This window comes from Lynx canadensis, chromosome B4 (genome assembly GCF_007474595.2).
Source record: "Lynx canadensis isolate LIC74 chromosome B4, mLynCan4.pri.v2, whole genome shotgun sequence".
Taxonomy (NCBI): Eukaryota; Metazoa; Chordata; class Mammalia; order Carnivora; family Felidae; genus Lynx; species Lynx canadensis.
Window position 1 is genome coordinate 101,430,446 of NC_044309.1, and position 1,047,429 is coordinate 102,477,874.

The window sequence follows — 1,047,429 nt, forward strand, 5'->3', positions numbered from 1 at the left end:
ACACTTTTCAAGCCAGATGGTCTCTGTCCCAACTTTTCAACTCTGCCATTTTCAGTATGAATGTCTCAAAAGACAATGCATAAGTGAAGGAGAGTAGCTATGTTCCAAGAAACATTTATTTAAAAAAATAGGCAATGGGCTGAATTTTTTCTGTGGGCCATGATTTGCCAATGTTTGCCCTAAGTGGTGGAAGCAACCATATTCTTGTTATATGTGAGTTGTCTCATTATGATATCCTGTAAATAGTGAGTAGTCTGATTGCTGAGTAACCAAAAGTCATAGCTACTTAGTTTAGCAGTAACTAAAACCTTTACTTGTCCAAACTGTGCTTTTTTCCCCCTCATTTCAAGTTCAAGAATTCAAACTTTTTATTACCACTCGATTAATTTTACCTTTTCTCCATAATATTTGGTGACACGTACTACTTTCTGTGATTTCATTTACTTGACTTTTCCACTAACTAAACCTGATGTTGTTCTCTTATCCAATAAGATAAATTGCCATTTGAATCAATAATATACCTGTAGATCAGTGTACCTTTAGATTTCTTATATAAACAATCCTAGTGGATCAGTTGATAGTCAAACATCCATGAAGCTTTATAATCTGGTTAGTAGGTTAAGGGACAGAAAGGATCATTGTATCCAATAAAATCTTGTCATGCCTTAAGATTTCAAGTTTCATTTCAAGGACTTTGTTATTAGATTTTCTAAAAACAAAGACATAAACAACAGTTGCACTTGAGGTAAAAAATTAAGCATAAGAAATAAATTTAATACCTATCATTTGTAACATTGCCTGTCCTAACTTTATTAGTTTATTAGGCATTAGGTATGAGAATCTTATGAGGCATTTGTTTTTTTTTTAATGATTTTTTGAAACTTTATTTATTTTGAGGGAGAGAGAGGGAGAGCACAGATGGGGGAGGAAGAAATAGAAGGGGAGAGAGAGAGAATCCCAAGCAGGCTCCTCACTGTCAGCCCAGAGCCCAATAAGGGGCTTAAACTCACGAAACATGAAATCATGCATGACCTGAGCCAAAATCAAGAGCCGGACGCTTAACCCACTAATGGGTTAAGGCACCCCACTAAGGAGGTATTTCATTAATTGATTTTCAGGATGTGACTCAAAGTATAACTGTGTATTACACATCTTGATGGATGTAAGAGTAAAATGACTTTGGAAGTACACCAAGCAGATAACAGCAATTATGGAATCAATCATTGACAGAATATTTAAGTAAATTATTGGAATAGAAGATTATTTGATCAGAAAGTAAATTTATAATATGATGTTATTCTTGATTGCAGAGAGATAAAAATAGATAATAAAGCAAATATAATGAAGGTTAAGTTAATTATTTAAGGGGGGGAATCTATAAGTTTGGAAGTTTTGTACTTTTTGTTGTTATTGTTTTGATATTACTAATATTTGAGTTAGAGTGAAAATGCCTTCATTTCATTCTCATAAATAGGTGTTAGGTATAAAGCCCACATTCTGGAACTTCAAAAGAGAGGGTTTTTTCCTCCAGTACTATGGAAGATTAAAAAAGAATAGTCTTCTCTCCATAAAATTTTCAGAAATATTCTGTAAAATACAACATTTCAGATGCACACCTAAATTCACATGAAATTAATGGAAAATACTCAGACTCCAAAATCAAAGAAGTTAGAAAACCAGAGTTTTCAATTGAAACTGAGGCTGCCCCAAGAGTCTCTACAGATCTCAGAAATCTAGAATTTAGGACTGTAAAAGCCACTCAGAGTAGAACAAAAGAAGAAGAAAGAAAAGAAGAAAAAAAAGAAAGAGAAAAGGAGAGCCATTAACATGGTGGAGAAGTAGGGTGACCTAAGTTTGCCTCCTCCCTCAACATAGCTAGATAAATATCAAATCATTGTGAACACCAAGGAAATTGATATGAGGACTGAAAGAACAAAGCTGCACATCTACACATAGAAACCCGACCACCTAATGGAAGGTAGGAGCTGCAGAGAGTTGATTTGGGGGAGAAAACAGCCATGGGTACTGAAGAGGGGAGGGAGTCCTTACCAGAGAGAGGAACAAGAGTGAAAGGGTGAAAAATTGTAAAAATACCCGCAGAGGATTGCACAAGAAAACTCTTCCCCAAAACCATTGATGGAGAAAGGAGAAGGGTTTAATGCCACGAGTTTTTTATAAGCAGCAGAGTGCAAAGTCTGAAGTTTTAGAGGTAGAGTAGAAAGAAACAGAGAACATCACCAGAAACACCAACCCAACAGGTAACACCATGGCACTAAATTTATATCTATCAATAATCACTCCGATGTAAATGGACTAATGCTCCAATCAAATGACATAGGGCATCAGAATGGATAAAAAAAAAACAAGACCCATCTATATGCTGCCTACAAGAGATTCATTTTAGACCTAAAGACACCTGCAAATTGAAAGTAAGTGGATGGAGAACCATCTATCATGCTCATGGATGTCAAAAGAAAGTTGGAGTAGCCATACTTAAACAGAAAAACTAGACTTTAAATCAAAGACTGTAAAAAGAGATGAAGAAGGGCATTACATTATAATTAAAGGGCCTATAAATCAAGGAGTTCTAACAATTGTACATATTTATGCCCCCAACTTGGAGACCCCAAATATATAAATCAATTGATAGCAAACATAAAGAAACTCATTGACAATTACACAATAATAGTAGGTGAATTTAACACCCCACTTACAACAATGGATGGATCATCTAAGCAGAAAATCAACAAGGAAACAATGATTTTGAATGACACAGTGGACTATATGAAATTAACAGACATATTCAGGGGGCACCCTGGGTGGCTAAGGTGGTTATGCGTCCAACTTCAGCTCAGGCCATGATTTCACAGTTCATGAGCTCAAGACCCATATTGGGCTCTGTGCTGACAATTCAGAGCCAGGAGCCTGCTTTAGATTCTGTGTCTCTCTCTCTCTCTGCCCCTTTCCTGCTCTCTGTTTCTCTCTCTCTCAAAAATAAAGAAAGGTTAAAAAAATTTAAAAAACATATATTCACAACATTTCATCCTAAAGCAGCAGAATACACATTCTTTTTAAGTGCACATGGAACATTTTCTAGAATCACACACTGGGTCACAAATCAGACCTCAACAAATACAAAAAGACTGAGATTATACCATGAATATTTTCAGACCACAACACTATGAAACTCAAACCACAAGAAAAAGTTTGGAAAGACTACAAATACATGAAAGTTAAAGAACATCTTGCTAAAGAATAAATGGGTTAACCAAGAAATTAAAGAAGAAATAAAAAATTATATGGAAGCAAATGAAAATGAAAACACAACAATTCAAAACCTTTGGGATACAGCAAAGGCAGTCCTAAGAGAGAAGTGTAATGCAAAACAGGTCTACCTCAAGAAGCAAGAAAAGTCTCAAATACACAACCTAACCTTACCCATAAAGGATCTAAAAAAATAATAACAAATAAAGTTTGAAGCTAGCAGAATAAGGAAAATAATGAGTAGAGAAGAAATAAACAATTTAGAAACAAACACCACCACCACCACCAACAACAACAAAAACAGTAGAACAGATCAATAAAATTAAGAGCTGGTTCTTTTAAAGAATTAATAAAATTTTTAACCCCCTAGACAAAAAGAAAAGAGAAGGACCCAAATAAATAAAAGCATGAAAGAAAGAGGAGAGATCACAACCAACACCACAGAAATACAAACAATTATAAGAGAATCTTATGAAAAAAATATATACCATCAAACTGGGCAATCTGGAAGAAATGGACAAATTACTAAAAACATATAAACCACTCAAAGTGAAACAGGAAGAAATAGGTAATTTGAACAGACCCACAACCAGCAAAGAATTTGAAACAGCAATCAAAAATCTCCCAACAAACTGAAGCCCAGGACAAGATGCATTTCCAGGGAAATTCTACCAGACGTTTAAAGAAGAGTTGATACCTATTCTTCTCAAATTATTCCAAAAAATAGAAATGAAAGTAAAACTTCCAAACTCATTCTATGAGGCCAGTATTACCTTGATTCCAAAACCAGACAAACATCCTACCAAAAAGCAGAATTACAGGCCAATATCCCTGATGAACACAGATGTCAAAATTCTCAATAAGATACTGGCAAATCAAATCCAACAGTACATTAGGATAATTATTCATCATGATCAAATGGGATTTATTTCTGGGATGCAGGGGTGGTTCAATATTTGCAAATCAACCAATGTGATATGTCACGTTAATAATAGGAAAGATAAGAGCCATATGATCCTCTCCAATAGATGCAGAAAAAGTATTTGACAAAATACAGCTTCCATTCTTGATAAAAATTCTCAACAAAGTAGGTATAGATGGAACATACCTCAACATCATAAAGGCCATATATGAAAGACCCACAGCTAATATCCTCAAAGAGGAAAAAATGAGAGCTTTTACTTTATGCTCAGGAACAGGACAGGGATGTCCACTCTCATTTTTACTATTTAACATAGTACTGGTGTCTTAGCCTCAGCAATCAGACAACAAAAATAAATAAAAGGCATCCAAATCTGCAAGGAAGAATCCAATTTTTACTATTTGCAGATGACATGATACTCTGTGTAGAAAACCTGAAAGCCTCCACCAAAAAATTGCTAGAACTAAGACATGAATTCAGCAAAGTGGCAGTATATAAAATCAACATACAGAAATCTGTTGCATTTCTATACGCCAATAATGAAGCAGCAGAAAGAAAAATGAACAAATTGATCCCGTAAACAATTATCCCACAAACCATGATACCTAGGAATAAACTTAGCCAACTAGGTAAAAGATAGGTACCCTGGAGCCTACAGAAAATGGATGAAAGACCTAAATGTAAAACAGGAAGCCATCAAAATCCTAGAGGAGAACACAGGCAGCAACCTCTTTGACCTGAGCTGGAACAACTTCTTACTATATACATCTCCAGAGACAAGAAAAACAAAGGCAAAAATGAACTTTTGGGACTTTATTATGACAACAAACCTCTGTACAGCAAAGGAAACAATCAACAAACTAAAAGGCAGCCTATGGAATGGGAGAAGATATTTGCAAGTGACGTATTTGACAAAGGGTTAGTATCTAAAATCTATAAAGAACTTATCATACTCAACACCCAAAAAACAAATAATCCAGTTAAGAAATGGGCAGAAAAAATGAATAGACACTTTTCCAAAGAAGACATCCAGATGACTAACAGACACATGAAAAGATGCTCAATATCACTCATCATCAGTGAAATACAAACCAAAATCATGGTGAGATACCATCTCACACCAGTCAGAATGGCTAAAATTAACAACACAAGAAGCAACAGATGTTGGTGAGGATGCAGAGAAAGGGGAACTCTCTCGAACTGTTGATGGGAATGCAAACTGGTACATCTACTCTGGAGAACAGTATGGAGGTTCCTCAAAAAATTAAAAATAGAACTATCCTGTAATCCAGCAATTGCACTACTAGGTATTTACCAAAAGTATGCAAAAATATAGATTCAAAGGGGTACATGCACCCTCCTGTTTATAGCAACATTATCAACAATAGCCAAACCATGGAGAGAGCCCAAATGTCCACTGATTGATGAATGGATAAAGATGTGGATTACTCAGCCATCAAAAAGAATGAAGCCTTGTCATTTGCAGTGACACGGATGGAGCATATATTATGCTAAGCCAAATACATTAGAGAAAGACAAATACTATATGATTTCACTCATATGTGGAATTAAAAAAAAAAACCCAAACAGATACACCTATGGGAAGAGGGGAAAAGAGAGAGGGAAACAAACCATAAGAGACTCTTAACAATAGAGAATAAACTGAGGGTTGATGGAGGGAAGTGGGTGGGGGATGGGATAAATGGGTGATGGACATTAAGGAGGGCACTTGTTATGATGAGTACTGGGTGTTGTATGTAAGTGATGAATCACTGAATTCTACTCCTGAACCCAATATTGTACTGTATGTTAACTAACTACAATTTTTAAAAAAAATTTAGAGAGAATGAAAAGACTTAGGCCCAGGATAAATAATTGCGGATCCACACAAACCTGGGACCCTTAAAAGACTACATACAGCCAGTGAAGAGGAAGTCTGAAAATAAATCTACTTATTGCGCAAAGGAGATAACGAGGAAATAAGTCTGTGGTGATCTTCAACATGGAATAAAGTAAGTTCCTGAGAATTAAAATTCATAATACTGCTCTTCTACAAGTTTGAGGCCTGCATTGATATTATATGTAAGGTTCAGAAAATAAGATAAATAAATAAATTGCAGTGGTCTTAAGTTCATAGCTCCCAGAGTTATGTGACAGAAGTAAAAGCCATTTTTTTTTTTTGAGAGACATACCTTCCTGCTGGGTCTCAAGGAATTTATACAGTTAAAAGCCACATGAAACATGGATTCACAAACCAAATTACAGAGCACATAAGGAAATAAACCACCTTGAGTGAAAGTCATCAGAAGCAACAGTCAGTATAATTAAACTTGTAAGAATATATTTTCATTGGAAATCTCAGAAAAAGAGTATAAAACATGTATTAGATATAAGCAGAAAAAGAAACTACAAATTAAGCAAGTTGTATCTGAAAAGAACAAAAGAGAATTTGTAGCAGTGAAAGCTATAATTTTTTAAATTAAAACTCAATGCATAATGAAAGTATAGGCAAACTAGCTGAAAATAGAATTAGTGAACTGGAAAATTAATTTGAAAAACTTACATAGAATATAACAAAATAAAACATACACCAATTAAAAAAATAAATTATTTTCAAGTATATATAAAACAGTATGCTCTCTAAAACAATTGCTCTCTCAATAAACTCCTTTAGATACAAATAACAACAACAAAAGTTTAAAAAAGAGCAACTGGAAATTTTAAAATACACTACAAAGAAGCAGTATTAAAAAATTTAAAAATAATTTGAATTATACTAACATTATATGTCAAACCTATGAAAAAATAGCTGAAGTGAGGTTGGAAGAAACACACCTCAACCATTTGCATTGGATAAAATTATCAGGCTAAACATCTAGCTAAAGACCTTAGAGAGAAAACAATAAAATACATCTAAATAAAGCATAATAACTGAAAAAATAAAGATAAAAGCAAATATTAGGAAATATCAATAAACCATAACTTTGTTTAAAAATAAAAAGACTGACAGACAATATTTAACAAGAGTAATCAAGGAAAAAATGAAAAGACGTGAATAAATATTACTAATTTTTTAAAAAATATAATTACAGAGGCCTGGGTGGCTCAGTTGGTTAAGCGTCCGATTTCGGCTCATGATCTCACGGTTTCTGGGTTCAAGCCCAGCATCTGGCTCTGTGCTGACAGCTCAGAGCCTGGAGCTGTTTCGATTCTGTGTCTCCCTCTCTCTCTGTTCCTCCCCCACTCGCACTCTGTCTCCCACTGTCTCAAAAATAAATAAGCATTAAAAAAATTGAAAAAAATATAATTACAGATAAGCTAGAAAATAAAATCAAACAGAGAAAACTCTACATCCTTAAATTTGAAAATACATAAAACAATAAATTTCCTAAAACAAACAAAGTAGCTTATTTAATAATGACTCCAAAAGAAATAGAAAATCTGGATAAATTGTAGATCAAGAAAATTTAATCAGATTAATGTGTAGCTATAAATATGCCAGTCAAATACTTTAACTATAAAACTACTGGTCTTATATTATTTTACAGACAAATTCTAAAAACTACCCCAAATACAGAAAGTCCTAATGGTGTAAATTGGATAAAAAGGAGTAATATTCCCAAATTCTCCTTTGAGACTAGTGTGATCTTGATGATGTTTAAATAGTCAAGGACATAAGAGAAGAAAATTATAAGTATATCTAATTTGAAAAGACATACAAAAATCCAAAATGAGAATGATTAAATCCTTTCTAACTATATATGAGACTAATGTATCAAAGTATTTATGCCAGCAATGAAAAAATTATTTTAAATTAGATAATTTGTCAATGTAATTATCCACTCTGATTGAAGGAAATAACAATATAGCCATCTCAACAGACTCAAGAAAAACATTTGATGAATTTTAACATTCATTAATAGTAATCATTAATGATAAGTAATCATAAACTTCTATTAAACTGGGAAGAGATTATAAGTCCCTTACTCTGATAAAGACAGACTACTTATAATTACAAAGCCTCATTGGCAAAATTTATAAACATTTCCTTTAGAGTCAGGAGTAGGCTGATGAGTTCCATTGTCACCATTTTAATTCTACCTGGGACTAAAATTTCTGGTGATCATGAAAATAAAAGAGGAGTAGTAAAGGAGAACAAAGATTATAAATGATAAAAATATATATAATCATTCGTGGATTATTTGTTATCCACATAAAAGGCTCAAAAGAACCTAAAAAAATATTAGAAATATAGGAATATAGCAAGATGGCCTGACACAAGTTTGGTAAAGAATCAATGGCTTTTCTATGCAATTTTCAAAAATACATAATTTTAAAATTTCACTTGTATTAGGAACAAGAATGTAAAATCCTAGCTATAAATGCAAATTATGCTTGAGATCTCTATGGAAAAAGTAACACTTTATTTAAATTAATTAAAATTGTCTAAAAGAATAGTAGAGAGATATGTCACATTAATGGCAGTCCTCATTATCTTAGAAATGACAGTTTCTTCACTACAATCCAAATCAAAATTCTGATTGGGTTTTTCATGAGCTTGACAAGCTAAATTAAATGTGTGTGCATGTCTGTGTGTGTGTGTGTGTGTGTGTGTGTGTGTGTATGTGGAAGAGCGGATGGGCCAAAAATAGACAACTCAATCTTGAAAAAGAATAAAAGGAGATGAGAGTTTCCAGATTCCAAGATTTATTATCGTATACTTATAAGATACCAAGACTTATGAGTAAATCATAAGCATGCATCTATGAAAATTTGATTTATGACAGCAGAAGCGTTACAGATTGAGAAGAAAGGGTGAACTATTTAGTAAAAAGTGGTGGTTAGTCAATTAGTTAATCAGATGGAAAATGAAGCACAGTTATCTTCCCCACCTTGCAACACACACACACACACACACACACACACATTGCAACACACACACACACACACACACTCCAATTACAGATTGATTAAAAATATAAATATGAAAAAATGTGTAGAAAAATCCTACAATGGCTTTTGTTGGAAAAGGATATGTCAGGACAAAAAAAAAAAAACAAACAAAAATCAGTAACCATGAAAAAAAAAAGACAATGAAACTTATTGCATTAAGATTAAAAACTTCTTGATATGTGATGGTTACAAGGCAGGCACAGGGAAAATATGTTGCAACGCCTGTAAGTGACAGAGGATTGGTGCACAGACTATATGAGAACCATTTCCAGGTTAATAATAAGAAAACACAATCTAGTGGAAACATGGCAAAAATGGGTCTTGATGGAAGAGATAAATGCCCAAACACAAAATATTATAGGAAGATTGTCAATTGCACTAAAGAGAATTCAAGCTGAAACCGTAATCGTATATAATGTTATACCACATTGGCCAAAACATAATTTAATGATTCAAAAAGATAAATACATGAAAACTGTACTACTAACACAAATGTATTTGGTACAGCCTCCTCTGAGAGAAAGTGGACTGTACATTAGATGGTAAATAAAAACTGAAAATAGCCTATGATATTCCACTTCCAGGTATATAGAGAAACTCGTCACACAAGGAGACAGGCATAGTAGCAATGTTATAACAGCCATAAAGAAGCATAGTCTGTTCATTTAATACTATATAGAAGGGCAAGTAAATGACCTAGAGCAACATATGTTCACATTGATGTATTTCACAAACTATATTGAATAAAAATACTATTTCATAAAGATAGTAAAAATAAAGGGGTAGTAAGAATAAAGTGTGCCTGAGAAAACAGGTAAAATATTTTGGTTAATGTTTCCTTCCAAAGGAAGAGAGAGTGAAATAAGAGAGGGTTACGTTGTATACTTAGGCTGGTGCATTCACTATCTTGTTCATGTATTTTCTCTTGTCTGAAATTGTCCAGAGTAAAAAGTAAAAAAAAAAAAAAAAGAAGATACAATGCTTAAATATTTTAATCCTTTTTTTCCTTTACACTCATATGACCCATCAGTCTATGCCACCATTTTTTGATTTTCATCCCCAGAAAAATCTTGACTGAATTCCTTCTGGAGTACTTACTCCACTACATAGATGTTCAGTCTGTATATCTCTATCCTTCCTTTCTAATTCTTCTCTTGTTCCTGATTCACAACGCTTCTTGAGCAATTAGTGTGAAAGAGAAAGTGTCGTCTTTGCTATTCAATAAATACTAAAGAGCACTGTAAAATTTTTCCCATTTATTTCCATAAGTTTCAGAGGCTGTTTGGTATCAAGAATGGATCCAGCCTTACAGCTCTGGAAGCTGTTTGGCTCTTCAGAGAAATACGCTGAAGCCCAAAAGCTATTCCGTGAAAACATAATTAGGGAAGTCCTGTTCAATCATTCACTGTCATTAAGTGAATTAAAGCTTGTATGAACAGTACATCCTGCCCTATTTAATTGAGGAGAGTAAGTATATTCACTGACGTAAGCAACAAATGAAATTTGCATGACGCAGGGATTCAGATGTGATATGGTTTCCTTTCAAACTATGTATGTAGGGACACCTGGATGGCTCAGTCAATTGAGCATTTTGATTTTGGCTCAAGTCATGATCACTTGGTTGTGAGACTGGGCCCTGCGTTGGGCTCTGTGCTGAGTGTGGAGCCTGCTTGGAATTCGCTCTCCCCCCTCCCTCTCTCTCTGCATCTCTCTATCTCTCTCACACACAAAATAAATAATAAAAAATAAACAATGTAAAAAAGATAACAAAATAAAAGTGTGTAAAGAGAGAAGCAATTACAAATCATGGAAGTGAGGGGCGCCTGGGTGGCGCAGTCGGTTAAGCGTCCGACTTCAGCCAGGTCACAATCTCGCGGTCCATGAGTTCGAGCCCCGCGTCGGGCTCTGGGCTGATGGCTCAGAGCCTGGAGCCTGTTTCCGATTCTGTGTCTCCCTCTCTCTCTGCCCCTCCCCCGTTCATGCTCTGTCTCTCTCTGTCCCAAAAATAAAAATAAACGTTGAAAAAAAAAAAAAAAAACAAATCATGGAAGTGAAAATAGGACATAAATAGGCTAAACAGGGCGATTTGGCATTTGTATTTTTACTAGTAATCTAAAAAGGCATTAATGTGGCTACATAGGAACATTACCTAAACTACAAAGAAGAAACCTTAAACAAGCATCTGTGAGAGAGTAGGGACACTAAACTAAGGATATAATGAAGGGGAGATTATCCATCATGCGTGACTCTTAAAAGATGCCAAAAAAACCTCTCCTTTGAAATGAAGCTTTTAAAAGAATTATAAAACTTGTGTATAATACAATGACAGCATAGGGCCCAATATGGGCTTAGAGAATACTGTCATTGTATAATCATAGTAGTACTTGGTACAACTCAGCTATGTAGTGTGTATGTAGTGGTTAGGTTGTCATAAAATTATTAAACAGCTGTTACATATGAGAAAGTAATACACTTTCATGCTTGAGAAGCAGAAGCAAAAAAGGATAAAGCATGCTGTGGCACAAGGTAGAATGACGTGGCCCAGTAGGGTAGCTAAAGGAAGCAAACCTACCAGTTTGCTGCTAACAATACAAAAATAAGTAGATCACACTATGGGCAAAGAGGCAAAGTTACGCAGGGTGGTAGGTCCTGTAAACCAGATGTGTCTGTGACCAAAAGTGCACTCTTAATGGCAGAACATTGGAAAAGAATATTCCCTATACATTTTAATGATTTTTTTTTTGCTTTTGTTTTTGTTTTTGTTTTTGTTTTTTTGGGTTTTTTTTTTTTTTTTTTTTGAGAGAGAGAGAGACAGAGAACAAGTTGGGGAGGAGCAAAGAGAGAGGGAGACACAGAATCAGAAGCAGGCTCCAAGCTCTGAGCTGTCAGCACAGAGTCTGACGCAGGTCTCGAACTTGTGAACTGCGAGATCATGACCTGAGCCAAAGTCAGATGCTTAACCTACTGCACCACTCAGGCGCCTCTCCTTAGGCATTTTAACTTGAGGACCAGAAATTATTTTTCACATCTAATATGTGCATATAAAGTGTATATATATATATACATATATATATACACACACACACACATATGTATATATATACACACATATATATGTATGTATATATATGTACACATATATATACATACACACACACATATATATGTATATGTGTATACACACAAACACATATATATATAAACTCAGATTAATAACCATGACAGAAGAAAGAGAATGTGTAATTAAATTATACTTGAATTGAAGTAGTTACAAATAAGCACCTCTCATTATAGATTTTTTGTAGAGTATAAGAGAAATAGTTACCTTTAACTCCCAAATATGGATGCCCTTGAGATCTGTGTAAATTCCCTGTGAAAGAAAAACATTTATAGAGTCATCCTAAAACACTGTAACAGAAAACATTTAAAAATATATTTATTGAGAAGTTAAGAATATATTAATATATGTGCATTAATCGTGGTGGTCTGTGAACACATTGCAAGATTTTGGAATGTGGATTTGAATGGAAAGTGTCTTCTGTATAAGAACAGTCCCCATGTAAAAGCATAAAGACAAGAATGAGCGTAGGGTTTACAGGCAACTCTCAAGAAAGCAGCCTGACTGAGAACAAAAAAGTATTTTGTAGTCTTAGGAAATGGCATTGGATAACTGAGTTAGATTGAGATTCCTGAGAGCTTTGAATTCCTGGATGAGGAATTTCAGTGTTATCAGACAGAAGAGAGGAAGACATCCAATTATATGAATTGACCTGATTAGAATGGTGTTTTAGGAAGCTTAACCTCTCTCTAAGTGTGTAAGGGCTATTTGAAATGGAAAATTGGAAACTCGAGAGAAATAGGAGGTATTTGCATTAACCTATATAAGAAGTGATTAGGGCCTGAGCTGCAGGTGGTAATGGGAAATGGCTAATTCTACTCACATACACAGTTATTTTTAAATTTATTCACTCATTTATTCATTAAGTTACTATATATTGAATGTTTACAATGGGCCAAGTTCTGTGCTAGGCACAAGAGATACAGCAATGACAAAGGAAGTCAACATCCCTATTCTGGAAAAATTTACAGCCAAAGACTTGGGAAGAACAAAAAATAAGTAACTTTGTATAGTGTTAAGAACTGTGAAATAATGAAGTAGGATAATAGGATCGGAAGTAATGGAGATACTGGTTAGTTGCGATTGGATGTGTGGTTAGAAAAGGCCTCAGAAGAGGTTACATTTGAGTTGGGTCCTGAATAAAGTAAGGAAATGATCCTGAGCAAAGACCATCCTAGATAAAGGAATATGAAGATGCTGAGCCAGAAGCATTCCTGGTAGGGAGATTCACTACATACAAATAGCATATTAGCTTCAAAGAATCTTTTTTAAAATTTGTTACCAACCAGTTTGCCAGTTTGTTTGATTCCAAACTGTACTTATTATTGGGGCTGTTTTTCCTTAAACACCTATTGGTGTGTTAGACACTTTATATCAAAGTCCCAATCATTTTGCAAGTTCTGTCTCTTTTTTGTGTGCGTAAGATAAAACATGTGAATGCAAGTAAAAATGTCATTGTCTGGCATATACACTGACTCATAATAGTAAATTTGCATTAAGTAAATGAAATGCCAGGTGTTATTCTGAGAGTTCCTTGAGACTGGCTCAGTGATACGTCTGCTCAGTTCCACTGGCATTGCCACTACACTGTGTCAATCATTCTCAACTCATCATGCAAAACCTCCCCAATCAGTCTCACAGTTTTCTGCCGCCTTCTGGGTTCATCTCATTTCACAACCCCTACTGGAGTAATCACCTTGAAAAGCAGTTTTGTCTGGTTGCTTCTCTGATCAATAACTGATTCTACATTGGTTACGGAATAAAGTTAACACTTTCTTGTATGCGATTCAAGGCTCTTTTTCCAGTTGCACCCCAATCTACTTTTTGAAATTCTTATCTCCCCATTAGCCCAGCTTGAAATTTCCTACCCATTATCTGTGCACTGTGTCCTATACCATCTAAAATAATACTTCCCTCCCCCTAGTGTAAATCTAACTGATGTTACTCATATTTCAAAGCCTATGTTGTTTTAATGGTTTTTCACTGACACCACACAGCTCACAATTCTCTCTTCCTTCCCGATTTCTATAACATCTGTTGTGTGTGCTACTAATGTGAGATACCTTGAACTATCTATTGCCTATCTATCTACCCCATAATGTGATATATATCACATTATACGTAGGTATTTATTTATATTATAATTTTTCTAGTTAGAATATATGCATGTATGTCAATTATATTGTGAGCTTCTAAAGGCAAGTACAATTTACTTCTTTTATTTCTATTGACACCAGAAGAACTGTCAGCTCATAAGAAATATTCAACATGTATGTTGACTGATTAAACAGCTACATGTACATTACAAACAAGCACAATTCGTGAATTTGCTAATAGATTTATTTTTACTCCAAATAGTCAGGCTTGACTTGTTCCATAATACGTTTTCATTTTCCCCTCTTATCCCACACATATTTCATAAAATGTGCTTTGCATGCATTCTCTCTCTCTCTCTGTATATACATATATATGTGCACATACACATAAGCATTTGTAAGTACATATATACATACCACATATGCAGATTCTCTTTATATATAACATATATAGGATGTGAAATACATATGACACAATGTTGGCTTGACAACATAAAATCACATTTACTACTGTTGCATAGGTGATCATTAGGGTTTTTTTTTTTCATTTTTAAAATGTATTTTTATACTCTATTGCTGTATGCTAAATACATATATGTTTAGAATATAACATCTTTCTTATAATTAAACTTTCATTATATAGGAAATCTTTTTATCTCTAGTCATGGTTTAGGTTAATAGTCTATTTTTTTCTTTTTTTTAATTGAAGTATAGTTGACACCATTGTTAACCTTCATTCCTGAGAATTAAATAAACCAAGAGCTGCCAAATAGGACCCATTACCTATTTTTGTAAATGAAGTTTTATTGCAACACAGCCACACGCATTTATTTATATATTGTCTATAGTTGCTTTCCTCCTAAGAAGAGAAGTTGGCTAGATGCGTTACGGAGTATGTGGCACACAGAGCAAAAAATATTTACCATGGCCCTTTACAGGAAGAGTTTGCAGACACTTGTTACAAAATAAAAGAAGATGCATGCTTTTGGTTTGCATCGTTCTTGAGACGCAGGTGTCAAAGATCAGTCGATATTCTTCTGTTTGGCTTTATTTGCATTTTGTACTAAGACACATTCACTCAAAGGGACATTATTTGCCAATCATTCTTTTGTTGTTCAAGGCACTCAATTTAAGATACAGTGATCTTGAAAATGTGAAAGCTATTACAAGGACGTGTCAGAAGGTGTAGAAGTTGAGCTTAATTCAGTATTATTTTCTTTCAAAGTTCCTTTGATTATGCAAGGCCTAATTAGCAAGCTAAATCATAACACGAAGAATGTGTTTGCTTTGCAAAATCAAATCAATTGCACAATTTATGTTCTCTGCAGCTGCTACTTCCCATTTTTATAGAAGCAGATCCATTCCAGCTGTGGATGTGAGCAGAACTGCCTCCAACTCATTGATAGTGGAAATATTTCATACTCATCAGTGTGACGTGATTCCAACGACCAAAGCTTGTAAGCAAATGTCTTTAAAAAAATTTACAAGCCCAGTATTTTGGAACTGAAAAATAACTAAATTGTAATATATCGTAAGTGTTTAGTAAGCCTGAGGAAATAGAGTAATATTAGAGTAATATTATATTATGTATTAATTTCATATTACATATTACAATGTACACATTACACATCAATATCAACGTTCAGTCTATTAATTTGAGGGTTTGAATTCTATGAATCTTTTTATGCATCTCAAACTGACACATTAAATTATTGATTTATGACAAATTCTAAAAATATAACATTGAAAATATTTTTATTCCTTTACTTAAACAACTAAGGAGATATATACCTCATTGTAAAGAGACAACCAGAGTCTTGTTAATGAGTTAACAAGTGAACTCATTTGACATTCTCAATAAATTTCATTGACCTTATCACATTCGAGCATATATCTGTGCAATGTCTAAGGTATGGTTTTGGCTCAATGTTTACTTACCAATATCTGGTTTGCTTAATAAATCTCCGACAATTAGTCATATTCTTATTTTTCTACTTCTATCGACAATTTTATTGTTATTCCCATTATTTTGGGAATAGAGCACAGTGATTATTAAACAATCCCAGAATTGTAAGAAAGTAAATTCTTGCCACAGAAAAGTAATACATAAGAACTACATGTGGTGAAATGTAAATGGAATCGCACAGTAGCTTGGATAATAAATGTAATGTATCCCTGTGCACAGACCAAGATTCTGAAGTCACTTCCATTAACTTTTCCTATGTGTTGAGAAGCTAGATGAAAGCTGAGATTTTAACCAAAGTTATTTTTCATACAATAGCACGAACACATTCTGCATTTTTATGGTTAAACCCTTGGTAATTTGCATTTCATGTTTCTAAATTTTTACTTTTACTGTAGTAAGGGTAGAATTGATTTTGAAAAGGACAAAGAGATAAAAGAAGAACATACTGTCACTGTAATAACATATAATACTATTTAAAAGTCTAATAGATTTGGAATTTGTACATTAGCATGACATTTTTATTTGTTCATGTGGCAGTTACTTTTGAGCCGACATATTCGTTTAAAACTTAATTTAGGAAAGAATATTCATGTGGCATGTCTTGTAATGCCATTAGCACCAGTTGAGGAAATGCTCCTGAACTTCTCTCAGGATCTGAGTCATGCAGGAAGAGTTGTGTATATGAATAAGGGAAACATTTGATGAGGGTGTCTAGGAGTAGGAAAAATCCAATGGTTTTGATTTATATTTCATAAAGTGTATTTTTATAGTTACATCATAAAAGATAAAAACAGTAAGTTTCCGGGGTGCCTGCCTGGCTCAGTTGGTTGTGTGTCCAACTTCGGCTCAGGTCATGATCTCATAGTTTGTGGGTTCAAGCCCTGCGTTGGGCTCTGTGCTGACAGCTCAGAGCCTGGAGCCTGCTTTGGATCTGTCTCCTTCTCTCTCTGCCCCTCCCTACTTGTGTTCTGTCTCTCTGTCTCTCAAAAATAAATAAATGTAAAAATTTTTTTTAAATAATAACTTTCCATGGTTGAATAATTTTTGAAAACCATTACATATTATTTTCCTTGAAATTTAGCATTCATTTCTGTATTAGAGGCTCTGAAAAATCCTAATTCAGGGTTCCTACATTTTTTTTGTTTTGTTTTGTTTTACTTTACCCCTCATTCTCTGTCTTTTTTTTTTTTTTTTAATGACAAAATGCTTTCTTAAACTAACAGCTGTTGCCATTCTATGGAAAAAAAGTGCTCCAGAAAACATTTTGGGAAAGATGGAAATAGGTCTTAAAAAAAAAAAAAAACAGATGAAAACACACATGGAGATATGAAAACCTCATAGGGTACCAGCCAGTCTCTCGCCAGATTCATTGGCACAGCAGGTGCCAATTCTAGGTTCCCTCAGGTGTTCTCTGGTTAAAAAGTGACCCTGCAAAAGAAGACTTTCAGAAGAAGCTGAGTGCATAACAGTGGTCCTCAAGCTTCTTAAGATGGGTACTTTACGACTGGCAGGCACCTTTCAAGGAGTACCTAGCTGTCCTCTACAATTCTCTTTGGGAATTTCTATCTGCCAAGAGTTACATGTTTCCCAAATGCCATATCCCTTGTTAAGCCATAACCCATAATCACAGCATTTAACAAGAAAAATACTATAAAACACAATTCTTTCCAAACCAGGGGGTATTCGGCTCTTTGGCAATTACATTGAAAAAATATGGAGACCGATACATGTGTCTAATCCTGTGTTAAGGATGGAGATTAAAAAAATGATAAAGTAAAAGTCTCAAAGGAGTAACAGGTTAGTGTAAGGTATAGTCATATATGCAAATAACCACAACAAAGTATGATAAATGCTGTGGTAGTGGAAAGAGTAAAGAGTCATAGGATGCCAGGGGTGAGAGGGAGAATACATTCCACTTGCGGAAGATATGTAGAAGGTGGCCACAATTTCAAAGAATGGGTGACATTTAATCAGAAATAATTTAATAATTAAAAATAATATAATGGAAATAATTCACCCCATGGGGGAAAATGCACAATAAAGCTGTTGCCTGGTCTAGAACCAAATCTTAAGCTGGGTCACAAACCACCAGAAACAACCATATCAGGTCACTTTGCTACATATCTCTAGCTACGACCCTGAGTAGTAATAGCTACTGGTATGACCATTTAACAAACATTTTTGAGAGTTTCCTATGTGCAATGCATACTTAGTAAGTAGCAGGGATACACCCGTGAGCAAGACACAAACTTCAGGTTTAAGATTCCAACAGTAATCAGGAACACGACAGGGATGTCCAGTCTCACCACTGTTGTTTAACATAGTGTTTCTGGTTCTAGCATCAACAATCAGACAACAAAAGGAAATCAAAGGCATCAAAATTGGCAAAGATGAAGTTAAGCTTTCACTTTTTGCAGATGACATGATATTATACATGGAAAATCTGATAGACTCCACCAAAAGTCTGCTAGAACTGATACATGAATTCAGCAAAGTCGCAGGATACAAAATCAATGTACAGAAATCAGCTGCATTCTTATACACTAATAATGAAGCAACAGAAAGACAAATAAAGAAACTGATCCCATTCACAATTGCACCAAGAAGCATAAAATACCTAGGAATAAACCTAACCAAAGATGTAAAAGATCTGTATGCTGAAAACTATAGAAAGCTTATAAAGGAAATTGAAGAAGATATAAAGAAATGGAAAAACATTCCGTGCTCATGGATTGGAAGAATAAACATTGTCAAAATGTCAATACTACCCAAAGCTATCTACACATTCAATGCAATCCCAATCAAAATTGCACCAGCATTCTTCTCAAAACTAGAACAAGCAACCCTAAAATTCATATGGAACCACAAAAGGCCTTGAATAGCCAAAGGAATTTTGAAGAAGAAGACCAAAGCAGGAGGCATCACAATCCCAGACTTTAGCCTCTACTACAAAGCGTTAATCATCAAGACAGCATGGTATTGGCACAAAAACAAACACATAGACCAATGGAATAGAATAGAAACCCCAGAACTAGACCCACAAAAGTATGGCCAACTAATCTTTGACAAAGCAGGAAAGAACATCCAATGGAAAATAGACAGTCTCTTTAACAAATGGTGCTGGGAAAACAGGACAGCAACATGCAGAAGGATGAAACTAGACCACTTTCTTACACCATTCACAAAAATGAACTCAAAATGGATTAAGGACCTGAATGTGAGACAGGAAACCATCAAAACCCTAGAGGAGAAAGCAGGAAAAAACCTCTCTGACCTCAGCCGCAGCAATTTCTTACTTGACACATCCCCAAAGGCAAGGGAATTAAAAGCAAAAATGAACTATTGGGACCTTATGAAGATAAAAAGCTTATGAACAGCAAAGAAACAACCAACAAAACTAAAAGGCAACCAACGGAATGGGAAAAGATATTTGCAAAGGACACATCAGACAAAGGGCTAGTATCCAAAATCTATAAAGAGCTCACCAAACTCCACACCCGAAAAACAAATAACCCAGTGAAGAAATGGGCAGAAGACATGAATAGACACTTCTCTAAAGAAGACATCCAGATGGCCAAGAGTCACATGAAAAGATGCTCAACGTCGCTCCTCATCAGGAAGTACAAATCAAAACCACACTCAGATATCACCTCACGCCAGTCAGAGTGGCCAAAATGAACAAATCAGGAGACTATAGATACTGGAGAGGATGTGGAGAAACGAGAACCTTCTTGCGCTGTTGGTGGGAATGCAAACTGGTGCAGCTACTCTGGAAAACAGTGTGGAGGTTCCTCAAAAAATTAAAAATAGACCTACCCTATGACCCAGCAATAGCACTGCTAGGAATTTACCCAAGAGATACAGGAGTGCTGATGCATAGGGGCACTTGTACCCCCATGTTTATAGCAGCACTTTCAACAATAGCCAAATTATGGAAAGAGCCTAAATGTCAACTAACTGATGAATGGATAAAGAAATTGTGGTTTATATACACAATGGAATACTATGTGGCAATGTGAAAGAATGAAATATGGCCTTTTGTAGCAACGTGGATGGAACTGGAGAGTGTTATGCTAAGTGAAATAAGTCATTCAGAGAAAGACAGTTACCATATGTTTTCACTCTTATGTGGATCCTGAGAAGCTTAACAGAAGTCCATGGGGGAGGGGAAGAAAAAAATGGGTTAGAGAGGGAGAGAGCCAAAGCATAAGAGACTTAAAAACTGAGAACAAACTGAGGGTTGATGGGGGGTGGGAGGAAGAGGAGGGTGGGTGATGTGCACTGAGGAGGGCACCTGTTGGGATGAGCACTGGGTGTTGTATGGAAACCAATTTGACAATAAATTTCATATTAAAAATAAATAAATAAATAAATAAATAAAAATTAAAGAGCTGGGGAATAAAAAAAACAAATATTCCAACAGTATAATGGAAAAACATGCAAAATAGGCAATTAAAGCAAGTATTTAAAAATAAATGTTTGCAAAACACTGCCTAGGTTGGTAAATCAATTGTAAATAAATTGTATTTATGAAGAATTTATGCTGAAATAGAGTGGCAAACAAAACTTTCTGATCATTGCCCTCAGGAATTTATAGTGTAAACTTTGATAAGGCTCTGATTCTAGTCATGTATGTATATGTGTGTATGTATGTTTATATATATACATATATATACATATATATGTATATATATATGATGTACAAATGCAAAGTTACCTCCTTTGTAAAGTAATCCCATAGCAAGCCTCAAATGCTACATAAGCAATGGTACAGGTTTAAGACTTCAAAAATGGCATTGTAAGTATTCAATGCATATTGTGCACATGAATCCATATACTTCTGCATTACATGTAAAACTCTAGTTCAATCACCATTGGAGAATTTTTCTCAATGTGCCATTTATGTTTTGTATATTTTCTGGTATTACTAGATTCCTTTATTAAGAATTAGGGATTAGACAGGTAGGTAGAGAGAATTTCTTTATGTTATTGTCTCTTCCCTTTAAACTTTTGTACATGTTTAAATGTTAATAATACATTCTCTTTTCTGTTTCTTTCATGAGTAAAATCTGGACTCATGTCATGGCTTAAATGCAGCCTATGCTGGCAAGCTATACATATTAAGGTAACGTAACATTTAAAATTGAGCATTTATCTTTAAACTCAGTAATATATACATATGGATAATTCTGGAAAAAAATGAAAAACACGCACACTCAAATACACCATCTTTCTTCAGAGGAGCACTTGTTTCCCCTAGAAGCACAAACTGTTCAAAATGAATCTGTTACGGTTGAGTTCATCTTTGTAAAAATTCAATTTATAAACAATGACTCATTTATTCCTTTGATTCTTAACATGATAAAACTTCCCTGAGAGTTTTATTGTCACTGCGTAATTGAGACATGATATCTGTGTTGTTGGAAATCTTACTCTTAAAGTTATAGAAACAACATGTGATATGTCACGATGCATACTCTCAGGTAGCAGGAGCATTCCATGTAGATGTTGACAAGTGTGGAAGATGATACATCATCCATGCCAAGTTCTTAGCAGTAAATGTAGCTGCCTTCCAGGCTGGCTAGACTGCCCTCCCCCGAACACATACGCACACTTCTATTCAACAGAAATCAGAGATGATTTCTGAAAAAAAAATTTTATATCATTTCTTTAAAAAAATAATGTCAATTTCTTCATAATCATCTACCTGTTAGTAAAGGAGTAAGATGTGTCACTCAAAAACTACTACAGTACTAAGAAGAGAGTATGTGGTACATCTTAATTTATTTTGCTTGTACTTTGAATTTTCAAAAGACCGTGAAAACAATAAAGACAACTTTTTCCTGGATTCCAGTGAGAAAACGGAGATGAAATGATAGTTTATTTCCAGATGGAATCATTGAAAATATAGGAAGAGAATTGGTTAAAAATTTTCATGACACTACATACTAACAAAAATTTCTAGGTCCCAGTACTCTATACACTGCATACATATTACACACATTTGTTCAGATGCCTCTGTTAATTACTGAAATGTAAATGTAGTCATATCTGAAGAGTCGAAGACAGCTTTTTTCAGTACCGAAAACTTCATCCTTTCAAAAAGTCTGCTTCCTTATCTTTGTGATTTTTTTTTCACATTAGTTTGTTATTTTTTTTCACACTACTTTGTTATTTGATTTACCAAGCAGTGACCATCCTCTCTAGCGCCTTTCATCACATTCTTTCAGACAGTGATTTTATAAGATACAAGGATTCATGCTGAACATCAGAGACATAGCTCTAGAGCAGCTATTGCCTCTTAAATCTCCTCTTGTTTTCTGATTGTGAAAATTCAAAGTTAAAAGTAGCCCATTGCATCTCTAAGCAATATTCTAGTAACGCATTCACAAACACATAGAATTATAGACTTCTATTTCCGTCAGGCTTCTAACTGATCTACTTTAGTACTCACTGTGATCCTGCAAGCACCTAGACTAGTACCTGGCCCATAGTTCATGCTACTATTTGTTGAACAAGGGAATTTGTGAAATGTGTAAGTGACTTTTAGATCAAGAACAAAGATGATATAAGTGCATTAATTAGGGAAGGTGATATAAAGTTAACTGATAACAGAAAGCATAACTGTTTATCTTTACATTTATCTTCTATAACTAGAATGTTCTCAAAATGGAAAGGAAAGAACAAATATTAAAAAGGAAATTAATCTTTGCACATGTCAGGATAGATCAGTCTATTCTGGAGCGAAATTAGAGCCTATAATTCCACAGTCCAGTGTAGGTCTGGGACTCTCTTTGGCAGGAAACAGCTTTACAGGCTCTTTTCGTCTTGTGTTGCTGATATTTTAATTACATGGTGCCCAAGTTCACTATAGTAAGGAAGGGTGGGAAATTATATAGGGATTTTATAGCCAGAGTTATAAGATAAAAACAAATACATGGATGAATAGATGGTAGATAGATAGATAGATGGATAGATAAATGGTTCAAGAGATAGGTGGATAGATAGATGATAGATGGATGGATAGATAGATAGATAATGTCTCTCCACATCAGTCACATGGTTTAAACAGAGCCTCGAGGGAGGCTGGGGAATTTGTCAAACAGTATGCCTAGGAAGAGGAAATGGTGTGGTAAGCACTTTGGACTGTTTTCGATACAGTACTCAAGGTAGATAGCCACTTTAACTGAAATCAAATCCCTAGTCCAAATTAATGGAACATTGTATTATATAAGGAATTTACATGTTTAATTGTGGAATCATTATGAGTAATCACATTTACATTTTGGGAAAAAAAGAAGTGATGCCGAAAGAATTGAGGTGGGAAAAGTTTCCTCATATTTTGTTTTTAACAATTAAAAAAAATTCAAAGTGGCAAACATAGATTTTCTGTAAAGCTCTAGATGAGATGATTAAACATAGTTTATGAACCTCCCAACAGTAAGAGGTGGTTGCTGGCAGGCCCACCTGAGCTCACTAAGAAATCAGCATAGGTGGTGGCATAATTATGTTTGCAAATGTGACCTGAGAAGGCTGACATGGACAGGGATGGAGTGGATAAAATATTTAAGGTTAGAGAACTGAACAGGGAGACTAAACCACTGTCCAACGTTCATATGAAAAGAAAACAGGGGTGTTGGTAGACTCAAGGTAAGTCAACAATGTGAAAACAGAATAAAGTGGTTAATTTGTTTTAGACTATACAGATAGATAAAATTTGCTAATACGTAAAAAGGTAATAGATAAAATTAAAGAGTAATTAGTTGTTTATTAGCTACTATCAGGTCAAAATGTGATTCTACTTAATTTTTGACACTTGACAAAGAGGAAAAGGGCATAATCACTATGCCCTTTGATTATATTTCCTGACTCCTGCTTTCCACATTTTGTTTTCTTCTGTGGTATTGCGACAGTCTCTTAGGTAGGCTTGTTACTTCCAGCGCCAACTCTTTCCAACCTAAGCTCCACACTGGGAGTGTTATTTCTAAAGTATATCATCTGATTAGGTTATTCCCTTATTTAGAGTCCTTCACTTGTTCTACTTTTCTTTTTGTAGGATAAATTTTAAATTCCTTAGAAAGATGTGCAAATTATGGAACAGTGCACTATTATTTAAACAGTAGACTATGATTACTTAGTGGTTCCAAAATAAATTTCCTCTTTTGTGATGAACATTTCTAAAGAAACAATTTAAAAAGACTGTACTAGAATCAAAATAACCAAATAAATCACACATAGTATAAATACCTATAATTTTGTGGAACGTGATACACACACACACACACACACACACACACACAAATTTATCACGTAAATATATTTCTCACTACTCACTGCGGTAAAAAAAAAAACAAAAAAACACAAAAAACAATTACTTTGAATGCCACTGGCATAGTGGTTCAAAGCATGAACTCTGGGGCAAGATAACCCGAGCTCCAAATTCAGTTCTGCAATGTACTAATTGTGTAACTTTGGGCAAATTAATACCACTGTGCTTCAGTTTTCACATTGTAACTAGGCAAAGAATAATATTTACCTTTGTGATTATTTTGAACATTAATAAGTATATATATTGTATGAAAAAGTACCTGATTCAAAGTATGTATTCAGTCAATGTTAACCCTATTGTTTGGACATTACGAGGCTACATTGTTTTAGTTAGTTTTGTTTTGCTTTTAAATCTGGCTCCTACTCTAGTCTATGACTTTACCTTACTTGCCCTTCCCTACTCACATACTTTACTACAGCCTATTTGAATTACTTAACGTTACTTAACGTAGAATCTCACAAGATTTTCTCTGAAGAAACTGGGGAAGAGAGAAGTAACATGCTTTGCCCAGATTCATGGAGGCAATTACTCTGGTGTCCTCGAGGCCAACATTCATGCATCTAAACACAATGTCGCATAGCCCATATTGCCTTCACTTTAATCATAATTCCAGCTATCTAAACAGCCATCATTCTTCCTTGTCTTTGTTGTGCATCTCTGACTAAAATTCCCAACTATTTCATTGTATATCTGTCTTTCACATTGGATTGTCCTTCCTATACTTGAAATGTTTTTCTCTAAAAAATTGTTTTGGAAAAGTTCTACGCAGCATTCTAGACTCTGCTCACAAGCATCCCTCTCTAAATGCAACTTCTAAATGCAGACACAATTAGTTACTATTTCCTATTAGTTACTTGTACTCCAAAAGTACTTTGTGATTTCCTTTAACAGTGTTTCAATTCCTGTTATGAGATGTCAAGGAACAGGTCACTACAGTTAAGTTTGGGGAATGCTACACACTATGACTTCTAATCCTTCGGAAAATCACAAAATATATTAACAATTTAAAGTTCACAGAAGACTTGAAGGAAAGACGTCAATTTTTCTTTTGTTTCCCAGATTTGAAAAGTAAACTTTGAACCATTATTTTGGTGTAATGCTTATTAAGGAACCTCTTTTGAAGATGCTGCACAGTTAGTATTTATTCCCCTAAATTGGGATTCTGTTCAATGCCTACATTGAGTGTTGTAGTGGATCTTTGCTATTTTGGGTATCCAATGTTGGAATACATTTCCTGTTTTGGAATAACCCTTAAATATTTGGGAAACAGGATTTTGCTCACCACCATGAAAACAAAAGGAGTTCTGTCATCTATTGAGGTCTGATGTCTTATTACCTATTTTTATCTGGGAATTTGATACCTGAGGGAAAATTAGAAAGGTACAGGATATTTATTGCTGCTTTTGGCAAATTCTGTGACTGCCAGTGTCCAGTAGCATTGGAGCCATTGTTTTCCTGTTTTACGTAGCTTTTCCTGCACCAGAAAACAGCCACAAACATCTCAGTGGCATAAAACCAAAGCATTTGCCTCTTACTTGTGAGTTACGTGTTAATTGGGGCTCTGCTGATCTAGACTGTACATGGCTGGACTTGGCTCCAAGCCATGCCTAGTGTTTAGAATTTCTCCCTATCACTTACATTCTTCTGAGACAGTGGGATACCTGGCACATGCATGTTGGAGGCACATTCCAAGTGTTTGCTATTATCATGCCCACTGACATCCCATTGGCCACAGGAAGCCACATGGCTAAGCCCAAAATCAAGAGACTAGGGAAATACATTTTTTCTACCAAGAGACCACAGCAAGGATGTGAGTGTATAATGTTATCATAATGGAATGGAGAATTGAGAGCATAATGTAATCTGCCACATGTTCTATGCATATGTTTACATGGCTGACACTTAGTTGAGCCTTAAGTTCTTTGGTTCCTGCTGTAGAGTGTTTCTCCAGTCTTCCTATTAATTTGGTGAGCATCTTGATACCCTTTACTAAACGGTGACATTTCAAATTATGTGGCATCATATGGGCATGTGTGAGAGAGTCTTTGGCCAAAAAGATGAAATCCTCAGGTGATGTCAGGAGGCAATGTCCCACCCTGTACCTTAGTAAATCCAAATCCTGATTTATGAATCTTCTCCATGATACTTACATTCTCCCATCAAACATTTATTATAGGAAACCTTGATCATTACATAGAATATAATTTTTTAGGAATATAATTTAAAAATAATGAATGTCTTTATTAGGATGTAACTATTTCAGGTTTTTATTCCAAATTCCTCCTGTGTACTAACTTTTCAACCAATATTATCACCAAAATACTCACTTTCATAATTATGGTTGAACGTAATGATATGTATGATTTTTTTTCCCTAGTAGGGACATAATTTGGCAGAGGTGGGGGTCTCCAAATAATTACATTGGTAAGTATGAAATAGTTGAGTTTTAGCTAGCAGTAACGATTTTTTCCACAAATGTAATATTCTTCCGGATCACTAAATGTAACTGGTACCTAGTTTATTAATTAATATTAATTTTTAATATATAAGAGCAACTTCCACTTGAGGGCAGACAATACATATTAGATATCAAAAGAATGCTAGTCAACAACAGAATAACACACCCAAGACCTGGAATGAAGAAAATTTCCAGTATCTGTGGGAAAAACAAGCAAGCCTGATGATTAGTCAGTATGAATTTTTCTCAGTGTTCTCCCTTTTCGTTAGAAATTTGAGCATGCAGGATAATGCACCTGCACATCTGTGACTGCTAGAGAGAATTAAGTGAAAGCACTACTGTCTATCCAAAAAGAAAATAGCATTTTAAACTACCTTGTAATGCAAGATAATGAGCTGATATGATTACAGGCTAATAGACTCCATTACAGCACACAATGCCACTCTGGGGTCAGTCTGATATTCCTCTTTTCTCACTCCAGAGGCCACTCTGCTACTATCTTGTCTCCCTGTTTTTACTTTTAGTGTGTAGATTTACTGCTATGTTGTGTGTTTAATTTTGTTAGAAGAAAAAAAAAAAAAACGCTTGGTAAATTCTGGTCTAAGCTGGTATTGGATGTCTGAAAAGTAAGTATAAAATCAATGCTTTGTAAGCTCCAGGAAAGAATATCGACTAGTAAGGAGATGCATCACTGAGACACACAGTCAGTGACCTACACTCATCACCAGCTGCCACAAAACAGTACTGCTTCTTCAAATTCCAGTTCTTTTTCCTGAAAGGAGTAATTTCTGTGGCAGATTCGATGTGCCATGGAAGCTGAATCAGTTAAGGTTTGGGCTTATTGAATGTAACTAAAAACCTAAATATAGCAGATGAAACAAAGTAAAGTTTATTTTTCTGTCAGGAAAGATGATTTGGAGAGTAGACCTTAATTTTCGCTTATATCTCATCATCCAGAGATTAGCCACCTGACCAATGCTCCCTGCAAGGTATTAATTTTTTAATTGGAAATATTGCCACGTTCAACTAAATAGTAAAGACAAAAGGACAAATGGGTATAATAGCACACTTAGTCACATATCAAGTCCAATAACAACAGTCCTGGAAGCGAATGGTAAGAGAATACCTCATGTTAAGACAGACAAACATAACCAGCAATTGGAATACAATCTCATTTAATAAGAAGAGTAGAGTACTCCAGGTGACTGTAGAGCAGAGTACTTTGAACTGTCAAAGAATAATTATACCATACAGAGTTAAACAGGCAAAGAGGATGTTATTTAAGAGGATTGCAAGAGGTCAAAGAGATGGAACTAAACTCCATTGGAACAGAAGGTGGGAAACTTGCAAGCACTCTGGTGAGCTAAGGGGAAAGTACTGAAAGGCCTTGGTTTGAGGGGAGCTCAATCAGTTTGATCAGGCCATCTGTGTTTGCCAACTGGTGCTTATGGAAGTCAGGCTTCTACCCTCCACAGAGACCGGGAGACAGCAAGCTATCTTGAGTACATTTTAAAGGGATGATTCCCCCTTCCTTCCTTCCTTCCTTCCTTCCTTCCTTCCTTCCTTCCTTCCTTCCTTCCTTCCTTTTCTTTCTCTTTCTTCCTTCCCTCTTCCCTTCCTTCCTTCCTTTCTCTTTTCTTTCCATTTCTTCTTTCCCTCTCTCCTTCCTTCCTTCCTTCCTTCCTCCCTCTTCCTTCCTCCTACCCTTACTCTTTCTTTCTTTCTTTCTTTCTTTCTTTCTTTCTTTCTTTCTTTCCTTCCTTCCTTCCTTCCTTCCTTCCTTCCTTCCTTCCTTCCTTCCTTTTAGAGAGAGAGTATACAAGCAAGCAAAGCAGAGGGGCAGGGAGCAGAGAGAGAACCTTAAGCAGGTCCCACACCCAACATGGAGACCAACACGGGGCTCCTGCATGACCCTGGGATTATGACCCAAGCAGAAATCAAGAGTCCTGTGCTCAACTGACTGAGCCACCCAGGCATCCCTGATCCCCAGTTTCTTGAAAAAGAATTCCTAGCTTATAAAAATGGCAACAGGCTGGGAGAAGATTTATATCTCAAAGGGTAGATACTATAAGAAAAAGAAGTATGGTGGCTTATTATAGTCGGGAAGAAACTGGTCTAAAGTTTAGTCAAGCTAAGAGGAATGGGAATGTTAAGGACCTCTTGGTTAATCTCATTAATGTTGTTCAGGAACTCTAGACTATGCGGATGACAAAAAGTAGAGTAAACTTAAGTCAGTTTTTAAAATTTTTTCTTAAATTCTCTAGTCAATATACCCCCTTGTTGCCTGCACCTCAGGGCAGACTACTCCCACATCCCTCTTTCTCCCCAGGCTTTGCTATGTCACTACAGGTGAAATTAATTTTGTGGACCAGGCAATAAGAACTTAAAATACATGTGTTTAATATTCTGAAAGACACATTTGAAGTCATGGTATATATTAAAATGAACAAGAAATTAGGAAACAAAAGTTGGCAGAAATGAAATAAGAAAAATGTATATGAAGAAAAAGCACTTAGGCATATTGGAAATTAAAATTATATTCACTGAATTAAATATTTGATCATGCTCAATTGTAGAGAATTAGTGAACTGAAGAGAATAGTACCAGATATTCAGCACATATGGACAGAAAAGTTAAGTGATTTGAAAGATAGCTTGAAAAGCTCAAACAATTTGAGCTTTTTGAATACAAGAATGGGGGGAGATAGTAAAGAAGCAATATTTAAGTGGCAAATACTGCATACGTTCCAAAATTAAAGACAAAGTTTCTCAGATTAAACGTTTATTGTAAGTAAGGACCAATAAACATCATAAAGTCACATCTAAATATATTACATTGGAGCCTGAGAACATTGGAGATACAGAGACAAATTTTGGAAAGTTAACAAAGTAAATTTAGGTTAACGGCAAATAAAACACATTAGATGATCAACAAATATAAAGAAATTAGTTTAAAAGGATGAGGGACAATAAATGTAAAACTAAAATATTGTAGCTTGCTAAACTATAAATTATGAGCATGAGCAAACTAAAGGTATTTTGTAGTCATACCAGATTTAAGAAAGTTTACTTTAAAAAAAGTACTTAAGGATTTTTTTTGAAAAGCAAGTAAAACCAGCAAGCAAGAATGTTGAACATATACATTAATACAATATTTTGTATATGAATTATAAAATAATGATAATTTTGTACTTAAGTATAGCTGAAGTTTTCTACTACAATTGCAAAGCTAATTTTGTTCTTTTACACTATAAAATGTAAAATAACTTTAAATGCATTACCACTTATAATTTACAATTAAACAGGAATGTTTCAAAAGGATAACAAAAAATCAGAAACACAATATGTAGCTCCAAAAGCAGCAGATGAAAAGCGGGATGGAGGAGGGTGACAAAATTTTATGAAGTCACCAAAAGGCAGAACGGGTAAATACAAAATTAATCATAATATAAGTGAGTCTTAAACTCATGTATTAGAAAACTGGTAGAAATGATTAGATTAAAAATTCAATGCCATTTTACTTGTGTTCATAGAAAAATTAAGAGAATTTATGTAAACAATTAAAACTACAGGAAAATTAAGCAAAATATTTTTAGATAAAAAACTTAAAATATAAAATTTAATAATTATTCTCTATACTTATCCTTAAAATATTAAAAATACTATTCATACAATCTTAAGATACATTGAAATAAATATAGCAATGTATGCAAGATTGTATACGTTTTAAAACATTGAGAAACATAAAACAATACTGCACTCAATGGAAATTATAAAATGCTTATGGACAGAAAGACTTGAACATATCAAATTGTCCTCAATAATGTATAAATTCAATGCAACTCCAATCAAAATTCCAGTAAAGATTTTCAAAGAACAGAACAAGCTGACCCAAAAAAGCATAGATATGTACAAAAGACAAAGAACAGCTAAGGTAATTTTGAAAAATAACAAAGTGTCATGATTTTCTTCCTGTAAAATATCAAAATATACTATTATAATGTCATAGTAATTAAGACAAGTTAGTATAGACAAATATAGTGAAGGAACAGAATAGTTAGCTCAGAAACAGACTCTCATTATATGGAAAGGTGAAAGAATGAATCACTGAAAAATAATGCCAAGGTAAATTGGTCATCCAAATGAAAAAGAAAAAAAAAACATTAAAGTAGATTCTGATCATGTTATATACATATGCATATGCACACACACACACACATACACACCACAATTTCTAACTGAACTTAAATCTTTGAGAAAATCTTGAAAGTTTTAGGAAAAAAGAGAATATATTCATGATTTCAAGATAAGGTTTCATTTCTTTTAGAAAATGCCCCAATAATACACATCATTTTAAAAGCTGAATATTTTAATTAAAATGAAAGACTTTTATATCACAAAGAACACCCTGAATGAAAAGAGAGGCCATAAGTAGGAGAAGATATTTGAAATGCACAAAACCAGTAAAATAATAGTATCCAGAATGAATATAAATATTGTCAAATTATAAACATGTATGCTCCCAAAATAATAACATTGGGAAAGAGACAACTAAAAAAATCCTGACAATCTGTAGAGCAAAACCAATTGACCAAGAAACTGTAAAAGCATAAAAAGAAGCTAAACCAAAAAGTAAACCATTGCAGTCATCCAATTGACTATGTTCAAAATGCTATGAAAAACAAGTACTAATTAGGAAATATTCATGAGAAATACCCTCATTGTGGATGGGTGTGTCCACTGGTAAGCAATTTCAAAGAGTAAATTGATAAATTAGGAAATTGAAGAAACACATATCTTCCTACTCAGCAATTCCATTTATAGGTATATTCCTGTGAGAAATTCTTGAATGTATGCGTATATAATTACAGCATGTTTATAGTAATAAAAACTGGAAACATCCAAAATATCCATTACTGGAAGACTGAATAAGTCAATTTTTTTTAGTATGTTTCTATATAGGGATATCAAACAGCATTTGATATGAATGAATTAGAGTTAAATATGTCAATATGAATACATTTCAAAAACATAAGATTGAACAAAAGAAACAAATTACAAAGTGGTAATTATAATGTAATATTTATATAAAGATTGAGAATATGCCAAACAAATGTATGTCTCACTTATGGGTTAATTCATATGTAAAATAGTATAAAATACTGGAGAAGTTTCTAAAATTCCATTTGAGAGGAAAAACACCATTTAAGAAGGATTATACAAAAAGCTTTAAGCATATTTATCATTATTGTGGGTTGTGCTTTGTTCCCCCAAAATCCATACTTTAAAATCTTAACTTCTAGTACCTCAGAATGTGACCTTATAAGGAAATAGTAGAAATAGGGTTGCTGCAAATGTAATTACTTAAGAGGAGTTCATACTGAATAGGGTGGTCCTCTAATGCAATATATCTAGCATCCTTATACTGGCAAAATTCGGACACACACACACACACACAATACCATGTGAAGACTGGCTGCCATTACCTAAGGAACTACCAGAGCTAGAAGAGGGACCTGGAACAGATCCTTCCCTAGTGACTTCACAGGGAGCATGGCCCTTCCAGCACCTTGATTGCAGATTTCTGGCCTCTGGAACTGTGAGGTAAGAAATTTCTGTTGTTGAAGTGACTCAGTTTGTGGTACCTTGTTAGGCAGCCCTAACAAACTAATACAGTCACTTTTTTTTATTTTTTGAAATTTATCTACAGCACGTACTACAAACATTTAAAAATTGATAAAAGTAAGTGATAATTATAAAGGCATGCCATATTATTCTCTATCCTCTTCTATGAACTTGAAAATGACATGAGTTTAATAAATAAAAGTAGATTGTACTCCTCAAAAACATAATTACTAAAATAGAAAAGGTGGGGCGTCTGGGTGGCTCAGTCGGTTAAGCATCAGACTCTTCATTTCAGCTCAGTTCATGATCTCATGGTTGCGAGACTGAGCCCCGAGTTGGGCTCTGTGCAGAGCCTACTGGGATTCTCTCTCTCTCTCTGTCCCTCTCTTTCTGCCCCTCCCTGCTTGTGCTTTCTCTGTCTCAAAACAAATAAATAAATAAACTTATTAAAAAGGCATTTAACTAAGGAAGCTATAACATGAATATTAAGAAGTCAGTTTTATGGACAGCAAGAAATAAGTCCTAAACAGTAGTAAATACTGTAATTAGTACACCAAAAATCATTACAATTAAGAAAATTATTCTTTAACTTTAAAAAGCAAAACTCTGAAGGGGCGCCTGGGTGGCTCAGTCGGTTGGGCGTCCGACTTCAGCTCAGGCCATGATCTCATGGTTCATGAGTTTGGGCCCCGCGTCGGGCTCTGTGCTGACAGCTCGGAGCCTGGAACCTGCTTCAGATTCTGTGTCTCCCTCTCTTTCTGCCCCTCCTCTGCTCATGCTCTGTCTCTTTGTCTCAAAAAGAAATAAAAAACATTAAAAAAAAAGCAAGACTCTGAAAAATCCAATTAATAAAAAGCTTTATAAGCAGAAAACATGTTAAGAAGACATTGATATTGTCAAAATATACAGAGATGATTTTTTAAAGATTGATGATACAGTTATCAAAGTCATATACTAATATATTTAAATATATTTGGAAGGAGAATCTTTTAAAAATTAAAAGTCACCTGATATATATCTAAGAGAAAAATCCTAAAATCCTAATGTACACATGTGGAAAATATATAACTCATAAAGGAGGAAGTATACAATTTGAAAAATGATCGAAGTTCCACATCACATAAATACAAATTAAAATCATGAAATGTATTGTCACGTACCACTCTACTTCAAAGAAATCCAAACATCCAGGCATAGCAAGTGCAGGTGCTGTAATTGCATGGGCCACTGCAAGAAAATGAAAGATGATAGAGGCTTTTGACATTTCCAAAGTAGAAACATCACTCTGAGCAAGTCCTTAGCACATTGTTCTGTATATGCTCCTTTACCTTTCTCTCCTACTAGAGAACATCTTGAAAGCAACAATTTTGTTTTCAATTTGATATTCTTCAGCACTTAAAAAAAGAAAAAAGGAAAAATACATATGGAAATGCATAACGGTGGCAATATTATAGGTAAAAATTAAGTCTATTACATGGTTAGGAAGGAAATAATTTTGCAATATTTATCAAAATTCTTCCAAACATTCTCTTCTGCAATAAATCCATTTCTTGAAAACCAGTCTAAAGAAATAATCAGACACTTTTCCAAAGAAGACATCCAGATAGCAAACATCACATGAAAAGATGCTCAACACTGCTTGTCATCAGGGAAATACAAATCAATACCACAATGAGATACCACCTCACACTGGTCAGAGTGGTTAAAATTAACAACTCAGGAAACAGCAGATGTTGGCAAGGATGTGGAGAAAAGGAAAACCTCTTGCATTGTTGGTGGGAATGCAAACTGGTGCATTCCCAGCCACCCTGGAAAACAGTGTGGAGTTTCCTCAGAAACTTCAAAATAGAATTACCCTATGACCCAGCAAGTGCCCTCCTAGGAATTTATCCAAAGGATACAGGAGTGCTGATGTTTATGGCAGCACTATCAACAATAGCCAAATTATGGAAAGAGTCCAAATGTCATCAGCTGATGAGTGGATTAAGAAGGTGTGGTGTGTGTGTGTGTGTGTGTGTGTATAAATACATATATATATATACAAATATATATATATATACACATATATATATACACAAATATATATATATATTTATATATATATATATATAAATATATATATATATATATATGCAAGCAATGGAATACTACTTGGCGATCAAAAAGAATGAAATCTTACCGGGGCGCCTGGGTGGCGCAGTCGGTTAAGTGTCCGACTTCAGCCAGGTCACGATCTCGCGGTCCGTGAGTTCGAGCCCCGCGTCGGGCTCTGGGCTGATGGCTCAGAGCCTGGAGCCTGTTTCCGATTCTGTGTCTCCCTCTCTCTCTGCCCCTCCCCCATTCATGCTCTGTCTCTCGCTGTCCCAAAAATAAATAAACGTTGAAAAAAAAAATTTTAAAAAGAATGAAATCTTACCATTTGCAACAAAGTGGATGGAACTGGAAGGTACTATGTTAAGCGAAATTAGTCAGAGAAAGACAGATACCACATGATTTCACTTATATGTGGAACTTGAGATACTTAACAGATGCTCATAGGGGAAGGGTAGGAAAAATAAAAACAGGGAAGCAAACCATAAGAGACTCATAAATACAGAGAACAAACTGAGAGTTGATGGGGGTGGTGAAAATGGGTTATGGGCATTAATAAGGAGGGCATTTGTTTGGATGAGCACTGGGTGTTATATGTAAGTGATGAATCACTGGATTCCATTCCCAAAGCCAAGACTACACTGTATGTTAACTAACTTGTGGATAAATAAAATAATAATAATAATAATAATAATAATAATAAATAATCAGAAAACATAGGATTTTATCAAATATGCTCACTTGTAATGGTAAAAAACTAGAAATCACCTAAATGTTCAGCAACTAGAGGATTATGTAAATTATATCACACATGTTATTCAATCCTTTAAATAAACCTGATCAAGAGATTTAATAAGGTAGAAAACTCACAGTACATCATGACTCAGTTTCCCCAATTTTATAAAGAGAATAATAACTATGTAAACAAAAATCAGAGAAGGGGAACACATACCAAAATATGAAGAATGCATATCTTAAAGTGGTGGACTAATGCTCCATTTTTATTCCCTTACTGATATCGTTATGCATTTTCCAATTTTTTTTAAATCGTGTATTGTATTACAATCATGAAGCACACTTTTAAGATTTTTTTCCTTTTCATTACTGTTAACCTTTGTCTTGTTGCAAACTGGTTTGATTCAACAAGTATTATTAGAAAACCTACATTGCACTTGGCAAAAAAAAAAAATGTTAAGGAAAATCAATATGACAAGAACCCATGAGACAACGTGCTTGCAATCTAGTTAACATAAAGGCAAAAAGGTATCAAAAGTAATTTTAAGGGCTTATCATCTCTTGCCTGATCTATTATAGCAGATTCATACATCTCTTGCCTCCTGCTATACTGCTCTTCAGTTTATCTTCTGCACTGTTGCCAGAATGCTCTGTCAGAAACACAGATTTCATCCTGCCCTTGTCTTCCTAAACTTATTTGGTTCCCCTTTGCCTGAAGCACTCATTCTCAACCATGACTGCGCATTAGAATCACCCTGGTAAGCTTTAAAAAATGTCCGGTGCCAGCCTTTCCTCCCCACTGTGATGCTGAGTTTCTGATTTAATTATTCTTGAGTGGGGTCCAGGCAGCAACATTTTTTAAAGCTCCCTAAGATTAAGTACCTTATGATGTCATATAATGATTGTGGCTATCTTTCTAGTCCCATTTCTTACCCGTTCTCTAAGCAGACTCGGGATTGTAGGCTGTCTCTTGAATATGACATACTATTTCACAACTGTGTGTTTATCTATGATTCTCCTTCTCCCTAGAATGAACTTTCTTTCCTTATAAAGTGGAATTCCCCTAGTCACCCTTGTCACTCTTTAAAATTCTATTGAAACAGTCCCTTGCTAAGTAAACCTTCTCTGATACCCTAAGGCAGTTAGATGCCCCTACCCACTTTGTTTTAAAGAAGCCCAAACACAGCCAGACCTGGAGAGATTAGGTGCTGCTGCAGAGTGACTCATTAAAGAAATAGAATGTGACAGGATTTTGACATTTTAAATGTAGAACCATCACGTGATAGAGACCTTGGTAGACTATTTGGTGAATGTCCCTTTAGGCTGTCTCCTCACACTAGAGGGAAAGCTTCTTAAAGGTAAGGATTTTATCATGTTCCTCTTTTTCATTCTTAGCACTTAGTTCAATGTCAGGCAGTTTCTAGATATTCAAACAATGTTGTTGCATGTAAACATAAGAAATAACTAATCTGGTGTATGATAAATGCCAAATATATGGCACAGAACAAATATGGTAGGGATTCAAAACAGAGCAAGTTTCCTGAACCAACTTTTCACTGCATCACAGTACATGGGAAGCTTTGGGTTCATGCAGACCAGAGTGCCTCTTGCTAGCTGTGTGTGTGAACAACTCACCTAACCTTTCTAAGCCTCCACTTCTCCAAGTGTAAGGAAAATCATCTCTGTTTCATTGGGTTGTCTATAGCCCATAATATGCCTGAGAGATACAAGCGGTGAAGGAATATTGATTGGTTCCTACCCCTCTCCCTCATTGTTTACACTATTATAATCGATACTTTCTCAAGAAGATATTTGCTCCTAGGAAGCAGAGAGGACTTTGGTGCTATTTCATAGATAGAACAGTGCTGAGTGCAAACCATGTTCTCAATAGACCGTTTTTTAATTAAAGGAGAAATTATATAAAGCTAAAGGCTGGGTTGCATTGCATATATGAAAATGTAGCAAGATGGTGAGAAGCCTACTGAAAATAAAAGAGGTGAAGCATTAACAAAGTAGAAAGTAAAGTTATTAAGGCAGGGGTGCTAGAAGTCAACTCGGTGAAGTAGATGTCTCAGGTAAGGAATTCAACAGAAGAGGGACTAGAAAGTGAGCTTCAGTTTTGAAATTTTATATAATGGGGAGGCATAGAAGCATTGGAGAAGAGCATGACACGTTCTTCAGCTCAAGATTCAGAATTGTTCCCCAGATTTGAACAGAGTGAAACAGAAAAGTTGTTTGAGAATAGAAGTTGATTTTAAGCATTTTGTGATTTTATTTTTTTATTTCTATTCTCTAAATGTCTTTAAATTCAAGTTAGCTACTATACTAGTATTGCTTCAGGAATAGAACCCAGTGATTCATCACTTACATATAACACCCAGTGCTCATCCCAACAAGTGCCCTCCTTAATGCCCATCACCCATTTAGCCCATCCTTCCACCCAACACCCTTCCAGCAACCCTCCACTTGTTCTTTAAGAGTCTCTTATGATTTGCCTCTTATCTTATCAGATAAGATCTGTTCTTATCTAATTTTTCCTACTATTACCCTTTGTTTATCTGTTTTGTTTCTCAAATTCCATATGTGAGTGAAATCATATATTGGTCTTTCTCTGACTGACTTATTTCGCTTAGCATAACATACTCCAATTCTATCCATGTTGTTGCAAATGGCAAGATTTTATTCTTTTTGATCACTGAGTAATATTCTATTGTAGATATATGTCACATCTTCTTTATTCATCAGCCGATAGACATTTGGGCTCTTTTCATAATTTGGCTATTGTTGATAGCACTGCTATAAACATTGGGATGTATAATACACCTTTGAATCAGCATTTTTGTATCCTTTGGGTAAATACCTACCCTTTCGTGCTTAGTAAATAATAAATATTATTATTGCTAATCACAGATGTGAAATAGTCCTGAAGTAGAGTAACATCAAAAGAAATAAACATGAAGCGTGGTATGCAATTATTATTACATGACAAATCAATAGCTAATTATAGAGAAAGACATAAAGAGCATGCATATTAAGAAATACAATACAATCGAAAATGAAATGAAAAATTGAGAACCTGAGAATTCAGAAATTTTATATTCAGCATTAGACAGGTGGTCATGGTATGTCCAAATATAAAAGCCCAGTAGGCATTTGGGGAGGTGGGACTGGATGGACTCACAATTATACAATTGTTGCAGACATGATAGGTTACAAGATTAGAGCAGATGAAGACATTCTGGCTCAAAATATGAAAAGGCACTGAAAAGGCAAGGCAAGGAGAAAAAGAACAAAGAAAAAGAAGACCAAAGTTGCCTCCTTCAGAACAAGCTTGTGTTAGGAGCCCAAGAAAAAACATACAATCTTGTATGTGAACCAATCTTGTATGTTACGTATAACTTTAATGTTTTGCTTTGTTTTGTTAACAAGGAACAAGATTCAAGGAAAAGTTAAGTCCTCTTTGGATCTATTTAAGGCAATCATTTTATTTTTTTTCTTCTGTTAAAATAATTTTATTGAGACCTAATTCATATAGTTCACTCTTTTAAAGTATACAATTCAGTGGTTTTATTATATTCACAAAATTGCATATTAATCACTGCTATCTAATTCTGGAACATTTTTATCACCCCCTAAATAAACTCTATACCCAATAGAATCATACCCTATGTCCCTTTTCCTCAGCTCCTACTTTCTGTCTCTATAGATTTGCCTATTCTAGACATTTCATATCAATAGGATCATATAGTATTTAGTCATTTGTGGCTTCTTTGACTTAGCATGATGTTATCAAGTTTTATCCATGTTGTAGCGTGTGTCAGAACATTATTACTTTTTCATGGTTGAATAATATTCTATTGTATGGATATACATATATATATGTATATACACATATATACACACACATACATTTTCTTTATCCATTCATCAGTTTGTGGACATTTCAATTTTTTGGTTATTATGAAGAATGCTGTTATGAACATTCCTGTACAAATTTTTCTGTGGATGTGTGTATTCATTCACCTTGGTTATATACCAAGGAGTGTAATAATTGGAGTATTTGGTAATTTTATGCTTAACATTTTGAGTAAATGCCAAACTTTTTTTAAAATGTTCATTCATTTTGAGAGAGAAAGAGAGACAGAGCATGAGTGGGGGGAGGGGCAGAAAGAGAGACGCAGAATCCAAAGCAGGCTCCAGGCTCTGAACTGTCAGCACAGAGCCTGACGTGGGGCTCAAACTCATGAACACGAGATCATGACCTAAGCCAAAGTTGGACGCTTAACCAATTGAGCCACTCAGGCGCCCGCAAACTGGTTTCCAAAGTAGCTACACTGTCTTACATTTCCACCAGCAATATTGGAGCATTCCAATTTCTTCACAATCTCACCAAAACTTGTGTCTTTTTGATTGTGGCCATCTCCTAGTGAACATCTCCTTGTGGATTTTATTAGCATTTCCCTAATTACTAATGATGTTGAGCACCTTTGTATGTGCTCATCGGCCACTTGTATATCTTCTTTGATGAAGTATCTATTCAAATCCTTTGCCCATTTTAAAATCAAGCTCTTTATTGTCGAATTCTAAGAGTTCTTCATATATTCTTCATACTAGACCCTTATCAGACATATGGTTTGCCAATATTTTCTCCCACTCTGTAGGTTGTGTTTTCATTTTCTTGATGGTGTCCTTTGAAGCCCAAAGCTTTAAATTTTGATTAAGTCCACTTTATTTTTTCATTGATTGCTTATGCATTTGGTACCATATCTAAGAAATATTTGTCTAATCCAAATTTATGAAGAATTACACCCAAGCTTTCACCAAAGAGCTTTATAGCTTCCATTCCTACACGTAGCCAGGGGTGTGTTTGCCTCTGAAGTGGATGCAGCATTTAGAATGTAAATATTCACTTACTTCATTTGTTAGTATGGTACTCCTACATTTAACTGTGCCTGATTTTCCCCCATCTGAAGAGTATCTGTTCTACAATCTTTGGAGAACAAATCTTCCCCCTTCAGCCAGGATTGGAGAGGGAAAGACATCCAGCTGCAGGGAGTAGGGGCGGAATTGAGGCACTACCAACTTGAGCAAACTGTTAATGAATGCTTCTCTTCGTAGCCCCTCTTCCACCATTGCCTCACAGGCACCAGGTGTGAGGTGTTTCTCATTAAGATTTTCAGGTGTTAACTTCTATAGTATAAATTGGGCTGTTTTCGAGTTTTCTCTGTAATTGCTTTGGGATCCAGCGCTCTGAGGACGGTTGAGTAAGTTGGTTCTTTTCTATTTACTTTTCAACTTTAAAAAAATCATGCTGTTTTATTGTTTGGAAGCAAGGAATACCATTCTTTCACTGGGAGAAGTGTCTTTATCAATTTGTCTCTTTCTTGTGTCAAAACCTCAGAAAAAGCCAAATTTAAATCATCAAATCAATAGTATTTAGTAAGTTTATTGTGCGTATAAGAACAGTTCATGAACTGGAAGCTTCCAAAAATAAAAACTGATGTAAAGCTTAGGGGCATGAAGTTACAGGATGGATTATAATGTGAAAATGAGGAAGTTGTTTTAATCTTTACATGATTATCAGTGGGGGTTTCTAGATGGCAAGGGATTGGTTAAAAGTGATTATCTCCTACCATTATTTAGGAAGATGACTTAAATGTTTTTTTTTTTATGATGGTTAGAAGTATTTACAAGAAATAACTTGAGTTTTGCTTATGTTCATGAAGTAAGCTCAATTTAGTTTTTACTTATATGTGTGGCTTAAATATTTTGGTCTGCTCAGGGAATTCTCAACTCTGGTCTCCATTTTGTACTTAACACTTGAAGCAAAGTCAAGCTGTGCTACGTGATTCCCCCCCCCCACTTTAGTTCTGTCTACTTAATAATTGGTGTCAGTTTCTCTACCATTTTGTTACTATATTTTCTGACATTGTGGTTTCCAAAGTGGTGGTGAATCATTTAAAAAAAAATTGTCTTTATGGAAATCTTAGTGATAGAGGTTGTCTTAGAAATTCCTAGTCAGAGACCGTTTTGAACCAGAAACTATTGATTTTGTTTAGAAAACTGTGTGAGCTGATGGGATGAAAAAAAAAAAAAACGAAAAAAAAACTGAAGTCGGGGACGCTGGTTTTGGATATTCTTTTCCTGAAGAGAAAAAGCCTTTCACCACATTAAAAAAAAATTTTATTCATTTATTTATGAGAGACAGAGACAGAGCATGAGCTGGGAAGGGGCAGAGAGAGAGGGAGACACAGAATCTGAAACAGGCTCCAGGCTCTGAGCTGTCAGCACAGAGCCCGACGTGGGGCTCAAACTCATGAACCGTGAGATCATGACCTGAGCCGAAGTGGGATGCTTAACCGACCGAGCCACCTGGGTGCCCCTCACCACATTTTTTAAAAGTGACTTTTCCCGGGGCGCCTGGGTGGCGCAGTCGGTTAAGCGTCCGACTTCAGCCAGGTCACGATCTCGCGGTCCGTGAGTTCGAGCCCCGCGTCGGGCTCTGGGCTGATGGCTCAGAGCCTGGAGCCTGTTTCCGATTCTGTGTCTCCCTCTCTCTCTGCCCCTCCCCCGTTCATGCTCTGTCTCTCTCTGTCCCAAAAATAAATAAACGTTGAAAAAAAAAAAAGTGACTTTTCCCATCACCTGAGGCTTATTTCAGTATATCCAGGTAAGCACACCAAACAGGTGTTTAATGAATGTGCTTAGGCAGCTACTTTTCTGAGTGCTTCTCTTACAGCAAAACTCCTTAAAAGAAATGTCTACAGGGTTTACCGTGCTCACTCCCCGGGGAATAGCACTCAACTCTATGTGTCTAAAATAGGATCAATAAGATGACGGATCCAAAACTTATAATTCTTCTTTAAGTTTGCACGTATTTAACCAACTACCACTTGGAAGCCTAGTGGGTCTGAAAAAAACAAAAATCTTAATTAAATCCACCTACTTCATCTTTTCCAGACAGAAAATGTTGTTTCTGTCTCCACAAATGACTCCCATTTGCCTTGCTTCTCAGATCCAAGTCCTAAGAGCGTTTCGTTTTTTATTGAAGTATTTTAGACATAACACCATAATAGTTTCAGGTGTACAACATAATTTCATATTTGCATATATTGGGAAATAATTAACATAATAAGTCTAGTTAACATACAACACCATATATAGCAAATGAACCCCTTTCATGTAAAACCTGGGCACTTTCTAATGGCTGCTTCTGCCCTGGGCCCTGGGGTGAGTGTGTGCCACTGAGTCTGCGCTACCTTTAAGAGGTGTGCCTCCATTTCCCACAGCCCCAAGGGTCTCATGAGCCTAACCCCCACTGGATTTCAAACTATACGTTGTGGGCCCTCAGCTCTCAGGTGCAGGTTTTAAAAGTTGGGGTGCTTGATGTGGGATATGAAAACTTAGCTCTTCAAAGAGAAGATCCGGCTTTTAAGTTCCTTCCTAATTACGGGTCAATGTGCTGGGTGGAGGCAATGGGGGGGGGTGAGTTTATAGCAAAACTGTGTCTCAGCCTTTTCTATCCACCTTGACGTGGTTTTATTTTCAGTTGCCCAATAGGAAGGAGTTGCTGCACTAGTTTTCAGGGGTTTTTGTTGGTCTGTGTGCAGAGGAAATCGTTGGTATGTGTCTGTGGGAGATGAATTCAGGACCTTCATACACTGCCATCTTGAACCAGAACCTAAGGCAATGATTTTAGAAGATAATTTGTTAAAATGGTTTCCCATCATGTGTGCTTGCTGCTTGAGCATGAGACTTTGTAAGATTATTTCTGTTCCACTTCCCAAAACCACATATCAATTGTGTGTATTCGTATGGGTAAAAGAATGACATTTCTTGTTTATCTCTGATAAAAAGGTTATAATTACATAGACGTTTTACTGAATAATTTATAGATACTATGTGGTAAATTTCATGTTGTATACATGAAATTAAATGGCAGCAGTGTTGCTGCAATCTCAAGTAAGCCTATTTTAAAAGCATCGTTTTTCAGCATTCTTCCATCTGTGCCTTTGATCTGGATGAACTGATGAGCATTCTATCCCTTACAAATTAACGTCCAATTAAAAGCTGCTCCTGGAAATATGGATGTTGATCATTTTCATCAGGAACCATGAAATAGCAAATTTCTTTTAGTACTTGAATGTGATAGAAATTCATAGATTTCCAAACTTAGAGAATTTTTTAAATAAAAGTCAAAGCCAACAAAACAACTAGATAAATTACTTTTATGGTAACTTAAACAGAAATCTTTTCTGTGCACATTTTCGTGCCAACCCTGAAAATGAAATGCCTAGACCTTTCCTAGAGGAAGAGATACTCTAGTCTATTGTTTCCTTTCTTTTTTTTTTCCAGAAGGCTGTATCCTTTTAAAAATGAAATACATTGTAAACACCCCAATATTACACATTGTTTTTTAAACTAACAGAAAAGGGCAATGGAAAATTCCAAGCGTGCAGATTACACAACTCAGACTATGTCCAAAAATTTCTTAAATAATAGAAAATGAAAAGATAGAGGTAGCAAGATAATTTTTTTTTTTCGAATTGTGCAGTGTGTGCAGCCCCCGTTGCGTGAAAAATGGGCTGGAAGCTACTTTTGACAAACACAAGGACTCGTGCTTAAATGCCAGAAGAATCTGCTGGTCTCCCTACAGTAATGCAGTTAGCTGACAGATGTTAAACAAAGCTCTCTTACTCGGGGACTTCGTACTGATAGGCTTCATAAATACCTTTTCCCCCCAAAACAAAAGACAGAGAAAAACATGGAAGATTGTTTTGCAATTGATAGGTGATAATGCTGCCAGTCCTAATCCCAGATCCTTGAGAGTGTTGGTCCTTCAACTATCAAAGTTGAATCCTAGGACTTTGTTTAACATACGTGCAAGTCACTGGTGAATCAGTTAACTAGATAACTGCCTAAATTTTGAGACTGAAGACTCCTGTAGCAAGATCCTATTGTAAAATGTTGGAGAATTCAGGCAAAATAAATCCTAATGATTTTAATTAAACCTCTATTTTCATTATTAAGTGAACAGATAGATGCCTGCAGGCAGTAACCTTTTTTTTTAATTGAGGTATAATTGACATTAGTTTAAGGTATACAACATAATGATTCAATATAGTATATGTTGTGAAAGGACAATTAGTCTAAACACCCATCACCGTACATAGTTGGAGTTTTTTCTTGTGATACGAACTTTTAAGATTTAATCTCTTAACTTTCAAATGAGCAATATGTTATCATTAACTGTAGTTGCCATGATATATATTACATACCCATGACTTATGGTTTAACTGGAAGTCTGTACCTCTTGAACCCCTTCACCCATTTTGCTCACCGCTCTATCTCCTGCCTCTTGCATCATCCCCAATCTGCTTTTTAAAGATTGTACAGGGGCGCCTGGGTGGCGCAGTCGGTTAAGCGTCCGACTTCAGCCAGGTCACGATCTCGCGGTCCGTGAGTTCGAGCCCGGCGTCAGGCTCTGGGCTGATGGCTCAGAGCCTGGAGCCTGTTTCCGATTCTGTGTCTCCCTCTCTCTCTGCCCCTCCCCCGTCCATGCTCTGTCTCTCTCTGTCCCAAAAATAAATAAAAAAAAAAAATGTTGAAAAAAAAAATGTTAAAGATTGTACATTTAAAAAAAAAAAAGATTGTACATTTAAGTGAGATGATATATGTCTTTCTAGGACTAATTTCACTCAGCATAATCCTTTCAAGATCCATCCATGTTGTTACGTATGGCAGGATTTTATTCTATTTTATGGATGAGTAATATTCCATTATATGTATATACTACAACTTGTGTATCCATTCATCCATTGATGGACACTTAGGTGGTTTCCATGTCTTGGCTCTTGTAAAATAATGCTGCAGTGAATATGAGGGTGCATATATCTTTATGAATTATTTTTGTTTTATTTGGATAAATACCCAGAACTACAAGATCATGTGATAATTCTATTTTCAGTTTTTTGAGGAATCTCAATACTGTTTATCAGAATTGTTGCATCCATTTACATACCTAGAAATGGTGCACAAGGGTTCTCTTTTCCACATCCCCACTAACACTTGTTATGTATTGCTTTCTATAATAACCATTCTAACAGGCATGAGGTGATACTTTATTTTGGTTTTGATTTGCATTTCCCTGTGTGCGATATTGAACATCTTTTTGTGGACCTGTTGGCCATCCGTGTGTCTTTGGGAAAAGGTTTACTCCGATCTCATTTTTTGACTACGATTGTTTGGGATGTTTGTTCTTGAGTTGTATGAGTGCTTTACATATCACAAAGTATTCTTATAAGTTCCGTAGCTATGATATTTCTGAGAGATTCCCATCAACCCGCTCTGTGTTGGTAACTTCCAGTTCTTATGACACATGGTCCTCTTATATATGTCCAAATTAATGTCAGTGTTTAATGGGATCCTACTTTCAAAGTGCTGTCACAGGGATCCAAAACCTGTCTCCCTCACACCTTTCCCAGAGAAGGTAATGTCATAGAGTAAGTTCTACTTTTAGCCAAGTGAAAAGGAACAATGATTTCCTCTTTCTTAAGAAAGAAGCCATCTGGATGGAGGATGGAAGGAGTGAGGAGGAAAGCTGTCCTCGCTTCCTCATGGCTTTTGGAGCCCACTGCACTGAGGCCTGTAAGAGGAGCCCTGATGTGTCACTTGCCTCCCACACATCCCCAAATGGTTTTCTTAAATTTGCAAAGCAGACATCTTTCATTTAATTTTCCAAGAAATGAAGTTTGAAGTCAGCTATAAGCAGTCTTGGGTGGCTGCTTTTTGTTTGAAGAAAAATAATCTAGAATTTTTGTCTTTGAAAATATAGTCTATTATTTTTAAGTCTTTTACTTCTGTCTCAAGAAACTGGACCCCTGAGCAAACCTAAAGTGAATTGAGGCTGAGCTAGTTAAATATTAGAATGTGTGGAAACACTTCTTCTTTATTTTACGTTGCTGATTTTATTAGCAAATGCTGTAAATTTCCAATAGAGAAAAAATAGCAATAGGAGAAAGAGTCTATAGTAAAACTTGTACAATTCTGTAAATTTAGTGTTTGGCAAAAGGCTTGCTGGTACAATTCCTATTTGAAAAATCTGAGAGAAGACAATCAGGCTTGGAAAAATAAACAAAATATCTCAGTAGAGTCAGAGTCTGCTAGCCTTGATTCCATAATGTGGAAGCAAGAGTAAGAGCACATACTGGAGTTGAGGTTGAAATAATTGATCTATATCCTCAAGTTACCACTGTTGAATATTTACTAAAGGTCTTAACATCCCCAAAAGCCATATTGATTTTTTTCCAGAAAATTTCCAATTGTCTTATTTCCAAGAAGACTGAAGTGACAAGGTAGCAATAATGCAAAGACAAGACTGTTTTCCCTTCATTAACGACCCCTAAATCTTAAGTGAGATTTAAGAGTAGTAACTCCCTGCTTAGCCTCACACTCTCCTTGTAACTTTGTAACCTGAACTCATTCCCACTAAGGACTATAAAGACACTGCTTTTACTGCTTCCCTACATTGCCCATCCAGAGTCTCACACTAGAAAAAGAAAAACTTCAAAGAATCATAGCAGTTTTGAGTACCCACCCCCCCCCAAAAAAAAAAAAAAACACAACGTAAAGGGGAAGTAGAGAATCTAATTTGGGTAAAGCAAGCTGAGAGGGACAGTCCTTCCTATCCTATCCCTGAAGAAAGATAGTAGCTACTATGGGGCACCTGGGTGGCTCAGTCAGTTAAGGACCTGACTTCAGCTAAGGTCATGATCTCATGGCTCATGAGTTTCAGCCCTGCATAGGGCTCTGTGGTGACAGCTCAGAGCCTGGAGCCTGTTTTAGATTCTGTGTCTCCCTCTCTTTCTGCCCCTCCTCCCTCCCTCCCCACCCCTCGGAAAAATAAACAAACATAAAAAAAAAAGATAGTAGCTACTATGAACCAAGATCTTCAAATTCTATTGTAGACTATGCTTATTAGTTGAGCTTTGTGAGCAAAGGGTTTAAAAAGTCCAGTATACATGAGGATGATCTCTGGTCTCTTCTCTGGTGGCAATTTCTGAAAAGATGATGGAGAAATCCAATAGGGATAGAGAAGGTTTTTTGCTTTGAGAAGCCAAGCTCTTTTGTCTGTCTTTCCTCTTCTACCTTTTCCTCCTATCCCCCCAACTTCTCTTCCTTGATTCCCATACTGCCTCCAAAATAGAATGGCTCTTGAAGTTTGTCTCTAGGCCTTGGGGAGGAATGCTCTGGTTAGTTTTCACTCCCCTCTGTTTATTTTTTAAGGGGAAGGCAAACAAGTTCATTCGGGCAAGTCTGTTTCACTAAGGAATTGCTTTAAGCTTTGAAGATAGAGCCTCAGCTTGGAATAAAAACCCTTCTGTGCATACTTTACCCATGATTGTTTTTTTACTTGGGAACCTCATGTAGAAGTGGGGTTGATCTGGAACAAGCGTAAATAGCGTAACTCAACTTTAGCTTCCACCTGATGACATTTGTACCTGACTCTTGTTTTGAGCTATCTCTAATTTGCCTTTGTTTATTAACATTATTCCAATTTACTAACCTTATTTGGCTCATCCATATGACCAAAATAATGAATTGAATTGAGAGAATATAAAATAATCCTACTTATGATGAAATTGTAACCTAGTTGAGAAGATTGAACATAAGACAGATATATATATATTTATATATATATATATATAAAGCAATAGTATTAATAAGTAGCATGAAAGTAGAAAACAAAACATAAAAACTTAGTCACTCTGAGTAAGAAATTTTTTCCACTTAGGGTTATTAAAGAAGTTTATATAGAAAGGGTGGGTTTTGAGCAGTCTTGATAAATGAGTAGAAGGCCAGTAATGGCTTACTCTAACAGTTATTCCTTGTATGAGAATGATAAAGAAAAGCAGGAAATGCTGAAATCCTGGCCATTCTCAAGAATGGGAGAATAGTTAAGTTTGAGAATACTTAAATGGTGAGAATTAGAACTCAAAACTTGGAATAGGATCAGATTGTGAAGAGCTTAAATTCTAATCGGAGCTCTTTACAGTTTAATCTGAAGGAAGTGAGGGTCTACTTAAGGTTTTGGAATAGGGATTCAAATTAATAATACAGAATGGCTTATTTGGTAATGATAGGCTTGCAACTTTTCCAAAGCCAGACCTACATCACCTCTGTCCATTAAAAGAGCCCCTTTATTTGCCTCAAATCTGTCAATTCTACCAGAATGATCTCAGCGTAACACAAAGTGGACCTTGCCCTGTCCAAACCTTTCAATGGCTCCTTAATGGTTATGGGATAAAGGAAACATGATTTCATATGACTTTGCAGACCTTTCATGCCTGGAAGCCTGCTTCTGCTTCAGGGTAATATCCAGTCATTGTGCATATGAAGAGTTAATGACTATTTGGATGAGAAACTGAAGAGAATTTTAAAACGTGAAACTGGCTTAAATAAATTGTAATATAAGGAAGGGAATTTGAAGTTGACTTTATCTTGAGTGACTTAGAAAATGTTGATAATCATTATAAAACTAAACCAGAAGAAAGACAGCTGGGTTAGTTAGGAAAGAGATAATCATTTTGCATTTCAACTTACTGAGTGAGAAACCTACAAAACTATCAGGTTAAAAACTTGGCACATGCAATTGATAGATGGGACTCAGAACTCAGCTGGGGGTAAAAGTAGAGCTAGAAATTCAATTTTGAGAATTTTAGGCATAATGGTGAAAGTAGAAGCCACACAAATTATTAAAATTGACAAGAAAATTATGTAGAAATAAAGAGAAACTAAAAATGCATTGAACATTTTATAATGTGCACAATTAGTAAGTGGGTGTAAGAGACTCCCAGAAAAAGAGACTCCTTATCAGGAAAGGTTCCTTTGAGTCTTTCGAATACTACACAGGTGCGCGCGCGCGCACACACACACACATCACACACACACACGCCTCCATGCATGCACTCACTAGCACATACATACTATTCCACTTTTCATCTCCATATTCTGCTTTTTCTTCCTAGGACTTTTCACCATCACTGATTTATCCTTAATGTATGTAATAGATATCTCCCCTCATGATAGCAAGACTTTGTTTCATTCCCACTGTATATTTCCTCCTTGAACAGTGTTCATCACATGGCAAAATTTTAATAGCTCTTTGTTAAAATAGCTGAATAAAAAATGAAGGCATAAATTCACATAATTCTGGGCCATTTTCTAGCACTTCTTACCATTTCTTAGCATTTGGGAATGGAGAAAATAAGTGATTCACTCAGGATTTGAAACGAAGGAATTCTGGGAGCTATCAGACACATTGTTGAAGAGATGGATCAAGGAACCCAACTAAGAAAGAAGCAAGTAAGGCAAGAATGGGATTATAGGCTTAGAAAGTATACACTAGCATTTGCAGGCATATAGAAGCCAGAGGAGACATTGTGGACATTGTGGTAAGGATAAGAAATGTTAAATTCTAGATCCTGACTTAGCTCATGCTTCCTTCCTTCAGGGATTTATTTTTTATCCACTTCTATGACTTCAATTGTCATCTAAATGAAATATATTGAGTGGCTCTAAAATAAGAATTCAATGAAAGTAAGCTACTTTCTTTTATGTATTTGTTTATATGCAGAGGTCTCCCACTCAGGTTTTCTGACATTCCTAGATAGCTCCAGATTTATCATTGTAATTCTGACCTCCAGTATCTCAGGTATAACTTGTTCAAAATAGAATTTATCAATCCTTTTCAAAGAAAAGCTTTTGTCTCCCTATGCCACAGTAAATTCCATCATATACCCAGTCTTGCAAGTTAAAGCCTTTAGAATCCTCAATCACCCTCCCTTTCAGACAGAGCACCATCTACTCACCATATCCTGCCAAATCCTGTTCAAAGATCTAACACTGCAACCCTTCTAGTTTAGAGACCTACCATTACACTCCTAACCTGTTTTGTTCCACTTAACAGCTGTTGATAAAACTACACCATCTTCCACATTGTTGGTATTGCTATTTTTCTAAAACCACAACTAAGTCAACAACATTCAATATATCTGATGGCTCCTAACTGACCACAAAATGAAACCATTGATTGACTATGGGTGCATTGTGCCAGATGCCTGGGGTACAGTGATGAACAAAGCATTTCTGATCTGCCTTTCCTATCCTGGCTCCCCTTAATTCTTCAAGCTCATCTACAAGCATGATGTTATTACCATCCAAGAGTATTTCAAGACTTTTCATAGTTTACTGTCTTTGCACGTGCTGATTCCACTGTCTAGGAAATACTACCTATTGAAGTTCAGATGAAAAACTTTTCGAATGCTATTCCTTTTGTAAAATATGCATGCCCAAGGCCAAGGAATTTTCTCTTACCTGTCCTAGGACTTTGCTGTTTTTCTATTTTAGTAGTGAATAGTTGATCTTTCTTTTCCCTTTATTGCAACTTCTTATAGAAATGTATATACCAAAGTATAATACAATGCTTGACATATCATACACACCGAATGAATGGAAGCAGTACTGGGAAACATTTGAACACTCTGGAGATTCCCTACAAACTCTGTGTAGGGAAACGTACATAATTTGAATTCTTTTTTTTAAAAAAAAATTTTTTTTTCAACGTTTATTTATTTTTGGGACAGAGAGAGACAGAGCATGAACGGGGGAGGGGCAGAGAGAGAGGGAGACAGAATCAGAAACAGGCTCCAGGCTCTGAGCCATCAGCCCAGAGCCCGACGCGGGGCTCGAACTCACGGACCGCGAGATCGTGACCTGGCTGAAGTCGGATGCTTAACCGACTGCGCCACCCAGGCGCCCCTGTAATTTGAATTCTTAAGTCATTACTTTTTTTTAGAACTTGAGCAAGTAATTTAATCTTTTTCTTTTTAAAATTATTATAGTAGAACACTTCAAGCATATACAGAACCAAAGAGAATAATAGTATTATGAATTTTCCTCCTGTATTCCTTACCTACTGTCAGTTATTATTAACACACGTCAAATCTTATTTTATCCATACTCCATACTTCCTCCTTCTTTCTGAACTACTTTGAAGCAAATTTCAAACTTGATCAACTTTAATCCATACTTTATCCTGTATCAATAAAAGACAAAAATTTCCTAAGATCAGCAAATATCTAGTCAGTTCAAAAATTTCCCCATTATCTCGAAATAGCACATGTGTGTTCTAAACAGCTGGTGTGTGTAAACTGGTATCCTAATTTCCACATTGCACATGTTGATATATCTTTTAAATGTGTTTTAATATGTTTGCTCTTTTTATCTCCTTTCTGATATTTAGCCATTGAAGAAACCAATTTCTTGTTTGCCTGTAGAGCAGTGCTTCCCGAATATTAATGTACCTATGAATCACCTGAGAATCTTACTAAAATGCAGATTCTGAGTCAGTAGATGTGGGTTGAAGCCTAAGAGTCTGCATTTCTTTTTTTTTTTTTTAATTTTTTTTAATGTTTATTTTTAAGAGATAGAGAATGAGCAGAGGAAGAACAGAGAGCGAGGGAGACACAGAATCTGAAGCAGGCTCCAGTCTCTGAGCTGTCAGCACAGAGCCCAACATGGGGCACGAACCGAACCGATGAAAGGCAAGATAGATCATGACCTGAGCTGCTGTCAGTTGCTTAACCAAGTCACCCGGGCGCCCCCTAAGAGTCTGCATTTTTAACAAGCGCAATGTAAGGCCAGCTGCTGGCCCGTGGGACACACTTGAGAAACAAGACCATAGAGTATCGCCCACTGGGGACTTCGCTAATTTCATCTTCATGATGAAGATGACCTTCGGTTCAGGTCATGATCTCGGGGTTCATGGGTTCGTGCCCCGTGTGCCCCACGTCAGGCTCTGTGCTGACAGCTCAGAGACTGGAACCTGTTTCAGACTCTGTGTCTCCCTTTCTCTCTGTTCCTCCCCTGCTCATCCTGTCTCTGTCTCTCAAAAATAAATAAACATCAAAAAAAATTAAAAAACAAGAAATGCAGACTCTTAGGCTTCAACCCACATCTACTGACTCAGAATCTGCATTTTAGTAAGATTCTCAGGTGATTCATAGGTACATTAATATTCGGGAAGCACTGCTCTACAGGCAAACAAGAAATTGGTTTCTTCAATGGCTAAATATCAGGGAGGAAATAAAAAGCAAACTTATTAAGACATATTTAAAAGATGTATCAACATGTGCAATGTGGAAATTAGGATACCAGTTTGCACACACCAGCTATTTAGAAAACACATGTGCTATTTACAGATAATGGGGAAATTTGCCATGTTAATTAGCCATGTTCTTTACTTTGTGATATCTTGTAAATTGGTAGTTACATCTAGAATCATGGTCATCAATCTTGGCCACACAAGGCATTACCATGGACCTTTGCAAAGTTTTCGTGTCTAAGCCATACATACTCCAGACAAGATATTTAGGATGAAAATCCTCAATTCTTCTTACCAATTTTTAGAACAAGGAGTTATTTCCCTACATCTTCCAAAAGATTTTATTTAGATGTACTTATTTGAATACATTAGACAAATAGATAAAATATATTAATATACGTGTATATATATATAAAATAGCCAGAATTTTTTTTTTAATGTTTATTTTTTTGAGCAAGAACAGGGGAGGGGCAGAAGAGAGGGAGAGAGAAAATCGAAAGCAGTCTCTACAGTATCAGTGAACTGTGAGATCATGACTGGAGCAGAAATCAAGAGTTGGTTATTTAAGCAACTGAGCCACCCAGTTGCCCCTAACTGGAATTCTTAATAGAGAAAGAATATTGTATTTTGCATCGTAAGTATTGATGAGCCATTTAAATGTAAAATAGTTGCTCTTTGTGGTGGTTTTGAGGGTAGTTCTTTCCCTTTTTATCTTGGTGTTCTGTATCTGTTTGGAATGTGTAAAAACACAAGAGCATGGGGCACGTGGATGGCTCAGTTAATTGAGTGTCAGACTCTTGATTTCTGCTCCAGTCATGATCTCAAGGTTCTTGTGATCAAGCCTGGCATTGGGCTCTGAGCTGATAGTGCAGAGCCTGCTTGGGATTCTTTCTCTACCTCTCTCTGGCCCTCCCCCACTCTCACGAGTGTGTGCGCTCTCTCTCTCTCTCAGAATAAATGTTAAAAACAAAAAACTCGCAAGAGTATCCATGAAGATGTGCTGTTGTCAAAAAATGTGCCTTTGGCAGTAATAAGTACACCTTGACACTTAGCACTGAGTTCTCTGCCCATGGTCTTCCTCATGCCTGGGTTCTGCCTCTCAGGCTGCAAAGACCTTGTCCCCTTTGCAAATGGAGGGGCCCCTGAGCAGTGCCAGAGTGGGTGTCATTCTCTGCAGCAGCTCACAAGATGAGGAAGTTATTTTCTGTGTCCCCTAAAGCTCCCTTCACTTCTCTCAGTGAATGTTAGGAGACACCAGAAGATTCTTTGTCTTCTGAAACAATGCTATCTTCAGCTCAGCAAAATTCCTGAGGCCAGAAAATAGTGGGCCTTGCTCACTACTGGCTAGCAATAGAAGAGGGGAAAATATGGAGAACAAATTAAACCAACCAAAATATTTTTCTGTTAGAGTTACCACTGACAGGAATCTCTGATCTAATTTCTCACTTTTCTCATGTAGCGTTAAAGAACACATGTACATTAAAATCTAGCACTAAACTTTACCTAGTAGAGACACAATTAGAGATTTTATGGATATGGATGGATAAAGCTATATGTGGGCCGCTGGAAATTTTCAGTTAATCTGAAAACTTTTAGAAACTATTTTCTTGTATGCATTTGTCCATAGTACCTTTAAAGATTCTAATCTGAAATCTGTCTAGTAATCAGAAAGTTATTATTTTAGCAGTGTGCTTCAAATGAGAAGAATCCCTTTAAATAATCAATTTCAAGTGGTTTTTTTGTTGTTACAGTTTACAGTGGGATTCAAAACAAAACAAAACAAAACCCTATACCAGGCCAGGAAACTTGGAAACATTTGTGTAAACTAGTCCAATTTTTTTCAAACCCAGAGGCTTAAAATAGGGTGAAAGCTAAAAGTGCTGCCAGAAAACAAACTGTACTTTAGGGTTGGCTGGTGGCTAATTGGTTTCAACTGCTGTTACTGATTTATATCCATTTTTCCTTCACCATGGTATCATGGAATATATTGAGGTGTGGCTTACTTAAAAGTATTGTGGTATTATAGTTACTATGATTAACAGAATACTTCATAAATTACAAAATACAGTGAATGTATATAAGTTGCATACCAGCTCAAAAACTTACTCGATCCTTACAATACTCCTGTGAGACAGGTACTACTATAATACTCCTGAGACTGAAATGGAGGTTCAAAAAATAAAGACTCCTAGAAGAAAATCAATCAATTGGAAAGTAGAACTTAAGGCGTGTGTGTGTGTCTGTGTGTGTGTGTGTGTCTGTGTGTGTGTGTGTCTGTGTGTGTGTGTGTGTCTGTGTGTGTGTGTGTGTCTGTGTGTGTGTGTGTGTCTGTGTGTGTGTGTGTGTGTGTCTGTGTGTGTGTGTGTGTCTGTCTGTGTGTGTGTGTATTTTAATCCATAGACTAAATCCAGATGGAATTTGGTCTGGGAGGCATAATTATGATTAGGACTAATCATATCTATGATTAAATACTCAAGAAAAATGATTTGCTAATGATGTATAATAGACTAAATAACTGCATTTAGATATCACACTGAAATTTTAAAGCACCTTTACTCCTTTAATCTCCTTTCAGCCTCCCAAGAAATCTGTAAGTTAATACTTCAGTGCCCAAATGACAGATGAATAAACGGAGGTCCAGTGAAATTGCAGAACTCCTCTAAAATTGCTAGTTAACGTTGTGATAAAGTCGGAAAAATATTCCATATTTCTGATTCCCCAGAATGATCCTTGCCACTAGAACCACTTCATACATAAATATTTACGTAGTATAAATTTGACCAACAAAACCCTATTTCGTGACCTATATCCATCTCAGGACTACAAAGCTCCTTAAACCTCCATGGGGGGAAATAAGCATAGGAGAAAATAAATTTTCTTTTAAAAACAACAACAAAAAACCCAGTTATGTTTGCAATTTGGAATCAAATCTGCTCCCGTGTTTTATATAGACCACTACGACCTTTGTCTCGCTCATTGGTTTCATCCTTTGGCCCACTATTTAGCCATAAAGCAAATTATAAAATAAACATTTGGTGCAGATGAAAATGGATGTATTGTTTGCAAAGGTAAAGATCTTGAGCTGCTTACAAACTACCTTGAGAAACATCCTACATCATTAAGATTTTGGCTGTTACCAATGTTATGCTTTCAGAGTTGTCTGTCTCTCAGATACATTTTGCACAGATACAATGAACATATTGTGCATTTGAGTCCCTGGGGCCTCCAGAGCCACACAGCCATGAAAAGCTCCTCTCTTGAATTGAGTTGGGCTCAAGTAGGAAGGTTTATTGAGGCCCTTATTGGAGATGATTCAGGAGGGAAGTAGTTTTCAGCCCAATTACCACCAACTGAGTTGGGAAATCCGTCTCGATACCTTTTATCCAAGGGAAGAAGATTTGGATATCTGATGCTCCTTGGAAGTTGGCAAGAAGGGCTCAGCTATTGAAAAAGCAAACTATTTAACTAGGTCTCACCGTAAAATTTGAGGCATTTTTGATGGAAGAAGAAAGTAACCGCATTGCTTACAGTGACACCAAAGACTCAATGTGAATCAAATATGTTTTGATGATTCTGAAAGTCTGCTGGATGCTTCAGACAGCCTACCAGCAAGCTAGCCATGTGACTAACCAGGGGTGACTTCAGAACTGCCGGTTTCCCAACCAGGGAAGATTTCCAAAGAGCCATAAGCCACTGGAAATGTGTCTGTCACAATTTAGCAGCTGAATGTAATGCTGGCTTTCCAGCTTAGGAAAAAAAAATGAGTAAAATGCTTCAACATTGCACTGGAGTTCTCCCTATATTCAATTAAATTGTTACATTATTTAGTGGCTAGAAGTTATAATCACTAGGTATGAATATAAAAAAGTACAAGTCACGAGGAAACAAGGATCCTAAACTTCAGATGCAAATGATGTCATTGAAATACAGCAGTGTTAGGGTACTTAAGACTGCCCTAAACCTTCTTAGTCCCTTCAAGGTCTTAGTTCCTGAATAACGAAACTCAGGCAGAAGAAAGGTACTGAAAATATCATGCATACAGGCACGACATAAATATGTCTCTGCTCCCAGGGCTGTTTGCATGTTAACAGAGACTAAAATACCTTAAGTCAAAATAATGACACTCAAGGGAATTACCTTCAGGCACCAGTGAGCAGGAGAAGGAAATATATTTCACTGGTCCCTATTCAGCACCTCAGAAATCATATAAGGTGAACAGATGATTTACTCAGCTTCATGTAAGTTTGGTCCCAAAATTAGGGCTATATTGATCTGCTCACCTATAATGCAGTAACTTCTTTCATGCCAATAATAATAAAGTGATAACAATAAAATTATTTTTTTTTATTATTTTTTTTTAAATTTTTTTTTTCAACGTTTATTTATTTTTGGGACAGAGAGAGACAGAGCATGAACGGGGGAGGGGCAGAGAGAGAGGGAGACACAGAATCGGAAACAGGCTCCAGGCTCCGAGCCATCAGCCCAGAGCCTGATGCGGGGCTCGAACTCACGGACCGCGAGATCGTGACCTGGCTGAAGTCGGACGCTTAACCGACTGCGCCACCCAGGCGCCCCAACAATAAAATTATTAACACTGTATTTGCTGCTACATTATTTTATTCTCAATAACCTTGAGTTATGCAAAACACTTATGTTGACAGCCCCCCGCCTCCCACCGGCCTTTTTAGAAAAGGCAGACTCTGGGAATCTGTATTCCTAATAAGTCTTAGGAATTAGAGGGGACTTTGGGGCTCTAGATGCAAAGTACTCCTTGGTTATGGTAGGGGATTCCAGAGACATGCATGACCTAGCCAAAAAAAACCACACATTTGTATTGAATGGAAAGGGAGAATAGTAGCTATTGCTGCACTGGCAAGTGCTATGAGTGTGGCATGTGGAGGAAAGCAAGTACAGACAATAGCAAACGGGTTAAAATGAAAGGAATTAATATAACTAAAAGATGTAATAAAATGAAGGAAAGTTAAAAAGGGTGAAACTGTCCCCAATTATTGCAGTAGCACGTTTCTATTGTTAGAAAAGGGGAGAAAAATGGCTTATGATTGTTGTCACTTAAGCTGGTTTCCTGACCCAAGCTCACGGAGACACAGACTTTACCTTGTGAAAATGAGAGTTTTCCAAAAAGAAACACATTCTTGACCAAAGTACCTTGTAAGCTGCTGCCAAATGACAAGAGAGGCGGAGTCCACAAAGTGATTTCTCCAGACTCACATCAAGTGTTTGCCTAGGAAACTATCAATTTGATTGTTGACTTGATTGTTAACTCCATTTTATAATAAACTCTGCTACTGTCCAAAAAGGTAGATCTGCGTATCTAAGTAAAATTGAGGAAAAGGAGGAATTTTCAGAATAGCTAGAGGAAGCACTAGAAGTAAGGATTTGAAATAAAATGCTGAGCAGAATGAATAGTTGGGAGTACTCAGAGGTCTTTCTATATTTTTTTGATATCACGCTTTGTAATTTTCTACCATATTCTTAACAAATAGAAAATATTGGAATGAGTCACATTTTTAAATCTTGATAAGATCATGGAAGAGATTAAAATAATGGAGGCTCCGATTCCATTTTTCCAATGTGCTTTTAGGAGGGCTAGAGTATTTGGATAGCATCATTAGGAACTGTAGCAATATGTTGCATACAGATTGAACAAAATTTAGGTATGAGGAAGAAGATCCATTAGGAAATAGTATCACATGAGCTAAGATGCGATCTTCTAGTTTTACCTCCACACATATCTCAAATTTAGGGTAAACTTTAGACCTCCATTAAATGACGGCCTAATTGGTTAACACAATTATTGATATTGCTCATGTTCTGTTACTCATGCCAGACTCTTAAGGGAATGATATTAGTTTAAGACAGAATAATAAAAGGAGTTCTGAAGGTTAATGGAACCAAGGGTAGCAAAGAAGGAAGATGTTAGTTCTGGCACACCAGCTGCGTATTTCAAGCACATGAGCATCTGTCTCCTGTCTGTAGGCCTATTACTATTAAATTTGTCAAGACAACAGCGCCTAATAGAGCTTTTTTTTTTTTTTTTCCTCCAGGAGAAGGGCATTTCTGACAAATTTGAAAGAAAGTTCTTGAGTTCATGGGAAACTCCTACTTTGAAACCTAGTTTCCTTTATAGACCTTAGACATTTCCTTTGTTTTCAAGTCTAACTGCAAAACCTCAACAAATCTGAATATAGCTACCCAGACAAAGCCAGTAAGAATATCCTCTAAAAGGGATTGCTCAATTAGAGAAGGGGCAGAAGACCAGTATGAACAGGCTTTAAGTTGCTGAGGGCTGATGAAAGACAGCATAGCGAGAGAGCAAATCTCAAATACAGTCAGTGAGGAAATCAAATACTATAGCCATTGGTAAAACTGGGAATCAGGACCCAGGTCCCTGAACTGTCTGTAAGATAGAGAAAGCAGCCCCCACCAACCCTGAAATCCATCACATTCCCTTCAGCCCTGGTAATGGAATACTAGGATAGATCAGTTGCCTTTGTAATTATTCCCCTCCATTACTGACTTGGTGATTAAAAATCCCCATATAATCTGTATACTGTTAGAAGAAAGTACTCCCCTACTAACTGATAAATCGTGAAATATTAGAGGCCTGATCTAATAGTTGTGCTGGAATTAGCTATTGTCAAGAAAAAATGTTGACTATACTTCCTTAGAGTTGAGCTATTGCTGGGAAGAAACTGTCCAGGCAAGAGTTTTATTTTACAGCCCTGTGGAATCGAGGGATATGTTACTGAGCTCCAATCAATGGAATGTAGGTAGTAGTGACATATTCTACTTGTCCTGTCCCTTAAAAAGAAGATGAAGAACCTATCTCACATATGTGATCTTTACTCTAATTTCCTTCCTCAACAAAATTGTCATTGTCCAGGGAAAATGGAAACTATGTATAGAAGACAGCAAACTGCTTTCAGCTGGATTTCTGATTGAATAGAAAATCCCCCACTTCAGCCCCCTACAATTTTAGGAAATTTGCAAATGGGCCAATTCTTGATCTGTCTTTCATCTAATGCTTGCTAAATGCAGCCTATAGCAACTCGTAACACTATTTCTGTCCTCATTCCTAAGAGACAAAGGCATGGGGTCTTCTGCCCTGCCTTCCAAATTATTGTGTGACAATGTAACCCAATGTTTTGTCATTATGTAACATGAATCAGCTTTTCAGACACCAATATCCATTTCCTTGTTACCCATTATCCAATTACTGAGTCAATGCTACATAGTTTTGTTTAGTCTTATGACACCAAACCACTTACAGCAATTTCTCTAAGCACAAGAAAACACTTAAAAGTGTATAACAGAGAAATCCTGGAGTCTTAGGTTGAACACAATTACATGGTTTCTCAACCAGGTGGAAATCAAGTGATAGCAGGAAAGGAGGGAATACTACTTTATATAGTCTTTCTGAGAACCAGGATGACAGAGGTTTTGCTATCCTCCTGTGGTCACCCTGGGAATCAATATGGAAACCCAGAGATCAGGAGTCATAAGAGTAAGTGGTAGGTATCCAGAATGTTTCAATGGCACAGGTCTGAAAGCATCACATGAGCAGCCCCACGTAGATGCGAGGGACTTGCGTGGAAGAGATGACTGGGAAACCTACTTCCAAGCTGTGCAGCTACTGTTCAAAAACCAGCTATGCCATAGTTAGTACCTAGTCATCCCTGCCATATTTTGTGGCCATCCCCATAAAAAAATGTCAATGATAGCAAGAAACACAACAATCAAAATAATAAAAGTAATCACTTATTGAACATGTATTACATGCCAGGCTCTTAAAAAGATCTGTGCTGATCATCAAACTAATCTGGATATAACAAATATCCCTATTTTGTCACAAAGGACCCAAAACTCAGAGTGTTTTGTATTTTGGCCAAGCTCCTTTGATACTATCACACTCCTATTTTGCACTCAGATTTTCGTAAGTCAAAGTGGTGCTCTTTCAGCTCAATATCTCTCTATACCTTATCTAACAATAATTTGCAAGTTCCGTGGCAAATAGATGGTTAAAACTGGAAATAGAAATTAATGTAACTCTTAGAAATTAAGAAGGAAAAATCTTTTTATGCAATGTTTTCTTATGCTATTTTTCTATTTTACATCAACAAAATTCAACAGCTTTCATATATAGTTAGAAAAAATTGCAGTCTATTTTACTGATCTGAATTTAAGTGAAAATATTTTGGAAAGCAATTCTTTTGACCCAATAACTTATTCTTATGCAGTTATTCTAAGCCAAAAAACATGAAGTATAGAAAAGGCATTAAGCAAATGGTTTTTTCTAGCTTTATTTATACAAATTAAAGATAGGAGGCAATGTAAACATTTAACAATACCAAATGGATAAACCTCCTCTGGATGCAGTCTTACACACTGTAAAAATTGCTGTTAATATCCATTGAGAATCCTATAATATAGAAAGTACTTGTCGCTATGACAAATTAAAAAATGGTATACTAAATTGTTTAGATAATAGGCACATAACTCTTTGTTTTGTCTTTTATTGACTTTATGTAATGTATAGAAAACCAGAAACGCCAAGAATTAACTGTAGATATTTTTATATGATGGGAAAATAATTGTGTTTGTCTTTATTTCTTTACTTGGGTATTCTTTTTTTTTTTTTCCTCACAGTCTCTTGCATGGATGATTTTTATAATGGAAAATATCTGACCTTTTATTTCAATGAGTGCAGCAGGGATTACATTTATAAAAGTAAGAGTGATTAATGCAATTATCATCTGTAATCAGCACTCTGGATATCACACCTTCCATGACCTACTCAATAAATGCACAATCATAAATGTCTATAACATGCTAAGTAGCTTCTTAAACCCCATCAAATTATGTAGACCTATATATTTCATTTTAAACTAGTGATGTTACTTTTTCTACAGAGAAAATTAAAGTTCTGAGCTTTTAAATTATGATAGTAGGGCATTATTATTTGTCTCATCCTTATTATCCTCTCACTTGAGATTTTTAACACGGGTACTCAGAAAATGTATATACTTTGTTCCACCCTAGCCCTCTAACAAAGCCAAAGACTTCTTTCTGATAGGATTTCATATTTGATGATCTATAGTAGATAGTTTTTGTTTAGCAGTCTCTGATGCAGATAATTTCTGGCCAATTTATTCTAAAGGGAGGGCAGAATTCCATGTTTTATAGGAAAAGATGTGCCTAATTGAAGTACTCCAACACCATTACTCATTCTAAGAATCTTTATCCCGTGAACCACTATGCATTTACATTTGATTTTGTTACTTTATAACTATCAACTCCACCTCCATCATGGAGAAAGCATTGATAAGAGAAGCTAATTTCAAAGTATGTTAGGAGATCCTGACCATTTGGACCTAATATTTTCCATTTCCACTATCTCTTTAAATTATTGTAGATCAAGTTCCTAATTCACATTTGACTTTAGTCAAACGTGTTTTCAATCCTGCTACCATAAAAAGAACAAGCCAAATTCTCTTTAATAATGGAATATTATTTAATATACCAAAAGTAGAACTATGATCCTTCCTGCAATTAATATACAATGGTTCAATTCAATCCACTAAAAATTGACATTTATTTATGTTGTTTTTTTTTTTTTTTCCCAAACCCAAACAGCTCAGGGGCTACCTCCTTCTAGAAGTCTTCCCTGACTCCACAGCTTAGGTCAGCTGCCTCTCTTTTGGGGGTTCTCCCAGTCAGGGAGAAGACCCACCTAAATGGTAAATTAGCATAGGACTAAAATGCAGGCCACTCAACATGGCTTCCACTGTAACCATTATTGACACAGACATAAGTCACATACCAAGGAAAATGGCCATTATATTAGATTCATGAAAATCCCAGCATCTATGATCATGTCTATCTATATGATCCTCTGAAAAGTGTTACTGGGACTAAAATCACATAAGCAATTTGTCATGCCTGTTCTCATTGAGAAAACAATCAATCCTGAGGCCTTTAAGCTTTAAATGTGTGGTACCCAATAATGTATTCCTATTATTTCCTCATCAGGCTTGTCACACATGACTAATCACCTGTACACATGGAAACGATATAGTCCTAACCTCAGGCCATATAAATTATACATATAAAATATACAAACTGCAGAATCCTAGAAGAGGAGACAACTGTGATATCTGGTGGACTAAAAGAGTTTAAGACTCAAAGATAAGCCTGATCAGTCCTTTTGTTTGTTGAGTTTAATCATCTGCATGTCTTTATTCCTTTTCCTGTTGAAAAGAGATCTTAGAGAGGCACACAAGGTCAAGGGCCCTGAAATTAGGCTAAACTCTGGCTTCAGATCCATGAAAACATTAAGTACTCTAGGGGATGCGATGGCGGATGAGAAGAGGTTGGATAAATATCATCTAATGAGACTCTTGCATTCTCTAAAAACATTAACAATGTAATGATCACGATTGAGAGGTGCATTGTCTGGGCTTGTTTACCAAAATTATTAACGAGCTAACTCTGAAAATCTCCCCTTTTGGCACAGAAGGGGTAAAGTTTTTTTAAATATGAAATATGTCTGAGGAGAGAAAGCCCACCAAGTCATCCAGGAGCTCTGAGGAGTTTTTCAGTGTGCTCTAATACTTCTCTCTCAGGGAGCTAGCCAGAGTACTGTATTTTCTTCAGAATCTCTAACCCACTTAAGACTCTGTTTTCTGGGCCTGGCCTTTTGTTTGTTTGCCTTAAGCCTGGGCCTGATTTAGTTAGACAAGCAACCCCAGCCAGATTCTTGTCATTCATAATCACTTCCTGAGTCTTTTGTTTTTATTAATATTATTAGACTCTTCCTGACACCCTGGGAAGATACTGTCAATTACTGTCTTCCTCCTAGATAAACATTTAGATCCCAAGATACTTCAAGTTGGAATATTCATAGTATTTAAATGCATTTAAAGCTCACACCACAAGTTTGCAATGTAAAAGAAATATATGGAGAGTCCTCTTAGAAAGCACAAAGGCTAAAAGAAAAGAATAAGTATTAGACAGTGGACTGAGAGAGCCAGATCTAGGTCCTAACTCTCACAAAGCTTATTGTGTAATCACAGGTGAGTAAAATCATTTAACTTTTCAACTTTAATTTCTTGTACTATCCAGATGGGGTGTTGGATCAGATGATCTCATTAGCTTTAAAATTGTACTAAACTGTCTTAAAGTACCACCTGAATTATGAGCACCTAGCCTCAATACAAATGACCCACTACATAAAGCAGTCTCTAATTCCACTGTGAACTAACTATGCCACCCACACAAAAAGATGTAGGCTCTTGCTCCGAATGCAGACCATTGTAGTTCAGTGTTAATGAGACATTGGTTAATTTTCTAATCTTTTTATGCACATTAATTTTGCACCTTTAAAAGGTGTGATAATTGTTCCTTTTTTCACAGAGTTCTTTAAAGATTGAAAAGATAATACCTAGTCTGGTGCTAGTATATCTGAAGAAGAAGAGGACAAATAAGACTTTTGACATTTAGATAGAATTCAAATTGCCTCTAGGCCATTGACTATTCTGGTCCCAAACCATGAGAGACATTGAACAAGTCAAATTGGTCATTAGGCAAATAATCTATTTTCCCTCTACTTGCCACGGTCTTTAGCAAGGCTATAAATTAATCTCTAGCAGAGCCCATGCTCACAATTGAATTCACTGGAGTATCTGGTGTTTGGTCCAGTATTTAGCACATAACATGGTTTGATGTTTCATGGAAGCCATGTGGATTTGGCAATACTTAAGAAAGAATACATTAAGAAAATCCTATAGGCCAGTTAGAAGGCTATGATAGAAATAGAATAGAAATGTTTATAACTTGAAACATATTATTAGCAGTGAAGATAGAATGATGTGGATGTACCTGAGAGACATTTATAAGGTAGAAATACTAGATGATTAAGTGGATGTGAGTGGAAGGGGGAGAGAGTCTACCAGGTTTTTAGTTTGAATTCGGTAGAAGACGGTGTCATTTACAGAGTGAGTAGTGGTTTTGTACATATTAAATCGGAGATGGCTGTGAGCTATCCAAATGTCAAACAGATGGTTGAATATGAGAATCTTGAAATCAGAAGCAATGTGAAAGCTGTAGAAATACAGCATTCAGATGACAACTGAAGTCATAGAAGTGCCTAGTATTCCATAGATGAAAGGATACCGAATGAGAAGAGTCTAGAAGAAGACCCTGGTAGTTGCTAACACTTAACGGTAAAGTTCAGAAGGAAAGGCCAATAATGAAACCAATAAATAACAGAGATACAGGAATGAAATTTGGAAAGGTGGTATCATGAAGGTCAAGGGTAGAAAGTATTTCTGATAGAAGGGAGTAATCAGCTGTACCAAATGCCACTGAGTCATGAAGATAATGAGATTTGGAGACCTCCATTAGATTTAGTGACATGGAGCTCACTGGCAAATTCAGTAAGAGCAGTTCCCATGGAATGGAAAGAGGGGGAGCTGAATTGGAACCTACTGAAAAGTAAGAAGGGAAGATGTTGAGACACTGAGCACAAACAACTTTGTTTTTCTTTTTCTTTTCTTTTTCTTTTTTTTTTTTTTGTTAAGTTTGATAATGAGAAAATAGAGTAGTGAGTGGAAAAGACCACAGTGATAAATGAGGGAATTTTTTGGTCTATTTGCTTTTAAATGGAGGTGAAACGTGATCACGTTAAAATGCAAATTGGAAGGAGTTGGTAGAAAAGTCAGGTTTGAAAATACCAAAAGAAAGAGATAAGGGCAACTGTGACATTTTTGAGAAGAGCAAGCAGATGGGATTCTAAACACAAAAGAGTTGTCTCATTTCTCCCATTGTAATTAGAAAGAAAGAGGGAAAACGGGAGCCATAGGTAAAAAGTTCAATAAGCATTAGTTGAGGTAGTTCTCATTCAATGGAAGTAGCTAAGTGAGGATGAAAAGAAGAATTCAGAGATTTGAGGTGAGTATATATATATATATATATATATATATATATACACACACACACACACACACACACACACACGAGAGAGAGAGAGAGAGAGAGAGAGAGAGAGAGAGAGAGAGAGAGAAACCATTAAAGAGAATAAGAACTCTACAGAAGAAAAGGAAAACCAAAGACCTTCCATGAAGAAAACAAAAAACAGAAACAAAACAAAAATGGCGATCATTAAGAGTGGGGGGAAAAAAAACAAACCATCATTAAAATAAATAAGGCTGGTCAGTAGAAGCAGATGCATATCCCATTTCGTCACAAGTTGCACCATAAACAGATTGTTTCATCCCAGTGTTGTTTTCTACAACTCCCACTACCTTATCTTTTCTAACTTCTCCATTTAACTCCAGAAAATACTGGACTCTGTCTCCTTTGCCTAGAGGGTTTCTCCTTTCTTTGTTCCATTTGTGAACCTAAGTTTTACTCTAGTCATGGTTCATGAGCTATAGTGTCCTGCTAGTAAAAATACCTGCTTCAAAATATATTTTGCAATGAAATAGGCATTATCAATCAGGACTGTTCCAAGCAGATTATAAATCCAATTCTTTATCTCTTTTACTGGAGTTTGCTTTAGCTTCGGCTCCAATGAGCCAGAATTTTAAAACCTTTTCAATGCTCATACCATCTTCTTATGTATCTGAAGATGAATCTTTTAGCAGATTTACATTTTGCAAATATTTTCTCTCATTCTATACATACCAGCACTCACATGTTCATTGCAGCACTATTCATAATAGCCAAGATAAGGAAACAACCTAAATGTCCATTGACAGATAAGTGGAATCCTATCAGCCTTTAAAAAGAATGAAATTTTCAAAATGCAACCATATAAGTGAACCTCAAGGACGTTATGCTAAGTGAAAAAGCCAGTCACAGAAAGACAAATAGTGGATGATTCCACTTATATGAGGTACCTAAAATAGTCAAATTCATAGAACCAAAGAGCAGAATGGTGATTGCCAGGAGCCTAGAGGTTGGGGTTATTGGGGAATTACCAAACAGAATAAAGATTCAGTTCAGAAAGTTGAATATTGGATATCTGCTGTACAATATCGTGCCTACAGGCAACAATATTGTGTTGTGCACTTAAGAATTTAAGAACGTGGGGGCACCTGGGTGGCTCAGTTGGTTGAGCATCTGACTTCAGGTCAAGATCTCCTGGCTCATGAGTTCGAGCCCCACATTGGGCTCACCACTGTCAGCACAGAGCCTGCTTCAGATCTCCTGTTCCCCACTCTCTGCCCCTCCCCTGTTTGCACTCTCTCAAAAATAAGAAAACATTAAAAAAATTAACATTGAGGAGGGCACCTGTTGGGATGAGCACTGGGTGTACGGAAACCAATTTGACAATAAATTTCATATTAAAAATAATTTTTTAAAAATTTAAGAGGGTGTATCTTAAGTATTCTTAGCACGAATAGATTCTAACAAAAAAATTTAAAACTATTTATACCATTTCCATATTAACAGTATTGTAGATGATTTGCAAACTACAGACAACAAAGAAACCCCACTTATCTCCTCACTTTAAAATAATCTCAAATAACTTGATACTTAGCCTAATGGTGCTTTTTGGCATGCACATGCCTAATATTTCAAATGAACCATAGCAATATGGTCCATTTTATGTTTTTTTTAAACATGTTACTACAGCTATATTTGATATTACAATTAAGTCAGTCATTGTAAGTCTTATTTTAGAGGCACTTTAGGTTATCAAGACATAACTATAATGTACAAATTGATAAGGTATGAATAAAATGAGAGGAATGAACAATAATGGAAAAATAAATTATTCAGAAAAAAAAACAGGAAGTACCCTTCGAAGAGGGTCATAAGAATTTTCAGTCCTATGAAAGAAGCTTCATTATTTCCCTAGTTTTATCAGTAAGAAAAGTGAGCTACAGATGATTACTAATTTTCCTGGAGTCACACAGCTAATGTGTGATTTGGCCAAGATTTAAATCCTGGCAATCTGGAGGCAGGCCCATGTTCTTAAAATCGCCATGGTGATACTTTTCCCTTTCGCCAACCTGACTTTATCGAGCAGAAGGTGTGCACAAAGGCAAGGCAATAAAAATTCCTGATCTACTTAAGGAAGAGCCAGATGTATTCTCTAGTAGAAATAGAGGGTCAGTGCGGGGGTGGGGGGGGTTGGGTAATGGAAGAGGAGAGACTGCAAGTGCGGGTTGCAGATAGATTATAAAAAGCCTTAATACCATATTAAGGCAGACAATAGGGAGCTACTGAAGAATTTTAAGCAGAAAGAAGACATGGTTTTCTGTGTGCTCCCCCAGTTTGTAGTATTGGCATCCCCAATTTTAAAGTTAGAAACTGCTTTTTAATTTTTTCTTCGTGTCCTTATATTTTTAGTTTGTTTTTAGAGAGGACAGAATATCTACAGGAACATGAACAGTAATTACAGCTTAGTTGGAACAGGAAAGTCTGAATCTAACTTCATGGGAAAGTTGGAAAACTGTCAGACAGGTGGTGTGCACCTTTGTCTGAATGGAAATGGCTTCACAGCATTTGCCCCCACCTGGCAGAGCCTTCTCCTTCCTGTTACTTGTGTTGCCCAGGTAGCCATGGTCACCCTGTAGAAACCCAAGAAGGTGGAGGCCAATAAGACATGAGATTTGAAGTCTAAGTGAATACAGCCGATAACGTGAAATGTAAATTTACTATGGGAGACAATAGCTCTGATTAGTGAATACCTTTTCTGGTTACTTGGCCATGGTCATTTTTTACTGCTTTATGACTACATCACACATATTCTTTGCTTTCGTCTTCACTCCTTGAGAAATAAACAATGATTTTACCAAAACAGTAACAGAATTTGAAATCAAGCATATAATTTAAGGGGTCTCTTCACAGCCCTTCCCCTCCCTCCAAATACTGCTTATCCTCCTGGGAGTCGTCTTTTGGCTTTCCATGATACTAGATATCATATAGAGCAAGTGTTTTGGAACTAGGTCTTTATTTTCAATCAATATTTGTGATTTTTTTCCTACCTCTCTCCAAAAAATCCCCAAAACTAAACAATAGCAACAAAAAACAACCCACATTTTCCTAGAGCTACTAAATGTTAAATAGACCTGGTTGGACCTTAATTTTTTTTTTTTTTTTGCTTTTTCTAAGTAGGAGTGCCAGGGAAAAGCAGAATGATAAAAATCTGTGAAAAAAAGGACTAAAAGGATAGTGGTGAATCATTTTCAGAACACTGGTAATAGGACTGGTTTATGTGCTATTTTAGCAAATACACACTGAAGGGACAGATCATGTTTTCTCACTGGCAAATTAGACCATTTCCTTTCTTAGTTAACTATAAACAACCAGCCAATCTTGGAGCTGCCTTTATGTTGCAGCTGAAATTTGCAAAGCTATGGACTCTGCTATTCTGCTTCTTAGGGACCAAAGGTAATTAGTCACGGTTTACCAAAATGTCTCACAAACAGAATATTAAGGTGAATAAATATGCCCCCACACTTAGGAACCTTAAACAGAACAAACAAAAAGATGAAGCTTTGCTCTGTTGGGTAGATTAACAGCTAGAATTGAGGCTTGATTTCTAGGGCTGAGGTCCGCCACTCCCATTTAATCTGTTTCTAAGAAACTCTGTTTAAACCAGAAAGGCCCTAAGCAAACATGTCTATCTGTTCACTTAGTCCCTCTCTTGAATCTCTTTGTTCTACACATCACCCACTTCATCACCAGCTGCCTCTATTTTGCTTTTTTTTTTTTTAAATCTAATTCACATAAAGGTAAGAGTAAGTTGATTCTGGAGGATGGTAGCTTATTCCCAAAAAACAGTTTTCTAATGATGAACTTTAGTTACTGTTTCAAGGTCCACGAATCTCAGCAGTTCTTTCATGTCTCCCTGAATGATCATTCTGCAGCAAGACTTGAATCTTGAGAGCTGAGTCATTGGACCTAAAGTGCCTAGATTTGAATCCCAGGTCCGCTGCATGCATTTGCTCAGACGCAGTTATGAAAACCGGCTTGGGCACCATACTTCCTATGGGTGGTTTTAGTTTCCTCATCTCTGCAGGTGAGATGATAGTAACAATGCTTACCTTAAAGGATGGATGGAGAATTAAAGGAGTTAATAAATGTAAAGTGATTAAAACCATTTGGTCATAGCAAGCACTCAGTTGTTAACTATTGTTCATGCACCTCTACACATTTTTCTCAGTTTTTCTAAAGGAAGAAAAGATGGTTGGTGTCAATTTTGGTATTTGTTCCTAAGGATCATTATTACAAAGTAAGAATATATGTTAAAGTTTGGATTTATGATTTGTGGCTCCAAGTAGTTGCAATTCCCTCTACCAAACTTAATGTTTTTACCGAGCCACCCTTCTTACGAAGGTGGGGGGAGCGGCAGGAGAGTTGTTGTCCTGAAATAGTAGAAATAGGCTTCAGTTTGTGAAATGTATTTCAAATACTGGCTCTGCCACTTAAAATCTAGGCTGTTTGCTAAATTCTTATTAGTCCTCTGTGAGGTGAAGGTACCAGTTGTCCATTTTGTTGGGTCATGGTAGTATATGGAGGAAAACACTCCTTCTTAATCGAATGCCATATTAAAGGGGAAAAAGGAGGCTTGTGTGGGGTACAGGTTTAGCCTTGGTAGGAATTACATTCATCTTCATTTCTACTTCCTGTTAAATATCTGATGCTACCAAGTGATCCATTAAGTGTTGATCTTAGTTGAATGGTGGGCACAGGATTAATATCCCTTTGGAAGGGGTACTTTGGTGGCCCAGTTGGCTGAAAATCCAACTTAATTTTGGCTCGGGTCATGATCTCACAGTTTGTGAGTTTGATTCCCGTGTTGGGCTCTGTACTGACCATATGGAGCTTGCTTGGGATATTCTCTCTCTCTCTCTCTCTCTCTCTCTCTCTCTCTCTCTCTCTAAAAAAAAAATAAATAAACATTTAAAAAATTTAATATCCCTTGAAGGCTAATCAGGCAATGTGCGGCACTAACTTTCTCTGCAGATATCTCCCTTGGCTTCTGTAAGATTTCTGATTTTCCTCCTACTTTATTGTCCACTCTTTCTAGAATGCTTATTATAGGCTTCTATCTTTTTAACAATCCCATTTGAAATCCAAATTATTCAGTGTTCTTTGCTTGCTCCAATGCTATTTGTACTCTACATTTCTTTTGGATGAGATTAATAGCTTCAACCAGCACTTATAAGGGGGTTACTCCCAACACACAACTGTCAAGTTCAGCCTTGTCTCCTGTACTTTCAACTAACTAGCTACTTGTTGTAAACCTTCATGTGATGTCTCACAATCATCTGAAACTTGATCATCCCGTACTGAACCTAAAACATATCCAAAGAAAAGAATGTTTTCTTCTATTCTGTTTTCAAAAATGGCACTACTATCTACCTGGTTGTTCAAGCCAAAAGCCTAAGAAACATCTTGGAAAAGTGTGTTGTACGTAGCTTCCGTTATCACCTCTTATGTATTCTTCTTCTTTAATAGTATGTCTCAAACCCATTCCCATGTTATGTTGTTTTATTTTTTTAAGTTTATTTATTAATTTTGAGAGAGATAGAGAATATCCCAAGCAGGCTTCACACTGTCAACACAGAGCCTGACATGAGGTTCCAACCACGAACCTTCAGATCATGACCTGAGTCAAACCCAAGAGTTGGAGGCTTAACCAACTGAACCACTCAGGCACACATCCTCCCCTATTTTAATTTAGTCCCTTAGTTTCTTGATTGAGTGTAACAGCCTTAAAGTATTCTATGGTGAATATCTCACCCCCTAGTCTTTACTCACATTGTGATCATAGTCCTCTCTTTAAAAAGTCTTTAAGAGGGGCGCCTGGGTGGCTTAGTCGGTTGGGTGTCTGACTTTGGCTCAGGTCACGATCTCATGGTCCGTGAGTTCGAGCCCCGCGTTGGGCTCTGGGCTGATGGCTCAGAGCCTGGAGCCTGCTTCCGATTCTGTGTCTCCCTCTCTCTCTGCCCCTCCCCCATTCATGCTCTGTCTCTCTCTGTCTCAAAAATAAGTAAAATTTAAAAAAAAAAAAAAGTCTTTAAGATTGAACTTGGCTTTCTCCTGCTTAAGAACTGTAATGCCTTGACCCTCCCCTCACTGCACACAGAGTTGTAATGGCTTCCCACAACTTTTAGAAATACATTTGAAAATATATAGACTAGTCCATGGGCACTTCACACTCTGCCTCTGCCTCTTAGTTTTTTCACTGGAGTGTGCATGCAGTATCCACATTTATCACTCTGAGGTCAGAGGGCAGTTTGTGACAGATCTTTTACCCATCAAGAATTCTTTCTGTTCAAAGAATTACACTTGAAATGCTCCTTCTATTGCACCAAATTATTTCCAGACACAAAGGAATGAGGTAGAGATAGCTATCCACTGTTTCGGAGCTATTTGCTATGAATCCAGAAGGTTTGGTGACTTGCTGTTTAAATAACAAGTTAAATAATTAGTTGGAATCTATAAGCTGGTTCAAGCTGTGTGGAGTAGAGGGCACCTGAGTTAATTAATCTTTTCAGACCTTAAACACTCAGAGTATAGGAATCCTATCTTACGGATTATGTATCCCTAGTGCTTAATACAATGCCCAGTCCATATTAGGCACTAATTATCATTTAGAGAATAAGAAAATGCAATGGGGCAAGACATGGTGCGTAGGTGCTTGACCCTGGACTGACTTCCTACATTCCTGCTTTATGATTGAATTAAGTGTGGTAGATGAGAAGAGGAAAGGAGTTTTAAACATTTTGTATTGAGATGGAATTTATACATAGTAAATAGTTATTAAATGGACAATGTGATGTGTTTTGGCAAATGTATACACCAGTATAAATACCACTCCAATCGAGATAGAGAAAATTACCATCTCTGTTTTTGTTTTTGTTTTTGTTTTTTCCCACGCTCCCTTTCAGGCAACCCCCCACCCAAAAGCCAACTTTGTTTATTTCGAACACCATAAATGAATTTGCTTGTTCTTGGGTTTCATAGTAGTATAACCATGCAATGTATACATTTTTATGTTTGGTTTCTTTTAGTCATTTTAAAGAGTAAAATCACATTAAAGATGCATCCGTGACGTTGAAAGAATCAACAGTAAGTTATTTGTTGATTAATAACTTCTCATTGCATGCATATAAATAGACCAAAATTTACTTATAATTGACCTATTGATGGACATTTCTAACTCTTGTAGAGGTCTTAAATATTTTTCACTAAATATATTCCCTTTTTGGATGATATTATGAATGGTTTTGGTTTCTAAATTTGATAATCCCACTGTTCCTCATTTATAAAACTACAATTGAAATTTATACGTTGTCCTTGTGAAATACAACCTGGATAATTTGCTTGATGTAGCATTTCTCTTTTGGTAGATTTGTGTGAATTTATAACGAACAAAATTATGTTGTCTATGAAAAAAGACATTTTTCCTTTCAATCTTATTTTTCTTTTACCCATCTTACTACACTGGATGGAAATTCCATTGGGATATTGTTAAAAGTGGTGAGGGAGAGACCAGCTTGTTGGTTCCTTTAGAAAGTAAAGTATTTAATTAATAGGATGCTTACTGTAGTCTTCTCTCATAAGTAATCTTTATCAGACTGAAGAATTTCCCTTTTGTTCCTATTTTGCTGAGAATTTTTACCACGAGTGGGCTTGGAATTTGATCAAACACCGTTTTTGCACCTATTGAAGTGACAATATAATTTTTTAATGTTTCCTAGAATTTACCATTGAAGTCATTTGCGCCTAATGTTTTATTTGTGGGAAAGTTTTACATTTTGAATTCAAGTTATTAAGAGTAGTACTGTTCAAGATCTTTGCTATTTGCTTCATTTTGGTAACCTGTGTCTTTTAAGGAACTTCTCCATTCCATCTGAGTAGTCACACTGGCATATAATCGTTCGTAATATTCCTTTATTCTTTGAATGCTTGTAGAATTTATAGTAATTATTCCTCTCTATTCCTAAGATTGACAATTGATAATTTATTTTTTGTTCATTGTGGTTGCAATGTCATCAATTTTGTTTCTCTTTTCCAAACACTGGGTTTTGGTTCCATGGATTGTCTTCTCTACTTTCTATTTCATAATTTTCTATTGTTAATCTTACTTTCTTTCTTACTTTGGGCTTAATTTCATTATTTTCTAAAGATTGTCAAAGTGGAAACTTGGATCAAAGATTTTAGAACTTGTAAGTGTGTACATTTTCTCTAAGAACCATATAGAAGCTGCACTAGGCTGTGTTCAACTATGAAGGCTGATTTCTGCCTTGAATTGGGTATATCAAGGTCTCTTTGCAAATGCTGCTGTTTCTAATCCCACAGAGAAATATGATTTACATTTTGTCTTTATTATTGTCATTTTTACCATGGGGAAAAAAGGTCTGTCAAACCCTGTACATCATACCTGGTAGAAGTCTATTTACTGCCATTTTTGTTTTTGTTTCAGAGTAGATGCTCAGAATAGACTGAGGTTCTGCTGATATCCAGTTTAAAAACATTCATATTCTTAGTATCATTCCCCATTTCCCTAAATTACCCCTTTGTAAAATGTTGATAAACTAATCCTGAAAGATCTCAGAAAAAATTACCTTAAAAGTGGTAAATACAAGAGATTTAGCTCTTCCAGAAAAGAAAAAAAAAAAGAGCTAACCATTTTAATTATTTTATCTATAAAAGTTGCTAATGTGTTAAATTCCAAGGTATGGTGATACAGGGTATTTCTTTGACATCTTCTTATTTGAGCTTTAAAAAATATGTCTGAAATAATAATAATAAAATGTGCTAGACAGTGATTGTGTAAAAGTATAAGTGTAAAATACCTTAAAAGAAGAAGGCTGGAGAATGAGGGAACATTTTATTCCATCATAAGATTCATTTATCAGAGAGTACATCCTTTTAGGTAATTTTTAAAAATCTTTTCATGAATGACAGCTATTACTTCAATTCTAGAACATGTATACTTCAATATCAAATTGCCATGGACCCCCAAAGGGCCACCTTTTATCATTAGAGATTAATCGTGTCAGATCACCCTACTGTGAGAAGCTAAAGCCATGCCCACTTGATGATTTTATTTCAATAGATCTCATTTTCTTTTTCTGACTGCTACTTGACTCTCTGGCTGCATTAGAAAAAGACATGGTTAAAGGAGTCCCATTACGGAGAGAAACCAGGAAAAAGCTTTGCTACAAGGCAAGAACTAATTCACTATTCTGTAGGGGCTGATATTCATCTATCCTTCAATAAAAGCTAATGGCTCAATAGGCCCAATGCACTCAGCTAATCTCAGTAGAAGTTGATGCTTGGGAACTGGGATTCAATCAAGGATCATGCATAAGTGCTATTACTGCAAATAAAAATACACTAATATCTACTTGATATCAAATAGGACTAAATTTTTAAAAATCTAACCAATTGACTTTACCCTCATCAATATTTAATAGACATTTGAAATGTTATAGTTTTCGGATGAGGTACCACTGAATATCAACTTAGGTATTATAGCAAGGTATGATATCTACTAATTAGAAAATAAATAAGTAAATCTCTGGCCTGGAAATCAGCCTTGTTTTCCCAAGGTCCTTTAAAGGATTAGAAATGTTTAAGTAATGCCAGTGAAAAACAGCTCAATGACTGCTGTTTATTGTATAGTATTCAGACATACTGATAAGGTTTCCCATGTAAAGTATTTTTGTGAAACATCCCCAAGAGTAAGTGAAATTTCCCCTGAGTAGTGTATTGGCTGACAGCACTGCCATGCTATACATATCAAGTCCTACAAACAAAGAGAAAATCATAGAAAAGAAAGAAAGCAAGTGGAAGAAATAAGCAGCACAAAATTTGGAGACAATTAAAGTTGTTGAAGAGCAACTGTTACTGGTTGGGAATAGTATGCCCCTAGGGGTGAGTATGTGTGATGAGTGGGAAAAAAAAAAAAAAAGAAAGAAAGAAAGAAAGAAAGAAAAAAAAAAGGCCCTTTATGAAATACCTTGTCTCCACTCAATTACTATTTCTTTAATGGTTCATTTTGGTAAGTGAAAAACACAAGAAATCATGTTAAATTGCCTGCAATTGCATGAGGATATAGCAGTTGAAAATTTTTGATTTACCAAATGCTCTTAATATAAAAATCTTATGCTACTGTTTATATCATTTCAAACACAGTATCTGCCTTTAGTTTTAATTGGGATGATGATCTGCATCTAAAGGTTGACTTGTAAAAGTGATGCCTGTGTTTAAGATAGGTTACATGTAACCCTGTTTATGCATAGGCATGTGTGGTTTTATATAAAACATATGCATTCAACTTATACTTGCTTGCCATCCTCACAGATGTTTGAGTATTCTCTGCCATTGGAATATTATGTATGTCAAATTTTTGACAGTCTTATGATGAAACAATTGGAGTTTTGGTCTAAGCAAATAGAAAGTGTACCCACCACTACAAGTTATTTCTCCTTAATATAATAGGATATAGATCAAACCCTAAGAGTTGTATTACATATCGGATACCCATTATGAAAACACTCAATTAGGACTTCAGTTCGCTTATCACAAAAATGAGTGTGACCTATACGAACTTTTATACCTCTAATAGTTTTAATATTCTATGAATGTGTGACTGTAGACATTGTTCATTATAAAGGCTAGAAGTAGGTATGCTTTCTTTACCCAAGGAAGTGCTATCCAAAAGTTCTCAGATTACTGATTTCGTCACTAGGCAGTCGTGACCTTTGAGAGATTTAGAATCATCAGGAATAATTGATCTTTTATTTTTTAAGGTTAAAATTCATGCTCATTCCCTGTAAAGAATGGATTTTGACATTCTGTACAGCTTTATTTATTTGAAAAGGGGATATAAAACTGGGGTGGTTCATTTGCAACTACGTGGATGGAACTGGAGGGTATTATGCTAAGTGAAATTAGTCAGAGAAAGACAAAAATCATATGACTTCACTCATATGAGGACTTTAAGAGACAAAACAGATGAACATAAGGCAAGGGAAACAAAAATAAAAACAGGGAGGGGGGGAAAAAACAGAAGAGATGCATAAATATGGAGAACTAAGGGTTACTGGAGGGGATGTGAGAGGGGGGATGGGCTAAATGGGTAAGGGGCACTAAGGAATCTACTCCTGATATCATTGTTGCACTATATGCTAACTAATTTGTATGTAAATTTAAAAAAAAAATAAATTAAAATTAAAAAAATATTATGCAGAAAAGTAAAAAAAAAAAAACAACAAACTGGTGTGGTTTGAAAATGGTAGCTATTTGGTTTAGAGGCACATCTTTACTTATTTGTGAATCCTAAAATAAAGCTAAGCAATTTCACAGTAGTTGATTAACAGTATCTAATATTTATAGAACATTAAATATGTGGCAATAAATGCTCTAACATATGAACTTCTGTAATCCCAACAACAATTTTTTGAGATCACTATTGTATTATGTTTGTTTGACAAATGATTCACAGAGATTAAGTAATTTGCACAAGGTATATCAAGTCGAGGATTCAATCCAGGTGTTCTGGCTCTGCAGGCTGCACTTGAAATCAATACGCTATAGTCTGTGTGTGGAAAAAAAAAAAATTGAACACTGTCAACAATAGTCCCAGGTCTTTGGTTTTATTTTTTTATCACAAAATTGGATAACATGGATCATGTTAGCGGTCTGTGGCAGCTGAGTTTTCCTGCTTAGAGGGAAGATCCCCACGCCAAAGCTATCAGGGTCTTTCCTTTCCAGGCCTTGATTTATTTATGTACTTGTTCAACTATTGACCAGTGATGTAGTTGGCTTGCGCTACTAAAACAAAATGCCACAGGGGTGGCTTAAACTACATTTTCTCACCGTTCCAGAGGCTAGAAGTCTGAGATCAGGATACCTGCGTGCTTGTGTCTGGTAAGAGCCCTCTTTCTGATCTGGGGACAGCTGCCTTCTCAGTGTATCCTCATGTGGCAGACGGAGGAAGCTCTGGTTATACCTTCCTTTCTGAAAAGGGTATTAATACCATCAGTTGGTTTCACCCTTAGGACCTCATCTAAACCTAATTACTTCCCAAAGTTTCTACCTTCTAATAAATCATTTGGGCGGGGGGAGGGGTGGGCTTCCACCTGTGAATCTGCGGGGACACACATTCTGTCCATTACAAGTAAACCTTGCTCTAGGCACTGAGGATACAGAAGTAAACAAAGCAGACAAAAAGCCTTGGCCACATTGGGGCGCCTGGTTGACTCAGTCGGTTAAGCATCTGACTTCGGCTCAGGTCATGATCTCACGGTCTCTGAGTTCGAGCCCCACATCAGGCTCTGTGCTGACAGCTCAGAGCCCGGAGCCTGCTTCAGATTCTGGGTCTCCCTCTCTCTCTGTCCTTCCCGGTTCATGCTCTGTCTCTCTCTGTCTCAAAAATAAATAAACATTAAAAAAAAGTCCACATGAAACTTAAAGTCCCATGGGGAAGCTGGATAATAATCAAGATAAAAAGGGGTGCCTTGTTGGCTCAATTAGTTAAGCGTCCAACTTCGGCCTTAGGTCATGATCCTGCAGTTTGTGAGTTGCAGCCCTATGCCGGGCCCTGTGCTGACAGCGCAGAGCCTGAAGCCTGCTTCAGATTCTGTGTCTCCCTCTCTCTCTGCCCCTCCCCTGCTCATGCTCAGTCTCTGTCAAAAATAAACATTAAAAATATTTTTTTTAATGAAAAGATTAACAAAAGTGCTAAGTGAGATAAAAGGCAGGCAGGAAGGCTAAGATGTCAAGGGTGTTGCAGTTTTGGATACGGTGGTTAAAGTCTTCTGAGAAGGTGACTCAGTCTGAATGAGCCAAGCTGGGGGAAGAGCCAATGCAAAAACTTGCAATGAGGGAAAGCAGAGCTGGGTTATAAAAAAAAAAAAAAAAAAAAAAAGTGATAAAGCAGCGATTGGGATTGGTATGATTCAGGGAGAAAGTGTAAGAGATTAGGTTAGAGATGGAAAGGGGCCCTGACCATTTAGGTCCTTGTAATTCATAGCAAAAACTTCAGATTTTATTCTGAATGAGATGGAAAGTGTTGTAGGAATTTGAGTGGAAGAGGGGCATGATCTAACTTCCATCTTAACAGGATCATTCTGGCTGCACTGCTGAAAATAAACTGGAGAGGGGAACCAGAGCTGAGGCAGTGAGACCAGTTAGAAGCTTATTACCTGTCAAATTATTAAAAGAGATTAGGCAAATGGGTGCTAATCATGTCTCATCTGAATTGAGCAAATGTTTTGTTGTGGCACAGAGAAAATTTGAATGTTATTTTAATGTTAATTTGGGAAGACTTCCAAGAAAGCTGGCAAAGTGTGCAAAGCATTGATCTCTTTCAAAGAAGAAAAACAACCTTAAGCTGGATGTAAACTATATAGATACTAAAACAGTGGCAACAAAGCCATGCTTAAAATTCTAAAGGCTCTGCTAGCTGATACACAATCTATAGATGAAGTCCTCAACAATTCAACAAAGAGTACCCATACTCTTGAATATGACGAAGAATTTAGAAGGTGTAGAGTCCTACTAAATTCTCTAGTTTGGGGGTTAATAGTTGTGTATTCATTCTTATTCTGTAGAATGGGGAGGGTCGTAAGGCTGAGCAAGAGATCTACTGATTACACAAAAATAATCTTGGTAACTTATTTAAAAAGAAAGGGAAGAGATTGCAGCTATTAATGGGTCAAAGGAAAAACTAGGAAACAGTAGTGTGGGGACATTTGGGGTCTACAAATCTATTCTGTGAATAGATTCAATAGCAAAACCCTCTGAGACATTGAGATTCACATTAAAAGAAACTTTTTCCAAGGTGGTATTCACTCCTGAAAGCCCAGACATGGAGATCTCATTCTGACCTCACATTTCATTTGACTATATATGCAAATAGGAGATGGAATTCAATAAATTTGTAGGAAAAGTTGACAAGAAGTTGGCTGCCTAATGTCTTTTCCCCTCAGTACCCATTTCTCCCAATAGCTGAATAAGCTGAACTATTGGACGAAGAAAAAAAATAACGTCAAGCCCTCCCATTTAAGATACCGAAGTGATGCCATGATTAGTGGTTACAAAGTCAAAGAAAATCTCTGCACACTATGTAGGGGCAAATATTGGCCTCAGTCAGATTATTTATATTAAAAACAAAAATAAAGAAGCATTAAATCAACTCAAAAGTTCTCACAACCAAATGAAAAAATAAACATGTACAAAGCATAGGTAAACTCAGATTTTGGAATTTTAGGAAAGAATTGCTTTGTCCTTTTAGGTAAATTAGAGAGTTCAATGGTAAGCTATAAAATCTCAAATTATCAATTGGACAGGGCTCCTGGCCGGCCCAGTTGGGAGAGCATGTGACTCTTGATCTTAGGGTCATGAGTCTGAGCCCCACATTGGGGGTAGAATTTAGTTAAAATATTTTTTTATCAATTGGAAAAGAAGCTACCAGAACTAATGAATTAGATAATCCAAAAAAATTGAAAAAGAACAAAACTGTATTATTAGTTTTCATTCTATAGCATGCCTGACAGACTTGAGTATAGATAGATACTGCAAGCCAGGGAAAAGAAATTGAAAATACGATCAGTGGAAAAATTGTACTAGACAAAATAGGTAAGGAGGGTTTTACTCAAAGTCATTGCAATAGGGGAGAAAGATCAGAATGTAGTCTGAACTCAACTCTGCTGATAAAAGAGGCAGGAGAATTTTTAAGTGCAGAGTGTGGGGATCATAGCCATCTTTTTGTATCTTTATGACAAGAGATGGTTTTCCAATTTAGAGCAAGTCAAGGTAGGCTCCTACCCTTTCACAGAAGCTGGGAGATATGGGGGTCTTCTCTCCCCTGACAATTAGGGATGACTGCCAGGTCTTTAAGAAAAACAGTAGGAGGTTATAAAACCAGCAAGACGCTTCTAAAAAGAGGTAAATCTGAAAGAAAATGAGGAAAATTTATAATGAAAAGATTTCTAATATTAATGCTCTAAGAAGAGAGGGGAGAAACCTTTGTGGTTAGGCCATTCAGATTCTGTGAGGCAGATGCGAGATCAGAGACAGGAAGAAGCCGGTCTGAAGATGAGTCAAGGTGAGGGAAACATGAAGGTTGTCTTGGTCAATATAGATGAGAAAATAGTTGATATGGAAGGCCAGACAAAGAAGATTGAATGCATAAAAAAGTACAGAAAATACTTTCAAAGTCTAGTAAAAGAATAATTCTTGAAATCGAAGAACATGTGAACCACTATATGTGGTTCATGTTCTAGGGAAATTTAACGCCACAGCTTATCTTGATAAAAATAACTAAGTGTTGAGGACAAGAAAAGAAAATCTCACAAGTTCCAGGGGGGGAAAAGCATACTAAAGTTTCACAGTGGGAGAAATACTTAGCCAGGCCACCTTTAGATGTCAGATATCAGCAAGTATGGTTCAATGTCATTCAAGTATTTTCAGAGACTGGTCAGAGACTGTTGCAGAGGGCAACAAATTCCAAGCTAAGGAATACTATCATTTTTTCCCCATATGTAGTTTTTTTTATAGCTTCGTTGAAGTATAAATGATTTTTAATAAACTGTACACACTAAATGTGATAAATTTTAACATACGTGTACACCTATGAAACCATTACCACAGTTAAAATAACCATTCCACAAACTCCTAAAGTTTCCCTGTGCTCTTCTGTAGTCCAGATTTTCCACTACCCCCATCTCCAAATAACCACTGATCTGCCTTCTGTCATTAAGTTATTTTGCATTTTTTAGGATCTTACATAAACGGAACCATACATTATACCATCCTGTGCATGAGTGTATAACGTATGTTCATCTGAGAGAAGGGAATGTGGCTTCTTTCACTTGGCAGATTAGTTTGGAGAAACTCATTAGGAGTCTCAGTTCTTTTTAATTACTGAAAAGTATTCCATTGTGTGATTATACCACAATTTGATTCACCTATTGGTTGTCACTTGGATCGTTTCTAGCTTTTAGTTAAAAGCTTCTAGATTTTCATAAAGAATTCCCAACAAATCTCCTGTGAACATTGGTGCACAAGTCTGTGTGAAAATAGGCTTCAATTTCTTTAGAGTGGAAATGCTTTAACGTAAGGTACTTGTCTGTTTAATGTTGTGAGAATCTGTTCCCACCAGCAGCCTAAGAGAGTTCGAGTTGCTCTTGATACTTGCAAACACTTGTTATGGACAGTCTTTTTAATTTTAGCAATACAAGTGGGTGTTTTATGATATCACGTTGTGGTTTCAATTTGTACTTCACTGATGACTAACGATCTTGAAAATCTTTTCTTATGTTTACTTTCCGTTAGTAAATCTTTTTTGGTGGAATGTTTGTCAAAATCTTTTGTCTGAATCTTTCGTTTACAATAGGATGTGAGTTTTTATTATTCAGTTGTAGAAATTATATATTCTGGACTTAAGTTTTTCATCAGTTATGTATTTGCCACTGTTGTCTCCTCCTCCGGGGCTTGACTTTTCACTGCCTTAACTGGGTATTGGAGAGTAGAAGTGTGTAATTTTGATTAAAGCTATCAGTTTTTTTGTAGCTCATATTTTAGTTGTTTTTTTCTCCTAAGGAAACTTTCCTACCATCATCACAAAATTTCTTGCCACTGTTTTCTAATAGAATGTTTGTAGTATTAGTTTTAGACCTTATATTTAGATCGATGGTCTTTTTCAAGTACATTATTGTATATGTCTTTTTTTTTTTAACGTTTATTTATTTTGAGACAGAGAGAGCCAGAGCATGAACGGGGGAGGGTCAGAGAGAGAGGGAGACACAGAATCTGAAACAGGCTCCAGGCTCTGAGCTGTCAGCACAGAGCCCGACGCAGGGCTCAAACTCACAGACCATGAGATCATGACCTGAGCGGAAGTCGGACGCTTAACCGTCTGAGCCACCCAGGCGCCCCCATTATTGTACATGTCTTAAAGTAAGGGCCCAGATTTATTACATTGTATATGGATACCTAATTGGTCCAGCACAATTTTTTGAAAAGATTATTCTTCCTGACTGAAAATAGCTTTTGCACCTTCGTTAAAAATCAATTTGGCAATATATACATGGATCTTTGTCTAGACTCTCCATTCTCATTTCGTTATTCTATACATCTGTTTTTCAACCATATTACACTGTTCAGGTTATTGTGGTTTAATAAGTCCTGAAATCTAGTACTGTAACTCCCCCCAACTTTCTTCTTTTCCAAATAGTTTGTATGCTATAGGACATGAACATTTTCACGTAAATTTTAGAATCATCTGGGCAAGTTCTACCCAAAAAAGAAGCCTTCTGGGACATTGATTGTGATTGTGTTGAATTATGTATCAAATTGTGGAAAATCAACTCTTAACACCAATCAGTCTTTGCATCTATGATCATGGCATATCTCCTTTTTGTAATATGTATATCCTTTTAAATTTCTCTTGGCAATGCTTTGTGTTTTCCCTGTGAAAGATTTGGAAATGGCTTTAAAATAGGAATTTTGATAAAATATCAGTTACATTTTAATTCCATTAATTTTGAAATTTTAATCATCAGTTGTTAATAGTATACAGAAATAGATTTTTTTATATTGACCTTATATCCTCCAACTTTGCTTTCTTTGTGGATTCCTTATGCATTTTTTCCTCTGCTTAATTATAGTTGACAATTGAAGGTTGTATATATTTAAGGTGTACAACCTGAAGATTTGATATATGTATACATGTGAAATAGTCACCACACTCTATTTTATGTCAACTATCCCTAGCTGGATGTTCTAGAATTAAGCATACTACATTCTCTCTCACTCCCACTTTGAAGATTCATCTCATACATTAGCACATTAAGATCTTAAGTTCCACACAAACGTGGAGAGATTTTTAGAACTACATTTTCTAAATATATTTGACTACAAAAACTTTTTGAAGAACGACTTTTAATATTGTCCAAACTATAGTAACATTCCCAAAAATGGCTGCCTTAGGTCATTTCATCAAAAAATTGGCATTAACAAAAGAGTGTTTAGGGGAGATTAACACAGTGGCTGTGAACAGAATGGATTGGAAGCCAGGAGAGTTTACGACAAGAAGGCCATTGAGATGGCCATTTCAATAAGCCAGGCAGGAAGAGATGAGAGCCTAGAGAGTGATAAAGAAAGAATTGATAAAATGTCTTTCCTACTTCCCTTTGCCTGAAATGCCCTGTTCTCTCCTTTTCCAACATGGATCTTAAGAACTGTTTTTAACTATAACAAGGAAGAGAGGGTGGTAGTATTGACTATTTCACAAATTATAATCACTGTTTTTCCCTTATTTCTGCAATATTTTCACCTTCTTTATTTGAATTGACATGCAGCTTGTTACCGACAGATTGGCTAGTTAAAATGGATATAATAATTTTTTAACTTTATTCTTGAAAGAGAGAGAAAGCACTAATGGGGGAGGGGCAGGGAGTGGGAGGGAGAGAGAGAGAGAAACCCAAGCAGGCTCCACATTGTCAGTGCAGAGCTCGATGTGGGGCTTGAACCCACAAACTGTGAGACTATGACCTGAGTGGAAGTTGGACGCTTAACTGAGCCACCCAGGTGCCTCTGGATATAATAATTTTTTAAGATTTAAAAAAAAATGTTTATATAGAGAGGGAGAGCATGCACACGCATACAGGTGGGAGTTGGGGAGAGGCAGAGAGAGGGGGAGAGAGAGAATCCCAAGCAGGCTCCATCCTATCAGTGCAGAAGCCAACACAGGATTTGGTCTCACTAACCATGAGATCATGACCTCAGCAGAAATCAAGAGCCAGACATTTAACCACTGAGTCACCCAGGTGCCCAGGATATAATAATTTTTTTAATGCTTATTTATTTTTGACAGAGAGACAGAATGAGTGAGGAGAGGCAGAGAGAGAGGCGCAAGAGTGTGAGCGGGGGAGGAGCAGAGACAGAGGGACACAGAACCCAAAGCAGGATCCAGGCTCTGAGCGGTTAGCACAGAGCCCAGCATGGGGCTCGAACTCGGGAACCATGAGATCGTGACCTGAGCCAATGTTGGACGCTTAACCGACTGAGCCACCCAGGTGCCCCATCAGACTCCCTAATATTAAGAATCATTGTTGGTAGGCTCAGCCTCCATATGCCACCCCTAAAAATTAATGTTTTATAACCTGGGAGAAACCCCACTTCTTCACAAAGAATTCCTAGACCTTGCTCTCCTATATTAACTCTCTCATCTCTGAATTACCTTGGCATTTATTTGCTATATTATTGTAATATATTCTGCCTTGCTATTTTTTCTTTTATATATTCTTCCTACATATTGCAATTATAGTCCAAGGAAGAAATCATTCCTTAGATAATTGGTAGCCCTCCTCACAGCATCATCTATGGACCTATTACTTCGTTGGTTACAAGATAAGCAATAACTGATTATATTTAAATATTCTACTTTCCTTAATTTTCTGTTTGATAAATAAGCTGTGAATATTTTTTTTTTAATTTTAAATGGTTATTTTTGAGAGAGAGCTTGAGAGGGGAAGGGCAGAAAGAAAGGGGGACACAGAATCTGAAGCAGGCTCCAAGCTCAGAGGTGTCAGCACGGAGCTCAACAGGGGCTCGAACCCACAAACCATGTGATCGTGTCCTGAGCCGAAGTCAGATACTTAACCGACTGAGCCACGCAGGTGCCCCAGAAACTGTGAATTTTAATGATCTGTGTACATTGGAGAGAAATGGGATGGAATACGGTACTTTCTCATGGGATGGTAAGTTTTTAGCTTTTAAATATAAACTTTAAAGGGAACATATACACAGTTATATTAGTAGGAAATTATTCTTGTGAACTTGCCATTAAATTTGTTATGTCTCAATATTAAGCAGGATAACGAAGAATCCGTAGCCAAATCAATTCCGCATTGGAGCTTGTATGGAAAGGAAACATACATATACTTCATTTTCTTTTGGGTAGGCAAAAATGAATTCATACCAAGCATTTAAGTTGCCTACCTATTCTTTTTTTTCCAAGTAAACTTTTAAATAAAAATTACAGGTAACGATAGCATTTTATTAGACTCTTGCTTAGAAAGAATGGTAGGTTAAAATAAAAATATACGTGAGAATAATCCCTGGAGTCCATGGAGTTAATGAAATTTGGTTTGAATCACAGCTTCTGTTGTGTTAGCTAAGTGATCTTGGGCAAATCACTCTATAACTGTCCATCAATATCTTCATATGTTGAAAATAATAGCACTTTCTATAGAAAATTACTATGAGGCCCATAATATAAAAGTTGTAAATAGATGATAGTAATAGTTGTAAGTAGATAATACTTGTAAACCATAAAGCAAATATGTTCTATTTTTTTATAATTCATTATAAGGTAACAGGATATGTAAGCAAAATAACTTTTGATGAACAGAAATGAAACATCTGAATTTTACAACAATTAGTTTTAAAGATATTTAGGACAATAAGAATTCAATTTCACTAAATTTACTCCACATTGAAAGGAAATACAATAGACCTCATTATGTTTTAAATTTTCAGGAAAAAAAAAATTGAATAACCTATTATCACAAAGTTTTGTTCCAGTGGGTTTTCTAGAAATTTTACAGTTGTGGGTTTTACATGGTAGTTTATGTTCCATTTTGAGTTAGCCTTTTATGTGAGGCAAGGTGCCTGTTGAAGTTCATTTTTTTACGTATGGATATTCAGAGTTGAAACAACTATCTTCTCTCCACTGAATTGCTTTTGCACCTTTGTTGACAACTAGTAGTTCATATATGTGTGGGACTATTTGACTTTCCATTTTGTTCCATTGATCTCTGCTTATCTTTATACCAGTGTTGCACTGTTTTGTTTATTGTAGCTTCATAAACAATTTAGGGAATGTGAGTCCTTGAATTCTTTCAAACTTACTGGCTATCCTAGATTCTTAGCATTTTTGTATAATCTTTAGAATTAATTTGCCAATCTCTACAAAATCCATCTCTTCCATTTTTATTAGAATTGAGGTAAATTTATAGGTCAGTCAGGGGAGACCTGGCATCTTAAAAATTCTGCATCTTCTAACCCGCTTAGAAGGCATATCTATCTATCTAGATCTTTAATTTCTCTCAGCAGTCCTTTAAAGTTTTCAGATCTCTTACAGTTTTTGTCAGGTTTATTCTTAGGCATTCATGTTCTGATGCTATTGTAAACAGTATTGATCTTTAAATTTCAACCATTTTGGAAACTGGTTGTATATAGTTTCTTAAAAAATTAAACATACTTCTGACATAAGATCTATTTAGCTCTTTCCTTTCTAGGTGTTTACTCAAGAGAAATGAAAGCCTATATCCTAAAATGATGAGACAAAAATATTCACAGCAGCTGTATATGTAAGAGTCAAAAGCTAGAAACGACTCAAATAATCATCATAAGGTTAATGAATAAACAAGCTGTGGTACATATGTACAATAAAATAGTACTTAACAACTAAAAGGAATGAACTATTGAGGCATAGCTAGAACATGAATGAATCTAGAGTTAAATGGAAGAACTCAAAAGTGAAGTCTACATTATTCCATTTATATAAGATGATGTAAAATACTAACTAACCTGTAGTGAAATGGAACAAATCAGTGACTTTCAGATGGCTGCCTTCTTATTGTACTTGTAAGCCCTTTACTCTGTGCCTACAAACATTCCAGGGATCTCAGTCATTTTGAATTAGAGCCTCACTTTATGACCTAATCTAACTTTAACTCCCTCCTTAAAGGCTCTAACTCCAAACAGTCACCTTGGGTGTTAGGTTGTCAACATATGAATTTTGGGGGGACACGATTCAGTCCATAACATTCCACCCTCTGCATCCCCCAACTTATTTCCCTCTCTCATGCAAAATATATTCACCCCTTCCCAACAGTCACCAAATTACTAACCCATTCCATTCCAGCATCAACTGTAAGTCTAAAGTCTAAATATCTAAATCAGGTATGAGTGAGACTGTTTGATACTGAGGCAAAATTTCTCTCTGTGTATGTGCTTCCAAAATACAATGGTGGGACTGGGATGGAATAGGCCTTCCATTCCAAAAGAGAGAAACTGAAAAGTTTCTGGGCCCAGTGGGGAGGCTGCATCAACCACATGGTCCTAGGCTGAAGTTCCACCCCCACAATTCTGGGCAGCAGCTCTATATCTGGAGCACTGGGAGGTGGCAGCCTGGCCTGCTGAAAGCAAGTGGGAGACAGCTTCAGCCTTAGAGCAGGAAACAGCCTTGTCCCTCTCCCACCCCAGACCTGTGCATTCTAGATCTCAGGTAGGAGTGGCAGACCTGCTGATTTCTGAGTCCCCTTCGAGGTCATTCTTCCCTTTTCTTGAAGGAGAATGCACTTTCACAGCCAAATATTTACTGTCGCACCCTGTAGAATCCAAAATGTCCAATAGTTTTCCATTTTGCTCATCTTTGTTCACTTTAGTCCCGTTGTCAGTGTTTCCACTGGTATAGTGACATCTCTATACCTGGTTTCTGCTGAGGTGGTCCATAAGCCATACCCATGATCTCTTCATCAAATGATTTTCCATTGTATCCTTGCCTTTCTCTCCAGAACCTACTTTGACCTGGGAATTTTTCCAGTCTTCAAGTTCTGGTTTATTTTTACTTAAGGGTTCCTTAAATTTCGGTTTCACGTTTTACCATATGTGTTAAGGAGAAACCAGACAACACCTTCAACACTTTGCTTGGAAATATCCTTAACTTGGGGCACCTGGTGGCGCGGTCAGTTCAGCCTCAGACTTGATTTCGGCTTCAGGTCACGATTTCATGGTTAGGTTCATGGGATCAAGCCCCACATCAGGCTCCATGCTGATAGCACAGAGCCTGCTTGGGATTCTCTTTCTCCCTCTCTCTCCACTCACCCCTACTCATTCATTCTCTCTCTCTCTCTCTCTCTCTCTAAAAATAAACTTAAAAAAAAAAAGAAATAGCCTCAAATAAATATCCAAGAAATTAAAAGTATATAAGGTATATCACTTCTAACTTCTACTTTCCACAGAACACTAGAGCACAATCCAGCCAAGTAATTTGCCACTTTATAACAGGATTGGCTTTCCTCCAGTTGCCAATAACTTGTTCCTCATTTCCACCCGAGACCTCACCAGCATCACCCTTAATATCCATATTCCTACCAAAAATATCTTCAAGTCAATCTTGGCTTTTTTCAACACAAACCTCAAAATCCTGAGAAACTTAACAGAGGACATGGGGAAGGGGGAGGGGAAAAAAAGAGTTGGAGGGAGGCAAACCATAAGAGACTCTTAAATACTGAGAACAATCTGAGGGTTGATGGGGGATGGTAGAGAGGGAAAAGTGGGTGATGGGCATTGAAGAGGGCACCTGTTGGAATGAGCACTGGGTGTTGTATGGAAGCCAATTTGACAATAAATTATATTTAAAAAAATTCTTCAACTTCTACCCATTACCCACCTCCAAAATCACTTTGACATTTTTAGGTATTGTTACAGCAGTACCCCACTTCTTGTTACCAAAATCTATGTTAGGGTTTCTCCAGAGAGGACCAATAGGATGTGTATATATACAAACAGATTTATTATTTTTTTAAAAAGATGGTCGCATGGGATTCTAGAGTCTGGAAAGTACAAAATGTGTATTTTAGGCCCTAAGACTCAAGACCCAGAAGGGACGATGGTACAGATGGAGACTGAAGGCAGTCCATTAAATTTCTTCTTGCTTGGGAGGCTGATTTATTTGTTCTATTAGGTCCTTCACCTGATTGGATGAGTCCCATCCACATTATAGAGACAAATCTGCTTTACCTGAAATTCACCAATTTAAATGTTAATTTCATTCAAAAACACTACCCTCCAAGTTGATGCGCAAAATTACCATCTCAAGGTTATATTATGTTCATTTTCTTGATTGTGGTGGTAGTTTTAAGGGTGCATATGAATGTTATAACTTAGCCAACTGTATACTTGAAATATTTGTAGTTTTTATATGTCAAATATACTTCAAGCTATTAAAATATTAGAAACAAATGATAAGACTATTATACATGCATGTATGAAATCATAGTTTATTGATCAAGACCTATTAGGTGATTTTTTTTAAGAAGGAATCAATGAAGTACCTTGTTGGCAAGCAAAGTTAATTAGAAACAAGTGTTTAATAAAAACCTCTACAAGAAAAGTTAGTAAGTTTGCATCTAACTTTGTATTTACTTTTTATCAAATGATAGATCTTATTAAAATAAACATCCAAAATGCAATGAAATAAAAGGTAAAATATTACTGGCTCATCGCTATGGGTCTATTTTAATTAAATATGTGTGTTCCTGTACTATGTTAACCTAAAGCTTTGAAAAATTGTGTTTTAGGTCTGTGGCTAACTGAGCTACTTCTATTCAGTTTGCACAACTGGTAGTTTTCCATGATAATTTTTTAACAAAAGGTAGCAAGGTTGATAGAGAATCTAACATCCGGCACCGCAGATCAACATGAATGCAAGGTAGACTTGGTGAACATCTTTGAGAATTAAGTTGTTAAATTTTGATATTTTAAAAACTCGCAACTGGTTGTTTCTCCCAAGTTGTTTTACATAGGAGTTTAACCTGCTGTTTATCACTTAATATAGCAATACACCACCCAACTGTTAGTCTTTAATTGGTATGAAGTAATTACTTACCCAAATGGCAGGTCTGAATTGTATAGTGTAATAACTAATGAATATGCCTTGATGTAGTCTGAAGAATTCAATTAGTAAATAAAATTAATTTGGGAAAAAAATCCATGGTTTGGGGAGCCATCTGCATCTGACTTCAAACAATAAACATGATTTCTTATACATACTCTAATTTTCCCTTTGAATGGTCTTTTTATAGTTCTAACATATTACTTGTATACTTCTTATTATTTAAGTCACCCACCTACCTAGAAATGGAATAACCACTCATTATAAACAGAAGGTATTCATATAGAAGAACAAATTATGTGAATGAGGTATATGTATGTTATTAATAAATGGAGCACAAGACACCCTCTTCTTCTGTAGGTACTACCTACTTTGCTTTTTAAATGTCATCCATATTTATCAGACCGCATGGTTCTTGACATTTAGATTTTTTTTTTTATCAAATTGTAACTGAAGCTTTGACAACAAGAGCTAATTATCAAGAGTCTGAAAGTAACTTCATTTTTTTTTTCAAGCAGCAGGCTACAGTAAATGTGTGAATTATCAATCATTTGTGATACTCTGTAGTTTGAGAAATGTTACTATCATAATGTATTTAAAGAACTTATCAGTTCTTAGAAGTTTCTGTGGCAAGTTTCAGTAGTTAAGTTGAATTTATTAGATGAGTTATTCTGTCTGTCTTTCCAAGTCATCTATGTACATTATACTGAGGAATTGTTTTGAAAATCTTCCACAAAACAAAAAGTCTACTTTGAAAGATGAATTTAATAGAGATATTTATTTCCCCATGGAAAAGTGCATTAAAACAAATGTTATAATGTCTATTGATTATTCAAATTAATCTTTAAAAGTCACATTTCTAAATGGATTAATGATTAGTCAACATTATATAAACTTTAATATCTCTACTAGATATGTTAACACATTATTTATCAGCAGTAGTAAAATTGTTGTCCTGCTGTTACACCACTTAGGATAATATGTATCAACCAACCTATGTTAATAAATCTCAGGGACCATTGTGTGTGTAGAGAAAATATTTACTAGGAAATTTTGAATAAAAATGGTGAATTTATCATGAATTGTGAACGATCTTAGGTTTTTACCCTCCAATAAGGTAACAAGTTAGCCTGCCACAGTTTTAAAAGTGCTACTATAAGACCTAAGACTTCTGGACCAATGACTAATAACAGTTTATTTCTCAATAGCAGTAGACAGAGTATCAGTTTGCTTTGGTTTTCTGAGCCTCAATTCTCACACGGAAATATACAGGGGGCCAGTTGACACTTGAATACACAGTAGGTTGCATTATAGGATAAGAACCCTAAGTTTGGGGAACCCAAATACTGTATAATGGGCAGTAAATGTACTGACCTTTGTTCTGGAAAGAGACAGTATCTTTTAATATTCTTTGCTGCTATGGAAAATATATTCAGGAAAAAAAGACAGTGCCTCTGATCTCAAGACATGCAAAAACATCAAAAACCTGTGAAGAATTATCTCCCAATGGTATTCTCTTGTGTTTGTACCTTTAAGTAGTAAACTTCTCTAATGGATATTGATCATGTGACTGATGCAAAAAAAAAATAAGGCTTAGTATATTGAAACCTCGGGGATTAAACTAATTCATCAATTCACTTAATATAATTTAGGCATTATATGTAAAAATCATCGTATTTCTATATCAAGGGAAAGTTTATTGTTCTGAACAGTACATAGACTAGTAGTTGTTCCTTAATTTAATAATTCTGGTTTCTGTCACAGATTTCCTTGTTGGGGAGCCTGGATGGCTCAGTCAGTTAAAAATCTGACTTCAGCTCAGATCATGTTCTCAGGGTTTGTGGGTTCAAGCCCCACATTGGGCTCTGTGCTCACAGCTCAGAGCTTGGAGCCAGCTTCAGATTCTGTGTCTCCCTCTTTCTCTACCCCTCCCTGCTTGTACTCTGTCTCTCTCTGTTTCAAAAATAAACATTAAAAATATTTTTAAGCCAGTTAATTTTTCTTATTGAAGTTGTTATTAACACAAATTTTTGTGTTAATACTGAAACTTGAGGGTTGAAAGTGGTTAGCTATATTTAAAACAATGGATAAAACACAATTGAAACATCCACAACCATCTGTCTCTCTGTTAATGAACAACTCTTCTTAAAGGGTCTGCTAAAAACCTTTAAGCTGATTAAAGTATCTTAAATGCGAATCTTCGGAGGAACATTTTATTAACTTTAAAATAATTCTGAGCAGCAACTATGCACTAAGAAAAATGTAGCTGCAAAGGAATTATGCTAAAACCAAGCATATGTTAACATAAATAAGATGTGAAGAAAAGCTCAGGTAGACAATGGAATGAAAATCAGAGCCTGAAAATGACCAATATTTGGTATTTTGGGGACACTCCTTGAGTATGATTTAATATTGTGCTATGGATGGGACAGTTAGCTCTTTTAGACAGTCCAGAATCTTCTCTTTCTAAACTAAAGACATGGTGGTTGTCCTAAATTTTTGCCCTAACATTCAGTATTCTCCTGCTTTATTCTTGTGTGTAAAATAGGGGACCCACCAGTAGGAACCATCAGGAATATCAGCACTGAGATAGAAAGCCATCTTTAGGGAGTTGTGTTCAAGCCAAGCACACTGCTGAATGTGCTGGATATCAAGGAGAACAACTCACCATGAGATGCTTGGTCAAAGCCATTGCCCAATAAGTGCAGTCTTTTTCTAATGGACTTAACTCAGTTGGATACGCTCTTGTAATGTTCAGTGAGCTATGCACAAAGATTTAAATAGAAAACTCTTGATTCTTTTCCCCAGTGTATATTCTTGCCTCCCTTGTCATGGATTAAAAATAGAAGTGCAGATTTACTTCCATGCCTCTGTTCTAATCATCTACATGTCTGTTTTTCTGCCAGTACCATACTGTTTTGATTACTACAGTTTTATAGAGTATATCATGAAATCTGGGATTGTGATGCTTGTAGATTTGTTCTTAAGAGATGATTGATTCTGAGGGTAATGAACATGATATGGTCATTTGAGTTATTTCTTAACCTGAATCAAATTGTGACTTTTTATTTCTATTTTCCTTGAGGCTAATGCACATTGAAGTCATGGAAACTATGAATAGGCTCCAGTGACCACTGCTGAGATGGCTTCCCACACATGCTCACTTCTCCCTATCCTAATAGAATACACTCTCATTACCTAACATACTGAGCGTAGATCATCTCCTCAAGGAAAAAGAGTTTCCCTGATACACAAGCATAGGATTATTATGACTTATGTATATAGTTTACTTTATGGTTAATGTAATGATAAGTACATACAATATTGCATGTGCTATATAACATAACATCTGTTGTAATTTCCAAAACCTCCTTTGTAGGAATTATTGGAAATGTTACTTGTGGCTGAAGTAAATTATGTCCATGTCAAACTTCTAGCATTCAAGGGCTCTTCTACATCAATATCTTTTCTCCAGAAACACACCTAATGTTAGTTGGAGAGGATTCTGTCTCTAGATCTGAAATTATTCAAAATCTTATTTTAAGTAGGGAAGCCTTGGAGACTGAATTTATATAACTCTGGGTAACTATTTTCAATTGTGTGTTTAATTGCCCCAAAAGTAACTAGTTTTCCCTTTTCAATATAATTTTCAAAATGTCCGCTCCAATCTCCCTTCCCCCATCCACCACATAAAAAGTTTTGTTGGACATTCCATACAACACTATAACTTTTTTTTTTCCTATTGGAATACTTTCCCTATATTTAAAAAAAAAAATCACTGCAGGAGACCTCCTTTTCTCTAAATCTGTACCTATTTATGCAGCTGCAATCCACAGGGGCAGAGGTAGGGTGGAGGGTAGGTTTTTTTGTTTTTGTTTTTGTTTTTGTTTTGTTTTGTTTTTTTTAATCTCTTCTCTGAACATTTTTAAGGAGGGATTATCTCATGGAGGTCCAACTTAAATTCTTACTATGTGCACAAAAGTGTGATTTCCTGTGAATCACTCCATTTTACATTTCTTCTGGTTTTAGCACTATCTCCTCACCCTCATAGCACTGTTTTTATTTAATTATTTGAGGATCTTTGGTACTTAGGTCCTAATTTTTTTAGGTTAGTACATTAAAGTAACATTTTGCTGTACAACTTTTTTGTAGATGTCAAGGAAAATAGGGAAAATAACAAATCTACCAATGATAAAAATTACTTGGCTATTTAAGATGAGATTGAAGGTGTAATTTTAACATTAGCACTCTATGCACTTGATAAGTTCTCAACCTAAGACCAGCTAATGCAAATTCCTTACATGTTTTTACCTTTGACCTAATTTGGTAATTTTTAATATTTTTGTCTAATCATATGTTAAAATTAAAAAGGGAGTAATACATCTTAATGGAAACATTAGACAAATTGAACTTAAAGCTTGATTCTCACATCATTATGTGTGCAAACTTGGGAAAATTGTCATGTCTTCCAAGCCTCAGTTTCAATATCTGTAAATTAGGACAATAATACCTAGTTTGGATAGATTTTGAGATTTGTGTCATTATGGGAAACAATACAAAGTACATTCTTTGCTCTCAGTAAATACTTAAGAAACGAAATTTGATATGAAAATGGATTTTTCCCATTCCCTTGCATATTGCATATTCTTTCTTTTGACATTTGGTAATCAGTCCCTTAAGAATCCAAGTTATCTTTAATATAAAGGGATATGTCATTATTTCACCCAGGCTTTTTTTTCTGTCATATTAATATTATCCATGGTTTAAGTTTTCTTTCTTTTCCGTTGAATCTCGGTGTGTGTGTGTGTGTGTGTGTGTGTGCGCGCGCGCGCGCGTGCACGTGCACATGTAAGCATTCACGCACACACAAATAAAATAAAACATCTGGATAAAAGACATAGCAAATGAAAAGTCATTTTCTCTGGGAAATAGGGCAGCTGGGGGGCAGTTACTGTAACCATATGTAATTCTGCACAGTATATAGTTTTATAATATGACATTAATGCATAATAGTATGTCATACTTTACTATTAAAGTGATATTTAAGCTAAGAGGAAATGCTGGCTTTGTTTTCCTGTAACTCTTTGGCTTTGAAAATGTTGAATTTCTTAACAATATTAACTACCTTTAAATTGATGCAGTGACTATCTTTGCTCTCCCTATAGCCTTTGCACCATCTATCAATCTTTTAAATCAGGAGACAAAATCGTGTTACTTTATTATATTCTGCCTCTTGATGTCCCAGTTGAAACACTAATTTTAAACTTCTCACCAGGAAGACTGTTACTTAAAAAGAAAAAAAAAACATGATATTCTATAGCGGAAACTGAAGTTTATCATAGTAATAACAAGTATTCTACAGCAATAATTTCCTTTATTTAGATTGCATGTGGTCATAAACAAGGAATTGATTCTACACAAGCCTACTTATCGTTCCTATGGGTCCAGGGAAGTGTTGTAAAGTAGGTACTATAGCAAAAAAAAATTCCTATGCCGTGTGTGTCTCATAAGATATTGCAGTTTTGTAATCTCCAAGGAGCCTTTAAAAAATAGATTTTCTTTATGGCAGGCTTACTATGCAATTCTTTTTTGATTAGAGTTTCCTTTTCTTCCCCCAATCTTTCAAAGGTAGCAACACCTGAGTTCACAAAAAAGTGTCATGGTTATTCTTCATTATGTAATGTTTATAGACAATAAGCTTTTTATTCTCATTTTATGACTAAATGATAGATGTTCAAAGCAAGACTGCTATGTAGCCCATATGCACAGTTTTAAATCATGCCAGATGTTCCAAATATTAGAATTTATGACAATTTTTGAACTAGAAGAAAAAGAACCACAGCCATTAGCTCCTGCTCCAGCATTCTGTCCATCTGATGAAGTAACATTTGAGCAGTATAGACCTTCTGGACTCTTCATGTGCTTCTGTTGATAGGTATCACAGTCCTTTTTAAACATTTTAAATATCAAGGTATTTTGATAGGAAGTTAAATATACATTACACCTTGATTTTTTTAGAATTTTTTAATTAGAAAGTATACAGAAAAATTTAAGAAAACCTTTGCATGCAAGTGAAAAAACTGCATGTAATGTAGATTCACACGTCCGTTTTGATAGGTATAAAGTAGGAGAAGAAATACCCACAAATTGCCAAAACTACCTTAGATTAATATCATGTAAAGGTTTCATATTTGATATTGAACAATTCTGTTTTTAAAGTTGTGTTTATTCACCTGATTCTTTTTTTACATGTCATTTTTTATTGGAATATACTTAACCATACATTATATTAGTCTCAGGTATACAACACAATGATTCAACAATTCTATACAGTATTCACCACGGTAAGTGTAGTCCTCATCTGTCACCAATGGTATTACAAACTTATTGACTATATTTGCTATGCTGTACTTTTCATCTCTCTGACTCATTTATTTTATAACTAGAAGTCTGTACCTCTTGATTCCGTTTACCTATTTCACCTCTTCTCCCACCCACCTCTTCTCTGGCAACCACCAGTTTGTTTTCTGTATTCAAGGGTCTGGTTTTTGTCTCTTTGTTCATTTGTTTTATTTTTTAGATTCCACATACGACTGAAAACATATGATATTTTTCCTTCTCTGTCTGACTTATTTCACTTAACATTGTATTCTCTAGATCCATCCATGTTGTTGCAGATGGCATGATCTCATTCTTTTTTATGGATGAGTAATAACGAAACCACAATGAGATATCAGATTATATCTGTCAGAATGACTAAACTCAATGAAAAAGTGTTGGTAAGGATGTAGGAAAAAGGGCCCCCCCCTCTGCACATTGGTGGGAATGGAAATTGGTACAGCCACTGGGAAAGCAGTATTGAGGTTCCTCAAAAAATTAAAATTAGAAATACCATACGATTCAGTAATTCCACTACTGTGTATTTACCCAAAGGGGGGGAGGGGGGAAACACTAATTCAAGAAGATGTACACATCCCTATGTTTACTGCAGCATTACTTAAAATAGTAAAGATATGGAACGAATCCCATTGTTCATTGGTAGATAAATGGATAAAAAATATATAGTGTATATATACAATGGAATGATATACCTGATTCTTACTTGGCATGTTAAGGTCTCTAAATCTACAGTTATTCATATACTTTACTTCCCATACTCTTTCTTGTCTTAATTCCATAATTCTCCTTTACCTCCACATTTCTGAGCACCTAATAGTGCCCTATTCTAGTTGATGCTCTATTCCATCTCTGGACTAATCTTGACAACCCGGGGATTTCTGTTGATGCTGAAAATAATTCATCTCTCTGTGATAAATATGTAATTTAATGAGAAGCAAGAGAATAAGTCCAAAGCGAAAAGATTTGAGTGTCATGGTCAAAATGATTTTTTTTCTTTTCTGATTCTGAGGCTCTCTTAGTTTGTTTGGTTGAAAAAGAAATCTGGAGACAATACAAGAAGAGATCCAGTTTGTTATATAAATGACTCCATCGTTTAATTTGATTTTTATTTTACTTCCAAACATTAAATCAAATAATTAAACCAGAATGCAAAGTTTAAGCTGATCCACTAATGCTCTATATTCCCTACAATGATCATCATTATATATATTTACTGTGGGTATAAAATTAGATGATTTCTTCTCTAGCTTAATGTGAATATTTAGTATATAGTTTACGAGTGATCATTACTCATGGAAAAACTCTACTTGGTGAAACTGAGCAGCTTCCAAAGTGGTACTATTAATGGTTGCTTCAGACCAACTCATCTCAAAAAAAAAAAAAAAAAGTTGATCTGTAACTGTAATTTTCCCAACAAAATTAACTGGTGGTAGCCACTTAAATTTCTGGAGAGTTTTGCTTTTTGAAGGTAAAACATTCTCTCAGCCGCCAAAGTTCAGCTTTATGCCAAGACAGTAAAGTACTAAATTAAATGCCATTCTCATTTTAAACAATTGAGAAGAAAAGCCAGCTCTTACTGAGTAAATTAAACAAAAGGCTTTGACATCAGAGGATCACTGAGGAAAATGCCCAAACAAAAGCATGTTCAATGTCACTCAGTAAATCCATGAAAAGCCCCGACCAAAGACAAAAACATATTGTAGTATTTTAATATACTGTGGGATTTTTTCAATTTACATAAACTGGATTAAAAAGGGTTGGAAGTGTAGGAGTTTTTATGCAATAGCTTATCTACAAAAGCAACCAATAGAAGACTTACACATCTTTGTAAAACTTACCTTTCCACAAACCTTCGTGATTGTACAGATCCAGGCTACTCAAGGAGATTGTAGTTCACAGAAACCCTTGATTTGACTTGACTCTGCAGAACGAAGGAGATGCTGCCATAGCCTAGCTGGTGATCAAACAGTCCTCTTTGCCCTGACTCACAACCAGGTGTCCATGGCAATGCAATTAGCACAGCATCCTTTGAGATAAAGGAATGAAGAAGTAGGCTATGTAGCTTCAACGTTTTTGCCCTATGCAGTCTGTCTGTCTCTCTCTCTCTCTCTCTCTCTCTCTCTCTCTCTCTCTCTCTCTCATCTCCTATCTGAGAATCAATGAGTAGAACTAAATTAGCAGATGGATAACCTCAAAAAATGTACAATTATCCTGGAACCATTAATCAGTTTTGACACGAGCCTTAACCTTGCACTGAATTTCAGAAGCAAAGAATGGGATTTGAGGGAAATTGACTAAAGACATGCTATCATCTATTCCCTGAATTCTCAAAAAATTTAACCTCCTATTAAATAAAGTCATCAAGTAGTAATTTATTTTGTTCCAGGGAGAATATAATAATTACCTATCATAAAAGTTTTCCATCTCTTACATCATTTGCAGATCACCTTTTGTCTCTTTCTAGAACATGGTCTATAAATTTTTTTAACAGTACTTAGAGACAACACTGAATAGCAGAAATTTCAGTGAAATGCAGAATGAGAAATCTAGATACCTGTTCTGGCTCTGATACTCAAAAGCGCTATAACCCTTTTTACAAGGCACTTCATCCCTTTTGGCCTCTGTTTTCTCAATTGAAACAGAAGCAGGTCAAACCAGGTAGCTTCTACTACTTTTCCTAGTTTCAAATCTTCATATTTTTTTTTTACTCATATTATCTCTGATATAGGGGGATAGCATTTGTCTGTCATTTACCTATTGTTTCTTGGCTCCAACCCCACCACTCAAAACTCTTGCTCTCTGATGCTCAGAGCCAGGGCTCTGCAAGACCTATTTTTTCTTTTCCCATCTGGTTTCCTGATAGATTGTCTCAAGAGAAGGAACTGGAGGAAGACTGTGAGGCTGAAGGAAGGATATGGGACTTGCTTTTTTGTTTGTTTTTTGTTCATGAGCGAGGTCTGGCAATCCTACTTTGCCTTAGCATTGATTCCAATTTCCAACCTCTTTTAAAACTCCTTTTGCAGCCCTCTATGTTTAGCCGTATATTTCCCTGTATTGAATCCCTCATTGTGCTTTCTGATGTTCTGTCTGGAGCTAGACTGGTACTTACAGCATGGTACAATGGATAGAGCCATAGGTATCAAGAGGACAGGAGACATGTCTATCTTCATCTCATTCAGTACTGCATTCATGGTCTGAAACATAGTAAGCTCTCAATACATTCGGAGTAAAGATAGACTTTTAAAGACAGGTGACCTTGATTCAAACCCTAGCCTTACCACTTAAAACTTCTGTCATCCTGGGAAAATTTCCTAACATTTTTGACCCTCAATTACATAATCTAAAGAACAGAAAAATACAAATTGTGTTAGTAAATCCTGATTACTTCAAAAACTGACTTAAAGGATTGGGTTTTTCTTGCAAACCTTAGTATCCCCAACATCCAACAGGTTATCTGACTCATGGTTGATATTCGATAAATTTGTGCTGAATGAAAGGGTGAATTTTGCATGTAATTAAAAAAAAGTTACAATTAGCCAGAATAGCGTAGATACTTTAAAAGTTTTGTCTGTACCATCTTAATATTTTTTTTTAAGAGTAGGTATTTCCCAAAGAATAAAAGGTATGTGGGCAAGGACCATATTTTCCCCAGTACTGTGTTTTTCATGCATATCATCGCACCTGGGCGCATCAGTGTTTACGAATAGTTGAATGAAGACTGTTGCTAATAGAGCTCAACCACAGTAAGTGCCACATCTTCATCCTGGGTGCAATCATCTCCTTTTTTTTTATTACTCTAGCTGCTCCCTGTATGACATGGCAAACTTGTATGTAAGAGATTTGCTGCCTGTGTTCAAAACCAATTTCCACAAATTACTAGCTGTTAACCGCTCAGTTCCGCAGCTTTCTCATATGTGAAAGGTACTATTACAACTTCCAATCTCATAGAGTTGTTTTGAGGATTAAATAAATTACTACATCAAAAGCTTTTAGAGCATTGCCTAATATTTAGTAATCACTAAACAATACCAGCTATTGTTCTAGAGCTAATTCAGAGCTGCTAAAGTCTGACACTTGTAATAGGTAAAGTATAGATTATAAACAAGCCAATTACTGAGTTAAGTATACTCTAGAAAAATAGTTGTTGAGAGCATTCTTTTGATCTTAATAAGATTCTCAGTTTTTATGGATAAAAACTCATTTATCAAAGTGTGGTGAAAGGATAAAACATAACCTTAACATTATCAGGTTCAAATGAAACCCCGGAGAATAGGACATAGTGTGCAAATCCAAGAAGAAAAAATAGGAAATTAAAATTCTCATTTTGCTATATTTTAGACAAATGATATCATTCTTGGGGACTACTATCAATGCTGTCCCTGAACCCTGTAACTATTTCACAGATACACTCTTAAAATTATTTTTGAGCGCTCACTAGAGTCCTTAATTTTGCTAGTGAACACACCAAGTTGTGTCATAATCCAACAGAAATCCATACTGGAAACCTGGCAGCCTTTTTCCCTCTCACCTTGTATACCTAACTGGTCCCTAAGGGTTAAACAAATGAACCAAAGATGCTGTCTGTGCACTGGCCCCTAGATTCTTTATTTCTTCACTGCAGGCTGAGACCTGTTAGTTCAAAAGCCTGCTAGCACCAAACTCAAATTTTCACACATCTGATTATTTTTAAAATAGCCCGACCAAGCAGTTTTTAGTCATTTAGAGCCTAGTGCTTTACATACCCCACAGACCTCACCCTACATCGGCTGGCCACTGATGCAGTTCAAAGACCCAAGCTGCTAAAGTCCTTCAGAATTCTCTAAATCAGACTCTACGACTGAGCTGGTGAGAGACCTCACCCATACACATAAGACCCCTCTCAGATTTCCGTCTTACTTGAGAGGTTGCTTGCTCTGAGTCTCATCTCCTCTCATCTGAGTCTTACAGCTTCTGGGTGGCCTTGTGCTGGGAAGAATTTCCCCTCTCATGTGACTCCGCCCACATGTCTTGTTGCGTGTTACTACATCTCACCATCATCTTTTTCCTTAATCGGCTCTCAGATCTCAATCTCTCCCTCTCTCTCCCCCCTCTCTCTTTTTAACATTTCTAGGACACCCCCTTTAGTTTTTACCCTGGTCACAAGTGCTATTATTTAAGACTTAACACCTTTAGCCTCATCTTTTAAAATACGCTCAGAACTGGTTTCTCCACTTCGGTTTCATCCTCGTATTATTGTCAGAATGACCTTCGCAAACATAAACCTGATCATTTTAGGTACTATTTAAAGTCTTTCATTAGCTGACTACATACTGTGACTTTGTTGAACTGAAATGGGCAAACAAATGTCTATTTCTAAACTTCTAAAGTAAATAACATCTGCATATAAATATACATGATAACTAAAACTATAAATTAAAATACAAAAGTTATAAATGATGTGAAAACATGCAGAATGACCATTTTAAAGGAGACAAATTATTGTTAGTCCGTGATATGTAAAAAGACCTTCAAAGAAATCTTCAAAGATGCTACTAAAATAACATATTAGATTTAAATTTTTTTTTCAACGTTTATTTATTTTTGGGACAGAGAGAGACAGAGCATGAACGGGGGAGGGGCAGAGAGAGAGGGAGACACAGAATCGGAAACAGGCTCCGCCATCAGTCCAGAGCCCGACGCGGGGCTCGAACTCACGGACCGCGAGATCGTGACCTGGCTGAAGTCGGACGCCAACCGACTGCGCCACCCAGGCGCCCCACATATTAGATTTAAAATTATGTGGGGGCGCCTGGGTGGCGCAGTCGGTTGGGCGTCCGACTTCAGCCAGGTCGCGATCTCGCGGTCCGTGAGTTCGAGCCCCGCGTCAGGCTCTGGGCTGATGGCTCAGAGCCTGGAGCCTGTTTCCGATTCTGTGTCTCCCTCTTTCTCTGCCCCTCCCCCGTTCATGCTGTGTCTCTCTCTGTCCCAAAAATAAATAAACGTTGAAAAAAAAAAATTTAAAATTATGTGAAGTATATTACAGTGATTTTCAAATAGGTGTCTGTTATATCAGTGTTCATGAAGAGAATTGTCACTCATTTATAAAAGGGCTCAAAAGGCACAGGATTTTAAAAGGTAGCAGAAAAAAAAATGGAAGTCTGTCTTCCAAATGTGCAAATTTACATGCTCATTGTAGCGAAAGTTATGAGTTAGGTTGAATTCATTTGTCAGGTTGGATTCATTTGTCATTTAAGAATTCATAAATCAATCGTGAAAATGTAGACAAATTATCTTGTGAAATTATTAATTCTCTTTTACCAGATAATTCTCTAATATCTGGAATGTTACGTATGTTACAAAGGTCAAATTCCAAAGCTGTCCTTCAATGTTCACCCATCTCTTTTAACATCCAATTTCTGATTTTGTATTCTTTACCAAGCTCTGTTGTTGTTGATAGAAAAACAAATAGAGGGGCGCCTGGTGGCTTAGTTGGTTAAGCGTCCAACTTCAGCTCAGGTCATGATCTCACAGTTGTGAGTTCAAGCCCCGCGTCGGGCTCTGTGCTGACGGCTCAGAGCCTGGAGCCTCCTTTGGGTTCTGTGTCTCCCTCTGTCTCTGCTCCCCACCCCCACTCATGCTCTGTCTCTATCAAAAAATGAATAAATGTTAATTTTTTTTTAAAAACAAATAGAAAAGATCCCTGATCTACAGCAGTTTATATTCTTTTGCAGGGGGGAAAAACATATCAACAAATAATTCTGTGGCTAAGTGAAAATGACTATAGAGAGTTTTGTTTATACAAGACACAGGTATGGTTTAAAGGAGTCAACCCCATTTGGATAATCAACCCCCTTCTAGTGACTGCAGAGAAAGGTTGTAAAGAAGAAAATTTTGGCCCAAATCTTACAGGGAAATTCATTAAGACAATTTGATTGCAAAGCTGCTGCCAACTAGAGATTAGCCTGTCCCTTGGCCTTAATTAGTAAATAACTTGACATATAGTGAAAAGTATTATCTCTAATAGGTGTATGCCATTTTACTTCTCCATAAAACAGTATGTAAAATTCTCACAATTTATAATTTAAAGGAGAAAAATATATGCACTGAAGGGATTAAATATGATAGAAATCAACTGTGCCTCCATTTCCTCATTTGTAAAAGAGGAATGCAAAGCCATATATAACATAAGGTTATGGAAAGGATTATTACCAATGCAAAGGGCTTAAGAGAGTGCCTGCCACACAGTAAACTCTAGTTAAAATCATTTGTTATAATTATCATTAACATCCTCCTCATGGTTCCAGTTTTTGGAATGCTCACACATATTTTGGAATGACTCTTTAAAGGAGACAAAAGAGACTGACAGTATTTTTTGTGTTCTGTTACTTCTATTATATTTCTTGTTATCTTAGTATAGAAGTAATAGTAATTCACTATAGGATATATGATAAAATGATTTTATTTGCAACACATTACTTAAAGGTTAAGTTAAGGTGGTCTGAGATGGTTTGTATCCAACTTATAACAACCTGAATGAAGGGGCTAAGATGGCATCCGGAAATAAGTCGCTCCTATGACTTCTAGCCCTAGTATGTAGAGTGAGAAGAAAAAAATGGTTTGAAAGGTATTAAGCTAGGGTCACCTGGCTGTGTCGATTGGTAGAGCATTTGGCTCTTGATCTTGGCGAGGTCATGAGTTCCAGCCCCACACTGGGCATAGAGTTTACTTTAAAAAAAAAAAAAAAAAAAGTACTGAGCCAGAAGCTAGTCTGTGAAAAGCCCTTCCAAACTTAGAGCTCATACATGAGAGAAACCTGACAAATGCTTTTCCAAGTTAGATGAAGATTCTAAAAATCTATGTAATATTCACAACAATGGGTTGCAAATCTAAAACATTTCTAAACTATCAATAAAAAAATTCAATCTACTCTGATAGAATTTTTTTTAGTTTTCTTTTAATCTCTCCATAGAAAATGATTTACAGAATTGTTTTCATAAGAAGATGCAATCAAGAAGTTTGCAGCCAAAATTTGTAGAGAATCAGTTTTATAAAGGTAGTGTTATTTAATGAATGTAAATACTGCTTTATGTCCTCATTTTGGGGATATTTGCAGTCCTAATCAGCTTTTAACAAGTTGTACTTTATTTCAATTCCTTTTCTCTCTCTCAATAAGTAACCGTGGTGTGCCAATTTTTACTCACAATTTTGTATTATTTTTTAAATATAAAAGGGCCCTCAAATTGTCTTAGTCCGGGGCACCTGGGTGGCTCAATCGGTTGAGCGACCGACTTCGGCTCAGGTCATGATCTCACAGCTTGTGAGTTCAAGCCCTGCGTCAGGCTCTGTGCTGACAGCTCAGAGCCTGGAGCCTGCTTCGGATTCTGTGTCTCCCTCTCTCTCTGCCCCTCCCCCACTTGCACTCTGTCTCTCTCTCTCACTCTCAAAAATAAATAAACCTTAAAAATAAATAAATAAATTGTCTTAGTCCTGGGCCTCTCTGCTGAATGCTGTTTTTACAGCTGATTTACAGAAGAGGAAACTGAGGCACAGAGCCAAGAGTCACATGGTTAGCAAGTGACAAGGCAGGATTACTGCTATGAAGGGATAAATGTGATGAGAAATATAAGAATAACAACTGGGAATAAGGAACCCAGGGAACACAGATCCAATGTCCAATAATGGGGGGGGAAAAAAAGAAAAGAACAAATAATTCAATTATATGAATTCAAGGCCAGAGAGTCATGTCTTTGCGTCCTGAGCAGGTTGATAGAGGGAGCAGAGAGCCGCAGAAGTTGGCAGACTGAGCGAGGAGGTGCTCTGAGGACACTTTGGGAGGAGGTGGAGGTGCAAAGCAAAGCCAGGAAAGGGAGGCAAAGAGAGGGAATAAGAGCAAGATGAGGATGAAAGGAAAAAGAGAGAAAATAAAGCTTTTGGTTTGACTGAACAATCTGCTAGGGTTCTGCCTCCAAAGAATAGACGCCTACTTGCAAGTTTGTTTTTGAGTAATATTGTGTGAGGAACATATGTGAAGCATCTAGTGAAAATTTAATATTTGGCTCTCTTAATGTTATTTCACAGTTAAAAATATATATAAAATAAACTTGAATACAAGAGAGATGAAATGAAAAGAGTAGTTGTTCCAGGTCTAAGTAAAAATCACATAAGGTTATTCAAAATTTTATATGTTACAGAATAAGATCCATCATAGCCTAATTGGAGTTTTAAGTTAAAGCTCAGAACTTTTGAGGGACGTTTACATTAAGATAGTAAGAAATAGATTTAAATAATGAAGGGTCCTCTAATCAAGTAATTATATGGCCACAGAGCACCACCAAGACAAAGAAAATCTGATGACATGAAATCTTTTATCTAGATCAGTTAAGTATGTGTTCAACTATTTCCATTTTTTTTTCTATCCTAAATCGGCTGATACAGGGTATCTTAATTGAAGGCTGAGCCATTAACCAGAAAGCTGTTTGTAATATTGGCAATTTTTCCCTCATTTATTCACTCATTCATTCAAAAAACATTCAATACCACTTGCGCTACACAAACAATGGATAGCAAAACCAGGCACAATTTTTGCCCTCAAGGAATTTACATAGTAATAGACGTTAAATAGTTACATAAATGAAATGAATGTATGACTGCATTGTGAGATCAATGTTCTAAGAGAAAGTAACTGAACGAGTAAGGTGTGTCTATCTAAAGCAAACGATGGAGAGAGAATATTCTAGTAGAGTGAGCCAATCACTTTAAGGTCATTGTGCCTTAGCCTAATAACAAAGTAATTTAAAGGTGAAGAATGGATTGAAAAGGAAAAAAAAAAGTAGATGTGTTGAAGAAAAAGTAGCTGCAGGGCGCCTGGGTGGCTCAGTCGGTTAACCGGCCGACTTCAGCTCAGGTCATGATCTCACAGTCCGTGAGTTCGAGCCCCGCGTCGGGCTCTGTGCTGACAGCTCAGAGCCTGGAGCCTGTTTCAGATTCTGTGTCTGCCTCTCTCTCTGACCCTCCCCTGTTCATGCTCTGTCTCTCTCTGTCTCAAAAATAAAAAAATAAAATAAAGAAAAAGAAAAAGTAGCTGCAGGTGGTAAGTGAGGTAGGACAGAAGAGAAAGGGCGGCAGCTTGGGTTAGGTGGTAATGTTGGAGATTGAGAGAAATGGAAATATTCAAGAAATATTTAAAAGATGAAATATTTTAAAAAATTATGGATACTGGGGCGCCTGGGTGGCGCAGTCGGTTAAGCGTCCGACTTCAGCCAGGTCACGATCTCGCGGTCCGGGAGTTCGAGCCCCGTGTCAGGCTCTGGGCTGATGGCTCAGAGCCTGGAGCCTGTTTCCGATTCTGTGTCTCCCTCTCTCTCTGCCCCTCCCCCGTTCATGCTCTGTCTCTCTCTGTCCCAAAAATAAATAAACATTGAAAAAAAAAATATGGATAAATTGGAGGCGACAGAGGTGTTGAAAAGAAGAGCAGTGTCAGAAATGACTTTCAGATTTTCAGTTCATGCTTCTGGCTAGATGTTTCACGTACTAAGATGGAAACACACCAGAAAGGTAGGGTGAAAGGATGGTGGAGATAGGGAAAGATTATTTTAGCAGATTACTCTGGACGATGCCAAAGATCTACTGCTAATACAACATTACTCTAGGACTCAAGGCTCTACACTAAGCCAGTTACCTCTAATGATAAATGACCATATAGGCATAAATCACTTAGTAGTAAGGTGTATTTCATCATCTTCACAGATAATTCTATAACAGGACCAAGGGAAGTGTGACAGCACAGATTACATTCTGTTCTTTAATTGGATGGTTTCTTCTGGATCATATAATTGTTAATTTGGTAGCAGAATGGAAACAGAATATGGAAACATATATGCAAGAACAAAGTTGGCCTTTTAAAAATCTATGCTAAATGTGTTTTTCTTTACATTATTCCTAGGTAGCCTTCCTGGAGGATGTAGTCAGTTTACTGTAATCAGTTTATTGATCTCCTTTCCCAACATAATTTAAATAGAGTAAGACATTTCCACTTAACAAAAAAACCAAAATCTAGTTATTTTTCATACTTGGCTACAAAGTTGTTTATTTGTAAAGAGAGCCACGAGAAGACAAATATCCTTACATATTACAAAACTACATTTTTATACAAGCCTCGCTTTTTTGATGCTTAATGGCATATAAAACATGAGAATTATTTATTTCTGTTTAATGTTCAATAGAATTCAGCTTCTGTCAAAAGACAATGTATTTGTTAACATGTTCTGAATATAATTCCAGCTATTATAGCACCATGACTTTGCAAATTTATTTTAGTTCTATAAGTGTGGGTTCTAAGAACAGATTCTGAATACACGTCAGATTCTGATTGAATCACTTTATTTCCTACAGTGTTAAAAACTCAATGGCTCATGGTGTTTTAACAATGAGAGCTAATTTCAGATGAGATCATCAAGGCCCAGACAAATGAAGCAAGCCTTGTACAGCCACATAGGAAGTTCCTGACCCGATCAGGTCACTGATTGTTCTATGTACTATGCCCTGCTTCTCCACTAACATTGGCTCCTGAAGCCATTTTATTTAACACTCACTAGATGCTACATAAATTCCTTGATAGAATCCCTAATGTTCAATCTCCTCTAATCATCCCACTTTTATAAAGGATGGGGCTAAGCCATAAAGAGATTAATACTTTACCCCAATAAACTATATTCCAACCTAGGAGGTCTGACATGTGCATCAGCACAGTTGACCAATACACTCACCTGCCTTTTTAGAGATGCTCCTGAAAAAACTAAACCTGAAAATGCTGCCTCTTTTCTAATAATTTATTTTACATAAAACGTGAAAATATGAGTACTCAATTCCATTAACGTGAATAATTAAAATATGTTCGAGAATATTTTTCATTATTGAAATATCAGAAACTCCCACAAAACCTCAGCCAATAATCTCCTAAACTTAACATACTTACCTCTTCATAAATTAACATTTTTGATCTTCTTTAGAGGAATTCTTACTACTATGACTATTGAGCCAAGTGTAAAGTCAGCATCGAACTTCCTAATAGCCTTTAGAGTAGAAGAATTTAATTCATCAAAGGTTCCAGTCTGGTTAGTTTCCTTCTTTTCCATAGTCAGAAAGTGGTAAAGTAGAAAAGAAAATCCAAAAAGGCTTACAAGCTTATCATAATGTACTTATTTGATTTGCATTCTACTTCACTTTTTCTTGTAAAGACTTTGGTTTAGACATCATTTTTATTGTTGCAGGTATGTATAGAAGAAAACATTTTGAATGAACCAAATTAAAAACGCTTGATGTTTCTTGATTTTTCCACCATAATATTCTCTACAGACCTTGAACCTCTGTTAGAACCATAGAAAGGATGTGGTAAAAGAGAAAAATAACTGTTGAACTAGGTGCTAGGTATTTTCACATAAGTTATCTCATTTTTTCCCACAGCTCTAAGACATGCATGCGTTTTCTTCATTTTACCAATAAGGAAACTAAGGCACAAAGAGGGGAAAATATAACACACAGCCAATTATAAGCAAATGGAGGATCCAGAACCTGGAATGTGCATATAACTGAAGCTTTCCCTACTACTTGGAGCCACATAGTCTGCAGATGTATAGATAGTTTCTAAAATTTTCCAGGAAAAGAAAAGTCAGGAAATTTTAGATTAAGGGATCAAGAGCGTTTTGCAAGAAAGTGTGTGGAAGGGAGAGATGTGGAGGCATCATGGGTATAAGAGAACAGCTGGGGAAAGAGACAGACAGAGACACATCACACTGTGGGTAATGGGGAGTGTGAAAAGGATAGCCAAGAGGGAACCGAAAAGAGAGGGGAGAGAAAAACATTTTCTAGGAGTTACTCTGTGGCATAGGTGAGAGATAGGGAATATCTAATGATAAGATGTTAAAAATTACCTTCACAGTTCATTGACTATATTTAAAGCCTGAGCCAAGATTTAATTTTTTTCTGATAGAATGGTGTTACTAATTTTAATGTAATTTTGCCTACACTATGGACCATGTGGGCCATTAGTTTTATTAGCGTCACATATTAATGATCTATACTGATAATAAACTTATTCATAGGCATTCCCCCATTTACCTCCTGTCTTTTCTTTCCCCTTTCTGTGTCCCATAGAGAAAGAGAGAGAAGATAAAGGCTACCCTAGACTTAGAAACATATGTATAGTATTTTCTTACACTATAGAAATTGGTGGAAATACAACAGATGAGCATTTTGGCTAAACTGAAAAAAGTTGACTTTTCATATAGTTTGAATTGTTTAAGTATTACTAAAAGTAAGGTTATTAGCTACTACCATATGGATCTGACTGGATATGGAAAATATGCTTCTCTCCTTCCCCAAAATTCTTTTCAGACATTCACCTTTCTACTACTATTTCCTTTTCCTCAACTTTCCATGCCCATTACCTATTCATCTGTGTATCTTTTGTTGGTCAGTTTCTTGATGTTATTCATCTATCCACTTAATAAAAAGGAATAAGTAGCTACTACGTGCCAAATTGCACGTGAAGAATTCCCTCCTACTCCTAGACCATTTCTATGCTGCTCTATGAACTGGCTATCTCGTATTTACCAACAGAGTAACTATAGAGTGAATTTTAGAGTCCCTTCCTTCCCCTAATGCTGAACTATCTACTATCTCATCATAGAGAGATGGTTAAACAGCTTTGGCCCAAGAAGATAGGTTGTATTTTTAAGCAGAAAATATAAAGTGGCGGAAGTTACTCCTTTTCAAATCAAACAGCTTCCCTAGACTAAGACTTAAAATTGGCCTAGAAATTTGAAGAGAGCTTTTCAGTTTAAAAGAAAAATGTAGAAGATTGAGGAACCCTTCTCAAATTGTGGATTGCATGGGGGAATAAAAATATTTGTGTTAAATGAGTTCTCCAAATGCCCTTATTCTCAGCCACATCTGATTTAGTGTGCTGGAGATCAGAATACATAGCCTGCCCCACCATCCTTGTAAGATACGTCACAGTACTAACAACAATCCATTCTTAAAGAGAAAGTGTGTTTGCTTACATATAGCAGCAGATGACTGTAGATACCTTAGGAAAAAATCTGAAAGAATAATAGAGCCTTTAAATGAGATAAGCAGGACTTTGATTTACAATTTTGAAAATATATCTGCAAATATTTAACATTGTACTTATGGAGACTTTATGTAATCTTTTCAAGTGTTCATAGAGCATTTTTAAAATATTGACCCAATAGTTAAAAAATAAGAGCTTATACTAAGGTAGAGAAAACCATTAAGAAATTTACCAAGGTAGAAATTTGACTAGCTGCATTCTCTGACCATAGTAACATAACACTAAAGTATAATTTCTAAATTTTGCTGGCAAATAATTACAAAAACTTAAAAATTGTCTTAATTCTCAGTAGCAGAAAAAGGAATTCAAATTACACCAACACATTATTCATAGTTTAGTTTTAAAACATTGCGTGTGAAAATTTGGACACTAGTGAATGTCAAGTTAATAGTGAAATTTGTTAAAAACACTGTTCAATTGAATTTTATGCAGTCATGGAAATGTTTTCTTCACTGTTCTGTATGGTGGCCACTAACCAGATGTCACCATTTATCGCTTGAAATATGACTGATGTATCTAAAGAACTGAATTTTATGAGGAAAATTCACAGTAAAAAATGCCTATGGAAATTAAACATGAATAGAAACAAGCTAAGACTGAACTCCAAAAGTTTTTTTAAGAAAATTAAATTTAAAATTGATTACTTGAATTAGATGTGCATTGGAATTTATAAGGAAATCCAAACTCAGGTGGGGTATTTATATATTTTTTAATGTTTATTTTTTTCGAGAAAGAGACCATATGAGTGGGAGAGGGGCAGGGGGGTGTGTAGAATCCGGAGCTGGCTCCAGGCTCTGAGCTGTCAGCACAGAGCCCGACACGGGGCTCAAACTCAGGGAGTGTGAGATCATGACCTGAGATAAAGTCGGCTGCTAAACCAACTGAGCAACCCAGGTGCCCCTCAGGTGGCATATTTAAAACAAGAGAAGCCATTAGTGTCACACATCAGGAATGTAAAACACATTGTAACCAAAATGAAAAAAAAATTCTTTTAAAAGGAAACAAAGGAGAATCTCTTCTAACATACTGGGAAAATCTCAACAAATGTAGCAATTGTCTCAAAGTACAAAAATTGATTTGAAAATGTGTTTACATCATTTAACCATTAAAACAAGTACCTAAAACGTGTACCAGACCACGTTTTTTAAATAGGTAGTTATTGGATATGTTCCAGAGAATTGACAAAGATTAACTCCTCCCAGGATTATTTTTGAAAGCTACAATTGTTTTGACATATATATATATATATATATATATATATATATATATATATACACACACACTTAAAATGTTATACAAAGGAGAAACTATATTTTGATATAACGAATAAAAGAAAAATTCCTTTTAAAAAGTCTTAGAGAATTTCAAAACAGCAGAAATGCCACAAACAAGTTGTATTTGTCCAGGAAAGCAAGGATGACAAGGCTTTAAAAAATATCTTTGTTAAACCCATCATACGAAGCAGTTTAAGACACTTTAAAAAAAAAAACTATAATTATCTCACTTCATTTGATGAAATTTAACATCTATTTCCTACTCTCAAAAGCACTTAGAAGCGAGTGTTTCCTAAAACATACTTCTCAGAACATGAGTGAAAATTATACATTTGGGCCAACAATAGGCATCAGTTTTGACCATGGAATTCTATAGAAGTGCTGTCCAGTACAACTTAGAGCAATGGTAGCAATGTCCTCTGTACTGTCCAATATTGTAGGCACTAGTCAAATGTGGCTATTGACAAATTGAAATATGACTTAATGATATTACAGAGTTGAATTTTTAATTGTATTTAATTTTAACCAATTTAAATATAAATTTAAAAACCACATGTAGCTACTGGTTACTATATTTAAAAGTGCAATCCCAGACACAAACCACTTAAACCAGAAATGTATTTATGGAGTGCCAACTAAGTACCCTGAACTATGCTCAAACGATAGAAGAGTGGTTGAATAGACCTCAGTCTTTCCATCATGACCTTAACATTCAATTTACTTAATGTAAGCAACATTATCATTAAGAACACTCACAGATCTCATTTTGCCATGTTGACATTCTGAAAAAACTATGCAGAATTTAAGGAAAAAATGTAATAGAAATGCACTTCTACTTTTGTATAAATATAATTCCACCAGCGTGAAAGCTCCTCGAAGTCTGGGACTTTCTTTTCTTCACTACTGTATATCCTTGCTTAGAATGGACTATGGGAATTAAATCTTTGAGAGAAAGAGATAAAGAAGGGAAAAAAAGGACAGAGAGGAAGGACAAGTATATACTTTTTCTATCAAATCTTACAATGTTGGATTATGGCATTGATAGTAAATTATGTGATTGCATTAATAAAATAAATAATGTAAGAACAGATAAAAGGGGATTTCCTTACCTCTGAGCTATGTATAAGACTCTAACAGGTTCACACAAGATAGCTCCAAACATTTGATAAGATGTGCTGGAGATGTTGAAGAATCTTTTAACATTTTTATAAAGGCAAATATAGTTCAAGATTTCCTATGGCTGGGAGACTTGGGTGTCTCAGTTGGTTAAGCGTTTGGCTCTTGATTTTAGCTCAGGTCATGATCCAAGGGTCATAGGATCCAGCCCCACAGCAGGCTCTGTGCTGACAGTGCAGAGCCTGCTTGGGATTTGTTCATTCTCTCTCTCTCTCTCTCTCTCTCTCTCTCAAAATAAATGTATAAACTTAAAAAAAAGACTTTCTATTGCTATTAATGCAATTTTATGTTATTCTAGCCAATTCATTTACAAATCAAAGGCAAAGATAATATATTAAATATTATTGTTGATAGAATTTAAAGAGTTTTATATTTAAGAAAGTTACTAAATAATGAATTGGGGAAAAGAATGGAAGTCAAAATAAATAAGTCACTTGAGAGGGTTGGCAATCCAGGTAGACAAAATGGTCTAGAAACCATGAAGATCAAAGTGAATGCAAATCCATGATCCTGAAACCATAGTATAAGAAAAAAGGATGTGCTTTAGAGTTAGACTGGTCTGAATTCCAGTCCTTTCATTGCCAAGTACTGACTTTATGACCTTTAGATTCACTATATATAAATTTTCATGATGATACTTCACTAAAATGGTATGGCTCTTAAAATATTAACATAAAGCACCAGCATTGAGTCTGATCCATAGTTAGTATTTAATAAATGAAAATTCCAACACCGATACTCTTTCCCTGCTTAGTATCTCCCTACCCTTTGTGTGTGTGTGTGTAAAATGATTTACCTCATATAGAGATGGCATTTTTGCATTACTGCACCAGAACAGTTTTTTTCACATGTTCCCCAAATTTTACTAATAGCACACTGAAAACAGATTTTGCTAACGTATTAACTGTATTTGCTGACATAGTAGGCATTTCAGTTCCCTAGAATCTCTTCTTGATGAAAGTTGCTTTCTTGAAATTGTAGGCAATAAAGTGGGAATATTTCTTGCTCTTTAAAGACCAGTTGTGAATAAATTACAAACAAGATCATATTTTGTTTGATAGAATTTTCAGCTAATTCAGAGGAAGTTTTTCCATGCAACCTACCTCCTCCAACCTTCTGTGAAATGATTATATTAATTCATATGTGTTGTTTCTCAGCAAGTTTCTATCTATACTGAATCCTTTTGAAGAATTTCCATTTTGACCTTCACTGACTCTAGCGTTATTCCCACACAGTCCTTGATTGATCACAGGGAAAAGTAGGTTGGGATGGAAAAATGAAAGATGAGGTAGGACAAAGAGAACATTTCGGCCCAATTTTTACTTATACTCATGTGCCAAAAATGGAATGAAAAATGTAAAGTACCGAAGATTCATTTTTAAAGTAGATTTTAATGGGATAAGAGGAATTGTATGGTAATTTCTCATTAAGATGTAAAGAAAATAAAGCTGAATGTTAAAAGTGACACTGGATAGTCCCTTATAAGCTCCTTTCTGAGGATGACAGGAGGAAAAAAAAACAATATCTCTCATTTTCAGTTTTGAGATGCTCTGTTTTATTTCACTCTAGATCGAGTTTTGTTTTAAGAATGACAATATGGCCTAGCTTCATAGTGCATTTCTTCCAAAAATGATGCACTAAAACAACATTGCAGTATTGATTCATTCTACATGGTTGATGCTGTGATTGTATAATTAGAAGAACTGTGAAGAAAGCTTTCACACCTCTGCCCTGATGGAAGAAATAAACAGCTCCATGGGATGAGTCTTTAAAACATTAGATGATTTAAAAAATAAGTGTTGTGTTGATGAATCATACAGCCCATAATAATTCAGGTTACATTTGTCTTTTGGTTACACAGAATGATACTTGAGTGAACACTTTCTTAGAGAAAGGAAGGCCTAGATATTTCTTAACTTACCATAGTTAAGAGCAGAAGTTAATAATGAATGTTAAAAATAGTTCTCAAGGTTTAGTGTGTATATAAATCAACTGGGGTCTTAGAAAATTTATGCTCCCAGGGTCCACACCATGATGTTGGTTTTAATAGGCAAGATTTGGGCTTAGGAATCTGCATTCTGAATAAACCCCCAGGTTGTCGTCTCAAGACCACATTTTGTGAAACACTGGAGTAGAACACAGCCTTCTTATGAATCAATTCAAGAAAGGGGTATGCATCTGTAATTCACCTATAACAGGCATAAATCTTTGTCTTTACATATCCAGACACAACTTTTAAATCCCCCCTCCCAGATCTAAAGATACTACAATAAGACACAGTAAACAACCCAAAATAATGGTGTTTTTGCTTATTTGTTGTTTTTTTTTAAGTACTGGGGAACAATCTGATGACACATAGACCATTGAGGACATAGAATTATTCAATCAAAACAATCCTGAGAATTGAGTCCTTATTCAGAAATCCAGGAAACCTGAAATAATGAACTAATAAGAGATGCTATCAGCTTCTGCTGTACCAGAATGGAAATCATACAAATACAAAGAAAAAAAACAATATCATAGTCTGGAGGGGATTGTTTCAGTTCCAACATGTAAAGAGCTTGGAAGTTCTCACTCTTGTCCATACAACAAAAAAATGTTGACACACAGAAAATCAGGGACTTTCCTTGAATTCATTGGGGACATAGGTTGTAGATCAAGCTAACACTCTCAAATCTGGGAAGACATCTGCATATTGAGGGTCCTCTTCTATACTTATTTGGAGCAGAAGCAAGGAATCCTAAACTAACTGGTAGAACACTTAAAGTGTAATTTTGGCAAATTGCTAGAGGCTGAGTGTGGACTAGCATAAGAATGAGAAACTCCTAGAGCTGCAATCCTTGGGATCTTCACTCTCTTGTGGGATTTACCACCAAGAATGCCAGTAGGTTTGGCATATTGAAAATCTGAGAAAGATCCCTTCCTGGATCTGGTGGGGGAGGGGAAGAGTCATCATGATGAAATATACTTAATATCTACTCCATAGCAAAGGTCTGCTCTCCAGGAAACAATAATTTGTAAGCTTTATCTCCTCTGGAAGAAGGGTAAATGGAAAGAGTACTTACTCCACATGCAAGAACAGATAGGTAATGTAAACAGAGATTAAAACTTCTAAAAAACAATAAAAAGGAAATGCTACCTTCAACACTACAGAAACTGAAAGGCAGGATACCCTTGATAGACACATGAGTATGTTAGAATGGCCAAGGAGGGGCATCTGGGTAACTCAGTTGGTTAAACATCTCACTTTGGCTCAGATCATGATCTCACAATTTGTGAGTTCCAGCCCCATATTGGGCTCTGTGCTAACAGGTAAGAAACTGGGTCTGCTTCGTATTCTGTCTCCTGCTCTCTCTGCCCCTCCCTTTCTCTCTCTCTCTCTCTCTCTCTCTCTCTCTCAAAAACAAAAAAAAAAAATGGCCAAGGAAAACACTCAGTGAGCTTGAAAAAGAAGTCAGTGGAAACTTAACTGATCTATAAAGACAAACAACAAAAATACAGACCAGAACAATCAAAGACTATGGAACAATTTGAAAAAATCTAATATACATATTATTGGAATATAAGGAGAAGAAAGAGAAGGGTTATAAGAAATAATTGACTCAATATTGCCAAGAACTTTTCAAAATTAATGAGCAATTCCAAGCCACAGATCTAGGAAACTCAAAGAAAAACAAGCAGGACAAAAATAAAAGCACAAATAAAAACCCATCAATGCATGTAATTTTGAAATTGCAGAAACCCAAAGAAAAAGTCTTCAGTAAAGCCACAGAAGAAAAAAAATACTTTACCTATAGATAAAAATGAGAATCACAGTGGACTTCTTGTCAAGCAAGAAAAGAATAGAGTGAAATATGTAAATGATGAAAAAAAAATAACCCACAAACCTAGAATCTTATACACAGCAAAATTATCCTTCAAAAGTGAAAGAGAAATAGACTTTCTCATGCAAACTAAAACAGGGAAATCAGCACTAACAGAAATTTCCCTGCAAGAAGTGTTGAAAACTGTTGTTCAGGCAAAAGGAAAATGATATAGGTCAGAATATTGGATGCATATGTAAAAAATAGCACAAAAAGAATAAAGGTTTAAAAATATTTCTTTTTCTTATCTAAAATAAAACAGGTGAATTAAATTAACAAGAGTGACCATGTTTTGGGTGATTTTAACATATGGGTAAGTAGCAGTACTCCAAGAGATGGGAAAGAAGTATTGGGAATATGTTATTCCAAGTTGCCTGTACTATATGTGAAGAGTATAGAGTTTTTTGAAAAGAGTTTAGCTAAAAAAGTATATTTTTCTAGGGCAGCTACTAAAAAAATTTTTAAGTATGATATGTTAAGAAATGAAATGGATTAAAAAAGTGCTAAATTAAAATCAGGAGGCAGAAAAAGAGGGAGCAAAAGAAAACTGTTACAAACATAATAGATACTAATCCAACTAAAGCAATAATCACTTAAATTATGAAAGATGTAAATGTACTAATGAAAAGACAGGGAATTTCCAAATGGATAAAAATGCGTGACCTAATTATATGTTGTCTATCGGAAACCTTTAAATATAGAGACCCAGGTTAAAAGTAAAGAAGAAAGATATGCCATATCAACACTAAGCAAAAGAAAGCTGAAGTAGCTATATAACAATTTCACTAAGAAGACTTCAAATCAAAGAGAATTATGAGAGATAAAGATTGGCATTACATAATGATAAAGAGGTCAGTTGTCCAAGAAGGCATAGTAATTCTTAAATGTATATTCACTTAACAGAGCATCAAAATTTGTTAGACAAAAACTGATTGAACTTGAGATCAGTGGAAATAGTGAAGTAGGGACCTCTGAAAAATCTCACCTTAATAAAAGTACAACCACCTCCTAAAAATTGTAAAGTTTGTCAGTACCAACTTTTCCAGGACTTTGGAAACTAACTAAAAGCCTGACGAAACCCAGGAAGCATTTATTCCAGAAAAATAGTTAAATCTTGTAAAAACTGAGCTTTGTGTCACTTTAACTTGCCCCAATCCCATCTTTCTCTCCAACTAGACAGAAGTCTTTAAAACATAACAACCCAAATTCCCAGTACAGTCTGGAAGCCACCTGTGGGAACAGGATGTGCTAGAGCTCAGGACATCTGGGTTGCTCCTTTGGTTAAGCATCTGATTTTGGCTCAGGTCATGATCCTATCATTCATGAGTCTGAGCCCCGCGTCCAACTCTGTACTGACAGCTCAGAGCCTGGAGCCCGTTTCAAATTCATTCATTCATTCATTCTCTCTTCCTCCCTCCCCCTCTCTCTCTCTCTCTCTCAAATAAAAAAACATTAAAAAAAAAAAAGAATGTAGCTAGAGTTCTTTGAAAGTCTTATTTCAAAAGAGTTGTCATTATTTAACCTCGCTGATGTTTCCTGGGAAGACCCCATTTGCAAGGCTATTTATATTTGACTGACAAGATACATACCCAGAACCAGAAACTTCTTCCCCCAGAGCAGTGTGTTGAAAATAATTAGATCAAGCATTATAACTTCCTAGCTGTCTGAGGGGGGGGTAGATAACAGTGAGAGCAAACAATAGAATAACTGCAATGTGAAAAAGGAAATTGTGGGGAAAAATGATATACACATAAGTGCCTTTAAAAGCTCCAGCATAGTCCTAGGAATCTAGAAAGTCACATGCTTGCTGTGGACATGCTCAGGAAAGACCTGTGTAGGTGATAAGCTCTCCACTCCAGGTGACGTTAAATCTCTGGGAAAGCATAAAGAGAAGGCCAAGAAAGAGATGTCTACTGCTTTACTGAGTATGGAAGGCATGCCTCAATATGCACCAAGAACCTTGGCAAAGGCTGGAAGGTTTACTGGTTTTAGACATTTAAGAAAGTCTGTTTAATATTAACTGACCAAGGACTAGTGAGATAGAGACAGAGTGGCTACAGTCCATAAAGAATACAGACATTATAGAATTAGTTTAGAAATATCACAAAACAAATACATTGAGAAGCAACAACAGCAAACCCTGGAGAAAGGAGAGAAAATGATTTCCAGACTTGCCATATGATTTTTGGATGTCAGGGTTTCAATATGAAACGATGAGATAATGCATAGCAGCAGGAAAGTATGGCTCATTAAATACTAAAAATAAAAAAAAAAAAAATCAACAGGAACTGCTCCTGAGGAAGCCCAGACAGTGAAATTGCCAAAGATTTGAATTCAGCTATTTTAAATATGTTCAAAGAGCTAAAGGAAATCATGTCTAAATTGCTAAGTATGATAATGGGAGTACCTATGTATATATAATTTGCCATATCAACAAAAATACAGGATCTGTATGTATAATGGCAAAAGGTGAATATTTGTAACTAATGATTTTAGAACAATTGGGTATCCATATGCAATAAGTAAGGTGAACCTAGACAAAAACCTCACATCTTTTACAAATATAGCCCCAAATTATTCTTAGGCTCTAAAATGCCAAACTATACACATTCTAGAGGAATGTGATCATTTGTTATAGCAGCCACAGTAAACTAATGAACGCTATTAAGAGAATGCAAAGATTTGTAAAGTATATCTCCAGAATATATATGAAAACTATTTAGCCATTCTAACTGGTGTGAGGTGATATCTCATTGTGGTTTTGATTTGCATTTCCATGATGGCTATGATGTTTGTCTTCTTTGGAAAAATGTCTATTCACATCTTCTGCCCATTTTTTTAAACTGGATTATTTGCTCTTTGGTCGTTGAGTTTTATAAGTTCTTTATATATTTTTGGGTACTAACCCTTTATTAGATATATCATTTGCAAACACAAACAAAAAAACCAAAACAAAACAAAAAAACACTCCAAAACTTAGGGAACTCAAGAGTAGGAAAACAGACTGCCCACTTTAAAAATAAGCAAAAGATTTGAACCAGATACCTTACCAAAGACAACATAAATGTGGCAAATAGCAGATGAAAAGATGTTCAATGTTATACAACTTTGGTGAAATGCAAATTAAAATAATAAAATATTATATATCTATTAGAATGGCTAAAATTCTTTTTTAAAAAAATTCTAATTGCTGGTAAGGATGTAGAGCAACAATTCTCAGTCATTACCGGGGGGAGGGGTGGTGGGGGCAAAATGGCACACTCACTTTGAAAGAGAGTTTGACAGTTTGGAGTTTTACCCTGTGTGTCTCAGTAGGTTAAGCGTCTGACAGCCCAGGTCATGATCTCGCGCTTTGTGGGTTTGAGCCCTGTGTCGGGCTCTGTGCTGACAGCTTGGAGCCTGCTTCGGATTCTGTCTCTGTCTCTGTCTCTCTGCCCCTCTCCTGCTTGCACTGTGTCTCTCTGTCTCCCCAAAATAAATAAATATTTTTTTTTTTTAAGATGTGAAACAGCTTCACTGATTGGAGCAGGGAAATAAGGTATGGCTTGTGTAACAGCAAACAGCTTTTTGCCTAAACATACTACTCTGATTGATAAAGTTGGCTCCCACAGGCTTATGGGTTAACCGTTGTGAACCCACAATATATTATAATTGAACAATTAAGTAAATGGAAGGAGATGGTGGGAGTCTGTTTTCTCATTGTTGCAGTGGAGGTTACTTGGAAACAAGGAGAAAAGGTAGAATGACTCATGTGGTTATGGATTTGAGCAGAGACATCAGTATCAACTCATATGCTTAATGTCAATACAGATATTTGCATGTAGAGATACTTATAGATAGGTGATAATACACAGATGAGTATACACACATATTTTCTTGCTCTTTCAGCTAAAAGAGGCTTTCTACGAATAGTAGAAATTAAGATTTCTAAACTTGCTTTCAAAATTCAAGACCTCTTTGTTTGCCATCTTGATCTGTACCTGATTATTTTCTGATATCCACACTCAATGAAAAATCTTACAGTGGAGTCTATTCATTCATTTGTTCATTTACTCATCCAGCAAGTTTTTACTACCTATCCAATGAGCCAAGAATATTCTTGACATAAAATAATCTCATTGACGTCATAAACTAATGAGGGAAAAATTCAATAAATATGTTTACTATACAGCTTTGTCTTCAATATGATATGTACATCTAAAATAAGTAGAATTATTATTATTATTATTATTATTATTATTATTATATTACCGTGCAACAGAATTGCAGAACAAAAAAAAAGTAGTTCTGACCTGGTGTTTGACAACTGCCTATAGTAGGGAACATCTAGTCTGATCATTGCAGTGATTCATTAATCCAATTATATACTCAATTCAACAAATACTTTTTGGCACCTAATATGCAATAAATATATATATCCTGTCAAGGATTAGAAATATCCATTCATTCCCTTATTCAACATTTATTGAGGGGCAACTACAAAACTATCTTTAGAAATTTCCAAGATGAATTACACCTATTTCCTGTCTTGAAATAGGTGATATAATGGGAAAGAAGTACAATTAAAAAACAATTTAAATACGCTGTGGCAGAATGTGCACAAAGCATTATGGAGCTATAGGGCATATCACTTAACTTAGCCTGAAGGCCAAGGAGGATTCTTGTTACATGCCTTTTCTGAGCTGCAAAACTAAAAGTTTGAGAAGGTAGTTAGGCTCCAGAAGCAGACAGTAAGAATATAAGAATATACTGCAGAGAGAGTACGAACAAGGGGAAAAGAAACAAAATAGAATATGCAGGGAGCTATAAGCACTTTAGTGTGGCCCTTACTTCAGGGACAGGGCAGGAATGGTTGGTGATGAGGCTGGAGAAAGAAGAAGCAAGATCATAGAGATGCTTAAGTCACGTTGTAGATACTTTAATTTCATACTATGGGGATAGTACATGGGTTTTAAACTGAAATGATTTGGTCAGATGTACAAGTAAATTATGTATTCCTCTCCTTGAAAATCTTATGGCCCCAGAAATCAAATTTCTCTTTAAAGGATTGCCCTCGGTCCTTGAAGAAATCCAGGGTATAGGGATAAAGAAACAAATGCTTGACATCATACCAATGCTAAGGAGATACCACAGTCTCAAGGAAGAAAAATTCCATGAGAATTATCTTAGTATTCTTTCTCTCTCTCTTTCTCTCTTTCTCTTTCTTTCTTTCGCTCTCTTGCTCTCTCTTAAACAGGAAACTTGGGACTGAGAATTCTTGAGTTCTGAGGCTGATCTTTAGAAATATCTATTTTAAGGACTGAAACATTTAAAGAGCAGGACATCTCTATAACAGGTTGGCATGTGTAGGAGGAGTATATTTTGTATACTCTGAACAATCTGAGCAGGATCACTCAAGTGGTCACAAGCAAAGGATGATCATAATTGAAATTAACCTTTTGGGTTTTTCTTAAGGATGTGCCTTTTGGTTGGCATTATAAAATGTTTAACACATGAAAGCACCTTCTTTTGATGTTGCTACAGTGATCACAGAAAAATATAACTCTCCTTGCGGTGAACTAAATGAAGCAAATTACAGTGAGGGCTACAAAGAAGAAAATTACATGTTGTCATCCATCGAGGCAATAGAGTAATAATTTTAATAAAAACTTTCCCTATTTTGTCAGTCACTTTCCTTCTGTGCTGGATGACTAACCATCCCAATGGTCTAGATGGGCTCACATTAAAAGTTTTGTTCTCGGGCAAAAGTTTACTGAGAGCTATCATTGAATTTAACATTCCCACTCATTTGTCAAAAAGTATAATGAAAGTGACACATAATAAACTGGAAGCTGTTGAGAAGATAGAGAAGATAATTTGGAAAAATCTGACCATTCGCTAGATCTCAGATTTCATGTGCCACAGAATAAACTATGAAGATGATTTAACAAAAGCTCCAGTCTCCATCTTGGTCAGTCTCAAGAGGGAAAGTACCATCTACATTTTTAATGGCCTCAACAGACATTTCTGGTGCACCCAAAAGTTTGAGAGTCAGAATGAAAAAAATTACCTGTATCAGTTGGGAAAACTGATTTTAAAATTTTAGAGTGTAAACAAGAATGTTTCTTTGGTGCATGGTTGAACATATACATTTCTAGCATGCTAAATTCTCTTTACAGTATGTGTTTCACCTAGAATTTACAAAGATGAACAGAGAGTAACTAATGTGTTTAAACACTCAATACAATAAGAAAGAAGCTAATAAAAAGTGAAAATTACTGTAGTCTCGCCTGAGAATGCCAAACGCAAATCAGGCAGGCGTTTTGGGACAGAAATGAGATGTGGCTTAGCAAATACTTTGAAAATAGTAAGTTAAATGGAAAAAAAATGAAGTACTTATATATTGAAGTAATCTATTTTCCAAGTATGTAGAAAGAAAACGTACAAAAAGTTATTTTTTATTTTTTTAACGTTTATTTACTTTTGAGAGACAGTGTGAACAGGGGAGGAGTACAGAGACAGGGATATATAAAATATGAAGCAGGCTCCAGGCTCTGAGCTGTCAGCACAGAGTCTGATGCAGAGCTCAAACTTAGGAACCGCAAGATCATGACCTGTGCTGAAGTTGGATGCTTAACCAACTGAGCCACCCAGGTGTCCTCAAAAGGTGCAAAAATTTATGTTCATTGGGAAAAAATTCAGAAGAGTAATTGCCTCTAAAACCAGATTTTGATAATCTGCAACCATTGGTAGTCTTTTTGTTTTTGTTTTTCTTTAAACCTATATAATATGGAAAAAATTTAAAAAGCTATACTCTAAACAAAAACATGGTTCAAGGTTTTAGTTGTTGGCTCAAAGAAAGCTGACTATGTGCAGTACAGACATTTAACATTGATTATATTGTCATTCAGTGTTTTCGGAAACCATTCTTTCCCAGTATTTAAACTTTTCTAAGTAACACTGTGAAATTTCCACCTGTCTCCTCAGAAACAGTCCATAACATTAAATAACGCAGAGAACTTAAGGAAAGTATGCATTAACCTGTGACATCTGGTTTGTTTAATGACCCCATAAATGCCATGAGCCTATCACCTTAAACTGATGAGGTTTACATAACCCTACATGAGCTATCAGGGCATTGCAAAAGCGACCAGGGGGACTAGAAGGCACACATTTTCACAGTTAACTCCCGCTCAGCTCAAAAAGTCAGTGTCCTGACAGATTTTTTTAGATATATGCTTCCCCGGGGCTATTGCAAACTTCTTGCCTCTGCTCTTCTGATTCAGTGGCTCATCTCTCAAATACAGTGGATAACTTTTTGAGTGCACAGAAACAAAATACGGGGTTCAAAACTTTGCTAAAATTGGACTGTCAGAATGATTTCCCTCACCAGGCCAGCAAAGTCGATCATTTTGTGTTGAAGTGAAATGCAGCCAGCCCTGTGTTTCTACTAGAGTAACCAGTAGGAAGATACACTGGACACTACATTTACTACTGCTAAGGTAAAAAGCAGAGTGGATCAAAGCATCAGTTTAATGTTAGAACTGGGTTCAAATTCTGACCCTAATATGCATTCTCCATGTAACCTTAGCTATGGTGTCTAAGACTTTTTCCTCATCCAAAAATGTTGATTTATGTATCTTGATGAATTTTTGTGATGATTAAGTGTTATAATTCATTTAATACCTGTGAGTAAAAAATCTGTAGCCAGAATCATTTATTCCAGATATATTTACTAATTACCTCCTTGGTATATTAGGGATGGCACGTCTTATCAGAGTTCCTTCTGAGCACCTGTGAAATTTTGAGGATCCCTTTACAAGGCCCTGAGGATCATATAGTTTATATTTAAGTACAACTAATCTTTAAAGAATGGGGAAGGGAAAAGGAGTCAAACTGTCACATGCAAAGATTTCCAGGAAGTTATGGGAGACAATAAATTTATAGTAACAAAAGATGACAAAAGTAGGTCACCTTTTCAACTATACTGAAACCCACAGAAAAAAAGCAGAGAAGAGGGAATGTTAGAATTTTTCAGAATTAGAGGTACTGTTTCTTGTTTTGCTTTTCCAGGCAGTTATAAGATCCAAAAAGAAGTGAGGCCGTTGATGGTGTTGTAAGAAGGCAATTCAAGTCACACAAAAGAAATATTGAAAGTGGAATATTAGAGTTTAAAATGTTGAATTAGAACAGTTGAGAAAAATGAGCAGTTTCTAGTATTTGACCATGGGTATGGATGATTTGAGTAAACAAGAGTTGCTGGTTCTTGAGTTAAGGAGATTAAGACATTTTAAGGGAAATCAAGAAGACTAGGTGTTTATTCACATAGATGTCAAAGTCACTTAAGTTTGAGGTTAGAGATGTGTAGACACTCTGAGTCAGTCCACTGCATCCTTCAATGGCTATAGATTTTACCAGGTTGGTAAATAAGAGTATTGAGGAGCGACAGCAAGATTATATATATTCTAATGAGTATCACAAAGCTCAAAAGAAAAGGTATAACTTGATATTGAGGAACAGAAGCTAAGTGAATGCTGACACCACCACTGTCAACATGACCATCAACACCATGTTGATCAGTGATGGGATGAACTGAGCTGAATGGACCCAATAATACAGGAGAAAATTAACAGCCAAGGAAAACTGGAATAAGCAAATGGTGAAATAGTTGAGCATGTAGGAAAGTTTGTTTACCATAAAAGGGCCATTTCATAGGCCAGAGAGAAGAGTTAGAAGGGAAAGGAAAATTTTTTTTAATGGATTAAAAAAGAAGATCTATAGAATGTACAGGAAAAGGTTACAAGAGAATATAGGCATCAGGAAAGGAGGCATTTGAGATGGTATCTCAGGATGTGGTATGTAGAAGAATGGCTTAATTTCTAGGATCCCAAAAGAATACTGGTTTTTTCAGTTTCTGAAGTCCGGGTGGTTCCGGTGGCTTGCTTATTTGCAGACAGTGTATTATATTAGATCTCCCAGTGCTTACTAGCCATGCAACTTCATTGAAGTTACTTGATCTTCTTAGGTCTTGGTTTAATAATCTGTAAGACAATCAAGTCCACAGGTCCATCCTAAAGCTGTAGGATTGAATGACACAATGTGTAAAGTATTGCGATTTAGACATAGCACAAAATAAACTAAATGTGTATGGCTCTATTTTTGTCTGTAAAAGAATGTGATGGTGTAGACTGGCCACCTTTGCAAAGGAAAGCAAGGTAGTGATAGAGAGGGAAAGGGTACAAACGAGATTATTTTCCAAGACTGCTCCCTTTATACCTACAAACAAACCACCCTGAATTTAGTGACATTAATAAAAACAATAAATTTTTTTTTCTCTCCTAGTTCTAAGGTTTATTGCCCTCAGGGAGGCTTCTCTCTCTTAGGCTCCCTCATGTAACTAAAGTCAGGTAGTGACTATAAAATTCATTTTTTGTTTCCTAAGTTTTATATATACAAAATTATCACAAAGATCTTAGAAAGTTCCCATATACCCCACACCCAATTTCCACTACTATTAACCTCTTACATTAGTATGGTACATTTCTCAAAACTAATGAATTGATAATTGTACATTATTATTAACTAAAGTGCATAATTAATTTAAATATTCTCAGTTTTTCTCTAAGGTCCTTTTGTTCCAGGATCTCATCCCAGATACCACATTACATTAGGCATAATGGTTACATCCCCTTAAACTCTTCTTGGCAGCAAAAGTTTCTCAGACATTCTTTGCTTTTGATGACTGTGTCAGTTTTAAGGATTGTTGATCAGGTATTTTTTATAATGGTCCTTAGTTGGGGTTTATCCAAGGTCTTTCTTACTCTTGACGTTACCTGTATTCATTTCTATTACTGCCACAATAAATTACCACAAACTTAGAAGCTTAAACAACCAAAAGTTATTTTTACATTTCTATAAGTTACAAATCCAACCTGGGTCTCACTAAGCTAAAATCAAAATATTAGAGGAGCTGCATTCTTTTCCAGAGTCCCTAGCATAGTGCAGCTTGTCTTGCCTTTCCAAGTTCTGGAAAGGTTCTACAGGCTGCCGGCATTCCTGGTCTCTGGGTTCCCTCCATCCACCCAACAGGCAGCATACTGTATCTCACCATACCTTAGTTTCATACTCGCATGTCCCTCAGACATTCCTTTTCTCCTTCTTTCATATTTAAGTACCCTTGTGATTACATTAGGCTCATCTGAATGATAAAGGATAGTCTTCCTATCTTAATGTCAACTGATTAGCAACTCTAATTTCATCTGCAAACCTTAATTTGTCCCCTTGTTATAAACTATAACATATTCACATGTTCTGGGGTATAGAAGAGACATTTTTGAGGTCATTCTGTCTAGCATATTAATCTTGATTAATGAGATGGTATTTTTTTTCTCCTTTTCCATAATCTACTCTCTGAAAGAAAGTCACAAGGCACAATCCACTCGGTATAAGGAGTGGGGAAATGATTCTATACCTCCACAAGGGCAGAGAATCTACATAAAATATTTGGAAACTTTTATCTATTTTCTCCCTTTAAACATTATTCATCATTATGACATCATGGATATTTATTTTATACTTTGGATTATAATCTAATTCTATTTAGTTTGCTTTGTTTCTCAAGTTTTTCCAGCTAGGGTTTTGGAAGCTCTTTAAGGGTGACACTTGCTTCCCCTTGGCATACCCTCATAATTATGGAGGGGTTTTTGTGGTTTTTTATTTGTTGGGTTTTGTTTTGTTATTGCCTGTTTTGAGCACATTCTCACTTACAAGTTGCTCTAGGTTTGTTTTGTATGCTTCCTGCTCCATTGCAAGAATTAGTCATTTTTCTAAGGAGCTCCCGCTCCTCTTATTGAAGGCCAGACTCTGGGTGCTAGGAGTGTTTGTTGCTATTAGGGTGCCATTGCTTCTAGGACCTCTGAGCTGGAGCATGGTGCATGAAGAGCAATATGTGTGCACTAGCCTATGCATATGAAGATATTTATAAGTATTTTTATAATTACCTGTATGTACATTAAGCTATGAGTTGATACTGACCTCTTCAAGTCTAGTTACGTGGATCTTCTAACATCCTCCCTTTGCTTATCTGTAGCTTCCCACTTCAATATTGAGAAGCTTTACTCCACCACCCCCTTTTATTTCCTTAATTGTTCAATTTCATCATACATATAAAGTGCAGTTGGAATTGTCAGCCCATGGGAATAAACTTGAACAACTAGAGTACATTTCTTAAAGCACAGCTCTTTTTGCCTCTAGTCTAATATACTCCACTAATTTCCAAAGTTACTGAAGTTATCAACTTGTTCTCTCACCCCATTCAGTGAGGTTGTGTCATATTTGTAATACAGGTAGATTTTTTTTGTCACATTAAGCATTTCATCCTGTGATTCCCCTAAACCCTGGAATTACAAACATTTGCCTACGTTGAGGTTCACTGTTTGTGCTATAAAGTTCTGTGAGTTTCAGCAAATGCTCAGTGTCCTGTATTTACCGTTAGAATATCAATCACATCAATTTGACCACCCTAAAAATGGACCTGTTTTTCACTCAACTCTTAACCCTTGAACTCCTCACAACGAATGATATGTCTACCCTTTCTGGTTTTTCCTTCCCAGAATGTTATCTAATTGGTAATATATAGTATGTAACTTTCTAAGACTGGTTTATATTACTAGCAACATGAATTTAAGATTTATATTACTGAATGGCTCAATAGCTCATTTCTTTTCTTGCTAAGTGTTATTTCATCATATGGATATACCACAATTTATCCATTCACCTATTGTAGGACATTTTGGCTGCTTCCAGTTTTGGTGATTATGAATAAATTTACTATAAAGATTCATCTGCAGGTTTTTGTGTAGGCATAGGTTTTCATATCAATTGGGTAAATAGATAGGAACACAACTGCAGCCTTGTATGGTAAGGCTATGTTCACCTTTGTAAGAAACTCTCAAACTATCTTCTAAATTCATGATACCATTTTGAAAGTTCCTGCTGTTCTGTGTCTTTACAAATATAAGTATTCTCAATGTTTTTAGATCTGGGCCAGTCTATTAGATATGTAGTATTCTTTCACGGTTGTTTTAATTTGTAGTTCCTTAATGGCAAACGATGTTGAGACTTTCTTTACATGCTTACATTGAGATTTTTCTATCTTCTTTGATGAGGTGTCTTTTCAGACCTCTTGCTCATTTTTTATTGAGTCATCTGTTTTCTTATTGCTGAGTATTAATAATTCTTTGTTATTTTGGAAATGAGTTGTTTCATTTTGTTTTTTGTGAGTTTTTTTTCAGACCTATGTTCTGCAAATATTTTCTCCCAGTCTTTGGCTTGTCTTTTCATTCTCTTAATAGTGTTCATATGCAGAGAATAAATTTATTTTTATTTTAATGAAGGACTACTTTGCAATTTTTATCCCATGAATTATGCTATTGGTATTATACTTTAAAACTCCTTGCCAACCCAAGGCCATGTAGATTTGTTCTAGGTTTCCATCAGAAATGTCATTGTTTTCAATTTCACATCTAGGTCTATGATTCACTTTGAGTTAAATTTGTATGAGGTATAAGGTAACATCTGGGGTGCCTGGGTGGCTCAGTCGGTTAAACATCCAACTTCAGCTCAGGTCATGATCTCGCACTCTGTGAGTTTGAGCCCCATGTCGGGCTAGCTGACAGCTCAGAGCCTGGAGCCTGCTTCGGATTCTGTGTCTCCCCCTCTCTCTGTCCCTCCCCTGTCTGTGCTCTCTGTCTCTCAAAAAATGAATAAATGTTAAAAAAAAAAACTTTTTTAAGGTAACGTTTTTTGCATATGGACTTCCAATTGCTTCAGCACCATTTGTTTAAAAGACCATTATTAGTCCTTTGAATGACACTAATACCTGTTGTCAAAGATCAGTTCACTATATCTGTATCTATTTTTAGGTTCTCTATCTGTTCCATTGATGTATATGTCTTTTTCTTCAATTATCAAACCATATTGATTCTGCTAACCTTATAATAATAGTTCTTGAAATCAAGTAGTATGAGTCCTCCGACTGTATCCATCATCAGTATTATTTCAGGTATTCTATGTCCTTTTCCTTTCTGTATAAACTTTAGAAGAATTTTGCTTCTAAGAAATAACTTTCTGGGAACTTAACAGAGATTACATTGAATCTACATATCAAGTTGTGAATACATGAAGTTTTAACAATCTATATTACCCAGTAATTCTAGTAATTCAGGGGTGGGAGAGGACATCTTTCTGATCTTAAGGAAAAAATGTTGAGTTTCTTAAAAATAATCATGTTAGTTGTAGGGTTTTTATATCAATTCTTTATGTGAGGAATATAAAGAAGTTCAATTCATAGCTTGTCAAAGTCATTTTGTTTTCATTGTCTACTGGTTGATACTTGTGGATTGGGATCTCAGCCAGGGGTTGTCACAGGAACACATATGTGTAACCTCTCCAAGTGGCCTGGGCTTCCTCACATCTCAGTAGCTGATTGCTAAGGAGAGCCGGATGGAGGCTATCTCAACTTGAATGGCCTACCCTTAGAGGGCATGTAATGTCATGCCTTCTATTTATTATAAGCAAGTCACTAAAGTTAGTCAATAGCCAAGGAAAAAGGGACTAAACTCCATCTGTTGGTGGAAGATTATCAAAGAAATTGTGGAAACATTTAAAAACTCTCCACAATGACTCACATCTCAAAGTTGGAAACATTAGCATGAGTCCTTTCTGTGAAATAAAAATACTGGCTAATGGACTGACGAGTCATGTCTGATTTTAGTTGTGTTTCTGGGGCCTCTCAGCACAGGTGTCTATGTTAGTCTCTGTCCATACTTTTAAAGTCAGATGAGCACTAGGAAAGCAAACAAGAACAGGATATGGCCCTTAGAAGTGATGGCACTGTACACAAATACAAGAGAAAGAGAGGTAATGGAAGAAAAATTCAAGGACCAAGGAAGACTCCTTGGGAGTTTCGAATTCTGGTATCATCTATGTGTTTCCTTCTCCTAAAGAAATACTAATGTATGATGCATACTAATTTTTTTAAATTGGAAGTGAATTAGTCTCTCAACTGTGTGACTGTTGGACAAAGTTGTTATTTAATTGATGTTTCTGATTGCATCAAGTTGATACAATCAAGGTACAGTCTGATAGGCTGAAAATGAATATCTAAAATAACTAATCTTTCATATTTCAAATGTATTCTTGTACCTATTTTGTCCTAAATTTTTTATGATTTATCCTCTGTTATGACAACTTAGCACTGGTTGATACAGCTAGATTTAATGTTGCTTTGTTTTAACTGGTGATTTATTTTCTGCTTAAAACAGCATTCTTTAAAATAGAAGTATCACAAAATTTGGAACGTAGAAAATGAAAGTCCCACATAGATCTTCTGCTGGAGAAAACTAATATTAACTCATTGGTGTACAATCTATGTGTTTTAATGCACATAGAAATAGTTATAAAGACCCCACTTTTACAATCCAAAAAAACCCTCTACATACTTACTTCATTGTAGGAAAATTTGTATATGTGCAAAATAGGAGTCTTAAAAACATAATCCTATTTGATTAATGTACATAGAACCATACAATAAACAGAATATATAGAATATTTCCATCATACCAGTATCCAAGTAAATTTTTGTCCCCATATTCTGATTTTTACTAATATACAAAAGATTGCCTATTCTTGAATTCATATAAAAGATAGCAAACAATATGCATATTTTATTTTCTTTCTCTCAAATAATGTTTTTGAAATTCATGTCTGTTGTGTGTATCAGTAGCTCAGATTTTCTTACTGTTGAGAAGCATTCTATTTCATGAATATAAAATAATTTCTATCCATCATTCTAATAATGGATATATGAGTTGTTTCCAAGTTTTGGCTATTATAAGTAATAGCAAAAATTGCTGCCAAGCATTTTCCAAAGTGATGATACCATTTTACCCTTTCACCTGCAATATATGAGTGTTCTCTTGTCCCATATCCATGGCAACTTTTTATATTGGCAGTCTTTATTTCAACTGTGGTAAAGTACATATAACATAAAATTTACCGTAAGTGACCTTGAGTACATTCAGCGTTGTGCAACCACCACCGCTCTATTTCCAGAATGTTTTCACCACTTGAAATCCCAGTCCCATTAAGCAGTTACTTCCAATCTTTGTCTACCCCCCAAACCCTTTATAATTTCTGTCCCAATCTCCCTCCATTCTCTTTCCTGAACTCCAAGTATGTAAAGATAGACTCCTAATAGCGCCTGATAAGCTACTGAGGCTGTATTCCTGTTTTTTAATCTTTTTTTGCAGGGAGGTATTCTGATGGAATTTTTTTAAATATATTTGTCTTTAAGACCCTTGATTATTTGGCCTCGATTCTGCTAAGTCCACTACTTAAATTTTTCAGATATAATATTCAGTGCTAGGATTTTTATTTGATTCTTATTTATATTTCTCATTCCTCTGCTGAGAGGTTTATTTACTCATGATATCCATTTTTTATTTAAGTCCTTCAATGTTTATAATAATTACATTAACATCTTTGCCTGCTAATTGGAACATGTGGGTCATTTTGAGCATCTGTTTCTATTACCTTCTTTTGTTTTATCTTGTGCCATCTATTCTTCCCTACACTTCTAAAACATTTTTTAATGTTTCTATTTTATTTTTAAGAGAAATAGAATGGGAGCAGGGGGTGGGGGTCAGAGAGAGGGAGACACAGAATCTGAAGCAGGCTCCAGGCTCAGCTGTCAGCACAGAGCCCGATGCGGGGTTTGAACTCAAGAACCTCGAGATCAGGACATGAGATGAAGTCGGACACTTAACCGACTTAGCCACACAGGTGCCCCCTAAAAATATTTTTAAATGATGTTCTGAACATTGTGGTTGATGTTATAGAAAATCTGAATGCTGTCTTCCTTAAACAGTATCAGATTTAGTTTAGTCAGGCAGATTAATAACTACCAAATAATTCATTTTAACTTGTCAGAATGTTGTGTGAGTGTGTTGTTTTATTTTTTTCTCATTTGTTTGTAAGTTTTACAGCTCACAGCCAAGGACACATGGACAACCACTAAGCAGAGTTCTTCGCCCCCTTCTTTGTGCACTTTTTTTCTCTTTTGTGCCTTGCCGAGACAATTCCAGTGACATCAGCAGCTTCTCAGATATCTGCCCCTCAGCTTAGCCAGGCTTCTGTACTCTGTTTTGTCTCCTTCTCCTTGTGGCGTAGTTGAGAAAGGTACCACAGGCAGAAAGCAAGGAGACCTGGTATGTCTCCTTTCTCTGGACAGTCAGACTTACATATAGCCTGTGTCTGATGTGTGTAAGCAGTTGTCTTAAAATTCTGTCCAGTTTTGTAGTTTTTGCCGGAGAAAAAGCAAATCTAGTGTTCATTACTACATAATGGGTAAGAGAAGTCTTGACTTAAGGACCTTTTATTATTTAACAACCACACTGTATTATAAAATGATAATAATTGATATTTATAAAAACATTTTCCCTACCCTTACAATATTTTTGTTCCAGGGTGATAGGTATTTTTAAAGCTTTGTTGTATATTTTTTCATAATATTTCTATGAAGGATATTGTTGGTTAAGTATAAATTTAGGAAAGTAATTGGAACCTCCTTGAAGGGCAGTAATTATATTCTGCAGCAGTAAAATGGTAAAAAGAGTTATTAAATATTGGAGTGGTATGTTAAAATGATTAGGATGATAACAGGGGAAGTAGTGTTATAGAAGACAATATAAAAAATATATTGAAGGAGACCTACAGTGAGGAAGTTTACTGCAAGCTCTAAGTAACATAATGGTGTGGGAATTGAAAAAATTTGAAGGTAATAGATGAGATGGCCCTAGTGGCTCAGTGTGTGTGTGTGTGTGTGTGTGTGTGTGTGTGTGTGTGTGTGTGCACGCGTGCACGTATAATATGTGAATTTATTTACCACACTTCATTTTGAAAACTTGTTTTACCTAAAGGTTATAGAGATGCGGACAATATCATGGAATAAAAACAGATTACTAAATCAAGAGTGAGGAAGAATTTAGGTCAAAACATTAAAATTCATAAATTTGGCTATGAGATTCCTAGTAAGCAAAGGAAAGAAGAAAAGTGAGGGGCATCTGGGTGGCTGAGTTGATTAAGCATCCAACTTCAGCCTAGGTCATAATCTTGCTATTCTGAGTTTGAGCCCCGCATTGGGCTCTGTGCTGACAGCTCAGGGCCTGGAGCCTGTTTCAGATCCTGTGTCTCCCCCTCTCCGACCTTTCCCCACTCACTGTCCGTCTCTTTCTCTCTCAAAAATAAATAAACTCTAAAAAAGCTAAAAAAAGAAACAAAAAGGGAACACAATATCCATAATGCTGAAAGAAAATGTACATGTTCAGGAGGACACTGCTAGTGTTTTGGTTCTAAAGCAAAAGGCAAGTTTTATAATGGGCTCTTACAGAGGTACCACATTTAAGCATTGATATTAATGAGAAGGGTACAATTTGTTCAAATAATATACCAATTTGTCAATAAATTTCATATATATATAAAAAAAATAATATAAGAACATCTTCTGACACTCAGGGATACTGTTCTTTCCTTTACATTGTTCATCTATTGCATCGAAAATACATTGGTAAATATATGATTTATTATAAAAATATTGGGTAGTATGGTGTCCTTGATCTTGATCTGTAATAATTGTCCTTAATATTACTTGCAAATATACTTCAGCTTTTTTTTTTCATATTCAGCTGTATTCATTCTCTTCTATTTGTAAATCTGTATATCATGTCAATGAAGGGATGGATGGATGTATAGATTAGGAGGATGGAAAGCATTCAAATCCTAAATAATGACTTCTGTGTTCGAAACAAAAAATGTATTTCTTGCAATGACAAATGTCATTTACCAGTATGCCATTTGACCAAATGGGAGATTTAGGAACAGTAATCTTCCATGAAGATACTGGACGAAAGCTTATAATTGACCTTTTTGATATTTATTATAGTTCAGTCTTTCTGCTTCCTAGCTTTCTTTAAACTCTGAAACGTTGGGACTATGCTAATCTCAACAGGAACTTTATAGCTTTGCCTTCCCAATATAAGAACATATTTGCATAGCATGAACTTTATATTGACTCTTATGATTCCTCAATAAATGTCTTTGATATATTTAAAAATGAATAAAATCCATCTCACACGAAACTGAGATGGAAAATTAAAGACAAATTTTGATTTTTGTTAATTCTAACCTTAAAAGGCACCATCTTAGTAGAACTAAAAAAAACTTTTAAAACTTCCAGCTTCCACATTTCTTGCTCATGATCTCTAAATGAGTAATCTTACACTGGGAAGTAGTGATGAACATTGATTTTAATTATTTTGTTCACATATGTCTTTTATTACCCATCACACATGAAGATGAGTTAGTTCAGTTTATGGAGAAAATTAAATGACAGCTGAAGTTCAAAACACCACAAAGAGATTAAGTAAAAAAGGAAATGGCAGATATTATTAATCGCAGACAAGTTTTCACCAACCTTTTTATGTGCAAGTTTCTATTTTAAAAATGTGCTTCAAATGACCTCATTCTCATAATTGTAGAAACTAATTGAAAAAGCAAACTATAAAGCAGTTTATGTCATGAAAAACTGACTAGACAAGACACATGGGAGAGACACAGGAGTTATGATGTAAGACTGCAGTTGACGCTGTTCCTGGTTAGACTAAACAAATGTGATTTTTGAACTATTTTTTTCTCAAACTCTGATAGAATGATTCTATGAATACGTTTCATACAACATAAGCAATAATTGAATGTATGGCAAATTACTCTGTTGAGGATTTTTTTTAACTCTATTGGTGGATATTTTATTTGACTTGGATATCTCTAGAGTGATAAGTATATTTTGGCCCCTTGATTAACTAGGTTATAAGCAAGATTGATAACATTATGAAACAACTCATATTTTCCATTTTCTGGAATATTATATGGACTTTTCATTTAAAATAATTGAAAAATTTATTTGTTAAATGATCTACGGACATTGCTTGCCTGATTATTAATTCTTTAGTAAATTCTTTGTTTAGACATGAACTTGGGGGGGGACGTTAATTCATAAGTTGGGTTTTATATTCAGTTTTGGTCATTTATGTTTTCCTAGAAAATTACTAATTTAATAAACCTTTAAAATGTGTATCGGCATAGAATAGTATTTTTTTATGTTTATTTATTTTTGAGATAGGGAGGCAGAGAGAGAGGAAGAGGGAGAATCCTAGGCAGGCTCTGCACTGTCTGCACAGACCCTGACAGAAGGCTCAAACTCACAGACCTGTGAGAGTATGACCTGAGCCAAAACCAAGAGTCAGATACTTGAGCAACTGAGCCATACAGGTGCCCCTAGAATAGTATTGCTTAAAAAAAAAAAAAAAAAAAAAAAAAAAAAAAAAAAAAAGAAAAAGAAAAGAAAAAAATCAAAGATACTGGATTCAGGAATTATTAACAGATGTACCAGGAAGGGCACCTGGGTGGCTCAGTTGGTTGAGCATCCGACTTAGGCTCAGGTCATGATCTCACGACTTGTGAGTTCAAGCCCCACATCTGACAGCACAGAGCCTGGAGCCTGCTTCAGATTTTCTGTCTCCCTCTCTCTCTCTCTCTGCCCTCCCTCGCTTGTGCTGTCTCTCTCTCTCTCTAAAATAAATAAACATGAAAAAATTTTAAAAAACCCGGATGTACCAAGAAATAGATATTTTTAATAAATTTGCATATTAGGCTAATTAGAAATCAGCAATATGTCTTAACCTATATTTTATTCTGAAAAATCCCATAGTCAGAGTGTCTCCTTACTTTTGTTTAATCTTGTATTTCCCAAACATTCTTGAACATTGACACTTCTTCCACCATACAAAAGCATTCTTATACATATACTACAAAGCAAAGCTTTGTGGCACAGTGACTTAGAAACACTAGCATACAGATATGAAGTTATCTCCCATAGTTATCTCTTATGCATTGCTTTTATAATTGTAAAACATTAAATATTTCAAACTATATACAAACATAAATGTGCATAAATTTAGTGAAAATCTTGATTTCTCACCCTCCATTTATGCTTCGTTTTTACAGAATTCTAAATAAATGATTATTTGCTTTTCTTTCTTAAAAAGTAATATATTAAACATATAAATTCCTAGCTGTGGATTTTAATATATAATTTACATTGTCTTATTTACAGTTTTTCCAAATTCTCTGTTGTAGTTCCTGATTTGAAATAATAATTGAGGGGCGCCTGGGTGGCGCAGTCGGTTAAGCATCCGACTTCAGCCAGGTCACGATCTCGCAGTCCGTGAGTTCGAGCCCCGCGTCAGGCTCTGGGCTGATGGCTCGGAGCCTGTTTCTGATTCTGTGTCTCCCTCTCTCTCTGCCCCTCCCCCGTTCATGCTCTGTCTCTCTCTGTCCCAAAAATAAATAAACGTTGAAAAAAAATTAAAAAAAAAAAAGAAATAATAATTGAGACTGTTTCTTTTCTTAGCCGTGCATGAATATGTCTTACATAAACTTTTTAAAATTAATATCCAGTTTGTTACACTATAATTAGAGATTACACCTGTATACATGTGACTTAAAAAAAATTGAGTACAGTAACACACAAAGTTACATTGGTTTCAGGTGTACAGCTTAGTGATTTGACAAGTTTACATTGTGCTATGTTCACCAAAAGTATAGCTGACATGTGTCCCATTACATCACTATTACAGTATCATTGACTGTATTCCTTATGTTCTATTTTTATTCCTGTGACTTCTGCCATAACTGGAGGCCTATATCTCCCTCTCCCCTTCACCTCTTTTAATCAGCCTCCCACCCTTCTCCCCTCTGGCAATCATTAAATCTCTGTATTTATAGTACTGATTCTTCTTTTTTTATTATTCACTTTTTTTTTATTTATTTTTTTTTTTAATTTTTTTTTTCAACGTTTATTTATTTTTGGGACAGAGAGAGACAGAGCATGAACGGGGGAGGGGCAGAGAGAGAGGGAGACACAGAATCGGAAACAGGCTCCAGGCTCTGAGCCATCAGCCCAGAGCCCGACGCGGGGCTCGAACTCACGGACCGCGAGATCGTGACCTGGCTGAAGTCGGACGCCCAACCGACTGCGCCACCCAGGCGCCCCTATTATTCACTTTTTAAGATTCCATTTGTAAGTAGAATCTCATACTATTTGTCTTCTCAGACTGATTTATTTCACTTAGCATAATATCTTCAATTCCCTCAGAGCTTGATCTCATTCTTTTTAATGGCAGTGTAATATTCCACTGTGTATACTTTAGTTTCCTTATCCATCCGTCTACTGATGGACATCTTATGTTGATTCCATGTCTTGGCTATAGTAAGTATACTGGAATATACATAGAGACACATATATATTTTCAAGTTAGTGTTTTTGGCTTCCCTGGGTAAATACCCAAAAGTGGAATTGGCAAATCATATGGTATTTCTACTTTTAACTTTTTGAGGAAACTCCATAGTATTTTCCACAGCGGCTATGCCAGTTTATGTTTCCATCAACAGTTCACAAAGTTCCTTTTTCTCCACATCCTTACCAGCACTTGTTGTTTCTTGTCTTCTTGGATTTTAGCTGTTCTAATGGGTGTGAAGTGATAGCTCATTGTGGTTTTTGTTTGTATTTCCCTGATGATGAGTGGATGCTGAACATCTTTTCTTGGTCTCTTGGCCATCTTTCTTGGTCTTCTTTGGAAAAATGTCTACTCAAGTCCTCTACCCATTTTTTTAATAGGACTGTTTGGTTTTGATGTTGAGTTACAGAAGTTCTTTATCTATTTTGGGTACTGTCTCTTTATAGGATATGCCATTTGCCAATATTTTCTTCCATTCAGTAGGTTGCCTTGTTTTCTTCATGATTTCCTTTGCTGTGTAAAGCTTTTTATTTTGATGTGTTCCCAATAGTTTATTTTTGCTTTTACTTCCCTTGCTTTAAAAGACATATCTAAAAAAAGTTTGTATGGCTGATGTCATAAGATAAATTACTGCCTGTGTTTTCTTCTGGGATTTTTATGGTTTCATGTCTCAGATTTAGGTCTTTAATCCATATCACATTTATTTTTGTGTATGGCGTTAGAAAGTAGTTGAGTTCCATTCTTTTGTATTTAGCTGTCCAGTTTTGTCAGCACCATTTGTTGAAAAGACTGTCTTTTCCCCCATTGCATATTCTTGCCTTCTTTGCTATAGATTAATTGATGATACAAATGGGACTTTATTTCTGGGCTTTCTATTCTGTTCTGCTGATCTATGTGTCTCTTTATGCCAGTATCATACTGTTTTAATTACTACAGCTTGTAGTAAACCTTGAAATCTGGAATTACGGTACCTCCAGCTTTGATACTCATTCTCAGGATTACTTTGGCTATTCAGGATCTTCTGTGTTTCCTTATAAATGTTAGTATTATTTGCTCTAGTTCTGTGAAAAATGTTATTGGTATTTTGGTAGGGATTGCATTGAATCTGTAGATTGCTTTGGGTAGTAAGGACATGTTGACAATATTAATTCTTCCCAGCCATGAGCATGGAAGATCTTTCCATTTGTTTTATCTTGAGTCTCTTTTATTAGCGTTTTATAGTTTTCAGAGGACCAGTCTTCCACCTCTTGGATTAAGTTTATTCCTAGGATATTCTTTTCAGTACACTTATAAATGGTGTTTTTTTTTTTCTTTCTATGACTTTGTGGTTAGTTATGGAAAACTACCAACTTGGGGATATTAATTTGGTATCATACCATTTTATAAATTCATTTTTTTACTGCTAGTAGTTTTGGTAGTGTCTTTAGGATTTCTATGTATAGTATGTTGTGTTGTCTGTTAGTGACAATTTAACTTTTTTTTTTAACCCATATGAATGTCTCTTACTTCTTTTCTTGAAGTTGCTAGGACTTGTAGTACTAGCTTAATAGAAGTGGCTAGAATGGGTCTTGTTCCTGACCTTACAGGGAATGCTGTCAGTTTTTCACCATTGAGGAGGATGTCATCTGCAGATGTTTTATATATGGCCTTTATTATGTTGGGGTATGTTCTCTCTAGCCCCATTTTGTTGAGATTTTTCACCATGAATGGATGCTGAATCTACTCAGATGCTTTTCGTACATCTATTGAGATGATCATATGATTTTTATCTTTTTATTGATGTAGTCATTGATTGATTTGCAAATATTGAACTCTCTTTGCATTCCAGGAAGAAATCACACCTATTCATGGTGAATGACCTTTTAAATGTATTCTTGTATGCAATTTGATACTATTTTGTTGATGATTTTTGCATCTATTTTTATTGGGGATATTGGCCTATAGTTTTCTTTTTTGGTCTGATCGTGGTATCAGGGTAATGCTGGACTTGAGGAATGTATTTAGAAGCTTTCCTTCATCTTCAATTTTTTGGAATAGTTTGAGGAGAATAGGTATAAACTCTTCTTTAAATGTATGGTAGAATTGACTTGTGGATCCATCTGGTCCTTGACTTTTATTAGTTGGTGTTTTTGGATTGCCAATTGAATTTTATAACTTGTAGTCTGTCTGTTCAGATTTTCTGTTTTTCCTGGCTCAGTTTTGGAAAATTATGTATTTTTAGGAAATTACCATTTCTTCCAGGTTATCCAATTTGGTCGCATGTAATTTTTTAGAGTGTTCTCATATAATACTTTGTATTTGTATGATGTCAATTGTTATTTCTCCTCTCTCATTTGTGATTTTATTGTGTCCTTTCTCTTTTCTTCTTGATGAATCCAATTCATCACAATTTTAATTTTGTGTATCTTTTCAAAGAATCAGCTCTTGGTTTCATTTTTTTTTTAGTCTAAATCACTTATTTTTGTTCTGATCTTTATTATATCCTTCCTTCTTGTCTTGGGCTTTGTTCTTTTTCTAGTTTCTTTAGGTATAAGGTTAGATTGTTTGCGCTGTTTTTTTTTTTTCCTCTTTCTTGATGTAGGCCTGTGTTGCTATATACTTTCCTCTTAGAACTGTTTTCATGGTATCCCAGAGATTTTTGGATGTTGTGTTTTCATTTTCATATGTCTTCATTAATTTGTTTCTTCTTTGGTTGTTTCATGACCCATTTGTTGTTTAGTATCATATTGTTTGGTGTTCGTGTGTTTATATTTCTTTCAGTTTTTTTCTTGTGCTTTATTTCTACGTTCATACCATTGTGGTCAGAAATGATGCATGGTATGTTTTCAATCTCCTTAAATTTACTGAGGCTTGTTTTATGGCCTAATATGTGATTATTCTAGAGACTGTTCCATATGCACTTGAAAAGAATATGTATTCTGTTTGGGGATGGAATGTTTTGTATATATCTGTTTTGTCCATCTGGCCCAATGTGTCATTCAAAGACATTGTTTCCTTATTAATTTTTGTCTGGATAATCTATCCAGCAATGTAAGTGGAGTGCTAACGTCTCCTACTATTATTGTATTACCATCAGTTTATCACTTTATGTCAGTTACTATTTGCTTTATGTATTTAGGTTTTTCAGTGTTAGGTATGTAGATATTTGTCATTGTTATATCTTTGTGTTGGACTGATCCTTTTAGCATTATGTAATCCCCTTCTTTGCCTCTTGCTATGGCCTTTGTTTTAGTCTATTTTGTTTGATATAACTGTTGTTATCCTGGCTTTTTTGCCCTTCCCTTTGCATGGTGAGTGTTTTTCCAACCCTTTAATTTCAGTCTGTATGTGTCTTTAAGTCTGAGGTGCATACCTTGTAGGCAGCATATAGATGGTTCTTGTTTTTGTAATCCATTCAGCCACTCTGTGCCTTTTGGAGCATTTCAGTCATCTACCTTTAAAGTAATTATCAATAGATATGTACTTGTTGCCATTTTAAAAATTTGTTTTCCAGTTGTTTTTGTAGTCCTTCTTCCTTTCTTCTTCTGTTGCTCTCTTTGTGATTGATTATTGTGGTGCTTTACTTTTATTTGCCTTCCTCATTATTTCTTACATATCAATCATAGGTTTTGGGTTTGTGATAACCAGGAGATTCATATATCACATTTTAAGTAAATAGCAATCTATATTAATATGATGGTCTTTTAAGTTGAAATACATTCTTAGAAAAGAAAATACGGTCTTTTTCTTTTCCCCCTTCTCTTCCCTTTTTACCCTTCTTCACATTTTATATATATGTTCTCATACTTTACATCTTTTTATTCATATTTTTCTTATGTCTAATTATTCCATTACTTTCCACTTAAAGGAGTCCCTTTAACATTCCTTATAAGACTGATTTAATTGTGATGAACTCCTTTATCTTTTGTTTGTCTGGGAAACTCTTTATCTCTCTTTCAATGCTGAAGGATAGTGGTGCCTGATGTAGTACTCTCAATTGCAGGTTTTTTCCTTGCAGCACTTTGAATACAGCATGCCACGTCCTTCTAGCTTGCAAAGTTTCTGATGAAAAACCAGCTGATATCCTTAAAGTTTTTCCATTGTAGGTAACTTTTTATTTCTCTTGTTCCTTTTAGGATTCTCTTTTTATCTTTAAACTTTGACATTTTGATGATTATGTGCCATGATGTGGGCCTCTTTGGGTTCATCTTCTTTGTAACTCTCTGTGCTTTTGGACTTGGATATCTATTTTTTCCCCTAGGTCAAAGAAGTTTTCAGTTACTATTTTTTCTAATAAGTTATCTACACCTTTGTCTCTCTTCTTATTCTTCTCCTTCTTCTCCTCCTTCTTCTTCCCCTATACTGGGAATGTTCACTTGATATAGTCCAAGAGATCTCTTAATCTATCTTAATTTTTAAAAATTATTTTCTCTTTTTGTTGTTCAGCTTGTGTGCTTTCCACTACCCTGTCTTCCAGATCAGTGATAGTTCTTTGCATCCTCTAATCTGTTGATTCCCTCTAGTATGTTTTTTTTTCTATTTTAATTATTGTGTTCTTCAACTCTTTTTTTTTTAATATTTCCTCTTTATTGAAAGTCCCACTGAGTTTTTCCACTCTTTTTCTCCAGCCTGGTGACTATCTTTACAATCATCACTTGAAATTCTTTATGGGACATATTGCTTATCTCTGTTTCATTTAGCTCTTTTTCCAGGTTTTTTTCTTGTTCTCTCTTTTGGAAGTATTCCTCTGTCTCCCCTTTTTTGCTTGACTTTCAGTGTTTGTTTCTATGGATTTATTGAAATGGCCACTTGCCCTAAAGTTGAAGGAGTGATTGGGTATGGTGTTTCCTATGCAGACTGTGTGTAGTTGGTGACTTTTCCTGGGTGGCTGGAGCTGTGGCTATGTATGCTAGTTACTCTTCTAAACCATGGCACGTGCCTCTCTTGCTCTTCTCTTGACATTGTCTCTATCTTTGGCTGTTAAGTAGCCAGCCCTCCATTCCTCAGGAGGGATTGTTCTATAGATAGGTGTAATTTAGGAGGTGAATTCAGATTCTTCCTACATTGCGGTCTTGAACTAGAACCATAAATCTGACTTAGAGATACTTATTGGAGTATTCTGTTTAGCCTGGTATATAATAAAGTTTCTAAATGTTTGCAAAAGTATATAGTCTTTTTTTGTAAATTAGAATACTTAATATGAATCAGTTTATTATATTAATAATGTATTCATTAAATAGTATTCATGCAGCATTCATTCACAAAAGCACATGAAAATGCCAATTTTGTGGCTGTTCCAGGTAAAAACACTAAAAAAAAGGCATAAAAGAATTAAAAGTAATTGGAAAGAAATATTATCATTAATAATAATCACATTAAACTTCCACCTGATGGATTTATCTATTTTGCCCAATGGGTCTGCCTAAATTTTGAATTTTATTTTGACCAATTCAACTAGTCAAATTCTCTCTAATTTTTGTTCAATTTATGAGTTTTTTTATTTAGATTGAGTGAGTCACTTAGGCATTCAGCATATATTCCAGACATTTTTCTGGGTACTATGGATACATTAATTGATAAAAAAAAAAATCCAGAAGTCCCAGCTCTCACTGCGCTCATGATCCTATCTTTGATGCTCTAATATTTCCAACTAAAATATATTGAAATGTATGTATTAGTAATATACCTATTCAGTATAAGATGTTAACTTTTAATATTTGCCCCTTTGCTTCCTTAAATTTGTACTTGCCTGGTAAAATCTTACCTATACTTCAAACATTTTTTTACTTATTTCTCCCATTTCTTTGTCGATTATCTGTTATGTAAAGAATTTACCATTCTTTTATAACTTAGATAGTATTTTCTGTTCTGGGTTTTGTTTTCTGTTTAGTTCTGTGCTCAATTTATTGGTATACAGCCTAGAGCAGGCAGCTTTCTGGTCTCTGGGGATAAGGCAATGTGAATTATATTCAAGTTTCCCATTTTTCTGGAATTTACCTTCATGTAGGGAGAGACAGATCATATTTTAGAAATTAGTAAGTGCTATAAAGATAATAAAACAGTTGAATGAAATGGGATCAGTGGAGGTCTCTGTCAGGAAGTGGCATTTGCTACTATCTGAATGAAGATCCAGTTAAGCAGAGATTTAAGAAAACAGTGTTCTAGAAAAAGGGAAGAGCAGGTGCAAAAGACGTAGGAATTTAAAGAAAGCCATTGTAGCTGAATTTCATGGAGCAGGTAAGAGCGAGGTTAGAGGGTGTGTAGAAGCTAAATAACTAAAGCCTTTGGAGTTGTGCAGAGAGTTAAGTATGTCACATAATATTAAAATAAGACTGTTCCCACCATGAAGCCTGTCCTCAAAATTGAGAATAATTAGCAGAAAGTAACCTGTCATTCTAGATACAGAACTTGTATGCAGAACATGCAAAAGAAGCATCCCAAATTGGTTCTGTTCATGTTAATCCATCTACCAACACAATATTATATAATAAAAAGCTAAGAATTCTTTAGAGAAAGCAATTGCTGTGAAGAGAGTAAGGAATTCTGTGAAAAGAGCTCTGGTTTCCTCCTCCCTCCCCAAAGGCAAAGACGTTTCCGTTTCCTCCCGGCTAAGAAAGAAAGTTTACAAGAGCAAGTTCAGAAAGACTGCCTGACAAGAGTCCTGGGATTGGAAAGGCACTGCCACTGGTGACCATAACATACCTGAAAAGTACCTGATGGCCAGAGTTTGGCTGGGGAGATCTGGCCTGACAGAGATGAGGGAGATATGCTGGAGACAGACTGAGGTTCAGAGTTGAGCAAGTAAGGATGCTATGGGTCTTCCCGTGGAGCATTTCTGAGGAAGATAGCTGGGTCAGTCAGCCTGACGGGAACTGACAACCTCAGTTAACTGCATTGGGGTGCGCTTTCTTACTGAAAGCACAACAGAGAGAAGGCCAAAACTGGTCACCAGAGGAAGCACTTCTCACATCAGGATGTGAGATTCCATGACAGGGAGTCCAAAAAGCCCACACAAGTGCTGCACAAGCAGAAAGAACAAAGGAAATGATATTTCCATACCTGATACAAATATGGTTCCGCGTTGCTGGACTACAATAGCATCTGCCACATGAGGTTGTGCGTTCCTGTAATTTCTCACTCTTGTTGAGGCCTGAGAGAAAGGGGCAGGAGGGAAAGAGAACACTTGCAACTTAGCCCCTTTCTATTTGGTAGTTTGTGTCAGGCATCAGTGAGGGAAGAAGGAAAGAATCTTTGAAAGGACAAAATAAATCAACAGATCAAAGGAGAATTTATGGATTAGAAAAATGAAGCTTTTAGCTAGCATCTGAGTGACTGTACAAAATCTAGATGGTATTCAGGAGCCAGGAGTATGAAAAAAATATATTTTAATAATTATATTCCTACAAGTTTACTTTGTTCAGTAAATTGCGAGCACTTCAATATTCATACAAGTATTTTAAAATCTAGATCCATTTACTTTCGTAAGTGACAAGTTTAGTCTTATTTGCTGCATATATTTAGTCTCTTGTTGACGTTATCTCAGAAATATATTAATATTTTAAATTATTTATTTTCCTATTAAGAATAATGTTTAATCTTTACATTATTTTTGACCACAGGAATTTTTAGACTAAATCCTTCTGTGTCTCAACATAAATCCTTTTAAAATCATAATATCTTTGTTCTTCCATTCTTAATGTCATTTATCTCTCAGTTGATTGAAATACCTCTTTAATTTTTTTTTTTAAGTAGATTAGCCTCTTAATGTCTGAAAATGACTTCGTATTTCCCCTGTAGAGAATTGACAATTTGGTTGGATAAGTATTTTCCAAATGTGCAATCTTTTTTTTTTTTTTTTCACTTTAAATCTCTTTTTTTTTCTTTCCCTGTTCATTATTGCACAGATGTCTGCTGAAAATCTGATTGGGGTTCTAAGGGTATTTGTAGAGTTTTGTTTTTCCTTCATCTTGTTATAAGCAGACTTTGTCTAAAATTAGGTCTCGTTTTCTTACTTAAAATTGCTATGGAAAGAAGTTTAAATACTTTAGTTGGGTCAAAAATATTTTCTTCTTGAATTTATTTGATCTCTACTTCAAATCCATCTACCCTGTTTATCATTCTGAGTGGTGTATTCTATATAAGTTTAAAGTATGTCTTGAATGAGCTGCTCTCAAGAACACACATCCCCTGCTTGGAATGTGCAGTGGAAAGGATGTCATGAGTATCTTCCACCTTGCTCCTCCAGCATTTAGATCCTCGTAGAAGAAGCTCATTCTGTGTGCATACAAACATAAAATCACTGAAGCTTCTAAAGACTGACTCTTTCCAGCATTGATACAGATTTTCTTCTTTTGTTTCTTCGTTTTGGCTGTTTCTGTGAAAATCTGGGAGAGTTGTATCTATCATATTCTACTAACAAGCAACAAGATTATCCAGACCTCGAAAAGCACTTATTTGAAACAAAAACAAACAAACAAAACAACAGAAAACCCTAAAGCACTTATTTGAAACAATGTTATATGTTACTCTTAGAGAAATGTCTCTATCCATCTTATGGAATGTAATGCCTAAGATAAATTTATGTAAGTAAAATTATTGGCTCAAACTTAATAACATTGAAATCTTTTGTTTTTTCTAATTCCAGTGTTAGTTAACATAAGGTGTTATATTAGTTCCAGGTGTACAATAATGATGAACAATTCTATACTGAGTGCTCATCTTGATAAATGTGCTCCTAATCTCCTTCGCCCATCTCCCTGCCCTCCTCCCTCCCCCCGTGCCCTTAACATTGAAATATTTTGGTGCATATTATCAAAATATATTTCAGAAATGTAATGTCAAATTAAAAGTCCTCTATTAGTAGATAGTATGTTTTTGTGTGTTTGTTTTGATAGTCTAAAAAATTGTATCTCAATAGTCCAGCCAATTCAAATTTTGTTCCTTCAGGTCTTTGATCTTTTTTAAAGAAGGTTTCAATAAGTCACTTATAAAGTGCAATCAGTTCTTTGTATATTAAGTATACTAATGTCACATTATATTATTTACAGTAGGTTCACCACTACAGCAAATAGACCCTTAAAATAATATCATTTATTGATATGCAAAATTTACTTTACATAGTTGCAATTATTCTACATATGATTTTAACAGTGGTCAACACACAAAAATCTTTAAATGTTCCATCTTTGTCAAGAATTCCCTTTTTGGAGAGGGCAAATATTTTGTTCAGTTTTTCTTTGAACCAAAGAATTTTAAGTCATTAAAAAAAAATTTCATGTGAATTGTAGGATTAAGGATGTGCTAAAAAAAATCACATTTTCCATTAGACTAAAATTCAAAACCAAAATTTACCCGATCCATATAAGAAAAACTGAACAAATAAAATGAATTTCCAAAATCAAGAACCAAACTCAAATAAAACTTAAAAAGTTCTTTTATACTACATTATTTAAGTTGATTTTTTTTCTCTGTAAATCTCCATGAAAACAGGGTCCACTTCTGTTTTATCACCAAATTATCCTAAATTTTGGCATAGTATCTGCCATGTTAAAATATTTGTTGGGACGCCTGGGTGACTCAGTCAGTTAAGCGTCCAGCTTTGGCTCAAGTCATGATCCCATGGTTTGTAATTTGAGCACCAATTTGGGCTTTGTGCTGACAACTCAGAGCCTGGAGCCTGCTTCGGATTCTGTTTCCCTCTCCATGGTTTCTTTCTCTCTCTCAAAAATAAAATAAACATTAAAAAATAATAAAATATTTGTTAAATGTAACAAGAAATCTTAAAGTTGTATCTGTGTGGTGTGCGTATGTATGCGTGCATTAATAATGCATTCAAAAAGTGCATAGGTGACATGTTCCCTGAGAACTGTATTAACATGGAAAAAAACTTGATTTTCTATGAAATTCTTTTTTTTTTAACTTTTTCCTTATTTATTTAGAATAATGTTTTTAATAGGAAATTTATTGTCAAATCGGTTTCCATACAACACCCAGTGCTCATCCCAACAGGTGCCCCCCCAATGCCCATCATCCACTTTCCCCTCCCTCCCATCCCCCATCAACCCTCAGTTTATTCTCAGTTTTTAAGAGTCTCTTATGGTTTGCCTCCCTCCCTTTTTTTTCCCCTTCCCCTCCCCCATGGTCTTCTGTTAAGTTTCTCAGGCTCCACCTAAGAGTGAAAACATATGGTATCTGTCTTTCTCTGTAGGACTTATTTCACCAGCATAACACTCTCCAGTTCCAACCACATTGCTACAAAAGGCCACATTTCATTCTTTGTCGTTACCAAGTAGTATTCCATTGTGTATATAAACCACAACTTCTTTATCCATTCATCAATTGATGGACATTTAGGCTCTTTCCATAACTTGACTATTGTTGAGAGTGCTGCTATAAACATTGGGGTACAAGTGCCCCTATGCATCAGCACTCCTGTATCCCTTGGGTAAATTCCTAGCAGTGCTATTGCTGGGTCATAGGGTAGATCTATTTTTAATTTTTTGAGGAACCTCCACACTGTTTTCCAGAGTAGCTGCACCTGTTTGCATTCCCACCAACAGTGCAAGAGGGTTCCCATTTCTCCACATCCTCTCCAGCATCTATAGTCTCCTGATTTGTTCATTTTAGCCACTCTGATTGGCATAAAGTGGTATCTGAGTGTGGTTTTGATTTGTATTTCCCTGATGAGGAGCGACGTTGAGCATCTTTTCATGTTCCTGTTGGCCATCTGGATGTCTTCTTTAGAGAAGTGTGTATTAATGTCTTCTGTCCGTTTCTTCACTGGATTATTTGTTTTTTGGGTGTGGAGTTTGGTGAGTTCTTTATAGATTTTGGATACTAGCTCTTTGTCTGATATGTCATTTGCAAATATCTTTTCCCATTCCCTTGGTTGCCTTTTAGTTTCGTTGATCGTTTCCTTTGCAGTGCAGAAGCTTTTTATCTTGATGAGGTCCCAATAGTTCATTTTTTCTTTTAATTCCCTTGCCTTTGGAGATGTGTAAGGTAAGAAATTGCTGCGACTGAGGTCAGAGAGGATTTTTCCTGCTTTCTCCTCTAGGGTTTCGATGGTTTCCTGTCTCACATTCAGGTCCTTTATCCGTTTTGAGTTTATTTTTTGTGAATGGTGTAAGAAAGACATCTAGTTTCATTCTTCTGCATGTTGCTGTCCAGTTATCCCAGCACCATTTGTTAAAGAGACTGTCTTTTTTCCATTGGATGTTCTTTCCTGCTTTGTCAAAGATTAGTTGGCCATAATTGTGTGGGTCTAATTCTGGAGTCTCTACTCTATTCCATTGGTCTATGTGTCTGTTTTTGTGCCAATACCATGCTGTCTTGATGATTACAGCTTTGTAGCAGAGGCTAAAGTCTGGGATTATGATGCCTCCTGCTTTGGTCTTCTTCTTCAATATTACTTTGGCTATTCGGGGTCTTTTGTGGTTCCGTAAAAATTTTGGATTGCTTGTTCTAGCTTCAAGAAGAATGCTGGTGCAATTTTGATTGGGATTGCATTGAATGTGTAGATTGCTTTGGGTAATACTGAGATTTTTAACAATATTTATTCTTCTAATCCATGAGCATGGAATGTTTTTCCATTTCTTTATATCTTCTTCAATTTCCTTCATAAGCTTTCTAAGTTTTCAGCATACATATCTTTTTACATCATTGGTTAGGTTTATTCCTAGGCATTTAATGATTCTTGGTGCAGTTGTGAATGGGATCAGTTTCTTTATTTGTCTTTCTGTTGCTTCATTATTAGTGGATAAGAATGCAACTGATTTCTGTACGTTAATTATGTATCCTGCGACTTTGCTGAATATATGTATTAGTTCTAGCAGACTTTGGTGCAGTCTATCAGGTTTTCCATGTATAATATCATGTCATCTGCAAAAGGTGAAAGCTTGACTTGATCTTTGCCAATTTGGATGCCTTTGATTTCCTTTTGTTGTCTGATTGCTGATGCTTGCACTTCCAACACTATGTTAAACAACAGCGGTGAGAGTGGACATCCCTGTCGTGTTCCTGATCTTGGGGGAGAAGCTCTCAGTTTTTCCCCATTGAGGATGAGATTAGCTGTGGGCTTCTCATAAATGGCTTTTATGATGTTTAAGTATGTTTCTTCTATCCTGACTTTCTCAAGGGTTTTTATTAAGAAAGAATGCTGAATTTTGTCAAATGCTTTTTCTGCATCGATTGACAGTTTCATATAGTTCTAATCTTTTCTTTTATTAATGTGATGTGTCACATTGATTGATTTGCGAATGTTGAACCAGCCCTGTGGCCCAGGAATGAATCCTACTTGATCATAGTGAATAATTCTTTTTATATGCTGTTGAATTCGATTTGCTAGTATCTTGTTTAGAATTTTGCATCCATATTCATCAGGGATATTGGCCTGTAGTTCTTTTTTTTTTTTTTTTTTTTTTTTTTTTTTCTGCATCTCTGGTTTGGGAATCAAAGTAATACTGGCTTCATAGAATGAGTCTGGAAGTTTTTCTTCCCTTTGTATTTTTTGGAACAGCTTGAGAAGGATAGGTATTATCTCTGCTTTAAATGTCTGGTAGAATATTCCCAGGGAAGCCATCTGGTCCTGGACTCTTATTTGTAGGGAGATTTTTGATAACTGATTCAATTTCTTTGCTGGTTATGGGTCTGTTCAAGTTTTCTATTTCTTCCTGTTTGAGTTTGGAAGTGTGTGGGTGCTTAGGAATTTGTCCCTTTCTTCTAGATTGTCCACTTTGTTGGCATATAATTTTTTATAGTATTCCCTGATAATTGCTTGTATCTCTGAGAGATTGGTTGTAATAATTCCATTTTCATTCATGATTTTATCTATTTGGGTCATCTCCCTTTTTTTTGAGAAGCCTGGCTAGAGGTTTATCAATTTTGTTTATTTTTTCAAAAAAAAAATAACTCTTGGTTTCGTTGATCTGCTCTACAGTTTTTTTTAGATTCTATATTGTTTATTTCTGCTCTTATCTTTATTATTTCTCTTCTTCTGCTGGGTTTGGGTTGTCTTTGCTGTTCTGCTTCTATTTCCTTTAGGTGTGTTATTAGATTTTGTATTTGGGATTTTTCTTGTTTCTTGAGATAGACCTGGATTGCAATGTATTTTCCTCTCAGGACTTCCTTCGCCGCATCCCAAAGCATTTGGATTGTTGTATTTTCATTTTCATTTGTTTCCATATATTTTTTAATTTCTTCTCTAATTGCCTGGTTGACCCACTCATTCTTTAGTAGGATGTTCTTTAACCTCCATGCTTTGGGAGGTTTTCTAGACTTTTTCCTGTGGTTGATTTCAAGCTTCATAGCATTGTGGTCTGAAAGTGTGCATGGTATGATCTCAATTATTTTATACTTACAAAGTGCTGTTTTGTGACCCAGAATGTGATCTATCTTGGAGAATGTTCCATGTGCACTCGAGAAGAAAGTATATTCTGTTGCTTTGGCATACAGAGTTCTAAATATATCTGTCAAGTCCATCTGATCCAATGTATCATTCAGGGCCCTTGTTTCTTTATTGATCCTTTGTCTGGATGATCTATCCATTGTTGTAAGTGGGGTATTAAAGTTCCCTGCAATTACCACATACTTATTAATAAGGTTGCTTTTGTTTGTGATTAATTGTTTTATATATTTGGGGGCTTCCGTATTCAGTGCACAGACATTTATAATTGTTAGCTCTTCCTGATGGATAGGCCCTGTAATTATTATATAATGTCATTCTTCATCTCTTGTTACCACCTTTAATTTAAAGTCTAATTTGTCTGATATAAGTATGGCTACTCCAGCTTTCTTTTGACCTCCAGTAGCATGATAGATAGTTCTCCATCCCCTCACTTTCGATCTGAAGGTGTCCTCAGGTCTAAAATGAGTCTCTTGTAGACAGCAAATAGATGGGTCTTGTTTTTTTATCCATTCTGATACCCTATGTCTTTTGGTTGGAGCATTTAGTCCATTTACATTCAGTATTATTATGGAAAGATATGGGTTTAGAGTCATTGTGATGTCTGTAGGTTTCATGCTTGTAGTGATGTCTCTGGCACTTTGTGGTCCTTGCAACATTTCACTCACAGAATCCTCTTTCAGATCTCTAGTAGGGCTGGTTTAGTGGTGATGAATTCCTTCGGTATTTGTTTGGCGAAACCCTTATCTCTCCTATTCTGAATGATAGACTTGCTGATAAAGGATTCTTGACTGCATATTTTTTTCCGTTCATCACATTGAAGATTTTCTGCCATTCCTTTCTGGCCTGCCAAGTTTCAGTAGTTAGGTCTGTCACTACTCTTATGTGTCTACCTTTGTAAGTAAGAGCCTGTTTATCCCTAGCTGCTTTCAGAATTGCATCTTTATCCTTGTATTTTGCCAGTTTCACTAAGATATGTCGTGCGGAAGATCGATTCAAGTTACATCTGAAGGGAGTTCTCTGTGAATCTTGGATTTCTATGCCTTTTTCCTTCCCCAGATCAGGGAAGTTCTCAGCTATGATTTGTTCAAGTACACCTTCAGCACCTTTCTCTCTCTTCTTCTTCATCTGGAATTCCTATGATTCAGATATTTTTTTCGTTTGATTGCATCACTTAGTTCTCTAATATTCCTCTCATACTCCTGGATTTTTTTTTATCTCTTGTTCTCAGCTTCCTCTTTTTCCATAATTTTACCTTCTAATTCACCTATTCTCTCCTCTGCCTCTTCAATCCATGCTATGGCCGCCTCCATTTTATTTTGCACCTCATTTATAGCATTTTTTAGTTCCTTGTGACTATTTCTTAGTCCCTTGATTTCTGTAGCAATAGATTCTCTGCTGTCCTCTATGCTTTTTTCAAGCCCAGCGATTAATTTTATGACTATTATTCTAAATTCTTGTTCCATTATATTGCTTAAATCGGTTTTGATCAATTCGTTAGCTGTCGCTACTTCCTGGAGTTTCTTTCGAGGAGAATTCTTCCATTTCGTCATTTTGGGTAGTCCCTGCAGTAGCTCCAAACTGCAGGGCACTTCCCCTGTGCTGTCTGGAGTAACATGTGTTGGTGGGCAGGACTGCAGTCAGACCCAATGTCTGCCCCCAGCCCACCGCTGGGGCCACAGTCAGACTGGTGTGTACCTTATCTTCCCTCTCCCAGGGGCAGGACTCACTGTGGAGTGGTGTGGCCCCTGTCTGGGCTGCTTGCACACCACCATGCTTGTGGTGCTGCTTTGATGGGATCTGGCCAAGGGCGTATTTTAGATGGGGTGGATCCACAAGGTGCACAGGGATGGGAGGGGCAGACTTAGCTAGCTTTACAGTTGGTGGTGCCCTACGGGAGGGGCCCTGCAGCACCTGGAGGGAGACAGGCTCGTTGGAGGGATGGATCCACAGAAGCACAGCGTTGGGCATTTGTGCAGTGCAAGCAAGTTCGGTGACGGGAACTGGTTCCCTTTGGAATTTTGGCTAGGGGTCGGGAGAGGGAAATGGCACTTGCCAGCGCCTTTGTTCCCCTGCCAAGCTGAGCTCTGTCCTTCCGGGGCTCAATAACTCTCCCTCCCGGTGTCCTGTTGCCCTCCCCACTCTCCGAGAGCAGAGCTGTTGACTTCTAACATTCTGGATGTTAAGTCCTGCTGGCTGTCAGAACTCATGGGGTCCAGCCCCTCCACTTTTGCAAGCCAGACTTTGGGGGCTCTGTCTTGCCTGGGGGCTGCCCCTCCACCACCCCAGCTCCCTCCCACCAGTCCGTGTAGCATGCACTGCCTCTCTGCCCTTTCTACCGTTTTCCGTGGGCCTTTTGTCTATGCCTGGCCCCGGAGAGTCTGTTCTGCTGGTCTCCTGGAAGTTTTCTGGGTTATTTAGGCAGATGTGGGTGGAATCTAAGCAATCAACAGGATGAGGTGAGCCCAGCGTCCTCCTATGCTGCCATCTTCGACTTAATCTAATAATTGTTTTTAAAGTACACTAGATGTTAAATGTTCTTAACATATTTTTTTTTCGGTCTATATGAAAACAAGAGTGGACTGCAATCACTCCAAATTCCCAGCTAATTGTCATTCCATATCCTCACAATGTTCCTTGAAGGTAATGTCCTTGCTTGAACTGAGGCTAAGGGAAGGTGAGAATCTCAGGCGCCCCCAGTCCCTGAGCTCCGCCCAGATCCACACACCCTGCCCAAGGCAGATAGTCCAGCAGGGGCAAACTGGGGCAGAGTTTTCACCTTGAGCTGAGGTCCTAAGAGCCCGGGGGGTTGGCTCCCTTTCTATCTGCGAGGGTGGGTGAAGATAGGCAGGTGAGGAAGGGCTGTGGGACTCCCCAGTCCCTCCCTTGGGCCAGAGGCCTCAGGGTCTCAGACCTGCTCACCCCGGATGCCTTGCGGTGGCGGGGAATGGGCCGGTTTCTCCTTCAGTGGTGGCCTCAGCCTCTCGGAGTGGCGGTTGGCAGCCGAAGGGGTGGAGACAGTGGCACCGGGATGATTTTCTATAAAATTCTTGAGTTGTGAACTAGTTTGTTCAAAACTTTTACCTGTTATTCCACTGCCTTTTTGAAATTTTTATATACAGTATAAATTGAAAGCTATTATCCGTTTGACCAAAGTTTATAGGCTTTGATCCTCCTCTATTTTTGAAATCCAAAACTTTTACAAAGACCTGTCTGATATGGATCTTATTTGACTCATTCTGGGGGGAGCATAGTGGTTCGCTTTTATCCATAGACCTAGTTCCTATTTTAATTAAAACAAATTTTCTTATTTCTATTTTTAATATTGTTTCTGTTCTTATTTATTCCTCACTCAAGTTTAGAATTTTTAGTTTACTTTCCATTTTCATTACTTCTTTTTCATTTACTTTCCACTTTCATATTCATTACTTCTGTCTCTATCATTTCCATTTCTTAGATTTTAAATTAATAATTATGATTATAAAAGGAAAGAAAATGTAGGAGAAGCAGCACTAAGTCTTTGCCACTGGAAAATAAAAAGTCTTTAAAAATCACTTCTTATGCCAAGGAGAAATAAAAATTAAATTGCAAAACTTCTCAATAACAATTATTTATCAGTGTCTATGTGATGCTCCTGAAGTAGTACTGAGAATAAAATTCATAGCATTGAATGCCTATATCAATAAAGATGAAAAAAATGAATTAAAATTTTATTCAAAAAATAAGAAAATAGGAGTGCTTGGGTGGCTCAGTTGGTTAAGCATCCAACTCTTGATTTCATAGGTTTGTGAGTTCAAGCCCTATGCCGGGCTCTGTACTGACCGTGTGGATCCTGCTTGGGATTCTCTCTCTTTCTCTCTCTCTCTCTCTCTCTCTCTCTCTCTCTCTCTCTGCCCCTCCCCTGCTTTCTCTCTCTCTCTTTTTCTCGAAATAAACTTTAAAAAAAGTCAGAAGGTAGACTAATACGATAAATGAAAAAAGTAAAATAAAGGAATTAATACAGGTAAGAGCATAAAAGAATAAAAACAGAAACAAAAAGTGGTGGAATATTGAAACAAATATGTATTTTTCAATGGGCAAAAAAACACATCTAACAGTATTTAAAAAAAAAAAAAAGATGGAAGAGTTAGTGTGACTTCAGACCACAATCCTGACAAGAACCAACTTGTGCTTTACAAATTCTGAAGGGAGAATTCTCCCCTTGACCTAGTGCAGAGATAGACACATTGACTTGACTCCTTCTGCATGGTGGGGTTTATTAAAAAAAAGAAAGAAAGAACAGAAATACTGCAACATGAAATTTAGTGATACGCATAGCAGCTAACTATTAATAAGTAATTCTGAAAGCATAGAGATGAAACATAACTTTCTTAAAAACCATAATTATCAAAATGACACCAGTAGAGAGCAACAAATTGAAGCACCACACTGTCACAGGAAAAACTGACCTGATATTGACTGCACAAATTAAAAAAGCTTGTTTATGAATACTCATGGGAAAAAATCTTAAAGTGCTAAGAAATAGCACATTAATAAAATAATAAAATGTGGTTTGTTTAAAGGAGGCACAATTTGTTCCTTGGTAGGGACCCATTAATATAATTAATTATATTAGTATATTGTGTTACTAGTTGTAACAAAATTGCATGTGTTTGGTTTTTTCTTTGTATATGTCCCAAAAAGTAACTGGACAAAATTCAACCTCCATTCTTGATTAAAATTTTAGTTCAATAAAATAGGAAATGATGGATATATTTTTAGCATAGCATACACTTTTGTCTTTTGGTTTTTGTTTGAAATAATCATTTTCTTCCCTGAGCAAGATTTGCCTGTGGGTTGAGTGTGCTTCTCTGTTCTGCTGATTTTAGACTTGACTATACAGCTGGCTTTGACCAATAAAACAAGGTAAAAGTACTGGTCTTCCATTATCAGCAGATACTTGAAAAAAAGACATGTTTATACTCATTTCTTAAACTCCTGAGCTTCTTACAAAAACAGTATGTTTCAAAGTAGTGCACATTCATTTCCTTAATTCCCATTTCTTTCACATGGTTCTTAGTATGAGAAAACACGTAAAGTAAACTTGAACCTACAGCCTGGAGCTAAGCCAACCTGTGATCAGAAGAGGCAGTCAAAGCCATAGTCAGCCCATCAATCCGAGAAGGAGAAATTAGTGCTTACCAGGAGGATCATTTAATTTTAGGTTCTTTTTTCAAAATGTTGACTAATATATTGATCACATGTTAAAGGCATTTCTTCAAAGTCTGAAACAAGTATGCCACTATTATCATTTAATGGGGTACTAAGCTGTTAGCCAATGACTTTAGATAAAAGAATGCATTTAGAGGAATAGGAATAAAAATTTAAGAATCTTATGGATAATGTGAATATATTCCCAGAAAACTAAAGAGGGTTAGTGGCAAACTACAAATAGTAAGAGAATATAATAAAATGAAAAGATGAATATACAGAAATGAATTAATAAATAACCAATTAAAATATGTGACAGAGAAAATCCTATTTTCCATTGTAACAATAAGAACAACAACAAAAAGCAAGAAAATACCTGGGTACAAACTTTTTAATATTGTGCAAAAATTGTATGAAGAAAAATTTTAAACTCCAAAAAGACAGAATAGATTAAAACAACAAAAAAATCTATTTTTATTGTTCTTGGATATGAAAACTCATCGTCATAAAAATGCCATTTCTTCCCAAGTTATAAATTTGCATGACTTCTATAAAAATATCTATAGGCATATTTTTATGCTGTAAAATCCATATATAAAGTACACAAGAATTACAAGGAAACCCCACAAAAAAAGAGGAATATTAGGGTATATAGCCCTACCAGAAATTAAAACATTTCCAAATACATGGGGAAATAGGGACTTTTTACTAAGTATTGTTGTGAACAGTCTTTAATAAGAGATAAAAGGAGATCTGTATCTCACACCATACCACAAAATAAATTGCAGAGATAAAAATGTGGAAACTTAAACTTCCATGTGCTCAAAGAAGTCATTGGTAAGTTGTTTTATAACCAGAGAAAAGGAAAAATTTTGATTATGACTCAAAACATTACTAGGTTTGAGTACATTAAAACTTTCATTCTAGGAAATACTAAAAATATACAAATTATAATTACATACTGGGAAATACTTGAGACTTATACACAAAAAGCTAATTTTTCTAATTTATGAACAAACTGTTCAGAAAGGAAGAAATAAAAATGGTCCTAAACATGTGAATAGATGGTCAAGTTTATATATAATAATAAAAATAAATATTAAAATTATATTTCTTAGCTCTTTGGCCAAAATCCATAAATTTGACAATAAACTGTTATATGAAAACAATAATACTTACACATTTGCCAAAGAGTATGCAAAATGACAACATTTCTAGTGAAGAATGTGTCAAGTTCTAGAAAAATTGTAGGCATTTACCAATTCACTCAATAGTCCCCTTCTAGGAGTCTATTCCTAATATAGATCAGCAAAATCATGAAATCACTTATGCACAAAGTTATTCTTTGTGGTGTTATTTGTAGTGGCAAATTATTGGAAATGACTCAAATGTCTATCAGTCTAGCATTGATTGGATAAATTATGGTTTGTCTACACAATCAATACAATGCAGCTACAAAATGGAATGAGGAATATTTCTATAAATTGAAATGTAACAATCTCCAAAATAAAATGTGAAATGAAAAAAGCAAAATGTGAAACAATATAGTAGACTCTCTTTTGTGTAAGAAATATATAAATGTATGTGTGCATATTTTCTTATATTTACCAAGAAAACAATTACTAGATCAGTAAACTAAAGACACAATAAAAACAGATACCTGTAGAAGAACTGAGGAGATTGAATAAACTCTTCTGTGGAAAAAAAATCACACAATATAGTTGCTATATTATTTTTGTTACATTATGTTATGATACTGTTTTTGTTACAATCTTCCACTTCTGAACTAAGCATGAGATGACTGGATAAAATAAAAGGCATGTCTCTTTCGTTTAGGTGAAATTTTGGCATCCTTTCTAAGTCATAGTGCCATTCTTTTTAAGTTTATTTTGAGAGAGAGAACACAGGAACTGGGGAGGGACAGAGAGAGTGGAGGAGAGAGAGAATCGCAAGCAGGCTCTTACCGTCAATGCAGAGCCGGATGCAAAGACTGAAACTCAGGAATTTGACTTGAGTCCAAACCAAAAGTCAGACGCTTTACCAACTAAGCCACTGGGCACCCCTGCCAGTTTGTTTTTAATTGAAATTTCGTTGGCTTTGTGATTATTGGAAACTTTCAACAGGATCTAACAGTGAATTAACTATTAGTCCTATTTTTTCCACATAGTATTTTTTTTAATCTTTTCATAGGCATCTTTAAAAAATGGAAAGTTTGCATTATACTACACACAAATGAAATTCTAATTATTTTATTTTTATGGTACATTTTAATATCTGACATGATACTCTCAGTGCCTTTTTAAAATGGCTTAGCTAATCTTATTTATCTAATTTAGTTAATATTCCAGGTCATACATGCAAAAATAAAATTTCCTCATTTGAGATTTTGCTTCAAATTGCTTAAGCCCCTAATCATTGGAAAAGACTTTGGAGATTTATATTATTTGTTTATTACTATAGAGGCTCATGACAGGCCTATTCATTTTGGATTTCTCTTATAATGTTTATATTTTTCATCATTTTTACAATATAGTTTCATATATCTCTTGTTAAAACTTTTCTGAATATTTAATGTTTTCTGCACCTTTTTGTACAAACTGGCTGTATAGTTGTAGTATAGGACAGCTATTTATTTTGGTACGATTATTTTGTACCTAAGCACTTTGCTTACTCATTAGTTGTCACAGATAGAAAAAACATGTTTGTTGTAATTATTTGACTATGATGTCAGGTTTCCAAATGTTATAGCCAACATAGCTGATTTGTGGCTTATGATTTAAAAATCATGCTATAGTGAGAATTCTTTCAGAGTTGCATTTAAATATGCTGATATGCTGATTATTCTTCATAGTAAGAGAAAACATATCCTTTACTGCCAGGGATTTTCTAGGATATCCTGTTTTTAGTTCCCACATGAAAAAGTAGAAGTTGCAACAGATCTCTTAGTAACACATTCCAGTAATAAATAACTCTCATTATTAGGAAATGTCTTTTACCTCGCTTAAGTTTCTAGTGTTTCCATTCAAAGCAACGACTTACACTATACTGTCTCTAGTGAATTGAAATAGTTCATCATCAACATTTTGCTATATCTCTGTGTTCATTTTTCTTCATGTGAACATTATTTCTCCTTTTTAAGTCATTCTCATATGCTTCAAAACTATTCAATAAATTACACTCATCTTTATAAATACATCATGGACTAAATTTCAATTATTGTTATTACTTCCCATCCCCTTATAAAACCACACATATCATGCCTGCTAAGGTTTCAAGTGTCTTTTGGCCTGAGGCTTTAAAATATTTAGAAATAATTTTTACCTTTATCATATTAAAAATGCTAACCAAAAAAGATTACTCTAATTTTACTTTAAGTAATCATTAGGTGAAAGAAAATTCTTGGGAAATGAGATTTCTGATGAAAAACAAATCTACTTAGAAAACTACTTTAGCCACATTAAAATTATTTTTTTAAAGCATTCTGCACGGGGAGGTTTTATTTTCCAGCTCTGCATATTTAAATGAGTTTAGATAACTAATGACAGATGATTAGTCAAAGGTAAATATGAATACTGTAAAATATGAAATACAATGGACTTTGTTAAATGCATAATATCAGTAGTTAAATATGTAGTAAGGCAATAAAAATACTAAATATGTGAAATATTTTTCAATTTACATCCAAAACTTAACATGGCTTGACATTTTTACTTTAGATAAGAGGAAAGGATATTTTTATTTGAAAAATTATTTCTAGACAAAGATTGGGTAGCCCAAAAGATATTAAAAATGAGTACTACAATGATATTACCTGTACACATACTTGGAACATTGTTTTTCAGAAACAGAACTCAAGACTTGATACAGAAAAGTAATATTGTTTTTTTAATTAAAGTTTGCTGAATCAAAGAATGTATACATTTGTTAAAATCAGCTATATATTTTTTCATGTTTATTTATTTGAGAGAGACCGCACGAGTAGGAGAGGGGCAGAGAGATAGGGAGACAGAATCTGAAGCAAAGCCTGGTATAAGGCTCTAACTCACAAACCATGAGATCATGACCCCAGCTGAAGTGCATGCTCAACTGACTGAGCCACCCAGGCACCCCTCAGCTTAGTATATTTTTAATGAGAGAAGATTCTGAAACTGTCAATGAAAGTCCTAGTTTCATATTAATTTTTTTATTTCAAAATTAATTTGTAAAAAGCTAGAAATTATGAATGCCTAGGTCATATAATCTAATTTTCAATTTAAATCAATGGAAATAAAAATGGCTTTTTCTCTTGATAGTTGTCTAGATACATCGATTTTGCTTCAAGGGCTGTCTTTATCGGTAGAAACATAAAATGATTATAAATTCTTACACTGATCCTGTATAATACAGATTACTCAAGTCTGTGTCTGTGATGGACAACTATTCCTTCTTCACTGATTGTCAATGACCTAAGCCAAAAACACATAAATCAAGAATTATGTTTTGAATTTCTAAATACTGTTTACTGTGATTGCCCATCATAATCAAAATCAGAAATCTTTCAAGTGTCACTAAATAGGGTTTTTGTTTTATAAAATCTAATGGACCACTCAGAATGGCTGAACCAATTTTTCTCCCTTATGAGGGGACCACTGGTCTGATTCAGTCATTACAAAACAGTTCTTCCTCTATTTCTATGGCCTAAGCAAAAGTGAGTTGAAATATTAGATGGAAAAAAAATGGATATCACTGGTAGAAACCAGAAAGAGATATTTAACTCATTAGCTTTGATTTTTATTTTCCTGATTAACTTGGACTTTTCAATGAATGCATAGTGTGTTTGTTATTCGATGATACGGAGAAGAACAAATGATGGTTGACTCTACTGTGAGGCTTAAAAGCTCTTTCACAAAGAGCGTGCCATTCCATTTTTGAAACAAGCAAGAAAGTAAAAAATTGGTAAATGAAATAAAATCTGATAGAGGAAATAAATTCAACATTGTTTTGCTCATTCCCACATAAGAGAGCTTTATTCTCTGAGCCTTACCTACTGTGACAATAGAAGAAAAGAAAGAAGGAAATGGTGTTTATCTGTGACATGGTATTTTATGTGGTCACTGTATATTCATTTGTTCAATATAAATTTATTGAGTTCCTAATAGGTGACAATTACTGATTATAGACATTTGGGATACAGTGATAACAACACAGATAAGCTCTTTGCTTCCATGAGGTTTACAATCTAGAAAGAGAAGACAAAATGTAAATTTATAAACTAGAAAATGTGCCATGTAAATGAACTAATAATTTTGCTAAGATATGGTAGCTTGTAACAGATGAATATCCATCAGAACCAAAAGAGAAGCCTGATTTAAAAAAAAAGTTTAAAGTATTATAAGCTTTAGAGCACTACTGAGTAGTTAGAGGACACAATCTCTGAGAAACAGTGTTGATAGATTAAGCAAACCAATATTTTACAGTTACTTATTTCCATCAGATTCTACACAAAGGACAGGAGACTCGTGATCACAAAATGGATCCAGGGAAAATGCCTCTACTAATACTTAGAGAAGGACCATAGCTTTTGGAAGCTATATGAGGATAGAAAATAATAATAATAATAATAATAATAATAATAATAATAGTAATAATAATAATAACAACAACAGACCATGATTTCAATAAGATGGATTACACAGAGAACTAATATCAATACTATGTCAGTTTTATGACAAATTTTAAAGCTACATAAGGCAAAAGATTAAGAAAGCAAGGAAAAACTCTGCACAAAGAAAAATTTTGAGTAGTCTGAACATGTAAAAAAATACCAGGATTAGGATTTACAACTCACCAGTAAACACACCACGTGTATTTGGAGGGCCACATATCAAGGAGCTTACCACCTATATGTTTTATTTTAGTAGATTTATGGTTTCAGGTCTTACATTCAGTCATTAATCTACTTTGAGTTAACTTTTGTGTATGTTCAAGTTTCATTCTGTTGCATATGGCTGTCCATTTTTCTTAGCACCATTTATAGAATACCCTGTAATTTCCCTATTGTACATTCTTGGCTTCTTTATTGTAAATTAATTGACCATATAGGCATAGGTTTATGTCTGGATTCTTTCAATTCCACTGATTTTTGTCTCTGTTTTTATGCCAATACCATCCTGTTTTGATTATGATAGCTTTGTAATAGAGTTTGAAATCCAGGACCATGAGATCTCCAGCTTTGTTGTTGCTGTTGTTCTTTGTTCTCCTTTCTTTTTCTTTCTTTCCCTCCCCACCTCCTCCTCCATCTTTCTTCTTCTTCTTCTTCTTCTTCTTCTTCTTCTTCTTCTTCTTCTTCTTCTCTCCTTCTTCTTCTTCTTCTTCTCTCCTTCTTCTTCTTCTTCTTCTCTCCTTCTTCTTCTCCAGCCTTCTTCTTCTTAAGATTGACTTGGTTAGTTGAAGTCTTTTCAGGTTCTATACAAATTTTGATCGACTTTGTCTTTGAAAAATTCCATTGCATATTTTTTTGAGTATAGTTGATACACAATGTTGTATTAGTTTCACATATACAACTTAGTGATTTGACCACTTTATATATTATACTATGTCCACCACAAATATAGCTACCACCTGTCCCATTATATCACTATTACAATATCACTGACTACATTTCTTATGGTCTGATTTTTATTCCTATGACTTACTCCATAAGTGGAGGCCTGTATCTCCCTCTGTCTTCACACATTTTGCCCAACCTCCCTTCTGGCAACCATCAGTTTGTTCTCTGTATTTATATTTCTGATTCTGCTTTTTTGTTCATTCTTTTTATATTCCATTTATGAGTGGAATAATGTGGTAATTGTCCTTCTCAGTCTGACTTATTTCCCTTACCATGGTACCTTCAATTCCCTCAAAGTCACAGTCTCATCCTTTTATATGGCTATGTAATATTCCATTGTGTATATATACCCCAGTTTCCTTATCCATTCATCTACTGATGGACACTTAGGTTGCTTGCTTCCATGTCTTGGCTATAGTAAATAATACTGTAATAAACATAGGGGGACATATATATTTTCAAATTAGTATTTGTGGTTTCCCTGGGTAAATACTCAAAAGTGGAATTAGTGGATCATATAGTATTTCTTTTTTTAATTTTTTGAGGAAACTCCATACTGTTTTCCACAGTGGCTATACCAGTTTATGTTTCCACCAGCAGTGCACAAGGGTTCCTTTTCGCTACATCCTCACCAGCACTTTTTGTTTCTTGTTTTCTTAGATTTTAGCCATTCTAATAGATGTGAGTCGATATTTCTTGTGGTTTTGATCTGAATTTCCCTCATGATGAGTTCTGTTGATCATCTTTTCATGGTCTCTTGGCCATCTCTCTTGGTCTTCTTTGGAAAGTTGTCTACTCAGGTCCTCTATCCATTTAAAACAAAAATTCTTTAATGTTTATTTTTGATAGAGACAGAGCATGTGCAAGGGAGGGGCAGAGAGAAAGAGGGAGACACAGAATCTGAAGCAGGCTCCAGGCTCTGAGCTCCAAGCTGTCAGCCCAGAGCCCGATGCAGGTCTTAAACTTCGGAACCATGAAATCATGACCTGAGCCAAATTTGGACGCTTAACCAACTGAGCCACCCAGGAGCCCTGCTGCCCATTTTTTGATGGGATTGCTTGGTTTCTTGGTGTTGAGTTGTATAAGTTCTTTAAATAGTTTGGATACTAACCCTTTATAGGAAATGTCATTTGTCAATATTTTCTCCCATTCAGTAGCTTGTCTTTTATTTTCTTGATGATTTCCTTCACTGTGCAAAAAGCTTTTTGAGATAATAGTTTATTTTTACTTTTATTTTCCTTGCCTTAGGAGACCTACCTAGAAAATGTCGCTATGGCTGATGTCATAAAATAAATTACTGTCTATGTTCTCTTCTATGATTTTTATGGTTTCAGTTTTCACATTTAGTTCTTTAATCCATTTTGGTGTATTTTTGTATAGGGTTATGGTAGTCCAGTCTCATTCTTTTGCGTGTGGCTATCCAGTTTTCCCAGCATCATTTGTTGAAAACACTGTCTTTTCCCCATTACATATTCTTTTTTAAAAATTTTTTAACGTTTATTTATTTTATTTTTGAGAGACAGACACAGAGTGCAAGATGGGAAGGGGCAGAGAGAGAGGGAGACACAGAATCTGAAGTAGATTCCAGCCTCCAATCTGTCAGCACAGAGCCTGACGTGGGGCTCTAACTCACAAACCGTGAGATGATTAAGTGAGCTGAAGTCGGCCACTTAACCAACTGAGCCATACAGGCACCCCTCCCCCCATTATATATGCTTGCCTCCTTTGCCATAGATTAATTGGTCATATACATGTGGGTTTAGCTCTGGGTTCTCTATTCTGTTCCATTGATCTTTGTGTCTATTTTTGTGCCAGTACCATACTATTTTAATTACTACAGCTTTGTAGTATACCTTGAAATCTGGAATTGTGGTACTTCCAACTTTGATCTTCATTCTCAGGATTAATTTGGCTATTCAAGATTTTCTATGTTTCCATACAAATGTTAGTATTATTTGTTCTAGTTCTGTGAAAAATGCTGTTGGCGTTTTGATAGGGATTGCACTGAATCTGTAGATTGCTTTTGGTAATCAGGACATTTTGACAATATTAACTCTTCTAAGCCATGAGCATAGCATATCTTTCCATTTGTGTTATCTTCAATTTCTTTTATTAATGTTTTATAGTTCTCAGAGTACCAGTCTATCACCTTTTTGGTTAAGTTTATTCCTGGGGACTCTCTTGTTTTTGGTGCAGTTCTAAATGGTGGGTTTTTCTTTTTAATTTCTCTTTTTACACCTTTGTGGTTAATATGTAGAAACACTGCCAATTTCTGGGTATTCATTTGGTATTATAATACTTTCTGAATTCATTTTTTTTTTTACTTCTAGTAGCTTTTTTGGTGGAGTCTTTAAGATTTCTATGTATGGTATCATGTCTGCAAATAGTAACAATTTAACTTATTTTTTACCTATATGGATGCCTCTTAATTATTTTCTTGTCTGATCACTGTTGCTAGGACATCTAGTACGAGGTTTAATAAAAAATGGCAAGATTGGACCTTGTTCCTGACCTTTGAGACAAAGCCCTCAGTTTTCACTGTTGAGGATGATGTTACTTTTGGGTGTTTCATGTATTATTACCGGGGCTGATGTGTGCTTGAGGACCATGGGTTTTCTGAGGTTGTATGTTTCCTGTGATGACTCACCATTTATATCTGGATTTACCAGTTACACTGTAAGGATCCTCCTGTTATGGCATCTAAACCCATCCCTTATGGCATCCAGAACCTGCTCCAGTTTGGGCTTTTAAGGTGGAAAGGAAGAGGGTTCTCAGCCCTCTTAAACTGTGGCTTTTTTTTTTTTTTAACCCTAGCATGAGTAGCTCTGGTGTAGGCATGTGGACACTGGGATCACTAATGTTGCAAGTTCAGAGACAACTGGACTCACTAGTTTTGGTGTCCAGACCCTGTTCATTCTAGGCTTTTAAGGTAAGGTGGAAACATGAGCCATGTTGTTCTCTAGTCTCTCCAGGAGAGCTTTCCTGCAGTTCCCCTGCCACTTGGCAGACTTGTAGTGCTGTCTCTTTTTTACGCTTATATCTCTTTAAACCATGGCTTGTTTTCCTTGCCCAAGACAGAGACGGATCTGTCCTGGTCACTTAGTGCTATTCCTCCCCACTGCTGTTGGCATATTGGGGATGAGAATTCCTTTTTTTTTACTGTGTCCCTTTCTTTCTTGCTCTTCTCTTGCCATTCTATCTTCCGTTAGTCATTTAGCTGTTTATTTAGCCCTCGGTTCTTCTTCAAGAGTATTTGTTCTGTTAATAGGTGTAATTTTCTGTGTTTTGTGGGGTGGATGAGTTCAGTGTATTTCTGCACCATAGTCTTTAATGGGAACTCCATGCCACTGGAATTTTGTTAGAAATTTCATTGAATCCTTAGACTGCTATGGGTAGTAGGGACATTTTAACAATATTAATTCTTGTAATTCATAAACATGAAATATCATCCCATTTGTGTTTTCAATTTCTTTCATTAATGGCTGTTTTCAGTGCACAGATCTTTGACTTAGTTAAATTTATTTCTAGGTATTTTATTTTTTGATGGAATTGTACATGAGATTGTTTTCTTCATTTCTTTCTGACACTTCATTATTAGCATATAGAAATGTAACAGGTTTTTATATATTGATTTGGTACCTTGCAACTTTACTGAATTTGTTGATTAGTTATAACAGTGTTTTGAAGGAGTGTTTAGGGTGTTCTTTTTATGTCATCTGAAGATAATGACAGTTTTCTTTCTTTCCAATTTGGATACCATTTCTTCTCCTCTTTGTTTTTCTTTCAACTGCTGTAGCTAAGACTTCGAATAGTTGGTTGAATAAAAGTGGCAAGAGTAGGCCTTGTCTTGTTCTTAATTTTAGAGGAAAAGCTTTCAGGTTTTCGACTTTGAAGATGATGTTGGCTGTGGGCTTACCGCCTTTGTTATGTTGAGGTATGTTCCCTCTACACTCATCGTATTATTTTGGGGTATGTTTCCTCTATACTCACTTTGTTGAGAGTTTTTAAATCATAAATCATGATGAATTTTGTCAAATTCTTTTTCTGCATCTATTGAGAGGATCATATAATTTTTTATCCTTCATTTTGTTAATGTGGTATCTCATGATGACTGATTTGCCAATGTAGAACCACACTTGGATCTTTGGAATAAACTCCACTTGAGCATGGTGTATGATATTATTGATGTAATATTGAATTCACTTTGCTAATATTTTTGACAGTTTTTGCATCTATGTTCATCAGGAATATTCACCCGTAATTTTCTTGTGGATTCCTTGCCTTGTTTTGTTATCAGGGTGATATTGGCCTCATAATAGAAGTTTGGAATGATTTGCTCTCAGTTTGGAAGTTTGCAAAGGACTGGTATTAATTCTTCTTTGAATGTTGAGTAGAATTCACCAGCGAACCCATCTGGTCTTGGGCTTTTGTTTGTTGAAAGGGTTTTGATTTCTGATTGAATCTCCTTACTAGTAATCCATCTATTTGTATTTTCTATTTTGTCTTGATTCAATCTTGGTAGGTTGTATGTTTCTAGGAACTTATCCATTTTTTTTCTTGGTTGTCCAATTTGTTGGCGTATAATTTTCTTAATAGTCTCATGATTCTTTGTTTTTCTGTAGTATCAATTATAACATTTCCTCTTTAATTTATAATTTTATTTGAGCTCTCTTGCTTTTTTTTTCTTGGTGAGTCTAAAGGTTTGTTAATTGTTTTTATCTTTCAAAAACCAGTTCTTGGATCTATATATTATATTGTCTTTTAAGTCTCTATTTCATTTATTTCTGCTGTGGTCTTGTTATTTTCTTTATTGTGCTATCTTTTGGGCTTTGCTTGTACTTCTCTTTTCCTAGTCCCTAGAGGTGTTTTTGTTTTTGTTTTCAAGATTATTGTCCTTTCTCAAGGTTAGCGTTTATCACAATGAACTTCTGTCTTAGAACTGCTTTTGCTGTCTCCAAGGAGTTTTTAACATGTTATATTTCCATTTTCATTGTTTCAAGGTATTTTTTCTCTTTTGATTTATCCTTTGACCCATTGTTGCTCAGTAGCAAGTTGTTTAATTTCCACATATATAATAATTTTCCAGTTTTCTTCTTGTAATAGATTTCTAGTTTCATACCATGGTGATCAGAAAAGAATCTTGATATGAGTTCAATTTTAAATGTATTAATACTCAATCCATGGCCTAATACATGATCTACCTGGAGAATATTCCATGCACACTTGAGAATAATGTGTATTCTATTGCTTTCAGATAGAATATTTTGTAGATACAGTAAACCATTGGATTGTGAGTAACTTGTTGTGCGAGTGTTACCCACTCTATATCTTTTGATTGAAAACTTAGTCTATTTACATTTAAAGTAATTATTGATAGGTATGCACTTATTGCCAATTTAAAAATCGTTTTCTGACTGTTTTATACTTCCTCCTTGTTCCTTCTCTTGCTTTCTTTAGTAGTTTGATGATTTTCTTTAGTTGTATGCTTAGATTCCTTTCTCTTCATCTTTTGTGTACCTACTGTAGGTTTTTGATTTGTGGTTGCCATGAGGCTATGTATAACAACATATATTTGTAGCAGTCTATTTTAAGTTGACAGTAACAAGTTTGAAGGTATTCTAAAACTCTACATTTTTAGTATCCCCAACTCCTGCATTTTACTATCATTTGTTCTTTTAACAGTTTCTTTCTTTCTGTTGTTTTGTGCACTGAATGCATAAAATATCTATGTTCATATAAACTGAAAATTAGGGTAGTTATGTACATATGTATCTTTGAAGGTAAAATGGAGCTCTCAGTTGACCTGAAATGTGAATGCAGCAGGAGTGAAAAATAAACCTTTGTTGTCTTATGTCTCTCAGTCATGTTCCTGTGAGTTACTGACATGAGACCTGACCTTATCTGTTATATTTCCCAAAGTGACCTAACCATATTTCTACTCTCCACCCTGTATACTGCTTCAGACATGCCAGCCTTCTTGATGTTCTGAAACAAACCAGGTCCATTTCCAACTTCAGACCTTTAAATTGGAAATATCAAAGTTGAAATTCACTCCCATCTGACATCTGTGTGGATCAATTCCTCACATCTTCCACATCTATGTCAAAAGCGGTCTCCTCAATAAGACCTCTTCTTACTGACTGACCCATTTAACACTTCAACTTCTACATAACCTGTCTCCTTCTACCTGGCTTAGTTAATTACATATAATTTATCACCATCTAATATATATTTGCTCATTTTTTAAAATTTTGTTTCACTAGAACATGAGAGCAAGCCTTTTTCTTTAGTTTTTTGTTTTTTTTAGAGAGTAGTTTTAGGTTTACAATAAAATTAGTAGAAGGGTAAGAGATTTCCCAAATACATTCCATCCCCACACATGCCCAGACTTTTTCATTATCAACATCCCTCACCAGAATGGCACATTTGTTAAAATTGATGAAATTACATTGACACATCAAAATCACCGAAGTCCTTAATTTATATTACAGTTCACACATCAAAATCACCCAAGTCCATAGTTTACATTACAGTTCACTCTTGGGGTGTACATTCTGTGGATTTCAACAAAGGTGTAATAACACGTATCCATTATGGTATCATATAGAGTATTTTAACTGCCCTAAAAGTCTTCTGTGTTCTGCCTATTGATCTCTCCCAACCCCAACCTCTGGAACCACTGTTCTTTTTATTAGGTCCATAGTTTTACATTTGTCAGAATGTCGTATATTTGGAATTAGACACTTCAGAATCTTTCAGATTGGTTTCTTTGACTTAGTTCTATGTACTTAAATTTCCTGTGTGTTTTTTCATGGCTTGAAAAAACAAGCCATGAAAGTTTTTTTGTTTTTCTTAGCACTGAACGATATTCCATTGTCTAGATGTACCATGGTTTATTTAGCCATCCACCTGCTAAAGGATATCTTCATTGTTTCCAAGTTTTGGCAATGATAAATCTGCCATAAACATTTTAGTGCAGGTTTTTGTGTGAACATAAATATTAAACTCCTTTGGGTAAATATTAAGTGTGATTGCTAAATCATATGGTAATAATATGGTCAGTTTTTAAAGAACTACCAAAATTCCTTCCAAAGTGGCTGTACGATTTTACATTCTTACCAGCAATGAGTGAGAGTTCCTGTTGCTCTGTATCCTCGCCAGTATTTTGTATTGTCCGTGTTATGAATTTTGGCCATTCTAATAAGTTTCTAGTGGCATCTCATCATTTTAACTTGATATATGATGTGGAGCATATGCTTGTTGGCGATGTTGCTATATCTTTTTCGGTGAGGTATTTGTTAAGATCTTTGGCCCCATTATTTAACTGTGTTGTGTACTGAGTTGTAAGTGTTCTTTATATATTTAGGATAACAGTCCTTCATCAGATGTTTCTTCTACAAATAGTTTCTTCTAGTTTGTGGCTTGTCTTTTCATTATCTTGATGGTATCTTTCAAAAAGTAGAATGTTAAAATTTTAATGAAGTCCATTTTATTCATCAGGTTTTTTTTTTCATGGATCATACTTTCTGGTGTTGTGTTTAATTTTTTTTTTCAATGTTTATTTATTTTGGGGACAGAGAGAGACAGAGCATGAACGGGGGAGGGGCAGAGAGAGAGGGAGACACAGAATCGGAAACAGGCTCCAGGCTCTGAGCCATCAGCCCAGAGCCCGACGCGGGGCTCGAACTCACAGACTGAGAGATCGTGACCTGGCTGAAGTCGGACGCTTAACCGACTGCGCCACCCAGGCGCCCCTCTGGTGTTGTGTTTAAAAAGTCATTGCCAAACCCGAGGTCATCTGGACTTTTTAGGTGTTATTTTCTACGGATTTTATAGTTTTGTATTTTACATCTATGTCTGTGATCTATTTTGAGTTAATTTTTGTGAAGGATTTAAGGTCTATATTTACATTTGTATTTTTTGAATATAGATGTCCAGATATTCCTGCTGGGCTTTTTGTCTGTTTTTAAGCTGATAAATCCCCATTGCCTAGAAAAGTTCTTAGTGCATAGTAGGCTCTCAAAAAAATTTTTAAACAAAAGAATGTACCTTATGTGTGTATATCACAACAGTTAAAATAAAACTTCATTTGGATTAAGAAATATTTTCTTTTCAAATATGATTATGTATGAGAAGATTATTTAGTGCCAGGAATTTATTTACTCATGGGTTAATTTCTTGAGTTTGTTTTTATCTAACTGAAACCAGAAACTTTGAAGGGGTAAGAGATTCAATTAATGAATGAGAATGAAAATAATTGGAAGAGGGAAAGAAAGGAGAATGAAAGCCAGTGTGTCCGGATTAATAAGAAATCAAATACTTGAGTCCTGAAGGTCTTTGCGGCCAATATATGCCGAAGACTAACTGCTATCCCTGCCTTCTAGAAAATAAATGTGACTTTGAGAATCTCGTCAAACTCTGATCAATGAGTTAGATCTTAGAACCAGATTCTATTTGTTTTAGACAGACAACATAATATAGCATTCATTTGCCTTAACTGTTTTAGAGCAAATTCTTTTTCATTAGGGAAACACTGAATTCTTACTATTTCCAGAAAAACTGCTGAACATTTTCGCTTTAATTATGGCATTTAATCTCCGTCGAAATCTTATAAGAGACAGCGCCAAGTTAGACATCAGCTCGGTTTTGACTATGAAGCACAGATAGTTTTGTCACATAGATTATATCCACAATAGGACATTAGGTGGATCCCCAATAGGACATTGAGGACTACTTTGGTTACTAGGGAAAGGAGTGGAAGAAACGTTGTTAAGTGCCAAAATGTATGCCTAAAAACGTATAAACCTATTGTTATTCTGATTTTTTGCATAGGGAATAGGCCAATCTGTAGTTGGCCAATGTCATAAAGGGAGAACCAAAATTCATATCTAGATTTTTCTGTCTTCTCGTGTAGTATATTGTAAACATTAAGATGCATAAGATTCACTTGGTCATATTGTTAAAACTCAAGCTTTTATTCCAGAGGTCTAAAATGTGTCTGGGATTCTTTGTTTCTAACAAACTTCCAAGTGATGCAGCTGCTGCTGCTTATGTTCCACGTTTCGAGCAGCAATATCCTAAAGAGAGTTGAATGTGAGATAATGAAAGGGTGATAAATGCAAGATTAGACTGTTGAAATATTTGGAATAATTACAGAAAGAGTAACTGAGGTCTCATTTTTTTCTACTACAAGGTGTCAAATCCCAGGGCGAAGCAAGTACTTCTATTATACCTTTACTAACAGAAACCATCACCAGGTGAACAAAAATAAGGGGATAATGAAAATAATCATAGCATGTCATACTCCAGTCGGGCAGTAGGGGGCGTGGTGGGAAAGCCCTTGAGTTTTAGGTAGGTTTTTGCATATGGTCTCTGTATCAGTTAAAATTGGATTTGGCCATGACTTTCCCCACTAGACGAAGGTGGTTACTGAGGAGAAAGGTAAAATACAAAGAAATATAAATTTCCTTATTTTTTGCAGAAATTAATCATGATTGGGTGAGATTGCTTAAATCATGTTGAAAGTTTGAACGATTTTATGTATTTGGCTAGATATGCCCTCCACCACACACATACACTCCTGCCTGGTAACTCCCTAGGAAATATCAAGTAGGTGCTCGGGAGATCAAATACAGATCAAATACAAATCAGATCAAATACAGGTCAAGCAAATAATTTCCCCCTCCATACCGGGGCTATACTGTGAGTTCAATTTTGCAACTTGAGTATATAAACGTTTGGAATATAACCCATTCATGACCTACTGTAAATGCTTTTAAAATTTTTGTTATTTTCTTTCTTAATTAGAACGATATCTGTTTGATAATAGTGACAGTGTTTTAGAGTATTATTTAGAGTAATTTACTAATTTCATGAGCAATTTTACATTCATTGGTACTTCAGCGAACCTGGCTTTAAAAATTTTGTGTTTAGTTGCCTTTAATGGTTACTTAATAATCATAATTTTTAAGAAGCATATATAATAATACTTATATATGTAATAATAATATAATTATATAAGTATATATAAGTATAAATATATATAATAATATAATACTTAATAATAAGCATAAGCTTTTTAGGAAGCATATATAAATTTGGGGCACCTGGGTGGCTCATTCACTTAAGTGTTTGACTCTTGGTTTCGGCTCAGGTCATGATCTCGTGGGTTTGTGGGTTCAAGCCCCGCATCCAGCTCCATGCTGACAGTTCAGAGTTTACTTGGGATTATTTCTTTCCCTCCCTCCCTCTCTCTCTCAATCTCTCAAAAATTAATAAATAAATAAATAAATAAATAAATAAATAAACAAACAAACTTTTTAAAAAAAGAAGCATATATAAAATTTTGGAAAAAATGGAAAAAATAAAAGAAACCGTACAAATAGCGAAATCGTGTTTAGATTGTTTTTAAACAATCCAAGTCCAAATAAGGACTTTATTTATAGCTGCTATAATTGAGTTATAAAACTGAAAAAAATTATTTTCCTCTACTGGTTTTTATAGTCAAATCCACAAAGCCATTATTTTTATTTTTAATTATGGTCTTTTCAGGTTTTTGCATTCCATCCTTTTGAAGTATATATAGTTCACTGTGTCAGTTTTCTTTTTTTTTATAAAAAAATTTTTTTAACGTTTTTATTTATTTTTGAGACACAGAGAGACAGAGCATGAACAGGGAAGGGTCAGAGAGAGGGAGACACAGAATCCGAAACAGGCTCCAGGCTCTGAGCTGTCAGCACAGAGCCCAACGCGGGGCTCGAACTCGCGGACCGCGAGATCATGACCTGAGGTGAAGTCGGCCGCTTAACCCACTGAGCCACCCAGGCACCCCGTAGTTCACTGTGTCAGTTTTCACCCCAGGGTGAGTCTCATTTTCCAGAACTTCTGAAAACTCATGAACTTCTTCACGAGTTCTTAAAATACTATTTTCTTTTGACTTGCCATATGAAAATTGTGAAACTTAGTAATACTAATAAGCCTATTTCTATGGAAATGGTCTAGATATTATCAAATCAGTCTTGCTAGATGCTGAACAATTCATGAACTGCTTGTTGAAATTCAATAAGCAGTTTATGAATACTTGAATTGAGAGATTCTATTTTTAAAAAATCAGAAACCGGTAAGTTCCACTGGTGACCAATGGTAACAATCCAAATTCAAACTGGTTATGAAACATCTCAGTTTTTAAACTCCTCTTGAGTGGGCTCGTGGCAGTGAAAATAGACAACGTGTGACTACCAGGTAATGAAACTCATTTTCTGGGCTGGTTTGTAAAACAGGCTCTCTGAACAATTTCAGGCGAGGAGTTCCAAAAGTGTTTCAAGCTGTGGTAGCATCCCTATAATTAATGTACAGTCTCCCAGGGCGATTTCTTAGAAGGTCAGAACTCATTCTGGTGTTTGTTAGCAATCGTCCTTGTTATTTTCCTATCACACCTTTTAGGCTGGCGGAAGGCACTTTGCACCTGGAAGAATGCCTTTCAAAGGCCCTTGGAAAGGATGGCGCAGGGAGCCTCGTCCACATCAGAAGTGTAGGAAAAGAAAATACAGTCACATCCTTTGTACCATCAGTGTGCATCCTTACTCTGCCACGGATACATTTTTAATTGCTGTCCTTAAAACCTTGATCCAAAAGTCTTAGAAGTAAACAGCTCTCTACCATTATCCTATTACAAGTGAACAGTCTCTCAATCCTGACCTAATTTTTAGAAAGGAAAAAAAAAAAAAAAGCATTTAAAAACCATTCTGAAATGTAGTTTCTACCAACGTTTTCCTGTGGGTGATCTTACTAGCCCGTGAAACATTTGTAATCACAGAACTTAAAATATGGAACTGCAAGTATGTCAGCACAGTGTGTAATGTGCGCGCTTGCACGATATCTAGCACTCTCGGTGAGCTGATTTCTAGAACTGTAGCTGCACCAGCTGTCCGGGGAGCTGAAGCTGCCAGTCCACCCTCCTACCTCCCTTGGAGGAGACTAGGTGGTAGCAACAATCCATGTGGGCGGAAACTGAGGAAATGGAAGAATAAAGTAGAGGAGGAGGGAAGGTGGCTCACGCACGGCTGTGATGGAATAAATGACACAGCTTGAATTCAACAGTGCTTCTGTTCCTGTTTTTAGACCGATGATGTGCAAAGCCCCCTTTTTTTTCCCCTCCTCCTTTTTAAATTAGCAAAGATAATCCTTACTAAGCACCTGGCTGCCTTGCTCCTAGACCGCATCGGTGTCTGTCTCCTTTCATCTGTCATTTTAATGCAAAATATGAATGCAGTTTCACTGCTTTAAGAGATTCACTGGGAGCCTACTGATATTTTTCCAAGGACAAGAACACTTAAAAATACATCTTTTATCAGAACCTCAAGTGTTAGAATAATAGAGGAGTGACGGCAGGAATAAGCAAATGGCTTAGGGGAAAATCATAATCTACTTTCTAAAAGTAGCAGTTTTTAAGAATCCTATTGCTAACACGAGCCATAATTAAATTGTTACATAATTAAAATGAAATAATAGAGTATGATAACTAAGCGTTAGGCTTTCAGTTTTTCTCTCTGTTTCCAAAGGGGTGAAGGATACAGGAAGTCACATAACTGGGCTGAAATGAATAGTCCAATCACACAAACATATTTTTTGGATACATATTGAAAAGTTTGTGACATCAACATATCAGCATGACCTTTTCTTCAACAACACAAATGTTTAACTCCCCTTTGGCTGATCATGTGAATTCAGCCCAACCACCCAGCTTGTACCTGGCTGCATGCAATTAGCTGTAAACACACAATTCCCAAGATAGACTGCTTCAGGTTGGGTGGAAAATCTGCCGTTAGTGTTTCTTAAAGGCAGTCAGATTGGTTATTGCTGTATCAAGGCCTGAGAGTCCTCCCAAACAGGAATGTGTCTAGCAGTGTTAATTTCTGAATCTAGCTACTTCATAGGATAACCTTTTATCAGACACTATTTTGGTGGAGTATGTACACAAAGTAAGATGAGACGATGTGAAAGCTTTAAAAGCTCCAGTTCTTTTGGGTCCTGAAGACAGTCATCAAAGTGGAAATTGGGCCAAGTCTACACCCACGGCCTGTACCAGGGATCAAAAGCACCAGTGATTTCACGTGCCCACTTTTCTTTAGTGTATGTGAACACTTACATACAAAAAGAGAGACAATAGGGCACCTGGGTGGCACGGTCGGTTAAGCAGCTGACTGCAGCTCAGGTCATGATCTCCCCGTTGGTCGGTTCCAGCCCCGCAACATGACGGGCTCTGTGCTGACAGCTGAGAGCCTGGAGCCTGCCTTGGATTCTGTGTCTCCCTCTCTCTCTGCCCCTCCCCCACTCATGCTATGTCCCCCTCTCTCTCTCTGAAAACTATTAAAAAAAATTTTTTTAAAGAGGTGCAATAGATATACAGAAAAGAGGACAGGTAAATATAAACGTAGAAAAGATGGCAGGTTGCACACACACCTAATTCTTCTAGGACCCTTTGTTACGGAAAAGACAATCAGAGTGTAAAGTTGATGGAATTAAAAAATAATTATGCATGGGAGAAAATGTCCAACTATGTGGACATTTCAGAATGCTTTGGGAATTCTCCATTCAAGTGTAGGTGTAGACACCACCTTATTTCATTTTTGATACGTGTTTTTTCAAGTACTACATTTAAAGCATGCTCTAAAGTCTGTGCTACAGAGCTAATGTGAAAATAGCCTAAATCTAAAATTATATTCCTGTTACTGTTTCTGCATGCATCTACTTCTGAAAATACTTAGACTGCTTAATATTCTAAAAATTTATATTGAGAAATCTCATGAATAAAATATTCACTGGGATTTCTTTTTGACAATGTGTGAAATAATGGATCCCAGTATCATATTTGTTACAAAATTGTAGCTTCACCTTTGACAAAGAATTTTACAAATACAGAATAAAGTTCTTTGGTATACATTATCACTTTAGCTATAGTGGACACTGTCAGATTATCATAAATTCTGACAAAAGTTAACTCCATTGAAGATCTGATTCTTCACATAAAGGATTATAGTTAAAGTGTTAAACTCTGGATGGATTATCTCAGATTCATAGAAAATACATTTCCATTTTCAGAGAAGTCAACTATTTCAAAGACTACCTAAATACTTTCACCACTTTTAGTAAGATTGTGTGTGTGTGTGTGTGTGTGTGTGTGTGTGTGAAGTAGTATATATACTATGGATTAAGATCTTTGGACTTTTAATTCTGGCTGACCTGGTTTTCATTATATGGTCTATCACTTTCTAGGCCTAGACAAATTATAAAGTCAAAGTCTTGTCTTTTAGATTTATTAAAAAGAGATGGCAATTTATCTCATAGAATTTTTTGTGGGGATTTAAATGATACGAATAAGTTGTTTAGGACAGAACCTGGTCTATATGAGATGCTGCTTTTATTATAAATCAAAAATAAAGTTCAAATTACAATGGATTAAATTGCAATCTCAGTAGATAACATCAGATTGATTGTGACTGTCGTACAGAATGTCATTGTACTATGTTGGGAAATTAACATATGCCTCTTAATAACCTGTGCCAAAATTTTCAGGGTGGCCAGGTACCAGTATTATTAAACATTGAAGGAATATATTTACCTGACAAATACACGACTTGAACTAGCTGACCTCCAGTATCAACACAGGTATTGACCTAAAATCAGGAGGTTTAACCAGTTCACATTCAAAAAGAAACTAAGGTAATGTCAGATGTAAGGAAAACAGCGCCAAAAAGAAAAACCATCTCATTTCAATGGAATAAACGTGCCCGAGGTATTTAAGATGAGGTCTTATCCTCCACCAATAAGGAATGTAAAGAGATGGAGTGAAAAGGAGAGGTTAGGCATTACATAATTCAGCAATTCATATTGAAAGTTTTCATCTTCAGGTCAGTAGATCAAATATGATCTCAGGCAGTACAGAAGATTCTAAATATACCGGTTGTTCCTGCTGTGGAAAAGGCTATATAATTAAGCTCTCATCCCACCCAGGTCCACACCAGACTCAGCTCACCCAGGAATGAGTCACTGCTCTGATGGGCTGATTGCTCTGGGCAGAGCCAAAGTAGTGATTAAATAGCTCAGAGCTTTGGAGCTTCAGGGAACCTCTGCTTTAATTCTCCTTCAAGCTTAAATTAAGACTGATTCTGGAGGATATCCAGTGATTGCTAGGGATTTAAGAGGATGGTCTTCTGCAAACCATCCACAGGAACTGATGCCAACAGGCTCTTCACTGAACAGATGAAGTGCGGGTTGGGGAGCTCTTGGGCTAATTTGTTTCTCATATATGATGAATGTTTTCAAATATAAATTATTAACTGTGCTTTCAAACTGACTGCATAAAATGAGTTTTCAGTTAACCTACACTCCAAATGGCCTGCAACAAATAAACCACAGGCGTGAAAACATTTCTTTACTCAACATATGACTAAGTGTGAAACATTACTTCCCCTCCCCGCCCCCACCCCTCACCCCGGCTCTACATTACCCTACTTTTATTTTGTCACATGAGAAGACGTTATTATAAGGATCCAAAAAGACCCTTTGTAAACTGCTCAAAATAATCTATTTTAATTGGCCCAGAAGGTTATAGCGGATACTGATTAGTTTCACTGGTTGAACATGCTGCTGCTGCTAAGATCCGTGGCTTAAGTTTTGCACATCTAGGTTATCCATAGATTATTCATGCATCGTGTATCCAAGTTATCCATGGATATTTGTGCTTTGCCTAGCCAACTGTGCATGGAGAATAATTTAGTTCCACACCCACATATGTGCACATTCGCTGTGATAGGAATTTTAAAACATCTACCTATTTAATACGTGAGAAGGATTGTATTCAACCCATCGCCACTCTTCATTGCTCCAAATGAATATATTTAGGGAAGCTATGAGGATAAATGCATTTATGTATGAAGAGACTCCTGTATAGATTTGATTCTGGACTTCTAGAGGCTTCTCATCAAAGATAAAAGGGCTGAACTTACAGAGTATATATTATTATCATGGTAAATAAGTTCCTTAAAAAATGTATTTGAACAAGCTGGATCTCATTTTCAGTTATAAGTAACTGGAAATACTTTTCCTCCGCTGGAAAGAAGAATATGATAAAAGAAATAGTTCATCATGCTTAAAATTTCCCATTCTGAGGCTGTACTCTCTCACACATTCATAGTTGCTATTTTTCAACTATGATTCAAGAGGCCTTAAACAGTGAAGTCAATAATGAAAGTCTTAGAGTTGAATTCAGATCATGATTCATACTCTGAACTTCACATCCCAGCTCTTTCATTTGGGACAAATATTCAACTCCTCTCAGCCTTGTTTTTTGTCTGTTTTTGTTTTTGTTTGTAATTGGGTCAAACAGTTTGTAAACTGATAAGTTTACATGGTAATTTTAAAAAGAAATGAGAAGTATTCCCCGAATTCCCTCATTATGCCTAGCAAGGTCTTAGACACTCAGTAGGTGAGTACTGTTTGTAAAACCACATGGTCTCTCTCCTTTTTTTTTTTTTTTGAACAATTGAGATTAACTGACATGAAAACATGTTTCAGGTGTACACCATAGTGATTTAATATTTGTATATGTTGCAAAATGATCACTGCAAGTCCAGTTAATATCTGTTACCATACATAGTTAGAATTTTCTTGTGATGAGGACTTCTAAGAACTACTCTCTGAGCAACTTTCAAATATAAAATACACTGTTATTAACTATAGTCACCATGCTGTACTTATTTTTTTATAATTCATTTTTAACCTTTGACCCCTTTCATCCATTTTGCTCCCCACTCTTTGAGCCTCTGGCAACCACCAGTCTGCTCTCTGTATCCATAAGCTTTTGTTTTGTTTTGATTCCACATGTAAGTGAGATCATATGGTATATATCTTTCTCTGACTTACTTCACTGAGCATAATGTCCTCAAGGTCCATCCATGTTGCAAATAGCAAGATTTCATTCTTTTTTAAGGCTTAATAATGTTCCAACTCGGCAATCAAACAGAATGAAGTCTTTCCATTTGCATTGTGATCAGAACTAGAGTGTATTATGCTAAGCAAAATCAGTGAAAGAAAGTCAAATACATGATTTCACTGATAAGTGGAATTTAAGAAACAAAACAGATGAACAGAGGGAAAAGGAAGGAAAATAAGATAAAAAAGATGGAGGCAAACCATAAAAGACTCTTAAATACACGAAGAACAAACTGAGGGTTGATGGGGGGGTGCACAGGGCAGGCAGGGGAAAGGGGAAAAATGGGTAATGGGCATTAAGGAGGGCACTTGTTGGGATGAGCACTGGGTGTTATATGTAAGTGATGAATCACTAAATTCTACCCCTGAAACCAATACTACACTATACGTTAACTTGGATTTAAATTAAAAAAAAAAAAAAAGAAACCTTAAAAAAATAAAAATTAAATAAAATTTTAAAAGGCTGCATAATATTCCATTGCATTATATGTATACATACATAATACACATACCACCACCACTATATATATATATATATATATGTATATACATACACTATATGCATATATGTATGTATGTATATACATAAACTATATATATGACATCATCTTTATCCATTCATCCACTAATGGATACTTAAGTTGTTTCTGTATCTTAGCTGTTACAAGTAATGCTACACTGGATATACGGATGCATATATCTTTTCTAGTTAGTGTTTTCATTTTTCTTTGAATAAATACTCAGATCGGGAACTGCTAGATCAATGATGGTTTTATATATTTTTTAAGTACCTCACTACTGTTTTCCATAGTGACTGCACCAATTTACATTCCCATCAACAGTGTACAAGGGCTCCTACATCCTCACTGGATAGTTTTGTAAATTGTCTATTTAATAATAGCCTTTCTAACAGGTTTGAGGTTTTACCTTGTGGTTTGATTTGCATTTCCCTGATGATTAGTGATGTTGAGCATCTTTTCATGTACCTCTTGTCCATTTATATGTCTTCTTTGGGTAAATGTCTATTCAGAACTTATGCCCATTAATACAATTGTTTGTTTGTTTTTTTGCTATTGTATTGTACGAGTTCTTTATAAATTTTGAATACTAACCCCATATCAAATATTTTCTCCCATTCAGTATGATGTTTTTTTTCATTTTGTTGATGGTTTCTTTTGTGGGCAGAAGGTTTTCAATTTTATATAGTTTCTTGTTTCTTTTTGCTTTTGTTTCTGTTGCTTTTGGTGCCAGATTCAAACAATGATCACAAGACCAATGTCAAGAAGTTTACCATCTATGTTTTCTCCTAGGAGTTTTCTGGCTTCCGGTCTTCCATTTAGGTCTTTAATCAATTTTGAGTTAAGTTTTGTGTATGGTGTGAGATAGAGGTCCAGTTTCATTGTTTCGCAGGTGGCTGTCAAGTTTTCCAAGTACCATTTATTGAAGAAACTATTCTTCCCCATTATATACTTTTGGCTTTTTTTTTCTAAAAAAATTAGTTGCCCACATATGTGTAGATTTATTTCTGAGTTCTCTGTTGTGTTTCTTTGATCTATGTGTCTGTTTTTATGCTTCTGCCATACTGTTTGATTACTTTAGATTTGTAATACAGTTGAAGATGAGAGGACTTGAAGTTTCCTGCTTTATTATTTTTAAGAGATAGAGTGCTTTTTAAAAAAAATATTTCTGTGAAAAATGCCATTGGGATTTTCATAAGGATTGCATTGAATCTGCAGATTGCTTTGGGTGGTATGGACATTTTAACAGCATTAATTCTTTCAGTCGGTGACCACGTATCTTTTTATTTGCGTCATCTTCAATTTCTTTCATCTAAATTTTATAGTTTTCGGTGTACAAGTCTTTCACCTCTGTATTTAAATTTATCCCTAATTTTTAAATTGAAATTATAAATGAGATTGGGTTCTTAATTTTTCGGACAGTTCATTATTAGAAATGTATAGAGGGCGCCTGGGTGGCTCAGTCAGTTGAGCATCCGACTCTGGATTTTGGCTCATGTCATGATCTCACGATTGTTGAGATCGAGCCCAGCATCAGGCTCCATGTGGAGCCTGCTTAAGATTCTCTTTTGGGGCACGTGGGTGGCTCAGGGGATTAAGTTTCTGACTTTGGCTCAGGTCATGATCTTGTGGTTTGTGAGTTTGAGCCCCGTGTCAGGCTCTGTGCTGACAGCTCAGAGCCTGGAACCAGTTTCGGATTCTGTCTCTCCTTCTCTCTCTGCCCCTCCCTCACTCAAGCTCGCTCTTGCTCTCTCTCTCCCTCTCTTTCTCTCTCTCAAAAATGAATAATTGTTAAAAAAATTAAAAATATTATCTCCCTCTCTGCTCCTTTCCCACTCGTGCGCGCGCTCTCTCTCTCTCTCTCTCTCAAAATAAACATTAAAGAAATAAATGTATAGGAAAATAACAAATTTTTGTATATTGATTTTGTGTCCTGAAACTTTCCTGAATTTGTAGATTAGTTATAACAGTTTAAGTGAAGTCTTTAGTGTTCTCTATATATCAAATCATACTATCTGAAAATAGTAACAGTCTTTTTCCTTTCCAGTGTCGATGTCTTTTATTGTGTTTTATTTCTTTTCCTTGCCTAATCGTTGTGGCTAAGACTTAGAATACTTTGTTTAATAAAAATGACAGAAGTTGGCATTTTTGTTGTTTCTCAGAGGAAAGATTTTAGCTTTTCACCATTGAATGTGATGCTAGTTGTAGGATTGTGTCATATATGACCTTTGTTATGTTGAGGTTTATTCCTTCTCTATCCACTTTGCTGAGTTTTTACCATAAATACATACAGAATTTCATCAAATGCTTTTTCTGCATCTACTGAGATGACCATATGATTTTTGTGTTTCATTTTGTTAATGTTATGTATCACATTGATTGATTTGAGGATGTTGAATCATCCTTACATCCCTGGCATAAATCTGCTTGATTGTGGTGTATGAACTTTTTAATGTATTGTTAAATTTGATTTGAAGATGTTGAATCATCCTTGCATCTTTGACATAAATCTGCTTGGTCATGGTGAATGAGCTTTGTAATGTATTGTTGAATTTAGATTGCTGATGTTTCGTGGAGAATTTTTGTATCTATGTTCACCAGGGATATTGACCTGTGATTGTTTTTATTTTGTTTTGGTTTGGTTTTCTTTTTCTCTCCTGGTGTCCTCATCTGGTTTTAGGATTAGGGTATACTGGCCTCCTAAAGTTAGTTTGTAAGCATTCCCTTTATTTTTTTGGAAAGGTTTGAGAAGGACTGGTATTAATTCTTGGAATGTTTAATAGAATTCACCAGTGAAGTTGTCTGCTCCTGGACCTTAGTTTATTGGAAAGTATTTAATTACTGATACAATCTCCTTACTAGTAATTTACCTGTTCATATTGTGCATTTCTTAATGATTCAGTCTTGGTGGGTTACATGTTTCTAGGAATTTACCTATTTCTTCTAGATTGTTCAATTTGTGGCATGTATTTGTTTATATTAGTCCCATAATCCCTTGTATTTGTGGTACCATTTCCTCTTTCATCTGATTTTTCTCTTTGGGTGCCCCCTCGCTCTCTCTCTCTCTCTCTTTCTTGAACCTAGATGAAGGTTTGTCAACTTTATCATTTCAAAGAACCAGTTCTTAGTTTCACCGATCTTGGGGTTTTCTTTCTTTGTTTAGTCTCTATTTCATTCATTTCTACTTTGATCTTTGTTATTTATTTCCTTCTCCTAACTTTGAGTTTGGCTTGTTTTAGTTCTTTGAGGTTTAAATATATATTGTTGACATTCTTTTTGTTTCTTGAGATAGGCATTTATCACTATGAATTTCCCTCTTAGAACTGTTTTTGCTGTGTCTCATAAATTTTGATATGCTGAATTTGTATTTTCATTTGTCTCAAAGTATTTTGTTGTTTTGTTTTATTTCTTCATTTACCCATTGACGTTCAGGAACCCATGTGGTTGATTTCCACGTATTTGTGACTTTTCTAGTTTTCTTCTTATATACCATTGTGGTGAGCAAGATGCTTCCCATAATTTCAATCTTAAATTTATTAAGACTTTATTGTGGCTTAACCTGTGATCTATCCTGGAGAGTGTTCCATGTGCATTTGAAAAGAAGGTATATTCTTTTACTTTTGGATGGAATGTTCTATATACAGAATCTGTTAAATCCACCTGGTGTACTGTGTGATTTAAAGCCAGTGTTTTCTTATTAATACTCTGTTTGGATTATCTATTCATTGATATAAGTAGGTTTATTTATCTTTCTAAGCTACATGTTTAAATTTACTAATCACCTCTTAAACTCATCCTTACTTTAAATAACAATCAAAGTAGATGCATATAACCAGCTACCATAAAGAATACAAGATAAAATAATTTTGGTAAGAAAGCTAAAGGAAAAATTGTGTCACTGGTTAATGGCAGTTATGCATTGATCTCCTTTATCTCCTGTATTTATATAAAGCCTTTAAAATTTTATAACTAATAGCTCACTTTTTGAGGTCCAATGCATGACAGCCCCCCAAAAAGCTAAAAAATAAAAACCAACATCCAATGAACTTTCCATTAAAACTCCAGAACAAATTTTCTACTCTCCTCATCTCAGTCAATACCAGATTAATTTCTTTTTTATCACATACAACAGTATTACAAATCAATTTTATGAGTGAACTTGCATGATCAATTATTGTTTCTGTCCCCTTATGTTATTTAAATAAAAGAATAATCTTAATTGGTACAAATTTATTTATTAAAAGGATTTATTAATTTTTTTCCTAAAATTTTTACCCCTCTTAGAGCTACAAAATGAAAAAGAACATAGTGATTATTTTTCTGTTCATGTCTAATCAGATCATATAATGTGGAAATAATGTTAATGTGTGTATCACATCTGCAGTGCAATACAAAATGCATAACCATATAGAGGATTTATCATTTATTAAAATACACAAATAAATTGAAATGTAGCTGTGTATATATGGCTTAAATTTAGTAAGTTATTCAGTTCATAACAAAAAATACAAAATATCAACTTTACCCAATTAAGTAAAATAATGCAATATGGGTACATTAATTTCTTTAATTTGGGACTTTAAGCTTTATTTCTTTGTAATCTTTATTGATTTACGGTTTTTTCATATCATTTTTCTTCTTTATTTATTCTCTTCTGTAACTTGTTCAGATATCTGACTCTCCAGCAAAAACCCTATCTTCCTCAACTGGTATTTCCATTTAGCCACTATATTATATTTTAACTAGTACAGAAGAATAATGTTTATTATAACAAACAGTTATATAAATAATGGTACAAATGTAAAGTATTATGTAAATATTAAGGTTCTTTGAAAGAATAGTAACATAGGAAATATTTTTAAAACAAACTAAAAGGACCAAAGCATGATTTAAAATTTATCGAACCATAAATAGAATTCCCATTTTATATAGGAATACATACATATGGAAATACTGAAGATTAATACACCAAAATTGTATTCTATATGCTGAGGCTTGAGAGCTAGAAAGTGAGATTAGAGATACTATTGCTTTCTTCTTTATAGTTTTCCCCAAATTTTCTATACTGAATATGTGTTATTTTTACAATTAATATGTGTTAGATCATGTTTTAAAATATATTTTGAATATTTTTTTCAACTAACAGAATTTAATGTAAACTTTTTAAAAGCCATTGCCCTTACTTCATTCATATCCTATCTGATCTTCCCAGAGACAATCATGTACCTTTCATTACTCTACCAGGAATGGAAAAGTATAGCTATGATACTTGTTTACTATTACAAGTTAAGGAAAATTAATTACTCCATCTTCTTCTAATTGTCTCCAATTTAAGATTACATATATTAAGCAGGAGAAACTAAAATAAAAAGAAATCTAGTCTGACAACTTCAGAGCATTTCAATATGAAGATAACATTAATAAAATTTTGTTCGTGGAAGAGTTACTAGTCTCCAGCTTTACACCAAAACAAAACAAAGCAAAACAAAAAACACCAAACTTTTTCTTTTTTTTTTAACAGAGTTGATAGAGCACAATATACAATTATATTTTCATGTTACCTTTTAAACTTTAGTATGAGCTTTAACTCAGTGTGCAGAACTTTTTCAATTTTTATATATTCTTTCCTTTCTGAAAGTAATAAATGTTGAAAGTTTCTGTAAAATATAAGTACTGCTTGATACGTTGATAAAACAAAGCTACAAAGAGCATATCCCACAGACCAGACCCAATTGAGCATGAGCTTTAGCTGTAATCTTAGCTGACATTTATCTAAGATGGTCTTCTACTTTGTCATTACGCTATTAGAGGTACAAGTTTGGCCCATAAATCAGAGGTTCTCTAATTCTGTCTGAAAAATCAAGGTTGATTTATTTAAATTTATCTGGAATCCAAGGCCATTCATTAGAGGATGGATTATTAAATAGAGATGTATCGCTCTCTGCAAGGTAGCCGACATTGCACTTTGGTCTTTAAAAGCTCTATACTTGATCCAATCTTTTAACTTACCCAGGTTCTCTATTTCAGAAGAGAAGGTATTAAAAAAAAAAAGTCTCAACTATTGAAAAGCCTCAACCGATCCTGTTTTACTCCTAGAACAGTTCTCTTAAACTGACCTGGGATAACTTTCTCAGAGATTATTATTTTTAAAATGAAATCTTCCGGGGCGCCTGGGTGGCGCAGTCGGTTAAGCGTCCGACTTCAGCCAGGTCACGATCTCGCGGTCCGTGAGTTCGAGCCCCGCGTCGGGCTCTGGGCTGATGGCTCAGAGCCTGGAGCCTGTTTCCGATTCTGTGTCTCCTTCTCTCTCTGCCCCTCCCCCGTTCATGCTCTGTCTCTCTCTGTCCCAAAAATAAATAAACGTTGAAAAAAAAAATTTAAAATGAAATCTTCCATACAAGGATTCTACCCAGGATGTTTAGAGATGGTTTTATGTCTGTTTTGTACATAAAGATTCTGAATTAGGTAAATTTGCTAGTCCATTGTATGGCTCGCTGCCAGATTGCTGTCTCCCAATTTACCATTCTAATAGTACTTTCTCATTCAGCATGTCTGGATATGAGGACAATGACATATATGCATATATATTAAATTACTGCCATCCTTTATTAAATTTACATCTCTAAGTATTTGATTCTCAGAACAAAAATTGGGGTCCTTTCAATAGCATCAGAAACAGACCAAGGATGACAAAACTCTAACTTTATCTTAAAAAACCATAAACGAATCTGAGATTGAGTAACTGTTTGGTTATATATTTTTATGCTTGATATATTCTCATTTGAAATTTTAATCCAAATTTAAAATCTCTCATTACACAAAATTTTATGTAAAGAGTAATCATAGTTTCTCTGCACATCATTTAGTGCTTTAGTAAAACAAACTTTATTAACTTCCAAGTCTCCAGAAAGTATTTTTTTTTAACCTCTAATTGTATGTTTAAAAATTCAGTGCATAATTTTCTCTTTTGAAGTAAAATCCATTTAAAACTTACTTGCGGGGCGCCTGGGTGGCGCAGTCGGTTAAGCGTCCGACTTCAGCCAGGTCACGATCTCGCGGTCCGTGAGCTCGAGCCCCGCGACGGGCTCTGGGCTGATGGCTCAGAGCCTGGAGCCTGTTTCCGATTCTCTGTCTCCCTCTCTCTCTGCCCCTCCCCCGTTCATGCTCTGTCTCTCTCTGTCCCAAAAATAAATAAATGTTAAAAAAAAAAATTAAAAAAAAAAAAAAACTTGCCAAGGTTACCGACTAAAGCAAATATTTTGGCAAAATAAATATCTTTTTTAATCTAACATTATCTAAAGGATAAAAATTCCAGAACTTACAAGGATAACCTCTATCATGAATTTCTTTTATTAAAATCTTAATAAATGATAAAGGTTAATAAAAATTTCAGAATTATGGCAGTTGCACAAGTCTTTCATAAATGTTACAGAAACTTGATGTCTATACTTTGTAAAGCGCCATTTTAGGACCTACACTTTGATCCCCTCCAATGTGAGGTGATAAAATGAACACACCCATGGATGAAGAAAAACACACAAAGCTTCTAGGCTTCTGTTTTGAACTAGTGTTTGCTTGTGTCCAGGACGGGTGGGGAGGAAGGACAAGAAATAAAATTTGGGGCTTTGGTCATGGCAATGCTGCAGAAAGATCAAGTAGAAAAAGAACATGTTCTTGTTTCTCCCTGTCTCTGTCCTGGGGCAATAGTGCCTGCTGACACTGGTCTGAGATTTGCTACGAGTACAGTTTGAAGTCCTATGTATTTAAGAATTTGATTAAAACAGATAAAAATAATGAATTTAAGCAATGCTTCCCTACCTCTCCTTTTCTAATTTGACTGGACTGATTAATTAAAATCTAAAGAGGGCCATCTTCTAATGTTTTATTTGGGGAGAGGATAAAACTAAAGCTTTTTCTGACTCTAGGTAGTAAAGAGTGAATTGACCCTGGTTTCCTCGACTCCAGATATTGATCCTAGAACTCATTTGCTCTTTATTCCTTCAGCTTTTTCGAGCTGTCATGGCCTTTCTACTTTGTCTGACAAATAGTTGATACATTAAGGGCAAATGAGCTCACTGGGTAATATAAAGTAAAAAATCAACCTCTCACAGCACACCATTTATTAAATGAACTGTCCTTCACTCTGAAGGTAATCTTGAACTAATAGATGAAATCACCCAAACTCATTTATGCCCCATCCACAAAATAATCTGTTATGACTGGTCCAGAAAAATATTAAAGGGCTTATCAACAACAGCAAAAAGAAGCCATCGTTCACAAAAAATTAGTGTGAGAAAAAAAAGATAAAGTAAAAATCAGAATTTTTTGGCTGAAGAAATACTCCAAACCTTGAAGCAGAGGACAACTGGTACATAACATCAATACAAATTAAACCTAATTGAATAATCATTGCAGATAAGGTTCACCACAATGAACTGGACATTCAAAAACTGAAAATAGAAGTGGAACACTATTCATTAAATTAATTAAAGAAAAACAGAAAGTCAACTCAAATAAATGTTAAGATAAAAAGTGCCTAAGCAAGGTAAATATGACTGAAAGTACGGTGATAGATATAGAGAATGTAAAGTCAAAAAGGAAACAAATAAATTCGAAAAGAAATAAAATATTTTTAAAAACATAGAGAACATAGGCATAGGAGATCCAACATACATACAATTAGAATTGAAAGACCTAAAAACAAAACAATGATAGAACTAAATATTTTAATTTTTCTGAAATAAAAGTAGACTTGATCTCTCCACTAAAACAATCCCTCTTTGTACCTAGAAAAATTAACCAGGTGGCGTCAAGGCCAAAGTATATCAAAGTAAAATTATTAGGAAAAAAACTGTGTTTCCAGACCAAAAAAAGTCACTTCTGAAAGAAATTGGTATAAATCAAACTTGTTTTGAGAAATGTCTGTTCAAAACCTTTCCTATTGTTGAAACTAGGTTAGTTCTCTTATTATTGAGTTATGAGTTTTTTAGAAAGTCTATTATTAAAAAAAATGTTATCATACACGTTTTCAAATATTTTCTCCTAGTTTATAGCTTGCATTTTCACATATAGTTGTTAAACATTGGAAATGTGGCCAGTACGACTAGGGAGATGAAATTAAATTTTTTTTTAATTTAGTTAATTTAAATACAAAGAGATAAAACAAGATAGAGGAATGCCTAATGAGCACTTAAAAACATGTTTAGTACCATTAATCATTTGAGAAATGCAAAATAAACTATGAGATACCACTGTGGTATCTCACTAGAATAGCTAGAATAGCTTACATGGAAGAAGCAGGCAATATCAGGTGTCTCTGCAAATGTAGAACAACTGGAAATCTCACATATTGCTGGTATAAATTCCACATTAGAACATACCTTGGCAGTTTCATGTAAAGGTAAACACACCCTTACCAGATGATCCAGCAATCCTACTCCTAGCTACATAACCAAGAGAGATGAAAATTGATGTCCCCTCAAAGACTTGTGAGTGTGGGAAATATTTGTTCATAATGTCCACAAACTAAAATAACCCAAATGTCCATCAACTGGTGAATGGATAAACACATTGTGGCAAATCTATATAAAAGAAGCGAAATGATTATTCACAACAATAAGGATGAATGTTAACAGCATATACTAAGTAAAAGAAGCCTGAAACAAACAAAAAATCATATATAACTTCAACTGTATAAAATTTCATAAAAGACAAATTTAATAACAATTATTAGGGTTGGGATGGATATGTGGAGGGGATTTACTGTAAAAGAGCATGATGTAACTTGGGGTGATGGAAATATTCTATATCTTGATTGTGATAGCAGTTATTTGAGGACATACATTTGTCTCAAGACTTACCATGCAATTCACTTAAAGTTGATAAATTTTATTCCATGTAAAGTGTATCTCAAGCTGATTATAATACTAGAAACAAATGACTGTAAAAATAGTACTTATAAAAACCTATAGAATTCAGAAAAACTGCTGCTTTGCAGAAATCTTATAGCTTAAATATTTATATTGGGAAGGTAGGAAGCACCAAAATGAGTGTGCTCAACGTCTAAATTTTTTTTAATTGCTATAAAATACACCTGAAAGAAATGAAACAAAAGATAACAAAAGAGAAATTTAAATCATGCTGTGTATAAAAACAAATGTAATGAGGAGGACATTACAACAGCTAAGAACAAAAGCATAGGCAAACTTGGCAAGATCAATTAGGTTTTCAGTGGTGAGTTTACTGGGGCTTATTGCATTATTAAATTTGTTAAAATTAATGACCAAACAAAAGTGTGCTAAGTACTGACAATGATGAGTATGTTCAATGAACCAGAGGTTATTTTTCATCTAATTCTGTGCATCTGAAGTATAATGGAGAAAAACACTGTTTTGGAAAAGCTTGATGCTTTTCTTTACAAACTCAAATACAAATAACCTAATAAATTGATTCTGGAACAATGTTGAGGCTCGAGGCATGAACCCCTTGAACAATTGAAAATCCAGGCGTAACTTTTGAATCCCCCTAAACTTGACTACTAAGAGTCTACTGTTAACCAGAAGCCTTACTGATAACATAAAGTCAGTGAGCACATATTTTGTACATTATATGTATTAATACTGAATTCTTATAAAGCTAGAGAAAAATGTGAAGAAAATAATAAGAAAGAGAAAATATATTTACAGTACTATACTGTATTTATTTTTTTTAATCTTTTAAATGTTTATTTTTGAGACAGAAAGAACGCGAGCAGGGGACGGACAGAGAGAGAGGGAGGCACAGAATCCAAAGCAGGCTCCGGGCTCTGAACTGAGAGCACAGAGCCCAACTCAGGGCTTGACCCCACAAACCGTGAGATCATGACCTGAGCCAGAGTCAGACCCTTGACCGACAGAGCCACCAAAGTGACCCTATACTGTATTTTTTAAAAATATCTGTAAGTGACCCAGATAGTTCAAACCTGTGCTGTTCAAGACTCAACTGCATTACTTTTTAGATACGTATGTGTATTAAGATATTACATTTGAGTTTTCTATTTTTAAACTTTCCAAATTTCAAGAGAATATATTTTTAAAGGAATATCAAGATTACTAACCATATTAATTTTTAACCGTTTCATTAAATTTTTGAAATAGGACAAACAGGATGCCTGCCTGTTTGTATGTGATTACAAATAAGTACTGTAAAATATTTCTGCCTGGGAAAGTGCGCTGTAGCATGCATATATATATCTATATGTGTATATATAGGTATATGTACGTGTGTGTGTATATATATATATATACATGTATATATACATATACATATATACATATATACATACATATATACATATATGTATATATACATATATACGTGTGTATATATGTATATATACATATATACGTGTGTGTGTATATATATATACATGTATATATACATATACATATATACATATATACATACATATATACATATATGTATATATACATATATATACACACACACGTACATATACCTATATATTCACACACCTATATATGCATATACATATATACACACAATGTATTATATATGCTATTTTATAATATATTATATATATAAAGTACATAAATATTTTTGCACCTTAGCTGTTCATTATAATAGTAGGAAATATTTTTTTAACAATTGCTGATATAAGTACTCCTCTATACCACTGCAGAAAAATGTGGCATATAGAGAAGAAAGGTGTATGAAAAAAGATAAACTATTTATGAAGAAAAACCATTGGAGAATATCAGTATTAGCCGATTTGCTTTTTCAGTTCATGGGATAACAGAAACATAATCTGATTGCATCCCTTATATTCTTGAGAAATGTAATTTAACCTTTCATGTATTGGCCACCTTCGACAGTTTCATAAGAGTTTGCAGGAGTCAAATTTAAAAAAGTTTTATAGACCTGCACTGGCACTTATATATAAATATGGCTTTAAAACTTCCTAGTTATCATTTAATCATTAAATAATAGATATATCTGAATAGAACTATCCCCGTGTCTCCCTACTTAAAATTATATTTCTATCCTCCTTTTTATATGAAAATAAGTTTCCTCTATTCTATAGCCTATCCGTGCAAAAAGCACCAGCATGAATTTCCATTGGAAATAGTCACTTTGTGTGCTTAAATATTGCTATTCTAAGAAGCCAATAAGAATCCCAAATGAGCTGTAATGCAACGCTGTAGATACAACCCTATATACAAAACCTTAGGGACTAAAGCTCAAGAGAAGTTTAATTCTTGTTCACTTACCAGTTCAAGGGGTGAGTCCTGACCTTCAGAGAGTTTTTCTGTTAAGCAGTAATTAGGGGACCATGGATTCATTCATCTATGATCTTACTGTAATGTGGATTCTCGTTATTATTTGTATCCAGGTATTGGAGGGGGAAACAGTGTGGGGAGTTGGCCCACACGTTTTTAAAGCCTTGTCCCAGATAAGGCACATAGCCCTTAAACTTCATCCCATTGGCTACATCTCCACGGTATGTTCACAACTAACTGCAAGGCTGGGCGGGGGGTCGGGGCGGGGGGGGTGGTGGCGGGGCGGTGCGTGTAGCCAATTTGTGTGCCCATGAAGAAAAGCAAATAGATTTCTATAAGAAATTAATTTGATGCTGTATTTTAACACCTGAATGATGAAAAGTGGAAAAGCTAAGTTCCAGGGACGGAAAATATACATACAATGGTGTCATAACAAGAAGATGAATGAAGAATGATTATACCTGGGCGCTATGCTATCTCTACCTTTAACTGAGTAAATAGGCAAATCATTTTGTGAAATTCCACTTTGAGCTTTGTGACTGGATTATCTCTAAGATTAGCTACAGTTCTAAAATACTGTAATTATACTTTTGACAGTTTCAGAGCAGTTGAGTGAGACTTAAATGTACAAAGTTCCAGCAAATTGAAAAAAGGTGAAAAATAATTTCTGATATGAATATTAAGGTTCATATGGCTGATTTTTATTACATATCAGAGTTAAGCTATTCTTTTTATAAGAATTAAAGTAAAAGTCAGTGAGTAATTATATACCAATTGATTTTAATCACAGTTTTTCAAAAATTACATATATTTTTTTTTTTACCATTGTGTGCTGACACCATCATTTCTGGCACATTGCGAGTACTGAATAAACATATGCTAAATGAATGCATGACTAAATGGATAAAATAAATTAAAATGAAATTTAACTCTGACAGCCTAAATTTGTGTCAAAAATATCCCTTATAAACTATCTCCATGGTTAATAAAAAGAATGTACAAACAGAATATACATAAGGAAAATGGCTCCTGTAGAACTCCTGTAGCTCCTGTAAACACAGTGCTCTTTTTTGGAGCATGTTGTAAACAAAATTTATATTGGTCTAATAACTAAATGAACTCTAGCAAAAATCTAAAAAGTGTAATTTCACAACTGGGAGTGGTTAAGTGTATAGACACAATGTAGTTCATGTGAAAAAGACAGCATTTTCAATAACCTATTACTTACAAGAATTTATATTTATGGAAGAATTTCCTAGGGGAAGGAACTAGAGAAGAAATGTAATATGTAAATGTAGAGCGGATTTAGATTAGTGAAGCTGGCTTCAAAGGCTATAGGATAGACACATTTGGTCCTTTCATACTTTTTTTAATGTTTGTTCATTTTTTTGAGAGAGGGAGTAAGAGAGACAGAGTTCGAGTAGGGGAGGGGCAGAGAGAGAGGGAGACACAGAATCTGAAGCAGGCTCCAGGCTCTGAGCTGTCAGCACAGAGTCTGATGCGGCTCGAACCCACGAACCATGAGACCATGACCTGAGCCGAAGTTGGATGCCCAACCGACTGAGCCACCCAGGCGCCCCAAGTCCTTTCATATTCGTGAATATAACTGTCATCCATTCCCCTACCAACTTAGAGGAGAGTTTCCCTTTCTCCAGGGAGAGAACATTTTACCTGCTTTCAGGTAAATGTAAGGCAAATTCCCTCCACATTTGTATAATCCTTGCATTTGTCCATTTCTTCAACAAATATTTTTGATTATATATATTTTCTTATAGTTTTCTTTTTTTTAAAGATATAATTGGCATATAACATACTAGTTTCATGTATACTGGATGGTTGTATATATGAAATGACCACCATGATTAATCAAGTTCACATCCACCACTATACACGGTTACAGATTTTTTTCTTGTGATGAAAGCTTTTAAGATCTACTCTCAGTGACTTTCAATTACACAACAGGATTATGAACTATAGTCGCCATGCTATATATTATATCCTCATGACTTATTTTATAACTGGAGGTTTGTAGTTTTCGATCCCCTTTACCCATTCTTCCCAACTCCCCATGACCCCCACCTCTGGCAACTACCAGTCTATTCTCTGTGTTCATAAACTCAGATATTTTGTGTGTGTTTGTTTTTCTGTAATCCACATAAATGATAATATGGTATTTGTCTTTTTGTCTTTCTGAGTTATTTCAGTTAGCATAAAGCCCTCAAGTTCCACCTATGTTGTCACAGATGGTAAGATTTCATTCCTTTTCATGGCTGAATAACATCCATTGTGTGTGTGTGTGCATGTGTGTGTGTGTGTGTGTGTGTGTGTGTGTGTGTGCACGGGCACATGTCACATTTTATTTATCCATTCATTCATGGACACTTAGGTTGTTACTATGTTTTGGCTATTGAAAATAATGTTGCAGTGAACAGGGGTACAGATATTTTTTTTGGTAGTGCTTTTGTTTTATTTGGATAAATACCCAGAAGTGGAAGTGTTGAATCATAGGACAATTCTTTTTTAAATTTTCTGAGGAACCTCCATATTGTTTTCCATAGTGGCTGAACCATTTTAAACTCCTACCAAAAGTGTACATCCTCACTGTTACTTGTTATTTCTTGTTATTTTGACAAGTCATTCTAACAGGCGTGAAGTGATATCTCATGTGGTTATAATTTGCATTTCCCTAATGATTACTGATACTGAGCACTGTTTCATGTACCTGTTGGCTATCTGTATGTCATTTTTGGAAAAATGTCTCTTTAGATCTTTTAATTTTTTATTTATTTTTTAAGTATTTATTTTACTTTTTAAAAATTTATATCCAAGGTAGTTAGCATATAGTGCAACAATGATTTCAGGAGTAGAATCTTTAATGCCTCTTACCCATTTAGCCCATCCCTCCTTCCACAACCCCTCCAGTAACCTCCATAGGCAAGGGAGTCTGTTCGTTCTCCATATTCAAGAGTCTCTTATGTTTTGTCCCCCTCCCTGTTTTTATATTATTTTTATTTCCCTTCCCTTATGTTCATCTGTTCTGTGTCTTAAAGTCCTCATATGAGTGAAGTCATATAATATTTGTCTTTCTCTGACTAATTTCACTTAGCATAATATCCTCTAGTTCCATCCATGTAGTTGCAAATGGCAAGATTTAAATCTTTTTGATTGCTGAGTAATACTCCATTGTGTGTGTGTGTGCTGAGTAATACTCCATTGTGTGTGTGTGTGTATATATACCACATCCTCTTTATCCATTCATCCATTGATGGGCATTTGGGCTCTTTCCATACTTTAGCGGTTGTTGATAGTGCTGCTATAAACATGGGGGTGCATGTGCCCCTTCAAAACAGCATACCTGTATCCCTTGCATAAATACCTAGTAGTGCAATTGCTGGGTCGTAGGGTAGTTCTATTTTTAATTTTTTGAGGGACCTCAATACTGTTTTCCAGAGTGGCTGCACCAGCTTGCATTCCCACCAGCAGTACAAAAGAGATCCTTTTCTCTGCATCCTCGCCAATGTCTGTTGTTACCTGAGTTGTTAAAGTTAGCCATTCTGACAGGTGTGAGGTGGTATCTCATTGTGGTTTTGATTTGTAATCCTTGATGATGAGTGATGTGGAGCATTTTTTCATGTGTCAGTTGGCCATCTGGATGTCTTCTTTGGAGGAGTGTCTCTTCATGTCTTTTGTCCATTTCTTCACTGGATTATTTTCTTGGAGGTGTTGAGTTTGATAAGTTCTTTATAGATTTTTGGATACTAACCCTTTATCTGGTGTGTCATTTGCAAATATCTTCTCCCATTCTGCCGGTTGCTTTTTAGTTTTGCTGATTGTTTCCTTCACTGTGCAGAAGCTTTTTATTTTGATGAGGTCTCAATAGTTCATTTTTGTTTTTGTTTCCCTTGCCTCTGGGGACATGTTGAGTAAGAAGTTGCTGCTGCCAAGGTCAAAGAGGTTTTTGCCTGCTTTCTCCTTGAGGATTTTGATGGCTTCCTGTCTTATGTTTAAGTCTTTCATCCATTTTGAGTTTATTTTTGTATATGGTGTAAGAAAGTGGTCCAGGTTCATTCTTCTGCGTGTCACTCTCCAGTTTTCCCAGCACCACTTGTTGAAGAGACTGTCTTTATTCCATTGGATATTCTTTCCTGCTTTGCCAAAGATTAGTTGGCCATACATTTGTGGGTCCATTTCTGGGTTCTCTATTTTGTTCCATTGATCTGAGTGTCTGTTTTTGTGCCAGATCTTCACATTTCTTAATTGTGTTGTTTGATGGGTTTTTTTTTGTTGTTGTTTGTTTGCTATTGAGTTACATGAGTTCCTTATAATTTTTGGATACTAACCTCTTATCAGATACGTGGTATGCAAATATTTTCTCCCCTTTGGTAGGTTGCCTTTTTATTTTATTTTATTTATTTTTTTTTTAATTTTTTTTTCAACGTTTATTTATTTTTGGGACAGAGAGAGACAGAGCATGAACGGGGGAGGGGCAGAGAGAGAGGGAGACACAGAATCAGAAACAGACTCCAGATTCTGAGCCATCAGCCCAGAGCCTGATGCGGGGCTCGAACTCACGCACCGCGAGATCGTGACCTGGCTGAAGTCGGACGCTTAACCGACTGCGCCACCCAGGCGCCCCATAGGTTGCCTTTTTATTTTGGTGATGTCTTCTTTGCTGTGCAGAAGTTTTTTAGGTTATGCCACCCCACTTGTATATTCTTAGCTTTTTTTCTCATGGATTAATTGACTGTATATGCATGGGATTATTTATGGGCTCCTTATTTTCTTCCATTTGTGTGTCTAATTTTATGCCAATACCATGCTGTTTTGATTACTGGAGCTCTGTAATATGATGCCTCCAGCTTTGTTATACTTTTTGAACACTGCTTTGGTTATTTAGGGTTTTTTATGGGGCCATCTTCACCGACTATTTATCAAACATTTTCTGTGAGCAAAGCACAGCTCTAGTTCTGAGTACATACTAGTGAGATAAAGAATCATACCTCCACACTCTAAGTGTGCTAAAGAAAAAAAAAAAAAAGAATCATACCTGCTCTTGTGCAATGTATAATCCCCAACGATAAATCCCACATTATAGTATTAGATTGAGTAAAAGGAGTAAATAACTTGGCATTCGTCAATTATAATAAAGCAAAACATTAGAAAACTAAAATAAAAAGATTAGTTTCATGTAAAGGGTTTAAAGAAGTGAGGTAATGGAGGATTAAACCCTTTTCCTCTGCTTTTCAGTATCCATAAAGGTGTAGAATTTCTAGGAAAAATATTACAGATCTAAAATAGAGACTTACTTGGAAGATAGGTATTGTGAATTCTATTCATTCATTTATTCAGTCTGAAAATATTGAGTTTTTACTATGTGCCACACACACAAAGATTAATATGGTAGTCTCTAGGTCAGAAACATAATTTGAATACAATGTAACAATTATAATAAGAGAAACACAGTGTTATGAACTGGAAGGGCCACTTAATACAAGCAAGCATATGTTTTAATTTAAAAAACCTTGGACACAGAAGAAAAAATTCCAAGGAGGATCGCTGTATAAAATATATATGGTACAGAAAAGAGGCTATATTTGAACTAGAGATTCAAATCTCACAGCTCGCTATAAACTTGGATACATGACATTAACTTTCTGAGCCTCAATTTCCTCATACGTATCAAGGAATTATACCTACTGCAAAGAGTTGTTGCAAGGATTTAAAATATAGGCCAAGGATCTGATGCATAGTAGATCTTCTATAAATGGTCACCAGTCTTAGGATTAAATGCGGAGTCTTATAAACTCAAGTAAGAGGAGTCAAGGATATTCCAGATTAAAAAAAAAAAAAAAAAACACAAACAGCAAAGCTCTAATAATAGAATGACTTTGTATTAGGCTTCTAGGGAACAATTGAGAAAGTGGTAGGAGGTGGGATGAATAGAGAAAAGATTAGTAGAGAATGACTCTAGAGAGGTAAAGTGTATGAAGGACTAGCATGATATGATACAGAATCAGATTTTTTGTTACAGGAAATAACTCTGGTGGCAACTTGAGTGTGAACTGGAGATGGAGCAAAATGGCAGTTAGATCACATGCAAAACACAGGAGCCACCTGGGTGGCTCAGTCAGCTAAGCGTCCAACTCTTGGTTTCAGCTCAGGTCATGATCTCATTGTTTGTGGGATCGAGCCCCACGTTAGGCTCTGTGCTGACAGAGCAGAGCCTGCTTGGGATTCTCTCTTCCTCTCTCTCAGCCTCTCCCCCACTTGCACGCACACGTGCACTCTCCCTCTCTCTTCAAAATAAATGAACATTTTTTTTAAAACAAAAAGGTCATGCAGAAAACATTTGGAGACATGTATCCATCCATTCCACCTACGTACCAGACACAACAATAGGTGATATTAATACACAAATGAAGAAATATCTACCTTCAAGTCCAGAAGAGAAATTATGAGGATTGACATAGTGGAAGCAAAGGGAATGAAGTGTGAACAATAGATTTGGGAGAACTTTGGAGTTAATTCAAAGAAATCCATAACCCCATGGATGTGAGATATGAGGGACAGAGAATGATCAGTATGATTCTCAACTTTCTGACTGAATCACCTGGGGAGGCTAGAGGCAGGCTAGCACTAAGTGAAGAACAGAGTCTCTAGAAGGAAAGACTGCTTGGGTTCAAATCCCGCCTTCATCATTTTGTAACTGACATAACGTGGGCAAGTGACTTCTCCGCTTACTAGCAATATGCCTGCAATAGAACAGGGGAGACTTGAAGCTCAGTAAGGTGGAAAATTTTTCTAGTTATAACTTGTTATAATAAATATAAAACTTGAGGCAAAAATATAAACAACGTATGTGGGGAGGTTTGGCTGCTGTCCTGCCCAATGCAGGAGCCACTAGCTACATGTGGCTAATAGAGCTTAACTTAAATTTTAAAAATTTAGCTCTTTAGTCACACAAGTTGTACTTTGAGTGCTCATAGTTACATGTGCCTAGAGGCTACCATATTAGACAACAATTACACAAAATATTTACATCATGACAGAAAGATCAATTGGACAGTGCGAGTTTCCTCAGGAAATGAAAACAAGATTAGAATATTTTAAAGAGAGGCTGGAGGAAGAGGGATGTTCCTGGACCTTTTAGAGTGACTTTAGTGTGCAGACATATTTTTGTTCTCTGGGAATGCTTACTAAATCCCCACTCCACTGAAGAGAAACTTAAAGTTGCCATAGCATTCAGTTTTATTCTAGCCTCTTGACAGTTTGTCCAATGGATCACTAAACAAAGTGGTTATTTGATAGCAAGGAACAATATTCATCAGCTCAAAAATCACAGTCTTTGATTAAGTCATTGCTGATACTGCTATACCACACACAAGAACCCAATTTTCCAGTAAGACCACCACCTGCAACTCAGTAACATACCACAAAGGGTGCAGCCAATTAGATACCTGAAATGAAGCCTATGGCATTGTACACCTTTTATAACGGCACATGGAAGACACATATATTCTAGATCTAGATGTGTTTTCTCTGCTCATCATCTTATACCAGCACAAATATTCACAGACTTGTGACAAGCCTTATTCACTCTTCTGGTATGAGGATACCATTGCTTTAAGGAAACTGTGTTATGGAAAATGAAATTCAAAATTGTGATTCATGGACCTTATCAGTTAACTAATCATCACAAAGCAGCTGGTATTATACAATGATGAAATTTCTGTTAAAAAAAAAATCTCCAGCATAGGGATTCAAATCTTTTTTAGGTTTGGATTCTATCTTATGCCTACAGGATGTGTTAAATGGTCTGTACGCATGTTGTCTTTCATAGCCAGAACTCATGTGTTAGGCCTCCTCTCATGGAGTTTGCCAATGGTGTCTGCCCCTAGGAAGATAAATGATCCGTTTGTTTGTTTGTTTGTTTTATGTAACTGAAACATTATCTCTACGTATTAAAAGCTGATACTGCTATTTGGGCACTTGAGGTTCTGCGTGTCACTTGGTGAGCTGTCTGAAACTGAAGGTTACAGAGTTGCCATGGGCAATGGATCTGCTTTAAGGAAAACTGGGTTACAATTCCCCCACTACAGGAATTTCAGGCTCTATATGCTTCTCTATATATCCTCTTTCATACTTATTACACTTTAATATTATATAAAATTTACTTATTAATATTTAGTGTTTATTATACATCACTTCATTCTTGAATGTAAGTGCTTAGGGACAGAGATATTTGTATATCCAAAGTATTGCACTGTGTAGAACAGTGCATAAAATATATCAGTTGTTAAACAAATGTATATTGAGTAAATTGAATCATGAGTGGAACCAGAGGCTCCCCTAATGTCACCTGTTCAGTGATACTAAGCAATGGAAGACTATTGTAATCCATTACAAATAGGATCACTGTGAGGCTCAGATCTCACAAAAACATTCTGCATCATCCTACAAATTGAAACAAAACAAACATAGGCCAGGTTCTGGCTAAAGGCAAAAGTAATAATGAATTGCTAATGGGGCTAAAAAGCCATAAATATCAACCATGGCCCCAAGGAAGAAGATGACTGTGCCTACAAAAAAAAGAGGGTATTGTCTGTGCTTGCATTTTCCCTTTTATCCCTTTCTTCCACTACTGTTTGTAAATCATTTTTATTGAGATAGGACAGTAATAGACTTAAGGAAATAAAAGGTGTCACCTAGAAGTCTTGGACTTAGATACCTAGACTCTGGGAGCTGTCTGCAGTAACTGATGAGATTTTGGATTATTTGCATTTCTGGAGGGAATTGGATGTGCTTGCAATTTTAGGTTAAGCTACCATCAGCACTGAACCCTCCTTCCACTGGTAAAAGAGGAAACAACATATATTTGTTCCACTTCTCATTATGGAAACAGAGAAATTACACCTAGCAGAAGGAAAGGTACATGAATGTACCTAAGTTCAGCCTTCACTGTTGTATCTGCAATGAATGTTATAAAGATAATAAGATGGTTGGTATTTGTTAAAGTTAGCTATGACTATGCCCATACATAGGAATATCCTATTTTTTTATTTAGTAAGCACACACATATAGGTCTAATTATGGGCCAAGTCCACCTCTCAGTGTTTTATAAATCTTAACTCATTTAGGAACTTTTAGTAATCATTGGTGCTCTTTGTTGAATATTCTGGACTCAGTAAGATTGTACTTCCTGACATCTTCGGTAACCAAGTAACCAGTTTTGGCTAGTGAGTCCTAAGTAGAAATGATATGTGTCACTTTCAGGCCTTACCCACTAGTTGCCAATATCATACCCTCCAGCCTTCTTTTAATGGCCATTTACAATGCTCCAGAGATTATCTCCTCCCTCAGTCTGGATATAGAAGTCAGGATGACAAAAACATGGAGCTGTAACCTAGCCAACCCATAATAAACATGTTCCATGAGCATAAAATGAATTCTTTGTTTTTAAGTTAGATTTGGAGGAGTTATTACTGGATGGTAGCTTTCCCTAACCTAGTACCAACCCCTGTGAGGTATAAGTATGGTTTATTCCCATTTACAGAGAAAACCGACCCACTTAAACAAGCTCACACAGTAGGAAGCAGCAGACCAAGAATTCAGGCTCAGTTAAGCTAGCTTCAGAATCTATACTCTTAACTGAAAGGCTATGCTGCCTCTATAGACTGTCCTTTATAAAGGATAATTTTTGTTCTTTCTGACTTGTATTTTTAGATTTGCTTTGTTCCCATATGTCTTCCAGGATTCTCCATTAGCTACCCATTATTAGTGTAGGCCCTCCAACAAGTTTAACTTTTCTCTCTTAAAATAGCCAGAGTTGTTTTGGTGCTTATAAGCAAGAACCCTGAAAGAAATGTATGTGTGTTTGTTTGTATGATGTTGTTGTTGTTGTTGTTGTTTTAATCTTAAAAGCAACAGGGATTTACTGAAGGAATTTAAGCAGAGGAATACTAGATAGATAGATAGATCATTAAAAATATATTACAACAAATTGATTAAAAATGTTGATAGAATATCTCAAAGTTTCCAAAAAATTGAGTCATAAATCTCAGAGAATTTTAAATATTAGAAAAATACAATATAGTAATACTCTGTTCTCATTGTAATGTTAACTTCAAATAAATCCCAGCTCAGACACAGTATACTCTTTCCAATCCTTAGAAATGGTTTCTCTAGTGGTATGACTAAGGGAATATATTCTGAAAATCCCACAGAGTTCTTTCCCTATTCACTATTGATTTTAAAGTGTTTTCAAAACTTCTGGTTAAACATTTGGAACTCTATTTTAAAGGTAACAAAAGAAGGTCTGAAAAACTAAGACTGGATTTAACATTTAATAAAACTGCCAATTGCTTTTCAATTTGGTAGCTGAGAAAATATTTAGACAGTAAATTGAAAGTTTTTATACCTATCATTGAAAAGTGGTGTTTATCTCCAGAATGTCTAAGGTAGAAATATGTCATCATGCAGAGGCCTAAGAAAATGTTTATTTACTGGCTCACATTCAATACCTGTCTCCTAGAAGTTAGAAAATACATGTTGCCAACTTTTGTCTTTCATTGTTTCCATAATTTCCAGACTCCTTAAGTCAGATTTTAAAAATCTGAAAATAATCAAAGCTCAGTAACAATTTCACCCATTATGCTTGAAAACTACAGAGAAAGTTTTTTATTATTTGTATCTATTGAGCTCTTCCTAGAGAATGTAGGTCTAACGTTACCACACAAAACAAACAATAATTTTTAGTTTTTAGGGTTCCTAAGACGTTAAGACAAGTAGAGTACAAAGAACACAATTTTCATTTAGGCCAGATAAAAGACAGAAGCTATCTTTTTTCCCTTTTTTATAAAAGAGTTGGATATAGCTATGTGTGTATGTTTATTTCGATTTGCTATTGTTTTTTTATACAATTATTCCAGTTGCAATGACTTCTCCTTTCTATGTGAATAGAGAATATTAATAAATTTAAGGTCATTGTTCCTAAGTAAGGTTTGCCAGAGGTCAATGCATTTGTTTCATAAAACTACATTTTCACTTAGGAAGAATGCTTGCACTTAGGGAGAATGGAGTAATGAATTAACATATGCAAATCCTATGGCTATTTTTTTTTTGGTACATCTTGCCGCATGACCCTATTGTCTTAATCTACTTAAAATGAGCTTTGTCCATTTGTTTAAGGTCTAATAAGATTGCTAAGCAAGGACCTTTGCCTAGCAAGTGCTGTTGGGGATAAAAACCAGGGATGTAGTGAATAAATTTTTGTCATTAACATTGCCTAGTCATGGTATAAATTTTTATCATAAGCTTTTTCCAGTGATTGAGCAGAATGTTCTGGAATTTGCCTGCTGAGATAAAACTGCAGGCTAGAGATGACCTTGGTTTCCCAGGCACGAACGGATCTGGCAGCTTGGCTACCCAGGACCACTAAGAACTTGAAAGTATCAGCTATTAGAAAGGGGACTGGAAGTAGTCATGAAACAATATGGTCTAGATCATACTCTTGGAATATAGGTGGGCGTGGCCTGACTCAGAGAGCAGAGTCCCGTCAAGTCTGGAGACCCCAAAAGAATGAATTGACAGTGTCCGTTTAGAATCCAGTACAAAACACCTAACATAGGATCTAAGATGAATTTAGTATTTGTGTACTATATTTTCTCCAACAGTGAATGTGAAAAAACTGGGTTTTATGTTTGTGCTGGGACTTTTACCATTATTAATCTCAGCATCTGTCTAAATACTTACTAGGTGATTATTACATGGACAAGAATGTCACAATGAAAAGAATAAACATTAGTGTCAAATTAATGTTACCTCTGAAGTCTGTCACTTATACGTTTTCTTAGTCCTTTAAATGAGGAAAGAATAGTCCTTATAATTATATTATTTATTTACCTGAAAGGAACAGGAAGAGCTAAACATATGGTTTAGAATCACAATTAGATGGTTCCTTGCAGTGAGCTCAGTAATCCATGATAATTTGATACAAACTGACATTTGGCTAAAACTGTGACAAGGAAAAAAGCCAATTTTCTTTGGAAAATAAGTGAATAATCTCCTAGAATCCCGAAACTGGGGAAAAAAGGAAATACAGGCTAAAATTTCGATTTGTGGCTGAATAAAAACTTGTAGCTATTATGGCACTTTCCTTCCTCCAGATTTTCAGCAAGCCTATAATTTACAGTAGCCCCTTAGAACCCTTTCTTTTTGCCTTATACACTTGTTTATTTTTCTTGAAAATTTCCCCAGTGACTGCAGACATTTTTCTTAACAGGTGATTTTTCAATGAAATGTCATTTTGGCTTTGTGAGTATCCTTAGTGGCATGTACCAAATGACTCATTTCATTTGTGACCAGAGCCAAATTCAAATTTAATTTTCCAGAGGGGACAAGTTAATGTATAACCTATTGTGCCACCTGGCATCCTAAATTAAATTTCCTGAGCTTTTTTTACTGAAAACAGAATCAGGTGTATGTTTTGTAAAGGCATTTTCAACTGTCAGCTGGGACTTCAGTCACTTTTATAGTTTTATAATTAATCCATTTGTTATAATTAATAAATAATAAATACCCAGGATTATTAATTTTGAAAATGACAAATGGGTTCTTTAGTTCTATGGAACTGAAATGGCATATGCTCTGAACATTACAGAAATATGAAAACTTCTCACCTGAACTGTCATTCTAAGTCATATACTAGCTATTGTGCCTGCCTCATGAATGTTATCATAGTCTGAAGTGTTCATTTGAGATTCAAACTCAAACCAGTTTAATTTCAAAACTCATGTTCTTTCTACCGCATAATGGTAGAGTTATACGTGTTCTGTTGAATCTTAGGAAAAGGGAGAACATTACAGAGTCTAATATAGAAAAGAGAGTTTTTCAGACTACTTCAAAATGGCATCTAGACACAAAGCCCTAATAACATTATGTATTAAAAAAAACAACAACAACAACTGAGGCTGTGTATATACAGAATGCTGAGTTATTAAGGCCACTTGCTGTCCGGAGTAGCCTGTCATGTCACTAAAACACTATAATTATACCACAATATGTGCCCTATAACATTCTACATTCTAGCAGAGATTTTCTCATTCATATCCAAGTATTCAAGATTGTTTTATATGTTTGACTAAACCCAAATGAGTCCTTTTCAATAGTAAACAAAACATTTTACACGGATTTGTTTTTTTGAAGATAAATAAGATATAAATTCACGAATGAAATATTTTCTTCTTATTTCAGAAGCAATTACTACCATTCTTATTCTTAATCAGAGGTTAAGACTACAGACCCTGAATCACATTCAAATCACCACTTCTTATTTGGACAACTTTGGGGAGTAGTATGATCTCTCTGGGCATCTACAGTGGGAATAACAATGATAATAACAACTATAACACTGACCTCATTTAGTAATTATGAGAACAGAACAATTTTATTTATGTAAAGAACTTCAGGCTCTCTGCTCCTCCCTGTTTGACAGACAGTTGCATCTTCTGGTACAGTGCCAGCCATGTCCCCAAGACATGATGGTGAAGGTCAGAGTAAATGGATTCAGCTGTATCGGGCACCTGGTCACCAGGGCTGCTTTTCGCTCTGGCAAAATGGATATTGTCACCATCAGTGACGTCTTCCTTGACCTCAACTACATGATCAACATGTTCCAATATGATGCCACCCACAACAAATGGAACAGCACAATCAAGGCTGAGAATGGGAAATTTGTCATCAATGGAAAACCCATCTCCATCTTGGAGGAGGGTGATCCCACCAACATCAAAAGGCATGATGCTGGTGTTCAGTATGTTGTGGAGTCCACTGGAGTCTTCACCACATGGAAAAGTCTGGGTCTCACTTGAAGGGTGGGGCCAAGAGAGTCATCATCTCTGCCCCTTCTGCTGGTGCCATATTTGTGATGGGAGTGAATCATGAGAAGTATGGCCACTACCTCAAGATTGTTGACAATACCTCTTGTACCACAACTGCTTGGCCCCTCTGATTAAGGTCATCAGTGACAAATTTGGCATTGTGGAGGGATACATGACTACAGTCCAGGCCATCCCTGCCACCAGAAAACTGGACAGCCCCTCTGGAAAGCTGTGGCATGATGGCCAAGGTGCTGCTCAGAACATAATCCCTGATTCTACTTGCACTGCCAAGGCTGAAGGCAAGGTCATTCCTGAGTTGAATGGGAAGCTCATTGGCATGACCTTCCAAGCCCCCAACCCCAGTGTATCAGTTGTAGATCTGACGTGCATCCTGGAGAAAGCTGCCAAATATGATGACATCTAGAAGGTGGTGAAGCAGGCATCAGAGGCCCCCTCAAGGGCATCCTGGGCTACATGGAGAATCAGTTTGTCTCCTATAACTTTAACAGTGACACTCATTCTTCTACCTTCGACACTGGGGCTAGCCTAGCTCTCAGTGACCTCTTTGTCAAGCTCATTTCCTGGTATGACAGTGAATTTGGCTATAGCAACCAAGTGGTGGACATTATGGTCCATGTAGCCTCTAAGGAGTAATAGCCCCCTGGACCACCAGTCCCAGTAAGAGAAAGGAAGAGAAAGATTCTCAGCTGCTGGGGAATCTTTACCCCAACTCATCCCCTAACATACTGAGAATCTCATGACCTCTACACAGTTTCCATCCCAGATCCCCTAAAGAAGGGAGGGACTTGGGGAACCCTACTGTGTCATGTACCATCAGTAAAGTATACTGTACCAAAAACAAACAAACTTCTAACAATACTTACAGTTAGTGAGTACTCCAAAAACATCGTGTACTACTCTTTGTTGTTAAAGTCTTCATACTTACAGTACCTTAGCATGATAGCTTATTTATCTCTAATACTCAAATCTCAATCACTACTATATTTTTCTCCTTTTCTTCCTTTTTGCCTCATTTCTTCTTACCATAGTCTCTAAATAATAATTGCAAAATATTTAAAAATAAAACCCATGATGTCTGCATCTAAGCACACATACTATAAATATTTTGGAACTTTTTTTCTCAGTTCCTCCTGTAAATAGGTTATACCTATTTACACTGTAATTATGTTACATACACAATTCTAGGACTTTCTTTATTTACATAATGTTACAAAAAATCTCTTCACAACAAAAATGTTTTGTTATATCGTTAACACCTAGTATATTTTTATAAGTTAAGAATTTATACTAAGTTAATCAACAGTCTTGCCATTGTGAATCATTTAATTTCCTTTTATCTCTTTTTCTTTCTTTCTTTCTTCTTTTTTTTTAATCATGATAGTGAATGCTATGATTCATTCATTCACCAAGTTAGAATCTTTCCTGGCTCAACAAGACAGTAGAGAACAAAAGGAGGTAAAAGCCCTATCTTTGTAGAGCTAATGTTCTAGCTGAGGAAGGACAACTACACAGATAACCTCTGTATGTGTATAAAGGAATGGCATGTGCTATAACCAACATTAAGGTAAGATATGGGTATAAATAGTAATGGGTAGGATCTCTTTTAGAAAAGCTGAATTTGGAAAGCCTCTCTGAGGAAAAGATATTTGAATAAACACCTGAATAAAATAATTAAGTCATAAAAATTTTAGTGCATAAAACTTATTACAAATATTTTTGAATGTTTGTATTTTTATATGTGGATGCAAATCAATAAATGCAAGAAATCTACGTAATTTCTTGTCCTATCCAAAAGTTACTCCCTAGCAGAATTTAGCATAAAAAAATCAATAATATTCTACTTGTTAATGATAGTAATAGAGACACACTCAACTCACTGGTTGACATAAGAGAGGTTGAAAATAAAGCTCACAGAGTTCCATGAGTACTCAGGCCAATTTCCTTATCTCATAGGTTAGAGGTCATAGATCTGAAAACTGACTTTGGTTTCCTCTTTGCCAGCAAAATTCTCATCTGTTTCTAAAATAAAATGTGAACAATATCCACAAATATGATCTGAACAGGTTCATCTCTTTGGATTCAAGTTATTGGCAACAACATACCTATTATCTTTATACTTACAAAACAACCCAAAATTTCCTGTGGAATCCCAGTACATAGAAACCTGTTATATTCAGCAATATGTAACCTGCAAAGGATTTCTGACTGTCAGGGTGCATAACGGAAATTGCCTTTGCTTAGAAGTTTACATAATCACTTACAGTCAGCCTTCCTAGAGAAGTTCCCACATTCAGCACTACAGCCCTTTGATCATAATGCAATAGGACAAATGTCAGGAAATACATTCCCATAAAGTGAATAAATCTTGTTCTTTAACCCAGAAATGACTATAAACATTACCTTCATGGAAATGTCTCTCATATGCATATTTTCAGCTTCTGAGAGGGGAACACCGAATGACAATTAGGTAATGGTGTTTTTAATTGAGGACAAGATTAAACCTTTCTGATCAGATTCTCACATAGTGCAAACTGATCATTTTGGTCTGTATGCTATAGTAAAGACATGACACATTGACCTCAGAGCATTCAAGAATTGTTTAATTTTCTTTGACTGAAAGAAAAAATGAAATGGATTTTGGTAAAGTTGTCTTGAGACAAAATTATACAATATTTATGTATACTTTTGTAGTATGCTTCTATATTTAGCAATTGCATTTTTCCTTTAGTTTCTTTTTGTAATATAACACTGTAGATACATAGATGGGACGTTACAGAGATTAAAAGAACCTAAACGAAGACTTACGTTCATGTCTAAGCCTCAAATTAGATTCAAGAAGAGGAAAAAGTGATTAAGAAAGAGAAACCATGAAATGAGAATGGACCCAGAAACTATAGAGGAGAATTACGTTAACATCGGGCAGCTAAGGGTCAAAAGTACCATGACAGGAGAAGGCAGAGAGAGAAGTAGAAAGAGAGACCTCAATCGTGGATAGAAATTAAGAGGCAAGAGGGAGAGGAAGAGAAGATAAATGTCAGTAGAGAGGATTATGTCAGACCTCAAATCATTTTTTAAAAATGATGTCAGAGAGGGCAGAGAGGCGAAAGTAAAAGAAGATCTAGGGAAGAGGCAGAAGACCCAAAGTCTGGATTCTTTTGACTGAAAATGACACAATCACACTACAAACGTGTTGCACTTAAGAAGAAAATATCTCAAGGATACATAAGTATCTTAGAGAACATAAGACCTAAAAGTTCAACCAGGTCTTTCCAAGGACTACTCCAGGAATGAGAAAGCTGATTGTGGAAGCTCACAGAGCCTGGCTTGACAAGATTTAAACGAGGCTGTTTGCAGCCTGGGAAATGGCTGGTTGAGAAGCCCCAAAGCAGACCAGGAACACCGGGTCTCCTATGCAATGTCAAGGCTCAATACAGTCTGTCCTTGCCTGTGGATCAACATGTTTTGCACTCTGTAAACAATTTAAAGTAGTAAAACAACCCCCTTCCTATGACGTATACACTACCCCTGTAATGTATGCCTGCACGTCACTAACCTGATTGTACTGTTCCCCCAATAATCTGAGTATGCTTTGTTCCTGCTTTTGAAACTACACATTCCTTTCCCCTGCACTCCTTGAAAGGTGCTGGTAAGATTCTCAATAAAAACTGGAGAAGAGTTCTCTTCAGGGCCATCGCCACCAGAGCGCTTGGCCTCCTCACCCTCTCCTTTCTGACTGAGGAATCTGGATTAATCTGCCATCTGCAGCCCCAAGGTGTGCTGGTCAAATCTGGCAGCTGGTAGTGTCCAGGATTCTTTTTCTTCCACTCGTCACTTTTTCCTCCATTCTTCCCTTTTTTGCAGACTGGCTTCTGGTTAGAAGTCTGGGTTTTCTAATGTCTTTCTTTCATTGCTAGTTTCTTTCTTTCTTTCTTTCTTTCTTTCTTTCTTTCTTTCTTTCTTTCTTTCTTTCTTTTTCTTTCTTTCTCTCTCTTTCTTTCTTTCTTTCTTTCTCTCTCTTCTCTCTCTCTTTCTTCTTTCTTTCTTTCTTTTCTTTCTTTCTTTCTTTTCTCTTTCTCTCTTTCCTCCCTTTCTTCCTTTCATTTAGTATAGTCCACATCAGAGACTGCTTAGATTTCTGAATTTTTAATCTCAAATTATCAAAGAAAAATCATTCAATACAGTTGGGTCAAGGATCCACCCCTGGTATATTGCTTTAATCGTCTTTCATGAGGGAGTAATAATCAAATTGAGACGAGTTAGTCTTCCAGCTGTGGGACAGTTGTCAGGGAAGGAAGTCATGGAATACGTAGGAAAACTTGAAGATATCAACTTCTTAGAACTAAAGCATATTAAAGAAAGGAGTAATGGGAGAAGAATGTCTGGAGTCAGTAAAGTAAAAGGAGTTTTGAAGAAAAACAAACAGTAAGAGAGAATGGGAGGGACAGACCGTTAAAGAGGAATCAGCCCAACTGTAACCACAGTGCTTCCCACTGACATCTATGTTTGTGAAAACTCCCTAATGCCACAAAACGTGTTACCTAGCTCTACATTTTTAGGGAGAATGGAATGCCTACTTACAAATCACATAATTTAATCTTCCACAACTGACATCTTTTAAGCACAAGGATTGACTCTTTTTCTGATTGTGGTAAGAAAACGAATAAGAGATCTCCCCTCTTAATAGATGTTTACATGTACAAAACTGTACAATTAACTATAAGCAAAATGTTGTTTAGCAGTTCTCTAGGACTTAATATTTTTTGAATTTACACGTCTTAAATAAAGAACTGTATACCCCTTGATTAGCAAACCGCCCCTCCCCCAATTATTCCACCCCTCAGCCACTAGCAACCATTCTTGTCTCTGCTTCTATGAGTTTGACTATTTGAGATATCTGATATGAGTGGAATCATATAGTGTTTGTCTTTTTTGTGACTGGCTTATTTCACTTAGCCTAATGTCCTCAACATTCATCCATGTTGTTGTATATTTCGGGATTTCTTTCTTTTTAAGGTTGGATGATAATTCATTAAATGTATATATCACATTATCTTTATCCATTTATCTGTTGAAGGACATTTAGGTTGTTTCCACATGTTGACTACTATAAATAGTGCTGCAGTGAACTTGAGAGTACTAACTAATATATCTTTAAGATCTTGATTTCAATTATTTTAGTTAAATACTCAGAAGTGGGATTGGTGGATCATATGGTGGTTCCATTTTTAATTATTTTAGGAATTTTCATACTGTTTTCCATAGAAGCTGTACCATTTTGAATTCTCAACAACAGTGTAGAAGGACTCCAATTTCTTCACATCCTCACCAATACTTTTTGGTCTCTCTCTCTCTCTCTCTGATAATAGGCATCCTAATGGGTGTGAGGTAAGACTTCATTGTGGTTTTGATTTGCATTTCGTGGATAGCGATGTTGAACATCTTTTCATATATAAGTTGGTTGTTTGTATATCTTCTTTGGAGAAATGTCTAGTCAAGTCCTTAGTCTTTTTACATAAGTGGATTATGGGGGGAGGGTGTTTCACTTGATTTGTAGGAATTCATTATATATTTTATAAATTAATCCCTTACTAGATACCTGATCTGCAAATATTTGTCCCATTCCATAGATTGCCTTTTGGTTTAGTTGATTATTTTCTGCTTTGCAGAAGGCTTCTAGTTTGGTTTAGCCTCATTTATTTTTGTATTTGTTGTTTATACTTTTGGTGTCATATCAAAAAATTATTGCCAAGATCATTGTAATTTTTTTCTACGATTTCTCCTAAGAGTTCTACAGTTTCAGGTCTTACATTTAAGTCTTTAATTTTGAGTTGATTTTTGTATGTGGTCCAATTTTATTCTTGTGCATGTGGCTGTCCAGTTTTCCCAACACCATTTATTGAAGAGACAATCTTTTCTTCATTTTGTATTTTTGTCACTCTTGTTTGAAGATCAGTTAACCGTATATGTGTGCTTTTATTTCTATGATGTCTATTTTGTTCCATGGATCTATATATCTGTTCTTTTGTCAGTGCCATAGTGTTTGACTACTGTAGCTCTGTAATATAATTTAAAATCAGAAAGTGAGATACCTTCACCTTCGTTCTTTTTTCTCAAGTTTGTTTTGGACCCTTGGATTCCTTTGTGGTTTCACATGAATTTAAGAATTGCAAAAATGAACTATTGGGACCTCATCAAGATAAAAAGCTTCTGCACTGCAAAGGAAACAATCAACAAAACTAAAAGGCAACCGATGGAATGGGAAAAGATATTTGCAAATGACATGTTGGACAAAGGGCTAGTATCCAAAATCTATAAAGAACTCACCAAACTCCACACCTGAAAAACAAATAATCCAGTGAAGAAACGGACAGAAGACATTAATACACACTTCTCTAAAGAAGAAATGCAGATGGCCAACAGGCACATGAAAAGATGCTCAACGTTGCTCCTCATCAGGGAAATACAAATCAAAACCATACTGAGATATCACCTCATGCCAGTCAGAGTGGCTAGAATGAATAAATCAGGAGACTATAGATGCTGGAGAGGATGTGGAGAAACGGGAACTTTCTTGCACTGTTGGTGGGAATGCAAACTGGTGCAGCCACTCTGGAAACAGTGTGGAGGTTCCTCAAAAAGTTAAAAATAGTTCTACCCCTATGACCCAGGAATAGTACTGCTAGCAATTTACAAGGGATACAGGAGTGCTGATGCATAGGGGCACTTGTACCCCAATGTTTATAGCAGCACTCTCAACAATAGCCAAATTATGGAAAGAGCCTAAATGTCCATCAACTGATGAATGGATGTGGTTTACATACACAATGGAATACTACTTGGCAATGAGAAAGAATGAAACATGGCCTTTTGTGGCAATGTGGATGGAACTAGAGAGTGTTATGCTAGGTGAAATAAGTCCTACAGAGAAAGACAGCTACCATATGTTTTCACTTTTATGTGGGTCCTGAGAAACTTAACACAAGACCCTGGGGGAGGGGAAGGGGAAAAACAAACAAAAAATTACAGAGAGGGAAAGAGGAAAACCATAAGAGACTCTTAAAAACTGACAATAAACTGAGGGTTGATGGGGGTGGGAGGGAGGGGAAAGTGGGAAATGAGCATTGAGGAGGGATGAGCATTGTTGGGATGAACACTGAGTGTTGTATGCAAACCAATTTGACAATAAATTTCATATTTTAAAAAAAAGAATTGCCTTTTCTATTTCTGTAAAAAAATCTCATTGGGGTTTTTATAGTTATTGCATTGAATCTGTAGATCACTTTGATTAGTATGGACATTTTAATAGAAATAAGTCTTCCAATCCATGAACATGTCTTTCTTTTTGCTTATATTTTCTTTAATTTCTTTCATCAGTGTTTTGTAGTTTTCAGTGTACAAGTCTTTCACCTCCTTAGTCTAAGTATTTTTAAAATTTCTGATGCTATTGTAAATCACCATTGAGTATGCTATTGACTGTTGCCTTTTCATATCTGGGCTTTATTATATCAATGTAATTTCCTTCTGTTCCCAGCCTGTCAAGAGTGTTCATGGTGAAAGAGTGTTGAATTTTATAATTCATTTTATAATTCCATCTATGGAAAATATCATATGACATTGATTCTGCCATTAAAATTGATATTTATATGTTGAACTATTCTTGTATCCCAGGGATAAATCCCACTTGGGCATGGTGTACGAAACTTTTAATGTGCTGTTGAGTTGGGTTTGCCGCAATTTTATTGAAGATTTTTTGCCTCTATATTTATCAGAGATATTGGCTTATAGCTTCCATTTCTTGCAGTGTCTTTATCTGGCTTTGATATCAAGATAATGCTGGCCTCATAGTAAGAGTTTGGAAGCGTTCACCCCTCTTCAATTTTTTTGGAAGCATTTGAGAAAGATTAGCATTAATTCTTCTTTAAATGGAATTCATCTGATCCTGGGCTTTTCTTGTTGGGAAATTTCTGATAACTGATTCACTCTCTTTACTGTTTATAGATCTGCTTCTATTTCTACATGATTAAGTCTTGGTAAGTTGTATTTTTCTAGGTATTTATCCATTTCTTCCGATGTATCCAGTTTGCTGTTGTGTAATTATTTATAGTAGTCTCTTATCCTTTTTCTTTCGGTGACATCAGTTGTAATGTCTCCTCTCTCATTTATAGTTTTTATTTTGAGTCCTCTTTTTTTCTTAGGTAATCTAACTAAAGTTTGTCAATTTTATCTTTTCAAAAAATCAACTCTTCTATTGATTTTTTTTCTACTTTGTTTCTATTCTCTATTTTGTTTATTTATACTCTAATCTTTATTAATTCCTTCCTTCTGCTAATTTTGGCCTTAGTTGGGTCTTTTTTTTCCTAATTCCCTAAGGTGTAAATTTAGATTGTTTATTGAAGATCTTTGTTATTGTTTCATTTTTTCCTTCTTTTCTTAATGTTTATCACTAAACTTTCCTTTTAGCACTACTTTTGCTGTGTCCCATAAGTTTTGGCATGCTAGGTTTTAATTTCTGTTTTCTCGAGATATTTTCTAATTTATTTATGATTTTTTTCCTTTGATCCATTGGTTCAAAATGTTTTATTTTCACATTTTTGAATTTTCCATTTTTCCTTCTGCTTTTGATTTCTGGTTTCATTCCATTGCGTTTGGAAAAGGTACCTGGTATGATTTCAATTTTTTAAAAAAAATTGATAGGACTTGTTTTTTGGTAGACATGCAATCTACCCTGGAGAATATTCCATGTATGCTTGAGATTACTTTTCTGCTGTTTGTTCTGTATGTCTGTGAAGCCATTTGGTCCACAGTGTTCAAATATGCAGTTTCTTTATTGATGTTTTATCTGGTTCTTTGATCCATTACTGAAACTGTGGAATTGATTTCTCCTACTATTACTCTATTGCTGTCTATTTCTCCCTTCGATTCAGTCAATATGTTTTCAAGTCTATATGTTTCTTTATATATTTAGATGTTCTGATAGTGGGTGCATACATATGTATAATTGTTATATCTTCCTGTTGAATTGACTCTTAACATTATTTAATATACTTCTTTGTCTCTTATGACAATTAAAATTTTTTTAATGTTTATTTATTTTGAAGACAGAGAAACGGAGTGCAAGTCAGGGAAGGGCAGAGAGAGAGGGGACACAGAATCCAGAGCAGGCTCCAGGCTCTGAGCTGTCAGCACAGAGCCCAACGTGGGGCTCGAACCCACAATCCATGAGATCGTGACCCGAGCCAAAGTCGAATGCTGAACCGACTGAGCCATCCAGGCACCCCTCTTAAGACACTTTTTTACTGAAAGTCTATTGTATGTGATATAAATGTAGCTAGCTAACTCTGCTTCCTTTTATATTCATAAAAAGTTGTTTTCCACCCTTTCATTTTCAGCTTATGTGTGTCCATACACCTCAAGTGAGACTCTTGTAGCCAGCACATAGTTGCATGTTGTAATCCATTCAGCCACTCTGTGTCCTGTGATTGGACAGTTTAATCCACGTACATTCAGAGTGATTATTGATAGGAAAACAAATTGATTTAAAATCACAGTTTTGTTAGTTGTTCTATTTGTCCTGTAGTTCATTTGTCATTCTATTCCTCTCTTGCTGTCTTCCTTTGTGTTTCATTCTTTTTTATTTTTTTCTGTATTGATATGCTTTGTTTCTTTTCTCTTTTTCTCTTGCGTAACTTCTATAGATATTTTGTGGTACCCATGGAACTCACATAACATTTAACAGTCTAGTGTAAGCTGAGAACAATTGAAATCTCATAGAAAAATCCTACACCTTTATTTCTCCCCACATATACTTTGTTATTGATGTTGCAGTTTACATGTTTTTAGTTTGTATCCACTAACATATTTTTTAGATATCATTATTTTAATGATACTAGAATTAAGTGATTTTATACTAGAATTTTACTAATTTTATACTAGAATTAAGTGATTTACCTACTTCTGTTATAGTAATATAGTATGAGTTTTATAGTTAGTTATCATGTTACTGTTTAGCTTTTTTGTTTATTTCAACTTGAAGAACTCTTTATAGCAACTCTTGTAAGACAGATCAAGTAGACACTAACTCCCTCAGCTTTTGTTTATCTGATGAAGTCTTTATCTCTCCTTCATTTTTAATGGACCAATTTGCCTGCATAGTATTTTTGGTTGGCATCTTTTTTTCCCTTTAATTCTTTGAATAAATCATCCCACTCCGTTCAGGCCCAAAACGTTTCTATTTTAAAATCTGTGTGCAATCTTACAGGGAGTCCATATTCATAACAAGTCTTGTTTCCTTGTTGCTTTCAAATTCTCTCATTGTTTTTGACTTTTGACAAGTTGATTATAATTTGTCTCCATATAGATTTCTCTGGATTCAACTTATCTGAGATCCTTTGGGTTTCCTGGATCTAGTTGTCCATTTTCTTTTCCACATTTGGAAAGTTTTTGGTCATTATTTCTTGGAATAAGCTTGGTTGTCACTCTTCTTCTGTGACTCACATAGGACATATGTTAGTCTTCTTATTGACATCCCATAAATGCTTAAAATTTCCTCATTTTTTTTCTTTTTTGCTCTTCTGAATAGTGCCAAATATCTTTAAATTTGCTAATTCTTTCTTCCGCTCAGTCTTGTCTGACATTGAATTCTTCTATTAAGTTTTTCAATTCACATATATTTTTTAACTCAAAAATTAATATTTAGTTCTTTTGAAACATTTTTCTCTTTGTTGAAATTCTTACTTTCATGCATTATTTGTAGCATATTGAGCCTCATGAGCATTTTGATAATGGTTAATTTTAATCTTCTTTCAGGTAATTGATATATCTCCATTTCATTAGGGATATTTTCTGGAGTTTTATCTTGTGCCTTTTTTTTTGGATCATGTTTCTATATATTTTTTTTATTTTTCTTGACTCTTTGTGTTATTGTCTGTATATTAGGCAGAAGTGCTACCTCTCTCAGTCTTTACAGATTGGCCTCATACAAGAGATGATGTTTATCAATCAAGCCAGCCAAAGCTTCTGTACGCCTCTCAAATATTTGTGTTAGTCCAAACCACCATTTTTGTTCTTAGCCCTTAGAAGAAACAAACAAATCCCTGGGGTAGTAACTGGAGAAATCAGCACATCACATGTACTCTCCACCTCTTTCTTTCCCCAGGGAAAACCTGGGAGCTGGAGTCTTTAACCTACTCACTCTGTGTTGTACTAGTGTTTATGGGGGGGGGGGGGCAGGGATGGGGTGAGTGTTTGTGTCATAGTTCAAATAATGTGCTGAAATCTAGAAAAGTCCATGTTCTATCAATTTTCTGATTTATGTAACAGAGAAGTCAATCCCTTGGGCAACTTCTGGAAATGTTGAAATTTGAAACTTTTGACATGCAGTCCAATTCTATCCCTACCCAAAGAAAAGCTGGGAGCTGGCTTGCTTGTTTGGTTGGTTGGTTGGTTGTTTTTTTACCTGATTGTTCCATGTTGAGCTGGAAGAAGAGCTGTAGTAAATGCCGATAAGCTAGTTTAATTGATTGAGTTGTTCTCTGATGACCCCAGAGGTCTAACATATGCTGTGTCCCATTAGTGCTGTGATCCAGGCAAGACAAAAGTTAATCCCTAGGTAGCACGCAGAAAAGTTGGAATGTTGAATTTGTGATCCAACGTTTTCCCTCCAGGGAAAAACTAGGGGCTAGTTTTATTTCTATTTTTGCTTTGGCTTCCACCTCCTTATTCAGTGCTAAGCCAGAAGGAGCTGTGGTGAGTGCTCACACACTAGTTCAAATCACCACCTTTGTTCTCTGTATCCATAAGGGTCTAGTGTATGCCAGGTCCTGTCAGTGCTTCAAGACAGGTAATTAAAACTAATTCCTTAGATGGCACCCAAAAAAACTTGTAACTTTGGATGCATAGTTCAAACCTTATCCTCCCCAGAAAGAAGCTGGGAGTTGCGGGGTGGGTTGGTTGGTTGGTTTCCCCCCACGCACTTGTTTTGTGTTGAGCTTGAGAAGGATCTGTGGTGGGTGGATGTGTTCAGGTCAAATTACTGTCTTTTTTCTCTATAGTTCCAGGGTTCTAGCAGTTGTTGATTTTGTCAACACTCTGAGACACATAAGATAGAAGCCATATCTTGGGCAGCCCTCCAAAAAGTTGGAATGTTGTCTGTGCGGTCTAATTCTCTCTTCAGGGATAAACTGGGATCTGGAGGATTCCTCCTAATTATATGGCAATGTGTTAGGGATGGGGATTAAGGCAAGAGGATGCATCCAATTTTCCTATCTGTTTTGTGGCTGGCTTCATACTTGACCAGGCTGCAAGAGCCTCTCATCTCAACTAATTTCTGTATTTCACACAATAGTTGATTTGTGTATTGCTGTTGAATCAACGTGTCCATTGGAGAAAAAAAAGTCCAGGGCTTCCTATTCTGCCACCCTACTGACATGAGTCTCACTTGTTTTACGCCAACATTTTGCAAAATACCAGGCACTTAATGCTTATAAATTAAGGACAGAAAGTAACATACTTTTGAGACTTTTGTGCTATTGATTTATTGAATCATACATTCATTTTAAAAATGAGCTTCTTGTTTACTAAGTACCTTTTTCCTAAATATGAAAGATTCTCCATAGGAAAGACACAGATAAAATGGCCAACTCGATACACCTAGTGCACAAATTCCTCTAGGCTAGGTTCCTTGAGGAAGTCAAATAAAGAGTGTCCTTGTTTTTTGCTTGGATCCTGTACAAAATGAGAGGCAAGATAAAAGGCCAGCAGATGGAGAATCAACATATGTCCTTTACTGTTGATAAAGGTTACGAAGAAGGACATAATGGAAGAATCAAAATTGCTTTGCTTACTGGATCCACAGAAATAGACTTATTTACCAACTAGGCAGCTTTTCACTGGGTCAGTCACCCTAACAAGAGAGCCTGCCACCCGAGAGAGATAAGGAAATGTCTATCTGTGAGCAATCCTAGAAGGCAGGAACACAGGAATGGTTTACCCCCATGGCACTCCAAATGGGTGTACACAACTCTCAATTACAGTGAGTGAGACACATTAATACTGAAACCAAAATATCAGTGAGTTATTTTTAAAAATGAGAAGTTTTACTAAATTTTGTCTTAAAGATTTAATTTCACTCATTAATGATATAATTGATTTCTGCTAGTAATTAATACACCATTACAGTTTTTATTTATTTCTTAATGACAAGGCTTTGGTTATAATTCCCCTACATTAATTTAGTGGAAGCTATCCACTGGCAATCTATTAGATTTTCCTAGTTAAATTAGCATGATGGACTTTTAATGGATCTTTTAATAAACATGATGATGATCAAGAATATTGTGAAATCAGAATCACTCTCAATGACATTTTTGACTTTCTGTAGTAACAGTCCTCAGTCATTGATTCTGGTCCTCAGAGTAATAACTCAAAATGTATTACTAATAGATTTCTCTACCGTTAGCAGTGACAAAGTGAACGTGGAGTAGGGCAAATATAACAAGATTTTTTTTTAATATTCAATTAGCTAATCTAAGGTTTCCATTTCATGTTATTGTGGTCCTCCAATTCTGTGATCTTTCCCAATAAAATACAAACAGAAGAGATGATATTTGATTTGGAATTGAAACAGTAATAGACCATCTATTGCATCTGTACACTTTATGTCAAAGGGTCTTGTGTTGAGATCACTGGCAAAGGCAAATCTTGAGTTTAACTTAACCTAAGTATAAAACCATATTTTCTCTGGAATATGAATTCTTTTTTTTAATAATATACATTTCTCTTTATTAAAGTATATGGGACAAATAACACTGTGCAAATTCAAGGTATACGGTAGGTTAATTTGATACATTTATGCATAATATATGATTGTCTGGAATATGAATTATTAAGATTTTTATGTTCAGTAGGTGGCTGTTTCTCTTTGCTCTGTGAAAACACACATCTAGACTCCTTGACTTAGTGAAAGCAGGAGAACCTCAGTAACTGAACCTGGTTTGTGTCTTAAGAGAAGGCTACTAAGCTGCAAGCTGAAATTCTCCTAGGACATATTTGAAAGAAATTTCTGCAGGTGGTTGAGAGTTGTCCTTTATGCAGCTGTGGTAATGGAATGAAAATTGCTTACTCTGGGAACATTGACTGTATCATCCTTAAATTATCTGTGTACTACTTAAATAATTTACATTGCTGTAGGGATAGGAAGGCTCAGTTATGTTTCCATTCTGCTATCACTGCCTATAAACACTGAGTATTCAATGCAAACAAAGCAAATTGTACCACATTTTTTTTATTTTAAACTTTTATTACACTTTTATTGCTGTGTGACATATTGTGACTAAGAAAAGATAGACCTTACATATAAAGACAAAAAGGAATTTAGGAAAAATTTTCCTGTAATGTATCATTTAAATATAAGCACTGTTAATATTTTAGTTGATAACCATTCAATATGTTTATATAAGTATATGCATTTTTCTTTTTTTTTAAATTTTTTTTTTCAACGTTTATTTATTTTTGGGACAGAGAGAGACAGAGCATGAACGGGGGAGGGGCAGAGAGAGAGGGAGACACAGAATCGGAAACAGGCTCCAGGCTCCGAGCCATCAGCCCAGAGCCCGACGCGGGGCTCGAACTCACGGACCGCGAGATCGTGACCTGGCTGATGTCGGACGCTTCACCGACTGCGCCACCCAGGCGCCCCTGCATTTTTCTTTATTTTCCCTCAAACTGTCATGTATTAAGGAATCATGTAACACTAATGTATTAAGAATCTCCTGGGGTGCCTGGCTAGCTCATCAGTAGAGCATGCAACTCTTGATCTGAGGGTTGTGAGTTCAAGCTCCACCTGGGGCCTAGCGTTTACTTAATAAAAAGAATATTCATTATGCATGAATCTTATATTTTCTAATTGAATAAAAACACTATAGAAAATTAGAAAAATGGATGGAAAATATAATGGGGATTGCTATAAATCCTTGTCAGATATAATGACTGGAAACATATTAAGATACAGCTATATATTTCATTTTTCCAGTTTGTAAATGGAAATAATAAGAACATATGTAAATAATAAGAACATATGCCATGTCAATAAATGTAGAGAGACATCAGTAGCATAGTGATCAAAAGAGTAGTTTCTAGAGTCAGATTAGCTGCTTTTCTGATCTAAGACTGCCACTTGTGCAACACCGGACAAATTGCATAACTCTATGGAACTCCATCTTTATATTGGGATGTAAAAGTGCTACCTCCCTGATCTAGCTACTCTAAAGCAAAGAGTATATAGTATTTTATAACACATAACATAAAATCTTAAAATCTTATTTATGCTCTTCCTAAATAGTTTATCAAGTGAGTAGCTATACCAGAGACCACTTAGCCAAATTCTCTTTTGATAGATTTTCATAGCATTTTCAATGATTCACTATTAAAAAGAATGTAATGAAAGTCCTTATACATTCATCCTCAGGCATTTGCCAAATTGTTTTCTTAGAATGCTTTGCACTAAATGGGAGGCCAAAAATTATTCATTTGAAAGAACTTTTGGAAATATAGAAACGTTTAAAAATTATTATTGGAGTGTAGTTGCCAATGTTATTAGTTTCCAGTGTACAACACAGTGATTGGACAGTTCTGCACGTGACACAGCGTGCACCACAATAAGAATAGTTACCATCTGTCACCATACAATGTTATTACATTATTGATTATATCCTCTATGCTGTATTTTTCATCCCTGCGATGTATTTGCTTTATAATCAAAGTTTGTGACTCTTACTCCACTTCACCTATTTTGCCCATCTCTCCATGCCCTTACCCTCTTGCAAACCACCAGTTTGTTCTCTTTGTTTATATCACGTAAACCCTGAAACATAAAGGGATTTATGTGAAATGTTCAGTGAAGAAATGAAATAAAGTCTTATCAATTTTTTTAAGTTTATTTATTTTTAGGAGACTGGGGAAGCATGGGGGGGGTGGGGCAGAGAGAGAGGGAGAATCCCAAACAGGCTCTACACTGTCAGCACAGAGCCCAACCTGGGGCTTGAACCCACGAAACTATGAGATCATGACCTGAGCCCAAATCAAGAGTCGATGATTAACAGACTAAGCCACGCAGGCGCCCCTTATTAATGCTTTTAACAAGAGGTTTTCTGATGTACCAAAAAGGACTCTTTAAAGAGCATGCAAGATCTTACAGTAGAAAATGCTTTCATAATTATTTTTAATCAGAAAACTTCCCCCAATCCATTGGAATGAAAACAAAAGAAGTGAACTCCTGCAGTGTTCTATGTCTGAGAGCAATGAAATCTCTTCAGTACAAGCATTAATAGGCATTTTGCAAAACTATAGAAAAGTGCACTGTTGGGATGCATTAAAAATGAAAGGGGAATTTGGCATATGTGTGTTGGTGGCTCCATCTTCTCCTGAATCTCAATAAATGCAAAATACCCCATCTCTACAGTCCTGTAAGGCTGAAACTTGTAAAGCCAAAGGATTTGCAATTGTTTAAGTTAAAAATCACATTGATTTCATTTTAAGTAGGCTTCACACCCAGTGCAGAGCCCAGTGCAGTGCTTGAACTCATGACCCAGAGATCAAGACTTGAGCTGAGATCAAGAGGCAGATGTTTAACTGACTGAGCCACCCAGGAACCCCCAAAATAACTTTTAAATAGCCCAGAAGCAAATGGTCTAAATTCTGACTTGGATATTAGAGTTAGCTGTAGTCAGAGCTTGCACATGTGATGGATGCTGCAATTTTGAAAGCAACATAGAAAGTTTAAGGTACTCAGGGTGATTAAGTGATTATAAGAGGAGGGTAAAGGAACAGGGTTATAATGTTAAAAAAAGAAGAACTTGTAGTTCTTCCTGAGACTTAATTTGTCTAATATTGTGGAGACTGAGGGAATACACCCCTCTTTCATCAGGTAGGGTCATTTGTAGTCTGATGTCCTGAAAATGAGTCAGATTTAACTAGGGCATCAGAGTAATTAGATTCAGTATACAAATATTTCAGTATATTTCTTACATAGATGTAAAACTGCATGCAGCTCCCTTAAAGAAAAACTTCATCATCTGATCAACATCCAATTAAAATACATATTCCAAGGGTCTTAGAACTATTCCCTTGATCTCTCTTAACCATAGTACACAGGGCCATCAAAAGTGATATTCTTAACACTTAACACATGTAATGTTCTCTTGTCCCACTCGCTTCTTCTGGGCACATGGGATCATCTTTTATTTCTTCTTGATTTTTTTTATTGTGGTAAAATATATATAATATATAACATAAAATTCACCATCTTAACCATTTTCAAGTGTACAATTCAGTGCCATTTAGTGCCTTCACTCTACTGTTCAATTGTCTCCACCCTCTAGTTTCAGAATAATTTCATCATAACAAAAAAGAAACCCTATACCTTTAAGCAGTAACTCGCTGTTCATATGTCTCCTCAGCCCCTGGTAACAACTAATGTGCTTTGTGTCTCTATGGGTTTAACTATTCTGCTTATTTCATATAAATGGAATCATATAACACATGGCCTTTGTGTCTGTCTTGTTTCACTTAATGTAATGTTTTCAAGGTTTATCCATGCTGTAGCATCCATGTGTCAGTACTTTAGTACTTGTTATGGATAACAGTATTCCATTGTTTGTATGACCTATCTTGTGGATGTACGTATCAGTTGATAGATACTTGGGTTGTATCCACACTTTGGCTATTGGGAATAGTGCTATGAATGTGTACAGTTTTTTTTTGTTTGAATATCTGTATTCAACTATTCTGAGTGTGTACCTAGAAGGTGAATTGCTGCATCAATGATAACTCTATTTTATTTATTGAGAAACTGCCAGACTGTTTTCCATAGCAGCTGCACCATTTGACATTCCCACCAGCAGTGTATGAAGGTTAAAATTTCTCTATATCCTTACCAACACTTATTTTCCGTGTTTTAATTCTAGCCATCCTAGTGGGTGTGAAGTGGTATGTCGTTGTGGTTTGTATTTTAATTTCCCAAATGACTAACGATATTGAGCACTTTTCACGTGTTTTTGGCAATTTTTATAACTTCTTTGGAAAAATGTTCATTGAATTCTCTTGCCTATATTTCAACAGGGTTGTCTTTTTGTTGGTGAGTTGGAAATGTTTATATATTTTGAATACTAAGTACCCTAATCAGATGTAATATGCAAATACTTGCTACAAATTTGTGGGTGGTCTTTAGCTCTCTTGATAGTGTCCTTTGCACAAAAGCCTTAATTCTGATAAAGTTTCATTTGTCTATTATCTTCCGTTGCTCATACTCTTTGGGTCGTATCTATGAAATCATTGTCAAATCCAAGGTCATGGTTTACCTGTTTTATTATAATATTTTTAGCTCTTTAGACCTTTGATCCATTTTGAGTTAATTTTTAAATACAGTGTGAGGCAAGGGTAAAAACCTATCCTTTTGTACACTGCTATACAGTTGTCTCAATACCATTTATTGAAAATACTGTTCTTTGCTCCAGTAAATGGTCCTGGCACCCTTGTCAAAAATAAATTGGCTACATATTTGCTGTGATGTGGATGGAGCTAGAGTGTATTATGCTAAGCAAAATAAGTCAGAGAAAGACTAACACAATATGATTTCACTCATACGTGGAAATTAGGAAACGAAACAGATGAACATATGGGAAGGAGGAAAAAGAGAGGTAAACAAACCATAAGAAACTCTTTACAATAGAGAACAAACTGAAGCATGTTGGAGGGAAGTGGGTGAGAGATGGGCTAAATGGGTGATGGGGATTAAGGAGGGCTCTTGTCATGTTGAGCACTGGGTGTTATACGTAAGTGATGAATCACTAAATTCTACTCCTGAAAAAAATACTGCACTGCATGTTATTAACTAGAATTTAAATAAAAATTTGAAGAAAAACATCAATTGGTCATAGATGCTTGATTTATTTCTGTACCCTCAAGACTATTTCATTGGTTTTTTGCTCACCCTTCTGCTAGTGCCACACTATTTTGATTACTGTAGCTTTGTGTTAGTTTTGTAAGCCAGAAATGTGAGTCCTCTAGTTTTGTTTTCCTTTTTCAATATTGTTTGGGCCATTCAGAGGGTCTTGAAATCCCATATTAATTTTAGGATCAGATTTTCATTTCTGCGAAACGGTCATTGGACTTTGCTAGAGATTTCATTAACTCTGTAAGATTGTTTTGGGGGAGTACTTCCATTTTAACAAAATTAAGCCTTCCAGTCCCTGCACATGAGATGTCTTTCCATTTATTTAAGTCTTTTAAAATTTCTTTCATCAATATTTTGTGGGTTTTGGTGTACAAGTTTTATACTTTCTTTGTTAAACTTAATCCTAAGTATTTTATTATTTTTGATGCTATTATAAATGGAATTGTTTTCTAAATCTTCTTTTTTGGATTACTTATCAATAATGTATAGAAATCCAAATAGTATTTGTGCATTGATGTTTTATCCTGAAACTTTCCTCCAATTTGTTTATTCTTCTAATAGTTGCATTATGGATTCTTTAAGATTTTACATATATAAGATACTGTCATCTGAAAATAAAGGTAGTTTTACTTCTTCTAATTTAGATGCCTTTTATTTATTTTTCTTGCCTAAATGATTAGGCTATAAATTCTAATGTTGAATAGAAGTGCAAAAGTGGAATACTTGCCTTTTTCCTGATTGTAAGGAAAAAATTTCAGTATTTCACCTTTGATAATTATGTTAGATGTGAGTTATTTATAAATAAACTTTATCTTGTTGAGCAAATTCCCTTTAATTCCTAATTTGTTGAATGTTAGTATCATGAAATGGTGTTGGATTTTGTGAAGTGTTTTTTCTGTGTCAATTGAAATGATCATTGTTTTGTTGTTGTTGTTGTTTTTGTTTTTGCTGTTTTTGCCCTTTTTTAAATTAATGGGGTATGTTATATTAATTTTTGTATGTTCAACTACTCTTGCATTTCTGGAATGAATCCCACTTGGTCATAGTGTACGATCCTTTTAAGTAGGCTACCAGATTGTTTGCTAGTATATTTTCCAGGATTATTGAATTTTTGCTCAAAAAAGATACTGGTTGGTAGTTTTCTTGTGATGTCTTTGGCTTTTTATGAGACTAGCCTCAAAGAATATATGAAGAAAGTATATTCTTCTAACTTTGAAAGAGGTAAAGAAAGAGTTGAGTTGATTCTTCTGAAAAGTTTGGTGTAATTAACCAGTAATCGGCTCTTGCACTTTTCTTTGGTAGGAGGTCTCATAAGGGTATTTCATGTGGTTTTAATTTGCAATTTTCTTATCACTAATGATTTGAGTACTTTTTCATGTACTTAACAGCCATTTTTCTTATGTGAAGTATCTGTTGAACTCTGTCCCCATTTTCAAATTGTTAGCTGTCTTTTTATTGTTCATTTGTAGGAATTGTTAATATATACTAGACACAAATCAGACATATATTTATGAATATGTTTTCGTAGTATGTGGCTTGTCTATTAAATTTATTGTTTCCTTGAAAGGGATTTTTAATATTGATGAATTTTATTTTGTCAGTATTTTCCTTTAACAGTTATTAGTTTGTTCTAAGAAGCTAGAAACTCTTTATTGTTCTGTCTTTAAGTCCTTTGACAGATGTATGAATTATAAATGACTTCTCTTAATTTGTGATCTGACTTTTCCCTCTTTTAATAATGTTTTTTGATGATCAGAAGTTCTTAATTTAATGAAGTCCACTTTGTCAGTCTTCCCATTACTGATTAGCATTTTCTATATTCCATTTGAGAATTCTTTGCCTACCTCAAGGTGATGAAGATATTCTCCTATGCTTCGTTCCAGAAGTTTTGCTGTTTTTCCTTTCACATTTAGGTCTATCATCTATTTCCAGTTATCCAATTAGATAAGTATCTAATTGATTTCACATCATTTGTTGAAAATAAATCCTTCCCTCCCTGAATTAATGACGTGTCTTTGTTAGAAATTAGGTGATTCTCTCTATATACACATGAGTGTTTCTGGACTCTACTTTCAGTTCTGTTAGACTATTCTAACTAAAAAAATGTACTAAAAAATGAAATTATGAATATTATAAATATGAAGCTTTATAAGTTTCATACTGAGTAGTATAAGCCTTCCAACTCTGTTGAACTTGCAGAATTTCACAGAAACTAGAGTTGCATATAAATTTTTAATTAGCTTGCCAATTTACATTAGAATTAGCATTGAATTGGATCTATAAATCAATATGGGACAAATCGAAATCTTAATATTTACTCCTCCAATACAACAGTATGGTACACTTTTTTCCATTTATTTAGATTTCATTAAATTTTTCTCAGCAATGTAGAATCAATGTAGAGATTATACACATATTTTATTAGATTTATTTTTAGGTGTTTAATATCCCTGGATGATATCACAAATGATATCATATTAAATACAACTTCTAATTATTTTTTTAAAAATTTTTAAATGTTTATTTCAAGAGTGAGAACAAGTAGGGGACAGCAGAGAGGGAGGGAGAGAGAGAATCCTGAGCAGGGTCCTCAAGGCCAACTCAGAGCCCAATGTGGGGTTTGATCCCCAAATCATGAGGTCATGACCTGAGCCAATATCAAGAGTCAGATGCTTTAACCAACTGCACCCAGGTGCCCCTAATTGTGTTTTTTGAATTGTTTCTTATATGTAGAAATTTTTTATATTGACCATTTATCTAGAAAACTAGATAATAGTTTTTATTCTAAGACTGTTGGCATATAGAAACATACAAATTGCAAATAATGACATTAATTTCTGTATTTTATATATAACTTGGACACAGTCCTGTGTCACTGTGTCAAGGTGCAAACTCTGTTTTCCCGAAACTTGCATGTATGATACCAAAATAGAGTTGGTACAGAGGTATTGTGTGACATAGGAAAGACAGACATGAAGCTGTATTATTCACTGAAGGTTCATATGCTCAGATATGGTATCAGACAAAATCTGACAGATGCATAACAGAAATATCCTGTTTTTAGTTTGTCCTTGCATGTCTAGTTTTTTCCCCCCATAACACTCATAGACCCATAACCAGACCACTGGTACTGAACCTACAGAAATAAGTAAACAGGCAACAACATTCCATAAGCTTCAATGGTTAAATCCCTGTTAAACCTTAAGCTCGTAATTATAAAGGATAAACAACTTAAACCTCTAACAACGTTGCAAAGAGCAAACAAACAACAACAAAATATTGTAAGGCATTCAGAAGAAAGATACTTTTAGTGAAAGGATATGAAATAAATTTGTACATTATGATGGATTCCCTGGAAAATATCAGAATTGAGGCTTGAGGTAGTATGTAAGGAAATATTTGTTTTAGGTAATTATTGAAGGAAAAAACAGTATAATTAAACTATAAACATATTTAAAAATTAAATGTCAGCTTCTGGGGATATTAACAATATGGATTGATTTGTCATTTTTTTTTATTTTAGCACTATTCACTATGTGGGTTGCAAACAGATACAATTCTACAAAACTTTAAAGTACAATATAAAAAACAAAAGTTTGCATGTTAAGTTTGAGATTAAATACATCTATTTTAATTGAGATTGAGCAAAAAATCCAGTTCATTTTTTCAATGTTTTGAAAACTCATCAGTTTAACTGAAGGTATAAACACATGAATTGTTGAGAAACCCAAACTTAAGCAGGAAAATCAAGACATTTTGAAAAGAATAAAACAATTATAAGCAATAATCATTGAATAGATGGTATGACGTTCTTAATTCCTTCAGCATGAATGTTTATATTAGACCTGTCAAAATGTTCAGCCTTATTTTGATAAAAGGCCTAAGAATGTTACATCTTGTAGACACATCATTTAAGAAATCAAATCATGGAAATGTCACTTGTATATACTTGAGTTTTTACTACACTCTCTTACAAACAAATAACTAATCTATAGCCTTAGGAAAAGGCAGCACAGCAAAGTTAATTTCCCAAACTGTAGGTCAATTGAAGTTTGCTTGAATTACCATTATTTACTGGCGTATTGGTACCTGGTTTCTGAATTTCTCATTGACTTCCAAATCAATTCCAAAGTCCTCTGATCTGTTAGACACACACAGAATCTGCTCTCCATCTCCTCAATACCACAGATGTCAAATTCTTTTTCCAATCTATTCCACCATAGGTCTTTCATCTCATGGAAAAAAACTTTTCTGATCATTGAATTAAAATAGTTACCTTTGCCTGGTTGCTTCAAATTCAGTTCATTCTTACTGGCATACCCTGAACCTAGTTCTAGGGTATAATCCATTCTAGATTTGCCTGACATCAGTGCATGCTCTCACATTACCAACGCAGACATTTCAGAGGGAGAACAGGTGAAGAAATAGACACAGCATCTACAGAAACAGGTTACATTCTCTATTACCCTTAATTGCCCTGTAATGGTTAGCAGGCCTTTTAACAATCTGGCCCTCAATTTTATTGTCTGTTAAGAGGAAACAATGGAATGATCTCTGAGGGCTATGAGATTAGGTAAGATGATATGGGTAAAAATACTACAGAAACATAAAAGTATTGGCATTATAAAATAGGCTGATTTTGAAAGTATCTTTCTAATATTCTGAGATAGGGCTGATTTCCTTTAGAAACAGTATTAAAAGTGGTGATGAGGAACACTCAATATGGCATGATTCTTACTAAACTTTGAGTGTAAAATAGATTATATAGAATCTTGTGAATTCCCCAGAGGAATATTTGGACAGTGTTTACATTTAAAAAATATATTTTATCTATATCTATATCTCTATAGATATATAGGTATCTATAGAGATATAGATATATCTATATATCTATATCTCTATAGATATAGATATCTGTATCTATAGATATATACTGAATTCTAAACAACTGCATTGCAAACAAACTTTTCACTGATTGCTTATAAGTAAAGATATCTCTTCATGGTATTCTTGATATGAAATTAAGATCTAAGGAATTTTTTAAGCAGGGTTAATTGTTGAGATATCAGTGTTCTTGCTTATTCCCTTGTTAAACATTTTATGCTAGAGTAATGGTACAAATGGCAAGAGACTTTTTCTTTCTTATTCCTCTATACGAATCCGATCACAAATAACTATCTCTATAGTTGTGGGCAGGTGATTTAATCTCTTTGGACAAACTTTTTTTCACGTAAGTTGAGTGAACCAGTTGAGCTATGATTTGCTATATGTTCAGTTAAATAGAAATCCTCCCTCTGATTTCAAAGGGAATTAATATAAAATTAATGTTGCTCTTTTAGCAACTTGTTTTCACCACACTATATTCCTTATATAATAGACTATTTGAAAAATATATCATTTGTTTTCTTTCTAAGACCTTTAGCTAACATCAGCTCAAACTGCTTTTATTTTGCCCTTGAGATAGATTCACGTAAATAATATTTTCCTTGCTAACCTCAATAGCCTGACACAGTATATTACTTTTTGAGTCACTGTCCTCCTTTTCATTTCCAATATTTTCTTAGACATAACTTTAAGAAAAGGCTTTTGTAAAGCCACATTGAATACTGCTAGCTCTTTATTTTCTTTTCTTTGGAAAGTGTGAAGTATTATAGTTCAATTATGGGGCTCTTACCCTCTGCCCCAGAGACTTGGTTCCCATCTATATTCATCATTTTCCCTTGCTCGATTGTAGATCCTCTTTATGTAACATTGCGGGTGTCCAGTTTAAAAATGCATGTGGTTAATTTCTCTTTATCTAATTCGGGTACAGAGAGCCCTGAGGTTTTTTCCTTACCAGTCGGCTATCAAACTATTTGCAGTGCTGCCAGGCCAAATAATCCTGAGAAAAAGGAGCGGAAGGGAAACCAGGATGGAGAGCCTCTCGATCTTTAAGTGCCACTAAAACAAGCGTATGGGGGCGCCAGGGTGGCTCAGTCGGTTAAGTGTCCAACTTTGGCTCAGGTCATGATCTCACTGTTCGAGGGTTTGAGACCCGCATCTGGCTCTGTATTGACAGCACAAAGCCTGTTTCTCTCTCTCTCTCTCTCTCTCTCTCTCTCTCTCTGCCCCTCCCCTGCTTGCATGGTCTCTCTCTGTCTCCCCAAAATAAATATTAAAAAATAAAAAGAAGTGGATGGCTTCACTTGGTTGCTCGAAAACAATAACACAACGAGTTTTTTAGCACTAGAATTAATTCTTCTTAATTTTAAAAAGATAAATTAATTTTTAATGAAAAAAACAGTACTTAGGTACACATTCTCTAAAAATTATTCACTTCCTAAAAGATTGTACATAAAATATCAATAATTATCTGGCATATGTTAGACTATAAACAGGTTCTTATAACATGGATTAATTTTCCTCTAACTTAATTGTTCACAGATGAAGAGTGTACTCCTCACTATTGGCTTAAATGAACTGTATGATGGGAGGAAACCCAATCTAGAAATTAGTAATCTAAAAAAAAAAAAAGGAACAGTAGCAGCAGTGATAATAATAACAATAATAATGGCTAATATCGTTAAGTCCTTGATATGTGCTTGGAACTAGCATTTTATGTGCACTTTAATTTATTCCCACAAAAAAACTCAAGGATATATGTTGTATCGTTCCTTATCAATTATAGATGAGAAAAGGGAGGCTGGGAGGGGTTTTGTACATTTTCAAGATCATACAATTAGTGGTAAAGCTGGAACTCCATCCAAATTCTTGCCCCAGAAAACATATTTAATCAATTCTCTATTTTAGGAAGAAGGGAAAACAAAAGATCTGTATCTTGAAAGGCAATGGCAGAAAATGTATAGGTATAACATAATAAAAAAATTAGATAGAAATCTGTAAAACAATAGGCAAAATTTAGAAATTTATTTTTCCATTTTCTCACAATCAAAATGATACTTGTGAATAGATTTTACCAGACAACTAATGTGGTTATTAAAGGTAATGTTTGATGATATGTGAAAATTTGATGGAACCGGTAGTACCACGGACCAACTAGTATATGTAAGCCTTTCCACCAACCTGGAGAATTTTCTTGGTACCTCTCTTATGTATCATTTCTGTGGTCTGCAGAAAGCCTTGGCTAGGTTTCCACTTAATGAATTTCTAGTTTCCAAAGTCTCTAATTCCCACTCTTGCCATAAGACACACTTTTCTCCTCAGTGCCCTGATCCAATTTAGTTTCTATTCTGATCCAGTAGCCTCAAATAGATGGCAAAGGGAACATTAAAGTAGTAAATAAATGAATCCATTGAAAAAGGATAAAGAAAATGATGACAATGAGATCTTAATCAGAACAAAAAATGTGAGGGAAAAAATGAGCAACGTATTTTTTTAAAACAAAGAATGGAGAAGCAAAACATTAAGCAAAATGGATTGAAACACTTCTGAGAATAGCAAATATTTTTTAATACCATACATAGAGGCGGGGCGCCTGGGTGGCTCAGTGGGTTAAGGGTCCGAGTTCAGCTCAGGTCATGATCTTGCAGTCTGTGAGTTCGAGCCCCGTGTCAGGCTCTGTGCTGACAGCTCAGAGCCTAAAGCCTGAGCTTTACATTCTGTGTCTCCCTCTCTCTCTGCCCCTCCCCTGCTCATGCTCTGTCTCTCTCTGTCTCAAAAATAAATAAAAACATTAAAAAAATACTATACATAGAGGGGATAAATTAAATTTCAGTAGCGTAGATACTCTAGATTAAAAAGTACCTGAGAAATGAAATAAAGAGAGAAGAAAGACAAATGACTTGATCTTACTTTTAATGGAGGTAGGTTTGCTATAAAGGGTAAAGAGGTGATATCCACTGATAGGTAAACCCAGTAGCACCTGGTGGAGGTCTCCAGCCTATTCCCAGACTTTTAGGAGAACATACGGAGACAGAATACAAATCTTAGTCTTGCAAAAACTAGATTTACTTACAGTAATTCTATCTACAGTATGTAAATAGAATCTTCTTTATATTCACAAATAGAAATGCTATTAATTGTAAATTTGAAATATGAGTAAAACCCATTTCTTGTTAGCCAACAGTCCCCTTCAAGGAACTTGGGTTACAAACATCTAACGCCATTTACCACTGAGAGAGAAAGTTTGTTGGGTAGCACATGAGGTAAAGAGGAAGACAGGACGAGAAATTGGCTAAAATGTTGATAGGGCCAAAGCCTGGAACAGGAATATGTAATCTGGACTCATAGTCTGCTTACTAATTTCTTCTCACATTAGTTTACTTGTTTCTCCATGCAGCTCTTAAAATCATATAGTTTTAAATAATTGAGATCTAGAAATTGTGCTGAGAGTATTTTTAGAATAAAGATTTCTTTTAACTGGATATTAGGATCCTCTCATACAAAGACATTCATTGGGAAACAATATTAAAGAGATAATTGATTTTTTTTCTTTCTCCTCCTCCCCTCTTCTCTCCATTTTCACTTTCATCAAACTCTTAAAATTGATTTTAAATTAACATATATCCTCCAACTATGAAACTATTCTAAAATATGACTTGAGAAATAGTTTAGCAAAATGGAAGACAAATATTTCCATAATGTTGCAACTTTGCCAAATACACAAGTATCTGTCATTAAAAGGAATCGTAACAGGGTTGTCTTCTCTTCCCCTACACTTAGAATAAGGATCTTAATCTTAAACATCACATAAATAGGAGAGATTTAATTAAAACCTCAAGAAATGTGTTACTGTTAATTGAATTCTTGCTACAGTTACCTTTGCAAACCCATGTTAATGAAACTCCAGTTCAAAGTGGATGGGTTTGGGGAATTCAGATAGCTCTTTATTTCCTTACCTGAGATGCCATGATAATCTCGTCAGCCAAATACCCAGTTAGGAGAGTTCTCATTTGTAGCTATTGATCAAGTTTACACAAACTGTTAGGATTTCTAGACAAAACGAATCAGAGGTTCAAAGGCCATAAAGCAAGGTCAACTAGTGAGAAAGGGAAACACTTCTTTGCATTTTGCAAGCCTTTCACCTGTAGAGCAGAGAATGGACTGGCTCCTACCTGAAGCTAGGGTCCGCTCCGCCCCTCACCTAGCTCCCCCTCCCTTGTCCCTTCCCCCACCGGCGGAACGTCCCCGTCCCCCGTTAGGTATCTCTCGGTATTACCAAGCTATAAATTGCCTTAGAGCTTAGAGACAATCAGGTCAGCACTGCTCTCACAAGGGAAAAGCTTCTTACTTCCGAGCAGAACCGTTCAGGGGAACAAGAGGAAGGAGGGAGGGAACCGGTGCCTTCGTCGTCACTGGGCTGGCGAAGGGTGGAGAGAGAGATGGGGGAGGGGACGGACGGAAACTGCATCCGCAGCGGGGTCGCACTTGAGCCCAGTCTACAAACTTCGAGGTGGCTGCAGTGGAAACTCCCGGTGCGCTCTCCACTGCCTGGCAGCTGCCGGGTGGAGTCGCGCTCCCCGGCCCCACCTATGGGACGGAGCTTCCCCAGCAGCGCGGGGCGCCGCACCCCTCAGGAAAAGTCTCCAGGCATCTAGCAAGACTCGGGTCATTCTACCCACCACTTCCACCCCAGAAAACCCCCGCAGGATACTCTCATTAGCCTCCGAGAGCCCAGAGGACCGCCTCCCTGTGGCTCAGTTTGAGGACACTCGTGCAGATCCTTTCCTATCCCCGCCCTGCTCTGCTTTCACAACTCTGCTGGGTCAAATGGCCAAAGACAAACTTCTGCCTCTCCTTCCCCGCTCCCACCTTAAAAAACAAAAAAACAAAAAACAAAAGAAAAAAAAAAAAAAAACCCCACAGTCTGCGAACCCACACGCGTCGGAACTCCTAGCGTGCTGTTGCAATCTGGGCATGCTCAGTATCAGGGCAGGTTTTGATTGAAAGTTAAAAAAAAGAAAGAAAGGGAAAAAGCTTTGTATTATGCCGTCTCCTTCTCTTGTGCATAGGGCTGGCTGAACAGGTTGCAGGGCATCCCTGCGCCTCCCCAAGGGGCTTATCGGGTGCCCTTGATTGCGTCTCCTTGGGATCTATCCCTCTCTTAGTTCACCCCCTCCCCCAGCGCTCCTGAACCTCCCTCTCCCGGTCCCTGTCCGCTGTGGGGATGGAGAGACACTAACAGAACTGGGATGGGCAATGTTGGCTGAGCGGATCCACCTATTATTAGTGGGCCCGGATTGGCTCCTTGCAGCAGCGTACCGAGGTGGAACCAATCAGGCGGTCGGGGCTGGGAGGTGATGGGCGGCCGCCTCCTCACTGGAGGGATTCCTGGAGAAGCTGCAGTGTGGGGATGCTCTAGACCAAGTACTGCCCTCCGTGTCTTTCTACCTCCTCCTCCTGCAGCGGCGGCAGCCCAGCACTTAGCGGAGGCAACTTGAGGCTGCACCCGGGGCGAGCCCCCCAGGGTGGTGCTCCACTGAGAGGGGGGCTCAGCGCCCCGAAGGGGTGTGTGTAGGGTGGGGTGGCCAGCTGGGACCAGCTGGTGGCCCTGAAAAACCTCCCACACACCCACACCCACACACCCCTTTTGTGTTGCAGGCTGCCCCTCCAAGAGCAGAGGCAGCGAGAGGACGCGTGTGTCTTGCACAGGTCCACGCGGGGAGAGCGGTGGGGACGGAGACCGGCACCACCTTCTGGTCCTCCCTCCAGGTAAGACAGCGAGACTGGCAGCGTGGCCACCTCGGAGGTGCCCGTTGGCTTGAATTCGCCCGCAAGATTTTGCTCTCGGTACACTTGGGTTTTGGTCGTGGGAGGCTGCGACCTGGGGAGGGAGCCCCGGGTGGCCTATTGTGAGAAATATAATGAGCCACATGTACATCTCCTGGAAAAGCACTTTGCCCAGCGCCCGTGATTCAGAGCCCGGAGTTGATGTTGGGCATCCCCCATCTTCTTGCTGCCTCTTTCCTTCCCATTCTTTCTTCTCCGTCCCCCACCCCCAATCTCCATCTCTCACCTCCCCCGCCCCTTGCTCAACCCCTCTCTCTCTCTCCTCTCTCTCTCTCTCTCTCTCATCTTCAACCTCCTCCCATCCTAAGAACGCACAGGGTTTCTTTCTCTTCCTGGAAACGATTGTCTTTTCTCAGAAGAAAGAGGGGGTTGAAGAAAGGAGAAAGATTTCTTTTGCCCCGGGGGGGGGGGGAGGGGGGAGAGGAAAACAAGATAGAATACAATCTCTGCAAAAATTAGAGTACAGAAAGCAATTAAACTGAATAAAGGGAGGAGACAAGCCATCCAGCCCGGGCTGTCAGAGAAGGGAAGCTTCAAGTTTGACTTGATCTCTTTACAAGAGGCTGTGTCTCTTATTTGATTCCTTCAAATGAAACAAAAATAAACCACTGCTTTAACCCACTTTCAACTGCTTAATTGCTGTTGCTTTTAACCATGTGCTAACCAAGTGCTAACCATCTGACTTTTCCTGTTCCCATCCGTCCTGTGGGGCTATTTCGTATTGCCCATCAGCAGTAATATCTGAACTTTGAGGGGTTTCTCATATGAAGAAACAAATTTTTTTTTAAACAGAGTCTTACCTTCCTGAGGTTCTCTGGTATGGCCTTTATGTTGGGGAGGGCAAAAAAAAAGTAAAGTTTCAAGACATTTTTGTAAGTAACACCAGTGTTATCAGGAGGTTTGGATTTCTCTTTTGAGAAAGCTAATCTTCTAGTTAGTTTTGTGTACATGTTAGTTTTCACTTTATTAAATATTAACCCTTTGGTGAAATCAACCATTTCAGTTTGGTGTTAAAGCTAATTTTGTGTATGAATTGCCAGTTCATCCTACCATTCACTATGCTGTGCATTTGATTGCCTAGATATCGTACTCATGCCTTGCCTTATTTTTTTTTAATGAGAATATTTAGTGAATGTAAACATGGCTGGTGTTCATGCAATTTCAGTACCCCATTTGGAAGGCACACGGACGCTCAGCTGGCCAAGAATCCTCTCGTACTGGAACAAAGTTTAGAAAGTAATGGTAGGGAGATAGGCTGGAATTTTAAAAACCTTAAGGGGAAAATTGTTTTTGTTGTCATGTCCTATTATGAGAAAGAGAAGGACAGCAAAACAACTATGTTCCCTGCTGCCTGCACAATAGGTCAAGTAAAAGGTACTTGTTGGACAGAGCCTTGACAGCAGCTTCAGCAATTTCTAATTCCCTCATCAATGATATAAGCTTTCCTTTCCTTTTATTCATCAGAGACAGCTAAGTGATTATTGTCAGATGGGAGGAGGTAGAGAGAAGTGCCTAGCTGAATGTAATGGGGAAAGCATTCCAAGTGGGTCCTACATGAACGCAGAGAAGCCAGCAGATGTTAGTGTCCAGATGACTCCTTTCCTTTGATTTATCAGGGGAAATGCCAACTCTCATGTTTTGTTCTATTTGCACACTTGGGGTAAAAAAAGGCAATCTTCTTTCTAACTCTGTCTGGTCTTCCACACTAATTTCTGGACCCCAGAAAGTATTTTTTTTAAACCACATATCTTTAGTGTATAAGTTTATACACTGACTTACAAAGGAGCTGGTTTCATTTACTATCAATGTAATGTATATTTTCTAAACCATTTTCCATTTGAGGCACTTATCTTTCCTATCTAAGTAGAATTAGCTAGAGTCACAAAAACAAGATCTTCTGTCTAGAGCTTTCGGCATTTAAATGCCTTGTTGTTGTTGTTGTTGTTTTGTTTTTTTTTTTAATGTAGTATCTCTGTTGAAAGCTAACTGATTTTTAGAGGAGCCACCTTTTAGGTACAAGGACAAAAGGACAGTCGCTTAATTGCCTTATATGTGTACAACTGAATTAACAAGTTTATACATGAAAAGATGTACAAAACAGAAGCCCAATTACTGCCCATGCAAGCAAATTAAGATTTTGTTTGTTTATTTCTCCACTGTCTTAGGGAAGGTAAAAGTTTGTGCTTGATTTGTGAAATTTATTTTCATGTATCTTTACAAATGTTAATTATAGCAATTACCTGTAGGAGAGATGCATATGAGTAGTTTTTCGCATACTTCTGAAAAATTAAGCCTTTATATTCTAGAAGTCAGAACTAATTCCAATATATAGTGAGTGGATTGAGAGGAGACTTTAAATGATACATTTTAGGAAAGTATTCCCACAAAATGTTCTAATGTGACAATTTCATATAATCTTCACATTTCCTCCTTTAAAAAGAATATCTTAGTAAATCCTCATCATGTTTTAGAGCAAACATGGCAATTAGATTTTAAGGTATTCTTATCAGAACTGAAGACTGCTACTATACACAGGAATCCTAAAATACTAATTCCATAAAATACCATTCAATCTTAGTAGTTGCAGAGTACTTTTATGCTTCATTTCATAATGGAGAATATTATTCTATTTGGTCCAATTATCAGATAGCTCTAATGAAGAAATACGAAAATGGATAACATGGTATTTACATGGTAAGATTTTCAGGTTAGGCTTGATGCTAACTGAAAATAAAACTAGAATATAGTAGCTTGTTTTAAATGATAGTTGCAAGATGAAATGGAAGTTTAATAAATAAAATGCAGAATGTGTTAGATAGCTGAAAGTTAATTTGAACTTCCCGTTAACCTAACAACACCATGGACATGATACCAATTCATATCTTTTGAGGCTAGTTTATTAAATCAATTTAAAGAAATTCCCCAAACAGGTTTTTAGAACCATCTAATCTAAAGAATTCGACTCAAGACGGACAATTTTATGAGCCTGAAATACTTATAGCTCTTATGATTTCCAGTTTGTGCAACAGCCGGGAAGAGATATCATTAATGCCAAATTGGAACATAACATTCCTTTTTCTAATGGTAGTGATTAGACGATTTAGGGGAGGGAAAGCACAAATAAAACATTTTCATTACATAATGGAGTAAATTTCGTCTGATATTACAAAAAGCCAAGACCAAAGTTTGACTTTCTGCCATAAAATAATGTAGGTATGGGTCCTGCAAGTGTTTTGCTAAACAATAATGCTTTCTAAAATTTCTGCTGTACTTGTGGATTTTTAAATTTTTTCAATGATTTGCTTGTCACAAATACATCCGTATCAAAAGTTTAGTGGATCACAGATGCTTTTTAGCTGAATTTGTTTTCCATTGAAATTGGCTAAAGCTATTTAAACTGGAACAAAGTATATGGCAGTCTAAATTCATAAGTAATTAGCATTTAGGGATATGTGTGTGTGTGTGTGTGTGTGTGCATGTGTATGTGTGTGTATACACACAGATGTATACACACACATGTATACTTTTTAAATTATGTAACTTTTTTAAAAGGATTAGAGATTAATGGACAGTATCAAATAATCTGCTGAAGCTAGGGACTACTGTAAAAAGGACCCTTCAAAGAAAAATAACAGTGACTTGGGGATGCTTTTAATGGTTCTTTGGTTGAAAGCCTATTATACCCAGAGGCAAAATTAATGGGGGTCTAGATCTTTCCCTTTAGACAGCTTTTCTATGGCGTTGGGAAGAAGTTATTGTTCATATGAGTCATGGATTAAAAAAAAAAATCAGTACAGGAAGATGCACTTCTATATACAGGTGACAAACCAAAATCATATTTTCATATAATGTAGGGATAAACTTTCTGTTTTTCTAAAGCTTGTATCAGGTGGTTTTTTTCAACATTTGCATAAAGCTAAACTTGTTCTGAATCTTTTACATAACTGTATGACATGGTTATTGCTTTTTTCAGGTAAGGGGGAGTGGTTTGGTGTCTTTAATAATCACTCAAGGAATGATCAATATTTTTTCATAATATTTTTGAACTTGATTTAAACATCTCCATTAAGTGTGGCCATTTTTTTTTTTAGAGTAGGCATTTAATTTCTCTAAGGAGAAGAAAACAGCATGTTTCCTTTAACTACCTTGTCACTTTAAGAGTTCTTGAAGAGCTGCTTTTATATTGACTGTAAGATAAACTATGCTAGCAGGGCATATGGATGTCTCTCTACTCACATGGGTTAGTAATAGGAAAATAAACTTGTTTTAAATTATACTGCAAATATGTTAACGCTATCTATTGCAAGTAAGAAAGTATGCTGTCCTTTCTCGCACCTATGAATAAAACGTGAGCCTTTAACTGTTTTATTTAAAAAAAACCTATTATTTTTAAAGTGTACAATGAGAAATCTATGTTGTCAAGAGTAAGCACTGGTGATGCTCTTTGTACAGTTTTAAATATAAATGTAGAGGTCCTGTTGCAAAGAAGCCCTCCTTTAAAATATGTTCCTTAATTTAAAAGCAATATTTAAGAAAGTTCTAAAACAAATTAAAGCCCAGTTTAGAAAAAAAGTAGCACATTTGTGATAGTATTAGAGATGAATTTTCTGCCACATCTTTGAAAAATGAGAAGCAGATTAAAAATTATTTCTCTAATTTTATAATTTTTATATTTGGTTTTATCGTAAATTTTAATTGTGTGGAACTAGTTTTTGTTCTCTCTGTGTTTGTTTTGTCTCTACAATGCTCAGTGCTTAGAAGGCTATGTGGCATGCTGGTTCCCATAATTTACCAGTAATATAAACGAGGGGAGGTTAGAGTTCATCTTTTTTCGGTTATTGCTATTGTGGAAATAGAAAGAAAAAAATACTGGTCATTCCTATACTGGTCTCACATGTAGTATGTTGAGCATACTAATTATACACATAGGGAATAATTTTGTTAAAGAGGAGCTCTGGAACATTGTAAGGCAGATGAAGATAACAAATGCCTTTTATTTCTTAGCTGTTTGTACAAAATGGGAGCTAGAAAATTTCCATGCAAAGAATGGCCCTTTTCAGCTAGTATAAGAATCTGGTAAAACTCTTTTCCTAACAGCCTGTAAGACGACATTTGATCACACATACCAGACAAGAACTCAGCCGGAACATCCCCAAATACTGTGCGTAAGACATTTAGCCAAGTGCCTCAGTCAGGAATTTATTTTTGGTTGAAATATCCAATTAATCAAATCCAGGGTTGGTACTGAAATGTGGGTCTTATCTCATCCCCATGCACCTATTGTGAAATGCAGCTTTTCTTCTCATCCTAAACAGCATAGAGTTCATATAATTATGATGTTTTGCCAAAGGATATCCTGAGTAAAAGGAGTTGTGTGTTTTTTTCTTCAATTAGTAAATGTTGTCTTTTTTTTTCCTAAACAATTCAACTAGTTAAGGATAACATGCACATAGGCACTTAAACACAAATAGAATCACAGAGTTATTTAAATGTAGAACATTCTTATGCTACAATTGCTTAAATAAGACACACTATCTCTTGTCCTCCTCTCACATCCCCTCTGACTACAAGCATCTTTTCACATTAGGAATTAGACAACCCACACCTCTGATGAGAATTCCCTGGGTGTGGCCTCCAGAGGGCAGCCTCTTGTTTTTACGGAGGTCCATTTCCTCTCTGGGCCAGCCTTGCCGCCCAGATCTCACTCTTGCTGGGAAGCAGGTAATTGGATTTACTAATTGCTACTTAGAGATTTGTGGGCATATTTTCATCAACCTGAAGGCAAAAACACATGGAATACTCAGACGAAACATACACAGCCATACCAAAGTTAGCACTAACACTTTTAAAATGTGATGTTGGTCCATGTTTTTATAATTGTTTTTTTTTAAAGGCTTTATTTCATGGAATTTGTTCTGATTACTCACAGATGATGAGATTGTTAGACATTGAGTGAATCAATGTAACTTTTTGTACTTATTAATACCCGTGGATAAAGCTGAAATAATTGGTAAAAAGAATTTCAGATCCTTGGGTTGGCTTGGGTACTTCCAAAATACACCTGTGTCTTGTTATGGAACCCTTAAAAATTTACATAACTCATCTTTGTTGTCACTGAAAATTGAGGACTGGTTTGATTTTCTATGGACTCTTTGGATATTACTGTGAAACACCACAAAGGGTTGCTTTTAAGGCAGATTATTAATAATCTGTTTTCTGACCTAATTTTATGTGAGAGGTACTGTAAGTATGAACAACAGTATAGCATCACGGCAACAGACTAGACTCCCAAAAATGTCAATTTCTAACTGTGTGCTCGTGCTCTCTCCTTCAGAAGGAGAAAGCCAATTGAGTGTGTTTTTTTTCCTCGTGATGTACTGCACCCCAGTATTCTAGCAATATAAACAGTGGGTAGGACCTTGTTCACCACCTGTAAAACAGGGACACTGTGTAATTTTGAGGACAAAAATCATCAAAAAAATTATCTTAGACAAACAATTAATGGCCTTTGAAACAAGGAGAAGTGATATAACACAGGTTACCAAGGCCTAATTTAGCTTCTCTCCCAATCAGGGTTTAGGTAGCAGGGTTATTAAGAACAGTTGACACAATTTCTCAGGATAAAGACAAGGTAGCAAAGCATTGAATCTCTTTCTGACTTGGACTGTCTGCCAGATCCTGGTTTACAAGGCTGGCTTTCTGCCTAATCCCCAGCATTTTCATCAGATTTGAGGACTGAATAAAGTGAACCATTGGGCATTAGAGCATATTTCTAGAGCACCAGAATCTCTTCTATAAAGAGAATAACATCACCATCCTATTTTAACCAATGTCCAAAATCCAAGAACACACACACGAAAATTTATATATATTTCATACTTGAATATATGTAAATCAGACCACTATATGCCTAAAAATACTTTTATTTATCTGGCTACAGAAATTCTCATGCTGCAAGGGTAGGTAACAACTTGATAGTACATGTATCTATTTTTGGTATTTTTATTAAATTTAAAAAGCCAAGCAATCACCTTGAGATATATCTAATAATTCAAGAAAGTGACATTTCAACAGAAAGCCACCATACTCATAAATTGACCAAAACTGCTCTGCTTTTAAATTGTGAAAACAACACAAGAAGACAAAAAGTACCCTATATGCATGTTTCCTTTTTTTTTTTTTTTTAATCAGGAATCATAGATACTTTCTGACACCACAAATGAATATTGATGATAGCGGAGAGCCGACTCCTTCAGGAAAAAGTAGAGTAGACAAGTTCTGTTATGGCTTTGAGAATCTGTTTCATGGTTTATATATTGAACACATAGCGACAGTTTTATATCTCTTGACTTCTGGACCTTTAGACCTGTATGCATTGAAGCATATTACCACTCACTGCCAGAGTAGAAGAGATTTGCTCTGCTGTCCAGCTAAGAGTAATATAGTAACTCCCTTGCCTTACCTTGGTTTTCTTCCTTTGCCACCTCTCACCTTCCTACCCTCTCCTTATTCTTCCTTTTCTTCTTTCTATCTTAATGAATTATCTTCCTATAAAATCACTAAGTGGGAGCTTTGTTCTCTAAAGTGCATGATAATCTCTACCACCTGGACTTCCTTTTGTGTCAACAAGCACGAAATTTAATTCTTAATTTATAGACATTTTAAGTTAGCTTTACAAAACAGCTGCATAGATAAATAAGGGAGCAGACTCTTCATTTGTTTATGAAATATGCCATGATTTGTGTGTTTGTTTTTAAGACCTTACATGTGAAGTCTAGCCTATTGGTAATTTCTAGAAAAAATTTGATTACAAAAAGATAGAACAATAGTGTTTGAAAGTCCAAACAAATGGCATATCCTCTTAGACATTTTTTTTTCTTTTTCCTATTTTGTTCTTCTAATGATAACAATTAATAAATGTTTTTATGACAGGGATGTAGCCCTGAATTCTTAAAAAATTACATTGCCTTATTTGGTTTTGATGATGGAGAGATTCTCCATTTTACAGATGCAATAAAGCAGACTCAGAAGTTAAGTTACCTGCTTGCAATTACACACTCGGAAAGCCTTTATAACTCTCTCCTACCGAATCTTGCTGCCTCAGCATTTAATAAAGGAAAAAAAAAAGTACGTTTTAAAATTCTCTCAATATATAAGAAGTAGTTTGTCATTCCTTATCAAAATTAAAAACAAATCTAACATCACTAAATTTGGATATACTCTTTTCATATTGAAAAGGTAGGGAAAGTGTAATATGCAGTCATTAGTTGTGTGACTAAAACTCTGAAATAAGTTGTATTTGTAATTGAAAATGATTCAAGGGACTGTTTTCTAAAATGTAAGAGAAGTCACTAAGCCTGAGTCACTAGGCTCGGTTGGCCCTTAGTCATTGCTATATCACTGTGATAGGAGATGTCATTTCACTTGTTTCCTTATTTGTAAACTATGTAGTCCGAAGCCACCTCCTGGAGGGGCACAGAGATGTGACTGAGATAATGAGTGTTGTAGCTTTACTGCCTATGAGTTCTCCTTACTCTTCTCTCATTACTTCCCTCATTCGCACTCACCCACACAACCTGTGACTGCTTCCTGAGCATAATATTGATGGAAGTCATTGAATCTGTAGATTCTTTTCTATTCCAAGATGGAGAGAGCTAAGCAGGGGACTTATGCAAGGCCCAATTATTACTCAGTCCTAGTGTGAAGTCTGTCAAATAACAATTCTTGGTATGAAGAAATAAATACATTTGGACGTGATTAATACACATTGCAATGTGGGCTAACTTAATTGACTGTCTAGCGGATCTGATACAAAGAAAGGAGTTTTAATTGGGAAAGACCTATAGAAACAATGCAAAGTTAATTAGAGCATAGGAGAGGTATTTATGGGGAGTTTTGGACAAATGCAGGGTAATCAGATTCTTATGTTTTTACTACGTGTCAGGCACTTTTCTGTGTACTTTCCATGCTTCATTCCATTTAACATTGCCAACAATCTTAAGAGGTTGATTCTAATGTATAAATTTTAAATGAGAAAATTGGGGGAAACGTAACTTGTTAGGGTCATATAACTGTTACATAGTAGGATATGGATTCAAACCCAAGCAGTCTATTCATGGAACCTGTACTCAACCATAAGCAATCATATAGTCATTGAGATCCTCAGTGGAAGAAGGGGAACAAATGGTGACCAGGAAGTAGGGGTGTCTCAAAGAGATCGACGAATCATAGGCAAACTTTGTCCACTTCATAGTTTGAGCCAATATGACCACCACAGTGATGTGATAAAAGCATGAAACATCGAAGTCTTATAGACCTGAGTACAAATACCTACTCTGTCATGGTGAGCTTCAATGCGATTATTTCACTGATAGAGGTTTCATTTCACCAGGAAAGGAACTGTAATAACGTTTGCAAATTGTCTCATACTCAGTGGATGGCAGATCTGACCACCCTGGCCACCCATTTTTATGATTCAGGGACTCTTTTATTTAGAAAAATTCCACCTAACTCAAAATGGTTTAGGAAAGAAAAGGGATTTTAAAGTTCTCATTACCATACATCATCATGTTCAGGATATTCCGGATTTGGTCACAGCTGGAGATGGAAAATCAAACCATATGATTAGGACCAGATCTGTTATCCCTTACTCCCTCCCAGCCTTCCATCTTAGTCCTGCTCTCCTCTACCATTGCTTTATTTAGAGTCAGGCTCTTAGTTTACAGTGGTAGGAATATACCCAATGACTATAGGGTCATTTAAGAAATCTCCATGTAAAGAGAACATCTTTTTTTGCCAAAAAAATTCAGGATAAGCATGACTGGAACAACTTGGGTCACTTGCCCTGAACCCATGAAATATGTTATTTATCTAGGCTGAGCATTGTGTCATCCCTGGATTTAAAAGTTGGGCACAGCATTACTTAACTAAATAGAAAGAGAGTTTTGCTGTTACAAGAAGGAAAATGACTAGATTTAGGGCAGGCAAAAGCAGACAACATCCAGTTCCCAAGGTCCAGGCCTTGACCTCAGAAAAGATGCCACCTGGCCTTAATGCTGATGCAGGCTCTTGGAGGACCCCTGCTGTTCCAGGCACTAGTTGGTGGGTCAGGGGAAGATCCAGGGAATTCTAGGGAAAGATCCATTGTAGTTGAGGATGTGGAGAGGAATGACACTGAGAGGCTTAAAGCAATGGCCATTTACCGTTATGGAAACATCCAGTAATTTGACAACAGGTATGACTTTTTCAGGGTGGAAATTCTGAATATCAGAGGTTAAGGGCTGAGTTGAGTTTCATTTAATTCTATTTGGGTCCTTACTTCCTCTTTTTTAATACAGTAGTGAGGTACTTCTAGAACTTGAGGATTCTTAGACTCTAAATTCAGTAGAGCTGAAAGCAGCTGCCCGAAGGTATGTGCAGGGCCAGTTGTGCATAGGTCAATACTTCAAATTGTTGTTTTATGTGTGCGGGGGGGGGGGGTTATTTCAAATTTACAACCACCCTGTTACCCCCAACTCCCTATATATTGCTACAGATACAACAGAATGAACAAAAATACGATACGTTTTCCTCCCTGCTGTAGCCCAAAATGAACAGGAATTTTTTAGGAATAATGTATTTCTTCAGTAAGTACCAACATGTTGCTATTATAAGCCAAGCACTGTTTTAGATGCTGGGAATGCAGAAGCAATCAGCAGACAAGTTCCCTGCGTTTAAGGCAGTTTGCATTCTAGGGAAGGATACAGACAATGAAAAGCAACAGCAACAGCAAAACACAACTAAGATAGTTTCAAAAAGTGAGAAATGCTGTTAAATAATAAAACAGGCAAGTAAATGAAACAAAGCAACACTGGGGACTCTGGTGAAGCAAAAAAAAAAATATTTAAGTCGAGGCATAAAAGAAGAGGGAGCCAGCTATGTGAAAGTTAGAGGAAGAGCATCACAGCTTCCCTCCACGGAGGGAATAAGTTTCTGCTCCTGGAAGAAACTGAAGGCAAATGCAGCCGAAGTGGAAAGGTACTGGTTTCATGAGTTGAACCCTGCTTTCATATTCTAATTAAAACAATCTTTAAATACTATTAAGGAAAAATTTCAAAACAATGTGATATGATCACAATAACCTCAACATAGTTTAAACATACATGAAGTGTCCTATCTGGGTAATACATTTTCAGTCTGTGTTCATATGCTTATATTGTTTTATGGTTATGGTATCATGGAATACACACTCTTTCCACCCTGACTTTCAAAATGCGTTCTTGGGTGTCTTGCAGGTGTGTATTTTCATTCTCCATTTTCATCTTTAGAGGTGTAATTCCTTTTCTTTTGTGGCATGTATTCCTTAGACACTTTCTATATATCTTTTGTTGAATCTTAATAACCTTTCTCGTTTTGCCCTCCTTTCTAAGGGAATCGCACATGTGGCCTACCCCCTGATTTTATTATTTCTCTGAATTTGAGTGAACACCTTGGCTTTTTATCACAGTAATGATTTTTTCAATGTAATTTCCTTTTGAGTATATATTCCATGATATCCTCCAAAACTCTAATTTAGATTTTTGAAACAAAAGTAAATAAACACTGGAAACATAATGAAACAAATCAGTTTGTGTCGATTGTCATTTAGACAACACAAATCTCAGAGCATTAACCGGAAATTATTTCTCCTTTATCTAGTTTCATATCCTGGTTTCAAGAACTCAATAACCCAAGTCTACCTAGGTCATCTTGTGATAGTAAACTGGGTGCTTACAGAGGCATATTAACTTCTGTGAGATTACAGTACTACTCAATATGCTGCAGTGGTAATGAAGTAATAATTAAAGCGTCAATCTCAAATGGCCTTCTATTTTCCCTTAAGATTCCTCTGGACATTATACTCTGATAATAGTATATTTTGAAAATGGAATTTTCTTTGCTGAAATGGCACAAACCCACCTACGTGTGAATACAGCAAGGGTGTTATAATAAACTATTCTGGTCAATAAGCGATAGGCTCTGTTTTCCTTATCTGTAGCAACGAGGCTCTTTAGTATCCTAAATATCTTCTGTTTTAGTACATATATACAGGTATACTTGCAAATGTTTGGATTTTACAAATATTGCTGATTACCCCACTAACTGCAAGTGTTTTAGGATTTTGCGGTGGTATTTTTTTTTTATCATCTCTGACTTGCCAATGCTTGAGCGACAAGAGAAAAGGAGTGTTCTAGAGAATTGTGTGTGAGTGAATGAATCCACTAAATCTATATTTTCTAATGTTTGCAAATGACAGCCAAACTCAATACACAAGTTCAATAAAAATACTCAAACAGAAGTTCAATAAAATATTTTTATGGTGTTGTGTTCTAACACTTCCTTTTCAGGTCTCTTTTTTCCTAATTCATTAAATAACACTTTTCAGTTCTCTTTTTTCCTAATTCATTAAATAACACTACTGGTCATGGCCAAGTAAGTTAATTTAACAACCTACTAATAGGTAACAATCTGTAGTTTTAAAAATACTTCTTTAGAAGTATTACCACTTTTCAAAGAATTAGAGTACATTTAAGATCCCATTAAGTGTATGTAAGTACAATTGATACTCAGAAATTTGCAGTGGCTTATTTTGAATATAAGGGATCATCATTCTGTAAATGTGTGAAATTTAATAGAATTCCCATACCAGAATTATAGTGTTCTTGCTATACTCACATAGGGGTAATTTTGTGTAAATTTGCACTGGGTTATTTTTTTAATTAATTTATTTTTTGGTTTTTACTTAAATTCCAGTTAGCTAACATTAGTGTCATATTAGTTTCAGGTGTACAATTTAGTGATTCAACAATTCTATATAACACCTGGTTCTCTTCACGGCAAAAGCACTCCTCAATCCCCACCACCTGCTTCATACGTTGCCCCCATCCAACTCCACTCTGGTAACCATCAGTTTGTTCTTTATAGTCTGTTTGTGGTTTTCCTCTCTCTCTTCCCCCCCCCCCCATGATGGTTTTGGTGGTTAAACTCCACATATGAGTGAAATCATACGGTATTTGTCTTTCTCTGACTGACTGACTTCCCTTAGCATAATACCTTCTAGCTCCATTCACATTGTTGCAAATGGCAAGATTTCACTCTCTTTTATGGCCAAGTAATAATCCTATGGAATTTTATATATGTATATAATGGAATTACATGTATATAATGGAATTACATATATATATATGAAATACATATGTATACATACACATAAACATGAGAGTGCAAGTATCCCTTAAAACTAGTATTTTTGTATTCTTTGGGTAAATACCTACACTGTTTTCCAGAGTGCACTGTAGTAACCTTTTTTAAGCCCACAACGAATCTGGCACTAATATTGTTATTGGTCATTCTCACTCGAGCAGATCCATGTTAGTCTGCTACGTTCTGAGAAATTCAGTTAATAGCTACTGGTTATAATAGCTATCAGTTAAAAACTATTACTCTTTCTTTTTGCTGAAACTGGGTCAGTGTGTTGCACTCCTTTTTGGTATGGATAAATTTTCTCATAGAGACACACAGATACACAGTGGTTAGAAATTGTTTCTCTTCCTTTAAAGTAGTGAGCAGAGAACTAGCCTATGGAACCGACACACAATAAATACTGCGCATAGGGTATTTACAATTTTGTGTTCAAATTTAAAAACAAGAAAATACTATAAACCCCCTCAGTCTGTCACTAAGTTAGTGATGTTGTGATTTTATTAGATGATCTCTCTGATACCTTTCATTATTAACATATTTTAGAGTTATATGTTCAAATTTAAAAAACAGTGTGAAAACCCTCAATCTGCCATTAACTTCATGATGTGGGGATTTTACTAGATGGTATCTCTGAAACCTGGCTGGCTCAGTTGGTAGAGCATGTGATTCTTAGTTTTGTGGGTTTTTTTTTTTTTTTTTAATTTTTTTTTTTTCAACATTTATTTATTTTTGGGACAGAGAGAGACAGAGCATGAACGGGGGAGGGGCAGAGAGAGAGGGAGACACAGAATCGGAAACAGGCTCCAGGCTCTGAGCCATCAGCCCAGAGCCTGATGCGGGGCTCGAACTCACGGACCGCGAGATCGTGACCTGGCTGAAGTCGGACGCTCAACCGACTGCGCCACCCAGGCGCCCCAGTTTTGTGGTTTTGAGTTCGAGCCCCATGTTGGGTGTAGAGATTACTTAAAATCTTAAAAAAAAAAAAAAAAAAAAAGAAAACTGCCAGCACTCCTGGCAAATTTGGAGGGTAAGCTAAATCATGTGTGTTTTATAGGAGTCCTGACATGAGAACAACTGCTATTTTAACAGATGTTTGGATCTCTTAAAGAGCCCTCCAAGTTACCACATCCAAACCTGAACTCAATCTTTTTACTAATAAATCTGGTCCTTCCCCGATGTCTTTGATCCTAATGAATGATCCCACCATCTAACGAGTTGTGTTATTTGGAAACTTATTGTCATAGGTCTCTCATCCTTACCTCCAAATCCAAAATAAATGAAGTCTTAATCATTTTTGGCTCACAAATATCTTTAATCTCTACCTCTATTGCCACAGCATAGTCAAGTCAACCTGGTCTTCTTAATCCTACTGTTCTTGACTTTCAAGTCCATGTATTATCTGGACTCTACTATTCACCAACCTAATTTCTCATATTACTCCTCTCATCTTCATGCTCTGGGCACATTGTCCTTCTTTCAAATTTTTAGTATTCCAGTGTCTTCCTGCCTCAGGACCTTAGCACATGCTGCTCCCTCTGCTTCAAGTACTGTGGAATGTATCTGCTATGGGCAGACAATAACATTGTAAAATCAGAAATATAATATGGCTGGTTGTTTAGAAATAAATGTTTATTATGTCTGAGAACAAATGTTTAGTTTTTACATATTACAAGAGTTTGGATGTCTCACTTTTAAAAATTAATCACAGAACTGTCAAACTGTGATAGAGAGGGATTTGAACAATAATTGAAAAAAAAATTTGTTTTTTTTACATTTTAGGAAACTCTAGAGTTTAAGTTTGAATATGTTAAATACTTAACCACTTTTTAAGAGGAAATGTATTTATAAATTAATATGTTACAGGTGAGGATACCCATGAGACTAAGTAAAAGAAATCTTGAGTGGGTTGTAAAGAAGTGCTTTAAATACACATCACTGAAATTTTAACCTTAGGATATTTTTTCCAATTATTTTTGTAATGTGTTTTCTTAAAATCATGGCATCACAGATTTTTTTTCTTATTTGTTTCTTTTCTTTTTAATGGGAACACTCTGTGATCTAACATCCTCTGGGTGTGAAAACACATCTCCAGAAAATATCTGACAAAAAATGCAGTGAAAAATAAATCTTCCTAAATATAAAATAGTGAGACTGTAACAAATACAGGCTGATATGATCTTTAAAATTCTTTGATTCATGATTACTCTTTAAAAAAAAATCTGAGATACGTTTTCATTTCTGTACTTTTCTTCAAACAATGCATTATAATATTATAACAATGAAGAATTAATGTTTATCATCACAGTGCAAAAACTCAGGTTGAACTTGAGTGCTCTCTGACTGCAGGACCCATTTTTATGTTGTTTCCAGTTATATCCTCATTGTTGACCTACCTAGCAGTGCTTAGCACTTACTAAGTAAGCACTTAAAAATCTTTGGTGAATATTACTGGTTAAATTATCCTTGTTGATTTTGTTTTCATTTATTTCTCTCTCATTCCTAGTTTTCTTCAAACTAATATAGTAGCTTAATGTCTGATCTCGGTAATAGGAATCTACATGAGCTGGAATTATAGTTGACTTTCATTTTTAGTCCAGGCAAAATATGACTTCTTTGTTTTTATTAGTCTTTACTTCCCCAAATAAATTGGCCAGAGAGCTCACTATTAAGTTCAAAATGAATGTGTTTTAAGTGTTTACTTTATGATAATTAAGAGTGTAAACATAATGAAGAATATATTTCAATTCTACTTTAGTGGGACCACTATTTTAGATTTTGGGGGTCAATGCGAACTATTTTAAAATACATAATCATTCTTTTGCTTTACCTAATCCCTTTACTCTCCTCTTCATCTTTTCTTAGTACTGTTCTTAACCTTTTCCTCAATTAAATCCTACGTCTGTATTACATTCAAAGCACGAAGAGTTCTATTACTAAAAAACAAAGACACTCATTCTGTATAGATTTTCTAAATATGTTTAATTCTCTACTTTGGAAACTTTTTAAGTTTAGTTTGTTGCCAGTAAAGAACAGTGCTTTTAAGGAAATATTTTAGCTTTTAAGCGAAGAAGTATTCTATAAAATACTTAAAATATTCAAATAATCACAAAATGTATAAATTGAAAAAATAATCTTTCAGATTCCTTGTTACTTTCCAGATGTAATCACTGTAAAAAGTCTCTTGTATCTACTAACAGAAATATGTGCATATGCAAGCATACATTACATTTAAAATCATTCTATTAAATATAATGTACTACACATTTTAAATTATTAGATGATTCTATGTTGGGTAATATTTTACACAAAGTATCATTTTGTAATGTACATACATTTTTAATTTTTTAATGTTTATTTTTGAGCGAGCGAGCGAGAGAGAGAGAGAGAGAGAGAGAGAGAGACAGCACGAGCGGGAAGGGTCAGAGAGAAAGAGAGACACAGAATCTGAATAGGCTTCGGGCTCCGAGCTGTCAGCACATAGCCTGAGGCGGGGCTCGAACTCAAGACTGGGGAGGTCATGACCTGAGCCAAAGTCAGTTGCTTAACTGACTGAGCCACCCAGGTGCCCCATGTAATGTATATTTTTTATATTAGAAAGTTATATAAGTCATTTTGGTTAATGTAACATGAAATAATTCTATAAAATATGTTAAATATGGGGCACCTGGGTAGCTCAGTCGGTTAAGTGTTCAACTTCGGCTCAGGTCATGATCTCATGGTTTGCTGAGTTCAAGCCCTGCATCGGGCTCTGTGCTGACTGCTCAGAGCCTGGAACCTGCTTCTGATTCTGTGTCTGCCTCTCTCTGTCCTTTCCCTGCTCACTCTCTGTCTCTCTCTGTCTCTCTCTCTCTCTCTCTCTGAAAAAATAAAATAAGCATTAAAAAAAATGAAAAAAAATGTTAAATTCAAATGATCCAAGTTACTTTAAGCCAATTCAGTTTTATATTTTTAACTATTTTTGGCATAATTTGTGATGATTGTGTCAATACACGTAAGATATTAAATGATTTTATAGATTTGATTATGTTTAAGGATTAAAAAAAAATGTTTGTTTAATTTGAAAGAGAGAGTGCAGGCACAGGAATGGGGGAGGGGGAGACAGGCCCTGTTAGTGCAGGGCCTGATGCAGGGTTTGGTCCCACAAACCACAAGACCCTGACCTGTGCTGAAATCAAGAGTCAGAAGCTTAACTGACTGAGCCATCCAGGTGTCCCATATTTAAGGATTTTTTTAAAGTTCCTCTTTTATTGGGGCGCCTGGGTGGCTCAGTTGGTTGAGCTTCCGACCTCGGCTCAGGTCATGATCTCACGGTCTGTGAGTTCAAGCCCCACATCGGGCTCTGCTGACAGCCCGGAACCCAGAGCCTGCTTCAGATTCTGTGTCTCCCTCTCTCTGACCGTCTCCCGTTCATGCTCTGTCTTTCCCTGTGTCAAAAATAAACAAACATTAAAGTTCCTCTTTTATCATGTTACAAAGTATTCTTGGGTAACAGATATTGGAATGTCTTGTTTAAAATTAATATTTTTATCAATAATGTTGTTATAGATCATAATCTATGTGGTTTTAATGTTTGAGTTCCTTTATATGTTCAGACACTATTACAAATAAAAATTTTATAATCACAGCTAATATATATTTGGTTGGGGTTGCAGTAGGCTAACCTTAAGGATTTTAAAGTATCTCAAAATGTAAAATGTTTTAAGAATTATCTTGCACATTTTAGCTATGCGACAAATATTTTAAAACAAAAACAAAGAATATGGAAGTTGTTTCAAGAAATAGGAAGTTTTTAGGAGTCCTTAGAAAGTTCATTAACTTTAATAATAATAGTTTGCATGTAGAGAGCTTTAATTACATGCCGTGTGCCTTTCTAAGAATTTTTGTGCATTACTCATTTAATCGTACTTCAAACCATTTGTGAGGTTTGTACTATTATGCCCATTTTGGAAATGAGAAAATGAAAGGTCACAGAAATGATGCTGTTTGCTTCCAGCCGCTCCGCTGGTAAGTGTTACAGCTGGGATTCAGTGAGGAAGGTTTGCCTTTATTGTTGATAGGATCTAGGTCACTGAGCATTAGCTTAAAAGTACTCAGTGTCAACAACCTGTAGTCCACAAAGAAGAGCTTACCTTTTGGGGGGACAGATAAGAAGTGGAAAAAAATGAAAGAAAAAAGGGGAGAGGGAGGGAAGGAGGAAGAAGCAGGAAGGAAGGAAATGATTCTGGGTGTAGTATGTTTTATTTTGGTAAGTGCTATCAAAGAAGTAAAAACAAACAACAACAACCAAAAACAAAACAAAACAAACAACAACAACAAAAAATAACAAGGAAAGAAAGTAGAGAGTGCCAGGTTTCCAGGAAGAAGGTGGAATGCATTTTATTATTTCTTTTTGTGCTGAAACTACCTTTTAAGTATCTTTTTTTTTTTTTTTTTGCAATTTAAAGTTGAAATTTATTTCAATTACAATTCTTTTGTTATGCGTTAAAGCTGTTTTAACCTTTAGAGGCATACGATTATTTCAGAATAGGTCTTCTTAATGATTCATTGTGTATGAAGACATTGGACGATGCAATTAGCTTTTTAAAAATTGAATTATAATTAATATACAATGTCCTATTAGTTTCAGATGTACAATAAGATTCCACAAGCCTATACATTTCTCAGTGCTCATCATGATAAGCATGCTGTTAATCCCCTTTATTTCACCCTTTCCCCCCACCCACATCCCTCTAGCAACCACCAGTTTTTCTCCGTATTTAAGAGTCATTTGTCTCTGTGTGTGTGTGTGTGTGTGTGTGTGTGTGTGTGTGGTTTGTTCACTTGTTTTGTTTGTTAAATTTCACATATGAGTGAAATCATAGGATATTCTCTGACTTATTTTACTTAGCATTATACCATTAGCATTAGATGCATCCATATTGTCCATCCTCCTTTTTTATGAATGATACCCCATTGTATATATATGCCACATCTTCATTCTCCATTCAGCTATTGATGGACCCTGGGTTGCTTCCATATCTCACCTTTTGTAAACAATGCAGCAACAAACATAGGGGCACATATATCTCTTTGAATTAATGTTTTTTGTTTTCTTTGGGTGAATACCCAGCAGTAGAATTACTAGATGATACGGGAATTCTATCTTGAATGTTTTGAGGAAACTCCATACTGTTTCCCACCATGACTACCTCAATTTGCATTCCCACCAACAGTGCACAGGGGTTCCTTTTTCTCCACATCCTTGCCAATACTTCTTATTTCCTGTCTATTTTGAATTTAATCATTCTGACAGGTGTAAGATGATATCTTATTGTGGTTTTGATTTGCATTTCCCTGATGATGAGTGATGCGGAACATCTTTTCATGTGTCTGTTGGCCATTTGTATATCCTTTCCGGACAAATGTCTATTCAGGCCCTCTGTCCATTTTTAATCAGATTATTTGTGTTTGGTTTTGTTTTGTTGGTGTTGAGTTGTATAAATTTTTATAAATTTTAGATATCAACCCTTATTGGATATATCATTTGCAAATATCTTCTCTCATTGAATAGGTTGCTTTGTCATTTTGTTGACAGTTTCCTTCACTTTGCAAAGGCTTTTTAATTTGGTGTAGTCCCACTAGTTTTGCTTTTTTTTCCCTTACCTGAGGTGATGTATCTAGAAAAATGCTTCTACAGCTGATGTTAGAGATTACTGCCTCTGTTTTCATCTAGGAGTATTATGGATTCCTATCTCACACTTAAGTCTTTAATCCATTTCAAGTTTATTTTTGTATATTGTATAAGAAAGTGCTCCAGTTTTATTCTTTTGCTCGTAGCTATCCAATTTGTCTAACACCATTTGTTGAAGAGACTTTTATCCCCCACTGTATGTTCTCGCTGCCTATGTCATAGATTTACCATCTAAGTATGGGTTTATTTGTGAGGTCTCTATTCAGTTCCATTCATCTACGTCTGTTTTGTTGCCACTATCATCATATGGTTTTGATTATTACAGCTTTGTAGTATGTCTTGAAATCTGGGATTCTGATACCTCCAGCTTTGTTCTTTCTCAAATTGCTTTAGCTAATTGGGGTTCTTCTGTGGTTCCATACAAAGTTTAATATTATTTCTTCTAGTTCTGGTATTTTGATAGGGATTTCATTAAATCTATGGATTACTTTGGTTAGTATGGACATTTTAACAGTATTCATTCTTTGAATCCATGAGCATGAAATATCTTTCCATTTGTTGGTGTCATCTCCAATTTCTTTCATCATCAATGTTTTATAGTTTTCAGAGTACAAGTCTTTCACCTCCTTGGTTAAGTTTATTCCTATTTTATTTTGGGGGGTATAATTGTAAATTGGAATGTTTTCATAATTTCTTTCTGCTACTTCATTATTAGTATATAGAAATACAACACATTTCTGTTAATTAATTTTGCATCCTGGAATTTTACTGAATTCATTTATCAATTTTAGTAGTTTTTGGTGGAGTCTTTAGAGTCTTTATATATAGTATTATGTCATCTGCAAATAGTGAAAGTTTTACTTCTTTCTCACCAATTTGGATGCCTTTTATTTCTTATCTGATTACTGTGGCTAGGACTTCCAGTACTAGGTTGAATAAAAGGGGTGAGAATGGACATTCTTACCTTGTTCTTGGTCTTAGAGGAAAAGCTCTCAGTTTTTCATTGAGTATGACGTTAGCTATGGGTTTTTCATATATGGAGTTTACTATGTTGAAGTACGTTCTCTCTAAACCTATTTTGTTCAGAGTTTCTATCACCAATGCATTTATCAGAATAAGGTGGTAGCTGAAGGTCACATTTGAGCACATAGATCTGACGTGAGAAACTGAGCTTTGGTAAGATGTGGGACCATGCGTGGTGACTTGACAACAGAGGCCCTTGTGCTTTAGGTAAAGTAGTGAAGAAAGTACCCCAAGTTTCAGTTGAGGTAGCATGGGGGCAGATGGCGTGGGGTACTGGGTTGACTTGGCTTCTATTCTGAATGAGATGGGAAACTGTGGTAGAGATCCTCCCCCAAGGAATGTCGTGAAAAACCCAAGACTGGAAAGCAACCTGGCCATGTGTGCGAGTCGCCCATTCAGACCATATGTTACCATGTATGGGAGACAAAGAAGCAAAAATTGTACAAAAGGCAACCCCCTTCTGCACTCAGGACTCAGCCTTTTGGGATCCTAGCCCGCGGAGCCCATGCAAGCACGAAGAAAGTTGCTTGCTGGAAAGAAAAGCCTCAGTGTCCCAGCTGTGTGTGTGTGTGTGTGTGTGTCTCCCCATTACAAAATCATTGAAATGTTTTGAACAGAAGGGTAACATGTTGCTACTGAGATTTTTTTAAGAGTCATTTTGAATAAAATGTTTTTGCTAGATTGATTGAGTAGGGCAAGGGCACAGAGGAAATTTGCTCTTTTGTAGGCTATTATAGTTGAGACAAAATTGCCCTATATCTTCTCTCTGTGTGTTTTCCTAGATTTTGTGGCTTTTAAATACATTAAAAGACCAAGAGAAAGTGCGGAAATATGTTACTATAGGATGTTTATTTAAAAATGGGTTCAACTTCCACCATGTGAGTCAGAGCCCATAATAACACTGATTTTATTTTATTCTTTTTTAGCATTTTATACATGCATTTCCCAGGCACCTTGCCATCTAATTCATTGTCTTGGGGCAAGTAGATACAAGTTGGGTTATCGTTAAAGCATCTGGGAAAGTGGCAGAGAAAATTTTTTCCCCTATGCTTGAAAGACTTACTAATGCACTTTCAAAGTCAGAGGAAGAGAAACATTAAGGGTTCATGAATATAAAGTGAGTGCAATTGGTTCTAAAAGCCATCCTCCGTAAAATACCTGGATTGGCATTGATATTCAAGAAAATTGTTTTTAGACAAAATGCTTTTGCTTTTCAATATTTTACATTTAATTTCATTTTACACAAGAATATATCAATGTCAACATTTAAATGATACCCGCTGTGCTGAAGACTGATTTTGAAAATTGTCAGACATTTGATGTTATTCTCTAAAAGTAACCATCACCTAAATGTTGCTTATAGTTAAATATATATCAACAAATTAACAATTAATAGGTATTTATAATCCTTATAACTGTGATGAACTATATTTCAGTCAGTATGTACTCCTGGTGCGTTAGGTACATGGCAAATAATTTCTCATTGTTTACTATGAGATGAGCATTCAGCCACATTTTCCAGATTTTTTTTTTCTAAAGGCTTTGTTTTTTCAAGGAGCATATAAGATAGTTAGAGTGAAGAAAGATCCAAAAATGCTTTCACTGAAAGTATAAGAAGTCTATTATCTATTGGTAAAGTTAAAAATAAAAAAAGGATAAATAAACAAATACAAGTTACTTTAGGTTAAGGCGTTTACTAAGGTTTCATGGCCTCCTAAGTCTATTTAGTCATGAGAACTGGGAGCCTCACAAGTCAGGAAGATAGAATTCCAGTTGGTAAAATTGAGAAAATAACCTCCTAGGATATTTCAACTTCCTACCTTAGAATATAGTATACGTTATTTACTTTTTCTATTATAACATGAGCTCCTGGAGAATAGGGAGAATGTCTACATTGTCTCTGTATCCCAAACAATATCTTATACATAGTTGATACTGAGTAAATACTTACTGATTGAATGAGGTATGTGTATTCTTCTAAGATGGTAATACATAACCTTTTATTAGGAGAAATGGGATATTATTGCTTGTTTGACAACACGGATTATGTTTCTCAAATGTGATATTTTTGGCTTACTGAAAACAACTTTACCGTTCCTAGGTGGAAATATTTAAAACTAACAAAATTTTATCTCTAAAGAGGATTTCTCAAGTTTTGTACTTCAAAACTATTATTAGTTTCAGTCAATTTTATGATATGAGAAAAGCGACATGTTAATTACTAACAGTAGTAGCAGGAATAAAAAGCAAAATTGTATTTTTTATGCTTTTTAGACATAAAAGTAGTTTTTTAATCACGTAAAAAAATAAACTTTTGTGTGTGTGTGTGATTTGGGAAGATTTGTATTGCCCTTGTATGTAGAGGACTACACAACTGTGTAATGTACACATAAGCAAATTGCTCATATTTCAACTCATTTCCCATTTTACTTCCACTTTCTTATTATCATTGTGTACAATGCCCTAGTTAGATGGATAAACCCATTTTCATTTGTAAGCTTTAATGAAATATATTCAAGCTGCTGCCATAATAAAATATATTCAACCTACTGAGAAATAATGCATGCAAAGTGATTAGTATGATGCTTGACACAGACAAATGCTCAATAAATGATCATTTTATCTACAATGCCTGTTATTATTCTTCCTAATCTTCTTGGAGTTGTTCACTTTCTGAAATGCTTCAGAGATCACTTCTACCAACTACCTTCTGAACTCCACATGGTTCCACATACCTCCGCCTGGTGATTGGTTAATATCTTTGGTAGCTTCTGAGTCATGCTTCATCAGGAAACCAAGGGTGTGATTTGCATCCTAGCATATCCTCCTTCCTCCTGCTCACTGTCACTTCTATTTTTGCTTTAGAGCACAGGGTTCTTAAAGGCATCTTATTCCAAGGCTTCCTATATACATAGATTTTCTACCTGCTTCTCTATAAGAAATGTGTATTTGGTAACAAATGTTTACTAGAAAAAAGGCAGCTATAGCTAGGTTAATACTTAAGGCCAAAGCTTTTCATTTCTTCTAAATCCTCTAGTAGTTCCCCTCTGTAGACTACTACCAATTTTCTGCCCCAGTTCTCCCAGGGTTCCTGGTCCAGTTAATTTACTTAAACCGATCAAAAATGATTTGAGTACCTATAGTTAATCCATTGAGAAGCACATATTGAATTCTTACTTTATCCAGGGATGTTTGTTCAACACTAATTCTGGATACCTTATCCTGGCATCCATGTTGCCTCACGAGTTTCAAAATATTCAGAATTGTATGCAAAATGTGGTGTGCATGTTTGCATATGCAATTTCCTAGTCCCCGGGAATGAACTCACAGTTTCTATCGGATTGTCAAAGGGTGAAGACTCTAAAGAGATTTAAGATTTACTCTAGAGAGGCAAAAATGGATAAAACATATTTTTCTGGTTGAGGAGTTTGCAATAGAAGTGAAATTGACATAGTAAATGGAAGTATCAAAATAGGGGTGAATGGTATAGTATATAATATTTGCGAACAGAAAAATCACTTAGTGATAAATTGGAGGGAAGAACTTTATCTGGCCTAAAAATAAGTTACTTGTTAAAGTTTCATGGGATTTCCATCCTGTGAGGAAAAGAGTATGAGCAAGGCCTTGGGATTAGTATTGATTAGAGTGTTTGGGAAGATAATAAAGAGGCTAGGTCTTGAATAATACTGGATTATAAGAAAAAGTTATTGAGTACATGAGATCTTAATAATCCCCATGATATAAAATGCTAAATAGTAAAAAGATACATGGCAGATTATCTTTTAGCTAATCTTCCTTAGATTTAAAAACATTTAGGTTCTGAAACCCGTAAATAATCTTGAAAAATTGTTTTGTAAAATAATTCTTAATAACAGCATAATACATCATTAAGAAATGTGCTGTGGCACTAAGTACAGTTCTTTAACAGCATATTATAATAGCTTACACTGACCTAGACTGTTTATATTTTACTTTCCTTAAATATATCCAATGCACTTTGTTTCTGGGCTTGTATTTTATATAGTTGGAAGGGAGAAAATGTTCAAATGTCATGGATTTAGAGAGGTGCTGGAGTCTACAGGATACTGGACATCAGGCTATTCATAAGATTGCCCTTTTCTTGTAATTCAGTAAGATATTTGTAAAGATATCCCTCCTAGCAACTTGTACTTTGCCCTCAGCCTGCGTTAATGCTCCCTCATCAATCTCACAGGTTCATGAGTTCGAGCCCCACAACAGGCTCAGTGCTGTCAGCACAGAGCCTGCTTCAGATCCTCTCTTCCCCCCCACCTCTCTGCCCCTCCGCTGCTAGTGCTGTCTCAAAAATAAACAAACATTAAAAAAAAAAGAGCGTAGATATCTTCACTGAAAATCACAGCAGTATCTCAAAATTAATATTTAAAAAAATTTTAATGTTTATTTTTGAGAAAGAGAGTGAGAGAGAGAGGTCGTGAGCAGGGGAGGGGCAGAGAGAGAGGGAGACACAGAATCCCAAGCAGGCTCCAGGCTCTGAGCTGTGAGCACAGAGCCCAAAGCGGGGCTCGAACCCACAAACAGCAAGATCATGACCTGAGCCGAAGTCAGACACTTAACCGACTGAGCCACCCAGGCGGCCCTCAAAATTAATATGACTTAAACTGGACTGTTGACACCTCTCTTGTGCCTTCTCACATCATCTTGCATCTTTTCTTCAGAGCTTTACAGTTTCTGTCAGTTGCAACCAATCTTTCATTCTCCAATTCATTCTTTCTAAAATTGACCCCTTCTTCCCGGATATCTCTTCCATAGAGCATATTGTTTATCTACACCCCTCACTCTACTTGCATTTCCATTACCTCTGATCTCCTATCCCGAGTCCAACCCTTCTTTCCATTGATTTAAATATTGCTCTACCTTCAAGGTTTAGTTGAAAAACCTCAGCTAGAGTGTTTCTAAATGATAACTATGCAGAAGTAACCATGTTCCTAACATGAATACTTATGGTCTTTGGAAATGTAGGTAGTACCCTATTTTACACTCTGTCTTTTTGTTACGGATTTATTTAAGAGTTAATCCTATTGACTTTTCATGAATACTTAAGTTACTTTTCTTCTGTCTGAACTGTTATCTCCTTCGCAGGATCACGTCTCTCTTTGTTGTTTTTGTTTCCTTTGGTTTGTTTTTATCTATCAGATCATTAAGCACAAAATGGGCTCGTGATAGGTAGTTTTTGGCTAAAACACTGGTAAGATTTTAGGAGGCAGATGACACATAATCAATACTAATATACATTGCAACTTACGGTGTACAAAGCATTTGCACATGCTTTTTCTCATTTATTAATCATAATAATATTCTATATTATTATCTTTATTTTGCAGATAAGGAAACAGACTTGGTCAAGAATAGGAAACTAGTAAATGGCTGGGCTGGGCATAAAACTCAACTCTGTCTTCATACCCAGCTTTCCATGTTATCATAGCTGCCTTCTAAGATTGCATTTTATAAAAGAAAGTTAAAGACTGCCTAGTTTCTAATACCCATGGATCAAAGGGAAATATATCTGAAACAAATTTATCAAGATAGATGGCAGAAATCCTAGACGTTACTGAATTTTCAAGTATCCACCATCAAATGACAGTTAGGTGATATTTATTTATATGTGGAAGAATAAATTAATAGCACCTTTTTAAGGTGTAAAACTAAAAGGTACTCAGACCATGTAGGATGAAAGGAAGCTTGGTCAGAAATGTCCCTAGAAATCTTTCGCAATTTGAATTGTGCTCAGGAGGAAGGTCATAAATCACTCACTGCTTTAGTGATATCTGTTAAGCAGTCTTTCTGGTCTTTGAAAGCTAAATAGCAGGTACCAAAATAAACAAAGCTCACAATGAGATATGTCTCATCTCATGCATATCTTCTTAGATCCACAAAGTCAGCACTGTTAAACTTAAGTGCTGAGAATTATTCAAATAAATTCTCTCAAATCTGACAAATATTCAAAAGATAATAAGTCTAGGAAAACTGAATAAGTCAATAGCTCTATCATAATTGTATATTAGCAATTTTCCATTCTGTCCATCTTGATGTAATGTTATTTTTGTCTTTGTGCTTATGAATCAACAGTCGAGGTCTGTCTGGTTTCCTACCACACCTTCCATCATCTCCCTGAGCTCTAGGGCTGGTGAATCCTCACTGAGCCTTGAACTATGCTACATAGTTTAAATGGAATAGTACTTTCAATGATTTGAAGAAAAACAGATGGATTCCTTAACTTCTTACATGCTAAAATGGAAAACTCTTTTTCTGTTTTTAACATGAAAACAACCTACCTAATGCCTATCATTAATTTTAGTAAATAATAATTTTATCATTTCTCAAATTATAATATATTTTGAGTTCTGAACATAAAAGTCCTCAGAAATTGGCTTAATTACATGCAACCAGGGATCAATAACTACTATTTAAAAGTGTAAAAAAAAAACCAAAAAACAAAAAACAAAGCAAAAATTTTCAACTGTGCTTCAATATAAAAATAGACAAAATAGTTTAGCAATACAAAAAAATCATCAGCATTGAATCCCAAATAACTGGTCTACATCCCCTGTTCCAATCTCCCTGCACACATATTTTAATTACATTAGGGGGAAAAGTTATTTTTCAGAATTCTGCAGTCCTTTTGAGACAACTAAATATGAATTCTATAATGAGTTTATTTTATAAATTTATTTATTTATTTTGAGAGAAAGAATGAGTGATTAGGGGAGGGGCAGAGAGAGAGGGAGAAAGAGAATCCCAAGCAGGTTCTGCGCAGTCAGCACAGAGCCGGATGTGAAGCTCGAACTCAGGAACTGTGAGATCATGACATGAGCTAAAGTGGGATGCTTAACCAACTGAGCCACCCAGGAACACCCTAAATAGGAATTCTAATTTGAAAAGAGTCCCTTTGACAGAGAAAATAAAGACAAACATAAGTCAAATTCTAAAATTAAAAAGTAGCATGTGTAAGTATTATTATATTCTCATTATGATTTGTGTTCACTAGAAACTAAATTGCCCAACTACATTGATCTGTTATTTGCCAGCCAGTGTTAACTAAGATCTACTAGGATTGTGCAGACAAATGGATGACTGCCATTATTGTAACCAATATGAATGTCCTTAGCATGAGCGTACAAGTAAAAACAATTCCAGATTATTAGGCAATTGCAATATCAAAAGGAAGAGTAATTAATAGTAAATGACAGCTTGCCTTTTCAAATCTAATAATAATTCTTGCCTTAATTTTTTTGGGGGGGGCGTCTTTCCATTGGCTGATTTATCAGAATATATAAACACTGACAGTAAAATTATTGAGCGTCTAGACCAGCAATATCATTTCTGAATATAATAATGTACATATTTATCGGTTAAACTTTTTTTAGTGTGCAAGATTTGCAAGATTCCAAAGCCAGCTTATTTAGGTATATATATTTCTTTCCATCTGTGTTAAAGTGGAGGAAAGTTTAAGTACCAACATTAACTGAATATGCAAAAAACAAAAAGCCTGAAACTTAGACACTCATGAAATACAGGCTGGAAGGGGATTTTATAGAAAAGCTGAGTCAAAGATATTAAGCTTCCTATCTGAATAAAATTTAATATACTATGATTTCTGCTAAAATGAGGCCAGTAGGGGATAACATGTTACTAAAAACAAACTTCTCTTACATGAAACTAAAACCCAAGTCTAAAGGTAGGTTATAGACTGGATTTATGTCATGTTATATAGACAACCGAAATAAACAAACAAACAAAAACCGTGGTACATTAAGTTAATACATTAGAAACGAGTTCAGCACATAGTGTTTAGACCTATGTTCCTGTCATAACGAATAATATAAAAAACCTAGTCAAGTGTCTTCTTTCTCCTTGAGATCTCAATTTTCAGGGTTCCTCATGCACGTAGAACCTTCCCAGGTCACGGGGGAATAGGCAGGTTAGCAGTGGATACGATTTTTGGTAAAGTTTGCAAAAATAAGATATTTTAACCATAATTAGTGGGACGACTGTGTTCTTTCCACCTAATTTTGCAGTCATATTGCTGTTACTGCCTTTTCTTGTGATGGTCCCTCATCATGTGTCAGGAAACTCTACATGTCAGGAAATTCTACATGTGTCAGGAAACTCAGCATCTGGAACCACTCCTATATGCTTTCCCTTCACCCTGATCTTTCTTTTCTCTTACAAATACTTCTTCTGTGCAAGTGTTCTGATTTGTTAATAGCACTTTGATCGTATCTGTTTTTAGTGTTAATCTGACTCAGTCTTAATCGATGGCATATGGTATTTTTTGTTTTGTCACTATCATTATCTAGAACACCTGGCTCCAAACCACCAGTTAGATTTACAAAGACTCACTCCCAAGCCTCATGAATTCATGGTTGTGTGACCCGGCAAGTCACTTACTCTCTTATTCACTTCATGACCATCAAGTGAGGATCAGAATAATAGTTTTCCTTCATAGACTTGTGATCAGGAGTAAATGAGATGATACATATCAAGTGCTTATTGCAAAGCTTGGATAATAGTAAAAACTTATTAATTAGTTCTTAACATTATGACTGTTGAAGTCATAATGTTAACTCATACTCTCCTTTTAAGTTTCTATAGGATCCTGTAAAATACCTTGAAAACAAATAAATATACACTGAAATAAATTTTTCATAAGAGAATTGATTATTTCTAGACATAAAATCAATTTGAAATACAAAATGAGAAGAAACAAAGTGTTAGTCTCATAAAGCTAATTAATGATATTTAGGATTATAGGCTTAAGTAATCACATAGTAAATAAGGCAATCAAAAATTCTTTGGTACAATATTCTGTTAAATGCTTAATGTAAAACAATATTTATTTTAGCAATTACTAAAGATTCAGCATTTGCGTGTTTCCCACATACTAAACAAACTCTAAAAACACAGTTGGCTTGAACTATGGCATTGTCATTTGAAAAATAAAATGTTTTATTGAAGAAACATTTTCATTTCTCTGTGATTGACATTTTAAGAATATTTTTAAAGTTATTCTATAAAAACAATTGTTTCTGAAGTTATTCTATAAAAAACATGCTCTTTGTTAGATCTAGCATATTTTACTGGGACCATATATTTGAAGCCATAAGGCACAATAGTGAATGATTGCAATATGTGCACAGTGTTTTAATAACACAAGCTGATTCTAGACACCCTAGGACCATAAAAAATGCAAGAGTAACAGTAACCGTGTCAAATACTTTAAGTTTATTCTATATTGAATTTATGGACTAAATTGTAGTTTAGAGTTTTTTTTAACCAGTCGGGATCCCAACCTAGAGAAATCAGGCCTCCCACTATACTGAGGATCTTACCAAAAAAAGCAGTCAATGGTGTAGGAGAAACAAAATGGACAAAGGAAACCTAAGGACAGGAGGCAAGTTCAGCCATGCAGGTACCGTGCAATGGGCAGTGACTTCATCCAGAATGATTATACCAGCTTTAAAGGTAGATTGTACGTACATAAAGCAGCACGATCAGTTTCTAGCATATAGTCCGTGATGATGCAAATGAGTTTGTGTCTTGAGATCCAACTCTATATCACAAAAGCTCTTTAATGCCCTCCATTTCTTAATCATTTAGTATAAAGTTAGAGCTTCATTTATTCTTTTCTACTAAAATTGCCACTTGCTCTGTTTGAATAAAGAACTGGCTATTTCTTCAGTTGTGCGAAAAAGTGAATGGGTAGTGTCTTTACAAGAATTACAGGAAAAAAACGTTGGCAAATGTACTTGAAAAGAGATAGGAAAATATGTGAAAAGAATTAACTAGGAAAATGCCTTAGGGTAAATTATGAAGGAGAAAATTTTAGCTATCCTTTTCTGTTGAACAAACAAGAAAATGTAGTGAATGAAATGAATATAAATCTCTTGGAAAAAAGAAATTTATCTGAGACCCCTGAAAATTTTATTTGAAACTTGTTCTGAATATAGAAAAGAACATATTCTGAATCATACACAAGGTGAGCTTAATTTAAAATGAATACCAACAACCCTCCCCAAGGCAGAAATATCCCCAAATTATATCTCCTCATGTAAATGGAGGCTTTGCAGTATTTAGGATGCAGTGTTATTTCTAATAATTGCTTATAATGAAGATACCGAATCACTTAATTGGTTTTGTTTAAAACAGTATAAAATATTAAAATACTTAACATGAGAAAAGAAGATATCTTTTTTGTAAGTTTATTCATTTTAAGAGAGACAGAGTGAGCGGGGGGGGGGCGAGGGGTGTGGAGGTGCGGGGGGCAGAGAGAGAGGGAGAACAAGAATCTCAGGCGGGCTCTGCACTGTCAGCACAGAGTCTGATGCAGGGCTCGAACTCACGAAACGTGAGATCATGACCTGAGCCGAAATCAAGAGTTGGATGCTTAAATGACTGAGTCACCCAGATGCCCCAAAAGAAGATATCTTTGAATTAGCTTCATTTCTCCTTGATAAATAAAAAAAGAAAGTAGTACTTTTATGTACTTTACAACAGATAATGGAAATTTTTAATTTCAATGTTAAAAAATTTTCTACCAAAAAATGAGATGAGTTTCAATTAATGGAAACCTATAATTAGAAAATTTACCTTCCTTAAATCTCATAGCCTCACAGTAATGTGTCTAAGTGCTTTGACCTATATGCAATATCTAAGTGGATTTGTGACTGTCAGTAGTGAAAGACAGCATGCTTAAAACTTTATTTTAAACTTATTTTTTAACATGCCGACTACAGAAGTAGCAGATCATGCATTTAAATATGTAACACATTCGATTAAACTATAATGTGCCGTAGAGTAGCTTTTGTACTTTCTTTGAAATATCATTTGAAAAAAATATTAAGTCTAACTTATTTTTATCAAATGCTAAACATCAGGATGTTATTAATGATTTCTGAGCTTAAGGGAAAAGCTATTTTCCTTTCTCACTCATGATCTCAATGATCTCACTCACTATCTCAATGATATCAACATAGAAGTATTCCTTAATAAACTCTCCTTAGAGCGCTCTGGGTAGGATTAAATGTTTGGTGACCAGGAGTTAAAGTGTTGTTGTTGTTGTTGTTGTTTTAACCAGACCAGGTTTGGGATGCTGTCCAAACCTTGGAGGTGGATCTTCATCATTGCATAAAACTCTGTGAGCTTGAAAAATGACAGTCCAAGACTGCTGTGTAGAGGCAAATGCATCAGGTTGTCCTGATGCTTTAAAAGGAGCGGACTGATGATGCTTTGACACTGGTTCACATTAGATCCCATCAACTGATTTGCTCCATACAATGAATAAGGATCTGTATAATTTATTAAGTGCTACAGGGAGACTCTTTGCTAGGGCTTTACGTGTATCTTCTCACAAAGATCGTAACTAACCTATTACTAAGTGTGTACTGTAAATTAAAATTTGGGTAGAGGGGAGGTATCCCTTCCCAATGGTTTTGGAATATTGTGTTGATCAGGGAATGCAATGCTGGTGTCTGGTGTTCTCACTGGTTTTTATTTTGTGGAGATAGTCCACACATCACTCTGGGCTAAAATTCCCAAGTTAGGAAATGAACTAAATATAAAGGTCAATTAAGACATTGTGCATAGACAGCCTTCCTTTTCTTCAGCTTCCTAAGGGGTGAAATACCTCAGACTGAACTATCCTATTAACCCAAACTCCTAAACTTACTAACCAAAAATTTCTTAAAGCATTGACGAGTGCTTGAATATTAGCGATTCTGGTGTAGAGCAGCATAGATCATATCTTTTGTTCTGCTTGTATGGTTGAAAACGCGTTGTCTGCCATAAGATTCTTAAGCTAACACTGCACTCGATAACTCTACAAACTTGAGCAAATTACTTAACTTTGTTGTCTCATATTTCTTACCCATAAAATTGGAATAAGAATAGTACTACCTCATAAACTTGTTTGGAGGATTGAAGTCTTAATAAATGCCAATGTTCTTGGAACAATGCCTGGAAAGAGGTAACAATACATGTTAATTATCATTATTGTTACTGTTCTCCTTGTTATTTGCTCAGATATAGGTTGTCCGTATACCTTATTGAGGCAGTTCAGTCGACCTGAGGGAGGGGAGAAGCATCAGTCCACACAACCAGTTGGCACAGGAATGTTTACTTCCAGTTTGGTTATTTTCTCATTGTGTCAAAGAATAACAAACAGCATAATCTCTATTCTCTTAACTTCCTCAGGCCTCTGATCTTCCCATAGTCACAGCAAAGTAGGATCTGAATGGCTTTCATCTAGTTTGTCTTGGTAATAGACCCACAGTCCATCAAGAAACAAATGCCATTCTATGGCCCTAGTTAAACAGAATTCATGATTGTTTTTTCCCCTAGGACTGCCTTGCAACCACAGATGAGAATGGCAGACTGCCAGCGGGCCCTGCCAGCTGGCTTTCTACTGCACTCTGGGTTTTGGAGAACAGGAGCACAGATATTTTTGATTCTGCAGGCCAATTCAAGCACAATTTACAATGGGGAAGAAAACCTTTAACAGCAATTTCACACGCACTGAAGTTATGTCTTTAACACTAAAAAAATGCCTTTTCTTTACATACATCATTTCAAAATGGATACCAGTAAATTAGCAGCTAAAACTGGACATGTATAAAAGAGCATGTTTTCCAGCAGTTAATTGCAGACCCTGTAATGATACAAAATGATGTGACCATTGATGGGGAATTGTTCCATTCATTCCTTCTTTTACTCATCGTTTCAGTACATATTTTGTGAGTGCCTACTCCATGCCCGGTACTTAGCATAAGACTGCATTTACTTCATTATTGATGGCTTTGAGTTGACAGAATCTGTGATACTATTGCTTATACTACATTAACACTAGAAAATGTTGCTCACTAAATATCACCATTTTCAAATAAAATTTGAGATTACAATTTGGCATTTCACAATTAATACTTGAGGTTATTGATGGTTTTCTCATGATTATCTCTAGTGTAGGACTTTGCCTTGTCTTCCAGTATATTCTTAGAGCTACAGCACTGCCCAGCACAAGTTAAAAGCGCAATACAAAAAACAACTGAATGAATAATTATGACAATCAAATCTAATGATGAAAAGTTATAAACCCTTTAAAATGTGTTTTTATTTCATAATCTAGGTGGTGGTCTACAGATACAATTTTTCTTCAGATTTAAAAATGTATTTTATATATTAAACATATTAATGTATTATATGGTAAAAGATGTGTGTCTATAAGTGTGGGTAAAGATGTGTACTACCTGTACCATTTAAAAGTTTTAAAAATATACTTATGAAATAATATTTTTCCTATAAAAATATTTTTTTCATTTTTGCTTCCTTCCTATCCAACATTTTTCTCTTTGAAACTTAATGTAGCTCTTAAAAATGTTCTGTCCTCTGTTTAATCTGCAGACTTAATATAATTGGATTTTTTTGAACCTGGCTCTTAAAACACTGTGTGAAAAATATTTCTCTAGTATTCTTAGTTCAATATGCTTTATATTTTATCAATGCTTTTTAATGAAACTCCCAAAATAATTTTATATCTAGATTACTTTATAGGTAAAACAGAATATTTTCCCAATATAAAGACCTTTTGAAGGAAGTCATTAATTTTGTATAATTGAGTTTAGCTCTTAGTTTGTTTTTTTTATCAAAGTTACCTTTAGAAACACAAATTAAGAAAATCATGTGAATAGACTCCTATCTAAATTAAAAATATCATTATCTTATTAATTGTAATTGTAGTTCAGTAAGACCAAACACAAATGTGACAAAACAAATTGAATAAATGGTCTTTGGAAGTTGCTAATAGATCCGCTGGTTATGATTGAGAAGCAATGGATAAGGATAGCTATATTTCCTGGCAAAAGAAATGTTCTGATGGGGAAAAGATACTGAAAATATGTTTATTTACTCTTCCTTTAGTCAACAAATCTCAATTTGGACACTTCTGTAACTAGGGCTAGATTGGTGTCCCAGCTAGACAACATACTACTCTCGTGGAATTTACATTCAAGAAGAGATGGCAGACATTAATAAGTACATAAGTAAGCATGGTGAAATCAAGTGGATTTGAGTGTGAGAAGAAAGTAACAAGGGCTACAGAATGACTCTAGAGAGATACGGCCAATTTTGGTTGAATAGTCAAGAAACTTTCATTTGACCCGGGACCAAAATGACAAGATACCAGCCATTGGGAGATCTGTGTCAGACGCTCTAGGCAGAAGAAAGAGCTAATGTCCAGGGGAGAGGCTTGAGTGTGGTGTGTGAGGGATGGAAAGAAGGCATGTTTGCAGAATGTGGAACTAGGGAAAGGATGGGAGAGGAGATTAGCAATAATAAGTAACACCTTGTGAGACCTAGAAAGCCATGGGCAGAGTTGAGATACATTCATGATTCTTAATGTAAATACTCAACACTGTCAAAACACACATAATTTTTAATGTGGTTTATCAGAACATGGGAAGGCAGTTAAAATCACTTGACCTATTTTCTTTCTCATCCATTTGCACAGATTACATTTTTAAGTTCTTTTATAGTAAAATCACTTAATTAGACATGCAATTTACTTATTTGTTTATGTGTTTATTTACTGACTTACTATGCTGTGCCTTTTATTCCCATGATTTATTTATCCCATACCTGGAATAAGGTAGCTTGTATCTGGAAGCTTGTATCTCCTGTTCCTCTTCACCCATGTTTGCCCATCCTCCTGTTCCACTCCCTTTTGGTAACCATCTGTCTGTTCTCTGTAGTTCTGATTCTGGTTAGTTGGTTGATTTTTTTAGATTGCATATATGACTGAAATCCTATGGTATTTGTCTTTCTCAGTCTGATTTATTTCACTTAGCATAATACCTTCTAGGTCCATCTATGTTCACAAAGGGCATGATCTCATCCCTTTTTATGGCTGGGTGATACCATATACATATATATATACACACACACATATATACATGTATATATACATATATATGTATACATATATACATATATGTATACATATAAACATTTATAATTGTATATACAATTATACATATATACATATATACATTGTATATACAATTATACAATTGTATACATATACATTGTATATACAATTATACATATATACATATATACATTGTATATACAATTATACATATATACATATATACATATATATATGTATACACACACACACATATATATAGCATCACACACATATCATATCTTCTTTATGCATTTGTCTATTGATGGACAGATGGACAGATGGATGCTTAGGTTGTTTTCCCATCTTGGGTATTATAAACAATGCTGCAATAAACATAGAGGTGAATATATCTTTGCTAAAATCAGTGCTTTTGTATTTTTTTAGGTAAATAGTCAGAAGTAGAATTATTGAATCATATAGTATTTCTATTTTTAATTTTTTGAGGAACCTCCATACCATTTTCTATATCAACTATACCAATCTACATTCTCACCGACAGTGTATGCTGGTTCCTTTTCTTCCATATCCTAACACTAGTTGTTTCTTGTCTTTTTAATTTTAGCCATTCTGACAGGTGTAAGATGATATTTCATTGTGATTTTGATTTGCATATCCCTGATATTTTGTGATGTTGAATGTCTCTTCATGTGACTGTTGGCTATCTGTATGTCTTTTTTGACAAATGTCTATTCAGTTCCTCTGCCCATTTTTAATTGAATAATTTGTTGGTCTTTTTTTTTTTTTTTTTTGGTGATGAGTTGTGTAAATTATTCATGTATTTGGATGTTAACCCCTTATAAATGGGTATATCATTTACAAATATTTTCTCCACTTAGTAGGTTGCCTTTCTGTTTTGTTGATGGTTTCCTTCATTGTGCTGAAGTTTGTTTTTTTTGTTTTTTTGTTTTTTGTTTTTTGTTTTTTATGTAGTTCCAATAGTTTATTTTTGCTTTTGTTTCCCTTGAATTGGGAGACATATCTAGAAAGATGTTGCTCTGGCCAATTTCAGAGAAATCACTAACTATGTTCTCTTCTAGGAATATATGGTTTCAGATTTCTTAGGTCTTTAATCCATTTTAAGTGTATTTTTATGTACAGTGTAAGAAAGTGGTCCAGTTTCATTCTTTTATACTGTAGCCGCCCAGTTTGTCCACATCTCCAATGCATTTATTTAACTATATCCTTCCTATATAAGAACTTTACACACTATTTTTAAAGGTGTATGTATGTCTATCTGACTGACTTGATACTAATCCTTTGCTTCTAACTAGAAAGAATGGTCATGAACAATGTTTTCCAATTCAATTTTAACTATCAACACTTTTCATGGTGATAAAATTTTGTATCTTCCAATACCAGGAACTTTGAATTGATTTGGATCTCTTCAAATAATTTTTCCTAAAAACAGATAGACTTCTTACTCAACTGATGAAAATTAAAGTTGGCTACCAAGTTTTTGAGATATTATTTTGGCCTAGTCTTTTCCTTTTATTTTCCAGACATGAATATCTGCCAAGGAAACACTATATTTAAACCCCTGAGAAGTTCAAAAGGGATTGGAGACAGCAAAGGGAGTTCTTTTATATTTCAATATCCTCTGTAATTAACATTTATGTCTCAGCATTAATGGAACTAAGCTTTTGCCCACTTTTTATTTTTAGTGTAGTGGTGAGGCGATTATTATTTGTGAGAAAGGACAGTCTAGCTGTTAAAAGTAACACAAGTGTAAATTGGAGGGTAATTGGAAGAGATAATTTGCTGTTAGGAAAACATGTCCAAATATTTGTTTGTGTAGTTGTTGACAAAATGGTGATCATCAGGCCAAACAAATTCTCCTTCACAACCACCAATCGGTTGTTGTTGAATGTTGCCTTCATAATACTCGTGTGATCACATTCCATCATACATGCTTGGAACTGAATTTTAAAATGGAGAATATTCTTTTTTTGTTTGTTTGTTTGTTTTTGAGACAGAGCATGAAGAGGGGAGGGGCAGAGAGAGAGGGAGACACAGAATCTGAAACAGGCTCCAGGCTCTGAGCTGTCAGCACAGAGCCCGACGCAGGGCTCGAACTCACGGACCGTGAGATCATGACCTGAGCCAAAGTCGGACGCTTAACCGACCAAGCCACCCAGATGCCCCAAAATGGAGAATATTCTTAATGAAAGAAATGTGGGTGCTGCTTCTTTACCTCTATATCCTAAAAATTAGTCTAGCTGTGTGTTTTAATCAATCCTTATTAACTCTGATCATATAATGATATTTAATCTTAACATTACGTGTGTAACTATGCCCATTGATTGTTGGAAAAGAAAAATCTGTGTAAGAACATATATTTTCCAGGACCCAAGTGAAGGCAAGATCAACATGCAACAGTAGTGAAAACATAAAGGGTAACTTAGGAATCTCTCTGAAGCCACTACATCAGGCCAATAGTTTGCAACACTTTGTATACATCCACTTCCTAAAGTGTTATTGATTTTTTTTTTTAATTTTTTTTTCCAACGTTTATTTATTTTTAAGACAGAGAGAGACAGAGCATGAACGGGGGAGGGGCAGAGAGAGAGGGAGACACAGAATCAGAAGCAGGCTCCAGGCTCTGAGCCATCAGCCCAGAGCCCGACGCGGGGCTCGAACTCACGGACCGCGAGATCGTGACCTGGCTGAAGTCAGACACTTAACCGACTGCGCCACCCAGGCGCCCCAAGTGTTATTGATTTATAAACTATGAAGCGAAATGGCACAGGTAATATAAACTAACAGACTAACTAAAATTACTGAACAGTAAAAGCAATACTTTATCATTTGTAATACCTGTCACTGAAATTTAGAAAAATTATTAACAAATATTGACATTATTGACTTTTCCCTCAGAAATAATCCATTTTTCTAGAAAGTTGAAGAGCAAGAGTTGGTTAAAAACAAAAGAAACATCACTAACTATTTATCAAGTAAAGATACATAAGAAATTTAAATATATTTTCCATCTATGTAGGCACACTAATCCTAAAATGATACGTAAGGTAATAGTTGAATATTTCGCTGGTAACGATACATAAGGTAATAGTTGAATATTTCACTGGTAACTATCTGTTTTGCGTGAATTGTATTGCATGTTTTGCATAATTATATATTTTCCCCTTCAGGGGAATCAAATTTTATCTTCTGATGGTCATGGAATTTGTAGCCTGCACCAAAAGAGCATGTCTTATCTTAAGAAATTATCAATAATTTGAAGTCTCAAGTAAGTGCTGATGTATCCAGTATACAATATTTGGTGTATTCACGTTTTTAAAAGTAATTTGTGGGATTGTATCATTTCATCACTTTGAAACTCAGATTTTACTATCTAAACCCTAGAAACATAAATAGTAGGAGCTGAATTGGGGTTAAAATATTCAAGCAACTGGATTTGGCCACAATTGTACAGAATCAATTCTCAACTCAGAGAATTGAAAATAGCATTCAGTATTAAAGTAGTATGGTAGTTCAAAGCTGAAAGTAAGTGATAAAATTGCTGAATCTCAAGTCAGTCTTTCAAAGTAAATTTGGATACATCTTTTGCATTTTATATCAAAAAAGTAGGAAAAAGAATCAAAAATTTAATTATTTTGCAATAAATTATGTATAGAAAGTAATAGGTGTCTGTTTTTGCACTAGTTAAATCTTTTTGTTTATTGGTTAAAGTGATACATAAATATAACAATTTGAAAAATTGCTGAAAGTGATATTTAGGATATTCTTAAGTTACAGGTATCAGTTTATATATACATATATTTTAAAACTTCTCATAATCTTGAATGGCAAATAGCGCTTCACATGTTATAATTTAACTGAAAAATGTTTAACATAAATAGTAATACATAAATGTATATATAAATATGACAAGATTTTTATAATCTCAGCATATTTTTTAAAAAAAATCTTTGTGTCCCTTAAGCTAGGAGGCAATAATGATACTCCACTCATTTTCTTTTTCTAGTTAAAGAATCACCAAATGTGTTACAAGTATACTTATTTTATTGCACTTCACTTTATTGTGCTTCACACATACTGTGTTTTTTTTTGTTTTGTTTTGTTTTGTTTTTACAAATTGAAGGTTTATGGCAACCCTGTGATAAGCAGGTCTCTCAGTGCCATTTTTTCCCACAGTATGTCTTTGTGTCACATTCTGGTAATTTTTGCAATATTTTCATTATTATATTTGTTATGGCAATCTGTGATCAATGACCTTTGATGTTACTACCATGATTATTTTGGGGCCTCACAGACGGCACACATGTAAGATGGCACATCTTCCTGATAAACGTTGTGTGTGTTCTGACTGCTCCACCAACCAGCTGTTCTCCCCATCTCTTTCTCCCATTTTCCTCCATATTAGCTGAGACCCAGCAATGTTTAAATTTAGCCAATTAATAATGCTACAAAGGCCTCTAGGTGTTTCAAGTGAAAGGAAGAGTTGCAAGTCTCTTACTTCAAATCGAAAGTTAGAGATGATGGAGCTTAGTGAGGAAGCAAGTTGAAAGCCAAGATCATGGGAAACCTGGGCCTCTTGCTCCAAAGAGTTAGCCATGTTGTGAACACAAAGGAACAGGTCTTAAAGGAAATTAAAAGTGCTATTCCATTGAACACATAAGAAAGTAAAAAACAACAACAACAAAACAAATAGTTGTATTGTGGATATGGAGAAAATTAGAATGTTCTGGATAGAAGATCAACATTTCTACAACATTTCCTTAGGCCAAAGCCTAATCCAAAGCAAGGTCCTAACTCTCTTCAGTTGTATGATTGCTGAGAGAGGTGAGGAAGCTGCAGATGGAAAGTTTGAAGCTAGCAGAGCTTGGTTCATAAGGTTTAAAGAAGCCATCTCTAGAACATAAAAGAGCAAGGGGAAGCAGCAAATGCTGATGTAGAAGATGCAGCAAGTTATACAGAAGATGTCACTAAGATAATGAAGGTGGCTACGCTAAACAACAGGTTTTCAATGCAGATAAAACAGCCCTATATTGGAAGAAGATGCTATCTAGGACTTTAACAGCCAGAGAGGAGAAGTCACTGGCTTCAAAGGACAGGCTGACTCTCATGTTAGGGGTCAATGCAGCTGGTGACTTTAAGTGGAAGTCAGTACTCTTGTACCATTCCAAAAACCCTAGGGCCCTTAAAAATTATGCTAATTCTACTCTGCCTATGTTCTGTAAATGGAACAACACAGCCTGGATGACAGCACATCTGTTTACAACATTTACTGAATATTTGAAGCCCGCTGTTGAGACATAATGCTCAGAAAAGAAGCTGTCATCGAGAGTGATTCCTCTGATGAATCTGGGGAAGGTAAATTGAAAACCTCCTGAAAAGGATTCACCATTCTAAATACCATTAAGAACATTTATGATTCATGAGGAGAGGTCAAAGTATCAACATTAATAGGAATTTGGAATAAGTTGGTTACCACCAATGTCATGGATAACTTGAGAGAGGTTCAAGGCTTCAGTGGAGGAAGTAACTGCACATGTGGTGGAAATAGCAAAGAACCAGAAGCAGAGCCTGAAGATGGGACTAAATTGCTGCAATCTCATGATAAAACTTTAAAAGATGAGGAGTTGCTTCTTATGGATGAACAAAAAAAGTGGTTTCTTGAGACCGAATTTACTCTTGGTGAAGATGCCGTGAAGACCATTGAAATGACAACAAAGGATTTAGAATATTACATAAACTGTAAAAGTTGATAAAGCAACAGTGTGGTTTGAGAAAATTGACTTCAATTTTTAAGTTGACTTTCAATTTCAATTGACTTTCAGTTTTTCTACTGTGAGTAAAATGCTATCAAACCACATGGCTTGATACACAGAAATAATTCATGAAGAGTCAACTGATGTGGCAAACTTCACTGCTGTCTTATTTTAAGAAGTTGCCACAGTCATTCCAACCTTCAGCAACCGCTATGCTGATCATACAGCGGCCATCAACATCAAGGCAAGACGCTTCACCAGCAAAAAAGACTATGATTTGCTGAAAGCTCAGATGATGGTTAGCAGTTTATAGCAATGAAGTATTTTTTCAATTATGGTATATACATTGTTTTTTAAATGCAATGCTATTTCATGTTTAATATACTACATTGTAGTATAAACATAACTTTTATATGCACTCAATAATCAGAAACTATATTTGATTCATCGTAATATTTGCTTTTCTGCAGAATCAAACCCACAGTATCTCTGAGATATGCCTATATATCACCTGATATATGAACGTGATCTGTCTGATCAGTGGAGCTAAATAATAAGTAAAAAATAATAATTTAAATAGTTATGCATAAAAGTTTCACAATCTCAATTAATTAAAATTTAGTTAAAAATCAAATTTATCAATCTTTTTTTTTTTTAATTAAGTGTTACAATTTGAAAAGCAAACTGCCAATACTGGTGTGTATTAAATTTTAATTAATCTTTTCCTAGAGGAGTTGGCCTATAAAGTAAAAATTCAATTCAGTTGTTATCATCTTGTGACTGGGACCTTAAAACAATTGTATGTTAGCATATGTGATTCATCCATTAGGAAGCTAATACAAAGTTGAGATTGTGTTGTAGATGGCCACCATTACCCCATAAAAAATATAAAAATTTAATTGTTCATACATAAATAATGCACACCTATTCTGAGCAAATTAATATATTGGATCTATGGTAAAGGAAATCAGTGGATGTAAATGTTGGCATGCTCCATTTCGTTAATTATTCTCAAAAATTGTGACAAAAAGAAGGTAGTAGATGTGCGCAATACTATGATAAGCAAATAAAAATCCTCAATTTTAATTCTTCATATTATTAAAAGCATACAGAATTCCACAAATTACCGGGGGATGTTAACAGAAGAAAAAGAGAGTTCTAGCTTAAATGAGACTATTTATTTTTAAAATTTGTTTTCACTTAAAATAATAAAGATAATGATATTAGTATGTATTATTGATCACTGAGCACTTTGTATGAGCCAGGTGTTCCAGGTGTTGCTCTAAACTCATTATTGCTCAGAACACTTAAAAGACAGGTGTGTGTGTGAATTTACATTAGGCAAATAAAGCATGCAGAGGTTAAGTACAGTTGAAGCAGTTTTCAAAATTGCTCATATGTTCATATGTTACAATTAGATCAATTTATGTTAATCTAAAGAAAAATATTTTATTTCCCCAAATTGGCTAATTTTTTATAATTTGTTAATAACATTTGAAAATCATTTACATTTTTTGACTCGAAAGAATAAGTCACTTTTCATCTTTCTGTGAAGCCCCTTAAATACTAATGAAATCTTGCAAAAATAGAGTATATCAAGAGATTACAGATTATTCAGATTTTGTTTACATTATTAAATGAGAGAATCAATGGATCGCCATTTTTCTGTTCTAAAAACGCTTTGTACCTAATGGCATATTGCATAATGTAATATACAGTAAGTAATATAGCAAAATAAGGTCAGAAATCATAGAAAAAGAATGGCAATTGTATTATTTCCCTGAAAAGTGAATACTGCACTTTAAGAACTGTAATAGAGAAAGCAGTTGCTCTCTATTTTCAATGTAAAAGCAGACTACATAAACACTGTTAACTATAAGAATACTAAAATAATTAAAAGTACGTTTAATTCTTAAAGGTAACATAATAAAATGAGGGTTTTCAAAGAAATTTTATATCACTCACAATGGTTTAGATTCAGTGTGACATTGGACCTATTAGGTAGGCATTAAATGTCTTTATGTCTTATAAATTCCATGACAGCTTTAAGCCTTAGTGCATGTAAAACATGTACAGCCGTTTTTTCGAAAACTGTTATTCTTTAGGTACCCCAAATAGTTGTTCAGCTTCTCTTAGGGAAATAGAATCATCCTTCAAGGTCTCCTACTTCAGACAAAAACAAAAAAAAAAAAAAAAGCTAAATTTAGCTGGTAAAAATAAGAGTGCCGGATACTTTGACGGTTTCTTAATATGAAGTAAATACACAGGCAACTTTTTCATAGAAGCGTATAAACTCTGTTACCATTCATATGGCCTCTGAGAACAGGCTTGTTCAACAGAGCATCAAGTTCTTTGAAAGCTTACTTACTTGAAGTTCTAATTATCATGAAAGTAAATTCTATCTGTGGTTAATTTTTATTAATAAAGAAAAGTCAAGGGACGCCTGGGTGGCTCAGTCTAAGGTTAAGCATCCAATTTCGGCTCAGGTCATGATCTTACGGTTCTTGAGTTCAAACTCCACATTGGCTCTCTGCTGTCCGCACAGAGCTCATTTTGGATCCTGTGTCCTCCTCTCTTTCTACTGCTCCCCCGACTTTCATGTGCTCTCTCTCTCTCTCTCAAATAAAAAAAAAATATTAAAAAAAGAAAGAAAATTCAAGATCTATTATATTTGCTTAAAAATATGCCTTTTTAGATTTTAAAGGATAAATCTTGTATGTAGTTTTTATTTATGTATGCTTACTTCCACAAGTAGCATTCTTATCTGGCAGAGCCTGAATGAACTCTAAAGTTAACATGCCTGTTAGCTTTATAAAACCTACAATACGGTTTCACACAAAAGTTGCTTAATTCAAAAGCAAAATCTGAGTTGCCATCATGTTGGAGTAGATGCTTCACTATAGAAGAAATGGCTTAAAATGATAATAGGATTAGGAAGGGGAAATTTTCTAGATGGAAAATTATTTATAGTGGGGTCCCTACGTGAAATGATTGTGCTCACAGATAGATGTGTTACTAAGTTAACTTCTAAAAAATAGTTCAGTTTTCTTCTTCCTTTTTTCCTTTCTTTTCTTTTTTTTTTTTTTTTTAGAAAGCCGATTTCTCCAATGCTGAGAGTTTAGATAAAATGGTGACTGATATAAAATATTATCAGTTGGGAAGCTTCAACAATGAGGGATCCATCCTGGAGACATAAAGGCTGAAAAGATATATAATGAATATTTAGAAAATGATTAAGCCCATGAAAGTGGATAGAGACATCATTTACTTCCATATCCAATATTGAGAGGTGGCTGAAAGAGTATCTATTGGTACAAATCAAGATAGTAAATGAAATTCTATATTACATAAGTTAAATGCATAAGTTATGAGACTGTGCTAAGAGACAAAAAGGTGAAAAGTGTGCTTTGGATTCCACAGTTTTGTATTTAAAATGGGCAAATAAACTATAGGTATCATGTTGTATATTACATCCCCGTAGGTTACTTATCTCATACCTGGTTGTTTGTACCTTTTGACCTAAACCCAATTCCTCCTTTCCCACCCCACCTGTGGCAACCACCAATCTGTTATGTTTATAAGAGTTCAAGTTGTTTCTTTTTTGTTTTTTGTTTTTTGTTTTGGATTCTAGACATAGGCAAGGTCATACTGTTTGCCTTTCTTTGTCTGACTTCACTTAACATAATACCCTCAGATTCCATCCATGTTGTAGATGGCAAGATTTCATTCTTTTTATGAGTGAAATCATACATACACACATATATATGTATATATACCACCTTTTCTTTATCTGTTCAACTAAGGTTTTTCCATGTCTTGGCTATAGTAAATAATGCTGCAATGAACATGAGGGTGAAGATATGTTTTCAAGTTAATGTTTTAATCTCTTTTGGGTAAATACCTAGAAGTGGGGTTTCTGGATCATATGGTAGTCTATTTTTAATTTTTTGAAGAACTTCCATATTGCTTTCCATAGTGGCTAAACCAATTCACACTCTCACCAACGGTGTACATGGGTTTCTTTTTCCGTATCCACAACAACACTTGTTATCGCTGGTCTTTTTGATGACTGCTGTTTTAACAGGTATGAGATGATATTTCTTTGTGATTTTTGATTTGTATTTCCTTGAGGATTAGTAACATTGCACATCTTTTCACGGACCTATTGGTGAAATAGGTCTTTGGGAAAATGTCAGTTTGCGCATTTTTTGAATTATTATTTTCTTGCTATTGAGTTGTGTGTTTTTTATATATTTTGGCTGCTAATCCCTAATCAGATATGTGATCAGCAAGTATTTTCTCCCATTCTGTAGGTTGCCTGTTCATTTTGTTGATAGTTTCCTTTGCTGTGCAGAAGCTTTGTTGTTTGATGTAGCTACACTATGTCTGTCTGTTTTTGTTTTTATTGCCTTTGCTTGTGGTTTCAAATATGCAAAATCATTGCTAGGACCAGTGTCAAGGAGGTTACTCTCTGTGTTTTCCTCTAGGAATTGCAATATAGTGACTGTAGTTCATAGTACTGTATTCCACATTTGAAAGTTGCTAAGAGAGAGTAGATTTTTAAGGTTTTTTGTCACAAGAAAAACAATTTGTAACTATGCAAGAAGATGGATGCTAAGAAAACATATTATTATAATCATTTTGCCAGGTATACATATATCATTATGTTTTGCACCTTAAATAATATAGTATTATGTGTTATAGGTCAGTAAACTTGGTAAATATTTGAATAAGTTAAAAAATAAATAAAATGGTCTATTAGAGAAAAGTAAGGATATCCTTATCCATATCTATTTCTGTGTTAGATGATTATGATGCTCTTCTACTTAATATATTGCCAAATATAGAATTTGGGACAAATACATCAAAAGTAAGCCACTGCATAATATTTTCTAGAAGTTTTTTTTTCCTGTACTTTTTTCTACTTGAACTCTCTCCTATCACTTTCATTGGTATATTTCCTTTAAAACATATGCAAGTCAAAATATTTTTTTCTTTTATTTATTTTCTTCCTGGACTCAGTCAAAACCCATAATGAGTTTAGCAATGAAACTGCTTTCTGAGGACACAGTAGGGAACAAATGGACTCAGAGGCCTCGGGGAGCTTCCATTCTAGGCAGTAGGACAGATCACCAACCACCTTCCACTTAAGAGCCTATAGCTATGGCTTGTTGAGTGCCAACTTTAATAAGTATTGCTGGTTCACAAACATTCTATCTAATCCAAAGAATTGTTTTAGCAACATTTTACTATCTCCATTTTTTTTAATGTAAGGGAACCTGGATATTTTTATATTGTTTTGTTGTAAACATTTTTTTTTGATGGGAAGGCAAATGTTTTGGGTACAAGTCCTGTGAAACAGACAAGATGTTTATTTCATGGCTACTGAGTAGCTTTTGTCCAATCTCTTGGCACAACTTAGACCCTGTCCAATAAAAGCAGAAGCACAATTTCTACAGTAAAATCTTGAAAAGTAAAGAATAAAAAAGATAAAACATAAGAAGAAAAAATTGTCTGGGGCGCCTGGGGGGCTCAGTCGGTTAAGCATCTGACTTTGGCTCAGGTCATGATCTCGCAGTTCGTGGTTTCAAGCCCAGCGTCAGGCTCTGTGCTGACAGCTGGGAGCCTGGAGCCTGTTTCAGATTCTGTGTCTCCCTCTCTCTCTGCCCCTCCCCCGCTCATGCACAAGCACACACTCAAGCGCGTGCTCTCTCTCAAAAATAAAACATTAAAAAATTTAAAAAACATTGTAAATAAGTTTGCAGTTGTCCTTTCCAAGCATAAGTCTTAATATGCTTGGCACTAAATATTTTTGGTATTAGTTTTATTTGGTAAGTACATTCATAGAAGTTTTATTTGGTAAATACATTCATAGAAGTTTTATTTGGTAAGTACATTCATAGAAGTTTAAAGCTCTCAGGTATTTTTATAGAGCTTTAAGTTGACTTGTTAAATAGAAATGTTTGAAAATTTATGATAAAATTTCCTAGGCTTCATATGATAAACTTGAGCATAAAATGCCTCAAACCCTTTACTTATATTTTCTCAACAAACTGTAAATGGTATTGTTACCAATTATTGAAACCTCTTTTTAGAATGATTTGTGCATTAAAAATTCCAAACAATTTGGAAAAGGGCAAACCATTCATTTTTATACCTCTATCCTTTTATTATATATCATCTATAATACATTAGAGTTTGCTTTGCTTACTCTTAGTTATTTTAATTTCAGTTTAGTAAAATATAAATACCTAAACATAGGAATACTATCTATTTGAGATATATTTGACCTATAACACTAATTTCAGATGTACAATATAACGATTCATTATTTGTGTAGATTGCAAAATGGCCACAAATCTAGTTAACATTCATCACCACACATAGTTAAAAAAAACTTGTTTTTCATGTGATGAGGACTTTTAAGACCTTTTAGCAAATTTCAAATATGCAACACAATATTAAGAGCTATAGTCACCATGCTATACATTACATCCTATGACTTATTTATTTATAATTGAAAGTTTATACCATTTAACCCTCTTGATGTATTTCACCCACTCTCCACTGCCTCTGGCAACCATCACTTTGCTCTCTTGATAAGCGTCTTTCCTTTCTTCTTTTAAACATGCTTATTTATTTTGGGAGACAGTGTGGGTGAGCAGGGAAGGGGCACAGAGAAAGGGAGAGAGAGAATCCCAAGCAGGTTTGGCACTATCAGCACAGAGCCTGAGGAAGGGCTTGATCTCACAAACCCTGAGACCATGACCTGAGCCTAAATCAAGAGTCAGATGCTGAACTGACTGAGCCACGCAGGCTCCCCTCTTTTCTTGTTTTTATTTAAGATGCCACATATAAGTGAGATGGTATGGTATTTGTCTTTCTCGATTTCCTTTATATCCCTTAGCACAACGCCCTCAAGGTCCATCCATGTGGTTGCAAATGGCAAAAACTTTCATTCCTTTTTATGGATGAATAATATCCCAATGTATATATGCTACATTCTAAAATTCATTCCTTCATGATGGACACTTAGGTTGCTTTTATATCTTGACTACTGTGAATAATGCTGCAGTGAACATAGGGGTGCATATATCATCTTGAGTTAGTATTTTCACTTTCTTTGGTTAAATACCCAGAAGTAGAATTGCCAGATCATAAGGTACCTCTATTTTTAAATTTTTTGAGGAAAGTCCATGCTGTTTTCCATAGTGGCTATACCAATTGACATTTCCCGTCAACAGTGCACAAGTGTTCCCTTTTCTCCACATTTTTGCCAACATTTGATTTTCTTCTCTTCTTGATAATAACCCTTCTAACAGGTACGAAGTTTTTTAAGAGAAATGAACTTGGAAAAGGAAAGGTCGATTACTTGGCCTATTTAAACAATTAAAAAATGACAGCACGTTACAGTCCTTTTAAAAATGTTGTAAATAATGTAAAACCTGAAATCTCTAACACGAAGAGAAAATAATTCTAATCATATGTGCTAGAGCATCAGGGAAGATTTTTTTGTTCCAGAGCAGTTTCTCATATTTCATAAACAGTGATGAGTTTTCCCTTCCCCGAGGTAAGATAAAAATATTTGTAATTTAGGAGTACTCCTCCTTGTCATGTATTTCAAGGAATCCAAAGAAACCCAAGCACTATTTTTAGCATAGTATGCAGTACTGGAGAGTATGCTAAAAATAGTGCCAGTGAATAAAGATACGAATTAAATAAATTTGTGTATTTAGAAAGTACAAGTATAGATGTTTCTTTTTTTTTCTTTTTTCCTTGAAGTATAATTAATGCACAAAGTTACATGAGTTTCAGGTGTACCACATAGTGATTCAACAACTTTATACATTAGGCGGTGTTCAGAAATGTAGCTGCCATCTTTCACCATACAGTGGTATAAAAATACCATTCCCTATGCTGTACCTTACATCCCCAAAGATGTTTCTTTCAGTAAAAGAAGGGGAAGATTCAATTGTTTTCAATAATAGTACGAAAAATCTTTAAAAACCTAGGAAATTACAGTAAAATATTATTCCTAATACCTGCTGATGACTAATTTTATTCTAGGCATTTAACCTAGGCACACAACCAAAAGACTAGGAAGACGTTGGAATGTAAAACTGCACTTCCTGAGGATAAGTAGAAGTACTTTGAAACATTCCACAAATAGTTAGGAGTACTTGCCGAGTGCCAGACCCTGAGCGCTGAAGAGACAGCAGTCAACAGAACAGAAATGGCTGCCCTCATTGGGGGGAGCCAGACAGATACACCAAAAGGTAAAGTATTGAGCATGTCACGTGACACAAGTGCTGCGGAGAAAGAAAAATGGGAAAAGGCCCCCCTGCTGCTTTAAGAGTGTGGGTGGTCCCTGGACCCCCTGCTCATGTGATTAGCAGTTGACTGACCCAGGTGATTAGAAAAATGACTTGGAAGTGGAATTAGAACCGAGACGTCTGCCTATCTGGATGCAGTCGTGATCAAACTGCCATCAGAACTGAGGAGACAAAACAGGGTCTGGGGCTTCATCTTTTCTCTGCCTGAGCATGTAGTACCTGTAGGTCGTATTGATCATTCTGTCATTTTATTTCGTCTCAAAATATCAATTTTAGTGCCTATTATGGCCAGGCATTCTGCTATTGTGAATACAAAGATGATTAATACTTCACAACTGTACATGAAAAGCTTAAATTCTGGTACCTTAATAATACCTACTGGTATAACTCTTTGATATAAATTATTTAAAGATCACATTTTCATGTTTTGATTCATCCAAGCATACACTTAAGTTAAATTGTTGTTGGAAGGGGAATTTAACATTTATTGAGGACGTTCTCTTGTTCGAGTTCTGAGGAGAATATTTCACGTACAGGTAAGGAAAGGTAAGGAAATATAAAGGTGTCCAAGTTTGTGGAGTAAGCAAGTGGCAGAGCAGACCACTGAGTTCACAGTCTTCATTTCTTTAAATTAAAGTTTATTTATTGAGAGAGGCAGAGCACAAGCAGGGGAGGGGCAGAGAGAGAGGGAGACAAAGAGAATTCCCAGCAGATTCTCTGAGAGCAAGGAGCCTGATGTGGGGCTCAAATTCACAAACTGCAAGGTCATGAGTTTAGCCAAAACCAAGAGTCAGATGCTTAACCAACTGAGCCACCCAAGTGCCCCGAAAGTCTTCATTTATTTCTGGAAAAATATGTGTACAGGAACTACCACTCCATGAAAGAGATTCATTTTGTCACTTGATGATATCATCATGATTGCATACAATATGGACAAATTAAACTTTTGTGAAAATGAGTTAAAAGAGAATTCGGTACAAATATATACATATTACACATACATATACACAACATACATAGATACACATACATATATACATAACATATATACAGAAATATACATACATACACATATATATATTACACACACACACACACACACACACACACACACACACACACTTCCCTAATGGAGGACTAAGAGATCGAACTCCCCCAAGCAAAATAATCAACTTTAAGTGATGATGCTTAGAGATTTATTTCCTCAAAGTGTCCTTTCCAGAAGTTGCGTACTTATTAGAGCATTAACTGCTAAATTCTCCTTTTATGTACTGATGGAAGTCTCAACAGACAAGCTGTCTGTAGCCAAAATAAAAAAAAAAAAAATGCCCTATGCAGTTAGGTCAAACCCTCTGATCTGCCTCCCAGTTATTACTGTCACGAAGCCACTTTTTATTTTGTCAAATGAAATAAAAATGTGGGTTTGCTTATGCTTTACAACCAGAAAAACACCATCAAAACCACACGTTCTTGGGATTTAACAGAAGCAAAATGATCAAGATGGCTGCTTATAGAGAACATTGGTCCAATTCTCTGCCTTATATTTTGAAGGGAACAAGTAATTTTAATTACCTCTCAGATATAGAAGGGAGAAAGACTTTTCTCCAGCCATTTCCCTAGAGTCTGCAATATTTGGAATTGCTCATCCAGCAGTCATGTTGCTGCATAGAAAATCATGCAAATTTCGTTTTATGCCCAAAAGGTGAAAATAATTGGTTTTATTCGAAATAGAGATATTCAGACTATACCACAGTCTTATTTTTTTTTTGTTTTTTCTTATCTCCTTGTTTACCCATAGACACACATACTTTTGTATAAATCTCTCTCTCATATATATGATATACATAGGAAGTCATTGTGCCCCTGGCAAATAATAGAAAGCCAGAGTTTTAAAGAGACTCAAGGAAAAGAACCTGTCAGAATCTCTGGACTTATCAGCTAACTTTCACTAGCTGACAGCCTGAGGCAAATCACTTCACCTTCCTTAGCCTCAGTTTCCTCATATCCACAATCTCCAAATTCTGTAAAAATTCTATTTACTCACCAATTAATGCAGAGTTTATAATTTCCAGACTCAGGGGATCTTTATTATTGCATTATTTTAGTTAAAATACTGGATTTATACTTCTAGAAACTAAAGATTGATGAGGGTTTTGTGTACTGGTTACACTATTTCTAAATGTAACATTATCTTAAAGGTAATTGGTGCTCCTTCAGAGATACCAGAAGCTTGGGCCACAGTCTTTTCCAGTTTTGATCATTACATATCTGAACAATATAAAACTGAAATTCAGAGAGCAGCAGTTAATTGTTAGATCAGAATCTGTGTCAATCATTCTGCTCTACTGATCAGAATTTAAAGTCATCATTTTCTTCCTTAATCACTAAAATAGTCATTTCATGTTCTACTAGTTCTTTGATATTGTTTCTAGTTTACCCTGTGTTATAACACTCCTTCTTTCTGTAAATAAGCATTTTTGAGAAAATGGGTAAAGAAAAACTCATGGATAGGTTGAGGGCAGAGCCCTTGGATTTTTGTTTTTGTTTTTGGCCCTTGCAAGAATCTCTAGGTGTCCATGTTGAATCTCCTACCTGGCATTCCAGGAAATCAATATTATTATATTACTTAGGATTGATCAGGTTCTGTGACACTGTTTTATATTATACATTTTCTCAAAGAATTGATCTAAATATCAGAACATGATTCATTAATGTATAATGAAGGACATTTCTAATGATTCTATTTTGCTGTTTTATTTTATTATGTTATTTTTTAATGTTTATTTTGGAGGAAGAGCATGAATGTGGGAAGGGCAGAGAGGAGGGAGTCAGGGACAGAGGATCTGAAGTCAGTTCTGTGCTGACAGCAGAGAGCTCAATGTGGGGCTCAAATTCACCAACTGTGAGATCATGACCTGAGCTGAAGTCAGATTCCTAACAGACCTGAGATACCCAGGTGCCCCAATTTTTATTTATTTATTTATTTATTTATTTATTTATTTATTTATTTGAGAGAGAGAGAGAGAGAGAGAGAAACACCTTAAGCAGGATCTATGTTGAGCACAGAGCCTGACATGGGGCTACATCTCATGACTGTAAGTTCATGACCTGAGCCGAAATCAAGAGTCAGAGGCTCAACCAACTGAGCCACCCAGGTGTGCACCCCGAAGGACATTTTGATCAACCAAAAAATTCATAATCTCTGCAAGGCAAAGAGGACTTGGGAGCTGAATTTTATGGCACACTCCCTGCTGCTCCTCCCTAATGATATGGAATGATTATCCAAAATGTTTACTTTATGGGTATAGCACTCAATAAATACATTATATTTCTCCCTTTTTTTCTAACCCCCATATAAATCCCATGCTCCCATTCACATTTTTATTAACCCATGTAAAATATTCCCAAAGTGAGTGCTTATTTTATATAAATGTGTGATTGGTTAAGTGACTTTCTGGGATTAGAGTGTGCCATTTCTTATCACAAGCAATCTAAATTGTTTTGCTTCATAAATTCGTCTCCTTATTTTTCAAGTGGAAAAGATGGATTTCTTTCTGATCTTGCCTTAAGTTTTTTCAGGACACATAATTGCTTTCTACATGTTTCCAACAAATCTACATGTAGATTCCAACAAAAATCATGAATACAAGCTTAGGCTTCACACATAAGTAAAAAAAATTCCAAGGACATATATACTTCATCTTTGTATTCCCAGAGAATTGTTACAAAAATAACATTTATTTGCTCCCATATTTTTCTTATAGTTAAACCTTGTTGTTGTTGTTGTTGTTGTTACTGTTTGTTTGGTTTTTGTAATTTAAGCCAGTAGAGATATAGGTTTGTTCTTCATTGTCTTCCATGGGGAAAAGAATACACGACTATAAATCAATATAACATCTGTTTTCTTTTTTAAAAATTTTTAAGTTCATTAATTTATTTTTGAGAAAGAGAAGAGAAAGTGACCAGGAGATGGGCAGAGAGAGAGGGCAAGAGAGAATCCCAAGCAGGCTCCCCACTTAGCACAGAGCCTGATGCAGGGCTCGAACCTACAAACCATGAGATCATGACCTGAGCTGAAACCAAGAGTCAGACACTTAACTGAATGAGCCACCCAGATGCCCTCATCTATTTGTTTTATGTAATACTGTCAGCACCATACTGGCAATACAATCCATTATACTTTTGATTCTTCTGCAATCTGATAGGGCATCATTCTCGTTTAGTCTTCAAAGTGTTGAATACCACATAAAACAGGTTATTTTAATGTTTAATAAATGTGTTCTCTCTTCAAACAGTAGCCATTTATAACACTGTTAAGTATTACTGATGCTCTAGGATCATCTCCAATGTTGTCTGGTTGAGCCTCTCCTTCCTCTTCTGTTCTCATATCCATCTAGGCATTATGAGCCTTCCCTATTACCATTTTTTGTTTTGCCATGTGCCTCCCAGAATCATTGCAGTTCAGACCTAGAAATAGATTAAAAGCTCTTTACCACTGGGTAGGCCTCAGAGCCATTTAACTACTACATTGAAAGCTTCCTAATGGCAAGCTTCTTACCTTTGTAGCCATAATGCTTAGCATAGCTTACAATGCCTAGTAGACATTTAATCATTTTTTTAAGTAAATGAATAACCAAATAAAGGATTAATCCTAAACCTTGACCTTCCTTCCTAGTACTTGCTAGTTTCTTTACCACATATTCAGGATCCCAATTCTCAATCATTTAAAATCTAAAGTCTTATATTAAGCCTAAATAAACTTTCTTAAGCTATAGATGTCAAATGGTAAAACTTCTTAGGGATTTTTTTCTGCCCTTCTTATTCATTAATCAACCCAGCTTAAACCTCTGGAGTAAACTCCTATCCAGTTCAGACTACAACATTAATTTATTCATTCACTTAATTAGTGATTATTGATTTCCTACTATGTGCTGGGCATTTTGGATACAAAGAGGAGCAAAAACTAATACAGCCTTTGCCTTCTTGAAAATAACAGTCTAGCAAAGGAAACAAGAGTAATTAGATACTTGTAAAAATATACAGTTACAACTGTGAAAAATGCTACAAAAAATAAGATATACAATATTCTGAGAGCTCATAATAAGAAATTTCACCTTATTGGGTAAGCTACACTTGAATAAGGAAAATTTGAGCTTCTATCTAAAGGACAAACTAGAAATTAACTAGTTGATAAGTATGGCAGAGAAAATCAAAGAAAATTTTTGAGAGAGAAAACAGACAAAGGAGAGACAAGGCCACTATGCTAAAGTACAAGGAATGAAGAAAAGTCTGCTAAGGGGAAAAAAAATTAAGACAGTAGATATAATCAGATTACATAGGGTTTTAGGTCATGTCAAGATTTGTCTAAGAGGGATGGGAGACCACTGAAAAGAGTTGAACAAGGTAGGGAAGTGATCAGATTTTCATTTTTAAATGATCACCCAAGTTTCAGTGTTGTGAGTGAACTAAAGGGGCTCTAAGGTGGAGACGGATAGATTAATTTGTCATCAAGATGAATTTTCTGACTTGTACAACTAGATGGATGTGGGTGTTATTTATCAAGATAGAAAACTCAGTGTGTGGGAAGATCATGAATTGGATTTTGGACATGAATGTGTGTTTGGAAATAAGTCCTATGAGAGATGTCTTATAGGAAATAGAATGTATTGACTTAGAGGTCAGAAGAAATCATTTGTGTTTAGGTAGTAATTGAAGCTGTGGATGTGGAAGAAATATAGAATAAAAGGAGAGAAAGCTTAAATCTAAACTTTGAGGTACTCCACCACTTAATATCTTTGTAAATAAGGAGGAGCCTGCAGGCAACAAAGAAAGAACTGACCCAGAAGGAGTGAAATATGACAAATGTGTGACAGAACACCAGGGAAAAATATATTTTGAAAGGGTGGGATGACATCATTTGTATCAAAAGTGATCATGATATCAAAAATCTGAAAAATGTTTGTGAGATTCAGTAACATGGATATCACTGGGACTCTCTCAGCAAGAGCTGTTTCAATGACTCATGAGATTAGAAGCCAGAATGACGGGTGAGGAGTTGAGTGAAAGTCAAAATGGAGAGAAGTATAGACAATGCTAGCCTTACTAAACTTTGTGATTATGACGTTGGTGACACCCAGTGGAAGTGAGGTGACTTAATACCTTGGAAACTCTTTTGCCATTGCCTTACTTCTTGCTCTCTCTTTACTCTAAATGAGCTACAATAGAGTCCTAGGGTGCTTCCCAATTGAGACTAGCCACTTTATTAAATTTCAAAACATGATGAATATGTGCTTCCTATACTGCATAATTATATTAATAGATTAACAAAGTATTCTTTATTAAGGCTCAAAGTAACACAATTGATAATATCTGTGTCTGAATTCCTACTTCCATGACTTCCTGGGTGAGTTTCTGTGATATATCTTTAAGTTTCCTTTGTAGCATTCAAGAAATACAATTTAGACTTAGGGTACGTAACAAAGGTAATATCAGGTTGACATATGAGGTATGAGTCAACTGTGATTTCTCAGAAAGTGAAAATGGATTATTACTTTATTTTTTATTTTACTTTACTTATTATTACTTTACTCCATTTCCTTCTTCTTCTTCTTCCCTTTAAGAAATAAATACTCAGGTAGCTCTTCCTGCCCATGGGTCCTATCCCCATGCTTTACTAAAGTTACCTTTTTGCACCAAAAAATAAAATAAAATAAGGAAATAAATACCTCATGATTATACTATATAAGGTATTAGCTTATAAGTAGGAAAGGTAAATGGAGATAAGTATAAATATGCTGAGATTGCAAAAGAAAGGCGATGTCAGAATAAACAAATATAAGAAGGAAGAGAATGGGATTCAGAGAATTAGTGTGATAGATGACTTCGAAAGCAAGATGGAGATGCAGAGATGAATAGAGAGCTATTAAGAAAACAAATTTGGGAGCACCTGGGTGGCTCAGTTGGTTAAACATCTGACTCCTGATTTTGGCTCAGGTCATGATCCCAAGGTTCATAGGATTTTGCTCCACCTTGGGCTCTGCACTGACAGTGCAGAACCTGCTTGAGATTCTCTCTCTTTTCCTCTCTCCCTACCCCTTCCCTGCTAGTGTTGTCTGTCTCGCTCTCAAAATAAATAAACTTAACAACTAATTCAACAGAGATTATCCTAGAAGCTCTGCACAGCTCTAAAACTAAAGAGATAGTGGTTATTGCAATACTCTAGATAACAATTTTGGAGAGTAAATAGAAACAAGAGGCATTATGTAATGAAAGTATTCTCAAGACTTAGTAATTATTGGGAACATGTCAAAGGGAAAGGCAGTCAGTTTGGAGTCAAAAGGAGCTTCACATACAAGATACTTTATTTTTTTTAACATATTCATTTATTTTGAGAAAGGGGGCAGGGGAGAGAAAGAGAGAGAGAGAGAGAGAGAGAATGAGAATGAGAATGAGAATGAGAATGAGAATGAGAATGAGAATGAGAATGAGAGAGAGAATCCCAAGCAGGCTCAGTACTGTCAGCACTAAGCCTGACTTGGGGCTCAGGCAATCATGACCTGAGCCGAGACCAAGAGTCAGTCACTTAACCAACTGCCACCCAGGCATCACTACATGCAAGATACTTTAAAAGGGAGATATGTTTAACAGATTAAAATGCAATTTTTGGCTTCTTAGCCATCATGTGTTGGTAGGACATGCAAGTGTGCAAAAGAAAATATAAACCCACTTAGAGGTACTGTACAGCGATCTAAACATTTCCTGAGATGCTCCCTGGGAAGGCCCACTCAGTTACCATCATTTTCTATCATATCCTCTAGATTGAGGAAGAATAGTGAGTAAGTCAATTAATAGAAAATATGATAAAATTTATTGAGTTATATGTACTTACATCAGACTGGGAAGTTAAATTTTACTTTTAATTGTAAGTAAAATCACATTAATTGTATTAATTTCTAGTACGTGAGTCTGCTCTTAGATGGCATTAACTTTGTCTTGAGAAAATGTACCCAGTACTCTTGATTTCTCATATAAAGTTCTTCTACAGAAGGTTTATTTTTTAAGGAACCAAATTCTAAATTTTATTTATCCTTTAAACATATGTTGGGGTGCCTGGGTGGCTCAGTTGGTTAGACATCCAACTTCAGCTCGGGTCATGATCTCTCCATTCATGAGTTCCAGCCCCGTGTCGGGCTCTGTGCTGACAGCTCAGAGCCTGGAGCCTGCTTTGGATTCTGTGTCTCCCCTTCTCTCTACCCTTCCCCCACTCATGCTCTGTCTCTCTCTGTCTCAATAATAAATAAGCATTAAAAAAATTAAACATATGTCTCCTTTGGGGTGCCTGGGTGGATCAGTCGGTTAAGTGTTCAAATCCTGATTTTGGCTCAGGTCATGATCTCGTGGTTCTTGAGATTGAGCCCTGTGATGGGCTCTGTGCTGACAGCTCAGAGCCTGGAGCCTGCTTCAGATTCTTTGTCTCCCTCTCTCTCTGCCCCTCCCCTGCTCACACTCTCTCTCAAAAATAAGTAAACATTAAAAAAACATTTAAAAAAAGAAAAACTTATGTTTGCTTTATTTACTGTAATATATATAAGTGGCAGCGCTTCAGTCTCGTATTTCTACAGTATACACATATTTTAATATTTATGTGTTTATTTTGAGAGAGAGAGCATGAGCAGGGAAAGGGCAAAGAGAGAGGGAGAGTCTCCCAAGCAGGCCCTGTGCTGTCAGCACAGAGCCGGACATGGGGCTTGATCCCATGAACCATGGGATCATGACCTGAGCCAAAATCAAGAGCCAGATGCTTAACTGACTGAGCCTACTGATATTTAAGGAACTTTACATATTTTTCCCTAGATCTTCTAATGATGTAAAATGCATACATCCTTAGAAATTTACACATTTTGTTCTCATTTTCCAGGTTGTTTATGTGACAAATTTTCTCAGATGATGGCAGTTATGATTTTTATAAAATGCAGAATTCTTTCATTCCTTTCCCTGAACAAGTCTTTAAGTAGATTTTCCCAATATGCGAGTTGCTAGGCTTATTATTATTTTTTTTGGTTTTTTTGTGTTTGTTATTTTGCTTTGCTTGATCAATAATCAAATATTTTGCAATATTTTCTTGATTTAGTAAAATATATGATTTACTTGGCTCAATGATGTATACAGATAATGATTAAACTCACAGTAATTGGAGTCTAATTATTAACCAGTGATCTAGATAATGAACAAATGAGCCGTAGGCATCACTGTTCACATACTTGGGGAGATTGAAAAGACGCAGTGATATGTTTCTATCTGAAATCTCGATTATGTATCTAGGAGTCTCCTAAAAACTTGAATATCTTTAAGAAAATTATGTATGTTGAAAAGGGAACTGAATTTGGATATACCTTGGGAAAATCAGTTAGTCTTATTTAGTTTTAGTGTTTTTTTTTTTTTATTTGCGAAGTGCGGATCATAATTTTTGCCACACAGATTGTTCTGACTCTTAAGTAAGATAACATATGTGACTTTTTCAAACTAGAAAGGTGGCATTAATCTTCACTTATTCTTTTGATCCCTATTAAAATGCATCCCTTAGCAAAATTCCAAGGAAATATATGTAAGTAAGCTCTCAAAAGGGTTTTGGGAAATGATTGTGGGGCTCTGACCCTGGAGAAATGGAGACTGTAGCAATGATACCCTGGAGACTCTATCTGTGGGTGGTAGGAAGAGGGAGTTTGTGCTAATATTGAAGAGTAAGATGCGTAACTGGGGACCAGAACTACAGTGAAAAGAAATTTTTATTTCCTGGTTTTGTTTCTGGAATATATTCTGTTAATAGCCTCTGCCCTTCTACACCAGTTTTTATATGATTTAGCCACCCAGCAGTTTAATGAGTTAGGCCTATTTTAACAGCAACAAATTATAGAGTAATTTGTTTTCCTTTATTGATGTACATGTTATATATATATATATATATATATATATATATATATCCACTGTACTGCCTCATTTGCATAAGTTTAACTAGGCATATGAATTACAGTTCTGAGGCTGCACGTCAGTTTATGGGTCCCTACACCTTCTGATGTCTGCTTAATGACACATACAGCTCAAATGCTGTGTTAGAAACATTTCTTATTTTTCTCACAAAACCTCTGAATTTAACTGAGTCAAGAATGCTGTTTTGTTTTCTTTTTTCATGCATTAATTAACACAAATCATTATCTATTTTGTGAAATATGTATGCAGTATACAGCTTGATAATCCATTGTCCCTACCCCCCAATTACATGCAATATAATGCAAAAAACAAAGGTGCACAGATATTTACAATGCAAAACTCAAAGTTATAACCACCACATGGATATTACAGAATGTTATGGGGGTTCTAAATAGGAAGTGGTGACTTTTATCATAGGTAAAAAGAGTAGGCATCTTGGAGAAGGTGCCTTTTGATCTGTACCTTGAAAGATGACTGGTCATCTTCCTAAAAAAAGATGGACTGGAGATCATTATGAGTTATACTGAAAGTTTTAGAATAGGAAGATGGTATTAGAGACTTTAGGAAGACGCAGTAGTGACTTGACCCAGATGGATTAGAGATAGGGGATGATTCTGCAAGTACAAATGCAATTAGGGAAATATTTTAATAATAGATCGGTAGTTCACAAGCACTGACCCCCTGCCACAGAAGCATCTGCAAAGATTGTTTTCCCCATTTTACTGAGATGAATTGACATATAACATTGCATTAGTTTAAGGTATACGACATTGTGATATGTATCTATTATGAAACGATTACCATTATAAATTTAGTTTATATCCATCACCTCACATAGTCACATTTTTTTTTGTGATGAGAACGTTTAAAATCTACCCTCTTAGCAAGTTTCAAATACATAGTACAGCATTTGTTAACTACAGTCGTTGTGAAGTGCATTGCGTTCTTAGAACATATAACTAGAAGCTTGAACCTTTTAACCACTTTTAACCAATCCTCCCCACCCCCCATCTCTGGCACCCACCAATCTGGTCTCTGTACCCATGAATTTGGGTTTTTTAGATTCTATATATAAGTGAGGTCGTACAGTATTTGTCTTTCTCTCTCTGACTTATTTTACTTAGCATAAAACCCTCAAAGTCCATCCATCTTGTCAAAAATGTCAAGATTCTTTTTTTTTTGGATGAATAATTTTCCATTATATACATTTTTCCTTTATCAGTTCATCCATCAATGGACCCCTTAGGTTGTTTTCATGTCTTGGCTGTTGTAAATGACGCTGCAATTAATGTTTGAGCGCAGATATCTCTTAGAGATAATGATTTTCTTTTCCTTTGGAAGTATACCCAGAAGTAGAGTTGCTCAATCATGTGACATTTCTACTTTTAATTTTTTTTATTTTTATTTTTTATTTTTGAGACAGAGAGAGACAGACCATGAGCAGGGGAGGGGCAGAGAGAGGGAGACACAGAATCCAAAGCAGACTCCAGGCTCTGAGCTGTCAGCACAGAGCCTGATGCAGGGCTCGAACTCATGGACTGTGAGATCGTGACCTGAGCTGAAGTCAGATGCTTAACTGACTGAGCCACCCAGGCGCCCCTCTACTTTTAATTTTTTGAGGAACCTCCATACTGTGCTCCATAGTGGCTGGACTGATTTACATTCCCACAAACAGTGAACAAAGCTTCCCTTTTCTCCACATCTTTGTCAACATTTGTCATTTGTTACCTTTTTGGTGACAGCCATTCTAACAGGTGTGAGGTGACACCTCATTGTGGTTTTGATTTGCATTTCCCTGATGATTAGTGATATTGAGCATCTTTTTATGTACCTGTTTGCTGTTTGTATGTCTTTAGGAATATGTCTTTTCCGTTTTTTTGCCCATTTTTTAATCAGATTTTTTTTTTCTGTAGATCTAGATGAGGTCTTTATATATTTTGAATATTAACGCCTTAGTGGATACATTTTTTAAACAGAAAATTTCCAGGTCCCTCATGAGACTTTGATTCAATGAGTCTTAGGTAGGGCTACAGAAACAATACTGCAAACCTGTCTAGTGACTTGGATAAACAGGCAAGTTTAGGAACCACAGCTTGCAATGATAAAGTTTCTGGCCTTGTTGTTAGGGAAAGGAATTAGGATAAGATAATGAGAGCAAAAAAGAAAGAAACATAGGAATGACATAGAAGTTACTTTACTGCTATTAATTGCCAACATTCAAAATGATGATTTTCTACTATTTGTGTTTTGCAAAATGCACTTGCAAAACGTTTTCTTCTTGTTTTATTACTATATTTATAAGTGCACTTAATGTCTATTTCTACCATTTTTTCTCTTGACATCACAACAAATTTTGTCAAAATATATTTCAAAAGTGTTTCTTCCTTCTATTTATGCTGACTATAATTCTGAAGTTATTTAAAGATTTTAAATCTTTTTATAATTACATTGAATTTTTAAAATTACTTGCTATCATGTGCATTTTTAGAAAGAAAAGTATCAGCTGATTAAGAAAATGTATTATATTTCCAACAGTTTTCCAGGCTTTGTTACCTAATTTGCATCCTCAATTGTCTCTTTTTATTAAGATTTTCAAATGCATAAGAATAGAAACAGATTTATTTTTAAATGTATATTTATCATATTGATATTTAATTATGGTATGTTTATAGGGATATTTTATTCTAGATTTTAATCAGATGTTTCTAGGTCTAAATGAAATACAGTCTTACTTTAATTAAATGCTAGACTATGCTAAAAATAATTAGGAAAAACTAAAAGAAAAAAACCCTAATGCAAGATTCAGGTTTTAGTTGTTGATTTTGTATATGTAAAGTATATCAGCTTTCCAGCTGAGCCAGCAAGTTTTGAAATTATGTATGGGACCCATCTGTTAAGCAGGATTTTCTTTAATTTCATTGAAATGTCTGAATATATAACCTAGCCAAAATGTATTGTATTCTGTTAAATCAGAATTCTGGCAAAACCAACATTGTTATGGGAAGTAAATGATAATAAAGGTTATTGCACGCAAGGTCATTAAAACATTTTTAGTAAGGAATACCCAGATTGTTTATTGAAACTAACATTCACTTGATGACATTTCTCCTTTTAATTTTTTTTTTAACATTTATTTATTATTGAGAGACCGAGAAAGACGGAGTACAAGCTGGGGAGGGGCAGAGAGAGAGGGAGACACAGAATCTGAAGCAGGCTCCAGAGTCTGAGCTGTCAGCACAGAGTCTGACACGGGACTTGAACCCACAAACTGTGAGATCATGACCTGAGCCAAAGTCAGATGCTTAACTGACTGAGCCACCCAGGCACCCTGACATTTCTCCTTTTAATTCCAAAATTCAATCTAGCTAAATCCATTTATTTCCCTTTTTGTCTATTCAATACTAAATATATTTAGTATTGCTTATTTGTTGATCTGTTCTCTTGAATTACAGTTTTCCTTCTCTACTGATATATATAGAAAATGAGCAAAGTATTTTTTATTTATTAGTGGCACCTTGTTTTGTTGTAACCACTGGAACCATGAAGACCCGTTTTTAATTCCATCTAGAACTTTATTATCTGTCCAAGTCTCTGGGTTTAATATTTATGAAAGCGTAGTGTTTAGTGCTGTTTTGCTAGCTCGTTTCTTTTCAAGAAATATGCACTTGAATACTTTTCTGTTCAGGCTCAGTATAAATTCTCACAGCAGTTACAACTGACCCTGTGCTTTATTAGAAAGATCTTTCCTATATTGAGCTGACATTTTTTTTAATATCTCCACCTATAGCTCAATCCCTGTGGCTATGCAGAACAAATCTTATTCCACACAACAGCCTTGCAAGTATTTGAGGATGGTTATATTCATACTCTTACATGATTGCTCTAGGCAGTTTTTCATGACTCATGTCTTTGGTTTCTTTACCATCTTGCCTTCAAATGTGTCCCAATTGGTGTATGTACCTAGAATTGAGTGTAGGACACTGGCATTAGTCTGAACATAACAAAATAAAGTAGGACCCACACTAACCTTGTTTTTGAGAATACATTTCCATTAATAGCCCTCACCACCCACCCATGCATGAGCATACTCACCTGATCAGACTGGCTTTTAAGATGTTTCATAGTGTTGTCTCATATTCAATTTAAAGTCAAATAGAATTTTGGGCATGAGATAAAACTTGAGTATTAGTTGTTGGATAGAATAAGAACAATAATATTTAGTTAGATCTTAAAAACTCCTATATTATACTGAACAAACTTTTTAGAAAGTTTTAAAACCATACATTGACAAGAGACTTTTAGTCTTTCATTAAGGTTTTAAGTACTCATATCAAATCCTATATAAAACAATTTAGCTCAAATGTTCAGGTAATAGTAACGTAGATTTTTTTTTCCTAAATAAGACTGCATCATACATGCTCTAAGTGGGCTTAATTCATCAAGGGAAGAGGACCAGGAAAGCATTGATGTGAGAAGAGTCAATGTCTTGCTAGTTTCCATGTCAGGCAGGTTGCCTGACATGTCCTCATCCTACCCGTACAAATGCCAGCATCAGGCCATGCAGCATGCATGTGTAATTTGCTTTTCTGGAAAGCTATAGCAGGGCAGGGTTGACTGATTGAGAGAATTGAGAGCTACAGACTCAGATGAAAGGGCTGCCCTGAGGACACGGGAACTGCTTACATGTTGGTCCTTTTTCAAGCTAGGGAGATATGACTCTTGGCAAGTAGAGAAAAGGCTGTATTGGCTAGACTGACTGTGCTCTCCTGAACAGTGCAAATGATCCTCATTGCAGATGCGTTCTTCACTTAGTATTATTTATCAGAGTACCAACTAGACACAAACAAAGCAATAGAGAGAGCAGCTAGTCCCAAATTTATACCAAAGATAGTCTTCATAGAATTATTTATAATTGGGAGAAAAAAAAAGTGTCCAACAATTACAATATTAATAAATAATACCTCCATAAAAGGAAATGTTATGCATCCATCTATGGTGAATTCTAAAGAAAAATCTTCAATATTTCCATAAAATAAAAATAACTAAAACAAAAATTTCAGAGTAGTAGGATTAGTGGCATCTTACTGCTTAAATACATAAATGATGTATTTGGAAAGAGAGTTAATAATCGAGACTGAGATGCAGAGACAGAAGGAAAAATAAAAGATTATCAACCATAATTTTAAAGGATTTATTGCTTGATGGTGGAGTTACTGGTGACATACTACTTTAATTTCTGTATTTGTGTTTATATATGTTATGTTAACATAGGAATAAAGTTACAGCCTTTATAATAAAAGTATATCATCAAAGAGTTAAATGATTATGACAGGTATAAAGTAAAATTGGGAAAGATGCCAATGGAGGCAGGTTACTAAGGGAGGCAGGTTACCAAGGGAAGCCAGGAGACCCAAATACAGAGCTGAATCAGGCAAAATAAGGGACTAGTCTGCTTAGAACTCTTTCACCGGTACCTTTGCCAATGTACAGTCACTTGACACTTCTCCCCTCCCTGGAATAATCGTTAAGTCCCCTTACATCTTTACCCCACTTTAAGATACAAAAGTCCAAGGTGGGATGTTGTATATTATTGGCCCATAACACAAAGCATATATCTATGGCCAAGTTTCCAGGGCCCTGCGTTGACTATTCTCTGCTGCTTTTGGCTTCAGGTGGAGACATATCTTCTATTTTGAAATTTTTATTAGCTCCATTCACAGAAAGAGTATTGAAGGCTAAGTAATGACAAATGTTTTATACATCAAAATTTGTAATAGGATAGTGAAATATTATGTTAATACTTCTCCAGAGATTCTTCAAATCCTTCAATAAGATCTTTAAAATAGATTTTTAACTGCACGAGAAATTCTAATTGTGTTTGCCACAATTCTTATGACTCTGGAACATTTCAATAATGTGTATTTTGTATTTATGTGTTTCAGTTATAATAGAAATGCATTCTCCTGAAGACCAATACATAAACTGATTTATGCATACACTGCCAACGTTGGACACCAGATATTAGTATCAATATATTGTAGAGTATCTTCTGGATGGTTACTGCTCAAGAGAGCTATGACATTTAGGTTTCTTTTATTTACTACTAAGGGAAAATGAATTACTAAACTGACAAAATTCAAATTAAAAAATATATAAATATTTTTATTTTTGAATGATATGTAGGAGTCTGCCTTTTTTTTAATTAATAGACTTGAAAATGTAAGCTACATTACAGTCATGGAAATCCACGTTTAGGCTAGTAATGTAGTGACAACTTCTTACTAGTGAGACCATAGTATCTCTATACTTGTATAAGATGTTTCAACAAGGTCGCAGAGAAAGTTATAGAAGCAGTACCTGGCACTGAGTAGTTTTATGAGCTAAAAGATGACATTCAACAAATGGAAATGAAAAGACAGGGTACATATCATAGATAACTTCATGACTGTGTCATAGATAAATGTATGCTAAGAGATATTGGATGGCTTTAAAACACTGAGATTACTCCAATGCAAATTCAAGAAGCAATTGAGTGTTCAGTTCACCTAAAAACCTCCCATAACCACATTGAGAATATTTTTTAAATTGAAATATAATTAACTTACAGTGTTCTATGAGTTTCAAGTATACAGTATAATGATTCAACAATTCTGTACATTACTCAGTGCTTATCAAAATAAGTGTACTCTTAATCCCTTTTTATCTTTTTCAGCCATCTTCCATGGACCTCCTGTCTGGCAACCATGAGTTTGTTTTCTGTATTCAAGAGTCTGTTTTTTGTCTCGTGTGTGTGTGGGGGGGGTGGGTGTGTTGTTCATTTGTTTTATTTATTTTCTTTATTTTAAAATGTTTATTTATTTTGAGAGATAAAATGTGAGTGGGGGAGGGGCAGAGAGAGAGGAAGAGAGAGAATCCCAAGCAGGCTCCACATTTTCAGTGCAGAGCCCGATACAGGGCTTGATCTTACGAACCATGAGATCATGACATGAGCTGACATCAAGAGTCAGACTCTTAACAGACTGAACCACCCAGGTGCCCCTTTTGTTTTATTTCTTAAATTCCACATGTTAATGAAATCATATGGTAATTTATTTTCTCATTCTGACTTATTTTACTTAGCATTATACCCTCTAGCTCCATTCATGCTGTTGCAAATGGCAAGACCTCATTTTTTTATGGCTGAGTAATATTCCATGGTATATGTATGCTACATTTTCTTATTCATTCATCCATCGATGGATACTTTGGTTACTTTCATATCTTATTGGCTTGTGGCTATTGTAAACAACCATACTGAGAATAACATTTTTAATTGAGGAAGAGGGGAAAGAGCCTTTTGCTAGTTGTTATTATTATGTATATAAATTAAGTCTCAATTGGCTTTTCAAATCCTTCTGTGATCTGTTCGGTGGAAATTAATTCCTTTCCTTTCCTTTCCCTCCCTGTTTTCCCTGAACTTTGTTTTACCTGTATTGTCTCATTAAAGTTTGTATATGATGATGATGATACTAATAATGAAGCTTTAGTGACTCAAATATTGAAACTTAGATTAGCTAATTTGTTCGATGTCATGCAGTTTATAAAGTATTAAGATCCAATCTTGAGCAATCTGATCCTAGAATCTCTCTATATATATCTGTATATCTATTTTATTGAAGTATAGTTAACACACAATGTTACATTAGTTTCAGGTGCACAACAGTGACTCAACAACTCTATATGTTATGCTGTGCTCATAAGTGTAGCTATTGGCTGTCACCATACAATGCTATTAGAATTCCATCGACTATATTCCCTATGGTGTACCTTTCATCCCCATGACTTATTTGTTCTATTACTGGAAGCCTGTATCTCCTACTTCCCTTCATGCCCTTTTGTCCATTTCCCCACCCTCGTCCCTCTGGCAACCATCAGCTTATTCTCTGTTTTTATGGGTCTGTTTATACTTTTGTGTGTGTGTTGATTTTTTGTTTTGTTTTTTAGAGTCCACATTTAAGTGAAATCATATGGCATTTGTCGTTTTCTGTCTGACTTAAGATTGTATACTTTCAATTCCTGCACCATGAATACATAATACAAGTTTGTTTTATTTTTTCCCCTGTGATTCATCCATTTGGGGAGGTTAAGACATTCATTTTATTTAGTAATATAACTTCCATAATATGTAAGTCCATGATGACCACCAAATAAATAAGATTAAAAGGAAATAAACCAAAATATCCAATAGAGTTATTATACAGTGTGATTATAATTTTATCCTTTATAACACTAATATATTTTCGTAATATTCTGTAATGAATAGAAGTCAGCATGGGGGATAGTTAAAAAGTGGAAAATCTGGTCAAACATACCTGTTTTCAAATTACCTATCCCTAACTTTGTAACAGGTTATCTGTGGCTTCAGTTGTCTCATCCATAAAATGGAAATAGTTTAATAGCCTATTTGTTTACATGGAACCACTGAAATTATTAACAATGTCATTTACAAATCTTATTTGGTATTTGTACTGTGTGTCTTGAATAACAAGATGTTGCAGAGACATAGGTCAAGAAAGATAAAAGATGGTGAGAATGAGGTATAAAATTTAATAAATAACGCATGAATTTTGTAAATAAGCAAAAGAAACCCTTTTGGGTTTTTTTACATGTCTTTGTACTGAATGAAACAGCTATTTCGGTCTAAGAGAAAATAATAGATAACGTTTTCAAATCAAAATATCCTTTACCACCACTATAGAAATTTCAGTATATCTTATCTTGATCGAAAAGTTACACCTAAGTATTTCTCTTTTTTTTAATTAATGTTTGTTTATTTTTAAGAAAGTGAGAACAAGTGCGGGGGGTGGAGCAGAGAGAAAGGGGGACAGAGGATCTAAAGCAGGCTCTACACTGACAACAGAGAGCCCACTGCGGAGCTTGACCTCACGAACTATAAGATATTGACCTGAGCTGAACTGAGCCACCCAGGCGCCCCACACCTAAATATTTACACAAACCCAGGTACAGGTTTACTTGACTTTTTTCTTCCTCTATGCAATTCCAAATCAAATAAGATTCTCTGCACTATGTATGAACTTCTGTGATCAGTTTCAAGATCTTGAACTCAGCCTGTCCCTCATACTGAACACAGGAGACCGTTCTCCGTATTCAGCACCATTGTTCCAGGATCCACCAGCATGTCCATACATTATCCAAATTTACAGTTCATGCATAACTAATGGGATGATACAGCGTAAAGGACCTGGAATTGCAAGACCTGTCTTCAGCCCAAGGCTTTACCACTTGCAGATTCCTTAGCTTTGGGCAAGTAATTCACATTTTGGAATGTAAGCATATTTATTTGTGAAATTGAAAAAAATAATTTTCTTGGACCATACTGAGAGATATATGTGAACAACCTTTAAAAATGATAAATAATCACTTTGAAGCTCTAAGTCAGAATGACAATGGTCTTAATTTCATGGAATCAGTCTCTGTATTGAGAGAGACATTAAAAGTCATTAAGTTCAACCATATCTCTCGTGCTTGATTATCTTTCTAAATAAGATGCTAATTTTATTTTATACAGAAGAAATCATTAACTCTGCCCCCAATATGTCTTAAAACATTTCCTTTGAGTTATAGAGGAGTGTTATTTTCTGTTCTTCACTGAACTCTTTTAATCTTCACACAACTCCATTAGGTAGGTGCTATTACTATCTCTATTTTCTAGACGAGGAAATCTGAAAAAAAAAAATAATTGTAAAGTCATTTGCCAAGGATTCACAGCTAGTAAGTTGTGGAGCCTGGACTTGATCCCAGACAGGCAGGGTGCAGACAGTCTCCAGAATTTTAAATAGCCATAACCAGCACAGCATACTGTCCCCCGGTAAAATGGAATGTGGGAATCTCCTCTGCTCCCTGCATGTAATTGTGGATGGATATAAGAAGCATCCTTTTAAATATCATAATAGTCTAGAGTCTAGACCATCACAGTCCAATAGACCTTTATGAGATAAAGGACTCGTTCTATATCTGTACTATCCAATATAGTGCCAGTAGGCACATTTCACTTTGAGCGCTTGATAAGTGCTCGTGTGATTGAAGAACCAGATTTTTAATTTTAGCACTTTGAGTTTAAATAAAATAGCTACATGTGGCTGGCAGTCACATAGTGAGAACTTATTGAACAATGCAGTTTTAGGTCTTAGATCATTCCTTCTCATGTTTTTTTCTTCTTTGGCATATATGAAAACAGCACTTATGTGTGACACTCTCCCTATAGAACAAAGTGCCTAAGAATTTAGAACAGTACAAATAATTCCTGTGTACACTTCACTTGTAACCTCCAAAGGTTAATTTCCTCTGTTTGTGTGTGTGTGTGTGTCTGTGTGTGTGTGTTTGCATTTGTGTGTGTTTATATGTGTTTATGTGTATGATTATTTCCCTGATCCATTTAAGACTACACTGCAGGCATGATTCCCCCTTCCTTTACAAAATACGTAAGTGTATATTTCCTAAAAATAAAGATATTATCTTCCATAAATCAGAAAATTAACATTTACTAGTCATAATACCATTATCTCATCTACAGACCTTATTCAGATTTCAGCACTTGTCCCAATAATGTCTTTTATATCCAAGCAAATACCATTTTATGTTTTACATTTAATTTTCGTGTCTCTTTAGTCTCCTTTATTCTGAAACAGTTCTTTAGTCTTGATTTGCATTTCATGACATACACATTTTTAAATGACATCGGCCAGTTTGCAGGCTTCCTCTCAATTTAGGTTTGTTCAATGTTTCCTTATGATTAGATTTACTTTGTGCACTTTCATTAGGAAAGTGCAGGAACAACAAAAGTGATGGTAGTAACAACAGAGTGATGATGTGTCCTTTGTGGTACATGATATCAAGAGGTACATGATGTCCATTTGTCCCATTAGGGTGATATTAACTTTGTCACTTTGTTAAGATACTGTCTACTAGAAAGATATTTGCTAGTTAAGCTTATAATCCTTTATTTATTTTGATGCTCAAATTGTCCAGATTTAAACAGAGAGTTCCTTGCAAGCTGGCCCCTCTATCTTTCTGAAATGACTCCATGGTTATTTGAGTACATTCCTAATTTCTGGCACGAGAGGAGTTTCAGACTCATTTTTTACTTTCCCTGACTAGCCTTGGAATCAGGAATTTCCTCAAAGTGCCTAGATTTCTTTTTGTTCCTTTAGATTTCTTTTTGAAAGGAATGTATTTTGAAATCAGGATCTTGGGTCCAGGTATGATTCTTCTTGCTACTGGATGTCATTGTGTTTAGGCCTTCTAAGCAGATAGAACTAGGAAATACACATACCCTCATAATGTATATGCGGTGCATATACCCATATCTCCGTATATTTTATATATTGTAATTATGTTTCTATATATTTCTGTATCTTAAAGCCATAAGTTCAAACCAATATCTCCAATTCCAACCAATACCATGGAGTTGATGCTCTCTTCCCCCTTTCCCGTGTTTGTAACACTCTTCTCTGATAGTGTAAAACCTAGCTCCTATTATCCACAACATATTTCTTTGTTCATGCCTAGAATACAAAGAAAATAGTTTCAAAATTATTAACCTATGGATCTGAGGAAAGATGCCTACTACGTCGAGTTCAGTATCTATTTAGAATTCTTTGTGTCTTCAGACTGAGGATACATAGTCCACATAGTATAAAAGTTACCTGAAATGTCCCATCTGCCCCCACACCCAGTGTGGCTATTATTCACTGAAAATGTATTTCTTTTTGTTTTTTAAAAAAATTTCTACATTTGCTTTTCTTTAATCCCCAGTCTTGTCTATTTTTTTTTTGTTTTAAGTAAATGAAACATGACAAATTTCCCAAAGTCAAAACCGTACCAGACATTTGACTCAGAAGTGTTACTCCTTCCACCCTTTCTGCATAGAACTGATCAGAGGAGTAAATAAGATTATAAATGTTTAGACTTTGCATACTACTTTTAGGTCTCAAAGTCTGATCTAGTTACTCATTTAATAATAGTGATTTACCTATATTAATGCTTCATACCATTTCCTCTCATCTATGAAACCAAATTGGAATGCAAATATGTGAATAAAATGCTTCTCAATCTTGGGTATTTGAAACCTTATTAGTAATAAGTTATTTGTACCCTTTTCACAATTGATCACAAAAGACTATTCGGAAACTTTAGTTTCCTAATTAAGAAGTACTGGCCTGTTTTTATTGCTTAGAAAGTAGAACATGGTTATTGCATATGGGATAAGCCTAATGTTATTGCAGGAGTAATGTACAAAACATTGCAGAGTCAGACCTCATTTCAGTGGTGCCTTAAATGTGAAGAAACTAGCTGTAATGCTGTATGAAGGTTATAATTGTTAGAGTGAAACAAAGAGTCCTGAGGCATGTCTGAAGAAATGAGCGGATTACATGCTTAACTAATTATGAGTGATAAGGTTCCTAGATGAGGTCATGCTCTACATAAGAATGGGAGGAAGAAGCATTACGTCATTAGAATCACTTTAATGCATTTCTTTTAAGAAAAAGCTTTGTTTCTGGAAGCATCTAATATTGCTGCATTTTCCTCATGAATTCTGTGCATATTTTAAAATAGTCATGCTGTTATGTATACTTTGCTAATAATATTTGATAAATATTATGCAGAACAGATTTCTTCTCATTTGAAGAAAACATTTGCAATAACAATTCTGGATCAAATTTGAGGTATTTCTTCCATTGGGAGCAATATATATATTTTTATGATCACATAAAAGTTAAATTTCGTAAAAAAATTTAAAACAAAGTTAATTTTACTGTGACTTTATAACTAAGCAATGGAAGAAACAAGGAATTCACAAATGACAAAAATAACTCTGAATCTTAAACATTTATGGGAAGTAAATAGAGATGCTAGCTCAAGACCAAAGATGTAATAACCATGTAGGCATCAGCAACATGACAGTCTCCCTAAGATGGTCATTTTCAAACATACTTTCTATATTCTTGATAGTGTACAAAAACATATTTTCTTGTCCATATCTTAATAGCAGTGGGAACTTAGGGTTGTTAAATTAAATTACAAGTTGCACGCACCAAAAATGTTAGTTCTAATACATTTTTGGTAAATGTCATATCTCAGTTTGAAGGGAAAATTTAACATACTCTCCTCTAGCACAGATAGATGAATAAGCATTTTCCAACATATCTCCATTTTCACTAGGAATTTTTAAAGCAATACACAGTTGTGTCCTTTTTGCATACCCAGTTTCCATATTGCAGGTCTTATCTTCCAAATGAGGTACAAACACCGGCCCTTCAGGACCCAAGTCTTCTCCATGCCATGGCTGCGGTTTCCAAGGCCCAGCACCAACACCCCTCCTGAAGATTTCTTTCTTTTCCAACCGCTCTTGCATCATTTTATGTCCACCTCTGTCCTTGCTGCTAGAGAGGAACTTCCAACTATTATCACCAGGATGTCTTTGGGGTCCAGCTGCCTACGGCACCCAAGGATTTCATTGAGATGCTTTTGGAAACCCAATTTTTATGTAAGGTTATTTCCATGAGAAATTGGGTTCAATGTTCTAAGAAATGTAGTTGTAAATTTTAGTTTAAGACTAGTGCAGATCATAATTTTTAAATTTTTTTAATCTCTCATCTATTGGGATATGTCCCATTCTTCAAGTATGACCATGGGATCATGCCTAAATTTTCTTAGTTCTTTTGAAATACCTTTCCAAATATCTAGAGGAGGTTTCTAACCAGCTAATGTTTATCCCTTCCTTCTTGGTCTGAATTAAGTATTGAAGAGAAGTTATCCTAATAACTTTCTTTTCCTTCTACAAATGAAATTGTTAGCATGGCAAAGAAAAACATTTATTAGCTCTTCCACTTTCATTGCAATAAGATTTCCAATAGATATCGGGAAACTCATCAGGCCCCTATTTGCTACAAACCCTTGCTCTTCTCTCACCTGATTTTGTAATTATCATTAGGAAAAAAAGACCCATAGCCTCCAGCCAAGCATCTGTAGCACAGCATACCCCTTTAACAGGATGCTTCTGTCTGCATTTTTATTGATTTCTCCCAATGCTCATTTGTATGCTTCTATTAAAAATATATAGAATTCCTTGATACCTTATTTTTCAGTATTTCTCTCCACTTTTCCGTAGTGAGACTTAAAAGTGTGCGCTTGAAGTAAATAATACTAATTGACACTTTTTTTTTTTAAATCTGCTATTATGAGATGGGCTAACGTATAGCTTCGAAAGAGCAAATTCATAAACAGCAATAAAAGAGTTTTGGACATTTTCTCTCTGCTGATCTCATTAGTAACTACTGTAAGAGTCATTTGACACTTCATTTTAAATTATAAATATTTGGCTCATGCTCAGCTAGGAATAAATTACATAGGCTATATCATACAATGGTTTATCTTTGGGCATAATTCATTACAGCTGCATTTAATCATTTCTAAAAGGTGGTACCATTGAAAAATATAGATGTTTTTATATTTATTTCTACGCTTGTTTGCCCTTGGATGAATTAAATAGTAATCCACTATTCAATGCAGCTTAAAAAAATAAAGGTCAAAGAAACATGATGACCTTGGAAAGGTTGTGACTTCATTTTTTTTTTAAAAAGCAAAAAACAAGAAACATTAAAAAATCAGAATTTGGGAGATAGAACTGTTACAACAACCAGGGTATCTCAGGAAATCTGAGAGTGTCCTATGTCAGGTCATGTTGTCATTGATGATTCTACAATACATAGTAATTCTCATAGATTCTGAATCTTGAATCTATTCTTATTTGGGTTATCTAACAAGGGTTATCTTAATCTAGCATATGCGTCCATTTTGAGAACAAAGAATATAAAAGCTTCTAATTTTTCTTGTGATTATCTGGAAATATGATGAATAGTTTTAATCTAAAATTTCCTGTATAAGAAGAGGGGCGCCTGCGTGGCTCAGTCAGTTAAGCCTCCAACTTCAGCTCAGGTCATGATCTCACAATTTGTGAGTTCGAGCTCCACGTCAGCTCTGTGCTGACGGTGCAGAGCCTGCTTGGGATTCTCTCTCTCTCTCTCTCTCTCTCTCTCTCTCTCTCTGCTCCTTCCAAGTTCTCTCTCTCTCTCTCAAAAATAAAAATCCTGTATAAGAATGTTGATAAAGCTAAATAAAGGTCAGATACTACTAGCAATAATGAGGAACTCAATATAAAACCAAGACTTAAAGATATTAGAAACCCTTAGAGCTGAAAGTTGATATTATGTCCTGTATTTCAGGAAATATAATCAAACCAAATGTTATCAGTTGGATTCTGTCAAAAAATCTGGTGTTATTTTACCATAATAGTTCTAGTTGATCATTCCATGATCTGAACATTGTAGCTTGAATGTGACACTACCTTCTATGCCCACAAAGGGGGCCAATGAGAGAGTGACCATTTGGTACCATATCCCAACCTGTCTCTAATCCAGTTCTATTCTAAATATAATTCAAGTAAGTATCTGCTCATCACAGGGTAGTTTTAAGGTGGAACTTAAGGCTGTTAACTAAAAACAAAACAAAATGAAAACATAGCATTGCACAAAATTACACATATTTTGTTCCATATCTAAAGTAATAATAACGGAAAACTGAATACACAAAAAGTTACTAATAGCAATTATTTGGGGGAAGGTAGAATTTTTATTCAGTAATTTACTTTCTTCTTTAATAATTCTGTAGTGTTGGAATTATTAACAATTAGCAGTTATCACTTATCTGATTAAGAAAGATAATTTGTCAAAAGATAAATTTTATAGAAATATAAGGTAATGGAATAAAACCATAGAATTTATAGTCAAAACATGGGACTGTGTGGCCACCTGACTTTATATATGTCATGTATTTCTTCTGAGCCTCAGTATTCTTGTCTGTAAATTTATGATTGATAACAAAATTACCAAGCTAAACTGTTGCAATGTATGAATAAATGCTTTACAAGCTGCAAATAGCAAGATACATTTGGTATTTATATATGTACACTTTTTTATTGGAATTAACATACAATGTTATATTAGTTTCAGGTGTATAACATATTGACTCAACTATTCTGTATATTACTCAGTGCTCACCACTTTGTTTTAATCCCCTTTGTTCTCTGTAATTAAGAGGTTTCTTTTTTGTTTCTTCATATGTTTTCTTTCTTAGATTCCACATCTACATAAAATTATATAATATTTGTATTTCTCTGACTTATTTCATTTAGTATAATGCACTCAGTCCATTCATGTGATCACGAATGGCAAGATCTCATGCTTTATGGCTGAATAATACTCCATGTTATGTATATATACCATGTCTTTATCCATTTATTTATCCATGGACACTTGGGTTGCTTCCATATATTGGCTCTTGTAAATAATGATGCAACAAATATACTGGTGCATAGATATTTTTTTATTTAGTGGGTTTGTTTTCTTTGGGTAAATACCCAATAGTGGAATTACTGATTGTATATTATTTCTATTTTTAGTTTTTTCAGGAACCTCCATACTGTTTCCTACAGTGGTTGTATCAATTTATATTCCCACCAATAGTGTCCAAGGGTGTTTTTTTTTTCCCCCGTACATCCTCACCAACCCTTGTTATTTCTTGTTTTTTTGATTCTAGCCATTCTGAAAGGTGTAGGGTCATATTGGAGTTTGAATTTGCATCTTCTTGACATTAGTGATGAGCATCTTTTCATGGTCTGTTGGCCATGAGTATGTCTTCTTTGGAAAAATGTCTGTTCGGCCCATTTTAATCAGATTCTTTGGTTTTTTGAGTCGAGTTTTATAAGTTCCTTATATATTTCAGATAATAGCCCCTTATTGGATATATCACTTGCAAATAAACTCTCCCATTCAGTAGGTTGCCTTTTCATTTTGCTGATGGCTTCCTTCACTGTGCAGAACTTTTTTATTTTTGCTTTTATTTACCATGTCTGAGGAGACATATGTAGACAAATGTTGCTAAGGCCAATGTCAAAGAAATTACTGCCTATTTTTTTTTCTAGTTTGATGCTTTCATGTCTTAATCCATTTTGAGTTTATTTTCATTTATGGTATAAGAAAGTGGTCTAGTTTTGTTCTTTGCATGTAGCCATCCAGTTTTTCCAGAAGTTTTTTAATTAAAATTTGTCTTTTCCCCATTGTATACTCTTGCCTACTTTATCATAAATTAATTGACCATATAAGCTTGGGTTTATTTCTGGGCTTTCTCTTCTGTTCTATTGATCTGTGTGTTTATTTTTGCTCCAGGACCATAGTGTTTTTATTACTATAGCTTTGTAGTATATGTTGAAATCTGAGATTGTGATACCTCCATCTTTGTTCTTCTTTCTCAACATTGCTTTGTCTTTTAGGTCTTTTGTGGTTTCATACAGATTTTAGGGTTATTTGTTCTAGTTCTATGAAAATGTTGCTGGTATTTTGATAGAGATTGCATTGAATCTGTAGATTACTTTGGGTCACATGAGACATTTTAATGATGTTAATTCTTCCGATCTACAAGCATGGAATATCTTTCCATTTGCTTGTGTCATCTTTAATTTTTCATCAGTGTTTTATAGTTTTCAGAATATATGCCTTTCACCTCTTTGGTTGTGTTTATTCCTAGTGTGTGTGTGTGTGTGTGTGTGTGTGTGTGTGCGCGTGTACACACAATTATAAATGGAATTGTTTTATTTCTCTTTCTGCTACTTCATTATTAGTGTATAAAAATGCAACAGATTTCTGTATATGAATTTTGTATCCTGAAACATTACTGAATTCATTTATCAGTTCTAGTATTTTTTTGGTGGAGTCTTTAGAATTTTCTATATATAGTATCATGGCATCTGCAAATCGTCAAAGGTTTACTTCCTTCTTGCTAATTTGGTTGTGTTTTTTTTTTTTCTTGTCTGACTGTTATGGGTGGGACTTTAAGTAATACTACGTTGAATAAAAGTGGTGACAGTGGACATCCTTATCTTATTCCTGATTTTAGACGAAAAGCTCTCAGTTTTTCACTGCTGAGTATGATGTTAGCTGTGAGTTTTTCATATATGTCCTTTATTATGTTGAGGAATGTTCCCTCTAACCCTACTTTGTTGAGAGTTTTTATCATGAATGAATGTTGTATTTTGTCAGATGCCTTTTCTGCATCTATGAGATTATATTGTTTTTATCCATTCCCTTGTTAATGTGATGTATCACATTGATTGATGTGCAATTATTGAACTACTCTCATACCTCTGAAGTAAATCCTCCTTGATCATAATGAATTTTTCTTTTAATGTATTCTTGGATTGGATTTGCAAATATTCTGTTGTGGATTTTTGTATCTATGTTCATAAGAGATGTTTCCATGCAGTTTTGTACTATCTTTGTCTTTTTGTTTTCTTTGTAGTGTCTTTATATGGTTTTGGTATTAGGGTAATGCTGGCCTAATAGAATAAATTTGGAAGTTCTCCTTTTCTACTTTTTGTGATTATTTGGGAAAAATAGGTATTAACTCTTCTTTATTTTTTTAAAATGTTTATTTATTTATTTTGAGGGTGGAGGGGCAGAGAGAGGGAGAGAGAGAATCCCAAACAGCCTCCATGCTGTCAGCATAGAGCCCGATGCAGGGCCCAATCTCATCGCACAAACCATAAGATCATGACCTGAACCAAAATGAAGAGTAGGATGCCTACCGGACTGAGCCATCCAGGCATCCCTAACTCTTCTTTGCTAGAATTCACCTGTGAAGCCATCTGTCATGATCTGTTGTTTGTTGGGAGTTCGTTGGTTACTGATTCAATTTCATTACTGGCAATTCATCTGTTCAAATTTTCTGTTTTTTCCTGATTTGGTTTTGGAAGGTTATATGTTTTTACAAATTTATTCATTTCTTCTAGGTTGTACAATTTGTTAGCATATAATTTTTCATAATAATCTTACAATCCTTTCTAAGTCTGTAGTGTCAGTTATTATTTCTCTTCATTGGTTTCTGATTTTATTTGAGTGTTTTCTCCTTTTTCTTGGCAGTCTCACTAAAGGTTTATCAATTTTCTTTGTCTTTTCAAAAAACCAGCCCCTGGTTTCCTTAATTTTTTTTTCTTTTTTTTTTTTTTTTTTTTTTTTTTTTTTTTTTTTTTTTTTAGTTTCTATTATTTCCTTCCTTATATTAACTGTAGGTTTTGTTTTATTTTTCTAGTTCTTTCAGATGTAAGGTCAGGTTGAGATTCTTTTGTTTGTTTCTTGAGGCAGGCCTGTAGTGCTATCAACTTCCCTCTCACAACAATTTTTGCTGCATCCCAAAGATTTTGGACTTGTTTCCATGTATTTTTAAATTTCCTCTTTGATTTCTCAGTTGACTCATTCATTGTGTAGCAGTAGGTTTTTAGCCTCCACATATTTGTGTTGTTTTCAGATTTTTTTCTTGTAACTGATCTTTAGTTTCATACTATTGTTGTTAGAAAGGATGCTTGATAGGATTTTAATCTTAAATTTACTGAGACTTGTTTTGTGGCCTAACACTGATCTATCCTGAAGAATGTTCCATATACACTTGAAAATAATGTGTTATCTGTTTCTGAATGTAATGTTCCCTATATATCTGTTAGATCCATCTGCTCTAATGTGTTGTTCAAAGCCACTGTTTCTTTTTTGATATTTTTTATCTGGATGACCTAACCATTGAAGTAAGTGCAGTGTTAAAATCCCCTACTATTATTGCATTACTGTTAATTTCTCCCTTATGTCTGTTAATAATTGTTATGTTTAACTATGTAGGTACTCCTTTGGGTGTATATAGATACCTAAATTTTTACATATTTATAATTTTAAATATTTATAATATTTACACAGATATCCTCATGTTGGGTCATTCCCCTTATTATGTAATGCCCCTTTGGCTCTTGCTATGGTCTTTATTTTAAAGTCTATTTTGTCTGATAAAGTACAGCTAGTTTTATGTAGCTAGAGGTTTGACAGTGGTCAAAGCTTAAACATAATTGAATGATATCACTAAAATTTGATTTATTGAAAACACTTTGTCTCTTCAAAGACTGAAGGTAAAATTAGCAACAGATGAAGCCAGGGCATAGGTTTTAGAGTGAGACAGATTGAAGCTCATATCCCATTTCTACCACTCTCATAGCTATGTAGTCTTGTGTATATTACTTGTTTTCTTTGAGAAAGTAAAAATAATAACTATCTCATGATGTTGTCTGCAGTAAAAATAATATGTTGTAATGCTTGAGACTGAATAGGTGCTCACTAAATGGTCAAGAAATTAGGTATGCAGAGAGCTTGCTTCTGCCCTTGGCACTGTGAATCTCATTCCACACTCATCTTTAGAATTAAGATTGATTACTGAGAAATGGGTATGTGGGGATGATGGAGATGTATGTATTTTTCTCTTAGGAGTTATTTGAACAAGAGAATTTTAATAGACTTTCTGTAGGTAGCTTTCCTACCAGCTGCATTTATTCTGTCCCTCTTGCTGGCAACTACTTTTTGTAAATAGAGATGGGCCAATTTATTTGATGCCGCTTCTGTGGGAAAGAGAGGTCCTTTGGGGGCAAAGTGTGGCTATCATGCAGAAGATTTTCCTAATCAAATGACTTAGAGAACCAAGCAGTCAGGAGGAGAAGCAGTGTTGGTAGAAACAGAGTCTATTTTCTGTACCCACCTCTCCTATCTTAGTACAAGAACCACTTGGAGAGGACTCTCACAGACACTATCACGTCTGAGTATGTACCTGGGTGAGTCTTTCCGTGTGTTTGGGCAGGCACTTTCCCTCACTGCAAGGTTTGTTTCCTTCCTATCCTTAGTGGTAGCTCAGTTTATGAAATCTACTCTTCTCTATGAAATCGTGAGGCTAAATTTGTTTCCTCTAAACCTATGACATCCTCAAAATATGAAGATCCAAATTTAGGTTTTGGTTTCATTTTATCTTATATTTATTTATTTTTAAATTTAGTACCATAATGGCTTCCCTAATGGGAAAGTAAGTGTAACTTGTACACTAGCATGATCGTGGCAACTGTGAGAATGTATGCTTGCTGCCTTTATGCTTTCTGTACCTCAGTTTCCTTGTATGGATTAGGATTTTTTTTTTACTTATCTCATAGGGTTCATTGTCAATTGTTTGTCTGAAATCACCTACAAAGTATTGGTGCCTCCAAAATTATCCAATCTTGCAAAAAATACTGATTACAAAGAGATCCCTGTGGTAAGGAGATTCATAGTTAAACTGTCAGTTTAAAATATTTTGCTTTTCATTTTATTTAAAAAGCAAAGTCCACTTCAAGTTAAGTTTGCCATGTGAAATTTTAAAAATTTGTATGAATAGTAACATCACAAAAACATCATAGAAATCTCATTTTGTTCAATTTTATAGCCATCATTTATTTAATGATCCTTATAACTTTCTTTGCAGCTATCTTTTAGGGAACATATGAGAAGTCTTCTAGAGCTAACTACTATCAATTCTTACAAACACAAATAAAAAATTATACGAAAGTGTACAAACATTTTATTTCACTTGGATAAGAGACAGTTCATTCAATTCAGCTAAACTCGTTCTTATATTAAAACAAGTATTTATTTCATCACTTCAGTTATAGGCTAATAAATTGTTACAGCCTTCTGAAACACAAAATCTCAAAGACTTACGTAACCCCCCCCCCCCACACACACACACACACTTTAAAATTCTATAGGTTATTAAACATCATTCTTAGTATCCTCGGAACTTGTTTATTTTTAAGGAAAGCCTCTAAGGTATGCCTCTGGGAGAAATATCTAGGTCATAGCTAATATACTCATCTCTCTTACACCATCTTGTATACTCTGTGTTGGGATGCATATGTTTAGATGAGTCTGTGTAACTAATATTAGAGCTTGACCCTGCCAATGTACCAACTTCTATGAGCCTACCTGTTTAAAAAAAAAATTGTTGTTGTTGGCTGAGGTATAGGTCTGCTAAGATACACTAACTTGAAGAAAAAAGGCTACAGTACATATTTTATCAAGTATTATCAAAAGTAGCCCAAGAACACCATTCTTGAGGCTTCTGAGTCCTTCAATTTAACAATACAAAAATATTGCATTTAAATGTCTTGCTTCTTGATGTACCATTTCTTTCTAACTTAAATTACTTGTCAAGTTCAGTCCATGGGATAGAGTATTAGTATGTTTTCTAATACAGCCTCTTAAATCCATCCCATTTGAAAGAGTAGAGAAGTGGGAATAGTCAAATATCCTCAACTTTGTATGTTGGAACCCCTTGGAGATTATCCATTTTAGGAATAGTTTAATGCTTTCTGAATATTTATCATAAGCTTCTATACAGATCTTAGCAAGAAATCTACAGGGTAAATTTTTATAGTATATCATTTTACCTTTTTAAGAGAAAGAAGAAAAATGACATGGAATCCCACCAGATTTAGATATTTAAAAAAATGCCTGGTATATGTATTTAGTTCTTTTTAGAAATGGGAAATTCATTAGAAGAATTTGAGGATAATCTATATTTAAGAAATGCAGTTTATATATCTTATTGGTCATGGTCTCCCTAATGAAAGAACGTTTGTTCAAATCTCTTTACTCAATAAAGACATATTAAAATTTACAATATATAAAACACTTTGTTTGATCCTCACCACAATCCTCTAGGGTGAGTAAAAGCAACATTAATATGCTTCTTTTTTGGTGGTGTTGCTAATTTGCCTTCCTGACCCAGAGTCAGTGCCAATCCATTCCAATTGTGAAAGACCTAAGAGTCATCTAAAGAAGCATGAACTGAGATATTAAAACCATTAGTTATATCTCACATCTAGAATTGAGAAGGCCTGTCAGCCAGTCAAACAGATTAATTGCCCATGTGCTATCAAACTAAATGTTGAAGTGAACAATCTTAAGACCTAAATATATAGATAAAAATAAATATGAGCTTTTCTTTGGAAACATATACTGAAATTTACTACAGAAAGAACCCAACACTCTTTCTGATAAAGATAGCACACAACCCTCTCTCTAGAGACTCGAAGCACAGGGAGCAGGTGCATGACCCTCAGATTCCCTGAAGGTAAACAGTATCTTGAATTGATGGATTAGTACAGATCATATGAAAATATTACATGTTGTTAACTAAAGTTTGAAAGGACAAAGCACCATACTCTAGCTAGTACTCCATAGAAATCATGTCTTGCCTCATAAGTTTAGATTTGGTTGTGTCCATTTCCAGTGAAAGATGGATAGGAGCTTAATAAAAGTTAAAATTAGGTTCTAAGAATAGTACATTCTAAGCCTACATAATTTGCATTCTGTCTTTGAACAGAGGGACAACATGGTGAGCAATTAGGCTTCTAGTGATGACATCAAGGACAGCTTATCCCTAGTGGCACAGGTTGCATCTCCCAAGAAGGTTAGTCTAAAGTCTGAGGCAGATTCTCTGCTGAAAAGATTCTGAGAGGCAAAATTTGGGTCTCAACTGATTTATGACTCATTTATTCAATTAATAAATTTTTAAGCTCCTACCATTAGGCAGTTGGCAGCTACAACATAGTTATGGCTCAAGTTCTGTGCAACTTCATTACATTAGTAAAAATAACATCACTCATGGGAAGGGAGGCTAAATATTATATAAAGGAACAGAAGTAGGACCCATTCATAAGAGGAGGCAAATGACACAAGAATGGAAGTTGAAGTATGGGTTCAGGGTGGCAAATAATAATTTGAGATTAATTGCTGTTTACTTATGTTGAGCATTAAAGTGGTTGGGAGGAAGAAATCTCCCATGACGTTATTCCTAGGATTAACATACTTTTATGTATTGGTTTCAATTAGTCATTTGCCATTAAGAGCTTTTTAGATACCAGTTAAGAGAAATCTGTGTAAGTTAAGACAAAAGAGGCAATCCTTCCTAGCATAACAAATTGTTAGAGCTAAGAGCATACATAAGAAATTTGCTGTAAGGTCATTTGAAAGAACATACTGTAGTCAGCTTGCTAGTTATCTATCTATATGGAGTAAGGTCTATACTGATCATGGCATCTAAAAACCTGTATTTTGGTAGCCTCAAAAAATATTCAACGTATAAAGACTCAGATTATCTTTGACATAAATAGTAACTAAGCAAGGCTTTGAATATAAGATAGGAAAAAGTTGTAAGAAAAATCAATTATTGAATTCCACTGCATTTAAGTCACTTATTTTTAAGTCACTTCTTTTAGAATGGCAAAATTAGTAGTAGAGTCGTAAAGTTAGTGGTAAAGAAAATTTAAGCTTTGTCTTCAAAACATGTATAGTTTGAAAGGAAAATTTCAATGTAGAAAGGTGAGCTGATGAATAGAACATGTTCTATTTGGAAATATTTACTTAGAGAACATCCTGTTCATACTTCTTTAAGTTTGCTAGTTACCTGAACACTATGATTTTGAACTTAAACCCTAAGGAGTCAAGTTCAAATGATGACTTGTATGCTCATTATTATAGGATTGGAAAATTAGACCTTGCCTTTTTAAGGTGTCTTAAATTATTACATGTATGTTACATATTTAAAACAGCTTTCAGTATAATTCTTATGAATTGGCTTTGCAGATATGCCTAGTTTTTTTTTTTTTTCTTTCTCTCTCTTTAAATAGAGTATTTAGGGTTGCCTGGTTGGCTTAGTTGGTTAAGCATCCGACTTCAACTCAGGTCATGATCTCGCGGTCCATGGCTCTGTACTGACAGCTCAGAGCCTGGAGCCTGCTTCTGATTCTGTGTCTCCCACTCTCTCTGCCCATCCCCCACTCATACTCCATCTCTCTCACTCTCAAAAATGAATAAATGTTCAAAAAAATTTTTAAATAGAGTATTTACGGGTAGCATTTGGAAATATATTTAATGACAATTTTCCCTATAAAGAAGCCAAACTTTGATGTTCACTAAATAATAAAAAATTTAAATTCTTTATTTATTAGTGTATGTGAACAATAATTTTCTCTGAATATAACCCAGTGCTGCAACTTTGCATAAACAAGTAAGGAAGCCTTGATTCCAGGCTATTATAATAGGAGAGGCCAGAACTCAATCTGAGCTCTATTCCACTGAAACAAAGGGCAAGAGAATTTTAAGTGATTAGGTGGAGGGTTGTGTTTGCTAATTGGCTTTACCTATGGGAAAATGAAACTTTCTCAAGACAATGTAAAAATAGTTTTACAGCTTGGACCAATGCATCCAAAGATAGGGGCATTATCTTCCTTGATGACTACATTTCAAAGGGATGGCTTCCAGGTTTTTGAGGAAGAAAATTGTGGGTTGTAGAACTGGTAAGAAGCTTTAAAAAAGATTAAATCTCAAAGGAGTAGAGAATGATTTTACAATTACAAGTTTCCCAAAATGCTCTAAAAGAGACCTCAAAAGCCTAAAGTTAGGAAGAAGACTGTCTAGTCAAGCTTAAGGAGGGCATCTGCATCAATATATCATGTTGTAATTCTGTTACAATTTGGACTTCTTTCTAAGGTTCATTGACTACAGACCTCTGGGTGTGACTTTTTTGGATATGGAAAAGGGGAGGAAAAAATAGTGATGATGCTTTTGGTACTTTACTCTCTATTACCCACTTTTTATTTCTTGAGAGGCTGCCTTTGTAACCTTTAAATGTTATAATTTGAGAAGAAATTAGATTTTATATTAGTAACAAAAAAAACTGAAAATCATATCTTAAATTATTAGAATTTCCCAGAAAAGAATTATTCTAGAAATATAATTAGTAGTATTTTTTAATGCTTTCACAATTTTCAGTATTTCAACATAACCATCATGATGCATAGGAAAAGAGATACGGTTATAATATAAGAAAAACAAATTAAGGTTAAGTCATGCTGAACAATTATTTAAAGAGAATAGCCATATTCCTATACCACCAGCAGCTTATTTTAAAACTGGAACTAAAGAACATTTATATGCTATCTTGTTAAGAAGACAGCAATAATTATAAATTCTCTTATTCCTTCAGAATCTTTTAAACAAAAAGCCTTAGTTTGGAAGACTTTATAAGGCTCGAAAGCTGAAACAGTGTTTGGAAAAAAAATAGTTCATAAAAAGGTTGATAAGAAAAGCTACCTAGCTAATTCTTAATTCTCTGAAAGCTAGAATGCTCCAATATTGGTTTTTTTTTAATGCTGTTTAAGATAATTAGGTATGGTTTTCCAGTTACTTGGGGAAGAGTTAAGTGTGACTGATATTCCTGAGATCATAATTTTTATGCTGTTAAATGTGATGCTGACCATACGAGGGAATGTGAAGGTATGAGGCAGTTAACAGTAGAAGTAAAAATTTAGAACTGTGAGTCTTTGAATTATATTTTAAAGAATTGTAGCAAAAGCTAAACCTCATCTTATTCTTGCTTTCCTTTCTCTTCCTTGTTTCCTTCTGCCATCCCCATAGAGCTGAATTCTTAGGGTCTTTCTCATCTCTCTTCCTTTCCAATCTTTTCCGTTTCCTTTTTCCTTTGACACTGATCTTTGCTAGGAAAATAGGACACTGAAAGAATATATAACTTCCCACAGCTATCAGGGAGTAAGTCCTAATCATGTCAGTACTCAGTAAGCCATGTCTGAAGATGCAACCTTTCCTCTGGGTTTAATAGGATAAAGCTAGTAGTGGAATAGAAATTGAGAAATGTGGCCCAACTGATAAGGAAACCTCACCATAAAGTATGAATTAGCAGCAGTTTGCCAGATTTACTTCTGGAATGTTTCATCGTTATTGTAGTACCTATTTTATCCTTTGACTTCTGTGGACATATCACCCAAGATAATGATCCTCCAGCTATTTGCACAGGTGCAAAAAGGCAGAGGCAGGGGGCGGGGACTCAAATGTGCACACGGACTCGCACACACATAAGCATGCCAGGCCCAAGCCTCCCTGATTATAGAAAAGAATAATTCATTAATAAGGTAAATATTATAAAGTCCTGTGGCTCCTCATTCATGATTTACTCATTTCCAAATTACTTTTTAATTTGTTTTAGAAGTTGACAGATTTGACCAGAGGCATAAATCTAAGCTGTCCAGGAAGTGTAACTGTCTGCAGTAGCATCCTGAGAACAGCTGCCGTCTTTGTGTGGCTTATGCATCGGTTGCTTTTGTAGACCCTAATGAAGCCAAAACCAATTAGCAGATTAGAAATTGCCAGAAATCAGAGATACCTCGCTTAAGAATCACTAAAAATGAAAAGTACTCTGCTACTCCTCTTCTTTGTTCCTCTACAGATTTTTAGAATAAGAGGGTTTTGTGTGTAACCATCTGCTGCTTCAGGAGAGCATCCCTCGTGCAGTTGCCAGGTGACATATAGGGCACTTTGTGAATCTGGAAAGACCTTAAATCTATGGCACTGCTGAATTTCCTGCCACAGTTTAAAACTTTAATCAGTATTTTAAAATCTGGTTCATAAAATGACCTGTTGAATAGTTTAACGTAAAATAAAGCATTTCAAAGGGTATTTCATATAAATGTAAATGTGGACTATGAGATAGTCAAGAGAATGTGGCTTTCATAGTCTTGTTTTTCTAGACACTTGGGGTCAAAGTCACGTTTTGAACGTGCAAAGTAAGCTTATAAACTTAAATCTTACTGCTTAGATTTAAGTTCTTTATTTTCATTATTAAAAGATGAATGCTACCTAAGCTTTATCTGTAGCATTAATTTTCCCATAAAGACAGGGGAACTGAATTAACAGGGGAAAGGGTAGGACCCTGGAACATTTAGGTCATGGCTTTGGAGTCAGAGCTCTCAGCAGTTTCATGCTTTGTGGATAATTAAAATCGATACAAAATAATTACACAGCTAGAAGGATCTCCAGATACTTAATCCAGTCCCTTGCCTCTAGGAGAAACTAGCTGTCCTCTAAACTAACCTCCACATAGGCATTCAGATTGTATGAGAGAAATGGGAATCCTCGAGTCACTTTCTGCACTAAGAACAATGCAAATATGGCTAAGTAGCAAAAGATTGTTTTTAGAAGTGTGATGTCAGTATCATACCACAGTCTTCTGTGGTCCCTAAATTAGCCATGGAAGATTGTGATGGCCAAAATGATACCTCTTTTTTATAATGACAATGACAGAGATTTTAGGATTTCTGACTATGTCCCATCTGCTAAATGGTTTTGCCATTTTCAGTGTCTCTTATGTGATATCTTAAAAGTACAGAGTAAGTGCACATTCCTCCAAGCAACCTTACTAATCTCTACCATTTGTTATTTTATTCGTGGCTCTTAAAGTAGCATTTGCCATCTCTCCACCTTAATCATAAGTCCTCTAGTTCCCAGAGCCAATTACAATGATCTCTTCCCCAGCAAATGCTGGTTGATAATATTTTTTTGAAATCTGGGTGAAGCCAGCTCTCCTTAGGGTCTGTCCTCAGGGCAGATGAGGTCAATCATGAAAAGTGTTGAGTTTCTTGGCTGATTTCAATTTTCTATTCCAACATTGTGTTTCTCTTTATGCCATTCTTAAGGATCCTATCTTATGGAGGCAAGCTATCATAAGATCAAGGCAAAACAAATATTTCCAAGTTCCATTAATGTTCCACTTTCTTCAAGTAAAATTTAATGTGACAAAGTTAGAGTACAACAAAAGATTTTGGATAGTCTTTTGGAATTTAGTTTTATTTTTAGGTACACTTTCTCTGAAAGAAAAGGGCAATGGTTCTTCAAGTTTTTTGTAAATCACTAGAATTCAAAATCCCTAAAGTAATGTGTCAAGTTCGATTAGTGGGTTAGTCCAAGACAGCTGATAGTTTTAGAGAAACTTAATATCTTAACTACATGTTCTGCAAAAAAAATGGAGAATTTTTAATTAATATTGAACTTGAGCCACATATGGACCTGCATCCTATTTAGACCCATAATATCTCCTTTAATCCTGCCATCTTTGACTACTGATCAAAACTCAAGATTTTATTAAATATTTTCCATTGATTGTTGTGTCTGCAACTAACTGCCTTCACAATCTCTTTATTTTATTACCTATATCCTACATTTCTTTACAGAATGTTCCCTTTTTTTCCCCCTTGAGATAATAAACACACAGTTACTTCACTCAGGAAGAAACAGAGGCAACCCAGGTGGAAGCTGTTCATTCCCTTACACCTGGAGTTGGGGGAGGGGAGGACTGCAAGTGGGATGATCACCGCTATGCTCTCATTCAAAACCCTTCCTCTACACTGAGGATGCTGGAATCCAGCTCACTACCTTTCTTTGGCCACAAATCCAACCACCCTTTTGTACGACCTCAGTGACTTAATTGAGGCCTCATCCCTTCATTCTAACACCTCAACTAACACTCCATCGACACACATCTTCAAAGCTTAGGCCCAAAGAAAATAATTTTCATTTGAGTCCTTGTTAGACTCTGTTAAGCTCCATGCCCTTCAACCCTGTCACTACCAATTTAACCTTCGCCCAAACACATGAATCCACGCAGTTACCCGTTTCCATTGCCACCTGTTCGGTTGTCTTATTCTGCTACTTAAAGACCATCAGATTTGGCCCTTGGTCTTCGTCTCTACACATGTTTTTACTTGTACAAGATTATAATTAGTCCAACAGTTTTCCAAGTGTGCCTAACTTTCTAAACTCCAAGATATTCTCATGGCCTCTCTCCATCCTACCATATTAAAAAAAAAAGAAAAAAGAAAAAAACTTTAGCATCCAAATTACCAGGTTTTCTATGTCTTTGCTATAGGAAAGTGTCTATATCCATCTCAGAAGTTCTACAGAATTGTGCCTCACTATTTGAAAGCATTTATTTCTTCATTTTGTGGTTAACTTTGTGTTTATCTAAGACTATTTAACTACTTAAAAGGTAGAACCAGCTTACTGTTTGGTAAAATAGGCTTCAGTGTCTGCCTCTAATTAGCTCTTTCTGACATCACTTCGTTCCTCCGTACAGTTTTATAATATGTAATACAAGGATGTCAGTTAAAACAGTGTCTTAAATTTTGCATGTATTCTATGAATTCAGAAAAATTGACCAGGGTTTTCTGTGTGTGTGTGTGTGTTTCTCTGTATCATTCTATGTGTCGTAGCCTGTTAATAGTTGATAATTAAAAGATATTCATTGAATAAGAAGGTGGTATTTCCTCAATTATTTTTTACAGAGTACAATAATTGTTAAGGAGTTAATAATCCACTTCAGGATATAGTTCTCAGTCAACTATTAAAACTAGTATAAATGCATGGCATGCCAGGTTTGGAAAAAGACTTTTAAGTTTTAGTGACATGCTGTACAATGCTACCATGACACCAGTTTTTGGGAAGAGACTTTGCAAAACCTCTCAATTATACCTCATTGTTATGGTTCTTATGCTTTCCTGGATAGTTCTCTAATAAAACTGTGTAAAATTGACTTTGTTGTTCACCATTGACAAAGGCCCATCACATGGTTTATTTTGTTTGAACCACCTAATAAATCCTAAGCTATAACTTCTTCCTCGTGTATAGGTTGCCTATAATTGTAAATTTTGCATAATAGATTTTTTCAAAAGAGAATATCTTATAAACATGGCAAGATACATCTTCCAGAAGCTCATGTCCTTTTGGATTTATGCATTGCTAAACAACATTGAAAAAATTAGATTGTTTTTATACAAAGATTTCAGAATTTTAATAATCTTGGAAAAGGGATATATGCCAACAGATGCTTAATTTTCATTGTAGCCCAAATATATCCTATGCCCAGAGGACACTTTTTCTTTTCACAATATTTAAATAACAGTATCACAACAAATGCCATCCTTCCCCTCACCCCCACCTTCTAGGTGTAGTACAGGGATGATTTTGTTAGCTATTCCAGAGATTAATTTCATTTGCCTTTGCCCTACAGATAAAGAGTAAGCACAAGATAGAAATATTTTTAACAAAATAGTTACCCACAAACAGCAGTTTTGATTTAAAAAATGAAAATAAGCTACTAGCTCAGCCTCAGGACTTTAATTTGATTTGTGTGCCATTTGTAGGAGACTTGACTTTAGAATGCAAGTATAAAAACAAAATTCCAGAAAAAATTTCAGTTCATCTAAACCCCTTTAAAGAATTGTTCAAAAGATAGGTTATTTTCTTTACTGCAATAAATAAAAGATTACTGTGAACAAAATGTGAGTGAAATGAGGTTAATTTGTGATTAATTTAACAGAAAAGAAATAAAATTAGTAAGTTTAAAACAGAACTTTACCTTACTTAAAATTAGCTTACCTTGTTTATCTCTGTATTTGATTATTCCTTTAAATGTAATTTTGGAAAACTTGTGCTTCTTTGGCTAAAATTTTAGTTTAATAAATACATACACGTGGACAGTGTAATCCTCCCTAATAATACTTTGTGATGATTAATATCAATATGCAAAAGTGTTTTATTCCTTTAGATTTGAAACATGATTCAGCATTCAAAACTTTATATTCAAGTTCAAAATACAATTTTCAGAGCAGGGGCACCTGGGTGGCTCTGTTGGTTGAGCGTCCGACTTCAGCTCAGGTCATGATCTCACAGTTTGTGAGTCCGAGCCCTGGGTTGGCCCCTGTGCTGACAGCTCAGAGCCTGTAGCCTACTTTGGATTCTGAGTCTCCCCTCCCCAGCTCATGCTCTGTGTCTCTCTCTTTCTCTTAAAAAAGAACATTAAAAAAAATTAAAAAGGAAAAATTTAAGAGCACTTTCTGTTTTTATATACCAAAGTTGGAAACACATGCATGAAAAATGACAATTTAAGTCATATGACCACCACATTAGTTCTCATTTTTTGACAACTTCTTAGTAAAGCAATTTAAAGAAATGAGTAGCCACCGATATGTATGGACCAGAAAGGAATTTAGAAATTATACAGCAATTGAGCTGTTGGATTTATTTGAGAATAAAGAAAGGACTATCTTATAAAATATGCATATATCATTCATATGTGTATATGCATACATATCTCACGTGTGTGTGTGTGTGTGTGTGTGTGTATATATATATATATATGTATATATATATATTTGTTCTCTGTAAGATCGCACAATTTCTGGTCATTCAGTGATGTTCTTGGGAAAATGTTACCAAGTCAGACCTCTGTTCTCCGTTCAGGAAATGAGATCAGCAGTGCTTTTATGAAGCACTCATGGAATCATCAGTCTTTGGTGTTAATTTGGTTATATTAGTGTTGTGCAACACTAATAATGTGGGTTTTGACTGTATTAGTCACAGACACAATTCTAACGATATTAATGAGAAACCACTTCTGTTTTGTATCAAGAGAGTAAAGGATAGATAATTGTGCTAAGTCCGCCCTCATTCAGTCTCCTGCCCACTCCCCCAGAGCCATTATCCTTCCCATGTCCTACCTAAAACTGAAGGCAGCCCTTCTTGGCTGTATTACTTTTCTAACATTTCTTATCCTTTTAGGAGAAAAGTCTTAGGAAAGAATAAAAAAAGGTACAGTTAAAAATATGTGGTTTCCTCTCTAATGTTACCACTGTGCTTAATATTGTTGAAGGAAGGACTCAACCTTTCTTAATGTTACAGCAGACTTCCTATACGAGAACACTTCATGTATGAGGCATCTTAACATAGAGCCCTTTTGTCTTTATTTCAGTAAAATGTTCTTTTAAAAGTACTTAAAATCTGAATAAAACCTGAAAAATTTTTCCCAGAAGATCATCTCTCTTACAAGAAGGGAACTGATCCATTTCATAAGAATTTGGTAGGCATCTGGTATAGGCTAGCCATCTCTTAACTGGACATACAGCAGAACACAAGAAGAGCAAAGTTTGTGCCCCCAAGGAAGTTACCTTCTAGTAACACTTAATGGATAAAAGCTTGTATTTATAAAACCAGAGCTACTCTTCTTTTTTTAAGCTTATTTATTTATTTTGAGAGAGGAATACTGAGAATCCCAAACAGCGATTGGCAGCTCCGAGCCTGACGTGGGGCTCAAATCCATGAATCGTGAAATCATGACCCGGGCAAAAATCAAAAGTCAGATGCTTAATTGACTGAGCCGCCCAGGCTCTGCCACCAGAGCTACTCTTAAAACCACTTCAGTCAGTAACTTTATAGTGCTCATAACATCTTACACTGAATGCGTATTAGTGCTTGTTTGGTTATATATTAACTCATCAAATTGGAAGGCTAGTGAGAAATACATTTTTGGCTAAAATATCTGAGCTTCAAAGTGACCAAACAAAAGCACTGGTTTTGATCAAATACAGCACAGAATTAGTATTGACTATTGTTATGAGTCTGCCTCTTAGTATAAAGGATATAATAATTATAACTCTTCTCAAAAATAGCTTTACAAGCTTTGTTTTCCAAAATGTTTAATGACATTAATTACCAATGGTTTCTTGATAGAGTACCACGTTTTCTGGTAGTTGCTGTTGTTGTTTTGTTTCATTTTTTAAAACTATTCCTAAAAGATTTGCATCTACTCCCTCCCCCCTCCCAGCTTGCTTCTTTCTATTTTCCCCTGACAAGTAGTGGGGATGTTATGGATTTAGGAGTTAACCCCCAAGAAAATGCTTTAGGTGTTGACATCCTTGTGTGCTGCCCAATTCTGTAGTCTCTCTTTTGGGCACAACTTGGCAATGTGCAAAGATAGAGAGGAAAGAGGAGGGTGTTTCTGCACTGGCAATTTATCATTGGTAAGCCCTTTTCTTGCAAGAAACATCATGCATATTTAGGGCAAATTATACATCATGACCAGGAATTGGAAACCCAGTGCCTGGTGAGTTGGGACTCTTCTGTGAGACAAGCCAAACAACGCTAGTTAGAGTCATGGACTCTTCATACAGGTTGTCACATTCAATGAAATGAAACAGTGCCTGACAAAAGTAGTCAAGTAGTGTTTTTGAAATGCGAGCTATAAATTGCCAAGTTCATTTTTTTTCATAGCTTTTAAGGGAGCATAGAAATACCGTATATAAAAAATAATTAACAGTAGTCCAAGAGAATGGCATATAATACATGAAGCGCCCTGTAGATTATTTTAACCATTTAATTAGGAGGAAAGACACCACTATTTCTCAGATGATTTTTTTTAAGTCACTATTACTATAACTTATTATATTAAAGGCTCTCAAAATGAGGGAATTAGTCACGGAATAACATTTTCTACAATTAATGACATATTTAATTTTCTTATTTAGTCATATTGCTATCTTTACTCCTAATCAAAATATAATTTAGAAAATGTATTATTTCATCTAGAAATTAACAGCTGGCTTGTAAGAAACACTTATGTCAGGTTAATTACTGCCTTTTAATTTTTTATAATATACTGTGACAGAAAATTAATGATGTTCGCAGTATTTAGCATAGTTCATAACCCGTATTTTAATGAAAATATACTGTCATTAATGATACACATTCTACAGATTTAGTATATACCAATTGCTGGTCATTTCATGTTTCTTCTGTGCAATTCTATAAAATGAAGCCATATTTATTCTGTTTACTAATTTAGGCTTCATGGGGTAAAATTTGCATGCATTATATTCATGTGTATATAGGATTATATGAATTTAATCAACCCAAGGCACGGCAAGTGGTATTTGACTGACAGTTTCCTCAAGATTCCAATCTGGTCAAGAATTCATTTTCCTTTCATCTTATCACAGATATATGAGCATCTTAAATTAGACTGAACATTTTAGCATTTTAAGTAGTATCCATTTCCTTCATGCTCACTCTGTCAAAATGGAGATAAATACTTGCTAGTGTCCACAGAGAGAGGCTTCCATAGCATGCACTGATATTAAATGCATGATATCTCCGGTTCTAGTTTCTTAAATGTAAATTCCTTACACAGCTTATGTTAAAATCCCTTTTCCTGTAGTAAAAAGCAGAGTCCCTTACATTATAGTACATCCACTGTAAAATTCCAGGTTCTTAAGTAGAGCCGCCTGTTTCTTTCTCCAAATCAAGGACTTACAGTAATAGGAAAGACATACTACAAGTGAATACAGAAAACAGTCGTTTTTAGAACCAGAGACCTACAAAAATTAGAATGTCTTAATCATTTTACTTTAGAAGTTACTTTGGAAATAAGGAATTGCTACAGAATACTTGCAGAAATATTGAAAACTCTATGTTATGGATAGTCAGGATATTTACATTAATAATAAATGTGAAATGTTTATTTTCATAAACTAGCCAATATCTACAGAGCTATGATAATGAGTAAAATGTGTCCAGTGGTTTCAAGATAGTTCCAAGTGAGTTTAGAAGGCATGAATTGTTACAAAATAGTATAGTTTTTTGTTTGTTTTAGTTTTAAAAACCTTAAATGATACCCGGTTTGAGAGACTTCAGTCACAATACCATTTCATTTATAATTCACTTCTAAGTGTCTGTATTCTATAGATTGACTGACAATGGCAGGTGTTTCCGAGAACATACTGAAGATGGAAAATAGCAGAAATAAGTTTCCCTAAAAGGAGCCAAGTAGAAAAATTCATTTCTGAGTGAGAAAATGCAACACACTTCGAAATCTCTTTTTGGCACATGCCTCACATTGAAAAAGAAGCATAGGAAAAAAACAGAGGAGCTAGAAAGAGCAGTAGTGTGGTTCCCTCTCATTAGCCAGAAAGCAGAAACGGAACAAAGGTCATCGTAAATTACATTGAACTATCTGAACTATGAAAACCTTTGGGAGGTGAATTTCCCTCTAATTTAATAGGAACAGAGTAGATGTAAATGAATATCATAAGCAACGTTTGTACAGAGCAGCAGAATACGATTTTTTTTCAAAAGTTACAAATGTTTTAGCATTTTTCAGTTAAATCGTAATTCTTGAAAATACTTTCAAAACCAAAACGAGTAAAGCTTCCTTAGAATTATACCCCCTAAAAGTAGTTGTCAATTTGGTGTGAATCCTTTCAGATTTTTTAATTTATACACACATACCCACACACGTGTGTAATATGTCTTAATACACATGAACCTACTTTATTTCATTAAATGGATGTACCATAACTCATTAAAGCAATTCCTTTCTAAGTATATTCTTATTATGATGATATAAGCAATAATGCAATACACATATCGCTAGTGAAATTAACATTTTGACACAGTTTCTACTAAGCCCCAGTGATCAGTAGGGACTAGGTTCAATGGACTTTATACAAGGTGCCAGGCACTTTTTCACATCCTGGTTCATGTAATCACGACAACCCTTGGATGTCCAAGTCATGAGCATCATTTTACAGGACATGGCAATATGTTTCAGAGAGTATAAAAGGTTTATTGAAAGACACATACCTGGTAAATGGCAAAGTTAATATTCAAAACCAGTTAGGTTTGAAATAGTTCTTGTTCCTGCCATGCCTATAAACTGAAAGAGTTACTTCAAGTGCCTACATTATTTAATCATGTCTTTTTAGCCAAATGACTTGACTCTCAAATTATTTTCCTTAACTACCACCCCTGATTTTATTTTTAAGGAATTACTGAACAAAAAGTGTGCCATTCTGTTTTTCTCATAACATCCATAATGGGAAAGCTGGCTTCTCAAACCAAAATGGAGGATCCATCACACTGTCACCAAAGTACCAACTTACAAATGGTTTCATGATGAAGGAGGAGTTTCTACATTAAAAATGTTTCAACTCTAAAGCGATATCATCTATGGACATCAAAAGATAAAGTTCTACCTCCGATACATTTTTATCTTATTTTGGAGATGGTTAGTTTGAATGGGAAATGAGGTCATCCTTTATGTAAATATGCAATGTATCCCTTCAGAATAATATTTAAGTCTAGACTCTCAGTATATGGATTAACTCTTTGCCCTAGGGCAGTATAACCTTCCTCCTTTTTCCTTCATAATAATGCCTCACACAACTTTTTACAAAACAAAGATTTTTTTTTCTTTTGGATAGAAGTTCTCATCTGTTCATTATCTATCTTTCATTCTCTTGAAGAACGAGGAGCTTCATTCATTTGCTTGTTAATCAAGAACTTCTTAAACAATTATTATTTACTGGATTTTTACTGAAGTCTAGCGATACAAAAATAAATTAGAAATAAAAAGAGCTGCCAATGTTATAGAATTATGTAAGAAAGCCATTGATACAAATATAAGGTAAAATGAAAGCCCAGTGATAATTCTGGGCCCTAATACACAACACATTGAAGTTTTCAGGACAACAATAATGCGAGATTTAAATTTTTTTTTTTTTCAACGTTTATTTATTTTTGGGACAGAGAGAGACAGAGCATGAACGGGGGAGGGGCAGAGAGAGAGGGAGACACAGAATCGGAAACAGGCTCCAGGCTCTGAGCCATCAGCCCAGAGCCTGACGCGGGGCTCGAACTCAGGGACCGCGAGATCGTGACCTGGCTGAAGTCGGACGCTTAACCGACTGCGCCACCCAGGCGCCCCAATGCGAGATTTAATAATATATAAATTATAAAGTAATTAGGATTCTCCAAGGCCGCAGGGGGAGGGGTGGATTCCTAGCTTAAGCTGTATCATTTACCATGTGATGTCAGTTTATACTATATGAACAAATAAAATTTCTGGTCAACATTAAAATAAGGCTCTCTTTATGTTAGCACAGTGAACAAGTTAGTCAACCTGCTCTTCAGCATCATGTTAAAGCCAGATAAATGGCCAGATTTTTTGTTCACATGAGTGGACGTTTTGCCCTCGTCTAGGCAATACCAGCTCCTAGTGATTTGGCTACAAGAACACTTGCTGGAGTTTCTGTGTCACTCGGAATGTCTCTAGCCTGTGCACTTGTGCCTGTTCTCATGACCACACTCAGCAAGCACCAGCTTTCGAAGGAGACTCCACTAATTAGCTTAGTTGATAGAGCATCTGGTAACTGGTTGGTGGGATAAACAAAAAAGACTCCTGAAGTGAAGGATGGAAAAATAAATTCTCCAGGCCATGAAGACCAAAATGAAATTACGAACCTACAACCCAAAGCCATGAGCAGCTTGATCATTTACATTAGCCGTGTCTTTAACATTGCTTGGCAGTAAATCCTGGGCCAAAATGTAGATAATTGGAATTACACAATGCTCAGCACTTTAATTTGGCATCAGTTTCATAATATAATAAAACTTATCATTTGTAAGCCTGTCTGCTTTTTGGGGGGAAAAAAACCCGAGAACAATTTGATCTGTCCTGCTACAGCAGACACTGATGCAGGTGGTTTAAAAACAAAGCATTTAATCAGGCAGGGTTTTACTTAAACTACTTGATGATTCATCATCCAGCCTCTGCTCATTGTCAATTGTGCCTCTCTGAGCTATTATTTATAGAATATTTAAAGAGCCTGGACTACATGTGCCTCTGTCTTGGGTTCTATTGTACTATAAATTACAGCTCCAATTTGTTTCAAATTCGGCATGGACTGTCAGGATGCCATGACTCATACTTTGTTCAGATGAATACTGTATAGTAGTTATACTGAAAAGCACTGTTGTCACTATTAATTTATTGGTAACTCTGAAATATTTCTAGACTACAGTTTTGTCAAGTTTTGGCCCCATAAAATCATTCTACATTTCCTTGGGTCCTTTTTTTTTTTTTTTTTTTTAAGAAGGCAAAATTCAATCAATGGCTTAAGGAACACTGTGTAGATTCTGGTTTCCCATCATGGCCATTGCTGTACGAGATTGCTCAGGGTGACACAACCCTTCTCCATGAGAAAAGACCAACATTTGTGGTATTCCCTAAGTAGAGACTACATAGATTTGTTACATCACATTATAGATCCTGAGCTATTTTTTTTCATAATATAACAAAAACAAAGGAAATTAGAACGAAAGGAAAGGAAAGGAAAGGTTAATCTTAAATGACAGACCATGAGGACAGGATTTTTTACTTGACATGCTTAGCACTAACTGCAATTAAATTGTTAATTAATTGAATTCCCCCTATAAGATCCCTGAAAGAACAGTCTTGTCCTCACCCCCTGTACCCTCAGCCTTTAACTACAGTGAAGGGGCACAAATAATACATGTCAGGAATCACACGAATGAATGGTTCTAAAAGATAGGTTATGGGCCTATATCATTGGGAGGCTGAATAAAGTTAAAAAGAAAAAAGTCAATTATGAAAATGGGGCTGAACACTATAGAGAAGAGCTGAAAAAGATACATATGTATTTTATATAGACAGATATAGGTAGATATAAAATCAGCCTCAGATTCTACCTCCGTCTTAGTCCATTGGGCTACTACAACGAATTACTGGATGGACAGCCTTCTTGCTGTGTCCTACGTGGTGGATAGGGCCAGAGTGCTCTCTGGGGTCTCTTTTATAAGGGCACTAAGTCATTTCATGAAGGATCCACCCCCATGACCTACTTACCTATTCAAAGGCTCTACATCCTACTATCACATTAATGGCTAAGAATTCAAAATAGGAATTTTGGGGAAACATTGATTCTATAGAGCAACCTCAGAATGAACATCTTCTCAAAGCACAGATTGCTCCTGTGCTGTTATTACACCCAGTAGATTTATTTGTTTTGACTCTAGAGGTACTTAGATGGCATTCGTTTGTCTTTTCATTTCCAGCACAGAATATGGCACATTAATAAATACTCGTAGCATTTATGGAGGGACTGAACCAGTACGTACACAATATCATCATCATTGAATTCTAAAGTCTTGCCCTGTTTAAAGAGAGTTGAGGTGTTGTGTTGAGAGATTATACAAACTGCATAATCCACCAGAACCAATGCCTGAAAGAATTTAGGCATCCAGCAAACACAAATTTCAATGAAATTTGAAAATTCATACCACAGTATGAAGTTAAGAAAACACAAATATGCTTTGCCAGAGTGAAAAGGTTTTTGAAAGTTTTCATTGAAAACATCAAGAAGAAAAGAAGTTAGGGTATGGAGAGGGAGAGTAGGAAGTAGAAATACACAGGAGGGACCAGAAGACAGGGTATCAGATTTTTCATTAGGTCTAGCCTACTTTGCTTTCGGCTCCTAGCCAGGGCTGATTATCAAAGCTATTCAAATTCAAAAACAATCCTTGGTGATGTTGTAAAGTCCACTAATATTTTAGTTACATTTTAGGGTCTGCGATCTGCAGGACAATTATTCAGATTTACATGACAAAGACATTTAATAGAATTCTTGGACTGCGTACAGAATCAGAGAAATGTTTTCTCTAGCTACTTCATTTGTAGCCTTAGAGAAATAAATGCATTAATCTGCAATTAGATCATGCCATCTTTCAGGATGTTTAGCTAAGGTGAAACGTGTAATTAGACATTTTAAATTGCATGTCACCTCCACCCACAGGGTTGACATATGTTGTTTTCTCTTTGGTTCAGTTCTGTGTAAGGATTCACTCAGTATATCCAGAAGTCACCTTGACCATGAAAATAGGCTGTAGCAAATTACAGTTTCAGAATTCGATCAAACATTATCTTCCATTATTTGTGTACTCCAACATAAATGAGCATTCATTTGATAAGTTTTTCACTTATTAACAAATTTTACATTTGAAGCCATAATTAAATTATCAAAGTAATTAAAAGATAATGACAGCATTAATGAGAGCATTAAAAATGCTCTTCTAGGTGCCCTGTATACCTTTCATTATGGCAGGAACATACCTGGAAAGATATATAGACATATCCATAGAGATAAATAGAGAGAGAGAGAATATATGTAAATATCTTCTTAATATTGAACCCAATTCAGTTTCATCGGTTTGCTATGCACATGACAATCAAACTAGAACATTTTAAAATAATGGCATGTTTGTTACTATGAGTAGCAAATAGGTTTCACGTAGGATTTTTTAAATATTAGCATGTAGGGGCGCCTGGGTGGCGCAGTCGGTTAAGCGTCCGACTTCAGCCAGGTCACGATCTCGCGGTCCGGGAGTTCGAGCCCCGCGTCGGGCTCTGGGCTGATGGCTCAGAGCCTGGAGCCTGTTTCCGATTCTGTGTCTCCCTCTCTCTCTGCCCCTCCCCCGTTCATGCTCTGTCTCTCTCTGTCCCAAAAATAAATAAACGTTGAAAAAAAAATTAAATATTAGCATGTAAAGGACAAAAGAAAGATGTAACTCATCTATGTGGGTATAAAAATGAATGCTAAATGTTAAAAACCTATTTATGAACATGTGCTTAAACTAATGCAGCACTGCCTGCATTGTACTTCTGTACTCTTTTTTTGCAGTGTTAATCAGGAATTTAAATTCTATTTTGGGGCATGGTATCCTGAGTACTATGTGAAAAGGCAGTGATGATGGAATTTTTATTTTAGTGTTAACATCAGTTTTCAAGGGAGCTAATTAAAATCTTTATCTGAGCCTTGAATATGGGAAAACTGTGTGTAGGCATGTGCTGAGTTCATATGCCTTTGAGATTTTCTTTTCAATTTTATAATTTTCCATTTCTAGTTTTTTCATCCTTTCTCCTATAAAAGCAGTATTTTTTGATATCATCAAATGCTGTTTCAATTTAAAGTGACATTTAAACAGAGTTTCTGAGATACTTTGAAATACCTTAAAGGGGAAAATATAATTATTCAAGGGTCTAACAATTTACAAGTCCCATTTAGTCTCGCCCAGATGCTATACAGTATGTTATATTGAGATGGTGTTTAGCTCATCAGTAGGATCAAAATCCAGAAGACGAGAAAAAATGTTACTTGGTTAATTTTCAAACACACCATTCGGGGTTTGTCAGTATTTTGAGTGGGACCATAATGGTTGGACCTCAAGGAGCATTACATGCTTATTTGTCATGAAGAAGTTTAGTTGGTATCATGGTAGCCTTAGTGTCACTGAATTGCACCTTTATAATGACCAGGAAGAATACAATCTTTCTTGTCCTTTACCTAACAGTTTTAGGGGACTATGAATTCTATTTTCTGCCAAGGTATTGCATATACACACATATGTATTACATCTACACACACACACACACACACACACACACATATAATATGTAAGTAGATAGATAGGGAGTGCATGTGTACATATGAGAGAAACACTCAAATATAGTGTCTCTTTGCTCTATGGTTATCAACTGCTTTTTTTGTGTATTTTGAAATTTTAAGGTCTAATTCATAGTTTCAGATTAATACTTTCCTTTGGCTGAAATGTGGGGTAAATGTAGAATGGGGTAGTATAAGAGGCCAGGACATGTGGGTAAACATAGAAACTTCTACACTAGGAACAATTATGACCAAATGAAGTTGCTTTGCTCTATGTTCAATTTAGGTCTTATTTTTCTGAATGAAAACACAGAGTATATTTGGGAGGGAGTACCTTAGTAACAATGGAGTACTAACATTGATGAAGTGGCCAGTAGTGTGTATTTAATAAAAATTTCCACACAAGTGAAATAACATTCTGAGAAATATTTGGAGCAGTTCAACATACTGTATTAATATAAAATATACAGTCAAAGAGACTGGAGGCACACTGACCGAATTTGAATCCTGGCTCCTCTACTTGTAATTTCTATGATGGGCAATTAATCCAACCTCTCTGAGCCTCCATTTTCTTATCTGTAAAACTGGGATAATAATAGAATCTACCTCATCAAATTGCCTTGAGGATTAACTGAGCTAATGTCCCTCTCCCTCCCTTTGCTAGAAGGGAAACTCCAGGAGACCTGGATGTTTTTAAAGGACATATCTCAAATATCTGACACAATGGTGGCAGTCATTTTCAATTTAAAATACGCATCAAAAGTAAAGTTTATTATTAAAATGAATGACTGGTGATGACATTTGCCCATAGATTCTATATTTTAAGAGCAGTTTGTTGTAAGATTATGATGTTTATTGAGACGTGACCTTGTAGAGTCAGTAGATTAATTAGTAAAGAATAATTACGGTACTCTGAGAATATACAGATTATCATCTTAATCAAATTTTCCTATTATGATGGGTTCCCTTTAGATTTTCATGGAGAAAATAATGATTCTATAAGATGGAGGTGGAACGTTATCTCAGCATCACAGTTTACTAAGAAAGTTAGAGGCTTTTTTGGTTCTCTTTTTTAATGACAGATACCTTCAAAGATTTTGTTGTTCAGGATCATAAAGGCCATGAGAGTCAAAAGCTAATCAATTTCTTGAATTTTTTTTTTTTGCTAAATACTAATAACGGTTAAATAAGCTAGATAAACAACATTAGAAGCCATTGCACTAGTGCTAAGAGTAAGTCTGTTTTGTACTTTGTAATCAATTATGTTTCCTTAATCAAACTCCGCCTTTGCTCTGCTGAGTGTCATCTGCCTACTGTATGTAGCCCAGCAGCACATCTCTCTGCAGAGCTGCACCCACATAACAAGCACAGTGCCTGGCTCCTGTCAAGTGGTGGTTGAATGGTATTGAATGAAATGTGTCATTCCATTTTATTTCTGTTTTATGGTGATTAATTTTAAGGACTAATAATATTGATATTAAGGCTCTTGCAGGGAAGGTACAGTTGTGAGAAACCCAGGAGTTGAGATGAGGTTGAAGAGTGACATGGTCCGAGAGGACAGTCATCACCTGGACGTATGATCTATGGAAACTGGCAGCTGTTATAGAGCTGCATGCATTATCCACATGGGCTGACACATGTTAAATACGATTTCAGTATCACTGATCAGGGCTTTGCCTTACTAAAACACTGCTGACCTACTACTTCGTTAATAATTAAAATAGAAAACCAAACGTATAAGTAGAACAAGTGGTGAAAAACCCCTCACCTTTTGTAGCAGGCTCTGTATAAGATAATTTTCTATTGAAATACTACTATATTTCACTGATAAGCAAAAATCTTCTGCTGATGACTTGGTGGTATTCAGATATAAGAATCCTGGAATTATGGAATTATTTTGGAATTCATTCTGCGTATCAATTCTTAACGCTTCATAATTGTGTTCCTTCTCTTATCTGTAGGGACTGCTTCTATTCTCAGCATTTTTGATGGTTTTCTGCTTAAATGTGTTAACAGGCCTCCTTTCTTTGGAACACTTGCTTAACTGGTTTTTAAAAACTCATGAAAACCCATCTGGACCCCAGAGCCTTTCCTGACTAAAAAGAGAAAAATCAAGTAGGAATCCCAGATCACTGATTTTCAATGAAAATGTCCAACGGAGTGGCCATGAACTCTACCCTCAGGTCATTGTATCAGAGGACCAGGGACATAATGTCACTGAAAGATTTACTGCCGAAGGTTAGATATGCTCAGTCCTACCAGGTGTCCAGTGATTGAGGGAAACCAATGGACAAACATTCTGCATAGTTTACCTATCACTTGTCAACTTAATGGAGAATATGACAGTAAACCTTGATTATGGGGAAGAATAACAGGTATTTGTGGGGTTTTCTTTTCTATTTAAATGAAAAATTTCCTACTTTCTTATACTACTACTTGCTGAAGCACTGACTATATTTCAAGCATTGAGGTTAATATAAACGTGTGAGGTTGATTTTATTATTGTATTTTGTTACTATGTAATGATTAAGTCACACAGCCAGTAAGTGGGTAGAGCCAGAATTGGATCCTCATCTTTCTAAATAAAAAGCCTATGTTCTTTGCTTTTCTTGGGAGTCAAAATACACTGAACTGACTCGAATGTACTGCACGTTTTCCTTGACTCAGATGAATTTGCAAGATTGTGTGTATGCTCAAAACAAAACAAAACAAAGATCTTTGTCTTATAAGTTATTTTAAAAAATGTTCCCCAAATATATAAATACAGAGATCCTGCAAAATATGAAAAAGCAGTAACATTATACTGTATTTAGTTACAAAATCATATAAGACTTTAATTTATTCGACCTGTGTTTTATTTATATTCTAGCATTCAGATAATTTTCAAACATCATAAGAAACAACTTCGACATTTCTTTTCCCTCAATTTCCTCTCTTATCCCCTAAATCCTTACATAGCTTCATTGGAGATCACAGCCTCTTCGAATTCTGTTCAAATTGTAATTTCCAAGGAAAAGAAAAGCCACTTTTGAGTGTACCTTTCATCTTTCCTTGGGAAGAAAGTTACAGTTAGAGATAAAGGTTTATCTCCCTTCTCCAAGTACCCTTCAATAAATGGATTATGCTTCTGAGGCCCAGGTAACTCCAAACCACAACAAAGTCACTGCACACAAGAGCTGTCACTTGGAAACCAAGGAATCAATAGGTACTTCAAATTCTTCTTTAATTTATTTCACAAATCTAAACACAGCAGAAGTTTGTCAGTCATTTCCTTGACATTTGTTCTGTTTCTATATTCTCATGGTACAATTCTTACCTAGTCCCTACCGGGCAAGTTCAGGCACACAGCAAAGATCATTCAGGATAGCATGAATTATTGTTTCTAGTGATTGAGTCTTATTACTCGCAGCTATCATTTAAACAAAAGAAAGAACACTATGCTATAATCTCATTTTCTGTCATTTGTGCAAGTGTGAAAACATTCAAGATCCATTTATTATCAATTGAGGAAAATATTTTTAGGACCAAAGGGTCCATTGTACATAATATATGTGAAATTATTTTATATTTAAATATTTATCCTTATAATATGCTAATTTTAAACTTTATTCTCTCAGGTTTTTTTTCAGCAAATTATTCAGTTAATTTATTTTTTTACAAGCTGATAGAAAGCTGTGTGTGTTATCTAATAGAAGCTCCATTTTTTTGGAATTTTTAGGGAATGTTCTAGAAGTATTGAATCAGCCAGAAGAAAGATTTTCTTATTAAACATATATATTATAAATGTATTTATAGTACAATTATATGTAACTGCAAATAAATATTTTTAAATGTTTAGAGTTATTGAAATAGTAATCTTACTTAAGAGTAACTATAACTTGGGACGCCTGGGTGGCTCAGTCGGTTGAGTGTCCAACTTTGGCTCAGGTCTGGATCTTGAGGTTTGTGAATTCAAGCCCCACATTGGGCTCTGTGCTGAAGGCTGGGAGCCTGCTTCAGATTCTGTGTCTCCCTCTCTCTCTGCCCCTCCCCCTCTCACGCTCTGTCTCCCAAAAATGAATAAACGTTAAAAAAATTTAAAAAAGAGTGACTATAATTAAAAAGCTTCCTTACACAAAAATATCGATTTTGTTGTGTCTCAAATGTCCCTTAATCCTCTGCACCCATCTGTTATTACAAACATGCGGCTTATAAATTGATGCTGCTACCTTAATATGTAAATGAGGCTATACTCCACTAAAGAGATTATTTTACATGAACACAAACGAGAGAGGTTAAGAGATGCAATAATTCTGTGGATAGTTGTTACAAGAGGCTCCTAAAAAGAAGTAATCAAACATATAGGCTCTATTCTTATTACAGAACAACAGATGTCAAGGCTTTATTTTTTTATTTTTTTAATTTGAGAGCAAGCAGGGGAGGGGCAGAGAGAGAGGGAGAGAGAATCCCAAGCAGGGGCTCGAACTCACGAACCGTGAGATCATGACCTGAATCAAAATCAAGAGTTGGACATTTAACCGACGGGCCACCCATGTGCCCATGTGTCAGGGCTTCCTTAGAAAGCATGTGCCCCTCACAGAATGCCACTGGGTTCTACCCTGTTTCAGACTAATAGATGGCTGTGTTGCAACCGCATTAAGCTTGGGAGGGACTCGGTGGAGAGGTGAGGTAGCAGCTGAAAATGCTTCCATGTCCTTTGGAAATGTAAGTGCATTTGAATGTTCTATCATGATCAGGGAGCCACATGAAGTGGTTCCGTTTCTGAGGAATATAGTTCTAAAAAGTGTGAGCTACAAGACTCAACAAACACTACTGGTGATTTCGAGAAACCATAGGAAGCCATAGAAACCATAAAGTCTTATGTTTATTTTATAGTCTAATAGTCAAAACGTTAGTAAAGGAACATTAAAAAAAATGGCACCTTAACTGCTTGTATGCTGTGTTGGGAGTTTTGCTGGTCAAAAAAGAAAATAAAAGAAGGCGGCAAAAGAAATCTTAACTATTTTGGGTTTTAACCTTGTTCTAATCCAATCTTTTAGATTTATTTCTAACCTTTAGCCTTTCCAGATTTCCTCTTAATAAGTACTTTAAGTACTGGCATAAATTTTAGGGAATTTAAAAAATATTTTCTGCTATAAATCACATATATACAACGATCTGGCACTACAGTGATCTGCAAAGCTAATGCTTGTTCCCTTAATGGATAAATGTGTTCAATAGTTTGGAGAATAAAAACACCTTTCTGAATCATTTTTTTGTCACCTAGTTCTTTATCTTAAAAAAGCAGTGAGATCATTTAACAGTTAATGAAACCATTTGGTGAGCTAGGTGTAACGAACAGATGTATTAACATGCTCCCTGCCTCTGGGACATCGCACTCTACTGGAAAAGACCAGCAAGTAAAGATGCCAGTGCAGAACAGTGGCATGAGTATCACATTAGGAGAGGGTCATGGGATGCTCTGAAGTATATAGAAGTGACCCTCACTTAGATCAGTAAGGTTAGGGATGGTTTCGGTGAGATGTGGAATGAGGCACACTTCTGAAGAATTTCAAATGAGGAAAAGTAGGCTAGATAAAATTTTTAAAGAATAACCTGCTATGTCTTTCCCTGTAGAACTAAATTTATTAGTTTATACTTGATTTGCAAAAATTTCTGTTAGCCCAGTGGTCTGTGTCTGTGTCCACATACTGGCTAAGGAACAGGTAGTGGAGGCAGAAAGCGGTACAAACCAATGGAATTCTAATTTTTGTAGCCCCATATAAATTTGTCATCTACTAATTATCTGAAGTTCTCTTCCAAGATTCTTCTGTTTTCATTCTACCTCTCTGGAGTTCTGCGTGTCTATACTCGAAATGCCCATTGTGTGGAATTTCAGCATTTGCTGTTGTCTCAAGGTGGCTATTTCAAGCTCTAAACAATTGTCAGTCCCTTAAATTCTAGTGATTCAAGATTGCTGCGATCAAGTTCATGTTGACCCAGTCGACTGCCTTTGTGTCTTTAAAGATGTTGATTGTATCCCCTTTGTTTTCCTAAGTGGAGATGTTAATTTTACAACCATGTGTCCCAAAGTAGTCTGCTCTCTGGATCACAGGCAGTATGTCATGTAAGAAAAATGAGAAGGTAGGCGAAGGCTGCATTACTTTAATGAGCACTTCTTAATGTATCACTAATGGTAACTTGAAAACTATTTTGGCAGAAGAACACCTAGCACCAGATAAAACAATCATTTTTCCAGAAGATGTAAGTTCTATAATTGAACGAGAATAATAGTGAGGCAGTGAATGCATCTTTTCTGCTTGGCATGCCATATTTAGTAAATTATCACATCCCCTCAACCAAGTCCCTGATGCCATACTTGAGTAACTTCATAGTAAAACCTTTTGACTCTTACATTCCTCAGAACCAGAGACGAAACGTAATATTGTTACATTCCTAGAGTTTTGTTAGAGGAAATTATTGACATTTTTAAAAAGTTTATTGAGATCAAAGTATCAGATTGTGGTTTTTTTGTTGTTTTATAGGATTTCTCTCCCTTTGCGGGAGGGAATTTTGAGATTTATTAATTTGGTTTTGCTTACTTCATACTTTTGGACTGTGCTGATATGGATTGTCCATGCAAAAATTTGAGTCACATAATTTAGGCAGTCTCAAGGAGGTTAGTTATATACTAGATCATGCATACATAGGAATCAGAGAATTTTTACAAAGATTAAATAACAATACAAGGTAAAGTGTTGAGAACACTGCTTGGCACACAGTAATGACTCAAGAGCATTCTTTTTTGTTATTATAATTAGTATCATAATCACTCCAGAAGTGAATTACGTTTACTTTCCTCCATGCAAGCCTATCCTGTGTAGCCTATAAATGATTGATAAAAATTGAGCGTCACTACCAGAAAACTAGCTTAAAGTTTAAGACCTAACTACTACATCGAGCCAATAGGTCAGCTTTGCAAAGAGATTAGAAAAATGTAATGAATGGATATATGTGAGTGGCCGTGGGGGGGGGGGAAGGGGAGAAGCTGGCCTATGTATATTCTCAGTCCTAATCTATATAGGATATTCTAAAGGCAAGCTGTCCTTAAAACTTTAAAAAATAATAACTGGCTTATAAGAACAGTGGATATGGTTCGTTTGGAAGTAAGCAATGTATAACTTCTCTATTGTGTTTTTTTTTTTTTTTTTTCTGAAATCTATTCACCATGCCATAGCAGTGTTTTGAAAATTCTACTCTGATCAAGTTACTCCCCCCCTTCAAAGTTTTTTGATCCTTTTATAAAGTACAAGAAAAAAGTCTAAAATCATTGCTATGACATACGTATTCTCATTACCTTTCCAACTTTATGGCTCCCCTCTCTCCCTTTGCTCTCTGTGGTTCAACTACCTTGGTTATAAGCGCAGTCACTTCAGGACCTTTGCACATGCTGAACCATCACCCTGGAAGACTTTCCCTTCCAAACCTTGCCTAATTTTTAATTATAATTTAGATCCCAACGTATAGTAAGTGCCCATAAATATATGTAGTATGAATGAAAAAAATGAATCACTAATTAAATGTATATTTTCTCAGAAGCTCTGTGCTAAAGGATAATTTGAACTGTTTTCATTAGTTTCCTCTCTATATGAATTAGTTTTGCATTAAAATAAAGTACAAACTCAATTTCTTTTTAATTCAAATTCATGTATATGAATTTTTAAAAATTCTTACCAGGTTAATACAGAGGAAAAACAAGTCCTTTGTCTGCTACTATGTTCTTTTTCAGGTTTAGAGTTAATTTACAATAAAAGGATAGGAAGTTCATATATCCTCTCTAAAATTTCTGGGAGATTTTGAGATAAGGTTCAAAACTTAGCTATCCAAAAACGAACGGCGTGTACTTATCAAATCTATATGAATGTTCACAACAGTAAGCATGCTGTACTGTGCCATGAAGATGATGTTGTGAAACTATGGTCATACCTATATGTATGCTTTACAATATTAATCTTCTGCAATTGCCTGAGTCTCCTCTCACAACAGCTTAAGTTGCTTACAATGAGGAGCTGTGAGAAAAAAAGAATTCCTTTGGAAAAAAAATGTTTGGGCCCCAAAGCTGATGAGTTTTCTTCTGTTCTTAAGGTGGAAGAAAGAAAGATGTAGCCACTGGACTTTATATGTAACAGGGTCGTTGTTACCAAATGAACATGAAGAATTTAGAATTCTATACACTTCTGACATAACGATGAGATTTTATTATTAATTACTAGTAATGCCCATAAATTCTGATATTCTATGGAGGGGAATTCTTTCACCTGCACTAGATAAAAGGGAAATGAGACCCAATCTTAAATGACAAATTTTTCCTAATCTTGTATCTAAATTTTAAAATATTGTTCGTAATTTCTAATCCTTCAAGAATTTACTATTCACTTTTACCTCCTTGTATATTTTAGCTACCCACCATCTTGAAAAAAGCATATTGCCTGACTTACTTCTTAGAAACTAGGAATTAAACACTGGGATTTTTTTAAGTCGGCAAGAGATGTCTTATTTTTAGTTCCTGAAAATGCTAGTTGATCTATATGCTACATGTCCCACACTACTAATGTCCTCTGAGTAACAATTAGCAGCACACACAGAAAAGTATTGCTCTGCCTATTCTCTGTGTCATGATATACCAGTACATTCTCTTCCATTCCCCATTCGGTGTCCTGTCTCATTCTGCCTCTGAAATAACTCTCCAAGAGATATACTTTGAATCTCTAACTTATTGACACACACTCTACTTCCAGAAGTTTCTCCTCCTTTGTCCTCCAACACAGTCATCTTCCTTTGATTAAACGTTAGTGTTCCTTAAGGATACTCGGCCATTTTCTCTTCTTTCTCTTTATAGATCCTTTGGAGATTTCAGCTATCCCCTCTGATTCTGTTGTTTTCACTTATATATGAACAATCTCAAATCTCTACCCTTAGCTCCCCAATCTGTTCTTTGTTCCTTAGTTTTGCAGATTAGGGAGAATAGTTGAGAGCATGGGCTTTGTAGTCAAAATGCTTGGGTGCAAATGCCAGCTTTATTTATTGGTTGTGTGACCTTGAAGTAGTTATTTAATATGTTTGTGCCTCATTTTCTTGTCAGAAAAGATGGCACCTACCCCATAGTATGATTATACGAGCTAAATGAACTACATATGTAAAATCCTTGGAACAGATTCTGGCACATGGTAAGTGTTGTGTTACTTTTGCGGTCATTGTTCTTATTACTGATTGATCAGTACTCTGAGCACAGGGGAATATAATAGTGAGCAAACCGGACACGACCACTACTTTCCTAGAGCATATAGTCTATAATCCTCTATTCCTGCCTCCTACTAGATATTTGTGCTTGGCTAACCTGCTGGTATTTCAAATAGAGGCTACTTAAGTTGAAATCGAGTACATTTCCCCCTCAAATCTATATCTAGTACTAATGCTACTTAACATCTAAAATGATTATCACAGGTGGGAACTGGGATCAGCCACTAACCAGTGATCACATATAGTAAGGGCTCTAGTGTCAGCTCTAGGTCTTAACCACATTATACTCTATTATTTAAGACACCATGTTGCCTGGAATCTAGTAGAACATCAAAAAATATTCTTGGAAAAAATGAATATAATGAATGCTTTATTAAGTCAGAGGTCATATTTTTTTACTTTGTCTGTTTACTGTTCTGTTGAAAGACAAGATACTGAAAAGGAACCAGCATGTGCTGAGCACTAAACATTTATATATCTTAATTATTTGGCATATTTATCTATTCTATTCCTATAACTCTAAGACTGGTGCCATTATCACTATTTTAAAAATGAGAAAACTCAAGAGTTTAAATTTGTTCTCAAGACTTCTGAGCTAGTACATGTTAAAGTCACAATTCAACTCTAAGTCTGTCTAATTCTAAGGATCCACAGTCTTTATATTACATCATCTTGCTGATTTATTTTCTGAGAAATCTATAGAGAATAGTTTGCTTTTACAACACATTTTTAGCTTTTACAACATATATGGCAAATCCGTCCATCATATTACTTGTTTCAGATAAGTCAGAATAAAAACGTTGACAAGGTAAGTCACCTACCTATTTATAGAGCCTTAGCTAGAAACCAGAGGTATGATCACAATTCAAGCATATGAGTTAATTCCTTTTTATAGTTTTTGGATATGATACTGGAAAAGGACAATTCCTTCTGTTTTCTTTTTGCACAAATAAAAAACTCAAGAAGGTTAATGTTCTTAAAAGCATTGTCTTATACAGAGGTATTAAGATAAATTTAAGTGAAATAATCATTGATTTTTGTATTTCATGAATACTAAGTCAATATATGCTTCTACTCTCTTTAATTCTTCCAGTATGCTACTGAACAATCATTCTAAAACTTAAATACCAAAGATAATAAATAAAATATTAGCCAATATTGAGCATAGACTATTAGGAACAATGATATGGTGTTATTTTCTTATGTCCCAGTAGAGAATAGCATTTCAGCAAGCCTTGTATAGTGATGACATATTCACTGAATTGTTTTTTCTCACATATCTTATCTCAATATAACAAACATTTATTAAGTGCATACTGTGGGCAAGGTGACGCTATGGAGGATATAAAAGGGGCTAAGATACCACTTCTGCCCTTGAGGAATTAATAATCTGATGGCAAAAACAGACGTGAATGCAATCAACTGCAGTATTTGGAAAAATAAAGTCTTTTAATAGCAGTACAAAGTGCTCCGATAAGTGTAGCGAGAGCAAGGCTAGAGGGCAGAGAGATGTGGAGCTTGTACTGAAGTGGCAGGATATTAAAGGGAAGACATCAGTTATGAAGCTAAAGCACATATAAGCAATAACATGATAAGGGCCTGTATTAGCTAGTGGGCTGATAGAATAGAAGGGAAAGAATACCAGGGACGTTTCAGGGGAACAATTCATAACATGTGACACTTAATCAGATGTAGGAGTAGAAATTAGGTGGAATCAAATATAAATTTAAATTTTCTTATCAAATACTGGGTTAGGGAACACAAAATAAGAAAAAGCTGTGGGGAAGTACTCAACATTTCACTTACAGCTAGGGGGTTCATAATGCCAGGAGGACATTTATAAGTAGATAGCCATCAGGAGGAAATTTGGGTCTAGGGTATAGTAAAGAAGCCAATGCTAAATATTTAATGCCAGGGATAGTCTGCAAAGCAGCCATATTTGAAAATACTGGAGTATGTGCTAGAATATAGAAGCACTGGAGAGCTGAAGAGAAAACCTTGGAATTAAACATGGATATGCTAAAGGAAGAGTAAGCAGAAACAGACGTAAATAAAACACTGAACTACACACACACACACACACACACAGTGTGTGCACTAATTCAGAATCAAAGCTTTAATACCCTGAAAATGGTCCTCACCAATCTCAATGATGTGGAGAAGTCAAAAATGGAGAACTGATGCTGGATTTGACAGTCATGAGGTTCATGACAAGTAGAATGAATGGGGAAGCCAGATTGCTAAAGATTTAAAAGCTATATGGAAGTAAATGCAGAAAAGTTTACTATTAAAGCATTACAGTGGAGAGGAGAAAGCTGAGCATATGATTAAAAGGATAGTTAAGGTGGAATTAAAATTTTGGTGTAGTATTAAGAACATTAAACTGGTTTGTAAACTGGTAGAAAATAGATAAAGAGTAGGATTTTTAACTCAAGGTCCACAGAAGAGTAGTCTATTTGGGGCTCTTAGACTAAACTGAGGGAATAAGCCATGCAAATATCCAGGGAAAGATTTAGAGAATGGCCCATGTGTCTAGAGAAGACCGAAGACGACAGAATGGTAGATAAGGCCAGGAAGTCCATCGAGACCATAGTAAAGAATTGGAAAAGGAAGCTGTCCCATGAAAATTAAAGGAAACAGGTTGACTTGTTCTAGAAGTTAAATTTGACCAGGACATAACAACTGAGGGAAGCATGGGGAAACGAGGTTGGAGAAGTTGGCAGGGTCTAAGAGATAGTCTTTTAAGCATAAGGAACTAAGAGCCTCAGAGAAAAAGTGAGCCTTGAAGATTTTGAATGGGGAAGTAACATAATTCATCAGTTTTGCATTTTAAGCTTTGCATTTTCACTGGATACTTTATGAAGAATGTGTGGGCAGGGGATCAAGATTGTCTTCAGGGAGAAAACTTCTAAGTTTCCCTCGACTCCATGTCTTTTGCTCTTTAAACTGGTACCTTCTCTGCTGATAATGGTTGTTGTATATTCAAGAATTTGGGAAAATTAATCTGATATTGCTGTATAGGAATAGATTGTAGGTAGCAGATTATTCCAGAGGTGGTGGTGTAATCCAGTGATAAAGACCTGAGTTGGTTTCAATCTATTAATGGTCAAAAGGGAGAGAAAAAGGCAAGTTGCTACTAGAAACATGAAGAAGAAAGAATTGATAGACTTGTGGCTGGTTACAGAAAGAGGGAAGGGTATTTGTGTTTAACCCATTGTATGTCAACAAATTCTACCTAAGTGAATAAATGAATGAACACGTGACCAAATGAGAAATGGAGGAAACAAGACTGAGGGAGCTGGTTTTAGTTTGGGGCATATTGTGTTGGAAAATAAAGTATAAAACTCTGCCTAAATTAAAATAAATCACCCACATACTATGCCCATCCTGTACTATTTCAGCTGTATCATAAAAAATGAGCCAATTTAGGTAGGTACTCCTATCTTTTGGCCATACATTGAGAAATATAGCACAGTGTCATATCATTGAGCATTAGCCTAAAAGCCTGATAGATGGAGTTTAAATCTCAACTCCACCTCTCACTAGTATGACTTTGATCAAGTTATATAATCATTCTATTTCTGAGTTTTCTCATCTGTAAAATGGGAACAATAGTGTTATCTTCCTCGTAGGATAGTAAGGACTTCATAAACAATCCACTAGCCTTCAACCACATGTTAGAAACCTGAGGCTTGAAGATCAAAGACATCACTAGATAAACTTAATTATCCAAGATTCTCAGCCAAGAGATATTATCTCTTTGTACATGACACTGTATTGATTACAAAGCTTTAGACTGAAATAGATATGTTCTACTATAGTAAGTTTAGGTAATTATTCACATCTTCTTACATTGTATTTCCTAAAGTTCTAAGATGTTTCATAATAAACCTATTTCACTGATTTATATGTATATATTTTAAAAATCATGAAAGTAAAGTAGCTCTTTAGTGTTAGTCTTTCTAAAATTTTATCTGTATTATGAACAAATGGTTCAGTCATTAATTGAGCTTTTAAAAAATCTTTTTACAAAGAATAAATAGAAGATAGATCATTTAAAAATAGGCAATTTACGAACTTTAGAATCAAAGTTTGTGGTTATTATTACATGAACAAGCTATTTCAATAAAGACTTCTTTATTCTATTGCATTATACTTGCTGTGTCTGGGTTTTCTCATATATGGATCCTTCTGACACTGATAATAGGACATAAAAATGGAGGATGTGCTCAATATTTTGTTCAGAATAAACTATTATACTATAGAATGCACTTTAAAAATTCTTAAAATTTAATTTATTGTTAAGATCTTTTTTCATCAAAGTATACAGCCCTTTCCATAAATTTAAAAAAACTTTTATTGTGGCTCCACTATAAACTTTTCTAATCTAATTTATTTAGTGCTTACTTACATGAAAAAAAGCTAAAATTTACCAGAAGATAATATATAGCCATTCTACCAACAGTATACCCACCTTCATTACTGTAGTTAATTGTTCATGATTTTGTTGCTTTGTTATGAAAGTTTACATCTTTTGCAATCACTTGCATTGAAATACATTTTCTAAAATATTATGTCTTTAGTTTTGTATTTGGTGCTCCTAACATTGGCATCGATACTGAATTTAGCAAAGAGCAACAGAGTTTTAATTGAATTTTACAAGAACTTAAGCAACATGAAGGCAGAGGTTTTATCTGTCTTGCTTCCCCTTTCCACTTCAGACCTACGAAAGTGCCTGCCACAAGCTAGGTGCTCAATAAATATGTCTTGCTATAAAAGAAAAAAGAGAGGTGCTTGGATGACTCTGGATTTCAGCTCATGATCTCACAGTTCATGGGTTTGAGCCCCATGTCAGGCTCTGTACTGGCAGTGTGGATTGGGATTCTCTCTCTCTCCTTCTATCTGCCCCTCCCCTGCCCCTCGCTCGCTCACTCACTCACTCTCCCAAATAAATAAAATCTTAAAAAAAAAAAAAAAACAACAGGAGAGACAGAAGACAAGAGATAGGGAAAAGTTAATGATATTTTTGTCCTCAGGAGACTTAGATGCAACATAAGAATATATGGCAGGTACATAAAAAATATGAAATAAAAATTAGTACAATGATGTACACTTCAATATACCGTAATTATATTTCAGCATTTAAGAATGGGAACCTGTAGGGTGTTGTGTTTTCAAATCTGAATTTGTGTTAACTTCATATTCAAAAGAATAATTTTAGGGGCACCTGGCTCATTTGGTGGCTCATTTGGTTAAGCATCCAACTCTTGGTTTCAGCTCAGGTCATGATCTCGAGGTTCAGGAGTTTGAGCTCTGTACTATATCAGACTCTGTACTGACAGAGTGGAGCCTGTTTTAGATTCTCTGTCTCTCTCTCCCAAAATAATAATTATTATTATTATTTTATCAATAATGATAGTAACACTAACAATAGCTAACCCAATAGGACTTAGTATGTGCTAATATGTTAATTGAATTATTTATCCAATCCTCTCAGCAATAATATTGGAGAATTATTATATCCTTTTTAAAATGTTTTAAATGTTTATTTATTTATTTTGAGAGAGAAAGAGATAATAGAGTGTGAGCAGGGGAGGGTTAGAGAGAGAGGGAGACAGAGAATCCCAATCAGGCTCTGTGCTGTCAGCACTGAGCCCCACATGGGCCTCCAAATCAATTCAAGGCCAACAGTGAATCATAACCTGAGCTGAAATCAAGAGTTGATGCTCAACCGAGGAAGCCACCCACGTGTCCCTACATCCTTTTTTTTTTTTTTTTTTTTTTTTTTTTTAGATGAGGAAATTGAGAAATATGGCTAGGAAGTATTAGAGCTTGGATTTGAATTCAAGCTGTCTGAAGACAGACCTGATGACAACCAAAAATAAGTCTTTGAAAGATCAATTCACTCCTTTATGGTAAATATTACTCAAAAATTTTTATACAAGATTCCATTCAAAAAAAATTTTTTTTAAAGAACAAGAAAGGGGGTGCCTGAATGGCTCCAGTCAGTTGAGCATCTGACTTTGGCTCAGGTCATGATCTCACAGCTCTTGAGTTCAAGCCCCGTGTCGGGCTCTGTGCTGACAGCTCAGAGCCTGGAGCCTCCTTCGGATTCTGTCTCCTTCTCTCTCTGTCCCTAACCCACTCCCATTCTGTCTCTGTCTTTCTAAACATTAAAAAAAATTTAAAAAAAAGATTCCATTTATTTTTTCTTAAACTGAATTCATAGTAAAGTAGTAATAGTTATTTATAACAATGCAAATGTTATTTCAAACTATTTAAAAGTTTAAATTTATTAAACAGCATAAATGTTAATGATTATGCCTTATTGAAAAATTTATTAAAAGAGTAGCTTTTGAAACAACTAAAGAAAACTTAAGAATATGTCAGTGTTCTTCTGGTTCTACATTTTGTATCTCTAGATTTCCAACCTTGCATACAAATTCTGGCTTGTTCTCTTTCCCCGCTCCACTCATACATATCAGAGAGTCTGCTGGAACTGGAGCAATTGATTGTTGTGCAGAGTACATTTTTAATCTCTCTGTTTATTCAATCCAAGAATTATTGCTAAATTGAGACTGTGACTAAATGCTGTAGAATTAATTACTTTGGCTTTAATCTCCTAAAATGCATTTTGTGTATACACATACAGCCTTATATGTATATGTACCTCTCTCCCTCTCTCTCTCTCTCTGTCACACACACCTATATTTGTATTTAATAATGCATTTTTAACATATACCTTCCAGGCCATGTGCTTTTTCCTAAATCTATTCTCCCAACTTTTACCTTCACTTCAGAGCAGAGTTCACCTATATGGCCACAGTGGTCAACTGTTACTATTTTTGCTCTTATTAGGTATCTGGAAATTAATATACCACTAACAATTGTCAGTGGATCATATGCATGTTGGCTAGTTTTAGCAGATCTTTAGATTCCTTTCTTAACTAAATTTATCTTATAAAGCAGTCCAAACCTCTTGAATAATTTAAAATAAAACTTGAATATATATATATATATATATTTTTGCAAATATATCTTCATTTGTCGCATAGAGAAACTGAAGGCAATCAGTTGAACAAAAACAGGTTGTTAAAATTCATAGCGTATTCTATGTTGAGACTTCAAGAAAAAAAAAAAAAGATGAAAGTAGAGGGCATTGTTTTGCGGATTAAATCGAACAAGACAGCCAGGGGTTGAAACTCACTTTTTCTGATTGATTCAAAAGAAAAAAATTACATAAAAATTTTTGTGGCTTTCATCTCGGATTGACGAATATGGTACAAGGACTTCTCCCTGCCATTTTTACCAAAAAGCAAACAAACAAATTCTAACAATAGAGCAAATACTTGCTTAAGTCTTGTAAGCTGTTTTAACTCTATATTCCTAGAGAAAAGTCAAGTGCCATGTTGGCTTGACTTGGATCATGTGTTATAACAAGGAAATATGAAGTCTATGATGAAAAAGGCACTTTTCCCTCCTTGGATTGAGAATCAAGACATGAGTGGCAGCTTCCGCTATGCTACTAATAAGCTTGCCTCAGCAAGTGAATTTCCAGTGCCGAATATTTTTAGGGGGGGAATTACTGACTTCTTGTGAGAATCTGGCATAAATGAACAAGTACATAAATATAGTTTTACCTAGTATTTTAGGGAGTTTGCAGACTTCTTGGGCCTGTAGTCTCCACCAATAGGTAATGAAACCAAGAACCACATAATCCCTAAAGTATGCTTGAATTCTATATTTCAAACACAATTTGCAAACATTTTCACCTAAATTATTGTTTTCACTGGGAAAAAAATTTTTTTCACTTGAACGGTGCCAAGTAAAAGCCTATCTGTGATACTTCATCCCCTACTTTTTGCCTTTGTCCATTGCAGACAGGATTCTTCTAGCAAATATTCTCTCGGGCATCTTGGCACAAGGGATATTTGAATGTCATTATCTTTTAAATTTTTAGGTTTTGGGTAACTTACTGGTATATTGTCTGTGATTTGTGTATACGTAAGGTCAAAAACCCAAGGTAATGAATGCATCATAAACAAATCTTTTATATTTTCTTTACAAAGGTTTACTGAACCTTTGAACCTACATTGACTATTATAAAGTTAATATTCCATATTAAAGCAAGACTCAAATTAGCCTTTCAAAAATTATACTACAAAAAAAATGAAAATACATAAGTAAAAATTAAAGTTATCATAAGCAAATAACTTTGGCAGGTTTTCTTAGACAACCATGTCTTAAGCATGTTCCTCTAGATTATTTAAGATGTTTGGTATATTAAGGCAATTTATATCTAACCCAGTAAAATTTATAGTACATATGTTCAATAGAAGAAAATAATTGCTACATTAAGAAACCTCTCACTCTGCAGAAACAGTCCATTAAAATTCATAACTTGCCTGTCTACAAACTTTTATTAATTTATACCTGTGCCATAAGAATATAATCTTTGGGGCATCTAGGTGTCTCAGTCGGTTGAACATCCAACTCTTGATTTCAACTCAGGTCATGATATCACGGCTCGTGAGGTCAAGCCCCAGGTTGGACTCTGCACTGACAGCACAGACCTCCTTGGGATTCTGTCTCTCCATCCCTCCCCTTCACATGCTCCCTGTCTCTCTCTCTCAAAAATAAACATTTAAAAATATATATATATATATGTATATAATCTCTTAATATTACAAAATTTAAAGTACATATATTTGGTTTATGGTATAGTGCACTAAGTTCCTCTGCCAAATATAGAGTGTAAGAGAATCTGTATCCATCTCTAAACCAATAATAACCAAAGAATCTATAGTTCTATGAAAATAGTTTGCTGAAAAATAATTGGATCTTAGTCTATAATGACCAAACTACAGTCTAAGAGATGTACATTAGTTAGAACAATGTGTTATGCTTTCATGTTAACCTCCTCACCTTTTATTTTTCATACATTTGCTTTACCCAAACGGGTTTTATTTAGACCTTTCCCATAAGTTACAACAACTCTAAAGACTGTTTTCAATGACATATGACCAAGAGCACATGGTGTTACCATGCGAAGGTGACCTCACGTGAAAGTAACTAAATGATTGCTGATTGCCAGCATCTGGGAGGCAATGTTCAGAATTATCCATTCATCTACACATTCTATACCAGATGATGTTCCAGGCCTTAGATACTTATCAGTGAACCAAAGTGAAAAAACAAATAAAGCTGTAGCTCTCCGAGATTTTTGACGAGGTGTGGTGGCAAGAGAAGGAAACAAGCAAGCATATATGTATAGTAATAAGTACTAGGAAGGAAAATACAGGATTATTTAAAAGAAAACAAATCACCCTACTTAACATCAGTGAGCCAGAAAAGTAATTCCTAAGTCAAAATGATAAATTTTACTTCTGAGGCTAGGTAGATTGTTTTAAATCATGATAAATATCCCCATCTACCCTATTCTATTATTGAACAGGAACTAAAAGGATTAGATCTTTCAGTGGCTTCTCATGGTTCCCATACCTGCCTCCAGCTTTAACACTCTCCATGCTTCTCTATGCCCACTCTATTACAGCCACATTGACCTCCTTCTGTTCTCAAACATGAGAAGTTCCTTTCTGCCTCAGGACTTAACACACATATTGTTCCACCTTGAGTCTACCCCTTTACCCCACTCCACCTCCAAATCCAGCTAATCCTTAAATTTGATTTCTGCATGGAAGCCAATTCTGGACGAGACTCCCGGCTGTCACTTGCCTAGCAACTTTACCTGTCCTTTTAGGAATTTACTACAATTCCAATTATGCAATGACATAGGCACCTTGTGTATTTATCATCTGTCTCCTTGATTAGCCTATGGGCTCCACGGGGTGAGGAGGGGGGGCCCTAGGCACAGCTGCTTCTCTCCTTTGCCAACTTACTTTCGGTGTCTTTGCACCCTGCTTGCCACAAAATGAGCACTTAGAAAAGTGTGAGAGGAAGAATGAGTTGCCGTAAGAAATAGCTCTGGTTTACAACACGTGGCAAAGTGGGTTCTGGTGAGGGTTGGTAATACCTTTGAAACCCTGTGACTGAAAAAATGGTTCTGGTCAAATCTTGTGTTTTTAAATCGGTGTCACACACTGTTCTGGCCCCAGACTCTGCTGGAAGTCTACTGCTTGCTTGCTTGCTTGCAGGCTCAGAGTCTCAATGACAGATGGTTTTTAATCTTTGCTATTTGGCTTCCAGAGTGGGTGTATATTGCTAACTCATGTGTGCTCTCCAACATGTAGCAAATGACTCTGGTGGCCATGTTCTCTAAGGAATCAGATACTTTCTGGGATCTGTAGCTATGGGAGAAAGGTTTTCAATGCTTTCTAGTGGGCAATTTTGTTTTTCTTGGAATCATTGTTGAAAAAAAGATCCAGTTATGAAAAGCCACAGTTGTGTAAATCATTAAACAATTCCAGGACTTGACTGTTTGATCACCTCATGCCTAGCACTCTAAAGGGCACACACACATATTAGCATAAACACACAGTGTTAGGAATATTTCCTACATGAAAAATTAGAATTCTCCTTGAGAATGGAAAGAATCCTTCTTTAGCACCTAGCATATTCTAAATCTCCATTGTGGCTCTTATCAATTTAGATAATGATAAATTGTTTTATTTCCGAATTTGTCTAACTCTTTCAAAGGCAAGAAACTATCTTTTTTTTTTATCCTAAGACCTGACCAAAAAATAAGGTTCATATTAAATGCTCAATTAATATTCATTAAGTAAATCACAGATAATAAATAAGTACTTATATTGGAAACCTCCTGAGCTGGAATACACACTCTGTTGTCTGTCCTGGCCAGGCAAAATGGAGCTCAGAAGCCACTCAGGAAATAATGCTCTCTGATGCAGCATCTATTCCTTCAAACCAAGGACTAAAGGTTTTCCCAAGCCCAATAAACCTTCAGAAGATTTTCTTGCGTGGATTTATGCCAGAACCATTCAGGTCCATTAGTTGGCAAATAGGACTCCTTAATAACTGCTGAGGAACTATAAAATTCTATTCAGAATATAATGAAAGCTGCAGGGGATTGTGTATTCATTTCTCTTGTAGTAGGAAAACTTGAATCCTCAAAAAACAGGGTGTTGCCATGTTAGCTTCCTCTGGAGAATTAAAACCCAAACTGTAAAGGGAGCAGAATGGTCTGACTGGTTATCACAGCCACTGGAATCTGCAAAGGCTCCCTTCTTAATTGGTACCAGAAGATCCAGCTGATAGCAAAGTCTCCCTACTTGTGTCTCTATGGATGTGAAAGGATTAGGCTCCTTCGCTAAGTATTTTGAGATCTCATATTCTAAAGTCATTATTTAATGACCTGAAATATAATAGGTTGCTCTATGTCAAAGAATAGACAAATGCATTAGAAGTGTATGAAAGAGAACAGGAAAAGGAAGAAAAGAATGGAGGGAAAGAGGGTTGAAAGGGAGGGAGGAAAGAACAAAGCAAGGAAGGAAGGGAACTATTAAAATATCGCATAGAGCTCTGCCACATCCCGGTTGCTTTTGTATGTGCAGTATTTCAGTGTCCTTCCTAGGTAAATAGCAATGCTTTCCCTTTTTATTAGCACTGCTGCAGCTGCTGGTGCTTACAAAGAGATTCACAAATCAAAATAGATTCAGTTAGCTTTTCAATAATTCTGAAAGGTGGGGGAACATTGCCAGAGAAGGATAGCACTCCAGTATCCTAACAAGGCGTCTTGTTAGCAAAACAAAGTGTGAATTGCTTAGAGATAATTCCCTGCGGTTGGTAATTCCACTGGGCTCCTCAGTGGCAGCCCAAGCTATTTCTCCTCAATAGACCAATGCCACTGAAGAGAATGTGTCAGAAAAAATGCAAAAGAAAAAACAACAACAACAACAACAACAACAACAACAAAAAAAACACCTTGCTTTCTTGAAACATTTATTCTTCTAGATTTTTCTTTATGTCAGCATGATTCATACTTATTGGTTCTTAGCCTGGAGCACCTAGCACAAGCAGGAACTGAGGAAGCCAGAGCAGAGCGTGAATAATGAATGAGCTACATAAGCACAAGTCTACGTCCCCGATCAGGAGTAAAGGCAAGTGCAGAGTTGCAGGCCAGCATTTTCATGGATTATTTCTATTATTTTCTCTCTCAAAGGAAAACAGAAAAACGAGGCCCAGCAAGAGCTGGAGTGACAAACGCCGGGATTGAGATTGGAAGGCTGTCCATTTACCTCTTGCTTCACTCCTCGACATTGTGTTACAACTGCCTGATTAAGGTATATGGAAAAAACAGAAACTTTGATAGGTTTTGTTGATGTATCCCTCTATCCCTGTGCATATCTCGTGACAGGTGAGGGGGGAAAACACATTTGTGTAGGGGATTGAGGGGTTTTTCCCTTAAAAAGTGTCCCGGGATATTAAAGGAAATATTAGTGTTTTTCACATCTGTGGGAATTATTACTAGTACTCATGCCCTTCAAGTGCTAGTTTACTTGAGGGGGCACTGGCCCCTTATATAACATGTGTGCTTTCTCTCCCTTTCATTTTGTACCTCATCCAATCTGCAGTTGTCATGGTTCATTATCTGTAGATGATCTTGAGCAGCCTTGCATTCTGAAAGAATATGCCGTGGCATCTGCCTCTGTGCTTTTGTGCCTTGCTGTACAGATGATATTTCAGCAAGAGTATTGGGGAAGGGGATGAGAGTGGAGGCAAGATTTGTGTCAGGCTGACATTTCTTTGTGCCACATTATGTCTTCCTCTTTCATATGTGCCTAGTTCAACAACGAAGTACATGTATCACATTGTGACTATTACATATGTTAGAGTACATAATCGGGGTTGTAAAATATATGCTTGAATGTCTTAACTAATGAATTCCATCAAATTCAATTATCATTCTTAGACTCTTCATTAACCAATCACATTGCTTCTTTGGTCTAAGTCATTTCTAACACACTGTCACTAGGCATAAACACAAATCTGTGAAGTAAATTGGAGTGATTAAATTATCTCACTAGTCATTGTTTGGAGGCCCGTGTTACTGAAGTTCTGGATTCCTCAAGAATTGCCTTTCCTATTATTATCATCAAATACAAGAGAACGGATGTCAGAGTAGAAGACTGTGTCTTCAGGACTTTATTTCACTCAAGATATTGCCTCTCTACTCATTTTTCCTCAGGAAGTTGGTTACAATAGGTCACCAATACTAAAATTACATAGGAGCAAACCACCTCTTATAAACTCATGGACTTATTAAATAAATCATAAGACCTTCACCTTTTCAGAATGAACTGAGTCAATACTAAAAGTTTGTCCTGTCTCTCATACAGTATGAAACTTCAGGGTAGGATTATAGCTGTTACTGTTCAAACATACTTTTTTTCTAATTCTCATAATTTCTTTACATGGACTCTTAAAGTGGCTCTGAAAAGGTATATATCCAAAATCACAAGTACTTCAGTTTCCTGGGAAATAATTGTCACAGTGCGAACATATAATGGTTATTTCAATAACTTTATAATGAAGGACATTTGCTGATTTTCTGGCAGCATGATTCTTACCATACAGTTCATAAAACAGTTGTTTTATTTTCCTTAATGCCTTCTATGAACAATTAGTTTGAGAAACATCTCAAAATATAACCTGAAGCCAACCTACAGAAACATTAATTTCTGGGTTCTATGGAAGACTTCAATAAAAATCTTTGGGAGCAGGCTCTAGAACCAGCATTTTAAATATCTATATATCAGATGATTCCAATCAACTCCAAAGTTTAAGAACCTCTACTCTACAATTTGAAAGCAAGGAAACAGCTAAAAGGAAACCATTATAAAATTGATGTCAAAAATAGAATTGATATCAAAAATAAAACATTGAAATTGTTTCCTACATATTTATATTTACTGAGACTGTACAAGGAATTTTAGACTGTTTATTTCCTCTTTCATATGTATATTAAATATATTGAAATTTAAAAATCAGTGTTAGGGATGTCAAGGATATGAATGTCTATTAATTTAAAAGCTTTCCAAAGTTGCTAATAAGTGTATAATAGTAAAAAGTATTAAATTCATAATTTGTACAATCATTATTTTCTCATTTGAATCTTCAGTCTCACAAAGCTTTCTGAGTAGCAAGTTATTCTTTCACCATTGGATATGTTTAATAAGCACCACTTTGTTAAGAATTCCAACATGTACTTTTGTTATGGTTTCCATTGAGCCAACTCCTATGGGTGTTGAAGTTTGAAAATACGATTTATTGATGCAAATAAGTTAAACCTTTTGGGTTGAGGGTTCCCATTCATAAGTGAACATTTCTATGATGTCTCATTTTAGTAAGAGAATTTTCTCATACTTTTTTTTTTTTAGTGGAAACAAAGCATACCTTGTTTGCCAACTTTATACACTTAAGTGGGAGTTGAGGACAAAGAATTGTCTTCTGAGCCATGAAAAGAGAGAGCTTATGGTTAGGTTTGCCATTGGATGAGAGCAGAAAGCAACAATAGAACCAGTAGGAGAAGGACAGAGAGTGTTTGAGCAATGAAATTAATTCTTTGTTCCTACATGATAGATTCCACTGAGACAAGGGTCTAAAGAAAAAAAAAAGTCATAAACATTAGGTGAGCTTTCAGTTCTCTCAAAATCTTTCAGGTATACTTAGTTTACAAATGTGTCCAAAATGATTGGATAATTTAAGTTGTTTCCCAAATTCATAAGAGTCCTTTTATAAATAAAATAATTCTTGGTTTTCAGCTAGATTTTAAGTTTATTTATTTATTTATTTTGAGAGAGAGCTGGGAGAGAATCCCAAGCAGGTGCCACACTATCTGTGCCAAGCCCAATGCAGAGCCCGATGCAGGGCTCAAACCCACCAACCATGAGATCATGACCTGAGCTGAAGTCAAGAGTTGGATGCTTAACCCACTGAGCCACCTAGCACCCTGGTTTTCAGGTAGTTTTAAAGATCACATTTACAACTTAAGCAGACACTGACATCAATAAGATTGTGCTTCAAAACCTTAATTTGTGAGTTAAATATTTGGGACTCTAACAGCATTTTCACACAAAAACAATGCAATAAATGTTGTTAGATGTTCAGATTTAATTTTTTTTGAACACCACAAAATTATAGTCAAATCATGATTTGTAAAAATAGAGCTTTGAAGTGAAAAATAGTAGGAAACAAAACAATACGCTATGATTCCAAAACATTAAACCAATTCAATAACATAGTTTTGAAAATCTTGTTTACTTTGAGTAACAGCTCCAAAGGAAAGCAAATTTGACTGTTGAAAGAGAAGGTAGGGTTTTTTCTAAAACACGGAAAAAATGGTGACAACATGAGCCTCATTCTCCTGAAACAGGGAAAAAGGTGATGGAGGGAAGAAATGCTGGGTAGAGCTAGAGCATGAGAGGCAAAATGGTCTCACGTATAGGTCCCTAAGCAGCTATTGAATAGAAAGGATAGTCACTCATGGTTATGTTTGTAACTCACGGGAACAGGTGTATTCAATTATTTTAAATGAATACAGACATATACATTCATTTAGAAAACAGATGAACAGAGGCAGTGTTTAAGCAAAGACAAAGCATGAATCCTCAATTCAGAGGGCTGGAAGAAATGGTGGGAAACGAGAACTGGTGAGGCTCACAGCCTTCTACCAATGACTTTTCCTCTGAATTAATCTACTACTCAAGGCTTTACTGAACTCCGCTTTCTAAGGAGCTCTACCCTCTGTGTCTTTCAAAAAGTTCAGCACCAAGTGGACCCAATTTATTGTTCTGCATTTATTTCTTTAATTCACCAAATATTTATTGTATGCTCACTGTGTATTAGCTACCTTTAGCCTAGATATTAGACTATAAAGAATATTTTGTTCTAGTTGAATTTTAGTACATTATATTTTACTATTTGTCTTTATTTTTTTATTCACTAAATTTGAATGGTTTGAGAGAATAGGCAGCTACTGTACCTGGGGATGGAGGACCAGGAGTATGAATAATCCAGGGAACAAGGCCCAAGTGAGGGTGGATTTGTCTGTATTCTTTGTATGTCAAGGACGTCTCAGCGGCCCCCAATGTAGAATCCCCTTTACTTCCATTTAACCAAAAGAACAACTGTTGGAGGTGGAAAGCAGAATATTTTCTCACGGCTAAAATTCTCCATTTAAAGAAAAAATAATAATTTCAAAATTATTTGATCTAAACCTCACTACTAGGCTAATTTGCAGTATAAGAAGAAAAAAATTAGAAAGCCATCCTGGAAAAAAGGCCTATAATTCTTCATCCATTCAAATTTTCAGAAACTGTCTAAAAGAAAAGTTTCCAGAATCTCTACTATTATTACTATTTACATTGAAGCATAAGAGAATTCATCATGTAGGTTCCTCAAATCTCTCTTCACTCTGAATATTCCACTGGGGGAGGTGGGGCAGGGGGAGGAAATAGTTTCTTTTCCGTTGAAGAAAGTTTATTAAAGGGGTTTTAAAATGTAAAGTAACCTCCCCTTTCCATTCCATTCTCAAGAAACAAGAACAAAGGATAAGAGGGAGCATTGACAACATTCAAAGGCCAGTCTTAGGACTGCCTATGCCTGTGCTGAGTTATCTCAATCTCTATTTTACATCTTTCAAAAACTGTTATGAAAACCTGAGCTGAATAAGATGCCAATGATATCACTACCCAACCCTGTATTTCCCAAGTGCTTTTCTCCCCCTTTCCCTCTTGAAGTGATACTTCAAAACTGCTTGACCAGTGTTATAACATAATCTATTATCTTCATATATAAACTTATTTGATGGCCTCTACACTTTTCAATTAATATGTCTTTGTCTTCTACTCTCCCTTGGCCCAAAAAACCTTGTCTACCATGGAGCCTGAGTTCATCCACTTATTTATCCAACAGTGATTTTTTTTAAGCATTTCTTATGCCAGTCACTTTTCTAAGCCCTAGGTCCAGGTTTCTGTTCTCATGGTGATTCCACGTTAGTGAAGAGGCAGACCCTTATCAAAGAATAAATACACAAATATTCAGACCCACTAAAATATTGGTTATCCTGTAACTCAGATAATATTTTTCTGTACATTTTTTCCGCCAAGTTTTTTTCCAATGATCCTACTCTTTATTTTAATCTTACTGATTCTTACTGTTTTCAACTGTGCAGTAAAAAAAAAAAAAAAAATCTGATCCATTTATTTTAACTCTTTTAAGGCTTTACATTTCCTTAAATGGAAAGGACAAGGGAATGCCTAAATTTACATATTAGATCAAGCTGTATTGCCTGAGAAATCTAATCCAGATAGCTGGGCCCAAATAGTGACAGGATGGCTACAGTGTGGCCACTATGGAATCAAATACCCTACAACTCAATTCACAAAAAACATCTTTTCTGATTCTGAGATTTTTCTTAATTATATTTTCTAGTGACTGAGTGTCCTATTCTGGGACACATCAGAATAAATCTTTTTGCTCCATTGTTCTTCCTGGCAAAGTGACTTTGGTATGGATTAAGTTAGACTAGCCACTTTTGAATTCAATGAGGATTATATGCATATAAAAACAACAATAGACTCCAGAGAATTCACTTTGGTAATAGAAAAGAAAATGATTTAATCAAAGATACTGGATCTAAAGCAGAAAATAGATAAGAAAATACATGGTAACTTTAAGAATGTATATATTTTTAATATAAGAAATTAAACCAATATCCGGAAAACATTTTAGAAATTGGATATTAGTTAATAATTTCCCTTAATTATCACTTAAAAATAAACTAATAACATTGGGGCACCTGGGTGGCACAGTTGGTTCAGTGTCTGTCTGACTCTCGATTTCTGATCAGGTCATGATCTGTGATCCATGGGATCAATCCTCATGTCGGGCTCTGCACTGACAGTGTGGAGCCTGCTTGGGATTTTCTCTCTGTCCCTCCTCCATTTGTACATACACCCTGTCTCTCAAAAAAAATTAACATTAAAAAAATAACATTTGTTTTTAAATGTTAGAGATATTAGATAGAATTATAAGTTTATAATTATAAGAATTAATTATTAATTAAATATTATTAAATATTAATTGATTATTATAAGAATTATTAACATAATTCTTATAATTGTAAGAATTATAAATGTTAGAGATGTTAGATAGAATTAGAGAGCCACTTTAATAATACAAATTATTTTTACATTTGCTTATGCTGATACTTATTTCCACCTAATAAAATATTTCATGGAGAAGTTAAATACTTTGTATTGTAATTTAATAAAAGTAAAATTTTTGTGGCATTCATTGCTTTATTTAGTGTTGATTCATTTTTATTTGAATATATTTTTCCCAATTGTTAGGCATTTAAAGAATCATTTTGCCCTACATTTAACCACTTATGTGCAGCTAAGCATATTTTGAACATATACCCAGAAGAATACTATCTAGTTCACATGAACATGGGACAGAACTTGATATAATCCTATAGAGAAACAGAACCAAAGTAAGAAATGTCTAAAATAGATGGAAGAATATTTTCAAAAACCCAGTAAGAATGTGAAACAACACAGAGATATGTTGAGGGCTAGAAAATTATTTCGGATGCTATAGTAATGAACTCTGGAAAGCTGTCCATTTCCCAACACTGTAAAATTCACACATAACTACCTGAAGCATTGTCTAATTTTACTACATGCATCTAGATTAATCACTGATCACAATTTGTATCAACAATTCTGGTGAACTGAGATGAAACACTCACCACTCCTATTCATATATACATAACTTACTGTAAATATTTCTAAACATATAGATCAGCACAAATAAAAATTTAAAAATCCTCAAGGGTCAAAAAAGGGAAACTCAAAAGCAGAATACAAAGCAGAAATACTAAGAGCCGATGTCATGACTGAACAGGGAGAGGTGGGTGCCTTATCAAGACTCTAATGATTGATTAAAGATCTGGAACTGAAAATCTCACATACATTCAAGACGCAAGAAGAGCTTCCTACTCTTTGATGAAGCAGCAATAAAACTGCACCCACTGATCCAGGGAAGTGAGTAGAGTTTGTCTGTCTAGGAATCTAGATGACGGGGGGGGGGAAGTAGCTCAGCTGTGACAAATCAAAACACCCGGCTGTGGCATATACCAGTATGGGATTTAAATTTATATTATTCACAGTGCAGGAGTCCCTCAAAATTGTACATAAACTAATGGAAACCAACAATTTTGTATAGAAACATATCTGAGCAAGAGCACACAGGACCCCTTAATTAAAAAAAAAAACAAAAAACAAAACCGTAGGGCACCTCGGTGGCTCAGTTAAGCGGTCAACTTTGGCTCAGGTCTCGGTCTCACAGTTCGTAAGTTCGAGCCCCACATCCAGCTCTGTGATGACAGCTCGGAGCCTGGAGCCTGCTTTGGATTCTGTGTCTCCCTCTCTCTCTGCCCCTCCCCCTTTTACACTCTGTGTCTCCCTCTTTCTCTCTCAAAAATAAACAGACATTAAAAACAAATTTAAAAAAAACTCTGAAAATGATTTACAATTAAACAAATAATGATAAACTCCCCCACCCCCGCCATGAGAACTGTTCAACCTAACAAAGAATAAGCAGGCACCACAAGCTAGAATCCTAAAATTTTGGAAAATAATTGTGAAGAAAAAAAGGAAGAAATAGAAACCAACAGGAGGACTTTATAAAAATAAATTAGCAAATTTGAAAAAGAACTAAAAAAGAAAAATATGGCTTTCAAATTTAAAAACTTAACAAAAACTTTTAGGAAGAAAAGAGAAATGGCCTTAGAGAATATTAATGGCTATAAATTATATGTGAAAAAATTTTCATGAATGAGCACAGAGTGTTAAGGTATGGAAAGGTTAAGAGACATGAAGGAATAAAATGAAGAAGTACACCACTGTTCTACTAGGAATTATAGATGGTTAACTGTAAGATAATAGCCGAGAATTTTCTGTATTTGAGGAAAGATATGAATACCGTATAAAGAATCATCCCCAGCCACAAACCAGATAAATTCATACACAGACACTGTAATAAAGCTACAGAATACCAAAAATAATGCAAAACCTTAAAAATCAATAAGAACAGACAGCATATAAAAAAGCAATGAAAATCAAAAGCAATGAAAAAATAATTTCAAGTGTTGAAGGAAAATAACTATCAAACTCAAATTCCACACTTACATAAACTATTATTTCAAGAGTAAAATAAATGAATTCCCAGGAAATGGCTAAAGGTCAGCACTCATAAAATATTTTGAGTAACAAAGTACATATTCCCTGCATTTTGGTGAAACCCTGGCTGTACATGTTTTAGCTATGAAAACTCGGTTATTCTAGAAGTCACTAAACCAGAAGACATCATCAATGGAATACTGTTAAAGACCAAATTCATTGCTAGCATATCCTTATATATCAAAGGCTTGAAAATTTAATGGCACCAGAGAGGGGCCCTTTTGACAGCGAGTTAAATGGCCTGAAATGTAGAAACTGGGCACCAGCCTGATCATTTACCCTTTTTTGTTTTGTGAGCAACAGCATTGCCATTTCTCCTAACACCAATTTCACATGTGAAATCTGTATGTTCTCCTAGGTTTATCCTTCTAGTTCTTGAACTGTCATTAGATGCAGCCCAGTACATTCCAAAATATACATCCAGGGGCACCTGGGTGGCTCAGTCGGTTGGGACTCCGACTCTTGTCATAATCTCACAGTTCATGAGATCGAGATGCGCCTCGGGCTCTGTGCTGACAGCAAGGAGACTGCTTGGGATTCTCTCTTTCCCTCACTCTCTGCCCCTCCCCCACTCACACTCTCAAAATAAATAAACATTTTTTTAAATGCACAGCCATTTAGATATATACATATGTAAATGCAAAATTTGTTCAAATATTCCAGAATAATGTGAAAATTTTATAAATTAGTGGCTAGACTTTATGCCATCTCTGTGCCCAGCACACTTAATAAATACAGGAAACCTGAGATAGAAGTAGTAGAAAAGATTGTTGGGATAATTGAAGTAAGTTCTTACCAAACTACTTATGATCATTTACAACATCTCCATATTGAAACAAGTGATTCCGTGAAGAAGACAGAAGGACATGGAATAATAAGTAGTTTAGCAAGACTGTGCCTTTACCCAGCACAAAAACTTACGAGCTCCTAGAAAAAGAGCAACTATCAAGACAAATGTGCATACATAATTTTTCTACCTCTTAAATTGGATAGAAATTTACAAATCAATTGTAGTCCTTTATATACCTGTGATGTTTTCTTATGTCCTGGACAGATGTGTCAAGATAATTACAAATTCAGAGCTTCCGAGCAAGACAGTGATATATGACTATTATATTATTTCTGTTCTATTTAATTCTTGAAGCTAATATTAAGATGAGCATAAATTAGGAAACAATAAAGGAATGAAGTTAGTAGAAAAAAACACTAAACATATTCATGAAAGAAAGACACTGTATAATGGTGAATTAAAATTCTTTATCAAATATGTAGAAAATTAGATGAAGTTTTTAGTTCACAATACCTTATTGGTAGGCAATAATAAAATGCTGTTAAAAATGAGCATTATTCTAAGATATCCAAGTGGAAACATAACAAGAATAATCCTGGGCATGATCACTGTACTGGAGACCTGAGTTCAAATTTAAGTCCATAATTGAAGAAGAATATCAAAAGTAAAAATATAGAAGGAGCAACAAAATTAGTCATTTAAAGTTTGTGAAATAACCTTGTAAATAAAGAATAAACAAATTTCAAGATGTTAAGTAAGAAAAAAAAGCATCGATTAAGAATTTAAAGTAAATATATGCCATTCCCAGAAACATTGTACACTGAGGTTCAAAAGAAGAGAAACATGTTTAAATTATAGAAAAGAGTAGTGGATGAGATGATGTAATGTTCTGTGGAAGAGAATGTTAAAATCTGCTCTTGAATTTTTTTTAAAAAGACAGACATTTATCTTTTATGAAACTTTTAATACAATTCTGGCCGACATTGGAAAGACGCATTTTTTAGTATTTCCCTAACTCTCACATATTTACAGATAAATATTGAAGCTGCACTTGGAAAGCTTATTGTAATAAATCTGAAGGTTTTCTGAAATATGGGCACAACATGACACTTTTTGCAGTGATAAGTTATTTTACGATTTTGTTATTATGCTCCAAATGGGCAATGGAAAACATGAAAAAAAAATTCTTTAGGAAAATAATATCTTCCCCAAATGGCTCCCTGTCAAAGTGGTGGCTGAGTATAGAGACTGACTAGATTAATCCTTCTGGTTTACTAGTTGTTTTGATGTTACATAGAAGGAGAAATGATGACTCTATCTTGGTATCCAAGAAAGCACTCATCCAGGGATGGAGTGATCTGTTCACATTCCTCACATCTCCTTCATATTAATAGGCACATTCTAGGTAGAGGACTTGATAATGTATTCTTCATATTGCTTTAGAACTTTTAATTCTAAATATATTGGAGATTTTTAATCTACTGCTATTTAACTTTTGAGTATAAATGTAAGGATACTAGGTTTTATAGGTTAGTTTTATAATTTGGTTGCTTGAATACATTTTTAAACTGATTTATGGTCAGCACGCTTCAAGTTTATTTGGATGCCAAATTTCTCCTTACAGATTCTATCAAAATCAACAAAGGAAAGCATTTCAAAAAGTATTCATCCAAAAACAATTGTATGTAGTCAGGAAATTTTACACTAACCTAGTTTTCTTTCCCAACATCCTTGTGTTTTTCTTTACAAAAGCACTTTGGAGAGTAAGAGAAATTAAAAGAAAACAAAAAGGAGGGATATTTCTATACAGCTTGAAAAATTATATGTAACTTTGCCTGATTTTCATGTAGCCCAGTGTCCAATACTTTTCTGGTTCTCTCTGCTTCCATTATGGTATGGACAGAAGTCGCAGTGTTTTCCCACCTGTTTCTTCTATACAGATAAAAGCATTCATACAAATATCTAACAGGTTGTGTTTTACTACTGAAAGAAATGTCTCTGAGGAGTAGGGAAGATGATTTATGTGCATGTACCTGACCTTATAAAAAATAATCTTTGTGTTCATCATAAAGATGAATTTATATTGCTATCAAATATTTGCTCCAGTTTCCTTTTGTATATCTCCAATATACCATTTACTTTATAGATCTTTGATACATTAGAACACTTGGGAGTTTAGGGAAATCTATTGTGTTCCCCTCCCAATTTTTTTTAGTTGATAGTTTTTCTTCTTTTTTTAATGAAACATAAAAAAACTGTTTGCAGAGTTTTAGCTAAAACACTGTAGTGACTGAAAATTCCCTTTCCTTTTATTTATTATATAGAAAGTAAATGTTAAATATATTTATTATGTATCTATAAGGTAGAGTAAAAGTTATTGGGTTTCTTATACTGAAACTTTTTCTTAATTTTTATTTAAATTCTAGTAAGTTAACACACAGTGCAATATTGGTTTCAGGAGTAGAATTCAGTGATTCATCACTTACATACAGCACCCAGTGCTCATCACAAGTGCTCTCCTCAGTACCCCTCACCCATCTATCCCATCCCCTACCCACTTCCCTCCATCAATCCTCAGTTTGTTCTCTAAGACTCTCTTTAGTTTGTTTCCCTTCCCACTTCCCTGTCCCCAGCATATGTTAATCTGTTTTGTTTCTTAAATTCCACATGAGTGAAATCATATGGTATTTGTCTTTCTCTGACTTATTTCACTTAGCACAACACACTCCAGCTCCATCCACATGGTTGCAAATGGCAAGATTTCATTCTTTTTGATGGCTGGGTAATATATATATACACACACACATACCTACACACACACACACACACACACAAACCCACACCATATCGTCTTTATCCATTCATCAGTTAATGAACATTTGGGCTCCCTCCATAGTTTGGCTATTATTGATAATGCTGCTGTAAACACCTGGGTGCATGTGCCTCTCCAAATCTGTATTTTTGTATCCTTTGGTGAAACTTCTTGTTTATATATAATGAAATTCAGATTTCTCCTAACAGGGGAAAAATAACTCTTCTACATTAACCTTTTCCACTCATGTCCTAAAACCACATTTGTTACCTTGTAGAAATTAATTATACATTTATTTGATACGGATGCTGAAATTTAGTTTATAAATTTTGTTTGATTTTCTGTTTGTCTTTGTCTAATAAGATCCTGGACTGTGGTGAGTGGCTTTCCATATACACATGAAGGATTAAATACACATCCTTCTTTTTTCCCAGAACGCCATCCATATTGTCAGTCTCTGAATATAGGTGGAAAATTGCCTTAATAGGGCTGGTATTTCTTATTAGAAAGTAGCCACAATGCAGAATAGAGAAACACTGAAGTTTTATGAAGCATGACCATGAAATAACAAAACTGCTGTCTTAAAGAAAGCTCATGTATTGGAATTTATATCCAAATGAGTGTTTTCCTTCACTGCAGTCATCTTTGATTTTAGAAATGCTTCCACTGTTGAAAATATTCTGGAACTATTTTTTAGAGCCAGTTATGCTCAAGGAAGCATTTCTCAACAAACACTGGGAAGGCATTGTGTTAATTATCATCAGTGCACATGTGGAGGCAGCCTTTCTGAGCTGTTTTCTTTCAATGAGTTTCTGACCTCAAGTATATTTTTATTCTAAATAGTCCTGTTTTTTTCCCTAGACAAAAAGACATATATGTCATATAGGAGAAGGGTTCTGAGGCTGATGGGCCCATGAGGTCATATGTTGGGTAAAGAAAGTATTAAACTCTTTCCAGATATTAAAAACAAAAACACAGGAAACAGAAAGTTTCAGCCTGGATCCTTGAGTATGGGCTCATTGTTTTACTCCTTGTTATATCGTTTAGTTAGATACTTATTCCAGACAGGTGTGTAAGGTCCCTACTAGAACCCTAAGGGTATATAAAACCTGCCCCTGCTGCCTCTTTTTATTGGGCTATAAAACTTTACTGGAGCCTTTAGTACTCTGCATACCTAGCTGATATTCAGTTTCCGTAGGGATGTATAAAATGGACCCTAAGAAGCCAGCCTATACCAGGCCCAGATGGGTTCACTAATGAACTTTGCCAGATACTTGAGGAAGAAATTGTACCAATCTTCTACAATTTCTTCTAGAAGATAGAAGTAGAGGGAATACTTCCTCATTCTATGAGACCACCAGTATTCAAATAACAAAACTAGACACACACAAGAAAGCTTTGGCAGAGATGCAAAAATCCTCAACAAGAGCCAGCCTATAAACGATCCTGCCAGATGAAAACAGTAATGGAGCTTGGAGGGATGTTCTGCCTCCTATTAGAAACTGTTCATTTATTCAACCAACATTAACTGTTCAGAGCACTATTCGACATGGCCATGAGATCAAACTTGTTACCATCCTCATTCAGTCACTTATTAATTCAGTCATCCCACAAATACTTTTCAATGTATCAAGCAGTATACTTGGGATTGGGAAATATAGCAGGGAGCAAAATAGGCCCAATTACTGCCTTCATAGAACTTACATTCTTTTGGGGACACAGACAATAAACAAGATCTACATGTAAAACGTAGACTCGTATACAGTAAAGATATATATATAAAATGTGAAACATGTTAATGATATGCACAGAGGAGATGAGAATTTAACATGTATAGGAGGGTGGTATTTACACAGGTTGTTCAGAACCTCTTTGAGAAGGTGACTTCATGTAAATTCCTAACGGATGTGAAGGAAGGAATCTTGACGTTGTCTCCTGCAAAAGAGAAGCTGGATAGACACGACACAGTAACTAGTGAAGGATGAGAGAAGGGATGTGCTTAGAGATGAAGGTGAGGATCTGGGTGGTCACCAAATCATGCAGGGCCTCGTGGGAAGTGGTAAGGAACTTGGATCTTCTACCCTAGCTGATGGGAAGCCTCTAGAGGGTCTTCAACAGGGGAATGCCATAAAATGACAATTTAAAAAGCCCTTTCTAGGGGCACCTGGGTGGCTCAGTCAGTTGAGCGTCCTACTTAAGCTCAGGTCTTGATCTCATGGTTCATGAATTCGAACCCCCCATCGGGGTCCGGGCTGACAGATTGGAGACTGGAGCCTGCTTCAGATTCTGTGTCTCCCTCTCTCCCTGCCCCTCCCCACTCAACGTGCTCTCTCCCTCACAAAAATAAATAAACATAAAAAAACTTTTTAAAAGTTAAATAAATAAATAATAAATAAATAAATAAATAAATAGGTCATTCTAGGGGCTCCTGGGTGGCTCAATCAGTTAAGCATCTGACTTCGGCTCAGGTCATAATCTCATGGCTCAGGAGTTCAGTCTCTGCATTGTGGTAAGCTTGAGCCCCACTTCAGATGAAGTTGAAGCTCCACTTGGAACCCACACTCTCTCCACCTCTCTCTCTGCCCCTCGCTCACTCATGCTCTCTCTTTCAAAAATCAATCAATAAGTAAGTAGTTCATCTTAGTTTCAGTGCAGAAGGTCTATTTAGGTGTCAAGAGTACAGGCAAAGAGCAGCAGGAAGTTACTGCAGTATTCCAGGCAAAGAAACTACCAGAGGTTAGTAGCTTTAATTAGGCTTGTGGGAGGATAATGGTGAGAAGTAAAAAGATTTGAGACCTAGTTTGTAAGTTGAAGCTGTAAGACATGTTGATGGATTAGTTATGGGGAACAAGAGAGAAAAAAATAAACCAAGAATTAGCCTACATTTTTCTTTGAACAACTTGGTGAAGCCATTTATTGTGAGGGGAAAGACAAACAGGAACAGGTAAGGGAGGAGAAAACACATCTTATTCTTTACACAGAAGTTTTGACATTCGCACGGGACTTCCAAGAGACGTCAAATAGGCAGTGAGATACAGGAGGCAGGGGCAAAGGGGAAAAGGCTGGGGAAAAGCCTTTCCCAGGGGAAAAGGCTGGGACGAAGACACCAAGATGAGATTTATATTAAGTAAACTCAATCGCAAATTAAAACCAACTTACTAAAAGTTGCTTAACTATGAGTGGCATTTATTATGTCACTTTATGTCAACTTATTAATTCTAGCTTTAGAGAGTACCAGGGTTGATTCTGCAGATAATTGCTAAAACACCTGGGTCAGCCTCTATGAGAGTCTTTTAGCATATGCCCCAGGTTGGCAGTTCTGGTGCAGCGATCCAAGTATCGTGTCCCCACACAGCAACACAGAGAGCAGAGTAGCTGAAAGAAGAAGTGTGGCAGAAAAGGACTTTTTGAAAAACATAGCTCTCTATTGTAATTGGAGAGCAAATCTTTCCTAGAAAATTACCAACAGACTTCCCTCAATGTCCTCCTGTCCAGAGCAATATCAAATGCCCATCCCTAAACCATTCCTTGCAAAAGGAAACTTGATAGGACAAGTATGAGTCATTTCCTCTGGCTGAGGTTCCATCATTAATGACAAAGCTAGACCGTATTGGGAAGCTAATCATCCATGTCTGCTGCACGAGGCACTGGCTTGTAGATGGTACTCAAAATCAGGACAGGATGGTGACACCAAAAAATATATCCACTGTTCAAAGTATCTTTACCTTCTCTCTGTAATATAACAAAATCATACATTCACCTAGAGTGTCACCTACCAATTAATTGCTTTTAGAAGTGAAGGAAAATCAAAACCCAGAACTTAAGCTGGCAGTTATGAGGATTATTTCTTATCATAGATGAGAATAACACACAGACAGACAGACAGACACACACTCACAGCATGATTCCCAGTTACTTCCAGTTTTTATAGTAGGGGGGAAAAGGTCTAGGTATTATGATCTTAGGTATATTTATTGCAGACTTAAATTCAGCAGATCTGCCTAATAGCCATTTTATCTTCGTTAACCATGATTTTCTCATCTTTGAAATACCTCACAGCTTTTGCCCTCACTGTTCATGCAGGAATTTTTTTTTTCTTTTTGATTCACATTTTTGACTTCAAAATATAGAATGAGTTAATGTACATGACTATGCCTTCCTGGCCATGGTAATTGGTCTAAGGATGGGCACTAAATACAAGCAAGTTAATTATGAAACTCCTTCATATGAGTATAATGATTTCATGTGCACATACATTTTTATACTTGTAGGCTATTAACCTAGGCTTTCCTCTGTCTCTTAATTTAAAAATGGAATGCCAACAATGGCCTGCAATTTGTCCTATGTTTTTACAATGTTAAAATTAATCATTTGCCTATCAGCCAAGATAGAAATAAAAACCTTTCTTGTGAAAAATGTACATATATTTCTGGGCTTATGGGTTCTAAACGTTATAAATTGGAACATGGACAGGAAAATTAGATAATATCACAAGGATTATGTCTACTGGCTCCTTAGTTTGCCTGTCTACAAGACACAGTTTTCTTGTTTACTAACTCCAATACTCTGTTTTAAAAGCTCACAACCATCATTTGACCTATCGAGTGACCCAGCTGGGGAAGGCGCTGGATGAAGTTATTTGAAATGCATTTGCTAAGTGACAGGAGCTAAATTAGACATTAGAATTTTTCATGAATAAAATGTGATCAATGTGTTTGAGTGTTTCACAGCCTAGCTGGAGACTGCATACAGTGTGTTAAGTACAATAAACAGAGGAACAGGACGTGTCTAGGATAAATGAGACCCAGAGAAAGAAAGATCTCTGAGAAAGAAGAGTTCAGATGTAAACATATTTGATGCAAGGACTGTGCTGGAAAGTTAATGAAATAAGTAAAAAAAAAAAAGGGTGGGGGGAGGATTAAATCATCCAAAAATGGGGAATAGACAGACCTATTGAAGTATCAGAAATGGGACAATCAGAACTATTAGAAGGAAAGTTTGGGAAATTCATAGGAGAATAACCTGAATTCCAGAAAATCAGTTTTCGGGTTTGTGCACATTCAGTAGAGGAGTCACTGGATACTATTTGAACATGAGCTTATGTATGTGAATGTGTTGTGGCCTATGAATTTTGCCATTCACCTGCTGCCTCTGAGGAGGGTTAATAGGTATTACCTGTTCATTCGTTTACTGAGACCCTCCCGTATGCCAAGCACTATGGCAGGAACAAATCAAAGATGGAGGCCTTTGCCCTCAAATGATCATAATCTCTGACACAGAGATAATAGGCAATGTGATAAAATATATTTGCCACAATGTTCCTATTATCGCAGTTTTTTTTTCTGATTTTAAAAACGAATCCAACTAACCCGTTGGCATTTAAATCACGACTCTCTAGTTGATACTGTCCTTCCATTTGTTCTGTTTGTTCTATTATAGAAAAAACATTATTAGTTGATACCCACATGTGTTTTTAAGTACAAACTCTTATCTGGGTCTTCCATATCACACTGTATTGTGAGAAGTCCAAAATTCAGGTTCCTTCTTAAATTTAATTATCTGGTCCTTTCCTACAACAGTCTGTCTCCTATTGACATGTCACATTTCATTTTGTTCACATATCTTTGGTGGGTGTCTCCTTGATATTGATAACAGTGGCTGGTGTAAGAGCTTATCTACTTTTGATTCTGAAAATGTAATAAAGGGGGGAAACACAAAGTAACAGCCAGATGTACTAGTTATTCAAGCATGCCTCCGACTTCTGTGTCCACGTTGGGAGAATATGGTGTATATGCTGCAACACAGTCTCACTGCTGTCAAAGACAGACACTAGTGGCAAGGGACAGCACTTCTCTGACAAGTAATTCCTTTGAAGGAAAAAAATTACTGAAACAAAACAAGCTAAAATGGTCTTATGTAAATCCTTTCTGTACTTTCAAGGTATCTTAATTTCATGAACGTGATCTCTCATACTATCTTCTTTTTTTACTTCAGAACAATGATGCTTTTATTTTTACTCAATAATCTATGAGTAGATATGTGAGAATTATGAGAGATTTTACTTTTTGCTCTGTTTTAATTTTAACTGTATTTGGCCCATTTGAGTAGATCTCAAATAATTACCAAAATTAAATAATTGGAGGGAAAACATAATTTTGAAAGGTGTCCTAGGAAGTTACATAATCCTTGCCTGACTCTGGGCAGACTTGTAATTTGTAAAGGCTTTCTAGAAGACGAATCTCACAACATCTTATAGAAACTTCCTTATATCTAACTCAAATCCTTTATACTCTATATTAACAATATGTGTTCTTTTTTCTTAGAAAGTTTGTAGTAAACGGGTGCCTGGGCGGCACAGTCAGTTAAGCATTTGACTCTTGACTTTGACTCAGGTCATGATCTTATGGTTCGTGAGTTCAAGCCCCACATCGGAATCTGTGCTGACAGCACAGAGCCTGCTTAGGTTCTCTCTCTCCCTCTCTCTCTACCCCTCACCTGCATGTGTGCTCTCTCTCTCAAAATGCATAAATAAACACTTAAAAAAAAAGATAATTTGTAGTAGAATATCATGTCTCTTTGGCCTATAGCCAATGCCAAAAGCATTACAATTAATGTAGACATTTAAAAATTGTGGATTCCTAGCTAATTAATTCTGTTTCCTTTGGATTTCACAGATGAAAATAAACTTAGATTTATAATTAAAATAAGAGAGGAACAAATCCTTTGGAATCATTTTAAGTAAAAGAAGATTTTTCATCCTTTATCTAAAATCATATATCAGATATTTTCATCCAAGAAAATTCTAGAGAAATAATTTTGATTCCCAAATGTTATTAGAAAAACTCAGACATTCAGTTTTGCCTTTTCTGTGAACTCTTTCCTAGGTTAACAAGTTTTCTTGATCTCATCATTTTGGGGGCTGTTTATAAAATTAACAATTCCATGTAAGCACTGAATTTATTTATAGATTTTATAAAATCATGCTGAATTGTTTAATGGGTAAATATGTTTGCACCAAGTTGATGTAGTTGTGTGTGGATTACTCTTTGAGGAAAAAAAGCTGATTTTTTTGTAGTGAGGGTTATTACATGAAGAGCCATTATTTCTTGAAACATTTATTTTGGGGCCTTGCATGTAGACTGCAGGCCATGGGCAAGTTAAGAGCCAGGCTTCTCACCAAGGTCACTGTCCAGCTCATACTATTTCCTTTTCTTAACTCAGTATCATCCTGGGAGGAAGATTAATTTACAGAAGAAAGAAAGGGGTAGCTCTTTCTTTACCTATGCCCGAAGAGCCGCAAACAGCACCTGTCACATGGAAATCATTGTGAAGGGTTGGAATATTTAAGGGTTTTAGAGGTGGTTATGCATGGACTTGAATCTTTTTTTTTTTAATTTTTTTTAATGTTTATTTATTTTTGAGACAATGCGAGAGACAGAGTGCAAGCAGCGGAGGGGCAGATAGAGGGAGACACAGAATCTGAAGAGGGCTCCAGGCTCTGAGCTGTCAGCACAGAGCCTGATGCAGGCTGAAACTCATGAACTGTAAGATCATGACCTGAGCCAAAGTCGGATGCCCAACCAACTGAGCCACTCAGGCACCCCTGCATGGACTTGAATCTTAACTCTACCACCTAACTGTGTGGTTAGGCAAGGTGACTGACCTCTCCATCATACTGTCTTTTATATGCAATAATTTATTTTTTAAAGTTTATTTATTTATTTTGAAAGAGAGCATGAGTGGTGGCAGGGAGGTGGGCAGAGAGAGAAAGGGAGAGGGAGACTCGTAAGCAGGCTTCTCACCGTCAGCAGAGAGCCCAATGCAGGGCTCAATCTTATGAACCATGAGATCATGACCTGAGCTGAAACCATTATTTAAAATAATGCTTGTTAAACAGTAGGTGGTGACGTATTCATGGGTCCTGGAATCATGGGTCCTGGTTACAAACCCAGTGCTTTAAATGGAATATAAATAGAAAATATGTTACATCAAATCAGTGAAAGTTAATACTGTTTTAAGGAACATTTTACTTATATATCTGCAGTGAGTGGTGGTATAAATCTGTTTCTTACTGGTGAAGGAACTGGGCCATCCGTTACAGTGCAAAAAGAAAACCTAAAAACTTGTCATTCAAAACACAGAGCATAGACCAGCTATTCAGGAATACTGGAAAGAAGCAGTGCAGTGATATCTCTAATGTCTGTGAGGGACATTGTCTCCATTGTGTCTCCTAGGGAGTCTTGTCATCGCATTAAGTAAAGTAGCTGAGCTGTAGATGTCTACGTGCAAGGGATATATGGCAACTCACTATGTTCATCTATCTAGTTGGACACTTGGGGAAGAAAGCAAATAGATTAGTGCATCCTTATTTAATTCAGGAACTTTTTTTAGGTGCCTTTCCTCAAAATTCACCATGCTAATATTACTGCAGAGAAAATTATCTGTTTCCTCTATATACTGTGATGTTTGTTCTTTGACATTTTTTTTGCGAGCAACAAGATGGCTACTCTATGCTAATAAAATCCTCATGCATCAACCCCAACTCATCCGTTTCGATAGCTATATATCTAATGACTTAGAGCCTGCCTTAGATTTCTCTATTTCCCATAACAGAATATGAAACTGTCGGACCTAAATTATCCTAGACCCCAATCTGTGAAAGGACACATAATCATAGGAAAAAATATATTCCTTATCAGAACAAGCAGCTGTGCTCAAATATTGACTGAGCTGCATAATCACTTGGGCAGAGTAGATCTTGCAAGGAAGCACAGTAATATTCAAATGCTTGTGTTTTTATTTTCTGTGGGTTTGGTATTTTCCCTTCAGAGTAATCATTTTCCACGTTCTTGGTGAAATCGGGTTGATGCATCCAGTCTGCCATCCTTGAATATTTTAAGCCTTTGACATTAGGCCCTGTAATGCTAATTTGCATATTGCTTGCTGATGTGAGTGCCCAGTCAGAAATTCAGCTATTCCACTGGGACCCCATTTTTGTTTTTCAGAAGCAGTTGCACACCCCTAACATTGAGCTTCTGGAAAGAAAAACTTTCAAACTAAATGGACTGTGCTCATTTATGATGATAAACTAATTCTTTAAAAAGCAAACACAAGAAAAAAGCACATTTATTGAACCATATAAAATTGCTATTTGACTCATTTTGACCTGTAAAAATGGCAATTTCAAATAGTTCAATCTGGTACTCCTTTTTTTCAATCTGATACTGCTTTTGGGGAAGACAATATCCTGTGTCCTTTTAAATATACAATTCTTTTTAAATATCCAGACTTTCTGAGTTCTGCCAGGTTAGATAGTCTGATGCTTTTCTTTATTCTTGTATGTAGCAAAGATTTTCCTAAATTCCTACTATATTCAGAGCACCAGGCATGTGGCAAAGACAAAAGATAAAGCCAACAGACTCTTAAGAATCATATAGTATGTTTTTCTGATAGTAGGCTGGTGGCAAAACAAAGGAAGTTAAGTGGGTTTTTTCACCCGTAAAGTGACACAAAACTTGATAATCCATCAAAATGTGTGGATTTTCTTAAATATTGCCTCAGTTTAGTATTACTGTCATCAAATTGCTTCCTATATTGCCCCTATATTTATTTCCTTCTGAGTAGATTTACTCTACGATCTACCTGCCAGTGTAATGTAGTCTTTCGCAGGTATTGTTCCCCAATCTTTAATATTAATGATCTTTTCTAAGAATCCAACCACCTAAAGAAGTCTCCTTCTGTCCTGAAGCATTAACAAAGCACCAAAGCAAGTCTTTAATGTTTAATTGCACCAGCTATGATCAATAAAATATTACAGTTGTTCATATGCTATTGTTCCTTTGTTTTTTGAGGAGAGACTAATGAGTGGATGGCTGTGTAGTTTGCCCCTTTATAAGATATTCATTGAATGTTCAATCTGTCGTTATTTCTAGTCTTCCACATTTACTTTCAAAGTCGCATCCTTTTGTGTGTTTGGTTTTGAGTGGAGGGAATCCTTTGTTCTGTGTTACCATTTTTGAAACTGTCACTTCCACCCATCAATATACAATGCTGTAGGGCTTTTGTGTTCTACGGAGAACCCTCATCTTGTCTTCGGATTGGCCATCCCCTCTGTGACTGCTACACCGAGGAACCCCGGACGGTAGACTGAGTTCATCAGGCAGCACAGCTAACTAAGCCAGGGATTCTCAACCCTTGACTGCACACTGGAATCACCTATGGGGTTTAAAAAATACTGACCCCCAGGTTCTGCTCCTGAGATTCTAATTAAATTGGTCCAAACTGAGACGAGGAGGGCATCAATATTTTTTAAATCTCCCAGAGGAAGTCTAATGCACAGTGAAGTCTGAGAACCACTGACTGAAGCTGTAAAAAGAATTCCCAGGCATAGCTGTGTCTTTGGTCTCATTGAAGCTTGGCCCAAACTCTGGAATAGGTGAAAAAGCTAAGGTCTGTATCCACTTTTAGTAACGCATTTTGGTGATGAGCTGGCTACTGTTTATAAAGATTTTGCCATCAAATTCATCAAAGTGGAGTTTAGATCTCAAGAAAGGTGAGAAACAATACTCATAATAGCACTTAAGTCACTCTTTGGTATCCACTGCAAGATTATTCTACTCACATGACGATTTGGGCAGCTTTCTCCCGAGAGTAATTAACATCTGTGTAAAGATGTAATCACCTGGAGCAGCTATGTAAGCCAGAGCAATCTCAAGAGCTTTCGTTTCTGGAGGCAAAGAAATTGTATTACAGCAGCATTTTGCCAGCATATCTTAGAACATCAGTGTAATCAGTATTAGAATGAAGCATTGTAAGACTGAATAACAGAGAGAGATTAATTTCTATTAAATATCTATTAAATATCTACATCTTTTGGTTCTCCAAAGTAGATTAGGCTGGGAAAGAATAATGGAGGATTTTACCCGATCCCCTTTGCCTCTGTGCACAATTCCTGCAGTGGCTGCTGAGGCTCACCAGAAGAGAAAAAAGAGAGTAGGAAATAGCTCCAAACATGTAACTAATCCCTACATTAATTGCTGTTTGAATGAACTGTTTCGTTGTTTTGATTCAGTTTTAATTTACATTGACAATGACATCCTTTCCTTCTGAAAGAGAGATTTACTGTGTAACATTATACACTTTTAAGGTCAAAAAATTGTCTGAAGTTTCTAAATGGAATTTACTATTGCCCATATGTCACTTTCATAATAATCCAGGTCTGTCCCCATCCACTATTGTTACGGGAAGGTCTACATAATTTTACCTCTTTCTTTCCACATTCATATCATTTTAATAGAAATGAAAGATCTTTGCCAGATTTTGCTGTAACTTTTATGTTTTAGTGCTTCAGTGAATTAATTAAACTATAAAAATAAGCATTCATAGTAATTTTTAATGAATATAACATTTCTGTTCCATATCAAAGCCCAGCTGCTCTCAAGAAAACCCCTTGATCATTTCTGCAATTATGATTCTGGATTAGGAAAATGTTACTAAACGCTAATTTTTGCGTCAGGCAAGGGTTGGCTCCCAGATTTTATAAGAGAATCTCGCAGAGATAATTTTTCTCTTTGTCTACAAGATATACTATATCGATACCAATTTAAGACGAATTGAGCATGAAATGGGAACTCTGCTAGGTTTCTGAAAGTCTGGGGTTTTATTGAACTTTGCTAATGCTGTGGGGAAGAGTTTAAACTTCCCTTGATGGTTACTTTTGATGCTATTAGTAAAGGGTGTTCTTAAAGGTCCTGAAAATTTAGAAAGACTGCAAAGACACAGTTATCTGGTCAAGAGATACGTTTCTAAATACTACATCAAACAGCATATGTAAAAATGACCCCAAAGCACAGTATGATCTGAGGATTCTATAGAGTCCTACATCATACGCAACAATCCCATCTACCTGCTTTACTCCATCCACCCATGTCCAGTGAGGCAAAATACAGAAAAGGGGTCAACCAAATCAGAAACATAAAAAACAAAGATAAACTCATACAAGTGGCCTTGGAATAACAATGCTTAAAAGAAACTGAGAGAAACAAGGATTGGATTACTCACAAAATAGATATAGGCCTGGTCACAGTATTAAGTACAAATGGCAAGTCCTATAAACCATTTGAGCTTGCATAAATCTCAGTGATTTTATCAGAAGGACACTGGGGTATACACACAATCCAAGGAAGCATTAAACGTTCACACCCCAAAGAGAGTAGGACACAATGCACCTACCTGCAAAAATTTCTGTAGCAGGAATATGCTCTACAGGCTTCTAGAAGTCTCCTACAGGCCCAAGAGCTTAATTCCTTATATATCTCAGTACAAATTCCAAATTGGCAGGAAAGTAATTTGATTTTCCTACTTGAGGTGAAGGGCCATTCCCATATTAATTACCACAGCAAGGAAAGCTGTTCGTGGAACAAAAACATGGCCCTTGGGAGTCATTCCTACGGATGGTGTGGGAAGTTCTCAACCAGAAACATCCAGACAGATAACTCAATAGGATTCTGTTATGACTGTTTTCAGAGAGCCAGAAAATAAAAAGGAGAGATAATCAAAATACAGGGACATTTATGTATTATGTTATTCCCAAAGTCTCAAGCCTCTCTATTTTGCCTAAATTACATCATAGTCTTGACTGCTAAATATTATGTAATTGAACACTGAGAGAAGGTGGTAGCCTTGAAAAAAACAAAAACAAAAACCGGACCATGAACAATATTGAGAATGGACATCTGTTCCTTTTCTCTTGAGTGTCTGAGAGACCAAGAGAGGAGTGGGGCACTGAGATAAACCTCTTCTTTCACAGAGGCTGACTTGAACCCTACTGTCTCTTTCCACTTTTTTCTCCCTCTTTCTCTTTCCCTGTTTTGGAAAGAGAGATGGAGAAGAGAGTGGAATTAGGGTGAGTGGATGGGTGGGAAGAAAGAAAAAGAGAAAGGCAGTGAGGACAGACGAGAGAATGAGGAAGAAGAAACACATAGTGAAGAGAGTCTTCCAGAGAACACTGTTCAAAACATGTATTTCCTCATTCAGTAACCTAATGGAAAGTTAGGGGGAGCAAGTGCCTCAAGGGGCAGTTTTAGACAATTGAGGCTGGCCCTTACTGTCACACCTCTGTCCCATTCCCAGTACCCCTACTTCCCAAAGTGACTTTACAAGAGCTCAGAACCTTCAGTCTACATTTAGTAAGAAAGGATCTAGTTGATTTAAATTTAAAACAACTTACAAATGGACTTATATCAAAGCTTTGATCAAAAATGTTGAGGGGCGCCTGGGTGGGTCAGTGGGTTAAGCATCCAACTCTTGGTTTTGGCTCAGGTCATGATCTCATGGCTCTCACTGCCATTTTCTTGCTTTGTGATCTATGCTGATTTGTTTAATCTCTCTGAACTCCATGTCCTTCTCTGCAAAACTGGAGCAATAACATGAATTTTCTCATGTTATATAAATATAAATCAGCTCTTAGACAGAAAGCATTTAGCACATTGCCTGCCACATTGCTTGCTCAGAAACATGAAGTATAGCAACTTGTCATGCAGAGGTATATGCAAAATCCAATCAAATTTTGTACATACCTTGAATTTTAGCATTGCTAGAAATTTTTACTCTGTTACACTCATTACTTATCAAGGGATGGATAGAGTGAAGAGAGGAGATTTTTAAAAAGGTCCTATTTTTGGCTATTAACATTGAAGTTCCACAGCTGGCAATACTCGGTGACTACACGGCAGAACATGGGGTATTATTGTTCTCCATTCTATCAACTAATCAATACATAAGCTATAAAATATTCAAAGAGGAAGGTCTGAGCCACCAAGTATTTTTGGAAATTCATACCTGCTGTTTTTCTTCCAACATCAGCATGATTCAAAAGCATTAGCATGCTCTTGGCTGTGATTACCTGTGTTTTGGAACCTTCATTTGTAACACCTCCCTAGAAGGGCAGCAAGTAATTTGGAGGCAACACAATGGTGTGATTGCTAAAGGCAGAGTCTTTTGTGTATGTATAGCTTCACTTCCTGGGAATTATTTTTTTAAGTTTATTTATTTATTTTGAAAGAGTTAGTATGAGCAGGGGAGGGGAGACAGAGAGGGAGAGAGAGAGAGAATTCCAAGCAGCCTCCGCACTGTCAGCACAGAGCCTGACACGGGGTTTGATCCCACAAACCATGAGATCATGACCTGAGCCTCAATCTAGAGTGGGCACTTAACCAACTGAGCCACCCAGGAGCCCCTCTAGGAATTATTTTTAAAGAGTCTAGATCTTTGACATGTTTTGGGGTTTGGGCTAAAAATGGGAGATTAATGGGGATGATCAAAAGCAGAATGACCATGGTATACCCCATTGGTGACAACCGTTCCAGTGACAAGTATAGCTCTTTTATGTATTGCCATTCTTCTTCTCATCACTCCAGCCTGGCAAAAATAGTTTAGACCAAATTAGTGTTTGTTGGACACATGTGTTTGACAGCAACTGGATTTAAGAAAATCCAATACTGAAACTTTGAAATTGTGCATTACAGAGATGAAAGGTGTATGTTGTGCAGGGTCCAGTGCAACACTTTGTCCACTATATTAGAGATATTTCAGCAATCGTTCACTGTCAGTAGTTAATGTTTTCAATATGTTAGTGAGAAGGGGGGATGGGATCATCAGAGAAATGTAGAATCTGGTTAACATTCCTACAAAGGATTCATTAACTTCAACAAGATGTGATTTGAGAGAAAAGGTTCTAATCACGACACATTTTAAATAAGCACTTACACTACACAGGTGCCAGGGTTTTGATTATACAACTGGGTATTTCATACTGAGAAATGCTGATCTATTTTAAAAGTTGTCCTTGAGGTTAGTAGAAGCATACAAAATGATGACTGGAATGTAAAATAAATACAAGCATTACTGATATTAGATCAGATTATATTAAATTGGATTGGGGTATGCTAAAATATAGGGCAGGGTATATTTCAAAAGCAATTCAAAACTAATTCACCATTACTAAACTGGGATTCAGATGCAAGCAAAGTAGAAAGTTGAGTGCTATTTTTTCTTTTTCAGGTAAGCAGTGGGAAGATTAAAAATTGTAAACTTACTCCATGGAAACAAAATCTCTCTCTTGCTTTTGAACATAAATGATATTTTAAAAAATCACTTTTTTGAACTGCCTTAACCACTTCTTCATTTTGAGTATATAAAACTCTCTTTCCTTAAAGGAAAAGCATACTTTGTCCATACATTTGAAGCTATCAAGGCTAAATCTGAATTGCCTAATAATTCCTTAGTTACAAAACTCATCTGGGGTCAAAAGAGTCTAATCAGCATTTTATTTTTAAAATATTTTATCACCATCTTTTCATGAAACCAATATTGTTGTTGGCCTAAGTGATTTACCCTTTATATCAATGTCAGTTGGTCAAAGGCCCATATACGTTCCAAGAAATGCTAGTTTAAATTCCCAAATATATCTTTACTTGAAAATAGTCAATAAATAGAAAATCACCTTAAATTGTCAACAGAAATTATTTCAAATAAATTAACTGAACGGTATCTTTCAAAGAATTCCAAAAAGTCAGACCTCTGGTGTAGTTACTCATGGGATCCTTTCTCTATAGGCAAAGTACCACCATCGTCTACACCTTAATTCATGTACTGTCCTGGTGAAAAATCACAGCAAGTTTAAGAGGCTCTAGGGTAAACACTTTCCATTTAACCTTTGTAATAGCTAAAAGCTGTCAGTATGATACTCAGTTCTTCTATTTCACATGTTATATAACAGACTAAAATGGTGACATTTTAGTGATCCTTTACACATTCTAACGTTCATTTCAGTAAAAAAAAAAAAAAAAAAAATCCTCACTAATAAAGCCATTGGTAGGGTGACAGTAGAACATTCTGGAAATTCATCATTCACTCATGATTTAGAAGACATCTACTGCAGATCCTGATTAATTACATCAAAATAAATGAGTGGGATGTTTTAAGTGCAAATTTTAACTCTAAGCCATTTTATAAATAAGAAGACAGAAAAATACGTTACTTCAAGAGGGAATGTGACCAGGATGGAGAAGAGTCAAAATGTTAGTCTGCTTCCCTACGAGGCATTCGCTTGGTTGGAAAGAGTCTGTGCTATTAGTGACTATAGAGAGGCTGCAAGGAGTGAGCACAGCACCATTATCTGACTAATTGCCTTGTGAAGTGCTTTTAGAAAAGCTGGAACTGAGAGGCACTCCATAGTACCAATTTATGGTCTATTCTTAGTGCCAGTGATGCCCAAGAGAGCAGCACATTGTTAAGTCTGTTTTGCAGATGATAATATTTTTGACAAAATGATTCAGATTTTAAAATACTCTTACTGAAAGGTGCCAAGTGATCATCTGCTTTTCATGAACACTCACGTGATGGACTTTCACCTTCACCTCAACTTTCTTCATCCAAATCAACTTTTGTTTTTTTGTTTTTGGCACTTCAGACTTAAAAGATGAACAGAGGGGCACCTGGGTGGCTCAGTTAAGCCTCCTATTCGGCTCGGGTCATGATCTCATGGTTTGTGGGTTCAAGCCCCACGTCGTAAGAGCCTGGATCCTGTTTCAGATTCTGTGTCTCCCTCTCTCTCTGCCTCTTTCCCACTCCCACTCCCTCTCTGTCTCTCAAAATGAATAAACGTTAAAAAAAATAAAGTATTAAAATGAAATAAAATGTTAACAGAGTACACAGATTGATTTTAGGAGTTGGATTAACTGAGAGATTTTGCTTAGGTTAATTTCAAGTTTTATAATCTTATTTTAAGAGTGATCTCCAATCATCTTCATGGTAAAATAACTAAAGTATTTAAGGAAAAACTTGTACAGTGCATAGATGTGTTTGCATTTTTTAAAATTTTTAACGTTTATTTATTTATGAGAGAGAGGGAGAGAGGGAGAGAGAGAGGGAGAGAGAGAGCGCGCGCACAAGCACGCGTGGGAGGGGCAGATAGAGAGGGGGACAGAGGATCCCAAGCAGGCTCCCCACTGATAGCAGAGAGACCTATGAGGGGCTGGAACTCAGGAACCCTGAGATCATAACCTGAGCCGAAGTTGGACACTTAATCGACTAAGTTACACAGGTGTCCCTTGCAGAGTTTTTTAATGGACAGAAATATACCTTTTGTTTCTCCATATAATCTTCAAAAAGATTAAAACAATTGTACAGTAAGTTTTACTATAATCTTTTGCTGATTAAGAAGAATGGCAGAATGGCACAGATAAAGTACACTTCCGGGAGGACGAAGCGCCTCAGTGTGGTGTACCCCCCTCCCTGTCAGAAAAAGTCACCATGGCATGTGCTTACTGCTCATTTTTACAGTTTTCCTTTCTGAACTACTTATGTGCTTTTAGCTAAAACTTCTCTGGCAGGAGGAATAGCAATGCTATTTGTGACTGCAAGATGAAACATTCCTCCTTTGGCTTTTACTATCATTATCGTGGTTTTTATTATGAGGGAAATCTTGCTTAGGATGATGTTGTCACACCATTTCAGAGTTTTGCATTTCTTTTTTCAAATGAATGGTATTTGGCTTTTGAAGCTCAGGTTTGGTCTCCAGGTAGCAAGGGAGATGTCCTGAACTCCTGCCCCGAGCACATTTCATTTATATTCCATGTCTATTCAAACTGTGAATTTAGTTTAGCATGACTAAACACATTACATTTGCTTAATGACTGTCTATTCTTTAAATCTCAAATTCATTGAGTCACTCTTTGGGGATCCTTCTATTGTTGTTAAAGTAGGCAAGAAGGGTAAAGTGAGGCAAAATGAGAAAAAAAAATAGCCACCCCAAAATGATTGAACTCTTTCTTTGTTTGGAAAATGATTTCATGAAACCTAAAGTATGGGGCTTTAGAAAGATATATATCAGTAATATGAAGATCAGTATGTAACTTTCTTTTAAAATGAGTATCAGGATATTAAATTTCTGCTGCACCTTCTACCTCCCGAGGAGTGTCTTACAAACTATAGACAGAGCACAGAAATCACTTTACCCACCACTGAAGTGGAACCCAGCGGTTGTTTAACTGAACACAATACTGCAAAATCATTTAAGAAAGGAACTGAATGAGAGGACAGCCTCCAAAAGAAACTGCAGGGGGAATTTAAGAAAAGCAGACTACAATCTCTCAGCTTGGAATTTGGCCAGGAAATTCAAGCCAAACACTCCACTCCATGGCAATTTTTCCCTTAAAAATTCTAGTGCCTTTGACTCCATGATTGGTGTCCTGACATTTTAGTGTTTCTATCACATGACGTCTCCTGAGATCTAGTTCCTTAATAATTACTGGTCCAGAACTGACCCTGAAAGAACAATTCCAATCGATGACTTTTAAATTTTCACTCTTGTAATGCACCTGGGTTCCGGCCTTCATGTGACCTTGCCAAATGCCACCAGTCCCAGGCAGTGTTAAAAATACTACAATGGCTATGTTATTTAAAACCCAAGATGGCAAAGTTGCAGGTTATAAGATTTTTCTAACTTCATGTAAATAATAAAAGTCATGCTCAAGACATCATTGCAAAATTTGAAAGATTTTGAGAGATTCAGGGAAGTATAAAACATGCTGGTAAAATAGATCTAATATGTGTCATTGAAGGGTTGTTGCATCCTTGTTCTGATTACAAGAAAGTTCTATTTTAATTTACATTATATTATAGATCTTCCCAAACTCCTAAATGATAGTGATAGTTCTACAGGTCAATTTATTTTAAAAATATGTATGTGTATTTCATTTTCCCCTGTGGAGAAACATTAGTTTTCATAATTTCTATGACCTACTCATATTTTAAGTTTTGGTGATGTAGCTTAACTTCTCCATTTGTAAGTGTGTTGGGCAATCCCTTTTCATTTTTTGTAATGCTATAGAAACTCTTCTATAAAGAAGAATGTAGGCTTTGAAGTCAGATTAGGAAGTCAGAGTAGAGGTAATTTTTTTTATCTGCAGGATGTGAATCATCACTCCCTCTAAAAGAATTACTTTCTTTTGTTCCAATTTTAAATTAACAATTGCCAGCATCTTGAAAAGCATCAACTGTGTGTAAAAACTGCCATGAACAGAAACCATAATAAAAGAATTAACCTTCATCTTTAGGGTAATGATGATGCCACCAAGAATTCAATTTTCTATGCTTTCATTTATCTCTTTTTTTTTACCTAATATTCTAATCAAGAAAGGGTAATCACATGTATTTTATACATATGCCAAATGATAATGAAGAAAACATACTTACATCCACTGAATTTTTGTTTGATTTACAGTTGTTAATGGCGAAAGTTACTAGTTATCTAAATTTCTTAAAGTAATATATTTGAACATTTAAAAGTAAGCTTTTATTGAAAATAGATTATAAATGTGGTGACAACTGTAATTTGTCTTAAAAAATTATAGCATGTAATTAACTCAGTTAATTCTTACTGACTTTTCCTTTGTGTTTAATCAATTCCATGATTTGGATAGAAAGCACTTAGAACATTATTGGAAAATATTGAGCTCTATACAAATTTTGTCATTTTACTGTAGGATTGTTTTCGTTGGTTAGCATAACCAATTGTATTTCAGAAAACTTCCAGTTATATCTTATGTTTAAGCTGTTTTGTTTTGTTGATATGGGGCTAAAGATTTAGAAAGTTATGTTGCTCTTGGTTTGGGGTATTTCAATAGTATAGTAGCAATTGTTAATACCTACAGGGTGAAAATGAACATAATTTAGATAGAGACATGGGAATTTTTTGAGTATCTAATATGTCCCTATCTCCTGTAAGTACCTTGTCTTATTTAATTTTACAACATTATGAGGAAAACATTATTTCCATATTTAAATTAAAACAATTGAGCAGAAAAGCATTGAGTAACTTACTCTAAGCCACACAGGTATAAAGTGATAGACTCTAGAACTCTTTCCCCTCAACAACGACACTGGTTTGGCAGGTTACATGCTCATATAATGTCAGACTTTCAAAGGAGAACTTACACAAAAACATGAAGCTTAACTCTGCATGTATAATACTTCCATGAAAAGAAAGGTGCCCTGGAACATAACTTGAAAACCCTGAGAGGTGGCATCTCACAAAGAGTCTGGTATCCTTGCAGTGAGGGCACAAAAAAGTTTTCTGATAGCTCTCTGCATCCTCCAGATAATAAGCCTCCTATATAACTATGCTAATTTTGTTCACTCCCATAATACAAGATGAGGTTAGCAGAACACCCTGTGTCAAAGGTCACAGCCAACATCATGTGTTAGAAGCCAACTGTAGAATTTAGGAAGGGAGCATGAGTCAACTCACAGTATATCTGAACCCATTTAATAATCTTCTACTATGACAATATTCAGATTATGAAATTAATTAAACAAGTATTTATTAATAAGAAAAAATACCCCAAAGAAATAAAACACATTGACTGTAAAATCACACAAACTGAGATTACCATCTTAGTTTCCCTTTTACTAGCTCTGGATGTAAGACAAATCATTTCAACCCAATGATCTGCAGTTTCTTTATAGAAAAAATAAGGCTCATAATAGTGTCTCTCTCATTGGGCTGTTGTACAATACATATTGAATCCAATAATATATGTAAAGTACAGGGTATTTGACACATGGGAAGCACTTCAGAAATGATTATTTTGTTCCTATACTAGCATCATTAATATATACCAGATAGCATATAAGATCCTTAAGAGCAAATAGACATGTGCCCTACACTGACAGAGAAGTAATGGACTAAAAAGATGCATAGTTAAATAAGCACTGACCATGCAGTTTATAATTACTACGCTGAAAGAGGATTAAAATCTTCAAGAGTTCCAAATGTTTTTACTTAGTTTAAAAAAATATTCCAAATTGAGGGGGTGCCTGGATGGCTCAGTCAGTTAAGTGTCCGACTCTTGGTTTCAGCGGTGGTCATGATCTCACGGTTCGTGGGTTAAAGGGCTCAGACCCCACATCTGCAAGGTCAGTGCAGAGCCTCCTTAGGATTCTCCCTCTCTCTGCCCCGCCTCCGAAAGAAAGAAAGAAAGAAAGAAAGAAAGAAAGAAAGAAAGAAAGAAAGAAAGAAAGAATTTTTTTTTTAATCCCAAATTGAGAACTAGTCTCACTAACAGTGTATATTTCATGAGGCTCTCAATCCATCCTCACATCCTAAAATTGTCCTTATCACCATGGAAATACCTTAGCACTCATGGTACCTACAGGAGTACTGCCATTTGGAGGGTGTTCAGTTTGCCTACTTTTTCTTCTAATTGGTTTGCTTTGATGGGTGATGGTGTATGCCTTTGGGGATGCCAAAAGATACATCTTAGTTTCTAACAAAAAGATGTGACTGAGTGAAAACAGAACAAAAAAAACTGAAACCAAACAAATAAAAAACCAGAAGGGTTTTTTACTCAAGGTCCTCTTCTAGGGAAAACCAAAATTTTGAAATTGTCTGGAAACACTGATTTCCATGTCAGCTTGGAGAAGAAGTGATGGTATCTATTACTTTCAGATTTTCTATCTCAGGCAGGTCTACTTGTGACCATGTATGAAGATCACTTCTAGAAGGCATGAGAGTTAAAGTATTAGGTTCCGTATCATCAAGAGAATACTTGGTTAGGTCTGGCCAGTGCAGTAATTTGCCAACAGCTGGCCAAAGTTGCCAAGGCCAAAGGGTGGCTATTATGCACGGAGTGATTTCCATAATAAATTGTAATTGGAGTGTATTATGAGGCAAACAGGAAAGGCAGAAGTGGCAATGACCATGAACGAGCTCCAGGCAACAGATGCTCTTTTTGGAAAACTAGTCATGTTACTAAGAATGATGACATTGCAGGCTAGGATGTTTGGCTTTTCTGGTCTTTTGGCAGTCAGCAGGGATGAATATTTAGTGCCATCTTCTGAGAGTCCCTGAAATGACATCTGCCCAACCTGTCTTAGTTGTATTTTTTCCTTTGTTTTGTTATTTCTCTAAAATGTGCTTCGTAGGGATCATCGGATATTCACAAAGAGATACTCTCAGAAAGCTTAAGAGATTGACTTCGTAAGTTTGATCCTAGTGCAGGATAAGAGGAGGATCCTTCAACAAAGTTCCCATTTTCTCCATGATGAGCCACGTGAAAGCATATGGCAAAACACGTTACCATCGTGATTAATGCCTCTGAATCACAGTTTAGTTTCAAATGCTTAAGATATTTTGCAGTACTTATTGACTTCAGTCACTATGCAGCTCCTGCTATTTTGTTGCTTTTTACATTTTTAAAGCCTCTGGGAGAAATTCAAAAAACCAAAAAGATTTGCATCCATACAGTATACTCTTAAGGTGCTCCTACCCATTAACATTTCAGTTTGTGGAGTTTCAAATGTGTTCAGTCTGAAATTATTCACAGTTACCTTGTTGGCCATTTTTCAGCAAAAGGGCTGCTGCTGTTGACAGTCGTGGCAGCCAGCCAGGAGAAACTGGGCAGAGAGGAGATGCAAATTTCCCCTCAAAATTAGGTGAGGGGAAATTATGTGACTAAGTATAGCCGCTATTTAAATCCAACAGTAATTCAAGGCCCATCTCAAGTCCCTCCTCCTCCAAATGCTTCTTTAATTACTTCAGGCCATGATGACCTCCCTGTCCTCTGGATTTCTACAGCTCACAATTTACTCAGGCAGTTATGAAATTAAAATTAAGATGTGCTTTATAAGTTTACGTGTAAGTTAGTCATTTGACACATGAAACTATTGGGGGGCATGTTTTATGCGATTGTTGTATTTTTTTTTAAACCATCTTTATTGGGGCACATGGATTCCTCAGTCAGTTAAGCTTTCGACTTCAGCTCAGGTCATGATCTCCTTGTCCGTGAGTTTGAGCCCCGCATCGGACTCTGCACGGTGGGTGCTTGGGATTCATTCCCTATCTCTCTCTGACCTTCCCCCACCTGCATGCTCATGTGTGTTCTCTCTCTCTCGCTCTCTCGCTCTCTCTCTCTCTCTCAAAAATAAATAAATAAATAAATAAATAAATAAATAAATAAATAAATCTTAAAAAAAAAAAAAGCTTTATTAACCCTAACAGGAAATTAATGGCATGAATCAGTCCCCAGAGCCACTAACCACCTTTTAGCTGTGACAGTACTGAGAGAATTTGAGGTCATAAGAAACTCTGTCCCAACATCTAGAGTTATCTTTCTCTAAAGTTAACAGATAATCTGAACTCAGAAGGTAGTGCAAGTTCAAGTTGATAATAGAGGGAAGAAACTAGATAATATTTATGCTTCTTTCTGTTACTGTAGGTCAACTTTCTTCTCCTAGGAGGTGTCACAAAAAGGCCTGAGGAGCAGAAGGTGAATAGAAGATTTAAGGGTTCCGTTCTTGTTAGAAAAGTAATGAAAGATTTTCCATGCAAAAGCTCAACAAAGACAGAAAATAATTCTGGGAGTAGATGGCTTCAGAGATAGGGACTATATCTGGATGACAGGTCTAAGTAGTGACCACCTTCATTCATTCAGCATTCAACTAACAAATGCTTACTAGACATCAGGCACTGGTTTTAGGAGGTACTTGGGGATACTGCGATAAATTTGTCAACCAGGATCCCTGCCTTCAGGGAATTTTACACAATACCATAAACAAACAAACAAGCAAACAAACAAACCCTCAGAGAATTTATAGTTCCAAAAAATAAATAAACCCACACATATGTAAAGAGTTATTACTGTAGTGAGGAAAAAAAAACCCACAAAGATATATGAGGAATAATGAGTAGTGAGTTGAGAATAGAAGGGCTGTTTATATAGGATGGTCAGAGGAAGTCTCTGAGTTGAGACTTAAAGAGTAACAACCATCCTGAAATAACTGGAGAGAGAGGGTTCCAAGCAGATGGCTCAGGCTATGCAAGGGTGCTGAGATTGAACTGACCTTGATTTGTTCTAGCAGACAGTATGAGGAGTTTAGTGCACAGAGAAGGAGACTGCAAAATAATAGGGGCAAAACATGTGCGATCCTAGAAACCATGAGAAGTGGTTAAATTTAATTCCAACCATGATGGGGAAGCATTGAAATGTTTTAAGCAGAGAGACAATCTGGCCAAATTTATATTTGACAAGAAAATGCAGGCTATGGGTAGAATACTGAACGTAGGTAAAAAAGAGTAAAGATAGTAAAGCATGTTATCGAAGAAAAAGATGAAGGTGTTTTGGACAACGATAGTGGCTATGGGAATGGTAAGAGGTGGTCGAATCTGGACCATTTTGTGGAGGTGTGACAGGTGAGTTTTCATAATATAGACATTAAGGGAAGGAAAAAAGTCACAGATGATTCCCAGGATCCCGGGCTCAGAACTAGGTTGGATGGATGCATTAGGTACTCCAAACGATTCCTGTGTCATCCTCTACTATTCACTCTGTTTCTCGTTCATTTTCTTCCCTAACAAATGCCCTCATGGACAAGTGCCCTAACGTCTTCTGTGCCCATTGTGTCTATCCCAAAAGGGTTTAATAAAAACTCCATTAATGTCTCTGCTACTTGAACAAGAAAGCATTCAAGAACAATCCTCTTAAATAGGAAAAACATTGTAAAATTTGTAGTAACTTTTAGCTTTGCTCTCTCTACATTCATGCTTCCAAGGTTGCTTTGAACATTATTACTCCATTTAAATTATTATTTTTTAAGTTTCTTTACTAATTTTAGGAGGGTGGGGAAGAGCAGAGAGAGAGAGAGAGAGAGAGAGGGAATCCCAAGCAGGGTCTGCATTCCCAGCATGGAGCTTGACTTGGGGCTCGAACTCACAAACCAGGAGATCATGACCTGAGCCGAAATCAGGAATCAGACGCTTAACTGACTGAACCACCCAGGTGCGCCGAGAACATTATGACTCCATTCAGAAGACTTGCATGAAATTTTAAATCTGAGTTGTTCACTTTCATTAAATGTTTAACTTTCAAGACGATACCTCTTTTTGTTGCTTGTAACAATTTCTGTGGTAGCTGTTGTGAAATATAAGATGGTATTTTAAAGGCTTTATGGATTTTTAGGACTTTCTATGAGAAAACAAAACTCTATTCAACATTTGTGTATCATGTATTCCTGTATCAATATTTTAAACGCTAGTGGCTTTATCTTTATCATTTAGATAAAGATCCCTCTGATTTTCTTGTTTGTTTTGGGCTTCCAATTACTTATGAAAGGCCAGTCACTCTCTGGATTGTCGAAAACAGGAGGCAACCCTACTTTCAGTTTTCTCCTGAACCCAGAATATGTCTGCACATTTCATTATTGATGAGCATTAGCAAAGGCAACAAAGCAAATCATAGCTATTAATACGAAATTCATGCTTTACATTCTTACTTGTTTCCTGGCATCATGACAAACACCTACGTGTTTTATTTCACTTATTGAATGTACATATGTTATGAGTAAGTAGCATAATTATCCCTGTTTTACTGATAAAGACTGAGACTTAGAAAGATTAATGGCTATGTCTAAGATCACCTAGCTGTCAATCAAAACTAAAATAAATACAAATGTAGAACTCAAACTCTTAACTGTATGGTACACTGCTTACTGACATAAGAAAGGGGGGAGCCTGGGTGCCTCAGTCAGTTAAACATCTGACTCTTGATTCCAGCTCAGGTCATGACCTCACATTTCTTGAGTTTGAGCCCCACATCGGACTCTGTGCTGGCAATGTGGAGCATTCTTGGGATTCATTCACTCATTCATTCATTCATTCTCAATCCCTCTCTCTCTCTCTCTCTCAAAAATTAAATAAATAAATAAATAAATAAATAAATAAATAAATAAAATTTAGGAAAGTGAATCCAGTTGTTATTTTGGTTATTTTATAATTTGTGAACTATAAATATATGTTCTTAAATTTTGAAATTCCACATACTTTTTTTAATGTTTATTTTTTTTAATGATTATTTTTGAGAGACAGCAAGCAAAGGAGGGGCAGAGAGAGAGGGAGACACAGAACCTGAAGCAGGCTCCAGACTCTGAGCTGTTAGCACAGAGTCCGATGCAGGGCTTGAACTTGTGAATCATGAAATCTTCACCTGAAATTAAGTCGGACACTTAATGGACTGGGCCACCCAAGGGCCCTGAAATTCTGTGTGCTTTAACCTGTATCTCTTCTTTGTTTTTCTATTCACGTCAATTCTATTTCATTAACTCCTTTTTCTACCTTTCTTTCATTTTCATATTTTCTTCCTAAACCAGATTTGGTGCCTTACTCCATAGCTACTTAAGCCTCAGCTCAGAAAAGGCATTCTCTATATATTTCATGACACTTCCTTCATTGTCACAATTATGCTCTCTTGGATTCACAATACTAAGCTCTGATAATATTCATGTTTTCTTAACTTGCTTTCCAGTGTCACGGAATGGAATACTGTGAGCTCCGTGGACTTTAAGGTCTGGTACCAGAGGTGTTACGGGTTTCTTTTTATTGCTAGATGAATACTACGGCATTCCTATTACTGTAGGTTAACGTTTTTTTATCCTGTTCTTTCAATATTTTTCTAGTACAATAGAAAAAGAGGTTGGAAAAATCAATAGAATTAGAATTGAAAAGAGACCGTGACAAGATGAAAATTGGACAGAAACAAATTGAATGTTTTTTTTTTCTTTTCAGTCTAAGTTCAAGATTAGACTAGATGTCTCTTGCTTCTCTCAGAAAATAAAAGGTGAGGAGTATCTCACGTGTATCCATATCACGTCCTGTCTTCACTGTGGCTGCCCTTCCACAGACTCCTCCATTTCATTCTGAACACGTTCTCCTCCCAAAATCATGTCTCGTCATGTGTTCTTAATAGGGACCAAGTGGTCCATAATAACTTTTCCCAATGCTTTCTCTCATCAAGCTCATACTTTTTGCTGTTCCTCTTGATTTGAAACCATATTTGAACCCCCCACTTATCAAAGCCCACTGAACTATAGTCTTTATTCAATCTGGATTCTTACCAACTTCAGTGTCTCTTATAATGCCTCCAAGACACCCAGATCCTGACTTTTTTAGTCTTACCTATACTTTCTGTATTCCTATACTTCAGGCTAATAGAGTCCTGTTCTGCTGCCAGCTTTTATATTAATCTTGTGGATACTCCCCCTGTCCCGCCAGGATCCCATTCTAACCACTTTATCTTTTTATCTATATTTTAATTATTTATTTCAGTCTCTGAAGACCAGTTTCTTCTAAAGTTAGATCTTCTAAATCTACTTTTTATTAAATACCCATCTAATTCCTGAGCCATCTTGCTCCTATGAGGATGTGTTCATTTTTCAAGCCTATTCAACTTTCCTTAAAGGGAAAGATGAAGGCATTTGGACAAGGATTATGGCTGCAAATATAGTGAGAGGTGGACAGATTTGGGCCATTATGTCAATCACTGTTGAGAAGTTCTACCAGAATTTGATGGGGCTATTTCTTAGTAGTAGCCTAAAAAGTTACTTTAGGGTCTAATATAAACCTTAAATGAAATAATATCTTTTCACTAGAGGTTAAAAGAGATCACAGTCTTCAAGTAATCAAAACATTTAATATTTCCTGCATATTTTTTCATTCAGTAAGTATTTATTAAGTGCCTCTTAAGTACCAGGTACTCCATGAGATATTACCAATTCTACTGAGCACAAAATAGACAGTTTCCCAGAGTTTACAGATACCTTAGAAAAAAAATAATCTGTTTTATTATAAAGAAGTGTGATGAGTGATTTGGGAAATTACACAGAGGTATTGAATCTGCAGAGAAGCATTCCATTTAGTCAAGAGGCAATGACATTTTATCTGGGATTCAAAGAATGGTAAGATTTAACCCTATCCTAATGCTGAGGAGAGAAAGTTGAGAAGGACAGTACCCCTGACCTTGAAGAACTTATCATACAGCAGTATATATGATTTCTGAGAGATCTTACTAGAAGCAGTTCGAATAAACTAAGAAAAACTTTTAGACCAATGGCTCTTAACTTTGCACTTAAAGTTCACCTAAGCTTCATTTAAACAACAACAAAAATCTATGCCTAGTCACCCCAAATCTCTTGAATTAAAATCATTGCCTAAGACTGAAACACAGGTTTTCCTGAAAATCCTCCATGTACCTAAGAGCCTGGAGGGTCAAGAGCTAAGAGGCCCAGACTCTTCTTTTTTTAAAAATCAGTCCAGTTGATTCTGGTTCAAGAGTAGGCAGACTACACATGGACAAACAGCTCTAAAGTTTTACAACAACAGCTTATGTTAACAAAATGACTATAGACTAGATATCGATTTAAGTTTTAGAAGTTTGGATCTAATCTACTGGATGGTGTCTTACTTTCTGGCCATATCTAGTTCAAGCCATCTCCCACTCAAGCCTAACTGACCACTTAATACTTGATATACAAATGGCAAGCCACATCTCTTTTTTCATAAAAATACAAGTGTATGCAGAATTGTCAATATGTAAAGAAGGCAATTGGGCTTTCCCAATTCTCTTATTTGTTTTTGTAACACTTCTGAGATCTATGGGGTCGTCACCATTCTATAGCTCTTGCTTTCAAAAAGAGCTGAGAAAAAAAAATTATACTAACTCCTGACAGCTTTCTATAGACACACATTCAATCCTTCTGAGAAAAGCACAGCGGACTTTGTAGCTGCTTCCCATACCTCTTCCCAGAGTATCCTTGCCCTGCAGCCAGGATTTTCCTCCTGTGGTTTCTCATCTCTATGATGAAGTCATTTTTTAAATGAGGCTTGCCATGCTCTATAGGATGTGTGCCAACCCTCCTTCAACTGCGTATCTCATCTTTCTTTGCTTTATTAAATATGCCACACACCTCCATGTAATAGAGCCCTTTCTTCCCACAGTCTCCTCTACCTGGAGATAGCCACGTCTGCTTACTTTCATGTCAGCCCAACTCAATACTCGTCCTTCACTTGTCAGCTCAGGAGTCACTTACTTAGAGAAGACAGTCAAGCTTAGTTTTTGTTTAACATTATTTTTATTCATTATTTATTTTCTTTATTTTATACCTACTTATTTTTAACACTATTTCTATCTCATGGAGTGTTTCCCAAAGTGTTATTATATACTCTTTCATGAGGTTATTTGCTTAATGTCTCCATAACTAGACTGATAGTAGAAACTGGGTGTTTATCTTTTTATTCACCATATGGACTACACCTAGTAGGTGTTTAATAAATATTTGTTGAAGAAGTAAATGAAGAGTTTACAATATTCTAAGACAGTCAGATTTGTGATTTCAGTTCAATATACTGGGCCACCATATATTTCATATTTGGCATGTGCTGGACCCAGAAATAAGCACCAGGAATGCCGAGATGAATTCACTGTTTGTGAGCTATACCACAATATGCACTTTCGGTTTTAGCCAACTTTTTTTTTTTTGCCACTAAATGCTGCTGTATCACCGGTTTGTAAACGTGATAGCCCTCTCTCATTAAGTCATCTCGCCTGCTTATCTGCAATCAATTTAGACACATTCCATTATATTCCTTCTGTGTTTCCCATATAACATCTAGTTCATTCCCAAGGGGCCTGAATAAGGCATCCAATCAAACCCACTTCTAGAAAACAAACCAAAACTTCAGATTAATTCTTGATTTAGTATGTGAAAAAGCACTTTCTTCTAGGTAGTAAGGGCTAGGTAGCCTATAGCAGGCTAAGTAGCCTGTATCTTTTTTTCTTTATGTAAAAATAAGATTTGGGGCACCTGGGTAGCTCAGTTGGTTAAGCGTCCAACTTCGGCTCAGCTCATGATCTCACAGTTTGTGAGTTCAAGCCTTGCATTGAGCTCTGCGCTGACAGCTCTGTGCTGAAGCAGAGAGCCTGCTTCAGGTTCTGTGTCTCCCTCTCTCTCCCCTTCCTCTGCTCATGTTCTGTCTCTCTCTAGAAGAAATAAACATTAATTTTTAAAAAAATAATTAAAAATAAGATTTTATCATTATATCAATTTTGTTTAAAAATAAATCCAAAGAAATAGAAAGGGAAGGAAAACTTCCAGACTCCTTCTATGAAGCCAGTATTACTTTGATTCCTAAACCAGACAGAGACCCAGTAAAAAAAGAGAACTACAGGCCAATATCCCTGATGAATATGGATGCAAAAATTCTCAATAAGATACTAGCAAATCGAATTCAACAGCATATAAAAAGAATTATTCACCATGATCAAGTGGGATTCATTCCTGGGATGCAGGGCTGGTTCAACATTCGCAAATCAATCAACGTGATCCATCACATTAACAAAAAAAAAGAGAAGAACCATATGATCCTGTCAATCGATGCAGAAAAGGCCTTTGACAAAATCCAGCACCCTTTCTTAATAAAAACCCTTGAGAAAGTCGGGATAGAAGGAACATACTTAAAGATCATAAAAGCCATTTATGAAAAGCCCACAGCTAACATCATCCTCAACGGGGAAAAACTGAGAGCTTTTTCCCTGAGATCAGGAACACGACAGGGATGCCCACTCTCACCGTTGTTGTTTAACATAGTGCTGGAAGTTCTAGCATCAGCAATCAGACAACAAAAGGAAATCAAAGGCATCAAAATTGGCAAAGATGAAGTCAAGCTTTCGCTTTTTGCAGATGACATGATATTATACATGGAAAATCCGATAGACTCCACCAAAAGTCTGCTAGAACTGATACATGAATTCAGCAAAGTTGCAGGATACAAAATCAATGTACAGAAATCAGTTGCATTCTTATACACTAACAATGAAGCAACAGAAAGACAAATAAAGAAACTGATCCCATTCACAATTGCACCAAGAAGCATAAAATACCTAGGAATAAATCTAACCAAAGATGTAAAGGATCTGTATGCTGAAAACTATAGAAAGCTTATGAAGGTAATTGAAGAAGATTTAAAGAAATGGAAAGACATTCCCTGCTCATGGATTGGAAAAATAAATATTGTCAAAATGTCAATACTACCCAAAGCTATCTACACATTCAATGCAATCCCAATCAAAATTGCACCAGCATTCTTCTCGAAACTAGAACAAGCAATCCTAAAATTCATATGGAACCACAAAAGGCCCCGAATAGCCAAAGGAATTTTGAAGAAGAAGACCAAAGCAGGAGGCATCACAATCCCAGACTTCAGCCTCTACTACAAAGCTGTAATCATCAAGACAGCATGGTATTGGCACAAAAACAGACACACAGACCAATGGAATAGAATAGAAACCCCAGAACTAGACCCACAAACGTATGGCCAACTCATCTTTGACAAAGCAGGAAAGAACATCCAATGGAAAAAAGACAGCCTCTTTAACAAATGGTGCTGGGAGAACTGGACAGCAACATGCAGAAGGTTGAAACTAGACCACTTTCTCACACCATTTACAAAAATAAACTCAAAATGGATAAAGGACCTAAATGTGAGACAGGAAACCATCAGAACCTTAGAGGAGAAAGCAGGAAAAGACCTCTCTGACCTCAGCCGTAGCAATCTCTTACTCGACACATCCCCAAAGGCAAGGGAATTAAAAGCAAAAGTGAATTACTGGGACCTTATGAAGATAAAAAGCTTCTGCACAGCAAAGGAAACAACCAACAAAACTAAAAGGCAACCAACGGAATGGGAAAAGATATTTGCAAATGACATATCGGACAAAGGGCTAGTATCTAAAATCTATAAAGAGCTCACCAAACTCCACACCCGAAAAACAAATAACCCAGTGAAGAAATGGGCAGAAAACATGAATAGACACTTCTCTAAAGAAGACATCCAGATGGCCAACAGGCACATGAAAAGATGTTCAGCGTCGCTCCTTATCAGGGAAATACAAATCAAAACCACACTCAGGTATCACCTCACGCCAGTCAGAGTGGCCAAAATGAACAAATCAGGAGACTATAGATGCTGGAGAGGATGTGGAGAAACGGGAACCCTCTTGCACTGTTGGTGGGAATGCAAATTGGTGCAGCCGCTCTGGAAAGCAGTGTGGAGGTTCCTCAGAAAATTAAAAATAGACCTACCCTATGACCCAGCAATAGCACTGCTAGGAATCTACCCAAGGGATACAGGAGTACTGATGCATAGGGGCACTTGTACCCCAATGTTCATAGCAGCACTCTCAACAATAGCCAAATTATGGAAAGAGCCTAAATGTCCATCAACTGATGAATGGATAAAGAAATTGTGGTTTATATACACAATGGAATACTACGTGGCAATGAGAAAAAATGAAATATGGCCTTTTGTAGCAACGTGGATGGAACTGGAGAGTGTGATGCTAAGTGAAATAAGCCATACAGAGAAAGACAGATACCATATGGTTTCACTCTTATGTGGATCCTGAGAAACTTAACAGGAACCCATGGGGGAGGGGAAGGTAAAAAAAAAAAAAAAAAAAGGACGTTAGAGTGGGAGAGAGCCAAAGCATAAGAGACTGTTAAAAACTGAGAACAAACTGAGGGTTGATGGGGGGTGGGAGGGAGGGGCGGGTGGGTGATGGGTATTGAGGAGGGCACCTTTTGGGATGAGCACTGGGTGTTGTATGGAAACCAATTTGTCAATAAACTTCATATAAAAAAAAAAAAAAAAGAAAAAAATAAAAAAATAAAAAATAAAAAAAAATAAAAAATAAAAATAAAAATAAATCCAGTATATTTTTGACAATTTCTAGGGAAAAAGCAATTCAAATAGTTTCATCAAAAACAACTCTCATAATAAATACATTTTTTCTTAAGTCTAACCTAAAATCTATATTCAAATGTGATTACAATTCTTTTCAAATACTTGATACCATTTAGAATAGTGTTTAGAGTTCTTCTTCCCTTTAGCCATTCTATATCATGCCTATATTTGGTGCAAATATTTCTTCTCTCCGAAAACTTTTTCCAAAATCTTCATATGAAATTTAAGCTAAAAAAAATTAAACATAAAGCTGTACTCTAAGCTTATTCTTCATAGAGCTAACTCCATTTTAAATGTTTATAATATTGTCCCTTCATTTTGAATAAGTAACCAACATTTTATTTGCTTTTCCTCTTTTTCATTTAACTATGTACATCAATTCACAACACATATTGTCTCTTTGGGAGTTTCTCTATCTGATTAATATTGTTTCTACCTCTATCACTTACTACCTTGCTAATGATTCAGAATATTTAAATTAAAATGATAAAACTGTATGTATTACAGAGACTTAGTCAACATAGATTATATTATTCTAGTTTTATGCAGTCAGCAGACCTGTATCTAATGGACCAAAATAAATCTATTTAAATAAATTCAAAGTACGTAGTTTTCAGAAATACTCAGTTCTATATGAAGGCAGTTTTTTCAGAGGCTTAGATCAGTGATATAGTTATATTCTTATCCACCATGTTTATTCTTTATATCAATAATCAAATAGCCAAAATAACAAAACTGTGTGTATTACAGAGACTTAGGCAATATAGATTATATTAATATCATTCTAGTTTCATACTGCCAGCAGATCTATATCTAATGGACCAAAATAAATACCATAGCATCTATTTAAATAAATTCAAACTACATAGTTAATATCATGTTCATACTTACTGAATATATAATATTAGTGTTTATTTCTGCCAAAGTGAGGCTGGCCAGGATTAGCTATACTTTACAAATGAAAAGAGGTAAGGAGAAGTTAAATGACTTTGCCAAGGTCACATAGTGAGTTCACACCAGATCTAAGATGAAAACAAAGTGCAGTGAGCCATGATGCTCCCTTCCCAGGAAATCATTCATCAAGCAGCTATCCCAAATCAAGATTAATTGGGTCAGATGATACCTCTTCTTTCACCAAAGCACATTCAACTAATATAGCTGAGATTTGTTATTTGTGTGTTACCATTCTAAACAGAGTGTGTAATGAAAACAAAAACCCCACAAAGTTAAAGACAGAAGTTGTTTTCCTCTAATTAGATCAAAGATTTTATATCCCCTCACTATGACATCTCTGTGAGGTAAGGCATTATAATGAATTTTCTCATACATTTTGTCCAGATAAAAGCTTAAAAGAATGGGCTCATGGCTCTTCAATGCTCTAATCTCATACTTGTTGTTTCTAGAATTAAAGCTGCCTCGAGTGTTTCCATAAGCATTATGTTTTCCGTTGGAGTCAAATTGTTCCTATTTAAACAGCTGTCCTCAGTTCTATTGCTGTCATATTGGTTGTAATTATATTTCAACTGCAAACCATTGTTGCATTTTTTATTTATAACTTGGCAAAGGAGAGCAACTTAAACTACGTAGAGGTCAGTTTTTCAGAACTGAGAACAATTAAATTATTTGCTAAGTGCACTGGTGTCAGAAATATTATCCCATGGTATATTTATAATTTTAAAGGGGAAAAACTCAATTATAAAATCTATGATCACTAAGTGGGGAGCAGTGCTTTCTGCAACTTAATTTGAAATGGATTTGTAAACTGAGTAAAGTTGATTTTAATGATGTCATGGAGGAGGCAGTGATTATTTAAGTTCCTCTATATGTTTAGGATTTAAGTATCTGCATTTGGTGTATTCACTTGGTAACAACTTAATAAATAACTCCCAATTAGTCATAATTTGATAGAATTATTAACTTTTATTAAAAGGAGGGTAGTATGTTGGATAGAAGCCACCATAGATCCAAATTTTACCACCCACTAGCTAAAATCACTTTGGACATTTGAAGAGACAAAAAACTGATCTCTCCAATTATCTACTCCCAGATATGGACAAAGAGCTTATTGTGTTCCTGTTAATTCTCTTACTTCCATAACCCACTTTTGAAGATACTTGCTGTGAGGATTTGTTGACTTGTTTAAAATCCCTGATGGGAATAGGGGAAGAGGATGATTCTGTAATATTTCACAAGACCTCCAAAAGTGATGTTAAAGAAGACGACCTCAGGACAGCTAACTGAAACCTGGGAACTACTCTATTTTATCAAATGCAGATATTCACATTTAAGGAAAGTACGATTTCAGATCAGGAGAAAAGAATATTAGAAATAATAGTATGCACACTTCATGCTTCTTTGTATTAGTCACTTGTTTTGTGCCAGGCACTATGCTACATGTTAAGAATACAGAAATAACTAAGCATAGCTCTATCCTCAAAGATCTCACAATCTAATAAAATAATCAGGCATGCAAGCAAATAATCACAATGGAGTAGTCTCTAACTGAGGCATGTAGATAAACCAGCAAATATCCAATAGGGTAGTTTGAAAAACTAGTAAAAGTCTCACTGGAAAGATAATGGTTTAATGGTTTTGCAAAGAGTGTGTGTGTGTGTGTGTGTGTGTGTGTGTGTGTGTATTAACCACAGAACTGATAGATGGGGAGGTGTGACACAACATTGGGAAATAGAAAAGAGCATGACACTGTGAGTAGGAGACTTCAACATGGTCAGAACACATTCAGTTTATAGCCAATGTCAGAAGAAGAGGTCAAAAATGTAAAGAGAGATTAGGTTGATAAAGACCCTACACACTCCGCTAAGGAATTTCAGGAAGCAGCTGTTGAAAATTTTTAACCAGAAAATTGACATGACTAGACTGTACTTTGATAAAATAACTCTGTCAACATGGTAATAAATGAATAGAAGGAGACACATTTGAAATTGGCAACTCGTGGCAGGGAGTCTATAGGAAGCCATGGCGATGGTCCAGGAAGAAGGGGAAGAGGTCAGTGGGGATGGTTAAAAAGGAATCTATTTGAAAGAAAATTGCTAGTGCTTATTAGAAGGGTAATGTAGCATGGATGGCTATGGATAATGGAGGAGGAGGAGACCAGGTTTATTCTATTAGTAGGAGGACCTCTTGGTTTTAGACAAAAGATACAGTTTTCAAAGTTTTTATAGCCATTAAATCCTTTATTTCAAGTGATACAGATTTTGAGTGAAAGCCAAGTGCTGGAGAGGAAAAAAGTGCTGGAAACGGGTGTCATTTGGTTGGATAAGGCCGATGTAAATCATATGAAGACCTAGAGAAAAACACCTGCCATTTGAAGGTCGGGGAGTCTAGAACTTTCCTGGAAGAAGATGCTCCTTATAGCTTTCATTATTTAGCTTCAATAAGCAAGACACAAGCCTGAGTTCTTTAATAGTTAAAACATTACTTAAGAATAATTTAGAAACGATGCATGTTAATCCCAGTTCCACGAATTAGTAGGATTATGATCTTGTGAGAATCCCTTCCACTCTCTGAGGCTCAGTTTTATTATCCTTAAGACGGGAGAGTACCTCCTCATAGAATTGTTTTGGAGATGAAATGAAACCACAAAGGTAAGGTGCTTTGCGTCCCTCTCAGCATATAATAAGCACTTTGTAAATGGTTACTATTTGCAAATTTTTATTGAAATGAGGATATGTATCAGTTAAATTGAGTTGCCATACCCCAAATTTATATTCCTTTGTATCTTGTCCACTTCTTTATTCATTCAGCAAGTAGTTTTTGAGCCCCTGTCCTTTATCAAACTGTATCTGGAGATACGGGTTGCTGCCTATGGTCTAACAGTTGAATGGGGAGAGAAATGCAGTCAAAATAAAGGCAGCACAGCATGATCTCATGGTTCATAAATATACAGGCATAATATTTCGTTAATGTGAATTCTGTTAATATCCTTCGTAAAATAATTTAATTTGAGGGTGATTATTGAATACTATTGCAGAAATTTGAGACCCAATTGAGTTGGCCAAAAGATAACCAGTTTGAATTACCATCAGCAATCCCAGATTTATACTGCAAAAGTCACAGAGGATATAAGTTACATAAATCAATGTATACAGTGATGATTAATATCATAATTATGCTATATGCAAACATAATTCAGGTGTCTACCTAACACACAGTTTGTACCTGTATAGATGTAATGGTCAACAGTAGCCATCATGAGAGCTTTTTATCAATGATTCATCTGTCCTGTTGGTACTCTGTTAGCTGCTTTTAACTTTGTTAGGCAAAATGCCATTTGGGATTTTGTTTTGTTTTTAATTTTTGTTTTCGAGAAGTGAGGAAAGAACCTACAGCATTTTTTCCTATTAAAATCCGTCATGCCAGAGAAAGAGAAAATTGTTGGCTAGAGAAACCAGAAGCAAAATTTGCAAGTGAAATCAAACAAAACACTAACCAATTGTTATATGTATTAAAATGCTTTCATTTTCATAACCCATTCAAGAAGTAGGGGTTTCCTGTGATGCAAAGATACATTTATTTTTCTTTCAACATCGCTACAAATTGCTTTTGCGTAATATACTGCACCATAGGCTACTCACCCAGAGAGTTGATGCAAAACCTCATTCTGAGAAACAAAAGCAGTGTCAATTTATATGGCAAGAGAATGAATACTACATTCCAAGTTGATACAGGATCTGACACTTCAAATCTAAAATAAATTATTTGGAAGGCCCACTATCTTTTTTCCCCCTGACCTTGGTATTAACAGCATTTGTGACCTTGTATGCAAATGAAGTAAAACACCAAGGATGTTTTTCATCAGTATGAATTAGCAGTTTTTTAATGTATGTTTCTGTGATCATCCGTTTATTTCCCAAAGTGTAATTTCTATCTCCCTAAATCAATTTAACCAGCAGCATGTTGTGAATGTGACTCATTTCATCTGAGCCTGTGGTTAGCATTATGTTGCTGCGAAGAGACCACCTGACAGATCTTTCAGCCTAGAAGTTGTCCATTTCAATTAACAGGACACTCAGGACATTTCCCTGTCAGGATAATAAAAGTGCTCATTTGCCTCCTCTCTTGAAAGAGAAGAAAATATCGTGCACTGTTAATAGGAAGTCAACCTCCCTTTTTCTGTTTTCAGAACACAAAGTCTTAGCAGGAAGTGAATATAAATAAAGGAAAACAATTCAGTATGCTGGAACGTAGAGAAGCGTGATTTCTTTTTTCTCCACATTACAGCGTGCGCGCTAGGCATTCTTTTCCTAACTCTGTCACTCCTGTAGAAAAATAGATGGACAAAAACCATGAATTTATATTGCTGATCTTGCCATAGCAATGGATCTGGGTTTTCTGTGCTTTGAAAAGGAAACACTTCGAAGAAAATGCATCATTCTAATGTTTAAATATCGTTTGCTACATGAATCCTTTGTGTTTTTTTAAGTTTATTTATTTTGAAAGAAGAGTGTGTGTGTGTGAGGGGCAGAGATGGAGAGAGACAGAGAGAGACAGACAGACAGAAAGACAGGGAGAGGGAGAGGGAGAGGGAGAGGGAGAGGGAGAGGGAGAGGGAGAGGGAGAGGGAGAGAATCCTAAGCAGGCTCCACACTCAAAACAGACCCTGATGCAGAGGTTCAATTTCACAGACCTTGAGATCATGACCTGAGCCAAAATCAAGAGTCAGATGTTTAACTGACTGAGCCACCCGGGCACCGTTATATGAATCCTTTGAAGAAACTTGTGGTGTTTAATTCTTAGGCCAGTGCTGAGCAAGGCTACTTAATGGGTGGTGAAAGTAAAAATGTACTGTGATGACAACTCTAAATAGCTTCATGAAGAATTGGTGCAGCTTTTCAATAATATTTTAATGAGATTAGAAATTCTGACATCATCTCAGACTTAGTCAACATCGGTGCGTGCTGGACTTTTAATATAATTGCACATGTAAACCACAGCTTTTTTAGTCTGGCTCAATTTCTCTATGCTCTAATCTTGATATATCTCTTTTTGTTAATAATTTTTGTAAGCTTACCTCAAACAGAAAACAAACTGAAGCCAAGCTTCTTTCAACTCGAAAAACATCCCTGCAAATGTATGCAGGCACTCTTTAGATAGACCGTTTTCTCTGGTTAAGCTTCAAAACCCATCTCTGCAGCAGGCTGCACATTTAGCTGGGAGACAACTGAGTTATAAAATTGGTTTCGGGCTACTGAGAAACAAAAATGCAGCTCCAGAGTGGAGATTCTATGATGAGGTGTAAAATAGGAACTTTGTCTTCCTATGGCGAGCTTCTCTAAGTAACTGGCTGATTTTCCCTTATATGGAGAACGGTCACTATCCAGATACCTCTCACTTGTCCTCCATGCAGTGGCCCTCAATGAAAACTGTGTATGTGTATGTAGTGATGAGACGAGCCTAACATATTGCAAACACTTCCCTTCTGTAAAAATTCCGAGGATTATTTTAGAGATTTGGGAACTAAAAGAACGAGTACCTAGCCTTCCAAAAAATCATTTTAAAGATGAAAACTGCTGTTCCAAGAGGTGCATTTTCTCCAAATCAGAAAGTCAGCTAGTGATGGAAGCACAGCAGGCCATCCCCTGACCCCTGGAAAGCACCTAACCTTTCGGTGTGCCGTGTAACTTGACAACAAGAATCAGGGACCGAGAACATGTATAGTGCCCAAACCTAGGATTCTTAAGGAAATAATTTAACATAACTCATGTTTTTATTCTATGTTTCAAAGAGCTGAATTTTGTCTAAGTAGCACAGTTATTCATTTAACATTTTTATTCTGCTGTCAAAATAAGTGCATTTCTTACATTTCAATGTCCCTTTTACTTTTTCAAAACATCTTCAGCTCATTTTCCTTTGTCACTGTTGCAGTCCTGTAAGGTAGCTATTCTTATTTCTGTTTTGTTCTTTGTTTTGTTTATTCTCCCCCACTGAGGACATGGAAAACAAGGGACACAATCTTACCAAGTTCAAAAACCAATGAACATTAACAGTATAATCATGAGAGCCAATGGATTTGCGGAAGGAAGAAAAGAGGAAACTTACTTTTACCAAATATGAGTGACTTGTGCTAAACTATTGACAGGAACTTTATATGTTATTTCATTTAGTTCTCAGTAAAGTAGCATTATCTTGATTTCTTGAGTCTCTTACAGGGTTCAATTCAACGGAGGCCTTAAAACCATCTGGAAGCAAACTGGGATTCAAACTCAGGATTGTCAGTCCTAAACAAATGCTTGATTTTGTAAATTAGTTGTTCTCAAAGTGTGGTCTGAGGACCTTGCAGGCCCAATGACCATTTCAAGAGGTCTGTGAGATCAAAACTAGTTTCCTAGTAACTTCTTAATTAAATCTCATCTGTCAGTTTCACAAGGGAATTTTCCACAGGTTACAGGATATAACACAACAAATTGACTAAAGATGCAGACATGAGAGTCCAGCCATCTTGTATTAATTAGATATTTAAAAAGATATACACATGTGTAAAACAGTGACCCTCTTCTTACTATTTTGTTTTGGAATATAGGGGTTTTTTTTAATAACATGTTATAGATTTATTGTTCATTGCTGTTGTTTTAATCAATTAATAATATTCCACATTTATTATTTTCAGTTTCTAATAGGTGATGTATCTGTAGTGGCACTTAACATAGGAACAAGTTGGAATCCTCAATAATTTTTACGAGTGTAATCCTTAATAATTTTAAAGAGTGTAACACCAAAACATTTGAGAACCACTATGCCAGATGAAGCTTCTTCACAGAGTAGAGTTGGAAGCTACAAGATACAGCAAAACAGCCCAGGACCTATCTTTCTAAAGATAGAAAATCTATGTGGGCATCAATCTTAGTACTAGAAATGACTTTTAGATAAACCTTGCTGCCATGTCGTTTTTAAATTTGACTTATCCTAGAAAGAAGTCCATAATTAGTTCTTTTCTTGGAGGTCATGAGTGATGAATTATCACTATAACCAGGAAATTAAATCTAATTTTTGACTTAGGTTCAGCAAAGGTCTCAAAGGCCAAGAAGGAAATGATAGGTGATAGAACCTGTACATTCCAGAGTGAGAGACTGCAATCTACATAGAACTTTTAAAGGCAGTTTTTAAAGTTGGTTTGACAACCTCTCTCCTACCTGGATGATGTAAAAGGGTAAAAGAGAAGCAAGGTTCTTGGAAACAGAAGAATTTCTTTAAACATACTTAAAATATTTATTTATTTATTTATTTATTTATTTATTTATTTGAGAGGGAGAGAGAGAGAGAGAGAGAGAGCGCACGAGCTGGGGAGGGGTGGAAAGAGAGGGAGGGAGAGAATCCCAAGCAGGCTCTGCACAGTAGCACAGAGCCCAATGTGGGGCTCAATCCATGAACCAAGAGATCATGACCTGAGCAGAAATCAAGAGGTGGATGCTCAATGGACTGGTCCACCAAGATGCCCCTGAACATACTTCTCAGTATGCTCGGAGTCTTTATAGGGGAGAGATAAAGAAAGCTTCCCTCTCACACGAAAACCAGAGAATGGCACCTTAGGGAGGCCATCTGGAGATCCACATCTGTGACATATGGAGCCTCTGGGGCCCCACAGCTGATGCCTGACCTATAGCAGGAAAAGCCAAAAAAGCAGGATATTGTGATGGGTTCAGCCCTCAAATGGAGGAGCTTGAAAAGGAGACTTCATCAAAGCAGTCTGGACTAACAGAAGTTGACAGGACCAAGTATGGTGAGCACGTCCTCTGGGACCAGATATTAATGCAGCAGCTTTCAGTAGTTGTTGTTAGTAACTTGTAAAAATTTTTATGACTGTATATTTTATAATTCATAACAATTAATTATCACTTAATTATATTATTTCATTCCTACAGAAAAGTAACAATAGTGTGAAAAACTTCTATATGCTCTGCCAAAATTCTGCAACAGTTTAATTTAATTTACTTTTTTTTTTTTCAACGTTTATTTATTTTTGGGACAGAGAGAGACAGAGCATGAACGGGGGAGGGGCAGAGAGAGAGGGAGACACAGAGGGAAACAGGCTCCAGGCTCTGAGCCATCAGCCCAGAGCCTGACGCGGGGCTCGAACTCCCGGACCGCGAGATCGTGACCTGGCTGAAGTCGGACGCTTAACCGACTGCGCCACCCAGGCGCCCCAATTTAATTTACTTTTAATGTTTATTTATTTTTGAGAGAGAGCTAGCAAGCAAGTATGAATGGGGGAGGGGCAGAGAGAGAGGAAGACAGAATCCAAAGCAGGCTCCAGGCTCTGAGATGTCAGCACAGAGCCTGATGTGGAGCTCGAACTCACAGACTGCAAGATCATGACCTGAGCCAAGGTCAGATGCTTAACCAACTGAGCTACCCAGGTGCCCCAATGCTGCAATAGTTTATATTAAGTTGTGCCATTTGATTTATTATTCCCTTTCTCTTTCTCTGTTCCTATCAGTCTCTCTCCATGTTCATGCATACACAGAGGTTTGGGTTTATTTTGTTGTTGTTGTTGTTGTTTTAAAGTTTATTTATTTTGAGAGAGAGAGCACGAGCAGGGGAGGGGCAGAGAGAAGGAGAGAGCGAATCCCAAGCAGGCTCTGTGCTGTCAGAGGCTCCAGCTCACGAATGGTAAGATCATGACCTGAACCAAAACCAAGAGTCAGATGCTTAACAAACTTAGCCACCCAGGTGCCCGAGGTTTTTTTGTTTTTTGTTTTTTAACCATTTGCCTATAGGTTGGAGACATCAGGCCTTTAAATATTTCAGTGTGTATTTCCTAAGAATAGATATATTTTCTTATCTTATATGACAACAGTATTAGTTATCAGGAAATTTCTTATTGATGCTAGAGTATTACCTAATCTATAGCTACAGTTGTTTCAAATTCCCCCAAGAAGATTACCTGGGAGGGCATCCTGACTGCACATAGGGTAAGGACTGATGATTTCCTAGAGATTGAGACAGGAAGGATGAAGGACAAACGCATGAAAATTCATAGGTCTCCAACCCAGTCTTGAGTGATTAGCAAGGACACTAGGAAGTTGGGGATGGGAACAGAAAGGACTTACTCACCGAAGAACAATTCAAAGGCTCATTTTCTGGGTCAGGGGCTTCAAAGAGGTAACTGACTAGTAAATAGCAAGGCAAAATCAAGGATGGATGGGAGAGCACCTGCCCCAGGCTCCTGCTTGTGCCTTCTGTCTGATGTCAGAATCCACTGCAGAACGAGGGTTATTCCTTTCAGCAAGGGGAGACAATTCATACTCAGTAGCCAAGATTAGGTGTTGTATTATCATACAAAACCAGAATTTTGCTTGACGGTTTGTTAATGTAACCTGTACTATCTCTAACATTCTAGAGCTCTGGAGGCATTTATTCATTTAATGATCATATATTTTTAAAGTTTGTTTGTTCAGAGAGAGAGAGAGAGAGAGGGAGGGAGGGAGGGAGGGAGGGAGGGAGGATGGGAGGATGCACAGGGAAGGGGCAGAGTGAGAGGAAGAGAGAAAATCCCAAGCAGGCTCCACGCCAAAACCGAGTCAGACACTTAACCAACTGAGCCACCCAGGCGCCACTAATAATTAATGTTAGCTACATGTCTACATTGTAAAGTCTGCACGAGGAATAAATTCCTCAGCGTTGTCTTCAATATTCATTCCTTTAGTTATTTATTCATTCATGTATTCATTCAACAAATATTTATTGAGAAATGTAATGCACCATACTTTCTAGGTGCTAAGAAAACAATTATTTGACCAAAACAGGAAAGATCCCTGCTTTCCTGCAAGTTATTTTCTGGGGTGCATTCTGTTGTTCTTGTTGATCTTGACTATCATCTCTGCAAAGAGATGTTACAGTGATGTGTTGTTATGTCGCATGCTATATAGTTTTTATGCTGTAGTGATTAAGGAAGGATTTGGATCAGAGAATGAAGCTAACAGAATTTAGTCCAGCTTTGTTCCTTTGTAATGATGTATTGTCTTCTTGAAGTCCTGCTTGTTAGCTACATATTTTCTTTAGTAATAGCTCCAAGATAATAGGTACTTAATCCTGCATTTATTGTGACCTCTTTACAATCAGTTGCAAGGCAGAATAAACTTATTTCTAATGCACTTATAAACTATTTCCTTAGCCATATAGAACTCATATTCAAAAGCTAAAGCCCACATGTGTATACACTAATTTTTGTGAACACCAAGTATGAGTGTTGATTTTTCTATCCAAGTTTCTATGCATGGTTTTACCATTTAGACGGTACTGATTTGTCTGGAAGTATTTTGACATGATACATGTATTAAACACTCAGGTCTCAATTCAGGATAATTTTCCTTTGGAGGCCAAAAAAAAAAAGTGATCTGAGACATCATTACTTTTACTTCAATGAGAATCATGAGTCTAATCATCATGATTCCATTTTCTCTGAGTTGACTTTAAAAACTCGTAAACTCAAAGCCAAAATATAATGATATTTGCTTGTTAAATGTTATAGAAGCACTAGGAAGCCTGGAAATGAAGTTGAAATTCTACCGAAACTTAGAGTTTCTAATAGCCATTTTAAAAATCATTACAAACTAAGTTTAATAGCTTCCTTTTGGAATGTCATTTGGTTCACAAATCTAGAGAGGAGAATCAGAGAGGTACACTTGGTGGCAGACTTCTGGCTATTATTTTACATTATAGAATAAAAATGTAATTTTATTTCTCAGTCATAAATATATATATACACACATTATGCACATATACAAAACACACTTATAACATGGATAAGTTCATGTGTTTGTGTGCATATATGTGCTAAATACATATATTCTGTGTTTTACTCTGCAGCGTATGCACATGCACGTCTGCATGATAGCTTTTAAGTGGTAAAAAGTGATTTAAAAAAACTGAACCTAGAGGTGTTTGTTTTTTTTTAATACTATATACTACCCGTATAAGTGACTTTTTGAGAAGGTTGGTGATGTTAATGCACACATACACTGTTGGAAATCTTATTCTGATTTTGCTATGGAGAAGTCGCTTATGTCTATATACGAGGGTGCGGCTGCTTCAAAATGAATCCTCCTTCTCAGTGTAGATATAAAATATCTGAAATATTTAAAAAGCCCCTTGAGGGGCACCTGGGTAAAAGTCGGTAAAGCATCCTCCTTGATTTTGGCTCAGGTTATGATCTCACAGTTGTGAGACTGAGCCCCACACCAGACTCTGCTGAGCACGGAGCCTGCTTGGGATTCTCTCTTTTCCACTCTCTCTACCCCTCCCCTGCTCAGTCAATCTCTCTCTCTTTCTCTCTCTCTCAAATAAAAATTTAATAAATAGAGAAGACTTGAAATATAAATGCATTTGGCATAATATTAAAGAATTATATTTTAAAGCTTGATTTGTTCACTTTATTCATCGTTTATTTTAGTTTCTTATGATTGTTGAGAAAATATATTTTTTTAATTTTTTAATGTTTGTTCATTTTTGAGAGAGAAGGAGACACAGAATCCAAAGCGGGTTCCAGGCTCTGAGCTGTCAGCACAGAGCCTGATGCAGGTGTGAACCCACAAACCATGAGATCATGGCCTGAGCTGAAAGTTGGATGCCTAACCGACTGAGCCACCCAGGTGCCCCAAGAAAATACTACTTATAAAGTGTTTAGAATCATTTCCTTTTCTAACAGATTAACTGTAAGCAATTTATGCTTCTGTTTTAAGAAAGAAGGAAGTTATTAACCCATTGAGAATACGTAGTCTATCTGTTGTGTAAACATACTCTAAGTACACAGAGTTATTATCTTTTCCTGATCAAGGGAATTAGTGTACTGATTATAGAAATGAGGAAGTGAAGACTCAAAGAAGTAATTGCATTTTGTGGATGTGTAATGCATTTGTCTATTGATCACCAGACAAAATTGCCCATTCTCACCCATGTTTTAACCTGATAAGAAAAAAAAAAAAGACATATTAAATAACACACTTGGAATAACTTGATTTGCCTGTTTGTTTTTAGCTATTAGGCTGCATTTAAAACTCTTTGAAAATCCACACAGCATTAGATATTGATGTATTCTTTTAATAGATTTTAACATACACCTTGAAATTATTCACACAGCAATCTAACCTTAATATTTGGAAGATGCTTTGCTTATGTCTTTGCTACTCTGCTCTACCCTAAACATAAACAATCTTTCCCTGCTTCAGGCCATTGTGCTCTGAAGTTCTTACCTGCATCCTTACACAGCTGTTTTTCTCATTTTACTCTGGTCTCTGCTCAAATCTCCTTTCAGAGCTGACTTTCTTGACCACTCTACCGAAAATAGCATCTTCTGTCTGCTTCTTGCCTAATTCTTTTAAGACCTACCTGTCTATATTTTTCCTTATAGCCACTGTTACAACCAGGAGTTATACTGAATCACTTTCTCATTGATTACATGAGAATAAGGAAATTGTGTGCTATATTCACCTCTTTGAACAGTGCCTATCATATCACAGGTTCTCAAAGAATAAAAAAATGTGTGTGTGTGTGTGTGTGTGTATCAAACCCCTGTTGAATGAATGTAGAAGGAAAGTTGAAAACCAAGAGATTTAGGTAAAAACCACACACATTTGAAGCCAATTTATGATTAAATAACATCACACCCAAAATGTCTGAAAGAATGGATTCTTTTTGGTCAGAAGTAGTAAACACAATATGCTATAGATAATTTTAACTCGGGATGATAGAAATGAGTTATTTAAAAACATTAATAAGCTTTATTAAGATAACTTCTATTGCAACAGTTAAAGGTTTACCATCACACTAATTATTTTGAATTTGCTTTAAATAAATAGAAACCAGTTTAACCATGAATTTGCATCAACCACTGGCCAAGTGTTAATGGTTATTCGCCTGCCTATGGGTAGATATATCTCCTAATACATTCCTGAGCATTTGAGCTTGCCCATTTCTTAGTGTAGGCATAGTATAAATTGATAAAAGATTTCATTAGGATAAAGGAGCAAAAGAGCTATATTGAATATCACCAAATCTCTAAGATGAGATCATTGTTTACTTATTCAAGTAATATTGTAGAAATACATGGTCACTTTTATCATCTCAAAGATATCTCCATAAAAACACGTGTTAGAAAACGTCAGAAAAATCGTGCACTGTTTGTTGACAAGCCATTTAAAATTTCCTTTTTGTAGAGCTGTCTTCTGCTAGCCTTGTCAGAACTTATCAGATGTTTCTTTACTCCAATAGAAAAACATACTGTTTTTTTAAAAAAAATTAATATTTATTTATTTTTTGAGAGAGAGAGGGACATACTGTGAGCAGGGAAGGGGCAGAAGGAGAGGGAGACACAGAATCCCAAGCAAGTTCCAGGCTCTGCACTGTCAGCACAGAGCCAGACACAGGGCTTGAGCCCACAAACCATGAAATCATGATCTGAGCCAAAGTCGGATGCTTAACCCACTGAGCCACCCAGGCGCCCTGAGAAAAACATACTTTTAAACATTATCTTCTCATATTCTTCTTCTGAAATTTTAAGTGTAAATGTGCTAATATAATGCGTGTTCCTGGCCAGCTTAATGCTTTAGAGGTTCCAAATCCAAAAACATGAAGATAGATGACCCTGGATAGAGCTAAAATGCTAGTCAGGTTTTTTTTTTCCCCCATAAAGAAAATTAGAGCATACATGTTCATTGCAGAGACTATAAGCATTATGGGAGTAAACCCCATGTGTATCCTGTGATCCTCTGTGCCCACAGCATGTTAGCACTACATCTGTCACACGGTACCCATTCAATATATCTTTGTTAGATCAAAAACAAAAAAAAAAAAGTTGAGTTTGTATCAGTGACCTCCCTGCTCCCCCAAAAAGACGTATAATAACACACTGTTCACCATTTAGGTATGAATGATAAATGGCTAATTATACAGCCTTATTTTTGGTCTAAAATTTGCCGGGTTTTTTGAACATGGTATTGCAAAACAATGAAGTATTTCAGCATGATAATTATGTAACTGGATGAAGATTTTATGCTTTTTCTCATGTAAAAACTACATTCTAACACTGACCTTCTGTCAAGAGCAACAGGGTAGATGAAATGGAATGAGAAACAGAAAATATATGTAGGGGTTCCTTCCATTCAGCAGGGAATAATAGCAGTTACAGATTTTCTAAAAGCGTTATTGCAAAGTCTTTTAAGTTAACAATAGTCACAAATATTTCTTCTTCCTCTATTCAGTGGTTGGGTCATTACTCTCTTATTCAGGAAGCTGTCCAAGGGATACTTGGCTTTTCAAGTTCTGCATGGTAGTAGGAGTGCTTTCTCATTCCTAGGTAATTTCTACTAATGGAGGTATCAATTACACTTTCAAACTTTTCAATATTTCACCCATGTGTGTTATGGGTAGTGTAGATTGCTTTTGTTTTCCAGCCTTTGTTAATGCATTTGCAGATTGCACTGAAAGAGCCTGAGAAAATTACTCCATACATCAGCATCAACAGTGCAAATTGTTTTTTAATCTATATACGGTACTATTGCACTACATTGTACAAACCAGTAAAGAAAAAAAGCTAAGTGACTAACATTGGTTCTGGAAAGTTGTAGGGCAGGAGTAAATACACTTTTGAACACTTCTCAAAACTAAATACCAGAAAAGATAAATACAATAGAATATGAAACCAAACATACACTCCTCCTTCTTCCAACCATCCAGATTCAGAAACATTTGTGACTTCTGACTTGGTGATTAATTTAGCATCACTTGTGAAATTAGTGAAATTAAAATATTTTCCATGCATGTAATGTTATTCTCTAGCTAACGATCCTCAAATGAAGTTTTATTTATACAGATGTGTTAAGTGTGAACATAGGAGGTTACATGGTAATTGCAAGTTAATTGATTATAGCAGTAATGTTCCTTTAAGACATTGTATGGTAACATTTTGCAAGTAAAGATAATTTTATAGCCAACTATGTTACCAAGATAATGTTCTTCTTTTTACACAACCATGTATATAGAACAGTTACCTTAACTGAATGTTACAATATTTTCTAACCACAGCACAGTATCAATTCCAATACATTTAAGTGCCATGGTGTTTAGTTTATATATCTGACTTGCTTCACTGTCTCTTCTTCATTTTCTTTTTCTCTCTTGGGTGCAGATTATCAATGCCATATAGAATAAACTACAGGAAATTCTGCGACTTCAAATCAGACAACGTCTTTCTCTTCAGTGTGTTTCTTTCTTAACAGTGCAATTCACTGTTAACACTTTCATGAAAGAAACAAAAATGTTATACTTTATATACTTCTTAACACACCCTTTAAAATTTGCCATACAATATTGTGTACTATTTTAATTAAAAAAGTTTATCGCACAAATTTAAATAAAATATGACTTAAAAGAATACTACCAAATTCCTTTGATATATCGATCATCTCAGAAAATCAATTGATCTCTTCAGAAACCTGCATTTGCTCCTTGTCGCCTTCGTAATCTCATCCTCAGGTTATCTACAGTATGTCCCGGTCTACTTTTCCAGCCTCATTTCTCTCTCCTTCCATACTTAACCTTATTCTCCTGTCATACTAACTTAGTGTCAAGAATCCAAACATGCCCAGTGCTTTTTTCCCTTGCACAAATTTGTTGCTCCGTGACTGGTACCTCCAACTGAGATACTTCTTTATAGCAAAACTCAGGCAAAGAATGGTCATCCTACAAATACCACACACTATTAGGGCTTTGGCGATTGCACTAGGTTTTAGTTTGTATACATAGAGAACTCATCAGCTTTTCTCATTCAAGAGTTACGAGTGGATTCAACTATCCCTTCTCCACCATATCTTCTGGACTAAAAATTACTGAAAACAGAAATCCCTTGCAGTTTCTCATTTTTGTGTGTGGAACAGTGTTTAGCAAGTACTTTTCTCAAAGTATTCCACCAGAAAAATAGGTTGATTATATATTATGAAGGAACTGCATCAATTGCTTTGGTGAGGCTTTCACAAATAAAAGAAACAAGAATTTAGTTGTTTAAACAGCTTTATGTTTAAGTTATGTGAAGTAAGGTGATACTATCAACTCTATATTGTCTTAGAAGTACCTACATTTTATTTAAATAATGACTAGATTTAGACGAGGCAGGTTGAATTTTCCTCTGGTGCATGTTGTCTCCAGTGGTGTTGCCTCAATTATTACCTGCAATGCACACTTACTTCCACGACTGACTGACTTTCTTTCTTTCTCTCGCTCTCTCTTCCTTTCTCTTTCTCTCTCTTTCTCCATCTCTTCTTCCCTCCCTTTATTCTTCCCTCCCTCCCTTCATTTCTCTTTCTTTATTCTATTTATCTACCCATCCATCCATCCATCCATCAATCAAATATATGGAATATATATATTCATTCCGAAAGTCTACATGGTGTGTGCATGTACATGTATATATTCTGTGTGTATATTTATGGGTGTGTATGTATACATATTCTGTATGTATATTTATGTACCCATAAACGCACCCACCAGAAAGAATAAAACATGCATAGTTAGGCACAGAATAAACACCTAAAATTTAAGATTTACCTAAAATCCACCAAAACCAGCTTCCTCAATAAAATTGAGATTGAAATAATCATCAAATAGTATCATTTGTGATGAAATTAACTATTAATGACACAATTCTTTTATTCTTCCCATATTAAAGTGTATTTTAACAAGTCTATAAGAACAATCTCCTTAGTTAAAATGGTATGTAAATGTTATTATGTACCTCTTGCAAATACTATTGATCAATTTTAAATCATGTAAAATTTGAGATTATAGATTATGCCTGATGCATTGATTGGGTCTTCCATGTTAACTTATTTTCATGGCATTTGCTTCTTTTTAATAAAGGAACATGAAGACCACGACATAGAAACAAACTCTGAGGGCAGTTTTCATGTGAATGTCAAGGTCCAGGATACCTATGAACCAATGTGTACTGTTGTATATATTTGTACACTCTATATTTACCAGCTAGAAATACAGAGATAAAGATGTCTTGAGAACAAGTTTAACATAAGAAAATTAAGAAAATTCAGGAGAATTTTTAATTTTGGGTTTGAATATCCCCAATTCACCAAGTCAAATGGGTTTTAACTTCCTGTTAAGGTGATAGTCCTTATTAGTAACCTATCATGTAACTTCCATACTAAACACATCACACAATTAACTCTGCCTTTTCTCATAGAACCTATAAGAAAAGTAAATGGGTGCCTAATGGGAAAGAGGCTTAGGTTTGAGGGGTAGAAATTATCTACCTGGGAGAGAGAAAAAGTGGTGGAATAGAATAAGATATAATATTATGTAGTCAGACATTTCTGACATGGGAAATGTCTAGAATGTTTGCCCATACATGGCAGAATGTCTTCTGTACCTCTTTTCCTTTCCATGAGGATCACAAATCTAATTATGTAAGCTTCATGTAAGCCTTTATGAAAATAGATCTAAATAAAAGATGTCATAGGAGATTATTTACAATGTTTGTGCCTTATATAATAGCTAGACCCTGCCAAAATCAAGTACACAGAAAAACCAAAAAGCATACCTGGCATTAAGTGTGGCCGCCAAGTAAGTGCACCTCTGTGATTCAACTGTACCACCAAATTGGCAAAGAGAATTTTTAGTGAAAGAATGCTGTGTAGACAAAGGAGACTGACTTGAGTTCTTCAAGAGTTCAGTTCAACAAACATTTGCTTAGAACCCCATATATGCCAGGAGACGTACTAAGTACTATGAACTGAAGGTTGGAAAGCTTCCAGTGATGTGGAGTTAACAACAACAAAACAGACTTTAAATCCATGTACAGTGCTGAGGTAGAGTTATGAATTGGGGTTTGACAGACAGGCACCCTTCTTCTACTTCTTTTTATCCCACATGCCTCCTAAAACAATACTATAGAAACTCAACAGCAATTGTTGAGATTTGCCGGATTGTAGAGATGAAACTGTGGCTTCACTTGGGGCTGCCTCCAGGGTATTGACAATAAGACTGTGATTTGTAGTCAACTAGAAAAAGGTCTGCTTCCCACCAACCTCTGACAACCAAATTTACCATTCTCAATATAATTAGCATTCAAATGATTTCATTATATTGATATTTTAGTTCATGTCAGGATTATTAGCAAAATGAGAAATCCACATGTGGTCGATGGCACTACGTAGACTACATTAAAGTCTGTTAAAGTGAATTATGACATGATTATTTTCTGATTCTCTCTGTATCAAGGATATGAAAGTGATTATAATAAAATCAGTTTCTTTTCAAAAATGACACTTCTTTAAACTATAACTAAAGAGGTGATTACAGCGCTAGGGGACTCTATGGCAGAAACACAATGATAGCACTGAGGAACACAGTAAAAGTTCACTTGCTGCTGTACGTAATTCCAAATGAATTTTAGTTTCAAACTGAAGGTGGGGCTCTTCAATTAAGTTTCCTATCAGGGAGCCCAAAACTGACCGTTACAATCCCTGCCTGGAGTCCTCCAAAGAAATTTGCCTATTCTAAGGAATTACTTCTAAGAAATTAATCTTGATCATATTCTTTTTGACAGTGAAAATTAGTTGCTATTCATGTTAGACAAGTGAAGGATCAAAGAGTAGAAGCTGAGAAAACAACTCACCCATGTTTTTGCCTCACTTTTTTGGCTGTTATCCTATCCATTATTATCATTTCATGGATGACATGAGAGTCTTTTTCAAACCCAGGTAAAACAGTATCAGTTTTTTTTTTTAATAAAATTTTATTGAACTGTCACCCAAATATCTAATGCTAGTTGTTTTCTCTAATGAAAACTTTAGTATGATTTAACTACACATTCCTCCTATAATTTGATGGCTATTCTTTTTTTTCTCAAATATATGTTTTCTTAAATCATCTTTTGAATTCTCTGAATAAATCATTAATTTAGGATTTTATAAGATTGTATCATGGTCATCTTAAGAAACGATAATTTTATCAGGGTTAAGTGGTTGGTTCTTACTTATGGCAAGGATCTTTTTTATATCCACCCCCTTTGGTCTTTTCTACTTATAAATTTGTTTTTAATCTAGAATCTAATGGAATCTAGAGTCTATTGTTCTGGACTATCACTTCATATATTCTCTTTCAGAATAGAAATGCCATTCCATTCTTTGAACTTCTTACCATTTACAGCTCCTTCACATCTAATAACTAACTTAAAATGTTTTATTCAAAGTTTATTGTTGCCATTGTTTTTTAACTTCTAGAGTTTTGGGGATTCAGGGGTTGTTCATTTAATGAGTTGAGAGTTTAGCTATTTGAGCTATCATTGACTTTGGGGTTTCAAATCAGCACAACACATCTTTTAGCCGTCTCCCTGGTATTTAGCTCTTAACTTGAACATTCAAGTTTTGTAGGCTCTAATTAAGAAAAGACATATCTCTAGACTTCCATGGCCACACAGTTTTATTTCCTGCCTAATGCAATTTTAGGTCAATTATGCAGATGTTTAGAATTAAAAATTGTAAGACAAAGGTTTTATGCTTCTTATAAACATATCCTGAAGGTAATCTTACGATAGTAATTCTTCATATGTAGATGAAATTATTGTGTTGATTTGAGAATCTTTTGTTTAATGTAGGAATTATGATATTCAGGTAAAAGTTCTAGAAGTAGTAATTTTAAAAAGGTTACATGTGGAAAATTTTTTGAAAAAGCTTCTATTTTTAAGGCTTCTTATTTCTCTGAGACTAGGTATATTCGATTACTTTTAGAAACAGAATATACCTCAATAAATTGGCTAATCTAATCTTTTCCTTGGGGTAAGTACGGTGTTATCCCATTTTACAGATGAAGCAATTAAGATCATTTATTTGAATTGCTTCAGAGGCTATACATCTAATAAGTAGTAAAGAAATAGCTGGAAAATAGATTTTCTACGTTCTCAAAGTCCATTCTAACACTACAGAGGCTTTGTTGCTAGGGAAAAACAGGATTCAGGTACAAACAGGGCTGAATCTAGTTAGACTTTGGGTCCACCACTTACTAACTGCAAAAAAGTTGTGAACCAAGTTCGTTCATATGTAAATAGGTTTAACAACTACTTCACCATGTCCTTAGAAATCTGAAAGTAATAAAGTATACAATCTGCTAAATGCAGCTTACTAAACAGCATTTGTTTGTTTGTTTGTTTGTTTGCTTGTTATTTAAAATCACACTGCTTCTCCAGAAATAGGCATGTAGCCTCCTACAATGAATCTCTAAAGAGGGCAGTTTTTCTGTGAATGTCAAGGACCAGGATATGTATGAACCGGTGTATACTGTTGTTTCTATTTGTACACTTTATATTTACCAGCTCGAAAGACAGAGATAAAGATGATGTCTTGAGAACAAGTTTAACCTAAGAAATTGCTTGTTTTCTTTTTTGTCTCTATGATTGTTCCCCATGTGGATGTTAGGTAAAGAGAGGAGACCAGAGACCCCTTCTTAGCTGTGGTTTTTCATGGCTGGCCCTGGACTTCCAGCTTGGTCCTGTCCCATGGTGCTGAACTAAATCCAGAACACAGTACAGCACTAAAGTTGAAACAATTAGCATAGAACTGTAATAATTTCATGCCATATCCCAACATATTTGCTGGGTTTGAATTTGCAGCAAGCCAAGGCTTAAATAAATCAAATGTTCTCCTTCAACCTTAAATGTGTATATAGAATTGCTACTACACTCTCCCCACCCAACCTCAAAAACTGGGTAAGGTGAGTCAACTTATTTTCATTTCCTGTCACTTTACCAACACCCTCCGTTCCATGAGCAAATGTGAAGTTTTTATAGCTACCTTGGAGTCTTTTGTAAAGATAGTTGACTTCTGCTTTTTGTGAAACCAGCAATAATGTATCTTTTAATCTAAGTATCCAGTCTCCAATTGTTGCAGTATTAGACTTTGTACAGAAATCTCTGAAAATAATCTAGTTCTGGGGCACCTGGGTGGCTCAGTCCGTTAAGCCTCTGACTTTGGCCTAGGTCATGGTCTCATCGTTCCAGAGTTTGAGCCCTCTGTCGGGCTTTGTGCTGACAGCTCAGAGCCTATTTCAGACTCGGTGTCTCCCTCTCTCTCTCTGCCCCTCCCCCACTTGCGCTCGCTCTCTCTCTCTCTCTCTCTCTCTCTCTCTCTCTCTCTATCTCAACAACAAATAAACATTAAAAATAGTTAGTTCTCTTATATTCTCTTTCTCTTGGGCCTTCCTCCTCTTTTCTACCCCATCCTTCCCACAGAGACACTACCTCTGCCATCACTGACACCCCAGCTTTTTCGTAGCAGTATACAATCAGTGGTCTTGATTTCAGTATAGATTATAAGAAATATTCTGCTCTGGTCTGACAAAGCTCAGAAAGTGGCCCCAGCTCACCTCTGCTTTGGATCAGACTCACATGCAAAGCTTATTTCAGGTCATAGTTTCCCATCCCATGAAGACTATTTGACTAGACCCTTCTTTTTAAAGAATAGTATGCCTTTTATCTCCATGATAGGTCTTTAGATCCTCTTACGGAAAATGCCTAGAGGAATAGGCTGATGAGAAGAAAGGAAGGTAGGGGACTCACAGAAGTCCCAAGACCACCAACCATGCTTGATGGCCAAGAAGTCATTTTTGGCAGCCACCAATCAGCATCCCAGTTCCTTTTTTAACTTCAAAGTGTATTGTGCCCATCTCCGTCCACTGGCAAATGTTTATTGAGCATCTAACTCATCTTAAGGACCACTGTAGTCCAGGGAAACACAAAAGCAAAGTATGCGGCATCAATTCAAAATCAGCATAGATGAAACCGGGGAAAATAATGAGATCACATATAAGTAAAAGCTAACGTATGTCTTCTAGAATGTAAATGCTCAACAAGCTTACAGAAAAGAAAACACATGAGGAAGCCAGTGTTAATTACCAAAGGCTTCATGGAGGTATAAGCAATTGTGCCTTTTGGGTCTTGTATTAAATAGCTCTTCATGGAATTACACATAGATCCTAAGAGTTACTTCAGCTTTCCTTTCTCTAAAATGGGCAGTCCCAATTCCATGACCTGTAGTAAGAGAACATTTATATAAACTCCTGCCATTTATAGCTTCTTCTGAATGTTCTCCATTTCTGTTTATTTGAGAACTCTAAAGGTGCAAGCAGGGGGTGTGTACAGTCACTCTGGTAATAATAAAAAGAACAGATAAAGATCTCTACATCTGCATGCCTGTATCAACAGTACACATAAATGTCACTTCTTACATCAAAACCATAAATCACTTTCTGAATTCTCTTATTAACATCTCTTTCAGTGGGACTTATTTTCCATTACTTGAGCCGATGCTTTGCTCTTTGATTCATCTTTTCTATTTTTCCCCATTTCTCTTCATTTAAAACTCATATAAGGCTAGTCTCTTCTACGAAAATGTTCACAGTTGCCCATTTTGATAAACAGAACCACGTCCAGAAATATTTAGATCTGGAAGGCACCTTGGTGAATCACCTTTTTCCACAGTCTCATTTCACAGCTGATAAAATTAGATTAAGTGAGTTGTCTAAGGTCACACATTAGATAGAGACAGAAGAAGACTTGGATTATGTGACACTAAATTTTACTTTTGTCAATATACAATTATCCATTCAGCAAACATTTATTCATGTGGCAGGCACTACTGTAGGGATTGGAAGCCAATAGGGACACCCACAGGCATAATTCTGCTCCTGTATACTCGTAATTCTGCAGGTTTCACCTCCCTTAGGTGTGCTCTGACTTTCTGCTCGATCTTTTATTCTAATAGTTTTATTTCTTCATGCTTTGATAGTGTCCTTATCTTCACTCGTTCCCAATTAACTTCCCCAAGCTTCTCATTTAATTAATTCCCATCCTCCTTTTCAAGATATAAACTGGCTCTCCTGACTTAGTGCCATTCTGCCTCATTATCAGCCCCCCATTCTAAAATAATTATTTTGAATATAATGGAAATGTTAAACATGGCTGAACCCAATATGTCATGATTGTAACTGACTGCCAGCAAGTGCTTTAGTGGGTTCTGACTTGTCTAATAAAGTGTCACAACAGAAAAATGAGTAGAGCCTTTATCCCTTTTCCAATCTTTGTTGGTAAACATTTGCTTCTATCATAATGAGGACAGGTTTGTAAAATTAAGCCTCCTAAATGGCTGTCAATGGTTAGACACAAAAAAAGGAAAAATAGACACATTCCTTTGTCCTCAATACGAAGCAAAATATTTCATTCTCCCTTTCCTTTCAAGAAAAATCCATATTCTGTGTTACTGCCTTCCCACTATTCCAGCAGCACCATAGGTATTGATAGTGGCCGCATTTATTTAAAGAAAACAGTTTTTTTTGTTTATTGATGGATTACTTTTCTTTTATTGCCTAATACTCTCCATTTTCCAGATAAATGTCCTTTTCTTTTATTGTTATATACAGAATGAAACAATCTTGTGCTTAATGGACAAAATAACATAGCCACAGTTCAGTGAAATATTTTGTAAGGATACTGAAAAAACGGCACTTTATTTTTATTTTTTTAATAGTTTTATAATCTCTTTTTTTTGGTAATGATTATTTTGTTCTTTCATAAAAACTCTCATAAAAAGTTGCAAGGATAGTTTAAGTTCCCATATGACTTTTACCTAGATTAACCAATTGTTTAATTTTGTTCTGTATCATTTTCTCTCTCTCTCTCTCTCTCTCTCTCTCTCTCTCTCTGTGTGTGTGTGTGTATATATTTATATGATATTATATATTATATTATATATTATATTATATTGTATTATATTTATGTGTTTATATACACTGTCCATATCTTTTTCCTAACCATTCAGAATAAGTTGAAGACATGATATGTCTTATTCCAAGTATTTTAGAGTATATTTCAGTATAATTCTGAAGAGAACATTTTCTTACACAGAACAGTTATCAAACACAGGCAATATACCAATGATGTAAGAACACTGTCTAATTCATAGTACATATTCAAATTTCATCTAGTGTCACAGTAATGTTCTTAATAGCTAATTGTTTTTGTCCTATATAGGTCCAGGATCTAACCTAAAATTATGTGATACATCTATGTGTCATGCAATGCTTTATTTTTGTGTGTAAAATTTTACACTCAATCACTAATGACCTGGATAGTGTTTCTTTTTAAAGTAATCTCTGTTTGGTGACTGCTGTCCCAAGAATAAGAGTTTAAGCCAGAAGATGTGTAACAAAATCCCTTAGGGTTAGTGATATCTGTGTTTAGGAAATGATACATCAACTTTGTAACTGTCTTCTAACCACAAGTTTTGGCATTTCAATAGGAAGGAGTCCAAGGAAAAGAACTCTGAGTTTATCTATAATTTGTAGTTTTGAGATTTAAAACAGGGGGTAGAGATTTTGATGCCATCTCAGTCTACCTGGGGTGAAGGGGATGTTTACAAATGACCATGTTGCAAAGATTCATGATGTACACTTTAAAAAAATTTTAATGTTTATTTATTTTTGAGAGAGATAGAACGCGAGCCGGGGTGGGGCAAAGAGAGAGGGAGACACAGAATTCGAAGCAGGCTCTGGGCTCTGATCTGTCAGCATAAAGCCCGAGGCGGGACTCAAACCCATGAACAGTGAGATCATGACCTGAGCGGAAGTCAGACTGAGCCACCCAGGCACCCCTTTAGTGCTCACTTTAAATCCAACCCTAAATAAATATTTAGTTCAGTGATATGTTTCCATTAAACGTATTAAAAGCTCCATTAAAATCAATATTTTCATCAAAATGAAATATTTGAGATATTTTAAACAAAGTTTGGATATTAACGTTAGTCATTTGTCATTCTTGAAACTGAGTCCTTCTTTAAAAAAAATTCAGCTATGCATTTTTAAATATTCAGCATTAAAATAAATACAAATAGTTCCCTCCTCCCACAAAACAACAAGTCAAGGATTTGTAATATTCATGCCTAAAGCATAGAGTGTTTTGCTTAATTCTATAAATAGAATCATGGTTAGCGCTGCAAGGTTCAGCAGTTTAATTTCTAGCTATTATCAAGTAAAAGTAATCCCTAAGTTTCAGATAATTTCTTTTTTCTCCATGTCAGGTCTGCTTCTAAAACTGGATTAAAAATCATGAAAGAGTCATCAGATTTATTGACTGTGAATCCTCATACTGTTTTGTGAAAAATAGGTAAATCTCCCTAAAAAGATTCACATTTTTTTAAGTATCATCTAAACACATAAAAGTACCAAGTCTCAATACCAGGAGGCTTTCTGAGTCAGACCTACTGATACCAATGACATTACTGAAAAGCCAGACAGTTGGCAGAAAGTGCAAAATCATCCTGTGCTATTTTCACATTTTTCCTCTAAAATAAAGAGAGAGGTTTATACACGCAAGAGAAATTAGCTACGAGAAAAATACTGTGCACATCCATATTCAGTGCATAGATTAAAAGTAAAATAGTTGTTTGTCCCCTACAGTAGAAAAGGCTTGCCCATTCATCCTTGAGATAGATCTGCATGTAAAACCAAAATGAAATCAAATCCCTGCAGATGGCTCGTAAGTCACAAAAACTGTTTAATCCTTTAACTGCGTCCCTTTGGGAAGCCGGCCCCTGGGTAAGTCTCAATGTGTAATAAATATAACGTCAAATATTCTCTTAGATTTTTAGTAGAAAGACTTCATTGACTCCAGCAGGGCCACCCACCCCCGCAGCGCCCCGCTGCCACCTGTATTTCTTGTAAAGAGGTCTATGTTACTCCGGTGCCTTAATATGTACACCCACAGAGTTTGGTTGTAGTTTTTGCTTTAATAAGAAAAGTGTCAGTAACCAAAACTATACGTAGAAATCTTATCTAAAATTGATTGTGGCTCAAAGTCGTATTTTAAGAGTCAGCCAGGCAAATCTAAGCACATTTTTACAATGTTCTTTCTAATGGCTCTTACTAGAAAACAGTTGCATTTCAAGCAGGAATAAAATGAAAACGGACCTTGGGGCTTAACCATTGAACAGATGCAGTAAATGCAGCTTTGGAAATATAGCTGTCACTTCAGATCTTTTATGCTGAGTACCTATATGAGCCAATTGCCAGAGCTGCTGGCATTATTGTATTTCTGCAGTTCTGTTCAAAACAGACTCTGTAAGAACTTATAAAAACAGAGTAACATGCCTATTATGAACCTATTTTTAAATATTTCATTCTTTCTTGGTTTTCATTCTACTTAAATTTTTGAAGACTAAAACTGATCAGAACTTCTATAAAAAGGTACTTGTCTCTAGCACTGTGAAATCTTTCATTTGTGAGTTGCTAACGTCAAATCAAATCAGAAATTCTTGACATCTTTATTACATTAAAGCAATTCCTGATATTGACTCTAGGGAAGGATTTCGTTTTCTTACTCTCTAAACTAGAAGTTGTACTTTTTTTTTTTTTTTTTAACACAGCGATGTGAGATTATTTTTCTCTTTACCCCTGCTGGGGGATATATATACATTTTTGTCAAATCTTTTTGAACAACACGGTTTGAACTGCATGGGTCCACTCAAATCTGTGATGTATTTTTTCCTCTTTATGATTTCCTTAACATTTTCTTTTCTCTAGCTTACTTTATTATATAACAAATAAACATAATAAACAAAATATACATTAACTGGCTTTATGTTATCAGGAAGGGTTCTGGACAACAGTAGGCTGTTAGTAGTCAAATTTGGGGAGAGTCAAAAGTGACATAAGGATTTTTGATTACAAGGAGGGTCAGTGCCCCTAACCTCCACACTGTTTAAGAGTCAACTATGATCATGTCAATACTAAATATAGCACCATGTATTTAACTGACTAATAACTGTATGATTCTTTCTAAATAAATAATGTAATATTCTCTAACAATGTCTACCTAGATGAGTATTGTTTCATTTTTTTTTATTTTTTTTAATTTTTTTTTTAAATTTTTTTTTCAACGTTTTTTATTTATTTTTGGGACAGAGAGAGACAGAGCATGAACGGGGGAGGGGCAGAGAGAGAGGGAGACACAGAATCGGAAACAGGCTCCAGGCTCCGAGCCATCAGCCCAGAGCCTGATGCGGGGCTCGAACTCACGGACCGCGAGATCGTGACCTGGCTGAAGTCGGACGCTTAACCGACTGCGCCACCCAGGCTCCCGTATTGTTTCATTTTTAAAGTAGAAAAGCTATACTGCAAGAAGCATCGTCACAAAAATCAGTGTATCAATTACTCATAGAATCTTGATCTCTAGTTCTTCAAACCAACTTTAAAATCCCTAACAATCTCTGTCTTCTACTCTATATACTAAATGTACATATACGTGACGTTATATTGTATTTGGATATATATCTCTCAAGATTTTTTAGTAGAAATATTACATAATAAAATTAATCAGTCACATTAATGACAATCTGAAATGATTCTGAACTATGCAGTCAGCTAACCAGTGGGCATGTTGTTTTCCTTTATAGAAAAAAAGAATCTGAAAGAAAGAAGAAAATACCCCAGAATTCCTCACAGAACAGTAAGTGCTTTCATGATACCATAATATGACTAGAGCCTCTATAAAATTCTACAAATTTCTTTTATAGAAATATTCGCCTTTCTATTTGGTAAGATAAGAGATTAATACAGCTGGCAAGTTTTAGAAGGAACCTTCTAAAAGTCAATCCCAATTTACTGGAGGAAGCTGAAAATCAGTTATCCTATAATCCTCTTAAATAAGAGGCCAAGGTAATCCTTGTGATACATCTATATGGCAGAACGTGTTTATGTTGGTTCCATCCTATCTTTTGACTAGCACTGTATCATTTTAATTCTAAAGAAGAAAAAAATTAAGTAAAATTTAATCATCGTGCCTCACATTCTCTGTATGTGCTAGGAAAATATATTCATTTTGAACAAAATTTTAAGAAGAATCAAGATGTTTGTTGTCTTTAAATTAGAATTATCAAAAAATAAAAAAAAGGGGGCAACCATCCGTAGGCTTTAAATCTAAAGGTTTCTCATTAGTACGTTTCTAATATTCTCACAACTATGACTTATATTTCCTTATACAGCTATTAACTGAGAGTAATAATTGTTTTCCTAAATATGTTCCTAAGTATGCTTTTTGTGAAGCAAAATTAAATTTTTATACCATTCTTTATGGTAGAATTTGTAACATTTTAATGATTTCCTAGATGCAAGCAATTACAAATTTTAAATATGTGAATATCAAAAATAATAAAGATGGAAAAGCAAAGTCCACATTGGTGAACCATGTTATCTCCCTTTTAATGCCATGGTTGTTTTCAAATGAGTTTGCAAACTCACTTCTAGGTTGAATTTTTATTTATTTTTTTTATTTATTTATTTTTTATTTATTTTTGGGACAGAGAGAGACAGAGCATGAACGGGGGAGGGGCAGAGAGAGAGGGAGACACAGAATCGGAAACAGGCTCCAGGCTCTGAGCCATCAGCCCAGAGCCTGACGCGGGGCTCGAACTCACGGACCGCGAGATCGTGACCTGGCTGAAGTCGGACGCTTAACCGACTGCGCCACCCAGGCGCCCCTAGGTTGAATTTTTAAATGACAGAATCATACATATTAGTTTTATACTCTTTATACAAGAAGCAGTTAATATTTATACCCCTCACAATTTCTTGGTCATCTTATAATTTCACTGTCAAGAGCCATCAACGGCTATTTTTCTGACCTATCTTTAAGTGATTGGGTCTATTATTCAGGTGTTAATTATAGAAGTTGTTTCGTTTGGATTGTACTTTTCATAACTATATTAAAATCGGATTTAGTATGGCATCCTTTGGAAAGAATTGATGCAAGTATTTAGGTCTTCTGCTCATTTGGGGCAATCCTAGAGAAAATGATATGCATGTTTCTGAGAAAGAAAACATGCAATTTCTTGGTGTGTTTGTGCTTTGTGGGAGTTTTCCTTTTAGCTTTTATGGTCTTTTATTTAACAACTACATGCTAAATGACTCCTAAAAAACTGTAAGGAAAAATTACTAACTCAAGCCCAAATTTAAAAATAGAGTTTATGCCTTAATGATTTTATAAAATATTTTTGAAGAGAAATACTCTGAATTAAAACAATATTGTCAAAACACTAGAGGTGTCTTAATATAGGTCTTTTTCCAAAGAGTTCATGAATTAGGGATGTCAGTACATAAAATAAAGCATGATAGAAAGTGAAGACATTGGATAATGCAGTATTTTTCTTGTCTTTAATCTATAGAATATGTGTCTGTGTTGCAAGTCCATGAATAATAAATGAGTTTTTACAATTTGTATTTAAATCAAGCCTTATAAATTAGCATAGGAAAGCCTTACAAACCTATAGTTTTGCCTCAAAGCTCATAGCTTAAGAACAATTTGGTCATTGATTAGAATATTACTAAAGATCTTTAGAGCACATTACACTTATATTTCACAGAAAAAATATGCTTAAAGATAAGAAAAATAAGAAAAGGACCTTTGGAAATTGTATCTTAAAATAATAACTTTTCACTATTACTGAACAAATGTCCGGTGGTACTTTCAAAAACTCTAAGGGTTGGTTCTCTGCAGACAGAATATACTGGATAGTGATGATAATGATGATGATAATAATAATAACAACAACAACAACAATAAAGAGGATACATTTAAAAAAAGCACTCAGATGCTCAGACATTCTTCTTGGAAACTATTCACATTATCATAGATCTACTAAACCTCTTTAAATACTACTGGGAGTTGATGTTCTCACTCAAAGCATGATTATTATTAACAATCTCTCTTTGCTGGTACACCAAATAGAACAAGAGGTTTTCAGAAGACAAGTCTTAAGAGAAAATAGATTTTAACTAGAAAAGTGTTTTGTGATTCACTAGTAAATAAATATTATTTGCAAATGCCCCTACAACTTTCAATTAGTCAAACCATTCTCTATTTGAAAGAACAAGTCCTTATAATCAAAGAGTATTGGGCTATGTGTGTGTATGTGTTTGCATGTAACAGCATGGAGTTAAGAGAAATTTCTCTCTAGTCCAGTATATTCATTTTACAGGCATTACCTTCTCTACTATCCTCGTTTATAGAGGGCCAGAGAAGTCAATTCATTTATCTAAGCTCTCATATCTAGTGACAGAATCAAGAAAAATTCTGGCTTAATTAACCACCATTTTTTTTTCCTGACAAATTAGCTGAAAGTACTTGTATAAAAACTGAGGGTCTTAGATTGGCTCAAGAAACCTGTTCTCAAAACTTAATTTTTTTTCCACCAAAATGCTAATCAAATTCTATATTGTCTCTTTCTGACTAAAACTGTATTTTGATAAGCTCGTTAGAATGTTAATAGAAGAGAGAATTATACACAGAGTTAGAGTCTGAGTTTGAGTCTTGGCTTCACCCATCTCCCTGTCTCTTAGTAAGGAGTACTGGAGCACAGAGGGAGAACGCTCAGCTAAAAAAAAAAAAAAAAAAGAAAAACAAAAAACAAACAAACAAAAAAAAAACAAAAACAAAAAAACTACCATATGACAATAATATATAACAATAATACACACATACAATCTATCATCAGCAATAGTTAAGCAATTACCTCAGTGATTCGTTGTTATCCTATCTAAATAATGGGGGGAAAATTGCCCAATCTACTTCCCAAGATTCCCTGAGATCACATTAGATATACGAGTATAGTGATGTTTAATTATAAATTTTAGTTATGTTATTATGGAAAACCTTAGATTACTATAAAAAGACTTCCTTTTGTATGAAGTTTTCCTTTACTGCGTTGGGAGTCCAATATATCATTTTACAAACAGTGTGTTGATGATGAAACCTAAGTCGTCGATTACTGTCTGCCCTAGACAATAATGGTCCTCCAGAAAAAATTTCCCTTTTCCTTGAATTTATAATCTAATCAGATGATGATGACATTTTATTTAGTTATGAAAAGAACACTTCCTATGTTATCACAGTTTTGTAGATTCATGAAAATGAAAAATGAAGGCTTTATAATGTTAGTCTAGTTAGTAAGCAGCAGAGTTAGCATTTGAACTCAGGTCTGTCTAACTCCCCCTTTCCCTAAACACATCACAAAGTGAAGTGACGGCAAAGCATATTGCATTGTCCTGTATGAATGATGGCATAGTGAGAAGAGATAGAAGCCGAGAATAGATCTTTTTCAAATGTCATTGGTCTGTGTAAAATACTGGGTGCACCTATGGTATCACTTTTCCTTATCACTTATCAATAAACATTAAATTGAATCATGTGCATTGATTCTTCAGATGCCAAAATTAAACCATGGTAGGAGAATTTAATTATTAAAGACAACTATCTTTAGATAGGAAGAGTAGAAGTAAAGTTGAAATGGATAATAGCCATAAGTATAAAAGGTCACCTACAGGCACAGAACTATGTTTATTTTGTTTGTAAAGAGTATTCCCACAAAATAGATGCTCCCAATTTGTGCTTCCTAGATATCTTATGCTTACTACATTATCTGGACTTATCTCCTTTAAAATCTTTGGTACTACTTTGGAAATTCATTCCTTTATTTCTTCTTTCTTCTTTATTTAATAGTTGCCATTGAGTACCTACTGCATACATTTTCCCGAGTGTTGGTGTTATAGGAGTAAACAAAGCATAGCCTCTGTCATCAAGTAGCTTACATTTAGTATAATCACAAATACTGGAACGTTCACTACATGGAGAGAATAATAGTACTTTGACTTACAGTAATAGACTATCTTTTTAAGATATTCATCTGACTAACCATAATCAGAATCAGTATGTTTTTATTTAATAAATGATTGACAGTTTTTCACTCTCTCTGGGACATTGGGTAAGATAGGTTTCCTGCAGTCATTATTACTCATGATAAAAAGCTAAAACATATTTAATGACTTAGTTATATCCTAGGATACTAAAGAATGAGAACTCACCCTCTGTATTTGAATTCCAGCTTCACTGCTTATTAGCTTTGGGACATAGGGCTATTTAGTAGATAGACCTCTAGATGTTTTAATTCCTTCAATGACTGATTGAGATAGTTAATTGAGTTAAAGATATGCAGTGACTTTGGTTATATAACAGTATTTTGTTGACAGTAGGCACTATATAAAGCTAGCTGTTATAATTACTGATAGAGTCTGTCCAATAATTCTAGAAACAATCTTTAATTTGGATATTCGCATTGATATTTGCCTTTATTTTCTCCTGAAAACTGCGTCATCTTTCATGACTCTGAAATATAACTTATGAAAGAGATACAGTAGAAATGCTTTAAAATCAACAATATGTAAAGCCTTAAGTTAATAAAAGGTTAAAATGAATGATTCAGCCATTTGAATAATTTATGCTAATTCTGATCTGTTCTAACATTCTGATTTATTCACTTATTTGTCTGCACCAGGTCATTATTTTAGACTGCATTATTTATTTTTGTAATTAAGAATGTTGGCAGTGGATGAAAGAGCTATGTTCAAGTTCTCTTTCTGCCACATACTGGCTATATGACCTCAAGAAGACAATTTAACTTCTTCCTCAATGTCCTCATCTATAAAAATGAAGATAATGAATTATATTTTGTAGGTTTGAGAATTCCATACATCTTATGTGTTTATTACAGAAGTTAGTACAATATAAACAAATAGTAATTTGTTGTTATGTTTGCTATTAAAGATATCTACTTTGCAATATTAAAGAGACACTCTCTTAAAATTATATAAAAAAAAGAAAAATAGGGGCCCCCTGGGTGGCTCAGTCAGTTAAGCGTCCAGCTCTTGGTTTTGACTCAGGTCACAATCTGGTGGTTTTGTGATTTCGAGCCCCACATCTGCTGCCAGCGGGGAGCCTGCTTGGGATTCTCTCTCTTCCTCTCTCTCTCTACCCCTCCCCGACTTGTGCTGTCTACTTGTGCTGTCTCTGTCTCCCTCAAAATAAATAAACCTAAAAAAAATAAAATTATTAAAAATATACAAGTCTGCAAAGAACACAGAAAATGTGAAGGAAGAAAGAAGAGATGTGGAGGATGGTTTGAATACAGGATAAAATTTGGTTTTAATACAGTAGGATGTGGCCATGCTCTAGGAGGGGTCCACCATGAGCGCTCTCCTTGAAGACCTCTTACTCTGTAAAGCAGATACTGAAACCACATAAGGTCAAGAGCATGTCTCCCCTTCAGGGAGGTCAAAAGACTTGAAACATTTCGACAGTCTTCATGGCCCTATTACAAGTAAAGCTGAATCGGTACACATTATGAGGTGAACGTTACCAAAAAAGGCTTTCTACCCTACCATGAAATTACTTCCTTTGGAGCACCAAATGGGGTTATTTTCTCCACAGAAAATAAACCTCACCAAACTGTAGGCTGAACAGGCTTCCAAAAATAAAATACATCCAACATATGTTATTACATAAACCATTTTAAAGTTAAGGATAGTTTTATGCCATTGCATGGCAAAATGATACACCCTCCTTCCAAAAAATTACATAAAAACATGCGTGTGATATTGGAAATTAAAATCACAAAATTTTTTTACCAAGGAAATCTCAGAAAACAAAATTTCACATTCCGCTGGTTTCCCTATGATAAAGAATTGTTTATGAATTTTCTCTTCAGTTTTGTACATCAATTATTTTCTGTTAATTTTACATCTACCATTGTACTTGGCTTTGTTGTTTGAGTCATTCTTTTGCAAACGCCATAAAAATCTCTTTATAATACTGACACTGAGCACCAGTACTAATACCACTCCCTCTTAATGTCGAATCTTGTTCTGCCTCTAAAGATAAGTATATCCAATCTTAGTAATCATCGTTTCTATATCAGCAAAATGCGATTAGCGGTAAATATCTTCTCATTTTTCTCCTCTTTAAAATGTAATCCTGGGGCGCCTGGGTGGCTCAGTCGGCTAAGCGTCCAACTTCAGCTCAGGTCACGATCTCACAGTTCATGGGTTTGAGCCCCACATTGGGCTCTGTGCTGACAGCTCAGAGCCTGGAGCCTGTTTCAGATTCTGTGTCTCCCTCTCTCTCTGACCCTTCCCCATTCATGCTCTATCTCTCTCTGTCTCAAAAATAAATAAACGTTAAAAAAAATTTAAAATGTAATCCTTACATAAAGAGCAATTTTCTTTCCCAAAATACAAAAAATCTGGTTCAGCATATGTTCCATTGTATATCTGAGCAATTTATCTCATGTTATTATGGTTTAATATAATTGCTTAACCCTGCTATTGTTTTCATCTTCCACTTCCAAAAGAATCCTGGCAAAGTCTATGTTAATGGATTGGCATGAAATGTTTCGTGAGGAAATAATGTCTCTAAGCAAATGCTCAACACGCATGACCCCCAACGTGATAATATGTGGATTTTCAGTAGTCTGAAGTGTCTTGCAAGAAATAATTCTTAGCAGCAGTTTTGCAAGTTGGTCAGAGTTTTCTGCTTATCCATTTTATGTTTGCATCTAGCATACACACAATATGCCATAACATCTCCTGGGAAGTTATTTCTTTTTAATTAGGAATGTAATGTTTGAAGTGTGAAAGATTTAGCCTTGGCTTTTCCTACTGTTTTGGACTTTAAAATACTTTTTTTCTAATTTTAAAGGAGATTTTCTTAATGCCCTCGATTTATGTCTTGGAGCATTTATCTATGTGGTAATACTAATAATAATGTTGTATTATAGAGTACACACCTTTTCATTTATCTGAATTAGGCCTCTTAACATAATTCCAGAAAAAAATGGGTTTGCCTCATTGTGTAATTATTAATGTATCCATTATTCTCAATGAGGCTAAGATTTGGACAGTTATCAATATGGGTTACAAAGGTAGAGCAAAGTTTGTCACTGAGTCAGTGGAAATAATGGAGAAAACAGGTGGTCCCCAACCTACCAAAGAGTTACGTAACAAAATGCATTTTAAGCTGTTTTCCTTTCCATTTCATGAGATGGATATTTACCTAAAGTGGTTGCACAAACCCATGAAAACCCACAGTCTACGTTGAACCACAGTATTTGCAGGCTTGGGGATGGGAACTAGACGAGTGTGAGGAAGACAGGCACCATGTTTCTCCATTTTTGCTGATACTCGATTGATCCCGCCCAAAATGTGGACAATGAGTTAAACTGGCTTTCCACACCGACTTCTCTCTTTCTCACCTTGGCTTGTTACCTGATATGCGTCTGCTCCTGATAGGATATTCTCTAGCTGTCTTTTCTTTAAAGTGGCGTTGGTTTCCAACGTCCCGGCCCCACTTTTCTCTTGATCAAAATGTGTCAGTGTGACTGGTATGAGGAAACCTCTCAGAAGAAAGGGAGTGAATCAAAGTATTTACACCAGCAGTGCATTCTCCCTGCTCCCTCCACACCCTACCCACACAATTGTTAAACCAAACAAACAAGTGACAAAGGATCTTAGGCAGTGTGAGATCCTGAAGCAAATTGAAATCATATGGACAGAGAGACTTGGGGACAGACACCGCAGGCTCCGGATGCAGCACCCCTGCGCTGCTCTTGAGGTGTTATGTTTCCTTCCGGGCCTCTACACAGGAGTCCAGAATTCCTTTATTTTAATACCTTCAAATTCTCCCAGGGGGTTTTTGAGGTTTGTGATTAAAGCTCCCTCAATGAAGTATAGTAAGCTAGAAATTATCTGTGCTCTATTTCTCACGTTATGTAATGTACACAATTAAGTATCATTCACCTACCTTGTAATTTTTAAAATTTGTTTTAAATACCCCAAATATAAAAGCATCCATTCATGTAGTAAATATTTAAGTATCCCTTCCACATGCAGGAAATTCCTTTGTTTGTACCAGTAGTCAGTTCTGGCTGCTGTAATGAACTATTTCGTAGGCTGGGTGGCTTATAAACAACAGAAATTGACTTCTCACAGCTCTGGAGGCTGGAAGTCTGAGATCGGGGTATCATTGTGGTTGTGTGCTGGTAGAAGCCCTCTTCCATGTTGCAGACTTCACCTCGTATCCTCACGTGGCGGAAAGAAGGCGAGATATCTCTCGGGGTCCCTTTCATAAGGGCACTAATTCCACCCATGAGTGTCCACTCTCATGACCTAATCACCTCCCAGAGACCCTCCACCTCCTCATACCATCACAAGGGTGTTAGGATTTCAGTGTGTGAGTTGGGTGGGGCGGGGGAGAGGATGCAAGCATTCAATCCATTACAACCATCTATTCCATTCATCCTATTTGACAGCTCAAATCAAGGAAATCATCCACAATGTTTAACAGTCAATTTCTATTATAATTATGTTTGAAAATATATGGTTTCAATGATCCCCCCACTAGTGTTGATCAGACAAATGTTGTCTTCTTTCTGGGCTGGCATCAACAATTACGGAGATGGCATGGTGAGGCCAGGCCACCCTATTTGCACCTTATTTTCCCAGACAGCTGGTTAGGTAGCCCCAACCAGCCCCTATCTCTGTCCTAAGATTACCACACAGCAGTGGCCACTATTGCCTGAACACTTACTTTCTCCGAGTGCTTTTAATGTAATTTCTCTGAGAAGTTTATATTCATAGTTCATATACTGCAGAGATTCTGAGAGGCAAACTAACTTCCTTAACGTCACACAGCTTATAATTTTTGATCCTGATGCAGACTCGGGTCTACACAAGGCTGAAACCTCTACTCTTAGACACATAAATTTCTTGGACTTATACCAGAATGATGTTTCAAGAGTTTCTCTTTGCATGAGAAGAACTCCCTCAGTATGGTAGGCAAATCTCTTTATCCCAGACCCTGGCACAGAGTAGGTGCTCAATGCCAGTTGAACCAAAGTGATGACCTTCTTAACCCAGATCTATCATAGAGCTGGCTTTATCCAAAGTTCTCTTTTCTCTTACTTTTCCTCACTTAAAGCTAGATTTATCTACATCCTGAAAAACTCCATTACAATAAGCTTTTATTTTCAAGGGCTGTATCTTTAGCCTTATACAAATATATTACTTATTTCTCACTTTTTGTGAGAAAATACGCATAGAATTTATTGTTTTAACCATTTATAATTGTACAGCTCAGTGGCATTAAGTACATTCACACTGTTGTACAATCATTACCAACATCCACCCCCAGAACTTCTACATATTTCCAAACTGAAATTCCATACCCATTAAATAATAAACCCCCATTCCCTCTCTCCACAGCCCCTGGAAACCACCATCTTACTTTCTGTCTCTATGCATTTGACTATTCTAGATACCTCATATAAGTGGGGTCATGGAGTATTTATCCTTCTGGGTCTGACTTATTTCACTCAGCATAACATCTGTAAGGTTTACCCATGTGGTAGCATCTGTCGGAATTGCCATCTTTTTAAGGCTCAATAATTCCTTTGTGGTATATACTGCATTCTGTTTATCCATTTACCTATAATTTATTGTATGATATAGTTGTCTTAAGTGGAATTTTTTTGTGTGAATTCCCTAACTAAAGATGCAAATACAGGAATGTAATGTTTGTGGCTTCTAGGACATCTCTTTTTTTATATCATAAACTCTAAAATTAATCACAGAAAACTAGCTCAGTATAGGCAATCAGCAAAAGACACAAATGAGTTTAAGGTAATTTAGGGTGTCTGAGTCATAAATATGCCACGTTTTAACTGCTCAGACTAGAATTAGCCTGTCTTCATTGGATTATCTGATGTTTTTATACACCAACAGTTCTTAGAAGATTTATAAAGCTAGGGGTATCTTTATATTGACTTTTCTCTAAAAATAAATGAATAATAGGGAGGGGGTTATTGATTCAAAACAGAAATGCAAATTTATAACCTTCGACTTTTGTAATACTACCATTTAACTTCTCATCTGCCTTATGAAATATTATGGCCCAACACTTACTAGATTAATCTTAAATCAGTAAGCTCTTTCATATTTTCTTTTTTTTTTAATTTTTTTAACGTTTATTTTTGAGACAGAGAGAGACAGAGCATGAACGGGGGGGAGCAGACAGAGAGGGAGACACAGAATCTGAAACAGGCTCCAGGCTCTGAGCTGTCAGCACAGAGCCCGACACGGGGCTCGAACTCACGGACCGTGAGATCATGACCTGAGCCGAAGTCGGACGCTTAACTGACCAAGCCACCCAGGCTCCCCGAGCTCTTTCATATTTTCAATAAGCATTCCTTAGATGCTTACTAATAATTCTAAAGCTAGCATTTATTGAATGTGAGATACACACAATACACATGTATTTATCCATGTCTGTCTTCTCTCAGAAAAGCTTTATCACCATCCTACAGATAAGGAATCTGAGGATCAGAAAGATTAAATGATTTTCCCAGTTAATAAGTATCAGAGTTGGATTTTGAGATCAGAACTTCTTGGAGCAGGACTCTTGCTCTCTGACACCTCACACTACCCCCTGTATACCATGCATGGAGCTATATGTAGGGCAAAACACTGTCTCCACGACAAAGTAATTTACATTACAGTAGAATGGATGGACATTCTAAATTAAATACAATAGTATGAAGATAAGAAATACTTGGAAACCAGCAGGTAGACATGGCTTAACACTGCCTGAATAACTTAAAAAGGAAAGTGGATTCCATACGGACCTTATATGACTTACTTCCGTGCTGGTTTTCTGCTTTCGTTGTTAAGGAATTAGTTAAGCACATGGTATATGGTAATGTAAGGGAGGAGGCTGTAATGAGATCATGAAGGTCAAAGTAAAGGGCTTGAAGTTTATCTGTAGCCCACGGAAAATCATTGTTTTAATGCTTTTCTTGCTGTTTTTTGCTGTTTAATCGCTCATTCTGTAGAAGCCTTGGTAATAGAATAATAGCAGCAATAAAAAAAGATAAGTTTAAGAAAAATAATCCTTTTCTTAGCCTCTGTTAATTTTTTTTTTTTTTTAGCATTATAGAAACGAGTAAAGAAGTAAGTTACGACCTTGCCTCTTATCCAGAACTATCACATCTCTTAGGTGATCCTCAAGAGTACGATCTATAACATTTTGTTGTTATTTTCTGACCTGTTGGGTGAGGCACTAAAACCTGCTTCCCAGGTCTGTGTTGCTTCAAATTACTGTAGTGAGGAAATTTCACAGTGCTGTCATGCTTTTGGTTAATACAGTTTTGTGTTTTGCTTGGGAAAGACTATTCTGATAGTGTCCTATTGATTCAGATGTTTTCTGACAGTAGCTGCCTACCAGGTTTGCCTTCATTGACTTTTCAATGTTCTGTTACAAATAACTTGCATGTACAATTTGATACTGAAGGACAAAGAAGGTTCCCCACTGTGCATAAAGTCGGAGCAGCCCTGAGCGTGGGGTGGTGAGTGTTTATTATCATTCTAAAAATCACCCACTTGTCCAGGGCTGCTGCCATAAAAGAGCTGTGTTTTCTCTGTTACTCTTTTTTCTTCTCCTCTTTGTTTCATTTTCCCAGACATTCCAGTGTACCTCCTATTCTTGAAAGGCTTAAACTTCGTTCTTATAAATCCTCCATACTCACTGAAACTTCAAATATAAAATCACAGGTGTTTTCTTATTTTTTTGCACACCTGGAATCCAAAATAGCTTGAATTCAAAGTACTTGTTTTATTGTAAATTTTAAAAGATATCATTTGGGGCACTTGGGTGGCTCAGTCAGTTGAGCATCCAACTCTTGATTTTGGCTCCGGTCACAATCTCAGGATTGTTGGAATTGAGTGCCATGTGGGGCTCCATGCTGAGCATGGAGACTACTTGGGATTCTCTCCCTCTCCCCCTCTCCCCACTGGTGCTCTCTCTCTCTAAAAGATGAAAATATATAAAAACTAAAAAATAAAAGATCTGTTTTTGATTTTCCTAAAATTGCAAATGGGTAGAAATAGTAATGTTATAATAATAAAATAACTATAGTGTATTTAATCCCTACCTTCCTCAAGCTCTGTGCAGGTTTTACATGTCACCTATAATTCTGCCAACTCTACAAGGTAGATATCATTACTTCATTTTACAGATGCAGAAACTAACACTCTGAGAGATTAGGTCACTTGCCCAAGACAATAATAATTCCATCTTTCTGATCATGCTTGACTTCTGGTTATCTAAAATGAGAGCATTATTGTTTGGGTTTGCAGAGCACTTCACAGTTTGTATAGCAGTTTTATACGTGGCGCCGCTTCAACCTCACAAAAGTGGTATGGATACTTTGTAATTCATCTTACTTCTTGGGAGACCATTTATAGGCTCTAGATTTAGAAATGGATTATGGATTTTTGTGTGTAAAATAGTTCCCTTTATTAAGGTGGCTAGAGAACTTGCCTGTTGATGCCCTTGAAGAATTTTTGAGATTATGCTTACCCAGGCAATACTTGCCTGAAGAAGAAGCCATAGTAATGTTTTTGAAACCAAACTTCTATGCCCCAGAAAACTGAGTAGGAAATATATACATAGCTATTTCCTGCTGTCTGTTAGGATGCCATCTCATGGTGACTTTGTCCTTAAAGACAGTCTGTTTCCATATCTCCATATAAACCAGAGCACCCTAGTAATTCAATATACCTGAATAAACATGGAGGGGGAGAGGCAAGTATAAAGACACAGAGAGAATATCTTACAGTATTGCACAAAAAGTAGGTAACACGAAAATGGGCAGTCAGTATATTTCTGTCTAATATGTAGTAGTTCCAAAACCCAATGACATCAGAGTCTCTTAAGGAATGTGGGATGGGAAATAACAACTGGACAATGGGAACAACAAACAAAAAGGTTGGAAGATTAAACAGAGGAAAAACGAAAACAGATTAAGCAACACGTATACTACCCTCCAGCCCCATGGAAACACAAAACCGCCCTACTCACCATTCCAGAAAGTACAATGTTCTTTCAAACACCAGAAGTTTAGCTCAAGAGTTTGGCCCTAGTTTTTCTGACCTTACGTCTTCCTAAGCTGAGTTAGTTTCTCCCTGTCTTTTATATTCCCAGAGCATCTAGGACGTGGCTCTAGTGCAGCATCCATCTGATCTGCTGATTATGAGCAAAATCAGCCATCCTTATGGGAGCCTTGTCCTCTCCTCGATCCCAGCATCCCAGAAAGCAATACAGCACTTTGAGCACAATGCTTAGCGCACAGTACATGATTCTAGTCAGTCATTCAACAGTACCAGACCCTATGCCAGTACTGAGGGCTAGACTCAAAGAATGTTTGAAGCAAAGAAGAAAGGAATGAAGAAGGTAGGGGAGAGAGAAATGAAAGACTTAGGACAGGAAGAAAGGAAAGAAGGAAAGCAGGCCAAAGATAGAAGGAAAAAATGTAATGATTTACTCTCTCACATAGTATTTCATATAAACTTTTCTTTCAGTGAGGAAATCTATTTGAAAAAATAAATATTTCAGAGTGTTTCAGAACTCACAGTGGAAATGAGGGGAATGAGTTTTATAAAAGACTAGAAGTTAAATCTTAGATAGTTTTTTCTCCACTAATTTGGAAGTTTATTTTTCTTATTACCAAAAAGATTTCCATTTTCATACATGAAAATACAAGATCTTTGTTCACTCCTTAGCTAACAAATTTTAGAAACAGGCTTTCTAATATGTCTTTATAATGGAACAAAGAAGTCAGAAGGCAAGACAATTTATCTCCCAATCTGCAACTTACTGCATTGAAATACTTCTAAATATGCAAAACCTACCGTGTGTGTGTGTGTGTGTGTGTGTGTGTGTGTGTGTGTGTGTGTGTGTGTTTTCTTTTTGGTCTCTGTGAGACTGATAATGCTAATTTACACCAGTGCTCCTAATACGAACTAATGATTCCCCATGTAAATACCACTTACTATCCATTCCCCTGCTAATGTACTCTGAAGTTCTAGTTTCTTCCTTTTTATCCCCCAGCCCTTCCCTCATCAATCCTAAGAAAACCCCTGATTTTTCTATTGCTTCTAGAACTTTGAGGGGTTACATGCTTCCATTCTACTGCTTTTCAAACATTCTAATTAGAAATTCAGGGGTAGAGTGTGATCAGAGGAGGATTTTTGCTCTGCTTAATGACAGAAACTTGATGCCAATTGCCATAATTGTGGGCAGATAATGTATTAAATAAGGCTGATACTTTACCTTTCTTCCTATCTTGCTGCTACTTAAACACATATCCCAGTAACAATAATTAGCAGTCACTAAAGGCAAGAAGATAAACAGAAAAATAAATCTTGAGAAAAAGAATCAAGAATGATTTTTGAATATTTATTATAACACCTTAAAATCCATTAAAATCCTTTCCCAGTATCTGAATCAGATCTGAAACAGATAACCCGCTATCTGTTAAAGTCTACAGGACAGTCACTTATGCAACGACAATGCAACATTTTAGTTTGTGTATTTACACACATAGAAGATGCTCTGTGAATTGGTTTGAATTTTCCTTCCTTTCAGTACCTTATGGTTTAATTGCTAATGAAGAGAAAATTGAGAAAGATGGAAAAAGGGAAGAGGGAAAGTTAGCGCTCTAGATAAAGGGTTGAAGAAATTATAAAAGAACAAAGTAATTATTCATGAGATAGAAGAGGAGATATTTCCCAAAAATGAATTACATTATGGATTGGAAGGAGCAGACCACACACATACACAACCATGTGCCTGCATGTATGATCCACACACAACAAACGGACCACATCATGCACGCACAAAGATGCGCACATGTGCAGACTCTACCACACACACACCCTTCACACAAAAGCGCTTGTACATATGCTCACAAACACACACGGATACAGCAAAGTTATGCTCCCATTTAATTAGCTAGGCGCACAGCATTTTATGAGAAGCATGGTATCCCCAAAGGATAGTAGTATATCTCGTGATAGCTTCCCTTGCTCCCAGCACCCCAGAGGAGGCTCATAACTGCCTCCTCTAATGACATGCAGTGAGACTTGTAAAGCTCATCTCTTTTTGCAGCACTGCATTTTTATATACCAGTGTATAGAATCATTCCAGAAAATCTTGAATTTATAATCTACGTGCTTTGGCTTAACAGTAAGTGTCGCATCTTTTGGTTCTCAAACCAAACTCAGTGATATCTAGGCCATGTCATCATCTAGAGAGAGCAGACGGAGTCAGTGCCCAGGAGCCAAGAGCAATCCTGGTTTCTTTGCATTAAATGTTGTGGGTTCTACTTAGTCGAATACTGACTTCATACAATGGAAATAATAACTCTTAACCAAAAACCACATCTGGGACGTAAAAGACACTCAAAAATAGTAATGGAGAAGAGTGAGGCATATTGTTACCTCTTTGTTACAACTGATGATTTCCAGCTCATCTTGGTTTGGTTGGTTTACCTGACAAATCCACTGGCTTAGACTCTAAATAAGCAAATTGCATTTTCCAATTTGGTTATCTTCTAGTGTTCTCACATTAAAAAGGGCTACTGAGTCCACATTAATAGGTCTTTGAAATCTGAATAAAACCTTAAAACTTTCAAACATAGATCAGAAGTACACATTGCCTAAGTTCATTTATATATTTCCTTGATGTAGTCAATAGCATATGCTTTTTGATCATATATCCATATGCAAGAGAAAACTTTCTGCCATGAAAACCCACTTTGGTTGTAAGATTCACCCCAGTTTATAAAAATAAACATTTCATTAAAGAACATATTTTAAAATATTTGAGATGTTAAGAGCATAATGTTATATATTACAGATGTTGGTTAAAAGTAGTTTTATGTTAGGGGTGCCTGGGTGGCTCGGTTGGTTGAGCGTCTGACTTTGGCTCAGGTCATGATCTTGCAGTCTGTGAGTTCGAGCCCCGCGTCGGGCTCTGTACTGACAGCTCAGAGCCTGGAGCCTGCTTGGGATTCTGTGTCTCCCTCTCTCTCTGCCCTTCACCTGCTCATGTTCTGTCTCTCTCTCTTTCAAAAATAAATAAAAATTTTTTAAAACAGTAGTTTTATGTTATTTAAAATCCTATAGCTCATGCCTATCCTTTTTGTTCAGAGGTCCCCTCTACAAATATACTGTCCTTGCATGTATTGAATTCTTAAAGTTGACTTTAAATGCTGCTTCCTATATTAAGCAGAAAAATAGAGTCCTAGAACTCTGGGATTGGAATTCAGAGATATGTACTTCATTGCCATCTAGATATTAAAAATACTAGGAAATTATATTGATATAAAGCTATTTTTAACAGTAGGTTCTAGGTGGTTTTTTTCCAGGGTCAATTAAGCTTTAAGCTGGTTTACCTGGAGTACTGAAGAGAACAATTTCTTACAAAGCTAAGATCATATAAAAACCATAGCTTTCCAAACAGTTTTATATGAGCTTTAAAGCAAATACATAACAATATATGAACACAAGCAAGGCCACAGATGATTCTCTCTAGCAGTTAGTTTGGAAAGAGATCTCGTAGATTTGTGGGGGGTTCCAGGTTAAAAAAAAAATCCATACCAACTTTACTTCATGTTCAGTGGTGGAAAAAGGCAGGATATCAGGATGTGGGCATCGGGTCCCAGACTTGAAACAATCACTTAAGCTTCCCCAATTTTTTATCTTAGTGTGCATCCACCCTAGGATCAAACTGCCCTTGGCCTCAAAAGGAGACTCAGAGAACATATTTGTTCAAGACTACACCCGCCAAGCAGGAACTGCTATAGACTATGTTATGTACCTCCACATTTCAGGGTTGAGTGTAATCATTTGGCAGTATCCACTCAATACTTTTATTTACACAAGTGTACCCCCATGCAGCAAACCTAAAAGTGGAAGGCAGGAAGTACAGATCATGCGTAGAACTCCCGCCATGCTTTGGACTTCACTCTTATTCATTTGAGTTGTAGTCGTAAAAAGCCAGGCCAGAAATGACCTTTGATTATTTTATGAAACCCAAACACACTTGTCAAACCCAACCATGCAAAACGGCACAAATTAAGTCAACTTTCACTCTGGTTTCGTGCCAAATGGAATGAAGCCTCTGGTGGGCTGGACAGCTCTATTTCCTGCTTTCAATTTCAGAGAGTCCAATTAGTAAATCAAACTTTCAAAAGCTGTCTAAAATAATTAATTAGGTCATAATTACTCAGAAGCATATTTTATAGTGTACTCTAATCTAGTATCTGGTCTAAATGCTTGAAAAGGGTATCAATTTCATTATTAAAGAATTAATTATAATTGGGCCTAATCCTTCGGTGATAGAGGTTGAAAAAAAAATACTCTAGGGATAAACTGTTCACATATGTGAAGTAGATAAATTCTTCCAGAGCTCGAGAGCTAGTTGTGCTCTGGAATTATTTGCTGCTTATAATATTATTCCTTTTTTAAAACCTTGTAGACATTACTCAACAAATAAATGCCTCATAGGAAAAAAGGGCCCTCGGTCTAAATGTGTTTCTCATGTTTGGACAACTGATTTTCCTCCTACTCTATCCCAAACATTTTCAGTAATCAGTACATTGATACCATAAAAGATGAAGAAAATGCATATGCTGTCAGCCACTATATTAAGGAGTTTTCCCACTTTATCTTATTTAGTCTAATAATAATTATGTGAGGAATGTACCATTTCTACAGATTGAGGAGCAGAGGTTCAGGGAGACTGAATGATTTTTGCAGAGTTAGTAAGGGCAGGATCTAGGAATTGAATTCAGGCCTATTTCATTCTAAACTTCACCCGGTTTCTACTATTTCAGTGTTCGTCCCTGGTAGCATGTGTTTCTGAGGGTTCATGAGTACCAAGACACCATTTTAAAAAATGTTCTTATTTCATTTCAGTAATAATGTGAAAATGTATGTATCTTACCATTTATGAATACAAAACAGCTACTTGGAAGTGATTATTTTAAAATGGAAGATATTTTGGGGCGCCTGGGTGGCTCAGTTGCTTAAGTGTCCAACTTCAGCTCAGGTCATGATCTCACGGCTTGTGGTTCCAGCCCCACCACTTGAAACACCACTTGAAACTAGAGTCTGCTTCACATTCTCTGTCTCCCTCTATCTGCCCCTCTCCTGCTCAAGCTCTCTCCGTCTCTGTCTCTCTCTCTCAAAAATAAACATTAATTTTTTTTTAATGGAAGACATTTTAAGAGAATACAACTTTAGTTGTTAAGTCATGATTTCTCAAACTGCCACTGCCCCCAACTCTGCTGGAGAAATCCTCAAAGATTTTTCTTTCTTTTTTTTTTTTTTTTTGAAAGACACCTCATAGGCCTCATGCTTATGAAACTGTGTTCTGCATGGCCACAGACTATTCCTTGTGGATCCTTGAGTATTTTTCATTAATTCTTCAAATTCCAGGTTGTATTTATTTCCATAGCATTAATGATGTTTATGACCTATATGTTACAACATCAACAGATGTACAGAAATATCTAGTCATGAACTCAAGTTTGGTTTGTATCAATGTACATTATGGGAAATGTTATATGACCAACCAACCATTAGAAGCCAACATAAGCATCTGAAACAAGAGCAGTTATTAAGTTAAATGATTCTTAGGGAAGTAATTATTGCTGTTTTATGGATTTAATATTATTATTACTTAATTTTAACCTGATTGCTAAGTTCTCTTTTATATATTATTTGCTCCTGGTTTACATACATTTTAATGAGTTCCATGAAGCCTGCTGTGATAATATCTTTGTCGCTTTAATATGCTAGTACAGTATGCTTTTATTTGACAAATAGCTTTTTTCAACTGACATTTTAATGCCACATTCACAAGAAATCAAGCAGAAATGCTAAATACTATTTGTTTTGTCAGTGAGGTAGGATTCTAAAGAGATTTCCATCAGAAAAGCTATATGAAAGAGATAATATACAAAAGATGGGAGAATATAGGTAATTATCTCACATCCTAATATTTACACAAGATAATATAACTTATTACTGATTGCAAATACAAAAAAATCTTCCTTGAAGACAACATACGTCATCCTTTAGAGACTAATTCTCAACTTTATTAAGATTCAACAATAGAAATCCTCTATGCAAATTTTCCTAAAATTTCTCATTGGTAGTGACAGCTTTTGGTGTGTATTGTGTTCCTAAGTTTTACTATTTTTAATGTAAAGGCTCTTAAGTTACATGAAGGACTAATTTCTCCCAGTCATCTTTTTCATGAGCTATGAAGGAAAACGCCAAGGTCGGGGCGGGGCGGGGGGTGGGGGTGGGGGGAATATCACTATGGTTTTAAGTTCCTAATCATTTATTTTTAGTGTTTCTTTTAGGAATAGCAAATTAAAAAAAAAAAACTTCAGCTTATCAAAAATAGTAATAACACCTGAGATCAGTATAGCTTACCTGTACCTATCCATGCCAGAAATAAGGTAATATGAGCTTTTTCTATACCTTTCTGTCCATTTACGCCAAAGAGGATTGTAAAGCCAAAGGCATAGAGTCCAATAAATCAAAGACAGCTGATACTATAGTTTCATGGGTAAATTGTTGTAGTTGATTAATGTGTTTCCCAGAAGAAAGAGAACAGGGGTGGTTGGGGCTCACCTATAAAAGGCAATGAGTCTGGGCTGATGGCTCAGAGCCTGGAGCCTGTTTCCGATTCTGTGTCTCCCTCTCTCTCTGCCCCTCCCCCGTTCATGCTCTGTCTCTCTCTGTCTCAAAAATAAATAAACGTTAAAAAAAAATTAAAATAAAATAAAATAAAATAAAAGGCAATGAGTAACATGAAACCAAGAACACAGGTAATATACCAGCTAAGGACTTCACAGCAGTTTAAAGCACAACATCTAAAAAACAATCTTAGGTCCATAAGTAGGCAAAATAATCAAGAGCATCTTTCAAGCACTGTTTCTTTTATTTTATTAGGCTTCACAAATTATATTATATACATAACTAAAGCCATAATGCTGACTTATACTTACTTAAAATGTATTCTTAAAAAATTAAGAAACTTCTCATTTTTCCACATATTCTTTTTATATATTTATACACCTTCCTATTTTTCCACGATTGTGTTTGAGTGTTGAGACTGATTTTTTTCCTTTTTAATATTTTATTTATGGAATTATAACATTAATTTTAGTAGTAATTGAAAATTAACATCAAAGTATAAAAAATTTAAAAATTCCTGTTATAAAGAATGATAGCCACTAAATACTACTTGTGTGTAATTTGACTGGCAGAAAAATGTACGAGTATGTCGGGAAATGAATACCTGATAAGTACAAACTCCAGATCAAGTAAGATGTCCAAATACCTTTCTGGACCTCCAATCTCTTGGCAAACTTAAGTATTGCGTAACTCTTCATGTTTTAGTTGGGTAAAAGTGCTTGGGTAAAGGATAATTTTTTCTTCCATCTCTTTCCAAAAATATATATGCTCCTATTTTGAGATGCAAAATGGAAAAACATTGAATAGAATTAACTTAAGTGTCTCATTGTCCAACAGCTTCAATAAATAATAAGATAAATCCAAAGAGACGCTGAAATATATAACCTTGAACATAATGCTTTGCAAGGTTGTAAGAATTTTCCAAATGCCTTCCATTTTCATCCTCTTAAATTTTTCAAAAGCTACTTAAGATGTCTGAGATAAATAACAATGCTTCCATCATAAGGATAGGCTCTCTTTTCAAAACTGTTTGTTACCAATTCCTGCCATTTTATATAATGGACCTACCAACACACAGAATGAGTGACATACAAACTGACCAAGACAGACTTAGGGACCTTAAGTGGACATCCATAGGCAAGAAGAGCAATTCATCTAGCTCTAGGATTTTTTGCCTTCAAGATGCTTTATGGGCCCCAAGAAGTTCTAAAGACACCCCTGAGAGGTAATTGGCAGCTATTGACAATTTATGGGAAAGAAATGGATGGCTAACTAATGTGCCCAAGGCTAAAGAAAGTCAGAGGACGGTTTTCTGCTCAAGTTTTCAGTGAAATTGATTATTGGCATTGCACTTTCTCTTTTAGGAAGGTGCCATCATTTGTTTCTGCAAATCTATACTCGTGCTATACTTGTACTTGAGATTACACTTCTATTTTAAAATTCCTATTTCCGTCACTAACAGCTTTTTGAACGTTTTTCTCCCTTTTTTCCCCCCAAGCGTGATTTTTATTCCAAAAAGTTAAACTAGAAAGTTGTATTAAAAACTGCTTGGTCATATTTAAATAAGGCAAAACTTGACATAAATAACAATTCCAAGTGGTAGAAAATTTTTCAAGCTCTATGTACATAAGAATAGCTAACTGAGAAAAAGGTTTCCTCCAAAGCACAGTCTGAAAGTGAGAAGAAAGCTTTGACTTTCAAAAGTGAGGACGTGTAGATAAAAGAGAACAAAGTAGCTTGAAATCCTGACCCTCCCTTTTTGAAGAAACTACATCTGAACTCTAACTAGAAAAACAACATCAAAATACAGGGAATTCAGTCTATATTCGACTTCACGTTGGTGTTTTGAAACAATAGACTGTTCTTTAGTGCATCACTGCTAAAGCATGAGAAACCTTTGTGAATCAATACCAGTTTATTCTAACAATAATTTATTGATGAATTCACATTTTATTTACTATCCTCTAGGCCAGACACCATTATGAGCAATGAAGCTACAATAATAAATGATATGGACCTTGCCCTTAAGAAGTTCAGTCTAAGAGAGATGAAGAGGAGAAAGGAAAAAAGGGGGGAAAGCTAATAAATTTGTGCTGTGAGAGTACAGAGAAAGAAGTAAAGACTTTTATAGACACTACACATTTTAGATTGGAAAACTAGACCCTGAAGAATGAATGTCTGTTAAATACCTACTATATTTCTTTCCTGGGATGCCATGACAAATTATCACAAACTAGAATGGCTTAAAACAACTCTGTTCTCTCACAGATCTGGAGGCTAGAAATTCAAAATCGACCTGTTGAGTCATCCTCCCTGTGAACCCTCTGAGGGAAGGACCCTACCTTGCCTCTTCAGCTTCTCCAAGCCCCAGGCATTCCTTGCTTTGTGGCCACGAAACTTCAATCTTGGCCTCTGCCTGCACTTGGCTTCTTTCCCTCTATGCCTCCTTTCCTCTTCTATTAAGGATACCAGTCCTATTGGGTTTACAGTCCACTCTACTCCAAAGCAGTCTCCCTTTGATTTAATTACATCTGTGAAGACCCTATTCCCAAATAAGGTTACATTCACAGGAATCAAGGGTTATGACCACAACATATCTTTTACCAGGAGACAGTTCAACACACAACACTATCAGCTAGGTGCTCACTAAAACACCAGAGTCCTGCCCTCCTTCATTTAAAAATAATAATGGTTTAATTTAAAAATCAGACAATAGGCTGGGCGCCTGGGTGCCTCAGTCCATTAAGCATCCGGCTTTAGCTCAGGTCATGATCTCACAGTCTGTGAGTTCAAGCACAGCGTTGGGCTCTGTGCTGACAGCTCAGAGACTGGAGCCTGCTTCAGATTCTGTGTCTCCCTCTCTCTCTGCCCCTCCCCCACTCTCACTCTGTCTCAAAAATAAATAAAAATATTAAATTTTTTTTTAATCAGACAATAAGGGGCACCTGGGTGGCTAAGTCAGTTAAGCAAACGACTTTGGCTCAGGTCATGATCTCGCAGTTCCTGGGTTTGAGCCCCGTGTTGGTCTGAGTGCCGACAGCTCAGAGCCTGCAGCCTGCTTCAGATTCTGTGTCTCCCTCTCTCTTCGCCCCTCCCTCACTTGCACTCTCTCTCTCAAAAACAAATAAACATTAAAAAAATTTTAATAAAAATAATAAAGATAAAAATCAGACAATAAAATAATTCATGATGTTTTTTGCAGTTCACGGTTCTCTATATGGGCTTTTATAAATAAGTTCTCTGAATTTCATTATTATCTGTAGCATTTATTATTCTGTCTTTAAACATGAAAAGGATTATCTTCTCTGAACAAAGAAAATGATAGATTTAATCAGCAATTAAAGATGGGAATAAAAAAGAGCAATGGCCCTATAAAACACACTAATCATGGATATTGTGAAATCACTTTTCTGGTAATTTATTTAAATAGGTAAACTAATGAAATGGGATGATGAAACCTTACCCACAGCTGAAGAAGGATATTAAATGATCTGGAAGATTTAAATGGCAATAATTTAAATGTAATAAAATTTGAAATTTTTAAAAAATAATAGGACACATAAGCAAGAATGTTTACTTAAGATTGGCAAATTTTATCTGTAATACATGTATAATGTATTATGTTTAAAATGCATGGGACGCCTGGGTGGCCCAGTAGGTTGGGCATCTGACTTTGGCTCAGGTCATGTTCTCACGGTTCGTGGCCCAAGCCCTGCGTCCGGCTCTGAGCTGACAGCCTCTGAGCCTGCTTCTGATTCTGTGTCTCCCTCTCTCTGACCCTCCCCCACTCACTCTCTGTCTCACTCTCTTTCCAAAATAAATAAGCATTAAAAAAAATTTTAATAAATAAAATAAATAATAAAATGCATGTACAGGGGCGCCTGGGCAGCTCAGTCTGTTAAGGATCTGACTTCGGCTCAGGTCATGATCTCGTGGTTCATGAGTTCAAGCCCTGCATGGGGCTCATTGCTGAGAGCCCAGAGCTTGGAGCCTGCTTCGGATTCTGTGTCTTCCTCTCTCCTCTGCTCACACTCTGTCTCGCTCTCTCAAAAATAAATAAATATTATTTTTTTTATTTAAGAAAATTTTAAAATGCATGTACCTCCTGAAAACATACTGTTTTAGAATAGTTGAGTTTCCTATAGCTTCTAAGAATGCATACATGGTACCTAAAAATATTTTCAACTTTTTGCTTTAGTTGAATGTTATAAACTTATTGTACTCAGCAAATTCTAAACTACACAGTACAGAGACATCTTCATGACCTCAAGAAGCATATTATTACCGTAAGTGCTATATCTATATAAATATGGACCTTAAGTGATTTTACCAAGACCAGAATTGTGAGACAGGGTAGATATTTCAAGAAAATGGAGTGATTAATGCATTCATTCAACCAATATATATGGAAAGCCTGCTGTTATGCCAAGCCCTGGCCAAGGCACTGGGAACACAGCAGTGAATAGTTCCAAATTCCTGCCCTCAAGGAGCTCAAATTTGGGGGTGGGGTGGGAGAGGGGCCACAAGATAAAATACACAATGCCCTGTAAAATGTGCATTCCAGGTAAATATTTTTAGTATGAATAGGTGCAATAGAATACTTGGGATATTTATACTGTGAATAAGCTTTCAGTATAAGTAATGACAAGTAGTAAGATTTTAGTTTGCATATGTCTGATGCAATATTTAGGACACACTTATACTACAAAGTTTTTTGTTGTTGTTGTTCATCCAAAATTCAAACTTAACTGGGTGTCTTGTATTTTTATTTCCTAAATGTAATGTGATAAGGATGGAGGCGGGGGGCAGAAGACAAACACACACTGAAGGAGTATGCCATTCGTGTTAAGTGCTCTGCAGGAAAACGAAGTCCGGCTGGCAGAAGTGGGGGCATTACAAGAGTAGCGGATCACCAAGAGACATGACAGGGAAGACGTCTCCAGGCAGGAGGCATCTGAGCGGAGACCTGAAGGAAGTGAAGGTGTGATCCGTGCCACCTACTGGGAGAAGGGCTTTCCTGGCTAAGGAAACAGCTAGTAAGAATTCCTAAAGCAGGAATATTGCACGGTTCCCAAGGAACCAAGAGAGTCCAGTGTGCTGAAATAGAGGGAGCAGAAGAAAGGCAAAATTGTATTGCCCTTCCAGAATTTGTCATGAGCCAGCATTAATTCTTTGGCATTCCTCAAAATATAACCTTTATCTGTATGCCTGTCCATCTCTCTCTGCACCTTCTCGTCTTTCTGTTTCTGTCTTTATCTCTGCTGCCCTACAAATGCACGTGTGTGTGTATGTATCTTAGAGACTAAACACAAAGCATTCTCTGCTGCGAGAAAAAATAATGAGCAACTTAATCTGGGCCTTATTTACACTACATTGTCGATTTTGATCATTTTCTTATTTAAGTAAAATGTTCTGCTTTCATTACAGTCATTACCTTCCATCTATAAATTATAATGTGTTCACATTCCATAAGTATGTTTGAGTTCTGCACATTTTGCCTTTTGCAGCACAGACCAGACACAGGGATTATTTTTATTTAATGAAACCTCTAATCAAACCCTGTGGATTCACTAGCAATTGGTTAACCTTCAAAATAACCCCACATATCAGGACTCTAATGCCCAAATTTGTTGATCTCATTCTTTGTTTTCACCATCAGCTTCCATTTGACATTCTGTCACACGGTCGACTCCCCAGCTTTTGCCCCTGCAGTCCTTCTCTTCACACAGCGGGGGTCAATGTGGCCCCAGCATGTGGATGCAGTCCTGCTCCCAGTTTTAAAAATGAGGAATTTAAATAGCTCTAGATCCAGGGGACGCTTGCACAGCACCTGTGCTCAGGTTCTGTCTCCATCCTTGTGACTAAATCTCCAGTTCGATATCTTCCCACAACCACAGCCCCTAGAAACCTGGATCCCTACCCCTCTCTTGTAATTGACTCTTTTTAAAACCCATTTATTCTCTGGTCTCTGGCCTGGTCACAGACCAGAGACCAGAGATCATTTTATTGGCTGACAAAAATTTCTGAATAAAATGTTCATGTATTAATAATCATTCTTCATCTCCGTGTTTTGCTCACTCATGAGCTGGGGCATCCCAAGATCAACTTCTCAGACTCCTATTGTTGAGATTTCATGTAGATTTGTGTCCTGCTATTGTCATGCTTCCTGATAGAAGTCATGGTTTGCCTGACAGACGAACTTTCTCTGAGCATGGGCATATGGATCAGCTCTTAGTGTGCACAACAGTCAACCGTGAATGTGATCCCAGATCCTGTCATCCCATCTGCCCTCATTGGATTTCGCAGGGCCAGGACACTTAGGCATTAGCTAAGCTCCACCCTTTCTCCCCGTAATGGGACTGGCTGGTATTTCCTCTTCTTTTTTTTGAAAGAGTGAGAATAAAACCAAAATTACCACATACTTCACTCTGTATTCTCAAGTCAAAAATATCATAGAAGCATCCTACATCTCAAAGAGTTTTAATTAGAGGCACCACGCACCTATTGTTGCATACTTCCAAAACCAGCCATTAGAAAAGCCCTCTATTTGCAGCAACTCAACTAAAACATTTCTAAACTCTTTACTTTCAGGTACTCTTGCAGAAGAGATAACATGAGTTCCTCCCTCTCAATTCACTCAACCCCTGGCTTCCTAGGCAAAATCATCAAGGCTTCTGATTTGAGAGCAAATTCCTCTTTTTGGTCTGTGGACCCACTCTCCACCTTTGTTATACCTCTTTTGAGCTTTTCCCCTTATACTCTTTAGAACGTCTCCTCCTTTTTGTTCCGATCCAAGCAGGCTTTTCTGTCTGGCTCTGGCAGACACTTAGGTCTTTCTTCCCAGCAGGTGTCTATCTCGGAAGCCTGATGCAGTTTAGCCAAAGGACCCTTTTAAGTAAATAAACAGACATCTTTGACTAATTGTTCTTTTTGCTGTTGGGGAAGTGCTTCTGATGCTTTCATATTTACATTCTAGATAAAAAAAAAATTCTACTATTAGTTATGTGAACCTAACCCCAAGTCTCAGTGCTCTCATTTGCAAAAGGAGGATATTGGCTATTTGATCTCCAAGGTCACCTATACCTCTGCAGTCTATGATGCAACTATTCATCACGTCTGGCAATTCCTCTCCTCTTTATAAAACTCAAGTCTATGGAATCAGACAAAGAGCATGAAAATGATGGCAGGCGTGATTTTGCTCTGTCCAGATATCTATCATCATAGTCATATACTCATTTTCTAAAAAACCTGAAGAGGAGGAAACTATGCAAATAAATATAAATATACATTAAATACTTGTAAATTTTATCAGCTTTAAGAATAGAGAGAATATTACTAAAATGTGCTAAAAAGAAATACAGTGACTTTTATATATTATTATCTTTAGGTGTCTGTTAATTCTTTACTACTCTATTTGGAAGAGAGTACATACATAGTTTCAAATTTTTCAAAATTTAAGTATATCAAATGAAACAGAATTGTGATTCCTGCTCACCTGTTTTTGTTTTTCATAAAGGAGATTGCACGTGTCAGTCACTCAGTGTGAATCTGTTTGTAAGAAATGTTAAGTTTTAGGAATATTTGCATCATAAAACTCACACTCCAGGATTGGCTATAAATTAACAATGCATAAAGAACTAATTTAAAAATGAAGATTTGGGGCACCTGGGTGGCTCAATTGGTTGCACGTCCGACTCTTGATCTTGGGCTCAGGTCATGATCTCACAATTTGTGAGTTCGAGCCCTGCATCAGGCTCTGTGCTGACAGGGTGGAGCCTGCTTGGGATTCTGTCTCTCCCTCTCTCTCTGCCCTCCCCCACTTGCTCTCCCTCTCAAAATAAATAAATAAACTTAAAGAGAAAAGAAAATGAAGTTTCAACCTGTTACATTATGAGGGAGATCCTAAATAATTAAAATTACTGGTTTGTAAAATGAATGGGGATGATGTCTTAATTTTCTATATAAATGTACATACTTCACCAGTAAGTTTGTCTTTATACCCTTATTGCTAGATCCACGCTGTTAATTCTTGAGTCATTCCTGAAAAAGTGTAGATGCTTTAGGCAAGCCTCAGCCCAGCAGTGCACTGGGTTTGGAATGTCTTTCTATTATATGCCCAGCAAGTTTTAGCCCTGCCTCCATTCCTCAATTTCAGCCACTTTATTGACCTACCATGGAGCTTTTGCTTCAAACTCCTGCTGGACCTGAACTTCCTTGGATAAAGCATTGGCCCCACTTGGTTATTATCAGCCCCAATTCTAGAGAACAGTAAAGCTATTTATTCCCACAATATGGCCATGTTCCCTCCAGAAATGAGCTCCTCTGCCCAGACACATAGCACTGCCATGCAACTAATTTTGACCTTGAACTTCTCCTTGTCCTTCCACAAGTATGGCCAACTCATACCACTGGGTTCAACACCCACAGTAACCACACAGAAATTTGCCATTTTACATTGGACAACCCCATGGCTAGCTGGGTCTGCTTTCCAATTTCCAGGTTTTTTCTATATCTCTCTCTCCACTGCCTCTTATTGATGAAATGGCACTCTGACCCATTCCAACATTTCCATAGAGGAAGGGAAATTACGTACTTGTTTGGGCCATTCATCATTGACTTGGGCATTCAATGTGAAAATATTTGTGATTATTTATGAATATCCCTCTTTTAAAATTAAATGATATTAGTGAAGTACTGAGGTGGTTGATCGTGCAGTCTTTGCAAAGATAAATATGAATTATTTAAATAAAGGCATAAACTTTGGCAAGAGCAGCATGTACTTTGTTTTCCTGTTTTTGTTTTTCCTACATTGTTAGGTGAAGGGGACTATAAAAAGCTGAATGAAAATTGAAAATAATGTAACATAAAAATAAGCATTGGGACATTCAATATTATCACATTAATCTTTCTGGCCCTTTTAGAAATAATGAGCTCGTTTTAAAAATTGTATGCTTTTTTCCCCTGGGTTAGTAATTTTTGCATCTAAATTTCAAAACATTAAAAAGTACTATCCACGTGTTTCTCTGGGTCATTTTCTGAAGTATTTTTGAACAAGTTTATGTGTTGGTAGAAACAGAGGAACGTTTTTAAGAACTAAATCTGAGCATGTATTCTTGGCTTTGAGAACTGTTGTTTCCCATGAAAGATTTTCTTCTAAGATCAGTAGAGCCATCAAATTAAGGCAGTCTGCTTTCTGGTACCTCCTGGCCACTGTCCACTTCAAACTTAACATCCTGGCCGTCATGTGGACCTCAGAGTCAGCAGAGCAGGGCGCTACTTCTGTTTCTTCACCTACCTCCTCTCTGTTCTCTGATCTCTCACATCTAATTCTCTCACACCTAAATAGTAAGAATACTTGTGTCTTCTTTATTCAAGGGTCAATGTGAGGACTAAAGTAGACAATCTATGTAGATTACTTAGCTCAGTGCCTGACATATAGTAGGAACATAATAAAATTATTTAAAATAATACATAAATTATGTGTCTCTGAAGCAATTGAGGCAGACATTGATAATACAATGCTTAAATCTCTTCTAATTCTAGCCATGCTTTCATTAAAAGCCTTTTATATTTTCCCCTATTTTTTTTTCTAATACTGGTAATTTGCCTTTTAAAGCTAGAACTCTTGGGGCACCTGGGTGGCTCAGTCAGTTAAGTATCTGACTTCGGCTCAGGTCATGATCTCACAGCTTGTGAGTTCAAGCTCAGTGTTGGGCTCTGTGCTGACAGCTCAGAGTCTGGAGCCTGCTTCAGATTCTGTGTCTCCTCTGTCTCTTTGCTCCTCCCCCACTCGCTTGGTCTGTCTGTCTGTCTGTCTCTCTCTCTCTCTCTCTCTCTCAAAAATAAATTAAAAAACATTAAGAAAAAAATTTAAAGCCAGAACTCTTGGCTACTTTTTGAAGTGAGAAAATATTCTGTAAGATTCTATTTTATGACAGGATCATTTCTTTCCCAGAAACATATCTATTCAGAATATACGTATTACTCCATATCCATCCTGCTTTAGATTTTCAAAAAGGACTTGAATACATTGGCCTGACCCTGAATGCTCAGGAATACTTAAACCACGTGGTCTGACTTTATGAAGAGTCAATTATACTCAATGGCAACTGATGAATAAACCCAGCTATATTAGGGGGTAGAATTAAAAAGTCACGTCAATTCAAGTAAGAAGAAAGCACAAGATCCACCTAATAAGTTCCTGTCTGACAGGAATTTAGACGAATTTAGACTACAACCCAGATTCTCCAGTACATTTAGCCCTTCTGATGTTAAGAATACCCTACAAAATTTAAAAATAAAGAATAAAAAAACATTCAACATGCAATGACAGTAAAATAAAATAAGACTAATATAGAAACATTGCCATAAGCTGTAAAGAACATGAAAAGGATATTACAACTGATTTCACTCCCTATAGTAGGGATTAATAGAGTAGTAATTTTTACTTTGATGTATAATCCCTATTAAAGACACAGAGTGACTTAAATGGCTCCTGTGATGTATGGAACATTAGATATATCAAAGCCCAGGCTATAAAAATCTTAGAATTTTATAAGACAATTGGTATGAATTTGGGGCATTATTTTGGGAGGAAGTAGAATAGGAAGTTTAACCTAGCTTAACTGAAATTCCCATTAATACACATTACCATCTCATTTAAATTATGATCTGTATGTTGCTATTTGAATTAGCTACTTAGATGTTTTTTATATATACACGTATCAAATGAAATGAATATAACAGAGTATGACAGTAGAAATGACATTTTCAGATATTTGAATTTCTCTGTTTTCTTTAATTACAGAAATGTTCTCTATCAGTTGCAAAAACTGGAATACGTATGTTATATTATAAACATACAACTAAATAATATTACTTGGAAAGTCACAATAATTTCAAAGAACTATTTGCAGTTGACGTACACAACAATGAAATATACTAAGGTAATAAAGAAGACTTGGGTCTGAAGGTTGTACTGGGTGCTATTATCATTGAACAGATCCATAGACATGAAAAATGGGCCATCTGTCCTTTTTGCTGACTCAGTGAGAGTGTCTTAAAAACAAGATCAATACTTTCAGATGGCTACTGATTGTAATGGATGAAGAGAACCTTAAATTCACAGTATGGTATTTTGTATCCTTCATATTTTGAGTCATTGTTACAAAAGTAAAACCTTCACTTCTTCAAAAATAAATCTGCTCTTTCAAAGAAGTGAAGAATTTCAATGATACTCATTTTAAATTTAATGTTATATTATTGGGTCTTACAGGTAATGGCCTGAGGATTTAGTACATAGGCATTTATCCATTTATATAACATAATTATATTCAATAGAGCAAAAAAAAAAAAGGAAAATTATGCAAATTACTTCTATCTTTTTACATTGTATCAAACATCTGGATATCTTGGGACATCTGTGTGTTTGACAACCACCAACCTCAATATGATTAACTGAGCATCTCATTTTTTATCTAAATGATTTGGCACCAAGGAGAAGCAGATTTAATGATTATTAATTAACCTTCTGGTCCAAGGAGAGTTTGAAAATTTTGTATTGTAAAACATACAGAGAAGCTATTCATTACACTAAAACTGTGTTGCCTAAATCTTAATCTAAAAACAATCACAATTAATGCTTGTGGATATACATAAAAATACATTTTCTTCTATCTTTAAGACAAAACGAATCACAAAAAGATAATGGGGTTTAATATTTAGGTTTTAAATCACAACTGAATATCAGTATCACAATATCACAAGTGGTAACATCACAGTATCACAGGTGAAAATTAGATGAGAAAGATTCTCATATAAATGAGCAGTGACAATACCAGGCAATATGTAAGCTCTAAAATGCCAATATTTAAGCCCTATTATCTTGAAGGCACTAGAGTCTTACCAAGGCCACTCAAGCCTTCTGCTTGGTTGCCACAACTCCGGAGAGGCAAGCTAGCATCCACAAAGATGCTGTTTGACTAATCGAGTTGGTCACTTCCATCGTCAATACCTTGTCAAAATAGCTTAAGATGACAGATAGGTCAGGCAATTTAAGAGTCTTGACAACAGACATAAAACTATAAAGTGCCAGTGGTCAAGATGTAGCTTACTGGTAAGAACAGATTGAAGGCGGCGTTATCGGGACTAGATGGAGACAGAGGCGCAGAATGGTGTTGCGGCTCCGATGGTAAAGAGCTTTATACACAGGCAGTGAGGCAGCTGGGCGTGGTGGGAATGGATTATAATGAAACTGACAAAGTTTGGGACTGAAAAGACTTAAAAAATAGAGAGAGGTTGGAAGAATTAGATATTATGTCAAAAACAATCGTATATGATCATGTGTCTGTGCATTTATGTGTGTGTGTGCAAACCTGTACACATAACCAATCACATTCTCCTCAACTCCCCCATTTCTTCTCTCTTTCCAGGGACATCCATATACTTACAAATATTTTAGAGCTTGTGTATAAAATCTACAAAAAAAACGGGACGCCTGGGTGGCTCAGTTGGTTAAGCGACCGACTTCAGCTCAGGTCATGATCTCGCAGTTTGTGAGCCCTGCGTCGGGCTCTGTGCTGACAGCTCAGAGCCTGGAGCCTACTTCAGTTTCTATGTCTCCCCTTCTCTCTACCCCTCCCCTGCTCACGCTCTGTGTCTCTCTCTCTCAATAATAAGCGTTAAAAAAATTTTAATCTATAAAAAAAGCAAAAGTTTATTACTTCATTTGACCTATATAATACAATATGGACATTGTTATGTCTTACACATTCACTTTTTGTGAAAGTTACACATGAGACATACTCATGTGTATCTGGTCATTGATCCTGATTTACCTCTTTATTCCATAGTTTCCTCTCCTTATCAAATTATCAGCTGCCTTCTAGAATTTATTTCTCTGATACAGCATATTCTTCATCAATTCAAGTACTTCTGCCAGCTTTCCTTGGGGGCTCTAAGACCACGAATGACTGCTTTACCTTTGAAAGGAGTGTTTGTCATTATAAGCAACATTTTTTCTTACATGATAGCTGACTAATTATGTGACTTTAAAACCTTAATTTCTCTGTATCTCAATTTTTTTCTACAAAAGAGCAGTATATATATTGACATTAAAAACCTTCCTACCAAAACTTGTGGCCAAGATTAATAGTGTAGAGTTGGACCTCAAATGCTCATATATTGGATTGTTGGTACAGATTCAACATAGATCCTGGGAGGAGATGTTGACTCCTCTGTAGATCCTACCTAAGAGAGGAAGTCATGTGGCCTTTTATCCACACATGTGTGCTACCCACATATCTGGTTTATCAGTTTTCAACAATTCTTAAAAACCCAACTCCAGCTCAGCAGTCTGCAAGAAACAGCCTCAATCAGCATCACAGGATAGCAGCCCTCCAGGCATTGCAAGAAAATGTAATCATTCATTTGATATACATTTTTGTCCACCTACTATATCCCAGGCAGTACCTTAAGCACAGGAATATAACTACTAACAGACATGGTCCCTATATCAAGGGACTGGCAGAACAGAGAAGTCAGACCATAAATGACCAAAACCATAACACATAAATACACACCTCACAAGAAAACCATTTCTGTAGTAACAGAGAATCACTACTAGGGAATTCTAGGAAGGCAAGGAAAAAATAATCCACATATCAACACACACCTTATAATAAGTGCTCTGAAAGAAACAAATGGAGCAATGGTAAGGAATAACTAGTAGGGAATTATGAGATGACGATGGCTTGAATATATCTCTGCTACTCTTGCTGCCACTATCTCTAACTCAAGCACTTCCTACCCTTCATGTGCTGCTGGAGTCTTGGCAAGAAGAGCACATTCAAGGGACGCCTGGGTGGCTCAGTCGGTTGAGCGTCCAACTTGGGCTCAGGTCATGATCTCGCAGTCTGTGAGTTCGAGCCCCGCGTCAGGCTCTGTACTGACAGCTCAGAGCCTGGAGCCTGCTTCGGATTCTGTGTCTCCCTCTCTCTGCCCCCTCACACTCACTCTCTCTCTCTCTCTCTCAAAAATAAACATGCATTGAGAGAAAGAAAGAAAGAAAGAAAGAAAGAAAGAAAGAAAGAAAGAAAAAGAAAGAGAAAGAAAGCACATTCAAGAACTTGTGCTCCATGAATCAAGGAAGAAGCATATTCCAGTAGGAGAGAGACCCAAAAGGAGTCTCCATTGAATGTGGCAGATTCTGGCGAAAGTCTGGCTTGTGGGGTGGATGGGCAAAGCCTGCCCACGAGAGTGGTCCTTGCTGGGTCCACTGGTCTCCCCAGTCCTTGAGCAACTTCCAGGGGAAGGAAGGATTTTTTCTTCAAGAAACAAAAAAAGCAAAAACCATAAAAGAAAACATTGTTATAAATGATTCTAGTAAATTAAAAACTTGAATGAAGATAATTTTTTAAAAAAGTGAAAGGGAAAACCAAGATTAAAAATATATATTTGAACAAAAAAATCAGGGAGCCTGGGCCGCTCAGTCGGTTAGGCGTCTGGCATTTGACTTTGGCTCAGGTCATGATCTCATGGTGTGTGGGTTCGAGACACATCGGGCTCTGCACTGACCGTGTGGAGCTTGCTTGGGATTCTCTCCCTGCCTCCTTCTCTCTCTGCCCTTCCCCTGTTCGCTCACACGCTCTCTCTCAAAATAAATAAATAAACTTAAAAAAAAAATCAAACAGTCTAGAAGCAAAATGGGCAGAAAGGTAGGCATTTCTTTGAGGAAAAGGAAGTTAGAGTGCAATAATATATCCATACAGGTTAGAGCTCACTAAAAACTTCTGAAATTTTGAGAGATTAACCAGAATTAATTTTACAATACCAAGGAGTTAATGAAGATGTGGAAAGGTAAGACTCACATACTTTAGTGGCTGAAGGATAAATTAGGACCACCGCAAAGGAGAAGACCTTTGAACACCTGGTAAATCTGAATATGCTCATGAGCTGGGACTCCGAAGTTTTCCTGCTAGATGAATTCCCTCGTGACACTGGCCCACTTCTGTAAGGAGTACGTACAAGGACGCCCAGGTCTGCTCCCTCATTAAGAGTGAAACACCACAACAACCTAATTATTCTTCAGCAGGGAAATGGATAAACTCTGTTCACACAGTAGGATAATGAGCCAAAATTAAAATAAACTATATTTACATATATCGACCTGCATAAATTACAATATCCATGGTGATTTTTCAAAAGCAAGTTGAAAAATAAAAGTATTAAATGATTTAAAGCTGTATAAATGCATTAAATGTATAAAATGCATTTATTTTAAAAGTTTTATAAAAACTTTAAACCTAAAAGATAACATTATATACATTGTTTTGGGGCACCTGGGTGGCTCAGTTGGTTAAGCGTCTGATCAGCTCAGATCATGATCTTGCGGTTCATGCGTTCGAGCCCCACATCAGGCTCTGTGCTGATAACTCAGAACCTGGAGTATGCTTCAGATTCTGTGTCTCCCTCTCTCTCTGCCCCTTCCCCCCCCCACATCTATCTCAGAAATAAGCATTAAAAATTATATACATTGCTTATATAGATATCTATATTTTTAAAAATATAAAATTATGTGTACAGATGTATACCAACTTGATGAAAGTGATTACAGCTGAGGAGAGGGGAAAGGGACATGAAAGGCTTTGGCTGCATATGTACCATTTGATTTTGAGAGACAGAGAGATCCTTGATGCAGACATGCTAACATGTCAGCATGTTTTTTATTCGTGGAATTGGACGCTCTTTGTAATATTTTTATATTAGTGAAATCACAATTAGAGTGGGAGACTTCACAAGATGTACGTCATAGCAAGAACAAAGAGGAGTGAGGTAGAACTGAAAGGTTGCACATTGTAGAGGTGCAGAAGAGTCAAGTGGCTTCCTGGTGTGCTTTGGGATCAGGTGTGGAATGATCTAGATGCTACCACTTAGCAGACCTGCAGCTTTGAGAGAGTTCTTTAACTTCTTCAGGTTTTTCCTCTATAAAGTGGAGATAATAATGGCATCTGCTTCACAGTATTATGGTGAAGCAAAATGTACTCAGATAGCATATATAAAACAATTGGCACTGTGCCCAGAGTAAATGTTCCATTAATGTTGGACACACAGTCCATTCATTCATCAAGATATTATTAAAATTTCCAGGCTAAAAACATAATGTCACAAAGACATTATGAGGGCAAATGGAAGGATAGGGTAATTTATTACCAAGCATGCATTAAACATCAACTGGGCTCCAGCATTTCACATCATTTACCTATAATCCTCCAAATCACCATGCAATGGCAACTCTTACCATCCTCTGTAAGGACACCCAGGCCCTAAGAGGTTCAGTGTTTGGTCTAAATCTCTAAGCATGTTAGAGTTAGAGTTGTGGGGTCCAGAATAAATCTCCTATCTGACTCCTGAGGTTTTTATTTACCTTGATATTCAGACTGGGCTCCCAGGGCTATGGCAGCTTTAAAATGTTTGAGAACTATTCTACACCATTGTGCCTTTCTGAATACTAGATGTTTTCTAAGGTTCAAAGGAAAGCTGCTATGTACCTTGATAACAGTATAATACTTCAGTTATACTATAAAATGTAATGCGAGTAACATGTAAGAAGAACAAAATTGCTTAGCCTTAAACATATGATGTTTTGTTGGTTTGTTTTACAATGTGTATTGTATAGGTAATTCAGTATAGGTACGTAAGAATTTGGTATAGGTAAGTAAGTTGACCAGATGTTACTGTTTTCATCCGCACTGGAAACTGGCTCTCAAATGACTACTTTGTTCACTTATGATTTTAAGTAAAGTCAAATGTGTACATTTGAGCCTAGAAAGGGGACTTTAAGCACTCTATCCAAATCCTTGGTAAGGTTTCAAGGAACGCTCTGGGACAACCCAGGAGATTACTTAGAAAAAATTAGCAAATGAGATAAACTCTAAGAATAAATTAAGGAGAAAGTTGTGAGCCCCCAAATAAGACCACCTGGATTTGAATCCCAGGTCCTCACTTATTAGTTACTTAACTGATGTAAAACTAGTCCCCTATAAACTACCTTATAGTGTTACTATGAATATTAAATAAAATAATGCATGTTAAGTACTTAGCAAAGTGCCTGGAACATAAAAAAAAAAAAAGAGATCAATAACGTAATCTACAATCACCTTACCACCACCACCCTCATCATTATTGTTATTATGAAATTCATCACATGTGGGAATAAACCTAGCAGTTCCTGTCACATGATCTGTGCCTGAGTGTGTGCATCAAACCTCCCAACGTTTTCCGACTTTTATGCCAAGACATCTTCTCTATATCAAGCAATAGAAATATAAAATGCTATTTGATTAGATTAAAGGTAATGAGGAATAAAGTAGCCCTCTCAAAACACAGTGAGAAATGATTATTTTCAGCAGGTTAGAATAAATATTGAGCCGATGGTATTTTTGTTAGAATCTTTCCTTCATCCTCCATAGTTTAGTATCTGTTCTTCCGGATATTTTAGTGGTGAAAACATTCCTGGCCACAAAGAAATGTGAATTGTTCATTAAAAGAAGTGTGCTCGTCACTGCCTTGTAAAGATGATTCTGACAGCTTAGTTCTTTATGAACTATTTGCGTGGAGGCTTGCCCTGACTTTGGACAAGTTGGCCACTGAAGCAGAAAAATCACTGCCAGAGTTGTCAAATATCATCGGTGCAACGTGCCTTTCTGTGTGCCTCGCTGAGCAGCTTCCATTGACATTTGACGTGGGGTTTTCTCCCAAGGCCATGGCACGCGATGTGCAGCGGAATCCAAGCTGAAACACTAGTGCACGGCGGGGTTTTCTCCGTGGCCTCCAGGTACTCCACGTTCATTTATAAAATGCTTTCTTTCTACTTCAAATTAATCTTATATTCTCTCCCATCACCATCGTAATACTCTTTTGACTTTCTGTTCTGACAGGCTTGAAACAGCCTGATGGGACTGAAGTGAGGTATAAAAAATCCCAAGTTACAGTGGTCAGAAATAAATGAAAAAACCAACAACCAGGTCTGTAGAGTTATCGTCACAGCTGTGTTAGTAAGCAATTCAGGCCTTTTCTTTTCTTTTCCTTTCTTTCTTTCTTTCTTTCTTTTTTTTTTTTTTTTTTTTTTTTTTGCCTCTAAATTGTGTCTTTGTTTTTAATTAAGTTGTAATCTATCTCCAACACTTGTAACATTCCTGGTCATTCTCTGTCACCACAAATGCAAGTTCAGGGTCTGGTTTATGGCAAAGCTACTACTACAACAGCAGAAGGAGAATTATCCCATTTAATCTGAATAGTACGTTTATTTTTAATCCATCTAAGCAAATCAAAGGATGCTTTTTCTTCCTGCACATACAGTTCAATGCCCAATTAGGTTCAAATATTTTCTTTAGATCATTAGTCACATTGTGTGTTGTTGGTGACCCATCCATTTCCTAAGCATGTATGTGGAACTTCCTATGTGCCTGGCTTTTGGAACTCAGGCAAATGGGACAAAGTTCCTGTCCTCAAAGGATTCCTAGTCTGTTGGAAGAGGAGGATAAGCAAACAAAGGATGTGTAAGGTGTGTGGATCTCAGTGGCAGTAACAGGTGGTGGGCATAGAGGCAAGAGAAGAGAATAGGAGTTCAAGGAAGACTTCCTGAAGAAGATGAGGTCTGAGCTGGATAAAAGGAGTGAAATAATGACAATCACTGATAGGAAGTCAGAGTGGGATCACTTGTTAACCAAAAGGATCCAAGAAACACATAACTGAAATAGGGCAATTGAACAATTCATATGAAGCTCTGTATTTATTTTTTTTTTATAAATTTTTTTTTCAACGTTTATTTATTTTTGGGACAGAGAGGACAGAGCATGAACGGGGGAGGGGCAGAGAGGGAGGGAGACACAGAATCGGAAACAGGCTCCAGGCTCTGAGCCATCAGCCCAGAGCCCGACGCGGGGCTCGAACTCACGGACTGCGAGATCGTGACCTGGCTGAAGTCGGACGCTTAACCGACTGCGCCACCCAGGCGCCCCATGAAGCTCTGTATTTAAATGGCACTTTCGTATATTGTATTCACTTAGTCATTCCTTCCTCCTTTTTTCTTAAATGCTTATTTATTTTACAGGGAGCATGAGCAAGACAGGGGCAGAGAGGGAGCGAGAGAGACAATTCCAAGCAGGCTCAGTGCTGTCAGTGCAAAGTCTGATACAGGGCTCAAACCCACAAGCTGTGAGATCATGACCTGAGCCAAAGTCAAGAGTTGGGTGCTCAACCGAATGAGCCACCCAGGTGCCCCTCATTCCTTCCTCCCTTTAAAAAAGCCCCTTGATATATACAAACCAGTACCTCTCGAATTCTTCAAGTCAGAGTTCATGCTCAGTGACTTGTTATTTGAATGAAAAAAACTCAACATTTATTGAGTGCACGTTACTCCCGTGGGCCTCCATTTTTTAAACATAAAATTAGCAAAATAACCATACCTCTTTCTTAAGATTACTATGAAGAAAAAATGAGATAATAGTTTTAGGCTCAAAGTCAGTGTTAGATAAACCAGTTACTATTGCTACTAGCAATAACAGGTACCATTTTAGCACAGATTTTGAGCAAAATGAAAGCTAGCTTTCACAACATTTATAGTGTAACTGAAGTGGAATGATAAAGGGGGGAGAGTAAAAGGAAAAAAAGTTGAAAAAATTGCTGGCAGAGACAAAGGCACAGATTACATAGTAATTCATAAGCCATGGTAAGAATTTAGAATTTTAAGCAAAAAAGGGAACATGATCTAACTTATGCTTTAAAAGATTTACTTACACACTGAATAGACTGAAGTAGGGCAAGAATGGAGAAAATGGACCAGTTAGAAGATTATTCAGATAATAGTTGCTTTCGGCCAGAATGTGTGTGTGTCCGGGGCAAGGGTTGGTGGATACAGGGAGAAATGGTCAAAGTTTGGATATATTTTGAAAATTTACCAGGCAGAATTCTCTGATGGATTGGTTAGGTGTTATTCTAGAAAGAGAGCTTTCAGAATTTCAAGTAGGAGAAGATTAATAAGGAAGAAAATTGGTGGTAGAAATAAAAATTTCCACTATAGACATGTTAATACTACATAAGTGAATGAATATGATATGGTGTTACAAAAAAATTAAGGAATTGGCTTGGGTTAGGAAAGAATGGATAGAAATGAAAGGAATAAAAATATTATTATGGTTTAAAGATCCAAAGTGAAAAGTAGAATACAATAAGGCTCATAATGGGATCTGAATGGGAAGGAGCACATGCAATAATAATGAGAATTAAAACTGGAAATAAATAACCAGGGCTTGAAATGCTGAGATGCACGTCTGAGCTACATTTACTAGCTGATTTGCAATAGTTAAGATTTTCCAAACAGGTTGATTTGAACTCAGGATGTTTGCATTTATCACATTATATTGAGTTAACTGTGTCTCTGCTTTGCTCTCCCTCTTACCTGTAAGCCCACCCTGTATTTTATTCGCCATCATTCCACCGTGGCCTACACAATGCCTGGACATGGTCTGTATGTAGAAGTAAATTGAAAAGAAATGGCTTATGCCTAAATAGGAACTCTAATTAAAATTACAGGTTCCCTGGTTCCCTCCAAATTCAAAGCACTTGTGCTTGCAGAGAATTCGTGGTTACTGAGAAAGCTCCAGGTATCTGTCTTAGCACCACAAAGAATGGTAACACTCACTTCCCACAGTCTGGAAACAACTCTTAGTATCCAGTTACTACCTCATGTTGCTTCCTACCAGAGTCAAGAGCAACATTTCAGTGTTTCTTTTTCTTCCAAGTCAAAATGAACCCTGGTCTACTTGAAGAAAATACAGAGATGTAATTTTTCCTTCCCTGTACATATTCACTTATCTGTACTCTAATTCACTCAAAACTCAGAGAAAAATGCATCTGTATTGAAACATTTGTATGGCATTGATTGCTCCCCATGGGATTATCCCAACAACAACTGCGCAACAACATTAAGGTGAAAATAATCTCTGTAGCTTGTCTTGCGTGGGCTAACACCCTAGTGAGATGGACAAAAAACCTAAGATGCATCTCTCTGTCTCTCTGAGACCTGTCTTTTCAACAAGTGTTTATTTACTATACCTCCTGTTTGCTGTTAGTGAGTGATGTATTTCTTGAAGCTAGAACAAATTCTGTCTTTTCCATTTGAAAACACAATTTCTTTTTATTGTGGTCAAAGTATCCCATTAAAAAAGTTTTTCAAGATATGAGAATAGATATTTAAAGTTGGTACAAACTGTTCAAAATCTGATAACAATGAATCAGACTAGAGGTGTAGAAGGCACCTCTTTGTTTTCTGCTGGCCCCACTTACAGCCAAGGACACATCCTTCCAGAATCTCAACCACCGTTTTGTTTCTCACTCCTCTCCTCCCTATTATTTTGTCTCCCATAATGGTTCCTCCGCTTTCCGGGCTTATCCATCAACTCAATGTTCCTTCTTAATTGGATATTTGAGGCCACCAGAGACCCCTAAGCAGTATTGGGGCTTATGAAATTCATATTTGCCAGGTGACAAGATGTTGGCCAGATGGAACAGTATACCTCCTCACAAGGATCTACCAATGTCTGGAGAGACAAGACACATAAACAAACTTAGCTAAGTATGATTCATGCTTCAATGGATGTTGCCCAGAGAAGGCGTTAACTCTTTCTGAGGTGATCAAGAACATTTCACTAAAAATGTGATGTTTACCTGAATCCTACAGGATGAGTAGAAATTTGCCAATGAAGGAAGGCATTGTAGGTGAAAAAAAAGCATCATGTTAAGTAAGGGAGCAGAGGAATTCAATGATATGACCCATTTGGAGAAAAGAAGTTAGAAGTGACTGGAAAGAAGGGTACTGGAAGGTGAGCGGCTACATATTAAAGGATTTTGATCAGAGATCTGCCATCATCACACTGGAAGCAGTGTAGAAGATAAAACAATTTGGATACCAAATTCAAGTAAAAAGTCTGTTGCCATATTTGCAATGATGTGGGGTGGAGTCAAGGGGATTAAGAGGCTGACACAGAATTGAAAGACTCTTAAGAATGAAAATCCCCATCAGTTCATGACAAACCACAAGAGGGCACGATGAGGGAGGAGGAGGGGGAAGAGGTTAAGGATAATATCCAGATGTCACTCACCAAAATAGAGAATGAAAGAGTTATTGAATGGGTTTGAACTGGCGTGGAGAGGATGACATACCTGATTTTGGAAGTGTTGAAGGATCCTGGAATATGAGTTGAGTTAGACACGTGGGAGTTTTTAATGTAGGCAGAAAAATTGAAATCATAGGTGTGGATGCAATTACTCAAGGTAGAACATGTAGAGTGAGAAGGGACATGGGGTGAAGCAAAAATCATATCTGAGGCTATCCCAAGAACACAGGTTCATTACTGCTATAGTCAAAATCCAAGAGCTCCTAATAAGCCTGTTCCCCCTAAAGTAATATAAGAGATATCAACCATATTTCTGGGAAATCTCAATTATATGTTCTCTGGTTTGCAAAATTAAAATATTTTCATCCTCTAATGACACATGACACTACCAGAATCATCCATTAGCCATTGACATCCTCTACCCATAAGGTTTAAACCTCAGAGATCTTAGAAAACTGTTTACAGAGAGGCCATAGAAACACATCGCTCCCCTTTCTTATGAATACCCATAGGAGCTTGTATCACTAGAATATACTATGCAGTCTTTGAAAGTCCCTTCAGAAAATCAAAACGCTCATAAAATAAAGCTAAGATCTTGTCAAAGCTTTATCCAGCACTAATCAAGGAAGAAAGCAATCCTTTTGACCTCTGAAAAATGACCTATTTGCCTTCTCCTCTAAGGAATAGTAGCAAAACTACCACAACTATTGATGTATATTTAATAATGATAAAAATTTTTAACTTTTAACAATCCTGCTTAGAGTAAAGCAGGACTTACAAAGTTACATTGCTAGTTATTTCCTAGACAAAACCCTGTCTTTCCTCACCTCCTTTAAATTTTTTTTTTTCAACGTTTATTTATTTTTGGGACAGAGAGAGACAGAGCATGAACGGGGGAGGGGCAGAGAGAGAGGGAGAGACAGAATCGGAAGCAGGCTCCAGGCTCTGAGCCATCAGCCCAGAGCCTGACGCGGGGCTCGAACTCACGGACCGCGAGATCGTGACCTGGCTGAAGTCGGACGCTTAACCGACTGCGCCACCCAGGCGCCCCTCCTCACCTCCTTTAGAGTGAGACCAGAAGCATAGTCACTTTAGTGTGTGTGAATGTGTGTGTGTGTCCTTGTGTGCACATGCACACGTTTACCTGAATTCCAATAGACATCCCATGATCTTTTAAAATTTATTTGGTTTCACCAAAAAGCTTCTTCAGTTATGTTTTTACCAAACTCCTCTGGGCTGATATTTCCTCGTAGTTACCATTTAATGAGTTTCTATGCTGGGTCACACCATAGGAGCTTCGTGCTTTATATTTCATTTCTTCTTCCAAAGCTTCCTCTCAACTACCGGATTACACTAGGTCTTAAATGTGTGTCACTGAAAACTGAACTGCTTCAAAAGTCATAAAAAAAGGGGAAAAATGCTCCCAACAAATTGCTTTTTTGTAGAAGGAAGAAGAGGAGAAGAAAAGAAAGGATATATAGCAATATAATCGGATATCCCAGTGAGTGAGTTGGCTAAAAGAGGTGAGAAAAGGGCCTTTTGTAAGGTAGGACTTACTGGAAATACTGTATTTGAATAAATGCTAAATAATCTGAATAAAATTAAAATAAATTTAATAGATATTGAATAAATATTTAAATGTGAATATACATTAAATATAAAATACATAAAATATAATAAACGTAAATAAGTTAAAAATAAAATTAAAAGCCAGTCTTTCAAATACGTATCCAAGGAATAGAGCATTCCAGAAAGAGGAAATATGTTTCAATGTGTTCATGTTGGAACAACGTTCATCGTGAGTTCAAGAAACAAAAAGTCCAGTGGGGCTGCCACAGAGTAAACAGGCGTGGTTCAACATGAAGTCAAATCAGAGAGCCAAGCAGCAGCCAGATCATGGAGGATCAACAAGGAGGCCTAGCCCAGCAAGAATCCAGAATGCAGCGGTATAATGGTTGAACACACTCTGAGTTTGGAAACAAAGGGCTTGGTTTCACATTCTAGCTCTTCTGCTTCCTAACTGATTAGCATTTGCTAAGTTATCTATGCTATCAGGCCTCAGTTTCCACATCTTTATGCAAAAATAACCATGAGGCCTACCTTGCAGTTTTTGAGTACTAATTCATATAATGCATGGGGTTAGCCAAGTGTCTGGCACTAACAAAAGTGACTATTTTAGGGCATTTGAGAGAATGCAATTTAATCCAGTTTGACTGTTTTATATGGGGAAGAGTAATGAAAGATAAGTCTACAAATATAACTGGAACCGGAATAAATGGAACATAGAACACCAGACCATTTCATAAGCAGGAGAGAATCACTAAAAAAAATTTTAGCAAGGAAGTGATGTATCAGCGCTAGACTCTAGAAAGACTGATGCAGCAGTTGTTTGCAGAATATTTTGGATACTGGAGATACAGAAATAGAAAAATCAGTTAACAAGCAATTTAATTTTTCTACAGTAGGGACCAAAGGGAGGGAATGGATTGCCAACATGACGGAGGTCAGATAGACAGGACTTTGTGACTAAGTAAATGAGAACAGGCATCAAAGCCCGGGGCCTGAGAGAGTAACTGAAATAGAGATGGTGATCGAAGAATCCAGTTAGAGTCAGAAGAAAATGACTCAGCTGCAGACATGCTGGTTTGAGATTCCGGCAGATATCCAGCCAGCAGTGGAAGTGCAGTAAACTAAAATAAGGGGGAAAGTTCTGGTTGGAAGTGAAGGTTGGAGTATCATCAACACTCAAATGACAGCTAAAGCCCTGACTGGTGGTGGTACATTGTTGCCAAGAGAAAATGAAGATAAAAGAAGGAAGATAGGAGAAAAGGGTGTGGTCCCAACATCTGAACAGATTTGACTGACAGGACTAGAAGAATGAGAGTGGGAATAGCAGGGTAGGGAGTGGTCCATATGCTCCCAGTGCATCCAGAAGAGCATGATGAACAGACAACCTATGTCAATCACGCTATGGAAATGCTACCTAAATAATGAATTTAAACACTTTCATTTAGTGGATGCCAAACAACTAAAAAATTATTGATCGTGCTTTTCACTCATAATGAAAAGGATGTAAAAATTCTTGGGTCTGTGTCTTTTCTCTTGTATATATCCAATTTATTTACAAGTCTTTGCAAGGAGGTATTTAAGTGTTCTATTTATAAAGTATAGAATAACTTCCTGTGAAAGTTGTGAAATATCCAGACCACGAATAGCTTCCTACAAAATAGGTCCTGTTAACAGCATAAAAAACCTTTTCCTCTGACATAGTAGCTAAAGGCAATAAAATGATTTACTCTTTAAATGACTGAAGTCCTATGGTAGCATTTAGGAGTATATATTAAAAGAGGCATCATCACAAAACGTTGTCTTTTAACTGCTACACTTTCCTCTCTACCTTTAATCGTAATAGAATCAAAGTAGAAACAAAATCAGGTAGTATGGATAAAAATGATATATTTTGTTTTATTTTCCTAGCTATTCATTCCCATATCTCACTTTGTAGTGTACAGACTAGAATTCCAGTTAATAGGAAAAAAGAAAAGTTTTTTTTTCCAACAAGCAGACTTATTTATATAGGTAAAATTATGAATGAGATTAAAAACAGCATAATTCATATAAAATATTGAAATTTTAAGACCAAGTATATGTTAATAAACTTGCAGATGCCAATGAAACATCTAGAAAGCTATAACAGATCAAAATGAACAGAATCCTAATACAAGAAATAGTAGAGATGTTAGGTCAGTTTTTTCCAACGGGGGGAAACAAGTGGGTTGACCTCTAATATTTCCTCTGTTTCTCTGTGATAAGGTACAATAAGGAATAATAACTAACTTGAGAAAAGGAGACAGCTTTCTCCAGTCCCATAGCAACCTAAGAATAAAAACTTCAAAAATCCATTTTTTTCTAAAATAAAAATTTTATGAGGATTTGATCATATTGTCCTGTTAATGTTGGAGAACCTGATCTCTTTAAACAGTGGGAAATCCATGTAAATCTAGAAAAGATTTTAGTGTGAATTCATATATAGTACATGTACCCTTTCATCCTAAACCTAATTATTGATATCAGAAGTTTGCATCTTAGCTGTATCACTGATGAAATAGATTTTTAATTTTATAAGCTTTAATACTTCATATAGCAGTCTGATTTAACCACTGCTTTAAAAACAAAATTATCAAGTTTTCTAGGTGTAGCTTTAATTAAACAAGTATAGGCTTATGGGGCACCCGGGTAGCTCAGTGGTTAAACATCTGACAATCTCGGCTCAGGTCATGATCTTACAGTTTGTGAGTTCAAGCCCCATGTCAGGCTCTGCATCTGCACTGACAGTGGGCCCTGCTTGGGATTCTGTCTGTCCCTCCCTCTGCACCTCCCCTGCTTGTATTCTCTCTGTCTCTAAATACATACATAGATACACTTTAAAAAAATAAAATTAAAAAATAAAACAAAAAAAAATTTAATCATGTATAAGCTTGTAAATAAAGCATAAATGGAGGTGCATAGAACAAATTGCTTATTACTGGTTACTAAGTAACAAAGGCTAATGGTTGTTGAACTCTTACCAAGTATCAGATCATGTACCTACTCACTACCTATATTACTTCCTTTACTGTTCACAATAATTTTATAATCAAGTACTGTTGTTATTTTATAGTCAATGAGTGATTTGCCTAAGGACATACAACAATAAAGTAATGAAGTTGGACTATGTACCCATGGCTCTAACCCTACACAGTGCTCCTCACCTCTCACCCACACTGTGGGTAACTTTAATTTTATTACTTTTTCAAAAATATTCACTATACATAGTATAACAGTGAAATATGAAGAATGTTCTAAATCCAAATCATCTTGATTTAGAAAGTAAAAATTCTCATCTCACTGCAAAGAAAATCCTTATGTGTCTCCATGATCTAGAATAGTATTCCTAACAAAGTTTCAGACAGAACGCTGTGGAGCAAAAAAGGGAAATACATCAGAGGAATATATCAAAGAAAGGTATTCTTATACTACACTCACCCACCTCCAAAATCCAGAATTTCTCCTTTCTTTCTCATGCTTTATGTATCATTTCAAATACTCTTTCTTTTCCTGGAACATTCTTTCTGCCTCTACCCCCACTTCAGGGCTAAGCTTATCCTACAGGTCTCTACTCACATGTTACCTTCCCCAGGAAGCCTTCTTGTCCCCACTCTTTGTTAGGTGCCTTTCTTTTCTCTTCTTGCTAATGGCACTGGTGTTCCATCCTTCCTTTCACATCATAAGTCATCCTCCCTCCCTCTCTCCCTCTTTCACTCCCTCCCCCCACCAACCTCGCTCTCTCTCTCTCTCTCTCTCTCACACACACACACACTTTTTTTTTTTGAGAGAGAGAGAGCACATGTGAGCAGGGGAGAGAAGGAGATGGGGAGAGAAGGAGAGGCGGGGGGAGAGAATCGTAAGCAGTCTCCATTCTCAGCACAGAGCTGGACTTGGGACTAGATCCCACGACCGACCCTAGGATCGTGACCTGAGCCGAAATCAAGAGTGAGACCTCAACTGACTGAGACACCCAGGCACTCCCCACACACAGTATTCTAATTCTTTATTTATATGTTGCTCTCTTCTGGACTATTAGATCCTTCTAAGCAGAGACAATGAGTTTTTCATTTATCTTAATTTAGTAACAAATTGCAAAAATGAAAGACTTATTTTTATCTCCAATAACTACCATAATGCCTACCACAGACTCAACACTCAAAAATTATTTGTTGAATGAACACATATTTTTCAAAGTACCTCATGGTTTGCAATATATTTTTTCATGTGTTACATCAGTTAATTTTTAATGTAAGCCTCTATGGTGGGTGTAATGTTCTTATTTTCAAATAATGAGAAACCAAGACACCGAAAAGTTAGGAAACTTGGCCAAGGTCACAAATGCTGCAATAACAAAAGTGAGACCCAAACACCTATCTTTGGATTCTATGTCCAGTGTTGTTTCTTTTACAACTCAGATAAGAAAGTGGTCTCCTAGGAAAATGCAAGTGGTACATCTGGTATACCAAATTTCACACTCAAAACTTCTACTACATTGAAATGGTAGCATGCCACAGAAATTTTTCAACTTTTCAAGTTAAATAGACAGAATGAATGTTCTTTAATTCAGTAACTACTTAATGAAGAGCATGTTGATAGTAAATAATAAACACAATCTTTGCCCTTAAGAGATCTTAAAGTTTAGTAGAAAGAATCAGAGAAACACACAAATAACTTTAACTCAGGACAAGAAAAATATGCTATGAGAGTCCGTAGTTCACAGGACAAATCTTTTTTAAATGATTAATTCCATGTGTCAAATGTGGTGCAACGTGCTAGATACATGTGGATTTTATTTTTTTATTGTTTTTGAGAGAGAGAGAGAGAGAGAGAGAGAGAGCGCGCGAGCATGAGCAAGAGTGGAGCAGAGGGAGAGGGAGAGAAAGACTCTTTTTTTTTTTAAATTTTTTTTTCAACGTTTATTTATTTTTGGGACAGAGAGAGACAGAGCATGAACGGGGGAGGGGCAGAGAGAGAGGGAGACACAGAATCGGAAACAGGCTCCAGGCTCCGAGCCATCAGCCCAGAGCCTGATGCGGGGCTCGAACTCACGGACCGCGAGATCGTGACCTGGCTGAAGTCGGACGCTTAACCGACTGCGCCACCCAGGCGCCCCATGAGAGAGAAAGACTCTTAAGCAACTCTACACCCAGCACAGAGCCCCATGCAGGGCTTGATCCCACTACCATGAGATTATGACTTGAGGTGAAATCAAGAGTCGGTTGCCCAAGTGACTGAACCACCCAAACACTTTGATATATGAGGATTTTAAAACAGGGAGTTGCAACTTTACGAAGGCAAGAGATGTTATCCATGGGGCTGGATTAAAAACAGGCTCATGAAGCGGGATAATCTGAGAGGAAGCTTAAAGAGTTGGTTTCAAAGGACAAGGATAAGGGTCATCATTCTGGAAGACACTGAGACATTAAACAAAATGTGCAAGAAACATGGGAGCATGTTTTGGAAAGAACCAGACCAATTGGAGTGAGGAGGGGAAAAAAATGAGTAAGAATGTAATGTTAGGACCTTAAATGCCAGCCTAAGGAATTCATGAGTTGATAAGCAATGGGGAGCTATTTATTGAATTTTGAGCAGCAGATGGAATGACATTTTGGAGCTTATATTGGTAAAGATTTATCTACCAGGTGAATGGAGAATGCAGTAAGAAACTCAATTTCTCAAAGCAAAGGATGAGAAAGTATCATCATTTAATTACACCATTGTATTACAGAAAATATTTAGTTTATCTAAAATAAACACATTCTTTTAGTTTATCTTCCTAAAATAGATGAAACAATTTTAAAAGAATCCCTACTGATGAGTTTTCATACTAAACAAAATGCCTATTAGAAGGAGAGATTGCAACTCAGTACAGTTAAATTAGATTTGATACTTTTTGAAACTAAGCTCCCTTTGGTAGTTGTGGAGAACTTCTAGTGTAGATTAAAAAGGAAGAAGAAGAACACGAAGCACACAGCAATTTTTCATAGTTATTACAGGTGACATCTAAACTGGCAGAGTGCAGACAAAGGAAAGGCATATAAATTAGATAAATAAAGGGGTTGCTTTAGACTCATCTACAAACGCCAACAGAAGTATATAAAGAGATAATGAACTCATCTAAGGGTAGCTGCTGCTGAATGAGTAAGCCCAAATATTTTTCAATGCCAAAATGTCAAGTCAATTTTGACTGCTGTTTTCAAAAGTAGTTATTTTTAGTGTATTTGCATTTCACATAAGTTAACTGAAATATTTTATGTATTAGGTGTCAAATTTAATTGTGTTGATACTAAGCATATACTGCTAAATATAGTTTTAACAATTTACATCCCTGCATGCGTTAGGGGATCAACTTCAATGAATTAACTTGATGTTTTTATAAAACAGAAAAGGAAACCTGTTTAAGTTCTGTAACCATTGAATCTGGCACTTCTGGGCATTGACTCAACAGTTCTTCAATGATAGATATTTTATGCTAAAGAGATATGGCTTCAAAGTATGGTATATCGGTGACCAAACAACTCTCTGGGTTATAAGGTCCATTAGATGTTCTAGTAAGGAAAAATTTTATTGTCAATTAAATTTTGGAAATCTGCACGTCTCTTTCCTTTGGACACACATACTGTACATTAGGCAGCATAGATCAGACTTTCATATGCAAAAAATGAAACTTATTTAACTTTATCAACCCAGTGCTTTCCAAACTCAGATGACCATAAAATCTATTTTCCTTTAACATCTATTCATATTCCATACTACCTTTAGGAAATATTGCCAGAAAACAAGGAAGACAGCATTACCCACCAGGGAAATGGGAAGTTTTAATAAAAGATCTATTCACCACTAACCCCACTTCCCTCCCCCCGCAAAAAAAAAAAAAAAATTGCTACTAGAGTTCTGATCTGAAGGGGTGCTTCAAATTTAACATAGGGATTCCCATAGTTCTATTTAGTGCTGCCTCAAAAATGGCACATTATCTCTGATTATTTTGTCTCTCCATCTCTGCGGCCTCTGTTCAATGCTTTCTGTGTTCTGACTGTGTAACAGAGAACATAATATGTTTTGAAGATAAAAAGGTGAGCAAACCCCCATGGTCTCACCGTCACTAAACAAGCAGTGTAACTGAAGAAAGAGACAAGGAAAGAACCTGACGGGTTTTTGCTAAGGGAGATACTTCACACTGTGGGAACACAGGTTACCAGCATTCATAGTGCCTTGGTGGATGAAGGTAGTCATGTGAATAAGCTGAAATCTGAAGAATGAGTAGGCCAGAGAAAAGAAAGAGTTTTAGTCAAAGCCTTGATGTGGAAAAGCATTACTTGCAAGAAAAATGTAAATACGGTAATTCATCCAGTCTATACAGTATAGAGCCCAAAGGAAAATCTTTTCCTTATTGTTAGATTCCCTTCTCAGGAAAGTTCAGAAATACTGTCCAAACTCTGGTACCTGTAGGACAATCCAAAGGTGAGGGGAGATAGCAATGTTCCTTTAAGAAGCTCGACCCTCTGCTCCCTGATTAGGTGGTAGCTGTTATTTGGAGGTAAGGGGTAGATGCTAGAATCTCCCTCGTCCTTGGTGTTTTAGGCCCAGATCTACAGAGGGGCAACACAGCTAACCAACAACTCTGTCTACAGTGCTCTTCTTTTTTTTTTTTTTTTTTTTTTTTTTTTTTTTTTTTTTTTTTTTACAATGCTCTTCTTCTGGGGCTTTAGCCAACCCTGGAAAAATTCCCTCACGCAGCCTTCAACTCTAGGTCATGATTGCGATATTTAAATCAAGGCCAGAAACATTTCTTAACTCAGGCAGAATATAGCTATTTGAAGTATGCTCACAAACTTGAGATATGTTTGGATAATGCTGGCCAGGCCTGTATGGATCAGATTATTTCTTGACAAAATACTGATTTATCTTTAAGGAGGAGGTCCACTGGATTGTGAAATCAACGTGTATGTCACGCATAGGCAAAAGTAAAGAGTTACTAAAATTGGAAACATTAGCACCATTTACACAACCTCAATAACACTAAATTGGCATTCTAATAAAATGAAGGTTAAATGTTTTAAAAATGAAAAACTGGAATATGATTTTATGTGATGATTTTACATTTTTGAAAGGAAACATTCACAGGAAGATGTGAATCACTTATCATCCTGACCAGACCTCTCCTAGTCTTGGCTCTTTAAAGTTGAAAATAGGGCAATTATTTTGTTATGCTTCATAAAATAGTAAATTATCTCCAATTACTGCAAATGCATAGTAGCAGCAAAATGCTTGTGTAGAACAACACACTCCCCATGGTCATCTTGGAATTTATTACAATATCATAAAATTATAACTCTGAAAAGAGTTTCAGAAGCATGTCTAGCTCATTTTCCTTGCCTCTGGGCAGGACTGAGTTGCAAATAATTCCAGACAAAGAGCTATCTAAAAAGAAAACCTAACAATTGTTCTTGTTGGCTACAGGGTTCAATTGCACTTACATAGAGACCAATATTTTTTTTCTCCCATATGGGCATATTTCCAAATGTTTCCTCATGTTCATATTCAGCTAAATTCTCAAAAAGTTACATTCTATCACCTCAACACAAGGGAATGAGCAACAGCAATAATAATGTAAATGTATCGATGACTTTGCCTCGTGAACTTCTGAAAACCCCTTTCATTTTTCTGCCTTGATATTTCTGTTTTCATCTAAAAGACAGGACTGCCTACACAAATTTTTAACCTCTAGATGAAATATCAAGGAAGTGTCTTAAGAGCAGTAATCTAGTCTCTGCACAGAAATATTTTGTTATTCCCACAGAAACCATCAAGTGAGCACAGCAGCCTCTCCTGACATTATAGAATATCAGTTAATTTTCAAAAGTTTATAATTATGAATTTTTGCTGGGAACGTGGGAGATGCCAGAGATCCTCTGTGAAGTTTTGTCACCGTCTACTGTGTTCCTTTTATTACCCAGCACGTTCTCTAGGCTCCCTTCTAGAGCCTGCCCCTTCCACAATTTAGGGCTGCTTTGAGCATTTCTAGACCCGTTCTGATACCATACATTAGTCTGCCAACCAAACATGTATTAAGTTCCTACAAAATTTCTCTCTTCCCCACATTCTGAAAATTTCAAAGGGCAGAACGGTAGACTCTAGTGGCCCGAACAGGGTAGCCTGAAACCTTTGAAGTTAAAAAGATCTGTTTGATAGCTAGCTCTCTCACTAAGTTGCTAGTTGACCTTGGAAATGTCGTTTATCTTGTCTGGGTTCAGGGTCCTTGCCATTTAAATGGAAATAATAATGCCTACCTTGCGGGATTGAATAAGGGTTAAGATAATTTATGGGAAGCAAATAATAGATTGTTAAACAAATTGACCCTCAGTCCGTGTTTGCAGTCCTTATTTCATTATTATTGGTGTTCTTATTGCTAGTATTACCATGTCTACTGGGAATGCTGGAGCACAGAGACCCAAAAGGCCCAGCAGAGAAGTTTAGGATTGGTATTCGTGTTCACTGGGATAGGTGGCTGGGATTTTACGCTGGCAAGAATGTGTACAATATGGAGTAAAAGTTGACTAGTAAGAAGACAGGGTATTTCTTTTACAGGGTGATGAGGTATTTCACAATGCATACAAAATCTCTGGTAAAGCAAAACACCTTCTTATTTATATGTCACCTTATAGATGAGAAACACAGTATTAATATAGCATGTCCAACATGATAAAGTAGACTTCAGACCCAGGATTTCTGAGACCAAAGTCAGTGCTTTATCCACTTGTACCAGAGTCTTTCCCCTCTTTTAGGACATCAGCCCTTTCTATATTCTTCTTCGACCAATCAACCTCTTAGTCATTGACAATTACAGCATAATTATTTGCTGTATTTTATCTCTATTAAACTTGAGCTGCAAGAGGTCAAATAGAATCTCGTATTCAAGGCCTACACCTGAATCTGATTTCCACCTCTGAAAGACTGCATGCGCAAGTCTTTTCTCTTCCACTTCAGAGAGGAGCGTAGCCACGGTTTTTACTGTCCTCACTTGAAACCCACAAGCACCTCTACCAACGGAGAACCATCTATGTAGAGACTGGTCGATAATAGAGATTAATGAGGAAGCTGGGGTACAAACTGTAAAGCCTTTCAGATCTGGACGAAGAACAAGTTCTTGAGTTTAGGAGTTGTTTCTTGAGAGTCCTGTTACTGGAGAGAGATTAATCTATCAGCAACACACAAGACAGATTAGCAAGAGATGGAAGTTCTAGTGAAATCATTCACTAGCTAATTGAATTCCCTCTTCACTCCGTTTTGCTACGACTGAAATAATAAAAGCTCTGTTTACACTTTTGATGCCTTGATATGCATTGAGAAATACAATGTGCTTAAGTAGGTTTTCCCTTTCGCTTTTCTCTGCTTTAACATAATACAGTCATTATCCGTGTGGGCCCACAGTGCTCTGTGTTAAATTCACCAACTGCTGTTCTGCACATTCCCTCAGCCAATTTATTTCAATTTCAGAAGGAGCAACCAACTGCACAGTGGATGACTCCTGACTGCAGTTCCACACCATCACTCCTCGGGAGTAAAGGCGTATCAAGCAAACAGCTTCCAAATGTGAGCACGAACGTGCTCTGTCCCCTGGCAGGAGCAGCAGCTCTGGGCTTGACAGACCCATTTCTGCACATGAGGTGGCTCATCTGCCTCCAGCACAGCCCAAGTAAAAGCTATAGGGGCACCTGGGGGGCTCAGCCTATTAAGTGTCAGACTTCAGCCCGGTCGTGATCTCGCGGTAGGTGGGTTCAAGCCTCACGTTGGGTTTTGTGCTGACAGCTCTGAGCCTGGTGCCTGCTTCAGATTCTGTGTCTCCCTCTCTCTGTATACCTCCCCACCTCGCACTGTCTGTCTGTCTGTCTCTCTCTCTCAAATATAAATAAACATTTAATTTTTTTTTTGAAAAAAGAAAGAAAAAGCCATAGAAAATGTAAGGGAAAAAGAAATTGTGTGCACAGAGATTTTCAAACTAGTTGTTACCGCACGTTAACAGCTAGGTCAGATTTACAACATAGTTGGTGGTGACCAGATACCATAAATGCGTATGTTTACTTTTGGAAATAAGAACTCTTAAGGTTTAACAGCTTGAAACTTATAATTATCATGGTTAGGGGTTTACAGCCAAAGTGTTCAGAAATTTTCCACAAATGTCTATCATCAACTTAAAATAATTTCATTTACTAAATAAATTGGTACTGAGCTAGACACATGGGATTAAAAAAAAATCTGTAGCACAGAGCAGAAAAATGTTCCCCTTTGTCCATAGGACATCCCTGCTCTTGTCTCTTATTTTATCTATATGCTGATTCCATCAATAAGGTGACCTTTACAGAAATGTCCTAAATTGTTATTTGACAAGATTCTTTATTCTTGAACAATATGATCACTTACCCCATTACCTTGCACTTAAATAGTACATTAGAATGAGCCAGGTCACTGTTGAATATGTGTACTTGTGAATTACTGGTTATGTACTGCCACACTCCTGCTAAAACTATGTCTTTTAATATAGAAGTAGACATTTCTAGAAATGTATGTATAGCAATCCACTTACAAATTTGGGTTCTATATGATCATAGGGTTAAGCATTTTCCAAGTGTAATATTAAGCAATTTTTTCATTTCATGCAATTTGAATAGACAGGCCAGTTCATTCAATTCTACATACAATTTTCACAGGCTAGAACTGGCACAAAAACAAAAGGCACAGTTTCTGCTCTTGTTTAAAGCAATAATCAAATTTACCATCTCTACTATGTAATAAAGCAACAGCCCTGGTACAGAAATGAAGAAGAAAGAAAAAGGAACATTTGGTAAACATCAAAGTTGAGTCAAACACTGTCCGTGTGTTAGCTCCTTTGGTTCCACAACACAAAAACAAAGTAGTTATTACCCGAGCTTCTGGGGTGTTAAGTAATTTACCAAATGTGTCCTGCTGGCTCTTTAGATGCTATAGCTCCACAGGCTTCTGTCCTGAGCACTCTGCTTTTCGATAGTACATAATTTCCCTGGGTGCTCTGGTCTCTTTACATAATTTCAAATGCTATTATAGACTCTGATTACCCCCAGATCCATTATTTCCCACTATAACCTTTCTTCTAAACCTCAGATCCATATACCCAGCTGCCTACTAGATAGCTCCCCTTCCTTGTCCCTAGACACTTTCTCGTCCAAACATCCACTATTGATTTCCCTGTTCTCTCTACTCTGTGCCCTAGATTCCCCAGTGGTTGCGGGTACCACCATCCTGCCAGGGTAGAGGACTGGTCATTTACTTTTCTCAATTACCCCTAATATCCTTCTATAAATTTCACCCCCTTAGTGCCATCCGAGTGCAACTAAGGAATCTGTGCCTGTCCTCTCCATCTTCACTACCCTCTCCTTACTGTGTCTATCATCATGTCTTGTCTCAACTCCTAAGTTTCTCTTGCCTTCAGTTTTAACTCCATCAACTCTGTCTTCCACAACACTGCTGGAGAGATATATATACATCTATCTATATATACACATCTATACACATATATCTATCTATACATATATCTATATATATACATATGTCTATATATATACATATCTATACATACACATCTATCTATATCTATATATACATATCTATCTACATATAGATATATAGATATATACACATATATCTATCTATATGTAGATAGATATTGCAAATATGCCATTCCCCTTTTCAAAAACCTTAAGGGGTCTCCATTTCCAGCAGAAAACAGGCTGAACTCCCTAACAAGGCTCTCTATGACCTGGTTCATGCTTTCTTCCATAAAGCTTCATCTTTTTTCATCCTTGTCCCTCCCTTTGTTCTCCAGAAACACCAACTCCTTATATGTTTTCTCAAGTGATTTTTCTTTGGTCCCAATATCCCGTAAGGCTCGAAGCTTCTTCTTATCTACACCTTCACTTTTTCTGATTCCTCCTCACGGTTTAAGATTCAGGAAATATCACTATCACCAGAAATCCCTCTCTGACACAGTCTTACAAAAATTAGAATGGTGAGTTTATATTTGGAACTTACTAAGTGTCTAGAGAGTTGAGTTGACATCATTGGTGTTTGAGCTTAGTGGGCAGAAATGTATACTTGCAAATGAACCTAAAAAGCCTAAGACTTGCTGAAACAAATGGAGAGGAACACTTAAAATCATTCTGGAAAATTCCCTTATTTCCTGAATTAACTTGTAAGTTTGTTGTTTTTTTTTTCCTAAGCTAAATTACTTAAGTAGCTTTAGTCTCCCCTTGAGTAAGGGCAGAAACTAATCAGGCGTCCTCCAATGCTCAGATGGGAAAAGTATCATCTCCCTTCCTCTTCTCTTAATCCCCAGTATAACCAGATGTAGTGAAGATCCCAGCTGACTCCTAAAGCCTGCTGTGGAACAATAGAATCCAAGAGACTGGGCCAGCGAACCAAGCTTAACATTTGCATCCAAAGGCCTCCCCTGAAGCAAATGAATTCAGCTCCCAAATCCCTACCCATTCTGCTGCTTCTGGGAAATATTACCACGCAAAGAAATGGTTGGGCCTGTGTTTAGGGAACAAAAACATTTACCCAAATCAGAATGTTCTGATGTCTTATGTGGGGATGTGAATCCAGTCAATTCAGGCAAACAGAGCAATTAATTTGTATATATAATTTTTTAAATACAAACTGCAAACTCTGAGAGGGAGAGCTGCTTAGTACAGCTTCGTGGTGCCCATGTTTTGTGAATGTTGACTTAGCAGAGTTTTACAGTCACAATGTATAACTTGTCCAAAATAACATGTCGTCAGTAAAGCTGGACTCGCATGACATGTGCTTATGCAGTGTCTTCGAAGACACTTTCGTTCCCCGCACACCTTAGGCAAGTGAAAGAAAAGCACTGAAAAAAAGGACTCCATTTGAAAAATGAATGTTTATCAAAACATTATATGATGCTTCATGTGGTTAAATATGTGATTAAGGTTTAAGAGAACTTCCTAGAATGTTTTATTTTTACAGCTCGGAGGTGGTATAGGCATCATCTGATCCAGATTTCTTACTTTGCAGCTGAGAATCGAATGCATGTAGCAGTTCAGTGACTCACTGATGATTATGCCACGGATGTGAGCCTTGCCTCCCAAGTCCCCTGACCTGGGAGGAAGTTCCACTGGACCTTGTAAACTTGTCCTTTTTTCAAAAAGCAACTACCTATGAATGTGAGCCAGTGTTCAGAGTAGTGAGGTATACTGTTTCAAATCTGCAGAAATCATCTACATGTAGTCTTAAAATACCTTTCATAGAATAGTGGGGCCTTAGTCCGTAATGTCACACTGTCCTTCGTGCATGGTCCAGGGCTGGGGTCTGTTCCTCTTCCCTGAAATTACCCCTAGTGTGTCTTTTCCTTCCTTTTCCTCTGGCAAACCCATTTCCCAATCCTGAGGACCCCACTGCTCACACCCACACTGCTCATTGCTCTACCTGACTCCCAGCGTGTGGGGACGGGGTTTAGCTGCCAAGAGACATGCTTCAAACCCCCTCTTTTCCAGGCATTCCTGGAGTTGGTGTGTGAATGTTATCGGCCCATAGAAGTGGGCAACTTCATAAGCTAATTGAAGGTGAAAGCATTTTCTCTTTGTTGGGTTTCTCTAATGTCCTAGAATGAAATGGAGACTGCACTTTTAAGTAATATCAAATAAATCCAGAAAGAAAGTTTGACAGCTATTCGACATGGCTAGCTTCTTGCTGATTTCAGCAGCAGGGCCTCTGTAATGGCATATTCAGTTTTATCCTTCTGCCTTCTTCCCACTCAGGACCACAGACAGTCATCCTCCACCTCCACCATCACCCACAAGCTATCCCAGTGCCCGTCCCTAGCTACGTATGCCTTGGGGAAGGCATAAGGTCAGGTCAGTGAGTCTGCTAGACTTGTGTATTGAGCCACCTGAGATGCTACTGGAAGGGAACTTTCTTACCAGCTGTTTTCAAAAAAATATCTGGAGCCCTGTCGGGTCTTGAATGCCCCACGGACAGACTTTGTATAGAGGAGAAGTCAAACCTTATATTTCCTTAATGATCAATAATCTGTCAAGGTACTGGATAATAAACAACATAGATCAGTAGATGCCTTTCAAGTCAACTACCATTTATTCCTAATATGTGACAGCCAGATTTCCCCAAAATTGAAAAGTCCTGTCCCCCCTGATAAAGAGGAACTGAGAAAAGTTGCATTTAACCACACATTTTAATGAAACTGTTCCCCTCTTGTTGCCTTTCAGCACTTTTTGAAGTAGGTATCTTCTTTGTATCATGTTTCCTGGCAAGATTTCTAAGATCCTTCAAATTACACAACAACAGCACGTGTCCTAAGCATACCCTCTTTCTTCAAACTTATCATCACTCATATAATCAGATGTAAAAGACTGTAGAAATGATATGAAATTCCTACAACAAAAGGTCAACAGATTTACACTCCAAATAAGTGTGTGTGAATTTTAACTGGTTATTAAAAGTTTCATATCAATTAAGCTGTTATTGAACTTGAACATATCTGATTCAGATTCCAAATGTGATATATAAAGCCAATTTTTCTGGTCACATATAAGTTCCATTTGTTTTATTGCCAGCAAATTCAGTCTGGTAAGTTTGCACGAGAGATATGGAAATAAAATATTGGAAGCATGACGATATTTAAGGTGATGCTCTGTTTCTCTCAAGTCCTTAGTAAATAATAAATCCTTCATTGTTTTCAGAAAGAAGATTCTGATCTTCCTCATATTGCCTAAGCCTCCGAGATATAACTCTATTCATCCAACTTGCTCAATTTTTTTTAAGTAAATGATGACACCTCTTAAGGTGATCATTAACATCCATCATTTTTAAAAGTAGTTTGATGGAAAATGACGAATTATGAGAGGTGAACCTGGTTTTACGAGGGAGTATTTTTCCCTTCCTTTTGGAGACAAGTTCTATAGCCGCCCACAGAAATGGGTATGTTTAATTCAGTTATGATGAAAAGAACGAACTATCTTTCAAAAGATTCAAGTTCATTTGCCATCTATTCCACGTTTCTAACAGGTTCTAACACTAAGCAAGACAGAAACTTGTGGATTCCTAGGGAAAACCTGCCTGACATTCCCATCTATCTAAAAATGGGTCTTGTGTCGCCTGCCTCCGTACTGAGGGCCCATCACTGAGCCCTATTCTCTGAGCCACTCCATTGTTTCCAGAGTTACCCATCTCAAAGCCCCGGTGTGTGTGTGTGTGTGTGTGTGTGTGTGTGTGTGTGTGTGTGTGTAGGAAGTAACTGCTGAAAGCAAATAGCAAACGATAAATGTCCCATTAGTAAATTTGTAGAACTGATTATCAGACTCCTTGGCTGTCACTTCAGAAATCAGAACATAAGAGGATCAAAGAAGAAACAAAATAGGCAATGATGTTAAAAAATAATAACACCTAGGGACTCCTGGGTGGCTCAGCCAGTTGGGCATCTGACTTTGGCTCAGGTCATTATCTCATGGTTCATGAGTTCAAGCCCCATGTCAGGCTCTGTGCTGACAGCTCAGAGCCTGGAGCCTGCTTTGGATTCTGTGTCTCCCTCGCTTTCTGTCCTTCCCCCCACTCGCACTCTGCCTCTCTCTCTCAAAAATAAATAAACATTAAAAAAATAACACCTAATGCTTATTTCATTTGATCTTCTAGATGCTAACATCATCCCCCTTCTACAGATAAGGGAACTAAGGTTTGTAGGGATGGATTGATTTGTTCATGCCTACACTCCTAACCACAGCATACCAAGTGAACATTTTGTTCTCTTATACTTTAGAAACATATTTACTGCATAAATCCAGTTCCTGTGTGCATGTAATCTTACTATATATTTTTTCCTCTGCCTAAAATAAAATTGAAGCATTTTACAACTGACAGCAGATGTCTAAAGGTTTCATTTCCCATTTTTGGTGTTAGAACTCAAAGAGCTCAAACTCGTGATTCCTTATAAACCTGAAACAGACATACAGAACACTTTATAAAAGTTACTAAATAAAAGTACCAATTTCCATAATCAGAAAATTAACAACAACAAAAACACTGAATAGCTTCACTCTTCCCCTTAAGTGAAGAGGAGACTAATTAAGGACTCCTTTAAACACTGCTGGGAGAAATCTCTTTCTCCATCCAGCTTCTATTTTGTTGTTGCTCTTCTCATATTTTCAGCTAACATTTGTCCCACACACATGATGTTCCAGGCACACGACAAACACCTGCATTTACATACTAAATGCTTGCTACCACTCCATGAGGATTTCATGGACTAAGCCACGGTCAAGGTGTCAAATGAAACTCTTACAGTCAGGAAACCAGGATTCACTCTCTAAAACTCACATTTTGACTCTACCTGAAACATAGCCAGAAGTATATACTGCGTTTCAAAATTATGTAGCCTACTTTAGGGAAAAATTCTCTAGCACCAACCGGATGTAATGGCAATAGCCTAGATACCCGGTGTCACAATATACTCTCTGCAACATTTTTGTTGTATCATCTTGGACCCAATACCAAACCTCTCAGGACTTTTATTCCCTCACCCAAAAAGAAGATTATGATACCAAACCCAAAGATGTGAGGAAAAACTTAGACAAACTATAGATCCTAGAAATGAGAGAGCCCAATAAGAGTGTTTTCATCACCACCACCATCATCTTTATCACACGGTATATTCTCTGATTCTTTGGGGAGAAAGTGAGTAGGGAATGAATAGAAAATGAGACTGTTCCATGTAGGAATTGTATACATTCAATATATATGAATGAATATACAAGTGTGTGTGTGTGTGTGTGTGTGTGTGTGTGTGTATATATATATATATATATATATATATATATATATAAAGATAATTGAAAGAGAGGGAAAATACATTAGGTATCTTTACTCCATCTCTATCCATGTGTGACTTTTATTTTTAACAAGGACTATATAGCATAAACATATACAACCCTGATTCTCATTATTTCTGATGAATACTAATCCATTCCATCTTTGGTGTGTGTCTTAGGGTTTAGCAGATCACTTTACCTCAGAAAATTAAATCATAAAACCTTCAAGAAAAATGAATGGGAAGTATTAAAAACTATGTAAGTGGAAAATAACATACCACTTATTTTTTTCCTCTTCCTAATTCAGGACTCCATTCTTCCTTGACAGATATTTTAAGGCAATAACAATGTTTATAGTTCTTGGCTTATCTATACAAAATTTAAAATATGGACAACCTATCAGTCTCTCAACTGCTCTACTATCAATATCACTTTGCCAATAGGCTTGTGATGTTCCTGAAACAGGAACATGCACTCCTCATGGAAAAGGCAGTCCCTGGTTCCTTCCGGTCCCTATTCAAAATCCACCTCACCAAAGACACCTTTCCTAATTTCCCAGCAGGCAGTGAGTCCCCATCTCATTGCTCCCCATCCTGTGCACCCTACCTTTGATTTCACCATGTGGCGTCTGTCTGTTTAGGGTCCTTCTCACACCATTGGAATGTAACCTCCCCTCAGACCAGAGACTTCTTTTGCTTCACTATTCTATGGCATGGAGGAGTTTAGTGATTACTTGTTAAAAGAGTGAGTAGTAAAAACAAAAAAAAAAACAAAACAAACGATTATCTTTTAGAAAAGCAAAGCCCTTATTAGGTTTCAGAGACTGGCAAAAACTATATTATCATCAGTACCTTTAAAATATAGCTTTTATGTTTATTATGTGTGAATGTGTGAATGTGTGTGTGTGTGTGTGTGTGTGTGACAGAGAGAGAGAGAGAGAGACAGAGACAGAGACAGAGACAGAGACAGAGAAGGAGAAACGCATTATTTAAAATGTCTTATAATATGCTGGAATTGTCACTTAAGAAACTCTAGCGCAACAGCCATTTTGGAGGATTTACATATGCAGTGTCAAATGATCTCATTTAGAGTGTCTATCTGGACACCTCAAAATGGTGTTGTTGGAAAGTATTTTTAGACCCACAATAAGATAGGGTCCCAGATGTCCTCAATTATTGAATAAGCTGGTAAAAGGGGAAGTGGAGTGGAAAATACAGGAATGGGGACTTTGTGACCAAGACTGTCGTTAGGGGAGGGCCCATCAATTACATGAATTCTGGGTTTGTCAACCTTGTGGTTTTAGTAATGAATTCAGTAAAACTCAGGCTTTCAGCTTGAGAAAGAGTGCCTTTGCTATATGATTATGGTTCTGTGTTGTTCAGATTCCTGGGAGACTCCCACCTAGGACCACATTTCAGGAGGAAGCAGCTGGCAGAGCTCTACTGGTAGCATTTCTCAGTGTTCTGTCTATGACCTCACACAATTAACATGGGGCCCCAAAGTTCCATATCTTTTATAATAAAATAAAAGCTCAGGAATGATCTAGACCTACCTTCCATTAAAAGCAGACAAGAGACATTTTTTGCTTAAGCATGATTCCTTAATACCTTAGACTCTCATCCCTGTCACCTAAGCTGCTCATCAGAATATTCTCCTCAGAGGCAGAAGAAAATTCTGGTAAACACAATTTTCTCCATATTATTCCAATTCAAAGATTATCTATTTATGTAATTTGAGAGAGAGAGGAGAGAGAGAAAAAGAGAACATGAGGGGGGGAGAGACAGAAAGAGAGACAGAGAGAGAGAGACAGAGAGAGAGAGACACTCTTAAGCAGGCTCCAGTGGACCCTGATGTGGGGCTCGATCTTATAACTATGAGATCATGACCTGAACTGAGATCAAGAGTTAGATGCTCAACCCACCTAGCCACCCAGATGCCCCCAAATCAAAGATAAATTTTAGCATCACTCACACATTGGCTTTCTGTCTATTACCTGACTGGCACAACTTTAATCTTACTTTGCCTTAATTTAGTACTGGTTGCAAGAAAGGTACGGGGGGGGGGGGGGGGAAGAGAGAGAAGCCAGAAGTACAATTTCCATCATGAAATAAAGCAAAGGTCAAACATTTAGTAATGTTTCAGAGCAAGCCCTTTAAAACAAGTTTGGTTTGTACTATATCTGAATTTGCCAAATACAGCTACCTGAATATGAGTAAGCTACTTAATATTTCTAAAGCTTAGATTCCTCAACTAAAAAATGGAAATAATGATAGCGCCTAGCTGAGACACTGATGTGAGGATACTAAGTCAGTCATGAAGGGAGATGTCATGAAGACTGAGTAGAACAGTGGACATGAAAATTACTACCAAAGAGCAGGTAAACGTACCCATTCTCTTCTCTTCCCCCTCACCTGGGGCAGAGCCACTTCCTGGGGCTTTCACGGGCTACCAGAATCCTGCCTTGCTGTGGCTGTTTCTGTTTCCAGCTGTCTTTAATCTGCCACATCCAAGAATAAAAGTTGATAGAAAACTTAGAAAACAATGATTATCTTGTTTTTATTTGTTAAGAACAATGAAAGGGGCCTGTCCTTAGGAATAAATGTTAAATCATGTCAGTGAAGTAATATTATTTAACATTAAAGGTAGCTATATAGAAATGAACTATCTAAGCCAGATAGATGATGATAGATTGATGGATATTACAGGATAAATAAAGTATAAAAATACTAAGAATTTGAAATTTAGCATAAGGAAGGAAATTCTTAGACCCCTGTCTCCCTTTTGAATTAAAGCCAAGCACACTTATGTTTCAAGTCTGTGCTTTTCAGACTGCAGCATCGTGTACTCGGGTTGCAAGATAAACCTGGTGCATTTTCCTAGAAATTCCTTAAATCTTCAACTATTTGAAAGTTATTCTTTATGTTTGCATTTCAAAATTTACAAATATATTATGAACTAAGTAGGAAAACTTGTATGTGTTTTTCAGAAAAAAACCTCAAAACTTCAATGTGATTTTATGTTAGAAAAGAGTGGCTTTAGGTTACAGTCCCCCAGACGCCTCCCGTGGTATCCATTCTTTCTCCTTTGTCTTTATGGATATTTTGTGAAAAATCTTAGAAATACATTGTCAACCGAGGGGTCACAATGATTGGTGTGGCACAAAACACAAACTTTTTTACAGTTTTGCTTTGCCTTGATTTTAGCAATGTATGTATTAATTTTTGCTTGACTTAAATATTCATGCTGTTATGATAATGCTGATCAGATGAAACATTAAGCGGGCTACAGGATGCAGTGGAGAAGAGGATACAATGTGCTGTGAGTAAGAGATAAAAGACACAGATGCATGTCAAGCCAAAAACTTCTCCTCTTGGGCGTATAAGAGCACAGTCAGGTTGATAAAAGTTCCATCCAAAGGACAAGTCACTGCTGAAGGAATCGAACAGTGCACTGACCATGGTGGGCTTTTCTTAAGCCATGTAGGAACAACTGTAGTCTAGGAGAAATTATATTGTAAAATATTCTGCCTCATTCACTATATGTGAGCATGAGTGTCAACAAAGATATAGTATTTGAAAGTGTGTTAAAGACTGCAAAAATGGTTGGGAATCTCTGGGTTAAATTTTGCAGTTTAGATCAGAGACTTACTGACACCTGTTAGCAGTGTACCAAAAGGGGCTTTTAATAAGTGAATCTAAATATAAATGTAAAACTCATTTTAAGTCACAAGGCTTTGGAAGGAATGTAAAGTTATATCAAAGTTGAGTCAAATGGGTATATTATAAACATTTTCAGAGACATATTATTTTGCAAATGTGCATAGACATCTGCAAATGGACAGATGGAAAGAATTACACAAACACGCATGCACACAACAAACCCCAACTACATTTTTAGATTAAAAATTTGCAGACCTTTGGGAAGCCTTGGTGGCTCAGTAAGTTAAGCATCTGACTCTTGATTTCAGCTCAGGTCATGACCTCGCAGTTTGTGGTTTCAAGACCTATGTCGGGCTCTGCCCTGATGGCGCAGAGCCTGCTTGGGATTCTCTATTCCTCTCTCTCTGCTCCTCCCCTGCTCACATTCTCTCTCAAAAATAAACAAAATAAGTGTACTTGATTAAATAATATTTTTTTTTAAAAAAATTGCAGCTCTTTCTCAGAAACCCTTGTACAAACAAGTAAACTTTTTTCTTCTTTATATATAAAAACTTGGAAAATTTGCTAAAATTCACCAGGAATTCTTGGATATATAGTCATAGCAAGCAAAGAAGAATTTTTATGATCATTTGGAAAGGATTCTTTTTAAAAAATGTAGTGTTTCTTCACAGTGAGCGTACTAGGTGACTATATAATTTATTACTAATGTGGGACACTTGATAGTTAGAGGAGGCACTCAAACACGGTATAAATTGCTCTACACCAGGCTTTGCCATGGGCCAACTAGAACATAAAGTCACTGTAGTGATAATAGCCATTACCTATCATTTGGCATCTCCTGCATATTGTCCACCATCTGTAACAGAGACACATTACCATGTTGCTCAGAGACAGTTCATGGGCATCATGTGTCCACACATCTTGAGAGCATAGAAACCAGTTGCCTTGGTTCCTAGTCTTTTCAAGAGTGGCTGTATGGCAAACAGCTCTGGAAGCTAAACATCCAGAGGAAAAGTCAAAGCAGGTTTATAAAAGATCTCACTGAATCTCGTTATAAAAGAGTTGAGTTTTCTAAGCTTAAGATTCCTCAGCTGTGATGCAAATCCACTAAATGCACATCATCCACCCAGGCCGTGCCATGTCACCCTCCTGAAACGTGGGATGTTGGGGGGAAGTGGCACAAATATGAAGCCCATGCTGCCTCCTATGCTATAAGTTACTACTACAATCCTTTTGAGTGACTCTGAACAAATTATTTCACTTCTCTTTGGTCCCCAATTTCCCCATCTAGGAAGAGGTCAGGGTAGAAGGTGGCCTTTGAAGGTCCTTCTGAGTCTAAACACTTCGGATTCGTGATTCTTTCAGTATGTCCGACAACTCTGTCCTTCATTCCTATCACATGACTTATTTACGTATAGTTGCACATGGGAGCTTACAAATCACAGAATACTGGAGTGCAGAAGCTCCTTAGAGATGATCTACTCTAGGTAATGCTGTAACTATGCTCTGATAAATCCCAGCATTCTTCAAGAAAGACTTGGGGACCCTAGGCTGATTTCATCAGAGACAAGTAACACTGATGTGTTGCAGGAATATTAGTCTAATGAAAGAGAATCTCATGAATTGGGGTAAAGAAGAGAAGAAAGTAGAGGCAGCAAGCTAACTGTACATATATGGAGCTACTGTACTTTAGTTTTTTCCTTTTCCTTCTGAGTTGAGGATCCTATTTTGTTTCCTTAGAAGTCATGTAGTTGAATCTTGCAGTAATTCGGAGTGTGGGTTTACTACAGTGGTTTTTGTTCCTACTAGACAATTAAAGGTTTCCTTGCACAAAAGGATTTTTCTTTTGGTCATTGTTTCTGCTTGGCATCGCTCCCCATGAGGATGGGATGACAGACCTGAATGTGGGTGGAACCAGCCAAACTGGAAAAGAGTTAGGGATGAAAGGCAGTACCAAAGAAGAAGCACAGAATTCAATGGCTACTTCATGTACAGGAAAATTTAAATAGCATTCCTGCATCTCAGTGCCTCGGGAAGTAATAGCAACTTTGATAGAAACAGGAAAGGTGAATGGGGTAGCCAGTATTGAAAGGAAAGATTAGAAGCACAATTGAGAGAGTTGGAGGTTGAAGAGACAGCAGATCATTTGGTATAAAGCTCAATGAACAGACCAGAATTCAGGAAAGAGGCCTTGCTCGAATTGGGGATTTGGTAGTCATCCGTGTCTGTAGATTACAGGCTTCAGATACCAGAAATTATCTGTTATTCTTGAATCTGGAAGTGCCGATCATGCTGTCAATTTTCTGTCACTCATTCCAATAAAAAGCCCATTCTGATTTCACTGCGACTCAGTAAATTGGCCCCAAATCTCATATACCACACTTTTCTTGTGGCAGGATTCTTCAAAAAAGATTTGGGGACTCCAAAATGCTTGATTAATTTAATTTTCATATATATTTTAACTAGTTTTCCCACCATAACAAAACAACACTCTCAAATGTATTATAAGCCAATGCGAACACATGGAAGACCAACAAATCTACCTCCACTTTAAAAGTTAAAAAAAAAAGTTGTATATATGTAAACTGAACAATTACATCTTCCTCTTCCTGAGCAATATGGAAGTGTGAAAAATAAATCATTTTCACCAATCAATGCAAGTAATTCAGGTTTACAAAGGCATATTTGAATTACTATAAAAGAAAAGGAGACCTGACAATTTCTCTTTGATTGTGGGATGTATAGCATCATCAAAATGACAAGATAAATGCTGAGGAACATTTTTCTGAGTTTGGAAGAATTGACTGAGTATTCAGCAGAAGCTAAATGAAATGTCAGGGTAACAATGAAGATTTTGCACTTTAGCACACTCTGATGATTGGTACCTAGCAAGATTTGATTGTGGCTTCACGAGAGTAGGCAATCGAAGCTTCAAAGACATCAGCTACACTAGAACGGTAGAATGTTCCTTTATTTTGCATTCGAGTTTTTTCAAAATATATACATTTTTAAGTTGTATGTTATTTGGGTACTGTGTATGTCTCACTCATCATATTTCATCCCTTGAATCTACAGATCGTTCTTCTGTTTCTTTCTAAGTATAAAATTAGTCTAAGCTTTTCTCAGATACTAATAAATAAGTAACAAGGTTTCAGTGAGTATGTACCATGTGCCTACCACAAGATTGGGCATTAGGGAAGTTAAAGAAATTACAATCTTCCAGGGAGGTAAGACTGGACATTCATAAAATAATTATTCGACATTTCATTCTGTGATAAGGAAGAATAAGAAAGTTGGGTGGTAAAAATAGCCCTTTGGTTGACATGAGCATCTTGCTTTTGTGAGCATCTGGCTTTTGATTGAAAAAGGTACTTTTTCAAGGACATCAGCTTGATCTACACCCTGCCTTTACTTTCGGGGCTTCAAGAGACAGGAGTTGGTGGTGGCGAATGTATGCTTATTCTCCTGCAGAAGTAGAAAGGTTGAGGGATTCAGGTTTTTTGGAATGGTTGAATTTGTGAGAAAATAAGATTCTGGCAACAGTAATTAAAATAAGCTGTTAATTAAAAGCTTTTGCTATCTGAACTGGAGGAAGCAAATCAAAGTGGCAAGCTTTCACTCTAAGCCATGTCAATTGCTCCAAAGCCCAGAACAGTAGCCTGAGACAACACTGCCTGGAAATTTCCCAAATGCCTGAAAGGAGTTGGGTTGAGTTCAAAGCCTAGAAAATAGTTCTGTGTTTAGAATAATTATTTTTTTTTATTTTTAAATTTAACATTTAGACAGAAAATCACTTAATTTTCCATTATTATAAAAATAAATATGCCATTCCAGTTAGTAGAGTAGACATTCATTCAGCTGCTATCAAGCTCTTATTAACAGCCAGACCTGCTAACTGCATTATCTTGGTTGAACTTCACACAATATTATGAGGTTGATATTTTATCTCACTTTTACACACACACACACACACACACACACACACACGCACGCACACACAAAAGATACGGAGATCCATCAACTCACAAGAGGTGAGGGCTGAGATTAGAATCCAAACACGAAGATCCTAAAGTCATTTTGTCAACCACCACCCTATTTGCCAGTCTTGACCGGCAATAAACTTTGGGCATTACACATTAGTGCACTTGGGTGAGTCATTTCCTGATTGCAAACGAACCTCTATTCTCCCAAGTTCTGTGTGTGTGTGTGTGTGTGTGTGTGTGTGTGTTTTGTATTTACACATTACTATTACACTATTTTCCATAGCTTCTAATAACATATAATACCCTAATGATGACATTTTAATTAGTGAAGGCAGCAAGTATATCTCTGTGATTTTCATTTTTTAACATTAACCAATGCAGGTTTTGCTCAAATATTTCTTCTTGGTCAGTAACTTATTACTTTTGCTAAACCAAAAGAAAAATCTATTAAATGAAGTTACATCATGTAAAAGGTAAATCCCTTGTATTAAGGGGGGAAAAATCATGTTTTTCATTAATTATAAGGCGACTGATCAATTTTAAATATGGGCTCCCTCTGCATATTAAAATTGATTTTCCTCTCCATTTTTAATTCTGCAGGTATTACTTATCTGGAAAACAAGAAAAACATCAATTATTTTCATTATTCCATGTATGCAAGGTCATTTCTGTAGGTCATGTCAAACACTTGTTCTCAAGTAGTGTCCTTTGCATCCAAAGGCAACAACAACAGTTAGGTGTACCATTTATTGAATAACTGATACGTTTCAGGTATTGTACATGGAAGCTTTTTTTGTGTGTTTGGCAATTTATGGCATTAATATTCATGATCAACCCACAAAGTAGCTATCATTACCCACAATTATACAAGAACAATGTGTTAAAACACCTCTCCTAAGTCATATTTATAAGTGACAAAAACTGTTCCCAAAACCAAGCCTGCTTGACTCCTAACACTAAAAGTTTACTCTATCTCTGTCCTGTCCTCTAAGGTACTTCTGAAAATATTGTAAATTAAACCATCAATGTAAAAATAAAATCTTAAGTCTATTTTTTAATTTGTATTTCATAAACATTTTAATGCATATTCTTTTATCTTGAATAAAAGTCACATTTAGCTGAAATTCTATAATTTACTTCTTTAAACATTCAATATCGTATTAACCTTTTGTGAGCACTGCTGACCTTTCCCAGCACATTGTATTTATGTATACGATCCTGCTTTTGTATTGACTATGGATATTTCTTCCTTTATCCCCTGCACAAATCTCTTTGCTGTCATGTTGTTAGCAGATATTTATTCCACTCTGCAGGCAGTAATGCATAAAAATATGATCATAGATATTCATGTCCTTTCTCAAGCCCCAACACATACTGATTTAACCATCACGTCATTCATAGATATTTATTTCACCACGACAAGAACAGCAACATAAATAATTAATATTGATTTCCCTGATCTTGACTCTAACACATATAGCTTTCACCAGTACTGATTGATAGAGAAATATTTTACCTCTGAAGCTCTCTGACATTTAAATATTTTCCCTCCATCTCATAGCTCACTAAATATTACTGGGATACACAAAAAGAACTGCTAAAATAGCAGTAATTCAAACTAAAAGCTTGAGAAATGATGCGTAACCAAAAAATTTCCTGTAAAATTTTGAAAAGATAACACTAGAAACTTATATTCTCAGCATCAAATTTCTATTTTTAATTTCAGGGAAAGAGGTATAAACATTGCTCTTTAATAACACCTTGAATGATACTTTGCTGCGTTTCCCAAATGCAATAACACCAACAATTATTAATCCATTAGTGTTTATGACTTACTCTCAATTTATAAACACATTACTCTGACTTCCATTCACCTTCTCCTTTGACCCCAGCCCTGCAACTTTGGGCCAATTATTTAACCTTTCCAAACTATTCTATTCTCACTTTTAACATATAAAATCCATAGATTAAATGAGAATATGTGTGTGTTATAAAGCATATTTCTTAATATATGCATCAATACATACATATTATGTGATATATATCAGCAAATATATATTATGTGAAATATTATATTTAGAGATATATATAAATATAGTATCTGGCATATATATAGTATATTCTCATAAATGTGAATTTCTTCCCTTTCATTTTCATATGTTTACCTCAATATCACATACTATGTACTTATCTGTTAAATACATTGTATTCTGCAAGACTTCTACTCAGGGTAGGGCCAGGATGAGGCAAGTAAGGCACATGTCTCATGCACAAAGTTTAAGATGGTGAAAAAAATCTGTAATCAAGTACATAATATTTTAATACAATGTTTTTATTCTTTTTTAATGTTTTAAGTTTATTTTGAGAGAGAGAGAGAGAGAGAGAGAGAGAGAGAAATCCCAAGCAGGCTCTATACCAGCAACACTGAGCCCCATGCAGGGCTCAAATTCACAAACCATGAGATCATGACCTGAGCCGAAACCAAGAGTCAGATACTGAATTGACTGAGCCACCCAGGCACTCCTAATGCAATGTTTTTAAAATCAGAATTCATCCAAAATTCCATGATGAGAAAAATACCAAAATATTAAATAAAGACAGGATTGGGGCACCTGGGTGGCTCATTTGCTTAAGCATCCAACTCTTGGTTTCGGCTCAGGTCATATCTCACAGTTTGTGAGATGGAGCCCTGCATCAGGCTCTGGACTGACAGCACGGAGCCTGATCAGGGTTCTCTCTCTCCCTCTCTCTCTACCCCTCTTCTGCTCATGCTCTCTCTCTCAAAATAATAAACAAACATTTTATTTAAAACTATGAATGAATGAATGAAGGGAGGATCAGTATTACTGGTTTTTCCTTCACCACAGGCTCTGATATGGCTTGGCCACACATTGCTTTCACCAGAATCACCTAAACCTGTTTCATAGCTCATAGCCTCTCCACAGAAACAATACTCCACCCCTGTGTCCTTAGTCCTGGGCCTTATTCCAGGAGGTAGCTGACAGCCTCATTCTCAGTCTCAAAACCCATTTTGAGGCTGAAATGTTTAAGGCTTGAACTTGGAGACTGGAATAAAGGCTTAAGAGCTGAGCAGTTGAGAAAGCAAGAACGGAAATGTTTGGAGTCACAGAGATCTGGTGACAGGAGAGAGTTTCAGATCTAGAACTTGCCAGGCTAAAAAGGCTACAAACAATAGTCTCATTGGCCATTCTGCTTCAATTTCCTCATCCAAGAATGAATGATTTCTGACCATGACAATCATTACATATCCATGGTCCCACAATGTTTTGAGGAGGCATCAGATAAATTTCTGGTTCCTTTTAGGCCTGTAACAGAGTACTCCATAGTTAATTTTCTTTCTATTGGACTTTAAAAACAAACAAACAAACAAACAAACAAACAAACAAAAAGACTTGATTAAGAATCCTTTAAGTACTCAGCATATACAGGTTATAGAGTTTATTTTAATAGTGCTTTTGGGAAATTATAGTGTTACGTTCTATTTCTATAGTGTTTTCTTAATATTTCATGTTGCACTTGTTCCCAGTATTTAAATAGACCTCTACCAAAACCAAATTATAGACCAGGTTACAGTGTTTGATGTTGCTTTCTTTTGACTGACTCTCTCACAAGACACTTCTCTCTTTGGTTTGCCGCAGGAGAAAGAATTGTATTACCAGTAGGCAACCCAGTCAGTAGAGTAACAAGACCGTTGTGCAGAATGAGTGGGTGACTGTGGGTTCTATCCCTCATTTACTAAATTATGCACAAAACCTATCTGCAGTTTGTGTTGCTATGTATGCAGCATTTCAGGTGGACCATGGGTTGGCAAGAAAAGACCATCTGAACCTACACAAAGTCCTGCATTTATTTAACAAGTGTGCTGAAATTAATAGAAATACAATGAGTGGCTCCCCACAGCAGGAACAGAGAGGCAGCATATGGCTTTCCTCTTGCCCCTGGCTTCCCTGAGGGGCACAGAGCTGCCAGAGACTCACTTCATCTGGGGAAGGCCCTGCTAGCATTAGAAAAACAGCCAAGTTCTTGCTATGCTACAGTCTTTCAGAACATGGGACATACGGCACAGTCCAGGGGAACTTGGGCTAACAACCTATGTGCTTCCATTAAGGGAAAGCCTACAAACTGTAGACTCTACAGGTTCTTCTGCAAAGTCCCCAGGTAGCCTACATCTTCTCATATAGAAAGCAGAGTCACGTTTCCCTTTATAACATAGCGTCCTCTAGAATTCTGGTATCTCCAAAAACCATTTTCTAAAAGAACACCCTTTTAGATTTAGCATACTTTTACTAGCTGGTTTCAATATCCAGGTGGTCTGAAGATAACAGCAATTTAACTTTTCTGAAAGATACTTAGTTCTTTGCAAAGAAGTTACATGCAAAGTTAAGTTGCTATTGAATCCTATTGAATTCTTAGAGCCATTTATGAGTTTGAACTCAGGACTCCCTGACCTATAAAAGACCATGCGCTTCATTACCAAGCATCAGAGTCACCTGGAATGCTTATCAAATGCAGAATTTCTGGATGTCTCCCCAGCTTTACTGCTAAGTCGTCATCTTTGAGGATAGGGGCCCTGAATTGTTATTTTTACCAACTCCCAGTTGACTTATGCATGCTAAAGTTTGGCCATCACCAGTTTACATCCTGGTTGCATTTGCCCCCTCAGGACTTAAAATTCTGTGCTGTCTTGGAGGGAGAAGCCCATAAGTAAACATGCTGCCAGCACCACAGTCACAACTGCTCTTTGTCTCCCTCAAAAACAAAACAAAACAAAAAAACAAAACTGCCTGGCCACTTGGCGTCAGAACGCTGTAGTCACAACACCAACCTGAACTCAGCCTGCCTACATCAGGATGAACTGGCTGTCAAGGCCACACAGTCAAGGGAGGAAACTTCCTAAGGATTCATCTTAAAAGAAAGTAGGCCATCCTGTTCCCCTTGCCTTCTATCCTGAGTCTTGTTAAAACACAGACTATTTATATATCTGTGGAAACGAGCATGTATGCCATCTGTTTCCTTTCAGATATCAAAGTTCTATGTTTTTCATTGGGTAACAAATATTTCACCCCTCCTTATCACACTTTCTATACCTGCTTTATCTGATCAGATTCAATCTATATACTGATGACATGAATCTATTTTTTATGCTTATTTTTTCCCTAATTTAGGCCCGAGGAATTTTGTATTCTAATGTTTTGTGACACTATGGAGTCCTTATTTCTTCCAAAATGCACTCCTTTGAAAATGTACACATAACATACATTTGTATCTTCACTGTTTATTTCTTACTTAAACACAAGATATTACATATGATATTAGATAAGCTAGAATGGATAATTTAACTAAAATAAGCTATTTTGTTTGCTTCCATTAATGCTATTGTGGTTATATAGGTTTACACACTTGAAAAAGATGAGGAACATATGCTAGTTTAATTATTTTGCATTTCATGGCACAAAACAACTAAAACCTATGTTCTAGTATTGTCAGTGAAAAAAAGATCATTGAATACTTGGGATAAAGCCTGCAAATATTTAGATTAGTCATAATTATTTGGATACGGAAGGCCAGGTATTATTTAAAAACAACACATGTGAACCTAAAACTGCTCAAAAATAACGGTCTTATGTATGTAAATATATATCTAAATATATACATTGCAGAAATATTTTACTTGACATAATTAAGTTGGGTCTGGGATGTGATATTCATTGCCTCTACTGCTTTCATGACTTTTAGTAGTTTACTGATCCCGTATCTTCTGAAGAGTATCACAGGGACGTAAGAACACATTGCATTTGAATGCATAATTCATCAGGTTAAACAGCATATGTCATTGACTTGGGTTTCCTTCGTCAGGGTGCTCCCTGAAGCACATCAGGATCCAGCTTTGCTAGCAGCAGTTGGAGATACAGAATTAGCATTTCGTTTCTCCAAGAATGCCCTTGAACGTGCCTGAGCAGCTGTCTTGTGTGAGGCCTGAGCAGAATTGCTGAGAGCCAGAGAGAAGACAGAGCCCGGGCGCCATGCAGTAATCCTGTGTGGCTCTAGTTTGGTATTTCGGGAAAAGGTCCTCGGGAAATGTCAGGATCACCACTGACTGACACCGAGACAGTGCAGGTCAGTGCTGCACCTGGAGACCCCGCAGCTCGCTTGTGCTGCAGCACACCTGTGCACAATTCCAGAGCGGCTCCTGTGGTGCCAGGTAAGCATCTTGCCCTCACTTCTAATAGTCAGAAGTTCCTACCGAAAAATAATTGAGAAGTTAAGGCCCTTCTCTGCTACTTGATATTTACATAATTTATCTTTTTATGAGAGGGCTTAAAAATGTGCATTTCCTGGAAGGTACGAAAGATGGAAATAAATACATGGCTGGCTGGGATAAGGAAACTGAAGCTGTGGCCAGAAAAAAGGAAAACAAATCAACCTTCATGTAGACTAACCATGAGAGACTTAGCAATAAGACATTTTATTAATCTCACATGCCAGGAAACAGTCACTTACTAAGATAGATAGAATAGAGTGTTTCCATTTGGCAAAATGCTTGGAGGTGAGGAAAATTTTAATCAATCAAAGGCAAACATTAGTAAAATGAGGAAAAATAAGACACTATAAGCATATCACAATTTCATAGGAACTTTCATTTGTCTTTTGAGCAGCAGGATAAAATGACTGTCACTGCTTTTAATCACTTGAGAACCAATTCTTTTCAGAGTTCCATCACTTATTGTGGGAGAGACCTGTATATGAGTCCAAGATTCAGGGACCTGAAACAGAATACTTTATTTGATTTGCATTAGCCACAAGATGCCTGAGGAATATCACTTTTGCTTACAAAAAACAAAAATAGGCCTGTAGGTTACATTGCTAGGCCTCAAGTGCATTTTAAGACAGGAGGTCAAACTCAGGTTGTCCTTGGGCAATTAAGAAACTGAAATAACAGAACTTCAAACCCCAGATTGTTTTCATGTAACCCCGTGGGTTCGTGACTTTGAGAAAATCTTACATAAAAAAAAGATGGATGATTAGTGTAGAGAGTAATATATGGGTTGTTTTCTCTGATGATACTCCAAAAATGGATTCTCAAGAGCAGATCCTGTCAAGATCTTTTCATGTTGCTAGGGGAATTGTTACCATAGGAACAATGGTACTAGTAAGCATCACTTACCATACGACATGTTACCTAAAAAGTACTTTAATTAAAATATCTTCAGAATTTTATATTGTTGTCTTTTGCAGTATTTGTGTGTGAACAGTATAATTTAAGCCTTCTTTTAGGCAAGCATGTATAAATTTGTCCACTGACAGATTTAAATCCTCACTTTGTTACATTGAAGTTTTGTCTTTCTTCAGCATATGATTTAAAAAAAAAAAAAGCTTCATTATGCTGAGCTCAACTGTCATTTTCATTGGGGACACTGAGTTGCAGCAGTGGTGAACGTTCAGCCCTGATGGACTGCCATCATCAAATGAAAAAATATTGGCACTGGTGCAGATTTAGGTCATGTTTCACCCGCAACCCAGTCATTTTATCTTCAGTATTATTTTGAAAACACAAAATCAGAACAAGTAGCTACCCTCAAATTCCTTAAGACATGCTTTTTTTTTCCTGCCGTTTCATTAAAAATCATAAACTCTGTTCAAATGGAAGAGAGCTCAGCTCAAGCTACTTTAGGAAATACTCCTTTACTTCCCCCTTTGAAATAATATTTAGTAAGACTACATTTACACGGGTACTGAGTTCAGGCCCATGGTTTAAAGAATATGCTAGCTCAGGTTATAGATCTCTCTAAAACCAAAAGCCTGAAGTCTGAATTCAGGGCTTAAAATATTAATGTATTGCCAGAAAACAAACTGGGAGAAGCATTCTCACATTGTGGTTGTGAATTTGTGCAATGTTAGTCTATTTCCTGAAATACTGTGAGTAAGGAGTTTTAGACAAGTGTTAGCGAAGATAAAGCATACCACCCTTGACCACAATAGGCTTCTGCTAATGTGGCATCCATCATCACCTCTTTGACCCACATTTCCTCCCAAATTAGCTCATTTACCATAGATCAAATTACTTTTCAATTTTTATCAATAAAGTATGCTATTGTTGTACTATGCAATATACTGTCAGAACGCCAAAGTTATAACCCCTGAATTCCAAAAGCCGAAAGCAGTGTCAATAAAACAGGTTAATAAGGATTATGTAACCAACAACCTACATAACATATTGCCTTTATGATTTAGAGAATAGAGACACAGGCCTCCTGAGGACACAGATCTCATTCTGACATTCCTTAGTGAAACACTTCTTTTTCCCATTGGCCAGAGGGCATCGCTTAACAATCTCCTTAGCCCACTTGGGATGAGGGAAGAGGGCTTCTGACTTTCTCTGGAAGGATACTCTCCAACAGCACCCAGATCCTAGACATCCATGGCCCAGATGGCACAATTCCCACTAACAAATGACTAAGCCAGATAGCACCAGGAAGTGACCCTTTCAACCAGACTCTTGTACCTGGGTCAGTCATGACAACGGCTCACCCAGAATTGAGAACACCAGAATACCTCTTCACACCCTGGCTCATTTTGCTTTGAGAATATTGCCTCCCAAGGAATTAGCTGTGGGGTAAGCTTCCAATAAGCTTTCACTGTAAACTAGCAATGATTCTGCTTTACCTTTCCAAGATGGAAATGGCCTGTATCTACCTGTACCCCTCAAATAAAAAACTTTCCGTCCCATTTAGTTGTAGCTGGAAGACACTTTCTGTATTTTTTATCCTGCCAGTGTTCTCCATTATATTGAGCACTTGGTACTCTTAGCAATCCAGAGTATCAGAGTTTGACCTAACCGTGGACAATTTGCTCTTACAGCCATCATGGAAAAAGTAACAATGTTGTTATTAGCAACTCTCTAGGCCTCAGTTTCCATATATAGAAAATAAAGAGCATAACCTTACTCTATAGCATTGGAGTATTAATGAGGGTTAAACTAAATAATGCATATTAAGGTACATAACATAGTTTCTGGAATATACTCTTCAATAGATGATAGCCTCTACCATTACATTATCTGCAGAACTGTTGAGAAGAAAATGGGCCTTATATCCCTAATTGTAAGCAGTTTTATTTGGGTTTATTGCAATTCATTTCTCTCCGTGACTCTCGCTCATGTGTCTTTTACTTTGAAATATAAAATTAATTCAAATGCCAGATTGGTGTTTTTCAAACTTGCCCATGGGAAATGCTCATAGGAAACTCTCATAGGATAGCAAATATATTGGTTAAAAACATGACTGCTATAAGAGGCAATGAGAACATTTGTTCATAGTAATTCAAGAAGTGCAATGCGGAAGAATCATCAAGTCATAGAAATCTAAAACTGTCAAAGCTTAACAAGTTATCAATTCTGTTTGTCCACACTGTGCCCTTCAGTGTGTCATCCAGTCTTTGTTTCTTATGCCCCAAACGATGAAACTCCTTCTATTGGTTCCCCTTGAAAAAGTCTCCAATCACCAATAAATACTACTGTCAAAGACCTCTCTGGACAGACCAAATTTTATAATCTTACCCATTCTGTTCTGTGATTTTTAGTTATGTCCCATAGTAGTCCCAAGCTTCGCAAGTCAGCCTTCAGACTCCCATATTCTGGATGGCAAACCTACCTTTTTTTTCCCATAATTTCCTAAAGATTTTCTCTTACTTTCCTGAGCAAAGAACCAATGCTAATTTACATCTTTTGTAACATGATTTTTGCAACCCCTACTATTTATCAGTGTATGGTTTTCTAATTCCTACTTTTCATTAGATTGCCTCAAAAGACAATTTCACTTCATCTTGTCCTTTTCATTGTGTTGGCACCTCCTTATTTTACCTACTTTTTATAGCTCAATCTTATATCATTTTAGACCATCACAGATGTATACAAAAGAAGGACTCCGAACACAAATGTACGCATACACCTCACACTGTGTCAAAGCTCCTTTAGAGTAGAAACCATGAGATGTAAGTCTATTTGGTGACTAAAATCACATAGCTGAGAATTTTGTGCATAGTAGTTGCTTCATAAATGTTATGTTGAATTCTCTTCTCACATAGCAAGCTGAACTAAAAGCAGTAACTTTCCTGGTACTTGAAAGCAGAATAGTAAATTTTACGTATTTAGAAAGAAAATATAGACTGTTTTAGAAAAACTTAATTCAACAATCATCAGACAATTAAATGAGATTCAATTAAACTCAACTTATAGGCTGCTGTATAAAAGCTAGTCACAAAATTATAAGCAATAAAATCACCAGTGTTCCCACTGAATCCCCAGAAGTTATTTTAATCACTCTGAAAAAAAAGGATTTCTACAAGCCATGCCACAGAGGTTATCCTTTCATTGGTGTTTATTTCTCCATTTCAATTACCCTTTCTTTTTATTACTCTGTTTCCTACCTTCTTGTAATCATTTGTCATAATGTACTTCAATGTGAAGTTCATTTTTCTTTAGCAAACTTCCCATGCCAACTTCCAGATGAGTATTTTAGACTTTTAACTATGCCTAGTTACAGATTCCCCCTATAAATTACATTGCATGGATTTCATCCTTTTTAATGCTCTGAAAAGACCTTACACTTTTTCTTCATATAGTCCATTACAAAGGTAATTATGCAATTATTTGTTTGTTTAATGTCTGAGTCTTCAGCTTTATAAATAGTAGACTCCATGAAGGTGTACTCTTTTGTTCTGTTTTGTTCACTACTGTATTTTACATTTAATAGTTATATAGCAAATACTTATTGAACAAGTGAAAAAATGAACGAAGGGATGGATATAATTTTATTTTGATAAATTTCAACTCCCTTAAGCAAATGATGAACTTATTTATGTACATGTTTATTTTTTAGTACTCCTTGTATGGTTATGAATTACCCAGGAGTGTAAATACTAAGCTGCCTTTGGTTTGTCTATGTATAAAGGATAGCTAGTGCTATTTCCCACTAATATTGCCCTTAACAAGGAAATTGGTTAGAGAGAAGCTATTGAATTTCTTGCTGACTCATTTCCCACGACAGGAACTTCATTCTCTTAATGGAGAAGTGCACAGGGCAGGGAAATAGAAGCTGAAGTGAGTTAAATTGTACCTCAAAAAGAGAAAGTGGCTTGGCATTGAGTAAATAATAGGTTTTTTTTTTTCCATAATCATAATTAAACAACAGATCAATTAACTCAAGGATCAGGCATTTGGGTTGAACATCATTATAGCTGGTGATGTCCAGAGAATGAAACACTGATATAATTCCTTACATTTTAAGTTTCTTAGGAGAGTTCTGTATTAAATAGGAAAATTCCAAAGTCACTATCTAGTAAACATGTATAGTATTTACTATGTAATTTGGTTCATGTCTTAGTTTTTAATGATAATATCTACACTGTATTTAATAAAGTGTTCTTTTCTCAATAATTATTTCATCAATTTAGTAATTATTGATTCCATACTCTACAGATCAATCTGAAAAATATGAAGACCTTATCTGCTCATTTCTATTCTTACCTCAAATGCTTTAGATGATAACAAATTCACACAGTATTATATAATATGCACTACATGCCTAATATGTTACCCAATTTTCTAAATCTATGTAGCTCTGACTTATTTTCATTAAAAATCTGTTTTTCTAACTTTATTTAGAATGTTAAATTTTTTAAAAACATGATTTAGTATATTTTACTTTGTTATACACACATTTTAAAGATCATAATCTCACATAACTCATCAAAAATACATGTTTATTTTTATTTTATTCATTCAGTGTTTTTAAACAAAATAATTGTGTTCATAACAAGAACCATTTAGCCATACTGAACCTAAGTTATTTAAGAATTAATAATGGCTACCAGGTACATGTGTTCACAATGTGAAAGATGCCATCACCCTTCCTAATGGTTTTTGTGTATTAAATTTACTCCTCATAGCAAAAACACAGTGAGATTGGCATCATTACTAACAGATCTATTTTGCAGATCAGTGTAGAGAGGCACAAAGGTTTAAGTAACTTCCCCGCCATCACATAGCCAATGAAGCAAACAGTTGAATTCCAGAGCCCAAGCTTTAAATAATTTTGCTATCTACAATGCCTCTCTTTTTACATATAGTAGTTCAGGTCCAATGGAAGAGAGGGAAAAGGAAAATGCAGAAAAAAAACAAAAAGGAAATAATCACAATGACAAAAACTACTTCAGACCTCGAAGAGCTTTTAATAATGAAAGAATTTACAGCCTAGTACATTCGTCACCCTCCTAGTCCCAAACATATTCCCACAAACAGACCACACATTTGCACACTCAGAACCAACACACTTTACACATACATCCCTATATACAAGTACAAAGCAAACTAAGAGGAAGTAAAGTCACCATTGTGTAGGAAACAGTTTATTACAAGGAACAGAACCAACATTTAGAGATTGTAAACTGTATACCAGACCTTTTCCCTCCATTGTCTCATGTCATCTTCGTCACTTTATAGAAGACACAACTAAGGCTTAAGAAGTTCAGTAATTTGCTGAGGACTACAAAGATGATTCTGGAAGAGTTGGAATTTGAATCACATTGAGTCCAAGCCCTTGGCAACACCACACCACAGTGCAGAAAAGATGATGCCTTGGTTGCTGTGAAATGCTAATGTACCACAGGGACTTGTAACAGAACCCAGTAGCAAACACCAATAAACAAACAAACAAACAAACAAACAAACAGTCTTCACCTTAGCAGTTTTGGGAAATGATAAACTTTAAGGTCTGGCCTTGTGGAGTGATGTGGTAGAGGAATAATCAGAGCCTGTTGAAACTCATCACAGAATTATTTTCTGGAAGGTTTTCGACTGACCTGGGGTTTTGAAGAAATTGTGATAAATGTCTATAAGGTAAAGGTGGTAGAAAAACTACATAGCATATATCTGCTTAAAAATACATACATCTCAAGAATGTAAATATCATTAATAAAATGAATCTCTATAATCATTACCAAAAATAACTATTTAAGCTGCCTATTACTTGTTCCCCTCCTTCATCTCGTAGCTAGTGTCATATTTATTCTCAAAAATTACCCTCTTTATTCCCCAAGTACATGAAAACACACAGGCATTTGTCAAATATACTTTGAGTATTCCCCTATTTGTGGATTACCAGATTGCAAATTTCATGAAAATTAAAGACAAAGAAAGGAGCTGAAGTGTGTATTCTTTAAGGTCTACACCTGTTTTATCCTAAATTTAAACGAATTTTTCTTATATTTTTGTGAATGCTGTTTATCGTAATGCTCATTGCAAGGACTATAATACAAATTTGGACAATTTTAAGTAGGCTTTGTAAAGTTAAACCATGTTAAAATACCTTAAATTCAAGTTTGTCAACTAATAGCTTTGTTTATTAAAATATGTGGTTCAATGTCATTCACAAACAGCTGTAATATTTAACTCAACAGTCTCATCACAATGATTAATGTCAACTGATGTAAAGAAACAGTTACACCTCATGAGTCATGAAAATCTATGAGATTAAAACTCCCAGGATTAATATTTCATATTAAAGTTTTAGTACTTTTAAGTGAGGATGAGAGTCAAACTTAAAATATTTCAAGGATACATAAGGGAATCTTTGTTCGGCAAAGTAGCAATGAATTCCAATACTAACATATAATTGGTTTGAAATAGGAACTTTTGATGCCACATCTGGAGAGTAGAATAATATAAGCCACTACAGGTAGTAATTACTGAAGGTAATTGTAATGCAGCTCGAGTGGTAAACATTAATGGGAAAAAAAAGATTTCTAAGCAAATAAAATCTCAAGCATCAAAAAGACAAAAAGTTTGTGATAAATGGTTCATTTAGGCATGCAGTGCTGTGTGGGCAAAATTGGATTGCAATCATAGCCATTTCAAAAAAATGAAAACATTAGGAGAAAAGAAAATTGGGCAGAAATGGCATGGAAATTACAGCCTTTGATCCATTCTGAAGAACTTTTTTTTTTGAAGCATCATCATGAGTGGGCAGCAAACTCTTTCTAATCTCTTGTTAAAACCTTCATGAAAGGCTGGAGACCCTGAGAGAAATAATCAATTCAGGACAGACAATGGAAATATATTTCAATGATAATCTTTTTTCCATAAAACTGTGAAAAATTAATTTTACTGTTAAATTGCTATCTGATTTTGCAATAGACACTTTTAATTTAAGGAGAAAGTCCTTCCTGAATCATCCTTGACCTGTCCAACCAGAAGATCAGTTAATAAGTGCATGTTTCATGGTAATTAATAAAGAGATAACACAATTTCACATAAATAAAAAGTATTTTAATGATCCTGGTATTATATTCATGGGTCTAAGAATCAGTATCTGAACAACAATGCACACCTTAGAACATAAGTGGGCCTCATTCTTTGAAAATAGATCTTTGGCTATTACAAATGATGCATTATAGTTTCCAAAGACATGCAGTGCTAGAGCCTTATTTGCAAAAACTTAAATTAGTTCCTACAGCTTTGAAACAATAATGATCATAGACTTGTTCAATCGCTACTAAAATGTCTATAATTTGATTCCTAGACACCAGTACTGAAATTACCCATTGGCTTTCTTTATTAAGTACTGGTAATTAGTAATTTCATAAGGGTTTTTTGCCCTATTTTGTTAAGTCCAGCTTTTTAAATTAGCTTCCCAATAATCATTTAAATTAGTTCTTACATATAAAAACATTTTAGGTTATTATCTTAGGGAGAATGTTACATCCTGATGTTAAAAAGGAGAATTATTTGTAAATAAGTATAAGAACATTACTTTACATTTCAGTAAATAGCAGCTTTAATCTTCTGAAAAGGCTGTTTAAATCAGATTTGTAATGCCTGAAGCAAAATCTTGGTTTATTTTCTTATTTTATGTGACTTGACTACATTCTGTTTTCATTAACATTTTCTATTTGACCTTTAGACTTATAGACCCATTTTAACCCAAAAAAACAAAAAAAATTATTATGAAAGAAGAATGTATCTATTTGTTTTATATCTTTGAAAGTGAGTATTGGTTTTATTGCTATTTTAAAATCATCATTTATAAGATAGTGGTGAGAAATTTTAAATAAAATGACTAAAATGTGTTTTCTTTTTCTGTCAAAGTTTTTTAATTCAGCTATGGGTGAAACAGTTTCTTACTAAGACCTGTTAGTCATGTATAATTTACATAAGCAAAATAACCCATTTTTATGGCTCTTAAGGCTTTCATGATAATTTTTTTCTAAATTATCTCTGAAGTAGCATAAAATAATTTTCTAAATAGACTCTCAAATCACTGCAATATGCATGTTGTTTTTAAATCTGAAAGAGATGAAAATCCTTGCCTTGGCCCTTGAAAAACCTGTAATCTAATGGAAAAGGCAGACAAGTGGCAAATAAAAAATAGTATAGCGAGTGCTATAAGGGAGGTACTTACACATCATTGCTTCAGGGACCACGAAACTAGGTTATATTTCCTTATAATATACTGCTATAAGCACACTGAACTGCCCTTGTTAAAATACCTTATATCCCAGGGGCGCCTGGGTGGCGCAGTCGGTTAAGCGTCCGACTTCAGCCAGGTCACGATCTCGCGGTCCGTGAGTTCGAGCCCCGCGTCGGGCTCTGGGCTGATGGCTCAGAGCCTGGAGCCTGTTTCTGATTCTGTGTTTCCCTCTCTCTCTCTGCCCCTCCCCCGTTCATGCTCTGTCTCTCTCTGTCCCAAAAATAAATAAAAAAAAACTTTAAAAAAAATACCTTATATCCTGTATGGCAATGACCTTTCAGATCTGTCTTCCTATTAGACCAATAACTATATAAAGACCCATATCTTCCTCTCTTGTTCACCACAGTATCTTTAGTGCCTAGTGCCATTTCTGACACATGTGTAATGTTAGATTCATATGTGCTACCCAAAGAAGATAGTTGTGTTGGAGCCACTTTGTTGAAGGGCATCGTATACCAAGCTAGTAAGTCTGAACTTGATTCTGAAGACAGTCAGCCATTTATGGTTTTCAATCAGCAGTATTAGAGGTTTGGTTAGAAATTTTATAAATATCACCCTAATGGCAATAGAAGTTTGGTCTGGATAGCGACAAGACTAATGGGAAATCGACCAGCTATTGGCAATAATGCAGTCAAGAGATGATGAGCTGAGCCTAAGAGTATAAGAATAGAAAGGAACTGATAATTTGAGAGGTATTTAGGATAAAGAATCATCCTGAAAGAAAAAGGAATCGCCGATGTCTCTGGGGTTTCTGGTTGGCCTGGGAGCAGAAGTGGGGGAAAGAGAGCAGGAACACTGGGAGAGGCATAATGTTATCATATCAAAAAGAATATGGAAGGTAAGTAGCTAAGAGAAGGAAGAAAATGATCTGGAGCTCAGGACAGAGGAATTTGGGGCTCATGAGTGGAGTTGAAGATTGAGGCATATGTAGGAGACATATCCCAGGAAATGTGTAAAAGGGCTGAGAATGGAACTCTGTGTGCTCAGAAACAGAAGTGACTGAGTAAGAGTGAGCAGAAAGCTAGAAGAACAGCAGAGCATGATACCACAGAGGAAATGAGAGGGAAAAAATTCCTGGAAGGAGAAAAATGTCCACTGTGTCAGACGCTATGAAAAACTAAGTAAAATAAACTTTAGAAAATTTGCACCAGAAAAAAAAAAAAGAAAATACTTAGCAAAGAAAATAGATTTTTGAAAATACCGAGTATGACATCTTAGATGATCTATGAGAAAAGATGTTATGGTCTAGGAAAAGGGCATGGATCCAGACTTCAATGAGTCAAGACGAGAAACCTAGGTGATGAAATAGATACATTAGGAAATCTGACCAGGAGGAGAGAGCTACACCGAGGACTCTACATGGGTTTTAAGATCAAGGAAGCTGAGTGATCTTGGTCTTGATTCTGCTTCATGGGGCGGTTTGGACAGTTTATAGAGAGGAGGGCAGGGAGGAAAAGCGAAGGAAAAGAGTTTGAAGAGAAAATAAGGAGAAGAGAAAGGAATAGTGGCCTGCAGCAGTGAAAAGGCAGAAAGGGGCAAAATGCAGATAGACATGGATGGGAAGGAAGTTAGAGTTTTTATGAAATCAGAATAATTTCCTATCCTTGTAGAGCAGGAAGAAGTGGCTGAAAAATACAAAATGTCAAGGAAATTACTGCCTACTTGCCTCTATTTTTCTGAGAGAAAACAGATGAGAGAGTACTTGTCCATTATGTGAATAATATTATGTGAGGCATGATCTATTTTCACATAATCTCATATTGTCTAAGGATCTATCTATTATATCCATTTTGTGAGGAATGATAAAGAGGAATCTCTATTCTATGAGAGAGGAATTATCTGCAGACGGTGAGGACACGATTTGGAAGACATTTTAGAAGTGAGCATAATAAACATTTGAAGAACAGGGTGGGAGGGGGAGCTGATGGGGGATAAGTGGACCGACTACATAGTAATTTTTGCCAAGAGCAAAAAGCTTTCCTTTTGGAGCTAAACTGTGGAAGTTAATTTACTGATGGTGGTTTATGAAAAGCAGGAAAAACATGTAAAATGAAGAAAGACACATTTAGACCTAGGAGAAAACTTAGATTTCATCCAGCCATTCTACTCTCCTCATTTATACACAAGATAACACGAGACCCGACAGGTCAGGGCAGTTACCCAGAGCTCAGTGGTGGCACCACATTCCAGCCCCTCCCTGTCACACCAGGAGTGTCACCTCTGCGGCTGCCTCTTGCCAAAGGCCTTCATCTACACCTTAGAAAAATCTACCAGAGGACCTATTTTGCAAGATTGGCAGAGCACACAGAGCCTGGCAGCCATGTGCACGGGCTTTTAAATTGATCATTTTCTCTGAATCTCTATTGTCTATTTAGTTCTCCAGAACTGGACATGTTTGTGGCTTCAAGCACCCTAGTTATTAAGTATTTAGACACTTAATTTCACTGGTGAACTCTCATGACTTAGTTCTTAAAAGAAGACATACCTCAATACACGCTTGATGGGACTATTTTACTCTAATAATTGTTTTGTGTTTAACAAATATAGGAATAATTTCGTGAACAGTTTATTTAAGCTTCTGGACGATAGGACATCACCTGCCTTTCTGAATACAAGATCTTAGGCCATATTTTCTCAGGAACTGTTTCGCCTGAAATTGTCTGTTGAACAACTTCATTTAATTCATTTAATTTCTGGCATGAAATGGATGTCCCAAATTGAGTTACAGGTTGTGTGTTTTTGTTTTTCGTTTTTCCCCGTGATTATAAAATGCCTTTCCCCACCCCTACCCTTCCTGTAAGTACTTAGTGCACCCTATTTACTAAACGTTTTAAAGGGAGAAACAAAAAAAGAATGTTCCTGAATTTAGGTGAGTAAAATACCACATTTTATAAATAGGAAGTTCCAGTTTGCACTTCCCTTAAATCCAAAAGAAAAACTCAGGGTTTTAGAAATAGTAAGGAAGCTCCAATAGATCAAAAGAGAGGAGCCTACAAAAAATTTTCACATAAGGGAGAGACAAGAATTTTGGTGGATCAATATCATGGGATTGTTAATTAGAAAAATCTAGTTTGTTTTTTTTCTTCATGACTGAAGTAGCACTTATAACTTCACCCAGCCTCATAACTCTCTTCATTTATATAAAGTTTAAGACTTGAAAGGCAAACTATTTTTGGACAATGAACCACCAACACCTGTTTCCCAAGTCTGGATCAAGGGCTCAACACAAAGCATGAATTACAGGGCAGCAAACTCACAAGGAACTCTGACGGGGGGGGGGGGGGGGGGGGGGTGGTCAGGAGAGTGTGGGGGAGGTGGAGCTAGATTCTAGCCCAGAGCCTGAGGATTAGCCAAATTACTTAACTTCCCAGGTTTCTCAGTTCTTCTCATCTGGAAAATGGAAATTATAAACTAGATAGTCCTTATGAACCCAACAATTAATAGAATGTCAATTCTCCTGGATTCAGACTTAACAATAAGCCTTTGTCTCTGGCTTGTTTCCATCCGAAATTATGGGTAGGGGAAACATCCAGTGAACAGGCAGGAAAATTCTGTTCTGTTTAATTGTAAGAAAATTGCAGCTACAACTTTTAATGGGTTATAGGCTATCCTAATGCATGTATGTTCTAGAATGGCTATGATTAAAAGCGCAATTTATGAACAATAGAGGCACATTAATTATGACTAGAAGGATAAACATAAGCAAAGAAGAGATTATATGTTTTATATACAAATTATCCTGCCATAGAGAAGGCTGATTCAAACTGTGTAACATTGGTAATCCTTCTTTTACTGTAACGGTATTTTCAAATGCTTTTACCTCACTGGGTGGACTTCACAGATAAGCTCTCTGACACGAAAAATCATTCAGTTGTCATCAGTTTCCTAGGGAATTTGAAAGTTGAGAGATCTTTACTTAAAATGAGTCATTACAGTGGTGTTATTTCTCTCTCTGTGGTCTACCTATATACCCAATTAGACATCTGAAGTTCAGGAATGAGGTCCAGTTGAATGTTTACCAATTGAACATAAATGATGTACCACCTATAAATTACCATGCCAATAATATTGTCTCTCTTTTACAGTATGAGAAAATGATGTTCAAAAGGATTACAGAAGTTATAAAGCCAAGCAGATTTTAATTGGCAAATCTGAGAATTGAGCCCTTGACTTTATAAATCTCAAGCCCAGTGAGGTCCTCTGTATTATTATATGGTCTCTAATGACCTTCTACTAATTATTAGTATGAAGCTTGACCAAGATTTAGAAGATTGTATTAGGTCTAACCTGATTCCTGGTTAAATGTCTATGGCTTTAGGTCAGGGTTAAAATATTCCAAGGGATATAACTAAGCCACAGAGGAACGAAGGTGAGAAATTGCCAAAAAAGAAAAAAAAATCATTTATTCTGGATTATTTCAATGTTACCTTGAAATAATAGTTAACACTTCCTGAATGCATGCTATATTGTTCTAAGAACTTTACAAGAGAAATTTTACTTAATCCTCAAAATGATTTCTCCTTCTTTTAATAAATGAGAAATCTGAGAGATGGAGAAGTGAAATATCAGATCACACAGCTAGTGTGTTTTGGAGCTAAGCAAGCTAAGCCAGACTCCAGAGTCCTTGCTCTACACCACTCTAGGTATGTACGAGAGGAGAAAAGATCATAACATTTTATCTAATGAGTACCTATATAGTACACTTTGGTAGAAACCAGGAAAAATTCTGTAGAGTGAAGCATTGAGAAAATATCGCTGTTGGAGCACGTGATGCCAAAATAGTGACCATGTAGTGACAATGGGGAGGGAATTTCAAATGCCTTAAACAAGGGACACTAAGGCAAATGCCTTCATAGCTTCACCTGGGAATTTGTGAAGACAATTTCAAAAGGAAAAGCATATGGATCTAAGCCCTTAGAATCAACAGGACAACCCAGGCTAAGGTTAACTTCTGTGCTACTGAAGCTACATTGTACAGTAAGAGGTACCCATTACTGAATGCATCAACCAAGAAACTTCCAAAAGAGCCAGGAAATTTCCTCTGCTACCATGTAAAACAGCATATGGCCGTGGCACCACCATTCTACTCCTCTGAGGCAAGAAAAAGATAAATATTTGACTAAATTCAGATTAAAAACTGAAAGTAAATTCCTATCAGGTTAATGAAAAAATTAGATTGCTGTACTTGAAATATGTGATACCTTGTTAAAGGACATACTAAAGCATTATATCCATCGCCATGGAGAACCAAACAAATGTAAGAGAGATGGGAATAAAGCCAGATTGCTCATTTTCATACAAAGTATTAGTTTATCAAAAATAAAATAGTAGAGGGGCGCCTGGGTGGCGCAGTCGGTTAAGCGTCCAACTTCAGCCAGGTCACGATCTCGCAGTCCGTGAGTTCGAGCCCCGCGTCGGGCTCTGGGCTGATGGCTCAGAGCCTGGAGCCTGTTTCCGATTCTGTGTCTCCCTCTCTCTCTGCCCCTCCCCCGTTCATGCTCTGTCTCTCTCTGTCCCAAAAATAAATAAACGTTGAAAAAAAAAAATAAAATAAAATAAAATAAAATAAAATAGTAGAATGGGCTGCCAAGAGGGATCATATTGCCTCTGTTTCTGAATATCAGAAGTGATGCCATTCTTTATTAATTAAAAATCCAGAGGTCTAAATGTAGGAATTCACTATTTAACATAAAAATCCATATCCATATTTTTTTAACATAAAAATCCATATTCAGCTATAACTATTGTCTCTGAGGCATTAACAAACCAAATATGGTCAGATTTCTTTGTTGATGTTATATTCTTTTAAAATTCTTTTCTTCTCATCCCAGCACCAAATCAACTGTATATATTTTTGTTTAAAATCTATGAATACTTTAGTAGTGTCCTAGATTCACAGGGTGATGTCTCTAAATAATATAAATTGTGTTTTAAATGCACTTTATATTTGGAAAGAGCCTATCAGAGTTATGATTCCATTAATACACTCTTTTGAAAAATTAGAAACATCTAGGTTAGCTTTTAAAAAATGGGCATTAAAATGGAATAAACTTTTCTCTGGCAAAGTTTTATTGATGACTCCATTTCGGAAGAAATAAAAACCCTTTTGAGTACCCCCCCCCATATGGGGTAGAACTAGTATTTTTAACTTCCATTCTATGGGAATTTGATAACAGTTACAGAACTTAGGTATAAGATTTGTTTGCCTTATTATCCATTGTTATATGTATGGAGATTACTAAATCATATTCTCAGTCTCTAACCAATATTTTAGATGAACCACCTATTAAAATTCATTTGATGGGGCGCCTGGGTGGCGCAGTCGGTTAAGCGTCCGACTTCAGCCAGGTCACGATCTTGCGGTCCGTGAGTTCGAGCCCCGCGTCGGGCTCTGGGCTGATGGCTCAGAGCCTGGAGCCTGTTTCCGATTCTGTGTCTCCCTCTCTCTCTGCCCCTCGCCCGTTCATGCTCTGTCTCTCTCTGTCCCAAAAATAAATAAACGTTGAAAAAAAAATTTAAAAAAAATAAAATAAAATAAAATTCATTTGAATCTAACAGTTGGTCATTATACACCTACATCAAATATTACATGCCACATATATTACATACATGACCTCATACTAAGAACAACCTTGGACATGATGGGTACTATCATTGCTCCTTTTACAAACGACAAAGTAGAGACTCAATAGGGTCTTACAAAATGATAAAGCAGAATTTGAGGCTAACTCAGATAGGTCTATGTGACTATAAAGCCCATAATCAATGCACGAGGCCATTTGGCCTCATTTTGCCAGAGAAGATCACTGAAAACTCACTTGATACACCATTTGCTCTGACAAGGTAAATACTGTGTATGTTTAATGCTTTGAGGTAGACAGCCTTCAGAGGCTATGTTTACCCCTAGCTGCATGAAAAGTATAGGCTGTTTGGTTTATTTAATTCATTTATTCATTTATTTAATACAAAAATAGTAAAAACTTAATACAACTTAAAGTCCTGGTTAGATGTAGTCAGTGGATTCATTCAGAAAAGGGTGCTCCTTGGCAAGCATTAGTGCCATTTGTCACAAGCAAACACTTCCAGGTCACCTTTCCCCTCACCGAGACAGGCACCAAGGGTCCAGACCTCCAAGACTGGCTCAGGCAGGAAAGAGAGACAGATGGATGGAGAGGAAGAAAAGGGAGTATTGTTGGAGAAAGGTGGAGAGAAGAGGAAGATGAAGAGTTCATATGGGATCACTGGCCCAATCGTGAGGCTCAGTCATCATTCCATCTCTGTCATCTTTGTCCCCACTGCACTGAGGACGCTGTCCTTTCTACTGTCAGGCAAGCTTGTTCTACAAGACAAAGTGAACTGCTTCCAGTTTATTGCAAGGGAACATTTTAGCTGTGACCTTTAAAAGCACAATATTCTATAGGCATAACTATCATTCACCCTTTGCATCGATGCAGCTGGTTGGAGTTATGACCCAGGTCACGCTCCTTGGGCAATTAAAAACTGCAAAAGACAAACTGACATGAGGTGAGAACTTTGAAATAGCGACCTCAGACACCAGCTCGATCCCGCCACTATTTTAATACTGCCCGTTCAAAGTAGTAGATGGCAAGAAATCCCCCACTTTCAACAAAACCCTAAACATTTTTAACTCTCTCTGTACACAGAATCCAACAAAAATAACTTATCCATTTGACCAAATATATTTGTACTTGTATTCAATGTTTTGCTGATGACATTATTCATTAAGTGCTTGCGGAATGTGAACACGTGTCAGGAGATAGACTGACAGTTGAAGACGCAAAGAAAAGCAGGATATTGTCCCCGCCAGGGAAAGATTTGCTCTTTAATTGTGGAGGCAAATAATCATAGGGCATTATACTAAAAACTGTACCTTTATTTTGCACCTAGAACTCCCCTAAGTGATTTGAATATATTAACTCACCTAATTCTTTCAAAAACCTTTTAGGTGGTTGCTATTTTTATCCCCATTTTACTGAAGGAGAAAATGAGGTACAAAGAAGTGACTACTAATTTATTATGCCGGTAAGTGCTGTAGATGGACAGAAACTCAGTCTGGCAGTCTGGCTCCAGATTCCACACTTAAAGCCACTTTGCTATAAAACACAAAAAACAGAGATGACTGAGGGGATCCAGGAAAGACTTCTGAGAGACCATGTTAAAACTAAACTCTAAAAGATAGGTTGAATTTAGTCATAGAAAAGTCTTTCAAGTCAAAACATAGCATGTCCTGAGGCATGACAGTTTGTTCAAGAAACATCGATAAAGGCTATGAAGATGGCACTTAACGTGTGTGAGAAAAATGAAGAAAGGCAGAGAAATTACATTAGGATCAGATGGGGAAGGGCCTTTTATGTTAATGCTGAGGAAGTTTAGATTTTTATCCCATGAACAATAGACATTAGTGATTTCCAAAACAGGTAAGGAGAGGTGAACATTAAGTTGAGGTACATCCGGGCTGGTGGATTCTGACCAAACACTGGAAAAAGAAAATGTGAAAATTAGATAGGTTTAGGGATTATGTAAACATATCATGTTCAGTATTTTGTTTCCTAAGACTTGTTCTGTCTGCTAACAAAAAAGTCACTGGGGATGGATGAGACAGAGAAAACAGAGAAGTCATAGAGGCTGGGAGAGTATTCAGAAAATCATTAGCATGTTTCATCAAATCCTAGACGCCATTCATTTTAAAGTACAAGAATTTAAGAAACAAAAATGCTTCCAATTAAACACCATCTATCATAAGATGCATTCCAATTTCACAGATGTTTCACAGTGCATCCTAGAATCTATGAAATATGGTATAATAACTCAAGCAACAGTAGATTTAATTACTGGTCTCAGTCACCCCTTTGTTTATTGTTGCATTACTTACGGTAGCTATGATATGGAAGCAACTGAAATGTCTGTCAATAGATAAAGAGATAAAGGAGATGTGGTTTATATACACACTGGAGTGTTACTCAGCTCTAAAAATAAAATCTTGTCATTTGCAATAACAAAGCTGTCCACAATAACATCATGCTAAGTGCAATAAGTCAGACAGAGAAAGACAAATGATTTCACTTACATGTGGAACTTAGACAATAAAACAGAGACAGATTCCAATGCAGAAAACAAACTGGTGGTTGCCAGAAGGGAGGAGGATGGTAGGACAGGCAAAGTAGGTGAAACGGATTGAGGGGTACAACTTCCAATTATAAAATAAATAAGTCCCAGGGATGAAAAGTATAGCACAGGAAATACAGTCAATAATATTGTAGTAACTTTGTACAGTAACAGACGGTAGCCATTTATCATGGTGTGCATTTTGTAATGTATAGAATTGTCAAATCATTATGTTATACACATGAAAATAATATATTATATGTCAACTTTACTTCAGTTTTGAAATTATGGTATAACTCCTCAAGCAAGAGTAGATTTCATTACTGTTCCCAATAACTGAGTAAATTAGAACACAAATTAATTGATCAAATACTTATTGAACATTGGTATATAGAAATATAATGATGTTGAGACTAAATGGCAGTAATGACTGAGGAAAAGAAATGATAATGGATGTAAGATATTTAGATCATAGAATTGTTTAGCTTTGTCATGTTACTAAATGCAGAAGGTAAGGGAGAGGGCTTTAAGCATAACCATTAAATATCTAAGATGGCAGACAAGGTAACACAGAAGCACAAAAAAGAAGATTGTGTTGGGTAATGACATCATGAGTTTGACTTGGCACATGCTGAGGTTGAAATAAAGTAGGACTAACAAGTAAGGATATCCAAAAAGTGGTTGGAATAAGTGCCCAGCTCCTGCTCAGGGAAGAGGAAAAAGCTAGAAATATGGATTGGGGAAGCATCCAGGTGACGTGGTCAATGAAACCATGGAAGCAGACGGAGCCACCTCCAAAAACAAGCCTGGCCAAGAGGTAATGTGAGCTTGAACAGGAGAAAGAATTAGGAACAAATAAAAGGAGATGCTTTCAAGACATACTCTGAAGATGAAATTTCTCAGTCTTGATATTGAGGATCCATAAGGGTTGGGACAAAATTGGTTCCATTAAGTGATATGGGAAGCTATGAAGTACAGCAGTTTGGTTGGGGAGGAGTAAAAATTTCAATTCTTGATGTGCTGTGTTGAAAGTGCTTCCAGGATATGCAAGTAAAAATGACCCAAGAGTGGTTTAAACTGATTAGTCTGTATTTCGGAGATGGCTCAGATCTAGAGATAAAAATTCAAGAGTCATCTATTCATAGTAAAAGATGCTGCTGTGGTATAAAGAGTGCCAAGAGAAAAATATAAAAGGAGAGCAGAAATAATTCAACCACAGTCCCTTAAACTAAGTTATATTTAGGTGGAAAAAGTAGTTCTGTCTTATACTTAAATAATATTATTTAATAGGAGATTAAACAACTGATTCATTGAATCTTAAATGTGTGAGACATTTTACATCTGAAATTTGTAATACTTTTAAATAACTGCATGAGGGGCGCCTGGGTGGCGCAGTCGGTTAAGCGTCCGACTTCAGCCAGGTCACGATCTCGCGGTCCGTGAGTTCGAGCCCCGCGTCAGGCTCTGGGCTGATGGCTCAGAGCCTGGAGCCTGTTTCCGATTCTGTGTCTCCCTCTCTCTCTGCCCCTCCCCCGTTCATGCTCTGTCTCTCTCTGTCCCAAAAATAAATAAACATTGAAAAAAAAAAAATTTAAAAAAAAATAAAAAAATAAATAAAAAAAATAAATAACTGCATGAGACATAATCAAATATTCATTTTACATATGAGGAAAATCTGGGGTTTGGTAACTTTCCCAGCATCACACAACTAGTAAGTGGCTGAGTGGGGATTTAAAGTCTTTGAAAGCAAGGCTCTTGCTTGAAAGCCCTGTGCTTTAATAACATACTCCTGGCCTACACAAGGCCACCATCCCATAATTTCATACATTGCTCCTCTTCTTTATAGAGCCCATGAAACAAATCCAAGTGCTTACAGAGGACACACCCAAGTCATGTGTTTAGGAGACCTGGGCTGGATCTGTCCCTAGTAGTATCTGGAATTGTATGCTTTCGACACTGACACCCTTCTTTTGACTATGAAGATGCTTTCTTGACTCCTACAAAAGAAAGGTTTTCTTAAAATATGGGATCCTCTATTTTCATTTTTCCCACTGTGACTGAAACATGGAAACAAAGAAATGTTTTTCTACCATAAGAAAACAGCAATAATTGTAATGGTAAGAGTGAAAGAAGCTTGAATTCAGTGCTGAGGATAATAGGGAAAATGTGAAGTCCCATCCCAAAAGGCGACCACCCCTCAAAGTCTTGCATTGCCAAATCTTCAGATTTTTGTTAGGGAAGGTAGAAACTTAAAAGGAGAAGCTTTAATCTAGCATTTTAATAGAATTCCTTATTTTAAATTATGCAGCATAAAGGGAAACTGCCTGTAAGTAAGATGAATACAAAATGGTACCAATTTACTACTATACCATGCTTCCACAAGGCAATCGTTAGTACTGAAGACCTCACCCTGCCTTATAATCTCCACATTTAATATTCCCAGTTCCTTCCAGTGTTCGTGTGGCTGGAGTTACAAAACTTTACTTTCCTTTGGACAGAATCCATTCTGTCAGTGTTCCCCTTAAAATATTCCAAGTAAAGCTAAACCAACTTGCATCTTCTGTCTGGGACTGTTACTGGCTTCGTACTGAACAGTGTAGACTCATGCAATCTAGTGTTACATGAGCTTTTGAGGGACCTTTACATCATTTCATTGTTGCCTAAAGGAGTTTTAGTCAATAAAAACCGTGGGTTTTTTCATATCATATGAACTTCTAAGATAAACTTTACACATCTAATACCTGTGGAGTTGCAACCATTTGATTTTAAAACTAAATGAAAGACTTTATATTTTCCTTATTAAACTTTATGTATTTGGGACCATTATTCTAAAATTTGGGTGGAGTTTCCAATCATCTACCTCTTTCCACTGTTCCAAGTATAAAAACCTGCAATTCACGCCAAGGGCTATTCTCAGACACAGTGAATATTCATGAGAAAATCTTGTCCACCAAGACGTTCGCCATTTCAAAAGATCCAAAGCAGAATTAGTCCCTAATTAGAATATTACATTATTCCTTAAGTACCCCCCACACACAATTTCCTACAAATCACTACAGCTTTATTTACATTTGCCTGAATTACCCCTATACGCTGAGAAATACCACACGCATTGGCACACCTGCTTACACATAAGGTAAGATTTCAGTGACCCCAGCTAATTGGCTTCTTTTGCCATTATCCAGAATTCTAGCTTGTAAATTATCTCCTATATTTTTGTTGATTAAAAAAATTCCTTGCTGGTAACTGCAAATATACACTTGATCATAAATTAAGTAACATGTTCTTCTTATTTCTCTGCTTGAAAGATGACTAATCCAGGAGTAGCAATTTCTCTGATTAGAGCCTTGTATGCCACGTGGTTTTCTTTCAGTAAACTCTGCAGGCTATAATATCAATGACAGCTCGTGCTTCCTAAGGTTTTGCTGTATACAAAAGCACTGGGCCATGCATTTTAGGTAAGTCATCCCCCACATTCCTGAGCACCAATGCTTAAAGAAGGACTTATTGTACATACTTAACAGCCAAGTACTAAGACATAAACAATTGAGTAGCCTTACACAGTCAGTAATTGTCTGGGTCTATTTGCCAGCTAATTCAGTCTGTACCAAAAACCTTGCTCTTAGCCATTGTTCTCATTCCTTGGCAGTCATCTGGACTTTCCTTTGATTTAGTCAAATAAATTACCAATTGGATGGTGACACCCACAATCACTAACAAGCCCAAATTCTGTGAAAGACCAAGGCTTATTTGGCAGGTGTGTATCAAACCTTAAAGTAGGAATGCCCTGGTAGTCTACTATTAGGTCTCTACTTATTAACTGTTTTAAGTCAAAGGGATAACTTTTTCAAACATTTTTTTAAGTCCTTAACAATACATTAGTTTTGTGATTTCTTTCTTCACCTTCATTTCTTCAACCAGGTTGCTGGTAAAATATTGAAGGAGGGAGAAAGCTGGGCTATACCACTGGGGTGTGACTTTCTACCTTTTTTCCACCATTACACAGATTATGATGGTATATCCACCATTACTACATTCCAAATCCCCACGGCAGTCAATTCTGGAACTTCTTTTCCATATATAGCTAGAGATAGATACATAGATACACACACACACACAGAGAGAGAGAGAGAGAGAGAGAGAGAGAGAGAGAGAGAGAGAGAGAGAGAGAGAGAGAAATGGAAATAAACCTGATGTTATCACAGGGACATCAAATCAGATAATAATTTTTAACATAAATAAATAAGAAATGTTGGTACTTTACCATTACTGATGAATTACTGGTATAACAAGGGACCGCTGTGAAGTAACTCTTAGTTTGGGAGCATTCAGGAAGAAGTTAGGGTGTCCTTTTCTCTTTTCTTTTTTTTTTGTTTTGTTTTGTTATGTTTTGTCCTTCTATTATTCCACCAACTATGAATTCATCTAAATTAAACTGTCCTTTTAGTCTTCATTTTTCCATTTGTTTGCAAAAACATCACAAGAACTTGTGTATAAAATGCTTTACAACATTAAAGTACATGTATGAATATTCACAAATTGGTCACTTACATCAGGGTTAGCAGTCATAGACTAGATGAGTATCACAAAGGAACCATGTTTGTTAACCTGCTTTGGAGCACACCCAGTAAAACACAGTGTAAAGAGAAATCTTAGTAATTACATTTCTCATTGGCTTTAATCTCTGTTGAGCCCCTTCTTTTGTCTTTGGGAATTCAATGTTTAGCCATTTTTTAACAATTCCAAATATTAGTTTCTCATGAGATGGGGCATGAGGTAACAGGCACTATTTGCTTTGGAAAGTACATGGATTAGATTTAAATTTTGATTTTAAATGAATCGAAAAATACTCAGTTTTGCATTTAATAAATGAAAAATGGCAAGTACACAAGAGAAAATGGCAATATAGATGGAACACTGGTAGATACCTAAATTTATGTTGATGGAAATATACCCTTTTACTCACAATTTTATAAAGTTAACAATAAATATCTACAGAAGTAAGCTTTTGGCCATCATTTGTTTTTTGTACCAGAGTTGGGCACACATTTTGATAAGAGGTAGGGGGTGAGGAGATATCCTGTATTCGGATCTTTGTGGAAGTACAAGAAAAACAGTAATAGTGGGGATTTTTCTTCATCATCCTCAAAATTTGGCTTAAGGACATCCCTTTGTGTTTAAAAATACTTTTCCTTAGATGAATATCATCTACGCTAATTTAAAGGAATTTTTTTCTGGGTGATACATTTTCTGTATTTATCTTTGGAAACAATGTTTAACTTTTTTTATGTCATTTATGGTTGAAAATGATAATTGAACACTTAGAAAAAACTTAATTATATAGCTTATATGGTATTTAAATAGCACATTTATTGCATATTTGTAGCTTGAGAGGATTCTTCCCAAATAAAAACTTATTTATCTTGGTGGGCTGGGCGTCATCCCAACTCAGATTTATAACAGTGTTGGAAAGGTTTTGTTCACTAAACTTACTCTAAAATTTCTAATGTTTGATATTCTTTAAGGAGAATGTGATTGATTTAATAGGATAGTTGTGCTGTGAAGATTCTTCTATTAAAATATATTTCAGTGAGAATTTATCCTTTGAGCAGACAGCTAAGAAATTTATCTTGATTGCAGTGGAAGATGGCAATTTAGGACAATTATTTATCCTTATAATAACTCAAGAGCTTTTATCATCAAGCACTTGCTATTTGAAGACCTGACTCCCATTCCTAAATAAGTGAATATTAATCAGCTTGTTTTTGATCCTTTTAACACAACAATCTTTTGCTAGTCTATTCTATGGCTAATGAGTACATATTAAATGGAAACTGAATTATCAACCTTCTCAACTGTTTATAAAGATATATATTAAACATATACAATGGGAGGAGAACTAAAACACATTTTCTTTTAAACAATTAATAGGAACCGTTCTTTAGGTACTTCAGGCTAAAGTCTAATTACTTAAGAAAAGTTCACCCACTGAATTAATCAAGTCTCCCTTACCTTTTCTCATTTTGACTGACTTCTTAAATAAAAACGTATTACTGTTTACAAGAAATCATTATTCTTTCTTTTCAAATGGAAATTCCAACCAAAGACAAAACTAAAAATTGGATATTATGCTAGATTCATCAACTTGGAGGTTTCAAGATTGATTATACAAAACATGGACCAGTACCTATAGAAAAATTTACTTTTATGTCATCAGTAACTTCAGGGCCCTAAGAGCTGCCTTTGCAAAACACCACTTTTTAAAAAAATTATCTATCTATTTATTTATTTTGAGAGACAGGGAGAGAAGGGGGGGAGAGAGAGAGACAGACTGGGAGAGGGTCAGAGAGAAGGAGAGAGAGAGAATCCCAAGTAGGGTCTGCACTGTCTGCTCAGAGTCCAATGTGGGGCTCGAATCCATGAACCATGAGATCATGACTTGAGTCAAAACCAAGGGTGGGACATTCAACAGACTGAGCCACGCAGGTGCCCCGCAAAATACCATTTTGATACAACTTTTCAGAAAGCAACTTAGAATTTTTAAATATATACCAGTGGTCAGAGTCTATAAAAAATTCTACTGGCAGCTTTTAAAAAATTCAATTCTACCATAATGATTGTAATAGAATACATCCATAATAAACATGAACATGTAATGCAATGCATAGAATATAATTCAGTAACTGATTTTTTTCTTTAAATGCCCAAATAATTTAACAGTGAAATATGAAAAATAATATATAATAAAAAGATCTTTCAATGGTAAAGTGAAGGATTTAATTTTATAATTACCTCATTACCTAAAAATGTTGAATATATAATTCTCTACTTATGCTTTTTTTTTTAATTTTATTTAAATCCAGGTTAGTTAACATATAGTGTAATAACAGTTTTAGGGGTAGAACTTAGTAATTCATCACTTGCATAAAACACCCAGTGCTGATCCCCAAAAGTGCCCTCCTTAGTACCCATCACCCATTTAGCCCATCCCCCTACTCACCTCCCCTCCAGCAACCCTGTTTGTTCTCTGTATTTGACAGTCTCTTATGGTTTGCCTCCCTCTGTTTTTATCTTATCTTCCTTCCCTTCCCATACGTTCGCCTGTTGCTTCTCAAATTCCACATATGAGTAAAATCATATGGTACTTGTCTTTCCCTGACTGACTTATTTTGCTTAACATTCTAGTTCCATCCACATTGTTGCAAATGGCAAGATTTCATTCTTTTTGATCACCACATAGTATTCCACGGTATATATATACCACATCATCTTTATCCATTCATCAGTTGATGGACATTTGGGCTCTTTCCATAAGTTGGCTATTGTTGATAGTACTGCCATAAACATTGGGGTGCATGTGCCCCTTTGAATCAGCATTTGTGTATCCTTCTAATAAATACCTAGTAGTACAATTACTGGATTGTAGGGTAGCTCTATTTTTAATTTTTTGAAGAACCTCCATACTCTTTTCCAGAGTGGCTGCACCAGTTTGCATTCCCACCAACAGTGCAAAAGTGTTCCGCTTTCTCCATATTTTCACCAACATCTGTTGTTTCCTGAGTTGTTAATTTTAGCCATTCTGATAGGTGTGAGGTGTTATCTCATTGTGGTTTTGATTTGTATTTCCCTGAGAGTAAGTAATGTTGAGCATTACTGCCATCTGAACGTCTTCTTTGGAAAAGTGTCTATTCGTGCCTTCTACCCTTTTGTTCAGTGGATTATTTGTTTTTTGGGTGTTGAGTTTGATAAGTTCTTTATAGGTTTTAGATACTAGCCCTTTATCTGATATGTCATTTGCAAATATCTTCTCCCACTCTGTCGGTTGCCTTTTAGTTTTGCTGATTGTTTCCTTCACCATGCAGAAGCTTTTCATCTTGATGAGATCCCAAAAGTTCATTTTTGCTTTTGTTTCCCTTGCCTCCAAAGACATTCTAGTAACAAGTTGCTGAGGCCAAGGTCAAAGAGGTTGTTGCCTGTTTTCTCCCCTAGAATTTTCATGGCTTCCAGTCTTATGTCTAGGCCTTTCATCCATTTTGAGTTTATTTTTGTGTATGGTGTAAGAAAGTGGTTCAAGTTCATTCTTCTGCATGTCGCTGTCCGGTTTTCCCAACACCATTTGCTGAAGAGACTGTCTTTTTTCCATTGGATATTCTTTCCTTCTTTGTCAAAGGTTAGTTGGCCATAACATTTGTGGCTCCATTTCTGGGTTCTCTATTCTGTTCCATTGCTCTATGTGTCTTTTTTTGTGCCTGTACCATACTGTCTTAACGGTTACAGCTTTGTAATACAGCTTGAAGTTTGGAATTGTGCTGCCTACAGTTATGGTTTTCTTTTTCAGGATTTCTTTGGCTATCTGGGGTCTTTTCTGGTTCCATATAAATTTTAGAGTTGTTTGTTCCAGCTCTGTGAAGAATGCTAGTGTTATTTGGATAGGGATTGCATTGAATGTGTAGATTGCTTTGGGTAATATCAACATTTTCACAATATTTGTTTTTCCAATCCATGAACATGGAGTGTTTTTGCATTTCTTTGTGTCTTCTTCAATTTCTTTCTGAGCTTTCTATATAGTTTTCGGCATACACATCTTTTACCTCCTAGGTTAGGTTTACTCCTAGATTATTTTAAGTCTTTTGGTGCAATTGTGAATGATATTGATTCCTTGCTTTCTCTTTCTGCTGCTTCATTACTGCTGTATAGAAATGCAACTGATTTCTGTAAGTTGATTTTATAATCCGTGAGTTTGCTGAATTCATGGATCAGTTCTAGAGTTTTTTGGTGGAGTCTTTTGGGTTTTCCACATGGAGTATCATGTCATCTGCAAAGAGTGAAAGTTTGACTTCTTCCTTGCTGATTTGGATGCCTTTTATTTCTTTGTGCTGTCTGATTCCTGAGGCTAGGACTCCCAGTACTATCTTGAACATCAGTGGTGAGAGGGGACATCCCTGTCATGTTCCTGACCTTAGGGATAAAGTTCTATCATATTCTATGCAAGGAAGAACCAGCTCTATATTGATATAGTCACTACAAAGACTACATAGAAGACAAAGATGATATTCTAAAGAAGAATATTTTGGAGAGAAAAACATACAGTATTGAATAGCCATCTAGGTCATCTCTTTAGACCAAAATTTCATTTTATTTTCTGTGATGCTCTAGTAATGCTTCAATAGCATTACAAGGAGCCCTAAATCCTGGCTCATAACATGTTCTTGTTCCAGTTTTAGAAACACAATGGACATCAAAATAGGTATAAAAATACATCTCTTCCTGGGCCTTGTGAGGATCAAATGAGATAATGTACATGAAGGCACTACAGATACTGTACAAAAGTTAGCTGGATTCTAGGGGAAGGCTTTTCAAAGACCACAGTGGCACAGCAGAAAGGCACCTGGATTCAGTGTGGAAAATCTTAGATTTACTAGCTGGGTTCTCTTGAGAAAATCATTCAAATTTAATTCCTCTGAGGGCATCTTTTGGGATGAGCACTGGGTGTTGTATGGAAACCAATTTGACAATAAATTTCATATATTAAAAAAAACAAATTTAATTCCTCTGAGTTTCACTTTTTTATATGTAAAACAAGTATAATTTCTACTACTGTTTTGTAAACCACCTCAAACACAATGAGCTCTCTAATGAAAGTGCTTTGTGAACAATGCAGCGCAACATTAATATATTGCTCTTAGAGTGTTTAGTAAATAAAATGGACTTGAAGGAATAGCATTTTTAACAAAATAAATACAATTGTTTGATTAAAACATCTCTTTAGAAAGGTTAGGCAATTGAAGTTAGTTCTTCATTGAGTTCTTATCAAATAATCATCTCAGTGTCTCTGTGGAGAGGGTAGAGAAATGGTGAGCAATTTCCTGGCCTTGAACACCTTATCATTTCAAGTATAAGTAAGGCATACTTTGAGTCTCTTAAAGATATAAAAGAAATCAACAAAAACCAAAAATTTATTCATGGTATGTGCCACTTTCGTTAAATCTGTCATCTAGCATTCATAATACTTAAGTATTGTGTACATTATATACAAATTGTATGCATAATATTGTATACAAAACACTGTATTATGTCCTGACTTATGAGTGAGAGAGTGTGTGTGTTTCAGAGGGAGGAACAGAGTTGAAATGTATACTATAAAAATGTATATATATGTATGATTCCTTCTCCACCCTCAGTGTGAAACTTATAAAATTTTGTAATATAAAGAAGCATAAAACGAGTATCAAATGACTTTTTCAAGGATGTGTTATTGAAACTTACGGAGCCTAATACCTAGAAACTGGTCTTTATTTTTACAAAAAAATAAATATTAGAGGACTAAAATGTCAGGGACCATATATATTTAGCCATACTTCCCTAAAGTCCAATAAATGAGAATTAAAACAAGGAATTAAGAAGACATTATGCTAAGGTCTAAAACACACACACACACACACACACACACACACACACACACACACTGAACTCCTTAGTGTTCTAGTGATTCATTTAGACATGTGAAGAGGCAGAGACTTTTGGAGAAGCAAGGAGATCTAGGATAAAGCCTTATTTGAGTGACAGGTGTCAAATTACCTCACTGAGCCTCAGTTTTTTCATCTATAACTCATTAGGTTGTTTTAATGAATAAATGTAACAAAACTGTGCTAGGAAAACGTTTGGAACTCAAAATGTTCCATTTAGTATTCAGTAAGTCAAGAATCTTCCTTTTTAATAAACCCACCAAGTGATATTTTGATTTAGCAAAGATGGGACATCCTGCACTAAATTTCATTACTTTCTCTTTCCCACAGAAGACTGGTAGTTCTTATTGGTGAATCGTTAATATTTATGGAATAAAGACATCTTTTTCACATTTCAATTTTACTTTTAAATGTTTTCAATACAGTCACTAGGAAGACAAGGGACGGTATTTGTTACAGTTAAAAAAAACAACGCATGATTTTCTAAACTGTCTTTAAATGAAAGCAATGTTTCAGACTAGAGCTTTATTCTCAGAAATATATGAGTTTGGGTATGTTATTTGAGGTTAACAAGGATGTGATTTTGAAGTCATAACTATTGTTTGTGAGTGTATATAAGATGTGAAGCTGATTATTTGCAGGTTTACCTAAATTAGCACATCTGGTTTCTAATGTTGCTAGGCCTCAACAGTAATAAACAATCACATTTCTACACAGCTTTTTCACATGCTGTTGGGTCATTAGTTTCTTCATCTTTAAAGTTTTCAATATTCTTTTCAAGGCATCTTGAATACTTGAGCATCAATTTTCCCTGTTTGCAGCAATCACCAGTTGAATGCTTTTGTGAATGGCAAATTAAATGGATTTTCAACAATGTCGATACTTTTAAATGAGAGTCCCAATGAAATTATGGATGAATCAAGGGACAGCAGGAAGTCGGTGATTTTTCTGCATTCGTAAATACCTTTCTAAAAAATGCCATCCTTAGAACTCTACAGCCATTAACCCATTAGTGCCAGTCTGTCCATCTGCCTCTTAGATAATTCCTATTCTTTTCTTAATGGCTCTAAAAATTCACACGCGAAAAGTTAAGTATACAAACAGTACTTATCAAAGTGTATAAAGAACAGTAAATATGCAGTCACTTGAGGACTCATACAAAATATTTACATCCCTGACTTCTGGAAGGTCTAAAGTATAAATGGTATGAAAAAAATATCTTAAGGGTGCTTGAGTGGCTCAGTTACTAAGCATCCAACTTCGGCTCCGGTCATATCTTAGGGTCCACAAGTTTGAGCCCTGGGCTCTGTGCTGACAGCTCAGAACCTGGAGCCTGCTTTGGATTCTGTGTCTCCCTCTCTCTCTGGCCCTACCCCACTCACGCTCTGTCTTTGTATCTCTAAATAAAGCAGCCACCTTTGGGATTCGCCATATATGCTTCTGAGAAGGAGTGTGGCATGAGGAGACTGATGTTTAAGGAAGAAGATTCTTGCTGTTACTAAATTACCATAGAAGAGGAAGCATCATTTGACCTCCACATTAGTCATGTTGCCAAATATAAATTAGGTTTTTCAAGCGAATTCCCACTATTTTCATATATTTCCTCCAGAATTCAGTTATTCATTCAGTTGAGGGTTAATCTGACAAAACTATTGCATGATTTTCCAGAAGAGGAGTAAGTTAGCAGAGTGATTAGACATACGGGCTTTGGACCTACACCATCTGGGTTTAAATCTTGGCCATATTCTCTGCCCCCTGTGTGACTTAGATAAACTGCTTCGTCTCTCCCAACTTCAGTCTCCTCATCTGGGATAATATAATGTCTCCCTCCTTGTTTTAATGAGAAGATTAAGTGATAAGAGTGTTGAAAAAGTACTTAAATAGTATTAAGTAGTATAAAGACTCAGTAAGTGATAATTAATATTTCTGAATTTAAAGAAATCTGTTATTTCTGAGGCATTTTTACTGAATCATCATGCAAACCTATGCCATTTTTCTTCACTTCTACAATAGAGAGAAAAAGCTTTCAACACTGAAAAATTCAAAATGAATTTGAAAACGTGACTCGGTAATTTCTAAATACAGATGTAGACATTTTAAATTTTGCAACATTTTTATTCACTGGAGTTTTACAATTGCTTATACAATTGTTCTAAATGCTTTGGACTAAATGTCTAAATTTCACATATTCTCAATTATTTTCAAACATAAAGTATATACATTGAGTAATCTACCTTATGGTATATTAGGACTTCATTTTTAAATGCTTTTAAAGTGATAAAACATTTGTTGAGAACAAAAGAATGAAATCATGGTGGAAAAATTATGAAGACAATATCTGTGATGAGGTGAACTTTGATGTTTATTTAAAAGCAGGCCTTGGTAATAGAAAAAGTTAGATCTTTTGGGGGGCTTTTTTGCTATTATTGTTTTGGTTTTGTTTGTTTTGTTTTTTGCTTTCTTCTTAGACTTTTTTCTAGAGACTAGGATTAGTTATACATGGACAATCTACTATGAAAAATTGATAATACTATGAATTAAATTTGATCTAAAAATATCATTCATACCATTTAGGATTTACCAATTTTCTAGTTAATTATAGTTCTTCATTCTCAATCAGTTTTGATTCTAGAACTTCCATGATGTATTCTGCACTTCTTTCAGTTATTATTTGTACAGAGTAAGACATTTTCTTTTAAGCCTAAGGCAGAAATACCTTCCCTTGAAAATAGTGTGATCATCTGTCAGCAATACAGTCTCAGATTCTAGATGCCTTTTTCACATTGGCATCATAGGTCAATGAATAGGTGTCAAGATTCTAGTACATGTAATGCAGATTACTAAGAGTTTTTGCCCTCAGAAAAAGAGTTTTGCATTTAATAAGAGAAACGCTTAACAAATAAAATGAGGTATACTAAAAGGCATACAAATGCTTGGGATTTAAGGGGACTGATTAATTGCATCTCTATCTTTTTCCTCTAATGTCCAGGACCCTATGAGAGGTAAACTGAGGAATTAAGCTACTACAGATCAAAACAGCTTTGGAGAGCATATTAATTGCATTGTGAGGCTTAAATGTGTAACCTCAATGTAGCTCTTTGAGTTGAGCTTACAATTCAAATCTGCAATGCTCCCCGGAAGTGCAGAGTATAGCCCTCTGTGAATTCACTGCGTATCAAACAGCGTGCAATCTCTCTGTGGGCAAGCCCATGCATAGTAAGAACCTCAGATGCCCTAGGCCAAGCCTGCTCAATTTCTTCTCCCAAATTCATCAATCAAGGCAGGCATTCCTCCCCAGGGGAGGATGGAGGGAGGGAGCCAACAAGATGGAAGTCTCTCTCCCTTATTTTTTCCTGTAAGAAGTGCAGTGGAAATTCCCCCTTCATGAATCGGGAATATGCAAAGTGAAAGTAAGTGATCTTGTTCTAATGGAGACAACATGCATGGAGTTCAAAGGATGAAGAGTCCAGATGGCTGGATGATGGGGAAATAATTCAGAAAGGAGTTGGTGGCTGAGATAGGCTAAAAGAGGAATATAAATTAGGCTAGATGAAAGAACAAGGCTCCCATGGAGAGTCTGGTAGAAAGTCCAGAAGAAATAGCTAGAATTCCCAAGCATTAAAGAGGACCCCAGGTGACACTGAAGTGAATTTCTAATGAACTTAGAATGATTGAAGACTCTCTTTATTAATATTTAGAAGGCAAGGAATAGCCAGTCATCATGAGGTGTTTAAGATTAGCAAGCACATGTGGTGTATGTTTCAGTGGATGTGACATTCTACAGAAATAGTATATTATTAAAATAGATGTGGTGTGGTTCAGGCTTAGCTGCTGGACAAAACAAAAACAAAAACAAAAACCTCAGTACCTGTGACACAGAGTAGAGGGGTAGAGAATGAGAAAATGAATAAATGTATACGGAAAATAAGAAAACAGAAGGCCACAGTGAAAGAAAGAATTTTGGAACGTGTAATATGGAAAATGGAGCAATTCCCAGAGATGAAACCCAAACTATAATTAGAAATTAAAATTTAACCAAAAAAAAAAAAAAAAGGACTTTCACGGAGGCTCATCAATAGACTGAAATCACTCCAGGGTGCTAGCAGAATTCAGTATAAGCTGGTGGAGGAAGATGGACACCCATCCTAGAAATCGTTTGTGACGCTAATGAAGAATTAAATAACAGAAATACAGAAAAGGCAAGTGGTCAAGTGCTCATGGTTAGTCATCTGGAAATAGTACTGAGGAACCAGTTATATGCCCAGCTACTCTCCTGGCCTTAAAAGAAGAGGTTAGGAGACATGGGGGGAAAATCAGGCTTCAATGAATAAAAGGTAGAGTTTAGAAGAAAGATTTGAGGATTTGATACAAGGTGCGATAAAATGCAGGTAGTCGGTAACATGCTATGCATGATACACTAATAAGGGAGTGGACCAGTATAAGTGATCTGGGAAAGAAGGGCAGTCTGAATAAGAAAAGGGATTTGCAAAGCATCAATAGCAGAGATTAAGAAAACAATGGTTTGAGAAAGCAGCTCCAGAGACCCGTGGACAGGGCAGGAGGTTGGCACCATTTAATCATTTTCAGCCCTTTGGAATGGTATTGCCAAGTCACTCTGGATGTTCAAAAATTCTATTTCTTCAACATCTTTATAATTAGGAACAGGAATTGGTGTCATCCGATTGGAGCTTGCTGCTAAAGATGTGAGAGTTTTTAGAGACAAATACATGGTCTTGACAACACAATCTAATGTAGTCACGGTGCCATCCAGTGGTTAGTTTGATTACTTTTACAGGTACTTCCCATCACTCTTTAAGAATGTATTTTACTCTCTAGTGAATATTCATCTAAGTTTCATCAAGGTTCTATGAAAAGCATTTTACTGTCTTTTCAAAAATCACATAGGAGGGATTTGATTTGCTATCCACTTCTAAACTAATGGAGTTATAGCCAGCTTGTTTTCTATATGTGTTATGCTCTGGAAAACATGATTTAGCCTGTCTTCTATCGAAATTAATGCAATAAGGAACCATGAAATAATGGGCCTTACACTGTATTCAATTTTAGTCCTAATGGAAACACAATGGAAAACAACATCTGCGACATAGGCCTGGTTGCTTGTAGGAAAGTAATGGATATTTTCTGCTGTGATTTTATTGGTGCTCTGGGTTTTATCCTTCATCATATGCTCATCAGTATAGTAATAATGTAATACATACTTTGACTTGACTTGTACATAGTCTCAGTTTGTAAGGTCACATGGGTAAATGTAGCTGGAAGACTTTTAATTTGGCTGCTGACAAAGTAGGATAAATCAAGACGCCATTAGAAGGAACCCTTCTCAAATTTTTTATGAAAGCACAGCTTTTAGATTTATTGCACACATCTGTAAAAAATATACTTTACAGTAAATTTTAGTAACATCACATTGGGACATTTGAACCTTTGGCAATGAAATTCTGCATTGCCACCGAAATTCATTATTTAAATCTCCATGGTAAATTAGCTTTATGAGGTGGCTACTTTATTTTCCTATGAATCAAAGGCAAGAGTAGAGACAACTTCATCATCTTTATCACTGTTTATATGGGAAAGTACTAAACATTTTGCCCATGGAGAAATCTGTAAAGGCCTTTGGGTTTACCTCTTTATCAGCAGGCATAAACACATCCAAACCACCCTAGAAAAATGGAAGTTAACATCTAATATTGTTTCTAAACATCTAAAGGGATAGCCTCACTACAGTGGACTATGTCAAACTGATACAGTATTTCAAATCACTTCAATTTGAAAATGATTGGAGCCACTTATCATTTGATTCTTTTCACACTATTTGTCTTCAGATTTCTTCCATTTGGTTCAGAAAACACAGAACTGATTTGGAGAAGATGGTATTGATGTAAATGATGGCACTGTCTGTGGGAGCAGGAGATCTAAGGCTACTTGGAGGGTGTGGCGAAACAGGTGTTGATGATCCAAACGGAAATGCCTTCTTGCTCATGAGTTACTACATTTGCTCTTAACTTGTGCAGTTAAATACCTCACACAATTTATCAGCGTTAAATGAATATTCCCTAAAAATTTTACCTAGCCTCTACCAGTCTACAATCTGCAACCAAGACAATACATTTTGGCTTCTTTTGCTCTTGCTGTTGAGTTTATAGTTTTCAAACTTTACATATGGAAAGTGTTAAACTTACAAAAACAAGTTTAAGGAATAGTGTGATGACCATGCACATACCCTTTGCTGCTACCAAATGGTAACTTTTTTTTTATGACATTTGCTTTGTCTGTGTAACGATAAGCTTTTTATTTTTATTTTTTTTTGTCTGAACCATATGGAAATAATATAGGCACTTCAGCCCTAAGTACAGTATGTATCTTAGGAATAAAAATAGGACTACTCTTCTACATAAACACAACATCATTTTCAGTCACCCCTAAATTGAACATGGTGTAGTAATATTATCAAATATAATGTCTACGTGTAAATGTCACCTGTTGTCCAAAAACACCCTGGATAGCTCCATTGTAAAGGTACAATTCTACCTTTACAACTAATATCCTGTTCCCTTTTATACAATGGTTTTTGCATCTATGGATTCTTGCCTGACTCACATATTATATTAGCTATTGCAAAAAGGTGTTTTCGACTTTTATTATTACGTTTTGAGACAGCCTTCTGCTGTGAAGATTTTACTCCTTTTATTTAAAAATATCACCCTGGGTTCATGGGTTCTTTTTTTATTTAACATTTTATAACCCGTTGCCATCATTTTTCTTTTTCATGCTCCCATTGTCCTAAATTTTGCCAGTGGGAGCCCCTGAAAGCCCAACTCCTGTGTCTTTTTGACATGTCCCAACAGATTTGGAGCATGTCTTTACTTTCTTACGTAATAAAGTAGGTCTGCCTTGTGCCTTCCCCATCCCAGACTTAGAAACAAGAAGTCCTGTTTTGTTGTTGTTGTTGTTGTTGCTGTTCCTGTGGGTAATGGTACTTAGAAACCAAAATATATTTATTTTTACTGGGATATCATTCTTCTAGGCTCTTTCAGTGAACAGGGCTAGATTTTTTTTTTAAATAATGAATTCAAACTTTGCCTCTAAGTCAGATGCAACACCAAAGGCTTCTGCCTCACCTTTCTCCATTCCATACGCATACTTCACATCTTCCACTTTGAAAACACTGCTACCTACCATCAATATATTTACCATTTGCTCTATCACACAATACACAAAACAAAGTTTTAGGATTTCTGCACCAAGAACAGTACTAACAACAAACCTACTATGTCAAGTTCAATGTTTTTAAATATTCTTTTATGTCCTTAGATTATGTACCACTGTGGGGTTTCACTTAACAATATATCCTGAAAACTCACTCCATATCAGTTTAGAGATATACGCTTTATTCATTTTTATAGGTTTACAGTACCCCATTTTATGGATATATCAGAATTTGTCCAACTAATCTCCTATAATTTGGCATTTAGGGTTTTTTTTTCAATATTATACCACAATGATTAAGTCTGTATATATATCATTTTGTATTTTTAAAGGTGTTTCTTGAGGGCAAATTTCTAGAAGTGGCATTGCAGTGGCAGAGATTACCAAAAAATGTATACTTTTATCAAATATTGCCAAATCCCCCTCCACAGATATTATGCCATCTTGGTCTTCCACCATTGTACTTCTTACAATAACCAAATGATTATTTCTCCCTGAAAATATTAACAATATTAACGGTTTTAAATAGTAAGAGTTGTTTGGAACAAATGTAAAGGTAAGAATTTCTTGTATACCCACTTCCTGATTCCAAACTCAAATTCAAATTATATAGGTGGTATGGCACTCCTGGATGGCTCAGTCAGTTGAGCATCCATCTCTTGAGGTCAGCTCAGATCATGATCCTGGGGTCATGGGATCCAGCTCCCACATTGGACTCTGCACTGAGCGTGAAAACTTCTTGGGATTCTTGCTCTCTCTCTCTCCCTCTGCCCCTCTCCCCTACTCATGCTCTCCCCAATTAGTCAATTAATCAATAAATAGAATTTAAATTACAGAGATGGTAGATGCCACTGAAGAAACAAAGCCAGACTATAATATTAAACAAACCTGCTTAAGTGGTATTTTGAAGCTATAGTGGTTTATGATTGTTTTTCTCCTGGACTAATTAAAAATACAAAATAAAACAAATTCATACATTGGAAATTTAGAGTAGGAAGAAATCTCAGAGATTTACCAGTGAAGTACTGACAACATAAAGAAAATTGAATGTTTATCATTTTATTTCTTAGAATACGATGCTGTTTCTTAGAATATGCTGCTCTCTCCTCAAAATACAATTTCCTCTCCATTTATTTCCCTAGGGTTCTCAACAGTCTCTATGTCAACCCTAAATCTTTCTAAATTTCTACTATTTCCATTCAAACAGGTCCTACGATCCCATAGTCTTATTTCTCAGTTCCCATTCTTAAGCGACTGAGTATGGAAGACTAACTCATGGGACTGGAGCCACTTAAGATGCCCCTCATGCAACACCAATGGGCTTTGACCACCGTCCAGCATACCTCCTTCCCCAAGATCCAGTGTCTGAAAATCCCCTTCAATACCTTCTCTCCCAGCTGATGATCTTGGTTTTTACTTTATGTGAACACCAAAAATATTTCACTTAGAGTTCCAGCCAATCCTATCTTCCTTTTCCTACATCTTTACTTCCACTTTTTTTTGTTTCTCTTCCTCCAAGCTGGCTATCCCCCCTTCCCATTACTCCAAACCACTCCCCCCCATACACACACACACACTCTTCCCCTGCAGTTGTGCTCCATAAATCATCTCTTTTTTAGCTTACAAATGTTTGAATTTTTTTTCTAGTAACTTCTCTTTGTTTACACACATGCTTAGGTCTCTCACATTCTAAAAACCACTTCTGGGGCACCTGGGTGACTCAGTTGGTTAAACGTCTGACTTTGACTCCAGTCATGATCTCACAGTTCATGAGTTCAAGCCCCACGTAGGGCTTTGTGCCGACAGCTCAGAACCTCGGGCTGCTTCAGATTCTGTGTCTCCCTCTCTCTCTGCCCCTCCCTCACTCACACTCTGTCTCTCTCAAAACTAAACAAACATTAAAGAAAATATTTTTAATAAAAAAATAAATAAATATAAAGACAGCTTCCTTTACCCTATTACCTTGAATTGGATTAGTACTTTCCAATTATAAAATTCTGATAGTGACTGTATTAAAATCAAAGCCTCTGTTTACTCTCCTGTCAAGCCCTCATAATCTGGCTTCCATTTCATAAAAGTTGTTCTCTTAAAAGTTTCTAATGACCTCTAAACCAAATTCCAGTAGTCTCTTACTGGTCTCCATCCTCCTTAAGCTCACTGTGAGGATTGCCACTATTTATTGTGACCCTTTCTGTGATTTTCAGGAAATTTTGCTATCAGTTTTCCTCCCAAACATTCCTTCTCTCTCTTGACCTGTAGTATGTCCCAACTGCTAAAACTAGGTATTCCCTAAAAGTTCTTTCATAAACCCTAGTTGAGAAGTTCACCAGATGAAGAAGTTAGAGGACCCTAAATGAGAATGTGTCTCTTGGATTATGAAAATGGCATAATACATGTTGGGAAGCTCATTGCATAAAGCCTGAGAACAAACAGGTATATAGATAGGTTCAGGTTACTTGTTAACAAATAATAGCTAGATGACAGATATAGATAGGTTCAGATTATATGCCATGTAGTTCTAGGACTTTATTTCGTGGGTATTACACATCAGAATATTTATGGGTCAGTATGTCTTCAGCCAATACATATCAAAGCAACAGTTTTTAACTGACTGAAAGCAAAGAGCTGAACTACAATTAAAAACATATGTATTTTAACTCTTAGCATTTCTGCTAAAAGATTTTTTAAATCTAATATCAAAGGGAACTGCACCATATTACTGCCCTTGGTGATGGCATTAATAATCGTCTATTACATACATTAGAAATCAGCCTTATTTCTCTTTTTTAAAGGCCTAACAATTGTGAATATTTAAATATTTTCTACAAAAATAATAATGTTCAGGCTTCTATTTAGGTAGGTCAATTTGTAACCTGCTTTTGTAACATGTTTTTTATAGTAATCATTCAGAATAAAACCTGCTCTTTATAGTAATCATTCAAACTAAAACCTGGTCTTCATAGTAATCATTCGGAATAAAAACCAAACATATTATGGTCCTTTAGTCAAGAATTTAGGCAATATTTATCACACATCCACTGCCTGAGCTATAGCACGTATTTACTGAGTGATAATTATATGCAAGCCACTAATCTGGGTGTTAGGGATTCAAGCCAGACAAAATCTCAGCCGCTGTAGCATATACATTTGAATTAGACTGGCTTAGATGTTATGGTATATGTAGCCCATACCTGTCTCTTCCTGCACTGAGTGGTGCTGGACGGGTTGTGCCAGTGTTTAGTGAACACACTAAGATGGACAGCTACGATATTTGTCTTCTATAAGGAGAAACTGTTCATCTTAGTCAGTGGTGGTTCAAAACTAAGGGTGATCTTGCCTTAAGGAATTTGGGGCAATATGTGGCATTTTTGGTTGCCACAACTGGTCCATTACTCACATCTAAAATTCTGCGAAACATCCTACAATGCACGGAACAGCCTCCCAAACAAAGAGTTCTCCAGTCCACACTGGACAGTGCCAAGGCAGAGAAACCCTGCTGTAGACTAAAGAGCCCATGTGGCTTGAGTTTTCTCTTAAAAGAGGAACATGAACCACATGTTCCCACAGCCTCTCCTACCTCTGACCACAGAGATCCCCCTTCAAGCTCATTCCTCTAATCTTCTTTGTTCCATGGGTAAACACACAATGTTCAGTTGAGATCCATCCGTACCTTCTATTTGTTTTCTGGGATGTTCTCAAGGGTCAATCAATGCTTACTAAAGTTTTTGAGCAAGCACTAAGGTAGTAAGTTCTATGCCTGCTGGGCATAATTATAGGAAACAACTTCATTTTTTTAAATCTCATAACCCGAAGCTCAGCACAATCCACAAATTACAACTCCTTTCCAGTGTGTTTGTGCCCTCAGCAGCTCACAGCAGGACAAAATCTCAGCCTCTGCCAGCCACCATTTTTTAGCCACCTTTCCTAAAATATCAGAAGCAACAAACCTCCCAGGGTGAGGCAACATTCTGCGGCTTTGCCTGCATGGATCAGTATTTTTCCCACACAGTGATTATGTTGCTATGAAATAGTCAATAATTATTTTTTATTTAAATCATGAGTACAAGGAGGAAGTTAGTCAGACTGTTACTCATTATCAATACTCTACTTCATACGATAGGAAGCTCACAGGGGCCTTGGTTGGTAGTCCAAAATTCACTTGTATTTTTCCCTTTCATTTAAATGCTGTGTAAACTTTTCTGATTATAATTCCATTTCTATAACTATACGACAGGCTATGAACCGTCACTTAACAACATTTGAGCTCCAGATGGAATTTATACCTTTACCACTGTGTAACATTAGACAACTCACTTAACTTTTCAAGGATAGGATTTAGTAATGTATTGAGTAAATAGTCTGAGCTAGTATCTGACATGAAAATGATGAGTCTTAAGTAAGTATTGCCAGTTTCTGGCCATGTGACCATCGGCAAGCCTTCCCTCGCCCACCATTTAGAGATTAATTTGAGTATTAAAGATTTTTTCCATTGCTACTGTCACCACCAAATTGTTGTCTTCAGTGTGTCTTCTAGCTCTGCAGATACAACTCAGTATCACCCTAAACTGAATTGGAGAAAGGATATCCAGTATTCAGGATGTCTAAATTGACCAAAATTAAATAGGTTTTTAAACTCTATGTTTCAACTTTTTTTCCCTAATAAAATAACTTTACTCTCTACCCAGGCACAGAAGCATAGGAATGGAAATTTATTTTGCACCCCACTGGCCCCAGACATTATCTTTTCTAACATGCACACTCTGTTTTAGATTCACTAGGAAAGATTAATAATTTAGAAACTGAATATTTCTCTTTAGACTACTAAAGGTTGAACATTTTTTCTGAAGATTCTATCTCAGAATTTCTGTTCCTTCCTGACATAAAACTACATGGGCTCTGTCCTTACAGAGAAAGAACATCTTCACTAGCAAACAGAAATGTCACCAAGCATCAAAATATATTGAGAGCCAGGTCCCCTCTACTGTGAACTGCCATTTTGGTCACTAGCTACTGATCGTCAAGAGCACTAGTAACACTGAAGAGTGGACCTCAGACATCATTTCCTATTATTTGTGAATGACTAATTAACCGTGTTCCCAGTAAGTCAATCACCATTGCTTATGAAGAGTCATATATTTGAATGACAACTAGATACTGAGGGACTATCATAATAAAAATCAAATGCCACTTTATTTACTCTTCACCTATCCACTTGCATTTTTATCTAACCAGACTATTTTTCCAGGCAATCATGTTTAATATGGTAAAGTCAATCGGGCATGTTTGAGGGTAGGTGCATGTTGGTATGATTCTAGTGTGATAGTTTACAAAACAACATCCCACTTTTCCAATGTCCCTTCTCTGCTAGATTTCTTCAGAGGACCCAGATAATAAATGGCCACACAACATCTTCTTAAACAAGTTTGCACTGCAGAAGGAATGATCTCATTCTTCAAGAAGCTTAAATCTTTATTGGAGATAAATGACAAATGCATGTAAAAGAGAGAGTGAGAGAGTGAGTGAGAGAGAGAGAGAGAGAGAGGAAAGAAAGAAAGAAAGAAAGAAAGAAAGAAAGAAAGAAAGAAAGAAAGAAAGAAAGAATCACCCATCCAAAAAGTAAATACTACAAGCAGCTATATACTGTTAGACAAAAGATGTCTAACAATAGTATATAATAAAAAACTTGTTAGAAAATATCAATAAATACATATCAGTTTTACCTAACCAAGTAAGTTATCATTTAATGATTAGATATTGCACAGCAAGTTAACTATCCATGCTTTTTTTTTGAGGTATATCCTATATTTCCATTAATTTCCACTAGATAACGTGACAAATATTTTTTAAAATCTTCAAAAGTTTTGGTCGACAGAAATTTAGGTGCAACCCTTCAGCATGTCAGGAATTGAAGTGTTTAATCTTTTGACATTTTTAGTGCTCAAAAGGGTTCATTTTATTTTATAGTTTTTTACATATCATCTTTATTTGTTCAACAAACTCCTCTGTATCCTTTTCTCTGAAACCACAGGGCTTTTTTGAGGCTCAGGGATCCCCTCATATTCACATTTCCCAGAACTTTACTCTTTCTTTGCCTGTAATTTTCTAGAATCCCTTGGATTTTACACAAGTATAAAATACTTATAACTGACATAGCATAAAATTCAGTCACGCTCATTTTATCAGTTGCGCACAAACTTCCTCATTACATACATGATACCCACGGTTAGTTTGCATTTTATTTTTATCTGTTGCACATAAGCCATTACTTTGTTAAAGAAAAAAAAAACATCCTGCAGAATGGTGGAGAGAGTGTAGGAGACTTTGGTTCTGAGTTCTACACAGTTTGGCACTTTCTTCCCTCAAATGTAGAACAAGAACATTGGAATTGTGTTCCTTTTCCCATAACTTATCTACTGTGACAGGGTTTTTATTCATGTGACCTTTAATTTCTTACTCTCTTCAGATCTAGAAAAGAAATGAAACTTTTAGAATTCTTTGAGAGAAAGGAAATAATTGTATTCGTGATGTCCATTTTAGTTAGTAAAAAATGTCTCTGAGAGGCTGACTCCCCCAAAGATTAAATGAAATGTCCATTCAGTGGTAAAGTCGGAATTGGACCCTCAGCTCCTCACTTCCCACGCCACGTACTAGCTGTGGGATACACTTCCTCCTGCCAGATTCCTCCTGAAAATGTAATTTGTCATCTTCTAAGTAGTAGACAATTAAGGCCTGAGATTCATTTTCGCTGCAAATGAATAATTAGTGAATGTCAATTTCATGTTTTCTGAGTCCATGCAGAAGACAAAAAAAATAGTCATGTTAAAACACTTAACAGGCCCTTTAGCTGTGATGACACATCAGTTCTTGGAGATGAGTATAAATATTATTATTGTTTTCCTCCTTAAAAGATCATCGAATCTGGGTCTCACTTAAAAGTTTACTGAACATTTGTCTACTCAATTTATAGCTTTAGGAGTGTTTTGCTAATAGATTCAAAAAAATACAATCATCTCTTCTAAACATTGTGTTTGCATTTGGTTTTTGCTTTTTTGTTGTTTCTTTTTTTCTCTACACCCCCTTACAGCACAAGGTGCCTCAAACCCCAAGCAGCTGCCATCTGGTTTGTTTTACATAACTCTCTAAGCCCATTCAAGTGGCACTATACCAGCGAAGAATAAAATATATATTTATATATATGTATATATTATATATAGTGGATGGAGCCCAGGAACTGCGCCCAAAATAACTTGTTAAAAGTCATTGAGCATAACAGAGGGAATCATAGGGAGGTCATAGCAGCAGCTGCTCTGGAACAGCTCCCTCTCTCGTCATGGTGCCGTAGGCATGGTTAAGAAGGCAATACTCACAGCACCTCCTCCTTCTCCTTTAGTTTTTATGCCTGTCTATCACTCGCATCTCACTAGCTGACAAGCACCTGGGATTCAATTCCTGCTGGATTTTAGAAAGTCACATTAATTTTGGTAATTTCCCTATTGTAGTAGTGAGACACCCCCCCCCACCCAGTTTGGCGAGCAGCTTTAATATTTCATTGCATATTCATGTATTGCCTCATGTTATTTTTGGTGTCTAATGGAGACAGCAGCCAGGGCTTCATGAAAGATTAGTAAGAGCCCTACAAATAGCTTTCTCACTGTTCTAGTAGATTGGTGGTTTTTTTTTCCTTTTCCTAAGAGGGCGGACCAGAATTCTTTTCAACGAAGACATATTTGGTAGTGAACAAAAAAGAAACTTCCCCAGTCCACGAAGAATCTCCTTGATACGTGAGAATATGTAATTATGATTACCCCCAAGACAGCCTGCCCCTGTGCCTCTGTTCAGCTACTGGAAGGCACCAGCTAATCTTCACGTTTTGTCTCTTTCCCCTAATTCTTTTCCCTAATTCTTCTCATTTATATTATTTAAAGAATGTCATGTTTCATTAGTTCCACATTTCTTTCGGTGAGATATAGGACCCCAATGGGAAAGAAATCATCTTTTTTTAAAAATGTCCCACACATACAACACAGTTTACTCCTTCTGAATTGCAAATAATTTATTCATGGCATATTGATGTCTTGTAACTTTTACATTTACTGGGCTGTTCTTTAAAACAATTTTCTATTCCATTTCCCTTACTCATCCAGAGATTTATAAGAATGTATAGCATGCAATATAGTGAAAAGCCCAAAGTACCAGAAAATATTTTTAGAATAGAGACATTCTACAAATGACAGATTTTTTTCCATTTTAGGCCTTATGAAAAATGGATTTGAAACTTATAAAAAATGTATCTGGAACATCTGAGTGCAAGGTTTTTGATTGGATTTTAGAATTCAGATCTATGATTCAAAAGCAATTTCTTCTTCTCTGAAAGTGGCCACACCGAATTGATTTTTAAGGAGAAAGAAAGGGTATAATTTGGATTTTGAACCCTTTTCTAAGGATTCATATTGTTTTCACTTATGCTGACTTCCTTCATCCCTACTGCATCCTTATGGAGGAGGCAAGTATGTGTTAAAACAACTCTTTTACAAGAGTTGACCTTAGGCAAAGCTATAAATAAAGCTTCACTTTTCTTTGTCCTGTTTCACCTTTTTCATTCCACATTTCCTATTATAGACCCCATGTGGCTTTCTAGTGAACATTTTTTTTTCTATCTTGAAAGGTCTTATTATCTTATAACGCCACTCAAAGAATTAGCTTTTTTTCCCACCACAAAAAATAAAGGGAGGAAATAATAAACCCAAATGAATTAATCAGTAATGGTAGACCTTCCAGTAAAAATCAGGTAAGTATGAGATAGATGTCCAGGAAAGAAAACTGGAAATTTTCCAAGTTTATGAAAATGCATAGAGGAGTAGGGAGAATTCTGTTTTGTCTCCTGAAAAACCAAAAGTCACTAACCCTATTTTAAAAATCTTGATCCTCAAACTCTGAATATTTTTCTTCACCCAGCTTTCTCTCTTCTGTGATGGCTGCATCAACTTCCACTGAGTACAGCTAATGGAGAAAAAAATAAACACCTAATTGAATAAAAAAGATAAGTAGGTTGAAACTCAACCCAAAGTTTAGGCTGATTTGCCATGGGTAGCTTTCTAACTTTTGGGAGCAATTGGTCCTTTTTGAATGTTATTTTCCACCTCTAAAATTAGAAAGCTCAAGCATATTTTTTAAACGGTTCTGTAACAGGAGCACCTGGCTGGCTCAGTCAGTAGAAGGTGCAACTCTTGATCTCAGGTTGTAAATGTGAGCCCCATGTTGGATGTAGACATTACTGAAATGATTCTGCAACAGTCTTCATTTAAATTTGAACTGTACCCATCTGCTAACTGTGTGATCCTACCCAAGCTATTTATCATACTTTACTTTGTTCATCTATAAGATCATTGCAGTGCCTACTTTGGAAGAAGTTATAGCAAATAAATGCTTAGTTAGCTTCTACTGGTTTTTAGCTATTGTTTAATTCTAAGGGCTATGTTTTATTACAGATATATTAAACGGCATACTTGAAAAATGTGAACAACATAATTTTAAGTATTTGTAGAATAGCTGATGTTTATCAAGTGATTATGGGCCAAACATTAAGTCCTTCATTTGCAAATCTCATTTAAGTCCCTCAATAACATAATGTAGAAGGTATACTTATCCTTGGATTACCGATGAGAAAGCTAAAGCTTCGCTAAGCACACAGACACAAGTAAAAAAGTACTAGGAGGGGTTTTCCAAAGAGGCCACTGTGCCATACTGCTTTCCATTCTAGAGTTTTCTGCCCTCGGTCTAGATGATTAATACCCAAATAAATGTTGCACTGGATCCTAATAAAGATCCACCTTTCCATCTCCTGAATCATTTTTATGATCCGTATGTGCTTTATATTCTTTACCAAACCTGCCAGTGAACTTCGAGACATTAAGTATATATTTTTTCAGCATGCACACCCAGAAAGTCAGAGTGTTTTCAAACCACAAGGTGTTACCCACCCACCTTTCCTCTGAATATCACATACGAAGGATCAAGTTTCTCAGGAAGCTCAGACTTGTTTAAATTCACCTAAAACCAGATAAAATTAATGTTGTAAGGCCCATGAGACCCCAGTAGAAGAAACTAAATCAAAACGCACACACCTCTTCATTTCAAATGGAAGAAGCCAGAGTTAGCACCCCACTGTTTCCCACAGATGGTGCAAGTCATAACATGTGAAATTGATACATTTCAGCTCTCAGCCTCTCTGGGTGCAATACCAGCACAATGGGAAAAGTCTCTGTTTCCTTCTCCAGATTAATTCTCTTCTTTCCGAGAAATGACTTTCAGCTATTTTAGACAATATGCCCTTCATTTGGAAAGCGATTTATATTCATTCACTCACAGCCATCATTCAGGAACATCATGGATTGATAGATTCTAAAAACCTAGCTTTTCATTAGTTCTGTTTGCAAGGCTAATTTTCACAGCCATTGATCATTTACTCCCAGTTGCTCCTTCTTTCCAGGACTTTGTGTCCCACAAACATTCTTTTGATGCAGTGGTCCATTACATGTTTCTATCCACAGAGATGTGTCTATGCCCCTAATAATGACAGCAGGTACTTACCAGAGCAAACACGTTCATGTTCCTGGTGCTAATTAGGCTTAATTAAAAAGGTTCTACCTTTCACTTACCGATGAGAAACAGACTGAGTCTCAGAGCAGAGAAGATCAGGAGCTTAGTTGCTTATTTAACACATATATTATTGGCACCTAATTTACACTGAATATATGCAAACTCTTTGCTTTGTTTCTCAGGTATCCTATTATTGTTTACACTTGCAGCTGTTAGTATTGCTAAATTCAAATTAATCACAGGGTATCTCCACATAAGTCACTACTATCTTACCAAAAGCCAATGATAAAAATAAGGAATGACCTGATGATGGATCTGATAAAGCTACTTCTGATCTCTAGGCACACATACTAAAGAGATTTTTCCCTTGTTAAACTTTACTCATCAAGCATATATGTATAAATATCTATTTTTCTGTTCATAGGCTCACACGTGAAATAGTGTTCTGAGTGGTAGATTCTAGTACATGAGGAGCCTGTGGAATAAAGAAGAGACAATTCCTAGCAGTGATGATTCCTACTAATAGAATATTTGCAATTACAATGTGACATCTGACATTTTAGTTGCTATGCAATTAACATTTTCTTCTTCTCTTCTACCTCCCGATACACATATACATGAGGATGTGTAGGTTTCATTATACCACGATGGTAAGGTAGAGATATCGGTTGAGATTTTAAGACGTTTAGAACATTTTCCAGACTCCAAAAATGAGTGATAAGTGATTTCTTTTTTTGCTGTCAACAAATTTGTACTGGGCATTACGATGACCCAGGGACTTCACACATACATAAGATCTCCCCAATTAATCCTCACAGCAAACTGTGAGGTACTTGGTGATTTAGTATGAAAGATGGGACATATACTTGAATGACCACAAGTTAAGGGATAAAATGATGACTTCCATAAGCAAAATGATGTAATACCCTAAGTACAAAGTAATATATATATGTAACAACAGCTGTATATATATAATAACAACTATACAGAAGGAAAAGTTTCATTCTACCTGAAGAAGTTAAAAAACAAATTCCTTAAAAGGCAACAATAGAGTCAGATCTGAGGGTGAAAAGGTATTTTCACTCCAAATCCTATCACTTGTTCTTTTTAGATGTGTATCACTAGCATTATTCTGATGTTAAATGAGCAAGAGAAAGGTGTAACTCTGGCAAAATAGGAAATGAAGGTGGCCATGCAAGAAAGAAAGGAAGGAATAGAAAGCCTGAAAATATATGAAGTACCTAGCAAGGACTATGCAGAAGAAGGAAGAAGAGTGTGTGTGTTCATGAAAAAGAGACTATGAAAGACAAAAAGAACGAAGATCTTTAATCCCAATGAATTAAAATAAAAGAGTGGGGAAACAGGAAAGTCACTGCTTTGCCGCTTCCTCCATACACCCACCACCTACCACCATCAAGGCCACCTAGTTCATCGGGTGCCGGAGCAGATATCACTAGCGTCAGAAGAGAATCTGACCACAGATCACATGTATAAAACATTCAAGGCTCAGATGCTCATTCAAGAAATGCATAGGAGGGTGAAATCAGTGCTTCACCCGTCAATGGTCCAGAAGTTTACAATGTGAAGGCCTAGCATGTAAAGAAGAGGATGCAAACGAAGAAAAAACACCTGTATTGATGGTGACAAATATGATCTTTTCCCCATAGTCCAAGCTGAGTGATCTTACTTGAAGGTCAAGTATTTCATGACATCATTCTGGCTTGCTCAGGGGACCTGCCTGTTGACTGTGTCTCCACCACTCCTGGAAGGACATAGGGACTGCCCCAAACATCACCCCAGGGTCTAAGAACTGATTAATGTTGAGTGCATTTACCATCTATTCAAATATTAAGACTCATTGATCTCTGATACAGAGTCAGTGGGGTTTTTCTCTCCTTCCTTCCTTTCTTATAATTTGATACCACTGTCTACGCTGTTCATAAATGCTTCTCTAGAATCAGGTGATTCCTTTCAAAACTGTGGATGTTCAAACTGGCAAATGATACCTAAACTAAGGTCAGCTCTTCTCAAGTGACCCTACATCTGGCTCCACATAACACGGAAGATGCCGAATGACTTCTTAATAGCCTGACAGAATCTCTGTAACTTTCAAACGAGCTTCAGGAAAAACACAGAGCATAACAAAGTAAGTCCAAGAAATGATTTTTTAAACATCCTTGTTATATCAAGGATTGTTCCATACCTCAGAGGCTACAACAATGCCACTACCAGACTCTCAGGAAATACACAATCTGAGAAAAGCAGGTGTAAACAATAAATACCATATGAAGCAGTAGTCGCTAGAGGTACACAATACTAGGAAAATAAATTAATTCTGACTGGGCTAGCTCAGAGGAGAAGGAAAGGGTTGACTTAGAACTTGAAACATTAAAAAGACAAGTCTAGAATTACGTAGAGGCAGAGTTTGCAGATGACAGTTTGCCAGAACTGGGGGAATTCGGGCTTCTATCAATATGGCGAATTACTTAATACAGTAGAAATTTAGGGGTGTTTCATACCAAGAATTTATTTCAAATTCGCTTTAAAATATTTTACCTTAAAGAATTTAAGTTACTTATTTCCATGTTTTCATTTACTATTAAGATCCATCAGGGGCGCCTGGGTGGCGCAGTCGGTTAAGCGTCCGACTTCAGCCAGGTCACGATCTCGCGGTCCGGGAGTTCGAGCCCCGCGTCCGGCTCTGGGCTGATGGCTCAGAGCCTGGAGCCTGCTTCCGATTCTGTGTCTCCCTCTCTCTCTGCCCTTCCCCCGTTCATGCTCTGTCTCTCTCTGTCCCAAAAATAAATAAACGTTGAAAAAAAAAATTTAAAAAAAGATCCATCAAAACAACATGACCAAAATATATCTTATTTTGTATAAATACATTAAAAATGTATGAAGCTAACTTTAAATATCTTTCTTATTCATTGCTTCAAATCTCAGAACATTTTTGCTTTTCATATATATTTTGCTTTTGTTTTCTTTGTCCCTGCTTCTTAAGTATTTTTAAATCCTGGTATGCTCTGATAAATAATTGCCATAGAGCATATTAGAACTACAGAGCCTCAGATTAGTTTGAAAACTGGAATTCAAATAAAAGTATAATTGGCTACAAAATTCACAGACTCTTACTATGGTAATAATCTAACTTCTGTTGAGCCCTGAATTTCAAGTCCCTGCTAAGCATTGAAACGTGTTTAAATTCATTTGGAATAGCAGTGTTTTATGCGGGGTGAGCATCTGAAGCCTAAAGTATCTATAGTCTAACCCTTGAAAATAAGCCTACCATAAAATTCAGTAGGCTAATTTTTCCCATCTCAGTAAATCCAGCACAACATTCAAAGAGACCACTATTCTTATTGTGAGATCCAGATGCAATAATCACTGAGTTAGAAGCCATGTAGTATTAAAAAATTGAGTTGTTTTTTGTGGTTTTTTTTTTTCTCCTGAGTGGGGATGGTTGATGTTGCTTCTGTTTAATTATAAACTAATCTAGCAGTTCTCAAAGATAAACATGCATCCCAATTACCTGGAGGGCTTGTTAAACTAGACTGCAGAATTCTACCCTCGGTAGATCTGGAACAGGCCTGAGAAGTTTCATTTTCAAGTTACTGGTAATGCTGCTGTTGCTGCTACTGTTCCAAGGACCTCGTTTTGAAAATGACTCTGTGTGTACAGACACACACACACACAACCAGACTTTAAAGTCTTATTTATGAAGACTTTATTAAAAAAAAAAAAAAGATAACTCTGCGTGTGCACAACATTCAACCAAACCACATTCCTTAATCTATCAGTATTTACGTATTTGGTGATACATGTAATCATTTTCATGCAAAACTTCTGTTTTGATGTGTAAAGCTGGCAAAACCAGTCCCCAGCTGTTGGGAATGCCTTAATGCTGAGGTCAAATTTGCCTACAGAACCCTGCCTACTTGGATTTAATGCCAGGAAGATAGATATAAAACTGGCATTTCAATAAGCTACTTTGCTAAACTTTAATAACACCACTTCTGTTAACCTTGGAGCCCTGATTAAAATACAAATAAGTGAGGGAATCCCCATTGTTAACTAAGCCCATTTTGCATATTTATTGCAATCCCTTTTAATTTGTAAGGGCATGTCAGACGGTGCAATGAAATCTGTCCTCTACTTGTTGGGTCTTTGATTTTGCCTTTTCCAAAAGGAAAAGAGTTAAGATGTAGACGCCTGATATAACCTTCCGTAGCACCTTATCTACATTTGTAGAAAATATGAAAATGTTTGAAAAAGTGTTTGCTGCCTCCTTTCCTTAACTTTCTAATTGTTTCCTACTCTTGTCTATAATCTGCTTTCAAGGTTTTTCACTTGATTTTTCACTCCACCAAAATGAAAATTACAGCTGTATTTATTTAAATATTTATTTAAAAAGAAATGCTGTATTTTCTTGTGAGAGTTTCTGCGGACTCTCAAACGTTTAATGCAGTGTTATCCCTTGTATATCATGTAACTCAAATAAAAAGAGATAACCTGGAAAAGAGAATGCAATACAAATAAGCTGGGGTTGAGCAGTGTGAGAATACAGACATTCAGAGAAACACGGAAACTATTTGACACCCGAGAAGGTGACCACATAGTCATCAGGCTTTGGAACTGATTATGGGGAGGAAAAGGGATGTCCAAAGGAGGGTACGGAAAGACTGATAGGCAAGATTTTGACGTGACAGTTCAAAATGGACCAAATTTACAATTCCATCACATGATCAACCTTCTTGTGCAGTTCAACTTGGGAGGAGCTAGGGTAGAAAATATATAAATACAAAAATCAAATTTCCTTTTTCCTTTTATTTGATTATGGAAGGCTATAGAAGGCAAGGCTAAAACTATGTATCTCAGTTTAACTGCTTTATCTATGGATTTCTTACAGAGAAGTGCCTCCGGTGGCATGAATAATTTAGAACTGCTGGCATTGTTTATATTGGGAGGCTGTAAATCCTATTCATTCATTCATTTGACAAATATTTATTAAACAGCTTCTATGTGCCGAGTATTGGGTAAAGGAAATACAGTTGTGAACACATATGCTTTGCTCAACCTGATGGTTAGAGCACACCAATATAGAACTCATTGTGCTAACATGTGCGGACCTTAGCCACAGAGGTACGTGGAACTGTGAATGGATCAAGGGGTACTAGTCCTAATTGTAATGTCTGCATGCTTCTGCCAAACTGAACCCTAATTTAGAATTTAAATTCTATGCGGGGGGGTGGGATGGGGGGGGATCAGTCTAACCCATATTTATTTTCCTTTAGCAACAACTACAAAGAAATGTGTCCCTTTAACCTCTGGGAAGGCTATTTTCCCTTCCAGAGGTGGGGGCGGGGGTGGAGATTTAGATCAGAACTAATTGCTCTGTGATTACTATTTTCCCTCCCGTAGCTCCATACGGCCGGGATAACACGCATTGTACACACAACAGGAGGTAAGACAGTCAGTCAATTAGGGGAACAATTAGTTCCAGTTTCTATAATTCATTTGAGTTTGTAGATGAAATTGCCTGAAAATATTGAGAACATTAAAGATCAGTGATAAAACCTAAAGAAAGCAATTTATATTCCAGTTCTAGAGGCAGATGCTTAGTTGACACTGCTCTTCTGCAGACAGGTGACGTTAATGCAGTAATAATTATAGTTTGGCAGCAATTAATAAATAGACTGTCAAAACCAGTCAAATTGTGTTCATGGTTTTGGAAGGCTGCTGATTTTAGCTTTGACATGATGTGGCTGAAGTGTTCCTGAAAAGCTCAAAATTGTTAATTAGAGGATGCAATTCTGTAACTCCCCTTCCATGGGTCTTAGGTTGGAAATTTTTGGAAACAAACATTCACTTGCAACCTGGTGTCTTCTTTGGGGTCTGTGTTTACTTGCTAATTTATATGTAGAAGGATGTAATATGTAGGAATATTCTAAGATTTAGGAGACTGATGAACCTACAACCGAGTCAACTTGAAGAGAGAGAACTTGATGGGAGTTAGTTTTTGTTGCAATATCATAATGTAAAATTCAGGGGAGGGCTAGAAATCACAGTGGAGCAAGGGTAATAGCCTGGCTTTAAGTGAACTCAAAGTCCTACCTCATGCAGACAAATCTGCAAGTTTAAACCTAGTAAGAGACTAAGGGTTCTCTGGTCCAGGGAATAAGAAAGCAGAAAGAAGGTAAGGAAAATGGTCAAGAACATTAATAATGAATTCAATTTCTTTTAAAGCAAGTGATAAGAAGAAATTTAAAGCCATAACTTTACCAAGTGTTAAGATCAGAGATTACCCTATCCTGACTTAATAATGATCAAAGCTACCTCAACCCAGAATATAAATCCCTGATCAGTTTCACACATCTGCTAGTTTGCCCAGACTTCAGCAAAGGAACAAATAAAATACTGATGTTATTTAACAGTGTGTATGCATAATATTTAAGACCCAAACACATTCTGAGAGTAATGACCTAGAATTACTCAAGTTTAATTCCTCAGAGAAAATTTACATTTTTTAAAAGGTAGCACTGTTGGGGCGCCTGGGTGGCTCAGTCAGTTAAGTGTCCGACTCTTGGTTCGGCTCAGGTCACGATCCCATGGTTCGTGGGTTTGAGCCCCACGTTGGCCTCTGTGCTGACAGCATGGGGCCTGCTTGGGATTCTCTCTCTTCGTCTCTCTGCCCTTCCCTGCTTGCTCGTGCTCTCTTCAAATAAACAACCATCAAAAAAAAAAAAAGTAGAACCGTTACTTTGATGAATAATTTCTTGCTAAAAACTCTGATACAAATAAGACTGCTAAGAAATAACGAAGGCAAACAAACATCACTATCACCCCCCCAAAAAAAAACACAATACCAACAGAAAGTTTAAGTATTAAACTTCTAAACCAAAACAAGAAAAAAATTCATCGTATCTCACACAAGTTTTCCTAGACTTTAAGTAAAAATCTTGTAGAAATTTGTGATAAAGTTCCATTTTCTAATTTAATTCTAGGACTTAACCATGAGGAAAGCAAATTAATACTCTCAGCTCCTTGTCTGTGGTGTTTAGTACTTATATCAACTTTTGCGCTCTAATTAATTTTACTAATCCTTTAGTTAATGAATAAGACCGGGGGCGGTGGGGGGAAGCATCAATTTCAAGAGCAGAGGTAGAAAATTGTTAATTCAGAAGTGACCCACAGCTCCCAAAGCGTTCTCGTCAGCATTGCTTTGCGATCCTGTTAATATTTTATTTTGTTTTATTGTTCTTCATAGAGCAAAACGTTTCACAGTTAATCTCTACGGTACTTTTGTTTCTAAGCTCTCTAAAAGACATTGATCTGGCAGTAGCCAAATATTTGAATATAAATTGATTTTATGCCATACACAGAAAACAAGTATTTTATTGATATAAATGGTTTCTTTATTTGTAGAATTACACTAAAAATTATTTTGAAACAGCATGATTCCTTTCTGGACAGTATTAGAATTTCATGCCTAAATCAAGATGAACATTAGTTTTATAGGAGTTTTTTGTCTTCTGCAATAGCATAAATGTCTATGGTGAGAAGTGTCAAGGGAGTAGAGATGTAGTCAAAAGCTTTGAGAAAGAAGACGTAAGTGTGAGATGACAGAATGGTCACGTGCAGAGAAATTGTTAAAGCTTTTCTCTGTTTTAGGCCTATTCATAAAGACAATACTTAAAGACTGAAGTCATTTTCTTTCAATCTGCTTGTTAAGAGCAGAACACTTGGGTCTAAATTTTATATGCAAGACAGTAAATGCACAGATATCATGGAGACCAGCCACTGTAAGAAAGGGGAAGTCTGCATGAAATTTTGAAACTACAAGCCTTGTACACTGACATTCTGTTATCAGCTGCCATTCTGACATCAAGTCCCAAGCATCCTGCACTGAATGTTTATTATAGTCTTTAACCAGCATGGCCAAGACAGAAGTCTCAAGGACAGGATAGATCCCCACGGTTGTTTACTGCCTCCATTCTTTTACCCTCTTCAAAGCCACGCCGTTCTTACCTCATCTAGAATGCTGTGTTCTCACTCAGAACTGTATTCAGGCTTTGATGATGGACTTCTATAAAGTGCCATCTCCATCGGCTGATTTCTACAGAGACTTTTCTTTTCTCCAACACGCTCTGCAAAACGCTGGCTTGCTTCTTTACTTGTTATCATGAATAACAGCATGATTTTGCATGCTGCCCTTTTTCAACACTGAATGCTCTATATCTGTCTTGTCTCTACCAGCTGCCTTCTCGCTCTTCCCTTGTCAGCATTTTGTGAAAGAAGAGATTCAGTAACAATGTGTGCCCAATATTGTGTAGGTTTTATATTCACTTTGGATTTGAAGCAGGCCTCCATATTTCACCACCGAAATGCTCAATCAACCCTCCAATTACCGATTCTCTCCAAAATTGAACTTAATCTATTCTAACATGGAAAACTTGGAAATGCATTCCTTTAGGTATGCTGTTATTATTTTCATCTTTGCAGCTGTAAACTTTCTAGTAAAGCTACATTTTCCCTCTTCTGTCTACTTCTAGCCTGGAAAATTCTGATTTTAAGCTCGCATTCTAAAAGTCTCTCTCGTATTTCAGTTTGGCTTTTAATTTTACTCCATTTAAGAATGCTTTGCTAGCATTCCTGACTTTTTTTTTTTTTTTTAAACATAAAGCTTGCACACATTGTTTTGTTTTCAGGGATAGTTTTTCCCAGTGATTTTTGTCCTTGATCACAAAAGCCCTTGAGTGATTTCTATGAAAAAATATCCAGTAAACAAGCGGAATTTTATTAAGTCCTAACTCCTATTTTTATTCTATATTTCACCTTCTGTAATACAGGGTGACTTTTAGATGATTGAAATCAACACTCATATTTTATTCATGTTATCAGTACACTTTTATCTTAGGAAAAGTGTTAGTTCATCTGTAACGTAATATCTAGTTATGAATTTGTAACAGTGTGCCCTCACTCTGAAATGTCTCCTTAGCCAGTTGGATATTAATTGAGATTCTAGATATTGATATTAACCATCTTATGGAAAAGCAATTGTATATTAACAGCGTGGAAGAAAAAAACATTTGGCTAAATACAAATTTTCGCCTAATTCATCATAGTTTACAACCAGACTGATGAAAAAAACTTGACATTGTAGTCATCAATGATCTTGACTTGTACTACAGGGAACACTGCAAATCTTCCTGTATCTGTTGTTTTACAGTGAGGTTGAGATGATTTCTGCTTAACATTTAAAAGTCATGGTAATATGGTATCTTGAGACTGGAAGTCATTTAACACTTTCAAAGAAGTTGGGTACATTCAGCTCAAGTAGTTTAGATCACTTTTCAGTTTTCTTTTAGTATGTCATAAATATTAAATTTTGATCAATAAGTTTGGGAAAAAAGGCCTGAAGATCTTTGAACTGCCTATGGGATGACTTTATTTTGATGAAATTCTGAATATGAAATAAAAAGGCAATTTAGCTCCATATACTGCTGTCAGTAAGCCAGCATGCTGGCTCATGATGCAAATAAGCAAGTATTTACAGATCACGCTTCTCAATGCAAACTAACACACTGAACTCCTTGAACTCCTTCTCGGAAGATCTGACATGCACACTGTGCTATATTCAGCAGTCTTATTACTGAGCCAGCCACTCAGACGGAAATGTCATTAAAGCCAACTCTTGGCCAAAATGAAAGTTTACAAGTATCCACAGGTAATGAATTTTATCAAAGTCCTATTTTTCACAATGATGTTTACTTACATGTAGGATGGTGACTTGATGGTATTTGATAGGAAACCTGTTCATAAGTTCACTTTCTTAAAGCGGTATGGTCTGGGTTTGTCAAGATGAAAGAAGACATGAAAAAAGTTCATCAACGTATCGCTAACTCTATCACACCTTGACTTGATGGAGAAACCAAAAACAATCCATTGCTTATGAAGAGACCAAAGCAAAGGAGGAAAGCAGCAGTGAAAGAAAAGGAACCCACCAAGAACCACTTGGAGACTATGCTACATAATGAACATAATAGGCTATCTGCCTCTCAAATATCCGTTCCAAACATTTGACTCCCTGGATTTACTTACTAGGTGCTCCCAAGCAGATCAAGGTGTAACTACTTTACTTACTAGGTGCTCCCAAGTAGATCAAGGGGTCACTGTCCCCTCATGCAAACTTTGATTAATCACGGGCACATGAGAAAATAGAATGTTTAATTTGAATACCATATACAAAATTAGAAACCTACCTTAACCTTTCAAATCTTCTAAATTAGATCAAACCAATCACCAAAACCAATTTTCTCCTATTTTAAATCCATTTGTTTGTATGTACCTAGCACCATAGGATGTAGGGCAATCATCTTCATTTCAATTCATACAATGTGGGGAAGATACAGCCCTATTGTAAATAGGAGAAAATGTAATGAGTGTCTCTTAAACTTATTGATAACCATAAACTAGAGGGTCAAAGGCACACACAGGTAAAGGGTTTTAAGGGGTCAAGCTTGCACAGCATAGTAAAAACGCTAACCAATAGAAAAAGTAAATTTTATTTTTGTTATTGTGGAAATCAGATTATAAAGTATTTGTATGTCGTAGCTTTTGGCTGCAAGCAACAACAAGCACAACACAAAATGGATTAAACCATAAGGAAAAGGTATTATCTCCCATTGCAAGAAGTTCCAAGGCATGGTGGTGGTAGCTTTAGCTAGTATAGCAGCCCCACAGCATCATGAGGGTCTTGACTGCTGTCAACTTTTAGTATCATCATCTGTAAAGCACCAGCCTTCCACGCTGGATTCTCCCATGAACACATGACTGCAAGCACTTCCAAGTACCACACACAAACACAACCACCACCAGCAGAAAAGAGATTGCTTTCTGTGTATATATGTTTAAGAGTTAGAAAAATTTCCTCAGAAATCACCCAGCAGACTTCCTCTCCTATCACAATAGCCTGAACTGGATCACATGCCCTTCCTTGACTAAGCCAACCACAGGCAAAAACAATGAGATTACCATGATTATATATGTATGTATATATAGAGAGAGAGAGTAGGGGGGGGACTAATAAAGTTCACCCATGAGTAGAGATAAGGAGCTGAAAAAAATAGGGCTTGTCTTAAATCAGAAAGACTGATTAGGTGAGCAATTGACACATGATTTTATTATTTCATAAAATGTGTGTATTGTTCATTCAGGTTTCACGTGCCCAAGTTAATTTGTTGGCACACAACAGAAGACAGAATTTAGGAAGAAGAATAAGCTGAATCATCACTTTCTATACTTCATATCTGATATATACACATAGACATACATACATATATCTAGCATATAAACTTAGTCTTCGGGCCCCACTATAATCAGATAAGTTAAATCTCAATCATCTTCTATCTGGTGGTATCTTCTCTGTGTAGCCTCCTAGAATTATTTCTACTACAGCATGTAACACATTGGATTCTAACCATCTGTATGCATCCCCAAGCATACAGATGGTGAATGAACTACTTGAAATTTATCCAAAGCACCTAGCATCATCATGTCAGACACATTGCAGTCATCCAATATATTCATTCATTCAACATCTATCTATTCATTTATTAGTCAGGCAGAATTCCATAGACCCTGGAGCTAGCCTGTTTCACTCTAAATCCTTGCTCCAGCGCTTACTAGCTGTGCAACCTTTGGCATGTTTTCTCATCTATAATAGATAATAATATTGCCTGACTCACGGGGTTTATTTTGTGAGCATTAAATGAGCTTCTATGTTTAAAGCTCATATAAAAATGTCTGGCTAATACTATGGGCTTATAAAGGGTTATTCTTTTTATTTATTAATACACTATTTCTAACTGTAGACTGCAGAATTTTTCATCATATTTACCACAATCTGAACTGTGGTATGGATCTATTTTAAAGCTTTGCTTCACTGTGTGACAAAACAATGACAGTTTGAGCACAGTTTGATAAAAGAGGGCTTTGAGTTGCAAGCTTAGATTTTCTCTCAAGCGCCTGCAGCTCAGAAACAGCAAGTGCTCAGAGTTGAGTTTCAGCAAAGCAATGAAAGATGGGAATTCCAAATTAACTATCTGTAGCTTCTATAGAAAACATTTTGGGAGCCAATTGGCTTGATCCAGCTAAGCTGTATCTCTTCATTCACTGCCAAAAGCATCTAGCATCTTACTATACAAAAGTTAAAGAGAGATAACTTCAATTAATATTGTACACAATGAGCATTGTTGCTGAAAACTATCTTAAATTGAGCCATGAAAGATCAATTTCCTCTGTAGGTTTTTCCATCTACCATTGTAGCAAAAAAAAACTTAAGAGATTTTGACCCTTACTGTACAACTTCTAAAACATTGCAAAATACATTTGACATATTTATAATGCATTTTAAAGGCAATTTTGATAACTTTTCTTCATTATGATTCTGACATGCTTAACAAAATCTTAGGAGGCCCCTTCCAGTCATCCAAGTTCTCAACTGAGGGGTGCTTTTTAAATAGATGGCTGCTTTTAAAACTACAACAATATTTTATTAATAGAGAAATGGGTACACAGTACATAGATTAGAAAAACACTATTAAATTTGTGAATTCATTAAATGCTTTGACAATTCTGTCCTATCCCAATTTTCAAAATTTATTTCCCTACTGTAGGCGGGAAATTTTCAATTTTGTTTAAGAGCCCTTGATTTTCTGTATCATTTTACAGTAATTCAGTACTTGGACTTTGAATTGGATATAATTTAGTTGTTTCCATTCTTTTCTTGTCTGTATTATAGGTCTGAAGGGGAAAATATCGCAGCAATAAATTTAATTTCCATTTGGCTCATGGATTTATTTTTATTTTAGTTAGTTCTTCTGAAATTCGTATTGCCTTCAATTGCTAAATATAATTGTGTTGATTGATCTTCCGGGAATGAGAAACTCAGTTTGTTAAAAATTTTATCAAGTTTATTGCTTTATAATACATTATTTGTAAATAATGTTAATGCTTTCTCTTTGTTCTGTAGGAAATTTATATTTTATGTATTCTAAGAAACCATTAATTACAAGATGCGTCGTTATATGTATTCTAAGAAACCATTAATTACAAGATGCGTCGTTATTTTATATACTACCAAGAAAAAATGCTACAAAGTAAAGTATGTCGAAAATAGTTTCATATCCCTTGAATTTTTATTTTGTACTTATCAAAAAATCATTCAGACTTAGGTTTTATTTTGTGTCACTTTTGTGCATACAAATGAGGAAGTTAAAAGCACAATAGATTGCTTATTATGTTCCTAAATTTCTAAACCTGTTCTCAAGTTAGAGTTAATGATGCCCATCTCTTTTTGTGCACCATTTACCTTTGTGCTACCAGTAGTGTTGGCTAAAGCATTTCTTTAAATGCTGTTCCACTAATGCTTCCAGAATCTTCCAAGACACTTGACTCTCATTCTGCTAGTTTTAATTGTGTAAGGTTACAGTAGAAAGCTTTAAGACCACAACCAGGATTCAGATTCCTTCCTCAAATGTCCTTTAAATGATTTGTTGACTGGAACATCAGTGGGGATAATAAGCAGATTGGGAGTGCACAAGCCTGGCCAATAGTGACATTAAGATGCCATAGATTATAAGGCAAATTCCCATTTCTGAGATGCAAAAATGTGAAAAAATACATTTAATTGAATGTTTTAAATACTCATCTGTCAGTTGGCCTCCACGGCATTTTTCTAGGCTTTAGATCACTCTGTATGATCGGTTCTATCACTCTCCAACATACATTTAATTATGACTGCAGGGCAGACTTAGAAACAGAACTTACCGACTCTGGCTATAAATTTAAATATTCCCCAAACTACCAAGCCTAGTGAACTACACAGTAGGTTTTACTTCTGATGATGCCTTCCTGATCACAAGGTGAAGCTACTCTGATTATTATATTAGTTTTTATAGTATACTATGTGATAAACTCAGACCTGGAAACCAGGCCAAAGGAAGCAGGGTAACTGCACAAATGGCACTGAACAGCGGTCATGGTGTTTGGAAGCCTCGCTTCACCACTTATTAACTCTGTGACAATAAGCATGTTTCTTCTCTATGCCTCAGTTTTTTCCAGGTACTTCATAGCTTCAATTCCTAAAGGAGACTATCTTATGTGCCTCACTCACTTTTTCATGCCAAATAGTGTCATTGGCCTTAGGCCAGCACCTAAGTGAGCTGCCCTTGAGTCAAGTGCTCATCCCTCCATAAATCCACTGTGACTATGGCAGAAGGGGTGGCCATGAATTCTACCTAGACTCTTACCCATCATTAGAGTCTGTGAGCAGGACAGTTTCACGGAAAAGGAGCTATGAGTGGGTAAGGACTGGGGTTCATATCTTGAGTACGTCTCCTACCCACCTCCCACTTCTGCGGGATCCAGGGTTAGATCTGTCTCTCCTCAGAGAAAACAAAGTTGAAAAAAGAAAAGAATGATTTTGAACAAGTTGGGCTAACTTGGAAATATACCTGAGTAGTAGTGACTTTTTTTTGACATAGAACATTATTTTTCACACAATCAAAACTAGAGTGAGATGGGAGAATAATCAAATTCTTATTACAACCAGTATCCTTCCACCTTTAAGGAAGATGGACCTTGAGGAATGGCTTTTGCCTGTCCTGGGGCAACAAGAATGGAAGAAGATGAACACCAAAAAATCTAGAAAACCAAATTATACTTTAAAAGAAATAATTTACATTAAAAATATGAAAAAAGAAACATGATAAATCAAAGTTTTCCAACCTCTACTAAGAGTAGCTGGCCATTGAAAAAGTTTGATCTCTAGTTTTTAATACAAATGTTTGCTATTCTACTGTTTTGAGCGCCTCACATCTGTACCTTTCTCTGCTTATTTCCTTTGGATCCAAATTTCCTAATTCCTGGTCCTCCTTGTTACTTCTTATTCATGCTTTTCCATCTGCTGCTTGGCCATCAGGGTCATGTTTCTAGTTGTGTCACTATGTCAAGAAGATGACCGTGATTTGCAATTTGCCACTATTGGTATCAAGAGATACCATAGCAGGGCATATTGGGTTTCCATAATGGCAGGAAAAGACAGCTAGGAGAAACTCAAGGGCTGCCTTGAGGTTGAGAATCGGGGTCTTAATTCTCCTTTTCTCTGCCTTCACATAAAGCATAAGGTTCAGTAGATACTCATGACATACATCAAGTGCCTGGTACATGGTAAATGAGACCTAACAATAAGTTTTTGTTCTCCCCTTTGAAGGGAAGAAACTAAGAAGAAGAGAAAAGATAAGGAGAATAGGAGAGTTTTGATCAGAGAGAAGGAGAGAGAAAGAGAAATAGAGAAAGAAGGAAAACCAATAGGGCACTCAGTGGCTGCAGAGAAACAGGTTTACAAGAAGGGAGACAGAAGGCATATAGCACTTTGTACAGAGCCAGGAACTAGAGACTGTGGTGATGGTTCCTTGGGTGTACATTTATTACCAAGTCCATTAAGTTTCATACATTAAATATGTACAGCCCTTTGCAGGTCAGTCATGCTTCAATCTCAATAAACCAGTAAGTCAATAAATAAGTAGATTCCTAGGAAACGCGGCTGGTGAGCGTTCAGTATTTCCTTTCTGCTTGCGCTCTTTCAAAGACACTTTCATTATAAAAATCTACACACCTTTCAGTGTTCGTAGTGTGGTATTTTTAGGGTCGGGGAGAGATGCTGATTCTATACTCAAAGGCAGGCAGAGCCACTTATATTCAATGTGCAAAACTATTTATGAGAAATACTGTCTGAGAACCACACTCTAAAGCAAAATCCTCCCTGTACCTCTTAGGAGGCTTTTGTGGCTAAATAGGTAAAATCTGGAGGCAACTAGATCTACTTTGGAAAGAAAAGAAGAAAAAGACCCAGGAGCCTGTACTTTTTTATGGTTTATGAAGGTAGGTGGCCTGCTGTGCTTCCATTTGCTCCAAGGTCTGAAAACAACCTTTCATCTCTCGCCCTTTTACTGGGACTATCGCCAGAAGTCAGCTGTCATCACCATGAGAGGGACTATATAACTTCCAGTTTCCCTCTTCCTTCCTTCAAGAGAAAGTATCTATTTAAACTAGAGAGAAGATATACCTTAAGCCTGACATTCAAACATCTGCAAACTTGTGGAAGATTTGTATAATGCTGCTAGACTTCACTTACTGCCTAAAAATCCTTGGGTGTGGAAAGAATTTAAATGAAACCTCGACATTAGTTCTCTGCCACCACCCCCCCCCCCCCCCCCCCCGCCAAAAAAATCTTCCAGAGTGGGTGCCATAGGTCCATAGGTCAGATTCCTAGGGAGCTGTTCTGGGTCTCATGTAGCTTGCTGGGGAATGCTTCCTGGGTAGGGAAACTGGGAACGCAGGTTTGGGCAAAGCGAGTTTCTGAAAAACTGAGGTGCAGTCACCACAGGCTTTAGCTGATCCTATAGGGCCCTTCAGAGATAAAACTGAGGCAGGGGCCAGGCCTCTATACCAGCATCCACTCATCAGTTGGATGTGGGCTGTCCCTGGGGAAGTGGGTTTAACCTTGGGCGTGGCAGCTCCCTCCAGTCAAGGGAAATCATTGAGGAGAGATCACTCAGCTCTGAGCTGTCTTTAGGCAGCACTCTCTGAAACTAAGGGCCTCATTTCTGAAAGGAAGGGAGAGATTCATATGGCATCCTCTTATGGTTCCCACCTACACCTACAGAAGGTCAAGGAAAATTCTGATGGAATAAAATCACTACATTCTGCCCTCCATCTCAAAAATGCACTCTAACATATTCCATGGTATCTGCTGGATTCTCTATGATAATTACTTCAATAGTTACTTTCATTTTGGGGCATTTCTGCCTTTGAATGCTTTTTTTTAAGTAATATTTTCAGCATCTCTTTTACCTTTTTAATTTTTTTTTTTAACATTTATCCATTTTTGAGAGTGAGAGAGACAGAGCATGAGCAGGGGAGGGGCAGAGAGAGAGGGAGACGCAGAATCCGAAGCAGGCTCCAGGCTCTGAGCTGTTAGCACAGGGCCTGACACGGGGCTTGAACTCACGGACTGTGAGATCATGACCTGAGCTGAAGTAGGAAGCTTAAGCAACTGAGCCACCCAGGCGCCCCTCTTTTACCTTTTTCTCCTATTTGTTTTTTAACTTTGCATGTGATTATTATAAAATACAATACTTAAATGGAAATAGTGCTTTCTCCAAAAATCGTTATGTTTATGCAGTATGGTAGACAATCTCACTATATAATCTGATAAATCTGTATCAATTTATAGACCTAGAGATAGGCATAATTAAAGTCCTACTAAGAAGAATATAAGGGACAAAGGGAAGTTGTCATGGGAACCAAAAATCCTGATTTTCCTCATTTTGTACCATAAAAGTATTAACCTCTATGATACCTTAATATTTTTTCTACATTGTATTTTAACCACTGGTCACTTTGTATATTGTATTTGCTATATACATAGCTAAATCATCACTTCCTACAATTTAGCTTTTTACATTACATTTTAAAATAGTTTTTTTTAAATCTGGCACTAGGAAGTTAAACTCTTCCTCCAAGAAGCAGTTTTTCTTAAGAGCAAAATAGTGTTAAAGGTTTTTTTCTCTGTGTAATTTAAAATAGTTCAGATTTCTAATATATTGACAATGTAAACATACAGGAGAAAAAATGATTCTACCACAAATTTAACATTTTAAATTTATCTTTCCAACCTCTTTGATACTGAGTTTTTTATTTTGAAAAATTGGACATATTTCATATAATGTTCAATAATTTGCTTTTTTTCATCTAACACTTACAATGTATTTCCAGGTTTGTAAATATTTACCGTGAAGATAATTTTAACAACTTTATTTAACGGATTACCATAATTTTAAGTCTCTCTTTACATAGTTTCTGCTCTGTAATATGACAAATACGTTACAATAAACATCTTTAAATTGTACACCCCAGATTAATTCTTTACTGTGAAATCCTAGAAAAAGAATGTGTACTTCTACAGCTCTAAATGTATTTTTCTAAATGTTTATTTTTGAGACAGAACACAAGTGGGAGAAGGGCAGAGAGAGAGAGAGAGAGAGAGAGAGACAGAACCCAAAGCAGGCTCCAAGCTGTCAGCACAGAGCACAACACTAAACTCGAAATCACAATCAGTGAAGTCATGACCTGAGCCAAAGTCTAATCCTTAACCAACTGAGCCACCCAGGCGCTTAACACTTTTATAGCTTTTTCTATGCTGTTAGTTTGGCCTCCATAAAGTATTTTTCTATTCTATGGGCTTTCCCAATTGCTCACTTTTCTGAACCCTCACCTTCATATCTACATATACCCACATTTAGAAATGAATATATATTAGCTTATTGTTATTTTAAGTCTTAGGTTTTTGACTATTTGTGAAATTAAATGCTTATCAGGAGGATTTGTATTCCTTTCTTTGAGAACTGCTTCCTCGTGTCATTCGTACTGAACTTTCTCCTAGAGGGGAATTTATTTTTCTATCCAATATTATTTCTCTTGGCATATTTCAAGATGCCAAATTCCACTTTAACCAACTAAATGACTACACTCTAAAATTAAGTAACCCGTTTCCCATTGGCAAAAAAAGGACTTGTGTTTTCCATTTACTGGTAAACCAGTTCAAAAGAAAATCATAAACATCTTTCCAGTACCAATTTAATTGTTTAGTACTATGTAAGTGTTACTATTAGTCTAGTGGAAGGAACCTTGAATCAGGCTAAATCTTTGTAGGACAAATCACTTAACCTCTCCACATCCCAACTGTTTTCTGTAAAATAAGACCAAGTTGCTCTTCAGGGTGTAATGAGAATTGAGAATATTATACGAATGACAGTATTTTGGCACCCAGTAGGTCAGTAAGTGGCATCTTTAGTTTTCAATAGCCCCATTAGTTTTATTGTATCTTCAGATGTCCTTTGTTATAGTGGTAAAGTATAAGCTTTTTATTCCCATAAATATGAATTGAAGAGCCATGTAAATGCTCTAAGTTTTTCTATTTACAAACAGCATTATCTCTCAAAATATGAAGGAGTAAGAATATTAACAATCAGTCTCTTTGTCAGTATATTAGATCCTTAATTGCCCATTATATTTTTGTATTTTATGAAAGACTTTCATTTCACAGTTAAGAAAAAGGAGCATTGTCTATAATCTTTTCTTGATGTAATATAATTAGAAATAATAGAGATAATATCATTGACAAATAACAGTTGCAAGTTTATAGCTTTTACCTTTTTTGATAAAAACACTTCTAAAGCATACCTCATATCTGAAGAGGATTGGAAATATTCATTGCTTCATTAAAAAATATACTGAATATACTTCAAATCCAACTTCTATCAAACAAGTATTTTTTAAATAGTCTTTTAGATCATTCAACTCATATGTAGAGATGTTTTATATTCCATTATAAACTGGAGCAACATGAAAATATTCAACAACCTGAGTGGCAAAGGACCCAACCATCTGTGCACACAAAGGCTAGAAAGGAGTTTGGGGTGGCAGCTGATCAATCTAGATGACCAGCAACAATACCTCACTTCTAGAAGATGCAAAAATTGAACTGAAACCTAATTAGACAATATACCTTAATGATGGCACTGTTGTATGTAGGCATTTGCATTTACTGCAATAATTTCTTTCAAATTCTACAGTAAACCATGATTCTTCAAATATCCTCAACTATCCTATAGAGATAAGAAATAATGCATATCATATCTGGTAATTCTCACAGCAGAGGACCAAATTTAGTTTTTGAATACATACATACCAATATTTCATACATATGTATGTGTTTGTGTATATAATTCTAGTCTTAGCTGACTCACATGAAATATAAAAGTTTTGTTATTATCAATATCAGTAGTTTCACCTAAGTTATGCAAACCAGACTCCAAATTTTAGCAGGGAGACACATCCTAAGCTAAACGCAATCAGAAAATCAAGAAAACCTTCTAGAAAGTGACTTTGAGTTGGAGAAAAAACTACAGTTTTCCACCATCTGGAAAATTCTGGATTGCCAAGTATTACTAGGGAGGGTAAGAGGGGGGACAGAAGGACCGATTGACTGATCTATTGATACAGTCCTAAGCTCATTGAATAGATTACCTCACTGCATACTCAAAAACCTTCTGTCTTTGGTAGGATTATTCTCACTTTACAAATGAAGAAACTAAGGAACGGAGAAGATCTAAGCCCCTATCTGTCTAACTCTACCCTTTCACGTTATATTAGTAGCTACTAGTGGAAAATTAAAAGCTTTAAAAAAAATAACATTTGTAAAATGAAAACTGATTATCCGTGTGTATTTATGAGCCTCAGCCATCCCCTCCTTCTATGAAATCCAAAAATCTCTGGATTTTAAGATTATAATAATACATCCATACATCAGAGATTATTCTACTTACTGTTTATTTCCACTAAATACATAAGTATGCATAATTAATTCACAAAAGACTCTAAATCTATAAAAATCCTTTATCTCTTTTCTGGGTATTTCCATTTCTTTGCAAAAGGGACTTATAGGTCCATCAACTTTCCTGCTGAAACTATGAAGTTACTTTGCCCAGACATGTTTGTATTTATCTATTTCTGCCCCAAATTCTGTTCCCTTTCTTACCAGCACTGCCTGAAATCTTAAGTCATACAGTAAAATTCATTATTAAAGCCCAGAATATGTTTAGGTTGGAGAATAGGGCTTCAATCCTGCCTCTTTAGAACACCTTCTGCACTGCACATGTACTAAAAAAAATCCAGGTAAGACAGGTTTCAGTTTCTTTACATTTCAGAAGGCAGATAAATTAAGAGGTCAAATGTCCTATCAGAATGCACTCAGCCAAGAAATAGAACCAGAACTGAGGTCTTCTGTATTCAAGGCTAAGCGGTTTTCACTGGCTACCTTAGGGACTAATTGTTTTTTTTTTTTAATATTTTGGAGATAAACATTTAAAGTAATTGAATACATTAACTTAATAGAATAACTCAATAATCTAATCAAGATGAATCAACAGAAATGGTTTGCAGACAAGACATGTTTCATCATCATTTCCTTGATACATACAGTCAATCATGCCACATTTACAGTGGCTTCAAACATTTACCCAGCAAGACAACTGAATTATTGATCACAGTATTGTCTACAGTAAATGTCAAAAATAAATGACTGGGAGGAAAATGTACCATCAATAAATGAAATTCAAAAACTTCTCTAGGACACTCCTGATATCTTACAGTGTCCATGTTATACTAGTATTCTCTATAACCATTTTAAAAGTAACTAATATTTTGAATGCATGCTATCATTTATCAACATTTTGAATATAAATATTTAATCTTTCTTTCCTTTTAGAAAATACAAAATGTTCAGAGTATAGAGCATATATGTTGTCAGCACCTGTTTCATACACAGTTCTGTAATGTACAGGTTAGAAGTTAAATCCGCACAATAAATAACTGGCAGTATAAACAACTAGTAGATTTGACAGCTCACATAGTATTGTTGGGACAGTGTTTTCAGTAAGTACGTCTGGTCTTACCTTCTAGGAAAGACTCTCCACCGTGGTTCCATAAATACTTTATGAACCAACATAAAGTAATATGCTAATGATAGACTATTTACCCAGGGAGCAGGTGCACTCTCTAATGTGTTTCATCTCTGGTGCACCTTTGATGTGGGATCAGTTAAGCCATTTTGAATTGTTCTTTGTTTTATTTATTTATTTATTTTGCTTCCCTCCCCTCTTAGATTCACCTGAACCTAAAATGGTGAGCGAGAGTCACCATGAGGCCCTGGCAGCCCCGCCAGTCACCACTGTTGCGACTGTCCTACCACATAATGCCACAGAGCCAGCCAGTCCTGGGGAAGGAAAGGAAGATGCCTTTTCGAAGCTGAAGGAGAAGTTTATGAATGAGTTGCATAAAATTCCACGTAAGTACTATATATGGTTGGTAGAGTAAAAATAAATGCTTAAAAAATGATCTTATGCACGGGGCGGGGGGGGGGTGCTGGGGGACAGAACTCCTCTTAACTTACATTTGATTTTTGTTAATTGTTGGCAGGGTAGCATTCCAATAATAAAATGGAGTATTAGAAATGGAATATTTTTAAGTCTTTAAATATACTTTATACATGAAAGCCCAGTTTATAAAACATTTCTACCTTGTGTTTCATGCAGGTGGGGTCTTTTTTAAATGTCTATTTTTCTCTAGAATATTAATGTTTATGAGTTGTACTGTATATATTTTTAACTTGTATTTATGAAATTATTCCATTATAAAGATTATTCCTAAACAATGGCTAAAATGGACTTTCCAATATTGCAAGCTTGATTTCCTTTAATTTACTAATATATCAAAATCTTCTGCATGGTTTTTAAATGTTTCTTTGTTCTCATCAGGAAAACCTACACAAAAAACAATAACCTGTAGTTAAGCTTATTTGTATGAGTGCAGTGCTAAGTTCAAAACCAGTGGTGTTTAAATCTGAAACAGGTTTTTTTTTTTTTCTTCAGATGTGAACATTTATCATGAACTAGACATTTTTTTCAGATGCTGGGAAAACAGATTTTCCCACAAAGCTTATTCTAGTGAGGAAAAGAATAAATCCATCTAGATGCAAATATAGAAAGTCATGTGGTCATAAATAAGAGAAACTGAAGAAGAGTAGGTGGGATATGGAAGGGCATAGACGGTAAAACATTATTTTTTAGGATGAGCAGGGCTGGTTTCTTTTGTAAGGAACCCTGGAAGAAGTTGGGGGGGGGAGTTATAAAATGTAGGAATTCTGGACAAAGGCCCTTAGGCAAAAATCTGCCTGAAACAGCAAGGAGGAGCCCAGTGAGCCTTACGTAGAGTGAATAAGGTGGAGGTGGGCAGAAGGGGAACTCAGATTGTAGCACAGGCCGTATCATGTGAGCCTTGTCGATTATTCTATGTAACTTGAATCTCCTATGAGTGAAACAAAATGCCTCTGGAGGGTTTTGAGGAGAAGTGTCCCAGGATCTGACTCAAGTTTTTTAAAGATCATTCTAGCTACTGTGTTGAAAATGGGTTCTAGAAAGACAAGGACAGAAGATAAACAGGATGTTGCAATAATTCAGGTGAGAGATTTATCAATCCCTAAGAAAATTATTCTATAAGGACAATGAGAAACCAAGTGAAAAAAAAACTACAAGGAATCAACTTCTTATCCATCAGTGGCTAATAATTTATTGATCTGTCTACTGTTAACAAATTCAAGTTCATCCGAGAGACGCTCTCGGCATAGTTGCCAGTAATTACCATTCTCAACAGGAAGATCCATAACCTAGTAGAGGTGGAGATGGCCCAATAGATGAAGCCCTAGGATGAGAACCACAAGTTCTCTTTCCTGCTCTGCTACAAAGCTGATGGCTGATCCTGATACAACTTCAAGGTCGTAACTACAAGACACAAACCAAAATGCATGTATCATGGGGGCAAACTCTCACTTGAATATTTTACCAAAATGATTGCTTTAAGAGAGATGAGTTAGCAGAGAAAGAAATGAATAACATCAAATAAAATGCATACTCTGCCTGGTCTTGAACACCACCATCTCCTTCTTCAGAAGAGTAAACAATATGAGTGGTATGGCAATGTTATTAACTATAGGATTGAATGTTCCCCATGTAGCCAAAAAACTCATTCTCTCCTCTCCTTTAGGCTTTGCCTAAATGTCATCCTCTTAGTGAAGGACTTTCTCAACCATTCTACTTAAAATGATAACCCATTCATCCCACCTCATCTTTGCCAGCAATTCCTGTCCTCACCCTTGCTTTCTCACCATAGCACAGCTTTGCAGATGGTGCTATTTATTATTTGTTTTTAAATTGCTCTGGCTCCCTCCAAAATAGCATAAGCTCTATGAGAGCAAGGAATTGGGTCTGTTCTTTGTGGGGTTCGAGCACAGGTGGTGCCTGATACATAGGAGGCACTCCATATCTACTTGTTGAAGGAATAAATGAATGAATGTCAGTTTAACTTATGTCCTGAACCACCCTAGACTTTGAGGTCTTAAGATGCTGAAAAATCAAATCATCTTAAATATTTTTTAATTTTTAATGCTAGGAATTATTCCAGTGCTTGACTGTGTCATTTACACTGAAAAAAGCAAGTTGTTTTCATCTTTATAGCGACACTTCCATCTTTTAGCCTTTCCTACTTAGAGCCAACCATTCTGTACTTTATATTTCCATCCCATTTAGCAATAAGAAAATAGGCAGCTGGAAAAAAGTTATGAAATGCTCCCTTCTTTCCTTTCTTTCCCTTGACTAACTTCATTTCTTCCCAAGCTATTGACCCACTCCCATGTCCCTTTCTTAGACACTGGGCAGGAGACCCAGGTGATCCATTGTTCCTCCATGGAGGTTTACTTTTGATCAGCAATCTAATAGAACTTCAAAGGATCTGGGTAACTCCTATGAAAATACCACGCTGCTAGATCTATACTTGATTTAATAGAAAGGAACAAGTCAACTACCTAAATCTTAAAATATTATGGTAAATTAGAGTTAGAAAAACTTATATAAGTACAGCCATGTAGTTTTATCAAAAACTCATAACTGCATATTTTACACCTTTTTTTTTTCAACGTTTATTTATTTTTGGGACAGAGAGAGACAGAGCATGAACGGGGGAGGGGCAGAGAGAGAGGGAGACACAGAATCGGAAACAGGCTCCAGGCTCCGAGCCATCAGCCCAGAGCCCAACGCGGGGCTCGAACCCACGGACCGCGAGATCGTGACCTGGCTGAAGTCGGACGCTTAACCGACTGCGCCACCCAGGCGCCCCTTACACCTTTATTTTAATCTACCACAGTTTTTACTCCCTGTGTAAAAAATTTCTAATGGGATGTATACACAGGGAGCAACACTAAGCAAAAATAAAACATCCTGAAAATCAAATTCCTTTAGGAGCATATGTTATGTAAAGGTTATCACTTTTGACTTGGCATAATCTAGTGTGACACTAATGACAGGTAACAAATTAGAATATTAATTGATTTCAGTCTCTGAACTAAATCTTGGCTATCTGGCAGATGTGTTTTTTGCAAAATTGATAGCAAACAGCTTTAGTCTGTCACTTGAAATTCCCACTTGTGAGAAGAGAGGTGTCACAATGGCAAGGAGTTTGCATGTCATTAGTTGGGTAATCTGCACAGTCCAGCATGGAACATATTCAAACCAAATTGCCTGATGATATCATCCATAACACCATGGGGCTTAAAATTAAAAAAAAAAAAAGGAAAAGGAAATGGTACATGCTGAGCATTTTTATCTTTCAATTCATTCTGCACACTGTTATCTAAATGAAGCAGACAAGGTTTTTCAGAATGTTTCTTTATTTTGCAACTTTGATTGTAATATGACTGGGGTCATGGTTGGTTTGTAAAGCATGAACTCTGTGTCATCCAAATAGCTGTGATTAAGGTTTTGATATTCATGAGCTTCTTGAAGTAGAGTGCACCCTTCCTTGAGCACAGCAGAAAACCAAATATCCACAACCTGTCTCTTAGTGCAGAGTAAGAGTGGACGAAGGGTAATTGTGTACTTTTTGCAGAAACAATACTGGATAAAACGTTGAATGGAGGGATGGAAAACACAAGCTCTGGACTCAGACTGCATGGGTTCAAATCTAAGTTCTACCACATACGCGTGCTGTGACCTGGAATGTTCATCTTTCTGGGAATCAGTTTCTTCCTGTGTAAAATGGGGATGAAAACACTATCTCCACCACAAGTTTGTTGGATAAAGGGAGCAATGCATACAGAGCACTTAGCAGAGTGTGTGGCATGGCGTAAACATTCTGTAAATGTTAGCTAATATTAAACCCAAGCTGTCATTTTAACAAATCTATTTCCATGTTAGAAAAGCCCTCAGTTCCTGTCAGGTAGAAACCCAAATTATGAAAATTCCAAAACTTTGCAGCCAAATATGTGCACCTTGCATTCTCTAAACCCACTCCAGTGATGCCTGACCTAGGAAGATGAATTCTCTCATGGTGTTTCCTCTGCCCATTATCACCTCCAACTTTCCCTTTTTCTTTTTTAACTCCTGTAATTTCACTCACTCCTTCATTCCTTTTAGCCTATGCATATGCTCAAGGTTCACATATCTGAAAGAGCCTAGCAAAATTTGGCACACAGTAAGTGCTCAAGGAATGTTCATTTTTCTTCTTTCATGCACTAAAATTTTCTTCTCCTTACCTTACTCTCTGTCAAGCTACCATGCTGTCTTCTTCTTTCGTATCTACACCAAAATTTCTTGAAAAGCCTAACCTTGATCCCGACATCTATTTCTTCACATCCCATCAATGACTCACCTCCTTCCATGCTGATTTCCATCCTGCAAGTGACGTTAAAATTGTTTTCACTTGAGTCACCAGGTACATCTTGATGCATGATTATGAAGGTTATGATCAACCTTCGTTCAGTCAGATATTTTTGTATCACTAGCACTATCAGCCATCATCATCTGTAATTCTTGATTTCCAGGACCCTACTCTCATTTTCACGTCTTCCTTCTCCACCCACCCTTTCCATTCTTTCATTGACTGGTCCTCCTTTTTCATGGTCTTCCCTTCCCTAAAGTGGTACAGGATTGAGGATTACAATGTTAACCCAGTTCTGGTTTTTTTTTTGTTTGTTTATTTTGTTTTTTCAACATGCTCTTCCTGGGTGATATCACTCACCTAGTCTTTCAAATAAAGAGATCTCACTATTACCCTTGTCTCCCTTAATCTATTTCAGCTCCAATCCTATACCTGCAATTCATTTAAGTCCTGTTAATGCTGTTCATGAAAAACCTCTCAAAACCTGCCAGCACTCTCATGGTCCAGTGTCTTCTCTCATGTTTTTCTCTCTTCCGGGACTCCCTTTTCCCCATTAACACTGACACATTCTTTTATCATCCAAGAACCAGTTCAGATGTTATCACTTGGATGAGAAATTTCCTCATTTCCTAAGGCAGAATTATGTGAGTCTTCCTCCAACCTTCCAAAGCACTTCATGAAAATCTTTATCTTGGTTATTTGGTTTTGTTTGGGGCCTGTCCTTCTCACTGAAATGTAAATTGCTCAGAGATAGGAACCATTTCTCACACAGGTTTGTATTCCCAATACCTTGAAAATATCTGACACCACGCCAAAAACTGTATAGATATTATCATATTACAAATCTTACTATATCCAACATTATGCCCAATGGTCTTTGTGTCATGCTTGGAGAGGCTGATCTAGGAAATAATAGTTTTCGAACCATCTTAAGCAAATGAAATATTATAAAAGCCTATATTTATAACATGAATTAAGCAAATCAAGCTGCTGTGGTGAGTTAAAAGTGTCTTCCTCGCTCACCCTCACATCGGCAGCAACAAAGACACCTAGATGTATGAAACACCTTTGAAAGCAGTGGCCTGGAAAAGGAGCAGGTAAAGCAATGTTATCCCTCATAGCAACAGCCAATGACACCCGACAACCAGTAGTGATGTAGGTGGTTAAGTATGGCACAAACAAATCAGTGATGAAAAACGTAGTCCAGTAACTTTGTTTTCCCTCAAGCGACTGCAGGATGAACGTGATATCATTGTCGCAGATCATGTAACTGCTTTATGTTAATGTTGTAAACGTAATGCTGATGCAAGAAGAATTTCAAGACTAAATGAAGAGAAAACCCTTAGGAACATACAGGAATCCACAGCATGTGAATAACACAATTACTGTAATGATTGCCAGTCTTTAGTGAGGACTTAATGTGGAAACATGTGCTGTGCATTCTGTAAAATCAACCTGCATTCTGCCTTGTGAAAACTCTACTAGGTGAGAAAAATTATCCTCATTTTACACATAAGAAAGCTCAGGCTTAGTAAGGTAAGTGGTTTGTCTAAGGAAGTTACACATGGTACAGATGGTAGGTACAGAACTATGTCAGGAAAAATCTTGCAATTTATGACTATGCCCTAACAGAACATCACCGACTGCAAACCATCTCCATCATTCCTCATCACAACTAAGACGTGAAACTATTAGGGTCTTTTGTGTCTGTGCAGATATATTGCTTGATATTTGTCTTTTGATAGGTTTTAATGTTTGCTAGGTTTCAAAAGACTGAATACTTGGAACACAAATTTAATACTAATTAAGAGTTTCTCATTACATTATCTGGATTTGAAGCAGGTACTCATTCACCTTATGCTTCTGCAGTTATTTTACTGGCCCCACTTACTCAGACTGTCATGTTAATAACTCATGACTACCCAAGTACTAATAGTTAGATTTTGTTTCGTTGCACCGATGAACTCTGTAGATGACTCAGCTTCAGTTCTCATCTGTTGACTCAATTCTTCCTCACACTTCAGAAAAGCACTAGCTAAAATGTTAAATGTTATTATTCATTGTTAACTTCTAGTAAATTGAAATATCTCTAAGTAAAAAACCTTACAATAACGATGAGTGTTATTTGCAGGGCAAAGCAAGTCCTTCGTTAATACTGAGGGGCTTCAACAATGCAATGGCTGAAGGAATCAATTGGGGCAAGAACACTGAGGTATAAGGGTTACAATTCATCACAGCACGATGTAGTAATCTGTGCTTATATTCAAAGGTTTTTCATTAAATTTTAGTTTATTTCATCATCTTTTTAAGTTTAATTCTGGTTCAAAACGTAGGAAATATCTGTGTGTGTGAATACAGACAGAGAGAGAAAAATATTTAAAAGCTCCCATTGCTAAAAACTTAATCCTATAGCACTGAGTCAGTTTGGTTCTCAGTAGAGTTGGCATGGCCTCCTGCAGAATATTCTGAATATTCATCCGGCCACGTTTAGAGTGCTAAAAAATGGGCATACAGGAAAGCAACTGGCATTTAAAGGCCATGGGCCTACGAGCGTACAAATCTTGCAATGTGAGAGACAGTTTCACACAATGAAAACTATTCCCACATTCTGCACAATTTTCAAAATCTCCAAAGGACACACGTATAGAAGGAAACCCTGTTTATAATTATCTAAGCCGAGAACAACTTGACATATAAACATAGCACAATGTGGTTTTGCATGATTTTAATATAAACAGAATATTCTAGCTTTTAGTGTAACGTTCACCCAGCTTCTGATCTTTTATTTTCTCCCGATTTTTCAAAATCTCCTCTCTTACTTCTCTAAATCCAAAATCCCTTTTAGCAGCTGCAAGCATGTGATTATTTCATCGCATCTTCCAGTATAGTTATACCTGAAGATCTTCATAGTGAAATAAATTCCATTATAAACTTTCGTTTTTCGTTTTTACTTTCCTTATTTTCTTGATTTGTAAAAATTATATATGTAAACAATTTGTATTATTATTTATTCTTGGTGAGTAAAGGAACATTATAAAATATTTGTTATAAACTGGGACATTGTGTATAATACTGATTTTAAAGTCTGCAGTAGGATTCCTTCAACAGCCTGTGTTCAATGTGGAAACATAACAAAGCATATGCTACTGATATTTCAGGAAAGTTGTTTAAATGTGTCCTTGAATTTCGTTTCCCTCTTGGGTGCCGATTATGCAGAAAATTCCCCCAAGAAATTCATGCCTTTAAATGAACTAGTGTTGAGGGATTTTACAAACTTCCAAAGCATAGGTAATACAAAGCGACAGTGAACACATAAAGCCACCAGGCGTATTAAGATCTCAGCTAAGTTTCTAAACCTTATTTAGCTATATTCTATTAGCATTTCAAAGATATTAAGTACATACACCTGAGGACAAGGGGAGTGGATATTTTGGACATACAATAAAAGTAACTCAGAAACTACCTTGCTGAAATACTTTACAAATACACAAATATATTTTTAAACAGCTTTAAACGTCCACTCCTCAACTTATACCAGGTGCATGTCAAAACAGAGGAACATTTTCACGAGAGGAAGCCTGAATCCAAATGGAAATGTATAAAGAAAGCAACAGAAAGAGAGAATCTGAGAGACCCTGGCTTTCTCCTCACTCTTAACGATGATGCAGATCTTTTGTTGTGGGGCTGACAGATTTGTGCCAGTTTCTATTCAATGGGACAAAGAATTTAAAAGCAGAAACCAGAGGGGAGAACTATGATGTACTATTACGTATAGATCTTTAGCACTTGACTTTATTTTTTTGTTCTGATTCTCATGTGTGAAAATACCATACTGAACGATTTAAATGTGGTATCTTCTGATCTCACATGCATCCCCAGTCTGCCTGTTAGGTGAACTTAGAGAAGTATAAACAATTTAAAAGACAGTGGCCCATTTACAGGTTTCCTCACCAAACACTTTGAATGAAACTGCTGTCCTGGCAGAATTTCAATCCATTTAAACCCTCTCCCTTTTTCTTTTCTCTTTCCAGCTGTTTGCACACATATGAGTTAAAAACAAAAGAAGGGGGGCAATGGTAAACTACAAATAACAGAAACATATTTGCCTTGGTAAATATGCCGTTTACCCAAAGTAGTGTGTGCCTGTCCACGGAAACTTAGAAAAGATCCAGGATCTCAGTGTAGTGAACCTCAACTGACTGACTTGTATTGCTCAATGCCCTGAAAGTAAATTTTATGGTAATAATTTCCTTTTCATAAGGATAAGATCGAGTTCTATAAATATCAGGAAACCATTACAGTGAATTAGAAACATTATTGTTATAATCATGTAACTATTACTCCCTAAATTCTTCAGTACAATTTAGCAGCCCTGAATGTTAACACTTTGTCCAGAATGCTATATAAATCACTCAGATTCTGGCCCAGTATTAGTTACTAACCCGAGTAGGGACAGCATTGTTTGCTATGACTAAAGGCCAAGGTGTGAGTTCTAGAGTTGGTCTGTCTGGGTATGAAATCATGGTCCTGTCATGACTAGTGTCTGACCTTGGGCACATCATTTAATCTCTCTGTAAAATAAGAATAATAATAATAACCTCTGGGAAGGTATGAGCATAGTGGTATTAATATATAAAGTATTACATATATAAATACTATTCAAAATTCAAACTTCCAATATATATTTATATAGCACCTACTATGTATGAGGCTGTATATGACAGGCTAAGGATCTCAATCTCAATCAAAGCACATAATTTCAAGGCCTTGTTTCTAGGCCTTGGTGGCATTATGGATTCCTAATTCTGCCAGAGGACCTCTAAATTAAAATACTTTAGCAAGACATCCATGCTTTTTTTTTTTTTTTTTTTTTTTTTTTTATTTTTGGGACAGAGAGAGACAGAGCATGAACGGGGGAGGGGCAGAGAGAGAGGGAGACACAGAATCGGAAACAGGCTCCAGGCTCCGAGCCATCAGCCCAGAGCCCGACGCGGGGCTCGAACTCACGGACCGCGAGATCGTGACCTGGCTGAAGTCGGACGCTTAACCGACTGCGCCACCCAGGCGCCCCAAGACATCCATGACTTTTTATGAGACGATCTGATATGGCTTGTACACACATTCCCAGTTCACGGCCCACCCTTCACCCACACACATTTTCCTTCAGCTTCACAGAAATCCTTAGAGTTACTGAATTTATTATCCAGAGTGTTCCAAGCTTCCAGGTCTCGGTACAAATTCTCTCCTAAAATGTCTTGCTTATCTGGCTGGACTGCTTCCAGTTATCCTTCAGAACTCCACTCCATTTTAAAAGTCTTCCTGTCGCCTCCTAATCTATGAGTGAGCAATTCGCCTTTTGTAATAAGTCTTCATTTTATACGCGTTTAGAATTCTCACTTTGTATTTTACTTATCTGTGTTTTCTCTCTTAACACCAACCAGTCTACCTGAGACCAGAACACTGTCCTTTCATCTTTCTGTCTCCAACCTCAGCACGAAACTTGGTTCACAGTAGGTAGGATTATTCTCCTCTAGCTCAAAAGATCCTAGATAATCATACTATCAAGAAACAGGCTTCCACTCATAGATCCAGAAAGCAGATTGGTGGCTGCCAGTGGCAAGGAGTTGGTGGGGATGGGTAAATTGGAGGAAGCAGGCCAAAAAGTACCAACTTGCAGTTACAGGATAAGTCAGTCTCAGGGATGTAACATTCAGCACAGTGACTCCAGTCAATACCGTGCTGTATATTTGAAAGTTGCTAAGAAAGTAGATCTTAAAAGTTTTCATCACAAGGAAAAAATGTGTAACATGTGTGGGGATGGATGTTAACCAGATTTCACTGTAGTCATCATTTTGCAATACAAATATCAAGTCATTATTTTGTACACCTGCAACTAATGTTATATGTCAATTATACCTCCATGAAGGGAGGGAGGAATGGTGGGAGGGAGGGAAACAGAGAAAGGAAGAGGAGCAGGAAGGAAGGGAGGGAGAGAGGGAGGGAGGAAGGTGTCCTACTGGAAAGGAGTAATAGTAATACTCAGAGGTGAAATTTAACATTACCCAGGACTAAAGACGGGCTTACCTACAGAGCCATTTTGCTTTGCCTTCAACCACACAGCATCATACAACCATCTTTTCTCTTTCATCCTCTCCTTATTTTTCTCTTTCCTGAAACTTTCTGTAACTTTGTCATTTCCTGTTCTGTTTTCTATCCCTTTCGCCTGTGCTGAGTAAAACCATTCCCTGTTTTATTCTTTGGCCTGGTGGCAGCCCAGGCTCATTCACCACTAAGATAGAAGCAGCCACCAAACCGGTCCACAGGGTAAATGGTTCTCCCCACAGGCATTTTCATTCCAGTGGAGATCAGGGACTTACTTTCATCATTTAGTTTTAAAAAGTAATATGCTGTATTGGAATGCCTAAGAAACAAGATGAACTCATTTCTTCTGACCATTGTTATACAACACAGCCCAGTTTCTTGTGCTTTCATTGAGAGTTCAAAGACAACTGAACATGTTGTGTTAACCGCAGCTTTCCCAGTAATGGTTACTTCTGTAAGGCTTTTTTGGGTGAGTTTCTCTGTTTAACCCGATCAGCTACACAAAACATTGCAGTTTAGTTTTTCAGCTACTCTTGGTACCAGTAATGCCACAACTGTGGATATCATTTGAAGTGGTGCTTTACAAAGGCCTCCCAGCCATCTTCTGTCCACACCAACTGGCACTGTTCCATGTCACCTCACCTTTTTACAGCTGCTGGCAAACACCTACCTTTCTTCTCCATATTTGCTACTATGGCTCTAATGCAGTTTACCCGGCTGCCTTCCAGCAGAGATCTGTTTTTGCTATTTTGCACTAACTGGTCTTCAGCTCTAACACCAATGCCACTGATGTGAAAACCCAGGCACTTCCATAGAGTTTAAGCTTAAGAATGTTTCTAAAAGTTGAACATGATTTTTCCCAGTGCTTCCATTGTAAGAAAACATGTAGACCATTCTCCAAAGTCAGTTCTTCTGCTTTTATCTTCCACTGAGGTTTGATGCAGCTTTTGCTCCTAGCTGGATTGCATGGTTTGGCCTTTCACCCAGCAAGAGACAGTTGGACCTATACATAAAAGGCACCCAATACTCTTACTGATACTCTCTTCTCCCTTCGTTTCTGATACTTCACATTCTAATTATCTTCCTTTCTTTCCGAGTGTTCTCTTTGTCTCCTCCAAGCACTTACAAGTATGTACTTCCCAAGGATCTGCCTCTGGCATTCTTCTACCACTATGATTTCCTCATAATTTCAGAACTTCCAATCCTGTCTTTATGTAACTCATACTCAGAACTCAACCTCTACCTTTGATGCTTCTACTAATCTCCCCCTCTAATAACTTTAAGGAATTTAATTAATTTTATTAAGGAATGGTTTACACACAATAAGATAAACCCATCGTAGATGTACGGTTCTGCACACTTTGACAATATATGCAATGTAATCCTCACTCAAAAAAATTTCTCTACTCCCTTTCCAGCAATTTCTGCCCTGGTTCTAAATAGTGACTGATCTCCTACCACTATAAATTAGTTTTGACCGTTCTAGCATTTCCTAAAAACAGAACCATATACTGCATAGTCCTTTGTGTCTGGTTCTGGTTTCTTTCACTGAGCATGATATTTTTGAGATTCATCAATGTTCTTGTATATATCAGCCATTCTTTTCCATTGTTCCAGTAGGATTCCATTGTAAGGATACCCACAATTTATTTACATGCTAATGGACATTTAGGCCATTTCCAGTGTGGGGCTCTTAAGAATAAATCTGCTATGAATACTCTCATGCAAGTCCTATAAGCAGGGATATATGTTTATGTTTCCTTTTCTCTTGGGGAGTACCTAAGTGTGGAATTACTGAGTAGTATAGTATTTACATTAGATTCTAAAAATTGTCAAACTTTTCTAAAGTGGTTGTATTATTTACATCTCACCAGTGATGTATAAGAGTTCCAATTGTTCCGCATCCTGGAAGTTTGTACTGTTTGGCCAATTATTGCCCCACTTGCACTACCTGGGCAAAGTTTTCTTAAAAGGACACCACAAGCATTAACTCTAAAAGAAAAAGTTGATAAACCCAATTTCTTCAAGAATAAAGACTTCTGCTTTTTGAAAGTCACCATTAGTAAAAAGGCAAGTCACAAACTGGGAGAGAATATCCACAGTACAGTAATAATACAATATTAAATAAAATATATTTAATGAATAAGGTGCTTCCAAAATATATTTGGAAAAAAAAAAAACTCTTACAAACCAATACAAAAATGAGCAAAAACTCTTAACACGCAATGTAAGAAGATATACCTGACCGATAAATTCATATAAAGATGTTCAACATTTTTAGACATTAGGGAAATGCTAATTAAAGCAACAATGAATTCCATTTTTGAAGGCTCTTTAAAAACTATACATCTATATACGGCATTTGCAATTGAAGTTAAGTATATCCAAAACTAAACTCATCTTTTCCCTCAGCAAAACATTTACATACACCTATATATTCCTCTAACTGAAACTTAAACCCCTAGCATCACCTTTAACCCTTGCCACTTTTCCCCCCATTGTCCAACTTGTTAACAAGTCCTACTACCTCATTCTCAGTCTCCTCTCTCCTTTACATTCCCACTGCTACTGCTGTATTTGGGTCCTCATCCATATTACAGTCATTAGAGCCTCCTAAGAGGTCTTCCCACAACAATTTTCCACTGTTAGCTAAACCACTGTACGTACATTTTCCAGACGATGCTTCCTGAAGCCCTACTCTGAACACACAAGTCTCTTGCTCAGATACCTATAGTAATTCTCCCTTAGCCAACTTTTGAATTCCCTCATTTGTTATCCAAGACCCTCTGTAGAATAGCCCCAACCACCTTTCCAAACTTATTTCAACTTCTCTCAACTGAACTATTCACTGTTCAATGGATAAATGCCTACATTTCCTGCCTTTATACCTTAGTCTATGGCATTCCTACATTTGAAATACCAGTACTCCCATCTCTGCATATCCAAGCCTCCGTATCCTATAGGATTAAGGCTCAATTAACATGTTAGCTTTTCTATAATGCTCTTACTAAATACCCATATTATTCCTTTAATATGCTTATCTTCCACCATGTAGTAGTATTATGTTCATATCTTTTCTTCCTTGCTGGACTTTAAGTTCTTAAAAGATAGCCTCATTTCTTTCCTTCTCTAGACCACATGCTACATGCCCTACAGAGAGTAGGCGTCAATAAATGTGTACAGCATGGATGAACGGCTGGTAGAGGAGTACCAAGTAGAGTAAGTTTTCATTTTCATAATCTAAGAGGAGAGATAAGATGTGCATAGAAACAGTAACAATAAAAGACGTAAGCATGCTGAAACCTCAGAGATGTGTAGGGGAGTCATCAAAAAGACTGCAAAAGTAATTAGGAATTCATTTGGAGAGGGCCATCAATATCAAATTAAGGAGCTTAGACTTTATTTAATAGTTAAAGAGGAGCCAGGAACCATTCAAGATATTTAAACATGGAAGTAACACAATTACAGTTTTGTTTCAGAAACATCAATCTGGCGGCAGTGTGTGGGTAGGACAGATTGCAAGGGGAGGGCCTGGAAAGAGGCACAGGCAGAGAAGAGGTAATTGAAGGAGCACTGCAGTTAATGAAAGCCTCATCTGCTGTGGAAGGAAAGGCACGGATGTGACAGACTCTGCGAACATGCAGTTGCCAGGCACTGCAAGCGGATGTGAGGGTGTCAAGGCAAAAGAAAATAAGGACTAATTCTAGTGAAGCTGGGTACCGTGGCAGGGTCATGCCCTGTAGGGAATAAAAATGCCAAAGCGGGATCAGCATTGGAAATTGAGGTCTGCGAGTCGAGCACATGTAAATTTAGGTTGTGAAAGTGGGTAACTGTAATTATTAAGAAGGTATAATAGGAGGAAAAAGAGAAAGTGAATGACAAATTCTTAACATATAAAACTCATGGATGAATGAAGACACTGATGAACAAATAGACGAGCCCAGAGAGTAGTGGGTCAAATGGAAGTGCAGAGTGTCACATAAGGGAAGTAAGAAGAATTTCTGAGAAACGGTAGCCAATCTGATCCGAAAGAAACTTATTAAACATACTCCTGTGAAGTCTGGGAGAAAAATGCCTCGGGCATTTAATCTGCCCTGATGGTATTTTCAGTCCAGTGGAGGACAAGGAGCAGATCTCATCATCACCATCACTGCCAATAATTTGAGTAATGAGAACAGGCCCTCATCAATATATAATGGTTTGACCAATTATTACTCATAACAACCCTGTTGTTTTTCTATGAGAGTGTAAAGAATCCTTTACTAGGGCATAGTGAAGCATGTACATGTAAGCAAGGCACGAAGGAGGGAGAAATGGTATGGGAATAACAGAGAAGGAGTTAAAAGAAAGAGGTGGCCCTTCCACTAGGCCTTGAACCAGAGGAGGATTTTCATAACCAAGAAAGTGACAGAAGGCCAATCCATAATGAATGAGAGGAGTTGTTCAATATCAGTTGTGAGTACCATCACAGAGTTTTATGGTTGACAGTTTGGTTGGTGTAATTGGATTCTTAGATACATTGAATGATGTGATTGGAAGAAAAAGCACGTGACCTCATTTTTGAGGATACCTCATGCTTTGCTAAACTGGTCCTACCTCACTTACTCTATAAAACCTAAGGCTTTATAAAATTTAAGGAATAGGGTATGATCTGACTTTTTTTCCTTTTTTTGACCATGAGAAAGAGTAATTAGAGATATAAGCATCCAGGTATGGCAAATGCTATAGATAGATCACAGAAGATTATGCCTGAGAAAAGGCCAGCACATTTAGATCTCTTTGTTGACCTTGGAAAATCTCATTTCATTAGAGAGCTAGAATCCAAAATCAGCTTGCTGGGTGTGAGGTGACAAGCTAGGAAGTGAGAAAGCAAAGTGAGAAAGTGAAAGCAGTGCATGTGATCGGTTCACTCCCGAGAGAACAAACAGAATTCTAGCCCATGCACTTATCAGGATGATGAGAAATTGGATAAGTGTTGAGGCAGCGAATAGAATGAGAGAGAAGGAAACAGACTGTCTGTCGTTATCATAAGCAGAGCTAACTCTTTCCTGGCTGCTTCTTAACACCGCCACATGTCTACACCACTAGGCCTATCACTCACTAGTCCCTCACGTGTTTTGCAACAGAAGTTACTTGGGAGCCTGGAGTTGGTGATAGTCTACTAACAGCTAGAATGTTAGAAACTATAATCCACTCAAATGACTAATGCGCTTTGACTGTAAAGTACTGCTGAGGCCATATGCCAATATATTTGGATGATTTTTTCCTGCTTCCTTGATCAGAGTCTCCCTTGGACTTTCTACAGGTCTCATGCCTCAGGCACTTGCCAGTTTTATTATTTTGTTCGAGCAATTTGCCTTATTCTTCCAGATTAGTCTAAATTCTTCAGGGGCAGAGATGGACATTGTCATATATATTGTTCCTAGAAAGTAGAGAGTAAATAATTACTTATTGAATTAATTTGAGACAATGTTTTACTATTACAAATACATACAAAAAATGGCTTGGGGAGAGATATGTTAGTTTTCTAGTGCTGCATAAAAGGTTACACACAGTACAACATAATAATGTCGACCAATACACAGTAATCTCACAATTTACACGGATCAGGAATCTGGCATAGTTTAGCTGGCTCGGGGTGTCATAAGACTGTAGTCAACATGTCAATTGGAATGTGGAAGGAGGACTCAGAACCGTCTTCCAAACTCCTTCAGATTTGGGGGAGAAAGTCAGTTTCTTGTTGTAGGATTGACTTTCACTTCCTGGAGGTGACCTTTTTAAAGGCAATTTACAACACGGCTGTTTGTTTCATCGAAGAACATCTCTCTCCCAACTAAGGAAGGACTCATATCCCTTCTGAAGGGCTTTCACCTGATCAAGTCAGACCCACCCAGAATTATCTCCCTTTTGATTCAAAATTAACTGATTTGAAACCTTAAATACATCCCTACACTCTTGCCATATAAAGTAACCTACCCACACTCGAGGAGAGAAGATTATAAAGGGGAGTGTATACCAGCAGTGGTGAGGGGAAGGGAGGGAGAAATCTTGGGAACCATCTTAGTGTTCTACTTACCACAGATTTGGAAAGGCAAAGAGCACAAGAATTTTTACTTAATGAGAAGCAATAGAGATTTTCTTTTCCCTAATGTCAATCTGGACTATGTACATTTATTTTTTTTTTAATAAAACTAAGTGGATTTGACCTGGAAACCATCACTCTTACTCTCATTTTGTTCTTCATTTTGGTGGTATTTCATTGTAACCACTAATATAGTATATTTTTGCAGCATTCACAGCAGCCAGTTATAGTGGTGAGATATTACAGCGCAGATTCTTTGGGATCTGAGCAATGTGAAAGAGTGTGAAAGCTAAAGCAGTTTGCTATTCATACCTCTCAGTCTAGCAAATCCTTCAAAGGTTCTGTTTTGGTAATGGCAATTAGTTCATTTCAACAGGTTTCAGAGTATCTATAAAAACACCATTGGATCCTGAGTTGGAGATGCTGTTTAAATTCTAAACTTCTGCTTTAAGAAATTGACTAAGAGGTAGAGTTTCTGTTTTTAGTATGAGCCCACACGTAGGAGGTAGAAGTCTATGAGCTACTGTGAGCTACTATGAGCTATACTCGATATGATTATTAGAAATTCTAAGCTTGACATATTCTTGTTTTAAAATAATTATGTGTTACATATTTAACACTCTCCTTTATAAGAAATATGCATATGAACAAAAATGTGAAGGAGAATACTTTATTCTTTAAAAAAAAGGCGGGGGGGAGGGGGGAAGAGAATTCTCCTGTATCAGTAAAGCCTTCCAAAAGACTTAAGGTTTAGATTCTTAACATTCCAAAAACGGTTTCAAACACACAGGAGGGGAGCCTCTTAGCCTTCCTGAAAGGGACATCTTTCTGGGGAAAAAGGAGTTTTCAAAAATATTCAGAATCTTATTATAAAAATATAAGTTATTTTTAAAATCCTAGTAATGAAAATTTTATTTTAGCCATGAACTGCTAAGAGTGGAAACTCATTGTTTACTGGTTTTGAAACCAGTTTAATCCTAAACCATGTCAGCCAAATAATGAAGGTTTATACAGCCATCTCTATTACATGCATCACATTTCTACAAGGAGTTTGGTTTCTTCCTAGCATTGATTGTGAAAGAATGCTAAGAAAATCCTACGAGGAAAGACTATAGAAAAAAATTATTTGTTGAATGAGGACTTTTTCACAGTGGCAACTTTTGAGTATGTTTTTCAAAATAAGAATTGTGTTTTTAAAAACCAGGGAAAAATAACTACATGGGAAATAAGTGGTGTTGGTAGAAAGAAAAAATAATGTATTCACATTAAGAAATTAGAAATATATTTTAAGATGTAGAAGTACATAGTAGGTGTTATGGGTTGAACTACTGAAAAAGATATGTTCAAAATCCTAATTCCAGGTACCCAGGAATGTGACCTTATTTGGAAATAAGATCTTTACAGATCTAATTAAGTTAAGATGATTTAAAGGAGTAGGGTAGCTCTCAACCATATATGACTTATGGCCTTAAGAGACACTGAGACAGACACAGAGGGAGAAAGCCACGTGGCAAAGAAAGCAGAGATTGGAATGATGTATCTACAAGGCAAGAAACAACAAAGACGACCCTGAACACTAGAAGCTAAAAGACAGACATAGAACAGATTCTTTCCCATAGCCTTTAGGGACAACATGGCCCTGCTTACACCTTGATTTTGGGACTTCTAGGGAGAAAAGAATAAATGTTGTTTTAAGCCAACCAGTCTATGGTAATTTGTTTCAGCAGCCCTAGGAAGTTAATACAGTGGCCAAGTTGTATGAGAATCACCTGGGTTTTTGTGAATGAATGATAGACCACTTCCCATCTCTGTCCAAGTTCATTCCCAATCACCTCTCTTCCAGGAGAGAGCGTCACTTGACAAGAAGAAAGGTGCTAAGGGGTTAAGGAAGCCAGAGACTTCATCTACTTCATCCTCCCTCAGGCTATTTAAGTGTACTTTCAATCATGTGAGGAAGTAAGATGTTGGCCAGATGCACTTTTGCCCAGAGGGACTCCCCCACGTGCTGAGCTTATTGGAAGCTACTTTATGCACTGTAGTTTAATTGTCTTAACAGATACCACTTACTGAATACATTCCCAGGAATCTACAGGCACTGTGCATAATCTGACTTATTCCTTCCAACAACTCTATGAAGTAGATGCTAATACTACTCCCAGTTTACAGATGAGGAATTGACAGGGAGATTTAGTTACCAAGGCCAATCAACTATTAAGTAGCAGCAGAGGATTCAGATGGAAGCCTGGACGTCACAAATCCATCCAGGCTCTAAATTCCCACAAGATGCTTTCTCCTCCCAAAACATCCATAGTAAGACTGGGTGTTGTATTTAATTTTTAACTTGTATATGAGGGTGCTATAGACTGAATGTTAGTGTTCCCTCACAAGTCATATGCTAAAACCTAATCCCAATGGGATGGGATTTGGAGGTGGGACCTTTGGGAGGTGATTAGGTCATGAGGGTAGAGCCCTCATGAATGAGATAGTGTCCTTATAGAAGAGGCCCCAAAGGGCCCCCTTGCCCTTTTCCGCCAGGTTAGGACATGGCAAAAAGAAAGCTATCTATGAACCAGGAAGTAGGCTCCCACTGGACACCAAATCTGCCAGTGTCTTCATTTTGCCTCCAAAACTATGAAAACAAATTTCTTTTGTTTATGAGTCCACCAGTCTGTAGTGTTTTTGTTATAACAACCTGAATGGACTAAGACAGGGCTTTGCCAATTTTCCCCTAAAATTGTCTCCAAAACTTGGAGAGAACAATGTTCTCATTTGTTCATTTTTCCATGACATGTTTTTCTCCACTGTTTGTTAAAGAGAATTTCTTAAATTCATCAAGTATAACCACATGCTTTCTCACATTTCAGTATCAAGCAAAACATCAGAGAGAGGGCTTTTTTTTTTCATATTGATGCAACTTTGCTGGTAAATTAAGATAAGAATACTTGTTAGATGCTTCTGGTGTCTTTACTAAAAATATTTCAAAACAAAATCAGTGCAGCAAGAATGAATTTGAGAACCTTACTGAGGACCAAGGATGCTAAGGTTGGGAGATGCACTGCAGAAAATCTCATCTCTTTTCCCAGTTTCCAAACTCAAGGATCATAAAGCCTTAATACTGGCAAGCAGGAGGTCTCAAGCTAATGGTACCATAGTGGCATAAGTTGTCACTTTTAATGATTGACCTTATTATTACTATTTTTGAAAGAGAGAGAGAGAGAGCACATAGTCAAGTGAGTGGGGGAGGAGTAGACAGAGAGGGAGAGAGAGAATCCCAAGCACTGGCTGAGGGGATCAAATCTCACAACCTTGAGATCATGACCTGAGCCAAAGTCAAGTCAGAGGCTTAACTGGCTGAGCCACCCAGGTGCCCCTGCTTTTAATGAGTGACTTTAAATGAAATGTTAATTCTCAAAAGTTTACTCTCTGAACGTGTTAAGTATCCTGATCTCAGAAATGGAAAGCAAAGTCAACAGAGCCATCAAGAGGATAGGGGAATGCCAACATTACAAATTGAGTTAGCACGGAAAAGGAAGAAGAAAGGGGAGGTGAAAAAAATGGGGGCAGGGGAGCGGTAAAATTACACTAAATAAAGCTTAAAAACCTAATATGTTTTATTACGTAAAAGCATAATGCTATACACTCTAACATAAAGTAAAATAATTAGTCATCCATTTAACCCGGTTTCAAAACAGACTCATGCTACATTTTGAAATGTGTTGGAACAATTGATCACTTCATTTAAATTACTGTCGGGGCACTTTCAAGTACTGTAGTGAAGGATTTCCTACCAATCACTATCTCTGATCTCTGCTCTGCTTTCCAGGCCTAAAATTAACATGTCTTTGTGAATACTTTCATCACTACCACTGGCTCTGCCCAGGCTGCACCCTCATAATCTTCAGTTTGCTAAAGTGGTTTTTTCTGTTGCTCCTCCAGAGCCTTCCACATCATTTCCTTCAGGGCTTTTGCATACATATATTTTTTTTTTCTCTCTCTTCACAGAGACTTTCTTTTTCTATGCACTTCTGCAGGGAACATCAATATTTGGTCATAAAACTAAAGAGATCTCTACTATATTAACCTATCATTGACCTCCCCCCCACCAAGTTTTAACACATTTCAATTTAGTACTTGTTGAGCTAGTGAAACTGGGCACCTAATTCTACTTTTGAACAGCGTTTTTTCTGAACCTTGATCTCCCTCTTTAGTTTCTTATGTGGTAACAATGGCAAGAGCATTTTAAAAGTTACTCCCAAACCTAATCTGATGAAGTAGGCACCAGTCTTAGCAAGTAAATGCAACTCCCGGAAATTGTTTCCATGGAGTGGCAGCTATTATGGCTGCAAAATGCAGTATGAGCAATGAGTTTTTTCACCAAGGACTCTCAAGTTGCTATGTCTTTGTATAGAGGCCATGCTTAAAAAATATTACCTTGCTCTTTGCTTGAAAACTCAAATATAAATAAAAAACTTTTAACCTTGCTTTGACTTTTTAAGCAGAACATTTTTGTGCAGAATTTCACGAGAGGTGATGTTTATGGGAAGAAAAATATAACTGCAAAGAATTGTGGTAAAAAGAAGGGAAAAAATGGAAAATAACCTTTTGAAATCATTGTTAATTCTTACCATTATTAGGACAAGCTTTTATGAGGAACAACTCAGGAGAAAACCTCAAACTAATATCCAATTGCACCAAAAATGACGTTTTATATAAATTATGTAGAAGACTTCATAGAGAATAGATTCTAGAGATTGGGGGAACATATTAGAGGTCAATTTCCAAAGGATGAAGGTCCTTTTGAGGGTACTGGGTACAGTAGATATTTTAGGACACGGTAATTGTTTTGAGCATGAAAATGAGTGGTGAAATGAATGTGAAAAAATTATTAACACTCTAAATCTAGGGAAAGCTGAGAGAATGGGGAAGCAATGATAACTAGTAAGTTCAGAGTATGTATTTCATAGAGAGAAATGGAGATAAACTGTACCAGTGAGTAGAAACCAATTATCAATGGCCTTGCACACCAGGCCTCACAGGGGACCTCTGAAGTATTTTGAGCAGGGAAATAACCTGAGCAAAACTTAAGACAATTCCTCTGGGCATGTACTTCAAAATGCATTGGGAAAGAGACAGGCTAGAAGGGAATCACTTAGGAAGTGATCCAAATAATCTAGGCAAGAGGTATTAAGAGCCTAACTTGAGTAGGGGAAATAGGTATTCAAAGATGGAAACCTAAGTATAAGACATCATTCCCTTTTCCAACCTGGTACTTATTTTTGCCTCCATTCTTTTGTTCACATTGTCTGTCGTTCCCCCATCAGCTCTACAAGTGTAGATTCTGTACGTCCTTCATGAGGCCATTCCAATTCTTCTATTCTTTCTCTGAGTTTCTACATTTTTTTCTACCTTTGCCTCAGAGCCAATTATCATTAACTCTATCTTGTATCATAATTATCTCTGTTCACCTCTTATTTCGGCTACTATTAGTTCCTAGGAGACTGAGATCACCTTCAAACAGCCTCCTGGCTAGACCAAGATTTCAGTATAAAGGTGACAGAGTATTTGTTTGCTCATGTATAAGGTGATAGAACTCGCAGTGTATACTTGGTGGGTAGTCAAAGAATAAAAAGCAAGAGTTTCAAAGGTGGAGGGATATTTTTTTAACGTAAAATCTGAAATCTGATTCCACGTCTCTAAGAGGTAAGGGAAAGTGAAAATAATTGAATTTAGTGATTATTTTATCACATGTGACCTTCCAATGGACGGTTTTATAGAGAAGACATTATGACATCAGAGAGGGTGCTCCAGTGTCAAGGGCTATCAGGTATGTTTGTGTAGCTACATACCAAATGCATTCTCATTTCTTCCATTTACCAGCATATTTGGTTCACTGCTATTGAAAAGATATCTGAAGTTGCACACCAGCAACTCACGAGGTACAATTTATGAGGTAGGAATGATTTTCACATAGACTTTACAATATTGTTTTTAAACATTTTTGCATTGAACTAACATAATACTGCTGGGGTATATCGGGTATAATGCAAAGTAGCACAAACAAAATCAATGATTCACAGCACTTTGCTGTGAGGGAAACAATTTATGAGGCACTATTAAAGACAGTAAGGTTATTAATATCTCACTAGCAATTGGAAAAAAATGAAAACATATACTCCCTTCACACATGGTAAATTGTTTTGCTACCACCTACACATTGGCATTTGATCACTCAATATTTAATGAGTGCCTGTTGTGTGCTAAACGACCTTCTAGAATACACAGCAGTGACAGTTGGGGTGGAGGTAGTTATAATACAATAGATTCTTGTAGCACATAGACAAAGATACTCAAAAGCCTCACAGTTATACAAGAAAAAAAAATTCAAAGAGTTGGAGAACATTTTCCAGAGCAGGAAATCACAAAAAGGACAGGAAACTATAGTAAAAACTATGAATTTGCACTGAAGGAGCACACAGCAGAAAAATAGTAAGGGCCATCTGGGAGGATGAAAACATTCCTCATGAAGAAATACATTTGGAATTAGGCTTTCAGAAAATGAAGGTCAGTGAAGCTCTTACTGGTTCAAAAACTAGCAAAAGTTAGTCCAACTGGTTAAGTCAACTTTTTAAAGTTCACTGTGGTAGAACTAACCTCATTTGACCCAGTTAGTTTCACAGGTCATTTTAATCCCACCCAGGAGGCCCCACATTGTAGCAAAGGCACTAGTCACATAAAGATTGTTCCAAGACTCATAACATTTCTGAGAAAATACTCAAAGTTCAATCCTCCACTGGATGGGAGAGTTAACCTTTTTTTTATATGCAAAAAGTAGGATTAACTCTAACTGGGAGGAGACAGAGAGTACACAAGAGTAGATCACTTAAAAGAGAAGTGTGTTATAAAGAAACAAGGACCCAGGGCGCTTGGGTGGCTCAGTCAGTTAAGTGCCCCACTTCAGCTCAGGTCATGATCTCACAGTTCATGGGTTCGAGCCCCACGTTGGGCTCTGTGCTGACAGCCTAGAGCCTGGAGCCTGCTTCAGATTCTGTGTCTCTCTCTCTCTCTGTCCCTTCCCCGCTTGCACTCGGTCTCTGTCTTTCTCTTCCTCAAAAATAAATAAACATTAAAAAAAAGAGAAAGAAACAAGGGTCCAATCGAGGGGAAAGTTGGATTGGGCAGTTGATGGAGAACCTCCATTGCACCTGACATTCTTAAAAGAGGGAAAGAAAGCACTAAGAAAAATTATTTGAAAAATAGTATGAAAGCCAAAGACCTCTCCTGCCTCTTTGTTTAGGTATGCAAATATGCAAAGCATGGACAAGCATTGAGTTTGTAAAAGGAAGAAGTAATACCAGTAATTATTAAACCCCAGGGTTAATGCAGGCTCAGATGATGCTGAGACAAACATCACTTAGTCAAAAGTTGAAGTCAACTGGAGACTTAGGACAGATAGGAAATGAAAGTGAGCCCTGCAAAGGAGGTTGTTGATAGGATCGATTCTAACATGCAAATGATTATATAAAAAAAATCTAAGAACTCAGCAAGAATTCATGAAATCACTTCATTTTCTGTTTGTGGATATATGAGATTCTTGACAGACTAAACTTATTTTATGTTTCTGTGTTTATTTCCACCTCCCAAGCATGTGACCTGGAGCTATATGACTTTTCTAGGCTTAGCTGTTGAAGAGCAACCACTATGTGACTTATTCCTGGTTTTCCTCACATGTTCCTCAAAGTCTTCCATCCAAAGAGTCCCAAGTAAATGGTGAGAAGACAAAGCCATCGAAAGGAAACAGATCCCTAGGGACATACACAATATAATGAGGGAGTTGCTGCTTAATCAGATAGTTGGAGAGAGACCAAAGGTAGTTTTTTTAGGCAAATGACCAGCACAACATTGAGCACCGTTAAGTGGTGATTACCTCCAGGAAAGAGGTAGAAACTAGCATCTGATAATTTGAAGATATCTAGGCAGGTAATGTGGTAGTTAATAGCAGAAGTTCAACCACAGGGATGATCTCACCACTTTGGATAAATCAACAACAACAACAAAAAGATGAAATCTTCAATCCTGGAAGACTTTGCATCCCAACAGCAGTTTAGAAGAATAAAATCCCATTGTAGAAATTGAACTAGAATGTTAAAAATTAAGATTTTGGGCGCCTGGGTGGCGCAGTCGGTTAAGCGTCCGACTTCAGCCAGGTCACGATCTCGCGGTCCGTGAGTTCGAGCCCCGCGTCGGGCTCTGGGCTGACGGCTCAGAGCCTGGAGCCTGTCTCCGATTCTGTGTCTCCCTCTCTCTCTGCCCCTCCCCCGTTCATGCTCTGTCTCTCTCTGTCGCAAAGATAAATAAACGTTGAAAAAAAAATTTAAAAAAAAAAAAAAATTAAGATTTTGAAGCCCATACACTGGAGGTAGATCTCTAAATCACAATAAGGCTGACAGAAAGCTACAACTTCAAGCCACCAGACAAGCAACAGATTACACACTGAACCTTCTGACAGTAATAATAATTATCATTAGTTAGTAATACCAGTAATTATTAAGTACTTTACCTGAATCTTATTTAATCCTCAAATAAACCTATATGATAGGCATTATCTTTATTTCCATAAGAAAGGCTAACTCACTCAAATTTACACAGCTAGTATGTAGCCAGAAAAAAAAAACAGTTCTTAAAATGGTATCTTTTTTCACACGCTTAAGGGCCAAAGGATGATTCAGGCCAAGAGCTGAGCTTGTTGTAACAACACTCCTTCTCCAAATTCTTCCAGGACAGAAAAGGCCACTACTGAGTAGGTCTGGCTTCCAGGATAAGTTACTCCCAGTATAATAGAGTTTTTAGCTCCTGTTCTCACAAATCTTTTTTGTGAAAAATAAAACCTTCTTGTAATAAATAAAACCCCAGTATATAAATATATCCCCACATCTACTCGCATCAAGGGTTTCTCTGGAATCTACACTTCAGTCGAAGCATTCTCAGATATACCAATTCCCTTGAGTCATTTAAAATATATTAAGTTTGAGAGTAATTCTCATGCACAACTGTGGTGTATCTCTGCAGATGTTTTTATTGCTGCAATATAGGCAGTCCTAATAAAATAGGAGTGAAATGTTCAAGTCAGTGACTTAGGGTAATACAATTCTGGTCATTCTATTATAATAGCCCAGAGCTAGAAGAGTCTTCACACAATAAAATGATGATATATTCATCAATATTCTTTGGGTGAAATCTAACTCTCCCCTTATTTAAGTGATAAGTGAACCTCTGGGTTCTCAGAACTAACAAATACCCACCTACACCCTGGCTTCCACATATCTGTGTCCTAAAGCTCAAGTTTTATCGTCAGTATTCCGTTTCTCTCTCTTTTCAACCTTTAGCTTCAATTTTTTTAATTTTCACTTTCCTCTTAGGCAGGCATTCTTCATAAGGTAGCTTCATGGCAGCTCAAATCTAACACTCAACCAGTGTAGCAAAATCAGCATAAGTTGACTCCTTCATTCACTCAATACATGTGACTACATGTATCTACTGTGTACCAGACTTTTGCATTCATTCAACATATGTATGTTGAGTGCCTACTGTGTACCAGCACTGCTCTAAATGCAGAGAGATCATGAAGATGGGAAAATTTCTGCCCTTATATTGCCTTTTCTAGATCTAGAATTTGTTACAACAGTCACAAGTCTGAGTACTATTACAGGGGCTTGAATAATATGGCCATCTATGCATCAATCATTATGCCCTGGGGGAATGGAATGCTCTCATTCACCAGACTGAGACTCATATTCATGCTTAAAGAAGGGAAGATAAGATCAGTAATGCTCAAATCACCTTAAGAATGAGGAAGCAGGGGCGCCCAGGTGGCTGTCGGTTGGACATGGCTCAGTCGGTTGGACATCGACTTCAGCTCAGGTCACGGTCTCACTGCTCATGAGTTTGAGCCCCGCGTCAGGCTCTGTGCTGACAGCTCAGAGCCTGGAGCCTGGTTCAGATTCTGTGTCTCTCTCTGTGTCCCTCTCCTGCTCACACTCTCTTTCTCTCAAAAATAAATAAATGTTAAAAAAAAATTAGAAAAAAAAAAGTAAAGAAAAGAAAGAATGAGGAAGCAGTTGTTTTCTAAAAAGGAATTAGGTGCTTTTACCCAATAACAAATGTGAACCTGGGGGAAGAATGTTTAAATTAAAACTCCAAAATCCAAAATCAGGAAATATCCCCTGTAAACAAACAGAATTTGCTCAGACAGGAGTAAATTAAAATCATAGTCAAAGAAACTTCAAGAATCACCAGATGTAGATATACCCTCATTTGGTCAATGAGCACTGGTAGGAAAATGGTCTTCCAATAAAGACTACATTGGATGTAGTTGCACTTCTATGAATAATAACTATCTGCAGTCCTTGTCTGAATATAAGGTTCATTTATGCACAGAATCTGAACATCCACCAAGTCAATAGCTCTGGGCTATGGGTATTTTCTTTCCATGGATGATGAAAGGTATGTTCAATCTTGTTTTACCCCAGGTGAGTAGAGCTCATGTTATTAGTGACTGAGGCCTCAGGCTTGACAATTTATAAAATTTACTTTGCTCCTTTTTGTCATGGAAGAAAAACTGCCCCCTCTGCTTTGGGAAAATTGATTCAAAATTTGTTGGTCTAATGACGATGCCAGCTCAGAAGGTAGTAACTGAGGTGTATTTTCTAATGAAGTTTTACCTTTTGTTTTTTCCAACAGTGTTATGGTACTTGGATGTTTATTTTTTCTTAATGTGGTAGAAAGTCAAATGATAGATGATAGATATGGGTGTGTATGTATAAATATTTAAGAAGCAAAATTATTAGAGACCTAGGACATGGAAGTTAAGACTGTAGATTCTGTAACTAAATTGCTTAAGGTAACATCATGACTCGGACATTAACCTACTAAAAGATTTTAAGAAATGTCTGAGACAATTTTTCATCAGAAAATGAGAATACTCACATAAGATTTTTGTGCATATTAAATACATTAATATATGTCAAGACTTAGAACAATGGCTGATAGGTAGCTAATATTCAATAATTTTAATCATCATCCTCATACTAAGGATGCCTTCTGCTGCACATAATAGGATTCTCAACTGAAGCTGATCCAATTATCATTAGTACTGTTCACCAAGTATTTTTGATCATTCTTCTTTAGGTGCATAAGTCATAACTGTACCTCCTTACCCTCTTGTGGGTGCTACTGTGTGACCAGTTCTGGGAGGTTAGTTGTGACTAGAAATGGTATGCATCACTTCTGGGCTAGAGTATTTAATAGCTGATAAGAGACCATCCAGAACTCACTCTTCCTTCTGGAACTGAATCCAGCCCTTTTGGAGCTGTGTCTGCTCCATGAATCCAGATCTTTGAGTAACTACAACAACAGAAGCCCTGTTGACTCACAAAGACCTCCAGCATGAATGAGAAATAAGCCTTTGTTTTTAATTCTTGAGACTTTGGATTGTTTGTTACTGCTGCATAATCTAACTTATCCTGACTGATATAGGCAACTTACACAATGAAGCATTTAAGGGTCTCAGATAAAATTAAATCTTGGCATAGGCAGTTCCAGAACTAGTTTGCAGTTTAAGCCAGTAACTTTAAATAACTCTGAAGCAAGAAGCTGAGCTTCCCTTGTCCTTCACTGCATAAATGAAAGATATTTATGACAGCTCCAAACATCACATACATAACAATCCAATAAAGTAGTGGGATGGTGGGGAGAAAAGGCAAAAGGAGTCTTCTCCTTTCAGTACTATCTCTATATCTGGGAGGAAAAAAAATTCCCAATAATCTCCTATGGATTCCCCTTGTACAGTATCAGAAGTCCTGCGTTTTATGCCCAACATCAGACAAATCAGTGACAATGAGAAAAGAAATTATAAAACTGACTTAATCCAATCATCATTCATCCCATAGATCTGGAAAAAGGGCCTATTCTTGAGTGTACTAATGGCTGTGTGGTATCTGAACAAAAGCAGTGTTTTCTTAGTGAAAAGTGAAAAAGAATGGCTGTTTGTCTAAGCAACCAAGAGTATCTTTCTCAAGAGTAATGGCCTTCTACAAGACTTCTTTTCTTCTTTAAAGTGAGATTCTCCCTGTATGTGCAACTGTTCCAGGAGAGGATTTTCAGTCTCCTGAGAAGACCCTGGAGTATACTGCTAAATCGCTCTGCTTGAGTATTACAGTGGATAATATGGATTTCTACATAGATTTGCTCAGCCATGTTATTAGACACCTAATAATTTAGTGTACACTTAAATATGTTAATAGAGAGAATGTGTTACATGAATTAATTAGCTAGATTATGATTATCCCAACTTTAAGCAGTTCTTGAATTAAAACCTATGCCTAGAATAAAAAATGAATCGTGGCTTACTTTGTTCTGAAGTGAAAGATGTAGGAAAAGAAGAGTTTACCAGGGACTGAGGATGATCTACTCTGCAACCCCCTTGTGGCTTTGAAAAATGACACAATCTGTGGTTTGAAAGCATGGCTTCCAATTAAAAGCTAAAAGCAAATGACCACCATGTCTTTCCATAACATGCAGAAGACAAGAGAAACAGCAAAACAAAAACCACCTTCTGGCACACATTTCCCTTAGTACTATTTGCAATTCCAATTTTTATTAGCACAGGTGTATCTAATTGCCTCTGAATATTAGAAAACAAACCCATTCAGTATTGAAAATAGGAGCCCAAAAAGGAATCTCAGACTTTGTTGGTCTGCAGAATCCCAAAACTACTGACTCATTTTAATATATCCAGGATCTTTAAAAAATAAAAAAATTCTTTGTTATTGTGCTTGCTTGCTTTGAGAATGGCATTTAAGTTATCAAACCATCACCTTCTCAAACGCAATGACTTCTAAGTTGTTTGTGCTAAAATTACAAGAATTCTACTGAATATTTTGATCAAATATAGTGATAGAAATGTTTTTCTCATGCTATGCTTCCAGGATCTTTAAAACAAGTTGAGTCAATAAATCCAAAACTTTTTTTTTTTTTTTTTTTTTTTTTTTTTTTTTTTTTTTTTTTACTGACAGAGCAACACTAGTATTAAGAGTATGTGGTTTTTCAAAAGTTTATTAACAGTAAGAATCCTTCCAAAAAGTTAATGCTAATTAATAACTCTGCCTGATGCCAAAGCAAAACGCTGCCCACTCAAACTTATCAATCCTTCTCATTTATCCTACACTTGAATTGTATTCTGAGTAGCAATATTTGGAACACTTTGTACACAATATGAGGATATTGTATATTTCCCTGTATATATCCATGAATCACATTTAAATTAACTTAAGAAGTCTCAAAGCTTGTTACCATAAACTAGTACTCTCTTCAGTGGAGACCATTTTACTAACAAAAATAGTTTCCAGTAATTTGCTAGGAGAATTTCTGTGTGGCCATGGCCAAGATAAATGACCTTGAATATTTAGAGCAATGAAGATAATTTTGTAAAATTTTACACCAACATATATTTAGCCACATGTATCAACATTGAATTTTACCTGAAACTAAAGAAAATGTATCAAAGATGACAATAACTCACTTTCAACCTTGTAGACAAAGGTATATTAAGTGGGATGCAGAAAAATAGCCAATCCCTATCCTTCTAAAACTGTAGATTAGCATGTTTGATAGCTGGAAGCTTGGTTTTTATGATTCACAGTCATGTATTGAGGTTAACTGACATGCTTGTCTCGTGGCTAATACTAACTAAATATATTTATCATCTTGCCAGTGGTTATTGCAATGAGGTCACATTTCTGGTGCAAAACAAACAAAACCTAGGAATCTATCATTGTCACCCCACTAGAACAATACCATTAAAGTATCTGAACAAAAGCAGTGTTTTCTTAGTGAAAAGTGAAAAAGAACCAAAAAAGAAAGGAAAGCATCTCAGCTTTAACCTCAAATACTTTTAGAAATAGATATTTGTAGCCATATCCCTTCTCATACACTGGGTTATGGCCTTGGAAGTGAAAATCCCTTGCTGTACATAGTGGGTCAAAAAGGTAGGAAGCAAACTGACTCAAATGATTTAAGATGCATCTCAGTGGTATTTGCATTTTTTCTTCTGATGCTTACCATTTTAATTCCCTAAGGGCAAAACTCCTAAAAGGAGAAAAAAGACCAACTTCTTTGATGAAGCCAATTAAGCAGTTAATGTAAAAAGAGATTATTTTGTTTTACTATAAAAATGAACATGATATCTCATTCTCAGCAGACAAGCAACTTAAAGTACACAGTTTTGTTTTGTTTTGTTTTGTTTTACATATCCCTACAGATTGCACATTTAAGAACACTAAAGAATAATGATTCTGAATTATTTGGTTTCAAAATGATTGTGACGGTGTTAGAAGGCAGAGTTTCATGTTTGTTTTCTCTGATTTAACATCTTTAATTTCAAACAGTCCAAATGAAATAAGAATGCCAACGACAAGACATGGAGTGGGGGGAGGCTGCCTCAAAGTGTCACTAATTTTTTTAATGTTTGTTTATTTTTTTTTTTTTTTAATTTTTTTTTCAACGTTTTTTTTTTTTTTATTTTTGGGACAGAGAGAGACAGAGCATGAACGTGGGAGGGGCAGAGAGAGAGGGAGACACAGAATCGGAAACAGGCTCCAGGCTCTGAGCCATCAGTCCAGAGCCTGATGCGGGGCTCGAACTCACGGACCGCGAGATCGTGACCTGGCTGAAGTCGGACGCTTAACCGACTGCGCCACCCAGGCGCCCCTAATGTTTGTTTATTCTTTAGACAGAGACAGAGTGCCAGTGGGGGAAGGGCAGAGGAAGAGAGGGACACAGAATCTCTAGAAGGCTCCAGGCTCTGAGCTGTCAGCACAGAGCCCAACGTGGGGCTCAAACTCATGGACTATGAGATCATGACCTGAGCCTAAGTCAGATGCTTAAGGGACTGAGCTACCCAGGCACCCCCAAAGTGTCACTTTTGTAAACTGTGATGGTCCTTCCAAGGATACAGGGTATGACTGCTATACTACATAGAATACATATAGCATGGATTTCAGGGCATGTGGGATGTCTCTGGGTAATTTGGAAGACAAATCACATATGGTACACTTACTACTCTGCTGTGATTTTGACATCAAGTCATTTTGAATCTAACCAATGAAATTCAAAGAACTGGTAGGATTTTGCTATGATGTGTACTGTAATTCTCTTATGAATAAAAAGTTAAATCTAAAAACTTCACAAGAAGATGCTTATGTAAAAGCAAAAAGAAATGAACAGGAATAAAAAACAGCTGGTTTCATGTAGAGGTTACCTCTTGGGAAGAGAGAACACAATGCAATCAGAGGTGGCCAGAGGTGGCCTTGGCAGTTACTTATAATCTTTGAGCTCTTCAGTTTAGTGGGTGGTAAATGGACATCACACTGTATTCCTTTAGCTTGACTTAAGTTTAAATAATAATCTTCAAAAGAATTGATCAAGTCCATGTGGTGGAATGTGAAAATTAATAACAAAAAAACTGAGTACAAAATTGTATGAGTTGTGAAGCCAACTCCAAACGTGTATACAGATGGGGACAAGAGGGAAAAACATGAAGTGACTTGTTAAAGTGGTAAAATTATGAGACATTTGTGCAGAAATTAATAAGAGGTGATTTGAAGGTTTGGTGATCAAGAAAGGGAAAATATAACCTGGGGAAAATTGAAGCTTCTTTCACATGAAACTAAGGAAATTTCCATAGAAATCAATTTAAATATCCAGTATGCAGTTTACCCTTAAACAACATGGGAGTTAGGGGCACCAACACCCCGCCCAACTCCTACACAGTTGAAAACCTACCATAGCTTTTGACTTACCAGAAACATAACCACTAATGGCTTTCTGTTGGCTGGAAGCCATACCGATAACATAAACAGCCAATTAACATACTGTGTATATGCATAATATACTATATTCTTACAATCAAGTAAGTAGAAAAAATGCTAAGAAAATCATCAGGAAGAGAAAACACATTTACAGTACTATAAAAAAATTCCACATATAAGTGAACCCACACAGTTCAAACTGGTGTTGTTCATGGCTCAACTTTATAACTAGTTTGAACCTGGGCTTTCTCTTCCTCTTCTCTGTACTCACCAAATCATTTTACATTTTCCAATTAAAGAAAAGCACTCCTTTGGTATGCACATCTAGACTTTATATTTATAGTGATATAAGAAAATATAATTCCGAGCTCTAAATTTAAAATAAGGTGAAACAAACTCCACACCCGAAAAACAAATAACCCAGTGAAGAAATGGGCAGAAAACATAAATAGACACTTCTCTAAAGAAGACATCCGGATGGCCAACAGGCACATGAAAAGATGTTCAAGGTCGCTCCTTATCAGGGAAATACAAATCAAAACCACACTCACATATCACCTCATGCCACTCAGAGTGGCCAAAATGAACAAATCAGGAGACTATAGATGCTGGAGAGGATGTGGAGAAACGGGAACCCTCTTGCACTGTTGGTGGGAATGCAAATTGGTGCAGCCGCTCTGGAAAGCAGTGTGGAGGTTCCTCAGAATATTAAAAATAGACCTACCCTATGACCCAGCAATAGCACTGCTAGGAATTTACCCAAGGGATACAGGAGTACTGATGCATAGGGGCACTTGTACCCCAATGTTTATAGCAGCACTCTCAACAATAGCCAAATTATGGAAAGAGCCTAAATGTCCATCAACTGATGAATGGATAAAGAAATTGTGGTTTATATACACAATGGAATACTACGTGGCAATGAGAAAAAATGAAATATGGCCTTTTGTAGCAACGTGGATGGAACTGGAGAGTGTGATGCTAAGTGAAATAAGCCATACAGAGAAAGACAAATACCATATGGTTTCACTCTTATGTGGATCCTGAGAAACTTAACAGAAACCCATGGGGGAGGGGAAGGAAAAAAAAAAAAAAAAGAGGTTAGAGTGGGAGAGAGCCAAAGCATAAGAGACTGTTAAAAACTGAGAACAAACTGAGGGTTGATGGGGGGTGGGAGGGAGGGGAGGGTGGGTGATGGGTATTGAGGAGGGCACCTTTTGGGATGAGCACTGGGTGTTGTATGGAAACCAATTTGACAATAAATTCCATATATTAAAAAAAATAAAATAAAATAAAATAAGGTGAAAACACATTCACAGTTTTAAACATTACAAACAATAACTGACATTATACTGAATTTCCTGTTTACTGCATATTCTGAATTTGGTACAGCCTAACATCTATAGGCTTAGAGCTTAAATTAGGCATGTAAAATAAGACAACGATGAAAGAAATTTCTCACCTCTGTCATAGCTATGCCATTAAAAAGCTCAGCTTTTTCTAAAGGGACTTGATTATGTGGAGACACCACAAGACAAAGGGCAAAGACACCCCAGAAGGATTTAGAAATACCTATTTTTCCTACCAGCATTTGAAGCCAGAAAGAACCAAACTTGCTGAACCTAATTTGCAAGATTTTCCTTTGTTTAAATTTCACTGTTCCTTATTTCCCATGGCCTTGGAAAATTTCAAATACAGCACTGTTTTGATAAAACTCAGAAGAACCTCTAATTTATTTACTGTTGTTCTGTTGAATTTATTTTGATCAATTTCAGTCAAGCTCTCTTGGTTGCTTTGAAATTGAAAAGTACTCTGAATATCTTGTCATGATTGGTTAAAGTAAATAAGCAGTTAGAGAAAATTCATTGAACTTCAAAGAAGACTTTAAAGACTTTGCTGTTGTTCTTTGGCCCTTGATGATAATGCAGGCAGTCATAAAATTATAGAAATATTCTTCTGTCTGAAAAGACACTTTTATCGGTGGCATACTTCACATTCATGCACCCCAAAAAACAAGATGCTTCCTCAGAGAACCATAAATACAAGTTCCATTTTGATATAGTGCCATTCTAATAAGAAATTCAGATCTATGGAATCAAAGTTATTATAGTAACCAGTATTTTCAAATCTGTCCTAATACCCACAAAGTGACATCAACTTCTTATGCTTCATGAACTCTGGGCCAGTTAAAATGAACTGTAAAATAACATTCTTTTCTGGTAATCCCATCTTTCTCAACTAAAATTCTGCCTTGTGCCTAGGATAATGCCCAGCAGTGAGGATCTTACCTTTCCCAGCTCTGAACTTTCGTGGCTGAGGTCTTGCGGCTCAATCTCATTTTGTTCTTCTGCACCTGCACTCCTCACTCAGTGATCGAATCTATTCAACGGCTGAAATTCAGAACCTTTCCATTTCTATATGAGTGTTAGAACACTGTTGTAAGGAAAATTTTAATATTCTGTTCACATAGAAAAGTCTGTTTTTCCACAGACCTATGTCTCAAGCCATTCTGTTAGAGAAGGATAATTCTATTAAAATATCTGGCCATATTATGAGACTAAAGGATGGAGACTTATCTGGAACTCATTGAAAACTGCTAAGCATGGCTCATGGGTCACCTCACTTCTGGGACCTGAGCAACCTCTGGCATTCCTCCAGTCTAACCCCAACCAGATCTGACTTTGTTTTGGGGGGTTACAAAGGCCAGAGTGCTCCATATTCTCATACTACCATGCAGGTTCCTCAAACAGCATGAGTATACTTTAAAGCCAAAGACTTAAAACCCAGTAAAGACACCGTAAGTGATGGCCAGGCATGAAAAACAAAACTGCCTGCTAATCTTCATTGCCTATAAGACTTAACCATTTAGGGGCGCCTGGGTGGCGCAGTCGGTTAAGCGTCCGACTTCAGCCAGGTCACGATCTCGCGGTCCGTGAGTTCGAGCCCCGCGTCAGGCTCTGGGCTGATGGCTCAGAGCCTGGAGCCTGTTTCCGATTCTGTGTCTCCCTCTCTCTCTGCCCCTCCCCCATTCATGCTCTGTCTCTCTCTGTCCCAAAAATAAATAAACGTTGGAAAAAAAAATTTAAAAAAAAAAATAAAATTTAAAAAAAAAAAAAAAGACTTAACCATTTATGCCACATCTGCTCTCTTTAAAACTGTTTCAATATGCACTAAGTTCTCAAGAGATTTCTACCTACCTCTCTGCCTCCACTATTTTCAATCTCTTTTGCTATACTCTGTTTATTTCCTCTCACTCTTCCTTCTCAGAAAATAGAGAACATGTTCTTAAATGTCATCTAAGTCTAAGACTTAAGTATCTTCTTTATTTTATGCCAGATTAACTTCAGATTGTCTATATTCTTTCCAACTCGTAGAAGTTACATTGGGTCAATTTTCTTTTACTTTAAATTTTAGAGAGGCAAATAGAACACAATCTTTAGAGGAAACCCAGAAGGTTTCACACACTTTTATTCTTTGGGTCTAATCATTTAAAATATGTTACCAAGAAATACTTTTATCTTGCCATTTGGGACAACATGGATGGTCTTAGAGTAATGAGGCCAAGCAAACTAAGTGGGACAGAGAGACAAACAGCATATGATTTCATTTATATGTGGAATCTAAAAAAACAAATGGACAAACGAATGGACTCACAGATACAGGAAACCAATTGTTGGTTACCAGAAGACAGATAGGTTGGATGGGGAAGAGGATTAAGAGATACAAACTTCCAGGTAATAAGTCATGCAGATGTAACATAAGCATACGTAATATTATCGATAATATTGTAACATCTTTCTATGATAACAGATGGTGACTAGACTTATCATGGGGATCATTTTGTAATATATAAAAATATTGAATCTCTCCGCTGTACACCTGGAATGAATGGGATATTGTATGTCAATTATATTTCAATAATACTTTTAGAACAAAAAAATATTAAATTTTAGAAAAGAATTTGATATCTATTTCTTATTATCTGAAATGGGAAAAGAATTAGCCTTTTTTAACCCCATGTATGTGCCAGGTATTCAGATGTATCATCTCATGTAATTCTCACAATTATTATTCTGGTGTTATTCCCACTTTTCATGTAGAGACATCAAGGCTCAAAGAAAGCAAAGACCCACTGAATTTTAAACTCTGGGTTGATCCCAAACCTCTCATACCTTGTAGTACACCAGGATGAATTAAACTAATACATCACATTATAATTGATTCGCTAGGATTTTACTGTTTTCAGTATTTAATTTCACATTTATTAAAGTTCACATGTAAGCACTTAATTTAAAGGCTCTATGAGGTCAATGAATCCAAATCAACTGTGATCTTGAAAGGCTAATCCTTCACGTATTGGTTTATAACAATGACAAAATAATCATGTTTCAGCCATTTGAGAAACTTATTTTCCATTACTATATATTGATTATGATTCTGATCAGTTGTATTAAAAAGACTTCTCTTTATACTTTGCTTCCCCCCAAGGAGTCTGTTTTATAGCATATTTGGACTTTTGCCTAGAAAAATACAAAAGCACTCAAAATAAACTATTTATTCCATCTTTCTGAAGAAAAAGAAGCTTCTCCTATCTAACTCCAACCTCATGACTCTTCTCTGGTGTTTTTCCAGCCGTAGGTGTTAGCATCTGCTGTTGTAGAATCTTTGATTTTGATTGGTAGGGGCTGGGATTAGGATTAGAACCAAGACCGTTTTTTACCTTAACAAACTCCACAGATCACTGGTACTTTATGGAAGAATGTTCGTCTTAATTATTCATCTTAATTATTTTCACCTTCATAGTTGACATTGTACCTGAAATTCTCACTCATATAACCCTTAAATAGAGCAACTGACACCCTTCTCATAATGTAGGAACATGAAGACGTCAACTGCTTTCTCTGCCACCTTTGAGAATGGCTGCACCTAGCGTGCTTCAGCTCTACTGGAAACGTGCTGCACCCCTCATACTGTTTGCCACCTCTCCTCCCCATTTCACTATTTAGATGGCTGCTCAGAGATAATCAGAAAAAATGCCAAAGAACAAAATAGCTCCAAACAAGCTTCCCCAGACTCCATTCTCTGTTCTCCCTCTCTTTACTCCCCCACATACCAAGTAGGCATAAAGCAGGGCACAGAGGAGGTGGAGTAAACGGAAAAAAGAAAACCAAGGCATGAGCCAGCACCTTGTGCTTCAAGGACTGAAGTGAAGCTTGAAACACAGTATTGAAGAAGGGAGCTGAGCTAGGTTAACTTAAACACAGGGTTACTTACTGCTTCTTTTGTAATGCCCAAAGAATGCTTTCTGAAGGTTCATGCCATTTGTCTCAAATGTATGGTTGGACTTCAAAGAACACTGACTAAAGAAATGATTTAGAGCAATCGATTGCCACTTATATGTCAATGTGCTGTCCTTCTGAGGTCTGCTGTAAGCTTTTCAACAGGAGATAATATTCTCCATCTCTTGGTTGTTTTTTTCTCAAGTCCCTTCTTCTGATCTATTTTATGTTAAGTGCTTCTATGTTTTTCCCTTTCTGTCCATCAATAAAGTAAACATTTTTTTTTCAGAGAGAATAGTGCGACCCTCAGTCACAAAGATTACTCTCATCAGCCTACTAAATTCTCCCTTTTTTACCCTTTCACTTAAAAGCAGTAAGATGATCTTCAAACAGAAGATTTTACATTGCTTGAAAGGCGTTTGCCTGAATATGTTAAGTAATGAATCCACTATCATTTTTCAAGGAATCTTAAGAGGCCACTGGTATAGCAAGATAATTATATTTCTTACAGGCAGTATCTGGATCTAGTGATTCTCTAAGGATATAAACATAATATTTGTACAGTAACCTGGTTCTTGACTTTGATGGTTACATGAAAGTAAAGTACTTAAGAAAAACAAAACAAACAAACAAAAAAACCCCCACAGCTATTGCTTCTTGTAAGTTTCATAGTTTTAATCTTTAAAGAAAATTCTCTTACTTTTTATTAAATCATATTAAAATGTAAATGTCAGCCAATGTTACAATTCTAGTCAAAACTACCACAAGAGACCTATAGGCTCCTACCCTGTTTTCTTGAAAATTATGGGCAGAAACAGCAGAAAATTAATCAATGTATCAAATGAATATGGCATTGGAAGGATTTAAAGAGTAAAGGACGAAAATTGTGATCCTAGGTAAATTTAAATTTTCTCATTGATGGATTTGAAACAGCAATAATCAGAGCTTGGATAAATAGAAAGAATTGATGGTTGAAAGAACTGAGTTTGAGATTGCGCCATGATTTTTTTCCTAGATTCTTTGGACAGTCATATTATTTCTGGTACCTTAAATTGCCATTTATGAATAAAGATAATATTACTTAAATGAAATAATCTCAAATTCGTTTGTAAATTATTCAGTGGAAACATATTACATAAAATCAAAATTGGTTCCTAATAAAAAAAATGATTCTAACTTTAAAATGTAAATAATTATTGAACAAAAAAATACTGAATTCAAGTTAGTTTTTCCAGTCACTTAAAATATTTGGCCAATTTTGAAGAAAAAAGCAGCATCCAAGAGCATGTTCTTTTTTTATTTTTTTACTCTTTTTTTTTTTTTTTAACATTTATTACTTCTGAAAGGCAGAGAGAGAGAGAGCATGTGCACGTGAATGGGGGAGGGGCAGAGAGAGAGAGACAGAAAAAGAAGCAGGCTCCAGTCTCCGAGCTATCAGCACAGAGCCCGACACGGGGCTCAAACTCAGGGACCGGGAGATCATGACCTGAGCCACCCAGGCGCCCCCAGCATATTCTTGTTAATGTGTAAACCCCATAGAATTGACTGCAATCAAGCAAGACCTACCATTTTGCCAGTGGAAAGTAAAATTCTTGCCACTAATACCTTTACTGCTGTGTTAAAACATTTACTTCAAGCAGTGTAGGCTGGGCTAATTATTGAAAATACAAAGCAGTGCATGTTATATTTATCTCCATTTGGACCAATTTAATATTCTAATGCTGCTTACATTTTTTTGAATAAAAAACAATTATTTGGCCACTGTATTTTAAAGAACTATTATTTATTCTCCCCAAAAGTTTCTTTTATTTATTCTTTTATTTATCCATGAATAGCTTGAACACTACCAAAATACTTTGCCTTTCAGTTTTTTGACAGCAATCTTTATTTGAGACTGTTACCCTGACATTCTGCTATATCATTAGGGCAAAGCATGTTATGTTGGGAGTTATATTATACATATAAAATTGCTTGTATTTCATCTTTCATCTACATAACTTTTAGAGTTTGTTTTTTCAGTCAAGTTTTAAGCATTTTCAAATTATGAAATTTAATAGGACTTGCTGGCAAATAATAACAGGCATTTATTACTTTTTAAGCTTATTTTTTAGAAAGGATGAGGCACAGAAACAGAGACAAAGAGAATCCCAAGTAGGCTTCATGCTGTCAGCATGGAGCCTGATGCAGGGCCCAAACTCACGAACCTTGAGATCATGATCTGAACCGAAATCAAGAGTTCGACGCCTAACCGACTAAGCCACCCAGGTGCCCTGGCATTTTTTTTTTTTTTACCTTTTATTTATTTTTTCAAATTTTTATTTCAATTCTGGTTAGTTAACATTCAGTGGAATATTGATTTCAGGAGAATTCCGTGATTCATCACTTACATATAACACCCAGTGCTCATCATAACAAGTGCCCTCCTTAATGCCCACCATCCATTTAGCCAATCCCCTGTCCACCTCCCCTCCAACAACCCTCAATTTGTCCTCTATGGAATAACTGACAGTTAAAAACCCTCCTTCAGGTTATCCGCCATACTAAGTACTTTGCATGTTACAAAATTACATGTCACAAATCACTACAGAGTTTATATCGTTGTCTCATCTCTCCACTCACCTCTCATATCACAGATATTTAAAGTGAGGTTCAGAAAATTTAAATAACTTGGATCAGATTTATTCAGCAATTTGAGGGGCAGAACTTGGAGTCAAGTCCGTGATCTTTCTTATTGCCCGTTGATGACATTGCCCAATATTGCCCGTTGATGACATGATTATTATCAATCATGTTTGACAAATGATTTTCACTGATTTGGTGTTAACAATCAAAAATTATTTCAGTTAGGGGCACCTGGGTGGCTCGGCCATTTAAGTGTCCAACTCATGATTTTGGCTCAGGTCATGATCTAACAGTCTGTGAGATTGAGCCCCGCATCCAGCTCTGCACTGCCAGTGTGGAGCCTGCTTGGGATTGTTTCTCTCCTTCTCTCTCTGCCTCTCCCTCTCTCTCTCTCAAAATAAATAAGCTTAAAACAATTATTTCAGTTAAAAGAAACGTGATAGTCCTATACAAATATGTTCACCAAACTAAACTCTTCTTAGCAATAATGTAATTCGTGAATATTTGCTCAATTTTCAGTGTGGATACAAAAGAATGCCAGGATATATGGAAATAGCATGAAAATTGAAGACCTAAGTCTGATCCCACCTCTAATGAGAATCACATTATGGGAGCACATCTCAGATCCTCAGTGTTCTAATTTATAAAATGTAGATACTGGCACCTACCACCTTAGCTCCTCCGCAATGTGGTTTTTAGGGTCAAATGGGCTGAGGAAATGTGAAAGGGACTCATAAAGTGAAAGAACTAAATAAATGAGAAATTGTATTAGTGAATACTTCAGATGCTAGATAGAAGAAAGAAAAGCAATATAGCATTACTAACATAATTTTTAGAAGACTCTTTCTAGGAGATATATAACATAAAAATTAGGAAAAATAACTGACAGAAAAAAAAATGAACTTTATTGCTTTTTCCGTAATGTTCTAGAAGAAAAAATAAGGAATACCTGCACAAATTTTCTAAATGATCTGGAAAAAAATGATTTATCTCTAAAGTTTTCTCAGGATTTGATCTATGATATGGTATTTAAAAAAAAGTATACCCTTTAGTTTGAACAAGGAATCCAATAGAGCCATATCCTCACTATGTGTAATATTTGAAGAGGACTTTCTCTCCCTCTATTTCTTTCACTTATTCAAGAAGCACTTGTTTATGACCTCCCATGTACCAAACCCAACCGATACTCCATGGAAGGTCAAGGAAAGGAAGACAACAGTATTCCTCTTCAGGTAGTTCCTCCATCGTGAAGAGGCAAATTACAAAGCTATAGAAAACAAGGATCAACGTATAAAATACAAGTCATAAGGCATAAATCAATGTGGATGAGAGATAATGTTAAGGGCCCGTGTATGGTATTACTCAGGTAGACATTTGGAGGAAGTCTATTAAGGAATCTTTTAAGGGAAAAAAATGACTAAGTTTGACAGGGAAAAGAGAATAAGGAAAATTATACATTCTTAGTGGAGATCTGGGAGAATTTACAAAAACAAGCAAGATTCACACACGGCCTTGAGGTCATATGTTCACAGTGCAGTGCTTGAAGCACCAACTCTAAACAGAAGAGAGATACAATTTAAAAGGGAAAAAAAAGTCACTATATAGGAGATTGACAGGCATAGGGAAGTCCCTTCAAAAGCAAGAACAGAAAATAAATCCACAATCATAGGAATTGTAGAAAAATAAAGATAAAAATTCACATCCAAGAACCAGGAAATAAAAAAGGAAGAAATGATGCTACAAATTGCCATAGAGGCAAATACACTGAGAGAAACAGACAAAACAACCATCGGAGAGGAAAATTAATAAGTTTGGTCTGTAGCAGCAGGAATCCATTGGATAATCAAGGCAAAATGTCCTGTGGCTAGCTAGACAAGCAAGGGGCTTTGTTTGCTCTGTTGTCTACCTGTCACTCTGTATAGTAATGAAATTAATGAGCCTGACTCTTCCCTTTTATGACTGGAAAGACTCAAACATCCTGCTCTTCCTCGTTCATGCACAGCAACCACACAGTTCTCCTGTCAGTATAATCAAATTGCACCAAGTTACAGGGAATTCTAAAAACCTGTCACTTGCCCCTAGAATAATAAACAAAGTCCAGGGGAGAAAAATCTTTCCAAAACAGGAGGTAATAAGGCTAAGTGGTATTTTTCTTTGTTTCTTTTAGTGCTGGCCTGAAGTTGTACAATAACATAAGGAAGCAGGGAATAGATCTGCCGGTTTCACTGATATTCTTTTATCATAATTGGATTTAATGATAATATGAGATTGCTTGGAAAAGAAACAAGTAGAGACTCAAATACTGAATTATCCAAAAGTTACTGACAGGTACCATATTCAATTCTTGTAATAAAAAAATTTTTTTTTTCTTGGGCATCTTTGTCAAAGATAAAAACTGTTTAAAGACAATGTTAACAATGTTAACCAAGGGAGGACAGTGTTAATTCAAAGCCTCAAAATAAAACCAAATACTAATTGAATCCGAAAGATTTTTATTTTGGAGCCTTTTAATACAAAAGAAGAAAGCTTCCACTACGTGAAGAAAAACCTGAGACATCTTTTTTTAGTTTTGAACTTGGAAATCAGAACTCAAGAAAGACATGCTACAAATTTGATAGGATAAATGGATTTCCCTTTAACCACGAAATTGTGTTGTCCACAGCATGATTGAAAACTGTTACAAACTTCCAAAGGCTTCCGAACTGATTAGCCCATGAATCGCCCACGCCTCTGCCAACTTACCTGGCACCCCTTCCTGTTTACCAATGCACTTCTCCCTGGAGCCTGCAGACAGCAAGCTCCTGGGCTCTCTGTGGAGCCTTATCTAAATCCTCTGGAAGTCATGCTGGGGCTTATCTCTGCCTGAAGACTCCACATCATTTTCCATGTCAAATTTCAGACATTCCAATATTGTGACAATATGGATGACTTTGCCTTATCGTTGAAAGCAGACTATTATTGTAGACGTCTTCTAAAATTAATTATTTGATTAATACCTGTGCAGATAAAAGGGCCTTCAGTCAACTAACTTTTGTTATCAAGACTAATCATTGCATTCAACAAGAAACATCAATAACCTTACTGAGTTATTCAGCAGGGGCTGTGAATCTGTTCCGTAGCACAGTACATACTGAAATCAGATAAAAAGAGGCTCTGGTAAACATTTATCAATGTATAGGTTGTGATTTTGTGCTTTCCAAAGCAGTATCTTTTACTGAAGGTGTTGTTTGTTTTTTTTTTAATGTATTAACAGGTTTTAAGAGTTTGCGGGCAAAAAGAGGCACATTTCCCATTTTACTAAGTTCTAATGTTTTTAAAAATAATTCTAAACAAGTGTTCATTCGACAAGTAGAGTAAGATTGCTGTGACTACGTAATGGAATCAGAGTCAAGCAAAAGACCCCATTTAATTTGGCATTTAACATGCTGTCCAGTGTTGTTCACGAGTTGCTTCATGTATATTAATCAAACCTGCCCAGCTGGACTGTAGACTGTTTAAGCAAATTACTTCAAACTTGTTCATTATCTCTTCAATGTCCTGAGCATTAATGTGTTAAATAGACACTCAATGAATGAATGAATGAATGAATGAGCAAGCTTCTCTCTTACATTACCATGTAAATAATCCATCTGCCTTAAAAAGCCACAGGTAGCTGACTCAATTCGATGGCTTGGATCATTTTTGCAACCTATTTACACAGACCTATCTTCCAGTTTGCTTTTTGTCAGGGGCACATATTGAAAAGCTAAACAGAACCGTGTAAGAGGAGAAAGTGCAATGTGTTAAGAAGGCTATTTAGGGGAGGCTACATGTGTTTACTACAAGGAATTGTATTTTTATTTACTATGATAGAAAAAAATCTCATGTAGACTCTTTCCTGAGCTCTCTTATTGAGAGCTTTGTTTAACAAGGAAGTCACTGGGTAAGAAGTTAGAGTAAAAGGAATCTTAAAAACCAAAGGATGAAATCCTGCCGTTTGCAACAACGTGGGTGGAACTGGGGGGTATTATGCTAAGTGAAATAAGTCAGTCAGAGAAAGACCGACACCATATGTTTTCACTCATATGTGGACGTTGAGAAACTTAACTGAAGACCATCGGGGAAGGGAAAGAAAAAAAATAATTACAGAGAGGGAGGGAGGCAAACCGTAAGATAGACTCTTAATACAGAGAACGAACTGAGGGTGGAAGGGAATGGGGGTTGGGGGGGGCAACAGGGAAAATTGGTGATGGGCATTGAGGAGGGCACTTGTTGGCATGAGCACTGGGTGTTGTATGTAAGTGATGAATCATGGGAATCTACTCCCGAAACCAAGAGCACACTGTATATACTGTATGTTAGCTAACTTGACAATAAATCATATATATAAATAAATAAATAAACCAAAGGAAAGAGGAGAAGGAAAGATTAAGGAAGAAAAGGAGGGAGGGGGACAGACAGATGGACAGACAAGACGGGAGGGAGTCAGGAAGCAAAGAAGGGAGGAAAAGAACCAAAGTCCCCAAAATGCTATGTCCACTGTGTAGCCAGCAAGGTTTGGGAGCTTAGCTCCAAGCTCAGTGATGCTTGGAGCTTTCACTGAACTCTAGGACCCTTTACCTTATCTTTACCTAACCTGCCACCTACAGAGCCCACCTACTCTGCTGAATTCTGTATTTAAGCCTGTAATGTCTCTTTCTAGTTTTTTTCCTAGGAGTTAGTCTTCTCCAGCTCCTAAAGAAAGAGACCTACCTTCTCTGTGTTCTCTGTTCTACCACCATCCCTAGCACAGTCTACGCACACAGTGGACTGCCAAGACAAAAAAGAGAAAGAAAAGAAGAAAAAAAGGTTAAATGACCAAATGGAGGGATAAGTTTTTTTAATTCCTTAATCTTTGTGCATTTGACCCTGATGATCTGAAAAAGGAGCTTTTAATTTGGAATCCAAAGGTCATTTAGACTAGGAACTATAATCTCCACAAAGGTACCACACACTCCCAGTTGTGTGCAAATTTAAACACACATCACGCACGCGTATATATTTTCCCATCGAGACTGTATAGATTTGGTTAAATTTAAAAGAGGCATATAATTCAATGGAGACTTCAAGCTCTATCCTCAAGACTGAGGAAAAAGTAGGTTTGCTTAATACCCGGCCGCGAAGAATACATCATCTTTGAGGCTGTTTCACTGTATAATGAGGAATTCTTCATTCAGACCTTTGAATGGTCAGTTTGTTCTTAAGCCATATTCTGGACGACTTCGTACAGGGTTTCAAATCTTACGTTTAATGTGCTGTCTCCAGAGATGGTTAATGAATGTATTAATCCACATAGTTCCAGTGCTTTTTCTTTTTTAAGTTCTATTTGCATTCTGTAATTTAGAAAAAGCTTTAAAATCCGAGGCTTATTTCGGCTTTTTGCCGATTTTTGAAAAGTTATCCTTGTACGTTTAAAATTATTCACAAACAGGGGCACCTGGGTGGGTCAGTCGGTTAAGTGTCTAAACTGGGCCCAGGTCATGATCTCACAGTCTGTGGGTTCGAGCCCCACATCGGGCTCTGTGCTGACAGCTCAGAGCCTGGAGCCTGCTTTGGATTCTGCGTCTTCCTCTCTCCCTCTCTCTCTCTCCTGCTCTCTCTCTCTCTCCCTCAGAAATAAAATTGTTCATAAACAGTCTAAAAGCAAAGCTTTGAAATAGATTATTTTTCTTACTGTTCAACAGTAAATTATCTTAATATTCAATCCTGCATCTTGCATCAATGTCTGATACTCTAGAAAGATGGATTGTTTGGAGTAAACCTGGAAGTTGGCAAAAAGCTTCAGTGAATGTAAGAACGAAGAAATATGTAAGTTATTCATAAGATGAATTATACAGGCATTAGTGCAGTGATGAGGCACTCATGACAAAACACATACGTCAAAGGTAGAATATGTCTGAAGTTCTTGCTGAATTTTTGTAGTGGCCATGGCAACGGTATTACCTATATCATCTTGAAGCTCTCAGCTGAAATAACTAGCACTGTGGTAAACGTACAAGCTTACATTTCTCAAGGAGAAAATGCAGCTCATCTTGTGAAAGAGATACGGATTTTAGACTGTTTCTTAATATGATGAATGGGAATGGAATGAATAGATAATGCAGAGCTGCCATTGAAAGTGAAATCAAGGCAGAAATACAAAAAACAAACAAAACAAAAACAAAAACCAGTGAGGTCTGCCTTAGATGTTATCAAAAAACCCAGTGAGTAAATCCACCAGAAGGTTGCCAACCTATGAGACAGCAGTAGCTGACTAACTGGGACTGTGGGAGGAGAGAATCAGATCTAAGGAAACAGGACTGAGGAGCCGACCTAAGGAAAACACATATAAGAGAGTGCTGTACCTCACTGACCATCCACTCTACTTGTACTTGAGCTCAAGAGCATGGCTTTGTGGGTTTCTTTCAGGCCACCTAACATTTACAGAGCACTAAGCTGATAGGACTGAGTTTGGCATTGTAGAGAATGCAAAACAAAACAAAACAACCATCTATTTAGAAGTGAGAGCTCAGAATCAGGAAATCTAGGGTAGGACTTCTCTTGGTCATAGAGCATTTTGTGTTAATTTTACAAAGCTTCTCTCCCTAACTGTTCATTCTTAGGACTGAGGTACAACATGAGTCTGATGAGCAGACTTTGGATTTGGAGGCATAAACTAGATAGCCAAGGCTACTATTCAGCAACAGTAAGATTTTTCCTCTCATAAAAGTACCCTCTGCAATACCCTTGTTCTCTGTGACAGTGTCATCTTTTATTTCACAATGTTCTATGAAAGATCAGGAAATCTGGAGTGTCTACCTTAAAAACAAAAGTTGAGAGCCCCTTAATAATTTTTACATATTTGTTTAGTGCCAAAACCCCCTAGCGGGGAAAATGATGTTTTTCAATCTGAGAATAACATTTTTATTGTAGAAAGACTCTTTACCTAGTTGCTTTCATCAATAAATGTCCCCCTAGAGCACTAAATTTGTACACAACAGCACATCAAGCCATGTAGCTTCTATCTGAAAACACCATATTATGCTCTAAGTACCAAGTTTGGCAAATATAAGAATTTTACTTCTTTTAAAAAAGTAAATAAGACCTAGTTTTTATCACATAGGAAATAAATAGAAAGCTTCATGCTTGGGACTGTATTATAGCCCTGTAAAAAAATGCCAGGAAAGTAGATGTTCAATAAATATGTGTTTGATTCAAAACTGTTTTAGGGGTGCCTGGGTGGCTCAGTCAGTTAAGTGTCCGACCTAGGCTCAGGTCATGATCTCGTGGTTTGTGAGTTTGAGCCCCGCGTCAGGCTCTGTACTGTCTGTCAGTTGAGAGACTGGAGCCTACTTCGGATTCTGTGTCTCCCTCTCTCTCTGCCCCTCCCCCACCCATTCTCTGTCTCTCAAAAAATTAATAAACATTAAAACAAACTTTTTTTTTTTAATACTTACTTTTTTAGACTGCTTAACTTATGCCAACTCCTCATGAAAGAATGACCTCTCTTGATAAGGGGAAATGGTTGTGTGGGTTTTTGTCTCCCCCAAAAGAAGACCTGCTAATGCAAATTTACTTCTAAGTGGTTCTAAATTATTTTTATTGTGTGTTCATTAAATACCAGGACTTCAGTTCATAAATAATCCACAAAGAGCTGAGTTTTGAGTTACTAAGAAGTGAATTTCAGGTGTAGAAAGGGGGCATATTAAAGTACGTTTGATATCTTTGTATAGATTTGGATTCTTTTTTATTTTTAAATAATGTGACTTTTTTTACTAGCCTAATACAAACCACCCAATGTATTCCACCACATAGTATTTCTTATTGGGTTGGAGGGGAAATTTTAGAAAATATACTTAATATCTTTATTTAAAAATCTGTCAACACTGGCACTTTTGCTGAACCTTGAGATACAGAAATCACTTAAATGACTGAAGAAGAAGAATAACATTTCAAGAAAGGAGGAATATACTTGAGAAAGATACAGGGGTAGAACTGAACAAAGAACAACGGGTGACTCAGTCACATGGGGGTAACATCAGGCCGCCACTTTACAAGTAGAAATAGATGTAAAAGAAACATAAAACATATTGAAGAAGAAATGGCACCACTTTCCACGCAATCAGACTTGGGATAAAATTTTCCACATGGTTCCCATGTCAAGAGGTCGGCAATAATTGAAGCACTGAGAGGACCCATAGAGCTAGCTTGGGGAACTGGTTTGAGAAGACGACAGATTCATCTAGAGGAAACAGTCTAGAGGCAGTGGGAAACAGAGTCCCAGCATATACAAGAGGGGACAGAATGGAATAACTGACGTAAAAGTTTAAGACATGGGAAAGAATGGGCTCAACAGTGAGTCCATGTGAAGGTGATCAAGGGGCTAAGAACTTTGAATAACAACTCCATTTAAAGACATGGGAATGGGAAAGGAAAGGGGGAAAATGTCAGACACATGCAAGACGGTAAAGGCAATACAAACAAAAGCAGAAGGACATTTCAAAAAGGAATTTATGATCAAGATCTCATACCACAGACAATGTTGCTTGCGTTTGGCCACAAGAAAGCCATTGCTTATCTTGGGTACAATGTTAGTGTCATGAGAATGGTTGCAGAAGAGACAAAGGGGGTAAATCAGAAGATCACAGAAAATATAGCAATAGTCCACAGTAATATTCCAATTGTATGATCATCTATGTGCCTCATACCACCGATCTCTTGAGGTCTGCTTTGTATCTCGAGTTTTCTATCCCTGCTATGATGAATTCCACAGATGTAAAACTACACACATTTCTTATTTTCTAGTTCTGGAGGTCAGAAGTCCAAAATAGGTTTCACCAAGCTAAAATCAAACTGTCAGAAGTGCTGATTCCTTTTCTAATCCCCAACTTTGAGATAGAATTAACAAATAACATTGTCTAAATTTAAAATGTACATTGGAATGACTTGATAAACATTTTGAAATAATTACAATAGGGCTCATCAATATAGCTATTACCTCACATGATTAAGCATGTGTGGTAAGAACACAAGATTTACTCTTTCAGCAAATTTCAACTACACAATACGGTATTGTTAACTGTAGTCACTGTGCTATACATGACATCCCCAAAACTTATTCATCTTCTGATTAAAAGTTTGTACCCTTTGACCTACATCTTCCCATTTATCCCAACCCCCAGTCCCTGATAACCACCATTCTACTCTCTTTCCTGGAGTTCTCCACTTTTACAGGTTTTGCATTTAATCATGATCATACAGGGCTTGTCTGTACAACTTCTATCACTGACTTATCTCACTCAGCATAATGCCCTGAGGAGCCATCCATGTTGCCACAAATTGCAGGATTTCTTTCTTTTTTATGACCAAAGAATACTCCAATTGTGTATGTGTGTATGTATATGTACATGTGTATGTGTATGTGTGTGTGTGTGTGTGTAACATACATACATATTACATTTTCTTTATCCCTTCATCCATTAATGGACCCTTAGGTTGTTGTTGTTTTTTAAGATATATTTATTTTCAGAGAGTGAGAGAGAGAGCAAGCACAAGTGGGAGAGGGGCAGAGAACAAGGAAGAGAGAGAATCCCAAGTGGGCTCCGTGATGTCAGCACAGAGCTCAATGTGGGGCTCCATCCCACAAACAGTGAGAACATGACCTGAGCCAAAATCAAGAGTGGGTCTCTTAACCGACTGAGCCACCCAGGATCAGTTTCTTCATCTTGGCTATTATGAACAATAATACTACAGTGAACATAGAGGTGCATATACCACTTCAAAATAGTAATTTTTTTATTTCCTTGAGATATATACCTAGAATGGGATTGCTAGATCATATGGTAGTTGTATTTTTTTTTATTTTTTTAGGAATCTCCATACTCTTTTCCATAATGGTTATATGAATAGATTCCTTCTTAAAACTGTATGGGAGAATGCATTTCCTGGTCTTTTCCAGCTTCTAGAGGACACTCCTTGGTTCATGGTCCCTTTCTCCATCGTCAAAATCAAAAGCACAGAATCTTCCACTTTCTGATTCTGAAATTCCTATCTGCCTCTTTGACTTATAAGGACTCTAGTAATGACATCAGTTCTATCTGGATGTAACCCAGAGTAATCTCCCCATCTCAAGATCCTAAATCATCTATGTGAAGTCATTTTGCCATTGTAAGGTAACATATTCACAGGTCCCAGAGAATATCATGTGGACATTTCAGAAGAACCATAATTCTTCCTATCACAAAGTCTAAGTTAAAACACCAGAAGCAGTTTAAAATTGACTTTGACTTAATTCTTATGCATCAGTTTACCTTTGGGTTAAATAATGTGCGATTAATTCATTAACTGGAAAATGAAAATCACATTTCTAATGAAAAACTTCTACACTAGTCTATTATTTTCTGCTGAAAGGTCTTTAAGTTAAATGTTAAAATTCTTGTTATGAAATTCCATTTAATGATAGTTGGGTAGCAATAATAATAAGCTAATAGCTTTCTGCCAATAGCAGTATTTTTCTGAGCCCATTTTTTGTTGAAGCTATACTTTATTATGGAAATCACACTTGGCAGCATCTTATGCTGTCATTTATTTTCACTTTTTTAATATAAAATGTTTTATTAAAAAGGTTTCAAAGCTAAAGATTTTTCCTTTGTATACATTTAAGATACATACATTTTTTACCTACTAAAGATATTTTGAACTTTTCAAACTATTGGACCTACTAATGTAAAGATATTTTGAATTTCTCAAACTATTGGATCTTTATTTTTTCCTCTTTATACAGTTTTTCCTGTATACAATTAAAGGGATAATGAATAAACCTGCTATGAATATTGCGATAACATATAAAGTTGTAGCAGTTGCTAGTCCATATTTAGTTTTCAATTTTTAGTCTAATATAAAATACATTTCATGAGTTTTTTTCACTAATATTCAAACATTTCTATAAATACTACTAATGAATAATCCTATAGATGGTGTTTCTTAGTAAACTTCCCAAATTCCAAATATTTGTCTGTTCTCCACAGGAGCATTTAAGGTGGTAATTCAATTCAAATAACTGAATTTAATTATAAATGGTGGTTTATATTCCAAATATCTATTCAGTCAGGTTTTCATATGGGTACACAAAATGATACCCTTCAGGTTTTTAAGTTCTATCTCAAGGTGCTGGTAACTTGTGAGACAAATCCTGTTAATTTCATATATTCAATATAGAATATTCCAAGTTAAAATTAAGCTACTCAGAAGATCCAACCTAGAGTATGGTAGCACTTTAAGAAATAAAAGTCACAAAATAAGATTTTCTCAGTGGTTATAATTTACCTTCAGGTTGCAGTATGTAAGATTTCCTCCTATAATCCTATGTTCCTATTTCTTTAATTCCTTTTGATTAAATAATGTCCCCATGCTTTCACTGTCTATTTTCTTTTTGTGAAGTTGTCAAGTGATCTCTGTAATTTAAGAGACTTTTATGTAGCTCTCTGAGAGACTATCATACAAGTCCAACTAGAAGAATAATTTACGAGGCTCAAAATGAAGGGTCATTATTAATACTGTCTTGCCTGCAATGAATATGTAGACTCTTTCGTTCATGCATGGCAGGGTTTTAACTAGATCAAAAGAGGCAGAGGTTTTAAATGAGGTGTTATGAATAATATCATTGGTTACATAAGTTTCATTTACATTTTTAAAAATATGATTGTTTAATGAGATTACAGAACATAAAACATGTCATTTGGTGTTGGCTTATATATAACTTTCAAATATTTCTTTGGCTAAAAACACAATTTCAGAAGTTGTGCTTTTATATAGGCTAACATTTATCAGCCAATCGTAAGCTAGAATAATAATATGCATGGTAAGTATTCTACATTATAAAGCTAAACACAGGAGGACAGCTAAGAGTGGGTTTTCTCAATTTTTTTAAGAGGTTAATTTTTAAGTGCTTTTACTTTATCAAAGCATTCCTGACTTGTATTCAGCAATCACTGATACTAATGATGTTTATGTAGGTGGAAGAAAATAGTACCTCTTCTTACCATTTCAATGTCCAGTGTCTTTTCTTAATTACAACAGGCAAATCTAATTATTTCTTCTGATCAATCTCAATAATTGAATAATTCCTTTCCAGGCAAAATGAAATCTTAAACATTTCCACAAGAGTTTGTTTTTTTTTTTAATATAAGCACACATTATACGATATGCCAAATAAGAAAATGGATTGACTTTTAGTAGATGGACAACTGTAATAGAAAAATGTTTATGTGTTTGAGTATACTTATTTATATATGCTTTATTATTTTAAAAAGAGCCTTTAAACCTGAAGCCTCTCTTCTTACCTAAAAATCACCTCTTCTTCCTCTCGATTCTCCCTGGTATAGCCACTGAACTCTACGTTTTTCAATGTGTATTTATTAGTGTGCGTACTTTATGTCCCCACATATACTCTGAGTGTTCTGTGTTACCCATAATATTTAGCCCCATGCCTTAAAAATAGCCAATGAGTTCCTGCTATATGCTGGATGCCACTCTAAATTTTTTAGTATATTAACTCCCTTAATTTTCAAAGGAGATGAAATGGGTACCACTGTTATCTTCACTTTATCATGAAGGAAACTAACTTAGAACAGTTACGCCATCTAGCCAGAGTCACACAGCCTGAAAGTGGCCAAGCCCGAATCAGTGCCTGGTTTTAGAGCCGTTGAACACATACACTCTGCCCTGCCTCTGGAGACCTTGAACAGGCCAATGTCCTACTTTTAGAGTAGGTAACTTGCAGAGCACCAAGTACTTCTTCCTAACCTTTATTATCATTATGTTATTTATTTTCTCTGGTTATTTGATTGACGTCTGTCCCTCCCATTATGCCCAAAACATATTCATAGAACCTCTAGTAATAGATGAGTAACAGCAGCTAATATGTATTAAGCATTTACCATGTGCCATGAAATACATCTTATTTTAATCTTCAAAAAGTCTATGATACCTACCAATTTACCTCTACTTTAGAGGTGAGAAGACGGAGGGCAAAGGGAAGTTAGGTAACTTGCTCAAGGTCACACAGCTAATAAATGGTGGAGCCAGTATTTGAACTCAAAGGCCAAACTCCAGAGCTGTGCTCTGAATGAAGGAAGGAATGGATTCATGGAACTCTAACTTGGAGGAAAGAATATTGAACCTGTGGGGAAGGGTGAATTGGAAACAATAGAAACCATCATCCTGCCAGAGGAAACACGGGTAACATAGCACAGAACAGTGTGCCTGGAGCACTCAATAGATGCAAATTAATCAGTGAATATCTTTGTAGCCCATGAGTTAAAAAAGACTTTGCATATGTAATGTTTATTACTAATGCTCTCTGCCTATTTTCCTCTTTCAGTGCCACCGTGGGCCTTAATTGCCATAGCCATAGTCGCCGTCCTTTTAGTCCTGACCTGCTGCTTTTGTATCTGTAAGAAATGTTTGTTCAAAAAGAAAAACAAGAAGAAGGGAAAAGAAAAGGGAGGCAAGAATGCCATTAATATGAAAGATGTGAAAGACTTAGGGAAGACCATGAAAGATCAGGTAATGTATTCATTCCACATTACTTCTTAGATGACTTCATTGACAGTTAATAAATGGTTTATTGTTTTATGCCAGATAAGCATAGATATCAACAAATTCTGGACAGATGTCACTGCTGTAGAAATGCTTTGCAATCCTTTCAGTCACTACTGAACATCCCAAAGTGCAATGAAAACATTTGGTAGGGTTTTCCAGTCTCTTAAGCATATGAACCAGAAAAGGGCATCCATGACCATCAGGGCCATCTTGACAGGTCCAGCATACTGGAATGATGCCTGAATATTTTGACTACATCTGTTCAGCCAGTCTTAATTGCATTTAGAGTTAGAGAAACAGAATAAAGGGTATCTGAATGTTCCCCCGCTTGGGCAAGGCGCCCTTTTAACATCACTGTTCATAATCTCTGTTAAGTAACTGAGACTTATGGCTACTGATCATACTTGATGAAAATTACCATTTCTACATATCCATATATCTCAATAATTAATGCTCAGGAATACTGAATTAACCAGGTAAAGGGAGAGAACCATTAGCTAGTCCTAAAGAACAAGGTATAATTTTAAGGCAAAATTCTTGTTTCATTAAGTTAGGGACAATTAAACCATAACACAGATTATAAAATCCATCCAGCTGGGTTATCTTCCCAAGGCTTTGGATGTTCTTTACACTGTTGTCTATGTTTACTAAATTAACTGGATGATTTGGTTCAGAATAAAGTTTACTATTAATAATTAAAATTAAAGGCCTCTTCATTATTTTTTGGAATCATATTCATAGTGTTTGTCTCTAAAACAAACACTTAATTCATATTAAAAATGTAAATGTAGAGCTTTTTCATAGAAATAACATTCTCAATTACCTTTGTTTCCCTTCAAATAATTGAAAAGTTCTATTTATTCCCAAATAGCAACAGATATTGACAGTTTTTAAAATTCTTTACATAGTATTAATTACTATTAATTGAACTCTTATATTGGTGAATCCCATTAAGAACAATTTAGTCAAGGAGGGCATTTCTAGTACATTTGCACAGTTTCCTACTTAAACATACACTCAGGGCATCAACCCCACTCCCCACCTTGAGTTTTAAACACTTTTTCTCAAAGACTCTGTAATGTCTATTGACAATTTCGCAAAGGCTCTTTTGCACTCACTGAACTTGTGTTTGGTTTCAGAGCTATAGAATCGATGGAGCGCCTGTACTCCTGCTCAGAGAGCTTTGTCCTGAGCACAAAACAACAAGATTTACATTTTTCTGAATGTTTCTAATCACAGCCACAGAAGTCCATGCACCCACATTCAACCACAGAGGTCTAATAAAGATTTTTCTCTGTAGTTCATCTGCTACCTAGAAACTGAAATTTGAAAACATGTCTTGCTTTATTTCAACATTTTCTATAACAAGCAGAACTTGATAGAGATTTCTTTAAACAATGTATCGTGAGATTAGCATAGAAACAGTGTGCTATACAGACATGGACTGAATGTGTAGGTGAATTTCAGCTGTATCTATGAAACAACACGAAAATACAGCCCTATCGTTTTCACAACTACAAGTCAAATGTCATTTTCCCAAATCCTAGAATTAACAAAAGCACCAAATAATGTTAAATTGTAACTGTAGCATTCTTTTCTCACATAAGAAATTTGTATTTTTCTTTGTGGAATTTGTTATGTATGATGTAAGACTGTAATTTATAGTATAGTAGTGGTGTTTATTACCCCTGTTATGACCTGGATAAATGACCAAGATCTCAAAATGCTAAATACAGAAAATTGATAGTGGTTCATTTTTCATGGGTCACCTATTTCTTTGGATGGGAGGGGAAGAGAAAAAAGTAAAAAAGGAATACTAGTAGGAAGTCAGTGATAGTTTATAATAATCTACTATTACAACAAAGTAGTCAAGATTTCAACCACTCAAAAAGATCTCATCCTTTCAAGTGGATTACTTGTCCATACAGGATTTTGGAGCTCTTATTTTATGAATAACTAAGTGTACAGAATGAAATACAATTTGGACAAATAAAAAGAGGCCCAGTTGTGTAACAGTAGCTTAAGGTTCTTTTTAAGACAGGCAACAGTAGTTAATAATGCGTTCTATTTTTTAGGAGGAAGGATGATGAAGCAAAATAGAAAGTACAGTTTTAGGATGTATGTCAAATGTCGGTCATCCAAATTCAAAATAGTATAAACAGAAAACTTAAAGAAAAATTTAACAAAAAAAACTTAAGAAAATTATTCTTAATTACATTTTCAGAATATTTTAAACATAATATTTATGTGAAAATGGGAAAAACAAGTACAGTCTATGACTCTCATTTACAAACAGAACAGATGCAAGAGGCATTTTATATAGGATTTTTTAAGATACATGGGCTCCAGGGCCACCAGTAAGTTTTTTAACATTTCAATCTGTGTAGGAATAAACAGAAATTCAAATTTCCATGCTCATGGCTATCCGTCTCTATGTTAAAATTTCACAACCAACTAGGAATCTTTAAATCCCGCAATGACAACAATCTAACTGGTAATAATGTGTTTATACAGAGTGAGACTTATAATTAAAGGGGTTTATTTTTATTTTTATTTTTTTTTTTAATTCCTTAAAGCTTGACAACACTGAAAATGCAGAGAGGCAATACCAACTTGCAAAGTCATAGGTCTGGAATGGTCATTTCTCCATGGTTTTCACTAATGTGTGTGGATATTTTAATTTTTATTTCTTCCTTCTATGTCCTCCTTATCTGTGTTATGTCTCATGACTGTTCTGGACTGTCCCTTGCGGTAGGTTTCCTCTGCTCTTTAGAAACCCCTAGTCAACGCTCGGATACATTTAGTGGCCTGGCCGCTGGGGCTCCACGGCTCAGGGTGTACCATTCTGACACACATCAAGAGGCTGAACTAAATTGATTTCTTTTTCTTAAGATAAAGGGTTCTCATTTTAACCATTCCTAACTGATTAAATACAACAGTATTAGAAAGCTCAAGTTTTTAACTGATGGGCATGGAAAGAAAATCCAGTCCCTTGTGCTACTTTTTAAGTGTGCCTTATCAAATCCAAATCTGAACAATTTAACTTAGAATAACTTCTCTTTCTAATGATTTGTAAATTAAGCACTTTTTGAATGTTGAAGCAAGCCAGAAGCATGTACACCAAATCTTTGAAATTTTACATAAGATCTGATGTTCCTAAGATACCTTTCACTACTGCAATTTAGCAAACCATCAAAACTGCTGGGTTTACAAGCTTTTTCCTCTGCATTTTGTTGGGGGTAGGGGGTGGAGGGGTATTGCTCTTGAGATATTATAATAGCTACTGATTTAATAAATCTGAGTTTAATGTGATGGTACAGAAGATGTCCTGCTTGAGCTCAGCCCTCAGGACAAGAATAGACTTAATCATTTCGGTGATGAACAGTGACATGGAGAAATTATCAAAAATTTAGCCCTATTTCATGCAGAATAATCGCAGAGATGGTCCTGCACCTTTTATTAGGGCGAAAACCACTTAGGAAGAAGGAGATTTAATATCTCAGCTATCTCAAATTGCACTCGGATGAAACATGATATGTAAATTGTCAGTTCTGAAAGAGACTTTTGAGAAAGTATTTTAATCCATGAGTTTTTTGATAATCATAGAGTAACATGTAGATTTTTCAGACAGAAATATGCATTAAATAGTTTGCTATTCTTTTTAAAAACTAAAAATCTTACAGGGAGGCAATTTACCTAAGCTGTAATTTCCTAGGCACATAGAGTAGAGTGTTAAAGACTTAACATGTAGCCAAGGTTTTGAAAGGGCCTCAGTTCCTCTAATTAAACTCAGTAGTCTCTTCTGGTCACTTTGCTACTATGTTCCCTTTAATGACTCCCCCCCCCCCCCCCCCCCCCCCCGACCCAAGTTGAAAGATTAAGTTTTTAAGTAATTACATTAATTGTTTCCTGCCTTTGACTATCAGTAAGCACATCAACATTTTACCAGTCAGGAAAACATCTAAGTATGAACTTTCCAAATGAAATGGTGTATGGCTAACCAGATTTGTGAAAGTTTCTACCCAGACATAATAACAGTAATATTCAATTTTCCAAACTCATTGTAGGCTCCTGAAAATTTTCCAGAAGCACAGAGTAGGGGAGGCACCTCTAACTACAGCTCAACTCTATATGATCCTCCCACCCAAATGAGTTCTACTGATACGATGCCACCACATCTCCACTTTTTTTTTTTTTTTTTTTTTTTTTTTTTTTTTTTTTTTTTTTTTTTTTTTTTTTTTTTTTTAGGATCGAATTGGAGTTAGTGAAAAGAGCCAAAATGGACAATCTTGTCAATTCAGTGCCTTTTTGAAGCAGAGAGCCTCTGTATAAGTGGATGAGTTAATAGTAAAGCTTTCTCTTAACAGAGAAGAAAGATCATACAATCTGGAAGGTGGGGAGAGGTTGGGTAATGGAGCTGTAGTTTGACAACTCATGCCTTTCTGCAATCTGGGTATGCTTCTGGAATTTGAGTTCTACAAGGATTCTCCGATCTAAGTCGATGACAAGAGTTAAGATTCCTTTACCTTGTCATAGATATAAAGCAATCTATCACACACACACAGCAACGAAAATGCCATAACCAAACACTAGGGACGAATATTTACTATATATATAGTAAATATGTGTGTGTGTGGGTGGGTGCGTGGGTGTGTATGTATATATACATATACATATATACATACATATATATATATACATACATATATATATATATATATATATATATCCCCACCCACAGAAAAGTTGAAACCAGTAAAATACAGTTTCTAGAAATTAGTAAGAGCAGAACAAAATGCTAGCAAATTTAGCGAAGGATATATACAAGTAGTCCCCAGAAGAAAAAATACAAACGGTTAAAGATTTTAAAAATTTTCAACCTCACTAGTAGTCAGGGAAATTTAATTTTATCACTTTTTAATTCTGAATAACTATGTGAAGTTTTTTTTAAATTTTTTTTCTAATTCTCTAAGGCAAGAAGAATCCATATCCCTAAAAAAAAAAAAAAAAAAAAAAAAAGTCCTAATATTTACCTTATAACTTCTTTTATTTCAGCACAACTATTGTGCTTAATGGGAAAATATACACTTTCAAAAGAGAGGAGCATCTGAATGTATTTTATCAAATAATGAGCTTTCTAGTATTTCAATTTACAGTACACTTCAGTTTTAGGTTATCAAGAATATTCAGTTGGTCCAAACTGGGTTTTGAGAGTTCAGTACCATGATTTTTGTTCACTAATGCAAAATAAATGTTTATACTGATTTCAGTTTGACAAAATGGCAAACATAACTGCTTTTATTTTTTTTAATATAAAACAGACCCATAAATCAATTTAATTCAGCCTAGCTTTCTGTGGAGCTGTTATAAAAATGAAATGGTAAACTGAAACTAGACATGGCATAGATTTTTCTCTAAACATGCATTTGCTGGTGGCATGTTATCTCCACTTTTTCCATAACCATTAGAAACGTACATGTGAAACACAGGAAATTAAAAGTCTTGGAGAATCACTTACTCGGCTACCTTTCTCATAGGAAAAAAGGCAAGAAAAGGCCACGCATTTCATACAAGTACTCCACTGCATGTAACAATGATGTTTTACATGATGCTTCGATCTCTTTAAACTACATGAATGTGAAACCTGGCCTGGTTAATAGCATGTTTATCGTATCTCTGAAAGAAGCAGTTTTATCAAAGCCAAACATGATACCAAGTTGACATTTTCTTTGCAACGACTTTACATTTTTTGCTTGCAATATTCTGAGGGGCTTCTTCCATTGCTTCCATGTTGCTTGCTGGTTGGGGAAAAAAAATTCCGTGCACAAGTGGAATTTTAAAAGTTATCTAAGCAGCAAATGTGAATGTGTGTCAGACAAACGGATTTCCAGCATCTTTGTGCTTTTGCTTCTAACAGCTTGGAAGTATAACCGCAGGCCCAGGTGAATATGGGTTTCCATGAATTCACTTGAGCTCACATATAATCCATTCCCTACTCATAGGCTCTAAAGGATGATGATGCTGAAACTGGACTGACTGATGGGGAAGAAAAAGAAGAACCCAAAGAAGAGGAGAAATTGGGGAAACTTCAATATTCGCTGGATTACGATTTCCAGAATAACCAGGTATGGGGGGGGGGTGGAGGAAATGACTTCTAATTCCATTACATTTTCTGAAATTACCAAGTAGAAATTGAAGCAAGATACTTCCTAAAACATTTCGTTTGCTGCGAGGGGAAAATGCAATTATCAAAGCTATGGATGAAATCGAAGTACAGGCAGTCCCCTACTTGCTAATTTAACTTCTGGTAATTAGAATTCACAGTATTCAACCGATTACATCTGCTTATGGCACTTACAGCAGGCGAGCAGAATACAAATGAACTTGGGAGTAGTCAGTCTGATTCTGACAGCTCCCAGCCACAGTGTCACCTCCACTGGCCCCTCAGCCTGAGCTTGAACAATCTCTCCTGGAGTGTATGGAATTTAGATCCAAACAGGGTGAGGAACTATTGAAGTAAACCACCATTCAACCAAAGCTTTCAAACAAAATGTAGGGGTACCTGGGTGGCTCAGTCAGTTAAGCATCCAGCTCTCGATTCCAGCTCAGGTCATGATCTCACTCACAGTTGGGAGATCAAGCCCCACATTGGGCTCCATGCTGGGCGTGGAATCTGCTTACGATTCTCTCTCTCTCTCTACCCCACCCCCTCCTCTCTCAAAAAATAACAATAAAACAAAATGTAACTGTGTGATAAGAAATCCAAGATGAAAAACTAATTGCCTTCCATGAATTTCAAAGGCACAAATGCCTTATATAATATGATACCAGGTAAAATTCCTAGCATGCATAAGCTAACCGTTCTCGAAAAGTAGAAAGACCAGCAACTTCGTTTCTAGTACCTGTGACTTCTGCCCAAAAAGTGACAAGGAACTGAAGACAGTAATATAACAATCATTCCTGCTTCAATTTCTCAAAAAGCCATGAAGTGCCACCTAGATAAATGATAGTATTAGGTACCTTTTAGTAACCGTGTTATAGAGGTAGCTCAAAGATAAAGGTTAAAAATCCCTACATTTAAAAAAAAAAAAAAACCTTCTAGGACACATGAAATTGACCATGTCTCTTTATCTTCTGAATTGTTAAATTCAAAAGCTAGATAAGAATTAGTGGAGTCAGCGGAATTAGAGATCAGGCTGTTAAGAATCTTCAGGACAGTGTCCACATCTGACAAGCAGAGTTTTCACTGTCTCTGTTGTTTTGCTTCTCTCATCTTTTTAGAGGAAAAAAAAGTGATAATATAAATACATTTACTACTAACACAGCTTGTGTTATTTCCAGTTTCATGAGGAATGAATAAATAGAACAAATACCAATGCTCAACTTTGAGCACCGAAGTCCAAAGTCAGTAACACTATGAGAGCTCTACACAGTTGCAAGAATTCTAGGAATATTTATTTATTTATTTATTCATTCATTCATTCATTTTTAGAAATTGACAATTTAAATAATGTCTTCACTTTCCAAATTTCTAGAGAGTTCTTCATGAAGAATGTATTGATATGCTCTATCATACTAAAAACGTTTATTTGATCAGCTTCATTACAGCCATGGCTAGTCATTTCATAATACAGTCTAGAAAGCTGCACTTTGGTTACAGATACAAGTTTATAGGTATGGATTTATATACATCTATAGGCATACTATAGTTAATAGTTAATTAAAATAGGGAATTTATAGTTAATTATAATTAATTAAAATAGGGAATTTGTGGTCATTTTTATCCCAGCTACCAAAATTTGATCATCAGGAGTTGGTTGAGAGTAAAACTTCCTATTATTTACATATTCTGGCAAAGATGAAGGTCAATACATGTTATCTTAACATGTAACATTTTTTCCAGAAATTTAACCTTCCTTTATATGTGTATCCAGTATGTTTTAATACTTTATTCTACTTTCATATTACCCAGTAGAAATCTAGTGGTATCTCATCCTGGTTAGTCATAATTTTGAAACTTCTAAGTCAGCTTAAATTCTTTAAGTATCATTTTATAAGGTATTTTTAAGAAAATAGCATTTTTCTTATATATAATGAGTGCTTTTATTGTTCCCTTTCTAGCAAACATCAAATTGTTAAAAAGGTATTTCATTCTGAGGTCTAGGAGAGTCTACCTGATGAAATATTTTTTAATTAGTATGCATTGATTTTTTTTCCAAATGTTCTCAGCTAATCTAATTTATAAAATGAATCCTATGAGTCATGAAATATAGTGTGAGGAATTTTATATATTAAGCTATAATCGAATATACATGTTTGCTTACAAAAACCAAAACACAACTGTAAAGTACTCTAAATGAGAGGCTTTCATGGCAGAGAGAAATGTGATATTTATCTTCCAAGCAGAAGAGGGGGGGGTTTGGAAGAAGTAACTCCACCCCTTGTCAACAAAATTTCCAAAACTCTTTAGAATGTAAGTCACCTAGGTTTAAAGAGTTTAGGTTATAGGACAACTGCATCCCTTCCCAAAAGAAAATTCCTTTCAAAAAGTGAGGAGAAGGGGCACCTGAGTGGCTCAGTCAGTTAAGCATCTGACTCCTGATTTTGGCTCAAGTCATGATCTCACGGTTCATAGGATCGAGCCCGGCATCGGGCTCTGTGCTGCCAGTGCAGAGCCTGCTTGAGATTCCATTTCCCTCTTTCTCTGTCCCTCCCTGGCTCACTCGCTCTCTAAATAAACACCAAAATTTTTTTTACAAAGTGAGGAGGAAATAGAATCTTGCTTATTCACATTGCTACCTAAAGGCAAATTCCCAATACCAACTTGGCAAACCAAGAGACAAACCATTTGCTTTACTCATCATGTCTTTATAACCTGATGTCTATTTTAGCTGTTCTTTGACCATCTGTTTATGTTTTGCATATGTACAATCCAGCACTCTTATTGCTACTGTTGTATGATGCTGTCACAAATATATTGAGCACTAAAACGGAAACAATCATCCAGAGTATGGGTCCCAGTTAAAAACTGAGCCAACTAGCCAAAGTGTCCTTACCAACACAGTGGGTCAATTTTACGGAAAATGAATGTGACTTTTTTTTTTTAAAGGAAGTGAATTGGCTAAAAAGTCAGACTCAAATTTTCAGGCCTGATGTGTAAAGCCATAATGTAATTGCATTTATGGACAAGGGTCTATTTTTGTTTTCCATGTGGGTCTAAACCAGTCTGTTGATACAAAATGTCTGATGACAACACCTCTAGAATCATCCGCTCACACCTTTTATTCTCTTTGCAAAAACATGAACAATGCCAGCTACACTCCCATTCATAGTAATACAAGAATTTATCACTGAAAAAAAGACATGGAGAAATCTCTGCATTTGAAAAAAAAAATCAGAAACTTGGTCACTTAAAACATTAAAAATCATATCTGTAATCCTGCTTTCATTTATGTGAAGCTGAGATTATATTCTTTGACTCCATGTCCTATATTTAAACAGAATAAATGATCATTTTACTGTAAGTTAAAATAAAAAGTAGGCAGCATACAAATAAAGGTCAAATATGATAGAAACTTGCATGTCTTATTTTTATCTCAAAATGCTACCCAATTTCTAAGAAATTTCTACTGCGCTGGTCTGAAGCTTTGAGTTTAGTATAAAAATTTCCTACTTCATAATTACAGACTTGTTATTGTTTAACAATTTATTTCCATTTACAAATCATGCCCTGGAAAAAAAATAATAATGCACAAGGGCTTTTAGCAACTGGAAAGTTATTTGATTGCAACCCTTTTGCAAATATGAATTCCATATTTAACTGTAATCAGCAACCTTTTAAAAGCCTCTTTTGTGTTTGAAACCAGGCTTCCCAGAGCCTGCATCTGTCATAATTGGGTTTCTGAAGTCTATATGGCTTGCTTCACTTGTCTTCTGGGTTTAGATTCATAAGAGAAATAAATAAAAGTTTATTAAAAGCAAAGACGAAGAGGGAGAGAGATCACAATATGCAATATCGTGAACAATCTTTTCTAAAATGTCCACCAATGTTTGTGTTTGCTTTATTCTGTCTCTCTTTCCAGCTGCTGGTAGGGATTATCCAGGCTGCTGAGCTGCCTGCCTTAGACATGGGAGGCACGTCTGACCCCTATGTTAAAGTGTTTCTGCTGCCTGATAAAAAGAAGAAATTTGAGACAAAAGTCCACCGAAAGACCCTTAATCCTGTCTTCAACGAGCAATTTACTTTCAAGGTACTTTTTTTTTTACTTACTAATAACTTTTCCTCTGTGGTTTTAAGACCCATCTCATCCTGACACATACATAGAAATGCACAAGACCACTTATTCAGAGGTTCAAGGATGAGTCTATTCAGAATATTTAAAATTCTTATCTTCATTCCAGCGAGGATTCTGCACTGTGTTTAGATTTGGTTAAAGTAGGATTCAGCTTGACCATCTCAGAACAGAATACAGACTGGAGTATAATGGGGATGTCAATCACATCCAAAAAAGGAAAATCAACATCAAGTGAGCCAATAGACTTGAACATTTCCCCCTCTCTTGAATAAAGACAAAAGAACAATGAAATTGTTATTTTCCTAAGTCTCTAAGTTCCCAAAATTAAGTTACAATCACAGAATAAAGTAAGCTGTGTTCCACTGTTTAAATGATACAAATAGGTTTTACCCTCATTGCAGAATTCTGTGTGTACAGGGGCAATCTAAGCACTTAAAGACCATTCTGAACCTATCACTAACAAGAATACAAACCTATTGTTTTTCTGCATTTCTAGCATTTTCCTTTAACTCTAGGCTCTTCCCTAGCGCTCTGAATCTTGCTGAGACACCTCAGTTGACAATAATAAAGAGAGATTCTGGCCATAAAATAACTGACAGGAAAACGTACCCTGCAGGCCGCAGGCATCTCTACATATACAGCTCTGTAGCTCATGTCTTAAAGTCACGCATAAAAGCACTTCTTTGGTAACTATCTTTAATATGTGAAAAAATTGTAAAATGCATTACTTAAAATAATACATTTCTGAAAAATGAAAGGTCTGTGAGTTTGCCAGCAGGTAGATTCAACATCACTCATCTATCAGCCAGCCTTAGCGATAGCATGTGCCTCATGCAAGCAAATACTATGGTGCGAAATAAAATGGATGCAACTAAGGGCAGGAGTCCTTTTCTCGAGCCTTGTTTCCAGTTTTGTAAGACAGCAATGTCTTTGTATTCACTCTGAAATTTCAGATTTTGTGACAAAAATCTCCAAAGTATTGTCAGTAATCTTATCTAAAACCTACACTTTTTTATACCCAGATAGTTCATTTAGAGTAGTAATAAAAAGATTCTGGAACTACTCAGCCTATGAATAACTCATCACTATGGTCAATATACCACAAAGCACAGAATGAAGATAAAACTAATAAAATATTGCAAATGGTAATGACAATCATTCTGTTTGGCTATGCATGAATTTTCATTTAGGTCAGGAGTTACTGACCACAATTTAAGATTTCTTAAAGTATTTGAAATACTATGGTGTCTGAGTTATCTGTGTATTATTTCAAAAAAATGTATTTCTAAAATTTTATTAGTAATTTCTGTGGCTTCAAAAGGTTTAATTACTGAAATTTTTTAACTGCCTATAAAATTTCATCAGGTTCTGTTTTATTTCAAGAATGCTGACAAAGCCATAAATCAATCCAAAGTGTGATATATTTTGATACACTTAGAACTATGCTGTTGTTTCCAGAGAGCTGGTTAATTTCTCCAGGAGACATTGTAGATTATGCATCTTGAAATGCCAACAGGCAAGATGATGGAAGAACCGAAGCATAATAGTTTAAAGAGAATAGGCTTTAAAACTGAGTTCAAATCCACTTCACGTGAATGTGACATGCCCTGACCTAAATGCTTCTTTTCCTCCAAACTCCCACCTGAAGGAGTTACTAATCATTCAAATAATAAGTATGTAAGTGCCGACTGTACCTAACATGTATTCATTCAGCCTTCTACTGCTCTGTGAAGTAGGTCTTAGTATTAACACTATTTGATAGGCGAAATGTGTGAGGTGTATTTGCTTGCTCCAGGCCCTTCAGCCGGAAAGTGGGAAAACCCAGGCCTGGGCCTGTCTGACCCCAAGCCTAGGTTTTTTTTTTATGTTATTTCAGTAGAATCACAAAAAAATCCAGAGTGATTTCAGAAATAAGACGAAATATTTACCCCTACTCTAAAATTCATTTCTTCCTTTGAAATTCAGCTGTTTTGCAGGGTTTTTTGTTTTCTTCTAAAATGGAAAAAGCATGGTTCCTCCATTTTAGTCAAAGTATTTTAATCAGATGCTAAATAGATGACAAATAAGTGAGAAAAAAAACCAAACTTTTGATAAACTAAAATTTCCTATACGTATATGGTCAAATACGCTTCCTTCTCCTTCCCTTAATATGCAAAGCTCATTGAGAAATGTTTGATGGAGCTCAGACAACCATTTGTACTGACAAAAATTGATCAAACCTTCAATACAAGTCCAAACAATTTCTTAATTAGGCATTTCTACCCAGTTACTGAAGTGTAGCTTCCTTAGAATGCACTACTTCCCCTGAATATTAAAAATGTCACCAGTAAAAATCCCAGCCCACAGCATCTGTCCCAGATATATCTGAACAGCTGGAGAACCCATCAGCTCTTGGCCTTTTGCCACCATTCATCCTAACAAGTGTCATACCTAAGAATGAACCTCAAGATCTTTATAATGCATCTCTGATATTCAGAACATCAATTTTCTAGTCAGTTCTTGTCTATCTGTAACTTGTTTTAGGGAGCGAGGCAACTTGTGAATTTCATTTAAATCCTTTCTGACTCCTAGCATATCTTTTTCATAAATCACTGTTCCATTAAATTGTAGCATCCAAATGGCTTGAAAGACTTAGTGAGACTTTGGAAGCAAGTTTTCCACCCTAAGTTATACTCTTACAATATAAATGATCATAACAATAACACAATATCCTACAAGTAAAACCTACATGGTCAAGTGCAATACATCTTAGTTTATTCTTGTATTAAACAAATTCCCACCGGAAGGAGGTACTAATCATTCAAACGATACATATTTAAGTGCCTACTGTGTGCCAACACTGCTAAATCTTAAAGTGTTTATAGCATGACTAATAGTCATCAATCAATATCAATAATGCTAATTATTAGTCAATCAATAGTACTAATAGCTTTTAGAACTTTAGAATAAAGCGATAACTGACTATGGTAAGTCCCTCATTTCTCCCAGTTTAAGCCTCAAGCAGTGATTCAAATGAATTCATTTTTAAAAGGCACCATTATCTCCCTGTTTTGCTTATCCAACATATATATTACAATTAAACACTATAAAAAGTAACATTTTAAATTTGTGACCAGATTTTTATCCTCATCTCTTTTTATTAAGGTACCGTACTCAGAACTGGGTGGCAAAACCTTGGTGATGGCTGTATATGATTTCGATCGTTTCTCCAAGCATGACATCATTGGGGAATTTAAAGTCCCCATGAACACAGTGGATTTCGGTCACATAACTGAGGAGTGGCGTGACCTGCAAAGTGCGGAGAAGGAAGAGGTAAGGAAAACATTAGCATTTCTAATCAGACAAGCTGTGCTCTCCAGTTGCTGTTCACATAATAACCTATTGAGAGATGCTCTCTACAAAGGATAACGTGGGCCTCCAGCTGCTGACAGCTGGTAAAATAGGGTTAAGGGATTGCATAACCTCATTACAAAGTATACTGGTCTTCTGGGTCTCATTTGAAAGAAGAGAGAAAGATTCGTGCACCATGTCTATAGATAATTCCCTGGACAGACACACATACTCACTATCTGTTTCTGAAAAGCTCACAAAATGCCAGACACGTACACATCTACTTTTTTAAAAGGACAGTGAAAAATCATCTGATTCTTTGTATTTTTCTGCAATAATTTTGCATTTTCTACATAGGTTATGTAGCTATTGAACAGAAATAAAATAGCACTTTTCCCTTGATTATTTCTGCATATCACAGACCGTTCATTGTTTCTTCTACAGATATCAGAGCATGATGGGTGGAACATCAAATATAATTCACAAAGGCTGATATTAAATCCATTTTTTAAATAAGTCACATTATTATAGTACTCTTCACATTGTTTTTTCCCCAGTTTTAATAGTTCAGCACAGGACTTTTCTGTGATTTAAAAGGGAAGTTCAATATCTTTAGTGCATTTAAACTACATAATAATCAATTCTATTTGATTATGCTATGCCTGCCTGGCACTGGCGTTTTTCTGTGCAAATGTCTCAACAGGCCAATATCACAAAGGCAAACAACTCTAGCTTCTCTGAATTCCTAAGGCAGCTCAATTTCTAGCTATTTTTTGGATCCTGACAATCCCTTGGGTTTATAACCACTCAGGGGATTGCCAACAGCCTCCATCATTCAGGATCCCTAGGATTCTGTAAGGCGTGATCACTTTGGGGCCACCCAGGAGATCAAAAAGAGTGCCCCAAGTCTTCAACACATTCAATCAAGCCTATCACCTGGGAATCCTCACAGCCTATGGTTTTCTCTGACCAGTGAAACTTAGTGAGGTTTTAGAACAGATTTGTTGATTGCTGTTTTGAAATTGAATCTTACTAGTGCTCTAAATTTGTCTGTAAAAAAGGAATAAAAATTATCCGAGTTAAGCTCTCCTTTCCTTTTGGAAAGAATATACATAACTTAACCAAATGCATTAGTCAAACTTAGACTCTTGGATACTGAAACAGATTTAGCCCCACCGTGGATACTCAAAACCCATCCGAGGATAATATTGAGTTTTTACATTTTGTTATTTTTGTAAGTAGTTCTTCTTTATGAGTGAATATCAATGTTAAATCCAACATCTCTCTGAAAATAATATGATCATGTTTCTAAATTTTTAACAAAGTAATGAGCTGTTTCATTGAATTTTTATGTTTTATTGAAATGTTTTCCTTTGTAAGTTCCTTGCAACTGGGGTGCAAAGTGGGACCATGACAAATATTTATTAACTGAAAGGTTTTTATTAGTTGACTGGTTAATCATTAGCTTGTTAGGTGAGTATCAAAATATGACCCACTCATGCTTCACAATGGCTACCTGCCCAGAGTGCATGGTTCATACTTCTCACCTTCATCTGGTAACTATAAAGTGGTATGGGATTCATACCTCACTGGGTTTCTGAAAAGTTTGCAAGTATTTGTGCCTGAGTTAAGAAAATGTAAGCCATCAAGCACTTTTTCCTTTCTCAAAAACTCTTTGAATGTGGGCAGAGTTTGAATGTTGACAGTAAGCTGATACGTTTGACTCTGGAATCTAAGAGTAGATAGACTGTCCAAAAAGAATCACATTTTTTTTCTTCTCACCCCCTTACTTGCCCTCTCCTATCTCTGTCTTCTATTTCTTTCTTCTTCTTCCAGGTCTTCTCTCCCTATCTCAAACCTTTGTAGCCCAACTCATTCAAAAATACTATTTGAGTATTTACTGTAAATTGCTACATTTCTGGGACTGTGTAGGTACTCAAGAAAGTAAAAAGGGTAGACACTGCTTCTGCTTTCATTGCATACAGTGCAGTCTAATTCTCCTTCTTCACACCAATCTTTGCCTGGCTTACTGTCACTGAGACTGGTTTCTGGAAAAAGTCCCGTCTTTAAGATCAAACACTCCTGGGTTTCATTTCCGACAAGTCCATTCACTAGCTCAGAGAACTTGGTCACATCACTTAAGCTCTCTAAAATTCAGGGTTTTTTTCTTCTTTAGAAAGTGGTTTAACATTATCTACCCTTTGTCTTACAGACTGACTAGGATAGAGTGTAAAATACCTAATACAGAGCCTGGTATGTGGTAAATGTTCAATAAGCAAGAGATCTCCCCTTCTCTCTTCTTGGCCAATCTTGTTTGGGTTCTCTTTCACTTCATGCTTTTACCTCCCTCTTTGTTCTAGCCTTTTCCCTATATCCAAATCCACTTCTCTCTTCTTTTCCTCACCACCATTCTATTTACTGAATGTCCCTGGAGTTTTTAATGGGAAGTAGCTCTATAACTACCTTCTTAAACTCTAGAGCCATTCCTCTTGGATACCTACTTGGGAATAGTAATTTTCAGTTTTCAGTTGAGTGGCTCTTTCCTTTCATCATGATATAAGCAGCCTCATAAAACAGGTGTCTAGTTTACAACCTATCTCTGGATGACTAGAACCAGGTATAAACTGTCTCATAATAAATGAGGATCCAATTACATTTTTCATCTGAAGAATTACTTATTCTCACTGATATAGGCTCTAGTTTTTCATGCTACTGTCCATTAACTGCAGGAAATTATAGTTGTGTAAATAAATTGAAGTCTCAGATTGACTTTGCTTCTCACAATTTTAAAGATATTGTTTTTCCATTTTACATGAACAATTCCGTTCATGATTTTTATTTCCTTTTCATCTAACAGTGTAATATTTAATGTCATAAGGAATGAAAGACATAAAGGAAAGTGGAAAAAAGGAATTCAAGATATAGCTTTGGAATCTAGAAACTGAAATCATGGTCGTCTGTTCACTTGGTTGACACTTGGATTTAAATAGGTTAAATCCCACCCACTTAGATCCAACCTTGTGATTTTGATCAAATGGGATAGGGCGTTGTCACCCAAAAGTTGAACAATATAAAAGTCATAAGATGATGAAGCAATTATGTAAGTTAAAAATTATGTTATTTTAGTGATCAACTAAATGTGCAAGCAGTTTAGAAGGAAGAAAGGGAAGAAGCCTTATCTGAAAGTTACTAAGCGCATGTTGAAAACGTAAGGTGTGTCAAAGAGATAAGCTATGGCAGGAAGAGCCCTAACAAGTGCAGAGCTCCCACTGTTAGATTCTAGCCCCTGAAGAAACATCTCTGGATGACTTTCCATTCCAACTTGTTAACTTTCTCTGACACAATCATAGCCACCTCCTAACAGAGGAAGATGGAATTTGACTTTACAAGCTACTAGACTTTTGTGTTCCTTTTGTTTCTTTAAATCAGAAATGTATATCCTCTGAGTTGAGAGATGGTAACATATAAAACTTTTCCTTATTTTCCCTTTTTGATATAGGGCCTCAAAAATCAGCTTTTGGCAAAAGGTTTTCAATTACCCATTGGCAAAATGTTTCTAATATGTATAACCCCAGGCTATGTTTTCAAGATAGTCTTTTCTTTTAACTTACTTATTTTGAGGGGGGGGGAGCGAGAGGGGGGGAGCGAGAGGGAGGGAGCGGGAGGGAGGGAGCGAGAGGGAGGGAGCGAGAGGGAGGGAGCGAGAGGGAGGGAGCGAGAGGGAGGGAGCGAGAGGGGGGGAGCGAGAGGGGGGGAGCGAGAGGGAGCGCACAAGCGGGAGAGGGGCAGAGAGAGAGAAGGAGAGAGAAAGTCCCAGGCAGGCTTCGTGCTGTCAGTGCAGAGCCCAACTCAGGGCTCCATTTCACCAACCATGAGATCGTGACCTGAACCAAAATCAAGAGTTGGACACTTAACTGACTGAGCCACCCAGGTGCCCTGAGATTGTCTTGTTTTTAATTATTCAATAAAATATTTATGCCAGCCACAAGTCAAACCTGAAACTAACCTTCATACTTTTAGTATATGTGCTGCCGAAGCGAGCACAACCTTCATACTTTTAGAATAGTCCGTTATTTTTATACATCTGCTTAATTACTTCAAATGTTAAAATCAATGGCTAGAATTCCATTTTTTTTTAATTTTATGATTTTATAAATTGTCTCAGTGCTGCACCCTAGCATCAGGTACATCTTTAAATCACTTAGACCTTTTTTATTTTAGCATTTTGTTCTAATTTTTTAATGTATTTTAACCCCCATGGCTTCCACTACTACTTTTTATCTCTAAAGACAGCATATACTATATAAGAAATATATACTACCAGAAAACAACTAAATCTTTTTTTGACTTTTGAGTAAGTCTGTCTTATGACTTTACCAGTACTGTTTTTGTCTCCATTAGAGAATAAGTCTATCATTTCTGCTTTGTGTAGAATTTGTTAACGAGTGATTTTTAAATGAGATTCTGTAATCCAGTGCAAATGGAGAAAAAATTGATTGCTGAATTAAAGCAAGTCGGGACATAATTTAATTAGTACCCAAGCAGAAAGGAAGAGAAACTACTTTAGTGCCTTAATAGAAAATCAATTTTGCAACAAAATTTCACATTTTTAAGCCTAATTAGGAAAACATTTACTTCACAGAAAAGCATTTGGAGAATACATATTCATTCAAATGGCAAAAGTTTTTCAGCCTCCACTGGTCAATTACTTGATACGTCTTTGGAATGGGTTAAAGTCATTACTCCTTAGGACATCTTTGATGTCCAAAGATCATAAAAGAACTGATGCTTTTTCTAAGTATACTTAGCAGTCAGATGGTAACTCATGCCCTCTGAGAATCTCTGCGCAACAAATCAATGCCCCAAATGGAAATCCTCACAAAAGGTTAACTGGTGGTATTTTAAAAACAGATGCCAATAAGAACCCTTCCTGTCGTTCACAATCTCTCACATTAGAGAAATCCAACAAAGACACTTCTATCGATCCCCACATTCCAGGAAGTTCCACTTATTTCTATTTGTTTACTTGTTCATTGTCTGTCTTCCCCGGCTAGACTGTAAGCTTCAAGTGCAGCAGTAGCCATATTTATTGTTCCCCGCCATGAAACCAAGTTTAATCACAGGAGGCAAGCACACAGGTGTGCAAAAATTTTTTTTTTAAATATTTTTGATTGAAGAAATGGGGCAAGGTGTGTATTAAACTGTGGGGGGTTTCAAAATTCCCCCTTTAAAGTCTATGTTAATAATTGTAATTGTGTTATTTTATAAATGAGGTCTTAGGTATTCTCAAAATCTATCAACAAAACATCCTCGTATTAAATGATTAAAATGGTTTAATATCTTTTCGGGTATTTTGGTCTGTTGCTTTGAAAAAAAGGAAGTATAGATGCTTATCATATTCACTGTTATTACTGTTTGTTAATGGACATGAAAATGGTGATAGTTGTTTTTGTTGTTGTTAAAGCTTATTCAGTTATCTCATTCTTCTCTGTAACTTTTGCTTTTCAATTTTTTATTTAAATTCTTAGTGAACATACAGTGTAATATTGTCTTCAGGAATAGAATTGGTCTTCCTCTGATTAACTTATTTCCCTTAGCATAATACTTTCTAGCTCTATCCGCACTGTTGCAAATGACAAGATTTTATTCTTGTTGGTGGCTGAATAATATTCTATTATATGTATGTACATACAGTACATCTTCTTTAGCCGTTCATCAGTCAGTAGTCATTTGGGCTCTTTCCATAGTTTGGCTATTGTTGATAATGCTGCTATAAACATGGGGGTGCATGTACCCCCTTTGAATCTGTATTTTTGTATCCTTTGGGTAAATACCTAGCAGCACAATTGCTGGATCATAGGGTAGTTCTATTTTTAGTTTTTTGAGAAACCTCCTTACTGTTCTCCAGAACAGCTGCACCAGTTTGCATTCCCACCAACAGTGCAAGTGGGTTCCCCTTTCTCCACATCTTCGCCAACACCTGTTGTTTCTTGTGCTGTTAATTTTAGCTATTCTGACAGGTGTGAGATGATATCACAGTTTTGATTTCTTTTTTCCTGGTGAGTAATGTTAGCATCTTTTCATGTGTCTTTCTCTGTAACCTGCTCACCTGGTTTCCATGACACAGAGAGCTTGCAGTTTAGCTTAGTCTAACTTTATCTAAAGTTAGGATTTAGTTCAAGCTGTAAGGTAAGTCTCTGTTTGCAACATGGAAATTTACCCAGAAGGAGGTGGAAAAGAATCAGCTTCAAGGAGAATTCCAAGAATATGAACAAATACCTATGTTTATCATAGAGTATTTATTGCTAGTCAGGTCTATAAGTAATAGATATGATAGAGTGGTACTTAGTTGTCTTATAATACATTAAGACCATGATACATTTTAGTGCAGTTAGTATATATATGTTCATTTTATGGGACTTGGAACATAATAATTCCATCTAAACTAGTACAGAAATAGAGTTGCCTTTGATTTTCGATATGTTTTTGGGTGTAGCTATGGTTTACTTGATTTTGAATCTTTGGTCAGAATTCCCATCACCAATTATAACTGTATTGTTATGCAGTGTAAGTATTGCCTGTTTCATGATGTGGTTTCTAAGAACATCATAGGAAAAAAGCAAACAAATAACTTGAAATATCCCTCTAGTGTGTAGGGTATAATGTGGCTGCCTTTCTAGTTAAAAAGACTTTTCATGCGCAAATGGATGAAACCAAATTCTCACTTCACTGAGTTCCTAAATGAAAATTTAATATCATTTTACTTTCATTGTAAATTCTCTAGAAAACTAAATTTAGAGTCTAAAGAATTAAATTAGGGGAGAGAGACTCTGGTTATTTTCACAATACCCTTTCATGACCTTCCATTGTCACATACTTTAACCTACTGAGTTACCCCTCTCCTTCACAGCTCTAACCACCCAGAGGCCTGTGTTCCCAGCCAAAATTCACCTTCATTAACACGTACTTTAACTTCTCTTCTGAAGCGATAAACACAAATAATAAAAGCTTTCTTTTACTGAGTGTCTGCTGAGTGCAACAAAAATAATTTTCACAACACTCCTCAGCATTGGCATTATTAGGAGTGAGAAACCTGAAGGCCAGGAAAGTCTAATTTGTCAAAGTTCATACAACGAAGGCCAGAGCTAAAATTCAAACACAGGTCTGAAACCCACACTCTATTTTACCATGCCATCTTCGTTAAACAATCTTTCCCAGTCTTTTCAGCCTCAAAATGGAGATTAAAACAATTTAAATGCAAAATCAAAAAAACAAACAAAAAAAAAAACCCAATTGATGCAAACTAGTTTTTCTCAACTTTAGCTTATTTTTTTTCAAAATCTTAACATTTGATCAGTTTGCTTTGACAACTTGCAACTGGTTAAAGTCTGCATATATATTTTCCCTCTCAAATATCATAATACATTACAAATATATCTAACATACCAAAAAAAAAAAAACAACTATGGCATTTTGTTTCTTCTTAATATTTCATAAATAGTCAGCATGAATTCCTACCCAAGATAGAAAGCCCTAAAATGCCAAGGTACTCATTAACACAAACATGTTGTTATTCACTCATGAGTACTGATGAATTTAATGAAGGCAGAGGGATTTTGCTTTCCATTAAAAAAAAAACTTCTTCATTAAATAGAATATAAATTCCCATCCATTCATTTAAAGTATACTGAATATCTGTGAAATTAGTATATAAAAGTATATCATAAAGTATATAAAACAGAAAATTAAGACTCACACATGGAGAGTGGCAATAATAGCAACAGAAATTTACAGTGCAAAATAACAAAAGCTTCAGGAAGAACCAAGTAAGAAGTAGAAATTTCAAATGTACCAAATGTTTTATTAAAGCAAGAAGAAAAGGCATAGAGAGGGAGGCTCCACTGAAGACTTGAAAAAAGTGAACCATCTTTCAAGAGAATTTGAATAGACAGAAAGAAACAGAAGGCCTTCAAGAAATTAAAAGATCAGCAAGGGGCACCTGAATGGCTCAGTCAGTTAAGCATCCAACTCTTGATTTCGGTTCAGGTCATGAGTTCATGGTTGGGATTGATCCCCATGTTGGACTCTGGGCTGACAGCACAGAGCTTGCTGCGGATCCTCTCTCTCCCTCTCTCTCTCTCATGCACATGCATGCATATGCACACCCACGCTCTCTCAAAATATATAAACTGTAAATTTTAAATAATTGTGAAAGAGATAAGCAAGAGCAAGTTTGCAGAGCTGAGACTGCCAATAACAAGCTTAGCTAAGAGTGGAGGGAGGGCTTAAACAGGTACCCTGATATTGAATAAATAAGACTGAATGAAGTATTTTAGTGACAGTTTGTCTCTTAAATATCAGACTGATGAATTGAGACTCAGGACACTAAGTGAAGCTTGTTAGAAATTGTTCTTCCCTAGGACAAGTGTTGGAATATGAAAGCCAGATCCACATCTGTGCCAAATACTCTACTAACTGCTTTTCTCACATGAGCTCTTGTAATTCTTGGGGCAGTCCTATGGGATAACTCTTCATATCCCTATTTCACATATTATAAAATATGATTGGCCCAGTTTCACCCAGAAAATAAGCAAAAGAGCCAAGATTTAGACCCAGATCTGCCTGAATCACAAACCCATTTTCTGTCTACTCTGCCATATTGCCACTCAGCTAACTAAAGCTCCACGAGCACAGGGATACTATATCTCCTTTACCTTCTCATCTACAGGGCCTTCCACTTTTCCTAGAATCTCCAAAGTGCTTGAGTGACTATTAAATATTTTCAAGTGAATTGAACAAATTAGAATGAAATGAGAATTTTCTGTATCAAACATACATTATGAGTTTTACTACCTTCAAGGAAGTCATCTTCGAAGGTACTCCATTGTCCCTGTGTACTGCTTATATGGCACACCCAAAATATTTTGAATTCTATTTCCTCTCTCCATAAGTTTCAGCGTACAATGCATTCTTTCCTCCTCAACAGTGGCTTCTTGTCTTCACAAGTTCAATTTTATTGAAATTGCCATAATCTATTTAGAGTCAAGCAGGAGTTGATGATCAAATGGAGTAAAATACTTTTACTTACTGTGCTAATTAATATAATAGGGTCTATGTTCTTGCAAGACTTATTTTTTTAATGTTTATTTTGAGACAGAGAGCAAGTCGGGTGGGACAGAGAGGTGGGTGGGGCAGAAGATCTGAAACAGGCTCTGTGCTAACAGCAGAGAGCCCAATGTGGACTTGAACCCACAACCATGAGATCATGACCTGAGCTGAAGTCCATCCAGGCACCCCTGTTCTTGTAAGATTTATATTCTGACTCTGAACGAAATGTTATCAGCGTTAGCCTCATTGTATGGTCTCTCAAATGTATCACTGTGGGAAAAAAATATTGGGGAATAAAGTTCTAACACATCTAATACTAAGGAATCTAACTGTTTTAATAGAAAATGATGTAGGGGGTAGTTTTTCTCTTAACTCAAAGAATATAAGTTTTCAGCTGAATTTTGAATAAAACAGAGCAAAGTGGGTTGGAAGCACAGGTTTTTGAATATAGATTGGGAGAGCAGCAAATGAGGAGTGGGGGTTGAAATAGGAATAAACAGAAAACAAAAAGATGAGAAAAATGACATAGATAAGAGCAGTCTTGCCTACATCAAGTTTATTATTCAAATAGTGAAGAGAGTTTTGCGTGGGAAGCCATGTGATCAATGCAGGGGAAGGTCTTGTTCTGTTGCGTCCTCTGTCTTCCACACATTTGGATCTCTTACAATGTAATCCTTTCTGGGGAGTTCATCATATGTTTCGGAACACTTTTTTTTTTATTATCTTGTTTGTGAATTCTTCAATGTTTTCACCTTCTGTCTTACTCCTACCTCACTTTGAGCAGGCCAAGTGTTTTTATTGTGAAAGCTTTAATCCATTACAATCTGTTACTCTGCAATTAGATGAAATGTCAGCAATTGAGTACTATGTGTACTACGGAATAAAGGTGAAGAATGAGAACTTGCTGAAAAACAAAAGCTTAAATAATTAACAGATGAAAGAGAAGGAGCATGCACATACACACACACACTTGTTCCTAGAGATTTTTATGAATTTTATGAGTAAGAGTCTTTAAATTATTCTAAGTTAATTTCATTCATTTATTCTTTTATTTATTCAACATGTATTTATTAAGTCCCTTTTATGAGCAGGGACTGTTCTAGTTTTTACGAATACAATGGTGAAGAAGACAGGCCCATTCAGCTTAGTCAGTTATAATTTAGTGGTGAAACAGCCCCGTTAGGGGAGATTAAAGCTCTGGTTCTGGACTCAACCTATGTGGACCCAACCATGACTCCACTTACGACGGGTATGTCCTTGGGCTTATTGCTTAACCCTTCTGTAAAATGGGATATTACCCACCTGCATGAGTTATGATACATTCTAAAGGAGATACTTCACATGAAATAGAACAATTCTTGGCACCTAATAAACTCTCAGTAAATGTTATTCGTATTATTGGGAACATGGATCGGTGCCCTTATCTCCTCACCAGCAGAAAAAGCATCACTCTGACCAGTAGACCTAGATCCTTCATTCTGTAAAGAGACATGGACAGACCACAGGTTGAGAAGGCATTGTCATGCATGGTTTTGATAAAAAGGAGGAGGACTGAGCTTAAACCACATGTATGAGAGACTGTGGGACATGAAAAGAAGTCACAAATGACAACGCAGGGTGAGGCTCACCATGAAAGAGGGGAAGGTGATACTAACACGATGTGGCCCCAGTGACTATGTACTTCTCTATGCTCTGACACCACAAAAAAGAATTCAAAGTTCAGGCGATCCTACAAGCCAAAAAATCTGACAAAAATTAGTGCTTGCATGGATGTAGAGAATTGAAACCCTCCAACATTTCGAGTGACAAAGTGAAATGGGGTTGCTACTTTGGAAAACAGTTCAACAGTTTCCCAAAATGTTAAATGGATAATTATCATATGACCTAATAATTCAACTCCTAGGTATATACTCAAGAAAAATAGAGACACATGTACACACACAAACACACACACAGATACACACATGTGTAAATATACACACAAACTGTATAAGAATGTTCATAGCAGTATTTTTCTAAATTTCCAAAAAGTAGGAAGAACTCAAAATTCCATCAGCTGATAAATAAAACATGCTATATCCACATAACAGAGTATTATTCAGTCACATAAAAAAAGGGATACAGGACTGATACTTGCTATAGCATGGATGAACCAGAATAGGCAAATCCACAGACAGAAAGCAGATTAACAGTTGTGTAAGGCTGGGGGGGGGGGAGGTGAGGCGGGGGGAAGAATGACAGCTAATGGTTAGGAGTTCCTTTGTGGGGTGATGAAAATATTCTAAAATTAGGTAGTGGTGATGTCACACAATTCTGCATATATTAAAGTCCACTGAATCATGCACTTTAAGAGGGTGAATTTTAGGGGCATCTGGGTGGCTCTGTTGGTTAACCAACTCTGGCTCAGGTCATGATCTTGCAGTCCATGAGTTCAAGCCCCACGTCGGGCTCTGTACTGACAGCTCAGAGCCTGGAGCCTGCTTCAGATTCTGTGTTCCCTCTCTCTCTGCCTTTCCCCTGCATGTGCTGTCTCTTTCTCTTGCTCTCTCTCAAAAATAAACATTTAAAAAAAAAGAGGGTGAATTTTATGTTATGTGAATTATATCTCAGGAAAGTGGTTCTTTAGAAAGAGTTAAGTACTGAAACCCTCAATATGGAAGCATGATGTTTAATGCTGATTAGGGCCTCATTTGAAACAGCACTCAGGTATACTGGGAGTTCTTTCCTGATACCGTTGGAGAAGTTTACAGAGGTTTTCTCAAAATATTCTAGTTTCTCTTTAAATCACAGCATTTGTCTTCCAGATCGTGCTTGTCACCACATGCCTCTTGAAAGAAGGTCAATATTAAGACCCCTTTGGATAGTGAAAAACCCAGGCCTACACCTAGGCCATGCGGCTAGCCAGAGAACTCAGGCTTCAAAACACCAGTTTCACTGATTCCAAAGCCGTTTTCTACTGGTCTATGCCCCTCAGGGTTGGAAGTATTAGGCTTAATTCTCCTGACATAAAAACACTGTCTGCAATATGAAGGCTAATTCTTTTCAAGTCTGTCTTCATATCATAGCTTCTCAGATGTCCCCAGTTATTTACTTGGGGTTGTTTCCAATTTTGAATTACTATGAACAGAGCTGTCATAAAGGTACTTGTACAACTTACTATGGACACCTGTTTTCATTTCACCCAAGCACTGCTCATATGTGAATGTATATATCATGCTTTTTTAAACTAAAGTAGCCAGGATGCCAGATTAAATCATCTATACAGGAAAGCATTATAGTATTTCCCATCTGAGATTCAGTAATATTTTCTTCTCATCCTCACGAGCCTCCTTGATGATGCTTAGCTCACTTTGATCATTGACCTCAGCATTGTATTATCTATGCTGAACCACACAGTTGGCACCCTCATCACACACATCCCTATTCTCCAAGTGTCCCTGCTTGGCCACACAATGCTATTACGTGAAAAGATGCCTTGTTTACCCTTTGTTGACCACATAGGTTGAGTATGAGCTCCTTGGAAGTAAGGAAAGTAGTTCATACTTTTGCAGATCACAGGAGTTAGCCCTCCGGAGAAAGTTTGTCATGGAGCAAATAAGGACATAACTCAGATTCCAAATCCCATAAACTCTGAGCCTCGTTTCTTTGTATGTGAATGTTGTTGAAAAGTGTAAAATAAATTATTTACTTTTATGTTTGAAATTTTTTTCCAATGATTTTAATAACTGTATAGTCGTGCAACCATTAAAACAACCTAACTTTAGAGTATTTCCCCAAAAAGAAACTTCACGTCCATTTGCAGTCACTCCCATTCTCACCCCTCATCCTGAGGCCACTGTTAACCTGTTCCCTGTCTTTATGGATTTGCCCATTCTAAACATAGCATATCAGTGTTAATCCTATAATATGTGGCCTTAAAAAGTCTAATACCAAATAAATTCCTAAAATAAATAGACACTGAGTAATGAATCACTTTGTTTTGTTGGGGGTAAGTCCATTGTTTGCAATACCATTTAGCAGTTTCAGGAGTATTTTTCCTGTCACTGCAGGGCCAGTGACAGTCTCAGTATCTCAGAGATGCTCCTGTCCACCCTTTCCAGATTTCAAGTGCCTGAGGGCAAGTGGAATGGCACCCTAAGCTTTTGGAAAAGCTGACGGAAGAATTGTTTGTTGGTCTACTTCAAACCAAACAACTCCTGTCACTTGCTGTCTCCTGCCAGCTTTATCTTCTCTCTTCTCTGTTCTTTCTCTCTTCACAAGAAGAACTCAGGGAACAAATAAGTCATTTAGCTTACTTTTTTATCCCACTTTTAATGTCCTTCGAGTCGCTAATAAGGTGAAATTATTTTCTCTCTGACATGGCCAGGGATGCATGTCAGAGTCTCTCTCCTGGGTTCCAGGAGCTGGCAAACTTCTAGCTTGGAAAACACAGGCAAGCCTGGAGCATTAGGGCCTGTCAAATCCAGCTGTGGGCAAACCACCTACATATACCTTTGAAATGTTTCGAGGGCAGTGTTCTTAGCAGTGATGCCTTTCATCCTAGAATGAGCCTTGCTTTCAACATCCCTTCCAAAAGTAACTTCTAAATCAGTATTTCTTTTCATGTGGAACGTCGTTTATATTCAAGAATAATTTTCCGGACTTCAGGTAGCACGAGAGGGTAGGGATGAGCATCTGGGAGTGAAGCACCAGGCCCTGCAGACAATGCTGCTAGAAGGGAAGAAATGTGTTCTGAAAATACTTCTCGCAAAGCCTTCTCCTTCTCTAAGCTTCAGACACTCTGGAATGTGGCTAGAGGTTGTGTTTACCGAAAGTTAACCAACTGCTCTTTGGTTTAAGATGTTATTTTTACAGAAGCACATCAATATTCTGACACGGTACTCCCCTGAAGTTTTGTTTTCTACTCGTGTCTTAAAGACAGAGGGGAAAAAATGTCTTTCTGGCACCAGCATGTCAGGAATAGTCTGTTCTTAATTGTATTCCAGTGTCAAAAAGCAAAAATAGAGATTAGAATTCAAAATAGGTCAAGAGTCTGGAGTTTTCTGTTTTGATTTTAGAACACATTTTTGAACAGCCTCAGTCATCAATAGGAAATCCAGACAGCCTTTGAAATACTTGCCTAATATAAAACCAACAGCAGTGTTTAACTTAGATTCCGAGGAGAGATAGATGCTTCTGTTTGAGGTCATTCACTTTCCAAGTACTATCATATTGATATTTTGTTTATAGTGAGGCCATGTTTGAAAATGACATCAAGGCTGTGAAACCTGAGTGTCACCGTAGGTTTGCCTGATTTTAGGGGGAATAAGTTATTCACGTTTCTATTTGGTAGACTATATTGTCAAAGCTCTGTTACCTGGAAAAATCAGATAGAGTAAAACTTCTCTTTAACGGTGTTGAAATTCAAATCTATTGAGATTATGAGCCAGGCACTGTGCTAAGTATGGTAACTAATGGATGGCTGAAACTCAGACTTTTGTCTGACTCCAAAAACTCCTCCAGCATGCTAGAAGGTCTCGGAGAAAGAGGTTCTAGGGCCTGTGCTAGGGATATTTTAATCCGCCAACACACAGACACACTGCACATGCCCTAGACTTTTGCTTCCCAGTCTCTCTTCTCCCAGCTCCCAGGCCACTCTCATGCTGTGCAAAAGGAGGGTCAGCATGGCCTGCCTCAATTCGACACCCTCCTTATTCCCAAGTCTCTGAGCTGCTCCCAAGCTTTCTGGGTCAGTCTTTTCTGTGGCATAGATCTGTAAAACAGCCCACAGGAGATTCACATGTTTCTGTTCCCGAGTCTCTCTACCTCCATACTCCGATTTGTTCCATTCCATTATACTACAAGTTCCTGGAAATAGGAAATCACTGCTCCCCAGTCTTTCACTGCCCTTCATTATAGTGGGTATGATGATGAACTTGGAGCAGGACTTCCTACCTTGCCATCATGTCTAAAACACCAAAGGTTAAGGAAACATTTTAATGTTCTCCAAACAATGTTTAATTCGATGTACTTGGATATGAGATTTTTTTTTTTCAAAACAGGATATCTTTGTATGCTTAGAGTTCTCTAAGGCCCTGTGCTTCATAAAGCAGTAGGAGAGGCTCCTTATTAATACCCTATGGGGAAGAGCAGATACAGAGCTCTGCAGAATTATGCAATTTTTTTGTCATTACTAAAATCATTTCTAAAGAGCAGTTGGCCAAAAATGGACCATTCCCCTATAAAGTACTGCAATTTGAAATGTGGCCCTGACTATCCTCCTGGATTTCCTTTTCAAAATCCAAGCCTTGTAAGAAAAAGAGAGAGGAGGACAGAAAAAGCCTGAGCTACCTCTCACAAAACCAGATCATGACTAAACATATGGCATCCAGGATCCGATTCATTCTTTCTTAAAATCCAAATGTTGACTACTTCAAAAAAATCATTGTAGCATTCTCACCTAGGGATTGTTATGTCATCTTTATAGGAATTCCTTTGACCAGCCTCATGTACAACTTAGCCAAATTTGTAAGTACTTTTTATGTCAGGTCTGAATTTAAGGAGCAGCTGTAGTGCCCTTCTCAGCCATGACTTTCAAAGCCCTGTATCAGGTGCTGCCAATGGTGGATTCTTGCCACCACACCCCTAAACCCAACCTTTTCCACCTGTGTTCCCTCTTTAGCAATCTCATTTGGAGATTCTAATTGTTAATCAATTTCTGTGGGAGGAAAAATCGCTTACAAATTCAACTTAAATGTGAAATAATTAAGTACATTAGCTCAGTGAAATCTCACCAACTATGGTATAGATATTTAACTAGGTATGCAAATGAAGACACTGAGGCTCACAGAGGCAAAGACAATTGTCCAAAATCACCTAACAACAAAATAGTGACCATTTAAATCAGTGGTTTGACTTATTCCTAAGTCCACATTAATTACTGTTTATTCTATTTTTAAATTCTCTTAGAGCAAGGACTCCACATCAAATTCCTAGCATTGGGAGTCAGGAACAGTTAGAGTAAAGTACAAGGGCCCCTGGTAATGAACTCCTAAGACATGCAGAATGTGACTCTGGTGGCCTTTTCTGTTTTAAAAAATGGATTGAAATTTTTCCTGAAGAAGCCATCAGGATCAGAAAGGTACCTCAAGAGGGACATGCAGGGGCGTAACAAACATGCAGGGGCTCCTGGGTGGCTCAGTCGGTTAAGCTTCTAACCCTTGGTTTCGACTCAGGTCACGAGCTCATGTTTCTGGAGTTTTAGCCCCACATTGGGCTCTGTGTTGACAGTCCAGAACCTGCTTGAGATTCTCTCTCTCCCTCTCTCTCTGTCCCTCCCCTGCTCTCTCCCTCTCTCAAAAAATAAACTGAAAAAATTTTAAGTAACATATATGCAAGTTTGAGTTCTGGTTCTTCCTCTCCTGCTGTGGTAAACAAAAGGAAATTGTTTCTCTCAGTGACTGTTCCTCCAAATACAACAGGGCTAAACCTGAAAACAGACAAGAGCTGAGACACAGCTAAAATTTTAACACGGCTGATTTAGGCCATAGCTGCTGTCTGGAGCATTTGGTTTGAGTCTGAGAGAAGTATTTACCAGGATGTGTTGTACAAGTCACCAGGGGAAGATTCCATGGCAGAACCCCATACACAATCTCAAGGATCAAACTTCCTTTCAGACCTTCCTGTTCTACACATAATGAATACAGTGCCTTGGGCTAGAATTTAAGTAACTGGAAGCAAAAAGCAGCTCATCATGAATGATTTCTACAGGAAGACAATGCTTGAGGCACAGAGTGATCTGAGTGGAGCAGAGAGCCACTTGCCCAGCTATTAGTTAGAGTGCCAGGACTCAAAGCGGGAAGCAGAGGCTGGGAGCAGAACCGGAAGAATACAGTCCATTGTCTGTCTCCAGCCCACGTGCTGACGCGCCATCTTGCACCACCACTCCACCCCCAGCCCCGCCAACATTCTCCAAGGCTTCAGGCTGCCTCCTTTCTGGAGAAAATTGTATGCACTTGACTTCAGAACTAAGAACGGAAATGGTCCATATCCTAAATGCAAGCTCTGGCAAACCTAAACCAAACTGCTGTAAATGTTAAGCTGAAGTCTCTCAAAGACTTTAAGACCTAAGTTATTCAAACACATTCCGAGACTGTGACAGTTAAAGACTAATCTATCCCCAAACAGAAACTGCTACTGACATCGTCTATGCCTCACCCTTCCGATTAAAAAACTCTGAGATTACTGTCTTACTTAAAAGCCTGCGTCTGTTTGGATTATCTTTCATGTCGCATTTACTTCAACTTGTATTAGTTCACATTCACCCCCCAAAATGTAGATCATTAAACAAGTGATAAGTTTAAGATTTACATGATCTCTGTTCTTATGAGTGTCACAGTGAATATTATTACTATTGCCTCTCATTTGCATGACCCTTTCGCGTGTGCTAGAGGCCACTGGGACTCAAGCCCTGTGCCTCTGAAGCCAATTCCCCACTCCCTCAAGTCTCAGGCTGTGGCACCTGCAGTAGTCACCAATCTGATTTGGGCGCTCATAAAAGAACTAGAATCTCTTTCAGAATGAGACAACTGAGTAATTCACGTCCATTTAAAAATATCCATCTGAGGCAGCTTAGAATGACCTTCTGAAGCGGCTGAAGTCCAAATAAAAAGAAAGATGTTGAAACATGGCATGGAAATGAAAAAAGACCCTCCTGATAGTGCTGAATGTTGAAACAGATATCTACAAGAGCCTACCTCTCTGGAGGGTTTTGAAAAATAAGAATTGGGACATGGGTTTGTAATCCAGCTTCAAGGTAAGGGAATAGACAAGGTGATCTCTCATGGGATCTAGCAGCCTGGTGATTCATCAAAGAAGGTGTTTGAAAAGCAAAGCCATAAAAGAAACAGCTATAGCATCAATCTAAATCAAGGCTTACATGGACTTTCTCTTTTTTTCAAACTTCTAATCTCTCACTGCATTTTCATAAGACCTATCACTGTAGGACATACCCTCTACAATTACTTTGACAAACAACAGTATTGGTACTCAGGTTTTTAGTCTCTTTCAAAGTAAATCAATTTTTGACAATAAAAAATAGCCAAAACTGATCCCCAAAGCTCTGGACGGCAGTGATAGATTTGGGGAGTTGATTTAGCAAAGTGGGTTTCCATACATCAGCCCCTGGCTAACTTTCTTGGGCAAGTGCCCATAAGCAGCACTGCCCCAGTGGAAAATCAGACCAATACAGTAAAAACAAGAGTCATGTCACAGTGACTTTCCTACCAGGTACCTTGTAAAGAAAGCCACCAGGTAAAGAAAATGTTTTTCTTTTTTATACTTAATGAGGGTTACTTGCAATGAAAAGAATTCTGTCCTGAGATGGGAGGTTTCACATTGTAAAGAGTTCTTGCAAACAGAAGCATTAACAAGCTCAGACTCCGGCCATCATATCCAAACTACATAGATATTCATATTCATTGATGCCACCCTACTCTAACTTATTTCAACACAGCAAAACGTGCCCAGCGTTCAACAGTAAGAAAATGGTTATTTATACCTACCACTTAGTAGGATATTAGACGGTCATTAGCCATAATTATATGAAAAAAAAATTATGAATAATTATATAATTATAACATCTAACATTTTACATATACACATAAGCCTTCGTTGTGATTTTTAAAAATATTTGCATATGGATAGAGAGAATTTGAGAATTTTGTATCAGGATGCTAAGGAAATTTTTGTTCCCATTTTTAACATACATATCATAAATGCACCCATGCAACATATTTGACATAACAAATGACCATTCTTTCAAAATTCAATCTAGTATGTTCTGATTTCAAAACAGGTTTTTAAGTGCTCTACCATGAGTTGTAAGAAAATGGGGATAAACTCACATAAGGCCTCCTATATTCCCTTCTCTGCTCCTAATACTCCGACACCAGCTGTAATACATGCACAGTGAATGGGTTTCCATTTTAACTTTTGTTCAGCTGATGAGATTTTCTCCCCCCCCCCAAGTTAGTGTGCCCCAGAAATTTCCCCAGAAATTATTCCAGAAAAACATTTCGTATTTGCCCTTATGAAATTAGGAAATAGGAAGGTCAAAATAGATCAACATTTTTTTTAAGTTTATTTATTTTGAGAGAGACAAAGACAGTAAATTCTCAAAGGAGAATTCTAAGCAGGTTCTATGCTGTCAGTGCAGAGTCCAATGGTATGGTTTGAACTCACGAACTGTGAGATCATGACCTGAACTGAAACCAAGAGTCGAATGCTTAACCAACTGAGCCACCCAGGCGCCCCTCAAGTAGATCAACATTTAAAAATGAGACCTGGAGTACCCCTACAGTACCATACAGCTCAGACCCCATTGCAGCATTGCATAGGTCCTGTATCACACAAGGGAAGAAATATGGCAAGGCTAAGAAAAGCTGTGTGGCTGAAATAAAACCTTGACTGGCAAGGAGAAGTTTCTGTGGTGAATCTTGCAATGCCTCACACAAAGGAATGGGGCAAAGTAAAAAGAAAATGGGGCTTATATCTTGTGTTAAAGCAGCAGCAAATATATTGTTAAAAGGCTTTCAACACCTTTGAGGTACCATCACACAATCATATTGACTAAAATACTTCTTTGAAGCATGTTAAAACACATTTTTTTTTCAGAAAGAGAGAGAGAGAGAGAGAGAGAGCACGCAAGCAGGAGAGGGGCAGAGTGGGGGGTGGGGCAAAGGATCTGAAATGGGCTCTGTCGTGACAGCACAGAGCCGTATGTGAGGCTCAAACTCACAAACCGTGAGATTATGACCTGAGCCAAAGTCGGATGCTCGACCAACTGTGCCACCCAGGCATCCCGAACACACATTTTAAATGCCAGCTAAGTACTAATACAAGTCACCATCAAGTTCCCTTCTCCTGGCCACCACAGGAAACTCTGGTGGTTGGCAGGTTTGCTCCACTGCAATAAAATCCAGTAACCTTTGGATATTCTGCCATAACATCTGGATCCTGCTTAAATATCAGGGGAGCATGGGACCTGGGGGAAGCCAAACTATTCACTCATTTCCAGAAGACTTATAGCCTATTTCTGACAGCTAAGGAGACTTGACTTCCTGCTGTCCTACCAGAAGCTCGGGGGGTGAGACTTCCCAGGACTTACTATGTCACTTTCTAAATCACAGCTTCAGGGTGTGACACAGAATACTCTCTTGGTGGGAAAAAGCTGTGTTCTTGATAGATGCAGTAAAACAGACCATCAGATACTGAACAGAAAAAAGCACTGTTATGCACTTAATTTCATACCAAAAAAAGAAAAAACAGAACTTATTTTTGAGCTTGCTATCATCTCTCAAGTTCAGGTCTATTTGTAAATGCCAGCTTTGAGTAATTAAAAAGCCTATATAAAATCATTTCCATGAAACCTACAGCTTATGAAAAGCAGAGAAAGTATTGTCCATTGTGTGTAAAGCTTACGGTTTCCTCATTTCCTTCAGATTTAGTGTGGCTGCTGAAGACTCAGAGAAGGGTCTTTGTACTTGGGTAGACCTGGGTTCAAAGTGCCTCTGCCACTCATGAACTGTGCCAACAGAAACCATCTAGGCTCTCCTGCTTAAATTTCCTTATGCATCAGATGGAGAATACAAAACCTCATCACAATGTCAACTGCACCTCAATTTAAAAAAGAAACTCATCACAGGCTATTGTAATAAGATGCAGTAACGTGACAACAGCCAGAACTAGTAACCGTGCAATGAATACCAGTGTCCTTTTCTCCTTTTCCTTCATTTACACTCTTGGGCAATTATATTTTACACAATAACTGTGTGTTGAATTTCCTACTACCACTTTAAAATGCAAAGATGATAGGGGCACCTGGGTGGCCCAGTTAGTTGAGCGTCCGACTCTTGATTTTTTCTCAGACCATGATCCCACAGTCATCGGATCGAGCCCTACACTGAGCATAGAGCCTGCTTGAGATTCTCTCTCCTTCTACCCCACTCCCCGACTAGTATTCTCTCTTTCTCTAAAATTAAAGAAAAAAAAGAGGATATTTATTGATAAAGGAAAAACAAACAAAGCTTAAAAATCATGTGCCATAAGACATTTCCTGATAGTGTAGTCCAACAAAACAGGAGAAAGCTTTTCTTGCCATTCATAGACAATCAATTTTAGCATCATTATTGAAAAACTCAGGGGCGCCTGGGTGGCGCAGTCGGTTAAGCGTCCGACTTCAGCCAGGTCACGATCTCGCGGTCCGTGAGTTCGAGCCCCGCGTCAGGCTCTGGGCTGATGGCTCGGAGCCTGGAGCCTGTTTCCGATTCTGTGTCTCCCTCTCTCTCTGCCCCTCCCCCGTTCATGCTCTGTCTCTCTCTGTCCCAAAAATAAATAAAAACGTTGAAAAAAAATTAAAAAAAAAAAAAAAAGAAAAACTCAACTACTTGGGCTTTTCACAATGCCTGGCAGTCCAGACCCCTTTCGATCACATTATGTTTCCTCTTCATGGTGTAGGTTGGGCTATTGAGTCTGAGAGGCCTGTGACAAGCTATAGTTAATAAGTTTTCCATGGTGTCAAAAGTAATAATATTAACATGCCATTGTGAGTTAAATTAATTTTGTTTTGTGCACTGGCCTGCATAAACATGAATGACGTTTTGGAATATGATCAGGCAGGAGCCGAGGAAGAGCCAAGTGGCAAGGCAGAATGAGACACGCTCACAAGAGCCCAGCAGCCAGCTGCATGCATTTGGGGACACAGGAAGAGAAGCCCAGGATATCCTTACAGCACATGTAGGGGCGGGGGTTGCTTTATTTCATTTTGTCCCTTTAAAAAAAGTTCTGAAGAGAGAATTTGTCGTTAGAGAAACTAGAGATGTTTGACATCCTGGCTCTCTTATTTGGAAATGAAAGAGCATCTCTTTGCTCATCTCTGATTTCAAGTGTCTTCAACCCACAGATTTTTTTTTCTCTGCCCGCAAGAGGCAGCTGATTGGTAATAGCTTTTAAATGGATGACCGTCAAGTGGCTTTTTAAAGTCCTAATGGTTGTGTTTATTTCAGAGACTTCTTCAGATTCCCCCACACAGACCCTGCCAATGGCACCGATAAATATGTTATCTGTACACGGTTAAGAGACACATGCTGAAACTAGAAAGAAAATATCTTAAAATGACTCAGTGATCAGATGACCAAAGTGGCTGGTATAATAGCTTGTCTTTTTTCTGTTTCAGCTGTAATATTTCAGCTAGTGCAACCAGAAATCAAATCATGAGGGAAATGAAGATTTCCCTATCAAGATGGTTATTATAGGTAGGAGCTATATAACCATTTGTACATTACACAGAACTATTATGTGTTACATAAAATGTCATATGGACAGAACTATGTAATAGTTTGAGACTGCGTACCTGCTCAGACCGACCCTAAGGTGGACAATTTAGGCTATATCCTGTAGTAATAAGCCTCTACATTTCTTTCATGTATCTGTTAGCACTTTGTTTTCTGTCTGTTCAGCAGTACTATTGCTATGCCGTCCAATTTTTAAATTTGTATGTACAAGTTCCTCTGTTTTATTAAAGTTAAGAGCACTGTATTCCTGGCTGTACCTATTGTTCGATATCTGCAGCCATCTCATACGATATGGAAGCACTGTTACCCATCATTTTATACAAAGGAAAAGTGAAGGGACTCCCCCCAAATCATGACTGTTAAGCTACAGAGTCTCTCTTTTAACTCAGGTCAATCTGACTCCAAAGCCTATGCTCCAGGTGACACATAACCCCAAAGACCCTTACCTTGTTTCTTCCCAGCCATCAATCCATTATATCTACCAATTGCCTAAATACGTAACTACATGTTCTGTACCTTTCACATTTAACTATAAATGAAATTATATCAGCAACGGAAATGGCTCCTTTGTGGAAGATTTTTTTCATTAATCTGATGCAATTCAGCAAATGTACACCTATCATTCTATGCTGAACTCCAGTGTTATCAAGAGAAATTTAGCCGTGTTTCTCCCCTTAAGGAGTTGATAGGTGACAAGGAAGGGATGTTGCTGTCTGACAGTGAAGAATTCACATGGGATGATATGTAAGTGAATTAAAAGTGGGCTATAAAGGATGACTAGGAATTCAATAAGTTGTGAATAAGGACTTCCAAACAGAGGAAGCTGGGTGATCATTTGGAACATTTCAAGAACAAGATGCCTAGATCCAGCTAGGATCTAGTACATGTGAGAGGAAGATAATGGGAGTTGGGGGAGAAGGGGAATGAGACAGAAAAATAAATAAGGATAATAGTATTTTAGAGCCTTGAATGTGGGAGTTAACATTTTATTCTCACAGTTGGGAACCAGAAGGATATTAAAGCTGCCACTGGATGGATCAGTTGTGTGGTTTAGAAAGCTAATTCTTTGGCAGTGCAAAGATAAATTGGAGTTCTGGCCTCCATTCAGGATGTTGTTCTAAAGTGTATAAAACTATACAGCAGTGAAGAAAACTCCAAAGAGTTTTTAAAAAACAGATTTACAGAACTTTGTTTTGAATTAGGCAAGGGGCAGAGAACCATTGAAAATGGTTCCAATGCTAACTTGGCTGACTGAGAAATGAACAAACAGGATAATAAATGAAATTACAGGAAGATACACACTAATTTTAAGGAAAAACAGTATGTTCTATTTTGGACATGTTGATTAAAAGAGTACATTTCAACTTAAGATATTTACTCCTCCCCCCCACCAATAACTTAGTTCTTTATATATGGTATTTAATGTCTCCAAAATAGTATGAGACCCCATAATCAACTAACATTGGTAAAGAGGCCATGGAATAAGAGATTAAGCAGTCTATTGCTCATAAAGTCAGAAGCTATATACTTTCTTCCCCGTCCAAAAAAAAAAAAAAAAATTGTCTAAAGGAAAAAATGTCCTGAAGAACAGGAAATGAACTTCACTCTTACAGTTTAGGCTGGTACAGTTTCAGGCATCCACAGGAACTTCCCAATTTCCATTTCACTCTTCCCAGTTAAGCAGCCAGGTGTAATAAACCACTGCAACCACTCCCTCTTTACTGTGCTGATCCAAGCTCAGGACCACTGAAGAGTCAAGGGGGAAGCAAAATCCAAACTATGTTTTACCCAAGGGTGGGATTCAGTGGACTTCAACTTTGTTAGACCCACCTGTGAGAAGATCCTGTGCCCCCCTGGAGAAGGAGAACCTAGGGAAGGGTCCAAGTCTGGTGAGATACACATCTTCACACAGACATCTTCCCAGGCCCCATTCCTGGCTGTCTGTGTGCTCTTCAATGTATCCAAGAACAATTGAGTGAGAGAGCTGACTATATGAACATTCACATGACATTATCCTTCCATTATGCTCCAACAGATGCTCCTATTTTTGTTGTATTAATTATGTGCTAGGTACTACACGTGGCACTAGCAAAGCAGTGAGCACACAAAGATGGATAAAGTATCAATTTTAAAAAATCATTCTTAATCGCTTATGGATAAAAATATTACTAAAGAAGAATACTAAACCAGCAGGCATTATGCATTTACCATGTTCTAGGCACTGTTCACCTCACTGAATTCTCACAACTAGTTGAGATCGGCACTATCATTTTCCCCGCTTTATAGAGTTGGAAACAGAAACTCGGGGACACGGAACAGTTTGCCTGAGGTCACCCAGCTAGTCAGTGGCAAACCAGGGGCTCAAATCTAGGTCTATCTGACTAAAGACTTCAGCTCTAACCTCTACTACCTACATGCAGCCCAGCAGGTGCCTCCATCACTGTATCCACTGACCTTTGGCCGCATGAGAACCGAGAAGATAGCATTTATCCCTTGTTTAGAGAAGGTGGATTGCTTTTTTTATTTTGCTAATTCACTGCCTAAAATAATCCCTTTCTTGCATTTGTCCCCTCTTTTGCAGAGAGCCTATCCTTTCATTTTTTTTCCTCATTTGACCTCCCTAAATTCCTATGAGGAGAGAGGAATAAATTTTATTATCCTTTCTGAATCAAGGCAGTGTAATACATCTCCTTTTAGTCCAGCGTATTTAGTTCAGGCAACCTCGGAAATGTAAAGGGAAATTGGGGAGCTTGTGTTTGGACATGCTTCTGCTCCTCTGAGAAACACTTTCATCTCAACAGTCTGCAGATACCTGTGCGAGACCTTGAGACCGTCATTCAGGAATTGTAGTCTGCCGATTCCTGCACATTCAGGAAGACATGAAAGCAATTGCAAATTGCTTAACAGACGATGCATAATATTAGGGATGAAGAGTCTGGCTGTGAACACTCACACCAGGGAAATCCTGCCATGTGTTTTTTTTCCAGTTCAGCACCTTATGCTAGTATTATCTTACTGGCATACAGTTAAACACTTTTGAATAATGATCCAATATAAAAGGAAAATTAACATTTCAGAAGTTTTGCCACATGGAAGAACAAACGTGGACTTTTGTGCTTCAGAGACCTGCATTCTGGGTTCTAAAAACCATGTTACCTTGAAGAAGTGACTCCACAGGGCTGAGCCTCAACTTATTCATTTGCCAGAGAGAATGATAACCTGTATTTCATGGCAGGTGAAGATCTGAAATCCATAAATGAGGGCTTGTAATTAACAACATTTATTGAGTACCAAGTGTCAGGTTCTGTTGCATATACTGCACACATACCAAGTCTTTAATCCTCACAACAGTCGTTTGATTTAGGGGGTACTATTTATTATCATTCTCCCTTTCCTGATGAGGATACAAAAATCCCACAAAAGAACATTCCCAGATCATACAGCTAGAAAATAATAAGCCAAGATTTGAACTCAGCAGCAATTGTCTCCATAATAGTTTAAGAACTTAACATCTTTTAGGGATACACACTTAGACTGCAGTCCATTTTCCTTTCTTGACATACCTTACTTGTAAGAATAGGAAATTTTCCCAATGACCCCAGGAAAAACTGCCCCAACTTATTTCTGTAGCTGTTCAAGTTTACCCTCACACACAATTGAGTATTTTTTTTTTGCTTCTTGTTATTTTTATTTTAATTTCAGCTGGTTAACGTACAGTCTTGTATTGGTCTCAGGTGTACAATATAATGATTCAACACTTTACATATCACCCTGTGCTGATCACAAGTTCTCTCTTTAATCCCCATCACCTATTTTATCCATCCCTTCACTCACCTCCCCTCTGATAACCATCAGCTTGTTCTCTATAGCTAAGAGTCTGTTTCTTGGTTTGTCTCTCCCTGTTTATTCCCTTTACTTGTTTATTTTGTTTCTTAAAGTCCACATACAAGTGAAATCAGTGTTTGTCTTTCTCTGACTTATTTTGCTTAGCATTATACTCTCTAGCTCCATCCATATATTTGAAAATGGCAAGTTTCATTCTTTTTTATGGCTCAGTAGTATTCTATTGTGTGTGTGTACATATACACGTGTGTGTGTGTGTGTATGTGCGTGTGTGTGTGTGTGTGTACCACCTCTTTTTATCCATTCAGTCAATAACCACTTGGAAGAGTATTCTTAATCTATAATGGAAATACCTTCCTTCACAAAATTCTCCTACCTCTGTACCATCCTCACCTATAAGCAACATTGTTAGTTCATTTCTCTACCTTTAATTCATTCTGGATAAATTTTGAAGTAATGGTTTTACAATATTATATCCAGTCTCTGCTTTTTCCCTGTGATTTTCCCAACACAATTCCTCTATTGTAACTTCTCATAGAAATAATCATATGTATGTAGGATTCACCCTCTCCAGCCAAATGTTCTCAAATATTCAAGGACTAAGTCTACCTAAATAAAAAATTCTGTTATCTGAAAAAAAGCCTTTAAGTATAATTAACATACCATGTTATATTAATTTCAGGTGTACAACATGATTAAACAATTCTATCCATTTCTCAGTGCTCCTCACGGGAAGTGTACTCTTAATCCCCTTTATTTCACCCATACCCCTACCCACCTTCCCTCTGGCAACTTCCAGTTTGCTCTCTGTATTTGAGTATTTTTGTCTTTTTCTTTGCTCATTTGTTTTGTTTCGTTAATTCCACATATGAATGAAATCATATGATTTCACTTAGCATTATACCCTCTAGGTCCATCCACACTGCAAATACCAAGATGTCATTCTTGTTCATAACTGAGTATTATTCCATCATACACATACACACATCTATCCCACATCTTTACCCATTTATCTATGGATGGACACTTGGATTGCTTCTGTGTCTTGGCTATTGAAAATAATGCTACAATATACATAGGAGTACATTTATCTTTTGAAATTAGTGTTTTCATTTTCTTTGGGTAAATACCTAATAGTGGAATTACTAGATCACACAGTAATTCTATTTTTGGTGTTGTTGTTTATTGGTTTCCACAGTGGCTGCATCAATTTGCATTCCCAGGAACAGTGTACAAGGGTTTCTTTTTCTCCACATCTTCACCAACACTTTTTATTTCAGACAACACAATTTCATACAATTCTTTTCAGTCTCAAATTCAAAATGCTATCTGTTAGATTTCACATATTCTTTTTCCTAATTGGATGATTTGGGGAAGTCAGCTGAAATTTGTGTGATTTAAAAATTTTTTCTTCATTTATTTGCCAAGAATCCATTTTCATTTCAAAGCAATGGAAATAAGGATTACCTCAGGCTCTTAATTTGTCCCTTTGCACAATTTATTGACTAACAATGGTTACTACTTTACTGACGTAGATTTCATGGAAATCTACAGACTCTTTTAAGGTACAGTGTTGGTAAACATGCTTTTACGTGACTTCACATTTGAAAAAGTCCTTTAAAAAATTAGTACTGATTTCCATTAACAGGATATACTATAATAGATAAAAACCACTGATAAAAAATCCTAATAAAATGATAAAAGTCCTCTGGTGAAATGGACCAGAAATGTATGGTCAGTTTTCTCATTTCTATTTCCTAGAAACATAGTAAGCGTCTTTCATAAAAATATGATGCTCGAAAGGTGAAAGCCAGAATGCCAATACAAATAAAGGGGGAAATTATCATAGTTTAAAATGACTTAACAATTGCATAACACACGCTTTAAAACATTCATTTAGTAATCATCGCTTATAAAAATCTGATGTATTTTACGTAACTAAAAAATTTCTGAAATCTCAGCAGGGTCACTCCAATTTTTGGTCTGAATACATGCAAAATACAGCAACTAAGATGTACCTATGTGTTTTCTTTGTCTCAGAGAGTGGCTTCCATTCAAATCTTTATCATAGCTCACTTGCCGATAAACTATTTTTGCACTGTGTGATTTAGCGACATCCACATTTCCATCCAAGGGACGACTGAATTCTCTAATGATGTTCTGATTTTCTTAACAATGAACACCACTGAACTTTCCCCTAGGCAAACCAGATGGAAACTAAATTGTTTCTGTAAAATGAACAATTTGTGAAATCTTGGCAAATTGAATTCCAAATATGCTTAGAGATTATCTTGACTTCCTCTGTAACTGCCACAACATGCAACGTGTTTAAGGCCTACATGAGAAATACACTAATTAGCTGCATAACCTTTAAGCAGAAATGAATGAGAACAGAATATCACCAACGAAGAGATAGAAGTCAAAAACTCTGAAAACAAGTAATCTGCAGGTGAGACAGCTTCACTAAGAAACTAGGAGATTAATGTGGACGTTGTCAGGTGTTCACTTACCACCTTTGCATTCATCACTTTGACCTGTTTTCTGAAGGAGGTAACCAAGGTTAAGTGAACTTCACATTGCTTCAAGTCAGTCATATATATTCAAGATGAAAAATTTCCAATTCCTAGACTATGCCGATAGATATATGCTGTTCCACAGATCTCATCTATACCCAAAATCTATAGGGACTGTGCATGAGAAGGATTGTTTCTATTACCCACAATCTGATTTCACAGTGAAACTACCAAGCAGGTGCAACATTCTTGTAGCACAAAAAAAAAAAAAAAAAACAAAAAAAAAAAAAAAAAAACAAACAAACACTTCATCCCAAGTTCAGAATTCTTACAACTCCCATAACGTTCCATCCACAGAGGGTCATTATTCCCCTAAAAAGGACTAAAATGGCCAGAGTCATAACTGACTTTTATACCTATTCAGAAATTCAAATATTCCACCTCAGCTATTAGGTCATCAAGTAATGAGGATTCTTTTGCATCTCTACAAGATCCAGCTATTTGATGTCTAAAAAAAGATAATAATGAAGCAAAGAAGTAGGGGAAACTTTTTAAAAATGATTATTCTAATGATACTAAGCTAGCAAGAAAAATATTAATACCTTTCAGTTAAATCTTTTATACCCTTGATCTCATTTTATTCTTACCATATGTCATAAAAGGTAGCTGAGTTATTATATATAAAACGAGTTACAATTTCTATCCAACCATCAAACTAAAGAAATTTCCAGTGTTACTCATGTATCATTTTTAAAGCCTACTCAATCTTGCCAACTTGTAATTGTTTTCTCTTTGGCTCTTTTACATTTTTACCCTGCCAAGTTATTTTCCCAATGATCTTCATCCATTGTCTTCGGTATACCTACTCTCCCAGGAAGTTTGATCCCCAAAATCCTACTTCCACTTTTTGCTTTTAATCAGAAATCCAAATGATACCTTAACTCTAAAGAAAGTTTATCAGCTATGTGCTAGACATAGGGTTTTCTTCTCTATCACTAGTGCATACAACACAGCCTTTCACTTCCACTCCCCCTCAGTCTTGACCAACTAATTCCAAACTTTTTCTACGCTAGCACAAAAATTAAGAATTGCCATTTTTCTCTTTCCTGTGCCCTTCTACAGTAAGACACCATCTTTCTCGACCTGTAACTTTATACTGACCTTTAGCCATATGGCAAACACAGTGTTAGTCAAAACAGATTAAAATCCAGACCTTACTTAATGAAAGTGGCAGACAGAAGCAGCAGACATCTAGAGTATAATATTACAAGTCTATTCTGAGTTTGCAAAGGTTGATCGTGGAAACACAAAGAGGGAAGAAGGGCCAAACTCTGAGTGTAGTCAGGGTAAGACACCTAAAGAGATAACAGTTGAGAAGTAAGTAGGAATGCAGTAGAAAAACAAAGGAAGGAAGGTTATACTGGGCAAAGGAACCAATATGTTCAAAGACTGAAGGCACAGTAACAGGGCAGTCAAGAACATGCAAGTATAGTTCTTGCTCTATTTCCTGCAACCCCAAATGAAATTGCTTTCATGTAGCAACATCTCTGCTGTATACATCTACTTTGATACTACTTTGTACAGTACTTTTTTAATTTTCCTTTTTAGGTCTATGGCCTTTATCTTGTATTCTGGCGTCATTTTCATGGATGCCCTTTGTATTTTCAAACATCTTTTCAAAAGAGACCACCATTTCCAAGAGTCTATCTAAAGGATGGTTGTGTTTAACCTGGATTCTTGCATTTCTGCTGTCTTAATTCTCTTTGCTCATCAAGATTACGAGAGCCAGGTGCATTCACAAACCTGGTCTTTTCTAACTTTTCTCCTTTTCACTACACATTCACACCCACCTCTAACCCATGTTTTCCCTTTCCAAGAACCCATTCCCCCACTCTAGGTGGTACCCTTCCCCCTACAGATGAGTATCAATACCCCCCCCCCACACACACACACACACAACCAATCCCTTCTGAGCATTAACTTCCCTCTTGCCTTATTGTAGACAATGAGAATAAATTTTCCCCCTTTCAGTCAATAATAGTTTCCTACATCTCCCCCAAAAGTCCCCAAAAGCAACTTTCAGGGGCAACCTACCCCAAAACACGTACCTTCCCTTCTTGCTAACCTCCTCGTGCTACCTTGTTCTTATCTAAGACTTTTTATCTTCAGGCATTTTTTTCTCATATGATTTGCTGACACACATGTAAAGGACATCTCTAGCTGTTCCCACCACCACCAGAATGCATCTCTGCCCTGGATAACAAGTAACTGGAAGATAGAGTGCCCACGTTCCTCTCAATGGGCTTCCTACTTTACACTTTTCTATTTCCCTATCCTAATGTCAAATCTCCCAGCTGCCATTAGTGAAGCTTCAATAGATCACAGTATTTTTTTCCCCTAATGAGGCTGTCGTAACCTGTATCTCCCGTTTCAATCCTGAAGAGAACCAAGAGCGTTTTAGCTTGCTCAGGGAAATCACCACAGTGTCTTGTGCTTTTCCCTCTGACACAGTCTACAAGATATATCCATCTTCTCTGCCATCTGAGGTTCACATCAATTCTTTATTTCTGTGAACTTGAATGACTGCAAATATGTCTCCTGGGTTCTTCCCCGTTGAACTAGTAATTAAGGTCCCACCCTCATGGCATCTCACCAGGCAGGTCTCATCCCTTATGAAGTGAATCCACATAAAAACCTTTCAAAATCCTCCCACTGCTTTTCCTCACCGTTCCCAAGTTGTTTTATTTTCCTTATCTTCTCTCTTCCTTCTGCCCTCTTTATAATGGAAAATGAAATAGATGAACATTTTCTTCTTTACCCTCTTCCGTGGATTTTTTTCTCTCTATTCTATTCGTTTCTCTGGTTTTCTCCCCTGCCCAATTCATCAGCTTTTCTTCCCTGTCTTCTCTTTTTTCCAAGGCTTCCATTTGCTATGGACAGACCCACAACCAGCTGAAGCCAGAGTGGAGAAGCTGGGTTGGCCCCCTCTGACCTCCCTAACCTTGCTTTTAAGTAGCTTTTCTCCCCTCACCAGTTTCTCTAACTCGCCTGTCTATACCACGCTCTTTTTATCACCTTCCTTTGGTTCTCTCCCAGATTTCATGTTCGCCCCCCTCTCACATGTAGGTCTTATGTAATCCTCACAGAAAGATACGGCAAGTGCTACTTATCTAATTCAACAGTAAGGGAAGAATTTGCTTAGAGCACCCCCTTGAGCTGGTTAGTGGCACAGCTTGGGTCTGCTCAGCATTCACCTTCTCTTTTACCCCTTTATGAGGAAGAGAAGGAAAACCTTCCTGCACCAATGATGTGAATTGGTGAGGCACTGCCCTTCCTTCCAGATTTCTTCTTAGTCACCAACATCCTGTAACTAAAAAGGGGAAAGTATTCTTTGGATAAAACAACACCCTGGCTGGGGCGCCTGGGTGGCGCAGTCGGTTAAGCGTCCGACTTCAGCCAGGTCACGATCTCGCGGTCCGTGAGTTCGAGCCCCGCGTCGGGCTCTGGGCTGATGGCTCAGAGCCTGGAGCCTGTTTCCGATTCTGTGTCTCCCTCTCTCTCTGCCCCTCCCCCGTTCATGCTCTGTCTCTCTCTGTCCCAAAAATAAATAAAAACGTTGAAAAAAAAAAAAAAAACACCCTGGCTACTGAGCTTTGTCTGTCAAGATCCTATTCCCCCATAGTATCCCCTCAAGTTGGTCAGGATACACAAGTAAACGTAACTACAAGTGACAGAAGGTCAGGATACAAAGTCTTTGCAGTTTTGCTTAGTATACTAGTAAAAATTTAATGCTGCAATATTAACATAAGCCTATGTAGAAATCATTCAAATGTGTATGTCTGCCACTGGAGATAACACTTCTCAGGGTCAAAAGTGCCAAACAATGCCTTCCACGGATTACCTGGCATTGTTTTGTTTTGTTTTTTATGAATGTTCCAAGATCAATGACCCACCTTCTAGATAAAAGGAAACACTGTAAATAATTAAGTGCACAGATCAAATTCGCATTTTTATTTAGAAATATATTGCCCATATTTCAAAATTACTTGGTGTCTACATTTTACTATAGAAGATTAAAATAGTTATTTGAATTATCAGAACTAGTGTTAACAGTCCACTTTACCCAAGAGCCTCAAAGTCCCTTTAAGACAAGAATGGAATATTTAAAATTGGGCCTGACCCCTGCCCTCCCTAAAAAAAAAAAAAAAAAAAAAAAAAAAAAAAAAAATCAAGGACATGTAGTTAACATAGGGAGAACATTAAAGAAACAAGGCAACTTGGTAAAGGTTTGTCTTTGGATACCTTCCCAACTATTTTCCATTATTTCCCTTCTTCACGTGTCCTCCTACAATTGGTCATTTACCTGGATTCCCATTATGCCCTCCTCTAAAGCAGCATCTCAACTTATAGACAACCACAATCGTCTCCAGTTGTGCCCATCTCCACTCAGACAAATCTTCCATAACCAAAAAAAACTATCAAAATTTAATACCAAAATGGATTGTTATATCATCCACTAGGGGGCAAAACAGCATTTCATATCACTTTAAAGGGCTTCTAGAGATCTGAAGCTTCAGCAAAAGGGAACGAATGATGATATTTCAGGCACCACAGCGTATGACAGCATGAAGAATCTTTTGACAAGGGCATTTCTGGTACTCCCTTTCCATTCTCTGTTCTGTTCACACTCCCTTACCCTACACACGAAATTCACATATAAAATTAACCACAACAAGTTCCTCTACCTTCTCCATAGTGGTTCTTCCTAAAACATGTTTCTGCAATGGCATTTACCATTTTATGTTGAACTTTTGTTTTATGCCTATTCTCCCTAGCACAGAGTAAGTTTAAGGGCAAGAACAAGTTTTAATCAGCCCTTTTTTCCCCAGCACCTTGCACCATGACTGACATACTGAAAATATAAAATAAGGGCTTGGTAAACTGAATTAAGATTAAGACTAAGTGTTGCTCATTTTCTACAAACCACAGAAAGTGGAATAGATTACTAATCCTACTTCTAAATAGATTCTGACAAGCAGTGAGTAGTCTGTGACAGAGTGGAGCCTTCAGTAAACATGTATTCATTCTTGGGCTCAATAATTATGTACCAACCATCTTCTATGTGCCAAGCAGTATGCATATGGATGAAAGGACACGATGCAAAGATGATCAAATTCATGGGACTGGGATACAATGCAAAAAAATGTGATTATAATTATTGTACATGATTATAATATATGATTATTATAGTCAGTATTTCAAAGGAAACATTGGGGGGGGCTACTATAGAATATATAAGAAGAGCCTTATTTAGTCTGGTGAATCAAGGTTTCTCTAAATGAATTTTGAAATGAGGTCTGAAAGATGAATAAAAGTTAACTAAGCAAAAGGGAAAATAACAAGAGGACAGAGTGTGTCAAGAAAAAGGAACAGTTTATGTGATGGTTTTGAGAATATTCCAACTGATGGCAAAGATGTGGGTCTTTATCTCGGGAGAGACATGATACCTACCTGAGGGTTTTGAGATCTGTTATTTATAAGGTGATTCTGCTCACTCTATTTCAGGAATAAATTTAAGGAAACCAACTAAGACTACTGGAAAAATCTAGATGACCAATTATTGGATTAGAGTGATGAATATTCTCATATTGGAATATGAAATTTATTGGGTAGGAATGAAAACAAGTGAACCCACCTGAGAGATTTCTAACAGATAAAAATCTGAACTCTAAGGAAATCAATGGTAATGCCCATTTTTCTGGACTGAGCAACTAGCTGGATGCAGGTACCAATTACTGAAATAGAGTGAGAAAGATTTGTGAGGAAGATCATGAATTCCATTTTTGGCACTTGAGTCAAAGATGTGTGTGAAATATTCTCATGTGGAAATGACAAGTAGGCAGCTGGATATATGAGTCTGGAGCTCAGACAAAATATCTCAAGTCAAGATACAAACTTGGCACTTGACAATCACTTCTACATTGTTACTAAAGCCATAGACTGTGGTAATACATGCATATTTCGTTTCACTGCACTTCACTTTATCGAGATTCCTACAAATTGAAGGTTTGTGAAGCAAGTCTATCAATGCCATTTTTCCAACAGCATTTGCTCACTTCGTATCTCTGTCACATTTTGGTAATTCTTGTAATATTTTGAACTTTTTCATTGTATTTGTTATGGTGACCCTGTGGTCAGTGATTACAGTTTGCAGAGAACTCAGGTGATGGTCAGCATTTTTAGTAGTAAACAATTTAATTAAGGTATAAAAAAGAATTTAATTAAGGTACATACATTTTTAGGCATGTTGCTGCACACTGAATCGACTACAGTATAGTATATACTTTTAGATGCACTGGGAAACCAAAAAATTCATTTGATTCGCTTTATTTGTGATATCTGCTTTATTGTGGCAGTCTGGAACTGAACTTGCAAGATCTCCAGGGTATGCCTCTATTAGTTTATGAAGAAAAGAAATGGGCTAAGACCAAAGCTTGAGAAAGACCAAGACCAAATATGAGTTGCCAGAGGGCAGATAAACCAATCAATAAGGCACTGTATTACAGAACCCAAGGAAGAGAGGGATGTCAACAAATCTGCCTAGACCTCAGGTTACAAAAATATTTATGGCTACAATGAAGATCATTTGAAACCCTAGCAGAAGCCGTTTCAATAAAATGGAGAGTAAAATCAGTGGAACATGAATAAATAGGGACAGTGATTATCACCAATTCATTCAAGAAGTTTGGCTCTGAAAAGGAGCAGAGGGATGTGGTACTACCTAGAAAAGAGGGCAGTTAAAATAGGATTTTTGTTAAAATGTAGTATATGAGTGTTTGCTATTCTATGTGTCAGGCACTCTTGTAACTACTTTGCCTTATATTTTACGATGTTTATTTTGCCCATTGGATTTTTTCATGCTGTATTGTGTCCCAGTGTCTGGAACAGTGCCTGACATCTACGAGATGTCCAATAAATATCCGTTGCATGACCAACTAGTAAATGCCCACCTCAGTTCACTGCTCTGCAGTGTACTGTGCTGTTACTTATTTTTAATAGGCATTTTGATTTTCTACTTTAATCATTCTTGTTTTGACATCAGAATATCTATGTTTCCATTATTTCTAATAAGACTACACATGTATTTCTTAGTCACAATAAATTAAAAGGAAATTTTGAAGATCTAAATCATAAAGCTGATATCCGTCTTTGATTACATGAATTTTAAACTTGGAGAAGAGTAATTTGGTTTAAGCAGTTACAGGACTTTGTAGGTGCATCCTTGTGTCTAGAACATTTTTGCCCTCTTCTTCACATGGTTCACACCAAATCTTCCTGTTGACCTTTCTATCTCAGCTCAGGCACTCAGTAGGACATTTACTTATCAGTCCCGCTTTCGCCCTGCATTATGTACTAGCTCTGATTGAAAGGGGAGAGCTAGGAGATTTGTTTTAAAGCTATATTTGCAAGGGAAGCACGTTAGTTTTACAAAGAATATGCACTTGGCATGGCCCAAGAAACTGTGATTATTAGGGATAAAGATCTCCAATTAAAGTCCTCCCCTCCTCAGTTCTGTTACTAGACCCTAGAGGGTTTCAACCTTCTCCTCTTTGCTCCCATGGCATTGGTGCAGTTGAACTGTATTATTATTCTCCATCTGCATCTGTCACTCCAGTGACAGAAGGTCACTACATTTGCAAGTTCATAAAGTCCTCCTACTCATCTAAGTATCCATGGAGCCTAGAAAAGTCTATAGTGCAACCTATTTTTCTTTAAATAAGGAATGAAGGAGTAATTGAATGAGTACAGAATTAATAGGTTATATATAGTATCTTCATAAAATAAGTATTCAAAGACACAACATACAGTCTCATTCACCTGAGCAATTTACTGTGTATTTGTACACTAGGCCAGATTTAGTCTTTTCAGCCTGGATACATCCATAGCAACATTTCATACTGTGACCATCTGGACTATTAGATGTAAATACTGATTTGGCAGATACTTCAGTGATATGAGTATAGTTGTGGGAATAAAATGAATTTGAAAGCTACCACCACCCAAAGGATATATTTAAAGCAAGTCTTATTAAGATGAAAAACTTGACATTATCCCTTTTTAACTGGAGAATGTCCTAGTATTTTCATAAATGAAGAATATGCAAATAATCTGAATTTTCATTTCAAAAATTTTAGGCTGCCATTTTTTATTTGTCACCTTTAAATAGACTCCCAACCTCAGAGAAAAACCCTCAACTCAGAGAAGCTATCACCAACTTGACACACAGAAAAATCTTAAGATTAACATAAATAGAATATGTCCTTGTAAAATGTCACAGCATTAAGTCAATTCAGGTACCTTTTTAAAACTCATTCTAAAGTACAGCATTTCCAACAAGCTCGTGAACTTAGCTCCACTTGCAAAGGTCACTAAAGTGAACCCTTCTTTTTATATATAAAATGATGGATGGTGCTACAGAAGCCATCAAATAAATATTCATTTTAAATCAAGCTTTTTATTTATCCATTGTAGATGACCTCTGTTCTAATATCTATATGTAATGTTTTTCAAAAAGTAAAGGCATTGCTGTAGTTGTCTATTAAATCATTAATTTGTGTCTATTATATTCAGTGGCTGCTTTAAAAAAAAAAAAAACGGAATTGTCAAGCTTCTCAGAACAAAGGTTCTTTCTGATTGTCAGCTCCGTATTCTAAAAGAGCAGGTTAATTTCTCTGAATCTCACAGTTGGAACTTTCTCACACTAACTGGCAGTTTCCACCTAGTGATCAAGGCAATTGACTAAAATAAATTATACATAAAGCTGAAATTCCTAATAGTAATAAGGCCCCTTCGTGAGATAATCACACCAGCAAAAGCACTCATCTGTCGGCTGCAACTCTATAGGATTTCAAAATTATCTTATAAAAACTACATTTCCAGAAATGTTTTCATTTCTAGTTTTATGAAAGGCCTAACATGGCAATGTCTATGGCAGCAGACACAAAGAAGGAGCTCCAAATATAGTCATTAGTTGACTCTTTGATTAAACTGGATATACTGTTGATAAAGCACTAGTGTCTGTGCTGTTTATGCAGCAAAAAGTTTGGTGAGGCTCTCATTTCAAAACAATCAACAGTTATTTATACTACCTAATAAGGTAGATCATGAGGGCTTATCAAGTACAATCCCTGTCCTTCTGGGGTTTAAGATGAGGGAAACTGACATATGAAATGGGGGGGGGGAATCATCTCTAGGCACTATGCTGCTGGCCATAAAGTGATCACTAGCAGAAATGTATACAGGCTAGAATAGTAAAAAGATACTTTGTTAAAAAGATGCAGACTTGGACTAAGGCCTGAAGGTCAAGGGTAGTAATTTTATTAGGCAAACAGCCCTAAATATATTGCAGATGGATTTCCTGACTGCAAAAAACTTGGTGGTAAGAAGTAATAGAAGAAATGTAGTCATTGTTTTGGTGAACTGCCCCCCCACCCACCCCCACCCCCACACACACCGCAATCTTGTACCATCTTTATGGACAAATTATTTACTTCACTGGCTGCCCAGAGCATTGATGGCTGATATTTACTCCACTGGCTGCCCAGAGCATTGATGGCTCATAACTGGGTCCCTCCTTCTCAGCATCGCCCTCAGCAGAAAAGACCCCCTGGTCCAAGATGTGGGGACTGTCCACAATGAATGACTGGTGGATTCAGGAGCATAAAAATTTCACCCCTTTTAAGAATTCATAATGTATCTGAAGTGCTGTCCCAGCTCCAGAGCTCCCCATAGGATTGGCTGAGGTCTTTGATAGGACTGCATCATAGCCCAACATTTCCACCTGTGCAATTCTGCTTCCTGCACTTGCACACACATGTTGACCCAAAGGACACACCACAATAAATCTCCTGCCTTCAAATCTGAGTCTGTTTCCCTGGAGAACTTGACCTGTAGCAATAAAGGATAATGTGGGGAGCAATCTGACTGTATTTGATGGAAGGGACTCTAAGTTTATTCATACAAGAGGCATATATGGACCTTGACTCTGTGCCAGCCACTATTCTAGGGCTTAGAACATAGCCATGAGAAGAACAATTCTCTTGTAAACCTATTCTAGTGGGGAAAACCTAAACAAACATAAAGGAACTTTAAGGGACATATGGTAGGATGAAAAAGAAGCAGGGCAAGAGGACAAGTAGTGTGTATATTTAGGACCAGATAGGACCTTATATAGGATGGCCATATAAAAATTCTAAAGAAGTGACACAGGATCAGAAAGCTGAATAAACTAATAGAACAACCCATGATAGTATCTGGGGGAAGAATATTGCAGATAGAAAGAACAGTAAGGCCAAAGGCCCTGAGGTAGAAGTGTGCCTGGCATATGTTGAGAAGAGAAAGATCAGGAGCACTGTACGAAGCAGAGGGTCAGACCACATGGGCCTTCTTGTCCGAGGAATACGGAGGATTCTAGGGGAAATGAGAAGACATGAAAGGGCTCTAAATAGGGACAGTCTCATGATTAGATTTCCATTTTAAAAGGATCCCTTTACCTCATAGGTGAGAAAAACTCTAGGAAGGAGCAAGAGTGGAAGCAGAAAGGCTATTAGGAGGCTATCAGAGAGGTGTAGGCCAGGAATGAGAACTTGGGCCTAAGGTTATAAATCATAACAGTTTGCCTGGGACTGAGGTTTTTCAGGGTATACAGGAATTTTAAGGCTAAAACCGAGAGTCTTTTGCAAATCAATGCTTTTGTTCTCCCTACCTGTACTAGAGTGAAGGCCTTTAAGTAGGGAGAAGAGGTCAGATTCAAAATAGATTCTGAAGGTTGAGCAGATAGTGAAGTAGAAGGAGAAGGTTTGGATAGTTAGTGCAGAGACAAAGTACAGAGTTTCTTGAAAGTCAGGAAAATGGCATTGGTAAATAGTCTTTGGAGAAACTATGACTAATGAGATCTTTCATCAGACTGTTGCAGAAAAAACATGACCGAAGTGTCCAGAACTTGATCTCAAACAGTAGAGGTAGAAGTAATGAAGGTGGTGACAGTGATGGTGACAATGACAAATATCAGAGATGGAGGTCATATTGGAGGTAGAGGTGATGAGGGTAGAGGTCGCATTGATCATGATGGGGAAAAATTAAGTAAAATTTAAAAATCCAATTTGAGGAGCACCTGGGTGGATCAATCAGTTAAACATCCGACTCTTGGTTCCAGCTCAGGTCATGATCTCACAGTTCATGGGTTCGAGCCCCATGCCAGGCTCTGTGCTGACAGAGCAGAGCCTGCTTGGGATTCTCTCTCCCTCTCTCTGCCCCTCCCTCGCACTCACGTGCGCTCGCGCGCTCTCTCTCTCTCTCTCTCTCAAAATAAACATTTTTTAATCCAATTTGAGAGACATTGGCAAAGACAGAAATTTCAAGACGTATGGGCTGAAAGACTAAAGGAAAACAGAAGGAACATTGGTCACTGGAAACCAATTACTTAGAGACCCTAACAGAAAGGGGTATTGGAAATAATAGTCAAGGGGAGGATTTGGTAATGAACACATTTAGTTAGAATGAATTTAAAGTGAGAGTGGAGTATCTAAGTGGGTGGTCGGTTGGAGCATTAGTTTGTCATTCCAGATGCCAGTCTGACAATACAGAAAACTCATTATTTTGAGTCAAAGGACCTTGGTTCAGTTCTGCACTGAGATGCCCATGTAACCATATGTAACCTCTGGGTCTCAAACTCTTCATGAATAAAAGAGGCATAACAGTACCTACTGTTGTTGAGAAAAGACACAGAATTGTCAAGGACAAATAAGCATCTGAGATGTAGGTTTGGGGATCATCTTTCTCTGGAAGTTTTCCAAGAACCACTTATGTTTCTCATCACCAGAACCCCAATAAAGAAAACTTTTTTTTTTTTTAAGTGTAGAAAGTCTTGGTTTCTCAAACTTTAAAGTGATACATAATGAGGCTTACCATCAAAGGAGGCTATTGCTGGGGCACCTGGGAGACTCAGTCAGTTGAAACTTTTGGTTTCAGCTCAGATCATGGTCTCATGGTTCATGCCTTCAAGACCCACATCAGTCTCTGTACTGACAGTGCAGAGCTTGCTTGGGATTCTCTCTCTCCCTCTCTCTCTGCTCCTCCCCTGCTTGTTCTCTCTCTTCTCAAAATAAATAAGTAAAACTTTTAAAAAAAATTTTAAAGGAGCATATTGCTACCCAACCATCTTTCTTGCAAACTGACATGTGAAAACTATTAAGTAAGGGAGGTTGACATAAAACTGTCCACATACAACTATCAGATCATTCCAGTTCTTCTGTGTAAGTGACCAGAGATAAAACCTTCATAGGCTAGAACAAGACTCTAGGAACAGAAGTGCATCTCCATCTAATCACAGAAGTTCAGGGAAAGGTTTTATGGAGGAGAAGAAAATACTTGTTTTCCTACAAGTCATACTGGTAGGAGACCATCAATCTAAGATTCTAAAGTAACAGCACATGCTTACAACGTAAGCCTCAGACATAAGCCTGTTTCAGCCATGGCCAAATAGAACACACCTTCGGAAGAGGTCAGCTCCATGCAGAGCTCTGACAGCTATGTCCTTGGCGGGGTGGCATCAGAGCATCTCTAGGGTGCATATCTTGGCTCTTCTTGCTTCACATGAACTTAGGGTTCCCACCTCATCCACAACATATGAAAAACACACTGCGATCCTATTTAGAAATGCCTTAAACCAAGGGTCAAACCAGCATGTAACAGAAGTTACCCCAATTCTCAAATTTCGTTTTAGAGAATTATTAAAGCTACTTTTTTAAATGTTTATTTATTTACTTAGAGAGGGAGAGGGAGAGGGATAGAGAGCAGGGGAGGGGCAAAAAGAGAGGAAGAGAGAGAATCCCAGGCAGGCTACCCTATCAGTGCAGAGCCTGATGCAGGGCTCAAACCCATGAACCTCAAGATCATGACCTGGGCTGAAACCAAGAGTTGGATGCTCAATCGACTGAGTCACCCAGGTGCCTCTAAAGTTGCTTTTTAAGGAATTAGTAAAAGCATATACTTATACTCAGATAGTTACAACTCAAAAAATGTAACTAATAAGATAAAGGTTCATATGAATTGGATGCCTTCACCTTTTTCAAGAAAATGATGCCACAAAGAATACAAATTCCCAAATAATGACTAGCCTTCAAGTGGCCTACAGATCCAGAAGGAAGAAGATTTTCATACACTAAAAAGTAACTTCAATTGAATAAACATGTATTTTTAAAGTTACTAATTCGCCATACCAGTTATAGTTTTATAGCATGTGAAATCTCATACGTTCAAGTTCCTAAATTAAGGATTAAATGTAAATCCTTAACTGGTGCTAAATAAGCATTTTTCCATATTTCCTTTCTCCCAAAACATCCATCTTTATTCACCACCCCCCCCCCAAACATTCATTCTTCTTCCACTCCATAACTTTACAATTACAGGTAACTACACACTTCTCCTACCTGAGGCATGGGAGGTTCAAACTCTGTAACCACTCCCTTTCAAACTAGATATTATGCAAAATCTTAAAAACTCCTTATGTTTCATAAGATTGAATAATAAAGAAGTATTAGAACAAAGATAAGTTGTGATGTTTCTTGAAACAACTGAGATGCCATAAACTGTATCTTTAGACTGGACTATAAAAGAGGTGCTGTTTAAGAGAGAACAGTCATATCTAAAGCGCCTAACTAGAACGGTTAGAGTCACCTGGTTCTGCAAGACAGTGAGTGCCCCAGGGAGGGTACTGTGGCAAAAAGATAGAATCCTGCAAAATGAATCCTCCTAATGAGTATTTTTGAACAGCAATTTTGTTCATTTATATTTCTCTTATAAGGTTCAGATGAATCTGTCCACACCCTGTATTAATTTCTAGGGTATTGATTCCCATTCTGTATTTTCAGACTATGAAATGGAATTTATTCTACCAGATTCTCTTCATGTATAAATTAATTCCTAGAGAATAAGTAGGCATCTCAGGTGAATTTAGCACATTACAAGTTACTATTATCTACATTAGTGGAAGGGAGATATGACCTAGGTAATTCAAAACAGCGATATTATCTAAAATTTCCATTTATTTACTTTTTTGAGAATGCATGGAAAGTGATATTTCAGACAAGGACCAGTCTTCAAGGAGTTTACAGTCATATAGGAAAATTAAGACATGTGCATAATAAACAAAGAGTCCTTAGTGACAGAAGAGATGGATAAGATGCTATGAGGACTCAAGGAATCAATTGGGATTATAAACTCATATTATGTTTCCAATAAAGCATTACTTAAGCACAAACTCCTCTCTCTCTCTCTCTCTCTCTCTCTCTCTCTCTCTCTCTCTCATACACAGAGAATGTTATTTTTCACCTATAGATAAATCAGAACAGGTAGATTCCCTTTCCTTTTTAAAATATGGCTTTATGGCCAGTAAAAGGAATTACATTTCCTGAGGTTGTTAAATTACATCTAGGCAGTTATTTCTACACTGGAGACTTGGGCTGATTTAGCACATAAAGTTATCAATAAGGCCAAATACAGTCATAATAAGAACATAACATGAGAAGGCCTTCTGTACCTTATTCTTACATTGAGTCCAACTGCAGATGTCGGATACAACCATCATCTGTAGAATCAGAATTCACTTTTTTTTTGAGGGGGGGGGCAGGAAGGTATTCTAAGAAATAAACCTTGATTTGCCATAATACCTAATTTCCTGTGTCAGTAGTTTAGGGCACCTGGGTGGCTCAGTTAGTTGTCTGACTCTTGATTTTGGTTCAGGTGATGATCTCACAGTTTGCCGGATCAAGCCCCACATGGGGCTCTGCACTGATAGTGCTGAGCCTGCTTGGGATTCTCTCTCTCCCTGCTCCTTCCCTGCTCACTTTATTGCTCTCAAAATAAACTTAAAAATATAGTTTAGATCCTTCAGTCTCCCGCCCATTCTCATACTTACACATGTGAATGCAAGAATTCTACTCATGCTGAACAATATCATGGCTCTGAATTAGTTATCCTAAGAAGGTACTAAGGGGTGCGAACCCATAGGAGTTCTTTCTGAGAAAAAGTAAAACTTCTATATACCATCATTTTAAACTGAATCAAATGTTCAGAAATGTCAGAGTACAGGACTGGTGACTGTTCCTTAGGCCTAAAGTAGGAAAGCAATGAAATAACCTGAGGGGCTAGGAGGTGCTTTGTATGACTGTACATTTCAAATTTCCAACCTACTGCTTAGATTTGTACAAATAAAGGGAGAATAAGGGAATAGTCAGATCTCACTTGAAATGAGTAAAACTGAATGGGCAAAAACTTCTACTTGTTGCCCTTCCACTCCTAGGAATTCTGAATTTCTCATTAACGATTCAGTCCAAGGGCTCCTGGCTGGCTCACTTGGTAAATCATGTGACTCTTGCTCTCAAGATTGGGTGTAGAGCTTACTTGTAAATAAAAATGCCAAATTAAAAAAATTCTTTAAAAAAGTCAGTCTAACAGTAATACAAGTCCCCTTCCTAAAAATCTAAAGTAGTAGACATAATCCTATTTGAAAGGTAAAAAGACAAATTTAGGCAGATTGATTCTGCTAAAGGAGTGCTAGGCTCTTTTCAAAGCCATTTAATAAAGTTATGAAATTGTGCCAAAAGCATTGTGGTGCTATTCAGAGTGGAATTTCTAAAAATGTCATCTCAGTCTCATTTCCTGAACTGTTGAATTATGGATATATTTTGATGAATGATAAAGTATAGATGAGCTATTTAAAACTGAAATGGGTTACAATCACTCTTCAGATCTTAGTGAATGAAAGACCACTGGGTACATGCCAAGGAACCCGAGCACTTTCAAATTCTAATTGTCCTAATCTTCCTCCTGAGGAATTTGCAATGTATGTGTACAAACTATATTCACCTTCATTCACAGAGTCACTTATATTCTCTTATTGGTTTTCACAGCAAGAGAAACTGGGTGATATCTGCTTCTCCCTTCGCTATGTACCTACTGCTGGCAAGCTGACTGTGGTCATTCTGGAGGCAAAGAACCTGAAGAAGATGGATGTGGGTGGCTTATCTGGTAAGGCTGTGATGTTTACAGATTTGCTTGTTTTTAATGCTGTTTCATCATGGGTACCAGATGCATGGCATATATACTGTGGATCCTCTGTCCTTACTGATTACCATTTCCTTCCCATGGAGGCTGGAAGTGGTCTCAGAATTTATCCCAAGACAGTGCTCCAGAAGCCACTCTCACTTTATTGCAATTGGCATAAAAGATGAAGTCTATTTTCCTGTTTCATGGTCAGAGTATCAATCATCAGTTCTACAGCACTGAATGCCTCCCTCTTCCCTTTTTTTTTTTTTTTTTGCTTCTCTTAAAAGGCAATGCCTATGACCATTTTTTGTGGTAGTTGTTGTTTTTTGTGTTTTTTGTGTTTTTTTTTTACCAAAATTTACCTGTAACATAAAAATAATGTCTTAACCAAGCCTTATTTATGAGAGGGGCACCTGGGTGGCTCAGTCGGTTAAGCAGCCAGCTTCAGCTCAGGTCATGATCTCATGGTTTGAGAGTTCCAGCCCTGCATTGAGCTCTGTGCTGACAGCTCAGAGCCTGGAGTCTGCTTCCAATTCTGTCTCCCTTCTCTCTGCCCCTCCCCTGCTCACGCGCTCTCTCTCTCTCTCTCAAAAATAACCAAAAAAAAAAAATTTTTTTAAAGCCTTATTTATGAGGTATTTGATAGCCTAACATAGTTTTTAGTGATACTGTTTTATTAAAGATGCATTGTTTCAAATATAAATAAGCAATAAAACCTATTTGAGGGTGAATCCCCGTGGTAACACATTTATTTCTACAGTTTATGTTGGGGATGGAAGAGACCTTTGGATTTGAAGTTCTATATAACCCAAACTTATTTTTTCTTAAAAAAAAAACAAAAAAAAAAAACTATACTCTTCCTCAAAAGCAAAGCCAACTGAAGGATTTACACAACAGGATTTTTTAATTTTCTGTTCTGTGTAATTGTATTTTTAACTTTATAGTAAATTATTAAAGTAGGAGAAGTTTTCTTTATATGCCATAAGATCATCATAAATGGACTATGGCTGTCATTGTTTGTGACTGTGGGGTTAGAACCAACATTACTGGTTATTCAGTGTTATCTCTAATGAAAATATTGCAAACTTCAAAAGGTCGTCCCAATGCAGCATGGTCATTTTATATTCTAAAGCATAACAGCTCAAAAATGCTAACACTGAGTTTCCACTTACTGAACTACTAATTTGTCAACCAAATTCTCCTGGTATTTAAGTTTATTTCTCTTTATAAGTAAGTTGCCTGAGAAAGCTGCACTAATTCATACCACAAAGGCTCCACTGCAAAACCTACTACTTTCAGGGGCACCTGTGTGGCTCAGTCGGTTAAGCATCTGACTTCAGCTCAGGTCATGATCTCACGGTCCCTGAGTTTGAGCCTCGCATCAGGCTCTGTGCTGACAGCTCAGAACCTGGAGCCTGCTTCAGATTCTGTGTCTCCTTCTCTCTCTGACCCTCTCCCATTCATGCTCTGTCTCTATCTCAAAAATAAATAAACATTAAAAAAAAAAACTACTGCTCTCATTGCTTAAAGAATAATAGAGCAAATTTAAAGCAGTTTCCTCTAAAAATGTTTTAAAAATATCATGTGCCTAAGATGGAAAAATATATGCATGTATATATATGCATATGTCTATACACACATACCTTTTTTGGCTCTGTCCTTTGATATGGCCCAGAAACAAAGACTGACCCACTGGTAATGAGCACCCTTCACACCAGATACGGCTTGAAAATATGAAAATACAGTTTCTAATTAAAAGAACCTGGTATTTATTAAGGAAATGGTAGTTCCAGGTATGGTTCAGGAAATATACAAGCCTAGAATATCTCATCTCACCAGAAAGCAAGGAAGGTCTGAGAGTACAGGGGTCATGTCAAAAGACTTGGAAGCCACCCCTAAGACACTTCCACTGGCCAAAGATGTAGTCATTCGGGCACCAGTAATCTAATAAGTGTAGGGTATTCAAACCTAAACCAAAAGAGCATTTAATGTACAGAGAAATGTTTAGCTTTAAGAACAGTTCACTCCCAGGTAACTACTTAGTATCCTGAGGTAGAACTTCCAACACCTTTGACCTTTCTTTCCTTTGGGTCAATGGCCGAATCCCATGCTAGGTGGCTTCCTTGTATCCTCCCTCACGTGCTCCTTTTCCAACTCCCATGCCGACCATCTCCTCATTGCCTGTATCCTGCACTCCTCCAATCTCCCAATCCATCACATTCCCTTTCACAGAGTTCCAGAAGCGACTTAACCATGAAACCAATAAAACTTTAGGGTCCCTCATTTGTTCTGTCTCCTTCCAAGATCCTAAAAAGGAGTTCCCATGATCCCTGATATTTCACTCACAATTTGTCACAGTCTGGGTCTCCGACTTCTCTGCCACCATCCATCTCTTTTTGTTTAGCATCATCTGAGTGGCTACAAGCATTTCTGAGAGTTAGTAAAGAACAGAAGTTGGGTCTGGCAGAATATATTTATGTAGCTTGTAATCACTTCCATGTGTAATTGGATTATTGGTGGCTGCTGAGGAAAGAAAGGGCTGCTGGGAGGACTCCTAACCACTGCACCAACTCAGCATTGTGACATGAAAGGGGCAAGGCCAGAGTTCATATCCAATTTAGCATTCATGATTTTCTCTTTACTACTTTATGTTCTTTTTATTTTTCAAATGCCAAACTACATTTGCTAGAAATGGCCAATTACTTGAATCCAAGTAGGCTGTTTTGCCAGGGTCTAAAATTATAGTAGCTTCAGGACCCACACACCCTGGGTCTACCCCTACATTTGCATTACCTGGAACTGTTTTGTCTAATTATTAAATATTAAATAAGGATATTTCAAAACTCTGAATCTCAAGGGCTCCATCTGCCTGTGAAATTAAGTCAATCACTCAGATGTACATAACATAGGTCCTTCCAGACTACGTCTCACCATATTTCTATAATTTATCCAAATTGACCAGCACACAGTTCTTCAAACAGACCATGTAATTTGCTGCTTCCACTCTTTGCTTAAGTCATTTCCTTCACCTGGAATTCTTCCCCCCAATAATGCCTACCTAAATGCTATCCATTCCTCAGGCCAACCTTAAGTCTTATGTTCTCACCAATTGAACAAATATATGGTGTTTCCCTAACTTTTGTGTTAGGCATTGTTTTTAGACTAGATTTTTATCAGTGAACAAAACAGCCAAAGGACCCTGCCTTGGTACAGCTTACATTTTAATTTCGGGAGACAGGAAACCAATAAATAAGCATGTAGTATGCCAATAGGTGCTAAGTGCTATGGAAAAAGCAAAGCAGGGAAATAAATAATGAGGAGTGGTTGTAAATGGGGTGCTCAGAGAAATCCTGATAAGCAGGTCACATTTCAGCAACAACCTGGAAGAGGTGAGGAGGTGAGCCGTGGGGTGTCTGGGAGAGAGAACATTTTGGGTGCAGGGACTTCATGATGCCTTTTCTGATCCATTCCAATAGAACACATCTTTCCCTTTTTTAAATGCCAACAGCAGTTTGTTTACACCCTTCAAACATCACGCTTCTCTCTCACTAGACTGTGCTCTGTATTTATATCTCCCACAATGCCCTCACTGACTGGTAGCACTGAGCATAGCTGCTGAATGAATCATGCATTATTTACCAAGGAGCTATGGCCTGAAAAAACAAGTCTTGCATTTCAAATTTGTTTAACCTACTTACCACTAAAATAACTGTAAGCACTTGGATGGTCTGTCTCAAAGTAATTTGACCTATGTCCGAGGAGACCAAAATTATATAATGAGATCATTCCAGGTAACTCAAATGTTTAACTACATTTGCTGGAAATGGCTTGTTAATTGGAACCAAAGTGAGTTGTTTTACCAAGGTTTGAATCCCATTCTACTACCACTGGCACTTTGACACTGGGTAAGTTCTTTAGCTTTCTGAGCCTCAGTTGCATTATCTATAAAGTGGGAGTAATAAGATCTTTCTTATAAAGGTGCTGTGAGAAATAAAGCGTAGTATCTGGCACACACAAGTGCTCACGAAATATTCTAATTATTTCTATTAGTAACTTTATGAAATCCTGGGCTAAATATGCAAAATGTGAAAGCAACCATTTAATAGTTTAACCAATTATTTGATTGAATGGGGAAAAAGAAAGGTTTCTTTGTTTAATAGGATTGGCTGGTCATTTAAGGCAAAATGATAGTAGACCCATGTTTTGCACAGAGCAGTGAATTAAGACAAGGTATTGAATTAAATAAGAAATATTAGGGAAAAAAAGGAAAAAGACTTTAAACAAGTTTTCTTCCTATTCTACTACATGGTTTCTTTCTTGCTGTAGAAATTCAAAATGCACTGCATAAAGATTTTGCCTCTGTCATATACCCACATAGCAATTCATGCAAATCCCAACCCTTCTTACAGTGACAAACTTGACTGGATCATTCACATGTCTACAGCAGATCTTTACACTTGCATATTTAATATTCCAATTCTGAAGTATTTGTGAACAACACCTAGAGTTTCTGAATCTAGCTATTTGTACTGAAATCTTGAATCTTGTAGGCTGCAAGACTATCCTTCAGGATTAAGTTGGTAAAGTAAAAAATGAATTGGGCTTTTTGCCCTGTACTTGGAGGGGGGAAAGAAAGAACGAAAACAAAATCTAGCCTTCTGCCTAGTAACTGCTTCTCAATATCTTCACAGCCTTTTATACATCTGTGTGCTTGGAGTAAACTTCTCTTCAAATAAATGTTATCTCTTTGTGAAAACTGAGGAAGAATTTCAACAGTCTGGTTAGGCTGCTTAGTCCGGTTAGGCTGCTATAATAATACTATAACCTGGGTATCTTCAATGGAAATTTGTTTCTCATAGTTCAAGATCAAGGTACCAGCTGATTCAGTGTGTGGTGAGAATCTACTTCCTGGTTCATAGGTGGCTGTCTTAGTTTTGGGTCTTCACATGACAGAAGGAGCAAGGGAGCTTTCTGGGATCTCTTTTATAAGGCAATAATCCCATTCATGAAGGCCCCACTCTCACAACCTAATCACTTCCCAAAGGTCCCACCTCCAAATACCATCACATCAGGGATTCGGTTTCAACATAGGAATTTTAGGGCGGACACTAACATTCAGTCTGCAAAGAGGTCAAAGAAATTGAAAGCATTAGAAATGTTGAAGATTCTCAAAGGCATAGGGTTGTAGGTCTTATATTTCTGAGCTGTGTATTTTTACCTGTGCAGACTCTCAAGGAGTAAATACTTTCTCCTACCACAATCTCTTGTCCCTATTTATATTCCAACAACTGCTTTTCTCACTTGTTTTTTGTTTGTGTGTATCCATGTAAGTGCATGCGTGTGTGTGTGTGTGTGTGTGTCTGTGTGTGTGTGTGTGTGTGTGTGTGTGTGTGTGTGTGAGTGTTGTGGGGGGGAGCTCTCAAACCAGAAATTTAAGACTTCTAAGTACAGCTTTAATGAGTAACTTCAAGACTAAGTTCATTTGGACTTTATAGCACCAGTTAGAATTTTGAAGGTTTTCTAACCTAAGGATATAGCTGTTTGAAGAAAACACCAAACTTGTGAATCAGCAAGATGGCTTTTAAATTTCCATTAGGTCGAAATTTTTCATCTTAAATCTGATAATTTTTTTTAACTCTTAAGTCATTATAACATAGTTACAGAACACTGTCTAGTTTAGAAATCCTTTTCTAACTTGGTTTTCTCATGTGGTTTTCAAGATGGACCTGTGAGGTAGTTTCTGAAGGTAATATTCTCAGAAAATTGAAGCTTACAGACATTAGATAATGCCCATAAATCATCTCACTCCACGTCTGACACATAGGAGGTGTCCAATACTGGCAACTGCTTTTGTTGTTACTGACATTCAAAGTCACCTGACTTGTAGACGGCATAGCTGGGACTGAAGCCCAGATTCTGATTCTCAATACAAAAATGTCTCAAAGACCATTCCATTTCCCTCTTTCCCTGCAGCTAGCACATAGTCCCTCTTGAAATTTTTCCAAATGGTTTGTACTGCTGAGAACCACGGAAAATAGCTAAAAGTCAGAAGTTTGTCTCTCCTGTCTCTTTGATTGGGTCGTATTCACCTCAATTGTGAGGGGAACAACAAAAGCACATAAAGCATGGCAAGAAGAAGGTGCTGGGAAAATAGAGATGAAGGACCAGAGTCATAAGCGCCTATTCCAGCAGTCTCCTAAACGTCCAGGAATTGAGAGGTGGCCATGAGATGGGATCAAGTCAGGGACATCCTGACAGATAGCTGGAGGAAATGTAGTTGAAAGTGTTCTCCTTGGTCATCTTTCTCCCTTTCACTTTCCACCCAGACCCCACCCCCCAGTCTTCTTCCTGGTCATCCTCAGTCCTGTCCTATTACTATGGAATTCATACTGTGAAAAGCAACGGGTAGCGCTATAGGAGAGATCCCCCAAAGCATCTAAATCCCCAAGAGAAAGGGCAAGGAAATTCACAAATTGCAGCAACTACTTACAGGAGAGGAGGAAGAAAGGGGACTCATGGTGGCAAAGGAGTCACTGCCCATTTGTGGGAGGCTTCCAGTGTGTGGTTGAGCCACTGAGACCTAAGCCATAAGATTTACTCTGCCAGCCCCACCCAGCCCTTCATACCTATATACACACTGTTCTTCCTTTAAGATACAATTTTGAAATTGTTCATACATTTGTCTTCTTACAGATACTGTTCTAAAAATATAATTTGGAAAATAGAGCCAATCTAAGTATTTGAAGTCACCTAGGAAAAAGCAACTCACCCAACCTTGGGAACCACTAGATTCCACATAGAAACCGCACATGAGCAGAGGCAGATCATTCTTTCAGGCACAGGCAGGTAGGTAGAGAGAGTATCACATCACGTAAAGACATCATATTCTACCTATATGAGAATCACCCCATTGTTCATGTTAAAATTTAAGATTTCAGGGACTACCTCAGACCAAACTATAACTGAACATCAAGGGGGTGGGAACCTGGAAGCTGTATTCAAGTCCCCCCTACCATGTTATTCTTATGCCTCTTAAATTTGAAAACAATACTTTATACAAAGTATAAAGAGAGTGTTAGTTGAAGCCAGGGAGGAAAACATTGCGGTATAAAAATGTATTAAATCAACATGTTGCATACTTAAACTTATAAAATGTTGTATGTCAATTGTATCACAATAAAATTTTTTTTAAAGAAAACTTACTTTAGGAGTTTAAATGCTACATCATAATTTTAGCTGAGGTCCAGGTCACCCAAATTCCAAGTTGGAATTTTTTTCTTGTCAGTGATGTAGAATCTATCCTTTGCCTCACAGAATGGAATTTCCTTAAATGAGATCTACTTATTTCATCAGCCTAGTATCCTCTTTCTTGAGAAATACCTTGTCCACATGTTTAAATTGTCTTTTTCAGTCTCTCCTACTGAAAGACAAAAGCAGTAGATTGTTCCTGTATACATTTATGACACCACCCTTATCTGTCCTTCCATGCGTACTAAAAGCATGACAGAGAAAACCACTCCAACTTCAAGTTATTTGAGCTAAAAGTCACTAGGCTGGAAGCTAAGCCAACAAATAAAGTGGCAAAAACTTATTTTAGCCAATTAGATGGGGATATACAAATTAATTGGCCATGATATCAGGGTCAAGAAACAATATGCAAATAAATTGGCATTTTGAGCTAACGGGACAGGAATATGCATAAACTGGCTGTGATGTTAGAAGTCTTCATCATAATTTTAGGCTTGGATGTTGTGATATAAATTTCCATGACACTTCAAAACACTCAGTTATAATGTTGATAAAATAATCTAAATCTCTATTATGTGAACAAGTTGATCTGAAAAAAAAAAGACAGTGACAAATCTTTAAGCTCGATATTAGAAACTGAGTTATTAAAAGGGGCTATGTTAAAGTTTAATGCAAGTTAAGACCCACGCACAGTAACCACAGGATGGACAGAGATGCTATGCCTGAAGGAATAATAGTGGCTTCAATGAAATAAGAGCAGACGTGGGGTGTGGGCTAGATTTGAAATCAGGAAGCAAGTGACAGGCTGAAATGTATTAGTTCAGAACATTTAGCACAAAAACGCCTAAAGAAGTCCTTTAGCCAGCAGGTACATATCCAATCATTCAACAAATAGCATTTGCATACCCACTGTGCGCCAGGCAGCACGCCAGTCCTTGGATACATAAGTAAAAATAACAGCAGACACTTGCATAGCACAATGTGAGCCAGACACGGTTCTCCACACTTTATATATGTTAACTAATTTAATCCCATTACAACCCTAGGAGGTAGACACTATTTTTATCGCTATTTTTTTTTTTTAGATGGAACTGGAGAGGTAAATAACTTTCCCAAGGTCACAGAATTCATTTTTGGCAGAGTTACAATGGCAACCCAAGCAGTCTTCAGACTCCATGAATAAAACAGGACTTCTAAGTCCTTATCCTTTCTCACTAGGCTTAACCTGGAGAACAGATGGCTAAGTACATGTTACAGTTCCAGAGATGGCCAAAAATTCTACCTGATTCCATAATTCCTTTAAACCCAAACTAAAATTCCATCATGGAAGCCACTAATCTAAATTAATGTGTTGACTGTTTAGTTTTTGGTTAGACAGCAAAGACAAGATCAATGACTCCCTATGATCAGACAACAAATATTAATAGACTTCCAGGCTGAAGGACGGTCTCCATTTCTTTGGTATGTTATTTTAGTGATGGAGTCTTTGCTCACTAAAGAGGATGACGTGCAAAACTGTAGTTTCAACTGTATCACTGGCAGAAGTGGAGGGATGTTGCTAAAACATCATGGAAGAAAGTCCAAGCCTAAGGATTTGTATGGCTATCGGGTGGTAGAGAGACTAAAAAATGTTATCTACTACTCAATTTTATCAAGGGTTGATTCTGGAAGACAGTGTGTACTATTACTGGGAAAAGGGGGCAACAGGATTTTATAATACAAAAGCTTATTACCCTTTGTCAAATGCGTTGGAGCTCTGTGAGTCAAACATCACATTTAAATAACACTGAAGAAATTAGAACTGCACCTGACAACTTACCAGGAAAATAGAGCTTGGCTTAAAAATGTTAACAATAGAACCACAGATGGAGAAGTGGAAATAGTAAGTTCCAAAGAGGTTTGTACTAAGACATTTGTACTTATCACCTTGAAACTCTCCATTTTGAAAGTAACAGAAATGTTTCCAGTCATTGAAATCCAAGCTCAGAGGATAAATGAGAAGATCTTGCTAGGCTGAGTAAGCCAAAATAGGATAGATGAGCTTCAGTGTGGGCAAGCTTAGAAATAATGCAGTGAAAGGAAAGGAAAAAAAAAATCAAATTAGTATAAAATAAGATCAATTATAAACCAAGAAAAAGGTCACATAGAACCATCCACTGAAGACATTCACCAAACACACAGCTACAACCAACCAGGCTTGGTGCTGTCATGGAATTATTATAAATACAAGAGGGGGAAATGCCCTTTGTCACAGACTAAAGCTCACACATGTGTGGAGTACATATAGTTATGGCCGCCCACCTCAAGAAAGATGGATGGTGTTAGATGACCAACTGCCAGAAGAAGTGGCTAAAACAGAGGGATGAAGGGGCTGTGAGGACAGGCTTAGAATATTGGGACTTTGTAGTCTAGGAAAGGAAAGCTGAGCAGACATATGACTAAAGTCTGAATATCCTGACAGAGCTAGGGTAATACCTACCTTCTATCCCATCCCACAATGCTAGAATTAGGAAGGGATCTTGATGTTTCAAAGAGAACACATAAAAGGAAGGCCATTCAGAATGATCTCAATGATCTCATCTTTCAACTAAAAATGCTTTGTCAAATTTTCTTTGCAGTTGGATAGTAAAAACTTGTTACTCTAGAAGATGGAATAGGTTGAGATAAATGTGTAAACCTGTTTTGAGTTATAGGCTTAAAAAGGGGACATCTCTAAACCTTTATTTTGTGTTGTGTTATAGGACCCCCATGCCTTTCCATGGGTAACCATCAGAAACAGGTCTCGCAGCTGCATATCCCCATAATCCAACCCAGAATGACTATATTCACGTCCTTGAATTGACCATTCTAGCTTCTGCTCTCCATTCACTATGCAAGGAACAAATAGGGAAGGTTAGATTTTCTAATAGGTGATTGTGTTGACAAGACTAGAGTCCCATAATATTCCTGGTTTTTAAAACTACATTTGCTAAGCTTCAAGAGATTTTATTATCCATACCTGGTAGAGTTTTTCTAATAAGGGTATTAAAAACATGTAGCAAACGTCTGCCATATTTCTCTTTTATGAGGCTACAAGATTCCCTTTAGGCTACAACAGGTGACAAAAATGGAAAATACTATTGAGTCTTAAACAGGGGCAACAATGCTCAGAGAAATTAACATTGAAAACAATCATTAAAGAAATTATACTTGATTTTTTTGAAAGTAGAGGTGACTATAATATATCATATGTACGTCATCCCATAATCTTGTATTCCTGATCTCCACTATAAACCTATCACTCTGCTTTCTCCCTCTTCAGTCCTTCCACCTGCTGTATCATGAGCTACTTGGAGAGCAGAGATGGTTTCCACCTACATTATGTTAGGGGAACAGACCTCACTGTCCCCTGTCTGAACAACCCGTTATGAACCTGTCAATTCTGCCAGTCTAACTGGTTATTATGTCTTCATCTTCTAACTGATCTGACTTATTTTTTTTTTCGCTAATGAAATCCTCTTGGCATCACATAGCTATTTCTAGTATGCAAACTAAGAGACAAAATCAGAAATAATAAAATCTAATTATTGAATTTATCTTAACTGTCATTTTCACAATTTTATTCCTTCCTTCCCTCACCCCCTTCAGTAGTAAAAAAAAAAAGGGGGGGGGGAGGGGACTCACAATGAAACAGACTATCTCCAGGGGATAAAGGAAAGGAAAGGAGAACCAGAAATGCCAGAAATGTACACATTATTACAGTTATTTCTCAATGACAGTCATAAAGACATTTTGCAGTGAAGACAAAAATGGTCCACTAGTCACATCTTTTGCCCAGCATGAACAGATAAGGCAATGATTCATCATCTTACTTGTTCACTGCTTTATAGACTAACTTTTATGAAAAAAATCAAAGACCATAGTAGCTGGTTGCCTTTTTGAATTGCTAATGACCTTACTTTTGGTATATATCGTTCTTAGTGATCCCTGGAAAACTAGGAGGCTTTGAATTTTTTCTTCTACAAATAAATGATTTTAAGAGTTTACTTAGGAAATTAACTTTTTAACTTAAAATATGAATTAAATATTATTTTATATCCTTAGTAACCACTTTTACCCAAAACCAAAGCAACACAATTGATGGACTTAAACACACAGATTTCAAACTAACCTCAGCCAACAATCTGATAGTGTAATTAAGTGTCCCCCATGAACCAAAAAGATCGGAATGCAGATTTAGTGACTGTACAGTTGCGGAATACTTAAACACAGGGAACTGTGAGATTTCATAGCTATCAATACTACAACTACCATCTGTTCCTAATACTACAACTTTCATATCCTAATTAAGGAAACAAATGGTTTCACAAATAGTACTCTTACAATATTTCCCTATATTTTTCATTTTTAAATTATAGAAAAGTTTTAGTAGTTAAAATAACCTATAGTCCTACCACTTCCTTTAATATGTGAGGTAAAATTAAGTCCCCCAACTAGTCCTTCTAATCCCTTCCCATTCACAAAGAGTTAATTGCCTCAAGGAAACAGTTTGAAATTTCATCTATAGATTTTTCTTTTCTGCTTTATATAAATCATACTCATATAAATATGTGCATTTTGAAAAAAATGGGATAATATCAAACATATTCTGTACTATTTTTTCACCCAACAACATACAACACAGATCCTTCCAGACGACTACACCACGTAGAGACTACACTACGTAGATATGTGCCATTACTTCTACTAGGTGCTTAGCACCCCTTGGTTTGGATGTATTGTTATATATTTAATAATCCCCTTATAAACACAATTCTAAGAGGAAAGCTACTAAATTTCAAAGGACTTGAACTAAATAGAAGAATGATGTATCCCTGGATAGGAATATAATATGATAATGATGTCAGTTCCTCCCAAGTTATTATTAAATGCCATAAATGGAAGTAAGACAACTACCTGCTTTCTTTTTGGAAGAAAGCAGATAAGGCATTAATATCCCTGTAATACAAAGAAGTCCTAGAGCTTCAAAAAGAGGGGGAAAATTGGGGGAAATTTCCCATTTTTTTAATGTTCCTGAAATTTTCGTGTTGCTGCTTCTATTACTGGCTCCTGTTGCCACAAGCTAAAATATTACATTTATGTAGTCTCATCATGCCTCCAAATAAGAAAGGATTTTAAAGTAAGATGCAATTATCCTCAGTTCAAAACCTAAAAATGCGTTGCTTAAAAAGACAACCTCGATTGATTGCAAAGAGCACAAAAAGTAAATCAGGTCATTAGCTTGTAGATTTTCAGATTTTCATCAGCTATATTTGCAGGAGTTTGAATCCATTAAAATACTCAATCCAGTGGCATTATTTTGATACTAAGTTGAAAGTATTAGTCACTAAAGTCAAAATAAAAATGTATACCTTTACAAAAGTCAAAGCCAACATGTAAGAGAATTTCTCGACTTTGTAAAACTACTTAAAATTTGAGAGCTGTATATAAAAGTTGTAATTCCAAGTGTATATTTAGAAAATAATCTTTAAAAATATTCCTGAATTTTGTAGTACCTTCTTTGCATGCAGTGAAAACATGATAAATGGAACTAGCCTAAAGAGTTTATTATATTACAATGAAGCAGTAGTTTACTATAATTAGAAATCTATTTTAATCTTAACTGAAAGATGTGTTCATGTTTTATAGGAGAATTTCACTAAAATTTTTAAAAAATAGTCTAGTGGCAGAGATTTTAAAAGAGGCAGCGAATGCTTATGAATTATGCAAGTCTGAACTTTCATTTTAATAACTTCATTAAAATATAAAAACCTTAAAAGCCTCCCAACAGGAATTTAACTTTATAGAAATGCTTTATACATGCCCTGACCTTGCCAAAAGGCATGCCTAAGGCATGATTTAACCATTATTACAGGGCAAAGCCTAATAATAAATACCTATCTGAAAATGCCAGTATTTGTCCTTGGCTGCTTGGCCTCCAGTAGAGTTGCAACTCGGCCATAAACAGACCCTCTCCTGTGAGAACAGCAGGATGCAGCAGCCAGGGAACAGCAACTAGAGTTGGAAAACCTAACCTTTCTGATCCTTGTCTGTTCATCTACACAATTGGGGTATCAAGGACAGCAACGCTGTTGCCTAAGCAAATGAAATAATATCAGATGGAAACTAAGTTGACAGCACTGTACCAATGATTATTTCTAAGCCAAAAGACAGTATCCTGGTTCCTAGAAAATATGTTCCTACATGGCTAAATGTTCCATGTGTTTAAAGAATGCATCCCCATTGTTTGGATGGCAGTCATCTGCTTAGGCTAACTTAACCTAGGAGAACATCCTAAGGCTAACCAGAAAACTCTGCTTCTCCTTTCTGTTATTTGGCCACAAGACCCAGCTTATTTTATAAGAAATAAAACCAACAGTATATTTCTCAGGTAGTATATTGCTACCACCTTCAATTCCTTAAGTCATTTATTGGAATATTCTAAGATACCAGAATTGTCTTCCAAGTGGTTCTTCATAACCAGCCCAAGACAAACACAGCTAATTGGGCCAACAAATAGGAATAAAGAGGAAGAACAAGGCCTCAGACATCCTAATTATCAAGTTAATGCCTGGTTGCTAGACAAGCTCTCCTTCTTTCTAAAATGAAAGATCAGAAGATGCAAACCGCTGTTGCTATGCTGATTTGACTGTAACTGGCAGGGCCTGGCCCCAAAGCAACCCCCACCCCCAGCCCCGCTGGTCTTTCCAAATAATGGCGACCTGGCTAATGAATACCCTACTTGAATACAATAGGAGTCTGCATTCATCATCCACTGTTGCTGCTTAATTCAATGATGAGGATTCCAACTTTCTCTTGCTCTATAAATTCTCAAATCTCCACAAATAATACCAACACCAAAAACAAGAGATGTAACCATGTGCACTCCCAAACCCTTGCAGTCCTTGGACTCTCTCTTCAGCTTGTTTTCCTCCAGCTGAAATTTCCCTTTCTGTTTCAAACATCCCCAGACTATGCCCAGCCTGGCATGTTAAAAAATGGAAAACTGGTTGGATTATCCATCTACTCTTCAGTCTTCACCTTAAATCAAGTGAGTTGCTCCGATACCCAATATGAAAAGCAGCTCGTTTAAAATCCTCTCAAAGAACTAGGTGAGAAATGCAAAAACAAAAACAAAAACAAAAACACACAAACAAAAAACAAAAACAATGAACAAACAACAGCAACCTGTTGTGTATTGTCCTACACATGGAGGATCCCTCTATGCTACTCTGGCTTGCTAGTTAAGTAAGTGCTAACTGTGTCCACACTGGTAGTGTTGAACTGGGCCTCTCTCAAACAACCAGCCACCCTGACCCAAGGTTACTTAAACCAATTGCTTAGGAAACATTTTCTGTGAAGCTATGAACCTGAAGACTATCTACGTTCCAGACTCCAGGGATCAAAATATCAGAGCTTTATAGGATGCTAAGACAGATATGAGTATGAAACTAGGACATATATTCCAGCCAGACTCTCAAGTTGAAAAAACTCTCCATAAACATATTGCAACCAGGGCTACTTCTATTTTTTTTTTTTTTAAATAAAAGGGATCTTCAGTTATCCTGCAATAAAATCCAACAAAACAAAATTAAAGTATTTTGGAAGTTTAGCTCAAAACTAAAGAAAATACTATCCTCAAGCCAAATTCTATCAATCTATGTATATTTAAGATCAATTTGCCCACACACAATTATAACATAGACTTTGATTCTTATAACTGCCACTTGAATTTTTTTTTTTTAATTTTTTTTCAACGTTTTTATTTTATTTTTGGGACAGAGAGAGACAGAGCATGAACGGGGGAGGGGCAGAGAGAGAGGGAGACACAGAATCGAAACAGGCTCCAGGCTCCGAGCCATCCGCCCAGAGCCTGACGCGGGGCTCGAACTCACGGACCGCGAGATCGTGACCTGGCTGAAGTCGGACGCTTAACCGACTGCGCCACCCAGGCGCCCCGCCACTTGAATTTTTTAAAAATCTAAATTAGTTCAGCCATCTTTCATGTTGTAAGAGTAACTAATAATTCAAACTACTAGAACATGCTATTTACTTGTAAGCAAACTATAGGAATAGGATATATATATATATATATATATATATATATATATATATATATATATATCTTGAGTGGGTCAATGAGCAAAAAGACATTTCTTTGTATTTCTGTTCCACTACTATGGTGTGGGTGGTTCTTGTCATTGCCCAACTTCCCATTTAAATTTCAAAATGATTTCATCAGAAATGTGAAACAGTAGTGAAATCTTATTACCAAGTCTGAGATTATTCATTTCAAAGATGACACTCTGGCAACAGAGCTTCTATACCCGACCCTGAGAAGTCTGGAATATCGAACTCGTTTCTGGAAACACACTTAAGAGGACAGACATTGGCTTTCTGAAGCAAATCCTGAGAGAAATCGGGGTCATGCAGATGGCAGATATGGTGTCACTTGAGGGACTGTTCAAGGAATTGGACCTGGTAAGGCTACCGAAGAGAAGATTTAGAGGACACGACAGCTGCCTGCCAACTTGTGGAGGAAGAAGTGAACTCACTCTTGTTAACTGCAGAGATCTGCACTGCGATTATTGGGAATAAGCAATGGAGATCCATACTGGGTTCTTTCAATTTCAGTGCCTAAGCAGAGGCTAGCAGCGGGCTTAGCAGATGTACTAGGTTGGGATGGTGCCCTACTGAGCCCGTAGGTTATACGGTCAACTTGATAAATACCTGGAATCTCCCAAGACTGTCTCATTCTAGGTGAGAACTGAAACTCTAAAAGATCACACCCAGCTTGAAGCTAATATGAGTACAGGGGAGAGCACAAAGCCACAGTCATCCCCCTATGAGCCATTATTTTATTCTTATTCCTTTAAAAAAAAAAGTAAGGGTGAAAGACTACTCACGATGATAAATAGCTCTCATCTAGTCAATGCTTTAGCTCTTATTTAATCCTAATCATAATCCCATGAGGCCAATATTATCCCCAAATGCAAATGAGAAAATGAAGCCTTGGAGAAGTTAAGGGACTTGATCAAGGTCACTGAGTGGATAAATGGCAGGTCTCCGCTGCTCACTCCAGCTGTGTCTGTTACCTAAGCCTATCTGCTTATCCACTACATTCCACTGTCTAGACTGTGCACACTGTAATTTCAATTGGCCATAATCCCCAAACCATAGAAACCTCAACCCTAGAAGATAATAAATGCTTTTAAGCTGCAGAATGATCGTCCGTTGACTCACAATTAATACCCTCTATAGATTATTTTGACAAAGTAACAATATCCAACTGTGCATGCAAATGCCAACACATGAAATCCCTGTGACTTCACAGATAAACAGCAAATGCCCTAATGAGCAAGAAAAAAAAAACTGCTCTTTATTCATTTTTGTCAGTGTTTCTTATTTCTGCTGAAAAATAATGCCCACAAGGAATCAGTGTTCTTTTCAACAAGTTAAAAAAAAAAAATGGTTAGTGTTTACACGTTTACATAATACAAAAAAGACTGGCCAGGCAACAGTGAGCTGTGGCTTCCCAGTGGGAAGACAATCCTATGCAGCCAGTGAGTTCCTGGGCAGTTTTAATTTACTTTTAATCATTTCAGAAGTTGTGCCTCAGAGGTATGAGCTGAAAAGCTTCACAGCATCTTGCCTTTCATTTTTTCCTTGCCCTTCCTTTTTCTGTTTGGCAGAAAGTAGCAAGCAAACAAACACCTGTGTGGAAGTAATTTAAGTATTTGCTTCTCTAGGAATCTTCCCCAGATATCCTAGCCCCATCCTCATTACTCTGTGTTTCTTTACACTGTCCACATATTTCACTTGTTCACCAACTTGTCTTCCTTTGATTGTGTCCTATAAATGCCTTTTCTCATAAGACTGGGTTCTTTAATCATCAGGGTTGCCAGGCACTCCTTTTTCTGTGTTCCCGTGGCACACTGAAGTTATCCCTTGCCATGATTTATCACACACTGTAGGTATCTATGGCTCATTTCTCTGTGAATTCCTTTTTGCCAGAGATCTGATATCAGAGATCATTTTTGTAGGGCCATCACCTAGCATTGCCTAACACACATAGGCCCCCATAGGGGTTGAAATTAAATGTAAACACACTTTTCATTTATCCCCCATGTTGAGCTTATCATATGAACTGAAGTAAATTGAATTGAATTAGAACAAAGTGAACTGAATATATTAAGGCATTAGTATGTTACAATAAAATTATCCAGATTATATTTATAGACAAATTGATTAACACACTCTGGCTATGATGTTGTGTGAGTCTAATGATCGATACCTCCTAGCATTACCTATTATGTTACCACAGAAAGGGCAGTAATCTTTAAAATGAAGCCTACGGACACCTGGCTGGCTCAGTCAGTGGAGCACGTGACTCTTGATCTTGGGGTTGTAAATTCAAGCCCCATGTTGTATGTAGAGATTACTTAAAAATAAAATCTTTAAAAAATAAAAAATAAAGGGGGCACCCGGGTGGCTTAGTCAGTTAAGCATCCAGCTTCAGCTGAGGTCATGATCTCATTGTTTGTGAGCTCGAGCCCTTCATTGGGCTCTGTACTGTCAGCACAGAGCCCACCTTAGATCCTCTGTCCCCCTCTCTCTCTGCCCCTCCCTTACTTGCTCAGGCATGCTCGCTCGCTCTCTCAAAAATAAAAACATCATAAAAATAAATAAAAAATAAAATAAAATAAAATGAAGCCTAAAATAGATCATCAATTTTACCTTAAATCATGACTGACCCAGAGCTCACTCTAGAAGTCCGAGAGATGCCAGCTCTGCCATGGTCTTATTTTTCACTTGTGTGAAATAAATGTGCATTATCAAGTTTTCAAGCCACAGTTGTTGTTTTCCAGGAATCACTCTAAGTAAGCAACATGCTCATTTCATGAGGAATTAGTTTGGTTACAATTAAACAATATAATCCATACATCCGTATAATTTGTGTCACATAAACTGCAGTATATAGCAAAACACAGAGCAAATAAAGCAGGGAGAGCCCCTCAGCTACACCAGCCTCCACTGTGCTGCTCTCATGTCTCCCTCCGGAACCCAAGTGTATGAATCATGCCCACACGAGGACAGCACTTTGCCACTGTACCTCAAATCTTAGTAAATCTCTGGTTATTTTTGTTCTTCTAAAAGTAAATAGAAGTTCTAATATTTTCTTCTTCATGGGGAGCATCTAACTCCATACTGGAGACCACAAAGAACTAAAGTTTTCTAGTTTGTAAATCAAAATCTGCCAGGCAGCCTGTATTTTCCTTGGTCTTACCTCAGATTGAAACAACATGACATAGGGACGCCTGGGTGGCTTGGTCGGTTAAGCGTCCGACTTCGGCTCAGGTCATGATCTCACGGTCCGTGAGTTCGAGCTCTGCATCGGGCTCTGTGCTGACAGCTCAGAGCCTGGAGCCTGTTTCAGATTCTGTGTCTCCCTCTCTCTCTGCCCCTGCCCTGTTCATGTCTCAAAAATAAATAAACATTAAAAAAAGTTTTTTAAATAAATAAAAAAGAAACAACGTGATATAATTTTCTATTTTCCTTCCTTTAAAAAAAGTCAATTCTTCATTAACCCAGAAAAAAATGGCACATTGTAGTTTACCAATGTGGTGTGTGATCTTTATGTAAAAATGGTATGTTCCAATAAATGCTACAACTGTTCATAAATTCCAGAGATAACACCATAATTTAAAATCATACATGTAAAGAGAGTGTAAAGCCAGTTGGCCAGGTCTCACAGTGTCACACAAAGAGTAAGAATGGCTGGATGTTTAGCCTGTAAAAGAGAAGACTGTGGGTGGCAAAAAAGCTGTTACAAGTATTTCAAGAACTGTCCTAGGGACAGAAGTATGAAGTCATGTGCTCACCAAGTATGTATCAAACACCTACCTGCTAAGTATCCTAGTCAGCTAGGAGCTGGAGATAGAAAGATGAATAACATTGATGCCTGCCTTCAAGGAAGCTCAGAGCCAGGTCAGGGAGAGCCACTTAGAAATACCGTATGTGATTTAGATTGAGAGTTCACAACTTTTTTTTCTGTAGAGGATCAGAGAGTAAATATTTTAGGCTTTGCAGGCCTCAAGGTCTCTTACAACTATTAAATCCTGTCCTTGTAACATGCAAACAGCCATAGACAATACATAAAGAATAAATGTGGCTGTTCTGATAAAACTTTATTCGTGGACACTGACATTTGAATTTCATATCGTTTCACATCTCATAGATTATTCTTTTGATTCCCCCCTCAACCTTTAAAAATCTAAAAACCTTGTCCCATGCCCACATAAACATGCAGCAGCCAGGTTTTGTCTGCAGTCAGTAATCCGCTGAGGTCTGATAAAGACTGATAGCAATTTGCTGGAACTCAGAGGCAGGGTAGGTAACCCTAGCTGGGGGGCGGGGAGCGGGGGTGGGGGGAGGATCATGGAGGCTTGCTGGAGAAATAACTCAGTGAAGGAGTATAAGCTCAAGAGGGCAGGCGGAAGAACAATATAAACAAAGGCACAGCTTTTTGAAGCAGACTGGGGAGTACAGATGGCCCACAAGCAACATAGTTACAGTGATAAAGGGTGAGCAAGGATGTCACAGAGACAGGTGGGGCCAGATCAAGGAAACTGAACTTTATGCTCTGGACTCGGGAAGTAGCCATTAAGAGGTTTAAGCAGGGAGTTCTCATTGGAATGGTCCACGGGTAGAGGTCTCCAGAATGGCAATTCTAGCCCTGGCTGTGGAGTCAGTCTGACGTGCGTTAGGATCCCAGTTCTACCACACATCAAGCATATGACCTCCAACCAATGTCTTGTCCTATCTAGAGTTCAGTCCCCCTCATCTGAAAACCAAAGACAGTCCCTTACTGAGCATTTGTTTTTCTTCATTATTGCACTGTTTGCTTCCCTTATTGCACATAGTGTCACAACAGTAATGAGTTTCATCACTGACTTGTCGTTTGATGCCCCTTCTAGCTTGCAGGAACCTAGCCTCACCTATGTACATCAAGCGCCTAGCAGGGAGTCTGATGGAGCAGGCACTCCAAAGTAGTTAAGGAAGAAATGAAAAAAATAAAGCCAACATTCTCCCACTTTATCATTCTATCAGTGTCCATACTTGCTTATTTTGCTAAGATAAATACACTGCATCATTATTTCAAATGAGGATCAAAAGCATGAAGAGAAAAGATGATCTCTATGAAACTATCTATAATAACTTTACTTTCCTGAAAGCGTTACAATTCCTTTATATTTTGGTACATGGCTTTTTCCCCCTTCTTCCAGTGATGTATTTCCCTCAAGAAATTTTTCTTAGGGCGCCTGGGTGGTTCAGTCGATTAAGCATTCCACTTCAGCTCAGGTCATGATCTAGCAGTTACCAAGTTGAAGCCCCACATCAGGCTCTGTGCTGACAGCTCAGAGTCTGTAGCCTGCTTCGGATTCTATGTCTCCCTCGCTCTCTGCCCCTCCCCTGCTCATACTCTGTCTCTCTCTCTCTCTCAAAAATAAACAAAACACTTTTCTAAAGAGAAATTTTCTTTCTCAAAATAGGCAATTTCTGGTTTATATTGCACTAAACTTAAAGTGAAGCAAAATCTTTCCAATGAAAAATTCATCAGGCTAACTTTATAACTTAAATTGAGACCTAGGATTTCATGGGCCATTTCATGAATGGCCCACAAATGACTGTGTTCTTTTCTGTGTAAATTGCCAAACGACCTTCATATTTTACTATCTAATATCACATCACATTATAAATTGTGCAAATATGAATTATCTCATCACAAGATTTCTAGGACTCTTGTTCCAGGGCAAACCAGAAAGCAACAAAATCCATGTTGATTTTTAGCTCAAATTGCTCCTTATTGTTCAATTTCACTCATTCATTTTAATACATGTCTAGTGAACACCTATGTGATGCATTCTTAAATCTTTCCTTTTGGAGAGATTCATGTAGCATGTTTTTTACACACTTAAGTCTAGCCTGCCTCGTTTCCGTAGTGTAGTGATTATCACGTTCGCCTCACACTTAAGTCTAAATAGCTTAAGTCTTACCCATTTTTCTTATGATGTGTATGGGTAACGATGGCCTCCATGGAGAAAGCCTATCAATGCCAAGGATAGAATAAAAATAGAGCAATTCGTAAGACTATATTTAAATCATGAATTTTAAATACTAACTTCAGTTTTCGTCATCCTTCTAGTTTCCAAGAAATCCTATCTGCCTCCTGAAATCTAACCTCATTTACTTATGACAGAATTGCTTTTGAGAGTTCAGATGTTAGCCACATTACCATTGTTGTATAAACAACTTAGTTCCTGTTCTCCCTTTGGGTTCTACAATCCTTTAAGACTGATTATAAATTGAGAATATCCAGGATGCTAAAATGATATACAATTTACTCAACACACCAAATATGTTATTTAGAAAAGCCCTGTCATTTTCTAAGGAGTGCTTATAATTACGTTCCAACACATATTTTGTCACCACTCCAGTCTCAAAATTAAACAGGAGATAGTGTACATGAGAAAACAGTTTAATTATATTTCTGAAAAAGTTCTTTCCAGGAAAGCTCTATGCAAAGGTGAGGAGATCCCCTGGGATTTTTTAAATTTTAATTTGCAATTACTAATTTGTTCACTCAAAGAAGAGGGGATATATTTATTTAGGACCACAAATATATAGTATATGAATAAATGTATATTGTACACATATTCAAATATGTTTATGATATATGTATTCTCTGATATGTATTCTGGATTTTATCCAAAAACCTGAGGATGGCTTTGCATTTTAGTGAAATCCACACAGTACATACAAGATTTAGAGACATAACATTCAAGCAAGCACATAGTACATAAAGATAGCTGTTGAATCCATTAAGAACAATTCTAATCTAGTGTTTGTTACCCCTTCCCCTTTTTTCCTTGATATGTTTATGTGTTCATCAATTTAAGAGGTAGAGCACACCTACTATGTACTAGGCTGTTCTGGAGGCTAAAGATACAGCAGTGAATAAAATAGGCAGTCCTCCAACATGGACTAATATTCTGGAGGGGCATAAAGACACTAAACAAGGTGAGTAAAATATAAAGTGTGTTACATAGTAAGTGTCTAGGACAAAAATGAAGCAGGACATTTATGAAGAGTGGTCAGATTCTGGATATATTTTGGAGAAGCAACAGGATTTGCCTCTGACAATGAAAGAGATCAGGGAGCCAAAGATGGGTGCATCAGTTTTGGCATGAGCAATAGCAAGAACAGAGTCGCTCAACACTGGGTGGGGAAATCTGCAATATGCCAGGTTTGGGGAGAATGGATAGTATGGGCTACCTTTGGAACATGCTTAATTTATGATACCAATTAGAAAAACAAATGGAAATACCCAGTATATAGTTAACTAAGCTTAAAACTTTGTTTTATTCAACTTTTTAGCCTAACATGGAAAATTGCCTTTTTTTCTTCATCTAAGCCATGATGAGGTATATGTGTTCATCATACCGAGTACATTTGAAAGCTGTTGGCTAAGGTACCTTTCTCACTTTTTTTTCTTTCCTTCCCTCATTTAGTCTTCATGTTATTTAATCCTTAACTATGTAAAACACAGGATATAAACCATGCAATTTACTCTCATCCTCACCTTTTAATCCTCACCTTAGATTTGTATTCCTTCTTTATGCTACACATCATACAAAAAATACTTGTCTCCTCAGATTATCACACTCCTATTTCCTCTCTTACAAACCTTTCCTTCAACTAACCAGAAGATACTCAAGGCTTAATACCTTTACAGAATCCTTCTAATCCAACCCCAATTTCCTGATATCTGTCTTTCTCCAGGACAGGTCTAGAAATATCCCACGTATGACATAGTTTATAAAATCTTCTACTGCTCTAGAATTTGACACATAAATTACAAACTCTCAACACTCCAAAAGAAAAATAGTCTATTGAAAATCATTCTTTTGGTTCTTCCTACGCAAGCTGGATTTCATATCCTATTTGCAGAATATAGAGAAATGAATTTGTAAAGAAAAAAAAAATTTTTAATCAATTGATGATTATTAGTTTAGTGCCCTCATAGACGTCTACATTAAAAGCAAGTCTGAATAACAGCAATCCTTCTCAAATCTTATCCTCCCCAAAAAACAAAACAAAACAAAAACAAAAACAAGAGGAGAGAAAACTCCCAGACTCATTTTACAAGCATCATCCCGGAAAATGACACTGGTAGAAAAGAAAACCACAGGCCACTAGCCCTGATGAATATAATGTAAAAGTTCTCAATAAAATACTAGCAAACCAAATTCAGCAGCACATTAAAGGATTATTGACCGAGAATCACCGAAGATGGCGGCGTAGGAGGACGCTGGGCTCACCGCGCGTCCTGCTGATCACTTAGATTCTACCTACACCTGCCTAAATAACCCAGAAAACCGCCAGAGGATTAGCAGAACGGAGTCACCGGACCCAAGTGCAGACGAGAGGCCCACGGAAGAGGGTAGGAAGGGCGGCGAGGCGGTGCGCGCTCCACGGACTGGCGGGAGGGAGCCGGGGCGGAGGGGCGGCTCGCCAGCCAAGCAGAGCCCCCGAGTCTGGCTTGCAAAAGCAGAGGGGCCTGACGGACTGTGTTCCGACAGCAAGCACGACTTAGCGTCTGGGAGGTCATAAGTTAACAGCTCTGCTCGGAAAGCGGGAAGGCTGGAGGACAAAGGGAGGGAGAGCTGCGGAGCCCCCGGACGACAGAGCTCAGTTTGGTGGGGAACAAAGGCGCTCGCCAGCGCCATCTCCCCCGCCCATCCCCCAGCCAAAATCCCAAAGGGAACCGGTTCCGGCCAGGGAAATTGCTCGCTCCGCGCAAACACCCAACTCTGTGCTTCTGCGGAGCCAAACCTCCGGCAGCGGATCTGACTCCCTCCGGCTGCCACAGGGCCCCTCCTGAAGTGGATCACCTAAGGAGAAGCGAGCTAAGCCTGCCCCCCTGCCGCCGTGCACCTTGCCTTCCCACCCCAGCTAATACACCAGATCCCCAGCATCACAAGCCTGGCAGTGTGCAAGTAGCCCAGACGGGCCACACCACCCCACAGTGAATCCCGCCCCTAGGAGAGGGGAAGAGAAGGCACACACCAGTCTGACTGTGGCCCCAGCAGTGGGCTGGGGGCAGACATCAGGTCTGACTGCAGCCCCACCCACCAACTCTAGTTATACACCACAGCACAGGGGAAGTGCCCTGCAGGTCCTCACCACACCAGGGACTATCCAAAATGACCAAGCGGAAGAATTCCCCTCAGAAGAATCTCCAGGAAATAACAACAGCTAATGAGCTGATCAAAAAGGATTTAAATAATATAACAGAAAGTGAATTTAGAATAATAGTCATAAAATTAATCGCTGGGCTGGAAAACAGTATACAGGACAGCAGAGAATCTCTTGCTACAGAGATCAAGGGACTAAGGAACAGTCACGAGGAGCTGAAAAACGCTTTAAAGGAAATGCAAAACAAAATGCAAACCACCACGGCTCGGATGGAAGAGGCAGAGGAGAGAATAGGTGAACTAGAAGATAAAGTTATGGAAAAAGAGGAAGCTGAGAAAAAGAGATAAAAAAAATCCAGGAGTATGAGGGGAAAATTAGAGAACTAAGTGATACACTAAAAAGAAATAATATACGCATAATTGGTATCCCAGAGGAGGAAGAGAGAGGGAAAGGTGCTGAAGGGGTACTTGAAGAAATAATAGCTGAGAACTTCCCTGAACTGGGGAAGGAAAAAGGCATTGAAATCCAAGAGGCACAGAGAACTCCCTTCAGACGTAACTTGAATCGATCTTCTGCACGACATATCATAGTGAAACTGGCAAAATACAAGGATAAAGAGAAAATTCTGAAAGCAGCAAGGGGTAAACGTGCCCTCACATATAAAGGGAGACCTATAAGACTCGTGACTGATCTCTCTTTTGAAACTTGGCAGGCCAGAAAGAATTGGCACGAGATTTTCAGTGTGCTAGACAGAAAAAATATGCAGCCGAGAATCCTTTATCCAGCAAATCTGTCATTTAGAATAGAAGGAGAGATAAAGGTCTTCCCAAACAAACAAAAACTGAAGGAATTTGTCACCACTAAACCAGCCCTACAAGAGATCCTATGGGGGACCCTGTGAGACAAAGTACCAGAGACATCACTACAAGCATAAAACATACAGACATCACAATGACTCTAAACCCGTATCTTTCTATAACACTGAATGTAAATGGATTAAATGCGCCAACCAAAAGACATAGGGGATCAGAATGGATAAAAAAACAAGACCCATCTATTTGCTGTCTACAAGAGACTCATTTTATTTTTTATTTTTTTTTATTTATTTATTTATTTTTTTTTTTGGGACAGAGAGAGACAGAGCATGAACGGGGGAGGGGCAGAGAGAGAGGGGGACACAGAATCGGAAACAGGCTCCAGGCTCTGAGCCGTCAGCCCAGAGCCCGATGCGGGGCTCGAACTCACGGACCGCGAGATCGTGACCTGGCTGAAGTCGGACGCTTAACCGACTGCGCCACCCAGGCGCCCCAACAAGAGACTCATTTTAGACGTGAGGACACCTTTAGATTCAGAGTGAGGGGATGGAGAACTATTTATCATGCTACTGGAAGCCAAAAGAAAGCTGGAGTAGCCATACTTATATCAGACAAACTAGACTTTAAATTAAAGGCTGTAACAAGAGATGAAGAAGGACATTATATAATAGTTACAGGGTCTATCCATCAGGAAGAGCTAACAATTATAAATGTCTATGCGCCGAATACCGGAGCCCCCAAATATATAAAACAATTACTCATAAACAGAAGCAACTTTATTGATAAGAATGTGGTAATTGCTGGGGACTTTAACACCCCACTTACAGAAATGGATAGATCATCTAGACACACGGTCAATAAAGAAACAAGGGCCCTGAATGAGACATTGGATCAGATGGACTTGACAGGTATATTTAGAACTCTGCATCCCAAAGCAACAGAATATACTTTCTTCTCGAGTGCACATGGAACATTCTCCAAGATAGATCATATACTGGGTCACAAAACAGCCCTTCATAAGTTTACAAGAATTGAAATTATACCATGCATACTTTCAGACCACAATGCTATGAAGCTTGAAATCAACCACAGGAAAAAGTCTGGAAAACCTCCAAAAGCATGGAGGTTAAAGAACACCCTACTAACAAATGAGTGGGTCAACCAGGCAATTAGAGAAGAAATCAAAAAATATATGGAAACAAACGAAAATGAAAATACAACAATCCAAACACTTTGGGACGCAGCGAAGGCAGTCCTGAGAGGAAAATACATTGCAATCCAGGCCTATCTCAAGAAACAAGAAAAATCCCAAATACAAAATCTAACAGCACACCTAAAGGAAATAGAAGCAGAACAGCAAAGGCAGCCTAAACCCAGCAGAAGAAGAGAAATAATAAAGATCAGAGCAGAAATAAACAATATAGAATCTAAAAAAACTGTAGAGCAGATCAACGAAACCAAGAGTTGGTTTTTTGAAAAAATAAACAAAATTGACAAACCTCTAGCCAGGCTTCTCAAAAAGAAAAGGGAGATGACCCAAATAGATAAAATCATGAATGAAAATGGAATTATTACAACCAATCCCTCAGAGATACAAACAATTATCAGGAAATACTATGAAAAATTATATGCCAACAAATTGGACAACCTGGAAGAAATGGACAAATTCCTGAACACCCACACTCTTCCAAAACTCAATCAGGAGGAAAGAGAAAGCTTGAACAGACCCATAACCAGCAAAGAAATTGAATCGGTTATCAAAAATCTCCCAACAAATAAGAGTCCAGGACCAGATGGCTTCCCAGGGGAGTTCTACCAGACGTTTAAAGCAGAGATAATACCTATCCTTCTCAAGCTATTCCAAGAAATAGAAAGGGAAGGAAAACTTCCAGACTCATTCTATGAAGCCAGTATTACTTTGATTCCTAAACCAGACAGAGACCCAGTAAAAAAAGAGAACTACAGGCCAATATCCCTGATGAATATGGATGCAAAAATTCTCAATAAGATACTAGCAAATCGAATTCAACAGCATATAAAAAGAATTATTCACCATGATCAAGTGGGATTCATTCCTGGGATGCAGGGCTGGTTCAACATTCGCAAATCAATCAACGTGATACATCACATTAACAAAAAAAAAGAGAAGAACCATATGATCCTGTCAATCGATGCAGAAAAGGCCTTTGACAAAATCCAGCACCCTTTCTTAATAAAAACCCTTGAGAAAGTCGGGATAGAAGGAACATACTTAAAGATCATAAAAGCCATTTATGAAAAGCCCACAGCTAACATCATCCTCAACGGGGAAAAACTGAGAGCTTTTTCCCTGAGATCAGGAACACGACAGGGATGCCCACTCTCACCGCTGTTGTTTAACATAGTGCTGGAAGTTCTAGCATCAGCAATCAGACAACAAAAGGAAATCAAAGGCATCAAAATTGGCAAAGATGAAGTCAAGCTTTCGCTTTTTGCAGATGACATGATATTATACATGGAAAATCCGATACTCCACCAAAAGTCTGCTAGAACTGATACATGAATTCAGCAAAGTTGCAGGATACAAAATCAATGTACAGAAATCAGTTGCATTCTTATACACTAACAATGAAGCAACAGAAAGACAAATAAAGAAAATGATCCCATTCACAATTGCACCAAGAAGCATAAAATACCTAGGAATAAATCTAACCAAAGATGTAAAGGATCTGTATGCTGAAAACTATAGAAAGCTTATGAAGGTAATTGAAGAAGATTTAAAGAAATGGAAAGACATTCCCTGCTCATGGATTGGAAAAATAAATATTGTCAAAATGTCAATACTACCCAAAGCTATCTACACATTCAATGCAATCCCAATCAAAATTGCACCAGCATTCTTCTCAAAATTAGAACAAGCAATCCTAAAATTCATATGGAACCACAAAAGGCCCCGAATAGCCAAAGGAATTTTGAAGAAGACCAAAGCAGGAGGCATCACAATCCCAGACATTAGCCTCTACTACAAAGCTGTAATCATCAAGACAGCATGGTATTGGCACAAAAACAGACACACAGACCAATGGAATAGAATAGAAACCCCAGAACTAGACCCACAAACGTATGGCCAACTCATCTTTGACAAAGCAGGAAAGAACATCCAATGGAAAAAAGACAGCCTCTTTAACAAATGGTGCTGGGAGAACTGGACAGCAACATGCAGAAGGTTGAAACTAGACCACTTTCTCACACCATTTACAAAAATAAACTCAAAATGGATAAAGGACCTAAATGTGAGACAGGAAACCATCAAAACCCTAGAGGAGAAAGCAGGAAAAGACCTCTCTGACCTCAGCCGTAGCAATCTCTTACTCGACACATCCCCAAAGGCAAGGGAATTAAAAGCAAAAGTGAATTACTGGGACCTTATGAAGATAAAAAGCTTCTGCACAGCAGAGGAAACAACCAACAAAACAAAAAGGCAACCAACGGAATGGGAAAAGATATTTGCAAATGACATATCGGACAAAGGGCTAGTATCTAAAATCTATAAAGAGCTCACCAAACTCCACACCCGAAAAACAAATAACCCAGTGAAGAAATGGGCAGAAAACATGAATAGACACTTCTCTAAAGAAGACATCCAGATGGCCAACAGGCACATGAAAACATGTTCAGCGTCGCTCCTTATCAGGGAAATACAAATCAAAACCACACTCAGGTATCACCTCACGCCAGTCAGAGTGGCCAAAATGAACAAATCAGGAGACTATAGATGCTGGAGAGGATGTGGAGAAACGGGAACCCTCTTGCACTGTTGGTGGGAATGCAAATTGGTGCAGCCGCTCTGGAAAGCAGTGTGGAGGTTCCTCAGAAAATTAAAAATAGACCTACCCTATGACCCAGCAATAGCACTGCTAGGAATTTACCCAAGGGATACAGGAGTACTGATGCATAGGGGCACTTGTACCCCAATGTTCATAGCAGCACTCTCAACAATAGCCAAATTATGGAAAGAGCCTAAATGTCCATCAACTGATGAATGGATAAAGAAATTGTGGTTTATATACACAATGGAATACTACGTGGCAATGAGAAAAAATGAAATATGGCCTTTTGTAGCAACGTGGATGGAACTGGAGAGTGTGATGCTAAGTGAAATAAGCCATACAGAGAAAGACAGATACCATATGGTTTCACTCTTATGTGGATCCTGAGAAACTTAACAGAAACCCATGGGGGAGGGGAAGGAAAAAAAAAAAAAAAAAAGACGTTAGAGTGGGAGAGAGCCAAAGCATAAGAGACTGTTAAAAACTGAGAACAAACTGAGGGTTGATGGGGGGTGGGAGGGAGGGGAGGGTGGGTGATGGGTATTGAGGAGGGCACCTTTTGGGATGAGCACTGGGTGTTGTATGGAAACCAATTTGTCAATAAATTTCATATATATATATAAAAAAAAAAAAAAAGGATTATTGACCATGATCAAGTGGGATTTATCCCTGTAATGCAAGGGTGGTTCAACATACACAAAATCAGTATGATACATCACATTAATAGAATGAAAGAAAATCGTATGACCATTTCAATAGACACAGAAAAAGCTTTTAACAAAATTCAACATCTGTTCATGGTAAAAACTCCACAAATTAGGCACAGAAGGAACATATCTCAACATAGTAAATTCAAGCCCAAAAGGTAACATCATATTCAATAGTAAAAGGATAAAAGCTTTTCCTCTAAGATCAGAAATAAGAGTGCCCACTCTTACCATTCCTATTCAAACTAGTATTGGAAGTCCTAGCTAGCATAATCAAGCAAGAAGTAAGAAGTATCAGAATTGGAAAGGAAGTAAAATTCTATTTGCAGAGGACATGATTTCATATATAGAAAATCCTAAGGACAACCAAGAAACTGTTAGATCTAATTAATAAATTAAAGTTGAAGAATACAAAATTAACATACAAGAATCAGTAGCATTTCTATATACTAACCCTAAGTTTTCTGAAAAAGAAATCAATTCCACTTATAATACCATCAAAAACAAAGTACTTAAGAATAAACCTAACTAAGGAAGTAAAAGAGCTCTACTCTGAAAACTACAAGACACTGATGAAAGAAATCAAAGAGGACAAATAAATGAAAAGTCATCCCATGTTCACGGATTGGAAGAATATTGTTAAAATTTCAATACCACCAAGAACTGTCCATAGATTTGGTGAAATAGGTATCAAAATTCCAATGGCATTTTTTAAATAGAAATAGAAAAAAAAACACTCAACATTTATATGGAACCACAAAAGACCCCAAATAGCTAAGGAAATTCAGAGAAAGAACAAAGGAGGAGGCATCACTCTACCTGATTTCAAGCTACACTATAAATCTATAATCATCAAAACAATATGGTACTGGCATTAAAAACAGACAAATAGACTAACCCAAATAAACCCAAATATATATGGTCAACTAATATTTGACAAGGGAGCCAAAAATATTCTATGAAGAAAAGACAGTTTCCAATAAATGGTGCTGGGATAATTGGATATTTGCATGTAAAAGAATGAAACTGGACTGAGGTCTCCCACCATTTGCAAAAATTAACTCAAAATAGATTAAAGACTTAAGCATAAACCTAAAACCATGAAACTCCTAGAACAAAACATAGGGATAAAGCTCCTTGAGTCTTGGTAACAATTTTTTAGATAGGACACCTAAAGCACCACCAACAAAATAAATAAAAAGTAAGTGATCTACATCAAACTAAAAAGCTTCTGTACAGTGAAAGAAACCATCAATGAAGTAAAAAGACAATCTACAGAATAAAAAAAAAACCTTTTTGCAAACAGTATATCTGATAAGGTGTTAATATCCAAAACACAAGAAGAACTCATACAACTATCAAGAAACCATAACCCAAAATTTTAAGAAGTGGGCAAAGGATCTGAATAGACATTTCTCCAAAGATATACACAAAGCCAAAATGTACATGAAAAGATGCTCAACATCACTAGTCATTAGGGAAATTCAAATTAAAACCACAATGAGGTATCACCTCATGCCTTTTAGAAAAGCCATCATAAAAAAGAGATAACATGTTGGTGTACATATGGTAAAAAGGGAATCTTTGTATGCTATTGGTGGAATTGTAAATTATCACAGCCCCTATGGAGTACAGTATGGAGGACCCTCAAAAACTTAAAAAATAGAACTACCATATGATCTAGGAATTCCACTTCTGGAAATATATCCAAAGGAAATGAAAACATTAACTCAAAAAGATATTTGCACCTGCATGCTTATAGCAGCATTATTTACAATAACCAAGACATCAAAACAACCTAAATGTCCATGTATGGATGAATGGATAAAGTTGTTAGACACATACGTGCACATGCATGAATACACACACACACACACACACACACATACACAAATGGAATATTATACAGCCATAAAAATGAGGAAATCTCACCATGTGCAACAACATAGATGGGGCTTGAAAGCATTATGCTAAGTGAAGTAAGAGAAAGATATTATCTCACTTATACATGAAATCTTAATAACAACAGCAAACCACCACCACCACCACCAGAAAAACTCCTAGAAAAAGAGATCAGACTTGTTATAGGGGCTGGGGAATTGGAGGAGGGTTGTTAAACAGTACAGACTTCCAGTTATAAAATAGGTGAGTACTAGTGGTATTATATACAATATGATGACTGTAGCTAATACTGGTATATGATATGTAGGAAAGTTGAGAGTAAATCCTAAGATCTCTCACAACAAGAATACTTTCTTCTCTTTCTTTCCTTTTTATCTACAGGAAAAGATAAATGTGAGCTGAATCTATTATAGTAATCATTTCACAATTTATGTAAATCAAACCATCCTGCTGCATACCTTAAACTTATATAGTGTTATGTCATTTACTTTTCAAGAAAACTGGAGGGGAAAAAAGTCAAGTCTCAGTTCTGATTAGTCAGTTATTTTCATGCCATTCTAAAGAACCACTTTTGAAGGTCAAAAGCACAATTTACTAACCCCAGTGGGTATAAAAAACAAAACATGACTTAGAGTTGGGCAAATGCCTTTAATGAGATGCTAGCATTAAATTATGAACTCATGCCAAGAACAAAAGCGTAAATATTGGAATCTGGATCAACAGTGACAAACCCAAGAAACATGCTGGATTGCCCACAGGCTGATCCAAACTAAATGCCTCACTTGGGAAATTATTAAATATCGTAACTAAAAATGGTTATTAGATGAATGTACTGCCCAAATTGGGAAAGCTCTTACATCATCAATTACTTGCATACAGACCCTAAGAGATTTGTGGAAGTCATGAGAGTGACTTCCTAACTTAATACAAAAATGAGTATGTTTGTCATACTCAATGGTGAAAAAGTGAGAACTTCCTGTAAGGTCAAGAACAAGACAAGGATGTCCATGCTCACCACTTTTAGTCAACATAGTACTGAAAGTCCTAGCCACAACAGTAAGACAACAAAGAAATAAAAGGCCCCCAAAATGGTAAGAAAGAAGTAAAACTCTGACTATATGCAGATGACATTTTATTATATATAGAAAATCCTCAAGAACCCACCAAAAAATTACTAGAATTGGTAGGTGAATTCAGTAGTCACAGGATTCAAAGATCAATGTAAATCTGTTGCATTCCTATACACTAATAAGTAGCAGAAAGTTAAATTAAGAAAACATTCCCAATTATAACTGCACCAAAAACAATAAAATATAAGGGAATAAACCTAACCAAAGAGGTAAAAGACCTCTATTCCAAAAACTATAAAACTCAAGTCGATGAGTTGATGAAAGAAACTCAAGATGACACAAAGAAAGGAAAAGACATTCCATGCTCATGGATTGGAAGAACAAATATTGTTAGAATGTGTATAGTATGCAAAGCAACCTACAGATTTAATGCAATCCCTAACAAAACACCTACAGCATTTTTTAATGTTTATTTGAGAGAGAGAGAGAGAGAGAGAGAGAGAGAGAGAGAGAGAGAGAGAGAGAGAGAGAGAGAGAGAGAGAGTGTACAAGTGGGGGAAGGGCAGAGAGGGAAAGACACGCAGAATCCAAAGCAGGTTCCAGGCTCTGAGCTGTCAGCATAGAGCCCAACATGGGGCTTGAACCCACGAACTGTGAGATTGTGACCTGAGCCAAAGTCAGACGCTTAACTGACTGAGCCACCCAGGTGCCCCAACCTACAGAATTTTTGACAGAACTAGGACAAACAATCCTAAAATTTGTGTGGAACCACAAAAGACTTCAAATAGCCAAAGCAATCTTGAAAAACTAAACTGGAGATATCACAATTCTAGATTAAGTTACAGTACAAAGCAGTAGTAATTAAGACAGTATGGTACTGGCATACAAATGGATACATAGATCCATGGAATAGAACAGAAAACCTGGAAATAAACTCGCAATTATATGGTCAATTAATCTTTAACAAAGGAGGAAAGAATATACAATGGGAAAAAGACAATCTCTTCAAGAAATGGTGCTGGGAAAACTGGACAGCAAAACGCAAAAGAATGAAACTGGACCACTTTCTTACACCATACACCAAAATAAACTCAAAATGGATTAAACCTAAAAGTGATACCTGAGACCATAAAGATCCTTGAACACACCACAGGCAGTAATCTCTCAGACATCAGCCATAACAACATTTTTCTAAATAGGTCTCCTGAGGCAAGCGAAATAAAAGCACAAATAAACTATAGGGACCACATAAAAATAAAAAGCCTCTACACAGTGAAGGAAACAATCAGCTAAATGACAACCTACAGAATGGGAGAAGATATTTGCAAATGACCTATCCAATAAAGGGTTAGTATCCAATATATATATAAAGAACTGATACAAGTCAATACCCCCAAACAGATAATCCAATTAAAAATGGGCAGAGGACATGAACAGACATTTCTCCAAAGAAGACATACAGATGGCCAACAGACACATGAAAAGATGTTCAACCTCACTCATCAGAACAATGCAAATCAAAACCAGCTCACATCTGGAAGAACGGCTAACATCAGCATAAGAAACAAGAGGTGTTGACAAAGATGTGGAGAAAAAGAAATCCCAGTTTGGTGGGAATGCAAACTGGTGCAGCCACTATGGAAAACAGAATGGACTTTCCTCAAAAAATTAAAAATAGAAATATCCTAGGACTCAAAAATCACACTACTGGGTATTTACCCAAAAAGTATGCAAACATTAATTCAAAGGGATAAATGCACTATGTTTACTGCAGCATTATTTACAATAGCCAAACTATGGAAGCAGCCCCAATGTCCATCGATAGATGAATGGATAAAGAAGTGGTGTGTATGTATGTATGTATGTATGTATGTATGTATGTACACACATACACACACAAGGGAATACTATTCAGCCATAAAGAATGAAATGTTGCTATTTGCAACAACATGGATACAGCTAAACAATATAATGCTAAGTGATATGTTAGTCACCAAAAGATAAATACCATATAATGTCACCCATGTGTAATTAAGAAACAAAACAAGCAATCAAAGGGAAAAGAGAGAAACAGACTCTTAATTTAGAGAAAAAACTGATGGTTACCAGAGGAGAGGTGAGTGGGGAGATGGGGAAAATAAGGGATGAGTATTAAGGAGTACACTTTTCATGATAAAAAAAAAAATAAAATAAAATCTTTTAAAAAGTAGACTGGGGATTAAAAAATAGTAACTTAGAAACTCAAGAGTGCACCATTTTATGACTCTGCCAAGAAGCATAAAACCACAATGTCTATATAAGATATTATAAAAATGAATTGCCTTTCCATTTCTGAATTTGCATTGTTGGACACAAAATACTGTTTTCTATCCAACTTTTACATGTAACTTCTTCAAACTCCAATCCCAAAACTAGTGAAGATTTATTAAGGCATAAGGTTAAGGGGGAACAGGAGTATGTTTGAAGACAGGGACTGTGTCAAAGTGTTTCTTTTCAAAATGGGAGATCAGGGATCTGTTACCTTCTAACTCCCTCCATGGGAATTTCCTCCAGAGAAAAGAAATGCATTTACTTCTAATGGTCCTGTGTCTCTGACAACTTACATCCTCATTTTCAGTTCTGAGACTATGGTTTAGTAAATGGACCTCAGACCCAATAAATGTATCAGTGGAGAATTTTCTAGCAAGTAAATCAAAATTCAGGCAAGAGAATGGGATATGCTTGAAGTAACAAACCGCTTATTTAATTTGGTTAGCACAACCACCAGGAAAGGAACCTCTGTTGTTTTGTAAAACCTGTTGAAAATATTTCTGGGTAATGACATGTACATTTTCAAGGAATAAAGAAAACTGGCCTTTTGAAGGCTACTCAAGGGGGCCAACCAATGTACCATTTCCAAGGAGTCCTCTAAGGACCCTGAAATACTTAAGGGTTTTGTTAATCATCTTAAAATCTCAAAAAGCAGTCTAAACTACACAATAATACACTAAATCCACATAAAGCTTCCTGGTGTTTTGTAGAAAGTCTTAGTTAGCCCCAGTGTTTGGATTGGTTGAAATATTTCCAAGCTCAGTAGCAATCCCCTGGAAACCCAGGGGTTCAAACAAACCTCTCTGCTACAGTGTCTTTTGCCTCTAAATATAGTAATCACAGATGTTGGTGTACTGTATAATCATCTAATAGAACTCGAACCTTGACAAACAGGTTTACTAATACTAAGATTACCTAAAACAATAAAAAACATAACAGTAGCTATTGAGGGTTTACTATCTTCCATTCGCTGTGCTTAACATTTTACACGAAGTATAGCATCTTATAGTCACAACAAAGCTGAGATAGGTATCATTTACCCCGTTGAAAAGCTAGGAAAATAAGACTGAGGAAGCTAAATATCTTGTCAAGTTCACACCAGCGAATAAATGAGTGAACCAGTAATCTAAACTATGCCTTCTACCTCCACTTGGATCATGGTTTTTTTGTGGGCTATGTTTATTTATTTTGGGGAGAGAAAGCACAAGTAGGGGAGGGGCAGAGAGAGAGGGAGACAGAGGACCCAAAGCAGGCTCTGCACTGACAGCAGGTAGACCAATGTGGGGCTCAAACTCACAAACCACAAGATCATGACCTGAGCCAAAGTCAGACGCCTAACCTACTGAGCCACCCAGGTGGCCTTGGATCACGTTTTCTGATGTGTCAGTCTAAACCGCCTTTCCAGAAACAATTTGACTTCTTTGGAAAACTTTCAGAATTGACCCATTTTACCTAAAAAATTCCATTTGCTAGGAAGATTAAAAATTTAACTCTAATCTTGGCCTGTCTCTCAACATTCCTTCAACTCCCCTCAAAAAAGGAAGATATAACAGCACCTGTCATTTAGATCTTTGGAGAAAATATTAACAGCAGGAACTAATTAGCATACCCTGAAAGACAGAGCTAGGAGTTCAGAAAGACTCTTTGGCAAAGATAAAGTTTGAAATGTGTTCCTAGAGCTTATCTATCCACATTTATTCCTTATTCAGTCCACCAACCGGCAAATGTCTATCACCCCTCTGTCTGTGCCAGGGGCCAAGCAAGTGCTCTCCTAAAAGTGAAGGCAGCTTGTTTTACAGAACTGGAAGAAGTTTTCCTTGCAATTCCCCAAATGCAACTTTGCAAAAAAGAGGTTCTCCCCTCAAACCCACTATCTCCTAGAAACTTGTGCCTTCTTCCTTCTTGAAACCCCAGATATCCTGGTCCTGCTTGAGCAATCCCCTATGTAGAATCCCAAAGTTAGAGAAGTGTACCACGTGTCCCAGAGTGCCAAACCCACAAAATATTTGCACCAATGTGTAAATGGTATGCCCTGTGGTCTGGCAGAACAGAAATAACAGCTACCTTATCCAGAGCTTGCTATGAACTAGCACTGTTCTCAACATTGGACAATCTTTGCCTCGTTTTATTCCTAGGACAAGTCTAGGAAATTTACACTATCGTTATCAACATTTCACAGCTAAGATAACTATAGCTTAAAGACCTAAGGAATCTAAAGTCCATGCCCTTAGCTATTGCACCATACTTTTTAGTTCTTGAAAAATTGAAGATCAATGGCCCGTATTAGGTTACAATACTGTTATTCTGAATTCTCTGATTTCTACTTTAAAACACAGTCGATTTTTTTATATAGCATTCGAGATGCATTTCTTTCGCTCTCCCCAAAGGAACCTATCTCTTTGTTCAAAGGTAAAACTGTATACCTCAACTTTGTAAAACCCTGTAGTTGAGACTGGCTCAAGTTCCCATCAAATCAGATAATTCCAATGAGATCTCCTTGAAGAACATAAATGGACCACCGTGGCTACAAAGTGCAGAACAACAAAAGCCAAGGTCCAGGTAACAGATCTTCATTGAAATTCAGGAGCATATCTACAAACTTATTTCTCATCTTAGCACACAGCATGACAGGGGGTTTGAAGGATTTGAATTCTGAATTTCTGTTAGAATAACATCTGCCAAGAATAAGTCCTGAATGTACTACTTGTCCCCGTAGAGAAAAATGAGGAGCTTATCATGCAGGTCTTTGTCAAGATAATGCCTACACCTGTTGTCAGGCTAAAGCTTTAGATGCTTCTGGATGGAATGCCAGGTTGGCTGTGTGCAGGTTAGGCAGCGTGGCTGAGCTACAAATTACTTGGAAGCAAGCTGATTTTAAGTCGCCATGGCAAAGAAAACGCAGACAATGAAAAGCTTTTACATTAATATTTCCCATGTCTTGTTAGGCTAGGATTGTCCGGCTGAGGGGAGCCTTTTTTTTTGTACTTCTGACATGAACAGATCAAATAATAAACACTAATTACACATTAGTATAAGGATTTCTGGCTTCATCTCAGGGGGTGCATATATCTGACTAGGTAATTACCTCTGACAGATAGGCTCCTTATCCTCAGTTCTCCTGTAACAACCTATTTTATCGCCTGCTGATGAGACCACAGGGGAGAAAGGTCATGAGGCAGGTTTATAAGACCATTCTAGTCGATGTGTTGAGGTGTCTAGGTACCCACCCCTGGTGAAAAATGTTTTGCAGGGAAATGAACCAGTGGCTCTGAGTCATGGGAATTTGTTACTTCAGGGAAGTGACTGAGTGGTAATAGATGGTCGGTTCGCAGATTGAAGTGGAAGGCATTTCTTGAAAATAAGATGCCTTTACCCAGAGTGCTCTAAAAGTTACTCCCAGTACAAAGAGCAAGCTAAATTCTTTATTATACTTACATTCTCCTCCACCTGCTAATTCAGGCTCAAGTTTCTTTACAATTGTAGATAATGTTCAGAAAGTACTCTAACCTCACGGAATTTTCAGAAATATGCAAACATGTACTTTACTCCCTCTTACATTCTCTGGAGAAATTCGTCCTTTTCTGACACCCTAATGGACTTTGCCTGTGGTGATTCTCTCCCCTTGTTATTTATTCAGACAGTTAAGAATCTACAGAAGCACCCAGAAGATTAGAGAAATCAGAGAAGTAGAAGGCTCCTAAATAAACCCCCCCAAAATTGAGGATGTACACATGTGCTACTCTTCCAGAAATGATCCAGCTTAATAAAATGATATGGTTTCAACGCTTTTCCTCTTAGCCCTATTGTGAAAATAGGGATTCAGAGGGGAAAAGTAGGTTTGAGACTATGGCAATGACCTGTACTCCCAACACCAAATAGAAATTCCTGGGTTTTGATCAAGTATGAATGTCTCAGTGCAGTCCCCTTTTTGAATTACTTAAATTCAGATATCGCAGAAATGCAAGCATTTCTAGACTGTTTATAAAACCTAAGATTTTCTCAAGGTGCCTGGGTGGCTCAATTGGTTAAGCACCAACTCTTGATTTCGGCTCAGGTCATGATCTCATGGTTCGTGAGTTCAGGCCCCGCATCAGGCTCTGCCTTGACAGTGCAGAACCTGCTTGAAATTCTGTCTCCCTCTCTCTCTCTCAAAAAACAGACATTATAAAAAGAAAAAACTAAGATTTTCTCTCAAGTAGTCTGTGGTATTTGGTACTATACACACTATAGGTACTATACACATAGAGGATTTTCTATGAATCCTCTAAGGGAAATCTATGTATACTTAATACATCTGTTGGAGCACTTATTCCTAGCCTTGTAGAGGCCTTAATGTGCTTTGTAGTACAGATATACATATTCCCATTTTCTAACCATGCTTTTATCCTGTTCACTTAAGTACAATAGCAAAATAAATTCATATGGGACAGATGGCTATTCAAGATACCTTTATTTTTTTAATGTGCTTCTTAAAAAAGCAAAACAAGAAAATCCTTCTGCTTTTCTAACTATGCTTTGTGAAAATTTTGCTGTTGTTCCTCACAGAATTGACAAGATTTAGACAAAACACACAGTGGAATGATCAGAATTTAATTAGGTTTACTTGGTATTGCAACAGCTTTCAAATTCTTTCCTCTTATGAAGGAGTGAATCCCTAGATTACAGACACATGAAAATAAAACTTAACCACAGAAGAATTTTTACACTGTACTTCTCATTTCTTAATCATGTAAAGCACCTGTGCCCTTCTAAAAAGGCACAAATCCCTCTTTATCTTTATTATTTTGATAAGTTCACGAGATGAATTCACCTCTAGAACACTCTAAAAATGAAATTGTGATAAATGGCCCCAGGAATATAACCTCTTCTGGATGATACCTGTGATTTGGAAATTCTCTGGGGAAACTAGAATCATACAGAACTTATTTGTGTCCTAGTCATTCAACTAGAGTATTTACTCTCCTCTGAAGGTTCTTAATATTAAGGGTAGGCTGAGAGGTGATCATCTTAATCTAGAAGATTTTTCATAACTTGGGAAAATTGAGTTTTAGAAGCAAATTCTCCATATGCATGTTTTTATATTTCATTGAATGCTGAAGTGTACAAATCAACACAGCAACAGAAGAAAAGTTCCTAGCTTTGAAAATACCCAGCCGATTTAAAGTATTATTTACCCTAATCACCTCTTAAACATAGGCTCATTGCAATTGCTAATATACAAGTTTGTGTAAAAGTCTTTATAGCATGTATTTCATAAAGTATAAACCAAAATTTATATGATTAGATTTGTTGACAAAACTCTCCGACAGCCTCTTCCATATCCAGTTCTTTAACTCATCGGTAGCAAAGACTAATTGAACAGTTTTCTAAGTGGCCTTGCATTGCCGGACCACATGGGTTACAGACAAAAACGCTATGGCATGGAGATGAAGGACTATTTTAACAAACATTTTTGACACGCTCTCCTGGGAGATCTGGAGCACTGTATACTCAGAGCCAGGATGATGATTTAATATTCCAACATTTCAAGTTTTGGATAGAAACATATCAGCAAACAAGAATGAAAGTTGATGCAGTATTGTTGGCAGATGTGAGAAAACATCACATATTATATGATGTTTAATTGGCCTTCTCCTGAATTACATAAACCTTACATTCCCAATCTGTTTATACATAGCTGTTTAATACCTAGATCTTTGAGTTATTGTTTGATTGTTTGCTCTTTCCTGGTAATGGTTATTCCCACCAACCAATTTATAAGAAACAGCTGATGGAGACGGGGGCGGGGGGGGGGGGGGGGGGAGGGGGGGAACGTCTTGGATTTCAGTGTGGAATAAGCCGGTATCAAGAATCTTTTCCCCCAAACTCTACAGAGATGAGGACTATACAATCAGTTATTAGAAAGGAATTCTCAGGATTGTTCGTCTTTTTTTATGTTTCCTACCTATTTGTGCCTGTTCAATCAAGGTTTATGTATATTCATTGATTTTTTTCAAGTCTGATTAACTTTAAAAAAACATAACTTGAATCTTTATGCTCATTCCCCCAGAAACGTCACCCACACAATTAAAGTCATGATACTTAAATTACAGATGTCAGAGTGCCAGGATTTACAATTCAAAAAGGCATCTGAGCAAAATTAAAAGCTAGACTATATATGCAGGCTATTATGGGTTTTAGAATAAATTGGTATATTAGGCCAAAGTTATCAATTTGAGGGGGGCAATCAACTGTAGGTATGCATTTGATTACCTTTTTTTCTTAATTCAGGAAACTAGGTTACACACAAAATACATAAATATGTTGTATATAGTAACTAAGGGAAATAAAGGCATGAATAGAATGTGCCTTTAGTGGCTTAGGTGAGAAAATACATGGTGATTCATAACTCTCCCAAGATTGCTTCTTTTCCACTTTTTGTCACTTAGCTGGATAAAGTGGTCTATCATTAAATGAACAAGCTGGAAAACTTCTTCGGTCAAAAGGAAAACAAACTTTGTTATGGAAACTCAGGCTAGCTCAAGATAAAAGATGGTGCAGGCGAAGGTCACTGCCATGGTCTCTGATCTTGTTCTTGTGCTGTCAGAGCTACTTTAAATCAGCACTGGCATCTCTGGGCCTTGAATTAACCTGTGAGAGTTGTCCAGTCCATCACCCTATCAGATGAAATTGCTTTAAGCCATTCCCAAAGAAAGATACTACATCCCTCTCCAGAAAAGAGAGTGATTCTTAACATATAAACTATTATTTTATAGAGAGTAGCCATTTAGAAATGTTAAATTTCCAACCAAAGAAGTTCACAAACAGAAGATTCCTTTGGCAATAGCCACACTTTCCCCCAAACAAGTCTTTGGAACATTTTTCTTCCCATTGTATTTATTTGTTTTCTATTGCATAGACTATCTTCCATGACCACTGTCGTTTTATTTAAAATATTGATAACTACCCTGCATGCCTAGGATTCTCCAGGCTAAATAAAGATATTTAGGTCTTTAAATATCTTCTACAACCATCATCTCTAACCTCATAATGATTTACAAAAACTCTCAGTGCCCTTTCCAGAAGTTAATCATTACTGGGCATCCCGGCCTCCCTGGGTCTGCAGGTGCCTCTGCAGCCTCCCTCCCCCACCCCCACCCCTGACTCTCCAGCTTTCCCTACACTTCTACCTTCCTTCTCCTGCTGTCTGGTACACACCCTGCGTTTCTACAGTTCTGCATTCTTTTCACCCTTCCTGCTTGCTCTCACGACTTCAACTTAACACGTGTCAAAGACATTCTACGGGAAGAATAACTATTGCAGCATTTCACAAAGTCATTCTGAACACATTTGACACCAAGAAGGCCACCCAGTCACCTGCCTGTAGGGGATAAAGGAAATAAGCTTGAGATCAGAGACATGTATATGACTGCAAATCACCATCACAGATAATATCTTAAACAGTCTTTATCCTATCAATTTATCTTCATCTTCAGCACTTCGGTGACCTCCACCCTCTTACCCACCTTATAATCTTTTAATATTTTAGGTAACTGGTAGCCTCCATAAGAGAAATATCTTTGACATAATCGTACGTATTGTCTTGAAGAGACAGCCACTATTGCACCATAACTAGAACCATAACCATGGGCAAGTCACATAGCTTGTCCAGACAGCAATCTCTCAAATGAAAAAATTAAACTATTTGACATCTGAGGACTCTTCTATCTTCCAATCAATGATTCTATTACTTTTTTATTAAATAAGGTTTAGAAAGTTGGCCTATGAAATGACTGTAAAGAATAAAAATTGCAGTGAAATAGCTTCACATATATAAGCTCATATATGAAGCTATTTAAAGGTCAGCTGTGCAGACATTTTTGACATACTTCTAGCCAGTTATAATCACAACTTTCTTATTTCTATTCTTTTTATGTGCATTTGGTTAAGGATGATGAGCAAAATTCTTTTTATATACATTCTATTGGGGATGCCAATTAAGATTTAGTTTATCTTAAAAGTTATTTATAATGTCAATACATTTATTATTTATTTTTATTTTTTTAATATGAAATTTATTATCAAATTGGTTTCCATACAACACCTAGTGCTCATCCCAACAGGTCCCTGTCTTGGAAATTTTTATAATATCTAATTATGTATAGATCCAGATTATTTATGCTTCACAAATAAATAACTGTTGGAAATTAGAATGGTTTGACTGATACATGATATTAAGTGGATATATATTAACTCTTTCCTTAAAAAGTTGTTTTTATGATAATATCATATAACCATATTATCAATTAGGTGATATAGTCAATCCAAAATCTTTGACATCTCACAAAGATCATTAAGTTCTCATAAACAAAGCCATGTTATTACATTAAAATAAAAGAGCCTCTACATCCTGTGCATTTTCTTCTATATATTATACAAATATTTAAGCATGTATACATGTAGCTCTAGGGGACCAGAGATAGAACTGGGTCAGAAAACATCTGCAGTGCTCTTGTAATAATTTTCCATTTCCTCAGTACCATCTTTTAATACTAGAGCCTTTACTATATCCTTTTTCTCTTCAATATATATACATACACTTTGTCTTACTTCTTTCAAAAACAAAAGAAATACAAAAGGCAAAATACACAACACTACTGGCTCTAGGGAAGGAAGTATAGGCTTGAAACAGTATAAATTTTACAGTGGTGGAAATTTCTAAGAAGCGTTTCCATGTTCTATTCACAGGAAATTTTATGGAAGAAACGAGTATGTTAAATCCCAATTTCCAGGACTAGATGTGCTATGAAAATTATTTAAGGACATGATATACACATACATGATTTCAGCCCTCTTTTGCTAAGCCTGTGATACACTTCAATCCTGCCATTTACCAAACCCCAATGGAACTCATCTTTGAATACCATTAAGGATGTGTATCCACAATGCCAATGGCCATCCCATAATGTTTAGAGAAACATGCTTAATAAGGAGATTTATCCTACTTGCCATTATTCTCCAGTACCCTATCTACTTGCAACAGAATTGTATGTAATCATGTTATTCTCTTTCACATTAGCAAGCCCTGAAAAGAAATAAAACTGGGAAATGGCAGTTCTCAGACTCAAGGCACTCTTAATAGATGATGGATGATCGTACTAATCAAATCTTTTAGTAACACAAATGTCAACCACAGATTTTACAGAAGGACAGTGAATCTGTTGTAGAAACTCCAGTATGAGGAGTCTATACTTTTCCCACTATCGTGTCCTTTGATAGGCCTCAGAAGCCATCAATTATAAGACAGCCAATGAAAGCTAAGAACATGTTTAGTTAACTAGAGTAATTTAAGATCCTGCATTTGCTAAGTGCTTGATATGAATCAGGCACGGTAGCCCATCTAATCCTCACAGTAACCCTGGAGATAGGTACTGTTACCATCTTGCAGAGAAGGAAACTGAAACTTTAAGGGCTTAGGTAACTGTCCACGATTCAGAGGTGGAGTTGGGACTCAGGTCTGTCTGGTTCCTGAATCACTGAGCTACACTGCGCCCTAGCAGCCCTACTTACACGCGGGTTTCCTGTGCTATCACACCATAGAATACTGCCACTCCATCTTAGTAATGCTGGCAGTTACTAAGTTAATACTTAGCTCCACGTCCAAGTTCTTGAAGTTGAATTCAAACTCTTCAACGTGCTTCACTCTTGCCACCCTGCGCAAATTATGTCATTAGCAGCACAGCAATAGTTGTTACTTTCAAGATCGGTCACGGTCACTGGGCCCAGTGGTTCAACAGTGGTTTTCAATCAGCAGAGTGCATTAAAATCTCCTGGATTACTTGGTTAAAATGCAGGTACCCAGACTCACCCCAGTGATTCTGACTTAGTATTTCTTGGACAGGGACTCAAGTATCTGCATATTGATAACTCCCTGTTATTCTGATGCAAAGTCCTGAAGAATCACCCTTTGCGAAACATTAGCTTAGGGGCACCTGGATGGCTCAGTAGGTTAAGTGTCCAACTTCAGCTCAGGTCGTGATCTCACGGTTCGGTTCATGGGTTTGAGCCCCGCGTCAGGCTCACTGCTGTCAGCACAGAGCCTGCGTTGGATCCTCCGTCCCCCTCTCTCTCCACACTGCCTCTACTGGTTCTCTCTCAAAATAAATAAACTTAAAAAAATAAAAAATAAAAAGCAAGCACTAGCACTAGCTTAACAAAAACCAAAAGGCAACAGGAGTTTTTGAAACCAACAGTTAAAGCAGCTTTCAAAAATTGCTTCCCAGTTCTGAAATGCACACATCTGGGGATGCTGGAATCTTATTGCTTAAGATTTTTGAAACAAACCCCCAGGAATGAAAAAAACCTAACTGAAGAATGACACAGTTCATAGCTCATTAACTCCAAAACATGTATTAAAAAGATGGCCAAGAGCTAAAGTGGCCTGTTTTCATTGTTTTCTGAATGTGGCAAAGATGTGGCCAAGAGCAAAGACTGGACGACACTATCCTTTGTAATCACTGTAATAGAATCTTCAGTTGATCCCCCAACAGATATGGTAGACAGAATTACACGTGATTATACCCCTTAGGAAATCAAAAGAAAAACGTGACTTTTATTCATGACGTCTGATTTGTCGTGATCAGAAACCAAGGAATTTTAAAACAGCAAGGAGTGCAAACCTGCATATGAGGTTTGAGAGACAATGGGCAGAATGCCAGGGGTCACGACTGACAATGAGGCCATCAATACAGCAATTTTGTAAGCTACATGGAAAATATCAATTTATTACTGAGAACTCTCCAATTTGTATACATTTTAAATTCGTATTCCTAATAGGCTATATCCACACCACATGAACATGTATCACCACAAAAACAATGTTTTTTGAAGAATGAGTGGGTACTAGTACATATAGGAGATATGACACCCTATTAATCATTTGTTTCTCCAAATGAGGAATAGTTTACATACTGTCTTGGGAGAGTGTGTCTGTGGCTACCATGTTTTCAATCTTTAAGATATAGGTTTGAAATACCCTAAATAGGCAAGTTTCCACAGGAATATACTTTGGACAATTTTTAAAACATAATTACCTACGATTTTCTAAGGAATGTTTTCATTTTCTAGTGTACCTACAAAAACCACATCATTTGTTTTGCCATTGTGAAAACCTGCATGTAATAGGAAAAACAAGTAATGGTGTAGACACTTACTATAAATTATAATATCAGCTGTACAAAGATTATGAAGAACATAGCAAATACAGATTATTGACACGTGAGACTATACACTGGCTTACAGCAAATGATAACAGGAAAATGAAGGTTACTTCTTTACTCCCCACTTGTAATATATAATTTACTTGGTGTAGAAGGGACAAAGAAAGAGTACAGAATTATTAAGTCGATGCCAAGTTTAAAAAGACAAATACATACATACAATATGTACACAGGTGATTCAGTTTAATCCAGATTCATCTAGCCAGTTACAGACATCTGAGATCTCATCCAACCATGTCTGGATAGACAATCCTGAAAGTATTTCTTTAGACTTCTGTCAGCCTCCCTCCATCTTCCCCACCTCATCCACTAGGATTTCCCCTGCCCTTTGGAAAAGAACAAAGACTGAGCAACTCCACCAATATTCACCCCTCTGCCAAGCCCTAACATCTCTATGCTGTTCCATTCTGGGAAAGGGAGAACAAGAAATGACTGCCATTTCAATGTATACCTGGTCTCTGGCTAACTTGAAAGCCACAGCACAGACACATGGAAGAGATAATACATTATTTGGCTGCAATCTGCTCTAATGCTTTAGCATCTGGTCACATGTATTATTTAAAATCAGACAAATATATAAACTGTTCACGTAGCCCAGAGAGCTGGGTGATAAGTACCTGGTAAATGCTAGAGGTATATAGCTAGGTATTAACTTGAATTGCAGTAGACCGGCAGATAGGAATATAATTTAGGATCTCACTGAAGCAGTTGTCAAAATGGAAATAATATTGCTTTTACTGGGAAGGAAAAATTGAAAACAGTGAAAATGCAGCTAGAAAAAAATTACAGGAAGAAGCTCAAACAGTGTGTCAGGTTTAACCTGTGCAGGCAATTGATAAACACTGATAAAGATAGATTGCTATAGCAGTATATAAAACAGTCCGCGGGATGATTCAGTATCCAAATATGAACCCACTTAAACTCCTAAAGATTAATACCATCAGAAGTTTATGACACATAACCTACCCTTTATTCTCACGTCTCATCTTAGAGGTTGACGCATTTCAAAATTCATGCATTTAAGGATGCCGGACTATGGAGATAGGAACTGATCGATTTGGCTTATTTTATGTTAAGGAAAACTTGTTTCAGCCCACATCACTAACTGGAAGTACCTAGCTAAAATCAAAGAAGAGTTCCATGGCATCATTTCAAAAAACAGATGATAGGTTTTCCCTCTTGCCATTCAAATGCTAAAATATCTAGACCATAAATTTAATCTTACCAATGGAATATCTACACTACAGTTGTTTTGCTTGTCGTTAGTACTTACTCATTAAATGGGTTAGCCCATCTACATAAAATTACTTCTACAACTATCAAAATTAACATCAAATAAATGAGTCATCTGAAATTTCATGTCTGAAAAAAATTTATACACCACAAAATTTTATATCATTTTTTAATGACAAGTGATTTTTAAAGGACCTTATACATAATAGGCATTAAGCACATTTGTCAAATGAAAGGAAAAACAGGTAGAGGAAGAAGAAACTTATAGAAAGCTTATAGAAGCTTATAGAAAAAACATCATTCAATCATGTACACACTACAAAAATTCTTTTGAATGATTTAGTTGTAGATTAGCAAAATAGCTCAACATTTATAGACCTTACTAGTAATCTTTGATTAATGAAGATATGTCTTCTCCTAGTTTATGCATGGTATGTACTTTATTCCATACAAAGAGTATAATGAAAGGACAAAACGTACAGGACTATCAAGGGGAAGAAAAACAAGTGGATGCATATCATATCAAAAGTAATTTCTAGGGGCACCTGGGTGGCTCAATTAAGTGTCCGACTTCGGCTCAGGTCATGATCTCAGTTTGTGGGTTTGAGCCCTGCATCTGGCTCTTTGCTGACAGCTCGGAGCCTAGAGCCTGCTTCGGATTTTGTGTTTCTCTCTCTCTCTCTCTCTCTCTCTCTCTCTCTGCCCCTCCCTCTCTCATGCTCTGCCTCGCTCTCTCTCAAAAATAAACATAAAAGTAATTTCTAGTAAACAATGTCTTCATACCACACTCAGTACAGAAAAAAAAATATATCCAGATTTTCCTACATTAATCCTTATAATAAAGTTAGGGATACTTATAGTCCACGAGAAAGTCATGACTATTTTTATTATATTATGGCTGCCAAATAGTAATACTTAGCACACTAAATTAGTTACTATACCTAGGCATTAATTTTTTGGTTCATCCTCAGATATGAAATTATAACCATGTCTAAACCAAATGTTTTAATACTTTAGAAACTGAGGTGTTTCTTATGTTGACCATTTTATAGGTTTCAAAGAGTATGTGAACAGATTTCCAGGAAACAGTAAGTGATCCTTATGAGGGCTAGTTATCATTGGAGATCATCCACACAGGATGACTGGTTCGTATGGTTCCTGCCCTAAATTGATGCATGTATTCAAGTAAAATACAAAGTTAGGAGAATATACTTGATAATTTTGTAGCATATTTAAATATTAAAATATTGAAATAGTTAATCCTAGTCCAGTCTTTCTCAACTCTGTTAGTACATCAGAGTCACCTCAGATTTTTTTCGTATTTATTTTTGAGGGCATGAGAGAGAGACAGAGGGGCCCATGAGAGAGCACATGCGCACAAGTGGGTGAGGGGCAGACAGAGAGAGAGAGAGAGAGAGAGAGGGAGAGAGGGAGGGAGAGAGAGAGAGAGAGAGAGAGAGAGAATGGCAGACGGGGGGACAGGATCTGAAGCAGGCTCTGCTGACAGCATGAACCCAATGCAGGGCTCAAACTCACAAACCATAAAGAAGATCATGACTTAAGATGAAGTGGGATGGATGCTCAACTGACTTCACCACCCAGGTGCCCCAGGAAATGTTTAAAATACAGATGCCCAGGCTCAATCTCGAGGCACAGGAAACAATTATTTTTTAACATTTCCCAAGTGGCACTAATCTAGTACAAAACCGGGTTAAATTAAGTCATTCTTTTTCTGATTAAGAGTAAAGAAACAGAGGGGCACCTGGGTGGCTCAGTCAGTTAAACGTCCGATTTCGACTCAGGTCATGATCTCATGGTTTGTGGGTTTGAGTTCCGAATTGGGCTCTGTGCTAACAGCTCAGAGCCTGGGGCCTGCTTCAGATTCTGTATCTCCCTCTCTCCCTCTGCTTCTTCCCCACTCACACTCAGTCTCTCCAGCTCTTAAAAATAAAGAAACATTTAAAAAAAAAAAAAAAAGGAAAGAAAGAAATTGAGCTCAAAGAATAGAAGTTTAATTAGATAATCAGGCTAAGGGGCCCAATCACAGGCTGAATGGAGAAAAAGGCTCTGAAGAAGACACACACACAATCACGTTGAGGGTGGATGTGAGGGTAGACTTAGCTCTGGAGAACAAAGACATTTGAAAACTTGGGAGAAACGGTTTCAAAAACAAGAAAAGTGAGGGCCAGGGCCTGCAATGAGACAAAACCTTGTACTTTGAGGAATGCCTAGCAGGCTGGCCTGGCCAGATCTTGGAGCACTAGTAGGCAAGGGAAGGGAGTTAGGTCTGAGAGGCAGGCAGAAGTCAGCTCTTGTAGGGGCTTCAAGGCATATAGAGGACTTTGTATTCCAGTTGCACTGGGAAGTGAGCTATAAACGGTTTTTAAATAAGAAGACAATGAGGAGATCTGCCAGCACTTTGGAACATTACTCTGGTTGATGTGTAGAAGATGGGCAGGGAATCAAAATGGAGGCAGGATCCTCACCTCAGCGAGAAGAAGACGGTGGCTTGATACAGGGAATATTCCAACTGCTCCTCTAAATGTCACAAATAACGGGTTCTCTTCATCCAGCCTTAAAGAAGGGGGCATGGGGTATGGGATTCATAAAAGGAACAATCCTGATAGATTTTTTTCTAAGTATATGTGATGTTCTAATCCCAACAACTTCCAACCTAGGAAAAAGTTTACATAATGCTTTCTACAATCAACTTTAAATTCTGTATTACTACGTAGAATTGAAATTGGTGAAGTTTTGTGTTTTTCAGAACATTTTGAATTCAGTCCTGTAACTGAATGAGGTTATATTGTGTTCATGTTACCAACATTAGATTCTGAATTGCTGTTTAAAGCTAAAAGTTGACCTTCTAATTGAGTGAATTTCTAAAGACAAAGTGTCTTTCTTGTTACTATCAGTTATATTCCATTTGTCCTTTATAACACTTCAAACAGAACGATTAGTGTGCAAGGTCAGTCTGGCCCACAGAACAAGGGAACACTGGGGTAGGAGGGCCCCTGCTACCACACAGCCTGAGCTCCTCTCAACTACAGGGAAACCTGTGCCAACACTATTGAGGGAACTTCACTCTTTAGGTCAATAGAATACTAAGGACTATGCTAAATTCCTATCAATTGCTAGCTTTTATTTAATAATTTATTTGGCCTTTAAGCAAGTATTGGGTTTTAAGATTTTTTGTAGAATCCTTTTATTTATGAGAGGGACAAAGAGCACACACGCACAAGGTGGGGAGGGGCAGAAACAAAGGGGGACAGAGGATCTGAAGCGAACTCCATGCTGACAGCAGACAGTCTGATGTGTGGCTCGAACTCACAAACCGAACTGTAAGATCATGACCCGAGCAGAAGTTGGACACTTAACCGACTGAGCCACCCAGGCACCCCTTAAAAACAATCTTATGAATTATTATGTTGAATTCTTCTCTTATCCTGGCTTTGTACATTCAGCTAACTTTATTTTCCCGTGTTTACTTTTGGCATGTGTCCCAGTGCCCATTTTGGTAGAAAACATGTAATAGGAAATCAGTAAATGTCTGCTGATCAAATAAACATTTATAGAATATGGTCCCTGTACTGCAGAAGCAAAAAATACAATAGATTTTAAGACATGATTAATCTTAACTAATATAAATCAACATATATAAAATGTTGTCAACAATAGATACATATCAAACATTTGCAGACAGGACTTGAGGCGAGTTTTCTGGGAGAACTCATTACTATTTAAAAAAATAAAAGATGCGGTATTTGGAATGTCATCATGTTTTAGAAATGGAAGAGTTTTATGAGAAGGAAAACTTGGTAGTGGGAGCAAGAAATAATTTTTTTCTGTTCAACAGTGATTAACAATATTTTTGTCACAGCTTTTCTAGCTGTTCCCTCCCCAAACTTCTATTCAACATCACTGCCCAGCTCAAAATGGTACAAATAACCAGTACCATGAAAATCAATCATGGAATTTCAATTTCTGCCTACTTAGTACATGTCGGCAACATTAATACATAGTCCAGTATTGTGCCTGGTCTCCTATGAGATTCTTCAATCTTAGAATCCTATTATTTCCAAGATTTTTTTTTTTCTTAAGGGATAGGGATTAAGAATGAGAAGGAATACTACTCTTTTCTTTGGTCTTTCCAAGTCTTAAAAGGATTATTGATATTGTTATTTAAGTGCAGATGGTTGAAAGACCTTCTAACAAGCCATCAGTGGTGACTTGAATGTTTCCCTCTTTAAATTTCAACCACTGTTCTCAGCAGATAATGTCAAAGAAAATAATATTGTGACAAAAAATGAGGTCAAAAATCAGATGTGATGTTCCTAGTATTTAGAAGTTAAATATAATTTCCCCTAGAAGTCAATTAAACTATTCAATACATTTCCAAGAAGGACAAAACCTTCTTTGGCTTTATTTATACTAGAAACAGTTGACAAGTTGACATTATTACATTTATCGCATCTGCCAGAACATATCAGGGGAGTAGGCAAATTAAGTCTTATCATGATGATTGCTGATGGGTTTTAAGGCATTTTTTTCATGAATAAATGAGGGAAGAGACTAAAATCCTCACATAGTAGCTATTACAGAGTAAAGAAGCAGCTCTCAGACTTGGGCATGCTTCAGAATCATCTGGAGGTCTGGGAAAATGGAGATTGCTGATCCCACTCACAGAGGTCTGGGGTGGTGCTCAAGAATTGGCATTTCTCCCAAGTCCCTGCGGGGGGGGGGGGGGGGACTGCTGGTGTGGATGGTATTGAGAACCATTGGAATTGGAATTGGAATACCATTGGTATTGGAATTAAGGATGCTTTTCTATCTCCTACTTTTCCTGAGGAATAGAACTTAACATAATCCATTTATCCACAAGAATAACATCTTTTAAGCACCGCTTCCATAGATCTTTAACCACAAAGGTTTATAGGCCTTTCATTTGCAGCTCTGCTGGACAGACCAAATGGACTTAAATAAAAACAAAGACTATCTGAGCATCTTTTGCTCTAAAGCCAAGATGACTAGGACATACCCAGTCCCACCCTTTCTCCTATTCTTGGATCTCTGCTTTTCCTCCAAATACCTTATTGGTACCCTCCACATGGAGTCCAAGCTCCCCACTCACACCTCTATGTCTAACTTACCCTGTAGGCTTACATAGTGTGACTACATAGAAAGAAGTGGGCACAGGGAGGGGAGGCAGATTACGGAGCCGAGCCACAATTTCTCCATCAAGACAAAGATAATATCTACTTCTCCCGGCTATCATTGACGAATAAATGAGAGGATAGGCATACAGAATCAAGTATAATGCCCAGCACATGGGAAGCCTGCTATCCTGCCTACAGAACCAATTTCCTTTCCATCCTCCTAGAACTTCCTGCCTCTACAGGTCATTTTATTAATCTCCCTGCCACTCTACTTTGTGACACTCTGCCCTCTCCTGAATATTCTGGAGTGTACCAAGAAGAAGGTAAGAGAAAGAAGAAGCCAGGCAGAGTCGCCAGTTTTTCGGAAGGCAGAGAAAAACAAGAGACACAGAGAGATGGCTACTGGCAGTAAAGTCAAGGACCAGCAATCAGAGCTATAGAATTTTCTGGCCAGTTTAGATTACCTTTGGCTAAACAGACTTAGGTACAGGTGACCAGGCCATCTGACAGAATTCAACAGATGCAACCATACAATGCTTAAGCATAAGCTTCAGACCAAGGGCACATTGCTGAGATTGTAGGCGTTGGCTTTGTTCACCTTTTTCAACTCACGGTTGTTTCTGTGTTATTACCAAATCCATAGGACAAACCAGTGCATTCGGTTTCCATGAAGTCCATGCATGAACCTAACAGAACCAAGCCTCTAATCCAAAAGTGGAACAAATATCTTATATATTCATTCACCCTTTTAGACAATCTAATAATAACGTATGGATTCAAGTAATCAGCCCAGCAAGTTAGAGAAGCACTATAGTGGCAGTTAGGGACATGTCACCTGGGTGCCAGTTTTAATAAGCAATGTGACCTTGAATAAGAAACCTTCAGTTTCTTGTGTCTATTATCTCATCTGTAAGACATTACTCCAGCTGGGTAATCCACTTCTCATTATGATGCACAATTTATCAAAATGCTTCAAAGAGTGAAAATGTCAAACAGAGCAAATGTAATACTGGTGGTTAAGTTGAAATAACTGTATTAAGTAGAATCAAGTCAATTATCAGCTCTTACATACACACACCATATTATCAAGAATGTGCCAGAATATTCCCATAATGCTTTCACTTAGCATTCATGAAGCTAGTAATATAAACGCCCCTCATGATACAGCCTTTCACAAAAATCCAGGCTTCCCACTTTGGAATAAATGTCTTTCTGAGTGCTTTTGTTGTCTTGCAGATTTCTATGATAAGAAATTTATTTTTTGATTTGTTTCACTCATCAATAGGAGATAACCACTTGGAAAAAACAGTAACAATTAAATCTCAAACCTTTCAAGAAAAAATATTAAGAAGTTAGAGGGTCCCTGGGGTTTACTCATAGCACTGATATATACCCACAACACTGTTTGCCAAGTAAGTGCCTTAGCACTTTCAGAACTGTAGAGCCCTTCACAGAACCTTCTGACGCTGGAGTTGACCCTCCAGCTTGAGTCGATCTACACTCCATCCCTCGAAAGCTCAGATAAGAATTTCTCCCGAGAAAAGTTACCATAATGCTACATACAAACCCTGTGGGACTAGCTCCTCTCTTGCCTGAAATGTAGGCGCCTTTCTAGCGCTGCAGTACCGCGCTTGGCCAGTAGGTGCTGCCATCTAAACACGTGTGATTTTGCAGTCTGAACACAGGTTCAAGGTTTCAAGCTCTGGGAGATAAAAAAGCTGGGTTTCAAGTTTGATAAAGTCTTTTCTACACTGGTTATCTAGGATTGATCAATTCTGAAGGCTCTAATTTCTGTTCTTCAAGCTAACTTAAAACAGGGCAGTCTGAAAAATACCCCTCTTAGATGGGCAGCCTGAGAAGCAGGTTTTCACAGGTGTTTGCGCTGCAAACCTAAATAGCCCCCTAAGTTCAATCACATCAATGCCAGAGGCAGAAAAAAACTGCAACAAAAGATGAAAAGAGAGCAAGCTCAGTAAAGCTTATGGCTCCCCAAGAGCTGTTTTGATGTGGAAATCTCTGTGAAAGCTCATTAAGTCCTCAGTATGTGAGGCAGGACTTAGGGAAAAGTCAAAATGAAGATAATAAGACACCATATCCACCCATACTGACATATTTGTGAAGCATTCAGAATACACCAAAGAAATTTCACGTGACTTCCCAGCATATGAAAGGCCCAAATTAGCTCCTCTAGTTAAACCGAAGTCCAGATGAACAGTTACATACCTGGGAGGCAGGTACCTTGGTTATAACACTCACCACAAACAAAACTAGTTAAAAAGCAACTCAAAGCATGAGAATCCCCAGGATAGAAAGCCAGCTAGGTCCTTCTTCATGAGCAAAAAGCAGTTGCCATACACCACGAATATCCAAGACATCAGAATAAATAATAATAAAAGACATTAAATTGATAGACATATATAAGAAAATCCAGTAAGGTTCTTTTTCCCAGTACTTTCACTCATTGGAAACTATTCATAAGAAAAGGTTTATCCTCAGGCTTCAAGCAGAAACTGAATGGAATCAGACCCGGTATTAGGGTCCTCCAGAAAAACAGAACCAACAGGATGTATATGTGTATAAAAAAAATAGAAGAATTTTCAACAATTGACTCACGAAATTGTAGAGGTTGGCAGGGTAAGTGGAGAAACTGGAGGCCCAGGAGTCACTGACGTTGCCACTACCATCCAGAGGCAATCTGCTGGCAGCATTTTATCTTCCTCGGTGGTGGTCAGTCTTTTCCTAATAAGGCCTTCAATTGGATTCACCCCACCTCATTTTAACTTAATTAACTACTTAAAGACCCCGCCTCCAAATACAGTCACATTCTGGGGTACTGGGCCTTAGGATTTCAACATATGAACTGGGGAAACAACAGTTCAGCCCCCTACAGACGTGAATGGGTACTCTAATGATCTAGAGACTTAAAAAGAGCAAGAGACATGGGCAGAGGTTGGTAAAAACCTGTTTCTTGGAGCAGTGATTCTCAGTGTGCGGTTCCAGGCCCAGCAACATCAACAACACCTGGGTAATTGTAAGAAATGCCAAATTCCCAGGCCCCACCCAAGATCTGCTACACCTGTGAGCAGGGCACAGCAATTTCTTTTAAATTTTTATTATTGAAGAATAGTTAATAGTGTTACATTAGTTTTGGTCTGCAATATAGTGATTTGATAGTTCTATACATTACTCAATGCTCACCATGACAGTGTAGTTACCACCTGTCACCATAAAATGTGATTACAATATTATTTATATTCCCTAAGCTTTACTTTTCATCTCCGTGATCTATTTACTGGAACTTTGTACCTATTAATCCCTTCACCTGTTTCACCTATCTTCCCACCACCCCCACTCCCCCAGAAACCACCAGTTTTTTCTCTGTATTGATAGGTCTGTTTCTGTCCTGTTCGTTTGCTTTCTAGATTCCACATACAAGTGAAATCATACGGTACTTTTTTTTTCTCTGTCACTTAGCATAATATCCTAATAATATCTAATGGTCCATCCATGTTGTCACAAATGGCAAGATCTCATTCCTTTTTATAGCTGAGTATTCCATTGTGTATATACATACATCTTTATTTATCTATCCATGGACACTTGGGTTTCTTCCATATCTGGGCTATGGTATATAATGCCATAATAAACATAGTAGTACATATATCTTTTCAAATTAGTGTTTTGTTTTCTTTGTGTAAATGCTCGGTAGTGGAATTCCTGGATCATATGGTATTTCTAGTTGTAGTTTTTTGAGAAACCTCCATACTGTCTTCCACAGTAGTTGCACCAATTTGCATTCCTTCCAACAGTGTGTAAGGGTTCCCTTTTCTCCACATCCTCACTAACACTTATTATTTCTCATCTTTTTGATACTAGCTATTCGGAGTATCTCATTGTGGTTTTGATTTGCATTTCCCTGATGATTAGTGATGTCGAGCATCTTTTCATGTATCTGTTGGCCATTTGTACATCTTCTTTAGGAAAATGTCAACTCAGGTTTTCTGCTCACATATTTTTAATTTCATTTTAAAGAGAGAGTGCACACACAAGTGGGGTAGAGGGGCAGAAAGAGAGAGAAAGAAGGAATTTTAAGCAGATTCTCTTAAGAGAATCTTAAGCAGGCTCCACACTAAGTGCGGCGCTCTATCCCACAATCTTGGGATCATGACCTGAGCCTAAATTGAGTCAGGCGTTCAACTGACTGAGCTACCCTGGCGTCCCTCTGTTCATTTTAAATCAGATTATTTGTTTTTTGACTTTTAAGTTTTATAAGTTCTTTATATATTTTGGATATTAACCCCTTAGTGGATATATCATTTGCAAATATCTTCTCCTGTTCACTGGTTGCCTTTCCATTTTGTTAGTTTCCTTTTCCGTGCAAAAGCTATTTATTTTGGTGTAGTCCCAATATGTCTCCTGAGGCAAGGGAAACAAAAGCAAAAATAAACTATTGGGACTACACCAAAATAAAAAGCTTTTGCCCAGCAATTTGTTTTTAACAAGTCCTTCAGCAATTCCAAAGAAGTCTAAAGTTGAGATCTTAGAAGTTGCTTTATTACAAGAATAATGTCACCTAAGAAATTTTCCAACAAACGTGGGATTATATATTGTTTGATCTGTGTGGTTTCTTTAAAAATATTAGGCTGAGTCATATTTTATAAATGGGCCTTGGAATCCATTTTACTGTTATAAATTTGAAGTGAAGCCAGAGTTCCAAGGATAAGTATGATAATAACACCGCAAAGGAACTTGGCCTCTGGGTACAGATTTCACAGGGTAAAAGCAAACCTATGAGTACCCAATAAAGCTTATTTATCAAATACAGACCAGTCTAATTGCTGTCTGTCTGCCTGGATGCCTCAATTATTTTATGCAATTCCCATGAATGGCAGACTAAATTACAATGATTTGACTTAGTAAAATTCATTCTACTCTCTTTAAAAAAAAAAAACTAGAAATAGAATTGTTAAGTGGTCATATTTTAGCAATTGTCAAATTTATACTACGCTACACCTAGCCCCAAAACACGTCCTAGACCCTCACACCATTAGCCTTTGCCAATATGCTGGCCGGTAAACTTCTGGCCATATTGTCACCATGCCCTTTGAGAATCTACACTACAGCATTAGGAATAAAAAGACTGAATTCACCTGTGAGGTATTTTCAAGACTTGGTGGTGGTCAGATCTATAAGCAAGGATACACATGCCAGTTTATCTGGAGAAGTCAGCTTCATCTGAGATATATCTGCTGCGTGGTGGTCGGGTACATGCCACTAGAGGTAGAGCTTATGTCCAGTAAGCTTTCCTCACTGCCTAGCACAGTGCTCAGAATATAAGGTGCTAAATCACATCGCACAATACAACTAGATCCAACAATCATAATTCTTTTTTTTTTTCATTTTAAGTGTTCTCCATGCCAACATGGGGCTTGAATTCATGACCCCAAGATTAAGAGTCACATGCTCTACTGACTGAACCAGCCAGGCTCCCCGCAATACTCATAATTCTTTATGTAATTTATGTGGCAAGAATTTTCCAGGTCTTCGGAAAAAAAAAATATAATTCGTGGAGCCTAAATTTTTATATTGGCTATCAAGGAAATGATTGTCAAGTAGACCTTTTGATTGAATTTAGATCTACATGTACCCTCTTTATGACATTCTACCCAGAATGACAACTATGAACTTAATATATTTTGGCAGGACCTATATGAGTAAGCTTAAGGACCACTTGCAAGTTGCAGTATTTAACTGTGTCCAGACAGAATAGAGAGCATTTTCACACTGAGCAATTACATCAGCAGGTCATTGAGAAGTTGATGTTCATCTGGTACCACAAGAAAAAGGGCAGTCTTATGGCTGGAAGCTAGTGTTCTAGACAAATGGTCAGGTACTATAATCTGTATTCTTTTTTTACTCCTCTGAGACTCACTCTTCTCTGGGTTTACCACTAGAACTTTCCCTGGAGTGATTTGTTACCTGTGACTAATCACACTGTGTGGGCCTCTTATTAATGGTAATAAGAAGTGAAATTAACCTAAACTTAGCATCAGGAACTATCTTGAAAGGAAAACAGGTTCATAAGAGTAGGCTCTTATGGTTTTGAGAAGAACAGAGGTCATCCCAGAACGGTAAGGGCCCTGACGATGTGAGGGGTAGTATACCATCACCACTCATGACTTTTGAGCACCAGGTGGTGGTGCTCTGTCCTACTTTCCCTCCCACAGCACAGTCACCTGGCTGCCTCCCAGTAGCTGAGAAGCCATGAGAGAAAGAAAAGATTGAATCTTGCAATGGTTATGCCCCTTTGCTGCTCCATTGGGATGGCTCTGATTCTCACACTGCAGAAATGCCAACACTAAGTTCTGAGAAGATCCGGGGTTCTCTTAGGTACCACTGCCATCTCAGTTCTTGGCCTCGCATGTGGACAGGGTTTATCTACAGCACAGGCTGTGCCTCTGAGGTACATCAAAACTCCTTTGATGCCCCTTCCTGAAATCAGAAGAGGATCAGATTTCCTATATTTCCTTCACTTCTCTTGTACGTGGCCCATCAGAGATTTTAGTTTCAGAGTAGAGGTGTTTGTCTTTCAGCCAGTATACTCAGGGAAAGCGTCCATTGCTGCTTCTTTTCCTCCATCTCTGGCCACATTGCCACCTCATAGAGACCTCTTCTTCCCAGATACCTCCTCCTACAAACAATAATCTTCACTCCTTTAACCCTGTTCATACCACCTTCTAACACTGGCCACTACTAAAAGATGTTGCTTCCAGAACAGGTTGAATGGAGAACCTCACATGCTTAGGGAATATTCCAACTCATCTGGAATCAGTTTGGCCTGGGTATTTATTATATTTGAATTTTAAGCAAATGTATGTCAGGGCAGTTGTGGGGAAGCTGCTCTGAACAGGAGATGGCAGTAGCGGCCAAGGTATTTGGGCACCCTTTTCCCAGTCCTTCTAAGAAAGGGCATTTCCTGTCTGTTAACTGTCACTTCTGGGCATAGTTTTGTCTCATCAAAGCCAGGGTGGCTAAATAATGTGTCTGAAGTCCCAGACCTTGTGGAGTTCCACAACCATCGAAGAACTAAATATTGCTCAAATTGAAGACTAAACAACCAAACAAGCTGTTATTAAGTCTCACTTCAAAGGAAAGGAGGAGCCCTCCAGAAAGCACAGACACTCCTACTTAGATTGGCATTAGTGAGATACTTGTAAAGGAAGCAAGGATCTGAGATTTAGTGTACATTCTTACTCAGATTTTGAGCAAGTTATTTAACAGAAGTGACTCAGCTCACGCCCATATGTGGATTGAAAGGGTAAAGAAGTCTTCCTCATAAATTTTACTAAGGGTCAAATAAGATAATAGCCAGGAAAACCTTGTAAATTATGTAAAAATGTAAGGGAGGCATTTTTGTTGGTTTGTTCCTGTTTTTGTGTGTGTGGGGGGGGGGAGGTTTTGGGGGTTTTTTGTTTGTTTGTTTGTTTGTTTGTTTTTGGTCCAGGAAATATGTCCAGAAGCAATTTGACCCTGAGTCCTACTATTTAGCTGATATTTATAATTTCCCAGAGAGTTATGGCACACAAATTACTTTGTAATAGCTCTACATGCTTTGCTTCATCCTAAGTCTACAGTTATGCTCTCACCCAGGCTCCTGTCATCTGTTATCTTGATTTATGAAAGCTTCTGTTCTCTGATCTCCTCATTTCTTACCTCTGCCTCCTTTAAAACTTATAAAATGTGGCTGCAAGGTCAAATTTCTCATCATGACAGTATTACATCCTCAGGTATCATCATTACTGTCTTAATAAAGCAGACAGTTAGTTCCACAATAGTCTGTTTAATCCACTAGATAATTGCTCAGCCTTCACTATATAATCCCCATCCTGTCCCTCGCTAGGATTTCAGAACCACTGTGTTGTGGTTTGAAACATCTATTAATTTGGCACATGTATTAATTAAAATTTTATTTCTAGTCAAATATGTGACAGATTAAGTGCTGTATATAAATAAGAAAAACATAACTAATCTTAAGCACTTTTACTCAGAGTGAAAACAATATAACCAGAAAGTTTTCTGATAACTTCCATACACTTACAGACTTTGCAAAAGTTAAAAAAAAAAAAAGCCTAAAACTTAAAGTATTACAGAATTAGTTAAGTATTATGGTAGATTTATGAAGCATGCAACCACATGAAATTTTTCATGTAGCTAATAAGACAAAGATATATTACTTCACTTTACTTCACTTGTGCCCCAGAGTGAATTAGAGCCACAGTAAAATTAGACCTAACTGGGCCCTGGTACCTGAATGGCCAAGAGGTATAGAAATTTCCAGCACCGCTTTACTAGCAAGTGGGATATAACAAGACCATACTCTAAAGCCAGTCCTCAGTTTTATTATTTATTTTGCTGCCTTGATCATTTTTCTGCACTCATTTGGCTTGAAGGCACAGACATTCCCTGTTGATTATCTCTACTTGGCAGTGGGTTCTGCTACACATTTTGATTCCTAATATGGTAGCAGGAGAGGGTTTTGTATGAGTTCCAGCGAGTTTCTCTGGGCTTGTGGAATGCGGTGAGGAAAGAATCCTACAGAGATGAAAACATGAACATTTGCATTGATAAAGAGAAAACTAAAATAAAGAAAAAAGGGGATGATTCTCTAAAAAAAAAATTCCCTTTTTTTTTTTTTTTACTCTGCCCACTTTCATGTCTAATAATGTCTTACAGTTGGGAGATTGGAGGAATTGATGTTGTGCTCTCTAATTGCTTATATTTTCATGACCATTTCAAAAGCCATTTTGAAATGTCTGAGTGGTTTTACAAAAGCAACGCTAAAATAAACTTTCCATCATCAACAAAGTTTAAATCCTTGAAGCACCCAATTACACTACTCTGTAAATTAGCCACATAATGATGAAATCTGAGAAAGTATCACATCCCCACCAGAGGGTAACAGCTAAAGTTGTCTATTCAGGGTACAGATTATACCATTCCTCTTAATTTTTGTAGCAATATGAACTCATGCTAAAGAATCCGTGTATTGGTCTCAGAATTTAATACAGTTTTTTCTCTCAAAGTCATAATTCACAGAAATATTCATTTGGTAAAAATTCTTTAAACAATACATCCCAGATGATGAATTCTCCTTTAATAATGGGCTCATTTTCCCTAAATGTATTTATTTATTAAAGGCTCTGTACTTTAATAAGCCACATTTGCACTGGTGTTAAAATGCCATTATTTCCATCATCATTAACATCCATTTAATGTTTAATTTTTTTATAATTAAGAATTACATTTGGAAGCTATTGCCTCTAAATTGGCTATATCAACATTTGAGGTTGTGTCTATATAGGCTTATCTGCTACCTCTTAAAAAACAAACAAACAAACAAACAAACAAACAAACCCTGGGGCACCTGGGTGCTTCTGTGGGTTAGGCATCAGACTTCAGCTCAGGTCATGATCTTGCAGTTCATGAGTTCAAGCCCCGTGTCAGGCTCGGTGCTGACAGCTCAGAGCCTGGAGCCTGCTTCCGATTCGGTGTCTCCCCCTCTCTCTGCCCCTTCCCTGCTCACTCCGTGTGTTTCTCTGTCTCTCAATAATAAATAAATGTTAAAAAAAATTTTTTTAATAAAAAAATTTTTAAAAAGCCCTAAAGAGAGACTCATCTTGAAATCTAAGAAATTTAATATGCCAGTGTAGATACTTTGAAAATATGTTTTTTATAATGTTCGAACATTTTCTTTTTCTGGACAACTAATTCTAAGAAGCCCTTCTGTAAACAAAGGTTCTGATGAGTTATCAATAACCACAAACACAATGTGTTTAGGGAGAAGGAAAAAAGGGAAAATAAGGGCAAACCTATGCCCTTTAGTAAAAGTTCTTTAAGTCCTACACAGAATTTCCACTTACATCTCAATAGCCAGCATCTAGTGTTGACTGCCTTACTTACTAAATAACTTGCTGGGAAACGTAGTCTTTTATTCTGGGTGACAATGTGCCCACTTAAAAATTGTGATGATGGAGCACCTAGGGAGGTGGCTCAGTTGGTTAAGCGTCCAACTCTTGATTTGGGCTCTGGTCATAATCTTACAGTTTGTGGTATCAAGCCCCAAGTAGGGCTCTGTGCTGACAGCATGGAGTCTGCTTAGGATTCTGTCTTCCCATCTCTCTCTGCCCTTCCCCCGCTCGGGAACATGCTCTCTCTCCCTCTCAAAATAAATAAACATTAAAAAACAAATCACGGTGCCAAAACCAAAGAAGTTTGGATTAGGCAATACACTATCTCCATCTTAGTCAGGTTCACAGGTTCCTTGATTTGCTGTCATTGTCAGGGTCATAAAAGGACTTAGCTTCCCCGTGCATATTCATATTTATTTATTTAAATTAGAAGAAGTGTTTTTGTTTCACTGATGTAATTATCTATAAATTATATAAAATGTAAAACTGCAAGTAGAAAAATAAATTTAAACAACCTTAAAATTCACCACCCAGAAATAACTTGGGTTAGTCTTTTGGTACATAGTTCCATTAAATCATAATGCCTACCGTTATGTACATATGTTACCTATATACTTTCCATAATAAAGTTGGCATACACAGAGAATACTAATTTTTAATCTGCTTTTGTAATATTGTGAACATCTTCCTGCATCAATAAATTCTCAATGTTGTTTTAAATGGTTTTTTTAATTTATTTTTGAGAGAGAGAGAGAGAGAGCACAAGCAGGGGAGGGGCAGAGAGAGAGGGAGACACAGAATCCAAAGCAGGCTCCAGGCTCTGAGCTGTCAGCACAGAGCCTGACACAGGGCTCAAACTCATGAATGCAAGATCGTGACCTGAGTCGAAGTCAGACACTCAACTGACTGAGCCACCTAGGTGCCCCTCAATGTTGTTTTAAAAGGCTATAGATGACTGCATTATATTATGGTACCATAATTGATTAAACTAATGTCCAATTGATGAGCATTTTGGTCATTTCAAGTTTTACTGTACCATGAAACACACCACAATTAACATCTCTGTTGCTAAATCTTCACGCTTATCCTCAATTACCTCCACAGAAGGTAGATTTTCTGATCAAGGAACATACAAGTCTTAAAGCTTTGGTATGCCAAATTCCCCTCCAGAAAAGCTGTTAACATTTTACCTTGTTACTCTCTCATCTAAGTACATGACAATCCTTTGACCGATAATGAACATTATATAATTTTAAGTCTTTCCCCAATTTGATAGACCAAAACATGGAGTCCTATTTTTATTTGTATTTCTTTGATTACTATTGAATTTGAATATTTACCTCTGCCTTAGATTTAGCCTTCTTTATTATTGTGAAAATATAAGGCAAGAGAGAAAAAGGTTCGATGGACTCAAATTTGTAAATACTAACTTCAGACTTGATGGAACAAGTCCCCGGTTGTTAGAGAAGTCATGTATGCTAACTCATGAATAGCAACATAAAAGAACAGGTTATCCTTCCATTCCATGTGGCACTCAATGAAGATGCCACGTGACCACTTTAAGTAGGGTACCCCAATTTGTTCCTCCATTGCTTAAGAAAGAAGCCACCATGATCTTGGTTTGAGTTGTGTTGAGTCTGAAGGACAATGCTTCATGTGTAATTTATCAGTTTTGCCCTATCCCAGTTATTCCTTTGAGGTGACTGTCAAGCTCCTGTCACAGCAGAGTGGCAAGTAAAGATATTCAGAGGGACTCAATTTTAATTCAGGTAGTCAGTGAACCACAAGCTCTGTCTGCTCAACCACTTTCATCTCAAACAGGAATCTCCAGTCTAAATTTGTAAGTGAGCAGAAAACAACTTTGTGCCTTTAAATATCTGATGATGTGTCACATTTTAGTGTATGTGAAGCCAGGGTGATGTACAAAAAGTACCAGATCACAACATGCCAGTCAAACAGTTGCTTGTATCATTTCCTGATTTTTGCTGAGTAGAGAACTTCAAATACCTTAGGCACATGCTATCTGTGAATGGGATTGATACATTTTCTTGCTTGTGTATTGTATACATTACTCTGGAATAGCTTACCTCTGCAGCTTTTTAATCCTTTCCTTGTACCAAAAGCCAATCGTAAATTAAGAGCTAATGTAAGAGAAGTTTGAACACTGTAGGATAAACCCCAATGAGCCTGTTAAGAACAAAACTTCAGATAAATTCCTGCTTAAATACTAAGGTATAATTCAAAATAGGAGGAATAAAAACAAACTTCATCTTCTACCAGCAAAATCAAAAATTAAACATTGCACCACAATTATATATTTTTCTCTAGAAGCCTAACAATTCTTTTCCATATATGTAGGGAAGGCAAATACACATTTTCGTTTAGAATTTAGGCTGGCCTTGTACACATGGAGCACACCCCAGTGAAAATTCAGTGGGCAATAATATGGAACACTACAAACCCAGAGGACTTTAAGACTCCATTGGGGTTTGCTAAGACTCCACTGTCTTGCTAGTCTCTTTTTCTCCTCTATGGCAGAAGCTATTTAGAGTCAAGCATCATTAAATCAAAATGCAAAGGGGGGAGAAATGAATGTGGGTTAATTGCATTTTGCATGCCACTGCGCCACAGTTGGTATAAAGTACTATTGCGGTATAAGATTGCATTGTGCATTCCAGGAGGACAAGTAACTTGGTGAGGCTAGAGGACCGTGGTATACCAGGAAGTAGCCATGGATGAGGATTCTGAGTGTGTGTGTGTGTGTGTGTGTGTGTGTGTGTGTGTGTTTGCAGGGTGAGGTCGCATATAAAACCTCACACTTCATGCTAAGAAGTTGGAACTTTGTCCTCAAGTGGGAATCTCCCGGAAGAATTGCAGCTACTCTCCAGGAAGGTCCCATTAAATGCAATTAGGCACACTCTGTGTGATCCTCTCCCCTTTACTATACAAAGAAGTCCTATACTTGCAATCTTGGTAAAGATGTACAACCTGATTCCTTATCAGCAGAACTGCAGGGTAACAAAGGGAACATTATGATGTTACATACCCCATTATGATAACAAAGGGAACATTATGATGGGAGCAACTGTAATTGAACAGAAGACCTCTTCCTGCCATCCATGGCCTGGAAATAAAAGGCATACAATCCGTATGAATAAAGGGCAGATAGGCACCAACTCTAAAGCAAAGAATTTTTTGTAAGAGGAGTGGAAAGAAGGCAGAGGCCTGGGAAGTCCACAAGAATCATGGAAAGCTTCTCTGAGGAGGTGATGTTTGCTACACCAGCCAGACTTGAGCCATAACCCACAGGATCGAGTAGCAGTAGGACTCCAGAGAACCATTTCTTCTGTGGGGAGAAATGAGGCAAAATAGACAAGTCTCTAGTCTCATGGTCCACCATAGAAAACAGAAGGGCCTCTGTTTTTTGCAGGCCTTGTTAGGGTCCCTGCACCCAAAAGGTCAGTGGCCTTTAATCTCCATTTCATTTACATATTTATGTAGAATTGTTTAAATTCATTTTTGAAGCTATAAAAGCAATATTTGTTCACAACAAAGACCAGAAGTATACATACAGTCTCTTTCTCCACCCCCGTGCCCTACCCTTCCATCCAGAGATAACCACTGTTTCAAGTACACCCTTCCAGAAATATTTCATGCATATATATGCATAGATTCTATACTATGTATAAATACCATACTATTTTACTTTCTTCTGTAACTATACCATAATGATAGCTCTATAATGTTGATATAGGAGGCACTTGACAGAGGCAATCTGTTCGAAAAAGTTTCTTGAAGTTCCACTGTAATACACTTAATATTAGAATATGAATTGTCTATATTAAAGAAAGGAGAGTGCTGGAAAGTAGGGAACACTAAAGCCCCACCAAACAATCCCTTGGCTTTAGGAATCTTTGCATAAGAGCACACAAATAGTTGCCTACCATTCCATTGTGAGACTGGATCATAATTTTTTAATCATTCCCCAGTAGCAGCATATAGATCCTATATAGGGTTTTTGCCTTCATAAACAACACTATTTTGAACCTCTCTGAATACTTAGGCAAGGGAACCTATAACAAAAATGCCTCCAAGTAGAATCCCTGAGTGGAAGGGAGTGATAAAATGCTGCCAAATTTTTCTCCCAAGAAGTTGTTCCCATGTACAGTCAATGGGAGAGACAACTTGTATAATCTAGGATTTCCTTGCAGAAACTGTGGAGCTATGCTGCCACAGAACTAGTTCTGCAAGTTTAAGACTCCAGATCAAATTACCTATTTGTAACTAGGATTCCAGCCATGCGTGCAAGTTCAGCGCTCTCTGAGCTTTTGATGTCCCCAGACAGTTTGCATTAGTAGTGCAGCTAAGCTGGGGAGTGGCATGGCCCATCCACATGAAGTCGCATTTTTGTTTCAGCTTTCTGGAGTGTAAATAGCGATTAGAGGGTTTCCATGGCAGAACTAGGGAAAATTCTATAAGCAATGCAAACTAACAAGAACAGAGGGAGCCATGAAGGCCAAATGTGAGCCACTGCTGTCAGGATCGCAGACAGAAAGAAACAAGGAAGAGACAAGTTCAGGAAACTGAATAAGGAACGGTGTGACAGTCACGTGACCATTTTGGTCTCACAAAAGAGAAGATAACGATAGATATTTGCCTGAAACCTGCCCTGCTCCCCAAGTGAGGCAATGGCAGCAAGGCTGAATGGCTGTAACAGAAAGTTCAGCTCCTGTGCTGTTTTCACTTCAGGTTCAAATGCTTCACAGAAACATGTAACTTCATTGTCATTACCTTTTCAAAAAAAATTTTTTTAATGTTTATTTTTGAGATAGAGACAGCATGAGTTGGGGAGGGGCAGAGAGAGAGGGAGACACAGAATCCGAAGCAGGCTTGAGGCTCCGAGCTGTCAGCACAGAGCTCAACGCAGGGCTCGAACCCATGAACCATGAGATCATGACCTGAGCACCCCTTCATTGCCATTTTGATGTGTCCGTGTGTATATCCTCTTCTAAATAGAGTTTGGGTTAATATTCATCTGTGGTAAAACACAGATGATCATTATATTTTCAAGAATATAAAAAATAAGACCTAAAAAAAATGACAGCATTAGTAATTCAATTTCAGCTTTTGTCAAATATCTTTTTAAAATACAGTTAATATACTAGTAGCCTTCTCAGACATAATTTGTTATTGATTAAAATCTAAAAGTGAAATGAAAAAGACTGAATACGATTTTTTTTTGCTAAGAGAATGAGTTACACCTTCAGTGAGATACAAAAAGAATAGTTCCTCTGCTTATCAGTAACAGACCCCCTATAGTCATGAATAACAAAAATACAACAAAAATCCTAAAATGTACATACATATATGTGTGTGTGTATTCTTTCTGTTCTTCAAGTTTCCTATGCTATTATACAACAGTAATATGTTTTAACTTAATCTAAACTGCAAAGCATAGATCATCAAAAGTCTCTGTTTAGTATAATTTGAGACAGCACCAGAACAATAGAACAACAAACATTTCCATTTAGTCTTTCCTTCTTCTACAGTTTGTCATGGCTATCTGTGTTTTCCCCCTAATCATGTTTTCTTAAATTTTACTTTTATCTAGGATTAAGTATTTGAGCATTTGGGTTTTTTGTTTGTGTATGTGTTGTTGTTGCTGCTTTCTTCCAACGACCTACAAAGTGTTTCTAAAAGGATTTTCAAGGAAATGAGAATTGTCATGTCATAGTAAGTCCTATTGCTCAGATCTCCCAAATAATCCCCTTTCTCCACCTCTGCCTCCTTTTCCACGGCCGGACCGGGTTTATGTCCTTCCACCTTCTCCAGTGATGGCAACAGCCTCCTGAAACTGGGTCCCCTAGGTTCCTGCCTTGACCTTCTTCCTTCCATTCTACACACTACTGCTGATGGCAACCACCTAAAGCAAGAATCTCCTGTGTAAACCTTTAATTGGCTTTAATTAGCTTCTCACTGACTTCATGATGAAATCCAAATTCCTTAGGATGTTCTACAAGCCCCTTCACGACAAGGTCCAGGCCTGCCTCTCCAAATGCCATCACTTACCCGTTCCTCACTTACCCTGTGCACCACACATGGGCACTTTTGTGAGCATCATCCCTCAGCATCCGACCTGGAGAACTTCTAATTCTTCCACTAAAATGATGCTTCTCAAGGCTTCATGTCCACATGACTCTCCTGAGGGTCTTGTTAAAGTGGAGATTCTGTCTCCACAGGTCTAGGATGGGGCCTGAGGTTCCATACTTCTAACGAATTCCCAGGTAATGCTGAGGCTGTTCTAAATGCACATTGACAAGCCTCAAAAACGTTACTCTGTCAGCCCTCCCTCTGTGAAAAAGCCCTTCCCTACAAAGCTGGTGTGTACAAAACTTCCTCTTTCCAAATTTTTTTTAAATGTTTATTTGTTTTTGAGAGAGAGAGCAAAAGTAGGGAAGGGGCAGAGAGAGAGGGAAACAGAGGATCTGAAGCAAGCTCCGTGCTGACAGCAGAGAGCCTGACGCAGGGCTCAAACCCACAAACCATGAGACCATGACCTGAGCCACTGTCGGAAGCTCAACCAACTGAACCATCCAGGCGCCCCACTCTTTCCTAATTTTATAACTTGTCTTCTTTTTTTAAAGAAGATTATCTTCTTTTTTTAAAGTTTATTTATTTATTTTGAGCGAGCAAGAGAGCACGCACAAGCAGGGGTGGGGCAGAGAGGGAGGGAGAGAGAGAATTCCAGGCAGGCTCTGAGCTGTCAGCACAGAGTACAACGCAGGGCTCAATCCCATGAATAGCGAGACCATTACCTGAGCTGAAATCAAGAGTCAGCCACTTAACTGACCGAGCCACCCAGGTGCCCCTCCACATTGTCTTTTACGTCTCACATTCTACTATAATGTTTTAGTCACATGTCTACCCTTCTAACCTCCTGTGGATCATCTAAAGGCTGGAATGGTGACTCTCACTTCTTTGTATTCCCAACGTTAACATTGGAACCAAATGTTTTGGCATTTTGTGAAAGTATTTTCGAATAGGAATTAACAAAGATTTTTCAAGCAGCACCCGAATGGCCATACGACAAGGTATTGTTAAAGATGTCTTGGGGCGCCTGGGTGGCGCAGTCGGTTGGGCGTCCGACTTCAGCCAGGTCACGATCTCGCGGTCTGTGAGTTCGAGCCCCACATCAGGCTCTGGGCTGATGGCTCAGAGCCTGGAGCCTGTTTCCGATTCTGTGTCTCCCTCTCTCTCTGCCCCTCCCCCGTTCATGCTCTGTCTCTCTGTGTCCCCAAAAAATAAATAAACGTTGAAAAAAAAAAAAGATGTCTTTGCTGGATTGGAAGGTTAACTACTTAGGTCTCAAATTCATGCACTTTTTTTATGTTACTACCATTGTCTCCAGTGAGATGGAGAAGGGGAGGCATAGGACTACTTGATTTCCATTCTTTTAACCAGCATGTGAGTCTAGAGGCTGACTGAGACTTTGAAGAGCCCAGACCTGTTGGACGGTACAAGAAATTGATGATCCTTTTGGCCTTGTGGGTGAGATCTCCACCCCCATCACCACTCCCCCACTCCCCTACTCCTGCTGCATAGCACAGCCCTACCTGTTTCCAAACACTTGGCCTTGCACAGAAGAATGAAGGAAAGTGAAGGCATGATGAACAGTCTCCAGAGCATCTGAGCAAGAAGTGGCACATCAGAGACATCTGCAGGTCTGAGTAGAGAGAATTGGTAGAAACAAACAACAACTGCCCGAGGTTTCTTCCATCGTGTCACAAACAGGACAGGATGGGCCAGCAGTAACCATCCCAGCCGTAGTAAACCAATGGCCCTGGTCGAAGGTATATCAGGGGGACAAAGATAACAATTGCAGCACAGTGGTTCTCCGAGCTGCATGTACATTAGAGTCACCTGGGAAGTGATATTTATAAAACATGAACACCTGGGACGGCCCCACCCCACATCAACTAATTCAGAATCTCTGGGGGCAAGACAGTAGTTTTTTTTTAAACTCTCCAGTGATTGTAATGTGAAGCCAGAACTGACAACTACTGATAGGGGTATCACCTCATTGGATGCTTGAAGTCCTCTCTGCGTGCCTCAAAAGTAAATGTCTAGCCTCAGCTTAAGTACCCAACAAGTGGCCTCCAAGTCTTATATCCATGCTAGGTCACATAAAACTAGCCCAGGGCATTTTGCCTTTTTCCGCATGCAGCATGCATTAATGATTCTATAACAGAATTTCTTTATGTGCACCCATATCTCTCATCACACAGTTTCTATCAATAAATTGGTACATTGATGGGCACTTGGGTGGCTCAGTCAGTTAAGCGTCCAACATCAGCTCAAGTCAGGATCTCGCAGTTTGTGAGTTCGAACCCCACATCGGGCTCTTTGCTGTCAGCACGGAGCCCACTTCGGATCCTCTGTTCCCCTCTCTCTGCCCCTCCTCTGCTCACACTTTCTCTCTCTCAAAAATAAACATTTTTTTAAAAAAAAGGAAAAGAAATTGGCATGTTCAGAGAGAATGTGACCTATAGAAAGAAGCTGAATTCATTTGGAAAAGAACATTCCAAGTCAACTTGATACCTTTTCTTCATAATAAATCTTAATAATGTACCTTGCCTTCCTTCTTCTCCTTCCTATACCCTCTCCCACAAGTACATCAGTCAGACTGCTGAGCTCACAGCATCAGGTGGGAGGTCGGGTAGGGTCACACTGGCTGGATCTGAAGGTACAAGGCAGAAGTTTCAGGATAATGGGATTCACTTGTATTTAGGAGCACAGACTCTTCCAGTACTAGTTTTCATACTGCCAGATGGGAAGGGCACGGCACTAGATACATGGCAGGAACTTTATAAATTTTAGTTGAATTTGAATCAGCGCCTCTCAAGTTTTTTTAATGAAATATTTCAGGCCTTATAAGTGTAATATAATGAATATTCATAAAGAATACTAAGTATAATATACAGAACACACACAAGAATTCAAGCGTAACATATAATCATAATACCTTGTGTGCCTTTCCCTATCATGTCATATGAGTCCCAAGCCTATTTTCATGTTTTATGTTCATCATTCCTATGTTTGTTTTCAGTACATACACAGTTTTGGTTTCGTTTTAAGTTATGTAAATAGTATTACACTCTATGTATTTTATGTGTTTACAAACTTTATGTAAATATTGTGTATCCTTATGCAACTTGTCTCTCCATATTACATTCTTGAGATGTATCCATGCTGATTAACGTAAAGTTGTTACTTTTTAATTGCTCTATGGCATTCCATGGTAGGAATATACCCCAACTGATGTTTACAGCTTTTTGTTGATATTTAGGTGGTTTCCAATTTCCTGCTGTCATAAACAATGCAACAATTAGCATTCCTATACATATCTCCTTATGCAAATGTGGAAGAGTATCCCCAGGATATTTACACGGGCGTGGGGTTGCTGGGATGTAGGGAATGCACATCTTCAGCTTTTCTGGACATTCCCTAATAAATGCCCCGGAAGAAGATGAGCGTTCCTATTGCTGACATTGTTATCAACATTGATGTTAACTTTTAAATGTTTAGCCCATTTTAATTGGGGCGTTTTCCCCTAAAATTCCTGCAGAGGGCAGCATATCCCGGTATTACTTCTTAGGATGCATTCCAGTTTATGGGTCCCTTCTTTCTTGACTCCTTGAAATCCCTTGACCTACTCCTCAACCCACTCTTACCTCAGTCAACTCCCTGGCAGTATTTTACAAGGACAGACAAATATAACACTATTTGAAAGTTGAAAGCTCCCTCCCGCTTTTGATTCCACATTGCTGGCACATTTCTGTCCTCTGACAGGATGGGAGGGAAAGACAAGCCAGTCAGTCTTGAATTAAAATACTTTTTCCAGTTCAAAGTAGCATAAGAGAGGATGTGAGTAGACAGCAAAGTCTTCCACCATCCTGAAGCCGTGGTATGTAACCTAATTGGGAGGCACTGCACACTGTCAGAAAGTGCTTATGTAAATTGGACAGATACTGAGAAGTAGGGAAAGGTATTGCAAAGCAGTGGAGGCTTTGTTTTTCTTCTAGAATAGAAGATATTTACTCCTTTGCCTTCTTAGTTACATTGTTCCTGGCTCCCCAAGGAAGAAAAACAGTGTTCAGTTTCTCAACACCTCCTCAAATTTCTCTTTTTTTGCACTGAGTTGAAGTCCTGCCCCATCCAGAGTTCCATGGTGGGAAGGCAGCCTTCAAAGATGAATTCCTTTCAACAAAGCAGATGTGAAATTGAGTTGTGCTTAAGGATTTAAAATGGATGCTTTAGGAGGAAATTTATTGTTAGTATTTTCAAAGTGGCCCTATAAGCACCACTCTGCTAGAAGTACTTTTTCCTTCTCAAAACAAGGTTTTAAGATTTCAATACTTTTAAATGAATGAATTAATTAATTAACAGTAAAATTTTACTGCTGCCCTTGAGACAGAAAGTAGACAAATATAATTTGCTTTTGATTACTTTGTTGAGTTATTAAATCTTTTCCCTTTCCAATATCATAGATCAAATTTTCTCCAAATAGAATCTGTTGAATACTCTTCCAGCAAGACTTTTTAACATTTATTTTTATTTATTTTTTAAGTAAGTTCTACACCCAATGTGGGGCTTGAACTCATGACCCCAAGATCAAAAGTCTCATGCTCTACTGACTGAGCCAGCCAGGCACCCCATCAGCAAGACTTTAATAGATGTTCTGGGGAGCAAAATACATTTCAGTGGAAATGCTGGGTTAAAGCATGTTTTTAAAAGAAAATCAGGTTTCTCTAATACAAAATGTCTTAGAGTCATTTATATGTTGACGTGTATTATAAATGTATAAGGTGAGACTTTTAGTGATTCTGTGTTTCTAACTGAATTGACCATACTTCTCCTTTTTGTGGAACACCTTGACAGGATAGGAGTTAAAAAGACACACTTTGAAAGTGCTAACATGGGTATTCTAAGGTTGGCTACACTCTGATCATTGAGCCCAGAAATTCACAAGACCCATTTATATGGCATCCTTGACTGTAGTTCTTTGATGACAGAATGTCTGTCGTGACATGCTGGTTGGTATACACATTGTTCCTGTGCTGTTATTGTGGACATATTTGAGGCCAAGCTAATTTTTATTCCCTTGTCTGTGACTTTTTCTACTGCTTCAATGCCTGAAGAATGTCTGTATTCTTGAATTTCAATTATTCCATCAGGAATATGTGTGTAATGTTGAGCACTCTGTTATTAATATCTCCTAGAACATGGTATACTCTTTCAATCTATAAATGTGGTTATTCGTTGTCTTTAGTGAAATTTCCTCATATGACATTTGTGAATACTTTTCCTGTTTCGTGTATTGGATTCTCTTCTTCAGGGACATCAATTTTATTGATGTCATGTGCTTTGGAACTCAAATCTATTACTTTCTAATTCCTCTGCTGCCCTTCTGTTTACAAGCCTTTCTTCTAGCTCAGTAATTTTATTTGCAGCCATGTTTATTTTGTTCCTTGCTATGTCACCTTACTTATTTGTCCTATAATACTGTTTGTCTTCAACTTCCTTAATTCTGGAACCTTCTTGTTGTTCTATCATCTCATCTTTGAGCTCACATTTTTCTGAGTTCATGTTCTCATTAACTTGATTCATAGCACAAAGCACTTCTGAGGAATTTTGTTTTGTTCTTTGGGTTATGTTTTCTTTAAGAGTGGGGGTTTTATCATTCTTTTGCATGCTATGTTCCTTTCTTTTAAGGGTTGACTGGTTTTGTTTGTTTTTATTAGGGAGCGTTGCCTTAGCGTATTTGGATATTTGCCACTGCCCCCCACCCCACCCCATCTTGTTCATACCTGAACAGCTCTACCTGAACCTTCTCTTTGTTCTGATCTAGTGTTGATGAATTCTCCTTGACTCCATTTTCATTGACTCTAACTTGTTTTCCTCCTGCGCTATGGTTTGAGAACATGGTACAGAGTACAATCTACTTTACTGTAGATTGATGGAGGGGGGTAGAAAAGGGAAGGGGAAAGCTCTGTGGAATCTATATGACATGTGTCTGACATAGAACTCCTGGGTACTGCTCTCTCCTCTGGGATTTGATAGGTGTTTTGAACTATGTTTTAACCCCTCCCTTTAATCAGGACTCATATCTAGTCCAAAAGGTTTTTTTTTTTTGGGGGGGGGAGGGGGGTTCCAATCATTCAACCAATTTTTACTGAGTACTGATTCTTTAGTAGGTACTATTCTAATCAAGACACTGGAAATATAGCTGTGTGAACAATATATATATATATATATATATATATATATATATATATATATATATACCATTTCTCATGAGTTTGCATTCATTGTGGTATCTTTACTGGTACAATGTAGCATTCAAAAGAAGCACCTATTTCTGCCTAATAGCCATTCCAACTTCTCCTCAGTCAAAAGACAGGGGAGGGTGCAAATAAGGGTAATCATTCAGTTTAATTCAGTCTAGATTTGAGGGCAATAATGAAGTCTTAAGATTCATCAATTCAGCAGTAAAGCTTCAGAGGGGCAGGGAGGGAAGTCAGGGTCAGAAGCTGTATTCTGTCACTCCAGACTCTTTTCTTTCCTTGGTCAACATTTTGTATGTGTATGTACATGCTCATGTTTTGTTTGGGTGTCCACAATATTAAGTTGCACTCCTTGCCTTATTTGGTTGGGGGGAGGAAGCTAGTGTTTCTTGTTGGCATTCACTTTTTTAGTTGTAAGACAGAGAAGATCCTATGAATTTGCTTTCACTCCATCACCTTTAGCTAAAGGCCTCAATTAGTCCTTTTAACTCTAACTAAACATCCTACCTATGGTCTGCAAATAGGGACTTTGGAAATTAATCAAGTACTTGAACACACACATAAGAAAGCAGAAAGCTGAAGTGGTTTTGTTGGCTTGTGTGCTGGGTTCTCTTCACTGAAAAACATTCCAAGGACTACTTCTAAGAAGTCATTTAGTCTTATCCCTGGACACTGAAAAGTGGATTCCCTCATATCTAAAGAAAGAAATTTTTCAGAAGAGTTCTTCAATTTCATGATACTTTATACTCACAATTGCTTTTGCACAGTCCCATAAGAATTTGCTCTCTCTTGAATACGTCAAACACCTATTCAGATAGTGGCAGGTAGAGACAAATGTGAGAATCAATGCCTATCCCCAGATTTCTACCAAGTTATGGGCTTCCAGGTTAGCATTAGAAATGCCAACTCCTAGATCTATTTGCCTAACCTAAGGAGTAAAAGAAATAAGCAAAAACTTGGGTCTTTTATTACGTACAGTAAAAGACTATGTATTACCTACAAAAGTCTCCCAAACAAACCACACTTAATTTAGATTATGACAAGGATATTTGATAAATACTGTACTTATAAGGGAATTTTAATGGCACTAGATTGCATCTTCTTGTGTTACTACCATGCCTTTAATGTGATTTCCCCCAACCAGAATTGTAATCTTTCATGCCTTGAAAGCTGGTTACCGTGGAGATGATTATCAGTATTATTATGACCTATTTAGAGGAATTTCTGCAGTGCCAGAAAACAAATAACCATTGAGAATGCCTTACAAACAAATGATGCTCTTTCCTGAAAGTACCTTTACAAACAAATGCCATAGATGTAGAGTGAGTGTGTGTGTGCGTGTGTGTGTGTGTGTGGTATAGATTTGCTCATAATTAGCATTTGCAAAGGATTTTGTGAACCAGCAGTTGTCTTTGAGCACTCCAAGGGTAAAAATGTTATACAGACAACAGCAGGTTTAAGCATATAGACAGCTTTCCTCTTCCAACAATTGCAAGTGCAAGCCCAAGGTTGTGTTGACTTCTCGGCAGTGATAACATAGCTTCCATCTGCACAGTTTCTTTTTCTTGCTCAGCCCCTTCTTTTTGAGGATTTTCTAGGGGTGCTGGAGTTTAGTTGATAGGTGGTTGTGCAGACTGATTTTTACAAAACAACTGATTGGCCATTAATAGTTCCTAAATATACTGTGACTATTTGATAGTTATTTTGACTTCCTCAGAATTATGCCACAAAGTCTACACTCTGACCTCTATTTGGTCTCCCATTTTTCTGTGAAACTTGTGTTGGTGACTGTATGCAAATAGGGATTTTTAAGTTTTTAAGTTTCAGTGTTTTTCATTAATTATTATGCTGTCCGTTGCTGTTTCAGCAGTTGTCTTTTGTTTTGTTTTGTTTTGGCTTGGCTTTGTGGAGAAATTTTTGGTACTACTTTAATATGTACCTGTAAAAATTCCAATGATAAATACTAAACCCTTATTATGATCAAAGAATCAGCAAAACAATAAAAGCCAAGCATTACCCAAAATAGGACAATCAGACCTAATTTCCTCCTTCTAACCCAACAGAATTACGTTTTATGTCATTTTCACATTTGTTGTTAGGTTTTCAAGTGAACTCCCTTTTCTACTTTCATTGCTCACTCATTGTAACTTCCTCCAAGGTAACAGAAATTGTCCATATCTTCCACCATGTTCTCATATTATCCAGCAAAATGCTGGACATAGAATAATAGTTTAACAAACCTTACGCGTCATATAATTTATCCTCCAAGAACTTTCAAAACCTCTTGAGCCATGCTTTCCAACTCAGTGTTCATCTGTTCATGTTCACAATGGCCTTCCAGAAAAATTATGTAGGAATCTCCTTCTTTAAAACCATATATAGTGACTATGCTGTCCACAGAGCATCTTGAGTCAAGATCAGTTAACTCATTTGGGCTCTATTTTCAATTTCAGTATCACAGACCCAACCTTATGCCTGAAATCACATTGTTTTAAACTAAGGGCAAATATCAAATTCATATGAGTTACCTCACTAAACTCTTTACACTGGTCTGACTGCCACACTGAAAAGCCATTGTAAGAAAATGTTCTGTCATTTGACTAAATATGTTGTATTTATGCTGGATGATCTGTTATATTTGTATTTATGCTGAATGATCTGTTATATTTATATTTATGCTGGATGATACATATTTATTTTTCAACATTTTTGGGAGGGAAATGCACTGATATTTTAATTAATTTCTAGCTCAATCTCTTAACTCCAAAGAGTCTAGTACAATATATCCAAATTGATCTTCCAAATGTTGACTTTTCTCCATCTAAGAGAGGTGTACAAAAAAGGATCTACCTAAAAGGCATTAATGTCACTTACTGGCATATGGCCTTTAACTCACGTATACAGTTTCCTGAAAGAGACACTGAAAATACAGAGAGCTTTTTTCCCCCATTTAATTCAGAGCCCATAAATGGTAGTTTTTCTTAGAACTTAATGTCTGCCCTCTTATTCATTTAGTCAATAAGATGTTTAACTGTCCTTTTAAAACAGCCTTCAGATGAAGTAATAAGTTGTGAGTTGTTTGAAGTATATTCATGTCCAACACTGTTTGGAATTAACCCTTCTGAAACTAGACTTGAAATCTTAATTATCCAGGATATTTCCAACAAGATTCAAAATCAGACCTCTGGCTCTGTACAACAATTCCACTAAATTAATTCACTCTGAATTCTCTTGGATGGATTTTTCAAGGCAAATCATGAGCTTGCTTTAGAATATTCCTCTGTGTCTAATCTTCACTCCTAGAGATGACAGTACTTAGAATTTAGTACTAGCAACCCTTCTCACCCTGAAGCTAAACTGGGAAGAATGAGAACAGAATGTTCTAACCTCATCCATACCACAGGCGGTTATTCAAGGGAAAAAACATATTTCATAGCCTTTTCCTAGATAAACTCGCTTTACAAATAGGGCACAATCTTCTGAAGAATGATGTGGGCTAGCTTTTCTCCAAAAAAGTTTCCATGGCTTTACTCCCTCTGCTCTAAGAAAACCCATGTCCTTAACTGCTGGCAATCCAATGCAAACCATTTTATTAAGTGACTACAATTATAACAGCTGGTAATTTTTATAAAGGTCTATTCAGTCTAGAGCAGTGCCTCTTAGAGTGTTTCTGACGAGAAACTCGGGGAAAGGGTTTGAGGTAAGTGAGCTGTTCTCACTGAGTCCTGTTTACCATTCTTTTTGTGGGTTATAGTCATCCTTTATGAAAATTATAAAAGGTGAAGCTGCTTTAAAATGGAGAGTCAAAGTGTTTCCATGAGGAGGTGCTGTTAGAGCTGAGCTTCATGAAGGAGGTGTGGAGTAGGGGCACCTGGGTGGCTCGGTTGGTTAAGCATCTGACTCTTGGTTACGGCTCAGGTCATGATCCCATGGTTTGTGGGTATGAGCCCTGCTTTGGGGTCTGCGTGGACAGCGAGGAGCGTGCTTGGGATTCTCTCTTCCCCCTCTCTCTCTGCACCCCCCTTTCTCTCTCAACATAATTAAACATTAAAGATTTTTTCATAAAATAAAAACAAAAGAGGTGTGGAGAGGGGCATGCAGAGGAGGCTTCCTAGGCATGAAGACCGAAGGGGAGGAGGGCACACAGCATGTTCAATGTGCCGAAAGGGCAGGGTGGCTGGAGCAGAGGCAGCATTGGGGAGTATCCTGAGAGATGAAACTGCAGAGGTAGGTATGAGACATCATTCAGGGTCTAATAGTCTAGTTAAGAAACAGGAACGTTTAAATTTTATATAATTCCTGGACTGAAAACAATATAATCAGCCCTCCTTGTACAGTGAATATAGTCTAACACTGTATATAGTCTTGTACATAGTCTAACATTGGTAACGTTTGTGAATGTTGGATTAAGATGAATGTTTGAAGTCATAGGACTTCTAGGACACCTAATATTGTGTGATCATGAGTCAATCACTCTCAGATTCCTCAGCTGTAAAAGAGACTTGCCTCTCAGGGTGGTCATGAAGAATAAACTGAAGACAGTAAATGGTACAGTGCCTGCTAAGAGCTATTTAAAAATTGGGAAGAATATGCAGTACAGAAAAAAGCAAACAAAGAACAAAACACAGAAACAAAATCATAAATACAGAGAACAGACTGATGGTTGCCAGGGACGAGGGGGTCGGGGGGAAGGGTGAAAAAGGTGAAGGGGATTAAGAGGTATAAGTCTTGGGGCACTTGGCCGGCTCAGTTAGTAGACCATGTGACTCTTGATCTCAGGATCAGGAGTTCAAGTGCCACAATGGGTGCAGGGATCACTTAAACAAAAAGAGGTACAAACTTCCAGTTATAAAATAAGTAAGTCATGGGGATGAAAAGTATAGCACAGGGAATGTAGTCAATAATATTGCAATAACATTGTATGCTAACAAATGGTAACTACACTTACTGTGGTGAACATTAGCAAATATATAGAATTGTCAAATCAGTATACTGTACACCTGAAACTAACATAACATTGTGTACCAACTACACTTCAATTAAAAAAAAAAGAATGTGCAACACAGCCGTTTGATGTGGGCAAGAAGGGACCCTTCTTCTAGACCCTTCTGGAACCCAGAGTGTAGAGAGCCCCAGGTTGGTCCTCCCGTAGCTACACTTCTGAGGGATGAAGAGTCCACAAGAGCAAGAGAACATATTCATCTGGAGGCTGCACCTGAATGTGCATTCTAGACCAGGCCCTGGGCACTTGAGACCCAGGGTTCCCTGTCAAAATGACCCCAAGTTGATTCATGTCTGAAGATTTTTTTCCCCAAGTCTGACCACCTAAAGGCTGGTGCATACCCCATAGCCAAAGAGTGGCTAAGGAGCAGGTTTGGGGGACTGGTGAATAAAGCCTGGACATGCAGGCTGGGACATCCTCATGTGTGGGTGTGAATCGTACGATGCACATTGTTGCTGCAGAAGAGGGGCACAGGGCAGGCCCGGGAGCGTACTCTCCCACCCTCCCAGCTTCTGTTGCAGAACCCCAAGAGTCTGAGAATTCTCAATTTAAATCTGGGTTTCTTGGTCATTTATGAATGTCTATTTGTTAAAATATCAGAATAGAAAATACATATTTTTAAGTTTGTATTTTCATTATAACTCTTAACAATTTGGGCATAGAGTATTTAGACTTGCATTTGTAGTCTGAACCTGGGCTCTACAAATGTTACAGGCAGGTCTAATCCTACAAGTTATATAATTCTGTATAATATCATACAGAATTCCATTTCATTTAAACCATCTTAAAATGTATGGATTGCCTATTTATGAAAATCACATTAGGTTAACCATGAAATTCCATTATCTGCAGAAAGACTGGAAAAGGCCCAAGGGAAAAACAAGTTCAAAGAAAGTCCATCTAGTGACCTCTTTCCCTCTCTATGTAAGCATTAATGCTATGCAAATATTGGATTTATGTTTTATGAAATGGTACATCTATACGTGGAGGTGAAGGAGAAGAAGGCATGGGAGCTGATGATTTTTATTATTAACAAAAGGTCAGTTCTCTCTGTGTGACATTTATTTGGGCTCCTCAAAGGTAGAGTCTTGAATTAGGAACTAAGCATTTCCAACTGAGTGAAGGGTGTTTGTCTGCTCTGAAGTTCTCTTACTGTCACTGCTCTGCCAATCATTTAGCAAGAAAACAGACACTGTTTTATGTTATCTTTCCTACTACAAAAATACATGGGTTATTTAAACTTAACTCAGAAATGTATGTCTTTTCTTCCCAACCCAACTGTAAGCTCTCTGAAGAACAAACTGGCTTCTATAGTTTTCTGTATCCCCTCACTCTCTTCCCTAAGGACTGTTCAATAGATATTTATACTTTCCTGATTCATTTGGTCATTTAGCAAATATTTACTGGATTCCTACTGTGTGTTGGGCTCTGTGTCTAGCATGGGATACAGGATAGAACAGGATGCTGGCTGAAAGAAAAATACCTGGCACATTATAGGCACTCAGTACGTGAGTAACTGAGTGAAGGAATGAATGAACGAATGAATGAATGAATGCATTCTGTACCCCAGAGCTAAGGAATAATACCAAGAAAAATGGAATAACCATTTATCTTAGGCCAAAAGTCATCAAGGTGAAAGATGTCAGTCTATGGAATATCTGTGGTTCAAGGAAATGGAAAACTGGGAAAACCAAGACGAGTCCTATTCTTTGTCCCTCTATTCTTTGTCCCTATCTCTGTGGCCATGTAGTATATGTCTCTGAAATCCTGCAGAGACTTAAAGCCTTTGATTGCAACCAAATCTTCTATATAAAGAATTTAACCAACTCTAATACCTCAACTCTCACTTTTCCCAGATTTAGGGAGGAAGTATCTTAGGTGATGTCAGTGTGAGTTTTTACTGAGATTTGAAATACTGACATGTGGTGACTGACTTTAATCACAAATTTGCTTCATAAAAAGCAGTAAAAGCACCACAGAATTATATTGCCTCATGACATTTTCCTATACGTGATACACTATTGAAGTCATAGCTTATTTTTCTTTTCTTTTTACAATAATGTATGAAAAACATATTACCAAGGTAGAAGTTGATCTCTCCTGTAAAGCTCCCTACCTTCTTAATGTGCAGAGCACCAGCTGATTTCAAGTAGCTTCACTGCTTTATGAAAGAGACCCATATTTGGCCATCAATAAACCAAAATGAAATCCTTTCATGAAGGAAAAGGGAAACCAACATTCAAATAGAGAAATTTAATAACGAGACAACCAGGGTGTTCAAAGGTTTTTTTTGAAAGGACATGCATTATTCATACCATAAAATCTCAAACCAAAGGTGGGATGTATGAGTTATCAATAATATTACGAGTCTGAAAATTATCATCTCTTTGTCTAAAGGGAGAATCAAAGCAGCATCATTCACCCTCCTCTAGGACCACAAGCTCATCAATGTCACTGAAAGGCAGGAATGAGGACATCAAGAGGAAAGAAACCCTCCTGAAAACATTAATGTATTTTCTTTTTCAAGCAGAGAAAGAAGCATTGAGACATTTCCAGCTAAGGCACAGAAGGGCCATTCCATCACTCGCTGGGAAATATACCCAGACATTTGGCAAGTTCTAGAAACAGTTCAAAATGAAGACATGGAGAGAGATTCTTCTACTCCATCTGGAAACATTTCCAAATCTCTCCCTCAATTATTGTAAGGCAGTCTTGGTCCATAAACTTTCTTTCTTTTTTTTAATGTTTATTTATTTTTGAGAGAGAGAGAGAGACAGAGTGTGACCAGGGGGAGGGTCAAAGAGAGAAGGAGACACAGAATCCGAAGCAAGCTCCAGGCTCTGAGCTGTCAGCACAGAGCCCAACTCAGGCTCGAACCCATGAACCATGAAAACATGACCTGAGCCAAAATTAGACACTTAACCGACTGAGTCACCTAGACGCCTCAGTCCATAAACTTTCTAATGCTCAGATGGTAAAATGTCTAGAAGACACATAGACATTATCTTTTATTTTTTTATGTTTATTTTTGAGAGAGAGAGACAGAGCACGAGCAGGGGAGGGACACAGAGAGAGGCAGACACAGAATCAGAAGCAGGTTCCAGGCTCTGAGCTGTCAGCAGCACAGAGCCCGATGCAGGGCTCAAACTCACAAGCCGTGAGATCATGACCTGAGCTGATGTCAGATGTTTAACCGACTAAGCCACCCAGGCGCCCCATAAGACACATAGACATTTTAAAGCATATATGTGCAAAAGATAGGGAGTTAATGAGAGTAAAACTGATTCTGGCTAAACTAACCTGAGAACTAAGTGAGCCTGAGGTAACCCCACTGCATTGCGCTAACTCTATTTAGTCATATTATATATAAGATATTTTCACATAGTTTTCACTTTCTACTCATGCTGAAGTGCTGGGAAACCACCTCTATGTGGAGAAGGAGTAACATCCACTTGTCATATTATGTGTGCTTAAAAGTCCTAGCAATGTTGCCAAATAACAATGTCACCGATGCTGCCTTGTCAAGTACAAATGTCTAATACTGTAAGAAGGAATGAAGGAGGGAGGGAAGGAGAGGGGAGGGAAGGAAGGAAGGAAGGAAGGAAGGAAGGAAGGAAGGAAGGAAGGAAGGGAGGGAGAGAAGGAGGGAGGAAGGAAGGACGATAGATGTCATGTGTGACCTTTCATCTGGCATAAATAAGAGACAAAGTCCAAATCTCCAGAAAAGAAAAAAAGTCAAGTCGAATTTGCCGTTTGCAATTTTGTTTGCTTTACTGCATCCTTTGACTGTTTTTGTTCATCAGTTCATACAAACAGTTTATACTTGGTCATTCCACTAAACTCTTTGTAGTCATCCAGAAAGAATCAAACATAATTACTACTGCTCCTGCTCTCATGTGTTTGCCCTTCCCAGAAAGTACAGGGAAAAGAAGGGTGAATTACAGATGAAGAACTTCACCTCAAAAACCAAAGAGAAAAGACTCAGATTTTGCAAATACAATATACTCCTTCCTCTACTAAATGCAGAGCTCAAACCCTCACTCTGCTCTTTTACATGTCCATATACATGCCACATCGGTGAAATCTATCTTCATTGTACCCTCATTCCCCACTTTTGGTGCACACACACCTATATTTTTAATCAAGAGGCTGGCGGTCGTGTACATCCATTTGGCAATGTTAGAAATGATGGCTGGGATTCAGTGGCTTCCTCCATCATGACCAAAAATGTTTTCCATTTAATTCACAATATAATAGAGTTTTGCATTTATGTTTTTGTCTCCTCAAAGCACTTTGCCACCATTAATGAACTAATCAGCCTATGCTATTTTATGGTCTGTCTCATTAAAATGAAGCTGATTTCCTCTGTGGCAGTCACTTATCTAATGTTGTTTTCGTCTAGCAAACACTGCACTTAACTAATGTAAATTCATTTTTAAATTGTGTGCGCACATAGAAAATTTTCCCAGAATATATTTTTAATTCTACATCCTTACATAACATTACAGGGAGCATTTTAAACTAGAAGGCACATAAGCTCCTCAGTGTAGTCTTCTCTAAGTACTTGCAAATTGCTTATGAAAACCCCCTCAAGTAACTGCCACTGACGGAAATTGCTCTGTGAACCCTATTACTATTTAATTATTCGTATACTATTAAATGATTGGCTTACCGATAAAATAGGCTTACTCAATAAGCGCACAAGGAAAAGCTGCAGTTGGCAAAGAAACTCTCCTAATTCTGCACGGTTTAACTCTGCTGTCTCTGTTATAGCTGGACCACTTGCACAAGTGCTCCATGGCTCATTCCTAGGAATTTGACCTCAAGTGGGAAGGAAATGTCTCTCTACAAAGAAGCGTAGGCACACTTCCAAATTTAGACAGAGATGGGATCCTAGAGATCCCAGGTTGAACAATCATTGGTTGGTCGCCTCCCAACTTCTACTTCCCACTCTTTTGGTAAGAGCCTTCTAATTCCTGTCTGAGGAACCACCATATTCTTCCATTTTTAGCATTGTGCTTAGAATAGAGTTGAGCCTACCCCCAACTCAAGGAAAGGACTTCTGGCCCTCCTGATGGGTTTGGGGATGGATACGTGACACAGGACTAAGCCAACATAGCCCATCACATTCTCTTTGCCACGGGGATTAACAGAGTAGACATTTCATCTTTGTTAGATGAGTGAGGTTGGACTTTTCCTGGGAATTCTGATGTAGACTCTCTTTTCCCTCGGATGGTATAGTGTGATGATGTGAGACTTAATAGCTAGTAAAGTCATTCACATCCTTACGAGAAGAGCCCAGGATGTCTTGGGGAGGCCACCATGTGGAATCTGAGGATAGCTTCACCAAAAAGAGGATAGTGATATAGGCAACCCAGGATCTTGCTGATATTATTGAATCTGTTAGATAGGGAACAGGCTGTAACAAAAAGACTCCACGATACAGTGGCTCAAAAACATAGAATTTTTGTTTGAAATTCTTTACCTCCCACATGTGCACATGTGGGTGAATGGCCAACACTGGTAGGCAGTTCTGGGGCTGTGGCTCTTTTAGGAATGCAGGATCTTCCTCACTTGTCGTTCTGTCCCCCTAGAGTATTGTTTTCACATTGCAAGGTAAAAGCTGCTTCACTGTCCTCCCATCACATCCGTGTTTCAATTGCAAGAAAAAGAATGGAAGAATGGAGGATGTGAAGCTTATATTAAGGCACAGCTTATCAACTTTAGCTCTACTGACATCTGGGAACTGATAATTCTTTACTGTTGAGGGCTGTCCTATACGTTATAGGATGTGTAATAAAATCCCCGGCCTCTACCCACTCAATGCCCGTATCACCTCACCTCCAAATTATGGCCATCAAAAATGTCTCCAGACATTTCCAAATATCTGAGGGATAAAACAGCCCCCCATTGAGAACCACCATCTTAAGGATACGCTGTGAAGTTTACACTCACCACATCTATTTACTTCCAATAGCCAGAAGTCAGGTATTTGGTCATACTGAGTTGCAAGAGAGTTTGGGAGAAATATTTCCAACTGGATGAGCTGGTGCCCAGGTAAAACTTCAGGAATTCTATTGCTAACAAGTAAGGGGAAATGGATTTTAGGGGACAATTAACAATCTTTGCCACCCAGCCCTACTTCTGGACTTTTCCATCACATAAGTCAATAAGTTACCTTTACAATTTACACCATTTTGAAATGGGTTTTAAGTCACTTTAAATTCAGAACCCTAAGTGATACAAGCATTACTTTCCTCATCCAATATCTAAGTTGAAATCTGGTGATTATCCAGAGAAAAAAAGGATAAAAGGAATAATGCTCCAAGTTACTCAGAAGCCAGGTACTGGTTCAGAGGGATTGAACAAAACAGCTGAAATGAGGCTACTTCTTATTAAGAGAAGTCTTTGGCTAAAATGGAAAGGCCATAGTCACAAGGGCCCATGGTCACTGTGGTAGTTAGGAAAGAAGAGAGTATAATTACACAAAATTTTCCAAATGAAAACTGCAGGCATCTTGCATTATCTGGCTTTGAACTGCTGCTCTCTAGTTCTCATTGTAAATACAAAAAGCCTTCAGTGGCTCTTTGATATCTCACACAAAAGGATCATTGTTTACAGCCAGCTGTTTTGCAATTATATTTCCATGAAGTTGGCATAATTTGACATTAGGACTGCCTAAGGGAAGAAGGGGGTGACGATGCACCAGGGTGTTGAAGTGGAGTACAGAATAGTAATGGAAGGAGCTCCTGTGTTACACGTCTCCCCAATGTGCATCTTGAAGCCAACAGTTCTGAATTCAAAACACATTTTCCCACAAGAATATTGTTTTCGTGTTATTCGCTTACCACAGAAGTTCTCCAATACTGGAAAAGAAAGAAATTAGTATTTTGCAAAACTACAAAAGAAAATGCTGCAGGGCAGAGAAAGGTTTGTCTGAAGGTTCTGACCGAGAAAATCATCAGTAAAATCTTCAGGGAAGAGGTGATTTTTAAACCAAACTTAAGATGGGAAGAGAAAGAGAGGGCATTTCAGGCTAAAGGACAGCCAGTTCAAAGACATGGCATTTTAAATTCTCTGTGAGGAATAGTGAGTATTGACCATGAGTACAGCATAGAGTTTGTGGAAATAATAAGTTAGGATGGGGCTGTGAAGGTCATGACAGAGTTTGGATTTTTTTAGTTGCCAAGCCATGAAAGATTTTTAACAGGGGAATGGTGTGATCAAATATACTTTTAACAATTATATGAATAGTGTGAAAATCAGGGCAAGATTACAAGAGACATTGGATTTCTGATTTTGAGATGTGACAACAAATTGGAAAGAGGGAACCAAACAGAGAGTCAACGTGAGGTAAATTGGCAGGATATGGTGGCTAACTGTTCATACGAAGTAGAGAAAAAGGAATCAGAGACAGCCACAAATTCTCTAACTTTTTGGTCCACGAGTCTGGAATCACAGTACAAGAACAGGCTTAGAGGGAAGGTAATGAGCCCAGCAGGTGTCTGTCTGAAGGATAAGAGAAGAGCTGAGGTGGTTATGGCCGTATAGTACAGCATATAGGCTGCAATTAACATTTCTGCAAAGCTTGTCCACCGTGTCCTCATAATTGAAAGAAAGCCACTTGTTGAATTTTATACTTGTTTCCAAAGTCTTCCTCCAAGACTACTCTATATCCTTTTTGGGGAACATACCTCTACATGCTAAAACTATGCCAGTGACACCAGTGTTGGTGAAGACATTGCATTCCAGTGCCAGAATCTGTGGCCAGAAACCTTGCTTAAAAAGAGGTAGCAAAAATACTGGAAGCATAAGATTGCACTGTAGGATGTCTGAGATGAGCCGTCTAGAGAAAAATCCTATTCAATGTGTGTTACAATAATATCAAATGTGATTAAACTCATAAAATATGTTCTCAAAAGTCTTGGGGGTAAATGGAAAGAAAAGAGGGGAAAAAAAGTAGGATCAGCTCATGCTCAGAGAGGAAAAACACCGGGAACAGGGGAAAGTTTAATGGGAAGTATGCTATCTTAGTCTCCTCAAACTGCTGAAACAGAAAGGGCACCAAGTCAGAATACCATAGGTTGGGTCGCTGAAACAACAAACATTTATTTCTCACAGTTTTGGAGGCTGGAAGTCTGAGAATAGGGTCAAGCATGGCCAAGTTCTTGGTGGGGGCTCATTTCCTAGTTTACAACTCTCTTCTCATTGTATCCTCATATGGCACTTAGTCCATAAAAAGTGCCTTAACAGGGGCGCCTGGGTGGTGCAGTCGGTTGAGCGTCCGACTTCAGACTTCAGCCGGGTCACGGTCTTGCGGTCCGGGAGTTCGAGCCCCGCGTCAGGCTCTGGGCTGATGGCTCAGAGCCTGGAGCCTGTTTCCGATTCTGTGTCTCCCTCTCTCTCTGCCCCTCCCCCGTTCATGCTCTGTCTCTCTCTGTCCCAAAAATAAAAAAAAAAAAAAGTGCCTTAACAATGTCAACTAAGATGGTATTGAGAATTATCTGGAAGAGAAAGAACTTCTAGGGTTTCCTTTGTAAAAAATTTTTTTAACATTTATTAATTTGTGAGAGACAGAGCATGAGCAGGGGAGGGGCAGAGAGAGAGAGAGAGGAGACACAGAATCCGAAGCAAGCTCCAGGCTCTGATCTGTCAGCACAGAGCCCGACATGGGGCTGGAACTCACAGACTGTGAGATCATGACCTGAGCTGAAGTTGGATGCTTAACCGACTGAGCCACCCAGGTGCCTCTGGGGTTTCCTTTTGATTGCCATACCCAACCTGCCCATTTCTACCCCTCAATAGATAAATTCATCAAAGCAACCAAGCCTTGGTACAGTATGGTGGATGGTAGAGAAGGACAGTAGTTGGAACAGCGGTAAAACAGGGGCATTTATGTGTCGTCATCATCATCTTTCTTAACTCCTTGACCAGAAGAGGATGGGAGATTCAGTATATCCAGGGTGTAGCAGATGGAGGTGAGTAGGGTGGGATGCAACGCCTGAAGGACTCCTACCAATTAATGTAAATAGTCTTGCACTCAAAATTAATGCCGAAATAGGGACAAAAAGAAGAAAAAGATTGGCACCAGGCCATAGGCTGTTGACCCGATGAATTATTCAGAAGTGGCTGCCCCATTGGCAGAGCTGCGAATTCAGAGTTGTTCATGAGCTGGAAAGGACAAAATGATCACAAAACCAATCAAAGAAGATCCATACCCTGAAAATGGCTACTGAGACCATCCTGGGATGCTCTGCCCACCTTTCATACAGCGGAGTCAGTGCTTCCAAGTCTCCACTGTCTTGGTGGTGAGGTTCAATAAACAACTTAGCAGACTGTATCATTGTAGGTTTAACACAAGGATTTCCTATCCCTCACTCTGGATAGGACAGATCGAAAAAAGGAAAGAAGGAGTTCTAAGTCTCGGTGGAAATCAGAAAGAAGAAATAGGACTATAAAATCCTCTCATGGTAGAAAGAAGTTAACAGAAAAACTACCGGAGGAGGTGTAGACTCCCCACCCCCCCAACCCCCCACTCCCCCCCACCCCCGCCTCCAGGTAATACCTGTAAGTATTACTCCGTCCCCAACAAGAGCAACGAATCTCAAAGCTGTGGGCTTTCTTTTCCCTATTTCCTCATTTTCAGCAGCATAAGGAAAGTAAGATACTTCATACGCCCAAGTGTATCAACATTAGCTGACCTCACTACCTGGAAAGAAAGCTCCATAAATCACAGTTTTGACTCACACTATCCTAGAGCCTCCATAAATAGTTTCCACTGACAACTCTCAAGTTTAACTTTCCAGCTCTGTGTAATTTGATCTATTGGCTTCAGGAGTAGGAGGAAACCGCACGGGATGTTGTATTAGTTCCCTCATCTCACACCTCAAGACCACCTCATAGAGGTGGTCGTGAAAGAAACTCTCCCTGTGCTTTCACCACACATGTGATTAAATTCTAATAGACCAGTTGCTCAGAGTGGGTATGCTTCCTTCGAGAAATAAATCTGGCACGTGGGGCAGCTCGGCTTACTTCTGCAGCAAGTAGGGTGATGGTCGACACCAAGTTAGCAAGGCTGGCGAAGACTCTGACACCTAAATACTGATGTAGATGTCAGCCCTTCCACAAAACTATAATAAGAATTAAGAGGCGTTGGGCACATAGTTGAAGCACTTTCCACACAGAGACTCAATTTAATGTTCACAACTCTGTGAACCAGGTACCATCATTCCCACCACTTTACATTGAACAAAATATGACACCAAGAGGCTAAATAACTTGTCCAAGACCATACAGCCAGTAGCAAGGCCAAGATTCAAGTCAGTCTGGCTCCAGAGTTTGTACCTGTAAACATGACACTGAATTGTCTCTCCAACACATCACAAAGCAGCACATTCTAAGTTGGAAGACCCTGGTTTGAGTTCTCAGGGGGCAAAAAAATCAGCCTTCAGGAGCCCCAGTCTCTTTACTGGGATTGTTGTAAGGCTTAAAGGAAATGATATAATTTTTAAATATATATGTATAATCTTAAAGTGCTTTACAAACATAAATGAACATTATCATATTAAACTTTGTGATGTATCTTACTTTAAAAATCATTCTCAAAAAAAAAAAAAATCATTCTCAGCTAGTATTTCATCCATTTTCAACCAAATTTACCATGGATTCTAAAACAGTCGTACCTAAATAAGCAATCTTCTGATTATATGCTCTAGGTCAACCTTTTTTTTTTTTTTTTTTTTTTTTTAATGAAAAAGACTTAAACTTTTTGAAGGCTTTTGCTTTGAACAACAGAGTAATCCTTTTTAGGTGCTTGGAAAAAATATGAATTTTCCCCCAAGAGATCACTTCTTAGACCTATTTAAATTTGAGTCTCATCCTCAAACCTTCCTAGATAAACGATAGAATCCTCTCTACAACTTTGGTTGTTGTGTTAGTCTTTTACCGCTGCCATGATAAACCACAACAAACTTCATTTAAAAAATGACATATGGTTATTATCTTATAATTCTATAAGTGACAGGCCTGACACAGACCTCACTGGGATAAACCCAAAGTGTCAGTAGGGTTGCATTCCTTTCTGGAGGCTCCAGGCAAGAACCCATTTCCTGGCCTTTTCCAGCTTCTAGAGGCCACCTGCATTCCATAGCTTATGACCCCTCCTCCATCTGCAAAGCGAGCTATGTCACACACCTCTGACCCTTGAATCTCTTTCTGACCACAACCAGGAAATGTTCTCTGCTTTTAAGGACTCGTGTGATTAGATTGGGCCCTCCTAGATAATCTAGGATAAACTTCTCATCTCAAGATCCTTAGCATTAACCACATTTGCCAAGTCCCTTTTGCCATCTGAGGTAAATGTTCCCAGGCTCTGAGGATCAGGATGTGGCCATCTTTTTTTTTTTTTTTAATTTTTTTTTTCAACGTTTATTTATTTTTGGGACAGAGAGAGACAGAGCATGAATGGGTGAGGAGCAGAGAGGGAGACACAGAATCGGAAACAGGCTCCAGGCTCTGAGCCATCAGCCCAGAGCCTGACGCGGGGCTCGAACTCCCGGACCGCGAGATCGTGACCTGGCTGAAGTCGGACGCTTAACCGACTGCGCCACCCAGATGCCCCGAGGATGTGGCCATCTTTTGAAGGAGCTATTAGGCCTGCCTATCATAATGGGTGAATTTTAACAAAATAAAACCCCAGTTTCGTATATTAAAAAAACTTGTCAACATGTAAAAGTTTGAAAGTGATTTCATTACAGTGTCCTGAAAAACCTCTAAGTTGTAACAGCTATTATGACAGAAAAGAGATAGAGTTCAGTTAGGCTGACTTCCGATGAAAAGAAAGCCTGACAAGTGGCGAGTGAAGGGTAGCAACGCCACACCGATAACAAAACCAAATGACAGACCTCCAAATTATCCAAAACGAGGTGATGAATCTGCACTCATTGTACCTGCAGTTTATTATTACGAATGAAAAACCTTCTTTCTGATCCCAGTCTCTCATTTTCCAGAACTGCAAGCTGACAGTCACATATTATTAGAGACTAAATCGACATCAGAAAAGAGACTTTCCTTTCTACCAAAGTTAGAAAAGTAAAGAGGCCCTACCAGTTTTTCAAAGATGAATTAAACAAGTGAAGTGTCCCAAGTCCTGCACGTGTTTCAGTGGTAACAGGGATTATCTAAACGGCGTTGTAGGAAGGTTTGCATTATTGATGAAAGATGGTCCTGAGTTCCATGAGTGCTTGTTTTGGGGGAAGAATAAAGCGGTGCAGCCACAGAGATATGAAGTCCCTGAGGACAGTAGCCCAGTTTTGTAGCTTGCATATTTTTCCATGCCATTTCCATGTTTACAAAAACCTAATGGACATTTGGATGTCACACATGGTGTCCAGCAGTTGTACTCAAAAAAAGCAATAGCAGCATCAGTGAATCTCCTTACAGCCTATTTTATCATTTCCATAAAACCATGTCCTGTTGTGTCATGACCAGAACTTCTAAGCCACCAAGAAACTCCGAATCACAAGGATTTGCTTTGTGGAACAGCCCCTAAAACAGAACAAATTTAATTATAAACAGTCCTACTCTGCAGGACAGGTGATCCTTACTGCAAAAAAATATGTGCATCCTTAAAGTATGGGTGTGACTCATAGTTAGGTGACTCATGGCCTTCCCTTTAGAAGACTCATTCATAGTTAGGGAGATAGGAGCAAGGTCTAGATCCCAGAAGAAGTGACTAATGAGTTAATCAAGAGATTAGGGCCATCTCCAAAGGGACCAGAATTCAGGACAGGATTTTCGTGCAATGAAAGAATCAGAGGACACTTAAGAAATCAAGCCAATCAAGGAGTGAATGGCAATGGAGAAGACTGGAGAAAATGGAGCTGCAATCGAAGACTTCACATGGCTGAACCAAGAAGATCATCAAACGTGTCCACCTTGAATACATAAGGCATCAGACTTAGTCAAGATTTATCCAGGCACAAAAGGTGATAAAGAAGATCTCAAACAACCTATGGAGTGTGAGGAAATATTTGCAAACTATATATTAGATAAGGGCTAATATCCAAAATATTTAAGGAACTCATACATCTTAATAGCAAAATAATTATCTGATTAGAAATGGACACAGAACATAAATGAACGTTTTTCAAGAGAAGACATGCAAATGGCCAACAGGTACGTGAAAAGATGCTCAACTTTATTAATCATCAGGGAGATGCAAATCAAAGCCATACTGAGAGATCACCTCAAACCTCTTAGAAACGCTATTACCAAAAAGATAAAAGATAATAAGTGCTCGCTAGGATGTGGAGAAAAGGGAACCTTTGTGCCCTGTTGGTGGGAATGGAAACTGGCAGAGCCACTATGGAAATAGCATGGAGATTCCTTAAAAAATTAAAAATTGAACTACCATAAGATCCAGCAATCCCATTTCTGGACATACACTTAAGGGAAATGATATCACCATCTCAAAGAGAAACCTACATACCCACATTCACCACAACATTGTTCACAATAGCCAAGATGTGGAAAGCAATCCCATTTCTGGACATACACTTAAGGGAAATGATATCACCATCTCAAAGAGAAACCTACATACCCACATTCACCACAACATTGTTCACAATAGCCAAGATGTGGAAACAACCCAAGTGTCCACTGATGGATGAATAGATAAAGAAGATGTAGCATGAATATATACAATGTATACATTTATATAAAAAGAAAATGTTTTAAATATTACCAATTCTAATTATTTTTTTCTTTTTTTTTTGAGAGAGAGAGAGAGAGAGAGAACCCACATGCAGAGAAGGCACGTGGGGAGATAGAATCTTAAGCAAGCTCCATGCTCAGCACAGAGCCCAATGCGGGCCTCGAGCCCACAACCCTGGGATCATGACCTGAGCTGAAACCAAGAGTTGGATGCTCAACCGACTGAGCCACCCAGGCACCCCATTAATTCTAAGTATTATTAATATTACTCTAAATAATATCCTAAAATAAAAATATTATAAATATAAATATATAATATTATTTAGCCAAAAAAAAGGAAATCCTGCCATTTGCAACCACATTGATGGACCTCGAGGGCATTATGTTAACTGAAAAAAGTCAGACAGCAAGACAAATCCTGCATTACCTCACTTATATATGGAACCTATTTTTTTTTAAATCAAAACCTATAGGACACAGAGAGTGGAATGGTGGTTGCCAAGCTACGGGGTGAGGGAAATGAGGACATGTTGGTCAAAGGCTACAAATTTATAAGATGAGTAAGTTTTGTAGATCTAGTATACAGCATGGTAACTACAGCTGGCAATGCTGTATTGTACAACTGAAAAATTCTAAAGAGTAGAATTTAAATGTTCTCACTGCAAAAAAATAAATATATCGTAATTATGGGAGGTGACAGATGTGTTAACTAACCTTATTGTGGTGATCAGTTCACAATACGTAAGTATATGAAATCGTCACATTGCACATCTTAAACTTACAAGGTGTTATGTGTCAGTTACATCTCAATAAAGCTGGACGGGATGGTGTGGGGGTGGAGATAAGACCTCTGAGTTACTGCCAGCCTTGATTTTGATTAAGATGGAAATTCTGTCTGCAAAGTAAGTTGCTTTGGTACCTGTATCAGGATGAATCTGCACAGGCAAAGGCTAACTCTACCCATTGATGGTGGCCCCAAACCTGTTCCGCTTCTAGCCCTCTGCCCTTCCTTGTAAGTATCATGACATTATGGAATATCTCTGAATCACTGTCAGAATTGGCAGCTTCTGCTTAGGAAAGTGACAGGTCAGCAGTGACCTCTCTGACCTCCCAGCTACCTCTCTCCCCCTTGCTTTCCTCTTGTTCCACAAACATGCAGAAGGATGTGCACCTCGGAGCCTTTGTTTCTGCTCCTGCTGGCTGCTGCAAGTTTCCACCACACCGTCAAGTGACTTGTTCCTTCCTGTCATTTGATTCTCAGCTCAAGCTTGGCCTCCACAATGAGGACTGTGTTGAGCACCCTTTCCAAATTACCTTGTTCTCCCTAAGGCACTAATCACATCACACGAGAACTTGTCTCTGAAGCTGAAATTATCTTGTTGCGTTTTTAATTTGCGTACTCAAACGGCAGATGCAGAGGAATTTTCTTGTCATGTACTGTGCTAAATGAATAAATACATAGTCATTGAGCATCTCCTGAGAAAAGCTATACCTTAGTTGGGTTGATAGAGTTTCAACACACGAACATTAAGAGGCATAAACACTGATTTATGGGTATTTAGCGTTTGGGTATTTAGTCAGTGCCAAAAAGCAACTGGAGACTTGACCATCTCTGTAAATGTAAAGGGGCTTTGGGTGGAGGAACCAGGGAACTTCAAAACCACACAAGGTATCTAAACCAAAAATCCATATTGGCTGTGAACAGCAAGATGGATTATCAGTGAAAAAAAAGCCTCCTCCTTCATTTACAAGTATTTACACTAGACTGTTTAATTAAACAGCTATTTATTTAGTTGAGGGAGTTGGGTCCTCATCTCTAGGTGTGTTTTTTAATGATATTCTTCATTATGGAGCACCTGGATAGCTCAGTCTGTTAAGCACCCAACTCTTGATCTGAATTCAAGCCCTGCATTGGGCTCTGCGTGAAACCTACTTAAAATGAAATAGGGGTGTCTGGGTGGCTCAGTTTGTTAAGCAGCTGACTTCAGCTCAGGTCATGATTTCACAGCTCGTGGGTTTGAGTGCCACATCGCGATCTGTGCTGACAGCTCAGAGCCTGAAGCCTGCTTGGGATTCTGTGTCTCCCTCTCTATGCCCCTCCCCCACTCTCTGTGTCTCAAAAATAAACATTAAAAAACGTCTTAATAAAAATTTATCTATATATATATATGATATATATAGATATATATGTATATATATTCTTCATTATGATGAAAAATCTTCATTACAAACCGCTTGAGTGGATGTAGCACTCAAACCAAAACCAAACACCCCAAACCACACATATCCAAGTAATGTAGGCATTTAGGACAATGGGAGGTGACCACAGTAAGAGTACGAAGATCCAGATCACAAGGCCTACGTAAATTCCACTTATTCATTCAGCAAAAATCGAATAGCGCCAGGCACCGTTTAGTAAATACTGAGAGAATACCGCAAAGTTCTGTCCTCTGGGAGTTCCGTTCTACTGGGGGACAGGAGGAGGAAGATGAAAGCAACTTGTTCTGGCCCCACTGGCCCCGCTAGAAAAGTCGTCTTCACACGGCCCAGGGGTCTGGCCGGCTCGCGCGGCCACCACCGCAGCCACAGCCTGCGGCAGCCCTAGTGCCAGCGTCTCCAACTCTCGCGTTGTTTGGGACCCGCTGCGTGGGACCAGGGGCGCCGCCGCACGGACCTGCTGCGCAAGATCACCTGCCGCCAGATCACCGCCTCGAGGTGAAGGCGGAGGATGGAAGAGATGCGCCTGCGGGTGGGAAGGCTGAGAATATGGAAAATGGGGAGCAGGAGGCCATCAGTAAGGTAGATGGAGAAAAGGCAGAAGACAAGAAGAGGAGGAGGAGGAAGAGGAAGACGATGGTAAGGAAGAGGATAGAGACGAAGATGAGGAGGCTGAGGCGACTCCAGGCAAACAGGCAACTGAAGATGGGGAGAGATGGGGCGCCTGGGTGGCTCAGTCAGTTGAGCAACTGACTTTGGCTCAGGTCATGATCTCTCGATCCGTGAGTTCGAGCCCCGCGTCGGGCTCTGTGCTGACAGCTCGGAGCCTGGAGCCTGCTTAGGATTCTGTGTCTCCCTCTCTCTCTGACCCTCCCCCGTTCATGCTCTGTCTCTTAAACATTAAAAAAAAAAAAAAATTGAAGATGGGGAGAGAGATGATGTTGACACCAAGAAGCAGAAAGCTGACGAGGATGACCAGACACCATAAAAGGAAAAGCTGAACTTTAAACAAGTCCGCCATGACCATTCACCCTCCACGCCCAGACTCAGAATCTAAACGTGGTCACCTTCAAAACGAAAGTCCCTCCCACCCACTGGCAGCGCCCCCACAGTGACACGTGCTCCCCGCACACAATCCAAACCACAACCTGAATCTGCAGCAGGAAAGGACGGCCAGAATTTCCCAGGCGCTGCGTTTTTCTTAAACATACTTTAGAAAGGAAAATGTGTTTATAATCTTTATTTACATTTTATATTTTTGCTCATATTGTTGGGGTCAGTCGTTTTTAATCTTGGATGAACAAGCTAGCCTTGGGAGCAGTCTCTGTCCTACTCGTGGTGTGACCATGTTCATTACATCTCAAAGGAGAGTAAAAAAAAAACTTGTAAAACATGCGCGCACGCGCACACACGCACACACGCACTCTTACTCCAGTAACATTTTTTTGTGTATGTACTTAGCTGTACTTTAAACAGCTGTTTGTATGAGACGGTTAAAGAGGCCAAAGATAAAAGGTGTCTTTTTTTTTTTTTTTTTGTCTGAAGTTTCTGTGGTTTGGGCCTGTTTGATGTATGTGTAAACACTGTTGTCCAATAATAAACCATAATCTTATTGTGCTGAAAAAACTGCAGACCAGAAAAGGTTGCTATCTAAAAATATGTGGGCATTAAACTAGATAATCTGTAAAGTTTCACTCAAATCTCCACAGATACTGAAAGGCGGGGGCAAAGGGGGTGGGGGGAGATATTTTAGAAGGCTTAGCACTGATTGTTTTAGGGGAGTAAAAATGTGGATGATTTTAATTTTTTTCTTCTTTTTGTTTATCATTGGGTTCTGAATTTTGTTCTATAATGAATATGCATTACATGTGAACTGGAAAAATGTTTAAGAAAACAGAGAGATTTTACTATCAAACTTGGATGTTGGTTCTTAGTAACCTGAATTTATGTCCTTCATCCATTAGTAATGAGAACTGTAAATGGGAATCGTCTTATCCCTCCAGTGATTTGCTTATTACTTTACCTTTACCTAATGAGACTTTGGGGAAAATGATAAGGGAATTCTGCTCCTCTTCTCATTACTTCTGTGTGTACTGGCTTATTCTCTACCTGGGGATGATTGGGCACAAGTCCTGAATCAATAGATGGCTCTCTCTCTTTCTCTCCCTCCCTCTCCACCCACACCCTACCCATCACTACACTTAGGCATCATACACACACACACACACACACACACACACACACACACACACAGAGGTGGCCTCTTCTCTCCCTTTAACCTTCAAATCTCAGCTTATTTTTTAAAACATTTTTTAATGTTTATTTTTGAGAGAGAGAGAAACAGAGCGCAAGCGGGGGAGGGGCAGAGAGAGGGAGACACAGAATCCCAAGCAGGCTCCAGGCTCTGAGCGCCCCTAACATTTAAACTGAGATTTGGGGGCGCCTGGGTGGCTCAGTCGGTTGAGTGTCCAACTTCGGCTCAGGTCATGATCTCCCTCTCGGTTCATGGGTCCGAGCCCCGCGTCGGGCTCTGTGCTGACAGCTCAGAGCTGGAGCCTGCTTGGGATTCTGTGTCTCCCTCTCTCTGCCCCTCTCCTGCTTGTGCTCGCTTGCTCTCCCACTCTCAAAAATAAATAAACGTTAAAAAAAATTAAATGTTACCTCCACAGAGAGGCCTTACCTGAGCAATCAAAATATAAGAATTCTGTTGCTACCTTAGACTCACCATACTATCCCTGGTATTCTCAATCATATCTCTATTCTGCTCTTTATTTCCAGAGCACTCTTGTTAACTCTTTCATATGTATTTCACTTCTTTACAAGCCTCCTGTTTCCCCCACAAGTTTGAAGTTCCATCATGAAAACAGCAATGATCTGTTTTGTTCACTCCCATCTCCATAGGGCGTAACTAATATTGAGTAAATGAATACATGAATGAATGAAATGGCTCCTTTGTCCTTTCTCTGTCAAGAGTTCTATTCCCAAGCAGTAGTATGCTGCAACCAGTACTTTGCCAGCTCAAAGAGCCAATTGTTAATATTTCAGGGATTTAGTAAGCTAGTTGTTAAACTACTTAGTAGCTTGCAATTAGCCATGCTGAGAGTATTTCTACCATGGACGTTGGCGAATGTTACATGTTAAGACTTTCTTTTTTTTCCCAAAGATGCTTTATTGGCATACTACAGCTCTTGTCCCCTAAATCCACCTATAAATATTGAGATATCATGGAAATAAACCTGGAGAATAGGTTACTTAAAATCTTTCAATAGAGAATGTTTATTTTTTTTTTAATTTCAAATATTTACTATACAATGATTTTCTTGTTGGGAATACTTGAGTTTTTTAATAAGCTAAACTATAATCTAAAAACGTGTCTCTGATCTCCTGAAGTTTTTGTTTCTGTTTTTCAGATCCTTATGTGAAGATTCACCTGATGCAGAATGGCAAAAGGCTGAAGAAGAAAAAGACAACAATTAAAAAGAACACACTTAACCCCTACTACAATGAGTCATTCAGCTTTGAGGTACCCTTTGAACAAATCCAGGTAATGTCAAACATAATTTTGTCTTCCCATTCAATTTTATTTCTTCAGATCACATAAAGACACAGACCTTCTGAATTATCAGTGCTCATGCCTTCATTAGAATTGCCATTCTTATTCCCATACACATTTGATAATCAAGCTACATCCAGAAGGAAATGATAAAATATACAGCACAGGATGTGCTGATTCATCAGCTAAAAACAGCTGGCATTCTGTTGGGCAGAAATAAAGTAGGAAAAAGAAAATCAACAGAATGACTCTGCTAATTCAAAAAGTGCATCCATAAAGGTTAAAAGGCCAAGAGAAAAATGAGCTTTCACTATTTATTCCCAAGCCATAATATGTAATTGTCCTTATCACAGCTTTATAGCAAAAAAAAAAAAAAAAAATAGAGATAAAAGAAATATTTTGGTTGATGCTAAATATGCAGCATCTTTAATCTTTCATTTTTAAAGAGTGATTTACAATAGAAAAAATAACTAAGTCATATTTTGTTTAAATTCAGCTTCCTATTTCTGAGTTGGAATGGATGGACATTTTTGTAAAGATAAAACCTTCACTTGCCAGATAATAATTGTTATGATGAGGAGTATTCTATTAAAGGAACCTGTGGATAACATGTTCAAAACAGGATGCTACAAGTAGCCACAATAGTATATGATCTCATTATTTAGCAATTTTTAAGTATATTTAGGTTTTCTTACCTCATATCCATAGTGAGACCATTGAAATTCAAAGTTCACATCCAATATATATCAGCTATTTCTTGGGAATCTTTAATGGATATCAGAGAGTCAAATGTCTTAAAGCAACACTATTTTTACATTTTATTGAATATTGATGTGGGCCTATCTTTTCAGTCGTATAAAAACTTGCCCATAACATGAAGGAGAAGTAACGAGTAGGCATCAAAACTACAACATGGAAATGTCTAAAGTTAGTCCAGAATGTAAAAAATCAGCAAATATTCTTTAGTTGCATATTTTTCCTTTTTTAAGTTTATTTATTTATTTTGAGAGAGAGAGACAGACAGACAGACTGCGAGCACGGGAGGGGCAGAGAGAGAGGGAGAGAGAGAGAGAATCCCAAGCAAGTTGTGCCCCATCACTGCAAAGCCCTGTGCGGGGTTTGAACTCACCAACTGTGAGATCATGACCTAAGCTGAAACCAAGAGTTGGAGGCTTAACTGACTGAGCCACCCAGGTGCCCTGCATATTTTTACTTTTAATCTAAAATATAATTTAGAATATATATATATATATACACACATATATATGTAATAAATCACACCTTTATTCCATGAAGAAAACTAATATCATAGCTACATGTATTGTAGTGCCTAATTTAAGCACTTTATGCATAACCTTATTGCATCTTTATAATAACCTTATGAGAGAGGTTATTACCCCAATTTTATATATGAGGAAACCGAGGCTTAGATTTCCTCATGTGTAAAACAGGAATAATAGAGTCCACATCCAAGTGAGCTTATGCATATAAAAGCACTTGGAAGGGCACCAAGCACATAGGAACATTCAAAATGGTTGCCATCATCATCATTATTCACAATGTTAAGTTTGTCTTTTTTTTCATATTAACATTTTATTAGAAAATAGATCTAACAGGGGCACCTGGGTGGCTCAGTGGTTGGGCAACAGACTTCAGCTCAGGTCATGATCTCACAATTTGTGAGTTCGAGCCCCACATCAGGCTCTGTGCTGACAGCTCGGAGCCTGGAGCCTGCTTCAGATTCTGTGTCTCCCTGTCTCTCTTTGCCTCTCCCCCACTGGCACTCTGTCTCTCAAAAATGAATAAACGTTAAAAAAATTAAAAAGAAAAAAAAAGAAAATGGATCTAACAATAAGATTAAAACAATATATAAATCAGTGCCTTCTACTAGAAGTATCTGTGAGGACAGACATGTTTTATCACTGGTGGGGTCCAATACAGTAGTCTCCAGCCTCAAGTGGGTGATGAGCACCTCAGCCACCAGTGTGATAAAGGAACCTTATTCATAATTTAAATAGCCATATGTGGCCAGTCACTACTGTATTGTATAGGGCAGTTATTTAAAAATCACCAGGAATCCCACCATCCTCACATCAGGTCATGGTCTTTCTCTAACTGTTCTCATATGCAAATTGCACATACTTAAATTAATTACTTTCAACAGTTGTTGAAACAGTTACATAACAACAGTTGTAACAGTTGTTACATAAGTAAATGACATTCCAGAGGACACTGATTCCCTGGCCCCAGTCACTTGTTTACCAGCCTGAACCAGTGAAGCTACTGCTTTGGGCCCACTGGCAAATCCCTAAAATATCCAATTTTCTCCAATTTATTTTGCAATATCTGTTCAGTGAACCCTTTTTTGAGTTCTAAGAACTCATTCCTATGGAAACTAACACCTCGTGGAGTTTTGGTTTTTTTATTCTACAAAACAATATAAAGCAGGGTATTGAGATGAAAAATCCTATTGTAACCTTTCTTGGAGCTACAATTCTACACCTTTAACAAAAATAAATGGGTTTTTTCTTCAACTATAAATTGCAGCAGATGCAAATATATTAAAAATGAAGCACATTACAAACAAGACATATGCTAGGTTTCTGGGGCAGCATTTTAGAGGAGATAACATTCTGTCAGGACAGAGAGAACCTGAGCCCATCACTGACAACATTAGGCATGGAAATAATGAGCACATCTTTGACTGCATCCCTCCTCCTCTGCTTCTTGGCAGTTTGCTCTAGTCTTCACATTTTCCTAGAGAAACAATTGAGCATTTTCCTTACCAAACTAGGGGTCTAGGTTTCCTTTCTTCCCAGGTTACAAGATTATCTGCTTTCTATTTGTCTCTATCCCTATGAAATATACTGTGAGCAAAATATGCTGATTTTCAAAAGCCCATGTAAATGTTATAGTCCCTCCCCTAAAAATGTATAAATAAACTATCTATGCAGCTGGAAAAATTAATCCAAGGCCTTCATAAGGATGTTTTGTCTTGAGTGCTATTACTCAGTACATTCCTAGGTGAAATCGTCAAAGCCCACTCCAGCCATTCACTCCAACCTCCACAAACCCCATTGCCTTGGTGCCTGACCCCACCCCCATTCCCTGCAGTATGATTTCATCCTGACGAATTTGCTTGGGCAAAGTTCTGAGAACTTTTCTGAGAACCAAACTGATTCTGTTCCCAACACCATCCAATGGATAGATGATTCCCTTGATAAGGTAATCAGTCCGAGGCCACACAAGGGAAGATGGAGTTTGTTTCCTTTATTGCCAGTGTGTTGCATTTTACATTCTAAATTCCATTTTCAAAAGCAGCCGTTGTCTCTGATGTGAAGCTGTACATGGGTGCCACCTCTTAGCACATTGGTACAATAATGTGGTGCTCAGACCACAAAGTCCGCTAAAGGGCCATAACTCAGCAGGAGCCCCATCCTGCCCTGGCTTCCATCATTACATTTTCTGTTCCTTTTAACTCTGGCCATCAAATGCTATGCATTCTACTTTATTCTAAGCCCTTTATCTCTACACTCAGTTTCTAGAGTCGAGCCATCACATATTTTGACTAAGCAAATCCATTACTTGGGAAGCAGAACTAAAATGTGCTTTGAAAAAGTGTGTCTTTCATATCATAATGGCATGGGTTTTCTTTCGTCAATTCAGGCAGTTCAAAAGCGTAAGTTATTAAATAAACTCTCACGATGTAATGGAATCACTGAAGTAAATCTTGTGTGGCCTGAAAGGTTATTTCCATTTGAGATCAGTGCTGGATACATAACAGTCACTCCGTAAATGTTCATTGAGAAAAGGCTTCAATGGGAAAATTATTTTTAGTTGTGACTTTTTAAAGCCTTTCGCTCTATTATCACATTTAATACTCGCAATAATCATGTGACTATTGTACCGAATACCAACACCAGAACTCTTGCTGATGAGGCGATTGAAACGAATGAACCCAGAGGTGGACACAGTTTACAAAGACAACAACGGCACCAAGGGCCCAGCACAGACTGTGGAGAACAAACCACCCATTCCTTGTATGACCCCAGGCAGGGAGCATGACATCACCTTACCTAAATAACGGCAGTATTAATCAGATCTGTTGTGAGAAGTAAGTGAGTATTTCATGTAAAAGACTCAGAATTGTGCCAAATACCTAACAAAAATCAGCATTCATTTCAGTATTTTGAAGACACTGAAGAAGGTGACGATGATGATATAGTGATGGCGAGATACGGATCAGACGCAGGTTTTCGTATTCAAGTAATTTTCAGTCTTGTTTGGTGTTTTGAGATCAGTTCTTACTTCCAATTGCTGAGATCTGAAGGAAGCTTTGCAATAGGGCTTCATCTACAGGGCTGGATGATTCATGTTTATTCTGCATCCTCTTTCAGAAAGTGCAAGTGGTGGTAACTGTTTTGGACTATGACAAGATTGGCAAGAACGATGCCATCGGCAAAGTCTTTGTGGGCTACAATAGCACCGGGGCGGAGCTGCGACACTGGTCAGACATGCTGGCCAACCCCAGGCGCCCCATCGCCCAGTGGCACACCCTGCAGGTCGAGGAGGAGGTTGACGCCATGCTGGCGGTCAAGAAGTAAAGGAAAGAAGCCTTTCTGCATCTGCCCACATAGTGCTCTTTAGCCAGTATCTGTAAATACCTCAGTAATATGGGTCCTTTCATTTTTCCAGCCATGCATTCCTGACAATTCAGTGGTACTTCAAATCCTGTTTTAATTTGCACAAATTTAAACGTAGAGAGCCCCTAAGCCCTTCGTCATGCCAACTGCCCTCCAGATCCACTCTTCTTTTAAGCAATATGATGTGTAGATAGAGCATGACTGAAATTATTTATTGTATCACACCGTTGTATATACCAGTATGCTAAAGATTTATTTCTAGTTTGTGTATTTGTATGTTGTAAGCGTTTCCTAATCTGTGTATATCTAGATGTTTTTAATAAGATGTTCTATTTTAAATTATGTAAATCGACTGAGATATAGGAGAGCTGATAATATATTATATGGTAAATATAGTATTGTCTGCATTCCAGCAAAAATATCAACTTGTAAGGCACTCGTACAGTGAAACTGACATCTTAAAGGACAACTTAAACCTGAGCTTTCTATTGAATCATTTGAGTACCAAGATACACTTACACCACATATTTGCTGGGTGAATCCAATTTTGTAGAATTTCTTCACAGGCAAATTAGTATGATCTGAGCAGCGTCCAGACTGACCTCCAGGAAGCATAGCCACAAACCAGAATAGCATCTGTCTGTACATAGCTACAAAGCCGAAATAAGGGCTTCACTCTCACATTCGAGGAAGCAACTGAACAGGAGCCAATGACTTCATATTACTGCATACAGAGTAACAATATGACGGCGTTCCGTGGGTGTGTGTGTGCGTGCGTGTGCATGCGTGTGTGCGTGTGCATTTGTCTGGGGATGGGGTGGGTGGGAAGACACTGAGGGGAGAAGTCAGCATTTCTGAATTATTGCCTGATGATTTAAAAAGAAAAAAAAAGTAGCTCTCCGTTATCACCTTTATACAAAATGTGCATCCTGTGGTGAATTCTGTTCCAGATTTCATACCTATAATAATTCCAAAAGGTTTGCACATTAGACTTTGTAACAAAATATTTTATTACACAAAACCATATTAGAAGGAATGCAGAATATTTTTAACACAGCAATCTGTGCTTATTACACAAAATTACTTTGTGGTAAACAGACAGTATTGTGATCCCGTCAAAAGATGAAAAAAAATAATAATAAACAATTAGCCATAGTTCTGAATGCACTTCAATTAAGCCAAAACAGACAGCTAGTGATCTTTTTATATGCTCTTTTTACTTAAATAAGTTTTAATTTGTCCTTTAAAAACAAAAAAGGTGAAACAATACCAAGAACAAGTTCCAGCAAACTGAAGCAACCTCTTATGTATACTAGACGCTTGACTTAGGAGGAGTTTTTAACTGTTTCCAATGTCATTATGTAGTAAATGGCACTATTACGAAGCTACTAGTCATTCCATAAGAGTCTTCAAGGACTGCTCTGTGTAGCACTGTGACTGCCGTGTGTGCTTAGACACGTAGTTTCCTCAGTGGACAGCACTCAGTTTATTCCGTAGTGATGTTGTAACAATACTGCCATTCCCTCCTACTGCACTGCCCAAGGTGTGTGTAGCACAAACAGTTCTCATTACAAAGGACCAATTCAGAACTGAAAAGCTATGCATAGGACAAGAAAGACACACAGAACGGGGTGGAACACACAGCATTTTGTCAAGCACTGTGCAATATTCCATACTTTCCCCCACTATGGTGGACAACCAGTTCGTGGAGAGGCAGCCTGTTAGCTCACGCTGCAGCCGCTCGCTCCTGTGACCCACTGTAACTCCCAGGCCACAGACAGCAGTGGTGCCTGGAAGTGGAAGCTTGTCTTCGCAAATACCAAAACAAGATGGAGGAAAACCAAGCATGAGCCTCATGTTCAGACGTTAGGATACCATGCCACATTTTTTAAAACCTACAGAGAATTCAAAAAGGGCTCATGGGAGGCTTCACACGTGGGGCTGGTTGTTTCCTGATAAAACTAGAATTCCCGTCATTCTTCTTTTCTCATCAAAGAAGAGGCAAGCCCTTGGCCGTTCTGCCCAGTCACAGCAAACTCATTAGAACTGGGACAGACACAAAGGACGAAGGAGAATAGCATCTCCCTCTTCTGTGGATGGGCCATACTTTTTTTCAAACGTAGGTAATAGAAGATGCACATGTCATGATGTGAGATTAAATATCAGTTTGAACGGAAGAGTCAAATGGGAATCTGTCCAATTTAAAAGACCAAACCCTACTAAAGAGAGGGAGTTGATGGACTTTAAAAAATCCCTTCCATACCAGAAACTGACATTTAATTTCACTCTATTCAGCTTTAAGTTGTTCACACTGAAACAACACTTTAAAGCAAGCAGGTTCAGCTGCCGGATATACATTATTTCTTGCATTAAAGTACTACTAATGCATTCTCTTGCAACACTGCCAGACATGGGACTGTCACCATAGAATTAGTTGGTACTATGCCATCTTTCACAAGTCAGTGACCGAACCTGCTTTGAGACCAAGATTCATCCTCAGATATGCCACATGTACCTTTCTGACAAAGCTGTGTAAAGTATTAGAAGCTGATGCTCTAGAAAGATCCTAGTTGCCTTTGTGTATATTTACTGCCTGCTTGAGTGTTTCTATGTGTGGGTTTTCTCTGTATCTTGTAGAAATGTTGGGGTGTTTTCTTCTGCCATATGGCTCGTGGCCCGCGAGCCAACTACTTTAGCTGTATTTACCTTCATTTTTGATGAGGTGGTTTAAATTTTGTTTCACTTTGTGTAGTGACCCCACAGTAGTTTTCTGATTGTTGTTAAAAATGACTTAACATATTACATGGATACTCAATAAAAATGTTTTATTTCCTGTTGATGTTGCCGCCTTTCAACTCTTCTCCTTACTTGACTCTGGCCTGTGGACTTTGGGGGCTGCTGGAAGCAGAGGCAGCTGAGAAAAGCCTACAGTGAATGCCTGTCTCAGAGTCATGCCTATGAATATAGAATGGGTGAAGGGACAACAATGCCCAGATGGCATGGCCGTCACGTCCCAGCATTCCTCATTCTCCACACGTGTTTCTCTCTTCCTGTTTATGATCGATTCATCCGGCACACTTTCAGGCTTTCTGCTTTGCTTAAAATGTGTCCTCTAGGGTTTTCATTCTACAGCTTAAGTCACACAGCCTCTCCAAAATGGGACTGAAAATAAGATTTTTTAAATTCCATTTTCAGAGGACGGCATGACACATGAAATACCCCGCCTACTGCAATTACTAGATAAAACAAGTAAACATCCTTCCTCCAGTACATTGGACATTTATTAGTGCCTACCATATACCATGTTTTTACTGGATGACGGAGATGCAACAAATAATGTAATAAGGTACACCTGGCCCCAGGGAGCCGCTCCACAGTCTCAGAGACCTGTGAACACACTGTCACAGTACACAATGATGTCTGAGTCTCTGAGAACCTTCTCTAGACCAATCATAGTAGACACCACGGGGTGCCACCCTGATCCCCCTTCAGCACTGAGGCATTCAGCCCGCAGCTGCTGGAAGCTTGCCTGAGGGCAGCTCATGGAGATTCCCTCTGCCCTCTACTGAGGAAGCTGCCTAACTAAGGTCACGCGTCCTCCCTGGCCACATTCCGTGGGCCCATGCAGGCTCTCTCGGAAGCGATATCTCAGTTTCCAGCCCCGAGGGTTTGTTGAGAAGGGCTACTGCAACTGCTGTGCGCTTCACTTTCTCCCTCACCCCACGCCACCCTCCTCCCTCCTTTACAGATGTTATTCCCAAGAGCACTCCACCATAAGACCCCTTCGGCACAGAATCTGTACACTGAGAATCCCAGCCTAGGACACATTGTTCAGGGGAGGAGAGATCAAGAAAAGTTTGAGAGGTAAGTCCTAAGGGAACTGGTAGGAGTTATCCAAGTCAGAGAGTAGGCAAGACTGTGGCAAAATTTATCTCATTATCAAAGCTGGTTACACCATACTCCCTTCAGCCAGCTTGTGTTAGCCACTGGCAAACAGGGATAGGGACTGAAGCAAAACAGCCACACAGTCAGGGGAAAGACCATTTAATTATATACACTCCAAGGAAGAAGTTGACAGAGTTCTAAATGTAAGTTGAGAAAAGGAAATTTAAGGCCTGCTTAGAATTAGGTGCAAAAACAAAGCAAAACATAAAAAGAAATCAGCGTTATAATTATTTGGTTGTCAAGAGTGAGCATTTTGCTTCTTCTTACATAGCTCTCAGAATCAGGTACAAAACCGTTTAAAGAATATTTCTTTTTTAAATCTTTTAATGTTTATTCATTTTTGAGAGAGAGAGAGAGAGAGAGGGCGTACACGGGGGAGAGGCAGAGAGAGAGACGGAGACATAGAATCCGAAGCAGGCTCCAGGCTCTGGACTGTCAGCACAGAGCCCAATGTGGGGCTCAAATCCATGAACCATGAGATCATAACCTGAGCCAAAGCCAGATGTTCAACCGAGTCACTCAGGTGGCACCTGTAAAGAATATTTCTTAAATGAACTACAAAAAAAAAACAAAAAAAAAAAAACAAAAAAAAACCATCACCTCATCCTTTTGTCAATGTTTGTTTTTCCAAAAGATTTTTAGGTTTAAGACACATACACTTAGGGGGTGACTGGGTGACTCGGTTGAGCGTCTGACTTCGTCTCAGGTCATGGTCTTGTGGTTCGTGAGTTGGAGCCCTGTGTTGGGCTCTATGCTGACAGCTCAGAGCCTGGAGCCTGCTTCGGATTCTGTGTGTCTCCCTCTCTCTCTCTGCCCCTCCCCCACATACACTCTGTCTCTCTCTCTCTCTCTCTCTCTCTCAAAAATAAATGAACATTAAAAAAAATTGTTTTTAAAAAGACACATACGCTTAGGATATTTATTAGGTGTTTTAGTCAGGACAACTAAACTATTCCAGGTATTTTAAAGAGGGAATTTAAGAAAATGGCCACATAAAAAGGGCTGAGAAGGCAAAGTACAGACAGTGGGTTAACCCAGAGGTTAATAGATGCCACGTGTGATTTGTATGTTAGGACTGCCCTAACCAATACCACAGACCTGGTGGCCAAAGCAACAAAAATTTATTCTCACAGTTCTGGAAGTCAGAAGTCCTAGATCAAGGTGTTGGCAGAGTTGATTTCTTCTGACGCCTCTCTCTTTGGCTTGTTGATGGCCATCTGGTCCCATTCCCTCTACGTGTGTCTGCAATCCAACCACCCCTCTCTACGAGAACATGAATCATACTGAATTAGGGTCCACCCTCATCACCTCATTTTAACTTAATGACCTCTTTTAGAACCCTAGCTCCAAATAAAATCAGATTCTGAGGTATTGGGGGTTAGGACTTCAACATACGAATTCAGAGGGTGGGGCACAATTCAGCCCATAAATACCACCAAAGGCAGGGGAAACAAAATGGAGAAGATAGTGTTACCGTAGAACCAGAACTCTAAAGGTGGGGCTAGAATGCAGGGAAGGTACCATGGGGCCCCTTTTCTCCTGGACCACCAAAGAGTATCAGGTGCTGGTGCTGGGACCAACAAAGACGCTCCATGCTGGAGGTTCTGGAACTGATCCAGTAGCAGCCTACTGTGGTTAGTGGAAAGCCAACAGAAGCTAGAAGCAGAAACAGGATCTTTTCTCTTCTCCTCCTACCTTCTAGTTCAACCAGTGCTTCTCCCTGGGAAAACCTAAAGAAGGTTTAGGGAATAGTCTGCTGGGTCTTAGAGCACCCCCTCTCCCTCACCAAGTACATAGCAGAGCACAGAGAGGTGGAAATTAGGATGGAAAACAAGGAGGCGAATGAGCAATACATTAAAAGTCTTAATCCCTTCATGCTGCTACAACAACAGTACCATAGATGGTGGTTTAAGCAACACATATTTATCTCTCACAGTTCTGAAGGATGGGAAGTCCAAGACCAAAGCACCAGCAGACTCAGCATCTGTTGGGAGGCCATCTTCTTGCTGTGTCTCACCATGGGGTTGCTCTCTGGGGTCTCTTTGATCAGGGCATTAATCCCATTCATGAGGCCTCCACCCTCATGACCTAATACAATCTCAATGGTGGTTAGGATTTCCACATAAAATTTGGGGTAGGGGAACACACACATTCAGTCCATAACATTAGGAAACCTTTTAGCAGCTGCATAGACTTTATAAATACTCTTGTTTCTTCCCTGGAGAATTCAGGTGTTCCTATCTGAACCGCACAACCCATCCCACCCTTGATGAAACAGAAGTATAGGAATCACATTCTTATTCTATTTATGCAGAGAGTTTACTATTACAGATTTGAAAATTCCAATCATGATTGCCATTATCCCCACCCTGAAAAACATCTTTATTACAAATGCACAAGACTCTTTGATGTTTAGCAAGTGATTTAAGCTGCACACAAATTTTTACTGTAAAACAGTCAGTGACTTTGGAATAAGAAGGTAAAAGAGCAGGAGAATAAAAATGAGATATAGCCTGATTCTAAATGTACAAAGAGATTTTCCAAAGCATACAGAGTAATAATTATGTAGGAGGAACCATCAAGAGGGAGCAGTAATAAAAACACCATGCAAACCTTCTGATGATTTGTGTGATCTAAGTCCCGAGGTTGGCTGTAAGTTACTTGCATTTTTTAAATCCGCATTTCAGACACATTGATTATTTTACCCTCCCCCACCAATACACATTCCTAAAGATCCCACACTCATCCCTTTCCTTTGACAGTAATAACCATCCTTCCAGCAAAGCCTTTTGCTCTGTGCAAAATGTACTTGCTGCTGCCTGGGTGCACACAGGTTGAAAAGAATTTTGTACCAAACAAGCCACTTCCCTCTTGGCTGCCCACTTTACCTCTGTCACTTTCTTACAGCCTCTGGACTGGGAAGGCAGCAAAGCATTGACATCCTATATAGGCAGGATTGTTTGAGTTGTCTGCAGAAGGAACCCAATTTAAATTGGATTAAAGAAGAGAGGGAAAGAAGAAATGGGGAGAGGAAGAGAGAAAGAGAGAGACAGAGGCAGGGAGAGGAACTATTGGATCACCTAACCAGGAAAGTATGATTACATGAGGGAACAGCTAGATGAAGGGCTGCACACAATGTTATCATTCCCATTCATTCTCCCTGTCCTTGTCCCTGTCCCTCTCTGTCTCCTCCCTACCCCAACTCTACTGTCCTCAGTACTGACTTCATTATCAAGCTCCAGGGTCACCATGTGGCAGCACAGATGGCCCCTAGCAGCTCCAAGCTTATATTCTTCCAGCTTAGCATGCTCACAGAGAGTGCTACTTTCACAGTTATATCATCAAAATTCCCAGACCTGACATACATGGACCACATGCCCTCCTTAAAATGATCATTGGGTCCAGATGACAACGTGTTCGCTTTGGCCAAACCTAGGTTATGTCTGCAACCCTACAGCCACAGAGATGGCATAAGGACAGTTCCTCAAAGGCAAACCAAAATGCTATTACCAAGAAAGAAAAGTGGATACTGGGCAGACAAAACCAACAGGTGTCTATTCTTTGGCACCTGGTATACCTCCACCCGAAGAGGAGGGACACTGAAGGCACAAACTCAGGCCACAGCAACAGCCTGGTCATTCTTCCCTTTGACCAAAAATACTATTGGATAGAACTTTAAAAGTATGCAAACTTTTCAATCGCCTGAAAACATCTATTCACCTTCCAATTGATTGTCAAGAAAACTAATCATCTGCTATGAATTAGGCAGCCTTTTTTTGAAGACATTGAGACATTAACATGATTTTAAATTCTTGAATTCATAAAAATCTTACAGAAACTTGGCAGGAATGAAGGGAAATAGGAAAAAATCACTCTACACACCCTGTTGCTTTTACATATTGGTCCATATCCATTCACCTTTTAAATAGTTTTACTCATTAGCGTACAAACAATTTAGTATCAATTTCTTTCACTTAAATGTGAAAAACAAGCCTTGTCTCTTGTTGCCACATAGTCTTTACAACTTTTTTAAAAAAATTTTTAATGTTTATTTATTTTTGAGAGAGAGAGAGAAAGAACACGAATAGGGGAGGGGCAGAGAGAGGAGGAGACACAGAATCTGAAGCAGGCTCCAGGCTCTGGACTGACAGCCCAGAGCCCCAAGCAGAGCTCGAACTCACGAACTGAGAGATCATGACCTGAGCCGAAGTTGGAAGTTTGACCAACTAAGCCACCCAGGTGCCCCTTCACGACTTTTATTTTTATTTATTTTTATTTTTTTTAATGTTTATTTATTTTTGAAACAGAGACAGACAGAGCATGAACGGGGGAGGGGCAGAGAGAGAGGGAGACACAGAATCGGAAGCAGGCTCCAGGCTCTGAGCCATGAGCCCAGAGCCCGACGCGGGGCTCGAACTCATGGACCACGAGATCCTGACCTGAGCTGAAGTCAGACGCTTAACCGACTGAGCCACCCAGGCGCCCCACGACTTTTATTTTTAATAGCCATTTGGCTTTTTTCCAAGTAGATAAACTAAAACCAACTCAACCATTTCCCTAATTTCAGATATGTAAGTTGTTACTAATTTATTTCTTACCTAAATAACATTGCAATGGATACTTTCATGGGATTTTACTCATTTTTCTATTACTCTATCAATAGCCATTATTGAATAGATCTTATTATCTATTTATTTTCTTAGGATAAGTTTCCAGAATTTTCCAATTTGGTTTCTTGGAAGATTCCAACAAAATATACTATCATTGGTGTTAGGTGTTCCAGTTTTCCCACAGTGTCCCCAGCTGTGGACCTTGTGCTTTTAATGTCTGACACCTGTGGAGGGTCATGCGCCTCGGTCATGACAGGTCCAGAGCTGGAATATGAATCTCTCCATTCGGGGACCACTGTCCTCTTCACTACTCCAAGCAGCTTGGTTAAAAAACCAATGGCATGAGAAAACCATTGGTGGAGAGCCTGAGGAGAGAGGGTGGCAGGAGAGAACATTAAGGAAGAGAATGGCTCAGGAAAAGGAGGGTTCAGATGTGACTCCTTCCTCTCCCTCAGCTTCACGTTGCATCCAGTAGTCAGCACTGTGGAATTTCTTAGCTCCCTCCCTGCTCTCTACTTTCACCATCACGTGTCTCATTCAGACTTGCATCGTATCTCCCCTTCAGGGTCAAGGGGCCCCCACAACGACTCTCCCTAGGCGTACCAAGGGAGAGCCCTCACTGTTGAGAGCACCAGCTTGACAGCAGGCAGCCTGGGCTCCAGTCCTGGTTCATTCCCTAGCTGCATAACCCTGGACAAGTCCTTTAATTTTGCAAATTAAAAATAATGGATATTAAAATCTGGCATTAAATGAGCAGTTAATAAATGGTAGTTATTATTTTTTTTAATCTAGCCTGGATTTGGCAAACTTTACCTGTAAAGAGACAGATTGCAATTATTTGGGATCTTGTGGGTAATGTGTTCTCTGCTGCATCTTCTTCGTCTATGCTTCCTTCCTTTCTTTCCAATCCTTTAAAGATGTAAAAGCCATTTGTAGCTCACAGGCTATGCAAATATAAGCAGCTGTAATCTACTGACTGGATTCAAATTATGTCACTGTTCTTCAAAACCTCTCATGTTTTCTCTTCTTTACAGATCAATGTTTAAAATCTTCAGTGTCGTATCAACGCTGCCCCCAGACACGAACCACCTCCCTCCCTCTCCTTCAAGCCCTGCCCCAGATTCTGGCTACACAATTCTCTGAACCAGTCCATGGGTTCCATACATGCATGCCTTCACGTAGGCTGTCCCCTCCACCTGAAATTTCCTGACAAAATCCTACAGGTTGGTGAGCAAGGTGGGAAGGAAGGGTGTGAAGAGACTCAGGTAATTTGGGGAAGGAGAGATGTGCCACTTATTTCCAAATGCACTGCACCGTTGCTCTCTCTGTGAAGCACAACTTAAGGCATCAGGCTGAGTTCATTATTGCTGTGTCCTTCTAGCCCACACATGGTTCCTCCTTTCCCCAAAGGCTTCTGACGCTTAGGCAAACGATGGTGCTCTTTAAAGTAACAATGCCTGAAAGATTCCCCACTTTCCTTGAACATCTGGTAGAATTTTTTTTTAATTCAGGAGAAAATGAACACTTTTCAAAATATTAAAGCAATGCTTCCTCCAGCAAATGTGAGATACTAAGATGATTTATAAATTATAAAGAGTTGGAAGATAGGTGCCTAATTTCCTGTCGGTGTCACAGTTACCTCACTTTCTCACATTTTCCCAAAATATGTGCTGCTGGGCTTTTCACAGCCAGGACTCAGCCCCGGTGACTCAAATTAGGGAGACCTAGGACAGGAATTTATGGGCCGAGTGACTCATTAACTTTTGCACTGCCTCCAGCCAAGATGCTCGCATGCATGCCATGCCAGGATCAAGCCATAGGCACCCCCAAAACCCACCATAACCTCAGCTTCACCTAGACCTGCATTTTTATCCTGAAAACATCCTCCTACTTCACCGAGAGTTCCTTAGGAAGAGGTATATCCTCTCTACATATTTATTCCATCCTTACTGTGAAGGAAGTGCTAATTAATCGGGACTCTGTGAGGGAGACTGAACTGGGATCACATTATGAACTGAAATTTGTTTCCCCAAAAGTCATATGTTAAAGTGATAATGTCCAGCACTTCAGAATGTAACTATTTTTGGAGATAGGGCTTTGAAAGTGGTGGTTAAGTTAAAATGAGTCCCTTAGGATGGGCCATAATCCAATCTGACTGGTGTCCTTATTTTAGAAAGGAGATTAGGATACATGAGGGCACACCAGGGGTGTGTGCACACAGAGGGAAGGCAATGTGCAGAGACAGCAAGGGGACGGCCATCTGCAAGCCAAGGAGAGAGCCCTCAGAGGAGATCAGCTCTGCTGGCACCTTGATCTTGGACTAGTTCCCAGAACTGTGAGAAAATAAATGTGTGCTCTTTAAGCCACCGGATCAGTGGCATTGTGTTACAGAAGCCCTGGCTGCCCATCCCTTTGGCCCTTGACAGAATTCAAAATGCTTCAACTCAAGCGAAACCAGCCCTCCCAGGGCTATAGATCAAACGTCCCTGGCCCTCTCTCTTACTTGAAACAGAATATGCTCTCTCTTTCCAAGCTCTATCCCAACACAGACACTTCCTATTCCTCTCCTCTTGCCAGTTGGGGCAGTATAGCGCCCCATTTGCCCAATCCTGGATTGATGGCTATTCTATAAAACTCTGGATTCTGGACACAGGGAGGGTAGGAGGTTTAGACAAGGTGTGTGTCTTTTCTTTGTCTCCGATGCATGCTATATTAGGGCTCTCCAGAGAAACAGAACCAATAGGATGTGTGTGTGTGTGTGTGTGTGTGCGTGTATGTACAGGGAGAGAGAGATTTATTTTAGGGAAATGGCTCACGTGATGGTGGAGACTCAGGAGAGAGTTGCAGTTCAAGTCGAAAGGCAATCTGCTGGCAGAATTCTTTCTTGCTCAGTAGAGGTCGGTCCTTGTTTTATTAACAACTGATTGGATAAGGACCATCTACATTATGGCCCATCTGCTTTACTCAAAATCCATTGATTTAATTGTTAATTTCATCCAAAAAACACCTTCAAAGAAATATCCAGAGTAATGGTTGACCAAATATCTGAGCTCTATGACCCAGAAACTTGACACATACAATTAAGCACATGTCTTGCTTGTACTAGGCCGCTTTGCCCTGTCCTCACCATACTGGTTAGAAGGGCAATGTCCAAAATAATAGTTACTAGTCACATGGGGCTATTTTGCATTTGAAATGGGTCTAGCCCAAGTTGAGATGTGCTGTACATGTAAAATACACATCAGGTTTCAAAGACTAGGTATAAAAAAAGAATATGAATGTCTCGATAGATTTTATATTGATTTCATATAAAGAGATGATCATTTAGGGGGTATATTGAGTACATTCATTTCCTATGGCTGCCATACAAATTAAACTTATTGGCTTAAAACAACACAAATTTATTATCTTACTTTTCTATAGTTCCAAGTCTCACACAGGTCTCTTTAAACTAAAATGACATTTCGGCAGAGCTGTGTTTCTTCTGGAGATTCCAGGTGCAAGTCCACATCCTTGCCTCTTCTAGCTGGTGGAGGTTGCCCACATTCCCTGGCTGGTGGCCCCCTTGCTCCCTCCTCAATGTCAGGAGTATCTCCTCTCTTGCCCTTCATCCTTCTGAGCCATCTTTCTGACCACAGCCAGGAAAACTCCATGTTCAAGAACTCACGATTAACTTGGGCACTCCTGGATAATTCAGAATACTCTTCTCATATCAGGGCCCTGAACCTTAATCTTTTCTGCAAACCCCCTTTTGCTATGTATGGAACATTCACATTTTAGGGACCTCAAACATCTTTTGGGCCATTATTCTGCCTTTCACATTGTGCCATATAAATATTAAAATTATTGGGGCACCTGGGTGGCGCAGTCGGTTAAGCGTCCGACTTCAGCCAGGTCACGATCTCGCGGTCTGTGAGTTCGAGCCCCGCGTCGGGCTCTGGGCTGATGGCTCAGAGCCTGGAGCCTGTTTCCGATTCTGTGTCTCCCTCTCTCTCTGCCCCTCCCCCGTTCATGCTCTGTCTCTCTCTGTCCCAAAAATAAATAAACGTTGAAAAAAAATTAAAAAAAATAAATATTAAAATTATTAATTTCATTTTTCAAAACTTTTCTTAAGGTGGCTACTAAAATATTTTTAATTACATATATGTAGCTCTTCTTGATGGCTCACATTACATTTTTATTGGAAATTGAGAAATACAAAGATCAAGAGACTTATCAGAAGGTATTAATCAAGTCAATAATGATGCTAAGAATTTTGAAGTGCCTCAGTCCTCAGACCTCCTCCGTTTCCACACTCATCTTGGGTGATCTCATACTGTCTAATGATTTTAATGTTATTTATGTGCTGATGACTCCAAAATTTTTATCTCCAGCCTAATGGAGTAGGTCTAATGGAATAGGTCTCCAACTGAGCCCTTGCTCTTACCAATCCCATTCTTCATCACCACCTGCTGCCCATACAGTTTTCCCCCATCTCAGTAAGACCCAAGACCTCAAAGTCTTGGCTACTCTTTTTGCTTCCTGGCCCACATCCAATCTATCAGCAAGTTCTATTATATACATACACATATGTCAGTCCAATTTATCAGTCAGCTCTACCTTTTTTTTTAAGTTTACTTACTTACATTTTATTTATTTATTTATGTATGTATGTATTTATTTAGAGGGGTGGGGTAGAGAGAGAGGGAGAGAGAGAATCCCAAGCAGACTCCACACTGTCAGCACAGCCCGATGCGGGCCTCGAACTCACCAACCATGAGATCGTGACCTGAGCCAAAATCAGGAGTCAGATGCTTAACCAACCCAGGCTCCCCTGCTCTACCTTTGAAATACATCCAGTATCTAATTATTCGCAACAGCTCCCCAATCTGGTCCAAACCACCATTATCTTTCACCATGGTGAATATAGCAACCTCATATCTGGTCTTTATGCTTTGATCCTTCTCCCTTTTGCTTTATTTTTAACAGAGAAACCAAAGTGATCCTATTAATACGTGCAGCTCATGTTATTCCTCACCTTAAATTTCTCCAATGGTTCTCCATCTCACTCAAAGAAGAGTTGAATCCTTACCATGTTCTACGAGGTCTTCCATGGTCTGGCCTCCAGCCATCACTTTGACCTCATCATCCACCACTCTCTCCTTGACTTATGCCATTCATTCATACCTTCCTCCTTGCTGTTCCTCAGACATGCCAAAGATGCTCCCACCTCAGGGCCTTTGCACCTGCTGCACCTGCTGTCCCTTCCCTCTACTTCAACAGTTGTTCCCCAGGGAGCCTATATCTTATTCCTTCATTTTCTTTAGGTCCTTACTTAAATATCAACTTTTAGCATCTCCATGCCATCATCCTCTATTCCCCTTCCCTGCTTTATTTTTCTCCATAAAAATACACCATCTGGCATACGAAATATACTGGGTGCTTCTCTTCAAAGAAATGTATCCATAAGGACTAAGCCTGTCATCTGCTTCGTTCATTCCTGTATCTCTAGCATCTAAAACAGTGCCTGGCACACAGTATTTACTCAATAAATACTGGTCGGTAAATATAAAACTAATTGACCCTAAAAGAATTAGTAATGTTAGGTGGAATAATTAAGAATAAGCTAGATAAGCATGTATTCAATATTATTTTTTTCAAAACTGCATTATTCAGTTCTAGCAGATTTTTAAAGGCATCTTTCAAGACTTCTGAACCATGCTAGCCAATTTTCAGATAAGAATCTTATCCTTCAAAGAGCTAGTGGTTTCAAACCCTAGTTGCCCTTTTGCCATTCAAAATCATTTTTTCTTACACGGATAATTATTTAAATCTAGCCTTTAGAACTGGCAGAAGAAAAAATACAGATAATTGATGTTACAATAAATGGAAAAGCAGCAAAAACTGCCAATATTTTCAGTTCATTTAGCCCCTAATCAAGTGTCAAACAAAACATCCTTCCTGACTGACAGTTTCAGTTAGCAAACCAAGGGGCCAGCTTCTCTCAGGATCCTATCACATCATCAGTCTCAGAAAGCGAACGAATTGCTTACCACTCATGCAGAATGGGAACAGGAGCATTATTTTTCATTACTATACAACTCTATTTCCCTATTGGCTAATATTTTTGAAGCTGTTGATCTCAACTTTCAAGCTAGCTGCATTTTTTCCCCTCAACCCCATACAGAAAGCAGTGGTTTGACTTTGAAGTAAATGTTTCCTTTGCTTTATTTTTCTTAACGTCACATTGCCCTTGATGTTATTATCTATATGCAACACTGTTATGTTTCAAGGAAACTTCCAAACCACCAACAGTCTTTGTCTTCTTTCCAGAAAACCTTGAGGTAATGTCTATATACTTTGTCAAGTCTTTACCAGTCTCATGACCCATAAAGACATAAAAAGTACAAGTTGTTCTGTTAAATTGTTTTTAAAATTTCCAAAAAATTGGACCTGAGAGTATCACAAAGTTGAAACGAAATGTCATAATTCATAAGTTAAGGGTAGTGGTAACTTTTACCCTACCCCATATTAAATACTTAGTCACCATACTATACAGATAAACCAAAGGAAGAGAGTAGAAAAGTCCATATAGAGACCAAAATAAATATAAGAATTTAGTATACGAAAAACCACTTTGGTAGATACTTTTAATAGAATGTTTCATGATTGTCCAATCATGGACAAAATATTTTTTATATTTATATTTATAATTTTTTTATATTTTTATATTTATCATTAGATGTATATATTTATCATTAAATATTTTTTAATTTTTAATTTAATTCCAGTATATTTAACATACAATGTTATATTAGTTTCAAGTATACAATATAGTGATTCAACAATTCTATACACCACTCAGTGTTCCCCATAGTAAGTATACTCTTAATCCTCTGTATCTATTTCACTCATTCCCACACCTACCTCTTCTCTGGTAACCATCAGTTTGTTCTCTATAAGTTTGTGTCTTTTTTTCTTTGTTTGCTTGTTTGATTTCTTAAATTTCACATATGGGTGAAATCATATGGTATTTGTCTTTCTTTGATTGACTTATTTCATTTAGCATTATACTCTCTAGATCTAACCATGTTGTTTCAAATGGTAAGATTTCATTCTTTTTTAATTTTTTTAATGTTTTATTTATTTTTAAGAGAGGGATAGAGTACAAGTGGGGGAGGGGCAGAGAGCAAGGGAGACACAGACTCCGAAGCAGGCTCCAGGCTCTGAGCTGTCAGCACAGAGTCCGATGTGGGGCTTGAACCCAGGAGCTGTGAGATCATGACCTGAGCTGAGTCAGATGCTCAACTGACTGAGCCACCCAGGTGCCCCAGATTTCATTCCTTTTTACGTCTGAGTAACACGCCATTGTATATATATACCACCTCTTCTGTATCCATTTATCTATCCATGGACACTTGTGCTGCTTCCAATATCTTGGCTTTTGTAAATAATGCTGCTATAAACATACAGGTGCATGTGTCCCTTTAAGTTAGTGTTTTTGTATTCTTTGGGTAAATACCCAGTAATGAGATTCCTGGCTGGTAGGGTAGTTCTATTTTTAATTTTTTGAGGAACCTCCACACCATTGTCACAGTAGCTGTACTAATTCATATTCCCACCAACACTGCAAGAAGGTTCCTTTTTCTCTATAGCCTCACTAATACTTGTTGTTTCTTGTGTTTTTGATTTTGGCCATTCTGACAGGTGTGAGGTTTTGTCTTGCATAGTGGTTTTTATTTGCACTTCTCTGATGATGAGTAATGGTGAGCATCTTTTCATGTATCTGTTGGTCATCTGTATGTCTTCTTTGGTGGAAAACACAATATTTCAATCCTACATCAGGTAGGAAAGCTCTAGCTGCAAATAACAAAATAACAAAAACTAACAAGACTTAAAATAAAAGGATGTTGAGTTTCATAGAGCATGAAGTCTAAAAGGAGGTAGTCTCAGGATTGGTTCAGTACTTAAGGATGTTTTTAAGTACTTGGACTCGCTTTATCTTTCCTCTTCACCATCCTTAGTGGGTTGGCTTTTTGTCCTCGGGCTTGTTGCCTCACTATCCAAGATAGCTGTCATAACTCAAGATATCAAGGACTCATATACCAAAGTAAAAGTAGCCCAGGCCCTCCCTTAGTGTCTCTCTCCTTTATCAGGGAGTTAAATTGTCTTTCTAGAAGCCTCCCAGATTTTCTCCTCTGTCTCATGGCAAGGCTAGGCCCAGAATCATTCCTTGTTGCAGGGGATGCAGGTTAAGCCAGTATCTGACTTTTAGTTTGCATTTGGGAAGTGGGCAAGGGAAGTGGGGGTTGGAAATGGCTATTGGGTAGCCAATCAGACTCTTAATAATACATATCAAATACATGCTTCTGGCAATTATGAGAGTAAATGCCACTGGGCTAGCCCTCCCTAGATAAACAGCCATAAAACAAGAAAAAATATGTGAAATTTCATACTGTTTTCAGATGTTGGATAACAGAATAAACAGGACTGAGCTCACTGAGAAAGAGAAACAAATAAGGTGGACCATACGACCATCCTAGCTTTCTTCCGGGAGAAACTTTCAGACCATAGCAGAAGGATGGGGAGTCCACACAAAGTCTGGTGGTCTTACTGAATTGAGGAAATAGAGATTGAAGCTCACAGCTATTAACATGGCTGGAATCTGTGGGACAGGGTGCCAAAAAAAGGGAGATGTGCAGACAAGGAACTCCAAAACTCTGCCTAGGAGTCTTCTAGAATCTTTGGCCACATAGTAAAGTGTGTGTGTGCAAAATGAAGACTCCATGAGTCTGGGCCAAAAAGACCCTCAGGGAAAGAACAACCACCAGGATGCTGTGAGCCAAACAACAACCAAAGCCTGTCAGAGTAAAAAGAGCTGTTCAACACCCTGGGAATTTGGTGGAGACCCCCAGAAAGGCTATGCTCAAGGTATGGCTAATGTAGCCCTAGGGTAAATGTTACTCTAGACCTGCTCCAACAAAGCTGAAATACAAACCTGAAAAGAATCATGAAAAGATTCACAAGCACATTAACTGCCTGCTGAACAAAACTCACAAGTAAGGGATAAAAAAAATCCAGATGTTCAATTGTGTAGCACCCATCACATTCATATACAAGTAAATATCATTAAAACATATATGAAGAGGGGCGCCTGGGTGGCGCAGTCGGTTAAGCGTCCGACTTCAGCCAGGTCACGATCTCGCGGTCCGGGAGTTCGAGCCCCGCGTCAGGCTCTGGGCTGATGGCTCAGAGCCTGGAGCCTGTTTCCGATTCTGTGTCTCCCTCTCTCTCTGCCCCTCCCCCGTTCATGCTCTGTCTCTCTCTGTCCCAAAAATAAATAAACGTTGAAAAAAAAATTTAAAAAAAAATAAAAAAAAAACATATATGAAGAAAAAACATGACCCATAACTGAGAGAAAATCAGGCAGTAAAAACAAAAACAAATCTATCTAATTAAAATATTTGAAGGCAAAATGGAAAATATAAATGTGCTAGAAGAAAATACAGGTGGAAAATTTTAAGCTTTACACTGAAAGTTAAAAAGTACCCATAAAATGCTAAATTTGACTTCCTACAAATTTAATTTTTTTAATTAAATTAAATTAATTTTTGAAAGCGAGAGAGAGAGTGTGTGTGATCAGGGGAAGGGCAGAGAGAGAGGGAGGCACAGAATCCAAAGCAGGCTCCAGGCTCTGAGCTGTCAGCACAGAGCCTGATGCAGGGCTCGAACTCACAGACCGAGAGATCATGACCTGGGCTGAAGTCAGACGTTTAACCAACTGAGCCACCCAGGCACCCCTGACTTCCTACAAATTTAAAACAACTGTGAATCAATGACAACAGAACATTTTGTGAAATGAGTCAAGAAAAAAATCAGCAAACTGGAGGGAATTTAGTTTCTGTGAAAATGGCTAAAGTTACTAATATATAAATCCTTTCTGAGATTTATAAGAAAAAGTGATGCAAAGTTTAAAAACGCAATGCCTATAAAAAATACTGATGATTGGGGGTTTGTGGCGGTTCATGGGGGTTCTCACGGTTCGTGAGTTGAAGCCTGCCATCGGGCTCTGTGCTGCCGGCTCAGAGCCTAGATCCTGTTTCAGATTCTTTGTCTCCCTCTCTCTCTCTGCCCCTCTGCTGCTCGCACTCTGTCTCTCTCTGTCTCAAAGTTAAATAAACACTAAAAAAAAATACTGTTGGAGATTAAAGAGTACACTTATCATGATGAAAAAATTAAAAATAATGTAAAATAAAATAAACTACAATAAAATATTGGTGGTCAATAAACATAAGTGTTCAGCTTCATTAATAATAAGATAAATGCACATAAATACCAAAAACTTATTTCACATAATACAAAGTATAATGTGCTGTTAAGAGTAAAGGGAAACTTTTAAATACCACAAATGAGGAGAGAGGTATTGATCCATTCTGAAGGGTAATTTGGAGTTTGGTAACAGCTAAAAACTGTTTATAATGTCCAACCCTGCAATTCTACTTCTAGGATTATAGTCTAAGAAAATAACATTTTAAGAGCCCAGGAAATTTACAGCAAGCAGTTGATTCTGAGTACAAAATGGCAGCAGACATTTGAGCACTCGCTGACCCCGCCACCCTGGCAGTGCATATACAAGCTAACCAGACAAAACGTCTGTATGTGAAAATGAAGTGACCCATCCCACTAAACCTTGTCACAGTTAAGGGCTCCTTGGGCCTTAACTGAGCATAACACTGTGAGAAGGGAGCCATTAAAGAGCCTGCCAGCTCTGTGCAGGACCATGAAGAACAACGCTGGATAGAAAGGCCTGCTTTGGAGCAGCTGAAGTCAGTAGCTGGGCTCCTAGATCGATTTGTGTCACATGAAATACACTTGTGAATCCGCCCAGAAATATTCATGTGAGACAACCATTTAGCAAGGGGTTCAAGGAGGCAAGAGCAGATGGAAGCAAGACCCAAGGGATTTGAGTTTTCTAGTTCACATTCGCCAAGAAGTGAGATGTAGGAACAAAACCTACCTTCTCTATTATAACCTCTATTGAGCCTAGTCCCATAAAAAAACAAAAAAACAAAACAAAACAAAAAAACATACTTCCAGTGTGCAGTCCAGAACTGCTAGAAAGTCTCAATTCTCTTTTGGTTTCTAAATTCCTTTTCCATATTTTTTTTGTATAATGTCCTCTGTAGGACATTCCATTGTTTTTACTGACTATACTAAAAAAAAAAAAAAATCTACTCTTAGTTTTTAGAGATAGGGGATAATGGGTATATTATTTTTCTTAGTTTTTTATATTACTACATTTTGAAATTTAAAAGTAAAAAAAGAACCTACCCATTAGGAAGAAAAAGTGAAAATCACTCAGATGCAATCCTTACACTACTACTTAAATGCTCTTTTTATATTTCTATCTTGTATTAAAGTTATTCTTGACATAAAACTTATGTCCACTGGACTACATTCTAAATACAAGCCCAGAAAAAACACATTCTCTAAACTGAACTTCTCCAGAGCAGGGACTTTTTCCTTTTATCCATTTTTTTTATTCAACAAAAGCAATTATTAAGTGCTTCAAAGTGCCAGGCACTAGGTTTCACACTGAGTTTATAACCTAGGCAAATATAATTTGCTCCAAAAAGAATTTTAGGTGAAGAGATTCTGCATTTTTCCTTTATATCCAGGGGTCTCACAAATGCCAGGAATAAAGGGCACACTGGATAAATGTTGATTTAGTTAACTGCTAACTGCCTTGGGTCCCAGAACCTTTATTTCAGCCTCCCCAAATCCCAAGGCATTATTTATTCAATCATCCTTCTTCCATCCAGTGGTTTAATCTCACCTATACATTTGCAGATACTCTGTTCTGTAAGACAGGACAATGAAAACCACACTAACAACTCTGCAAAATAGGAAGGTGGTTGGTGGGAGGGGGCAGAGTGGAGGGATCCTAGATGTGTCTGTAAGTCACTGCCTTCTCTTCAGTAAGAGCTGTTACTGCTCTGTTTATGACCCCTGTAGGAGCTTAATACATGGAGATCTTTGATGAAAGAGTTAATGAAGGAGTATGTGCTATTAAAAAACAATATAGAACAAGAAGATAGAAATGCTGGTTCTTTAAAAAACAAACAAATGTGTGTGTGTGTGTGTGTGTGTGTGTGTGTGTGTAGGTGGGGAAATTTCCACTGATTTTGCTATTGCCCAAAACATTTTTGGAATTCCTTTTGGTAATAGTATTCATAAAAATATCCTAGGGAGAGGTTTAACTAAAGCTTTTGGATACAGCTGAGATAGGAAGAATTTCCTTTGGTCAATCACAAGATAAAATTCTACTCAACATTTCTCAAATTGGGATCCCTTTTATAATAGTCTTAAAAATAAACCATCAAAAGAATTCTGCAGCCAGAAAGTTTAGAAGTTGTTTCAACCTATACTCCCCTTGGAGATTTACAAAGCATATTTCTATCATATTATCAGCTGTTGTGCTTAACTATGAATTCCCAAGCTAACTTGACTCAAGTCTTTTTTTTTTTTAATGCCTATTAATATCTCTTAGAATGCACATTGGAAAATCTTTTTTTTTTTTTAATTGAGATATCATTGACAAATAACAAGAAAAGCCTCTTTTAAAGTAACACATGACATTCTTGTGTAATTTAAAATCTTCTTTGGAGCACCTGGGAGGCTCAGTTGGTTAGGCATCCAACCTTTGATTTCGGCTCAAGTTGTGACCTCACGACTTCATGGGTTTGAGCCCCTCATCGGCCTCTGTGCTGGTAGTGCAGAGCCTGTTTGTGATTCTCTCTCTTGCCCTTTCCCCACTTGCACTCTCCTCTCTCTCTCTCTCTCTCTCTCGCTCTCGCTCTGGCTCTGGCTCTCGCTCTCTCTCAAAATAAATAAATAAATAAACGTTAAAAAAATAATGATTTTTTTTCCTAAAAACACATGAACAGGGGCACGTGACTGGCTCAGTGCATAGAGCATGAGACTCTTGATCTCGGGGTTGTGAGTTCAAGCCCAACATTGGGTGTAGAGATTATTTAAAAATAAAATCTTTTATGGGGCGCCTGGGTGGCGCAGTCGGTTAAGCGTCCGAATTCAGCCAGGTCACGATCTCGCGGTCCGTGAGTTCGAGCCCCGCGTCAGACTCTGGGCTGATGGCTCAGAGCCTGGAGCCTGCTTCCGATTCTGTGTCTCCCTCTCTCTCTGCCCCTCCCCCGTTCATGCTCTGTCTCTCTCTGTCTTAAAAATAAATAAACGTTGGGAAAAAAAAATTTAAAAAAAATAAATAAAATAAAATCTTTTAAAAAATTAAAAATAAATAAATAAAAGCACTTGGACGTATGTTAGAAAAACATACTTATTTTTAAATCAGTTACTGCAGCAAACATTGCAAGTTGTATTTCTCATATCCCTTTTCCCCTCTGCCTTTAAAAAACAGAACAAATTTTTGTTAAATGTGGCAATGTGCTCAACTGAAAAATACTCACCTAATCTGCATCCCTTTGTGGCCTTGTGACAAAGTTATAGCAAATGAGATCTAGGTCTGGTTTCTAGGAAAGCCGTTTAAGAGGGATACTGCTGGTGTTCCCATGAAGCCTTCTGCCTCTGTCCCTTTATCCCAGCTGGAACACAGCCCAGACACCAGAGGTGCAGCCAGCACAGTAACCAGGAACCTAAAGCTCTGCTCTAACAGAGAGATGAAGAGGCCTGGGTCACTGATGGCATTATTTGGTTTCCATGGGCTCCTGAACTATGCTTGTTTCAGAAAAATTAACTTCTTTCTTTGTTTAAGCCATTGTCTGTTTTCTATTCATTGCCTTTCTTTTAACATTCCTCACTGAGAATCACAATTATGATCACATTCTGCATAATTTTTATCTTGCAATGAGTTGATTGTGTTTCAGACTTAGAATTCTTGGACTTTCATTGTAATTCACTTCAAACCCTTCTTGGTAGGAGGTATAGTATATATAAACCAATAAAAATGTACGTATTTATAACTACTGCAAGCTCTACAATGCTCTGTAGGTCAGCACTGAGACATAAAAATACAAGTTGTTTCTGGGGTGCCAGTCTGGCTCAGTTGGTGGAGCACATACCTCTTGATCTCAAGGTCCTGAGTTCAAGTCCCACCTTGGACATAGAGCCTACTTGAAAAAAAGAAAAAATGTATACAAGTGCTTTGTTAAGATTTTCCAAAACCTGAATATTGACCAAGGAATCTAAAACCGTTAGTTGGCTTAATTTTGTAGCAATCGCCTCCTATCAATTCTGTTTGTCAATATAGTTCTATTAATAATTTAAGTAAAAGAAAATAAATTCTGTGGTGAGAATTTTATTTCAGCCTCTGTAAAACTATACATGCCCTTACATATTATTGTCTTGGGTTGGGGTGCCAGGATCCAGATACATATCTTTAACTTCTACTTTGCTCTCTTCACATGAAGAAAATCTGACTCCCCTCCAGTTCCCCCATCACAGCTGGTCCTGGGAATGCTGGGAAATGGGCAGCACTAAAATATGTGAGAAAATGAAGGGGATATAAATTGCTGAGTATTATCATCATCTTGATGGCAGTGCCTTTTTCTCTTCTTTAGACACAGATTTAGTGACTGAGAAGAAAGATACAATTGAACTCTGTAAGTCTAGGCAAGAATGGAAGGGTAATAACCCAAACCACTCTTAAGGTTCTATTGAAGATGGGCTGCTTGGCCGTTATTGCAAATTGCCCTGCAATTTTTAAAGGCAACTGTAAAGATTTGAAATTTTTATCTGTGGGAAACTGATGACACAGAAGCCAGGCTCATTTAGGAAGTTTCACCTGATGGAAAAAGAGTCAAGGAAATCAAGTTCTGTTCTGGAAATTTCCATGCATGTTAGTTCTTCATAACTACAAATGGAATTCTATTGAGTGCTGAAGCTGTCACTTAAGGACCTTCTAAATTACATGCCATAAAAATAAAGATGCCAAAAAGGAATGATATTTAATATGTGGTAAGAGTTACTTGAGAGAAAGTACAGAGGGGTGCCTGGGAGGCTCAGTCAGTTAAGTGTCTGACTGGGTTTCGGCTCAGGTCATGATCTCATGGTTTGTGAGATCAAGCCCTGAGTCAGACTCTGTGCTGGAAGTGTGGAGCTTGCTTGGGATTCTCTCTCTCCCTCTCTCTCTCCGTCCCTCCCCTGCTTGAGATCTCTCTTTCAAAATAAGTAAATGAACATTAAAAAAGAGAGAGAGAAACTACAAAGAAGATGCTTCTCAGTTTTTGCATGCAAAAAGACTCTCCATTAGGTAAGGAATTAATGAATCCAAAAGAGATCCTGAACAACTGTTACACTTACAAACTTCAGTGAGGGACTAACATTGTTAGCACTGAGATTCACACTGAGAATACAAAAAGCATTTACATGGCAAAACCACGTAACCTTTAAAAGTTTACAATTGAATAGTAAATATAGGACATTTATTAAAGCAAAATAAATAATGATACATACACTAAATATGCTACATTCAAGTGACACGGCCAAATGGACTACGGAAATGCAGGGAAATAAACAGAGCGCCATGGGTAAGGGCTTTGTAAACAGGCAGAATGGGCTTGCATCCCTTTCCATCACCCTCCACTGATGGGACTCTAGGCATGTTAAATAACCCATCTATGCTTCAGTCTCCTCATCTGTCAAATAGGGTTAATAATTGTAACTACTGCACAAAGTTGTTTTAAGAATTAAATATGTATATAAAATCCTTGGTATAGTCAGGCAAGAGTAAGTGCCCAATAAATATTACCCATCATAATTAATTAATGAAAGAATGATAACTGAAGACTAAGTCTGTAGCTGAGCTGGAAGTCTGTCCAAAATGTTATGAAAGCAGGGACCAACATGAGTAAATACAGGGAAACAAGCATGCATAGGACATGCTTTGAACTTGATAAATTTGAATGCAGCTGAGCAATGGTTCTTCACTTTTAAAAATTAACAAAAAAGCCAAAGACATGAGCAGAAATTCAAAGTTAGCAAATAGTAAACAAACACATAGGAACATATTCAGTCTTACTAGGAATCAAAAAATGCAAACTAAAACACAATGAAAGGGAAATTGACACAAGATGGTGGATTAAGCACACAAATCTAATTACTCTTAACCCCAAATCCCCAAAATGACAGGAATGATACAAAGAAAATAGAACAAAATGCTATCAGCATCAGCAGACTAAAAATGTTGTGAAATTCTTGAACTATAAAAATCACAGTGCGCAGGATTGATGGAGGAAACCCAAAAGAGTGTGTAAAAAAAAATCACTGCAGTGATGCTAGCCATTCTGGAGTTTATCCAAGTTCACAAGTAATTAAAACATGAAGGACCTGGGATGATTAATAGGGGGATTATTGGGTAGCTGCTGTAACAGACACCCCCTGAAACCTCACCGGTTTGACACAAAAGAAGTTGATTTCTTTTGCTCACATCACATGCCACGGGCAGCCGGGATGGGCGTGGGAGTTTCTGGGAAGGAAGTTGCTGCATTCTATCATTTGGACTGATGGAGCTCTACCATCTTCAAACTACAGCTTTGGTATTTCCCTGGGATAAGAAGGAAGGTGGACGCAGCCACACCCTTGGACTGGAGGCAAGTGGGGTGCCCGTCCTGCGTCATGCATACGGTCGGTCCCTGTGCTTTGGAGCATCTTCCTTGAAAATTTCTAAGTCTGGTGCCTGGAACTGCCTGCAGACAGCTGTGTCATCCATAAGACGTGCTTCAAGTCTGGACCTGCTCCAATTGGGGTCACGGTCACCAAAAGTCCCTTTTCCAAGCTCCCCGCATTGACGGGAGAATGCCAGGGCCTACCTGAATATTTTTCTCTCCTTTTCCCCTCTTTCTCTGGGAGCCCAATTACATATGGTTTAGATTGCTTGATATTGTCCAACAGAATGTGAGGCTTTTATTATTTTTTTAAGGCTTCTTGCTGTCTATGCTTTCTTTTGGATAGTTTCTGTTATTGTCATGAAGTACACTGACTGATCTTCTCTGGTGTTTAATCTGCTGTTAATCCCACCTGGTCTGTTTTTCATTTCAGACACGGTATTTTTTCATCTTTAAAACTTCCTTTTGGGGGCGCCTGGGTGGCGCAGTCGGTTAAGCGTCCGACTTCAGCCAGGTCACGATCTTGCGGTCCGTGAGTTCCAGCCCCGCGTCAGGCTCTGGGCTGATGGCTCAGAGCCTGGAGCCTGTTTCCGATTCTGTGTCTCCCTCTCTCTCTGCCCCTCCCCCGTTCATGCTCTGTCTCTCTCTGTCCCAAAAATAAATAAAGGTTGAAAAAAAAAATTAAAAAACAAAAACAAAAACTTCCTTTTGGATACATATATTCCACTTCTCTTTTCCACATGCTCATATTTTCTTCCACCTTATTGAACATATAGAATATATTTATAATAGGTGACTCAATGCCACTTTCTGCTAGTTCCATCCTCTCAAATTTGTTATATTCCTTTGAATAAGGTTGGATATTTTTTTTCTGGCATACAGATAAGTTATTTGGTGTCAGATAAATGTTTTCAAGCTTACTTTTAAGCCTTGTTAGGGTAGGTCCAGAGCAGCCATTGGTCAAGGGCTAATTTAGTTCCAGTACTAAGACAATACTCTTTGGAGGTGTCTACACAATGTGTTGTATGTAATGAAGTCTTTCCACAATGGCTGATGAAAACATGAACTATTCCCAGACTTACCTGAATTCCAATAATCGTTCTACCTTCTTCTTTCTGATGGTTGCTCTTCCGGTCTCAGAGACTTTTCCTCTCACACAGATCAGTACTCAGCCACAACCTCAGGAAGACAGCTCTGAGCTCGCTTGCTTGCTCTCCCGCCCTCCTGCCTAAATCCCTCCCTTGCCCTTCTCCCCCAGGTGTATTCTCTGACCTACAAACTGTTGATACCTTGGCCTCCTCAAACTCAGTCTCTACAATTAACTGAGACTGCCGGGTTCTGTCTGGGTTCCCCCTCCTTGTGCCGCAGCCTGGAAATTGGCTCTCGGCAGTGAGCTGGTATAGTCAGAGAGCCCATCTTGTTTGTTTTCCTTCTCTAGCAATGTATCTCTTGCTGCTTATTATCCAGTGTCTGAAAACTTCTGTTTTTATATCTTGTCCAGATTTTTACTTAAAGCGAGAAGGTAAATCTTGTCCCTTCATTCCTTCTGGTACAGAAAGCTCCTGATGTAACTTTAATTTGCATTTCTCTGATGCTAGGTGCTTGATCAAGGAGCATGTATATTTCAAAATTATGAGAGATACTACTTGCTCTCTCAAAAAAGGTGTTAAAAATTTATATCCCACCAAGAGTTTGGGAGAATACCTATTCTCCTGCATTCATACCAATACTAATGATGGCCAATCTTAAAACATTGGATATGGATAGACAGCAATCAAAATAGGAAACACAGATGCCTTTAAACATATGAAAATATGTTTAATCCTGGATAGAATATAGAAACCCAAAGCACAAATCTGGGAAAAAAAACAATTTAGTAGAAATAGAGACCATGCAAAAAGAGAAAACATCAAACAATGTGTTATTAATCAGAGAAGATATTGCATTCATATAACAAAAACAGGATGCTGATTTTTAAAAGAGATTTTTCGGGGCGCCTGGCTGGCTCAGTCAGTAGAGCATGTGCTCTTGATCTTGGGGTTGTAAGTTCAAGCTCCACGCTGGGCGTAGAGACTACTTAAAATAAAATCTTAAAATAAAATAAAATAGATTTTCAGAGAACAAAAAAATGTTCTCATAAGTTAAAAATGTGATCACAAAATTAAAAAAAAATAGAAGGGTTGAGGAAATTTCCCATAAACAGCATACTCTCACACACACACACACACACACACACACACACACACACATATATATATATAAAGACAAAGATCTCGGAAATAAGAGAAAATTAATAAAAAATACAAGAACCAATCTAGGAAACCCAGTGCCGGAGTAGTACAAGTTCCAGAAACAGAAACAAAGAGGAGGAAATTATCGGCAAAATAATTGAGGGACATTCCCCCAAACTGAGACGTTGGATTGAAAGGGGCCACTGAGTGCTCCCTTGGTACAGGGGATGAAGATAAGCCTAGAATCATTGTTGTAAAATTTTAAAACACTGTAGTAAAGAAATGATTCTGTCAGTTTTGAGAGGGAAGGCAAGGGGAGAAGGAGGAGGGGGAGAAGGGAAGGGGAAGAAGTCCATGTAACTCTGGACATCTCAGGAGCTACACTAAAAGCTAGAAGACAATGGAGGAAGGGCTTCAAATGATATCCAACCTAGAGTTCAATACTCAACCAAGCTATCAAACAAGTGTGAAAGTGGAATATGGGCATTTTCAGACATTCACGATCTCAAAGAAATAAAAAATCAATCTCCCATTAACCCATTAGTAAGTGAAACTGATTAATGTGTTCCACCAAAATGAGGAAGTAAACCAAGAAAGAGAAAAACATGGGATTTAGGGAAACTGGACATACAACACAAAAGGGAATCAAATGGAATCTTTAGGAGAAAAGTGAAGGAAGATCCCAAGATGGTAGCTCTATCACCAGTATTCAGAGCGATCAGAACAGTGTTACTCAAAAGACTGACACACTGACGACTGTAATTAGCAAGATCCTCTTGCCCTTTTGCCAACCTTATAATCTGAGGACTGAATGCCCAAATAAAGCCTGGCCCAGTTTCTCATATGCACTTGGCTTATATGAACCACGTGCTGATGCTTTTTTTCTCCACTCCACACCTTGACTTGAATCAGTTGAGAATACTCATTTCTTTCCAGAGAAATGTTTTCGCATGATGTATTCCTGAAAGTTTGAGGTAGGCCATGGTAAACTTAAAACAGAAAATACAATGAAGTCTCTTCCTTTCATCCTATTCCTACTGGACCTCCATTACCTGGTCCATCTATACTCTCACCAGACGCCCCAACTGTGGTAAGTCTTGCTTGCCAAGATTCACCTTCTAACTGTGCCTCCTGACTTGCCCAAAAGGGGTTTCTAAAAACTTTCAGGAAAGTTGAGGACAGGCTATGATCCAGTGACTCTGCAAGTTATGTTTTCTGTTTCATCTAACAGTGGCCATATTGCGTTTTCCTTTCACAGTGAGGTTTGTGCTTGCTACTCAGTTTTTCAAAATTAAGCCATGTATTATTGAAGGATACATGTATAGGTGATAATGCTATAAAGAGAAACACCATAATGAACACAAAACTAGAGTAACAGGTCCTGTAGAAGGGTAAAAAGGAGGGACCGAGAGCTCTTTCTAAAGTGTTGGCAATGTTTTGATCTAGTTAGTATGTTTACAACTTTCCATTTTATAATTATTCTTTGAAATATACATAAGCATTTTATACACTTTTATGTGTGTGATGCACTTCATAATAAAAAGAAAACATGTAGTGATATAATAGTGTTCATAAGTGGAAAAGTAGGCCATAAAATTGAATGCATGCTGTGATTACAACCATGTGCATTACATGACTGGGGGGAAAGAATGGAAGGCCGATACACCCAAATGAGAGTGGTGAATTATGGTTGAAAGATTACACGTGATTTTCTCAAAAACCCAACACTTTCCAAGTGACTTCAAGTGCATTATCTCATTTAGTCCTCACCATTCTGTGAGACAAAGATTTTCACAATCCTCACATTACAAACGGAGAAGCAGAGACTCACACAGTCTAACAAACTTGCCTGTTTCTCACAGTCAAGGAATGCTGGACCTGGGACTCAACCCTCCATTACCATACATCCTCTCTGTGCCATTCATTTCTCTCACCTTGGTCTGGTAACAACCTCCCAAAGCCTCAGCATTTTCATCTTTAAAGTAATAATGATGATGATGGGGTTTTATTCCAAGAGTTGTCAGGATTAAATAAAGTACATACAGCACTTACATACAACCTAGCATGTTGTAAGTACTCAATAACTATTACACATCAGTAATAGTAATGTTAATATTGAGGATTAATTAGATAGTTGAGCTTGATACTACTTAACTAGGTGTTAGACATATAAGAATGAATATGAGCTCACTGTCCAATAGGAAGAGACAATTAAACAAATTCAAGAACCTATAGAAATGATGGAGGGCTATGTATACATATGATGCTATGGGAATGGAGAAGAGACACGCGGATTGGGCCTAGCCAAGTGAAGCAATGGCAGAAAGTTTCCCTGGGGAAATGCCACATACTCTGAGACATACAGTTGAATTGGAGTCTATGTCCATGCTATGCCCTCAACCCTCACTGAGAAAGGAAAAATGATAATACTGGAGTTGAGGTAAGGATGTTACTATCTCAGAGATTAACATTGCATGTTAAAATGGTCTACAGTGACTGTTAAATCAAAGGGATAAAGGCAAAAGTTCACTGGTTTTGGCAATTAGAACTAGTTTCAGAAAAACTTGAGTATATACCAGGAATCACATAATACCAACGCATTGTTCATTTTGTTGCAGGTGATATGGTGGTTATATTTTTTTAATGCCTTTCTGTTAGAAATGCAAAATTCAATTTGCAAAATTACCTTAACTTGCACGATTGGACTACAAGGGAAATGGAATGGGAATGGGGGTGATGATTATAAAAGAAAGTATCATAAGAAAGAAATTACCAGGAATTCAATGAGAATAATCTTATTTCTTTTATATATATATTTGGAATTTCCCATAATAAAAATTTCTAATTAAAAAAAGTCACCAGTGACCTTGAAGGAATCTGTTTCAGATAAATGTAGGGAGAAGACAGATGGCAAAGGGTCAAAGAGTAGATGGCTGATGAGACATGAAGGCAATGAGTATAGCTTGACTCAAGAATTTTGGCCAAAGCTCAGTAGAGGTTCAAGTTGAGAAAATGAAGATAAGAAAGAGATAAATACAGGGTGCCTGTGTGGTTCAGTCTGTTAAGTGTCCAATTCTTGATTTCAGCTCAGGTCATGATCTCTCGGTTCCTGAGATCAAGCCCTGTGTCAGGCTCTGCTCTGTCAGCGTGGAGCCTGTTTAGGATTCTTTCTCTCCCTCTCTCTCTGCCCCTCTCCCATTCATGCTCTCTCTCTTTCTCAAAATAAGTTAATTAATTAATTAATTAATTAATTAAAGCGATAGATACATAGATATACACAGAAATAAACATGGTTTGGCTATAAGGGAAATCTAAATACATTTGTAGGTCTAAAGGAAGAAGCCAGTGGAAGGAGAAAGATTGAAAAGTAAAAGAGAAGAGGTAGTAGATTAAAATCCTTGGGGCACCTGGGTGGCTCAGTGGATTAAGCATCTGACTCTTGATTTCAGCTCAGGTAGTGATCTCCCAGCTCATGAGCTGGAGCCCTGTGTTGGACTTTGCGCTAACAGCATGGACCCTGCTTGGGATTCTCTCTCTCCTTTCTCTCTGCCCCTCCCCTGCTCGTATGTGCACACATGCTCTCTCTTTTTCTCAAAAATAAATAAACAAAACAAAACAAAACAAAATAAAAATAAAAAACAAAATCCCAGATAGCAGGGATGAGTCCTAAGAGGAGAGATGAATCAGCCATCAATAAGAAAGCAAAAGAAACTGCTTTCAAACTCATGTCAGATGGGGCAAAATCTATACCTCTCCTTCCAGCCCATGCCCTGCCCCACTCATTTCAGAAAGGCGGCAGCCATCACCACTAATGGCTGGCATGGAGCTTTCTGACACAATTCCCGACAGTGAAGGGCATAGGCTACCAACAAAAAGGAGGAAAACATGAGTGAAGAAACGTACAAATTACAGGGAGACAGCTTTTCAGAGTGAAAAATCTGATACTGAAAAAAATTCGACATCAGGGTCAATCATGTCATTCACCCACGGCCCTGCTGCTCCACCAGTAAATCCCATTAGATTCCAGTAAACAGCCTATCCAAGTCTCAGGTCTCCAATTCAGGAAAGACAGGAGGTCTGGCCCCGATGGAGGTTGGCAATCTAAGGGTTATTATGGGCCTGAGCCTGAGGTAAAGGTAAGGGTGTAGAAGGGAGCTGTGACCATTTCCCAGAAGTTCCAAGACCCACATTCAACAGGCCCCGAATCTCAAGGGTCAGTCCAAACCTGGGGCAACATTCTTGGTTCAAAATGGCAACAGGCTGCTTAAAAGGCTACTCACTCACAGAACCCACGTTATTATCCGATATCAAATTTAATGATGCGAGAATTTTGGCTCACCATTCCTCTGTAACTCAATTTCCTTAAATTGGCCCATGGTGGGAGAAAATCATTCCAAAATAATTGTCATAAGAAAAAAAATTATTTCAATGAGATGAATAATTCCTCTCCTCCATGCAAGCCAAAGAAATATCACCCACCTTTTCCCCTACATCCATCCAAAAAGGTATCTGAATCAGCAGCCCTTTGAGAGGACAATAACCTTCAATTGTTTAGGAACTAGGATTCCACCAGAACAAATCATTTTTCTTCACAATGCCGGCTGAGGAATAGAGAACTATTTGTTGCACTGTTTAGTTGCTTTAATAGGGCATCATTAAAATTCCCTCTTCCATTCACTACTTGAGATGCAAAGCCAGGGAAATGGTCCACTAGGTGTGAGTACAGATACTCTAATTAGCGACATTGTAACCAGGGTTTCTGCCCACTGATATGCTAAATCATGTGAATTGCATGAATAGTGAAATAAGAGTGGCAAGTCTTTCAGATCTGCCTTCTGAGCTGAATCAGTACTCTATTTCTAATTAGAGCCACAAAGATTTCCTATATAAAATTTCACATTTCTAACTCTGCATCCATCTGTTATGGACTTCTTGGAGTCGCCTTACCCATAGTCCTCCCAACAATATTCACTCCTGTGTGGGTTTTTTTTTTCCTTCCTGGGACAAAATCCATTTCGCCTCACCAGGAATTCTCAATGACAATACCTGGAGAGCAGAGTTATTCTCAGATAACAGCTTGCCCAGTGCCGGGCTTCATTTGTCTTTCCCCATGGGTCATTTATCACAGGGAGGTGACCTGTTGAGGTAAGTCCTAACTGAAAGCCTGTATGTTCAACCTGGATGCCAGCACTGAGCAAAGGGAGTTATTCTGCACCCTGCATACAGGTACACCAGTACAAGACTGGATTAAGTCCCACCAGCCAGCAACACTACATACCCTAACACTGTCTTTGGAGAAAGACTCTTCCAATTCTTGGAGAAGAATAATCATACAGTATTGCAATTTACATATGCCATCTAAGATTTCCACCATGCTGAATGCTTTGCTTCTGTAGTAGCTTCAACAACCTAAATATCAGAACCCAGCATGAGAAGGTTAGGTTCCCAAATTTAGGCGTGTTTCTGCTTCCATTTCCTTAGCCTTCCTCCACCCCAGTGGATTTGGCTTTATGTGCAGAATCCACTTATAAATACCTCGTTCAACAAACACAAGTGCGTGTTATGCACCAGGCATAGTGGTAGGCATCGAAATCACTGGAGGAAGACAGCATTTTGATTTTGAGAGAGAATTATACATCACAATGATACAAACCTCAAATGTTGATTTCCAACATTTAGAGTGGATCTATGCGTAAAATTTGGAATTACTCAAGGTACAGAGCAGAACGTAAATGGTGGCCAAAGTGACAATGTAACAACATAGATGACAATGCTGGGGAGTCGAAGGAAAGGAATAGTGCTGAGGGGAAGAGTTGAAGAATCAAGAGATACTTTCTAGAGACTGTGGAAGAATAAATAAAGGTATAAGCACATGAAAGCTACTGGGGTAACTGTAGTAGACATAACTGATGCCAGCCTGATTGTCACCTCCCCTCCTATCTCCTGCTTCCTTCTGCCTTTTGCTTGTTTGCAGAGCTGGATTATATTCATTTGTCCACATTATCTTTGGAATCATGTGCTGAGGAACCACTGGGGTAAATCATGATTCATCTAAATCATGGTAACTCACACTCCTTATCAGTCCTTAGGAGTGGGAATGTGGCTGGCTCAAGCCAGAGACCTGAGGAGAAATCTACACTGGTCTTCTGGGAGAGATATAAAGGAGGAAATAGCCTCTCATATTCTTTGTGACATTATCTGAACTGATTAACCTTATAGCCTACCTGTCTTGGAACTTCTTATTGTGAGAAAATACATTTTCCTTACTACTCACATATTTGGAATTGATTTTTTTTTTTCTTACCAGAAGTGAAAGCAACCTAACATACAATAATCCATTGAGGAATTTAACATGACAATTTAACCGTACTGGGTAGAAGGAAAGAAGAAAGAAGGGAATGTAAGTGAAGTAAGTTCTCATGTATAAAAGCAGAAGGTCAATATATTTTATATATGATTGTATTACATATATATATGTATTTTATATATATATATACATATATATGTATGTATATATATGTGTGTGTGTATATATATATATATATATATATATAATCTTTTAAAAAGAAAAGTAGCAGGATATCCTATTTAGAGAGATGGAGGTAGTCATCAGAAGACACAAGTTAAAAACGGGACTGGAGCTGAGGAGGGGAGGGCCAAGTAAATGTTCCTTTTCATTATAAGTCCTTTTGCACTATTTTATTTTGAAACCACGTACATGTGTTATTTTTGATAAAAGCTTTAAAATTTACATACAGAAGAAAATGAATTCAAGACTAGAAATTAATTTCATCCTCTGGAGCCACTAGAGAGAAAATAAGATTCTTTCTCGGAGACAAATCAGCAAGTTTACAGGAGCACCAGGAAGAGGTCCAGGGGCCCCAGCGCTTTGCTCCTGCGATCAGGGTGGGAGTGTGCCCTTTGCGCAGATGTGGATTAGGCTTTAGGCAGTGCAAGTGTTTGAAATAGGAAGAGATAAGGGAGCTTGGAGGGCAAAGAGAGACAAAACTCCCCCAGCTACAGTGCAACCAGTTTTCCTCTCCCTCCAAATGATGCAAATGACACAGACTCTTAGATTGCATTGTGTTGAAATAGATAGCAGGTATATAAGTCGGACAGCTAAGCATGCTGGATTTCTCCCCCTGAAGTAAGGCACCAATTGTCTCCAAGCTGATTTCACGAGAAAATTGCCTTGGTTATCTTGACAGTCTCCTCAGGGACATGAACAAAGATCACATTTCAAACTGCATCTCCCACACCTCTTTGACACAGCTGACTAAAAGGTACTAATGACCTAACTTGAGCCACCAGCATCGTTTTATATCAGCTAAGGACTTTCCTCTCCAACAAATCCCAAACTTCCCAAGCTGCAATTTTGTTCCCAGGGGATCAGAGTTACTGAAACAAGTTCTAGGACGGCGACAATCCTCTAACTTCCAGAGTCCAAGAGAAGTACACATTGTTTTCCAACCTATTCATTTCATGTTCCATTGAACTCATGGTCAATAGGCCATTTCTCTTAAGCTGTTTTTTAGTAATACGAGCCATACACATAGGTTTAAGTTCAGCTAAAATAAATCCTAACTTAGAATCTAGCAAAGGTTTCTAAAAACTAACCTATTACAAACATCAAATATGCACTGACCTAGACATGCGTATTTCTAGGAATATATGCTACAGAAATAAAGCATACAAGGTTGTACATTGCAGCATCATTTGTTATGGAAAAATAAAATAAGATAAAAAAAAGCCGCTAAGAGTCAAACAGCAGGAGATTGAATAATGACATATCCACACTGCATAGTATTATATACTTTTAAACAAAAATAAGATAAAAACTAAACAGAACTTCATGAATTTTCATAGAAAAAAATGTCCATGATACATTGTTAGATGAAAAAAGCAAGTTGCAGAAAGATGTGCACAATATAATTCCATTTTTACAAAGTAAGTGTGTGTGTGTGCATGTGTGTGCGCACGCGTGTGTGTGTGTGTTTGTGTTTTCATGTAACTGGAAAAAGATATGAAAAGGTATACATAAAACTGCTCATGGTGATCACCTGGGGTTATAGAATTAGAAGGGAGTAGAGTTTTACTTTATACACTAGTGAATATTTTGCATTGTTATATTGACTATGCAATACAAAACAAAATTTGTTGGAAGTGTGGAAAAGGTTATCAAATCTTTCTCAGGACCATACCTAATATCACAATTTAATGAAAATCTGTCCAATTTTTCAAAATCCTCAGAAAATATTTTGCAACCTTCTTTTGTAACTTTTCATAATAAGAGTTTCCATTTATTGAAAGGCTAACATGTACCTGAAATGGTACATGTTACTTATACAGTTACTCATACAGTTACTTAGCTTAATCTTTCAGTAACAGCACAGGCTTTATTAAGTCCGTTCTACAGATGAGATGAAATGATTTAAACAAGATCACATAAATCCAACAAGCAGCCTAGTCAGGATCCCAAAGCAGATCTAACTGGAAAGCTTGCGTTCTTCATAGGACTGCACCTATGTTAAACACACGCCTGTTAAACACACGCCTCTAAGTTAAATCACTCGCTTTACTAAAAATTTAATTACTCTTATAAATGGAAATAGCATATGCTACGGCAGTCCAAAAATTTAGTGCACAGAATTGTTAGAAAAGAGTTAAAGGAAATCTATCTCAACAGTTCCCTCCCCTTCTACTCATTACACTAGTCTCCTAAAGAAAACTGTCATTCACAAATCACCATGTCCTCTGGTATCCCAGGCCATACTCTTCCAGCCTTATCTGCTACCTTTAACCAATTTTTCAAAAACTCTCCTAATAGAGTCTCTCCAAATTCTCTAGATTTCTCCAGACGTGAAATCTGAAGAGATACCTTCAATGTTGATTACTTCACAGCTCCGAAAAGCTAGAAACTTACTCATACATCCCAATAGCCTGCAGGCACATTGTTGCTTTGTATGTTAACAAAAACAAAAATAGTATGGACTCATGGTCATTTGATTAACACCTTTTTAGCTTTTCTCGCATGTAGTTTGTCATTCTTAGCCCTGAATTTGTAATATTTGTTAGTGACTCTGTGGGAGGGATAATGGTCAACAATTTTGAGAGGGAAATGTTCATTACAGCCAAAGAGGAAAACTCAGTAGGATTTAGACAATGCAAAGCATAGTAAATAAGAATGGGAAAATACAATAGACACTGGAGAGGCAGTAGCTTGGTCGTCTATCGTGTACCCTGAGACATGACTGGATTCATTACTGATGCTGTATTCTCACACAGCTTCAGTGACCAGAAATGCCTTTCATCCTCTCTCTGGCTGGTGCAAAGATCATATTCCCCAGGGACCTAGCACGTTGTTATAATAATGATTCATTATTTATTCCAGCCCCAGGACATTTCGAATGAGTGTTTCAAACCACTGCTGGTTATTATATTGGATTTAACTTGCCTGATGCATTTATTGAAACCACAGGAAACACTGAAATGCAGTGGTCTCCCTAGTTCTTTGAAAGCCGCATCTTTATTTGACTTTCTTTCACGAATCTCAAAACCTAGCACAGTCTTTTCTGTAATAGTTAATCAAAATAGATACATTTGCTGACTGAATTAATAAATGAATGTGTTAGTAATGACTAATGACTTTAAAGTTCTACGGAATTAATTCTTTTTCCTAATGAGTATACCAAACCTTTCCCAAGTTTGTGTCAAAATAACCATGAGGATAGGAGCATCTGGTATTGCCTGGCATATTGAGGCATTCAGTAAGTATTTGCTGAGGAATGACAAGCTAAATCACCAGAGCAAGTTATTCTCATTATTTTTCCTGATGACATTATACAAGTGCCGTGGATCTGAAATTGGAACTTATGTCTGTTCTCTTTTTTTACTTACCTTTAATTTCTCTGCCCGGATTTACTGCTCTGCTACCTGAGTCATAATAGTATCTATATATCCTACAAATAAAAAGATACTACCCACCAGAGAGAAAATTCAATAGGCTGCTTCTAAGACATTTTCAGAAAACAAACCTTCAGAACCAGTAAAAGGAAAGGAGACAAAATAATCCCCCCCCCCAAAAAAAAGCATTACCAAAGTATACTTATAGTTAACTGGAAAGGATTCTTTAAACCATCAGAGGACATCTCACCTTTGAACGTTCTTGAATTGGAAAATGACTCAGGTGATAGCATATAATGAAGCAATTACATTACAATGAGATTTAAAAGCCACTGGTATTAACTGGTACCTGGTTTCGCAATTTTCTTACTCATATTTGGAAGCATTTGCTTATGGAATTCAAGAAAGCACATATTATGAATCTGTCTTTCCTAAGAGGTACTGAATACACCAATGGCTATGCAAAGCCTATGTGTATGGAAGGACCTGGGAGGGAGGTCACAGGTCTGGGCACAGGTGAGAGGTACTCCTCTTCATTTACTTTTTAGCTCCATACTATTGCTGTAGTGCTTTTTCTATTATGGAAAGCTAGAACAAATCACTCCCATATGTGAAACTCGCCAATGGCTCCCCACTGCCCTCAAGTTAACCTCCTTAATATGATGTCTATCCCCTTTCAGGATTTGGCACAAAATTCTCAGTCTGGAACCTCCATGGGAATACATATTCACAAGGGAAAAAAAAGACATATCTATCTATCTATCATCTCTATCTGATAGCCCAGCAAAATCAGGCATTTTAGGTATGTTTGCTCTCTTCAATAGGGGTTGTTGAACTGAAGAAACTGAGGGATTTACTTGTGTTCGCTTTCTTACTCTCAAGGTTAATTTCTGTCACTCACTTAATAGTCCAAAAGCCTCTGCAACCAATAAGCTGTCGTGTTGTCAGCACAGAGCCTGATGCGGGGATAATCTCAAAAACCGTGAGATCATGACCTGAGCCAAAATCGAGTCAGATGCTTAACTGACAGGCGCCCCTAACCTTTCTAATTATATCAGCCTGCTTCCATTTTCTACATAAAACACTCAATGACTCCTCATTTCAACATGAATCAACTCCAAACTCCTCACTGTGGCCTGTAACAGACTTCAGTAGCCTAGCCTCTGCCTTCCTCTTCCATCTCATCCTCCCTGCCTCCTGTCCACCACAGTCCAATCCCCTGGCCTTGTTTCTATCAAAAATTCTGAGCTGAGCCCCTACACCCTCAAAATGGTCAAATGGTTGCTTTCTTCCCAACATTCAGACCTCCATTTGGATGTCACTCCTCAGATAAATCTTTCTTGACCAGTATAGGTCAATCTCTAGCACTTTACCCTATTTTCTTTCTTTCATGGCTCGACTTTTATTATCTGCTTCCTCTCACTAAAGTGGGAACTCCTTGAAGGCAGGAACTTATCTGGTTTTTTCTCTGCTCTATCCTCATGGATTGTAAGAGCTCTTGGCACAAACTACAAATGAATAATAAATATTTGCCAATTAATTAAGTACCACACACACACACACACACAAAAGGATCTACTTCCCCACATACCAGATGCTAGCATTCTACAACTTATCTTTTCGAAAGGAATATTTCAGACCCCTGTGAATAAAATTTGTGTCCCAAAGAAATGAAATGGCTCGCCATAAGCAGACACAAGAAGTCGTTCATTTTTCATGCTCCTTGGATTAAGATCTAAAAGTCTGATTTCAACATCCCGAGATCTTCAAACTAAACCTGATGAGTTATTTCCCCTTTCCTGTCAACTGATAAACAGAAACGTCTGGTCAATTCTTGCTATCATTTACTCAATCTTTGATTTTTGGAAGTGTTTGCCTCATCTTAGTGCAGTCACAGCTCCACTCTGTGGAAAAACAGGGAAAACAGGCAATGTAACACAGGTAATGTCACCTATGTGACCACTAAGAAAACTTGGGAAGCTGTACAGAGATTACAGTCTGCAAGAAGATGCACAAACTATCAAAATGATGACGAGTCTTTTATTCTTATTTGTACTGGATATGGTAATCTCTAAAAATTGAATATGAATCCCAGGCCTATAAATGTTTGATGATTTACTTGCTCTCTTTCCCATATTCCCACTTTTCTATCTCTCTTTATTTCCATAGCAGGCTTGAAACTATTCAGCAACTTTCTCTTTTTAGTAGCACATCTCTGGCAGTAGACACAGCGACGTGGATAAAAGTCACAAACACAAAGTTCATTTCAGTCAGACCCAGAGATGAGACAATTAAAAGCAAATGACCTCTTAGGTCTCGCTTCAGAGGGGTGCAGCCCTGGAGACTAGCAGAGGCAGCACTGCCTTTTCTTAAAAGGAAGAGAATATTTTCACTTTGCTTCAGAATATAAGACCCTTCGTGAAGCTGCCAATAGTTACGACTAACAGTGAATCAAGACCTAATCAATGTCCAACTGGTTCAGCTTCTAAGAGATCCGGTGCAGACAGGAGTTAATGATCTCTCCCAGAAAAGCCCAGAAATATTTTAACATTTCTTCGAATTTAATACATGGCAGTTTGGGGTCTCCAAGATATCAAGGCACAGCCTGGTTTCTAGTAACACAGCAACACTCGACACAAGAGTTACACCCTCTCCACCACCTTACCATCTAAGAATTTAAAACCACTTGGACCCAGTTTCAACATCTGATTGATGGACACAGTATTCATCTTCCCTTCTCCATCTGCATTGAGTTGAATTTGAGCTCCCCTTCATACTGGGCTTTGCACTGAACTAACTCATTAGAAAGCTTCAACTCTTAGTGAAATTAGAAACTAGGCAACATTTATCTTTGGTGACCCAAGATAACCCTTCATCTCTACCCTCCCCATGTTCCTGCCCCTCTTTACCTCTCAAGTTCTTTCCTTATCAAAACAGCCTCTAATGAAGAGCTCCGAATTCCTTCGCACTAAAATAACTCTCTGCTAGAAGCTTCAAGGATGACTTTTCTCAAGGAGCTAAGGGAACAAATAGGAATTAAAGCTTTGAATTACACTATGTTTTCAAGAGTAAGAGAACAAACATAAAGGATAGATTAGAACAAAAAGGAAAAGTTTCATACAGGAGCCAGTGACTGAATTTTGTTCTCAAGGATGAAAAAGAATTGGTTCAGCAGTCAAGGTTAAAAGACATTTTCAAGCAATGGGATCAAAATGAACAAGGTAAGGTAGAGTGAAAGCATTGTATTAGTAACGTGGTTTCTAATTTACCTGTCTCTCCCCTCCAGAAGATCCTGACCATCAGGATTACAAACTCTGCTTATAACTATCAGTGCTCAGTTTTAGAACATAGATATGGGGCGCCTGGGTGGCGCAGTCGGTTAAGCGTCCGACTTCAGCCAGGTCACGATCTCGCGGTCCGGGAGTTCGAGCCCCGCGTCGGGCTCTGGGCTGATGGCTCAGAGCCTGGAGCCTGTTTCCGATTCTGTGTCTCCCTCTCTCTCTGCCCCTCCCCCGTTCATGCTCTGTCTCTCTCTGTCCCAAAAATAAATAAACGCTGAAAAAAAAATTAAAAAAAAAAAAAAGAACATAGATATGTACTGAGAATATTATTGATGGCTATTCACTGTGTGGGATATAATAATGAGACAGACAAAGCTCAAGCACAAAGCAATTCACAATATAACGGGTTTAGATAGAAATGTACACATATCACAAAAGAGAGTGAAGACTGACTAGGAGGGAGAGAGAATGTAGCATGAAATGGATAAAAAGCCAGCGCGCCATAAAGTTAGTCGGCCACTAGCTTCCAAATTGGAAGTAATAGTGCATAGGTTATTTTAAAATCCTACCGAGTAATAAGGTCAATGTTACGAAGTCCTGCCTGAGGTAGAGGAGACTGGTGTAGGTAGAAGTGGCTGCCTTCTGTCCTGCCCTAATGTTTCCAATTTGTTGAATAAACCCAACTCACAAAGATCAGGTTATCCCAGCCTAGGACAGATGCTCAAGGGATTTACATTTTCCACATTCACTAACTTATCACAGAATTCCTAATCACAGGAGAATTCAACTACAGCTTAAATCATGAGTGTTCTCAGCGGAAAGGGTGACCACTTCCTTGTTTGCTCTGACTACAAAACCAACCTTCCTTGAAAAAAAGATGAAATCTCAATGTCTCTCTGATCCCTCAAATCTTGCCTCTGTGTCTGAGGGCTGCATATCTCTGTTATCTGGTTGCCTTGGACACATCACCTCTGAGCCTGACCTCGATGCGGGGCTACATATAACGATCACTCAAAATGAAATTCAGGCAATCTCACAGTCTGGGGAGAGTTGTGTCCATATAGCTGCCCACAACTGTCCCTGCTGAGGCCAGCCTTCACTCAGCCAATAGCATGTAGGCCAATTAGAGCAGGGAGATGTTGCTGCCACGAATAGCTATCCACCTGTGGTGAGATCATGGTCCTCTGTGTTGAGTTTGGGCTCACTAGGAAGCCTCCGATCTCTTTGGCCAGACGTCCAGCTGATTGTTTTGGATGATGTGAATTAGGTAAATATTTTCTTAAGGCTGAACATTTTTAACAGTCTGACTGAATGCTCTTCAAAGCCTGAGATGTCGGGTCAAATGCAATTTTCCTTTAAAGAAAAGAGGCTTACTTACCCTTTCTCTTTTTTCCTTTTAAAGCATTTTGGGCAATACTGAAGAGCAACTGCTTTTTTTTTTTTCTTGTTTGCTTTCTTGAGTGTAGAAGTGTGGAAGACCCATGTTAAGATGGCCTTCTGTCTTGGGAAAGCATCTCAAGTCCAATTACATGCCTTCAGATTCCCACCGATGTAATGACATGAACTCTCATGTAAAATGAATGCACAAACGGGATAAAAGCAACCTCAGTAAACACTGAGATTTCTATTACAAGAAAAAAAATATGAATGGAGTAGCCTATAGTTTCAAATCACAGAAGCATAGATTCAAAAAGACTTCAAAGACCGTCTACTCTAATCTCTCATTTTATGATTCGGGGCATTCATTCTCATTCATTTTATTATTCATTCACCCATTCATTTAAACTGGACGAGATTCATCCCAGGCCAGCATTCACCCCACTGATCCTCCAAGGGGATCTCAAGAGCATCATCACCTGGGACGTTTTAACAATGAAAATTGTTAAGACCCATCAAAGATCTACTGCATCAGAAATGGTGGATATAGCCCAGCAATCAGTGTATCTTAACAAGTCTACCAAGTTATCCTGGTGCACACAGAAGTCTGAGAATCGCTTCCCTACACTCTATAAGTGGAATGCATCAGTCAGGTCTATTTATTTTAACTGGATTAAACAAAAAAGTGGAATCTGTTCATCCATGCAACTAAAAAGTTCAGAATAATCTATGAAAAACACCACATTTTGCTTTTCTTCAGTGGCTGCAAATGTCCTTCTCCATCAACTACATATTCCCCAGTTAGGGCAGCCCATACCATAGTGCCAAGCTTCCCATCAAGCTTGATTTCCCACTGCTCTCCAACAGGCACCTCAGCCAAAACCCTCTGCCTTGACCATAGCTTACCCATTCCCCCATTCTCATTTCCTCCACGAAGCTCACCTGGACTGAAACGCTTCCACACCCTCAGCCTATCAAAAATCCTGTCCCAGCTTTAAGAGCAAGTTCAAGCTTTACCACTTCCCTGAAAAATCCTTTGACTGCTCCAACCCTGTTTTATAAACTTTTTTGTGAATTCCTACAACTTTCAATGTCTGACACATACCATACAGCCCTTAACTACATTTCTTAAAGCAGGGACCATTTTTGTTGTAAAGAAACCATTCATGCTCATTTAAATAAATGGAGATAGTTGTAAGTTTTCAAAGGGGTCTCATGTAGCCCAATTACAGGGTAATAAGCTAAACTTCAACAGTTTTGAAAGGTCACAAATATTAGACAAGAACATTTATTCCTCAAGTTTCAATACGTGTGGCCTCTCTCCCTACCTCAATCAATTCTGATTAATTATCTGATTGGTGAATTTGAGAGAAGAAACAACACGTGCTGAGTGTAGTTCCTTCCTCTTTTCTTTTTGGGGAACTTATACAGGGACCATTCCAAGACAGGAGCTCATGGAGGGAAAAATGGAGTCAAGGCGCTGGGCAGCACTGCAGTTTTTTAACTCTGCCTTTGACTAGGTGGGTAAGTTTATTTTAGAGGTGAAGATAGTGAGTTACTTGTTACTGCAGGGTAAAAATTGTTCTCCAAACAGTTTAATCAGTAATAAAAGTGACACTTTTATCTCTATCTGCCTGATTTATTTGTCCCTTAATTGGTTTTAACTCAAGAGAAAAAGAAAGGGGTATTACTATTGGTCATCCTAAAATTTAAATAATAGGCAGCTTTTCTTTCTTTTCTTTCTTTCTTTCTTTCTTTCTTTCTTTCTTTCTTTCTTCTCTGGAGCTGCCTATTTATCACCCTGCTCTAAACCCATTCCAATTCCTCTTATTCCGAAAATAAACTTCTTTCTAACTTGGGTATCTGGCTCTTCATTAACTTGGGCATTTATGTGGAACTGAGTGTTACTATTGGTGGTAAAGACTGCTAATTTCCCCCCAAATGCATTTCCCTCTTCTTGTTTAGTAACAGAATAACCACATTTTAGCTGGGCACATGGAAGTTAAGAATAAAGAATACATTTTGCAAGTAGATAGAGTCATATGATTAAGTTCTGTCCAATGGGATTTAAGTGAAAGAGCTGTGCACAATTTCTGGAGGATATCTTAAAAGAGGAGGTATCCTCACTGCTCTTCCCTTCCGATTTCTTCCTTCCTGCTAGTTGAAACACAGTTCTAATGTCTGGAACTGGAGCAGCTATTTTGGACCATGAGGGAGAAGCAGTGCTATGCTAGGCCTGGTTCATATAGGTTCAGGACAGCAGATTGCTGAACTTTGTGGAATTTTGAAAACTGATTATTAAAATATTGATAGCTCGAAACGCCATGGTGAGAATATCTCCACCATAGAAATCAAGCAATGCTACAAATCAAGCCAGAGTCCATTTACCAGCATAGCACTGGATAGAGGTACACACTGAAGATGACAAAGCAATAAGACAGAAGCCTGAGCCCTTGATAGCAATGAAATAGCTTGCCATATAAGCCCTGGACTGCCTATGTTTATGTGAGAGAAACAAAATGGGTTTCTATCTTGTTCAGGTATCATAACTTTTGCTTTCTACCCCTCAAAGCCAAATGTAATCCTAACTAAGATCCATTAGAGACATTGGGCCTAACTTAACATAACCTGATCATAGTTTATGGGTCCTTGGCACAAAGAGGAAGAGGGTGTGGGTTCCATGGTAAAACTCTGGCTACTATAACTAAACCCATCTTTTTAGGAGGGGCTGTGGGTTTACATTTGAAAAAAAAAAAAAAGGATTTGAGTGGAGCAGTCATCCTAAACTGTACTATAGTTGACTATAGTGTATATATAGTATAGTAATATTATACATATTATACATAGTACAGTATAGTTGACTATACTTCCATTTAATATATTAGTACACAGATATATCTGTTATTTAACATCATTTAGTGTCTATTTCCTTTAAGCCTAGTTGTCTGGGGGCACCTGGGTGGCTTAGTCAGTTAAGCGTCTGATTCTTGATTTCGGTTCAGGTCATGATCTTACGGTTCGTGGGTTCGAGCCCCGCGTTAGACTCCACCCTGATGGTGCAGAGCCGGCTTGGGACTCTCTCTCTCTCTCTCTCTCAAAAATAAATTTAAAAAACTTAAGCTTATTTGTCTCAATTATTTTCTAAAAATATTTTAGAGCCATTATTTATATGCATTCTCCCTATAAGTGATATATTTTCCCCTATGCCCCCAGTGCAGTAGACTATATAACACTCTGTCAGCCCAAGAGCTCTACGGTACTACCCTGAGTTAAGTGTCTTATTTATTCCAATACGGTCTCTCTCCATTTGTTTTATGCTCTGTCAACCAGTTCTGATCAATAATGCCTGACAAAAACTGTTCAAAAGATAATGCTATACCTGCCAAAAGAAATGAGAAAGAGTATCACAGGAAACTATGAATGCCTGTTTTATTGTAGCTCTAAGCACCTGCAAGGAAACAGAAACTGAAGTTCCTTAGGCAATAAGAGATTCATAGACATGCTTTAACTTTATGAAAAGCCTCATAAACATTACTGTATCCAGGGAAGATTGATCAACAATCACATAAGTAAGTAGCTAGAGAAAGATATAATTGAGACGTATCTACTCACAGGAACATTTCCAGTGGACTTTGCTATAAGGGTCTTTTATAATGCTGATTCAGTCAGAGTGCCAAAATTCAAGACCACAACTGCACCACTAAGTGTGATATGCATCTACTTAAAATGTGTATGTGTATGTTTCATTTGTGGGTGATACCATATCTCTAACTACATTATAAATTCCGGAAGGACATGGAGAGTAAAAGATAAATAAGACAAGATCCTTGACCTATTACAGAAAACAGACAAGCAAAGACAATACTATAGGATGGTGTGAAAGTGTTATGAGAGAGATAAGCAGAGTGCTCTTGCTGGTTGACCCTCCAATATCAACTCTATTCCATGTGATTAGTCTAATCCACCCATGAGAACCCTCCCTTTACTGGTCATTGTTTTAAAAATAGACATAGGATCCAATCTTGGTCACCAAGACATGGAAATAAGTGGAAAATTTTCTCACTCCTAAAAAAAGAGACAAAAAAAAAAAAAAAAAAGAGATGCTCCCTCCCTTCCTCTGGATTTAGGGGTCAACCACCTGTGGGTTTACTGTAAGGCACTAGGCACTATTTCAGCAGGTGAAAAAAAAAGGCTTAGAAAGACAAAAAAGCAAGGTATCTGAGTAGAGAGATTTAAGTACCATAGGAAGAAGTAACAGTTACTCTTCTCATAGCCAGGAGGTAAGCCTTTTAAGAAACCAGCTGCTCTGTATGACAATGATTTATAGAAGTCTCATCTTATCCCTACTGTCTACCCCCCTATAGGGCAAGGACCTTGTCGGAAACAAGGCCTCAGCCACAGTGACTTGTGCTGCCCAATCAGCTGCTGTAAGAAAAAGTTCAAGAGCAAAAACTCCAACAAATCTTTTTCAAGGAGGTAGATTGGGTATTTGATGGGGAGAAAAACAAAATCACCAGAAAGAATTTTGGAGGAAATAAAACGATTCCAGGATCCCCTCCTCAAATTCTTCCTCCCTTAAGCCATTCACAGAAACCTGCTTTCTTCAGTTGCATCTCAAGAACCTATTTCTTGGGGCACCTGGGTGGCTCAGTCAGTTGGGCATCTGACTTCAGCTCAGGTCATGATCTCGTGGTTCATGACTTCAAGCCCCTCACCAGGCTCTCTTCTGTTGGCACGAAGACCAATTGCTTCAAATCCTCTGTCCCCCTCTCTCTCTGCTCCTCCACCACTCATTCTCTCTCTCTCTCTCTCTCTCTCTCTCTCTCTCCCAAAATAAATAAGCTTAAAAAAACAAATTAAAAGAAACTATTTCTCACTTCAGAATTAATTCTAAATCCTGGGGCACCTGAGTGGCTCAGTCAGTTAAGCATCAGATTCTGGATATCAGCTCAGGTCATGATCTCACAGTCGTGGGATCAAGCCCCTCATTGGGCTCCGTGCTAAGCATGAAGCCTGCTTAAGATTCTCTCTCCCTCTCTCTCTTCCCGTCTCCCACTCACTCTTTCTCTCTCTCTCAAAATAAATAAACACTTTAAGAAAAGAAGAAAAAAAAAAAGAATTCCAAATCCTGTCACTTCAGGGTCCCATTCTTCCTTTCACTGGTCATGTAAAGTTCTTACCCTCACTGTATACCAAAATCACAAGAAGCATTTTTTAAAAACTACCAAACCCAGGTTCCACTTCCAGACTGATTGAATCTAATATGAAGCCAGGGCTGAGAGCCACAATACCATTGTAAATAAACTGTTGTCAGGTGCTAAATATAAAGAATTATTGAGGAAGGCTCAGAGCTAAGAACAAAATTCTATCTCACATTCCATGTCTGGGGTCAGATGTAGGGGTCAGACTCACTCAGGAATTGGAGACAGTCAATATTTCAACAGACCCACTTCTTTGATGAAAGAGAAAGAATGGAAGAAAGACAAGGGTTACCTCAGGGGGGCGGAATGCATCTTGCAGGGTGGCAACTATCCCTCCCATCGCCCTTTTGTATTCAGGTTTGAAATCAACCTGGGCTGGCCTGGGTGGCTCAGTCCCTTTGGTGTCCAGCTTCAGCTCAGGTAATGATCTCACAGGTCATGAGTTTGAGCCCTGCATCAGGCTCTGTGCTGACAGCTCAGAGCCTGGAGCCTGCTTCAGATTCTTTGTCTCCCTGTCTCTCTGGTCCTCCCCCACCCACACTCTGTCTATCTGTCTGTCTCTCTCTCTCTGAAAAATAAACACTTAAAAAACAACACAGAAATTTCTAAAAAAAGAAAGAAACAAAGGAAGGAAGAAAGAAAGAAAGAAATCAACCTCCTCCATGCAACAAGACTGAGACAGAAATGTTGCTTCCCACCCCTATGGCTAAGTTGAGGATTGGAGGTTGGCTCTGGTCTAAGAGCTGGCAAATCACCGGTCAGGTATAGCATTTGATCCTCAGGAGAGTGGAAAGAAGAGCAGTAGAGAGATGCTGAAGCTGACAGGAAATGCTGGAAGGCAGGCTACCTGCTACTTTTTGGAGTAGCAAGAATACAAGGCTTTCACATGGCTCTGACAGACTCTAAGGAAGGGAGCTGGGTTTAAGCCATTATGCTTTTGCACAAAGCTATAGGCCCCATGGTGTAAAGGAGAATATTGTACCCGACAGAGATCTCCACCTGGAGCTTGTCCAAGGGTAGCCCGTAGAGCCCAACGAAGAACCAGCACATGTGCCCCACGAAAGGAACGGCATTCAAACTTCTTCCACACAGAGTCAAGCAAGGACAGTTAGTGTTGGCCAGAGAAGCAGCCACAGCCTCCAGAGAGAAGAGGTGAGTACAAGATACCCTTACTAGAAGTAGGCAGGTAAGAGGACTCAGTGTTGACTGCAGTTCCTACATCAGAGGGCAAGCACAGGAAAGGGAGCTGGGATGGGAAAGAACAGACCAAGACCCCCATCCCACCCTCCAGCACTTAAGATTATTGGTCTTTCTGGAGGTGGGCAAAAGAAAGAGAAGTCCTTTGAATAGAAAATCAGTTTCGCTTAAAGTTTTATTTATTTATTTTTGAGAGAGAGAGCAAGAGCAAGAGAGCAGGGAAAGGGCAGAGAGAGAGGGAGAGAATCCTGAGTAGGTTCCACGCTGTTAGCGTAGAGCCCCATGTGGGAACTCTATCTTGTGACCATGAGATCTTGACCTGAGCTGAAACCAAGAGTTGGATACTCAACTGACTGAGCCACCCAGGTGCCCAAAAACTCACTTTGAAACTAAAATGAACACTCCTGGATCTTGAGATTTCAAGGACACCGGTTTTATAAACTGGAAGTGACACAAGTTACGGAATTGGGCCGAGACACCATTAAGGGAGCTCACTATCTAACAGACAAAGGATTTTGACAGAAGAGTTAGTAGCAATTATGGGAGAAGAACCCTAACGCAAGGAAAGGCTCTCCTCACAAACTGGTGACACGTGTCAATGTTTATAGTCCTTAAATATGAGTTGAAGTGTGGCCTATCTTAAGTAACACACTTATGTTTCCAGGAGGTTCTTATGGAGACAACGGTGGAGAGAAGGGTGGTGGAATGAGGTGGCTGCAGTGTTTGAGGGTGACATTAACTCTTCATCAAGAGCCAGACATGCCTCAAGATAATAGGTAAATAAATGGTTCAAAAGAGGAGCCTCCTATTACCCAACCAACCAGATGGTGCTCCCCACGTGAAATTCTTCTGTCACAAAGGTTGTTGGCTGTGTGTGTGAGTTTGATGGTCATCCTCATAATGATGTGAGTGGAGTGAAAAACATTTAAAAAATAGCTAAATAAAAAATTAACGTGGATAGACAGAGAGACTCTGATGATAGTTCTGAGTCAAACTCTTGCCATTTTCCCCTCCTTTCCTGTAATGAAATAAGACTCCAGGGGAAGTTCCAGGATGTAGCAAACCCAGGGTCAGTGCCTTACAGCGCCACCCTGATAACTACAGATTGTTAACTCCAGACCGAGAACTACAAAGTTGCCTCATTTCGCTTACCAATTGTGTTGAATACAACTAAAATATTACAACAAATAATTCCTATCTCAAGACTAGAACCAAATTAATTTTGCACATTTGTAGTTTGCTACGCCACAACCACCTATCCCAGAGGCCTCTGTTCCCAGGTCAGCAGACAAGGAGGGACTCCAAGAGGAGCCATTTCCATAGCCAGAGGTAACTATGATGTGAGGTGTTTTTGAAGGCCCTTTCCCATCCCTCTGGGCCCAAACTTTCTTTCCTGTGGGTCTGCAAAGTAGTGCCTGAAATTCTCAGCATTCCTGTCATTCCCTAAAGGCTCAGGCAGCTCTCTAAACATTCTTGCCCACAAGCACCTGAGGAATGGGCCCCCGAGTTCTTGCGTGGGAAGCCAGCAGGAAGTTAAGAGCATAGCGCAGCAAGAGTATTTGGGAGAATGACAGCAAGGCCTAAAGGAAACACAGAAAAGAGTGGAGGGTGCAAGATAAGGAGCTTGGTCTACGTGAGCAGCTGCAGCGGATGGTTGCATCACCCAAGCATGGCTAGTGACCTACCTTGAAATGGAATGTGGGCCAGGGGAAGCTGGCACCATGCTTTGGAACCTGGAAAGCGACCCAGGGCTGTAGTACAAATCCTTAATAAAGAGTTTTAGCTAGTATCCCTTGCGGGAACCCTGGGAAAAAATGTTCTCACTGAGGCCCTAAGTGGATCTCAGAAGCCCTGTTCAGAAAAGCCCAGTCATTGAAAACTGAGACGTGCTGCAATGGCAAGAACCCTCTCCCTTTCCTTTCTCTTCCTCTTGCCCTCCCTCTCCTCCTCCTTCTCCCCCCCCCCTCCTCCTCCTCGTCGTCCTCCTCCTCCTCCCTTTCTCTTTCCCACACATAGTCTGGGAGTTTACTTGGGTAAATTTTTTGGAGAACTGGGTTGCTACATTTGCAATGTATTCATTTAAACCTCAGACAGGCCACTAGAGGGCAGTGTCATCATTAATCACGAAAACTCTCCTGGCTTCCTCCCGCTTCAGTATTTCAGGCAGGCCCATCTGCACATCCTGTGACAGGATGTTTCGGAACTTTTCCTTCAGTTCCCACTGTAAATAAACAACCCCGGGGTGGATACATCCAGATGCACATCACAGCACAGCATGAATTGCCCAGGCCAAAGTTTCTGGTATATCTGTAACAGTCTTGCCGAATTTTGCGGCACACTTCAAATCCAGAGCTTAACCTTGCTTTTTGTCCTTCTAAATCTCTTCCTGAATTTTGGAATTTCTCTCGTATGCTATGCTCAAGAGCAAAAGGAAATTTCTTTTCAAGGAAACGAAGAGTTAAATAATCTGGCACAACCTGTTTATACAAGATTCTGTTTTGTTTCCATATTCCAGTTGCAAGTGTCTGGCTAGCTCAAAAGCAGGGTTGCCCAACTGGTCCAAAGCTATTAGGAGATTAGTCATGTGTGCAAACACAGGGACCAAGAGCCACATGTTTCTCTCTACTAGAGGCACCGAGAGCGTAAACTGGGCCCACTAAATTCAGTCCTAGTTAGGTATGCCAAAGAAAGCAAAGTTGCTAGAAGTTTGGGGCCCCTTTTTTTTTGGCATTATTCCCTTCCTGTGAGTTCAGTTAGTGCTCCTAGGTATAGACCTTGCATCCTTTGCATGAGGACAACCTAGTATCTGACTTTTCTGAAACTAGTATTTTAAGAACCCATATAAGCAAACCTACTGACTGAAGACCTGGGTGTGATTATAAATCATCAGGTAAAGGATAGAACATGGGCATTGATATTGCTGCCCCAACACTGGTGCTATACTTTTCCAAACAACTGATATCTGCTGACATCAAGCTCGTCCTCAGTTTATCAGCAGAGGCAGATAAGGTGAGGGAAACATTTACAGCCAGAGCGATTTCTGGAATTTTCCTACAGTGCTGAAATACCATCCAGAGTTCAAGTGGACCACATTTGGACAAAGATTGCTATGTTATTTTTTCTATCTTTTGTATTTTCCCTGCTATATAATAACATTAACACTCTTTACACAAGGTCAGTACTATTTACCTAAGACTTTCCCAAAGGTTTCTTTTCTTTCCTATCCTCTCTTCTCAAAAGGAGCCTGAGTACATGCTGTATTTTTGAGGGGAAAAATAAAATAGAGGAAAAGCATATAGAAATTAGTCAGGTGGGGACTGTAACTCAGCAAATCCACATTTACTGAGGAGAAGACGGAGCTGAAAATTAGTTTCAAGGTTTAAAGATTATGTTTCAACAGAGGCTTCCAGATTTGGGTGAACATCATGTTTCACAGCAGGTGAGGAGAGAAAAAAGTACAGAAAAACAAAGATAGAAGAAAATGCTATGAAAGACCACTCCTGAGTAAAACATGAGCAGGTGGAATGTTGACGGGGGGGGGGGGGGGGATTCAAGAGTCTCGAAGATGGCACCCATGGCCTTCACCTACTCACAACCCCAAGAACATTACCAAGAAGGCATCACACAGCCTTTTCTTTCACAGTCACCTTCTTTACAGGACTGTGCCCCAGGAAATCAGGGAACAAGCGCCTCTTTGCTTCCAGCTTCCCTTTACAAATCCAAGATTTTGGCATGCTGGGACAAATAAAAACAGATAGGTAGGAAAGGATAAACAGTGGATGAGATCCCAGCTGTAACCGCCTAAATAGAATTGCTTTAAAGCACAACAACTTGGCTTTAGTCTGTATTATTCTGAATGCATAATCAATGTGGTCCCTCTTTTTTCCAGGAAAGGAACTTTGTTTTGCTTTTTTTTCTTCTACACTTTCACCCAGAATGAATAGCTTCCTCATTAGGCAGTGTTCACATGCCCTCAGAAAACGTGTTTGGAAGAGAGACTCCCTGGAATCACAGATTAAAATGCCAGCAGAGTTGAGTAGGTTCTTCTCTACTCTGAGCTGGTTAAATGAGAACTCATGTCATTCTCCATGCAGGGAACTTCTCAGGTAAGACTATTAAAGCCATGGAACCATCCACTTAGTGTGGTTATTAAAATCCTATGGCACTCTGGTAAATAGTGTGTGAATTGGCAGCCAGAATATCTTTTCCCATCCCAGCCTCTATATTTCCTGGATTTATAGAATCAAATCAAATAGGAAAGATTTAGGCCTTTGCACCCATTTTGAAGATACTAATTGAGCACCTACACAATGTGTTCGTACTGGAGTACAATAATGAACAAGATCTAGCAGTCTTTGCTTTCACAGTAGAGTCTAGAGTATGGGAATATAAAATGGTACACCTGCTGTGGAAAAGAGTTACCACGTGACCCTCCATTCCTAGGTATATCCAAGACAATTAAAAACGTATGATCACACAAAAACTTGTACATAAATGTTCACAGCAGCATTATTCAATAGCCCCAAAGGGGAAACACCCCAAATGTCCATAAACTGATAAAAGGATAAACAAAAGGTGGTATATACATACAATGGAATATTATTCAGCCATAAAAAGGAATGGAGTACTGACACATGCTGTAACATGTGTTATAGCTTACCTTATGCTAAGTGAAAGAAACCAGACACAAAAAGACAAATACTGTATGATTCCAATTATATGATATGCCTAGAACAGGCAAATACATAGGGATAGAAATTAGTAGTTGTCAGTGGGTGGGGGAAGGGAAGATTGGGGAGTGGCTATCAATGGGTGTGTGGTTTCTTTTGTGGCTGATGAAAACGTTCTGAATTTATACAGTGGGGATGGCTGCATGACCCTGTGAATATAAAAACCACTGAATTGTATACTCTAAAAAGGTGAATTGTGGGGTGTCTCGGTGGCTCAGTTGGTTAAGCTTCCCACTCTTGATTTTGGCTCGGGTCATGATCAAACGGTGTGTGAGTTTGAGCCCCACATCTGGCTCTGCGCTGACAGAGTGGAGCCTGCTTGGGATTCTCTGTCTCCCAGTCTCTCTGTTCTTCTCCCGCTTGTGCGCTCTCTCAAAAAAATTAAATAAACTTTAAAATAAAAAAATAAAAGGGTGAATTTTATGGCATGTGAATTATATCTCAATAAAATGAGGTTAATTATAATGTCATGTGACGAGTGCCTCATTAGAACAGAGTGCTGTTTGACATATTTGGAGTAGAGCTGGAGAAGGAGTTCAGAAAGGCTTTCTGAGAGAAGTGGCTCTCAAGCAGAGACCAAAAAAGACAAGTAGGAGTAAGAGGGACAAAGGAGCAGGAATGATCAATACCAAACAGTGGAACATGCCCAGGGCTGGGCATGCGGTTCCGCTGGGCTGAAGAAGGGCTGGCAGTGGGGAGGGGAGAGGCCAGGTATATAGGGGCTGAGAAGCCCTGCCAAAGAATTTGGACTTTATCCTAATTATAAGAGAAAACCTTGGAAGAGTTAAAGCTCAGGAGCAATGAGATCTGGTCTGCTCTTCAGAAAGGTGGTTCCAAGTGCAGCGTGAAGTACAGACTGCAGGGGAAGCAAGGCTAGTGGCTGGGAGATTAGTTAGTTAGGAGGTTACTGCACTAATACAAATCAGAACTGACCAGAAAGGGAAAACTGGAAAGGTACTGGGGAAGTTTTTCCAAACTCGCTGTAATGCCCTGCCAACCCTTCCCACCATCGGAAAGCAAGAAGACGGTTTTGTAAGGAGGTAGTGCTGAGACTGAGCAGGCCCTATACCTGCTTTTGCTCCAAACTTTATATTCAACCCCCTTTAGACTTGGTTTCCCTTTTCAGACCACCATGACCATAAAGATCCTTACCATTTGCAATGGAAAGCTGGTCTGCTCATAGAGTATGAAAATGAGTCAGAAACACTTGGGTTCAAATGCCCGCTCTGCCATTTTCAAGCTATGTGACTTTTGGTAAGCCATTTAATTTCTGATCTCAATTTTCTTCAAATGTGAAATGAGATCATATATATCTCACAGTTTTTACTGAGGGCTACTTGTGACTACATATGTAGAAAAAAAGTCTTGGAGCAGGCCTGTCCTGTAGCGGATGCTCAATGAATGAGGTTCGGTACCATTCAAGCCCTCTCAGATGGTAACTCTGTAGTTGAAGTCATAGTCCTACTTTGATGCAATCATGACATTGAAGGCTAAAAAGTACGCCTTGGGCCTGGTGCTGTGAATATTTTAGCAGGCTAGGAAAGACTGTCCCACTATCGGCCTAGAAACAGGTGTTTGCCAAGATGACAAACATAAGTCATTTGCATCCATGGCTCCTTAAATACCATTTCAAAATCAAGTATATTTAAATTAATTCCTAAAAAGAAAGATCTGAGGGCTCCTCAGACAAGTCATCAAATAAGGGCTTGTTTACGCTCAAACAGAAAGGCCGAAGTTCCAGGTAAAGGCTCTCCTTTCTGGCGCTCAACATAACTCCAGGGCAGCAGACCATATAAATAGTTTGAGGCACTGGACAAATGGAATGCTGTCTGGAATGATAATGTGGAAAGAGAAAAACAGTTCATGTAAACACAGCAGGCGATTTAATTTAAAGAAACACATTTAACAAGCCACCTAGAGCTTTCTAGGCACAAGTGTCTGGTTAGGTTTTTATGCAAAAAGGAACACATTTAAAGAACAGGCAAGAGTAGAAAGTATCACAAAATGTCTTAAAACCTTACTTAAGGAGCTTATTGTTATCAGCACTAAAACCAAGGTCTTTATTCTCCTCCTTTACCAGGGTGCAGGCTCGAGGGATAAAATGTAATTTTAATACTGATGTAAACTAGTAAACAATCCCCTTAACTTTTGGAAAGTTTCTCTCTCTCTCTCTCTCTCTCTCTCTCTCTCTCACACACACACACACACACACACAATCTTCCATATATTTGAAATGTTTCTCTCTCATCCTCTTCCTGTACTATGAAAATTTATCTCCAAAGAAACAACAATCTCCCAAAGTATGTCTCTTTCTCCGTTGACCACTGTAATGGGTTTCAGAAAGCACAAGGTGGCAGAAACACATTAGAAATGCAACTGGAATAAGTGTGGGTGTCATGGAAACTGCAGCAACCATCAAGGTATTTTTTAGGAAAATAAGAGAGATTTCCATTATAAGAACAAATATGCTCAATAAAGTTTGGGAAATATGACTGTAAAAAGAAGAAAGGGAATTCTATCACCCAGAGGTACGGACAGATGTTTAATTCTTCTTCCTATTGTCTCCATAGTTGTGATTATACTAGATACGCAATTTTATGTCTTCCTTTTTAAACTTTACCAAGGTAGGCACTTTCAAACCTTATTTATTCATATATCTCCCTGTTTCAAAAAAAGAGTTAAGGCATCTTCATGTGTCCATATTTTTATAAACCCTTTAAAAAGATAACTTATTAGAGGGGCACCTGAGTGGTTCAGTTGGTTAAGTGTCCAACTTCGGCTCAGATTATGATCTCGTGTTCATGAGTTTGAGCCCCACATCGGGCTCTCTGCTGTCAGTGCAGAACCCACTTTGGATCCTGCGTCTCCCTCTCTCTCTCTGCCCCTCTCCCACTCATATGTTTTCTCTCTCAAAAATAAATTAAAAATAAAAAAATAAAAAAAGATAATTTATTAGATGGTGGCTTGTCTAATCTAGCCATTTTCCTATTAGCAACAATACTTTAAGTGAAATATTATCAATAATGTCTCAGCCAGTAAATTTACATTTTTAAGATGCTATTTCCAAAAACAAAGCCAGTTATCTGAGAGAATCAGAACTGAACAAATATAATGGTAACCATTTCTTTTTTTCTAAAACAGAAAGTGAAATGATGGTATCCTCTCTGTCCAAACAGCATTTATTTGAAGACCTTTGTAACTCCAGTAAGCAAGCACAGAATATATTGTCTCTTGAACTGGCCTGTATGTAACTGGATCTTTTCTTATTTTTCAAACCTGTATCTACAGTATATAACACGTATTATATGTGTGTGTATAATTGTATATTTATGTATTTTATATTTATAAAATATTGTGTAACAAAGTGTTTTCTTAAATACTTAAGTTATTGCTGAAGCAGCCAAAACTCATTTATGTTTTTAATGTTTTTCATTTTTGAGAGAGAGAGAGAGAGACAGAGCATGAGCAGGGGAGGGGCAGACAGAGAGGGAGACACAGAATCCAAAGCAGGCTCCAGGCTCTGAGCTGTCAGCACAGACCTCGATGCAGGGATCAAACCCATGAAGCCGTGAGATCATGACCTGAGCCAAAGTTGGACATCCAACTGACTGAGCCATCCAGGCGCCCCAAGTCATTTATACCTTTAGAAGATTGACACTAATTAGATTTGCTCCTGGAAAATTAACCAAAGCCAAAATTGATTGCTGTTTTAGAATCATTCATCTGAATTCTGAAAATAACTATATATAATCCTTTGGTCTAGTCACCCACTATTACTCCCCCCTATTCAGTCAAGTGAAGCCTTCACCAACATCAGACAACTAAGTAGGAGGTGAGATACTTAGAACTCTGTAGCAACTGGGAAAATTCCTTATGTTTCAGTACCTTAATTCATGCCTTTAATACACAGGTCAAACTGAGAAATTAGAAATAATGTGGTGACTCCCCCCCTCACCCCCTACTTAAAAAAATTTTTTTTAAGTTTATTTGTTATTTATTTTGAGAGAGAGATAGAGAGCAAGCAGGGGAGGGGCAGAGAAAGAGGGAGACAGAGAATCCCAAGCAGGCTCTGCACTGTCAGCACAGAATCCGATGCAGGGTTCAATCTCACAAACCGTGAGATTATGACCTGAGCCGAAACCAAGAGTTGGACGCTTAACTGACTGAGCCACCCAGGAGCCCCGACTCTTTCCTCTTTTTAAATGAAAACATAATTTGCTCTGTTAAATGAGCAAATTGTTGCCTTCCAAGGGAGTGAAAATTCAATTGTCAGGAACAAATGTTATTACATTCAAGAAACTCCTGAACGATGAGTCCTGGTTTTCTAGTTTGTAAGAACTTACGAGAAAATCACATGCAATTCTCTGAAAAGATCAATCCCATGCATGACTCGTCCAGTGCCAGTCAGAACTCCAAACTAAAGTTCTCACTCAATGACTTCACTTGCTCCTTCCCATCCTCCTCCTTTCCCAAGTAGCTTTGAAGAAGTTTCTCATTTTATTCAAAGACTCTCAGTCCATTCACAGAAGGGTTTTCTTTACTTCTGAGCACCAAGGTTAAGTCTTCAGGATCCAATAAATTGCAAGTTGGAAACAGTTGAAAGGGGAAAATGTCAGCTTAAAGAAATTAATTATTAGTGCAGGAACTTACTGCACTTTCTCAACATTTCTTCTCGTTAGGCCTCTATAAGGGACTCAAGAGTCTAGACGATCTGAATATAACCTCAGTGTCAGAAACTTTTTCTGTCTCCCTGATTGGTTAGGTTTCCCAACGATTGGGGTTATCCATTTCCAGAGCCCTGGCGAAGATTAAAAAGCAAGAGAACTGTATTAAGTAACAAGCTTGTCTATGGAGTATCCACATTTTAAAAGCCTAGAGATTCTGGTTTGGGAAAGCTAAAAAAGTAAACACCAACTATGATGACTGGAGAAGTTAATCTTTCCTTTGCTCAATCTTATACCCATACTTCTAATAAAAATAATTTAGGCTTTTGCCCTTGGAACTATTTATTACAGAAACTGCTTACCATGATACAAGAATAACTTCCCCTATTTTTTGTTTATTTGTTTTTCCTCTATTTCTATTCTTTCCCACATAGATTAAACCAAAATAAGATTAGCCAGAACTAATTTGATTCCAATCCAAGCCACACACCCTATGTATTCCATTCCAAATCAAGTTTAATTTACTGACTTCCTTGGGTCCCAACTGAATGACCTACTGGAATTCATGAAAGAGGTCACAGAATATTATTGCAGGCCAAAAAAAGAATGTGAAAAACACAAACATGCCTGGAAACAGATTGGCCCAAAGACATGACTTGGTTAAGATGTTTTTTTGTGGAATTCAAATGATAAAAGATAAAGTCTTCCAACAGGAAAAGCAGCTAACATAGATGCATTTGCATTTATACATCATTCATTCATTCAGCAAATATTTATTGAGTACCTATTATACAATCAGCCCACACATACTCATGGGCCTTACAATAGTAGAGAAGACTTCAAGAAAACATCTGCTTTTTCTGGTGTCCAGTTTTCTTTTTCTTTCTTTCTTTCTTTCTTTTTCTTTCTTTCTTTCTTTCTTTCTTAACGTTTATTTATTTTTGAGAGACAGAAAGACAGAGTGCGAGTCAGGGAGGGGCAGAGAGAAAGGGAGACACAGAATCCTAAGCAGGCTCCAGGCTTTGAGCTGTCCACACAGAGCCCATCACGGGGCTTGAACTCATGGACCATGAGATCATGACTTGAGCCAAAGTCAGATGCTTAACTAACTGAGCCACCCAGGTGCCCTTGGTGACAATTTCTGCCCTGAACTGTATGTGTGAAATCTGTGGACATAAGCTTTACCTTTTTTTTTTTTTTTTTTTTAGAAAAAATTTTTATAGTTTCTTTATTTTGAGAGACAGAAAGAGAGCGCATGCAAGTGGGCAAGGGACAGAGAGAGAGAGGGAGAGAGAGAATCCCAAGCAGGCTTGGCGCTATCAGCATAGAGCCGAGCATGGGGCTCAGTCTCATGAACTGTGACATCATGACCTGAACCGACCTCAAGAGTCAGATGCTTAACTGATGGAGACACCCAGGCACCCCATAAGCTTTACTTTTAATCTTTTATCTTTTGATAATTTAGAAGCTGAATTAAAAACCTCCCTTTTGATTATGGCAGCCAATAGCTTTTGGATTCTTTTAATCCAAAGGATTTTAGACATTTTTTTTTAAACCTTTTGAAGTCAAGATTGACCTCTAAAGGATAAAGCCAATTTTGTTTGATAACAATATAAGAGCTAATAACATAGTAACTTTAGGTGGTTTTATACTAGTGATAAATCACTAATACTGTTATAGCTCATGTTACAAACTTCTATATTTTTAACTGAGAATTCCTTTTTTTAAAAACATTTTTTAATGTTTATTTATTTTTGAGAGCGTGAAAGAGAGACAGAGCATGAGCAGGGGAGAGGCAGAGAGACAGGGAGACACATGTCCGAAGCAGGCTCCAGGCTCTGAGCTGTCAGCACAGAGCCCAATGCGGGGCTTGAACTCACAGACTGTGAGATCATGACCTGAGCTGAAGTTAGGTGCTTAACCGACTGAGCCACCCAGGCACCCCAGAGAATTCCTCTTTATGATTTAGAAGATTCCTTCTTAGTTTTAAATCTTTGTTTTGCTTTAACAACATAGCATCTGCCCCATTTGGCTTAAAAACAAAAATTAAATAGGTGATAACGCAGGCTATAGACAGATTAGACTTCCATAAATAGAACAAAAATGTTCACTTCTTGGTTGAAGCATAATATTTTGGCAAACAGGAAATCAGAAAAACTATTTTAGTTCTCATTTCAGCATTATTTAGCTAATTAACTTTGGGCAGGTCTCTCAAGTTATATGCCACAATTTTGTACACTATTAAATGGGTATAAAAATTGTCCTTTAAGTTTTATAAGCAGTGCAAAATCATTCAAAAATATTTATATGGTAGCTGGTGCTACTGGTAGGTGAATTCTGAAAAGGTACAGGGAAAAAAAAGTCCATTTCCAGTTTCATTTCTTGTAATGTCTTAAAAGACAAGGTACATTTTTTGAGGTTTCTTGTTTAATATCTAGAATACTGTGTTCACATTCAGTGAATTCTTTAAATTCCTTTTCCTGACATCCATTTGGACCGTGAATCCAAAATTATGCAGGCATTTTCCCTATTACATGAAAAGACTGATTGGTTTGCACAAGTTACACAGTAAGTTAGTAGCAGGAGCAAAGGTCAGAATCTCTGATCAATATCCTAAGCATGCCAGGACCATTAGGCTACACCTCTGCTAACAGGAAGACTGTGACACCCTGTCTAATATCAACAGAATTCTCTAAGCTGAGCCTTATTTTGGCCATCGGTTCCTTTCAGTTCACATACGAAATCTTTTTACCAGATCTGCTTCTTTCTCTTTCTCTATTCATGCCTAACAAGCAAAGAAACAGATAAAAGGAAACCTGTAAGTGCAGAGGTAAAGAATGTGAATAATCCACAAGCCAGAAAAACCTGACTAAATGAAATTAACTAAATGGATTTCTTTTCTACAGTTTAGAACTCGAATTTTCTTAAATCATATGATGAGTCTCAGGATATACAGCAAGGTACAATGTGAGTGCAATTAAATTTCATTTTCGTGAAAATTTTTTCATAGGGTCATAAAATGGAAATGAGAAAGTACACAAGGTGGTTTTAGTAAGAGAAAGAAAAACACCTGTCAAAAAACAGTAAAAAATCATGAAAATCATTCAGAAAAGGCAGTATAGTCATCCAAAGTAATTTATAAATTGAATGGGGGAGATCTATTGAAAAATATAGACACAGTCCTTATAGATTAGGAAGAAAGGAATGGACTATATAGACAAAGCATATGTGGAAATAATAATACCAATAGTTACGCATTTACCATGCGACACACATTGATCCAGGAATTTTTAAAAATTCTTACTTAATCCTTACAAATGCTAGATCCTTAAGAAGTTTTACCAATCCCTTAAGAGGATTAATCTCTCCTTCCTCTGTGCTTCATTTACATTATATCTATCCTTTAACCGTATGTAAATTTATTGAAGACAGAGACCATTTGATTCGTTTTAATACTGCCTTGGGCATCTATCATAGTACCCCACCCAATAAATAGTACAGTTTAAATGAGTGGTTTTCAAACTTTGGATGCATAAGAATCACCAACAGATTTTGTTAAAAGGGCAAATCGCCAGACCCCAGAAAACGGGACTCAGTCAGTGTATCTGAACTGGACCCAGTGATTAATTCAGATACTCAAACATTCATTAAGTACTTTATGTGGTAGGTGTTATTAACTCCACTTTGCAGACAAGGAAACAAAGCCATGGGTAAAGTACTTCCTAACAGTCGCAAAACGTGTAATAAGTAAGACTCAGGGTTAGGCTAAAGTAGCAACCAAGGTCTCTCATTCACTCCTTCGTTGTTTCTTTTATTTACTTATTCAAACAAGTATTTGAAAACCTCCTATGGGCTTTTTCAAAAGGAAAATGCACACAGACAACAAATGCCCATTATTTCTGTACCGTTAGAGGACAGTCCTGGAAAAGCTTCCCCTACCAGTGGAGTCCAGAGTAGCCCTCGGAAAGGGTGCAAATCTAGAAGAGAAAAGGGACGTCCTAGTTTTATTTCTAGATATAGCAGCACTTCACTATTTTAGGGATGGCTTTTTACTTTTTTTCAATGGGGAATATATATTTCTGAAATTCCTTTCAATCTTTCTCTGTGTGGTGGCTTAGGTTGGCCACTTTTAAGATGTTAAAATCCAAAACCACCTCCTTAAAACCATATTACCTTTGGTAACCCCCACCAATATTTGAAGTCCCAAATATTTTTAGTTGAAAAAAGCGTAATTGCCCGCCTTAATTTTTCTCATTAATCTCACTCATGGGAGAGAAAAGTTCCTACTTCTGAACTTTATTAAAATAGGTTAAACTTTCTTATACTCTACAAATGCCACACGACAAGTAAATTACCTATGTGTAAGCTGAGCAAGGTATTGTCTTACTAGAGAGATATTAATCAGATATGTAAGATCTAAGAATAGACAAGTATAAAATCCAATATCTAAAAAACACAAAAGGAATTAGACTGTGTACAATTTCAAGTTAATATACATATAATTGGACAATAAAATATCCACATTCCAGTTAAGACTCTTTTTTTAGGCCAGAGGACAAACATTACTTCCCAACTTGTGCAATTCAAAAGGAAAAATGTTTTAAATACCTCTGTGCCATTCTGCCGTGATTAAAAAATCATCCCTAGTGCTAACACCTAGAATTGCCATCCTCTGTTTTGCTGCCTTATAGCACACATATCCAAATCAAGAAAAAAATGCTTCTTGTTCTCCAGGAGCAGGTCAGTAGATAAACAACCTCTTGCTTTGATATGCTTCCTGTTCTCTCTTATCAGGACACACCGGTCACTAGTAATCAGGTACACTGAAAAAACAAGTGGAGAGGTAGAGAAAGAAATTGACTTGTTGCCAACCTTCATGAATTCAAGCTGATTCACCCTGTTTGTTTAGTTCCCGTATCAGCTTGGTTAATGACACTGCCCTGGAATATGTTTGTTCAGGAGTCCATGCAGAGACAATTCTTAGTAGGAAAACAGGCCCAAGCTGAGGCTGGGGATTTGGAGAGAAGAGAGACCTAACTGAGAAATACTTAGAGCCTCTCAAATAAACTAACTCAAGAAGCTCTTTATTTCTAAAAGATATTTTTCTTTACCCAAGACTGTTCAATGTTCCTTCAATAGTTACATTTAGCAGGGGATATAGATTACATTATATTTGAATCAGCACATCCTGCATTCTAGTTTAGGACAGAATTCTGACTTGCCTCATTTGGACTTCTAAGGACAGACAGCCACCCTAGAAAAGCAGAAATCTAAAACCAGATGGTAGTTTTATTGCTTATCCAGAACTTCCTGATAGCCTTTTTTTTCCCCCCAATTTCAGGAAAGATTAACTGTTACAATGTTTCTTCACTGGTATAAATCACACTGTAAGAGTTACCTTCATTTTAATTCTTTTCCCATCATAGCTATGAACAGGTGTTGTATCACACGTTTTACATGCATCATCTCATTTATTCTTCACAATGACCCAACTAAGTTAGGCACTATTTTATCCTTGTTGCAGATGGTGAAATTATAAAGCAACTCGTTCAAGGTCACACAGCTAATAGTGGTACAACCAGGATCTGAATTCAAGTAGGTCTGAACTTGAAAACTAGTGGTCAGGTGGGTCTAATTTGGAAGCTGTGACTTCCAAATTAGTGTGTATACAAAGAACATTAGATGCAGCCCTCGGCTGCAGTACCATGATCCAGCAGATGATGAATAACTATTGCTAAATATTCCTATGACAAATACTAACCCTCCCTCAACTCCTTCAAAGTTTGCTTCAAATGCTAGGTCCTAAAGAAGTCTATCCTAGTCCTTGAAGAATTTAATCTCTCACTCCTCTTTTGCTTGTATAGATTCTATTCTTTAACCGTATGTAAGCTTTTTGAGGACAGAGACATCTGATTCATCTGAGTATTCCTGTAGACTCCAGGTGACTCTGATGTAGGAGTAGAGGAACTATCACACTTAAAGAAACAATGCTTCACTGAACAATGTAACACTGACTTGAAATCATGTTCTAAAGAGGCAAGGATAAAATGAAAAAGTTAATTTCTGCTATCAAAAAATAAGTTTTATAACTTTCTAATTTAGAAATTAGTATTTTGTAATCTCTAACCTTCCCCCTAAACAGACCTGTGTCACAGACTAATCTTAGCAGTAGTCAAACACCTGTTTTCAGGTACTAGCAAAGTATGATTCCACTTCTACTGCCACGTGACACGACATCAGGGTAAATAACATGCTCCTCTCAGTCTTACTTCCTCATCTGCACAGAGACAATCAGTTTTTTAAAAGTTCGGCAAGGGGGCGCCTGGCTGGCTCGGTTGGTGGAACATGTGACTCTTGATCTTGGGGTTGTAAATTTGAGCCCCACGTTGGATATACAGATTACTTAAAATCTTTAAAAAACAAAAAGTTAGTGAGGAAGATGTTATAAACCCACTTGAGACCAAGTAAGAGAACCTCCTCAAGTAGCCTGGGAAAGAGAAACAGCTCTTACCAATATGTTATTTTTAAGAGTTTTTTTTTTAAAATCTCAGTTATAAAAGACTAATGCTACTCTGTAAGTCAACCAGGGGTAAATCCTCAAAATTGGATCTAATCCCCCCACATATATCCTTTCCAATGAAATAAATCTTTAGGCACGAATCACAGGAAATGGATAAAGTGTCCTGACCAATTAAAAAAAAGGGGGGGGGGGTGGTGAATGGATGATTTCACCACAGGGGGAGTGTTTCTCAAGTAACTAGACAACAACAGCCTATAAAGTACACCTTACTTACTCAATCACAAAACTCAGAAAAAAAGTAAAACCCAGGAAGAAAGTTTTATCTAACCATGGGTGACTTTGGGAATTTTATGAGCTATAAAAACACAGATATTTGAAATTCAATATAAGATTTAACATATAAACTATGAATAATTACAAATGCTTCAGATGGCCAGAAGATACTAGAAAACGTGGGGCCCTGACCCCCACTGAAGACTTACTATCATCGGCCACTGAAGACATTATTTAGGGGCAAAACTAAAATTCATCTAACAAATTAATGAAAATATGAATTTATGCTCTATATCCACACTCTCAATTTTTTCAAGATTAAGGGAATAAGTCTTTCCCAACAATTAGATTTATAAGCATGATTTTGATAACATAAACTAGATAGCCCCATGACATGTATTGAGGCTCAAAAGATAAGTGAATTTCAACTCTCATCTTTTGTAAAAGTCCAAAGGACATTCTAAAAGCAGCACTCTTCAACCCTGTGTCAACTTTTTTATTGGGCAATAAAGAATAGAATGGTGTAGGCTACGATTTTTTTCACTGCAATGTCCTTTTACCTAGTACAAAGACTAGCACAAAATAGTATGCATTAAGTATTTGTGAACCAATGCAAGATACAAAATGCGAGAATTTAGGTTATAGTTGGTTTCCATAATCTGGAATAAAGGAATGGATCCTTCTTTCTGGATGAAGGCATGGGCAGGAATGGAGAAAATCATTTGCCAGTATTATTACATGCTCCCCCAGGTGATGGCTGACAGCAGCTGGGCTTTATTCTAAGCACTAGCAAGGACTCCCGGTGGCTCAGTCAGTCATGGGGCAACTTCACAACTGCTTCTAGCCATCATCCAACACTTTTTTTTTTTTATTTAAAAAAATAAAGGAGCTTATATTAAAGCAACATGTAACTTAACACTCAACCTGATGCCTTTTAAAAAATCTAGTATAGTTAACACACAGTGTTATATTAGTTTCAAGTGTATAAAATAGTGATTCAACAATTCTATATGTTACTCAATGCCCAACAACATTAAATGTACTCTTAATCCCCTTCACATATATCACCCATCCCCCCTCTGGTAATCATCAGTTTGTTCTCTATAGTTAAAAGAGTCTGTTTCTTGGTTTGTCTTTTTTCCCCTTCATTCATTTTGTTTCTTAAATCCCATGACTGAAATCATATGGCAAGTCTTTCTCTTATTTCAATTATCCTATCTCCATCCATGTCACTGAAAATGGCAAGATTTCATAGTTTCTTATGGCTGAGTAATATTCCCTTGTGTTTTCCATACACACACACACACACACACACACACACACACACACCTTCTTCATTCATTCATCCATCAATGGACACTTGGGCTGCTTCCATATTTTGGCTGTTGTAAATAAAGCTGCAATAAACATAGGGCTGCATAGATCTTTTCAAATTAGTGTTTTCGTGTTCTTTGGGTAAATACTCACAAGTGGAATTACTGGATTGCGGGGTAGTTCTATGTTTAATTTTTTGAGAACGTCCATACTATTTTCCAGTGGCTGTACCAGTTTGCATTCCATCATCCAACATTCTTACTCCTCCTCTCAGGACTGCCTCACAACCTGCTGTGAAGACTTGACAATGGCCAGTACCTCTGCATAGATCCTCATTCAGAATGACTAGAAATGGAAATGTATAGTCTCTACTAAAATCCATACTATGAGCTTGAGTCAAATTTTAATGTTGTGGGGTGCAGAAACCACAATTTGCGCACTTTTTATTATGAATTTTAGCTTATTATATCAGCTCTCTTTTCAAGCCCAACTTAATGAATATCTATCTACACATTTCTACACAGTTGGTGGCTGAATTCTAATATGAACACTTTACTCAAAAGAAAATCTTGACTTCTATAATCAATCTCCTGAGATTGTCAACAAGCATGAGTAGATTTAAATTTCCAAAATAAAAAAAAAATATCAAGATACATTTAAGACCTATTTGAATAGAAAATGAGAAAAATAAATGAAAATGGCAAAGGAACAAGTATAGTTCTGTCACCTCCTTCAAATTTTCCAGTAAAAGTAGAAGTTGGAATATGTCTCAATGTCCATATATAGCTTTTACAGTTAAGAAGAGCTCTATAAATGCCTTCTGGTTTTTGTATCATTTGATAATCTTTTTAATGTTTATTTATTTTGAGAGAGAAACAGAGAGCATGAGCAGAGGAGGGGGGAGAGAAACACAGAATCCGAAGCAGGCTCCAGGCTCTGGGCTGTCAGCACAAAGCCTGACATAGGGGTCGAATTCAAGAACCGTCAGATCATGACCTGAGCTGAAGGCAGATGCCCAACAGACTGAGCCACCCAGGCACAACCTCATCTGATGATTTCAATGACTATCAAAGCTTTAGTTTTCTACAAAGAAAGGTAGCTCTTGATTCTGGGTCCTGAAAGGGAATGTACAAGATGAGACTGAACACTTTATGCTGCAAAACAAGGAAGGACCAAAAGGACACAAGAGCCAACCTGGAAAACTCCTACCAGCTACACATGATATAATCTGGATACAAAAATAATGACTGCAGTGGACTAAAACAAATTAAATATATAAACAAACATATGACTTACCCTTTGGAGATTGTTTGAGCTGTGGCTCATTAAAATAAATGAAGGGAAAAATCAATGTGATCTTACCCATCTTTTAGGGCAATCAAGTAATTGATAAATGAAAAGTTTCTCTTTTAAGAATTCCTACTAATGTAAATAGAATGATAGAATTAGAAAACTATAGGATAGGGGTACTTGGGTGGCTCAGTTGGTTCAGCATCTGACTTCGGCTCAGCTCATGATCTTGCAGTACATGAGTTTGAGCTATGTGTCAGGCTCTGTGCTGACAGCTCAGAGCCTGGAGCCTGCTTCAGATTCTGTGTCTCCCTCTCTCTCTGCCCCTCCCCACCTCATACTCGGTCTCTGTCTCTCAAAAATAAACATTAAAAAAACTTTTTTTTACATAATAATAGTATCTGAATGTTAATCTTAACATAATTAAAAGTGAGAAAAGACACATTGTATCTCATGTGATTCAATAGAAAGTACACACCACCTATGAATTATTGTCCAAAAGAATATAAATTGAATCTAATAAAGCCTCTGCATCTAATTAACAATTTACAGGAAAAAGAGGGGATACAGGACAAGTTAAACAGCATCATAAAGGTGCAATTAGTCAAATCTAGAATGTGGGAAATTCTATAGAGCAAATAATCTAATTTCTTCAATTTGAAAAACGGCATAGGGGCGCCTGGGTGGCGCAGTCGGTTAAGCGTCCGACTTCAGCCAGGTCACGATCTCGCGGTCCGTGAGTTCGAGCCCCGCGTCAGACTCTGGGCTGATGGCTCAGAGCCTGGAGCCTGCTTCCGATTCTGTGTCTCCCTCTCTCTCTGCCCCTCCCCCGTTCATGCTCTGTCTCTCTCTGTCCCAAAAATAAATAAACATTGAAAAAAAAAAAAAAAAAAAGAAAAACGGCATAAAAATTGGAGGTGTGTCTAATTTATAGGCTAAAAAAGACTTGAGACATACTAATCAAATACAGGGGATGACTCTCAACTGAATCTTTATCTGAATGAACTAACAGTAAAAAAGGCATTTCTGAGCTATCTAGGGAAATGTGAACACAAAGTACTACCCATGGTGGCAGCCAGGCAAAGGGGTCTTGCTAGTCACTTAATATGGGGTGGGTAATTAACTGACTGTCCCAGCTGCTAAGGTCTGAATCCACCATGGTGTTTAACAGAGGCCTGTTTCCTACAGCTGCTCCTCGCCAAAAAAGGAGCAGAGCAGGAATATATAGTCAAGCCCACTCCTGTAAGATGTGGGTCTACTCTTATGAACACGAACAGGCACCTTTGGTTTGAGGACTTTTACACCTTGCTAAAACTCTTTTTGAACTGCACTGTGGATTAAGACTTCCTGCTCAGCCATCCTTCCCGTTTTCCTTCGTAGTAGTCAAACCTGTACCAACGTCTTCCCAACCTCCCCTAGCTCCTGCTTACTTACGTGTGTTTTCAAATAGCATTGAAATTGTTAGGTGGGTTGTTTTTTAAGTGTGGTTGTTTTTTAAGTCCTTATCTAATAGAGATACTCAAATATTTTTAGGTGAAATGATAGGATGATTGAAATTTATTTATTTTTTTCATTTTACTTATTGTTGAAGCAGAGGGGAAGAGCAGCAAAGGGAGAGAGAGAATCCCAAGCAGGCACCATGCTAAGTGCAGAGCCCAACGCGGGGCTTGATCCCAAGACCCTGAGATCATGACCTGAGCCAAAATCAAAAGTAAGACACTCAACCGATTGAGCCACCCAGGCGCCCCTGAAATTTAACTTTAAAATACCCCAGCAAAAAAAGAAAAAAATGGGGGATAAAATAAGATTCGTAAGATATGAATAACTATTTTCTCAACTTTTTTGTATATCTGAAAATGTCCATAGTAAGAAATGAAAAATACCTGACTAGTGATCCTCAAAACTATTAAGGTCATCAAAAACACAAAAAGTCTAAGAAAGTGTCACAACTAAGAGGAGTATAAAAAGACATAACTCCTAAATGTAGTGGGGTATCATCGATTGGATCCTGGAACAAAGAAAAGATATGAGAAAAACTAAGGAAATCTGAATCAAGTATGGATTTTAATAATAATGTATCAATATTGGTTCATTAACTGTGACAAATGCACTATACTAATGTAAAACATTAGTAACAAGGGAAATTGGCTGTGGGATATTTGAGTACTCTCCATACTACCTTCATAGTAATTCTGTAACCTAAAATTGCTCTAAAGTATTTAAAAAGCAGAAGAAAATAATTAAAAAATAATAAACTATCTCATCATGTAAGAAAAAAATGATTCGAAATTAATACATAATAGACTTTAAATTTTTTCTTCACTCGTTGGGATGCAACACTTGATTTCTCCTCACTGATCAATTAGCTAGAAATGCTACTGATTTTCTGAGGTCACAGAGAGTAAACTCTGAAGATTCAACCTCCCCATACGCCACTCGATAGGGTCCACACATGGAGGGAAAAAAAAAAAAAGACAAAACCAACAAAAGCAAAACTATAAGTGATGAAACATACATTTATTTATTCCAATAAAGTTTTAAAATTTGAAAAAAAATGCATTATTGTTACCAAAAACCTTTAGACAATAACAGATATCGAGCTTAACACAGTAAAACAAAAATTTCATTCCACAGTCTCTTGGACTTAAGAATCCATTTGAGTTCCAGAGATAACACTAAACTAATGTAGTGATGTCAAGCTGCCAGTATCCATGCTGGGGCTTTTCCTGATACAGTCTTTTGCAATATAAGCAACAATGAAAAGATTTTTTTTTTTTTTTTACAAGTTCATGTTATATTATTTATACACTGTCCAAAAAGAAACCCCCAGATCTTTATTTAAAAATAGAAATGTGCAATGCAAATCTACAAGCTTTGACCTGCATCAGAATTACCTGAAGGGCCTGTTAAAACATAGATTGCCGAGCCTCACCTCATTCAGGTGTTGGGAGTTTCTCTTTCTAATAGGTTTCTAAGTGAAGCCAATACTACTAGTATGGGGACCACACTTTGAGAATTATTAATGTTTAATAGGACAATGATTACATCATAAAAGTGAATATATCACAGCATAAGCACAAAGCACTGCTTTGTGGCTTTGAGCAAATTACTCTTCCCAATCTGTAGCTTGCACAAGTTTTAAAGAAGTGAATAAAAAAGTATCACAGCACTTAACACAATGCCTGGCAAACACAGCTACTGAATTACTAATTATTTAATGTTCTTGTGCTATACTACATTAGGGTTACAGTTGTGCTCAAATTGCTAACTAAGTGAGTCACTATGCTTAGCAGAACCTCTTAAGCCTTAAGCCGTACACTGATCTTAAAGGAGCTGCAAGAAACAAAAGGCACTTTTAGGCCCCCTATGACAATCATTTAGCATTTCCAAAATGTCCATTCACTCATCCCATTACAATTTTCACTGATTCACTTTAAAGAGTGAGGTTAATGTGACAGTTACTGGCATAATTTTACTTTAAATTATTGATGTTGTTCATTGTTCCAAATCATCCACACATGAGTCTTTCAATTTTCTATGGAAAACTAGTAATTTTCCAACTTTCTTTAACACTACATATCAAACAAATGCACTTTTACCAAAAGTGATTTTCAGGTTCTTAAAAGAAAATGGAATTTCCTATGGCTCTGATAGCTTTGGTTATACTCCTGTACTACAAGAATGATAAATCAGATGCCTATTAATTTTTCTTAATAATTTGTTTCCATAAAGCTAAGATGTCCACAGATGACATCATGTACCTTTGTTTAACCACAGTAAATAGTTCACATTTTAAAGGAACGCAAATATTTCTCTAGATATAAACCTGTAACACAAAGGCTGTGGATTTCATGTCCCATGATATGTCTAAACAGAAAAGCAACTGCTTATATATGTGTTAAGACTATAACTTATACTGAATAATTCTGCACATTTTACTGTGAATAACACAAAATTCTTATTTTGCTTTTCTTTCACATGTGTAAAGTCGAAGTCCAATCTACTTTTACTAACTGGTTCATATTAATTTTTTCATATTTCTCATCTATGATATCAAGTAGGTAGTTTCTTCCTTTATTAAATGCATCTTTATTCAGCCACACAAGTTTTTTGAAAGTGAAGAATAAAACTGTGCATTTTGCATTTTGTCCAGTATTAAAAGGGAAGTTTTGCCTTCTAGCTTCCTTTTCAACGGTATCTGGTTAGACATCAAAATAAAATGGATTGTAAAGGATATTATAACCAATCCTATCTCTTTAACATGAAGGTCCAACATCATATAAATTCTTTCCAAGAAGTTGGCCAGGAAGAAAAGGTAACTAACCTATTGTAGAGGTGAAAAGAAAAACCAGACACATGAGATTAGTATATTGGTAGTACACAGCCACTGACAGAATTGTGTGCATGCACAGAGTGAATCCAGAAGAAAAAAAATAGGGATTTGATGAAGTCTAAGATAAGGGCTTCCAGATACAATTAAGACTAAAAGGTCTTGCAAATTTTTTCAATAGGCTTGCTAATGGAGTAGGTTCTTATATAACGACTTGAGACATTATCTAAACAGTCTGACTGAAGGATGCTTGTTCACTTGTTAGACATGTATGACATTACTGACAAGATTAATTTAGAGTTCTAGAAGTAAAGAAGACTGATTAGCTTGTGCAGGTGTATGAAGAATGACACATTAGCAAAAGGTTATGTAAACCATTTACTCAAAAAACAAAGACCAGATTTTTACATTCCCAGACCCCTACTTATCTTTTTCAAACTATGAAGGGCCTGAAATTCTTTGAACACCATCAGATTTAGTTGGGAACAGCTCCAATTTTGAATTAAGGAATTATTTGTGTAGTTTTAAAACACAATTAAAAATTTTCAATCAGATTGAACATTTGTACACTTCCTCACTTATTCAAGAAGTCCCACCATTAATGTATACAGATCTTATCAACACTGCATTTTTGTTTTTTAAAACATTATTCTTTCTATAATAATATATACTAAAGATTTAAAAGTACTGCATACTCTTTCGGTAAGAGATACACAAGTTAATTAGAATATTTGCATTATCCCTTAACTTCAAAAATAAAACTGATGGTCAGAGTTTTACTGATAGTTCAGGAATAAAAACATAATTAGTGTTGAAAAATAAATGAAAATTTATTTTTTCATTGAGTATTTATTAAGAATGAATCTATATCGTTGACTACTCCATAACAAAACCTATGCAATGGGAATTATGAAAGCTCCCTACACAGTATTAATGTGGTCAATAAATTATCCAGGTGTTTTCCTCAAATGTTTAATTACCTGAATTAACTGATTTTTCAACGAAACAATAAATTTTAGTTTTCTTATGGTTTTTGCTGATAATAACAGCCATCTGATACTTAAACTTAGAAAAAAACATAATAAAAACCCTGAATAAAATAGGCAGATCTGTCAAAAAAAATTTCACCAAAAAAGGTAATATACATCTATTAGGCATCCAGAGAGAGATTCAAGACAAAACAGGCACATAATCAGTGTCCATCGAGGGATCATCACTAACATTCTATTATTACCGAAGCAGTATGTGCCTGTATGTGAACTGTTAGATGTAAATGTCTTAAAACAACCTAGTCAATAATGTATAGAGAGCATACCATTAACAGGTTGGTGTATCTGAAATGCACTGAACTGTTTCTACTTTATTACTGCTATAAATTCCTTAACAATGTTCTTTTCATAAAGCACAATTACCTAAATGAAATATGGTAAGATACTTCCCAATATACATCAGGTCTTCCAATCCACCATTCAGTAAATGCTGCAGCAAATTAAATGGTACCTATTACTAGACCTAAAAGACAGTGGCTAGATAATTAATACCAAAAATACACTTTTGAATTAACTATTTAGATTAGACCAACTAATGCTAATTAAGATTGTATTTTGTGCTACTGACACATACTACATAGATTGTACACTGCTAAATGGAAAGGCTGGTCCATGTCCCTTTTTAAAAAACCTCTATAATAACTATAATGATATACCTAGTAGACTACTAAATACTTGCCAGAAGAACAGATATGAAAATTTAATGTATTTATACTCCTCATCCACAGTCCTCTCACATACTCACACGTAATTATTTTTAGAATAGGGATATGATTTTAATATGCTGTAACTGTCCAGCTAAGTAAAATAAAAAACAAAAAAAACAAAAAACAAAAACAAAAAAAAACAATACGGGCTCAGGTTTTCTTGGGTAGTTTTTCAAATCTTAATACTGAGAATGAAACAACTAACTTCTATACATCAGTGAGAAATTTAACAAAAGGCGGGAAGGCACCTGATGAGCAAGAAGTTTGTTGTCTATTGGTATTATGCTTACAGTTTAATAGAACAACAAAAGTGGCACTAGTTCTCAGACAAGTAACACAAATTACAATGCTGGCTGATGGGATGCCCCTTCCTTAAGAGAGTGAGCACAGTTCCAAAGCAAAGGAAGTCAAGCTTACTGTTACATATTAGGAATGGTTCAGATACAATAGAAGAATGTTTAGCACTGACTTTGACATGTTATTTTAAAGTTCTGATTCCTGAATGCTAGTTCTTTCTCACTTACTACTGCTCCCAATGAAAAGCTGGTGTGTTGGTTTCTTTTACTACAAAATGAAAATATATGCCCGAATCTTGTAACAGGCTATTAACAAAACCATGAACAGTTATTAAGGGCCGATACTGCATGGAACTTACTAAGCACTGACTCAATATTATAAAACTATAAAAAAGATAGTCCATATGTACGTATGACTATTGTCTAGAACACCAGATCAATGATCAAACCCAAAGTCTTTCCTGTTTCGTATTACAATGTTGAACATATGGGCATGTCTATTATACTGACTTGTATTGTTTTCAACAAAGTATCAATGGACTCAAATGTTACATTTTAACTTCTAATTCTAAAAATCCAGATTAACTGTGAAACTATAAGTGACTTATAATTGAGGTAGGTTTTTCACCTTAAGAATACATTGTTTTAATAACCACAATTAAAAAGTTACTTTAAAATAAAAAGAATACATTGATTCATGTATCTGCCCCGATACCTAATTTTCTATGTTTTAAACTGTTTGAGCCGGTGTAACAGTGCTAATCTCTAGATTTAGTAAATTCCCTTAGAAATACACAAAATGCCACCCTCTTCCCCTCTAAAGGCAACTGTAGTGCAATAAAATTAATGACAATTCTAGAAGAATGAAATGGAGATTACTTTGTAAACCTTAATACATGTCAGAAATCAGGGAGATAAGTCATGTTTATTTTAGTTAATAAACTTACTGTTTTGAAAATAAGATCATAAACACATTAAAACTTTGAATATGCTTTATTATGCCATAAATTCCCAGGAAATAGAAGAAATATAATTTCTGAATGGAACTAATAATTTCACAAATACTAGCACTTTATGTCAACAGCCAAGTTTTCTAAAGTAGTGCACATGTATTTAAAGTTAACCTTTTTAAAATCTCAATGCTTTTTTTTTTAATCTCAATGCTCTTTATAAATTTTAAAAGGAAATTATAGCAGATCCTACTTAATTTTTCACTATTCAGTGTAAAAATCTATGTGTGATATAAATAAACATTTTAAGAACAGGGGGAAGGACTGCATGTGAATTGCTTCACCTAAGCTGTTAGGCTCCTGTACTAGGTACCATTATGTAAAATATCATTGTTGAAATTTTTCCTAATAAACTGAAGGAAAATTTTTAAAATACCTCACTCTTTAAAAACATCAATAACTGGTATAAGTTTAAAAAGGAAAATGAAATATTCCTTTACTTACATATGGACTAAATAGAAATTTAAAATAATTTACTGAAAAACCAGCACACTAATATATTTTACGGTGATACTGACAGCATTTTCACAACATCCAAAACTTCGATGCAAAACTAGGTAATACCAGTATTTCCGCCACATACCGAAGGGTAACTGAAGGGAGAGGAGCGTGCCTCACAGCCAAGGCAGTGACTGAGCCTGGCGTACCACTCTGACACGTGGGCAGCAGGTGGCTGTTCCCAGGCTGGGTAATGTTCTCCAAAATGATGTCCTTATGTAGTAATTCTGCAACTATATCAAGTTTGGTAATCTAACATTGACCTTTTTGGTAAATATATATAGACATATGAAAACTTCCCCAGGGGCCAGATAAATTATTAAATAAACTAAAAGGAAACAAAATGCTAGTAGCTAATATACGTTAATTCTAGGGTATCAGTGGAAGATATAGGAGGATGTAGACAGCAGCTATTTCCAAACCTAGGTTATGATCAGAATCATCAGATGGTGAGCTTTAAAAATTCTGTCCAGGCTCTCAACCTAAATCTAGCTAGAAATTACAGCCAGGGAATTCTTTGTAAGCAACCCAAGTGATCCTGATGATTAGCCAAGGTTGAAACTTCTCAAGTGAGAAGCCAATCTAAGTAACCACAAGGAGTTTTAAAATTCAAAATTTACTCTACATTTTGTCCAACTGTTTCACTTCCCTATTTTTCTAATAGTCAATAATGAAGGAAATTGGCAAGTGAAGAAAAAGAGTCAGCAGGGTACCCAAAATGGGTTTCACTATGTTTAACTGGACAAAAGGATTATCTGTATACGGTTTAAAATTCAACTATCAGACAGACATTTCTTAACGTTAACATATTTTAAAAGAGGGCATTTCCTTACTCAGCATGAAAATATAATATAAAACAACTCTAAACATTAATAATATTTAATAGAAAATTTGTATAATTCATCAAAATTTTTAAAAATTGTTTTTAAAAATCCAATGTTGGGAAGAAAATCCCTTAAATTTGAGGTAGGGGAATAATTCTTTCACATGAGACCACTGTATCACAGTGTTATTCTCCAAGTTAGAAATAAGGAAAGTATTTTGGTACTATTTTTGTTTATGTACTGTTTTGTAAATATAAGTATAAATGTTTTTGTGGATAAATATTTTGGTTTTTATTTAATGCAAATGATAATTAAAAATATGGATTATTTTTTATACACTGAAATTGTACACACTCTCCAGGACTGATGAATAAACAACTTTTTAATATCCCATGTTCACTTATAAACCTTGAAATAATAAAAAAGGTAGGACCTACCCAAGAAATTTTATAATGAAATTGTAAAATTGTATGGTTTTCAGAAGTGATTTAAATTTGTTTTCAACATTCAGATACAAAACTGTATATTTTAATGTACTGCAGCACAATTCAAGTATTCTCTAACATTTTTTCTTTAGCCAACTAGTCATGGTATTAAGTGACTTTTCCTAACAGCTTTCCTTTTTAAAGATGACCGTTACACAAAACGGTGTGACACTCTCTAAATCGCTGAAAATAAGTTGAAAGAACAAATGACGGTAGAAAAGAGTTTATGAGTGAATCAACAACACATAAAAGTTTGCACACATCAGTAATAAGGCATTTGCAAGTAACTCCCCAAAAGTATGTGAATTCATGTAAACAAAGACCATGTATATTCCTTCAGGGAGAAAACACACTACCATAGATAAAATTTTTCAAATGGTTGTGACTTTAAACCATGTATTATTTGAATACCACACAAAACCAAAAGAGGCATAACCTGCCATTTTAATAACTGAAAGATGTTACTGAATTGTGAAATTGAAGGTTGATACTCTTATGAAATAATGAAAAAGAAGTATCTTGAAAATAAACATCCACTGTTTTCTAGAAATAAATATACATACTTAATGTATTGCAGCATAGGAATATTATCCTAGCATTAACCATAACATTCAATCAGTAGTTCTAAAATATTTTTTCCACACTGGGACTTGAATCTTCTACCTTGTTAGCTGACCAACAACTTTCAAAAGAGTTTTATTTTCTTGCTTTAGTTGTTCATTTTCATCTTCTATGTCATCTAGATCCTTAAGGAAACAAGAAAAAAAATAAGAGTTTTAAATACTTAAAAATATTCTAAAGTGATAAAAACACTTAAAAATACAAAGAAAATTCACACAAGCATTTAATTTGGAAAGAAGGGTAAGTTCTGAAAACCACTTTAGATGGAATATGCCCCACCTGACGGCAGCACCCACTACTCAATTCCTCATTATTATCATGATAACATGCATCATCTCTTGCCAGATTTTTCAGTTTTTCAAGAGAAGCCAAAAATCAGAATTCTTTAGCTGTGAATCTTAACCTATCTCCCCTTCCCCCAAATTGAGGGCTGAACAAAATACATGTGTGGGCAATATGAGGTTCAGGGCTTCAAACTGCAGCCTGTGTCAAATGAAGTAGAAGAAGATTGAGGTACAAGTTCTGAATGCACTCCTACCATCTTGTACAATCTTTAACAAGGATGTCTCTTGTGGGGTGGGAATCTGGGGAAGCGACAGAAGGCAGGCATACAGAAAAGGAGCTCTGGAGCATATACGTTGATCTGATTCAATTCAGCTTAGGCTTCTCTATATTTTGTTTGAGGAAAGGTTTTAGAGCTTAAAAAAAATGAAAGCCAGTAAACTAATCACTCTCAAGTTTTAAAGTTATATGATTCCAGGTCTATGTTCCCTATATTAATCCTAGTACCCAGGTATACAACAAATTTGGTAAATATGAAGATAATTCCCTCTAAGTTTTAATGAGAAGAAACTTTTTCAAGGCAGAATATTTACTGATGGTCGTAAAGGCACATATTTTTAGATTTATCCTTCTAATTCAAAAATCTAAAACTTGGAGCCATCAATTTAAACTATAAATGTGCTACTGAATAGTAGCACTCTGATATCCAGTATACTGCCTTTGGACAATTAGGTAAATGATTTTAAAATGTGCAAAAACACAATCTGTATTTACTCACAAACTAAATGAATGATATTGGGAACCTTAACTGTTGAAAACAACAATAAATATACAGGATTCACAAAATCACTACAACTGAGACCTGCTTAAAATTTAGAATTAAATAATAAAATACATTTCTGTATTATTACTAGATTATAAACTCTGAAGAGCAGGTGTTTTAATTATTCTTTCTAATGTACATAGTGCCTAAGAAAATGCTAATACACACAGACATCAAAAATATTTTCACATTTTATTAAGTCATATTCCAAAACCAACAGAGGACCACCTGTGTTCTAAACCAAGATGAAAGGCTATCTACAAGAATGGAAGAGCTTACTTAGAATTAGGAATATGGGATACCTGCTGTCAAATACTGTCTCAGCTGATTACTATGTGATCACCACATATGACCTTGAGCAAGTTAAACTCAAGTTTCTCAGTGTCCTCATCTACCACCTGTAGTTAATGCCTCAGAGCTTTATTAGAATGGGTCTGCACATAATGAAGCGTCTTTAGTTTCTCTTCTTTCATTGTTAGAGTTAAGACTGATTAGGAATCTATTCCTTTTTTCCCTGAAGCAAACTTATTTCTTTCCTCCATCTTACCTAAAGCTTTCCAAAATGCAAAACATTGGTATCTCTTCTCATCACCATTACCTAAGTATGGCCTAGCAGTAATACCCGATTCTTAAGCAAAAAGTAAATTCTAGGGCTGAAAACAAGAAAAAGCAACAAACAGTACTAATTGAGACCTTGAGGTAACCCTAAACCTAAAGTAAGAGATACCTCTATATAACTGGAGGGAAAAGGTGGTGAAAATATACACAAAGACATCTGGAGTTTCTATGTCAAGAAAGTAGCAAGTTTAATTCTTCACTGAGGCAACTATGTGCCAACACCCTTTTTGATGTGTGGTGGTGACCAAGCCTCTCACCTCCAGACTAACAAAACACTGAACAAATCTGTTCATCAGTCCATCACCCAAAGAATAGTATTAACTGAATACAACTGATAACTGGCCAGAGGAAATCCACTTATAGAATGAAATGATGGTTCTTACTACCACAAATTACCATTTCATTATCAAAATAATGAATTTAAATAATCTTTTCATATATATGTATTTTCACCCAATTGCCAGGAAAAATAAAAAAGAAACCATACAAGTGAAACATGTGAATACTCACTCTATTTAACAAATCAATTTCTTCCTTGAGTTTTCCAATCATTTCCTCTTTATCTTGCATTAGTCTCACAAGTCTTAAGTTTTCTTGTCTTTCTCTTACTACTTCCTGGTAGATATAATTACAAAGCATTAATTGGGAAGTAACTGGTTGCTTTTAACCTTAAATGACACCTATCTGCCACGTCTGATGAAGTACCTTAGATATATGAAGATTTCCAATGCATTTCTTAAGTCACTTGCTAAGGGAGGGAATAACCCATCCAGGAAAGACCCAAAGAATGAGAGGAATAAAGGAGTTGTGTATTTCTGATTAAATCTATCTTTACACAATTCTTTAACACATACTAATAACCCAATGACGTACCCTCTTTAGTTTATCACCACCCTTAGTAATGAAATATCTTATTATTTTTTTTAATGGATAACATCCTGTTTGAGGAAATTCAAGCTTTTTATTTGAAATACAGGGATTTCAAAATTTTTTTATTGTTTATTTTATTTTTAAGAGAGAGACAGACAGAGTGTGAGCTGGGGAGGGGCAGAAAGACAGGGAGACAGACTCCAAAGCAGGCTCCAGGCTCCGAGGTGTCAGTACAGAGCCAGCAGATGCGGGGCTCGAACACATGAACCATGAGATCATGACCTGAAGTCTGAGGCTTAACCAAATGAGCTACCAAGGAGCCCCCAAAATACAAAGTTTAAGAAAAGGAGATGGTTTCATGGAAAGTTCTAAACAGAAAAATAATCGTCTTCAATTTTACTTGTGGCTCTGCCAGTTAATGGGTAAAATAAAAGACCTGAAACAGATGACTGGTTTTTAAACTTTTCTTCTTTAAAAAATGTAACACCTTTTTCAAAGAAATACTATTTGGAATCCAGGTCCTTGGGGGGCGCCTGGGTGGCTCAGTCGGTTAAGCGTCCGACTTCGGCTCAGGTCATGATCTCGCGGTCTGTGGGTTCGAGCCCCGCGTCAGGCTCTGTGCTGACAACTCAGAGCCTGGAGCCTGCTTCTGATTCTGTGTCTCCCTCTCTCTCTGACCCTCCCCCATTCCTGCTCTGCCTCTCTCTGTCTCAAAAATAAATAAACATTAAAAAAAAATTTAGAATCCAGGTCCTTGGGCTGGGTTGACTACTTTGGGGGCAAAAGGAAAGCAGAACTGGAAAACGTCTGAGAATTTAACTTCTTTCCTACTAACCCTTAGAAAAAGCAGTCAGCCGGCCTCATTAATCAGAGGCTGCCAAATTACTAGCAACTGTATCCAAACTCCTGTGGAACTTTAAAAACCTTTCTAAAGAAACCCTTGAAACCTATGAGACTAGATGTGTTCCTTGAAATTTTCATTTGTTATTTTCTAATGTTTATTTATGTATTTTTGAGACAGAGAGAGACAAAGTGTTAGTGGGGGAGGGGAAGAGAGTGAGGGAGACAAAGAATCGAAGCAGGCTCCAGCCTCTGAGCTGTCAGCACAGAACCCGATGTAGGGCTCAAACTCACGAACCGTGAGATCATGACCTAAGCCGAAGTGGGACGTTTAACTGACTGAGCCACCTAGGCACTCCTTAAAAGTTTTTTACTTAAACCCACAGAAACTGGTATCAAAGTTGAGATGTGAACTATAAACGATCATAATGCTATAAAATTTTTTCTTCATTAAATTTCTGCTTAAAATAATCTTTATATCACAGGGAATAATTTCAACTCAGCAAAAACCATATTTTCAACAATCAGAAAGTAATTCAGGACCATTATCAATTTTATGTGCTAAATGTCTACAGGAAAAAACCTGAGATCATACGGTTAATAAATTTATACCAATGTGCATCTGACTTGTTTTCAAAGATACTTCTGAACAGGTTTATTCTGACAATTGTTTCAAACACCAAAGATGGTTCTAGGCTTTAACCAGAACCCAGAAGAAAGTCTACATATGATAAACTGTACAGATAATATAATACACACAGTAGTATATATTGTCAGCATAGACATAACATTTTGAAGACAAAGACAAAGACTGTCTTTAATATATTAGAGGTAACCCTTGGCAGAATGGGAGTGTCAATTAAATATTAAGGAATACAAGAATTGGCTCCATTTCTAAAAGTTTTAACATCAACAGCATTGAATAGGAAAGTATTAAGGGAATCAGAAAATGCCTAACCACTAATGCACCTGGAAAATAAATATTTAAGACAGTAGTTCAATGCTGCTACTTGACTATATATGGAAATACCAATTAACACTAATGATATCTTCCACTAGTGCCTCTCATTCTCTTCACTTTGTTGGCACTCTGTCTCACACAAATTTCAGATTATTTTCAAATGCTATGAAAGTTAAAAAAAAAAAAGGAATCTCAATAGCATATTAATTTTATCAATCTTAAATAATTTGTAATTCATACCTTTTCAAGATCTTCAATTTTCTTTTCCAACATGCTACTTGAGACCAAATTACCTGAAGCATTTGCATCCCTATTATATCTGCTGAACCCACTTCTATCTGTTCGGGGATATCTACTTGAGACATCTTCTTCAGAGGCAGTAGTTGTGCTGTGGAAATAAAAAGCTGTATTTTATAAAAGAATCTAACACTCAGCAAGAAAAATGCCAAGAATATTTTCTATTCACCATAAATAATTTCCACTCCCCAAGAATACGTGGTCATAGTAGCCAACTCATATATAACTAAAGAAGTTAATCATTATTCCAACACATTGGAAAAAAAAAAAAAAAAGGTTAATTCTTTTGACCACTATCTACTGAGTAGCTGCTAAGTACCGGACACTGTTCTGGGTACTAAAGATGTAACAGCAAACAAAGACATGGCCTCTGCCGAAATTTCAGGGAGCTTTCAGTTTAGCAGGGAATATAACCAATTATCATAAAGCAAGATGACCAACACAGTAAGTGTCTGGTACTAGGAGAACAATGACAGGAGACTTAATGAAGACTACCTGTGGTTAAAAACAAAACAAAACAAAAAAAAACACACTTTGTTTTTCCTTTTTTCTTTCTTTTTTCTAAATTCCAAACCATCATGGACCAATACTTTCATAAGATCAAATAAAAATGAACTAGTGGAAAAATAAAAGTAAAAAAAAGGCCATATAAAATACAAGTCCAATGTTTTATTAGCCACACCCATTAAATTATATTTCAATAATATATTTAGACTGAACAGAAAAAAGAATCACAAAAAATCGTGTATTTTCATTGAAGTATGCATATAGGCAATCATAGAAAAGTTATCGCACTAATAACTTTCATCATTTCATAACTCTAATTTAACCCAAAGTGATGCGTGAAATAGCAACTCTTCACATTAAATAACAATTCACAGTCTCTGAACTAATAGCATATATGCTAATATTTAAAGTTTTTAATGCAATATGAGGTTGCTTGTTTTTTGTATTAGTTATCTATTACTGCATTAAAAATTACACCAAAACCTAATGGCTTAAGACAACACACACTAACAATCTCACAATTAATATCTGTTGGTCAGGAATCTGGAAGCGGTTTAGCTGGGTGGTTATGTTTCAAGGTCTTTTGTGAGGTTTCTGTCAGGGCTACAGTCATCTGAAGGCCTGACTGGGCTAGAGAATTTGCCTTTACGCTCACTCACATGGCTGATGGCAAAAGGCCTCAGTTTCCTATTGGCTGTTGACCAAAAGCCTCAGTTCCTCAGCAGGTAGGCCTCTCCACTGGGCTGTTTACAACATGGCAGCTGGCTTCCAGAGAGAAAGGAACATGGCAAGCAAGACAGACACTGCAGTATCTGCTATGACCTAATCTTAGAAGTGACATACTATCACATCACCCCTCTACTGCAGGAAGGGGATTACAAAGATGTAAATACCAGGAGGTAGGGCATCCTGGGAGCTCTCTCAGAAGCTGGTTACCACGAAGCTAACTGACCTGTTCTAGGTTAAATTGATGACAATGCTACCCACAAGGGACAAGATATATCTAAACTACTTCTGTGTTTTGTTTCAATAGCACTCATAACAGGAAACCTGGTTTCATAGATGTATGTTGACAGGAACAGAAGATACTTTAAAGCCATTTCAGCTCAAGATACTAATTTTTAACTTTCACCCCAAATCCAGAAAATCATGCTTTTTAAACTGTCTTTAATCGTTCATTGGTAGCCAACACCAGTAATTTATCCATCAAAATTATAGTTAAATCTGAAATAGCTTTTGATGAAAAAAATGGATTCCTGATCTATTAATTTCCTATGTGTGGGTTTTCTTTTAATAAAAAAATTTTAAGTGCGTCTTACCAAATTTGTAAGGTATTTGATTTTAACATTTTATAAAATGTGCACTACAAAACTCATCACTACTTTACTGATAATTGTTACTATACTGTAAAACCCATAACAATTTGTGGAAACTTTCTCCCAAAATTTCTAACTTTCATTTTTGTCCTATGATATTATATAACATTAAAAACATCTGACAAGTTTCCTTGAATGGAAGGCTAAGATCATTTTTAAAAAAGAATAAAGCTATCAGGCAAATAAGTCTAATTCGCATATTTACAAAGCTGGGGACCAAAATGGTTGCTTATCTTGCAAAAACATGAAGCATTCTTCCCAAAGTTCAAGTACTTTTATCTGAAAATTTCCCTTTGAAAATTATTATATACCTTAGCACATAGTAACAGTTGACTAGTTCAGCTTCCAAACTATCAGTTTTTTTAAATATCAAAAATTACAATTCATACTTTAAGTGAACTACTGTTAATTTAGCTGATATAGCACGGCTTTCTCAATGAAGGGAAGCAGGACATTGATTTACATTATGGTATGTGCTCACTTCGGCAGCACATATACTAAAATTGGAATGATTTACATTATGGCACAAGTTCCAACATTTTTTGTCACCGTCTCTCTTTAATCAGAACATACCCCTCCCCACAAAAGCAAAGCAAAACTCCAAGCCACATTTGTTGATTTGTTAACTCTTCCAAGTTTTATATGATTTAGAGTCAGTTGTGTTTGTCAGCAAGGAAGTTGAAAAATAAATTCTGCCTTCATATCACTGTCATATTAAAATCAATGGGTCATCCAATTGTAACAAAAATTACTTTGCTATCCTTATTTGTCCAAGAGTTGGTCTTCTGTATCACTAAACTGTTCCTAAATATATCAAGCTATGGTGTTGTCAGAAAGTATTACATAAACTACCTTCCGTGCTACAGATTTATCCAACATCTCCAAGCCAACACCTTGTCTTGTCATTTGTCTGTAGTTTTTTTTTAATGTTAGTAACATGAAATGAGACTTTAAAAGAAAGTAACAAAGCCCAATGATTCCATACGAAAACCCGAAGATCTACTTGTGTCAGTTTCTTAACTGTAATATTTCTTTCAAATAATGCATTTGTGGTTGTGAATGTATTTATGTAATGCATATAAACGCCACTTAAGTTTTGATGGTATTAAGGCTGTGAAGCCAGCACACTGCTACAAATAGGCCACTGTGGTTTTAGCACTTCCCCACCAATTATGGCTAAAATTGAACTCAATACAGACATTCCTCAAAGACACTTTGGGTTTGGTTCCAGACCACAGTAATGAAGCAAGTATTACAATAAAGAGAGTCAAATGAAACTTTTGGTTTCCTAGTGTATATAAAGTTGTATTTACACCATAATGTAGCCTATTAAATGTACAATAACATTGTTTAAAAAAATGTTCATACTTAAACTTAGAAATATTTTTAAAATGCTAACCATCATCTGAACTTTTAATGGAGTCATAATCTTTTTGCTAGTGGGGGGGTCCTACCTCAGTGTCATGGCTGCTGACTGATCAGGGTGGTGGCTGCTAAAGGCTGGGGTGGCTGTAGCAATTTAGCAAAATAAGGCAACAGTGAAGTCGGCTGCATTGATAGGACTCTTCCCTTCATGAACAATTTCTCGGTAGCATGCAATGCTGTTTAATAGCATTTTACCCACAGTAGAATTTCTTTCAAAATTGGGAGTCTAAGCTCTCAAACCCGGCCAACACTTTAGCAACTAAGTTTATGTATTATCTAAATCCTCTGTTGTCCTTTCAACAATCCTCACAGCATCTTCACCAGGAGTGAAGACGTAAAAACCCATCTCAAGAAACCATTTTTCTCTGCTCATCCGTAAGAAGCAACTCCTCATCCAGTAAAGTTCTATCATGAGATTTCAACAACTCAGTCACATCTTCAGGCTTCATTTCTAATTCTAGTTCTCTTGTTATTTTCTACCACATCTGCAGTTACTTCCTTCCTCCACTGGTCTTGAACCTTCAAATTATAAAAAACAAAAACAAAAACAAAAAACAACACAGTAACTACAAAGTACAATAAGCAAAGTGCAATAAAACAAGGTTTGCCTGTGTAGAGAACTAATGCTTCCCAACAAAACTAGCACAAACTCTTTTGGTCTGTAACTCTCTAAAATTATCATCATTTGGTTTACTACTAGTGCCACATTCAGAAAAGGTGTATCTTTTCTTATAAAAGTCTAGTACCTAGATTTAGATAATACAAATAAAAGAAGAAATTGAAAAGAATGAAAAAGATTTTTAAACTTAGTTTTATTATACATTTACTTTTTAATTATCTCATTTATGAAAGAAGTCTGATTAAATTTAATTAAAGATTTTTTTTGAATTAAAGATTTTTAAAGTGAATAAATCCTTGTTGTTTTTTTCAGCTCTTACACATTTTGGGTTACAAATGACTAACATAAAAATAACACACATGGAGCAAAATATACATTCTTCTCAAGTTCACATGGTACATTCACCCAGACTAACCATATTCTCGACTATAAAGCCCACCTTTACAAATTTAAAAGAATAGAAATCAGGGGCGCCTGGGTGGCTCAGTCGGTTGAGCAGCCGACTTCGGCTCAGGTCCTGATCTCGCAGTCCATGAGTTCGAGCCCCGCGTAGGGCTCTGTGCTGACAGCTCAGAGCCTGGAGCCTGTTTCAGATTCTGTGTCTCCCTCTCTCTGACCCTCCCCCGTTCATGCTCTGTCTCTCTCTGTCTCAAAAATAAACGTTAAAAAAAATTTTTTTTTAAAATAAAAGAATAGAAATCATATAATGCCTGCTCTCAGAACACAACAGAATTAAACATGAAATTAATAGCAGAGAGATCACTGGAAAACTGTAAAATGTGTAGAGATTAATTAACAGACTTTTAAATAACACATGAGTCAAATAAGAAATCTTAAGAGAAATTTTTAAATGTTTTGAACTAAACAAAAATGAACCCACAGCTTAAAATTTGTGAGATACAATGAAAGCCATGCTTACACAGAAATTTGTAGCACTGAATGCATATATTAGAAAAGAAAAGAAAACCTAAAATCAATACTTTAAGTTTCTACCTTACATAACTAGAAAAGGGAGAGCAAATTAAGTCCCAAATAGGTAGAAGAAATGAAATAAGAATGAAGGCAGAAATCAGTGAAATTGAAAACAGGAAACCAATACAGAAAATCAATGAAACCAAAAACGATTTCTTTGAAAAGAGCAATAAATTCAATAGGCCTCCAGCTAGGAGAGAGGACACAGGTTATTAATATCAGAAATGAAAAAGGGGACATCACTTTAGAGCCCATGGACATTAAAAGGATAATAAAGGAATACTGTGAACATCTCTACCCACAAAGTTGATAACCTAGGTGAAATGAGCCAATTCCTTGAAAGATATAGTCTGCTAAAACTCACACAAAAAGAAACAATGTGAATAGGCCTATATCTCTTAACGAAATTGGATCAATAATTAATAACTTTCCAAAACAGAAAGCACCAGGCCCAGGCAGGTTCACTGGTGAATCCTACACCAAACATTTAAGGAAGAATTATACCAATTCTCTCAAATCTCTTCCAGAAGACAGACGCAGAAGGAATACTTCCTAACTCATTCTGTAAGGCCAGCATTACCCTAATGCCAAAACCAGATGACAATATCACAAGAAAACTATAGACTAATATTAATATCTCTTATGAACATACAGATGCAAAAACCCTCAACAAAATATTTATAAATAAAATTTAACACTCAAAAAATTGTATTAAGTGGAATTTATCCCAGCTATTCAAGGCTGGTTCAACATTTCAAAAATCAATTAATATAACTGACAGCTTTCCCCTAAGGTCAGGAACAAAACAGGATATCTACTCTCACCACTTTTATTCAACATAGTACTGGTGGTCTTAGCCACAGCAATCAGAGAACATAAATAAAAGTCATCCAAATTGATAAGAAGTAAAAGTCTCCTTATTTGCAGATGATATGATACTATATAGAGAAAACCCTTAAGAATCCACAAAAAAAAAAAAAATACTCAAACGGATAAATGAATTGAGTAAAGTCACAGGATACAAAAATAAATGGACAGAAATCTGTTGCATTCCTATACACTAGTAATGAAGCAGCAGAAAGTGAAATTAAGACAATTCCATTTACAACTACATCAAAAACAATAAAACACCTAGGAATGAACTTAGCCAAAGAGATGAAAGATGTGTACTCTAAAAACTACAGAAAGTCAAGGTGACACAAAGAAAGACATTCCATGCTCATGAATTGGAAAAACAAATATTGTTAAAATATCTATACTGCTCAAAGCAATTTACAAACTTAATACAATCCTTATCAAAATACCAACAGCATTTTTCACAGAACTAGAACAAACAATCCTAAAATTTGTGGAACCACAAAAGACCTCAAATAGCCCAAGAAATCTTGAAAAAGAAAAACTAAACTGAAGGTATCACAATTCCAGATCTCGAGTTATATTACAAAGCGGTGGTAATTAAGACAGTATGGTACTAGCATTAAAAAAAAAAAAAAAAAAAAAGCATAGATCATTGGAATAGAATAGAAAACCCAGAAGTAAACCCACAATTATATGGTCAATTAATCTTTGACAAAGGAGGAAAGAACATACAATAGGAAAAAGACAATCTCTTCAACAAATGGTGTTGGGAAATTGGACACCCACATGCAAAAGAATGAAACGAGACCACTTTCTTTCACCATACACAAAAAATAAACTCAAAATGGATTAAACACCTAAATGTGAAACCTGAAACCATAAAAACCCCTGAAGAGAGCACAGGCAGTAGTCTCTCAGACATCAGCCATAGCAATAGTTTTCTAGATATGTCTCCTAAGGCAAAGGAAATAAAAGCAAAAATAAACTATTGGGACTACATCAAAATAAAAGGCCTCTGTACAGTGAAGGAAATAACAAAAGTAAAATACAGTCTACTGAATGGGAGGAGATATCTGCAAATGGCGTATCAGATAAATGGCTAGTATCCAAAATACATAAAATATTTGTATAAATATATAAAGATGTGATACAACTCAATACCCCAAAAACAATCCAATTAAAAATGGGCAGAACAGGGGCGCCTGGGTGGCGCAGTCGGTTAAGCGTCCGACTTCAGCCAGGTCACGATCTCGCGGTCCGGGAGTTCGAGCCCCGCGTCAGGCTCTGGGCTGATGGCTCAGAGCCTGGAGCCTGTTTCCGATTCTGTGTCTCCCTCTCTCTCTGCCCCTCCCCCGTTCATGCTCTGTCTCTCTCTGTCCCAAAAATAAATAAACGTTGAAAAAAAAAAAATTAAAAAAAAAAAAATGGGCAGAAGACATGAACAGATATTTCTCCAAAGAAGACATAGAGATGGCCAATAGACACATAAAAAATACTCAACATCACTCATCATTAGGGAAATGCAAATGAAAACTACAATGAAATATCACCTCAAACCTGTCAGAATGACTAAAATCAACAACGCAAGAAACTACAAGTGTTGACAAGGATGTGGATAAACAGGAACCTTCTTGCACGATTGGTGGGAATGCAAACTCGTGCAGCCACTGTAGAAAATGGAATGGAGGTTCCTCAAAGAATTAAAACTAGAACTACCCTATGACCCAGGAGTCGCACTACTGGGTATTTACCCAAAAAATATGAAAACGCTAATGCAAAGGGGTACGTGCACCTCTATTTTTATTGCAGCATTATTTACAAAAGCCAAGATATGGAAGCCTATCAGGTGTCTATCAATAGATGAATGGATAAAGAGGACACATACAATAGAATATTATTCAACCACAAAACAAGAATGAAATCTTGCCAGTTGCAACAACATGGATAGAGCTGGAGGGTATAATGTTAGGCAAAGTAAGTCAGTCAGAGAAAGACAAATACCATATGATCTCACTCACATGTGGAATTTAAGAAACAAAACAAATAAGCAAAGGAAAAAAGAGGGGGGGGGGAGACAAACCAAGAAACAGACTCTTAAATATAGAGAACTGATGGTTACCAGAAAGGAGGTGGGTAGGGAGATGGGTGAAATAGGAGACTGGGTTGGGGGGGAGGGGCGTGCCTGGGTGGCTCAGTTAAGTGTCTGACTTCGGCTTAGGTCATGATCTTGGTTCGTGTGTTTGAACCCTGTGTCAGGCTCTGTGCTAACGCCTGCTTCAGATTCTGTGTTTCCCACTCTCTCTGCCTCTCCCCTGCTTGCACTCTCTCTCTCTCTCTTTCAAAAATAAATATTTTTAAAAATGTGTTTTAAGAAATAGGGGGTGGGAATTAAAGAGTACACTTATGATGAAAAATAAATAAAATGATAAAATAAAACAAAAAACAAAAACCAATAAATGTAACCCATCACATCAAGGCTGACAAAGAAAAATCAAATGATCATACCAATAGATGTAGAAAAAGTGTATGACAAAACCCAATATCTATTCATGAAAAAAATTCTAGACAAATAAAGCACAGAAGAGAATTTCCTCATCTTGATAAAGGATACCTACAAAAACCTACATCATACTAAGTGGTGAGACATTTGAAGCTACCCTGCTAAGACCAGGAACAAGGCCAGACTATCTTTCACCACTCCTTTTTTTTTTAAGTATGTTTATTTATTTTTTGAGAGAGAGATAGAGAACACAAGCAGCAGAGGGATAGGGCAGGGGAGGGTAGAGGATCCAAAGCAGGTTCTGTGCTGATAGCAAAGAGTCAGATGTGGGGCCAAAGTTGGACACTTAACTGACTGAGCCACCTGGGAGCCCTTCACCACTCCTTTTCAACATTTTGGAGGAACTCCTAGCTAATGCAACAAAACAAGAAAAGGAAATAAAAGGTATACAGATTGGGAACACAAAAATAACACTGTATTTGTTCACAGATGACATGACATCACTGTTTATATATAAAACCCAAAAGAATCAACAAAAAATTCCTGGACCTAACAAACAATTATAGAAGGGTTGCAGGATACAAGTTTAATACACAAAAGTCAATCAATCACTCTCCTACATACAAGCAATAAACACATGGAATTTGAAATTAAAAACACAATATATTTACATTAGCTCCCCTCAAAATGAAATACTTAGGCATAAATCTAATAAGAAAGTACTATATCTATAAGAGGGAAACTACAAAAATCTGATGAAAGAGATCAAAGAAAAACTAAATAAATGGAGAAATATTCTTAGCTAATGAACAGGAAAATTCAATATTGGCGAAGTGTCATTTCTTCCCAACTTGATCTATAGTCAATGCAAGCTCAAACAAAACCCCAGCAAGTTATTTTGTAGAGACAAACTAATTCTAAATTTTACACAGGGAGGCAAAAATCCAGAATCTAACACAATACCGGAAAACAAAACTGGACGACTGGTTATACCCAACTTCAATACTTAACTATTAAGCTAGAGTAACCAACGCAGTGTGGTACTATTGAAAGAATAAATAGAGCAATGGAACAGATAGAAAGCCTAGAAATAAACTCATAGAAATAACCCATGACTGATCTTTGACAAAAGATCAAAGGCAGTACAATAGAACAAAGATAAAACAGTCTTTTCAACAAATGCTGCTGGAACAACTAAACATCCACATGCATAAAATGAAAAATTAAGACAAAGACCTTATGCCTTTTATAAAAATCAACTCAAAATGGATAACGGACATAAATGTAAAATGCAAAACTTATATAAACCTTCCAGAAGATAACTAACATAGGAGAAAACCTAGAAAACCTCAGTTATGGAAAAGACTTTTAATATTGAACACCAAAGGCATAATCCATTAAAGAAATAGTTGATAGCCTGACTTCATTAAAATTAAAACTTTCTACTCTGTAAAAGAAAATGTTAAGAGAATGGGAAGACAAGCCACACTGAGAGAAAATACTTACAAAAAACCACACCTGATAAAGAACTATTATCTAAAATTTACAAAGAACTCTTAAAACTCAACAATAAACAACGCTATTAAAAAATAAGTCAAAGACCTTAATCGACACTTTATCAAAGATATGCAGATGGTAAATAAGTATATGAAAAGATGTTCCATATTATGTCATCAGGGAAATCCAAATTAAAACAACAATGCACACCCATTAGAATGGCTAAAATCAGAAACAATGAAAACCCCAAACACTACTGAAGATTAGAGCAACAGGAACTCTCATTCACTGCTGGTAGAAATATAAAATTGTACAGCCACTTTGGGAGGCTGCTTGGCAGCTTCTTATAAAACTAAATCTACTCTTAACCACATGATCCATCAATCATGCTCCTTGGCATTTACCTGAAGAAACTGGAAGCTTAGGTCTGCACAAATATCTGCACAGGGATGTTTACAGCAGCTTTATTCATAATTCCCAAAATTTAGAAGCAAACACAATATCCTTTCATAGGTGAATGGACAGATAAACTGTGGTAGATCTGGAATATTACTCAGTGCTACAAAGAACCTTAAGTGCATATTAGAAGTGAAAGAAGCCATATGAGAAGGCTATATAATGTACGATCTTAATTATATGACACTGTGGAAAAGGTCAAACTGTAGAGTAAGATCAGTAGTTTATAGGGGCTAGGGGGAAGATTTAAAAGGGGGAAGGATAAACAGGTGGAGTACAGAGGACTTTCAGAGCAGTGAAAATACTCTGTATTATACCATAATGATGAATACATGTCATACATTTGTCCAAACCCACAGAATGTATAATACTAAGAGTGAGCCATAACGCAAACCATGCATTTTGGGTGATTATGGTGTAATATGGAAGTTTATCAACTTTAACAACCATGCCTCTCTGTTGGGGAATACTGATAATGGGAGAAGCTATGAATAAGAGGAGGCAAGGTATATATTAAAAATCTCTATACCTTCCCCTCAGTTTTGCTGTTAATCTAAAAGAGCTCTAAAAAATTTGAGTTAAAAAAAAAATCACACAAGCACCATGGCACTTTAACTAATTAATCAATATCCTATTCAGAAAGGAGCCCACTAATTATGTACTTGGATGTGATAATGACAATATCAAAATGCAATTCAAGCTTCTAAGTGTTTACTCTCAAGTTCTGTTCTTATCTTTTCATAGGCTGATGACAAACAGTTCAAGGAGCACTTTAAGTAGCACTATGTATGCTAGAGAACGTTTAAATTCAGACTTAAAAGAGGATTAAGAATGTGCAAATATCTACAAAGTGTACGTGGCCCATTTAAGAAACAGGAAAGTTCCATATGGCTAAGACTAAGGCATGAAATGTAAATATAGGCATGGTAAGATATGATGATAGAAAAGCAGGCAGGAAACCTGAAAGCTATTTTATGGAAGAATTTGAACTAATGGTCTCTAAATTTCATTCATTACATAACCATGTTTGGTATGTTGTTTATTTACTGTTTTTATACTATTAATATAATCATATTATATAAAATCATATAATACATATACATCATTATACAAATATATAATATTGTAACATATTATATATATGTAAACTATTATGATTTACAATATACTCATACTATTAAATTATCATCTGTACAACAAAAAACAGAACCTAAAGGGATGAAAATTTAAAATTTACATTTTAATTATTTATGATACAAAATTTTTTGTTTTCCCAAAACTGACTATAATATTTTTACTGAAAGTACAGGTGAATATGCTTCATTATTTCTTAGGATCTTATTTTAACATTTTGTGATACAGAGATTCAAAGCACTAGCTCTAAGATCAGTTTGCATATTTGATCTTTAATGGCTGTCATAACAGAAAGAGATAACTTAAAATAAGAATTAAAAATTTTAAAACCTTTCACTTAAAACCCAAAATAAGCAGGTAAGAAAAGATCTGATTTTGTAGATTTTGCTAGCTGGACAATCATGTGATCATCTTTGCATTTATATACTTGGTTTGATATTTTTTTTAAATTCTACCCCCCAGATTTATTTTGTAAACATTAAACTGGATACTAATTCATGTATCCATTTAACGTACAAAACACAGTATTGTACAACATTCAGAAAATGAACGAAACATGCTTCCCTCAGGATATCTCCAGTAACAAATGACCATCTGACATATAAAGCAAGGGCATAATAAACAAACAGTACACAGTAATAGCTCTGAAGAAGAAATGTCATAGTGTTCTTTAGATTAAAAAGTAAATATAAAAGTTATAATATTTTCTTCCTACATATCAACATTATCTTGTGTATCACTCCACCTTGGAGTCCAGTTTAGACTTCATTTAAAGATCATAGGAAGTCATTAACGCAGGTAAAATGAAAGAAGCATTTTAATAAAATGCACTGAAGAAAAAACTGGAGGTAGGGAGGTCAGTTTGGAGGCCATCAAAATAAACTATTTAAGAGATGCTGATGTCTTAGATTGGTGTGTTGGCACTGAAGATATATAAGTGATACAAACTCAATAAGTCTTGATAAATGACTGGATGTAGTTGATGTAGTGGGGGGAAAAAAAAACAAAGAAGGGTCATAAGCAACACTCAGATTTCTGGTTTCAGCGAAAGTGGATTCTGACGCCAACTACTTAAATTGACCAGGTTTCACAAATTTACTTTTGAACATGCTGAGTTTGAGAAACTTCTGAGATATTCAAAGTTGTTGGTTATACAGGTAATAGAGCCAATGCTTGGGAGTCATCAGTATATGCACAGGTAGTAATGGAAGTCACTGAAGTAAAGGAAATTTCTGGCATAAATACACAGAACAAAAAGAGAATAAAGTTGAATACAGAGAGCTGACTAACACCACCACATAAAGAACAAGTACAGGAAAGGAAGAACTACAAACAAAACTAGGAAATAGCAGCAAAGTGGTAGAAAGAAAATCAAGAGAGTAAGGTATCTCTGAAGTCATATCATATTATAGAAGAGCATTAGAATCATTTTTAAAAAACTTTCCCCTTAAAATATTCAGTTACCTAAACCAACAACATTATTTGTGTAGAAATTACAATCCTAACAACCACAAACATCAAAACCTAGAAATATGGATATCCCTTAATAACTCTGTATCTGCCTGAGGTACAAGCTTAAAACAGTATTTCAGAAAATTTAAACAATTAACAATTTCTAAGATTCTTCATATTAGGCTTGCCAATACATAAATGATAGTATTATACGAATTCAAAACAAGGAATAATTATTAGAAAACAAAATCAGTGCTGTATCCCCATTATGTACTAGACCTGTAAGAAATACTGTCAAAACTGTGAATATTGTTACTTGATCTTATTGCCAAATTTAGATCTGTGTACTTTAAAAACAAATGCTTTCAACCTATTTTGAGGGACATATATGTACAGTGCAGAATACACAGAATAAAAGACTGTTTCATTAACTCCAAAAAGTCTGTAATACTCTACTCAGGAATGTTAACACAAATCTCTAACTAATATAATTCCAAAAAGAATCTCTTTTGCCCTTAGCTATAAAAAAATGCTAACTATAATGTTCAGAAAAGGGAAAAGAATAAAGTATCATCAAAGATAAATACTTCCATTTTCTGAAAGTTTTTCCCCACTGGGAGTTTTCACATCTTTTGTGGTAAGTCTAGGGAGGTGTTATGTTGGGGAATAAAACATTGTTTTTCTAAAACTATCATGAGAACAAGATTGGCACAGTATTATAAGATTAGAGCTAGAGGAATTTTCCACTAAAGTAGGTATTTTAAGGCTTAGCAATTATAAGAAATACAAGACTTATGAGTAAAATCCCACTTTTAGAATGGGTATCAAGAATTTAGCAGTATTGGATAAACCATGAAACCCTTAAATAACCAACAAGTACATGATTGGCCTCCATATTTTTACTATCTTATTTCGCTATCTTATTCTCCCCCATCATTACTCCCACTCCTCATAACAGCCCCTTACTCTGTGTAGGTTTTCTCTTTCCTCTTCCTTTACACGAGCGCACGTGCATACACACACACACACACACACACACACACACACACAACTAAAGGTCAAAATCAAAAACTCTCAGACGCTATTCAAACTATGATATATATTAATTGTAGGAAATGAAAAATATAAATCAATTATCTCCAGTAATCCCACCAACCCAGAGATAATTGCCAATACATTTTACAACATAGTAGTTCTTAACCTTTTATACTCAGCTCCCTTTGAAAATCTATTGAAAAGATCTGTCCCAGATAAACAATAAATTATTTTACATAAATATTAGTTCATCAATAGATTTCAAGTTATAAACACCTGATCTATGTTATGAGACTTTGTTTTGTATCATACTTTGTAATATGTTCACCCTCTCCCCATTTAACATAAACAGGTAACTATTATCCTATATAATTAATAGTTTTCTACATCATCAGTTTAATGTCTACATTATAACTATACTATATTAATTTTTGGCATATTAAATAGAGTGAATTAACCTAAAGAGATAAAATATGACAACTATCTCACCATATATACCCAGTTGCTCAAATTTTACTACCTGAGGGATAGACAAAACAAATCCAGAAAACATTCTTCCAGATGTAAGTCACTGTACTTGGTAAAAACAGCTAAAATTATATGCGCTTCATTTTTATCTTAATGTGTGTGGGCGCCTGGATGGCTCAGTCATTAAGCATCTGACTTTGGCTCAGGTCATCATTTGTGATATCGGCTCCATATCACCATTTGTGAGATCGAGCCCCGCTTTGAGTGAACCCCACTTTTCTCTTTCTCTTTCTCTCTCTCTCTCTCTCTCCATCTGCCCCTCCTAGATTCTCTCTCTGCCCCTTGCTCACTTGTGCCCTCTCTCTCAAAAAAAAAAGAAAAAAATGTATCACCCAAACAGCCAAGCATACTACCTTGCATCTCACAACTATTCAAAACGTATTTGATAAAACATCCATTTTATTTTTTTCAGAAAAGTCTTCAACTAAGCAATATGAAAAATGTCTATGTATTTATTAAGAGTAAATAGGAACCACAAAAAATTTACACATGAATGTTCCTAATATGTTCACATAGGCCAAAAAGTAGAAACACCCCAAATGTCCATCCTGTGATATTATCCAGGCAGGCTACAACACAGATAAATCTTGCAGACATAATGCTAAACGAAAGAAGCCAGACCAAAAGGCCACATATAGTATGACTTCATTTATATGCATTACCCAACATAGGCAAATCTACAAAAACACATAGCAGAGTACTGGTTGCTAAAGCTAAGGGGAAGGCGAAAATAAGGACTGGCCGTTTCCTGGGTATGGGGTTTCCCTTTTTTTTTTTTTTTTTTTGGTGGAGAGTAGTTCTGGAACTAGATAGTGGTCATGGCTATACAACACTGTGTAAGTAAGTACTATGAACCACTGAATTGCACACTTTTAAACATCATGAACCATTTGAACTATATCTCAAAACTCTCTAAAAAAGAGATTAAATATGGAATAGCAAGTTCAGATTAGTGATCAATATCCAAGGAAATATAATACATAAAATGCACTTAAAAATGATACTGCACAAAATAGTTACATAATTTCTCTTTCATGAATATAAAAACTTTAGATTTTGTTGGAACTGAAGATTATAAGAACAAAAGTTATTTTCCCATACTGCAGCCAAAGTAAAGACAGCTGAGGAGATTCTGTGAAATCTAAAGCCACTGAAGTGGAAGTTACTTTGCAAAAAGAACTATGTTAAACAAACAAAAAAATCCAGTTACTGGTACTGTCCAGTTACTTGGGAGTCAAAATAAGCTAAATCAAACCCTGAATCAAACATCTTACATTCTACCCATACTAGGCAAATTAACATTAACATAAGGTAAATCAACATATGTTGATAAAATCAACCAATTAATATCTGTCTTATCTCACACAAGTCACTAAACTTCACTGTACCTCAGTTTGCTCATTTGTAAAATGAATATAAAGAAACATTTCCCTCATAAGGGTGTTGGGAAAATTAACTGAATTAACATATAAGGAAAGTACTGTTAAGAGTGTATGGTACATAATAAATATTATGTAAATTTTAGCTAATAATATTTACAACATAGATAAAAGTTCACAAATCCACAAGGAAACAATTCAGTCCACAAAATGTACCAGTGTCTCAATTACTTTTAAATGATCATTTTTTGATATTCATGTCATTTGCAAGATCCATTAACCAGAAGAACCACAGTTAGAATACTGTATGCCTTACACCATTTGGTAAAATACAGAATATACTAATACAAAAATACGACATCTTGAGAAGGAATAGATTTCTTTAGAAACAAGTCCCAAGACGACTTGTTTCTCTTCAACTACCAAAAGATACCTTTCGTCTTTAGTCTGTAATTCTCACCTACAAAGAATTTCGCTGATTGTTTTGGTTTGATCCCTGACCAACAAACCGAAGAAATTTCTGGTGACTCAGTGGTTCTCAAAACATAAGTGCAATCAAACAAGAACTACTGGTTTTAAAACAATGGTTATAAAGTTCTATTTAGAAAAAAGTTGCGACATCGTAAATCTTGCATGAAAATGGTTTCTGAATAAATTATTCACTTTCTAAACTTACATAGGTTCTATTCAATTTCCAATGAAAGAGTTTAAGAATCAAGTGACAAATAAAGGTTTGAACTTCTCTGTATATTAGCTCAAAAACAACAGATCTGAGATAATAAGAATTTGAGATATAGTATCTTTTAAAAGTGAGGCCTCTCTTTTTCACAGTAAGTGAAGTGTAAAAAGGAGAGTTATCTGGGGCGCCTGGGTGGCTCAGTCGGTTAAACGTCCAACTTCAGCTCAGGTCATGATCTCGCGGTCCGTGAGTTCGAGCCCCACGTCGGGCTCTGTGCTGACAGCTCAGAGCCTGGAGCCTGTTTCAGATTCTGTGTCTCCCTCTCTCTCTGACCCTCCCCCGTTCATGCTCTGTCGCTTCCTGTCTCAAAAGTAAATAAATGTTAAAAAAATTAAAAAAAAAAAAAAAAGGAGAGTTATCTGAAATCAGATGGGAAGTTGTAACACCACACACGAATGGCTGTGGCTCATACGGAGGTAAGTTGGTAGATGCGTGACATGTATATTTTGTGTATTCCTCCGTGGTTCAGTTGAGCTGGATAGTTTTCTATGTTTGCTTAGTGTTTCTGATGAACAAAATTGTGCATAAGCAAACATAAAATTTGTGTTATGGTCAAATTATTCCCTAATATATCAACTGGGACAAATTTTAGTTTTCAAAAACAAGTATTATAGCAGAACTGACTATTAGAGAATGTTGGCTCTTAAGGAAAAGAATCATAGTCACATTTAATCCAAATAAAGAATAAGGGCAGCTGGTAGTCTCAGAGGAACATACAACTCTTGATCCTGGGGTTATGAGTTTGAGCCCCATGTTGGATGCAGAGAGTGCTTAAATAAATAAAAATAAAAAATAAAGAAATTATGGGTCACCAAAGCAGTTACAATGAGCAGTTCTGTACATCACTGAAAGGGAGAAAAGCAGAGAACGCTATTGATACTAGCCATTCTCTTTAAAACATAAAAGCTGAAGTAATATTAACAAAGCAGCACACCAGAATACAAAACTGTATGTCTATTATGCTCACAGTTAAACAAATAAAAAGCCTAAAGGGGCACCTGGGTGGCTCAATCGGTTAAGCGTCCGACTTCAGCTCAGGTCATGATCTCACAGCTTGTGAGTTTGAACCCCACATCAGGCTCTGTGCTGACAGCTCAGAGCCTGGAACCTACTTCGGATTCTGAGTCTCCCCTCTCTCTGCCCCTCCCATTCTCATTCTCTGTCTCTGTCTCTCAATAAAAAATAAACATTAAAAAAAATTTTTTTTTAAAGCTACATAAATGAAACCTAAAATTAAGGTTACTAGAAAGGAGGATGACTTAGAAGCACTTATGACTTGGCATAATTACTTAATAAAGTAATTAATACTGAATTAAATATATTTGTGAAAACAAAACAACCAGTTAATTACTATGTGAGAATAAAACTTAGTATTTGTCTTAGCTTGTTTCCCATGTTTTTTAATCAGAACCATTCTTGATGGTTGAATTACTTAAATAAAAATGGTAAATTATACACCCTGATTAATCCTACCCATTGCAAGTCATTTTAGAAGTGTCTTTTTTTTTGAAGTGTATGACAGTTTTATTTAGATATCATATTGAGCAGACTATCTATAAGCACACATCTAATAATCTGTCTTGCCTTTGAAAAAAAATCCTTGTTTTAACCAACGCACTATGAACTTAACCAAGTAAGCATATTAACAAAGTCACACATTGAAAAAAAAAAAAAAGCCTACAAATACATGCACTGACACTAATCCATCTTTCCTAAACCTTGAATTTCAGAAATTTCATTATCTCCATCTCCAAATAGTTTCTAAAGATGTTTCAAAAAGGAAATTAGTCAGGGGGCACCTGGGTGGCTCCGTCGATTAAGCAGCTGACTTTGGCCCTGGTCATGATCTCACGGTTCCTGAGGCTCTGTGCTGACAGCTCAGAGTCTGGAGCCTGTTTCAGATTCTGTATCTATCTTTCTCTCTCTCTCTCTCTCTCTCTCTCTCTCTCTCTCTCTCTCTCTCTCCCCCCCCCCCCTCTCTCTCTCTCTCCCCCCCCCCCTCTCTCTCTCTCTCTCTGCCCCTCCCCTGCTCGTACTCTGTCACACTCCCTCTCTCTCTCTTTCAAGAACAAAAAAAAAGGGGGGGGTGAGGAAAACACTTAAAAAAAAAAGGAAATTAGTATCAGTTTTTAAGAGATGCTCTAGATAAACAAGTTGATTCAGTAAAATAAGCCTAACTAGATTGAGTGTATAACAAACTCAGTGCTCAAAAAGTACATTCTTGATATTTGTAAGAAAAAATTACATATTAAACTCATAATTTGTAACAGCACACATACAAACTAGTCTTGTGGGTTCTTGTATCTAATGATTTTCTAAGTGTATTCATTTTGAAAAAGAGAGAGAGAGAGAATGAATGAATGAATGAATCCCAAGCAGGCTCTGCACTGTCATCACAGAGCCCTACATGAGGGTCGAACTCACAAACCCCTACGTGAGGCTCAAACTCACAAACCCATGAGATAATGACCTGAGCTAAAATCAAGAGATGGATGCTTACCCAACAACCGAGCCACCCAGGCGTCCCTGTAATGATCTTTTAAGAGTTTGTCTAGCTGTGTACAGGAGATGAGTTATTTGATGTACTGAAAATATTTTCTAACATATGAGGTCAAATTTCTAATCTTTAGCCATTCTTCCTTTTTTTAAATCCTCATTAGTCGGCAGACACAAATCACCAAGGAACATCCATTCCCTAGTCATTGCTACAACTTGCTGACAAATTAATGAAAGTAACGAACTATTGATGCACAATTTAACAAATTCCTCTAGATAAGGAATTGATAATTTCAGATACAGATCTTGAGTTTTATGTTTAGTTTTATTTTTTTAGTATTTTTTTCTTTTTAGACAGTATTCAAACAACGCGTTGCTGTAAGTCAGTGAATAATGACTAGAAGCTTTTAAGAATGTATGTTTTATAACAATATTAAACAGGGCTAAACCTTTGAAAGCTGAAAAGTAACAAAACATGCTCTAGGTAACAAAAATAACAAAAGTACCAATACAGGAATAGGTCCCAAGTAAAATGATCTAAAAAGCTTACAATAAACACATACATGATGGAAAACCAATTTTCTTCCTGATTTAACACAATGATACATAAAGTTTTTGATGAGTATTTATAAGAAAATTATTCCCTTGTTGATTCTACTTAACACTAACCTGAAAAGTATCAATTATAATTCAATGTTTATTATTTAATAAATAAATACTTATACATTTGTTACGTTACTGAAGTTTATCTTTATTCCCCAAACCAAAAACTAATGGTAAATTTTTTTTTGGTTTGAGGTAGCCTGAAAATACGCCAAATCAGAGCTATTTGGCAATAATTTCTGGCAAAAGAAAAGATTTCCAGTTTAAGCTATTCATGTTAAGTAGAAATTATTAAGCCATGTATAAATGTTAGAAGCTTAGAGGCACCTGGGTGGCTCAGTTGGTTAAGTGTCTGACTCTTGATTTCGGCTCAGGTCATGATCTCACAGTTCATGAGTTCAGGCCCTGCATCAGGCTCTGTGCTGGCAGTGCAGAGCCTATTTGGGATTTTCTCTCTCTCCCTCTCTCTTTTTGCCCCTACCCTGCTCATGCTCTTGTGCGTGCTCTCTCTCTAAAAATAAATATTTTTTTTAAAATGTCAGAAGCTAAAAGGAATCACAGGTTTCATTATACCTAAATCAAAATTACTCAGAAATGAAAATTAAAGAAGCAGTAACAAATATAGTTCACCTGAGACAGTTTCAGACCTACTTAATTCAATTACTGATTATCTTGGCCTTACTCCTTTCTACCACTAATAGATATTATGGCCCATAGTAAAACTTAAAAATTAAATTTTAGGGGTGCCTAGATGGCTCAGTCAGTTGAGCACTGAACTCTTGATTTCAGCTCCGGTCCTGATCTCATGGTTTGTGAGTTTGAGCCCCGTGTGAGGCTCCTTGCTGATAGCACAGACATGGAAACCTGCTTGGGATTCTCTCGCTCTCCCTCTCTCTATGCCACCCCCACATCACACTCACATGCTCTCTCTCTCTCAAAACAAATAAACAAAAAAAAATTTTATTTATTCAATTTGTGTATTTATTTATATGTATTAAAATTAAAGTTCCTCTTAACCAATGTTTTATTTTAGATGGAATGTAATAACCAAAACTTTCAACAAAATACTTTAAACTTTAACATACAAATAGAGGAAATAAAAGGTTTTATATGTATGAATTTAAGTAGATGGTACAAGCACGTGTGTTCTGAAGTCAGGTTGTCGGAGTTCAAATCTAGACTCTACTGTTCACTAGCTTTGTACCCCTGTGAAATTATTCTACCTCTTGAACCCTACTTCCCTCATCTACAAAACGAACGTAAATACTGTACCTACTGTACCTATCTTTTAAGATAATTGTCAGAATTGAATGCGAGATTTCTATGTAAAGCACCTTGGACATTATAAACACTTGATAAGGTCTACCATGACTCTATGATTGTTTGCACATGTATGACCACATCTTCTGTAATCTTTACGACTTCAACAGGGAAAAAGGAAGCTAATAGCCCAAGAATCTCCATTAAACAACTTCTCGTATCTAATTCTGCTTTTCTTCCTATACAGGTACGTATACACTCAAACACATTTTCTGGTAAAAGCAATGTTCATTGTGCAGAGGACTTGGTATGGTCTGAATGTTTTAAGATCCCCCCAAATTTGTATGTTGAAATCCTCATTTACATGGTAATATTAGGAAAGTGGGGTCTTTTCGCAAGTGCTTAGGTCACAAAGGTGGAGACTCCATGGATGGAATTAGTTCTCCGATAAAAGAGACCTGAGAGAGCTCCTGGGCTCCTTCTACCACACTAAGGACAAGACAAGTAGTTGTTAGTCTGCAACCCAGAAGAGGGCCTTCACCAGAACCTGACCTTGCTGGCTCTCTGATCTCTTACTTCCAGCCTCCGGAACTATGAGAAAAGTAGTTTCTGTTTAAGCCATCCTTTCTATGGTGTTTTATTATGGCAGTCCAAGCTAATAAAGATAGTATAAGTATTTTCAATGTTCAAATATATAAGGGAAACTGATTCTAAGTTTTTATTTTGCTAATTTCATCAGTCCCATACAAATTCATGGTATGTACAGTTTTCCAAGACAGCAGGGTATCTCAGAATAAATCATGGTCAGACAGAAAGGACTATACTCCCACCTACAAATGTAATTTCTTAAGAGCATGATATTAAGGTTTCTTATTTTTCAACAAGGTGTTTGAAACAGTTCTAGTTAGTTAAGCCATGTGTAACTATATGTTGTAGGTCAAAACTTAAGGATTCTTACCTTTTATATCTGCCTGAAACTGTTCTAGATGGCTCCTGTAAAGTAAAAATAAAGACATCAGTTTGGGTGTGTGTGCAAGAACACAATTCCCGATTATATAAATCAGTTAATCATGTCTAATTTTGAAAGAAACTAATATGGAACAAATATCAATACTTTTAAAAATTCACAATGCTGGTCAGACTAAACAAGACTCTACATCTGATTTTTCAGACAAAACCATTCACTTTTTTAAAAGTGTATTTTTAATTTAGAAGATTTTTAAAACTCAGAAAATGGAAAAAGTAAGCACCATTCATCAATCAATCAACTTTTTTTTGGAAGCCAATAAGCATTAAGAACACAATTAGCGGGGCGCGCCTGGGTGGCTCAGTCGGTTAAGCATCCGACTTCGGCTCAGGTCATGATCTCACGGTCTGTGAGTTCGAGCCCCGCGTCAGACTCTGTGCTGACAGCTCAGAGCCTGGAGCCTGTTTCAGATTCTGTGTCTCCCTCTCTCTCTGCCCCTCCCCTGTTCACGCTCTGTCTCTCTCTGTCTCAAAAATAAATAAATGTCAAAAAAAAATTAAAAAAAAAAAGAACACAATTAGAATCATATACATCTCCCTCCACTTTTTTTTTTGCCCTCGATTAAAAAAAAATTCACCACATACATATAAAGATTAATGCCTATTTTCAAAGACACCTAAAAATAAAAAGTAAGAAAGTATAATCAGCATAAAAGCTGATGGTAAGCTATCTAAAAGAAAGGTTGCTGAAAGTTAACATTAACCATTGAGGTGGGGAAATTATTACCTTGCAAATAACCAGGCATTTTTCTGTTCAATCTTTTAATAACTCAGGCTCTTCAAATATTTTTTGCAATTTCATTTTAATAAAACCAGTCAAAATGAAATGAGTCGTTTTAAAAATTGTTAATTCTTTTCTTCTAGTTATCATTAAAAATCTCCAAGAGAGACTCTACAGTAAAGAACAAATGATGTTAAAATCAGAGAATAAGCTCCCTTTATAAAATGACTAGATTCCAGACTAAAACAGCAAATACTGATTGCATGGTACAATAAAGGACAGTATACAGTACAGCAAACCATATGGTTAACAGTAAGATTTAGATCCAAGTTCCAACCAGACAGGCTTAAGTAGCTATGAGACTATGGGTAAGTTGTGTTGTTGTTTTTTTTTTTTTGTTTGTTTGTTTATGTCTATTCGTTTTTGACAGAGACAGAGCATGAGCGGGGGAGGGGCAGAGAGAGAGGGAGACACAGAATCCGAAGCAGGCTCCAGGCTCTGAGCTGTCAGCACAAAGCCCAACAAGGAGCTCAAAGCTCAAGTCAGAGGCTTAACTGACTGAGCCATCCAGGCACCCCTATGGCTAAGTTTTTAAACTTCTATCAGTCTCAGTTTCTCATCTCTAAAATAGGAGTAACATTGTGTATTTTATTAGATTATTGGGGATTAAAGGACATGAATGAACAAAAATTTGCACAACTCCTTTACAATAAGCTTACAATTTATATTCCACAACTAAGACTTTTTTTAAGCAGGAATATGAAAAAATCTTTACTAACTTTTCTATGTGGAATTTCAGTAAATCTGTCTCAATTATTCCAAGTCAGTATATTCCCATTAGGAAAGCTTAAACTGCTTATTTGAATATGTTTACCTCAACTTTTCATGTATGGCATACGTCTTATTTTCTGAAAGACAGGGATTCCCACCTTTGAGTCTTTTTCCTCCAAAACCTCAGCTCAAATAATATACAATCAATATGTATGGACAATGTATGGAAATAACTCCCCTAATAATGTGACACTACAGAAAAGTACCTCTTTGGAATTTACCAGTTGCAGAAAATAACCAGGGGACAGACAGATACTAGAAGTGTCCATATGCATGAGTTTGACCCCTTACCAGGATTACCTCTGGAGAAGCCATGCTTTGACAGTTGGTTTAAAGATATTTTAACTCTCCTTTGGGCATCAGATGTTTTTACAAGAAGGGACTGTACCAAAGCTTAGCAAGTAAACTTTCTTGAAAGAGTCTTTTATCAGTTTGTCATTAAAGTGGCAGTTCCTAAAGACAGGGCAGAGTATTTGTACCTTATACGTCAAACATGTAAAACAAATCTTCTCTGAAAATATCTCTAACAAATAACAACAAAGAATATACTTTATAAAACCTAGTTTTAACATTATTTTTGAAACCAAAATAACTAGGTTAAAATGTTTAGTCACTGGTTATTTAGATAAAGTAAAAAGAAATACTAAGCTTATGTGTATCCATTTAAAGTACCTTTTATGGAATGTAGATGATAATGATTTCATATGAAACTTTTACCCCTAAAGTTTCACAAACAGTATTCAACATTTTTTATTAATCTTTCTCTTTATTTATTTATTTTGGGAGAGAGAAAGTATGAGCGGGGGAGGGGCAGACAGGGAGGGAAAGAGAATCCCAAGCAGGCTCAGCACTGTCAGTGCAGAGCCCGATGCAGGGCTCGAACTCAAGAATCACAAGACTGAGACCTGAGCTAAAATCAAGAGCCAGATGCTTAACCAACCATACCACTCGGGCACCTCACTCAACTAACATTTCATAAAGGTTTTCATTTATAAATTTCCCTAATCTTACTCTACATGAACTAAAACTAACACACAACATTAAATGATGTCTAAATATGCATTAGGAAAAAAATGCTAATAATGCCATAGATTCCAAAACAACACTTTTCTCTCATTTTGGTTATAATTGAAATATTTTAAAAGATGACATCAGCTTGATTATCCAGACTACCTTTCACTGAAATGGAGTAAGCAGAATTGCTAAATGAGAATAGCCTTTACTGGATTTACTGATTTGTGGGTTACTGATAGATTGATTGAAATGATAGGAACAAGATTACAATAAATAATATTTCTGAAGTTTAACATAATCATTTTCCTTAATACTTTTGGTAAAACTCTGACTAATAACAGATTTAGAGTAGAATTTTAACAAATGTAGAAATGTGAAATGAAGATTGTTTTCAGCAACAGTATGGTGGCATTATACTAATTTTATATTTTGACCCAATTATAAATGACTTAAAGTCAGGATCAAACAAGTTTCCAGTTAAGTATACTAACAGAAGTTGTATAATATTGGTTTTCTATATTTCTTGCAGCATTTTTTTTAACAACTAGTCACTTGAAACATATCTCAATTAAGTTTCACACAGTATTTTCTAAATTATTTTATGTTTATTTTTGAGAGGCAGACAGAAACAGAGCATGAGTGGGGGAAGGGCAGAGAGAGAGAGAGACACAGAATCTGAAGCAGGCTCCAGGCTCTGAGCTGTCAGCACAGAGCCCAATGCGGGCCTCGAACCCACGAACCGTCGGTGAGCCAAAGTCGGACACTCAACTGACTGAGCTACGCAGGCACCCCTCACACAGTATTTTCTATGCAGCTAGTTTGGTGCAATTGATAAAATCATAACCTGATCAAATTGTTCCATGTTCATGTCCAAGATCTGTAAACAATTAGAATTTAAGCTTATTTCTATATATCTATTTTTTCAATAGTTAGATTCTGAAATAGAACACACTTAAACTTATCATTATTACTTTTTTGTTGTTGATATTGTTACAGTGAGACAGAATGAAAGCGAGACACAGAGGGAGAGAGAGAATCTTAGGCAGGCTCCATGCTCAGTGCAGAGCCCGACACAGGGCTCAAACCCACGACCCTGGGATCAAGACCTGAGCCAAAATCAAGAATCAGATGCTCAACCAACTGAGCCACCCAAGCACCCAAAGCTTATTCTTTATTGGTAGATTTAAATAGGGTCTTTTATTAGATTACACATTTTGTAGCTAAATGTTACTTCACAGTAATTCTAGCAATCAAATTACATTCCTTCATAATGGAATGTTTCTCAAAATGGATAGACTATATTTGTATGAGAACTAGTATAGAAGAAGAAATTGGGAGGAGTGGTAGCCTGCTTCTCGTGTGTGTATTCAAGACGGACAATTACAGATGCAGTTTAAAGTAATCTCTAAAACTCTTGCCAAAAAGAGAAAATATTAGAAAAAAACAAAATCAAGAGCAGGGATCCTCTTTTATAATTTAAAAATTACAATTTTTTTTTTAATGTTTATTTATCTTTGAGAGACAGAGAGAGAGAGAGAGAGTGCAAGCCAGGGAAAGGTAGAGAAGGAGAGGGAGACAGAGGATCCAAAGCTGGCTTTGCACTGACAGCAGAGAGCCCAATGCAGGGCTTGAACTCATGAACCATGAGAACATGACCTGAACCAAAGTCAGATGCTCAACCACTGAGCCACCCAGGCACCCTTAAAATTATAATAATTTTAAGAAGGAAAATGCTTGATGTTTTTTACACATTAATACTCTATGCAAATGTAAACTTCACCTCAGATTTGTTAACTAGAAGCCTCTATATTTCTGTGGCAACAAAGAACAACTCAATAATTACTATACCTATTAAAGTTGACAATTCCAGTCTAAATGGGGGGAAGGGTGTGGAGGAGAAATACCAGTATCACTGAAATGACTTGTGAAAAAACAACTGCTAAGACTGACATTGGTCTTAAAAGTTTCAAAGACTATGTAATTAGACCTTCCGGTAACCTCAAAGCCTGTTACACAACTGATTTAAAATAATACTTTGTCTGAAATAATCTTCCTTGCAATGGGATGGTTTATATTACTACAGGGAAGGAGAAAGACCTATATAGAGCTTAGAAAATGTTGGCAAGGCACCAACTGTTTGTGTAAGTTTAAATAAGACATTCTTGCTTCAGTTAAGCTTAGAATGGTCACTAAGGAAATCCCACGAATTGTCTTTACAGGTGCACTGGCAGATCAGAACTTGTAAAGTATAAGCAAATATAAAAGCATGTGTGAAATATGATCAGAGAAATACAAGCCCAACTAAATATAACAAAATAATACTAAAGTTATTCAAACAAACTAATTAATGACAAAGCCATAGCTCTCAATAAAATTATGGCATAACACGCTAACTGGCCCTCAGGACTAAATTAAAGCAGCTATACTTGTATATGTAATGTAGCAAGATACACTGCTGAGGATGAATGCAGAACAAAGTATCGGTAATGTATAATTGATAAAACAGTAAGAAAAATGAGAAAACAAGAACTTTATCAAATTAACAAAGATTAAAACAGGAAAAACTCATCATTCCCCTTCTTTTTCTGAATGATTCAGTCCTAAAGCCATTACATAGGGCAGAGCTAGATAGGGAGGAAACAGTGCCCCAAACCAGGCAATCAGAAGACTGGAGCCCTACATGAAGAAGAACAGTCTCCAAGGAGAAGCAACCCAGCATGAGGTCTCAGAGTCTGAACATGAACAAAGAAAGATCCTAGGAAGGGCAGCCTATCACAGGATGACAGAAGCTAAGCAGGGTAAGGAAGGAATCCTGGGGAGTGGAAGAGGAGGGGTGATCTAGGGCAGCGAGTCACAACTCAAGCAGGGTAGAGAGGGCATACAGGATGCCCAAGCCTAAAGAGTGTCAGCAGAGTGTTCATGCACAAGGAAAGCCAACATGGGATATCAGCAGAACCCACTTGTGGTGAGGAGGGCATAAATACAGGCGAAGGGTGGCAATGAGAGATAGGTTACATACAAGGGATTGAACAAATAAGAAAACATTACAGATAATGGGAAGCAAGTTTCTCGATGTTTGTTTCTCACAAAAGAGAGTTACAAATACTAGAATAAAACCCTATGAGATTAGAATTGAAAGTTATCAGTATAAATTCATTTCAGTATCTACCCAGATAGGTGTAGGTAGGTAGGCAGACAGAAGACAAAATAGATATGTACACATATGTATGTATATATAGATATACACATATTTTGTAGGTCTATACTCAGAGAGGGACCAGGAATGGTGACACTTCAATAACATAAACATACCTACAGTGCATATCTTGGCTTCAAAATATTTTCCAGTAAAAGGAATCAGAGCTCCTTGGCTTCTTAAAGAAATAGCTGCTTCTAAGGTTGGTGTAGAAAAGTTAAAGATGAGCCTGTAATATCATATTATGCCAAGGAAGTATTCCAATTCCAAGAATGGAGAAGTGGCAAAGGATACAAAAGTTCAAATGAGCTCCCAGTGGCAAAATATGGGATTATTTGATCAAAATAAATGATGGTGTGACAGGCAGAATAACGACCCTCAAAAACGTCTAGGTCTTAAACCTGTAATCTTCAAACATATTAGGTTATATGGCAAAGGGAAATTAAGGCCGCTAATCAACAACCCTAAATAGGAAGATTATCCTAGATTATCTGATAGGCCCAACTATGTATTAACCCTGTAACTTTCAAACCTATTAGGTTATATGGCAAAGGGAAATTAAGGTTGCTAATCAACAACCCTAAATAGGAAGATTATCCTAGATTATCTGATAGCCCAACGTAATCACAAGGGTTATTAAAAGTGGAAGACAGCCCCCCTTCGGGTGAGCTCAAGCCCTGCTTTGGACGAACACGAGTCCCGCTTCGGGTGAGCCGTGCTTCTCTCTCTCTCTTTTTCTCTCCCTTTCTCTCTCTCTGTCTCTCCTGGGATTCTCTTTTTCTCTGCCCCTTGCTCACTTATGCCCCCCGCTCAAAAAGAAAAGGGAGGGGGAGACAGAGGCAGAAGAAAGTCAGAGGAAGATACGACTAAGAAGAATGGTCAGAAAGAAGACCTCCAGATGGCTAACACATGAAAAAATGCTCAACATCACTCATCATGAGGGAAATACAAATCAAAAACCACAATGAGATACCACCTAACACTTGTCAGAATGGCTAAAGTTAACAACTCAGGCAACAACACATGTTGGCGAGGATGCAGAGAAAGAGGAACCCTTTTGCACTGCTGGTGGGAATGCAAACTGGTACAGCCACTCTGGAAAAAAGTATGGAGGTTCCTCAAAGAATTAAAAATAGAACTACCCTATGACCCAGCAATTGCACTGCTACGTTATTTATCCAAAGGATACAGGTGTGCTGTTTCAAAGGGGCACAAGCACCCCAATGTATTTTATAGCAGCACCATCAACAATAGCCAAAGTATGGAAAGAGCCCAAACGTCCATTGACGGATGAATGGATAAAGAAGATGTGGTATATATATACAATGGAGCATTACTCGGCAATCAAAATGAAATCTTGCCATTTGCAACAACATGGATAGAACGAGAGAGTATTATGCTAATTAAAACTAAGTCAGTCAGAGAAAGACAAATATCATATGACTTCACTCGTATGTGGAATTTAAGATATAAAACAGATGAACATAAGGGAAGGGAAGCAAAAATAATATAAAAACAGGGAAGGGGCCAAACCATAAGAGACTCTTAAATACGGAGAACAAACTGAGGGTTGCTGGAGGGGTTGTGGGTGGGAGGATGAGCTGAATGGGCAAGAGGGATTAAGGAGGGCACTTGGTGCTTTAGCACTAGGTGTTATATGTAGGGGATGAATCACTGGATTCTACTCCTGCAATCATTATTGCAATATTTGCTAACTAACTTGGATGTAAATTAAAAAAAAAAAAAGATAAGCAAAAATAAAATAAACTACACTTACAATTTTGCAACCGAGATAACTACTGTAATACCTTGCAGATTTTTTAACATACACATATATGTGTAATATATATGTAAACACATACATAGTATATATTCACATTTTTAAATAAAAATAGGATTATATTATATTTTTAAAAAGGAAGAAAGGTCAGAATGACAAAATGTAGGAAGTACTCAACCCACCACTGTTGGCTTTGATGGAAGAAGTAAGAACATTGGAAAAGGCAAGGAAGTGGATTCCCTAGAGCCTCCAAAGAGAAATGCAGCCCTAATTTAAGCCCTTGAAGTCGTTGATTTTAGTCCTTGATTTTGGCCAATGAGACCCACGTAGGGCTTGCAATTACAAAGCTGTAAGATGATAAATTTGTACTATTTTTAAGATAAGTTTATAGTAATTTGTTACAACAGCACTAGAAAACTAGTACAGACAGTAACAGGGTATAACCCATCAGATAAAATAAGTAATAGTGAGTCAATACAGATATACAGATATAAATACAGAAAGGTGATAGAAAGTTTAAAGAATTAAGGTACCTATATGGTTCACAGTATCCACAAAATACTTATTAAGAAAGGGAAAGTGAAGCCTGAAAATCACATGACCAGAATGATCAGCAGTAGCAATGGGACAAATTACAATTATGTGCCACCTGATAGGATACACAATGAGAAGAATATAGCATCAATTCTGTGATATTCCTGACAAAGATCTATAACTTGAATCTAATTATGCATAAACATTAGGTAACCCAAACTGAAGGATATATCATAAAATAACTGACCTATAATCTTTGAAAGTGTTAAGATTAAGAAAGAGTCACTATGGAACTGTTTCAGAGTGAAGGAAACTAAAGAGGTAACAGCAACTAAATGCAACACATAATTCTGAATTAGATCCTTCTGCTATACTTAGAACATCATTGGGACAACTGGTCAAACCTGAATAAGATCTAAATATCAGATGGCAAGAATGTGTCATTTTTAATTTTCTATTTTTATTTTTTAATGTTTACTTTTTGAGAGAGACAGAGAGAATGAGGGGCAGAGAGAGAAGGGGACAGAAAATCCAAAGCAGCCTCTGTGCTGACAGCAGAGTCCAATGTGGGGCTTCAATTCACGAACTATGAGATAATGACCTGAGCCGAAGTCTGACACTCAACTGACTGAGCCACCCAGGTGTCCCTGATTTCCTGTTTTTAAAAGCTGTCCTGTGGTTATGTAGGAGTCTCTGTAAAAAATACACAGGAAAGGGGAGAAAGGCTCTTTCCTTTCTGTCTGGTGGCAACCATCAGCTCAAAGGTAAGCCAAGATGGGTGTTTACAGGTACATCCAAGAGCTATGGAGGAAGAAGCAGTCCAATGTAACACGCTCTCTTCTCAGGGTACACTTCTGGTAGTACCAGCAGCTCTCTGTACTCGACAGGGCCTTTGCCCAAACTGGCCCAAAAAAGCACACACACAAGGATACAAGGCCAAGCAAGGTTATATCATATATTGGATTTGTGTGCAGTGTGGGTGGCCACAAACACCAAGTGCCTAAGGGTGCAGCCTACAGAAAGCCTGCTCATCATGGCATTAACCAGCTAAAGCTTTCCCAAAGCCTTCAGTCTCTTGCAGAAGAGTGAGCTGGACACCACTGTGGGGGTCTGAGAGTCCTGAATTCTTACTAGGTTGGCAAAGATTCCACATACAAATTCTGTCAAGTTATCCTCATTGATCAATTCCATAAAGCTATCAGAAGAAATCCTGACATGCAGTGAATCACCAAACCAGTCTACAAGCACAGGGAGATGTGAGGGCTGACATCTGCAGGCTATGAGAATGTGGCCTTGGAAAGGGTAACAAGGTCCACCATGCTACTGGTGGTTCTCGCCATGCAGCAGGGAGAAGACGAATACTCTCCAGCTCCACTATTACTGCTAACATAAGTGATGTTTGTAAAATTCTGAGCTGATACACAATTTAGGACACTCATAACTGCTTAAAAGTGTCCTTTAATTTGTCTGCTAAAATTCATTGTCTGCAGAATGTTCCATGAATGCACTGTCAAATTATGAAAATTAAAATGCAATAATGTTTGAAGACTGTAAGTGGTGGTGTATCTTGTATCTAATAAGATAAACGCTTCTGTCTTTGCTTTATCTTATTGGGAAGTTTATAGGTCAGTGTTTAACTGCTGTTTGGTTTAACAGGTATAAAATAACTTCTGTAACAGTGGAATGCAGAAGCTAGCCATGTAGATTTGTTGATGCATGTAACGATACCAACAGCTTCATTGAGGTGATATAATGCTCTAGTGGTTTCCTCTCAAATGGCTGTTTTTAGGAGTTTGGTAAGAACAAGCTTTTTTTTTTTTTTAGTTTTTTTTTTTTTCAACGTTTATTTATTTTTGGGACAGAGAGAGACAGAGCATGAACGGGGGAGGGGCAGAGAGAGAGGGAGACACAGAATCGGAAACAGGCTCCAGGCTCTGAGCCATCAGCCCAGAGCCTGACGCGGGGCTCGAACTCACGGACCGCGAGATCGTGACCTGGCTGAAGTCGGACGCTTAACCGACTGCGCCACCCAGGCGCCCCAAGAACAAGCTTTTTTAAATTAGATTTTGCTTAGAAATATGAAGAATATCCTAATCTTTTTATCATGATTATATGCAGAATAACAAAGTTAACCAAGGCCCACATTTTTAGGGTTAATCCGATATTCCATTTACTTAGTGGCTGCTTCTGAAAGAATAGTTTAAAAGAATGCTACCATTTTTAGAACTGAATAAAACTGCTGCAAGAGGGTTCTCTTATAAATGAAAATAAATCCTGCTTTACCCAAGCAAAATTGCCTTGGTCTCCACAGTACTGCTGAAGTTCACATAAAAGGCAAAGGCTCCTGTTCCATCCCACAACTCTATGGCATCCATAGAATACTGAATTTCATGCAAAGCACTCAGTAATGGTATTTATACTGGGGTATATTAAAACTGATGGAAACTGAACATTAGGTAAATGAGAAGAATTTACCTTAAGACTTATAAGTTAGTAACCAATGCTAGGATTGGGAAACTGGTGGCTATCAGATAGTGTGGGGATAAAGAATTAAAGTTGGCGTTGATCAGCATTGAAAGAAAGAAAAGAAAAGAAGAGAAGAGAAGAGAAGAGAAGAGAAGAGAAGAGAAAAGAAAAGAAAAGAAAAGAAAAGAAAAGAAAAGAAAAGAAAAGAAAGAAGAAAATTGAGGGTAATAGGACATGAGATTAGCAACTTATTCTCAAACAATTTAGGGGCAAAAGTTTCTGTACAATACTTATAACATTTTTTCTTTTTTCTTTTTTTTTTTTTGAGAGAGAGAGAGCACTTGAGCAGGAGAGAAGGGCAGAGGGAGGGAAGGAGGGGGAGTGAGGGAAGGAGGGAGGGAGGGAGGGAGAGGGAGAGAAAGAGAATCTTAAGCAGGCTCCACACACAGCGTGGAGCCCAATGCAGGGCTTGATCCCAGGACCCTGGGATCATGACCTGAGCTGAAACCAAGAGTCGGACACTCAACCAACTGAGCCATCCAGTCACTCCCTTATAACTTTTCATTAAACTTGAGACTGTTTTAAAAGGAAAATCAATAAATAAATCAAATAAAAACAGAAGAAACATAAAACTCATAAATGCCCTCCCACAAAATGCCATTGATTATATAAACTGATAAGCCTTTTCTCATAAATAATTTAGTCAATATGTATCAGAAATTTTTTAAGTCCTTATAATCCTTTGTTTTTTGGCCCAATAAATTTATCTCTGGAAATCTGGACAAATAATTCAAAACACAAAAGTTTAACCTACACAGATTGAACTTCAGTATTATTTACAACAGTAAAAAAATATATATAACCACTGAGGATTTCCATTAATAAGAAATTTGTGTTAACTACTATATACATTAAAATAGAAAACTTTAGGGACACCTGGGTGGCTCAGTCATTAAGCATCTTACTTCAGCTCAGGTCATGATCTCACGGTTTGTGAGGAGTTGGAATCCCATATCAGGTGAGCTGGAGCCCCGCTTTGGGTGATCCCTGCTTCTTTCTCTCTCTCTCTGCCCCTCGCTCACTTGTGTGCTCTCTCTCTCTCTCTTTCTCTCTCCCCCTTCCCTCCCCTCCCTCTCTCTGCCTGCCCCTGGCTTACTTGTGCCCCCACCCCCTCTCTCTCTCTCTCTGAAAGAAAGAAAGCTGTATGCCACTGAAAATAATATATGAAGAGCTCTGAATAACATGAAAAAATGGCCATACTGCAAAGAACATTTTGGAAATAGCATCACAATTACAAATGCACACTCCTTTTCACCCAGAAATTCCACTGCTAGGATTTTATCCTACTGATTTACATACACATATATGCAAAGCAATATGTATTTTAAGTTTTTCACCACCACACTGGTTGTAATAGTAAAAGATTATAAATAACCTAAATAGCCATCAATAGAAATTAGAAAAATTATGGTACATCTATAACATAGAACATTCTCCATTTGCAAAAAGTAATAGGGAAGTTCTTTATGTAATACTGTGGAAGTCTCACCACAATATTAAGGGAAAAGAACAAAACAGTGGTATGTATATAGGGATATGTGTATAGACATACAGACATACATATAAAGATAAATTTGTTTACAGAGATACTGAGAGAAGTGCTGCTTATCAGCTCACAACATGTTATAACAGGGTAGGTACTTCTAGTACCTGGATACGGAGGCGCAGATAAACCTGCATCACTTCATCAGCCCTCCTGTCAGTATCTCTGACTCAAAGAGCAGTTTTGCATCTGTGTTTCCAAACTACTTCAAAATATTTTGCCTCTCTCTGCCAAAAAAAAAAAAAAGCCTTTTTATCATAACCTTGCCAATTAATAGGGAAGTTTATATTTCATTTTGTTCATCAGTAAAATGGGGAGATGTTTGTATTGCTCAGAAACTCCTTTTAAAATGATACCATAGGAGCGCCTGGGTGGCTCAGTCAGTTAAGCGTCCAACTTCGGCTCAGGTCATGATCTCGTGGTCCATGAGTTCAAGCCCCGCGTCGGGCTCTGTGCTGACAGCTCAGAGCCTGGAGCCTGTTTCAGATTCTGTGTCTGACCCTCCCCCATTCATGCTCTGTCTCTCTCTGTCTCAAAAATAAATAAACGTTAAAAAATAAGTAAGTAAAATAAAATGATATCATAATAAAAAACTTTAAAAAAGTCAAAACTGGAGGTGCCTGACTGGCTCAGTCAGAAGAGCATGCAACTCTTGATCTCAGGGTCGTAAGTTCAAGCCCCACAGTTAGGTGTAGAGACTACTCAAATAAATAAACTTAAAAAAAACTTTTTAAATAAAAAGTCTAAATTAAACTCTGAAAAGATGACACAGTGGCCTAGGATCTCAAAATGTCAGCAAATCAATGTAATACTAGATTATATCAAGACCAATCCCAAATTACAATTTAAACAGAGTAATCTGCTTTATACTGAGGCATTCTGACACCATCAACTCCCAATTTTCTTTGCCACAAAAACCCAAAATAACAGCTAATTTGAAACCGAGTTTAAATGTATTTGTATAATTACATAGAAGTATAGATGTTTCTGGCAATTCACAATACTACATATGGTATTTTGTTACTATGTTTAAATATCTGACTTTGTATAAACTAGATACAACTCTTTATTTGCTACATAATTCTAATGAAATTATCAGCCTCTGGCAGAAGTGTCCACTCATACTTACTAATTCTAACTTTATTAAGAGCAAAAAGGTAACTATTTTTCCTGTTACTTTACAACAGATACTATTTAAACCTGCTTAATGAGATAGCAGATATTCATTGATTGGGGACAAAGAACCACATAGTCAAAAAGTATTTGGATGCAAGGAAAATCAGTGGTTAAATCCATTGAAAGTACTTAAATGGAGCTGATGCAACCAAAAGGAGAAGGAAAAAATTATTAGAAGCTACTTAAAATTATTGTTAAAATAGCAACTGACATCCTGGTATTTTTAAATATTCATTTGTAAAATTAAAAAATTAAATAAGAAATTTTTAGGGACACCTGGCTGAGTCGGTAAACACCTAACCTGATCTCAGAGTTGTGAGTTCAGGCCTCATGTTGCGCATAGAGCTTACTTTAAAAAAACAAGCAAATTAATTAAAAAAGTAATTTACTTAAAAAATAAATTTTTAAGATAATTTTTAATTTTAATTGTTTTTTTAATGTTTACTTATCTTATAAAGAGAGAGAGACAGAACACGAATAGGGAAGGGGCAGAGAGACACAGAATCTGAAGCAGGCTCCAGGCTCTATGCTGTCAGCACAGAGCCCAACACGGGGCTAGAACCCACAAGCCATGAGATCATGACCTGAGCCAAAGTCAGATGCTTAACCAACTGAGCCACCCAGGTGCCCCAAGATAATTTTTTTTTAATTAAATTTAAATAAATACTCACTTGTAGCAGATAAGAACTGCCTGGATCTAATAAGCTGGCAGCTTCATTCTGCATCGTGTTCTGTTGTGTAATTGCATCTTCTCGTTTCCGCTCTTTCTGCCCTGCTTCATCGTCTTCATATTCATCTAAGCACTGAAAGAAAGAATAGTTTCCATTTTATTTCCATATAATATTAACAGAATGTTGTGACAGTATGTGAAGACACATTTGATAACATTAAAGAAGTATCTGTGCATACAGCAATATGTACATTTAATTCCTGTAAACTAAATTATCTGCTTAAAATTCCAACCTCCACATTCATACCCCTGATAACTCACCTTTTCTCTAGACTCCAAATAGCAGTTACAGGGTTTGCCTAAAGGTAAGATTCATTTCTTCTTTTCTTACATTCATTCAACAAGTAAACAAATGATGTTTACCTCTTTTCAGAGAATAACAAAAGATATAACCACGACGTGGACTTTTTAGACCAGTGGGAAGATTGTGCGTGTGTGCATGTGTGCGTGTGTGTGACGCAGGAGACTAGTATGTTCTGCCACGATCCATGAAACTACAGGAAGCTAAATGTTAACTTGCAAGCAGGGTGAGACCTCAGACCCTTCATAGTTCTTGAGAGAGGTGAGGATTCGAAAGGCATATGCTCTGATCACAAGGAACATAAATAGCTTGAGAAGTATAGACTTTCCACCACATAACACAGAAAGAAGTTACACTGCCACAATTCCCCAGAATATAAGTAAAACATGATCAAAACTGATTTGGGGGGGTAGCACATGGGTGGCTAAGTCGGTTGAGTGTCCGACTCTTGATTTCAGCTCAGGTCATGATCCCAGGGTCACAGGATTGAGCCCTGCATGAGGCTCTACGGTGAATATGGAGCCTGCTTAAGATTCTCTCTCTCTAGAGGAATCAAAATAGAGGAGAAATACAGGGATCCAAAGTTCCCTCATCCATCAAACACAGCACTATTGAGGCCAGAAGACTTGGAATTCTAGGAATCTTGGCGAAAGAAGGACAGAAACATCCCCAGGGGGCCCACAGGGACAACCTGACAGACCATAGGTGCGTTATTGCAAATTGGGAGATAAAATGGGCAGTGTAGGCATGGAGGGGAGGGATCCCCTTCTGTGGAGAGACAAAAGGAAGAGAAAGAGAGGCTGTGGAAGTGTATTTGGACAAGAGAAAAACCACGGACCGGGGAATAGAAAAAATGGAGAAGTAATCAATTTATAACTCGATCCAGGGTTGCAGGGCTTCTACCAGACTGGGGCCAGCCACCCTGTACATACACCTGGCGGGGGACGGGAGGGTGGGCAGGAGCTAGCCCTGGGCTCAGTAGCTAAGTCAGAGGCACAGTCAGAGAGAAAAATCCTCTCCCTGAGTGCTGTGGGAAGAAGGTAGATAGCTCCAAGGACAAAAGACCCTGCAGGCACCAGCCAGTCAGAGGCCCTTTGTAGGCTGGCTGGGGGGAGTGGCACTACCCCATAACCAGGGCCTGCAGAGCAGGATCCTTTAAGACATTGGGGTTTGAATCCCAGCTGAGCACCTGGAAAGCACAGCAAACTGGAGCAGGACAGAAGAGCCCGCTCGCACATGCACAACACTGTGAAAATGGCCTGAATAGTGTGGTCTGGGACACCTGGTCAGGGAAAGAAAGAATGGGGTGTTGCCATTTTTCTCCCCATCACCAACAAAGTGGGGCTTCAGGGAACAGAACTGCAGCCCCCAGCGGAGGCAGGACTGCCTACACCAAACCACGCCTCCCCATGCCTCATAGCTACATATGTATCAACGCAAGATTCACACTGACTGAACCGGAGGGCCACACCTCTAGACCAGCGCAACCACTGGTTCCAAGGCACAATCAGATACCTGTCCAGCGGTTTTGCATTTTCTGATTGATTCTTGGTTAATTCTTATTTTAGATATGTAGATAGGTTTTTTTTCCTTCCCTTTCTTCCTCTTAGTTCATCCCTTCCCTATTCTGAATATTCTGGTCATTGGTTTGTTTAAGTGGACGTTTTTAATCTATTCTTTTTACACCTCTTCTGTATCTCCTTCTTCTTCATTTTCCTCTCTCTCTGGATTAAATTGTATACTTTCTCTAATTCCTGCCTAGTCAATTTTTTCTTCTCTTTTCTTTTTCCCCACCCCTATCATTTCTCTCTTTATATGGTATAAGGCTTCTTCCACCACCACCACCCCTTTTTACATTTTTTCCAGGAAAAAATTCGTTGTTACTTCAACGAACAAATCAAATCACAGCTGGTGGCACGTCCAAACCACTATCATGAGTAGGGAGATAAAGCAACCAGTCACAACAACAAAGAGCATGCAACACACTCCAAAAATCACCTCCTAAAGGGCCAGGCCCTGGATGGTTTATGACCCTTTTTTAATATAATAGTGTTTGCAGGTGCAGGACACACAATAAGCTATTAAAACACATAAGGCACAGAAAACTAGCCAAAATGATGAAACAGAATTCTCAAAAGAAATTCCAGGAAGAAATGACAGCTAGGTAATTGCTCAAAACAGATATAAACAATATATCTGATCAATAATTTAGAATAATAGTCATAAGATTAACAGCTAGGCTTTAAAAAGTAGAGACTCTATTGCTGCAGAGATCAAGGAACTAAGAGATAGTCACAATGAACTAAGAGATGTTGTAAATGAGGTACAAAATAAACTACATGCAATGACAGCAAGGATGGAGGAAGCAGAGGGGAGAATAAGTGAAAGAGAAGATAAAATTATGGAAAATGATGAAGCCCAGAAAAAGAGAGATAAAAAAAAATACTAGACCACGGGGAGAATTAGAGAGCTAAGTGATTCAATGAAACAATAATATCCGTATCATAAGAGTTCCAGAAGAAAAAGAGAGAGAGAAAGGGGCAGAAGGTTTACTTGAACAAATTATAGCTCAGAACTTCCATAATCTGGGGAAGGAAGCAGACATCCAAATCCAGGAGGCACAGAACACTCCCTTCAGATTCGACAAGAATAGGTCTTCACCATGGCTATGACAGTGAAACTGGCAAAATACAAAGATAAAGAGAATTATAAAAGCAGCTAGGGACAAATGGGCCTTAACACACAAGGGTAGACACATAAGGGTAGTTCCAGACCTGTCCAGTGAAAATTGGCAGGCCAGAAGACAGTGGCAGGAAATAGTCAATGTGCTGAAGAGGAAAAATATGCAGCCAAAAATCCTTTATCCAGCAAGGCTGTCATTCAGAACACAAGGAGAGAGAAGAGACTTTCCCAAACAAAAGCTGAAGGAGTTCATGACACTAAACCAGCCCTGCAAGAGATCCTAAGGGGGACTCTATGAGTGGAATGCTACAAAGACTACAAAGGACCAGAGACATCACAAGCATGAAACCTACAGGTAACACAATGACACTAAATCCGTATCTTTCAATAATAACTCTGAATGTAAATGAGCTAAATCCTCCAATCAAAAGACACAGGGTGTCAGAATGGATAAAAAACAATATTCATCTATATGCTGTCTACAAGAACCTCATTTTAGACCTGAGGACACCTTCAGATTGAAAGTAGGGAGATGAAGAACCATCTATCATGCTACTGGAAGTCAATGAAGGCTGGAGTAGCCATACTTATATCAGACAAACTAGATTTTAAACTAAAGGCTGTAACAAGAGATGAAGAAGGTCATTGTATCATAATTATGTGGTCTATCCATCAAGAAGAGCTAACCATGTTTATGCTCCCAACGTGGGGCTACCCAAGTATATAAATCAATTAACACAAACATAAGCAATCTTATTGATAAAAATACAGTAATCGCAGGGGACTTTAGTACTCCACTTACAACAATGGACAGATCATCTAAACAGAAAATCAATAAAGACACAATGGCCTTAAATGATACACTGGGCCAGAAGGACTTGACAGATATATTCACAACTTTTCATCCAAAAGCAGCAGAATACACATTCTTCACAAGTGCACCTAGACCATTCACCAAGATAGATCACATACTGGGTCACAAAACAGCCCTTAATAAATATGAAACAAATGAGATCATACCACGTGTATTTTCAGATCACAATGCTATGAACTTGAAAAAAATTGGAAAGAGAAAAAAATTGGAAAGCCTCCAAATGCATGCAGGTTAAAAAACATCCTACTAAAGAATGAATGGGTCAACCAGGCAATTAAAGAAGAAATTTAAAAATACATGGAGACAAATAAAAGTGAAAACATGACAGTTGAAACCCTTTGGGATGCAGCAAAGGCAGTCATAAGAGGAAAATACATTGCAAACCAGGCCTATCTCAAGAAATAAGAAAAATCCCAAACACAAAACCCAACCTCACACCTAAAGTAACTAGAAGCAAAACAGCAAACAAACCCAAAGCCAGCAGAAGAGAAATAATAAACATTATAGCAGAAATAAACAATATAGAATCAAAAACAAAAACAACAACATGAGAACAGATCAATGAATCTAACAGCTGGTTTTTTGAAAAAATAAACAAAATTGATAAACCCCTAGCCAGACTTCTCACAATGTATAAAAGAGAGAGAATCCAAATAGATAAAATCACGAAAGAGGAGATCTCAAACACCACCACAGAAATACACACAATTATTAGAGAATACTATAAAAAATTATATGCCAAAGAACTGTACAACCTGGAAGAAATGGACAAATTCCTAGACGACCACACACTACCAACACTCAACGGGGAAGAAATAGAAAATTTGACCAGACCCATAACCAGCAAATAAATTGAATGAGTTATCAAAAATCTCCCAACAAATAAAAGTCCTGGGCCACATGGCTTCCCAGGGGAATTCTACCAGACACATAAAGCAGAGTTACTACATATCCTTCTCAAGATGTTCCAAAAATAGAAACAGAAGGAAAGGTTCCATACTCATTCTATGAAGCCAGTATTACCTTGATTTCCCAAACCAGACAGAGACCCCACTAAAAAGGAGAATTATAGGGGCGCCTGGGTGGCGCAGTCGGTTAAGCGTCCAACTTCGGCCAGGTCACGATCTTGCGGTCTGTGAGTTCGAGCCCCGCGTTGGGCTCTGGGCTGATGGCTCAGAGCCTGGAGCCTGTTTCCAATTCTGTGTCTCTCTCTCTCTCTCTCTGCCCCTCCCCCGTTCATGCTCTGTCTCTCTCTGTCCCAAAAAATAAATAAACGTTGAAAAAAAAATTAAAAAAAAAAAAAAAGGAGAATTATAGGCCAATATCTCTGATGAATATGGGTGCAAAAATTCTCAACAAGATATTAACAAATCAAATTCAACAGCACATAAAAAGAATTGTTGACCATGATCAATTGAAGTTCATTCCTGGACTGCAGTACTGGTTCAATATTCGTAAATCAAACAATGTCATACATCACATTAGTAGAAAAAAAGGGTAAGAACCATATGATCCTGTCAATAGATGCTGAAAAAAAATCACTGGACAAAATATAGCACCCATTCTTAATAAAAACACTCAAGAAAGTCGGGATAGAAGGAACATACCTTAACATCAAAAAGGTCATATATAGAAAGTCAACAGCTAGTATCATCCTCAATGGGGAAAAACTGAGAGGATCCCCCCGAGATCAGGAACACAACAGGGATGTCCACTCTCACCACTGTTCTTTAACACAGGGTTAGAAGTTCTAGCCTCAACAATTAGACAACAGAATGAAATAAAGGCATCCAAACTGGCAGAGAAGAACTCAAACTTTCACGTTTTGCAGAAAACATGATACTCTACATGGAAAACCCAAAAGACGCCACCAAAAAGCTGCTAGAACTGATACATGAATTCAGCAAAGTCACAGATACAAAACCAGATTGATACAGAAATCAGCTGCATTTCTATACACCGATAATGAAGCAACAGAAAGAGAAATTAAGAAATCAATCCCATTTACAACTACACCAAGAACCATAAAATACCTAGGAATATACCTAACCAAAGATGTAAAACATAAGTATGCTGAAAACTATAGAAAAATTATGAAAGAAATTGAAGACGACACTAAGAAATGGAAAAACATTCCACGCTCATGGATTGGAAAAACAAATATTGTTAAAATGCCAATACCACCCAAATCAATCTAGACATTCAAAGCAATCCCAATCAAAATTGCACCAGCATTCTTCTCAGAGCTAGAACAAACAATCCTAAAATTTGTATGGAACTACAAAAGACCCTGAAGAGCCAAAGTAATATTGAAAAAGAAAACCAAAGCTGGAGGCATCACAATCCCGGACTTCAAGCTGTATTACAAAGCTATAATCATCAAGACAATATGGTATTGGCACAAAAACAGATACAAAGACCAATGGAATAGAATAGAGAACCCAGAACTGGACTCACAAATACATAGCCAACTAATCTTTAACAAAGCAGGAAAGAATATCCACTGGAAAAAAGACAGTCTGTTTAGTAAATGGTGCTGGGAGAACTGAATCACAGAAACATGCAGAAGAATGAAACTGGACCACTTTCTTACAGCATACACAAAAATAAACTCAAAATGGATGAAAGACCTAACTGTGACACAGGAAACCATCAAAACCCTACAGAAAACAGGCAACGATTTCTTTGACCTCAGCTGCAGCAGCTTCTTGCTTCTTGCTTCTTGAGTCTTGCCTAACTCAACACACGAAAAACAAATAATCCAGTCAAGAAATGGGCAGAAGACATAAATTGACAGTTTTCCAAAGAAGACATCCAGATGGCCAACAGACATATGAAAAGATGCTCAACATCATTCATCATCAGGGAAACACAAACCAAAACCACACTGAGATACCACCTCACACCAGTCAGAGTGGCTAAAATTAACAACTCAGGAAACAACAGAAATGGTCAGGATGTGGAGAAATGGGAACCCTCCGGCGCTGTTGGTGGGAATGCAAAATGGTGTATCCAATCTGGAAAACAGTTTGAAGGTTCTTCAAAAGATTAAAAATCGAATTACCCTATGACCCAACTACTACTAAGAATTTATCCAAAGGATACAGGAGTGCTGATTCATAGGGGCACATGTACCCCAATGTTTACAGCAGTGCTTTCAACAATAGCCAAGTTATGAAAAGAGCCCAAATGTCCATCAACTGATGAATGGATAAAGAAGATGTGGTTTAGGGGCACATGGGTGGCTCAGTCAGTTGGGTGTCTGTCTTCGGCTTAGGTCATGAACTTGCAGCCTGTGAGTTCCAGCCCTGCATCAGGCTCTGTGCTGATAGCTCACAGCCTGGAACATGCTTCGGATTCTGTGTCTCCCTCTCTCTCAAAAATAAACACTTAAAAATAACTTAAAAAAAAAAAAAAGATGTGATTTATGTATACAATGGAATACTAGTTGGCAATGAGAAAGAATGAAATCCTGCCATTTGCAACAACGTGGATAGAACTGGAGGTATTATGCTAAGTGAAATAAGTCAGTCAGAGAAAGACCTATCATGTTTTCACTCATATGTTGAACTTGAGAAATGTAACAGAAGACCATGGGGGAAGGGAAGGGGGGAGAAAACAGCTTCAAACAGAGAGGGAGGCAAACCCATAAGAGACTCTTAAAGATAGAGAGGAGTGTTGATGGGGGAGGGGGGGCGGGGAAAGAGGAAAATGGGTGATGGGCATTGAGGAGGGCACTTGTTGGGATGAGCACTGGATGCTATATGTAAGTGATGATTCATGGGAATCTACTCCTGAAGCCAAGAACAAGCACAGTGTATACACTGTATGCTACCTAACTTGACAATAAATTATATTTTAAAAAAAATCTCTCTCTCTCTAGGAGTGCCTGGGTGGCTCAGTCGCTTAAGTATCCAACTTCCACTCAGGTCATTATCTCGCGGTTCATGAGTTGGAGCCCCATATCGGGATCTGTGCTGACAGCTCAGAGTCTGAAGCCTGCTTCACATTCTGTGTCTCCCTCTCTGCCCCTTCCCCACTCACACTCTTTCTCTCTCTCTAAAATAAATGTCAAAAAAAATTTTTTTGAAGATTCTCTAATAAACAAATAAAAGAAACTTATTTTGGGAACAGAACCTGTATACAGCTGTTCAAAGTGGAAATTAACAGGGGTCAAAAGTGGAGTAGACAACAATGTAGGCAATTCGATCCTATGAAAAATAATGTATCCTAGCAGGACAACAGAAACAACAAAAGAAATCTTGTAAAGGGTACCCAGGTTGAAGAAATTAGTCCTGATTAGAAAAATAATCTCTCTTAGAACTCTCTAAAAAACTTTTTCAGACCAATAGATAGTGTCATGTTTAATGGCAAAATATCCACAAAATTTAAAAGCAAAATCAGACTTAAAACATTCATATTCATTCCACTATCAAGATAGCTGTTAACATCACTCTGGGAGTGCTATCTGATTAAACTAGGTAATAAACAATTTCAACTTTAGAAAGAAAGCAAAATCCCTTTACCTCAGATCATATAATTTCATTGAGATAATACAGAAAAATTTTAAAATTATTAGAGCTTGTTATGATGGTTTTTATGTAAGTATGAAAAAACAGCTTCCCAATGTAACATCAATAGTCAGATTGTATAATTTTATAATAATAAGTATAAAAAACAATAACCTTTATGAAACAGAACTATAAAACTTTGCTGAGAAATATAAACTAAAACCTATTCTTAAATGGAGAAAAACCTAATATTGTGAAGATATCAATAATCTGTAAATCAATTTGTAAGTTGAATAAAAATTCCAATCAATATCTTAAGGGAATTTATTTGGAAAGTAGAGTGGGTCATCTGGATAAATAAATACATAATGCATCCAGAAAACTTACTTTTCTGAAAAGAGTTATGACAGAACATTCACTTGTTAACATTAAAATGTATAAATTCACAATAATAACTGTACAATTGAGGCCCTTAGGAAAAAAGAATACAGTAAAAGAATTCTTCGATACTGAGACAAGAGATCAATCATTTAATGCAGAGTGTGGGCTGACAAGCAAAAGAATAAGATCTGGGAAAAATAAAGAGTGGTCTTATCTCTAGCCTTCTACTCTAGGAAAGCAAACATCACTCATTCTCCAGTACCTGGACTGCAAAAATGCCTTACCATAAGATCGAATGTCAGTCACACAAAGCTAGAACTCTTATATCCTAGAGTAGCATAGATAGAAAGTAAAAGTTGAAGCAAGTAGCCATGGGCACAGGGATAATATTTTATTTCTCCTTGTTTTCATTTGCTGAGATCCAGTCTCTCGATACTAACCACCTTCCTTCCTTCCACTACATCAATAAATGTAGACTCCCTTGCTAGCAAATTAAAAAGAAGAAGAAAAAAATTCAGCAAATGTTAAATGAATGAATGAGTTAACAAGATGAGACAAATTAGGGGGATGGGTAATGGTACCCCAACTTAAAACTGAACATTCTTTCTCATGGCAATGCTGTCACCTACTGACCCGGGAACCTACTCATCACACATACTATCTCTGTGGAGAGTGTGTGCATCTTACATTCTAGGCAGCTTTTAGAAAAGTGATTACTTGATGAATCACAACTTCCCTCCAAGGTTCTTCTAGCAACCAATACAGTTCTTTTGGCAACAAGCATCCTAAAAATTCTTTAAGCTATCTTACATAACTGGAATAAATACACCTGGAGGAACACTTTGCTAGAAATGGTGAGAAATAAGAATGAAAGTAAAAAAGAACTGAGTTAATGGACCAAGGTGGGTTAAGACATTTTCTACTTCTATTTCTTGCAAACATTAGTATTTCTCAAAGTGCACAGCCAACTGATATCCTTAAGAGAGAATTATGTTTTAAGATTTTTTATTTTTAAGTATTCTCTACATCCAACATGGGGCTCAAACTCACAACCCCAAGATCAAGAGTCATATGCTCCATCTACTGAGCCAGCCAGTTATCCTGACAATTATTTTTTTTTTATCTGAAATGGTTTTTTTCTTTTTTTTTTATTGTTTTATTGTTTTCTTAAATCTAAATCCAAGTTAGTTAACATATAGTATAATAATGACTTCAGGAATAGAATTTAGTGATTCACTGCTTACATATAACACCCAGTGCTCATCCCAACAAGTGCCCTCCTTAACGCCCCTCAACCATTTAGCTCTTCCCCACCCAACACCCCTCCAGCAACCCTCAGTTTGTTCTCTGTATTCAAGAGTGTCTTATGGTTTGTCTCCTTTGTTTTTACATTGTTTTTGCTTCCCTTCCTTACGTTCATCTGTTTTTTATCTACAGTTTTCAGTGTACAGATTTTTCACCTCTTTGGTTAGGTTTATTCCTAGGTATTTTATGGTTTTGAGTGCAATTGTAAATGGGATCGAGTCCTTGATTTCTCTTTCTGCTGCTTCATAACTGGTGTATAGAAATGCAATGAATTTCTGTGCATTTATTTTATATCCTGCGACATTGCTGAATTCATGTATCAGTTCTAGCAGTCTTTTGGATCTTCCACATACAGCATCACTTCATTTGTGAAGAGTGAAAGTTTGACTTCCTCCTTGCCGATCTGGATGACTTTTATTTCTTTGTGTTGTCTGATTGCTGAGGCTAGGACTTCCAACACTATGTTGGGTAACAGTGGTGAGAGTGGACATCCTTGTTGTATTCCTGACCTTAGGGGAAAGCACTCAGTTTTTCCCCATTAAGGATATTAGTGGCAGGTCTTTCATGATCTTGAGGTATGATGTTTCTATATCTACTTTCTTGAGGGTTTTTATCAAGAAAGGATGCTGTATTTTGTCAAACGCTTTTTCAGCATCTATTGAGAGGATCATGTGGTTCTTATCCTTCTTTTATAATGTGAGGCATCACATTGATTGATTTGTAGATACTGAACAAGCCCTGTATCCCAAGAATAAATCCCACTTGATCATGGTGAATAATTCTTTTAATGTATTGTTGAATCTGGTTGGCTAGTATCTTGTTGAGAATTTTTGCATTCATGTTCATCAGGGAAACTGCTGTGTAGTTCTCCTTTTTAGTCGGGTCTTTGTCTGGTTTTGGAATCAAAGTAATGCTGGCCTCATAGAATGAGTTTGGAAGTTTTCTCTCCATTTCTATTTTTTGGAATGGCTTCAAAAGAACAGGAGTTAACTCTTCTTTAAATGTTTGGTAGAATTCCCCTGGAAAGCAATCTGGCCCTGGACTCTTGTTTGTTGGGAGATTTTTGATTACTGATTCAATTTCTTTATTGGTTATGCGTCTGTTCAAATCTTCTATTTCTTCCTGTTTCAGTTTTAGTAATTTATATGTTTCTAGAAATTTGTCCATTTCATTCAGATTGCCCAATTTGCTGGCATATAATTGCTCATAATATTCTCTTATTATTGTTAGCATTTCTGCAGTTTGGTTGTGCTCTCTCCTCTTTAATTCATGATTTTATTTGGGCCCTTTCCCTTTTTCTTTTTGATCAGTCTCGCTAGGGGGTGTATCAATTTTGTTATTTTTTTCAAAGAACCAGCTCCTGGTCATTGATCTGTTCTACTGGTTTTTTGATTTCACTATCACTGATTTCTGCTCTAATCTTTATTATTTCCCTTTTTCTGCTGGTTTTGGACTTTATTTTCTGTTCTTTTTCCAGCTCTTTTAGGTGTAAGGCTGGGTTGTGTATTTGAGACCTTTCTTCCTTCTTTAGGAAGGCCTGGATTGCTATTTTCTTCCCTCTTATGACTGCCTTTGCTGCATCTCAAATGCCACGACAACAAGGATGGACAAAGCAGAGCAGCGAATCTGCGACATAGAAGACAAAATTTTGGATAATAATGAAGCAGAAAAACAGGTAAACAAAGGCAATAAAATCACAATACAAGACTTAGAGAAATCAATGACTTATTAAAAAAGAATAACATCCAAATCATAGCAGTCCCAGAAGATGAAGAGAGAGAAGAAGGGCAGAAGGTTTATGTGAGCAAATTATAGTGGAAAACTTTCCTAATTTGGGGAAGGACACAGACATCAAAATCCAAGAAGCACAGAGAACTACCATTAGATTCAACAAAAACTGACCATCACCAAGGCACATCATAATCAAATTCATAAAATACACAGACAAGGAAAGAATTATGAAAGCAGCAAAGGAAAAAAAAAGTCCCTAACCTATAAGGGAAGACAGATCTGGTTTGCAGCAGACCTATCCACAGAAACTTGGCAGGCCAGAAAGGAGTGGCAGGATATACACAATGTGTTGAACTGGAAAAATATGCAGCCAAGAATTACTCATTCAGCAAGGCTGTCATTCAAAATAGAAGGAGAAAGAGGTTCCCAAACAAAAACTAAAGGAGTTCGTGACCATTAAACCAGCCCCAAAAGAAGTTCTAAGAGGGACCCCTTTGAGTGGAGGAAACACAAAACAAAACAAAAAAGACCAAAAGAAACAAAGACTAGAAAGGACCAGAGAATATCACCAGAAACACCAACTTTACAGGCAACACAATGCCACTAAGTTTATATCTTTCAGTACTCACTCTAAATGTCAATGGATTAAATGCTCCAATCAAAAGACATAGGGTATCAGAATGTATAATAAAACAGGATCCATCTATATGCTGGTTACTAGAGACCCATTTTAGACCTAAAGACACCTGCAGATTGAAAGTAAGGGGAGGAAGAACTGTCTACCATGCTAGTGGTTGCCAAAAGAAAGCTGTAGTAGCCATACTCCTATCAGACAAACTAAATTTTAAAATAAAGACTGTAACAAGAGATAAAGAAGGGCATTACATCATAATTAAGGGGTTTATCCACCAAGATCTAACAACTGTAAATATTTATGCCCCCAATGTAAAGGAACCAAATATATAAATCAATCACAAACATAAAAGAAACTCATTGATAATAATACCATAATAGTAGGGGACCTTCAACACCCCACTTACAACAACGGGCAGATCATGTAAGCAGAAAACCAACAAGGAAACAATGGCTTTGAATGACACACTGGACCGGATGGACTTAATAGGTATGTTCAGAACATTTCATCCTAATGCAGCAGAATACACATTCTTCTTGAGTACACATTTAACATTCATTATCTAGAATAGATTGCAGACTGCGACACAAATCAGACCTCAACAAGATCAAGATCATACCCTGCATATTTTCAGACCACAACACTATGAAACTCGAAATTAACCACAAGAAAAAATTCAGGAAGACCATGAATACTTGGATATTAAAGAACATCCTAAAAGAACGGGTTAACCAATAAATTAAGGAGGAAATTAAAATGTACATGGAAGACAATGAATATGAAAACACAAAAGCCCAACAGTTACATAAAAAAAATTTTTTTAAGTTTACTTATTTTTGAGAAAGAGAGAGAGAGAGAGAGAGAGAGAGAGGAAGAGAGAAAGAACAAGCAGAGGAGGGACAGAGAAAGGGAGAAAGAGAATCTCAAAGAGGCTCTGCACTGTCAGCGCAGAACCCATGCAGGGCTCAAGCTCACAAATTGCGAGATCAGGACCTGAGCCGAAATCAACAGTCAGACACTTAACCAAATAGGCTGCCCAGGCACCCCTCCCCCCCCAACAGTAATTTTTAAATAAGTACTAGCAAAAGAGAACCAAAAAGAACCGTAAACATTTTTTAAAGTTTCTTTCTACTAAGTACAAGCTTTTTATCTGAGAGAAAAAGAGAAGAAGAAAAAGACACTGATTTTATATTATATTTATACCAATACTGTGGAACTGAATTCCTTATCTCTCTTCCCAGCTCTCATTTCTAGATGAATGTAATCATGTAAACATTACTCTCTCCTTTTACACAGATTACAAAAGAGAAATGCATTAGAACTAGGTTAACAATTATTTTAAATTGAAACCAAAAAAGTCAAATTTTATGAAATGACAGTTTGAAACACAAATAATAAGCATCACTGATTGTCATCAAGTTCTTTGCTTTTCCAAAAGCTGCATTTTATAGCACTAATATTTCAGCAAGTAAAACCCCTGAGCAAAACAAAGATATGATTTTCATTCCTAACAACACATTACTAACTTTAAAATTCTATATATGTCCTAAAAAATTATTCAGATTATCGCTACAAATCTGACAAAAGTAACCAAGTAAAAAGGAAATCAGGATTTTTTTTATTGTTTATATTTTAGAGAGAAAGAAAGAGAGTACGTGCAAGTGTGCACATGGGTGAGGGGCAGAAAGAAAGGGAGACAGAGAATCCTAAGCAGACTCTGTACTTTAATCAGAATGATTAAAATTAAAGACTGATAATATCAAGCGTTACTGAGGATTTCAAACATCCTAGGAATAGGAATAGGAATATCTCCTATATCACTGGTAAAAATTAAACACAGAAAACAGTTTGACAATTTCTTATAAACTTAAACATACATTTACCATATGACCCAGCAATTCTAGCTATTTACCAAGAGGAATAAAAACATGTTCACTCAAAACGTGCACAAAAACTTGTATGAAAAAAAATCAACTTTTTTCATAATAGCCAAAAATTACAAATAGTTCAAAAGTCTACCAACTAGTAAACAGATAAATAGTAGTATAGCCATATAGCAGAAAACTAACTCAGTAACAAAATGAATGGAATCTCAAAAGCATGATGCTAAGTGAAAGATACCAGAAAATGAAGACTATATACTGTATGATTCCATGTATATAAAATTCCAGAGAAAGCAAAATCATAATGACAGAAAACAGATCAGTGGTTGCCAGGAGCTGGGTGTGAGAAGAAGGAGCTGATGAGAAAGGGGCAGAAGGAGTGATGGAAATGTTCTATATGATTCTCATGATGGTTTACTCAGATTTGTACATTTCTCAAAATTCATCAAATTGTATTCTTAAAACAGTAGCATATTATTATATATAAATGACAAATAAATATAACATTAAAAACATAGTGGAGATTTTGAACAAATGAAATGAGTTTAAAAAACAAAGACTGAACCTTTTATCTGATTAAGCTTCTAGATCCAACTACTAATTACAGAAAATAGAGGGGGGACATAAACTCTCATCAGATAACCACCATGGAGATGCAATCATGAAATCCAAACTATAGGAAACTCTAAGTAGGAGTCAGAAAACTGTGAAAAAATAAGGCAATATTTTAGTCTTCTAGGGCTACATAAGATCTGTTACCTTTATTTTTTTTTTAACAATCCTTTAAAAACACAAAACCATTCTTAGCTCTCCATCATACAAAAACAAGCCTCTACTGATCTCTGCTATAAAAGACAAACAGCCAGTCTCTACAACTAATAAACTGCCAGGAGAAGGGAAAAGAGAAAACAAAGGAGAAGAGACCAATAAATTTGAAACTCAAAGGACATATGAACTAATACCAACATACCGACCTACTCTATGTCCTTATTAAAGGAAACTTTTTAAAATTATAATTTAAGAGACTGTTTGAACAATGCATATATGGTAAAAGTAAGTCTCAGGAGTTTCATGAGATTAAGATCTATTTTTAACCTTTTCAGGTGCAGTGATATTTTCTTTTGTTTAAAAAAAAAAAAAAGATTCCAGGGGACTTGGGTGGCTCAGTGGGTTAAGCATCTGACTCTTGGTTTCGGCTCAGGTCCTGATCTATCTCACAGTTCGAGGCCCCTCATCTCCCATCAGGCTCTGCACTGACAACATGAAGCCTGCTTGGGATTCTCTCTCTCTCTGCTCCTTCCTCCCTCCCTGTCTCTCTCTCTCTCTCAAAATAAACAAATTAAACTTAAATTTAAAAAGAAAATTACAGGGCGCCTGAGTGGCTCAGTCGGTTAAGCGGCCGACTTCGGCTCAGGTCATGATCTCACAGTCCGTGAGTTCGAGCCCCGTGTCGGGCTCTGTGGCTGACAGCTCAGAGCCTGGAGCCTGTTTTGGATTCTGTGTTTCCCTCTCTCTGACCCTCCCCCATTCATGCTCTGTCTCAAAAACAAACGTTAAAAAAAAAATTTTTTTTTAAAGAAAATTACAAGACAGGAACTCAGAATTTGGAATCATAAAGACCTAGATTCAAATCCCAGGTCTGTCACTTAAAATAGTAATAGTTTCTACTATTGACTATTTTCTAGGTGTGCAGGGCACTGTTAAGCACTAACATGTAATATTTCATAAATTCTCACAAAAACCTTAGGAAGGTGTGTACTATTTTACAGAAGAGGAATGTGAGGATCAGAATTACATAACAGGCTTAAAAACACAAAGTTGTTGAGGGGTCAGTTGGAACTCTGACCAAGAATAGCCTATTCATCAGTCATAAAATTCACTTAGCACCTCACAACCAGAATTTTCATTAAGAAAAAGAACAGAACAGAAAATATCAGAGAACACGTTTTTAATGAAGCTTTTGTTTCAGACTGTCTATGAATACACTGGCTCACTTAGTATAAGTATATAGTACAGAATTAGAGGTGCAGGGAAAAAAGAGCGGCTATGAGTTGACGATAGCCGTAGCTGGATGACAGCTGTAGAAGCGTTTATCTACCCTGTAGTTGTGTGTGTGTGTGTGTGTGTGTGTGTGTGTGTGTGTGTGTGTGTGTTAATTTTTAATTTTAAAGGGACTTTCTGGAGGAATTCTATCAGGTCGCATTCCCACATCTACTTCAGTCACTGAAACAGACCAAGCTTCCCCCAGGTCTCATCCAGCACTGTACAGACTCTCATTCCCATCTTGCTTTGTACATTCCATAATCTAAGTCAATCATGTATTCTTCCTCTCCTTCCTAATCATTACACTGTATCCTCTGAATTCCTATAGATTCATGAACTGCTCTCCTCAGCTGCAGAATGAAATCTAGCTGGCTCTCAGTAAAAGCCCTTCCCCCTATAGCTGTCTCAACTTAAAGCTATTTGTTTTTTAATTTCTCTCATACCTTCAGTCCTGGTGTAGGGTTAGTGCTTTCTCTGACCACCATTCTGGAGCAAGTCTCTCCTTTGACCATGAAGCTCTATCTAGCCCAGTGATTCTCATTTAGTCAATATCACTCCCTACAAGGCCTGGAATTTTGTGAAGGCATTTTTGGTCATATTGATGACTAAGGGAAGCTACTGGTTTATGGATCAGGAGCATGGAATGAATATCTTGCAATGTGAAAAGTTAGTCCAAGAAAAAACTGACCTACATCCCATTCAACTACAGAATGTAATACTGAACAGTCATGAAGGTGAAAAATCTATAATGATCTAGGCTTAAACATATTTTACCTCTAAAAAACAATGGGGGGGGGGTATGCCGGGTTTTAAAACATACATAGATTTTTCCAGGAAAACAACTATACCTTGTAAACGGTACTTTGCTAGTAACCTTATGAAAAAATTGCTTGACATTTCAGAAAATATCACTAACAGCAAAACTATTTATGCTACTTGAGTCATTAATAAAGCACACTTTTATCAGTCCAAAAGAAAGTTTGAAAGCCACAGTACTGTTTTTATAGCTCTAAGTCTCTGCTTGAGGCAATAGACTGCACTATCACAATAGCAGCATTACAACAGGGTATCACACTTTTATAACAAAATATGGCATATACAGAATGTATTCACTGTTTGCTAAACTAAATGGGTGCACAGTGGAAAGACAAGACTAGACTGAACCAAATTACAAAAGACACTGAGACTAAAAAATTGAGGCTTAAAGTCTAAAATACAAAGTGACCCGCCAATCATCATTTAATTTCTTAAACAAATGAGAGGCATACTAGTTTTGAAAGACTAACCTTAGAGTGATATATATGCAAATAAACCTGAGCTGGGAATCTTAAGGCAGTAATTTCCCACTACTAAAATTTGTTACCACAGATCAAAGATTTTTTGGTTTTCTTTTTTTTTTTTTTTCCTTCGGTTCAAAGTCTTCCCTTTTATTAAAGTCCAAGTTACCACTACATGGTTTGGTATTCAATAAAGGAAAACGTGTTCAAATAAGGTAAAACTTTATCATCAGTATCTCCAGGTGATTGTTTACACTCAAGCAGTATCGTGAGCATTGCTGAGAAGCCCATCCATGAGGTTTACACTTTGCCTAATTCCTCTGGAGTGGAGATTCCCAGTTCATTTAAAGTTAGCCTAAGTTTCTGGATGACACAGAGGTAGATTTCCTTACGAGGTCCTGCTTTGTCCTTAACAATCTGCAGGATGCAAACTGCAATAGCAAAAATTTAACCACCTGCACGTCAGCAAAGCAGTATCAGTGACTTTGGGTTCTGGAACCAGATCACAGCCAACAAGCATGTTCATCCCTTTACACAATTCCCAGGCATCAATATCCAGCTTGATAAAGTATGTCACCCAGCAAGCATCAAACTCCTTATCTGTCCCCTGTGACCCACGGGAGTAGCAGCTAAGGCAGCAAGGCCAGAGGACCAGGGGGCCCGGGGGCCCAGGGGCCCACGGCAGGGTACAGGAGGCCTCCAGGGCTGGGAAGGGCAGCTACAGCTGCTGCTACCATACAGGAGCAGAGAACAGCACTGACCCTAATGATGACAGCATACAGTCCAAGCCAAAAGTTTTTAATGTATCAAAAATTTAGTAAAAAAAATTTTTTTTAAATTTATAAAGGGGTGCCTGGATGGCCTAGTCAGTTGAGCATCCGACTTTGGCTCAGGTCTTGATCTTGAGGTTCATGGGTTCGAGCCCTACATCAGGCTCTGTGCTGACAGTTCGGAGCCTGGAGCCTGCTTCAGATTCTGTGTCTCCCTCTCTCTCTGCCCCTCCCCCACTTGCCCTCTGTGTCTCTCTCTCTCAAAAGTAAACATTAAAAGAATTTTTTAATAAAAATTTAGTAAGTTGATAGAATGAAATAACTAAAACGGATCCATTTCATGGATTAATAAAAATTTTATTAATGTATTTTTAAATGCTTCCAATATATGGAAAACAGCATATTCCAAAGAACTTTTTACTTACATTAATAAAAATCCTTGGACAGTTGGTAGGGTATACCTAAGCACAACAGATAATCATCATTCACAACTATTATTTATCTAGAACTATGCATACCAAAGCAAAATACAATTAAAATTTTTTTTGATTCAAACATATTAAAATTTGTTAAAATTAATTTTTGATAAAATTAATGCTTAAGCCAAATTTTCAGACTTTGATATTTTGACAGAATAAATTGTGTGGTATACTATCTAGTTCTTGGAAGAGTTCAGCTGCATACTGCTTCACATTCCTTTCTTTTTTTTCACATCTGTTCTCTTTCAAAAGCGATGAGTCTTACAAAGAATGAAACAATTCATCTCCAAACAATATTGAATAGTTCACAAAAATCCATTAAAAAATGCTAGTTCCTTTAATTTTCAGAATCCCTCCCCCCAAATTTTACTATTCTCTTCTATCCAAATGCTGAAGTGTATATAACATATGCTCATCTAATCTTAATATGAAGAATCTACATAAATTCCTTAGGTGTTCTGGTTTTTCAATGAATTTTTGCTAAGTATAAATACTTCTCTATAAAGCTCTAACACTAGGGAATAGGGCAACATTCTCTTCATATGAATTAGAATGAGAAAAAAAATACAACAGAACTAAAATGAAATGTAAATTTTAAACAGCCAAGTAAATTTAACTATATGCATTACAATAAATCATACAAATGTGGCTCTAAAAGCATTCAATTGTCCTTTGCATTTAAAAGAAAATCAAGTGGCTCAGTAGGTTAAGCATTGGACTTCTGATTTCGGCTCAGGTCATGATCTCAAAGTTCCATGGGTTCAAGCCCCACATCAGGCTCTGTGCTGACAGTGCAGCACCTGCTTGGGATTCTGTCTCCCTCTCTCTCTGCCCTTCCCCTGCTCATGGTCTCTGTCTGTCTGTCTCTCTCTCTCAAAAATAAATAATTAAACTTAAAAAAAATCTTATAAAAGAAAATCAGGTAAGCAATCCTAGCATAGCTCTTAAGGAAAAGAAAGAAAAGCTATATAACTCCATGAGAATGAAAAAAGTTTCTACTTAGCATCACACAATTACAAACCGTGAATATGGATAAGTGCTGTAGGTTCCAAGATGAAAGTTACTATATCCATGAAAGGCATTAGGAAAGTTGAGATTTTCTTCAATAAGACCATGTCAATCCTATCAGTACTGCTGCTGCTTTATCTGCCTCCCTCTCTGGTAAAACCCCTTTTCATCCTCCATTAGTCCTTTACCTAGCCAATACCAGTTTGTCATCACTCAACATCTGCCTAGCTACTCCTTACCTTCACTCCCTGCTCCTAAGCCAAGAGGTTTATTTTGAAATGGTCAAACAAAAGAAACTTCCCAACATGACAAAAAGAAAACTGAAATAAGATCAAATTAATAAGCATCTCTACATGAAAAGAACTGAGCAAAATGAACAAATGATCTCTCCTCTCATCAGGTGACTGAAAAAGCGACACAGATCTATAACACAATGATTAAAAACTGCTGCTGCTACTACTACTACTACTACTACTACTACTACTACTACTACTACTACACACAGCCCTAGCCAGAACATATGGGAAATAAATGGAGTAAATTAAAATGTATGAAATTTCCAAAACTAATTGTTAAACAATAATTCGATAACTGAATTAGTTATGCTTTCTAACAACTTGATAACATCTAATAGAAGTGTTCTGACTTCATGGATTTCAGAGCTCAGTTTACAAAAAAGTTAGCATTTTAAACAAAAAAGAAATCTTATTTGCAAAGAATCTGAGAATGTAACACTCCAGAAACAGGAAATGCAATCAGATTTTCATTCTGACACAGTTTTAAAGCACCTTCCCCACCATTAAAATCTACACCAATACTATCACATATTGCTCAGCCACAGTCTGATCCAACCACACTATCTGGTGCTGGTATCACATCAGACCTCAGGGCTAAGCAGTGTTAAATTCTCTAAACAGCAATATTCATGATTAGAGAGGCAGCAATCTCACTTTCAGCCATTTCAATATTAATTTTTTAATTTTTTTAACATTTATTCATTTTTGAGAGACAGAAAGAGCACAAGTGGGGAAAGGGCAGGGAGACAGGGAGACACAGAATCCGAAGCAGGCTCCAGGCTCCGAGCTGTCAGCATGGAGCCCAACACCAGGTTCAAACTCACAGACTGTGAGATCATGACCTGAGCTGAAGTCAGATGCCCAACTGAGCCACCCTGGCGCCCCTCAACTAATATTAATAATTTTAAAACTGTAGTTGAGTACTTTTTTTTTTTCAACGTTTATTTATTTTTGGGACAGAGAGAGACAGAGCATGAACGGGGGAGGGGCAGAGAGAGAGGGAGACACACAGAATCAGAAACAGGCTCCAGGCTCTGAGCCATCAGTCCAGAGCCTGACGCGGGGCTCGAACTCCCGGACCGCGAGATCGTGACCTGGCTGAAGTCGGACGCTTAACCGACTGCGCCACCCAGGCGCCCCGAGTACTTTTATTTAAACAGAAAATTACATCTTTCCTAATTACAAAATTACTTAATATACATTACCAAAACACTTTTAAAATAGAAAAAAGAAGGAAGCATAAAAAAATCATCCTTAATCTTAACTGTTATCGTTTTGATACAAATTCTTCTACTAGAACTTTTTTTTTTTAAATCCAGGTAATTATAGGCATAGTGCTGATACCTAATTGTGCCATCTCTTCATTTGCAACAAAAATTTTAGTAGCTGCACATTATGATATGACATGAATACAGCATGATCTGTTTAAGCATATATGACTGTGGGTCATATAAGCTAAATAGTCTTTCATATAAATTCTAGTGTACATCTCTAACTTTCAAGGCTTTTTAAACACGCTGCCAAGTCTTCTGCCAAGAAGGCTGTCTTATCCTTATATTTTTAACTCTTTCCAAGCATAGTAGGCAATTAATGGTTTGACTGAACCCTAGCCAGAAGAATGAACATGTTATCTTTATTGACTTTATATATTTCCTTATGTATCTTTATTTTCCTCACTGATCTCCTCTTTCAATTAAAAAAAATTTTTTAATGTTTATTTATTTTTGAGAGAGAGAGACAGAGACAGAGTATGAGTAGGGAAGGGGCAGAGAGAGGGAAACACAGAATCCAAAGCAGATTCTAGGTTCTGAGCTGTCAGCAGAGAGCCCAACATGGAGCTCGAACTCACAAACCATGACATCATGACCTGAGCCGAAGTGGGCTGCTCAACCGACTGAACCACCCAGGCACCCCTCCTCTTCTAATTTTTATATTAGTTCATTCATTTCCCTAGTATTTCTAAAAACTCTTAATAAGATGGTAACCTTTGTCTATCATATAGTCAGGTTTTTTTCTAGCTCACCTTTTAATTCTGTTTAAGTTTTCCTTTTGAAATTTTCTCCCTGTGCTTTTATGTTAAGAAAATGTTTTCCCATTCTGAAAACACATACACTTTCTAATTCTTGCAATCTCAGTATTAACTTTTGAACTCATCTCACATTTAATTTGTCATATAGTGAGGCTGGAGACATTTTTTTTTAATGTAACAAGCAACTGTTATAGTCATACACATGGAATAATCCAGAACTGTAACAATGGCAATGGGTTGTATGAGTAATGGCTCCTGGAGGAATTTAGCAATGCCCTCCAAATTTTATACTCAGAGGCTCTAAACAACCCATCTCCTCACCATGGATTCAAAAAGCTACCTTTGTTTCAAACTTTTATATGTGGGTATGTTTTTAACTTTCTATTATGTTCCACTGATCTATGTTAATATCCAAATGATATTACTTTTATCATTATAAGTTAATAGCATCTAATAATATCTAGCAGATCTCTTTATTATTATTCATTTTTAAAACTCTCTTAGCCATTCACAGCCAGTGTATTCTAGAATAATCATTTCAACACATTTGAATTAGGTATAAATTATTTGCAGGAAACTACTGACAACATTTATTAGCTCCATGACCTTATAAAATGGGGACAAGTGCAGTGCCCATATTATAGCGTTGTTGCTATACAGGATAGCAGTAAGTTAAAACCAAGGAAATGAAAGTAGATATGGACAATGGCAATAGACTCTGACTGGACTGGGAGAGCCAAAAGCAGTCAAGCAGCATTAACAAGATGACTCTTAGTTGTTTAGCTCACAGTGTCATTCATGTACACAGAAAATTTTAAAGGGAAATGATGAAGGGGTTTGGTGTTAAGCATCTGAAATATTTGTGGGATATATAAGAGGAAAGGAAAGACCAAGGTACAGATCAAAGGCTAAACCTCTTCTAAAACTGCAAAGGCAGCTCTCACAATATAGATCTAAATAAAGAGAGCTTAGACAAAACAGGCAAAAAAAAAAAAAAAAAAAAAAAAAAATTGAGAGAGTTCTGACTGAGGGTTCTCTAGTTCCTCTGAAAAGTTAACTGTGCTATTCTGCTGACAATTATGGGTAGAAGTTTAGAATAAGGTAATGGCTGTGAAGAGGATTAAAAGTTTAAAATACCTATTTTAGGAAACATAAAAGTGAGTGAAATACAAATATGTAAAGGATTTTCAGACAAGTGCTGAGGGTCCAGCTCAGAACAAAGACCCTAAGACTTCAAAATGGTACCAGTCAGTTGTTACTAATTTAAAGCTCCTTAGTGCTATGAATCCAATTCTACTATGAACATATTTATCGATATTTTCAACAAGTTATCAAATAGTTTTTGGAACGAATGTGGAGGATGGTCTTCCCATATCCCTCAATTTTGAAACAGGTAATTCAGAAGCAAGTCTTAGCCAGCAGCATATTAATTATGCAATTATATATGAATATAGCAACTATGTTTAATATCATCTTCCATCAATATCTGACTCCATTCCAGAATTTTTTTAAATTATTAAACTTAGCTAAGAAAAAATCCAGGATTGTACTAGTTTTAGGTGAAAATTCTTTCCACAGCTTTATATTATACACTTTCTTCTATTATCTACAACCCAAGTCTCAATCTAATTCGACTTGTTCTAATGCTTCACAGTCGGGAGTAATAGGCTTGGGTATTTATAACATAAAAATTCCTCAACATGAGTCACACAAACAATTCTAGGAAAACAAACTAGGCACTAATATAAGGGGAGAAACTATCTTCAGAAAGAACTATCAAAACACAAATATGCAAAATACATTCTATCTTAAATGTACCAATGATGACTATTAAGCATAGTACTGAGGTCAGAAAAGTAAACATCATACTCTTCAGCTCAATAGTTCACACATTATTGATTATACTCCTAGAGAAGCAATGATATGAAAAATCAAAGAAAACAATCCAAATTATCTATATTTAGTTTTCAACTATTATCAGATTTAAACAATCCAGTATTCACAGGCTTTCTTCAGTTACATCCAATGATGTTATGTAATCCCATGATAGTTATTCCTCAACTTCCAAGATATTTGGGCAATATAATACTCAACTACTCTATGCTTATTTTTTTCATCCAGAGAATGGGAAAAACACCAATGGCTATGCCTCATAGAACTGTACGGATTAAAGAAAGTAATGTATGCAAAAAAGCTTAGAACAATAACACACACAGCACTTAGTAAATTATTTTTATAACCCCCATCAAACACTCAGATGTCCATTTAAACATGCTAATAATAGTAATAGCTTTTCCTGGACAGTTACTATGTTCTAGGCATTTTTTAATAGTTTTCTTGGATTATTTGTTAATCCTCACAGGTAGGTACTATTACAGATTTATTTGGTCAGTGCTGCTTCAGCTGGAATCACCTTCTCCACCTTACTTCTCTATGCTTCCAACTGCAAATATCCAATTCTTTCACACAGTAGGAATATGTATATATATATATGTATATGTATATGTATGTATACATTTACTGTATGTATATATATATATATATATATATATATATATATAAGTATATATATATTTACTGAATGAAACTTTGGTTATTTCAAATGTAAAAATCAGACTATAAATTCTGAAATTCTTAATCTTTACCTCATACTATTTATTGATTACATACCACTACACTGATGCTTTCTTTCCTGTTATCTACTTAATTAGATTTTATGGTTCCCAAAGGAAGGGACCTCATCCAGTATTGTTTCTGAATCCTTCAGTCTCTTGTCAGTAATACCTACATAATGGGAGCTTAATAAATACAAATGCATATTTACTAAGAATTTCCTATAAAATTTTAAAATACTTTTAATAGCAAAAATATGCACTCATTCAAGGACATTCCTTCTGCTTAAAAATACAATTTGAAAAATCCTTATGCACACAGAAATAGCTTCTCGTAACCCTTTCCCATTTTATCCCAATCCATTTCATTACAGATTTTAATGAGAAACAGGATTTTCAAGAACTCTCATACACAGCATGCTCTAACAAACACTATACAAATGCAGTAAAGCCTTGTTTCTTCAGCACCGAACAAGCCAAACTTCCCTACATCTTAAACAATTAATATGGGTCATTCTCAACATCAAACCCCTCCCTCCAAACAATGAAAAGCAGTGATTAACAAATTCAGAGGATCTAAAATTAAGCATAAAAAGACTGCAGGCAGAAGCTCTGAAATTTTTTAAATAGGTTACATCTTTCTAGTTTTTGTGGGAATATTTATTTATAAAATCATTCATAATTTCCTATAAACTACCTATTGAGATTTGGGGAAGCAGGAAAAGACTATAGAACAGAAGTCAATCTACCACATGTTGAGATTTCCCCAATGCAATGTATTTTTTCCGAGAATTTAAAAATATTTGGATAAACACAATGACAGAGTAACTTGTATACATACTTGAACAAAAGGAATGATAGCACTGAATCCTTTGGAACTGAGCAATTATCCTGGAATCTCTTTTATGCTTAGAGAAACAAAACCACCAAATAGCTTCTCTCTCTCCTTTGGCCAGAATTTTCAATAGAGAACATTACCATTTGGTCAATACTACTAAAAACAAATTACTGAATAAGGGAAGGTTATAGGAAAAGGGATCCTAGAGAAGAATAAGTTGAGAGTCATAGTTTTGCTATGGTTTCCACTTGCACAGCACAAAGCTCTGTAGAGGTTCTACAGAGAACCTACCTTTTCAATTCTCTGAGAAATGCATCTTTAGTCTTCTTTTTTCCCTTAGGAACATTCATATAACGCCTCTTAGGAAGCTTTCCACTTCTGTTTAAATGTCCTTGTCCCCTATATACATCCTCTCCCATTCCCAATATAGACCATCTGAAAATTATTTTTTTTTAACTTTTTAAATTTGTTTATTTTGAGAGAGAGAGAGAGAGAGAGAGAGAGAGAGAGCGTGCACAAGCGAGAAAGGGGCAGAGAGAGAGGAAGACAAAGAACCCAAAGCAAGCTCCAGGCTCTGAGCTGTCAGTGGAGAGCCTGATGTAGGGCTCAAACTCACCAACCGAGATCAGGACCTAAGCCAAAGTCAGATGCTCAACCGACTGAGCCACCCAGGTGCCTCATCTGAAAATAATTTAAACTTAACATATAAATCATTCATACTAATGTATACTTTCATTAAGAATGGTTTCTCCCACAAAAAAAATAAAAAGTATATGTCTATATAAAACAAACTGATTTTGAATGTAAGCTATCACTTGGTACAGAAGCTGGCACACTACAGGTACTTAAAAATTAAGCAGATGAATGAACAACTTAACAAGCAAACTGATGAATCTACTTTAGCCTTGCACGTTCCCACCCACCAAGGGTCCTTCCTAGATCTGACATTTCTCTCCCATCACTCAGCCCCAAGACTCCAGGGCTCAGTCTTACTTGCTGTACCTTATTCTTCTATGGCAGACCTACAATCACAGGGTGACCCAAAAAGGCAATCCAAACTGTATAGCCAAGAGAGATTCTGCCTTCTCAAGCTCTTTAATACTTTGGATATACATACTTAAGGTATGAAGAAGAGAAAGGACCTAGGAGAAAGACTACTTGGGAGCATAGGGATGCAGCTTAAAGAAACTCAATCCTAGAATAGTTTGATGGGTAGGGATCTTGGAAGAGAGTTTATGAGTATATATATCAGCCCATCTCAGACTCTGAGGTCAAGAAGAATAACCAAAAATTGTGTTCACAGTGGCTAGATAGTAAAGAAAGTACACGGAGAACTAAAAATTTATTCTCTATCTAGTTACCATTTAACACCCATAATTAAATGGTGTGTATGTTTTATTTTAAATTTTATTAGATAACATTAAACTCTATTTGTTCCCTTAAATCTCAGGTTTTGTTGATTATACAAAGTAGTTAACCTGATTTTTTAAATTTGTTAGATAGTACAGGATCATGCTAACTCAAATATAGTAACAACAATAACAGTTAACAATCATATAGCACTTATGTGTCAGACACTGTACTAAGCGCTTTTCAGAGAATAACTCTTTTAACCTTTACAATCCTATAAAACAAGTACTATTAACCCCACTTTACAAATTTGGAAGCGGTTAAGCAACTTGCCTAAAGTCACACAGCTAACAAATGACGGAATTGTGATTTGAATTCAGATAATATGGCTGGCTGCAGAGCCCTATGTTCTTAATCACTAAGTCATATTTACTATTCTGTGGTGACTAGCTTATTCTCTATTCTTACAAAGAAAAAAAAAAACAACAACAACACAAAACAGGTCTCAAATACAGCAATATTTTATACAATGTTTATTAACAGGATTAAGAAAGTCTATGGGATGCCTGGGTGGCTCAGTCGGTTAAGCATCTGACTCTTAATTTTGACTCGGGTCATGATCTCACAGTTCATGAGTTTAAGCCCCATGCTGGGCTCCACACTGACAGGGCAGAGCCTGCTTGGGATTCTCTGTCTCACTCTCTCTCTGTCCGTCTTCTGCTTGCATGCACTCGCACGCTCTCTCTCTCTCTCTCTCAAAATAAATAAATACACATTTAAAAAATAATAAAAAGGAAAAAAAAGAAAGTCTAATGACTTACCAAGGGAAACTACATAACTCCTTTCCTGAGCATTTTGAAAAATCACAAATATTTATCTGAGATGCTATTAGATGAAGTTGGGGGATGGAGTATAACAGGAAAAATATATTTTATTAAATCTAAGATGCCATTGATTGAAAACTTATTATTTTACATGCCACTGACAAAAGAAAAAAAAACCTGCCAAACTATAATACAATGTTATTTTAAAACATAACTTAAATAAACAGTAAACAAAGGTATAACTAAGTCAGTAAACTAGTCATTTATCAAGGAAACTTCAATATATGGTTGCTTAACAGATGAAACCATGTAAAAGAAAATTAGTATTTTCTTGAAATCTGCTGTCATTCTGGTAATCTACATATATAGAAGAAATTAAAGACTTGAAAACAGCCTAAGACTAGGGTTTAAATTGTGGTTGTAGAGAACTTCAAGACTACATGAGAAATTGGTTTACCAATCACATGCTTAGATTAGGGCATATGTATTAGTTAGCTGGGGCTACCATAACAAAACACCATATACTGGGTGGCTTACAGAGGAAAAATTTAATTGACTCACAGTTCTTAAGGCTGGAAGTCCAAGACCAAGGTGTCAACAGATTTGGTTTCTCCTATCAACCTCTCTCCTTGGCTTGCAGACAGCTGTCTTCTCACAGTACCTTCACAGGACCTTTTTCTCTGGTGTCTCTCTCTCTTACAAGGACACCATATTGGATTAGTGTCCCACTCTTATGATCTCATTTAACTTTAATTATCTCTTTAAAGGCCCTATCTCCAAATACAGTCACATTGGGGGTTAGGGCCTGAGAGGGGGGAGGATAAAATTCAGTCTATAACAATATACAAGAGCTGACCTTAGTGGAATCCATTCCTAGAATACAAAACATCATTTCTGCTATAGGAAGCTACTGTTGAGGTAATAGTATTCAGTATAAAGTCGTTTCTACATTAGGATCAACAGCAAAAAAGAAAAAAAGAAAAAAAATCAGAATAGCTCTTCATCTGAGACTAAAATAAATTACTCTGGGATTTTTAAAAATTGTTTAAGGTTCAAGAAAGTTTCCTTATCTCTGGCTCTTGCTATATTCTCATACTAGAATCAATTCACATTTCATATATTACAAAGGCAAATCTTGCTTTCAGGTACTTAAGAATACTCTATATTACTTAAGAATAAGAATCACTATTTACCTTTGATTCACTAGCACCTCACAAAACGTCTGGCATATAGTAGCTGCTTAATAAGTATTAAGGGCAGAGGCAGAGGGCAGAGGCACCTGGGTGGCTGAGTTGGCTGAGCTTCCAACTCTTGGTTTCAGCTCAGGTCATAATCTCAGGGTTCGTGGGATCGAAACCCATGTTGGGCTCCATGCTGAGCACAGAGCCTGCTTAAGATTCTCTCCCTCTCCCTCTCTCTCCCTCTCTCTCTCTCTCCCTCTGCCCCTCTCGCTGCACATGTTCTCATAAACAAATAAACAGAGGCATCTGGGTGGCTCAGTCAGTTAAGCATCTGACTCTTGATTTGGGCTCAGGTCATGATCTCACGGTTTGTGAGTTCAAGCCCCACATCGGGCTCTGCACTGACAGCAAGGACCCTGCTTAGCTCTCTCTCCCTCTCTCTCTGCCCCTTCCCAGCTTGTTCTGTCTCTCAATAAGTAAGTAAATAAATAAATAAATAAATAAATACATGTCAGAGTTGGGGATAGTGGAGGGAGAGAAGGAGGAAGAAAATACGTTGGCAGTTTAGGATACAGCACTCTTAACTCTTGCCAGCTTTTAGTTTGGCACTCCATAGATTACTTGAACGAAAATACTTAATACTCAAAGGAGGTATAAAAATACATACAGCAAATTTAAGGTCTAACATAGACTTCAGCTGGTTCTCAGCTTCATGTCAAAATTCATAAAAGTGGAAAGCAAGAAAATCTTATGAACAAAACATCAGCTCCCCCTGAATGAGCATTTAAATGTTATCTGAAAGCAGAAAACAGAAATAGTTTAAAAGACTTTTCAAAGCTTATGGGGTCTACTCAATTGCCAATAAGTCTACTAGTTTAAAAACTGGTTTTTGAAGCCTACTGATTCTGCCGTTTTAACAGGAAACTTCTACAAAATTGTATTTGCTTTGCCCCCCCAAAAGCATTCATAAAACATAGCATTTATATATAATGCCTACTCTAAATCCTAGATATTCAGAAACCATCCACTGAATTAAGTAAGTCATCGGCTCATTCGGAGTTTATCCCATAAGCTGGAATCTGCAAGGGGAAAAGTGGAAGCACAAGGTAGGCTAGAGATAGGGGAAAAGACATACTTTTTTTTTTAATATAAATTCAAGTTAGTTAACATATAATGTAGCATTTGTTTTATGAGTAGAATTTAGTGATTCATCACTTACATATAATACTCAGTGCTGGTTACCTGCTATTTTTCAACTGTCAAGGAGTATCAGAATGTATGTACAAACCAAACATAAAACAGTATCTATATGTTTGGTTGGTTAGCGTCTTAACCATAACAAATACACGAACGCTGGTGGACCACTTTTAGTTTACTATTTGTGTCCATGCTTCTCCATAAATTTAGGCAATTAAATATGAAAGCAAATAGTAATAACACTTTGATTTGACACATTTGAATCAATAAACATTAACACACAATAGTTATTTAGAAAGGAAAACATTCCTTCAGCAAAAATGTGCTTATTATGTGGTTTCTTGTCTTTGTAATTGAAATTTAAGATTTGTTTAAATTGCCAAAATCCCATATCATTGAGTTTTAGTTTATTTTAAAAGGATCCAAAGTTCTTGATCTCATGTCAGAAGTGAACAAGACTTTTATAATGAGAAGAAAACAAAATGCCTACAGAAAATGATAAGTTCACTTTGTCTTAATTCTGACATTTACTGAAAAATGCTCTGTGTAGCATACTTCTCAAAGCCTTTCAAAGAATGATAATAATATGCTTTTCCTATTACACAGTCCAGATCAAATTATATGCCTAACAATTACAAACATGAAGTATTTCATTTACATACCTTCTTTCAGTGTTCAGAACACATTTCCTACTGACCAAATCACTTATGTGAAAGATTTAAACAGGTCACTAGGTAATAAAAATTCCATTTCTCCTTAGTTGTTTTCCTATTCCCTTTATTAAAATACTTTCTTTTTTTAATGTTTATTTTTGAGAGAGAGGGAGAGAGACTGCATGCACGCACAAGACAGGGAGAGGCAGAAAGGGAGGGAGACACAGAATCTGAAGCAAGCTCCAGGCTCTGAGCAGGGCTTGAACTCGCAAACCATGAGATCATGACCTGAGCTGAAGTCAGCACTTAACTGACTGAGCCAGCCAGTCAGCCTATCAAAATACTTTCTGAGCCATATCCTGAAATATCAGTGTCCTCATTATCCCAACTGTAGCGTTGCTTTGTATAATTTGAAGGCCCATAGAGCCACTCGATGTTGATGTGCTTTATAGCATTTCAAAGAGACAGCCCCTTACAGTACCAAGTCCAATTAGGAACAAGACAGTTGAAGTCAGGTTCTGCTACCACATAACTTTAAACTAGTCCCTCTAACTCCTTGAGTCCCAGTCTCAACCATAAAAGGACCATTTTTATATAATGACATCTAGTGATTTTCAAATGAAATTATGTTTATTAATACACTTCATAAAATGTTACTTGTTACACAATCTAATGGATACATCATTCCTGCAAATATTTATATGCAAGGCACTGTGTTAGCAAATGGGGACTGAGAAATAAACAAAACAAATAATCCCTCTCTTCATGGAACTTAGATTCTAGGTGGGGAAATAATTAATATATTTAATCTGTTTCCTTCCACTAAAAATGACAATGAAGAAATGTTAAAAAGGTATTAGCACATAATGATAAAAAAAAAATGAGGCAACAGAGAGATGACAGCTAAATCTTGGACTAGGGAAAGCAGATGGACAATTGCTGATTAGGCAGAGCAGATGAAGCTGAAATCTACATATCAGTCAAAAAAAGGAAAAAGTATACCAACGAAGTGAAGAAAATGTTTAGGAACTAGAAGTATCAGAAGTCCCCTAAAGGCAAGGGGTAGGGTTGGGCAAAAAAAAAGGAGGAATGGTAAAAATTCTATGTAAGAAGAAGTTAGGACAACCTACTCCCTACCCTCCTCAGCGAAGCAACTATTTTCTCCCCACAGACAAGGTTTATTCCCCACAAAAACTGAACCAAAGAGGTGTCTGACTGAGACATCAATAACAGTGAAAGGTGCAGGTGAGGAATGAATCACATCACACTGATATAAGGAGTGAACATACATACGTATAAAATAGTGTCATAAAAATAAAAGTATCACTTTATAGTTTCATTTAAAAATAAAATAGTGTCACTTTCAGTCCCCTTTTCACCACATGGATCTCAAAACATTAAAATGAAAAAAGTATAACAAATATTCCCCATATTTTCAGACTTATTCAACTTGCTAAATACAGTATTTATAATGCTTCTTATTCACCAAAATATTTATTTTGTTCAAGTTTATATAGAAAGAGAGAAAAAGGACCAAAGGAATTATTTTTTACCGGTTAAATAACCATCCTTTCAGGGATGCTTTAGGCAGTGAGTAAAAAGGTAATCAATACAATTTTAAATAATACACAAATGGTTATGTAGCTATTTTAACATACATTAGAAAAAATATTGCTAGCATACTGAATCTGTATAATCTTACAGATATCATTGCTTAGCCAAGGCTAAATTTAACTTTGCAGAAATGGCAGCAATATATAAACATCTAAACTTTGAGGCAACACTACTGCAGAGAAAATTACTTAACTGGGTGGTAAAGTTAAAGCCAGATAAAATACCTTCAAACTCCAAGGATTCCTTCAAATCTCATTCTAAAAACACTTTTAATAGGGGTGCTTGGCTGGCTCATAATGTATATTGACATATGTATAATATACATAATGTATATTTGGTCAATGTATATTGACCAAAGGGATGCTTTGGCAGACATTTTCCCACAATAGGATATAACATTAGATAAAATTTATTCTTTGAGCTGCAGTAATTTAAAGTTTTAGGGGCACCTGGGTGGCTCAGTCAGTTAAGCGTCCGACTTCGGCTCAGGTCATGATCTCACGGTCCGTGGGTTCGAGCCCCACGTCGGGCTCTGTGCTGACAGCTCAGAGCCTCGAGCCTGCTTTAGATTTTGTGTCTCCCTCTCTCTCTGACCCTCCCCAGTTCATGCTCTCTCTCTGTCTCAAAAATAAATAAACATTAAAAAAAAATTTTTTTAAATAAAGTTTTGAAAACAGAATAACACCTTCATGAATAAGGAAGCACTTAGAAAAGGTAGAGGAGAATCAGAAATTATATTAATAGAAACTACCATTTATTGAGATTCTACTATGTATTGAGTTAGACAATAAAAACAGGCAGTCTTTACAAAACTCCCTTTTACAGATTAAAAATCTAAGATTCAGAGACTAAATAATATCACCATGGTCCAAAGGGGGGTGGGGGGGAGAAAGGGGAAAAAATTGAGACATAAGGGAAAAATTATTGGATAACCAAGTATCACAATTAAATTCCCAATATAGGGGCGCCTGGGTGGCTCAGTCGGTTAAGCGTCCAACTTCGGCTCAGGTCATGATCTCGCAGTCCATGAGTTCGAGCCCCATGTTAGGCTCTGTGCTGATAGCTCAGAACCTGGAGCCTGTTTCAGATTCTGTGTCTCCCTCTCTCTCTGACCCTCCCCCATTCATGCTCTGTTTCTGTCTGTCTCAAAAATAAATAAACGTTTTTAAAAAAAAAAAAAAAAGAAAAAAAATTAATAAATTCCCAATATAGTCCTGTAACATTGCTAACATCCAAAAAATCCTTATAAAAATCCATAAAGTAAATGACTAAAAACTAGTAGGCAAACAAAATGGCCAGTAAATTAGATTTGTTGCATTCAACATTCCTAGGAGATACTATCCCCAGAAAAACGTCCAATTTGATAGAATGGATCATCATGTTCATCTTAATCTAGCTGAGGATTTAATTACATTGCTGGTTTACCCAATTAAGAGTCACAGCAAAAAGAATGTCCAAAACTTAAATTGTCATATATCTACTTTTAAATTACACAAGTGAGAAGTTATTGAGCAGTCCGACAAAACAACAATAACAACAAAACTTGGCCATATGCTTTATATTTCTATGACCTATGTCTTTAGGATGTTTAGCAGTTAAATTCTAAGTTTTCAGAAATCCTCCTGTATTTGCATTATCATAAAAAGTAGTAATTTTGTGACATTGAAGGCAGACTCTGCTATTCATGCTTTAAAAATGTGCTTTTAATTTTTCTGACTACTAAAGGCTATAATAATGTCACTTGGAAAACAGAAGGCTGAGTGAGCATCTGAGGGTAAAAAGGAATGTTTTCACAGGCACAGTTGGTAAATACCACTGGATCTAGATGAACATTCTTCCCTAACTGGAAGCCAATCACAATTTAACTTTAAAAATCTTTGTTACATGGAGCAATCAGAGATCATATTAGCTTAATTATCCCTTCACATAAAACACAAGGGTTCAACTAATGCTTTAAACATTAGAAACATTCATTCCTTTTTACTGTGTTTCCAAGTAAGTCCATATCCAGAGTCAAGATATAACTAAACTAGGGGCACCTGGGTGGCTCAGTCAGCTGCACAACCAACTTCAGCTCAGGTCATGATCTCACAGTCCATGTGTTTGAGCCCCACATTGGGTTCTGTGCTGACAGCGCAGAGCCTGGAGCCTGCTTTGGATTCTGTGTCTCCCTCTCTCCCTGCCCCTCCCCACTCGCACTCTCTTTCTCTCTCTCTCTCTCTCTCTCTCTCTCAAAAATAGATAAACATTAAAAAATAAAAAAAAAAAGATTTAAACTAGTCAACAGGCCTAGATGTTAGTTCTCTACTTTGGGTACTACAGAAAGCTAATTTTTATAGTCTATGCTTTCCATTTACGTTGTACAAACATTCAATTTGCAAGCTACAATTCAAGTGCTCTAAGGGAAGAACTTAGATGTCACAGCATAGCATCACAACAGAGCTTTAATGTCATAGCAATCATTCATTGTATTACACAGCTAATAAGGCCAGTATGATGATGGGAAGAAATAATTCTACACAATTCTAAAGTAATAAATCCAATAAATCAGTAAATCTACCTGGATACTGGAGTAAATGATCTTAAACAGAAAGAACTAGGTGCCCAGGAGTTGCATTAAGTACAATCATATGAAATAAATACAAATTTTAAAAATAAAATACTACACTTCTGAAACTTAAAGTATTTTTCTTTCTTCTGACTTATATTTTTATTCTAAGTGACTAAATAGGCAATATACCATAAATATGAACAAGCAATTTAGAAAATACCAACACCCAATTAAGTAAACATGTACTATGGCAAAGAAAAGCAAATTACAACCAAAAGAGAGAGAACTGGTTAAAGAAACTGTTGCACACAATTTGCATTTGAAGCTTTCTCTTACAAGCCTGAATCCTCAATCCCTCAACTTCCTCTTCCATATCCTGCTCAATCTCTCAATATAGGTGTCTCAACTGGTATCTCAGCTTGAATCTGGCCAGAGGATCAGACTATTCTCACCTCCAGGCTGGACTAGGAAAACAAAGACACAAGTTAACAATGAGAAAATCAAGGAGGAAAGAAATAGTCCCAAGACTTAAATCCCTTAGTCCCTCTCTAGTGGATTTCTGAACCACTGTTCATAATTCTAGAACAACAGAAAGGACTGATATGATCAGTATTTAAAATTCATGCTATCAAAGAGAAGAAAGCAACCTAACACATTCGAACTGATGAATGGGTGAACAAAAAAATGTATGTATACACACATACACACACATATAAACAAAAGTGGTGTGTATATATGTATGTGTACACACACACACACACACACACAGCCTTAAAAGGGAAATTTTGACACACGGTACAACATGGATAAGACTTTGAAGAAATTATGCTAAATGAAATAAGTAATAACAAAAGGGCAAATACGGTATGATTCCACTTCTATGAGGTACCCAAAGCAGTCAAATTCATAGATAATAATTAGAATGACGGTTACTAGGAGTGGGGGCAGGGAGGAAGGGGAAATGGCGAATTACTGGCCAACGGAATTTCAGTTTGGGAAGATGATAAAGTAGCTGCACAACAATGTATTTAATGTCAATGAACTGTACACTTCAAGACAGAATGGTAAATTTTATGTATATTTTACCATAAGAAAAAAAAAGGGTGGGGAAGGATAAAAACAATTAAGCTCACAACTACAAAGACCCTGAAAGACTTTCAAAAGCATTAGTGGAATTTAAATTCTTAACTAAGTAACACAAGAATCTTCAATGGCTAAATATACCTCGTAATACAGACTACAACCTAAATAATGTGAGGTTTTGAGCTGATTAAGGCTTTCAATACAAGTCACTTAAATCTTTCATATGGAAAAAGCTTCAGATTTGTGATTCTATGGAGAATGTCATTTCAAAAGCTCTTTGGAAAGAGTTCAAAATTAAAGTAAGATAAAAATATGGACCATCATGCACTTACTTCATTTCCAAACTCTATATTAACATTTTCCTGAAATGTATTTGCAAAGAATGCATATTCTGCAGCAAATCTTTTCATCAATCACCATGTGAAAACCTTTGGCAGGGACACTGTGAATTCCTGGGAGGATTTAAATTAGTTTGTGACAGACTGAAACCTGGCTTAAAAGCAAAGAATTGGGATTTAGGATTTGACAAAGAGTTTCTTTTCTGAAGAACTTAAAATGTTCTATCAGGAGTTTTCATATTTATGTTCTCTATCATTAGTAAAGAAAATAACACAGAATTTCAATTAAAATTATCTTTTGGTAGTTTTCTACACATTACTGTACATTACTACACAATACTTTACCTGTCCAAATACAGTTCTATGTTTGAAATCGCATTCCTATTTTTAGCAAAAAAGGAATAAATTAAAAATTCCAATTACAGGAAATCCTACTTCAATTGCATCATTTAAAAACTCTTAACTCACCTACTTTTGAACAAAAGTTCTCTACTAGAAAGAGGAATAATTTTCTTAAGTGTGCAATTTCAATCTCCTCAAAGGCTTCACGTGATTTGATTATCAGTGCTTATTAAAAATAAATCCGCCCTATCTTTTATTTCAAATTCTTGGGGTTTTTCTTAATGTTCACTTGACAAATAAATTGTAAACAACAGAAACTCATTTAATTCTGCAACATTTAGTTTACACCTAAAAACTGAAATTGCTCTAAAGCATTCTTATCTGTGGTGTGGTAAATTGCAGAACATCAAATACTACTGGAGGTGCTATCTGAATGATACGAAATCTTCCTATAAAAGAGCCAAACTGTCAGTTCAGATTAACGTAAGTAGTCAACATGTTCAAACAGCTGCTGTAAACCTGAGAGAACAAGATGAAAAGATCAACAAAAATGAATTGACAGTGTTTAAAGAACCGAAGGGGAAAAACCAAACGTTCCTTGTGAAGAATATTCCAGTCCTATGACTCAGGGAAATACTATCCTACTGGCACAACAATGATTAGAAAAATGGATGAAAGTCTACCCATAATGGCAGCACCCATCATTTCCATAAATAATGTTTGTTTAAATATGACTGCATTTACAAGTTATTTTAATCACAAATAATATTCACTAAAGCACCAGCAAAGTGTGGGGGGTGGGCAGAAAGACATGGACTAGTTAATCCACTGGTTATACTATGATCACATATGGTAACAGTAATAACAAGGTAGTCTCTGTGATCGATATATTAAAAAGAGGGAATACACTCCCATGTAACAGACAAAGCTTTGCACCAATTCTAAGACAATGACTCAAAGAGAGCCCTCTTATCCCTCTGTACAATGCCCTTCTCCTTCCCATAAATCAACTGACCAAGGAAGGCTCCGGAAAAGTTTGCTTCCCCTCTTAACACGGAAAACTGCTAAAAAGCCTAATTTTAATGCTGTTTTATGACCCCATGGAAAGGGCAATTATCACTTGGGTAATGGGGAGTGCCAGCACTTAAATTAAATGCCCTTTCTTCTTTTCTGTAACAATCAAGGAATCCTTTCAACTTGTGAAGTATTACTACAGTACTGAGGAACAAAAACTAAGGAAGCAGAAGGAAGTTCCTTTGTTTTTATTAGTCACTTAACATCTCTATTAGTTTTCTAATGCATTTAAGCTTACTAAATATGAAGATCTCAGACCTCACCCCAGATTCTTTCAACAAAATCTGCATTTTACAAAAGCCACAGGTAACCTGTCTGCACATTAAACTCTGATGTGTACTGATCTAAAATGGCCACACCTGCCAACCTGACATCCCAGTTAGCCCAGGCCTAATTACATACCGCCACGCTCCTAACATTTTTAAGCTTTAGAATGGAAGTGTGAAAGCAACTCAAAATCTGAATACGAATGGACACTTTCTCCAGTATCAGACTAAAATGAGACAGGACTTTAATGAAAGTTCTTACTCCTGGCTCTCCTTAGGATCCTTTTGGGAGTGTCACAAAAATACTCATGCCCAGGACCCACACTACAGGATTAAATACAGAGCAACAGTCCCCTAGGTGGCTTTAACATACAGCTAAAAAAGGATAACCAATAAACCAGAGCCTGGCTTCTCATACTTTCATGCACCTATCATTTGTGGATCTGTAAAAATGCAGATTTTAATTCAGTAAATCCAAATTGAGGCCTGAGACACTGCAGTTCCAAGAAGATTCTGAGAAGGAAGAGCTCAGCCTCTGTCCATTTTGTGTAACAACTCAAGAACAGGTTGTCAAAAACAGATTTCGAGTTTTTGCTCTCCTCTTTCTCAATGGTCAAGTGTGAACACGAATGATCTCCAACTCAAAATATTCACATTTGTGTCAGACACTGTTTTAGAAAAACCAGTATAAAAATTAACACAATACATAAAATTCCTACCCTCATGGAGTATTTCGTCTAAGACATGAAAGAGACAAGCAATTAAAATAGTGCTGGTGGAGATACCTAACCTAGTCCTGGGATGATGGAAAAAGATTTAAGTACCATATGACAGAAATGAGCACATTTAGGATGGAATTCCTTCAGGGTCACAGGACAGTGCATGTGAAGGGCTCAAGGTGAGGAAGAGCACATCACATTTGAGGAATCCAGTATTCACTATGTCTAAGGTCCAGAACGTGAAGGACTGAGAATCTGAGAGATGAAACTGAAGGGGCAAAGTGAGCAAAGGCCAAAACATGAAGTATCTTGCAAACTAAGAGTCTAGACTTTTCCTAACTCCTTTTCCAACAGGAAAATCATATGAATGTTCAATCTGTGTTCTGAAATCTAGCTCTGACTATAAGATGGGGAACAGACTGGAGGCAGATACATTAATTAGAAGCTACCACATTGATCCGAGCTCAATGGTACTGGTGGCTTGAACTACTTGCAGTAATAATGAAGATGGGAAAAAAGTAGATGAATCTGAGTGATATCCAGGGACTAAAGTTGACGACATGTGGTAAAATGAATGGATGTGTTATGGAGGTCGAGCATGAAAATAAGGAAGATACTCATGTTAATTCAGAGCATTCACATCAATAACCTGGAAAAACTAGGTAGATGGTCATACTACTCACAAGTTAGGGAACACAAGAACATAAAGTTCAGCAGGAAAAGATCATAAATTTTTAGGGAAAAAAGCAGAAATATTTAATAGGCAGACTGGCACACAAGTCTCAATTTCAAGAGGAAAATAGACACTGGAAATACAGAGTCATAAATTAACAGCGATGAGATCTACTTCTAGCAAGTTGGGAGTAACAAAAACCAGATTTACCTTTCTGTCTGAAAAAACAACAACAAAAAACAGATCAAGCATATGAAATAATGGTTTTCACACAATAAACATAAGGAAGCACACAATAATGACCCCTGAGAGACAGAAAACAAACAAGGCGAGCACTGCTTAGTTTCCAGACTGCAGCACAATGAGGAAGAACCGGGGCAGAGCTCAGCAATCTCCTGGAATTGAAGAAATGGATGTGGGAGTCCTGGAAGATCAAGGTGAACTCTTAAGAGGAGAGAGAGGCACAGAGATCTTCAGAGATCTGTCCCCTCTCTAGATTTAAGCTAAGTACTGATCATTGCAAGCATCTGAGGAAGCACCCTAAGGCTGGGGAGAGAACCATCTGTGAGGATTAGAGGGAACAAATCTCAACAAAGCTGAAATAGGCAACACCACTGAGCTGAAGGAATCCAGATTTAAAAAAGAGTATATACTGTATGATTACACGTATGTGAAATCCTAGAAAATGCCAAGTAATCTATTGTGACAGAAAACACATCAGTGGTTGCCCTGGAGGGGGGAAAAATTACAAAAGGGTAATGGGTAAACTTTTGGGAGTGATGGATGTGTTCAATATCTTAATTGCAGTGATGGTTTCATGGGTGTATACAAATGTCAAAATTTGTCAGGCGCCTGGGTGGCTCAGTCAGTTAAGCATCCGACTTTGGCTCAGATCAGATCTCATGGTTCGTAAGTTCAAGTCCCACATCAGGTTCCTCACTCACAGTGCAGTGCCTGCTTGGAATTGTCTCTCTCCCTCAGCCCCTCCCCTGCTCTTTCTCTTGGGCTCTCTCTCTCTCTCTCTCTCTCAAACATAAATAATTTTTTAAAAAATGTAAAAATTTGTCCATACTGTACACTTCAAATCTATATGGTTTACGTATGTTTATTGTATCTCAAAATTTTTAAAAATTATCAGCATATACACAGAAATGAACCTACAGGGGTGGCTGAGATTGCTGAGCAATCATATATAGATTCAGAAGAAGATCTAGGATAGAACCATTAAGAATACCAACATTTAAAGAAGTAATAAAGCAAAGAGACTGTGGAGGAGTGTGCAGAGAATAAAGGAGAAACATGGAGGGTATGGCATCACTGAAGCAAAGGAAAAAGAGTTCTCTCTCAGGGAGGCTCTTAAGGAAAGAGCAGTCTATAACGTCAAATGTAAGATAAGGTCCAAGAAAAGTTCAATGTGCAAAAGGGAGGAAGATTATGAGGTAGGCAACATGGTGTAGGAGAAAGAGCACCAAGACACACATTCTTTATGCAATAATTTATCATTTTAATGAGAAAGACTAAGAAATACAGTGTAATTTTTATTTCAGGTTAACAGTTAAGAAAAATCATGATCCCTAGATGCCAAGAGACTGTAACATCTGGCACTAGCACCCTCCTAACTGATATGTTATATGCAATATAAACAACACTAATTAATTGTCCTTAATTGAGCCTTTAAAGGAAATTAAATCAGGATCAAGCTAGGAGTTATTAGTGCATATTCTCATTAAGTGTGAGGAAAAATCCAACTTGGAGGTCTATCTTCCCATCTAAATTTAATAGGAAACTAAATACTTGAAATTCTTCCAGTTTTTCTTTTTTAATGAGTAATAGGGTTATTTATGTTCTTCCTATCAACCAACCAGCCAAGCAGAACAAGATTTTTTTGCCTGTTAAAATAAAAATTTATGTTTACATACAAATGCACATCATCAGTACACATAAGAATTTAATTCGGTAAATTAAAGTTAGTGAACAATCTTTAAAACAAATGCAGATTTATCTATGTTATATAACACTAAAATGCCAAGAGAATAAACTAGTCATCCTTCAAAGTAAACACCAGAAAGTAGTTATGGTTTATTGCTCCTTTTAAATGTTTACACAGATTCAACTTACTAAATGAAAATGTTATTTAAAAGGTTGTCAGTCTCTTGAATCTGTTTTTTTAGTTTCTTGATTCTTAACATATATAAATTAATATCTTTTTTTAATCTAAACTCAAGCTACTAATATCTGTAAGATTTTGTAGCAGGAGTATTTTAGATACTGGATAAAATAAGCCAATACAGAGAAGGCCAAATACACCATAGGCATTCACAAACAGGCGTTATTTGTTCTTGTCTTTAAAAACACCGCCTCTCTACCTCATTTTAGTAGCGTCATCTCCATCTGTACAGTAGTAACACATGACTGGAGAAAACCCACTAGTTCAAATATTGTCCAGACCAACTGATCCCTAAATAAGATTAAACGGTTAAAAAATTTTTTCCACAGTAAATTCCATTTTACAACTATGCACATTTATAGCTGCAGCCAATCAGAACATTTATCACATTCCTATGTAACTATAAGAGAAAAATAAGCTATAGTAGCTTGAGATTACACATTAATTTAAAAACTTATCAATGATAGAGAACATCAAAAGTTTTTAAAAATTTTTTTACTGTGATATTTAAAAAGGTTTGTCTGTGGCCCATCCTGTTTCCTTTTTTTTTTCTTTTATGATATTTAACACAAGAAAATATTTGGGTTTAAAAGACTACATACATACTCCCCAAACACAGTGTTACAAACTGTTCAAAAGTAGAGAGGTTAGGGGAAACCGGGTGGCTCAGTCAGTTGAGCATCCGACTCTGACTTTGGCTGGGGTCATGATCTCACGGTTCCTGAGTTCAAGCCCTGAGGAGTTCAAGCTCTGTCAGCACAGAGCCTGCTTAGGATTCTCTTCTCTCCCTCTCTCTCTGCCCCTCCCCCAACTCATGCTGTCTCTCTTTCTCTCTCTCTTTCTCTGTCTCTGTCTCTCTCTCTCTCTCACACACACAAATGAGTAAACTTTAAAAGGAGAGAGGTTGGGGGGCGCCTGGGTGGCGCAGTCGGTTGAGCGTCCGACTTCAGCCAGGTCACGATCTCGTGGTCCGTGAGTTCGAGCCCCGCGTCGGGCTCTGGGCTGATGGCTCAGAGGCTGGGGCCTGTTTCCGGTTCTGTGTCTCCCTCTCTCTCTGCCCCTCCCCCATTCATGCTCTGTCTCTCTCTGTCCCAAAAATAAATAAACGTTGAAAAAAAAAAAATTTTTAAAAAAAAAGGAGAGAGGTTGGGGCGCCTGGGTGGCGCAGTCGGTTAAGCGTCCGACTTCAGCCAGGTCACGATCTCGCGGTCCGTGAGTTCAAGCCCCGCGTCGGGCTCTGGGCTGATGGCTCAGAGCCTGGAGCCTGTTTCTGATTCTGTGTCTCCCTCTCTCTCTGCCCCTCCCCCGTTCATGCTCTGTCTCTCTCTGTCCCAAAAATAAATAAACGTTGAAAAAAAAAATTTAAAAAAAAAAAAAAGGAGAGAGGTTAAAGAGAGAGGTAGGGGTGAGACATGGAAAGAAAAAGCTCTTATTAACCAACTATTTTATTAAACAAAGCTGCAAGAAATAATAGTAAAAAGAAAATGCTGAAAACAATATATTCCTCATTATGTTTAGTGCTAGGCCCATGTTAACAGTTCAGGAGACATAACTAGCCTTTAAAAGGCATTAAAAGCAACTACCACAGACATATGAGTTATAAATGCAAGTACCTGGAGCCTGCAATCACCTACAGTGAGCAGCCCAAAGTCTCTGATGAATTTACCCTGGTCAGGAATATCAGGGGAAATGAAGTGAGGGAAACAGGAAAACAGCACAGATAAATGCTTTCTCCTAAGGTAAACTTCAAAGTGCCATTGACAGGAATCTGGTCCTTTCCTGATTAGCTCAACATGTTAAGAGGCAGAGAATGAAAGTACAGCTTTTAAGTATCACAAGACAATTCAAGATGACAGAGACAGAAACAAGCAGCAGAAGTGCGAAGGGAAGGCACTGAGAAAAGGAGAAAAGGAGAAAAGAAGGAGAGGAGAATGAAAAAAAAAGCAAAGCTTAAAAAATACTTCCTGGGAAAAACCTTCATGCACACACACTCTAACCACCACTAGCATCGCCTCTCAACACAAGAATACTTCTGTCTGTCCTATACTTTCGTAATAACCCACACCAAAGGTTCTCAGGCTCCAGCACTCATCAGTATTAGTTATCCAGGGAGCTTGTTAAAACCTAAGTCCAGGGTGAAGTGTAAGAATCTTAATTGCTAAGAAGAACCTAACTAATGAGGCTGCCAGACCCAGAATCACACTTTAAGAAGCACTGCTCTTTACCTACCTTTGTATATAACACTCATCCTACTCAGGACCACTTATTTCGTATCTGTCATCTGGGAAGGGAGAGACTGTTAAATCCATCTCTGTAGACCTATTACCCAGCACAATTGGTATACATATCATAGTCTCCAAATATTATTCAGCAAATAAAGACCACTGTGAAAAACCTGGAATGCACATAGAACAGAAGTAAATGTGGGGTGGGAGCCAGGCGGAGGGAGGTAGATGTACTAAAAAGAGAAATGAAAGTACAAAGATGTAAAACACAAAAGCACAATATAAATTTACAAGTATTTACAACAAGAACTGCCCAAGTCTTAATGAGAATGGCGTCAAGGCAACTGGGCACTAATTTCATAGGGAGGTCCTAAGTCAGAGAAATGTATGTGACAATGAGGCAGAAAAAGCAAAAAAGTTAGAAGAAAAATCAAACAGCATTTGATACCATTGAAAAGACCATATTTTATGGTGCCTTGGTGACTCAGTCAGTTGAGCACCCGACTTCAGCTCAGGTCGTGATCTCACGGTTCATGAGTTCAAACCCAGCGTGGGGCTCTCTGTTGTCAGCACAGAGCCCACTTCAGATCCTCTGTTTCCCCCCACCCCCACCTCTTTCTGCCCCAACTCCATGCTGTCTCTCTCTGTCTCAAAAGTAAACATTAAAAGAAAAAAAAAAAGATGATATTTTAAAATGGAAAAAGCGGTAAATTAAATTCAAGTGGAGAAGAGAATTTGTTATGGACATACTGCTATATCTGTGATCCTAATCATCATCATTGCTAAAATTCATTAAGTACCCAGGAGTCAGACAATACATTAAGCAGTTACATTTAATCAACCACTCCAGATAGCTGTTCTCTAGATTTTACAGATAAGGAACTAGGCTGTAAGTGATGAAATCATTTGCCTTTAGAGTCAAATGGACCTAGACTTGAATCCCCAGAATGGCCCTGGGCAAATATTTTAGCCTTTTAACCTCTTGCTTAACTGTTATTCTTTCCATTAAGTCAGTTTTGGTGTTTTTTTACAGATGTTTTATTTTTAACTTACCATTTAATAAGTACCCTGCATGCTAAATAACATGGTGGTCAGGAGCATCAAGGTGTAAACTCAATGAACTGAATACTACCTGGGTTTAAATTCCAGACAAAGTCTATTTTTTCATTTATAAAATGGGGGTAATAATAATACCACCAACCACTAGGGCTTAGAAGAGTGTACAGCAATAAGAGTGTATAGGATCTATTATTATAATCATTACCATTATTACTATTAATTCACATATCAACAGAGATGAAAATTAGTCTTATAAGTGGGAAAACTGAAGCCAAAAGAGAATAGGGCCTGGAATCTGTAATTAACTGTATCAATTTAAGTATCTGTTAAATTTTGTTATTTTATCTATAATCAAAATGCTATTAAATTATTTTTTAAGTTACAGTTTATAAACTTTAGAGAATTCAGTCTTCTCATTTATAGGACAAGATTTTGTGTATGAGATTGGTAGGGGGGAAGACACTGTGTAACAAAATTAACCTCTTAGTTAATTCACTGAAAGGAAGTGAAAAAGAGAAAAGAAGGCAGAAGACAACAACACCTTCTCTTGTTATGTCCAGAACTCATAAAATAGGCTCTTGAGATATACTTGATCTATTTCTACTTTCTCAGATGCTGTATTTCTCATTTTAGGGTACATACACCCTTCCCAGAAATACACCAAGACACCCTGGCATGCAGAGGAACAATACATGTATGATCTATTCCTATAGCATCAAATATATTCAAAGATCTGGGGCAGGGGGTGTGTAGAGGAGAAGACACTTCAAAGAACTGGACGACTCATACCAGTATAATAACTCGGGCCACCTGAGATATACAGGACTGTATCCTCTCTCCTGCCCAGGACTCATTTGGTGGCAGTTTGAGAAGCACTGACTTATATAGTAAAACTATCAGTAATACAATTTTTCTACAATTACCAAAAAAGGTCAATATGATCAAATCTAATAATGCATGTGCATCATTCTTCAAACTGTCAAGACTTATCTATATAAATCAGTATTAATGTCCTCTTCATTTTTAAAAAACTATGACTCACCTCCTTGAGGAAAGGGTTCAAGTAACAAATAGTTGTTTTCCTCTCCAAAGTCATTTTTATAATTAACATTTATAAAAGATTTTCTACCACTATATTTTTAGAATACCTATGCAAATTGTGATTGCCAAGCAATTTAAAGAGAACAGATCTGTGTTCTTTTCATAAAATTATAGGATTCATTATCTAGGTTCACGTCTTTACTTCCATACAAAGTTTTTTCAACCACGGACAAATACAAAAATATTAAAAGTTGTATGTTTCTATTGTGATTTTACCCATCCCCACCCAGATCCATAGTGTCCAATGGAAATAAACTATAAGTCACGCATGTAATTTTAAACATTCTAGTAGCCATAGGGGCGCCTGGGGTGGCTCAGTCTGTTGAGCATCAGACTCTGGGTCAAGTCATGATCTTGCCACTGACAAGTTCAAGCCCCTCGTCAGGCTCTGTGCTGACAGCTTGGAGCCTGGAGTCTGCTTCGGATTCTGTGTGTCTGTCTGTCTCTGTCTCTCTGTCTGTCTCTCTCTCTCTGCCCCTCCCCTGCTCATGCTCTGTCTCTCGCTGTCTCAAAAATAAACATTAAAAAAAATATTTAAACATCCTAGTAGCCACTTTAAAAAAATCAAAAGAAACAGGTAAAATTAATTTTCATAATATATTTTATTTAATCCAACAGATGAAAGTGTAATTTTAATATGTAATTCATATAAAATGTTTAATATTTTAATGTTAAGTTTTCATAATTTTATATTAATAGTTTTTCAAACAGTCTTCAAAACCCAGTATATAGGGGCGCCTGGGTGGCGCAGTCGGTTAAGCGTCCGACTTCAGCCAGGTCACGATCTCGCGGTCCGTGAGTTCGAGCCCCGCGTCGGGCTCTGGGCTGATGGCTCAGAGCCTGGAGCCTGTTTCAGTTTCTGTGTCTCCCCCTCTCTCTCTGTCCCTCCCCCGTTCATGCTCTGTCTCTCTCTGTCCCAAAAATAAATAAACGTTGAAAAAAAAAATTAAAAAAAAAAAAAAAACAACCCAGTATATATTTTATACTTCCAGCACATCTCAACTCGGACTAGTCACATTTCAGGTGCTCAGTAGCCACCTGTGACAGTGGCTATCACACTAGACAGAGAAACCCTATATGGTGACACAGAAAGTTTCAGTGACCTGAAGGCTACAATTCCTGACATTCATGCCTACCTAATCTGCTAAAGGAATTAAAAGAGAAGACCTTTAACTCTCTCTTTTAGTGTATATCAGAGTAAAACTGTGAAACTGACTGCAAAAAGATATAATTCAACAAAATAAACACAAAAAGTATAAAGATTACCTTACCGTGTCTAAAATTAACATATAAAAACATAAATATGAGTATCAGTTGGTGATTCTCAAACATGGCTACAATTCAAACACAGGCAAACTGACTTCAGAATTAGGAAACTCCACCAGGTTATTTGCTGGTACCATGTTCTTTTTGTCATAAACCCAAATGACTTTCCTTTCAGTAACTGCCAATACATCCCCCACTTTTATGCCACAACCACTTCCCCGGGGCAGCCTGAACGTGCAACAGGCTCTACTGCAGCCCCTTCCTTCTGCCCTCAAGGCAAGTACACAGAACTTTTCTTTGAAACACATAATTCTTTCCTTAGGAATTTCTTAGATTCTTTACCATGTTTGTGTGTATTCTGAAACTTCCAAGAGAGCAATGCAACACAAAAAAATTTCCAAATTTATTTATATATCAGAACTTTTCTCCTTCTCCTGGACAAGATCCCACCCCACCTCAACCCATCCCTGGACTCCATTAACTAAAGATGCTCAGTGCTCAGCCCTCAGAATTTTGCTCTTTTATATCTAAGCTACCTCCCTAGATGATCTATCTACTCTCACATGGTTTAACAACACAGATCATTAGTTCTCAAGGTGTAAAGGTCCCCAGAGTAAAATCAGCATGGGGACATGTCAGAAATGCAAATTCTTGGGCACCAATCCAGACCTATTGAATCAGAAACTGTTTGGGTGGACTCCAGCAATGTGTATTTAGAACAAGCCCTCTAAGAGATGCTGAAGTGTGCTAAAGTTTGAGAACCACTGCCATCCAGACTTACTAGCTCCAAATTGTTTATCTCTAGGCCAGACCACTTCCCTGAAATACAGACTCAGCCTAATAGGACAGCCAAAAAAGCATCTTACAGTGTTTTTTTTAAAGATGGAATCACATAAACTAGAGAATTAATATAAATAGTAAATATATATCTACAACTAAGAAAAAAACCTGCCCTTAAGAACTTCTATTTCAACTCTTAACCATAATATTTCTAACTAGAAAACTTACTAACAAAAAATTACAAATTCACTACAGCATTCATTATCAGCCTTGAAAGAAAGAATCTCTGGAGATATCCATACATATTTGTTGGTAAAAGAATATCTCTAGAAGGCACACAAGAAAACAACAGTGGTTATCTATATATACCATTTAAAATTTTGTCATGGGCATGTAACTTTTAAAAATCAATACAGGGGCGCCTGGGTGGCTCAGTCGGTTGAGCGTCCAACTTCAGCTCAGGTCACGATCTCGCAGTCCGTGAGTTCGAGCCCCGCATCAGGCTCTGGGCTGACGGCTCAGGGCCTGGAGCCTGCTTCCAATTCTGTGTCTCCCTCTCTCTCTGCCCCTCCCCCGTTCATGCTCTGTCTCTCTCTGTCTCAAAAATAAATAAATGTTAAAAAAAAATTTTTTTTAAATCAATACATTATAGGGGTGTCTGGGTGGCTTAGTCAGTTAAGCACCCGACTTCAGGTTAGGACATGATCTCATGGTTCATGAGTTCTAGCCCCACGTCTGGCTCTGTGCTGACAGCTCAGAGCCTGGAGCCTGCTTCAGATACTGTCTCCCTCTCTCTCTTCCCCCTCCCTCTCTCTCTCAAAAATAAACATGAATTTTAAAAAAATAAAAAATAAAAATTAATACATTATATTAAAAGTAATATTTCACTTTTAGTTATAAGAAGTTTTCTTATATTTTCTTTACTAAAATTTTTAATAAAATTTTATTTATAATTAAAATTCATTTATAAAAATATTTATAAAAATTAGTTATAAATTTTTAGTTGTAAGAAGACAGTTTTTTTATTTTCTTTATTAAAATTTTTAAATAAATTTTATATGAAATTTGTATTATAAATATTTATAGCATGTTTTATAATACAAAAATTGTATATATTTTATAATATAAGATTGTATATTGTAAGTATTAAATATTTATAAGTATTAAATAAAAATTCATTCATAAAATCTTATTTATAAAAATTAGTTACCAACAATAAAATTTTAGTTTTAAGATAGTTTTCTTACATTTCTTGTTTGTAAAAAAAGTTTTATATTGGGGTGCCTGGGTTACCCAGTTGGCTGAGTGTCGACTTCAGTCAGATCATGATTTCACGGTTCATGACTGAGCCCCACACTGGGCTCTCTGCTGTCAGAGTGGAGCCTGCCTCAAATCCTCTGTTCCCCTGTCTCTCTGTCCCTCCCCCACTTGGCACTCTCTCCCTCTCTCTCAAAAATAAACATTTTTTAAAAATTCATATTAGTAACACTTTAATTTAAAGACCTATTAGGGGCACCTGAGTGGTTCAGTCAGTTCAGGTTATAAACCCAGAATCATGGGATTGAGCCCTGGGTCAGGCTCTGCACTGCTCATGGAGCCTGCTTAAAATCCCCTCCCTCTCCCTCTGCCTCCTTCCTCACTATCTCTCTCTAAAATTAAACAATAAATAAAGACATATTAAACTGAGAAACTTTTAACTACAAAGTTTGATTCTGCCTTTGCATCATCATATGCATTAAACCAAAGCCCCCTTCCCCCACCACTTTCCCCTTATTCTCCCAAAACTGTCAGTAAGAATCTATGAAAAGCCCATCTGTTATCAGTAAAAGATAATCAGTTAGGGTCATATCGTAAGCAGGGCTCAGAGACCATAGGGTTCAGAGAATTATAGTATCAGAGGGTTACAGCCTGGATAATCACACTCGAAAAGCAAAATGAAAAAGAAAAAGTAAAAAAGAAAAGTACCTTGAACAAATGTCACCACTAAAAAAAAAATGCTAGGAAACATTCTCAAACTGAAATCACTAAGTTGTATACTTGAAACTAATATAACAATGTATGTCAATTATAATTTATAAAAATAATTAAATTTCTTAAAAGTTCTCTGTATAAGTTAATTACGTATACAAGTGTTTGTAAAAAAAGAAAGAAAAAGAAAAAGAAAAAGAAAAAGAAAAAGAAAAAGAAAAAGAAAAAGAAAAAGAAAAAGAAAAAGAATTCTCAAGTTAGAAAACAATCTTCTCAAAAAAGTCCCATTTGGAATGCAGGAAATGTTACCTGAATTACAGAAAAATGTCAGTCAGTAAGCATAGTAGAGCTTATAAAATCCAGGGATTGGGGATAGGAAACAGTGATAAAAATCATTTGTAGGAATAATACTTCACATTTGACAAAATAATTTTTACAGATAACCTCTCATTTGACTCTCACAAAAACCCTAATAAGTAAGCTGTGATATTAGAATAACTAGGTTATGATGTATTCTAACAAATACATCAGAGTCACACAGCCACAGAAAAGTGAAAAAAATTTTAGTCCTTGTGACTTTCTACTGTATCTCCATATGGAGAAATATAGATAGTCTGGGATTACTGATCTCTTGCTTCCTTCATATCCTCTTTCTGACCCATTCACCAACGGACTCCACTACCAAGTTGAACTAGAATTCAGTTCAGCTTGCTTCTACAAAGTAAAAAGCATCATTCACACATAAAGGCCAGAGTAGGAGCCCAGCTCTTAAGAATCCAGAGTAAGAAATCAACAGAGGCTTAAACCAAATCACATAAAGTCCTTTTAAGCATCTGCAAATGGTAATAAAATGGCATTCCATTCCAATCAGGCCTATTCCTAGAGAACAGAGGACAGTAATAAATATGAGAAATAGCTCTCAAATGTGAGCCAACACTTAAAACCATAAGATAGGAAAAATGGGTAGGATACCAACAAGAATCTCAGCAGATCTCCATATACCATGTGAAATACAGAGTAAGTGACAACAATGATCCTCACATTATCAAACACCCGCTCATCATTAATTTAACTATTAAGATTTATTCTTAGTATTTATCCTTCATATTAATTCTTAATAATTACTGTACATTGTTAATTACTAACAATGTTAATTATTAAGAAAGATGGATGTGGGAGTGAGATAAACCTGAATTTAAATCCTTGGGGCGCCTGGGTGGCGCAGCCGGTTAAGCATCCGACTTCAGCCAGGTCACGATCTCGCGGTCCGTGAGTTCGAGCCCCGCGTCGGGCTCTGGGCTGACGGCTCAGAGCCTGGAGCCTGTTTCCGATTCTGTGTCTCCCTCTCTCTCTGCCCCTCCCCCGTTCATGCTCTGTCTCTCTCTGTCCCAAAAAAATAAATAAACGTTGAAAAAAAAAAAATAAATAAAATAAATAAATCCTTACACCATCAGTTACTAGCTGTGTAAAACTGGGCATGGACACAGGTGGCCCTTTAGAAAAATGGAGAGTCACTCACCCATCTTTGTGTCAGGATTAAATAAACTTAAACTACTTATCCAGCAATCCCTATCAAAATAACACCAGCATTTTTCACAGAGCTAGAACAAACAATCCTAAAATCTGTATGGAACCAGAAACGACCCTGAATAGCCAAAGCAATCCTGAAAAAGAAAACCAAAGCTGAAGGCATCACAATTTCAGACTTCAAGCTGTATTACAAAGCTGTAATCATCAAGACAGTATGGTACTGGCACAAAAACAGAAACACAGATCAATGGAACACAATAAAAAACCCAGAAATGGACCCACAAACATATGGCCAAGTAATCTTTGACAAAGCAGTAAAGAATATCTAATGGAAAAAAGACTGTCTCTTCAGCAAGTGGTGCTGGGAAAACTGGACAGCGACATGCCGAAGAATGAACTTGGACCATTTTCTTACACCATACACAAAAATAAACTCAAAATGGATGAAAGACCTCAATGTAAGACAGGAAGCCATCAAAATCATAGAAGAGAAAACAGGCAACAACCTCTTTGACCTCAGCGGCAACGTCTTACCAGACATGTCTCCGGAGGCAAGGGAAACGAAAGCAAAAATGAACTATCAGGACCTCATTAAGGTAAAAACCTTCTGCACCATGAAGCAAACTCAGCAAACTAAAAGGCAACCAATGGAATGGGAGAAGATATTTGCAAATGACATTATCAAGTAAAGGGTTAGTATCCAAAATCTATGAAGAACTTAGCAAACTCAACACAGACACACACAAAAAACAAATAATCCAGTGAAGACATGGGCAAAAACATGAAGACACTTTCCCAAAGACATCGAGATGGCTAACAAACACATGAAAAAATGCTCAACATCACACTCATCACCAGGGAAATACAAATCAAAACCACAATGAGACACCACCTCACACCTGTCAGAATGGCTAAAATTAACAACTCAGGCAACAACATATGTTGGCAAGGATGTGGAGAAAGAGGGTCTCTTTTGCACTGCTGGTGGGAATGTAAACTGGTACAGCCATTCTGGAAAACAGTACGGAGGTTCCTCAAAAAATTAAAAATAGAACTACCCTATGACCCAGCAATTGCACTACTAGGTTATTTATCCAAACGATACAGGTGTGCTGTTTCAAAGGGACACATGCACCCCAGTATTTATAGCAGCACTATCAACAATAGCCAAAACATGGAAAGAGCCCAAATGTCCATCAACTGATGAATGGATAAAGATGTGGTGTGTGTGTATACACACACACACACACACACACACACACATATACATACAATGGAATATTACTCAGTGATCAAAAAGAATGAATCCTGCCATTTGCAACAACATGAATGGAACTAGAATGTATTATGCTAAGCAAAATAAGTCAGTCAGAGAAAGACAGTATCTTATGATTTCACTCACACATAGAATTTACGATACAAAACAGATGAACGTTAAGGGAAGCAAAAATGAGATAAAAACAGAGAGGGAAACAAACCATAAGAGACTCTTAAATACAGAGAACAAAATGAGGGTTGCCGGAGGGGTGTTGGGTGGAGGGAAGGGCTAAACAGCGATGGGCATTAAGGAGGATACTTGTGGGGGATGAGCCCTGGGTGTCATACATAAGTGATGAAATCACTAAATTCTGTTCCTGAAATCATTATTACACTATATGTTAACTTGGATTTAAATTTTTTTAAATTGAAAGAAAGAAAGAGTGCTTATCCAAACTATCTGCCATGTAACAGCTCCTAGTTAAGTAGTATCTGTTTGTATTTATAATGACAACATAGTATCATTTTTTATTTCCTTATCAGTGATTAGCATTTTTTTAAATATCATTTTCTAAATTTTTTTTTCAACGTTTATTTATTTTTGGGACAGAGAGAGACAGAGCATGAACGGGGGAGGGGCAGAGAGAGAGGGAGACACAGAATCAGAAACAGGCTCCAGGCTCTGAGCCATCAGCCCAGAGCCCGACGCGGGGCTTGAACTCACGGACCGCGAGATCGTGACCTGGCTGAAGTCGGACGCTTAACCAACTGAGCCACCCAGGCGCCCCTTAAATATCATTTTCTAAATGCTTCCCTACTCCACCTTCATACTTCAAACACCAAAAGTTTATTAACTACAAGAAATCTAAGAAAAAGTAGAACATTTTAAATGAAAAAAAAAAAAGAAAAACCAGACTTGAATTGAATTATGTTTTAGTTAACATGAAGCTATTAATAAATCATGTAAATCAATGTTTCTCACAGGTATTGCTGATGGTCCACTTTCATCAGAATAATCTGGTGAAGATCTTTAAAATACAGATTTCATAGGTCCTATCCTAGACTATCTCCCTTAGTGATTCTATGGCAACTAAAGTTTAGTAACATTTGTTTTAAACAGTCTCAAATGAACTGATACAGCAAGTTAGAAGAGAGGTAAGTTATACTTACTACAAGTAGTGACCTACTACCATTCCAATTAACTTAAGAATAATATGATTAAGTTATGTGTTCATAATGTGATACACTGACAAAAATAAATCCAACTGCAAAACATATACAAAATACCCATTCTGAGAAAAGTACTAAGTGTCGGCAAATATGAAACTGTTGTAATAGCTCACATCTTAGTCTCTCTGGGCTGCTATGACAAAACCTCATAGACTAAGGGGTTATAAGCAACAGAAATTTATTTCTCTCACAGTTCTATTGGCTGGGAAATCCAAGATCGAGGTGCTGGCAGATTGGCTGTCTGGCGAGAGCCCACTTCTTGCATCACAGACAGGTCTCTTCTGCTCTCCTCAGAAGAAGAAGTAAGGTAGCTCCCTGGAACCTCTTTTATAAAGGCACTAATCCCATTCAAGAAGGCAGAGCCTTCATGACCTAATCACCTCCCAAAGACACCACCTCCAAATACCATCACAAATGAATTTGGGGGAAAACATTTAGTCTGTAGCAGCTTATAATAAAGTTGCCCACTTCACATTCTAACTGGAAAAAATGCCCATTGAAACTAAACAGACCTAGTGAGAAATTTACTATTTACCTACTTTTCATAAGTGATAATTTTCATAAGAGCTGTATAAAACAAATCTCCTTAAAATAGTCACCAGAGTGTACCACTTCAAGGGTTGAATAGCAATTAGCAATTTTTTAAGCAAGTTTTCATTACTCAAAATGATTTGGAGATAGAAAAAGGATCAAAATGATCCTCTTCTTTACTATACCTCAGCAAAACCCTCCCTCAATAAATAAAAAATAATTTAATTTAATTTAAATACACACACACACAATAAATTAAACACTCAAAAAGGAGGTCTCTTTCTGTCCTAAGAGTCCTGTCTAAATTCTGGCACTATATGATCATGTCGTGCTTTTAGATTATTAATTACCAAGAACTACCAAGTTTTTACACTGAATCTGTATTTACCAGAACATGGCCTGAAAGTATATTTTTGTTCATTTTATTTCTGTTTTGGGTCCTATGATGCTTTTTTTTAGGTCAATGTTTTCATCTTTTTTTAAGATTTTATTTTTAAGTAATCTCTACATTCAACAGACAGCCCAAACTCAAAACCCCAAATTCAAGAGTCATCTGCTCCACCAACTGAGTCAGCCAAGCATTCCATAAAGTCAATGTTTAAATGTAATACTAAAGACAAAGTCCTAAATGTGATACCAAATTTATTTGGACATCAAATTATTTCAAGGTCAGAGTAAAAACATTTGTTCCTTAAAGCTCCAAATTTTATACTTTAGAAAAAAGAATGGGAACAGAAAATATATTAATAATTTGTGTAAATGTAGTCAATATGCATCTACTACTTAAGTAAATTGAAAATTTTTTAACTTTGTAATGAACGTTCAGTCACTACATTTATCACTTACAACTAGAAAACAACTCTTTAATTTCCAGGCAGAAGAGGCAGTTCAGCACTTTTCCAAAACTCAATACTGATATTTGACGGTTCAACTTTGATATATACCTCCAGTAAATAATTAAAAAAAAAAAAAAACAGGTTAAAACAGGGCACCTGGGTCAGTTAAGCAACCGACTTCAGCTCAGGTCATGATCTCACAGTTCGTGAGTTCGAGCCCTATGTCGGGCTCTGTGCTGACAGCTGGAGCCTGCTTCAGTTTCTGTGTCTCTGTCTCTCTCTATCCCTCCCCTGCTTGTGCTCTCTCTCTCTCTGTCTCTCTCAAAAATAAACATTTAAAAAAATAATAAAAAACTGGGGCGCCTGGGTGGCGCAGTCGGATAAGCGTCCGACTTCAGCCAGGTCACGATCTCGCGGTCCGTGAGTTCGAGCCCCGCGTCAGGCTCTGGGCTGATGGCTCAGAGCCTGGAGCCTGTTTCCGATTCTGTGTCTCCCTCTCTCTCTGCCCCTCCCCCGTTCATGCTCTGTCTCTCTCTGTCAAAAATAAATAAACATTGAAAAAAAATTTAAAAAAAAAAAAAAAATAATAATAATAAAAAACAGATTAAAGCAATGAAAGAAAAGATTTAATTTTCCAAACCGAGATAGGTCTCCATGGAAAGATGGTGGCTATTCCTAAGATTCTCCAAAATAAAAGTATTTTTCAAAGAAACTTTATAAATGTAAAAATTATTAATTTTTAAAATTCTTCTTATAGTCTACAAAAACATAACTAAAATACATACCTTTAAATCACAGCTATGCTATTAAGTTCTAATCTCTAAAATAATTTTCATCAGTCCAAAAACAACAAGAGAATAAGTCTAACTGAAAAAGATTTATTTTGCTGACAGATTATTCTGTGTGGTTCAGCTTCCTTACATCCTCCAACTCACATCCTTCTCACTTCTAACCCACATTAAATAGCAATTTAAACTGCCAAATATTTGAAGATCTATAGATAGCTGGCTCAATAAACTTGTCTCAACATATTTCTATTGTATTGTAAAAATTCCAAAAGTCAATTAAAATAAAAATTGTTAAGTACAGGAAAACTGATTCCATATTTCACGTCAAGTATATACAAGTAAGGAATTAAGATGACCTCCCCTCTTTCATTTGTGTTTAAGAACAAGAATTGAAATTTTATTATGCCTAATTAATCTATTGCTCACACTGCGCTGACACACCAACTCCTCTCTCCAGACTTCATTCCATTCCAAGTTTTAGTCTCTGGGTTTTATCATTTATGACAGTTTACAACTCCCAGTCTTGCTTCAAGAGTGCTCAAATTTTGGAAGCAATTCTGGAAGTAGATTACACAGTTCAGTTTTCTAAAATCAAACCACAGCAAAACTTAACATCCCATAACAGAGCCTCTATTTTTCCTTCTATGGAGTTAACAGCAATATATCTCACAATACCCAAGAGCTTTAAACTATTCACAGACATTATCTTGTTAGTCTTTACAACATTTCTATAAGGGAGCAGATAGGTAAAAGCATCAGATAACTTGGAAGCTTCCAATCCTTTTTAAACTCCTCAATCAGTTTCTTAGAGATGTTATTTGATATACTACTAAAATAAGCAACCTGTAAGATACAAACTGTATCTTAATAATTTAAGAAAGCAACTCAAATGTATTAGCAAAGGGCTTCCTTTCCCTTGTAGGACTCTAACTAAAAGTGGTTTTAATTAATACAGAGGGGGTTTTGTGATCCCCTTTCTCATTCTCACATGCTAAAACAAATGCAATAAAGCTTCCATCTCCCCAAAGAGAAAGAATTAATCATTTAACCTACCTTATTGGTACAAACCACATCTCAGAATAACTAAATAGTTGATCAAAGAAAAGTTCTCTTTATAAAATACTCCAGCTAATAAATTATAAGGAAATGACAAAATTGAATATCACCATTTTGCAACCGCTAATAAAATGGATCCTGACCAAGAGTCCCCCAAAGCATGGTCTGGGCACCTCTGTGGGTCCCTAAAACTTTTTCAGAGAATCTGCAAAGTCAAAACTATTTACAATAATACTAAAATGTTACCAAGGTGCCTGGGTGGCTCAGTAGGTTAAGCATCCAACTTCAGCTCAGGTCATGATCTAACAGTTCGTGAGTTCAATCAAGCCCCACGTCTGGCTCTGTGCTGACAGCTTGGAGCCTGGAGCCTGCTTCAGATTCTGTGTCTACCTCTCTCTCTGCCCCTCCCCCACTTGTGCTCTCTCTCAAAAATAAACATTAATTTTTTTTTAAATATTAAAATGTTACCTGCTTTTTTCCCCCCTCTCATACACTCTTTGGTGTACATGAAGTTTCCAGAGGCTACCTGATACAAGATATCACAAAAAGTAAATGATAAAGTAGATATGAGAATCCAGCAGTTTTCTTTTAGGCCAGATAATAAAGAGATTTACAAAAATGTAAAACAATGCCACTCTTCTAAGTTTGTTTTGGAAAACAGTTTTCACAAAAATGTTATTCATGTAAACATGGGTAATTGTTATTTTAAAATAAATAACTGATACTTCTAAAATGTCTTAGTTTTGGGACAGTTGGGTGGCTCAGTTGGTTAAACGAGTCCATTCTTGATTTCGGCTCAGAGGGTCATGATCTCACAGTTTGTGAGACAGAGCCATGTGTAGGGCTCCACACTGCAGTGCCTGCTTAAAGTTCTCTCTCCCTCTCTCTGCTCCTCCCCTGCACATGTGCATGTGCTCTCTCTCTCAAAATAAACATTTTTTTAAAAATAAAATATTTAGTTTTAATTTCTAATAAAGTAAGCACCAATAGATATGATATTTATACATCAACAGAAACTCTTTACAGTCTTTAATAATTTTTAGGAATACAAAGGGGTCCTGGAACTAAAAAGTTTTGGGAGAGCTGATCTAAGCAATTCAGTAATAACTGCTAACATCATAAAAAGAGAGATGACCAAACAATTTATTCCTCCTGACCTAAGCACCAAATACCACCTATGAAGTATTCTTGTCCCTGGTCTCCCCAAAATAAACCTGAACATGAACCAGATCAGCTTCTAGTTTAAATCAAAATCTAGAGGCACCTGGTTGGTTCATTGGGTTAAGCGTCCAACTCTTGATTTTGGCTCAAGTCATGATCTCACAGTTCGTGAGTTCAAGCCCCAAGTCAGGCCATTCAACAAAATCCAGATTGCAGTAAACACTATAGGACAAACTTTATTCGATGAATAAACTTATTCAATGAATAAACTGCCAAAGAATAAAAGACAGAGAATATAAAGATTAAAAGAAACATGAGAGACAGAGAAACCAACTACAGTGTATAAACCTTATTTGGGCAAAATATTAAAAACATATATAAGTAATCATGGAAATGCAAACAATTGATATTTGATATTAAAGAATTATTATTTACATGTAATAGTAATATTGTGCCTATCATTAGGGTTTTTATCTTTTATAAACCTATACTATTGACAAATGAAATGATAGAATTCAAGGACTGTCTCAAGATACTGAGGACCAGGGGAAATGAAAATTACTGAACATGGATAGCTATGGATGTCCATTGGGATCATTATACTATTTTTTTTTTACCTTTGTTCTTTTGATTTTTCTATAATAAAAGTTGTTTTTTAATGTTTCAAGTTAGGAGAAAATTTATTTCCATAGACAAGTTCAATCATTTATTCTTAAACCAAAGAGTATTATAACCAGTGTTTCCCCCTCATTAAGCTACTTGGTAATGTTTAGTTTCAGCTTCACAAGGCAGCCCAGAGCAGTCTGTCTTTCGTTATTCTATCACCTCACTTTTGAACACTTTACCTCCAAGAATATTAAAACAAAACAAAAAAACAACTGAGAGAGAACAATTATAAAGAAAGAGATCAGGACAAGTTGAGGACTTCACACTAGAAGAAAATAGTCTCTTCCCAATAGAATACCAACATGTTTACACAGGCACTTACTGTCCATTACGGCCAACAAATGAAGGAAAAGTTCAAAACAGAGCAAGGGAAAGGCAGGAATGAGTGCATTTTGAAATAATTTCACTCCTGTTTTTTCCTATTTCAGACACATTAAAGACTGATTAGTCTTCACATTCTGATTTGAAAAGCCTCAGTCCTAGAGTTGTTCAAAAGCGACCCCTAAAAGTTACTGCCTTTAGTTATATATAGGATAACCCATCCAATGGAGACTATGCAAAGATTAAGGATAGAACATCACTTATCTTAAATCGAGAGTTTCTTACACAATATTACTAGTTTTTAAAAGTAATTTGTATAACAAATTTATGAATTACAAACGCCTCAGAACTTTCCCTGCATGGAAGGAAAAGGAAAACCAAAGAGTAAGGCCATGTCCTCTTTTCTAACATCATCCACATTTCAAATATCCTATCTTATCATTAGGTCTTACATTCTAATTATTGGTTTGGGAAATACAGTCATCAGACTCATATTACTTAAGTAACTGAGAAATACATTTAAATATCATCTCTCCATCTAATCATCTAATAATCATAAGTATGTTTAATTTTTAAGACCTCCGAAAGTAGCAACTCTGTCCTTAATAATCTAACCTGATTGTTGAATAACTGTCATTCAAGTGTTAAAAAAAAACAAAAACAAAAACAGATAATAAATGGAAAAAAATAAGCTGAAACTGTTAAATAAGTTATTCTATACAGGTATAAATATACATATATCTTTGTTTTTAATGATTACTTTTCAAAAAAAAAGTCTATTTTTAAACTATGGATGTAGTTTATTAAAAAGTTAACGAATGGTGTTTGTTCGAAATAAGAAAGCAAATTTTTATTATTTTCCCTCACTTTAGCAATGTAAGCAGTTTACACAAAAACAACAAAGGTTTGTTTTTGTTTTTTACTATTTTTAATGTTTATTTATTTTTGAGAGAAAGAGAGCGAGCGAGCAAGGGAGGGGCAAAGACATGAGTACAGAGGATGTGAAGCAGTCTCTGTACTGACAGCAGAGAGCCTGATGCAGGGCTCAAACTCACAAACCAGGAGACCATGATCTGAGGCGAAATCAGAGGCCTGACTGACTGAGCCACCCAGGTGCCACAAAAACAGCAAAAAGTTTTAAAGAACTGATAGTATGTAACCAAGGTCTAAAAGAAAAATGCAAGGAAAATTACAAAAGGGTTTTTCTGTATGTTTTTAGGAGTGTATTCTCATCAAAGATTACTATGAAATCACATAATTTAAACTTAAAAAGTGGTAAGTAGGGGTGCCTGGGTGGCGCAGTCGGTTAAGCTTCCGACTTCAGCCAGGTCACGATCTCGCGGTCCGTGAGTTTGAGCCCCGCGTCAGGCTCTGGGCTGATGGCTCGGAGCCTGGAGCCTGTTTCCGATTCTGTGTCTCCCTCTCTCTCTGCCCCTCCCCCGTTCATGCTCTGTCTCTCTCTCTGTCCCAAAAATAAATAAAAACGTGGAAAAAAAAAAAAGTGGTAAGTAGTAAGAAAAGAAAATGTGTAACAGATTGGAAAAACTGTCTGTTCACAGAGGACATGATCATCTATGTAGAAACCTGAAAAGAACCAAAAACTACAAAAAATGGCAGAAAATATAGCAAGGTTGCAGACTACATGATTAATATAAAAAACCAGGGGTGCCTGGGTGGCTCAGTCAGTTAAGCTTCTAACTTCGGCTCAGGTCATGATCTCACAGTTCGTGGGTTCAAGCTCCACGTTGGGCTGTGTGTTGACAGCTCACAGCCTGGAGCTTACTTTGGAATTTGTCTCCCTCTCTCTGCCCCTCCCTCGCTCACACTCTATCTCTCAAAAATAAATAAATGTTAAAAAAATTTTTTTAATCCATCATTTCCCATACGCCAGCAATGAACAAGTGGAATTTGAAATTAAAAACACAATACATTTACATTAGCATTCAAAAAAAACCTAGATATCAAATACAAATCTAACAAAATATATATAATATCTATATGAGGAAAACTACAAAACTCTGATGAGAGATGTCAAAGAACTAAATAATGAAGAGATATTCCCCATTCATGGTTAGGAAGACTCATCACTGTCAAGATGTCTGTTCTTCCCAAATGATCTATAAATTCAATGAAATACCAGCAAGTATTTCATAAAATTTATATGGAGACACAAAAGACCTACAATAGTCAACGCAATACTGACAGAGAAGGTTGGAGGACTGACACTACCCAACTTCAAGACTTACTATAAAGCTACAGTAATCAAGACAGTATGCTACTGTTGAAAGAACAGATGGACAGGAGCAATGAAATAGTGAGCCCAGAAATAGATCTACATAAATACAGTCACGCAAAGGAGCAAAAGCAATACAATGGAGCAAAGACAATCTTTTCAACAAATGGTGCTGGAACTACTCGACATCCATATGCATAAAATGAATCTAGACACAGACCTTACAACTTTCACAAAAAATTAATTCAAAATGAATCACAGTATACAGAAATAAAACTGTAAAACTCCTACAAAATAACAGAGAAAACCTAGATGACCTTGGATTTTGCAATAACTTTTTAGATATGACACCAAAGCCACAATTCATGAAAGAAATAAGTGACAAGCAAGACTTCATTAAAATTAAAAATTTCAGGGTGCCTGGGTGGCTCAGTCAGTTAAGCATCTGACTCTTGATTTCTGCTTAGGTCATATCTCAGGGTTCATGAGACAGAGCCCTGCACAGGGCTCTGCACTGACAGCATGGAGCCTGCCTAGTATTCTCCATCCCTCTCTCTCTGTCCATCCCCTGTTCATGCATGTGTGTGTGTGTGTGTGTGTGTGTGTGTGTGTGCGCGCGCGCCCGCGCATGCATGCTCATGCATGCTCTCCCTCGCTGAATAAACTTAAAAATTTTTTAATTAGATTAAAATAAAAATTTCTACTCTGAGAAAGATACTGTCAAGAAAATGTAAAGATAGGGCGCCTAGGTGTTAAGCATCCCACTTAGGCTCAGGACGTCCTCACAGTTCATCCTGTGATGATCTCACAGGTCATGGGCTCGAGCTCCACGTCAGGCTCTGTGCTGACGGCTCAGAGCCTGGAGCTTGCTTCGGATTCTATAACTCCCTCTATCTCTGCCCCTCCCCCGCTCATGCTGTGTCTCTCAAAAAATAAATATTTTTAAAAAATTAAAAAAGAAAAAAGAGGGGTGCCTGGGTGGCTCAGTTGGTTGAGTGTCCGACTTCAGCTCAGGTCACAATCTCCTGGTCTGTGAGTTCGAGCCCCGCGTTGGGCTCTGGGCTGATGGCTCAGAGCCTGGAGCCTACTTCCGATTCTTTGTCTCCCTCTCTCTCTGCCCCTCCCCCATTCATACTTTGTCTCTGTCTCAAAAATAAATAAATGTTAAAAAAAAAAAAGAAAAAAGAAAGAAAAGAAAAGACAAGCTAGACTGGGAGAAAACATTTACAAAAGAAAATATAAAAGACTGTTTTATCTAAAATATACAAACTCTCCAAATGCAGCAATAAAAAAACAACCCAAAAAAACAAGACCTTAACAGACACTTCACCAAAGACATACAGACAGCAAATAAGCATATGAAAAGATGCTTATCATATGCCATCAGGAAAAGGCCAATGAAAATAAGACACCACTATAGGGGTGCTTGGGTGACTCGGTCAGTTAAGCATCTGACTCTTTCCGCTCAGGTCATAATCTCACAGTTCGTGGGTTTGAGCTCTGCATGGGCTGTGCGCTGACAGTGGGGAGCCTGCTTGGGATTCTCTTTCCCCTCTCAGTCTCTCTCTCTTCCCCTTCCCCACTTGTACCTATGCTCTCTAGCTCTCTGTCTTGCGATAAATAAACTTAAAAAACAAAAAATACATAATTAAAAAAAAAAGAGGAGTGCTTGGGTGGCTCAGTCATTAAGTGTCCAACTCTTGGTATCAGCTCAGGTAATGATCTCACGGTTTCATGAGCTCGAGCCCCACATCAGGCATCAGACTCTGCTGACATTCAGAAGCCTGCTTCTCTGTCTCCCTCTCTCTCTGCTGGGCCCCCACCTGTGCAGTCTCTGCCTCTCTCAAAATAATTAAAAAAAAAAAAAAAAAAAAGAAGATACCAGTACACACCTATCAGAATGGCCAAAATCAGAAACACTGACAATACCTAACAGTGTTAAGGTTATGGAGCAATTGGAACTCTCATTCATTACCGGTTGAAACACAAAACAGTACAGCCACAATAGAAGACAGTTTAACAGTTTCTTAGAAAACTAAACATATACTGGTGCAGCCACTCTGGAAAACAGTATGGAGGTTCCTCAAAAAAATTAAAAATAGAACTACCCTACAACGCAGCAATTGCACTAGTATTTTATTTATCCAAAGGATATAGGTGTGCTATTTCAAAAGGGCACATGCACCCCAATGTTTATAGCAGCACTATCAACAATAGTCAAAGTATGGAAAGCGCCCAAATGTCCATCGATGGATGAATGGATAAAGAAGATGTGGTATATGTATACAATGGTATATTACTCAGCAATCAAAAATAATGAAATCTTGCCATTTGCAACTACGTGGATGGAACTGGAGGGTATTATGCTAAGTGAAATTAGTCAGAGAAAGACAAAAATCATATGACTTCACTCATATGAGGACTTTAACAAGCAAAACATATGATCATAAGCGAAGGGAAACAAAAATAATATAAAAACAGGGAGGGGGACAAACCATAAGAGACTCTTAAATACAGAGAACAAACGGAGAGTTGCTGGAGGGGTTGTGGGTGGGGGGGATGGGCTAAATGGGTAAGGGGTATTAAGGAGGACAGTTGTTGGGTGTTATATGTAAGTGGTGAATCGCTAAATTCTACTCCTGAAATCATTATTACGCTATATGTTAACTAACTTGGATGTAAATTTTTAAAAAATTCGTTTAAAAGGGGGTGGGGGGGGGGAATAAAGTAATACCAGGAAAACTGTGTCTTTCCCTAAGATATTCCAGTGACATACGGTGGAGTTAAATAGAGAATAAAATACAAAATAAATGAATAAACTAAAAAAAAGAAAACTATACATACTCTTACCATTCAATCCATCAATCATGCTCCTTGGTATTTACCTAAAGAAACTGAAAATTTGGGGCACCTGAGTGGGTCAGTTGGTTAAGTGTCGATTTTGGCTCAGGTCATGATCTCACAGTTCGTGAATTCCAGCCCCATGTCAGGCTCTGTGCTGCCCCTCCCCTGCTCACACACTGTCTCTCTCCCTCTCAAAAAATAATAAAAAACATTTTAAAAATTAATTAAAAAAAGAAACTAAAAATTATGCCCACACAAAAACCTGTACATGAGTATTTATAGCAGCTTTATTTATAATTGCCACAACTTGGAAGCAACCACGATACTCTTTAGTAATTGAATGGGTAAAGTGTGTTACATCCAGACAATGGAGTATTATTCAACACTAAAAAGAGCTCTGAAAAGATATGGAGGAAGCTTAAATGCATATTAAAAGTGAAAGAAGCCAGTGTGAAAAGACTATATACTGTATGATTCCTATTATATGACATTTTGGTAAGGATAAAGCTATGGATAGTAAAAAGATTAACGACTGCCAAGTGTTGGGGGGGAGGGTCTGAATAGATGGGGCACAGATGACTCTTAAGGCAGTAAAACTACTCTGTATGATACTATAACAATGGATACATATCATTACACATTTGTCCAAACTCATAGAAAGTACAACACCAAGAATGAACCATAATGTAAAATACAGACTTGGGGTAATATCAATGTGTCAGTGTAGGTCCATCAATTGTAACAAATATACCAATCCGGCAGAGGATGCTGAATATGGGGGAGCCTATGCATGTGTCGAGAAAGTAGATATACTGGGTATCTCTTTATCTTCTATTCAATTTTGCTGTAAAACTAAAACCAAAATATAATTAAATGGGTATTTAATTTTAAGTTAAAATGCCTATCTTATGGGGGGTGCCTGGGTGGCTCAGTCAGTTAAGTGCCAGACTCTAGACTTTGGCTCAGGTCATAATTTCATTGTTCATGGGTTTGAGCCCTACATCGGGCTCCACACTGATATTGTGGAGCCTGCTTGGGATTCTCTCTCCAGTTCTCTGTCTCTCTGTCTCTCTCTCTCTCAAAATAAATAAATAAACAAACTTTAAAAAGTCCATCTTAATGTGATACTATTACAATTTTTTTTTCTTGAACAAAAAAATTCCAATTAGTAAGAGTGAAAATTCTTCATAGAAAAATCAATGGGTTTCAAAATACCAAAAACAGCTTATTCAGGAGCACCTCGCTGGCTCAGTCCATAGAGCATACAACTCTTGATTTCTGGATCGTAAGTTCAAGGCCTGCATTGGATGTAGAGTGTACTTAAATAAAGAAATAAGTAAACAAACAAAATTAAGTTTTGTGTAAAAAATAGCTTATTCAATTTCATTCTGAAAAATTCCATTTTACATTTTAAAAGATGGGAGTTTCATTAGATGCAAATGTTGCAAAGGAAGCAATTTACAAAACATCAAGATAACATCAATTACTTAGGACTGACTCTTATACCTAAACAAAATTTTTGGCAGTTATTTTCTAGCATTTATGTTTAAATATTCTTTGGAATGAATAACAATATTAAAAACTACAGTTCACAATAAAAAATGGGTATCATAAATTGAACTCCAAATTTTAAGTCTATCTCAAGATTTTGTGATGTTAGAGTAGAATCTAGGAGAAAGCAGTTTATATATGAAATCACTTATCAAGACATGTACCACATTCTTAATAACCATTCTTAATTGTACACAGAAAGCAATGAGCTAAGTGTTGATGATACTAAGATAAGTAAACTCTTAAGGAAAACTAAGTTGAAAAAGAAAACATTACATTCAAATAGTCATGTCAGAACCAGCTATAGCCTCAAGTTGTTTTGTGTTTGCTCTTTTAAACTTGAATTCAGCAAAATGAAGTGCTGAGAAATGTAAATGAAGTCTCTTTTCTCTAATTAATGTACCATCTAAAATATTTCACCCATCTCAAAATTGAATCCCTTCTCTGAAAGAATGATGTGGATAGACTTCATTGACAGAGAAAAGGTTGCAATCAATATGCTAGAAACATAGGACCTATGTTCTGTGTCCAGAAGGTGGAAGTGGCTTCTCTGAATTCAAATCTATTGCCATCTAGAAATGAAGCTGGGGCGCCTGGGTGGTTCAGTCAGTTAAGCATCGACTTCGGCTCAGGTCATGATCTCACAGTTTGTGAGTTCGAGCCCCACGTCAGGCTCTGTGCTGACAAGCTTAGAGCCTGGAGCCTGCTTCAAATTCTATGTCTCCCTCTCTCTCTGCTCCTCCCCCGCTCATGCTCTGTCTCTCTCTCCTTCAAAAATAAATAAAAACATTAAAAAAAATTTTTAAAAACAATGAAGCCAGGCAGAAAGAAAGCACTTAATGTTTACTCTATGGCATCTCATTGAATCAATAAAAAATGAGCATCCCTTTCTAAGGATCTTTGGAAACTCAAAGATAGATTTGATTCTTTGTGAAAACACTTGATCAGATAGTGGAAACCCACATAAAAAACCACAAACGTGGACAAAAAAGTGATATGATTAATATTTTAACACAAACATGTTCTAATGGATATCATCAAATAAGCAATAGTATCTTCTCAAAGCTTTACATACACCTTATGAAGTTGTACCCATTTTGCAAAAATACCATCAGTAACCAAAGTATTTTTTGGTGCTTTTCTTTTGGAATTTCCATTAGAGCTTTGGCACATATTTCTGCAAAACGGTTCATTTGATAAACATTTATTCATCACCTCATTTGTGTTATAACTTCTTAATAGTAACAAATGTTTGTCACTTGAAGGTAGATGATAACTTTTTTAAAAATCACCCCTGGTCATCTGGGTAACTCAGATGATTAGGTTAAGTAACATAATTATTATGTGATCAAAAAATGAAATGTTAGAATGCTAAATGCATGTTGATTAAATGAAAGTAACTAGTGTAAAAAGGCTTTATATTGTAGCATTCCAACTATATGACAGTTTGGAAAAGGCAATACTACAGAGACAGTAAAAACATGAGTAGTTGCCAGGGGAAGGAAGGAAATATGAACAGGTGCAGCACAGAGGATTTTTAGGACAGTGAAAATATTCCCCATGATACTCTAATGGTAGATATATGACATTATGCATTCAACAAACCCCCCCCCAAAAAACTGTACAAAGAGTGAACTCTAATGTCAACTATGAATTTTAGTTAACACTGGTTCATCAGTTGTAACAAATGTACCACACCAATGCAAGATGTTAACAGGGAAACTGGGGACTGACAGAGAAATGGGAATTCTCTACTTTCCACTCAAATTTCTCTATAAACGTAAAACTGGTCCAACATGTTACTAGCAACTAATGTGAGTCATTCAGATGATCTAGAGTAGAACTTTGAAAGTAATATCAAATCAAACCACCAATTGTGGTGGTATCCCTCTACAGAGTGTTTGAAAATTCAGATTTTCTAGTATATACTTTCAATTATGAACCTTCTAATTAACATAATTAATTAAGATGTAATTCTGTCAAAGTTCAAGGAGAAATTGACAAGCCAACAGCAGTAAACATCAGTATATCTTCTAAGAAAACAACATATCAAACAAACCAGAAATAAATAAGGTTAAATGATTTGAAACACAATTTGGGAGATCGGCTAAATAGAAAATATTTAGAATTCTATACCCAGAAAATACACTATCTTTTCAAATACTCCTGGGACATCTACAGAAACTTCCTATGCATTAGGTCATGGAGAAAATCTCAACAAGAAAGACTACACAAAGAACATTCCAACAACAAAATCTCCTTAATTCTACCATCCAGAGATAAACACTGTTAACCAGTGCATGGATATCTTTCCAAACCTTTTGCTATGCCTCTGACTCTTGCATGTACCTTTTAGCTCAAAATAAGCAGGAAAGAGAAAAAAAACTCTTAAAACAAAATATTTAAATTAAAAACCTGAAAGTTAAGTCAAATATAAGGATGTCAACTGTACTCAGGCTAGTACTAAAAAGTGACACCAACCCTACTATAAACCTGGAAGCCCAGGAAAAAAAAAAAATCCAGAGGCAAAGTTGGCAACTAATTCTTCAAATGAGAAATTCAGTATGGCATATTATCTCTGTACTTCCACTTTTCCCATCTAACACAGGAATAGCACTGACCGCCCTGGAGTTTTTCTAAAATTTACCAAGTTAATACCCATAAAGGACTTAGAATAGTGCCGGTCCAGTGAGCATGCAAATGTTATCTATTTGTTAACATGGCTTGCTTATCCTGCAAGGCAAATGCTCTTTTCTTTACCTACAATCAAAATAGTAAGATATTCTAAAAACCAGTTTGCAGCGTAAGTGATTTCTGGTTTAGTTATTGTCATTGAAATTATCATGTAACCGGTAATAACCTCCCCTAAGCATTCCAACTGAGGACAGTAACAGTAAATTAAACAAGACATATAGCACATTAATGAACTATATTCTACCATACTGTTCTAATGGTTTCGCATACAATGTCTCCCCAGCTGGTGGTGGACAACCTCCCAACTCATTCCCTTACCATGTTCTCCCCTGTGACCTATTCTATACATCAGTGCCCAGTAGCTAGCTGATCTTGTTAAAATCCTGGTGTCACAAATATGAATACATCCTCCTGGTAGTTCTCCTATGGGCTAACATATCAAGCCTAAAATTTTCAGCCCCGTTTTTAAGACCCTTCAAAATTCTGCTTCCTAATTTCTCTATTATTACTTCCTAATATAACCCTTTATTCCAATCAGCTTGCTAACTCTCACCATTGTACCTCTACCCATCCTGCTCTCTTAGTCTGAAACATGACTCTCCTCTTCATCTGTCCGTTTCTTACAGTCCTTCAAGATCAGCTCAAATCTGGGGCGCCTGGGTGGCGCAGTCGGTTAAGCGTCCGACTTCAGCCAGGTCACGATCTCGCGGTCCGTGAGTTCGAGCCCCGCGTCAGGCTCTGGGCTGATGGCTCAGAGCCTGGAGCCTGTTTCCGATTCTGTGTCTCCCTCTCTCTCTGCCCCTCCCCCATTCATGCTCTGTCTCTCTCTGTCCCAAAAATAAATAAACGTTGAAAAAGAAAAAAAAAAATTTAAAAAAAAGATCAGCTCAAATCTTACACTCCCTCCACAAAACTTCCTAGACCATTCAGTCTTCTAGGGATCTATCACTTCTCTCTACTAACAGTGGGGCATAACATTTAACACTTTATTATACATTTCTTTTTTAATGGTTCAAAGTTATCTTACACAATCTTATTTCTCCAAATCAGATTATAAATTGCTCAAGGACAAAACGATGAACTAGAGTTCATCTAAATCCTGAGAGTGCTCCAAACAGAACAGATGTAACCATTCAAATGCCCCAAAGGCCTACTTCAGTGTCTAACATGTAATATGTACTAAGACTGTAGTAAATGTATTATAGCTGTATCAGAACACCCAAATCATGAAGCAACTGGGTGGTTCAGTAGGTTGAGCTTCTAACTCTTGATTTTGGATCAGGTCATGATCTCATCATTCATGGGATCAAGCCCTGCATTGGACTTTAGGCTGACAGTGCAGAGCCAGCCTGGTATTTTCTCTCTCTCTCTCTCTCTCTCTCTCTCTCTCTCTCTCTCTCTCTCTCTCTCTCTCCCCCCCCTTCCCCGCTCACATGCTCTCTCTGAAAAATAAATAAATAAATAAACTTAATAAAAAACCAAATTGTGAAATATTCTGCTGCCATTAAGAATAACAACACAATGGGGCACCTGGTTGGCTCACAGAGGACGTGTGACTCCTGGTCTCAGGGTCACAAGTTCAAGTCCCATATTAGGTGTAGAGATTACTAAAAAATATAAACTTTTTTTAAAAAAGAATAACAACACAGCTATATCTCTACTGGCATACTAACATGTTCACAAGATACTGAAAACAAAAAGGTTTAACAGTATTTGCAGAATGATTAAATTTCTGGATATATATTTTTTGTGTGTATGCCTAAATATATACTCAAGAATTGAATACCAAAACTATAAAGTAACAGTTACCACTGGACAGTGGAAATTATGTTTATGAAATAAAATATATGTAGCAATTAACATCTCTTTCAAAAAGCTGTTTAATTTTTTTATCTCTTTCAAAAAGTTTAAAAGGAAATAACATGCATGATAGAGTCATATTTAAGTTTATAAAAATGTACATAGGATATAATTCTATTGCTTAAAAATAAAAATGGAAAAACAAGTCAAATTGATATATCTATAGCTAATCTTTGCACAGTCCTGTTTTTGCTATTTTATTTTTAATTTTCTACAAAATAAGTGGGCATTACATTTATATCATCAAAAATAAAGAAACACTATTCCTAAAACATAGTTTAGAGAAGCACTTGGTTTCCTCTAAGATAACAGAGAGAAGGGATGAAGGGGAAGGGGAAAATCTGTGGAAGTTGAACAAATAATATGTGAGAAAAGTTTCAAAGGCATTGCTCACCCTTTAGCACCTATATTCCAAGCATCTATATTGCAGGTTAACTCAAAGAATGTGGGAATGGAATAAACACCAGCTTTTAAATCAAGTACAGGGCAAAGTCTAAACCCATGGACAATATTAAACTATAAACTTCTCCATGGTAACAGTACAGAATCTGGCCATTTAGTATCATCAGAGCCCCCAACTCCACTCCATCCTGCTCCTCTAAAAAAGTCATTCCCAAATCTACAGTACAGAATTATTTTCATAATAAAGAGAATTACTTGGGTACAACTTTGTTTAAAGGCTATCCTCTCATCTCTTTTCAACCCACATGGAAACTTGAATTTATTTATTCTATTATATGCACATAATTTTTAAAGGACTTTGTATTGTTTACTATCCTTGGATCCCTACCTTCAAAGAAGAAAATCCTCCTAATGACTTCAAGCTAGACAGGCAAAAGTTTTTCATTCCAGAAGGTGTCACAGTTATTGTATACATGTATGGACAGAGGAAGGAAATACCTAGCCAACAATACTAACAGAGAACAGCAGAATAAAGTCTGAATTCCTTGGCATGGCATTTAAATCCATCCCAATTGGTCCGTATCATTCTTCTTCAGCTGTTCTCCATTCTCTCTCCACCATGAATTCTCTGCACATCAAAGTTTCCTCTGTTAGAACATATCCCTCCCTCTTTCCAACAATGATAACCAATGTATGTGCATCGGCACCCAAACAAATCTGGAGTCAAATCCAAGTTCTGTCAGTATGGCCTTTGGGCAAGTCACAACTTCTTTGAGGCATCTTGTAAAATGAGAAATATATTTAAAAAAAAAAATTTAAAGTTTTTATTTATTTTTGCGACAGAGAGAGACAGAGCGTGAGCAGGGGAGGGGCAGAGAGAAAGGGAGACACAGAATCGGAAGCAGGCTCCGGGCTCTGAGCTGTCAGCACAGAGCCCGATGCGGGGCTCGAACCCACAGACTGTGAGATCATGACCTGAGTCGAAGTAGGACACTTAACTGACTGAGCCACCCAGGCGCCCCGAGAAATATATTTTTAAAATCTACCTTGTGAGTTAATGTGAAGATTAAAAATAATGCAAGGAAGGGGCACCTGGGTGGCTCAGCTGATCGAGCGTCCAACTTCAGCTCAGATCATGATCTCATGGTTCATGAGTTAGAGCCCCACATCAGGCTCGCCTCTGTCAGCTTGTCAGAGCCTGCTTCAGATCCTCTGTCCCTCTCTCTCTGCCCCTCCCCCACCTGTGCTCCCCCCAAAATAAAAAATAAGTATAAAAAAAAAGAATGCAAGGAAACCTTCCCACTCAGTGCTAAGCATACAGGAGGTATATATATAATATACTGCTATTAATTCCTGGCTTTGTGCCCTCACACATGCCATTCTCTTTACCTAGAATGTTACCATGTTTTCCCTCCCCCCTTGGGAAATCCTTCATACCAGTCTAGTCATAGGGCTTAATACTGCTTTATCCTATATAAAGCCCTCCTTGACTCCCTCATGTAATTGATGGCTCCCTTTTATTAACTAGTTCAGTGCTTTGCTCTTTTATCCATCATAGTTCTTATTATACCAAATTCTATTTATCTGTTATGAACTGAATATTTGTGTCTCCCCAAAATTCCTATGTTGAGATCCTAATCCCCAATGTGACAGCTTTAGAAAGTGGAGTCAGGTCATGAGGATGGGGCCCTCACAAATGGGATTAGTACCCTGATAAAAGAGATCCCAGATATCTCTCTCACCCCCTCTACCATGAGAGGACAGAGTAAACCAGGAAGCAGGCTCTCTCACCAGACATCAATTCTGCTGATGCCCTAGACTTCTCAACCTCCAGAACTGTGAAAAATACCTTTCTGATGTTTATAAGCCACCCAGTCTATGGTATTCTGTTATAGCAGCCTGAGCGAAGAAATTATCTTTTTCTCTGAGAGAAGACTGAAAGTTCATTAAAGACTGGGGAGTATGTAATTCATCTTTGTATCATCCAGCACTGAAGCTGGGGCACAAAGCAGGCACTCAAATGTTTCTGAGTAAACCAAGTAAACGAGAATCTAACAAAACTGCTGTGGCATCAAAGGGCGAGGAATGACAGGGGCAAATATTACAGAGGAGTCAAACAGGTTGAAAGTAGAAAAGCCAGGGGCACGTAGGTGGCTCAGTTAGTTGAGCATCAAGAGTTCAGCTCAGGTCATGATCTTGAGGTGGGTTTGAACCCCACACTGGGCTTGTTGCTGTCAGCACAAAGCCCACATCTGATACTCTGTCCCCCTCTCTCTGCACCTCCCTGACTTGCACTCTCTCAAAAAATAAACATTTTTAAAAATTTGAAAAAAAAGCAGCAGCTATCTCATTTGGCCATTAGGAAGTCACAAGCAACCTTGAAGAGATCAATTTCAATTAGGTAGCAGGAAATGAGCAAGGTAATGGGGGTGTGAGCACATGAAAACAAGGCCTTTAAATTGAGCAATTAAGAAAAGTTAAGTGGAAGGTAAACCAGAATTAAGAGAACATTTCTTCATGGCAAGATGAACCAAGAGGGAGAAGCCAAGTATTTAAGAAAGAAAGAAAAAAAATAGGCAAGATTTACACAGTAAGCAGGGTACAGTTAGCTCTGGAGGACAGAGGGTAGGTGTGTGCTATACTCGGCTAAAGGGAAGAAGGCTGAGGATAAATTTTCCAGCTCAAAGCATTGTTATGTAATTTTCTAGTATCAGTGAAATACCTCTCAATTCATCCATTCCTTTCCTTTTCTGCTACCATTGCCCTAGCAATCAGTATATTTTTTAGTATTAATACACTCTTAAGAATGTATTCTCATCTCTAGTGACATCTGCTCCCTAGTCCTTTTCCATCTCATTACTTGATCTTATCAAGCCACCATTTCACATATTTTGGACAGATGAATGTGGATGTGCACATAAACATACAGATAGATGTATCCATGTGGGTATATACATATACACTAAAATATTTGTTGAGAAAACTGGATTTGTTCCAATGCAACTAATACATTAGGAAGTTGAGCATAATACTAATGTTGCATTTGCATTATGTCCAACTGAAAGAAACACTAAGCACAGATAATGCAACAAACACAGTGTCCCAGAAACACACAGAATGCACACATCTCAAACATCTGCCAGTTCACTCCTTGTGTTACAAGCCATACCCATCCACATGTGGTGTTACAGTTTCAGTCCAATTTCAGATAACCCTTCCTCCAACACTTCACAAATTGCCACCCTTTCAACACCCACTTCTATAAGCAAACTCAGGTCTGTTTTGAGGTCAAGTGTCATAATCAATGTAGCATTTATGCATTTCTTAATCATTTAACATGTGTAAAATTGTGCTGCTAGTCTTAAGTTTGTATCTTTTTACATGTGACTGAAAACATTTTGAGTGTTATGCCCCTACACTCCATTTTTCTATATGTCCTGTAGTTTTGTGTGATTTTGCATATATGATGAGTTTTAGGAACTTTTATGTTGAGTTATAACTTACACTTATAATTACTGCAGCTCTAATTACCAATTTCCCAATGAAATCAAAGACTATAGAGAAGATTAAAAAAAAAAAAAAAAAAGAAAAATGGGCTCCCCTCACAATTATCTGAAGGTCCTAGTACCTATGAGACACTTTGAAAGACCCAAACGCTTGTCTTGAAGAATGTTTCAGGAAACAGAATACATGAAAAGAAAAAACTATATTGCTGTTTATCTTAAGACAACTTATCTGCCAATCAGCCAGGTACATAATAGGGAGAAGTAGTAGTAGAGTCCTTTACCAATGAAGTGATGCCTAAGTATTTTAATATCAAGTAACACAAACATATCCATCCCTAAAGACAGAAAGTATAATGGTAGTTGCCAAGGGATGGGGGAGGGTTGAATGGGGAGTTACTGTTTAACAGGTATAGAGTTTGAGTTTTACAACACGGAAAGACTTATGGAATGGATAGTGATGATGGTTGCACAATAATATGAATGTATTTAATACCAATGAAAGTACACTTAAAAATGGTTAAGATTGTACATTTTTATCATTTTACCACAATACAAAAAATAATAATAATAATCCCTATATTATACACCGGAAACTAATCATTTAAAAATCCATACTTGGGGCGCCTGGGTGGCGCAGTCGGTTAAGCGTCCGACTTCAACCAGGTCACGATCTCGCGGTCCGTGAGTTCGAGCCCCGCGTCAGGCTCTGGGCTGATGGCTCAGAGCCTGGAGCCTGTTTCCGATTCTGTGTCTCCCTCTCTCTCTGCCCCTCCCCCATTCATGCTCTGTCTCTCTCTGTCCCAAAAATAAATAAACGTTGAAAAAAAAAAAATTTAAAAATCCATACTTATTTTTGAAGAGTAACACCATAAAAATACTCATGATTAAATACTAAATACACAAATCTATATGATGTGATTCCAATTTTTATGTAGATACAGAAAAAAAAATCAGAAATAAGAATAAGATAACAGGTGATGTTTCTCTACCTCTTCTTGTATTTCCACAAGGAAAAACACATTAGTTTTAACAGAAGGAAAAATTAAAGATTATATAAATTTGGTGTGGATCGACTTTTGCTTTGTTGCACTATAGGAGGTCAAGAAGTCTTGTCAAGAACGTGAAACACAGGGGCACCTGGGTGGCTCAGTCGGTGACGTGTCTGACTCTTGGTTTCAGCTCAGGTCATGATCTCATGGTTCCCGGGATTGAGCCCTGTGTGTGGCTCTGAGCTGACAGCACAGAGCTTGCTTGGGATTCTCTCTCTCAACCTCTCCCTCTCTCTCTGCCCTTCCACTGCTGTGCTCTCTCTCTCTCAAATTAGATAAATAAACTTTAAAAAAAAAAAAAACTATTTAAAAAAAGATGATCACAGAATAAACGTTTATTATCCAATTTTCACATGCGAGGTTTTGAACTTGGAGCAGTTTCTACCTTTGAGGTATACAATTTTGTTACTTTAAGAAATTAAATATTCTTACAATATCATTCAGACATGGTGCCTAGTATATTTTTAAGTAACTCAAGGAGAACATGATAGATGGCTAAGGCTTGACTCTATACCAGCAGGTGTATGGCTATGAACACAAATGCCTGAGATTTAAACTGAAAGCTCCCTCAGCAATAACCAAATACTTTAAGAATCAATTAGCTAGCTAAGAATGCCTATGGATTTAATATGTGAGAGTAGTAAACAAAAGAGAAAAAGTCATACACTTGGGAATATTTTGATAAGATAGAAAAAAATCTGTTTTAAAAGTGTTAACTAATTATTAAATACATTTAAAAACATAATTATACACTTTCTCTTAAACATATGTAAAAATGAAAAATGAGGGGTGCCTGGGTGGCTCAGTCAGTTAAGCATCTGACTTCGGCTCAGGTCATGAACTCACAGTTCCTGGCTTCAAACCCCATGTCGGGCTCTGTGCTGATAGCTCAGAGCCTAGAGCCTGCTTCTGATTCTGTGTCTCCCTCTCTCTGCCCCTCCTCTGCTCATGCACTCTCTCTCTCTCTAAAACAAATACACATTAAAAAAAAAAAAAAGATGAATGAAAGTGAAGTTTAAATTATATATTAAGTGTTAGAGGTTTTTCTTTTTTTTTTTTTTTTCTGTTGTCTAGGCTTCTAACAAAATCAGGACAAGAAGCAAGGCAAACACAACATTTTGCACTAACTATATGATATTACCTAAATGTTTAGGGTGCTTTGAATTTCCAAGTAGCTCAAGCTGTCTCTGTTAAAATGTCTATGAAGTTTTTAATTAACAGGAAAAATATGAATTTTCAACATCCCAATAAGAAATTTTCACTAGACATCAACAATTAGTTATCACTATAACCTACACAGTAGCTGTAATTTATCATTTTAAGAACATTTTTAACACTATTTTGATTCATGTAACAATCCTGTTAGATAATCAGTATCAATTTCATTTGACAGGTCAGTAAACCAGCACAGGACATTAAGTACACTCAAACTTCAGAATTACAAGACTCACTCAAGAAAATGTTAAAACTCTGCAGTCTCGGGTAACCCCTCCCTGTTCCCAGACTGAAGTGGATCCCAGAAATCTGCATTTTAAATAAACAATGCAGGTGATACTGGTACAGGTTGTCCCCATCCCCATACACCCCCCCCCAGCCACATCTTTTAAGACACTGATTTAAGTAACATGACTAAGGTTTTAGGTGGTTTAATACTCCATTTTTACTTTGAATCAAAGTTCCCAAATGTTTAGATAGTAGAGCTTTGCAGATCTCCATGAAAGACATGTAAAATTTTAAATAAATTAGAAATTTTACATTCAGTTAAATTAAATACCTCTTATACTAAACTCCTATACCACAAACAAGTGGTAGTAGGTGTCTAAGTTTTAAGAAACATAAAACCAAGGTGCCTGGGTGGCTCAATTGGTTAAGCATGTGACTCTTAATTTCAGCACATGTCATGATCCCAGGGTAGTGGGATCGAGCCCCATGTCAGGCTCCATGCTGAGCATGGAGCCTGCTTAAGATTCTCTCTCCTGACACCTGGGTGCCTCAGTCAGTTAAGGGTCCGATTTCAGCTCAGATCATGGTCTCACAGTTCATGGGTTTGAGCCCCTCTTGGGGATCTGTGCTGACAGCTGGGAGCCTGGAGCCTGCTACTTAGGATTCTGTGTCTCTCTCTCTCTCCCTCTCTCTCTCTCTCTCTCTCTCTCTGTCCCTCCCTGGTTCGCACTCTGTCTCTCTCTCAAAAATAAAAATAAACATTAAAAAAAATCTTTTAATTAAAAAAAAAAGATTCTCAATCTCTTCCTCTGCCCCTCTCCCCCACTCACTCTCTCTCTAAAATAAAAAAAAAAAATACGGGGTGCCTGGGTGGCTCAGTCAGTTAAGTGTCTAGCTCCTGGTTTCAGATTAGGTCATGATCTCACAGTTTGTGACTTCAAACTCCATGTGGAGCTCTGCACTGACAGAGTGGAGTCTGCTTGGGATTCTCTCCCTCCCTCTCTCTCTGCCTCTCCCCTGCTCATGCTCTCTCTCCCAAAATAAATAAATAAACAATAAAAAAAATTAATAAAATAAATTTAAATAATACCCAGGCTTTTAACAACAACAAAAAAACAAAAAACTGAGAAAATGCTACAATTATTTCATGTTCTCTGTGAAATGCAGGAAAAGCTGACACTGAATTATTTGACTCTGCTGCATTTTATACGGTGGGAAGATAAAACTTAGGTTCCATGGGTTCTAAATACATAATGAAAAATGAAGATGAAAATATAAAAGCACTCAGAGCACAATTTTGTGAATATACCAAAAATCCATTGAACTGAATATCTTAAAGGATTAATTCTATGGTATATGAATTTTATCTTACTTTTTAAAAAGAAAAAAAGCACTCAGAAGATTTCAAACTCCTATATTTGCCAATCATTTCAAACTTCTAAGACATGTATTAGTATTACTATTAAATAGCATAATTATTTTCTGGCCTATATCACAGGTGGTAAAAACCAATGTAGAAATAATAAAGAACATAAATAAAGCACCAACTTGATAGCGATTTTAAATAAGAATTCTGATGCCACTGTTCCTGTTTATTTGCTGCCAATTTTTCCCAATAAAGTCCCACCTTATCTGCCTTTCATTATAGGGCTATTCTCAAATTTATTAGTAATATAAATGACTAATTTTACATTTTACTCCTAAAATAATCTTTGTCTTTCTTAAACTAGGTATATAGTATATAATACACTGAAATATAGAACAGTTATTAAGCACAAGGCTTTAAAAGCAGACTATCTCTACTCTGCTTCTTACCGTGTAGGTAACTTCAGGCAAGTAAGTAACTTACTCTCTCTGCCCCATTTTCCCAAAGGGCTGTAGTAAGAATTAAATGCACCAACACATGTACAGTGCTCAGAACAGTGCCTAGCACTTAATAAGCACACCATAAATGTCATCTACTTAGTTACATAATTATTTTTATGGAAAAAGATCTCTCAGCTTAGACAACTCATTATAAATCCTGATAATATTCCATTTTCAATTTACCTTACCAATGAGTTCACATTTAGGAAAACTGGGCTTAATATCTTACTAAGTAGCCTTGGTGTTTATGCTACATCTACCCTATTCACAAGCCCAATTTTCTCCAACCCTGAGTCACTATTAGTTCCTCTTCTGACTCATCACATAGAAAGGTAGACAGTCTGGTATATAATGGGCATACCAAAGGCATTTCTTAATCTACCTGGATTCACATGGTTTACTTAGTCGAACTTGTCCCATATAATGTTCAACAAATACGCTGAATAATTATGACTTAAAATTGTGCTCACTTAAAAATGCTTTCTATATATTAAATGCTCCTTCAAACTATGGAGTAGGTGTTTTAACTCCCATCTTGACAGAAAAACAACGTATCACTTATGTAAAAACAAAGATTCATATTTTCTGATCTAGCCAAAAATAGATTGTGCTGATGGCCTGGTGTTCAAAATTTTGCCAAGTAAACCATAGAGGGTCAGAAGCAATCTCTGGGCCCACAAATTTGACCTTAATTTCTAATCAGTTCCTTTTACTCTTTTTTCCATTCAGAGGTTTAAATTATTTAAGATAACCTCTAATAAAAAGTTATAGAAAAAATAAAAAGTTATAGGAAAACAAGCTACATATTGCAAAATTTGCTAATTCTTAAAAATTAATTCTTTTAATATTTTATTAATTAAAAATGAATTCTTAAAAATCTCGCTCTCCCAAGATGCGCACACACACACACACACACACACACACGCATACACACACACTGAAAATACTGCTCTACCACTTATTCACTTTCCATGTGATCCTGAGTCATTTAAGCTCTTCAAGCCTCCATTTTCTCCTCTGGAAATGAGGATATAAAGAGAAACAGTAACTACCACATGGGATTGCTGTGAGCATTAATTAAAACAACATAAAGTACTGTAGCCAACCACTATGAAAATAGTAAGTTTCAATACGTGTTAACTTTGTATTTAAATCAAAATTTCAGTATCATTTGACCTTACCTATTGAAATATTTTATTAACCACCTCCGTTAACCCACTCATGCAAACCTATTCAATGGCAATAACTTCACAAGCGCTCTGAAAACAGGGGTGGTACTGCCTAGGAACCCTTCCTCAACTATCCCCGTCTTCCTTAGGTTAGGTACTCTGCTCAGCCTGCATTAAACACTGTACTTACCACAGTTCCCTATATTACTTGAGAGGCCCTGTGGGCAAGGCCTGTGTCCTATTCATTTCTGTATCCCCAGACTGCAGCCCAATAGTTCTTAACCCTGACTCACAGTAGAATCACATGAGAAGCTTATCAAAATATTGATGCCTGGGATCCATCCCAGAGCCATTAAATCAAAAGGGGCTCAGGGAGGGAGAGAGCAAGTATTCTGCATGAGGAGCATTTTTTTAAGATCCTCACATGATATTAATGCACTTCCACAATTAAGAACCACTACACTCAGATTTAAAACACCATAAGTGTATACACGTATGTGTGAATGGATGTATAAATATATAGGTACAGAAATGTAAGTCTCAGCCCAAGAGCCTCATCACCAGTAGCTTCTCTCAGCCCCAATCACCTCTTCCCCCTCAACACAAAACTTTTTTTTTTTTTTTCAGATTTTTAAGTGATCTCCATACCCCAATGTGGGGCTCTAACTCACAGCCCTGAGATCAAGAGTCACATGCTCCACTGACTAAGCCAGCCAGGCACCCCTACACATAAAATATTTCTAATAAACAATTTGCTGTGTTAAGATGGCTTTTCAATTGTTAACTCAGTACTTATGTTTTTTCATATAATTATGCCTTATCCTTCTTCCAGGATTATAGCCCTGCTCCTTGAGAATATACACTGCCTTACTCTTCTTGGTTTTTTTCCATAGCCCTTACCATACTGCCTGAACACAGACATGTAATAAAGATCTGACTGATCTAATAAACGTATACCAAAATTACTGGCAAGAACAGCCAAATTATCCAATTTGAGCTATTCCCCCAAAAAAGTAGACAAAGTAAAAATTTAGGGAAAAAAACATTTTTTTAATCTCTAACTTAGTAATCAAGAACAACTAAAGTTTGTCTCACTAATAAGCATCTGTATATTTGCACTTTTTATTACAGTCATCACAAGTACTATCCCACCCAGCTTCCCATCCCCATCCATCACATCTAGTTTGAGACCTGCATCCTTGCTAATATTATCTTGTTGCTGTTTGTGATATCTTTAGCTGTTGTCAGGTAGCCTTTACAACAAATTTTATAATATTCTGTAATTAGTAAGATAAGTTAATGAAAGTCACAGTGAATGTGTCAAACAGATGTTTAATAAATACTTCCTGATGGAACTTAATGTTTATCAACCACAAAAATCGGCTTTTGCATGTGAATTATATGCTACTTTCCTAATAGAAACTTGGTTGAGAATACTGTCTGAAAATAAGAGAGTCTTTCTCAACATCACATATAATACAAGTCTATTTTTGAATGTTGACAGATTAATAATTGTCTGCTTTTCTGATATTTACACACCTGAAAACTTTATAAAATATGATATGACTTCTTAAACCAACAGTGCTACATTACACAAGAAACTCCATACCAACTGACATTCTCAGTGTTGAAACTACTAGGAGAAATGAATGGCACACAATTCTAAAAATACAACCTGAAGAATATAAAGATGGCCCATCTTTAAAGTTTTGTGTCATATATTTACCACTATTAAAATAATCTGAACGACTTAAGCTGTTTTTACGAAAATATGAGGAGGCACTCAACAAGTATGCCTGCTAATTAGGTACTGCGTTAAAACATTACCATGTTTTGTTGCGTCCTACAGCAACAGATAGAGCCATAGTTACCACAAAAAGAAAGCAGTCCTCAACTCTCTATTCAATAAAAAAGGTTCAAATTCCACAGACAAAAAAAATGGTACCCTGGGTTGTTTGTTTTTAAGGAAGATTAAATTTAGGAGTTGCCAACACCCAAACGAAAAACATTCCAGAGTATTAGACTCAATTGTAGTGGGGAGTGATCTACATTCTCAGCACTATGTTCCCTAACCCAAAGCAGGAGCATTAACAATGGATGTTTCTTAGGATCTCGCATGATACACCACACTTATTTCCCCCGGTAAACATAATGCTTGTTAAAAACAAAAACAAAAAAGGCACTGGGGAAGTAACAATTCTAGTGCAAGCAGCTTGACAAAAAATAAAATTTAACATCTGCCAAGATATTTCCCAAAATAAGACCCCTGTCATATGAACAATGAGGAAAAGACTGAAAATGACTAATTCTTTTATTTGGACCATCAGCTACTTTTAAAAATAAAGTTGAGGAATGTAGCTTTTCCAGAGCCCTGTCTTTAGTTTCCCCTTAATCTTCATATTTTTAACAACAACAACAACCAAAAAAAAAAAAAAAAAAAAACCCTAGAAATTTGATTACCACTCTCATGAATTCCTTTTAAAGCAATTTAATGAATAACAGATCTTTTGTGCAAGTAGCAAACCACAGAGGACAGTTTTGCTGGCTGATAAAATCTCGCTGAAACATGCATATAAAAATATACCCTTCAAAGACAAACTGTGATTTTCCAGGTATGGAAATCATATTAACACTTAAAAAGTTGGGTATGTTTCACATATACCCTAGCTTACTCTGAATGTTTTTACTTGAACCACAACTGAAGTTAGCATATTCTTATTAATTATTAACTAGGTATCAAAGTTGAATACATTACAAAACCACGAGTAAAAAAAAAAAAATTTTTTTTAAGAGTAAAACCTAATGAGCCAATGGGAAAATGATACAACTTCTTTGGGTGAAACAAGGTTGTGGAATCACTTCCCAAAACTCGTGCACTTCTATTCAAGTAACCAAAATTTGCTTAGAAAAAAATTTTTTGAGGGTAGAGATAGGTGCGGTTACACACTAAGTAAAAATGTTTCACCACTCACTCTAATAGAAAGACGTTGCTGCCTGCAGGAATGTTGAGACTGCTCAAAAATACAAAACAAAAACAAAAACCCTACCACAAATGTTTTCCAGAATACGCAGAGCCAAATACTTAAATACACGGAAAGATCGTCTTAGCAAAAAGAACTGTGGGTTGCTACAGCATTCCTATTGTCCTAAATACCACTCAGAATAAACTGTGCGCGCGCGCGCGCGCGCGTGTATGTGTGTGTGTGTGTGTGTGTGTGTGAGTGATGGGGAGCGCTCTTCCCAAAAGCTAGCTTAGATATGAAACAGTGCATACACTCATTCAGATACACTCATCTTGGATACACTGAAAGATAAAGCTGTCTCGCATAGTGCTAAGGCCACGTTTCTTTACAGGTGTTATTAAACACTGTCAAGAGAAAAGAGATAAACAATCTGATAACTTCCGAGGGGCACGTGGGAAACTAAACAGCGTATGTCGTCATCACCATTAATCAATTTTTCTAACTGATGAAGCAGAAACAAACAACCCTAAGCGGGCAAGTCCTGGAACCACGAGTAGTCTTTCCACCAATGTAAAGAAGGATCCTGAATCGGAGACCTCAGCCAGGAAGCCTGAAAAGCACGTGTCCTACTTTGCGTTTGGGGAACTTCCCAGGAAGCATTTGCTCACAGTAAAACTCCATCACCCTCGGCCTGCATAACTCAGCGAAAGGATAAAAGTACGAGCTGGAGTGGGGAACCTCTGCCCCCCGGGGCCCCGGGGAGCTCCCTCCGCGGCCCCCCGCCCGCTCACCTCTGCCGCGGGGATGTTGACCACGCCGGTGGAGCGACGCTTCTCGCGCAGCTTTCTCTTCTCGATCTGCCCCTTGCCCTTCCTGGCACTGGGGCCTGAGCTCTTGCCCTTGTCCTGGGCGCCGTCCCGCTCCTCGTCGTCGCCCCGGGCCGGCGGTGCCCCCGAGGCGGAGACCGCGGCCGCGGCGGTGGGAGGCGGCTCGTCCTCGGGCCGCCGGGGGCCGGGGGCGGAGCGGGGCAGCGCCGCGGGGCCCACGGCGCAGTTCACGCCCCCGGAGCCGGGGGCGGCAGGTGCGGCCGCGCCGCCCGGGAGGTTGTTGTTGAGCTCGTTGGCCGCGGCGGCGGCCGGGGTGCCCAAAGCCCCCGCCGGGGGCTTCCCGCTCGCGTCACTGCTGCCCCCGCCCGGGGCGGCCGGGCCCGGGGGGTTCTGCTTGGCGCGCATCTTCTCGCGCTTCGCCTTCCACTCCTCCAGGAAGTCGGTGGTGCTGCCGCCGCTGCCGCCGGTCCGGTAGCCACCGGTCGCCATATTCCCAGCGGGGCCGGCCGGGCTCTCACCTCAGGCCGCCCGGCCCGGCTCCGGCCGCCGCCGCCTCTGCCCTCCCGCGGCCCGGAGGATGCGAGGGAACGACCCCCGGGCGCGGGGGCGGCCGCGGCTCCCCCAGCGGCCGGCGGGTCTGAGGGGAAACACAAAAGGGGGCGGGGAAGGGAAGCGTTAAGGTCCTCGCCTGGCCTGAGGGGCTGCCCCCGCGACCCGTCTCGGAGCCCCCCGCCCCCGCACAGCGCGGCGACCAGTCCCCGGCGGCAAGTGGCTGCAGAGTCCCCACCCTGCAAAGTTTCTCCGACGCACCTACACGGCGGGCCCGGCGATCGCCGCCCCTCGAGGGGAGGAGAAAGGGACTGTCCCCACCCCCGGCCCGCCCGCCCCATCCCCACCGGGGTCTGCGCCTGCGGCGGTGAGGGGACCGGGGCCAGACCCCGCCACCTGTCGGCTCGCCGCCTCTCCTGCCCCTCGCTGCGGCCACCGTCGGCCCAAGGTCCCCGCCACCAACACCTTCAAGCCTGGGCGAGGCGCGAAGCCCCTGGGCGGCTCGCAGAGGAGGCTGGACGCGCACACACACCAGTTGTCCAGCCGCTTCGGGAGGACGGGCGCGCGGGTCGAGCGCGGGCAGCCCCTTACCTGGGGGGAGTTTGGGGGGGGCGGGCCGAGGCGCGGGTCTGGGAGTCGGCGCCCAGGTGAGCCGACGCGGCGGCGCGGAAGGAGCTGCGGCAAACTCGCGGCCGGAGCTCGCGACTCTCCCCGGCCAGGAGGGAGGGAAAGAGGGAGGGAGCGAGGGGCGGGAGGGGAGCCGAGCGGCGCCGAAGCGCGGGCGGAAAGGGCCGAGACGGCGCGCGAGGGGCGCGGCGCGCAGTGAGGGGCGGGGTGGGGGGGGGGGGGCGTCGTGCCCGCCGACGCCCCGCCCCCGTCGCTCAGGTGCGCGCCGCCTCGTCCAGCCCGCCGCTGCAGCCCGCCCCGCGCCCGCCTGTCCGACCGCACATTCCTGGGCTCGCGGCCCCGCGGCGGCTCCGACTCCGGGCGGGACGGCCCTCCACGCCCTTCACCCCGGTCCTCTTCTCCGCCTCCCCGTCTCCCACCACTCTTCCTTTTAAGTACAAGACATATTCTTCGAGGGAAAATCTCGAAGGCTGCTGGCCGAGGGGGAAAATGCAGTCAACTTGTGATGATTCAGGCCTGACTAGCCAGGATGGGAAAAGAGTCGCGCGTCACTTTTCCTGGTCGCTGCCCGCTTTTCAGATGTACCAGGGTGGCAGGCAGAAGAGCAGTAAAAAAAAAAAAAAAGAAACAAACCCAAACACTTCCTTCTGAGAAAAGTCTGTGGTCTCTGGGTGAAAGGGTCGGCTGAAAGAAAGAGGGGCTTACATTATCAGTGAATTATCAATTATCTTAGGCTTGCCGGAGAAAACTAAAAACTCATTTAGCCAGTGTATTGCATTGGCATCCCATTCCTATTTGGAATTCTCCTTTTAGCCCTGTCTCTACACCTCTTTACAGAGCGTGAATTTAGCAGCAAAGCTCCCTACCCAGTTATGAAAGCTGCGTTGATGCTGATTTCATGTGGGCTGGTGCCGTGATTGACTCTTACTTCTCTGTTCTCTTAACATACCAGGCAGTGTATCTTATCCTCAGATGCAAGTCATTTAACATTTCTGGATCAGGGCTGCGTGGACTGCCACTGTCCCACACCTGAAGGGACAGACCTCACTACATACAAGTGGTGTCAGGGCACATCATTGTCCTGGGCTACAAATGCCAGGTCACCATTTTGTAAAAAAAAAAAAAAAAGTAGGCGAGCCCTGAGTCACACTCTTACCTAACATAAATCTTTATTCCTACTTAGTATTCCTGTTCTGCCCAGGTGGCACATGGTGGGTGGGCAATCAGTGCGTGCCTGCCACAAAAATAAGATCGGGAGACAGTGATTCACATGCTATTTATTTCTCAGAGGGAAAGTCACAGAGTTCTGGTCTTTGGTCTAGCTTTTGGGGTGAAACGTGCATAACAGTGAGAGGGCTCTGGAAAAAAAAATCCTTAGAAAATCAAAGGCCTTCCTTGGGAATTGGTTTAAAAGGCTGAGCCTAGCTGGTAACAACCTGGGTTTGCCACCTGAAATCCCTCCTTTACAGAGTCACTACAGTATTTTGTTTTCTGGGTTTTAAGGGGGTAGAAGGAGAGTTGGGCATTAAGCAGATTCACATTAATATACTTTGTAACTTACTAAAGGATTTTCACCTGGAAGGGCTGCTGGGTATAGCAGAAAGAGGATACAGTGTGCCTGAACATAAATACATAAGTAGCTGAGAGAGCTTGGATGTGGTGTTTGAATTCTCTGAAACTCCGCTTTCTTTACTACAAAATCAGCAACAACAGCATAAATTTTTAAGCTGTTATAAGTCTTGACACTATGTACTTGGTTCAAGGAAGGCATTCAGTAAATATAATCCCTTTTATTAGTAAACGGATATCAAGCAGTCTTTGGTCTCTAAAAAGTGGGGGGGGTGGGGTTGAGGGGAGAAGGCAGGCAGAAAGATTACATACTGAATACACAATATTCACTTGAAAATGAGACATAGAATGAACTAGAATAACACTTACCACTGCACTCTCAGACTAGTTCTCTTAGTATTAATAGGCTCTGAGTCAGGAATTGGATACTCCTGACTCCTGTGGCTTTGGGCAAGTTGCTTAACTTTTGTGCCTCTGTTTACTTACATATAAAATGGGGATAATGATACTTCCTACATTGTGAGAGTGTTGTGAAGGTATCTGAGATCCTTGGATAAAAGGTAGTATATGAGTACCAGAGTACTTATTATTAGTCTATAAAGTGCCCTAGGAACCATGGATGAAAGAGATTATTGAGGTACAAAGCGCTGTGTATTATTATTGTTATCATTTATTATACCTTTTGTCTTTACCTTACCATTCTCACTTCCAAAGATGTATTTTACAGCCAGACTGCTTCCAGCCTTGCATCAAGATGTTTAGCTGAGTCAGTCCTAAATTGCAAAATGTTTGCATATCATCAATCTTTATGTTTAGCATTCTGATGAAATAATCCTCAAAGACTCAGAGCTTGGTTTCTCAACCATGGCACTATTGACATTTAAGAATAGATAATTCTTTAGGGTTTGTCCTGTCCATTGTAGGATGTTTAGCAGCATTCTTGGCTTGCATCCACTAGATACCAATAGTTGGCCCTCACCCCCAGTTGTGACTTTGCCAAATGTTCCCTGCAGGGAAAAATCTTCCCCAGTTGAGAATTTCTGAGCTGGCTCTAAAATAACTAATTTTGGTGATACACTTGCCCTTAAATAATAAAGGGAAATATGATGATACTAACAAATAAAAAAAAATTCATATTAATAGGTCAGAATGAAACTTACCCTAAATGTTAAGTCTTACTTAATGTTTTTCAGAGAGTGGATTAGCTATGGTGTGAAATAGCCTTTTTATATGTGTTGAAATAATTAATAGAATATTGAGCCGTTATGCCTTCAAAGCAAATATTTCTGGAACATATGCAATTCATCCTCTAAAATCAAAATATTACATGTACATAGTCTTTAAATGTAAATACTTTAGTTCTGTAAGAATTATAACAAAAGGCAGCAATCCCCTACTTAGCCTTCCCACTCCCAAAATCCTACCCAAAATTTTGAGTTCTTATATCTCTTTCTGCTAATATGAATCTTCATATTTATTTTTAATGTGTTTATTTTGAGAGACAGAGTGTGTGTATGTGTGTATGGGGGGGGGGGGGCGTGCGAGAGAGAGGGAGAGAGAATCCCAAGCAGGCTCAGCAACGTCAGCACAGAACCCAAAGCTGGGCTCGATCCCACAAACTATGAGATCATTACTGGAGCTGAAATTAAGAGTCAAACTCTCAACCCAGGTGCCCTTCATATTTATTTTAATGCCTTTATCAGTTATTCTACTTCTTGATTTCTTCATTTTTAGACACACTTTGTTGACTTTCTAATACAGAAAAAGAAAATTTAACCCTCTTATACTAACTACACATACACTTTTCTTACTCCTAAACTCCTGATATATTTATATCATAATTTTATTAAACATTTAATGTTTATTAATGTTATAAACATTAAATGTCTATTTAATAAAATAAATGTTAATGCACCACTGAGGCATGCAGTGTACTAAGATTGCATTTTTTTAGAACTTTTTTCTTGTTACACAATTGTTTCTCTTTCCTTCTCAGTTAAAACTTGGCGTTTTAAAAATCATTGCATCATATTCTATATACCAGTCACAAATTGAAACCTAAACTTTCCTCCTCTTGGTGCAATTAGTCACATCAGGTACTCTATCAGTTCTATTTCTCTTTTTCTTGGTGATGTCTCTCCTGGAGATCTCCATCCCCTGCTGTGTGGTCTGGACTGATTTTAAGACTCATGGCTCTGTGATCATCCTAGGATTATGTTTCCCTAACATCCTGGGGATCATTTCCTATGCAGATCTCTTGTTTCCTGAATCCCATATTGTCCTCTCTCCTTTTTTTCCCATCATTTTAGTAGAGTACATCTTCAATATATTCTGGAGACAGGATTACACATTCTTGGAGGCCTTGTGTGTTGGAAACATTTTTAATTTATCTTTCCACTCCATTGTTTTGTGGGACATGGAATTCTAGGTTAGAGATCACTTTCCTTCATAATTTCAAAGGTATCACTGTATTGTCTTCTAGTTTCCAGAGTTGATGTTGAAAAAACCAATGGCATTCTGATTCCTTTGTATTTTCTCTCTGGAAGTTTCTGGAACTTCTTACCCAGTTCTTCTGGAATATCTTGAAGATTTGCCCTGATTTAGTCTTTTTTCATTATTATATAAGGGACTCAGTGGGCCCTTTCAGTCTGCCATCTGCCCTATAGTTGGGAAATTTCTTTGTCCTATACCTTTGGTGATTCTTCAGTTTTCTCTGTTCTCTCTAGAGCTTCTATTAAATAGATGTTGGACTTCTAAACATTCTCTAACAAGTGTTTAATCTTTTTCTCTCCCAGTTTCCATCTCTTTGGCATGTTATTCTACTTTCCGTAAAATTTCCTCCACCTTGTATGTCAACCTTTCTACGAATTTTGTTTCTGCCACCTTTTTTTTTTTTTTTTTGTAAGATATGTTTCTTATTCTCTAAATGTTCTTTTTCCATATCAGCCTATTCTTGGGTCATAGATTCACCATCTTTTCTCTCCCTAAGGAAATCTCTTTAACTTTTCTTCTGCTGGTCCTGCAATGGGCCTCTTATCTAGATGTTCCTTTTTTTTTTTTTTTTTTTGATTGTTTTAGTCTTCATCTTTTGTGTTAGAGGATTTCCTCATCTGTCCATTGTTCATTCATATTGAAGACAGAAGTACTGAAAAGCTGACTGGATGTTCTTTTGTGACAAGGCAGAGCTTGTTGACTGACGGTCCTCATTTAGAAGGCTGATGTTTGGACCCAGGCATTCTGTGGAGACATGTATCAAATGTCAGCATCTATGGGGCTTTTCTCCTGCCACATCAGTTTCCCTGAGAGAAACTGCTTTTCTGCCTGTGTTACCAGTTGTCAGCCATTTCCAGCGCCAAGTAGGGAGAGAAGACTGGGAAGTCTCATTACTCAATATGCAGGTTTTGCCCCATACCTATGTTCAGTATTCCTGGTGGACTCAAGTTCAGTACCTTCGTGGTTCAACTACTGCAAAGCGTGAACTTCCAGTCCTCTGCCAGGATCAGCAGAGACAGACAGCCTCCTTGCTACTGGGCCTTACAGAAGGGACTTGAGGATCTAACTGTTCCTTATGTGGATTTTCAACTAATTCTTCTCTTTTCACCACCTTCTTTTGCTTTCAGAAGTACACGCATCTGCCTCCAACTTCTGAGCTTTCTTCCAGACAAAAAGGATTACTTCTTGTTGGCTTTGTCTCTTGTGGGTGGTTAAAGTCACCTTGCTCTGCTCTACTAATGTCTGTTTTCCAGATTCCATCTTCCCACATTTTGTTCTCATCTCCCATCCTTTTTCTTGTGACTGATTTATTACTTTACTTTTGTCTTAGTGAAATTACTTGAGGGAATAGAAGTAAACATATGTGCTCAGCCTGTTATGTTTAACAGGAAGCCTAATCTATCCATTTTGCAGATTTCCAGGTACTTTGAAATCTAATCTGTGATGAGGCCAGATAAAGAGACCTCTACATTTCCTTATTGAATTACATCATAAATCCCTATTGACTGACACTATTAGAAAGAACTCTATGAGATGTATTGTATATTCTGTAGACTGTTTATGAAGATGTGGCCCATTATATTACATAGTGTTCCTATTATTTAAAAAGAAACTAGGAAAAGTGTCTGATAATATGAAAATAGTTTTATGGTTTTATAATGGCATTGTACAGTGACAGACAGTAGCTACACTTGTAGTGAGCACAGCATAAAATATAAAGTTGTTGAATCATTACATTGTACACCTGAAACTAATGTAACATCATGCGTCAACTACACTTCAATAAATAAATAAAAATTTTAAATAAAATAAAATAAAATAAGATAAAATAAAATAAAATAAAATAAAATAAAATAAAATAAAATGATGGTATCAGACAGAGCCTTTCACACTGCAGTCATGACCCCTTGGTGGGCCATGATTGAGTTAGTGGGCTGTTAGAATTTTTGAAAAAGAAAGAAAAAGAAAAATATTAGAGAAAAGCCCTCCTTATAAAGGTGCATGTTGTCTGGTGACCTGTTGGATTCGGTTTGTGTACGTGAGGACACTGTTAGGGTGTGATGTTCATTCCGTGTGGTTGGCTGAGTCAAATAAGCATGAAAACCAACATTATAAAAAGGTATGTAAAGACATAGAGTAGGAAAAAATAAATAAGCAAAAAATAAATGAATAAGGATATGGAGTAGGTTTACATAACCAAATGCACATTATAATTCCATTCTGTGGAAGAAAAAAAGGAATAGTTGCATATTCCTTTTGTTACTGGCTTTGTGGGTTTGTTTGTTTTTTTTTAACCATCACAAAACTGTGTCATGTAGCTAGTGAGTTTTCCCTTTTTCAATTGACTGCTGGTAATCTTAGGCCAGACTTGTGGCCTCCCCAGGAAAGATCTAGGTTTTGTGGTACCTGAAGCTTATATAACTTAGGGAACCTTCTCTAAGAAAAAGAACTGGTCCTTGGCCTTAGCACCATCTTCTTGGAAACCCCCATGCCATGAGAGCCAAGTGGAGGAAGAAGCGAATGCACAGGCCTAAGTGTAAAAGAAGAAAGAGGAGGGACACCTGCGTGGCTCAGTTGGCTAAGCGTCCAACTTCAGCTCAGATCATGATCTCATGGCTGTTGGGTTCAAGCCCCGCGTCAGGTTCTGTGCTGACAGCTCAGAGCCCAGAGCCTGCTTCGGATTCTGTGTGTGTCTCTCTCTATCCCCCTCCCCTGCTCGCTCTCTCTCTCTCTCAAAAATAAATAAACATTTTAAAAATGTAGAATAACTTTTAAGAAAAAGAAGAAACTTGAGGCAGAGGTCCAAGTAAACCCCTAGCTTGTGTACCCATGGAGCCACAGCAGCAGAAATGAGGAAAGCCGGAGTTCAGGAAGACTGGTACCAATTGTTGGACTGCAGGCCTACTCTCTACAGCTTGGTTGAATGGATCTACAACCATCACCATCTGACTGAAAGACCACCCGTAAGAGACCCACCTTGCTCATACCAAAACCTTCCCTTTTGGTCCTTTGCCCTGGACCTGTGACTTTTGGGACTAATTTTGTTTTCATTTGTGGCTGAATGTAACGTGTACAATAAAGAAACTGCTGTTTCATCTGAAGAAAAAAGAATGAGTGAGAAAACATTTAGGCTAAGCAAGAAATTTTTAAAAATTATAAGTTTTAACAAATTGAAAAATGCCATAAACATTGCAAAAATCCAGAAAAACAACCTAAATTATTCATTAATTTACTCTGACACATTTCTATAATACTATTTTGTCTGCATTTTTTAAATGTTTATTTATTTGAGAGAGAGAAGAGCCAGGGAGGGGCAGAGAGAGAGAGAGAGAGAGAGAGAGAGAGAGAATCCCAAGCAGGCTCTGTGCTGTGACAGTGCAGGACTGGATCTCACGAACAGTGAGATCATGAACCTGAACCTGAGCTGAAATCAAGAGTCAGATGCTTAGCCAACTGAACCACCCACGTGCCCCTTGTCTGCATTTTTATAATTGGTTTTATTATTATTTACTGATGCCTAAAATAGGTGACTTCACACACAGATGTACCTTCTCAACGTTTATTTATTTTTGGGACAGAGAGAGACAGAGCATGAACTGGGGAGGGGCAGAGAGAGAGGGAGACACAGAATCGGAAACAGGCTCCAGGCTCCGAGCCATCAGCCCAGAGCCCGACGCGGGGCTCGAACTCACGGACCGCGAGATCGTGACCTGGCTGAAGTCGGACGCTTAACCGACTGCGCCACCCAGGCGCCCCACAGATGTACCTTCTATTTGCAGTACAAATACATAGATTAGTGTACCACAGACACCGGAACCCTGATATTTCATATTATTCCCATCAAAAGGAAAATAATGTACTAGGAATTTTTATCTTTATAGCTCATCTTACAGACTATACTCCTGATAGGAAAGAGCTTCTGTTTTGACCAGACTTGCCAGAGCCTAGAAGTAGCAACTTCCTTGTCATGGTCAGCGGCCAACTTCCCAGGCACTCTGACTCCCTGAGGATCTTAGCTGCTGGCTGACTGTCTTCTCCTATTTATGTCAGTTCTTAGTGATAACATGCAAAGATAATCTGTCCAGTCTCCTGGCACCTCAGATACTTGACTTCACTTCCAATCATCATTTCCTCTTTACCCCTCTTTAGTCAGACATCTCCCATGTCAGTCTCTTGACTTTGTCATCACCGGCTAATACACCTCCAGAGTCTCAGTTGGAACATCCCATTTTCTGACCATTACCTCCTACTCCTCCGGCATGCTTACTCTGGTACCCCCACTCCAACCATTTTTTGTTCTATCGACCTTACCAATTTTTCATTGTCACGTTTTTTCATGTCCTAACTTTCCTTACTCAGCTTACATTTCTAAAATGTATTGTTATTAGCCTCCTCTGTGCCCACACCTGCTCAGCTAAATCAGGTTAATTAAAAACAGCAGGGGGGCACCTAGGTGGCTCAGTCACTTGAGCCTCTGACTTTGGTTCGAGTCATGATCTCATGGTTCCTGAGTTAGAACCCCACGTTGGGCTCTTTGCTGTCAGCACAGAGACTGCTTCGGATCCTTTGTCCCCATTTCTCTCTGCCCTCCCCTGCTCATGCTCTTTCTCTCAAAAATAAATTTAAAAAAATTGTAGGGCATGCTTTCTAACTCTACTTTAAAGGAATGACTATGTAGTCAGACAAATATCATAGGACTTCATTCATACGTGGAATTTAAGATACAAAACAGATGAACATAAGGGAAGGGAGGCAAAAGTAATATAAAAACAGGGAGGGGGACCAAACATAAGAGACTCTTTAATACAGAGAACCAAACTGAGGGTTGCTGGAGGGGCTTTGGGGGGGGGATGGGCTAAATGGGCAAGGGACATTAAGGAGGGCACTTGTTGGGATGAGCACTGGGTGTTATATGTAGGGGATGAATCACTGGATTCTACTCCTGAAATCATATTACACTATATGCTAACTAACTCGGATGTAAAATACATACATACATACATACATACATACATGCACGGCTATAGTCTCAACTGGACAGTCCATACTGTCTGGCAATCCAGCAATCCTGCAGTCCTAATAAATGTGCTCTTCTGTTCTCCAAAATGACTTCTTCACGTCAGTCCCTCAAACCTCCAATACTTCTTCATCCCACGCTTACTCTCAGTTGATGAACTTGCCATCATATTCATTGACTAAAGTAAAACTGATTAGAGTGGAGCCCCTCATCCTCCTAAGACAGCTCTACCCACTTTGCTATATCTGGATTGGCCCTGTGCCTTCTTACTTATATTTCTCTTTCTTTACTTTTTACTTTAGAAAGAGAGAAAGCACAGAAGCAGAGGAGCGGCAGAGGGGGAGAGAGAGAGAATCTTAAGCAGGCTCCACTCTCAGCACCGAGCCTGAAGCAGGGCTCAATCTCACAACCATGAGACCTTGACCTGAGCCGAGACCCAGAGTCAGATGCTCAACTGACTGAACCGGCCAGGTGCCCCTGCCTTCTTTTAGATGAAGTTCTCTACTCCCTCCAAAAGCAGTCCTGTCGCTTGTGTCTTTCCCCTTTCAAGGGCTTTGTACCTACCATTGTACTCTCCCCTCATGCATAATCAATTTTTCCTTCTGTATTAGATTATTCCCTTCTACATATAAATGAACTCTAATAATCCCTTCTATATGACTTTTCTACCACCCTAGCAAATTGCCACAGACTTAGCATCTTAAACAACACAACTTTATCATTGTATATAGTTCCGTGCCAGATGTCCCACCTGGGTCTCACTGGTCAAAAATGAGGGGACTGGCAGGGCTACATTCCTTTCAGGAGGATTTCTGGAACAATCTATTTCCTTGCCCTTTCCAACCTTTAGAACCTCCTACATTCCTTGGCTTCAGGTCCTCTTTGCCCCTCTTCAAAATAAGCAATGTTGTATTTCTCTGTGCCTTTCATAATCACAAATCCCTAGGATTCTCTTTTCTGCCTCCCTTTTCCACTTTTAAGGATCCTATGATTGCACTGGAAGCACTTGTATATATGCCAGGATAATCTATTTTAAAGTCAGCTGATTAGCAACCTTGACACTATCTTCAACCTTGATTCTCCTTTGCTATAACTTAGTATTTTCACAGGTTCCAGGGATTAGGGCCTAGGAACTCTTTGGGGACCATCATTCTTTTTTTTTCTTTAAGTTTATTTATTTATTTTGAGAGAGAGAGGAGAGAGAGGGCACGAGCAGACTTGGGGAGAGGGCAGACGGAGGCAGAGAGAGACAGCAAGAACCCCAAGCAGGTTCCCGGCTGTCAGCACAAGAGCCTGCCATGGGGCTCGATTTCACCATCTGTGAGATCATGACCCGAGCAGAAATCAAGAGTCATACCTGAACCCACTGAGCCACCCAGGCGCCCCAGGGGAACCACTGTTGTGACTACCACACCCTCTTAAAGCAAAATAAGTTCCCTTGACTCTGGAATCTAATCTGGTCAATGTCTCATTTCTCTTTTGGTGTTTAGTCCAAATTCTTGAAAGGGTCATCTTTACTCACTTTGCAGTCTTGTGAGCCTGGGTCACTAACCTGTGGGGTCTGTGCTAATTCCAGGTAGTTAGTGTTATAATTGAATTGTAGGACATCCAGTTGGTATTCAGAGAGTGGAAGAACTGGTTAGTGTCAGAACCCCCTCTCCCCCCCCCACATTTGGTGTCAGAAGTGTTGAGAGTAAAGGAATACACTATTTCCCCTTTTATCCAGTTAAGTTGAAGATGTGATTTTCTGACAATCCAGTGATTGTACTCTTAGGTACCTACCCTAGAGAAACTTTGACATGAACACAGGAACACATGGACGTAAATGTTTATTCACTGCAGCACTTATTGTAATAGTGAAAAAGTGGAAATGTACGTATAGTTAGCAGGATGGTGGATATATACAGTTTATCAGTGCAATGGAACATTTATAACATCTCAGAAACGTCATTAAAAACAGATTCAGGGGTGCCTGGGTGGCTCATTTGGTTGAGCATCTGACTCTTATTTTGGCTCAGGTCATGATCTCGCAGTTTGTGAGTTTGAACCCCACACTGGGCTCCATGCTGACAGTGCACAGCCTGCTTGGGATTCTCTCTCTCTCTCCCCTCTCTCAGCCCCTCACCCACTCTCTCTGCCCCCCCCTCAAAAACAAAATAAATAAACTTAAAAAAAATTAAAACCAGTTTCAGGGGTGCCTGGGTGGCTTAGTCGGTTAAGTGTCTGACTCTTGACGGTCATGATATCACAGTGGTGGGATCCATGCTGAGCATGGAGCCTGCTTAAGATTCTCTCTCCCTCTCTCTCTCTCTCTCTGCCCCTCTCCCCTGCTTGCTTGCTCTCTCTCTAAAGCTAAAAAAAATAATAAAAAACAGTTTCAAATGAATATGTGAAGTATACCAGTCATATACATTTCTAAAATGTATAAGAAGTAAATGTATGTATATATTTGACAAATACGTACAGTAAAGCCTTGGTTTGTGAGCATAATTCGTTCCGGAAACATGCTTGTAATCCAAAGCACTTGTATATCAAAGTGAATTTTCCCATAAGAAATAATTGAAGCTCAGATGATTCGTTCCACAATCCAAAAATATTCATATAAAAATGATTACAATACTGTACTATAATACAGAATAATAAAAAATACAAAATATAAAGAAAACTAAACGAATTAACCTGAACTTACCTTTGAAAACCTTCGTGGCTGGTGTGAGGGAGACAAGAGAGAGGAGGGTTATTGTGTAGGACAACTTCCACTATCACTGACGGAATTACTGCTATCTATTGGCTCAGTGGAATCTTTTTCTTTTCGTGAACTTTAACAAGGAACCTACCCAATGACACTTGCTTTCGCCTCCTTTTGAGGATTTTGCAGAAATGTGACAATGCGTTGTCATTAAACAGATTCATCACTCGCACTGCTACAGCCTTATTCAGGTGGTGCTTTTCTCCAAATTTCCAAATGTGTTTCCCACATTTACACATATCCCTAATCTCATTTGAATTGGCGGATTCCTCTGCCTTTTTCGTCTCCTCCTCCTCTGCAGATGAGATGCAGAAGTAGACTTCTTATAAAATCTTGCAATTTTGGCCACTTGCACACCTCATTCATATTTCTCAATGATTTCCTTCTTAATGTCCGCCATAATCATCTCCTTCTTACCACCTTTCTTTTCAACCTTTTTCAGCATGGGGGCCATTGTATATGTTTGCACAGATGTTGACTACAGTACAGTATCAATAAACTCTTGTCCTATACTGTATTTAATGTAACTGGCAATAAGGCATCAGAGGAAAGAGTCTATATCTGCAGGCAGCCTGACCTAGAATGAAGCAAGGCATTCATTCCTAAGCTTCCCCTTGTATGGAAAAGCAAAGGACTGTCCATACGTGCTTTGAAGCGACAAAAAATACACTAGTGCCAGTTGTGGACACTTGCCAATGTTCTGAAAAATCATTGATTACTGCCAAACACCACAGCCTGAGAACGAGCATCTGAGCATAGGAGACAATCCCCACAATCCCGCAGTGAGAGAGAGAGAGAGAGAGAGAGAAAGAGAAAGAGAGAGAGAAAAGAACCATTGGCTCAGTTGTGATCACATGACATTTGCCATCACATACTACTCATATTGCAAGACATCACTCATCTAGCAAGTTAAAATTTATTAGAAATGTTTGCTCATCTTACAGAACACTCGCAGAACAAGTTACTCACAATCCAAGGTTTTACTATAATTTCATAATATAAACACAAACACACCAAATTCAGTTCATTAGTTACTCCTGACGACAGATGGGAGGAAAATATAGATGAACTGTAATTTGCTTTATGTTTTATTTCTTTAAAAATAAAAGAAAATCTAAGATAAATTTTGCAAATCATTAACATTTGTTAAATCTCAGTGGGGGTGGTAGGCTCTTTGTTCTATTATTTTCTGTACTTTCGCATGTTTAAAATATGCTAGAATTTAAAGTAATTTGGGGAATGCCTGGGAGGCTCAGTCGGTTAAGCATCTGACTTTGGCTCAGGTCATGATTTGACGGCTTCTGAGTTCAAGTCCCACATTGGGCTCTGTGCTGTCAGTACAGGGTCTGCTTCAGATCCTCTGTCTCTCTCTCTACTCCTCCCCTGCACCTTCTATCTCTCTCTCTCTCTCTCTCAAATAAATAAACATTAAAAATAAATAAATAGGGGTGCCTGGGTGGCTCAGTTGGTTAAGCGTCCAACTTCAGCTTGGGTCATGATCTCGTGGTTGTGAGTTTGAGCCTCACATCGGGCTCTGTGCTGACAGCTCAGAGCCCGGAACCTGCTTTGGATTCTGTGTCTCCCCCCGCCCCCCCCCCCACTTTCCCTGCTCACGCTCTGTGTATCTCTGTCTCTAAAATAAACGTTAAAAAATAAATAAATAAAAATAAAGTAATTTTTAAAGGAAAATGCTTGGACTTGGATAAATTGTTTCATAAGAAAATGCTTCATTTTAAAGGGCCAAAACTTTAACAAAATTGGACTTGCACATCATGTCTTAGGGCAACCTTAAAACATCCCTGGTTTTTTATGCCAAGCAAAAACACACAAAATTGTAGAAAACTGAATGAGGCCATGTACCCTGGAAATATTTGAAATGGTTTATTGCTTGGGGCAAAGGACGAAAACTGAAGACATGCCAATTTCAAAAGGCAGGATCCCCTTTAGAATCACTGATGTTTCTTCTAATATCTGGAAACAAGTCCGTAAACCGGCTCCTCAACTGCTTTCCTTCAATAGGCAAACAACTGGATGAAACTGCTGACGCCTCTCCTTTCAACCAGCTCTGTCATTCTTTATTTGCACACCGGTACCACTTAAGAAGTATTCCAATTTTTCGGATCCCCTTTTGGCAACTTGACAAGCCATCATCATTTGCCAAATGGTGAAAAAATGTCTTCGTCAAGGAAAACTTTGTCTCCAAGGACAGAGCGTTTGGTTCTCTGGACTCAGTAACATACCTGGCCAGGCGGCTCTGCCGAAGGTGCACCATGCGTCGTCATGACTCATTGCCCTCAGCATCAACAGGAATTGATATGTGCCAGCAGTTCTCAAAGGAGTCTTGTTTACTGCTGTGAGAGTCATCGACTTCATCAGAGCCTGGTCTTGACCTCGGCCTTTTCAAGAAATTTTGACTAGAAAAGAGATCAGAGTAGGAAGCTATCTCTGTTATACCCAGTCCACTAAGTCTGTGATTGTGGGGCCCCTGGGTGGCTCAGTCGGTTGAGCGTCCGACTTCAGCTCAGGTCACGATCTCACGGTCCGTGAGTTTGAGCCCGCGTCGGGCTCTGGGCTGATGGCTCAGAGCCTGGAGCCTGCTTCCGATTCTGTGTCTCCCTCTCTCTCTGCCCCTCCCCCGTTCATGCTCTGTCTCTCTCTGTCTCAAAAATAAAAACGTTAAAAAAAATTTTTTTAAATGAAAAAAAAAAGTATGTGATTGAACTTCAAGCTTAAGTTGTATGTGTGCTCTAAAGAGAGAAGATAGAGACAGAGAAAGAGGGAGAGAGAGAGAGAGAGACAGAAAAGGAGATAGAGACAAGACTTTTCAGAACAATTTAATTGAGAGTTCATTCCTGGTTGTGTTACATAGGTATTTTTGACCATGAGACTGAAGCAAAAATTTTTTTAAGTTTATTTATTTATTTTTGGGATAGAGAGAGAGAGAGAGAGAGAGAGAGAAGGACAGAGAAAGAGCAGCAGAAGGGCAGAGAGAGAGGGAGAGAACCCAAACAGGCTCCATGGTCAGCACAGAGCTGACTTGGTGCTTGATCCCATGACTTTGAGATAATGACCTGAGCCAATATCAAGAGTCAGACACTTAACTAACTGAGCCACCCAGATGCCCCTAAAACAAATATTTTAATTTATGGTTCTACCTAGGGTATTATGGGTACTGCTGAAAGGAACCCCCCAACTCTTAAGGCCCTGTGCCATTTCATGAAGCGAAGACAGAATGCAAGTAACGATGTAAACTTTTCAGTGAGGATAAGGACTTTCTGTGGTCTAAAGCCCATTGAGAAAGTCTTATTAATTTCTCTACAAGCAGGAATTTTCAAGACCCCAAAACACCAGAGAATTCTTTTGAATGTTGCTTCTGCTTAGATGACTTTAAAATTAAAACATGAACTGGGATGCCTGGGTGGCTCAGTCGGTTAAGCATCCAACTCCTGGTTTCAGCTCAGTTCATGATCTCATGGTTAGTGAATTTGAGCCTGTGTGGGGCTCTGGGGCTGAGGGCACAGAGCCTGCTTAGGATTCTCTCTCTCCCTCTCTGTCTGCCCCGCCCCCCCACTTGTGCAATTTTTCTCTATCTCTCTCTTTCAAAAATAAATGAACAAACATTAAAAAAAAATTAAGACACGAATTTATCATCCTTTTTTGCCCACAGAAAGCTTCAGTGATATACCTAACAAAAGATGGTTCCGTTGTTTTACAGTGGTGATGATGAACCATGAATTCAACTTAGTCTCGGGGTATGTCCTGTGACCTATACGAGCCAATGTTTTCAGTATTTATTGCCATTAAAAAAAAACTGAAATCAAGTGGATGACATGTATGACACAACTCATTTTTTTTTTTAACATAACCCAACTTCTTATTCATATCAAAAGCATCCTTTCAGTGGAGTTTACTATTGGGTAAAGTTAAGGTTGCCGTTTATTTTATTGGCATTCAAATAATGAAGACAATATTTTGCTTACTTACATTTATAGCAGTAATTCATTGGTTTCCACACATTAGGGACTGTACTATGACTTCATATATAATGTCTAACAATTCTAAACAGTCCTATGAGGGGAGCACTAATATTCCCTTTCACAGATCAGAAAACTGAAGCCTAGAGAGAATAAGTAATTTGTCCAGTGTCACACAGCTGGTACATGATAAAGCCAAATATTTCAGCACATATCTGTGTGATTCCAGAGCCCATCTTACATTACACGGCAAAGGAATTCATTTTCAATGCTATAAAGTAAACTAAATGCAAACAGCCCAGTGTCTGTGCATTTTTCCATGAAAGATTTGTTTCAATTTCATCAACATTTTAGGACTTCATGATCAGTGATTCTCAGAGCTCAGAACAACTGGACTAGAGAAACCACAGAGCTTGGGATGCCTGCGCAGGCCCTTCCCTCTCTGTCTTTGCATCATAGTGTCTGGCATACAGTAGGGGTTCTATGTACAAATATTTGTCAAAGGCATGTAGGCAGGTTGGCTATCCTGAGGTTGCCCTGGAAGTAAGCTGTGTCCCAGGGCTTACTTGGGAGGTGGGGACAGTTCTGGTTGGCGAAGTATTCCTTGGTGTACGTACCATAACCAGCCTTTGATCCTCAGCTTTGCAGATTCCAAACTCCGCTTTTATCAGCAATTAAAGAGCATATTAATTTTCAACAACACATTCACACTAACATAGCCTGATGTCTAAGCGCCAAGTAACTCATTGATTTATAATGAAAACTATGAAGGTCAGAAACAGGAATGTTAAAGTCATCACCAACAGCATGTGTTCTCCAAGAAGGCCGACCTACATGGGAGTGAGCGCATAACTGAAGGTTTACTTGGTAAATATGGAAAAGGAACAATGGAGGTTAATTAGAGGAATCCAGCGTTTACTGGCCTCTGGTAGGAGAGCCAGAGCACTCATCCCCACAAACAAGGAGAGTCTTGCCAAACTGAAGAGAACAGAATGACTCTCCCCAGGACCTTTGCATTCCATCTCTTGTTGGTTAAGGAAGTTGTTAAATTGGCTGGTGATGGACACATTCTTTCTTTGTATATACTAACGTTTAATCCGGTTATGGTCACCTTTTATTGGTGAGACCTCTTTCAGGTGAATTTGCATATCTCCACAAAATCCATTTATTGAACTTTTTAAGAGTTTAATTCTCCCCGGGGAATGTTATTGGTGGGCATTCTACTATAACCCGAGTGGGCTAATGACTAACATTCTCTCAGGCCACTCAATAAAAGCCTGAGTCCTTAGATCTTCCAATAGAAATTGTTCCTAATTTTAAGGTGAATATGCAAGCTACATGAAGAAAAGGATTGTGGTCATTCATGAACATTTTGGGGATGTACCTACTGTGTGTCAGGCTTGTTCCATGCAAGTTACTGTGAAAACAATGGAGAACAACGATGAATGACAGCTCTTGCCTTCAAGGAGCATGCAGGCGTGTAAACATACATGTAAACAAAACCAGATACCATAAAAGAGTAAAAAGACTTGTAAACAGGGCACCTGGCTGGCTCAATCCAGAGAGCATGCGACTCTTGATCTCAGGGTTGTGAGTTGAAGCTCCATGTTGGGCATGGACCCTACTTAAAAACAAGCAAACAAACAAACTTGTAAACAAAACAATGGTGTTTAGTTCTGAATAGAAACAAGAACCAATTGTTGTGGAAACACAAACAGGGAAGAGATGGCTTCACCAAGAATGAATAGGTTTTTTAAGTAGACAAGGGAGAAAAGTGCATTCCAACAGCTGGAACCACCTAAGCTAGAGCACAGACATGTCAGGTGCCCACAAGGAATGGAAGGTTGGGAGTGGAGACAAGTGGAGATCGAGGGGACAGAGGTGTAGGGATGAGGCTGCTTGAGCTCTTCAGGGCCAAAGGTGCAGGAGACATTTCCTCCCTCTCCAACACTCCTTCCCTCATCCCTGACTCTTGCACCTCTGGTTATTGTCTGTCTCTTTCAGAAGCTTTTGTTTTCTCAGTTCATTCTTTAAATCAGTAATTTTTAAAACTTGAGGCACGTGGCTGGCTCAGTCAGGAAAGCATGTGACTCTGGATCTCAGGGTCATGAGTTTTAGTCCCATGTTGGGAGTAGAGATTGCTTTAAATACATAAATAAATAAAAGAATTTTTTTAAGTTCATTTATTTTGAAAGAGAGAGCAAGCAAGCAGGGGAGAGGCAGAGACAGAGGGAGAGAGAGAGGATCCCAAGCAGGCTCTGCATTAGCAGGTAAATATTTACATGGGGGTCAAACTCACGAACCCTGAGATCATGACCTGAGCTGAAACTGAGAGTAGGACGCTTAAGACTGAGCTACCCAAGTGCCCCACTGAGCCACTTATGCACCCCAGTAATTTTTAAAAATTTTTTTTAATGTTTTCATTTATTTTTGAGACAGAGAGAGATAGAGCATGAGCAGGGGAGGGGCAGAGAGAGAGAGGGAGACACAGAATCCGAAGCAGGCTCCAGGCTCTGAGCTGTCAGCACAGAGCCTGACACGGGGCTCGAATTCACAGACTGTGAGATCATGACCTGAGCTGAAGTCGGACGCCCAACCAACTGAGCCACCCAGGCACCCCTGTACCCCAGTAATTTTTTAAAATGAGTTTTTTAATTATGTAATACATGTTTGTGGAATAATATCCAAGAACTATAAGGGCAAAGTATGAAAAATCTAGTTTCTCTCCCACCTACAATGACCATACGCACAACTCTGCTCTCTGCTCCCAGGGACAACCACTGGCACCAGATTCCTACATATCCTTCCAGAAAGTCCCTGGATAGGCAAGCATTTGTGTGTGTGTATGTGTGTGTGTGTGCAAGCATTTGTGTGTGTGTGTATACATTTGTGTAGGTATATAATTTTTTACACCAAGAATAGAATACTACTGCATTCTGCTTTCTTCACTTTATTTTTTTAATGTTTATTTATTTTTGAGAGAGAGCGAGAGCATGAGCAGGGGAGGGACAGAGAAAGAGGGAGACACAGAGTCCAAAGCAGGCTCCAGGCTCTGGGCCATCAGCAGAGAGCCCGACGCGGGGCTTGAACTCACAAACTGTGACATCATGACCTGAGCTGAAGCCAGACGCTCAACCAACTGAGCCTCTAGGCACCCCCTGCTTTCTTCACTTTAAAATGGATTTTAGGGGTGCCTGGGTGGCTCAGTCGGTTGAGTGTCCAACTTCTGATTTCGGCTCAGGTCATGATTCCAGGGTTGTGGGACTGAGCCTTGTGTGGGGCTCCATGCTGAGCATGGAGTCTGCTTGAGATTCTCTCTCTCTCTGCCTCTCTCCGCCATTCACGTGTGTGCGTGCTCTCTTTCTAAAATAAAACAAAATGGATTTTAGAGATCTTTCCATATCTTTTCATTCTTTTATTCATTCACCTGACAAGTATTTATTCAGTGTCTACCTTGTGCCAGGCACTCTTAGATGATAAAGACTTGGCAGTGGGCAAAATCTCTAGCTTCATGGAACTTACATTCTAGTAGAGGGAAACAGGAAAGACAGACAAATGGCAAACAAGCAATGAAATATGTATAATATGCCAGATGGTGATGAGTGCTGTGCAGAAAAATAAATGCATAGATGCACAGTGCTGGCATGCTAGAAGTTGGGAGAGTGGCTGCAGCCATCTAAAGGAGAGAGAGAGAGAGAGAGAGAGAGAAAGAAAGAGAGAGAGAGAGAGAGAGAGAGGCCTGGTTCTTTTGTTGGTACAATAGCATTCTGTCAGATGAATACACCAGAATTCCTTTAATCAGTCTCCTACTGACATTTACTTTGTTTCTAATATTTTGCTGTTACACTACTGCAAATCTTACACATAGGCTATTTGACACATCTAACAGTATATTTGTTTTTTTTAAGTTTATTTATTTATTTTGAGAGAGACAGAGACAGTGCAAGCAGGGGAGGGGCAGAGAGAGGGAGAGGCAGGATCCCAAGCAGGCTCCACAGTGCAGAGCCCGATGTGGGGTTCAAACCCATGAAGCCATGAGGCCATGACCTGAGCTGATACCAAGAGTCAGATACTTCACCGACTGAGCCACCCAGGCGCCCCCAAAAGTATATTTGTAAGCTAAATTCCTAGAAGTGGGGTTGTCATTTTAAGTGTCTGTGCAGCTTTATAATTTCAACAGATATCGCTAGATTACTTTCTGGAAAGTGCCAATTGACAGTTCTTTCAGCAATGAATGGGAGGCCCACACCTTCACCAATCCTGTGTTGTCAAGATCTGTGATGTTTGCTTATCTGAGGAGAAAGCCATGAAATATTTTTAGAAGTCTAATTTGCATTTTACTTTTTACGATTGAAGTTAAATGTCCCCTGTGTCTAAAGGCCTTTTTTATTTCTTGTAAATTATCCATGTCCTTTGCCAAATTTTCTATGTGTGTGAGGAGTAGGGGTAGTGGTCACTTTGTTTTGCTTATTTCTGATTTGTAGAACTCCTCTTAGTAAAGAATTTACAGCCTTTGGGGATGTGGGTAGCAAATGTTTTATCCGATTTGTCAGTTCTCTTTGATTGTGTTTATAGTAAATGGCTTTTATAATGCAGAAATTTTTACCATTATATAGCCCAATTAAACTACCTTTTTATGGTTTCAGAAATTATTTTTTTTAATTTCCTGTTTTTCTTCTAGTATTTTAACAGTTTGTTTTTTAACTTTTAAATATTTGATTCATTTGGAATTCATACTACGTAAGGTGTGAGGCACAGCTCCAGTTAATTTTTTTCCAACTGGTTACCCAGTTGTCCTAAAACCATTTATAGAATAACTCCTCCTTTCTTTTTTTAAATTTTTTTAATGTTTATTTCTGAGAGAGAGAGACAGAGCATGAGCAGGGGAGAGGCAGAGAGAGAGGGAATCTGAAGAATCTGAAGCAGAATCTGAAGCAGGCTCCAGGCTCTGAGCTGTCAGCATGGAGCCTGACACGGGGCTCGAACCCGCGAACCGTGAGATCATGACCTGAGCTGAAGTCAGACACTTAACCGACTGAGACACCCAGGTATCCCACTCCTCCTTTCTCCATGACTTTTTTTTTTTTAAGATTTTAATTTTTTTTAAGTAATCTTTACACCCAACATGGGGCTCGAATTTCCAACCCAGAGATCAGGAGTCGCATGTTCTACGGACTGAGCCAGCCAGGCGTCCCTTCATGACTTTTCTTTTTATTTCTTGAGAGAGAGGGAGAGAGAGCACAAGTGTGCGAGTGAGCGCGGATGAGGCGCAGAGGGAAAGGGAAAGAGAGAAAGGCTCTTAAACAGCCTCCAGTCTCAGCCCAGAGCTCAATGTGTGGCTTGATCTTATGACCCTAGGATCATGACCTGAGCCAAAATCAAGAGTCAAATGACCAAACCACCCAGGCGCCCCACTCCATGACTTTTAAATCCCACTTTTGCATGTGATAAATTCCAATAAGAATATGGGTCCAATTTGGGTTTTCCAGACAAGCCCATTGATTTCACTGTTCATCTTTTCAACGATGGTCTATTTACATGCCAGGCACTGTTCTATGCAGGCACTAGTAACATTTTTAAATTTTTTTTTTTCAACGTTTTTTTATTTATTTTTGGGACAGAGAGAGACAGAGCATGAACGGGGGAGGGGCAGAGAGAGAGGGAGACACAGAATCGGAAACAGGCTCCAGGCTCTGAGCCATCAGCCCAGAGCCCGACGCGGGGCTCGAACTCACGGACCGTGAGATCGTGACCTGGCTGAAGTCGGACGCTTAACCGACTGCGCCACCCAGGCGCCCCATTAAATGTTAGAGCTTATGAAATAGATTTTACAACCTATCTTATTTTTCTTATTCTTTTTAGACTTTCCCAGGCTCTTTTTATTTGCTTATTTTCCACTTGAACTTTAGAATCAGTCTGTCTAGTTCCAAAATAAATTATCTTGATGTTTTTATTGGGATTACACTGAATTTACAGATTAATTTAGGGCAAATTGACATCTTTGTCATGCTAAAATTTTCTGAACAAGAAGATAGCATGTCATTTGGTACATTTTTGTGTGTGTCCCTCATTAGTGTTTTAGTTTTCTTCATATAAATTGTTCACACTTTCTGTATATTTTAACTTTTTTCAGTTTATTTCCTTCTAACTGGCTATATAAAAGCTTTTATGAATTTTGAACTCTCTTATTGTTTCTAACAGTTTTTCATAGGATTCTCTTGCTCTTTCTGGTAAGCAATCATACCATCAGCAAAGAATGATGATTTTACTTCACTTTTTCCAATTTTTATTTTTGTTTGTTATCTGCTTACGTTGGCTAAATAACAGTGGTGAAAAAGAAGACTCTTAACTTATTCCTGATATTAATGGGAATGCTAGTCTAAGATAAGCTTCTTTGTCATAGCTAGAAGCAGAAGTCTCCATTCAGAAGGTTTTAATCATAAAACTCTGGGGTGCTTACCAGAGATCAAACTTTTAAGTTTATTTATTCATCTTGAGAGAGACACAGAGAGACGCGCACACACACACACACACACACACACACACAGAGAGAGAGAGAGAGAGAGAGAGAGAGAGAGAGAGAACAAGGGGGGGAGGGGCAGAGACAGACACGGGGAGAGACAGAATCCGAAACAGGCTCCAGGCTCCAAGCTGTCAGCACAGACCCCAATGTGGGGCTCGAATTCACAAACTGTGAGATCATGACCTGAGCCGAAGTCAGCCACTTAACCTACTGAGCCACCCAGGTCCCCCCCCCCCCCACTTTTTAAGTTTATTTCCAGAGATCAAACTTTTGGAAAGGGAAGAGGTTTGTGTATACATTCTTTCTAGTGATGGGGATTTATCATAAGGATATTTGAGAAAACAAGGGATATAAGAAACCATGTCAGCACAATTGCTAATTACTCTTTGCTTCATTCTTTTTTTGCTAACCTAACACTATGCTAACATGTTTAAACACATGAGGTTGTTTGAAAGTAACCTCCTCAGGGGTCACAGGCTATGTGCAGAGGCAAAATGCCCCAAAAGAAAACCTGAGTGATACAAGCTTCAGTGTCTTGCTCTGAAATTGGTAATTCTTTAATGGATGTACTGGAGGAGAATAAAATTGCCAAAGAAAAAGAGTAGGAAGGAAGTATGAGATCCAAATAACCCAACAGGACGCTAACTCATCAGCCTCTAATTAGCCAAAACTTGGCCTTAAATTAGAGACTATTTCTTTTTTTTTCCCCTCAAAGGTAAAAAAAATCTTGGCTTCTGCTTATTTAATCAATACTCAAATTTTCCCATTTACAAAAATTGCCTTGAAATTGTTCAAAGGCTTTCATTTATCCTCCACAATGCCTTAAATATAACAGATGTTTAAAAAGATGTGTTGAATGAGTGAATGTTAGGTAATCAGCACACTCTGTGTGGTTTTATACTAGTGATATAACGTAATGTCTGTTGAGCAAAGGAAAGGCTTTAGTTAGTCTGACATAGGCATCAGCTTTTTAAAAGTTTTTTTTTTAATTTTTTTTTCAACGTTTATTTATTTTTTGGGGGACAGAGAGAGACAGAGCATGAACGGGGGAGGGGCAGAGAGAGAGGGAGACACAGAATCGGAAACAGGCTCCAGGCTCTGAGCCATCAGCCCAGAGCCTGACGCGGGGCTCGAACTCACGGACCGCGAGATCGTGACCTGGCTGAAGTCGGACGCTTAACCGACTGCGCCACCCAGGCGCCCCAAAAGTTTTTTTTTAAGTTTATTTATTTATTTTGAGAGAGAGAGAGAGAGCGGGGAAAGGGCAGAGGGAGAGACAGAGAGAATCCCAAGCAGGCCCCTCAATGTCAGCACAGCGTGAGATCAGGACCTGAGCCAAAACCAAGAATCAGATGCTCAACCACTGAGCCACCCAGGTGCCCCGGCATCAGCTTTTAAAAGATGATGAATGTAGATAGTTTGAAAATGTCATATTGCTATCAAATATGTTTATGGGTTGCTAACAACTGGATTTTTACTGAGACTTTACCAATCATTATGGTTAAAATTTACCCTATCTTTTGCTATTTTATTTTGTTTTTCTTTAAAACACCCAAAAGCCATTGTAACTCTGTAAATCGGATGTTAATTAACAACATGCATGTTAAGGTAAGGACATTTCTAAAGCCCCCAAGTGCTGTCTTTTTAGAGCTTTCAGACATTGATTATTTTTAAGTGGCAATGTAGGAGTTAAGAGTTGAATAATGTATGTACTACTCTACATGGGATAAGCTGAAATCAGGAAAATTTTCATAGTCTGGAAGAGGTTTGTCAAAACAACCCCTTTGTTTTAAGTCTCTAAGTTTTTTTGGAACATCTAATTGGTTCAGTTGTCACAATACGGGATCACTGTCCTGTATGGGTTAATTCTTACCTCAAGTTCCTGGCTGTCCTGTGGGTCAGCAGCTCTCAAGCATTTTGACCACGATCCACTGTAATAAATGTATTACATCGTGATCCTATGCATACGTGCATATACGCTTATGGCTTCTTAAGATACCACTTAAGCCATCTGCATGTTTTATGGTCTGATCTTTTCAGTTTTTAATCTAGTTTCTCCTATGCCATTCTGCTCTGTTCATTTAAAAGTTTGCTAGCTGTGACTTGCTAAATTGATTTCATAACTCTACAATTTGAAAAACAATGCTGTAAATCAGGGCTCCTCCAATTGCAATGCTCATCCAAATCACATAGGGATCTTGTTAAAAATGCAGATTCTCATAGGACTTCACTCATATGAGGACTTTAAGACACAGAACAGATGAATATAAGGGAAGGGAAGCAAAAATAATATAAAAACAGGGAGGGGGACAAAACATAAGAGATTTAAATATGGACAACAAACAGAGGGTTACTGGAGGGGTTCTGGGAGGGGGGATGGGCTAAAAGGGTAAGGGGCATTAAGGAATCTATTCCTGAAATCATTGTGGCACTAAATGCTAACTAACTTGGGTGTAAATTTAAAAAATAAAATTAAAATACATAAAAAATAAAAAATAAAATCATAACAAAATTGTTAGTCTTTAAAAAAATGCAGATTCTGATTCAATAGGGTCTGAGAAGCTGTATTTTATTTTATTTAAAAAAGTTTTTTTTAACGTTTATTTATTTTTGAGACAGAGACAGAGCATGAACGGGGGAGGGTCAGAGAGAGGGAGACACAGAATCTGAAACAGGATCCAGGCTCTGAGCTGTCAGCACAGAGCCAGTCCAACACGGGGCTCGAACTCACAGACCGTGAGTTCATGACCTGAGCTAAAGTCGGCCCCTTAACCGACTGAGCCACCCAGGCGCCCCTGAGAAGCTGCATTTTATTTTTTTTTTTTAAAGTTTTTTTTCAACGTTTATTTATTTTTGGGACAGAGAGAGACAGAGCATGAACGGGGGAGGGGCAGAGAGAGAGGGAGACACAGAATCGGAAACAGGCTCCAGGCTCTGAGCCATCAGCCCAGAGCCTGACGCGGGGCTCGAACTCACGGACCGCGAGATCGTGACCTGGCTGAAGTCGGACGCTTAACCGACTGCGCCACCCAGGCGCCCCAGAAGCTGCATTTTAAAGAAATTTTCAGGTGCTGCTGCTGCTGCTGGTCTGTGGGTCACACAGACCCACCACCTCTGGTTTAATTGGCCAAGGCAAGGGTCTTAGGCTCTTAGTCTTAAGCACAGAAACTATGCAACAAGGATCTTTGGCTGCTTAGTTGAGAGAGAGCTGTGGCCACGGTGGGTCCAGCAGCATAAACTCTTATCTAGTACAGCGATATTCAGTTCAGATATTAAAGTCTATAGCATGTGTTTAATGAACACTTATTTTATGCTTACTATGAGCCAGGACCAATTCTAAGACAAGCTAAAGTGCTTCTTTTTGTATCTCACGTTTTATTAGGTGAGCGGTAAATGTATTAATTTCAGGTTGTGATAAGTGCCATGAAGAGAAATGAACCGTGTGAAGGAAAGATAATGGCGGTGTGGGGCATCTCTCCCTCTCTCCCTGCCCCTCCCCCACTCGTGCTTTCTCTCTTTCTCAAAATAAATAAACTTCAAAAAAACAAATGGACAATAAAATAAAATAAAATAAAATAAAATAAAATAAAATAAAACAATAAATGGGCACAATCCTATCGGTGGAAACAGCAAGCCATGGCTGTCATGTCCTGGCCAGTCTCCATACCCTACTCTTGCCGTCTGTAGTGGATTACCACATATCTAGCGGTGTGGTCCTCTGACACTGAAATCTCATGTCATTTCCCTGCTCAAAACTCTCCAATGGATCCCATCACCCTTAGAACGAAATCCAAATTTACCTCAGCCAACCACATCCCGTACAGTGCCACCTACCTAACTGACTTGATCATTGACTCTCCTTTCTTACTCCCCTCTAGGAAGGGTGTGCCTCGCTGCCTTCATGCCAACCCCGGACATACTACCAACTACTTTCCCCTCAGGATCTGTGCCCTCGTTTGCTCTGCCCCTGCGGTCCTTCCTCTAGATCTCCCCTTAGCTTTCTCCCTTCTTCCATGTCTCTGTCAAGTGTCACCAACCCGGTCAGGCACTGTCTAAACACCCCATCTCCACACTGTCAGTGCAGAGCTGGATGCGGAACTCAAACCTACAAACCGTGAGATCACGACCTGAGCTGAAGTCGGATGCTTAACTGACTGAGCCGCCCAGGTGCCCCACCCATTTATTTTTTTAGAACAGGAGACAGATTCAGGCAGTTTGCTGAAGTGATACACAACTGAAAATACAGAGATGTGCATTTATATTATGAGCTTTGGTTGATATGTGATACCTAATAACGCAAGATACCAAATTCAACAAAAGATAAGTCAGTGAAAAATTACAATCTTTTTTGTTCCATCCTTCCATAAACCCAGCTTTCCAGGTGAGCTCCGCCCTGCACACCATCACCTGAACCCCTCCATGTCCAGCTACCAGAACAATTCACCTGCCTACACTAACCAAGCATCCCAGGTGCAGAACCGGAATGTGGCTTTTGTTGTAAATAATGAGGTAAATGTATAATGGTTAAAAGTACCATCTCCCTCATCTCTCATAGGTGATGACCTTTTCCCTCTTAGCCCTCCTGCCCAAACCTGACCTTTCTGCTGTATTCCTGACCTTATTTCCCATATTATACCAAGCGGAAGATGTCATCATGTGGCCAATGCACCATTATTTATTGTATCATGGAGTAAGAACAAAAATACTAAAAACATTAAGTAGACATATAATCGAATACAAGATGGGTCTGAATTTCAATGATGTTTATATGTGAAAAAAAATGTGCTTTTTACAATTAATGAAATACATGTTGTTATTACCATCATCCATCCAGTCAGTTACCTGGAGGTAATTGTGCTCACCTCTCTCAACGTCCACATTCTATCAGTAACCACTCCCTGGATTCTACCTCCCAAATCTCTTAAATTCCTACCCTGGCACCCATTTTGGAAACTCTTACCTGTTTTAAACTGGATGACTTATTTAACTACTAAGTCATTCTCCACAATAAAAGCAGAATGACATTTTATTCTTTTTTTTTTTTTGAGAGAGAGAGAGAGAGAGAGAGCATGAGCCTGTGCAGGCAGGAGGGGGGCAGGCCAGAGGGAGGGCAGAAGGAGAGAGAGAGAAGCTTAAGCAGGTCTCACACCCAGTGTAGGGGGGTGGAAGGCTTGATCCCAAGACCCTAGGATCAGGACCTGAGCAAAAATCAAGAGTCAGACACCCAACTGACTAAGTCATCCTGGAGCCCCCAAGAATAACATTTTAAAACATAAATCTGATGATTACACTGTTAGATTAAAATCCTTTGTTTGTCTCTACTGTGCTTCAAGGTAAAGTCTAATCTTAGCATAGCCTAAACATACTTTGGAATCTTGTCTCTGACTCCTTTTCAAGTAAGTTCAGGTACATACAAACAAACTAGCATAAACAAAGTTTATTCTCTCCTGTAGTGGCTTCCTTTGCTCCCTTTCTGCCTTGAAACACCTGCTTATTCTTCATGAATCAGCTGAAATGTCACCTCCTCAGTAAACTCCCTTGGATTTCCTCTGTGTCCATTCTTGAGGAAGCTAAAGTGCTTATTCCTCTGTAATAGATAACTCACAGGCCCCTACTTTAGCTATCATCATATTTTGTAATTGTTTGTACTTCTGGATTATGAGCCCCTCAAGGTCAACCACCATATTTTATCCATTTTCATATCCTTTAGCATTAATCCTGGCATACAAGCAGGCCCTTAGCAAATGTTTTCCAAATGAATAAGCAAATGTGAACCTGAAAAAGAACCACCCTTACTAAATAATATGAGATCTCAGAGGTATGAAATATCCATCACTCCAGCTTTGAAAAAGGGGGCCAAAGAAAAGGCTTCGCTCTCTTGCCTTCCTCAGCCCCCAATATAAAGTCCACTGGTGTTGCATGGAGTCCCAGGAGCATGATGGAACCCTGATCTTGGGACCCTTTGTGTCTATAGTGTTCCTTGAACCCATGTTTGTGAGGCCTAGCAACCCAGGTGACCAAAGAACGTGGAATGTCTTTTTGTTAGCCATCTCCATATTTAAGAAAAAGGAAGCTAGATTGATGGTCTGTTTATCTACATGGCTTATCATCAGAAATTATTTTGCAAAAAAAAACATTTTGCAGAACTATCAACCACCATTTCAAAAAAAATCATAATTGGTAATTTGCAAAGTTAGTCAACAATAAGGTGAGAAAGCAATAGCCCCTGGCAGATTTTTCTCTAGAACTCTCCCTCAAGGACATATGGTCAGAAACCAGAAAAGTCTAAGAAAACCTTAATGTCTAAGTATATAGGCTCTCCTTTAAATTCATGCAGGACCAGGGGCATCTGGGGGGCTCAGTCTGGTTAAGTGTCTGACTTCAGCTCAGATCATGATCTCACGGTTCATGAGTTTGAGCCCCACGTTGGGCTCTGTGCTGACAGCTCAGAGCCTGGAGCTTGCTTCAGATTTTGTGTCTCCCTATCTGTGTACCCCTCCCCTGCTCATGCTCTGTCTCTGTCTCTCTCTCAAAAATAAAATAAACATTAAAAAAATAATAAAAATAAATAAATTCTTGAAGGACCAATATGATATATATATTTTTTAATTTTATATCTTTCTATACCTTAATGTCATATAGAGTGGCAGTACCTTGTGTGGATTTAATACATGTTGATTGAAAAATGTTTACAAGAGAAACTGACTTTGAAAATTTTTGCAACTTTATTTTGACTTCTCTTGTTTTTTCAAACCCAGATAAATAACAGAGAAAACACACTCACTAGTGTAAACCACTAAAATTATGACCAGTATCCCTATTGTCTTATGTTACTCAACATAAACGTTACAGTAAATATACAAAATAATGTCCAAAAGTAGCAAGTCAGAAGGCAATAGGCCTGTATTGCAAGGAAGGTGTGGCCCAAATTTCTTATTCTTATATAGTATCATTCTGGTTGTATGGTCTACAGACTTGTAAAAGGATTGAACATTAAGAGGGAGTACATGGATATTTAAGAAGTCAAGGAACATGAAACAAAAGAGCTATATTGAGAAAGACAAGTATATTAAAAATATATATTATATTATGTACATATGACATTGCCATTTTTGTGAATGGTTGAATATCATCGATATCATATGGTTCTACCTACTAGCAAAAAGGAAGGGAAAATGGAGGGAAAGTTTTTTGTTTTTTTTTTTAAAGTAAAAGATATGCTGATTCCATGTTAATGTTTTGAAGAACTCAACAAAAATGAAGATGGCTTTTCAGTATCAGAATCAGCCGGGAGCTGTGTAGCATATTGGTTAAGATATGAATTTCTTTTTTTTTTTTTTTTATGTTTATTTATTTTTGAGAGAGAGAGTATGAGGGGGGGAGGGACAGAGACAGAGAGACAGAGGATCCAAAGCAGGCTCTGCGCTGACAGCAGCGAGCCGGATGTGGGGCTCAAACTCACGTACTATGAGAGATCATGACCTGAGCCAAAGTTGGAGGCTCAACTGACTCAGCCACCCAGGTACCCCCAAGATATGCATTTCAAAGTCAGACTTCCTTTCATTGAATCCTGCTTATACCACTTACTGTGTGAACTTGGTCAAGTCACTTAATTACTTCCGCCTCAGTTTCTTCACCTGTAAAAGGAAAAAGTAGTAACACTTCACTGGGTTTTGGAGTAGAATGTTGTAATTTCAAAATGAGTACCACATAATAACATCAAAAATATTACTCAATGTAGCATAAAATCATAGCTGTAAACTTCTATGTGACAAAAACAAAAAAAATAGAATGAAAGAAAGATGCTGTTTGGGTTTTGGTAAACAAAGGCCTATTTCATTGATCACTATAATGAATGGAAGGCAAGGAAAGTGATGACAGACTAGTAGAGGGGCGCCTGTATCTTAAGAGATAGCTCAGGTTCTATCTTCCTTTATCAAATCCCTATACAGCTCTGACATCGTGGTGTTGTCATAGACTTCAACTCTATGGAGATATTCTTCCAACCAGATGCTCTTAGAAGTGATACCATTTAAAAGGCCAGGAAGAAAGATCAAGATCATTTGCTGAAGTAGACTCAGACAATTTAGGAGATAAGCAGACAGAATATGAACAAGAAAAGATCAACTCAAAAAATTACAAGAGGCGTTTGTTTAGAAAGACACTCCTAGGGATCCATATGTTCAAAGAGAAAAAATGAATTCAAAGATGGTATCATTGCAATGCAATTGATTAACGAAAACGACATCAATTGTTAAAGGAAAAGTACTTTTATAAAACTTGAAAAGGTAGAACTGATACACAACTTCATTGACCAGGAATGTATTTCCCCCTGAGACTCAAGAGCTTTAAAGCCAGATAAAATATTTCATTTTTCCTGTGATTCATAATGCTGGCACATCTTATATCACATTAAATTAAAGAACAGTGTGTCCTTCCCCACATCATCTTCCCATAGAGAAACTGAGGATCACTAAGGCAAGTGAAATTGCCAGGCATACAATGTTCACCTTTAGATTAAATATTTTTATTCATTTCTGGTTTGGTGTCTCCACACCTCACTTTGGAGTGTCTGATTCCAATCATTGTTTGCTCCCTTATTTTTTCAATATTTCAGTAGTCTACAATAGTTTCATTTTGGTTTCAACTAGGCAGATGGTGTCCAGAGGTCCCTTCTGCATGCATTTATTTTGATTCTGAGTAATGAGTCTTCTGTATGGCAGAGCGGTTAAATAACAGTATTTGATTTTGGATAGACTCAGCTCGGATGCAAGACGTGGCTTAGTCAAGTCTCTAAACCTCACTTTTCCTCAATGGTAAAACTTATGGCTGTAATAATGCTTACAGCATTTGGTTGTTGAGAGCATTAATTGCATATAAGACAACCAACATAGTGCCTGGCGCATGGTAAAAGCTAAAGGCATGATAATTATTTTTGAGCTCTTTATTAGAGAATGTTTGGAGAATTATAGGACTTAAGTGATGGCATTTACTTATTAGGATGGGAACTCAAGTCGTTTTTGATTCACGAAGTGTCCTTAAGCTGTAACAATCTCTTCTGTGTTTGACACTAATTGCACATTTTGAGATACCTTTATTATTATTTTCTATAGTAAGGTAGAGATTATTGCCTCCACGTATGAAATAAAAAGACTAGAAATAAGACTTCTACTGCTGGAGAGAGGGAGTAAATATACTTTTCCCTACTTCTGCCATTAAATACAACTTATGACTGCACAAATATAAATGACTCTGAAGGGTGGAGAGAAGACAGAAAGCTAGGAACCCAGAGCCCAAGGAATGACCTGGTGGTGAATCCCCTGGGTTTCCTTTTTGTCTCGTTTATCCTGGACTGGGTGCTAGAGAAGCCCACAAAACTAGACACATCAATAGGCACAGACCAAAAACAAAAACACCTGCTCTCTCTAACCAAAGAACCAAGAAAATAGGAACACAGTAAGATAGAAAACTTTGAGGGGGCGCCTGGGTGGCTCAGTCACTTGAGCATTCAACTCTTGATTTCAGCTTAGGTCAGGTCGTGAGATCAAGCCCCATGTCAGGCTCTGTGCTGAGGGTGGAGCCTGCTTGGCTTCTCTCTCTCTCTCTGTCTCTCTCTCTCTCTCTCAGTCTCTCTTTCTCTCCCTCTCTGTCTTCCCCTGCCCCTACCCCACCTCTCAAGAAATAAAAAAATATTAAAAAAAAAGAAAACTTTGAGAAAACCACTCTATCCCAGCCAAACACCAGAGAAAAATCTCTCTCCACCCCTACCTACACCAGGAAAAGCAAAATGGGGAGTCTAGATTTCCATCCTCTTCAGGCTGAAATAAAACACCCCAACCGCTCCAACAGTGTGATAAAAAAGAAAGTGAAGGAGGGAGCTGGAACTTTACCCACTTTAGGAAATGATGTGCTCCACAATGACCGTATGAATCATGTGGGGAGCCTGGACTTCCATCCCACAGTAATGTGATGTTTTTCCCATTTCCGTTACAGTGGTGTCATGGGAGACCTAGTGGAAATACAAGAACTTCACCATTGCACAGGGACAATGGCTACATGGTCACTTTCTCCACCCCACCTTGGTGTCAACAGAAGTCACATGGAGAGCAGTAATAGGGCACTGCTCCTCACCCCAGCCATGGAGATTTCAGTGGAGGTCTAGCAGGAAGCCAGAACACATACCCCTGCCTAGCAATAACAAGGAGCGCCACAGAGCTGTAAATAGAGAACTCCTACCCCCACCTGAGAATAATGAGGTAGCATTCCCATCTGCACCTCTTCCTTGCTGGAGTGCTATCAGAAGAAGCCAGCTAAATCAGAAGGTTTAAATAAGATTCAGAGTCTTTTTCTTTTTAAAGTTTATTTACTTATTTAGATAGACAGAGAAAGTGAGCAGGGGAGGGGCAGAGAAAGAGTGAGAGAGAGAATCCCAAGCAGGCTCCGCACTGTCAGCTTGGGACCTGACACAGGGCTCAAATTCACAAACCAGAAGATCGGGACCTGGGCTGAAACCAAGAATTGGACACTCAACTGACTGAGCCACCCAGGTGCCCCTCACAGTCTCCTAATACTTCAAATGTCTCCATTTCGACTGAAATTCAGTCAACATACCAAGAACCAGGAAGATCTCAAACTGAACTAAAAAACAGGTACCAACTACCAGAAGAACTAATGCCAATTAGACATAAATTCTTGTTTCTTCCAGAAAATAGAAGAAGGAATGCTTTCTAAGTCATTTTATGAAGCTATTACCCTGACACCAGACCAGACAAAGACATTACATAAAAAGGTAACTACAGAACAATATACTTCATGAATGCAGATATAAAGGTCCTGAACAAAATATTGACAAAATTCAGACATCTACATATACACACATGTAAACATACATCTGCACACATATATGCATACATACATATAGACATACATAGAGAATTACAGACCATACCGGTGGGGTTTATTCCTGGGAGGATGCATGATTGGTTTAATATTTGAAAATCAATGTAATTTGCCATATTAACAGGGTAAAAATGAGGAAAAATGCATGACAATATCAATTGATGCAGAAAAATCATTTGACAAAATTTAGTACACATTTATGATAAAAATGCTCAGAAAAACATGACTAGAATGGAACTTCATTTGATCAAGAGCCTCTACAAAAAACCTACAGATAACATTATACTTTTTGTTTATGTTTATTTATTCTGAGACAGAGAGTATATGCATGTGTGCTCGTGAGCAGGGACTGGCAGAGAGAGAGGGAGAGAGAATCCCAAGCTCTGTTAGTACAGAGCCTGATGCAGGCCTCGATCTCACAAACTGTGAGATCATGACCTGATGCGAAATCAAGAGTCAGATGCTTGCCTGACTGAGCCACCCAGCTGCCCCTACATAAAATTAAACTTAATGGTGAATGATAATGCTTTTCACCTAAGATCAGGAACAAGGTAAAAACATCCATTCTCACCATTCTCATGCAACACAGTGCTAGAGTTTCTAGCCAGAGCAATAAAGCAAGAAAAGAAAAGAAAAAAGCATACAGATCAAGAAAAAAAATGAATAAATAAAACTGTCCCTATTTGCAGATGACATAATTGTCTACATAGAAAATCCTAAGGAATGTACAAAAAACCTCCTACAACTAATAAGTGGGTTCCTTTAGGTCATAGGATACAAAATCAGCATATTAAAGTCAACTGTTTCTATCTACTATCAATTAACATGTGGATTCCAACATGGGGCACCTGGGTGGCTCAGTCATTTAAGCATCTGACTTTGGCTCAGGTCATGATCTTGAGGTTTTTGAGTTCAAGCCCCACAATGGTCTGTCTGCTGTCAGCACAGAGCCTGCTTTGTATCCTCCGTCTTCCTCTCTCTCTGCCCTTCCCTTGCTTGTGTTCCTTCTCTCTCTCAAAAATAAATAAAATTTAAAAATAATAATAGTAAAATAAAATAAAATAAAATACCATTGGGATGCCTGGGTTAAATGTCTACTCTTGACTTCAGCTCAGGTCATGATCTCACAGTCATGAGGCGGAGCCCCTTGTTGGGGAAGCCTGATTGGGATTCTCTCTCCCCTCTCTCTCTGCTCATTCACATGCTCTCTCTGTCTCAAAATAAATTTTAAAAGCTACCATTTATAATCACTCAAAAAATTGAAATATTTAGGTGTAAACATCACAAAAACAGGTACAGGACTTACATGCTAAAAACTACAAAACACCGGTGAAAGAAATATAAGATCTAAATAAATGGAGAGACAAACTGTGTTCATGGATTAGAAGACTCAACATAGTAAAGATAGCAATTTCCCCTGATCTTATATGAAAGTTTAATGCAATTTCTATCAAAATCCAAGCAAGATTTCTGTAGATATAAACAAGACCATTCTAAACTGTATATGGAAAGGAAAAAAAAAAAGAATAATTAAAAAAAATTCTTGATAAAGAATTAAGTAGGAGGAATCAGTCTTTTCCATTTCAATATTTTTTTTGTATACTTTACTAATCAAGACAGTGTGGTAGGGGTGAAGAGACAGACACACAAATCAATGGAATAGAATAGAGAGCCAGAAATAGACCCACATAAATATGCCTAACTAATTTTTGACAAAGCTACCAATGCAATTCAGTGGAAGAAAGATTTTTTTTTTTTTTTTTTTTTTTTTTTTTTTTTAACAAAAACAAAAACAAAAACCAGTGCTGGGGCACTTGGGTAGCTCAATGGGTTGAGTGTCCGACTTTGGCTCAGGTCATGATCTCATGGTTCGTGCGTTCTACACCCATATCAGGCTCCCTGCTATCAGCACAGAGCCCGCTTCAGATCCTCTGTCTCTGTCTCTCTCTCTGCCTCTCCCCTGCTCACACTCTCTCCTCTGTTCCCCCAAAATAATAAACATTAAAAAAAATAAAAAATAAATAAAAAAACAGTGCTGAAGTGACCTAACCCTCAGACCTTACCCAAAAGTTAACTCAAAATGGATCATGGACATATATGTAAAATAAAAAATTATAAAAGTTTTAGAAGAAAATACGTGAAAAATCTTTGAAATCTAGAGATAAGAGTTCTTAGACCTTACACCAAAGACATGATCCATAAAAGCAAAAATGGATAAACTGGATTTCATTAAAATTAAAACTTTTGCTCTGTGAATGATTCTGTTAAGAGGATGAAAAGACAAAGACGAATTTTTGGAATATATAAAGATGTCCTAAAACTCAACACTTAAAAAACAATTCTATTGGAAAATGAACAAAAGGCATGAAGAGACATTTCACCAAAAAGAATATACAGATGGCAAATAAGCACATAGGAAGATGTTTAACGTTATTAGCCATTAGGAAAATGCAAATTAAAACCACAATGACATATCACTACATACTTACCAGAATGGCTAAATTTTTTAAAAAAGTAATGAAAACACTAAATTCTGGTGAGGATGGGGACAAACTGGATCCCTCATACATTGCTGTTGGGAATGGACAATGGTATACCTGTTCTGGAAAACAGTTTAGCAGATTCTTAAAAAAACTAAACATGCAACTACACAGTGACTCAACAATTGCACTCCTGGGCATTTATCCCATAGGAACAAAAACTTATGTTCATATAAAATCTGTACACAAATGCTTATAGCAGCTTTCCTCCTAAGAGCCAAAAACTGAAACAACCCAGATATTCTTCAATGAGTGAATGGTTAAAAATCTGTGGTACATCCATAACATGGAATATTCTTCAGCAATACAAACGAATGAACACTTGATACATGCAACAGTACGGATAAATCTACAGAGAATTAGTATGAGTGAAAAACTAAATCCTAAGAGATTATATACTGTACGATTTCATTTATAAATCATTCTTCTTTTTTTAATGTTTATGTATGTATTTTGAGGTGGGGGGAGGGGCAGAGGAAGAGGGAGAGAGAGAATCCCAAGCAGGCTCCATGATCAGTGTGGAGCCCAACACAGGGATCTATCTCACGACTGTGAGATCATGACCTTAGCTGAAGCCAAGAGTCAGACGCTTAACCAACTGAGCCATCCAGGCGCCCCTATAACATTCTTGAAATGACAGAATTACAGAAATGGACAACAAATTAGTGGTTCCCAGGGGACTACAGAGGGAAGTGTGTGTAGCTATAAACGCACGCACAGGAATTTCTGTGGTGGTGTAATTGTTCTGTTTCTTGACTGTGTTAGTGTCAATATCCTGGTTGTGATATGGTACTTTAATTTTGTAAAATGTTACTATTAGGAAAAACTGGGTAAACAGTACATGGGACTTCTCTGTGTATTTTTTATAACTGCATGTGAATCCTTACTTTTATCAAAACAAAAAAGTTTAATTAAAAAAAGAAACAGGGGAGCTGGCTGGTTCAGTCAGAGGATCATGTGGCTCTTGATCTCAGGGTCATGAGTTCGAGTCCCACATGGGGTACAGAGAGTACTTAAATAACACACACACACACACACACACACACACACACACACACACTTTAAAAAACCCAAAAAAACAGAAGTCCTGGATGCTGACTCTATGTTGTCCAGGTGATTTTGGAAACACATTAATTGCTCAGTCTCAGTTTATTCATTTGTAAAATGGAGTTAATAATATCTCCACTATATCCTGAAATTGAGCAAATATAATTAAAAAATAAATATTTAGGAAATTGCACCTAGCTATATACTTGAATCAGACTTCTGGAACAGAGGGAACCTTAGTAAATTTCCTGCTTCATTGGTTTCCAAGTAATTTTTTTCTGGACATAGCATCCATGAGTTGGACACTGCAGAGCGATGAGAAGCAGAACAGGATGTGCTTCCCAAACATCTTTCTCCTTCTCACACTCCACCCATTCCCCCGCCCCAGCCTTGTTTTCATTTGTTTCCAAACAATTCTGAGAGATTCTGCAGAAGTATTTTTTACTTAAGCCATTTTGATATCAACTCTCTGGTCCTAATCTTTCATTTTACTAACTGGAAGCTGGTAACCAGAGAGGTTTAGTGACTTACAGAAGATGTTAAGTTACTTGGTGGTGGAGATGAGACAGGAACCAGGGCTACTGACCCTCAGTCCGCCATTGTGTTACTAAAGCATGGTATTTTGATTGATTGCTCAATATTTCTGTCAAAAGAGCAGTCTCTTAAGCAGCTAGTAATTTGCTAAAGTAATAACATTTAAGGTCGTCTAGAGCTATAACTTTATACAGTCTTCCTTAAACAGATGGGTTGAGTTTGTAGACGTGTTGGTAGTGATCGTATCAGATATTGTTCATGGGTGGATGGAATTCAAGTATCTTCAGCGCACATCCACTACTGTACATATTTGGAAAAAGCTTGTTGGTGCCACCTGGTGGTTTGAGGGATAGATATTATACTGTGGTAGTAATTGAGAAGACATTTTAGATCTCCCGTTTTGTTAATGCTATTTCAATGAATATACTGGTACTCACTGCCAACTTCCTCAGCCACTTTATTTCTTTGATGTTTTAGGTGAAAATGCTTTTCAGAATGCAAAGGAAGAGGCTCGTTTTTGGTTTAGTTATCCAGTTTATCTCTGCCAATTAAAACCTTTCCTCTTCATAGAGAAAATTACTTAGATGAACTTTTCTCTCTCTCTCTCTCTCTCTCTCTCTCTCTCTCTTTAAAGGTTTTATTCTTATGTAATCTCTACACTCAGTGTGCGGCTTGAACTCACGACCCCAAGATCAAGAGTCAGATGCTCCACCAACACAGCCAGCCAGGTGCTCCAAGATGAATTATTTTCAAGCCCACATTACTTGTTAACTGCAACTAATTTTCAAATCAGAACAGTGAATTCTTAGCACATATCTTAGTATTCTTGCAAAGTCAATAGTCAGGTTATAGTAGGGGCTGAAAAAGTACTAACATCTTCTTTTTAAAAAATCTACAATTCAGGCTTTTTATGAAATTAAGTATTACTCCGTGTAAAAAAAAAATCTGTGACCATGTTAAAGATTAATATCATAAGGGCTACAGTTAGAATTAAGTGCACAATTTAAACATTAGAAGGGATTTAACTCTTTGAAGTTTTCTAATGAACATACATTTCTTTCAGTGAAAACTTAGATACAATCCTTGTCCTGACACCAAAGTAATAATTTGAGCAGACCAAACCCATATCAACAACTACTGGATGTTTAAAACACTTACTTGTTTCTAGTATCACCATAAAACAATTCTCTTCCTTTATATATATAAGGGGTCATGAAAGGAATGAATCATAAAATAATTTGTTTGCTCAAGGTGTTACTAACTTTAGAAATTGCTGGTCTTCTGGGTTGGTCCACTTAACAAAGTTGTTTTTAGAACAACAATGACAATAATGACTAAACTCAAGTACACGAAAGATATTTGGTAGACAGGATAAGGGAAGTTGTTAACAAGTCTTTGGAGGGAGGGAACCTAAATAAATAAAGACTAGCAGGACACAAAGCAGCCATTGGGAGGAATGGGGTCAGTGACAGAGAAGAAAGTGTTAGGAACAGAGGTGAGGTTCCACCATGGCAAAAGCAAAGAAGGTCTCCAATAATGCTTGAAGGGACTGAAAAGTTAACTAACAGGATAAGTTTGAAAAACAAATTTAAGTTTAAAAGTTTCAACCTGCGCAAATTATGCTTTCCATTCTTCCAGATTTATTTTATTTATTTTAATTTTTTTAACTTAAAAAAAATTTTTTTTTAACATTTATTCACTTTTTGAGAGACAGAGACAGAGTGTGAGCAGGGCAGGAGCAGAGACAGAGGGAGACACAGAATCCGAAGCAGGCTCCAGGCTCTGAGCTGTCAGCACAGAGCCCGATGAGGGGCTCGAACTCATGAACCGTGAGATCATGACCTGAGCCAAAGTCGGACGCTTAACTGACTTGAGCCACCCAGGAGCCCCAATTTTTTTTAACTTTTAAAAACATGTTTTATTTATTTTTGAGAGAGAGAGAGAGAGAGAGAGCGAGAGAGAGCACAAGTGGGGGAGAGGCAGAGAGAGATGGAAACACAGAATCCAAAGCAGGTTCCAGGCTCCGGGCTGTCAGCACAGAGCCCGACGCCCGCTTAAACCCATGAACTGTGAGATCATAACCTGAGCTGAAGTCAGACACTTAACAGACTGAACCACCCAGGAGCCCCTCCAGATTTATTTTAATAACTGAATATTTTTTAACCACTGACTAGAGGTATATTTTCATATGCCAATACAAAAAAGATTAAGAAAACATGGTGTTAATGTAGCCCATTCCCAAGGGCTAGGATCACAGATGAACTTCATGGGTAGCTCTCATTAGTTATGTCAGGCAATATTAAGTTTTTCATGTAAGTCACCCACTGACAAATTGAAGCTATTTCCTTTTTTTTAAATTAATTTATTTATTTTTGAGAGAGAGAGAGAGAGCAGACGGAGGGGCAGAAACACAGGAAGAGAGAGAATCCCAAGCAGGCTCTATGCCAAGTGCAGAGCCTGACGCGGAGCTCAAACCCACGAACCATGAGATCGTGACCTGAGCCAAAATCAAAAGTTGGAAGTTTAACCAACTGAGCCACTCAGGCATCCTGAAGCTATTTCCTCCTTAAAAAAACCAAAAATCTGAACACTTTTGGGATACCTTCAGATCTTTGCAGTTAAAACAGTTCAGACTGATGGAACAAAATAGGTTTTGAAGGAAAGTCCGGGAGGCCTTTAAGGTTTTTTTTAAATTTTTTTAAAGATTTTAAAGTAATCTGTGCACCCAATGTGGGTCTCAAACTCACAACCCTGAGATCAAGATTCATACACCCTTCTGACTGGGCCAGCCAGGTGCCCCCCAGGGCCTTTTACGTTGACTTCTTAAAGGTACATGAAGTGGAATACTGTTCAGATCCTGGCTTCATCGTTGATGCCCGGAGTTCATGGCCGGTTTCTTGTAAACTGGGAATCATACTGCCGTAATCATAGATATATTGTGCATATGGTACTTATGAACACTTGGCACGCAGTAGGTGATCAAGAAACGTTAATTTCTTTTTTCTTTGAGACTAAATAAACTAGACAATATTTAGTAAAGCAATCAGCAAAGAATTCAAAGTTTTTTCCCACGGTCTTTGGTTTCACTGGCCGCACAGACTTGCACTGGCAAAGAAGTCATGAGCTGTTTTTAATAGGTTTCACATAAAATTCTTAATACCCTAAGAATCTATTAATACACACAATTATAACAAATAGATTCTGTGCCTGGGGATACATATTTTTAAATCTTCTAATAATTACAAGATAGTGAAACTCACTTGTTCCATTTTAACTTGAGATTACAAATTTCTTAGTTTAGAGCCAACATGCAGCTTTTTAAAGAATAAGGGAATACTAACTATGTAGACTACAATAAGAGCACTTCTATATTTAGGATCAGGATCAACCAAATGTGAAATGGTGCTGGTGTCAAAAGAGATTTTTGCACCAAGGTTTGAGAAAATACTCTTGTTTCTATTAACATTTGCAAAGATGTGTAAATGAACAGATTGTAATTTTAAGGATGTTATTCAAGATTCACTACCCCTTCCAATATTATTACTATCCAATACCCAGAACATAAACATGCTGTAATTGATAAAATGTCACGATTGAGATGCAGGGACCCTTAACAGCTGTTTAATATTAACACGCTCTCACATTACTCACTTGTCCTTATAGATAAGTACATTTTTAAATCAGAGGTTTACGGACGAACTTAGCAAAAGCAAAGGTTGGCATATTGGTAAAGGGCAAATTCAACCCTTTTAAGAAAACCTGGCAATATTTGAAGTGAAATTATAATGAAAATTTAAAATAAACTTTTAAAACTTTGACAATTAGTTATATGTAAGAAATAATCCTTAAGTACACCTAGGTACAGACGTTTGCCATTTGAAACATTCCTTAACATTTCCCTTACTTAGCCACTCAACGTATTTTGTCTCATTTTTTTCCAACTAGATAATTTAAAATCTTAAAGCACCTCAATATTTTTATTTGCTTTTTCAAATTTATACTGTTGTCTCTTCAGTTACCTCTACTATTATTCTACATAGATCTTTGATCATTCATTCGTTCACTCAATTCCGGGTGTGTCTGGCTTTGCCTGTGCTCCTAAAGCATATATTCTAGCCAAGGGAGCAGGAGAAGCACTTAGAAGTGCATTTCGTTCTTTCCTTTTCCTTTCTTTCTTTAAGTTTATTTACTTTGAGAGAGAGAGCGAGAGAGCGCAAGTGGGGGAGGGGCAGAGAGAGGGGGGAGAGAGAATCCCAAGCAGGCCCCACAGCATCAGCACAGGCTCGAACTCACCGACCTCGAGGTCATAACCTGAGCCCAAACTAAGAGTCAGACACTTAACCGACTGAGCCACCCAGGCGCCAAAGAAGTGCATTTTTCAAGTGTACTGTCAGCAGTCACCGGAACTTGCCTTTAGCGTAGTCTTGTACTTCTCTCTCTCTTCCTGTCTCAGGGGAAGAAGCACGGCAGTTGGGGACAGGAGTTTCCAAACGTTCCAACGCCTGCGATCCAGACGTAAAGGAAGGAGCGCACGTGTCGGGGACGTGTACGTGTGAGCTCCCCACGTACGGCCACGAGCGTACGCAAAGAGGCTCCTGTGGGGCGCGGATGGAGAGGCCTCGCTACGCCTGTGATCCTAGCTCGCTCACGCCCCTCCGCTCTTGCTCATCCTTCCTTCTGCTGTGAGGCGCCCTAGCCCACTCGCCCGAGGATTCTCTGGCCTGACAAGGAGAAGCCGACTGCAAGGCTACAAGGATCAATCCTAAGTCTGCCATTCTGTGATGTTCACGAAATCTTTGTATTCAGTTTTATGAATGATACAATGCTTCATTAAACTTACATATTGCTGGGCTATTTTTTCATTAGACTCAAGGCGCATCTTTTTTTTTTCTTCCGCGTCACGGAGCTAGTTTTATCTCCTAGCATAGCATACATATTGTTCTTTTAAGCTTAAAATAGCCTCGAAAATGGATTCAATTTATACAAGTGTAAGGGGAAGAAATGACTCATATCAGGGCCTTAGACAAAAATAAGATGTGCTGCTGACTTCTGGTCTGGTGGGAGGAATTGATGTACTCACAGCCAATTATAACTACTGTGGCAGAGGCAGAAAGGAGCGCCGTGGGAGCCCAAGAAAATCGGGCTTCACCAGAGGGTGGCTGTGTTAGCTGAGTCTTGACAGCTGCGTAGCAAACAGTATAGGTCGTGGGCGAAGGCATGGAAAGTCTGAGGCCTGTTCCAAGAGTGCAAATATGCCTAGTGCGGGTGGAGCATGGCGAGGGGTAAGTCAGCGTGCGGTCAGAGAAGCGGGCCTGGCACCGTGCGTGGCATACAGCAGGCGGTCAGTCAACGATGGAAGGAACGAAGATGGATTATGCCAGTCTCATGCTCCAAAATTTCCCGTCTTACTTGTAATACAACCCTGGGACCTTACTGTGGTTCACGAGGCCCTACGTTTCCCGCCTCCTTATCTCCCCCACCCTATTTGTTACCTACCCTGCATCCTTCTACTCTTACTTTTTTCCCTTCCTCAAGCATGCTAGATCTGTTTCTGGCTCAGGATTGACATCTGCAGTTCCCTCTGCAAATACCACTCTCCTTCCACATAGGCACACGGCTCATCGGTCACTTTCCTCAGGTCCTTCCTCAGAGATGCCTTCCTCGGCCACCTTACCTGGAATAGTCATCCCATGCTCAGTTACTATCTACTTACTCTATTTTGGTTTCTCCATGTGGTGCACACTACTGCCTGGGAGTGCTTCCTTTGCTTACTTGTTAATATTCTTTCTTCCCTACTAGGTTATAAACTTAGTCACTGAGGACTGGGACTTCATTTTGTTGACCACCATATCTCCAGTGTCTCTACATAGTAGGTCTCAATATTATTTGAGGAAGGAAAGGAGAGAACAAGGGGCCAATCGGTGGAAGGCTTTGAATAGCATTTCTAATTATTCTGCAGGCACACTCTCAGAGGCATACTTATTTATCTCTGATGAATACGTTCTCCTTGTCCTTTTCTTCATTAAATAGGAGTATATTTTAAATTTTTTTTTTCAACGTTTTTTATTTATTTTTGGGACAGAGAGAGACAGAGCATGAACAGGGGAGGGGCAGAGAGAGAGGGAGACACAGAATCGGAAACAGGCTCCAGGCTCTGAGACATCAGCCCAGAGCCCGACGCGGGGCTCGAACTCACGGACCGCGAGATCGTGACCTGGCTGAAGTCGGACGCTTAACCGACTGCGCCATCCAGGCGCCCCAATAGGAGTATATTTTAAAAACTGAGAATGTACTTAATATATTATGATGCATGGGAAAGAAAGAAATCAACGGACAACAAATATTTAAGTCAACAAATATTTGTTGAACACTTTTTATTGCCAGGTGCTGGGCTAGGTGGTGGGAAGAGAGCAATGAATAAGCAGGTGTATTCTCATTGATCTTAGAGGCAAGTAGGGAGAGATACAGTGAAGTGTGTTGAGTGTTTTATAAAAGGGAAAAGCATAGGTATTCTTGTCTAGTGGATGAAAACTTATAATGTTCAAGTTGAGGGGTGCCTGGGTAGCTCAGTTGGTTAAGCATCCAACTTCAGCTTAGCTCATTATCTATCTCATGGTCTGTGAGTTCGAGCTGCGCGTCAGGCTCTGTGCTGACAGCTCAGAGCCTGGAGCCTGTTTCAGATTCTGTGTCTTCCTCTGTCTCTGCCCCTCCCCTGCTCTCGCGTGCTCTCTCTCTCTCAAAAATAAATAAACATTAAAAAAATTAAAAATTAATTAAAAATAAAATGAATGTTCAAGATGAGACCTGACAGGTGAGTTAGCCGAGGAAAAGGAAAAGGATGAAGACTATCTCAGAATGTGCAAAAGGAGGTGTGAAGAAATCAAAGAAGTTGATGCCTGAGGCCTTGAGCTCTCAGTTTTCCAGTACTCATGTGCCAAATGGACAGACAATGGACATTTGAGACAGTTGTAAAGAATTCATGAACCTATAGGAATAGGGCCAGTGGTTATAGTACCGAGTGAAGTGGATCTTCAGTCCAATGGAAGAGGAGAGAAATGAGGGCAGAACGGGGGCTGAACGTAACTGCCGTCTTCAGGGAGCAGAGGCATCTGAGCAGAACATGGAGAGGTGGTTGGGATGTGACTGGAGGTCACATTATAGGAAACAAATATGAGGTGATAAAAGTATGCAGGATAAACTGGGTAGAAAAGTTAGTAGTTCGAGCCAAGAGAAAGGGATACACATGAAATACTATTTCAAAGTGGGGAAAGAAAAAAAGAAAAAAACCTTGAGTGGTGATTAAATATGGTGAACAAAGGCAAGACAAGAGTTTTTGGATCTTTGCTTTATTTATTTTCCTACCTTCCAGTCTGCTTATCCCACTACTGAGAAGTTGGTTTGAAGTTACGACTTTTAAGGAATTGAGTATTGAGTGAGCCTGATAGGTTTCAGGTTATTAAAAAATCTCAATTTATTGGGGTGCCTGGGTGGCTCAATTGTTAAGCATCTGACTTTGGTTCAGGTCATGATCTCGTGGCTTGTGAGTTTGAGCCCCGTGTCAGGCTCTGTGCTGACAGCTCAGAGCCCGGAGCCTGCTTCAGATTCTGTGACTCCCTCTCTCACTCGGCGCCTCCCCTGCTCACGCTCTTTCTCTGTCTCTCAAAAAAAAAAAAAAAAAAAAAAAAAAAAAAAGTTAAAAAAAATCTTAATTTATTTTACAAACAACTTTATGACAATTTAAGTGATTTAAAACAAGAAATCTCTCTGTTGCCTTACATGGGTATCTTACCTAAACCAGTCATGAACTGTGTGATCAGTAAGTTGTAGTAATTAATAGTTGAAATAGAACCAGTACATTGTACATGGTAGGTGTTTAGTAAATACCGGTTAAATGACTGAATATTTTCTAATTATTTAAGTTAGAACAGAATCAAGGTTTTCTGGATAATAACATTCTCACTTACTTGAATTCTAATGTGTGTGCATTCCTGAGTGGAAGAGGAAAAGTGGCAGAGGGGAACGTCTAACTGCAGGCCAAAAAAGAGTTTCCCATAATCTCTAGTGTGTTCTTACTTGTGCCAGAGGCCACTATCTAGGAATTCCATGGGAATGTGAAAGTCACCCATTTTGTGTGTCCTGCGGGGAAAAAATTGAGATCTGCTGCATTAAAAAATCACCTCCAAATTTCATTACTCTACAAGTTAGTTGTTTTCCTTTTTCAATAACCCTTTATGATTTGCATGAAGATGCATACAAATTAGTTGTATATGTCTGTTAATTATTTTATGTAATATTAAGTTGGAAATTTTATTTTTTGATTTTAATTTAATTTTATTTTTGAAAGAGAGAGAGAGAGAGAGAGGGTGCGAGTGGGAGCAGGGGAGGGGCAGAGGGAGAAGGAGAGAGAGAATCTCAGGGCTCAATCTCATGACCATGAGATACTGGCCTGAGCCGAAATCAAGAGTTGGATGCTTAATCAACTGAGCCACTCAGGCCCCTCTGGAAATTTTCAATAAAATGTTTAAGGCTCTCTATGGCAAATTCAGTTATTCTTCTACTACATAAGGTAATCTAGCAGGTTTACAACTCAAGCTATTTGGCAATGAGTTGAGAGAATTGCCTTTGATATGGCAGAGTTTTGTTTCTTCACATTTCTCCGCCCTTGCAAAACCATCCTGCTCCCACTCAACAGCTGACCCAAAGATGACTCATGTTCTTCACATAAACACACCTTTTACTCTATGTACTTCCTACTATTTGGAATACCTCTCCTTCTCCATGCAAGTTGTATCCATTAAAAAAAAAAATTTAATTAAAAAAAATCACATTACAGAAAATTTAGAAAATAGAAGATAAATATTATCTATAAAACTAATCTCTAGTAAAAAATGCTATAGTTTGGTCCACTGGTTCTAGTCTTTTTATTTTTTAAGTAATTTTTTTAGTAGCAAAAATTACTTTAATTTTGGCTCTCAGTAAGAGATACTAGGGCACACATTAATTAGTCCTACAAAATCAATATTCATTTTAAGTATAGTAACAGAGGAATACAGTTGTCAAATTACAACAAATAATTCTGCAATGGCATAACGATGTTGTAGAAAATAAACATCCTCTGTGTAGAGTGTAATGTAAGATTTGTTAGGTTTGAGACCCTGCTTAGCTCCATTAATGGCACTTGACTCTAACTAGGTCCACATTATCTCATTAAACCCAAGTATATAATAGTAGTATATAATATTTTTGATCACTTAATAATTTAATACTTTACATGTACTAATTCATTGAATCCTCATAATACTATTAGGTAAATTTTATTATGAGTTGCATTTTATAAATGAAGAAACTAAAAAACAGAGAAGCCCACCTCACTCAGCCAAGAAATAACAAAATGAGGATTCAAACCTAGGAGCCAGAGGCTGACATTAACCACCATCTCTATTTGCCTCAATAATCTATTAGAATAATCCACAGATTATTAATGAGACTATTAGGGACGTCTTGAAGCACAGTCTGACTGTGCTTTTTACCAGCTGATACATCACATGCAAGTGTTCTTCAATAATTTACCAAATTCCACAGTCCACTCTTATTTTCACCTTGTACAGGTTCCATATTAGCAACAGGATCATCTTTGTGTCTTGGGTCCCACACCTGTTGTGAATACAAGTCAATTGGCAAAATTCAATAGTGATTGATGACATTTCTGCATTCTCTTCCTATGACTTCCTACGACTTCCTACATACAGAGCGATATTACAGACACTCTAACACTTGACACTATTAACATGTATTTCTGACTTCTAATTGGGAAAATTGTATTTAATATCAGAGATATTACCCATATGTTACTGTCTGACTTGATTTCCAAGTTAATAGGTATACAGAAGAGCCAACAACTGTTCCGAAGTTATCAACAAGGTCTGACTGACAAGGCAAACACAAATGTTACATAACCCAGATCAGGTCTTATTATCTTTGAGCCTAAAACTAATGTACTATTTATTTAGAATAATATCAGCGTCATCTTTTTATTTTTTTTCCATACTACCCATTAATTAATTAACTTTTACACTGTGGATGTGCTTTGGGGGGAGGCACTGTTTTCTGAGGGGGGTGTCTGGGAGGAGTAGGTTTGGGGGTTGGACTGCAAATGAATTGCAAGGTTGGAGGGTTGCACTGGCATCCGAGCAGGTACCTGCTGCCCCCACCACTGCCCTCGGTGTGGGACTACTGGTGAGTGTGCTCCCACGTGTGTATGGTACGAGAGCGTGCACCCACCAGGGGCCAATGGGTGCACGTGTTTGGTTCAGAGAGAATGAGGCAAAATCTATTTTTCTTAAGATTTTATTATTTTTATGTATTTTTAAAGTCTATTTCTTTATTTTTTAGTAATCTCTACACCCACCATGGGGCTCAGACTCACAATCCTAAGATCAAGAGTCAAATGCTCTACTGACTGAGCCAGCCAGGTGCCCTGGTTCCAGCCTTTTAAAAAGTTACTTTTTAAATTATAAAAGTTATATGGAGGTTTTGCTTCCAATAAAGCAGAGTAGTTTATATTGGACTAAGCCTCCCGCAGATAACATTTCTAGGCTCTGGACAAAATGTAAAAAATAGCTGGAGAGCAACCAAAAGCAGGCCTAAACTACAGAGGACTCAACCCTGGAAAAAGGAAACCACACTTGGTGAGAGCCATGTTTAAACAGTTTCACCCCTGTGAGGGCATTGCCCAGTGAGTGCAATAGAGGGTAGCTAGAACTTAAACTGAATTAAGAACTTAAACTGAATTAATCTTACTGGATTAAGGCAACAGAGAACAGAGTTTCGGGCTACCAGAAGATCTGAAATTAAGGGGGGGAAATTCTGGAAATGAGAGTCATAGAGATGGGAGTCCCAAAATCTATGAACAAATTTCCTTCAAATATTTGGATGAATTGCATACACCTGGTCTAAAAAAAAACAAAAACAAAAACAAAAAAAAAACACCAAGGAAGGAACAGTTAGAAAAAATGGAGCAGAGATTTCAATTGTTGTCAACATAAAAGAGGCAGAGTTTGGATATTGAATCCTACTGTGTTAGTCCAATTTGGCCTACTGTAACAAAAATATCACAGTTCTCACAGTTCTTTTTCTTTCTTTCTTTCTTTTTTAATGTTTAGTTATTTATTTTGAGGTTGGGGGGGAGGGCCAGAGAGAGGGGGAGACACAGAATCCCAAGCGGGCTGTCTGTAGGGAGTCTGACGCCAGGCTCAATTTCATGAACCTTGAGATCATGACCTGAGCCGAAATCAACAGTCAGATGCTTAACCGACGGAGCCACCCAGGTGCCCCTATTTCTCACAGTTCTGAAGCTGGAAGTCCAAGATTGGAGGGCCAGCATGGTGGGTGAGGGCCCTCTTCCAGGCTTCTTGTATCCACATCTGATGGAAAGGGCTAAGGAGCTCTGTGGGGTCTCTTTTATAAAAGCACTAATCCATTCATAAGTGTCCTATCCTCATGACCTAATCACCATCTCCGAAAGGCCTCACCTCCTAACACCATTACATTTGGTGTTAGGATTACAACATGTGAATGTAGGGGAAACAGACATTCAGACAATAGACCTACCAAGTCAGTGGGGCTTGGTAAACATTTCAAGCTTTTAATCAAAACTCAAAAGGGGCTACACCTTTTTGAAGTATTTCCTGGGACTAAAGATTTGCTCTAAGACTAAGAGTAAAATTGAAATAGAGCCATTCTAAAACTATAAAGAGTAAGCTTACACAAGTTCAAAGTCATAAGCCACTAAAGTCATCAATAACTTAGCTCCCTGCTAGAACAGAAATTAGAACCCTTCAGAGGAAGATAAATTCATGTGTTATCCACAATGTCTAGGATAAAAAATATTAAACATGTAGAGTGCCTGGCAGGCTCAGTTCGTGGAGCATGTGATTCTGGATCTCAGGGTTGTGAGTTCGAGCCCCATGTTGGGTGTAGAGATTACTTAAAAATAAAATCTTAAAAAAATAATTAGGGGTGCCTGGTGGCTCAGTTGGTTAAGTGTCTGACTCTTGATTTCGGCTCAGGTCATGATCTCACGGGTTCGTGAGATTGAGCCCCGCTTGGGATTCTATCTCTTTCCCTTCCCAACTTGTGCGTGCATGTGCCATCTCTCAAAAAATAAAAAAAATTAAAAAATAAAATTTTTAAGAGAAAAAAAAGAATTAAACATGTGGGACACCTGGCTGGCTCAGTCAGTACAGCATGTGACTCTTGATCTCAGGGTCATGAATTCAAGCCCCATTTTGGGTGTGGAGCTTACCAAAAAAATTAAAAATTAAAAAAAATTTAAAAATTAGGGGTGCCGGGTGGCTTAACCAGTTAATGTCCAACTTTGACTCAGGTCATGATCTCACAGACCATGGGTTTAAGCCCTGTGTTGGGCTCTATGCTGACAGCTCAGAGCCTGGAACCTGCTTTGGATTCTGTGTCTCCTTCTTTCTCTTCCCTTTCCCCACTCACACTCTCTGTCTCAAAAATAAACATTAAAAAAAATTTTTTTTTAAGTTAGACCTGTAAAGACTTATGAAAACATGACTAAGATTAGAGAAAAAGTTGTCAATAGAAACAGACCCTGCGATGATCCATATGACTTTAAAGGACTTTAAAACTGTTATAAATATTTTCAAAGACTTATAGAAAATATAACCATAGTGAGTGAGCAGATAGAGGAATTTCAGGAGAAAAATGAAAACTACCAAAAAAATGAAATTCTAGCACTGAAAAGTATAACATTTGAAATGAAGAATTCTTTGGATGGGTCTAACATCAGATTGGAGATAGCAAAAGTATCAGTGAATTTGAAGATCAACAAAAGTGTCCAATCTGAAGAAAAAGAGAAAAAAGATGAATAAAACAAAGCCTTAGTAAGTTATTAGACAATATCAAGCAGCCTAACATGCATGCAATTGTAAACCAAAAGGAAAAGAGGGAAAATACGTAATGGGGAAGAAGAAATAATAGCTGAAAATTTCCCAAATTTGGTGAAAACATCAATTTACAGTTCCAAAACTTTCAGTGAACTCCTTGCAGCAAAAGCACAAAGAAAATCACACCCATGTACCACCAAACTGCTGAAAAACAAAAAAAGAGAGAAAATCTTAAAACAACCAAAGGGAAAAAATTATGTAGGGGGAAAATGAAACGAATATTTCTCTCACGAGAAACAATGAGGACCAGAAGACAATTGTATGACAACTTTAAAGAGCTGAAGAGA

General features: G+C 37.0%; 2 protein-coding genes, 2 long non-coding RNA genes and 2 pseudogenes across 5 annotated transcripts; 5 read left to right on the top strand and 1 right to left on the bottom strand.

The window, feature by feature from the left end:
• Positions 1-192,099: 192,099 nt before the first annotated feature.
• On the top strand, positions 192,100-208,960 carry LOC115518239. Its single transcript, XR_003970198.1, has 4 exons — positions 192,100-192,195; positions 195,143-195,151; positions 206,590-206,592; positions 208,946-208,960. It is a non-coding gene; the product is annotated as an uncharacterized LOC115518239 (long non-coding RNA).
• Positions 207,108-208,100, top strand: LOC115518238 (annotated as a pseudogene).
• A 27,899-nt stretch (positions 208,961-236,859) lies between the features above and the next one.
• On the top strand, positions 236,860-794,659 carry SYT1 (synaptotagmin 1). Of its 2 annotated transcripts, none has more exons than XM_030323298.1 (11): positions 236,860-237,066; positions 360,453-360,573; positions 433,236-433,288; positions 577,301-577,483; positions 631,231-631,415; positions 637,454-637,576; positions 641,534-641,701; positions 644,891-645,058; positions 689,843-689,960; positions 789,418-789,551; positions 793,958-794,659. In XM_030323298.1, exons 4-11 carry the CDS (start codon positions 577,318-577,320, stop codon positions 794,162-794,164), a joined length of 1,269 nt encoding a protein of 422 aa, XP_030179158.1. In that variant the 5' UTR covers positions 236,860-237,066; positions 360,453-360,573; positions 433,236-433,288; positions 577,301-577,317; the 3' UTR covers positions 794,165-794,659. The 2 variants fall into 2 exon arrangements, with proteins under 2 accessions (XP_030179158.1, XP_030179159.1); XM_030323299.1 differs by having other exon boundaries at positions 637,463-637,576.
• A 75,777-nt stretch (positions 794,660-870,436) lies between these two features.
• Positions 870,437-996,394, bottom strand: PAWR (pro-apoptotic WT1 regulator). Its single transcript, XM_030323301.2, has 6 exons — positions 995,615-996,394; positions 911,724-911,855; positions 897,664-897,698; positions 875,813-875,960; positions 873,412-873,516; positions 870,437-871,303 (listed from the first exon to the last, which is right to left on the bottom strand). The coding sequence occupies exons 1-6, from the start codon at positions 996,137-996,139 to the stop codon at positions 871,217-871,219; spliced, it is 1,032 nt and encodes a 343-aa protein (XP_030179161.1). The 5' UTR covers positions 996,140-996,394; the 3' UTR covers positions 870,437-871,216.
• Positions 906,536-907,232, top strand: LOC115519367 (annotated as a pseudogene).
• A 7,281-nt stretch (positions 996,395-1,003,675) lies between the features above and the next one.
• Positions 1,003,676-1,017,874, top strand: LOC115519370. The gene is made up of 3 exons (XR_003970480.1): positions 1,003,676-1,003,752; positions 1,011,078-1,011,085; positions 1,017,864-1,017,874. It is a non-coding gene; the product is annotated as an uncharacterized LOC115519370 (long non-coding RNA).
• Positions 1,017,875-1,047,429: the final 29,555 nt, after the last annotated feature.

Excerpts from the sequence above, each read along its gene's own strand:
- SYT1 (XM_030323298.1), top strand. The coding sequence starts at position 577,318 with ATGGTGAGCGAGAGTCACCATGAGGCCCTGGCAGCCCCGCCAGTCACC. Across the intron at positions 577,484-631,230 it reads TGAGTTGCATAAAATTCCAC|TGCCACCGTGGGCCTTAATT; the intron begins GTAAGTACTATA and ends TTCCTCTTTCAG. Across the intron at positions 631,416-637,453 it reads GGAAGACCATGAAAGATCAG|GCTCTAAAGGATGATGATGC; the intron begins GTAATGTATTCA and ends CCCTACTCATAG.
- PAWR (XM_030323301.2), bottom strand. The coding sequence starts at position 996,139 with ATGGCGACCGGTGGCTACCGGACCGGCGGCAGCGGCGGCAGCACCACC. Across the intron at positions 911,856-995,614 it reads TCAACATCCCCGCGGCAGAG|TGCTTAGATGAATATGAAGA; the intron begins GTGAGCGGGCGG and ends TCTTTCTTTCAG. Across the intron at positions 871,304-873,411 it reads AAATTGATTTGTTAAATAGA|GATCTAGATGACATAGAAGA; the intron begins GTGAGTATTCAC and ends TGTTTCCTTAAG.